Source organism: Stegodyphus dumicola, chromosome 5 (assembly GCF_044657685.1).
Source record: "Stegodyphus dumicola isolate Sdum_Otavi_A_Nest chromosome 5, ASM4465768v1".
Lineage (NCBI taxonomy): Eukaryota > Metazoa > Arthropoda > Arachnida > Araneae > Eresidae > Stegodyphus > Stegodyphus dumicola.
Genome location: NC_140772.1, coordinates 186,988,498 through 188,141,930, shown reverse-complemented (window position 1 = coordinate 188,141,930; position 1,153,433 = coordinate 186,988,498). Strand labels below are relative to the sequence as shown.

General features: G+C 33.1%; 1 protein-coding gene across 5 annotated transcripts; it reads left to right on the top strand.

Moving 5' to 3' along the window:
- Positions 1-213,932: 213,932 nt before the first annotated feature.
- On the top strand, positions 213,933-1,061,023 carry LOC118198806 (endothelial cell-selective adhesion molecule-like). Of its 5 annotated transcripts, XM_085817475.1 has the most exons (11): positions 213,934-214,121; positions 224,444-224,531; positions 448,052-448,114; positions 513,298-513,495; positions 678,463-678,586; positions 913,931-914,145; positions 977,627-977,762; positions 989,264-989,397; positions 1,016,432-1,016,615; positions 1,039,595-1,039,676; positions 1,059,550-1,061,023. In XM_085817475.1, exons 5-11 carry the CDS (start codon positions 678,541-678,543, stop codon positions 1,059,551-1,059,553), a joined length of 801 nt encoding a protein of 266 aa, XP_085673601.1. In that variant the 5' UTR covers positions 213,934-214,121; positions 224,444-224,531; positions 448,052-448,114; positions 513,298-513,495; positions 678,463-678,540; the 3' UTR covers positions 1,059,554-1,061,023. The 5 variants fall into 5 exon arrangements, with proteins under 5 accessions (XP_085673602.1, XP_085673601.1, XP_085673600.1 ...); XM_085817474.1 differs by lacking the exon at positions 224,444-224,531; XM_085817473.1 differs by lacking the exon at positions 513,298-513,495.
- Positions 1,061,024-1,153,433: the final 92,410 nt, after the last annotated feature.

Genomic DNA, 1,153,433 nt, shown 5'->3' with positions numbered 1-1,153,433 from the left:
TTGTGGTTTATTTCGCAGAAAGTTCATCTGCAAGTTTCACAGAAGTAAAAAAATTGTCAGTTGTGACATTGAGTCCGGAGTTTAGATGTTGTTGCAGTAATTTGAGAACTACACTTTCTCCAAGTTGTAAATTAGTTGGTCGTTCTTCATCCTTGCCCAGATAAGGATAACCATTCAAAACATATTTGGATTTTACATCAGTTGCTAGCCAGAATTTGATGCCAAACTCGTCCTGTTTATTCGCCATATACTGAATAAATCTACATCTTGGTTTACAAGGCAACAATTGTTTATCAACGGTTATTTCTGATCCAGGAGTATAGCATAAGTAACAGTTTTCCATTAGCTTGTACCAGGTTACAGAAGCGAGAGCAAATTTGTTAGTGGCGAGATGATCAGCTCTGGTGCTTCGGACATCTGAGAATCTGAGATACCGAATTCTTTCACGGAACTGATTGCGTGACATTGTTTCTTTGAACACAGGTGGTCCTCAATTCTTGTTCCACAAATCATCTGCACAAAGGTTTGAATGGCCTAGTGCTCCTAGTGTCGTTTTTCTTATGAGGGTCAAAATGACCCCAATTGGCTGTTTTAGGTATATCTGCGATTATTTGTTTAAATAATTAAGGTAGAAATATGAAAACTTGGCATTGTATACTTGGAAACATTTTAGAAAAAGTAAAAAAATATCAGCTTCGAAGCTCTGCTGTATGTTAAAAGAAAACGCGTAAAATTGGAAAAAAAGGTCAAAATGACCCCAACGGCGCTTCTGGTGTTAATTAAAGCATGTCTTTTAAATCATAATTCAAGGCATGACAAAGCTTCAGCATAAACCTGATTCTTAGCAGCCCCTCCGTTTCTAGTCCAGCAGCTATATTATTATATTACAGATTTACATGAGATGATAACCATTGTAGATGGAGGAATGTGGAATGGAAGAGAGTCTTGAGTTTTCGATACCTCTAAATCCTTTCAGCTCTCTAATACTTCTCCAACCATGTAGGTATTAGATTACACTTTGGCAGTCCGCATTTCACTAGATAAATGTCGATCTAAAACAAAGCCATATAAATAAAGCCCTATAAATAGCATTCAAAGGCCATATCAATAGCTATTATTTCACATCTGAAAACGAAAGACAAATTGTTATTTAAGCCCTTGAGAGATATCACCTTCCGGCGAAAGTTTAAGAACATCACCGCTACCAGGCTGTTCATGTTCATTATTACTGCCATCTCTATATCTCACAACAGTCTCAACAGGTATTTTATTAGGCATTTCCGGTCATAAGTATTCAAGATGTAATCAGAGTTTATTAGTCCATAATCCTGTATTAAAACACTCACCAGACAATGAGTCCAGAAGAGTAGCGATAAGTTTTACAGAATTAAATTCGACAGAAGATGGCCATACTTCGAATTCTTTATCGTTTCTCAGGGGACTGTTCCTTTTAATCTTTGATTTCTTCTCCTATCATTCAAAATGTTAAGAGTATGATGTTCATAACGAAAATTAGAGAGCTTGCTAAAATATATTGCAAGATTAAAGATACTTCTCAGCTTCAAGCATTGTAAATCGGATTGGTAGAGAAAGAGTTCAGCTGTAGAAGTCTTGGGAAGTCGCTTAACAAGGCGTGCTGCAGTCAGTTGTAACGTTTCCAATTTTAAAAAATTATAAAATTCTGTAAAAATTTATATCCGAGGCTACATGTAGGATTTGAAAACCATATTAGAGAATCAGTCTAATAGATTTAAAAGGATTAAAAGTGAGTGTTGATCACCAGCAAAATCCTGAATATTCAACATTAATTCGTTGATACTGAATTCGATATTGTCAATGTTCGGACCACTGCACCAAAGTTGAATATCGTCAGCAAGTAAGCCAATTATGAAATCACGAGTAATAACAAATTCCAGTCCGGAAATGTATGATGCAATGTTGCTGGGACTAAATACAATGAAAATTTTGTTTCGACAACTAGATTTCGCCATCTTCTCTGAATTTCTTCCTCCTTTCATAGACGCGTGATGTTTTAAATTTTCATCGCACTTCTTCAATTTCAAGAGTTCACTTCATACCAGATTTTCGTGCAACTGTCCAGCTGTTCCAATACCTACGGGTTCTTCATGGCACTATAGCTTTGTGAGGTTTTCGCCTTTGATTGACCTTCTACTTAAGAAATTTAAATGGAGACATAGTTTGAAACTACAATATCACACTCGTCATTTTACGACTAATAATGGAAATGACTCTTTTCGAAGTGACACAGTAACAATGGAAGAAAACGCCACTCACATAGTTTCCAATATATTGCCTGATTCTGGCGATAATTTCCTTAAGAAAGACAAACATGAATACACTGAACGAAACTTAAACGATGACGAAGGACAAAATAAGACGGATCTTTCTGTCGACAAATATCTGCAACAACCAGAAACTGACCTATCGACGACGAAAGGTAAAGGGAATGTTCCAAATGATTATTAAGTTACCTCGTTACCTCTCTGAACAAAAGAAATAATGTTATTTTTAAAGCAAAAGAAAGACATGCACCTCTAGTTCTTTCTCTGTATATCACTGGCATTTGAATTTTAGGATTTAGAAAATAGGTCTCATTACTGCCATTATTTTCAAATAAATCAAACTGCCACTCATGTTTTATTACCTGAGAATCATTCATTCTCTTCTCCACAACTACATTCCATGTTGGAAAAAATATCGTGTTCATCCTACAACGTTTTCGCGAATGCTGATCCTACTGGCCCTGTCCAGGCATATTCTTCTTTCCCGCCGATTTTCGCTATCTTTCTGTGTTGTGTGGAGCTATGGAACTATTCTTGGGAAACTATTGCGTTATTCTTCTTCTTTCTACTAATCCCTCTTATCTGAACAAGTTCAAATCCCTGAGTTCATATGCCTTCATAACTTCCAACACAAATTTATGTCTCTTGAGCAGATCTTCACGCACCAATGCAGTACCACTAAAGGGACCTTAGGCAGTAGCTTGCTGATTTTCTACATTTGACGCATCAGGCTAAGAAAATACCCTGAAAACAACCAAGTAAGAGCTGTTTTATCCTACCTCTCGCAGGTGAAACCAAGAACAATACCAGGACCTGCATTACGATACCATGAGTCTGTCGGAACTTGTCTGGAAGAATTCTTAATTAAAGTATGTCCTTTAAAGCATAGTTCAAGGCATGTCATACCTTCAGCATAAACCTGAGGCTTGAAAGTCCCCTCCGTTTCTAGTCTAAGAGCTATATTGTTATATTACAGATTTACATGAGATGAAAACCACTGTAGATGGAGGAATATGGAATGCGACAAAATCTTGACTTTTCGATACCTCTAAATCATTTCAACTCTCTAATACTTTTCCAACTATGTAGGTATTAGATTACACTTCGGCTGTCCACATTTCCCTAGATAACTGTCGGTCTAAAACACAATCCAGACCCATATTAACAGCTATCAATTCACATCTGAAAACGAAACAGAATTTGTTATTTCCGCACTTGAGAGATATTACCTGTCCGCGAAAATTTAATAAAATAACCGTTACTAGTCTGTTCATGTTCATTTTTACTGCGATCTGTATATATCCTAACAGCCTCAAAATGTATTCTATTAGCGATTGCAGTTTTAAGTATTCAACACGTTATGAGGGTTTATTAGTTACGAACCCTGTCTGAAGAAACACACTAGGCAATGAGTCTGTAAGAGATGTGAGAGGTGTTAAAGAATTAAATTCAACAGAAGACTGCCATACATCCAATTTTTTAGAATTTCTCAGGGCACTGTTCTTTTTGATCTTTGATTTCTTCTCCTATCATTCAAAATGTTTGGAGTATGATGTTCTTCACAAAAACTAACGTTTCCAATTTTTGAAAAGTTTTATTCCTGCCTACGTGTAGGATTTGATAACCATATTAGACAATCGGTTTTATAAGACTGATACGTTCTCCTTAGGATATCAGGACTTGTGTTCCTCTTTACTTGCTTTGGAAACATTAACTGTCCTGACTCGGAACAGGGAGCTTACTAAAGGTATGTTCAATAAATTGTGAAGTAGACAATACACACAGGAAGGGTATACGAAATCCTTTATTTTTTCTATCTTTACAGAGATTTCCGGACTTCGGAATATAGAGACCAACCACTTGTGGTCTGAACGTAAGAATATAAAAATATTAACTAAAACTCTAACTAAACTAACTTTGGATTAATAAACAAGAGCCTAACTCCAAGATTGGCCGTTAATTAACAAAAAGCCGTATGTAGTACAGAGAGCTGCTAAAACTACAATACGTTTAAAATTATCAAGAGGATTAAACCTCTGGCCTTGAAGGCAACCAGCAAACGAGTAAAACTACTATGGCAAGCGGCCTGCTTCTAATAACTCCTTCCTCTGTCTTGCTTGGCAAAAAACCACAACTTAAGTACTTGGCGTTAGCAAGACAGATTTGGATAAATAAGTTAAAGCTTTTAATTCTGGCCGGAAGTAGAAAATAAAAAGTGATAGTAAAGATTTAAAGTAAAATAAACGTTAGTAAAACTTAGGATCCTTAGGAAAATCTTGTCGTCAGTTGCAGCCGAACGTAAAGTTCAAAATATTTACTCCCTTTCTAGCCTTACATAAAAGTCGATCAATGGGCTTATAACACGCGATTTCAGAGTCAATAGCAAAACGAAGGATTTTGGAATACCTGTCGGCTTGTAAGATGTGACCATTTAAGGGAATTTGTCGGACTCTTACAATATAGACGTGTTTTTGTTATAAACAACCCAGTAATAGAGTTAAGAGGATTAAAACTGAACTTGTGATTACCCGGAAAATCCTGAATTTGCAACATTAAATTGCTTATATTGGACTCGTTATTGTCAATGTTTGGACAACTACACCAAAGTAGAATTTCATCAACAAGTAAACCAATTATGAAATCACGAGTAATAACAAATTCCATGAGTATAATACAAAGGTGCTGGCACTAAATAGAATGAAAATTTTTTGCGACAACTACATCCCACAATCTCGGCTAAAATTCTTCTTCCTTTCATAGATGCGTGATGTTTTAAATTTGCATCGTACTTCTTTAATTTCAAGAGTTCATTTCATAGCAGAATTTTGTGCAACTGTCCAACTGTTCCTATACCTACGGGTTCTTCATGGCACTGTTGCTTTGTGGCCTTTTCGCCTTTCGTTGGCCTTGTACTTGAAGCGTCCTTGGCCTTGATTTGAGTGGTTTTGACGTCTGCTAAGTACTTGCTCTTCTCTCTGAATCCTTGAACCTCGTTTGGAGCCTTTCATGCTCTCTTTGACCTCTCCACCTCGTCTGTAGATTTTCGTTTGGAAATTATATCAAATGTTGGATTTTTGCTCTATTTACTTCCCTGGCGAACATTTTTATTTCTCTAGACGGTTTCTTTAGACATAGTTGTAACTACTGCGGCCACCGTTTAGATAATTTCTTACATAATGGCAAATGAATTGTAAATATATCTCTATGAACGGGCTCTGTAATATTTTCCTGTGATCGAGAAGGGAATCATTTGGTCAGTAACCAACTGTTGACCGTTTACGAAAAAAAAATACATTTGAATTCCGAAGTCAAATAGAAATTTACTTAAAATGAATCTGGAACAAGTTTCGCGGATGCCCTTCGAAGAAATCCTAATTAACCACTTTTAGAAATGGCAAAGTAGCCCAAAATATAAAGGCCAAACTAAATATCTCCCGATAAAAAAGTCTAGGACCAAACAGCCGATGACAAAATAACCCATAAATTTAGCGTAAGTCCAAGCCTTCAGAATTTGGTTCGGTGAATAAATTTTAGATTGTTTAGTATCTAAATATATGCCGGCGATATAAAAACGTGCCACGTCCTCTCTGCATAAATCAGAAGTAATATGTTGCACGAAAATACATCATAAAGAAAACTTACGTGGACAACACACGACTTTCTAATACGGCCTATTAAATTTTACACATACTTTGCTGTACTACACTTTCCTCGATTTGCTGGAATTAATTTAAATGTTTCCTTGAGGCAAGTTAACAATCAAAACTATTCAATAAACTGTTCCACTTTTCTCGAAAGGTGGTCAAAGGTCTTGGCAGTTTTTATTTATAATAAACAGAGTAAATTTCACTGGGATAAAAATACAGGTACTGCGAGACTGCATAAAAATCTAGACATTTCAGAAGTTTTGAAAACATTTTCCTGATTTCTTAGAATTTTCAACAGCCCTGATTTACTACTTGATGAATAGAGTTATTAGCTTTGGCTAAAATGATAGAATGCAAAGACAGCTAATATTACTTATTGGAAATGTGTTAAGAACTTTATTCCATTTACAGAAAAAAAAACACCTAATTTATTGAGTAAAGAAAACGTTTCAACTTAAAAGAGTGAAGTGATATAAGTTACACATCACGTTTTGGACATATCCTATTTTTACAAAATACCGTTCTAATGAGATAGCGGTTTAAGATTCTGATAAAACGGTTTATTAAATTTTAAAGGAGCCTTAAAATGTATATTTTATTATTCAGTGACAGAGTAAAATATACAGTCACACTTTTAAATTTCTCTTTTTTTTAATTTTGATAAATATTTATGAAAGAGATTTTTTATTTGCGTTGTCTTGAAAAACATCGTAAAGTATTACATCAACGAATGTGAAATGTGTTTATAATCTAACTATAAAATTCTAAAATAGCTTTGTAAATTTTCATTTCGCGGTTACGGGTATAATTCCGGATTTATGTACTTCTGCACCGAAAATTTTCGTATAGCAGTAACATATTAAGAAAAGGACATTAAAATATTAATTAATTATTATTATACATAAAAGGCTGCAACAAACCAAAGGGGCTTGTTTATGAAGTTTCCGATTTTTACAACAACTCTAGCTTTTTGCATTGTTAAAGAATTCTTGGAATGAAAGAGATCAATATTGTTGGATCAATATTGTTAAAATAAAGATTTATTTTCTTTCTGGAGTGAACTGCTTTCGGAAAGTGTTTTAATTTGCTAATTTAAAGCTTTATATAAAAGCGATTTGATAATTAGAATCTGTGTTAGGTGGTGAGAGAGAGCCGTAAAACGGCGATTGCAGTGCATAATGCATGGACTGAAAAGTAAAATAATTTTCGTATTTTTTTTCTTGATACCAACAGCGATTGTGGTTTTCGTGCGAACGAATGCTTTGGCTCCCAGCGTTTTTAACTATCTTGGATTGAAGGCAAGTTGTATGCTTATATTGTTTTATATGACAATGATTTATGTATTTATTTATGCAAATAGAAGTAATAAAACTTATACATATAATTTTAAACCCAATGAAAATAGGAATTTTGATGCAACACACAATATTCTGGATATATCAATGTTGCCAACTAAGAAACGTATTAGACGAGAAAACGATATTCTTCTTAGTAACATTTCTACGGAATGTGATGTATATTATCAAGATAGAAAAATCTCACAAGAAATTTCTGCTGTTAATGAAAATGAAGACAATTTTGGGAAAATATTCTGCGGGAACGAAATGAAAACTGATGAAAGTGCAAAACTAATTAATGTCGATTCAAATGATAGCATTAGAAGCTTTTTGATAGAAACAAGAGAAACACTTGTAGGCCGATATCCAGAAATTTCGGATGAAAAGAAATCTCGTATCCAATGTAGGATTCCATTGTGGTATAAGGAGATAAGCATGAGCCCAATCTGCATTACTAAAATGAACCAGCAAGATGACATTAATTTAATAGATCTATGGATAGAATGTGATACAACTCTTTTCTCTGCAAACAGTGAAATTCCTCCTAACAGCAAGATTGGATGTTCTGAAAAAAGCCTATTAACAATGATTAAAGAAGACATTACACGTGAAATCTACAATGATCTACCGGACTTTAATGAAAATGTTATCAATGGCGAAGGATTGAAAAGTAATTCATTTCTTGGATCTGACTATACTGAATCGCAAGAAGTCGCTGATATAGATGCTGAAAACTGTGAAGTACCAAATAATCAAGACGCACAAAATGAAACATCCACTGAGAGTGAATCTGATAGCACAGGCGAGAATTCCCTTGAGAAATGTGAGAAGAGCATCAACACAAATAGTGGAGATACACACAATCAAATTTCTAGTAATTTAGCCGATCTATCGACAGATAACGTTAGAATGGATTCCTGTGACACTAGTCATTTTACGACTAAGAGTGGAACTGACCCTTTTCGAAGTGGCACAGTAACAATGGAAGAAAACGTCAATCACGTAATTTCCAATATATTGCCAAATTCTGGCGATAATATCCTTAACAATGAAAAACATGAATACACTGAACGAAACTTAAACGAAAACGAAGAACAAAATAAGACGGATCTTTCTGTCGACAAATATCTGGAACAACGAGAAACTCACCTAGCGACAATGAAACGTAAAGGAAATGTTGCAAATGATTATTATGTTTCTTCTCAGAACAGAAGAAATAATGTCATTTTTAAAGCACTAGAAGGACACGCACCTCTACTTATTTCTCTGTATATCACTGGCATTTGTGCTGGATACTGCATTGGAAGCTTGTTGAAGAAATGAAATGACTTTTAAACTACCATTTTTATGTACATAAAATACGTCTCATTAATACATTCAAAGAGAAAGAAAACCAAATTAAAAAAAATAAACTTTTTAAAACATACGTATTGACGGAAAGTTTTAACTTTTAATGTAGCTTTCTCAAATATATTAGAATTGTTTTCTCAAAATTAGAAAGAGTTCGGAATAAATGCATTTATTAATACTTGTTCGAGAATATTATTTACGTATTTGTGTACCTTGCTCAATAGAACATAAAATTACATTTCATTTAAATTTGTCTTTCATAAAAAAGTAGATGCATATATGGTTTACACTATTTTTCATGAAATTCACAACTTTCTTCTCATTTTACAGAAAGAAACGTTTTGGTCAAGAATAAGTATAAAATATGTGAAATACAAATTTAGAAATATATGAGGAAAAATGGCTTATATTTTAAGTGCTAATTTAAATAAAATTATGTTATGTTTAGGAAAACGGATTTCAAACTTAGCGGATCTTATTTTCAAATTTCAAACGGATTCAAATTTAAATTTATTTTAATTTCTAAGTTAAACTTATTTAACCCTATTATTAAGATTTAAGCGAAGTTTCGATAAATCTGTGCATTAAATACTTAGAAGGTTTTAAATAACCTATTTATTAGAGCTTAAGAAAATGTACAGATTGCGGCTTCAAATTTAGTTCTCCGCCATTTGTATGATTTAAATAAAAGAAATATAAATTAGAAATTTAAATGGAGACATAGTTTGAAACTACACTATAACATTAGCAAAGGCAATGCAAATATGCGTACATTTCGTGCCATTATTTTCAAAAGCACTCGTGTTTTATTATCTGATATTACTTTATCCTGTTCTCCACAACTACATTAAATGATGGAAAAAAATACCGTGTTCATCCAACACCTTTTTCGCGAATGGTGATCATAGTGGTCCTGTCCAGGCATATTCTTCTCTGCCGTTCCATGTCTGATCCGCACCGATTTTTCGCTATATTTCAATGTTTCGTGGAGCTATGGAACTATTCTTGATAAAATGTTGTCTTATTCTTCTTCTTCCTACTAACCCTTCTTATCAGAATAAGATCAAATGCATGAGTTCATTCGCCTTCATAACTTCCAATACGAAATTAGTATGTCTCTTCAGCAGATCTTCACGCACCAATGCAGCACCATTAAGGGGACCTTTTGCAGTAGCTTGATGGTTTTTTACATTTGACGCAAGTTGGAGATATTTTAGTACTACGGAAATACCTCAGGCAAAGAAAATACCCCGAAAACAACCGAGTAAGAGCTGTTTTGTCCTACCTCTCACAGATGAAACCAAGAACAGTACCAAGACCTGCACTACGATACTGTAGTAATACTACAAAACTGTGCGAACTTGTCTATAGTAATACTACAAAATCTATACTAAACTATAGTAATACTACAAAACTGTGGGAACTTGTCTAGAAGCATTTTTAACGCTAGAACAGCCGAATTTCAGACTAACCGAAAACCGCCATTAGGGGTCAATTTGACCCTCATATGAAATGTAAGTAGAAACACAGCAAATGATTGAAATGATGCTGAAATGACCACGTAAAAGAGTTTTTAGAGGTTTTTATTTATTTTATATACTTTAGAATTTTTTTTCGTGCAATTAGCGCGAATTAGCACATATCTTTCAATGTAAGATTACAAAAACAAAAACAAAATCTTTGAAAAACAAACAAAAGATACAAATGCAAAAAGAGGAAAATAGAACATATGCAAAAAATTACAAAAAAACATAAATTGGGAATAAACACGTAATGTTTTCCAAAGTTTGTTATACATTACCGCAGGTGATACAATATGAACGCTTGACAGTGACAGAAACACATTTACCACAAATTGGTTTCTGGCATCCCTTACAGTTGACAACAGTCTTGTTTTGTCCCTTGCAACTTTAAAATGCACATTTCTTTCCTTTAAGTGTCTGTATTTGAGCAATTGGGGGGCATCTGTTGCGTAGTGCACCAACTCGTAGTTCTTCCACGAGTGCAAGAATAAATTCTCGACGTGAAATAGAGGTGCCCAAGGATTCTTTGAATATAATCCAAGCATTGAGTTCAGCAATGTCAAGGACGTTGTAAAAAACATGTACAGGCCACCTGCGACTTCAACTACTTGTACTATATTTCCTCAGCATCTGATCTGCGACATCAGTGCCACATTTTGTACTGTTGTAGTAAGTGACAGTGTTCGGTTTTTCTTTATGCTGTCGTCAACAAACACATTACTGTGCGTCGTGCTCAGAATCACGACATTCGTTTTGCTCTTGCACCTATATACTGTGAGTGTTTTGTCTCCATTTTTCAGTGCAAAAATCGTGCTGAAGAAGTTTCACGAGCAATGGGGGTAATTCTCGCTTATTCAGAAGCATCGGCCCCACAATTGGGGTTTATTTCGCAGAAAGTTCATCTGCAAGTTTCACAGAAGTAAAAAAATTGTCAGTTGTGACATTGAGTCCGGAGTTTAGATGTTGTTGCAGTAATTTGAGAACTACACTTTCTCCAAGTTGTAAATTAGTTGGTCGTTCTTCATCCTTGCCCAGATAAGGATAACCATTCAAAACATATTTGGATTTTACATCAGTTGCTAGCCAGAATTTGATGCCAAACTCGTGCTGTTTATTCGCCATATACTGAATAAATCTACATCTTGGTTTACAAGGCAACAATTGTTTATCAACGGTTATTTCTGATCCAGGAGTATAGCATAAGTAACAGTTTTCCATTAGCTTGTACCAGGTTACAGAAGCGAGAGCAAATTTGTTAGTGGCGAGATGATCAGCTCTGGTGCTTCGGACATCTGAGAATCTGAGATACCGAATTCTTTCACGGAACTGATTGCGTGACATTGTTTCTTTGAACACAGGTGGTCCTCAATTCTTGTTCCACAAATCATCTGCACAAAGGTTTGAATGGCCTAGTGCTCCTAGTGTCGTTTTTCTTATGAGGGTCAAAATGACCCCAATTGGCTGTTTTAGGTATAGCTGCGATTATTTGTTTAAATAATTAAGGTAGAAATATGAAAACTTGGCATTGTATACTTGGAAACATTTTAGAAAAAGTAAAAAAATATCAGTTTCGAAGCTCAGCTGTATGTTAAAAAAAAAAACGCGTAAAATTGGAAAAAAAGGTCAAAATGACCCCAACGGCGCTTCTGGTGTTAATTAAAGCATGTCTTTTAAATCATAATTCAAGGCATGACAAAGCTTCAGCATAAACCTGATTCTTAGCAGCCCTTCCGTTTCTAGTCTAGCAGCTATATTATTATATTACAGATTTACATGAGATGATAACCATTGTAGATGGAGGAATGTGGAATGGAAGAGAGTCTTGAGTTTTCGATACCTCTAAATCCTTTCAGCTCTCTAATACTTCTCCAACCATGTAGGTATTAGATTACACTTTGGCAGTCCGCATTTCACTAGATAAATGTCGATCTAAAACAAAGCCATATAAATAAAGCCCTATAAATAGCATTCAAAGGCCATATCAATAGCTATTATTTCACATCTGAAAACGAAAGACAAATTGTTATTTAAGCCCTTGAGAGATATCACCTTCCGGCGAAAGTTTAAGAACATCACCGCTACCAGGCTGTTCATGTTCATTATTACTGCCATCTCTATATCTCACAACAGTCTCAACAGGTATTTTATTAGGCATTTCCGGTCATAAGTATTCAAGATGTAATCAGAGTTTATTAGTCCATAATCCTGTATTAAAACACTCACCAGACAATGAGTCCAGAAGAGTAGCGATAAGTTTTACAGAATTAAATTCGACAGAAGATGGCCATACTTCGAATTCTTTATCGTTTCTCAGGGGACTGTTCCTTTTAATCTTTGATTTCTTCTCCTATCATTCAAAATGTTAAGAGTATGATGTTCATAACGAAAATTAGAGAGCTTGCTAAAATATATTGCAAGATTAAAGATACTTCTCAGCTTCAAGCATTGTAAATCGGATTGGTAGAGAAAGAGTTCAGCTGTAGAAGTCTTGGGAAGTCGCTTAACAAGGCGTGCTGCAGTCAGTTGTAACGTTTCCAATTTTAAAAAATTATAAAATTCTGTAAAAATTTATATCCGAGGCTACATGTAGGATTTGAAAACCATATTAGAGAATCAGTCTAATAGATTTAAAAGGATTAAAAGTGAGTGTTGATCACCAGCAAAATCCTGAATATTCAACATTAATTCGTTGATACTGAATTCGATATTGTCAATGTTCGGACCACTGCACCAAAGTTGAATATCGTCAGCAAGTAAGCCAATTATGAAATCACGAGTAATAACAAATTCCATGAGTATAATACAAAGGTGCTGGCACTAAATAGAATGAAAATTTTTTGCGACAACTACATCCCACCATCTGGGCTAAAATTCTTCTTCCTTTCATAGATGCATGATGTTTTAAATTTGCATCGTACTTCTTTAATTTCAAGAGTTCATTTCATAGCAGAATTTTGTGCAACTGTCCAACTGTTCCTATACCTACGGGTTCTTCATGGCACTGTTGCTTTGTGGCCTTTTCGCCTTTCGTTGGCCTTGTACTTGAAGCGTCCTTGGCCTTGATTTGAGTGGTTTTGACGTCTGCTAAGTACTTGCTCTTCTCTCTGAATCCTTGAACCTCGTTTGGAGCCTTTCATGCTCTCTTTGACCTCTCCACCTCGTCTGTAGATTTTCGTTTGGAAATTATATCAAATGTTGGATTTTTGCTCTATTTACTTCCCTGGCGAACATTTTTATTTCTCTAGACGGTTTCTTTAGACATAGTTGTAACTACTGCGGCCACCGTTTAGATAATTTGTTACATAATGGCAAATGAATTGTAAATATATCTCTATGAACGGGCTCTGTAATATTTTCCTGTGATCGAGAAGGGAATCATTTGGTCAGTAACCAACTGTTGACCGTTTACGAAAAAAAAATACATTTGAACTCCGAAGTCAAATAGAAATTTACTTAAAATGAATCTGGAACAAGTTTCGCGGATGCCCTTCGAAGAAATCCTAATTAACCACTTTTAGAAATGGCAAAGTAGCCCAAAATATAAAGGCCAAACTAAATATCTCCCGATAAAAAAGTCTAGGACCAAACAGCCGATGACAAAATAACCCATAAATTTAGCGTAAGTCCAAGCCTTCAGAATTTGGTTCGGTGAATAAATTTTAGATTGTTTAGTATCTAAATATATGCCGGCGATATAAAAACGTGCCACGTCCTCTCTGCATAAATCAGAAGTTATATGTTGCACGAAAATACATCATAAAGAAAACTTACGTGGACAACACACGACTTTCTAATACGGCCTATTAAATTTTACACATACTTTGCTGTACTACACTTTCCTCGATTTGCTGGAATTAATTTAAATGTTTCCTTGAGGCAAGTTAACAATCAAAACTATTAAATACACTGTTCCACTTTTCTCGAAAGGTGGTCAAAGGTCTTGGCAGTTTTTATTTATAATAAACAGAGTAAATTTCACTGGGATAAAAATACAGGTACTGCGAGACTGCATAAAAATCTAGACATTTCAGAAGTTTTGAAAACATTTTCCTGATTTCTTAGAATTTTCAATTCAGTACTGATTTACTACTTGATGAATAGAGTTATTAGCTTTGGCTAAAATGATAGAATGCAAAGTCAGCTAATATTACTTATTGGAAATGTGTTAAGAACTTTATTCCATTTACAGAAAAAAAAAACACCTAATTTATTGAGTAAAAAAAACGTTTCAACTTAAAAGAGTGAAGTGATATAAGTTACACATCACGTTTTGGACATATCCTATTTTTACAAAATACCGTTCTAATGAGATAGCTGTTTAAGATTCTGATAAAACGGTTTATTAAATTTTAAAGGAGCCTTAAAATGTATATTTTATTATTCAGTGACAGAGTAAAATATACAGTCACACTTTTAAATTTCTCTTTTTTTTAATTTTGATAAATATTTATGAAAGAGATTTTTTATTTGCGTTGTCTTGAAAAACATCGTAAAGTATTACATCAACGAATGTGAAATGTGTTTATAATCTAACTATAAAATTCTAAAATAGCTTTGTAAATTTTCATTTCGCGGTTACGGGTATAATTCCGGATTTATGTACTTCTGCACCGAAAATTTTCGTATAGCAGTAACATATTAAGAAAAGGACATTAAAATATTAATTAATTATTATTATACATAAAAGGCTGCAACAAACCAAAGGGGCTTGTTTATGAAGTTTCCGATTTTTACAACAACTCTAGCTTTTTGCATTGTTAAAGAATTCTTGGAATGAAAGAGATCAATATTGTTGGATCAATATTGTTAAAATAAAGATTTATTTTCTTTCTGGAGTGAACTGCTTTCGGAAAGTGTTTTAATTTGCTAATTTAAAGCTTTATATAAAAGCGATTTGATAATTAGAATCTGTGTTAGGTGGTGAGAGAGAGCCGTAAAACGGCGATTGCAGTGCATAATGCATGGACTGAAAAGTAAAATAACTTTCGTATTTTTTTTCTTGATACCAACAGCGATTTTGGTTTTCGTGCCAACGAATGCTTTGGCTCCCAGCGTTTTTAACTATCTTGGATTGAAGGCAAGTTGTATGCTTATATTGTTTTATATGACAATGATTTATGTATTTATTTATGCAAATAGAAGTAATAAAACTTATACATATAATTTTAAACCCAATGAAAATAGGAATTTTGATGCAACACACAATATTCTGGATATATCAATGTTGCCAACTAAGAAACGTATTAGACGAGAAAACGATATTCTTCTTAGTAACATTTCTACGGAATGTGATGTATATTATCAAGATAGAAAAATCTCACAAGAAATTTCTGCTGTTAATGAAAATGAAGACAATTTTGGGAAAATATTCTGCGGGAACGAAATGAAAACTGATGAAAGTGCAAAACTAATTAATGTCGATTCAAATGATAGCATTAGAAGCTTTTTGATAGAAACAAGAGAAACACTTGTAGGCCGATATCCAGAAATTTCGGATGAAAAGAAATCTCGTATCCAATGTAGGATTCCATTGTGGTATAAGGAGATAAGCATGAGCCCAATCTGCATTACTAAAATGAACCAGCAAGATGACATTAATTTAATAGATCTATGGACAGAATGTGATACAACTCTTTTCTCTGCAAACAGTGAAATTCCTCCTAACAGCAAGATTGGATGTTCTGAAAAAAGCGTATTAACAACGATTAAAGAAGACATTACACGTGAAATCTACAATGATCTACCGGACTTTAATGAAAATGTTATCAATGGCGAAGGATTGAAAAGTAATTCATTTCTTGGATCTGACTATACTGAATCGCAAGAAGTCGCTGATATAGATGCTGAAAACTGTGAAGTACCAAATAATCAAGACGCACAAAATGAAACATCCACTGAGAGTGAATCTGATAGCACAGGCGAGAATTCCCTTGAGAAATGTGAGAAGAGCATCAACACAAATAGTGGAGATACACACAATCAAATTTCTAGTAATTTAGCCGATCTATCGACAGATAACGTTAGAATGGATTCCTGTGACACTAGTCATTTTACGACTAAGAGTGGAACTGACCCTTTTCGAAGTGGCACAGTAACAATGGAAGAAAACGTCAATCACGTAATTTCCAATATATTGCCAAATTCTGGCGATAATGTCCTTAACAATGAAAAACATGAATACACTGAACGAAACTTAAACGAAAACGAAGAACAAAATAAGACGGATCTTTCTGTCGACAAATATCTGGAACAACGAGAAACTCACCTAGCGACAATGAAACGTAAAGGAAATGTTGCAAATGATTATTATGTTTCTTCTCAGAACAGAAGAAATAATGTCATTTTTAAAGCACTAGAAGGACACGCACCTCTACTTATTTCTCTGTATATCACTGGCATTTGTGCTGGATACTGCATTGGAAGCTTGTTGAAGAAATGAAATGACTTTTAAACTACCATTTTTATGTACATAAAATACGTCTCATTAATACATTCAAAGAGAAAGAAAACCAAATTAAAGAAAATAAACTTTTTAAAACATACGTATTGACGGAAAGTTTTAACTTTTAATGTAGTTTTCTCAAATATATTAGAATTGTTTTCTCAAAATTAGAAAGAGTTCGGAATAAATGCATTTATTAATACTTGTTCGAGAATGTTATTTACGTATTTGTGTACCTTGCTCAATAGAACATAAAATTACATTTCATTTAAATTTGTCTTTCATAAAAAAGTAGATGCATATATGGTTTACACTATTTTTCATTAAATTCACAACTTTCTTCTCATTTTACAGAAAGAAACGTTTTGGTCAAGAATAAGTATAAAATATGTGAAATACAAATTTAGAAATATATGAGGAAAAATGGCTTATATTTTAAGTGCTAATTTAAATAGAATTATGTTATGTTTAGGAAAACGGATTTCAAACTTAGCGGATCTTATTTTCAAATTTCAAACGGATTCAAATTTAAATTTATTTTAATTTCTAAGTTAAACTTATTTAACCCTATTTTTAAGATTTAAGCGAAGTTTCGATAAATCTGTGCATTAAATACTTAGAAGGTTTTAAATAACCTATTTATTAGAGCTTAAGAAAATGTACAGATTGCGGCTTCAAATTTAGTTCTCCGCCATTTGTATGATTTAAATAAAAGAAATATAAATTAAGAAATTTAAATGGAGACATAGTTTGAGACTACACTATAACATTAGCAAACGCAATGCAAATATGCGTACATTTCGTGCCATTATTTTCAAAAGCACTCGTGTTTTATTATCTGATATTACTTTATCCTGTTCTCCACAACTACATTAAATGATGGAAAAAAATACCGTGTTCATCCAACACCTTTTTCGCGAATGGTGATCATAGTGGTCCTGTCCAGGCATATTCTTCTCTGCCGTTCCATGTCTGATCCGCACCGATTTTTCGCTATATTTCAATGTTTCGTGGAGCTATGGAACTATTCTTGATAAAATGTTGTCTTATTATTCTTCTTCCTACTAACCCTTCTTATCAGAATAAGATCAAATGCATGAGTTCATTCGCCTTCATAACTTCCAAAACGAAATTAGTATGTCTCTTCAGCAGATCTTCACGCACCAAGGCAGCACCATTAAGGGGACCTTTTGCAGTAGCTTGATGGTTTTTTACATTTGACGCAAGTTGGAGATATTTTAGTACTACGGAAATACTTCAGGCAAAGAAAATACCCCGAAAACAACCGAGTAAGAGCTGTTTTCTCCTACCTCTCACAGATGAAACCAAGAACAGTACCAAGACCTGCACTACGATACTGTATAGTAATACTACAAAACTGTGGGAACTTGTCTAGAAGCATTTTTAACGCTAGAACAGCCGAATTTCAGACTAACCGAAAACCGCCATTAGGGGTCAATTTGACCCTCATAAGAAATGTAAGTAGAAACACAGCAAATGATTGAAATGATGCTGAAATGACCACGTAAAAGAGTTTTTAGAGGTTTTTATTTATTTTATATACTTTAGAATTTTTTTTCGTGCAATTAGCGCGAATTAGCACATATCTTTCAATGTAAGATTACAAAAACAAAAAGAAAATCTTTGAAAAACAAACAAAAGATACAAATGCAAAAAGAGGAAAATAGAACATATGCAAAAAATTACAAAAAAACATAAATTGGGAATAAACACGTAATGTTTTCCAAAGTTTGTTATACATTACCGCAGGTGATACAATATGAACGCTTGACAGTGACAGAAACACATTTACCACAAATTGGTTTCTGGCATCCCTTACAGTTGACAACAGTCTTGTTTTGTCCCTTGCAACTTTAAAATGCACATTTCTTTCCTTTAAGTGTCTGTATTTGAGCAATTGGGGGGCATCTGTTGCGTAGTGCACAAACTCGTAGTTCTTCCACGAGTGCAAGAATAAATTCTCGACGTGAAATAGAGGTGCCCAAGGATTCTTTAAATATAATCCAAGCATTGAGTTCAGCAATGTCAAGGACGTTGTAAAAAACATGTACAGGCCACCTGCGACTTCAACTACTTGTACTATATTTCCTCAGCATCTGATCTGCGACATCAGTGCCACATTTTGTACTGTTGTAGTAAGTGACAGTGTTCGGTTTTTCTTTATGCTGTCGTCAACAAACACATTACTGTGCGTCGTGCTCAGAATCACGACATTCGTTTTGCTCTTGCACCTATATACTGTGAGTGTTTTGTCTCCATTTTTCAGTGCAAAAATCGTGCTGAAGAAGTTTCACGAGCAATGGGGGTAATTCTCGCTTATTCAGAAGCATCGGCCCCACAATTGGGGTTTATTTCGCAGAAAGTTCATCTGCAAGTTTCACAGAAGTAAAAAAATTGTCAGTTGTGACATTGAGTCCGGAGTTTAGATGTTGTTGCAGTAATTTGAGAACTACACTTTCTCCAAGTTGTAAATTAGTTGGTCGTTCTTCATCCTTGCCCAGATAAGGATAACCATTCAAAACATATTTGGATTTTACATCAGTTGCTAGCCAGAATTTGATGCCAAACTCGTGCTGTTTATTCGCCATATACTGAATAAATCTACATCTTGGTTTACAAGGCAACAATTGTTTATCAACGGTTATTTCTGATCCAGGAGTATAGCATAAGTAACAGTTTTCCATTAGCTTGTACCAGGTTACAGAAGCGAGAGCAAATTTGTTAGTGGCGAGATGATCAGCTCTGGTGCTTCGGACATCTGAGAATCTGAGATACCGAATTCTTTCACGGAACTGATTGCGTGACATTGTTTCTTTGAACACAGGTGGTCCTCAATTCTTGTTCCACAAATCATCTGCACAAAGGTTTGAATGGCCTAGTGCTCCTAGTGTCGTTTTTCTTATGAGGGTCAAAATGACCCCAATTGGCTGTTTTAGGTATAGCTGCGATTATTTGTTTAAATAATTAAGGTAGAAATATGAAAACTTGGCATTGTATACTTGGAAACATTTTAGAAAAAGTAAAAAAATATCAGCTTCGAAGCTCAGCTGTATGTTAAAAAAAAACGCGTAAAATTGGAAAAAAAGGTCAAAATGACCCCAACGGCGCTTCTGGTGTTAATTAAAGCATGTCTTTTAAATCATAATTCAAGGCATGACAAAGCTTCAGCATAAACCTGATTCTTAGCAGCCCTTCCGTTTCTAGTCTAGCAGCTATATTATTATATTACAGATTTACATGAGATGATAACCATTGTAGATGGAGGAATGTGGAATGGAAGAGAGTCTTGAGTTTTCGATACCTCTAAATCCTTTCAGCTCTCTAATACTTCTCCAACCATGTAGGTATTAGATTACACTTTGGCAGTCCGCATTTCACTAGATAAATGTCGATCTAAAACAAAGGCATATAAATAAAGCCCTATAAATAGCATTCAAAGGCCATATCAATAGCTATTATTTCACATCTGAAAACGAAAGACAAATTGTTATTTAAGCCCTTGAGAGATATCACCTTCCGGCGAAAGTTTAAGAACATCACGGCTACCAGGCTGTTCATGTTCATTATTACTGCCATCTCTATATCTCACAACAGTCTCAACAGGTATTTTATTAGGCATTTCCGGTCATAAGTATTCAAGATGTAATCAGAGTTTATTAGTCCATAATCCTGTATTAAAACACTCACCAGACAATGAGTCCAGAAGAGTAGCGATAAGTTTTACAGAATTAAATTCGACAGAAGATGGCCATACTTCGAATTCTTTATCGTTTCTCAGGGGACTGTTCCTTTTAATCTTTGATTTCTTCTCCTATCATTCAAAATGTTAAGAGTATGATGTTCATAACGAAAATTAGAGAGCTTGCTAAAATATATTGCAAGATTAAAGATACTTCTCAGCTTCAAGCATTGTAAATCGGATTGGTAGAGAAAGAGTTCAGCTGTAGAAGTCTTGGGAAGTCGCTTAACAAGGCGTGCTGCAGTCAGTTGTAACGTTTCCAATTTTAAAAAATTATAAAATTCTGTAAAAATTTATATCCGAGGCTACATGTAGGATTTGAAAACCATATTAGAGAATCAGTCTAATAGATTTAAAAGGATTAAAAGTGAGTGTTGATCACCAGCAAAATCCTGAATATTCAACATTAATTCGTTGATACTGAATTCGATATTGTCAATGTTCGGACCACTGCACCAAAGTTGAATATCGTCAGCAAGTAAGCCAATTATGAAATCACGAGTAATAACAAATTCCATGAGTATAATACAAAGGTGCTGGCACTAAATAGAATGAAAATTTTTTGCGACAACTACATCCCACCATCTGGGCTAAAATTCTTCTTCCTTTCATAGATGCATGATGTTTTAAATTTGCATCGTACTTCTTTAATTTCAAGAGTTCATTTCATAGCAGAATTTTGTGCAACTGTCCAACTGTTCCTATACCTACGGGTTCTTTATGGCACTGTTGCTTTGTGGGCTTTTCGCCTTTCTTTGGCCTTGTACTTGAAGCGTCCTTGGCCTTGATTTGAGTGGTTTTGACGTCTGCTAAGTACTTGCTCTTCTCTCTGAATCCTTGAACCTCGTTTGGAGCCTTTCATGCTCTCTTTGACGTCTCCACCTCGTCTGTAGATTTTCGTTTGGAAATTATATCAAATGTTGGATTTTTGCTCTATTTACTTCCCTGGCGAACATTTTTATTTCTCTAGACGGTTTCTTTAGACATAGTTGTAACTACTGCGGCCACCGTTTAGATAATTTGTTACATAATGGCAAATGAATTGTAAATATATCTCTATGAACGGGCTCTGTAATATTTTCCTGTGATCGAGAAGGGAATCATTTGGTCAGTAACCAACTGTTGACCGTTTACGAAAAAAAATACATTTGAACTCCGAAGTCAAATAGAAATTTACTTAAAATGAATCTGGAACAAGTTTCGCGGATGCCCTTCGAAGAAATCCTAATTAACCACTTTTAGAAATGGCAAAGTAGCCCAAAATATAAAGGCCAAACTAAATATCTCCCGATAAAAAAGTCTAGGACCAAACAGCCGATGACAAAATAACCCATAAATTTAGCGTAAGTCCAAGCCTTCAGAATTTGGTTCGGTGAATAAATTTTAGATTGTTTAGTATCTAAATACATGCCGGCGATATAAAAACGTGCCACGTCCTCTCTGCATAAATCAGAAGTTATATGTTGCACGAAAATACATCATAAAGAAAACTTACGTGGACAACACACGACTTTCTAATACGGCCTATTAAATTTTATACATACTTTGCTGTACTACACTTTCCTCGATTTGCTGGAATTAATTTAAATGTTTCCTTGAGGCAAGTTAACAATCAAAACTATTAAATACACTGTTCCACTTTTCTCGAAAGGTGGTCAAAGGTCTTGGCAGTTTTTATTTATAATAAACAGAGTAAATTTCACTGGGATAAAAATACAGGTACTGCGAGACTGCATAAAAATCTAGACATTTCAGAAGTTTTGAAAACATTTTCCTGATTTCTTAGAATTTTCAATTCAGCCCTGATTTACTACTTGATGAATAGAGTTATTAGCTTTGGCTAAAATGATAGAATGCAAAGTCAGCTAATATTACTTATTGGAAATGTGTTAAGAACTTTATTCCATTTACAGAAAAAAAAACACCTAATTTATTGAGTAAAAAAAACGTTTCAACTTAAAAGAGTGAAGTGATATAAGTTACACATCACGTTTTGGACATATCCTATTTTTACAAAATACCGTTCTAATGAGATAGCTGTTTAAGATTCTGATAAAACGGTTTATTAAATTTTAAAGGAGCCTTAAAATGTATATTTTATTATTCAGTGACAGAGTAAAATATACAGTCACACTTTTAAATTTCTCTTTTTTTTAATTTTGATAAATATTTATGAAAGAGATTTTTTATTTGCGTTGTCTTGAAAAACATCGTAAAGTATTACATCAACGAATGTGAAATGTATTTATAATCTAAATATAAAATTCTAAAATAGCTTTGTAAATTTTCATTTCGCGGTTACGGGTATAATTCCGGATTTATGTACTTCTGCACCGAAAATTTTCGTATAGCAGTAACATATTAAGAAAAGGACATTAAAATATTAATTAATTATTATTATACATAAAAGGCTGCAACAAACCAAAGGGGCTTGTTTATGAAGTTTCCGATTTTTACAACAACTCTAGCTTTTTGCATTGTTAAAGAATTCTTGGAATGAAAGAGATCAATATTGTTGGATCAATATTGTTAAAATAAAGATTTATTTTCTTTCTGGAGTGAACTGCTTTCGGAAAGTGTTTTAATTTGCTAATTTAAAGCTTTATATAAAAGCGATTTGATAATTAGAATCTGTGTTAGGTGGTGAGAGAGAGCCGTAAAACGGCGATTGCAGTGCATAATGCATGGACTGAAAAGTAAAATAATTTTCGTATTTTTTTTCTTGATACCAACAGCGATTGTGGTTTTCGTGCCAACGAATGCTTTGGCTCCCAGCGTTTTTAACTATCTTGGATTGAAGGCAAGTTGTATGCTTATATTGTTTTATATGACAATGATTTATGTATTTATTTATGCAAATAGAAGTAATAAAACTTATACATATAATTTTAAACCCAATGAAAATAGGAATTTTGATGCAACACACAATATTCTGGATATATCAATGTTGCCAACTAAGAAACGTATTAGACGAGAAAACGATATTCTTCTTAGTAACATTTCTACGGAATGTGATGTATATTATCAAGATAGAAAAATCTCACAAGAAATTTCTGCTGTTAATGAAAATGAAGACAATTTTGGGAAAATATTCTGCGGGAACGAAATGAAAACTGATGAAAGTGCAAAACTAATTAATGTCGATTCAAATGATAGCATTAGAAGCTTTTTGATAGAAACAAGAGAAACACTTGTAGGCCGATATCCAGAAATTTCGGATGAAAAGAAATCTCGTATCCAATGTAGGATTCCATTGTGGTATAAGGAGATAAGCATGAGCCCAATCTGCATTACTAAAATGAACCAGCAAGATGACATTAATTTAATAGATCTATGGACAGAATGTGATACAACTCTTTTCTCTGCAAACAGTGAAATTCCTCCTAACAGCAAGATTGGATGTTCTGAAAAAAGCGTATTAACAACGATTAAAGAAGACATTACACGTGAAATCTACAATGATCTACCGGACTTTAATGAAAATGTTATCAATGGCGAAGGATTGAAAAGTAATTCATTTCTTGGATCTGACTATACTGAATCGCAAGAAGTCGCTGATATAGATGCTGAAAACTGTGAAGTACCAAATAATCAAGACGCACAAAATGAAACATCCACTGAGAGTGAATCTGATAGCACAGGCGAGAATTCCCTTGAGAAATGTGAGAAGAGCATCAACACAAATAGTGGAGATACACACAATCAAATTTCTAGTAATTTAGCCGATCTATCGACAGATAACGTTAGAATGGATTCCTGTGACACTAGTCATTTTACGACTAAGAGTGGAACTGACCCTTTTCGAAGTGGCACAGTAACAATGGAAGAAAACGTCAATCACGTAATTTCCAATATATTGCCAAATTCTGGCGATAATGTCCTTAACAATGAAAAACATGAATACACTGAACGAAACTTAAACGAAAACGAAGAACAAAATAAGACGGATCTTTCTGTCGACAAATATCTGGAACAACGAGAAACTCACCTAGCGACAATGAAACGTAAAGGAAATGTTGCAAATGATTATTATGTTTCTTCTCAGAACAGAAGAAATAATGTCATTTTTAAAGCACTAGAAGGACACGCACCTCTACTTATTTCTCTGTATATCACTGGCATTTGTGCTGGATACTGCATTGGAAGCTTGTTGAAGAAATGAAATGACTTTTAAACTACCATTTTTATGTACATAAAATACGTCTCATTAATACATTCAAAGGAAAGAAAATAAACTTTTTAAAACATACGTATTGACGGAAAGTTTTAACTTTTAATGTAGTTTTCTCAAATATATTAGAATTGTTTTCTCAAAATTAGAAAGAGTTCGGAATAAACGCATTTATTAATACTTGTTCGAGAATGTTATTTACGTATTTGTGTACCTTGCTCAATAGAACATAAAATTACATTTCATTTAAATTTGTCTTTCATAAAAAAGTAGATGCATATATGGTTTACACTATTTCTCATTAAATTCACAACTTTCTTCTCATTTTACAGAAAGAAACGTTTTGGTCAAGAATAAGTATAAAATATGTGAAATACAAATTTAGAAATATATGAGGAAAAATGGCTAATATTTTAAGTGCTAATTTAAATAGAATTATGTTATGTTTAGGAAAACGGATTTCAAACTTAGCGGATCTTATTTTCAAATTTCAAACGGATTCAAATTTAAATTTATTTTAATTTCTAAGTTAAACTTATTTAACCCTATTATTAAGATTTAAGCGAAGTTTCGATAAATCTGTGCATTAAATACTTAGAAGGTTTTAAATAACCTATTTATTAGAGCTTAAAAAAATGTACAGATTGCGGCTTCAAATTTAGTTCTCCGCCATTTGTATGATTTAAATAAAAGAAATATAAATTAAGAAATTTAAATGGAGACATAGTTTGAGACTACACTATAACATTAGCAAAGGCAATGCAAATATGCGTACATTTCGTGCCATTATTCTCAAAAGCACTCGTGTTTTATTATCTGATATTACTTTATCCTGTTCTCCACAACTACATTAAATGATGGAAAAAAATACCGTGTTCATCCAACACCTTTTCCGCGAATGGTGATCATAGTGGTCCTGTCCAGACATATTCTTCTCTACCTTTCCATGTCTGATCCGCACCGATTTATTAAAGAATTTTATTTTCGTCATCTCCGTAAAATTCTTTAAATAATATATTTTATTTTGAAAGCATTTTTATCTGATGCATTGGGAAGGATGTGGTTTAATATGCATACTCAAGTCTCACATTCTGGTAATGAAAAATATAACTTAACAGCCAACTGTGTAAAAAATATGCAATAATTTTCAAAACGACTCATCCGATAGCTTTACTTTTTTTTTTAATTTACAAAATGGCAATACAGAACTGAAGGTAAATACTTGAAATCAAGAGGAAATTCCCAAAATATTACTTACGAATGTTCTAATTCTTCTTTTCGGCACACGAAGAATGGGAATGTGATGGTCGTATTCGTGCCATATTAAATCTTAACATATCCTTTATTAAGGTTATCTCAGCAGCATAAGACAACCTCCACTAAGTCATGACTTAAGATTTAAAATAGCCCGTACACATCTGTATCGTACTTTTGATTTTAAATAACATATGGGGTAAGATTCAGCAAACAACGAGCGGAATACCAATATGCTGCTTAGGAGATGTCTGTTGCGACATTCTAATAGTGCGCGTGTCACTCCGCTCACTAAACGTCACTCCGTTAAAACAAAGCAAAATGAAATTGCGATTTTAAGACTTTATATCAGGGGTCCTCAGCCGGATGGGGGCTTCATAGTTTAAGAGGCCAAATGCGATCAGTCTTTCAATTGACCTCAAACAAAAATTGTTTTAATTTAAGAAAATAAAAAAGCAACTTTCATTCAAGTTTCGATATTTATCAATATTTTTCTACACTTTCTGTTGCCTAATTTATTAAACACATTAAAAAATAATCTAATATGACGTACACATTTACGATGTTTGGAATTTAACAGGGAAATGATTTTCCATAGATGTTGAAAGGGGTTTGAGGGAAAAATAGGTTGTGAGCCACTGCTTTAGATTATAGTTTTAATAACTTGGAAAGCTGTGATTCGACTTGATAATGTCAAGCGCGTTAGTTTGGGCTCCCACTTTCGAGAGATTTACTAGAGATTCGGCCTCCAAGCATTATTTTTCCGCTTTATTTTGATGCAGATATTCAAGTCGAAAACCTGCATACAATATCTTTATTTGTGATGTGCTACGTTTACAAGTTAAGGGAGTTTATTTTTAAATGGAGTTGTGCAGTGTTAATTAGACTAAATCCCGATATTAAAATTTTATGTGATTTCCTCTGTATTATTATAAAACTGTAAAACTGTGAAAGGTAGGTTTTCTCTTTTCAATAAACCATTTCCAAAGTACCTGCATGTCATAGATGACATTAATGCTTTGTGAATTTAGTAATTTTGGGCCTCTCATAATATTTCGCCCGGTAGCGGTCCCCATCTAGCGTTCTTTGCAACTATTTTATATTAGAGCAAATATTCTAGGAGTTATAACCTGAACAGTATGCATGAGCTCTTTCAAAGTGTCGTCGCCATTGTATTTGTTACTTCAAGCTGTTTATGAATTGAACTCATTACGTTTTCAATACTCCTGCACAATTTAAGTCAATTAAACCATTCTATTATACATATATAATATTGGATGTATAGTATAACTTGTCTCTTTCGTTATTCCTCAACAGGATGCAAATTAGTTACAAATATATAAAGCGCATGTTCTAGCAGTTTTTGAATAGTAACATTATATTTTGGTAGCAGCGTTCGGAACTGTATTTTCTCTCGTCCAAATCTATTATATTCGTATTTTAGCATAAACCATTTTGCTAGCCAAATTTAGTTAATTCAATTAAAATTTTGAGCCAATGCTTAGTTAGGCCTATTCTCAGGTTGTGCCGAAAGTTTTCCCGCCAAACAATTTTCTTAATAATGTTAAGAAAAAAACATGAAAACTGTACCTTTAGTACGGGTAGTAATCACCAGCCAAATCTATGTTTTCCTGACAACGTTTTGGTAGTTTTTCGAAGCCTTCAGCTCAGAAACTTGGTGGATGCGAGTCCAAAAAACAGATGAACCTCACTTCGGACATTCTGTGCAGAATGGAACAGAGCAGTAGCAAGATGTTGCAAAATGTTGCTGTGGCAGAAGATCTCATTTGAGACTTTACAGAGTACGCAAGCAGACATATGTGGTCTTGTTTTATCTTGATGGAAGATTACCTGTTTGAGCCGGAACTCAGTTCTATGCTTTTCTATGCTTTCTATTTTATGCCTTTTTAATATTATTAATTATTATTACTGTATTTATTCAGTGCATTTTAATATTATTAACACTAGCCCTTTGAGCGGCCAGTGGTTTCGCTAAGAAAGCACAAATTTTCCAAAACTTCGATGAGAACAAATTATTTTTTGATTTTAATGTAAAAACTCTCCTGGTATTTCATACCTGGATCTGTGTTCTTTTGATATATTGCCTTAATTTCTTTGACATATTTTAACATGTACGTATATATACGTTTTTACAGATATCACAAAAAGTATTCTAGGCCGTATATATATGGCGTTGCCGCTTAGAGGGTTAAAATGTGATCGCAAGCAATACTCCTCCATCAAGAGGAAATAATACAAAAATTAAACATGGTATTCTTAAAAAAATATTTTACTATAATTCGAAACTCGAAAAGAGCCTTTTTGCACTGCGTTATTTAGATTAGTTTTATCCTTTCGTTAAAATCATGTTTTAGCCCATTTCTGAGGAAACGTTTTCCCTGAAATTTTGCACTCGTCATCATTTTCAGTCCCGATAATACATTTCACGACGAGTACTATTTATATTTTTTAATTGTGATAAAGATTTGTTTCTAACAAAGCCACTTTGAAGAATCTTTAATGCGTGTAGTTGCTTAAACAAGCAAATTACTTATCTAAAAAATTCAGCTTTTTCCCAGTAGAATCAATCCTAAATTGCTGTTCTGAATAAATTTTGTTGCAAACTATAACATATGATGATTTTTGGTAATTTTTTGTAATCAGTCAGTAATTGCCAATGATCATGTGTTACAATAAGAGCTGGAAATTTCTATTGTTGCTAAAAATTATCACGGTATACGATTATTTTAGCGATCAAAGTTATTAAACATATGTTTAAATGAATTGATTCCAGTCTGACATCATCGGAAGATCTTGAAATAAAGGTAAAATCAAATTTTTTGTTAACGTACTGATTAAAAGGAAGGATTGTCTAACGTTAAAAGCAGTAATTATCTTTATTAGTTTCAGTCTTTCTTTGGATTCAAAATTATAAAGTAAAATTTACAAAAACATTTTGATTACAGTGTTTTAATTAAATATGCTAAAATGTAGAATAGAAATATTTTTTAATTATTAGTCGCAAGTATATAAAAAAATAAATAATCGGGCGTTGATCAAAAACGATTCTAGAACATAAATATTAATTTTAAGGAACATCAGAAATTTAATATATAAAAGAATCTTTACATTCAATTCATTTAATTTCCTCTGACGAATTGCAATTAACTATTTTTATTGTTAGCAGACCCTCGATTTGTTTCTCAAAACACATGACCTAAGATAGTTGCGATAGTTCAATATTATTTCTTATTTTTGAACACTTTATTATTTGGTAAGTTTAACTTATAACATTCAGCTTATAAGGTATTTCTTCCGCCTTCTTATCATGCCTTCGTGGTGTAGACGTCAGCACATACGGCGCGTATTCGAGAGGTCCAAGGTTCGTGTCTCGGCGAGAGCATTGCTCATTTTCCCTGTCTCCTGGTTTAAAAAATATCTAATGTCTCGACAGTGGCGCCCAATCTAAAAACGGTGGTGGATGATAATTTTCCACAACCAGGATTTGGCAAATGAAACCCCTAATCCCCAGTCCTTTAAATGTTGGACTATGTAGGGTATTTCTCCCTCCTTCTTAGTATAACTTCGTGGTGTAACGGTCAGTAAACTCTGCGCGTATTCGAGTCCAGATGAGTGTATTGCTCAATTTCCATGTCTCCTGCATTCAAAAATGCCTAATGTCTCTACAACCCGAATCTAAAAAATTTCGGAGGGATCTTCATAATATTTCATAGCATATTTAGATCACCCGAAAAAATTTAATTAACTTAGGTACCGAAGATGGGGTTCAAAGCGTTTAAGGCAGACACACTTGAACAAGACTGAAGTCTAAAATTACGATCTCCCTTTTCTTACTCCACCTTAAAATTACTATCTTTATATTTCCTCTTGACATGAACGTATTTAGAGCAACGATATTTTAAGTGGTGGTTCCAAGAGGAAAAAAAATTGTCACAGCCTTCAGACAATTCCTAACGGGCATCTTTTAAATCATCATCATTTCTGTCACGCAAATGCTGCTTCCATAGTGAAACAAAAAAGTCACTTGGGATAGATTTGGTGAATGCGCTAGATGGAGAAGAAGCTAAAATCTATTTTGTTGAATACCATTTTGGGAAATCTTAGTCTTCTATCCTGCAGCAAAGTCATGCAAATGCAATACCTTTTGGCGCGTTTGCCACGATGATTCACTTTTATGGCTGGTTGGAATAGATTCAACAAGGTAACGCAATCAAAATCGGTTATTCTGGAATTTATGTGGCATAATTACTAAATATGTAGAGACATTATGATTTTTTAGAAGCCAGACGAGATGAAAATTAACAACCGCCTTAGCCGGGAATCGAACCGCGGACCTCTGGAATACCTTCTCAGTGTGCTCCACTACACCACGAAGGCAAGCTAGGAAGGGGGGAGAAATTCCTTACATACTCCCACTTTTAAAGGGCGACTGGGATTTTTAGGGGACCCAATCGCCAAATCCTGGGTGTGGAGAGTTACCATCCACAACCCTTTTAGTTAGGGCGCCCCTGCAGAGACATTATGTAATTTTTTCGAAGCCGGAGAGATGAAAAATGAGCAATCGCCTTCCTCGGGAATCGAACCACGGATCTCTGGAATACCGGCCCAACGTGCAGAACCAATACACCACAAAGGCACACTAGGAAGGGGGGATACCTTATAAATAGAGGGCCACTATTCTTTCAAAAAATAGAAGTTATGTTTTAAGATTCCGAACTGATAGATGTGTTGGAGAGAACATTAGAATTTAAGCAACATGCTCTGTTGTTTTGTTTCTCGGTTACAGAAGTGAACCATATTTTTATATCCTATCATTTGGAGCATATAAAAAAAATTTGTCATTTATCATGGGCAGCATTTCTCGAGGATATTCGACGAAACATTTCAATAATTTAAGTATCCATCAGCGCAAACCTTAAAGACATCTTTAACATTTTATGCAGAATCGTTTTTTTGCACTGCATGCACATAAATGTGCAAAAATATATTACATTTAACAGTGATAAGCATTTCCTTAGCAATCGACGAAACTCTCACTGATTTGTTTTCACTTCCTTATACGAAGTAAAAAGGAAGTGTTGTAATTACAAAAAGTTTCAGGCATCATATTTTAACGAAAATATCCATTTTTCCCGCTATCGAATGCAATTTAACGATGTTTTTGCATGACATCTGTACGTAAGGATAGAACAAAAGTCTCTTTTCCTCCAAAAGTTATCAAACTGCTTAAAATGAATTCTGAAGAGAATTTTTCGTGGCGTCTGTACGTACGTACGTACGTATCTTGCATAACTCCAAAACGAGTAGCCTCAGAACGTTGAAATTTTGTATATAGGACTACTGTAACATGTAGATGTTCACCTCGTATTTTGGTTGCAATCGGTCACACCAAACGTATATAAATATATTTATATATATATATATATATATGAACACCCTGTTAACCGGCTCAGTGATTTCAGTTTCTTTACTCTTATATGTTTGTAAATTGTGCATTTTTTGCTTTAAAAATTATTGAATTATGTTGTTCTTATCTTCCGGTTAAGGTTTTTATGCCTATAGGAAATCTGAAGGCAACATTTGTAGAATTATCAACAATTTAAAAGCTGTTTAAGTGCGGCTAAGCCTAATTGTTAAATAGCATGGCGGACATGTTTGTTTACATTTTAACAGCAGAATAGTAGATCTGTTGCCAATCTAGAGAGACTAAGCTTCGCAGCAACAAAGAAAACGCCTTCATTTATTATTGCGAATTAAATCATGCTTAATCCTTTCTTTAATTTTTTCGAGGAAATAAGTGTTTAAGATTTCCTAATTTTTATTTTGAGCCTAATTTATATTTTGCCTTAATTTATATTTTGAGTTTTTATGTATTTTTGCCTTGTCTCGAAGTGAGAACTGAATTAATTAATTGGATGAGAAAGACTGAATCGTCTGTGGAAAACTGTTTCTTTTTGGTTTTGTTTGCTTAATTTCTGTTACACGTCGTTCTAGATTTTTTATATTATTTGAATAGAACATGTGGCAACGATTAGATAATTCTTCAAATGATATAAATTTTGTGCATTCTGAGTTATAATATGAACGAAATGTAACGATGTTAAGTAAACCTAGCGCCAGAGTGTGGGTATGGTAAAAAAATATAATGAATTTTAAAGAGTGAATTTATTCTAGTGTGGTTTATGCGCTGTCGACGAAGTAGATTTAATTCAATCCAATAATTTTAAATGCAATGCAAGAAAAAATGCGTATAATTTAATATTCCGTAGAAGGAAATCATGTGGTGTACACATCAGATTTTTTCATCATATATTTTCGTTTTAACATGAGTTCATTCAGCCATGAGAGATACACTGCCTGATCTGGAACCATCTTCGAGAAATGCTCTTCTCAGGCTAAATAGCCAACCCATTTTTATGGTGATATTGGAAGGTGCTGTATTACCATATACTGCAATATGTGCTAATTCATCAGTGTTATGATTTTTTGTCAAAAACAAAACCATTGAACGTAGTTTTATGTTTTCAAGCAATAGTATTAATTGACACTAGTATATAAGAACAATTTGCAGCCTTTCAGCTTACCCAGTTTATTTAGGACTTACTCCGAACACAGAATTAAGTAGCAAATTGGCAATTAATTCGCTCTTAAGACTGAAAGCTCTGAAAAGTCTAAGAGGCACTGATTGAGGAGCAAATACTAAAGACTTTGAAAACTAGATATACTACTCTTATCAGGACCATCATTGAGTGTGCAATACCAGTCTGGTCTCACTTTTCAGAGTCTGCATTATAAAAGTTTCGTAACATAGAGACAAGAGCAAAAATAATTATAGTAACAGTCTCATCCAAAAATAACCTGAAATCGCAGCCAGAATGCGGTATGGAGACCTTTACAATAGAAGAAAATTTAATGTTATCAAATCCACCAGCAAAATCAGAGCTGCTACTAACTACTTCCCAAACGTTGGCAAGACATCGAACTGGCCATTTCAGAGGATGAAAATCTTACCAGAAAAACTTCCCTGGGGGTCGAACCTGGACTATACCGCATCTTCCCTTGCTCCCCCATATTGACTGCAATGCAGCTAAATAGTGATTGCCCCCAAGAAGACCTGCATGACGAAAATTGCCTTTAGATAGCTAAGGCGGTCTGCATCGGCCATGATATCATCTAACTCATTTCATTTACATGACAGCAAATGAAAAATAGCCTCTCAAGATAGCAAGATAGCAAATGCTAAATATGTTTCATAACAAGTGCTGGATATGTCCTCCTGTGTATAATTAACAAGATTTGCAAATTATGTCTATTTTTTTTAAAAGTGTTGAACAAAATCTATTAATTATGCCGCTGAAGAATTATACAAATATTTAGGGTCGAATATGAAAGCTTACACGTACGTGTCTGCGGAGATGTGATTGTGCAGGGGATATCATCGCACGAGTGGAGAATTGCCTCCAGGAAGCAGACCAATCATAAGGACAGGCTGCTATAGAGTTCAGCGTAGCAGCTCTCAGTGACGTCTCCAATTTGTAGAAACTATTTCAGGACAGTGGATCTATACCAAGAAGACCTGGACAATGTTGACTCAGATCCACAATGATGAATGAGGTTCGCTACTTGGCACTTTCATCTCAGTGACACAGAACTACTACAGATTCACAGTTCGCGCGTGAACGGCATGCTGCCACTGGAACCCGATGTTCAAGATCCACAGTTACCTGAAAGCTTCAAGACATATGGATGTATACCACAAAACTCAATGTTTGGTTCCTTCCCACTGCAGCATATAGGAGAACGCATTTCGCATTGTGCAGATAACCAGCGCCTTGGACCAAGCTTCGGTGGAGTACCGTGCTGTTTACATATGACCTGAGATTCAGCCTGAATACTGATTCTCTTGAGCTAATTATAAACTAGAGAGAGCCCGAAACACGACACCATCCCCCCCCCTCATGAGAGAAAAGGATCGATACTGTAGTAAAGGTGTAATTGTTTAGACATGCATTAGGTTAGACGGAAGCAGAGCCCTGCATTTGTTTGACAAAGGCTCCTTGAGTGCTATGAATTACAGAGAGGAGATCTTTTAGCCCTATCATTGACGTTTAGGTCGACAGGTTGTCCTGATTTCCTGTTAATGGACGACAACGTTCGTTCAGGTGGGGCTCAGCTGGTTAAATATTACCGTAAAGTGATGATATTCGCCGTTATGGATTGGTACGCTAGATCCCTTGATCTTAACTCTATAGAGTATAAGGGCAATTTTATTTCGCCATGCCTCTCCCACAGTCATCCAGAATTTGAAACTTGGAATTTTTCTACCTGCAGGAGTAAGATCGACTGCTACAAGGACTTTTCAACTGCTTCCTGCGCAGTATGCCGTCCTGCTGCGCGACCGGTGTCTGGGTCGCGCAGCAGGACGATGAATTCTTCAGTATCAGGGATTTAGTGCAGGCCATATCCCGTATTAGATGCATTTTCAGTTTAATGACAGAACCTCGATTTTCGTCATCCCTGCATTATGAGCTTTATTGATAATCATGCTCACATAAAAGGACTTTTGATTTGCACATAGCCTTTCTCTATTATAAATAAATATTCACATCAAATTTCATTAAAAATCTGCCCATTAATTCTCCAAAAATTCGACATTATGTGAAACTTCTCTAATTTTCTGCACGAGTATATGATAAAGATTTTTAACCGAATTTCTTCATTGAATAAGACTTTAATACTTTAAAAATAATTGAAACCTATTTATATTTTTAAGTTTAGAAAACCTAGATGTTTTATGCGCGGTATTAGAAACTGTTTCGAGACATAACATAGTGATGAGAAATTTACTTCTTTTTTGAAAGTACTGAATGCATAACAAACACTCGTTTTCTAATCTCATATATTTTATATTTACATTACAATCGAGATTGGCGAAGGATAGTACTACTCATCACCTACTTGTGAATTAATTATTTTCCTAATTTTCAAGAAATTATTTGCTTGTGATAAGCCTCGGGTTCTGCAAAAAGACATATTCATTCAACGTCCTCTAGTGTATAAAAAAAACCTTAGTTATAAAATTATTTGTACTTTTATATACTGTTATTTAACTATTAACTTTTATAAGCATTTATATATTTAGTATAATCAACAAAACATTGTTCCAACTGTAAGCACTACTCGCTTATAAAAAATCGAGTTATATGCAATATATTTTAAGAGGCGTTGATTAAAATATGTATGTGCTACGTAAGAATCTTTAAAGAATATTACGTTGCTTGAAGTATGACAAATATAGCCTTTGTTCTTTAGGTTACAGATGTAGTGGAACTTTTTTCTTGATTTAAACCAAAAAGGTAAAAGGAATGTCATAATAAAATGCTCTGTAAACACATTTTACAATATATTTAAAATGTTTTCTCAACTGAAGCGGGGAGGAAAAATAAACGTTTTAATAAACGCTAAGGCGTTTACTTACTTTAGAGTTTTTGAGTTAAGATTTCTTTCATGTTTCGGAAAGCAAGTCACTTTTGAAAGTTTTCAGCACATTAACTTAAAGCATTCCAGCTGCGCAGAAACGGTCATTAAAATTTTCATCAGCAGCTTTCGTTAATTTTAGTGCGAAAAGTTTTTTTATGCGCGAAAGATTTTTAAAAATTTGTTTATTCTGGCAGCATCATACTGTGTTCTTTATCGGGAATTTGAGGTACGCTTATTACTTAATTTCAAATGTATGCGGTCTAAGACTAATCATTCTTGAATTTTAAAATTGTTATTTTAAGTAAAATAAAATGACTTGGTAGCGTGACATAAATTAATGGTGACAGTAAAATGCAAAGACTAAAATGTATAAAAAATTCTAACACAGAAATGCAGGGCTGGGAGAAGCAATAGTGATGATGTTGTTCTGCGATTCATAATATACATCTTAGAAAATGTTTTATAATAATACTCGTAGTAATGATACAGATGTTCATAAAAATCATTATTTAATTATTTCTAAAGGCCTGTAAATTTAATATATCATAGAAATACATCAATTACATGTATTGTTAGGAAGAAAGTAAATGTTTTTTAACAATAGCTGTAATTGATTTATTTTGTGATATAGCCAATTTACAGAAGACCTGCGTATAATTAAGCAGTATGCAAATCGCTTTTAAACTGGTCAGTTGTTTAAATATTGCTCTGTTTTAATTTGGAAAATAAATTAATCTCTACGTATAATAAAAGAAAGAGTCTGTGTGTGTGTCTTTTGTTTGCGTGTAAGCTAATAGATCTACGGCTACGATATTTGGTATGTAAGTGCATCTAGACAAGAGCCAGTACATCTCGAAGCGATTTTTTCGAATTTCGAATTAAAATTTCTTTATCTTATGTTTTGTGACGAAATCGCGTCATTTTGAGACATAATAGGCTATAGGAAAGCGAAATTTTACTCTACACACTCCATTTTCACATCGTCATGAAGCGTAGGCACTTAGCTATTTTACGAACTTAAAATAAATCGATTAAATATGAATTTATTTAACAAAGTGAGCTTAACACCTTTTCAACCGGATTTTTTCTAAAAAAGTTTATTTTTAAACATGTACAGTTTATTCTTCTTTGATTTTTGGACACGTTAAACTTTCATCCTTGCTACTGCTTTTACAAAAAGAAGTTTGGAAAAATGATAATATTTTGTATTTTTATAAAACAATTTTTAAATGAAGCTTCCGAGTACACTTCTCACATCTCACATGTTTAAAAATCTGATTTTGGCAACAGTTTTCCTTTCTTATTGTTGTTGATAGATTTTTAATGAAATCACATCATTTTGAATAGTTTCATTCTTTTAGAAATATGGGTTTGGCAACAATTTTTTATCGTATTTCTTATGTCACTGTTTTTAAGAGATTGGCATATTTTATTGTCATTTTTTGTATATATAATACATTTTTATTGATTTTTTTTATAAAGGTTTTCTGCAGAGTAAAATTCTGCACGGAAATTTTTGTTTTTTGAGTTTCTTTCATGTTATTTTTTGCTTATTTAACTGTTTTATTAGGACAATTAATATTTGCATTAAGGGATGATATAGTTATTATATAATTATTAAGATTAAGATAAAAATACTTTAATTTATTTGAAACTTATTTTACTATCAAAGTTATAATTAGGAATTTGAAGCTTGAAATTTTATTCTAATTAAAAATGCCAGCATACCATACGATAAAATCGGGAGAATGCCTTTAAAGAAATCTTGAGAATTTTCTTAACTATTAAAATACTTCTTAAATGTTAAATCTCTACATATAATAAAAGAAAAAGTGTGTGTGCCTTTCGTTCGTACTGCGCGTAAGTTAATAGACCCAGGGCTACAAAATTTGGTATATAGGTGCATCTAGACAAGAGCGATCTTTTCAAAATTCGAATCAGTTTTTTTTTTTTTACTTTATATTTTCAATTTTATCGAATCATTTTGAATAGTTTCTTTCTTATAGAAATGTGGTTTTGGCAACAGTTTTGCATTCAATTGTATACTGGACTGCTGACTGTTTAAAATCAGCACTGTTGCCACTTAAAAAATGAGGGCAATACGTATGTGCAGTTTTTAAATTTAATGTTTCTCTTGGATAGTAAACGTTTGTCGAGAGAGCGCAGAGAGAATTTGGTTAATTTATTTATTAGGATAATTAATATTTGTATTAATGGATATTGCTTATTTCATAGTAATTTTGTTATATGTAACACAATTTTTTTATGAAGTTGTTCTGCAGAGGAAAATTCTGCGTAGTTATTAAATTTAACGTTTGGTATTCTCTTCAGGCATTTTTCTGGTACATTTAAAAGCCAGCGTAGCTGCTAGTATATAAAGATATTTAAACCAAATTGGTAATATTGAAGTAACAGAGAAATGACAATTGGCAAAGCATTTTGGATAATAATGCTCTTGTTGTATATTCTGTCTATATTGAAATATATGTGAAGAATCATCTGTGAAGGAAAAAATGTCATTCTTTAGTCACAGACCTTGAGTATCAGTGGTACATGAGATGAAGTCTTTTTTCTTTACACGATTTCTTTATTTTAGTATTCTCCAGTCATCATAAGCATAAAAATGGACTAACAGTAAGTTTTTGCCTCATCACGTATTAAATACTGCATTTTCTTTCCAATTATGGATACTATCTCAAACGTTCAAATACACTAAACCTGAGTTATATGAATAGATTTCATACGGAAGGCATGATTTTTAATGTGGCATTATACTGGAATGGTTGTCATGGTGGCACTCTAAATATGCACCGAGCCGAAAGTCCTTTCATGCGAATTGGTGGAATGGGAGAGAGATGGGAGAACCCCGGATCCCCCCCCGGGGTGCCCTACTTCAAAATTGGGGTGGAAACGAACCTCTCTTTGGAGTAGGCATTGGCAACCATTGTTCCATATAACATGGAAAAGACAACAACAACTGGAATGCTTGCAGATGGTATACTATTCGAGGGAATGATTTAATTCAGATCTCATTTTGTAATTTATGAAATTGAATTCTTTGGAACACTTGTTACATGTCAGTCTTTTGGTTAGTTATCAAAAATTATGCTTACATTTTACTCAGAAATGAGTTTTAATTGGTCTTTAAATGCAGTCATTATTTCGAGCTAAATGTCCTAAATTATTATAGTGCGAAAACTGTAAATGATTGAAATATTTCTTGTATATCATTAAAAGATTTTAAATCTAAGCAAGATTTACATCAAGTTATTTTGAAAGAAAGGATGTGCTAAGGCACAGAGGGCATGCTTATAGCATATTTTTCAGAGTCGAACTTATTTTACTTATTTCAGTTCAGAAGAGGGATGTTAACACAGTTATAGTGCCTCTAGCCTGAAGAAGTTAAAACTATTGCTATCATACTCCAAAAGAAAAAGATCTTTATTGCAATATTCTTGTATTTTTTTAAAATTTTAAAGATTTCAAATATAGCGAATAATTCGGACAATTACAAAATTAATAGGACTTGGCTCAGTTTTGTAAATCACGGCCAATTTGTAATTAATCGAAGAATAGAACTTAGTAAATCTAGGATTTTTAAAGCAACATCTAAAATTTAATTTTTCGAAAAGTATATCCAAATTGACAAGGGTTTTCTTGGAATACGAAGTGTATTGATCGTGTAGAGTGGCATTTCAAGAATTAAGGAAAAGAGTTAATGCTGAATAGCCTCAAACTTCCAGTTTATGAACGCAGTTTACACTATAGTTATGAGCCGAATTTATAATATCATTGATAAGAAATACAGGGATTAAACCAGAATATACTGATCATACATTCAAAGATTTAGTAAACTCGTTGTATGAAGCACATATGATTTTGCAATGTAATAATAAATGGACTGGATCAGAGTTTTATGACAGGACCATTCCATCATCAACACCCACTGTGAGTGCTTTCAGACAGGTAACCTTTGAATAGAGATTGAGAGCTATTAGTAAGTTCTCTGGACCGCTGGCTACTGTAATTTTGTCCGCCTGAATGTTTTTTCTATTTGAGCAACAAACTGTGTCCATAAGTCCTTCACTAAAAGCAGTTCTTTTGTTATGAGCCCCTTAAACAATCTGCTAATGCATTAGATGTGCTATATATTTGAATTCTTACTTTTTCAATAGCGCTGTTTTAAATGATTAGAATTCCATATAAAAAATCTTTAATTAAATATGTTTAATTAATAGGATCGGTAATGATAAGCGAAACTGAATAAAAAAACGATAAAAATCTGAATATTTATAAATTCACCCATCTGCTGACGTCAATTAAAATGCGATCAAAATCATCAAAATTAATTAAAATTAATTGTTGACATTTTCGTTGAAACGCTAAATGCATACCTAATATTGAAATACATTTAAAAAGGGAGAAATAATTGTTATTTTATCACGAATTTTCCAAATTTCTAAGGTTTATTCCATATCAGGATTGGTGTCTTCAGCAAAGTTTTATTAACATATACAGGGTGATTGAAAACGTTTTCAGGTTATTTTGAAAAAAATAACATTAGATGTAATATTCTTTTGCTTATAGCATTTCTTTTCCTTCTGTTACGTATGGATATGTACCATGAAAGAATCAAATTGAAGAATGTCGACATTCTCCAAATACGTCAGTGAAACACCGAATATTTGGTTATCGGACCATCACATGCTGTTGTTGCAATAAATAAAACCGTACAACGTCAATCACATAATTACGTTTATTATTGGTGCTATTTTCTTTTCTCATTCGGAATGAACGGTTCCTTTTACATTCAAAGGTTTATTTACATGTGCTGTTACTTACTCGTTTTCTTATTTTGCCATACATATAATATGTTTTAAGAATAAAGTATGATTTAAAAATGAAACAAAACTATTTTTATGCAACACATGCCATCAGCGCATGGCGAATGGCGACATTTGTGGCTGTATGTGAGAAATAAGGACACTTATCAAATATTTCGGACATGTATCAAGCGATTCGGGCTTCCTGCATGTTTTTGTGGTTTTAACCATGTGTAACGTGTATACGAGCTAGGTTTCCTTAAAAAATGTTCTCCACGAAGGTAGATAGCCCTCGAGTGCTTTGTCATAATCAAAACAAACCCAAACCAGGCATTGCCAATGTTTGTCGTTGTATTTGAAATGTACCTCCCTGTCCAACAATATGCTGCACTAAAGGGGTTGATCAAGGGGTTAAAGATCAATTAAAGATCAAGGGGTTGTGATTTACAGCAAAATTTTAGTTGAGTTTCTTTGATTTCAGTGTTTAGTCATGTGTCTGGCCGATAAAATTAAAAAGATCCTCTTCACCATGGCGAAATATATGATGGAAGAAGCGTTGTTTCAAAATAGCAGTGATGGTGAGTTTAGCGTGAATGAATATGAAAGTAAGTCTGATGACAGAGACATTATTCCAGTAGTGAAGGAAAAAAAGAGAAGTATTGCAATAAATAGTTCTAGTGAAAGGGATGGAAACCTGTCATAAAATTCACCGAAGATAGATAGTGTTCGCGAAAACTACTTTGCCCGTTCAACTCAAACGTCTATAAGACAAACCGTTTATTTTGGTGAAACTTAGCGATCGCCAACCACGTTTACACCCTACTAATTGCTTTAAACTGTATCACACACTTGAAAATTACACAAAATAGTTAAAATTTTCACATTTGCAAAATGTTCATATTAGGATAATAATAAAATAGCGTTAAAATGTCTTGTCTTTTAAATTTTATATGCAAATTTTACATTTAAATAAATCCCACATTGCACACCAGATACAGCAGAATAACGTCCGAGCTGATGAAAGCTTTAGACTAAAAAAATCCGAGTGCAACTTACGGTTACGTCAAGAAGCTAGAAATTTTAACCATTTACTCATTTGTACCAACTGATTGTCATGCATATGGAATTGCGCTAAGCACTGCTTTCGTGGAGAGAATGTTTCGGATGCATTCAAAACTATAACCATTTAAATTCTGAATCGGTTAACTGTTTTTTTGTTGCACGATAATATCTTTTCATGTAACGTAATTACCGTCAAACAGTTAATTGAATAGGATAATGCAATTTTTCTTAATCATCCTTCTTACTCTCTAAGACATAAAGATAGATCAAAGAATTGATATATCATCTATAATGTGAAATTTCTCTTTCTAAAATAACACGTCAGGAAAGGATTAGAAACACAGAAAAATGTAGAATAAAATAATAGAAGAGCGTGAAGGAGATCTGTAAACAAACAATTCAATAAAAATTAAAAATATACCATTATTAGGGATATAAACAGAGAACCAGGCATTGATAAATAACTGTTATTTTCAAAACTGGGTATTTTATTTCAGACATGAGAATTTGCAGTCACATTAGGTATATCATTTGCAGATGCATTCTCAGTGTTATGAAAATCTATGCATAATTTGTGTTTGGTAACTAGAAGTAACACAATATGCAAATAAATTTGAATAGTATTATAATGTCCTTTCTTTGAAGAATACTCAAAAAACTCATTCAATTCCTTAGGCAAATGAAAAATTTCCATGAAATATTTTTATGTCCTTTCAAGAGATTACGTTAAGACGATCTTAATAAAATTACATTTAAATATCGAATATTTTATACTTCCAAGCTGTGATTTTTAAATTATAGAAGATAAAGTTTTTCATAGTTAGCTTAAAGATAAATTAACTTTAACTATTACTGCAAGAGATAAGTAAAAAGACTATTTATTATATTATCTCATGTGCCTGACTAAAATACAATTTAACGTCGCAAATTTTATTGTTTGTAATGAAATTTTCAACCAAGAGCTGTTCTAACACATATACTATTGAAAGCATGTAATTTCATAATCTGATAAGCATTAAAATAACCATACAGAATTGAAATAATAATAAATAAGTTTTTCGAATGAAACGAAACTTTTATGTGTAAAATTTGATAATCTCTTAAGTCTCCTTCTTATCAAAATAAAATTACTTTTCATCCAATGTGACAATTTGAATCATCTTTTCTATAAACCAAATATCAATCTTATGTATATTTTAAATTACGTAAGATGTTTTGACAACTGGCGTCTATTACAGTGCAATTTTTCTACCTGCTTTTTAGCTTCGATTGCAAATGCTGCTTAATTCTGAAGTTAGGTACGTTGCACAATTCTACAATGACGACCGCGGGGTACATTTAGTGTACCATTAGACATTTTTGCTTAGAACTAAGAGAAGATCATTAGTTCATTATCTATTAATACGTGAATTTAAAGAAATTAAAACATTATTATAATAAATTATAATAATATTTTTAATATTATATATTAATAAATATCTTTTGTAAGTTAATTTTCCCATAACATTTTATGCAGTTTATTTGGATAATACATTCAGATATAAAAGTCTAGCACTTTTCTTTGAATGATTATTTTGTTCATTTCGGTATTTCTTCTTCTTCATCATCTCAATTACAAATTCACAAATCTTGTTATATTTGACTAAGTTCTTCATCAGACAAGTCTCTGCGTTTTATTTCCTTGCAAAATTACACCATACTGAAAAATGAGGAAAATTTCCAGTTGACGGAAAAAACTTTCCTGATAAGAATTTTTATTTAAAATAGGAAAAGAAACGAAAGTAGTGAATAAAAAAATGTCAACATAAAAACTTATATAAATTAAAAGGGATCTAAAAACAATTCAAAATGGTTTTCAGAGTGCATGATGCAGCTTTATTACACTGAATAAAAATTAAGAAATAATGAACTTTTATGACAAGACGTATCGAAAACTCGAAATGCTTGTAAACAGTTAAAAACCTGGTTAAAAAATAAAGAATTCAAATAAAGATTTCAACGGCAAAAATGCATTTTAATGTTAGTTACTTGATAAATTAGTCTGTCTCCATTAGCATCGCCGTCTGAAATATAAAGCATCAAACGACATATAAATTGTACTAGCGCGTCTTCTCGAGAAGCTAAATGGATATTTTTTAAGAAAAGAACCATTACACTTTCAACTGATAGAGTAATTTAACGTTTTTAAGGTCATAAGCGCTAAATATTATGATAGGGTAAGCATAGACTAGCGAGGCTGTGAGCATGCAGGCAAAAGTTGTTATTACTTTACACAGAGAAATGTATATAAAGAATAAAAGAAACGGAATTTGTAGTCAAAACTTGATAGTTCTTTGAAGATGAGTTTATCTGTAAACTGTACCAGTTACCTCTCGCCTTCAATGGGTTAACTGCAGTTTTAGTATATTATTTGCAGTAGCACTCCTGCTGTATAGGAATAAATGGTTCAATAATTCAAAACTTTTCATTTTCAGCTGTCTCTTTATATGAATGTGGGTATTAGTATACAATACGTTTTCACTTACAGCTCAATAGATCATTATGTGTAAAAATATTATAGAGGCTGATCGCAGATTAATTTAGATTATTTGGATTTGCTATAAAAAATCGCCTGCTTGGAAAAAATTTCTTTAACTGCAAGTATTTTTTAAGTAAAAATTACGGTCTGGTACTTAACAGTTTTGTTTTCATGAAAAATAGCGCTTTTAAAGAAGCAATGTCTGGAAAGGTATTTTTGTATTCTTTCTGAATAAAACTATTCCTATCTAGTTATTAAAAAACACTGTGAAGCCATGGTTCTTCGATATATAAAGCTACGATAGGTAATATTGTCAACAAGAAAGGAAAGATACATCAAAGTTTAGCTTCAAGTGGAAACATTGTTCCAAATACATACCCAAGATAAAAAAACGGAATGTTTCGAATGTTGCAAAGATAAGAACTTTAATATTAAAAAAATCTGCCAAATCAAACGATAGTTGATTGAAGTGCTTGGTTTCAACTGTAAACTAATTCGAATCTTAAAAAGGCGAAAAAATCATATGTGCGTCATCTTTCTCCACGACATATCGCCGAACGCAGAACGCTCTCCCGAATTCTTTATGAGAAACATTTATCCGGACAAAAATGGAAAACTGTTGTCACAATAGAGGAATCTTGGGTGTATTAAAATGATTGCAATAAAAAGAGATCCATTTATTAAGATCAAAGGCGAGGAAAAAAGTCTTAAAATGTGATTCAAGAATCTAAAGAAAGTTTACCAAAGGGATTTATCATTGTTGATGGTTTTTCATATAATGGCCAATTAAAAATAAAGAGAGTAGAGAAAAGTATTAAAATCAACTCCACATACTATTCTAAATATACGCTACACACAATTTTCGAATACGAAATATCTTCTCTTTACCCACAGTGCCCTCAATTATTAGAACTGAGCTTAGGGGTGTTGGAAGCCGAAAATCTTCAAGAAATGGTGATTTGGGATTTTTGTAGTTTCAAATTCTGTACACTTTTAGCTTTCTAAAAATACCATATTTTAATCATCTATGCAAATTAGAACTGCTCAAAATGGGATTTTTTTATACTCGACATACCTTTTCTCAAGAACTACTGCTCACAGGTTTGTAAATTTTTAAGGCTTATTTATTATGTTTCCTAACATTTACTGACCGGTAATAGCACCACGTCCACCATTATCTAGAGTTGACCATATGGAGCCACATGGGGGTCTCTCACAAAGCGGCCAGACCGTCCCGTTTGCAGTGCTGCTGACCAGTCCGCCAGCAAGGGTGGACTCCCAGCCAGCTGCCCAGGCCCAGTACTTATTGATTCTAATCAAACAATACATGGCCATACAAGGGCTTATCGCTGTGCTAGCGTTGTAATACATATCAAAATTTACATTAAAATACTTGAGTTTGATATACACATAAGGACACATACGATACGGTTACACTGAAATGTGTGCAATAGGGAATTAAGTCCTAAGTTGCTGTCGTGATTACCTGCTAAATTCATACATAACAGACATGGCAGGTATCCCAGTAACACACACCTAAATTAAGTGTGGTAAGGTTGAACAAATTTACACATAAATGAATACAGTGCTTGTCATTAAATAAGAATACTATGGACATATCAGTGCTGTGGGTTGCAATTGTGAATACCATTACTGTACATATAATATTTACATAGAAGTAACCTGCTAACTTCATGCGAATTTAAATATGATACAGTTGAACAAATTTACACGTAACAGTACTTGACATAATCAATGCTGTGGGATGTGATCATGAATACCATTAAAATACTTAGAATATTTACATAGAAGTTACCTGTTAAATTCATACATAACAGTCATGCGAATTTAAGTATGATACAGTTGATCAAATTTACACATAAAATGCATACAGTACTTGTCATTAAATAATTTTGATATAATCAATGCTGTGGGATGCAATGATGTGTACCATTAAAGTACATATAATATTTACATAGAGTTACCTGCTAAATTCATGCATAACAGTCATGGGAATTTAAGTATGATATATTTGAACAAATTTACTCATAATAATGCGTACAGTACTTGTCATTGAATAATTTTGACATAATCAGTGCTGTGGGATGCAATCTTGAATACCATTAATATAATTTACATATTATATTTACATAGAAGTTACCTGCTAAATTCATGCATAACAGTCATGCGAATTTACATTTGATACGGTTGAACAAATTTACACATGATGTTGCATACAGTACTTGTTTCTAATTAAGAATTATTTTGAAATAATCAGTACTGTGGGTTGTAAACATGAATACCATTAATGTACATTTAATATTTACATAGAGTTATCTGCTAAATTCATGCAAAAAAGTCTTGGTACGCGTCCCACACCGAAATTAAATATGATACGATTGAACAGTTTAACACATAATAATGCATACAGTTCTTGTAATTAGATATGAAAATTTTACATAATCAATGCTGTAGGTTGCAATCATGATTGCTATTATTTGTATGTATGAAATATTATACAGCTTGATTTCATGACACAATTTTGTGCCAAGTGTCATACGTTTTGACATAATAGTAGTGATTTGACGTATTCACGGCTTGTGCTTGACTAGGAACTTGCAGAATGCCTGACGATCCGTTATTATAATGGCACATGCAGCGATATAATGGTCTGCTGTACCCTCTTCACCACAGATGCAGACGTCAGTGCTGGTTATTGCAAATCCATGAAAGTACTGTGGGAATGGGCCGTGAACCGATATACAACGGACCAAGAGAGGATTGGCAATGAGTCTTTGTAAATCTACCTTTGGTTTGAAGTAGAAAGTTCTGCCAGTCAAGCTATTCGACCATTCTTGCTGCCAATTTTTGCAGACAATTTGACGTATAGTCTTTTTCAGGTTTCAGACCATGGGATATGCACTGTAGTAATCTCATTTCAGTATAATCAGATAGGTGTACTTTAATTACACAAAAAATTTCAAAAATCTATCTACAACAGCTTTTGAAAAAAGGTACATCGAAAATGGCCAATTTAACATTGTCGGTGTAGAGGGTTCCTACTCCTCTTAACTTCCTGGAAACAATGGAACACGAAGCAAGTATCATAGCCATAACCCGTCACTCATCTCTACTGAATCTTTCGGTTGCATGTAATTTTTCACTCTTTAACTTTTAAAAAGTAGTCCAAAAGTCCACCTATAACCGTCCTTGGACTTTGGAAAGCCGGTCAAGAGGAATGGTATAAAATACATCTTCGGATACTACAAAAGGTTTTATTTTCTCAGAAATTACGGTCTATAAAGATAATGAAAAATAAGGATTATCAAACAGAACATTTAAAACACAAAAGTTTTAGTCGAAATATTTCTGTGAATACAATGAAATTTGGCCGCCCAGCACATATAGTGGCTACTCACCCTGTAGAAATAGACCCGGGTTTGAATCCCGGAGAAGCCTTGGTTGTAACTGTCCATCCCTTAACTGTCCATTAAAAAAAAAAAAAAACAATGGAAATGGTCTAAAAACATGCAAACAGCCTCTGTATATTGACATTATAAGATATATTTTGCCCAATTTTTGATCAATATGGAATTTCTGAGCACTTTTAAATCAGTCTAGGATCAGATGTAGTGTTAATGATAGGATAAGTGTATCACCTAATATAGTGAAAATGGAAACGTTTAAGGCCGTGACATGAACTTAAAATTTCAGACAAAGCAATTTTGGTTTTAATTAACCTCTGGGCTCACCCATTTATATAATAAAGCATTTATGGCAACAAGAAATATGCTTTACCTAAATGAAAAGAAAAATATCGACCTTTTACCTTTTAAACGGAGGAAGAAATGGTGTTTTGTGGAGAAATATTTTGACAGAAATGACGCAAGTGCCCATTGTAATCCTTAGATGTCTTTGGTCTGTAGAATAGATTAATTCGAACATTTGGAACGTAGTAATTGGAAGTATGTGAGCTTAAGCCCCAGATGGTAAAGATTAGAGGAATCAAAATTGCGGAGGAGGATGTTTATCGTATTGGAGGATATCAAGCAGATAAAAACCAATTAACTTTCAAGACGTATTCTCATACATCACAGCCCTTACAAAGTTTCCAATCATTCTGCAATACATTTAATCTGGAAAATCCTTTCGAAGGAGATTTCAGACGTGATTTAAGTTAAAAAACTTTATCTAACTTGAAGATAATTATCTAAGTACTCGCTTATTGGATTAATGTGTTACTTCATCTTCATATGGCTCTGTAATTCGTGTGAAGTCACAGGTTTGTGATTTGAGGTATGTTTATATGTTCATTTGGCAGAACTCATTAGTTTTTGAGTTAACATATATTCTAAACCTATGTTTTGGGTTTCGAATCTTTTGAAAATCATTTTATAGTTTCATAATGTTTTGATTTTTAATAATTAAATAAAAGGCTTCTTAAATATGTTAGTTATGAATATTTTAACTACACTAATTGTTGTTTAGGGTCTAATGTAGAATTGGGTGCCCCTTCGATTAGCGACAATTTTTTTTTTAAATTTTGGCGATGAAACCTCACTTCGGGTTACCGTGATAGTTTTAACTTTGTTTTAGCTTCCTGATTTTATTTAAATGAAAACAGATTAATGTGTACATGGACAAATTTAAGGCAGTGCGCAGTGCCTAGTTTGTGCAATTCTAGGATGTTTTTTAAGTGAAAACAGATCGATGTGTACATGGCCACAGAGTTTGTGCAATTTTTTGACTTCTTATTTTGGTTTTGTGTAACGGCTATCTTGAAATTGGGCCTTCCTGGCACCGATCTTGGCGTCAAAAAAGAATCACCAAGAAACAAGGTGCACCCAATTGTAAACGTTTACCGTTGGGCTCTTTTAAAATGCAAACACATTTCTTATTTTCTGTTGTTATGAGATTTAGCTTTTCTTCCATTGCATCCATTGTTTTTCAATTTTTAGTGTGCCATATCTGACGTGGTCCTTGCCACGAAAATGAAAGAACTGGTCAGGTTTTCACATACTCTGTCTATGTCGAGTTTGTTAGAAAAGCCTTATTTTAAAGAAAGGTATATTTACAGGTTATTTACACTTTACTCTTTAGTCAGCTTCGAGTTACATGAGAGTTCGTTTATATGCACGATTTTTTTCCTTAACAGACAGAGAATATACTGAGTTACTAGACACGAAATAGCTTGGCAAGTGATGTCATCTCTTAGAAAATTATCAAATTATTCACAACTTATATGAATGTTTTCAATATCCTCCTTCCTAAATTTACTATAAAGTACTCCCACAAATATTAAATGCATTACAACACATAATGATACATTATGAACAACAAACTTCCAACAAAACTTTAAAACGCAGCATTTCGTACACTCAGTTCTCATAAGCAAAATTTAGGTAAGCCCGATTTTCCATCTCAACTCTTAATACAGGTAGCGTAGGCGTGCTTGTTGGAATTGCTGAAAGTATGAAGACTAATTATCTTCATCAATCCATCTATTAATACACATCCGTCTAAGAATTCTGACCTTAGAAAATAGCTCCATTTCTTTTACACATTTTATAAACTTCTTTTTGAGGTATTCAAGCAATTTTTAATGAAGTCTACGGGGTCTAACAACTTATGTGCACAAGAAAGGAGGGTTCGTTTTAATAGCGATAATTTCCTCTTACTTTTGAGCAGTTTTATAGGACAGAGCGAGATCTTTTAAATTCCACTTTAACCCTATAACGCAAACGGTTGTATTTTTTGCCTAGCGGCGGGTACTAGCCTATAGGCATAGCCACTACTAAGACCAGAAGCGGTGGTGACTTTACTATGGATGCACCTAGTAAGCGAGCCACCGTTACCTCTATGAAGGGATAGACAGGTGACAGGTGACATCAGGATCCGGACACCCGGGTGGTTTGGGAATTATCCGGATCCCTCAACTTTTCAGAAAAACAAAATTGCCAAACAAGGGCTGATGTTGGAAGACAGATGTATTGCGGATTCTTACAATACCAATGTTTATTATACAATACATGACAATATAAAGATACTTCACATCAAAAAGTAACTAGTTACTTCTATTAATTGTACGTTTTATATTTTCAAGCACGTGAAAGCAAATTACACCCATGCCTTCTCAGAGATTCGTCCCCGGGCCCTTCCATACTGCAGTTAACGTTACTAACCACTTTCCCGTTTGGGCGGGTAAATGGTTTTATCTAATTTAGAGTCCAAACTTATTTCGGTTTCGCAATTTGATTGCCATCCTCCTAGATTAAACTGTGTCAATGACAAATAACATTCTTAATTCTAATACAAATCTATTTTTACTTAATTTTTCAATATTCTTAAACTAGTCTGGCAATTATTATTATAGAAAGATTCTTTCAAAACGTTCGCTGTTGCTGCAAATTTATCGGGGACAGGATTTAAATTACCAGCGAATAAAAATGGACTGCGTTTAAAACCCAAAATAAGCCAAATTGTGTATAAATTTTCATATTCTCTCCTTTAGCATGCTTCGCCCCATAATGTAAATAACATAAATAATTACAAGGTTAAATGAATTGATTGGGTTTTTAAAACATTACGCAAGGACATGACAAAGCAGTAAAGCGTTGGCGGAAACGGTAATAACAAAGTAAATGTAAAGGTTGAGTAATAACAAAGTTGATAACGGGTAATAGCCATGTAAATATGTTTATTTCAAATGTTAAATGTACTACCTACTGTCAAGATCACGATTTGATAAAGTACGTAAAATTCTTTCAGTTAGAAGAGAATAGATGCAAGGTGTAAAACTTAATAAGTATTGTTACAGTTTTCCTTTCGAACATACATACATATATTGTAAAAATATTCATGAATGTAAACATTGTGAAAAACTTCATTAGAGTATAACGCATATTGAGAAGTTAAATGGATCAGAATATAAAAAACTTTCCTTCTCCTAAAACAAACAAGTTCAAAGTAAAACCTTCAGTCGTCAGCGAGAAAGCTTCACGTACTGTTATAGATAGCCACTGTATACTATAAATACTGTAGATTATGCAGTCATGAGTAATAACTTAAAATCTACACAGATTTAAATCTGCAGTTATATAATTTTGCATGCATCTGGACAGATTCATCAGACAGAATTAGAAATGTCAGGAGGATGAAGCCCTTGTATGTCACAAAAGCGACGAAATGTTGCTATAAATGCTATAATGCCTGTTGTCTGTCTGTAGACTCCGAAACGTCAAGGACAATTTTCCTTTCTTTAGACACCATATAGAAATAATTAGCATCATGTTCCTGACATAAGAACGTAATGCATTATGATTTATTAGCTATATTTTCAGCTAATTAACCTTGTTACTGAGGCCTAGAACTGGCTAAGGTAATTAAATAATGAAATTAACATATGTATTTGTAAATAATTAATAGGAATTATGTAATTTTGCATATAATCCTTATGTAATTTTTTATCATAAAAGATTTATAGTTAGTTTACTTTTTTTACCCAAAACATGTCATTTATATTTGAGGGCATCGATTCGATGTCGTACGTTTTGGTGAAATTGATGGGGCATATTTGTTTTGGGAAGTCTACTGATCGCTCTGTTTAAAGATTAAACTCGGTCCATGTCTCAATAATTGTAATAATTTTCTTAAAATTTATTTTTAACTAGGCATCCATACTTTGATTTCAATGTGAAATTGCTTCAAGAATTGAAGGAATCAGAGCTCTGTGAAGGCATATCTGTATCCAGCGATTTGCATTCAATTTAGATTCGGATCGGATTTAAAAGCACCTTTCTCACCAGATTTATTTATTTTAAATCCCTTTAACTGAAATAATAGGAAAATTTGTAGCATTAAAAATGTGCAGGAATACATAAATATATGAAAAAATCTAAATATGAAGTAAGCAAGTGTTTGTGGAGCAACAGAAATGTGATATATTAATTATATCATCGTTACTACGATAATTTTTTAGCTTTGAAAAGTTAAAGCAATAAATTCAGTTTCACTCCTTTTTTATATCTTTGGAATATTTGAAAATGCAAAGTTCATGAAAATGTAAATGTTTTCAGAATAGTTTAGAACGATATACATATTTATACTATACGTGCGAATGAATAAATGATATCCTGATAGCATCGGTATCGAATATCAATTGCGTACAGGATATTCATATCTATATTGCTTCTTCAATATTATTGAAAAATCAATATTTTTCAATCGATATCAACTCATTCTTCAATTTAGCTGGAGCTATTGCACGAATTATAGAGTTCGTGGAAATTCCCATGTTTCGAATTTCTGAAGAAGAAGAATTTATCATAGCAAGTTACAGTCGTCGAATATAATATTCTAGAAGCTACTTTGGCTTATATCAGCTTTTATTATCAACTTGCCCTTCTTGTTAGACGTGTGTAATATTTTGTAAATACCTCACACTTGTTTATATTCAAAACCATTTAGCTTAACTATTTAAAGGCCACTTTATTATTAAAAAAGAGTAAGCTTTTCTATTTTAACGAAAGATGTACAAAATACTTTAACATTAAATTTTAAAGTGGTAATTTTCCTTATTTTATTATTATTTACAGCTACTCTTAAATCATTTATGTTTCTATATGCTTATTGCAGGAACTCTGTATATTTATTGAAAGTGTTTCTGAAGTAACTTGGGATTTATATGTTTTTGTATATGTTTATTGAAGTAACTTTCTATATTTACTAAAATAGAAACTCTCTACTTATTTAAAGTGGATTAGAAAAGTTACATGCGAAACTATGAAGCCTTTCAGCATCAGAATTTAGCATATAAATACAGTACTGCTTAACTTTCATACCTAACTATTTTTAAAGTCCCGTATTTTTAGCATATTGTGGCTGCAAATGAAGCAGATAATTTAATCCAATAAAAATAATTAAATGAACAAGATTTTAAAACATGCAGCGTAATGTAATCGTAATAATCCTAGTATAAAAGCAATGTTACTGTAGATTACAGAAAAGTATAATTTTAGATATATGCCTAATATGGCTCTCGCAGTTATACTACCACGTAATTTTTAACTCGAATTTTGGGTAATGTCGAATGTTTTATAATGTTTCATTCTCACAGTCGGGCAAGAAAACCAACTGTATGAAATTATTCGAATTTGACAAATCGTTGATAACGCAACACCTCGTACGAAGACTCGTTAGCTAGAGCCTTGAGCACCATACGGATGACAGTACGACTTCACTCAGCTCCGCCCGAATTTTGATGGAGCCCGGGGGACTAGCCCGGGGGGAAAGGCTCCGAGGGACTCCCACCCCTCTTTCCCTACCATCAACCTCTCGAGAGGACCTTTGGCTTACCATGTATTTGGAGTGTCCCTATGCCGCAAAGACACTATACATTTACAAGCATCCATGCCTTCTTCGGGATTCGAACCCGGGCCCTTTGGTAACGCAGAGGCTCTCCTAATTACTATACCGTTTGTACGGCTCTAATTTGGGCTTCATAATTACATATAACTCTACGAAAGCTCATGTTTTAGATAAAAGTTTCCGTAATATGAAATTCAAGATTAAAGGTAACCCTATCGAATTCCGGATTCCTCTAATTTTTGTCGCAACAACGGTAATCTAAATTTTTCAGCCCACTAGTGACAACAGGATTTATGTCTATTGCAATGTAGCTGTCAAAATCATCAAAAGAATCTTATTTCAAAGCATTTCCTATTTTCTACATGATTTACATACTTCTGGAGTGAGCGTATAAGGTGATAAAAACAACCAGAAAAACGTCTTAATAAAACAAAAAGGAAAAAAAAAACTATCTTCATTAATATACCGTTGATACAAGGGAAGTAAAACCATCCGTTTACACTTCGTCAAAAGTCAAAATTATAAATTTACTGTGTTAAGTGAGAAAAAACGGCCTCTGATTGGATTCGCGAACATTCTTCTGTGGGTTAATTCAATATATTTGTCAGACTGTGTAAAGATCGTGACTTGTAAAGATCGTGACTTGTAAAGATCATGACTTGTAAAGATCGTGACTTGTAAAGATCATGACTTGTGAAGATCGTGACTTAAAGAGAACGTGAAATATAAATAATAGGACAAGAACTTGCATTTTACGGTGTGGCAACAAGAAGAGGATTCGGAAGATTTTTATATATTTTGTTTAGAGAGTTTAAGATTTTACTTTTTTAATAGTTGTAAGAGTTTAACTGTAGTAGTTAAGAGTTTAAAATTTTGAAAGTTAAGAGCTGCAGCATTTATTATTTTTTTTTTTTTTGGTTCTGTTTTAAAATTCAAATAAAAGTATTTTGTTCATTCTGAAAATTTAGCTTTATTCTTTCTACAAGATTCAATATTCATTATATTGAAATAAGGAAAGGATTTTTACTGACTGTATTACTTTCAAAATGCTAAATCTTTTCAATTTAGTCCTTCTTTTATTTTTTATTTTTCAAAATTTGTGAAAAATAAAGCGGAAACTACATGTGTAGAAAATCTGGTTTAGAGTATCGTTATCAGTCTCGCACGTGCATTTTTTAATTACACTTGTGACTGCTGAAGAAAGAAAATAGTAATACTGCTGCGAAATTTTGCTGAATGCATTAATTAGCAATGGCATTGTGGCAGCGATATATAAAAATGAACATCATCTCTTCTAAACATAAACCAATACATAGCGAGTAAATGTTAATAAAATTTCTAATGTAAATATTATAGAATTTTTGATAACTTTCCTTAAATGAAAGCAATGATTAAACATTAATTTTTGAATATTAATTTATTTTGTAATATGGACATTCCTGAAATTTTCTTTACATAACATCCGGTAATAGCAAAAATAATTTTGGTATTAGTTTATTTAGTTAATAGATTCCTCCTAAAATGTAGGGGCAAATATTTTCGCATATTACTTTTCAAAATAATATAATATATTTAAATTTATTGTAATTTGTTTTCTAAAGTTTTGTGTTTGCCGGAATTTTAGGCTTATACATTGAAAGAATATTTTGTTACTATATGCAATTAAATTTATATTGGCATTACTCGGCGGAAAAAATGTAAGGTTGCATACTGAAAAAATTATTATCACGCATTATAAAATAATTGGAAAGTGTACCGAGACATTACTTACTAATCATTTCTTCTTCATCTAAGTTCCGTGTAAAAGTTTAACTTTATCATATTTTTTTGTAAAATTACATCACGTGATCTAAATTACCTAGTAGTCCCCATAAATAAGTTAAAAAAAAAAGTGATAAATGAAAGTTCGAGATTAGAATGATATTTAAAAGCAGTACTAATTTGTAGGTCGCTTGCCGCCTCCAAAGCCAATTGATGCGACCTTCGAGTAAATGAAGTAATATGGAAATATTAAAACGAGAGTAAATGCAAGTGATGCTGAAATGAAAGCTTGTTGGAGAGTTTAATATTTGCACTGGATAGGCTAAAAGGTGAGACTAAAAGGACGAGAAACTAAAGGCGTGACCTTTAATCCAAAATCAGTTACTGAATTGCATATGAGTTTCTATCAGCATTTAAAAGTGAACGTAAGTAGTGGCAATACCTCATTAGGAATAACTTAATTTAATTTGAAGCTGTGTTCGAACATAAGGATATAACGACTGAAACTGTGACAGTAGTTTATTTTATGACTTTAAGAATAGTCTTCCAGATTTCAGAGACCACCAGCAGCATTTCAGTATATTCGCTACTCTATTTTTAGCAGCCATCAAATGTTGTCTGAGAGACGAAATGTCTACATAGAGCTGTAATCATTTACGAGAAACTTCCAAATGATCGTGTTCCTTTAGTTAACTATTATTAGTTGTACATGCCTAAAACGTATCTGGTGATTCATGATCATTACTTATTGTCTTTTTTCGAGAACACATATATGTCAAAGGGAAGTTATTGCTTTATGAAGTATACAGACTGAACAAAAACTATGAACGGAACTTTCAAGTCTAAAATATCTTAAACATCTATGGTTTTTTGTATTACCATTACACTTTAAAAATTGCGAAAGATGAAGATATATCGTCTGCGGTGTTTTCATGTTTTCTTTTTTTCTCCAGGTAAATAATACTACATTTGAATTTCTTTCTAACTGTATGATATGATATCTTTTTAATGGTATAAAAATACATTAATTTCAGAACACTACTTTTCTTATGTAACAGCAGGAGGGCGCTCTAATTAATAAACCCTCGCCAACTGGAAATATTCTTAAAATAATAATTCTTACATTAATGAAAAATGGAGGAAACTTCATTTATCACAAATCCTGATTAAAAGCATGCATCGTATATTAAAAGCTCAATTATAATACAAAAAATGGAGTGGGCATACAAGCGGGTAAGATTAATGTGCAGAGTTGTAAATATATAACTAATAACCTCTCGATAATATTCAAAAGTACAAAATAAGACAAATAAAGTCTAGAGAACGTTTAAAGTGTTAAGTGGACGGATGTGCAACTACTTCCCATTAAAGACAAAGTGTTAATATGTTAGAAAAAATAAACAAAAATATATGAATGGTTTCAGATTTTAACGGTTTCCCAATAGGGTTTACGGTCTTCTGCTATACCAGAGCTCGCTGTCTATCACTCTTGTTACTGCATTTTATTTTCGCTTTATTGTTAGGCGTTGGTATCTTCGCACTTAAATCCACGATACATTTCAACAACAAAATTTTTAAAAGCTGCATATCAGCGTATGTTTAGGTTAGGTTATGTTATTTAATTATGGCAAAGCCTCGAGGGCTATCTGCCTAAGGAAAGGGGTGCCTTTGTGGAGGACTTTCTAAGGGAAACTGACTCGTATACACGTTACACACGGGGAAAACCACGAAAACACCCATGCAGCCAGCCCGTTCGCGGGATTCGAACTTCGGACCGAACTACCAGTGTTCAGCGATTTTACCGCTCGGCCGCTGGTGGGCCATATGTTTAGGATTCTCGATTAAGTGTTGGAATATGTTTTATGCATTTTAATACTTTTCAATGATTTGCTAGTTCATCATATCAATATTTAGTGTTCCTAGTAAGATGGTTAATAATTGTTTTTGTCTTTTTATTCCTAACGTTATATGCGTTATCTTTACTTATTAAATATTATGTTCTTCGCACTTACGCCCCTTAAACTTCAATTTAACAGCAAAAATCACAAAATATTTAAAAACAACCTATCTTTAGAATTCTCGATAGAGTGTTAGAGGTTTCCATACATATTTTTATGTTCTCTATATTATTTTTTTTAAGAAACTAGCCCCTCGTTGGCCAGCCGCCTAAAATTGTTATCATAAAAAAAGAAAATAATTTGATTCTTTTAAAAATTCAAAAAAAAATATGAAATCCATCTAGTGTAATTTTATAAAAATATTGACTGTTTCTATATAGACATCTCATGAGTTTAATATATGCTTATTTAAATTAATCACATTAAAAAGTAGAAAACAAATATCCTTAAAAATTGCTTTTATATTTTTATTTTATTACGCAGTAACCTTACAGATTAAATTTACACATGGCAGTAGGCTGACGCGTAGACGATAAAAGTATTTTATTTCTGGTCGCTGCTACAAATTGCTTTCACAAAGCCAAGTAAGTTAATTAAAATTGTAACATAAATTATGTTACATTTTTCCAAGTGGCAATAGTCTGACAAGCTGGAGATGATAATGTTTTAATCCATACAGTGTTCCCACTCCTCGCTTTCAAATCGTTGAGTTTGTTGAAAATTCGTTAATACTTTTCAAAATATGAAATATAAAATTCCGGCTTTCAGGTGCACATGTTACGGTGGTGGACCAGATTATTCAAAATTTGGTGACCCTGAGTACCGCTGTTTTTATCACAGTGCAGGAAGCGTACATACATTCCTACAGATTCTTCATTATTTAGTTCTTAAAAATAATACAAGACGATAGTATTTGGTGGCAACAATTTGTAAAGTTATACGCGGTTTATAGTCAGCCAATGCAAAATCCCATTTGATGTCTAATAGTCACCTTGTAAGGATCCTAAGTTTTACTAACGTTTGTTCTATTTTAAATCTTTACTATCACTTCTTATTTTCTACTTCCGGCCAGAATTAAAAGCTTTTACTTATTTATGCAAATTTGTCTTGCTAACGCCAAGTACTTAAGTCGTGGCTTTTTGCCAAACAAGAGAGAGGAAGGAGTTATTAGAAGCAGGCCGCTGGCCATAGTAGTTTTACTCGTTTGCTGGTTGCCTTCAAGACCAGAGGTTTAATTATCTTGATAATTTTAAACGTATCGTAGTTTTAGCAGCTCTCTGTACTACATACGGCTTTTTGTTAATTAACGGCCAATCTTAAAGTAGGCACTTGTATATTAACCTAAAGTTAGTTTACTTAGAGTTTTAGTTAATATTTTTATATTCTTACGTTCAGACCACAAGTGGTTGGTCTCTGTATTCCGAAGTCCGGAAATCTCTGTAAAGATAGAAAAATAAAGGGTTTCGTATAGCCTTCCTGTGTGTATCGTCTACTTCACAAATTATTGAACATAGCTTGAGTAAGCTCCCTGTTCCGAGTCAGGACAGTTCATCTTTCCAAAGCAAGTAAAGAGGAAAACCAGTCCTGATAGTGGCGCCCGACGAAGAAGAATAACCATGGCCAAAGATTTCAGAGCAATTTCAAGAAGAACCTGTGGTGCCTGCAGAAGCGGCTCAGAATCCAGAAATGCCAGCTGCCGCCCTGGAAGGATTTGGTTACATCGTCCAGACCATGCGCGCATCGATGAAACCGGAAGCAACATTCAATGCAAACTCACCGGTAACCAGTTTTTTGGAAAAATTGGATGACCACTTCATGCTGTATCCAGTCCATGAGTTCCAGAATGTCACCTCAGCTACCAGTGCTTTGAGGGGCCAAGCGCTTAATTGGTTCAAATGTATAGGTAGAAGACTCTTGGGTCAAGCGGGAAGTCCCAGCTATACTTACGAAAGTTTTAAGACTGCCTTAGTAAAAGCCTTCCCAGTGCAAGATTAGAAACGGAACTCTTCAGCATATATCAGCAACGAATCGAAAATCTTTCCACCTTTATTTTAAGAAACATTCACGTCTTTAAACTCTTGTATGGAAACCATCCGGATCCTGAGATAATCCAAGTGATTTTGCCGAGGTTACTTCCCCAAGTACAAAAAGACAAGACTTTATTGAATTAAGGAATCCGACTACACTGGAAAAGTTATTTGAGCTAGCAATCCAGTTTGAAAGTAGAAGAACGCCGGACATTGAAAGAAGACGCCAGTCTGAGCAACGAAGCCAATTTGGTGCGCCAAGACCACAGCAAAGGCAAAAACACGGCTACGGAAGCAAATCGAATCAGTGTGCAAGGAAACCCGGCTCCAAAACGGAAGATCTACCCATCGGATAGGGGTCTACGCAGCAAATGTCGACGAATTGATGAAGGAAGACCAGCTGCAGATGCAAAGAAGCAAGAAAAATTTGAACAGCCAGCAACGAGATCCAGGCAAGAACGAGAGACTGTTGTCCCGGTTCCGCCAAGACCAGCTGCCATCAAACGGCCGAGACCATAGGCAGAGGCTAAAAAGAAGGTCTTCAAGGGTGACCGAACTGGAAGGAAAAGAAAGCTCATTGAGGAAAGAACCGAAGGGCGAACCCGCACAAGAAGGAAGATCAATCAGACTGTAGTCTTCGCCACTTTCCAAGCCTGGGCAGAAAAAAGGATGTCTGAATATCACAAAGATAAGTAAAACTTTATGTTACTTTGAAACCTTAAGTTAATTTTTCATTCTTACTGCAAGTGGCAGAATTCAAGAAGTTTTACCTCATGTGAGGCCTACCTATATCGCCAAAAAGGCGAGAAATGAGTTGTTACCTATTTTGGTATTATGTTTTTCAATTACTCGCGAGTAAAACTAAAATTAATCTATAATAGGAATGTGTAAATACGTGAATATTGTAAAAGCATTGATAATCTTTGAGAAAGGTACCTTAAATTGTAAAAATTATTGTATAAAATTTTATTTAAAGATTCTGGCAAGAAAGAAGTTTTGGTCTGAAAGACTTTTGAAATGTAGTATTTCAATGTAGAAGAATTGGCACTTGATTGGAAAAGAATAGAATTTAACAATGTACTACTAATGTATGTTTTAATATACAATATGTCCTTATATACAATGTGAACTGTTATTTTAAAAGTTAAGAAATACTGTGATATGTTAAAAGTGAAAATATTAGAGTAATGCCAAAAATTTTTACTTATTGGTGTGACTGTAAAAAGAGCAAATTACTGTGAATATGTGTTAAAGGTTGAATGAATGTAGTTAGGCTCTCTGACGCTACACTTCAGAGTTAGCCACTTTTCAGAATAGTACCTCAGGGTTTAGAGATGAATATAAGGTGTATTCCGAGGTCTTGTTATGTTGAATTTTAACACGTTAGTGTTTTGATTGCAGGCGGTAGTGTTGAACACTTGTACATAGACACGCTCGTGCTTGGTGTATTCCTTTACAACACATGTCAGAGAACGCGGAGAGGTAATTAAATAACGTCATGAATGAAATAAGAATGTTAAAAGAGAAATATAAGTATTCATGTTACTTGCCATTTAATTGTGTAACATTTCATTAAACTAGTTTCTCTGGACGGAACCAGATTTCAACTAAGAAACTCCTGTTTATAGATGCAGTACAGATGAAAAATCTTGCCCATGGAGTTGATAATGTAAAAAACGACTTTTTTTTTTTAATTTCTAGTTTCTAGTGAGAAATGTTTGTAAAAGATTGGCCTCGCGTTAGATTCTAGAGCTAAAAGTTTTCAACAAGTTCGTTTTAGACCTCAGTTTCAAACTAATTAACTCTGGCGGGAAGTATGTAAGGATCCTAAGTTTTACTAACGTTTATTTTATTTTAAATCTTTACTATCACTTCTTATTTTCTACTTCCGGCCAGAATTAAAGGCTTTTACTTATTTATGCAAATTTGTCTTGCTAACGCCAAGTACTTAAGTTGTGGCTTTTTGCCAAGCAAGAGAGAGGAAGGAGTTATTAGAAGCATGCCGCTGGCTATAGTAGTTTTACTCGTTTGCTGGTTGCCTTCAAGGCCAGAGGTTTAATCCTCTTGATAATTTTAAACGTATCGTAGTTTTAGCAGCTCTCTGTACTACATACGGCTTTTTGTTAATTAACGGCCAATCTTAAAGTAGGCACTTGTATATTAACCTAAAGTTAGTTTACTTAGAGTTTTAGTTAATATTTTTATATTCTTACGTTCAGACCACAAGTGGTTGGTCTCTGTATTCCGAAGTCCGGAAATCTCTGTAAAGATAGAAAAATAAAGGGTTTCGTATAGCCTTCCTGTGTGTATTGTCTACTTCACAAATTATTGAACATAGCTTGAGTAAGCTCCCTGTTCCGAGTCAGGACAGTTCATCTTTCTAAAGCAAGTAAACAGGAAAACCAGTCCTGATAGTGGCGCCCGACGAAGAAGAATAAACATGGCCGAAGATTTCAGAGCAATTTCAAGAAGAACCTGTGGTGCCTGCAGAAGCGGCTCAGAATCCAGAAATGCCAGCTGCCGCCCTGGAAGGATTTGGTTACATCGTCCAGACCATGCGCGCATCGATGAAACCGGAAGCAACATTCAATGCAAACTCACCGGTAACCAGTTTTTTGGAAACATTGGATGACCACTTCATGCTGTATCCAGTCCGTGAGTTCCAGAATGTCGTCTTAGCTACCAGCGCTTTGAGGGGCCAAGCGCTTAATTGGTTCAAATGTATAGGCAGAAGCCTCTTGGGTCAAGCGGGAAGTCCCAGCTATACTTACGAAAGTTTTAAGACTGCCTTAGTAAAAGCCTTCCCAGTGCAAGATTAGAAACGGAGCTCTTCAGCATATATCAGCAACGAATCGAAAATCTTTCCACCTTTATTTTAAGAAACATTCACGTCTTTAAACTCTTGTATGGAAACCATCCGGATCCTGAGATAATCCAAGTGATTTTGCCGAGGTTACTTCCCCAAGTACAAAAAGACAAGACTTTATTGAATTAAGGAATCCGACTACACTGGAAAAGTTATTTGAGCTAGCAATCCAGTTTGAAAGTAGAAGAACGCCGGACATTGAAAGAAGACGCCAGTCTGAGCAACGAAGCCAATTTGGTGCGCCAAGACCACAGCAAAGGCAAAAACACGGCTACGGAAGCAAATCGAATCAGTGTGCAAGGAAACCCGGCTCCAAAACGGAAGATCTACCCATCGGATAGGGGTCTACGCAGCAAATGTCGACGAATTGATGAAGGAAGACCAGCTGCAGATGCAAAGAAGCAAGAAAAATTTGAACAGCCAGCAACGAGATCCAGGCAAGAACGAGAGACTGTTGTCCCGGTTCCGCCAAGACCAGCTGCCATCAAACGGCCGAGACCATAGGCAGAGGCTAAAAAGAAGGTCTTCAAGGGTGACCGAACTGGAAGGAAAAGAAAGCTCATTGAGGAAAGAACCGAAGGGCGAACCCGCACAAGAAGGAAGATCAATCAGACTGTAGTCTTCGCCACTTTCCAAGCCTGGGCAGAAAAAAGGATGTCTGAATATCACAAAGATAAGTAAAACTTTATGTTACTTTGAAACCTTAAGTTAATTTTTCATTCTTACTGCAAGTGGCAGAATTCAAGAAGTTTTACCTCATGTGAGGCCTACCTATATCGCCAAAAAGGCGAGAAATGAGTTGTTACCTATTTTGGTATTATGTTTTTCAATTACTCGCGAGTAAAACTAAAATTAATCTATAATAGGAATGTGTAAATACGTGAATATTGTAAAAGCATTGATAATCTTTGAGAAAGGTACCTTAAATTGTAAAAATTATTGTATAAAATTTTATTTAAAGATTCTGGCAAGAAAGAAGTTTTGGTCTGAAAGACTTTTGAAATGTAGTATTTCAATGTAGAAGAATTGGCACTTGATTGGAAAAGAATAGAATTTAACAATGTACTACTAATGTATGTTTTAATATACAATATGTCCTTATATACAATGTGAACTGTTATTTTAAAAGTTAAGAAATACTGTGATATGTTAAAAGTGAAAATATTAGAGTAATGCCAAAAATTTTTACTTATTGGTGTGACTGTAAAAAGAGCAAATTACTGTGAATATGTGTTAAAGGTTGAATGAATGTAGTTAGGCTCTCTGACGCTACACTTCAGAGTTAGCCACTTTTCAGAATAGTACCTCAGGGTTTAGAGATGAATATAAGGTGTATTCCGAGGTCTTGTTATGTTGAATTTTAACACGTTAGTGTTTTGATTGCAGGCGGTAGTGTTGAACACTTGTACATAGACACGCTCGTGCTTGGTGTATTCCTTTACAACACATGTCAGAGAACGCGGAGAGGTAATTAAATAACGTCATGAATGAAATAAGAATGTTAAAAGAGAAATATAAGTATTCATGTTACTTGCCATTTAATTGTGTAACATTTCATTAAACTAGTTTCTCTGGACGGAACCAGATTTCAACTAAGAAACTCCTGTTTATAGATGCAGTACAGATGAAAAATCTTGCCCATGGAGTTGATAATGTAAAAAACGACTTTTTTTTTTTAATTTCTAGTTTCTAGTGAGAAATGTTTGTAAAAGATTGGCCTCGCGTTAGATTCTAGAGCTAAAAGTTTTCAACAAGTTCGTTTTAGACCTCAGTTTCAAACTAATTAACTCTGGCGGGAAGTATGTAAGGATCCTAAGTTTTACTAACGTTTATTTTATTTTAAATCTTTACTATCACTTCTTATTTTCTACTTCCGGCCAGAATTAAAGGCTTTTACTTATTTATGCAAATTTGTCTTGCTAACGCCAAGTACTTAAGTTGTGGCTTTTTGCCAAGCAAGAGAGAGGAAGGAGTTATTAGAAGCATGCCGCTGGCTATAGTAGTTTTACTCGTTTGCTGGTTGCCTTCAAGGCCAGAGGTTTAATCCTCTTGATAATTTTAAACGTATCGTAGTTTTAGCAGCTCTCTGTACTACATACGGCTTTTTGTTAATTAACGGCCAATCTTAAAGTAGGCACTTGTATATTAACCTAAAGTTAGTTTACTTAGAGTTTTAGTTAATATTTTTATATTCTTACGTTCAGACCACAAGTGGTTGGTCTCTGTATTCCGAAGTCCGGAAATCTCTGTAAAGATAGAAAAATAAAGGGTTTCGTATAGCCTTCCTGTGTGTATTGTCTACTTCACAAATTATTGAACATAGCTTGAGTAAGCTCCCTGTTCCGAGTCAGGACAGTTCATCTTTCTAAAGCAAGTAAACAGGAAAACCAGTCCTGATAGTGGCGCCCGACGAAGAAGAATAAACATGGCCGAAGATTTCAGAGCAATTTCAAGAAGAACCTGTGGTGCCTGCAGAAGCGGCTCAGAATCCAGAAATGCCAGCTGCCGCCCTGGAAGGATTTGGTTACATCGTCCAGACCATGCGCGCATCGATGAAACCGGAAGCAACATTCAATGCAAACTCACCGGTAACCAGTTTTTTGGAAACATTGGATGACCACTTCATGCTGTATCCAGTCCGTGAGTTCCAGAATGTCGTCTTAGCTACCAGCGCTTTGAGGGGCCAAGCGCTTAATTGGTTCAAATGTATAGGCAGAAGCCTCTTGGGTCAAGCGGGAAGTCCCAGCTATACTTACGAAAGTTTTAAGACTGCCTTAGTAAAAGCCTTCCCAGTGCAAGATTAGAAACGGAGCTCTTCAGCATATATCAGCAACGAATCGAAAATCTTTCCACCTTTATTTTAAGAAACATTCACGTCTTTAAACTCTTGTATGGAAACCATCCGGATCCTGAGATAATCCAAGTGATTTTGCCGAGGTTACTTCCCCAAGTACAAAAAGACAAGACTTTATTGAATTAAGGAATCCGACTACACTGGAAAAGTTATTTGAGCTAGCAATCCAGTTTGAAAGTAGAAGAACGCCGGACATTGAAAGAAGACGCCAGTCTGAGCAACGAAGCCAATTTGGTGCGCCAAGACCACAGCAAAGGCAAAAACACGGCTACGGAAGCAAATCGAATCAGTGGGCAAGGAAACCCGGCTCCAAAACGGAAGATCTACCCATCGGATAGGCGTCTACGCAGCAAATGTCGACGAATTGATGAAGGAAGACCAGCTGCAGATGCAAAGAAGCAAGAAAAATTTGAACAGCCAGCAACGAGATCCAGGCAAGAACGAGAGACTGTTGTCCCGGTTCCGCCAAGACCAGCTGCCATCAAACGGCCAAGACCATAGGCAGAGGCTAAAAAGAAGGTCTTCAAGCGTGACCGAACTGGAAGGAAAAGAAAGCTCATTGAGGAAAGAACCGAAGGGCGAACCCGCACAAGAAGGAAGATCAATCAGACTGTAGTCTTCGCCACTTTCCAAGCCTGGGCAGAAAAAAGGATGTCTGAATATCACAAAGATAAGTAAAACTTTATGTTACTTTGAAACCTTAAGTTAATTTTTCATTCTTACTGCAAGTGGCAGAATTCAAGAAGTTTTACCTCATGTGAGGCCTACCTATATCGCCAAAAAGGCGAGAAATGAGTTGTTACCTATTTTGGTATTATGTTTTTCAATTACTCGCGAGTAAAACTAAAATTAATCTATAATAGGAATGTGTAAATACGTGAATATTGTAAAAGCATTGATAATCTTTGAGAAAGGTACCTTAAATTGTAAAAATTATTGTATAAAATTTTATTTAAAAGATTCTGGCAAGAAAGAAGTTTTGGTCTGAAAGACTTTTGAAATGTAGTATTTCAATGTAGAAGAATTGGCACTTGATTGGAAAAGAATAGAATTTAACAATGTACTACTAATGTATGTTTTAATATACAATATGTTCTTATATACAATGTGAACTGTTATTTTAAAAGTTAAGAAATACTGTGATTAAGACACAATAACACGCCGAATAAATACTAATTCAGAAGTCAAACAACAAAAATCAGCGTTATATTCACAAAATTTATAATAAATAATTTATAATAAAAAATAAAACCATCGAAACTAGTCCTGTGAAAATTTTGTGAATATAACGCTGATTTTTGTTGTTTGACTTCTGAATTAAATACTGTGATATGTTAAAAGTGAAAATATTAGAGTAATGCCAAAAATTTTTACTTATTGGTGTGACTGTAAAAAGAGCAAATTACTGTGAATATGTGTTAAAGGTTGAATGAATGTAGTTAGGCTCTCTGACGCTACACTTCAGAGTTAGCCACTTTTCAGAATAGTACCTCAGGGTTTAGAGATGAATATAAGGTGTATTCCGAGGTCTTGTTATGTTGAATTTTAACACGTTAGTGTTTTGATTGCAGGCGGTAGTGTTGAACACTTGTACATAGACACGCTCGTGCTTGGTGTATTCCTTTACAACACATGTCAGAGAGCACGGAGAGGTAATTAAATAACGTCATGAATGAAATAAGAATGTTAAAAGAGAAATATAAGTATTCATGTTACTTGCCATTTAATTGTGTAACATTTCATTAAACTAGTTTCTCTGGAAGGAACCAGATTTCAACTAAGAAACTCCTGTTTATAGATGCAGTACAGATGAAAAATCTTGCCCATGGAGTTGATAATGTAAAAAACGACTTTTTTTTTTAATTTCTAGTTTCTAGTGAGAAATGTTTGTAAAAGATTGGCCTCGCGTTAGATTCTAGAGCTAAAAGTTTTCAACAAGTTCGTTTTAGACCTCAGTTTCAAACTAATTAACTCTGGCGGGATGTATGTAAGGATCCTAAGTTTTACTAACGTTTATTTTATTTTAAATCTTTACTATCACTTCTTATTTTCTACTTCCGGCCAGAATTAAAGGCTTTTACTTATTTATGCAAATTTGTCTTGCTAACGCCAAGTACTTAAGTTGTGGCTTTTTGCCAAGCAAGAGAGAGGAAGGAGTTATTAGAAGCAGCCCGCTGGCTATAGTAGTTTTACTCGTTTGCTGGTTGCCTTCAAGGCCAGAGGTTTAATCCTCTTGATAATTTTAAACGTATCGTAGTTTTAGCAGCTCTCTGTACTACATATGGCTTTTTGTTAATTAACGGCCAATCTTAAAGTAGGCACTTGTATATTAACCTAAAGTTAGTTTACTTAGAGTTTTAGTTAATATTTTTATATTCTTACGTTCAGACCACACGTGGTTGGTCTCTGTATTCCGAAGTCCGGAAATCTCTGTAAAGATAGAAAAATAAAGGGTTTCGTATAGCCTTCCTGTGTGTATTGTCTACTTCACAAATTATTGAACATAGCTTGAGTAAGCTCCCTGTTCCGAGTCAGGACAGTTCATCTTTCCAAAGCAAGTAAAGAGGAAAACCAGTCCTGATAACCTTTTGGCTAATAAACTCTGGAAAGTATTTAAAAGGGGCAAATTTCATTCAAGTGCTTGATAGTAGTGAGCTTATAGTAACATAGATTCTATTTTTTTTATTATTTCTCGTAAAATTTAAAATAGCTGATAGAAGACACTGTAACATTGAACCGGACTGAATATCTGTCAAACATAATGCTGTTCTGGATTATATCGAATTCCGACAAATAAATTTTCAGGTAAATGTTTCATGTATTTGTCTTTCAACATTCTTTCTTTTCTGCGGTTTACGTATTCCATCTTACTACATATTAATGGACTTGAAAAATTCAGAATTCAGAATCTAAAATTCCATTTTGTTGAATGCAATTTCGCACCGACTATAACTGAAAATTGTAACGCTAGGATGAACTGTTTGTGTGTAAAATTTAATATTTATTCTTCAGAAATGTTAGGAAAATATCCTTGAAGCTTATTCATATTAATAACAATTTAAAAAACGTTCTGAAAGTTTTCAAATTTTATATTGCACTCAAAGGGGCGCTTTTTGACGTTATATGTGCTACCTTTAATTCTTAAATATCATATTCTTCGCACTTAAACTAGATGAAGTTTAATTCAACAGCAATATCACGAAGTATTTTGAAACAGCATGTCTTTAGAATTTCCAGTAGATAGTCTCGAACGCTGGAGATATTTTTTTCCTGTACAGTGTTGTGAATGTTCGCATTGAAATCATTGAGTATGTTATCAAAAATTCGTTTAAGTTTTGCAAAATGGGAAGTAGATAATAAAACAAATTCGAAAATCAAAATTCGGGCTTCCTGCTGCCCATGTTCGGGTGGAGGATTACATTATCCAGAATTTGCTGGCTCCAGGTACCGTGGTTTTTTCACAATGATAGAAAGGTACCTTTAGTAATGCACATTCTACTTTATTTAATTTCTTTTAAAATAATACTACGGGGTAATATTTGGTAGCAACAATTTTAAAAGTGGCTCAGCGTTCTACAGTGATTCAATGCAAAAGCACATTTAGAAACTAACAGCCTTTTTGAACTAATACTCTTTTGAGCTAACAAAGACGAAATTATATCGCTTGTAATATATTCAAAATTAGAAGTTTTCGAAATTTTTCTATTCATCGTTGGAATTTTGATCATGAGTGAGGAATGAACTATCAAGGTTCTTTTTCATTGTTAGCGACTGTGCAATTCTTCGAAAAAGTTATTGAAGCCTTGGATAAGTGTATCAAAACTCTGTAGATTTTATATGTTACATTTTATTCCATTTGATAGTACCTTAGAATTTCAAGTGGAGGTTTTACTTTTTTCTTTTTCTGTTTCATACCATCTAAAAATTTCCTGAAAATTTACACAAATTAAAAAAATATATCTGAAATAAATCTGATAAATTTTAAATTATAAAACTAAATTTCTTATAAAAACCTGTACGGAGTTATTCTTCCTAAGTTAGATAACCCACGATTGTTTTATCATAGTAAATCTACCATTTTCATAATTTTAGAAATTTTATGCTCTTTTAGTCTCAGCCGCAAATTCTTAAAGGAGGCTATCTATATATTACTAAACGTAAATAATAAGAAGAGATTTTCAGACTTTAAAATAAACCTAGGAATACAAAGCAAAATAATTTAATACGAAGCACTAGAAAGAAATCCAGATAATTCCATTATCCATAGAATTGGAATTTAATGAATTTCAAGCAATCACCTTTACAAAACCAAAACAGATCTTAAGCAGATTACAAAGTAAATACCAACTTCCGTGAATTCGTGACGGGGAAAACAAATTATCTTTTCTCGCATTAAATAACGAATAAGTAAAATGAAAAAGAAGTGATAAAATTGTGTGGTGTAACTTAAAAATATAAAGAATATTATCCAAATGAAATGAATGAGTAGCAAAGCTACAACGCTCTAAATTAAGTTAAAACTAGTTGGTAATGCATCTTCGTTATCTGGTATGAAAAATAAAAGAGAACACTTTGCAGAATTTGTTTTGTGATAGGCCGTAGCGCTTGCGAGAATTGTTGCAGGTTATTTAATGCCATTAAGATGTTATAAAAGCGTAATTCTTCAGTGATTCTACGATTATTTGTGGAGTGTAAATTAAATTTTAAAAGATATCTTTTAAATAATACAATCTTTAATTTTCTAAAGCATGCTACGTTTTATGAATTAGTGTTATACGAATGAAAAATAAGCAAATCGGGACTAGATTCCAAAAGTTTTAAAACGGAATTATATTATTTCCATACGTTTTCAAGGCCCACCTGCGGCGGAAAGTTAGTCTTTGATTTTTTTTTTTTTTTTTTTTTTTTTTTGCGTAATTAAAAAATTAACCATCATATTGAACGTTTTCTAGTACACTTGATCTACTACTCAATTCAGGATTAAACCATGAGTTTCTTCCGTGGCCCGCCAGCAGCCAAACGGTAAAGCCGCTGAACACTGGTAGTTCGATCCGCAAAGTTTTAATCCCGCAAACGGGCTGGCTGATCGGGCGTTTACGTGGTTTACCCTATGTATAACGTGTATACCAGCTTGTTCCCCTTAGAAAATCCTTCGCGAAGGCATCGCTTCCCTCAGGCAGAAAGCCCGTGAGGCTTTGCCATAATCAAATAACCCAACGCACGAATTGGAAATATTCTTACTAAGAGTTATAATTTTACAAAACAAAAGCTGATCAATAGAATTAGATAAGTTGATTTTTTTTCCTTATCACTACTAATCACCTTTGAAAGAGAAGATTTATGCTTTACCTAAATATCATTCTCTTCTGAAGTTTTCTTCAACATCATTTTGACTTTTGTACTTTGTGATTTTTTAAAAAAAGGTATCATTATTTTCAATTGTTTGCTTTTGGCTGAGCGATCTTGAATGGGCACTAAGCACTTGCGGAGACTTTTCTTAAATTTGATGCTTCTTTTTGTAGAAGAATCATTATTTAGAAAATGCAATTTGAATTGTTCAGCTAAAGACGGCGCAGTTAACTCTATTTCTTTCCCTTCTTTTTTTTCTTTCCCATCCCTCTTTTTGAGTCCTGCTTATTATTTTTCTTAAATTATGTTTCACTTTAATACGCATTGTTTTCGAGCTACTAGCAGTTTTACCTTAGATACTCAGTAAAGCCTGTTTCTTTTGTCCTTGGACTGACCGTCTAAAAATGAAACAGTGTTGTTGTTGTTTTTTTTTTTTTTTTTTTCCTTAGCTCTCTAAGAAATAAGAGTGGCACAGTGTGGTAGAAATTCCGTACTATACGGAAATTTAGTGCATACTGGATAGGAAAGTTAGTGCATACTGGAGCCCCACCAGTATGCACTAAATTTCTTAGGAATTATCACATTTGTTATAGTTTTAGGAAAGAATGAATATCATAAGCGTACAGTTCTTGAGATCTGTATCATGTGAAATATTATTTTACTCATTTAACTAATTAGTTAAAAAGATTACTAAACATGTTTATTAGGAAGTGGTAACAATAGCAGAACATTGCATGGATTTGCTTTTTATGTTATAATAAATGGTTATTAATTAAAATATATATTAATTAAAATATATTGCTTTTACTTCTCCTAAATTTAATTCCTTGCTGAAAAAAAAGGAGTGAAAAAAATTGTATGACACTGCTTTGGCTTTATGACACTTGGATATAGTATATATAAGACATTGATTTGTTAGTTTGAAATGATATACATTAAAAAAAGGATTCATTGAAGTACTTCCGACCGTAAAATAGTGCTCGAGAGTTTAGAAATACATTAACATAGAAACACATTTAAAATTATTCGTTTCATTTTCTGAATTTCATTTCATACTTACTTGCAAATTATGCGTAAAGATTTATTCTTTGCTATTAAAAAAACAAGCTCATTTAGGCGTGAAATATAAATTTATTTGACACGCGATTTTTGTAATGACAGGAATATAACATAAATCAATTTACAAAGGATATCAACAGAAAACTTAAGAATGAGTTAGGACATTAAAAATTAAGAAACAGTTTTAAGAAATAATAAAAAAAACTGTTAATACCATTTTTTTTTTCATAAAAAATTATACTCCTTTTCACAGAATCTTTTAGATGGTGTATTCTCGATAAGCCCAAAGTTTTCCTAAGTACTTTAAATATTTAACCAGTCAAAGTCAAATTGCATTTCAAATGTCCAAAATAATCTAAGTTGATGTTATCTTGATTAACTCAAAGTTGGTTTGGAATAATTAATCGCATCAAATACGTAAGGGTAGGGGATCTATCGAACGGAAGCAATGCTTCCGTTGCTATTGACTCAATGAAAACCGTGAAAACTCCATATAGCCATTCCGCTCAGTGTTGAGTAATCAAACTATTAATTAGGATAAGGCCACCCTTTGGAATGCAAAATTACGTATTTAAAATATTAAGCCAATTTATGTAGTTCAGTGTAAACTTTAAACTTTGCTCATGATTAAGTAAATTTAATGTGATATAAAATTAAAGAAAGCGGGTTCAATTTGATATAAAATTACAGAAATGTACAAGTCGGTATTTTTGCAGTTCATTGTCCTTTACAAAATCGTATACATAAATACATTAATTTAAGAAATAAAAGTATATATATAATCATAATTCCATTTCGATATGAATTTTCGTCCCACCCTGAAGTTCAAAATAAATGTATAAAATATATATATGTTTGTAATACCATTAACATTTTAATAATTATTCAATTAAAAAATATTCGTTAAATTCTTTCTGCATTAAGAAGTGTCTTATTCCTTTCTTGTAAATTTCCGCAATTAACTCAACTTATAAAATTGACAGATGCAGTATTTCGTCGCTATTGAATACACAAAAGTGCTGTATTTAGACTATGCGTATAAAAGAACAGTCGATTTTGCATGAACTCAAGGATATTCGAGGTAAAGAGTTTGGGAATTTTAATAAAATAATGTATTTCTGTTACATGTAAACTACTTAAATATAGATTACTGATGGTTATAAAGTATTTAATTTTGAATTTGTATACCTTATTTCAATGCCAGCATCTGAAACTGTTATAAAGTTTTATACCTTGTGTTCTTATTTTTGCACTATATGAAATTTAAAATTTCCGAAACCACATTTCGTTTCACCGCTTTTCTGCTGTTCAATTCGTAAGCTATATAACTGAAATGACAAGGAATATAATTCGTATGACTTCATGATTTATTCTAACGATTTCTTTCTGTGATACCACATAGTAACAGCATAAACCACGTTGGATAAATATTAGCAGATCGCCGGAAATCTAGCTACAGCAGGAAGATAAGAAATATTAATTTATATTATCGATTCCTTCGCCTTTTCATTCTCTGATAAATTTTTTCTATTGACTCTTGCTTTGCTTTACTTGATAAAGAATAAGTAGTTTTTCTATCCAAAAACTGATAAACAGAGTTACTAATATTATTCTTTACTGTTTATAAACTAGTTTTTATACTACTCTGCCTCTTAAAGCTTGAAATACAATGCTAGAAAATACGTGCTTTACAAAGCAATAAATTTATATTTCGGAAATGATAATGCAAAAGAGATATATTATCGTATATAAATGTAAATGTATTTTTTATGTTTGCTGAGATTAAATTTTTTTTTGTTAGATACTTATTTTGCAACTTGTACATGTAAAAGTTTTACACCATTTTAATAGTTGCATCAATTTTAATGTACGTGTAATTATTGCACATTATGCAAATAAATATTTCATTAAGTTTTAGAGAGTAAAGACCGCTAGAAGTTTATAAAATTGAAGAATAGAAGAAACGTTCCAAGAGAAATAGAAACATGTCCTGTTAACACTAAGTTGGAGGTAAAATGTTAGGTAAAGAAAAATAATTTTCAATCCACTGCTATCTAGACGTTTACAGACGTGTGTCCATTCTGAGACTGGCAAATCATTTGAGAATCAGTTATCGATAAGGCCGTTTTAATCCTTAAACTATTTCTTTTTTCTCCTTTTTTATGTCTTTTCATATCCAGAGCTGTGCAGTCTCATCACGAATTTTTGAAATCCGCTCACGCAGAGATTTTAAATTTTTGAACGAAGTACGAAGTGTGACACACACACACACAAAAACGAGTCTGTGTAGCTTGAAAAAAGAGTGGAGTTAGCAACAACTGTTTTGATGATGTCATGCCACACATCTCCTCTATCCATGAAGCCAGTTTTGACTTAACCGACCACGCCAGTTGGGAGTACTGCGTCATTGAGTGAAAATGCGCAAGCGCATTCTGCCGGAAAAATGTCTAATGCCAAAACCGAACAGCGAAACAACATCAAGTGTTTTCTGAAAATTAAGAAATTAACCACGGAGGAAACATTTCAAATGTTAAACCGAGGCTTATGGAGATGAAACTCTCGTGCACGTGTGTTTGAATGTCGTAAGCGGTTTTCAGGGGGGAGGGACAGTGTGAAAGATGATAAACTTGCTGAGCATCTAGGGGGGCCTCAGCACGTTCATCATGATTGAGTGGGTTCCCATAGACTCTTAATCAACACTACTGCACTGAAGTACTTTGTAAAAAAATACAAAAAAATGCCACAGATGAGGACTGATGGATGGCTGTTGCACCAGGAAAATGCGCTCGCTCACACGGCCCTATCTGTCGAGCAGGTTTCTGAGCAGCAGAAACTGATGGGGCATCCTCCTTATTGACCTGATTTGGCTCCATGCGACTTGTTTTATTTTCTAAAGTTAAATCTTGATAAAAAGGCAACCCATTTTACCACAGTTGAAGAGGTTCAGGCAAAAGCAAAGAATCTCCTGTAGGGCCTTCCAAAACCCTCGTACCAGAACTGTTACCAGAAACGGCAGCACCGGATGCAGAAGTTTGTGAATGCTGAAGGGGACTACTTTGAAGGTGATAATGGCACGGAGAACTGATTTTGTAAGTATAATGATTTATTGGGCCAGTTTTTTGTTTTTGTCTCACATCTTGTATTGGGGATTTGTGCTTCTTTAATGAAAACTATTTAGCCATATCTTCTGAAACTTTAGAGCTATAATTCGCTATTTCATAGATGTTACAGCTTCAGAATTACAATAAAAGTCATGACTCTGATTTTTTTTTTTTTTTTTTTTTTCTGTTTCAAGCAAAAAATGAAGCAGAAACCAATAATATTCCCCCAAAAAATAATAATATCGCTGCGTGTTGGAACTTTGAATAAGTCTGGATCGCTACCTTTTACAAAGCATGCAGAATAGAAAGCAAAATCTGGTCTTTCATCGCAGTTTGAAACCATAATGTTTGACAAAAACGAAGTTATGGAAAATGTTATTGTAACAATACTAATTTCACAGAAGGCCTGAGGGTTCTCGGGACAGAGTAAGGCTCGGCATGGACTGTACTGGTACTGCCTTGTCTGCTCTTGCTCTGTGGGGTCGCAATATGGTAGATTCTTTACATGGCGGGACGGCGCTTAATTCTGATTCTAAGTACTGGTTAGGATCTGTACCTAGGTAGTCTCAACCAGGGGGCATAGTAACAGACTTCCCAGAAGGCCTGAGGGCTCTCGGGACCGAGTAAGGCTCGACAGGCACCGTACTATTACTGCTTTGTCTGCCCTTGCTCTGTGGGGTCGCAAAATTGTGACCCCACAGAGCAAGGCATGGATGTAGGAAAGGGAGAAGGGGCCAACCCGCGCTAAAAGTGAAGCACTGCTTTAAAGCTTGGGTCACCAGATGGAGTGTTCTTTGTTTACATTCAGAAGCTCGCTTGACAAGATTCTGAGAGTATTTCGACACACGACAGTTCCATAGAAATCGAAAAAGGGACACTTTCGCATGAAAGAATCATTTATAGTGTGATAGATAATAGCAATTTGCATAGTTTAGTGACATTTACGCAAAAATCACATCTTGGTTATTTTTCGATAACTAACAACAGCGATTTTGATTATGAATTTGTTTTATAAAATTATAAGCTGTTGCACTACAAAAATATAGATTTTAAGAAAAATGTTATGCTTAAAGAATGAAAAATACCTTACGGTACATTTAAAATTGAAAAATACCTTACGGTACATTTAAAATTGTATACGTCTTTCGATACCCTTGATAGAGTATTCGCTACTTTTATTTTATTTTCCAAACGTCAAAATGTTTTAAATAAAACGAATTTTTTTCACATCCATATATTATTGTAACATGTACCTTTTAAAATTTTTTAGAGGAGAGGCTTTACTGCTGCTCATTTTAAACCCATCGTTTTAATTTTATATATCTGAAAAATAATCACTTTGGGCTTACACGTTTTATAAATATAAAATTATGTATGTTAAAATATTTGTAATTAGGCACATAGGTCAGATTAAGTTTTTACTAAATAGAGTAACGCATGCAAGGGCTATCTGCTTAAAGAGAGAGATGTCATCGTGGAGGAATTTTGAAGAAAACTGACCTTTGAGTGGGTATTAAAAAAAATACTTATAATTTTCATTCAAATCATATTCATATATATATTTTTATGTAAAACTTTCGGGTGTATGCTAAATTAGTGTAAATTACTTTACACGAAAAATATAGTGAATGCACAGAAATTAAAGATTTGCACATGCCGGAAATGAAAAATAGGAAATATGTATGGGTATTTATGCATGTGCTTGCAAAAAGCATGTACCTGCCTTTGGCAAAATACTTAAATATTCATTAAATTATTTATAAATGTATTTGAAATGAAGAATTTATTCACTTATAAACAATTGTAAAAGTACTGTGTAGAAATCTAATTATTAAATGTATCTAATTTATAATGATTATAAATGTTATTTAAATATATAATAACCTTAATATTGAATTGTAAACATAAATTGAAATCCTGTTGACAAATACGTTATAAAACTATTTAAGCAAGAATTGTTCGTATTGGAAAGCAATCTGTTAAAAGGTATTGTAAAGCAAATGCTATGAGATGCGCACTTAAGAACGTAATAAAGAGTTTTGGAATATGTATTGTTGGAATGAAGGGTAAAAAAAAAATCTGATAAGTATAATTAAAAGAATTATTCCCCTTACATTTTATAATAACTCAGTTACAAGTTTTAAATAATACTTAAAAAAAAAAAAAAAAAAAAAAAAAACTTATTTTATTCCCTTTCAGAAATGTTCAGAGAAAGTCAAGTACTATTTAATTACCTATTTAATACCTATTTAATTATTAGGAATTAGCGAAATACTTATTTCGCTAATTCCTAATAATTCTCTAATTTAAAATGAACCGAATAGAGCATTAATTATAAATTGACTTACATTTTTCGATTTAAAAGATGCCTCAGAAGCCAAAAAATCATGTCATATTTAAGAAAGTATTTTAGGAAGAAGCTCTATAAAATAGAAAAGAAATAATGCATAATTTTAATATTAATAATACAATAAACTTTGATCTTAATTTTTGTACCTTAACCCAATAAAATCGAATTACCTTAATTTTTTTTCTAATGTAATTAACAAAAACTTGTGAAAATATTTCATTCAAATTAAACCATTCTGAAAAAACTGTCCTGTGAAAAGTATAGCATTTCATTCCGTTCAGAATCAAATTTTGTTTAAAAATATGTTGTTTTCACATACTTAGGACTCTGAAGTGTTGTAGAAAAAGAAAATATATACATTTATATGTATATTTACGACGTAATTACAAAATATTTACATCCGAACGCGTCAAATCCCATAGAACTCAATGGTAAATGACTCAATGTTTTGGTCACCACGTAGGGATCGCCGGTGCTTCAGAGCAGGGTACGGGAGAAACTTGTTTAGGGCAACTCCATCTTACTTCCTACCTCCATGGAGCAAGGGCAGATTGTGGATTGATCAAGTGGCGGGGCGGCACTTAATTCCGTTTGGCGCCTATTAGGCCGCATTAGTTCGGAAGCTGTCACGTTTCATCAGCGTTGTAACAATACTAAAATACTATCAAAATCCTCCTTAAGCTAGAATCAAATATCGCAAATTCTGTCTTGAAAGCGCAGGTTCGTCTGCTGTCAAAAGTTTGCAATTCTAAATTTCTAAGTATTTGATATTGTAAGGTTTTACTTTATCCTAACTAGTATTTTTTAGGTTGACTTTTCTGTTTCTCCTGATTTCTATTTCCTGCCGCAATGTAAATTTTGAATGACTTAGATGTAAATTTTAAACGTGTTTCAGAAGCAGTATTTAAGCTGCCTTTCAAAATTTCAATAGAGTAGTAGAGGACTTAGTTTCGATGTTTATGCTGCGAGTTTAAGATTAGCTCTCTAGTCGGTGTTCGTCACCTTTCAGTTTATAAGCTAAGGAGCCAGTCTTTAGATTATCTTAATTTACTATTAAATTGTTACATTCTTATTTTCTGTTACGTAGCCACAACTGGGGGTGATTTGTGAGCACGAACTGCATGCATCTGTTTTAATTTAGAATTAAATTAAAATGTTATTTAAATCTTTCTTCTGCAACATTTATTCTGAAAGACAAAGCGAGAATTCTCTAATTATTCTTCGACATAAGGTTTAAGAGTGCACGCTCCCAAACAATACACGAAGACTCTATACAGAGTGCAAATATTTTCATGAAAATTCAGACATTGCGAAAATTTTAACTGAACGTGGAACTTCTACAGACACATTTGCATGTTTCCTTCGCTGGGGAAAAAGGCAGAAAAAAAGGAGCAAATTATTATTCTAAGAAATCTTTCCATAATATGCCATAAAACTTAATTATTTCTGTCATATTTTTTCTAAAATGCTCGAGCTTCGTAACCAGTTTGTTAACAAGACTCAGTAAAATTTAACAGATGATATGTCGATTACTAAATACGCTAATTACTAACTTTGAACAATTATGTACATATAATTTAACTAACTAACACATAATTAGTTAATTAAATGTATAAAAGCACAATAATTACTGAAAATTTAAGAAAATACAAAATAAGCTAGATAAACTTTCAAATATGCAATAATACAAAATTTTAAAAAATATCGAAATAAATAAAAGCAAGTACACCAAAACATAAACAATGCGCTCTATACGGCGATTCTAGGATACCTGCAAAAAATGAAAAAATCTGGATGTGTACAACACCACATGACTTCCTTGTACGGAATATTAAATTATACGCATTTTTTGCTGCATTTCATTTAAATTTATTTCCTCAAATTTCATTAGAGATATATGTCTCATGCAATTAATTCTGTTCTTAGTTCATGGCAAAGCAAAAGTACATAAAACCTCAAAATATCTTCATTAAAAATTGAAAAATATAGAAAAAATAAAACCCAAAATACTGTTAAAAACAATAAAAAAATTACAATTAAAATCAGAGTTTCTGCGCAAAAACAAGCAATTTAGCCATCAGGCAACAAGAGATTTTTCGGTGCAGAGAAATGAAAGTTTAATTTTGTTCCCACTCGGCAAAAAACACTGAAGGTGCAGAAGCTGAATTCACTATCCTGATAAGTTTCAAATGTAAACAGATATGGAGGCTATAGTGAACATAAATTAGGCTTAGCAGCACTTTAAAACTTTTAAATCGTAGATAATTCTACAACTATTGTATGCAGAGTAATTAAAGGCATAAAACCTTAACCGGAAGATAAGAACAACATAATTCAATCGTAAAGCAAAAATTGCCCGATTTACCAATATATAAAGTCTGATGTCTAAGTAATAAGAAAAGTCTGATGTATACAGCACATGACTTCTCTGTACAAAATATTAAATTGCACGCATTTTTTTCCGGCATTTCATTTAAGCTTATTGAATTGAATTAAATCTACTTCGTCGATAGCGCATAAACCAGAATAGTTAATGCGCTTTTTAAAATTCTCTATATTTATTTACTATAGCGATACTCTGGCGCTAGGTTCATTTAACATCGTTTCATCTCATTCATTTTATAACTCAGAATGCAAAAACTTATATCATCTGAATAATTATATAATCGTTGCCACATGTTCTATTCCAATACTATAATAAATCTAAAACGATGTATAAAAAAATTCAAACAAATATAAAATAAACAGTCTTTCACAGACGATTCAGCGCTGCTTACCTAAAGCGTATGCGCTACTCGTAAACATTATCCTCTGTCTGAAACAGACTAGCGACAGTATTTTCCTCTAATATGAAACATTTATTTTCTCGAAATTTATTAGAGATGTATTTCTCATTCCGTTAATTCAGTTCTCACTTCGCGGCAAGGCAAAAAATAATAAAAACACAAAATATCTTCATCAAAATTTAAAGATGTAGAAAACTATAAAACACTAAATACAGTTAAAAATATTAGAAAAATATTTTACAATTAAAATTAATGTTTCCAGGCAAAAACAAGCATTTCGGCCAGCGGACAAGAAGACTGATTTTTCCGCGCACAAAACTGAAAATTTATTTTTGGTCTTTCTCGGCAAAAAGACACTAAAGCCGTAGAAACTGACTTAATTTGTTGCGAATGCTGTGCTGAGTCAATATATAAAATAATTTAGTAACTTAAATGATAATTTCAGAATGGATTGAGCATAATTTAATTCTCAATAATAAAAGAAGATGTTACTTTGTTGTTCGAAACTTAGTTTCTCTAGATTGGTAATAAATCCACTATTCTGCTATGTTTCAAATGTAAACAAATATGGCACCTATGGCAAAAAAAGCGTTTTAGCCGCACAACTTTAAAATTGCTGATAGTTCTACAACTATGACATGCAGGTAAACTAAAGACATAAGAACCTTACCCGGAAGATAAGAACAACATAATTCAATCTCTTTTAAAGCAAAAAATGCACAATATACAAACATATAAAGGATAAAGAAATTGCGTTCACTGAGCCGAGTAACAGAGTGGATATATATATATTGTTTTCTTAAACTTAATATGTTTCACAAACTATAATCAATCAACAAATGGACTGTATTCCTACACTTTTATTAAATTACACTTGTCAGCGATGCAAAATAATTGATACAAAATAAGCGAGCCATTCTACATGGCTGTCACAAACACAATTCTATCAATCAATTATCTTGTTGCCACACATAAAGTTCAAAACTAAAGGAAGAAAAACAAAAGGAATTTACGCTGTTTGCAACAATAAAAATGAAGCAAACGATACTCACATAAACATCCTGGCCCTCGTTCAAATCCCAGGGGATTTCAACAGTTGGAGCATTTTGAAACTTCTTAGTCTGTAATAAAGATAAACATAAGAAAAATAATACAAAATATTATATGCGAAGCAGTTCATAGTTTTTTAGTCTGAATAGGAAGAGGACACAATTTCACGACTGGTCGTTTTATGACACCATGACCAGTTTTAATACTAGCAACTCTGACTCTTTGATCTGAGCCCGGATGACCAGCAATTATTCTCCCTAACCTCCATTTAAGAGGCGGAAGGTTGTCTTCTTTGATGACGACTAAGTCATTGACTTCTAAATTGTTTTGACTTTTTTGCCATTTAGGTCTTTGTTGAAGCTGAGACAGGTATTCTCGACTCCATCTTTTCCAGAAGTGCTGAAAAATAAACTGTCTCACATGCCATCTGTCAATGTGATTGAACGAACTATAATTTAGGTCTGGTTCAGGTATGGCAGTTAAAGACGTTCCTATTAGGAAATGACCAGGTGTTAATGCAGTTAAATCATTTGGATCAGCCGAATGTTGGACACAATGGCCTAGAGTTGAGACAAGCCTCAACCTGCGCTATCAAGGTCTGAAATTCCGGATAGGTCAGCACAGTATCACCAACAGTCCTTTTTAGATGTAATTTCATTGACTTTACTGCCGATTCCCATAGTCCACCAAAATGGGGAGATGATGGCGGGTTGAATATCCATTTTATTTCCTCTAAAGACAAAAATTTGTGAATTTCTTGATTTTGCTTACATTGCAAAAAACATTTTCTGATTTCTTTGTCTGCACCTTTAAAGTTAGTACCGCAGTCACTATAGATCTCAAATGGTTTCCCTCTTCTTGCAATAAATCGTTTCAATGCACTTAAAAATGCCTTTGTTGACAAATCTTCTACCACTTCAAGATGTACTGCCTTGATTACAAAACACACAAATAAGCATACGTAATATTTAAATGATTTTTGTCCACGTCCTGCACGATGTTTAATCATGAACGGTCCAGAAAAATCTATTCCAGTTCGATGAAATGGTCGTGATTGTGTTACTCTAGATTCCGGTAGATCAGCCATTATTTGACTTGCAGTTTTAGCTCTAAGTTTGCAACACGTGATACAAGATCTTACTACTTTTCGGATAGCAGATCTAGCAGCTATGATCCAAAATTGCTGTCTAATTAAAGAAGTTCCGGTGCTGCATGCAGATATTTGACATGAAAGTGTCTAATTATGATTTCTGTCAGATTGTGTTTTGAAGGTAATAAGATTGGATGCTTTTCATTTTCTGATAGTTGCGCATTTTTCAGTCTTCCTCCTACACGTAACACTTTGTTGTCATCTAAAATTGGACACAAGCTAAGGAGGTTGCTGTTTGTAGGTAAGTCCTTTCCCAACTCCAAACATTGAATTTCTTTAAAAAAGTGAAATCGCTGTATTATTCGGACAATACAGAAAGTTGCAGCTCGAATTTCATTACTAGATAAAAAAGACGTATTTCTTTCTAGATATGCTACTTTAGAATTCGATATGAATCTTAATATCCAAGCAAATATGCGCTGTAACTTTGGAAATGAAGATATATTTGATATAATAGCAAGTTCCTGTACAGGTTCAGAAACTACAAATGAGACTGTTTTACGTGCATCTGGTAATGCCTCTTCATCTATAAGAATATTTTTAGATAAGGCAATCTCACTGCACTTTAACCAAGAAGGACCATTCCACCACAGTTGATGAGATAATAGTTCTGCAGGAAATAATCCACGTGAAGCACAATCAGCTGGATTTTCCTTTCCATCAACATGACTCCAGTTCTCAGGTGGTAAGATGGATTGTATTTCAGAAACTCTATTGGATACGAATACTTGCCATTTTTTAGGATCTGACCTTAGCCATGACAACACGATTTGTGAATCACTCCAAGCTTGCACTAAATCAAAATTTATAACTAATGCAGCTTTTACAGACTGAATTAAGCGTGCCAATAACACTGCTGCACATAATTCCAGTCTTGGAATCGTAATAGATTTTAATGGTGCTACACGAGTTTTAGCTGTTACGAGTTTAACATTAATGTCAGAGTTATTGCAAGTTTTGATATAAATAACTGCTGCATAACCTCTTTCAGACGCATCAAAAAATCCGTGAAGTTCACATCGAAAATAATTAGGTAGCAGAATTTTCCTAGGTATATTTATAGAATTCAAAAGTTTAACTTCTCTACATAGATTTCTCCAATTTCGATCAATCTCTTCTGTTACAGGATCATCCCATGATAACTGTAATTTCCACAATTGCTGAAGGATCATTTTAGCGAGAATTACAAACGGAGCTATCCACCCCAATGGATCGAATAGTTTTGCTACGAATGACAAAATAATTCTTTTAGTCGGAACACTTTGATACTCTATTACACCGACATTACATTTGAATTCATCATTGTCCGGATGCCATTCCAATCCCAGAACTTTCAATGGTTTGTCTTCTATTACACGATGAATATTGTCACTATCTGTGTTTGTTAAGCCAGAGGTTTTTAACAATGACGGTTCACTTGTCGACCATTTGTGAAGCTCAAAGCCACCACTTTTTAGCAGATGTTGCAATTCGTCTATCAGTGCAATACCTTCCGAACTATCTTTTACACCAGTTAACATATCATCAACATAAAAATCTCTTAAAACTATATTCTTTGCCTTTGGAAAGTTCAATCCTTCATCAATCGCTAACTGACTCAACACTTTGGTTGCAAGATATGGAGCAGTTGCAGTTCCATATGTAACTGTTTTCAAACGACAAACTTGTATTTGCTTATATGGGCTATCTCTCCATAATATTCTCTGAAAATCTCTATCTTTTTCATGAACCTTTATCTGTCTGTACATCATTTTAATATCAGCGGTTATTGCAATGTTATGAAGTCTAAATCTTAGTAAAATACAAATTAAGTCATCTTGTATTTTTGGGCCTATCATTAGTGTATCATTTAAAGAAACACCTGTGGTTGTTTTAGCGCTCGCATCGAAAACAACTCTCAATTTTGTTGTTAAGCTAGAGTCCTTCAACACAAAGTGATGTGGGATATAATAGTGTTTATTCTCTAATTCATAATCTGTGTCTGGCACTAATTCTACGTGTTCTAGTGAAAAGTACTCTTTCATAAACTGAATATACTGGTTGTAAATTTCTTTCATAGATAACAGCCTCTTCTCCAAGTATTGAAATCTTCTGTACGCCACTTCACGGGAGTCACCTAGAATATCTCTATTATGTTTGAATGGCAATGCAACTGAATAATGACCTGATGTGTCTCTAAAATGCGAGTTTTTAAAATGTTCTTCACAAAGTTTTTCTTCATTTGTTAAAGGTTGTACATTTGGAAACTTTTCTAACTCCCAGAAAGAATTTACTAACTCATCTGTGTTGTATTCAAATGATTTACATATACTGGCTCAAAATTTGTAGATTCAAAATTTGTAGTACCCGAAATTATCCATCCCAACCTCGAATTTAGAGCAAATGGTAGATCAGGACCACGTTTGACAATTTCTCCCGTCATTAAATGCAGAAATACATTTACTCCAAATAAAATGTCAACTGGTTGTGACTTGTAAAATAATGGATCAGCTAATTGTAAATCACTGAAGTTATCGAAGATGATTGATGGCAAAGATACATAGGGAATGTTATCTGTCACCTTGTCCAGTACAAACGCTGATGTTGATACACGAATATCACTTTTAAAATGAGAAGTGAATACTAAATCGACTTCTCCATTACTTATAGTATTAAATTCTCCTAAACATGATACAGAAATGGAATTATCTTTCACTCGTAATCCTAATTTCTTCACACAATCCCTTGAAATAAATGATCTCTGAGATCCAGTGTCACATAAACATCTACACTTCACAAATTGTTGCTTAGAATTTTGAACTTTTATTAAAGCAGTACACAATAAAATGTGACTGGTTTGATTACCTTTTGCATTCGAATCATAATGAGAGGCACAAACTGTGGCTGAAACGTCCTTAGGACTCGTTAATTCATCTCTTTTAATGATAGATTGCGTAGGCGGAGATATACTGTTTAACTGAGTTTTATTCTTTGAATTATTTACAATGTGCAAAATACTGTGATGCTTCTTAAAGCAATGTTGACATGTATTTAAACTCTTGCATTTTTTGAGCAAGTGCATATTAGATAAATAATTAAAACAGTAACGATTAGATTTTACAAAATCTATCCTTTGCTGAACCGATAAATTTAGAAATTTCGAACATTTGGCTAAACTATGATCTTCTTTACAATAACCACAACCCAAAGTAGCAACCAGAACATTATTCTTATTTTATCTGAAACACAGATTTATGTACCTTATTACTTGTTGATTTGCTATTTTGAAGTGTTCTTGCATAGTTTTTTAGGAATTCAATTAAAGTCATAAGTTTTGGAATTTCATTAGATTTTAACTGACGTTCCCACCATAATTTTGTAGCAGGGTCTAATTTTTGCAAAATTAAATAAGTCATTAAAGTGTCACCAAAATTATCAATGGTTTGATTCAATACTTCTAAAGAACGAATTACTTCATTAATATTGTCAACTAAATTTAAAATAGCAAATGCTGATTCATTTTGAATAGTTGGTAAACTTAAAAAACGTTTAATATATGCAAAAATTTGTTCTCTCTTATTTGAATATCTTTCGTCTAACAGATTCCATGCTATTTCAAAATTACAATCCGAAATTTGAATGGTTTGAATAATGCGATATGCTTCACCTTTCAACGAAGCCTTCAAATACTGCAATTTTTTAGCATTAGATAAATTTGTATTATTTCTTACACAAGCACTGAAAAGATCTTTAAAAGCTATCCATTCTGTAATATTACCACCGAAAGTCGGTAATGTTAACTTGGGTAATTTAATATTGTCAAGAACCTGTTCTGAAATTACACTATTAGAATTATTTTTATTATTTTGATTTTTTAATATTTTTTCACCTTTAAATTTCCACTAATAAATTTTATCTGTGTACTCCTGAACATTATCTATTTCGTTTTCTAATTCTTTAGTATCTGTAATTAAACTTTCGATTTCAGAATCAAGCTTCCTTAACTCAGTTTCTTTTTGTTTCAATAATTCGACACATTCCTCTAGTTCTATTAAATTAATTTCATCTGCAGTTAAAATAGTTTCAATTTTCTTTACATAATTAGTAACACTCCTGCGTAAGACCGCTCTTTTTGTTTTAAAAGTTATAAGTTCACTCATAATTGATCAATTCAAAAACAGAAATTGTTCTTAAATCACTTAACACTATTATTAAAATTAAATCGAATTCTATGTTGTATTACAACATTGTTCTTAAAATTTAACAACAAATTAAACGAATTTTTGTTCAAAATCCACTTACCTCACAAAGTGGATAATTTTCACAAACCATATGCAAATTTGCGTTGTTAGAATACACTTAGAACAGTCACTATCTTCACTAGCTCTCCGGCTAGACTTTTGACCAACAATATGTTTTCTTAAACTTAATATGTTTCACAAACTATAATCAATCAACAAATGTATTCCTACACTTTTATTAAATTACACTTGTCACTTGTTGACTGTATTCCTACACTTTTATTAAATTACACTTGTCAGCGATGCAAAATAATTGATACAAAATAAGCGAGCCATTCTACATGGCTGTCACAAACACAATTCTATCAATCAATTATCTTGTTGCCACACATAAAGTTCAAAACTAAAGGAAGAAAAGCAAAAGGAATTTACGCTGTTTGCAACAATAAAAATGAAGCAAACGATACTCACATAAACATATATATATATACTTGTGGTGCGGCCAACTGGAACCAAAACAGGAGTGCACATCTGCATGTTATAGCAGACCTAGATACAAAATTTCAACGTTCTGAGGCTACTCGATTTTGAGTTACGCGAGATACATACGTACGTACGTGCGTACTACAGATGCCATGAAAAATTCTCTTCGAATTGATTTAAATCATTTTTATAATTTTTTGGGAGAAAAGAGTCTTTACTCTATCCTTACGTACAGATGCCACTCAAAATCATCGTTAAATTGCATTCGATAGCGGTCAAAATGGATATTTTCTTTGAAATATGATACCCGAAATTTTTCGCGATTACAGTACTTCCTTTTTTCTTCGGTACAAGGAAGTAAAAAACATAGAGGACCAAAATAAATATATTTTTAATAGAACATACGTTGGGAAATGGCGTAAGTTATGGTATGTAAGAAAATCATGAACTACTAATGAGAAAGTCGAGTAGAATGAAAAGAAACCAACGTTTTAATGTTTCATCTTTTTTACAATATGTGCTCGAAACTTGAGTCACTAACAATAATGCAAAATAACCAAGGGCTGTGTGTATACTGCATTTCGTTATCAAAGATCTCAGAAATTTCGTGCATATTTCCATCAGACAGTCTGGCCTCTAGATCTTCATTAAAACCCAAAGGGACTTTCGTAAACCATGCTCTTAACAGCCCCTTCTTACTACATAGGACTAACTGCATAACCCACAAGTTATATAATAAGAAAACGGACTTGTTCGCAAAGTTGGAAAAGGGTTAAAATTAACTCGATCTTATATAGCAGGCGAAACATTCTTGTCTCTCCTAAAATGCAAATAGCATTTTCCTAGTACGCTTCCAATAAGAGCTCCTGCTATGTGTACCCTAAAGTAGCTGCCACTAAATTTTTTCGAATGATCTTTAGCTCACTTCGTGCTCGCTAACTAAGTTAACTGGTTCTTTAAATGAGTTCACGAATAAATCTTCCATTTCCAGTGAGCACTAAACCAAACAGGTGTTTTACAGTGCCAAGACCAACAACTACATACAAGCTGTTATTCTACTTTTCTTTTTTGCTGGCTGCCGATAATACGTGGGTTACCCACTTGCACAACTTGTGCACATTACCTACTCAGTGAAGCTGCAATCTGATCGTTTTTTCGGAAACCTGAAGGCATTCAGCACATGCATCATATGCGCAGTCCTTTGTATTTGCATTCAAGGCTTTGGCTTTCACTACCTGTCATCACCCACTGTGAGGTTAATTACGTAGGCTCAGATCTAGCGACCTGAACTTTTAGATCAATGTCTTCGAGTGTCTTCCCCAAATTTCCGATATATTCAGCTACTTGATGCGACTACTCACAGACAACAACCGCAAACGAGTTGGTTTCGATGCCTTCATTTTCCAACAATGGATGATCTGTTTTTGCTGGGTGTGAACATCATGCCTATATTAGAGCAGATCCATGTTTACATTAACCCTCTATCGATTTCGGCACATCGTTAAATCTCTGTTAAAGTTTCTTCAAATACGACGTCTAAAAGAGCAAAAGCGTTTTTGGTTATTAAAAATTTTTGAGAGCTAGTTTAACAATTAATTTAAGGATATTCTTAAATTTTTAATACTTTATAAAAATTTAAAAAAATGCTACTAATAAAAGTATACGGAATTATAAAATTGCATACCTGATTCAACGATACAAATTGCCTGGGATAAAATTTATTATTATCGGTAGCTTTTATAAGTTTACCGCAATAAATGAAATAGATGGGAAATTATTTCTCGGACCAATTTGGAAGGCGAAAAGTTTCATTGATCAATTAAAATCGTAAATAACATCCGAACAAAAGAACTAGGTGCGTAAATTAAAGAAAGCGCTTATGGGTTAAAACTACAAAAGCCTGAAATCTCTCAGAAATCAAAGCCAAGATTTTTTTTACTATGTTTCACATCAGAAAAGTAGTAAGCATACTGTTGTATATATCGAAAATTTCAAAGCTTTGAAGAAATAAGAAACATAAAGTAAAATAATGGAAAGCATTTCGATTTTACTTCATAAATAATAAAAGAGATAAATAGTGAAAATATTGTTAAGAACAAGGATCTGAATAAAAATGTCGAGGAATTATGTTAGAAATTCAGAACCATGATTTATTGTGAATTGAATGTCAGTTTATTTTTCATAGGAGGAAGAGAAAATTAGGAGAAAGATATGCATGCGCTCAGAAAGGGAAAAGGAAAGGAAACGGAAAAGTAATTTTGATAGAGTCCAGACAGGCAGTTGACGGTTTTTTTAAATTTTGTTTGAAGTTTGATTTGGAAATGAAAATAACAAGTAGATAGGGAATATATAAATTTTATAGATGCCTGGCTGAGCTGATTTGTCCTGTTAAGGTAGAAAATATTTGGCAAGCGGAATGGTGCAAAAGAGGAAACTGCCCGACTTTTGATCTACTTGCTAGTGCATTGAACTGTGGAAAGGCAGTACCTGATTGTTGAAATGAACAATTTTATCATTTCAAATGCAGTTGGGAGAATTTGTGTTTCTGGATCCATACTACGTACGATGGAGTGATCCAGTCTATAGAATAAAGTAGCATCTTCCTTTTGAATTCGGTTCCAACAGTACAACAATGAGGACTCCTGTTCGTAATGAAGCTCCGAGATATTGGAATGGACTGCTTTATGTGACCTGTTGTTTTTTACAACCTCTCAGCGCACATATGTGTGTGCTTGAATATTTTATTTGTCTACCTTAATTGTATGTTAATAATCAAAATTTTGTTTATCACAATTGGATCTTAACACAATTTTTGCGATTAATTAAGTTAGTAGTTTAATAAAAACTACTAATTAAGTTAGTAGTTTTTATTAAACTACTAACTTAATTAATCGCAAAAATTTAGCTAAATTTAGTTATAAAGCTTATCTGTTGACTTATATTTAACACAATAAATATTACCAAGTTTAACAGGAATTTCTAACTCAGTTATTTCTGAAAGTAAAACAGCAAATAAATAGGAAAAGACATCTCAATAGGCAGTCACGTGATTTGAGAAATGAAGGCTAAATTACGTAAAAAACCTCAGGTTTTCTACTTATTTTCTTTTCAATGTAAAGTACATTTTATTGATTCGTCTATGCTTGTTTTGTTGCTTCTGGATGCGAAAATTTTTTAAATTCTTTTTTCTACTAAACATTCAAAGAATTTTATAAAGAAATTGTTAATGCTTAAATCACATATTTTATCAGCAACGTTTTGCTTTTAATTTCGTTTTATTTTTCTTCCATAACAAATTTTAGTGATTCTTTTTCTTTCTTTACTCCCGGATATGATGGGTTTTTAAATATATTTACATATCATAACTGAAAGAAATTTGCAAAGAAAGTTACGGGTTTTGCATCACATTTTTATTACTCCTGTCTTTCAAAAGTAAACTTGGTTAATCATTACAGTATTCGAAATTTAGAATACCATTTCTTTGTATAGTTAAACAGGACAGTTAAAGTTTTTTGTTTACTTTTATTTGTTTATTTATCTTTGTTGTTACTGTTGCACAGAACTGAAAATAATGTTTCCTTTAAAGCACATAGTAAGCAAAATTCAAACTTAAAAATCTTGCTAAAAACAAAGAAATTAGGGAAACACTACTTTTAATTAAAAAGAAAGGAAAATATTTTGAGTCTGAAAGTCTTTAATTATCTTCTCTTCACTTTAATTTCTCGAAGTCAATACCTTTTAAAAACTTAAAAGCTTTGATTTCATTATTTAAAGAGTATCCAGACTTAAAAGCTAATGTAATCAAGTGAAAGAAAGACTTTTCGTTAAAAATACCTGAGGGGAAGCCAAAACCCATTATACTATTGTACAGAAAATAATAACCAAGATATGCGATATTATTATTGAAAATACCATCTTCAGATCGCTCTTAATTTTTAAAAATTTCATTTTGAGAGATATTAAACGTTAAAAAACACTTCTTATGTCTTAGCTAAACAGCAATATATTTATCAGGTATATAAAAAAAAAGTGTTTTCGATTTAAAAAGAGAAGCCTGTATTCAAGTATTTGAAAACTATTTATTATATAGACAAAAGAATTTCTCCAGGTTTCAGAATGTTACTATAAACTATACTATTTTATTAAAAAAAATTCTCGATTCCAACCTCTTTCAAAATACTTAATGATTTTCTATCAAATGAACATCTATCAAGGAAAGCATTTTTAAAGGTTTCTCTGATTTTTATTAATGTTAATTATTTTTATTATAATACAAGAAGTTTGTTTTCCAATGGTAGATTGTGAACAGTTACAATTTTGTAGCAGAGTCCATTAATCTATACTAAGACCAGATGTAGTGGTCTCTTAGTAAAAGAGGCACCTAATAGGTGGGCCACCTCATCTGTTACTTTATCGCAAACAACTCAATATTCATATTTATCCAACAAGAAACACAATCTTCGTTAGTAAATCAGCACTCCCAATAAAATAATGTGACAGAAGAAACGTGTTGGGGGATTGAAGAACTAATTGATTAGTGATTGATTTGAAGATATAGTGTAACTATATCTTCAAATATCTCAGATATAGTGAAACTTTAGAAATCAAATATAATATAGATTTAAAAATCAGATATATAAATCAGATATAGCGAAACTTTAGAAAGAATTGATTAGTGATTTATTTGAAGATACAGTGAAATTTCGTTACCTTTTTTTATGGTTAAAATTTCTAGTTCATATATTTTCCTTACAGTTGTTGCCACTTAGCTAAGAATTCAAATATTTTGAATATAAGTGCTCTGTTTGTGAAAGAACTGCAATGATTTCCTTAGTCAAATATGAATAAATGATGTCATTACCCGCAATTATCATAAATCGTACTATTTTCCCTAAAGGAATTAATGTAAATTTTCTGCATAGGTTCATAACATAAAACTAACCCAGAACATTAAATTTAAAAAACAAAATAAATAAACACAATGGTATAAAGACAAAATAAATAAAAATTTAATCTAATTTCATCGTACTTGTGGGATGAAGAAGTAACGGCATAAGTAGAAACTGGTGAGATAGAGACAGACAGAGTATATTATTGTTTGGATGCACAAGTTCACTTTCATGAAAACACTAGATTTCTGGAAATATGATTTTCTTCTTTGTCTGCTAGCACTACTCCACTCTGCGTAAGACTCCCAGTTCTTTGCCATACTGAAAAGTTTCCCAATGCAATTTGTTTTCGTCAATTCGGTACTGCATTTTCAATTCATATCGTTTCACAAAACATTCAGTTTACATCAATTCAGCACAAATTTCGCAGATCAAAAAACAAGAATAAATTTCCCTTTTCTTTGAAGATACTTTTCCCACAGTCGCTTTTTGTTGCTCAAGTCGCTCCAGCTGTTCCTATTGAGCATCATTTTTTGTGGTTCTCTAGTAACCTTCTCCTCATTTTTCTTCATTTCTAGACACGTGCTTTCCCTTAGAGACGCAGAGTCATACACAACGAAAAAATGACTCCTCGTTAATAATTTCAGAGTTTTCGCTTGAAACACAGTCTTTTGTAATACCTTGAAAGGGTAACGTTGAATATTTAAGCAATGTTTTCAGAATTCTCTGAGTGTCATTTGTGTGTCAGAAGCTATCTCATAACACCTCTAAAATAATTTATTTTGGGCTTAATTGTTCTTTACTCTGTTCATTATCTAAGATGTTAATTTAGATAATAATTTAGTCAAACAATAAAAATCAGCGTTATATTTTCAAATTTTCACAGGACTAGTTTCGATGGTTTTACCGAACCATCATCCTCAGCTGGTTCGGTTCACTGATTTTTGTTGTTTGACTTCTAAATTAATATTTGTTCGGCATGTAATTGTAGAAATGTAAGCAAGATACGCGGAATCACATAATCAGTGATATTTTCAATTAATTTGCTGACGGATGTTTTTTATTTTGAAAAATTAAGTCTTCAATTAAAACTGAAAATAATTTGGAGCACATCAACTCTCGACCACTGCCCGCCTAGAAATCGTATAAAGTCAGCGCATCCTATGTGAGCTTCCTCAATCAAAGCTTTGATATTCACTAACCAAGAGAATATGTACTAAACGAACAAGCTATGTAAAATTCACTGGAATTTACAATTTTACTAACAATACGATTAATTTTTACTCATGCAACAATGCTTCTTTGGTTTATTTTTGTTTGATTTCATAGTTTTATCGTGTACTAGCTGCTAAGCGGCCAGCCTTTGTCTGGCTTTGAAAAGTACCGGTAAAATGCCTAAAGGGACCAGCAAACATTAAACTTTAAAAATGCAAAGAATTTTACTCTGCAGAACAACTTCATCAAAAAAAAATATAAACTTCAATCAAAATGTATTACATATTAAAAAAATTACAATGAAATAAGCAATATCCCTTAATACAAATATTATTTATCCCAATAAATAAATTAACCAACTTCCGTTGACTTCTCTCGACAAACGTCCAGTAGCCAAGGGAAACAATAAATTAAAAAACTGCACAGAATTATCGCCCTCATTTTTCCGAGTGGCCACAGTACTGATATCAGCAACAATGGCATTTGCTGGTCTAATGAGAGAGTGTATCGTCGATTTGATGCGATTTCATTAAAAAACATAAAATAAAATTTAAAAAAAAACCTCATTCGAATTTTGAAAATCTCGTCGCTTCGAGGTGCACTGCCTCTTGTCTAGATGGACCCTATGCGCCAAATTTCGTAGCCCTGGGTCTATTAGCTTATGCGCAGTATGAACGAAAGAGACAGGCATACGCTTTCTTTTATATATATAAGAAGATAATGAATGGGAAGTTGGTACTTATAAATTTCTTGACTAACCGTGTGCGATTCTTATGGTCACAAGGTACCACACAAAATCAACAGCACGCGCGTGTGGCAAACTTGTGATTTTCCAAATGTGATGTAGCATCACGAGCAAATACCCAGAAAATACTTCATTGATTCATCATGACAAAAATAAAACATTTAATGAATAGTTATTTAAATTTAAGGCTTAAAGTATTGTTCTACTCAGTTTTACAGAAAGAAATTTAAAGGTTGTTCTTTCCAAAAGTTTTCAAACTTTACTTGGTAAAAGAATTCTTTAATATGTTTCGATTAACCGAATAGTAATGTCATTTATTGATATATCAAAAAATGATAGAAATACATATTCCTGAGTTTTTAGTGACTCAAATATATAAATAGTTTCCTGCGTTCTCAATGTATGAGAATGCCTTCTTTTTTTAATCTCAAAGTTTCATTTTAGAATGTTGTTTCAGACTGAATCCTTTCGATGTTCCCCTGCTTTGGTTTACATGATCTGTATATTCTAATGCGTATAATTAAATCAGGAGTTTGCATATTCACTAAAATACAATTTTTGAAGTTTGTTCACTGAATTTTGTTTCATTCTGTTTTTTTACGTAGTGCTTAAGTTGAAAAGACCAAAGAATTTGGAAGATTATTTAAAAATCACAAATGAATTAACACTTTTCGTTTTAAAAAGTAGTTAAATAGTCATCGTCAATTTAGCACAAGGTTCTATCAAACCAGTTTGTTAAAGCAATTACCATTATTTTGAAGATAAAGCTATAACACTCTGAGACCTTGTTATATGCCCTGCCTGTGACAAGTACATGTTCATGCACCTGTAACACTTACCAAAAAGAGCATGGACAGCAAATACTTAATAACGTGACTTGATATAACGGCTCAAAGTTTCGGAACAACTCGGCTGTATACATTTCTAATGCCAAATAAAAATTTTCGGAAATTTTATTGAATAAAGTTATGTTTTCCAGCTTCGTATCTTTACAATTGGTCGAAATTAAGCGAAGTTTCGGCTAATTGATTGAGCTCTTAGTTCAATATTCTAATCACATTTTGCCTTTGAAAATGATGAATTAAAAAAGTGAGATTTATTTTCATTATTCTGAAGAGAAATTACGATAAACCAAAATTTACTATTACAGCACGTAAAAAGCATTTTCAGTTCTTGAACAAAGATTCTTTCTTTGTTTAAGTACTATCTAATAGCTCTTCAAAATTTGAATTAACGACAAAATGAATTGGCACAATCATATAAACTAGGCGTCGGCAACATATGGCACAATTCTCAGTGGCCCTCTACACTATTCTACAAAATTATCAGGCAATGGTAAATCGCCCTGTCTCACCTCTCTGCGCCATCAGAAAAGTTTAGTTATCAAAATTTCGTCACAGTGATTAATTTCTGGAACAAGCAATTTTGTTAAAATATTTAATTACATAGTGCCTCGTTCTTCTTTAGTACACAGGCAATTTAAATCTGTTTTAGGAGATAGGAAATCAAATATCTGGATCTCTCCATCCATCTCCATTGGCTTAATTGAGGTAATGTCTTGAATAAGTTCGTGTCATGCGTGGAAAACATGAACATTTCCTCGAATCGAACGATAAAGAATGGTTATTCAAATTGATGTTTCTGACTGATATAACTAAACATCTCAACTGACGTAAATTGTTTGGCCCCTTCATTGTAACTAAAATTGCAAAAATTACTTGCTTGAACATTTTGAATATTAGAAAGGCTTTGTTACCACATTAAATATATTTTACCGTGATATTAATATTACTACCTATAAATACTTCCCAAATGTAAAGCGCTTGCAAATACATCGACTTTAGACAAAGCTGAACTTCAAACCTACGTTAGAGCACATAAGGAAGCATTTTCCAAAAGATGCAAAGATGTTGAAGATTGTATGCCTACATTTTCCTTACTAATCAAACCAGATTTAATAGACCCCTGATATACATCATATTTAAATGCAATAAAGGTTTTTGTTTGTTTTTGCCTCCCGTATTTTGGATAACATTCCGTTGTTGTTCAGTGAACTATCAATTATAAAATTATTGATCATTTAGCACTAAATAGTTTCATTAATATGAAAGAAGAAAATTAATATGACAGAAGAAATAAGAAAATATATAGACAAAATTGTTAAATATTACATACAAATCGCCACACAAGCATGGATCCCCTTATCTATCTGAGTTAAAAGTTATTTTTATAATGTAAATATTTTGTGAAAATGGATGTTCCTTTATAACAAGACTGTTTGATTTTGCATATAATGCTTCGAAAACGTGTTTCGTTCTCCTGGTTCAATTGAGATCAAAAATCGAAAAAAAGAAACGAATTTCCATTACATTAAAACTCATATAAAACCGAAAAAGGTGAATCTGAAACGTATCAAGATTTTCCGTACATGCCTTCGAAACATTTGGAAAAAGGAATAAAACATAACATTGTTTCAAACTAACTACAAAGATGATAATAATAATAATAATAATAATAATAATAATAATAGTGGTAAGAATGACACGTTAGATTATAATGGCTAGCAAGTTAGTAGGAGGACAAGCAGAGTCATCAAATACTGAGATGCAAGTAATGCACGTAACTATCAAACTAATGGAGAAATGAATTTGCTTGATCAAGATCGCCTAAGAGGAAAACGTTTCTAGTAACAACTGTATAGCAAAAGAAATGAAACGGAGTTCGAAACATAGAGTATCTTGCGAAGATAGAATGGATGCAAGAAGTAAATGATGAGTTAGTCAATATCATTCGCATCGTTTCTTTCCCGATCTCAATTTTCCTCAGGATATCTTCAGAAATGCATAGAAAAATGTTATTATTTAGGATTCTTGCTACATTGATGTAAAAGTAAAATTAATTAAATGTGCCATGAAATCTATCTGATAGTAATTATTTGAGGAAATATACGTTTTATTGCAACTGCATGAGATTCTGATAAGTTTATACACAATGTTTTCTGATTTGCGGAAAGGATCACATTTAAATCATTCAAAATGTATTTAGGTTTTTTGCACTTGAATACATTAAGTTTAATGCTGTTTCAAAAATTTATTCGTATTTTAAAAGTATATACTGGCTTACATAATCATGCAGTTCGTCTGATGTAACTGTGGACTTTGCATAAACTCGAAACGCATTCCTCATTTATAATTCCGCATTTGAATTAAGCCTATAACATAGATTCATTTTGGTTATTTTGCTATAAATATCCCATTAATTTATAAATATGAATACATTTTTCGTCCATTTTAGGAATGTTAGAGAAAACAAATTTGATGTGGACACCATATGACTTCCTTGTACGGCATATTAAATTAAACGCATTTTAGCTACAATTCATTCAAACAGATTCCCTAGATTTTCATTATGTTTCTCATTCAATCATTTCAGTTCTCACTTCGCTGCAAGGCAAAAATACATAAAAACTGCAAGCATTTTCATTAAGAACTGTCAAATACAGAAAGACCTAAATCCCCAAATACAGTTAAAAAATTGTTTTTGCAATTGAAATTAGAATTTCTGCACGAAAACAAGCGATTCGGCCAGCAGGTAGGAAGACAAAATTTTCGGTGCACAAAAGTTAAAGTTGACTTTTGATCTCACTTAGCAAAAAGGCACTAAAGTTGGTGCACCAACTGATTTAATTTACTATTCTAACAAGTGTTTCAAATGTAAAGAAATGGTGGTTTCGTTAGGCTTAACTCGCCACTTAAACGTTTACATTGTTGATTAAACGTACAACTATTGCATGCAGATGAACTAAAGGCATAAAAACCTTAACCGGAATAATGCGGTCGAAATGGATATTTTTGATGAAATATGATACTCGAAATGTTTCGTCATTACAATACTTCCATTACGTCGTACAAGGAAATAATTACAGGGAAAACATTATTTTTTATATTATAACACGCTTTCTTCTTAAGCCTTAATTTGGTATTTTGCCTTTATTTATGAGAACTGAAATGATAAACTGAATAATTATTTTTTCCTATAATACACCAAAGACACTCATAAAATATTCAAATGCTGAAAATCAGCTCATAAGTTTGATTCTACATATAAGTCAGATGTTCAACTTACACATAAGTAACATGTTACTTACGTTGGGTAAGTTAGATGTTTAAAATTAATCAGCCAATGTAAACAGGTATCTAAAGATGTACTATGTGCATTGCGAGTGATAAATCTTCTTTTTTAAGTCTTTTACTGATGTGCAAATGCATTCCTTCATAACTCAAATTTCAGAAGTTAAAACCCAGATTTATGAAATATTCTTTATTGAAGAACATATCTCTAGAGTCGCATCAAGTGCGTACTTTCCACATATATATTCAAGTGAAAACTTTAGGAAGATATTGAATGTCTTAACAGCACTTTACAGATTACTCTACAATTGAAATTGAAATATATTTGACAGCAGTTCCGATTTTGGAAGCGAAAAATACATATAAACGTGAAATATTATAAAAGTTGTCATACAGTTTTGGATGATATAAGATTGTTAATGCACATAGTTCCGGAGTGCATGAACCTTTTTCTATATGAAAGCAACAAAAAATACAAGCCTAAAAGGCAAAGGTTCATGCTTCTTTACAATATACGAGGAGATTAAATAAAGTGTTTATTAAATTATGAATTTTACCTTTCTGGGGAGCTCTTCGTGCAAAATCCAAAACAACATTTTTTTCAGTATAGCTCCAAGCTGCAAATTTATATAAAATATTAACCGAAACGTCCTGATATTGTTCATTTTATGATTTTGGACCCATATTTTATTGCACATTGAATAAATAATTTATAACATTTCCAAAAGGAAAGAAAAATTGGTTATTGTAAGTTTGGTCTTGATCTTCATAGCAAAGTTGGATTTGAATAGACTTAATTATTCCTCATAATAAAGCAAGTAAAAGTCATTAAATCAAATAATAACAAATATAAACACATAATTATCATTCATTTCGGTTTAAGTCAAACTCATTTCGGAAATACACTTCAGTTTTTACTATTATATAATAATACGTAATATGACAAATGAAACTAGCTCGAATAAAAGTATATTGATATAATATGCAATTCAAGAAAACAATTAAAAGGATAGAATGATTCTGGTAATTACACGAATAGCTTATAATGTTTCCCATTACTCTCTCCGTATTTTTATATACTGTTCATCACATCCGAAGGCTGATGATAGTTCAGCTCGTCAGATATTGTTAATTATGGAGATAATATTTTGCTGAAACTCTGAACATTGCGAAGATTAATACAGTTCAATTATGTAGACATCAATTGAATTTTCAAACTTAAAAATCGCAAATGACATTGAAATAAAATATTTTGATTGAAATTTCATTAACTTAAGCTACGAAAATGTCATAATTAGAAAAATATTGCATAATAAGACACCCAGAACTACAATAGAGTTGGTAATAAAATTATTTAATTAAGCGAAAACTGTCCTAAACCATTCATGAATATATGTGGCTAAAAGTTTACATCTACAGAGCTTAAATAAAGGCAGAGGGTATTTACACATTTTTAGAACGATTTCGGTGTCGTTTAATCAATGTTTAAAATGAAAAGAGTTTTCTAAGTGTTCGATCTGATAGCCTTTTACTCTAGGACGTAAGACTGCATCGTAAATTCCTTGATAGACGGGTTTCCGTAAAATTTACAGGCATATTGATTTATAATTCTTTTTTCGCGACTTTCCAGAGTTCATCAACAGTGGTGGGTTTGCTCTTAGAAAGAGCCCTTTTCAAAAGACTAAAGTGCAAGGGTCCATGGGCGACATGTCAGTAAACTGAACAAAAATACGTTGAAAAAGTATACATGCAATACCTGTATCAGGTTTCATTTTTTCCACGACTGCAATGCTACGTTTCGAAGTTTTGACTGAGTCGTCTTGATAAAGTTTCACAGTTTCACTCTTTGAAATTCTTTGGAAATTGCATTAATGGAATTAAGAAGAAATGGAATTTCTTCGGCGAATATTGGACGTAATAACACAAGTTTCAGATAATCAGATAACGGAAACATATATCACATGACTCTTATTATCCCAAAGGGGCAATTTACCCAAAAAGGGCTATTAATCTCGTTTTGACATTTCGCGTTGGTTCACTACAAACGGCTTTTCACTTTTCAGCTTGTTGCCACCAAAAATTAGAGCTCTGAATTATATTTAAAGAAATTAAATAATGAAGAATCTGCATGAATGTATGTACGTCTCTCGCACTGTGAAAAAAACAACGGTAGATAAGGACATCAAATTTTGAATATATGTGGCTCATCTCCATGCTCATATCCTCCATTCGGATATGAGCATCTGGAAGCCCGAATTTCGAATATGTTTTATTATCTATTTCATATTTTATAAACCTTAAACGAATTTTTGATTAACAAACTAAACAATTTCAAAGCGAGCAATGGCAACACTGTACGGGAAAAAATACATTTTTATCTCCAGCTCGCGCAAGACTGTATATCAGAAGTTCTATGGATATGCTCTTTTTAAGTTATTTTGTGATATTGCTACTTAATTGAATTGTATGGTTTAAGTGAGATGATATTTAATAAAGGTAACAACAAAACATTAAAAAAAATCACCCCTTTGGGCGTAATACAAAATCTGAAAACTTTCAGAATTTTTTTATGTTTATTTAGGGTAGTTTGAATGTAATAAGAATAAAAATGCGAAAGTATTTAAAAAATGTGAGAAATGCGTAATATCAAATCGGATTAGTTTGAAAACATAAAACCCTTGGAATTATTCACTGTGGCCTGGAATAAGTTTTCAGTTTGTAAAAAGGAGCAGTATGATATATTTAGTATAACATAGTAGAGAATACAAAAGAAACATTTAACTATTTATTTCATGCCATAATTAAAACTATGCCAAGATTTAAATATTAGTAAAGTTATCCTTTCTATAACTGCGAAACGTTTGTTCGGTGCTAGGGATAAATAAAGAAGCATCTCCCGAGTTAAATGAAAATAAATCCACATTTTTCCTCAACATTTTTCCTCAACACTTTTGCCTTAAAATATTAATGTGTTTATCTAAATACAAATGTATTATATCGAGAAATTTAAAAATACATGAATCCTATTTCCATCACAATTGTATATAAAAGTTTAAGTGCTATTACATTTTAAAACACTTATTATTTCCTTAACAGCAATTTGAATCCAGTGAGAGGTTACTTTGCTAGGTAATTATCAATTAAAATTATGCAAATTAAGCAGCTAGTATAGAAATCCCATTCAGGGATTAAAATAATAGTTTTAAATAGTTTTCTGGCACAAAAGAAAAGGAAGAAGAAAAAAGAAATACATAAATGTCTTCTCACATTCACTTTAGTAATAATATTTATAACTTATTTGTCCTTTTATTTCAAAATAAAATTTATGAAGAGTATTAAAATCTAAGCAAAATTTACTTTTATAATAGTATATAAAATATTCTTTTCAGAAGTAAGGAATATATATATTTTTTTCATTTAATGAGGAAACAACAATTAATTTTAATTCCTTCTATATTAAATCATTTAGTGTAAGATGTATGCTAAAATGACATAATTCCTCTGAGATGTCTCTGTTTCTTTTCTCTGACTGGAACAAAAGTACATTAAGGCTTCTGAAATTTTCAATTATGAAGTAAGTAAAATTCATTTACATTTCAATGTAATGAAAGATCTGAAATCAAATAAACCTAGATATAAAACGGAAACTTTTCCATTTCATTCATGATTTGTTAAAAAATGCAATTTACTTTTGCTGCACAACGTTTAATAGACGCAAGTACATACGTTTCTTAACATCTGTAATTTCTTAACATCTGTAGCGTACATTTTAATTAAATCTCAATTACTTATGCTTTCTAAATTTACATGTATTTATTCCCATTAATTACGTAATTAAGTCTTCATTTAAATATCCGTTTAATTATTTTTTGTTTATAGCAAACTTAAGGAAGAAATTTGAAATTAATTTGAAAAACGATCATGCAGACGAAGGTAATTTGATTAATTAGATTAATTACAGTTCTGGAAGCAAAATTTTGTATCTTAAGCATAATTATGTCACGTAACAAAGGACAAACGTGTTCAAAGCAAAAAAAAGAAACTCTACTGCTAGAATGCATATTCCTTCGAAAATGCAAGTCAAAGCGGGCTAATTCAAATTGCGGTGGTTAGCTAATTAAAATATAAACCAGCTAACTGTGAATGAATAATGATAGGAAAAGGAGATTTAAATCTAGACTGTTTCCATGTTCGAGTTTTTATTCATAAAACACAGTTCTTAATTAACCTTTAGCTGTTATGAAAGGATCTCAAAATGACCAAATATCATGATTTACAGGATGACTTTTCTGTTAATCTAGACAATATCATACGTCTCCATTTCATCATTTTCAGTGAAATTATTCTACGTGTGTTTTCTTAATACGAAAATATGAATTACTTCTATAAGTACTTGATTATATACTGTTTACGTCTTCTGTATGTACAATTTTATTTATGTGTCCATGTATCCAAACATAGAGGGTAAGTGTAAGTTTTAAATGATACTGTTAAATATATTTACTTACTTTTAAATAGGTAACCTTTTGATTCAGAAAGTATGACTGTGTCATCAAATAATTTAACTAATAAATATGAAATTCTAATTTTTATAAATAGAATGGATTTATTTTCCCACAAAAAGTGTTAAATCAATAAATAAAACTTTCTACTCCAAGATCGTAAAGCGCTGCGCGTGCAATTAATCTGCTATGAAACTTCCGCATTAAATTTAACAGAGAAATTTGTATGAAATCTTGCATTAAAATTTTTTCATTTACTTATACAGGTTTTTATATATCAATTATTTCTCATTACATTTTCAAAATAAATAAGAACAAAAAAAAATGCTTGAATATAATGATAATAATAGATAGCGGTAAACATATACAACAATAAATATATTTTTAATTTGTTCCTAATACGAACAAAATTTAAATCAAAGTTAGCAAAGCACGAAGTGGATCCATTCTAATTTTTCGGGTAATTTAGCAAGATCTGGGCTCTATAAATGTTGACATTCCAAGAAATTAAATTTTTTACTTAACTTCCACATTACTTCAAAAATAGTCAGGTTCCTAGAATGTAAATTGTAAATGTGCTACTAAATTTTTAATTTAATTTTTTATCTTAGGGGTTATAAATTATCTTTTTTATCTTAGAGTTTATAAATTATTTATTTTTTATTTTATAAATAAATTTTAATTATTTATTTTTATCTTAGAATTTATAAATAAACTTTTAATTTATTTTTTTATCATTGAGCCCGATTTTCTTAACAACCTGAACGATCAAAAACCATTATGCACAATCCTCAGTTTATTTTAATTTATAACAATATATGTATTTGATATCTCATATTTATTATAACATTAATAGCATTTACGTATGTATTTGATGTAATTTATTACGCATTTAAATGCTGTAAGGAACACATATTTCCTCGAGCGCGTTGTTGACCCACCACCACCTGGATTTAATCGGCTGGATCTCGTGCTCTTCACGCCTTTTAATTTTTTCAGTCGTCAGTTTTTTTTCAATCGTCGAGAAAGAATATGAGAAGTCATTCTCTCATGCACTCTTGGTCATGATTCCAGCTTCTAACCTGGAAGATCCTTAAATTGAATCCTGGTAAAGATTCGCTAACGCATTTATAACGTCATATATTATATACTTGGTTATGAATTATCGTTAACAGTAACGAGTATTTCATTTATGCATGAAAAATGTAACTTATTTCCTGTTTTGACAGGTTTTTATAAATAAAAGTAATCTCTAAATAAATTAATAGCGTTACTCTCTAATATGTTGTTAATTTTAGCTTCCAGTTTTGTTTACAAAATTAATATTTTAGCAAAATAGCCCAGTTGACGTTTCGTCGTTGAGGAACCGGAACTTGAGTCATTTTGCTATGAAATGCTCTAAAAACGAAAACAGAGCATTTCTGAATTTGAGTTACTATTAATTTCAAGCTAAATTGTTTTTCTCTAGAATATATCCTAACTTGCAAATGGTGGGGGAATCTTATAATTCAAACTACGGACGACATCTAAACTATGCATAATGCTCTTCCTTAAACGCGTATTGGAAGCAGAACTGTTTTAACAGGATATAAATGCTTAACAGATAAAGAAGAAATTTAGGTACTTTACCGTTTCGCCCGCGCAAATCTCGCCAAGCACACTTTGTTGGCGACAGCATACAGTATACACATACAAAATGTTAACAAATGTTAGTTCTAAGAATTTTTTATTTATCATTTTAATATGGTTTAAAATTTTGTAAAAAGCCAATAAATTTGTAAATAGACATTAATTTAAAATTTACTATGCTTTCATGGTTCAACATCCTGATTCGCCGCTTCGTATCACGTGACTCCAAGTGATCTCATCTCACGTAAACTACACTACAAAAAAACTCTCTCAGTAATTATCTACGTTAAGCTCAAGTTAAATCTTAATTTGGAATAGAAGTTTAAATGCAAGAATTATTTCAATTCGTACGAATAGCTTACTCAAAAATTATGTAAAACCACATTGCTTTACTTCGCTAGTGCATTCTCATTAGAATTGATGAATTATTGCACGTTATTTTGCTTTTTCTATATTTTCGCCTACGGGTGGGCGGTGTGATTGCATCCTAATTGACCTAATTATCGCGAATGGTCTTAGGGCATAAATTTGAACTAAATGGTAAACATTCTATCTAATTGTATGCCAGTATTGAAAGAAAGAACCAATCTGATAAGAAATGGCTGCTACTTGTTTTGAAAATGAAGCGTAAAAGGTTACCAGCGAAGATATTCCGTTTGGCATCAGTCGTACCATTATTGGCGACTTTATCGTTTGCGCCTTCGAAACGGAAAAGTACTGCAATGGAAAATAAATAAAAGAATGCATTATAGCAGGATAGGAAGATGAAATTTAAATATATTACCTTATTGTTTTTTGGAAAATTGAAACTTGCTAAGTAGATATTTTTTCTGATTCTTTGATGGAATGAGAATTTGCGTTGTACTATTTAGAAGGGATTGATGGTTATGATTTTCTCAGATAAAATTAAAAATTCAAAGATACAGGGAAATGTGACAATATTAGTTGGTATTTGTTTAGATTTAATATGAGTAAATTGCCTAAGTTAATGGTATTAGTCATTCAATGAAACAGAAACACCACTGCATTATACGGATTGTAAAATATAAATTTAAGCTAGCTCCTTAGAAAATTATTTAACACCTGCATGAAAGTAGATATTACGACGATTATTTGTTTAGCCGCTCATCGTAAAGAAGTTCCAGTTCGAAGAAAGATTTCGAAGCTGTAGTTGTTAGATGTATAAATATTTGTTTTCTAAAGGGCTGTGTTCAGTTATTGTTGTTGTTGCTGTGACTTTATCTCACTTGCCTAATAGTGACATTAGAAGAAGCCCACCAAATTCATTGTGGCAAGGAGTGTAAGATTGCGCCTGTCGTTGGCAAGAGCCTTGAACAGCATACAAGTGACAGTACGCCTTTGCTCAGTTCCGACCCTAATTTTGAAGCACAACATCCCGGGGGGGGAAGTCCGAGGTTTCCTTACCCCTCTTTCCCTATCACCAACTTACCGAGGGTACTTTCGACTCGTGGCATATTTACAGTGCCCCATGCCGCACAGACACTATACATTTAAAAACATTCTTCGGGATTCGAACCCAGACTCTTCGGTATGGCAGTAAAAGTCACTAACCACTGTCTCGGTTCGCTCGTGTACAGTGCTTTATATATTCATTTTTTTAAAAGGTTTATGCACAGGTAATCGAGACTGTGTTAACGACAATGAGCTTGAGAAATACAGCTGTGAGCTTTTATCAGGGAACCAAAACTAGAGAAATTCAATGAAACAGTTTACGAAAAGCAGAATCACGTAACCATAGTATTTTGAGCATCATATCGATTCCATTAATTTTTATATTATTTTTTAAACTTCTTTATATATTACATTATTACAAAATTACAATATTTACATGCGTATTACATTATTTACAAAAAAACTGAATGTAAATTATGTTTATGCATTTTACAATGCGGCGATATCTGTACAGTTTAAGCGACATATTTTATTAGCATGGCGAAAAATTATTCTTTTCTTTAGGAACCATGAAGAAGTGTAGTATTCGAAGAAATTTCCCTCACTTTTAATTGTAGTGTAGTGATACAAGGATATTCTTGAAATCTTGAGTTTAAATGCAGCAACAGAAATTGCATTTTGAAAAATAGCATTTGTATTTAGTTCTAGGTCTAAAATTAAACAGAAGTTTAGATTTAAACACTGTAGCCCTGCCTTTTCATTAATTGAATAATATAATATTTATCTTGATGTTAACTTGATAATAAAATGTATTATCACATTTTATTCTCAGATTTGGTTTTTAATAAACAATTATACTTGTATGATCCTGGACAGAAAACATATTATCATCTTGACTGCTCTGGAAGTCACTGATAGAATATCTAGAATAGAAGAGAAACACGCCAATGTGACAATTAAAATCGCAATAACAACCTTGTATTTAGCGTACATATGTTAAAACACTCAATCTATTCCAAGGGCAACTAAACGTCCCACCTCATCAGGAGAACGAAATTACTAGAAAGGGGAAAAACAGGAAAAATAAAGCATTGACAAAGGAGTCTTAGAAACACGTGGTCGTTATCAGCACACACGTTGTCGTAACCGGATTTTGAACCAGATTTACACTGGCTGCCTACTTTTACTGAGCCAGTCTATTTGCTCAAACCTATAACACATAGACTAAAACGCAAACAAATCAAGGAAGTCAAAAAATAGGGGGCGAGGGGCAACTGCACCTTCACGTACCAAGACTGAACCTCGAATAAAGGGAAAGCAGAGCAGAGCAAGAGTCCTAATAATAAGTCTTCTGTTCGAAGACATTTACTTATGTATCTCTCATGACTTGTAATCCCATTGAAGAAGGAATAATTTATTTTTGTAAAGTCGTAGAACTATCCGGATTATCATCTAGAGAACCAGGAAAATAAGCAATCACATGCCATATGTCAAAGCTCGAAAGTAATGGCTGCTGGTCGTGGTACGGAGACATCGATCCTAGGAGATTTCGATCGTCTATTAAAAATATACAAATGCAAATAAAAGTAAACGGAAAGCAATCTCTGTAACTGCTTTTTATACCCTCCGTTAGTACCAAACGCGAGGAGGCAACGGCAAAACTAATAAAGTATTATGATAATAGAATTTTAAAGGCGTTAGGAAGAACTGGATTGGACTTAAAATCATTCACTAAGCATGTTAAATCCGTGTGAATATGAAAATCCTCAAGTAAATCCAATTCACCAACGGAAGAAGCCTTTTCGATAATTTTTGCAGAACCAAAGTCAAAATTATGATTAAATTTCCAACTATGATAAGAAGACTTGTTAATTTCGCCTTTTCGGACATAGGATTCATGTTCCTTGATACGAAACTTTAACGCTCTTTTTCTTATATATCTCAATATATCTCAATCCACACTGATACGATGTACTATATATTCCCCAAGAATTAAAGTCAGAAACGCAATCTTTTAGAATCGAACTGTGAATTTTATTGATAGGGGAGTATATGACTTGAAAATTGAATTTCTGGAGAATCCGTGCAACTTTATAACTAGAAGGATAAAATGGAAGCACGACAAGGTCATTACTATTATTTTTAACAGTGGAATGTCTTCTTTGATGGGAATCTGAAAATTTTTTAATGGCTTTATCAATCATCACGGGAGAAAATCCTCGGTCAATAGCAACTGCTCTCAAATAATTAAGTTCATTGGTAAGCAAAGACTCTGAGGAGCAAACTTTGAGCGCGCTAAATACATAATAGTTAAAAGAAGCCATTTTTTGCTTAACTTTCTGAAGCCGGCTGGTACAGCAGTTGTACCAGGAGAATGACTTTCTCAGACGCCGGCATTGGTACAACTGTCGTACCATCCATGCCCTTCCCATTTTAGAGAATCGCCTATCTGTAGATCTCTGGGTGGTCCATTGTCGCTGCTCAGAGTAGCCGCTGGCTACGCATTATTTCCCTCTTCTTATCAGTTTGGCTACATTTTGGCAAAAACTGCAGGTTTCGTCTCGCGCCAATATACTTGAAAATCAAATAGAGGCCATCTTTTTTTCAATCTGTCTCATAATTTTAATGCTAATTTTTTTAGTACTGACTTTTGCTATGATTAAAACGTCAGGGATTTTGCACGCTCTTTTAAGCTTACCATATTTAATTTTTTTTAATCATAACAAATAAGAATCGATTAATATTTTAGATTTAATGCCCTTCTAGAAAATAGGTAAAACCGCTTTTATCGTTTACTTCCTTTTCATACTTATGAATAATAAGATTTTATTTTGACATTTTTTTGTGGAGTGCATAAAACCCTTAAGAACTGTTAACTCTTTCAAAGTGCTTCTATTATGTAGGCAATTTTGTCTGATTTATCAGGAGATAAATAAGAGACAATTGTATGCATAATAGTTTCTGTGATTTTCATTCATTCAGTGATTGCTTTGAATGATTTTCATTGATTGTAAATTAAATAAAATCAATTTATCTTTAGACCCTCTTTTAGGATGAGATCTGCCAAAAAGTATTTAAATATCAGTAAAGCTCACGTTACTTCTAAATTGAATCAAAACATCAGTTACATTGTATACAATTTCGGCCAGTTTTATTTGCTGAAATTCTTGTACTCCTCAAGAGATAAAGGGAATTCAGACAAGTTAATAAAAAAATATCTGTAAAAAAGGTTGTTATTTTGTCTGTAATTAGGTGTATGTCAACTTACTATTAAATGTATGAAAATTAGGACTGGATTACGGAAAAGCACGCGAACGCTATCTGCTTAAGGGGATGGATGCTTTCGTGTACACCTTTTTAAGAGAAAATTGCTCGCATTTACGTACGTTCCTGGTGGAAAACTCCACATGTAATCAACCCGTTCTTCGGGTTTGATTGCATTAATTTTGTTCGCTTACTGAATTACATCAAAGCACACAACAATTACTTGTATAAGGGGAGTTATGTCTTCGCGGAGGACTTTCTAAGAGAAGCTGGCTTGCATTTACGTTACACAAAAACCGTGAATCCAACTATTTAGCCGGGATTCAAACCCAAGCGAGCTACAAGTGTTCAGCCACCTTTACCTCTCTACTAAGAGCCCATAAAAATATTGATAAAGGAAAAGTGTTGAAATAACCGGTTTAATTTACTAACCTATCTTTCTCAATCGACAGTACATAAATTACGCATATGAGGAGGATTGTAGGACATGCCGAAGGGCAATCATGAATGTGTTTTTTTTTTTTTTATATAACGTATCGAATATAAGCTAATCAAGAAAAGTGTGTTTTTGTGATTTATCTAGGCAAATCAAGAAATGTGTGTTTTGTGATTTAATAAAGGTATATTTAAGGGAGAAATACGCTCATGCATGCCTTATTGGGTAAGTCATTTTATTCTTATTATTAAAGATCACGCAATGTACTAACCACTAAATTTTTAGTTTAACTATTTACGCGGAATTAATTCCGCGTAAATAGTTAAACGAAAAATTTGATAAATCATAAAAAAATTTGGGGGAAACAAGACAAAATTAAGAAAATAAGGAACTCAAATAGGCCAAATACACATGAAAGATTCCGACACAAAATTAAAGAAAGTAATGAACAAAAATTGGTAGCTTCTTGCCAGACTAATAGTATCACAGAATTACCAGTAATAGAAATCAAATTTGGCGACTTTGTGGTAAAAGCATTACTCGATACAGGTGCAAATTTAAGCTTAATACAGCCAGACACCTTGCAGATAATAAAAAATTATACAAAGATTCATTACTTAAGCAGATCTGTAAGAATACATACGCTAAATGATGCTACTATCCCATATTTATCTGCTGTAAACTTAAAATTTCGTTTAGGAAATAAATGGCTTGCCAACCAATTTTTTGTTACACAACATAATTGGAACACAAATTATCAAATGATTTTAGGGTATGATTTCATTCAAAAAATAAGATACTTATAGATGCAGATAAAAGTCAGTTAATCATTGATAACACATATTTTAATCTTCTGGACAAAAGAAAAAATTGTACTAACATTAATGCAAAAAAGGTAGACAAGAATAGTAGACCAGAGGAGTCGGGTATTGTAAGAGTAGTATTAAATACCAGAATTGCGTCAAATACAGCAGAGATAGTAAAGTTAAGCATTCCAATTAATATGCAGAAAGAAAAGCAAATAATGTTCTCACCAGACAGGCGAAAAGTGGGCAAGATAGGTATGACTGATTCAATTCATGAGATAAGTGACAGGCAATATATATTCACCATAATTGAAAACAATTCCAATTCCACAATTATTCTAAGAAAGGGTGAAAAGATTGGTAAAGTATATAAAGTCGAAGAAAAACAATTTGAAAAACCTAGAGAGCAACAAAATTTGCAGATTAACCATATAACTTTAAAAGAAATTTAAAAATTAAGAAAGGAGGAATTAAGCCCAGATGATTTTGATTTAAGTCATTTAGAAGCAGAACAAAAAAATAAGATGATTGAAATGCTCATGAGAAATTCAGCTGTGTTTTCAAAATCTTACACCACTCTGGGTGAGACTAATGCTGTCGTGCCACAATTTAATTTATTACATAACTTTCCAATTCAAACTAGACCATACACTATTCCTCGCATTGCTAAAAAATATGCCCAAGAGGAGGTAGCCAAATTGTTAGAGGCAGGTATTATAGAGCCATCGACATCGAGTTACAGTTTTCCAGTAATTTTTGTCAAAACGAAAGCACCACCTAATACTGATCCTAGCAAATTAAAATTTAGAATCGCAGTAGATTATAGATTGCTAAATTGCATAACGGAATCATATCAAATATGTCTACCTGAGATTTCAGATATTTTGCATAATATAGCAGGTAAAAGTTATTATTGTGTGCTAGATCTTAAGTCAGCATTTTTTCAAATAAAGTTAGATCAGAAAGATAAAGAAAAATTAGCCTTTTGCACGCAACTGGGCAATTTTCAACCAACTCGGTTACCTTTTGGTGCAAAAAATTCATCTGCTTATTTCCATACTCTAATATCAAAATGTTTAGGTGAATTCAAGGGTCCAAAATTACAATATTTTCTAGATGACATATTTGTTGCAGCTAACAGTATAAATGAACTAGTAATTATTTTACAAAAAGTGTTTGACAAGTTAAAAAAATTTAACGTTAGACCCAGCCAAATTGCAGTTATGTAAATAAGAGATTACATATTTAGGTTTTTCGGTTAATAAGAATGGTTTTGCTCCTTCAGATGAGAATATTCAGAAAGTAGCCAAATTTCCTGGGCCAAGAAATGTGAAAGAGGTTCAAACATTCATAGGCATGGTAAATTATTTTCGACACTTAATTTTTAATTATGCAGAAATTGTCAAGCCAATAGTAAATTTAACAAGAAAGAATATACCATTCGTGTGGAACGAGAGATGCCAAAATGCATTAGATAAAATACAAGAATTAATTTTAGAAAAACCCACAATAAAAAACATAGAAAATGATAAACCTTTATATTTAGTAACCGATGCTTCTAGATCAGCCATTTGTGGCATATTAATGCAAAAAACTGATGAAAAGTTTTTCCCAGTACAATTTTACTCAAAAGTTTTAACACCTGCTGAGGCTAGATATCCTTCAATTAGGAGAGAACTTTATGCAATCTTCAGATCAGTAAAACAATTTCACGAACATCTGTATGGGAAAAAATTTATAATATTAACGGATGCTAAACCTCTGACTTTCCATATTAGTCTTGACGAACAGCCAGATATTGTAGCACGCTGGTTGTTATATTTACAGGAATTTCAATACACGATGGAGCATATTCCTGGTTTAAAAAACCCAGCAGACAACTTGTCAAGAGTTTCAGAGGATGTAGTGGTAAACAATGTAAATATATTTAAGACCAATGATAATTTGTCTATTCAAAACATAATTAGTAAACAGCAAAGTGATCCAGACATAAAATCAATTATAAAAAATTACAGGATAACCACAAAGAAAGTGTAGAACAATATTTTATTGATAGTCATAAAGATGTAGTAATGATAAAATTAAAATCTGTAAATATTAGAAAGAAAGACAGAAGTATCCAGAATAAAATTCTAATTCCTAAGGCATTAATTAAAGATGTATTACAGACAGTTCATGCGCCTCACTTTGGTATTCAAAAGACATATGAGTTTGTAAAAGCAAAGTATTATTGGAAAGGTATGTACAGCGATACGAAAAGTTTTGTAGAAAATTGTTCAGATTGCTTACAAAATAAGTCTAGACCTCACAACACTCTGACACGTCTAATTCCTAAGAAAGATCTGGCTCCTGGAGAGATGATAGCTATAGACATAGTTGGTAAACTGCCAAGATCCATAGATAATAAGTTTTATGTACTCACTATCATTGATCATTATTCCAGATATTTGGAAACAGTTCCGTTAAACAACTGCACTTCTCAATCCATCATAAAATCTTTAAATGATTATTTTGCCAGATTTGGCATTCCAAAAATTTTGTTATCAGGCAGCGGTTCCTATTTTTGTTCCACAGAATTTAATCAATTTTTAAAATCGCTTAAAATAGAACACAGAAAAAGTTCAATTTATTATCCACAGTCAAATGGGTTGATTGAAAGAGTTCACAGGGTAATGAAAGAATCAATTGCAGCAATATCAAACAAAATATTTGAATGGCCACAAAAAGTACTGATGTTTAAACTGTATTATAATAATGCTAACATTCTGTAACTCAATTTTCACCAGCAGAACTATTTTTTGGTATAACATTAAATACTCCCATAGATAGCAATGATCCTTTTAAATTAGCAGAATATTTTCAGGAATATTCCAAAAGACTAAAGGAACAACTGAGTAGAGATAAGCAACAAGTAAAATTAAATGAGGATGAATACTTTAATTGTGCAAAAAAAATATTTGAAAGGGAGAAAAATTCCAGAATTGAAATCAAGGGATAAAGTTTTTATGCAGGAATTTGCTGATCGAAGGGTGCTACATCCAAAATACAAGGGGCCATATAAGTTCATTAAAAAGCTACGAAATGATAATTATATAATACAATTAGATAATAAAACCACTAAAGTTCACGTAAGTAAATTGTTTTTACAAAAGCCTTCAAGAATAGATTCAACACAAAATGAGGATTAGGAGTGTAACACAAGTATAAATCATTAAATCAAAAAAAAAAAAAAAAGTGTAAAGAAGTTGTGATTATGATAAGAATGTAGTATGTGTACAAGCTAGATAATGAAAGATACTCATGTGTGGTATGGGTCAATTTAGTGTAATAAAGCGCTAATTGCACGATTTTGGTAGAGTTGGCTGGTCCATATACCAGAAGAATTGAATTGTATTATGCAGGGTCTCATTGATTACTAGGTAGCAGATTAAAAAACAAAGAGTGTGGTGCTAATCTCCTTGTCTTACTGCTGAATCAAATTGAAGGTATGTAATTTAGTAGTGGATCTAATACAAATGTAGCTTGTAACAATGTCATGACACATTGGTATATGAAATATATATGTGAAATGAATATGATCAGATGATAAAAGTAGCTAAGTAATGAAATAGTGCATGTGATTCTAAAATGTAAAGAATGAGATAATGTAAACAAAGGTAAACAATGGTTAAGAGGAGTAACATCAAATTGATAATGCAATATCATTAGTAGTTGATAAATTGATTTTATCACATGTGAGTTATAAATTATATATGTCAAAATTTCTTTTATGGAATCACATCTGTGGGGATATTTTAAGTAAGAGTAGACATGCATGAGTACGTAAAAGAATAATACTAATTTAGGAATGTAAAAAATGTGTATCACAAAATGTATAAAGTGCTGTTTTTTTTCAAGCAATGTGAAAAATTAATGTGAATTATGTGTGTATAGTGCATACGAGAGCTCAACTGTGTGCATGTAATGTGGAAAGTTTATATAGTGCCAACGAAATGATACAGTGCAGTGCCTTTGCAAATGATGTAAAGATTGGTGTGAAATGTGTATGTAGTGCAGACGAAAGTCAAGTATGTCCAGCAGAGAGGGATTGCATTTGTCCAGTGATAGGACAAATTTTTCTTTCTTCGGCCGGAGGGAATGTGAGAACACAGAATTCTCACAGTGAACACGGTGCCTTTATCGATTCTTGAATCGTTATCGCGCCCTGCCACGTGCATCGCAGTGGATAAAAACTGGAAGGATTGGTTTTGTCTCTTTCTGCCTGTCGTCGTGTTAACGAGTGTGTGGGCCTTCGGGCCACACACACACACACACAGCTCTCGCCATCGTCCACGGTAAAACATAATGTACTCGAGCTGATGATCCTTTTCATAAGATGGAGGAAAAAATATGTTCTTGTACGAAGAATATAAGAACTCAGGTAAAATTTACTGATTAGGCTGCGAGGTAAAAATTGTTCCTGTGCTGTGACTCAACGTGTATAATCCTGACAATTGGATGTTTCGAAGAGACGACCATGTGCGCCAAATTCAAGCCTATCTACAAGAAATCTTCTCTCTTCTATCACGAGTAATTGCACTGCATATTAATTAAGCTTCTTGCAAGATGCTGATAAGTAATGGGCCAGTGATGCTGTAGGATTAGGAATTACAGTATACAGAAAAAAATGAACGCTGTGACAGTCCCGTAGGACTAACGAGTAGGACATGCCGAAGGGCATTCATGAATATGGATTTTTTTATAACATATCAAATATAAGCTAATCAAGAAAAGTGTGTTTTTGTGATTTATCTAGGCTAATCAAGAAATGTGTGTTTTGTGGTTTAATAAAGGTATATTTAAGGGAGAAATACACTCATGCATGCCTTATTGGGTAAGTCATTTCATTCTTATTATTAAAGATCACGCAATGTACTAACCACTAAATTTTTAGTTTAACTATTTACGCGGAATTAATTCGCATTTGATACTCTTAGTATAATTATTTTAATACGATCACGGCCAACAAAACCACATTTCCGTGGTACTAAAATATCTCCAGCTTGCGTCAAATGTAAAAAACCATCAAGCTACTGCATAAGGTCCCCTTAGTGGTGCTGCATTGGTGCGTGAAGATCTGCTGAGGAGAAATAATTTCGTATTGGAAGTTATGAAGGCGAATGAAATCATGCATTTCATCTTATTCAGATAAGAAGGCTTAGTAGGAAGAAGAAGATTAAGACAACATTTTCTCAAGAATAGTTCCATAGCTCCACGGAGCACTGAAATATAGCGAAAAATCAATGCGGATCAGACGTGGAACGGCAGAAAAGAATGTACACTGCTCAAAAAAAAAAAAAAAAAAAAAAAAAAAAAAAAAAAAAAAAGGACAGTCCTATATCTCCCGATCTACTGGGGCGATTGACAAAATTCAAATTGCGTTCTTCATGTCTCAAAAGCGCGACTTAGGATATATATTAGATTTATATATAGCACTATTCTAACATAGGTATTTTGACACAAAATCTGACTTTTTCTGAAATAACATACCAATTGTTTTACATATTTCGATTTTACGACTCAAATTACGCTTAAATATGAAATTTTGTAAAATTTGGAGCGAAATTTACGGAGAAATTCGCAAATTTATGTTGGCACTTTTTTGTCAGTTTGCGCGAAGAATACTTCACTTGGCGAACTTCTTAATATATGGCAACCTAGTTTCCTTTCCCGTGAGAGGAAAAAAAGTCACCATCGTTCCTTTTTTCCAAATAATATTCTTTATATTATATTTTTAATTATAACTTATTATTTTAAGTAATTTTTTCTTTTTCGAATTTCATTTTTAATTGTTTAAGTTGCACGTTTTTTTTTTTTTTTTTTTTTTTTTTTTTTTTTTTTTTTTCTTCGAATAACTGTTTTAAAAATTTCTATTTACCTATTCGAACTGCGTAAATAAAGGTGCAGCGTTTATTTTTTTTTTTCAAATAGTTTTCTTTATATGTATTTTTCGTCATAGTTATTATTTTAGTTAATTTTTAAATTTTTATACTTTTATTTTAACTGTTTGTGTTGCATTGTCTCTTCAGATAATTGTTTTAAAATTTTCTATTTATTTCTTCGAACTGAGCATTTTAAATATATTTATTAATATCAATTTTCCAGAATTTGATTTTATTTATTTGAACTGCTTTTCTTTCAGAAGAATACTTTGTAACCCAGACTACGATGTGTTTGAAAACTGCATACTATATTAAAAGAGAAAATACAGTAAAGCACAGTTTTACACGCCTTTCAATGTTCCGTTCAGAAAAGATATATATAAATAAAAGAGATGTATAACCGACATTTTAACTTAGGATGACTTGCATACACTGCTTTAAACAGTTTTATCATTGTGCCCATTGCTTTACACAATTTTATCCTACATTTGGTTTCTTAAAATGTTATTCATATTTTAGTCAAATATTTTATTTTTGAAATCGCAAGAATCAAATATCATAACATTGAAAAATTTTTAATTAAAAAAAAAAAATACTAAATTTTACGAAAAAATTTATTTTTCTTCTCTTTTTCTTTAAGCATTCTGAAAGTATATTAAAAAGTATCCAACTTTTCGAAACATTTTGGTATTTCTGACAATCATTTTAAATAAAGTTATCGCCTTCCATTTCATAAAAGCCCACAAACGGCCGAGCGGTAAAGACGCTGATCACTGGTAGTTCGGTCCGAGGTTCGAATCCCGCAAACAGGCTGGTTGCATGGGTGTTTTTGTGGTTTTCCCGATGTGTAACGTGTATACGAGCCAGTATCCCTTAGAAAGTCCTCCACGAAGGCATCCCTCCCTTTAGGCAGATAGCCCTCGTGTGCTTTGCCATAATTAAATAATCCAATCCAATCCAATCCAATCCTTAATTAAATATAATTGATTTGTAACTTCTACTAGAACTGACGTTAAGAATTGAAGTGCAAATAAATAATATCGTGTGCAATCTTGATTAATATAAAATTAAAAATATTTGCACAGAAAAATATTTGCATTCAGACAGAAAGATTTTTGAAATATTTGCAATTACTTTATAAGAATGATTTATTAATAACCGTAATAATTACTTATTATATTACTGATGATTAGGAATCAGTTCTTGACAATTACATTCTAAATTAGAATTTTAAGAATTATTAGAATTTTAAATTAGAATAATGAAAATACGCTACGCACAAAAATACATTTTAGGATAAAAAATGAGTTTTTATGTTTTAAAACTTCTTGAATTCATTTAATAAACATCGTATCCTCGTTGTTAATTGAATTCAGAATGTTGGGTGTCGTTTATATAATTATTCTTACTTGTCCATGGAATCTGCTGACTTATCCAGCGATTAAGTAGCTGCAGATCATTTCTACATAACCATTGAACTTCCATTAATTCAGTCTCTAGAGGGTTGTATATTTATACCATAATTTGACTTTTATAAAAATGATTATTCTAAATCTTATGTTTCTATAAAAATATACTGTGCTTTAAAAATATGGATGATAGTACCAGCCGCTCTTTCAGCCACTTCAAAAGCATCAGTTTGTTTAGAAATAAATTGTGCAGTTAATGTCATAAAATTCAAATAAACATCATACGAAAATTCTCAGTTTTAGACAATTCGATTTAATCGAAGTAAAGTAGCAGACGATAAAACGCCGAAGGTAAAAATTTACTCATACAAAAATTTACTCTTATTAAAAAAAAAAAAAAAAAAAAAAAAAAAAAAAAAGATAGAAATTAAAAAAAAAAATATTAAAATATTTATTTATAAAAATAGCTTTTCATATAGTATTAATAAATATTTATTACGCATCATTGAGGGAAAAAATGTCATATAATTAATTCTCCGTAAAATTTTACTTAAAATTTAAGGTTAAAAATAGTTGTGGCAATACAGTGTAACAAAAAGCCATAGACCACATTTGGCGTTATTATCGCTCAAAAAAAAAGATGCCAAATTTCAAAACGCGAAAGTATGTAAATTTGTGTATATCTTAGAAAATTTGGAATAAAAAAGGCTAATTTTTTGCAGATATGCTTAAAAATATACCTACTTTAAGATGATGGTAAAAATTTTAGAGGTTATCATTCAAAATTTTTTTCGAAAAATTTATAAAAATTATTTAAAAATAGAAATTTAAAAAATAAAACACAAAAAATGGGTAAATTTTATTTAGAATGAACCTAAATTTCGAAATGTGAGAGAAAAAATCAAAAAAGTTTAATAAAAAAAGAGATATAAATAAATATTTGCGAAATTCAATTAACATTGAGGAGCTAAAATTTTGAAAGCTAATATTTCAAAAACTACTCGTACGATTTTTACAAAACTTGGTATTCTGGCATAATTTGAGTCGTAGAATCGAAATATGTAAAAAAATTGGTATGTTATTTCAGAAAAAGTCCGATTTTGTGTTAAAATACCTATGTTAGATTAGTGTTATATATAAATATAATATATATCCTAAGTCGCGCTTTAGAGACATGAAGAACGCAATTTAAATTTCGTGAATCGCCCCAGTAGAACGGGAGACATAGCACTGTCCCATTTTTTTTTTTTTTTTTTTTTTTTTTTTTTTTTTTTGAGCAGTGTACATGGACAGGACCACTATGAGCACCATTCGCGAAAAAGGTGTTGGATGAACACGGTATTTTTTTCCAACATATAGTTGTGGAGTTGTGGAGAACAGGATAAAGTAATATCAGATAATAAAACACGAGTGCTTCTGATAATAATGTCGCGAAATGTACGCATATTTGCATTGCCTTTGCTAATGTTATAGTGTAGTCTCAAACTATGTCTCCATTTAAATTTCTTAATTTATATTTCTTTTATTTAAATCATACAAATGGCGGAGATTGAAATTTGATGCCGCAATCTGTACATTTTCTTAAGCTCTAATAAATAGGTTATTTAAAAGCTTCTAAGTATTTAATGCACAGAGTTAGCGAAACTTCGCTTAAAACTTTATAATACGGTTAAATAAGTTTAACTTAGAAATTAAAATAAATTTAAATTTGAATTCGTTTGAAATTTTAAAATATGATCCGTTAAGTTTGAAATCCGTTTTCCTAAACATAACATATTTCTATTTAAATTAGCACTTAAAATATTAGCCGACACTTTTCCTCATATATTTCTAAATTTGTATTTCACATATTTTACTCTTATGCTGCACCAAAACGTTTCTTTTCGTAAAATAAGAAGAAAGTTGTGAATTTAGTGACAAATAGTGGAGTAAACCATATACGCATGTACATTTTTTATCAAATGAGCATGTAACAAAACTACGTAAATAACATTCTCGAACAAGTATTAATAAATGCTTTTATTCTTAACTCTTTCTAATTTTGAGAAATCAATTCTAATATATCTGAGAAAACTACATTAAACGTTAAAACTTTCCATCAATACGTATGTTCTAAAAGTTTATTTTCTTTAATTTGGTTTTTTTTTCGCTTTGAAAGTTTTAATGAGACGTATTTTATGTACATAAAAATGGTAGATTAAAAGTCATTTCATTTCTTCAACAAGGTTCCAATGCAGTATCCAGCACAAATGCCAGTGATATACAAAGAAGGTGCGTGTCCTTCTAGTACTTTAAAAATGACATTATTTCTTCTGTTCAGAGAAGAAACATAATAATCACTTGCAACATTTCCTTTACGTTTCACTGTCGCTAGGTGTGTTTCTCGTTGTTCCAGATATTTGTCGACAGAAAGATCCGTCTTATTTTGTTCTTCGTTCTCTTTAAGTTTCGTTCAGTGTATTCATGTTTTTCATTGTTAAGGACATTATCGCCAGAATTTGGCAATATACTGGAAATTGCGTGATTGACGTTTTCTTCCATTGTTACTGTGCCACTTCGAAAAGGATCAATTCCACTATTAGTCGTAAAATGACTAGTGTGACATAAATCCACTCTAACGTTATGTGTCGGTAGATCGGCTAAATTACTAGAAATTTGATTGTCTGTATCTCCACTATTTGTGTTGATGCTCTTCTCAAACTTCTCAAGGGAATTCTCGCCTGTGCTATCAGATTCACTCTCAGTGGATGTTTCATTTTGTGCGTCTTGATTAGTTGGTACTTCACAGTTTTCAGCATCTATATCAGCGACTTCTTGCTATTCAGTATAGGCAGATACAAGAAATGAATTACTTTTCAATCCTTCGCCATTGATAACATTTTCGTTAAAGTCAGGTAGATCATTGTAGATTTCACGTCTGATGTCTTCTTTAATCGTTGTAATTACGCTTTCTTCATAACATCCATTCTTGCTGTTTGGAGGAATTTGATTGTTTGCAGAGGAAAGAGTTGTATCACATTCTGTGCATGGATCTATTAAATTAATGTCATCTTGCTGGTTCACATTACTAATGAAGATTGGGCTCATGCTTATCTACTTATACTCCAAAGGAATCTTACATTGAATACGAGATTTCTTTTCATACGAAATTTCTGGATATCGCCCTACAAGTGTTTCTCTTGTTTCTATCAAAAAGCTTCTAAAGCTATCATTTGAATCGACATTAATTAGTTTTGCACCTTCATCAGTTTTCATTTCGTTCCCACAGAGTATTTTACAAAAATTGTCTTCATTTTCATTAACAGCAGAAATTTCTTGTGAGATTTTTCTATCTTGATAATATACATCACATTCCGTAGAAATGTTACTAAGAAGAATATCGTTTTCTCGTCTAATACGTTTCTTAGTTGGCAACATTGATATATCCAGAATATTGTGTGTTGCATCAAAATTCCTATTTGCATTGGGTTTCAAATTATATGTATACCTTTTATTACTTCTATTTGCATAAATTAATGCATAAAACATTGCCATATAAAACAATATAAGCATACAACTTGCCTTCAATCCAAGATAGTTAAAAACGCTGGGAGCCAAAGCATTCGTTGGCACGAAAACCACAATCGCTGTTGGTATCAAGAAAAAAAATACGAAAATAATTTTACTTTTCAGTCCATCCATTATGCACTGCAATCGCCGTTTTACGGCTCTCTCTCACCACCTAACACAGTTTCTAATTATCAAATCGCTTTTCTATAAAGCTTTAAATTAGCAAATTAAAACACTTTCTGAAAGCAGTTCACTCCAGAAAGAAAATAAATCTTTATTTTAAATGTATTGTTCAGAATAATTTTCCAACAATATTGATCTCTTTCATTCCAAGAATTCTTTAACAATGCAAAAAGCTAGAGTTGTTGTAAAAATTGGAAACTTCATAAACAAGCCCCTTTGGTTTGTTGCAGCCTTTTTTGTATAATAATAATTAATTAATATTTTAATGTCCTTTTTTTAATATGTTACTGCTATACGAAAATTTTCGGTGCAGAAGTACATAAATCCGGAATTATACTGTAACCGCGAAATGAAAATTTACACAGCTATTTTAGAATTTTATAGTTAGATTATAAACACATTTCACATTCGTTGATGTAATACGTTACGATGTTTTCCAAGACAACGCAAATAAAAAATCTCTTTCATAAATATTTATCAAAATTTAAAAAAAAAAGAGAAATTTAAAAGTGTGACTGTATATTTTACTCTGTCACTGAATAATAAAATACACATTTAAAGGCTCCTTGAAAATTAAATAAACCGTTTTATCAGAAGCTTAGACAGTTAATTCATTAGAACGGTATTTTCTAAAAATAGGATATGTCCAAAACGTTATGTGTAACTTATATCGTTTCACTCTTTTAAGATAAAACGTTTTTTTACTCAATATATTAAGCGTTTTTTTTTTTTTTTTTTTTTTTTTTTTCTGTAAATGTCATAAAGTTCTTAACACATTTTCAATAAGTAATATTAGCTGTCTTTGCATTCTATCATTTTAGCCAAAGCTAATAAATCTATTCATCAAGTAGTGAATCAGGGCTTAATTGAAAATTCTAAGAAATCAGGAAAATGTTTTCAAAACTGCTGAAATGTCTAGATTTTTATGCAGTCTCGCAGTAGTTGTATTTTTATCCCATGGAAATTTACTCTGTTGATTATAAATAAAAACTGCCAAGATCTTTGACCACCTTGCGAGAAAAGTGGAACAGTGTATTTAATAGATTTGATTGTTAACTTGTCTCAAGGGAACATTTAAATTAATTCCAGCAAATCGAGGAAAGTGTAGTACAGCAAAGTATGTGTAAAATTTAATACGCCGTATTAGAAAGTCGTGTGTTGTCCACATACGTTCGTGCAATATATAACTTCTGATTTATGCAGAGAGGTCGTGGCACGTTTTTATATCGCCGGCATATATTTAGATACTAAACAATCTGAAATTTATTTACCGAACCAAATTCTGAAGGCTTGGACTTACGCTAAATTTATGGGTTATTTTGTCATCGGCTGTTTGGTCCTAGATATTTTATCGGGAGATATTTCGTTTGGCCTTTATATTTTGGGCTACTCTGCCATTTCTGAAAGTGGCTAATTAGGATTTCCTCAAAGGGCATCCGCGAAACTTGTTCCAGATTCATTTTAAGTAAATTTCTATTTGAATTCGGTGTTCATATGTATTTTTTTCCGTAAACGGTCAATAGTTGGTTACTGACCAACTGATTCCCTTCTCGATCACAGGAAATTATTACAGAGCCCGTTCATATAGATATAGTTACAATTCATCTGTCTTTATGTAATAAATTATCTAAACGGTGGCCGCAGTAGTTACAACTATGTCTAAAGAAACCGTCTAGAGAAATAAAAATGTTGGCCAGGGAAGTAAATAGAGCAAAAATCCAACATTTGATATAATTTCCAAAAGAAAATCTACAGACGAGGTGGAGAGGTCAAAGAGAGCATGAAAGCCTCCAAACGAGCTTGAAGGATTCGGAGAGAAGAGCAAGTACTTAGCAGACTTCAAAACCACTAAAATCAAGTCCAAGGAAGCTTCAAGTACAAGGCCAACGAAAAGCGAAAAGCCCACAAAGCAAAAGTGCCATGAAGAACCCGTAGGTATAGGAACAGTTGGACAGATGCACAAAATTCTGCTATGAAGTGAACTCTTGAAATTAAAGAAGTACGATAAAAATTTAAAACATCACGCATCTATGAAAGGAAGAAGAATTTTAGCCGAGATGGTCGGATGTAGTTGTCGCAACAAAATTTTCATTTTATTTAGTGCCAGCACCTTTGTATTATACTCATGGAATTTGTTATTACTCGTGATTTCATAATTGGTTTACTTGCTGACGACAATCTACTTTGGTATAGTTGACCAAACATTGACAATAACGAGTCCAGTATAAGCAATTTAATGTTGCAAATTCAGGATTTTCCGGGTAATCACAAGTTCAGTTTTAATCCTTTTAAATCTATTACTAGGTTGTTTATAACAAAAACACGTCTATATAGTTAGGGTCCGACACATTTCCTTAAATGGTCACATCTTACAAGCCGACAGGAATTCCAAAATCCTTCGTTTTGCCCTTGACTCTGAAATCGCGTGTTATAAGCCCATTGATCGACTTTTATGTAAGGCTAGAAAGGGAGTAAATATTTTGAACTTAACGTCCGGCTGCAACTGACGACAAAATCCTTGTAAGGATCCTAAGTTTTACTAACGTTTATTTTATTTTTAATTTTTACTATCACTTCTTATTTTCTACTTCCTGCCAGAATTAAAAGCTTTAACTTATTTATGCAAATTTGTCTTGCTAACGCCAAGTACTTAAGTTGTGGTTTTTTGCCAAGCAAGACAGAGGAAGGAGTTATTAGAAGCAGGCCGCTTGCCATAGTAGTTTTACTCGTTTGCTGGTTGCCTTCAAGGCCAGAGGTTTAATCCTCTTGATAATTTTAAACGTATTGTAATTTTAGCAGCTCTCTGTACTACATACGGCTTTTTGTTAATTAACGGCCAATCTTGGAGTTAGGCACTTGTTTATTAATCCAAAGTTAGTTTAGTTACAGTTTTAGTTAATATTTTTATATTCTTACGTTCAGACCACAAGTGGTTGGTCTCTGTATTCCGAAGTCCGGAAATCTCTGAAAAGATAGAAAAAATAAAGGATTTCGTATACCCTTCCTGTGTGTATTGTCTACTTCACAATTTATTGAACATACCTTTAGTAAGCTCCCTGTTCCGAGTCAGGACAGTTAATGTTTCCAAAGCAAGTAAAGAGGAACACAAGTCCTGATATCCTAAGGAGAACGTATCAGTCTTAAAAGACCGATTGTCTAATATGGTTATCAAATCCTACACGTAGGCAGGAATAAAACTTTTCAAAACGTGGAAACGTTAGTTTTTGTGAAGAACATCATACTCCAAACATTTTGAATGATAGGAGAAGAAATCAAAGATGAAAGAACAGTGTCCTGAGAAATTCTAAAAAATTGGATGTATGGCAGTCTTCTGTTGAATTTAATTCTTTGACACCTCTCACATCTCTTACAGACTCATTGCCTAGTGTGTTTCTTCAGACAGGGTTCGTATCTAATAAACCCTCTGAACGTCTTGAATACTTAAAACTGCAATCGCTAATAGAATACATTTTGAGGCTGTTAGGATATATACAGATCGCAGTAAAAATGAACATGAACAGACTAGTAACGTTTATTTTAGTAAATTTTCGCGGACAGGTAATATCTCTCAAGGGCGGAAATAACAAATTCTGTTTCGTTTTCAGATGTGAATTGATAGCTGTTAATATGGGTCTGGATTGTGTTTTAGACCGACAGTTATCTAGGGAAATGTGGACAGCCGAAGTGTAATCTAATACCTACATAGTTGGAAACGTATTAGAGAGTTGAAATGATTTAGAGGTATCGAAAAGTCAAGATTTTGTCGCATTCCATATTCCTCCATCTACAGTGGTTTTCATCTCATGTAAATCTGTAATATAACAATATAGCTCTTAGACTAGAAACGGAGGGGACTTTCAAGCCTCAGGTTTATGCTGAAGGTTTGACATGCCTTGAACTATGCTTTAAAGGACATACTTTAATTAAGAATTCTTCCAGACAAGTTCCGACAGACTCATGGTATCGTAATGCAGGTCCTGGTACTGTTCTTGGTTTCACCTGCGAGAGGTAGGATAAAACAGCTCTTACTTGGTTGTTTTCAGAGTATTTTCTTAGCCTGATGCGTCAAATGTAGAAAATCAGCAAGCTACTGCCTAAGGTCCCTTTAGTGGTACTGCATTGGTGCGTGAAGATCTGCTCAAGAGACATAAATTTGTGTTGGAAGTTATGAAGGCAAATGAACTCAGGGATTTGAACTTGTTCAGATAAGTGGGATTAGTAGAAAGAAGAAGAATAACGCAATAGTTTCCCAAGAATAGTTCCATAGCTCCACACAACACAGAAAGATAGCGAAAATCGGCGGGAAAGAAGAATATGCCAGGACAGGACCAGTAGGATCAGCATTCGCGAAAAAGTTGTAGGATGAACACGATATTTTTTCCAACATGGAATGTAGTTGTGGAGAAGAGAATGAATGATTCTCAGATAATAAAACATGAGTGGCAGTTTGATTTATTTGAAAATAATGGCAGTAATGAGACCTATTTTCTAAATCCTAAAATTCAAATGCCAGTGATATACAGAGAAAGAACTAGAGGTGCATGTCTTTCTTTTGCTTTAAAAATAACATTATTTCTTCTGTTCAGAGAGGTAACGTAATAATCATTTGGAACATTCCCTTTACCTTTCGTTGTCGATAGGTCAGTTTCTGGTTGTTGCAGATATTTGTCGACAGAAAGATCCGTCTTATTTTGTCCTTCGTCATCGTTTAAGTTTCGTTCAGTGTATTCATGTTTGTCTTTCTTAAGGAAATTATCGCCAGAATCAGGCAATATATTGGAAACTATGTGAGTGGCGTTTTCTTCCATTGTTACTGTGTCACTTTGAAAAGAGTCATTTCCACCATTAGTCATAAAATGACGAGTGTGATATTGTAGTTTCAAACTATGTCTCCATTTAAATTTCTTAAGTAGGTCAACCAAAGGCGAAAACCTCACAAAACTATAGTGCCATGAAGAACCCGTAGGTATTGCAACAGCTGGACAGTTGCACGAAAATCTGGTATGAAGTGAACTCTTGAAATTGAAGAAGTGCGATGAAAAGTTAAAACATCACGCGTCTATGAAAGGAGGAAGAAATTCAGAGCAGATGGCGGAATCTAGTTGTCGAAACAGAATTTTCATTGTATTTAGTCCCAGCAAATTTGCATCATATATTTCCGGACTGGAATTTGTTATTACTCGTGATTTCATAATTGGCTTACTTGCTGACGATATTCAACTTTGGTGCAGTGGTCCGAACATTGACAATATCGAATTCAGTATCAACGAATTAATGTTGAATATTCAGGATTTTGCTGGTGATCAACACTCAGTTTTAATCCTCTTAAATCTATTAGACCGATTCTCTAATATGAATTATCCTAATATGTATTTTTCAAATCCTACATGTAACCTCAATTATAAATTTTCATGAATTTTCCAATTTTTTAAAATTGAAAACGTTACAACTGACTGCAGCACGCCTTGTTAAGCGACTTCCCAAGACTACTACAGCTGAACTTTTTCTCTACCAATCCGATTTACAATGCTTGAAGCTGAGAAGTATCTTTAATCTTACAATATATTTTGAGCAAGCTCTCTAATTTTCGTTAAGAACATCATACTCTTAACATTTTGAATGATAGGAGAAGAAATCAAAGATTAAAAGGAACAGTCCCCTAAGAAACGATAAAGAATTCGAAGTATGGCCACCTTCTGTCGAATTTAATTCTATAAAACGTATCGCAACTCTTATGGACTCATAGTCTGGTGAGTTTTTTCATACAGGATTATTAATTCTCATTACATCTTGAATACTTATGACTGGAAATGGCTAATAAAATACCTGTTGAGGCTGTTGTGAGATATAGAGATGGCAGTAATAATGAACATGAACAGCCTGGTAGCGGTGATGTTCTTAAACTTTCGCGGGAAGGTGATATCTCTCAAGGGCGGAAAAAACAATTTGTCTTTCGTTTTCAGATGTGAAATAATAGCTATTGATATGCCTTTTGAATGCTATTTATAAGGCTTTATTTATATGGCTTTGTTTAAATCGACATTTATCTAGTGAAATTCGGACAGCCAAAGTGTAATCTAATACCTACACGGTTGGAGAAGTATTAGAGAGCTAAAAGGATTTAGAGGTATCGAAAACTCAAGACTTTGTTCCACTCCACATTCCTCCATCTACAATGGTTATCATCTCATGTAAATCTGTAATATAATAATATAGCTGCTAGACTAGAAACGGAGGGGCTTCTAAGAATCAGGTTTATGCTGAAGCTTTGTCATGCCTTGAATTATGCTTTAAAAGACATGCTTTAATTAACACCAGAAGCGCCGTTGGGGTCATTTTGACCTTTTTTTCCAATTTTACGCGTTTTTTTTTTTTAACATACAGCTGAGCTTCGAAGCTGATATTTTTTTTTACTTTTTCTAAAATGTTTCCAAGTATACAATGCCAAGTTTTCATATTTCTACCTTAATTATTTAAACAAATAATCGCAGATATACCTAAAACAGCCAACTGGGATTATTTTGACCCTCATAAGAAAAACGACACTAAGAGCACTAGGCCATTCAAAACTTTGTGCAGATGATATGTGGAACAAGAATTGAGGACCACCTGTGTTCAAAGAAACAATGTCACGCAATCAATTCCATGAAATAATTCGGTATCTCAGATTCTCAGATGTCCGAAGCACCAGAGCTGATCGTCTCGCCACTAACAAATTTGCTCTCTCTTCTGTAACTTGGTACAAGCTAATGGAAAACTGTTATTTATGCTATACTCCTGGATCAGAAATAACCGTTGATGAACAATTGTTGCCTTGTAAACCAAGATGTAGATTTATTCAGTATATGGCGAATAAACAGGACGAGTTTGGCATCAAATTCTGGCTAGTAACTGATGTAAAATCCAAATATGTTTTGAATGGTTATCCTTATCTGGACAAGGATGAAGAACGACCAACTAATTTAGAACTTGGAGAAAGTGTAGTTTTCAAATTACTGCAACAACATCTAAACTCCGGACTCAATGTCACAACTGACAATTTTTTTTTACTTCTGTGAAACTTGCAGATGAACTTTCTGCGAAATAAACCACAATTGTGGGGACGATGCTTCTGAATAAGCGAGAATTACCCCCATTGCTCGTGAAACGTCTTCAGCGCGATATTCATCTTTTGCACTGAAAAATGGTGACAAAACACTCACAGTATATAGGTGCAAGAGCAAAACGAATGTCGTGATTCTGAGCACGACGCACAGTAATGTGTTTGTTGACGACAGCATAAAGAAAAGCCGAACACTGTGACTTACTACAACAGTACAAAATGTGGCATTGATGTCGCAGATCAGATGCTGAGGAAATATAGTACAAGTAGTTGAAGTCGCAGGTGGCCTGTACATGTTTTTTACAACGTCCTTAACATTGCTGAACTCAATGCTTGGATTATATTTAAAGAATCCTTGGGCACCTCTATTTCACGTCGAGAATTTATTCTTGCACTCGTGGAAGAACTACGAGTTGATGCACTACGCGACAGATTCCCCCCAATTGCTCAAATACAGACACTTAAAGGAACGAAATGTGCATTTTAAAGTTGCAAGGGACAAAACAAGACTGTTGTCAGCTGTAAGGGATGCCAGAAACCAATTTGTGGTAAATGTGTTTCTGTCACTGTCAAGCGTTCATATTGTATCACCTGCGGTAATGTATAACAAACTTTGGAAAACATTGCGTGTTTATTCCCAATTTATGTTTTTTTTTGTAATTTTTTGCATATGTTCTATTTTCCTCTTTTTGCATTTGTATCTTTTGTATGTTTTTCAAAGATTTTGTTTTTGTTTTGTAATCTAGCATTGTAAGATATGTGCTAATTCGCGCTAATTGCACGAAAAAAAATTCTAAAGTATATAAAATAAATAAAAACCTCTAAAAACTCTTTTACGTGGTCATTTCAGCATCATTTCAATCATTTGCTGTGTTTCTACTTACATTTCTTATGAGGGTCAAATTGACCCCTAATGGCGGTTTTTGGTTAGTCTGAAATTCGGCTGTTCTAGCGTTAAAAATGCTTCTAGACAAGTTCCCACAGTTTTGTAGTATTACTATACAGTATCGTAGTGCAGGTCTTGGTACTGTTCTTGGTTTCATCTGTGAGAGGTAAGACAAAACAGCTCTTACTCGGTTATTTTCGGGGTATTTTCTTTGCCTGAGGTATTTCCGTAGTACTAAAATATCTCCAACTTGCGTCAAATGTAAAAAACCATCAAGCTACTGCATAAGGTCCCCTTAATGGTGCTGCATTGGTGCGTGAAGATCTGCTGAAGAGACATAATTTCGTATTGGAAGTTATGAAGGCGAATGAACTCATGCATTTGATCTTATTCTGATAAGAAGGGTTAGTAGGAAGAAGAAGAATAAGACAACATTTTATGAAGAATAGTTCCATAGCTCCACGAAACACTGAAATATAGCGAAAAATCGGTGCGGATCAGACATGAAACGGCAGAGAAGAATATGCCTGGACAGGACCACTATGATCACCATTCGCGAAAAAGGTGTTGGATGAACACGGTATTTTTTTCCATCATTTAATGTAGTTGTGGAGAACAGGATAAAGTAATATCAGTTAATAAAACACGAGTGCTTTTGAAAATAATGGCACGAAATGTACGCATATTTGCATTGCCTTTGCTAATGTTATAGTGTAGTCTCAAACTATGTCTCCGTTTAAATTTCTTAATTTATATTTCTTTTATTTAAATCATACAAATAAAGGAGAATTAAATTTGAAGCCGCAATCTGTACATTTTCTTAAGCTCTAATAAATAGGTTATTTAAAACCTTCTAAATATTTAATGCACAGATTTATCGAAACTTCGCTTAAATCTTAATAATAGGGTTAAATAAGTTTAACTTAGAAATTAAAATAAATTTAAATTTGAATCCGTTTGAAATTTGAAAATAGGATCCGCTAAGTTTGAAATCCGTTTTCCTAAACATAACATAATTCTATTTAAAGTAGCACTTAAAATATTAGCCATTTTTCCTCATATATTTCTAAATTTGTATTTCACATATTTTATACTTATTCTTGACCAAAACGTTTCTTTCTGTAAAATGAGAAGAAAGTTGTGAATTTAATGAGAAATAGTGTAAACCATATATGCAACTAATTTTTTACGAAAGACAAATTTTAATGAAATGTAATTTTATGTTCTATTGAGCAAGGTACACAAATACGTAAATAACATTCTCGAACAAGTATTAATAAATGCATTTATTCCGAACTCGTTCTAATTTTGAGAAAACAATTCTAATATATTTGAGAAAACTACATTAAAAGTTAAAACTTTCCGTCAATACGTATGTTTTAAAAAGTTTATTTTCTTTAATTTGGTTTTCTTTCTCTTTGTATGTATTAATGAGACGTATTTTATGTACATAAAAATGGTAGTTTAAAGTCATTTCATTTCTTCAACAAGCTTCCAATGCAGTATCCAGCACAAATGCCAGTGATATACAGAGAAATAAGTAGAGGTGCGTGTCCTTCTAGTGCTTTAAAAATGACATTATTTCTTCTGTTCTGAGAAGAAACATAATAATCATTTGCAACATTTCCTTTACGTTTCATTGTCGCTAGGTGAGTTTCTCGTTGTTCCAGATATTTGTCGACAGAAAGATCCGTCTTATTTTGTTCTTCGTTATCGTTTAAGTTTCGTTCAGTGTATTCATGTTTTTCATTGTTAAGCACATTATCGCCAGAATTTGGCAGTATATTGGAAATTACGTGATTGACGTTTTCTTCCATTGTTACTGTGCCACTTCGAAAAGGGTCAATTCCACTATTAGTCGTAAAATGTCTAGTGTCACAGGAATCCATTCCAACGTTATCTGTCGATAGATCGGCTAAATTACTAGAAATTTGATTGTGTGTATCTCCACTATTTGTGTTGATGCTCTTCTCACATTTCTCAAGGGGATTCTCGCCTGTGCTATCAGATTCACTCTCAGTGGATGTTTCATTTTGTGCGTCTTGATTATTTGGTACTTCACAGTTTTCAGCATCTATATCAGCGACTTCTTGCGATTCAGTATAGTCAGATCCAAGAAATGAATTACTTTTCAATCCTTCGCCATTGATAACATTTTCATTAAAGTCCGGTAGATCATTATAGATTTCACGTGTAATGTCTTCTTTAATCGTTGTTAATACGCTTTTTTCAGAACATCCAATCTTGCTGTTTGGAGGAATTTCACTGTTTGCAGAGAAAAGAGTTGTATCACATTCTGTCCATAGATCTATTAAATTAATGTCATCTTGCTGGTTCATTTTAGTAATGCAGATTGGGCTCATGCTTATCTCCTTATACCACAATGGAATCCTACATTGGATACGAGATTTCTTTTCATCCGAAATTTCTGGATATCGGCCTACAAGTGTTTCTCTTGTTTCTATCAAAAAGCTTCTAATGCTATCATTTGAATCGACATTAATTAGTTTTGCACTTTCATCAGTTTTCATTTCGTTCCCGCAGAATATTTTCCCAAAATTGTCTTCATTTTCATTAACAGCAGAAATTTCTTGTGAGATTTTTCTATCTTGATAATATACATCACATTCCGTAGAAATGTTACTAAGAAGAATATCGTTTTCTCGTCTAATACGTTTCTTAGTTGGCAACATTGATATATCCAGAATATTGTGTGTTGCATCAAAATTCCTATTTTCATTGGGTTTAAAATTATATGTATAAGTTTTATTACTTCTATTTGCATAAATAAATACATAAATCATTGTCATATAAAACAATATAAGCATACAACTTGCCTTCAATCCAAGATAGTTAAAAACGCTGGGAGCCAAAGCATTCGTTGGCACGAAAACCACAATCGCTGTTGGTATCAAGAAAAAAAATACGAAAATTATTTTACTTTTCAGTCCATGCATTATGCACTGCAATCGCCGTTTTACGGCTCTCTCTCACCACCTAACACAGATTCTAATTATCAAATCGCTTTTATATAAAGCTTTAAATTAGCAAATTAAAACACTTTCCGAAAGCAGTTCACTCCAGAAAGAAAATAAATCTTTATTTTAACAATATTGATCCAACAATATTGATCTCTTTCATTCCAAGAATTCTTTAACATTGCAAAAAGCTAGAGTTGTAAAAATTGGAAACTTCATAAACAAGCCCCTTTGGTTTGTTGCAGCCTCTTATGTATAATAATAATTAATTAATATTTTAATGTCCTTTTCTTAATATGTTACTGCTATACGAAAATTTTCGGTGCAGAAGTACATAAATACGGAATTATACCCGTAACCGCGAAATGAAAATTTACAAAGCTATTTTAGAATTTTATAGTTAGATTATAAACACATTTCACATTCGTTGATGTAATACTTTACGATGTTTTTCAAGACAACGCAAATAAAAAATCTCTTTCATAAATATTTATCAAAATTAAAAAAAAAGGAGAAATTTAAAAGTGTGACTGTATATTTTACTCTGTCACTGAATAATAAAATATACATTTTAAGGCTCCTTGAAAATTTAATAAACCGTTTTATCAGAATCTTAAACAGCTATCTCATTAGAACGGTATTTTGTAAAAATAGGATATGTCCAAAACGTGATGTGTAACTTATATCACTTCACTCTTTTAAGTTGAAACGTTTTTTTTACTCAATAAATTAGGTGTTTTTTTTACTCAATAAATTAGGTGTTTTTTTTTCTGTAAATGGAATAAAGTTCTTAACACATTTCCAATAATTAATATTAGCTGTCTTTGCATTCTATCATTTTAGCCAAAGCTAATAACTCTATTCATCAAGTAGTAAATCAGGGCTGAATTGAAAATTCTAAGAAATCAGGAAAATGTTTTCAAAACTTCTGAAATGTCTAGATTTTTATGCAGTCTCGCAGTACCTGTATTTTTATCCCAGTGAAATTTACTCTGTTTATTATAAATAAAAACTGCCAAGACCTTTGACCACCTTTCGAGAAAAGTGGAACAGTGTATTTAATATTTTTGATTGTTAACTTGCCTCAAGGAAACATTTAAATTAATTCCAGCAAATCGAGGAAAGTGTAGTACAGCAAAGTATGTGTAAAATTTAATAGGCCGTATTAGAAAGTCGTGTGTTGTCCACGTAAGTTTTCTTTATGATGTATTTTCGTGCAACATATAACTTCTGATTTATGCAGAGAGGTCGTGGCACGTTTTTATATCGCCGGCATATATTTAGATACTAAACAATCTAAAATTTATTCACTGAACCAAATTCTGAAGGCTTGGACTTACGCTAAATTTATGGGTTATTTTGTCATCGGCTGTTTGGTCCTGGACTTTTTTATCGGGAAATATTTAGTTTGGCCTTTATATTTTGGGCTACTTTGCCATTTCTAAAAGAGGTTAATTAGGATTTCTTCGAAGGGCATCCGCGAAACTTGTTCCAGATTCATTTTAAGTAAATTTCTATTTGACTTCGGAGTTCAAATGTATTTTTTTTCGTAAACGGTAAACAGTTGGTTACTGACCAAATGATTCCCTTCTCGATCACAGGAAAATATTACAGAGCCCGTTCATAGAGATATATTTACAATTCATTTGCCATTATATAACAAATTATCTAAACGGTGGCCGCAGTAGTTACAACTATGTCTAAAGAAACCGTCTAGAGAAATAAAAATGTTCGCCAGGGAAGTAAATAGAGCAAAAATCCAACATTTGATATAATTTCCAAACGAAAATCTACAGACGAGGTGGAGATGTCAAAGAGAGCATGAAAGTCTCCAAACGAGGTTCAAGGATTCAGAGAGAAGAGCAAGTACTTAGCAGACGTCAAAACCACTCAAATCAAGGCCAAGGACGCTTCAAGTACAAGGCCAACAAAAGGCGAAAAGGCCACAAAGCAACAGTGCCATGAAGAACCCGTAGGTATAGGAACAGTTGGACAGTTGCACAAAATTCTGCTATGAAATGAACTCTTGAAATTAAAGAAGTACGCTGCAAATTTAAAACATCACGCATCTATGAAAGGAAGAAGAATTTTAGCCGAGATGGTGGGATGTAGTTGTCGCAAAAAATTTTCATTCTATTTAGTGCCAGCACCTTTGTATTATACTCATGGAATTTGTTATTACTCGTGATTTCATAATTGGTTTACTTGTTGATGACATTCTACTTTGGTGTAGTTGTCCAAACATTGACAATAACGAGTCCAGTATAAGCAATTTAATGTTGCAAATTCAGGATTTTCCGGGTAATCAAAAGTTCAGTTTTAATCCTCTTAACTCTATTACTGGGTTGTTTATAACAAAAACACGTCTATATTGTAAGAGTCCGACACATTTCCTTAAATGGTCACATCTTACAAGCCGACAGGAATTCCAAAATCCTTCGTTTTGCCCTTGACTCTGAAATCGCGTGTTATAAGCCCATTGATCGACTTTTATGTAAGGCTAGAAAGGGAGTAAATATTTTGAACTTTACGTTCGGCTGCAACTGACGACAAGATTTTCCTAAGGATCCTAAGTTTTACTAACGTTTATTTTATTTTAAATCTTTACTATCACTTTTTATTTTCTACTTCCGGCCAGAATTAAAAGCTTTAACTTATTTATGCAAATTTGTCTTGCTAACTCCAAGTACTTAAGTTGTGGTTTTTTGCCAAGCAAGACAGAGGAAGGAGTTATGAGAAGCAGGCCGCTTGCCATAGTAGTTTTACTCATTTGCTGGTTGCCTTCAAGGCCAGAGGTTTAATCCTCTTGATAATTTTAAACGTATTGTAGTTTTAGCAGCTCTCTGTACTACATACGGCTTTTTGTTAATTAACGGCCAATCTTGGAGTTAGGCACTTGTTTATTAATCCAAAGTTAGTTTAGTTAGAGTTTTAGTTAATATTTTTATATTCTTACGTTCAGACCACAAGTGGTTGGTCTCTGTATTCCGAAGTCCGGAAATCTCTGTAAAGATAGAAAAAATAAAGGATTTCGTATACCCTTCCTGTGTGTATTGTCTACTTCACAATTTATTGAACATACCTTTAGTAAGCTCCCTGTTCCGAGTCAGGACAGTTAATGTTTCCAAAGCAAGTAAAGAGGAACACAAGTCCTGATATCCTAAGGAGAACGTATCAGTCTTATAAGACCGATTGTCTAATATGGTTATCAAATCCTACACGTAGGCAGGAATAAAACTTTTCAAAAATTGGAAACGTTAGTTTTTGTGAAGAACATCATACTCCAAACATTTTGAATGATAGGAGAAGAAATCAAAGATCAAAAAGAACAGTGCCCTGAGAAATTCTAAAAAATTGGATGTATGGCAGTCTTCTGTTGAATTTAATTCTTTAACACCTCTCACATCTCTTACAGACTCATTGCCTAGTGTGTTTCTTCAGACAGGGTTCGTAACTAATAAACCCTCATAACGTGTTGAATACTTAAAACTGCAATCGCTAATAGAATACATTTTGAGGCTGTTAGGATATATACAGATCGCAGTAAAAATGAACATGAACAGACTAGTAACGGTTATTTTAGTAAATTTTCGCGGACAGGTAATATCTCTCAAGGGCGGAAATAACAAATTCTGTTTCGTTTTCAGATGTGAATTGATAGCTGTTAATATGGGTCTGGATTGTGTTTTAGACCGACAGTTATCTAGGGAAATGTGGACAGCCGAAGTGTAATCTAATACCTACATAGTTGGAAACGTATTAGAGAGTTGAAATGATTTAGAGGTATCGAAAAGTCAAGATTTTGTCGCATTCCATATTCCTCCATCTACAGTGGTTTTCATCTCATGTAAATCTGTAATATAACAATATAGCTCTTAGACTAGAAACGGAGGGGACTTTCAAGCCTCAGGTTTATGCTGAAGGTATGACATGCCTTGAACTATGCTTTAAAGGACATACTTTAATTAAGAATTCTTCCAGACAAGTTCCGACAGACTCATGGTATCGTAATGCAGGTCCTGGTACTGTTCTTGGTTTCACCTGCGAGAGGTACGATAAAACAGCTCTTACTTGGTTGTTTTCAGGGTATTTTCTTAGCCTGATGCGTCAATTGTAGAAAATCAGCAAGCTACTGCCTAAGGTCCCTTTAGTGGTACTGCATTGGTGCGTGAAGATCTGCTCAAGAGACATAAATTTGTGTTGGAAGTTATGAAGGCATATGAACTCAGGGATTTGAACTTGTTCAGATAAGAGGGATTAGTAGAAAGAAGAAGAATAACGCAATAGTTTCCCAAGAATAGTTCCATAGCTCCACACAACACAGAAAGATAGCGAAAATCGGCGGCAAAGAAGAATATGCCTGGACAGGCCCAGTAGGATCAGCATTCGCGAAAAAGTTGTAGGATGAACACGATATTTTTTCCAACGTGGAATGTAGTTGTGGAGAAGAGAATGAATGATTCTCAGGTAATAAAACATGAGTGGCAGTTTGATTTATTTGAAAATAATGGCAGTAATGAGACCTATTTTCTAAATCCTAAAATTCAAATGCCAGTGATATACAGAGAAAGAACTAGAGGTGCATGTCTTTCTTTTGCTTTAAAAATAACATTATTTCTTTTGTTCAGAGAGGTAACGAGGTAACTTAATAATCATCTGGAACATTCCCTTTACCTTTCGTCGTCGATAGGTCAGTTTCTGGTTGTTGCAGATATTTGTCGACAGAAAGATCCGTCTTATTTTGTCCTTCGTCATCGTTTAAGTTTCGTTCAGTGTATTCATGTTTGTCTTTCTTAAGGAAATTATCGCCAGAATCAGGCAATATATTGGAAACTATGTGAGTGGCGTTTTCTTCCATTGTTACTGTGTCACTTCGAAAAGAGTCATTTCCATTATTAGTCGTAAAATGACGAGTGTGATATTGTAGTTTCAAACTATGTGTCCATTTAAATTTAAGTAGAAGGTCAACCAAAGGCGAAAACCTCACAAAGCTATAGTGCCATGAAGAAACCGTAGGTATTGGAACAGCTGGACAGTTGCACGAAAATCTGGTATGACGTGAACTCTTGAAATTGAAGAAGTGCGATGAAAATTTAAAACATCACGCGTCTATGAAAGGAGGAAGAAATTCAGAGAAGATGGCGAAATCTAGTTGTCGAAACAAAATTTTCATTGTATTTAGTCCCAGCAACATTGCATCATACATTTCCAGACTGGAATTTGTTATTACTCGTGATTTCATAATTGGCTTACTTGCTGACGATATTCAACTTTGGTGCAGTGGCCCGAACATTGACAATATCGAATTCAGTATCAACGAATTAATGTTGAATATTCAGGATTTTGCTGGTGATCAACACTCACTTTTAATCCTTTTAAATCTATTAGACTGATTCTCTAATATGGTTTTCAAATCCTACATGTAGCCTCGGATATAAATTTTTACAGAATTTTATAATTTTTTAAAATTGGAAACGTTACAACTGACTGCAGCACGCCTTGTTAAGCGACTTCCCAAGACTTCTACAGCTGAACTCTTTCTCTACCAATCCGATTTACAATGCTTGAAGCTGAGAAGTATCTTTAATCTTGCAATATATTTTAGCAAGCTCACTAATTTTCGTTATGAACATCATACTCTTAACATTTTGAATGATAGGAGAAGAAATCAAAGATTAAAAGGAACAGTCCCCTGAGAAACGATAAAGAATTCGAAGTATGGCCATCTTCTGTCGAATTTAATTCTGTAAAACTTATCGCTACTCTTCTGGACTCATTGTCTGGTGAGTGTTTTAATACAGGATTATGGACTAATAAACTCTGATTACATCTTGAATACTTATGACAGGAAATGGCTAATAAAATACCTGTTGAGACTGTTGTGAGATATAGAGATGGCAGTAATAATGAACATGAACAGCCTGGTAGCGGTGATGTTCTTAAACTTTCGCCGGAAGGTGATATCTCTCAAGGGCTTAAATAACAATTTGTCTTTCGTTTTCAGATGTGAAATAATAGCTATTGATATGGCCTTTGAATGCTATTTATAGGGCTTTATTTATATGGCTTTGTTTTAGATCGACATTTATCTAGTGAAATGCGGACTGCCAAAGTGTAATCTAATACCTACATGGTTGGAGAAGTATTAGAGAGCTGAAAGGATTTAGAGGTATCGAAAACTCAAGACTCTTCCATTCCACATTCCTCCATCTACAATGGTTATCATCTCATGTAAATCTGTAATATAATAATACAGCTGCTAGACTAGAAACGGAAGGGCTGCTAAGAATCAGGTTTATGCTGAAGCTTTGTCATGCCTTGAATTATGATTTAAAAGACATGCTTTAATTAACACCAGAAGCGCCGTTGGGGTCATTTTGACCTTTTTTTCCAATTTTACGCGTTTTTTTTTAACATACAGCTGAGCTTCGAAGCTGATATTTTTTTACTTTTTCTAAAATGTTTCCAAGTATACAATGCCAAGTTTTCATATTTCTACCTTAATTATTTAAACATATAATCGCAGATATACCTAAAACAGCCAATTGGGGTCATTTTGACCCTCATAAGAAAAACGACACTAGGAGCACTAGGCCATTCAAACCTTTGTGCAGATGATTTGTGGAACAAGAATTGAGGACCACCTGTGTTCAAAGAAACAATGTCACGCAATCAGTTCCGCGAAAGAATTCGGTATCTCAGATTCTCAGATGTCCGAAGCACCAGAGCTGATCATCTCGCCACTAACAAATTTGCTCTCGCTTCTGTAACCTGGTACAAGCTAATGGAAAACTGTTACTTATGCTATACTCCTGGATCAGAAATAACCGTTGATAAACAATTGTTGCCTTGTAAACCAAGATGTAGATTTATTCAGTATATGGCGAATAAACAGGACGAGTTTGGCATCAAATTCTGGCTAGCAACTGATGTAAAATCCAAATATGTTTTGAATGGTTATCCTTATCTGGGCAAGGATGAAGAACGACCAACTAATTTACAACTTGGAGAAAGTGTAGTTCTCAAATTACTGCAACAACATCTAAACTCCGGACTCAATGTCACAACTGACAATTTTTTTACTTCTGTGAAACTTGCAGATGAACTTTCTGCGAAATAAACCCCAATTGTGGGGCCGATGCTTCTGAATAAGCGAGAATTACCCCCATTGCTCGTGAAACTTCTTCAGCACGATTTTTGCACTGAAAAATGGAGACAAAACACTCACAGTATATAGGTGCAAGAGCAAAACGAATGTCGTGATTCTGAGCACGACGCACAGTAATGTGTTTGTTGACGACAGCATAAAGAAAAACCGAACACTGTCACTTACTACAACAGTACAAAATGTGGCACTGATGTCGCAGATCAGATGCTGAGAAAATATAGTACAAGTAGTTGAAGTCGCAGGTGGCCTGTACATGTTTTTTACAACGTCCTTGACATTGCTGAACTCAATGCTTGGATTATATTCAAAGAATCCTTGGGCACCTCTATTTCACGTCGAGAATTTATTCTTGCACTCGTGGAAGAACTACGAGTTGGTGCACTACGCAACAGATGCCCCCCAATTGCTCAAATACAGACACTTAAAGGAAAGAAATGTGCATTTTAAAGTTGCAAGGGACAAAACAAGACTGTTGTCAACTGTAAGGGATGCCAGAAACCAATTTGTGGTAAATGTGTTTCTGTCACTGTCAAGCGTTCATATTGTATCACCTGCGGTAATGTATAACAAACTTTGGAAAACATTACGTGTTTATTCCCAATTTATGTTTTTTTGTAATTTTTTGCATATGTTCTATTTTCCTCTTTTTGCATTTGTATCTTTTCTTTGTTTTTCAAAGATTTTGTTTTTGTTTTTGTAATCTTACATTGAAAGATATGTGCTAATTCGCGCTAATTGCACGAAAAAAATTCTAAAGTATTAAAATAAATAAAAACCTCTAAAAACTCTTTTACGTGGTCATTTCAGCATCATTTCAATCATTTGCTGTGTTTCTACTTACATTTCTTATGAGGGTCAAATTGACCCCTAATGGCGGTTTTCGGTTAGTCTGAAATTCGGCTGTTCTAGCGTTAAAAATGCTTCTAGACAAGTTCCCACAGTTTTGTAGTATTACTATACAGTATCGTAGTGCAGGTCTTGGTACTGTTCTTGGTTTCATCTGTGAGAGGTAGGACAAAACAGCTCTTACTCGGTTGTTTTCGGGGTATTTTCTTTGCGTGAGGTATTTCCGTAGTACTAAAATATCTCCAACTTGCGTCAAATGTAAAAAACCATCAAGCTACTGCAAAAGGTCCCCTTAATGGTGCTGCATTGGTGCGTGAAGATCTGCTGAAGAGACATACTAATTTCGTATTGGAAGTTATGAAGGCGAATGAACTCATGCATTTTATCTTATTCTGATAAGAAGGGTTAGTAGGAAGAAGAAGAATAAGACAACATTTTATCAAGAATAGTTCCATAGCTCCACGAAACATTGAAATATAGCGAAAAATCGGTGCGGATCAGACATGGAACGGCAGAGAAGAATATGCCTGGACAGGACCACTATGATCACCATTCGCGAAAAAGGTGTTGGATGAACACGGTATTTTTTTCCATCATTTAATGTAGTTGTGGAGAACAGGATAAAGTAATATCAGATAATAAAACACGAGTGCTTTTGAAAATAATGGCACGAAATGTACGCATATTTGCATTGCCTTTGCTAATGTGATAGTGTAGTTTCAAACTATGTCTCCATTTAAATTTCTTAATTTATATTTCTTTTATTTAAATCATACAAATGGCGGAGAACTAAATTTGAAGCCGCAATCTGTACATTTTCTTAAGCTCTAATAAATAGGTTATTTAAAACCTTCTAAGTATTTAATGCACAGATTTATCGAAACTTCGCTTAAATCTTAATAATAGGGTTAAATAAGTTTAACTTAGAAATTAAAATAAATTTAAATTTGAATCCGTTTGAAATTTGAAAATAAGATCCGCTAAGTTTGAAATCCGTTTTCCTAAACATAACATAATTCTATTTAAAATAGCACTTAAAATATAAGCCATTTTTCCTCATATATTTCTAAATTTGTATTTCACATATTTTATACTTATTCTTGACCAAAACGTTTCTTTCTGTAAAATGAGAAGAAAGTTGTGAATTTAATGAAAAATAGTGTAAACCATATATGCATCTACTTTTTTATGAAAGACAAATTTAAATGAAATGTAATTTTATGTTCTATTGAGCAAGGTACACAAATACGTAAATAACATTCTCGAACAAGTATTAATAAATGCATTTATTACGAACTCTTTCTAATTTTGAGAAAACAATTCTAATATATTTGAGAAAACTACATTAAAAGTTAAAACTTTCCGTCAATACGTATGTTTTAAAAAGTTTATTTTCTTTAATTTGGTTTTCTTTCTCTTTGAATGTATTAATGAGACGTATTTTATGTACATAAAAATGGTAGTTTAAAAGTCATTTCATTTCTTCAACAAGCTTCCAATGCAGTATCCAACACAAATGCCAGTGATATACAGAGAAATAAGTAGAGGTGCGTGTCCTTCTAGTGCTTTAAAAATGACATTATTTCTTCTGTTCTGAGAAGAAACATAATAATCATTTGCAACATTTCCTTTACGTTTCATTGTCGCTAGGTGAGTTTCTCGTTGTTCCAGATATTTGTCGACAGAAAGATCCGTCTTATTTTGTTCTTCGTTTTCGTTTAAGTTTCGTTCAGTGTATTCATGTTTTTCATTGTTAAGGACATTATCGCCAGAATTTGGCAATATATTGGAAATTACGTGACTGACGTTTTCTTCCATTGTTACTGTGCCACTTCGAAAAGGGTCAGTTCCACTCTTAGTCGTAAAATGACTAGTGTCACAGGAATCCATTCTAACGTTATCTGTCGATAGATCGGCTAAATTACTAGAAATTTGATTGTGTGTATCTCCACTATTTGTGTTGATGCTCTTCTCACATTTCTCAAGGGAATTCTTGCCTGTGCTATCAGATTCACTCTCAGTGGATGTTTCATTTTGTGCGTCTTGATTATTTGGTACTTCACAGTTTTCAGCATCTATATCAGCGACTTCTTGCGATTCAGTATAGTCAGATCCAAGAAATGAATTACTTTTCAATCCTTCGCCATTGATAACATTTTCATTAAAGTCCGGTAGATCATTGTAGATTTCACGTGTAATGTCTTCTTTAATCATTGTTAATAGGCTTTTTTCAGAACATCCAATCTTGCTGTTAGGAGGAATTTCACTGTTTGCAGAGAAAAGAGTTGTATCACATTCTGTCCATAAATCTATTAAATTAATGTCATCTTGCTGGTTCATTTTAGTAATGCAGATTGGGCTCATGCTTATCTCCTTATACCACAATGGAATCCTACATTGGATACGAGATTTCTTTTCATCCGAAATTTCTGGATATCGGCCTACAAGTGTTTCTCTTGTTTCTATCAAAAAGCTTCTAATGCTATCATTTGAATCGACATTAATTAGTTTTGCACTTTCATCAGTTTTCATTTCGTTCCCGCAGAATATTTTCCCAAAATTGTCTTCATTTTCATTAACAGCAGAAATTTCTTGTGAGATTTTTCTATCTTGATAATATACATCACATTCCGTAGAAATGTTACTAAGAAGAATATCGTTTTCTCGTCTAATACGTTTCTTAGTTGGCAACATTGATATATCCAGAATATTGTGTGTTGCATCAAAATTCCTATTTTCATTGGGTTTAAAATTATATGTATAAGTTTTATTGCTTCTATTTGCATAAATAAATACATAAATCATTGTCATATAAAACAATATAAGCATACAACTTGCCTTCAATCCAAGATAGTTAAAAACGCTGGGAGCCAAAGCATTCGTTGGCACGAAAATCACAATCGCTGTTGGTATCAAGAAAAAAAATACGAAAATTATTTTACTTTTCAGTCCATGCATTATGCACTGCAATCGCCGTTTTACGGCTCTCTCTCACCACCTAACACAGATTCTAATTATCAAATCGCTTTTATATAAAGCTTTAAATTAGCAAATTAAAACACTTTCCGAAAGCAGTTCACTCCAGAAAGAAAATAAATCTTTATTTTAACAATATTGATCCAACAATATTGATCTCTTTCATTCCAAGAATTCTTTAACAATGCAAAAAGCTAGAGTTGTTGTAAAAATCGGAAACTTCATAAACAAGCCCCTTTCGTTTGTTGCAGCCTTTTATGTATAATAATAATTAATTAATATTTTAATGTCCTTTTCTTAATATGTTACTGCTATACGAAAATTTTCGGTGCAGAAGTACATAAATACGGAATTATACCCGTAACCACGAAATGAAAATTTACAAAGCTATTTTAGAATTTTATAGTTAGATTATAAACACATTTCACATTCGTTGATGTAATACTTTACGATGTTTTTCAAGACAACGCAAATAAAAAATCTCTTTCATAAATATTTATCAAAATTAAAAAAAAGAGAAATTTAAAAGTGTGACTGTATATTTTACTCTGTCACTGAATAATAAAATATACATTTTAAGGCTCTTTTAAAATTTAATAAACCGTTTTATCAGAATCTTAAACAGCTATCTCATTAGAACGGTATTTTGTAAAAATAGGATATGTCCAAAACGTGATGTGTAACTTATATCACTTCACTCTTTTAAGTTGAAACGTTTTTTTAACTCAATAAATTAGGTGTTTTTTTTTCTGTCAATGGAATAAAGTTCTTAACACATTTCCAATAAGTAATATTAGCTGACTTTGCATTCTATCATTTTAGCCAAAGCTAATAACTCTATTCATCAAGTAGTAAATCAGGGCTGAATTGAAAATTCTAAGAAATCAGGAAAATGTTTTCAAAACTTCTGAAATGTCTAGATTTTTATGCAGTCTCGCAGTACCTGTATTTTTATCCCAGTGAAATTTACTCTGTTTATTATAAATAAAAACTGCCAAGACCTTTGACCACCTTTCGAGAAAAGTGGAACAGTGTATTTAATAGTTTTGATTGTTAACTTGCCTCAAGGAAACATTTAAATTAATTCCAGCAAATCGAGGAAAGTGTAGTATAGCAAAGTATGTGTAAAATTTAATAGGCCGTATTAGAAAGTCGTGTGTTGTCCACGTAAGTTTTCTTTATGATGTATTTTCGTGCAACATATAACTTCTGATTTATGCAGAGAGGTCGTGGCACGTTTTTATATCGCCGGCATATATTTAGATACTAAACAATCTAAAATTTATTCACTGAACCAAATTCTGAAGGCTTGGACTTACGCTAAATTTATGGGTTATTTTGTCATCGGCTGTTTGGTCCTGGACTTTTTTATCGGGAGATATTTAGTTTGGCCTTTATATTTTGGGCTACTTTGCCATTTCTAAAAGAGGTTAATTAGGATTTCTTCGAAGGGCATCCGCGAAACTTGTTCCAGATTCATTTTAAGTAAATTTCGATTTGACTTCGGAGTTCAAATGTATTTTTTTTCGTAAACGGTCAACAGTTGGTTACTGACCAAATGATTGCCTTCTCGATCACAGGAAAATGTTACAGAGCCCGTTCATAGAGATATATTTACAATTCATTTGCCATTATGTAACAAATTATTTAAACGGTGGCCGCAGTAGTTACAACTATGTCTAAAGAAACCGTCTAGAGAAATAAAAATGTTCGCCAGGGAAGTAAATAGAGCAAAAATCCAACATTTGGTATAATTTCCAAACGAAAATCTACAGACGAGGTGGAGAGGTCAAAGAGAGCATGAAAGGCTCCAAACGAGGTTCAAGGATTCAGAGAGAAGAGCAAGTACTTAGCAGACGTCAAAACCACTCAAATCAAGGCGAAGGACGCTTCAAGTACAAGGCCAACGAAAGGCGAAAAGGCCACAAAGCAACAGTGCCATGAAGAACCCGTAGGTATAGGAACAGTTGGACAGTTGCACAAAATTCTGCTATGGAATGAACTCTTGAAATTAAAGAAGTACGATGCAAATTTAAAACATCACGCATCTATGAAAGGAAGAAGAATTTTAGCCGAGATTGTGGGATGTAGTTGTCGCAAAAAATTTTCATTCTATTTAGTGCCAGCACCTTTGTATTATACTCATGGAATTTGTTATTACTCGTGATTTCATAATTGGTTTACTTGTTGATGACATTCTACTTTGGTGTAGTTGTCCAAACATTGACAATAACGAGTCCAGTATAAGCAATTTAATGTTGCAAATTCAGGATTTTCCGGGTAATCAAAAGTTCAGTTTTAATCCTCTTAACTCTATTACTGGGTTGTTTATAACAAAAACACGTCTATATTGTAAGAGTCCGACACATTTCCTTAAATGGTCACATCTTACAAGCCGACAGGTATTCCAAAATCCTTCGTTTTGCCCTTGACTCTGAAATCGCGTGTTATAAGCCCATTGATCGACTTTTATGTAAGGCTAGAAAGGGAGTAAATATTTTGAACTTTACGTTCGGCTGCAACTGACGACAAGATTTTCCTAAGGATCCTAAGTTTTACTAACGTTTATTTTATTTTAAATCTTTACTATCACTTTTTATTTTCTACTTCCGGCCAGAATTAAACGCTTTAACTTATTTATGCAAATCTGTCTTGCTAACGCCAAGTACTTAAGTTGATTTTTTTTGCCAAGCAAGACAGAGGAAGGAGTTATTAGAAGCAGGCCGCTTGCCATAGTAGTTTTACTCGTTTGCTGGTTGCCTTCGAGGCCAGAGGTTTAATCCTTCTCTATAATTTTAAACGTATTGTAGTTTTAGCAGCTCTCTGTACTACATACGGCTTTTTGTTAATTAACGGCCAATCTTGGAGTTAGGCACTTGTTTATTAATCCAAAGTTAGTTTAGTTAGAGTTTTAGTTAATATTTTTATATTCTTACGTTCAGACCACAAGTGGTTGGTCTCTGTATTCCGAAGTCCGGAAATCTCTGTAAAGATAGAAAAAATAAAGGATTTCGTATACCCTTCCTGTGTGTATTGTCTACTTCACAATTTATTGAACATACCTTTAGTAAGCTCCCTGTTCCGAGTCAGGGCAGTTAATGTTTCCAAAGCAAGTAAAGAGGAACACAAGTCCTGATATCCTAAGGAGAACGTATCAGTCTTATAAGACCGATTGTCTAATATGGTTATCAAATCCTACACGTAGGCAGGAATAAAACTTTTCAAAAATTGGAAACGTTAGTTTTTGTGAAGAACATCATACTCCAAACATTTTGAATGATAGGAGAAGAAATCAAAGATCAAAAAGAACAGTGCCCTGAGAAATTCTAAAAAATTGGATGTATGGCAGTCTTCTGTTGAATTTAATTCTTTAACACCTCTCACATCTCTTACAGACTCATTGCCTAGTGTGTTTCTTCAGACAGGGTTCGTAACTAATAAACCCTCATAACGTGTTGAATACTTAAAACTGCAATCGCTAATAGAATACATTTTGAGGCTGTTAGGATATATACAGATCGCAGTAAAAATGAACATGAACAGACTAGTAACGGTTATTTTATTAAATTTTCGCGGACAGGTAATATCTCTCAAGTGCGGAAATAACAAATTCTGTTTCGTTTTCAGATGTGAATTGATAGCTGTTAATATGGGTCTGGATTGTGTTTTAGACCGACAGTTATCTAGGGAATAGTGGAAAGCCGAAGTGTAATCTAATACCTACATAGTTGGAAAAGTATTAGAGAGTTGAAATGATTTAGAGGTATCGAAAAGTCAAGATTTTGTCGCATTCCATATTCCTCCATCTACAGTGGTTTTCATCTCATGTAAATCTGTAATATAACAATATAGCTCTTAGACTAGAAACGGAGGGGACTTTCAAGCCTCAGGTTTATGCTGAAGGTATGACATGCCTTGAACTATGCTTTAAAGGACATACTTTAATTAAGAATTCTTCCAGACAAGTTCCGACAGACTCATGGTATCGTGATGCAGGTCCTGGTACTGTTCTTGGTTTCACCTGCGAGAGGTACGATAAAACAGCTCTTACTTGGTTGTTTTCAGGGTATTTTCTTAGCCTGATGCGTCAAATGTAGAAAATCAGCAAGCTACTGTCTAAGGTCCCTTTAGTGGTACTGCATTGGTGCGTGAAGATCTGCTCAAGAGACATAAATTTGTGTTGGAAGTTATGAAGGCATATGAACTCAGGGATTTGAACTTGTTCAGATAAGAGGGATTAGTAGAAAGAAGAAGAATAACGCAATAGTTTCCCAAGAATAGTTCCATAGCTCCACACAACACAGAAAGATAGCGAAAATCGGCGGGAAAGAAGAATATGCCTGGACAGGGCCAGTAGGATCAGCATTCGCGAAAACGTTGTAGGATGAACACGATATTTTTTCCAACATGGAATGTAGTTGTGGAGAAGAGAATGAATGATTCTCAGGTAATAAAACATGAGTGGCAGTTTGATTTATTTGAAAATAATGGCAGTATTTAGACCTATTTTCTAAATCCTAAAATTCAAATGCCAGTGATATACAGAGAAAGTACTAGAGGTGCATGTCTTTCTTTTGCTTTAAAAATAACATTATTTCTTTTGTTCAGAGAGGTAACGAGGTAACTTAATAATCATTTGGAACATTCCCTTTACCTTTCGTCGTCGATAGGTCAGTTTCTGGTTGTTGCAGATATTTGTCGACAGAAAGATCCGTCTTATTTTGTCCTTCGTCATCGTTTAAGTTTCGTTCAGTGTATTCATGTTTGTCTTTCTTAAGGAAATTATCGCCAGAATCAGGCAATATATTGGAAACTATGTGAGTGGCGTTTTCTTCCATTGTTACTGTGTCACTTCGAAAAGAGTCATTTCCATTATTAGTCGTAAAATGACGAGTGTGATATTGTAGTTTCAAACTATGTCTCCATTTAAATTTCTTAAGTAGAAGGTCAACCAAAGGCGAAAACCTCACAAAGCTATAGTGCCATGAAGAACCCGTAGGTATTGGAACAGCTGGACAGTTGCACGAAAATCTGGTATGAAGTGAACTCTTGAAATTGAAGAAGTGCGATGAAAATTTAAAACATCACGCGTCTATGAAAGGAGGAAGAAATTCAGAGAAGATGGCGAAATCTAGTTGTCGAAACAAAATTTTCATTGTATTTAGTCCCAGCAACATTGCATCATACATTTCCGGACTGGAATTTGTTATTACTCGTGATTTCATAATTGGCTTACTTGCTGACGATATTCAACTTTGGTGCAGTGGTCCGAACATTGACAATATCGAATTCAGTATCAACGAATTAATGTTGAATATTCAGGATTTTGCTGGTGATCAACACTCACTTTTAATCCTTTTAAATCTATTAGACTGATTCTCTAATATGGTTTTCAAATCCTACATGTAGCCTCGGATATAAATTTTTACAGAATTTTATAATTTTTTAAAATTGGAAACGTTACAACTGACTGCAGCACGCCTTGTTAAGCGACTTCCCAAGACTTCTACAGCTGAACTCTTTCTCTACCAATCCGATTTACAATGCTTGAAGCTGAGAAGTATCTTTAATCTTGCAATATATTTTAGCAAGCTCTCTAATTTTCGTTATGAACATCATACTCTTAACATTTTGAATGATAGGAGAAGAAATCAAAGATTAAAAGGAACAGTCCCCTGAGAAACGATAAAGAATTCGAAGTATGGCCATCTTCTGTCGAATTTAATTCTGTAAAACTTATCGCTACCCTTCTGGACTCATTGTCTGGTGAGTGTTTTAATACAGGATTATGGACTAATAAACTCTGATTACATCTTGAATACTTATGACAGGAAATGGCTAATAAAATACCTGTTGAGACTGTTGTGAGATATAGAGATGGCAGTAATAATGAACATGAACAGCCTGGTAGCGGTGATGTTCTTAAACTTTCGCCGGAAGGTGATATCTCTCAAGGGCTTAAATAACAATTTGTCTTTCGTTTTCAGATGTGAAATAATAGCTATTGATATGGCCTTTGAATGCTATTTATAGGGATTTATTTATATGGCTTTGTTTTAGATCGACATTTATCTAGTGAAATGCGGACTGCCAAAGTGTAATCTAATACCTACATGGTTGGAGAAGTATTAGAGAGCTGAAAGGATTTAGAGGTATCGAAAACTCAAGACTCTCTTCCATTCCACATTCCTCCATCTACAATGGTTATCATCTCATGTAAATCTGTAATATAATAATATAGCTGCTAGACTAGAAACGGAGGGGCTGCTAAGAATCAGGTTTATGCTGAAGCTTTGTCATGCCTTGAATTATGATTTAAAAGACATGATTTAATTAACACCAGAAGCGCCGTTGGGGTCATTTTGACCTTTTTTTCCAATTTTACGCGTTTCTTTTTAACATACAGCTGAGCTTCGAAGCTGATATTTTTTTACTTTTTCTAAAATGTTTCCAAGTATACAATGCCAAGTTTTCGTATTTCTACCTTAATTATTTAAACAAATAATCGCAGATATACCTAAAACAGCCAATTGGGGTCATTTTGACCCTCATAAGAAAAACGACACTAGGAGCACTAGGCCATTCAAACCTTTGTGCAGATGATTTGTGGAACAAGAATTGAGGACCACCTGTGTTCAAAGAAACAATGTCACGCAATCAGTTCCGTGAAAGAATTCGGTATCTCAGATTCTCAGATGTCCGAAGCACCAGAGCTGATCATCTCGCCACTAACAAATTTGCTCTCGCTTCTGTAACCTGGTACAAGCTAATGGAAAACTGTTACTTATGCTATACTCCTGGATCAGAAATAACCGTTGATAAACAATTGTTGCCTTGTAAACCAAGATGTAGATTTATTCAGTATATGGCGAATAAACAGGACGAGTTTGGCATCAAATTCTGGCTAGCAACTGATGTAAAATCCAAATATGTTTTGAATGGTTATCCTTATCTGGGCAAGGATGAAGAACGACCAACTAATTTACAACTTGGAGAAAGTGTAGTTCTCAAATTACTGCAACAACATCTAAACTCCGGACTCAATGTCACAACTGACAATTTTTTTTTACTTCTGTGAAACTTGCAGATGAACTTCCTGCGAAATAAACCACAATTGTGGGGACGATGCTTCTGAATAAGCGAGAATTACCCCCATTGCTCGTGAAACGTCTTCAGCGCGATATTCATCTTTTGCACTGAAAAATGGTGACAAAACACTCACAGTATATAGGTGCAAGAGCAAAACGAATGTCGTGATTCTGAGCACGACGCACAGTAATGTGTTTGTTGACGACAGCATAAAGAAAAACCGAACACTGTCACTTACTACAACAGTACAAAATGTGGCATTGATGTCGCAGATCAGATGCTGAGGAAATATAGTACAAGTAGTTGAAGTCGCAGGTGGCCTGTACATGTTTTTTACAACGTCCTTGACATTGCTGAACTCAATGCTTGGATTATATTCAAAGAATCCTTGGGCACCTCTATTTCACGTCGAGAATTTATTCTTGCACTCGTGGAAGAACTACGAGTTGGTGCACTACGCAACAGATGCCCCCCAATTGCTCAAATACAGACACTTAAAGGAACGAAATGTGCATTTTAAAGTTGCAAGGGACAAAACAAGACTGTTGTCAGCTGTAAGGGATGCCAGAAACCAATTTGTGGTAAATGTGTTTCTGTCACTGTCAAGCGTTCATATTGTATCACCTGCGGTAATGTATAACAAACTTTGGAAAACATTACGTGTTTATTCCCAATTTATGTTTTTTTGTAATTTTTTGCATATGTTCTATTTTCCTCTTTTTGCATTTGTATCTTTTGTTTGTTTTTCAAAGATTTTGTTTTTGTTTTTGTAATCTTACATTGAAAGATATGTGCTAATTCGCGCTAATTGCACGAAAAAAAATTCTAAAGTATATAAAATAAATAAAAACCTCTAAAAACTCTTTTACGTGGTCATTTCAGCATCATTTCAACCATTTGCTGTGTTTCTACTTACATTTCTTATGAGGGTCAAATTGACCCCTAATGGCGGTTTTCGGTTAGTCTGAAATTCGGCTGTTCTAGCGTTAAAAATGCTTCTAGACAAGTTTCCACAGTTTTGTAGTATTACTATACAGTATCGTAGTGCAGGTCTTGGTACTGTTCTTGGTTTCATCTGTGAGAGGTAGGACAAAACAGCTCTTACACGGTTGTTTTCGGGGTATTTTCTTAGCCTGAGGTATTTCCGTAGTACTAAAATATCTCCAACTTGCGTCAAATGTAAAAAACCATCAAGCTACTGCAAAAGGTCCCCTTAATGGTGCTGCATTGGTGCGTGAAGATCTGCTGAAGAGACATACTAATTTCGTATTGGAAGTTTTGAAGGCGAATGAACTCATGCATTTGATCTTATTCTGATAAGAAGGGTTAGTAGGAAGAAGAAGAATAAGACAACATTTTATCAAGAATAGTTCCATAGCTCCACGAAACATTGAAATATAGCGAAAAATCGGTGCGGATCAGACATGGAACGGCAGAGAAGAATATGCCTGGACAGGACCACTATGATCACCATTCGCGAAAAAGGTGTTGGATGAACACGGTATTTTTTTCCATCATTTAATGTAGTTGTGGAGAACAGGATAAAGTAATATCAGATAATAAAACACGAGTGCTTTTGAAAATAATGGCACGAAATGTACGCATATTTGCATTGCCTTTGCTAATGTTATAGTGTAGTTTCAAACTATGTCTCCATTTAAATTTCTTAATTTATATTTCTTTTATTTAAATCATACAAATGGCGGAGAACTAAATTTGAAGCCGCAATCTGTACATTTTCTTAAGCTCTAATAAATAGGTTATTTAAAACCTTCTAAGTATTTAATGCACAGATTTATCGAAACTTCGCTTAAATCTTAATAATAGGGTTAAATAAGTTTAACTTAGAAATTAAAATAAATTTAAATTTGAATCCGTTTGAAATTTGAAAATAAGATCCGCTAAGTTTGAAATCCGTTTTCCTAAACATAACATAATTCTATTTAAATTAGCACTTAAAATATAAGACATTTTTCCTCATATATTTCTAAATTTGTATTTCACATATTTTATACTTATTCTTGACCAAAACGTTTCTTTCATTAAAATGAGAAGAAAGTTGTGAATTTAATGAAAAATAGTGTAAACCATATATGCATCTACTTTTTTATGAAAGACAAATTTAAATGAAATGTAATTTTATGTTCTATTGAGCAAGGTACACAAATACGTAAATAACATTCTCGAACAAGTATTAATAAATGCATTTATTACGAACTCTTTCTAATTTTGAGAAAACAATTCTAATATATTTGAGAAAACTACATTAAAAGTTAAAACTTTCCGTCAATACGTATGTTTTAAAAAGTTTATTTTCTTTAATTTGGTTTTCTTTCTCTTTGAATGTATTAATGAGACGTATTTTATGTACATAAAAATGGTAGTTTAAAAGTCATTTCATTTCTTCAACAAGCTTCCAATGCAGTATCCAGCACAAATGCCAGTGATATACAGAGAAATAAGTAGAGGTGCGTGTCCTTCTAGTGCTTTAAAAATGACATTATTTCTTCTGTTCTGAGAAGAAACATAATAATCATTTGCAACATTTCCTTTACGTTTCATTGTCGCTAGGTGAGTTTCTCGTTGTTCCAGATATTTGTCGACAGAAAGATCCGTCTTACTTTGTTCTTCGTTTTCGTTTAAGTTTCGTTCAGTGTATTCATGTTTTTCATTGTTAAGGACATTATCGCCAGAATTTGGCAATATATTGGAAATTACGTGATTGACGTTTTCTTCCATTGTTACTGTGCCACTTCGAAAAGGGTCAGTTCCACTCTTAGTCGTAAAATGACTAGTGTCACAGGAATCCATTCTAACGTTATCTGTCGATAGATCGGCTAAATTACTAGAAATTTGACTGTGTGTATCTCCACTATTTGTGTTGATGCTCTTCTCACATTTCTCAAGGGAATTCTCGCCTGTGCTATCAGATTCACTCTCAGTGGATGTTTCATTTTGTGCGTCTTGATTATTTGGTACTTCACAGTTTTCAGCATCTATATCAGCGACTTCTTGCGATTCAGTATAGTCAGATCCAAGAAATGAATTACTTTTCAATCCTTCGCCATTGATAACATTTTCATTAAAGTCCGGTAGATCATTGTAGATTTCACGTGTAATGTCTTCTTTAATCATTGTTAATAGGCTTTTTTCAGAACATCCAATCTTGCTGTTAGGAGGAATTTCACTGTTTGCAGAGAAAAGAGTTGTATCACATTCTGTCCATAGATCTATTAAATTAATGTCATCTTGCTGGTTCATTTTAGTAATGCAGATTGGGCTCATGCTTATCTCCTTATACCACAATGGAATCCTACATTGGATACGAGATTTCTTTTCATCCGAAATTTCTGGATATCGGCCTACAAGTGTTTCTCTTGTTTCTATCAAAAAGCTTCTAATGCTATCATTTGAATCGACATTAATTAGTTTTGCACTTTCATCAGTTTTCATTTCGTTCCCGCAGAATATTTTCCCAAAATTGTCTTCATTTTCATTAACAGCAGAAATTTCTTGTGAGATTTTTCTATCTTGATAATATACATCACATTCCGTAGAAATGTTACTAAGAAGAATATCGTTTTCTCGTCTAATACGTTTCTTAGTTGGCAACATTGATATATCCAGAATATTGTGTGTTGCATCAAAATTCCTATTTTCATTGGGTTTAAAATTATATGTATAAGTTTTATTACTTCTATTTGCATAAATAAATATATAAATCATTGTCATATAAAACAATATAAGCATACAACTTGCCTTCAATCCAAGATAGTTAAAAACGCTGGGAGCCAAAGCATTCGTTGGCACGAAAACCACAATCGCTGTTGGTATCAAGAAAAAAAATACGAAAATTATTTTACTTTTCAGTCCATGCATTATGCACAGCAATCGCCGTTTTACGGCTCTCTCTCACCACCTAACACAGATTCTAATTATCAAATCGCTTTTATATAAAGCTTTAAATTAGCAAATTAAAACACTTTCCGAAAGCAGTTCACTCCAGAAAGAAAATAAATCTTTATTTTAACAATATTGATCCAACAATATTGATCTCTTTCATTCCAAGAATTCTTTAACAATGCAAAAAGCTAGAGTTGTTGTAAAAATCGGAAACTTCATAAACAAGCCCCTTTGGTTTGTTGCAGCCTTTTATGTATAATAATAATTAATTAATATTTTAATGTCCTTTTCTTAATATGTTACTGCTATACGAAAATTTTCGGTGCAGAAGTACATAAATCCGGAATTATACCCGTAACCGCGAAATGAAAATTTACAAAGCTATTTTAGAATTTTATAGTTAGATTATAAACACATTTCACATTCGTTGATGTAATACTTTACGATGTTTTTCAAGACAACGCAAATAAAAAATCTCTTTCATAAATATTTATCAAAATTAAAAAAAAGAGAAATTTAAAAGTGTGACTGTATATTTTACTCTGTCACTGAATAATAAAATATACATTTTAAGGCTCCTTTAAAATTTAATAAACCGTTTTATCAGAATCTTAAACAGCTATCTCATTAGAACGGTATTTTGTAAAAATAGGATATGTCCAAACAAAACGTGATGTGTAACTTATATCACTTCACTCTTTTAAGTTGAAACGTTTTTTTTACTCAATAAATTAGGTGTTTTTTTTTCTGTAAATGGAATAAAGTTCTTAACACATTTCCAATAAGTAATATTAGCTGACTTTGCATTCTATCATTTTAGCCAAAGCTAATAACTCTATTCATCAAGTAGTAAATCAGGGCTGAATTGAAAATTCTAAGAAATCAGGAAAATGTTTTCAAAACTTCTGAAATGTCTAGATTTTTATGCAGTCTCGCAGTACCTGTATTTTTATCCCAGTGAAATTTACTCTGTTTATTATAAATAAAAACTGCCAAGACCTTTGACCACCTTTCGAGAAAAGTGGAACAGTGTATTTAATAGTTTTGATTGTTAACTTGCCTCAAGGAAACATTTAAATTAATTCCAGCAAATCGAGGAAAGTGTAGTACAGCAAAGTATGTGTAAAATTTAATAGGCCGTATTAGAAAGTCGTGTGTTGTCCACGTAAGTTTTCTTTATGATGTATTTTCGTGCAACATATAACTTCTGATTTATGCAGAGAGGACGTGGCACGTTTTTATATCGCCGGCATATATTTAGATACTAAACAATCTAAAATTTATTCACCGAACCAAATTCTGAAGGCTTGGACTTACGCTAACTTTATGGGTTATTTTGTCATCGGCTGTTTGGTCCTAGACTTTTTTATCGGGAGTTATTTAGTTTGGCCTTTATATTTTGGGCTACTTTGCCATTTCTAAAAGTGGTTAATTAGGATTTCTTCGAAGGGCATCCGCGAAACTTGTTCCAGATTCATTTTAAGTAAATTTCTATTTGACTTCGGAGTTCAAATGTATTTTTTTTCGTAAACGGTCAACAGTTGGTTACTGACCAAATGATTCCCTTCTCGATCACAGGAAAATATTACAGAGCCCGTTCATAGAGATATATTTACAATTCATTTGCCATTATGTAACAAATTATCTAAACGGTGGCCGCAGTAGTTACAACTATGTCTAAAGAAACCGTCTAGAGAAATAAAAATGTTCGCCAGGGAAGTAAATAGAGCAAAAATCCAACATTTGATATAATTTCCAAACGAAAATCTACAGACGAGGTGGAGAGGTCAAAGAGAGCATGAAAGGCTCCAAACGAGGTTCAAGGATTCAGAGAGAAGAGCAAGTACTTAGCAGACGTCAAAACCACTCAAATCAAGGCCAAGGACGCTTCAAGTACAAGGCCAACGAAAGGCGAAAAGGCCACAAAGCAACAGTGCCATGAAGAACCCGTAGGTATAGGAACAGTTGGACAGTTGCACAAAATTCTGCTATGAAATGAACTCTTGAAATTAAAGAAGTACGATGCAAATTTAAAACATCACGCATCTATGAAAGGAAGAAGAATTTTAGCCGAGATTGTGGGATGTAGTTGTCGCAAAAAATTTTCATTCTATTTTGTGCCAGCACCTTTGTATTATACTCATGGAATTTGTTATTACTCGTGATTTCATAATTGGTTTACTTGTTGATGACATTCTACTTTGGTGTAGTTGTCCAAACATTGACAATAACGAGTCCAGTATAAGCAATTTAATGTTGCAAATTCAGGATTTTCCGGGTAATCACAAGTTCAGTTTTAATCCTCTTAACTCTATTACTGGGTTGTTAATAACAAAAACACGTCTATATTGTAAGAGTCCGACACATTTCCTTAAATGGTCACATCTTACAAGCCGACAGGTATTCCAAAATCCTTCGTTTTGCCCTTGACTCTGAAATTGCGTGTTATAAGCCCATTGATCGACTTTTATGTAAGGCTAGAAAGGGAGTAAATATTTTGAACTTTACGTTCGGCTGCAACTGACGACAAGATTTTCCTAAGGATCCTAAGTTTTACTAACGTTTATTTTACTTTAAATCTTTACTATCACTTTTTATTTTCTACTTCCGGCCAGAATTATAAGCTTTAACTTATTTATGCAAATCTGTCTTGCTAACGCCAAGTACTTAAGTTGTGGTTTTTTGCCAAGCAAGACAAGGGAAGGAGTTATTAGAAGCAGGCCGCTTGCCATAGTAGTTTTACTCGTTTGCTGGTTGCCTTCAAGGCCAGAGGTTTAATCCTCTTGATAATTTTAAACGTATTGTAGTTTTAGCAGCTCTCTGTACTACATACGGCTTTTTGTTAATTAACGGCCAATCTTGGAGTTAGGCTCTTGTTTATTAATCCAAAGTTAGTTTAGTTAGAGTTTTAGTTAATATTTTTATATTCTTACGTTCAGACCACAAGTGGTTGGTCTCTGTATTCCGAAGTCCAGAAATCTCTGTAAAGATAGAAAAAATAAAGGATTTCGTATACCCTTCCTGTGTGTATTGTCTACTTCACAATTTATTGAACATACCTTTAGTAAGCTCCCTGTTCCGAGTCAGGAGAGTTAATGTTTCCAAAGCAAGTAAAGAGGAACACAAGTCCTGATATCCTAAGGAGAACGTATCAGTCTTATAAGACCGATTGTCTAATATGGTTATCAAATCCTACACGTAGGCAGGAATAAAACTTTTCAAAAATTGGAAACGTTAGTTTTTGTGAAGAACATCATACTCCAAACATTTTGAATGATAGGAGAAGAAATCAAAGATCAAAAAGAACAGTGCCCTGAGAAATTCTAAAAAATTGGATGTATGGCAGTCTTCTGTTGAATTTAATTCTTTAACACCTCTCACATCTCTTACAGACTCATTGCCTAGTGTGTTTCTTCAGACAGGGTTCGTAACTAATAAACCCTCATAACGTGTTGAATACTTAAAACTGCAATCGCTAATAGAATACATTTTGAGGCTGTTAGGATATATACAGATCGCAGTAAAAATGAACATGAACAGACTAGTAACGGTTATTTTATTAAATTTTCGCGGACAGGTAATATCTCTCAAGTGCGGAAATAACAAATTCTGTTTCGTTTTCAGATGTAAATTGATAGCTGTTAATATGGGTCTGGATTGTGTTTTAGACCGACAGTTATCTAGGGAAATGTGGACAGCCGAAGTGTAATCTAATACCTACATAGTTGAAAAAGTATTAGAGAGTTGAAATGAATTAGAGGTATCGAAAAGTCAAGATTTTGTCGCATTCCATATTCCTCCATCTAGAGTGGTTTTCATCTCATGTAAATCTGTAATATAACAATATAGCTCTTAGACTAGAAACGGAGGGGACTTTCAAGCCTCAGGTTTATGCTGAAGGTATGACATGCCTTGAACTATGCTTTAAAGGACATACTTTAATTAAGAATTCTTCCAGACAAGTTCCGACGGACTCATGGTATCGTAATGCAGGTCCTGGTACTGTTCTTGGTTTCACCTGCGAGAGGTAGGATAAAACAGCTCTTACTTGGTTGTTTTCAGGGTATTTTCTTAGCCTGATGCGTCAAATGTAGAAAATCAGCAAGCTACTGCCTAAGGTCCCTTTAGTGGTACTGCATTGGTGCGTGAAGATCTGCTCAAGAGACATAAATTTGTGTTGGAAGTTATGAAGGCATATGAACTCAGGGATTCGAACTTGTTCAGGTAAGAGGATTAGTAGAAAGAAGAAGAATAACGCAATAGTTTCCCAAGATTAGTTCCATAGCTCCACACAACACAGAAAGATAGCGAAAATCGGCGGGAAAGAAGAATATGCCTGGACAGGGCCAGTAGGATCAGCATTCGCGAAAACGTTGTAGGATGAACACGATATTTTTTCCAACATGGAATGTAGTTGTGGAGAAGAGAATGAATGATTCTCAGGTAATAAAACATGAGTGGCAGTTTGATTTATTTGAAAATAATGGCAGTAATGAGACCTATTTTCTAAATCCTAAAATTCAAATGCCAGTGATATACAGAGAAAGAACTAGAGGTGCATGTCTTTCTTTTGCTTTAAAAATAACATTATTTCTTTTGTTCAGAGAGGTAACGAGGTAACTTAATAATCATTTGGAACATTCCCTTTAACTTTCGTCGTCGATAGGTCAGTTTCTGGTTGTTGCAGATATTTGTCGACAGAAAGATCCGTCTTATTTTGTCCTTCGTCATCGTTTAAGTTTCGTTCAGTGTATTCATGTTTGTCTTTCTTAAGGAAATTATCGCCAGAATCAGGCAATATATTGGAAACTATGTGAGTGGCGTTTTCTTCCATTGTTACTGTGTCACTTCGAAAAGAGTCATTTCCATTATTAGTCGTAAAATGACGAGTGTGATATTGTAGTTTCAAACTATGTCTCCATTTAAATTTCTTAAGTAGAAGGTCAACCAAAGGCGAAAACCTCACAAAGCTATAGTGCCATGAAGAACCCGTAGGTATTGGAACAGCTGGACAGTTGCACGAAAATCTGGTATGAAGTGAACTCTTGAAATTGAAGAAGTGCGATGAAAATTTAAAACATCACGCGTCTATGAAAGGAGGAAGAAATTCAGAGAAGATGGCGAAATCTAGTTGTCGAAACAAAATTTTCATTGTATTTAGTCCCAGCAACATTGCATCATACATTTCCGGACTGGAATTTGTTATTACTCGTGATTTCATAATTGGCTTACTTGCTGACGATATTCAACTTTGGTGCAGTGGTCCGAACATTGACAATATCGAATTCAGTATCAACGAATTAATGTTGAATATTCAGGATTTTGCTGGTGATCAACACTCACTTTTAATCCTTTTAAATCTATTAGACTGATTCTCTAATATGGTTTTCAAATCCTACATGTAGCCTCGGATATAAATTTTTACAGAATTTTATAATTTTTTAAAATTGGAAACGTTACAACTGACTGCAGCACGCCTTGTTAAGCGACTTCCCAAGACTTCTACAGCTGAACTCTTTCTCTACCAATCCGATTTACAATGCTTGAAGCTGAGAAGTATCTTTAATCTTGCAATATATTTTAGCAAGCTCTCTAATTTTCGTTATGAACATCATACTCTTAACATTTTGAATGATAGGAGAAGAAATCAAAGATTAAAAGGAACAGTCCCCTGAGAAACGATAAAGAATTCGAAGTATGGCCATCTTCTGTCGAATTTAATTCTGTAAAACTTATCGCTACTTTTCTGGACTCATTGTCTGGTGAGAGTTTTAATACAGGATTATGGACTAATAAACTCTGATTACATCTTGAATACTTATGACCGGAAATGCCTAATAAAATACCTGTTGAGACTGTTGTGAGATATAGAGATGGCAGTAATAATGAACATGAACAGCCTGGTAGCGGTGATGTTCTTAAACTTTCGCCGGAAGGTGATATCTCTCAAGGGCTTAAATAACAATTTGTCTTTCGTTTTCAGATGTGAAATAATAGCTATTGATATGGCCTTTGAATGCTATTTATAGGGCTTTATTTATATGGCTTTGTTTTAGATCGACATTTATCTAGTGAAATGCGGACTGCCAAAGTGTAATCTAATACCTACATGGTTGGAGAAGTATTAGAGAGCTGAAAGGATTTAGAGGTATCGAAAACTCAAGACTCTCTTCCATTCCACATTCCTCCATCTACAATGGTTATCATCTCATGTAAATCTGTAATATAATAATATAGCTGCTAGACTAGAAACGGAGGGGCTGCTAAGAATCAGGTTTATGCTGAAGCTTTGTCATGCCTTGAATTATGATTTAAAAGACATGCTTTAATTAACACCAGAAGCGCCGTTGGGGTCATTTTGACCTTTTTTTCCAATTTTACGCGTTTTTTTTTTAACATACAGCTGAGCTTCGAAGCTGATATTTTTTTACTTTTTCTAAAATGTTTCCAAGTATACAATGCCAAGTTTTCATATTTCTACCTTAATTATTTAAACAAATAATCGCAGATATACCTAAAACAGCCAATTGGGGTCATTTTGACCCTCATAAGAAAAACGACACTAGGAGCACTAGGCCATTCAAACCTTTGTGCAGATGATTTGTGGAACAAGAATTGAGGACCACCTGTGTTCAAAGAAACAATGTCACGCAATCAGTTCCGTGAAAGAATTCGGTATCTCAGATTCTCAGATGTCCGAAGCACCACAGCTGATCATCTCGCCACTAACAAATTTGCTCTCGCTTCTGTAACCTGGTACAAGCTAATGGAAAACTGTTACTTATGCTATACTCCTGGATCAGAAATAACCGTTGATAAACAATTGTTGCCTTGTAAACCAAGATGTAGATTTATTCAGTATATGGCGAATAAACAGCACGAGTTTGGCATCAAATTCTGGCTAGCAACTGATGTAAAATCCAAATATGTTTTGAATGGTTATCCTTATCTGGGCAAGGATGAAGAACGACCAACTAATTTACAACTTGGAGAAAGTGTAGTTCTCAAATTACTGCAACAACATCTAAACTCCGGACTCAATGTCACAACTGACAATTTTTTTACTTCTGTGAAACTTGCAGATGAACTTTCTGCGAAATAAACCCCAATTGTGGGGCCGATGCTTCTGAATAAGCGAGAATTACCCCCATTGCTCGTGAAACTTCTTCAGCACGATTTTTGCACTGAAAAATGGAGACAAAACACTCACAGTATATAGGTGCAAGAGCAAAACGAATGTCGTGATTCTGAGCACGACGCACAGTAATGTGTTTGTTGACGACAGCATAAAGAAAAACCGAACACTGTCACTTACTACAACAGTACAAAATGTGGCACTGATGTCGCAGATCAGATGCTGAGGAAATATAGTACAAGTAGTTGAAGTCGCAGGTGGCCTGTACATGTTTTTTACAACGTCCTTGACATTGCTGAACTCAATGCTTGGATTATATTCAAAGAATCCTTGGGCACCTCTATTTCACGTCGAGAATTTATTCTTGCACTCGTGGAAGAACTACGAGTTGGTGCACTACGCAACAGATGCCCCCCAATTGCTCAAATACAGACACTTAAAGGAAAGAAATGTGCATTTTAAAGTTGCAAGGGACAAAACAAGACTGTTGTCAACTGTAAGGGATGCCAGAAACCAATTTGTGGTAAATGTGTTTCTGTCACTGTCAAGCGTTCATATTGTATCACCTGCGGTAATGTATAAGAAACTTTGGAAAACATTACGTGTTTATTCCCAATTTATGTTTTTTTGTAATTTTTTGCATATGTTCTATTTTCCTCTTTTTGCATTTGTATCTTTTGTTTGTTTTTCAAAGATTTTCTTTTTGTTTTTGTAATCTTACATTGAAAGATATGTGCTAATTCGCGCTAATTGCACGAAAAAAAATTCTAAAGTATATAAAATAAATAAAAACCTCTAAAAACTCTTTTACGTGGTCATTTCAGCATCATTTCAATCATTTGCTGTGTTTCTACTTACATTTCTTATGAGGGTCAAATTGACCCCTAATGGCGGTTTTCGGTTAGTCTGAAATTCGGCTGTTCTAGCGTTAAAAATGCTTCTAGACAAGTTCCCACAGTTTTGTAGTATTACTATACAGTATCGTAGTGCAGGTCTTGGTACTGTTCTTGGTTTCATCTGTGAGAGGTAGGACAAAACAGCTCTTACTCGGTTGTTTTTGGGGTATTTTCTTTGCCTGAGGTATTTCCGTAGTACTAAAATATCTCCAACTTGCGTCAAATGTAAAAAACCATCAAGCTACTGCAAAAGGTCCCCTTAATGGTGCTGCATTGGTGCGTGAAGATCTGCTGAAGAGACATACTAATTTCGTATTGGAAGTTATAAAGGCGAATGAACTCATGCATTTGATCTTATTCTGATAAGAAGGGTTAGTAGGAAGAAGAAGAATAAGACAACATTTTATCAAGAATAGTTCCATAGCTCCACGAAACTTTGAAATATAGCGAAAAATCGGTGCGGATCAGACATGGAACGGCAGAGAAGAATATGCCTGGACAGGACCACTATGATCACCATTCGCGAAAAAGGTGTTGGATGAACACGGTATTTTTTTTCCATCATTTAATGTAGTTGTGGAGAACAGGATAAAGTAATATCAGATAATAAAACACGAGTGCTTTTGAAAATAATGGCACGAAATGTACGCATATTTGCATTGCCTTTGCTAATGTTATAGTGTAGTTTCAAACTATGTCTCCATTTAAATTTCTTAATTTATATTTCTTTTATTTAAATCATACAAATGGCGGAGAACTAAATTTGAAGCCGCAATCTGTACATTTTCTTAAGCTCTAATAAATAGGTTATTTAAAACCTTCTAAGTATTTAATGCACAGATTTATCGAAACTTCGCTTAAATCTTAATAATAGGGTTAAATAAGTTTAACTTAGAAATTAAAATAAATTTAAATTTGAATCCGTTTGAAATTTGAAAATAAGATCCGCTAAGTTTGAAATCCGTTTTCCTAAACATAACATAATTTTATTTAAATTAGCACTTAAAATATAAGCCATTTTTCCTCATATATTTCTAAATTTGTATTTCACATATTTTATACTTATTCTTGACCCAAACGTTTCTTTCTGTAAAATGAGAAGAAAGTTGTGAATTTAATGAAAAATAGTGTAAACCATATATGCATCTACTTTTTTATGAAAGACAAATTTAAATGAAATGTAATTTTATGTTCTATTGAGCAAGGTACACAAATACGTAAATAACATTCTCGAACAAGTATTAATAAATGCATTTATTCCGAACTCTTTCTAATTTTGAGAAAACAATTCTAATATATTTGAGAAAGCTACATTAAAAGTTAAAACTTTCCGTCAATACGTATGTTTTAAAAAGTTTATTTTCTTTAATTTGGTTTTCTTTCTCTTTGAATGTATTAATGAGACGTATTTTATGTACATAAAAATGGTAGTTTAAAAGTCATTTCATTTCTTCAACAAGCTTCCAATGCAGTATCCAGCACAAATGCCAGTGATATACAGAGAAATAAGTAGAGGTGCGTGTCCTTCTAGTGCTTTAAAAATGACATTATTTCTTCTGTTCTGAGAAGAAACATAATAATCATTTGCAACATTTCCTTTACGTTTCATTGTCGCTAGGTGAGTTTCTCGTTGTTCCAGATATTTGTCGACAGAAAGATCCGTCTTATTTTGTTCTTCGTTTTCGTTTAAGTTTCGTTCAGTGTATTCATGTTTTTCATTGTTAAGGACATTATCGCCAGAATTTGGCAATATATTGGAAATTACGTGATTGACGTTTTCTTCCATTGTTACTGTGCCACTTCGAAAAGGGTCAGTTCCACTCTTAGTCGTAAAATGACTAGTGTCACAGGAATCCATTCTAACGTTATCTGTCGATAGATCGGCTAAATTACTAGAAATTTGATTGTGTGTATCTCCACTATTTGTGTTGATGCTCTTCTCACATTTCTCAAGGGAATTCTCGCCTGTGCTATCAGATTCACTCTCAGTGGATGTTTCATTTTGTGCGTCTTGATTATTTGGTACTTCACAGTTTTCAGCATCCATATCAGCGACTTCTTGCGATTCAGTATAGTCAGATCCAAGAAATGAATTACTTTTCAATCCTTCGCCATTGATAACATTTTCATTAAAGTCCGGTAGATCATTGTAGATTTCACGTGTAATGTCTTCTTTAATCATTGTTAATAGGCTTTTTTCAGAACATCCAATCTTGCTGTTAGGAGGAATTTCACTGTTTGCAGAGAAAAGAGTTGTATCACATTCTGTCCATAGATCTATTAAATTAATGTCATCTTGCTGGTTCATTTTAGTAATGCAGATTGGGCTCATGCTTATCTCCTTATACCACAATGGAATCCTACATTGGATACGAGATTTCTTTTCATCCGAAATTTCTGGATATCGGCCTACAAGTGTTTCTCTTGTTTCTATCAAAAAGCTTCTAATGCTATCATTTGAATCGACATTAATTAGTTTTGCACTTTCATCAGTTTTCATTTCGTTCCCGCAGAATATTTTCCCAAAATTGTCTTCATTTTCATTAACAGCAGAAATTTCTTGTGAGATTTTTCTATCTTGATAATATACATCACATTCCGTAGAAATGTTACTAAGAAGAATATCGTTTTCTCGTCTAATACGTTTCTTAGTTGGCAACATTGATATATCCAGAATATTGTGTGTTGCATCAAAATTCCTATTTTCATTGGGTTTAAAATTATATGTATAAGTTTTATTACTTCTATTTGCATAAATAAATACATAAATCATTGTCATATAAAACAATATAAGCATACAACTTGCCTTCAATCCAAGATAGTTAAAAACGCTGGGAGCCAAAGCATTCGTTGGCACGAAAACCACAATCGCTGTTGGTATCAAGAAAAAAAATACGAAAATTATTTTACTTTTCAGTCCATGCATTATGCACTGCAATCGCCGTTTTACGGCTCTCTCTCACCACCTAACACAGATTCTAATTATCAAATCGCTTTTATATAAAGCTTTAAATTAGCAAATTAAAACAATTTCCGAAAGCAGTTCACTCCAGAAAGAAAATAAATCTTTATTTTAACAATATTGATCCAACAATATTGATCTCTTTCATTCCAAGAATTCTTTAACAATGCAAAAAGCTAGAGTTGTTGTAAAAATCGGAAACTTCATAAACAAGCCCCTTTGGTTTGTTGCAGCCTTTTATGTATAATAATAATTAATTAATATTTTAATGTCCTTTTCTTAATATGTTACTGCTATACGAAAATTTTCGGTGCAGAAGTACATAAATCCGGAATTATACCCGTAACCGCGAAATGAAAATTTACAAAGCTATTTTAGAATTTTATAGTTAGATTATAAACACATTTCACATTCGTTGATGTAATACTTTACGATGTTTTTCAAGACAACGCAAATAAAAAATCTCTTTCATAAATATTTATCAAAATTAAAAAAAGAGAAATTTAAAAGTGTGACTGTATATTTTACTCTGTCACTGAATAATAAAATATACATTTTAAGGCTCCTTTAAAATTTAATAAACCGTTTTATCAGAATCTTAAACAGCTATCTCATTAGAACGGTATTTTGTAAAAATAGGATATGTCCAAAACGTGATGTGTAACTTATATCACTTCACTCTTTTAAGTTGAAACGTTTTTTTTACTCAATAAATTAGGTGTTTTTTTTTCTGTAAATGGAATAAAGTTCTTAACACATTTCCAATAAGTAATATTAGCTGACTTTGCATTCTATCATTTTAGCCAAAGCTAATAACTCTATTCATCAAGTAGTAAATCAGGGCTGAATTGAAAATTCTAAGAAATCAGGAAAATGTTTTCAAAACTTCTGAAATGTCTAGATTTTTATGCAGTCTCGCAGTACCTGTATTTTTATCCCAGTGAAATTTACTCTGTTTATTATAAATAAAAACTGCCAAGACCTTTGACCACCTTTCGAGAAAAGTGGAACAGTGTATTTAATAGTTTTGATTGTTAACTTGCCTCAAGGAAACATTTAAATTAATTCCAGCAAATCGAGGAAAGTGTAGTACAGCAAAGTATGTGTAAAATTTAATAGGCCGTATTAGAAAGTCGTGTGTTTTCCACGTAAGTTTTCTTTATGATGTATTTTCGTGCAACATATAACTTCTGATTTATGCAGAGAGGACGTGGCACGTTTTTATATCGCCGGCATATATTTAGATACTAAACAATCTAAAATTTATTCACCGAACCAAATTCTGAAGGCTTGGACTTACGCTAAATTTATGGGTTATTTTGTCATCGGCTGTTTGGTCCTAGACTTTTTTATCGGGAGATATTTAGTTTGGCCTTTATATTTTGGGCTACTTTGCCATTTCTAAAAGTGGTTAATTAGGATTTCTTCGAAGGTCATCCGCGAAACTTTTTCCAGATTCATTTTAAGTAAATTTCTATTTGACTTCGGAGTTCAAATGTATTTTCTTCCGTAAACGGTCAACAGTTGGTTACTGACCAAATGATTCCCTTCTCGATCACAGGAAAATATTACAGAGCCCGTTCATAGAGATATATTTACAATTCATTTGCCATTATGTAAGAAATTATCTAAACGGTGGCCGCAGTAGTTACAACTATGTCTAAAGAAACCGTTTAGAGAAATAAAAATGTTCGCCAGGGAAGTAAATAGAGCAAAAATCCAACATTTGATATAATTTCCAAACGAAAATCTACAGACGAGGTGGAGAGGTCAAAGAGAGCATGAAAGGCTCCAAACGAGGTTCAAGGATTCAGAGAGAAGAGCAAGTACTTAGCAGACGTCAAAACCACTCAAATCAAGGCCAAGGACGCTTCAAGTACAAGGCCAACGAAAGGCGAAAAGGCCACAAAGCATCAGTGCCATGAAGAACCCGTAGGTATAAGAACAGTTGGACAGTTGCACAAAATTCTGCTATGAAATGAACTCTTGAAATTAAGGAAGTACGATGCAAATTTAAAACATCACGCATCTATGAAAGGAAGAAGAATTTTAGCCGAGATTGTGGGATGTAGTTGTCGCAAAAAATTTTCATTCTATTTAGTGACAGCACCTTTGTATTATACTCATGGAATTTGTTATTACTCGTGATTTCATAATTGGTTTACTTGTTGATGACATTCTACTTTGGTGTAGTTGTCCAAACATTGACAATAACGAGTCCAGTATAAGCAATTTAATGTTGCAAATTCAGGATTTTACGGGTAATCACAAGTTCAGTTTTAATCCTCTTAACTCTATTACTGGGTTGTTTATAACAAAAACACGTCTATATTGTAAGAGTCCGACACATTTCCTTAAATGGTCACATCTTACAAGCCGACAGGTATTCCAAAATCCTTCGTTTTGCCCTTGACTCTGAAATCGCGTGTTATAAGCCCATTGATCGACTTTTATGTAAGGCTAGAAAGAGAGTAAATATTTTGAACTTTACGTTCGGCTGCAACTGACGACAAGATTTTCCTAAGGATCCTAAGTTTTACTAACGTTTATTTTACTTCAAATCTTTACTATCACTTTTTATTTTCTACTTCCGGCCAGAATTAAAAGCTTTAACTTAATTATGCAAATCTGTCTTTCTAACGCCAAGTACTTAAGTTGTGGTTTTTTGCCAAGCAAGACAGAGGAAGGAGTTATTAGAAGCAGGCCGCTTGCCATAGTAGTTTTACTCGTTTGCTGGTTGCCTTCAAGGCCAGACGTTTAATCCTCTTTATAATTTTAAACGTATTGTAGTTTTAGCAGCTCTCTGTACTACATACGGCTTTTTGTTAATTAACGGCCAATCTTGGAGTTAGGCTCTTGTTTATTAATCCAAAGTTAGTTTAGTTAGAGTTTTAGTTAATATTTTTATATTCTTACGTTCAGACCACAAGTGGTTGGTCTCTGTATTCCGAAGTCCGGAAATCTCTGTAAAGATAGAAAAAATAAAGGATTTCGTATACCCTTCCTGTGTGTATTGTCTACTTCACAATTTATTGAACATACCTTTAGTAAGCTCCCTGTTCCGAGTCAGGACAGTTAATGTTTCCAAAGCAAGTAAAGAGGAACACAAGTCCTGATATCCTAAGGAGAACGTATCAGTCTTATAAGACCGATTGTCTAATATGGTTATCAAATCCTACACGTAGGCAGGAATAAAACTTTTCAAAAATTGGAAACGTTAGTTTTTGTGAAGAACATCATACTCCAAACATTTTGAATGATAGGAGAAGAAATCAAAGATCAAAAAGAACAGTGCCCTGAGAAATTCTAAAAAATTGGATGTATGGCAGTCTTCTGTTGAATTTAATTCTTTAACACCTCTCACATCTCTTACAGACTCATTGCCTAGTGTGTTTCTTCAGACAGGGTTCGTAACTAATAAACCCTCATAACGTGTTGAATACTTAAAACTGCAATCGCTAATAGAATACATTTTGAGGCTGTTAGGATATATACAGATCGCAGTAAAAATGAACATGAACAGACTAGTAACGGTTATTTTATTAAATTTTCGCGGACAGGTAATATCTCTCAAGTGCGGAAATAACAAATTCTGTTTCGTTTTCAGATGTGAATTGATAGCTGTTAATATGGGTCTGGATTGTGTTTTAGACCGACAGTTATCTAGGGAAATGTGGACAGCCGAAGTGTAATCTAATACCTACATAGTTGGAAAAGTATTAGAGAGTTGAAATGATTTAGAGGTATCGAAAAGTCAAGATTTTGTCGCATTCCATATTCCTCCATCTACAGTGGTTTTCGTCTCATGTAAATCTGTAATATAACAATATAGCTCTTAGACTAGAAACGGAGGGGACTTTCAAGCCTCAGGTTTATGCTGAAGGTATGACATGCCTTGAACTATGCTTTAAAGGACATACTTTAATTAAGAATTCTTCCAGACAAGTTCCGACGGACTCATGGTATCGTAATGCAGGTCCTGGTACTGTTCTTGGTTTCACCTGCGAGAGGTAGGATAAAACAGCTCTTACTTGGTTGTTTTCAGGGTATTTTCTTAGCCTGATGCGTCAAATGTAGAAAATCAGCAAGCTACTGCCTAAGGTCCCTTTAGTGGTACTGCATTGGTGCGTGAAGATCTGCTCAAGAGACATAAATTTGTGTTGGAAGTTATGAAGGCATATGAACTCAGGGATTTGAACATGTTCAGATAAGAGGGATTAGTAGAAAGAAGAAGAATAACGCAATAGTTTCCCAAGAATAGTTCCATAGCTCCACACAACACAGAAAGATAGCGAAAATCGGCGGCAAAGAAGAATATGCCTGGACAGGCCCAGTAGGATCAGCATTCGCGAAAAAGTTGTAGGATGAACACGATATTTTTTCCAACGTGGAATGTAGTTGTGGAGAAGAGAATGAATGATTCTCAGGTAATAAAACATGAGTGGCAGTTTGATTTATTTGAAAATAATGGCAGTAATGAGACCTATTTTCTAAATCCTAAAATTCAAATGCCAGTGATATACAGAGAAAGAACTAGAGGTGCATGTCTTTCTTTTGCTTTAAAAATAACATTATTTCTTTTGTTCAGAGAGGTAACGAGGTAACTTAATAATCATTTGGAACATTCCCTTTACCTTTCGTCGTCGATAGGTCAGTTTCTGGTTGTTGCAGATATTTGTCGACAGAAAGATCCGTCTTATTTTGTCCTTCGTCATCGTTTAAGTTTCGTTCAGTGTATTCATGTTTGTCTTTCTTAAGGAAATTATCGCCAGAATCAGGCAATATATTTTAAACTATGTGAGTGGCGTTTTCTTCTATTGTTACTGTGTCACTTCGAAAAGAGTCATTTCCATTATTAGTCGTAAAATGACGAGTGTGATATTGTAGTTTCAAACTATGTCTCCATTTAAATTTCTTAAGTAGAAGGTCAACCAAAGGCGAAAACCTCACAAAGCTATAGTGCCATGAAGAACCCGTAGGTATTGGAACAGCTGGACAGTTGCACGAAAATCTGGTATGAAGTGAACTCTTGAAATTGAAGAAGTGCGATGAAAATTTAAAACATCACGCGTCTATGAAAGGAGGAAGAAATTCAGAGAAGATGGCGAAATCTAGTTGTCGAAACAAAATTTTCATTGTATTTAGTCCCAGCAACATTGCATCATACATTTCCGGACTGGAATTTGTTATTACTCGTGATTTCATAATTGGCTTACTTGCTGACGATATTCAACTTTGGTGCAGTGGTCCGAACATTGACAATATCGAATTCAGTATCAACGAATTAATGTTGAATATTCAGGATTTTGCTGGTGATCAACACTCACTTTTAATCCTTTTAAATCTATTAGACTGATTCTCTAATATGGTTTTCAAATCCTACATGTAGCCTCGGATATAAATTTTTACAGAATTTTATAATTTTTTAAAATTGGAAACGTTACAACTGACTGCAGCACGCCTTGTTAAGCGACTTCCCAAGACTTCTACAGCTGAACTCTTTCTCTACCAATCCGATTTACAATGCTTGAAGCTGAGAAGTATCTTTAATCTTGCAATATATTTTAGCAAGCTCTCTAATTTTCGTTATGAACATCATACTCTTAACATTTTGAATGATAGGAGAAGAAATCAAAGATTAAAAGGAACAGTCCCCTGAGAAACGATAAAGAATTCGAAGTATGGCCATCTTCTGTCGAATTTAATTCTGTAAAACTTATCGCTACTCTTCTGGACTCATTGTCTGGTGAGTGTTTTAATACAGGATTATGGACTAATAAACTCTGATTACATCTTGAATACTTATGACCGGAAATGCCTAATAAAATACCTGTTGAGACTGTTGTGAGATATAGAGATGGCAGTAATAATGAACATGAACAGCCTGGTAGCGGTGATGTTCTTAAACTTTCGCCGGAAGGTGATATGTCTCAAGGGCTTAAATAACAATTTGTCTTTCGTTTTCAGATGTGAAATAATAGCTATTGATATGGCCTTTGAATGCTATTTATAGGGCTTTATTTATATGGCTTTGTTTTAGATCGACATTTATCTAGTGAAATGCGGACTGCCAAAGTGTAATCTAATACCTACATGGTTGGAGAAGTATTAGAGAGCTGAAAGGATTTAGAGGTATCGAAAACTCAAGACTCTCTTCCATTCCACATTCCTCCATCTACAATGGTTATCATCTCATGTAAATCTGTAATATAATAATATAGCTGCTAGACTAGAAACGGAGGGGCTGCTAAGAATCAGGTTTATGCTGAAGCTTTGTCATGCCTTGAATTATGATTTAAAAGACATGCTTTAATTAACACCAGAAGCGCCGTTGGGGTCATTTTGACCTTTTTTTCCAATTTTACGCGTTTTTTTTTTAACATACAGCTGAGCTTCGAAGCTGATATTTTTTTTTACTTTTTCTAAAATGTTTCCAAGTATACAATGCCAAGTTTTCATATTTCTACCTTAATTATTTAAACAAATAATCGCAGATATACCTAAAACAGCCAATTGGGGTCATTTTGACCCTCATAAGAAAAACGACACTAGGAGCACTAGGCCATTCAAACCTTTGTGCAGATGATTTGTGGAACAAGAATTGAGGACCACCTGTGTTCAAAGAAACAATGTCACGCAATCAGTTCCGTGAAAGAATTCGGTATCTCAGATTCTCAGATGTCCGAAGCACCAGAGCTGATCATCTCGCCACTAACAAATTTGCTCTCGCTTCTGTAACCTGGTACAAGCTAATGGAAAACTGTTACTTATGCTATACTCCTGGATCAGAAATAACCGTTGATAAACAATTGTTGCCTTGTAAACCAAGATGTAGATTTATTCAGTATATGGCGAATAAACAGGACGAGTTTGGCATCAAATTCTGGCTAGCAACTGATGTAAAATCCAAATATGTTTTGAATGGTTATCCTTATCTGGGCAAGGATGAAGAACGACCAACTAATTTACAACTTGGAGAAAGTGTAGTTCTCAAATTACTGCAACAACATCTAAACTCCGGACTCAATGTCACAACTGACAATTTTTTTACTTCTGTGAAACTTGCAGATGAACTTTCTGCGAAATAAACCACAATTGTGGGGCCGATGCTTCTGAATAAGCGAGAATTACCCCCATTGCTCGTGAAACTTCTTCAGCACGATTTTTGCACTGAAACATGGAGACAAAACACTCACAGTATATAGGTGCAAGAGCAAAACGAATGTCGTGATTCTGAGCACGACGCACAGTAATGTGTTTGTTGACGACAGCATAAAGAAAAACCGAACACTGTCACTTACTACAACAGTACAAAATGTGGCATTGATGTCGCAGATCAGATGCTGAGGAAATATAGTACAAGTAGTTGAAGTCGCAGGTGGCCTGTACATGTTTTTTACAACGTCCTTGACATTGCTGAACTCAATGCTTGGATTATATTTAAAGAATCCTTGGGCACCTCTATTTCACGTCGAGAATTTATTCTTGCACTCGTGGAAGAACTACGAGTTGGTGCACTACGCAACAGATGCCCCCCAATTGCTCAAATACAGACACTTAAAGGAACGAAATGTGCATTTTAAAGTTGCAAGGGACAAAACAAGACTGTTGTCAGCTGTAAGGGATGCCAGAAACCAATTTGTGGTAAATGTGTTTCTGTCACTGTCAAGCGTTCATATTGTATCACCTGCGGTAATGTATAACAAACTTTGGAAAACATTACGTGTTTATTCCCAATTTATGTTTTTTTGTAATTTTTTGCATATGTTCTATTTTCCTCTTTTTGCATTTGTATCTTTTGTTTGTTTTTCAAAGATTTTGTTTTTGTTTTTGTAATCTTACATTGAAAGATATGTGCTAATTCGCGCTAATTGCACGAAAAAAAATTCTAAAGTATATAAAATAAATGAAAACCTCTAAAAACTCTTTTACGTGGTCATTTCAGCATCATTTCAATCATTTGCTGTTTTTCTACTTACATTTCTTATGAGGGTCAAATTGACCCCTAATGGCGGTTTTCGGTTAGTCTGAAATTCGGCTGGTCTAGCGTTAAAAATGCTTCTAGACAAGTTCCCACAGTTTTGTAGTATTACTATACAGTATCGTAGTGCAGGTCTTGGTACTGTTCTTGGTTTCATCTGTAAGAGGTAGGACAAAACAGCTCTTACACGGTTGTTTTCGGGGTATTTTCTTAGCCTGAGGTATTTCCGTAGTACTAAAATATCTCCAACTTGCGTCAAATGTAAAAAACCATCAAGCTACTGCAAAAGGTCCCCTTAATGGTGCTGCATTGGTGCGTGAAGATCTGCTGAAGAGACATACTAATTTCGTATTGGAAGTTATGAAGGCGAATGAACTCATGCATTTTATCTTATTCTGATAAGAAGGGTTAGTAGGAAGAAGAATAAGACAACATTTTATCAAGAATAGTTCCATAGCTCCACGAAACATTGAAATATAGCGAAAAATCGGTGCGGATCAGACATGGAACGGCAGAGAAGAATATGCCTGGACAGGACCACTATGATCACCATTCGCGAAAAAGGTGTTGGATGAACACGGTATTTTTTTCCATCATTTAATGTAGTTGTGGAGAACAGGATAAAGTAATATCAGATAATAAAACACGAGTGCTTTTGAGAATAATGGCACGAAATGTACGCATATTTGCATTGCCTTTGCTAATGTTATAGTGTAGTCTCAAACTATGTCTCCATTTAAATTTCGTAATTTATATTTCTTTTATTTAAATCATACAAATGGCGGAGAACTAAATTTGAAGCCGCAATCTGTACATTTTCTTAAGCTCTAATAAATAGGTTATTTAAAACCTTCTAAGTATTTAATGCACAGATTTATCGAAACTTCGCTTAAATCTTAATAATAGGGTTAAATAAGTTTAACTTAGAAATTAAAATAAATTTAAATTTGAATCCGTTTGAAATTTGAAAATAAGATCCGCTAAGTTTGAAATCCGTTTTCCTAAACATAACATAATTCTATTTAAATTAGCACTTAAAATATTAGCCATTTTTCCTCATATATTTCTAAATTTGTATTTCACATATTTTATACTTATTCTTGACCAAAACGTTTCTTTCTGTAAAATGAGAAGAAAGTTGTGAATTTAATGAAAAATAGTGTAAACCATATATGCACCTACTTTTTTATGAAAGACAAATTTAAATGAAATGTAATTTTATGTTCTATTGAGCAAGGTACACAAATACGTAAATAACATTCTCGAACAAGTATTAATAAATGCATTTATTCCGAACTCTTTCTAATTTTGAGAAAACAATTCTAATATATTTGAGAAAACTACATTAAAAGTTAAAACTTTCCGTCAATACGTATGTTTTAAAAAGTTTATTTTCTTTAATTTGGTTTTCTTTCTCTTTGAATGTATTAATGAGACGTATTTTATGTAAATAAAAATGGTAGTTTAAAAGTCATTTCATTTCTTCAACAAGCTTCCAATGCAGTATCCAGCACAAATGCCAGTGATATACAGAGAAATAAGTAGAGGTGCGTGTCCTTCTAGTGCTTTAAAAATGACATTATTTCTTCTGTTCTGAGAAGAAACATAATAATCATTTGCAACATTTCCTTTACGTTTCATTGTCGCTAGGTGAGTTTCTCGGTGTTCCAGATATTTGTCGACAGAAAGATCCGTCTTATTTTGTTCTTCGTTTTCGTTTAATTTTCGTTCAGTGTATTCATGTTTTTCATTGTTAAGGACATTATCGCCAGAATTTGGCAATATATTGGAAATTACGTGATTGACGTTTTCTTCCATTGTTACTGTGCCACTTCGAAAAGGGTCAATTCCACTATTAGTCGTAAAATGACTAGTGTCACAGGAATCCATTCTAACGTTATCTGTCGATAGATCGGCTAAATTACTAGAACTTTGAATGTGTGTATCTCCACTATTTGTGTTGATGCTCTTCTCACATTTCTCAAGGGAATTCTCGCCTGTGCTATCAGATTCACTCTCAGTGGATGTTTCATTTTGTGCGTCTTGATTATTTGGTACTTCACAGTTTTCAGCATCTATATCAGCGACTTCTTGCGATTCAGTATAGTCAGATCCAAGAAATGAATTACTTTTCAATCCTTCGCCATTGATAACATTTTCATTAAAGTCCGGTAGATCATTGTAGATTTCACGTGTAATGTCTTCTTCAATCGCTGTTAATACGCTTTTTTCCGAACATCCAATCTTGCTGTATGGAGGAATTTCACTGTTTGCAGAGAAAAGAGTTGTATCACATTCTGTCCATAGATCTATTAAATTAATGTCATCTTGCTGGTTCATTTTAGTAATGCAGATTGGGCTCATGCTTATCTCCTTATACCCCAATGGAATCCTACATTGGATATGAGATTTCTTTTCATCCGAAATTTCTGGATATCGGCCTACAAGTGTTTCTCTTGTTTCTATCAAAAAGCTTCTAATGCTATCATTTGAATCGACATTAATTAGTTTTGCACTTTCATCAGTTTTCATTTCGTTCCCGCAGAATATTTTCCCAAAATTGTCTTCATTTTCATTAACAGCAGAAATTTCTTGTGAGATTTTTCTATCTTGATAATATACATCACATTCCGTAGAAATGTTACTAAGAAGAATATCGTTTTCTCGTCTAATACGTTTCTTAGTTGGCAACATTGATATATTCAGAATATTGTGTGTTGCATCAAAATTCCTATTTTCATTGGGTTTAAAATTATATGTATAAGTTTTATTACTTCTATTTGCATAAATAAATACATAAATCATTGTCATATAAAACAATATAAGCATACAACTTGCCTTCAATCCAAGATAGTTAAAAACGCTGGGAGCCAAAGCATTCGTTGGCACGAAAACCACAACCGCTGTTGGTATCAAGAAAAAAAATACGAAAATTATTTTACTTTTCAGTCCATGCATTATGCACTGCAATCGCCGTTTTACGGCTCTCTCTCACCACCTAACACAGATTCTAATTATCAAATCGCTTTTATATAAAGCTTTAAATTAGCAAATTAAAACACTTTCCGAAAGCAGTTCACTCCAGAAAGAAAATAAATCTTTATTTTAACAATATTGATCCAACAATATTGATCTCTTTCATTCCAAGGATTCTTTAACAATGCAAAAAGCTAGAGTTGTTGTAAAAATCGGAAACTTCATAAACAAGCCCCTTTGGTTTGTTGCAGCCTTTTATGTATAATAATAATTAATTAATATTTTAATGTCCTTTTCTTAATATGTTACTGCTATACGAAAATTTTCGGTGCAGAAGTACATAAATCCGGAATTATACCCGTAACCGCGAAATGAAAATTTACAAAGCGATTTTAGAATTTTATAGTTAGATTATAAACACATTTCACATTCGTTGATGTAATACTTTACGATGTTTTTCAAGACAACGCAAATAAAAAATCTCTTTCATAAATATTTATCAAAATTAAAAAAAAGAGAAATTTAAAAGTGTGACTGTATATTTTACTCTGTCACTGAATAATAAAATATACATTTTAAGGCTCCTTTAAAATTTAATAAACCGTTTTATCAGAATCTTCAACAGCTATCTCATTAGAACGGTATTTTGTAAAAATAGGATATGTCCAAAACGTGATGTGTAACTTATATCACTTCACTCTTTTAAGTTGAAACGTTTTTTTTACTCAATAAATTAGGTGTTTTTTTTTCTGTAAATGGAATAAAGTTCTTAACACATTTCCAATAAGTAATATTAGCTGACTTTGCATTCTATCATTTTAGCCAAAGCTAATAACTCTATTCATCAAGTAGTAAATCAGGGCTGAATTGAAAATTCTAAGAAATCAGGAAAATGTTTTCAAAACTTCTGAAATGTCTAGATTTTTATGCAGTCTCGCAGTACCTGTATTTTTATCCCAGTGAAATTTACTCTGTTTATTATAAATAAAAACTGCCAAGACCTTTGACCACCTTTCGAGAAAAGTGGAGCAGTGTATTGAATAGTTTTGATTGTTAACTTGCCTCAAGGAAACATTTAAATTAATTCCAGCAAATCGAGGAAAGTGTAGTACAGCAAAGTATGTGTAAAATTTAATAGGCCGTATTAGAAAGTCGTGTGTTGTCCACGTAAGTTTTCTTTATGATGTATTTTCGTGCAACATATAACTTCTGATTTATGCAGAGAGGACGTGGCACGTTTTTATATCGCCGGCATATATTTAGATACTAAACAATCTAAAATTTATTCACCGAACCAAATTCTGAAGGCTTGGACTTACGCTAAATTTATGGGTTATTTTGTCATCGGCTGTTTGGTCCTAGACTTTTTTATCGGGAGATATTTAGTTTGGCCTTTATATTTTGGGCTACTTTGCCATTTCTAAAAGTGGTTAATTAGGATTTCTTCGAAGGGCATCCGCGAAACTTGTTCCAGATTCATTTTAAGTAAATTTCTATTTGACTTCGGAATTCAAATGTATTTTTTTCGTAAACGGTCAACAGTTGGTTACTGACCAAATGATTCCCTTCTCGATCACAGGAAAATATTACAGAGCCCGTTCATAGAGATATATTTACAATTCATTTGCCATTATGTAAGAAATTATCTAAACGGTGGCCGCAGTAGTTACAACTATGTCTAAAGAAACCGTCTAGAGAAATAAAAATGTTCGCCAGGGAAGTAAATAGAGCAAAAATCCAACATTTGATATAATTTCCAAACGAAAATCTACAGACGAGGTGGAGAGGTCAAAGAGAGCATGAAAGGCTCCAAACGAGGTTCAAGGATTCAGAGAGAAGAGCAAGTACTTAGCAGACGTCAAAACCACTCAAATCAAGGCCAAGGACGCTTCAAGTACAAGGCCAACGAAAGGCGAAAAGGCCAAAAAGCAACAGTGCCATGAAGAACCCGTAGGTATAGGAACAGTTGGACAGTTGCACAAAATTCTGCTATGAAATGAACTCTTGAAATTAAAGAAGTACGATGCAAATTTAAAACATCACGCATCTATGAAAGGAAGAAGAATTTTAGCCGAGATTGTGGGATGTAGTTGTCGCAAAAAATTTTCATTCTATTTAGTGCCAGCACCTTTGTATTATACTCATGGAATTTGTTATTACTCGTGATTTCATAATTGGTTTACTTGTTGATGAAATTCTACTTTGGTGTAGTTGTCCAAACATTGACAATAACGAGTCCAGTATAAGCAATTTAATGTTGCAAATTCAGGATTTTCCGGGTAATCACAAGTTCAGTTTTAATCCTCTTAACTCTATTACTGGGTTGTTTATAACAAAAACACGTCTATATTGTAAGAGTCCGACACATTTCCTTAAATGGTCACATCTTACAAGCCGACAGGTATTCCAAAATCCTTCGTTTTGCTATTGACTCTGAAATCGCGTGTTATAAGCCCATTGATCGACTTTTATGTAAGGCTAGAAAGGGAGTAAATATTTTGAACTTTACGTTCGGCTGCAACTGACGACAAGATTTTCCTAAGGATCCTAAGTTTTACTAACGTTTATTTTACTTTAAATCTTTACTATCACTTTTTATTTTCTACTTCCGGCCAGAATTATAAGCTTTAACTTATTTATGCAAATCTGTCTTGCTAACGCCAAGTACTTAAGTTGTGGTTTTTTGCCAAGCAAGACAGAGGAAGGAGTTATTAGAAGCAGGCCGCTTGCCATAGTAGTTTTACTCGTTTGCTGGTTGCCTTCAAGGCCAGACGTTTAATCCTCTTGATAATTTTAAACGTATTGTAGTTTTAGCAGCTCTCTGTACTACATACGGCTTTTTGTTAATTAACGGCCAATCTTGGAGTTAGGCACTTGTTTATTAATCCAAAGTTAGTTTAGTTAGAGTTTTAGTTAATATTTTTATATTCTTACGTTCAGACCACAAGTGGTTGGTCTCTGTATTCCGAAGTCCGGAAATCTCTGTAAAGATAGAAAAAATAAAGGATTTCGTATACCCTTCCTGTGTGTATTGTCTACTTCACAATTTATTGAACATACCTTTAGTAAGCTCCCTGTTCCGAGTCAGGACAGTCAATGTTTCCAAAGCAAGTAAAGAGGAACACAAGTCCTGATATCCTAAGGAGAACGTATCAGTCTTATAAAACCGATTGTCTAATATGGTTATCAAATCCTACACGTAGGCAGGAATAAAACTTTTCAAAAATTGGAAACGTTAGTTTTTGTGAAGAACATCATACTCCAAACATTTTGAATGATAGGAGAAGAAATCAAAGATCAAAAAGAACAGTGCCCTGAGAAATTCTAAAAAATTGGATGTATGGCAGTCTTCTGTTGAATTTAATTCTTTAACACCTCTCACATCTCTTACAGACTCATTGCCTAGTGTGTTTCTTCAGACAGGGTTCGTAACTAATAAACCCTCATAACGTGTTGAATACTTAAAACTGCAATCGCTAATAGAATACATTTTGAGGCTGTTAGGATATATACAGATCGCAGTAAAAATGAACATGAACAGACTAGTAACGGTTATTTTATTAAATTTTCGCGGACAGGTAATATCTCTCAAGTGCGGAAATAACAAATTCTGTTTCGTTTTCAGATGTGAATTGATAGCTGTTAATATGGGTCTGGATTGTGTTTTAGACCGACAGTTATCTAGGGAAATGTGGACAGCCGAAGTGTAATCTAATACCTACATAGTTGGAAAAGTATTAGAGAGTTGAAATGATTTAGAGGTATCGAAAAGTCAAGATTTTGTCGCATTCCATATTCCTCCATCTACAGTGGTTTTCATCTCATGTAAATCTGTAATATAACAATATAGCTCTTAGACTAGAAACGGAGGGGACTTTCAAGCCTCAGGTTTATGCTGAAGGTATGACATGCCTTGAACTATGCTTTAAAGGACATACTTTAATTAAGAATTCTTCCAGACAAGTTCCGACAGACTCATGGTATCGTAATGCAGGTCCTGGTATTGTTCTTGGTTTCACCTGCGAGAGGTAGGATAAAACAGCTCTTACTTGGTTGTTTTCAGGGTATTTTCTTAGCCTGATGCGTCAAATGTAGAAAATCAGCAAGCTACTGCCTAAGGTCCCTTTAGTGGTACTGCATTGGTGCGTGAAGATCTGCTCAAGAGACATAAATTTGTGTTGGAAGTTATGAAGGCATATGAACTCAGGGATTTGAACTTGTTCAGATAAGAGGGATTAGTAGAAAGAAGAAGAATAACGCAATAGTTTCCCAAGAATAGTTCCATAGCTCCACACAACACAGAAAGATAGCGAAAATCGGCGGGAAAGAAGAATATGCCTGGACAGGGCCAGTAGGATCAGCATTCGCGAAAACGTTGTAGGATGAACACGATATTTTTTCCAACATGGAATGTAGTAGTGGAGAAGAGAATGAATGATTCTCAGGTAATAAAACATGAGTGGCAGTTTGATTTATTTGAAAATAATGGCAGTAATGAGACCTATTTTCTAAATCCTAAAATTCAAATGCCAGTGATATACAGAGAAAGAACTAGAGGTGCATGTCTTTCTTTTGCTTTAAAAATAACATTATTTCTTTTGTTCAGAGAGGTAACGAGGTAACTTAATAATCATTTGGAACATTCCCTTTACCTTTCGTCGTCGATAGGTCAGTTTCTGGTTGTTGCAGATATTTGTCGACAGAAAGATCCGTCTTGTTTTGTCCTTCGTCATCGTTTAAGTTTCGTTCAGTGTATTCATGTTTGTCTTTCTTAAGGAAATTATCGCCAGAATCAGGCAATATATTGGAAACTATGTGAGTGGCGTTTTCTTCCATTGTTACTGTGTCACTTCGAAAAGAGTCATTTCCATTATTAGTCGTAAAATGACGAGTGTGATATTGTAGTTTCAAACTATGTCTCCATTTAAATTTCTTAAGTAGAAGGTCAACCAAAGGCGAAAACCTCACAAAGCTATAGTGCCATGAAGAACCCGTAGGTATTGGAACAGCTGGACAGTTGCACGAAAATCTGGTATGAAGTGAACTCTTGAAATTGAAGAAGTGCGACGAAAATTTAAAACATCACGCGTCTATGAAAGGAGGAAGAAATTCAGAGAAGATGGCGAAATCTAGTTGTCGAAACAAAATTTTCATTGTATTTAGTCCCAGCAACATTGCATCATACATTTTCGGACTGGAATTTGTTATTACTCGTGATTTCATAATTGGCTTACTTGCTGACGATATTCAACTTTGGTGCAGTGGTCCGAACATTGACAATATCGAATTCAGTATCAACGAATTAATGTTGAATATTCAGGATTTTGCTGGTGATCAACACTCACTTTTAATCCTTTTAAATCTATTAGACTGATTCTCTAATATGGTTTTCAAATCCTACATGTAGCCTCGGATATAAATTTTTACAGAATTTTATAATTTTTTAAAATTGGAAACGTTACAACTGACTGCAGCACGCCTTGTTAAGCGACTTCCCAAGACTTCTACAGCTGAACTCTTTCTCTACCAATCCGATTTACAATGCTTGAAGCTGAGAAGTATCTTTAATCTTGCAATATATTTTAGCAAGCTCTCTAATTTTCGTTATGAACATCATACTCTTAACATTTTGAATGATAGGAGAAGAAATCAAAGATTAAAAGGAACAGTCCCCTGAGAAACGATAAAGAATTCGAAGTATGGCCATCTTCTGTCGAATTTAATTCTGTAAAACTTATCGCTACTCTTCTGGACTCATTGTCTGGTGAGTATTTTAATACAGGATTATGGACTAATAAACTCTGATTACATCTTGAATACTTATGACCGGAAATGCCTAATAAAATACCTGTTGAGACTGTTGTGAGATATAGAGATGGCAGTAATAATGAACATGAACAGCCTGGTAGCGGTGATGTTCTTAAACTTTCGCCGGAAGGTGATATCTCTCAAGGGCTTAAATAACAATTTGTCTTTCGTTTTCAGATGTGAAATAATAGCTATTGATATGGCCTTTGAATGCTATTTATAGGGCTTTATTTATATGGCTTTGTTTTAGATCGACATTTATCTAGTGAAATGCGGACTGCCAAAGTGTAATCTAATACCTACATGGTTGGAGAAGTATTAGAGAGCTGAAAGGATTTAGAGGTATCGAAAACTCAAGACTCTCTTCCATTCCACATTCCTCCATCTACAATGGTTATCATCTCATGTAAATCTGTAATATAATAATATAGCTGCTAGACTAGAAACGGAGGGGCTGCTAAGAATCAGGTTTATGCTGAAGCTTTGTCATGCCTTGAATTATGATTTAAAAGACATGCTTTAATTAACACCAGAAGCGCCGTTGGGGTCATTTTGACCTTTTTTTCCAATTTTACGCGTTTCTTTTTAACATACAGCTGAGCTTCGAAGCTGATATTTTTTTACTTTTTCTAAAATGTTTCCAAGTATACAATGCCAAGTTTTCATATTTCTACCTTAATTATTTAAACAAATAATCGCAGATATACCTAAAACAGCCAATTGGGGTCATTTTGACCCTCATAAGAAAAACGACACTAGGAGCACTAGGCCATTCAAACCTTTGTGCAGATGATTTGTGGAACAAGAATTGAGGACCACCTGTGTTCAAAGAAACAATGTCACGCTATCAGTTCCGTGAAAGAATTCGGTATCTCAGATTCTCAGATGTCCGAAGCACCAGAGCTGATCATCTCGCCACTAACAAATTTGCTCTCGCTTCTGTAACCTGGTACAAGCTAATGGAAAACTGTTACTTATGCTATACTCCTGGATCAGAAATAACCGTTGATAAACAATTGTTGCCTTGTAAACCAAGATGTAGATTTATTCAGTATATGGCGAATAAACAGCACGAGTTTGGCATCAAATTCTGGCTAGCAACTGATGTAAAATCCAAATATGTTTTGAATGGTTATCCTTATCTGGGCAAGGATGAAGAACGACCAACTAATTTACAACTTGGAGAAATTGTAGTTCTCAAATTACTGCAACAACATCTAAACTCCGGACTCAATGTCACAACTGACAATTTTTTTACTTCTGTGAAACTTGCAGATGAACTTTCTGCGAAATAAACCACAATTGTGGGGCCGATGCTTCTGAATAAGCGAGAATTACCCCCATTGCTCGTGAAACTTCTTCAGCACGATTTTTGCACTGAAAAATGGAGACAAAACACTCACAGTATATAGGTGCAAGAGCAAAACGAATGTCGTGATTCTGAGCACGACGCACAGTAATGTGTTTGTTGACGACAGCATAAAGAAAAACCGAGCACTGTCACTTACTACAACAGTACAAAATGTGGCATTGATGTCGCAGATCAGATGCTGAGGAAATATAGTACAAGTAGTTGAAGTCGCAGGTGGCCTGTACATGTTTTTTACAACGTCCTTGACATTGCTGAACTCAATGCTTGGATTATATTCAAGGAATCCTTGGGCACCTCTATTTCACGTCGAGAATTTATTCTTGCACTCGTGGAAGAACTACGAGTTGGTGCACTACGCAACAGATGCCCCCCAATTGCTCAAATACAGACACTTAAAGGAAAGAAATGTGCATTTTAAAGTTGCAAGGGACAAAACAAGACTGTTGTCAACTGTAAGGGATGCCAGAAACCAATTTGTGGTAAATGTGTTTCTATCACTGTCAAGCGTTCATATTGTATCATCTGCGGTAATGTATAACAAACTTTGGAAAACATTACGTGTTTATTCCCAATTTATGTTTTTTTGTAATTTTTTGCATATGTTCTATTTTCCTCTTTTTGCATTTGTATCTTTTGTTTGTTTTTCAAAGATTTTGTTTTTGTTTTTGTAATCTTACATTGAAAGATATGTGCTAATTCGCGCTAATTGCACGAAAAAAAATTCTAAAGTATATAAAATAAATAAAAACCTCTAAAAACTCTTTTACGTGGTCATTTCAGCATCATTTCAATCATTTGCTGTGTTTCTACTTACATTTCTTATGAGGGTCAAATTGACCCCTAATGGCGGTTTTCGGTTAGTCTGAAATTCGGCTGGTCTAGCGTTAAAAATGCTTCTAGACAAGTTCCCACAGTTTTGTAGTATTACTATACAGTATCGTAGTGCAGGTCTTGGTACTGTTCTTGGTTTCATCTGTGAGAGGTAGGACAAAACAGCTCTTACACGGTTGTTTTCGGGGTATTTTCTTAGCCTGAGGTATTTCCGTAGTACTAAAATATCTCCAACTTGCGTCAAATGTAAAAAACCATCAAGCTACTGCAAAAGGTCCCCTTAATGGTGCTGCATTGGTGCGTGAAGATCTGCTGAAGAGACATACTAATTTCGTATTGGAAGTTATGAAGGCGAATGAACTCATGCATTTTATCTTATTCTGATAAGAAGGGTTAGTAGGAAGAAGAAGAATAAGACAACATTTTATCAAGAATAGTTCCATAGCTCCACGAAACATTGAAATATAGCGAAAAATCGGTGCGGATCAGACATGGAACGGCAGAGAAGAATATGCCTGGACAGGACCACTATGATCACCATTCGCGAAAAAGGTGTTGGATGAACACGGTATTTTTTTCCATCATTTAATGTAGTTGTGGAGAACAGGATAAAGTAATATCAGATAATAAAACACGAGTGCTTTTGAGAATAATGGCACGAAATGTACGCATATTTGCATTGCCTTTGCTAATGTTATAGTGTAGTCTCAAACTATGTCTCCATTTAAATTTCGTAATTTATATTTCTTTTATTTAAATCATACAAATGGCGGAGAACTAAATTTGAAGCCGCAATCTGTACATTTTCTTAAGCTCTAATAAATAGGTTATTTAAAACCTTCTAAGTATTTAATGCACAGATTTATCGAAACTTCGCTTAAATCTTAATAATAGGGTTAAATAAGTTTAACTTAGAAATTAAAATAAATTTAAATTTGAATCCGTTTGAAATTTGAAAATAAGATCCGCTAAGTTTGAAATCCGTTTTCCTAAACATAACATAATTTTATTTAAATTAGCACTTAAAATATTAGCCATTTTTCCTCATATATTTCTAAATTTGTATTTCACATATTTTATACTTATTCTTGACCAAAACGTTTCTTTCTGTAAAATGAGAAGAAAGTTGTGAATTTAATGAAAAATAGTGTAAACCATATATGCACCTACTTTTTTATGAAAGACAAATTTAAATGAAATGTAATTTTATGTTCTATTGAGCAAGGTACACAAATACGTAAATAACATTCTCGAACAAGTATTAATAAATGCATTTATTCCGAACTCTTTCTAATTTTGAGAAAACAATTCTAATATATTTGAGAAAACTACATTAAAAGTTAAAACTTTCCGTCAATACGTATGTTTTAAAAAGTTTATTTTCTTTCATTTGGTTTTCTTTCTCTTTGAATGTATTAATGAGACGTATTTTATGTAAATAAAAATGGTAGTTTAAAAGTCATTTCATTTCTTCAACAAGCTTCCAATGCAGTATCCAGCACAAATGCCAGTGATATACAGAGAAATAAGTAGAGGTGCGTGTCCTTCTAGTGCTTTAAAAATGACATTATTTCTTCTGTTCTGAGAAGAAACATAATAATCATTTGCAACATTTCCTTTACGTTTCATTGTCGCTAGGTGAGTTTCTCGGTGTTCCAGATATTTGTCGACAGAAAGATCCGTCTTATTTTGTTCTTCGTTTTCGTTTAATTTTCGTTCAGTGTATTCATGTTTTTCATTGTTAAGGACATTATCGCCAGAATTTGGCAATATATTGGAAATTACGTGATTGACGTTTTCTTCCATTGTTACTGTGCCACTTCGAAAAGGGTCAATTCCACTATTAGTCGTAAAATGACTAGTGTCACAGGAATCCATTCTAACGTTATCTGTCGATAGATCGGCTAAATTACTAGAACTTTGATTGTGTGTATCTCCACTATTTGTGTTGATGCTCTTCTCACATTTCTCAAGGGAATTCTCGCCTGTGCTATCAGATTCACTCTCAGTGGATGTTTCATTTTGTGCGTCTTGATTATTTGGTACTTCACAGTTTTCAGCATCTATATCAGCGACTTCTTGCGATTCAGTATAGTCAGATCCAAGAAATGAATTACTTTTCAATCCTTCGCCATTGATAACATTTTCATTAAAGTCCGGTAGATCATTGTAGATTTCACGTGTAATGTCTTCTTCAATCGCTGTTAATACGCTTTTTTCCGAACATCCAATCTTGCTGTATGGAGGAATTTCACTGTTTGCAGAGAAAAGAGTTGTATCACATTCTGTCCATAGATCTATTAAATTAATGTCATCTTGCTGGTTCATTTTAGTAATGCAGATTGGGCTCATGCTTATCTCCTTATACCCCAATGGAATCCTACATTGGATATGAGATTTCTTTTCATCCGAAATTTCTGGATATCGGCCTACAAGTGTTTCGCTTGTTTCTATCAAAAAGCTTCTAATGCTATCATTTGAATCGACATTAATTAGTTTTGCACTTTCATCAGTTTTCATTTCGTTCCCGCAGAATATTTTCCCAAAATTGTCTTCATTTTCATTAACAGCAGAAATTTCTTGTGAGATTTTTCTATCTTGATAATATACATCACATTCCGTAGAAATGTTACTAAGAAGAATATCGTTTTCTCGTCTAATACGTTTCTTAGTTGGCAACATTGATATATCCAGAATATTGTGTGTTGCATCAAAACTCCTATTTTCATTGGGTTAAAAATTATATGTATAAGTTTTATTACTTCTATTTGCATAAATAAATACATAAATCATTGTCATATAAAACAATATAAGCATACAACTTGCCTTCAATCCAAGATAGTTAAAAACGCTGGGAGCCAAAGCATTCGTCGGCACGAAAACCACAATCGCTGTTGGTATCAAGAAAAAAAATACGAAAATTATTTTACTTTTCAGTCCATGCATTATGCACTGCAATCGCCGTTTTACGGCTCTCTCTCACCACCTAACACAGATTCTAATTATCAAATCGCTTTTATATAAAGCTTTAAATTAGCAAATTAAAACACTTTCCGAAAGCAGTTCACTCCAGAAAGAAAATAAATCTTTATTTTAACAATATTGATCCAACAATATTGATCTCTTTCATTCCAAGAATTCTTTAACAATGCAAAAAGCTAGAGTTGTTGTAAAAATTGGAAACTTCATAAACAAGCCCCTTTGGTTTGTTGCAGCTTTTATGTATAATAATAATTAATTAATATTTTAATGTCCTTTTCTTAATATGTTACTGCTATACGAAAATTTTCGGTGCAGAAGTACATAAATCCGGAATTATACCCGTAACCGCGAAATGAAAATTTACAAAGCTATTTTAGAATTTTATAGTTAGATTATAAACACATTTCACATTCGTTGATGTAATACTTTACGATGTTTTTCAAGACAACGCAAATAAAAAATCTCTTTCATAAATATTTATCAAAATTAAAAAAAAAAAAAGAGAAATTTAAAAGTGTGACTGTATATTTTACTCTGTCACTGAATAATAAAATATACATTTTAAGGGTCCTTGAAAATTTAATAAACCGTTTTATCAGAATCTTAAACCGCTATCTCATTAGAACGGTATTTTGTAAAAATAGGATATGTCCAAAACGTGATGTGTAACTTATATCACTTCACTCTTTTAAGTTGAAACGTTTTCTTTACTCAATAAATTAGGTGTTTTTTTTCTGTAAATGGAATAAAGTTCTTAACACATTTCCAATAAGTAATATTAGCTGTCTTTGCATTCTATCATTTTAGCCAAAGCTAATAACTCTATTCATCAAGTAGTAAATCAGGGCTGTTGAAAATTCTAAGAAATCAGGAAAATGTTTTCAAAACTTCTGAAATGTCTAGATTTTTATGCAATCTCGCAGTACCTGTATTTTTATCCCAGTGAAATTTACTCTGTTTATTATAAATAAAAACTGCCAAGACCTTTGACCACCTTTCGAGAAAAGTGGAACAGTGTATTTAATAGTTTTGATTGTTAACTTGCCTCAAGGAAACATTTAAATTAATTCCAGCAAATCGAGGAAAGTGTAGTATAGCAAAGTATGTGTAAAATTTAATAGGCCGTATTAGAAAGTCGTGTGTTGTCCACGTAAGTTTTCTTTATGATGTATTTTCGTGCAACATATAACTTGTGATTTATGCAGAGAGGACGTGGCACTTTTTTATATCACCGGCATATGTTTAGATACTAAACAATCTAAAATTTATTCACCGAACCAAATTCTGAAGGCTTGGACTTACGCTAAATTTATGGGTTATTTTGTCATCGGCTGTTTGGTCCTAGACTTTTTTATCGGGAGATATTTAGTTTGGCCTTTATATTTTGGGCTACTTTGCCATTTCTAAAAGTGGTTAATTAGGATTTCTTCGAAGGGCATCCGCGAAACTTGTTCCAGATTCATTTTAAGTAAATTTCTATTTGACTTCGGAGTTCAAATGTATTTTCTTCCGTAAACGGTCAACAGTTGGTTACTGACCAAATGATTCCCTTCTCGATCACAGGAAAATATTACAGAGCCCGTTCATAGAGATATATTTACAATTCATTTGCCATTATGTAAGAAATTATCTAAACGGTGGCCGCAGTAGTTACAACTATGTCTAAAGAAACCGTCAAGAGAAATAAAAATGTTGGCCAGGGAAGTACGAGTTAATAGAGCAAAAATCCAACATTTGATATAATTTCCAAAAGAAAATCTACAGACGAGATGGAAAGGTCAAAGAGAGCATGAAAGGCTGCAAACGAGGTTCAAGGATTCAGAGAGAAGAGCAAGTACTTAGCAGACGTCAAAACCACTCAAATCAAGGCCAAGGACGCTTCAAGTACAAGGCCAAAGAAAGGCGAAAAGCCCACAAAGCAACAGTGCCATAAAGAACCCGTAGGTATAGGAACAGTTGGACAGTTGCACAAAATTCTGCTATGAAATGAAATCTTGAAATTAAAGAAGTACGATGCAAATTTAAAACATCATGCATCTATGAAAGGAAGAAGAATTTTAGCCCAGATGGTGGGATGTAGTTGTCGCAAAAAATTTTCATTCTATTTAGTGCCAGCACCTTTGTATTATACTCATGGAATTTGTTATTACTCGTGATTTCATAATTGGTTTACTTGTTGATGAAATTCTACTTTGGTGTAGTTGTCCAAACATTGACAATAACGAGTCCAGTATAAGCAATTTAATGTTGCAAATTCAGGATTTTCCGGGTAATCACAAGTTCAGTTTTAATCCTCTTAACTCTATTACCGGGTTGTTTATAACAAAAACACGTCTATATTGTTAGAGTCCGACACATTTCTTAAATGGTCACATGTTACAAGCAGACAGGAATTCCAAAATCCTTCGTTTTGCTATTGACTCTGAAATCGCGTGTTATAAGCCCATTGATCAACTTTTATGTAAGGCTAGAAAGGGAGTAAATATTTTGAACTTTACGTTCGGCTGCAACTGACGACAAGATTTTTGTAAGGATCCTAAGTTTTACTAACGTTTACTTTATTTTAAATCTTTACTATCACTTCTTATTTTCTACTTCCGGCCAGAATTAGAATCTTTAACTTATTTATGCAAATTTGTCTTGCTAACGCCAAGTACTTAAGTTGTGGTTTTTTGCCAAGCAAGAGAGAGGAAGGAGTTATTAGAAGCAGGCCGCTTGCCATAGTAGTTTTACTCGTTTGCTGGTAGCCTTCAAGGCCAGAGGTTTAGTCCTCTTGATAATTTTAAACGTATCGTAGTTTTAGCAGCTCTCTGTACTACATACGGCTTTTTGTTAATTAACGGCCAATCTTGGAGTTAGGCACTTGTTTATTAATCCAAAGTTAGTTTAGTTAGAGTTTTAGTTAATATTTTTATATTCTTACGTTCAGACCACAAGTGGTTGGTCTCTGTATTCCGAAGTCCGAAAATCTCTGTAAAGATAGAAAAAATAAAGGATTTCGTATACCCTTCCTGTGTGTATTGAACGTATCAGTGTTATAAGACCGATTGTCTAATATGGTTATCAAATCCTACACGTAGGCAGGAATAAAACTTTTCAAAAAGTGGAAACGTTAGTTTTTGTGAAGAACATCATACTCCAAACATTTTGAATGATAGGAGAAGAAATCAAAGATGAAAAAGAACAGTGCCCTGAGAAATTCTAAAAAATTGAATGTATGGCAGTCTTCTGTTGAATTTAATTCTTTAACACCTCTCACATCTCTTACAGACTCATTGCCTAGTGTGTTTCTTCAGACAGGGTTCGTAACTAATAAACCCTCATAACGTCTTGAATACTTAAAACTGCAATCGCTATTAGAATACATTTTGAGGCTGTTAGGATATATACAGATCGCAGTAAAAATGAACATGAACAGACTAGTAACGGTTATTTTATTAAATTTTCGCGGACAGGTAATATCTCTCAAGGGCGGAAATAATAAATTCTGTTTCGTTTTCAGATGTGAATTGATAGCTGTTAATATGGGTCTGGATTGTGTTTTAGACCGACAGTTATCTAGGGAAATGTGGACAGCCGAAGTGTAATCTAATACCTACATCGTTGGAAAAGTATTAGAGCGTTGAAATGATTTAGAGGTATCGAAAAGTCAAGATTTTGTCGCATTCCATATTCCTCCATCTACAGTGGTTTTCATCTCATGTAAATCTGTAATATAACAATATAGCTCTTAGACTAGAAACGGAGGGGACTTTCAAGCCTCAGGTTTATGCTGAAGGTTTGACATGCCTTGAACTATGCTTTAAAGGACATACTTTAATTAAGAATTCTTCCAGACAAGTTCCGACGGACTCATGGTATCGTAATGCAGGTCCTGGTACTGTTCGTGGTTTCATCTGCGAGAGGTACGATAAAACAGCTCTTACTTGGTTGTTTTCAGGGTATTTTCTTAGCCTGATGCGTCAATTGTAGAAAATCAGCAAGCTACTGCCTAAGGTCCCTTTAGTGGTACTGCATTTTTGCGTGAAGATCTGCTCAAGAGACATAAATTTGTGTTAGAAGTTATGATGGCAAATGAACTCAGGGATTTGAACTTGTTCAGATAAGAGGGATTAGTAGAAAGAAGAAGAATAACGCAATAGTTTCCCAAGAATAGTTCCATAGCTCCACACAACACAGAAAGATAGCGAAAATCGGCGGGAAAGAAGAATATGCCTGGACAGGACCAGTAGCATCAGCATTCGCGAAAAAGTTGTTGGATGAACACGATATTTTTTCCAACATGGAATGTAGTTGTGGAGAAGAGAATGAATGACTCTCAGATAATAAAACATGAGTGGCAGTTTGATTTATTTGAAAATAATGGCAGTAATGAGACCTATTTTCTAAATCCTAAAATTCAAATGCCAGTGATATACAGAGAAAGAACTAGAGGTGCATGTCTTTCTTTTGCTTTAAAAATAACATTATTTCTTCTGTTCAGAGAGGTAACTTAATAATCATTTGGAACATTCCCTTTACCTTTCGTCGTCGATAGGTCAGTTTCTGGTTGTTGCAGATATTTGTCGACAGAAAGATCCGTCTTATTTTGTCCTTCGTCATCGTTTAAGTTTCGTTCAGTGTATTCATGTTTGTCTTTCTTAAGGAAATTATCGCCAGAATCAGGCAATATATTGGAAACTATGTGAGTGGCGTTTTCTTCCATTGTTACTGTGTCACTTCGAAAAGAGTCATTTCCACTATTAGTCTTAAAATGAGGAGTGTGATATTGTAGTTTAAAACTCTGTCTCCATTTAAATTTCTTAAGTAGAAGGTCAACCAAAGGCGAAAACCTCACAAAGCTATAGTGCCATGAAGAACCCGTAGGTATTGGAACAGCTGGACAGTTGCACGAAAATCTGTTATGAAGTGAACTCTTGAAATTGAAGAAGTGCGATGAAAATTTAAAACATCACGCGTCTATGAAAGGAGGAAGAAATTCAGAGAAGATGGCGGAATCTAGTTGTCGAAACAAAATTTTCATTGTATTTAGTCCCAGCAACTTTGCATCATACATTTCCGGACTGGAATTAGTTATTACTCGTGATTTCATAATTGGCTTACTTGCTGACGATATTCAACTTTGGTGCAGTGGTCCGAACATTGACAATATCGATTTCAGTATCAACGAATTAATGTTGAATATTCAGGATTTTACTGGTGATCAACACTCAGTTTTAATCCTCTTAAATCTATCAGACCGATTCTCTAATATGGTTTTCAAATCCTACATGTAGCCTCGGATATAAATTTTTAAAGAATCTTCCAATTTTTTTAAATTGGAAACGTTACAACTGACTGCAGCACGCCTTGTTAAGCGTTTTTCCAAGACTACTACAGCTGAACTCTTTCTCTATCAATCCGATTTACAATGCTTGAAGATGAGAAGTATCTTTAATCTTAAAATATATTTTAGCAAGCTCTCTAATTTTCGTTATGAACATCATACTCTTAACATTTTGAATGATCGGAGAAGAAATCAAAGATTAAAAGAACAGTCCCCTGAGAAAAGATAAAGAATTCGAAGTATGGCCATCTTCTGTCGAATTTAATTCTGTAAAACTTATCGCAACTCTTATGGACTCATTGTCTGGTGAGTGTTTTCATACAGGATTATGGACTAATAAATTCTCATTACATCTTGAATACTTATGACCGGAAATGGCTAATAAAATACCTGTTGAGGCTGTTGTGAGATATAGAGATGGCAGTAATAATGAACATGAACAGCCTGGTAGCGGTGATGTTCTTAAACTTTCGCGGGAAGATGATATCTCTCAAGGGCGTAAATAACTGTCTTTCATTTTCAGATGTGAAATAATAGCTATTGATATGGCTTTTGAATGCTATTTATAGGGCTTTATTTATATGGCTTAGTTTTAGATCGACATTTATCTAGTGAAATGCGGACTGCCAAAGTGTAATCTAATACCTACATGGTTGGAGAAGTATTAGAGAGCTGAAAGGATTTAGAGGTATCGAAAACTCAAGACTTTGTTCCATTCCACATTCCTCCATCTACAATGGTTATCATCTCATGTAAATCTGTAATATAATATAGCAGCTAGACTAGAAACGGAGGGGCTGCTAAGAATCAGGTTTATGCTGAAGCTTTGTCATGCCTTGAATTATGCTTTAAAAGACATGCTTTAATTAACACCAGAAGCGCCGTTGGGATCATTTTGACCTTTTTTTCCAATTTTACGCGTTTTTTTTTAACATACAGCTGAGCTTCGAAGCTGATATTTTTTTTTTACTTTTTCTAAAATGTTTCCAAGTATACAATGCCAAGTTTTCATATTTCTACCTTAATTATTTAAACAAATAATCGCAGATATACCTAAAACAGCCAACTGGGGTCATTTTGACCCTCATAAGAAAAACGACACTAGGAGCACTAGGCCATTCAAAACTTTGTGCAGATGATTTGTGGAACAAGAATTGAGGACCACCTGTGTTCAAAGAAACAATGTCACGCAATCAGTTCCGTGAAAGAATTCGGTATCTCAGATTCTCAGATGTCCGAAGCACCAGAGCTGATCATCTCGCCACTAACAAATTTGCTCTCGCTTCTGTAACCTGGTACAAGCTAATGGAAAACTGTTATTTATGCTATACTCCTGGATCAGAAATAACCGTTGATAAAGAATTGTCGCCTTGTAAACCAAGATGTAGATTTATTCAGTATATGGCGAATAAACAGGACGAGTTTGGCATCAAATTCTGGCTAGCAACTGATGTAAAATCCAAATATGTTTTGAATGGTTATCCTTATCTGGTCAAGGATGAAGAACGACCAACTAATTTACAACTTGGAGAAAGTGTAGTTCTCAAATTACAGCAACAACATCTAAACTCCGGACTCAATGTCACAACTGACAATTTTTTTACTTCTGTGAAACTTGCAGATGAACTTTCTGCGAAATAAACCACAATTGTGGGGACGATGCTTCTGAATAAGCGAGAATTAGCCCCATTGCTCGTGAAACTTTTTCAGCACGATTTTGCACTGAAAAATAGAGACAAAACACTCACAGTATATAGGTGCAAGAGCAAAACGAATGTCGTGATTCTGAGCACGACGCACAGTAATGTGTTTGTTGACGACAGCATAAAGAAAAACCGAACACTGTCACTTACTACAACAGTACAAAATGCGGCATTGATGTCGCAGATCAGATGCTGAGGAAATATAGTACAAGTAGTTGAAGTCGCAGGTGGCCTGTACATGTTTTTTACAACGTCCTTGACATTGCTGAACTCAATGCTTGGATTATATTCAAAGAATCCTTGGGCACCTCTATTTCACGTCGAGAATTTATTCTTGCACTCGTGGAAGAACTACGAGTTGGTGCACTACGCAACAGATGCCCCCCAATTGCTCAAATACAGACACTTAAAGGAAAGAAATGTGCATTTTAAAGTTGCAAGGGACAAAACAAAACTGTTGTCAGCTGTAAGGGATGCCAGAAACCAATTTGTGGTAAATGTGTTGCTGTCACTGTCAAGCGTTCATATTGTATCACCTGAGGTAATGTATAACAAACTTTGGAAAACATTGCGTGTTTATTCCCAAATTATGTTTTTTTGTAATTTTTTGCATATGTTCTATTTTCCTCTTTTTGCATTCGTATCTTTTGTTTGTTTTCAATGATTTTGTTTTTGTTTTTGTAATCTTGTAAGGATCTTAAATTTTACTAACGTTTATTTTATTTTAAATCTTTACTATCACTTCTTATTTTCTACTTCCGGCCAGAATTATAAGCGTTAAGGATTTTATGCAAAGTTTGTCTGGCGAACGCCAAGTATTTAAGTGTGGCCTTTTTGCCAAGCAGAGAGAGGAAGCAGTGAGTTCGAAGCAGGCCGCTTACCTTAGAAGTTACGCAGTTGCTATTTGCCTTCCAGGCCAGAGGTTTTAATCCTCTTGATAAATTAAACGTATTGTAGTGTTCACAGTCTCTGTGCTACATACGCTTCCTGTTATTATAAGGCCAATCTTATTCTAAAGTTAAATTAGAGTTTAGTTTTATTTTGATATCTTTTACGTTAGACCCCGAGTGGAGGGTCATTGTATTCCGAAGTACGGAAGTCATTGTATATAAAGAAAAATAAAGGGTTTTGTATACCCTTCGTCTGTATCCTGTCTACTTACTACAATTAGTGAACATAGCTTTAGTAAGCTCTCTGTTCCTAGTCAGGTCATTGTATGTTTCCGAAGAAGGTTAGAAGTAACATTGAACCTGATAGTGGCGCCCAACGTAGAAGAATAAACATGGCCGAGTTTCAGGAAGAACCTTTGCTGCCTGCAGAAACGGCTCAGAATCCAGAAATGCCAGCTGCGTCCCTGGAAGGATTTGGGTACATCGTCCAGACCATGCGCGCTTCGATGAAACCAGAAGCAACGTTTAATGGAAACTCAACGGTAACCAGTTTTTTGGAAAATTTGGATGACCACTTCATGCTCTACCCCGTGCAAGAGTTTCAAAAAGTTACCTTAGCTACCAGCGCTTTGAGGGGCCAAGCGCTTAACTGGTTCAAATGTATCGGCAGAAGTCTCTTGGGTCAAGCAGGAAGTCCCACCTATACTTACGAAAATTTCAAGACTGCCCTACTAAAAGCCTTCCCTGTTGTAAGGGATCGTGCGAAATTAGAAACAGAACTTTTCAGTATATATCAACAAAGAATGGAAAACCTCTCGAGCTTTATTTTAAGAAAAATTCACGTTTTCAAGCTTTTGTATGGAAACCGTCCGGATCCTGAAATAATTCAAGTGATTTTGCCGAGGTTACTACCCCAAGTGCAAGACTTTATTGAATTACGAAATCCGACTACACTGGAAAAGTTATTTGAGCTAGCAATCCAGTTTGAAAGTAGAAGAACGGCGGACGTCGAAAGAAGACGCCAATATCAACAGCGAAACCAATTTGGTACGCCAAGACTACAGCAAACTCAAGCACATGGCTACGGAGAAAAAGCGAATCAGTGGGCAAGGAAACCCGAGCATTCAAAAACAGCCGGCGAACGTCGACAGTTCAATAGCAACCCAGGAAAAAAGTCTCAAGGCCAGTGGAGAAAGAAGGAAAGCACGGAAAGGAAAAATAATTTAAACTAAAACGGATTTCTGCTGACGAGAGGGTGCGGAAATCCGAAGGCCACGAAAATCCCTCTTCCTACAAGTTAAATACAGTAATGGTGAAAAATTTAACTCTTCCGAAGATTGAAGTCTTGGTAAATAATATCCCGGCCACCGCACTCCTGGATACCGGCGCGCAGTGTTCCTGTGTGGCAGAAGTCTTTTTTAGAGAGTATTTTCGCAAATACCGCATATATAATGCGGATAATACGACAGTATTAGCGGCGCAAGGAGAAGAATGTAAGTGCGTATGTAAAGTACCTTTATATATCCGTATCAAGGACGAACAAGTAAAGGTGATGTTTTTTATAGTAAAGAATTTGCAAGCACATTTAATCCTAGGAATAGACTTTCTTTCAGACGCACAAGCTACACTGGATTTTAATGAAGCGTCCCTTAGGCTGACAATGAAACCAGTGCGTGTAGAAAAGGTTGAACCGCCAAGGTTAAATCTTGACCACCTGCCTAATGACGAGCAAGATAGAATCCGACAAGTGGTAAGTGAATTTGCTTCCTTATTTAGTGATATTCCAGGATTTACTCAGGTTACTAACCATAGTATTGACACCGGAGATGCATTGCCGGTTCGTCAAAAACCATACCGGTATGATAAGAATAAGGAAAAAATTATAGAATGGCATATTACCGATATGCTACGTAAAAAGATCATAACACCCATCTCAAGTAGTTATGCTAGCCCGGTGGTTTTATGTAAGAAAAATAATGATTATCCTTTGGAGCATCCAAAAAGGTGGAGATTCGCTATTGATTACCGTAAATTAAATTCCATAACGAAATATCCGGTATATCCGTTACCGATCATAGAAGAAATTTTAAGGAACATAAAATCAACCAAATTTATGACGACTTTAGACTTAACGAATGGTTATTTTCAAATAGGGGTCAGGCCTGAGGACGTGCTTAAGACTGCTTTTATAACCAAGTCTGGCACTTATGCATTTTTGCGTATGCCGTTTGGCCTTTCTGGGGCCCCAGCAACATTTCAGCGATGCATGGACATTGTGTTAAAACCTGTTCTTGGAAAGTCCACATTTATCTATTTAGATGATATCATTATTACTAGTGATAATCTCGACCAACATATACAGGATTTAAGACAGGTTTTTTCTTTATTAAATGAGGCCGGTCTAAAAGTTAATGTCGAAAAGTGCAAATTTGCAGCCCCTGAATTAAAATATTTAGGTTACAAAATATCGCAAAAAGGGATCGAGACACATGAATCAAAAATAATCGCTGTACAAAAGTATCCGACTCCAAACACGGCAAAGAAGCTCTCTTCTTTTCTAGGACTTTGTTCATATTATAGGTCCTTTATAAAAGATTTTGCGGCTATCGCTGAGCCATTGTTAAAATTAAAAAGGAAAAAGGCAAGATTCTCGTGGACGGCCGAAGCCAATAGTGCTTTCGAAAAATTAAAACAAGCATTAACGCAAGCCCCTGTGTTGAAATTTCCTGAAAAGGATGAAAATTTAGAAATTTCAGCGGATGCTTCGGATTATGCGGTAGGAGCGGTACTTTCGCAAAATCAGCAGCCCGTGGCATTTTTTAGCCGAACTTTAAATCAAACACAAAGAAACTATTCCGCGACCGAGAGAGAGGCACTTGCAGTTCTGTTAGCAGTGCAAAAGTTCCGAGTCTATTTTGGAAAGGCGCCGATAACAGTATATTCTGATCATGCGGCGGTAACTAGATTGTACTCAGGGAAAAATTTATCCCCAAGGTTAATAAGATGGGCACTCAAGCTGCAAGAATATAATCTGGTAATCAAGCATACCCCCGGAAAGGAAAATATCGTAGCAGATGCCCTATCACGAATTAAATTAGACGAACAGGGTAATACCGTAAAAGTTGCAATGCTTACAGCGTGTACAATAAATTCCCGAGAAACTGTAATAACCGAACTGGGTAAGGATCCTGAGTTTGGAAGTATTTATGAGTATTTGAAGGATCCTGAAAATTTTAGCCACCAAGATATTGTGGCGATAAGAAATAGGGCGGCCCATTACGAACTAATAGATGGTCTATTATTTTATACAAAAACTACGAATTCCAACAACGAATGTCGACCTGTTATCCCAGCTAGTCTTAGATTAAATATCCTGCAAGAGCTCCATGACAGCCCTTTAGCTTCTCATGCTGGTATTCGAAAAACTATCCAACGCGTACGCGAGGCAGTCTACTTTCCTGAACTGCAAAAGTTAACAAGGGCGTATGTCCAGTCCTGCCCAACATGTCAAGCCGTTAATTATATTAATTTCCGCCCGGCCGGGTTTCTAAATAGTATTAAATCCGAATTTCCAAATGAAATAATCGGCATCGATTTATTGGGCCCTTTCCCAAAAAGTCAGTTAAACAAAAGTCGCTATCTCCTTGTTATGGTTGATCATTTTAGTAAATGGACCGAAATTGTTCCCTTAAAACGAGCCTCCGCGAAATTAGTTACCGATTCTATTTTAAATAAATATATTTTAAAGTACGAGGCGCCCCTAAAAGTTATATCGGATAATGGTCCTCAATTTGTAAGTAATATATTTGAAGACATGTGCAAAAAACTGGGCATACGTCATTTAAAAATGGTCCCGTATCGGCCGCAATCAAATATAGCGGAACGGGTCAACAGAAATATAGTGAAAATTATCCGTAGTTACGTTAAAAATTTTCATAAAAGCTGGGATAACTATGTCAATGAATTTGCTTTCGCCCTTAGGACCGCAAAACATGATACAACGGGAAAAACTCCTGCTGAGTTATTTCTAGGCAGAAAGATTATAACACCGTTAGATAAATTATTTTATGTGCAACAAAGAGCCCCAGAATTTAAAATGGGTGATATAGAAAAACTAATTAAGGAGGCAAAGAAGAATACTGAAGTAGCACAGAGAAAACAAAAATTGTATTATGACTTGAAACGACGGGGAGTAACTTATAAAGTAGGGGATGAAGTACTAAAAATTAAGCATTCACTTTCTTCAGCACCAGAAGATAAAACTGCCAAATTTTTTCCACGATTTGAAGGACCATATGTTATAGAAAAAATAACTCACGCTGTTGTAGTGTTAAAGGCCAGAAATGGTGAAATCTGTTCCGCAAATATTGATCAAATTAAGCCCTACTTCGATCGTAATAAAATGCAAATCTTTTCAGATCTTTTGCAGGATCCGGCACGGCAGACACCGCAGGTACAAGTTCCAGAGGTGGGAAAACGACAAGTACAAGGGCAAGCCAATGAGAGACAGAAGCAAGTGAAAAGAAAATTATCCCGCGGAAAAATTGAACGTAAAAAGAAAAAGAAGCCGTTCCACCGTCCAGAAAACAGAGTTCACGAACACCCCCAGAATGAAGAAGGGAGAAGGACGACGTATGTGAAGAGGACCAGGAGAAATGACGGCAACTACAACCCGGCTTTAAAACGGAAGATCGACTCATCCGACAGAACTCTCCGCAGCAAAAGTCGCCGAACTGCGGAAGGGCCATCAGCGGCGGAGGAAAAAGTACAAGCAAAATTTGAACGGCCAACAACGAGGTCCAAGCAGGATCACGACAGAAGTTTCCCGGTTCCACCAAGACCAGCTGCCTTGAAACGGCCAAGACCACAAGCAGAGGACAAAAGGAAGATGTTCAAGGGTGGCCGTACTGGTGAAAAACGGAAGCTTCCAGAGGAAAGCACTGAAGGGCGAGCCCGTACAAGAAGGAGGATCAACCAAGCTACGGTCTGCAGCACCTTTAAAGACTGGGCCCAGAAAAGGATGTCCGAAGATAAGTAAGTAAGTAAAATTATAAGATAAGTAAAATTTTATGTTACTTTGCAAACTTAAGTTAATCTTTCATTCTTACTGCAAGTAGCAGATTTCAAGAAGTTTTACCTCATGCGAGGTCTACCTTTATCGCCAAAAGGGCGAGAATTGAGTTGTGACTGATTTTCTTATTATGTTTTTCAATTACTCGCGCGTAAAACTAAAGTTGATGTATAATAGCGTTGTGTAAAGACTTAAATATTGTAAAAAGTTATTGTATAAATTTTATTTAAAACATTCTAGCAAGAAAGAAGTTTTAGTCTGAAAGACTTTTTGAAATGTACTATTATTTCAATGTAGAAAGAATTGGCACTTGCTTTGAAAAGAATAGAAGTTAACAATGTACTACTAATGTATGTTTTCAAATGTGTAAAATTAACGGCAGGTTGATATGTTCTTATATACATGTGAACTGTTATTTTAAATGTTAAGAAATACCGTGATATGGTAAAAGTGAAAGTAATGTTAAAAATTTGTTATTCATGTGACTGTAAAGATTAAATCATGGTGAATATGTGGTAAAGGTTGAATGATGTAGTTAGGCTCTCTGACGCTACACTTTAGAGTTAGCCACTTTTAGAATAGTACCTCAGGGTTTAGAGTTGAAAGTAGGGTGTGTTAAGAGGTCTCGTTATGTTGAATTTTAACACGTTAGTGTTTTGATTGTAGGAGGAAGTGTGGCACACGTAGACAGAAACACATTCGTGTTTGGTGTTCTTTTACAACACATGTCAGAGAGCACGGGGAGAGATAATTAAAATAGTCATGAATGAAATAAGAATGTTAAGAGAAGTATATTCTATATGTTATTTGCAATGTCATTGTGTAACATTTCATTAAACTAGTTTTCCTTCCAGATCTCTGGAAGGAACCAGAATTGAATAAAGCTCCTGTTTAGATGCAGTACAGATGAAAAAAAAAAGATTGTTGTAGATCCTGGGAGCTGATATTGTAACAAATTTCTTTCTTTTAAATTTTCTAGTTTCTAACGAAGTTATGATTGTAAAAGGTTGGCCTCGCGTTAGATTTTAGAGCTAAAAGTTTTCAACAAGGTCGTTTTAGACCTCAGTTTCAAACTAATTAACTCTGGCGGGAAGTATGTAAGGATCTTAAGTTTTACTAACGTTTATTTTATTTTAAATCTTTACTATCACTTCTTATTTTCTACTTCCGGCCAGAATTATAAGCGTTAAGGATTTTATGCAAAGTTTGTCTGGCGAACGCCAAGTATTTAAGTGTGGCCTTTTTGCCAAGCAGAGAGAGGAAGCAGTGAGTTCGAAGCAGGCCGCTTACCTTAGAAGTTACGCAGTTGCTATTTGCCTTCCAGGCCAGAGGTTTTAATCCTCTTGATAAATTAAACGTATTGTAGTGTTCACAGTCTCTGTGCTACATACGCTTCCTGTTATTATAAGGCCAATCTTATTCTAAAGTTAAATTAGAGTTTAGTTTTATTTTGATATCTTTTACGTTAGACCCCGAGTGGAGGGTCATTGTATTCCGAAGTACGGAAGTGGTTGTATATAAAGAAAAATAAAGGGTTTTGTATACCCTTCGTCTGTATCCTGTCTACTTACTACAATTAGTGAACATAGCTTTAGTAAGCTCTCTGTTCCTAGTCAGGTCCTTGTATGTTTCCGAAGAAGGTTAGAAGAAACATTGAACCTGATAATCTTACATTGAAAGATATGTGCTAATTCGCGCTAATTGCACGAAAAAAAAATTCTAAAGTATATAAAATAAATAAAAACCTCTAAAAACTCTTTTACGTGGTCATTTCAGCATCATTTCAATCATTTGCTGTGTTTCTACTTACATTTCTTATGAGGGTCAAATTGACTCCTAATGGCGATTTTCGGTTAGTCTGAAATTCGGCTGTTCTAGCGTTAAAAATGCTTCTAGACAAGTTCCCACAGTTTTGTAGTATTACTATACAGTATCGTAGTGCAGGTCTTGGTACTGTTCTTGGTTTCATCTGTGAGAGGTAGGACAAAACAGCTCTTACTCGGTTGTTTTCGGGTATTTTCTTTGCCTGTGGTATTTCCGTAGTACTAAAATATCTCCAACTTGCGTCAAATGTAAAAAACCATCAAGCTACTGCATAAGGTCCCCTTAATAGTGCTGTGTTATGTAGCGAATTTCAATTATTAATATGTGTTTTAAGTCATTATTATTCTAATATTTTTATTTGTATTCATGTGTATTTGAATCTGGAAAAAGAAGTATTCTTAGGATTTAATTCTTAGGCTCTTAAGGTGTTGTTTAACTTGTTGTTCTTGAAGGGGAATTGTAACAAAGGCGAGAGACGGTTGCGAGGACACACATCTGGTTTATGGCCTTTTCACTAACAATGTCGCCCTTTTAGCTCATGCGTGTGAAACGGAAGTTGTTTTCTTGTCGCTTTGTAAGTTTGCAGTTTTATTACTTCAAGACAGTGGGGGTGGCTGGTAATTGGATTTTCGTAAAAGCTTAGTTTCAATTGTTAGTTGGGGGTCTATTTTTTTCTCACGTTATGTGAGTGCAGATGTTTTTCGGATTGCATTGTCAGATTTTCTGGTGTTTGATTCGTCATGGGTGTGTCATTTTCTCAATTTAGATAACTTAAAATTCCGGGATTGGTAAGATTTAATTTTATGATTTTTTTGAAAGCCTATGAACTCACAGAGGCGGAGAAACCGAGTTTTCCTGGGTGCTTGCACCAGGCTAGAGTTCATTATTCTGATTCTGATTTGCAAGAAGAGTAAGAGGAGAAAAAAGTGGGGGCTTGACCCTACGGGTCTTGCTTCTCGCGAGCCGCGTGAACAGCCGGCAGAGGGTATGATTTTTCTCTCGGCTTTTAGCTGGCGAGAATTTGCGTTGGCATAAGGCATAGAGCTCAGCAGAAGAATTTCGATTTCTCTTATCCCAAGAATTGTTCGGCAGATTCTCTTGGTGATCCTGACATCCTGATGCGGTATTCCTGTTTTTACCGGCTTTGACTTCCTAATTAGATTTTGTTCCAAAGGTGCTCTATGCTATTATGGTGATTTTCGGGGCTTCCAGAATGAAAGAGACTCGTGTAGGACCCTTCTAAGGTGTGCATTGCTGTTTATTCTGCCTGTGCCAGCTGCGTCGATTTTTTTTTCATCATTCCATGCTCTGGTATTTTTTTTATTGTAATGACAGCTTCAATGGTGTTGCAACCAAGTCATCTTTAAAATTCGCAAGAACTGTCTGCCTCCATTAACGATGATTTTGTGAATAAAGGACAGCAGGAATAATGTGGTGCTCGAGTAAACTTTGGACGCGGGACGATCTGTTGAACTCTCTAAAACTCCGTATTAATCCGTCGATGATGGCATTCTCGATCTCTTCGAATGGTCAACGCAATGAGTAGGACGTTCTGTTGAACTATCAGCACTCCATATTAATCAGTCGATGATGGCATAGGAGTTGAATGTATGAACTTCACCCTGTGAGTGAATTTTTTTTTCTGTCTTTTGTATTTAAATTGCAACCGATTAATGATACTATATTAATATACGGTACAACCGCCTAAATTGTGAGTTATGTAATGTTAAAAAAAATTAGTACACCTAACATGAGTATAAGATTTAAAATAATATATATGTTAATTTACATCTTAAGGTTAATTTGTAGGGGACTGATCAGTTTACCTAGTTATCATATGTTTGAATATTATAGAAATTAACAAATGTGTTTGATATGTATTTTATGTTTCATTTGTTTAATTTAGTGTAGTTTCTGTGGTCTGTCATGTCCCTCCATTTGTTTGAGCCGGGAGGCTTTTAAGAAACATGGAGTTATTGATTTTCCCTTTACATAGGTTACTCACAACGCAAACCTAAAAAGTTAAATTGTACTATACCACTATACGATTGTTTAAGAAACATGGAGTTATTGATTTTCCCTTCACATAGGTTACTCACAACGCAAACCTAAAAGTTAAATTGTACTATACCACTATACGATTGATTGATAGATATGATATTTGATTGATTGATAGATATGATATACGATTGATTGATAGATATGATATACGAATATTTATAAGAATGTCGAAATGATATATGAATATTATGAAATAGATTTTGAATGTGAATTATTTGATATTTGATTTTTGATTATGATATTTTTGTCCGGCACCATCAGTCAATGTCCAAAGTTAAAAAGTATTTAAAATAGAAACATAATTTTTTTTCAATTTAACAATGGTGTTTACACAACAAAAAAAGTCAAACTTCTCAAAATCAAAATCTCAAATAATTCACATTCAAAATCTATTTCGTAATATTCATATATCATTTCGACATTCTTATAAATATTCCTATATCATATCTATCAATCAATCGTATATCATATCTATCAATCAATCAAATATCATATCTATCAATCAATCGTATAGTGGTATAGTACAATTTAACTTTTAGGTTTGCGTTGTGAGTAACCTATGTAAAGGGAAAATCAATAACTCCATGTTTCTTAAACAATCGTATAATGGTATAGTACAATTTAACTTTTTAGGTTTGCGTTGTGAGTAACCTATGTAAAGGGAAAATCAATAACTCCATGTTTCTTAAAAGCCTCCCGGCTCAAACAAATGGAGGGACATGACAGACCACAGAAACTACACTAAATTAAACAAATGAAACATAAAATACATATCAAACACATTTGTTAATTTCTAGAATATTCAAACATATGATAACTAGGTAAACTGATCAGTCCCCTACAAATTAACCTTAAGATGTAAATTAACATATATATTATTTTAAATCTTATACTCATGTTAGGTGTACTAATTTTTTTTTAACATTACATAACTCACAATTTAGGCGGTTGTACCGTATATTAATATAGTATCATTACTCGGTTGCAATTTAAATATAAAAGACAGAAAAAAAATTCACTCACAGGGTGAAGTTCATACATTCAACTCCTATGCCATCATCGACGGATTAATACGGAGTTTTAGAGAGTTCAACAGATCGTCCCGCGTCCAAAGTTTACTCGAGCACCACATTATTCCTGCTGTCCTTTATTCACAAAATCATCGTTAATGGAGGCAGACAGTTCTTGCGAATTTTAAAGATGACATGGTTGCAACACCATTGAAGCTGTCCTTACAATAAAAAAAAATACCAGAGCATGGAATGATGAAAAAAAAATCGACGCACCTGGCACAGGCAGAATAAACAGCAATGCACACCTTAGAAGGGTCCTACACGAGTCTCTTTCATTCTGGAAGCCCCGAAACTCACCATAAGCATAGAGCACCTTTGGAACAAAATCTAATTAGGAAGTCAAAGCCGGTAAAAACAGGAATACCGCATCAGGATGTCAGGATCACCAAGAGAATCTGCCGAACAATTCTTGGGATAAGAGAAATCGAAATTCTTCTGCTGAGCTCTATGCCTTATGCCAACGCAAATTCTCGCCAGCTAAAAGCCAAGAGAAAAATCATACCCTCTGCCGGCTGTTCACGCGGCTCGCGAGAAGCAAGACCCGTAGGGTCAAGCCCCCACTTTTTTCTCCTCTTACTCTTCTTGCAAATCAGAATCAGAATAATGAACTCTAGCCTGGTGCAAGCACCCAGGAAAACTCGGTTTCTCCGCCTCTGTGAGTTCATAGGCTTTCAAAAAAATCATAAAATTAAATCTTACCAATCCCGGAATTTTAAGTTATCTAAATTGAGAAAATGGCACACCCATGACGAATCAAACACCAGAAAATCTGACAATGCAATCTGAAAAACATCTGCACTCACATAACGTGAGAAAAAAATAGACCCCCAACTAACAATTGAAACTAAGCTTTTACGAAAATCCAATTACCAGCCACCCCCACTGTCTTGAAGTAATAAAACTGCAAACTTACAAAGCGACAAGAAAACAACTTCCGTTTCACACGCATGAGCTAAAAGGGCGACATTGTTAGTGAAAAGGCCATAAACCAGATGTGTGTCCTCGCAACCGTCTCTCGCCTTTGTTACAATTCCCCTTCAAGAACAACAAGTTAAACAACACCTTAAGAGCCTAAGAATACTTCTTTTTCCAGATTCAAATACACATGAATACAAATAAAAATATTAGAATAATAATGACTTAAAACACATATTAATAATTGAAATTCGCTACATAACATATTCCCCCACGCACCAGGGAAAAAAATTTTGAGCAACAAAATTTTTTTTCAAAACAAATCAGAACAGCATTTCAAACTAGTACCAAGTTAAGTGCCATACAAATAATCAACTCAAAACTATTTGTCACGGAGAGCAGTGAAAAAAAAAATTAAAAAATTTACTAACAAAGCATTAAGTTTAACAAATTAAATTCAAAATCTAAATGCGACTCATATAACCAATTAAACAGCAAGAGGAGTGAAGTGTCATAAAAAAAATCCATTTGCAAAACCAGTTACACAAACCGAAAAAAAAAAATCACTAATGAGGGGGAAAAAATTGCACTTTAACAATTCAGTCAGCCAACAGTGACAAAAAAAAAAAAAAAAAATCCTAAAAGAATTACACACTGACCTGAACCAGAAGTTGAAACAAACGGAGAACACTCCTAGGAACGGAAAAGAGAAACTTGACCAAAAAAAAAATTAAGCCGAAAGAATCTAGTGCGCATCTAGAAGCAAAAGGAAAAAAAAATTTAGACAATCTTACTTGAAACAAGGAAATTAAAATTCGGACCAGCCGAAAAAATCCTTAAAAACAATGCACTATTGTGTCAAGAACTCGAAACTGAAAACTCAAAGAAATTCACCAAATGCAAACAACTCCTAGACAAAACCAGTTGTAAAACACTGAGAAAAACATTTAACTATTCTTTTCATGAAAACAAAACCAACACTCTTCAAAAAAAAAAAAAAAAAAAAAAAAAAAAATCAAATTCATAAACCATTCAAGCTCAAACCAAAAAAAAAAAAAAAAAAAAAAAAAAAATCAAATTCTGAAAATAGCCAAAATGAATTCAACAGACAGAACTGAAGCAGGTTACAAACAGAATTTACACGTAAACAAGAAATTGTCCAACAAAAGGGTTTGCCACAATTTTTACAGAAAACAATGCTGCCCCAATGTTCTCAAAGTCTAGATCCTGGAGAGTAATTAAAGAAAAGAAGAGTATGCATTGCACTCTAGGTAGCAATCGTAAGCATGACAACTTCACATCAAAACCACAAAACTGCAGGCACAAAAATGCAAAAGCAGACAAGAGGGAAGTGTTTACACAGAAAAATCTTAACTCAAAATCACAAAATCCATAAATCTCACAAAACCCAATTCTATACTTCTCCTTAAACCACTTCAAAACAAAACTCCTTGAAATACACTAAGCCTCAAGAGCAATCACAAATTTTTCAGTAACCACACAGTATAACCAGAAACCAGAAAAGAAAAAGTTTTTGAAAGACAACCAACTTGAAAACAGAAACTCAGTACAAAACTCCGTGGAGTTAATCACTCTTAAAAATCTCAAAATCGAATCAAAATACTTCTCAAATCTTCACAACACTAAACTCACATAAGTAATTTCTCCTTCCACAAAATCAAGTTTAACTTCTCAAAACAAATTTCACTTCCACTAGTATCAATGTTTAAATTTCCAAACGAATTTCACATCCACTTTTAAATTTACTGCAACACTGCAACAAGTTCAGCCAAAGAAAAAAAATTTAAATTCAAAATCAAAACAATAAGCTATTAAGCTCAAAAATTGACAAACAAAAAAAAATCACTGTTAAAACCAATGTTAGACCACTCACAAATAACCTCACTATGAATCAACCTTTAAAACTACTTGAAAAGCCAACAGTTAAGAGTAAGAATAATATCTTTTAACTACATTTCCAAAACTTCAAACAAAACCAACTCTACCTTTCCAAAAAAAAATCTTTGTTTTTCCAAAATTCAAACTCAAAATTTTTGTAAAACGCACAACTCACTATTCTACTGTTTTCAGACATTTCTCAGACAGCAATAAATGTTTACAATATTCACAAACTAAGTAGAAATTCAATTACTCAAATTCAGAAAGCTAAACAAGAAACTTCACTCCGGCTGAAAATTATCTTCCAAAAAAAAATTCACTGAATCCCTAAGTAAACTATCACTGGTTCCGCGCAACTTTACAAATCTAACCAAAATTAACTTTAGGAAACAAACATTTCAGATTTTTCCAAAAATAAATTCAAAAATAAAAATTTTAACTGAATTCTATTAGGCACAAATTCCACAAAATCTATTAACACACTTCTCCTTAAACCACTTCAGTTAAAAAAGTTAAAAAAAAATACTATTTCTCGAACACAAAAAAAAAAAATACTGCTCTGACATTAAATCAATTAATTAAAATTAGAAATCTACAAAGTAATGTAAATCTACAATTATTTAAAGTGCAATTAGCAAAATCAACACATTAACACAAATGCAATTCTCACCAAAACTTTAAACTAAAAGATAAATGGATCAAACATCTAGGTGAGCGCAAAAAAATTTTCATCATTTATGATCAAAACTGTAATATTCATACACATAAAAACAAAATAGAAATAATATAAAATAATACTCAAATAATATACACAAAAAATTTTATAGTGGTCTGGCAGTCGCGAGGGTCACGGCACCATTGTTATATTGAAAAAAGAAATTTATGTTTGTATTTTAATACCATTTAACTCTGGACTTTGACTGATGGTGCCGGACAAAAATATCATAATCAAAAATCAAATATCAAATAATTCACATTCAAAATCTATTTCATAATATTCATATATCATTTCGACATTCTTATAAATATTCGTATATCATATCTATCAATCAATCGTATATCATATCTATCAATCAATCAAATATCATATCTATCAATCAATCGTATAGTGGTATAGTACAATTTAACTTTTAGGTTTGCGTTGTGAGTAACCTATGTAAAGGGAAAATCAATAACTCCATGTTTCTTAAACAATCGTATAGTGGTATAGTACAATTTAACTTTTTAGGTTTGCGTTGTGAGTAACCTATGTAAAGGGAAAATCAATAACTCCATGTTTCTTAAAAGCCTCCCGGCTCAAACAAATGGAGGGACATGACAGACCACAGAAACTACACTAAATTAAACAAATGAAACATAAAATACATATCAAACACATTTGTTAATTTCTAGAATATTCAAACATATGATAACTAGGTAAACTGATCAGTCCCCTACAAATTAACCTTAAGATGTAAATTAACATATATATTATTTTAAATCTTATACTCATGTTAGGTGTACTAATTTTTTTTAACATTACATAACTCACAATTTAGGCGGTTGTACCGTATATTAATATAGTATCATTACTCGGTTGCAATTTAAATACAAAAGACAGAAAAAAAATTCACTCACAGGGTGAAGTTCATACATTCAACTCCTATGCCATCATCGACTGATTAATATGGAGTGCTGATAGTTCAACAGAACGTCCTACTCATTGCGTTGACCATTCGAAGACACCGAGAATGCCATCATCGACGGATTAATACGGAATTTTAGAGAGTTCAACAGATCGTCCCGCGTCCAAAGTTTACTCGAGCACCACATTATTCCTGCTGTCCTTTATTCACAAAATCATCGTTAATGGAGGCAGACAGTTCTTGCGAATTTTAAAGATGACTTGGTTGCAACACCATTGAAGCTGTCCTTACAATAAAAAAAATACCAGAGCATGGAATGATGAAAAAAAAAAAATCGACGCAGCTGGCACAGGCAGAATAAACAGCAATGCACACCTTAGAAGGGTCCTACACGAGTCTCTTTCATTCTGGAAGCCCCGAAACTCACCATAAGCATAGAGCACCTTTGGAACAAAATCTAATTAGGAAGTCAAAGCCGGTAAAAACAGGAATACCGCATCAGGATGTCAGGATCACCAAGAGAATCTGCCGAACAATTCTTGGGATAAGAGAAATCGAAATTTTTCTGCTGAGCTCTATGCCTTATGCCAACGCAAATTCTCGCCAGCTAAAAGCCAAGAGAAAAATCATACCCTCTGCCGGCTGTTCACGCGGCTCGCGAGAAGCAAGACCCGTAGGGTCAAGCCCCCACTTTTTTCTCCTCTTACTCTTCTTGCAAATCAGAATCAGAATAATGAACTCTAGCCTGGTGCAAGCACCCAGGAAAATTCGGTTTCTCCGCCTCTGTGAGTTCATAGGCTTTCAAAAAAATCATAAAATTAAATCTTACCAATCCCGGAATTTTAAGTTATCTAAATTGAGAAAATGACACACCCATGACGAATCAAACACCAGAAAATCTGACAATGCAATCCGAAAAACATCTGCACTCACATAACGTGAGAAAAAAATAGACCCCCAACTAACAAGTGAAACTAAGCTTTTACGAAATTCCAAGTACCAGCCACCGCCACTGTCTTGAAGTAATAAAACTGCAAACTTACAAAGCGACAAGAAAACAACTTCCGTTTCACACGCATGAGCTAAAAGGGCGACATTGTTAGTGAAAAGGCCATAAACCAGATGTGTGTCCTCGCAACCGTCTCTCGCCTTTGTTACAATTCCCCTTCAAGAACAACAAGTTAAACAACACCTTAAGAGCTTAAGAATACTTCTTTTTCCAGATTCAAATACACATGAATACAAATAAAAATATTAGAATAATAATGACTTAAAACACATATTAATAATTGAAATTCGCTACATAACAGCTGCATTGGTGCGTGAAGATCTGCTGAAGAGACATACTAATTTCGTATTGGAAGTTATGAAGGCGAATGAACTCATGCATTTTATCTTATTCTGATAAGAAGGGTTAGTAGGAAGAAGAAGAATAAGACAACATTTTATCAAGAAAAGTTCCATAGCTCCACGAAACACTGAAATATAGCGAAAAAATGAGAAGGCCGCATTTATGTCAGTGCACTGAATGTTATCGGCTCGAGTGATTTACGTGCCTTTTTCTTCTAAAAATATTTTTAAAAAATGTGTGTTAACCCTATACGTTTTCAATATTTTATCAGAAAAAGTAAAACATTTTTATTAAATAGCGTAATTAATTTTAGATATATACTTTATATTTAAAGTATCTGTGCCATGTGTAGCGAAAAGGCTGTATTCAGTGGATAAATTTTCCTTGTTTTCCGGTATCTTCGCCAAAATTTTAACTTTAAAGAAGAAATTGTATTAAAATATAAAAAAGAAAAAACAAGGCCTTAAAATTAAGTTCTGTAGTAAAGACAGTGAACCATATGCTGTAATTTAGTCCCATATTATTGACCTCCCGAGTAAATTATGTATTTTTACAGTTTATTTGCGACGAATTTTTATCTATCCTAAACAGTTTTAATCTTTATAGTCAGTCAGTCGATGATGCATTAGAGCTTTTATTTGTTGCCGATATTATAAAAGCTGACAGAGGAATAAAGTGATTTTATAAAGCTTCATTTTATTTTGATTTCCTAATAATCTTTCACAAGAAGTGATTTTTTGAAAATTGCGAAAATTTTTGTTAAAATTCTTGCGAGGTTTTCTTAAAATAACTAATTTATTTTCATAATTTCTTTTTATCTGTGAAGGCAAGCCCTCATATTTTTCACTCCGAGTTTCAGTTTGATTGTGGCAACGGAAGCTGGCTAAAAAGATCATAAATAGACAAGTTTGGGGGCTGACTAGTTAGGGGAACTATTATTCTTAATTGGGCTGAAAATTGTGAAAATCCTTCAAACTGTGAGAGATAATGAGATAAGATTATTTCCCTTTTTAGAACTGGAGGAAAAAATACCTTAATGACCCAAAAGCTGTATGTTCCAACAGAAAAAAAATCGTTAACTGTCAGCATTTATATTTATAACAATTTATTGCTAACTATGTAACAGAAAATATACATCACGAGGATACTAAATGCATTTTAGATGGTATATGGAAGAATATGAAGTGCCATCCGTTATCGTTAAGTCACAAAAATAAATTTTCAGGTAAATTGTAGGCTCACCAGCGGCCGAGCGGTACAGTCGCTGAACACTGGTAGTTCGGTCCGAGGTTCGAATCCCGCGAACGGGCTGTCTTCATGGGCGCTTTCGTGGTTTTCCCCATGTGTAACGTGTGTACAAGCCAGTTTTTCTTAGAAAGTCCTCCACGAAGGCATCCCTCCTCTTAGGCAGATAGCCCTCGAGGCTTTGCCATAATCACACACACACAGGTAAATTGTAGAGCTACTAATTTTTTTTTATTTTAGGTGACGTAATAAATCCTCTATGCCGTCGTCCGGATTCAAATCTATTTAGTTGTAATTTGAGCTTGCTGCAAGTTACACCATGAAATCACGTAAGATGCAAGGCAATAATTCCTTATAAAATTATATCACAAAATGATACTCGAGTACTTAAAAATTTAAATTTCGAAACACTGAAACTGTTTTTACTTCTTTTCATAAATAAAATAAGAATATATGGATTTTTGCAGAAATATTTGTTTTAGATTTTGTTTACAGTATAATTAAATGCTGTAATGTAACTAAGTAGTTTGCTTTCGAAAGCCAAATCTTTTCTTTGTAATGGTATTTCAAAATTAAAATACTGTGAAGTCTAAAAGTGGGTAATACTAGATCAAATAAATGTTTTCACTGGAAACTATTTAGCTAAATTTTCTAAGCATTTTCTTGCTATCACTGTTTACAGCTCTATTACCTTTATCGCAGTTACTAGTTATCATTCATGGAGGTGAATTTTTTCCTTTCTAATTTTATTTTTCATGAATATAACAAACCCATACCTCATTTGTAAATATTTATAAAGCAGAGAGAAAAAATTGAATTTGATGCTGTTATATTATGAAAATCTGAAATTCTCCAATATTTCAGAAAACCATTAAAATTTGATTTAGAGCAATTGTTTGACAAAGTTTTATATGGAGAAGAAAGGAAACTCGTGTTGAGAAAGAAATGCTACAATTATCAGGTAAATTTATATTATTTGACAGACGGAGATATTTGCTGATACCTGACAGAAATTTAAATTGTATTATATTTTGTTTTCTTCGCTCTTTGCAAACTTTTCGAAAGATATAGTCATATGTTTCACAAAAATAGAGTGCAGAAAAAGAGCGTTCGAAGTACGTAGATGCTCATAGATGTTAATGTAATTATGAGAGTTTTAAATAAAATTCAGCGTAGAGCTATGAATTATCCAAACTTTAAAAACATTGTCATTTTCTTTTGGAACACTTCAATAGGATTATTGATTCTACACTAATCTTTCTTGCTTATAAAAAAAGAGTGCGTAAAAATAGTTTTGAAATACAGTTTCCTACTCAAGATTTAATTTGCATATTTTTAACTATTACATAAATCTGAATTTCTGTTTAATGATGTTGCTGTCATTTCGTGTGCCATTAGTGAGATTATTGTGGAGCATAGTTACGCCTCTACAGAATAATTTAAACGGAGCGCTTAGGAAACTTAATAACGATTTAATAAGTCTGTAACTCTCGGTGTTTAAGTCAGTTGATTTTAATTTTTGTGCTTATAAAAGTAAATACTTCCATATTTATAATGAAATCAAGCGATATCTGTATATTGCGCTCATGAAGAAAAGAACTATGCAATATAAGATTACCTTTTCTAATATTCAAACATATAACCTGGAACATTTGAATTTTCCGTATGTGTTTTATCGAGTTCATTCATGGGACCAGGTTTCTTAATGTATGAAAACATAGAATGTAGTACATCTCCTATTGTGATCAATGATTCGGTCAGAGCCCGATTAACACATTTATCTCCACTTAGTATGTGTTCGTCAGGGTTTTCTTCATTTCTTCTCTCTCTCGGGTTTGGTGCTTCTGAACTATGCATTCCATGGTAAACCAGCAATAACGTTTTGATGCCTAAGTACGTGCTTATATTGCGTAATCCCGCCCTTAATTCAGTTACTATGATCAAACTGTTGTGGATAAAATGTTTTAAAGTCGTAAAATAAAAGAGAATTTCGACAAAAAATTTCAAAATAGACTTACAAAATTGCCAAGTGACAGAGAAATATCACCGTGTGAGGGGTTAAATCGCCAGTTAGCTTTCTGTCAACCATTTAAAACTAGGCAGAAAGCAAGCTTATTTTGACGTCCATTTTGAATAACTTCATCACTTATGAGGGCAATCAGATACAAGACTTTCTTCTTAAGGAGAGAAAAAAATAAATTTCCAGAAACGTTATGAACAGTTCATAAACAACGTTTTGCCTTTTCTTATAAAAAATACTTGTTTATACATTTTGATATTAAATTGGCTAAAATTATATTGCTGTTTCCAAAGATATTTTTTCTCATCGTTTAATGTTATTATTCGGTTAATGTTATCTAAATAGCCGTGGACACACGCAATGACTATAAGCAACGTCTACTATAGAGTTATAACGAAGCGCAATTTTTTAATTACTGTTTCGCAATATTTCCTTAATGAGATTCAAATGAAAATAGATTTTTAAAATTGAATTCCAAAAGTAAGTAAAACTGCATTGATATCAGGCTTAAACCTCAGAAATGAGTAAATGTTTATTTTTTTTTTAAACGTAACAACTTAAATTTTAAATAACAGAACAGTCTAAAAATATAGTAATATAGAATGAATGAAAACTAAATATATTCGATTATATGAAAATATATTTCTGTATTCAGATTATAAGTTATTTATATCTACTTCAGATTAGTAGTTTTTTATATCTTCAGTTATTTATCTACTTTTGAGCGCCGAAAATAGTTTGTGGTGATCATCCAGGAAAAATGTGCTATTTGAAGACGATCTGCTCCTCCAAAATGGTTCGGATAACCATGATCGTGATGTATTTGGGTAAAAATATATATATGTGTAATCTTTGCCTTAAAAAATCCATTTCTAGTGTGACCACGAGAGTGCGCTGCTACACTCAAGCAAATCTCCCATTTGCGGATCTCCCGTCAGTCTGTTTCCCGCGAATTCTCCTCATTCGTTTCAGTATCATTTCTCTTTTGAGTTTGGCAGCGGCTCTACATCCTTTACGTTGCTAGTATTGCTGCACAGGTTTCGGTTCGTGTTTCAGCTTGTCACCTGTTTAGTGTATGAGATAAATTTTTACGGTGTGCTTTGGAAGAGTGGGATATATTTTACTGTGAGTACCTGTTTTAAAATTTATTTAAACATACAACTATATCATGATTACAAAATGCAGTTTTATTACAACTTTTGCATTTAAATACGCCGATATTGCTAAGATATATCTTCTAACGCAAATTCTATTTTCGGCTCTTGGTTTTATTTTGTCTATAAATATTTTCTAATCGTTTAAGTAACCACATTTCTGAAGAAAATATAGCTTTATAATTATTTTGAAACTTTAAAGATAGATATTTGAATTCATATCACTGCATATATAAAGCAGTTTCAATTCAAATTACAGATTTGTAGCATCTGTAGCTAAAAGGTTGGGTTATCAAATGATATGCTGTGGCATGAAAATTGTTTTAGTATGTTTTCTTTGTTCTGATTTAAAGACAGAGGAATAGGTTAGTTTAAAGATTTGATCTAAGATAAAGTTTGATTCCTATCATTGAATATATTAAACAATCTCATAGCATCTGTAGCTAGAAGATTATATATATATTTACTGTGGAATGAAAAATATATTCTCATGTTTGTTTGCTTTGTTTTCACTGGTTTTTCGCGTTCAGATTTAAAGACAGAGAAGTTTGCTAATTTGAAGATTTGAAGACGGAGAAATTTTAATTCCTATCATTTCAAATATAAAATAATCTCAATTTAAACTACGCATTGTAGCAAATGCAGGTAAAAGGTTAGATTCTCAAATGATTTACAGTGGAATATTTTTTTCTAACGTATGTTTGTTTTGCTTTTATTAATTTTCCTGTTTCTTTTCAAAATGTGGTGATTTTAAACAAAATATAATTTGCAAATTATATTTTGTTTTAAAATAAAATATAATATATTTTTCATCGTCCTGATACTTATATTAAGCACATTTTTTAAATTATGGTAGTAAAATGTCTGGATTTTTGTTCTTTTAACTATATATATATTAAAACTTGCATTTGAAACACATTTATAGGCGCTTAATGGCCCAAAGATATATTGCATTTGATTTAAATTTGTTTTATCGATAAGGAATAAAATATTCATAATAGAATACATAATATGTTTTATATATAATATATTATAAAATATTCTCTTAGCGTATCGATGGAGAAATAGAAAATATTTAAATGGGTTTGAAAATTTGTAAGGCTCATTGAATAAGAATATATTTTATTTAAATATTTCTTTCAAAATCCTATTCAATTTTCAGCTACGTCTAAATCCTCTTTTAGCATTGAAATATCATTTGCGTTATAGGAAAACAATAACCGTTTACATTTATAATAATAATCGTTTGCGTTTATAAAATAATAATAATGCTTATGTTTAAGTTTATCCGGAGAATTTTCGTCTATAAGAAAATAATGATAAACTTATAAAATTTCATCCGGTAGCAAAAATAAAGAAGGTAAAGTGTGTTCTATTTTTTTCTAATAAAATTTCTATTGTCATATTGAGAGATATTTAGCAGAATACAAAAATCTTTCAGTTGCAACAAGGTATTTCAGTAACAACAAGGTATTAATTTAAGTCTATATTTTTAATTTATGGATACATTACATTGCTTAAAACTTTGCACCAGTTAATGAATGCAACATTTTGAAGCTTTTTCACTCCTAGATTTATGTTTGACTTTATTCGTATTGTCGATTTATTTACCACGTTTTACCTAATTTATTGACAAATATTGCACATTCTAAAGCTAAATTTATTTCCATATATTTTGTGGTAAATTATGATTATATAATGAGTGTACAAAGTATTCGTATAAGTTTTATGCCCCGTTGATAAAAGCTATAAATTCCACAGTAATTAATTATAATGAACATACTTTTATATTTTCATGTGAAATTAACAGGAAAATAAATGCATGCATAAATGAGACATTTACGAAACATAAACAACCCATCATCTTGTGGTCTAAAACGTATTCGTGCGTTATGCATAATGTTGAATATTTTGATAAGTATATTTAAGTTAATACACTATAAGGAATTTCTCCCACTTTCCTAGCGTCCTTCGTGGTGCAGTGGTTCTGCACGCTGGGCCGGTATTCCAGAGGTCCGTGGTTCGATTCCCGGCGAAGGCGGTTGTTAATTTTTCATCTTGCCTGCTTCCAAAAAATCCTAATGTCTCTACAGTTTCTCCCGAACTACAAAAGGGTTGTGGATGATGATTCTCCGCACCCAGGATTTGGCGACTAGGTCCCTTAAAACCCTAGTCGCCCTTTAAAAAGGGGAGCATATAAGGAATTTCTCCCACTTTCCTAGCGTCCTTCGTGGTGCAGTGGTTCTGCACGCTGGGCCGGTATTCCAGAGGTCCGTGGTTCGATTCCCGGCGAAGGCGGTTGTTAATTTTTCATCTTGCCTGCTTCCAAAAAATCCTAATGTCTCTACAGTTTCGCCCGAACTAAAAAAGGGTTGTGGATGATGATTCTCCGCACCCAGGATTTGGCGACTAGGTCCCTTAGAACCCTAGTCGCCCTTTAAAAAGGGGAGCATATAAGGTATTTCTCCCACTTTCCTAGCGTCCTTCGTGGTGTAGTGGTTCTGCACGCTGGGCCGGTATTCTAGAAGTCCGTAGTTCGATTCCCGGCGAAGGCAGTTGTTAATTTTTCATCTTGCCTGCTTCCAAAAAATCCTAATGTCTCTACAACCTTATAGGATATCCTTTAGCGTGAGTAACGGCTTCGAGTCTGCTTGGCATTGATTCAATCAAATTTGCTGTTACTCAGCTAGATATGGACTCCATTCTTGTTTAAGAGCAGTTATTATGTCATTTTCTTTAGAAATGTGCCTGGATCTAACATTTCAAGAGTTTCCCATAAATTCTCAATGGGATTGAAGTCGGGTGACTGAGGAAGATATTACATAAACTTTGGGCTGTTACATACTATCCAGAGCCATGAAGTTAAGGATGTGTGCTTGGGTTCATTATCATACTTGAAAATATATTTACTATCCAAACCCATTTTTGTCGCACTAGACCTTAAATTACTTTTCGAAAAATAACTGTGCAGCAGATGGTTCATAATGCCATTATGATGACTAAATTACTGACCCGGAAGCATTCATACATGCAACTCCAAACCAATACTACTCCACCTCCATGTTTCACTGTTGATCGTAAATTCCTTGGATGCAATTCTGTATTTCGTTTCTACCATAACATTCGCTTTCAGTCCACTCCAAAAATACTAAATTTACTTTCATGTGAAAAAATAATGTTCTTACAGAACTCTGAGCTCTCATTCACGTATTTCTGGCGAAGGATAATCGTAATTTCCGACTGCTCTCACTCAAAGAAGTTTCGTCTCGCAACTCGGCCATAGAAATCTTGTTTTCTGCATGCATTTGGAATTGTACTTACGAATACTCTTCTCATATTTCTAAATTTTGCTATAAGCTTAAGAGCACTTTCTTTCGGATCTTTTCATTGTACGATTTATTGCCTTTACGAAGCTTCAAGATTAATTCTTTTTCGTAAATAGTAGTTTCTTTACATTTACACCCATATTAAAATTTTACGTTTCGTATCACAAAGTACACTCGGGAATTTTGTGTAACCCGCAAGATAAATGACTTCAATTATCAACGAAAAGCTAACTAAAGCAATTAAAAAATGCTACCAAAATTTTTTTCCAATTTTTCATTTGTTTAAATATATGAATACTTTTTATGCGCCAATAAATCTCCAACTTTTACTTTCCTGTATATTTTAAATCTAATTTAATCTTTTTCGTATTGTTTTTGTAATTGTATTTGGTAGATTTTTTTATTAGCTATTGCCTTTAGATAGAATTAGCGAGCTGAAACTATTGCTTCTTTCATGAAACCACTCTTGTACGAATAGGTTTTACACTTACTGTATCTTTAAAGAAACAGTATGGTAACATGTTAAAGTTTGTTAAACTGGGTACAGTTTTTAAGAATGCTTGCTATACGTATACAATAATTAGTTCAAATGAATTTTTTTTTCTGAAAGTTAAATCGATGTTATGAAATCGATATGAGTTCATGTGCACTAAAGAAAAATAGACGTCTGTATTGTGTGAAAATGCTTGATTTTGGAAGCAAAAGGAGAATTTTTTATTATTATTTTCGTATTTTAAGTAACAAATACTTTACTTACTTAAGTACAGAAATCTAGGGGTCTGCTGGTTCAGAACATGTCGCGATTTACAAATGAATGAAACTGTAAAACGGCGTTGATTTCAGCACTGCTGTTACACCAATTTGTCGTGAATCATTGGATTTTTAGTGAAGTCTTGAGTAACATCGCTTCAAGGATAAAATGGTTTACTTTTGTTTTAGAATGGAATTCTTCCTGGTGATGGAGAAGAAAGACAGGTTCAAGTTTTATGTTTGGCATAATAGACCTGTGAGATATAATTTGCACCTGCTAAAATGTTTTGCTCAGTTTTCTGTACATTCTTGGGTAAAAGTATAGCTTAGGGTACCCCTTGGCGAAACTCGGCGATTTTTGGCGGTACATGGATACCGATTTTTGAATTTCTTTGACTCGTTATTTTGGTTTGCGAAGCGGCGATTTTTGCGCCAAAAATCGCCGCTACACAAAGCCAAAATAACAAGACAAACAACTGCACAAACTCTGTATCCATGTACACATCGACTTATTTTCACTTAAAATAAATCCCCGAAATGCACAAAAATGCCATTGCGCACTCCTTTGATTCTATCCATGTACACGTCGACCTATTTTCACTTAAAAAAAATCACCGAATTTCACAAAAATGGCATTGCGCACTTCTTTGACTTTTTTCATGTACACGTCGACCCATTTTCACTTAAAAAAATTCCAGAATTGCACAAAAATTGCATTGCGTACTCTTTTTAACTTTATCCATGTACACGTCGACCTATTTTCACTTAAAAAAATCCCAGAATAGCACAAACTTGCATTGCGTACTCGCTTTACATTGTCCACGTACACATCGAAATATTTTCACTTAAAATGATATACCAATCTACCAAAAGTCAAAGGAGCACCAAATTCTACAATATAGACAAACAAAAAATACATAATTTCAATAAAGTACATTTTAAACCAAACAATAAAATAACATAAAAAAGGAAAAAATGTTATACATTTAAGCACTACCAAAAGCAAATATTCACTTACCGTGATTTTCGAGTTCGCTTCATTCACCCAGAGCCACGTAGAAATCAAAATATCAATCATACTCAAATGACTTTTTTCAAAACAGGTACTCTTTCTGATCGAACGCTTCACATAATGACCATCTGAACCTTTCTTCCTACAAATCTATCCAAACGGTTTTTTACGTTCGACTAGACGCATATCCTTCCTACATACAGGACACTTATAATGGCTACTAAGTAAACCTTCATTTACACACCGGTCAATTAAAGCTCTTTTCCCCTTTCGCTCCAAATCGTACAGACACTTCAAATTAATCTTACTACACTGTAAAAATAAAACCAACACACATCACAAAAACGCTTACAAAGCATCCCATGATTCAAAATTTCCCAGAATCATGCACCCGATTACGTCACAATAGGGTTTTCATAACATTCAAGTACTCAGGCTACCACAACAACTTAGCGATAATACAAGGGGTACCTTAAAGTCTACTCTACCCCATTCTTGCTTTAACAACCACAAATAACAAAATCAAAATACTTATTATGGGCAATTCGCTGCCACTTTTTTTTTTGTTTCTTCCTACTTCTATCCTGCAAATCAATGAGTGTTGTATGGATTATTCTCTCTGATGCGTATTACTTCAATTACTGAAACTGTCGCTTAATATGCTAAATTGCATATTCATGATAACGGGACAATTGATTAAAAAAAAGAATATTAAGTTTCTTTTAAGCTTGAAAGGGAGGGGGAAAATATTTATTAAGAGCAAACTATTAAATTTTTATTATCAATTTTACCTCAGTTGTTACGCTGCTATTTAATACAGAATGAATCTCTATCATGACGCTCAAATGATCCTAATTATTTCCATTAATTCTGTCTTCGTGTCAATAAAAGTCGCTATGACCAGATCTTAAATTCTACTAAAAGCATTCATATTATCTCTCATTCTGCTTCATCCATTGAATCGTATTATGATATCTCATTAACGTCATTATAATACAGGAGGAGGAAAATTTAAAAATAATGCATCTTATAATAATTTCGTTAATAATTTATTACCGTTAAGTTCCTTCAAATGCCTGAAAGGAATTGTATATAAATTATACTGTGCGCATCGCAATAATTTTCCACTGTATATTTATATTTAAACTGTAATAAAACTTAACAATTTGAGAATCACGTAATTAATTACAAACGCAATGGGATTTCATTTGCATAATCTAATGGAAAAATTAATTTTGTTTTAACTTTTAATGTACGGGATCTATTGTGACTTACCAAATACAAAAAACAAATCACGCAATATTTTTAATCAAACGCATATGTTCGCGTTCACAGTTGGAAAATAACGGATAGTTTCTGACACTAGCTTTCTAGTTGACCATGGCATTTAAGAATACAGATTTTATGTAAAATTGCGCTAATATCCGTATTTTGACAGAAAATCTGATATTTTCTAAAAGGGTATGCTGATATATGTACATACATATTTTTTATATTTCAAATTAAGTCTAAACACCAATTTTTATAAAAAATTAATTTAAGTAGTTTTGAATTTGAGTTTTGTTCTAGTTTTAAGTTTGCCAAAAAAGGGTTTCAATCAGTGGACTTTAACTCTTATTTCCTTTTTAATATTTTCGTCGGACGACCATCGTGGTGTCTTTATTGCAATTTTAAATTTCGTTTTCTTAACTTTGCATTTTATTAATATGTTACTGCTGTTTTCAAAAACATAATAATTTTTAATCTAAAATTTAAAACATTTAAGCAATCGGAGGAAAAATATAGGATTAAAAGAAAACAAGTTCTTTTAAAATTACACTCGCATTCTAATAAAATTTTTAACTTAGGTCACCTACCGTCTCAGTGTTGTCGAATCTGAATATAAAGTCTGAAAAAAGTATATCAGCATAAGATAATTATAAGCAATTGTACTACGATAAATTTAGCTTTTAAACTAGTTATAACTTCAGCGTGTTAAAGTAGCTGGACCCAAACTTTACGTTTGATCTAAGAAGTTACACTTTATTGTTATCGGTTATTTTGCTGCGTAACTAATGCGGGACAAGATAAGACTCGAGAATAAAATCAACAGAAAACTTTATTAGCCACAACTTGTGGTTATTACAACTAAAAATAGTAATAAATTAGCGATGCTCCTTTTTTTTCTACAGTCAATGACAGTGTCATTTCAGAAAGCTAGAATTACAACGGGATTACAAGAATAAACCCTGTTCAGGTTTGAGTCGCAGAGGAAATGGCCATCTTTCTAGCAGTTTCAAAGTTTGCCAAACTTGTCCGTTATTTTTAATTTCTACTATACGTGTGGGTTCTTTCAGCAAAGCGATATTTTTCGAACGAAATACTATTGAACTTTCTATTAAGATTGTAACCAAATTTTAAATTGCTTCGCTTGTTGTAAAGTTTGCATAATACTTTTATCTTAGCGAGTATTGTGAGCATACAAGGTGAAAAGAAAGAACGTAAAGAAATTAGCACAAAGCTGATTGCGAATAAAATTTAAATCCTATATGTCACAGTGAAAATTTTTATAATAATATATGGAACATATTCTTTGACGCTTATTTAGTCGGATGTCGTTAACACAAAATGCATTAGCGCGGAATATATTTAACGTGAACTGTTACCTTATTCTCCGTCAAATTGTCGTGATATAATAGGTTTCCAATTTCACTTTTCAGCTGATTTTGCAGCCCTTTCTACTCTAAAAATCAAATAACTCTATATTAGAACATTTTGAAATATACGATATGCACTAAATCGGACTTCAAGAACACTCACTTAGACATTGGAGAATATAAATTTGAAATTGTTTACAGCTTTACATGTTTATGCCCTGAAATTGACAACATGAAAAATATTACTATAGAAATACAATGTAAAAATCATTGCAGCCAACAGATACTTCAATGCAATACGAAAATTTATGAAATCAAATGTATTTTAAAGAAAGACAAAGGTTTTACTGATGTGTAAGAGCCTTACAAGACCAATTTTGACCCTATGCTTGTGAAACCTCAACCATGAGGCGCTCGAACGAGGACATGTTGGGCATTTTTGAAAAGAAGGTTTCAAGAAGCATTTTTGGAGGAAAACAAAAAGGTGGTGTATGGCTTAGTAGATCAAATTTGGAATTATGCCAATCATATAATGAACCTGATATCATTAATTTAATTAAATGTCAAAGGAAGGCAGTCCAAGCTATCAGAATGGATAAAAACCATGCAACAAAAATATCTTCAAAGCCAGAGCAACAAGCAACACGGAAAAACGACGGATCAAACCTAAATGGTTAGACTGCCTAGAAAACTAGACTACCTAATAAAAACCAAACACTGGAGAACTCTAGCAAGGAGAAATTTGGCCTCGAAAGAGCCTCTTGAGAAGGCTAGGGCCACCTTGAGCTGTCGGGCTATTGAAAAAGAAGTATATTAGAAAATTTTAAATAAGACACTCGAAATGTACCTTTATAGTACTCGCGGAAAATCCTGTCGACCAGAAGAGGCGGGCGCCAATCGCCCCAAACCAAAAACACCCATTTACTAAATACAAGAAAAAAACGTTCTATTCTTATTTTTCTTTCAAATTTATTATGTTATCATTTAGTTGTATTTAATTTTTCATTAAAAATTTCCATCACTTTTTATTAAGGAGATATACTGTAAAAGCAGCTATTTTACTGTAAGCAGGTATTTATACTTACGGAAAATCCCGTCGACCACAAGAGACGGCGCCAATCGCGCCAAAGGTAAGATTCCATAACTTTGGTAATATTCAACAGCATGCTCTTCTGTAGTTGGCAGGTCCCAAAGTTCGTAATTTTTTTTTTCGGAAATGCGTGATAGAGGGGAAAAAGGGAGTATTTTCGCAAGAATAATAACTAACATGTGTAATCAAGGTTACACCAAACCCAGCGTGTTTGAAGACTTTTCTGTTTTTGGCGAAACATTGCGTAGTTTGACGTCTTTTCTTTAATAAGCCAAAATAGTCGACGGGATTTTTCGTAAGTACCTACTTTTTTATCAGGCTTATAGCAAAGGTAATTAAACTATCTTACATCATCGACTAGCAGCAGCCTAACCTCATCTTTGTGATGAACAGGGTTTTATAACTAATGAAAAATGTATCGTCAAATAATTAATAACGAATATATTGAATGTCATCGATAGTTACTGAAATTTGAGTTCCAAAGATGAGAAAATCCCACTGCATATGAATAAGAAAGTTGAATTGAAAGATTAATTCTAATAATTCATTTAAACGTTTTTTCGTTTGATATGTAAGAATTATCTAATGGCTAATTTTTAAATGGTGCGCAATATGATGCATGAATTCAAATATCGTGGTTTGTTAGCGCTTATTTTGCATATATGATTGAAAATTATGAATGTCTTCACCATATTTAGTGAAAAATATTATATTTAAAAATTTATAATAATATCTGTAAATATGCCATTAGTACTTGAAACGTATCTGTGAAAGTTACGACCTTAAGTGTTATAGCACATAATTTGGATATATACTGGTAGATCGAAATGGATTTAAATTCAAGCAAATGCTGTTGTAATAAGCATTTTTATAGTTTTTCTCTTGCCTAACATGAAAACAAGCCACCTACTCGTAGAGCATCCGACTCAAAAGCCCGTTTGTTTTGGGAAAATTGGTCTCGTGTATGTTTCATAATCCTTAATGAAAGTTTGCAGAGAATGTAATATAATTTATGGGTATATAAGGCAGACTAAATCTAAGATCAACATAACCATCTGCTGGAGAGGATTCTCCATAGCAAGAAAGATAAAACGTATGACGAAACATGAAGCAATTGTTATTTACCATTCTGAAACACAAAGGTTTGAAAAGAATATTCTTTCATGTTACAATATCTTTAAATTTTAAACAAATTAAAAATCTGTTACATTTTTAAAGATAATATTTATTTTCATAGGCCGCAATATGCAACTATATTTATTCATGTGTAAAAAACAAACCTTTGAGTTACGAAACAAACTTCCTGAGTTTTCACATGAAATATCCAAAGGATCTCGAAGTAGCATGCAGATAATATGCTATAGAATTTATTAAAAAAATTAAATTTCATCACTTTCATTGCTGCTTAAGTTACATTATTACAAGTTTTAATATAATTAAGTTTAGTAAAATAATTTTTTAATTTTTATTTTATTGTAGTTAACATATTATTCGGGTAAAAGCTGATAAATTCGTTGAGGACATAAGTCAGGAAAAGTAGAAAGAAGAATCTCCCATGAACGTAACGGTAAATATGAATAATATTATATAGCAAGGTATTTTAAGATTTGAAATTATTTTTGCTTTTAATCTTGTATCAAATTTAAATATTCCTTCAAGCGTTTTTATGCTCTCATTAGCATTTATTAAATATGCTTACGAAGACTGCACAAGATAAGGGATGCAAATTGTTAAAATTCAAAACTATTTTCTAACAAATTTACAAAAAGTATCTAAAGTTTTAAGAACACACTAGACAAAATATCTGATATAAATAAATTTTAAGAATATATAGACAAAATATTTGAATTTCGTCTAAATTAAGCCGAAATCGCTAGTTATAAATGAAAATAAGAAAATTTAATTTAAATACAAGTCTGTTAGTTTCATTAAACTAAAATTTGGAATGCTGTTTTGTTAACAATTCTTAAACATAATAATAGAAGTGTAAGTAAAACAGGAAATAAAATTGGCATATTATATCAGGAATTGTGTCGAAATATACATGTAATATCAATTATATACAAGTATAACATGTATCTGCAAGTACTTGTATTTTGTCGTTCTGTCAATAAGAATAGGAGATACAAATTGTCTCTTTTCTCACTTTTTTTAACTCTTAAAACATACTATATTGAAATTACTTACCATTAGATCCAAACTGTTTCGTTAACATTATTTTGGAATAAAAAAACTAACCCCTTTGAGAAAGAACATGATTCTATCAAAATGATAGTTTTAATATAAGGTAAAGGCCAACCAATCAATATCAGTTAATAGGCTTCTCTTTAACTAGGCCTTCTTTATTTAAAAAACAGTTAGTTTCTTTAATTTTTTTCTCTCGTAAAGCTTCTTGACAGCTATATCTACGCACATTTTGATCGGCAGAATGCATGAAAATCAGCTCCTGGTAAAGGTTCCCTAGTTTAGTGTATTTACATATAATACCAAAATTAATTATTTTCACTGTAAAGTACAGTTAGAAAAAAATGTAATAGTGAAAAAAAATTATTACAAATGTGCACGGAATTTTTATCACTCATTCGCTGCTTATTTTCTTCAATATTTCGGTTAAACAGAGTTCTCATTTTAATAATTCATTTCATTAAAATTTTAAAGTATATGAAACAAAATGCGAAAAATGATGAAAAAAAAATTTGAAGAATTTCAGATTATACATTATGCTCATAGGCAACTTTATGTTCATTTACGCACATGCACGTTTCGAGAGCATTTGGGCTAATGTCGTTTGAGGATAAAAGTATTTAAAAACAGCATATCTTTATAATTTCCGATAGACAGTCTCGCGCGCTAGAGATTTTTGTTTTCGTATAATGTTGCCATTGTTCGCTTTGAAATCGTTGGGTTTGTTAATCACAAATTCCTTAGTTTTACAAAATATGAATTATAAAATTCGAAATTCAAAATTAGGACTTCCAGACGCACATGTTTGGGTGGAGGACAGCATTATTCAAACTGTAATGGCTGTAGGTAAAGTCGTTTTTTCACAGTACGAGGAACGTATATACGTATCGTATATGCAGATTCTTAATAACAAAAAAATATTGAAATAATACAGGGCGATAATATTTGGTGACAACAAATTAAAAAGTGTTATGCCGTTTATAGTAAACCGACACAAAATGCCGTTCGAGATTAATAGCTCTTCTGTGCCAACGGTCTTTTGGGCTAAAAATATCTGAAAGGTTTCAGACTTTAACGGTCGCCCAAAAAGGTTTGTTAAGGTTTTTACGCTCTTTCTGAGCTCGCAATCTACCAGTCTGCTTATACACTCACGTCTACAAACTCATTTTTGTGTCTTTTTTTAGTTATGTTAATAAACATAATTTTCTTCGCGCATATGCCAAAGACAATTACACAGGAAAATTTTAAAAGCGGCATAGCGATACACGTTTAGAATCCCTACTGCAGCGTTAAATTTTGGCATACATTTTTCTGTTTTTTTTCAGTCTTTTCTCGGGTTATCGTATCCATACTCAATTATTTCAAACAAATAGTTCCGTGCGTTGGAAATATTTTTTTTTTTTTTCCGTACAATGTTGCCATTGCTCGCTTCCAAATCTTTAACTTTGTTAACCAAAAAATTCGTTACAGTTTTGCAAAATATGAAATAGGTAATAAAATAAATTCGAAATTCAAAATTCGAACTTCTATGTTCCCATGTTCGGGTGGAGGACTACGTTATTCAAAATTCGATGGCTCTTCGATTTGGTGTTTTTTCCAAATGGTTGTGGAATCATACATTCATGCAGATTCTTTATTATTTAATTTCTTTAAATAAGATAGGGAACGATAATATTTGGTGGCAACAATTTGTAAAATGATATTGTGTTTATGGTGATTCAATGCAAAATGCCTTTTCGAGACTTTATAAACCATTTGGGACTAATGTCACTTTCGGGCCAATAGGCGTCGTTAATATGGAACTATGTAAAAATAATAAACGTTTTTCCAAAAAAGGAAGAAAAAGTTCAAGAACCTTAACATGGATTTTGCGTTTTCAACTAACGTACTTATTTAAAAGAAAACATTGCAAAACATAAAAATACACACGTACCGTGAAAAAATAATTCGAATGCTAAGAAGCTTCGTATGCATATATCGTTCAACCTAACATGCAAACGAGTAAAATTTGGCGCCACATAAGCGAATGGCCAGAGTTTTAGGGCATCGAAACAAATCATTCGGAAAGTGCGTTCATGAGAGAAACTCGATTTTGAATACAGAGCTTCCATTAGAGTTTTTCTGCACTACCTACCTTAGCTCTAACAACGAATCTCAGGTGAGCCTGCATTCATTACGAGTATTTGTCACAGTTTGAGGACAGAAATATCATTGGACTGAAGAAGACTGGATTAGAAAAATCGTTCGACATTTGGATTGGAGCAATGAAGTGATTAAACAGGGTTGAATGAAAGGCTATAAAACGATAGCTTCCAGCATTTGTTGTTTCAGCTATTACCTGAAGAAAGCAGCACTGAACCTACGGCGATAATAGAATAGAAAAAGGTGGCCATGGTTCAGAACTGCTTCTAATAGTATCCGACTCATACGTATCAACAATTTGACTTATGCTTTCCACAACAATTAAAACTAATCAATTATACGTGACTCATTACAGCGGATTCCAAGCTAACGCCGACCATTATGCTACTTTCCTTCAACCTGTGCAAAAACAAGTACGTCTAACATGGTGCTAGTGTGCTCGAATCTGGAACTGTACCGGATTGGTGAAGCAGACTGACAAAAATTATATGAATCAAATACCAGAGGAATTCGAAAGGAACGGAAGTTTTCATTAAAGTTATTGCCAATAATATGAGTAATGAGAAAATGCAATGCATTAACAAATACGTGAATTTTGGATGTTCGATTTATTGTATGTTGAGCCATTTTAACACAGAGAATAGAAATAAAAATTGCGATGAATTATTATTACTTTCAGTTTAACTCGTTACAAACACGAATTAAAAGCATGACTGCACGCTATTACTACTGGAAAATATATTACATCATTAACTTACAAAAATGTGTTATGAATTAGGATAAGAAATTGAATATTTAAAAAGTGTTCATTTTATGCTATAAATGTGATAAAGTTTCAAATAACGTGTAAAGAAAAATTCCTAAATGTATTTTTTATCGCATTCAAAATGAAATCGAATGATAATTTATTCATTTTTAGTAATGTTGAATTGAAATTCTTTCTATATTATGTTTTTAAATGAAATAATATAATTTTTAATATTTTGTTATTTTTCTGTGCTCTTTTTTTCTGCTGAAGAAATAAAGGAATCAAAAGAATTAGATTTTAGAACTGGAATTCTTTTTAAATTTTATTGAACAGTAACGATTTCTTTGATTTGGCAACATTTTTCGTTTAAGGTAAGAAAATTAAATACATGTTTTTGTGTTTATTTACGCTTTAACTTGAAATTTAAACCTTTAATGTGGAGCTAACTTGATGTATTAGACTTAAATCTAAAGGTTTCCGACTGCAATTTTTTTGAGAGGTTCCTTTATATTAAATCATATATATTTTGAGCTTTCTATAAATAGAACAATGGTAGAAATAATCAGTTAAATGTTTTAATTAGCAATGAAATTAAATAAAATATCACATTAAAACAATCGTAAACAGTAAAAAATTTAAAGTAGAGCTACGATCCCTTAAGATTGTAAGCGTTTTAATATTGCGGTCGAAAAATTATGCGACAAAATTCAGAGAATGTTTTGGAAGGTTAAACAAGCTCTAGCATTATATATACAATTCAAGAACTGCTATTAAATTGAATAATACAAAAATCTGATATTCGGCCGAGGATTTATCGACAGTTAACAGGGCTGGATCTCTCTTTCCTAAAAGTAACGTATTAACATATATATGCAAATATACGGAATAAAAAAAATACGCAAGCTATACATGATCTATAATATTCATCTAAAGATGAGCAGTTGAGTTTCTTGCAAAAATGTCCAGTTACAGGAACAAAAACTCTATAATTAGTTAATCTTTATAATATGCAACTTTAATCGAAATATATATTTGACGTTTCTTATAATTTCTCGTAAGATTTATTCAAATTTTATTTGCAAGAGTCGTAAAGTATCTTCACCTATTGGCTTTCTAGATGAATCGCCGGTAATTGTCAATTCCACTACATCTTCAACTGAAGCATTAACATATCTTCTTTCATTGTAATCGTCACACGAACCATCGATTTTTTAAATGTATTTAAGAGATGTACTCCTTATACTTCCTATATTTTAGCACACTGTATGTAAACAGAATGGCATAATCAAAGCAGCATTATTAAAAGGCTTTGCATCATATAACATATAGAGTGTTATGTTTTGGTACAGAGAAAAATCTGGCTTCACTTTTGATTGCACCACGTGATGACTATTTTATCGCCACAGGAATTTAGAGATTTACTGTAAAGACAGTTCTTCAAACTGTCCGTGATGCGAAACGATATCAACAGGACTCGTTGCATTTATTTCCAGTCCTCTTTCTTCTCTAAAGATTTCGCATTTATTATTGATGTTGTTACATCGAATAATACTGCAATCATTCCAAGCGGAATTTTTTTTAGGATGTTTCGCTGCATAAATAGATATCTTTTTACGTCTTCAGCAAAGCCATGAAAACACTATTATACTAAAATCCCTTCTTGAGAAACCCACAGCCTCGCAATTTGTCTGATATGCGATGATTAACACTGGAACTGTAATTGTAGCTTTATGTTCAGCGATGTCTGGACTAATAACGTAAGCTCGGGTATGTGGTTCCTGTATGAAATAAAGAAAATTTCAATAGGCCGTTAACCCTTTTTGATATTATTCCGTTTTGAGGACCGTAAAAAATTGCAACGAAAATGTATGCGCAAAAGCGCCAAATCTAGCAAACGCGTCCATTTAACAGAGAGCCAAATCTAGTAGTGTACGCGCTGATTTCGGATTGCGTAAATTATGCTTTAGCGATAACTAGCGAAATAGCGATGCAGGAATCCATTCAATTACGTTTAGACTTTTTTAATATAAATTATAATAATGATCTGAAATAGTTATTTACTCTTTTCTATTCAGTTATGTTCAGCCATTTTTATATAAATTATAATAATAAAAATGTATTATATGAAATTAACCTTTCATATAGTAAATTAAAACAATAATCTTTAGATAGTTATTTACTATTATACTCACTTTCTTGCGTTAAGGTAGCCGGAATTATTTTTGGCAGCATTGGCATCAATAATAGTTTGGCGATTTTTTTCGGTCCTCAAAATGGAATCGTAACCAATTGGTATGTGAATAAATAATAATACATTTCATTTATTTGTAATATGTAGACAATCAGAATGCCATAATAACCTGATAAAATAAGAAAAATATTAAATTAATATGTCGCGATAATTTGATTAAGAATGATAGCAAGAAAAAACATTTTACTACTCGATCCATGTAATAATGAAATCAATGTAATTCTATGGTAAAATCTAAAAAAATCTGAAACTGTTTGAATTCTAATAAACTTCTGTCCAGTACTTTAAGGTAATGCATGACTCATTTTTAATTCGAATAGCGAAAAACTATTTTTAAATTTCTTCAATTAAATTAGCAAGAAAGGAAAATTTCTCTTTGCAATTCTCTTGCTCTTTCTGTTGTTCTATTGTATTCTGTTTTTGTATCTAGCATGTTGAACAAACATTTCTGATTATGTAACGGAAGTAACTAAACCATAATTTTTCCTTTTTAATTTTCTCCTCCTTTTCAAATTTTGTGTTGTTTTAAAGTAACTGAAAAAGAGATCTGAATTAGCATTGATTTTATAATCACATTCATTGAAATTCAGCACTCGGAGTTTTTATTTTAGTTGGAATCACTTGTAGTTCTAGAAACGTTGGAGCAAAATTTGCTCTTGGGAGTAACTAAATTAAAGTTATGATTCAACATATCAAATTAAATAAGCTGGAAACAAAATACAGGGTGTTTCTAAAAATAAAATCGCCAGTTTCAAAGGAAATGATAGCGAGTGAAAGTGTTCTAGATGAATATTAATTTTATTATTTTAAACCTACAAGTATTTCGAAGTAAGTAAAATATTTACTTTGTATGTGAAGTTGCGATCATAATTCGTTTCAGTATTTACAGTTTATGGCTATATTTTTAATGATTTAGTCAACTTGAAACAGTAATTTTTATATACTTAATTAATTATTTTCCATGAGATGTTTCAGGAACTTTTGAAGAGTGTAGTAAGCATATTGTACTCTTCTAATATTTCTAAAATATTTATGCAGTGGAATTTAGCAAATGTGATCGAGTGTTCGGTACTTGCGTATAGACGCATCTGCCTCAGTAGAAGTCGCCAAATTTTCAGAATGGGCCAAACTCTGACAACCATGCCCGTAATAATCTTACAGTCAAGCAATGCCACCATTTTAGTACGCTTTCTTTTCTGTTGCATTCCGAGTTCCAACAGTTGTTACAAACAAATCGCCAATTTTTTTTTCTTTAGTTTCAAAATATGAGCTTGTAGAATTTGTCAACAATGGAAGAAACTATTGTAAAATTTCTGCAGGCAATAGAGAATTTTGCTGATTTTTTTTTTTTTTTTTTTTAAAGAAAGAAGATGAGGAAATGTTTTTCCTAGGCAACCGGGAGCCCACCAGCGGCCGAAGGGTAAAATCACTCAACACTGGTGGTTCCGACCTAGGCTCTATTCCAGGAGATCGGGTTGGATGCATGGGCGTTTTCGGTTTTCATGTGTAACGTGTCTACGAGCCAGTTTCATTTAGAATGTCCATGACGAAGACATCCCTCCCCTTAGGCAGATAGCCCTAGTTGAGCTTTGTCATATCATATAGATCAAACCAATCCTCGGTAACCGCTGTTGCCAAGGTTTGAAAGAAGCCGAGTCTCCGCAGGCCTCTAATGATTGTTTAAGTGAAAACAGATGGAAGTGTACTTTGGGAAACAAGGCAAAAAATTACAGTAAAATTCGAATAAGAATGTAAGTGTTTTACTTTTTTAATATATCATGTATTCTATATTTAATAATTAAAATCTACATTTTAAATTGCTAAAGTATATATTTTTTAATATCTTGATAAATTTTACCAAATTACTATAAATAAAGACTGTGTGAGAATCTTTCTAAAAAAAAAAAAAAAAAAAAAAAAAAAAGTCGCGAAAAGCACAAACTTTCTCTCGACAAGTAACTTCTAACTTTTCATTTGTAAAAAAATCGCCAAATTGCGCCAAAGTGGTTGCGTTGATACGTAAGTACCGAGTTGTTTGTAATTTATAGTCCTAATAATGAAGGCTCAAAATAAGCTTTTATGCAGGTAGGTAGGTAATTTAATGTGAAGTGGATATTATGAAAGATTTCTTTTATTTTAGTTATACAATTATCTTGGTTTTACGACCATTCTTCTCATCCTTACAGTGTACATGTTTCTCGTGTTCATCAGCTGGATATATAAATCATATGGTAAGGCATCATTTACAGCCAAGTGAGAAAAGTAGAAAGAGAAGTAAGTTGATTCTTTCATGCAGAAACTGGAGTTACGGTTAGCAGCTCGCTATATTAGACGTTCTAGAATGTCAATTTCATGAGAGGATAAACTGGTAGATACTTTTTGCTTTATTGATTAGAATAATCAGACCCAGTTCGAAGTTGAAATCAGAGAATCATTTTCGTGTAAATAATGGAGTGTGCATGAGAATATGTATATTCCATCGCTATTAGGCTACTTGCTTGGAATTTGCATCATCTTAATCATCAATAATTATTCACAGAAAAATCGCCAAATGTGCATTCTTTAGTTTTTCAAGTATGTTTCGAAACTAGATTTAGTTATCTACGTGACTAATTATAATTCAGTTTTCTAGTTGAAAATTCTAATAAGGAATATTAAATTTGCCGATTAATAATTTGCCGCAAAAGGATAACACCATAAATGACCTCTTGATAGAACATGTATAGTATAAATGAAACACATGCGAAAAATTAAGGGCTAATCTTTGGAATATGGTAACAGGTAGTTTGGCTACATTTTGGTAAGGCGATAAAGGTTACAAGCTAGGACTTTAGCAGTGTATATGGATAAAGTCAAGAATGTGCGCAATGCCATTTTTGTGCAATTCTGGGATTTTTTAAAGTGAAATTAGGACGATGTGTACATGGATGATACCGTGTATGTGCAATTCTTAAAAAACGCGGCAAGCAGTGGACGATTCTGCATTTTCTCCCAATTTCGCACCTAATCTTCGTCATGATTAAGCACTTCTGTTCCATAAAAGTTCTAGCATAAGCGTAATTCGGCTAGCAGATTGTTGGAAAAAAAATGTTGAGTGGAAAAAAAAAAAAAAAAAAAAAAAAAAAAAAAACTCTTTATTTCGTGAAAACAAAATGGCGTCTCCCCAAAAAGAAAAAACTAGCAGGTTGCTGTAGCAGGGTTGGTCGACAAATTTTTACCAAAAAATCGCCAAGTTACCATAATTCGAAGATTAACCAAATTAAGAAATCCTGCTTGCAAATATGAAAAGACCCCTATGCTAGAATTCCTAAGAAAATGTGCCTAGTAGTCATTATAGTAATAACCAAGAAAGACAATTTAACACTCTTTCTTCTTCTGTTAAACTCAATCATGTCTTCATAAAAACCACGTGAAAGATTTCATGATGATATAAAAGGGTTATGCAAAAGTGTTTAGAAATATCACCATCGTAATTTTCAGATAAACAATATTGTACGCAAGAAAAAACTCAGTTTTGAAAAAAAATATTTCCCAGAAGAAATCATATGAGTCTGCATGGACGTGAAGATTAATGTTATTAGAAGCAAATTTCATTTATTATAAAATGCTGTAAATATTTTAAAATTGAATAGCGAACTATATTTTAAATTTAGCATGTTTTAATTTTTTTCAGTTCTACATAATATAAAAAATAAACATTTAAAAAGTGTGTTCATTACTTTTAAATCACTCAATTATCGGACAACTATATATCTATTAAATCTGAAAGATGAGCTATGCATCTCATGCTTTACTCATTTTTTGCCATTTCTTATAACCATTCCTTGCTGCACTTCATATGATATTATTCCCTTGAATTATGCTATTTTAACCGATCCCCAAGGCAAATTTAAAAATGACATCAAAAACTGCACATTTTGAAGTTAAATACCCCAGTCAATTTTTTTCGTACTGGAATCAAACGTTCTGTATTTTTATTTGCTCAAAACAAGTATAAATCTTCCAAATGTAAGTATAGGAACCGCGAGACCGCATTAAAAGTTAGATTTCGTTATTTGTCCAAACTGAACTTTTTTTATTTTCACACTGCTAAAATATAAATATTTTCCTCATTTAAAACACTTCTATAATTGGAAGTATATGACTACAACCAACGATTGCGAAAACAAGGGCAGGTAAGGATTTTTAAGCCGGGTAAGGGGTTGTGTATACAATATAACAAATAAGCCTTTTCTTTAAATAATTGAGACACCCCAGTTGTTTACTGTAAAAAGGATCTGGACTAAATCGGTTTTTTCGATTAGTTCATTACGATTTCATAATTTTCTTGGTTTTTGCAACTTTTTCCACTTTGAGTATTGTGGAATTATTTTTGTTCATTTGCGTTTACGTTTTACTTAGTTTTGTCTTTTTATTTATTTATTTATTTACTTTTTTTCGCTTATGCATTTACCCCTAATTATTGGTTTAAGTGTATATTTGTTTTCTTAGAGTATGAATGCATCTAGCGAAAGCTCTGAACTCATTTGGAATCGTAAATATTAATTATTACTTCGGAAATGTGTTAAGTCTCATGGCGCAGAGGAACGAGACAGGCATTCGGAACTCATTAATCGACCAAGTTTAAAATTTCAAGCACTCTTCTCTTGATAAACCTGTTTGAAACAGTAAACAAGGGAGATTAATACTATGTTTTTATTTTGTCCACCTTTATGTCAAATTTTTGGTATTATGTCAAGTGTAGTTTTCGACGTTGATTTAATGAATTTACTTATTCATTTTAGTACACCTTTAGTAAGTTGTTACGGTTCATGTTTCACGTCCAATAGCATTAATTATATTACTTCGCCACGCCTTTCCTTAGATAGGATAGTAAGGATTCCTTTTTTCACATGACTTACTATTTGATTATATTTACCTTTATCTTCCTATATCTGGAAATTGATTATATATATATATGTAATTTGGAATGATCTCGAATTCTGGAGAACAAATGAGTTTAGGGAGTGAGCACCAAATTTAGAATGTTAATTTTGAGGTCTGCCATTATTATTTAAAGCAGCCATCGTGTTTTGTTATATGTTACATGAAAAAGTAACTAAAACTAATATTGTCCAATAATTTTAGCTTGGAATATTCTCTGCACCTACGAAATATAAATACTGAGTCACGGGCACAAGGCTTCACATTTTCTCTGAATTCTGTCATTCAAACAACTCCACGACGCATTTGCTTCCCTTCCTGAAATGACGTCGTAGCTTTTAATCGGTGTATATAAAAATTATTTGTATTCAGCTATGATCGAAAAGTAACTATTCTGCCAAAGAAATAATCTTTGATATGACTAAAATTAAAGCAGGTGATTGGCTGAAATTAGTTTGGCAATATATATATATATACTGAGGATTGCAAAAAAAAAATAGGAGGAGCGCAACCAGATGTTATGTAGTCCCACTAAATTTCAACGTTTCTACAACTAATCGTTTTTCCAGTATACGAGATATATACGTACGTAGGTATAAACCTAACGAAAAATCTATTTTGAACCCATTTTACAATCCATTTTGGAAAAAATGAGTCTTTTATTCTGTTCGTAGACCAGACGTCATGAATTCCGTTGAATTTCGCGATTGCAGTATTTCCTAAACTTTTTACAAGGAATCAAAAAATTATAATAAAACTTGAATATATTTTTTACAGTTACTATTATGCTTATCAAGTTGCATTACTCTCATCAGTACCTATCTTAATATCTAATTACAGAATAAATTAATTGCAAAAGCTTGTTTTATTAAAACAATCTTGCGGTATTGCATAGAATATTTGCTTTAATATCTGTATAGACCACAACTGACCAAAAGGTAATCTTTTTCTTCAATTCATGGCTTTGGGCTTAAACTCGGGATATTTTCTGGAATGTTGGAGAAAGGCCAACTTCGTTCGCTCTATTAAAGAAGGCAAAGATCGAAAAGTAAACGGATGCGTATCGGACTATTTGTCCTCTTTTCATCAAGGAGAAAGGCTTAGACAAACTCTTAGCAAAACGACTTTCATGTCATCTTCAAAGCAATCTTCCTGCATCCACTTCGAGTTGAATTTATTTCCTGAATAAGAATTATAGATGCAAAGATTAATTTCATCGCCATAATCAAATAAAATAAACAAAATATTCAACGTATATGAGCATAATGTATTTTATCTCTCCTTTCTCCATGCAATCGTGGTGTAACTGTAGCAAACTCGACGCGTATTCGAGAGGTCTAGGGTTCGCGTCCCGGCAATTGCATTGCACATTTTTCACATTTCCTGCTTCCAGTAACTTAATGATTCTACAGTGGCGCCCGAACTAAAACGGGGAGGTCGATAATTCGTTACCACAAAGCTTTGGTGATCGGGTCCTCTCATCACCAGTTGCAATTTAAAAGGGGGAGGGGTACATAAGGTACTTTCTCCTTCCTTTCTGTACGCCCTCTGACGTAACGGTAGCACAATCGGCGCTTATTCAAGAGGTCTAGGATTCGAGTCCCGGAGATGGCATTGCAAAGGTTTCACATCTCCTGCTTTAAAAAAAAAAAAAAAAAAAAAAAAAAAAAAAAACAATTGCTCTACATGCGTACTTTTTAAGGTGAATTATGATGTAATTACACATAATTTGTAAACTAGTCACCTAGTCACACTCAAAGATTTCTAGTGCTATAAAAGTTGCTTCTCGTTATGGCAGATAGCCTTTTAAATAATGGAAACATATGAAACAGATATATGATGGAAAGTTTTAAGTATTATCTCAAAGACATTCAACAGACATCAAACATAATATGTAGCCTTTTGAATATTACAACGATCTCTGTTTTAAAGGTAAGTTCGAAAAATTGCATAATGAAATCATATGGCAAACAGACGTTGATAAATTTGTTATAACAATATACTGCTAGCCATCCGAACTACTGCCTCAATATGAAACTTGAAATCTGCATCACGCTTAAGCTCCGCAATACATCCAAAGAATTATTATTTCAGCGCATATATAAAGTACGTGAATGAGAAAAGGTACCTAGAGGCATTTTGAAAGGAGAAAACTCTACGATGTTCTAAGTGAAAAAAAAGCACATTTGTGTTTCCCACAGATCACTTAAGTTTGAATCATAAGTCTGCTTCTTCGAAAATAATGGCAATCATTCAAACAAACTCCTGGCATTGATAGGCGAACGAGCGGCCGAGCTATAAAGACGCTGAACACTGGTAGCTCAGTCCGAGGTTCGAATCTCGTGAACAGGCTGGCTGCATGGGTGTTTTCGTGGTTTTCCCCCTGTGTAACGTGTATACAAGCCAGTTTCTCTTAGAAAGTCCACGAAGGCATCCCTCCCTTTAGGCAGATAGCCCTCGTGTGCTTTGCTATAATTAAATAATCCAAATCTACTCCTGGCATTGATAGATGAAAAATCGAAGGAAGAGGGGTAAACAGACCCATTTGTACGATTGCATGAACCTAGTCGCAACGCAAAACGAGGTGCACCCTTGTATGTTAATGGTGAACCGCATAGCAGACGAACTGATTGTGACGAAACGCACCAGCATCAAGAAACCTAGCGTAAAAATCAGTGTCTGTTGCTCCTATACCTGTATCAGCAAGTACTATCCGACGTTGTCTACAGGAAAAGGGATGCAAGGAGTCTACAGGAAAATCAATGCAAGGAGTCCATTGTTAGAATTGCCATTTGTTCTGCACACAGTCGTATGCAACTGGGATGTGCCTTTTCAGACGATTCTAATTACAACATTAAGACGGTAGTTTCAAATCTGGCGGAAACGTGAGGACAGATCATGATCTTTGCATTGTACACTGCGGAAAAAAAAGTGGGTGTCAATTCTATATCTCCTGGGCCGATTGACGACATTCAAATTGCGTTTTCCATGTCTCGAAAGCGCGACTTAGGTTATATATTAAATTTATATATAATTTGACACAAAATCGGACTAAAATTACATGCCAATTATTTTCCATATTCCAATTTTCTACGATTCAAATTATGCCTAAATATTAAATTTTGAAAAATTGAGAAATTTACAGAAAAATTCAAAAATTTATCTTGGCCCATTTTTTTTTTCAGTTTGTGCCAAGAATAATTCACTTGGCGAACTCCTTAATTTATAGCAACCTATTTTCCTTTCCTTTTTTCATTGTAGACGAGCAGAAAAAAATTCATCGTCCATTATTTCAAATAATTTTAACAGAGTAAACCCCAGTTGATGTTATTATCGTTCAAAAAAAAATGTCAAATTTTAAAACGTGCCAATGTGTGATTTCATGTACATCTTAGAAATTTTTGAATAAAAAAAAAATCTAATTCTTTGCAGGTTTGCCTAGAAATACGTCTATCTACTTTAGGAGGATATTAAAAGTTTTATAGGTTATATAATACAAAAATCTTTTCGAAAACTTTATGAAAGATATTTAAAATACAAATTTTAAAAATAAATCATAAAAATATGTCAAATTATATTTTCATTAAGACTAAATTTATAATTCTGGAAGAAGGAATGGAGTAAGTTTAAGAAAAAGATATTAATAAATATGTACCAAATTCATTAACATAGAGGAGTTAATTTTAAAAAAAAAACTGCTCGTGCGATTTTACAAAACTTGGCAGTTTGTCATAATTTGAGTCGTAGAATCGAAATATGGAAAAAAATTAGCATGTTATTTCAGAAAAAGTCCGATTTTGTGTCAAAATACTTATATTAGAACAATGCTATATATAAATCTAATACATATCCTAAGTCGCTCTTTCGAGAAATGAAAAACGCAAGATGAATTTCGTTTATCGTCTCAGTAGAACGGGAGATATAGACTTTTGTTTCTGCAGAATACATTGACGAATGATGGATAAAGGTTTGAAGTGCCAATTAGGGTTCTACTTCTTCACCTAGCTAATACGCACAGCCAGCATATTCAATAGCGTGCGCCCAAAACATTTTGTCCAAAAGTATTATGGAAGAATTTGTTGTGGAGAAAATAGCGCAAGAGACAAAAAGTTATATAAAACGTCATGGAAGGAAAGAATGAAATTTTTTCCACGATATTTTGTACGACGTTGTCTTAAAATTTTCTTCTTGCATCATTTTGTCTCAGGATGTTTTGTATGATGACGTTTTCCCTTTACATGTTTTACTTCACGAAGTGCATATCCTCGATATTTTTGCAACCTGCAACCCATTCAGCAGCCCTTTGTTAGATTTAAGGCTTTGTTGGAGATTATTTCAACAGAACAATGAGCAACTGCCCATAGGACACAACGCATAACATTTCTTCATTACTTGCCATATCGCACTGTTGTAAACCACAAGGTTAGAATTTCATCTGAAGGAAACGGCAAAGGGCAAATTGCCATGGAATAAAAAACTGCTAATTTGAAAAAAATCAAACATTTACGGTCGGCTGGAAATAAAGTTGGATTTATATTTGTTGTGTATAATAATAAGCATCTTACAGTAAAACAAGGATATTGTGCTTACCGATAAACCTACATTTTTTTCGAGAAGCCAGAGCATTTTATACAATTATTTTATGGCTAAAATTCGAAATTCGTAAATGGAGATCATGACATATTTTTTGTTGTAGACATTTACACACCTTACAAAATGTCTTAAAGCCCTGAACAGCTACGACCAAAAACAATTTGCCCAGACGATGTAACGATTTTCATTGCCCTCTTCTTGTGCGGAAGCGTAAGGAATTTAAAAATATATGTTTAGTTCTATAAACTATTGAGTTATTTCATGCTATTTTGCACATTTTTTCATTAAATTTAGAACATAACGATATACACCAGAGTTCCCTAATTGAAGTTCGTCATAATATTGCACTTTAACTTCTATTGATTCCCTGAAAGGCAACATAATATATTCCCTCAAATGTCTTCAGCGTAACGAAGAAAAAGAAATAACTATCAGAAGACGATTTATCTTCGTTTTTAGGTTCAACTATTTTATCGATAAAATTATATTTTTTCTGGAGAAAGAGCAGTGTACATTTTATGCACTTTCTGTGTCCTAGAAGCAAACACAGCTGCCCTGTATATTGACTTGTCAGGGTTAACGCTTGGCAGATTTGTATTGCCAGCTCTAATGTATCCAGCGCCTACCAACAATAGGCGAAACCCTTGCCATTTCTCCAAGATAAAATTCGTGGATTTAGTTTCATGTTACTGTCAAGCAAGAGAGATAAGTCAGAATAACAACAGTGTACTCGTCGTTCAGTAGAAAAGGTATAGAATAAATAATGTCTCTTACTCCTGGTATAAAATTACCTGCGATAGTTTTAAGTTTTGTCCTTCAAGCAATCTTTAATTTTATTTCCAGAATCCTAATTCCCGCGAAACACTATTTGGAAAAATTTGATTTAGAATAAAACTATGCAATTGTGAATTGATTTAATATCTTTCAATTTCTTATAAAATATCTTATTATAAATATTTTTTTTGCTCTCGTAAATAATTTCCTTGAAATTTTGTCTAACGTTTTCATTCTATCGCTATATTCGTATGTTTATAGCATTGTTTTAAATCTGAAAGAAGATACTGGTAATTCATTTGTTATTTATTGAAGGCTTGAAAAATATTTCAAAGGAAAGAGGTTAACTTTAAGCGCATTTCTCAGAACGAAATGGTCCTTAAAAATATAAATACTTATAAACGAATATTTTAATATATTAATCACTGAACTAACTTCGGATATATGGAAGCATAAATTTAAACTTTTGAAACGCTGCGTTTATATTTATCAATCAAAATTTATTTGATTTTGGTTTTATCGAAAACATCGGTTTTACATTCCCCTTCTCCTCGTAGCTTTGCAGTATCGTTCCAGATCGACGCACACTGTATTTATCTTACTATAGTCATTACCTACATTCCCTGTTAAGATATCATTTGCAAGAGTTTTTACTTATCAACGGAGTGTAAGCCATCTGATTTGCATGAATGTTCATGGTACATTGCTCATCAATGCGACAGACTTAGAAAGGAAAACATTATTAATTCTTATTGATATTATTAACATTTGTGCCATTAATATAAAAACGAATTTTCATTTTCATATCTTACTTTATTTGTGGAGCATTGACTCATTATCTTTATTTTTGAATAAGATAAATTAACTGAATAATCTTGATTTATACCTATAAATGAAAATATTAAATTACTGCTCAGATAGAGGATTACCTTTTACTTTTAGTTTTAATTGTGTTTTGTAAGCAGAATAACATAGCAAACGATTGCATATTAAGGCGAGTACTTTAAATTTATTTCATAAATGTAAATTAAAGTTATTTCTATGTCCTTCTTCCATTTCTCTTAGTACAGAGATCCGTTGTTACTTGTACTGCTCAGTGTAACCTGGGTATTAAAAATATTACCTGGAATGCAGTTTATTAGCTCTTAACTTATATTTTCATTATTTTGCGCAGCTAACTTCACATTACACAATACTCAGAACTTGCGAGGATTATACAATGGCCAAGGTTTGACATTTTGTATGCTAAGACAAGCTGAGAAGAAATGAGGAAAACTACTCGAGAGGAATTGATGAATTTCGAAATTTAGAAATATTGTAAAAGAATAAGTACAGGGTGTTAATAAAAATACTTCCGATATATGAACCCTTTGTGACCGATCCGCTAAATCATTCGAAATAAAACTTCAGGCATTCTTATTTGAAAATATTGATTTAAAGCAACAGAGCTCTCACGGTTACCGGGAAAAGATCGAATTATCGAAAAATAACACCCATTTCCCGTGCAAACTGATAAGCGCAATGAAAAACCACGAATGACGTTAAAACGATACACTTATGACGAAACTTGCCGGAGTAAAACAGTTGCAAAGAAGAGCGTTGTAAAGCATCAGTGATAACATGAGAAGAGAGAGAAAGAATTTTTTATTGAAATAACAAGCTTTCAACGTTCCCATCTTCGCAGAAAATAACGCATTGCATGCGGGAGATTGATGACGACAATGAAGAACGTAACATCTTTGGAGGAATCTGTGTAACTTCATGCTTTATGGCATCTTTCAGTTCTGACAGATCTCGTGGATTTCATGAGTGCACTTCGGATTTCAAATGATCCCACAACCAGAAATCCATTAGAGTGAGCTCGGGGGATCGCGGTGGTCGCGAAACTGAAAAGTTAGGAGAGATGATTCTATTTTGAAACTTTGTACACGTTGAAAACTTGTAATTTTCAATAGAAGTTTTTTCCCTCGCCTCTCTTTTGTTGTTACTGGCCCTTTAATCTTCTTTACGCATATTTTAGCGTCATACGTGTTATAAAATTTTCTTCATACGCGTTTCGTTCAAACGCCATTCATTGCTTTTGTATGCACTGATCATTTTGCTCAGGGAAAAATAGTCTGTTTTGCTATTCGAAAATTTCAATTTTTTTTTACTATAACAGTAATCGTGAGAGCTGTACTGTTATAAATATTTACAATATCGAGTGCATATCTTCAAATAACAATATGTGAAATTTCATTTGGATTCGTTGAGGGAATAGTTCTCTAGATGTTCATTTCGTGGGAAAGTTTTTTTTATGACCACCCTTTATTTAATATTCCTAAAAAGAAACTTTCCTGTAATGCTAGGAATAAAATACACGGTCATAAAATAATTTTTTTAACTTAGTAGCAAATTTTTGCTGTTTTATAAAAACAGAGCTCCGTATTGGTTTATCATCTTAGCATCTAATATCGAAAATAAACGGCTGTCTAATATGGAATTTAATCTAATTTTTAATAGTAAGTAACAATATTTTGTGTTTGAAAATTGTTTTGGGTCTCAAATTCGTGGTAAGGAATTTTTTATGCTTCACAAACTGCACGAATGCTGCTTAAAATATGGCTGACGTACCAATGGGAATAACAGATAAAGTACTTGTAATGAAAGAATGAGAATTAAGGCGGGCTCGTAGATCTTAAAATTATCATGATTTTTCAAATATGTTACCATTGTAAGAATAGATATAATTTAATTTAAAAGCAATTTCTTCTAATTTTTATGGCCAACTACATAACGTAGTAGTTTCAAGAATTAATAGCCAGAAATGCTGCCACAGATAGTTTTATTAGCCCAAAGGGATTTCAGTTCCCGAAGGACTATTGCTTTCATTTTGGCATTTTGCGTCGTACTCATAAACGTCGGTTCACTTTTCAAACTGTTGCCACAAAATGTTAGAGTCCTGCATTATATTTAAAGAAATTAAATAATGAAAAATCTGCATAAATGATTGTCTATTTCTCGCATTGTGATAAAACAATTATACATAGAGCCATCGAATTTTGAATGAGGAAATCCTACTGCGAATATGGGCATCTGAAATCCCAAATTTGGAATTTGATTTATTATAGATTTTATATTTTGTAAAACTTTAACGAATTTTTGATTTACAAACTCACTGCTTTAAAAGCGAGAAATGGCAACGTTATGTAGAAAAAAAATACTTTTATCTCCAGCTCCCGAGACTGTGTATATCGGAAATTCTAAAGATATGCTTAATTTAACATTATTTTGCGATATTGCTCTTGAACTGAATTTTATGTCTTAAGTGCAAAGAACATGATATTTAATAAATAAAGGTAACACTCAAAACGTTAAAAAAACGTCCCTTTGGACGTAATTTAAAATCTGAAAAATTTCAGATTTTTTTTTTTTTTTTTTTTTTAGTCCAAAGGGATTTGAATCCCGAAGGACTATTAGTTTCGTTTTGGCATTTTGCGTCGGACTCATAAATGTCGGTTCACTTTTCAAACTGTCGCCACAAAATGTTAGAGTCCTGCATTATATTTGAAGAAATTAAATAATGAAAAATCTGCATAAATGTATGTATATTTCTCGTATTGTGATAAAACAACGGTACATAGAGTCATCGAATTTTGAATAACGTAATCCTCCAACGAATATGAGCATGTGGAAGACCAAATTTGAAATTTGAAATGTGTTTTATGATCGATTTCCTATTTTTTAAAACTTTGACGAATTTTTGATTAACAAAGTCAAGGATTTCAAAGCGAGCAATGGCAACGTTGTGCAGAAAAAACATTTTTATCTCCAGCGCGTGAGTCTCTGTATCGGAAATTCTAAAGATATGCTCGTTTTATAAACTATTTTGCGATATTGCTGTTGCACTGGATCTTATGGTTTAAGTGCGAGGAACATGATATTTAATAAAAAAAGGTAACACACAAAATGTTATAAAACGCCCCTTTGGACGTAATTTAAAATCTGAAACATTTCAGATTTTTTTTATTTTATTTTAATTTAATTTTAATCTATTTTGTGAAATGTTTTGTGTTCACGGGAGATTTCCATTTTGCAAGCACAATTTAAAGCATTCTGTAACATATTTTAATTCCGTATTTAATATATTGATTTTATGATATCTGAAAAGTACTGTGAACCAAAAGCCTAACAATTTCATGGTGAAGTTGTCATTTTATTTTGAACTGAGCTTTTACAGTGTATTTCAATAGCAAAAAGTCTAATATTTTCATGCATAAAATTTTTCAGTATTAAAAAATTAATTTAGTTTTTGGTTTGGTTAGAAACTAACCCTCACATAAAGAAGTCTGCAAAATTTCAAGTATGCGACATTACCATATTTAAAATTTCATGCGCGCAATTATGAAAGGTTATTTTTTAAAAATATGAAGTTTTATTGTAAAGGTTTTTTGAAATACTTTTCATGTTACTGTTCAAGTGTATAAAATACTTATTTTCTGAATGATATTATAACAATGTATAATCCTATAGCTGGTGTATGTATAATTAATATAAATTGTTACACTCACCAACATATCTCTTGAATATGATTCTAAATACTATATGAATTTAGATATTTTAAATATCATGCGTATTTGGGTTTAGTATCCATGTTATTAAAATACAATTATTAATAACTAACTGCATGATATATTTATTTAGAGGATACATTATTTATCCGCATCCGGCTTTAAGTAACACATGTAATTATCTGAAACTGTGGTATATACCTTAGCATTATAAAATGATAGCATTGAATAAGTTACTTCCTATAAGACTTAAAATAAATCTATGCTTCTTTATATTTTTTAATGCAATATAGAAACAGTGACCTTTTGCCACCGAAGATCCTGAACTTAGATTAGATTTTAAAGGTTACAGCATAAAGCATCGCAGCAAAAATATCGGAGGAAGAAAACGTCGAGGTACAAAACATCGTGGGAGAACAGAATGCTAAGATGAAACATCGTGGTACGAATTATAATCGTCGAAAATTAAAGCGATTAAAAACTTTGCAGTTTAAAAACAACGTCATCGAAAATATCATGGTATAAAATAAAGCACCTACAAATCATCGCATGACTAATTGCAGACATGCATTTATGTGATCACTAATCTGCAGACATGCATTTATGTGATCACTAATCTTCCTTTTTAGATTATTTTTAAACTATATTTTTTATGAAAAATTGCCAGCAAAACTTTAAAAAATTATTTATTAATGTCCTTTATTAGTTAAAATACGTTCTATAAAAAAGGTTCTATTAAGTACTGTAAGTTCTATTAAGTACTGTATTAACTTTCTACTCATTTTCAGCTCTTAAATGCTTAAAGTCTCCTTATTTTTTCAGCAAACATTTATTAGTTAATTCAAAAATATGAAATGCAAAAGTAAAAATATTCCTTCTTGCTTTCACGGATCATTATGCAAATATGCGTTTACAACTCTTAAAGCCCGAAAAGCGCATGTCTGCGATATTATCATCATGCGATTATTTGCAAGTTCTTTAATTTTTACTACGGTATTTTCTATGACGATTTTTTTTAAACAGCGAAGTTTTTTAACCACTTTACTTTCGACGATGATATTTTATATAAGATATTTTAGAACTGCGATATTTTCTCTTTGCTTTTCTTTTCTGCCACTGCCTTTGTCCACGGTGTTTTTCGCCTTGGGTTGGTTTCTCCGAGATGATTTCGTCCACTGTGAGTTTGACGGATACCATCTTTAATAAATTTTTTTAAGAGAAAGAAAAGTTTACGAAGTTGTACACAGGTGCTGTTCTAGTTGTCTTAAATGGTTAGATTTTACGAAATTAACCGAATATTAAATAAAGGTTTCAAAAAAACTTGAGCAAAATGCTTTAGCCGTTGGTTACTAAATATTCCTTGAGCTTCTGTTAGAGAAGCTCAAAGTTTAAATATATAGTTACAGTTTGAAGAAATATATACATTCAGAGTAAAAATATAGGGATATTAATAACTAATTATGGGCATCAATACAATGCAAGATAATGATTTTTAATTCCATTGGAAACAGACTTTACAATGGCCTCTGATTAAAAGTAATACCTTTTCATGGCTAATCATTGACTTCCATTTTGTATGGTTTGGTGAGAATCCAAGAAAGATGAAGTGTGCAGTGTGTATCTTTGGCAATTCTATTAACTCATTATGACAAAGCATAAATGCTTTGCTATAGGATGAAGTTAAATTTCAAGTATGAATACTTGAACACAAATTTATCACACCACGCTGAAATTGTGAAAAACAGGTTTTGCTTGCTGATACAGATTTACATGCTTCTTTAGTGATAAAAATAATACTTTCAGTTAACTCGTATTCTTATAAAACGCTTGGTGCTACAAATAACATTTTAATGCTAACTCGCTGGTTATAATGAAACCTTTTCATAAGATTCACAACTTTGGATTTTAAGGTTTGGATATCGCGCATGTGGTTAGTAAATAGCAAATTCAAAGAATATCATAAACATGAAAATCCAAAGCAAAATTTAGAATTTTAAGGGAATGCTGTTTAAAAATTAAAATGCTCTTTATTACAGACTTTTTATTCAGAATCCAAATTTAAAATAAAATTCGTTAATTATTATATGCTATAATATTAACCTATGTTTTGAACTATGAAACACCTTAATCTTTGCATTTATGAAACTTAAGTATATTTGTACATAGAAACGAAACGAAAAATGGTCACCATTATATTTTATTCGTCACTTATAAAAGATATTCTTGTTCTTTAGCTACGTTGAAATTAGGAAGCAATTATCGGTTAGTTCATATGAGTCTGATACTTCTAAGCTTACTAAAAATTTGTTACTTCGTTAAAGTTAGTTTATTAGAAATTAGATTAGATTTTTGTCATTGAGAATTCTTTCATTTTCAGAATAAGGTTTGTATATGTTATGCGGCGGGGAGTTGAGTTTCGAAAGAGGTACCCCCTGGTTCAAAATATTCGTTGGAAGTCAATTTGGACCATTCTCATCTTCATAAGACTTTAGATATTAATTAAAAATTCTGGAAATGCTGATTTTTGCACTTATTTTTCCGAATGCAAACAGTCTCGCGCGCTGGAGATAAACATCCTTTGTTTGGAAAAGTGTTGTCACTACTAGCTTTCAATCCGTAAAGTTGTCAGCTGTCAATCAAACATTTGTCAGTTTTACAAAATATGAAATAAAAATAGATTCCAAAAACTCATTGGAAGCCATTTCGACCATTTTTATTTTCGTAAGTTTTTAATTAGCCGAGATATCAATTGAAAACTCTAAAAACGCTATTTCGGCAACAAAAAAATTATTTAAGAATTGGTGGTTACTACGGATTGTAGGATATATTTATTTTTAATTGTTGAATGTTGTTGCGCGATATTAAACTCATAAAATGCTAATTTGTTAACAACAAATTTATTTACAGATACGTTGCTGCATGTTGCACGAGATATTAACTTTTGGTTGTTGCAAGATATTAATGGAAAACAATGAAAACGCTAATTTGGCAACAAATATGTATTTACGAATTGATTGTTTGCCTGAAAAGCCCACTAGTTATAAATAAAAGAAGTACCGAGCTCAAATTTCAAGAGAATGCAAAATTTTGACGACGTTTGGTCACATATTTTTTTAGTGAGTTATAACAGCCATAGTCAATAGGATATTATACCTTGCTTCAATACTGAATGAAGATGACCGACTTCGGTAATCACCAAGTATGCCTAATTCTTACTATTCTAGCTAGTGTCGCCAACTGAAGATTATCTTCAAGTGAAAAGAAAAATTCCTAATTATTATTTCAAGAACGTATTCAAATTCTTTTGTTAGAAAAGACTTCCATTTGTATGTGCAGATCGTAGTCTGAATGAAGAAAACTTCTTTTCAATTCGTAAAAATATACTGCTTATTTTCCAGAAAGTACTTAGCTTTCGAAAGGTATAATGTTTCTCCTACTTTTTGCCTGAAAGAGAAAAATAAGACTTCAGAAAACTTAAAAGTATTGTATTACTAATGAACAAATAATGTTCAGATAAGCATATAGTTTATTGTTTTTAAAAATAGTAAGGTTTCTTTAGCAGTGCTAAAAATGCTTCAAACACAAATCAGGAAGGACTGCTTTGAAAGAAATATCAGTTGAAAGTTCAAGGATGAGAAACTATTAGGTAAAACTCATAATTTTGCAGGTATCTATATTATTCCTTAATTAATAATACGCTCGTTTTAATTAAAAAGCAGAAATAATGCATATCTCCTTTAATAGAGCTTTAGTGGGTCTTCCCATTAATAGAGTTTCTGAATTCACGGACATCTGAAGTAAAAGATCAGCTTACAGAGTCATATTCGTTTGAAGCAGAATACGTGAAAAAGTGCAGTGCACTTTTCACGCATTCTGCTATTCAAAGGAGCTCGAACCCTGGATCACTCGAAATAGGCATCGAGTATGTTTCCAGTTATACATCGAAGGCATGCGGAAAGGAGACAGAAATACCTTAAAAGTTTACTCATTTTGTGTCCAATACTATGAGATCATAAAAATTACACGAATCCTAGATACATATTTGAAACATCACTCAGATAACTTAAAGTGCAAATTTCAAATGTGGATGAGATTAAATCAAAAATACTAGCAAAAGTTTTCGTAAAGAGAAACTACTTTGCGTGGTTGATATACTAGAAATTTTAGTTAGGCTCTGGACCTAAAATTAAAAATATTTTTGTTCATAAGAGTAATATATTAAAAATAAAAATAAAATAAAAAAAAATTATTACAATGATATACAAATCATGAATGCGGTTTAAAACTTTTCTTTAAAACAAAAGATTAGAATCTTTTACTTATAATTACATTTTGTTTCATTTTATATGAACAGAAAATGAATATTATAACACATTTTAGCTGTACTATTGTAGACAAATGAGTAAACCCTGAAAACTCTAATTCTAAAATTAGACTAAATCTAAATACTTTTTGCTATTAGGTCTTTTAAAATGCTTATCAATGTGTAGAAAATACTTAGAATCGAAAATAATTCTGAGATCTTAGTGGTTTTAAAATCGGTAAAAATTAAAATTTTAGTTGACTTCAATTTTGCGCTAAATCGCTGTGCATTTCGAGAGAATCTCGAGACAAAAAGAAATTCTGTGCTATTTCTAGATTTAAAAATATTCAATGCAACTTTTCTATAACATTCATCGTTAAAACTGATGGAACAAAATTAATACGAAAACAAATGACACATTTTTCTAGCCCTCTTTCTCCAAATGCATATGTGTTATCTTTAAGAGTAATTTCAAATTAAGACTCAGTTTAACTTATTAAATTTATTAATCTTTAATAACTATTTTCCTGTTTTTAGTATTCTGAAGAACAAGTGTTCGCAAACTATGAAATGCATTTAATGAATTACGTCTGCCCCATATTGATTCAAGGTATTTTCCCATCTTGCAAGCGAGGATTTATAAGTAAGAAAATTTATTCGTAATTTAAGGCAGTATCTAGCAGTCTGAGTCGCTCATTCTGCTGAATTTTTATCATTCAAAATTTTTTAAAGCCTTAAACTTGTGATTCAGTGAACATGCAAGATCTGGATTGTATGGTTATATATTGCTAAACCATCCCTGTCAAGTTAGAAGAAGTCTCCACTGGAATTGCAGAGTCTTCACTAAAATATTAAATTTGAAATTATCACAGTGGAACACAAAATGTTTTTCTTTAATAAAATCTGGCTTCTTTATCTAAATATCTTTCTCTTGCATGTCAAATATCAGCTGTAGTTATTGATTCTGCATTTTGGCTTCTTGGAAATAATTTCTATTAAACGAAATGCTTCCAGTACTTGTAAAGCTTGAGAATATGAGTTTCTTCGAATATAGATCGTGCTACAGTCAGCACTGGCTCAGTTCAATTTCATCTTGACATTATCTTCTTCGTTAGTGAATAGTTTCAAAAGAAAGTGAATTTTTATTGCGTCTTGAGTGTTTACAGAACATACAGAAATGCAGTCCACTAATTTTTTATTACACATTTGATGCAACACACAAATGGCGAGTTACCTTGACTAGTCGTAGCTTTCGTAAATGTCTCGAAACCTTATAATAGCTGCATTGCGTAGTCTAACCAATTTTAACGTCACCAATCGCAGCTTTCATTTTATGCATATCTGTAATGACAGGTGGTTCATTTCGAGTATGTCTATTGATACTGAAATTTTCTTTCCTGAATAGTTGGACGTTCATACAATCACTGAATCAACTGCATCATCAGAGTAATAATACAACATGATTTGTTTCGCAAATTTGCCATGTATTTGCATTTCGATCGCGAAAATGGATTATGAAACCGAAACGTTCCTGCACGTTTAATATTTGCATAGAAAATGCGGAGGCGTAGAAAATATAACATTTTGATCAAACGTCAACAGAGATCTAAGTTTATAGCAGCTTGGATGAAATAACTTTAATAATGTTTCGAAAAAGCTAAGTTTCTACAATAAATAAAATGTAGGACGAATATGTGTTACAACTAATTAAATTACGGCCGCATGGTTTGATTCAACTTGAATGGTATTTACAAAGCTATATATAATTCTTAGTTAGATAAAGTTCGTAAATGCATTTCTCACGAATAATGTTTAATTAGGTTTTAAACGTAATCTATTTAACGATGCGAAATAAATTCCTCAATATGAATTATTTTTGCTATTATTCGTGTACATCGAAGTATTTGAGTGATAGAATTTTCAGTTCCATTGAAGTTACGCTACTACCTGCAATTTAGTTCACATCGATCTATCTGAATGATAGAATTTTCAGTTTCATTGAAGTTACGTTGTTGCAGTTGATTCGTGTTATTTCGCGAAGTGTTTGCTAAGGTATCATATTTTGCAAACTATTATTGACTGATCATTTCTTTTGGAAATACAGTTATTTAATTACAGCCGTTAGGTTATAAGGTTTCGTACTAAATGGTAGCTTGTTTGATTTCAACTTTAAAGCGGCTAAATCAAATCTGACATGTGCTGGCAGAAATAATTTTGAGCTTACGTTATCTTTAAAGAACAAGTAGGCATTCTTAATCCATCAGTTTGCTAAAACTAGAAATCAATGAATAATGAAGATATTTTATTAATATTTCGAATTAAATTAACTACATTGTTTCAAATATTGAAAAAACATTTAAAAATTCACAATTTACTCTTAATTTTAAGAGTCGTCATTCATTTTTTCCACACATTAAATTTTTTGATTCAGTATTTCAAAAATGTTAGAAATAATCATTGTAAGATGGAAACGCTTCGTAATAATAAATATTAAGTAAGGAATTGTGGAGTGAATTCTCAACGGCTGCATTACTTAAAAGTAAGCTAAGGCGAATTTTCATTAAAATTACCACTTTCGTAATTTAATTAGTTGTGTGGTGATTTATATAACGTAATACAGCATTATGCAAATTTTGAAATGCAGGAAAATTTTTGTCGTAGCGGTATGCCTGTAAAAGTTTACCTAAGCAACTGGTTTGCTCCTTAGAAATGAAAGTAAAATAGCACATTGGCGACAAATTTTTATCTTAATTTAATGTATTCGTTGTAAGTATTAAACAAGGCGACTTCATATATTAAAACAATATGCGTATTAAAACGAACAGATTAATACGTCTTCGAGAAACAGCTGGTCTCTTCTAAAGGGAAACTAAGCAGTATTTAAATTTCATACAAATAATACTATAATTTTAAAAATAGTTTTTAAACAGAACTTCTTATAAATTAATTTTGGGTGTTTTTGAAAAGACAGGAAATATTTGAATCTCAAAACAAACAACAAGAAGAAAAAGACTTTCATACTTTGTATTGACTACATTTATAAATATATTATGCCTTGTATTTTGGAGAAAATATATTATGCCTTGTATTTTGGAGAAAATATATTACGGATATGCTTTACTTAGGTTCTTAATTATTATTTAGAAATGCAAACGGTTTGAAGACTATAATTTAACCTCTAAACGAACGAATTAAATTTAATTTGTAAGCATACTGTAGTACACTTCAAAAAACCTCTTAAAGTAAATAAATAAAGAGAAACATGACAAACGTTCGTAAGTAAAATATAAGACAACTCTTTATCAGAAACTGTAATTCATTATTTTCGCTCACAAAATTAAATATCAAAAGTATTAGTTTAGACTTGCCTCTTTTCAAAATATCCCCCGCAGAGTAAACAAGCAGAGAAAAAGTTTATTTATAATGCGTTTATGCATTTATTTAGTATGAAGCTTAGAAAATTAATATATATATATATATATATATATATAGATTTGCGCTAATTATAAAAATTATGCTAATTCCTCGTAGAATGATCTGTGGGTTAAGGAAGAGAAAGTAGCAAGTTTTATGAAATGCCACAATATATATTATGTTCCTTTAACAGGAAATAAACTTAAAAAAGCTTTCCTTTGGAACTCTACAAAATTAACACCGATTACTGAAATTTAAATTCTTAACATGACAGAAAATAACCTTTGGTTGATTATTAATTGATTACAATTCAAAACAAATTTATTAAGTTTCATAAATACACTACAGGCAATTACAATTATTATACTAGGAAAGCGGCGTGCGAAACATGTGAAATTCGCATGGCAGAAAGAATAGACTGTGATGTGCAGAAGATTAAATTTGAAGGAAAAATGCGTAGTACAAGTCTCACTTTGATCGAGGAAGGACTATAGCTTTCCCGGAATTTGAGCTTTATCGTACCGCAATATAAATGCTCGCGTCGGTTGCGATCCCATGACTGTCCGCAAAATATGGAATCGATGGGTTCGGAACAGTTCAGGATTTCATCGTCCCCCTCCCATCACTAACCCAAGAAAACACACATTTTCCGCATGGCCACAAGGGATCGTACAGCCACCTCACGAAACCTAAGTGGAACAATGGAGTCGTTTGCAAGACAACAATTTTCTGCTCAAACAATTCAAAGATTTTACCGTTGCATGGATTGTAGTTTCGACTACCGTTCACCCTACACCACAGACAGGAGCTCCTTCAATAGTGCGATCAACGAGGAATCTGGGTGCTGGAATGGCATCAAATTATCTTGATAGGCAATTTCTAGTTCTGTTAGTAGCACTATGATGGCCGCATCCGTGTCTGGCGACATCATGGAGAATGCACATTGCCAGTTTGCATTTGACATCGTCATACTAAAGTACTAGCTGAAGAAATGGTATGAAATGCTATTGGACACACGTCCTATCAACTCTAGTTCGCATTCCCAGCACTTGCGAACAGTAACCATTACATTTCTGACGTAGTAAGACCATTCCCTATCTTCGAGGCCTCCGTAAAGCATTGTTTCAGCAGAACCGCATATTGGCCGTATTATCCTGATTATTCTCGGTACAGAAGGTGTTCGACTATTTCCCTGGCTAGCACATTCTTCTGATTCACCAACTGAAAACGTGTGGGCAATAGTTGCCTAGCAATCGGCACACACCCACTCACCATCCATTATTGTCAATAAACTGCGGCATAGTGTTGAAGCTCCATGGAATGCTGTCCCCGTACATTCCGTACAATCTGCTAGAGGACAATGCTTTGGAGTCCCTTTTGAGTCCACTTTAAATCCAATTTGCAATGCGTTTTGGAAAAAATCCTTAATTCTATCTTTGCGTATGGATATCACAGAAAACCACACAGATAAACCATCATCCAAATGGATTCGGAAAATGTAAAAATGGATATATCTTTTGAAATATGATACCCTAAAGTTTTCGTTATCATCCGTTTTGTTTTTTTATTCTCTCAACCTTCACTTCGTACAAGAAAGTAAAAATAACTTGTCCTATATTAAATCTTTTTAAATGAATTTTTTAAAATTTATTCAAATTATCGTTTCTGCAGTGTATGCCAATTTGAGCTTTACTTGCACTATTAATATTTGAAATTAATTTTGAAAGTTAAATTTCAAATAAAATTTTTAGTGTAAAATGCAGATACTGTTCAACATACCTAGTTTTAAAAAAAAAAATTATCCCTTACTTTTCAGCTTAAATTTCGTTAGCCAAAAGGTGGGCCTTACAGATAGTGAAGAAGGAACAGTAAAAATAAAATTCTGAAAGTTTATGGTTCTGTTGCAGAAGCACGGAACAGTACGATTGCATTGATATGTCTAATCTCATTAGAAGTCTTTAATCTAATGACAAAAGTTAAGCGTATGTTGTTTTAATGCTCCATTATGTTGTCATATTTACTTTTTTGAGTTATCCAAAACTATAGTGAGTTCCGATTGCTATTTCCACATAACCGAGTTTCTTTGTTTATTTTTTTTTATTAAAACGACAAAAATGATTCATCATTTGACTTCCAAATGGAAATCCGTACGCAGTCACTTATAAATGTTTTTAAATAATACTCGAACAGGAACAATTAAATGTATCTACAAGTATTATTAAATATGTTACGTCAGAACAATTTTGTCATTTTTAACTATCGACTATAAAAATATTTTTTTATCATTGTTAGATGAAAAAATGATATAGACATATGCCAAGTTTCTTTATACGAATGCAAGCTAATAAGTGTGCAATGAATAAAACTTTATAAACGCTATGCAATTATAAATAAAATATCTGTTTCAGTTTATGACTGAAAAAACTTTATGAATTAAAATAATTGCAAATATTCTAGATTTTAAAAAGTTAAACAACAATGATTTTTCTGAAAAGTAATTTCTATTAAATGTATTGCCTTAAAATGCTGAAAACATTTATAAATAACTAGTTACCTTAAAATTACAAACGTGTTTGTTATAAATGCATCAAATAAGTGCATACACCCGAATTAAAATTTTGTAAATGTAATTCAAGTATAATAAAGTAACAAAGTTTTGAGACATTTTTGCGAAACTGGATAACCCTGTCTTTCGTATTATAAATACATATTCCTTACTAAAATTCTAATGGCTTAATCATTTCTACAAAATGCATTCAGAAACAGTAATTCTTAAGAAAAATTTAAACTTAACAGTAACATTACTATTTTTATACTTAATAAATAAAGTAAATGAATCCATTTCTCTTAATAATGATTTTTACAAAACTAAGTTTTAAGCTAAAGAATTAAAAGGAAAATGACATGTCGAAACGAAGAAAAGGATAATTCTTTTAGTAAATGAGTTATTTCGAAATGTGTGGAAATTTAAATTTAATTTATGATACTGGTCTGAAAGCGTACGACTTTTCAAAAACAAAATAACCAGGAAAGCTAAATGGATTTTTCCTAATTGTTTCTGAGACTTCGTACTTAGAGCTAAAGATACACACTATAGAAGAAAGTTTGATGTATTATTTTAAACAAGCTTATATCTTTTATGCGAATTAGTAGTAATAGTATTACTTTCTTTGATGGGAGCCCGAAGCTATAATTTCCTAGCTAATGTTGACATAATAATGTTTGCTGAGAACTCAAAGCATACTTTTGTTGAAACAATGATGACAGAACGTAGTTGCCGAATAATGAATTCTCTTTTATTTCACGTTTGCCTTTAAGGATTTCTAAGCTTAATTGATTATACCGCACCTATCATACATTTGAGATGGGGGGGAAAATATAACGAAATACATCGTTAGATAAATAGAAGGGGTAATAAAAGAGAAGTTAATTTAACTCAGGTAATAAACCTAAGTCTCACATTAGAAATTCAGTCACTACCTTTATTTTGAAATAAAAGATTCTTTTACGCTAATAAGAATCTTTGATTGATTATGGAAATTTATCTTAAGGTCGAAATTTACGTAAATGGAGCTGCATATTTGAGATAAGAATTTCTAACTCATTTAGAATCTATACAAATATTTATTTATGTTCATATTTTATCCTTAGCCTACATAGTGTCATCGGAATAAGATAAGTTACATTAGTAGTCGGAATTTATATCTAAACAGGAAAGATTTACATTAGTCTCATATAACGAAGAGAGGCAAGAGAAAGGGTTATTAATTTTGCACACGTTATTTTACAACCCATAGCACTTTATTCACTAGCTTCTAGTTATTATTGAGCAACTAAGTATAAAACTCATCAACAGTAAAAGGCATCTGTTACTGCTAGTACATTATATTGGAGATAAGGGAAATGCATTTTCATGGTGATAAGAATGATTTTAGCGAATAATTTATTGCTTCGAAATTAATAAGTTGAATTTGTATTTTTTTTCGTATTTAATTATATTAAATGTTTAATGTTATTGAGAAAAATGTACACTGATTATGTGTTTACATAAACCTTTCATCTGCAATCAAAGCCAGTAAGGCTCAATATACTAGCAGGTTTCAATTTATTATACTATTGTTTTCGATGAATTCGAGTCTAAACTGTATTTATACGAAAAATGTTTTCAATACATAGAAATCTTGGATTTTTTTAGAAATGCGAAACGTGATAAATTAATTATGCTCCAGCTGGAATTTGAACCATGGATTTTAGGATTGTTAGCCAGATATGCTACCAGTTACACGCGACAGCACGTAGTGAGGATAGCGAAATTTCCTTATGGTCTCTCCCAAGTAAATGGCGACTGGGAAAAAGTAGATGGGATCCCAATCAGTAGATGGGGACGAATCATCGTCCGCCACATTCAGTTGGACGCCACTGTAGAGATATTACATTTTTTGATGTACAAGAAGTAAGACAATCAGATATGGTCTCGCCTAAATTCGAAGCACGAACATCCAATTGCCGGCGGGACATATTACAGCACCAGAATACGAGGAAATCAAAAATTACTTGTACATAAAAATGACAGAAGAAGGTTTTGGAAATCCACAGCAGTACATAAAATTTACTGAGACACTGCGCAGCAAAGAAGTAGAGGAAAAAATGACACTAAAACGTTATACTTGGCATAAGTGTGGAAATTATACATAGATACTATGATTTATTTTATTATTTAGTATCGTATACCAAATAAAAATAGATAAGCAAAACAGTTCAACCTTTTCTGATATTATCAACATGTACAGCATGTTAATTGGTTTTTTACAACGTACATACAATAATGATGTAGTTATTGACTTGATAAAAGGATTTAAACTAAATATCGATAAACCCAGAATTTAGGACGCAAGTATATATGCAGGTATTATATATATAATGAAAATTAAATCAAATATTTAAATTCAATTTATAATCTATATGGAGTAAGGATTTGATAAAGAATAACAAATTATTTTGCAGATATAGCGATTGTGAAAAAATAAGCATTCCCAGCACTAAATTTCAATAACTGCATAAATACAAAAAAATAATGCAAAAAATATAAGGAAAAAATTTGCATTTCTTCATGTCGTTTTTAGGTATCTTTAGGTTTCGGTGTATCGAAAGAAATTAATGGATCACTTTCTGAACTGATAATGACGCAAATGTAATACATTTTAAAACTTAAATATACTATTGGGTTGGCAAGAAAGTAATTTCGATTAGCATATTAGTTTTCTTATCCCTCTGTCAATTTTGCATTTTTTTTTCGTTTGATATTTGGCAGCTGATACTTTTAGGTTGTTATAGGAATTATGTGTATTTTTATTTGCAACTGTTAGTTTCCGTTCAGTTTTACCATGGCGTTCAAAAATAAATATTTTCTACGGACTTTATTTTTTTATTCTCATAAAGATAAGAATGCGGCTGAGGCTCACAAAAAGGCTATGTGAAGTTTGTGGAGTTGAATGCTTAAACAAAATGCATATATCAGAAATAGTTTAAAAAGTTTAGTTCTGGAGATTTTTCACATGAAGCTGACGAATATTCTGCATAAATTGAAAGAAGTTCGCTTAAAACAACGAATCAATACTTGCGATTACCATTTCAAACATCATGAAATCGACCCATTTTGAAATAACTTATCCGTGCTCATGAATCGTTTACAATAACATTAATTGAAAACGATCATAGTTCAAGCATGATGAATCAGCATGATAAATCATACCTAAAGATAAATTGCAACAGAAAAAGGCCATGCTGTCAAATTAGGTGGGATAACAAAGAGGTTATGTATTTTGAGCTCTTCTAAAAAATCAAGCGATCAACTCGGATTTTATTGCCAACAGTTAAGAAATTGGAAGAACAATCAAAGAGAAAAGGCTAAATATTGCAAATCGCGAAGAAGATGTGCTTACAGTGCGAGGCCTCACACATTGTAAGCAACACGTGGGGAATTAGTGGAGCTTGGATGAGAAGTGATGTCGGATAACTCGTATTGTTCCATCGTATTATCATTTATTTCAAATTTCACAAACCTTCGTAAATGGTAAAAAATTCATCGATAACGATGACTCAAATCACATTTGGTTGTGGGTTTACTGATAATGCCCAGAAGTTCAATGGACGTGGAATCAAAGTTAACCAGAAAGATGGTTAAAGTTCATCGAACAGAATGAAAGATATTTGACTGATTAAAGTTCATTTTTGTACAGAAAAAACACTGAGTTACATTTTATACTAAATAACCGAAATTTTCATTTTCTTGCAATCCCGATACAGAAACATTTGTATCTTCATCATTTGAATACGTGCAGACTGACATCTTACCGAAATGACATCTAATGAAAAAGACATCTTACCGAAATTCTTACATGCGTAACATCCGTTAAGATACTTTACAATTTAGTAAATTTGTATCATTATCCGTTATCCGTTCTGATCCATTTACTTCTTTGGGTACACTAACTCCCGGAAGAAGAGTATGGGGAGATGTTAATTCGTTAATTTTATCTTTTGCTCTACCTTTATAATTTCAATATTTTTTGGCATTAGTTGTTTTTATTCGCGTACTTAATCTACATTATTACAAATTCATTACTCTACAAGTTTAGTTTTTACAATGGTTTAATTCATTTGCCAGAGAAAAAAAAAATCCTTACCAACTTCTTATTCTACGTTAAATAAGCATCGAGTTTTAAATATTTTAGTGAAGGTTTCAATACTGCCATCAGCTATTTGATCTTACAGCGACTAATTTGATATTGTTTTAAAACTTCTTCTTTTGTTTTGTATTAATTATATATATATATATGTAAGAAAAATAAAGGATATGTGAAAGATTAAATTAGCAGCGCAAATTGGTTTCCCTTCTCTATTCTGAAAATAGTAAACCCTCTCTGCATTGCGTTATTTCGAGACTATTCTATATCATATAATTCTTACATAATTATGATGATGTAAATGGAACTAAAACTCCATCAGCCAATAGTAATTTTAGAGCAATAAGAGCAATATTAACTGTCCAATCAGAATGCTTTGAAAACCAAAACTAAGTCTGACCTTGACATTTCATCCTGAACATTACGCACTTGCTTTCTATGCTTTGGCCTGGCCGCGCTGCAGTCTGTCAGCTCTTTCTTATAGCAAATTTATCTAAAATGTAAAATCTCTTGGAATAGCCACAATTAATGTGCCAACTTGAATGTAGCCGCAACATGTTTGCTAAAATAAAAAATCTGATGTGTACACCACATGACTTCCTTGTACGGAATATTAAATTATACGCATTTTTTCTTGCATTTTATTTAAACTTATTAGATTGAATTAAACCTACTTCGCCGACAGCGCAAAACCACAATAGAATAAATGCATTCTTTAAAATTCACTTTGTTTACCATAGCGACACTCTGGCGCTAGGTTTACTTAACAGTATTATTTTTCATTCATATTATAACTCAGAATGCACAAAATGTATATCCTTTAAAGAATTATCTAATCGTTGCCACATGTTCTATTCAAATACTATTATAATAAAGCTAGAACTATGTATAAAAGAAATTAAGCAAACAAAACAAAACAGAAACAGTTTTTCACAGACGATTGAGTATTTCTCATTTAATTCAATTCTCACTTCGCGAGAAGGCAAAAATACATAAAAAATCAAAATATCTATATTAAAAATTACGAAGTAAATCTCAAACGCTTAGTTCCTCGAAAACATTCCAGAAAGAATTAAGCATGATTTAATTGGCAATAATAAATGAATGCGTTATCTTTGTTGTTGCGAAGCTAAGTTTCTCTAGATTGGCAACACTAGTCTTCCACTAGTCTTCTGTTTCAAATATAAACATCAATGGCCGCCATTAAAAACAGGCTTAGCGGCAATTAAAGAACTTTAAAATTGCTTATAATTCTAAAACTATTGCACACAGATTTACTAAAGGCATAAAATCCTTAACCGGAAGATAAAAAAAAAACATAATTCAATCATTTTTAAAGCAAAAAATGTACAATTTATAAAAATATAAGAGTAAAGAAACTGAGATCACTGAGCCGGGTAATAGAGTGGATATATATATATATAAATATATTTATATACGTTTGGTGCGGCTGATTGCAATCAAAATACGAGGTGCACATCTACATGTTATAGCAGTCCTATATACAAAATTTCAACGTTCTGAGGTTACTCGTTTTTGAGTTATGCGAGATACGTACGTACGCACGAACGTACTAACGTACGTACATACGTTCGTACAGACTCCACGAAAAATTATCTTCGGAATTAATTTTAAAGCAGTTTTATAATTTTTTTGAAGGAAAAGAGTATTTTATTCTGTCCTTACGTATAGATGTCACGCAAAAACATCGTTAAATTGAATTCGATAGCGATCAAAATGGATATTTTGGTTGAAATATGCTGCCTGAAACTTTTCGCGATTACAATACTTCCTTTTTACTTCGTACAAGGAAGTAAAAATGAAGATTTAAATCTGCCTTCGCCTCCAATTTCCTAGTCATTATGCATCAACATTTCTATGCCATCAAAATTTCTGCTCCCTGTACTTCAGTTACTTCTGTGTTTTTATTACATATACATATATGTAACAGATTCTGTGGTGGAACGCAGGTGGTTGTATCCACAATGAACAGCTAGAATTTTGATGCCGTAGAATGCTGAAACGCCGATCCACAACGAATAAGAAATTTGGCAGTCAAGGTATATTTAATTTAACTTTTATTTCAGTAAACATGTTGTGGCCACAATCAAGTTGACGCATTTATTGTGCCTATTTGAAAAAGTTTACATTTTTAATAACTTTGTAGTAAGAAAGCAACAGCAGGCAGACAGCAGTGCAGCTAGGCCAAAGCGTTGAAAGCAAGTGCTATGTTCAGAGTGAAATCTTAATTCAGACTGTGTTAGTTTCGGATTGCAATGCATTTTGATTGGATGGTTAATATTGTTGTTAAATTACTATTGGCTGTTTGAGTTTTAGTTTCATTTACATCAGAATTATGTAAGAGTCATATGACATAGTTTTTTATCGAAATGGCGCAGTGTAAATAGAGGTTACTATTCTTAGAATACAGAAGGGAATTAATTTTATCTGCTAGTTTAATCTTCTACATATTATTTATTTTTCTTTCATATAATGTACTACATGCATAACACAGAAAATGCATGTTGAGAGTGTTTGTGTTATTGTAAGAGTTCCGTACTATATATAAGCCGAAACCCTTACATACGTATATATAGGAATTATGGGTCTTTAATAATCTTCTTAAGGAATCAAAATTACATGCAGTTTATTATACAGGTCAGAAAGAAGTGGTGTCGAAATCACATGCAGAGCTCAAAACTCAGCTGCACATTAAAAATATCCAGATGCCCAGAAGGGAAAGCGGTTAGTGACTCTGACGACCGTACCGAAGGGCCCGGGTTGGAATCCTGGAAAAGGCATGGATGTAAACTTTCTGTCCTGTCCCTTCATAGGAGGTAACGGTAGCCGCCTATTAGTTGTTTCCATAAATATAAGCGCAGCTTCCAGCGTTAGTAGAGGCCAAAGCCTCGAGTGGGTAACGTCCGTCATAAGAAGGGGGGGAATTAGGATATTTATTTTCGCACACCAAGCGTTATGCAAGTGTGTGCTTGCAAAACAAATACTATGCAACTTCAAATAACAACAAGATATATAATTTTACTTTAATATCTTGTATAAAGAATAACGCATTTCCATTACAATGTATTCTGAAAACCATTCTGTCTTTGAGGTACAGCTGATGTATATGTAACATATAAAAAATAAAAGAAAATTATTAATTTTGCTCTCATCAAATTTAAATTTAAACAAAGGAACCAATCTGCTGCTAATCGCGCAGCCGTTTTTCCTGCTGCTGCTACCCATGCATAATTTGCTGCTCTGCTTTATCTTCCCCTAAAACGATGTAAGCTGTAAAGAACTGTGGGGTGCATAACGCCCTCATAAATGATAATGTGTAAACTTATTTACGCGTATCATTGTAATGGGATGATACGGAAAAGATGCAGTAGAATGTCAATATTTCTTTGCTTTAAAATAACTTAGAGGTTTTACTGCTTAGAGAGAAGGATGAAGTTTGAACACAGACGTGGCAGTAATTGCTACGCTTAATTATACTTCTTGATAACTAATTTTTTTCATGTATAAGCAAAAGTAGCACAGATTAAAGATAATTGAATAAATAACTTGGAAAACAAAATTAAAATAAGAAACAGAACAATTCAAAAATAAAACAGATGCATAATATTAAATAACAGTTGACAATTATTTATTTATCTGCAAGGAGCAGCCGAAAGGACTATAAACAGAGTTATCTTTCTGATTTACATCTGAATTAATTTAAAAAAAAGAATAACATAATTACTTAAATTTAAAATAAATCAGTATGTATATATTATTAATACAAATTTTTATCAAAATGTTTAAAGAAACTTAAAATATTTTTAAAAAAATATAGTATGATAAAAACCTGCTATTATCTGAAATCAATCATCAAGACATAACCTGCTCCTACGTATCCGAAACTGGGCACATAATGTATAAAAATGCTAAAATTCGTAGTTTTAAACAATAGGAAGAATGTTTATTAGTAACTAATTTAAGCAATTCGTAACTTGTAATATTAGTCTGGTAGTTTACGAGTTACCGAGAAAAAAACTACTAGATAAAAAATAGCGCAAAAGGCAAAATTGCCTTTGTAAATGTGGAAATCGAAAAATAATAAAAAGTAAAACTCAACGTAAATTAAAAAAAAAACAGTTTAAATTTTAAAATTACAATAGCCAATAAACAAATCCAAAATAAGAGAACAAAATAATTCGCAAGAAATATAATAATTGAAAAATAATTTCAAATCTAAAAAGTTAATTGTTTCCATAAAGCTGGTATGGGCAAATGCTTTAAACCTCAGGTCTGAAAATTCGTTTTTAGAGCATCATACCATTAGAGGCATAACAATCTTCTGCGGGGCAGCCGGTATAGTGGTTAATGACGTTGACTTCCGAATCGATGGACTCGAGTTTGAATTCCGGAGAACGCATGGATGGTTGTAAACTTACAATATATGTGTGGAAAGTGGGCACTCAAAACATATGGCAACCTGAAAGTCTTCTCAAGAGATTGGTGTTAGGGAAAGAGGGATGGGAGACTCTTGGATCACTTCTCAGGGTGTTCTCTTTAAACTAGAGTTGAATTGCATTGTTAGTGCGACGAAACTGTCTCTGTACGACCTATGGTGAAATACAGGTGTCCCGCCCACTTACATGTTTGCAGGCCGCGATGAGAGTGAAGGATGAGAAAATACCTTTTGACCAGTATAAATTTTCTTAAAAATTAGATACCTCAAAAATTGGATTTATTCTTGTTGCTCATCACACATGCACTCTGTTTAATTTTCAAATAAAATTTCAGAGCTGAAATGTGTTTTTTTTCCCCTAAGCTCCGTTTTATAATATGTCTTTTTATCTCAACAACGTTCAGATGTCATTGTTTATATCTTAATTAAAACTACTATAAATGGAAGGACTATATTTGTCGGCAGAAGCAAATCTTTACTAGAGTATCTAGTGTTCTTCAACGTAGACTTAATGCTAGTATAGTCATGCAGATAAGACACTGTAAAAATAAATTTCCCCCCGTGCTTCTCATTTCAGTAGGTTGCCTTACAAAATATGAGACAAAAGAGATAAAAATGTTATTGCACAGTATTTCATAACGGATTAGATTAAGCAATTAGAAGGGTTTATTGCCTATTCCTGCCGCAAAATGTCTTCTAATTTTAGAAATAGAATAAAAAAATACGATTTTTAAAACAGCTAAAATTTTTAAAAATCAAAGCAGTGATAAAGAAGCAGCAATGGGAGAAAATCTTTAGCTCATAAGATTCCAAACAGCAATAACTTGTGCTCATTACGCACAAATACCAAGTGAACGTCCGAGTAGTTATATTATTTGAAAAACGCAAGATGAGTAGTGCGGCAGATGCTGAATAAAAATAATACTATTTCTTAAATTAAGAAAGAAAAAACTCTTAATTTTAGATCTAAAAATTGACACGAATTACAAGAACTGTAATTTATTAAAAATGTAAAACTAATTAGCAGGGATAATAGAAGAAACGTTGAGAAAAGAAGGTAGTTAACAGAAAAATGTCTTCACCTATTTGGCGCATAATAGGACTGGAATAGAAACGCCTTTTTATTAGTAGCAGCTTGATATAACCACAAAAAGGAACTAAAATATATGCTTGTTTTCAATAGAAATTATTTCACTTCATAAGGTTTAAGGTCCCAAGATTCGTAACTAGTTGCAGTAGAGACTGAAATTCTTTGGAAATGTAAAATTTATTTGAACCGAGAGTAATTCTGAACTACAGTTGCTATGTGAGTGATGTTAGTTTCTTCTTCCAATAAACTAAAGCATCAAATTTATTGGGTATAGAGTAATAAAGTATGTGTTTAAAAGAACTACAATTAACTACGATTGAATAAACAAGGTTTCTTTAAATCGTGGCAAGCATATAGAATGGCTATTCGTTAGATATTTTTTATTGCAGAAATGTGATTGCAAGCAAAGTGAGGATGGAGACAGTAAGTTCTGATTTTCGTCTTCTACGGAACTGAAATTGAAGAATGGAAGCCCAATGGAATATCGAATTTGCTTTCGGATTTTCACTTCTAGCCTTTTAGCGCCAGGGTCTGAAGGTAAGGTCTGAAGGAAGGTCTTAATTTTTTATGCTAACCATGAATATATTCAGCATATGTTTGTTCCGTGCAAAATAGTGTTCCGTAAGAACATGTAAGTCTTCGCTGGTATTATCTAAACATTTTATCATCCTTAATAATATAGTATTCTGCGCCTTTACGTTCATGTACATTGTCAGTTAGCTTCCTTACGGATAACAAATTTCCACATTTATGGTTTATAATGACATCAGAGTACAATTCAGAAGTGCCAATCTATTCATTAAAATGGCATTTAGTTCATCTGAAAATAGTGAAGGATATTTTTGTAAATAGTAATGGAAATTCTTGAATACATGAGTGATTAAAATTTAGCAGAATACAAATCAGTATCGAACTGTTCAAATCAAAATTTGGCTATAGTAAGTATGTAATAGTGATTAGTTCAAAATTTGTGCACAGACAATGTGACATCGCGAATAGAATAAAGGAATTTACTGTGCTATTAATAATATGGCGAAATTAATTAATCATAAGCCAAAGCGTTAAATGAGTTCTGTGTTAACTGTTATTTTTGTCTTCACCCACATTCCAGGATGCCAATGAAATTGTGACTAATGCGTCGGCAAGTGCAAGCATTTCGGATTTCTGAATGCATATATATATATACAGGGTGACTCTGAACAAGTGGGCAAAACTTTAGGGAGTGACAGAAGGCCCTAAAGTGTGAATACAAGCAATATTCGTCATGGAATGCGTGGTCGAAAAGCAAACCGTGAGAAGTTAAAGGGTAGTTTTCTAATGTCACATTTAAAGAATTGATACAAGAATGAGAGGGAATACTTCCGAAAATATTTTATTAACAGAAAATGTTCAAAAGACTTTCCGTCAGCTGTAATGCAGGCCTCACACTTGCGGAGTTGACTCACATTTGCAAAGGCATTTCCCGAATATCGCCTGCAACAACGGCAATCCTGGCGACTAAATCCATATTGGATTCAATGAGGCACTCGTAGATTAAGCTTTCATTATAGCCCTGCAGATGAAAGTCAAAACACGAGAAATCCGGTAATCTTGGTGGCCAAGCTATAGGACCCGCTCTACCAATTCATCGCTCTGGCAATTTCGTAGTTTGTATAACCAGCATTCCTCTCGGCAGTCCACGGTAGAAAAAGCCGCTGTGTTTGCGAGGACCGACCCTTTTTTATACTATTTATTTACAATGTCACCTAACGGCTCACTGTTTGCGTACCGACCATACATACCATGACGAATTTTGTTCGTATAGCTGCCTTTGTCACCTCCTAACTTTTGCCAACTTGGTCAGATTACGCTTGCATAGTTAACGCACTCAGTTCTAAAGAATACTATCGACAAGAACACGCCTAAAAGGAGCTTGATAATAGTCTCTTGAAAATACATGCGGATTAATTTTTTTTCGCTGAAGAAAATCTAAATTGCTATAGAATTTTCTGTTCTTAGTTTACTATTTTTTCTACTCTGTTTACTAACATCTTTTCTGCTTAGATTTCATTACTATCACCAAGTTAGTTGAAGATACATACAGTGAAAATTTGTGGCACAATTTAGAAATTCAAAGAGACAAAAAGATATCATTTATAAAAGTATGATAGAGATAGAAAAGTAGTGCCAATAAATGTTCACTAGATTAAAATACCGTATGTATAAAAACTATGGCATATGTATTTTTTCTCTGTTCATGCCTTCAGCTAATAGAAACAGAACAATATAAAAAAGTGACATTGTTGTGACACTGACACTTTTTTTTTCTTTCAAATCTGTTTAGAAACCACATATTGCCATCGTATCTGAAATTTTCTTTCTTTGCCCTCAAACCAATGTTGAACAATCATTCACACAAAACATTCCGAGAAGAAAAGAAGAACTATGACTGCGGAGGAAGGGAAGTGTGGATGTGTAGGGATGGAAGAACCGTGGTGTTGGGCCATCAAGGAAAAACAAGAGCAACCAAAAGTGGCAGAAAAATGTGACACAAGCGAAAGAGAAAACTGTAAGAAATAGTCTAAAGAAAAGCATACAAGAAAGTAAAGGATCACACGCAACTCTGATAACAAAACAAGTCTTACAATAGAAGCTTGACCTATGGCAGCGCAAAATAACAAACATCAGAAATCTTCTAAAGAAAAATGTATCTCGGAAAGGAATTTTTTCATTACTTGGCTAAATGTTGGAGAATCGGAGTACTGAAGTCGTAAGAATATATTTCACTATTTCAGTTTGTATGAATTTTTTCGAAGATCTGCTATAGGAGATGAAATGGTATTTTGCATTAAATTCAATTTTACAAGAAAATGAAACGACATCAGAAAACTAAACTTTATATTGATTAGATTTAAATGCCTTCAGAGCGAATGTTAAAAGTTGGTGTAATTTTATTTTTTAATAACTCATTGTAAATGAGATTATAAAGAAGTACTGTACCACATCACAATCAAAATAAAATGACGCGATTTGAGTGGTTAAACATAAATTATCCAGAGATTTACCTTTGTCACTATGTATACAGCTGGATCCACGCTTAAGCTTTTGACTTGTGTAATCTCCCCCGTGGTGCTTAGCTGCCATTCTGTTACACATATTTATGAAAGTGCACCAATTGTTGATGCATACGCAATACAGCGTGCATTAGCATTTTATATAATATTTAAATGCACATGACGTGTTGCAAAGTATTGCAACTAACGTGAAAACAATCAATACAGTCAACATATTTAGTTTCAAATGCTATGGTAATTTTTAATTTAAAATACATAGTTTAAGATGCAGTTCAACACTACAGCAAAATATTACGCACATTAAAATTATAGATTATGTATTTCGAAGTTGGTTTTCAGCAATTCATTATTGCCGAATATACCTTTGTTCTAATTAGTGCTGACAAAGCAAAGTACAAAAAATGTATAATAAGTTATTAAATGAAAACAAATTACCGAAAGAGGGATCAAGCAGAATAACGGCAAACATGCACAGTCATTAGGATTTTTTCGAAGCAGGGAGACGTGAAAAATCTGCAGTACCTGCGCTGGGGCTTGAACCTGGACCCCTTGAATACGCGTCGAGTGTGCTAACCGTTACGCCACGAAGGCAGACAGAAAGGTGGGAGAAAATAACTTACTCGCAATAAAATGTAGTACTAGATAGTAGACACTTTTCTCTATGCTGCGAGATGTTTATAAGTAATTCAAAGTGCTGTTTTGCAATAAAATTCATCGAGTTTTGTAAACTTTATATTGAGAACTTTTTTAGGCACTAATAATTCTTTCCGTATTTTACTTCCAAGCCGAATGATTTGCCCTCGACGTTCTTTCTGGACTTCATTGCATACTGAATGAGCATTTTCTCTAATTTCTTACATCAGGGTGGTTTATGTTTGCGCAGTGGGTATGTTCTCAAATGTATCTGAGGTGCAAATCTGAGAATTGTGTGCAACTCAATTGGGAAAATGCCTGACAGTAAATAGAAGATACTGGGCTGTGTCGCCAGCAGTCACAGCATTTTCTTTGCTGCCATATGAAAGAAACATGATATATTTCGAGCAATACAAAATATTTAAAAGTAAATAAATAAAAGAGTTCCAATCGCTCTGTAAGCAAGTAGAACTGAAGAAAATATTTATTACTTGTTTTCTGTTAATAATACTTATATACGAATTGGCATATCATATTAGAAAACTAGTTAAACTAGTTAAACACCAATTACGCATCATATAATTATGTAGTATCTGATATCCAAGTTTTTAAATTTTCATATGACAAGCATGCATCATTTTTAAGATTATTAAAATTTTTTAAGCTTATTAACAATGGTGACTTAAATCTGCGCAAGTAGAAAATTATACTAGCGATGTCAAATGAGTTGGATGATTAATAATTATACAGAACGATTTAAATATCTGTCTATTATAAGATAAAAACCCATTATATTTCCAAAGCATATCTTTGATATATTGCATTAATTTATATAATTGAGCCATAAAACTGACAAATATTTATGTAGAAGAGAAAGATTTGAATATAAAATGTAAAATTAAACAAGAAAAGTACCTTAGATTGACGTAGATTTTATATAAAACTCTTTCCATTTCATTGGTTAATGGCTAAATTCTTTTCCTTCGAGAAAAGGTAGTTGCTTTCATTTCGTTTTTCTAGAAGAATAAAGGTTCTTTGTAATTTGTCTTCGAATGAATGGGAGTTAATATAAAATCAACTCTAATGGAGGTATCTTAAGAATATCTCGAAAACTTCTTTTACTTTTGTGTAATTTTATATGACGAAGATATTTTATATGAATATATTAGTATATAACTATGTTACGTAATAGCATGAAATTGCAGTATTATGAATTGCAGCAGAGTTTCCTTTTATTATGAGTAGATATTATGATTTTAAAGTTCTTTTCTGTAATAAAATTTAATAAAATTTGCATTTGTCGAGTAACCTCAATATTGCAGGAGACATCAAGTAAAATTGTAGTATAATAATATGTAACTGAAGTTTCAGTTAATCTCAAATAATCTTTCATAAGAAATAAACGTAGTCTACCAAATGAAACTTAGATAAAAATAATGCAAATATATAAATTATAAACTTCACTATATGCATTTATCATATAAGCATAGCTTCAAATCAATAACATATTTCAATATAATACTGCATTGTTAATATACTAGTATGTTATAGTAAGAACTGCTTCTTCTGAGCCTTGAGGTTAACTGCTAGTTCGAGTGAGTACGAATTATAAAGCGAGAAAGCTTTCTTAAAAATAACGCACAAGATTTGTTTTAACTCTGTTATGGAAAACGAGAAAAAAACGAGAACTTTATTTCTTCTCTTTGAAACAAAAGAATTAAAAGCAAATGAAAAATTACAAGTAAGAAAAATGCCAGATTATGAAGCGGAAGCGTTCTAACTTGTAACGAAATAGAACAAACGAAAATATTTTTCGCTGCCTCTCAGGTAATTGTAAATTTTGCAATAAACAAGATTTAATTAGGGAAATTTTATGGATATTTTCAAGAAATTCTTAAGATACCTCCATTGATTAAACAATGTATAAGACATTACTAATAAAAAGTTAGAGTGAACTGCTGTCTGACGCTTTGCTGTTCTTATTTTAGGTCTCATTTTATGTTTGCACTTGAACTACAGTAGATTTTTATTATAAACCTTCTCAATTCTGGTTTCTGCAGCTGTAGCCTGAATTATCATAATCGTTAAATAAATTGAATTGTGCAGGTATTGTTTAAAGCAATGCGTAAGTAACGTACCTGGCAACAAAATGGTATTGTTCTAAAGAATAAATCATCTATGCAGAATACGATCTCCATTTAACATGCATAATTGCTTTTATTCCGCGAAATTAGAGAGAAATTTCAGGCTACAAACTATGGTTTTTAACTCAAATTACTAGTAAACCTAAAATTAATTTTAGAACTAAAGTAAACGAATAGCTTAATTTTATAGGGGAATATGCAATAAAAACATCAGCTGTAAACTTCGAAAAACTATTTTAAAGCAATATACATAATTGAGATCATAAAAAATACATAAATAAATATTCGTAGAAAATGTGGTTATATGTTTTTGATTTTAGTGTGTATACATGGGGCTGAATACATTTACTTTCTAATATTTTGTTTCTTTTTACATAGCTAATCTGTAATGATTTTTTTGGGTAGCACAATTATGAAACAGTTGAGTTACAAAATTTATTATGAAGTGTTCTCTGTTAAGTAGCTCTGTTACATGAATTATCCATAATATGTACAACGTGCAGAGAAAAATACGCAAAGTAACTGTGATGTTCTTCATGAAGTATACAAATATATAGATTTTCTTTGTACTATGAAAATATTCTATTTCTTAAATTAAAATTCGTTCTAAATAATCATGTTTTCTCGAACCCGCCGAGATTATTTAAAACAGATCGAGTTACGAATAGATCAAACTGAAGAGAACCTTTAATTTAAATAAGAGTCACACTGATCAATTTTGTTGTCTTATTACGAAACAGTCTTATTTACCTTCGAGGCTAAGTAAATGAGATCGATTGTTTTCTTATAAATTTGAACTTCTTTCGATCGTAGCTTTTCTCCTAAATAACAATGTCATTTAATATCTCAAGGTTTGCTGTAATTTTTATCTGATAGATTTTTATTCATTTAAAATTACATTTACTGTTTTTATATTCTATTTTGTAAGAAACATATTTAGTTTTTTTATACAGCTGAATAATGCATTATGAAATGTAAAAACAGATAAATTCAAATAGCACAACATTTAACTTTTCAAACAATGTAATTTACTTACAATTAATACACAAATCCTTTGATCTTCAAATGCACGTTAAACGTGAAAACTTATATAATTCAATTCCAGACTGCCATTCATCAGATAATATCTGTTGAAACAGGTACAGAATTTTAAGGAATGCGTTATTTATAACAAAGGAAGAAGAACAATGAATGCCTGAAATGAGCGAAATATTGCTCTTCTAGAAATGACTTAATTTCACCTTAAATTAAATTAAATGTTACGTTATTCATTAATACTAGTTTTGTCATTCAGAGCCAGTAATAATAAATTTAACATCAGTTCATGTTGTTTAGAGTATATTCTAAACCAATTTTTCTTTTATAAAAGGATATTTTAATAAGATATGAAAAAACATATTTATGTTACCGGTATTAAATTGATATCAGAAATTTCCTTTTTGTTATATAATAAATTTAGCTAGAGAATAGCTCATTGATCTCGTAATATTAATTTATATTATTGTTATAACTGTTTTCTGAAATCAGTGGAATTATATTGTTTTTTGTGACGACTTTTTGTATTTTTTTAAACATTCCACACTGTAGTGTGGTTCGAAACATTCGATTCTATGAAAATAAAATTTTACACAAAAGTCCTAATTTCATCGATCTAAATTTACAGTTAATATTTTAAACAGCAGTATGAAACTGTGTAGTTTTAAGAAAGACATAAAAGTTGATAAGTGCCATCCCAATTTCGATTAAGAGCTCACGAATTAAAGATCAGATGTTGAGTAGATTAAATGAATTCTAAAACCGACTAAATTTAATGGAAGCGTAGCTTTCTTGGAAGAATCTTCTAATTTACAATACCTCTATATTTTTTACGTGTAAAGAGTCCTTAATTCATTCACATGTCAGAAACAGAATACGGTTAAAATGCTTTGAAAATAGCAAGATTGCTTATACATTAATGAAAACAGACACTGTGCACAAAGATGAAAACGTTATTTGATTTTTTTAAATTACATGCAGGCATCACAATTGGGTCATTACCAAATTGATGTTTAAAGCTAAAAGCTAAGAAACTGACATACATGGTATGTCGCAATCCCGAACATTCACACAAATTCCAAAGCGATTGCCCGTGCTTTCAGTGAGGTAATTAACCATCACAGATTCTAGCAATGCCTCTCTCCATTATGGCAGTTTTCAACTGTATGAGATTTCCTGCAGAAGATTAAATGTGTATAGACAACATTCCTGAGGGTATCTCAAATACTTTTATAATATATACGATAATATAATACATATACGATTAAGGGAATATGATGACCACTTCATACGAGAATAGGTACTTGTCAAAAATTTTGGATAGATGGGAAAGATGAAATCATAATCACTTTCTGCCACGTAGTGTCTCAGTATGGAGTGCAAGACTTCATCCCGATACTAGGCAGTCGTCCCTGAATTGTCTTTCAAAATATGCAGCTGGATGCGATATGACATTGAAATTCTCGCCTACACTGTGAGGCTGATTCCGTATATATAGTTCTGTCGAGACACGTTTCCGCTTATCATCTGATTCCAGGGTAAATCTTGACTGCAACATGAACAGGACTTGATCTGAATCTAATTGAGATGTTAATGATACTTGTAATCTTGGCTCTTGGTTAGTGAAACGCACTTTAATTCGGCCGTACAATCTCTTTGGCTCGCATCATTGCACTGGCAGATATTATCTTTCTAGGTTTCCCTGGAACCATGGATATACCTGTTGTGGACGTCATTTATTGAATCCGCTTGGTTATTATAGCAGTACCCAAACCTTCAGAAACGATGGTAAGCCCTGGTCTACCACGCACACGACTCCGGACAACGTTTTGCATTGTTTGGAAATATTTCCGCATTCGAAAAATTACTGAATAATAAAAGCAATGAAGAAAGAGACGTCTTTGATTGACTGCCCTATTTCAACGCGTTCGACAGAACGCCAATTCTCAGTACCAGCCACTCGATCCTTACCATAGAAACAAGAATATCATCAAAATTTGTTACTTCTTATCAGTGTGTAAATGAACGGCATCAAACCCATCTAGAATGCTAACGCCTTCAGCGACTGTCTAATTAGCATATGTTAAGCCATTCATTCGTGATTAGAGATAACATACAATAGATGTATACTGTCACCAGCATTAACAATTTTCAGCCATTCAAATGGAACTAAGCTTCCGAAAATTGCTAATTTTCATTGCCTTCTTAATTTTGAAAAGCCACTGTATTAGACACCTTATCGTTGAAGACCAAGCAAGTTAGATGCATGCAAAAGCATGACAGTTAAAAAAAAAGCTCACAAATAATGGATTAAAAAGATACGCATTTAAAAAAAACTTATGTAAAATTAGAGATATATATTGCTTTGCTAAATATATTTTTATAATTTGCAAACAAGAATACTTTAAAAATTCGAAAGGTTTGAATTTTCATACCACTGACTAGCTTCATAATTATTAGAGAATAAATCCGATGGGATTAACTTCATTATCTGCATATTATAATGCACGTTGTGAAACCTAATCTATTTACGTTTATTCTAACAGATAAGCATTGACAAAAATGAGTTATCCATGTAAAGTAAATTTTATGAATTTATTATTTAAGAATTTATTAAGAATTTATGAATTTATTATGTCTTAAAATTTTGGGTGCCCTTTGAAAATTAACAACAGAGGGTAGCGAAAGCTCTTTACACGCTGGGGGTTATAATAAGTTTACAATGGATGCTATAGTATCCATTGCCTCTATGTAAATTTAGTAATGAAGCATAAAACTCCGAGTTGGAAGTAAACTACTTTGACAGAATTTAGCTTTCTATTTACATTCCTCGTTCTCCTATGTTTTTGTAATCAGTTCAAAGAAAATCGGAAGGCTTCTACAGAAACCAACTTTTAGAGTAGTCTTTCAATTTGAATAGAATTTTGTGCTGTGAAATACATTCAAAATTTAACAGCATTTCATTTTCGGAATAAAATGCATATCGCAAGTTACGAAAGTAAGAGGTTAGTACTTAAAAGATGCACATGTATTTCAATCAAATTCTTAATAACTGAATTACATGAAATAGGCAAAAATTTTGTTGCCCAGTCAAGCCTTTCATGGCCTTACGACGCAAGTTGATTCTTTTCTGTCAATGGGAGAAGTATGTTTAGTCGTCTGAATTTTCAATTAAATTCTTCATCAGCAGTAAAAAGGTGATAAATTTCGACTAAAACTGTTTTACCTTTTACTGTTGAGGAAGGGCAAGAACTCCTGAGAGACTGGCGTGGTTTTCCTCATGTGTAACGTGTACATGAGACAGTTTCCCTTAGAACGTCCTCCACGAAGGCATCCCTCACTTTAAGGAAGATAGCCCTCGTGCGCTTTGCCATAATTAGATAATCCAATCCAATCCACGTACGCTGCTATTAATTGAGAGAATGGCTCGCAGGAGGACAAGCGTCTTCACTACGCTTGGAAAACCTGAATTCTTTAACATTGCCTTAGAACACTATACAAATATACAACTTTTCTCTATCGATCCGGCAGCATGTAAACACTGTAGTTACTTGCATTGATTGTATCTAAGATTATATACTTTATAGTAAACATCAGAATAAAATAATATACAACCAGATACTGTGAGGAAATTAACAAAATAGACTACAATACGTTAAATGCTTCAGACTTTTGAATGACATGACCGCATTTATTTGATCTTGAGATAATTTTCGCGTGAACTATATTAAATATGACTTAAGTTTTTTTTCTTCAATGATGTAAATATGATCTTAATAAATGGAACTTTATGAAACCAAAGACTAAAATAAGTAATTATGCAAATTTAATTAATAGAAGCTGCTTAAATATACTTCTATTGAGCAGATCAAAAAGGCTATGCCACTCAGAATGTTCATAATATAACAGCTTATTTATACGTTAAATTCTGTCACGTATATGGTGGACACAATATCAGTGCAAATGAGGGCATTTTATATGTTCTCTGTCGTGAAATATTAAGTGCTTTGGTTATTGCTTTCACCTCGTCTAAAACGATATTATCAGGCGTCGTTTACATTAGTATTTGACAACACTGTCATGGTATATGATCAGTTCTGGAGGGGAAGAATCATCGAGATGATGGAAACTAGGATTTTCATCTCAGCGAGTAGCCCGTCTAGGCCATTTTGACTTTATTGTAAGGAAGTTTTGAGACAAGTGGACAGGAAAGAATTCATATACATGGCGGACACACTAAGAACGTTCTCAGCACACTAAAACCCGAGAAGACCATAACAGCCGATATGCACACGTAAACGTCAACTGTATCAGTCAGCGATCCGGACACTGGCAAGATTTTCATTATTGGCTCCATTGTCCGTCCAGACCATCGCGAGGTGTCTGGCTAAAGGAAATTTGGTATAGTAGTTTCCATGAGATTGCCAATGATAACGCCCAGCTTGCACCCGTTTGGAGTGGTGTCCCGCTGACATGACCCCAACCTAAAAGAACCAGGTCATCTTCGTCGATGAATTGAGATTTTTAGATTAGTTCGTCTACGAACTGAGATTGTTAGGTTAGAGTGATTCAGTTAGGTTAGTTAGATTCAGTTAGGTTAGTGAAGCATACAGTTAGTTAGATTCGGTTAGGTTAGTGAAGCATACAGTTAGTTAGATTCGGTTTGGTTAGTGAAGCATACAGTTAGGTTAATGATGACAACCGTGTATATCTGTAAAGGCTCCGTAGTCAGAGCCGTCATCCTGCCTTTACTTTACAGCAGCACATTGCCCTCAAAGCTTGTGTGATAGAGCGCCTAGATATTGGGTTCTCATCTATCCCAGAGTTCCACACTCTCTTCGCTCGCAGTATATCATTTCTGGTTGTGGGGAGGGATCTCACATTAGCTAATAATCGGAAATCCTCGTATTGCAATTTTCGTGGTCGAGTGTTTACAAGCTAATTTGATCAAACATGTCTGATCACTTTAAAACAAAACGGTCCTCAAATGATCACTTTAATAATGGGCCCTTTTGAGGGCCAATCTGATGAAAAAAATCAAATTAATTCGGATAGTTTTACGGATATGATTACATCAAACAAGTTTCCATGCAGATATGGGAAATCCTTTTTTTCCAAATTTAATTTGAAGAGGCATGTAATAAAATGCCATACAACGGATGAACTCATATTGCAGTCTCTAAAAGTATGTGAAACATCCAAACTCAGAATATGTGACTCTAGTTGTAATGGTGATCCCATTTCAACTAAGAGACAATATAAATGTCCTTTTTGTAAAGGAGATTTTGAAAATGAGTTGATAAATGAACACTTTTTACAAGCTCATGATGTAAAACTTGAAACATCAGAATTAAAATTTGAATCCTATGAAAGTTTTCTTGAATATAAAGATGATTTAGAAAATAAAACAAAGTCGAAATTTGTAATATATATATCTGAAAAACCAAATGCCACTGGTACAGTTACATATTTTAGATGTCACCGTTCAGGGCGTTTTCATTCACAGAGTTCTGGAAAACGACACATAAAGTTACTGGGCAGTAAAAAAATTAATGCTTATTGTCTTGCAAAAATAAAATTGGACAAATCAAAACAAGAGGAATACTATGCATATTTCCAGGGAACACATGTAGGCCATGAAAATGATATGAGTCATCTTTTCCTTTCAAGTAAGGATAGAACCTTTATTGCATCAAAAGTAGCAGCTAAAGTACCATTTGATGCAATTTTGGATGAAATTCGTGATTCCATACCTGATTCTGGCCTCGAACGATTGCATCTAATAACAAAAAAAGATCTGCAAAACATTGAACGAAGTTTTGATTTAGCTTCCAGTGCAGTAAAGTATAGTAATGACTATGTGAGTGTTGACAAGTGGGTGAATGAAATGCTTAGTTCACAGAATCCATGCGTGTTATATTATATGGAACAGGGTGTAGTATCCATAAAACATACATTCCTTACCGATGAAGATTTTATTTTCATCATAATGACAGATACACAAAGTGAAATGAGATTTATTAGGGATAAAATGTTTGATAGAATCATTTCATCAAATAACGGAGAATTGGCAAGTAAAATTAGACTTGAGAAACAGACATAAAACAGCTTAACACTGTCATCACAAATTATACAAAATGAAAATGGCTGAATTATTTCATCAGAAAACAATTTAGATTTGTAAACCATACAAAAAGTGAGCAGTGACCATACAAAAACTGTTAATTGAAGTGTACTGAAGGTAATGTATGCATACACATATATATGTGCACATGTATAGATTCTTCATTTAAGTGGAATATATGTAAGCATATTCATTATTTATGCCAGATGCAGAAACACAGTCCAGCAGATATAGTTCTCGATTCCTGTAATGATCCTTCATTGATAATAGACGACACAAATGATATAATAGTAAATGAATTAATGCAAAGTACATCACAAACTTTGACATTAGCAGAAAGAAAAACGGCACTGCTGAATAAATGTACAAGCATATTAAACTCAATAACATTACCTAATGGAGTAACTAAAATGGAGAAAATATATAAATCTGCTGAATCTGCAATAAATACGAGCATATCACACTTTGAACCTCCAACTGTAAACATACCAGCTAATAAAAAAATTGTACAGCAAAGATTCTTTAAACAAACAAAAAGAATAAAAATAATGAAAAATTCAATTCAGACATCAGTACAAAATTTTCCTCTCAGAGTTATGATAAATAACAAGACAAATATTCAGGGGCAACATTCTTTTTAAAATTTTCATTGTTTAAAAATTACTTTATATTGAAAATTCATTTGATGACCTAACTCTTAGTAAAATTATTTCATATTAATTTTACTATTACTTTACATGTACAGGACTCTGGTATTTTTTCTCTTTGTAGAACTTATATTCAACTCTGGTATTTTTTTTTCTCTTTGTAGAACTTATATTCAGTAAATTTCCAGTTGTATACATTTTAAACAATTTTAGAGATTTTAAATGTTCTCACTCTGTGGGTAACTGTTTACACGATATGAATGAATTAACTACATAAACATCAAGGAAATGAAAAAAAATTCTGTGCCACCATTTGACACTTTTTCTGTCAGTCCGATATAGACTTTTTTAAGTGGTCAAATTAATCAACATATCTCATATGATTATTATAGTTTTTGATACCTTAGAAATAACCATAAAGTAAACCTACAAAAAAATTCAGAAAATTAAAGTATTAAAATCACAATTGAACAAATGTTCGGAAAACATTTTCAATAGTCCTGTCACCTAATAGCTGTATTTCCTACATGCGTGGTGGGACAAATTTGTCCCACCTTTTAATTTTTACCATTTTTAATTAATATATATATGAATTCAAATATTACTTTTTATCTGCAAGATAAAAAATATTCATTCTAATACCAAAAGTTGTCCAAATGATTTAAATTGCATAAGAAATTAAAACAAAAATTGTTTCAAAATTAGACCTGCAAAGAATTTTTTCTTACATGATTTCTATGAATTACTAGTGCCACCATCTGTTATAAATTTAGGAAACAGAAAGGTTTTATTGTATATATTTTAAACAGAATTTTGCAGCTATGATCGTGGAGATAAAAACTGATAAAAAAAGGCGTTCCGCCACAAATCAAAGGGTTAAAGGCTTTATGGACCTCTTTTTTATCTTCTTATTTTAAAATTTTGATTTCAATGCTGTGTCCAAGAAATCAAACAGTAGCACAAAAAAAAAAAAAAAAAAAAAACAAGCAGTATATGTGTATTGTAGAAAAAAAGAAAAATATAAAAAGAAATAGGTGGCGCTGGATGCATCATTAAAATAGACACAAAAGTACTCAAATAAACATCTCTCTCCAAAGTTGTCAACAAATTTATAATTTTTGGTGGTGGTGAGGTGTGATAATTAGAAATTACTTAAAAAAGTGAAGAGATGAAATGCTCCTTTTCAGGAAGGTTATTGTTGATCAACTTAGTAGCATAAATGCCAGAGTGATGACTAGGTTCTGTCAAAATTTCTTCTCGCAATTTCAATTGTTCCTTTGCTTTGCCTTATGTGCTATACTGCCATGCTTAAAAAAAAGCTTTCAGTGATAGGGAAAATTAACAATTTTGCAAAAAAAAATTGGAATGGACACTTTTATTGATACATAAGCACCAGAAAAACTACTTAGTGCTCAAAAATTTTATTTTGTAGCAAAGCGCAAACATACAATTAAGAGGAAGTGTAATGTCGATGAAACAACAAAACATTTACTAGTGTTTACAGCTGCATATCATGTCATAAGTGGTTCATGAATGATTTGAATTGAATGACATTTTGGAAAGTTAAAAGTCCATCTGCTAAAAGATATTTTAAAAGTGATAAATTCCCTATAAATCTTTTTTAAGGAGGACATATTGACATACTGCTTACATTAGTGCAGTTTAAGATATCCAAAGTGTGATTTTGGACAGCAATTCATTTTCATGAATGAATGCTGTGGTAAAATTCATATATTAACATTGTAACTAAAACCTTATACCCTAGGATATCGAATATATTCCTTCTGATAGCAGATGTAGAAAGAAACCAACAGTTTCAGTATATCTCAAGTTTCATCACTAGAATTTATTTCGTCTTAATAGAAGTAAACATGACTATGCCATTCTTTTCCTGAATGATGCAGATATATGAAAAAGGTGAGGCATTTACAGGATTGTTTCTCGAAATAATTTATCTAAAATGCTTCCTGTACACCTTGCCGAAAAGGTTCATGAAATGTTCACAGACAATTGCAAACTTATTTCTAATGTGAAAAGGATGTTTTTAGAATTACCTACTAGAATGAAAGTCTTTAGAGAGATTGCAGTTGATATATTATTGCCTTTAAATCCAGTTTTGAAAAAGTGAGGAATATGGTAGAGTGAGTTTGCTATTTTGCCGAGCAGTAGCGGTTTTAAGAGGTGGATGTAGGGTGTTTGCATAGAATGCCAAATATAAAGGTTTTTTTTTTTTTTTTTTTTTTTTGATTTCTTTGTGAAATTGTTTGCAAAATGTTCTATCTTTATTCAGTTATTTCTGGTTTCAGTGAAGAGTGATTAACAGATTTTTACTTTCTATATGTTTTCGTGCGCAGAAAATACAGTAAGGTTGGCCCTAATGTCTAACATTTTGTCAAAACCACAGAAGTAACAAATAATAGACATTCAAATAACAAATAATAGTAACAAATAATATGTTATATAATAGACATTCGTCATCTATTAGTTAAATTACATTTTCGCGTTCGATCTTCTTAGATAGCATAAACTAGTAGACTCTTATGAGACTTCGAGCGAATTATTGCTTTTTCTGAAGTTCACGACAGAGATTTAAAAAGGTTAAAATAAGCCTTTTATTATACCAGAACTTTCACATAAATGCATTTTTTGTGCTTGACAGGATCAACCACCACTTTTGCCAAGTATAGTAAGAGTCAAATTCAAACTTAGAATTAAGCCTAACAGTCAAAGACTACACAATTTATTTTAACTCTTAAGTTGGCTCAGAATTTCTCCCTAGCCTAACAATCAAATGTAAAGCCGAAGAACTGCAATCTCATCAAAGCTGGCGAAACTTAGTAACATTGCCTCGAGGAGCAAAAACACGCTCGGTCTTACAATGCAAAATCCTCGACTCAAATACTCTCTATTATTTACATTTCTGGTGTGGAAACGGAAAACAAAGTTATAGTAAGGGTTCAAATCATAATAACTGGTTAATTAAATTAATAATAACCCTATATCTTCATAAACCTTTCCTGATATTATTTCAATAATAGGAAAAACGTTAATTAGGAGAACACGAATTTTGTAAAGTTCCCATAAAAAATTTGATAATTGTTCTCTGATATTAGCAGCATTACATAACTTAACAATAATAAAATAAAAAAAAATTACTGTATATTTTTCTCTTCGGGAAGTCAGTTGAAAATCCTTCTTTCCGTAATATGAGTAGCAGATGAAATTGTTTAAATAGTTCTAACTTTGTTTCGCTACAAAATTTTTTAATTCTTATTAGAATTAAAAATGGGGTAAAAGATGTTAGAAAACTGAATTCGTAAGGAGAATTATAATAGTTTCGGGCAAATGCCAGCGTGTTTTGAAATTTTTGCGTAGGAGTTAATGTGAAAAACATATTTTCCAAAGAAAACAAGTTTTTTCTTTCTTCGTTGTTAAAAAAACATGTTTTTGACACCATTTAACTATAAAAATTGCAAAAATACGTACTTTTATAGGTATCATTCCTGCACTAAGAACATTGATTGTTTTGTGCAATAAAAAATAGAAGTAAATGTACGAAGTTCTTTTAAATAAAGAGTATTTTAAGTTAATTCCAAATGTAAATGTTAAAATGAGAACTTTTATTTACAAAAATAATCAAAATCGAAAGAAAGAAATATGTATGTTTTATTTTAAATGAAAGAGATTTACATTAATTTCAAATATAAATGTTAAAAAGGGAAATCTATTATTATGTACATACGTTATCCAGACCGAAGAATAAAAGATAAATTTCAGTTAATGTAATTGGGAAATAAGACGCTAGTGGAAGATTTTATTACAATACATTTGCATTATTTTCCAATACGTTTGGAAAAAGGAAAACTATTAAATGATTTTTGGAATTGTCTCTTCGAATCCAATTTTTTTTTTAATTATGAAAGCAAAGCTACTGGGATAGATAGCAATAAGATAATTTGCAGTACTACTTTTTCTTTTGCTCATCGCTTACGAAGCGAAGCTTTGACCAAACTAAAGACACTTTCTTGCTTTATACTAAAACATTAGGTTTCTTTAGTGACATATTCTAACATTTGAACAGTAAGAAATAAAACGGTATATTACGTACAATTAATAACTATAGTCCTACCATATTCCTGGTGAGTTAATTCCAAAAACTTCTTGCTCATTTCGATAAAAGTCTGTTTAGATTATAAGGTATTTTTGTCTCCTTCCAGCATGCCTTCGTCGTGGTAGCACAATCGGTCCGTTTCGAGATGTCAAGGACTCGAGTCCCGGATAGGGTACTTCTCGTTTCTCCTTCTGCTTCAAAATAACCTAATGACTCCACAGGGGGGCCAACTAAAAGATGGTGGAGAATTCGTCACTACCAGGGTTTGGCGATTTGGTCTCATAATCCCTAGTCGCCTTTTAAAAGAGATAGTATATAAAGTATTTTCTCCTTCCTGCCAGTATGCCTTCGTGGTCTAACGGCGCGTATTCGGCGTCTAACTCGGCGCGTATTCGAGAGGTCCAGGATTCAAACTGAGTTACCCTGAGTTCGAGGGCAATGCACATTTTTCGCGTCTTCTGCTTCAAAATAACCTAATGACTCTACAAGATAATAATTCATTCACCTATTAGGAACATGGCTCAAAAGAAGGTTTCATCTTTCCCGTAAAATTGTTTTTTTAAATATTTCATAATAAAAATAGCAAACTATTGTTTGGGAGTTAATGCATAGTCTTCCATTTAATAACTACCAGTACTCTCCGCACGGAGGAAGCTTAAACCATGAAGTCCCAACGTATGATTTAAACCCATGTATTCTTTAAAACATGAATAGTTCAAGATTTGTTTCAAAATTGTTATTAAACAGACGTTAAGCTAGTTATTAGTTATTAGTTATTATTTTATTCACAGGATGCATCTTTAATAATTTATTTATTGCTAGGGAATTGTATCAGAGATAAGTTCCGCTTTGTTCATTTGCGGATTTAGACATTTCTCTCGTAATAGTCAAGATCCAACAAGTTAAGTTTAAAAGGGAGAGCACATTATAAAACTGTCTAATTTTCCTGTCCCTTAACAATGGCGTTTAATACAGCATAAAAACGACAAAAAAAAAAGTTGACGTAAAACTATCAGGGCGAGGATCACATTGATAATGCTAGTATGTTCTTCTCCTGAAAGAATGATAAATTTCAAAATCGCGTTTGAAATATACTACCAAAATATAACATCCAAAATCTAGCTAGGAATATAAATAAAGTAGAATATTTAAATTTCATACGAGCTCAGTTTTATTGTTTAATTTATATGGAGATTGTATTTGAAAATTTTGAATGACTTTTATTCAAATAATTGTTATTTTATTTATTTAATGAAGCGAAATTTATTTAGAAAATTCGCTCCATTTTTATTTGTTTAGCACCGAATTAAAGATAAATACCGAAGAATAATTCAGTCATTTGTTATTTTTTAATCCTACTAGGATTAGCAAAACATCTAACCTTTAATGTATGACCAAAAAATTATTTTCAAAGAAACTTCTTCCGCAAAAAAAACTTCTTTCATAAGAGATATTACTAAGACAACCATGTTGCTTTTATTTAGAAAACCCGAAAAATTCTGCTTTCAGTATTTGTTACATTGTTATAAAAATGAACTTTAAATGTTTATAACAATAATCAGCTGCCGTGGTAAACAAAATCGTAAGTAACTTAAATTTTACATTAAATATACCATACTATATTAGAAGAAAGTAAAATATTATGAATAATATAATATAGCAAAATACGTTTATAACTAAATCTTGCATTTACCCTGCAGAACAAACAAACAGTTCTCTGAAACAGGAAATTCTAGAACTTGACTTTTTCATTTATATGTATCTTTATTATAACATTTATTTATGAAAACTGTATGGTAGGTCACTAAAGCGACTGTTTGCTTACGTTTATTTACCTATATACATATTATAACAAGATTTGTTCATTAAACTGAAAATTTAAGCTTACATTTTCTTGTCTAAAAATTATATTAGTTAGATATATTTTGTTAATGTAAATCTAGATTTTAAGTTTACATAGTAAATTCGTGCTACATTTTATCTTTCAGCAGTTGTCAAAAACATTTTTTAACATCTTGATTAATCAGAATTTGTTCAGTTTTCGTTGATGGAATTATTGAGCCTGAGCTATGTTAACTATGTCATCGAAAGATTATTTTGATAATATATATACTGCATACAGTTTTCAGACATATATTACAACAAAACAACAATTACAAATTTATATTACGACAAAATGCGAATGTTATAATTCACCTTTCTTGTTCTCATACTTACATCACGCTTAAGCCCAGGTAAAGGTTCTGTTTGTAGAATTCTAGGACATTTTCTGCTTATTTTTCTGGCAATAGTCCAAATTGCTTATAACACTTCATTCGTTAAACACTCGGAGGTTGCTTATATCTTTAGTAAAAGAAAATATTTATTGAATAAAATATTTTATGGTTCTAAACCTACAGTTTAAACATTATTAACTCATATTATGTTCCAGAATAAATTTGAAATAAATGAGCAAATTAAGCTTACGTTTTCTTAAGTATCATTTTATAATATTTTGTAATAATATATTAATTTATGCGTTTCAGAAAATGATAAAATCGTTATAAGGTGTATTTATGTTGAATTATCAGATTTTCAAATTAACACATTAAATCGCTTATTTGGGCCCGTGCATCTTAATATACAGGGTGTTTATAAAGTCCCGGACCCATTTTGATGTTTAATAACTCATAAAATAATGAAGATATAAACAAACGTATGGCATTCATTGATGGAATAACTTATATATTTTCCTTTTCAGATTTGAATATCTTTACTTTTGTAAATATCGTCTGCGCGTGTGGTTAATTTCAGATAATTTCATTTTCCAGTCTAAATATCTGTACTTTTCTAAATATCGTCTGCTTATTAATTGCATTTTTCTCTTTTTAATTTTTGGCAACTATTGCAATGTTATGAACTTTCCTTTGGGGATTTGTAAAGGACAACGTTTACAGGAGGAGTGTGTCGAACATGGATGGACTAAAAGCCAGAACTACAACCGCAATTGTGGATGCCGACATGCTTGCCGGTACCTGGCGTGAAATTGAATATCGACTTGATATTCTCCGTGCGACGAAGGCGGCACACGTGGAAGTTCATTGACTGGGGTCATGAAAGTTTTTGAGGCTGTCTAACCATTTATGTTATTAATTTTAATCTATCTTTACTATTTATGAGTTATTAAACATCAAAATGGGTCCGGGACTTTATGAACCCCCTGTATTTCTTAAAAAGAATGTTTAGTGCAATATATGAAAAAAAAATAAGGAAGGAAAAAACATAAACAATATTATGTCAACTAAATATTCTGACATTTTTTTCGGTTTCTCCATCTTTACGTTTACGATTCATGCACATAAATTGATTCTAAGAGTTTATATTATATTAATAGAGGCTACTCCTTTTGATTCAATAGCCTTTCAACTTTCCACAAACTCTAAATTCCATCTTTAAAACATATTGTAACTTTACATATTAAAGTACGTCTCAAATTGCTGATTAAATAGTGAGTATGTAAATGTGTTTTTAGATTGAGAAAGAAGCAAATAAAAGTAGATAAAAATCAGCAAAAAATATAAAAATGAGATAAAAATATGCAAATAAAAGAAAAATGAGGAAATTGATATACATGTAATAACAATAATCCTTCGGAGGGAAGTAAATATTTTAATATATGTACTAATCATTTTGAATTAAATGTGTATTTTCCATGTTCCATACATTATTTAAAAATATTCAATAAATATTTTAGTATTTAGTAAAGCTCCTGGATTATTAAATTATAGGAAATTTCTGAAAGAATGATCTATCCAATGCGGTGAGAGGCATAGCATAAATTGATAGTTTTCTTAGGAAAACTAATCCATATTTAGGTTAGAATGACACAAAATACGAAAACCCCATATCTTGCAAAGAACGGAATCCACTGACAAAAATTATATTTTCACTTTTTTTGTTATTCAGCTGGATATCGTGTAAGTCATCAATACCAAATACCATGTTTGGCGTACGTATAATATGTAACATAAAAGTAGGGAAAAATAGTCGTATTTTACTTAAGAAAATCTTTTACATTAACGTAATCTTTGCCTTATTGCACGATGCAATCAAAATTCTGTTCACCTATGCCTAGACGTAAATATGACGTAAGTTTAGGATAAAATAATTACAACAAATATCGAAAAAGGAATACAGAAGCAAATGTTTTACGTTTATGCTCGTTAATAGGTTCCTATTGCATTATTGTAGATTTTTGGAGTTAGGTGTGAGTTACAACGTCAAATACATATATAACTCAACTAGATTATTCACTAGTGAAAACATTTTGCATATTAATCTGAAAACCGTAATATGCTTACTATGAATCTGTTCTTACGCTACAACCGAAATTCCATGTGAAATATACTCGCGCTAAAAAAATACCCAACAAACGTTAAAAGAAAAAGTGCGAATGTAATAAGGGGAATTACAACACACAATTTATATATGAGGTAGAAATTGCATTCCCGAATGCAAATAGGCAACCAATAGTAGTAGCATGAAAAGCAATCCCTCAATCACACCACAACGTCTTACAAAGGGACATACTGGACCTACCTGTGTGACCTACTTACAGAAGGTGTATGACTTGACATTTGACAATTTACATCTGTATTTCAAACGATTTGTGGTAAATCATGCGATTTTTTTCATACAGGAATGATCAGTATGATATTGTATTAAACAAGTATTTTTATCTCTTCTAATTTCTTTAATTTATATGAATTTCAAACATCTGGCAATGCTAAAATGCGTTTATTGAAACAAAGTACTTTGTATTCTTCGAAAAAATAATACTTTAGTTTTCGAATTTCCAGAAAGAGTTAAAATTTTAAAACCATATATATTACCGATGAAACAAGAAATCTGGCATCTAGTTCTATATAGATCACCTACGCAAAATATCCTGTTTTAAAGCAAAGGAAGCTATAAAATAAAATAGTTTGTACACACGTTTAGGGATTTTGCAGTTTGCAGAATTCTTTGCAGTCTGAAAAACGAGCCTATTGCAGCAAACAATGTTATTTTTCTATGGAGATGCTTATCATTAGGGAAGGATACGGAGGATGATAAAGAAGTCTTACGCCAAATCTCAAAAACCCATTCTTAGCTTTGGGAAATATTTCGATAGATAAAATAAATCTTACTCATATCAGCTATGAGAAAACAGAATAAGGAGAATGGAGTTAGTGGATTTCTTAAGTGAATGTGCAAGCTCTTGAGCCAAGAGTATCTTTTCATTCAGGAATATTCTTAAAGCAATTTCAACTGGCGTTCAGATTCAAACTCTTTCGGTAAGTATGCAGAGCCATTAGCTTACTTTGAAGCAAGAAATGTGAAAATTATGCAATGGCCTTGCCGGGACTCGAACCTGGACTTCTCGAATACGCGCTGAGTATGCCGCGTTTCATCATGAAGGCCTTCTGGAAGGAGGTAGACAATACGTTATAAGTAGATGACAGAATCATTGCAATGCTCTGTGTCAATTTGGTTAGTAATGTTTCTGATTTCCGTCTCTTATTATTGGTTTACATTTTATAACTGCCGATTCATTAGTTCAACCCCTCTTTCGTTTAAAATCTTCTAATCCTCATTTGTTTTACATTACATTTTGCCATTGTTCAAGTAAAGATGTGAGGGAAATCCAAGTAAATTATAAAATTTGAAGATCATGTAAATAATATAAAAATAAACGAAATGCAATTGTAAACTTCCGATAGATTTTTTATATTTTTATTGGCAGTTGATCAGCATGTGTATTTCTTTTCTGTATGAATTCTTCTAGACGTATTCAGCCAGTGTTTCATCATTGGTAGAATGTGTTCCAAAATATATCTAATATTTGTATTTATTTCACTTCATTATATGGAAGATTACTAAGTGCTGCAAATAATGCATTTTATTCATATCTCTTGTTATTTTATTGGTATCTTATATTACTTATATAAAGTCAGAATTTCAAGAAATAAGGATGTTGACATATGTCTTTAGTTTAGACTTTTTAGAGTACAATCCTTAATCTTTCTAACTATTTAATTTCCTACATTTATAACTACATTTGTTGGAATAAAGCTATGTTTTTTTTTATTTGTAAAATAGTTTCAGTGTAAAAATCACTTTGTTCTTTTAAATAACGTTGAAAGCGAAGGCATTTGTAATAATAATTCAACCATTAATTTATACCGATTATTAAGCTTTTCTGATCCGGAAAATAAGTAAAACCCTATTTACTTGAGAATAAGACCCCTTATTAGCCTAAAAAGAGCTATTAGTCTCGAAAGGAGATTTTGATTCACTATAAACGGCGTATCGCTCTTCAAATTATTGTCCCCAAATATTATCGTTTTGTATTATTTTTAAAGAAATTAAATACTGAAAAATCTGCATGGGTACGTATGTTTCCCGCATTGTGCAAAAACGGCAGTACCTAGAGCCATCAAATCTGGAATTACGTAGTCTCTCACCCGAACGTGTGCTCTTGGAAAGCCGAATTTTGAATTTCGAATTTATTTTATTATTTATTTCATACTTTATACAACTTTAATGAATTTTTATTAATAAACTCAATGATGTATAACACTGTTTGAAATTAGCCTAGCTGGACGCATTAAAATTAATAAGTGATTTCTCTTTTTTATAGTACCTATTTCAGGCTGTTGGCCACGCAAGTGGCTAATTTTTAAAGAAATAATATATTTAATATAAAAATATGTATGACAACATTTAACACTCAACTGGGTATTCTAAATGGATGTTGCTTTTAAATATTTTGTCATTTTGAAGTTGAATTGAATTTTATATAGCACAAATGCAAAGAACGTGATGCTTAATAAATAAAGTTGCACATAAAACTTCAAATAACACAACACATAACTTTGGAACTGTATTATTTTGGCGAAAATACAGTGTATCAACCGTAACCTTGCCGAGATTCGAGTCACGACTAGGTGGACATGCTACCTACTAACTGAATTTGAGAACACACGCAGAGAATGCGAGAATTCAAATTAAATTCATTTTTAGGAGGAGTCGCCGAACACTACTAATTCGGTCTTGGACTTAAATCTCACTAAAAGGGATGACTGCATGAACGTTTTTGTGGTTTTTACCATGTGTAACGTGTATACAAGCCATTTTCCTTAGTCCTCCACTAAAACATCCCTCTCTTCAGGAAGATAGCCCTCGAGTTCTTTGCCTTAATGAGAATAAACAAAACTATTTTTGGTCCAGTTAAAAGCATTTGAAGATCACAATTGAATAATATGCTCGGAATATTTCCAGCTTCTACTAAACTCTAACGCAAGTACATAATTTTGTAATCGCTATTTGGTGAGACACCGTTTGATTGGAAAATTAGGTGGTCAGAATTATAACAACTAATGTTAAGACATACTAAGTACTCGTAGATGAGAACAGACTGTCCTTGCTTCGATATAGCATCATATTTCAATACCATCCAGGAGAGCATAATAATGTTTTCCTCATTGGTAAACATCATTATCTCATTAATGTGGTTATTCATATTAAATCAAATAAACCAGGCATTCTCATGAATGATCGTGTCCCTTGATACTTCTAGAACCATGTTTATTATTGACATTCTGTCTGATATCGCCACTAGTCTAATTTCCTTAGTCATTAGTTAACATGATCCTTCCTCTAATTTGTGGAGAGAGTGAACTCGAATCGTTGTTCGGACGAAAGTGAACCTAAGGTTACTAATTTAGGATTATTAGAAAAACGATTATAACTCCAAAATTTACTCGAATGTTACACTTATTAAGTGCTGATTTTATGAAATACAAATAACATATTTCGAAATGTAATTTTGATAAATGTAAATGAAATATTTAAGTATTTAAAATTAGTTAGTATAACTAAAAAACATGGACTTAATCATATATTAAAAAGGGTAACCTAAATACACTACAGTTGTATCTTATAAAAATTTACAAAAATAAATGAGTAGAAGTTTAATCAAAATCATATATAGCTTAATAAATTTAATTAAATAACGTAAACAAGAAATTTTATTTACTTTACTTTAAACTTTCTAATACATTTTTATTTGTCTTACAGTAATTGTAAAATAATAAGCAATTTATTACAGCCTTCCCGCTTCTATCACCAGCTAAATGCCCACAATGATGCTGATTGTCAGAGCTGCTGCAATTCCTCAGTATTCTAATCTGCGGAACAATAAATTGTGCGATAGTTCATTTCTCAGTGTCATGGACGTTTTTAATTTTTTTATTTACAAATATGATTTTTAAGTAAATCAAAGATAATTTTCTCTTAGAATTTTTTCTCATTTAGAAAAGAAGCCAGCATTCCTCAGTTTTTCTTTGATTTTTTTTTGTCTAATTAATAAACTTAACGTTGTTAAATGTTGAACGTTTTCTAGTAGACCTGTAAAGACCTACTACTCAACCGAGGAATGAACCACGAGTTTCTTCCGTGACCCACCAGCGGCCGAGCCGTCAAGTCACTGAACACTGGTATTTCAGTCCGAAGTTTGAATTCTGCGAAAGGGTCTCGCTGATTGGGCGTTTTCGTGGTTTACTTCATGTGTAATGTGTATAAGAGCCTGTTCCCCTTAGGAAGTTCTTCACGAAGGCATCCCTTTCCTTAGGCAGATAGCCCTTGAGGCTTTGCCATAATCACATAAACCAAATCAAACCATGAGTTTTTTCCAGTGTGCAGATCTACATAAATTCTACCACATAAATTCCCCAAAGTCGTAAACAGTTTGTGTTTCTTTTCTGCTTAGCAATGAGATTACTGTTAGTTCATCTTAAAAACTTATTCTAACAGTAGTCTAGCGGAGTGCGCCCAAATATTACGTCACTTTATGGTATATGGAGGGTGCCACGTCCCTGTGAAGTGAAACGACAATGCAATGACCCATTTACAACTCCAATACATGTACTTCCTCTCTTCTTCCTCGTCGTCTCAGCCAAGAACAACGAAGTACTTCTTTCCGGCAGTTCTATTTTAACTGTGCAGCAATGTTAAAAGTTGAATCATTTTAGCTCAACCATTCATTTTAGCTTCGGAAATTCTACTAAGCCATTATACTTTTTAATTTTGACAGCTTGGTTTGACAGTGAAATAGCTGGAAGTACCCGCCATAACATTTTACTTTACTTTTTTAAAAATGAAATGAAAGTTAAAAAATAAGAATACGGATTTCTTATTGTTATTCATTTTGACGTAGTTTATCGATTTATATAGTGCAGTTAAATCAGCCTCGTGCTTAAGTTTTCAAGAATCTCGATTACTACTCAAATATTTAACCGATTCTCAAAAAGAAATCGTTCTACAGTGGATATACCATTTGCCAGAGAAAGATACAATACTAAAGCAATGTACATTAACTGAAAGTACAGAATATAAGGTCAAATTAAGCTTTTTTATTTGATCTTCAGGATGGTATCAAATAAACAATGTCTGTATGAATTATTTTAACGATTTATTAGCTTATCCACGAGACTGCTATAGCTGCATTCTGACTGGTATTTGTACATGACTGCTTGGCTTTCCACATGAACAGCAATGAAAGTTTCAAGACTCTTCAAGAAGAACAGCGATTCTCAACCTTTTGATTGACTCGTACAAGCTAAACAAAAAATCGAAAAACTTGAGTACCACCACTACATTTTGCAATGATTATTTTTTTAATTTCTGAACAGAAATATTTTAAAATACTGTATTTTACCATTTCCACAACCTGTATTTACCATTGGCTATTTGTATTAAACTTGCACAATAAAAATATTAGATAAAAAATTGGTTACCCTTTTAATTATCAAACTTTAAGTTATAATACCTTTATTCTAAAATTTAGTGCGAAATTTGGGACCGTTTAAAAGAGATCAGTTTCTTTATGTTTGGTATTATTTCAGTTAACTTTAGCTGTAAATTAGGATCCACTTTTAATTTAGTTCTATATTTTTCGAGTATAACATGGAAGAAAATCATTGTTGACTCAAATAGGTTGTGCAAAATGGCATTAAATTTAATAGCTTTATATGACATGCCTTTCAATTCTTTTTTCGGTTCAGCCAAAAGTTAACAGATGTGTTATTTTTGAAATTTTCATTTAGAGTTCGATCACAGAAAAATTCTATGAACTGTCCTTTTTGTTCACAAGATAAAATATGAGGTTTATTTGAACGAAACACATTTCTAATTCAATTTTCCTTTTCATAATCCTTTTGAAAATACATGTTGAAATTACGTATTGATGAAAAGTAATGATTTTTAATGCTGAATGCTGATTCTTCTTTTATTTTCAAATTATTTTTTGTTAGAATTCTCCTTTTCTTAATCCTTTTGAAAATACATGCTGAAATTATGTATTAATGAAAAACAATGATTTTTAATGCTGAATGCTGATTCTTCTTTTATTTTCAAATTATTTTTTGTTAGAAAACTTTCTGTGGTCAAAAGCTTAAAATAGTATTATATAATTCTTTGATTATTAGCCCGAGTTTTTTTATCATTGCATTTATTTTATCTTTAATAATAAACAAATTAACACTTTGTCCTTGTGATCCTAATTTTAATTTATTTAATTTTCTAAAAATATCAGCTAAATATGCTAAATGCGTCAACCATAATTTGCTAAATAAAGGTTTTTGCAATTCAAATTTTGAATCACAAAGGAAAATTTGAATTTCTGATCGAAGTTCAGAAAGATGATTTAAAATTTTGCCTCTGGATAACCACCTTGCTTCGGAATGTAACAAAAGCATTTCATGTTCACCGCCCATCTCTTGGCATAGAATCGTAAATATTATTGAATATGAAATTCGGTTTTTAATCAAATAAAGAAATTTCCCAGCTTGATTTAAAACGATTTTCAGGTTTTCGTGGATTGCTTTGGCTACTAAAGCTTCACGATGAATAGAGCAGTGAGTAAATTTGGTTGCAAATGCAATTTTCGTTATTTGAGAAATAACACTGAAATGTTGTCCTGTTAAAGCTCTAGCTCCGTCACTGATACGGCAATGCACTTAGGAATATCATTCTCAGACGTAAAATGTCAATTACTTTGAAAATTTCATTTTCAGTTGCTCTACCAAGAAGATATTCACAAAATAAATACTCTTTGGTAATTCGTTTATCTTCTTCGAAACGTATTTAAACTAATAATTGAACAAAGTTCGTTATATCAATACTTTCATCCAACTGCAATGCGAATAGCTCACTGTGTTTTACTTTTTAATAAGTGTCTCTTTTATGGAATTTACTATTTTATGAATTCGTCGACTTACTGTATTATTTGATAAAGGAAAATTATCAAGTTCATTAGCCACGTTTTCGTTGAATAATGTTAAAACGATATCACGAGCTGCTGGTAATATACGACTTTCTCCAATAGCCTGCCCAGTCTTGGCAATGCTTGCTGGGTAACTTGCTTCCAAAACTTTACACCTAAAGTAACAAAGCATTTCATTACTTGTTTACTATATTTGAACTCTCATAATTTCCTTTTAAAGTGTTCTTCAGATTTATCATTTAAACTGGCATACTTCGATGCAAAATGTCTTTTAAGAAACGATGGTTTCTTTGATTGAATAATAATTCATCTGAAGCAACACAATGAGGTTGAAGGTCCATTTCATCTCCATTCGAAGTAAACCCAAATGATAAATAACTTTCATTATATTTTCTATAAACAATTTTTCTTTTCTTTCCAATATTTTTAGTGTTAGTAGATTGTCCTGGATCCATCATATATGAATCATCACTTTTCCGGTTAGTTAATCACAAAACATTTTTTTATTTTGAAAATCTAGGTTTGTTCTATTATTTTTTCCACGAATATTTAAATGCACAATATATTATGAGTTTTTCAAAAACAAAGGACGGTATTCTGAAATCGCGTAGAAAAGTAAGGAGTGCAAAGCAACGTGAAAAGAAAATACTGATGTTGGAGACAGCAATTCGACGTAAGAAATAATTCTGCTTGAAAATAGAGTGATATGAGCCCGGAAAAGGTGGCGAGATAAAGTGTAGACATGCTAATAAATCGCTCAGCTCTAAAAAAAATTAATGAGATATTATTATTTTTAAAGGAACTTATTTTTATTTCTTATTAAATACGACATCCATTTTTGTGACTCCTTTCGAAAACATCATTCACTACGAATTAAGTTATGTCTATGGATAAAAGAATATTTTCGAAAATAAAAACAGACTATTTATGCTAAAGACTGTGAGCGGATATTGCCTTTGAACAAAGCTCAGATCGCATAAATTTGCGAGTGCTGGATCAAAAGTTTAAACAAGAGCTGCTGGGGTATTTAATTTTTTAATTTAATATTTAAAAATACTTGTTTTTAGCTTGCGTACCACAGGTTAAGAATCGCTGATGCTAGTCTAGAGCGTTATCCATGTAGTTCAGGCTTCATGAATGGCGGTCACCACATTCTCTGCTCTTCTGCAGCACATAGATCTCTGTTCAAACGCAAATGGCTTGCGATCGCATGGTAATCTCTTAATAACATTTTAACCTTTTGTTGTTAATTGTCAGAATTCTTATTCTGTAACTGAATTTTATCGATGTGCTTTTACTCTATATTTTATCCACTAAGGAAAAATATCCAAAGGCTATCTATTAATAGGAAATTTAAAAAAGAAGCACACAGATACAGTAATGACCTTTAATTCTTTTTTAATTCTTCTTTGATTTAAAATAATATTAAATTTTTTAAATAGAAGCTCGGTGAGGTAGTCAGAATTTATCGAATTTTATTTTGAATTCTGTTTATAATATGCAAGAATTTCTTCTGTGCTCTAATGTATTTGTCTTTAATTGTATGCAAATTTAATATCTCTCCAAAGCGTTGTATAGGTCGTCTGTAGTTATGTTTCTATAGCAGATTTTGTTTTATTTTCTGGCATCTGAAAGCCTCTTCATTTCAGTAAAGTACATATATTCAAGTAGGTAAAAAAGTAAACTTATATTTTTCCTTCTTTGCATTTAATAATATAGTCAAGAATAATGCATGAATATATCATCTTTGAGAGATATTGCTATGAGTTTGTTTACATATTTTTAGCCACAAGTAATCAGTTTGCAACAAAAACAGAAAAAACTCAAGCTTGATTAAGAACTCATAACTTGATTAAGAAATGCAGTGAAACGTAACAAACAAATGAAATAAAAATCAAAGTAAATTTGATTTCTTTACTTTGACATATATAAATATTTAGAGACAAAATTTATATACTGACGAATAAATAGTACATCCGACAGTTACTGGAGAAAGAATAAATCCATTTATTTCCATTTACGGTTGGGAAGTTTTAATCTAAAGAAGAATTATTGTTGAATCATTATTTAATATATCTTCATTTGGAAATTATGTTGTCAAATTTGGGCAATACATAACGAAAGCAATTATTTTAAAATCCCATTTCGGTTTTGCTTGTTTGTCATTTAAACGTAAGCTTGGTAAAATTTGGTAACCAATATGTAAATTGTAAGCAGTCAAAATACCTATAGATTATGAAAAAAAATATAACATATTAAAACATAAACTGATGACTTTGAATGCTGTTCTTAAATGGACATGCCTTCACAGCCAGGTAAGGTAAGTAAAACTTAGCGCGACACCAAAATTTCAGCATTGTTCGCATGTGCGAGGCACTGCCCCAAGGTTTGTGCAATTCCGCCTCAGTTTCGCAGAAGAACAACTCGAAACACTACCAATATGACCACTGGCCCTAGGACTTACGAAGTCTCTCGGTGTAAGTATCATGTCGGCAGATGCCATCTGATAACTGCTATCCGTGGTTACAGCTAGCAGGCAGGATGGTATTTTTAACAATTTTCCGAAAGGTTCTGGTGCCACGTATACATACAGTTTTACATAGACATTTTTACGTATAATACTATACATTTTCGATACTAGGATGTTAAATATAGCTATTTGTTCTGACTAACTTAGCAGTTAAATATCCTGTTTGTTCGAAATTGATAAGATCCATTTTACTAAACAGTTTCAAGAGATTACTTTGCAAAAGGGTTAACAGAGCACGCTATTAATTAAATACAAAATTTACAGTTGCGCAGGGTTAATACATCCCGATATCCCGCAAAAGGGTTAACAGAGCACATTATTAATTAAATACAAAATTTACAGTTGCACAAGGTTAATAGATCCCGTTATGAATTAAATACCAGATTGACACTTTTATATAAACTAATAGTTACAGTAATCGATTAAAATCAGCACACTCAAATGACCAATATTATAAAACTACTACTACATACATTAGAGGCGGTCCAAGAATCACCCGAAATCTTCCTTCAACACCAACCTCTGGAGAGGATCTTCGCTTAGCCGTTTATTTTGAGTGCCTCCTTGCCGCACAGACACTCTACGCTTATGGACATCTATGCTTTCTCCTGGAATCAAACTCGAGCCATTTATGGTAATCAGCATCCCGTCTGGGTGCGATCGATTGGCATAGTTGCTCATAAACTGCTTTATTTCAGAAAGTTCAGCATAAAAGCGTATGTTTGAATGTTACTGCATGAAAAACGCTTGCTTGTGTGTACAATAAAGGAATCTAAGTTAGCTAGTGGAATGAATTCAATGCATCATTTGTAGAAAGGCGAACTAGAAGCAGCCACGATTGCTGGCATATATTTTGTGCAGAAATTATATAATTCTTTATACAGGTTCAACAAAGATTTTACCTCCAAATAAGGTACGGTCGTGTCATGCAAAGGTATGCAGAGAAAAGAATATAATTCATTCACAACAGTACTTTGTATAAAATGGCCAATTCAATATATCCTGAACTAAATCCTATTGAGCACGTCTCAGAGGCTTCTGGGTAGTGTCTGAGTACTGTCTCAATCTTCTTACCGAGCTTCTAATGCTTTTCGATTATACACTGAAGTATTAACATATTGGACATATCACAAGCTATGAACTTAGCTCTTTATTAAGCTCTTAAACATTGCCGTTAACTACTTGGAAGATTGCTCTAGGAGACGTCTTACCATTTCATGTCACATACCATATTGAAGAGATTATCCCTAAACCAGTCTGACATCAGACTTTTGTCTCCAATAAAGACTGTCAATAAGGACTTCAATAAGGACTCTAATAAAGACTGTTCAATAAGGACCACTGTCATTTTCTTTCATTTGTTAATTCCAAAAAGGAAATATTCTATCAATTTAGTTTCGTATGATTTACATCCTACTGTAAGTTATACAATTTTGCTAAATATTCTAAACAAGCACAGGTGAAATTTTGAGATTTCACCTCATTTTAGGATTTTTGCCTAACGTTTTGGAAACCAAAACAGATTAACCTATATGATGAGCTACTGATAGCTAAGAAATGAAAAGCAACAAAAAGCTTGCAAATAATAATACCCAAAAAACAAAGCCTGTAACAAGTTATTCTCTATGCTGCATTACTTTATGTGTTAGCCTGCATTACTTAACGGTTTGATTTGCAGCAATATGTAGGCTACCAAAACTGAACTATCTACTCTTTCTGATTAAAAAATACTTTTTCCAGCGTATTATTTCACAATACATTCTTAACGTTTAGTTCCAGAATAAGATAGCATTTAAGCTCAATGCGGCATCCGTATATCTCGAAGCCGGAGAATATAAAAACATAAATAAGCTTTATCCTAAGATCACGGACGCTTTATTTAACCGTTGAGCAAGATGATTCTAGTTTTAGTACTGTAACATCTTAGTTCCCTCACATAAAATTCAGGGTGACATGAAACGAAGACATAGATGCGGTTATTCTTCTGAAACTTCCCTATCAAGAGATTTCCTGTCTTGTACTTGTGTCATGAGAGTAAAATATAGGCCTAGGATATGAGCTGATATATTGTGGGAGATTTTAACTACTGCAGGGACTCACGAAGAAGTTTCCTTTTATTCTTCTTAGATTTAGTTTATGCCATCTGAATGTACCAGCAGCTACATGCCAGTCAAATTTCACAAATATTTATTTTTAACAATCCCTTTATGTTTCAGGCTTTTGATAGTAACTATCAAAAGCCTGTCTTTTAAGGCTATTAGTGACTATGGTTATTTGCTAAACAAACGCTTTATAAAACCGCTTGTTTACATACTACGCTATACTTTTCTTGTGTAAAGGGATAAAGTAAATTATATTCCATAGTGTAAGCGATAAAGTAAAATTCGCTTTAGGAAAATGAATTTTGTAGAAAAATTCCGTTGTTAAATTCAGAAATGATGCATGGCTATGTCTATATAAAACAAAATGCAAAATAATGAATTCGCTGAAATTTCCTTATTCCCTACTTTCTTTTGAAAGAGTAATTCAAAAGCACTACAATATAAACTGATAAAGCTAATAATGATGTATAATAATAATGACATCAAAAAAATTATATAAATGGATTTGGGACCAGTAAAAACGTATATTTTCGTTGAAATAGGATACATGGAATTTTTTGCGAGTAAAATACTTCCTTTATTTCGTACAAGGAAGTAAAAAGGAATACTTAAAAAGGAACACTTGTAATCTGTATGTTACTACGGAAATTTATCACAAAAATTAGATTTAAGTTTTAATGCAGATAATTAGGGAATTAGACGATTAGTTAGGGACGGAAATTATATAATCGATCTAATACACGTATTTAGAGATCTATTTTATATATGAGCTGCATGGTATAAAAGAATTAATTGCTGCAAAATAGAGTAAAGAAATCCACATACAACAAACCTTTTAAATAATCAAGTTAATTCTATATTTAACAACGCATTATTATGTCGGACACTATTTTCGAAATTAGAGCAAAATCACACTCTTGATTCAATGGTTTTGTAGTTGTGAAAAACTGAAAAACCTTTCAGAGAAGTTAAGAACAAATAAAATATTCCTAAAACTTTGTTTCAATGTTCTTCAGTTACAAATAATTTCTGATTAACGTTCCAAGCTCTTTTCAATGTATTTCTTTATCTTTTGGATGTTAGTAGTATTTAAATATTTATTATTTACTTTCTTTGGAACTCTTTTAGATATATGTATTGATTTTAAAGAGGAACCCGGATCTTTCCGCTAATTTAAAAGCATGTATAGACTAGCATGCTAACTTAAAAGCATATAAATTAGCATGTATAAACGTTGAGCCTATTTAGTGGCTAGCTAGGGTGGAGCAAGGGGAGACATCTGTGCCCGAGCCCCATACTGATGTTACGAAATTTTAGAATGAAATTATTTTCATTCTTGGCATACAGGGAGGGACACAAAATTTTTGTTGTCTCTGCGCGTTGAAAACCCTAGCTACGCCTCTGGCCTGTTTCATTGTGAATAAGGTTCATATACAGACAGAAATCATTAATACCGTTTGATCATGTTGACAAAATCACAGTTGGAAGTTTTCGTAATTGATAAAAATTATCATAAATCGAGTTAATTAAGAGCATCTTGATCTCGGAAAGAAGGACAATCAAGGATCAAGGTGCAGTTCTTCATCATAATCGCTTATCGTTTACTCCAAGTAAAGTATTTCTCCAGGTTATCTAAGTAACACCTGGAGAAATACTTTACTTGGAGTAAACGATAAGCGATTATGATGAATAACTGCACCTTGAACCTTGATTGTTCTTTTTGTATTTTCAATCGATATAAAAGTTTTTAAAGGTGAAAGGTGTACTTCACTGTTGCTTAATATGAAGGAGATACATCCAAAACTGAAAGAACGACGCGAAGCATACATTCTATAAAAATAGTAATATGTGATCGAACTTTAATTAAAACAGCTAATGTTCAGTTTTGCATTTCAAGACTCAAATTGAAGAAGTTATTGTGTCAATAACAGCTTCACATTCAGACGTAAACTTTGCCTGAAATTATCTAAAACCTAATGGCATCGCTCAACACATTTTTCTATTAACAGTTATGTTTTAAAAGTAAGATGCACCTCCTAAAATATAAAAGAAATTCGCATGCTTTTGGGGAAGTTTGTAATAGGAACGGAAAGCAAGAAATTATGAAACTAAAATGAAACTAATTATATTATCCTAATAAATTTATTTCTCAATGGCCTTTATAGTTTTATGCTTTTTCGTTTTACAAATAGTATTTACTAAGCATTAATTGGGCGAGTTCTCATTATTAATATCATTTTAGTAAGCTTTTATTGCCACAATACAAATTATCACCAAATTGTTGCCATTCGAAGGGAAATTTCGCTACTTATCTTTACATAGTATTTACAATGTGACCAACAAGTGGATGAGCTTCTTTCTTAGAAGGCAGGCTCGTCGCCAAAAATATATACAAAAGATTAAATATAAAACAATTTAAGTAAAAATATTTTTTTTCTTCTAGTCATTCTCATAGTGCATCTCAGTAAATCCACTTATTTTCCTTGAATATCTAAGGCCATAAATCGTTTCAGAGTTCGTTTGGGACTCGGGGTGAAAATGAATGGACGTGTTTTGAAAAACAATGTGAAGGTTATCGGTCACAGTAAAAAATTAGCTACGGATAATGAAATTAAGAAAATCGAATGAAATGCACAAATAACACTTAGCACATTGTGATAGCATGGATGGTTTGGGAAAATTTCTCCTTTATAAGTTTGGCTCCATTTATTGTTAGAATTTGTCTTTGTATTTGATAGTGAAATGTATTTTGTCTACGTGGTCTGTTTCTTCTGAGCTTAGTTTCGTGAATTGCCTTTTGTCTCCCACCTTAAAAAGTTTGTCTCGAAATGTAATCATAGATGCATCATTTTACTTTTCCCCATGCCTTATGACTGGTTCTCAAGAAAGTGATGTGACATTCCATTCTACAAATATAAGATGGCGTTAAGCGTGGTTGTGATAAGCGCCCATTATGCTTGGTAACTGAGAAAACTGTAAAAAATGTTATAACGAAAATATTAATTAAAAAGAGGATTTGAAAAGTTAGAAGGAAGAGGGAAGTTGTTAAACATAGATATGATTTAGTGAGAGCAGTTATATTTTAAAACATGAAGGAGAGAAAAATGAAGTGCAAAATAAAGACATGGAAGTTTTTCAGACTAAAGGAAGAGATGAAACTGAGAAGAGACTAAAATAGGAATATACTCATAACAAGAAAGAAACAGATGAAAGAAAAATTGGGAATGAATTAAGAGAGAAGGAAAGCCTATCATCGATGGACTAACTCATGTGGTTTCGATTTGAGAGGCCGAAAGAGAAAATGATGTTATGAGAAAACAAGAAACAAAAAAAAAAAAAAAAAAAAAGACTGAAAACATGAAGTCTTTTTAGGTAGAGTTTGGTAGTTTTGTTTGAATTTATCTTGTAAGATAAATGAATGAAGACCAACTAACCCTAATGAGTAGTTAACGTTCTGGACTGTTACGATGGCTGGAATGATGCATGGATTTATGTTTGCTTCAAATGAGAATTATTTGAACTACTGTACCAGGTTATTATTTAGTGTGCTATGGAGCGATTTGGTTTACAGCAAATGGGAAGGACGGTGTTTCATTGTGCATCTTTCTTTCTTCGAGTGCTGCAGTTGCTCCCGATCAAAATAAAGACTAGGTATTCTCGCTTAGATTGCAGTGTTTCTAAATGGATGTCTCCTGCTCGGCATAACTCTGTTGTCTAACGCCTGTTTAAAACTGTGAGAAAATTCAGCACAATGGAAAAATTTGCTACTATTTCTTCCATGAAAACGTGGCTTTTTCCATGAACATTGAAGACGACGTCTGCAAATATATCTCTTACTTCACGTTCTAAAAATAAATTAGGCGTTTGAACTGCGGTATTGAACCTTACCGAATACCGCAGTTCGAATTTTTACGGTATTTTAGTAAAAATATACACTCAACACATTTTTCTATTAACAGTTATGTTAGTAGATATACTATTAACAGTTATAGTAGTTACGAGTTTTTACGATACATAGTTTTACGGTATTTTTTAATCTTTAATACTATGGAATGCATTTAAACGCGATCACGACTATATTTAACTAGGACAGACTGCAATTGAGATGTCAATTACTTAAGATTGTTAGAACCAGTGCAAGTTAAAACATTCATGGCATAATTTAATACATATTCTGATATATATGCTGTGTGTAAGGGGTTATTTAGTAGTAATATTAAATAATGTACAAATAATATAAGAAAAATTAATAATTACCTGAAGTGTAAGAAAATATATTTTTGAATACTTCTAATTTGCATGTTGTATTTGTCTGCCTTACTTGCACCTTAAGAAACAAAAACTGCTTTTATGAATCTGGGTCGAATTACTGCTGATAAAATAAAGTTAGTGTAATTAATAATTTTAATTAAATTGCTAGTTGCTTCTTTTCACGTTATTTTCTTACTATGCAACAAAATATACGCATCTTGAATGGGGAATAAAGCATTCAATAAGACACAAGCACTTTCGAATACAAAAGCTATATGAATTAAATTTATTAAATGCAAAGAAATTTGATGTAGAAAGGTTGTATGATTAAAGAAAGCAGAATAGACTAAGACTAATTACATATCTTTATACTTGTTAATGTTTATTCGCATATAAAATCCAAAGCACTTTACATGATGTAAAAGAACGATCTTTACTAAGCAAACCATTTCCTATAAAATTTTGGCGCTTTTCTGAGGCAATGTTTCTAGGAAGAACACACCATTACTTATCTAGAAGTAGATATTTATAGTCTCTTACTTAAAAACTGATAATACTAATAGTTAGTCGCATCATTATGCTGATGGATGTTTTATTTTATAGACAAGACGTTGTGAAGTATCGGGTTCTTTGGTAGCATAGACGAGAACTTCCTATGTCTATTATCATTTTGTTTTATAAAGTAACGTAGAGACTGAAAATAGTGTGAAAGAGTATTTTATTTAATTAAAATAAATAAAAAATAAGAGAAAGCACTATTTGGGTTTACAGATTGTCATATTTATGGCTCAAGCAAACATAATAAGTACGGCTAAACTAAGTAAATGTTAATTAGTCTATCGGCTACACAGGCAGAGAACGCGCACTTTGGCAAGGACCTAAAGTCGGCGTGACAAGCCTAATGACGAGAATAACACAACACAGCAGAATACTGTTCTCAAGAGAATTAATTAGCAAGCGTGGCCTTCAGCAGGCGGAATACGCTCTAATTCCACCCTCTAAGACCTTCCTTTAAGTACTATCTTTTTTCTACCTCATTTGAATGCGTAGGAACTGGAAATTTGCATTCTGGCAGGAAAATGAGAAAGACATTAAAGCACATTAACATAAAATAACTGATTAGTAAAACTAAACGAATCCTTGTAATGAGTACACCTATAATCCACAATTGCAGTTATATTATACATATAATCAGGATTCACATTTTATGAGATTTTAATAGCCGATTATCAGTTACGTTACATTTTAAAGAGTCTTCTCATGTTACGATATTCTTGAAATTCAGATATTTTTAGAAATCTGATTTACTTAATGAACAACTTTTTGGTTTCTTATTTTAGCTTATCAAACAACAAACTGGAACATTTCACCTCATTTCAACAGGAGAAAAATGTGGATGGCGTGTTTTTAATATTCTAAAGTCTAATCAAATGTGTATAAATGTCGTTTCTACATTCGTAATGTGTGTATATTATCTGCATATAATGATAAAAATGTGGTATTAAATAACCTGTGAAAATATATCTAGAATTCATAAAAAAGGAATTTTTACCCAAATTATTCCCAATTATGCATAGTAAAAAATTGAAAAATTTACGTAAATTTCTGCGTAAAGTATACGTTTGTGAAAATTTTAAAAAAATGCGTAAATTTACGTAAATTGTAACTAAAAATATACAAAGTAAAAACCTGGTAAATATACGTAAATTTTCAGCAAAATTATACGTAAAAAGTACGAATAAAGCGCGATGATTTGCATGAATGTACCTAAATTTTATGTATAACTTACGTACTGTAACGTAAAAATATACGTAAATATCTATTATTTTTACTGGGAACATTTTATAATATTTTTACGTTCAAGTTTTACGTTTTTCTATACGAAGGGTCATTCGTATATTGCACGCATTTTTCGCGCGCAGATTACGAATGCATGCTTCCTGGGACCTTTTCGTCAGTGGAAAAAGAGGAAATTTTTCCTTATTAATAATCTTATAATTTTCGCTATAAAACTCATTGCGAATTCAAATCATTTTATTTATAGAAGCTATATATTATAATTATTACTATTTTAAAGTAAAATTTTTATTTATATCATCATTGTTATATTTTTGGGAAAACATATTGACAGGTCTTTGAAATGTGAAAATTCAGACACATGATGGCCCCTTAGGTGCATATAAATCCACCTAAATCCGCAGTCAGGGAAGCCTACTGCGTTACCAAAGGGCCCGGGTTCGAATCTCGGAGAAGGCATGGATGTTTGTAAATGTATAGTGTCCGTGCCGCACAGGAGCACTCTAAATTTGAGGCGAGTCTAGAGTCCTCTCTAGAGATTGATGTTAGGAGATGAAGGGTAGGACAACTTTGGAGCCGTCTCCGTGGGGTGATGTCTTTCAAATTGGGGGAGGGGGAAATTAGCGAAGTCGCACTGTCGCCTATATGGTGCTCAAGGTTCTTGCCAACGACAGGCGCAATCTTGCATTCCTTGCCACGATAAATTTCAGGGGCTCGTTCTAAAGTTACTGTCAGACAAGTGAGATAAGTCACAATACAACAGGTGCATACAAAATTTTTTCGTATGCATCGAATCATAAACTTGCATTGACATTTGCATATATATTCAAAATTTAAATGAACTTATTTTTATTCTAGCATGCAGAGTTACAGAATTTGGAAAATTCTTTAATTCGCATACGCATTTGGAAATTTATGGAAAAAAAAAAGTGGAAAACTTTTAAAAAAATGTAGCATATTTTTAAGCAAAATCAGCACCTCGATAATTCATTTCTTCTTAGATTAATTTAAATATGTTCGATAATACATTTATAGAAGTAACATTAGGGGGAAAATTAAGATTCGTTTCATAGATAGAAGTTAGGAAAACGTACCTAAATATAAAAACATCTCATTTTGAGAAAAACGTAAAAGGTAAAAAAAAAATCGTTCTATCAATAGTTTTCCTTCTAAACGTTTAGATTTTGCACCGTAATCAGTAATCATGTTGCAGTTAGAGCTACGCAGTACCATGTTTTCTTTTATTTTGCCTTTTAAATACTTTTGCTTCGTCAGGGATTTTATAAACCTTGTTTCAGTTTTTAAGAACAGAGCTTGCCAATCTTCCAAAGTCCCTAATACGTATTTACTGTACATTTGCACTAATCTTTAAAATTTTCAGAATTTCAGTTCCTAAATAAAGGTTTTTCAAAACATTTAGCTATTTCCTCCAAGTTTTAACCAACCAACCTATTTTTGAAAGCTTCGATCCATCCAAGGATACGCTCAAGTTGATAGTTCTTCAAACTCAGATCTCTGAAAAATATAGTTATTATTAACAGACGTTATTCTTATTAGAAATAATTATGCACAATATTGTTGACATAAAATGATAATAATAATTAGAAAAAATGTTTGTTAAGTCTTAATTAAAAGCTATTTAAAATACATTTCTCAAAAATTGTCTCTTTAAAAAAGGGGTGTGTCTCTCTTATTCACAGCTTTTTACCTTAATTTGCAAGCGTATTGTACTTCAAGTCTAAGCATGTTATACTATTCGATATTTCTCTGCCTTCTTAGCATGTTTGTGGTGTAATGGTCAGCACACTCGGCGCGTTTTCAAGAGTTTCGAGGTTCAAGTCCCGGCGAGGGCATTAATCAATTATCGCCTTTGAAATAGCCTAATGTCTCTACAGTGGCATCCGGTGGATTATGGTTCTTCACCACCAGGATTTGGCGATTGGATCCCCTAATTTCCAGTCATGATTTAAAAGGGGAAGTATATAAGGTATTTTTCCCGCCTTCTTAACATGCCTTCCTGGTGTAATGGTCAGCACACTCGGGCCTATTCGAAAGGTCGAGGTTCGAGTCCCGGCGAGGGCATGGCTCATTTTCATGTCTGTTGCTTCTAAATAACCTAATGTTTCTACAATACATTTTTGGAATTTGAAAATTTAACTCGATTTTTAAAATCGAAATTGTAAAATCGACTGTTTGAATTTTACTTCCCTTAAATATACAATCTAAGTCTGTGTACATCATTTGTCATAACTACTTGAGTCATGCATATGAATGATTAGGCAATATATTTTTATTTTAAACTAGGTAAAGAGTTATAAAATGTATTCAATATTTTATCAAAAATGATAAAATATTAGAGGTAAACATGGTATTAAGTAAACACAAATTTATATATGGTTGTGGTGCCCCGTTTCCTAATAATATATTTACCATATCAGATAAGTATCAATTTATAACGTTATTTTAATAAAACTAGTTTCAAGAATAACCAATAATAAAATTTTCAATAAAAAACCATTAATAATTTATTTAGCAGCAAATACAAACATAACTCACAAATCAAAGAGCTCCAGGACAAGAATAGAGAAACTAAATTCAGCAGAAATATGGGCATTGTGACATCACTGGCAGATGGTGCTTCAGAGCTCTGTCCCTTAAACCTCATCCAGAAGAGGACTGTTCTTTCTTTTTTTGCTGATTCTTTGAAAGTGATAATAGATAAAAGTAATTCTTTTTCCTAAAAGCTAAAATACCAATTTATAAAAGTGTGGAAAATGTTCTGAAAACTTAGAAGAATTCGTACAGAAATAAATTTTATAAACACAGTAGAGGTTAGATTTCTTTGGAATTTATGACAAGTTTCTACGAAAAGATTCTTTGTGTACTAAATTTCTCGTTACTATTCTAAACATTAAATCATATTGAAAAAATACTATTTTAAATCTTTGAGAAACTTCTACAGGAAATGTTCCATGAGTTGTTGGTAAATTTATAGACCGTGGCGGCATTAAACGACAAAAGTGCTTGGTGATTACGCTTACGGTTATTTAGAGCCGTCCCGTTTCTTTAAAATATTACTTGCGGACAAAAACATATCAATTCAAATAGCATTTCCCTTTCAGAAAAGTTACTACGTCTTTTACTCAGTGTTTCATTTTTATCTAAGAAGAAATATGGAGACTGAAAAACATTTCAAGAGTTTGTTAATATTTGTGTTTGTTTGTATTTTGTTTAATGCATTTTGTAGAATTCTAACTTTTATTTATTTATCGCAAAGTGTATTTTAACTGTTCTTTTATATATCGCATATTTTGTTTATAATTTAGTTTGTGGGTGTTAGTGTTACTTGGTAGATGTTTTGGTTCTGAGTCGACGGGCACTGAAATTGTGAGCATATCTCCAGCAAAATTAGAGATAAGGCAGAAATCCTGTGCTAGGTCTAAGTAAAATATTTTTGTTCCCAAGTGGGTGACAACTGCCCAAGTGGTATAGTGGTTAGAGGAGCCGCCTGCAATACCAAAGAGCCTGTGTTCGAATACCGGAGCAGGCATTGTAACTGTCCCTCCTCTCCTATAATAAAATAACCACCACTTCTGTTCATAGTTGTGGCCAAGCCAAAAATCGACTGAGGGACCGGCTAATTTGGAAATTTTTCGAAGCAACTTTCGACTTGAGCAATAGCATAATAGGAAGCCGCGAACGGGAGCGGAAACGGGGTTCGTATGCTATTCAGTGCTGCAAGAAATGTTATTCATGCGAAGTTGGAATACATTTTTTGTTTTTCCCCTATTCATCAGTTCAAGTTATTTAATTAAATATCTAGCGTGCAACAACGTTATCTGCAACTATCTGTTGGGTATACTAATGAATTTGCAACAAATCGTTTTATAATTCCAAATTAAAATTGCAGCTTATTACTTGTGACCCGCAAGCTTTTCTTCAAATCAGAACCAGTCAGGTAAACTAAGGTAATATCTTATCAGAGATAATCAAACTAAAAAAATTAAAAATAGTAGTAACTGGATTTTCCAAATCTAGAGAAGAGAACCACGTCAATAATTTTATTTAAAACGAACGTAAAATTAGGCACAGGAAAACCATGTGTTTCTCGTAGATATTAATTAAAATTCTATCAGTCTCGGGAGCAACAAGTGCAGATCCTTCTTCATGAGAAGCAAACGAATTCTGCAAAGAAGGGAAGAGTCAACGGTCATATTTATTTCAAAAGAAAGAAGTTCGGTTCTTTATATTAGTTCTCTTCGCTTTTCTTATGAAATCTAACTTTGAGGCTTTCCGTCGTTGCTCCGTATCAAAATGTACCCGTTTGCCCATAAAATCGAGACTATCTTAAATAAAATCTACGGCAAATACAAGGTCTTTGTTTTAAGTATTTATGGATTTTTATATATTATTTTAATTGTTTTAATTTTAAACCGTGCTTATACTGGACAATTTTAAAAGTACAGGATGTTTGATTGCAGGCTTCGTAATTAAAGATGCAAATAGTGATTAGTTTCTTTACGAATGGTTAACTAGTTACAATTTAATACCTACTCATATAAACTATAAAGCTATACTATTATATTCTTATTATATTATTATAAATACTGCTTGCGAGTGTATTCTTATAAGCATTTATATTCTTATAAACTATAATGTTCTTAGAAACATATAAAGTTATACTTTTATTAAATTTGCTATGCAACTATTAAATTTCTAGTTCCTAAAAACCTTTCTTCATGTTTTACTAGTAAAGGCTTCGTATATCATTTTAAAATGAAACAAAAAGTTATCAGCTACTAAATTAAGATAATTAGGATGCAATTAATTCATGTAATATTATTCAAATTCAATTTAAAATAATTTCTTTTATTGCCCGCTTATGTATATTACTTAAAGAAAATGAATAGTGAAGAAGTATTAAAAAACCAGGTACTTATTTAAAACTAGCCATGAAAGAAATTTTAGATTGGTAAGAAGCTTTTTTATTTGCTTGGTTTGACATTTTACTTGGTCATAATTCTATTCAAATTAGGAATTTCTGTGTTTTTGACACGTTAAGTACCAAAGCTCTGTAGGAAGTCTAAAATCATTAAAAAAACAAAATAGTAATATTTAAGCCTGAAAATATTTTGGTTACAGGAAATATAATATAGCAACACATACTGCTTACAAAGACACATAGGAGAAAAAAAAACTCCTTTGAAAAAAAAAAAAAGGTTCTTACATACAATAAACCGTAAACTTTAAAAACGTTTATTCTTAAGCATTTATGTTGCTGTATACCTGAATGATGAGCATTTATTTTAATTTTGGAAATTTTTTTAAGAACGCTTAAAGACACATTTACTTTCCTAACCGAAAATTTTAAACAACTTGTTTAAATCGTTAGACGATAATCGTTAGACAAACTGCATACAGCCGATGAAATCAAAAAGCAGCATTACGGGTTTCCATTTACGTTTAGTATACATATTTAAATACTGCGAAAGAGTATCGGTGAATTATTCAGACGTGAAATTTTGTATTAGATTGTTTCATAATTATTTACCAACTCTGGCATGGCTAACCTTTAGAGAAAACTACAAGGGACACTTCATCAAAGAAATGCCAAATGCACCTTCAAGTTAAATAACTTCAGAGTGAGAAAAGGCATATGAATCAGACTCATATAATTTGTAAACTGAATGTAGCAACACGATATAAGGTAGTGATTTTGTTTGAATTACATTAAATGTGTCCAAATGCTTCTCAGCATCAAAAAATCAGTGACAGGACGATGAATAATAAATAAAATTATCCGCGTATTGTTGCCAAATATCCACGTCAATGGTTTTGCTAGCGACCAAAGCAAGTAGTCTGTCATCTGGAAGTATAGTTGAATCAAAGCAGAAAGCAGGAAACGCTTCAATAAAAGAACTTAGTGCCAAAATTATCAAATCACAACGACACTTCCTAAATACCTGGCAGCAATACGATTTCACTGACTAGTGGCAGATATGATATGTTGGAAAGTTTCATTCTGCATTCATTTATTATGCTTGATGAAAACTTAGTGTTTTTAATAACGGAAAGCGAAACCCGCATTATTTCAATAAAGAGGAGGCACCTAAAAGTTCGTCCATACTCGACATGAACTAACAAAAGACCCTGATCTCTTTGTGATCAAATGCAAAAGTGTTGTATGCATATGGTGTGTGTGTGTATTCGTGATTAATCAAAATGTCAAAATAAATTAAGCAAACAATCACTGCTTTTCAATCGTTTGACTGGCATACTCATACCAGACTGAATCCTACCACGTGTTCCTTTTAGAAGCATGCAGAATATCAATGTTTTGGGAGGTCCTCTGCCTTCCTTAGTATCCACCATACCTCTTCTTTTAGACTTTAAAATTTCTCACCTTTTTGGGCTAGTTTTGAAAGCAGAATAATTCGCTAAACAGGATACTATGATTCATGTCTTTAGCAATTTATTAAACCAATATAATACAGCTTCTGCCACCGGGGTATTAAAAAAATGAAAGATTTCTTTAATTATTTTTACTCGAAGAGGAAACATTGTTTACTCTTGACATTATGATTCATGTTTTGCCAAAACTGACAATTGAGGAGAAGAAAAGAATCTAAGTGGCAGTATTGTCAACGAGCAAAACTTTAAACTAACACCTTTACTTTATCTCCCCTGCGCTTAGGGGGTGTTTGGAGAGATTTTTAGTGTGGTACCATTGGGAAAAGTGTTAATATTTATCTTAAAAAGTAATGAATCTCTGATTGGTTAATCTATTGAGTAATGGAAAGCAGTGTATTGAAACTACGTGAAGCAAATACATTTAATTCTTCGCACTCTGGTACTTAAATGTTCTAAATGCCCTACTATTCGAGAAGGCACCAAATTTTAAAATTTTTCTTTCAACTACAGTTCTTAACAAAGCCGGAACTGCTTCATCTTTTACTCAAGCAACTATGCTTGTTATGTCTACCACTGCCTTGTGGCTTTGTTAGTACGTTTGTTCGAATTAACGTCTTCAGAAAGCGCGATATGTACAAAATAACAGGGGAGAGAGTTTTAGCTTAATAAATAAGAAGAAGCAACATTTTATTCGAAATTGGGATTTCTGTTGTCAGGTTTCGATATATATATTCCAAAATATTAAGAACAGTGAGAATTACTAGATAACAAATTATTGAAGAAATTTGCATTGTTTTAGTGCTAAAATGAATACGTTATTTAATTATATTTTATTCAGCTATTAAATTCAATTTTTAATGTTATCATAAAGTCTTTTATTCTTATCCTTTTGATTTGGTGACTTACATGAAACCTAGAGGTCTATCGAACACAAAACAAAGAAGATAGTTAATTCTTTCAATAAAACTCCTATATCAATCGACTTATATTTTTGTAAAGTAAAATAAAGTTTTACCAAAAAGCTTACTGAATGGAAATTCTGCTTGCAGGTTAGGTATTGCATTTTTGTTCGCATAGAAATATATTTTTCAAAAAAGGACTCGGAAGCCTGGATAATGAAACTTTAAAGCAAAATAAATTATTTCTAAGAATTTCAACCCTGCTCTGAGTCAGTTTTTGAAAGCGATGTCTTATAAAAAATATTTGAAAGTGATTCGAAATGGACAATAAAAAATTCAGAAGTAAACGAAAAAATGTGCATGGTGCATAACTGGGTTAAGCAAAATTGATGGAAATCTTTTCAATAACAGAATTTTCGTTTCCCCTCAAAAAAGTGGAAAACTTGGAAAGTAGGTAGTATTTTTAAATTGCTTTCCTGTTCTCATTAAACCTCTTATTAGCAAACAGCATTAAATGTTCATTCCAGGTAAAGTTGTAAAACACCAAAATATCTTTATTTTATTACGTTATTTTGATAGCGCTGCGTCAAAGTTTTGGATATTTTTTAACAGTCACAAGTGCAACGATACGATAAAAGTTGTTACAATTTTTAAAATTTATTAACTAATAAAAATATTTTTGAGTATTCTTTTATTTATTCAAATCTCTTAAATTTATTAAAGAAAAGTCTTATAACAACATCCGAAAGAAATGCTAGTTTTCTTCAGGAACAAATTTCAAACTTTATTTAATAACTAACAGAGTCTAATTCATTATTGAAATACAAAATGCATCTTGAGCAAGACATGGACCTCTCTGAGATTTTTTGAATATCATTTTGGAGTGATGGCGTTAAAAACATGTGAGGGTGAAAATTTCATTGAATTGGCGGGGATGTAAAGAAACAAGGTTACAGAGCCCTCGTAATTCATAATTTTGGGATTTGGTCAGCATTGGGTTTAGTATTAATCAGATAGCCTTAGCGTGGTTTTTCTAAATTATTCAATAATCAAGCTCAGGAATTTAAATCATTATTTATCAAAAAACTAGCTATTGCTCTTTACTGGCCGTGCATTTACAACTTTATGTAGTTAACTAAAACGGTCAAACTTGTCAGACATATAATTGTCTCACCACTGAGAACGTTGCCTACCGAGCACTACAAATGCGACCGAATTCAAAGTACAGATTTGCATATGCAAAAAATTAAGTACTGCAAACAATTTCTAATTTTTAATCGGCATCATTTTTTATGGGAACAAATGTAACTGCTGAAATTGCTACATAAATTTGATCTAAAGTAAGTATTAGCCTATCATCCAAGTTCAAGGTAAAGCATTCAAGTACTATCTATCCACGATGGCCTAGAGATTTCCTAGAGGCCATTCTGAAAGGGTAAGGATCTTCTTCGAATTACACATGCAAACGTTGATGAAGTAACTAGACCGTTCATTAACAGAGAACTGAATCGGGACGAATAACCATTGATCTCTTATTTTAGTCACTCAGCCAATTATCTTAAAACAGCGGCACAGAAGTACGATTTAGTATAAGAAACTGAACTTCAAAACTGTAAAATATAATACGTATGCATAAATTTATTTATTTGCTTTCACGCAATGATTACTGAAAAAGCTTTTGGTCATAATATATAAGTTGAAGAAGATAGAAGCGAGAAATTTGAATCTGGTATAAATAACGCCACAGTGTAATTACACTTCGAATAATTTTACGTCTGTATTTTATGAAAATATGGCATATTATGTCGGTTAAAATAAATTAGTGTCTTGATCTCTGTGTCTGCATAAATGTTTTATGAGAAAATACACATAAATACAGAATAAACATATGTCAATGATTATTAGTTTTATTCACTGTCATCGAACGCAATTACTCCCATACTATTATCCTTTGAAATCAGTTACTCCAATACTACTAGCCTTTGAACACAGGCTTCGAAGACTTTCTGAGAATCCCTTTAAAAAACGTAGGATTCTACCTAAAATTTGCTGGAATCTGATTATAGTTATATCTGTGCCTGTTGTATGCTCAACGAATTAACATTCTCAAATCGCCGTAAATATTCTTATTTGTAATACATGTATATAAATTATATTTCACATAACTTTAGAAGATAATTTTTAAAGGTTAAAGCATCGAAATCATATACAAGGACGTCAGCACTATCAAAACCGAAAATTGTCTAAATATGAATCATGCAATTTTTTAATTACGAATATATCTTTACATTTGAAAAATGTAAACACCGCCTATATAAAAAATAAAAATACAATTTCTGCCGCTTATTAAACTCACTGGTTAATAAAATCAGCCGATTATTAAGTTTAGATTTACAGGAACCGAAACAAATATATACCAATCGATAGAAAAGCCACTGTTTGTTAAACTGATCTCCGCTGAAACCGAAACTGGTAAAAGACTGTTTCTTTCAGATCCAAAATAAACTGTTTGTTGCTGATAAAAGTATTTGCAGTTCATTTATCTTTCAGTTATGCAGTGCTTCAATAAAAATGGTTTAGAAGAATTGTTGGTCATTGTTGTTAAACCCAAGACCACATGGGGTGTTTGTTACCCTTTCCTAGTTTCTGTCAGACACTACTTGTAAATCTCTTTGGCCATACTAGAGCTGAAAGCGACATAACTATCTTCATCTTTTAATTAACAAATGTAGTCCTCTAGAGCAGTGTTCCCCAACCTTTTTATCACCGCGCTTAGGTCAACGTTTGATACTTTTACCGCGGCCCGCTGGGGGAGACGTTGATTGTTTATATTTTAGATTATTTTGATTTATTAATTTTAATTTAATTGTATTTAAACATGCCTGAAAATAGAATGCAATTAAACCAAAAAAAGTAAATTTCTCGCCACGCTTTCGTGTTTTATTTATGATATTAACAGTTATGATAATTGATTTTTTTAAATTAAAACTAATTGAAAGAGAAAATAGTTGCGGTGGTTTTAATTTTTTTTTTTTTTTTACTTTTTGAAAACATTAAAAAAATTATGTCACTACCTTCAGGGGCACCTTTTATAAATAAAAAAATTTTAATGAAACACAGATGTTTTTAATTTGGGGTATAAACCTAGGAATTTAAATACAGTTTCAATGAAATGAGCGGCCCGGTACCATTTGATCCACGGACCGGGGGTTGGGAACCACTGCTCTAGAGGCATAGGAAAAATGTTATTTGACTGTAAATGAGTCGGTGTTCTCAGGATTAAAGAAAATGTGATGTTGCACTGAGCACTGGTCTCGAACACCTTTTCTCCAAAGAACTCTGATAGGGATGAAAGTGGACAGGCATATTAAGTTTCCATAGTGTTCTCTGAAAACATTAAGAAGTGTTTCCTTGCATTTGTTGAAGGAACGCGCAGTTAATTTGTTTGGTATCTAAACTTAGTTAAGTATAGTGATAAGCAAATACTGAAGTAGAGTCAAAGTTTCATACCTTGCTAATGGATAATCCAAACTTCGAACATGAGAAACACTAGTAATACGTATAAACATATTATTAACCGCAAGAAAGAAAAATATCGCGCAGTGATACGGACATTATAAACTCTAGATAAGGAATGTAAAAATATGTGTAGGAGAAAGTTCCTTTAGGATCAAGTCTATGTTTCTCAGTTAAGGGTCTAACGTAAACGTCGGCTGCGTAGCTTCCTAGCTTCCATTTCCGATGCAACTCTACAACATTATCGTACATTTTTCAATCTTTTAATGGAAAGGGTCTCGTTCTAGGCTGAAGTCAAAAGAAATGAAAGCATTGATTACGCCTATAATAACCACGAAGTGACAGACCGATTTAACAGCCCTAGTGCAATCTCTCTGCTGGATATAAATGGGAGTTTTGGATTCGAACAAATCACTGAAGGAAACATTCTTATTTGCTTTCTGCGTGACTTGTAACGTGTGGAAAATGTCTGAACGAAGTTATTTAAGCCTGAAAGGAAACGATAAATTGCTGAAATATTATGATACGTTTGGTAAATGCAGTAAAAGGGAAGCAGCATTTAAAATACTAATTTTCCAAACAGCATTGTATGCAGTTTACTTAAAGAGTGAAATAATACTGAAAAAGAACGAACAAGAAACGCAAATGCCTCAAAGATGCGTAAGAAGATGGAAAATCGAGAAAGATTGAAACTGCTTTTCTAGAATATTTTCAAGCTATGACACTAAAAATGTGTTCCAATTTCTGGAAATTCTTTGAGCACAGAAGCTGTAAAATTCTCTAGGATGGAAAAGAAGGAATAATATTGTTTATCGGAAACTACTTGGTGACAAGCAAGGGGCAGATCATCATTCGGCTGTGAAATGGATGAGCGATGTTTTACCTGGAGCTTCTGAAAGAACATTAGCCGCACAAAATTTATAACACAGATGAATTGGAGCACACATTAATGTGCAATTGAAATGGCAACTGGTTTTAAGAAATTAGAAGAACGAGCTACTGTGTTAGTGGTGTGCAATATGAATGCAACAATTAAGAAGACGGCATTCGTTATTAGAAATGTGGAAAATCTCGTTATTTAAAAAGAGACAATTTAGGATAGTAAAAAGAACTTATGGATCACAAGCAATATTATTACTTATTTCCTTTTAAGATGGGACAGAGAACTATGAAAGGGAAGCATAACTTTACTGTTAGATAACTGTGTTACAGAATCCTGATGTCATTCTGAAAAAAATTAAATTTGTGTTTCCACCTGCAAATACGGCTTCTATCAATTAGGCTTTAGACCAGGTATTATAAAAGCTTTCAAATGTTATCAAAAGAAAGCTGTCATTCAAAAAAGAATGAAATCGAATCTTGTGAAAATGTAAGTACTTCGAAGGGGATAACTAAGTCGATATCGTTTCTAGAGGCTATATGTATTAGAGTTAACGCAAGGTAAGCAATCTCCGAAACACATTTAGAAACTACTTTAGAAGATGTGGCTTTTATTTAAAAGAAGACATCGAAAAATGGTAAGCTATCTCTAACATTTCGGATACCAGTGAGGGAAATTATGAAGATTTGTTTTTAGTAGAATATGGAGTTGATGATAATAGTGAGCTAGCATTTGAGAAGACTGATGTTATAGGAAGTGTTAAAAGAGCTGCAGAAACTGACAGTGATACAGAAGAAAGTGACTATTTGCCAGAATTGTTTGTGAAAGTTTAAATTCATCAAATATGTAATTATAAATTTTCAAAAAATCATAAAAGTTAAATTTCCAAATTTCACCAGTATTTTAATTTTAACATTAATTTTAATCAATAATTTAGGTATACATTAGGCTGTTATTTATTGTCTTACTAAGTACTTCAATGTTGTTACGTAATTTGTAATATAGAAATCTCCGTTTATTAAAATCAGTTGCTTAATAAAATAAAAAAAAATGTTTGGAGCGAAAGTGATTTTTAATAACCGGTGAGTACTGTACGCACAAAATAATAAATAGGTTAAATAAGGTTAAATAATTTATTTTGCTTACAAATATTACAGTAAAATGGAAATATCCAGTTAAAGCTTGCAAAATGTAAAGTACAGGCCAAAAAGAATGTCTTGTGCGTTTTGGACACAAATGAAAACCTTTCATTGTCCAAAAACGAATGGATGCTTGCATCCTGATTTGTAACAATTTTAAAATTATATGTTTAATTTATTTTGTTCATTAAAATTAATATTATCTTAAATAGTTTCATTAATTCAAAATCCATGCAAACATATATCGCATTCAAACAAGAAACAGCAGAATTAGATTACATTTATGAAATATTATGTATAAGTAGAACACGTTTATTTCATTGATATCATGTTAAAGCACTTGAAAAACTGCGTAAATCAAATTAAGCTGATTTCAAAGTATTTAGTTTAAAGTAATCCAAAATCTAATAATGTCATATTGCTACGAAAGTTTATTTTGTAGCAAGTATTTGCATTGTTATATTATACATAAGTTTGCATCAGATTCATTTAATTAATTAGCATTTTTCATTCTACAGGAGTAATTGTACTTATATTTTGAGAATTTGTAACTGATATAATAATGAAATCAATAAAGTAAGCATTTTGAACATATATCCAGGCCGTCAATAAAGAGGAAATATTAAAAGGCGAAATTTCGTAGTGTGATTGGTTTGGATATAAAGTAAAAATTTTTTAAATTAAAATTTGGATATAAAGGATTAACTAATAGTGGGTTATCATAATCATAAAATTTGTTTTTATTATTGAGAACTAAACTTCCGACAAGAAAACCAAAACATACTCTGATATATACTCTGATATTCATATCAGAGTATGTTTTGGTTTTCTTGTAAAACAAAGGGTGTTTCGGGTAAAAAACAAAGTTAAACAAAGTTACCTTGTTCGGGTAAAAAACAAAGTTTATATAAACTTTTTACGTGTGTTTAATTTTTGAGAGTTTTTCAAAGAGCTTCTCATCATTTTCTCGAAGTTTACGTCTAAACGTATTTTTGTTACTATCATCTGCAACAAATGTAGTTCCTCATGAAATTTCATGAGATCACGCCTCCAATGTATCTTTAGAGTGAGAAAATGTGAGTTATCATTTATGTGGTAATTCTTGTCAAAGAATTATCAGCTCCGATCATGTCTTTCACACTGCAGAAACAAATATTTTTGACAAATATAGTAATCAGTACTTGGCAAATAAGTATGAGATCATATACCATTGTATATTTTCGTCACCAGAAATGCAGGCAAATATAAACAAATACATTGTTTTGAAGCTGAATATGATACATTTGATTCGAGCTCAAAGATGCGTAGTATGTAATCAGAAATCCAGGAAGCAGTGTCAAATTAAAAATGAAATCTCTTTTTTGAATTTTTTTTTAATCTGTATTTCCTGCTGCAATCAGTTTTTATCGATAGGTTTAGATATAAGAAATGTATTATTTTTTGAAATTTGACAACAAGCTTTAAAATGTTACAGTATCTAAAAATCAAATTAAATTTTATTAAAAAAAACAGTTAATGCAAGTAAAACGTAAAAAACAACCGAAAGTATTGACCTTATAAAGGCCAAATTGCAGATGTGAATATTTGATATTATTTCTGGGTCTAACTGAACGGCAAATGAAAAAAATTAATACCGTCTCATGTTGTCATCAACGTTCAATAAGATGGGTGTATGGCTATTTTTGTGTTTTTAATGTAAAGAATATAGTTATAATAAAGTTTCATTTATAAAACATTCTTTGAAGCAATTACTTATACCTGGAGGAATTTTTCTTATTTATAATTTTTTATGTGGGTACATTAAACAGAAAGCATATAGTTACATATAAAAAATACAGCGTGATGTTAAATAAAGTAAAATTTTAAAATGAAGTGCTATTACTTAAGTGATTCTGTTTAACTTCATGTTCGACCACAAGTGGTGAAGAGTGTAAGATCGCTCTAACATTGTTGTTGCTTATGCTTACTTGTCTGATGTAGTGATATATATTTAGAGTGCCGCTGTGATATATATTTAGAGTGCCGCCGTGATATGTATTTAAAGTGCCGCCATGATATGTATTTAGAGTGCCATATATTTAGAATGCCGCCGTGCCGCACCGACCGCATACATTCAAAAACTTATATGCTTTCTCCGGGATTCGTACCCGAGCAGTCAGCTGCGCTAACCACTATACCGATTGAACGGCGCTCTAACATTGACAGGTAGAATCGACCAACACATCTCTTCTCGTACGTGCAATAAAATTATTAGTTTTTTTCCGAGAAAAAGCGACTACGTGTTTCTAAAGTATTTACAAAAATATTAACTTATGCGTTTGAAGTATCCTATTAAACCATGTGCGCATGAGGTTTCACCAAAACAGTAAATGGAAAATCTTTCAATGACACATTAAGTATTATTTTTTAACTTTTGCATCTTAAAGCGAACTTCTGTCAATACGCGCTCATGTAAAGTAGTCTTTAAAAACACTGAAATCAAAGCTCAAGAGCTGTGGACTAATATAAGCATAGACATAAGAAAAGAAAATGAATGAACACTGATGCGCTACACATGAGTCACAAATCATATTTCAGTTTTTGAAAGAGCAACTTTTCCTTTTGTAACTCCTATTATTTACTCAGATCTCCTTTAAAATATTATTGGCAGAAAAAATTTACTACATTCAATGTGAACTAGTTAAAAAAAAATTCAAATTTTATTTATGACTCTTTGACAAATGGGAAATGAATTAGATAATCTTGAGTGCAGATGAAGTAAGCATTTTGGCTTTTCTGAGTATTATGTATTTATTCATTTTTTCTCCCATCTACAATAAAAAACAAATATACTTTTGTAGAAAATACTTATAAAAAGTGTGGCATTTCTCAGAATAATATCTGTTACCTACTGATAAGAAAGAATTTTGTTAATGATTTCTTCATATATAATCTTAAGCTAAGTTTGGGGAACTTTTTTGTGCTATTATTCTAGCAAAATGTGTCTGTGTTATTCAGCTTCCTTTCTCACATATTTTTCTTAATGCTAGTCTAAATCCTACTAGCAACATATTATAAGAAAGTAGTTAAAGAAAGCATAGACATTTTTCCATTTATCAGAAGAATAACATTCTTAAGAAAAGCAAGTAGTCATTGACTTATTATATATTCGATAACTGGTAATGATAGGACACATTCTTCTTTCGATAAGAACAAAAAAGGGAAAGTTAAACTCCTTATGGTAAAACTCTTAAAAGATAGTTTCTAGATGGGAGAAATGGCAGGAATTGAGTGTTAGAAGGCTTTGTATGAGAAAATAACTCGCATTTCGAACAAATGCAAAGAAAATCCATGAAATTCCCAGAGAGCAACATCGTTCAATCGCCAACTGAACATGAGATGAACTCCTGATATTTAATAGTCCTACCGAGTAGACTATAGTTTACAAGTGTAAAAGCACTCTTATATTACATTTTATTACCTATTCATGAAATTAGTGCATAAATTCTTATACAAAAACAGTTTTACGTGAATTTATGTTAATTATAATTTGCTAGCTCCCAGAGTTGTCAAGAGACTAAATCCGAGAAAACTCGGATAAGTGGGTCGGATTCCATTCCTGGATCTGTTGAGTTATTTCACTAATTCGTAATTGGATCAGTGTCTTTTTAGAGTTAACCGTATAGTTATCTATTCATAGGCAAAGGACACTTCGAGGGTTTCAATATGATTATCAAACTAAATCATTTCATTTGATATATAAATGTAATAATAAAAACCTAATGACTCAAGATTATGTTTTTTTCTTTTAGAAGCAGGAGAGGTGAAAATGTGCAAAGCCCTCTCCGGAACTCAAACCGGGACCTCTCGAATACGCGTCGAGTGTGCTAGCGTTACTCTACGAAAGCATGCTGGAAGGTGGAAGAAAATACCTTATTATAAATAGTTGCCGAACTATAAGGTGTGGATAACTTTTCGTCACCAAGAGTGTCTGGTGACTGAGTCCGCTAATCCCCACTCGCCCTTTGAAACAGTATATAGGGTATTTTCTCCGTCCTTCCAGCATGCTTTAGTGGTGTGACGGTAGCACACTCGGCGCGTATTCGAGAGGTCTGTGTTCGACTCTCGGTGAGGGCATTGCACATTTTTCACATTTCATGCTTCAAATTGACCTAATGATTCTTCACATCGTTTTGAAGGAATATTTGTAAAAGCTCCAGTAGTGTAAAAATATACAGTGGAAGGAGATAGCGTCTGCAAAGAGGATATTTATATGCTGTGAGTTTGAAATTTGTTTTGGCAATAGGGAAAGCAGTCCTCTTCTGCAGTGTACCAGTATAAAATATAAAGGATTTGACTTGATTACATTTATTCTGGGAACATAAAATATTTCTCATTTCCAGCAAAGGTAATACTTATTATATTTCTCCACAACAAAAACAGCAGCCTCAGAGATTTCATTTTTCTCATTTAAATCAGAATATGTTTCACCTGTAACGCTTCATTTTTTATTTCTTCTTCAATACTTCTGCTGCGAATGCAAACATAAACTTACTAATATAGACTACCGGAACCTAAAATTAAACTTCTCCTGAATATAACCATTCATTTCTTCTAATAACTATGTTTCAAAGTAAACCCGTTAAGATTACTTCGCTAAGGATTAATATCTAAATGTCGGGTCCTGACAGTGCGCCACTCCGGTCTGTTACAATTGAAGCAAAAATATACAAAGAGTTCATTATTTGTCGACAGTAGTTGGTATCGATTAGGCGACCTACCACGAAATGTTGCTGTATCAAAATAAACTGTTCAAAAATAAAGCACTTCGGTAAGTCTAGTTAATCACTCTAAAAAGGAAGCAAAATCAGCCTCAGATGCCAATGAGAGTCAATGTGGCGTCAAACCAGTGTTAAATTTCATACTTCTCAGATGTCTACGCTAGTTGTTATGAGCAGCAAGGCGAGGCTTTGTCTAACAAGGCACTAGATGCAGTTAATCTTATGTTGTTTTGAATTCTCTTGAACGCGTTTTTGTTTGTACTTATAAGATATTTCTTCCACTTTTATGGCGTGCCTTCGTGGTGTGGTGGTCTGCACACTGGGTCGGTATTCCAGATGTCCGCGGTTCAGTTCCCATCGAATGCGTTGTTAATTTTTCATCTTTCCTGCTTCCAAAATATATAATGTCTCTACAGTGGCACCCGAACTAAAAGGGTGGTGGTTGATGATTTCTCCTCACCAAGGATTTCGCGACTGGGTCCCCTAAAAACACCAATCGCACTTTAAAAGGGGGCCTGATAAGGTATTTCTCCCACCTTCTTGTCGTGCTTTCGTGTTGCGCTGGTCTGCACACTGGGCCGGTATTCCAGATTTCCGTGGGTCGATTCCCGGCGAAGGCGCTTGCTATTTTTTTTATCTTGCCTGCTTCCAAAAAATACCTAATGTCTCTACAGTACGACCTTATGTTCCAAGCTCGTACATGTAACGTGAACCAAAAAAAAAGTTAAGACTGTTGAAACTTGATTGTAAAATAGCTGTCATACTCTTATCAGTGTTTATAAAACTGATTGCCTTTTGACGAACAAATTTATTTATGTAACAGAATAGTTTTAAAAAGAAACATTTAATTCGGTTACAATATGCCTACGAGCTTAAGCATATGTATGTCTTTCAAACATTAGAGACACAACAAATACAAATACATGAAAGATATAAATAAATAAATAAATTAGTGAGCACTGAAATTAGAGAGAATTTTATGTGTGCAATTTTATATACTCTTAGTTTTGTATTTGTGACGACCATATTGTGAATTTGTGTTTTCTAGTAATAAATATATCTAAAAAACGCCTGTACTATATTAAGAGTGTGATTTTTTTTTTTTTGGTATTTTAAGTATATTTTATTAATGCTCAAAAGAAACAAGTTACCTTTTCATTGTTATCAATTCTTCCTCTATGAAATATTTCGCTTAAATCCATGAGGGCATTTTTGCTGTATAAGAGACGCTTAACATATTATATAAAATACAATTATAATTCGGAAAGTAAATTACAAAGTTAAGGGATGCAGTATATGAAAGTAGATTCAGATTTAAGAGCCTCGTTGTGTACTGCATTAAAAATATATGCCAATGTGCTAGTTTCACCAAAGGTCAGATACCACAGAGAAATAATATGCTACGCGCATTGAGAATGCTAAAAAATAAGAAATGCACTCACTAGTACCCAATGATTAAACATATATCTCCTAATGTAAACGCATTGCTTGTTCAAATAACTGAATATTTATTTGAAACATAACTAATGGATTCACATAAACTACGTGCAACACAGAAAATTGAAAATTCGCTAGTTTTCAAATACTCTCATCTGATATTCATATTCGCTGAAAATTCGTAAAATAGACTAGACAGCTTCAGGTATTCTAATTTAAATTTTTTCACTTTTCAAAGTCGCCATTAATGGGTAGCGCAAGAGCTACCTACAAAATCGCCAAGAAATTTTTGAGGTATGACATCATATCTCTAGGCTCTACTTTAAGTTACAGCTACAAAACTGCAGTACTTACATTCAAACTTATTTTCGTATTTTATATATATTAGAGAAAAGTTATAAAATACCTTCTAAATTGAACGAATTTATTTTGAAAGGAATTAAACAAACAAGGACAAAGTAAAAGCTTAAAATTTAGCAATTAGGAAACTACCACAATTCGTAGAGCCATAAATGGCTTTAGAAGAAAGAAGCTTGAAAATCTCAGTAATGGTGTGGCCGGGGTATGAAGTTCGAAACTTTCAGCTGTTATCCGTACGTGCTTCCAGTTACACTAAGAAAGCATGCTGTAAGAAGAGAAACAATTTCTTACCTTTTTACTCCTTAAAGAGTGAGTTGGTAAGATGACATATAGTCTTTAAATCCAAGTGGTGACGAATAATAGTTCGCCATATTTCAGTTTGTGCTCCATCTTTAGAGTCATTAGCTTTACTTCAGAGCAAGAAGCGTTATAAATCCGCTATGCCATTGCTGAGATTCAAATTCTGGACATTCCACTGCTAGCCGGGTGTGCTTTTATTTACACAACGAAGGCGCGCAGTACTAAAGAAGAAATTTTCTTACATGCTGACAGATACTGTTTTCCCTGTTGCCATGATGAGATATTAAAGGTAATTTTCTCTTTCTCTCATGAAAAGTGTTGTTTTTTCTTGTGATGTGTTGTTGTTAGGATTTAGATCAACATTAAGAAAAGTGTATGAGAAAGGAAACTAAATAAAACAGACGAATAAATCATAAAAATTTCCCCAAACCTAGATTAAGATTATATCTGAAAAAAAATCATTTCTTCATCTATATACGAGAGTACCTATAATTTATCTCCCATTTGTCAAAGAATAATAAATAAGTTTTGAATAACTTTTAATCGTTATTAATTAAGAGAGAGTGGGAAAATAATTCATGATTGAATGTAATAAAATTTTGTCTGTCGATAATTCTGTAAAGGAGAACTGAGTAGAAAATGAAGTTACAAAAGGCTAAAATATGATTTATGAGTTATATGTACCGCATCATATTATAGTGTTTCTTCATTCATTTTCTTTTCTTTCTGAAATGTATCTTATGTCTATGCTTATAATACTTCACAGCTCTTGCAGCTTTAAATTTTAATGCTTCAAAGGACTATTTTACGTAATGCGGGTTCGTTTTCAAATGCAAAATTTAAAAACCTGCTTAATGTTTCATTTAAAATTGTGTTTACTGTTTTGGTGAAAATTTATGCGCAGTTACTTTAATCGTATCCTTCGAACCCATTTGTAAAGTTAACAACTTTTTTAAACACGAAGTCTCTTTTGGGCAGAAAAACACTAAATATTTTATTTTACTTATGAGAAGGGATGCCTAGGTAGAGAATTTACTGAAAGAAAATGGCTCCTACTCCCTTTAAACACGAAGAAAAACATGAAAACAACTATGCAGTCTGGCTGCCTGCGTAGGTTGGACTTGCCAGTATTGCAGTGATCTAAACACTTGGTCGCTTGTGGTTGAATATGAAGTTAGACAGAACCACTCAAGCGATAGTACTTCATTCTAATATTCCATCTTTTTTACTTTTCGAAAGCTATTTTTTAACTTAACGGTGCATGATAATACAAATTATTTCGATGCGATTTTAGTATTATTTGACAGTTTGAACTATGATTGGTATTACTTTAATTATTTCATTAATATTCTGTGTGATTCAAAATTATATGGAAAAAATGTAAAAGCTGATAGAGGATACCAAAAGAAGCAACTAAATATTGTGTGAAAATGCCGATACAGGATGATATTGAGAGACAGGTAAAAGCATTCTGCTCTCGTAAATAATCATTCACTGGTATGCGCCGCTACAGGAATTTGACCCTCACCGATAGAACCGAATTTGACTCTCACACATTTATATGTGGATCTGCAGTTAATAGAACAGATAATCAAAGGAGAATCAGAGAACAACTTCTGAATATCTCCTTTGAATAATTGATCCGTTTTCACAATACGTTCGTAGATAAAATGCATGTCGGCTAGGTCCACTTTGCGTTACGATGTATAAGACACAAAATTCGCATGGAAATTAGAAGTTTACACCAGTAGATGTTGTATCACTCTAAGGCAAAATTTTAGGACGGAAAATCTACTTATCTTGCTCTGCTTTATCTGCGTTTAGATTTTGCAACGTAGTTTTTAATTTGTCAATTATAGTTAATCATACTTCTCAAATGTTTTTGAATAAACAAGTGAAAGAAATGAAGGCACAATATGAATGGTAATAAAAGCACAGAAAACACCACATGTAGGTAGGTAGGTAGGTGGAGAAGGATGGGGACGCTTGATGTATAACGTAGGTAAACAGGCATGTGTACCGCGTCTTCCCAGGGTTGAATCGGGAGTTTATTAGTTCTCAAAGAAAATGCATACATTGCCATAAAAGGGCGTTTTTGACATATATGTTGTACATTGCTATATTTTTGACTTTCGTTCAGATGATGGTAGACATATACACACACAAATACATAGCATGTACACATAACATATAAATAATAGACATACAATTAAAAAATATAAGTAAACATATAAATAAAAACATAGATAAACAGAAATATAGATTTAAAGAAGTTTAAACACTTCTTACAACTTTCTAGCAACTCTTCCTATTAAAACCTTAATACTAATTTATAAAAATTTAAATACGGCAGAAATTTCGCTTTAAAGTTTTAAATGCGGATTTGTTTTTCTGTTATTTCAATGTTTTTCCCCTTTTATTAATAACATCCTTTCAAATGCTTAATAAATCTTACTTCAGTTTTTCAAAATAATTTCTTAGATAAGGCATCGAATACTTGTTCATCGATAACGTATTTTCCTTAAGTGAATTAAAACTTTTTTTACTTCTCATAAATTCCGAAACATTCTGAGAAATCTTTGAAGAACAATGTTCGAAATGCTGAATTTTCTTCAGACAAACAAAGAGGCTCAACGAAAAGAAGACATTAATTCAATTCCAAAACAAACTCAGACGTATCGAAATTTTGTTATACATTTTTACTGTATGTTGAAGAGGAATGCAAAAAATAACTGAATTGCTGTAAGGTCACATGAGCAAATCGATACAAGATTTTTTTAATTTTGAACGATATGAAGGCTGTAAAATTATTTTGTCTTTTTTATGCTACCTACTGATCAGTTCAGCTACATTTTATTACTTTTTTCAAATATGTTGTCTTCTTAAAAGTCTTTACGTCTTCATATGTCGTGTATTTCCCTCATATTATAATTGGCTTAGTTAATCAAAATTTAAAACTCTAGAGTCTGATGGTTATATAGGAATTATTCAAGCTACGTATTATTCATACATTTTGGTAAATGTTTGCTAAGAAAACGCGGTTTGGGGCTGCAGTAGGACCCAGAGCTTTATGATGGCGCCCAAACAAAATAGAATTCATTGAGGAAAATGGTACCTTAACACTGTCAATGATTTGGGTGGGATATATTCTTGTCCAAATAGGAAGAACGAATTTCATAGCCATCACTTAATGTCAAATAATGCATATCTAATGATTAAATGAAAATTATCGATAAATAGTTTACATAGCTGCAGTGAGAAAGCACTGAAATTTGCATAAAATTAATATTTCGGAGTTTAAAAAATTATCTCTCATTACCTTTTCTATATATATATGATAAAATCAAACTTAGAAGTAATGACTAGTAGAAATTTTGATGACGTAGAAGTGTTGATCCATAATGAATAGGAAATTGGAGGCGAAAGCAGATTAAATATTTATTTTTATTTCAGCAAACATGTTGTGGCCCCAATCAAATTGGTACAATATTTGTGCCTATTACAGGAGGTTTACATTTTTGATAACTCAGCAGCAAGAAGAAAGCAGCAGACAGACAGCAGTCCAGCTAGGCCAGAGCGTTGAAAACGTTGAGTTATGTTCAGGGTGAAATCTTAATTCAGGCTGAGTTAGTTTTGGTTCTCAATGCGTTTGATTGGATATTTAATACTTCTGTAAAATTACTATTGGTTGCTTGAGTTTTAATTCCATTTACATAACCAGAAATATGACATGGATTAATCTAGAAATGACGCAGTGCAGAGAGGGGTTACTATTTTTAGAATTGAGAAGGGAAATTTACGTTGTTAATTTAATCTTTTATATATTCTTTATTTTTTTATATATATATGTATATATATGATGATTTAGTTGTTGAGAAAAAGTGCCCTTTAACGTTTCAGTCATGGGTTTAGTCATGGGTTTCAGTCAACCATGACTGAAACATTAATGAGTACTTTTAATGATAAATTTAAAAATTTAATAATAAATGTGGCAGACATACAGGTTCAGATGACTGGAACTTTGGAAAGCACAGCTAGCTTGTTAATCACAATATAAGTTTATGTTTTTTGACGAATAATTCCTTAGACATATGTTTAAACATCTCTTCTTAGTGTAAAAGGCACTATGGGTACTATAAGCATCCACAATTTTATAAACGCGTATCACAACAGATAAAAACAACAAAGCTAGGTGATAGCAAGGCAAGAGAAGGGAAGAAAATATTCAATAGCTGGAATATTTATGAACTCAGCTCCTTTTTTTACAGTTTTGGATAAGAGTCCTACCTCAGTGCAGATGAAGTATTGTCCTCAATATAGATATTTTGAAGGGTATATAGTCAAATTAAAGTTAATAATTAAAAGGACTATTGCTAAAGTAAGTTATTTTGAGTTTCTCATAGTTTTATGTTATATATATATATATATATTTATTATTTAAAAAGAACAAACTAACGCTTTTATTTAACAGAACTTATAACATAAAAGAAATCCTTGTGCTCACAGGACACTTGCGGTGATAAAACTTAAAATAGCACTGAAATTCAAAATTTAAAACTTGTTTAAATCTAAAATGACTCAGAACTCTTCATTGGCATAACGATTTAAATGACGACAGCTATAAAACAAATTCGAATAATTAGCGTTTTATCTGCAAATTAGGACTTTGACAAGAAAGTCATTGAATTTGTAAATTCCTGGCTAAACGCATCTGCGCATCAGTGGCTTTAAGATTCAGTGGTAATCCAAGTTTCTAATATATGTGGTGGTTCAGCAAAACATAAATATGAATAAAATATGAATCAAATATGAATAAATCAATAATTACCAATAAATAAAATATAAATTAATTTAATTAAATATAATAATATCTCAATCTCAGAATCTCACATCATCACTGCGTCACACCTTCTCTCGAGTAACTGAACACACTCAATGACTCTCTCAGCGCCCTCTAGCGTTACGCGGGTTTTACCAGCATCCAGCGCTTAAAATATCGTTGCAACACATCATGAAGTAAGCGAAATCATCCAGGCTCTGAGACCAAAAACGACTCCACTGATAAATATCGGTGATCTGATGCTGAAAAATCTTCCATTTAAAATGACCTGCAAACTGAGAAGCATCTTCAACACATGAATGCCCCTAAATTACTTTCCGCATGCATAAACATGTGAGAACATTTTTCTGATTCCCAAGCCGGGCAAACCGCACGATAATATAGCAAACTTCAGGCTCATGTTCCTTTTCTCTTCAATCAGTAAAATTCTCAAAACATTTATCTACCACAGATTGGACTGATAATCTCAAGTGTTTAGCAGACCAGCAGCATGGTTTCAGAAGAAACGTTTCCACCACCACCAATCTTGTTCGCCTGACTGAATTTATCGGTTCCGCTATGCATAATTAAATGAGTGTTGCCATCCTGAAGCTAGACGTGGCAAAAGCTTTTGTTCTAGGCTGGCATCCAGGACATCTGACAGATTCTGACCTATGCCTCGCCTACCTGGGTCAATGCCACAGATAAGGATATCAAGAAAATTCAGGTTGTACAAAATAAGTTTCTTCGCACCATCATTGGTGCCCCATATTACGTCCGAAATAAAAGTCTTCATTTCGACTTTAAACTTGAACTAGTTCAGGATTTCATTAAGAGGGTTAATGAAAATTTTTTCGCAAGAACTTTGACAAAGAATCCAGAGAACTTCGCCGATCTGCTTTCCCACGAAATCCTAAGCGAAGACACGTTTCTACACCCATTCGCCGCACATCTACTGTTAAATATTTTGCATAATCGCCTGTAGTAACGGCAACCGCCGTCAATAAAAGGAGGTGCTTTCCTTGGTAGCGGCGCAGTTCATTTTCAGTTTGAGACTGAGTAGACCTGCCCGGGGGAGAAGCCAGGGGATGATAGTTTCCGATCACCGTCTTTTTCCGGTTCCCGTCCTGTTCCGGTTCCCGTCCTGTTCCGGTTCCCGTCTTGTTCCGGTTCCAGTCTTGTTCCGGTTCCCGTCTTGTTCCGGTTTCAGTCCTGTTCCGGTTCTGATCTGGTCCTGTTCCAGTCCGGCCGTTTAAGTCCAAAACACGTAGGAGGTGAAGTCTGAATCCAGCGAAACTAAAATGGAGATATATGCCGAAAAGGCCAGATGGATTTTGTCCTTTCAAAGAAAGTGCTTCACCGTGCCGGAATAGCTGACAGTTTAAAGCATTACCTGGAAATGTTGAATGGGTTCACCTAAGATGTTAAGTTTTCGTTTATGATGTTGAGTTTTTCATCATTTTTGAAGTTCTAGTTGAATAAACCTTTAAGTTTTAGACAAGGTGTTGTGTTCTTCAGAAATTTTAGGTTCGAAGTCAGATATATCACATAGAATTTAACGGGAAAATCAACATTTGGCGTCCGCGATAGGATATTGTTTGCAAGGTAAGCGACTTTTTTATTTTGAATCATGGAAGCCTTAAAGTTAGCACTAACTCAATATAGAAGATTATTTAGTAAAGCGTGTAATGAATTTGACAATGAAGAAACTAAATTTAATCAGGAAGAAAAATTAATTAAAATAAAAGTTATTGCCGAGAATGCTAAAGTTTTGCTTGATACTGAAATGAAAATACGAGAATTAATGTTTAAAGAAATTACAAATGAGACTTTACTTATTGCCGAGAATGCTAAAGTTTTGCTTGATACTGAAATGAAAATACGAGAATTAATGTTTAAAGAAATTACAAATGAGACTTTACTTATTAAGGAAATAGATGAATCTGAATTATATTTTGATAGGTGGAGACTTATGGAAAGTAAACTAAAAGATCTCACTTTTGGTACCCCGAATGTAACTTTAATTGTTCCGTCTTTTGTTCAGAATAAAATGTTACATTATCCGAAGATTAATTTGCCTATCTTTGATGGTAACGTGAAGAAATGGCTAGGATTTTGGGACAATTCCAAAAGATTGATAAAGATCCTACATTAGATAATAATGATAAATTTGCTTATTTGGCACAGGATATGGAGAAGAATTCTCCCGCAAAGGAAATAATTAAAAGCTTTCCGCTAGCTGGCGATAGTTACAAGAGCGCAATTGGAGCATTGCAAACGCGTTTTGGTAACAAAGAATTACTAACTGAGATTTATATTCGTGATTTGTTAAAACTTGTTATTCAAAAACAAAGTACACACTCTTTACGGAAACTATATGATGAACTTGAATCTAATCTAAGAGCCTTGGAGATATTGGGAATAAATAGAGGCAAATAATACGCGATATTGTACCCATTGGTAGAATCAGCATTGCCGAATGAAGTCTTAAAAACGTGGGAGAGACTTAGGTTTTCGCGTAAAGGATCAGAAACTTTAACCGGCGAAAACGCCGAGTTAAGAGAAAGGGAATCTGACCTTGAGCGCCTTTTATGTTTCTTGCGCGGTGAAGTTGAAAGTGATGAAAGAATTTCTTTAGCAGCTAAATCTTTCAATTTTTTCTATCGATTGGCTCACGGTAATAAGAAAGGAAATTCAGGTTTAAAGATAAGAGAACCTCACTTAAAACCTACGGCAGCTGAACTGTTTACTTCTTCTCATGAAGCTAGAAAAGGCTGCATATTTTGTTCCAGTATAAATCATGGTTTTGCGGAATGTTTTCAGGTGCGTAACTTATCGTTGTTGGAAAGAGAAATTTTGGTCCAAAGGAAACGCTCTTGTTACCTGTGTCTGAAATCTGGACATTCTGTTAGGAGGTGTAGATTAAAAACAGTTTGTTTTACATGTGGTAAAAGGCATCATATTTTTCTATGTAAAGGCCGTTCACAAATGAGTAAGACAAGGACAACGGAACAGCCTACAAATCAGGCTGAAACACTCGCCAACATTTCTTCAAGGTCTCCTAAGGTTTTGCTGCAAACAATAAAAGTAATAATTAAAGGAGTTAAAAAATCTCGTTCGGCTCGAGCTATAATTGATACTGGTTTTCAAAGGTCGTATATTCTGCAAAGCACAGCTCAAGATATGGGTTATAGGTATACGGTAAAGGAATACCTTGGCCACGCATTATTTGGCGGTACAACGACCAGTTTGTGTGAACATAAAGTTTACAAAATTCATTTATCTAATACGTCTGGCTCGTACAACTGTAATTTTGATACGTTAAGTCAGCCTGTTATTTGTAATAATATACCTTCTATTGGACAAGGAATACGGCTTAAAGAGCTTGCTGACTGTGGAATAAGTTTAACAGATCGTTTAGAAGGACCTATAGAAATTTTAATAGGAGCCGATGTTGCAGGACGATTATTAACGGGAAATCGTAAACAAATTTTAAACGGTCTTGTAGCTATTGAGACAAAGTTAGGATGGACGGTTATGGGAAAAACCGGGGAGTTGAATAGTGAAGGTTCAACATTCTTAGTTACTTTAATGTTGAATAAAGAGGCTTGTATTTCTGATTTATGGGCCCTCGACTCGCTTGGTATTACGGACCCATCCGAATAACAGAGTAAATTGGAATTGTATGAGGCTACCAGGCAACATTTTCTTGATACTGTAAAAATAGAAGATAACCGCTTTGTAGTGTCTTTGCCTTGGTTGGAAGGGCACCCCCCTGTCGGATAATTTTGAGTTATCGCTTAAAAGGTTGCACGGTACGATTAGGCAACTTGAACTGGATAATCTTCGCCAAGAGTATGAAAATATATTCCAAGAATGGCTCAAAGAGGGCATAATAGAGGAAGTACCCGTAAATGAATTAGATTTACGCCATCATTATTTGCCACTTAGACATGTTGTTAAGGAACATAGTACTACGAAGTTACGGCCAGTATTTGACGCTTCGTCTAAAGCAAAGGGTTCTCCGAGTCTCAACGATTGTTTTGAAAAAAAATTAAACCTTATTGCATTTATTCCTACAATCTTAAATAGATATCGCCAAGAAAAAATAGGGGTGATTTCTGATATTCGTAAGGCCTTTCTACAAATTGGCCTGAATTCTAGTGACAGAAACTTCCTCCGATTTCTTTGGATAAAGGGTTAAGATGGCTTGAAGATTTTTCGTCATTGTCGAGTCCTATTTGGTGTAACCAGTAGTAGTAATGATGCAGATGTAAAATATCCTTCCGACATTATTGTTAAATTAATGAAGAGTTTCTATGTTGATAACTGTGTAACAAGTGTCGGAAGTGAAGATGAATTACAGCGCTTCATGAAAGTATCTTCAGATGTTATGGCAGAACGAAAATTTGAATTACGGGCTTGGGAGTATACCGACTGTAGTTTAGAAACAGAAACTGTTGCGAATGTATTAGGTTTGTAATGGGAAATACAAGGCAATAATCTTCAAATAAGTGTTGCTAATTTTCAAAATCTTTGTTTCGAGAAAGTTACGAAAAGAAGTACTTTGGCAATAGCCCATAAAGTATTTGATCCCATTGGTATAACATATCCAGTCCTTATATTACCTAAGATGTTATTACAGCGTACATGGGACACTAAAGTAAAATGGGACGAAGAAGTTAACACTGAAATTAAAAGTAAATTTTTGAAATGGGTAAAAGACATTTTTCTTTTGAAAAACATTAAAATTCCAAGGTGGATACGATATCAGCCAAAACAGTGTTCAATACATGTTTTCTGTGACGCCAGTCAAGCAGCGTATGTGACATTAGTTTTCATTCGTGTAGAAGAAACTGACTCAGTTAAAGTCCAGTTGCTTCAGGCTAGGTCTAGAGTTTCCCCTTTTGGTAAAAAGGAAACGACTATTGTAAGATTAGAATTGTTAGCAGCAACTATTGCATCTCGTCTTGCTGCAGACGTTCTAAAAGACTTTGAGGCCAGAAATACATTTTTCTGGACAGATTCAACTACTGTCCTTGCATGGATAAAAAGACAAGAACCATTGTGGACATTTGTACAAAATAGAGTACAGGAAATAAGGCTTTTGGGGACACGAGTGGAGGATTGAAGTCATATACCTGGTCATCTTAACCCTGCAGATCTTCGAAGTAGAGGGTGTTCAGTTCGCCAACTCTCCCGGTCAAAATGGTGGGAGGGTCCGAGCTGGCTTTTAAAATCCCAAGAAAATTGGCCGAGTGCCGAATTCATAACTGATGAAGCTGAAATAGCCAGCGAGAAAAAAAAGGCAGTGGTTTCATCTCTAGTGTCTACTGAAAGGTTTAGTTTGAGTGAGCGATTTTCTAGCTATCGAAAAACAGTTAGAGTTGCTGGTTGGATTCAACGATTTTTCTTTAATTGCAGAAATAAGAAAAGAGGAAAGGTTGTTCACTGTTGATGAAATTGATTTTGCAGAAAAGGTTGTTATTCGCTTGATTCAATCGGAATCGTTTCAGGATATAGAAGACGCACGCTTACGAACTCTTAGTCCATTTTATGATGCGGGAATTCTAAGAATTAAAACTGGTGCGTTTCGAAGAGATGACACGTTAGAGTTTAGAACACCTATAATATTACCAGGAGAACATCCGTTAATTAGAAATTTAATTATGAAAGAACATAAAAAGAAAGGACATGCAGGTGTACAATATATACTGTATACCTTAAGGGAAAGGTTTTGGTTGTTATCTGGCAGAAGAACTGTGCGTTCTGTTTTGAGTAAATGCATTACTTGCAAGAGATATTCTGCTGTACCTGTTGACCACATATCAGCCCTACGGCCAATAGAGCGAGTAAATGATTCAGCAGTATTTCAAGTCACTGTTATAGACCTTTGTGGTCCTTTATTGTTGAGAAAAAAAAAGAAAAGGCATGCATTTGTGTTTTTACATGCGCCTTTTATAAAGCGGTCCATTTGGAGTTGCTGACTTCTCTATTTATAGAAGTGTTTCGTCAGGCTTTTCATCGGTTCGTGTCGCGAAGATGTAAACCCACAACTGTGTACAGTGATAATGGAACTAATTTTGTAGGAGCTTCAAATGCATTCAAATTAATAGATTTTGAACAAATTAATCGGCAGGCAGCCAATGAGCGAATAACATGAAAGTTTATTCCCCCTGGTTCTCCATGGTGGGGTGGTTGGTGGGAACGTCTTATCGGAATGATGAAGCAATTCCTTAAAAAAGTTCTTAAACATGCTTGTTTAAATTATGAAGAAATGTACACAATAATGTGTGACTGTGAAGCGATTCTTAATGACCGACCGTTGACAGTAATTCCTTCCGACCCTGAATTTAAAGCTTTAACTCCTGCCGACTTTTTAAAAGTAATTAGAACTAGTAGGTTGCGGGATATAAAATACGGTATTAAATCAAGTAATTTACAAAAAAGATTTCAGTACATTCAAACTGTACGAGAAGCATTTAAAAATAGGTTTCGTAAAGAATATTTGGTAATTCTCAAGGTTTCGCGTAAAAGAGCTGAAAGGAAAGTTACTATTAAATTGGATGATATTGTTTTGATCGGTAGTAGTGACAAAAGACTTTTTTGGCAACTTGGTCGTGTCATAGAACTACTTCCATGACCTGATGGAATAAATCGGCTTGTACGAGTAAAGACCCGAAATGGAATTTTGCTTAGAGCAGTTCGAACTTTGTATCCTTTAGAGGTAACGCAAAATAATGTACCCGTGAAGTTGCAGAATGAAAAACAAGATTCATTGTCTGAACTTAAACTCAGCGTAGATGATAAATCTGTGAGACCTGTAACACGATCTGGTAGGACTGTAACTCCGCCAGACAGACTGGCATATTAAGGCTCTTCATTGTTTTATTTTGTTGTGAAAGTTCACTTTTTTTCCCCTTAGGTGGAAAGATGTTAAATATTTTGCATAATCGCCTGTAGTAACGGCAACCGCTGTCAATAAAAGGAGGTGCTTTCCTTGGTAGCGGCGCAGTTCATTTTCAGTTCGAGACAGAGTAGACCTGCCCGGGGGATGATAGTTTCCGGTTCCCGTCTTGTTCTGGTTCCCGTCTTCTTCCGGTTCCTTTCTTGTTCCGGTTCCAGTCCTGTTCCGGTCCTGATACGGTCCTGTTCCAGTTCCAGTCCGTCCGTTTAAGTCCAAAACACATAGGAGCTGAAGTCTGAATCCAGCGAAACTAAAATGGAGATATATGCCAAAAGCACCAGATAGATTTTGTCCTTTTAAAGAAAGTGTTCTTCACCGTGCCGGAATAGCTGACAGTTTAAAGCATTGTCTGAAAATTTTGAATGTTTCCACCTAAGATGTTAAGTTTTCGTTTATGATGTTAAGTTTTTCATCATTTTTGAAGTTCTAGTTGAATAAACCTTTAAGTTTTTGTGTTCTTCAAAAATTTTAGGTTCGATGTCAGATATATCACATAGAATTTAACGGGAAAATCAACACCTACTATAAACAAGTCAGGTCAGCGAAATGAGAGTCAGCCGCCTACGCACGCTGGATTTAGTTAACTAAGACCATTTTTCAAAGAAATTTTCCAGATTTTTTTAGGGTATAAAAGGAATTGTTTGAAAGGAAATTTCTATGTTATTTTTTGGCTGTATGCTAATCTCCTTATTCTATATTAGTTTTAAATTTTTACCTTGAAATCTTGCCTAAAATCAAACGGCGAACGCTAGGTGTGCCCAGACCCGGTTCACCGATAATCTAGGACAACTGAGAGTCTGTATTCTTTGTTTCTCCGCATTTCATCGGTCAGTTCATTGATAGCAACGCTAGTTTCAGCACTCTTTTTGAAGCTCTATTCCAATCAGTGGGCCCACTTTGGGCACACCCCAGAGTTAAACGATAAGTGCTATCTTCAGAAAATTTTTCTTGTGTACTCTTCTAAGCCTAATTAAACTGCCTTTTCTTTTTTTCAAAACTCCAACTTTAAAACGTAGCGTGCCGGAAAGGGTTAATTCACAGAAAATAACCTCAAAAGTGTTTAAGTGGGTGTATTTTTACGAGTATGTTAAGGGGTCATTATCTCAACTTCTGACAAATCATGCAATTTTAGGACTGCTTATTTCTTTATTGTGATTTCTGACATACTGGACTTTACAATGCCACCGCTCTGCCAAGTAACCTCCGCCCTCCCAATAGTCTGTAAAGTCACAACTATTTCATTGATGTTCTTTAAAGAACATTTATTCACCATATATAAATAATGCACATAGCAATTTCTATGTGTTTCATGTATTTATTTTGTAGTATGTGTATATATCTCTTTAATTAGTGCAATGGTTGGCAAGCCACGTCCCTCATGATATTGGATTCCCTGCTTTAGGCCACGTGACCAGCTCAACTGTGCTTGACCACATACCTTCTACGGTTCCATCCAGACTTGGCATTTTCTTGCAGGAAGCAAAAGGCTTCAAAGTTACTCCTAAGCTTATACCTCATATGGAGAATACTATTTAAACACTTTTTCAGACGTCAGGCCCAATTCGGGATTTACTCAGGAAACTGGAAAGTGCAGAGATAGGAATTACCTGCTGCATGCCAGAATAATAACATTAGTATCAAAGTATCAAGAGTGTTATCAGAACTGGCAAAACTAAGTAATGTAGCGTTATAATCCAGAAACCACAGATTAAATATGATTGATCATTTACATTTGTGATGAGGAAACGAAAAGGAGAAATTATAGTAAAGGCTGAAATTATAAATAGATGGTTAATGCAAAATAATAGTAACTCTATAATATATTTCATTAATTTTCACTCGCGCATTTTTGTCCGCAAAACTATCTTTAACCTTTATTAGGTCAATTTCTGAATGATTAACATTATCATATCGATTCTTTCTTCATTTCAGAAGAGTACCTAAATTCATTTTGAATGTTGTAAATCATTCTGTTAAAATGACTGTTTGAAGATATATTAGCTGCAATTTTTAATTCGTTTTAATAGAGATTTTGCGGTCTTTTTAATCATCTAACCTGCCGGGATATTTAAATAAATTTAATTAGAATATGTATCGTTTCTTTCGCGTCTACTTTTTCTTTGCGCCTGCAAAAGAGGTATGAAGTAACTAGAACTTACTTTTATCGTGGAAATGTAAAACTTCTTTCTTTTCTGACGGCTACTTTCGTTAAAGGCTTCGCAATTTTAATAAACATGTTTAATAAAGTTTCGAAAAGAATTTTGTTATTCTAAAGATTGAAAGGCGAAGTAATCAATTATATCACTTAAGCGTAAACGAAAATTTCATTTAAGTATCTAATTATTGAGTTCCTAACTAGGTCAGGACAGAGTTAATCGTATAAAATATTTTTAAGTTAATCAAAATAATATAAACAAGCTGATGGCTGATTATGCTGTAATGGAATCCTTCCGAAAAATGCTCCCGATCTGAATGTCAAATCATTTTTGTTACTGAAATATAACACAAAGATGTAGCGTAGAAATCTGAAATGGAAATTTGGAAGTTTATTTCAGAAATCAAATATTTCATCTCTCATTTTGACGGCCAGGATCTCAGTATTCTAGATTTTTCCCACTAAGAAGTGTGCATCTAAATATGTATGGAAAATAAAAATATGTGCGCTTCTTACGGGTTTAGAAGACTCCGTTTAAAACTAATCTAATTTTAGAATCGTAGAATCTGAATATATTCCTCTTCACTACAGGCCATGAAAATATGCCTGAAAGCTAATGTCTCACTGACAGGCAGAGATATATTGAATTTTAATACACGTATGTGAAGAAATAAAATTATTGTTCAACTTGATGAATGCAGAGAATTGAAAGATTACGTTGTAATATCGCTGGGGTGTGAGTAGCTTAGTCAGCTCTATTTCATTAAAAATAAGGTGCTATTTATGTTCTGGAAAGTGAGTTATCACTTACAGGATTTCTAACTATTAAAAATATCATTTAATTTCATTTTACCTGGTTACATGTCAGGGTTAAATTAAAATATACAAATTACAAGTCAGCTATACTTGCCTTAAACACAAGCTGCATGGGCAAATGCTATAAATTCAAGACATTTAATCTAACCTAAGTAGAAGTTGCCATTTTCGCTTAGACCACGACAGAAACTCAAACATGTAACTTATCTGAATTCGAACAATCTACATTCTACAGAATCCATATCAAGACCAGCGTTATAGTCGCCAGCAGCGCAACACATTGTAGGATTCTCCTTTGTGTAATTCTAAGTTACCGTTGAAAGTGAAGAATCTTAAGGATTGATAAGCGAATAATCGCTTGAGTTGTCTGACAGGAAACAACAAGATAGAAGGGTAAAATAACCCTTTATTATGCAAATAAGATTTAACAGAACTCCGTCGTGGAGTTGTACAATAATGCCGACACTTGGGCTTGAACTTAAGAGACTAAGAATCAAACTAAACTAATCTTAACTAAAGAGGTATAGCCGAAGCTATCAAAATTCCAACAGAGATGGCCCCCTAGCGTTTATTGATTGCGAAACTATTAAGGGCCTAAAGTACGGCCGAGCATTATAATAGCTTACGAGAGAGTAGCCTAAAAAGGCGGATGCGTGCAGCCAGAATATCTGGTATCTCTCTCCCTAAGACAGTAGAACTTCGCGGTTAAATACCGCTCTTCCTCATTAGCATTTAGATTTGATTCTAAAACTACGTTCTGGCTGGGAGTGTAAGTCGAATTTAAAAAGCGAGAGGAAAGGAAGTTTAACTCAAAATTTAACTATTAATAAAATTAACATAATCCTTACAACTTTACTAGGAATGCAGCAGCGGACAACAAGCCAGACATCTTACACAGCTATTCATAATCCTCGATTTCGCAATAATGTTACTTGTCATTCAAATCTACCCTGAAATCATCAGCAGCGCAACACATTATCGGCATTGCAGCAGAGAGCCGCAAACTACTGCAGCTTGCGCAGATATATAACTATTCGTATTTTTTCTATTTTATAGTAAACTACTTATAAACTACTACTTATACAAACTAACCAAACCTCAGTGGCGCAACAGTCTAGCGGGCTATGTGCTGCAGTGGCCCGTTATCTACTTTCCTACCGTGGGCCCGCGGGGTGCTTGGGCATATGCCCTGGACAAGGGGTCAGCTTGTCGCAGCCCCCCTGGTGTTTAGTCTCCAAGCTAACTTGGTACTCATTTTATTGACACAATCAAGGGACGAAAGGTCGAGTTAAACTTGCCCAGCCCGAGGAACAAACCTCGAACCTGTGGTGCTGCTGCGGAACGCGCTAGCCACTGCGTCACGGGGCCTAAAACTTTTATAGCGACTTGTATTTTACAGTAAAAACTACTTGTAACTCAAATCTACATTGTAGGACAAGATATTGTAGTCGCTAGTAGCACAACATTTTATTGCCAATGCTGCAGTGGGCAGCTGCCAAATCCCTTACGCAGCTAATCGTAATTCCTCTAATTTACAGTAAAACTACTTGCCTCCCAAATCCACATTGTAGTCGCCAGCGGCACAACACTTTATCGGCAATGCAGTAGTGGATACAAGGCCATCTGCTGTATTTTTTCATTAACATTAATTTATATATATATATATATATATATATCCGCAAACAGACATCATTTAATTTACGGGGGGGATTTTGCATTAGGATAATGTCTCTGTTTTCTTGGATAGCTTGTTGTGACGAATTCAAAAAACAAAAGATAGAGTAACTGATTTCATTTCGGTTTTTTCTAGGCTATATGCAAAAAAAAAAAAAAAAAAAAAATAAATAAATAAATAAATAAACTTATAAAATATTGTTCTCACAGTAAGGTGAATAAGTTCCTGTTTAGATGAAAGTTTTTTTTTTAGAAATAGTTCAAGATGAGGCTGTCTTGAAAAAATCAAATCTCTAACCCGGTAGTTGCCGGACTGAGCTGTGTCGTAAGGTAGCGGCGAACTCGGCTACCTCGTTGTATCTCATGCAGACATATTAGTATCGCTCTACGCAGAGCGAAGCAAAAATTTGCTCGTTGCCGAGCTGGAAAAAAAACCCAGAGAAGGTTTCTCTCTCTACTTACTGCAACTAACTCTCACTTCTTCTCTCTCTCTGGAACCGCGTTCCACAATTTTGTTCAAGTTGTTCTGGGCGTGTCAGAAAAACTTCTAGGATCCTTATTTGTCCGTAATTTTTAGAAGCGCCTCTTGATTGGCGAGAGCACTTTGATTAAAAACTGGATATGATTAAGACAGCCTGGGAAAAAGCCCGTGGGAACTTTTCGATTCCAACTGGGGGTCTCAAACCGGGTGGTCTGAGACACTGAACCTATAAACTGATGAAAGGGAACTGAACAATGTCTCCTTTCGAACAACTATAAGAGGAACAAAAAAGCTGAGATTGTTTTGTGACTGCTGGTCACTTCCTCTTTTTTAGAATTCGCTAAGAAATACTCTGTCCGTGGGTACTTTCGAGGTGGTCATTCCTTTTCTCAGAACTTGGGGTGGTCGATAGCCCTCAGGGGGCTCACTTTTGTGAGTACGGGTGTGGCAATCCCGAGGATACCCTAGCCCTTCAAGGGATCATCTACTTGATGAGACGGGTGTCACGATCCTGGTGCCCCAGTTGTCTATCCTCTTTTCCGTCTCCTCTCCTCTTAGCTGGAACTTTTCCCCTTCCCTTCTCCCTTGTGGTTTCTCTCTACGGAGTTTGGGGCTTGTCACGAGAGACTGGAACAGACCTTGTCTCTAGTTTTCGAGTGGCGAGAAAACTGCCCACGTGTTTGCCGTGCGTGGAGACCCGTGTCGCTTGAAAGGAGGGTCCTGCTAGTTGAGGGGCGAGGTACTGTCCCCAACACACTACTTTGGCCTCTACTGCAGATAAACGGGAGGCACCTTAGTCGTCCTCACGGGTGTCAATCGGCTGGTCACTAGTCCTTGTGTCAGTGGCTTGGGGTCAAGCTCTCGAGAGTACCTGCTTTCGGGAAAGCCAACTGTGGGGCTTCAGTTTGCGTATAGGTCCGTCTAGCCCTAACACAGCAATCTGTGTTCCCTTGTTGGGCTCCGTGGTGGGCGGGGCCGTCGGACCCGAATTTTTCCTTTTTCAATATGGCTAATTATCACATCTACCTTATTAAAGATTTCGAAGTCACTCCAGTTACTCAAGTCGCTCAACCTAGTTCCGAAGAAAAAATCTACTGTTAAAAAAACTACGTACTGATGCAAATAATCCAAATAGTAATCCCCGTTTCGTTGTTATATCTAGTCCTTCTGGCGAGCTGCAAAAGATGTCTCCATTTGTAATACATAAGTACATTCATTCTTGTATTGGTGAGCCTAAAAGTATAAAGCGTCTCCGCTCTGGAGACTTGCTTGTTGATACGAATTCAGCCACCCAGTCTGCTTCCTTACTTCAAGTAACAAAACTTGGACAAGTGAATGTCACTGTGACAGCACACAAGACCTTGAATTACTGTCGTGGTGTAATCTCGGAAATCGACCTTCTGTGTGTTCCCGAAGAAGAGATCGCATCCGAGCTATCTAGCCAAAATGTCTGTGGTGCAAAGCGGATCAAGATGCGTAAAGAAGGTAAGTTGATCGATACGAAACACGTGATCCTTACCTTCAACACGCCTAATTTGCCAAAGAATATTAAGGCCGGATACCTAAATTTACCTGTAAGACCTTATATTCCAAACCCTATGCGATGCTTCCAGTGCCAGCGTTTCGGCCATTCTAAGATGTCTTGTCGTCGCAGCCTCACATGCGCCCGATGCTCACAGATTGGCCATGATTCTGAGAACTGTACCGCTGCGCCTTTGTGTATAATTTGAAAGGGTCAGCACCCAGCATTTTCTCGCTTGTGTCCAAAATGGAAATCGGAACTAGGAACATCACATATGCTATTACTAGGAACATCACATATGCTGAAGCCAGAAGATTAATCCAAATCACGCAAGTTAGACCAAATACATCTTACCCCAGTGCTCTAAAAACATCCCGTACAGTTGCCACCCAAACTTCAATTGGTATGCAGACCCCACCAAACAAAACTCAACAGATTACAAACAATAAGAAAAAAGAATATGCAACTCATATAGTACAGAAAAAAGAAACAGTAATTCAAGGCAAACCTAAAATCGTGACTGAGAAAATAATAAATAAAAGTAGAAGCCCTAGCAACTCTGCAGTGTAGCAAACAAACTCTTTTGATGGAATAACATCTGAATCAGACAGTATGGAAGTAGAGGAGGGTCTAAAATTTCCGAGACATCTACTTCCACGAAAAACCAAACAAGAGCACAGAAAGAACAAAAACCAATCATAATGGCCGCCCTCGTGTCATGGAACTGTCGCGGTTTCCACCGAAATTTGCTCGACATCAAAGCCATAATCAATGCTTATCATCCTGTATTTTCGCAATACAGGAAACAAATCTAAAACAAGATCAAATCTAACAACAAGCACTGGACTATCCCTCAAGTTCCTTTCCTTTGACGACACCCCTCCAAGTTGTCGCTACTCAAACAAATCTTGATATTGTTGTTACAGTCGTTTCCCTGTATTTGCCTCCAAATGAGCATATTGATCAGCAAGATTTAAATGGCCTTATAGAGCAGCTGTCTGAGCCTTTCATCATAATAGGTGATTTTAACGGCCATAGTCCGCTCTGGGGTAGTAAAGATACAAATTGCCGAGGAAGACAAATTGAGCGATTGATTGAAGATCATAGCCTTTGTCTCCTGAATAATGGGCATGATACTTACTTCCATGAGCCTTCAAAGAAATTCCATGCTCTCGACCTTGCCATCTGTTCACCATCTCTGTTGCCTTTTTGCACTTTTAGTGTGGGAAATGATCTTTATAACAGTGATCATTATCCCATTTTTGTGTCTCTTGCACGAAGAGGAGCAAACCCCATGTCGAGACTCCCTCGGTTTATACTGGACAGGGCAGACTGGGAACTCTTCTCTTCCATTGCAGAGCTCACAGATCAAATGGTAGAAGATGTGCATATCGATGCCTGAGTAATACTATTACTCAGGCAGCTATGCTTTCCATTCCTAGAACATCAGGAAAACTACTAAAATATTCGAAACCATGGTGGAATCGGGACTGTCATGAAGCACTGAAAAAACAGAAAAAACCATGGGGTATTTTTCGTCGATATCCTACTCTGCGAAACCTCATAGCATTTAAAAGAGCCGAAGCAAATGCACGAAAAGTAAGGAGGCAGAGCCAAAGGAATTCTTGGATTTCCTATGTGTCGTCAATAACATCCTCTACGCCTAGTAAGCGGGTTTGGGAAAGAGTTCGAAAAGCATGCGGAATATATAAGGACCACTCACTTTCCTTTTTGGAAAAAGATGGCCGAGTGATTATCTCTATAGAAGAAATTGCTAATACTATTGGTGAGACATTTGCTGCCGTTTCTTCCAGCCGAAATTATTCACCTGCATTTCTTTCTATCAAGCAACTCTCTAAGAAAAATCCCATCGCTTTCAACTCTTCCAAATTTGAGCCTTATAATAGAGATTTTACTGTGCTAGAGTTAAAGAGAGCTTTGTTACAGACACATAGGTTGTCTCCGGGTCTCGATGGCGTGAATTACGAAATGCTAAAGCATCTGTCCTATAAGTCACTGAATGCCCTTCTCACGCTTTACAATAGAGTGTGGAAGGAGCATACTTTTCCCAGTGCATGGAAGAGAGCTGTTGTAATTCCTATTGCCAAGCCAGGGAAAGATCCAAGGAATCCCTCCAACTATCGGCCAATTGCCTTTACGAGTTGCCTATGCAAGCTGTTTGAAAAAATGGTAAACAGCCGCCTAGTCTGTCTACTTCTTGGAAAAGAATAATATTATATCGCCTTATCAAAGTAGTTTTCGAAAGGGGAGGACTACCGTAGATAATATGCTCCTCTTAGAGACATCCATTCGAAAAGCTTTTGTAAGAAGAAGTCACCTAGTCTCGGTATTCTTTGATATTGAGAAAGCTTATGATAAGGCATGGAGATACGGTATAATTCGGGATCTTCACGAGAGTGGCTTACGCGGCAACCTACCAATTTTCATTCAGAATTTCTGGAATACTAGGACTTTTCAAGTAAGGATTGGCTCTGTTTTTTCAGATATTCTTGAACAGGAAGAGGGTATGCCTCAAGGCTGTGTGCTTAGTGTAACTCTGTTCAGCCTAAAAATAAATTCTGTGTTAAAACAACTTCCTCCCACCATTTCAGGATCTTTATATGTTGATGATCTACAAATTAGCTGTCGGGATGCGGATATGAGATATTAGAGAGGCAGCTCCAGATCGGTTTGAACAGGATCCAGGAATGGGCAAAAAGACAAGGATTTACGTTTTCAAAAAAGAAGACTGTGTGCGTGCATTTTTGTAAAAAGCGAGGTCTCCATCCTGAGCCTGAATTATACCTCAATGGGTCTGTAATTCCAGTTGCACCTGAAGTAAAATTTTTAGGTGTGATGTTCGACCGAAAATTGACTTTCCTTCCTCAAGTCTTAAACTTGAGAAAAAAGTGTACCAAAGTTTTAAATAATCTAAAAGTCCTGGCGAACACCTCCTGGGGTGCAGAGCGTTGCTCCATGCTTCGCATTTACAGAGCTCTAATTCGCTCTAGACTGGACTATGGCTCAGTTGTTTATACGGATCTGCCCGGTTATCAGTATTGTTAAAACTGGATTCTGTTCATCATCAAGCTCTACGGATCTCTTCAGGAGCTTTCAGGACTTCTCCTGTCCAGAGCCTGTATGTTGACTCTAATGAACCATCACTTTATCTGAGGCCTTGAACAATTGTCTCTTTTGCAATATTTTAATATTCTATCCCAACCTGAACATCCCAATAAGCTGTGCTTACTTGATGATGTGTGTAACGCGTTATTTGAAACACGTCCATCCTGTGTTCCTACATTTCTTTTAAGAGTTCGCCCTGTCATTGAGGAACTTTCCCTCTCTGATATGCACCCCAAGCAGTACAGAATTTTGAAATCCCACCTTGGGAAAATGCACGGATTCAGCTTCTTGATGTTTTTAAGTATCATGTGAAGGCAAGCACTAACGAGATTATTTACAGACAACTCTTTGCTGAGCACAGGGACAAATATAGCAGTTATCTTCCAGTTTATACAGATGGATCCAAGTCAAAAGATCATGTCGGGATGGCATTTGTAATTGAAGACCACATGGAGGGCAGACGCTTGCACCATGCTTTCTCTGTCTTAACATCCGAACTAACTGCGATATATTATAGTCTTTTGTACATCTCAAGGCTCTGCTACAAAAAGTTTATAGTTTATACAGATTCGTATAGTGCTCTTAAATCATTAGAAGCTTTTCCTAATACCCAAAATCCAGTAATAGTGGATATTCTCAAATTACATATAAACTTAATGAATCGTGGATATGAAATCCTGTACTGCTGGGTTCCCGGGCATGTGGGAATAAAAGGGAATCAGCTGGCAGATATCACAGCAAAATGTGCTGTTGAACTGTCCAGTCGTCTCATCCCTTTTGCATACATCTGTTGTGTTGTGAAACAGAAGATCCGAAAAAAATGGCAGCACCTTTGGGATGTTCAGCTTCAAAATAAATTAAGACATGTAAAAAAACCTTGAATTGAGCACTGGGAATTAACCAAAAATCGTAAGGAGGAAGTTCTTTTGACTCGGCTCAGAATTGGTCACACTAGAGTGACACATAGCTACCTTTTAAAAGCTGAAAATGAGCCTGTTTGTTTTAACTGTAATGTTTGTTTATCTGTTCGTCATATTTTAATTGAGTGTCCATGTTTTAAAAGGCTTCGCCAGAAATATTTTAATAGCTGTGACTTGCCTCTCGACCGTTTAATCGGAAGAGAGGCCAATTGTGGTTTGTTTTATTATTTGAAAGAGACTGGCTTTTATTACCAAATGTAATTTGTTTTGAAGACTGTGTTTTGAATTTTAATATGTGCTTTTAATTTATTTTTATATGACTTCATCCTCTGGATTTGGTACATTTGTGTACTTGTTTATTTATTGAATTTTAATGCCATCAATTGTAATCATCCCATCTCGTGTTTGGCGCGCTATAATCATCTTTGGTTTTTGCGCCATAATCTCTCACTCACTCACTCACTGTGGTGGTCGATAAAATAGCTTAAGACGTTACAGTGTATAATGGGCGATCGTCCAAACTAATGTACAGGTATTGCGGCTTGTATCTATGGTTAATCATGTCGGATAAGAACAATTTCTTTTGGAACAGCAGATCTTGCTTCTGATGTTTCCATCAATGTGTTTGCATGCTCTTGTCTGTATCTAAAGACATCCTACACATATTAATATCAGGCATTCCACCAAAGTACTTCTGCTCGATTGCAAACATTTTGCTGGAAACTTAAAAATGGCTCGGCAAGTTTTTCAAGATTCCTTTCCAGATAAGGTAATCACTTTCAAAAAAGTGTTAGTTGCAGCGGAACCAAGCAGTTTCAGATTCTATCCTCCTGAGAAATGTATATTAAAAATCAATACTTGAACTAAATTTCCAGTGGAGAGCGCTTTCACTCAATCATTTGAGTTCCTTTGGTGATTAAGTATATTTTGAGCTGTGTGTATTGGCCCTTTTTGTTACGTTTTGGTAAGCAGTAATACGAGATACATATTTATAAAAACTGTGGCCCGATCATACATGAACCGCCTTATAATTAAATGACAATTTTCGTTCTTCTAACAGCGGAAAGATCATTTCCAGAGCTAACAGTTTGTTGTAAGTTGTGCACTTGCTTGATGAAATTTTGTAGAATACTTAAACGCATGTAAACTTTCAATAGTTAGATAAGACATGCGGTTGGTAGGCTTTCAACCTATCAACCACTTACCCCACCTCACATTCGAGTTCTAATTCATAAACGTTTCTCAAGCTAGATGAATCTGAGACTTTTAATATATTTCCAATATTTAATTGCTCGATGCTAACTTGTTATTATTAAATTTAACAATATTTTCACCCTTGGAAGCTTCCAATTAATAAACACACTTATTTTCATAACATTTTAAAAGCCTAATTGCATATTAAATAATCTTTCTTAAATTATACTTTTAATTTTGCATATTAGTGCTTTTATCTATATGAAAGAAATAATAATTTCTAGAAAATAACAAGTAAATATATGTACTAGAATAGTTGCTACATATCATGAGCATGAATTGCACACAATACAGGGCTTTAAAAAAGGATTCAACGGTTTTCAAAACGCTGCATTTTATAAAGTATTGCAAATTTTAAAAAAAATTACATGAATTAAAGCAAAAATCTATCATAATTTAATCATGATACTATAAATGTTTAAAGTGTGTTCCTTGTGCTACAAGGCATTCATCTAAGTATGAATTTTGATTTTGACTACATGTCTTGTAAATTTCTGCTCTGATGGTCATTAGAGCAAGTGACAGGTTCAGCAAGTGAACTGTTGCAATACTTCTAGTAGAAGAGACACAAACAATTAATCTTAACGTCACCCTAACGGAAAAAAAAATTCACTAGGCGTAATGTCGGGTGACTGCAATGACTATACGCTTTCTTCACCATCAAAATCAATCAAATGATATGGGAACTCAGATATCTATACATTTCATTGTGCCAATAAGATGCAGTCCCATCTTGTGGAATTCAAAATTTTCTATTTCATCTTTCATTTGAAACATAACCACGATTTCATGGTAACAAAATGTAACCTCCTCATCATTCAGTGTACACCAAAAGCAAAGTGACCCCATACACTTTGAAAAATGGCTGAGATGACGTTTAGTTCTTATTTCTGTTCCTAATGGAATATGAGAATTGTTTCATGCCCTGTATCTGAATATTGCTTCAAATTCAGTTTACTATTCTGTACAAAAGAAACGTCTTTTCGTTACTATCAAATTCATTGTCTTCCAGTGCATCTTGCATGCGAATGTAAAATTTGTTTCGTTAATATATCTATCTGGCTATAATTGTTGGAAAATCTGCAAAGAACATGATTTAAGCTAAAATAGCCGCAATAGCAAGCTGTGAAACCATAATTTATTCACGTGTAAACTCTCTGTAACTTTCCGCACTGTCTCTTAGAAATGCCTGGCCATCTAAGGATCTTGTCTGTATACATTCTGTATACATACATATTATGTCTGTATACATTATTGTCGGTTCATCGACAGTTCAAGAATTGGTGGATCTCTAACTTGTTGCACACTAAAAATTGATAAACATTAAATTAAAATATAGAATACTTTCTTTGCTAAACTTCTTATTTTAATAATAGAACACTTATATTTTACACGATTTGTATTACATATAAGAAATCTGCTCACTCTGGTTTTGAAATATATTTTCTTTCGTTGCGTGAACTATAAATATCTGTGCATATTGCAAGTTATAAGATTTGATAACCTGATTTTCATCAACCGCAGAGTCAAGCGGGCTTGTTAATTATAATTTGCCCTTGCTCGAGTCAAAATTAGTGCTAATGCGAAATGTCATACGGTTCTAGTTACGACTGATATCTTTTGATGGCTCTGACATCAAAAGATGGTTTTTCAAACCATACGATTTCACCTGGTTGAAGGCTGCTTGATAATGCAAACTATTGCAAGTAATTTTCTAACCTCTATAAAGTTTTCTGTATGGGAGGATTTACATCCAGTCTCACCAGCAAGAAAATAAATAAATTATTTCTTTCCATATCAGCTTTAAATTCTCTCCTTCTATCACAATGTAAATATTGTTTTAAAAATGTGAACCAAAGACAGAAAAACTCATAATGACTAACTCACTATGCACCTACTTCTAGTTGGATTTAAGCCTACCAGCGCCCGAACTCTGAAGTAGCAGAGTATTGGTAGCTTGGCCCAAGGTTTGAATCCTAGCGAACCGGGCTGGCTATACAGGCGTTTTCGTGGTTTTCACAATATTTAATGTGGATACTAGCAAGGTTTCCTTAGAAAGTTCTCCATGAAGGCATGCTTCCGTTTAGGCAGGTACCCCTAGAGCGCTTTGTCGTCATAAGAAATAAATGATAAATAAAATATTTGGCTTCTAGCATAATTAATGACTTTTTACATGTACTTGTTATATGACACTTCTTTGCTATATTAGATAAATTTAGTATTGTGAAATAATTTCTCTTCATTACAAGCATGCTATAATGCAAAAACTCTAAATAGGTCTTTTTTGTGGCTAAATTAATTCGGAAGCATGTAAAACAGGTAGGCTGTTATTTTATAATGTTTGCGAATTAGTTCAGCTACGTATATTTAAATTAACCAAGAATTTGTGTGCTTTATAAAAAGATCTGTAACTTTATTTATTTGTTAAACATGAAGTTTTTCTCTTGAAAAACTAGAAACGAGGGGTACCTACCTTTATTTAAAAAGTCTTCCGAAAAAGAAAAAAATCGTTTACCTTTTCCTTTGAAAAAAAAACGTTTTCAGTTTAAACGCCCATAAGACTGATCTACGAAAATTTATTTTCATCACTTCTGTTTACATATGTTACGTTAAAAATATTTAAGGGTGTTTATTATGTGATAAAATATTAAAAAAGGAGTAAAGTACTAAATTTATTTAGGAAACTAGGAATATACATTAGTAAGACTATGCAAAAATGAAAAGGAATAAAGAAAGCATTCGTATTAGAAAAAATTAAAATGAGCTGACAACGAGAATAAGAAGAAAGAGAGATCAATTAGAAAAATGAGAAAATTTTTAGTCTGACAAATAAAATATTTTCTAAAGTTGGAATTTAATTTAATTATGTTTTAAACATCTTTTTGCTACCAACAAAATTCATCTTGAATTAATACATCTTCACACACAGGGCAGAAGTTATGAGCATATTCATTACTTCAATTAAAGAAAAAGGGAATAAATCGTTTAATTGAATTTAAAAAACCTTATATGTAGTGCACTTTAATGAGCATAAATCATACTTTTTAAAATATTTATTTAAAGCAGCGTAAGAGGATTGAAGGGAGAACTTTTTGTCCATAAGCTGAGATTTATTTTAAGAACTATAAAATCCTATTTTCCGAGATGTAACACGAGAGAACATGAAATTAAATAAATTTCTTCTATGCTCCTCTTGTGTATGAAAGATAAAGTATCTAATGGGAATATGTCAAAGTTTAAATTCTGGTAGTTGATAAAATTTAATTTTTGTGCTTAATTTCAATAGTTTTAGAATTTCAGTTTCAGTTTTCAATAGTAGTAGTATTCAGTACTTTTATTGTATGCGTTTCAGTAGAAGTGAAGACTACTTTTATTCAAAGATATTTAATGAATTTAAGTTCCGCATTATCCGATGAAATCTTGCAAGTATGATTTATCTTGTAGTTCATTAAACTGTTGATGGTTATCGACGAGCTCTGCTTCGTATTCCATTTAGTACCGCAATGGGCGCAAACCAACACAGCTTGAATTACAAATTTACATCTGACATATATTGCGCATATTTTAAACGAAATAATTGCTTAAGTTAGCAACCATCGAAGGCTTAAACTTTCCTTGTAATACTGAACCGAGAGCACAGAAATCCCACGTAGCATTTCTCATACTTCAATTCACTGTTTAAAAAAAAAAGACCTAAATATCATGGAAAAATCACTTTCTCAAAATACGTAGAAAGAATCGATTACACCTTTTGACATCTGGATGCTGAGATCAATAACTAAAACTTCGTAAAAGAAGCGAAGAATGTTTTAAACTAAACTAAAGAGGCCATTTTAAGAAAATCCGAAATAATAAAAATAGTGAAGTAATTTTCTTTTCTTTAGGCCTAATTTATTTTTAAATTTCATTTGCAAGACGCCATTACTTTCGAAAAAATAATAACACATAATTTGTAGGTAAAAATCAACTTTCATATTGCTTTGGGTTTATAGAATTCAAAGCTGGTATAATGTATAGTATATATTGGCGAAACCATTTACATTCCTGTTTTTTTCTTATTGCTTATTACTATAGGTCTTTCTTTTATATGAGTGTTCAGTTATCTAAAGTAAAATCGATATAATCGACCCACATTATCTCGGATAGTCGAGATAATATTGTACACTTATTTTTTATGCATTACTGCATTCGTCATATATTTTCACATGCATGTCTGTACTTTTTTCCATACAGTAAAAAAAAATAATTTAATGTCCTTCTTTCGATAACATCTAATATGTTATTAAAAATGACATTTAAACGGAGCAATGACAATACGTAACTATTCAATAAATGAAAGACGCTCCGCATTACTTCTGTAACACCAATAGAATAAGAAAAGATTTCGATTCTGAGATTAATGTGGCTTTATTTATTTAATTATAGCAAAGTATTCGAGAACAAAGTACTTTAGGCATAGTACTCAATACTCACAGCGAGTGAAAAGATTAAAAAAAATCGATATTTTATTGCGTTTTCCAAGGAAAGGGTTTTATCCACAGACCTAGGATTCGCATTCTAGAAAATATATCGTCAAGAATGAAATACGGTCACATACGCAACTCGTAGCATTATTTGCAGAATTAAAAAAGTTTTTAAAGAAATAAAGTTTTGAATAATTCTTAAATTATGATTCTAAATTAGTAGTAAAAACTACATAAGACTATTTTTGAAAAATTTAAATTAATTGTGTGAAAATGCATTCGATGTATAAAAAATGTAGCAATATTATAAATTAAAACACTCTTCACAGTATTATATCGCATTCATATCTTGAATAATATGAAATGAAAAAAATTACCAATCTCAAAATTATCGTTTAAGAAGTCAGTTAGAATTTTAATTGGTTTGCATATACAGCTTCTCAAGGAAGGCGATAAGTTATATATTTCGACTACATAAAATTTATAAAAATCCCAAGTTTAGAAATTAACGTAAAATTAACGGCATGTTAATATGTTCTTATATACAATGTGAACTGTTATGTCAAATGTTAAGAAATACCGTGATATGGTAAAAGTGAAAGTAATGTTAAAATTTTTTTTTATTCCTGTGACTGTAAAAAGACTAAATCATGGTGAATATGTGTTAAAGGTTGAATGAATGTAGTTAGGCTCTCTGACGCTACACTTCAGAGTTAGCCATTTTCAGAATAGTACCTCAAGGTTTAGAGTTGAAGTTAGGGTGTGTTACGAGGTCTTGGTATGTTGAATTTTTAACACGTTAGTGCTTTGATTGTAGGAGGAAGTGTTGAACACATAGACATAAACACATTCGTGTTTGGTGTTCTTTTACAACACATGTCAGAGAGCACGGGGAGAGATAATTAAAATAGTCATGAATGAAATAAGAATGTTAAGAGAAATATAATTATACATGTTACTTGCCATTTCATTGTGTAACATTTCATTAAACTAGTTTTCCTTCCAGATCTCTGGAAGGAACCAGATTTGAATAAAAGCTCCAGTTTAGATGCAGTACAGATGAAAAAATTGCGTGTCCTGGGAGCTGCTACTGTAAAAACAAATTTCTTTCTTTTAAATTTCTAGTTTCGAGCGAAAAATGTTTGTAAAAGATTGGCCTCGCGTTAGATTCTAGAGCTAAAATTTTTCAACAACGTCGTTTTAGACCTCAGTTTCAAACTAATTAACTCTGGCGGGAAGTATGTAAGGATCTTAAGTTTTACTAACGTTTATTTTATTTTAAATCTTTACTATCACTTCTTATTTTCTACTTCCGGCCAGAATTATAAGCGTTAACGTATTTATGCAAAGTTTGTCTGGCGAACGCCAAGTATTTAAGTTGTGTCTTTTTGCCAAGCGAGAGAGAGGAAGCAGTTAGTCGAAGCAGGCCGCTTACCTTAGAAGTTTTACTCAGTTGCTGGTTGCCTTCCAGGCCAGAGGTTTATTCCTCTTGATAACTTTAAACGTATTGTAGTGTTCACAGTTCTCTGTACTACATACGGCTTCCTGTTAATATAAGGCCAATCTTCCACGTTTATTATTTTAAAGTTAAATTAGAGTTTAGTTTTATTTTTATATTTTTACGTTTAGACCACAAGTAGTGGGTCTTTGTATTCCAAAGTACGGAAGTTATTGTAAATAGAGAAAAAATAAAGAGTTTTGTATACCCTTCTTGTGTATCCTGTCTACTTCCCACAGTTATTGAACATAACTTTAGTAAGCTCTCTGTTCCGAGTCAGGTCCTTGCATGTTCCCGAAGAAAGCAAGACGGAACATGGAACCTGATAGTGGCGCCCAACGAAGAAGAATAACCATGGCCGAGTTTCAAGAAGAACCTGTGCTGCCTGCAGAAGCGGCTCAGAATCCAGAAATGCCAGCTGCCGCCCTGGAAAGATTTGGTTACATCGTCCAGACCATGCGCGCTTCGATGAAACCAGAAGCAACATTTAATGGAAACTCACCGGTAACCAGTTTTTTGAAAAAATTGGATGACCACTTCATGCTCTACCCCGTGCACGAATTTCAAAAAGTTACCCTAGCTACCAGAGCTTTGAGGGGCCAAGCGCTTAACTGGTTCAAGTGTATAGGCAGAAGTCTCTTGGGTCACGCAGGAAGTCCCACCTATACTTACGAGAATTTCAAGACTGCCCTAGTAAAACCTTCCCTGTTGTAAGGGATCGTGCGAAATTAGAAACGGAACTTTTTAGTATATATCAGCAAAAAATCGAAAATCTCTCAAGCTTTATTTTCAGAAAAATTCACGTCTTCAAACTCTTGTATGGAAACCGTCCGGATCCTGAGATAATTCAAGTGATTTTGCCGAGGTTACTGCCCCATGTGCAAGACTTTATTGAATTAAGAAATCCGACTACACTGGAAAAGTTATTTGAGCTAGCAATCCAGTTTGAAAGTAGAAGAACGGCGGACATTGAAAGAAGACGCCAATATCAACAGCGAAACCAATTTGGTGCGCCAAGACTACAGCAAACTCAAGCACACGGCTACGGAAGCAAAGCGAATCAGTGGGCAAGGAAACCCGAGCATTCAAAAACAGCCGGCGAACGTCGACAGTTCAATAGCAATCCAGGAAAAAAGTCTCAAGGCCAGTGGAAAAAGAAGGAACGCGCGGAAATGAAAAATAATTTAAACTAAAACGGATTTCTGCTGACGAGAGGGTGCGGAAATCCGAAGGCCACGAAAACCCCTCTTCCTTCAAGTTAAATACAGTAATGGTGAAAAATTTGACTCTTACGAAGATTGAAGTGTTGGTGAATAATATCCCAGCCACCGCACTCCTGGATACAGGCGCGCAGTGTTCCTGTGTGGCAGAAGATTTTCTTAGGAAGTATTTTCGGAAATACCGCATATATAATTCGGATAATACGACAGTGTTAGCGGCGCAAGGAGAAAAATGCAAGTGTATAGGTAAATTACCGCTGTATGTCCGTATCAAGGACGAACAAGTAAAGGTGATGTTTTTCATAGTAAAGAATCTGCAAGCACATATTATTTTAGGAATAGATTTTTTTTCAGAGGCACAAGCAACGATGGATTTTAATGAAGCGTCTCTTAAGCTGACAATGAAACGAGTTCGTAGAGAAAAGGCTGAACCGCCGATGTTAAATCTTGACCACCTGCCTAATGAAGAACAGCGAAGAATCCGACAAGTGGTAAGTGAATTTGCTTCGTTATTTAGTGATATTCCAGGATTTACTCAGGTTACTAACCATAGTATTGACACCGGAGATTCAATGCCAGTTCGCCACAAAGCATACCGGTATGATAAGAATAAGGAAAAAATTATAGAATGGCATATCACCGATATGCTACGTAAAACGATCATAACGCCCATCTCAAGTAGTTATGCTAGCCCGGTGGTTTTATGTAAGAAAAATAATGACTATCCTTTGACACATCCAAAAAGGTGGAGATTCGCAATTGACTAACGTAAATTAAATTCCATAATTAATATCCGGTATATCCGTTACCTATTATTGAAGAAATTCTAAGGAACATAACATCCACCAAATATATGACGACTTTAGACTTAACGACTGGTTATTTTCAAATAGGGGTTAGGCCTGAGGACGTGCCTAAGACTGCTTTTATAACCAAGTCTGGCACTTATGCATTTTTGCGTATGCCGTTTGGCCTTTCAGGGGCGCCGGCAAATTTTCAGCGATGTATGGACATTGTGTTAAGACCTGTTCTTGGAAAGTCCACATTTATTTATTTAGACGATATCATTATTACTAGTGATAATCTCGACCAACATGTACAGGATTTAAGACAGGTGTTTTCTTTATTAAATGAAGCCGCTCTAAAAGTTCATGTGGAAAAGTGCAAATTTGCAGCCCCTGAAATAAAATATTTAGGTTACAAAATATCTCATAAAGGAATCGAGACAGACGAATTAAAAATAATCGCTGTACAAAAGTATCCGACTCCGAACACGGCAAAGAAGCTCTCTTCTTTTCTAGGACTTTGTTCATATTATAGGTCCTTTATAAAAAATTTTGCAGCTGTTGCTGAACCATTGTTAAAATTAAAAAGGAAAAAAGCAAGATTCTCGTGGACGGCCGAAGCCAATAGTGCTTTCGAAAAATTAAAACAAGCATTAACGCAAGCCCCTGTGTTGAAATTTCCTGAAAAGGATGCGAATTTAGAAATTTCAGCGGATGCTTCGGATTATGCGGTAGGAGCGGTACTTTCGCAAAATCAGCAGCCCGTGGCATTTTTTAGCCGAACTTTAAATCAAACACAAAGAAACTATTCCGCGACCGAGAGAGAGGCACTTGCAGTTCTGTTAGCAGTGCAAAAGTTCCGAGTCTATTTTGGAAAGGCGCCAATAACAGTGTACTCTGATCATGCGGCGGTAACTAGATTGTACTCAGGGAAAAACTTATCCCCAAGGTTAATAAGATGGGCACTCAAGCTACAAGAATATAATCTGGTAATCAAGCATACCCCCGGAAAGGAAAATATCGTAGCAGATGCCCTATCCAGAATTAAAATAGATGAAGAAGGTAATACTGTAAATGTGGCAATGCTCACAGCATGTACAATAAATTCCCGAGAAACTGTAATAACCGAACTGGGTAAGGATCCTGAGTTTGGAAGCATTTATGAGTATTTAAAGGATCCTGAAAATTTTAGCCACCAAGATATTGTGGCGATAAGAAATAGGGCGGCCCATTACGAACTAATAGGTGGTTTATTATTCTATACAAAACTACGAATTCCAACAACGAATTTCGACCTGTTATCCCAGCTAGTCTTAGATTAAATATCCTGCAGGAGCTCCATGACAGCCCTTTAGGTTCTCATGCTGGTATTCGAAAAACTATCCAACGCGTACACGAGGCAGTCTATTTTCCTGAACTGCAAAAGTTAACAAGGGCGTATGTCCAGTCCTGCCCAACATGTCAAGCAATTAATTATATTAATTTCCGCCCGGCCGGGTTTCTAAATAGTATTAAATCCGAATTTCCAAATGAAATAATTGGCATCGATTTATTGGGCCCTTTCCCAAAAAGTCAGTTAAATAAAAGTCGCTATCTCCTTGTTATGGTTGATCATTTTAGTAAGTGGACCGAAATTGTTCCCTTAAAACGAGCCTCCGCGAAATTAGTTACTGATTCTATTTTAAATAAATATATTTTAAAATACGGGGCGCCCCTAAAAATTATATCGGATAATGGTCCTCAATTTGTAAGTAATGTATTTGAAGACATGTGCAAAAAACTGGGCATACGTCATTTAAAAATGGTCCCGTATCGGCCGCAATCAAATATAGCGGAACGGGTCAATAGAAATATAGTGAAAATTATCCGTAGTTATGTTAAAAATTTTCATAAAAGCTGGGATAACTATGTCAATGAATTTGCTTTTGCCCTTAGGACAGCAAAACATGATATAACGGGCAAAACTCCTGCTGAGTTATTTTTAGGCAGAAAGATTATAACGCCGTTAGATAAATTATTTTATGTGCAACAAAGAGCCCCAGAATTTAAAATGGGTGATATAGAAAAACTAATTAAAGAAGCAAAGAAGAATACTGAAGTAGCACAGAGAAAACAAAAACTGTATTATGACTTGAAACGACGGGGAGTAACTTATAAAGTAGGGGATGAAGTATTAAAAATTAAGCATTCACTTTCTTCAGCACCAGAAATAAAACTGCCAAATGTTTTCCACGATTTGAAGGACCATATGTCATAGAAAAAATAACTCACGCTGTAGTAGTGTTAAAAGATAGAAATGGTGAAACCTGCTCCGCAAATATTGATCAAATCAATCCCTACTATGATCGTGATAAAATGCAAATATTTACAGATCTTTTGCAGGATCCGGCACGGCAGACACCGCAGGCACAAGCTCCAGAGGTGGAACAACGACAAGTACAAGGGCAAGCCATTAAGAGGCAGGAGCAAGTGAAAAGAAAGTTTCCCCGCGGAAAATTGAAGGTAACAAGAAAAAGAAGCCGTTCCACTGTCCAGAAAAGAGAGCTCACGAACACCCCAAGGACGACGAATGCAAAGAGAGCCAGGAGAAATGACGGCAACTATAACCCGGCTCTAAAACGGAAGATCTACTCATCCGACATGTCTCTCCGCAGCAAATGTCGCCGAACTGCGGAAGGGCCACCAGCGGCGGAGGAAAAGTTGCAAGGAAAATTTGAACGGCCAGCAACGAGGTCCAAGCAGGAACACGAAAGAAGTTTCCCGGTTCCGCCAGGACCAGCTGCCATCAAATGGCCAAGACCACAGGCAGAGGCGAAAAAGAAGGTATTCAAGGGTGACCGAACTGGAAAAAAAAAGAAAGCTTCTAGAGGAAGGCACTGAAGGGCGAGCCCGCACACGAAGGAGGATAAATCAAACAACAATCTACACTACTTTCCAAGACTGGGCTCAGAAAAGAATGTCCGAATATCACAAAGATAATTAAAATTTTATGTTACATTGCAAACTTAAGTTAATCTTTCCTTCTTACTGCAAGTGGCAGATTTCAAGAAGTTTTACCTCATGCGAGGTCTACCTTTATCGCCAAAAGGGCGAGAAATGAGTTGTTAACGATTTTGGTATTATGTTTTTCAATTACTCGCGCGTAAAACTAAAGTTGATGTATAATAGCGATGTGTAAATACTTAAATATTGTACAAGTTATTAAATAAATTTTATTTAAAACATTCTGGCAAGAAAGAAGTTTTAGTCTGAAAGACTTTTTGAAATGTAGTATTTCAATGTAGAAAAATTGGCACTTGCTTTGAAAAGAATAGAAGTTAACAATGTACTACTAATGTATGTTGTTAAATACGTAAAATTAACGGCATGTTAATATGTTCTTATATACAATGTGAACTGTTATTTCAAATGTTAAGAAATACCGTGATATGGTAAAAGTGAAAGTAATGTTAATTTTTTTTTTTCGTGTGACTGTAAAAAGACTAAATCATGGTGAATATGTGTTAAAGGTTGAATGAATGTAGTTAGGCTCTCTGACGCTACACTTCAGAGTTAGCCAGGTTCAGAATAGTACCTCAGGGTTTAGAGTTGAAGTTAGGGTGTGTTACGAGGTCTTGTTATGTTGAATTTTTAACACGTTAGTGCTTTGATTGTAGGAGGAAGTGTTGAACACATGGACATAAACACATTCGTGTTTGGTGTTCTTTTACAACACATGTCAGAGAGCACGGGGAGAGATAATTAAAATAGTCATGAATGAAATAAGAATGTTAAGAGAAATATAATTATACATGTTACTTGCCATTTCATTGTGTAACATTTCATTAAACTAGTTTTCCTTCCAGATCTCTGGAAGGAACCAGATTTGAATAAAAGCTCCAGTTTAGATGCAGTACAGATGAAAAAATTGCGTGTCCTGGGAGCTGCTACTGTAAAAACAAATTTCTTTCTTTTAAATTTCTAGTTTCGAGCGAAAAATGTTTGTAAAAGATTGGCCTCGCGTTAGATTCTAGAGCTAAAATTTTTCAACAACGTCATTTTAGACCTCAGTTTCAAACTAATTAACTCTGGCGGGAAGTATGTAAGGATCTTAAGTTTTACTAACGTTTATTTTATTTTAAATCTTTACTATCACTTCTTATTTTCTACTTCCGGCCAGAATTATAAGCGTTAAAGTATTTATGCAAAGTTTGTCTGGCGAACGCCAAGTATTTAAGTTGTGTCTTTTTGCCAAGCGAGAGAGAGGAAGCAGTTAGTCGAAGCAGGCCGCTTACCTTAGAAGTTTTACTCAGTTGCTGGTTGCCTTCCAGGCCAGAGGTTTAATCCTCTTGATAATTTTTTAAACGTATTGTAGTGTTCACAGTTATCTGTACTACATACGGCTTCCTGTTAATATAAGGCAAATCTGCCACGTTTATTATTTTAAAGTTAAATTAGAGTTTAGTTTAATTTTTATATTCTTACGTTCAGACCACGAGTAGTGGGTCTTTGTATTCCGAAGTACGGAAGTTATTGTAAATAGAGAAAAAATAAAGGGTTTTGTATACCCTTCTTGTGTATCCTGTCTACTTCCCACAGTTATTGAACATAGCTTTAGTAAGCTCTCTGTTCCGAGTCAGGTCCTTGCATGTTCCCGAAGAAAGTAAGACGGAACATTGAACCTGATAATTCATTTAAGCTAGGAAGACATTGAACAACAGAGTAGAAACGTAGTAAGTAAGATACATTATTACACAGCGCTTAGCACTTCTCGCTTGCATGCGATACTCACCATTGACGTTGGCTAACTACATAGAAAAGTATTACGCAGCAGAGAACTTGCTTATCATGCGCATGCGCTAACGTAATCAACGGCAGGGCGTCGAAATCAACGGCATCGAAAGGGGGTGCCAACATACCCCCTTTCGACGTTGATTTTCCTACAGTATCCAATCCTATAATTGTACAACAGTTTTGATGTTTAACAGGAGTCGGGGTTTGGTTAACACATCAGCTCCCATTTCACTGGTAGGTATGTACTGCCCATCCAACTCACCGCGTTCATTTACTTCACGCACAAAATGATGGCGAATGTCTATGTGCTTTGTACGGAAGTGAAATACCGAGTTCTTCGTAATTTTCTGAGCTCTTGATTGTTGCAGTATATTGTTGTTGGGTTTTCCATGTTGTAACCCAGCTCTTTCAGGAAACGACGTAGGTAGACGGTTTCTTTGGCGGCCTCAGACAGAGGCATATATTCCGCCTCCGTTGAAGATAGAGTTACACTGCGTTGTTTTCGTGATTCCCAGGTTATGGCTGAACCACTTAATATATATACAAAACTTGTGTAGAATTTTCGATCATCGACATTTGATTCCCAATCTACATACACAAAGGCGATGAGTGGTTTTCCTGTTTTCGTATAAATTAGTCCTTGTTCTTGGGTTCCCTTTTGATATCGAAGTATTCTTTTCGCAGCATACCAATGTTTTTTCCGAGATTGTTGTTAAATTGACTTGAGAAATTCACGGCGTATGTGATATCTGGCCTAGTAGCTACTGAAAGGTACATTAGTGATCCGATCAGATTTTTAAATGGAACACTTTTCATGTTAGGGATTTCGTTTTCGTTTTTAGGACTCATCTCTTTTGATAAATTTTTGCTATTATCTATAGGTGAAGATACAGATTTAGCATATTGCATATTATACCGATTTAAAATATCATAAACGTATTTCTTTTGAGAAAATTTTAATTGAATTCTCAGTTTGGTAAAATTCTTGAAACTGGGCCCATAACCAATGAAGAATATAATGACGTCTTCCATATACATGACAAACATTTATTTAAGTTATGAAGACGTTGAACAACAGAGTAGAAACATAGTAAAAATGATACATTATTACACAGCGCTTAGCACTTCTCGCTTACATGCGATACTCACCATTGAGGTTGGCTAACTACATAGAAAAGTATTACGCAGTAGAGAACTTGCTTATCATGCGCATGCGCTAGGGGAATCAACGGCGGTTGCCAGCAATGTGTTCATTTTAACATTATTTTGCGATATTGCTGTTGAATTGAATTTTAAGGTTTAAGTGCGAAAAACATGATATTTAATAATTAAAGGTAACATACAAAATGTTAAAAAAACGACCCTTTGGGCGTAATGAAAAATCTGAAAGCTTTCAGATTTATTGTGTTAAATTAATTTTATCCATATTTCTCAAATAAGAACTAAATTCCATAAATTCGTTTCTTTAAATTCTGCATAAATTTGAGGTTATTTAATTTTAGTTTCCCATTAATCTTTTCCTCCCTCGTAAGAAAACAGGACTTCAAAATTTGCCTCTTTAAGAGAAAGAATCAAATAAGCACTTTGCTTTCTTAAAACTTCATGTTCTTAAAGAGAATGAATGCTCTTTAAAATTTAGCAGCAATAAGTGCAGATAATTTATAAAATGATACAAAACGATGTACTGATATTAAGCTTAACCAATATTACCTAGTCTTTTCAAACCAATAAATGTGCATTTATCATACATTTAGAATAATCAATAGATGTATGCTCTGGTTCCTTTCAACAAATACGTGACTGTAGTGTCCTATGGCGTACTCAGCAAATGCTATGTTGAATACAAATAAATGACCTTGCTTTTGCAAATGATCGTAGTATACAAAGGCTTACACTAAACAGCTACACTTTGAGGTTTCCTTCATTTGCAAGCTTCAGGGATTGATTGAGCAGTGTTGGCTTGCTTTGGATTTTTGTTTTCTTTTCATGGGTTCATGCATTAGATTATTCGAAAAATAGCATCACTCTTATGTCACAGATATGTCTTCATTCTATATTTTGCTTCAGAGAATAGAAAGACTATTATTTTCTCAGAAGCTTTTCTGTATAGCTTCAGAATATATGTCTCGACTGTTCTTCCGCCTGAATATATTTACTGAATATACTTTAAAAATGTAGTTTTTAACTTAAGACTTTTATTTCTCCACTTTTATATTTATGCTGTTATATATATTAAATCTACGTGCCAACACTATTAAATATAATTAATGTTTTAAGTTAATTATAAAGACCCGAAATTGGTAATTAAGTATGGAAGTATACATATTACTAATACTTGAATATGTTCATCAAAGAGAAATCTATCAACATAAAATTTCAAGCTGGTTTGTAAAAAGCAAATCTGCTTGGGCAAGTTCAAATTAAATGCTTATGTGAAAATTAGTTAAATAGGTAAAATATTCCAAGTGTCAAATGGCAATTTTTAATAAAATTTGAATATCTTTTACTTTAAATCGAACTACAATTACATTATGAACTCGTTACTTACATAGTAGACTGCTTGTTTGTTATTTATAAGTGTCAACATAAAAACAAACTGCTGTCAGTTTTTAATATATTTCAAAGAAGGGTTTCTTTATATTCTGTCTGAAAGTGATCAACTGTTCTTAATCAGTTCTATCAAAGACAAGGGAGGTTGTCTACACATGAGAAATCGTCTTTGTAAAGGGATATTTAAGAAAAGCTAATTTTTATTAACAGATTGCTTCTTTAAAACGCCTTTTTGATAAATATAAATTACGAATTTGATTTTTTAAAATATTCCCATAACCTAATAACCCAAGATCTCGCAAGTGAGTTATATCAAAGGAATAATATCTTCAAATTACAGGCTTCTGTGCATACAGAGTTTTCATCACCACTTTGTAACCTACAAACCTGCTGAGGTACTCTTACAGAATACGCCCGATACAAATAAGATGAAATTAGAACCCATCGAGCGGCGAGCCTGTTATAGAAATAGTATGTACCAGCGATTTTGAAATTTTGTCCTAGGACGTTGGCGTTTATGATAGAAATCATACGAAAGCGTCGCCTATGTAGCAAAGAGCTAAGCTACTTAGTTCTCATGTGGTACATGACACGCCTTTTGATGTGCGCCTGCAAAGCTTTTTCAACATAAGTTCAGGAAGATAAAGTGTCAAACAATTAATACCATGTTGTAATATTATCTTGAAATGGCACATAGACGATTCACAATACACACTGCAGAAAAACAGAACGTCTTTGTAAGATAATTGTTCATGGAAAGTTCATCAAAACTGAGTTCGGTTACTGATTGTGCAATTTTTTTAAATCGGGTATGAAAAGCGCATTATAAAATTCAACTGAACTTGTTTGTTTGATAGTGGTAACCCTTCTTTATTCGTGCATTAAAATGTTTATATGTAAACAGTGAAACCTTAAACATAAACTTAAATCAGCTACTAATAACTTGTATTATCTGCGTTTTCTGCATATTCACAAGAAGAAAAACAATTTAATATGATGTATTCTAGGTAATAAGGTTTTGAAAGGTTAATTAAACTAAAAATGTATATATATTAACTGCATTAACGCGGGTTCAAAGTATATCAACATCGATTCGTGTAATATCAAATTTAAAAACAAATTGCTGTTAAATTAATGGAAAGGATAATTATTATTACTTACAATTACTTTGTGAATTATAAATAAAAACAAATCCTTATAAAATTGACTTCGATAAATATTTAAAGAACCATATTCAAGTATGACTTGAGGCCAAACACAATTAAGTTAATTTGGTAGAAATCGGCATCGAAATGTACTCTAGTCTCAGGAATAAGTTTAATAACTGAACTTAAAGTAAACGTATGTATATCTAAAGAATTCCAGTTTAATTCCTTTGAAATCTTTACAAACTGCGTTCTTTTTAAGCGATAAATGCAAATAAGCATTGCATTTGCAATGCAAATTTTGCAAAGTAAGGTCTTTGGCAGTTGTTAAATCTATTTAAATGGCCCTTTTAAAATGCATTGTAAAACCACCATTAAGTAAAACTTGTTAGTAGTGTGGAAGTGTTAAGACAAGTGTTATCAAAAGAGAGCTAAGCTTTTGTGAAAGTTTTTTTGCACAGAAAAGACAAATTATATCATTCAAATGAGCTCATATTGCTATTTTTATGAAACTTAAGTTCAACTTTAATTTGTATTTCTATACATTTATCATTAAAATGAAATGTTTTTAATTTTTACTGTTAGCGATACTGCAGTATTCATGTAGGTAAAGGTTTTTATAAAGATGCTTCATTAGATATTTCATATTTAAGTTTATAAAGCGCAATAAAGGTGTATATCATCGTACTCACCGCATTGGTGTTTATCAAAGCAATAGCCGTTTTTGAGAATTTTAATATGGCCTACCAGCGGCCGAGCGGTAAAGACGCTGAACACCGATTCATCGATCCGATGTTCGAATCCCGAAAACGGGAATGGCTGCATGGGCGTTTTCGTGGTTTTCCCCATGTGTAAGGTGTATACGAGCCAGTTTCCCTTAGAAAGTCCTCCACGAAGGCATCCCTCCCTTTAGGCAGACAGCCCTCGTGTGCTTTGCCGTAGTTGAATAATCCAATCCAATCCAATGAGAATTTTAATAAATCTGTAATATAAAATTCTACATTAATGACAAGTTATAGAAATAAGTTATTTTTTCATTACTATACAATTATTCTTATATATAAATGAAGGTTAAAATATTATATTAAAATCTATGGCTTTAAATTATTATTTAAATTGTTTACAATTATAGAACACGAAGAAAAATTAATGTAATTACTTTTGTATAGTAATTCCTGTACTTGTAACTATTAATAGAATATTGAGAAATATCGGGCATCATTACAATAGACATAGTCTTATAGAAACATTAGGTTTATTGGAAGCAGGCAAGATGAAAAATGAGCAAACGCCTTCGCCGGAAACCGAACCACGAACCTCTGGAATACCGGCCCAGGGTGCAGAAACACTACACCACGAAGGCATGCTAGGAAAGCAGGAGAATAACCTTATAGTGTACGAAAGTGAATTAGCTTGTACTGGGAACGGAAGTCTGAGAAAACGAAGTGAGTAAAAATATACTCTGAATTACATCAGAAAGACATATTTTCCTTATTTATGGTTTGTGAATTAAATTCAAGGAAAAATAGGATCAGTTACACTACCCTCCCTCTGATGAATCCTTTGAATTCTATGCAAAATTGCATCAATTTTCCGGTTATGTGTAGATCTGTTATTTTAGAATCGATTTTAATTCCAAAGAATAAAGCAACAATGAATTAGTAACAGGCATTAAGCGTATTTGACAATTTGTTATATATGCTTAAGATTTACAATTATTAAGACACGTTTGTCATTTAAGACATTTTTTTTCTGTTTGAAGTCTCGCTGTATTTCTTACATTCGTTTCTTTGTTTTTATAACTTCTATTCATTTCTTAGGGAAATAGTTATAAGGGCTTGATTCGCCTTTTTTTTGTAAGATGATTTACAATTATCTCCAATATCTTTAATATAACATTTTATTACTTAGTTCTTTAAAAATTAAACTAGAATATTCCAGTGTTAACAAGAGATCCAATTAAGAGGTAATTATCTTTAACTCTCTTTAAGTAATTTCATATCTAAATTAGGGAAAATAAAATACGGGCGGATTTAGGGAGGCCACTTTTCAGATTCGTCATTTGTTCGATTTAGTAATTAACCATTAATAAAATTATATTTAAATGATAGGAAAATAATAAGCCATTAATTTAGTATTACTGCATGAGCTTGAAGTATCCTAGATTCTCTCGGAGACGTGTATGTGTTTTACAACAATGCTGACGCGGCTTCTATATCTGTGCTAATATAGTTTATTTTAGGCGGAGACCCTGAATGATAATGGGTTTCATTTTGTAGGATTTAATATTCCGTTATTTGTTGAAGGAATAGAATCGATAAACTAGTAACTGAACATAAACTCCTTTATTTTTTTAAGCTACATTTTTCATTGTGCCGTACTCACACTGCTTCACTGTACTTAATATCATACTCACTGTACTTGAAAGCTGGCAAGCTAATCTGAGATGAGTCTTTTCAAAAACTATTTCATTTTTCAGTGAAATCTAACTTTACATAAAGCATTAGCAAAAGAGGGATTAAAAGAGTGAGTTATCTATGTTCAAATATGGTATACCTGATATCCAAGAACTCCAAAAGTAGTGTGAAAATAAATAAATAATGTAAAAATAAATAAATTAGTATTAATTAGTAATAAATAAATGTAATGTGCCGACTTGTGTGTAGCCGCAACATGTTGCTGAAAATAAAACTGAAGATTTAATCTGCCTTCGGCTCCAATTTCCTAGTCATTATAGATCAACACTGCTACGCCATCAAAATTCCTCCTCCTGCTCTTCAGTTACTTCTGACTTTGTTTTTATTACACAGTTCTATATACGTATATATAGATATGTGTAATAAAAACAAAGTCATATCTATATATACGTATATATATACATAATATCTATACATATCTATATATACGTATATACCGGATGATCAAAAAGTCAGTATAAATTTGAAAACTTAAGTTCTATATACGTATATATAGATATGTGTAATAAAAACAAAGTCATATCTATATATACGTATATATATACATCATATCTATACATATCTATATATACGTATATACCGGGTGATCAAAAAGTCAGTATAAATTTGAAAACTTAAGAAATCACGGAATAATGTAGATAGAGAGGTAAAAATTGACACACATACTTAGAATGACATGGGGTTTTATTAGAACCAAAAAAAAAGTTTAAAAAATGTATGATTTATGCAGGATGGCGCTCCACCCCATATTGCTAGACGCGTGAAAGATCTCTTGCGCGCGTCGTTTGGTGATGATCGTCTGTTCAGCCGCCACTTTCGCCATGCTTGGCCTCCCAGGTCCCCAGACCTCAGTCCGTGCGATTATTGGCTTTGGGGTTACCTGAAGTCGCAAGTGTATCGTGATCGACCGACATCTCTAGGAATTCTGAAAGACAACGTCTGACGCCAATGCCTCACCATAACTCCGGACATGCTTTACAGTGCTGTTCACAACATTATTCCTCGACTACAGCTATTGTTGAGGAATGATGGTGAACATATTGAGCATTTCCTGTAAAGAACATCATCTTTGCTTTGTCTTAATTTGTTATGCTAATTATTGCTTTTCTGATCAGATTATTGCTTTTCTAATAAAACCCCATGTTATTCTAAGTATGTGTGTCAATTTTTACCTCTCTATTTACAATATTCAGTGATTTATTAAGTTTTCAAATTTATACTGACTTTTTGATCACCCTGTAGATATGTGTGAAAAAATCACATTGAAACTTCTTTAGCCTTTTAGCACGCGCGCTGGGCAATTTTACATGAGCGCGCGCGCGTTGTGTTTTTTAAGACATCCGTTATTTTACCGTTTTTGGCACGAAAAACGACAGAAATAAGATAATATTCATAATAAATTTGTTAAGAAATAAAATATTAATCTTATTATTACAAAATACAAATGATATCATATTCAAATATAAGTAAATTATTTTTAAGTTCTAATTTTAGTGAGATGGAAATGCAATGATGTATTTCATTATAGAAAATTTTAAATTTATTATTTAATGATTATATTTTAAATCAAAGCTAATTTTAATATCCATTAAAGGCAAGTATAGACACATAAAAAAACACATTGGTAAGGAAAAAAAGTAAGTTTAGCATTACTTATTTCTGCAAGGAAATTTACTTTTTACTGTTTACCAAAACGCCCTTTAAACTAATTTAACATTTTTAGAAATAAATAAACATTCTTATTAATTTCTAAAAAACAGAAATAAAAGAAAATAAGGAATAGAAATCACTATTGTTCTCCCATCCAAAGGTTTCCTTGTCTTCCTTTTCTTCATGAGATAATTCTTGAAGAATGCGAGCAAAATCAGCTGATTGCACATACATTTTTGCCATGAAAATCGATATAAAATTTACAGAGCCAAATGTAATCAAATTAAAATAATACGCGCAATTAATAACACGAAATTCCAAAATATTTGAGAAAAAAATATATTCCGAATTTTCACCCACGAGGACGCGCGTGTCGTAAATTTTACGAAAAAGCTGCCACGTAGCACAAAAGCCCAGTAAAAAAAAAAAAAAAAAAAAAGTCAAATGACTTTCCTATTGGCACATTCACTGATGCTTGAGGAAGGGTAGAAAGGAGGAATAGAAATTACTTTCAGACGTCTCAGGTATGCGATATGCGCATATTATTCAGATATGCGAGAAATGTGCATTAAAAACTTAATTCGTCATAAATTTTGCTCATACTCGCGTGCTGGAAGGATTTTAATTTAAAATTTTTCATTTCAACTTGATTCCACAAAGACTGATAATAGAAACATAATACAGCTATAATAACATACGTAATAAATTGTACCTGAATATTAAAATTTTTATTCAATCTATTATTGTCATAAGAATATTTTTAAACGCAAGTTTTCTCTGAAGTAAAGAGAAAAATTTAGATTACTACAAAATTTAATTTTAACAGCATTCGTTATTAAATTGTAGACTAATAAGTATTCTTGATGATATACCCTATACATTCCTCTCTTCTAATGCTACTGATAATCGCTCCGCGGCTTCTCATTGTGCATTTAACAAGTAGTGTGGCGTGTTTATAAGCTATGCGATGCCATTTGGAAGCCTTTGCAAGTTCACCTTCCATCATCACGTATACATCTCATTTGTTTTCGTATACTGATGATCAAGGGCTGGCGTCAGACCACTTTGCATAATTCAGAATCTGTGCGCAGACACGAACTCAGTGGGAATGAATGGTAAGAGAGGAGAGCGTGATTTTCGCTTTTCGCGATGCTGCGGACGATTTGGTTCTCGGGCTATCCGCTGTTCTGATGATTCAGAAGTTTTTCTTTCTCTCTCTATTGATGTACTTCATACAAAATGATTTTTTACGTAGACATTTTAGGCAAAATGGTATCTTTTGGAGAAGTAGATAAAAAATAATATTCAGAAGTTAAAGTTAATTCCGGAATTGAATTTATATAATTCATAATTTCAATAAAACATTTTGCTGTTTATTCAGAATGAAACATTGATGAAGGAAGTGTTTATTATTGATGAAAAGAGCAAAAAATTTAATAATAAAGTAGCATTTTCCCCTGAAAACAATTAAAGTAAAATTTATGTAAATGTATTTATTGTGTATATTTTATATAATATTGTGTTTATATATACATATATATGTGTAAGGAAGTTTCTTGGGGATATGATGGGATGTGATATTAAGCAGTTGGGAGTATGTATTTAAAGAGGTTAAAGGGATATTGTAACTAGTATTTCAAATCCTAATAACATCCTATATGCAGTCTGTGGGATCTGGATAGAATATCCTAAGAATGTACTGGGATGTGATATTAAGCACTTGGGAGGATGAGTTTAGGAGGAAACTGGGATATCACGGGATATCCTGAGGATGTAGTAAGTAGGACTTTAAATCCTTGTAACAACCCATACGCTGTCGATGGAACATGGATAGGATATTCTTAGGATACTATGGGGTATGTTTAGGAGGTTAGTGGGATATCCGGATTGTCCTGAGGATGTAGTAAGGAGGAGTTCAGATCCTAATAACATCCCGTACACTGTCGACGGAATTTAGTTAGAATGTCCTGAGGATATACTGGGATGTGACATTAAGCACTCGGAAGGATGTGTTTAGGAAGTTCGGGATATATTCCGGGATTCCTAAGGGATGTGCGCCTATCCAGCGAGCAACATCCTCAGGATATTTTTGTGCTATGCGGGATATACACTCATGTCCATAATTTAAGGATAATTCCGAGTCATGCGGAAATCGAACTCTAAAATAAATATATCACCTGTAAAATCATTACACACATCTTCAAGAATCATATGCAAATTTCAGGAAGTAATCAGATGACACCGATGGTACGTCACAATGACGAGAGTGTAAGAGAGTGATACATAAGGAATACAGGAAAAGAAATAAAATTGTTCGCAGGCGCTTTATAAGCATTTCAGTGCAATAACCGAATAGTTATGACACAAAGGACGTATTTGGATGATGTTTTACGTGGTAGAATTATCGGCCGTCTGGAATGTGGGTGTACCCAACTGGAAGTATCAGACGAACTTGGAATTGCCCAGAGTGTCATCTCCAGGCTTTGGCAACGATTCCAAGATGATGGTAATGTGAGTAGACGTTACAGCACAGGTCGCCTCAGAGTTACAACGCCGAATGAGGACCGGTATTCGGCAGTTACTGCCAAAAGGAACAGGCGGAGCACAGCCTCAGACTTGTCTCGTCAGCTCTCTTCAGCCACTGGTACCACAATTTCAAGGCAGACAGTGTACAGACACTTAAGGCAGATTGGTCTATATGCTCGTAGACATGTGAGATGCGTTCCACTTACTGCAACTCACTGTCGCCTGCGGTTAGCCTGGAGTAGAGAGCATGCATTGTGGACATTGCAACAGTGGGCTTGTGTGATGTTTTCCGACGAGTCCAGATTTAGCTTGCAGTCTGATTCTCGCCGGACTTTCATATGGAGAGCTCCAGGTACCCGTTACGACCAAGAAAACATCATTGAACGACACCGTTACGGTGGTGCAGGAGTGCTCGTTTAGAGTTTAATTATTCTGGGTTCCAGAACTGACCTGCATGTTCAAATTGGAACCATGACAAGCCAAATCTATCGGGACGTCATTCTGAAACAACATGTACGTTTATTTCGGGGCGCCATGAGGGCACAATTTGTGTTTATGGATGACAACGCCAGTCCTCACCGTGCAAACATCGTAAGCGAATGCCTTCAATCGGAGGATATCACCCGTATGGGCTGGCCAGCATTCTCCCCGGACTTGAATCCAGTAGAGCACTTGTGGGATAGGCTTGGCCGACGAGTTGCAGCCGGTCAACCTCCTCCAACATGCCTACCGGAGTATCGAAGAGAATTGCTTTTTGAGTGGTGTAATATCCCCCAAGATCAGATCGATAATTTGATACTCAGCATGCCTAGGCGTTGTTCGGACTGTATTGCATCATCTGGAAGACATACAATGTATTAACAATCATACCAAACATGTAATATTGGTTTTTTGTAATTTTTTTTTTTTTTTTTTTTTTTTTTTTGTAATTTGCTACATGGAGAAAAAGTCGCTATTTTTTTTATAATATCAAACATATAGCATCTCGTTTTGCTCTTTACCTTTTGTTTAATAAATAAGCTTTACAAATAAGTCAAATTTGTTTTGCTTCTAACTCTTCCTTTGCCTGATTTTGCATTATTCTTAATTTATGGACATGAGTGTGTGATCGTAATAATAAAATCTAGCGCTGCAGCTACTTAAGAATGAAAATTTATGTTTATTTAATGTAAAGTTTATTTTAATATACATATTATGTTTTTCTAGAAATTAAAAAAATGTTTTAATTGTAAATTTAGATTAAGAAAGTAGTAGGTAATAAAAAAAAGCAATTTAGCAAAAACCTACGCCATTCCTTTTCCTGACTTCTGCCTTGCAAACATCTCTATGCTGCTATGCGCTCCTTTGTTCATTACCTAAGATGACGTAACATACATATATATAAAGATTATTGTAATTGCTTATGATGAAGAAGGAAGTATATTGTCTACGAAGGAATAATTCTGATGTGCCTAAAAATAAAGATGCTGATTGCCGAAAATAGTTTTGTCAAAGTCTTATTCTTGCCTTATTCCAGTCATCACAACTACGCACGCACTTTTCACTGTAAACACATGACACACGCAAGCATACAAAATCAATGGCACGCGTAAAAACATCACTAGAAGATGACCTTGACAAAGAAAAAGCAGCAAAGGAGTTTTCATCGCAAAAAAATAAATCAGGTCGCATAGCAGGTGAAGGAAGGAAACATTTCAGTGGCCTTTGCACAATTTTTGTTTACGTAGTCACTTTATCGTGTCGTCAAAATCCACTGGAAAACTTTCACTGCAAATAATCCTGTCGACTTTAATATCCTGTGATAATTTAAGTGCGTAGTCGTGATGGCTGAGTGCAAAATGCAGGAATAAGACGTTGACAAAACTAATTTAGCCGAATCACCAACTTTATTTTTAGGCGCATCAAACTTCCTTCTTTGCAAACAATATACTTTCTGATCATAAACATAATATTTTTTATATACACGTTACGTCATTTTTGATAAAGAACAAAGGTGGGCATGGTAGAATAGAGAAATTTGCAAGGCAAAAGTCAGGAAAAGGAAAGACGTAGTTTTTTGCGAAGCAGTATTTATGCCAAGTATAATATACATTATACTAATTAATATATATCTGCGTTGCTATTAGTTAATTTTAGGTTGTTATGTAACAAGGAATGATCTCGAATTTGGGAGAGCAGTTACTTTTAAGGGAAGAATACCGAATTTAGAATTGTTAATTTTGAGGTCACCAATCGTTTCTTCTCGCAGCCATCGTATTTTGTTACATCATATATATAAGTGGTGATATTCTTCTTTTTATAAGCAAGAATGGGAACGCACTCACCAGCAAGATCACGTGACCACTTCTCAAGCAAAGACAAAAACGGGAGCAACGATGAAAGTCGGAAGCGAAGGACTCTGAGTTAATATGATGTTATTCCGTTTTTATGATGCCTGTGGATAGACTCTCTTCTTATTTCTTTTATTTTTATGTGTCATCTTCACGTCATTTACGTCTGTTATGTTAGTATGTTTTCGTAATTAAATTACAAAAATGTTACTACAGTTATCATTAATAAGACTGTTCCTATAGTTCGTAAAAAAACTACATCCTACATATATACATGTATTAAAAATTACTCTGATAATGAAATGCAATATTCGCTTTTATTAATTTTATTTAAGTGTTTAGTAATAAGAGCAAATTTCATTCTGCGCAAAACACCATTTTTCAGCAAAAGAAGAAATATTTCGAGAATCTTGTGATCTTTAAAGATAAAGGTGTAGAAATTCCTTTAAACAAAAAAGCAGGGCGGCAGAATTCTCTTGGAATGAATGGTTTTTAATCATGAGGACATCAAACTGCCGGAGTTCCTTCAGTGTATGTCAGCAGATTTTCAGATGTTCTAAGCAAAAATAGCTCCGTGGCGTTTAAGCAGTGGCTATTATTTTAATGTTTTTAGTAGCTAGTAAAATATTCGGAAAGAGTGAAAATTATTTTGTCCGTCATCTTTTGTTTAAATAAATTATTTGTCCGATTAACTTTTATGGTAAATTAGAACTAAGCCTCATTTTTAAACTAAAACAAAAATGGAAAAGCATAGTTTTTATTTATTCTGGAAGTTAAAACTACTAGGTTCTTCATATTAATTTTCAATAGTGATTTTTATACACAGAAAATTAAAATTTAAGCATTTGTGCTTTGAAGATGAAAATAAAATGTATTGATAATTCCATTAATAAAACAAATTACATATAAACATTAAAACTGCAAATATGTTGCTCTAAATTTCAGGAAATTTTATAGTGTAAAAGTTACTTCTTGCGGAAGAATGTTAAAACGATACGCACCAAATAAACGGCGCAAAAGTGTTTTTCTTTAATATTTTATCTGTAATGACTGTGTGCTTTCTTTCCCTCAAGTGTTCTGTTATTGAACATATTACCTAAGCACATGAACTCCAAAAAAAGTGTAAGATGGTCCATTCAGAATTCGTGGTGCATTCGGCAGCATGACCGGCTAGTAATCGGAATGTTCGGAGTTAATATTTTGGTGAGGGCATTTTATATTTTCCACCTTCAAGGAAAACTAATGATCCTACAGTAGAAATTTTGTTATGTGGTTAAACTGACTGTAGCTGCATAAAAGTTTTATAAGGGGTTAATAAGATAAAATATTTGAGAAATATATGCTGAAAATTTTATTTTATTAGGTTATCTCTTCAATGTTAAAAACGACTATTTGTCCAAATTCTTAGACTGTAGCTTCAGGTCATATGACGTTAAGATATTTTACACTACCAAACATTTGCTTGATTGAACACAGTATAACAAGTATTCGTACTGCAGGAGACGCAAGTTACTTAATTTATTTTCTGTGCGGCCTCGCTAATAATCAGTTCTCAGATTGCTGACGTTAGCAGTTGCGTAATATCATTATTTTCAAGTTATAACTGTGACTGCGTAATAAACAAATAAGTTAGTAAACCCGAAAAAATAAAAAATTAAAACCCAAAGAATAGTTTTCAGCTACATGCATCTTTCTTTTTAATAATATATCTAATTAACATAATTTATAATGCATTTTAATTGTAATATGCGCAACTGACAATTTACAGTTTTTATGAATATTTGAATTTATTAAAAGATGCTTCTGAAATCATATTACGTTCCTCAATACAGAGCTGTTTAGTACAAACGTGTCCAATCTGCGGCACGCGGTCGGTTTGCCATAGCGCACCTGGCGGTTCGCCATGTAAATCTAGTTAAGCAGTGATTTACTTTAAAGTATACTATACAAGAAAGGATGCTTTTGCAAAACACTTTGCAACATAAAGAAGGGAATATTAGTTTTGCATCTGAAGAGTCTTATATTCTATGTAGCAAACCCTTTTATTTTCTAGAAATGGAACTCAAAATTATCAGCATTTAGAGTAGAATTTTTCCTTCGGCTCTGGACTATGTATCTAGAAATATTTTTTTTTATTTTATATTGCTGAGCGATTTATGTTTAATTAAAGTAACTGTAATTATGTATTCATTCTTAAACTATCTACTTGGTATTAAAGAAGTATTTCTTGCTTCAGTGTTTGGGTCTCAAAAATAATTTTAGAGTAGAAAATATCAGAACCAGATGCCATTTCGGGATATTTTCGGCCATTTGAAGAAACAGAAAGCAAAAATAATGGGAACATTCTGGGATATAAAAGTTCTGAAAGAGCAAAACTTATATTAATCTGTAAAGGTTATTTTAAATTTCTAACAGTCATTGTAATTTTAAAATATGCTTTACTGTCTTTTCTCGTTTCCCACCTAATATTTCCTACCAGAATTAATTTTTAGTATCGCGTTACATGTAAATGAGGTAGAAAGAGTGTTTAAGGGAAAGTTTCACTTAGTTCAGCAGAAGAACTTAGGAGACATTAGTGGGTCTTAGTGTATTTAGGAGACCTTAGACGCGTGTTTGCTGTCAGGCTACTTCAGTGTTCAAAATAACTACGCTCGGCTGTATTCAATGCGTCTGCTGATATTCATCGGTTAATTTAATTAACAGCCGACTACATTAGACAACTGTGTACAGCTTTGGCTAATTTCAGTTTAGTTTAGCATTAGATTAGTTTCTTATCTTTAATTAAAGTAGAGACTTTTCTGTAAGCCGAGAAAGGAGCTTGCAGAAAGTTGTTCTTAGTTTGAGATAATAAAGGGTGAGTTTAAACCTTCTCTAGACTTTTCATTTACTCAGTGAACTCAGCGATAAGTCTTTACATAGTTCAACAAGGTTTCTAGTAAGTTAAGCATAGGCAAAGTAGTTAGAAACAATAAAAATCTTTAGCTGTTCATGCAAAATGCCTATTAGCTGAATGATATTTCTTGGAAAGTAACCAAGAGTTTTCTCTAAGACTTCTCTAAGACTCTAAGACTAAGCACGTTTGATGTTTAGTTTTCTCTAAGACTTCAAAGCACGTTTGATGTTTAGTTTTCTCTAAGACTTCAAAGCACGTTTGATGTTTAGTTTTCTCTAAGACTTCAAAGCACGTTTGATGCTTTTCACCATCAAATGCAAAGTTCGGTAGTATGTTTTATTCGTAATTTAGTCTTAAATAATCATGTCAGGTATTAATGCATAGTTGCTACTTAAAGCTATTAATAAGTCCTTGTGAAACAGTGAGTTTAAGCCAAGAGACTGGAAAATTACATTAACCTCATGTCATTTCCAGATAAGAATTTAACGAACCGTTCTTCATAAATTCAATTCAGCAGAATTTGAGATTACGTGGTTGCAAATGAAATGGTTTAATAAAATACCATCTCTTCAAATTGTTAGAAACAAGTCGCTTAGATTAAGGGATGCTTTTGCAGGCAATCCCTCTCAGCAATCTGTTATAGTAATTAGAATACGCCTCTTAATTACAACACCGCATGTGAGAGAATCCATGTCCGTGACGGATAATCTGCCAAGCTCTGTTTGCGAGTTCTATTGCCTTTGATCCTTTCACAGAACCCAGTGTCTGATTTCCAAAGCCACAGATTCTATTAGTCTATGATGACTGAAATATAGTAGATTTCGTTGATCGGAGAATTTCTGGTTGCAGGAGAGCTTTGAATTCAGGCTAATATAATTCCCTCAAATACTATGCTAGAATATCTTGTTTAAACTATTTCAAAATATTGTAAATGAAGGGAAAATGAAACTAAATTATCTAATAAAGAACATGTGAAAAACCCATTGTGTGTGAATATTTAAACTTGTGACTTAATGCATGCCTTCTTTCTTTTACATTTAGTAAACTTATAGAAATATTCATCAATTTCAGTAACACTGTAAATAGTATCAACTGTAATATTATAATATTCAATGTTAGAAGATTCTCCCAACATTAAGTGTTTGCTGCGATGGCATTATTAATTACACTGATGGACAATTGCTAAGGACGGATGACAGTAATAACGATAGCAACTGCAAAATGGAAGACAGGAAAATGTTGAAATTAGCATAAGTGCGAGATACAGGAAAAGGTGTTCGTATGCAAATCTTGGATTGCCGAAGTTGTCTATAACGTGATAGCACTTGCTGATAACACATATAAAGAATTTAACATGGGTACATAAGTAAAAAGATTCACTTGGAATTTACGATATGCCTTCCCGACATCAGTCAGATGATATTATGCATGGTTGTACTACTGGCAAGAGTTAAGAAGGTTGAAAAATAACAGATGATGCTAGGGATCGACGCTATGTAGTGTTATTTCAAGGCTTTGCAGATCTTTTCAAACAAATGGAATGTGTAGCAAATGTCACGGATTAGGTCATGTTGGCAGTATGACGCCTCCAGGCCTCCAGAAGATAGGTACAGTGCGCAATAAGGACAGAAAAAAAAAGGACAGTTCTACATCTCCCGTTCTACTAGGCCGATTTACGAAATTCAAATTGCGTTTTGTCATGTCTCGAAAGCGCGACTTAGGATATATATTAGATTTATATATAGCATTGGTCTAATATAGGTTTTTTCACATAAAATCGGATTTTTTTATATTTTGAGTCTACGACTCAAATTGTGCCTAAATATTAAATTTTGTGAAATTTGGTGCCAAATGTACGGGAAAAATTCCAAAATTTAACTTGGCCCTTTTTTTTCAGTTTGGGCCAAGAATAATTCACTTTGCGAACTTCTTAATATATGACAAACTATTTTCCTTTCCCTTTTTACATAGTGCATGAACGAAAAAAAGTCACATCGTTCCTACTTTTAAATAATTTTAACAAAGTGCCTAAACCTCATTTGATGTTATTATCGCTTTCAACAAATATGTCAAATTTTAAAACGCGCCATTACATATGAATTCACGTATATCTTCTTAAATTTTGAATAAAAACTCTAATTTTTTGCAGGTATACTTAGAAATACATCTACCTTAAGATGATTTTAAACATTTTATAGGTTAAAATATTTTTTTTTAATTTTTAAATTATTTTAAAATACAAATTTTAAAAATAAATTATAAAAAATGTGCGAATTTTATTTGGAATGAACCTAAATTTCGAAATGTGAAAGGAAGAATCAGATAACTTTAATAAAAAAGAGAGATTAACAATTATATACCAAATTTAATTAACATTGAGGAGCTAAAATTTAGAGAGATAATTTTTTGAAAACCACTCGGGCTATTTTCTACAAAACTTGGCAATTTGGCATAATTTCAGTCGTAGAAGAGAAATATGGTAAAAGATTGGCATGTGATTTCACAAAAAGTCCGATTTGTGTCAAAATACCTATATTAAAACAATACTATATATAATCTAATACATAAGTCGAGCTTTCGAGGCATAAAAAACGCAAGATGAATGTTGTTAATCGGCCCGATAGAACGGGAGATATAGATTTTTTTTTTCGCAGAGTACATTGACGAATGAAGGATAAAGGTTTGAGGTACCAATTAGGGTTCTACCTCTTCACATAGCTAATACGCACAGCCGGCATATTCAATAGTGTGCGCCCAAAGCATTTTGTCCAAAAATATTGTGGAAGAATACGTTGTGGAGAAAATAGCGCAAGAGACAAAAGTAGGCCCAGTAGAACGTGAGCTGTAGAACTATCCCATTTTTTTTGCGCAGTATATATAGTGCTATCGAAGCAAAGGAACCGGCGCAAAGCAGCTACTGAGGTAGCAGATTAGTTACTTGTTGCTACTGGCAAGCGAATGTCCCGAAAAACTGTAGCAAGACATTTGCTATACGTCCGCCGTCCTGTAGTGCGCACTCCACTGTCTAGACGTCACCGTTCCGCCTGTTTGCAGTGGTGTTTTCAACATATCCTACATGACGTTTCATGACATGGCATGAGCTGCGATCATGTACTGTCGGTGATAAATTTGCTTAGTCTAAGACAACGCAACATGTTATCGAACAGTAGCTGTCCAGAAGTGACTAGAGGGTGAGGTTATTCAACGTCTTTTACGGCTGGTTTGTTTCCCAGATCTGAATTCCGTTGAAAATGTTCGGAATATTTCGGGGAGGAGTCTTTCTGGTCGACAATGCCTCCAATAAACAAGGACACCCTCATCTCATCACTGACAAAGGAGGATACATTATCCCAACAGCTGCTGAATAATGTTATCCAAGCATGACACGACGCATGGAATTTTGCATCGCTCTCCATGGTGGCCATATCCCGTATTGTCACCTTACACCAGAATGCCTGCGGACGTTAGTTTCATTTTTTTTCACTTTTACGTATTCAGTACAAAATGGCCATTTCGTTCCTTGAATATTTTTCAAAGCCTACTGAATTTCAGAGCGCAATAAGTTATCTTCATTGTTATGTCGTAGTATTATGGCATTATTTTATTACACTTGCCATACTTTCCTTTATACCTTTTGAAACGCTATATAACCATTTATGATCTGTCCTTAGCAATTGTCCAACTACAATCTTGATATCTTGATAACTATGAAAGATATTTTGCAACGTGTGTTTATGCTTTTTTAAATATTTAAGATTTAAGTAAACTGTTTGCTGTCATATCACTGGCTATTATTACACACTTAAGAGCTCTAAGAATTTTTTTTTTTTTTTTTTTTTTTTTTTTTCATGATTAAATAAATGAAGTTTTTCCTGCGATCGCGTTGGTGGCTATTACAGTCTTGACAACCATGACGAACATTTTTAATACGTACTTATGTTTTTTACTTCCTTGTACGAAGTAAAAAGGAAGTTTTGTAATCGCGAAAAGTTTCAGGCAGCATATTTCAACGAAAATATAAATTTTGACTGCAATCGAATGCAATTTAACGATGTTTTTGCGTGATATCTGTACGTAAGGACAGAATAAAATATTCTTTTCCTTCAAAAAAATTATAAAACTGCTCGCATAACTCAAAAACGAGTAGCCTCAGAACGTTTTGTATATAGGACTGCTATAACATGTAGATGTGCACCTCGTATTTTGGTTCCATCGGCCGCACCAAACGTATATAAATATATTTATATAAATATCCACTCTGTTACCCGGCTCAGTGATCTCAGTTTCTTTATTCTTATATGTTTGTAAATTGTACATTTTTTGCTTTCAAAATGATTGAATTATGTTGTTCTTATCTTCCGGTTAAGGTTTTTATGCCTTTAGTAAATCTCTATGCAATATTTTTAGAATTATCAACAATTTTAAAGTTGTTTAAGTGCCGCTAAGACTAATACTTCTCCTGATGGCGGCCATTGTTTGTTTACATTTGAAACAATATTAATTTTTAATATAGATATTTTGAGTTTTTTATGTATTTTTGCCTTCTCGCAAAGTGAGAACCGAATTAATTAAATGAAAAATACTCAATCGTCTGTGAAAAACTGTTTCTTTTTTGTTTTGTTTGCTTAATTTCTTTTATACATCATTCTAGCTTTATTATAGTATTTGAATAGAACATGTGGCAACGATTAGATAATTATATTCTTTAAATGATATAAATTTTGTGCATTCTGTGTTATAATGTGAACGAAATATAATACTGTTAAGTGAACCTACCGCCAGAGTGTCGCTATGGTAAACAAAGTGAATTTTAAAGAATGCATTTATTCTATTGTGGTTTATGTGCTGTCGGCGAAGTAGATTTAATTCAATCCAATAAGTTTAAATGAAATGCAAGAAAAAATGCGTATAATTTAATATTCCGTACAAGGAAGTCATGTGGTGTACACATCAGATTTTTTATATTTGTGATTAAGTAAGTAAATTATTTTTCATTTGGTAATAGTTTGGCCTCAGTGTAATATTAGAGAAAGAAATGAATGTGGATGTTAATATTTCTGATTTTGCTTTTCCAAAATATAACAATTGCTCTTAAAAATTCAATGAACATTCTAAATGAATTTTAGAAACAATTTAAATTACCGAAAATTGATTATTTCAAATATCGTATATATATTTTTATAACTTAGACGATTTTTTATCTAAATATCCTAAAAACATCTCTTTTTCGCTTAAACATCGCCCTCCTCTTAAATCTAACTATCGTTTTCAAATTAAAATGCCCTTCTGAAACTGGCGTCTTAGTATACAAGAAGCTGAAGTTTTGAAATAGTTTTAATATACTTCATTACTTATTTCTTAAATTTTGCATGAAATAAATTATATTTACTTTGCGTTATCTGAAAATGTGATATTTTCATAACTAATTTTCAATTAATTAATTAAATTTATTTTTCATTAAATTTTTCTACAGAAACATTTTCATATTTCATTTGTTATTTTATGAGACTATCTTAATTGTTAACTATTCTTTCCCTTTTGACAAATGCTAAAATTGCAGTGTTGTATAATAGGCCACTTTTTTAATATTTAAGTCAAACCTTAGAAAGGCAAAACATCCGAGACGACCTTTCTTTGAAACCGCCATAGTCTACTGAAACGGCGGAAAATAAGATTGTGTTTTCTTACCTCCCCCTAAGCTATGAAGTAGCAGATGCAGTTTCCCCAAATCCATTGTATCAATTTATTGCAGACAGCTTGTCTTAAAAGGTTAATGGAAGCTTCTTTGTTAGGAAGTAGAAAGGATGATTTGAAATCTTCACATCTCTTTGTGTATTAGTAGACGGGAAGGGGAGAAAACTGACGGGATAGGTAATAGACAGGAACGGACGTTTCGGTATTTTAACCATACTGGTTAGCGAAGGCTTTGATTTTTTAATGTTTAATGAACCAAACTATTTTTTATCACTCACGATTTTAGGCTAATAAGTGGGAAAGAACAACAAAATGAATATTTTTTATAAAAATGTGGAATAAAAACTAAAGTTTCAGTTACCATAAAATACTCTAAGTAGTTGACAAAATATGCGAAATGTTTCTGAATTTAACGACCCTCCCTCCCTTTCAGAATTTAACGGTTTCAGAATTTAACTCCCCCCCTCCAAAATCGTTTTTTATGGTTTTTTACGTTCTCGCTGACCTCGTAGACTAGCAGTCTGCTGTTGCACTCACTCATAACCAATTTTTTTTCTTTTTTGTGTTTATTATTAAACATATCTTTTTTTCTAACTTACGTCATATACATTTCAACAGCAAAATCGGAGAAATTTTAACAGCAGCGTAGCTTCATATGTTTATAATATCCGATGCAGTGTGTTGGCATACAATTTTTTCTGTTTTTTCTCAGTCTACATTCAGTTTATCATAATAACGTTCAGTTTCCTTAGTAAGATATGTCACATAACTCTTTTTTGTCTTTTTATGATTAATATTTGGTATGTTTACTTTATTTATTAAAAATTAAGTTCTTCGCACTTAGGCCATATAAAATTTAATTCAAAAGCAAAATTACAAAATATTTAAAAGGAAAACGTCTTTAGAATTTCTGATAGGTTAGCGTGCTGGAGATTAAAATATTGTTGCCTGCGTACGGTTTCGTTATGGATTGAATGCACAAGTCCGACAAAAAGTTAACAAAACTTACTCTAATCACAAGAAATCTAACAAAATGTTGAAATGTTTCCTCACAAATATTCGTACAATATCACAGAGTAGTCATATTTTAAACTAATAAAACGTTAAGTAGAACACAATTCGAAGAGCACAGAAAGCTAATCCGATCTCAAAAGTTAGTTGGATCTGTACCTAGGCAGTCTCGGCCACGGGGGTATAAAATTTATGAACTTGGTGGTTCTGAAGGCTCTGGGAATGGTCACTTATTGGCCGGCCTTGGAGTCTGGCACGTCCTAGCACGGCGTGGTTCTAGTAAACCGAGGGTCTCCCCCGGGGTCGCTGGGTAATGTCCCGCTGTGACGGGCTCGCCCAAACGACTGGTAGGAGCATTTGACGACCGATGCTGCCTGGTGTCATATCCAGGTGGTGCGCTGCTCCCTTGGAGGGTAATAGTGGAGGTTAAACCTCCACGACGTGCCCAAAGGGGGGGGGTAGACCTGCAGTGGGATTTAGTTCCCGGAGCAGGGAAGCCAATAATTAATTACGATCTCGAAAGTTTCAGCTGCTAAGTAAACAGCAACAGCTCTCTAAAAGAACTGAAATGATGTTTTTCTCTAGCTTTTTAAGTCGTGCAAGAGAACATTCTGGTAAGTTCTATTTTCTCGAAAGCAAAAAGCGTAGAATTACGGTTACAGTTAACACACAAGTCAATTACACTTATTCAAATCAAATATCAATTACGGAGATAACTATTTATTAAAAGGGCGTGTTCCTGTATTTTTACTTTGTCGGCGTAGGTTTCTCTTACAACTCGTCACCCGCTGCATCGCACAGAGACATGAAACACTTTTAATTACAATTTTACTAAAAATATCAAACTAAATACAAAATCCGTAACAATATTTTATTTCGTAAGTGTAGCAACCGCTTGCTTTCAAACCGTTGAATTTGTTAATCAAAAATTCATTAAAGGTTTACAAAATATGAATAAATATTAAAAATATATAACATCATTCTATGAAAATACTTAATATTTTTAGTTAGACAGATCGTGAGTTAAATGCATTTTTATTATTTAAATCAATGTGATTTAAATGTAAGAAGCGAACATTCTTAAGAACTGCCTTTAGTGATTTGAAATAACTTAGTTTGTTAATCTGCAACAAAAAGACTTAGTTTGAAATATAAATATCTTACATTTTGCCGAATGGCGACATAATCGAATGAACAGCGAAACGATTCATTTACAGAATTCGACTCAAAGTCTCATTTCGAGATTAATATCCCGCTTGGGCTAAAAAATAGAAGTTCAAATAAGCCGATGTTTAAACTGATGTGAAACTTTAGTAATATATCTGTTCCGTCTACGCATGCGTCAAGAGCTGTTTGATATTTTTTTATGTGAGAATGTACGTGCGAAGAGTTTTGATAGAATTAATGGCTGCGAGTGGTCATGAACCTTGTAAAGCTAATGAAAATAAAGTTGTTAAAGGTTTACAATTCATTTTGTGCAATACCTATGCTCATGGAACCAAGAGCGTTTCAAATCTTGCATGAAAAATTGCATTTATAAATGATACTTTGTTACGTGTTACTTCTTTGGAAACCGTTTTTATTTTTAAATAGAATTCTATGTTCACAAACAATAAACTCACAATTATCTTTTTATAAATTTTATTTGCAAACTCGGTTTTGTTTCTATTGACTCATTCAGCAAAACGCAGAGTCTCCTATTCTAAGCACAGAAACACCTGCAGCCTAGTCTTTCTATTTTTTCAATAGGTGACGTTCCATATCCACATGTTTAATCCTGCAATTTGGCTGACAAAATCTCAGTTAGAATAATTAAAGCTATTTAAAGTGTTGTTTTTTTACGCTTCAAATCACAAAAATGTTTTGCACATCACTTTTAATGTTATGAGTAGATTTACGTCATTAATATGACCAATAAAGGCGCTTCCAATTCCAAACATTTAACATACTAGAAAATTTAATTTTCCTCATTACTTTTTTTTTTGGGGGCCCACCAGCGGCCGAGCGGTAAAGACGCTGAACACTGGTAGTTCGGTCCGAAGTTCGAATCCCGCGAACGGGCTGGCTGCATGGGCGGTTTCGTCGTTTTCCCCATGTGTAACGTGTATACGAGCCAGTTTCCCTTAGAAAGTCCTCCACGAAAGGCATTCCTCCCCTTAGGCAGATAGCCCTAGTGTGCTTTGCCATAATTAAATACATCACACATCACATCACACACCTCATTACTTTTAACCAAGTATTTTTACACTTATGTCCATAAATTAAGGATAATGCAAAATCAGGCAAAGGAAGAGTTAGAAGCAAAACAAATTTGACTTATTTGTAAAGATCATTTATTAAACGAAAGGTAAAGAGCAAAAAATATGCTTTATGTTTGACATTATTAAAATAATTAGCGATTTTTTCTCCCTGGAGCAAATTGCAAAAAAAAACCTATTTACAAAAAACCAATATTACATGGTTGGTATGATTGTTAATACATTGTATGTCTCCCAGACGATGCAATACAGTCCGTACAACGCCTAGGCATGCTGAGTATCAAATTGTCGATCTGATCTTGGGGGATATTACACCACTCAAAACGCAATGCTCTCCGGAGTTCCGGCAGATATGTAGGAGGATGTTGACGGGCTGCAACTCGTCGGCCAAGCATGTCCCACACGTGCTCTACTGGATTCAAGTCCGGTGAGAATGCTGGCCAGTCCATACGAGTGATATCCTCCGATGGAAGGTATTCGCTTACGATGTTTGCAGGTTGAGGACGGGCGTTGTCATCCATGAACACAAATTGTGCTCCCATGGCGCCCCGAAACAAACGTACATGTTACAGAATGACGTCCCGATAGATTTGGCTTGTCATGGTTCCAATTTGAACATGCAGGTCAGTTCTGGAACCCAGAATAATTCCACTCCAAACGAGCACTCGTGCACCACCGTAGCGGCGTCGTTCAATGATGTTTTCTTGGTGGTAACGGGTACCTGGAGCTCTCCATATGAAAGTCCGGCGAGAATCAGACTGCAAGATAAACCTGCACTCGTCGGAAAACATAACACAAGCCCACTGTTGCGGTGTCCACAACGCATGCTTTCTACTGCAGGCTAACCGCAGGCGACAGTGATTTCAGTACGTGGAACGCATCTGACAGGTCTACGAGCATATAGATCAATCTGCCCTAAGCGTCTGTACACGGTCTGCCTTGAAATTGTCGTACCAGTGGCTGAAGAGAGCTGACGAGACAGGTCTGAGGCTATGCTCCACCTGTTTCTTTTAGCAGTAACTGCCAAATACCTGTCGTAATTCGGCGTTGTAACTCTGGGGCGACCTGTGCTGTAACGTCTACTTACATTACCATCATCTTGGAATCTTTGCCAAAGCCTGGAGATGACACTCTGGGCAGTTCCAAGTTCGTCTGATACTTCCATTTGGGTACGCCCACATTCCAGACGGCCGATAATTCTACCACGTAAAACATCATCTAAATGCGTCCTTTGTGTCATAACTATTCGGTTATTGCACTGAAATGCTTATAAAGCGCCTGCGAACAATTTTACTTCTTTGCCTGTATTCCTTATATATCACTGTCTTACACTCTCGCCATTGTGACGTACCATCGGTGTCATCTGGTTACTTCCTGAAATTTGCATATGATTCTTGAAAATGAGTGTAGTGATTTTACAGGTGATATATTTATTTTAGAGTTCGATTTTTGCGTGACTTCGAATTAACCCTAATTTATGGACATGAGTGTAGTTTAATAAATTAATAATACCTTCATCCTTCCTTTCTTGAAAATGTTTTAATGTTGCATTTTAAGTTCTGTTTGCTATTACTTTTCCATTTTATGAAGTTCCTTACCCCTGGATTACGTTTATAAGAGAAATAAAAGTTATTTAAGAAAAATATTTGTTTCGACAGATTCAGCGATATAATGCTCACCTACCTCTTAAAACTTTAATTTTTTTTAAATAATTGCAAACATTTCCAATGGTATTAATTTGCGATAAAATAATCTCATAATAAATTTTATTTATATCTTTAGATTTCGCAAGTTGAACAAATCTGCTTAAATGGAATATGGATATCAATGTAGAATGCAGTCTATCGTTTTTAGTTAGCTAGTTATTGCTTAGATGGCGCAACTAAAACGCTATTTTTAATTCGAATTTAATCACAAAAATTATTACAACAACAACCAATTTGAGCTTTTTAGAAAAGAAATTATTAAAGCAGTAGATCGCATACATCATTACCTAATAGTTAATGTTTCGTAAAAGTATAACATTATATACACACATTTTTATACATTTTATTTTCTTTAATATATTTGTAACTTTTCGATTTGTTACTTTTATTGTAGCGATTTTAAGGTGTATATCTTTCATCTAAAATTTTGACATCTTTTTTTTTTTTTTTTTTTTTTTTTTTTTTTTTTTTTTTTACCATTTCTTAAAAATGTTCGGATTTTTTAATCTGCTGTGGGAGAGGTGTTTAATTGTTAATGATGACTAAAACTGTAACTTGTTACTGAAGCAAAATGCAGCATCACAAAACACAAAAGGGTACTTTTTTTGATTTTACACGTAGAATTAAACATATTAATTAAAATTTACATAATGTTAGAAAGATCTAAAAAATCTCCCTCCAGAACTTTTGTCATCTTAATACAGAATGATGAAACAGAAAGGAAAAGCCGAGATTCAAAAAATATTTGTAAACTTAGTATTGCAGAAACATGATATTAATCTGTAAATTATTTTACGTAATTTTACAGACTTTATTTCTAGTAGCTTAAGTAACATATGCATATTTAAATTTCTTCAGGACTTGCAGTTTAATAACAGCATACTTTAATCAAAAGCTGCTGAAAATAATACATTTCTAGCGAAAAAAGAAAACGAAATATAGGGAGGTAATATTTAAAGTGCTTCTGTTGCTTTTTTATTAATGCATAAATTATAGAAATCTAGGAAAGGGAGAAAAAAGTTGCTTTTATTTCCATTTACTTTAAGTACATAGTTATTTAGAAGCCATATAAAGAGAAATAAAAATAAAGTTTGAGTTGCAAAATCCAGCTCTTTTTCATCTGTTGAGAGAAGCTGAAAATGAAATAAAATTTTCAAGAAGAATGCTACAGAAAAGAGAAAAAAAGTTTTCAAAGCAAAAAGGAGTATCCTGCAGTGTGAAAGAAATTATTCTGCTTTATGCATTTTGTGTCTTAATTATTTTACACCGAAAAAATGCGTTGTGCTAAATTGCTTCATTTTGAGTTAATTAACTCAGGAAGGACACGATACTTTGCGTTATTTCTTCGAAATAGAGGTGTGAATTGCGTTTATTTTAGAAGCACGTCTCACAGTCACTGTGTAAATACGCAATAAATTTTAACATGAAGTCCTTGCTGTGCCTTGCAGGTTACACATCTGTTACAGCGTAATAATTTAGAATGCATAACGGAAAAATTAATTTTCATTCCAGTATAATAGCAATGTTGTATAATTTGCAAACACTGTTTTCTTTAACATTTTCATGTACGCAATAATTGCGTGCTATTATGCTGCTCCGTTTAGAGTGGATTTGAATGTCAGACAGGTGTACCTTAAAGCCACATATAAATAATATAATCGAAGATTTCTGTACTTAGCTACAAAAATTGTGAAGTTAGAGCGAAAGAAGTCTTAGTCGAAGGAAATCGAGATGGAGATGGGGAAAACATCAAAACGAAGTTCAATATAAGTAGCTTCATACCAAGAGCTGTTAGAAGATATGAATATATTGCTTTGAAAAGTGTGTAACACATTCAAAACTATAGAGGATAGTTTTCAGAAACTCTGCAGAATAGTAGAAGTTTTATTTTAAAAGAAGAAACAAAGAGCACATGCCAAATGAATATTTCAGGAATCTTTTGTTTTAATTATTTGTCATCTGTTTACATTCTGAGAGTGAATAATTACTTATGTTTATAGATGTCTCTATGTAGACTGAAAGTATTAATGCAGGCGCTGGCGCCTTTGTTAGCCCTTTTCGTTTTGCAATTCTGTTGGAAGGAAAATTACTGCGTTTGATACTAAAATTACGGTAATACGCAAAGCCTTATCCCAACTCCAATGTCACCTTGAACATTTTTCAAAGGTCATCATACTCTCTGATTTTAAAGCTGCCCTTCTAGCCGTATCTTTTTTGAATCACAATGTATGTTGATATTTTAAAATATCAGCAGTTACGAAACAACTTAGTTTTGGATGGCAAAAAAATTGCCATGCAATGTATACTCTCACACTGTGGCCTTAATGAAAATGAAAAAGCAGATTTTTTGTCAAAGAAAACAGCAGGTATTCTCTAAATCAGGGTTTCGTAAACTGTGGGTCGCCAAAAATTTTAGCAGTTTTGATATTTCTTTAACTTATTATAATAATTTTACAATTACCAAATATTTTTACAAAATGTATCTGAAAATAGATAAAGATAAGACAATACAGAAAATGAAAAACGAAAAACGTTTTGACGCATTCTTTTTATAATACAAACGTTCATTTCCCTTGCTTTGCAGGTGAGGCTGTCCTTTCGTCTGTTAGTTATTTAAAATTTTCACATTGTTCTACGTCTTAAAATTAGAAGTTAAAGTTAATGACCTAAAACTGCAATAGTATATTACAGTACAAGTGAAAATATTGACAGTTTCGGTTTTGCAAGTATCGGATTTGCGCAATACTTATGGAGCCCCACAAAATTTTTGTAAATATTATGGGGGTCCTGAGGGATAGCGAAAAAATCTCAGTGATAAAAAAAGGGGTCGCGACTGAAAAAAGTTTAAGAAATCCTGCTCTAAATAACTGGTAAACGCTTCACGGTTTACACTGTTAAAAGAGTAATAAAAATTACTACAGATAAGCCTTTTGGAAAGTCTTTTTGGAAGACTGAATGGAACAGTCATAAAGGATGCACTAACAGATTTTTTTACATTTTTTATGGCCCAGCAAAACATCTGTTGCTATCTATTGTTTTGTTACTATTCATGATTGTCTTTTAAACATCTGCATCGAATGAACATAGTCCCAAGCCTAGTTTTGTAAATGTGCAACCTACATGAGGAAATGTGTGACTTACATCTGAGTCTTTGCCCTGCACTTAATGCTGGTTCACTTTGGAATACATATTGCGAGGCGAGACACAAAACACATTTATAGACTGTTTCTGTTTGTTTGTTTCTGTTTATTTTTTACCGCATTATGATATTTTTGTGTGGACAGCAACGTGTACATATTTTTGAATTTGAAGGTTTTCATTGAATTTAGGTTCAAATGGTTTCCCATGTTGTAGATATAATTTCTTGTGAATGCGTACCAAAACTGTGCTATGTATTTTCATACCTAGAGGAATAGGTTTCGTTAGTGTGGGAATGTCTGGAACGATTTTGTAGAACATTCTAACATTCTTATTTCATTCTAATTCTTCCACCTTTTTGCCAAAACTAAAAACCGTCAAGAGAGCTGTTCATTCAGTTTTAAGTTTTAGTTTGTTTGTAGGTAGCAGCTCTGCTGAGATAAAGTAGTCAGTGATTTTAAATTTCACCTGTGTGAGCGAATTTCCAATTCTGTGGCACCTTTGGACATTGAATGTGGCAAATTTGAGACAGCAAGTAATTCTGTAACAGAGATAGATAGCTACTGGAGCTGCTTGAACTATTTTAATAATTTTTATTGCTTAGAACTGAAATAAAAATTCATATTTTTTTCTTCCCTTAGTATACTTAATTCAAGAAAGCTAAAGAAACGTTAACATTCAATACTGAATGCGACTTTTATCAGTTTACTATTTTTGGTACAATTGATTACTATTAATTATGCGTTGATTTCGTTTCTTTCGCGCGCCCGCCACAGGACTGCGTACATTTGTTGTTTGATCTGGTGTGATTAATATAAAATTAGCCTGGTGGATTTTCTTCAAGGCCTATTCTTAAAAATTCCTAACTCTATTCGCTCATTCATAAAGGGCCTTAAACAGAAATGTGCCATGACTACATAGTTACGTTTCCCTTTAAGGTAAGCAGCTTTTAGTCGCTCAGTTACACCCTACCTCTGGAAAACCCTTAAAAGAATAGTAGAGAGACAGGCAGCAATAACAGCCATACATTCGTTCTCGAAGTTAAGCTCTCTGTGCTTAAATATATTAGCTATTTTGCATTCTGGTTGGAGTAGATACAAGTAGAAGAGTGAAACTATAGGCAAAATAAGAGGACTGGTTTAAAGCATAAAATCTTACAAATGGAGCAATGTCAAATTTGAAAATCGTACACATTTAGCAAATAGATTCTCCATTCTAACTTTAAACATTTGAATTTGAGTGTTTTTGTTATAAGTATTTTACTTTAAGCATTAAGCTTGAAGGAATTCTGAAATGTAGACAAAATTTTGGAGGTTGTTCTTTGCATTATGATTAATATTTATTTCTAAGTAGTTTATGGGATTATTTAATAAACCTGCAATAATATGAAATTGAATTACCGTTGTATTCCTATAACATGATGCGGTGGAAAAAGATAAAGAAATAAACTTAACTTCTTTGTTCTACAGATCTTTTATTCAATGACTTTCCGAATCTTAGTATGTATTCGATTAAAATTTGTTTTATTTAGAATTATTGGAAAGACTTCAACAAATTAGAATTATTGAATAATCAACAAATCGTTTTAGTAAATTTTCTTTTATTAATGTGCAAAATTAGATTGATTATAAGGTATTTCTCCCACTTCCCTAACGTGCCTTCGTGGTGTAACAGTAGCACGCTGGGCCGGTATTACAGAGGTCAGTGGTTCGATTCCCGGCGAAGGCGGTTGCTAATTTTTCATCTCTCTGGCTTCCAAAAAATTCTAATATCTCTACATGATAAGTAAAATAAAACGTAGCTCAAAGATTGTTCCATAACCGAGAAAATATCATTTTCATTAGTGATCAAATATCTTTACTCTCTTAACTGTTTAACCATATCATTCCATTGCATCCCGAAAAGAAACAAACTACTTACACTAATTTTCACTATAAATCCAAGGATAGTTTAGAGAAACTTACTGAACGTGACATTGGAATTTTCTGGATTCTCTTGACTGGAACCTGCTATATTGTCTCCTATTCCTTCGTTAATAAAACCGTTAGAAGTCTTTCTGGAAACTTCTAAAGCAAGAATCTCCATCCTGACGAAAGGCTATTCCAGAGTAGTTAAGATAGCCACTGTGAACGTGAATGTAATGAAGATTTAGAATTATCTACGGTTATGGTCAGATGTGTGTACCGAGAGAATTCTAATTGCGATTGGAAGCTGCTGCGAAACAGTAATGTTGAGCAAGTTGGTAACTACCGGGATTAGCAAAGAAAATAATACTTGGAGATATGACATCTTTGTCCTCCATGCATATACTATAAGGAAGCTAGAAACACCTTTTTATGTGAAATTCCATGAAAATTGCTTAAGTTGCGCAGTTACAGTAAAATTACTTAAAATACTCAAATGAATTTTAACATTTTAAAGTGCTCATGAAACAATAAAGTAAAAACCCAACGATAAACCATTTATTTCGTTTTAAACTGAATTTATATTTATGTTTTATGCTATATTTGTATTATAAAGTCAGTTTGGAATTTCAAGAAATAGATGATAAGTATAATTTTAAATTAGGGAACAGTTCCTTAATTGTAATCAAAGGCTCGAATATATAAATTCGAAAATTGTTAAAAATATATTTATTTCTTCTTGTTTGTGTTATTTTGTAATGTTTCTCTTTCTCTCTAGCACGTTTTTTTTCCAAATCTCCCGCTTAGAAAATTTTAATGACTTTCCAATTTGATAAAACTACGAAGTTATTTATATAAATAACGAACGTTTGAACACTTATGTTAAACTGTTATGTCTTACAATACAAAAATGTTATGTCTGTTACTGTTATGTCTTACAATACAAAAATGTGTCATACCTTGATACGGAAAAACTAAATTTGTCTTTATTCAACTGGCAAATTAATGTACATAATTATGATAATCAGTTCCAAGCAATACGAGTTGTAACTGATGTAATATTTTCCGCTGCCGCTGTTCTTTGCATAATGTGGTTGTATGACTTTGTAATGACCTTTTTGGGGGTATGTCACCTACTAAAACCCTTCTTTTTTCCTGTACCACCTTGGAAGTAAATATTTCAATAACGACATTTTCAAAAAGTGATGGAATATGCGGGATGAAACAAACTCCCAAACTACCAGAATAAAACAAGTAAAATAACAAGAATATTACTTTAGGATTTCTGTACTTCATCTATTCTTATATTTAATATCGAACTAGCCTACAAAGCCTATTTTAAGAAAGGCCCTTAATTTAATAACTCTAAGCGTAACACATTCAGCCGTAACTCTAGGCGTAACAATCAGTTATGCCATTGTTATTCTTGTCGCTTGTAGTATGTCATGCATTAGAATAAACGCTTTCGAGTAATGGCACCCATTAGAGTGAAAATAACCTTCGTGAAAACATTTCAAATGATAAAAGATAAGCAATAATCTGATTTGTAATATCATGCCGTTACACAGAACTATTCATTTTTCTGATACTTAAAAAGATAACATACTTCGAATTCTAAGAACTCTACAATAAAATGTAAAATAAATTCTCATTTGTCAAATAAATTTAATAAAAATCGTCATATTCTCAACTTTGTTAATTTTCTTATGCACTTATTGTAAATGAAATATGAAACCTCATCTTGAAGATGTAAACTCTAATCATACCTGTATTTTGCTACGGCAGTCTCAGATGTCACCTACTCCTTTGAAGTCCATATTACGTACGTTCTTTCTCTAGTTATTTTAAGACAATTGGACCTAATAGATAAACTCTAAAAGTATTCCTTTCTTGCTAATAAACTTGGATCTTGGAATTATTACTTAATATAATAATCGGAAAATTAAAGTAATTGTTTGTGGTTAATTAAACTCAAAAAACTAAATACACTTTAAAGCACGTTAATAATAATAATACGTAATCAAGACAGCTTTGACACCCAGATATAAATCGTGCTGTTAGTCAAATGGATGTAAGGAATACTGGAAAACATTGCTACATGTGTACGGGTTCGTAATGGACTTAACGCACGCTAAACTGATGACACCTTGATAAAATTTATTTTGCCAAAAGAAACACATTAAAGTTCTGCAACTTTCCACGAAAACCACTCGTCAGCTTTTGCCCCTGAATTTTTACTTTTCCAGCAAAGCTTCTCTTCTTTAGATTGTCACGTTGCATTATATAAAAAGTAGTATAATTCCCCACAACGTTTCATTAAAATTATTTATATATGTAAAACATTCGTAACAATAAATAATATCGACTGAAATAAGACATCGTATCCAACTAATCATTGTACTGTAGGGAAGGGTATATTTGAAGGTATATTGACAAAGTGAAACGAATACTGAATATATCAAATCAGTAAGGTTAATTAAAATCATCTTTCTATCACTGAACAAGGTCTTCCAATTATATATTTTAACATTATAATATTATATTGCTGAATTTTAATTATCCAAATTTAGAAATTTATAAAATATTTTTTATCGTCAGTGAGTGATTCATTTGAATGTAAAATGCAAACAATAAGAAAGACTTTAAAACTACCTGGTTAAAGTGAATTGATTCTGATAATTTTACTTTCTTTATCTGTATGTAAGACTTCTTTTTCAAGAAACCACTCAAAAAGTAAAAATCTATTCGTCTGGAATTAGTATAAAGCGTTTAAATGACTTAAAAGTATCTTCAAATATCTTTTTCTTCCTACTTCCATAAAAGACAGTACATTTTTAGTTCTGAGTCTTTACACTCCTCAGAGCGGTTCCAATCTCGACTGGTTCTCGGAACTTAATTACAGCAAAAGTAAAGGAAGAGATGCCCGCCACCTAGTGGCAAGAATGTGACAGTTGATGACATTCGGAAAAAATATTGGCTGCAAACTTCATTTTCTTTAAATGTGTATGTAATTCATTTTTACAAAGATAAGCAAGATACCATATTCTCTGGATTGTTGCCTTAATGAACCAAATTATAGTTTACGCAAAATCAATATATTTTTATCCCTAACTAAAGATTAATTAATGTAAGGTCGTAAAGAGTGCACGTACTTAGACAAGTCAATCTACCTAGATAAATCTTCATATTCATATCATTATTTTAACAGAATCTAAGAAACACTGGTCAGAAGACTCGGTAGCTCAAAAATGATCATCAAATTTGAATCGGGATGAGTTTAATTTCTTCGGAAACTAAACAATTAATTAATATATTTCAATAAAATAGTGCTATCAAACAACTTAACAGTAATATTTTTACTTGATACAGAGCCTATTTGTCAGCTGAATAAAAAACAATTTTAGCAAATAAGATAGGACAGAAAAATGTTGACAATCAGAAAGATGGACAGAAAAATCAATTTCTTCGTTGTTCACAATTCTTTTACAGAAGAGTTATATTCAAAAACAAGATCGAAATACTAGAAGAATATATAGCTTCGTAAATGATTTAATGAACAGAAAATGCTGAATTTAAAGCAGGCTTTTTCTAAAAAGTACAAAAATGACTCCAGCAATTATGCCAATGTACATTTGCTTAACATATTTCTTAGAGATACCAATATCTCTTATCAGTAATAACTAATAATGTTTACTTGTCAAAGTACACAAGAGCTATCTGCCTAAGAAGAAGGGTGCCTTCGAGGAGGTGGTTTTAAAGGAACTGACTTGTACTAACGTTACACAAGGAGAAAACCACAGAAATCGCATGAAGGAGCCCATTTTTTTTTGGGGGGGTGTATTCGAAACTGTGTTTAACACGCCAATGCTCGGCAATCTTACTGTTTGGCAGATGGTGGGAAGGCAGTGATGAAAAATTTAATGCAATGTCTTTCATATATACTGGCTTCTTAGAAATCAGGTCCTAAAATAATTTTTAAAAGTTTTTTTCTATTACATTTATGCAGCATATTGCAAGAAATGATCGAAAAATGGTGACACAAAACAGAAAATTTTATGTCGTTAAAATGCTATTGAAATTTTAACATCTTGGTTGTTAAAGCATTTAATTTTACTGAAAAACTTCAAACTGGCCCAGAAAAATAGTTTTGTGTTTGCATGTTGTGTAAAATATTCGTCAAAATATTCTCCTGCTACTACAAAAAAATTTAATAAGAGAGACATGAATGAGAAAAATGTTTTCATAAATGTGAAAAAATAGAAAAATAAATAAAAAATGTTTGAAACAGGAAATATATTAAGCTGAAAGATTTGCAGTTTCCTTTCTCCAAATGAATAGTTGCGGATTCTTTTTTCTAAATCTGCACATATCCCGTTGGTTTAACTGCTAAGGATAAACTGAGCCACTTACGTTCAATATAAACTAAAGAACTTCAGGCTGGTACGTATGGTCTCTATGAAAGGAAACATGCACTCATGAAAATACCTGTAAAGAGAACGAAACGGGTTTATATTTGCTTCAAAATAGACTTTTTAAGTTCCGTAATTCTCTACGATACAGATCCATGATTCGCGATGAAAATGTAAAGGAAAAAAAATTGGTTGTTTTCCAAAACAGATAAAAAATGCTTTTCTCCTCTTCTGCAATTATTTGAGATGAAATGCCACTTAAAAATGACTTTTCCTGTTTGATGCTCTGGGAAGCTTTTATAGCAAACTTCGTGAATAAAAATACGGTTAAAATATAATAACGATGAAGAATTTTTCGTTTAGTGTATTTTAAATGATTCATGGACTTTTTGGTCCTGAGAGATACGAGCTATGTATTATATATATATTAATATATGTAATGTTTTCAGTTATTCCATCACATCGTGGGCGAATGGTGAGGCTATTCCATTACACGTTCTGGCAGATGGTTGACGAAGCTGGGATGATTGAAGTACGGAGAAAAATGACGACTCAGGACTTTTCACTTTTAACAGCAAGCATATCTTTATTTTAATTTATAGCAGATGACTTTTTCCAGATGAAGTTAATCAAATAACTTATTCAGTAATTGAACTATTAGATAGGACTGACTTTAAACTTTAATACGTCATAACGTTCTAACAAAGAAAGAGGAGCATAGCGGAAGCGTTAGCAGGACGAAGGCGAGAAGGCATCTGTTTAGGAGAACTTATGACGCAGCATTTATATGAAAGGTTATGTAACAGAGTAGCTTCTAGAAAAATGTAGAAAAACTTATGACGCAGCATTTATATGAGAAGGTTATGTAATAGCTGCGAATGTTCTAGAAGGTAATGGTCTAAGGGGAGATGCTGAATTGCAGAAAATTAATTAAAGGTTGCTGGTTCGCAAAGAGCAAAGCCATCGAGGCACGACTAGAGTGCTAAGTGATTGTGGCCACAAATATCAATTGGAAATAAAAATGGAATTAAAACTGCCTCGACTGCCAAGCTTTTTCCTTTCCTTGTGCTTTTAATATTACATATATATATATATATATATATATATATATATTGGCAACTTGCATTGCATTTTTAGATTTCAGGAAATGATTTACAATCCTAAAACATTGATGTCGTTATGGTAGGTTATGTTATTTACCTCTATCAAATTTTTAATGCACCCTCTTTCCTCGCCTATTTTCCTTATCATGTATATTTCTTCCTAGGTTCCTAGAACGACGATCTGAAAATTTTGAAATTATTTGCGTCAATTCGTCTTTCTTCAGTGCATTCAGAGAACGAGCTTTACTACTAAAGTTAAAAAAAAAGGATTTGCCCAAATAGTAATTGTTTTCTTCTTACTAACAAAGGAAAACATTCAAGAACGCCCTGCAAAAGTCACTCCGAACCTTTTTCTTGTAACTGATGAAATTAAAGCCAGCTGAATACCAGAATCGATCCATCACAGCGAATGAAATATTAGTTAACATTCAGGCTACGATTTCTCCACGTCGATTGAATTCACCTTCTTTAATTATTTACTATTTGAAGCCATGGAGTAACGGACACATTAATCAGAACGGCCGAAACTCAGGTACAGGGAAATTAGATATCTTATTAGATATCGTTATGTTAATATTGCTATGTGCATTTACTTTTAAAGAAATAATACTGTGATATTTACCTGTAATTTATCCGTGACTACTTTTCATTTTACATGTTCTCACTGCAATAGCTTACTTCGGGAATTAAATTATGCGCATAATTTTGTCCTCTCGATCTACGGACGATAAAATTAGTAAACGGAAAGGAGGAAAATACGCACGTGAATTCGGTATATAAATCTCAAATTAAATGTGCATTGGAGCAACGTTAAATGCACTCCTCGTTCAACTAAGCTAGTAAATTGAAATAAAATAAAGGGAAACTTTTTGGATGAAAATTTTCAGAAAAATATATATGTTACGCGAAATTATAATTAAATGATTGAGATTAGGTTTCTTTATTTTCTTATTTTTTATTTTATTCGATTTCCTTATTTCTTCGCAAAAATCTAAGTTTTAATTGACTATACTATTTTTTTTTTTTTTTTTTTTTTTTTTTTTGTTTCGTTTAAAGAAGCTTAGCGAATATATTTCTGTAGGGAAAAAAACTATTCAAATAACTCAAACAACATATCTGAAAATAAGAAGTTCTGTCATCATCTTGGATTTGGCTCATTTCCCACTGCATTAATGAATCCTGTTGTTTGAACAAACCTTCTCTAGAAGGAGATTTCGAAATTTCTGCTAATTGGAACACTGCCGGGGAGAGGCGACTCTTCAGCGAAGCTCTGTGTCCCTTTCTCTTGTCACCCTTTATAGATGAATAAATGAATATTTCTATAAATTTTCTCCCTAAATTAAGCCATAGTGCAGTAAATGAAATGAACTGGTTAGCAAGCAGGTGATTAGATATTAATGGAGATACAAGGGCCCTAAATGGTTGGCAGTGACTGGTTCCGATTGAAAACAAATTGGGCTTGCGTGACCTATCTTGTGTATTCGGTGAGTGGCTACTCTACGCAGGCACGTGTTAGTCTTTCTACAAAGACTGAAGCTACAATGTTTACTTTTTACATAAACTAAAGCAATTTGATTGCAATAAAAATTTGTTTACCATTTAAAAGTGTGATATTACTATAAATGAAGCTCTGAAAGAAATATTTTGATGTATATGCTAAAAATTTATTAAAAATAATATTGTAATGGATGAAGTCTTTTGTTCTGGAGTTCCAGCGTATAATTCTAGGGTTTAGTTCTAGGGCTTATTTTTTTCTGATTTTAGTATCATATTATGTTGTGATATTTTACTTAGTGTAAATTTATCCACTTTGCTTAGCCAGTTTCTACATAAGAGAGTTGTTGCCAGCCTTGTGAGAGAAGACTTATCTATCAAGTTTTAAAATTACACGAGCGGATTGCGGCCAAAGCAAAATTCAGAAATTTAATGTACACCTGGAAAAAAAAATGCATAAAAAATTCAGTATGAATGTCAGCTCAGTCTTTCTAAGCTACAATATATTCGTAAATAATTTTCATGTTCCATACCAGGAAACAAAAACTTCTGACACTTTAACTTAATACGTATGCATATGACGCCATGATTTAAATTTGATGTAATATAACGACTTTTTCTCAATAACAATAAAATAATTTTAAGGTGGCAATAACATATCGTGCCTCGCCACAAGCAGCTATTTATTTAAAATGCCGACATTAACGACACATTTCCGACACACAATGACATCACATGCAATCGCGTGCTTTTTTTCAACTTCAGAATAGGACCTTATATAATAATAATATGTTTAAGGTTTGGCAATGCTAATTTTATTTCATACTTTGTAAACTTACAAAAGTTTTATTGGTAAAGTCTATGATTTGAAAGCGAGCAGCAGCAACGCTTTTTGAAATAAGCAGATTTTTGTCTCCATCACACGAGACTGTTGCCACTCGGAAAAGTAATTGCGAATATTAGCGTTTTCAGAGTTTTTAGTTAATATCTTGGCTAATTAGTTTCGTGCAAAGATGAGAATGGTCCAAATGGCTTCCACGAAGTTTTGGAATCATTGTGTACCTCGGATTCCAAAAATCGAAACTCAACTCGCTGTCGTTCCGGAGGAGATGATGTCACAAACAAACAGACAGACGCTCCCAGATTTTAATAAAATAGATTTCATATGAGTCAAACTATTTCCAAAATTTAAAATCAAGACAGATTATATAATTACTAGAAAGCCCGACGGTCATACAAAATGACCGCTATTCTAGACATTATAAATTGTAATTAAAATGATTTTGCAAAGGTGTCTGTTAATTCAAACTGAATTTCCCAGGGCAGGCGGCGAGGATGCCCTTTACCTTACTGCCCCACGGGGTTTCCCCCTTCTACTTGCTTAACTGCTTAAAGTAGAGTGCAATGAAGGAAACCTATGGCGGTACATTTCTTAAGAACCACCGCTAGCTCAATAAATAAAGGTGATCTAAATAATAAAATGTTAATTCACATGTCAAAGATCTCTTTGTACACAACATGCAAACAAATTTTCACCTTCCTCCTGACACGCTCAATTCGCGTTCATTTGTAAACCATTTCAAAAACAGATGATTGCTAATGCAAACACAAATGTTCACGTTCCCCCTGGACAAGCTCAATTTGTGTTCAGCTGGGAATTTAGTTTAAAATACAATGTCGGAATAAAATCGGGAAAGCTTTTAAACTCTTTACGCGAAAGGATATTTAGCATGGGAGTTTGGGTAAACCTACCTGATGAGATGTACTATGCACAACTCGTTAGTTGGTTTCGTCTCCTTTAATTTATCAATGTTTGCAAGTTTCAAGTAATTCATATGTAAATATAGTTAAATGCATAATAAGCAACAATTGTATGCATTAAAATATTTAAATGTACTTTACCATGATCATTTAATTAAAACAATGATAACTGCATGTATGGTATCAGTGTATGTAGACTATTTGAATGCCGTGGCAACTTTACCCCATTGGCTAGCACAGTTACGCAAGCAACCAATAAACTATCGGCGACAAACAGACACTTAAGCCGCATATAATAAAGATTTTATCTTTACATCAGTTTTAAACAAAATATGAGTATTTAATATACTTCATAATGTACACTGTACAAAAAAGGTATAGTTCTATATCTTCCGTTCTACTAGCCCGATTGAGGAAATTCAACTTGCATTTTTCATGTCCCGAAAGAGCAATTTAGGATATTTATTAGATTTATATATAACATTGTTCTAATATAGGTATTTTGGCACAAAATCGGACATTTTCTGAAATGAAATGCTGATTTTTTCCAATATTTCGATTCTGCGAATACACTTACTCCAAACTGTCACGTCTTGTAAAAGTAGCATTATCATTTTATAAAGAATTAACTCTCAAAATTTTAGCTTCTCCATGTTAATTAAATTTGGTATATATTTATCAATATCTCTTTTGTTATTAAACTTATTTCATTCTTCCTTTCACATTTCGAAATTTAGTTCACACGAAATTTAGGTTTCTTCAAAGATAATTCCCCTGTTTTTTATGATTTATTTTAACAATTTGTATTTTAAACAATTTTTATAAGTTTCTCGAAAAATATTTTGAATTATAACCTACAAAAGTGTTACCATCCTCTTAATATAGTTATATTTCTAAGCATACCTGCAAAAAATAACAATTCTTTTTATTCAAAATTTCCTAAAATATACGTGAATTTATATATTGGCGCGTTTTGAAAATTGGCATTTTGGCCAAATGTGATTTACGCACTTTGTCAAACATTATTTGAAAGTATGAACGATGACCATTTTTCCGCTCGTATACAATGAGAAAATGGACAGGAAAATAGTTCTCTATAAATTAAGAAGTTTGCTAAGTGAATCATTCTTGACGCAAATTGAAAAAATGCCTCAAGATAAATTTTTAAATTTCTCCATAAATTTCTCACCAAAAATTACAAAATTTAATGTCTAGGCATAATGTGAGTCATTGACTCGAAATGTGGAAAATCTTTGCTATGTTATTGCAGAAAAAGTCCGATTTTGTTGCAAAATATCTATGTTAAAACAATGCTGTATATACAATACTATATCTAATACAAACAATGCTATATCTGATACGTATCCTAAGTCGCGCTTTCGAGGCATGTAAAAACGCAGTTTAAATTTCGTCAACCGGTGCAATAACACGGGAGATACAGAGCTGTCCCTTTTTACTTCCACGTACGAAGTAAAAAGGAAGTATTGTAATCGTGAAAAGTTTCAGGCAACATATTTCAACGAAAATATCCATTTTGACCGCTATCGAATGCAATTTAACGATGTTTTTGCGTGATATCTGTGCGTAAGGACAGAATAAAAGACACCTTTCCTCCAAAAAATTATAAAACAGCTTTAAAATTAATTCTGAAGAGCATTTTTCGTGGCGTCTGTACGAACGTATGTACGTACGTATCTCGCATAACTCAAAAACGAGTAGCCTCAGAACGTTGAAATTTTGTACATAGGACTGCTATAACATGTAGATGTGCACCTCGTATTGTGGTTGCAATCGGCCGAACCAAACGTATATAAATATATTTATATATATATCCACTATGTTACCCGGTTCAGTGATCTCAGTATCTTTACTCTTATATGTTTGTAAATTGTACATTTTTTGCTTTAAAAATGATTGAATTATGTTGTTTTTATCTTCCGGTTAAGGTTTTTATGACTTTTGTAATTCTGGAAGCAATATTTGTACAATTATCAACAATTTAAAAGCTGTTTAAGTGCGGTTACGTTTTAAATAACATGGCGGGCATATTTGTTTACATTTGAAATAGCAGAATTGTAGATTTGTTGCCAATCTAGAGAGACTACGCTTCGCAACACAAAAATAACGCCTTCATTTATTATTGCGAATTAAATCATGCTTAATCCTTCTGTAATTTTTTCGAGGAAATAAGTGTTTAAGATTTACTTCGTAATTTTTAATGCAGATATTTTGAGTTTTTATATATTTTTGCCTTGTCGCGAAGTGAGAGCTGAATTAATTGAATGAGAAATACTAAATCATCTGTGAAAAACTGTTTCTTTTCTGTTTGCTTAATGTTCTGTTCTGTTCTGTTTGTTTTCTTTTTGTTTGCTTAATTTCTTTCATACATCATTCTAGCTTTATTATAGTATTTGAATAGAACATGTGGCAACAATAATTATTCAAATGATATAAATTTTGTGTATTCAGAGTGTTGTTATAGTAAACAAATATAGTGAATTTTAAAGAGTGCATTTATTCTATTGTGGTTTATGCGCTGTCGACGAAATAGATTTAATTCATTTCTCAAAATAATTGTACGACGCTTAGCAACAGGAGTTTACGGAAAATTGTACGAAAATTTATGAAGAATTGTTGAAAACGTTTACTTAGTGCTTTATCAATAGTTATAGAAGCCCAACTGGTCATTATAAGCTGAATTTACTTTTTCTCTTTATTTCTGTTTTTGGCATATTGCCTTGAAAATTAAGCATTTGTCGGAGGCGTCTAAATTCATCAGCCACTTATCTGATTCATCACTGAGAAACGTTGACAGCTGGCATTGATAATTATTTCACCGAACAAAAGCGGCAGTCATTGTTTACAAAATAACTGCTTCCGTAGATATCGGGTTTAGAATCTTGGGAAACAAATTATCTGAAAGCAAATGGCGGTTGCTGTAAGTTTCAATTACAGCCAGATAAATTTTAAATGAACTCTGGTATTCTAGAATTCTAGAAGTCAAAACTACAAGATATTCTGTTAATAGCCCTCTAGCTATGCATTTTTGAATATTTTCATTGACTGTTTCATATTTTGGAAAATTTTAAACAATTTTTGATTAACAAACTCAATGATTTCAAAGTGAGTAATGGCAACATTGTACGAAAAAAAATATTTCCAGCGCGCGAGACTGTCTATAAAAAATTCTGAAGATATGCTGCTATTTAAATATTTTATGATATTGCTGTTGAATTGAATTTTATGTGATTTAAGCGCAAAGAACATGATATTTAATAAATAAAGTAACACAAAAAAGGTTAAAAAACAAAACGCCTGTCTAGGCATAATATAATGTCTGAAAGCTTTCAGATTTTATCTTGTTATTTTTTATAGTAAAACAATCTAAACGAAGCTGTATAAAAACATTAAAACATTATTCTAATGCTTCCATTTAGTGATTACCCGCAAAGAAGATTCATCCTTATTTTCACACTATTAATAAAGATATTTGCAGGAAATTCGTCAATGCCATACTTTTATAAAACGTAAGAATCTGATTAATATATATAACAAAAAAAGAAGTGCCCCTTTTTTATAACATCATATTCGTAGAATTTTCTAATGTAATGAATGCACAAGAATTTTGCATGCAATATTTTGGCTTCAGTTTCAGAGGAATTAACAAGTATTTTTAGTTTTCGCCTAATGTACGTCAAAAGAATAATAATATATTGAGAGCAGTTTTAGAAATTTGTTGAAATATTAATATGTTTTGAAATTGCTTTCGTAGAAATAATTTAAGTCTCTTAACTAAATAAATGATCTCTTATCCAATATCATACGCAAAATTTCAACACCAGCCATCTTCTGTAATTGCTGTAAATGACATCATATTGCGTAGTGGCGTATCATGCGAAGAAATGAAATTTGCTGAAATTTTTGTGGTCTCTTTACTCGCTTTGACTTAACCATTAATGTGTCAGGCGGAATTCGAAAAGAGCGTTAATTGATTTCTGCATTAGGGAATATGAGACCAGCATCTGAGTTAATTCTCGCTTTTGGAAAATTAATTTTACTTCATTCTTGCTCCGTTCTGGGGAATGTGATCACAAATGGAATTTCAGACTGGAACATAATTTAATAGATCTTCGTTTTCATTCTTATGAGCGTTCTTTCCAATTGAACTTAGATGCATAGCAGAAGAAAATTTTTCATTTTAGAAGACATTGTGATGACACAAAAGGGGAAAGGAGTTGTATAAATGTTATTAGTATTTCCACTTTTGAGTTTCCAAAACATCGATGCTATATAGTCATCGATTCTCTGACCCATGAGGACAACAGACCTGATATTATGCTTAAACAGTTATTGCTTGTCTTCGGGAGGAGAAAATGTTAATGCTATATAATTTTGTCCCCATTTCAAAAAAAAAAAAAAAAAAAAAAAAAAAAAAACGCAGGCTTTCTGGCATTGCATTATTAACTTACCAAGAACTTCATAACGTTTTTCCTGCTTCTCCACGTTAGCTCATATATATACACACTGCAGGTTTTACATAATTCGAAATATTAGGCTATTAAATTTTTATTGCCAATTGTGTTATTTTTTTCTGATATTCAAATAATTATGATAATATGCGCACTAAGTGTTAAGCAACCTGAAAAATGACGAAAATATGTGCAAATTGAAATGGGAGGGACATTAGAATTTTCCGATTTGGCCATGCAGACAATTTCGTCTTCTTAGAAAATGTAAACTAGGTCTAAAACTGTGAATCTGGGTCTCAGAATAATTATTTCTCCGAGCTGCTTTACTTTTATTAAATACAAATTAAAGGTATTTCAGTCTACATCATTAAAGTTTTGCTAATGGCACATTATCAGAAACACAACTAATTAATTTAGATATTGTGCTTAATACGTAAATACAAAATTTTTCTATTTTAAACTCTTACTTTCGTTTGTTACATTTTAGATTAATCTTAATCTCTTTGATCTCAATTGAAACTTTGCAAGTGTGCTCGGTATGACGGAATTCCATTATACTAATATTATCACATTTTATTTAACTTCCATCTACATTTATATTTACTCCAATTTATCAATGGTAGTGTTTCGCGTGTTTGTGAACAAAAGGAGTATACATTAACAGTCTTCTTTATTTTCTTGTATTTTCAAATTTATATGTATAAGTAGTAATTCCAAATCAAAGTGTTTAAAAAATAAATTACGAAAAAATATTTGAAAATTTTAAGACTTTATATTGCGCCCAAAAAGGCTTTTTTCTTAACGTTTTGTGTGTTAGCTTTATTTATTAAATATCAAGTTCTTCGCAATTAAACCATAAAATTCAACTCAACAGCAATATCACAAAATAACTTAAAAAGAGCATATCTTTAGAATTTCCGATACACAATCTCGCGCGCTGGAGATAATTTGTTTTTCATGCAGTGTTGCCATTGTTCGATTTGAAATCGTTGAGTTTCCTAATCAAAAACTCGTTCAAGTTTTACAAAATAGGAAATAGATAATAAAACAAAATCCAAATCCCAAATTTTGTTTTCCAGATGCCCATATTCAACTGGAGGACTATTTTATTCAAAATTTGATGTCTCTAGGTACCCTTGTTTTTTCACAGTGCGAGAAACAAACATGCCTACATTTATGCAGATTCATCATTATTTAATATAATGCTGGGCTCTAATATTTGGTGGCAAGAATTTGAAAAGTCAAACTCTGTTTATTGTGAAACGCCACAAAATGCCACGACGAAATTAATAGCGCTTTGAGCTAATAATTACATCCTTGATAATATATTTGATTTTAATGAAAGTAAATAGGATTTATATTAAAAATATTATTATTTAGACAAATTCTGTTGAACGTTTTATTTCAGGTCAATTTCGAAATTTAATGAAATCTTTCACTTTTAAAATTTTATATATTAAAACTTAATTTCAGTATTCGTCTGCATGAAAACAAATTATATTATTAAGTTTTATTTTACTTATTTATTTTACTTAGAAACAACAACATTTAAACTTGTCTTTCTACACATTTACTTTCGATAATGTTTTAATTTTCAGTGATATGCATCTGATATTCGCAAAGTTTATTTGAAATGTTTAACGTTAATATGTTTTATACTTTTGCAGGGATATTTAGTTTATTCTATTATAGTATATTATTATATACTCTAGTTGGAATTTCATTTTTGATAACTTAATGACAGCTGGTAATCCTTAAATTTTTCTCATTCCCAAGATCTATAAATATATACATTAGAAATGAACTACATTCTATTTACTTCCTCTGATATGCACATTTCTAACCCATTAAATATCAACTATGATTAAAAGCTTTTAAGCTCAAATAAAAAGGTAAAGTTAATCTATATATATGTATATAGGATAAAAATAGATTTCTAATTTTAATTTGGAATATCCACTTTAATCTGCATTTTGATTTGGCCTAAAAATTTGAATTTTCCTTTCTGGCCTAAAAATAGTAACTGCTTAAAATATATATCTCTTATACTGCCTCATTTCAGAATTAATTAATGTAATATGTTTTTTGCATAATGCTAATGAACCATGAACTTACCTAAAATTTTTCCAATATTGATTTCAATATGATACAAAACATTTTATTAACCAGTAACTGGAATTAGATCACTCCTAACCTAAATTTTATCTTGATTTTGTCGCATTCTCTCTCTCTCAACTCTCAACTGCAGGACTACTTAACCGCATTTAGAACCAGTTTCTGAACTTTCACGAATATTTCAGATCTATCAGATCGAAAAAATAATTAAATTAGTCTTAGTATAATACATTTCCCAAAATTTTCAGATCTATCAGATCGAAAAAATAATTAAATCAGTCATAGTGTATAGACATTAAGTTAGCAGGAGAGATGAAATGAGCAACGCCGTTGCTGGGAAACGAACCACGGATCTCTCGAATACGCGCCGAGCGTGCAGACCACTACACTACGAAGGCGTGCTATGAAGGCGGGAGAAATACCTTATATAGTAGTATATTACATTTTTCAACATTTTATTGCAAATCTTTTGATTTCTTGACACAACAAAATTAATTAAATTTAAATTAACTAAACACTTACTCAAGGCAAATTACCTCTCTTGACTGTTTTCAAATTTCTTCTTGCTTAATTCTGATTTTCATATAATAGCAATGAAATTTATCTCTTCGTGTGTAGTTTGTATATTGAAATGGTCGTTTACTTCGAACCAAAAGTTAATTAATTAATATGTTCCTATTTAATTGAATTTAATTATAAATTAAAGTAAAATAAATATAAATTATCTACATGAGTTGAACTATTAAGTAAATGTTAATTGTGGTCAGCTTTGAGTTTTTCATACTAGATCTTCGGATGTTTAAAATTCAAAACCCAAATAGCTTTTATCTGCATCCATACTAAATACACCAAAAAAAAAAAAAAAGTTCAAATAAACAATCACTGAGGGGAAATACATTATCCAAGCAAAAATCAGAATTTTAGGGACAGAACTCTTTAATCACTCTTCTCTTTTTTCTCTTAAACCATTGTTCTGCAACCTTTATGTTTCACAGCTAAAGAAAAGCTTTTGAGCAAATATCAGAGGCTAAATGGAGCTTTTGCCGCTATTTTTGAAGTATATCGGTAAAGAATTAATATGAAGACGATAAAGATTGATTCCTTAAAACGTATAAAAATTAAGAAATGTTCACTAATGAGGTGTCTTTATTCTTTGAAGAGGTATATATTCTTAATTGAAAAGCATCGTAGTTGCACTTTGGGATGAGTAAATTTTAGGTGCTTCATTAATTCCGATAAAGTGATCTTCATCATTTTCACAATAAGTTCGGCTTGAAAGTTCTGTTGATTACAATATTCTTCAGCTGCTATTTTGACATTCATTAATTACGTGTTTTGATGAATAAACCCTCATCTGAATTTTGTTAATTAAGTTCTTTAGATGTGTAATGTTCTAAACTGATTTTGTTTTTGAGATAAATCAGTCTGATAACTGCTTTCCTGCGAAATGTTTAAAGAAATGGTTAGCCTGTAACTTTGATAAAGAAATTAACGAACAAAGAGCAACTTTATTAAGGAATTCCAGTGTATTTAGAAAAGGAATTAAAAACTACGTTTAACGATATGCGCTATTATTTTGCAAAAGAAATATCAATAATTTCACTCATTATGAAGTCAGGATTTACAGGGTAGCCTGTCCTGCAGGACATCTTTGTCAGTTAGCCGTAGTGTGCTTTACCTAAATCTAATAATCAAACTCATATACATGCATACATGTATGATTTGGACTGTTTTAAATACGAATAATATTTTAAACAGGAAGGGACATTACGGATTTATACTTCTTTTATCAGTTATATTAAACATATCAAATGTTATAAAAAAATCACCTAATTATTCATGAAATCATAAATCACGAAGTCGTTGTTTGCACACATTGTCATTGATTTTATATTTTTAAACGAGAATTCCTTCCAATAAGGATCCGTTGTGTTCCCAATGTACTGTTCAGATGCAATTTTGTAGCTGAGACTTCTCATGGATGAATGTTAGCTTTCCAGCAGAATGTCAAGAAAAATATAGTGATACAAGGTTACTATACCACTGCAATTACCGTCAATTAGCTCCTAAAAGCAGAACATGGGCACCTGATGCGTATTGTTGATTAACATGTATAGCTTAGTGCCTGCGGCTAAATTAAACTCCTTTCATATTTCTGACGGGCATCAGGACAAGAAATGGCATCCGAACACTTATTTGTTACTTGAATCACGTGAGAGCTAAGCAGCTTTCATGATCTACCTTGCTCCACCTTGAAAAAATGATAATGAAAATTAATGTTTTACCACAAATTCCAAGCCAGACCAACCAGTAGGATAGCTGCTTCGATTAACCATTAAATCAGATTTCTATGCAATAGGTGCTGTTAAGCTACAATGTTAAGAAACGTATGCCAAGCAAATCTAATTTTAAATGTGGCCCACTTAATAGGTGCCTCCATTACAAAGTGACCACCCCTTCTGGTCTTAGTAGTGGGCAAGGCGAAGTCGACTGAGAGCCCGCCATTGGTTAAAAAAATTCTTTCTAAATTCTCTCAAACAAGATGTAGTAAATGTATAAATGTATCTATTTTTCAACTCTGTGAATAGACATGAGCCCTAATTTTGAAAATCTCTTCGCAAAATAGAACATTGACCAGGGTTTGGGCTTATTAGACTCGCATAGATTGTGTCCATGTTAAATATTCATTACTTTATGCAGTGGTCACATATTAAAGTGGTAGCAGGTGATCAGATATCGTGTGTTTTATTAACAAATATTTGCATGTACCGAAACGAAGGAAAGAATGTATATACGTTTTTCTCATTATCCAGAAGTACAACCTTTCTCTAAAACTTTTAGTAGCCGAAATGGCATAACAGGAAAAAGTAATTAGCATTAAAATTTATTATACTTTCCACATAATTTAGCTTTCTTGTTTCTCGGCCGAAAAGCATTTTAAAATTTCATGACATAAGAATAAAGTAACATCAACCTGTAGAAACAAAAATTACATACAAAATATTTCAAAGGCGACGTACGCTTCAAAATCGTTGTTGGTAGCTGTATTACTTTTGTCTAAAGTTAGTACTTCATTAAAATAAAGCAATGAAATTTTTGCTCAAAAATTATTGCTATTCAGAAAGCTTCGAATTAATATATTCTTAAACTCGATATTTTATACATTTGATATTAGCACTGTATTTGCAAGTGGCAACTGAGAATGCATATTTTTTATCGCGTTCTAAACATATTCTGACTTAAATGTAAATTTTAACAAATATATCATTTCTAACTGTATAATCTTTATACATATAAACAAAACACAATAAATGCAAAACTAAAATTGCTTTGATTTCATTATAATAAGTACATGTGGTAAAAATAGCTTATTTATCGGAAATTTACAAGTATCCAGATAAGTTCCAGTCCTGATGATGTCGGATGTTTGGAGTTTTAATGTATTGATACCATTTTTACTTTTCGAACTTAGAGGTATATGTGTATATGGTATTCTAAAATGCATACTTGAAGACATCTTTGCGTATAAATAAAATAATAATTTAAAACATCAGGGTTTTTGGCATCAATCCACTACGGGAACTACACAATTCCTTTCAGAAACGGTATTAAATTCTCTTTCCTAATGCATCTAGCTAAAAGCTTACACCAAGCGTTGCTTTTTTAATTAACCCAAAGCCTAGTCTATTATTATATGTATGTGCACTGAAGAGTCTGTTGCTACACAGCGTAATTTGTCATAGAGTTGTGGTCGTTTGAACGGCTGACAGATTGTCACAGAATTGGACTGAGATAGCTGACAACTGCAATTGGGCGGATCGTAGTGGTTGTTAAGAAATTAAGTTCTCTGTATTTTTTTAACTGGGATGCTGTAGTATTTAATTCAGGGAAATATTACTTATTTTCGTAGCTTATCTTTATACTCAATAGTAAAGTGCAAATAAAATTTGATTATCTTTTAAGTGGTTTATATTTTATTCTGAATTTATTTTATTACTGTGTTTACTTAAATATTAAGTGATAATAGCTCAATGCTGCTTATATTTACTTGTTAAAAATGGTATTAAAACGTGCTGATACGTTAACATTCCATTATCTCAGTTAAATTATGTAGAGATACGTATTAATTTTATTTTATGTTTGATAATGTTTAATGAGGAAACTTAATGTTTAATAATTAGAAAGACGCTTTAAACTGTAAATTTTGTGTTAAAAAACTAAATCTGATTACATCATAAATTTGATTAATATTTTTGTTAGAGCAAAGTCAATGCCAAAACAATGCCGTTTTTTCCATGAACCGTAAGGGGTAGTTGTATAAGATTTTTACTGACACAGGCTGTTCTGATGAAAAATTATGTCAAATATTTTAGCTTCTTCGACTACCTAACCTTGTAACTTTGGTGCGTATTAATAGATATTAATAGACATTAAAAGAGAAGGAAGTTCAATACATTAAAATCTGGCACGGAAATCAGTCAGATATGTACAACAAAGTCTTTTAGTTAGTCAAAAGTCCTAAGTTAGTCAAACAAAATTGTTACAGCAAAGTCTTTTAGTTAGTAACTTTTGTTTGATTAAACTAGTCTTTTAGTTTAGTTAAACAAAAATTAGCTTCATTTTATTCCTATGTTTTCCGTGCTCTTCAAGTTTGCTCCTCCAAACTATACCTTGATGAAGAACTTAATTATTTAAAAGCAATGACAGGGGCTTTTCACCCAACATTATTAAATAAAACAGTTAAAAAATTCTCATCTCAAGACACCAAGAGACACACTTTTGTTTTAGAAGATTATAAAAATTTTGCCATTCCCTTCTTTCCATCAATTAGCTATAAAGTTGCACGTATTTTGCACAAATTTAACTTTCGGGTCGTTTATTCTCTGATCAATAAAGTTCCAAGTTCCATACTCAAGGGCCCCATTCCGGATATGAATTCCCAGGGTATTTACAGGATTCCTTGCCAGTGTGGTTTAATTTACATTGGCCAAACTAAGAGAGCTTTCAAATTTCGCGTGAAGGAACATGAGGTATATGTTAGAAAAAAGGAAACACAGAAGTCTTCTGTTGCCCAACATTCTTGGTCCGAAAATCACACTTTAAAGTTTTCTGCTGCCAAAATTATTAAAAAAAAATCTTCCATTGGTGAACTGGATTTTGTAGAGGTATTTCACATTCCAAAATATCTTTCTGTTCTAGTTAACCACTTGTGCTGCGATTAAACTTCACGGTTGTGGTGCCGTGCGCTACAATATAACAAGCCGTAAAGTGTCTCATTTACGCCGCTCCGCGTCTGCGAGTGCAATCCAGAGCTGTAACTCGAGAAATAAACAATCTCGTTGTTTATTTAGGGCAAGTGGTTAAAGACCCTAATTCCAATACATCTTTGCCTTCAGCCTTTAAAGAAATTTTTTTAGTTCTGGTTTCATCAACAGATGGCGCCAATAGCTTATCTCCTGTCCAGGCTTTCTTAGCTTATCTTATCTAATCATTATATCTTGCCTCGTTCATTTACACTTTTGCAGCTGAGGATAATGATTCGGTAAAACCATCCAAATTAGTCCTGTGAAAATTTGAAAATATAACTCTGATTCTTTGCTGTTTGGTTTCTAAGTTAATAAAGTATTTTAAGTCAAGCTGTTATGAACGTGTGTGGTTCCAAAGTTCTATCTAACAGCTAAGTGTGTGGGAACCTCGTGAACAGTAAGCGAATAATCGCTTTAGTTCAGAAACGTAAATCTCAAGAAGTTTTAATTACCCTTTATTTCTCAAAATAAGTACTTCACATTTGGCTCTTTTCTCAGAGCGTAGAGCAAAGCCTCCACTTGGGCTTAAAGTAATAAGAAATAAAATTTACGTAACGCTTATCTAAAAAGATACAGCCGAAGCTGTCAAGATTTCCAAGTAGTTGGCCCTTAATTATCAACTAATCTGGCGAAGCTATCAAGAGCCTGAAATACGGGCGAGCGTAGTAAAAGCTTAGAGAGAGTGGAGCCATAAGGCGAACGCGCGCTAGTCAGAAACTCTGGCTCCATAACTCAGTGGAACTTTGACTTATTATTATACATTTGCATTAACCGCGATTCTAAAACACATTCTGGTTGGAAATTATAAGCTGAAATTAGGAGGGACAGGAAATTAGCGTTAACTAAAGATAACTGTTAAAAAACTTAGGATAAACCTTACAAAGGTATAAGCAAAAAGATTAAAATTGCTCTAATTTTTAAAACCACATTCATATACTTTTTGTATTGGATCACTGAGTAAATAAAGTTGTTTTTTTCTGATCTTTAGTTTCCAAAAGTAAGATAAACAAAGCTCTCTTTTAATCTAAAATACACTCTCCTTTATCCTTTGCTAGTGTTTAATAATCACCGTAGGATTTTGTTCCCCTATGGTTTGCAGGACATTCACATCGAGCTCTGTAGATCATCCTTTATTGTTTTGTCACCGAGTGTTATGGCACATTTTCTATAGTTTCTTGTCGAATTTCTGGAACCGTTGACTCTGGCGTACGCGTTAATTCGATCCCCATATACTGCATTAATATGTCTGTTCTCTATTTAATTTCTGAATCGAAACTCTGCGAATATGCGCCTTTGTCACTTTCATTTAGCTTTCGAAACAATAACTATTAAAATCAAATTGCACTCTTCAGAAATTGATCTGAGAATAAGAAAAATGTAAAACCGCTACCTGTTTTTACACCAAGATGGTGATGGTGCAGATATTAGCTTGTCCCATTCTCTTCCGACGTTAAATTAAGTTGACTTAAACTTAAAAGCATTATGAACAAAACGCATTATTTATGGGATACCGCTGTAAATCGACAAACCCAACGTAAGGATGAATCGTTGCCAAATAATTTTTTTATTCGAGCGCTAAGTAAAATAAGAGAAATACATCTCGAATTTTATGGAAGAATTTCTTAAAGCAGATATTATGCCTTCAGACTGCTGTGCTGGTATAACGATTGCAGAACTATAAGGGCACTCTGAAATAACATCTTTAATCCCTACAGCATAATAAATCCCACAATTCTTTCAAAACATCACTATTATTTTCTGATAAAACATCTACTTTTATTTAGGAAACCAAATATATATTTTGAATAATACTATATCAGTTCTTAATTCTGTCTTGAAGCCATCGTTGAAAATGCATTCATGCATTTCCTACGATAGGGATTCCCCTTTTGTATGTCTTACACGAATATTGAATCGATAACTTACAAAAGAAAGAGAGAAATAGAACTGGTAAATTACCCAGACAACTTCCTCTCCGGTTTACGACTATTTTAGCATTTTCCTTCCTTTTTCCTTGTGAATGCTGTTTTCCCTTCTCATTTCTAAGTCACGTTCTCTCCTTTATGACTTTTTGAGATGCTGTCCCATGACGCCTGGTAAGAACTTTTCCTAAAACTCGGATATCTTTGCATTATAGCTCCCCGCTTCCAAACAACTGGAAGCCCTTTGCACAAAATCTTTGACTTTTTAGTGTAATCAAGCTATGACAATCATATAATATTCTTCGAAATGTAGTTTACTTTGAAATCCTCGAAACAGACAGATTAAAATGTGCTGAGTTTGAACATACTTTATTAACCGAATTTAATTTCTTTTCCGGGCCAGTATCAAATTAAAAGTATCCACTTTTCAAAAAGACTTATTATTTTTAAATATTTGAAACGTATAGTGAATAAATAATTATTTGAGTTTCCCTCAATATTTTATAATTTTAGGAAAGGTATACCAATAAAAACACTGCTCTACAATGACTGATTAACCTATTATCTGCTGGCGTTGCGTTGACGCAACGCTCAAAATAAAGGCGCATAATATAATTACCAAAGATATTTTGTACTAGTAGGTGATTTTGTGTAGGGAATATTATGAAGATTATTTCTGTAAAAAATTATTTGTCTTCAACAATAATTTTGTTTATAATAATTAGTCTTGTACTTAATGCAAAATTTAAGCAAAATTTTCGACCAGGTATTTTTGCCGAAACATTTAACGAAAGAATCGCCGCCTGTTACGGGTTTAGCCCTAAAATTTCAAACTTCCTCAAAATGTCATGAATAAGTGGTATTTTCTTGATTTTAATTAAAAAATGGCTCTCTCATTTTGTACCTTTATTCCTTTTCTTCCAATATACATCCAAACCGAAATCAGATACATTAAAAACTAGCAAAAATTTTCATATATAATGAATATGGAAGGCAGCCTTCTGTGCAGAATTTTCCGGCCGTAACGCTGAGAAAGTTAAGAGTGATCTATTTTCAGGCAACGTCTCTCCGCTTATCAGAACATTTCACCAATCAGCTTATAAAGTATTTCTCCCACCTTCTTAGCATGCCTTCGTAATGTAGTGGTCAGTACGCTCGAAACGTATTCGAGAGGTCCGTAGCTCGAGTCCCAGCGAGGGCATTGTTCATTTTTCACATCTCTTGCTTTGAAAAAACCCCAATGTCTCTACAAGCTGTTTGTATTTGTGTGAGGATAGAAGGAAAAGCAGATGTTGCGCTTGTGCAACGTCAGCGGGAGAATGGTATTCCCCTTTTTTACTCATGTCTTTTAGATGTTCTGGTTAATATTCATTCCATGCTTTAAAAATGCCTAGAACGAGGTACCTTACATTAGAAAAAGGCCCTTCAGAGATTTTTTTTTTTTTTATGATGAAACATATCGTAATAATGATGATAATGACCAAAATGAAACTGATATTATTATTCCACCAGAAACTGTAGAACCTAGTAATGAAGAAGGGAATATAATGTTTTGATTAATGATAATAATATTTTACCAAATGGTAGTGCTGCGAAAGTTTATGTTCACGTAAGAAGTAAGTTTCAGCCTTCTAAAAATAGTGTTAGTCATATAGAAAACGTTTAAATAAACAGAAAATAAAAACTTGAAATAGATAAAGAAGGATCTCTCAGTTATGTCTCAAACTAAAACTGAAGGAAAAGATGAAATGAAAACTATAACATACAAAATACAATTTAAAACTAGTGGAGAGACTTTAAACTTTCTTTTTGGTTCAAATATTTACTCTCTTCTCGTTAAAGAGATAAATATATACGCTCAGCAAAAAAATAAAAACATAGCCCAGAATTTATTGCATTTGAAACCTATATGAGAAGATTTATTGTATTATTATTGCTTGTGGGATATCATTCTTTATCAAAAAAAAAAAAAAAAACCGCATTGGTCTCTTGATGAGAATCGATGTGACGTTTGCAGTACCGGAATATGAAGAATTAGCATTTAACTAACAATAGTCAGATTGACGACACTGATAAATTATGTAAGATGAGATCGTATCTAAACATCACAAATACGAAATTACTACAATTTGGTATATTTTCCCCTTGATTTGGGTATTGATGAGGAAATGATTCCTTATTGAAGAGAACATTCGGAAAAGATATTTTTAAAGGGGAAACGCAAGAGATTTGGATACAAAGCATCGACTCTGGCGTCATCTGATGGATACGTGTTTCACTTCCGAAATTATCAGAATATGAAGAATCTGGTCTTGATGGAAATGTGGTCATGAATTTACTCACTGTTGTTGGAACTCCCGCCAGTCAAGCAATTTACTTTGATAACGTTTTTACATCATTTCTTCTTCTCTGCCATCTAAAAGATAAAGGTTTTAGTTCTACAGGAACAATTCAAGAAACTCGCATACAAATATGCTAAGTAGCAACAGTAAAAAGAAAATTAAAATACTTTTTTGTCTGATGGAACTAGAATTCGGTTGTAACTATTGGTTCAACATTTGGAAAAAATTCAGCCCTTGAAAAGTGTTTCCGTTATCTCGTTCGTAAAAGCGTTTCATCATTCAGGAACGTAAAGGAAAAAGAATTTTGTATCTCAGTCTCATTTTATTAAAAAAAAATTGTGAAAATGGCAGAGTTCGATTTATGCTATAATTTAGTAGCCAATTACATTAAGAGTACTCATTAGAATAAGAGTTCGTGGCAAAAAATGGTGGTGGCCAATATTTACTAATTACATCCATGTATCCTTGACAAATGCATGGAAAATATCACGACTTTCTACTACTAAAAATAAAAAACTCTTTTAGATTTCGGACGCGAGACTGCATTTTGCAAACTCCTGTTGAGAGTGCGGAAATAGCCAAAAATAGATCAGCAACAGGGAAACATAGTAAATTCAGTATTCAAAAACAACTTCATGGATATGGTACACATTTTATCGTAACGTCCGAGGGTAACAGAGAGATTTTCTAAATAATGCCATAGCCCGACTGTTTATAGATGCAAAATATGTAATGTAGCTTTACATCATGACTGCAGTAAAAATGTTCACTCTTGAATCTTTCAATTGAAAATAATCTGTATTTGTAAAAGAAATACAATGTAAATTTTGATATTAAATTAATTACAAGTAAAATGATTTGTAGACTTATAAAATGTTATACAGTTAAAACGTAATCCAGTCCTCCACTCAAAGAAAGCTTCGCACAAAATTAATCATACTCAATAAACATCTGAATTCTCCTTATTCCGCTGATGTTGCGCAAACTCAGCACTGCATTTTTCCACAGATAAGAGCATTTTGTTTCCTTCTCAGTGTACATTTATGTTATAAATACTTAATATAATACTTATTATTATTCTTATGAGAAAGAAAATAATTCCTTGTAGATTTGAGGGTTAATGGTTTAAGGAAAACAGAATATTTAAATTTTACGTTCCTAGTTAAGTATTCAAATCAGTATTTCTGAAAACTGATAATCAGACTTTGGATTCCAGTTTACAGATGCATAATTTTTTCTAAAGAAGGCAAGTTGGCATTTGGTAACAGTAATATTTGTTTCCTAAGCCCTGCTATTATTCGATCATGTGTTCGTCAGAGGCTAAAGAGCTTTCAGATACTCTGCAGTTTGGTTCTGAGTACATTAACTAGGACGCAGAGCAAGGTACATTCCAAAATGTGGGGGATTGTGTGTCACATAAGCATTTTTTTAACATTTTGTGTGTTACCTTTATTTATTAAATATCATGTTTTTCGCACTTAAACCGTAAAACTCAGTTTAAAAACAATATCGCAAAGTAATTTTAAAATGAACATATCTTTAAAATTTCCGATGCACAATCTTGCGCGCAGGAGATAAAAATTTTCTTTTTTCCATACAATGTTGTCATTGATCGCTTTGAAACCGTTGAGTTTGTTAATCAGAACTTCATTAAAGTTTTACAAAATAATAAATAGATAATAAAATTGGGGCTTCTAGATGCCCATATTCGATGGACGTTTACGTTATTCAAAATATGATGGGTCTAGGTACCGTTGTTTTATCACAATGCGAGAAACGTACATATATTTATGCATATTCTTCATTATTTAATTTTTTTAAATATCGCAGAGGGCGAAAATTTGAAAATTGAAACGTTATTTATAGTGAATTAATGCCAAAACGAAATTAATAGTCTTTCTGGGTAAATTGCCTATTTGGATTAAAAAGATCAAATCTCGCTGTCACTGTTAAAATGCCTTCATCAAATTTCTCTCTTGCTTTTTAAACCTCACTTCCAGTCTCTAATGCAACTGTTTTATTTTATCTAGAAATTTTCAGTTATTGCATACTTGTGTTTGTAATATACTCGATGGAAGAGTTATTTTTTGCTATTATTTTGTTTAAAATATTTCTTGCTTACTATATTTTATTTGTTTTATGTGGCATTTGTAATTCCACAGCCAATTTCATATTATTGGAAGATTTACACATTATACTTTTCTTTGAAACGCTCACAAAATCGGAGTTAACAGACCTAATATTACTTTCATTCATGTTTGTGTTGTAGGAGAGATACGCATAAATTTCAAGGAATTAATTTACTTTTAATTATGGTCTGCACTAAAAATTTACCATCTCGCATTTTTTTTAATAAATCAATTTTGAACTAGGAAATCTTTAACGAGTTTTTTCTTTTTAACTTTTGAATGTTCCCGTTTCGGAAAGCAGGATAAAAAAATAATGTTTCACTTTGCTTATGCTCTACAAAAGAAAGACAAAATATCCTTAATGCGGGAAGAAAAGCGTCAAATTTTATTAAAATTACGTGACAAATTTTAATTTGTTTACTTCAGTCAATCATTTGTGAACATTTTGAGAAAATTAAGTAACGTATGTAATAAAACACATAAGTCTAAATATTTAATTTGATACAGAAATAAATTACCCCCATTCTAAAAAGTTTGAAATTTTCGTTTCAACAAAAATCATTAATTTATTTTTGATTAAAAATAAATCTCTAAATTAATACATCGTGGTAGAAAACAAAGCATTGCAATTTTAAAACATCTTCGTACAAAACATCGTTGTAAAATAAGTACCTACTAAACATCGAGTGAATATAACATAGCAGATGTACGTTTTTTCACTAGAAAAATTGTACGTGAGTTTTCGAACATAATTTGGGAGTACAAGAAGTAAGTAATATGTTTGCCTCTAATTTTCGTTTATTTATTTATTTATTTATTTATTTTTATTAACTAAAGAACGTTTACAGAAAATGCGAAAAGAAAATTTTATTAAAAATCTGGCAATTGGTAAAAATTAATGAATGCTACGTGTAGCAAAGCAGCTAATAGAAAAATTTACATACTAACTATTAAAAGTAATCATTTAATAAACCTCTTTTATAAAGATGCGTTAACCGATTTTCAGGGAAAATAAAGTATAAAAAGATTAGAAAAAGAATATATGTGAATTTAGTATTCTAATAACTGTTATGCGTACGCAATTTTTCCTACTTTTCAGATTTTAAAGCCTAAGTTTCCTTCTCGCGTTTTGAATAAACATTTATTAGTTAACACGAAGAGATGAAACATTGAGGTAAAAATGTCGTATTACTTATTTCTTCTTGTGTTCTCTGATCATTACGTAAAAATTCATTTATCATTTTTATAGTTCGGAAACGCATTTTTAAAACGTTATCATCATGCGATAATTTGCAGGTGCTGTAGCTTTTACTACATTATTTTGTATGAAAATATTTCAAAAATTGCAAAGTTTTCACTGCTTTATTTTCTATCAGGATGTTTTACAACATGATGTTTTAGAACTGGAAAGGCTTTACTTGCTTTCTTTTCTTCCACGATATAGTGTGCGACGGTTTTACCCCTTTGCGTTGTTTTCTGCCCGATGTTTTCTTCCGCGATGATTTTGCCTCCCCATCTTCGGTGCATACCCCAACATATATCAGAATGAATTCTGTTAAAATGAAATATCATTGATTATTGTTTAACCAGCTGCAGAAAGAGTTTACATGCAATTTTAGATATCAACGAGATTTGACGAGGGTGGTCTGAGAGCAAAATTACGCTTTGTTCCTAAGAAAGTTGGCTCAGAGTGAGCTTTCTCCAACAACAAAACAGCTTCTCTCCTATGCTGGTATGAGTTGCATTTACAGTTCTCTAATTATTAACTTCTAAATTAACTTCTCTCGCTTGCATAACATTTGAACAATCTTTTATTCTTAGCGAATATTTGTGACATGAATCAAATGAAAGATAGGAAAGCGTTTAATTTTAAACCTAGCTATTTTTAAATGTAAAATAAATTTCAAGCGTAACATCACAGCGAAAGTAAAGATTTTCTGATTTTCTTTAATTTTTTTATCTTTCCATCGATCAAAGAAAGAGATTATCAACCGTAAAATATTACGCAATTTTATAATTCATGTTAAGTAGGCAGGTGGATGAGCAATTACCTGGAGGGGTTTAGCGGAAACTTTAAATACAAAATAATGATCAAATGTCTGTTATTTAGACATTAATAGCTAATTAATTAATTAGCTGTGCATTTGCTAATAAGCTGTCGAATGCTGAACACCTGCCTTTGAAGATTATTGTTGCGAAAAGAAATACCCATTATTTTACAAAAATATCGACTTTCTATGGAAAACGTCCAGCTAGCTTACTTACATGTTTTATTTCCTTAACTATTTTTTATAAATTTAATTGCAACCATGGTTGAATTTTACCTAAAATAAATTTACACTTCTAAACAAATATTTTAAACCATTTATTAGTTATATAACTGTGTAATGTAATTTTACTGTGAATTGATTTCATTCAAGTGGTAGTAATTTAAAGTATGTATGAAAAATGCTTACAAATCAGTTATTCAAATATTTTATGAATCTTCTCAGCTAGGTGCATTCACCTGTCAATGAAACATACTGAAAAAACTGGTAATAAATTAATTGCTATTAAATGTGTTTCATTTAATTATCAATATAATAACTCTTCTTTCTGGTTGATTAAATATTTTCTGCTTAAAATTTCCATAATTGATGTAAATTGCAATTTTAAATCCGCTAAATCAGTAATCAAATGACATATTATATTTGCTCGCATATTTTCCCTTTAATCATTTCAGAATATGATTTAAAGATTTCTAGCTATAATATGGGTCTACAGCAAAGTACATTGCATGAACAAAACGAATATTAACGAAAGAAATACAATTAACTGACGCTTTTTAATGCAAATAAAGTAGCAGTACATCTATTTGGCTTTTTAATCTGCTAAGTGCTACTTTCATCCTCCTCCGCTGAGGAAAGATCTACACCACTTTGATTTTCGTAAGGTAAAATGAACGCAAAATATTTGAAAACATACACGAGTATGCACGCCAAACGATGACAAATTCTTTACTAATGTAATTCACGATAGTAAACGAAAAAGATAACACACTAATATTCATCTTTTCACCCTTTCACGGTAGGAGACGCTGCAGTTGAGTGCTTATGATTCTAAATTTTTAGAACATTAACGAAAGCATACAAAAACACTCTTTTTAACACGTCTATATAAGGCTCGTGCTAAGATCTTTCCTTTCTGGCAAGAGAAAATAATAATTTTAACGAACGAAATGTATTCTTAAAACCTGAAATCTGTATTTAATTCTGTAAAATATTCCTATCTAAGTCTGAATCTGCATTCATATGAAAGGAATTTCATTTTTTAAAAACGATAATGCAAATAATGCCGTGCTGAACAATGCTAATACCAAAAGAAATATTTGGTGAAATAAAATACGAACAATTCATCTAACTTCATAAAAGTTTTTGGTAACTACAGAATGCTTTCAAAGAGATGACTGGAAATGAATGGAAATTTAATTCTATTAACGTCTTTTATGCGCTTATGTAGTTTATATGTATCAAACCCCCCTTTCATAAATTTATTCTAAGAAAGGGTGATTTTTTTCCCTTTCAGTTCCAGTTCAAAATTCTTTCCTAAGTTTCCGAGTATCTGGAGATTGGTATCATACTTTATTAATATTTATGTATGTAAAATGTTTCTTGAGTCTTATATTAATCGACAACAATGTATTGATATGTAAATAACATGAGCGTCTGAAATAATCACTCGTATTATAATATTAATTTACCGAATTTAAATAATTAATAGCTATATTTGTATCTATCTATCTGTCTAGGTATGCATCTTAGTATGTATGTATGTATGTAGGTATGCATCTTAGTATGTATGTATGTATATATATACACAGTTTATGTATATATACATATTGAAATAATTCTTTTATAAATCATGCTGTTCTATAAATTTCATTATATATGGAGTCTTAGCCAATATATTGGGTCATATAAAAAGTCTCCGCTCTTTTTTGTCACTAAGTGGTGTCGATGTCGTATATATCCGGCAACATTCACCCGGTTGTCTCAAACAAACATGTGCTTAAAAGGTGACATTCTGCTTCCATTGTTTGTGAAAATAGGTTTTTAATTCGTTGCTTGTGTAAAAATTTGTATTGATTTGAAAATAAGTGAAATATCTGAAGAAATACATTATGTGATGCTTTTTTACTATAAAAAGTTTAAAAGGCTGTAAAAACATGCGTAAAATTTGTGAAGTGTATGGTGAGAATGCTGTGAGTGAACGAAGGAACCAGGAGTGGTTTGCTTGATTCCGCTCTGGAAATTTCGATATCAAAGATGCACCTCGCTCTGGTCGGCCAGTCACTGAAAGCGTCAATGAAAGTTTGTAACTGGTGGACCAAGACCGTCGCGTAAGTTGTCAGGAAAATAGCAGAGGTAGTAAACATCAACCACATGACAGTTTGGAATCATTTGAAAAGAGCAGGTTACAAGAGAAGCTCAGCGAGTGGTTTGCTTGATTCCGCTCTGGAAATTTCGATATCAAAGATGCACCTCGCTCTGGTCGGCCAGTCACTGAAAGCGTCAATGAAAGTTTGTAACTGGTGGATCAAGACCGTCACGTAAGTTGTCAGGAAAATAGCAGAGGTACTAAACATCAACCACATGACAGTTTGGAATCATTTGAAAAGAGCAGGTTACAAGAGAAGCTCAGCGAAACCATCAATTCGGCCCTGTACTGTGCACAACTCGACCGTTTGAACGAAGCAATACAGAAAGAGCGTCAAGAATTGGCCAAAAGAAAGAGAGTTGTGTTCCATCATGACAATTCGCGACCACACGCATCTTTGATGACTTAAAACAAATTGACGGAACTTGGTTGGGAAGTTATGATGCATCCACCATATAGCCCGAACCTTCCACCGTCTGACTACCATTTTCTTCGGTCTCTGCAAAATTCTGTTCATGGTAAAAAATTGGCCGACAAAAGAGCCGCTGAAAATCACTCGCCCAAGTTTTTCGACGATAATCTCAGAAGTTCTACAACGATGGAATTATGAAGCTACACGAAAAATGGCTAAAGATCATAGATAATAATCGTCAATATGTACGTGATTAAAATTCATTTTAAATAAAGAAAGTTGTGTTAAAAATGTACCAAAAATGCGCGAAAACCTTTTATAATGACCCAATATACTCGTATGAGTATATATATGTATATATGGGTATCTATGGGTATACGAATTTCTTGTAGAGTATGATTGAAATTCGTTTATCTTAAATATTATTATGATCTAAAATCTCTTAACTTCAGGTTATTGTTTCTAAATATACAGTTAATATCGCATGAGTTTCAAAACAGTAAAATGTTTTATTTTTCAACTGTAAGAAAAAAGCATTCCGTTCATATCTACAAAACTCTAAATTAAGCAAACTTTTTCTCAAACTTACAGCGTATCATCCTTAAAATATCGTTCAAAATGTATTGATATGTAAATAACATGAGCGTCTGAAATAATCACTCGTATTATAATATTAATTTACCGAATTTAAATAATTAATAGCTATATTTGTATCTATCTATCTGTCTAGGTATGCATCTTAGTATGTATGTATGTATGTAGGTATGCATCTTAGTATGTATGTATGTATATATATACACAGTTTATGTATATATACATATTGAAATAATTCTTTTATAAATCATGCTGTTCTATAAATTTCATTATATATGGAGTCTTAGCCAATATATTGGGTCATATAAAAAGTCTCCGCTCTTTTTTGTCACTAAGTGGTGTCGATGCCTATATATCCGGCAACATTCACCCGATTGTCTCAAACAAACATGTGCTTAAAAGGTGACATTCTGCTTTCATTGTTTGTGAAAATAGTTTTTTAATTCGTTGCTTGTGTAAAAATTTGTATTGATTTGAAAATAAGTGAAATATCTGAAGAAATACATTATGTGATGCTTTTTAGAAGAATGAAAAAGGAATAGAAGTATAATAAATAAATTAAGTAAACAAATATCCTAGTAGTTTTGTATTTTAAATTCTAGAAGATAAAACTGAGAAACATTCAAGGGAAATACAAATAGTATCCATAAAATTTAAAGTATACGATTACGATTCATGAGGACATAAATAAAGGGATGTCTGCTTAATAAATGAAAGTGTATGGGAAGGAGTTAAAAATATTACGCATAAGTTTATGTAATATTATCCTTTAAATGATACGTAAACACACCGTATGCGTATGGTGATAAACAGATAATACGCGGCACTACCCTGTTCAAAGGCGTCAGCACATCTCCTAAGTTACCTCGTTTTATTTTTAAACAGTTTGGATTTAATAATACGCTCCTTAAAACTCTTCTGATTAAATCATGAATTGCTAAAAAAAAGATGTAGGTTGCACTTTTCCAAGGTAATAAAAATAAAAAATAGCTTATTCAATGAGCTGGTCAAAACATGTAATTTGGGTATAATGTTTTGTCACGCTAAGGCAATAGGAAAAACAATGAAGTAAAACAGATTTTACTTCTAATAAAAAGCGCAGGTAGTCATCAAATATTGAAATCATAACTAAATATGTATTCCGATCAAGCAAAACGAAGTGTTTTTACTTTTTGCTATTTTTAATGAAGGTATATAACGTTTTAATCCCTTACTGATATTGGTGTATTAGCTTCAGTGCGAGATATCGAATCGCATAAAGAACCAACAGGCGAACATACCAATGTTGATATTTATCCATATATTTAGAATTTAGATGAAATGCAGTTTTTCTTCCTATCCATCAAGGGTAAGAAAATGTTCAGAAAATAAATAAAAACATTACATAATTAAATATATATTCAGTTCAAGCATAACGAAGTCTTTTTAGTTTTTGCTAATGTTATTGATTATGTTTTAAGAATTATAATGTTTCATAATGTTTTAAGAATAATATCCGTTACTGATTTGGTGTATGCGATTCAGTGCGAGATATTGAATCGCATAAAGAACCCCGAGTTTCTAGAATTAAAGCGAAAGTTTGCAATTAATTACTTCAGTCAGACACGCGAACATGCCAATATTGATATCTATTTATATAGATATTGTCCCAATGTTAAGAGCAAACTGATGTTGTTGTCTTCTCCATGAATTTCATGGAAAAATGGTTGCAGAGCCTCAAGGAGGTTGGACTTCTATTTTCTCCCCAAGTATGAGGGAAAGCTGCCTGGGGAAGGTGGGGTACGGGGGTCTCCTACTCTTATCCCGTAAGAAATCCACAGGAGAGGACATTTAGAGAGTAAGCATACATTTCGAGTGCCCCCCATGCCACAAAGACATTATACATTTATAAACATCCATGCCTTCTCCGGAATTCAAACCCGGGCCCTTCGGTAGCGCAGTACGCTCCTCTTATCACTATACCGTCTGGGTGGCGAGCAAATTGTTCCAGCTTATTTTAGATTCTAACATTAGCATAAGCGAATATCCCTAGAAAATGCAGGAGTCATTTTCTGAATGTTTGCATATATTTATTCAAAAGAAAGGATAAGTTTGAAAATCATTTCATGTAGCAAATGTTACGAGGCTGCTATGAGGTGGTGCCGAAGAGACTGAGGTCTGAAGATTCCGGTTAAAGCTGGTTGGCGATTCGAGTCACGTCATGTAAGATTAGGTTTCACACATGCTTCAAGCTTGATGACATTACGCAGACAAAGAGATGGGCTCGGAACGGAAATGAGTTGGAAAAATGACTGATGTTAGTACTGCCACATCGATAGATTAATATAACAGTAGATGCCCAATTTAAATTAATAAAAAATATTTTTAGAGAATACCAAAAATACAGCTCTATTCCATTTTAAATCTCATTTCAAAGGCAAGACGAAATCTAAATTCATAGCAATGAACTACAGGACCCAAGTTTCTTATGAGCGGAGATTCTTTGCAGTGACAAGAATTAGGCGAATAATGTTACCAACTGAAAAATTAATCAGTTATTCAAATTATCTAAAATATGGAATCCTCAATTTTTTATTCAAATTTTATCGGTTATTAGAAAAGGGAAAGAGATTTATTGTTTGCTGAAATCCCTTAATTTCATAAGATTTAACTATAAAACACTCTGCTGTTTCTAATGAAAACCTTTTGTTCGTCTTAATGAAAGCATTTTGTTATAAATGTTTATTCTTGGACTACTGTTCTGTGAGCGATAGTCTATTCAGAACTCTCTTTAAATAAATATATAGTTTTCAAACTCTCATTTTTTAACCATTTTTTTCGCTTTCTCCTTTTCGCGTTTTATATGCTATAGTTACGAATTAGATTGAAAATCCTGACGCTAAAGCAATTCTACCACTGAGGAAAAGAAAGACCTTTTTCCATGATTCCATCAATACCACTGATAATTTTCCATAGTATTTCATTTTTTAAAAAAGTTTCTTTGCAATTCCTGCATATTGATAAATAAGGTAGGTTTTTAAATAAAAAAGCTTTAAAAAATATTTTTATAAAGCTTTCTTATGTAAAAATGTGCAAGTTATTCGGCTAAATATTCTAAGCATAAATGTCAATATAAAATAATATAAAGAGAACACATGCTGTGTGCCTTATCAGATATATGCAGGTAATTTAAAAAACGATGCTAAACAAGAACACGAGTATCACCTTGCACGTTTTAAAAGCTCTTGTTTAGTGTCTAATTATGCGACAGATTCTTAGAATGTATTATAATAAATAATAAAAAGCTAGTGTGCGTTAGATACACTAAAATATCAGAAACAAATAATATATCACTTCCTTCAAATAGTCTTTTGAATTGCTATTTTTTAGTTGGAGTTTCAAGTTCATAGTGTGCAATTCAAATAAAACCAGCTGACAGAATAAAACAATCTTTCTTCTCAAAAGATAACCACTATATAAAGCGCTTGGTTACGGACAATGACATAGATCTGAGTTTTCAAAATTTAAGGTGTTCCAATGTCTTGAAGAAAATTTAAATTTATGAAGTATTTCATATACTAATATTTCTGAAATACGAAAGTGGAAAATGAAATGGACTATCTGATCCATCGTATAAAAAGAAAATCTACAGTTAGACTGAGGTCAATTATTTATACTTTTTTTTATTTAAGTAATCTACATTTATATATGATGACAGACATTATTTAGATTATATGACACAGATGTAATGCATTTACATTCATTCATATCTGGCGGCAACATGTTTTGTTAAGCGAAATACAGTAACTTGTATTCATATTCTTATCTTCATATTACTTTCACTTTTCAATAACCACGTTGCATAGAATATTATTCAACGTGGTTATTGAAAAGTAAAATAGTACATACAGTAGGTTGATTAGCTTTGCAAATCATGGTAATTATTTCTATTGAAAATTTTCATATTATTTATCTTTATCAATCTGAAAACAAATAAAAGAATCAGAACACAATATTTAGGAACATTTTAACTCTGAAACAGTTCAGTGTTCAAAACGCATATTCTGTAAAACATATTCTATAGCTACGGGTAAATTCGTTTGAAATATGCAACATGCTACCTAGCACTCGTTACATGTCGCAGAGTAAAACGTATGGGTAAATAACCAAACAAATTCCGGACATAAGTTAGCGAGTCGAATTTTTATTTTTGATATGAGTAAAATATTTCCTTTTTTCTTTATCTTTCGCCCAACCTTTTATCAGCTGTTCTCTGGTACAACTGGAGCACTAGCATACGGCCTGGAAGTGTGGTTCTGCTCTATAAGCATGTCTTTGTAATGTAAATGGAAGCAGACTCAACGCGTATTCGAGAAATCCAGGTTCGAGAACCCGGGGAGAGCACTGCACCTCTTCATATTGCCAGCCTCCCCCACAAAAATAGTGATTCTATAAGTAGTGGCACCCGAACTAAATGGTGATGGGCAATAATTCCTCACCACCAGGATTTGGCGATTGGGTCCCTTAATCCCAAGTCGCCTTCGAAAGGGGGAGTGGATAAGGACCCTTTCCACATTCGTTTTCCACATGCTTTCGTGGTGTAACTGAAAGCATACTCGACGCGTAATCGAGAGGTCCAGGGTTCGAGTGCATTGCACATTTTTTAAGTCCTCTGCTTCAACAAAAAAGAAAGAAAAGAAAAAGGACTTTATATCTCTAGTACGAGTACGACCAAAATTTGTGAAAGATGTAAACCAAAATCTAGAACTTTCCTAGATTTTTGACGTTTCTGATTCTGAAAATCTGGAACATTGAAATTCTGAGATCAACTTCTCTAAGGTATCCCAACTTTATTTAAATAATTTCAAAAATTTCAGAAGAATTTATGTAATTATAAATACTGTTCAGTAAATAAATTATTTGTAACATAATAAATATATAAATAAATTATTTGTAAACTCATATATGTTATTAGAACCATTTAATAGTATACAGCCATAGCCTGACTAATTAAATGAACAGCTTTGTCACTTATATCCGGATGACAGAAATTTCAGCATGTTAAATCAAAAGAGTAAAGTGTTTTGTTTATTACGCACTTCGCCATTAGTACTATATGAAAAGAGAGGCAGGGCACGTGGATTAGTTTCTAAAGGAAACTGGCTTGTATCCACGTTACCCACGGGTAAAAGCCCGAAAACGTGCTTACAACCAGCTCGTTCGCCTGCACTCAAACACTAGACTAAACTATCAGTATTCAGAAGCTCTTACCGCTCAGCGCTGATAGTCCAAGAATAATGTATTCCTGTTGTATTGTAATAAAACAAATAAGGAAAGAATACGGTAACTATCAAGTAAAAACTATACTGCCGTTTTAATAATTTCATAATTTTGTATTTTATTTGACTAAAGTTTGAAATGTTATATGGTTTATTTTTGGAAAGTATATGATACGTTCCATTCAGAATTTATCTATTTAAAACGTATGAATGCAGAGGTATTCTGTTCCTAAAGAAGATTCCTTTTGATAAATAATACGCCAACATTTTGTGTCTACATTCTCTACGTATATGTAATTGAAAATGTACTTAATGATAAACCAAATAAAAATAATTTGATGTTAAAGACCAAAATGCATTCTCTTTATGATCAGAATATCTCCCTTTTTTCGCAAGTGCGTGGCAGTGTTCCTTACTGTAACTCTAAACTCTCCCTTGCCTAATGTATTATTGAATACCTATTTTCCCTCCATTATATGTTTAGTAGTTCAGATCGATCTAATCATTTTGCAGGCCATGCATGTTCCAACAATAGGCTACTATTGCGACATGAATAGTCTATGCCTTTTAAGCCAGTTCAGGTAGAAATCTGAATTGAATTGACATTCAGCCAACACAAACTTTCAGCTTTGAAAGTCATGAAGTGTGGCTTTAGCGTCTGACAGACAAACATTTACGCACTGAAAATTTTCCGTTTTCTTTTTTCATGAATTATTGATTTCGCAAAGTATATTTTCAGAGGAAAAATTTCCTCTTCTTCTGTTTACATACTTTTTTTTTATTTCTAACTATGATCATCTTCATAAATGAAATCGTTATTTCAAAGCATTGAGTATTTCTTTTTAATTGCACTTTTCGGTGAGTTAATTGAGTATTTCTCATTTTTAATTGCGCCTTTCGGTGAGTACTTATACATACACCGTTGGCTCCATGTAAATGTACGAGTTTGTATACATATATGTATATATATATATATATATATATATATATTTACTGTATGCTTGATACATATTAAGACATAAAATAATTAAATCAAAAAAGTGATGGCTGACAGGAAGAACACAAATCAAAGTTAAATCAAATATATTGAAATATAAACAAAAGAACTCAATAAAATAACAACAGTTTAAAATTCCTTGATTTTTTTCCCAAGAAGCAGCTGAAACATTTTCAGCAGAGCCACATATATATTTTTGTTATTTTATTGAGTTGTTTTATTTTTGATTTAATTTGATTTTGGTTCTTCTTGTTAGCTAGTTAATCACCATTTTTTAATTTAAGTAGACGGTAAACTCTGAAATATTTAAAAATGGGACGAAAATCCAAGCTCTCTTCTCTTACAATATTCCGCATACTTAACTGCATCGTATGAAAAAAGTCATATTAAAATATCAAAACTTTAAAACAAATAGAATGAATGCATTTAAAACATGTGAAGAACACAACCATTCCCTTTGAATTTCGAAAAAAAATGTAAACAAATATATGGTAAGGGTTTTTACTGGTGCTGTAATTTGTATATGCAATTCTTTATTATTCTGCTAACAATGCCAGTATTATTAACTGTTATTGAGTTTATATTTGGAGGTGTAAATGTTATAAGCATAGAACAAATGTAAACAATCTCGCGGCCTCTATTCTTTGGAGAAAAGTTTATTCATCACCACCGGAACAAAAGCAAAAAGAAAAAGCTTTCCTCTTAGGGGGAAAAGCTAAAATAACAAAAAAAGTATTTTAAAACTTTAAAAAGTAATTTTAATATTACAGATGAAGATAAGATGTATGGCGCATGTGAGTTTTCACATTTTCGATAGCTATAATCAATACATTAGATTGTTTCTACCTATATTTCGAATCATATAGCAAATTGTGATAACATATTTATTTCTATTATATTTAATATTATGAGGCTAAAAATACACAAATGAGAATGAAATTATGTTTAATATTTAAACACTCACACATAAAAGTATTTCAGTGTTTCTCATGAAGATGTGTTAAAGGTAAGTCTGAGGCAAATGCTTAAATATTATTTTCCGTAAACACATTTTTTCGCAAATCATAGGCCTTTAAAATGCTTCATGCGTCTCTTTCTTTGCTACAAACGAATGACATTTGGCAGGTTCATTTTATTAGCTGCAGTAAGTGTGTGTATGCTTTTTTCGATATAAATATGCTAAGTAGTTTAAACTGTGACCACGTTTAATAAAATGTGATATATATGTCAAAACTAGGATTGAAATAAACAGTTACTTTTAAAAACTCCCCGTTTGTCAGATTGAAAAGCGGATACCCAAATATTTTTGTCAAAGGGTTTTAAAACATTAATGCAAAATCTGTGATAAAACATTGAAAATTCGAGTAAAAAGAGCATCATTTTAAGCTTTTATTTAAAAATTCCATTTTTAAGAAAACTGAATTTTTAAAAATTTAAAATTTTTAACATATATTTGATAAAATGTTGTAATAAAGTATATGCGCATAATTTCTTTTGTAAAAAACAAAAATATAAGTAATTTCTTTTTTAAATCCACTGTCATCTTAAACAATATTTCATGATTATTTAACTAATTTCGTATTATACTACATAGCTTTATTAATTAAGAATCTCAATTTTGAAATTTGTAAACTTATATATATATGTATAAATATACATGTAATGATTGAGATGATGATGACATAAATATATGAAGATTTATCATTAATGACGGTCGAGTGAACGCGTTTTATTTCATTACAGAAACAATGTTTGACATAGACAAACTCCATTAAGCTGGCGAAAAAGATATGCGTTTGTTCTTGATAATTATATTTGTGCCTTTTCTACATCACTGCATTATAAGTTAATAAAGAGCTGTAAGCAATTATCGAGTAGCAAGCAAGACCAAGAATGCGTTTTCCCAATTCAAGAGGATTCATGTTTTATTCAATTTTATCCGTAATGGTTTTTCATGTTCCAGTTTGTAAATTTTAGTATTAACCAGATGTACGACATTAACATTATATACGAATTATGCGATAAGAGTTAATTATGAAATTCCTTATTATAGGAAAATTTATTGTAAGCTTCTTCCTTTTTTCAAGCCGGAAGTGAGATATAACAAATTTATGTGTCTTGTCCAGAAAATAAAAAAGTTTAATCATTACTCAACTAAAATAAAAGATATAACAACGTAATTCTGTACATATTTAATGCTGGATAAAATTATATTTCTGAATGCAACTGCCAATACTATTGAAGCAGTTGTCATAATGTGCTACAAGTTTCTAAATTGCGCTGTTGTATTCATCTGTCACCAATTATTCTCTGGCGCCTGCTTCTTTCTTCATCATTTTCAAATTTGTTCCTTCCAAAAAACACCTCCATTTTTGGAAAAGGTGGGAGTTCACTGCCACTGAGTCGGGACCCTTAAGCGGACGTCCGAAAACGTTCCATTTGTATTGCTGCAGTTTGCTTACTCCAGGTTTATGAAATCGAACGTTATAGTGAATCAGCCGCGTATTTTAAACGCCAGATAGTAAAATGTTAAATACGTAAAAAATCTAGGTAGACCTGGCCAATAACGTAAGGGAAGACGAGGCTGCCAGAAGCTCAACTCTAAATATTCAAATTTTCAGCTTAAATACACAACTGATATGCATTCTGGTGAGGGCAGCGTAAAGCAGAAGTTATAGTAAAAGTTTAAATCATAATAATTGACTAATTAATGTAAAATGTCTTATAATATATTAAAGTCTTTGAAGATTTTTCACATTAAGCTCCCAACCTTACTGTCTTCCATCTGAGCCTGAAATCAAAAAGCGATCCCAAAACAGTTACTGTAAATTTCTTCCTGGTCAGATTTGTCTTTCACTCTCTGGGTTTCGAAGGAGAATTTGTATGATGACACTCCATTAAATGGCGCTTGGAGTTCGGTGATTTGTACGAAATTCAGGTCTCATTCCCCATTGCAAGATGGTTTAAAAATTCATGGTACCAGAAAGAAACTCAAAACTCTCATCTTATCTAGTTTTATGGGCTTACATAAAACGTTTGAGGGCTCAGCAAGTACAGATTTTTTTAATAACCAAGGGGATCTGCGACCACCACGCGTAAGAGAGCTTTCGAAATATTAGGGAAAGAATCATGTAGAGTGTCTAAGGCGGCTATGTCAGGTAAAAGGAAATGATATCTTAATTAAAAATTTTTATTTTGATAAAATTATTTATAAACATTTATAAGAAGTTACATTATAATTAGATGAGTATTTTATATTAAATAATATTTACACAATTTTAATATAAATATGTAATACAAATATGCATATTCTTAGTAAAAATGGATGCATTCTTCCTCAAATAAAACAACGTTATCGGGAATTGACGAATCATTGCTAACCGTGTAATATTAGAAACCGATGAATCATTTCCATTTTTAATGGAGCTTCTAAATTAATATACTTTAATAGATACAACAAAGGGACTTAAATTGTGTGTAAAAAATAGGATTTTACAACTTATCATGGGTAACTTGCTAATGAAATTTGTATCTTTTGCAGAGCAGCTTTCATACAATGTTTATAAGTATCGTCAATGTCGTTATTTATATTCTTCAAAAGCTATCGCATAAAAGAAGACAAAATGAAACTAAATGTTTGGATGATAACAAAAGCGTCCCAAACGGCTAAGGAAAGTGAAGCTCGCTTAGAAATTCTTTTTTTACTAGCTAAGCATTTAACAGAAAACATATATTTAAGCATTTTTCACTTGAGCTTCGAGTATGCTTTCAAATGCACCTATTCATTTTTCTAAAATTTAAGTTGGCTCAAAACTCTAACTAGAGTGACAATTAACAGATCGGCAGAATAACGCAAAACGGAATAAATTACAAACTTATGACAGCTGGCAGGACAACGCAACGTGGCCACAACGGGCAGAAACACGCACTCAAACCTCAGCTTTTATACTACCCAATCCATTTACATTTCTGGTGAGCAAATGGCTGGAATTATAAACAGCTGGCTAACTTAAGTAATAATCTTATAAAATCATTCATTTTATTGCCAATTAAATTCTCAAATATTTTTTGGAAATTTTGAGAAATCAGTGTACATTTTCCCCCGAGAACTGAGAAAGCTGAGTAATCTTAAATACTGAGAATGATTAAAGTATAAGTTTTGGAAAAAGTGTTCTTTCTGATTATCCATTAGCACCTTAAGCATGGCATTAAGCCAACTTTCCCATTTCTAAGACAAAACTCATTGTTATGTAAAGCTCTTACCGAAAACTTGACTTCTAGTAGACAAATGAAATCACCCTTCTCGTTGTAATTAATGGCATCCTTTGAAGAAATAGATTAATTCTCAAAAGCTGATTATAAGTGTTATACATAATTACCCTCAGAAGAGTCTGGGTGTCAAACTGTACAGAAGAGTATGCTCAAATTTCAAGAGTAAAATTAAACTCCCTTAATTCCTTCCTTAGTTTATGATACTGCAGCTGGCAAAGTTTCAAAATTTTTAAACAAACGAGAATTACTTTTAGCAATACTCTGTAATTTAGATCTCTCTTCTAAATAAATACGATTACGTAACATATTTTTTTATGTATATGATTAAATATAGTTTCATTCTCTTAATCACAAAAAATGAAAATTTTACGATACATTGCATTTGAAAAATGTATTCGAGAAGAATGCTGCTATTTAAAGAACTATTATTCAAAAGCTATTAAACGTGTTTAAATGATTGGATTGTAAAAAATCATTAATATTCAAAATTTTCATTATACGTTACTCGATTATCGAATTATTCTCCTTTTGGCATCTTCCAACCACATTTGATCTTGTTCCGAGTGCTCTGAATTTTCAAGTTACAGTTGTTGCTGTTATACAAATCTTTTCAGCAGGCAATGAAGATCAGAGATATTTTCATTACACATAGAATTGGGTAGCAGTACATACACAAGATATTATGACTTAAACCTGTCAAATTAGGGACTTAATAAAACTACTGTAAGGCATAACGGTAGAATAAGAAAAATTAATCAAGACGCAGGATCTGTACTGTTAGTGATGAGAACTTACATCCTGTGTTCCTGATGAATTTGACGCGAAAAGGTAATTATTTAGATGAATACATTTCTGGTTATAGTTTTCATGAAAACAAAGTTGTATGCTTAAAAGAGCTCTTGGTTTGCACTTATTTGCAAGTTAGTAAATTCCTGACGACACTGAACGAATTGCGTTATCATATAAATTTTCCTCGGATATATAATTAGATCGGGATACATTTTTAAACCGGGTGCATTGTGGGTACATCATTTAGTCAAATTCCAGAAATTTAGATAAATGTTTTTATTCATCATGTCTAAATTCCTTCTTCATTTGAAATTTACGTAGCTGATCTGCTTTCCCTTAGAATTTTATGCTGTTTAAAATTTTAGTAAAGCTAGGTTCGTAAACTTCGAGATGTTTCATATTAGATGAATTTGCATGCATTCATATGTTGCATGATTTACTTTATAGAGTTGACTTTCTTTGGTAGCAAAAACTTGCATCAAACTTCTAGGAGACATTAAACGAATTATTGATGTGTATGAAATTAGCTACAAAGTCCTGAAAAGGTTTAGAAAAACCTTTTATTTAACAGAACGTAGAGCATAAACGCATTTTCTCGTGCTCACAGGGTGTGCCACCACTCGTGGCGATGCAACTTAAACTAGCACTCAAATTAAGAATTTAAAAAGATTAAAGATTACACAGTTAAAGATTACACAATTAACTTTAGATTGGCTCAGAACTTCTCACCGGCGTAACAATTTAAATCATGGCAACTATAAGGCAAAGTATTTTAGAAATATTACAGTTGAAACTAAGTAATATGGCTTCGAGAAGCAGAAACGCGCTCTGACTTACAATCCAAACATCTCAGCTTAAAAACTCTTTAAATCATTTATGGTTCAAAAACAGAAAGAAGTTATAGTAAAGGTTGACGATATGAGTAACTGGATAATTTAAATAATAACCTTATACCTTCACTAAAGAAATATTAAAGATATATTTCATGTATAAAAGTTAAAATTCAAAAGATCACATGGCAAGTTCCACTTTCCCTTCGAAGTTATTACTTTAGTTGTATTCTCCTATCTTCTTCCATATTCGACTTACTTTTTCTGGTTCATGATGAAATTCGTAATTTCAAAATCATCTCTTGCTAATTGCTTTGCAAGAAATCCCTAACTCAGTTATTCGACGATTAATGTGATCTAAACAGAGCCAGGAACTAAGACTAACTCGCTTTAGCACATTTTGCAAACAACATTTAAGTCCAACATCGGGATATACTCGAAACAAGGAGCTTAAACATAACTGACCTGTTGAGGAGTCAGTATTAAATTAATTCATTTGATATATACTATAACCTCACTTAGGTGGGACATACTCCTGAGAGTAAATTACGTAATTATCTTTGAGGTTTATCCTCCAAACTACAGGTTAAAGCTTTTCAAGAGAAACCTCAGGGTTCTAATTGGGCGAGATTCATCCTGTATAGGATTTATTTTAGACAAGCTCTTGACGCTCGTTGAAGGATCTAGGAGTGGGCTTCCATCCTTTCAAAGTATTACATTGTGCCCATTTATTGTAGCCCCATCGCTGAAATGAAACTAAATAAATATATAAAAGAGGAATACGGAATAATTTGGAAGATAAATAAATTCAACACTAACAAAAGATAAAAAGATAAAAAATTAAGAATTAACACCTTGGAATACATCCTAAAATGATTAAAATTATTTGCTAAAGCCAATAGACTTTGATAAATGTTGAAATTGCTGAAATGAAACTAAATAAATGTATAAGATAAGAATACGGAATAATTGCAAACATAAATAAATTCAACGCTCACGAAAAATAAAAATATAAAAAATTAAGAAGTAACACCTTGAAACTCATCTGAAACGATTAAAATTATTGGCTAAAGCCGACAGACTTCTACAAAGGTTAAAGGCTTTAAAAAGTTTAATTTGTCAGTTAAAGATGTTTCTTGAATTATTAACAGCAGAAAACTAAATGAAAAATTACATTAAAACATAATACTTAATATGTTATTTACATAGCATATCACAACATATTATCGTATAATTCATACATTTCTAAAGCTATAATTTATTATCTAAAATGTTTGTTAAAATGCTTGCATAGTCATCGTATATCATTTTGTCAAAATAAAATTAACAACATTGAAAATATTTTTATTTCTACAAAAATTTTAAAAACGAAAAATTAATCTTAAATGAACACAGCGGTGGGCTTCTTTCGTGATTAGTGGACAAGAATATTTTTCTAATTAAATTTTAGATAATATGCATAAAATATGTGGTCTCCTTATCCTTATTCATTGTTTTTAAACTTTAGTTAATTTTTTGCATACTTCTACAATCATGCAGATTAATGATGTTTGAAGAGACGTAAAATATGTGTATTTATAATAATTGCCTTTTTCGTAATTAAAATTTCTTTTAGAATACGGGTTTCTTAACTTTAATAAAGACTGTCTTCTGTAACATGTGTTCTGGTTTAGAAACTTAATTTTCTAGGTAACAGTTTAAAGTAACAGTCAAATATAACTATAATTTCAATTAAGCTAGAAGAAGACCACACAATCAATTTAACTCCCCGTTGGCAGAAATTTAACCGAAGTGGAGATTCAGTGTTGGCAATTCTAATGCAACGATGAAGACTATAGATCTTATCTGATATAGTTTTAGAAGGTATTTCTCCCTCCTTTCTGCATGCCTTCGTGGTGTAACGGTAGCACACTAGGCGCCTATTCAAAAGGTCTAGGTTCAAGTTCCGGCAAGGGCATTGCTCATTTTTCACGTCTCCCGTATCAAAAATATCTAATGTCTCTACAATGGAGCCCGAACTAAAATTTGGTGTATAATGATGCTTCACCGCTAGGATGCGGCAAGTGGGTCACCTAATCCTTTAAAAGGGGGAACATAAAAGCCATGCTCTCCCTCCTTTCTGCATTCATTCGTAGTGTAACGGTAGTACAATCGGCGAGTATTCGAGAGGTCCAATTCAAATCCCGGTGAGGAAATTGCTCATTTTTCACTTCTTCAGCATCAAAAAAAATACTAATGACTCTAAAGTGGCGCCTGAACTAAGAGGTCGTTGATTATGATTCTTTACCACCAGGATTTGGCGACTGAGTCTCCTAATCCCCAGTCGCCCTTTAAAGGGGGACTATATAAGATATATTCTCTCTCCTTTCTGCATGCATTTGCGGTGCAAAGATAGCACATTCGGCCCGTGTTCGAGAGGTCCAGGTTCGAGTCTCTAGGCGAGGTCATTGCTCATATTTCATATACTCTTGCTTCAAAAATATCTAATGACTCTACATAGCGTTTGAAGCAAAGCCGAGTCCACGCTGATAATGTGGCCTCGAGAGACAGAACAAGCTCTATCTTACAATCTGCAAATCTTACAATAAATACTTGCGAAATAATTTGTATCCTGGCGGTAAAACGGAAGGAAGAAATGACAGTAAAGATCCAAAACATAAAATAACTGGTTAATTACAAGCGATGGTTAGCATATTTTTAAAATCAGGTCAGTATACATAATACTGTATCTAAATGCTGTATGTGTATATGTGTGAATATTTAATTCCCCTTTTCTATTTGTGGCCACATCTTCTTTTATACATATGTGTGTTTGCTTCTGATATGGAAGTGTTGTTTTGTTGATTTCGGAATGTCAACCTATAGAATGCATAAATACAGGGGAAAAAAGAAATAAAATATGAGAAATAAATGGGACTTCTTGATAGTTTGAGAGTAGACACTGAAACAAATATTATCATTCTCGAAGCTGTTAATGCCAGGGTTTTGAATGACCACTTTCTGTATAGGGCTTCTTCCTCAAATGTGCAAAATATGAATAAAGGGAAAATATAATGGTCTGGAAAATATAGTGTCTGGAAAAATGAATGCCCACGTCAAGTTTGCATTCCGGTATATGAGTACACATTCTATGTCGATGATATGGAAGCGTTCGATATATGCATCCTCGGGCTTAGCGTTTTAAAGAAATATGGATTGTGCTTTAAGTCAAAAATAAAAAAAAAATGCGCACCTCTAATGAAGATACACCGATTTTTGGAGTGAATGAAAATAATGAAGTGAGTTTCTACAGGGTAACTGCTCTCAAGAATAAGCATTACTATTCCTCGTATAACAGAACGTTAAGGGGTCAACTCAACAGTGAAAACTCCTGGAAAGCTGCACCTGTGAGTAACTGACTTCTCTAAGGAAAATAAAAGAAATAATTTTTAAAAAATACTCTTTTTAGAAATCGCTACTTTTGTTAAGAAAAAAAAAAAGAAGCTACTACTTCCAGTGGAAGTACCTGAATACTATCTACAACATTACACATTTTAGATAGTTTTTTTTTTTTTTATTTTATTTTTATTTTTATTTTTTTTTTTTGCTTGAAAGTGATAAGAACTTAAATGATATGATAGCCTTGACAACCTGATAAATTAATTTACCTATTGATTGGTAAAATCCATTATTAAAATTCATTATTAAACTCGTTTCTCTGTCTGTCATCGCTCCCCATGTCTTTGCGAGTTTGCAGCAAGCTATATGCATTTTATAAAGCAGTTCTATTGCCTTTCAGGGTCAGTAAAATAGTGGAAAGACTTTGAAGAAGAAACAATCGATCAGCAATGCAGAAATTCTCCAGCTTGTAGCGTTTTGGAAGAAAGGGAAAGATAAAATGTGAATGGTGAATGGGTCTTGAGAGTGTCCCTAAGGGCTTCCTTTATGCATTCCATTTCAGTGGTTTTAATCCCTTACAAACCTTTCAACCCAAAATACTTTCAATATCTAAGATATGTTTTCTGATATTTACAAGAAAAAACATTCTTTCATCAAATATTTATAAAAAATAAAATGCAAAATGTAGATAAAAGGCAGGAATAATGCAAGTATATTGTTTTCGATGGATTATTTATGCCCAGAATTTGTAAAATGAATGGTAGCGGCAAAGTAAATCCTTTCTGTAAAGTTGTAAAAGCAAATGCTTTGTTTAACAAACACGTTGGTTAAGAGCTTGCATTCATGTTTATTCTCAAGCGGCGAAATTATCTTTAATCTGAATGTTTCATTCTAATTTTTGAATCATTCTTTGCTTTTCCCAAAATTCTATTCTCTATTTTTTGTTACTTAAATGTTAGATCTGAAAATCGGTTAAAATCGGAAGAAATTACAAGATTTTAGTTAAAATAAAATTCCTTGGAGATGAGAAGTATTGGAAAGACATTACAAAGCAGAAAGTAAATTTAACAAGTAAATTTGCAAATTTATTTCTCATATATGATCCACGTATTATAAGGTATTTCAAGTTAGAATTTTCTTTGTGTTTATGAAAATTCGAAATTATACTTTTAAAAGTTATGAAACCCAGAAAAATAAATGAAAGTTATTTTTAAAACCTTGCTTATGATCAAAATTAAATATTCAGAGTACACAGTAAATTCTATTTACAATTGACTATTTATTGAGAATTTAAAATCTGATACATAAAATTTTTATCATTTTCAGAATTGTTTCTCAATATTATTACGCTTTTCTTCACAGCATGTTGAATATTATTACAGAAATTATTACAATACTGTTGAAGGTTGCTGATAATCAAGAATGTCATAAACATGATTAACAATTATAGTACATAAAATTAGTGTAAATTTAAGTTATTTCACGATTAATTTTTTGACCTGTTATTTTATGATAATTCACTGTCCTAGCTCCATAGTTTCCATTTTCCTGCTTCCAGTATGTGAATTTCTATCTCGCGTGATATTCAAATGAGGTAGGAAGAAGAAACTACTTAAAGGAAGGTTGTAGAGGGTAGAATTAGAGCGTGTTCTACCTGTATGAAGCCCACGTTGCTAATTTGATTCCCTTACTTATAATATTCTGTGGCATTGTGTTGTTATGCCTACTTTAGATCATAGACAGCTTGCACGTTATTTCAGTTGTGAAGCCTTTAGGCTAATTCACTTTCATTAATTTAATAACCAATAATACTTAATAATTAATTTAATAATGCGTGCTTACAGAAGCCATAGCTGTTGGCTTCTGTAAGCTCGAATTGGCTAACTGTTGGCTGAGCATGTATACTCATACTCTCAGAATAAAACTCAGAAGTACACATACTCTCAGAATAAAACTGAATCACCAGATTCAAATTATATCAGATCTTACTTATAAGTTTCCTAGATTACTTAAAAATAAATACTAAATTTAAAAAGAATTCTCTGTGCAGTGCATTGTGATTCTACGTTTTTTACTGTATGTTTTAATAAAGAGCTATCTTCTTTTTTCTTTAAACTGTACAGGTAAAATCTTTGCTTCTGAATATTTATCAATACTATCCTTTTTCAAATATAATTATCCTTGATTACATTACACTTTTTAATTAACGGTTTCCTGTTTTGTAACAATACCACACTTTTGAAGAGTGGTATTATACCTTTATGCTAAATAAAAGCCGAAAGATAAGTATTCAGTTTAATGCCAGGCATTCACAAATCGCGTATAAAATAAATGCACTAAATATCATAAATATATATTCAAAGTTTAATTAATATATTGACTACCGGCTGACCCAAAAGTCCTTTAGCATTTGAAAATTCCTTAATTCCCGAAATAATGTTAATAAAAAGGTAAAAATTGATACACCTGCTTAAAATGACATGAAGTTTTATTGAAAGAAAACAAATTTCCAAAAAACTCCAACAAAACTGGGCAGCAAAATATCAATGAAGGCAGATGAGAATCTTGTATGAAATGAGCTATATTATTATTATACGCCAGAGAACAGGGGCTCCGTTGCCTTGCAGTCAAGCAGATTGCCTTGAAATGAGCTATAGTGAGAAAGGGAATCAGTCCCTTCATTATATGGTATTTCTCCCACCTTCTTGGCATGTCTTCGTGGTGTGGTGATCTGCACGCTGGGCGCGTATTCCAGAGGTCGGTGTTTCGATGCCTGGTGAAAGCGTTGCATATTTTTCATCTTTACTGTGACGTTTATGTTAGGTGGGGCTCCACCCCATCCTGCTACACTTGTGAAAGGGCTCTTGCACACATCGTTTGGTGAGAATCCCTTGCTGAGCCGTCACTTCCGTCATACTTGGCCTATCAAGTCCTCCGATCTCAATCCATGGGATTATTGGCTGCGGGGTTACCTGAAATCGAGAGTCTGCTGAGATGGTCCGACCTCATTGGGAATCCTAAAAGACAATACGTTAAAAGACGGCAGTTTCTTACCATAACTACAGATATCAGATATGCTATATAATGCTGTTCACAACATTGTCACTCGACTAAGGTATTGTTGATGAATGACGGCCTGTATGTTGAGCATTTGTTATAAATAACATAGTCTTGGCGAAAATCAGTTGTTACGCTAATTATTGCTTTTATTATCATATGAAGCGCCATCTGTTGGCCATTTAACACTTTTTCTTTCAATAAAACCCCATGAGATTTCAAGCATGTGTGCTAGTTTTTACCTCTGCATCTGCATTTCGCATATTAACGGACTTTTGGGTTCACCCGGTGTGTGTGTATGTGTATGTTTATATATATATGTTTGTGTGTGTGTAACTGAAATATAATTTCAAATGCATTTGTATTTCTGAAGAGAGAACGATTATTAGTCACAAATGAAACTTAATTATGGAATTCATTTAATCTAAAAAAATTGCAAGAAATTTTTAGTGTCATCGTAAAATAAAAGTGTATTAGAAAACAAATGCAATAAATTACGAAGTAGAATTTTCCGATCAAATTACGTTAGACAGAAAATTTGCAAGTAAGTTAGACAGAAAATTTGCAAGTAAAGTGCATGCATATCTAGATTAAAAATAATAAAATGTTACACTTAAGTGATTAATTGTAATAGAGTTTGATGCGCGTATCTAAAGAATTGCAATCATTTAGTTAAAAATATATAAAACAATTTATTATGTATTATATCTTTATCTACATAAAACAGAAAACAAATGTGCACGGAATAGAAGTTATCTGTATGTTTTTTAAAAATTAGAAAGAATAGCATGAGTTCATAATTTAGAATTTCTTCGCATTTTAATAAAACTTTATACATTTTCAAGAAGAATTAATTTTTATATATACATGTCATGAATCGAAAACATAAAAAATATTTGTGAAGCCCTGAAATATTATATATACATTCCAAACCGAAATATAAAAAACGTTTTTCGGAACAAAGAGTGCGCCTTGTTTTAGGTATCGCCCTGCATTCTTCCCTTGTTATTCCCACAAATAAAAAAAATGTACTCTTTTTAGAAAAATTTCAACTTACATTGTCAATAACATAAGATTTTTAAGTAATCGAAACAAAAATGTTTATCGCATACTAATTATCTTTATGGTAAATTCATTTCGTTAAACTTTTATTTTTCAGAATCAAAGTTCAGATATGCAGGTTGAAACTCTCATTCGGAATTATCTTTGAAATTGCTTGGTTTGAACTGAAGCCTGTAAGCATTTTAAGTTTTAAAATTTACATATTCAAATTCCCAAATAACAAATGAGTATTGATAATACATTTTGATGCATTATCCGCAGTTCCACTTTAATCGTCTTTCCATATGTAACAGTTTATTACTTTTTCATCATTTTCCGATATGAAATGGTACGCTCTCTTTGAATTTAGTATTCCGCTTTTTAAGCAAGACGCACTTTACTTCAAGTATTATTATATGATCAAATAAATAAAGATTAATGATGAGACAAATAGATGCTAGAAAGTATAAAGTATCGAAATAGGAGTATATGAAAACTTTAAGTATCTTGAATAAGCTTTTTCCCCCATGATATGAAATGATGAATGATGATGTAATTCAGACATCTATTTGAAACTTTTCGAAGTAGTAGTTGCTTTGGATTACAGTCACATGCTTATGTACTTAAAAATAAGGCATGCAGGGGGAGAATACTTATAAAAATAATAACAAAAGTGCAAGTGAACACTAGAATATCCACTAAACAGGATATATTTAGAGTCATATCGTGAAATTTGTCTTAAATAAACAAAAATAACTCTACTAACATTAACGATAAACGTCTTGCCTCTTATAAGAACCGAAAGTAGAAACTTGTTTAATTAGCATTTTCTTGCTGTTTTTACCAACGATATAGTTCTGATTATACTAGTAGAAAAGAATTCAATGATTTATCTGTTGCAGTGTATATAGCTAGAGTTTAAAAAAAAAAAAAAAAAAAAAAAAAAAAAAAAAACAAGACACTATTTAATCTAATGATACTGATGTAAGATATCACATGCAATTATTTTAAGGAAAAAATTCAAACTGTCATGGATTTGTTAACATAAGACCCACAAACTAATATTTCAGAAGATACAGAACTATTCTTCATTTTAAATTTGTTGCTTGTGATTACCTCATCTCTTGAAAGGGAAGATATGAGCTGCATGAGTTACCATTCCCATCACGGAATCCACAACTGGCCAAATGGATAAGACTGACGAGCATTCAAGATCAAATTCCAGCCGACGATTTCATTTCATGGGATTATATATGATTTTTACCATTTGTAAAACAGAAGTGAGTTAAGGTTCATTTGGAACGTCTTCTATGAAGACATCCTGCCCATTGACTTTAAAATGTTTCGCCTTCATTAATTAACCAAACCGACAATTTCTGTAATGCTATTAATGTAGTAACAGGAATATGAAGTTATAACTTGTTTGTTGATGCGTGTCGCGCGTCAAGTTATTTTGATAAAATTGGTCGACATGACGTGGTTTACTGTTTAACAACCTTGCTCAACCGGATAATGGTTAGTGATGCTGGCTGCCATACCAAAGAGCCAGGGTTCAAATACTGGAGGAGGCATGGATGATTGTAAATATATAGTGTCTGCGAGGCATGGGGGTCACTCTAAATATGCTCCTAGCCAGAAGTTCTCTCGAGAGGTTGTGGGTAAGGGAAGAGGGGTGGAAGACCGTCGCCCCCGTCTCTGGCGGGATTCTATCCATCAAAATTGGGGAAGGAAGTCTACTAAGTCGTACTGTCACCTGTATGATGCTCAAGGCTCTTGCCAACGACAGTGGCAATCTTGAACTTCTTGCCACGATGAATTCGTGGGCTTGTTTTGATGTTACTCTCAGACAAGTGAGATACGTCCCAGTGACAGCAACAACACTATTTAACAACAAAATGGAAGAATTAATACCAGCACACTTCACTAGCTCTGACAATTGAAAAGTTAATAAAACACCAGTGACAAAATATGACCTTAAGTTTTTTAAATTACGATCTCTCCACAAAATCTGAAATCTTTCATAGTCATTAAACTTTAATTCATATTAAACAATATGCTTTATGAGAAAAGAGTTTACACTGACGACACAGTTTTGTGGTATTTTTGTTTTTCTTCATAAATCATGAACGTTTGCGCAATATACTTTAGTTTTATTAAATAACTTTATCTCAAGAGTTTTGAATATTATCCCCTTTCACAATTATTATTTTACGTATTTTCTTTCAAAATTAGAAAGAAACTTACTGTCGAAAGGATTTGATTCAGCATTGTTTCAATAAATTTAAGAATATGACACAAATTGAGTTTATTTTAGGACTTTAATATTTCTCGTCTGTTATATAGGAATAATTATAAAATAATGTGAAGAATATATTATTTTAACTAATTTCTCTTTCGAATTGTTATTTTTGCGAATTTTGGTTTTATATGAGTGAAAGCGTTGCATTCCAATATCTTTACTTTTCGAGTTTTGAAAAATAAATGTATTTAATGTGTTATAACACTTTTAATTGTTGTTTTTTATTTTATTTATGAACATATTTCCCAAAATACTTTTTTAAAGTAAACTTTGTACTTTCTGCTGAAATAGTACTATTTATAATTGCTAGCGAATAAAATATGAAAGAGTCAAATATGAATAATATTTCTAAGAAATTCTTACAAGGCTTCTTTAAAATGTTCTCCAAAAGTGATTCAATGTGAGTATTCGAATGACTTATGCTTGGTCTTTGGAATTTTCATATTGGATTAAAGCCCCTATTTCTGTTTCTCTCCAATATAAATGCGCAATTTGTTATTTTTCTCCTCCTCCTTTCTAAATAAATTACTATACCAATATTCTAGAGTAACGTATACTCAAAAATGTTTTATCTGATTCATATAAAACTTGGATTATGTGAAGTTCTTAACTACCGAAATGTTTGATTTTTTCACTAGTGTTCATCACTTATTGGAGAAGTTAAACAACAAGAAGCAGAGTATGTTTGTAAATTTTTGCAGTTAGGCAGCTGAAGGAGCTTTTCTGTATTTAAACCTTCGAAACTAGTCCTGCAAAATTTACAAACATTACGCTGATTCTTGTTGTTTAACTTCTCCAATAATTGTTATTCGGGGGGTTATTTTCACCTAAATTCATCAATTATAATTTATACATATATTTTTATTGGAAATTATTTTAGTTATTTCCATGTATGTATTTCTACCCTTAAAATCTTTAGTACTTTTTTTGTTCCTTTTTTTATTTTTAAAAGTGTTTTTGTTTGATACCGAAAGAATAAAATTTCTCCTATATTCAATTATCACATAGGTGTCCGTATTCACGCGAAATTAGAAACAATAAAATTGTAAATAGTTTTAATTTTTGTATCAGGTAAGAATGAGACAAAAATATTCAGCAGTTAAAATATGCCGTTAATATTTTTACGGTTAATATGTGACCATTACTTATTTTTGGCTGTGTATGTAGCATTTTACTTTGATAATATAAATGTCTCACGATTTCATAATTATAAAATTACTTACACTGTATATCAAAAATATGTTATTTGATTATGTTTATTCCATTTTAATTAAAATAACATTTGTTTATTTTCAATAAATTTTATCATATTTGTTTCACTTTTGAATGATATTTTTGCACTAAATTACATTGATTATTAAAAATTCATTTTATTTAAAATTTTCTTGCAGGTTTCATTATAGTTACCAGTAAGATATTTGATCACTTAGAGATACATCGTAGTTTGGATTGCAGTAAGTAAACAAGCTTTATCATCCTATTTCTTTTTGTAATTAATTTTGAGAAAAATAGCAATGATTATTCTTTTCCTTATCGAGTTAATATCTGAAATATTTTTGCATAATAAAATAATTTCTGAAAAATATATCGCGACAAATCGATTTTAAGATAAAACGAATTTGTTAATTCACGTTTGACCAACGCTGTTTCACTATAATGAATACTTCCTGCGTTTTTATACGGGATACACAGCATAGATTATATTATATTGTGCGGAAGAGAAAGGAGTTCCGTTAGGCTCATTTTTGAACTTTTGGAATAAAAAGGGGTGGACCTTATAATAGCTGGAACACTTGAATAAATTGCATATTTTAATATAAAATATTTTATTCCATTACATATTTTAAAACCTCTCTACTTTCTAAAATAAAGTATCATATCTATTTTAAATAACGTAAGAATGTAAAACTGTTAATCCTAATAGAGACTTTAGTAAAATTTTCTAATTAAAGGTTCGAAGATTTTAAGTATAACGTAAAATAAAATTGTTTTTCGTTATAAAGATTAATATTCGTGAAAAGATTTAGCCATAAAAATGGCAATGTTATTAATATTTTCCGTTTTGAAGACATCATTTAAAATTTGAAAATCGTAAAGTTAAGTGAGTAATAAAATAAGCATTATTGTTTGCTTATTTTATTACTCACTTAACTTTACGATTAGTTAAGTGAGTTTTACTTCCATTAATGCACTACGACGTTATAAAATGAAAATACATATAAAGAGATATTTAAATGCAACTCTGATCTTCATAAGTGTTTTGAACAGAGAAGGGACCTTTTTTGAAAAAAATTCATTTCGTAAGTCTCTAGTGTCTGAGACACATTCCTTTTTTAGCCCCCCCCCCCGAAAAAAATAATTTCGCGATTCGCTTGCTTTTCAAAAATTAATGCAAAGTATTCTTTTGGTCTTTATTCTTAGCATTACCTTTAGGGTGTAAGAGTTACATTAGTTGCATAATTAACTCGCGAAACTAGTCATCATTATGTGTATTTTCATTAACTTAGGATAGTTTGCTATTGAAATATAAGTCTTGCGTCTAAATTACTAATTAGTTTCCTCAAAAGAAACTCTTTTATGATTTTTGTAGAAAGCTTTAATTTTTTAACTGTCTTTTGCATGATTAATTTTGTATCAGGGCTTTAAAAGATAGAAAGCGTAAGTGAATCATATTAATGAAATTGTGTTAGTTCTCTAAGTAAGTTATTATTTTTACAACTAAGAAAATCAATATAATGTCTCGATAATGCCGATTAAAATTTAAAAACCGAAATTAGTATTCGTACAATATTATGTTCTCGTCAATTTATTTGAGTTTTATAGATATAAATACGTGTACGATTTCGGAGGTAACTATATATGTAGGTAAAGAGAGAATAAGATACGTGAAATAAGAATTATTTTGCAGAGTGAAGAAACACACGTTTTGACACTTAGGGGATTCTGTCTGACAAGATCTTTCATTTATATTTGAATGGAACGTTTAGTTCCGGTTCTTATGCGTATCTAAAATGCGTATCAGAGTAATGGTACCTTATGCGTACCGCGTAGCAGAGTAATAATAGGTAAAACTATTAATGCGAAAATACACTTTCAAAAAGCATTAATTTGCCCATATATTAGATAATTCTTTTTCTTATACAAAATATGTATGTAAACTACCATGACCGGTATAGTTGGCCTTGCTGGTTACGGAGATTCAAAAATCTGAAAAGGCTGAGGTGATTGTTAGTATCTATGTGACATGGAGATACTTAAAACACTAGAGAACCACATGTCCTCTTTCGTAGTTTGGTGGTAGGAAAGGAGGGTTGAGAGGCCCTCGGACTTGTGGTGTTTTTCGACGCAGTTTCGGCTGAACTTCTAATTTTTTACTAGCGTAATTCGGTCGCCCCTTGTGCTACAACCATGTGTAACGTTCTTGATGATGAGATAGGTACATTGGAACAGGAAGTGATCCTTTCCAACGAATGCATTTACGTTCAAATGGTTATGACCATTTGAAACAAAAATTAAATATGCATGCATTATAATATTAATATGTTTTTGACAATTTACTGACATGATATGACAGTATGTTAATAAACTATGCAAAGTTATTAATTTTTGCTGGTGATATCTTTTAATGAACGAAATTACCTCAATAGGCATCAGTGACCTCTTGAAAAACAATTACACAAATATGAAACTATAGAAGCTGAATAATTTCGGATAATAAGAAGCTTTATGGCAGTTAGATTTTAGGGATAGTTTAAATGCCTACAAGGAACTTCATAAGTCCACGGTAAAAAAAAAGATATGACAATATAAGCAATACGTGTCCTAGAAAAATTGTATATTTATCATACTAGTCTTTCTAATAGTATTATTTTATATTTTTAATACACTTCTCACTTATTAATACGTTATTGTGTTTGATTCTATGGGGATTTTTGAGAGCTTAGGAATGCTTTTGAGAGTAGCAGTAACCATAATGTTATTTAGAAATGAAAATATTTCCTAAATAAATTAATAGTTACTGCTACTTGGTTGCTTGCATCTAAGAAAAGTTTCACAGGACGCCAGTTTTCGTTAAACTGGAAAATGGTTTATTGATTTGATTCTATCATAACTGTAAGAAGTGTATTCTAATTAATTATAAAATTTTAAGCAATTGCATTTCCGGCTACGAAACAGCTTTCTTCATCGAAAGATCTTATCTTTATATCGGAAATATTAAAGACTCCATTCTCAGATAAAATGGAAATTTCTTTCTAAGACTGTCGCTTGCCAGAAAGCGGAGTAAAAACATGTTTTCTGAGGTGAAATTCTTGTAAAGATGACTACAGCCTGCGTCTTTATGTTACTCATCTCTTCAAACATGATTAAGTCTACTATCAGTGGCCTTAAGCATCCCGCATTAGTTCCTTCCACTAACTTCGACAGCTCAACAGCAACAACACAGTTAAGATGTCAGATGATTGGTGGTCCAAGCCTCTCACATTATTTACTTCTGTTCCTGTTCCCTCCTCAGTTCTTTCATCACACTTTTCGCATATTACACCACAGATACTTAACCTCTCACATAGTGCTTATCACCATTTTACTTCGTATTAGGTAACACACCTTACTGGCTTACTTGCTTTCCTCATGTCTATATAGTATTTATTCAAGAATTGCTGCTGCATTTTTGTATACGCTTAATCAAGAATTTTTATTTATGTTGTCAAACACTTATTATTCAATTTCGATTTCTGTTTGGCTTCTTTTTAACCCATAAACTTCAATACTTTTTCTTATTATTATAACAGGTTTGCACATATTATGTATACCCGAAGTTTCCTGTTTTGCTTGAATTTTTGTATTTCCATTTTATTTTAATGCATTCCCCAATTCTTTTTGCATTGAACTTCTATTGCAATTTCGCACGTTTATAATTTATTTTATTTGCTAACTTGCTCCCTGCGCATCTTCCATCTCCAGTCCACTCCACATATTGTACCACATGTTCTTCTCGCTTTGGTTTCTTTTCTATGCACCATTACACATCGCAAGCAGTTATCACTAACTAATGCCCGCAGCATTCTCCTCATAATATATTATTTTAATTATTTTCATCAATATGCACTGTCATGTGTCAAAATGTTTTGGTTTAGGCTTCATCCATCTTGCAAGAGCTCTGAAGGAGATGCATCGAGAGATGTTCTGAGAGAAAGAGAGTTGCATTGACCTTGTATAGACTTTGCAAAGGATTCCAGCCGAGCTGAGCGCAAGGATTCAACACTTAAATATCAACGCATCCTTCTCAGTCATGAAAACATAAAGTGAGAAAAGAAATGAAATCGCGTAAAATTTCTAAAAAGCTAATATTACATCATGCCGTTGTCATCCATGAAATATCAAGTGTCTAGTTTTCTAAATGATGGCCCATATAGTCAAGAGAAAGTGCTCTTACAACAATTTGCATTTCACATTGATTCTTGTCGCTTCTTGCTCATGCAGATTGTCGCTGGGTATAATGCAATGTCTCTGTCGAAGATATTTCGTCGAATATGCACTTAAGATGAGAGTTCTATCTCAAATCTTGGCAAATTTTAAAACGAGTTATTGTTTTTCTCCCAAACATAATATATCATCCCTCCGACAGTACTTATAATGGAAACTGAATTCAGTCACATTTTACTTTCCATTATCTTTTAAGGGTCGTTATTTTATACGTTTTCTGTAATAAGTCTTCTTAAACTTTTTTTTCTGTTTGTTGTTTCTTTCTTCTCTTATTCTTTTAACAACGGTAAGTTTTATTTCTAAACTAAAAGGGATATTGATTTTTAAAAAGATATTGCAAGTATATGAATAGTAACGAAATCAAGATACGCGGCATCTGTTTAGTTAAAAATCTCTTTTATTATATGAGCGTGAATAAATATTTTTATGATTATTTTTTCATTGCAAATAATTATTTGACAGCTCTTATGAAACTTAACTGAAATTCATTAAGTACTAATATATATACAAAAATAGCTGAAGTATTCTAGATTTGAAATAATTTAAGTTTTTATTTCTAGATGTGAAGTAATTTAAGCAATAAACAGTTAAAACAGTATTTTAAGATATTTTCATTATAATTTCGAATCGCTTAAGACATCGTGTATAATATTACAGATCTGATGTTGGATAAACCTAACTTTCAGAAAGCTGGTGACTTTTAAATGGGTTAAAGCAAATAATGTTTAAAATATTAAGGATTAACAAAATAGTTTCTCAGGAACTCGGTGTAAACGTTGATTTATCTAAAATTAACATTGCTTTAATTGAACCCAAAAGGCATCTACATTTCACGACCATTTTGAGATTTCTAATCGGAATAATATTGTTACGAATTTGGTATTTAAAAAGCTAATGTTAGTTCAATTATAAATTAAATGGTTTTATTTCTCGCGCAGTGCAGCGCGTGACGAATATTAAAAGAAAGCTAAGCCGGAAAATTGAAAATACAAGAGCGCGTGCATTAAATAAATAAATAACTCTTTTTCATTTCGAGAAAGTACTGGAAAATTCTAGCGCGTGATTTTAAAATCCTATAAAAGGAGGAAAACCTCTCAGTTCGTAGTAGTTACTTAGTTTGTTGTTGTTTAGAAAACTGCTCTTGTTGACTGTAGCGAATTCGCGGATTAGCTTTCTTTAGCTGTTTTGAATTAACTTCTGTTGAACGTTTGAGTAGTTAAAATAACTACTGTGAGATATTGTAATACTGCACGAATACTTTAGGAAATTTAAGCATATTTGCTGTGATAATAATAAATTTTTGTTCATTTTTCATCGGATTTGTGCATTTATTTCGTAACGAACCCGTACGCACACAACAATATTATTTCTAAAATATTACGTAATAGAAATAAATTTATGTTTATGTTTATAAATAATATGATAACACGGTAAAGTAAAAATATTAAACAATCATCACTGCCACCACAATAAAATGTGTTTATTCCACTCACACACACAGAGTGATATATTTCTAGATTTGAATGTCCATCGCATGCATTTAAAAGTTTAAAAAAGATTTCAAAGAAATAAATAAACAGATAGATTTAGATATCAAATTAAATACAAATTATGATTTGTAAATATTTATATTCTCCAAAACGTAGCATTATTTCTATTTTTCCTACTTTTGTAATTTTTTATGATGAAGTCACCTTTACACATAAATAAATATGCATCTTAAGTAATTTCAGCCATTAAAAAGATGTTCATATTTTTTCTTTAATGAAATGTTAATCTTAAAGTTTATCTTAAAGTTCATTATATTTATTTAAAATATTGATGTTTCCTATAAAGGTTTCCGTCATAAAGTAAAAGATTGTTTGAAAATAAATTCAGTTCGGTAAGTGTGAAGGTTGTGAAAATATAAGATTGTTTCTTTATATAATTCCTGCACCTGGAAAATTCGAATTGTTAACTTAGTCATTACGTTTTAAGAAGCCAGATTTAACGCAATCCGCATGCCAAAGCCCAGATGTTACACAGGTATGGGAAATAAAGCTTTTCATTGTACCAATCAAACATTTAATAATAACTCAATAAATTATCGAATAAAGTATTAATCGCCAAAAGGAGGAGCGTTTACTTTGTCATTTCTTTGTACATATTATGTAAAAAAGCGAAATTTTCAAAGAGTAATAAGCACAAGCAAGCGATCGAGCTCAGTGTCAAGAATCTTCATGAATTTTGCTGACAGAAGCAAATTTTCTACTCCATAATACAGCATAACCGATAAAGTACTTATTGGAAGTTTTCGCTGTATAGGGATCATATAAAAAATTAAATTTCTCATCTAGAGAATTCTTTTAACCATAGTTTTGAAGTTGTTTTCAAAAAGTTTTCTATCATATTTTCAGAAACACTGAAATAAGTATATATTTGCAATCAATATTTAAGCGTATGAAAATTGTAACTATATTTCCGAACACCTAGAACATATGTAGAGGGAGAGGAAAAGGATTCTGAATTTTGTATTTTTGATTTTTGCAGAGATCAGTCAGGTGCAAGATTTTCCAAGTTATTTAAAGTATTACAGTGCTTCATCTCATAATCACCTTGTTTGAGCAGAATAAAGAAAAATAATAATATTTTTCATTACTTCTTAATTTCTTACAAACATACATACTACTATACATATACTGTCAGTTTAGTAGAAACCTTAGAATGAAAAACCAGAGAATGGATATCTCAGAATTCTTTATGCGCTTAAATTCAACGAGACGTCTTCTGGCGTGTCACTGTCAGACCATTCACCATGTAATTTGATTTACATTCTGCGACCTTTAAAAATGCGCTGCTATTTATATATGTAACTCAATGTAATTGAGAATTTTAAGAAATTTCTCCTTTGAGAATAATGATTTTAAAGAAGATGTAAATGCAGAAAAGAGTAATAGTTTTGTCTCAAATTTTAAAACATGCAAATTTGTCTGGAATATATGAGTTCTTAATATTTTACGTTCTGCTGCTCTGTTTATTAATCTTATTAATAGATAATCCCTATTAATGTTTCATGTAGCATGTTCAGTTTAACATGGAGACGCTTGAAATCTGTAGAAGCGAAAGTCCTCTGGAGAAAGTAATAGTAGGAAAAGAAAAGATGCGAGTACCTTATATTCCAGCTCTTGTGTGTTTTAGTTTATATCTCTATGTAAATATTTACTATATATATCAAATAGATCATAACATTACATATGCTCTATATTAATTATTTCTTGCATAGATTTTTAAATATAATGTAGCATGAATACTGTGTGATATGCATAATGCAAATGTTATGCATTCCGTATTTAAATCCATTTTGATTTTCATTGACTGATACACAAACATATCTGAAATAAATGTATTTGCATTTATATGTAGCGGTATGCATGAATCACTTTTTTAAGAAATGGAGTAAAATAAGACTTTTTATTAGCTTAATCTGTCCCTTCTAATTTTGATCCAGAAAACAACACCTTGCAAACCACTCAAAGGCTACTCCTGCTAATGAGAAAAGCTCCATCAGTTAACAGATATTTGCCTCATTTCTAAAGAGCTATTTCTTGTTTCTATCTAAACTTGATACACTGAGAAGTCTAAGATTTCACCGTAGCTAATTTATTTAATAACAAAAATAGTAGTAGATTACATGATGTTTCCAAAAATATTAATAAATGCAAAATTTTATTTCATATATATACATATAGGGGAAGGTTGCTATCGATGGGCCACTTTTACAAAATGATTCTTAAAATCGTCAAATTTGGCAATTTTAACAGTTTCGTGCATGTTAATGTAAATATTACTTTTCATAGTACACATACCTAGGAATAGACGTTATAATTATGAAATATTCAGTAAACATTACACAAATAAAAATTGGTGCCACTAGCCCATCGAAGGAAACAGGTTGTCTTCATTGAGCCGGGGGAAATTTCTATGAATGGGTCGGTAGCTATTTTCATTTTAATACAGTATCATGTCAATTTTTTTCATTTAATACAGTATCATGTCGATGCAAGTCCATAAAATGTTTAAAACTGTTTTGAGCATGATTCTTAAATAAAAAATTCTGGTTAGAAGCTAACACAGACCACTGAAAATACATTGATACATACTAATAGCTTAGCATTATTCACAAGATTTCGATTTTAGTCTAGTATTTAGAATCATAAAAATAGGCCTAATGTGAGAATCTACGAAATAACACTGAACTTCGTTATTAGAAGCAATTCAATGAAACATAAAAATTTGAGGGTAATTTATGGCTAGTCTAGCATAAAAAGAACAACAACCATAACTTGAAAGCGTTCAAACAGTATAAAATAATTATTAAGCCTACTGCTAGCATTAGGCTATAAATCTTACACAAATTAAGATTATTCCATCAATTATTCGCTTCTGATGAACTCAGTTGCATTTTTCTCATTTTTTTATCTGCTTTTTGACACAAGCGCTCTTCTTACGAACCCACACTTTACATAATAGACATAGTATAGACATGAACATAGACAATAGCTAACGAAGTATTTAATTAAAAATATCTGTAACAATGCCCTTAATATTCTTAAAACAAAAGCTGCCGGGAACAAATGAAGTTGCATGAAAAAGCTTAAAAACGAAGTTTCATCAAAAGCCCTGAACTGATTTTTAGAAAAAACTGGTATATGTATAGCTATAGACAAATTATATATGTATAGATACAGACAGATAGATGGATATCATTTTTCTACAAATTTACGAAAACCTCACAATTATACTACTAATTCATGACTATAAGAGTCCAATACTTTTAATTTTATGTAATAACTTACATTTTCTAGTACCTTTTGTTACAGCGTTTGGAAATATTATCAGATTTATAGCTGAGCTTATCAACACTATTGTGTTGCCTTTGGAAATAATGAAATCGTGTTACCTCTGGAAAAACCCTTTGCGTCATCTAAACTTACGCAGAATTTAAAAGAACACATATTGTAAAAATTTACAGTTCATACTATACGCTTAATTTCACAAATGAATGTAAAATATACATTACGTAAGACTTCTCTTTAGTATCTCTATATATTCTAGATGAATTGAGCATAAATCTAGGATAACGTAATAAACTTCTGTAATTAATACACGTTAACCCAAGTCGATGGAAATTAAAACTGTTATTGCGGGGTAACCGTCACAAACACGTGTTCTCCTATCCATTCTGCGCATGGTGAGAGACCGAAAGACACCCGCAGTGCGTTTCTCTTCCAAATTAGCTCTTTTATTATCTCTGATTACATGAGACTCGCTTCAGAAACGAAGTCGGAAAGAAGAACTTTTATGCACCAAGAAACTGCCACTAGGCAAAGTTAATACAATCGCAATATTCCGTTTTATTATCATAATCTTCATAGTTTTAACTGTAACAACCATCTTCATTACTTTAATGGAGGCACTAACCATAAGTGATAGCGCGGCTTAGGTATGCATGCGCGTGTTTTGTAAATCTTTTCTGAAACATGCAGAAAGGTGCCTTATTTAAGATGTCTTTATTTAAGTTCTCTAATGATAATTTCCGTTTGACACTGCGTAAGGATATCATACTTGAAAGAAAAAAAGTTAAAAGGTAAAATAAGAAATAATTGATTTTTCAGTAACCTGTTAGGAAGGTACTATATTATTAGCATTACTTGTAGATTATTAATAACTGATTAATCAGTTCATAAGGGAAATAAATCAGAATTTTTTAACTAAAAGTGGTGTGCTTCTGAAGTGTAAGAAAATGTTTCTGTTAATGACGAGAACTGAATAATGCAAGAACTAGTTCGAATTACTCAGTGATCGAGTGGCTAAAGCTATTGCATGCTGGAAGTTCACTCGGACTATCTTTCTTACAATCGAAGTGAATGACTGCTTTGCTTATGTCATATGCAATATGCAAAATGATCCAAAATTCAGAACATTTTAAAAATTTGAATTTTGTTTAGCTGAAATATATACTTAAGTAACTAAAGCAGAAGTGCATAAAACTAATGCTGCGTAAAATCTGCTTAAATTACAAAAGGAAGGCTTAGATGAATAAAAGTATTTAAAATATTTATTATAAATTTTTTTCAGCAGTAAATATGCCCATATGTCAAAGCAATATTCTTAAAAGCATTTAAAAACTGAGCCCTAACTGTTTAAAAGTTGTATAAATATCACAAATAGCATTTTTTTAAAGAATAATTGAAACACGCTTCGTACAAAAGCATCTAACATTGAATAAAATGCAGATACAATTTGTAAAAACTATCACTGGCTTTTAATAATCTCCGTAATCTCAAGTATCGCCTGATCATACGTAGATCTTTATCCAAAGATTGCAAGTCTTTGGCTAAATATCTACTTGAGATCTTTAAACAAAGACTACAGATCCAGATTTTAAGTCTACGGATCCTGCATTGCTATTCATAATGAAAGTGACTACTTACAATACACGGTTGTATTGAAAGTGACTACTTATAATACACTGTTGTATTGAAAGTGACCACTTACAATACAACTGTTTTCTCTCAAAGCTGAGAGGAAGTGTTTACAGATGATGTGTTACAGCGCTATTTACAGGAGATATAGTTTAATGTGATGAAGTCTTTTCTTTATATATACCAAAATCCAGGGTTTTACCTTTTTACTGTCCAGAAAAAAATTGTTTATCTTAATAAGTTACCGTATTAGTGACCTTAGTCTGGGATAGTTAAAAACCAAAGCATATTTTGCATGATAAAAAAATTGTTTTCAGTAAAAACCTACGATTTTCTACATTTCTATGCTAGGGTTCACCAGCAATCGAGCGGATATAGTCACTGACCGTTGGTCATTGGTAGATCGATCGGGTGTTCGAATTCCGGCCAGACGGGCTGAAAGCATGGGCGTTTTTATGGTTTTTCCTTTGTGAAACGTGTATATGAGCCAGTTTCGATTAGAAAATCTTCCACTAAGGCATCCCTCCCCTTAGGAAGCCAGACCATTTCTGTGGTAACTTCGTATATTGCAATTTTGCTAGATTACAATTTTTGAAGCATTTGCTATATTTGCGTTATTTTATGAATATGAGGAAAATTTTCTTAGAATATCTCCATGAAATAATCCCTTTGTTCTAGCAAGGAAACTCTTGCATATTTTGTCCGAAACCAATCCAATCCACTGGGATACTAAAGACGCCACGTTTAGCATTGCAACATTGCAACCACGTTTAGCATAGCAACATTGTGGTTCTGAAACCACAATGTTCAGCTGGCTCTTACTACCGATATCAGGGCGAAAAAATATATAGGAATTTAAACTGGCTGCAATAAATTTAAATTAGATCTGTTGATTTCATTTGCATAATTAGGGAGGTAATATACGTTTGAAGTTACCTTAAAATGCTCATAACTATGTTTAAATTTGTAGAGTCATTAGGCTATTTTTAAGCTGAGACGTGAAAAATGTGTAATGCCCTCGCTGGAAATCAACCCTGGATCTTTCGAATATGCTCCGATTTTGCTAACCATTACACACGAAGTCATGCAGAAAGGAAGGAGAAAATACCTTATAAACTAAATACCATATGTTCCATTAATAATAAATTAGCTACGACAGAGCTCATACGAAAATCCCCAAATTCTCCAAAGCTATTTCATATAAACCGCACTAAGAATTTTAAATAACTTTCTAACATTAAATGTGTCGTTTCTTTTTGCCAAATCGTTTTTCATTCCGTATCACACGATCCCTAGGGTATATATAAGTATGACGAAAAATATATGAATATTGCAGTTTTCTAACGCTTAGATGTGTATTTACGGCATAAATATTGCTTGAGGTTCGTAATACTTTCAGTTTGAAAATTTTGGTAGCCACCTTATATCATCACTATTTCTCTGATATTTTAGTTTCAAGATTTTCGGGTTGTACTTCTATATACCAACTGTAATAGTAGCTGTCAAACGTAACTGTTTGTCGTAACAGTGTAGGAATAGGATATAAATGGTATTTGAAAAATACACTTGCAGACATATTTTCTTAGATATTGATCTTTTATATCCACAGATATATTTTCTTAAAATAAGGCATAAAATTCATATAAAAGTTGCAGCACTTGCAATAGTAAAATATAATGTTTCTCCAAGTCTATAAAGAAGAAAATTTCACGGTCATTAAAATATTCCTTAACCTTTTGTTTAGTCGAATACTGAAAATTCAATAACGTAAGAGCGAAATTCGCTGACGTGTGTTTACTAAGTATTTTCAAAAGCGCAGTTACGCGTTTATTAACGAACATTGTCTTACTCAAAGAAAAACTACACATTTTGAAAATGAACAAGTGTTAATTTTCAATATGTTCACAAACGCTATCATTTCTGCTGGTAAACGGAAGAAAAATGCACTCAGTAAAAATCAATAAACAATTCATTTGTGAATATTCCTCCGCACATTTTGTGCTTAAAGATAGGTAACATTTTCCTCTCATTAAAAACGACGCTGCGTTGTACGGGTTTGTGGATTTGAAGCAATTGATGATAACACTTGATGAAGACTCAAATTGCAATTATTCCCCAGTAACCACAATTACACAGGACTGTTTTAAAGACAGGTTTATACTCGTCGAAAAACTATGATATACACGCTGGAACAATCAGCAACACAGCCACCAGGCTATAACGGTGAAGACAGTTTCCCTGTTATAGCACTAAAGTACAGCTCCCTACTCGGTCGATCGCTAAGCTAATCTCTGAACTGAAGACACTACTTCCCCCCCGGAAAAGGAAAAGCACGGTATATATAGCTTTAGCCTACATTCGAGAATAATCCCGATAAAACCTCTAAAAATGCACTCTAGAATGTTCTCACTTCGTTTATGACCTATCGCCAATTTAGTCGCCAAATATAGCAACCCTGCTTTCCCTTCCAACTTTCTGGCAACCCCAAGCCGCCGTTCACGCTGTTTACCCGAGCCGTTTTGCATTTCGCAACAATAATAATGAAAGTTCTTACAACCAGGACCTGTATTGCCTAGAAATTAAATAAAATGTCAGATTTTATAGATTTTATTTTACACAGATTTCCAACCTAAACTGTAGGGAATGAATTAATAAAACTGTCTGTGATTTATTTTAAGAAAATCTGTAATCCTTAGAGTTTTTATAGAATAAATATTTAAAGAAACAATGAAGCCTATATTTACGTTTCGAACGTCCTGTGTAGAAAATTTCATTTCTTACGAATAAAAAAACCCTAAATACTGAAGAAACATCCTTACAAGTTTAAGGTTCATTTACTTCTATAATCTTTTCGGTAAGTTTTTTTTTTCCTTGCCAATATTAATAGAGTTTTGATTTTTAAAGTATTATTATAGTCTGCTATTTACTGTTAAAATAATCATATAAAGATATTAGCATTGTTGAAATAGGTGGCAGCTCAAAAGTTAGCATGTATCATGTTTTGCACTAAAAGGGCAAATTTTTCCTATAACATTTACAGGCAGAAAGGAAGTACTTCTCTCAAAGTATGTCTGAATGTATACGCAGAATACAGTGACATTATTGAGAGATGCATTTTGCATGAATCAATGGATACTGCGTACAGTATTTCATTAATTCTACGTATTAAAATATGTTCCACTAATTTAAAAAAGCAACTCGAGTTAACATTAATCTTAAATTTAAATTTTACTCATTTTTTGACATTAGAAACACTTCTTATTATTTCTTTTTATCTTAAATGCCTTAACAAATTACAAGTTTGAAGATTTTTTTTATTCCTTGGCAACAGGTTTTTAATTTATTTTCGAAATTAGAATGAGGCATTGCTTATCACTGTTACGAACTTAATTATTTAAAACAATATGCCTCTAAATAATTTATGTAGATATAAATAATTAATATAAATATAGTTTTATAAGTATTGAAGTAAAATTATGTATAGAATTGATACTTTTTATGAACATTTGCATCATTTAAACGTTTATATAAGGCCCATCAGCGACCGAGCGGTAAAATCTCTGAATACTAGTCGTTCCGACCCTGATTCTATTCCAGGTGAGTGGGCTGAATACATGGACGTTTTCGTGATTTTGCAATGTATAATGGGTATAGGAGTCAGTTTGCCTTAGAAAGTCCTCCACGAAGGTATCCCTCCATCTTAGACAGATAGCCCTTATGTGCTTTGTCATAATAAAACAAACCAAACCTAAAAGTTAACTGAATCCTGAAATAATAAGTGTATTTCAGTGCGGTCATGGGCTTGTTTATTCGATACCTTTTTCTTTCCTTGCAATGATTATGCCTAAGTAGGCTTTTTTAATGAAAAACGTAATAATAAAAAGAACTAAACGTTTTCATTATTCTATTAAGTGCTTATGGAACTCAACATCCACCATGAAGCTAAATAAAATGAAGCAATCCTTCTTGCGTAACTTTATAGAACACTTAATAATTATATGCGGGAGTTAATGTGCTGAAAGTATTATTAAATCAATTATATCTTTATAAGGAGAAGCAAAATTCATAAAAGTTGGTACCTTTCTACATATATCTGTTTACAAAGCTATTAAATGACGTCGCGCATGGGAGATTAAGCATCCATTAAGGTATACAAAGCAAATCAAAATGTATCATAATCTATTAATAGCATCCATCAATTCTAATAAACTTAATCTCAAGTACTCAGGAAAGTAAACAATATTAGAAAAGATGCTAGTTTTACAGGAAACTTCAGATTTCCGTCTGATACATTAGAAGTAACAAAAGCCAGAAAGTACTTATTTGATTATTATGCCCTAGATGCAGTTTAATGTAAAGATTAAAAAACTCTTCCGCATTTAATTTCGAACAACCTTAAGAACGGGGAATTCATGCTTTTCAAGACAAAACGTCGCCATGTTACTCTTTTCCACTGGAAATTTGGAACCATTTACCTAACAAATTACACTGCGCTATTTGGACCAGAGGTACTCTGAATATCTCAAAACCCGAAAGATGGTATACATCATTCAGGGAAATAATTACAAATATAAAACATAAAGTCATTTAAGCCTACTTATTTTGTTCTAAGAATGTATTACATAGTCATATTTATTTCTGTGGCACAAGATATATTATATTGTAAATACGTTTTAGTAATTTTTAGGAATAAAATTATATATTGTACTCTATGAAACATCTGCATTTCTATTATAACTGGTACAAAACCGATTTTGATCATTTTTCTTATATCTCTTTATCAGCGCTACACATTCATTTCCTTGCTAAAGTATTATTATCACCTAATTATATGCCTTGTATCGTGCTAAAATGATGAAAATATAAGATACCTTTATATAGTAGCATTAGTTCACATTTCCGTGTATTCTAACCTAATTTTTCACGGATTAAATTTCAATCAGGTACATTAGCTCTTTATTTTAAATTAATTTATACATTAAAAGTGAATGTATGCTTCATTAAATGTTTATTTCATTCGTTATTAGCCCAAAGGAGTGTTAACCCAGAAGGGCTATCAGTCCGAAACGACAATTTGCTTCGGTGTGTCAATTTTTAAATTGATGCCACCAAATATTATCGTCCTTAATTATATTTAAAGAAAATAAGAATAACGAAGCATCCGCATGAATGTCTCTATGTTTCTCACACTGTAAAAAATTTCGGTATATAGAGGCATTAAGTTTTGAATAACACCCGAACATGGGCACTTTGAAGTCCGAATTTTGAATTTGTTTTATTATCTATTTCATGTTCTGTACAACTTTAACGAATGTTTGACTAACACAACGATTTCAGAGCAAGCAACGGAAAAAAAAATCTCCATCACGCCACACTGTCTATCGGAAATTCTAAAGATACGTTGTTTTTAAACATTTCGTAGTATTGCTGTTGAATTGAATTTTATGTGGTTTAAGTGCAAAGGACCTGGTGTTTAATAGAAATAGATAACTCGCAAAACGTTAAAAAAACGCGCCTTATGCCGTGATATTAAAATCTGAAAGCTTTCACATTTTTGTTTCGTGTTTTTGTTACGGGAATCGATAGGTTTGGCCACTTCCCATTTTTACTGCCTGTATATAGAATACTATCAGCCGTTTTTATACTCTTTTATATTTTTAGATGAATAAACTCGCACTTAATTTTTCAAAAGAATTATTAGTTCAGGGTTGGAAGACTTTTCTTATAAGGTGAGGCCAGAAAGTAGATGTCCATAAGAACGTCAACAATAAGAGAGATTAATCTTTGCAATATCAAACTACTACTACTACTCGCCTCTGAGGGCAGGCTCCCCGACCAGGGTACCACACGGGATTTTCACCTATTTTCACTACCTTGGCTTACGGTAAAACCCAAGCCAAGGGTTAGGCTGAGAGTACAGACAACGTTATTATGTTTTTAAAAGAATAAAAAAAATAGTAATAACATGGGCAAACAATGCTCTTGAAGAGGATACATTTTCAGCGAAGAGGCACTTACTGAGTTGTTCTACTAATAAAGAGGGTATTTCCGGAAAGCATACTAATAGTGAAACAACATGAGCATACAATGCTCTTGAAGAGAGTGCATGTTTTCAGCGAAGAATACATAAGGTGGAGGCACACTACTGTACACAATGATATGCATCTAGATAAAAATGCAGTTAAATGTTAATATAATAATGTTAACACTCATTTATAAATCATATGTTCAAAACATTTAAAGCCTACATTTCACTTCAAAGTGTTTAATTACATTTTAAGGCATATGTTACAATCGTTTTATTCTATAAGTATCCATCAAGAATTGCTATAAAATGCTGGGCTGCAAAAGGATAAAACTCATGATGTGCAATACAATCATTAGCTATCATAACCCGTTCAGGATCAGCATCGCGTATACGCGACCCAACGATTTCACTCCTAGCAACCCAGCGTCCCGTATACGCGACGAAACGATTCTGCACCTACGAGTCCAGCGTCGCGCATACGCGACATTAAAACGGAACGATTTATTTGAATTTTCAAAAGCCAGTAAATAGAGCTAAGTGGTAATTGTTTTCACATAGGTTGATTCATACAGCATTTGAACTTCATGTACTGGCATTAGTTTCTGTTTTGTGCTTCTGGTTTTGAGAGATTTATTGAAATAAACAAACTGGAAATCACGGCTTTTATAAGCGCGCCTGTGAATTAAAGGGGCACAGGCGTTTTTGTTTATTTCGTTAGGATTTTCTTTTATTTTTCCTATTTATTTTGAAACTCAACGTAAGCTTTCTTGGTTAGTTGAAAAGTGACATTACAACATTATTACAGAAGGGGAAAGACTATCAGCTTTCTCGACGCGTATTGCGTCTTGCTCACATTTCTCAGGAAAGAGCCAGCCTTTTTGTGTTTCTTACTCGCCCTGAATGGTCATTATATATAATGACACAGGCATTATATGTTGGTATATAATCTATTTACTTTACATATAATGCAATTATATATAATGTATAGATTGACGTGATCAGTAACGGATATCCCGCCAGTGGGATAGGTCTTTCCTTGATCACTTTCTGGCCATCGTGGACGCTGTTTTCGATTTAGAAAAACAGGAAGTTTTCTAATATAAACCTGATGTCACACAGGGTTTGAGGATTAAATATTTCTGAGTGTCTTTTGAAGAAGTTTTGGGACATGTGCTGGGGTTATATTCAGTTTCATTCCGTTAGCTATGGCTAAGAGACCTTACTTAAAAACTTTAAAATTTGTCCAAAATCACCGGACAATCCACCTTTCCGTCTAGCTGGAATACAGTTTCTGAAAATTTATGTTGACGGAAAAGGTAATAAAAGTAGGAGAAGATGCGTTGTGTGCGTTAAAACCAAGGAAAAGCGAATCAAACAACGTATTTTGAGTGCGAAATATGCAATGTAGGATTGTGTCTCGATCCTTGTTTTGAATTATTTCACACACAGCAGAATTTTTAAATTGGAATTTTATTACCCACAGGTAATTCTCGTTTAGTTTTTTTTTTTTTTTTTTTTTTAAATTTCTTATCTGTATTTTTTTTATGTTTATAGTACTTATTTCTGTGTGTATAGTAATGATTTTAGTATTTTTCCTGTTTAATTTATTTCTATTAATGTGATATTCTTTGTATTAATTAATACACATTAAAACAAGTACATTAAATACGCAACTTCAAAAATTGAAGTCATAATATCAAAATGCTGATTTTATACAATTTTTTGTAAAATTAGGCTTAACTGCTGAAAATGTGCGGGCGACTATCCATTTCAGCGGGTCTGGTCCCGTGACTGCGCTTCGTTCTGGTATTGTTATACAATAAATCAGAGTATAGTTTTACAAAATGTGAAAGCACACTAATGTACACAGTGATAAACTAGACAAAATGCAATTTAATTTGAAAACAATGATGTTAATATTTATTTAGAAGGCATATGTTGAAATTATTTAAAGACTACGCATCACTTCAAAGGGTATATTTACATTTTTAGACATATATTACAATCTTTAATCCTTACAGGTATATATTTAAAGTTGGTGTACAGAATGGGTATAACAGTACTACGTTCACTACAATTATAAAATAATTACAAAACAATTTAAAAAAAATTTCGAAAATTGCTGAGCTGCAAAAGGGAAAAGAGCTATGAAGTGCAATGGAGTGGCTAGCTGTCTTACAATTGGACAGATGTGGAGTAATTGCGGCGACTGCGTAACAGTCATATGGGCTGTTGTTCAGTAGCTCATGATACGTTCAAGTTTTTTCAATACTAATCTATTATCTGAAACGCTAGCTGCCCATGCCAGTGCTCATGAGAAGGCTTGCGTAAATGAAAGCTCGTGGTATTTCTACATTCAAATGCAAAGTGGTCTGGATCACCTTCATCACCGCACTCACAGTTGTCAGAATTACTGAGTTTAGTGCCGATACAGCCTTCTTCCCGTGTTTGTTAAATCCCAGCGCGCTTGGCATTTAGACATTAGTTGTTTCCACGTCATTCTTTTCAGGAAGGAAACGGGAAGTGCCATTGTCTGCTCCCTACTTGACACACTATTAGCTGCCTCTTTTGCTAACATATCAGCGTGTTCATTGTGCATTGCCCTGTATTCCTGTGTGGGCAGGCATCCAGGACAAGATAAGTCTTGGACCCAGGTGTCTTTTCAGCAGCATTCTCTGCACTAAAGGATTTCTACTGCAAGTTCCTGCTATTGCTGCGAGGCCTGGAGCTGAATCACTATATATGATGGTGCTATATTTAGATTGTTGGAGAGCACAGCGAATGGCTGCTTGCGGAGCAGTCAGTTCTACCTGGAACACATAAATTTCTGCTCCTAGGCGTTTACTCCAACTATGAGTTACATTACTCTTAACTATTACATAGTAGCTGCTTCCTGTACCGAGTTCCGTTTTCAAACCGTCTGTGTACATGGTCATATCATACTCTTCGTGCAGTGTGGATTGAGGGATCAGTCTTTCCAGGTCAAAGCTCGCCGGATGGTACCAATCAATTGCATTGGATTTTTCGTAGTCTGCGTGTATGTGCAATATTATACTAAAAGAAATATGTTACTAAAACCGTCTCTCACGAGTAAATCTGAAGATGCCTATTTTAAACCAATATTGTTAAGATTTCGTACAGAGGGATTCCGAAGTTTCTTGAAATTTCTGTGCATTCCACCAATCTCAGTAGTCCGTTAATTTTTCTAAAAGAGGGGACTAATTTTTTTCTGTGTTCTATAAATTGAATAATAATAATACCCTAAACATGATTTTAATTTTTGTTGCAGACAGCACATAAAAGCCATCACACTCACATACTTGATCCTTTAAAGACTTAAAAATCTTTTGCATAAATCAGTAATTGGCATCGCATCTTAATTTTACTAAGTTTATCTTTATGAAGGTTTTGGGAAAATAACATACATATCTTCTGAGTTAATGACATTTCTTATGATTTACAATTTTTTTTAATTCCCTTGTGCAGGTCAGATACTATTTTTTAGGTTTTCAAAATTTTGAATTGGACACGAAAATTGAGCGACTATTCAGTCAGCCATCTCAAGCGTGATGTTTTCTTCAAATTCACATATATAGGCCAAACGTGTTTTACAGCATTTTAAACAACTTTTAACAGACTTCCCATGACAGAAGTATTGACATCTAAAGGTCTCACTTCCATATACATGAGGGTCTTTATCTTAAAACATGCTTTCTTTCATCATTCTGGAGATTTACAAAAGGAAAACAGGCAGGTGAAACCTTGCTTGTGTTGAATATCATATTTTCACACTAGGGATACTGCGCGTTTCACAAAGCTGATTTTATGTAATTCCAACAAGAAAGATCTCTAAGCACAATTTTTAGTACACTTTTACCACGAATATATTGCCTGTTACTCAAAACACATAATCGCTGTTTATGTGCAGCCTTCTTTCTGAATGTAATTACAATGGAATCACGGTTAAATGATCCTTCAAGTGATTGAATCTAAAAATAGTGGAACAGATGCCTTGGCTGAATTTAGTAACGTATGTTTGTAGATAGAATCTCTCTCTTCTCTCTACAATTTACTGAACTTCTTCAGTAATATTAATTGCTTTTAAATATGTCTCATGAAGCGACCGAAATATATTGCTCTCTACCAGATATATCTTCTGTAAAAACAGATTTTTCTTTTCGGCAATTAAGCCAATTCTGTAAGCGGAATTTATCCTTCGTTGTTTGTAGCAATGCTATAACTAGGAATGTATTAGTTATTTAGCATTACAATCCTTATTGATGCAGTCACACCATTTGAATCTAATAACATCATTCAGCCTTTTAATATCGGGTATTCAATCGCTATCAATCAAACATTACATTTTTAGACATTTAATACATATTGGTTCATAATTTCCAAGTTGTTCATCTCCTAACAAATACTCCTATTACCTGAATTTGATTCTCAGCTTCTCAAATCTTCAATCGTAACAAATTCAGAAGTGCGCTTGTGAAGAGAAACATCAATATCGGTATTCTGTTGGATAAAGGTTTTCGCTTTTCTAGCATCTGTTCTAGCACATCATTTAATAATCATGCCACAAAGTACAAACAGTTCTAGTTACTAACAAATTCAGAGTAAGAGTTTGTAGAGTCATTAGGTTTATTTCGGAAACAGGAGAGATGAAAAATATGCAACGTATTCCCCGGAAATCGAACCGCGGGCTTCTGGAACACGCGCCCAGCGTGCAGACCACTACACTACGAAGACATGCCAAGAATGTGGGAAAACTACCTTATAAGTTTAGTTCAAAATGAGCAACAAATAGGCACAAAACTCGGAGTATTAAAAGTACAAGATGGCCCAAAAGTCGCGCTGTCATTTAAAACCCGAATGTCTTTAATTTATTTGTTAAATGAAATAACTTCCTGTACATGACAGTATTATTTTGCCAAATTCTTTTGGTTTAGTTTTGGAAGATTATATCATGCAAACGGCCTGGCCACTTTGCTGGCGCGCACCTTTCCAGAGCATTATCATGGCATGGATCAGGGTGTTCGATTGCTGTGGAGATATTCCTTTTCGAATGTTTTCCTTCAGCTGATAGATAAATGTTTTTTTTTCATATTGTAAGCACGATTCGTTAATGAATTCCAAAGAAAACATTCTCAAACATTTATATCGGGTTAATTCTCGTTGGCTGGCTGAAATGCGCATTCCTCAAAAAAAAGTAATCGTTTCCTATGCCCTGTTTATTCTCTATACTGTTCTTTAGACTATCTTTTTGTTTAGAGCCTACCAGGTGTATCTCGAACTGTGGGCAATTGCTCCAGCTGACGAGCACGAAACCTCCGGTGTGTCTGCAAGAGCTGGAATTAATCTTCTCTAACCCTTCGTATTAGGCTCTATCACTGTTACTGCCCTCAAAGAATAGCCCTGTTATTCCATCACAGCTCCCTGTTGACCTGGATTTGGAAGGAGGATTCCTTCATTGATAACCAGGCATGTATTGACTGTTTCCGAAAGTAGCACAACGTTTAGGATGTTTATAAATATCCTACAGCGAAAACAAAAGTTGGGACATTTTGATTGACTTTCGCAACGGCGACAAAGTTGCTTTTACTGTTTATCTCGAAAGAGGATCCTTTACTCAAAAGATGAATCTTCTATCTTTTACTCGGAAGAAAAAGGGCAAAATGGCAATTTATTGATACTTCCTCTAGCTTCAGTTATATTTGCCCAATACCATTTAAACAGAACTGTTATTTGGCAAATTTTGAAAACGCGTTGCTAAATTTGTCATTGAGCCCAGCAGGTTTCGAAATACGGTATTTTTCCTTCTGACACTATTTATAATTTTAACAAACTAAGAATTTAAAAAACCGAAATTGCAAAATGGTTGCATATAAATGGTTGCACAAAAGAATCATACTGGGCTACCGACCCTTTGCAAACACAAAAGAATAGTTTTAAAATGCAGAATATAAATGTAGTAGTGGTCAACTCACTTTATGTGGCCATTTCTCTGTTTACATTCTTGTGTTGTTTTTAAGCTACCTTCATCCAAGACTGTTATTAAAAAACTTCGTATGAATTTCAAATGTACCCTGTTTCCATTTCCTATATATTATCTATCGTTACAGTAATCGAGATATATTTCTCATATGTATCTAGATTACTATATTGGGAAGAAATCATATGACGCGTTTTATTAAGCTATTTTCTCTAGTTCGGAAGATGGAATTGGGACTTCATTATCTCCATGCATGCTTAGAAGCAGGAAAACAATTCTATTTTTACTCATAAACGTGCATCCATAATAATTTTATACTTTCAGTATAGCAAGTGTATACTGTAATAAATAAAGTAGATAAAATATATCTGAAGTACATTTAATTTTTACTATTGCATGGAATAAAATGTCTTACATATTTATATAAGATAGAAACAGGAAAATGGCGGTATAGTGTTTATTTCTGGACAAACTTTACAAGACATTGACGTTTAAGTTCAAGTTTATCGCTGTTAAAGGTGTCCTCGTTAATAACAAGTTTGATTACTTCAGATGTTCCCTTTTAGTCATTTAAGTCTTAATCCCATATCTTCAGAAGATTACTTCAGATGTCAGTTTTGTTTCGTCTTCGTTAACATACTGAGAATTTTACCATTTGAGTCAAAGGGTATGTTACCTTCCTTTTGCAATACATAGATGATTGTTGTTTATTATCCGTCAGTATATAATTATAATAAATATTTTAATCAAGCTGGCTAATTTGGATTAAGTTAATTCTCCCTAATGCTTTTCAATTTTAGTTCGGATTGAGATTCGCAATTGTTTAATATACTGGCGCTTCATGTATTTTGACTACCCAAATGCATCTTCATTTCTTTTGATTAAAACTACATTGACATTGAAGAATGCAAAAGGAAACAATGAAACTTTTTTCTCATCAAGGAAACGTTGCAACTTCGAGAAAAAAAAATTAAAAACAATGTTCGTCTTTGAGGATTGAGAGACATGTCCATTCATATTGTCAAGTATAAACTCATTTTTATTATTACGCAGCTTATCTTTAAGCATACTGTTTTTTGCTTGAAACTTTAAACAGATTTTATAAAGTTTAACTGAGTACTTTTGTTGAGTATCAGCTCATTTTAAATGGTATTTATTCTTATATTTACTACGACTTTTTTTGTTACTTATATTTCTGATTTCGCAACATCACATGGCTTCTGATTTGTATTATTTTATCCCTGCAAGCCTTTCGAAAATTAATAGAAGAGAAACAGCTATTCATATAATTAGACCGAAATTATCAGCCACTTCTAAGGCCAAATATGGTGGTCTCTTTATTATTGAGGCACCTAATAGGTGGGTTACCTTTGCCTCCTAAGAAGAGACAGACAATTACATTCATGCCTTCACCGGGATTCGAAACCGGGCCGTTCGGTGTCGCAGTTAGTCTCCCTTAACCATTAGTGGTCCACTAGCTGTCTGGGCAGCGGAGTTGGATTAGTTCCTTCTTGGACTACAGATGACTTGTTTAAATATTAAACTGTACTTTGTACATTAGTTCATGATTGAAAGCCAATACAAATTATTAAATCTAAAAAAAATTAAAAATTAAAAATCTCAATCTTTCAGATTTTGTATTATGCCCAAAGAGGCATTTTTTTAATGGTATGCGTGTTACCTTTATTTATTAAATATAATGTTCCTCGCACTTAAAAGACACAAAATTCAATTCAACAGCAATATCGCAAAATATTTAAAAACAGTTCATCTTTAGGATTTCCGACAGACAGTCTCGTGCGCTGAGGATAAAAATGCTATTGTCCGTACAGTGATGCCATTGCTAGTTTTGAAGTCGTTGAGTTTGTTAATCAAAAATTCGTTAAACGTTTACAAAGTATAAAATAGATAATAAAAGAAATTCCAAATTAGAGCTTCCACATGCCCATATTCGGGTGGAGGATTACAGTATTCTAAATTTTGTGGCTCTAGGTACTGTTGTTTTTTTCCCGAAGCAAGAAAGATGCATGCATTCATGCAGATTCTTCATTATTTAATTCTTTAAATATCATTAACAGGGCGATAATATTTGGTGGCAACAATTTGAAAAGTGAAGTAGACATTTATAATTAAGCAACGCAAAGTGCTCTTTCGAAGCTAATAGCCCTCCTGGGCTACCGACCCTTTGGGTTAAATAGATAAAACGGACGAAGACTTGTATAATTTGACCATACGTTTAGAAAAGAGAGTAAACGGCAAAAGTGGAAAGTGTTTAAGAAGAAAAAGGAAAGCTTCTTATTGTTCGGAAGAAGAGTCTTCTGCCGTACAGCATTGAATAGCTGTCTTTTTTGTTTAATTCTCGAAATTAGTGACAAATTTTACTTAACAGTTTTGTATATATTGACAAAGAAATTGACTGGAATTATTTTCATGAAAGAAACATAAATCAATAAAGTTCTGAAACTCTATAAAATAAGACTTAATTATTTAATTTATCAAAGAATGGCAAAATTAAGAAAATATTTGCAGTCTGTGAATGAAACAAAGCTTATTAATCCAGATATCCAGTATGTATATTAAAAAAATAAAACTATTTATAAGAAAAATCGAAGAAAAGGAGATTTATTTCGTCAAATAAATCTGATTAGGACATCTGAAATTAATCAAAGAATTAGAAACATAAATATGATTTCGCTTCGATTGCAGCGATGGCACATAATAATGAAATTAGAGGCAAAAAAATATAAAAACTACAAAAAACATAATACTTTGCATTTAGATATACAATCATCATAAGAAAGAGATTCTAAAGAATTTCGGTACACAGAATATAGGAACTAAGAAATATAAGTTCTTTCTCATTTTAATTTTTACTCTTAGTATGGCGTAGCTTTCAGGACAAAACCCTTGAGTAAAGTTTATTTAGAATTAATTTCCACATATTTATTCAATTACATTTTGATCATTATTCTTCTGTCTCTCTGTCTACATTATGTATATACCGGGTGAGCCAAAAATTAGTTAAAATTTTTAAAATTCATAAAAAAGAAGAAATTACAATAAAGAAGTGTGGTTTGCTAGAAATGACTCACAAGGAAGTCAGATGCTTTTCAGCAGCAATTTTTTTTTTTTTTTGTTTCAGATGGCACCGGTAGAGGGCGATGTCCACGCGAAACACACTGAATAAATAGGACAACAATTACGCTCCATTCATTTATTCTTTTAATAACAATTGTTCAACATGACCTCCAGAACATTGCACAGCACAGCTAAGGAGCTTCATAATGCCGCTTACAGCTGAATGCAATATGTCGGAATGAATCGCGAAAACCTTACGACAGACAGAATCTTTTAGTTTGAGGGCTGTTGAAAGGAGTGAAAGGCACACAAGTGATTTCAAATAACCGCATAATCAAGAAGTCGACCAAGATGAGGTCGAGTCATAGTGGAGGCAATGCGATCTTGCCAACTCGACTGATCCCTCTGTCTTCACCAAAAGTACTCGATAAGAATCGTTTTACTTGACTGCCATACTGTGGCGGTGCGTCATCCTACATAAAACTTATTGCAGATAACATACCTCTTTGATTAATACGGGCACGATTTTGTTACGCAAAAGCGTGAGATGACGTTCAGAGGTTACTGTAAACGTTTTCCAGCCAGATATTATTCTGTTCATCCAACATTAGCTGATGGAGCATTTTAAATTATTTAATTATTATAGTTCATACGAAAATTTAGAATACCTCTTTTACACAGCGGCTTTCCTTCATATAAATAATAGCATATACATACAAATTTAAATAGCATAAATTCACTTTGCCTAATAAAGCAAAAATAATATGCACAATTTACTAATATTAAGATTCGAACTCAATAATTACAAATTTTAGAGAAATAACTCAAGTCATGTTTACTAAAATGAATAATTAATTAAGAAAAATTTTTTTATCAAGTTAACAAAGGGTAGAACGTAACTGTTGAAAGAAAAAAGAATGCAATTCAAAATGGGAGAAAAGCCCACCAGCGGACGAACGGTAAATTCGCTGAACACTGGTAGTTCGGTCCGAGGTTCGAATCCCGCGAACGGGCTGGCTGCATGGGTGTTTTCCTGGTTTTTCCCCATGTGTAACGTGTATACGAGCCAGTTTCCCTTAGAAAGTCCTCCACAAAGGCATCCCTCCCCTTAGGCAGATAGCCCTAGTGTGCTTTGCCATAATAAAATACACCACCAAAATGGGAGAAAAGGGAAGCTTAGGGTTACATGTTTGGCGCTATTGGCGATACTAATCGTCGATGAAAAGTTTTAAATGTCCGAAAAATAAGAATTTATGATAAGACGATTTTTAGAAAGTCATAATTGGAAAGTATTAAACAATGCAAGTAAGAATAGAATCAAGTTTTTACATCATGGATTTATCATGAGGGCTTAGAATAGAGTACGCCATAAGTTATTAAAAGTAAAGCGAAACTGAATTTATTTCACAAACTTGTGTTTATGCATTATTATTTCATATGAAAGGAAAACGCCTGTGTAGAGCAGCACTCGAAATTTTTGGGTGAACTATAATATATAATAAAAATCAGGTTTTTATTGCATTCATTTTCTTTTTTTATGTATTTCTGTTCTTTTCTGGATTTATTCTGGTTTAAAAATGCTGAGTTGATTTTTTTTCTTTTTTCTTCCCCCCCCTTCTTTTTTTTTGGGGGGGGAGGAGAATTTCGTCATTACACTGGTTTTAAATTTAATTTCTAATTTCTTTCATGTTTTTATGGAAATGTTTCTAAATCTATTACTTTTGGAAAGTATATATATATATATGAAAATCCCTGTATAAATATTATATAAGATATAAAAAATACGATAGTTGCATTAAAAAACATTTGGCGATCTCAAAATTAACATTCTAGATTCGGTGCTTTCCCTTAAATTCATCTATTCTACCAAATTCGAGATAACGTGAAAATATCTATATCTAATATAGCCTATGTTCTCTAACGCCACGTGAAAAGGGCAACTAAAACTAAAATTCCAATCACAAATTAGCTTTACTTATACATCAGATTTAGTATAAATACTCTTGGCACAATAACTACGTCATTAATCTTCTTCATTCCTTTCCTTAGCTTCCGCCATTGTTAACGTATCTTCAAAGCTCTGCTTGTTCGTCTAAAATGATGTCGCGCCCGTTAACCTGTATATATAAGAAATTGTTATGATTAAAATGTGTATTTATATTTTCTAGGAGTAATTATTCTAGTGTGCCTGAAATAAAGATGATAATTGGCTGAACTTGGTTTCGTATCAACTTCTTCCTCACGACTGCCAGCATTTAAAGAACCAGGCTTCCTTCTACGCATTAATAATATCATATATATATATATATATATATATATATATATATATATTACAGTTTTTGTCGATTAAAGATTTTTCTTAGCAGGTTTTTAAACAAAAAGATGAAATTATTTAAAATACTAATTTAAATTATATAAAAATCTTTTCATTGATGGTTTTAAATTTAATTTGTGTTCCTTGGAGATGGTATATGGAAAGTTTTCATACTATAAATTATTACGAATTATTGGTATATATCTATATATATATACACACACACAGTAATGTTTCTAGGAAATGGGGTTCAATTGAGTTCTTATCTACTTCCTCTCGATAACGCTGTATCAGATTTAGATTGCATTCCTTTTCCTTTCCTTTTTCATGTATTTTTATGCATTTCTGTTGTCTTCGAGATTTATTCCGGTTTAAAAACGCTGAGTTGAATGGGTGTTTTACACTTTTTATACATTTTTATTGAGATATTTCGGGATAGCACTGGTTTTAAATTTCATTTCCATATGTATTCCTTCTATATAAGCACTACATATATAGAAATGACAGTTACAACGGAAAGAGATTTAACATCTTCAGTTGCTTATACTGCTTGCTTTTATTCTTATTAAAGCATTAATTAATTGTGTTGTCATTTCAACTTCAAGTGTTATGAACGCAAAACACATAATAGAATGCATTAACACATTTTCATTTTGAAATATTATTTTCCCTACAGTAAATCCGTACTTAAAAATATTTTCATTGGTTTTTCTCAGAAATGGAATTTAAATGGAGATGAATAGTTCCATATTAAACCTTTCATCCGTGAATAGGTGGAAAATATTATAGCAGATGATACTAGAGATCGAAGCATATTCATATGAAAACTTAAAAAAAAAAAAAAAAAAAAAAAAAAAAAAAATCAAATTACTTTTTTCTCCAAGTTGCGAAGTTTGCAATCCTTGGGGAATTGATGCCAGGAGATACTTCTTTTTATAGCGAAGTTAGAGAGGAGGTTACGCATTTTGCAGAAATCAATAGCACGGTTTCTTTAACTTATATGGTTAGTTGCAAGGATTTGCTTACGTTGGTTTTCAGAAATTTAAGCAGGCTCTTGCTTATTTTAGCAGTTTCTCATCGAGTATTTGGTTTGTAAAAGCCTTACGTTCACTCTTAACGATGAAAGTAACTCCACATCCATTTGCAAGAAAAAATGATTTTGGAACAAACTAACTTTCAAATCAAGTATTTTGAAATGATTAGTATTGTTTATTTGATAAAAGAATCAAAAATTTTATTTGATAGTAAGGGATTTTTATAAATAAAACAAATAAATAATTAACATAAAATCAATCCTATATTAAAATTATTAATGAAAGTTTAAAACTCTCAATTAAAGGCCGTCAATTAATTAGAAGTATAGCTTAAATTATGAAAGTATAGCTAAAATTTGGCAATTAATAAAATATATACAATGTTCTTTTTAACTGGAAAAGTTAAACTTAAATGTAGTTAACGCTGGATACCATTTTTTATATAAATTACTAGCTGCAATTACTAAATTTCTTTTCGTTTGGTTTTAAAAATATTTTCAGCTCAATTTATCGCTTCTTTTTTATAAAAAGTACTGATTGGAGAAATTTTTAATAAATGCACTCAATACACCTGAATAATTTACCTTTAAAAATTTATTCAAAATTCGAATAGATATAAATTATTTAGTTTAGAAGAATTTATCATTATTTTTGACTGCAATTTTATGTTCGTAATTTCTCGAATGTTAAAACAACAATTTTAAAATTAAGAGGATATCCAATACAAAATAAAAGTAACCTTTTATTATTATTAAAAAGTACAAGTGTACAAGGTGTTAGCGTACAGTTAAAAGCATTTATAAAACCTATCCTGTTTTCTGCGTTTTTTTTTTTTTAACCTAAAACCTATTGCACTAATAAGTTTATCTAAATATTTGTGTAGTTACCACAAACTATTTTTTAAACTGTGTCAAAATACAAATTATTGATATAGTAAATTTCTAGTAAAATTTTTTAAATTAAGTGGCAATTGATTAATAAAGTAGCAATTGAGATAACACTAATTAATTATAAGTAAGATAACACTAATTATAAGTAAGATAACACTAATTATAAGTAAGATAACACTAGTAAGATAACACTAATAAGCGTAAAACTCAAATTAAATAATTTATCACTCCTTTTGAACAATAACTAAAATATGTGTGTAATATCTAGCAAAATTTCGCTGCAATAGGTGGGATGTGTTTTCACAAGTATTCAAAAAATATTCATGGTGTTCATGTCCTTTCCTTGACAAATCAGCAAAATCTGATAATTCTTAGTTTTAAAACAAAAATAGCAGTTAGGCGGATTCCAAGAAATCTTTTAATTAACGCACATTTCGCTGCTATATATATTTTACGTAATATTTATAGATACTAACTTCCTGTATTTTAATGAAATCAGTAATAATAACAAAATCAACACAAATGAAGACATTCTGAACCAGTATTAAATAATGCTCTGTAAACTGGAATTACTTGAAAAATTAAAAATATTATATACTGCACATATACAATTTGGAGTAAGGAATCGGCAAAATAAATAAATAAATAAATAACAAAAAATAAAAAAACTATAAATTCTTCGTATATATACTAAACTACTATGAATTAATAAACGTGTTCAGGATTGAGATCAATACTGCATAACTGCATATAAAATGCAAGAAATACGTAGTGCAAATATGTGCAAAAACAAATTAAAAAAGTAAGGCAACTAATAAATAATTTATATTTGTCGACTAATCGTCGTCAGGGGGTCGGTGTATCGAGAGACGTAAATAATTCAACTTGTTTCTGAACACTCAGTGACTCAAAATAACTAAAAACTTCAGTATATTACAAATCAATTTGTTCCTTCATCACTTCAAATCAAGAGGAGCAATTAGCTCATTTTTCTACAAATTCAGAATATCATGAGGTAGGTTCGGTTTACTTTAACTATAGCAAAGCATTCAAGGGCTATCCGACTAAGGGAAAGGATACCTTCGTGAAGGACCTCTGAAGGGAAACTGGTTCATATACACGGTATACATAGAGAAAACCACAGAGTCCTTCATGCAGCCAGCCCATCTGCTAGGATTCGAATCCCGGACCGAACTACCTGTGTTCAGCAGCTTTACCGCTGGTGGATCCTATAATGAGATATACTTAGCAACATCTTGATTATGGAGTGATCAGGTTTCTTTGAAGCAGGAGAAAAGAAAAATTTGCGGTGCCTTCGCCGGGACTCAAACCCTGGACCTCTCAAATACGCTCGAAGTGTGCTTCCAATTACACTTCAAAGGCATGCGGGAAGAAGGAAGAAATTATGATACAAAGACCCAGTTCATGCTCTTTTTTATATTCTTACCATAATCATATTCTTACTGGCAATCTTGATCTAGTTAATGATTCTTCTATAAAGCAGCTTATGAAAAAAGGTGCTAAATTTAGACCAATAAGTAGAGTTCCTATCCACTTTGCATTAAAAATATTAAAGGCAGCATTGATGACATTTTTATAACCAGCTTTAAGCTAAATCATCCCCCTCAAACTTTTCTAGAATAAAAACATGCAGCTTTGAGCAGAATCAAACTAGGACTTAGTACAATTCACAGTTTAGATGCTTGGTTCATTTGCCAGAGCTAAAAACAAGCCTTCTGATCTTAAAGCCAAATCACTTACAGAAAGAGACAAAGTAAGTAAAATCTTAGCATCATCTGTAAAAAATTCTACATAATTTCCAAAAGTAATGAAAGAGCAACTATTAACAAGATTCTTGCTTTTCACAAGAAACTTCAGTTATCCCCCAGTTCCCAGAACCATTTTCAAACTCAAATGCACTGCCCAAGTTTCATGAAAAAACGATTCAGCTTAGGTGTATAAGTAACGGAACGAGAAGCCATAACAAATGATTTGACTATATTTTTCTCACATAAACTAAAAAAGCTTTGTAAGTTGTTTTTGACAAAACTGATGAAATACACCATTTCATCTAGATCATTAACAGAAACTTTCCTATTCTTAAAGCTATTAAAGAAATCAAAATACTAGATATCAGTTGCATTATTTCGAAAATTTTTGCATATCACTGTCGCTTAAAAAAATCAAAAGCAGTCGTCTAGAACTACATGTATTGTCGACAAATATGCTTAATATTTTAGATGCTTATAGGTGGAAAGAATATTTCAACTCCTCAACTTTTCATAATTAAATCAAATTTCAGAATACTATTTTATTTGCAAATGAACGGAATCTTCATGGGTGCTAATTATTCTGCACAGATTTGCAACTTACACTTATTTATAAAATAGTATACATTTCTTCGTTTACTTTGAGGAAACGAAATGCAAAAATTTGTCTTTTTTCGAAATACGTGAATAGTTGTTCACTTCAAGAATTCGAAATACGTGGACCCCTTTATTCACCTATATTGACTATGTAATCGCTTTAAATAATTTTAGTCTCATTTAGTCCTGAAAAATCTTCCATTCTTGTCTGAACTTAATTCAGATAAGTTGATCAGGCCAACTCAGATCAACTGACTGTTGTTCCAGTTTCAAATACCAAGAAGTAAAATATTTTGACGGAAGATGAGATTTCAACGTTCCTTCATTTAAGATTATTAATTGGAACACTAACACCTTCAAAAACTTTATAGGAAAATACTATCTATAATTAATTCGTTCGTATTGAAAGGAAAGAAATTCTTTACTTTCACAGACCATTGACAATTAATCGAGTTCCCAAAGCATTTATTAAAAACCAGTCTATGAAAGCTGGAGTAGTCTAGGAACTATGACCATTTTATCTCATAATGCAGCCCATTTTTAGAGCTAACAGTAGGAAGAGCGAATGGGTGACAAACATTCGTAGTACGTATAAATGTAAATTTTGTAAGTTTGAGTAAATTTGTCTTATTATTTTCTAAAATTTTGCCTCTTACTTTCACTGAAAATGGCTAGTTTCAAATTCTGAAAAATGTCACTTTTGAAGCCAAAAAAACGTGAAGAATAATCTGTTCTAACATTCTTTTTTTTTATTTTCCTAGCATTTATAAGAATTTAGAAATTATTTACTTAATCCAGTTGAAAATTACAGTTGTCCTTTAAAATGCTTGAAATTTGTTTCGTCAATATTTCTTAGCGAGTCAATAATAACCCGGATTTACATTCCTGACTTCTTTTTAAAATTTTGTAATGGTCATTTTTTGAGATTTTAGACTGGGAGTAATTATGGTGTTTCTGGCTTATTTAATTAACACATTTTGTATTTTGACGATAATCATTTGAATTGGATGAAGACTTAATTTAATTTAATTAATTCCAATTTCCGTAAAATTCTATTTTTGTCATTGTTAACAAATTTTGATGTAAATAATTTATTTTTGGCAGTTTAATAATTTTTTGTTTCATTTAATTTCTATTTGAATAATCACAGTTGATTTACTTTTGTTTTCGAAGGCTGGTTATGTAGAGGTGATGTTATTATTTTCAGAGAGCAAATAATTTAAACTTTAGGCTATTAATCTTAAGGAGCTGAGCAATAGAATCTTAGAGAATTAAATCTTAAGGAGCTGAGCAATAGAAAATGCATATTTGGGATCCATAAAAATTTTCAGAATTCCTCGTTGGTAGTAAACTTCTATTTATTATGGAAGGAAGAGGAATGTGCTATTTATTTTTTTAACAAATGATTAACGTACGATGAACATGTAAAAACGCAGAAAACGCGTAATTTGTTTTAAAATGAAGTCACTTTTTTTTTTCTAAAAACTGTTACTTTTTACAAAAAATTTTGTTCTATCCTTTCGTTGAGAAACTCGTAATGCAACTCATGGGACCAATTACGATGTTTTATATTCGTATCAGATAATAGTTGTTCACTTCAAGAATTCGAAATACGTGGACCCCTTTATTATACCTTATTTAACACAGAATAGCAGACTCTCAGCTCATTAATGCGATGAAAAGCATTGTACTTAAACTGGGAGATAGCAAAGCTTTTCGCGGGATTTTTGAATGAGAGCCTTTCGTAATGATTGCCTTAATGCGTAGGTTAATATTCCGGTCTTGTAAAAGTTAATCAGTCATTCATAATATATTACTCGTGCATCAAAAACGTAAATGGTGCGACCTGAATTAAGCTAGGATATGAAGCTATAAATAAATCAAGAATTAGAAGGAGTGAATTCACGTGGTGGGCAAAACAATGCTTCTAATTTTAATAAAAATATGCATTTTTCCTTCGCTAATATTTTATGTATGCAATTTACTAATTTATTAATTGATTTTATTAGGTTTCTGTGATACGCAGAGGTTTTTTTGTAATATTCTCCAATCAGCTTATTAAAATCTAATAGCGAATGATTGTAAGAATGTTTTAAATTCTAAAAACGATTAAATCTTAATGAATCTTTAGAAAAACTTTTGTTATTCAATTTAAACTATTCTGTTATATCCTTTTACCTACACTAGGTATACGTTTTAAATAAGATTCAAATTTTAGGTTAATTTTTTTTTGTTAATGGTGTATCAACACATTAATTTTATAATATGTTCGCTTATAACCAAGGCGCCATAATTCTAAGCTTTTTTAACTTCTTAAATATTTTATTCTTCTCCTTTAAAACTTAACTTCACGCTTGGTATTATAATAGAAAACTTTACTGATAAAATGCTATACAATTATATTATTCATATCATAAAAGAAAGAATTACCAGTCATGTAAAAGTCTAAAGCCAGAAGATAAAATATCCACAAAACTCCTGTCCCATCGTTGACACTTATCCTTCCCTGCATGTCCTCTTCAACATCTTTAAAACGTTGTTTTATCCTCATACATTTTATCAGTTTCTGCTTTCCTCCCTAAAATCATTTTCTATTTGGATCACTGTAAACTACGCTGTTACTCGAGGTTACGAACTGCCTAAAAGGAGGGATACTTTTATCGGGGGAATTTTAAGAAACCTTCCCATATTCACGTTACATCAGGATAATACCACGAAACCCTCCACAGCCAGCTCGTTCGCCAGAATTTTAAACACCTGCCCCCACCTGTATCTAGGAATTTTATCACTTGCCTGCTTGTGTACCGGGTATCACTGAGGAAAGCTGAAGCAAACACTGTACGAATTCTAACGAGCTAAGAGTTTTTTTAAGAAACCGCTGTGCTACATATCGATATTAAATTCCTCAGCGTAAAATGTCCGCTCTTTGCAAACAGTGTTGTCTTCTATAATTAAGACAAAATAACACACCGAACAAATACTAATTCAGAAGTCAAACAATAAGAATCAATATTTTCAAATTTTCACAGGACCAGTTTCGATGGTTTTACCGAACCACCATCGTCAGCTGTAAAAGCGAAAATGAACGGGATAGGATATAATGATCAGATAAGATAAGAAAGCCTGGACAGAAAATAAGCTAGAAAGCCTGGACAGAAAATAACTGTTTTAGAGGCCATCTGTTGATGAAACTAAAACATAATTTCTATAAAGGCCGAAAGCAAAGATGGATTGAAATTAGGATCGTTAACTAGAAGAGAAAGATTTTTTTTTGAATGTGAAATGCCTCTAGAAAATCCAGTTCTCCACTTCACTCACTGGATTTCACTTCATTTCACTTTACTGGATCACTTCAATTCGTTCTCCATTGGAGAACTGGATTTTCTAGAGGCATTTCACATTCAAAAAAAATCTTTCTGTTCTAGTTAACGATCCTAACTCCAATCCATCTTTGCCTTCGGCCTTTAAAGAATTATGAAAGATTTATTCTCAAGCGATACTGCGCAGTTTGTGGTGGGTCTATAACCTGTACAACCAAAGGTGAAATTCTGGTATTTTGCCCACTTGTAGGTGTACCTGTTGGATGTAGTTTTAAAAAAATAAAATAATCATCACGAAAATAATCTTCATATTCTTCGCATCTGAACATCATATTAACGTTCGAAAATTAACGTCAGTAAGTTTCGACAAAAGATCTTATTATTTCCAAATCATGCAGAATGAAAATTAAGTTTAATGTAACATTTGCGTGTCGTGGTTTATATACCTGTTTCTATACATAGTACAAAATGAAGTTAATATATTTCTCTATCCATCAGTCCTATGAGGAATTTCATAAAATAAAGTGTTTCTGATTGTATGTTGGAAAATACTTCGCTGAAATTTCTGATACAAAATGTTCTAATTTTTTATTGGGAAATTAGAGTGATAGTTAGTGCAACCAGTTTCATATAGAAGTTCCGGATTCAAATCGTAATAGACTTGCAATCATAAAAAAAGGAAAGTAGGTTTAAGTACCCATGAGAGAAATTAGTAATTCAACTACTTTGATTCGCAGTGCAAAGATAAAAACAATTCAGAAGAAGAAAAAGTAAAATAATGTAAAAAAAGAAATCGATAAACGGCGAAAGAAGATTTGTTTCCACAGTTCTTTTTTCGTTCGTGAGATCATTACTTTGATTTAAAAAAGGAGTTCTTTACAAACTTCGGCAGTTTTTTAACATTTCATTGCTATTTCGTTTTACAAAGTTAGTATGGGTATAAGTGAGCAGAATCATCTATTGAAAATTATCTTTTCATCAAACGCTAAATTTTCTGAAAATGTATTGACTAATTAAAATAAATTCAGGATATTGAATATAAAACACAATACGTTAATAAATTATTACATTGCATTTTAAAAAGTAGTATCCAAAGAATATTCCGCATAATAAAGAATACATTGCGTTAAAAATTATTAAAATCAAATTTAGAAATTTAAAAATTGCTAACTGTTTTAGAGGCTAAGCTGTATAAAAAATAATGAATTCTGCAAAATGTTATAATTGAGGTCTAAACTCCAACTGTCTAATAAATGAAAATTAAGCTATATAAATTTTATAAATGTCCTCTAAATATCGTATATCATATACAGATAGTTTATAGCTGTTAGAGATGGAAATTGTAAATGAAAATATTTGTCATGGGACAGAAGAACAGAAAATGATCCGAATCTTCCATTCTCCACATATACACGGCTATATCAGATAGTATCTCTGTGCACAAGAGCGGCCGGGATGTGAATTCGATGAACATTCGTTCGCTGGGGTGCAAATGTCCGCCAAACGGTCGGCTGCGTAGGATTATTCAGAATTTTCCTGTTGTGTAATATGCATTAGAGGGAGTTTCATTTAGAATGTCTTCTAATAAGCTATCCATTCCTTTCGAACAGACAACCTTCGTATGCTATCTCATATTCTCAAAAATCCAAAACAATATTATGTAGTACTTTAAAAGAATTGCATGTGCTTAAGGAGACTTAACGCTCAAATTTTAAAATCATACTTGATAAGTATATTGAAAATATTTCATGTTTCATATCGTAATCAAAATAGAAAACTCTTCAATGCTAAGTGAAATAAAAAATGCAGTAGGGATACAATTTCCACCTTTGTTACCTGAAAGAAAGGGATATTATGACATTGATGCAAGATGCCTTCTTATAATGTCAGCCCTGCGTTTTCTTTGTTATTGAATCACATCATTTTGTTTCTGAAATAATATCATTCGAATGTTTCCCCAGACATCCCACCAGAAGTCTGTTATGATTATCTGAATAACTCTGCTTACTGTTTTTGAAGTACTACGTTAGTTTATCCCATGCGTACAGATTAGTTTTTCAGCTGTCTATGGATTACGTCCCAAAAAAGAAATTGCTTTTCAAAGAGGATGATATTAGAAACCAGATATCAGTGAGCGTATTAGTCACTGGTGTATGTAAGTGTGGTATACATAACATGTTGTCAGGCTTTCATGCTATGTAACATCCCTGTTACTACCTCTGGAATCATAGTACAGGGTGTCCGTAAGTTAATCACTGTATAGCAAAACTGTATTGAAAAGTAATTTTAAGAAGTAATCGGAATAAGTTTATATCGATATGAGCTTTATTTCTAGGAATTTCACTGGTTTTCAATTTTGGGCGTGGCCATAGGAAACGTGTTTGTTTACACATAAAACTGCCCCATGCAGTGAAAACCTGATGTGTGTTTACAGATTTTGGGGACCGAAATCACTGAAAATAGTTCGCAGATGATTCCGACATAAATTTAATAAACTTCCACTAACGGAACCATCAATTAAAATAGTTGCAAGAGAACGGACATGTTTTGCATGAAGGAGCTGCAGGTAAGTCAAGCGTCAGTGATGGAAACGTTTCTGCCATTCGAGATATGCTTGTGCGCAGTCCCAGTGTATCCATTCACAGTGACAACCTGAAAACAGAAATTTTCAGATCTACTGTACATAAGGTTGTTCATGAAGGATGAATGCAACTACGTATAAGTTGAAGATTTTTGAAAGAATCAAACATATTGATCGACTCGTTCGTAATGAATTTTCTGTAGACATCCATGACCCTATCAATAATTATGATCAATTTCCTTCAGAAAATTATATTCAGTGATGAAGCCGTATTTCATGTTTGAAGAGAGGTTAATCAACTGCAGGATTTGGTGTCATGGAAATTTCATTTTGTAAGGGAAATTGAGCGAAAGAGCCCTTAAGTTAACGCTTCATGCTCTCTAACTCATAACAAAGTAATTGGTCGCTTCTTTCTTCAGAGTCAGCAATTACTTCGATATACTGAGATTATGTTCGGTACCGTAATTAGAAGAAATGAAGCCAAACTTTACTTTTTGCAGGAGGATGGGACTCCTGTTATTGGGCAACACATGCACGTGTTCCCCGATGAAACCTTCCCATATTGTTGGATTGATAGAGGTGGACTAATTTCATAGCCATCTCGTCATGCCACGTGACTTCATTTTTTGGGATACCTAAAGAATCTAGTTTATGCAGCTGAGATTTGCAGCACTGAAGAATTAAAACATAGAAATCACCACAGAAACAGTTATTTTGATACCACAAGTGTTTAATAACGTATGGAAGGTAATCAAGAACCGACTTTATATTCTCCAAGTAACAAATAATGCTCATGTTAAATGTGTTTATTTAAAGTCCTTTGAAGTGCTGAATAAAATTCAGTCAGCCTTTTTTCCCTTTCTTTTATTCTGCATTATTTAAAACATTTCTTCATCCAGTCGATAAATTTATTAGCGCAACTCTTCTTTAACGACAATAATGGTACGCCATGCACTTTTTATTTCAAATAAGCACTTGTATAAAAGAGGATGGACAACAGTTATTCATTACTGATTGTTACAGGTATCGCTATTATAACGTTAGCTATTAAGCACCGCTCTAGTTTTGATGAAGAATACCCCTAGGAGAGATCCGGTGGTCTAATATTCATCTTCCTCTACTATCAAACACTCGAAAGAACTTTCGGTTTAAGATGTATTTTGAGTACACTCTTACCCCACAGACCACAGGTACTATACACGAACAAACAACCATGCTTTCTGTGTTATTCGAACCCGGGACTGAACGATACAGCAAGCAGACACTCTAATCACTATGCCAATCAGGGTAGTTTTTTTGTTTTGAAGAGTAGAAATATATTGTTATAGCTCAAATATCTTTGTTACTCAATTAATTTTGTTTTTGCTTGTTCCAACAATAGTGTCCTCTACATTTTTATCACGTTACTAAATACGTTGTTTTGCCCTTACGACTATAAATTTCAAATCGTGCTTCTTTTGTTTGCCCAATAAAAATGCGTGTAGCATTCATTGTCGTTTTCTTACTTCCACATCATATTGGGAAGATTTCTCTCCCCGACTCGGTCGTTAACATATTGTTGTACCTTTTTATGTCGAAATGATTAAAGTATACTTGTTAAAAGATCATAATACCGTAATGTAAAATTTAAAAAAAACCAATATCAGGAAAAAATTGCTTAAATTGATTTAGTATATTCAAATCGTCAGTTTCTCAAAACGAAACTTCCATAAAAGTTACTGAAGTAACTATGATTTTTTTTTTTCTTTTAAATACCTATCTTAACTTTTTTCTCTTCTTAACAAAGCCTAGTATTGGTTTCTAGAAAGGAGACTAGAAAGGTTACAGGATGCTAATTTTTTATAATTTTATAATTATTGTACAAGCTATTAAACAGTCTCAGATGTTTTAAAATTAATTACACTTGAGGGTTGTCCCTCTCGATTTATAACAATTGAAACACATTACTTCCTTTATTCGATCTAGAACTCAAATCCTGTGATGTGTGAAATGCTTCGTATTTGTACAAGCGATGATTTCTCATCTGCATTATTAGCCCAAAAAGGCCTTTAGTCTCGTAACATGATATTGCGTTGTTTCCCTTTATTATACGTCCCTTCATATTTAATCTGTACTATTAATTAACAAGCTAAACTATTAAAAAGCAACGTATGCGATTCTTAAGAATATTATTATTGTTTCAATCTGACTGATTTATATCAAAATGCATTTAATTCATGCTGTGTGTGATTAAAAACATAAAATGGATATTTTGTATAATTACATTACATATTTATTCACTTTTCAAATATGCAGAAGATATAGTACATTATCATGATAATCTGTGTAATATCATCTGAAATATTTCACTATTGCACTTGGGCCACGTCTATTGATAATTTCCACTGATAAACCATATTAAATTTTAAAAAATTCCTTTTGAGATGATGGTCAAAATCTGAAAACTTTCAGTTGCTTTTAAAATATTATTTTATTTTAATGTCCTATATTATAACTTTTAAGTCCTACATTATAATGTATATTTAATACCATGTTAGTAATGTGTAATCATATTGCAAACCAAAAGAATATATGTGATTAATACTATTTATTTTATATGCTAACGGCTGTATAATCTAATTCGCTAGTAAATAGGAAGATCTCCTTGTAAGTTCCTGCTATATTTGCTGCTTGTGTTTAATGTGCTGTAGATCCTGCAGAGCCTACAGGGCTGAAACAAAGAAGAGTTAAGATAATCTTTTTACTTAGTTATACGAAGCAGAAAAGGTGCTGTAAAAAAATATTACAGCGTTTTCACAGTTTATTACTAAAATATACTAGCGGTGATGCGAAATTGAACATGTTACGTTAATTTTGCAATTTGAAAAAAAAAAAAAAAAAAAAATCTACTTTTATAATGAAATTCAAAGAAAAACAGAACATAAAACAAATAAATAAATGTAACAAAATTAATTTCAGAAAAGCTCATACTATATTATTCTTCGTTAGGTATTTCAAAAACATATTTGAAGTAAAGGTATGCTTTGTTAGGGATACTTTGCAGCCCAACCGGTATAATAGTTTGAGTCGCTGACTGCCGTGACGAAGGGCCCGAGTTCGAATACCGGAGAAGATATGGATGTTTGTAAATGTTTAGTCTCCGTGCAGCATGGGGGCACTCTAAATATGCGGCGAGCCGAAAGTCCTCTCGAGAGGTTGGTGGTAGGGGAAGAGAGGAGAAAATCGGACCCGTGCCCCTTCTGGGGTGCTCTTCATTAAAATTGGGAACGGAACTGAGCTAAATCGCACTGTCACTTGTAAGGGGATCAATACTGTTGCCAACGACAGGCGTAAACTTGCGCTCCTTGCAACGAGGAATTTCGTGGGCCTGGACTAACTGAGGTCAGACAAGTGAGCATTAGCAACAACAAACAGCAGAGAATGCTTTTCTGAATCACGTTAAAAGAAACTGCCTCACATTAATACTATGCACGAAGACTGTTCTAGGAGCATCTAGATGGCTGACCTGCTCTTTAAGTTGCATCGAATTCTTCCCCCCCCAAAAAAAACTATGTTTCATTCAACCGCTCAATTTATGATACAGAGGTAAAGGTGGCAGAGTGATCAATAAGTGTAATTGATTGGATCTTTCAAACTGATACATCTAGGTTTTTGTTTTGAATTGTTAATGTAGGAAAATCTATTAAAATTTATTTTTTTTACTTGTTTAGTTTTCATTAAGAGAATGGCAAGAAATTTACAAAATGTACGGATTTTCACTAGGAAACTTACTTTTAGAATTTCTAAAGTAAACATTAGTTGGAGATGCGCTATTTCTTCTCCTAATTTAAGATAGTCAGTTAATACATACACTGGTGTGCAAAAATTAAGGACGAGACGGTTTTTTCAATATAACTTTGTACAAAAGCTTTCCAAATCAACACATTTAATACCGTAAGATCCCCAATACGTAAGGACATGAGTAATGTAAGCAACACTTACTAAAAGAGAAATCAGAGGGATAAAAAGAAGCTTTATTGAAAATGTAGCATGGAGCGCAATGCGACTGAAGGCCGAAACATCCCTGTGATGGGTGTCCAGCAAGAAACATCCGGTCTTTAATAGGGGATATGATCTCCCCTGACTGCTACGCAGGTTTCACAGCGTCTGTCCATGTTGAGAATGAGGGTGTCAATGAATTGTTGAGGCATTGCTGCCCATTCGTCTTGCAGCGCCAATCGAAGCTCCGGAATCGTTACTGGTGGTAAGGTATGAACTGCCAAGCGTCTGCCTAGAAAAACCCATACATGCTCGATGCGATTGAGATCCGGAGATCGTGCCGGCCAATCCATACGTTCAATATCCTCACTCTCTAAGAGCTGTTCGGCAGCTACTGTGCGATGACATGGTGCATTGTCGTCCATGAAAAGTAACTGCGGACACATAGCGCCTCTAAAAAGACGCACATATGGAAGAAGAATCTCGTTACAATAACGGGTCCCGTGGACTGAACCTGCGTCGAAGATGTGAAGGTCTGTACGACTACCAAGCATGATGCCTCCCCAAACGAGAACACCGCCACCTCCATACCTGTCCCTTTTAATGATGTTCGAGGGATGATTGCGGCTTCCCTGCTCTCTCCGGATGAGTATGCGATGAGAATCGCTACTCAGACTGAATCTGCTCTCATCTGTAAAGAGTACTCGTCCCCATTCATTGTCTCTCCAATTCCGGTGTTCCCGGCACCACAGAGAACGCCTTCTCCGATCGCCAGGCGTTAGAGGTACACACCGTACAGAGCGTCGTGCAAACAGACCACCACCGTGCAGTCTTCTGGCCACTGTAAAACACGATATCGGTCGTCCAGTCACCTGTGTCGTGTGTCTAGCGATTTCTCACGCTGTCTGCCGCCTGTTTCTTCTGGCCTGTAAGGCAATATACCGGTCATCTGCGGGTGTGGTTCCTCGTGGACGACCACTACTAAACCCCCGGATAGCTGTTCCTGTAGTTTGAAATTGTCTCCAAAGTCGTGAGACGATGCTGTGAGCAATTCCGAACTCTACAGCCACACTTGTCACACTGCGGCCTTTCTCCAACTTCCCAATGATTCGACCTCGCGTAAAAGCATCCAGATGTCATCTAACAGATTGATTATTCGAAATTTCTCGCTGAGGCAGCAACTCGATGTGATTTTAACTGCTATACGGCGTGCAATCTCTTTGCCAGAAATACTGATCTTACACCGACAACATGCTTTATACTACTCAGACACTCCCCCATTACTCAGACACTCCCCCATAATTGGCCAATACGTCTACATGCATATCTGCGCATGTGCTACCGTACATCACCTTACTTAATCTCCTGATTGGTCTTTGTGTCCGCTCTGCCTCTTCGTTCAGCTGATATGCTAATTTTTCGACTTCGTCCTTAATTTTTGCACACCAGTGTATTTGTTTTTTAAAAAGAGAGGAGAAACGAAATTCTCAAATAGCAGCGTTAAAAAGCACTTTCAGTCCTACAATTAGCAAAATTTTTATTTGCTCCTAGCAAATAAAAGTTTGTCCTTCATTTCAAGGTATTATTCTCGAAATTTGATAAAGAAACAGCACTTTATCAAACTTTAAGTAAAATGCCAAAGGAACATGTGTTTTTCTCACAAAATGAATTTTTTTCCTGTTTTCTAGAATAAACAAACATTGAAAATAGAAGAAAAATTAAGAGTTTGAGAGCTGATATTTTCTTTTTCTTTCTTGAATTTACTTCCATGTACGAAGTATTTACTTCTTACAAGGAAGTAAATTCAAGATCACGAAATTGTAATCACGAAAAAAATCCGGATACCAAATTTCAACGATCCATTTCACTACATTTTGAGTGACATCTGTACGTACATACAGAATAAAGAATTAATTTGTTTCCCAAACTGATTGTAAAATGGTATGAATGTATCTCGCATACTCAAAAATGAATAAATCTTAGAACTTCGAAATTTTGTATATGGGACTGCTATAACATCTAGTTGTGCGCCTCCCTTAGAATTTTATTAGAAGAGAGCTTTCAATTAATTTCAAATCCCCCTCTCCGATGAAGTGACATTGAGGTTGAGTGAATTACTCTTCTGCTTTTTGTTTATTTTTCTTTAAATTTCATTAATTCTTGAAATGTGTTTTTGCTTGTTTGAAATGTTTTGGTTTTAACATTTTCAAATTCTTTGTTACATTTGTATGATTATTTGAAATTTATTAATTATGAATACTATGGTAACCCCCATTACTTTTAAAGTCCTTACTGGTCCTTATATTACAATCGTTGGTCGTAGTTATGTACTTTTAGTGACACAATTGTTTTAAACGGCGAAAATATTCATGTTTGGGCAATGTAAAATTTTAAAACATATTTTGGTCAAACAAGGGAATTTATATTTTAATGTGATTTCCCGGTTCATATACTTAGATTTGGAGAAGTTTTATATTCATTAAAAATGAAAAATACAGGAAGCCTGACTCCCAAGAAGTATAGTTTAACAGTAAAAAATGCGTATTGTTTAGTGAGAAAAAATATGTATATTTCAATAGCAGCAAAAAATGTGTATAATTTAGTAGGCCGTACAAGGAAGTCGTATGGTATCCACGTCATGTCATATAATTAATGTGTTGTCTTATCGCGCTGTAACATCACCAAATTTTTAACGGTTAAAAAGTTGTGTTCTTTGTCTAGTTAGCAAAACACTCCTATTGAGATTTAGGAATGCCATATTTTGCCTTAGGAGTTTACAACATTTTCCTATAATATTACATAAAAAATCATTTGTTTAAAATATGTTTGAGACATTGAAGACTTTTCTATGAAAACAAAACGAGTTTCTTTTATTAAGCTTCTGTAAAAAGCTCTTTAATTTAATAAATAAGCTTAATAAAATTATATACATTCTTAATTTATTTAAATAGACATGGCAAAGATTAAAATTGATTAATTAAATTTTGAATTTCAGATTTGATCTTTATAAGATTGTATTAAAAGATTTGAATGATCATTACAGACGCGTTTTTGTTAAAACTAAGAAACATGTTTCCTTCATTTGAAAGTTAAAAGCAAAGGTTTTGATTAAAAACACAGAGAATGCATTCTCTATGTTTTTAGTCATATTTATTAGGTTCTGATATTCCGTCTTTTTGATTTCTAGAAGATATCAAAACTGTATTTGATTTTGCATGAATTGTTCTGATTTATAGATGACATTTGTGGTCGTATGACGTATCGAAAACAATTCGGTCCAAACCTTTGCTTTAGCACTGGCAAGAGTGGTCCCCATAAGTAGTCGACTGGTCAAAGTGCTGAAACACTAGTAGTTTGACCTCAGGTTCGAATTCTAGTGAACGGGCTTGCCGCATCGAAGGTTTGGGGTTTTCCAAAGTATAAAATGAATACAAAATTATTTCCTTTAAATTCTCTCTACGAATGTACCTCAGACAAATAGTAGATTGTCACAGACAAATAGAAGCTTTGTCACAAGCTAGAAAATGAAATTGATTGGAACACACTACCAGCTTTTATGGAGATCATGATCCAGATTAACAGGAGCAATGTTTTTGACAAATTAACATTTGCGTCTATCTAAGCTAAGATGATATCTTTCAGAGCAAGGCAATATTGAGTACAATCAATGTATCCGACAGACTTACTGATTGGTCAAATAGCCTGATACAGGCTTTCATTTATGCGTGAGCCTCACATCCATTAAAAGTATCCCCAAATCCATCAAGCATTTCCATTATAAATGTACTTTACATTTATATGAGTCATTTATTACATTTTAACACTTTTAACACACATTTTAACATTTAATTATTGCCAAGCGTTTAATAACGGGAGATTATTTTATAATCGATAGACTCTTTTCTTCTCAAATTAAAATGTAAAATTTAAATTGCGTAAAATACCTTAAGAAGAAAATTAGTCTGATTAAGATTTCTTCCCCTCCCACATTTTAAAACATGATATTAAATTGTAAAATTTTGAAAAGTTAAAAAACATGCTTTTTTAGTCCTTGAGTTTTGATTCGAAACCACTTTACGATTGAGAAATCATCGAATCCATTGAAATAATTTGCTTGCCTAAAGCAAATAGCTGTATAGATGAAATGCCTGCTCTGCAGTTTTATATTTAATAACAATTTTAATAGTTTAAGAATCTTTTGCGAGAATGTTTATCTTAACGTGCATGCATCCCAACAAAGTATACGACAAGTTTACATGCTCATGTATTATATGTCTATTAATCCCCTTAATAAGTTTCTACCCCGAAAAATATACTTGAAAACTATATAATTTTTAGCAAGGGATCAATTACCTGCGGAAATAGTAGAATTGGACCAACTTAGTGACCCGTGCCTAAATTTTGACTTAACCGTCTCAGATATTCGTTACAGCTTAATGATCGCGTAAACTGCTGGGAGCGCAGAGAATTCTCATAATGAGCTTCGTAATTATAGCCGACTGCTGCTCGCAAATCTCCAACCTTGCATGGAGACACTCTTTTTCTTTTTTTTCTTTTGCGTCTTTTATACGTGACATGAATCAGTTTCTCCTCTGGATGATGTTCAAGGCGGCATCGTGTCTTTGAAAAGCAAACGTTATCTCTCAGTAAATGAGAATTTCAGAATGTGTTTTGCATTTTTCTATGAAAAGCAAATATCACTGCTTACTATAGCCCTCCTTATCTATTTTAATAGGCATCAATATTTGCGTAAATTGCATTAACACATATTTTTCAGTAACAAGTACAACAAACATTACACTTGATTACAGTGTCTGTTAGAACTAATTTATGTTATTACTTTTATTGTAGATAGAAACCGAGAGATATCATTTTCAGATATCACTGATTTTGAAAATGATAGCAAAATGCATTTTAAGCGTTGCTGAAATGAACTCTAGATAACAGTAATTGCGAGAACAATGCATAATTTTGTTTAGTTTTATGAATGACATGCCTACATGTGGGATACTGTAACATTATTCGAATAATTAATTTTCTTCTCATTTGGTAATGTTCTTCATTTAAATTTTAGTAAGAATCTCTGATGTCTCTTAAAAATCAAGGTATATGTTATAATTGCCATTTTTCAGTAGCACCTGTAAATATTTTTGTTATTATAAACATTGTAGCTGAGTCTGGCCATTTTCCTTTAACATCACATTATTGTTACAGGCATGCTCATAAATTTCAGGCTTTATTACTCAGGCATGCATATCAATTTCTAGTTCTGAAAACAGTACCATTCTCGGGCTTTGTTTATCAGAGTAAAAATATATAAAAAAATCTAAAGCATTTATATCTTTATAGCAGTATTTTGCCTATCAGTGATAAAAATGAAGTGATATTAATTTAGAAGTCAAACAATAAAAATCCGCGTTACATTTACAAATTGTCACAGAACTAGTTTCGGTGGTTTTACCGAACTATCATCCTCAGCTGCCAGAGTGCAAATGTTTGATGTTTGACTTCTAAATTAATACGTGTTCAGCATGTTATTTTATCTTAATTATGAAGCGACATGTTGATAAAGATGATAAAATTTGGAATAATCATTACTTATATACTGATGGCCAAAATTTAACACATATTTAAAAAAAAAAATTTATGATACAAAATATAAACTCAATAATTTCTAGTCGCATACCTGCTCACTCATAGATTAAATTAAAATAATACGTTTAAGAAGAAAAGTTCCTTTTTCCCTCCCAGGTAGTCAGAAATTATTCGATAAACAGTTCACTAAGAATGTCTGAGCAATCGGGTTTTTAGCCATCTTGTCACAAAGAACGTTGCTCAATTCGTACTATAAGCGGTAGAATGATTCTGCACCCACGAGAAGAGGGATAGACACACAGAAACAGCCAGGCCTTAAGCAGAACCCTTATCTTGGAGCTCGGACTAGCATTCAGCATCCGCTGACTACTAGACCAGACGTTATCAATCAGGGAAGATTATCATAGTTTCAGAGGGGCTGATGCGGTCGGCCTTTTTATTTAGCGGTTAAATGTTTAGTTTTAATTTATGAATATGAAAAACTACTTTTATTCAAATTTTAGTTTTCACCAATTTTTTTTATACTTTTTATAATTTAATTTACAAAAAATTTTAGAAAATAATCTAAATGTATGTATGTATTTTTCAAATTTTGGAAAGGAAAGGGTAAAAAGATCTCCCAGCAACGATGAAAGGAGTAAATGGGGCAAGAAAAGGTGGAGAACTAATCCACTAGACCATGTTAGAAGATTATAGAGGTCACAAGTTCAGGACTTAATTGAGGGTATTTAGCGATTTTGAACTCTAACGCTGAAGAGAATGCAACGCAATGGAGAGTGTGAATCGTATATTAAACATTTGTTTGAAGTCTGAGAATTAATAAACGTATCCTATGTATTTCTGTACCCATTTTAAAAACGTATTCTTTCATGTTATTAAACGAAAACTGAATGAGCGAGACAAAAGTTTGGGAGATTTTCAAATTGATTACAAAGTAATATTCTTCTTGAAGTATGATGACTGTATTAAAAATTACAGATCATTAATAAATTAGCTTGGTGTGTATTTTTACGGCAAAGCACTTTAGATGTATCCTCCTAAAGGAAATCAGGAAGTCTTTCTAAGGAAAACTGGATCGTATACACGTTACGTATGAATTCGAACCCGAACCAAACTGGAGTGTGTAGACTTCACAGTTCAACCGCTGACCGGATATTTATTAATTGAAATTGTATAAAACATTCATCCCTTCGTAAATTTTTATTTTGATAGTCAATAATTATGCATGGCTTATAAATGTATTTAACTATATTCTATCGTTTTCCATTGATAATTTTTTGTTTGACAAATAAAAGGGGATGACTTCAGAAGTAAGCATGGAATAGTTAGAAAAATAGTATTTCACAGAACAATGAATACTGAGTTATTATACCGGCATCAGCCACCTTGACTAACTCTTTCCTGTAATCTCAGGTAGTCACAGGGTAAGAAGTGTCGAAAGTGACGAATCTTTATTAGCGTTCTCAAGAAGCGATTCGTGCAATTAAAAAGAGAGAGGAGGCAGTTTATCCATTGTCGAAGCTGTTGGCAATATCCGGGAAAGGAAACATAACAATGGTTCTAGAGTAGCTGAAGAATATATAAGAAATCTGAATATCAGTATTTCAACTCCGTATGCTGAACCAGAATTCACAGTGAAGGAATTTCACTGTGAATTTTTTAATAACTCTCAATAAGATGAACTTACTAATAACTATAATATGCTTGAAGAGTTTTAGGGAAGGGAAAGTAGTCGCGTCAAAATATCGCTGCCATGGTATAAATACATTTTTCAGCAAACTTGCAGGTAAAGACTACAAATTTGTCTTTTTGGCAGTTAAAGATACCGAATAAAAAGAAAATTCATTTATTCTTTATATAACTTGCCAGCTGAACCAACTACAGCTATGAATGTGATGTCTAGCTGTCGTAAAAGGACAATACCTTCAAAACGAGTTGCAACGACTCCTACGACTAAAATTCTGTACTTAGCAACCCTCTTTCAAAAGCTATGAAAGGTACACGAAAATAAAAGGTAGTAGAAACTGTACAAAACCATCGATGTCATTTCATACTAAATAGATCATGATGTACAACTCCGTAACTAGCATTTTTTTTTTCATATTTTTCATAGTTTTTCAGATAGGAATGCTCTGAATTTCTCTGGTAGAAAACACTTCAGAAGGTCTTATTTTATACAGCATGGTTCTTTGTATGTATCGAAACATTGCATTGATAAATTTAGCTCCGTCAACTATTTATCTAGAGATGAACGGAATTTCCTTTTCAGCTGAATCTATAAATACTGTGAGCATCAGGTTTACATAGTAATGCTTTCAATTTAATTTCACTAAAATATTTCAACATCGGCTAAAAACTGATACATAGTAATAAATAGTAATGGGAAATTTAAATTGAATACCTGAAATTCAAATAGATACTAATTAATAAGTTAAATATTACAGGAATAAAATTAAATTACATAGCTGGTGTTTATACACTGAACGTGCATCAGTCACGTATCATTATTTATCTATATTTGAGGGCTGAAGCCTTGTATATATACTATATGAGGAATCTTTGCGAGAATAAGTGTAACAGCACTGCTACAGTATTACACAACACTACGGATCATACTTCCGTATCAACATATTGGTGCATATAGTAAAATATATGTAGTCAGGGAACGTCTCAGCAAAGCAATCAGCAATGATTAAAAACCGTCTTCATTAAGATTAAAACATTCTTGCAAATGGCATGTGCAAGGATTTAATTATATTAGTTTAATAATAAAAATTTAGCTATACATTATTCATACTATTATTTTACGTTACAAAACAGTGATAATATCAAATACTTTTTCCCTTCGTCTAGTTATAGTACCGTAAAAATAAAAGTAAGACTGTATCTGTTGAACCTACTTAAAAAAGAGAAAACATATTATATTAATTTAGTTGAAATGTAAATGCATTGTTTTTCTTTACTTTTGGGAGGAAAACTGTATTTAAAACTTTACTTTATGGAAATAAAAATGTTTTCCATTTTATATCTATACTATCTGTTGGACTTTCTTATGAATAAAGAAATATTTATAAATGATGAATGATGAAATATTTTTATTATTAAAAGAGAAATTTACTAAGTAAATTTCCCTTGTTTGGATTACAGTAAATACATGTTTAAACATACATGAAGAACATAATCCATTTATTTAGATATTCCAGCTGAGTTATGCTCACACTTCGTCATACATTTGGATTTCGACTGCTAAAAAATAATTAAAAATTTAAAAATTCTCATTAAACAAACTAAATGTAATGATCTTGCAAGTGAAAGACATGATTTATAAGCCTACGGCACTTACTACGGTTCCCCTGAGGAGATTTCAAGAGTTATTTCTTTTACCGCAATACACAAAATATAATAATCGTAATCCATTTTTCTTAAAATACAGTAATCTAATGGAAAAATATGTATGACGGAATTTCATTTTAAGTAAAATAGTCTAAAAAAAATTCATCGAGTTAAGTATAACGATCAATCGTAAAGTGTAGCCATATCATGGAAGGCTTAGCTACAAGTCAAGACGAAAACAGTCGTTATGTTTGATACGAAGCCAATAACTTATGTTTGTAGTATACACATTTTGCGCAAACCAACAACTTTGCTCCATTTAACACATTCCACGTTCACATTCCATTTAGTTTACATAAGTTGGATACTAAGCGGAGTGTTAAGAGAATGTCTGGGATTCTGGGATATTAATGGAAATGTCTAGCTTACGATTTATTCTAGAGAAATGCAATAGGAGTTGCAGAGTTGTAGAACGTACCGGAAAAAGATAAAAAGTAGCCATTTTCAAACTACTGAATAAAGGATAATTTGCTAATTGAAATAGGGATATTTTATTTCATCTTTTTTGTTTTTCTGTTTTAAGTAAATATGTTTCCCCAATTGAGTCGTTTTAAAAATCTATTAACCGTATAGATATAGAACCGGAAATTCATCTCTGCTCTTGGCAAGATGTAGATGAGAACTTAGTGTCTACACTACCGAAACCGCTAAATACTTTCCCTAAATCTTGTTCGAACCGAACTTCATTAGTATCGTTTATATTAATAAGATAAAACAGAAATACATTAATTGCTTGAACACAGGGGCAGCAGTTTAAAATCGAGATTGATGCTTAAAAAAAGGATGAGGAGCATCCATGTACAGTCGCATTACAGAGGGTTAAACTTCTAGAAACAAAGTGAGTGAATATTAAAGTCTTACTTCATGCACTGTTCCTATTAACAATACTAAGTAAGTAAATAAACGAAAATAAATAAATTTAATTAAAAAAATATATAAAAGGGTATATGCAAGGCTCTGAGTTTTTCAAGGTGGTCAATAATATGGGCTATCCTTGACACCAGATGACGTTGTTTTACCGTAAACTTACCGAAGGGATTTGTATTGTTACTGAGAACTCTAAGGTGGTGTTTTCTGATATACAACTGAGTGAAGACAAAAAAGTAGTTGAAATATTTGTATTTTGGGAAAACTTGTCGAATATTTATGTTAGTTCACATTTAAATATTTCCTTTTTAATAGGTAATTAAACACTGAATTTTACAGTAGTACTTTTAATTTAAAGATCTAATCTGTTGTTTTAAAATGCGATTATATTTGAATCATGATATATAGCTTTCAGCAACTGTAAAACGGGATCAACATCAGTAAGTGCGGAAGCTTCATTTTCCTTTTCTGCACTTTCTAACTTCATCTATAAAAGCATATGTATATATTTCTTTGATAATCACACAACAAAAAAGTCGATTTAATAGCACCACAAATACTATCCAACCTTCATGAGGTGTTATGATAGATGACGTGTGGGTTAACAATATCCGTCACCTCCGATATGTGCTTTCATGGTAAGAAAAAAGGTTGTAACAATTTATCTTGCGTGCGCGAAAACTATCAAGGCTTGCCAAAAGGGTAACATACCTAACACTTATCAGTCTGAAGTGACGGAGGGAAAGACACGTGAAAAATATCGTATGAAAATGTATGACAGGAGAAATGTAAAACGACTCTCCTGAGAATATAAAAAGCTCTTTCTGCGCCATAAAAATGTCTTTCTTACACACGTATGCATATTTTTCGAAATAAGAAAAATGTTGTGTCATCTGCTTCTTCATAAAGACAAGCAGCTGTGAAATATTTCTTTTGATTTTTAAAGTGTAACTCTTCTGATTTCTTTCCAGGTTTTGAGAACACATATAGAGCGATTTCTTTGTCGCCATTATGCTGTATGAGAATCAATAGAAAACTTCAGAAAATGCGAATTGATTCTGGATATGAAGAGGCGAAATTCATTAAAACAACACATAATTGTTTAAAATCATGGTTACTTTCCAATAACGTTTCACTATAATGTCGAATCATCGCAAAGGCTAAATTTACGAGGAATCGTTATAATATACTTGAATTTCTAAAAAGAGCTATATTTACATTATTTTCAGCTCCACGGAATATGCATAAATGAATGATAATTTGAAAGATTCTAAGTAACAACTGTATCTTACCTGAATTATTGAATATTTTCTAGCCATTAACTGTATGATGGTTTTTATTCGATGCTTCACACTTCTATACTCCGATCAAATATGCCTGAAGGCAGACAAAAAGATATTGATTAAAAAATTTCTCTAGATTCATCGTAAATTATACACAAGGTACCAGATTAAAATATTTTTGATACGAAAGGTAAAATATTTATTCAATGAATACTCTGCTTTTCTATTTGAAGTTCTCTATTGCTCTATTCACTAGTAAACATCTGGCATTTTGTTAAAAACATGTCATTTGTGCTTCCGTTAAGAATTACGTAAGCCTAGGCATTATCATTTAACATTCAAGCGACTGGTCATTCTTCTTCATCAGGAAATTCATCAAATGCTTTTCTTGATATGTTAAAAATGCAAGTTTTTCAGCAAATCTGTGTAACACAGGTAAATAGCAGGTTGTTAGCATTTGCCCAAAATTAGCGTTACGATTAGTGTGTAAAAATGGTAAAGTGTTACGATTCTTGAGATAGGCGTTACAATGGAACACACAGTGGCATGAATTCTGGAGCATATATACATCTAATTCCAGACATCGGGTAGCATAGGACTTGCAATTACCTACTGGTATTTAAACAAGTGGAACGTATAAACAGCTATCCCATTTTTTAAATTAAAAGCATATTTCCTCCACCTGCTAATGTTTTGGGCATTATTGTATAAGACATTTGTGACGCTCCTGTCTATGTGTCTAGTGCCGCAATTATCTGTAGTCTGTCACTTTGATATAGGAACTTCAAGATTATTTTTCACCACTCGACCATGGAACAACAGCTAAGGACAAAAAATGCTGAGAAGTTTTAATTTTCGCCCATTTCACTTCTGTTTAGCATGCTTCGCCTCTTGAAAAGCCCACGAATAAAGGCTGATTTGATCTACAGTCTGAAATGAGTGGAGAAAATAAATGCTGTGAAGTGATGACGATACGACTTGCGATCCCAAATAGGAACTGGCAACGGCTATCAAGTATCTTTTCCCTTCATCCAGCGTGCCTTCTTGGTGTAACGATAGCGCACTCGGGCGTATTCGAGAGGTCCAAGTTCAACTCCAGGCGAAGACATTGCTCATTTGTTCATGTTTTCTGCTTCAAAATAACCCAATGACTCTATAGTGGCGCCCGAACTAAAAGGTGGTGGACGGTAATTCGTCATCACCAGGATTTTGCGACAGGATATGTCTCTCAGTCGCCATTTGAAATTTTCCCTCCTTTCAGCATGCCTCTGGTGTAACGATAGCACACTTGGTGCGTATTTGAGAGACCCAGGTTCGAGTTGCAGCGAACGCATTGCTTTGAACGATTTCTTAATGAAGTTAGAAAATTCGAGGAAATAAATTTAAATGAAATGCAGCAAAAAATGTGTATAATTTATTAGGCCGTACAATGAAGGCATGTAGTGTCCACACTAGATCCTTAACCAAAATACGAAAAAAATGCATGTGAAAATGTAACTTCTTTTGCACATTCAACTGCTTTTAAAACGATTAAACTTTTTTTAGTGATAATTTTCATGGGCAAACCTTTAAGTGCTAATGAATCAGAAAACGGAACAGGAACTTCATGGAAACAAATATGTCATATGATAAGATTAATGACGTGATTTACTTCGAACAAGAACAGGACGTAATAGAATTCATTTTGATTATCTTTGGGTATCTAGTTCCACTTCATGGGTCAATTGCCTCACAGATCTTCATATATTAATCGCCAAGTGATAACCGAAGCCCTAAAGGAAAAAACAAGACAAGTGTCCATGTGTTCTCTCCTCGCATTATAGAAATTATTTTAATAAAAGATAAACCCCTGCTTCCATTTTTCACTTCATGTTGCGAACAGTCTGGCTGTGTTTCGAGGAAAAATATGTTTCCAGTATTAAGTTTTTTTTATTTAGGCATTTTTTTAGCTATCTCTGATACAGACTACACTAGGAAATTAAATTCCCTTGCTTTTTTAATTTATTTGCCGTCTTTTAAATTACTTCGCGGTTTTTTCTTCTTTGTTGATAATTAAAATAGTGATAAATGACGATATTTTATTTATGTATTCTTTTGAAAGATTTGACTATCTCAAGTTTACGTTAATCTTTTAAATAAGGAGAAAATATGAAATATCACTTTGCTTTCAAACAACATATTGACATCTGTCTGGTTTTTTTAAACCTGTGATGTAAAATTTGCTTTTCATAATTTCAATTAATCTGAAAAAGTCTTTCAGCTTTTGAAACTTATACAAGTGAGCAGTTAGAGATTCACTGGAAGGTTTATTTTTTAAACTTAGAGTTTATTTAATAATGCTTTTTAAAGTTTTTATTATTATGAAATCAAAAAGTCAATGAATCAAACCCATATAAATGTATGAAGAATTATGACTTTCTTGTACGAGGTTGTAGTGAAAATAATATTAAGAGAAGAGCTATATGTAGTGAAAATATTTGTATGTAGTAAAAATACTTATATATTTTAATTTCTTATGCAATGAAAAATGTGTTAATTTCTGTAGGCTATGAGAAATATTTAATATAATTATTCAGGTGTACAAGTGATAACCAAAATTTTGAATATGAATTTTATCAGCGATGAAATCATAACTGTGATTAAGAGTACATCACGTTGTTTCCGCAATAACCCGAATGATAGGGATAAAAATGTATGACCTACAGAGGATAGCAAAATAAAGTACTTACCCCAGACGTCGTGATAGTTGAAGATGAAAATACAAGTTATACAACTACAATTCACTCTTTTTATCTTCCTATAAAAAATTTTATTGTTGAGCTCACACAAATAAACAAGAAAATTAAATATCAGATCATAACTATAGTCCTACTAAAAATACAGAGCGTCCACTCGTATCAATACACTACAGAGCACTATCCATTTGCATCACTTTCTATAAATCACAAAAAAAACGGGAATCGAAGATATATGTAGACCAGGAGTATACTCATCTTGAAATTTCTTTTGATTTTGAAGCTTCTACCAGTGAATTAATTTGGAGCGGTACACCACGTGGCGATAGACAATGGATGAGTCTTAAATTGCACAAACGAGGTCGTAGGTGAAGAGACAGTCAGTGAAAAGATAGGCCGAAGCCCGTCCTTCACCCTTGAACTCGAAGAGGAAGAAACCGGTCCAACAACTGCCACCAAGTGCTTGGACGAAACGATGACGATTCTTGAAGCGATAGTTTGATGATAGATGCCGGCTTGCTAGCACAGAGGTAAAGGAAGTATTGTAATCACGAAAAATTCCGGGTATCATATTTCAACGAAATATCCATTTTAACAGTTCTCAAACCCATTTCGGATATTTTGTTTTGCGTTACATCCGTACGTACAGAGAGAATAAAGGACACTTCTTCCCAAAATATATCATAAAATGGGTTCAAAATGGATTTTTATCACGTCTGTACGCATATACATCATAATAATGAACTGGGACTGCTATAACATCTGGCTATGCACCTCCCTTTTTTATTGTGTACCAAATAGACATATAGTAGATACACAAACACCTTACCCGGCTTAAGAGTTCTTACCCAGACGTTATTTTCGCAACCTTTGTTCGTACTCATGTACTACTTCCGTAATTGGAAATTGTTTGTAATTCGAAATTATGTAATCGATCGTAGTACTTCTGTAATTTGAAGATCATGTACTTCTAATTACAGAAGTGTTTTAAATCATGAAAATATTCATACTCTGATAATGTCAAATTTCAAAAATATATAATTTTCGATAAATAACGAAATATAATTTTTAATGTGGTCTTCCGATTTCTATACTTGCGAAAGTTTTACACTCATTATGAACAAATAAAATTATAAGAAATTTGACTCATATCTGACAAAAATGGAGCGAAATATTTAATTTCAAAATTTACAATTTTGGATGTCATTTTCAACTTGCATTGAGGGATCGGTTAATTAAATTCGAATAAGTTTAAATGAAGTGCAGCAAAATAATGAGTAAAATTTAATAGGTACGAAGAGGTCACATTAGATTTTTTTTCAAATGCAGAATTGCACTTACAAGGCGCTTTTCAGAATTTTATCCGAAAGAGAAAGAAATCATAAACTTCAAAAAAATGTTTAACTATCTAATCGCGAATCTTATGAATGATATTAAACTAGAAATGATTAATTTTAAAGTAAAGACGTAGTAAATCCAAATTAAAATGTATTAATTGCATTTTTAAAGCTGTTTTTAAATGAATTAAATAATGTAATCAATTAAAACCAAATGCATAAGGATTTATATCAGTATTTATTAGAACGTCCCTTTTGTGAAAAAAGGAATTTCAAGAAAGAAATACATAAAACTTCATTAATTATCAAAAATGCCGGAGATAATGTAGAAATCAATTTTAAGACTGTATGCACAAATTTGTCAACTCAATTAAATGTAATGTAATCAAGAAAAGATAAGTGATACAGTGGATAGACAAAAATATGGAAACACCTTGTGAAATGCATGTTTGAAAAGAAAGATTGATTTTAATGAAATATGTAGGTGGCGCTGGCGTTTTTGACTACTGATGCCACCTATACAACTTCGTAAATGTTCTAAACAGTTCAGTTGTTGTCGGAGTACTGTTATGTGAGGTTGTCATTGCATTATGTCAGAGTCAACAGACTTCGAACGTGGGCAAATTGTTGGAGCACGTATGGTAGGTGCTTCCGTAAGCAAGGTAGCCGAGGTGTTTAGTGTTTCAAGAGGTACTGTATAGAAGATTTATTCCGCATATTTGAAAAGCGGAAAAACATCATCTGCTAAATCACAGCACGGACGGAAGTGTGTCCTGAGTGATCGTGACAGACGATCATTAAGGGCAATTGTGACGAAAAATAAGAAGACCACAGCTTCAAAAGTTACTGCTGAAATGAATGTTGTGTTACCGAACCCTGTGAGTACCAAAACAATTAGAAGGGAGCTTCATAAATAGGGAATTGTTGGCCGTGCTGCAGTTGAGAAGCCACTCATCAGTGATGCTAATGCACATAACAGGAAAAGGTGGTGTTTAAGTCATAAAGCCTGGACTATAGAGCAGTGGAAGCGAGTAATATGGTCTGACGAGTCTTTTTTCGCATTGTTTCCCACTTCTGGCCGAGTTTACGTCTGGAGAACGCCATCTCAAGCCTATAATACAGACTGCTTGTTACCAAGAGTGAAACATGGCGGGTTTCTGTTATGGTTTGGGCAGCCATATCGTGGTTCTCTGCTAGCCCCATGATAACTGTGTCATGGCACATGACTGCCAAGACTTATGTGAACATTTTGGCCCATCAAGTTCATCCCATGGTACAAACTTTGTTCCCCGATGGTGATGGTGTCTTCCAAGACGACAAAGCCCCTGTTCACACAGCTCAAATTGTCCAGGACTGGTTTTCTGAGCACGAGGATGAGTTGTCCCATCTCCTCTGGCCACTACAGTCACCAGACCTGAATATTATCGAACCTTTGTGGTCTACATTGGAACGGAAAGTGCGTTCTCGTTATCCACCGCCAACATCGTTATCTGAACTTTCCACCGTTTTGCAGGAAGAATGATATAATATTCCCTTGGCAAACATACAGGAACTGTATTTATCCATTCCGAGAAGACTTCAAGCTGTTTTGGATGCCAACGGGTTTCCTACACCATATTAAGCAAAGAAACATGTTTTTTAAAGATGTTTCCATATTTTTGTCCAACCGCTGTATCTTTCATCTCATTGGTGACATTCCAAGTCACCGATAGTTCTGTACATTACAATGTTTATAATTTAGAAAAAAGGAATATGTAGAAACATTTTTATCTGGCATATGTGTTAGGATTAAAGGCATGTTTACGAGTATCACATAGAAATGGGAGATCCGGGATTTTGGTACTAAAGGGTGTATGGTTGACTTTCTGATCCAGAGGATATAAAGGTTATATAAGTACACTGTGCCTCCCTAAAAAAAGGGGGGACAGTTCTGTATCTATTGGACCGATTGACGAAATTCAAATTGCGTTTATCATGTCTCGAAAGCGCGACTTATCATTTATATGAGATTTATATAAATGATTAGTCTAACATAAATAATTTGACGCAAAATCGGACTTTTTCTGAACTAACACATAATTGATCTCCATATTTCGATTCTACGACTCAAATAATGCCTAGATATTAAATTTTGTAATTTTGGTTGAGAAATTTATGGAGAAATTTAAATATTTATATTAGCCCCTTTTTATCAGTTTGCGCCAAGAATAATTCACTTGGTGGAATTCTTAATTTATAGTAACATACTTACTTTCTTTTTTTTAATTGGTGCATGAGAGGAAAAAAATTCCGTCTTTGATTCTTTCGAATAATTTTAACAAAGTGCGTAAACCATATTTTCGTTATTATCGCTTATATTAAATACGCCAAATTTCAAAACGCGCCAAAATGTAAATTTACGTATATCTTGGGAAATGTTTAGTAAAAAAAAAAACCTCTTAATATTTTGCAGATATGCTTAGGAATACATCTACTTTAAGATGATGTTAAAAATTTGATAGGTTATGATAAAAAATATTTTCGAAAAATTAATCAAAAATATTTAAAAATACAAATTTTAAATCGAAATATGGAAAAAAATATGTCATTTCAGAAAAAGTCCGATTTTGTGTCAAAATACTTATATTAAACAATGGTATATATTAAGTTGCGCTTTCGAGACATGAACAACGCAAGTTGAATTTCGTCAATCGGACTAGTAGAACGAGAGATCAGCATCAGCGAAATAGGGTCATTATTTCTCCAGACTTCAGAAAATATTTTAAATGTCAACATACACAGCCGGCAAATGAACTGAAAAAGCCGGCACATGAACTCCCGCCAATTCGGTGTTTTAAATAACAACTAGGTATGGTTAGTTGTTATTCAAAGCATGGCATTGGTTGATGGTTTGTAAATAAAATCTATATGTTTACAAACTTTGCCGATCAAAGTTAACTATAAACGCTGCTCTTTTATTATTATTCTAGTCTCCCATGGTAAACTATACGGAATGAAATATTCCCAATGGAAAATGATAACTATACGTGCTCAGGTACATATCTGTTCCCATTTTTCATTTGAAAATACAACATTGATTATAGCTCATTAGCTGGTATAAATTTGGTTGCAGCATCCTTTTATTTGAAAAGTGATTCGACGCAAAAGTGAAACAGACACAAAATTCAGGATTACGCCTAACACATTTAATTGTTTCACAGAGAGAGCTCACCATTATAATGAGCATATTCTCTTATCATTTGGTATATTTCCAAGAATATTTTTATTTTTAAAAATGAAATATATTGTTTTCAATAATATGCATGTTTAAAATATTAAATTTAAAATAATAACACACGTTTAAATTTCCATGCATTGTTTCAATCAATTTTAATTACACATATTTACTGGATATAGTTATATTTCTCCTTGCTGACTGCAGAAAAGCATTTTATTCTAGTTTCTCTTTAATACAGACTAAATGAAAATAAATTGGAAAATTCGCAGGTATAGGCATCTAAAAACAGAAAACATGCAGATACACATTGGTGTAAAATTAGTAAAATTGTGATGTGTCTAATTCTTGTTTATTAATTGAAAATTCACAATCAAATTTTTGAACCCAAAACATAACCCGTGTTAAGTTGGCAGGAAGTAAAAAAAAAAATTGGTTTGTAGAATAATTTCTAGTGCCCATAAAAACGCAGTAAATGACATGCGGCGGTTAATTTTTTTCACCGCTAGAAATTTCAAATTGTGCATAAAATATATATTCATTAAGTAAAGTTAATTAATTTTTTATGATTTTATTATGCGTAAGTTATACGAGAGCAGTTTAAATGAAGAGGAGAGAGAGCAACACAACTATTATTTTTTTTATCTTTTATGAAAAATGCATAAATTATTTACAATTTTGCAGAGGTAAATATTCGAGAAGCCCTTTAATAAATGAACATGTTAAGAATAATTTGCATTATGGCTCATAATTTAGTTTGGCAGTGAAAACGGATCTCATAAAAAATAATTTATCACTGCGAGAAATATTTTTTTTTGCTTTTTTTGCGAGAAATATTTTTTTGCTTTACCGATATGAAGTTTTAACATACATTATGTTGCTGAGAAAGCGTTAATTTATAAAAATTAAGTTTAATCAAAGTGAAATCAATTTCATTAAGCTTCAGTTCGTAAGAATCTATAAAATGTTAATATGTTCGTTAAAAATAGGCTTAATTAAAAGAGTTCAATGAAGATGGATGTAAATCACTCAAATGCACATTTGCCATTTGTTATTTTGTTTAATGTATTTCTTTTCTAATTAAGAAGAGTTAGGTAAGAACTTGGTAACTAACTATAATAAATTGGAGTTAAGGTACCTTGGAAAAGATGTAATTAATTTATAAATTATCGGACTTAATTTCTTAATTTTATGTAAAAATAATCACGGAACCTTACAAGAAATTAAATTTACTAAATTCTCAAGTACTGTAAATATATGCCTTAACTTAAAAGAATTTTGTTGCAAAAAAATGCTCAGTAAAATAACAAATAAAATTCTAAGATTAAAACATCGAAAAGAATATCATTGAAACATTCTAGACTTCATATTTTAATTAAACAAATAAAATGTTATATCCCTGTAGGGACATTAGGTATTTTTGGAAGCAGGCAAGATGAAAAATTAGCAACGCTTTTCAGCAATTCAAATATGTTTTTAGAAAGTAACAATTTTAATTTTTTAGCAATAACTTATTAATATCAGTTGTTACTAGATGAGGAAGTTCAAAACAAACGAAAGGCTCCATAAAACTCGGCCTTATCTCCTTTTGCATCAAGAGATGACCCTCGGTCACTCCTTGATTTAATGACTTGACTCGTGAGGTGACTTCCAGTTACCATTTTATTTGATGCAGTAACTCAAGGGCTGACTCAATCACCACTCGGTTTGACGCAACAATTCGAGAAATAACGATGTTTGTTTAGGTTCGGTTTGGGCAATATCACTTTATACGCAAATATTGAACTCTACGTGTGTATAAAACAGCTGACAATCTTTAGTTGTAAATACTTTTTAGATTTATCGTTATATATGCGTTTTCAAAGTTAGTTCGAACTCGATGGTCGTGGCAATAGGAATATTGTTTTCAAATTTACCACTTATGAAGCCCAATGAGCATGGAATACGAAGAAGGTAAGAATTCAAGTGAAGATAACTTCGATGTTTCGTTGATGAAGACTAAAATTACGTCTCATAGACTGCTTTACGATTGAAAGGAGGAAACAGTTATTTAAGATAGCGATGAAGAAAACGATGTACCAGAACAAAACATCAGGATAATAGTGCATGTAAAAGCGACAGTGATTCCGGCAGAAGAGACCGAAAATTCAGAACATATAACTTGCGCAGAATCCGAAGAAATACCGTTTCCGTCCGGCGGAAGATCCACATAACCGCAAGTATTTTCAGACACAAAAGAACCATTGGATTTCTTTAGACTGTGCGTGAAATCATTTAATCAGCTGTAAGAAATTCACCAAATATGCGAAAAATGGTCTCAAATGGCCTTGTTCGCCTGAGCAAAAAAGGCCTGGAAGGCAATGGGTTAAAATTTACATGAATAGACTGGCAAAGAATGTATGGAAGTGATACATCATCCACGTTTTGCCTAAACGTGTTATATGTTATTTTCCTCACTTTTATAAACTGTCTCAAGAAGATAACAAAATTTTGGCTGTAATATTGCATATTAATGTTTCCAATCATTTATAGGATGGTACCTGCAAAGTACCAGTTTATGGACATCAGTGCAGCTGATTCAATCTCAAGTTAATGCAATGTTAAATAACGGCAAATATTTTAAATCGTCAATACGCCTATGGATAGGTTTAGCATATTCAGTGTGGTATTGAATACTGATAAGCCTCTTTTGCAGAGTATAAAAATCTACTATAAAACCGCCATTTGCAAAAAATAGTTTTTTTAAATCCAAAATGAGTGTTTTGCCCTCTTTTACTTGACGTGCATCAAATGAAATTTTTGTTTTACATCTATGAAACAAACTCATCTAAAAATCGGGTCTATTATTTATAAAAATCTTAATTTAAGTTATTTTAATGTAGGATAATTTCATTAACAATATAAAATAACATACTTATACCAATTAATAATTCAGTCATTAAATTAATTTCATTGGTATTATTCATGGTACAAGCAAGAGTATTAATATTAATGTTTCATTATAATTATATTTGTTAATATTTATTTTTTTACGAACAGATAACCCATATGATGAATGAGACTAGTTAGTGATGCAATACTGCATTAAATATTGCTAAGTTAACAAACCCAAAGAATCGGAAAAGTGCTATGTTCCTAACCACCATTCATTAAGTACCAGTAGACGTAAATTTCGCTGCGAAGATCTAGTTCTGTTATTTGAAAAGCTTGCAAAGATAGATGTTTCGATTTCCTTCTCCTGATTAGCTGCAATTTAAACGCAACTAATCGGAAAGAGGAATGATCCTCTTCTTTCTCTTTTATCTTCTTTGACATTTCCCAAAGTTTATTCTGACTTACAGTTTCTGGGTTTTTCCTCTAGTGAGTTTAATTTGAGCAGGATTTTCTTTGAAGACAAACATCCTTGATTGTGGCATTAATTCTTAAATTCTCTGTTTTCTGATATTTTTATCCACATCAGAATTAGTTACGGTCTGATGTTTTTTTGCAGAACTATAAACTATAAAATCGTCATTTTAATATTCTCCTACTCTTTTCTCAAGCAAAGAACAGAATTTCCTTACATTAAAAAAATTCTTCGAACAAAATTACAGATTGTCAAAATGTTTACATGATGGTGTTAGACATGTTCTTAGAACAGTCAATTCTTTTCTGGATCTATTATATAACTCACAAACAAATTACGTTTCACTACCACGTTGTCAGTTTTAATTAAAATATATTGTCAATGCATAACATTTTCAATTTTTCACTCCCTATGGCTATAACGGATTTCCATAGTGTTACAGAGCATAAAATTTTCTCTTTGATTTATCAATGGGCACTCTGAGAGATTTAAAAGTAAAACACGCATTTCTTAATAATTTAGTGGGCTATCCGTCAGGAATGATTGTCATTCGTATAGGTAACGTATAGGTATATGTCAACGTATAGGTAATATCGATCGATAGGTCGCAGTCCACATTATCCTCTTAGACAACCTGTGACTGCCAATGTCATTAACGGAGATCTGGGGAGTTTGACAATGACCTGCGGGGTGTCTGTGTCGTCAAATCTATAACTCAACTATAACATGTGGTTGAGATTCTAATGAATTTCGGTGTAATATGTCTAATACTAGGTACAAAATAAAATATTCCAATATATCGAATTGACAGTTTTTATAAGCAATTGTTGTATTGTTTGTAATTAATTAAAAATTTTTGCGGTTTTATCGTTTCATCGTTTTGCATTACCCACAGCGCAGTTTAGGTATTTTAGAGAAGAGAAAGATATAAATAAGTAATGGCTGTCTAAAACTTTAGGAAATCCAAAACAAAAGCTAGTAATGTCTTTTACGTCTTAAAGCTTTGATCGGCCAGTGGTTTCGCTAAGAAAGCACAAATTTCCCAAAACCATTATGACAAAAAATTGTTTTCTTGATTTTAATGTAATTATTCTTCTGCATTTTTGTACTTTTAATATATTGCCTAACTTGATTTGACATATTTTGATATGCACCGCACATATACTTTCTTACAGCTATCGGAAAAATATTCTGAGCCGTATATATACGGCTTTGTCGTTTAGAAGAAAGTTATTTTTTTTTTTTTTGCTTCATCACGAATCACTCGTCGCTATATGGATTCTCACAGAACCTTTTTTTTTTTTTTTTTTTTTTTTTTTTTAAATTTTCTTACAGGAACTTCAACTTTAGGGCGACGTGTTGCTATAAATGACCAGCACAGGAACTGCACGCACATTTCCATGAACCGAGGGTACAGAAGTACCAGACAAGAAGATTAAAGGCAGCTTAGCATGAAACAATAAGTTAGAGTAACCACAAAGGTGCGGAGTATCAGAAAGAAAAGAGAACACTCTGCTTACAAAGTAGCTTCAGGTTTTATAGCAAATCTTCATGACATCATTTTTCAATTTTGTGTCAAATAGGAGCTATAATTTTTAACATGCTTCGCGAACTTGTAAAATGGAACATTTTATAATTACCAGCATGCAGCTTTCATTTTTTTATATTATTTTATTTCAATAAGATGCTAAAATTGGTTAGGAATGTTAAACAATTTTTTGAACAATTATTTGTCGATGTTGTTGAAATCTTAGATAACTTCAAATTATTTAACGAAACATACAAAAATATTCAACTTTTTTAAACTTAAATTCTTCTGTTATTAACCTATAATATATCACGTGCATGTCCTTCAGTTGCATTTCAGCAAATTTCTTGTTATCAAGCTTTTAAACTTTTTATGAAGTGATTTAGATATTTCAAATAATAAACAAATCAGTAAAATTTAAAGGTATAAATAACTAAGCAATTTTTTATTCCACAGTTGTTTTATTATATTCTCTAAAGGGTAGTAAGATTTTCGATTTCAGAAATTAAAAATGTTTTATCTCTACCATACTCTCAAATATACGTGTGCAACACACTCATGAATGAGTGTGTTGCACGCTGAGTGTTGATTTATCTTAGTGATTATTGACCTCGTCTTTCAAATGTCCTATGAAAAGTCTGACAAAACTTAATTTTAAATTTAGGATATAAGAAACGGTTAAAAATTCCATGGGCGTTTTGGATGTCTTAGAAATCCTACGATATTTTTAAAACAATGAATACAGTCGAGTACAGAAATATGCATTATGATAAGTTCAACTGCATGAGGAACATTGTGACTATTTCCAGAATGATGAAGACCGATATGTCGTATTTCCAAATGGTATGCAGCATTTGTGAACAACTCCTAAAGCAGCCGTGTCAAAGTAGATACCTTGAATGGACCAAACAATCATCAGTGCGAGCCGTAAGACACACAAAACTATTTCCCTACTTAATTAATATAGTGAATGAAAGAGTGAGTAAATATATAAAATCTTACCTAATACCCATGAACTGGCCAATGAATTAGAAATCATTGAGATTTTTATTTGAATGCGTGCTGGAGAAGAGGTATGCAAATTTTTTTATGAGTGGGTTAAACGTGGATAGAATGCTATTATATGTAAGGTAGGTGTAAGAGTGTTTTTCACGTTGAATGAAGTAAAATGGCAGAAATGACAGATCGTTCATCATTTGAAAAGGAGGTTATTGTTGGTCCCCGTTTAGCAGGAGCCTCGATTTCGAAGGCAGCAAATCTCACTGTACTCCCAAAAGCAACTATATCAAAGGTTTTCAAACGTTGTAATCAGAACCCACAATCCTTCTATAGAAGACGTAACTGCGGTTCGAGTACAGTTTTCCAAGAGAGTGATGGGCGTCGTCTCCGACGAATTGTACAGCAGGACAGAGACTCTACTGTCTCAACTGATCATCAACCAAGGCTCTGCCCAACGGATTTCAGTTTGAACCAAGCGCAGAGAATGCAGATTGTAGGATTGCATAGTCGGGTGCCTGTGAGAAAACGACTCATTTTTGCCCGACATGCAAGAATTCGTTTGCAGTGGTGTCAGGAAAGAAGACATTGGACATCTGAGAATTGGAAACGAGTAATATGGTCGGATGAATCACTCTAGACCCGAGAACCCCATGAAGCCATGAATCCATTTTGCCTTATTCGCAGTGTGTATGGGTTATGATATGTGACATTATCTGCTGGCATTGAAGGGGTGCCCTGGTGTTCCTCGAGTGTAAACAAACAGCCATTTGATACCTAGATATAATGACAGATGAAGTGCACACTGCTATGTTACGTTTTGACCCTAATGGATACATCGTGTACGATAATGCAACTATACATCGTGCCAGAAGTGTTCAAAATTGGTTCGCTAAACATTAATCTGACTTTCAACACCTTTCTCGCATAGCCCGGATCCTAACCATAGAGAAAATGTGTGGGATATGGTGAAAAGACGCATCCGACACCATTAACTCTTCCATTTAATCCACAAGATATAAAAAGCTGTATAGACAATGCTTGTTATTTTCTGGACATAAAATGCACTCCAGAAGTATGCAGACTCGATGCTCAAACGAATCACAACATTTATTCGTGCAGAAGGCTGTCCAGTAAAATATTAATCTTGGCTTCCTAATTCATTGATCGGTGTGTGTGGGAGCTTTTGAAAAAAATAGAAGGAACATAATCAAATCTGGATACTAGACAGACAGCTATTGTTTCTTTCTCAGTGCACGGCATAATGTTTCAGCAATTAGCTTTCGGATTTCCAAAGACATGTTGCTCGCACTAGCAAGTTTTGGAAGAGAGGTCAGACGAATATCTATTAACATGAATCGCGTTTGGGGACTTGTCCCCTTTCATGAGTAGCCGCGAGGTTTGAGTTTGACATGCCGATACTAGAAGATCGCATTCTCTCTCAAAGAAGTCATTACGTTTTCCAGATCTTGCATTTGCGATCAAATAAGCAATTAAAATCAAATGTTCCCACTTAGATAATGTTAGTATTAAACTTTGAAATTTAACTTCACATAATGTTAGTACATAATCTTTATAAATGAATGGTACAAGTTTAAAAATGAATAATAAATCGATGTGTTACCTTACCAGTGTAAAATCTACATCATAAGCATTGGGGACTATCCAAGTTTCTCATGTGCTACCTGCTGTTTGCTTGCCATTCTTGCTGCGCAGCCGCAGCGTCAGTTTCTAGGATAGCGCTGCAACTGGAAAAGGATTTGTGTGTGCTCCGTTTTGAAGTGTCCAGATCTGTGGTTTCAGTACAGTGATTTGTGGTTCGTGCACTTTTTCTATGTGGTATCCCGCAAGAAAGTGCATGGCCTTTTTTTTTTTTTTTTTTTTTTTTTTTTTTGAATAAGAAACTGCGATCAGTTACTCATTTCTAGGCATGTTGGAAATCTGGTTGTTACCCTAGCTGAACACCAGTTGTGATGAATTCATTTTGAAACTGGACGATGCTCGCCCTCCCATTTTTGCAAGAATGTATGAGAGCTTTTTAATCGTGTTCTTCACCAGCACTGGATTAGACTTACTGCAACAGTAAACAAGAACCGTCTTCCCTGGCGTCCCGGTTCGCCAAATTTAACACTATTAAATTGCTTTCTTTGGGGGTTTTGTTAAAAACCGATTTTATGTACTGCCAATTCCCATGTGCCTTGAGGAAATTTGTGGTCGGATAAAGCACGGGCTGAAGACCATCACAGCGCGCATGCTACATTGAGTTTGTGAAGAATTTAATTACCGTGTAGAAATGTGTCTGATCAAAGGTGCACATATTGAAGGATTGTAATCAGCCAATCTCTTCCAGCACTTGCTAATAAGACAGTACATCAGATATATGTCAGGTTACATATTGACAGATTACTATTGCTTGTATAGGCATTAGGTAATGTTTTGGAAGCAGGCAAGATTAAAAATATGCAACGCTTTCGCCGGGAATCGAACCACAGACCTCTGGAATACGCGTCCAGCATGCAAATACCACACCACGAAGGCATGCCAAGAAGGCGGGAGAAATACCTTATATGCTTATCTTGTATGTTTGCCCACATTTATACATATCTTGGGACCTACTAAACTAAGACGGGCCCACCAGCGGTCGAGTGTTAACGTCGCTGAACTCTGGTAATTCGGTCCGAGAGGTTCGAACGAGCTGGCTGCATGGGCGTTTTCGTAGTGTTTCCCATGTGTAACGTGTATAAGAGCCAGTTTCTCTTAGAATGTTCTCCACGAACGTATTCCTCCACTTAGGCAGATAGCCATTGAGGCTTTGCAGTAATTAAATTAAACCAAACCTATCTCAACTAAGACGTCCTGTAGGATTTGTGTTTTACAATAGTATTGTGAACGCAATAATAAATTATTAAATACTGAAATTTCCAAAATATTAGATACAGTATTTCTACTTATTTTGCAGCAATTTCCTTCATGATTGTATAATTTTCTTTAACACTCTCAAGTATGGAAAACGATAAAATAAAATTACCCGTATAAAAGAATAGGATGATTCTATTTCTCTTTTCAGTGTTCATAGTTTCTCTACGAAATCTTGTCTTCTTTCGGTTAATATTTTCGCTTTTCTAAAATAAATTTACAAGATAGAAATTTTGTCCAAGATTCCTTCCCTCTAAAGAAAAAACATCCGAATGTTTTAAGCCAATATTTCCCCTAATAACACTTATTCCTGCACAAAATTCTAGCTAAAATGCGTTTTAGAGTAAATAAAGAGACGGAAGCATATCACTGACGCTCACGCTTATCGCTATATACATGCAAAATAGTCTATTTTTAGCACTAATAATTTGAGTAACTTTTTATTTCTAAAAAATAATTTCTGAAATTTATTATCTTCTGTTTTACTTAATTTATCTTCTTGGTTACCGATGATTTCGTTTCATATGTTTTCATAACTGGAAACTTATTTCATATATCGTAATTTAACTAACTCAAATTGAAATAAGTACACAAAAACAAAATTTAAAATCAGGTACATTTCAGAATATCATTAATTGGAAATTTTTATTTGTATGTGTTGTTGTTAGATTTATGCAAAACTAAAACTACAACCCAAGTGATAATTAAAAAAAAGCAGAATAGAAAATGGAGAAATAATCTTTTCGTATCACAAGTTCAGAGCCTTTAAACTAACATGTTCGTTAACTGTCCAAATTATCTTTGTTTAACTCTTCAGCTGGAATTTAATTATCATTTGGGGCTTAAATAAATATGCAGCTTATAAATACGGTAAATCTCTTTATTTAACTAAGCAATTTGGTCCATTCATCACAACTTCAGGGCAGGGTACAGTGCATAATGATTTACACAGAATACCATACGTTTCGCTAGCTAATTATCTTAATCTACACATCTCGAACTCGAATTTTGCGAAAGGTGTAGTTGAAATTATAATTTAAGTAAACAGAAATATATAAGTATCAAATCTAAAATTAAGTTAAACCACTGCACGGTTTACACCGAGAAAGATTTGTCAATTTAAAAGTTTTTGCCAACGTTATATACTCGTCAGGGTTAAACGTGGCCTGGAACTTTACATCCCCTCGAGAGACACTCGTCACTCTGTGTTACCCAACCTCCAGAGTGCAACTAAAAAGAAAACACATGATTGACGGCTTATATCATCACAATCTCTCCATAGGAGGGTTGTATCAATATCGCAGAAAGGTAAGTACATAACGTCTTGTATGCTTGGTTATCATACGCTGAGTTCGATGTTAGAAACATCTTTAGCAACTCAACTTTACTCAACTGTAGTCAAACATTTAGTAAATCATCACTAAGTCTTAAAGAATTTCGCTATGTGAAGGGGAAAAAACTTAACTGGACTCATGAATTATCTTTTAAAATCTGAACTTGCATCTTTAGTGTCTGAAAATATAAAAATAGCATGGTTTTATTAAACTAAGTAGATTCAATTTATGCAGCATACATGAATAACTTATTTTCTTGTAACTGAAAAAAAGATTAGGAATGATTATTATCTCAAGCTGCACTAAGCTTAGCTGCTGGTGAGAAAGAATAATTTAGGGAGGTGCTTAAAGGAGACTTCTCTACTTACGTTAATGTGAAGAAACTTATGAGAACCTCATTCAGTAGCCCTGTCTACTATAGCAGAAGAAAGGGAAAAAAACTCAAGGCGAACTACCTTAGATTGATGTTAGTTTTATAGAAATACTCTATCGTCCCCTTCGAGCCGGGTAGCGAAAACGCGCGCTTATCGCTGAGGCCGGCAGTGTCTTATGCGAGCGTCTCTCCAGGGCCGGGGGCTTTTTTGCTACTAAGCCTAAATCCATGAAATTTCCGAAGTATCAACGCATTGTTTAATAATGCTCTATAGAGTATTTAAACGGCTTATGCTTTATAAATATTTTTATATATATACTTTAATTACCTTATTTCTTGTTTAAATGCATATTTTATACATTTTATTTTAATTACTCACCATTTTATGAATTTTAACATTATACATCTGAAAACTAAATATATTACCTAAAATTCTCTTTTCGTATGAAAAATTTGAAAACAGGGATCTACGCACAGTCCTACGTTACATTCCTTGAACTCGTAATAACTCATTTGCCGTTTTGGAGGATTTTTCCGAGAATGTGAACAAACGAAGCATCGTCGTCTCATTTTCTTATTAGTCTCTTCTGAACAAAGTTTTGGAAAATGTCTTTCAGTTAATCTTTCAGAATCAATATCAGAATATCAGAATTTCAGAATGAATATCTGAAATATTTTGCATCATTTCTGCTATTTCATGCTCTGTTAAACATTTTCGACGCTTCGACATAGCAACGGTAAAAACAAAGAATTCACGTCTAACAAGATCTAATTATTTTCTAAAAACTGAACTGCAAACCAAAATACCCAACGCTTTAGAGCAAATAAAACTTCTCTACTTACAGTAAACAACTACCACGTGCGAATAAAGTGCGATTTAAAGAGACGTCATAAATCACGCCATTCGGAAACATTTATTTCCACGTTTGTTTATATAATCAAAAACACATGTATGTGAGTCATGCTTCTCTCATTTCGAGTAGAAGGTCTAATTTACATGTATCTGAAACCATATGGACATACAGTGCCATCTTGTGGCAGAAATTATAGTTTGAAAAACGTTCCAAAGTACTGGCACAAATACGTAACAGTCGGTAGAGAACGGAACAATCCTCTGGCACGCCTGCGTGTGGGCCGGTAGGTAAGTGTGTTCGTTGCTGGCACGTATACGTGACAGTCGGCGCGAAGGGGTTAAAATACTGAAAAGTTAGGAGAAGGGTATAAAGAACCCCTTATTAACTCAAATAAGATTCACTCACAAGTCAATATTTTTGGCTTAAATTAAAAAGTAATGACTCAAAAGTAACTTAAAAGTAATGAAGTTAAGTTAGGCTAACAGCTGCACAGGAGGTTTACCGCGCAAGCTGACTCTGACCCGAAAAGTCGGCTTAAACATGCGTAATGGCTGTAATACTTCAGCGTCAATAAAATCTAGTCGCTATAAAATTAAAGATAGCAACGTAGCCTTCAGGCAGGCAGAGTAGGCTCTGATTTTACCTTTCAAAATCTTTCCGTAAACACTAAATTCTTTTTACCTCATTTGAATACACGCGCCCTAGACAATTTACATTCTGGCAAGAAAGTGTGAGTTGAGAGCAAAAGCGACAGAAAAGCTACATCAACATAAAATAACTGTTAAGAATGAAAATCGGGATTGAACTTCCGGCCTCCACTTGGCTTTTTGAAGGACGGTGAAGTGGATAACTGACTTTAATCTTGTAGGAATTTTGTATAGACTTTATAAAGCATTCTGTTGCAAGGCAATGTACTCTATAATACACTCTATTGCGAAACAAAAAATATGTACACTCTGTTGGAAATACATCATTTTAATAAAGAATGTTATGGTATTTATCAAGTCAGAAAAAGTCAAAGGAACCAAACCTGTGAGCCAACACTCAAAACATGCAAAAAAATCAGCAAGGAATAATATCACTAGTTTAAGTTGAAAAATTTTAATGAACATAGGCAGCCTTAGAGTATGATTCCGAGTAGACGAATAAATTGGATAAATTTACCGGAAATAAAAAAAAAAAATAATAAAAAAAAAATTATTTGGAGACATTTCTTCCTTTCTGACCTAAGATTTGTGCCCTTTGAAGCGTAATCTCTATGTTCTCTTAATCTAGCTGATATATATATAAAATCACACCGGCATGGGATGTTACATATTCTCTAAAAATTTAATTGTGGGATGTGAACTAGTATCTTCCAAGGCATAAAAACAAATTTTGTTTATAAAAGAAAAAATAACTCGGAAGGTGCACTTGTAAAGAAACCAAACATTTCTAAAAATAAAAATATTTTTAAATAAAATAAAAATCAACTGCAAAATAGAATGACGACAAGATTACTATGATCGTTTTTTAAGTGAAAAAATGTTCTTTACAAAAGCAAAGGGACTTTTTTTAACTTTATCAGTACTGGAAAAAAAGTCTCCTGAGCATTCTGAAGAATAAGCCATAAGAGAGCAATAAACATGTGAATGAATTGTAGGGTTTATATTTATTTTAACTAACATTTATTTTAAGTTTAAACTATCTTTCCTGTCAAGCCTTACTTTCCCCTGGAACTGCCAATGCCAGAATATGTAAATCTTAGTAGAACGCGCAAGCATTCAAATTATCAGCGGAAGTATTCTGATTTAAATAGAAGGAAACGAGTTCGGTGTGAGATTCTTACTTAGCGAGCGTGGAGGTAGTTAGCGAGAATTGAAGAACCCCGCGTTGCGGCCTATGTGCTTGGCGGGAAGTAGTGGTAATTGTTCCAGTGAGCTTCAAGTCTGCTGAATTAGCAGCAGTATTGTAAAACACGGTGAGTTAGTTATTTTAGAGAGCCTCGTAGTTAGAATCTTGTCTTTACTTTCTTTTCAGGTTATTATTTTTATTTGACTGCCAAGTTGGCACAGTCCGTAAGCGTCAAGAGGACGCAATTGTAATTTATTACGTTGAATAAAAAGGGACTTAAACCCTTCACAAGGCTCTATCTTTTATACAAGCTTTCACAGTCACCTCTTGGTTGCGTGCAAGTTAGAGGCACGCAACGTTATATTGGCGCTCGAACACTTATCGAACTGAAATGGCCGAAAATTGGATGGAAGCCGCTGGACAACACCAAGAAATGACAGTTAGAAGGATTTGGATACCTGGTCCAGACTTTGAGAGCATCAATCAAGCCAAACGTCTATTTCGACGGAAAAAATTCGGTGGCGGTATTTCTCGAAAGTCTAGAAAACCACTTTCAGCTCTACCCTGTGCCTGAAAGACAAAAAGTTGCCATCGCCACATCAGCACTAAGAGGACAGGCCGCGCTATGGTGGAAAAACATAGGAAAATTTCTACTAGGTGAATTTGGAAGCCCGACATATACATTTGAAAATTTCAAAAAATCGTTAATAAAGGCCTTCCCCATAGTGAAAGATCGCGCACGGCTGGAAGCTGAGCTATATAGTTTCTATCAACGGGATACAGCACAATTGACGGACTTTATTTTACGAAAAATCAAGCTAACGGATATGCTGTATGGGAAAAAACCCGATACGGAGATTATTGAAATAATATTACCAAGATTGTTACCCGCTGTCCAAGACTACTTTGAAATTAGAAACCCAAGAACATTGCAGGAACTCTTCGAATTGGCGGTGAAGTTTCAAAATCGCAGAATCGCGGAAAAAGCGAGAGGGGAAACATATTCTCAAAGTACCCGAAGGAAGGAGGAAACCAGAAATGGAAATCGCTCGTATGGGGGAAAGAACTATCAAGCTAACGCATCGAAACTCGAAGGTCAAGGCCCAAAAAGAAAATTTGAAAATAAACATCCGCGTACCCGGAAGACACAGATTGAAAGGAAAGCTTTAAACGACTAGAGGGGCCTGTGAAAGGGAGGGTCCAGACCCCGGAAGTTTTAAAAAAACCCTCAAATAGACATTTAAACACGGTCATCGTAAAAAACTCACAGCTACCAATTATACAAGTCCTGGTTGGCGATGTACCAGTAGAAGCCCTCTTAGATACAGGAGCAGTAGAAAATTTTATGAGTGAAAAGTTCTTCAAAAAGAATTTTTATAGGATACGACTATTTAAAACCCTAAATACGGAAATTGTAGCAGCGCAAGGAAAAACATGTCACTGCATCGGGAAATATCATAAACATCAGGTAAAAGAGGAAAATATCAAAGTATTAATTTTTGTGGTGAAAGACCTACAACACTCTTTTATTTTAGGTATGGACTTTTTAAGGGCCGCGAGGGCCAAATTAAATTTTCAAGATAGTTCCGTGGTGTTGGAGATGGACCAGAGGGTGGTGGAACCTGTAGAGACACCTGAAGTGGACCTTAGCCATCTGAATGACCAGGATAGTAAAGCAATACAGCAAGTGGTGAGTAATTTTTCTCATTTGTTTCCAGAAAAACCAGGAAACTGCCAAATCGTGACTCATAAGATTCAATTAAATGCCGAAAAACCTTGTAGGACTAAACCGTATCGTTATGATAAACAAAAAGACCTAATCATCAAAGAACATATTCAGGAGATGTTAAAGAATAAAATAATAACGCCCATAAATAGTGAGTACGCGAGTCCAGTCGTACTATGTAGGAAAAAGAACGAGTTTCCTCCTTCGGATAAAAGGGCTTGGAGGTTTGCTATTGATTACAGAAAACTAAATAGCATTACTAAATTTCCAGTTTATCCTTTGCCGGTTATAGACGAGATCATTAGACAGATCAAATCGACAAGATATATGTCTACTTTGGACTTAACATCTAGCTACTATCAAATAGCTATGAGACCCGAAGATATACACAAAACCGGTTTATAACAAAATCGGGCACTTATGCATTTTTACGCATGCCCTTTGGGTTGTGTGGGGCCCCATCAACATTCCAGAGAGCTATGGACATTGTTCTAAAGCCTGTCCTAGGAAAATCAACTTTAATTTATCTAGATGATATAATTATAACGAGTAGTACGTTGGAACAACACATTAATGACCTCGAACAAGTTTTTAAATTATTAAAAGAGGCCGGTCTTACAATTAACGCCTCAAAATGCAAGTTCGCAACTAAAGAACTTAAATATCTCGGTTATAAAATTTCGCAAAAGGGTATAGAAACGCAAGATTCAAAAATAAAAGCTATTAAGAATTTCCCACCGCCCAACACCGCCAAGAAACTTTCTTCTTTCCTTGGGTTATGTTCTTAGTATCGATCTTTCATAAAAGATTTCGCTAATATTGTTGAACCACTCTTAGTAATCAAAAGAAAAAAAAGTAAGTTTACGTGGACAGCGGAAGCTAACACAGCTTTTGAAAGATTAAAAGAAGCGCTTATTAATGCCCCTGTTTTAAAATTCCCTGAGGGGGACGAAAACCTGGAAATTGCGGCAGATGCGTCAGACTATGCGGTGGGAGCGGTTCTTATGCAAAATAACCATCCACTGGCATTTTTTAGTAAAACGTTGAATCAGACACAAAGGAATTATACAGCTACAGAAAGAGAAACATTAGCCGTATTAATGGCTGTACACAAATTTCGAGTTTATTTCGGCAAATCGCCAGTAACAGTCTTTTCGGATCATGCGGCTGTTGGTAGACTTTACTCGGGAAAAACCCTAACGCCCAGGTTAATAAGATGGGCTTTAAAACTCCAAGAATATAATATCACAATAAAATATAAACCGGGTAAGGAAAACAATGTAGCTGACGCACTTTCTCGTATAAAACTGGATGACGAAGGAAATGAACTTAAATGCGCTGTGTTGACTTCAAAAATTTAGATTCTAGAGATACGGTTATTACTGAACTGAAAGCTGATCCTGAATTTGGAAATATCTATGCTTATTTGAAAGACCCCGAAAGCTTTGAGCATACAGATATCGATGCGATAAAAAATAGAGCAAAAAACTATGAAATAATAGATAATTTATTATTCTATACGAAAACAACAAACGAAAATCTTGAGTATAAGCCAGTCATCCCAGCCTCGCTTCGATTAAGCATTTTGAAGGAGTTGCACGAAGAAAAAACAGCGGGCCACCTCGGGGTCAGAAAGACTATAAAAAGGGTACGCGAGGCGGTATATTTCCCGCAATTATACAAAATAGTAACGGCGTATGCCAGGTCCTGCAATCAATGTCAGTTAATAAATGATATTAATTACAGCCCGGCCGGGTACTTAAATAGCATTCGCGCTACATTTCCGAATGAAATGTTAGGCATAGATCTCCTTGGTCCCTTCCCCCAGAGCGAGTTAAATAAAAATCGTTTTCTTTTAGTAATAGTAGATCATTTTTCAAAATGGATAGAAATTGTTCCACTTAAACGCGCGTCAGCCAAAACAGTCGCAGATGCATTCTTACACAGATACATTTTAAAATACGGTGCACCGATAAAAGTCATTAGCGATAACGGAAAACAATTCATTAGTCAAATATTTGAAAACATATGCAATGGACTTGGCATACGCCATATCAAAATGGTTCCGTATAGACCACAGGCTAACATAGCAGAAAGAGTTAATAAAAACATTGTAAAAATAATTCGCAGTTACGTTAGCACACATCACAAGCGCTGGGATGGCTACATAAATGAATTAGCTTATGCTTTAAGAACGGCACATCATGATACTACGGGAAAAACTCCAGCAGAATTATTTTTAGGCAGAAAGTTAATTACGCCTTTAGATAAATTATTATTTGTGCAACAAAGAGAGCAGGAGTTTAAACAACAAGATGTGCAAAAGCTAATTGATCAGGCGCTTAAAACCTCGGATACGGCAAGAAATAGGCAAAAGTTATATTATGATAGAAAACGCCGTGAAGCAGATTTTAAAGTTGGGGATAAAGTATTGAAGCGGAAATTTTCTTTATCAAGTGCCCCAGACAATTTTATTGCAAAGCTAGCTCCAAAGTTTGAAGGCCCCTATGTAATTCAGGAAATCAAAGGGGTAGTCTTATATCTTAAGAACGACAGAGGGGAAATCTGTAAAGCAAGTCCCGACCAGGTGAAAAAATACTATAATCCAAATGATTTTGAAATCCTTAAAAGTTTCTTGCAGGACTCAAGTCTAAACGAAGTAGAAGAATCAGAGACTACAACAACTATTCCACCAAAGAAACAGAGAACTGAAGAGAGACCTAGAACTTCTACAACCCGGACGTCGGTATCAAAAAGAAAAAATTATTTTCAAACTCCGGCGTTTAAGAAAAACAAAAATACAGATGAACCGGGTAAAGAAACCGTGGTAAAGAGAAAAACACCACCTACAAAGGATAGCAGGAGAAATTACACATCAAGGAGAACGCGCACACGGCCACAGAGTCAGGTGCCAGCAAGGCCGCCGTTCCGGAAACTGAAACGCCAGCAGGAGGCACAAAAATACGAGGAACAGAAGAAATTCAAGAAGGACTCCAGACCGGAGGACGTCAAGACCAGCCGTCCCAGGCAGAAACGTAAAGGCCAACAACCAGACGATTACTCCGTCAAGAGGCCAGCATGTAGAGGACGCAAAAGAAAAAGCAACGTGGACGACACTCGGAGATCAATAAGGAGAAGATTGACATCCATGAAACCTCTAACTTGGGATCAATTTTGCCAAAAACGGATGACGGAGTTTCAAGCATCGAAAACTCAAAGATAAGTTAAAACCTTCTATAATTTTTTTTTTTTTTTTTTTTTTTTCTCTTTTGTTCCGAAATGTTATGCATAAGTACGAAGTTCTATGTTTTGACGAAAGTCAATATGTCTCGGTTGAGACTTAGTTTTGTTTTACTTTATTTAGCTAAGGCAAAAGTATTATTTTCTTTAAGTGTAAAAGCTAAAAACAAGCATTTTCTGTTGGTCGAAAGACTAATTCTGTTATGTTAAAGCCAAAATTTGGCCGAAGATAAAAATAACTTCGTATTCTTGTATTAATAAGAATTTTGCTTTCAGTGCCGCCAGCTTGGCGAAGATTGAGTAAAGTAAAAATTTATTTTCTCTTATTCATTTTATGATAAATTGTAAAAAGCATATGTATTAAAATTTTGTAAATGTATGTAAATTTTTGAAGGTTATGTAAAAGTAGAATTTAGTCTAGAAGCATAAAATTGTAGATGCTAAAAGTGAATGCTTAAAAGCAATGAAGTCAAAATTTAAGTAGTAAATTGTAGATAAAGTCATGCTTTAGAGCGAAAGCCTGCATGTTTAAAGATGAATGAGGGGGAAGTTAGAATGAATGTGTTTTGTAGGGTTCTCCACCTACATTTGAATTTTTAAGACTATTAAAGTAGCTCATTGAGTTGTAGAATGTCGAGTAAGGTGTGTCTATTTGGTCGTTGAATTCTAACAAATCATGGTGGTTAGGGGAAGTGTTGTAAAACTAAAACACGAATATTCCTGTTTGACACCACACACGGTGGAGAGCCAGGGTAAAGTTAAATTAATGCTTGAAAAATTGAATGAATGTGAAGTAAGCAATAACTAAGAAAAACGAATCGTTTAAAAACAAAAATTTATTGTGTCAAGAAAGTGTAAATTATATGTATGTAGAAAGATACTGATACTTATTCCTTCCAGATGCTGGAAGGAAAGACCAAGATTGATTGATGAAGTCCAGGAAAAGTTGCTGTAAGAAGAAAGCTTTGTAACGAGCAACAGAATTTTAGTATAATTGTTACATAAGATTTTTTTTTTTTTTTTTTTGTGTAAACGAGGTTCTCGCCAATTAGTTCAGAATTAGAGAAACTTACAACAGGTCGTTTGTAGGACCTGCTTCCAAGTTTTCCAAATTCTGGCGGCGGCAAATGTAGGGTTTATATTTATTTTAACTAACATTTATTTTAAGTTGAAACTATCTTTCCTGTCAAGCCTTACTTTCCCCTGGAACTGCCAATGCCAGAATATGTAAATTTTAGTAGAACGCGCAAGTATTCAAATTATCAGCGGAAGTATTCTGATTTAAATAGAAGGAAACGAGTTCGGTGTGAGATTCTTACTTAGCGAGCGTGGAGGTAGTTAGCGAGAATTGAAGAACCCCGCGTTGCGGCCTATGTGCTTGGCGGGAAGTAGTGGTAATTGTTCCAGTGAGCTTCAAGTCTGCTGAATTAGCAGCAGTATTGTAAAACACGGTGAGTTAGTTATTTTAGAGAGCCTCGTAGTTAGAATCTTGTCTTTACTTTCTTTTCAGGTTATTATTTTTATTTGACTGCCAAGTTGGCACAGTCTGTAAGCGTCAAGAGGACGCAATTGTAATTTATTACGTTGAATAAAAAGGGACTTAAACCCTTCACAAGGCTCTATCTTTTATACAAGCTTTCACAGTCACCTCTTGGTTGCGTGCAAGTTAGAGGCGCGCAACGTTATAGAATGAAAGCTCTTTTTTCACTTCCTCCTTTTACGAAGTAAAGAAAGTATTGTATTACGGAAAATTTCGAATATCATATTTCAACGGAAATATCCATTTTGACCCTTCTCGACTCCATTTGGATGATTTTTAAACGACATCTGTAAGTAAGGCTTAATATATGCATGCATATATTTAGTCTAAATTATACTATAGTTAGCCTAAATTGTAATATAGCAAATTTACTAAAGCTCCTTCTGGCACTGTAATATTTGCTTCTGAAAATTGTCAACAAACGCTGGGAGGAGGACGCGGGAAATGTACCTGTTAACTTCTGTTAGACAAAAGGTGTCATCGTCCTCCGTCACCTGTCACTTGTACATACAGACAGAATAAAGAGCTATTATTCTCTAAAGCGGATAATAAAATGGATTTAAAATGGATTCAAATGGAATTTTTCGTGATCTCTGTACGTATCGACATATCTCGTATAACTAAAAACGATTAACTGTAGAAATGTTATATATAGGAGTACTATAACATCTATTTCAGATGTACCTCGAATTTTTATAGCAAACGGCGATACCAAAAGTACCGGAAACTATTCGTGCTTTGGGAATTTGAAATTTAAAAACAAAATAATTTTGGACAAACAACGAAATGTGACTTTTAGTGCTGCGTCCTATACATATTTGAGGAAATTTTGTGGTCTTATGAAAAAAGAATTCAAGAAATTTCTCTCCCCTACGACAAAAAAATGACCGGGTTATTTAATTTCGAATTTTGTAATTTTTTTGTCTTTTTTAATTTGCATTAACACGTTGACGACGGCGCGTATATTCATTGTTCGTTTTATGCGGCGGCGCTTCAATTAGCGTTCCGTTTCTTGGTCCATCCGTTTTGCGAAGTAATAATAACAAAAAAGGAAAAAAAAATTAATACCGTACTAAGGATCCGCGAGGATGACGATGAAAGAGATGCAAAGAATGCTATAAACGCCTAGCAAGTCTAAAAGGTACTCAGTACGCTACGAATAAAGCAAAGAAATTAACAACATATTGCGTTAATTGTAAGGGCACTTTGTTTAGCCTTCTTTAAAAAATTGCATAGACAAAATTAATAATTATATTTCATTTATAAGTTACATTTTAAGTTACTTGTTTTGTATTGAATGTTTGATTATAAGTGTTGAAATGTTAATGTAAACTGTTGAATAATTTAAATAAAATAAAATTTATACTACGTATTTTTTAATATACAAGCGTGACCCATGGGTGAGTCATGCCGGCTCGTGGAACAATCATGCCGCCCCACGGAACAAACAAGTATAACCCACCGGTGGGTCTGGCCGGCGTCAACGTGTTAAGGGACCGGTTAATTAAGTTAAAATAACTGGAGGGCATATGTTTAAATGTAGTGCAACACAAAATAAGTATAAATTAGTAGGCCGTACGAGGAAGACATCAGCGTCTAATCGGATTTTTTCTGTTTAGTGAAATGGCATGATATTTAAAATCTGAGATTCTACAGTGCTTGGTTCTAGTGTTAAGTTTGAATTTTTCAACTGAATGTGCAGTCATTTGTATATCACTATTGTATTCTTTAAATTCTGATGAGTTTATTTTGGTTTTACACGTTTAATATACGCCAAATCGAATATGGACACGTTGCTCCTCTTCCACACGCACTGCCAAAAGAACAGTAATCTTTACGATTGTTGAATGGTGTGATATTTCCCATCCCATCCTCGAGCTTGGAAATACTTACACACAAGGGTTTAGCTTATCTATTATTGTACGAGGACTATTATATGATTTAAAATTTTAACCCCCTTTTTGTAAACACCTTTTGACAGTCGATAATAATCCTTAAATTAAAGTAATAACGATCTCTCACGTATAGTTAAATTACATGAGTTACTTCATGAGGTTAAAGAAAGGTTGTGTTTAGATATGCTCTAAATGTTATTTAAATACATGGTAAGTAAATTTCGTACATGATTTGTATTAATTTACTAAATTTAAGGTTTAGTGTTCTAGAGTTAAGTATTTTCTCGAGGATAATTTTGCTTGCAAATAAGTTTTAAAAGGAAGAAAAGTAACTTATACAGGTGATAGTGATAAATACAATAAAACTTCAGTTGCAAAAATTTAACTTTATTATGAATTTTATGTCAGACGTAAAAAATATGTTAACACTGAATAAGGAAATTCTTATAATACTTACCTATTTGTATTGAAAACTACACATAAGAAAAAATTTAAAAAATCTTAGTAAGATATTCAAATATAAATGTAAGTTAAGTAAAGCTAAAAGTTATTTAACTGCAGCTGAATAACTATGGCTAAAGCTTTCTGAATAATTTATGTTTCACACAGGCAATATTCCGTAACTCCATTAAAATTCAGGAAGAAAATGGTATGTACAGCCATATAAATCAAAGTAATTTTAAGAAGTACAGCTTTTGTACTCCACCTAAACGATACATTTACTTATTTGGTATTCTAAACTTATTTCTTGAATGTATGAAAAAATAAATTTTTAACTATCGTTTAGTTTTATGAAAGCTTCTTGAATAAGTTTAAATTCCACTCTATAATTTTCTACATTGTTATCTGGAATTTTATCAAACCATTATACGATACCATTCCATTTTATGATATAACATATATATGCGATTGTCCAGTGGAAATTTGGACAAACTCCTAAATGTATCCATAACTATATGGAATTTTGAAGAAATTTCTCTGAATATGGTTAAACTGCCTTAGGCTGTATGCTGTCTGTAACTGAATAATTATCGAAATCTCAAAAAAAAAAATCAAATATAAAATAGATTTGACGCGTGAAAAGTCAGGCTATCTGAATTTTATGAATTATTTATGAAATTGAAATAATTGCGCAAATCGAACGGGGACAAAATGGTCTGCTATAACATGGTGAATTATGTTAAATAACGCTTGAAATAATTCCACCGCAGGAATTTTCAACCTTTTGACTAACCTCGCCCTGTATACGAGGATGCAATCGTGCACTTGCCTGCCAGATAGGGTTAACAAGGGTCTATATGTACCTGAATTTTGATATGTTTCGACAAAGAATCGAGTACATTTTCTTTCTTAAATAACAATAGCATATAACTGCTAATTTAGAAATATAAATATTTAGATTATATAACATTAAACTAAGAAAGGAATTTCAATTTTAATAGATCCGGCATTCAGAGCAGTATTTTCTTTCTGAGCGCAAAATACTATTCAGTCTAAATTTGAACTCAAAATCACATTCTGTGGCTCTGAAAATTATATTTAAATGTGTAGTCGATAAAATGCTAAGCTATATTTGATTTGACCTGTAGAGACATCAGGTATTTTTTGGAAGTAGGCAAGATGAAAAATAAGCAATCGCCTTTGCCGGGAATCGAACCACGGACCTTTGGAATACCGGCCCAGCGTGCAGAACCGCTACACCATGAAGGCACGCTAGGAAAGCGGGAGAAATTTCTTATATACTCCCCTTTTTAAACGGCAACTGGGGTTTTTAGGGGACCCAATCGCCAAATCCTGGGTGAGGAGAATCATCATCCAACACCCTATTTTAGTTCGGGCGCCACTGTAGAGACATTAGGTATTTTTTGGAAGCAGGCAAGATATAAAATAAGCAATTGCCTTCACCGGGAATCGAACCACGGACCTCTGGAATACAGGCTCAGTCTGCTGACCACCACACCACGAAGGCAAGCTGGGAAGGTGGGAGAAATACCTTATAAACGAAATGCAATTAAAACAGTAAAAAAAATTACAGTTCAAATTAGAGATTCTACTGAAAACAAGCAAGAAGGCTGATTTCTCAGTGCACAAAGCTGAAAGTTTACTTTTGGTTGAAGGTGTAGAAACTGACTTAATTCACTGTTCTACTGAATTTCAAATGTTAAACAGATGACTATACGTTAATCTTATCTCTGCACTTCGTTAGGTTTAACTCTTTAAAATTGTTGATAATTCTACTTCTGTTGCATGCGGATTAACTAAATGCATAAAACCCTTAATCGAAACATAAAACCACATAATTTATTCACTTTTAAAGCGAAAAAAAAAATGCACAATTTATCAACATGTAAGAATTAAAAAACTAAGCTCACCAAGAACAGTAAGAATATACATATATATAATTATGTATGAATAGTGCAATCGATTGTAACGAAAACGAGAGGTGCACAACTACATGTTATGACAGTTCCATATACAAAATTTCAACGTTTTACGGCTCTTCGTTCTTGAGTTATGCAAAATTCATACATACCTACAGACATCAGAAAAACGTCTTTTCGGAATCCATTTTAACATCCGTTTTGACAAAAACTGTCCTTTATTCTGTTCGTACGTACAGATGTCACGCAAAAACATCGTTCAAATGCTTTCGAGAGCGGTTTAAATGAATATTTTAGTTGAAATATGATACCCAACATTTTTCGCGATTACAATACTTCCTTTATTTCGTGCAAGGAAGTAAGTATCCCGCTTGGGTGCAATAGAAAATCTGAAAGCTCTCAGACTTTTCCTTTTGGCCTTTTAAACTGTATTACCAACCACTAACTTTTTATGTATTAACGTTATTAAATATTCCCGTCCTTTGCACTTACGCCACATAAAATTCAGTTCAACAGCAAAATCACAAGATATTTAAAAATAGCATATATTTAGAATTCCTGATAAATTGTTAGAGGTTGCTTTACTTGTTTTTATATTCGTTATATTATTTCTTTATTATTTCTATCCTATGTATGTTATATTATTTCTAATCTATGGAAGAACATTCATGCGATACATACAAGGTACATACATGCACATTTTTCATTCCTTAATTTCTTTATAAACAGTACAGGGTGATAGCATTTTTTGGCAAAAAAGAGAATTGACATTTATAGTGATAAGCCGTAAAATACAGTTTCGAGAGACGAAAAGTCAATTTTGGGCTAAAAAACTAAATAAATAAAAAATAAAAGAACAAACACGTAATTGCATAAAACTGAAAAAAAAAAAAAAAAAAAAAAACGCATAAAAAGTGAGTTTCAAAATTAATAGCACCTCTGGTGTTCGAAAAACATTTAAAAAAAACTTAAGAAGGTAATTTTGCATTATTCGCGATATTTTCATTATTACAATATTGTTTTAAATTTCCAGTTATAGATTTATTATAAGTATTATAAAGCATTTTCTCCCTCCTTTGAGCATGCCTTCGTGGTGTAACGGTAGCGCACTCAACGCGTACTCCAGAGGTCCACGTTCGACTCCTAGCGAGGGAAGTGTCTGCTTCAAAATATCTTAATACCTCTACAGTACTATAAATACTATTTAAAAAGGCTAATAATTATCTTTTATTACAGCTTGTATATCTTTATAACATTGTGCGCATAGTTATGTAAATTATACTTTTGGTAAAAGGAAAAGGAAAGTCTGCATCTTCCTTTATAGTACTTCTCAGACGTTATCGAAATTCAGAGTACTTATTGATCTTGTAGCAATGGTATAAGTGAAGCCGTGTCTGTAGCAGTTACTGGCTAGTACATTTTCTGATTTCTAATAATCTGAGGAAATCTTATTGCGGCTACGAGAGACGGAAGTTAAGAAGAAATATTAATATACCTTTTTTTCAGCACTAAGGATTCTGTGTAGAGAGAAACTCTGTAAGTAACACAAAATAATATTTCTCTTGAAGTAACATGTTTAAATACATATTTGTCAGAAACTAAATTGATGAGGTAAGACGAAAAATGAAACTATTCATATTTTAATCTATTTTCGTTCTGAGTTTCTAGTTAAAAATATTATCATTACATCGGCTATTTAACAGCCAACAAAAATTATTATTATTTTTATTTAGCTTTAAAATGTCAATATTGGCATTACTTTACGTTAAGCATAAAACTTTAAGTCATCCGTAACATATGGTGTGTGACCAGGACGTTTTTAATATCTAGAAATAAGTGAAATATGAGAGAAATCTGCAAAAAAGGTGGTCGGAGAAAAGACTTTACACGGACATCCACAGAGTTCATTTCAATAAAATAATTAAATACCTTCTTAAAAATGTGTACGTCATTTTAAAATATTTTCATTATTTTCAAGTTAATGACAGTTAAAGTAATGAAAATAAGTTAGAAATTCGATATTTTACTTAGATCAGAAAGAAGAATAAGCCATTCGGATATCTGTGATCCGAATAACTACTGTTTAATGTTCTAAAATATAGAACATCTTTTTTCAAACATAATAACCTCACACTACATAGAAAAAGAAATTTAGAAAAGCTGTTCAGCAGAATTTCAATATATTCCAAACAGCGAAAACATTTTATACACATATTCATCGTAAAACATGCAATAAGAGTAATGCATAAAATGTTACCTTTGTGTAAAAAAAAAATAAACATCTCTGCTTTTGCCATCATTAAGAAACTTTCATATATTCTTTTCGATCAGCAATGACTCTGAGGCAGAGTAAATAAAAAAAAAAAAAAAAAAAAAAAAAAAAAAAAACACTATAACCAAGAAAAGTACAGATCCTTTTTTCTTATTTCCTTGAATGTTAGAGAGAAAAAAGTAGCGCACTGACTTTTCAAGAAGTCACTTCGCTATTTACTACGGAACTTCTTTTCACCAATAGCAGTTGAAAAGAATCGGAAATACTACCTGATTTTGTTGCATAGTGGTTGTATCTTTCGAAACTCTAATTGAAGACATCAAGTTACACGAAGAAAAAAAAATATTTTCGATACGAAATCCCTTTGTAATGCTCTAAGCCTTTCTAGGGAATTGAAATTCCATGGGTTTGAGCAATTTTTTTTCTATTCTTTTGGTACTTACCACTGTGATCTTTTTACCTTCACTACTCTTTATCCGGAACTTTTGGATTGACGAGAAAACGAGGTAACATACTTGCAGAACTTTGTAGGTGGCTAAAAACGAAAAGAAAGAAAGAAAGAATTTGAAGAAATAAAAAGGCATTCGATTTCAACAAGTGGATGAAATCAACAAGCCAGAAAATAAAATTAGAATCCTTTAAAATATAAGACCGGTATTTCATTTCTATCATTTTGTTAGAAACGTCAGTATTACTGTGTGATTTCATCAAATATTATGCAATTTCGGTTTATGATACCGAGAATGACGGGTAACGCAGGGTAATATTTAGCAAAATCTTTCTTTTTTTAGTGCAATCGGCAGTACCAAATATATATGTATATATTTGTTAATAATTTGGCAATCAAGCACTGGAAGGCAGCCTGGCACAGAATCCAGATATTGTTGTGGCTGAGTGTAAGGCGGAATCCGTTGATTTAAATTTATAGATTTTATTATTTATTAAATTTATAGATTTTATTATTTTATTATTATTAAATTTATAGATTACTAAAGGATTTAAATTTATAGCTCTATAGCTTTATTCAATTCAAATGGCAAATAATTATTCTTTTAGATTAAATTCTCCATAATTACATATTCAATAGTGATTTACTCATTTAATAACCTTAAATTTATTGCGTCATACTATTCAAATAAAGGGAGACAGATGGGAAGAGCGGCAGCAAAGGTATGTTAGCAGCAGGAGAAGAAAACAGTCTCTGACGCAAAATGGCGCGAATTCTTCATTTATAACAGCGGCTACGCAATATGCTCGAAAGCAGGGATAAATAGAAAGGGCTAGCTCATTTCTTTGTTCGACTCCTCACCGACGCGAGCCTAATGGGGAAAATTAACAGGCAGTGATCTGACGTCACTGTGATGCCACCTGTTCTGATTTCCCGTGTTTAAAACTGTAGTTTCATTCAGCCACGAGACGATTTTCTAGAGGTTACATATCCCAAATTAATTTTAATCATATATATATATGTTTTCTAATGATGTATATATATGTAATTTTAGTCAGTTTTTATTTTAAATTCTATATTGTAAAGTACCATTTACGTAATATGGCTTTTTGCGCTGTAGTAATTTGCCGTAGTACTTACAGAAGTACGAAAGGATGAGATATTTTATTTCATGGGACCAAAGGATCCAAATGAGGTTTTGCTTTTGACGAAAGAATGGATACACAAATGTCAAAGACAAGATTCTATTAATGCGAACAGCGGAAATATCTGCAGCGAACATTTTCTATGCAGTGTTTATGAAGATGATATGAAAAATCGCTTGTTTGGATAGCTACAAAAAGAAACTGTTGAAATGGAATGCTGTGCCGAAAGTAAATTAGGATGACAATAATAAATCGAAATTGATGATGACAATAGTAAATCAAATTTTAATGATTTTGAAATAAAACTCACAAATGAAAATGTAGATATTCCTGAATGCCCTAAGTTTAAGGATAAACAAGAATGCATTGATAATTTGAAGAACAAAATAATATCCTTAGAAAATTGTATTAAAGTATTGAAAAATAGAGAAAAGAAAAATTTTAGAATGTTTGTTCAGCGGCAAAGAAGGTGCACGACATCTAGACAGAAATTGGTATCAGAAATTAAAATCTCAAATAGCGAATTTTTTTTTTTGGGGGGGGGGGAAGCACAAATCGGAGAATTTGAAAAAATGTCTAAAGCCTATTTTTATAAAGACACAGATTAATGTATTACTGAAAAAGAAGGAAAAAATCAGGTGGACTAGTGAAGGTATTTCACGTTGCATTGCCATAAGAGCTCTGTCATCTTAAAGCTATGATTTTTGGAAAGAAAAAAAATTAAGGAAAAAACTGGAATATCTTTACCTAGTATTTGCAAATTAAAGAAATGGTGCGCTAAATTTTAGTGTAGTCCAAGAATTCAAAGTGATGTTCTTACTCTAAAGAAGGAAAGAGGCGAATATTTGTATTCTGTAGGAAAAATATGCGTTCTCAGTTTCGACGAAATGCATATAGATTGAAAACTCTGCTATGACTCTAAACTGGACCAAGTTCTCGGTTCTTTTCAAAATGTGCAGTTTGTTTTAATCAGAGGTCTCATTTCGCGCTCTGCCTCAAATTACTGAGAAACCATGTTTTAGATAAAGGATTTGTTTTAGAAGATGGAACTGTTTTAAATTTTGTTATTATTAAAGAGGTTTTAAACAGAGATTGAGAAGAAATCAAATTATGTCACTAACTAAAACCGAATTATTTAATGGTCAAGGGAAACGAGAGACAAAAAGTCGCTCCAGAGAAAACATTATTTTCAAAAAGTACCGCAAAAGGTATACTCCACCCAACAGGAAATCAAAAAGCATCTGACTTCTATGAGTTAATCGATAATATCTTCCGTATTATGAATAGTACCAAAAAGAATAACAAGTATTTAACAAACTAATTTTGTTAAGTACTTGTTAAGGTTATTCTTATTGTATCCTTTGTAACTAATTATTGATTAGATTTTGTGCTAAATTAGCATTCTAGATAAAATATAATAGAATAAAATATTAAAGTAATTGGCATAAAAAGACCTGCTTCCTTTACTCACACTTTTGAAAAATTAAATAACTGTATTAGGTACTCTGAGCAAAGCTATTTTGTCAAAATTAAGGTAACAATCTTACACACATTTATTTAATTGTAATATAGATATAAGTATAAATTACAAAATTATTTTTAAAAAATATTATATTGAATCGGAAGAGAATTATAACAATGTAAAATTTACAATTAGGCAAAAAATCAAACGTAGGTTAGCAGAAATGTTGCCATATATGTCATATATGTTTAAAACTATGTCAATGTAAAATTGTTTTTTGAGTAAATTTAAATAGGTGCTATTATAGTTATCTTAGAAGCAGTATAAAAATTCTCTCAGTTCAGATGCAGATAAAGAAATGGTTAGAAATAAACGTTCATTAAATAAAAAAACCTGCAAATAAAAATTGAAAAAACCCACGGAACTTTATGTTAAAAGAGTAGCACATTTTATCTATTATTTTAAAACTGAGTAATATTATTAAATTTTTTAATGGTTCAGTCTAAAATGCATAACATTGTCTCTTCCAAATAATAGCTATCTTTCACACACAGCTCATTTCAAACGCTGGTTCAAAATCGCTAATTTTCAAGCTGTGAATTGCATCTGCGCGCTCAGTGTCATCATGACTACGTCATCACTTCTCACTTTCTGCTTCAGGGGCAAAAGCTCTATGAGCTAGCCCTTCTCTTCTAAGTCCTGGCTCAAAAGTACTGGTCTAGGGGGAAGATCCTGAAATTGCGGAAAGTTAATTAGAGTTTGCCTGTTCGCGTAGAACAAAGCCATCATATTTTTTATATTTTACATCTTCCCCCCCCCCTTCAAAACGAGAGGCCGAGCGAGCAAAGCATTAGTACATTAGTGAAGCAAGAAAAATTTTAGAGTATGAAGAAAGACATGAAGAAAAACATCCAGGATATAGCTTATAGGCTTTAACTATACCCTATCATAATTCATGATCTTTCTCACATAATTAGAAAAATGCTTAATTATATACTTTTTACAACAGAACCTATGGTAAACATATAATTTATAAACATTCATTTTAGACTATATGTGCAGTGTAAGATTTAAGAAAATGCAAATAAAAATTAAAATTTAAAATGCCTCTTAATTGCTCATTTTTAATTTGAGTATTTTCTATAGTAATGACTTTCTCTAAACTGCGTCATATCTGAAAACGTGTTCTACATTATGTCATCTTGAAACTTCTGCGTTACCTATAAGTTTTAGCCCATCAGATTAAAGAAAAATTTCACTATAAATATTACTGTAATACTACTACCCTCCTTCTTTCTCTGCCTGTACTAGCTGGTTGAAGGACGTCTCTTGCTTGGCTGTTTTTGTTAAAAATGCAATGCGCCATCAAAATTGTGGGGTGTAGATTGGCCCCCATTGTGAAGTGCAAGAAGTAATAAAGATGTATCTGAAATGTCAAGTGATTTTTGTAATTTTTCAAGGGCCTTCGGTTTCTTCTGTTACGTAATTGATATTTTCAAGTAATCTAATGGGAGTTCACTCGAGAGGTCAAAATAATGTCGTCTTTAGTCAATTTACTGCATTTTACTTACTAAATCTCATTATCACACACACGCACACATATATATAAGATAAAAAATATGAAAGTAAACTTCTAATTTTAAGTGGCTATAACCTCTTTTATTTTTTATTTAACTTAGAGACTTCCTCTATCTTAAAAATAGCGCTATAAGTCTAAACTGCGTCACCTCTTGCCCAATCAAATAATTGTAAACCAAAGCTTTTTAACCCGAATTGAAACTTTTGACTCAACCCCTTGTTCCTCTGCATTGCTGCGGCACATTTCGCTTAAGCTTTCCTTCTGGTCAGACGCTTTGCAGCTACCTTCTTTATTAAAGGACTATGTGCTGAAATAACAAAAATGTAGGGCACATAAGACGCCCTTATATCAAACCAAACATTGCGAATCCCGACTTGCTTTCCTCAACAACAGAATTATCTTGACACTAGCCATATCTACCCTGCCAAGTTTCTTCGCTATGCATCTATTACGCTACCGCCAAGTTCCAAATCATTCATATTATGTCATTTAGTCGTACTGGATTGGATCAGGTGCTACTAACCTGAATGTAACATCTGTAAAACAGTATCTGGAAAAGTCAAATAAGTGTCTTCGTTCATCTGCAAGTCCAAAACACAAAAGTTTGAATGTGTCGTGAAAAGAAATATTGGATTTAGTATTTCGCCCATCTCAACAATATTTGTAAGGAAGCAAAAATGGTTCATCATCACCTGAATTCCGAATCAGGCCAAGGTAACTATTAATTTGTATTGCGCACTTATCGATGAAACTTGAACCCAACATTATTTATTTTTATCGTTATGTGTGTTCTTCGAGTGTTATCTTGCTAACTACGCAGTTATGATGTAGAGAATCATCTTTAATCCGTTGAAACTTACTTTCCATCATATTACAATAATGGCACAACCCATTCCTTTACCGGTTTAAAAGTCCTTACCCGGCCTTAGTTTCGAAATCATTGGTCGCAGTTATATACTTCCGATTACTGAAGCGTTTTCAATTGCGATATTCATATTTTAGCAATATCTGATTTGAAAAAAAAATTAATTTCTAACAAATAACGAAATCTAACTAAATATAATAGTTTCTGCATGTAAGTTAGTCTAAAATTAATATCTAACAGTATTTAATACAGGGTCTATCTAGAAAGTAATGAGGCGGACTTTTCGGTACAAAGCAGAAGTCCAAAGAGGCAGTTTGCGGGCGCTACGGGTGGTGGGAGCTTTAAACTAAAGTCTGGCGGAAATCAATTGGCTTTGAGCATGGGTGGCTCGTGAAGTAGGCATGAGTTTGAAAGTGCCGTTAGGTTTTCAGAATGCAGCAGAGTGTTTTTTGTATCCTAGGCTTAAGTGTTCAAGTGGCGCAAAACCTTCAAAGATGGAAGAGAGGACGTTGATGACGAATAAAGTCGTCCATTAAGTTTTCGAACTTCAGACAATGTGACCCTAAGGCATGTTTGGACTCTGCTCGTTGGATGAGTAGCGGAATGAAAGCGGAGACTTTGGGACTTAGAAAAACCGTCAGGGAAGAACTTCAAATACGGAAAATGTGTGTAAGCTGTATCCAAGTATTTTATTCGACGGACAGAAAAAAAACCGCGAGTCGATTTGGTGGGAATTTTTGGAGTGTGTAACAAGTTATCCTAATTTTTGGACAGTTAGTGTAGATTTTTAAGGAACCGAATTGCGCGGAGCCCAAAAACAATTGGATTCTGCACCACGCTAATTCATCAGTCCACAATCCTTCAAATTGACTCAGTTCCTCTCAAAACACAATTTCGAATCGCAGCTCCAACCACCGTACAGCCCGCGAACCGTCATCGCCAGACATTTTTCTATTCTTTCGGTTAAAATCCAGTTTAAAGGTTCATCGTTTTGACAATCTGGAGAACTTGAAAAACGTAACGTGCATCCTGAACAGTATTCCAGTTGAAGACTTTCAGGCATCAATGGGTGGCAGAGTCATTTGCAATGGAATATTAACGAAGGAGGAGGCTATTTTGAAGTATATCAAGTATCTTCAAAATGTATTCAAATAAAATTAGTTATGGAATTATGGAATCAGTCTCATTGCTTTTTGGAGAGACCCTGTATCAGTTTATTGTTGCAAATATCTAACGCTATTTAATATTAGTTTACTGTTGTTCTAAAAAGAATATTTAATAGGCCGTAAAAGGAAGTCATGTAGTATCCACATCAAATATTTTTAATTTATTAATAACTCAGACATTAATTTCAGCATTTCCTGTATAACTACTATTATGCAAATGATTACCTGTTCCGTTTGTTCAATATTACCTGTACTATACACATATAAATTAAGTTTTTTGTGCATTTTACGTAAAATGTCATTATGAGGCTTTTACTTCTACAACCACAGCCCTTGATCATAGATTAGATATACCAAATACAAAAGCTTCAAACACTACAACCATTCATTTTTTTATAAAGTTAAAACGTCAGGTTTGCACAAACTGCGAAATATGTAGTTTTACGATTTCTGCCCAGTTTCTGTACCTATATAGTAAAAGTATTTATTTAAAAACAAAACACAACATATTTGATTACCATTCTTTAAAAATTGACCGATAAATTTAAATTTAAAGTTGGCTACATTATGAATTTTCTCATGATGAAGAATTTTAATAAATTAGACTAATTAAGTATAATAGGTATAAAAAATTCATTTAAAACATATATTAAGATAAAGCGAGGTTTCTTTCCTTTATTTAATATAATTTAAATGGTACTTCTTTGGAATGGGCAGCATTCTGTAATTTATAATTTTATTACATCTGATGGGCTGAAATTATATCTATGTAAGTAATCTTCTAAGCTTTCTACTGCTAAAAATACGTTAATAAACACGCAATTTTATTTTACTTTAGAAACTATAATTTATTCATCATACAAATATTATTGAAGTATTATTTTAGTCAATGAAAGACAAGTATTATTTTCGTTTTTAATTAATGTGAATAATATTACGAATTACTGTATGTGAGAATACTGAACCATACATTTTTTTCTAGAATACGAGTTCTGCTCCAAAAACTTTTCTCCGTTCCCGGAATATCCCTGTGCCTCAGCACGTTGGTCTCGAGGTTGCAAACATTTCAGAATTTCTAAACCTTGTAGCGTTATTAGGTTCGTTTGAGGCAGGAGACGTGAAAAGTGTGCAATGCCCTTGCTGAGACTCGAACCCTAGACCTTTCAAACACGTGTCGAGTATGCTTCCAACTAAACCACGAAGGCGTGAAAAAACATAACTTATAAGCAGTGGCTTGAAAGTAAAGCTCTATTTACTATTAACCTTTAAATTTTGTCACTCATTGACGTTTATGATGCTAATTACATACACAGATAATTCCTCCTTTTATTTCACATCAAAATTTACGGCAGTTTACCCAATCAATTTGCACCGCAAGTGTGGGTTCCAGCAAATTAATTATCATTCTGTCAACTGTATTTACTTGTTTCTAGTTCTTGTACAATATTTTGAAAACAATGGTAATTTTCAAGTGTTTTAATATTTAAACTTTGTCTGCTGATAACCATGTATAGTCCTTTCGATGTTTCATGACTGCAACTGATTATTTGAATATTTAAATGATTACTTTTCCCTTTTGTCTAATATTAGAAACTAGGAGTAGAAATTGAAATTTTGCGCTATTCTTTATGGCAAGTGTAATTTTACGGTATCCATTATGGTATACATTATGTTTGATATGTTTAATATGCAGAATACCAATTTTCTCAATACTTTAGCTTCACTAAAAGTCCAAACATATTGAAGGCACTGAAAGTGTAAATAGTCATGTAGATATAATTTAAAAAACATTATAATCCTAACACTAAAAAGGCTACAGTAGTTACCCAAATAAAAGGTATTATAGACTTGCATACTGAAGTCTTGATTTTATCTTTGGCTATTAATGAAAGAATATGCATCAGTAATCAGGAAGCATATGTAATGGATCTGTAAAATTCTAATTAATGCGGAAGTGTTGTTGAAAATGAAATCCGTAGAGATTTTAAATGAAAGAAAAACTGTGCACTCACTACATACCATAAAATTCAATTTAAATAATAATAAAAATGAAATAGTAGATGTTTTAATTTTCTTCGAGAAAAGTCCCGTGTAGACATCTTATCTTTACAACCACTTTGACATCCTTCTAGAGAATAGGAGATACCTCTCACAAAGCTTTCAAGTTATAATGTGAGTTCAATTCATTGGTGGTGGTCATGCTCGTTGTTTCATCCTCATAGTGCTTTTTAACATTACTCTCTTGATTCTGCATGATCGACATCTTGTCTGATGAAACTGTACAGTCATCTATGCTCGCATCTTTATGAAGCTACTTTGTCATGTTTCCTTTCTTCACTTACATTTAAAAACTTTGAACATCAGTGATTTGAAAGAAGCTTAATTTTCCTGTCAACATGAAGTAAAAATTAAACTAAGCAATGACTTCAAGTTACATTTAATTTACATTCTAAAAACCAATTCCTAGAGGCTATTGAAAGATCAATTATTAAATAGCCGTTAATAAATTAATGCTATCAATAAGTTTACTTTTCTTTTAATCTTATTGAAAATTCTGTATAATATTTAACTACAAGTATAATATCCGTATATTTACAATTATTAGCCCAAAGGAGTTTTACCTCAGAATGGCTATTATTTCATTTTGGCATTTTGCGACGATTCACTCTAAACGGCGAATTACTTTTGAAATTCTTGCCACTAAATGTTATCGTTCTGTATTACATTTAAAGAAATTAAATAACGAAGAATCTGCATAAATGTATGTAATGTTTCTCTCATTCTGATAAAACAACGGTACCTAGAGCCATCCACTTTTGAATAACGTACATCACCCCCCGAATATGGGCATCTGGAAGCCCAAATTAGGAGTTTGGAATTTGTTTTATTATCTATTTCATATTTTGTAAAACTTTAATGAATTTTCGATTAACAAACTCAAGGATTTCAAAGCTAGCAATGGCAACACTGTACGAAAAAAAAACATTTTTAACTCCAGTGCGAGACTGTGTATTGGAAATTCTAGAGATATGCTCATTTAAAAATTATTTTGCGATATCTCTGTTGAGCTGAATGTTATGATTTAAGAGCGAAGAACATTATATTTAATAAATAAAAGTAACACAAAACGTTAGAAAACGCCCTTTTGGGCGTAATGTAAAATTTGAAACCTTTCAGTTTTTTTATTTATTTATATTTTACTTTTTTAATCATTAAAGACTTTTTTTGCACCATGGGAAAAGTGTTTAATAAAGAAGAATGATCCCTAGATTGCTAGAAACTAATCATTAGATGCTTTCGCAAGTTCACCTATATGATTTGCCATTAAACACTGAAAAAGAAAAAGAAATGAAAAACAAAAAAGTGATGCAGGTAAATTCTTTGCATTTCAAACTTTGATTAAAACTCTGGCTCCTGAAAACTTTGCGAAAAATTCCTATTCATTTCATGCGTCTGGTAACGATCAAATATGTTTTATTCATACGAAGTCGTGTTCTTTTACTCTCGTATCCATTAATATATGTCAAAAAGAGAATCTGAATGTTCGCCTTTATTTCTTTTCGTCACACTGTATGGATTTTTAAAGCAAGTGAACGAAAACTTCGTCTTCTGTTATTGTGCTACCTACATTTCAAAACAATGAAAATAATTTTAAAATTTATTTTAAGTTATTGGTGATTTGTTATATTTTTCAATTGCATGGAGATTTTTTGACTTCAATGGAAGTAAATAACAGGTTTCATCCTAAAAGCGTTTCATTCATTCAGTTGTTTTCCATTTTAATTCTACTTAGGAAAATTCGTCATTCCTTTGTTAATTAATTTATGTGACTCTCCTACTGGGATTAGCTTGGTCCTCCTGCTTTTAATCTCTCTTAAAAGCCTAGATATAAAATAATTACAAATTAGTGTTTCGAATAGTACCATGTCATATGAAAAAAAAACGAAACTTAGATCACATTAGTTTTCCAGGTTCCAATTAGTAGGATGTTCTTAGTCTGTGTTAGTAAGTATTTAACTCAAGGAATATATTTTCAAAATAAATACTTACATCTAACGACAATTATGATAAAGAGAATTATACAATGGTTTGAAGGAGGTAAGCAAATAAAATTAAATATGTGATATTTACGTTAAATACCTAAGAATTAGATTTCAAATTTTCACACCGTCATATGTTTAACGAACACATTTCCTTAACTGCAACGTATGCTGAAATCTCGTGAAATAAGTTTTTGTTTGAGAAATTGATAGTCATTTTTTGAAGTCCTAACCTTTTATTTTAGGCTTTTCTGAGAGTTACCAGAAGTCAATGACAGAGAATGAGAAGGCTTTCATGTTATGATTGGTTTAAAAATTATGTTTGTTAATTATTAGCGGCCTTAGGCCAGGTGATGTATTTTATCAAGATTAGTTACATATCAAAGATATTTATGCATAGTACGTTGTTTTAAATTAATTCACAGACTGTGAGAAAAATAACCTGTCAGTTAATCTTAATTAGTTGTATGCAATTTTTTTATTCTTATGCCAGCAGGTACTAGCCTTGATACTATGTATCCTATTCTAGGCCAAAATGTTAACATCTAGCTGATACAAGAATTTTAAAGGTAAATCTATAACAGTGCTATCTAAATTACTTGTGTGAAATTTTTGGCCTATTCATTAATCATTATATTTTGAGCAATAAATTGTTTTTAATACTGAATGACAAAGAATGCTGAAATAACAAAAGTATTATTACAGTATATTATTTTAAGAAAAAATTAAGTAACTTAATGGCTGTGTTGTGAATGAGGTAAAATAAATTTTGAAAAAGCCGGGGATCATAACCGTGCCTAGGTATTTTTTCCTCCTGTGACAAAGAGGCCCTCAATCTAAGTAACTGTATCTCTATACTCTTCTATTCAACAACGTTAACTATACTAAGTCATATTAACACTTAAATACTTGCAATAACAATTTTACGTATTCAGAAAATTAATGTATGTAATAATTTATAACATTTAAATGAAAATATAAAAATTGAATATTTGAAAAACAGCTAATAACACTGAAATAATATAACAAATATTGCATTAATATTTAAACCTCATTTAAATTTAAATTTCTTGCTTTTAGCAAAGTAAAGTTGACAATAATTTAGTCCAAAATCTGCTTGACTATTTAATTTATTTTCTGCATTGAAAATAGTCATATTTGCTTTCTTTTAGTAAAGATTTTGCATTTTTTTATTGTAAGTTGTTTTAACCTTCTTTTACCGTAACAATAGCAACGGCCAACGTTAAAATATTTTGAAAACAATTTACGAATTCAGATGTAATCAAAGTAAAATGTATTCCTAAATTATCTATAAAAGATCTAATTTTAATTTAGCAACCATAATTATTGAAATAGTGAAGTCTCTAAAACTAGATATTTTTGATTGCATACCATTTTATATCATTTGGATATTTTAAATGCTACGTTAAAAGCTGGTCTTTTTCTTGAATGCTTTAAATATTGCTCTTCTTAGGCAGATAGTCCTTGTCCTGGTTCTCAAACTGGGCTTAACCTTAAAAGTGCCTAAATGCAATGACATTAATTTTTCACCAGTTATGGAAACTGGAAATCGGTAGCTATCTCGTAAAACATTTTTATATCTCTATTTAAGTTGTGAGTTTAAAAAACATGTCATTTCTTTCATTTCTCAGTGAAAAATACTTATTGAAAAAAATAGATCATTAATCGGTTGATTTTTGAGAATCTGATTTATTAATTTTAATTTTTAACTTCATATCATATTTGTTAATATATTCATTTTTAAGGTTAAATTTTCCCATTTTCTAAGAATACTTTCTCGGATTTTCTATAACGAAAGAGATAATTATTTTAATGTTCGCTTCTTTAACTCAATACTTAAAATGTACGAGGTTTATTTTACTAAAAAGAAGGATATCTTCGTAAAGACGTTTTGAGAGAAATAGGTTCTTGAAAAAAATAGCGAAACACCCATGCAGCCGGCATCCAATATTAAATTAATCCTTATATTAAGCGCGCAGCTTTATGTACATTTAAAGTTTTTGATTGCAAAGTTTCCCTTACTTTTCATTTTCTTGCAATATTAAATTCAACTAAAGCATACATAATCTTTAAAACTGTAACAAATCAAGACAAAACACTATTAACATTTATCCTCTCATTTTGAAATGCCGGAGGGAATTTTCTATCCTGCCCCCTAAATGTTTGAATTTGGATTGTGCCGCCGTTGGCGAACATCCAAAACAAAAAGTGTTTGAAGTTAGGAAATGAGCTTACCTGTTATAAAAATGATTTTCTTAAAGAGGGTATTAAATTCAAACCATTATAATCATTTATCATTCGATACCTTAGATAAATTTAAACTTTGTATAAAGTAATAAGTCGAGAATCATGTGAAATAGCCGAAAATTACATTTTTATCCTATATTTAATATTAAATCATTAATTTAAATTTTCATTAGTTAAGTTTTTGATTATTTAAGAACTTCTGACCAATTAAGATTATAATTGATTTTAAAAAAGAATTGAGTAAATGATCAAGAATATAGCGCCTTTTTTTACGTTATTTTTAAACGACAGTTCTGGATACGCTTCAGAATTGAAAGAAAACTATCATAATTTAATTTTAAATGCATTTCTAAAGTTTCAAAACTAATTTGGCACTTTTCGTGGAGGTTAGAAGAACTAATACAACCTCATAGAACTTTTTATAGAACTTCTGCAAGTTCTCTGAGTCATTTGAGACAATACTTCACTTGCCTTATCCTTGTCCCGGTTCTGAGAGGAGCATTTTATTTTGTTCAAGAATAGGTTTATTCTGTTAGTGCAAGATATATATCGTAAGCTATATTTAGTCTTAACATTAATAATATGTTATTAAAAATATGTAAAAATTAAATTTTGTAGCATTTCCTTTTAGGCTGTGATATTAATATAATTTTAACGTGATTTATTAATTTCTACTGCAACATAATTTGTGCATCTTTGAAGACTTTCATTGAAGAATGTAAGCTAAACTTGCTATTTCATTTATTGATTAATGTAATAGTAAAAACTAAACCAAAATTAAGAATTAGCAATTTTCAGCTTTTGTTTGTCATAACTGAAAATGCTCAATGCATTTCCTAAGTAAAACGAGATATTGTTTCTTTTTAAGCCTGAATGATAAAGACAAATATCATGCTTCTTTTATACATGTTATGAACTTCATGAAATGCCCTTCATTTATCTATTAACATGCACACTTTTGAAAACTACATCTTGATATTCTTGTAGAATACAATTTAAGAGAATGAACAGAACAAACGGTATGCGAATAAATATTTTAGAAATGTGCACGTTGGAAGAATCAAATAAACTTAGTCATTAATATATGGAATAATATCTCAGAAGAATTTTTTACTGCTAAGGATTTTGACGTTAAAATATCTATAATGCAAGATTATTTTGTATTTAATATTTAGGAAAAACAACAAACGACAGATTTATGTGGTTATAATAAATCTAATTATGTTTTTGCATTCATGCAAGTTAAGAATCATAAGCTACTATGCTCACAACTTAAACAACGTTGCTTTTCCTTTTATTTGACTGCTGTCCTAACTGAAATACAAAACAACTCTCATTTTTAACATTTCGGTCACGTGATATAAACCATCAACACAAACTTTCTCATTTATTTCATGACGGCTTACAAACAAACTGGTGTGTGACAACTGTACGAAATGGAGGTTAATTTTCTCAAAGATTGGTGAACTGCAATTAACTGCAACCGCATCTGCACGCAAGGGAACCATTTTACGTCTTCTTTCCTGCAGGGCGGTTTCACACGTAGTTCAGGGACAGCCAGACAAATGTCTGTTCACTTCTGGTTGTAAATGCAAAGTGAAAAGCAAAATCAAAGAAAAACCGTTTATTTTCCCCCACCATGTGAGGTGATAGCCACTCATAATGGCTGAAGTTATAACCATAAAATAAATTAATTGCAAGGAAATACGCATATATCATTTGAGTGGCTCATTCATCTCACTTTTAACAGATATTTATATAAAAAGTGGCAAATTTTATGGCGTTTTATTACAAATATATGGTTGAGTTTATATGAATTACGTCTTAAAATTTTATCGGAATTCTATAACTACAATAGCGGTTAATTCAGAAACATTTGTGGCGAAATAATTTTTAACGCCTATGTTTAAATACAGCCCGAATTCGAAATTTGGCATAAAAACATGCATGTTCAGATAATGATATTTGTTTAAAATTGAACAAGATTACGATAGTAATAATCTCAATCACATGTTCACTCGTTTACTGTAACAAATTTATTTGCTTTTTCTGATGATCAATAACGCGCAGAACATGTAACTTTCAAGTATTAGCTGAAAGCAAAATTTATAATGGACATACTACATTATTAATATTTGCTTAAAATTTGCTTTTCGTAGGCTTAATTTTTATTCGCAGAGTGTGAGGAGTTTTTATTTTTGTTGAAAGTTTTTTTGGAAATAATGTTGCTCCTTATTTTAATATAAATGGCTGTCTTACAAGCAAATTGGGAAATATTTTTTTATTCATAAAACTTTTGGTATAAGCAATTATATAAAATTGTTGAAAAAAATTTTGCCACTTATTTTTACAATCTGAAATGGATATGTAAAAGGGAATAAACTGAATTGATAAGCAGATAATTCCTCCCGCTAGCAAATAACCTTCTTCAAACTGTTAAAATGTTCTCTTTGTTGCGTATATTTAATGCATACGAAGTAGTTAAAATTGAGGTTACATCCATTATCTTTTCTTCTGAATATTTTATTATCAAAACTGGCAATTGATAAAAATGATTTCAGATGTTTTAACAACCCGCCATTTTATTTAACCTGCAATATTTTTAAAACGATCATAGGGCTTATATGGCTTATGTGCTTATAAAATTTATTTTTCTTGCAGGTTTATATATTTCTGAGAAATAATAGTTTCTAAAACGCTTTAAGTTTTTGTCTATATAACACAGTTTCTTGCTATTTTCAATACTAGCTAGTTACATAAGAAATGATACCACAATGCATGTTGTTCACACGTATTATTTTGCTATACTAAACATTTTATTGAATTATCCTTCAATTCGAAACATCTTGATAGAAATATATATTCTTTCTGTCTGTGCATTTATAGCTTTCGGACACCTAAAGTAAACCTTCACGCGTTTTTCAGTATCTTATTTATGTATCTCGACTCATCCCTGCGGCTATAACTGTTTCATTTATCGCATTTTCTGAAAATGAAAATCCAATGCTCTCACACTTCTGACGTATCCCAGAAGTGCTCAATTAAGTATAAACCCTTACAATGATGCCCTGAAGGACCTTACAATTATCTGGCATGATATGTAATTCTTGCCATAGTTATTTCACATGATTTTGGGATAAGTTGCTAGATATTCCCGAATAAGGCTCTAGTATTCATGTTTTCCATCTAAAGCGAAAGAAAATAACTTTTTGGAGAAAATAAGAAGAGGACTTTAAGAGAAACAGACAAAATTATGCTTGAGATCTTCATTAACAGCCCCGGTCAGACTGAGCTGCGTTAAAATTGTATTTTCTTAGTTTTCAGTAACTTCATACATCTATATAAATCTGTGAAAAACATATAGTTCTAGAAATTAACGTCGTTGCATTGAATTCAGCCAATTCTTTGTTGTAAGAATCTAATGGCAATGCATTTTGTAATGTTGAAAGATGACACTGTAGCTAGGCTATCGTGCAAGTTTAATAGAAATAATAGACAAGTAATATCGATAACATTCACTATTCATTGTTTTGAGAATGATAACAATTGATTCATTGCATCTAAAAAAAATTACACAGACGATTCTTTCATCAAGCTTTTGAAATTCAACTGCATGAATAAATGTGCAAATTTTTATTTTAATTAACCGATTATCATATTGTTTGTTGTTGCGACGAATCTGACTTGTCTGACCTAATACGAATAACCTCATGAAATGTATCCCGATAGTGAGTGTTAGATTGCCTCTGTCGTTGGCACGACACTTGGATCACGATGCCATCTGGCAATTCGACTTTGCCCATTCCGTCACAGTTTTAAAAGAGAGCAATTCAGGGTGGATGCGAGGATCTTCCTCCCTTCTTCATCTACCATCAGAACTGTCGAGAATACATTCAAATCGCCGTATGTTTTGAGTGCCTCCATGCTGCACAGAAACTATACATTTACAAGCATACATGTCCTCTTCGGAATTCGAACACGAGCTCTTCGGTTCGGTAAGCAGTGTCACTAATCACTACATCATTTGAGCGGCATGTTATAGTTCCAGTTCTCTTGAAAGTGACAGAAAAAGAGATACAGAGAGAAAACTTTGGCAGCGACGCTGTCTTTATTTGCTCATCTAAATCTGAGAATCACTGTATCCAGCGTTCATGAGTTCAGATACTCGCGCAAATTATATTTAATTCAGCCAACGCTTGTTGGGCATTTGATTCTGAATTGAAGTTATGGCCTTTAATTTTCAGTTTTATGTTATATAACATTCCACAATTTGCAAGAACACAAGTAATTTATTTGTTAAGTTTAAAGTTATAGTCCCTCCAGATGATCTCTTTTCGAAGAGAGTAATTCATTGCCGATGCTTTTTCAGCCATGTAGAGTGCTGTTTACAAGATCTAAGTCATTCAGCTTTATAATTTAATTTAGTAATAGCTCTTAATTCCTCATTTTTAATTTAGAATTTCCTTTCTATTCTCTAAAAGCAGTAGTAGCTTTTCTGGATTGCGCAATTTCTAGATTAATCTAAGTCCCATGGCTTGCGTAACGCTGATGACGTAAATAATTCGAAATGGCATAGCTAATTCCAAACTTGAACTAAAAATTTTGAGAATTGAAACTTTTCTAACTTAAACCAAAACCCTCTCTTGGTGAGCTTGCAAACTGGATTAATGCACACTTTAGCTTCTGCCTCCCTTCATGTAATGACGCTGTTTCTCTGTGCCCGCTTGCTATCCTAACAGTATTAAAATATAAATGTCCTTGAAAAGACATGATTAAACTGACAAGTAAATTGTGGCCACAAATGTCAATTTAAACAAGAATGGAATTAAGCCATCAACATTTGCTACGTCATTTTCTCATTTTAATTACATATATATATATACATCATTTATATCATATTACACTATATATGTGCATATATATATATATATATATATATATATATAGTGTAATATGATGTAGTATAATATGCACATAATAATAGTATAACATAATATGATTAGATAATTCATCACATATTTCTCTATGTCACATATGGATTTTAAAATGTCTGGCATATAAAATCAATATGTAATTTTTTTTCTAGTAAATTAAAATATCACTCTCCATTACAATATACTTCGGATGATGAAATAAAACTTTAGATGTCAAATGATATTCTTAAGAATATCAATAATTCAAGTAAATGTATAAAGTATGGTTCTAATTAAAGCAGAAAATTAGAAAGCTTTCAGAATCTACATGCACGAAATGCAATTCTAATTAAGCCGATATTAGAAAGCTTTCAGTATAATTAAAAAGAACGAAAATTGTTTACAGCGATAGAAGCATTTTAAAAATGCGCAAGTGTAATTTAGAAATTCACGGTTCTAGAGAAAGTTAATATTAATGTTTGGTTTCCTTTACGCAATCAGTCCATCTGAAAAAGTAACATTACTGGATACTGCTGAAGTTATTAACTAATCTTTAGGAGTTTTAAAATAAATACAAGTGAAGGAAACACATAAGTGTGGAATAATAAAAGACAAACATGACAAAGGTTGTTGGATTTTATCAGACTAAGACATATATTTATGAAGTAATTTAACAGAAGCTAGTAAAACAGATTAAAGATCAGATTGAAACTGTGGAGAACCGATTTGCGTAAACAAGCTGTTAGACTATTTGAACAAACACAGTTCAAGGATAATGATATTATAGCTTTACGCAGCCGAAAGAATACTATCATGGTTCATGGTTCGGGGAAAATATAATTGCTTATTGACATGTAAAGCCTTCATTCCATTTTTACGTTTTTCTTCAATTTCCTTGAATGTCTAGCAATGCTAGATTTACGTGACCACTCATATAATGCGCAGGAATAAGCAAGTCAGCAATCTCATGGTTGGTAAAAGGCTTTGAAGGGACCAAGCGAAAAGAAACGTTGACTTCTTTGGGCTTGCTGCTGACTTCTCTTTAGGCTTGCTTCTGCGCGAATGAAAGAAGCTATTAGTGTCTTTCATGAGTATATTTTATTACTTTGTTATGTTACTAAATTGCAAATTTAAATAAGTATTTATTAAAGGTAGAGGTGAGTAAGTAATCTACGACAAACACTGTCAGTCGGCATTCTAACAATAGCCTGTAAAATCGCTTAGGAATTGATAATAATAGTGAAAGAATTTTAGTTTAGTTTATTTGCTTAAAGCAAAGCACTCGAGAGATGCTTCCCTAAGGGAAGGGATACCTTCGGGGAGGACTTTCTAAGGGAAACTACTTCGAATAAACGTAACAGATGAGGAAAACTACGAAACCACTTGCAGCGAGCTCGTTCGCGGAACTCGAATCTCAGACGGAACTACTTAGTGTTCATCGGGTTTACCGCTCGGCCATGGTGGGCCTTGTTGAGATATTTGTAATTGCATTCTTATTGGTTAAAAATAATTATAGCTTTCACTCACGTCCGATGCATTCTGAAACTTAATCATATTTTATTTGTTTATATTTTCTTTATGTTATTTTGATCGTTTCTTTCCTGTGTCTTGTTTGTGATTCGCTAAACCATAATCTGCTGTAAATTATATATATAAAATCTCTGTAAACGTTTTCTTACTCTGTGTGTATTTTTTCCTTTTGCTCTGTAATAAATATTTGTTTTTCGAACCACGGCTTTTTAAATGTTCAACGGGCCTTAATAGTGAAAGAAAGTTGGGAGTAAATGATTCTTACTTTCCATCAAGGAAACTTAAAAAACTGTGTAAATTCTGCTACTATTTTAATGAAAATTTGTTTTAAACTGAGCGATGTATTTCTTTGCCTATAATCCTTCGCAGAATGAATCTCTTTTACGGAATACCTGATATTTCTGGAATATCCGTGTTTTCTGCGCCCAAACATGTATCAATTAGTAAGTCTGTTTAAGAAATTCAGAGTGTATTTCCTACCCACTTGCTTTCTTTTCTCTCTTTAAAGAAAGACATATACATTTTTAACTACTTAACGTTTTGTTTTATCCGGCAAATTAAAGTGGACCGTTGTGAAAAAGCATTAGTCATATTATAAAGGATTTCTTCCGCCTTCGTGGTGTGGTGATTTGCACGCTGGGCGCGAATTCCAGAGATCCATGGTTCGATTCCCTGCGAAGGCGTTGCTCATTTTTCATCTTTCCTGCATCCAAATAACAATATATGAAAAAATATGAAGAAGTCTCTACAATATATGAAGAAATATGAAGAAGTCTCTACAATATATGAAGAAATATGAAGAAGTCTCTACAATATATGAAGAAATATTAAGAAGTCTACAATATATGAAGAAAGAATCGACCGAACTCGCAAAGGAATTAGAGTGTTAAAAGAAGAAAGGAATTTTTATTTACATTTTTAAGCAATGATTATTTTTGAGTGGGTATTTTGGTTCTCAATTTATTAATTGAACGTTTCTGAAATACAGTTTCATTTTGTTACTTTACTTATTAATTACCTTTAAGCATCTAGGTGGGTAACATGGTTAGGAGGAAATGTTTTGAAATTGCCAGAGACATTTAGCTGGTTTATTCATCAGGATCTGATAGGCGTAACAACTATAAAAGTGAAATATGTAAGCATTGTAATTCTGTACAATTTAAATAAATTTTTAAGATTCATGATTACAAAGTTATAGTTTATTTTAGTTATCTAATATATAAGGTCTACCAGGACATTCTGTCCGTTTGCGAAGTAAAAGCAAAATAATACATTTTTCATTCCTTTAATAATATTAATTGTGCATTTACAACAGAATTATTTATAACTGAACTATTTTATTGAACGCTGTGCATTTATAACTGAACTATTTTATTGAACGCTCTCTTTTGATGTGCATTTTCTTTGTAACTGTTTCTGTACTCTCTTAATAAATGCTTTTAGAGATATCCAGCATTTGTGTTTCTGCACAATATAATTTACGTTGTTACTTGTCCTCTTACCAGCTTGATGGAATTTGTAAAAACCGTTTTCGAAAAATATCTTGTCCTTAGAGGCGAGTAGTATTAGGATGACATCTGTTTCAGTTTTGAATTTTTTTTTCTTCAAAAACTTTTGCAAGGAGAATAATAAGTGATAATTTGAGGCTGCTAGGTCTGCTCGTATAGTGGATGCGACAGAATTTCCCATCTTAGTTCTGCGGTTTTTCTGATAAGTCGCCAAAGCAACAGGTGGTCCGACATTATCACGATGCAGTATGATATGCTTCCTATTGAACGTCGTTGGTATCGTTTCTGACCGCTTTATTTGAATCATCTACTTTCTGACAGTATCCTTCCGAATTCAGCGTTTCCTTAGGTTTTAAAAGACAGTAATTTATTGGACTACCTAACACACACACATCATTATCTTATACAGGCTGGACTCAGTTTAAAGGGGGAGATCAGTCTGTATTGTATCACGGTGTGCTCTTTAATAGCAATGTTTTAGTAGGTGATGCACTTTAATCACCAGCTGTCATCCGGTCCAAGGTTTTACTTTTGTTCTGAGCAAGTAGAGATGTGCATATGAAGATTCAATCATGGAAACTTTCCTTACTTAACTCACGAGGCATTCATCTGGAACATTTATTGACCAATCCTAGTTTCCGGATATGGTCCGAACTGCTTTCTAGAGTTGAGTCAAGCTTTTTCGTGATCTCCGATATTGTGAAAAAAAAGGTTCTCGCTGCATAGTCTTCACAATATCGTGAACAAAAAAAGATGGCCGCTCAGAGCCCGGTTTATTATTAAAATCGAAATCAGCTGCTTGTTCGAAACTGGATCTTTACCAAAAACTTTCAATTAATTTCAACACTCTTCTTTAGCATTTCTTCCTTATTGGAATTTGTACGCATACAGCGTTGAGAGCGGAGTTTAGCAGCGTTGATAGATGTTGAACTTTGATATTCGTGTTTACATGACCGTATCTCACTTAGTAATGATATAAGACACTTTTGTTTCAGTTAATTTAGAATAACGCGTGTGTAAATGCAATGATAAAGAGAGACAGCCGCATATGTCTCAAGTGAATATCTGCATTTGTGTTAAAACTTGAAATAACACTACCGGGCAAAACTTTTCGGTAGATCTTTTATATATCATACAAAATAGAAGCAATTTTTCTTGCGGACATTAATCTTATTATACCCTCGTATTCTGAGCAATGTAAAGTTGATAAACATCAGACGTTAAACAGAACAGGCAGATATTTTAGGCGAAAACTGATTACTCTATTTTTTTCTTTTCTTCCTTCTTACTACGGGAAAAATGTCACCCAGCCGGCATATTATTTAGTGCCCCTGACTACCGTAAGAATGGGACCTGGTTCGAGCCCCGGAGAATGCGTGGTTGTAACTGTTCGTCGTTTCATAGAAGGCAACGATGGCCACCTATTAAATGCTTCCGCAATGAAATGACTACTACAGTGCAAAAAGTTCGGCCCTATAGTGGCGCAAGGTTAATTATTAAAATTATTATTATTTACGTGTTCCACCCTAAGGTACTACACGGAAAGGAGGGATGCCTTCGTGAAGGGCTTTCTAAGGGAAACTGGCTCGTATTAACATGTTACACATGAGAAAAACCACGAAACCTCCCATGCAGCCAGCCCATTCACAGGATTCGAACCTCGGACTGAGCTACCAGTGTTCAAGGACTTTACCGCTTGTCCTCTGGTGGGCAGCGCAAGGCTATTTTCTTTTAAATAAAGCACTTTGCCATTCAAAGAAATACGTAAAAAATAAAGAAGAAGGAAGTATTAATTGTTGCTCTTATAAAATTTGTTCTTTCACTCATTAGTTTTCGTATTTATGATGAAAATATCTGTTAACTATGATCGTCATTGCAAGAACTTAATGATCTCTAAATTATACTAACCACAGAACAGGATCGTGAAAGGCTACCAACTGCTGCTGTGTGTTTCAACGTATCCCTTATTTAATGGAAGTTATCAGATGAAAATAACAGCAGAGAAATAGTATTTGATTATTACACATCTTTTACCATGTCACCTTTTCAAAAGTCCAAAAATGTGTAAATTACTCGAGTATATTCATTAGTTCGTTTTTTCCATTCTTTTTTAAATTTACTAAAATATTCGGCTTATTATGTACTACTGAGGTTGTATTTTATTCAGATATTATTTCCCTTCGTGCAAATTTATTAAGATTCCAAAATTTATTTACTTGACCGGTTCCATTAAGATAAGAGACAATTTCATAAATTTTTCTTCCATAACAATCCTTATGAAAAGTTAAGGCGAAATTTCAGTCTCATAGATGGAAATCTGTCTCCTTTAAAATGCTGCTCATTAAATTTAAATTAAGGTTTTGCACTTTTATATTAACAGTTGACACATGTGTTAAGGTATGAGTTATGCTCGAACTTTCTTTTAAAAAGTACCGCTGTTAATAGCCAACGTTAAATTTAAAAGATGCAGCACTATTTCTAATCTTATGAATTATTTCTTTAATAAAATAAAATTATTTATTATTTATGTTTAATAAAAAGGTAGCGAGCGACATGGATACTGATCGATATTTTTATCTCTATATTAAAAAATCACTCCTCTTAGTTCATCCTTCTCTAGACGTCATTTGTAGCGTAGCGCTATTAGCTGATTCTGAAATTGATGATTTTGTCAAGAACAGCAAGTGCACCCTAATTCGAAACATGCTTTAAACATCCATTTTGCGGCTCTCGCTGCGTTATGTTGAGACTACCGATGGATGCATTCCGGCACAGGTACATCAGTGGTTCAATCAATATTAGGCTTACTAACTTATTTATTGTAACTGTATCAATGATTCGCATTTTGGAGCGCAACACATTATTTACTCTCCTGGGATTACAGTGCATGACAGATGCATTCAAAGATATAAGAAACATGACTTACTATTTAAATAGAAATTATCATACCTGAATATGAATGTGTTTTAGACCAAAACTAATTTCCAGGCTTATTCAAGAGTACCGTTTTTTTTTATCTTAACATTTTGGCCTCCAAAAACGTAGTCAGTAAATGATTTCTCTGCTTGTTACGTGATTAACATATTGGTAGTAATTAATATAAACAACAGAATTTTTATGGAATTATTTAAATTAAATTACGATGGTTATAATACAATGTCGCTAGGACTATACGTGCAATGGGTCTTCATTTATTTTTCATGATATTGTAGAAAACAGTTCTTTTTATCCTTCAAATAGGATCCAACACTACAGACTGAGCAAGGTCAATTTATGTGATACGTTTTTCCTTTTGTACTGCATAAATCAGTTCGTAAGAGATGTCCCATACATTCGCAAATTCTCAAATGAAACAAAACTGTGTATTTTCTGGCCCATATGTTGATGTCTTCACGTTTTCATCCACGTTTTTCATGTTTTTGGAGTGCTATCAATCCTCTTGGTATAAAATTCCAGAAATATTTCAGTTCGTAAGGATTGACTTCAGTTCTCTTCAGATAGACGAATTTATAATTATCACGTCAACAAAATTCCAGAATATACTAAACCGCCAATGTGGAGAAAATAATTACCAGCTATTAAGCAACATATACGGAAATTTTATTCACAAAATAATAAAAAGCAAAGTTATAGCACTCTACAAGTGGTATCACTCCAAGAAAATCTCAATATTGATGAAACACTGCATTTTATACTGAAATTCTCGCTACGCGCTAAAAGATGGCCGTCTATGTTACCTATTTATGCATTGCGCAAAAATACAACTGGTTTATATAATGTAGAATTTTAATAAGTTTTAGAGTGTCATCACCGGAAGCGAAAGGTTTAAAGTAGGTTATGTGTAAAATAAATATTTGACTCCTGGCATTGTTTATTGTCAACTGCAATTCACACAGTTTAATAATTTGCTAACTGGATACAATTGCTAATTGGAACTTTACAGCCCACCCTGAAGCTAGTTAACAATTGATGTAGTAGAGGAATAAACAGTGTAAAATAAAAATAGCTGAAATATTTATTTAAAAATAACCTAAAAACATCTAGTTTAATTCGTAATAATATCGTATTAATAACCAAAGAAAAACGAAACAGTTACTGAGATGATAAAGTAAGTTGAATTAATTTACTTCGGTAGTAACTTCTGAGGTAAATGTGCACAGCGGAAAAAAAAATGGGACAGGTCCTATATCTCCCATTTTACTGCCCCAGTTGACGAAATTCAAATTACGTTTTTCATGTCTCGAAAACGTGACTAAGGCTATATGTTAGATTTATATATAGCATTGTTTTAACATAGGTATTTTGACATACAATAGAACTTTTTCTGAAATAACATACCACTTTTTTTCCATATTTCGATTCTACGACTCAAATTATGCCTAAATATTAGTTATTGTAAAATTTGGTGTGAAATTTACGGAGAAATTTAAAAATTAAACTTGGCGTATTTTTTTTATTATTTGCGCCAAGAATAATTCACTTGCCAAACTTCTTAATGTATGGCAACCTATTTTCCTTTCCCTTCCATTGTGCAGGAGCGGAAAAAATCACAGCGTTCCTAGCTTTTTACATTGTGCATGAACGGAAAAAAAATCATATCGTTTCTACTTTCCAATAATTTTAACAAAGTGCCAAAACAACAATGGTGTTATTATCGCTTTTAACAAATATGCCAAATTTCAAAACGCACCAATATATAAATTCAGGTGTATCTTCGAAATTTTGAATAAAAACCTGTAATTTTCTGCAGGTATGCTTAGAAATACATCTACCTTAAGATGATGGTAAAAATTTTGTAGATTATAATTCAAAATGTTTTTCGAAAAATTTATAAAACTTATTTTAAAATACAAATTTTTAAAATAAATCAATAAGAATAGGCGAATTTTATTTGGAATGAGCCTAAATTTCGAAATATCAAAGTAAGACCGAAATAAGTTTAAGAAAAAAGATATATTAATGAATATATATCAAATTCAATTAATTCAATTAATATTGATTAGCTGAAATTTTGAAAACTAATTTTTTAAAGCCTACACTTGGGAGTTTTACAAAACTTGTCAGTTTGGCATATTTTGAGTCCTAGAATCGAAATATGAAAAAACATTGGAATGTCATTTCAGAAAAAGTCCGATTTTGTGTCAAAAAAAACTATATAATAACAATGATATATATAAATCTAACACATACCATAAGTCCCGCTTTCGAGACATGAAAAATGCAATTTGAACTTCGTCAATCGCCCCAGTGGAACGGGAGATATAGAACTGTCCTTTTTTTTCACAGTGTACATAGCATATAAATTTAAAAACATGTTTTACTGCATATTTTTATTACATAAGTGTTAAAAATATTATTCAGAAATCAACAAATCAATTTTAAACCTCTGAGTTTGTTACGGTGCGAGAAATAGATTGTATGAAACGATTATTACAACCATCACTATTATAATTTTAAAAGATCTGATGTGTACACCACATGACTTCCTTGTACGGAATATTAAATCATACGCATTTTTTCTTGCATTTTATTTAAACTTATTAGATTGAATTAAACCTATTTCGCCGACAGCGCATAAACCACAATAGAATAAATGCATTCTTTAAAATTCACTTTGTTTACCATAGCGACATTCTGGCGCTAGGTTTACTTAACATTATTATATTTCATTCATATTATAACTCAGAATGCACAAAATATATATCATTTAAAGAATTATCTAATCGTTGCCACGTGTTCTATTCAAATACTATAATAAAGCTAGAGCTATGTATAAAAGAAATTAAGCAAACAAAACAAAACAGAAACAGTTTTTCACAGACGATTGAGTATTTATCATTTAATTAATTCAGTTCTTACTTTGCGAGAAGGCAAAAATACATAAAAACTCAAAATATCTATATTAAAAATTACGAAGTAAATTTCAAACTCTTATTTCCTCTAAAATTCCAGAAAGAATTAAGCATCATTTAATTGGCAATAATAAATGAATGCGTTATCTTTGTTGTTGCGAAACTAAGTTTCTCTAAATTGGCAACAAATCCACTAGTCTCCTGTTTCAAATGTAAACATCAATCGCCGCCATTAAAAACAGGCTTAGCGGCAATTAAACAACTTTAAAATTGCTGATAATTCTAAAAATATTGCACACAGATTTACTAAAGGCATAAAATCCTTAAGCGGAAGATAAAAACAACATAATTCAATCATTTTTAAAGCAAAAAATGTACAATTTACAAACATATAAGAGTAAAGAAACTGAGATCACTGAGCCGGGTAATAGAGTGGATATATATATAAATATATTTATATACGTTTGGTGCGGCCGATTGCAACCAAAATACGAGGTGCACATCTACATGTTATAGCAGTCCTATATACAAAATTTCAACGTTCGGAGTCTACTCGTTTTTGAGTTATGCGAGATACGCATGTACGTACATACGTTCGTACAGACGCCACGAAAAATTCTCTTCAGAATTAATTTTAAAGCAGTTTTATAACTTTTTTGAAGGAAAAGAGTATTTTATTCTGTCCTTACGTACAGATATGACGCAAAAACATCCTTTTTACTTCGTACAAGGAAGTAAAAAAGAATGCTTTATGCAAACGTTTTTAGAGCTGGCAATTTGTCAGGCGGAATGAGCAGAAATATTGGTTCTTTAAGCCGCGTGGTCGATTAAAGTGAGCAACAAATTGACATAATGTAATGTAACATGATGCAAAAAATCAAAAGACTAAGTTACGGAAGTTACATCTAAAGACTAAGTTAAAATGTACAGCTCGTTTTGTTCTCACTGAGAACAATCGAAACCAAAAGTTAAATTTAATAAAATAATTACCGAGTTTGCTTCCTTAACTGTTAGAAAACAGAGAATATTTTAATAATCCATGAGTATAAATAAAGTATATTGAATAATTTCCTAGTTAAACATTTTAACTTAATTATATAACATATATATAATATTGTGCTTTGTATGACGTCAAATAACTCCGGGAATCATATTCTTTTTGACTTAATAGAATTAAACATGAATAAAAAAATAATATATAACAGCCCACATTAATGAGACATTTATCGAAAAGTATTTCATTTAATTAAAGTGTATGAAGATACTTTAATATTGAAAAAAATGAAAATACATAACTACGAAAAGAACTGCTTAAGTTTGGAAGAAAGAATAAATAAATAATCCCCTTAACATCTCTGCGTCTGGGCACCCAAATTTCTAGTTACGGCTCTAGAAAATGTTTATGATTTTTGTAAAAGTAATGTAAGATTTTGCTTAGGTCAGGAAATAATCCGAATGAAACGTCAATTGAATGTTTGTGGTCACTTACAAAAGGAAAGTGATACAAAACATAGGAAAGAAAAACTGATATTTAGCACATTATTTATTGATATTAGCGCTGGTAATTAGCAAAGAAATCCCCTCTGAAACCTGGTTCAAATATCACATCAGGACACAGATAATAAATAAACTACCAATACTTGTTTGAGTGGAGGATTTTATTTGTGAAAAATGGAATAGCAGTGATTGTTACAATTAGACTGAAACTAATGTATTCTTCGTATACTTAGTTATTACTGCATTACTTATTTCACCTTCTCTTATCCGGCAGTTTGAAAGGCATTATCATGTTCACAGATTCTACTTTTTGAGGGAAGGTGACTATATGGATAATTAAAAGTATTACCCCTTGAAATGGGGAAAAAAGTGACCACGTTTTATACACCTGTTTATATGTTGGCCTCTAACTTATATTCCATTTTGACTTATCTTGGCTACCAACTTATCTGAACTCTAAGGACTAAGACAGTTTTTGCTTTTCGGAATTTCAATTTAAAGTTAGATTTTTGAGATCTCTTTTTTTTAATTTATTTTTTTTATTTTTTGTTTTATGTAATTTTTTTTAATTTTCTCCCCGTCTGCAGTGTTATTATATATTTATTTTTTCCGTTAGTATTATAACTTACTTTTCTGTAAGCCTCGTGGTATACTCTGTAGAATACGAGGAGTTGGATTTAAAGTTAGCCAAAACAAAAAAACTGTAATAAAACGCGAGTAGTAAGAAATTTAGTTATAATTTCATTATAAAAATTATTATAATATTTATATATATTACAATAATATTTAATTATAATTTTAGTGATTATTATCTGGGTTACAATTACACCATAGATGTAATTATGTTTGAAAAATGTAATTATGCTGTAATTATGTAATTATGCTATTTTGAAAAATCCAAACAAAGAAATTACAGTTATATTGAAATTTAAATTAAAATTAATTATTTTTTTTAAATATTTTTTAATTTCCAAGATATTTTAAAAAATTATGGAAGATTTCAGATTTTAGCGGTCACCCAAAAGGGTTTGATAATTTTTTTTAAGTTCTCGCTGAACTCGCAGTCTACCAGTCGGCTCTTCCAATCACTCCTGTTAGCCCGTCTTTTTGTTTTTTCAACTTTATTATTAAGCATCATTTTCTTTGCACTTACGCGACATATACGTCGACAACAATACCACAAAATTTTAAAAACAGCATAACAGCATATGTTTAGATTTCCCGATGCAGTATTAAGTATTGGCATACATTTTTACATACTATATTTAATCTTTTCTCAGTGCCTCATATCAATAAGATGGCCAACAATTTTTTTTTGTCATTTTGTTAACTATGTGTTAACACTTTTTTTTAAATATCACGTTCTTTGCACATATGCCACATAAAATTCAATTCAACAGCAAAATCGCAAAATATTTAAAAACAGCGTATATATTTAGAATTTCTGATAGAGCATTAGACATTGCCATATACGTACTTTTAATTTCGCTGTGTAATTTCTGTAAAAAGTAGCTGCTCTCGTGGCAGGTCGCCTAACATAATTAAAATAAAAGAAAAAAGTATATAACGCTTTTACTAATTTCATCTAGTAAAATTTCATTAAAATATTGAATATTTCTTTTGAGACGTTTCATGATATTATACTTGTTTATTGAAAATAATCACATTAAAACATAGTAAAATATTATTAAGAAGTGCTTATTGCTTTAAATCGCTTAGTTTATTATTCAGTAAAGTTCCAGGTTGAATATCAAAGTATCTTTGGTTTACTGAATGGCAAAACGCTGACACATGGAAGTTCAAGGGATTTTATTTCCTATCGTGGCATTCGGAGGACGAAGTTTATTTATTAAAACTGACAGATAACATATCTTAATTTTTTTCAAATGACAACAGTCTCGTGTGCTGGAGATAAATATGTTTTATTTGGAACAGTATTATGATTGCTGTCATTCAAATCTTTGAGTTTGTTAATCAAAGCGGCTTTAGTGCAAAAGAATGATTTAAATTATAATTTAAATATATAAAAGTCAACTTTCAAGTTTTTGTTAATTGTTTATTTATCTTAGTAAACATGTAAAAATAACTTTCGACAAGAAATTATCAAGAAATTGCATCTTGTAAAAAATCAAAAAGTAATGCTAGAATGAATTATGTTTCATTTGTGAATATGATTTCCATTTTCTTTCTTGAAAAATATTTCACGCCATTTGCTAGAATTGTGTATTAAATCCAATACTCTATTCGAAATAAATTACCTTCTTTTTCGAACAGCGGTTTTCTTAGAGCACTTACCTTTGGCATAGAATTTAAAATAACATTTTTAAATGTGTTTGCGAGACTTGACATTTTTTTACCTTTTTACTTCACCTTTGGTAAAAAAATCAATAACCATCTTACTTATTAAAGTTTAAAAATACTATATAGATCAATTTTGTTTAAGAAGTGAAAAATGTTAGCTTTGGAGCTTGTTATATTGGATAGTTTTCTTCTTATGTACTACATTGTACATACATTCTTATGTACATACATTCTTATGTACATACATTGGATAAAATTTTGTTCTCAACATTTCATTAAATGTTTGAAAGGAAATGTGATGAAACGAGATTACGTCAGCATTTCTCCTGAAGTAATTTCCAGAAAGGAAATCGATTAGCATAATAATTCCGAAAAAATATCGTCTTTTTGTTTTTTTATAAAAAATCAACGTTGTAAAAATGGGTTCTAACTGAATGTGTAAATAGGTTAACAAATGTTGCACAAAAGAAAGAAAATGTAAAGAAACTTCAAGAGACACATTATTTGTAGCTGTTGCGTCGTGACGTTATTGATTATTTTATCGAAATATTTTGAACGAAGTACTGGCAACAGAAGGCATGAAACAATACAACAATTGAAGGAAGCATTAGGTTTTGCATCATTGCTTGCCTTCTGTTGACAGCATAATGGTTTAATTCACAAAATTCATTCAACATTTGAAGCTCAAAATTACAAAATTATTTGAAGATTAAAAATTAAATTGTAAATGCTATTGGAAATGATTAATTAAGGATCATCGGCTCCTTTCTGTAAAGTCAAAGTTATTGGTGGACACCTGAAATGATTTGTAGAGAACTTGTGTTATTCTATAAACATTTGTTACTGATAGCAGAAAAAGGCGTTGTATTTGAAGTTAGTTGTCTTTTTGCATGCTGATTTAGATCTGTACTCCAAGCAGAAGCGCCACGTAGAAGAATCATTTCTATTACTGTTCTTTACCAAATTTTCTGATATTGAGAAGAAATTCCCCAGGTTCTTGCTGTGGTTATTTTATTGACTTTGATAATATTAGAAGTTTATTTTTGATATATTTGATATGTTTATACCATGAAAGTCTATTATCAAGCATGGATATCAAGGTAACGTAGTGAATTTATTGTTGCTTGCGTTGTTTTGATAATTAGATTTCGAATGTTCCTTAACTTGGTGCCCAGTTTTGGTATATAAGAGGCCTTACTCTTGAGAATTGATATTTTTAACTGAACGTTATTTGACAAGTGCTTCTTTTGAGTATTTGTATTTTTTATAAAAAGCATATTTACTAACTTGGATTCCTTTCATTTCTGGGTACACTACCGTAGGCGCTTGTCGTTTCTGACGTTACATTGCTATGCGATTCGCAGCCGTCTTGTTACAATCTACCTCTTCTGCAACACTGTACCCTTGGTTCTCAGATACCATGTATATTCACACTGAATGATCATAAACATTTTCTAGAGCCGTAACTAGAAATTTGGGTGCCCAGACGCAGAGATGTTAAGGGGATTATTTATTTATTCTTTCTTCCAAACTTAAGCAGTTCTTTTCGTAGTTATGTATTTTCATTTTTTTCAATATTAAAGTATCTTCATACACTTTAATTAAATGAAATACTTTTCGATAAATGTCTCATTAATGTGGGCTGTTATATATTATTTTTTTATTCATGTTTAATTCTATTAAGTCAAAAAGAATATGATTCCCGGAGTTATTTGACGTCATACAAAGCACAATATTATATATATGTTATATAATTAAGTTAAAATGTTTAACTAGGAAATTATTCAATATACTTTATTTATACTCATGGATTATTAAAATATTCTCTGTTTTCTAACAGTTAAGGAAGCAAACTCGGTAATTATTTTATTAAATTCTTTTGGTTTCGATTGTTCTCAGTGAGAACAAAACGAGCTGTACATTTTAACTTAGTCTTTAGATGTAACTTCCGTAACTTAGTCTTTTGATTTTTTGCATCATGTTACATTACATTATGTCAATTTGTTGCTCACTTTAATCGACCACGCGGCTTAAAGAACCAATATTTCTGCTCATTCCGCCTGACAAATTGCCAGCTCTAAAAACGTTTGCATAAAGCATTCTTTTTTACTTCCTTGTACGAAGTAAAAAGGATGTTTTTGCGTCATATCTGTACGTAAGGACAGAATAAAATACTCTTTTCCTTCAAAAAAGTTATAAAACTGCTTTAAAATTAATTCTGAAGAGAATTTTTCGTGGCGTCTGTACGAACGTATGTACGTACGTGCGTATCTCGCATATCTCAAAAACGAGTAGACTCAGAACGTTGAAATTTTGTATATAGGACTGCTATAACATGTAGATGTGCACCTCGTATTTTGGTTGCAATCGGCATCACCAAACATATATAAATATATTTATATATATATCCGCTCTATTACCCGGCTCAGTAATCTCAGTTTTTTTACTCTTATATGTTTGTAAATTGTACATTTTTTGCTTTAAAAATGATTGAATTATGTTGTTTTTATCTTCCGGTTAAGGATTTTATGCCTTTAGTAAATCTGTGTGCAATATTTTTAGAATTATCAGCAATTTTAATGTTGTTTAATTGCCTCTAAGCCTTTTTTTAATGGCGGCCATTGATGTTTACATTTGAAACAGGAGACTAGTGGATTTGTTGCCAATCTAGAGAAACTTAGCTTCGCAACAACAAAGATAACGCATTCATTTATTATTGCCAATTAAATCATGCTTAATTCTTTCTGGAATTTTTTCGAGGAAATAAGCGTTTGAGATTTACTTCGTAATTTTTAATATAGATATTTTGAGTTCTTATGTATTTTTGCCTTCTCGCGAAGTGAGAACTGAATTAATTAAATGAGAAATACTCAATCGTCTGTGAAAAACTGTTTCTGTTTTGTTTTGTTTGCTTAATTTCTTTTATACATAGCTCTAGCTTTATTATAGTATTTGAATAGAACATGTGGCAACGATTAGATAATTCTTTAAATGATATACATTTTTTGCATTCTGAATTATAATATGAATGAAATATAATAATGCTAAGTAAACCTAGCGCCAGAGTGTCGCTATGGTAAACAAAGTGAATTTTAAAGAATGCGTTTATTCTATTGTGGTTTATGCGCTGTCGGCGAAGTATGTTTAATTCAATCTAATAAGTTGAAATAAAATGCAAGAAAAAATGCGTATAATTTAATATTCCGTACAAGGAAGTCATGCGGTTTACACATCAGATTTTTTTATTTAAAATTTCCGAAGATATACGTGAATTTATATATTGGCGCATTTTGAAATTTGGCATATTTGTTGAAAGTGATAAAATATAAAATGCGGTTTAGACATTTTGCTAAAGTTATTTGGAAGTCGAAACGATGTAACGTTTTTCCACTAATGCACAATGTAAAAATGTTGGAACGAGGTGCCTTTTTTTCCGCTCCGGCATAACGGAACGGAAAAAAAATTGGTTGCCACATATTAAGAAGTTCGCCAAATGAATTATTTTTGATGCAAACTGAAAAATTAATTGCGCCAAGATTAATTTTCGAATTTCTCCGTAAATTTCGCATCACATTTTACAAAATTTAATATCTAGGCATAATATGAGTCATAGAATCGAAATATGGAAAAAAATTGATAAGCTATTTCCGAAAAAACTCAATTTTGGGTCAAAATACCTATGTTAGATTAATGCTTTATATAAATGTAATATATATCCGAAGTCGCGCTTTCGAGACATGAAAAACGCAATTTGAATTTTGTCGATAGGCTCAGTAGAACGAGAGATATAGAACTGCCCCCCTTTTTTTTTCCGCTCTGTGTACATGCATACAGATAACAACTAAAATATGGAGCAAGAGATATCAAAATTTAAAAAACAAAATGCTTAATATTTTCTGCACATGAGTTAAAGTGAAAATTTCCGATAATTACTAAACTCACTATATATGACAATATACGAAACTTTATACATAGGAATAAACTTTGCAGGTTGTTGCGAGGTGGTTTTTCCAATTAGAGCGGAATTCTGTAATCCAATGTAAACTAATTTAATCAAATTTTGAATTAGATTCTTTCTAGTTAATTAAAGAAACCTTGGAGTAAAAATTAATTTGGAGATGACTAATATTAGCCATAAGGAATTAAGGCATAATTCGATCAATTTTCGTTTCCAGAATGTGAAAAAAATTAATTAGGTTTTAGGCATTCAGGTAGTGTATTCAAAACACAGCATTTTCCTAGAAACAATTTGTTTTAATGAGGTACGTTTCAAGGGAAGAAAGAAATAAAAGTGCATATAAAATAAAATAAAATAAAATAAAAGATTTTTCTTAATAAAGGTGAAAACATACTTATGTTGAAACGAATATACTGTTTTATTTGAGCTACATTTTAAATTCAAAAATCATCACAAATATTTTGCCTTTTTATCTTTTTTTAAATTTTAAAACGTAGTGATTTTCAAGGTTAATTTTTAAATAAATGAATTGCTCTGTAACATTTTGATAAAATTCACGGTTTCAAATATTTACAGAAGTACATTTGTGCTATTGAACTATATAACTCTGCTATGTCCGTTATGTTAAAATTTACAGCATTATTATTTAATAAGAAATCAAATGTTTCTTTTCTTGAGAAGGGTGTCATTGTATTCTCCATAGGTCCCTTTATATTTACTGCTCAGAGCTTTGAAATTCGTTGATTTTCTAAATATTAAGGTATGCTTGTAGAGACATTAGGTATTTTTTGGAAGCAGGCAAGAGGAAAAATAACAACCCACGGACCTCTCAATTACGCGCTGAGCGTGCAGACCACCACACCACGAAGGCACGTTAAGAAGGCGGGAGGAATACCTTATATACTTCTCCTTTTATGGGCGACTGGGGTTTTAGGGGACCCAATCGCCAAATCATAGGTGAGGAGAATCATCATCCAATGCCCTTTTAGTTCTGGCACCACAGTAGAGACATTAAGTATTTTTTGGAAGCAGGCAAGATGAAAAATTAAAAACGCCTTTGCCGGGAATCGAACCACGGGTCCTCTTAATTATGCGCTGAGCGTGTAGACCACCACACCACGAGGACGCGTTAAAAAGGCGGGAGGAATACCTTACATGCTATTCAAATAAACCAAACCACACCGGATTTGTCTGCTTAGGGATAAGATACTTTTATGGAGAACTTTCGAGGTAAAAGTAACTTTTATTTACGTTAGACATGAACTACGAAAAACCCTCATGCAGCCAGCATGTAGACCCAGTATTCAGCGGATCTTGACATTAGTAAGTAATTAGTAAAGTGACATTAGTAAGTAATTAGTAGACATTAGCAATGTAAGTAATGTTTACATTGACTAAAGGTAAAGATTATTTACTTTTTAAATGACACTTGTAAATCGGTAAATGTTATAATTTCGCCCAAGTATAGTGAGTATCTTTCTATTATTTTATGAAAACGTCTGCTTCGTAACTCCCATCGGTTTGTTTTGACGATACTTCCTTACTGCAAATATAACATTTTCAATGATGACTGTTAACAGATGACTATTTTTTTGTCATCATTAATATAAGAAAAGTCTGCATTTTTAAAGACCAATGCAAACAAAGAACTTTGAAAGTAGTACCTCACTGGTACAGGAATCGGGGAGGTAAAACATTTTCAGTCAAACTCATTTTATTTAAGTATTACATATCTCAATCATAAAGCCAAATCCTGCAAATACGTTAAAGGAACGAACTACGGAATTTTTTTATAGTTACAAGTAGGTTATTCTGGCGCTGAAGAATTCAATCTCTTGTCAATCTGAGATTAATAAGCGGGGGAAATGAGTTTAATAAACGCAATTTTTCTGTTAATTAGTAGTATTTGTTTTGGTTCTCGGAAATTTCAACGTAGTAAGCGGTTTAACCACTGATTAACCAACGATTTAACCAGCATTTATTAACCAGTGAGTTTAATATGAGGCAGGTACTGTATTTCATATTTTATAGCTGCTATTTTTGTTTTCAAGATCAAAGAATCTAACTATAGAAAATATTTGAATGTTAATACAAAGAAAATTATGATGTTTATGTTTTGTACATTAAATTTTGAAAAAAAAAATTAAAGTTTTGATCCAACGATAAGAGTTCTCAACAGTAGACCTAAGATGTTGTCTCATTGGTAGTATTCCCAAATCACGTTGTCGGACAAGTGAGATAAGTCACAGCAACAAAAATTACGTTTAATTTCAGGCTGTAAATAATAAAATTTCTATCTACAAAATAAAAAAAAATATCTACTCACATTATGGAACAATTAGATAATTTTATTAACCTCGAAATAATGCACTATTTTTCTCTAGAAGAAGAATTTATGTTTTATAAAATACATAAAATGAATTTCGCATTTTAGTAAAAATTTAAAATTTATGAATTTCTCTATCCTTTGGAAAATGTAAAATATATTAGACTGAACATCTATAATTTTAAAGAATGTAAATTTAAAAAAAAAGTGTCTACAGAAAGAATTCCTTCACATTCTTGAGCACTGCATTCAAGTAAATTTAATTATCACAAACAGCATAGCAGATCCATTAATGACAACGACATTCCAAAACAATGGCATTCTAAACTGTAAATTGCATGTTTCATAAAACTTTAAAAAAGCGAAAGAAGAAAAAAGAAACTTTGATTCGTATTTTCCTAACTTGTCAACAGTAAATGAAAGCTGTTTGAAATAAATATGCCAATTAACCGAAATAAATCTTGCATCCCTACTAATTTGCTTCATATAGCATATAGAGAGAAAAAGATAAACTACTCTTCTAACTGATTGTATTTGAAAGCCCTAGTTCATTTAATTGCTAATTCACTTTCTTCGCAAAGTGCCTAATAATTTAATTTCAAAACTTCTCTTATGGAACTTGGAGATTAAAGCGCAAAGTAACTGAAAATTAGAAAATTTTTAAGTGTCTATTACGAATAAACGACTTTTCCATTTGTTTAAAGAGTACTTGTTACTAATTTGAATTACGTTTATCAAATGTAATTATATTGAGTTGTTTCATAATAAATTATTTGAAACATTATTTGTAGTTTACTACATTAAATAGCCATAGTAAACTACTACTAAATACATCTTTCAGTTTTCTTTAAGATATAAAGAAGTGATTTTCGATTAACATCCAGAGAGTATTTAACTGTTTAATTGATGGTGCATTAATTATTCTTAAAACTAATTCGAGAAATTATTTGCTAGCTGTAATGCTGCTAAAACGTTTATTTCAGATGGTTATTTTGCAAATCTCAAAACTGTATTAATAACAGTATTGTAGTTTGACATAAAAATGTGACGTTACATGAGTATCTTCTCAAAATCCGCAATGATACTGGTCTTAAACAAATGATACTTATTGTTACATAGAAAGTCAATATTTTTACAGTCATCAAATATGAGATTTAAATTTGAGTTCTAAAATTGAAGTCCTTTTTTTTACCTTTTGTCCATTGAATTAAAGTTTTTCTAACATCTTTAAAAATGAGATTCAGGTATACTTCTGGATACACGTGTATTAATGGATTATTATTCGCCCAAACATGGGAGAGAAATGCATACTTCAAGGCAAAGTTTCTTTTCCCTAGAGTTTTATTGAGACATAACAAAACTATAAACAGCAAGTTCAAAATTTTTATAGTATGCTTTATTTTAATAATATAACAATTGTTATGCTTATTGTCTACATATTTAAAAATAACTAATTCTTCAACTTAGTATTTTCCAGTCACTTTTGCATTCATTATTATTTAGCTAACATTATCTACCTCTTTACCAATCCATATATTTAACTGTCTTATAATTCTAATAGTGCCCCTTCCGAGAGAGCTTCATAAACTAACAAACAGGAAAATGGATTTGTGAAAGCGGAGGAGAAACATCAAGAATGTAAATCTTCTCTTTAGTAATTACCATGCGCGGTGAAGTAAAGAAAACTCCTTCTGAGACATCTTTTAGAAGCGAGGTAGAATCTCCGCAGAAAAATAAAAGTGCCCATATTTCATTGAACATCCACTCTTTCGCTGGTGAAAGTTTCAGCGCAAAATCGAAAGAGCTTAAAAGAGTTTTAATATTGCGATAGTTCTTGCGTGAAAAATCAATCATCTTCTCCGCTAAATACTTCGTAAGAAAAAGACAGTCTCCACTTTCTATTCAAACGAAAAGTTCGGAGCTGGTCGTGTGGCAGCATTGAAGCATCTTAAAAAGGAGTTACGCTTGTAAAGAATTATGGGTATTTGAATTTGCAACGTTCCGTTTATAAACTATCGAGCCGTGCCTATGAAAATTCGTCATGCATGGGAAATGTAAAGATAACTGAACGGCTTATGGACTAAGATGCCTGAAAATCTAAAGCATTAGAAGAATATTCTAAGCACTTACAAATCCAGCTTTTGAATAACCTCAAAAAGAGAATATGGCATTAAGGTTTTTTGGAAAATCTTCATATGTATATTAAAAGAAAGAGAGATGCATCTAAAGTTTCGCCACTTTAGACTGATACGTGTTTATTGATTTTGCTTGGACTATAAAATAAGAAATGCTTATGACGCAATTTTTATGAGAACAATTTGAATTTTTAAAACCTATTTGAAGACATTTAAGTGTCAACGCAGGAGGGAAATTTTCGCTTACTTTAAAATTTGTCATCTGGCAGTTTATGTTACATAACGTAAAGTAAGCGAATCATAAAACTTTTCTTTTTTGCTAAAATTTATGAGTGTTGAATGGAAAACTTTCTAGAGAACACACTAACAGTTTTCTAACTGTTTCTATGCCCTGACTGTGATAACTGTTTATCTCATTTTAGAAAGAATTTTAATCATAAGAATAAGAAGAAATGGTCTCAGAAATTTAAGGCATTTATTTTTATATGCTATAAAAGCTGTTTTCATTTTTCGCATCTTTTATTTACTAGACTACGGCATGAGAAAGAAAACATAATCCCATATCTTGCTAAATCACAATAAGTTAATATATCAAGATATGCAAGCAAAAATATATAAAGAAGTCAATAACTGCAGATATTCTGGATATATGTGCACGCTGTTTTAGCAAGCTTAAAATAACAGACATATTCTAATTGTTTACACTTATAACTCAAACAGATAAAGATTCCCTAGCGATTTGGCTTTATATGGTATAGTCCGAGAAGTTACAGAGGGGTGGAAATTATTTTGTAAGATTCTCACTAGTGTATTTCTCAGCTACTGAAGAAAGTGATGAATCTTAAGAACTAGTTAGCGAATAATCGCATAAGTTCGTGTAACAAGAAACAGCAAGATGGAAGGGTAACTAATCCTTTATTATTCCAATAAGATTTAACAAAACTCCGTCTTGGAGTGCAGAATAAAAGATGACACTTGGGCTTGAACTTACGAGACTAAAAATTAAAATAAACTAAGATTAACTAAAGAAATATAGCAGAAGATATCAAGATTCTAATCGAGTTGGCGCCTTAACTCTATTTGACTACAAAGCTTATCAAGGGCCTGAGTATGGCCGAGCGTAATAACAGCTTTGAGAGAGAGAGAGTAGCCAAAAAGCAGATAAGCGTAAATTAGAAACTCTGATTCTCTCTAATTCTGCAAGTAGACTATTATTAATCTAATAATAGATAATAATAGATAATCTATAATAATAGATAGTAGACTATCCTCATTAAGTATTCAGAATGATTCCAAAACTACGTTCTGGCCGGAAGAAGTAAGTTGAAGTTAAAAATTTGACAGGAAAGGAATTTTAACTTAAAATTAACATAATCATTATAATTTATCTGCGAGAGAAATTTTAACAACCTCGTAAATCAAAATGCACGAAATAAGGTTTTCCCCCTTAGACAAAAAAGGGATCTTCATACTTTCGCGAAGACGTCTTCTAGCATGTTTTTTTCCTTTCAAAAACGTTGAGAGATTAATACTAAATTTAATTTTTTGAAGCCAAAGTGAATAACTGTAAAAAGTAATAAATAAAAAAGGAGAAAGTATAAGATCACACACACCCTTAACTACGGTTAATTCAGTGACATGATTCTGTTGTCTCGTTTATCTTCCAACAATGATCATACAGTTAAAAAAAGCCTTTCCATTTACTAAAAAATAACAAAGTACTATCTACATATATAAAGAAGAAAATATGCTTGTTTTTCCTGTAATAACTCAGTCACTGCTATAGCTATCGTCACCAAACTTTCTACAACTTTTCTGGGTCTTGCAAAAGTCGACGTCGATGTTTTTTCAAAAAGAAGTAGCTAAAATCAGAGATATTAATTAAAAACTCGGAAAAACGGTAATTTTTGCCCTCATTTTTTTGAGTGGCAACAGTCTTGCAGGCTGGAGATGAAAATCTGCTTTATTTCAAAAGTTGTTGCCACTGTTCGCCTTCAAATTCTAGAGTTTGTTAATAAAAATTTCTAAGTTTTACGATTGAATAAAAATAGCATTGGCAAACATTAAATACATTATTCTAAAAATTCTTAAGAAATCATTTCGACTATTCCCATCTTCGTACGACTTTAATCAGCCGAAATATTAATTGAAAACTCTGAAAGCGCTAATTTTTGCACTCATTTATTCGACGGGCAACAGTCTATCGCACTGGAGATTGAAATGCTTTATTTCGAAAAGGTTGCTTCTGCTGGCTTTCAAATCGTAAAGTTTGTTATTAAAAAAATTTATGATTTTTACAAAATCTATGTATATATATAAAGAAGAATGCCTGTGTGATTGTTCGTTTGTTTGTTCGCGTTATTGATTTCTGATGAACTTTTTGCCCCATTTAATCGTCCAAAATTGAATATAGGTGAAATATTGGATAGAACTTGAGCTTTTACAACCGTTTGATTAGAAAGAGGAAAACTATGAACCTTTTACACGCCAAATTATGATGCGAAAGTAAAATAAGCATTTTGTTGTGGAAAATCGATTTAAAACTCAAATATAAGAAGTATGAAAAAAGAAAAAAAACATTTTTAATTTTTTTCATGATTTATAACATGTTCCATAAATGGAACATTGGCGGGAAACAGTTAGTGTTTTTTGATATTTGTAAAACATGATTATCAACATTTTAATTCGAAGCTTCATTTTTGTCTGCACTTTTTCAGCATTAGCAAGTGAATTTGTCAACGTTATTCGGAAGTAACATAGATTAAGCAGAAAAATAGGGAGCCTACACCTTTATTACCGCAAAGCTACTCCAAAATTTCTTAGGAGAAGATATGAAGCTTCCACAGAAAAAAGCTTTAATAATAAATTAAAACAAAAATTACATAGTTGATAAGCAATAATTTATAAAAGAAGTTTACATTAATTGTTAACAGTTTATGCTGAAACAAAGAAAAGAGTTGTAGAAATAAGTAACAAATAATCTTCATACAAAAATTCACACTGCAGGAATGGAAGATACCGAACTATTGAAAGTTTTTTTCTAGTTCTTCATAAAAAGGAAAAACTTTTCCTGTTTTATCTCCTAATGCCTTCTTGGTATTATCTATAATATGAAAATAGCTTTCCAATTTTCGAAATCTATTTCTTGGCATTACAGAAGAAACTACTGGGACTACATAAATCTTCTTGAGTGCTCCAGTATAAATCTTCGCCCGGTACTCGATGATACCCGCTAAACAACAGTAATCAAAAAACTGTCCAATATCGTTTTCATCTACAGCTAAAACTTCTTTCTGCATTGCGTAAAGACCTGCCATATTTGCTAAATATTCTCTAGTTAGGAACTTATGAAAAATCTCAACTGCAGATAACGTAACTAGTTCAGGAAACGCTTCGCAAATATTTTCAATGCTGCCAGTTTTTAGAATTTTGTTAAAATTTAAATTTTTCCCTCACCTATGTTCAATGTTTTTTCTCTTTCGCATTTAGCTTTCGCTTCAAATTCTTCCTTCCCTTTGAAGATGAAGGTTCTTGAGGATCGAATGAAATTTCTTGAGATATTTCATCATCATCTATTTTATTAGAAATTTCGATTTTTCCACATACATCCGCTGGCAGAACAGGCTCAAAAATACCTTCATTTACATCTTCCTCATCTATCAATCATCCAGTTTCTTCTGAAGGCAGTTGACAAATATCAATACACTCTTCATCATCTGATAATGTATATAGATATTCCAATGCTTCTTCAATAGTCTGAAATGGTTTTGAATGAGCAATCTTATCTGAGTAGAGTATCTTCACGAACTGAAAAAAAATGCAAACAATGGGAAACTAATAAAATCCACACTCCAAAATATACGCCTTTTTCAATGAGTCATAAACAACCTGTAGCGTCAAGCCTATCAAGAAACGCCACGACTTTCTGTCTAGCAGCTGTGAACAACTCACTTCAAATCCTTATGGGAATGTGTGAAAGGAAATACGGGAGTCGAAAACAGATTAACAGACATAAACATCTGCTTTCCACACTTACTGGAACTTTTCACAATTGGAAAATCTTTCTCCGTGCCTCTATTCACGCAATCAAAGTAGTGATTTCATCATGTTAAAAAATATACCTTTACAAGCCAATGTTCCCTTTCTGGAACATCTACATTTCTTACCTCATAGTAAAAAATAATAATCATCTTTCTACGATAACTTACTGTCTATGCATAAAATGATCCTTTTTAAATATCCTCATTGAGTTTTAAAAACATTTGTTGAATTTTTAATTTTATATGAATTTCTGAATTTTGTTCTTAGAAAAGAAGGAAAAAAGGTGTAATGAATTTTTTTTAAGATAATTTTTCTTTTAGAAGAATTATATTGCTACTAAAACATTAATCCATATTTACTCTCCATGTAATAATTTATACAAAGCAATATTTATAAAATTGTGTTCTTTATGAAATTTTAAATTCGATGCTCCATATTGGCGTGTAAAAGGAACTGCGTGACATTGTTTCTGAATAATGAGAGATAATTTTCTTAGTTATCTATGGAAATTTTTTATGTTGGTTCCATATCGCTTCAGGGCGAAAAATGTATGACTTTGAATCGTATTTTTTGCATTGTTATTAGAGAAGGATTACAGCGGTATCGATCTCTGTTGTTAGGTGCATTACTCTCATTCTAACTTAACTGGCATCGGATACGTGCGCTAGTATAAAATATTAAGAACATAGTTTTGCATAAAACTAAACATTAAAATTTTGTTTCGAATGTCTAAATGCACCCAACACACTTTTCTACACTGGTATGAAAAACCTAAGCAATATTTCGTATTTTGGCCGTAACTGAACCCAGGTCGCACTTCCAGTATTCAGCGGTCTAAATTCCGTCTCTGGCGGAGTACAAATTTTAACACAAACTACCTAGTATTCCTACTGCATATCAGGAGAAACATGGCAAACTGTCACAGTCATCCGCTTCGCTGAAAATATCCAATCTGGCAGGTGAAATCGATACTTACGAATATATTTCACGAATCGTTAAATTCTTAGTGCAAGATTCATATGTAAGAGATTGTAAACAATGGGAATAAAAAGAGAATTTGGGACTTAGGTTAATGTGAAATAACTGTCAATGACATAGAGCATGTTAAAGAAGTTTTATTTGATGCTTTGTTTTATATGGAAATAATCAACAAAAGATATCATACATACGATCGCTAATCATTGCAATCAAAGTATTTTTTATTTCCTAATATTTGAGGAAAAAAGTATTGTTTACGAATATTTCGGTTTTAAAGTTAAATAAAAGTTTAAGCACTTCGTAATCATTTTATCCTCCAACAGAGCTTAAATTTCGGGTAATTTGTGCGGTAACTGTAACTAGAACTATTCCTAACGTTTATTCTATTCCTTAACGCGATTTCTCTAAGAACACGTTGCAATATCCACGTTCTACTCAACTAGAGTTTGAATTAAGCATTATAATACCTTTCTTTTACCTCGCATTACAAATATTTACACAAATTAGAAGGCTGTGTAAATAAATATAAGCCGGATGTAAGATGCTTCATTATAGATCAAAGTTAACTGCAATTTAGGACACTTTTATCAAGAATTCCTCGCCGTTGGTATTCCATACATCCATTCTCAATTCAAGGTAATTGTATTAAAAGGAAGATCGTGTAGCTTTGGTAGTTCTTCTTTCAGATCCTTGTCTGTCTGAAATGATAAAGTTAATCTTTTTTTCTGAAGTTTGATTAAGAAATTTTAGTTCAGCTACGTTTTCAAAACTCAACAGATTTTCAGTGCTGTAAATTGTAAAAGGAAAGTTGCTTGATTTTTAAGGTTTAGCCTCGACATGTCTGGACTTTTAGATTTTATTTTTTAAGATGTAATTCATAGTTTTTGGCCAAATAAAAGTTTGTTTGGTATTACTCTATTTATATGTTGCACTGCAGTCAGATTGAAAACTCGCTGAATTTAAAGCAATTTACAATTCATTATAAGAACGAGGCATAAGAAAAAGCATAATGTAGAACTGTAACACTTATAATAAATTAATTAATTTCGTTAAACGAGATCTTTTAGTATATATAGCTCTTTTGAGTTATAATATCTGAATAAAAACTTTAAACAAGTTTCTGTGATGAATCAAATTTTTTATCTTTTTATTGATGATTATAATCGTATTTCTGTAATGAGACGGAACTCAATGCATGCTTAATAAAATAAAATGTGATTATTAATAAATTATTGGCTATAAAGGCTTTCATTTAAAAATAACAACTACATTATTTTAAAGTGCTTTTAATAAATGATAAAGTCTAAAAGTTTCCTTGTGATCGGGGCTCAAGAAATATTATTTTGAATTCCAAAGAGAGTATAATTAAAAGACAACGAACATCCATATCCGGTTTCAAGCTTCAAGGTTTATTTGCAATTTCATTACGCATTCACCTTACTGGCGCTGCCAGATTCAAGAAACAAAAAATACATCATGAAACATGTACGCCCTCTACAGACATTTGAAATAAATTTTCAGACAAAATTTCTTACAATGCTGTCTTAAAATAAAATTAATTGATTCAAATATGAAAGATACGTGGTCATAAAATCAAGTGACAGGAATGAAAATTTATCCGAAATATTTTAAGCAAAACGTTAATATTTTTTTTTTAAATTTTACAGAATAATTTGTAGAAAAACATGTTTGTTCTTCCCTGAAATAACCTGCGCGATTAAAATAAAAACATAGAACTAAAAGGGATAATTATAATTACTTAAAAAGTTAGGGAACTAAAAATAGTTAATTATGTTAACTTAAAATAGAGTTTTTGTGAAAAATTTTAATACTCTTAGCATCTTCGTTCCGACGATTAATATAAACTAACTGCGAAACTATTAACATTTATTCATTCTTTTGATATGTTTTCTTAGTTTCGTTTATTTGTTTTCTTTTTGTTATTCATTTATTAATTCCTTACTTATCTGCTTTATAATTTTTAAAAGATTGAAAATTCTCTATTATATTTATTAACTCATAAAAATTAATTACATTATATTCTTAAGTTAACCGTGATGCAGTTAAATTCATCAGAATTTTCAAATTAGGTTTATAGTGTTTGTTCTATATACATTTCTCTAAATCTGAATAATATCTGAAATTCTTCATAAAAACAATATTTTTCAAATTTCTTTTGGCTTAGTTTATTTGCCTTCTTTCTAAGTCGTTTGTAAAAAAGGCATCAAGTTGTTTACTTAAAAGATAAATGGTTATTCATCTATTCAACTTTTGCGTTAGTTGAAGTGACAATTAAAAATCCTATATATATTGATCACAGATTTTACTAAAAGTATCATTTTCAGCTTCAAGAAGGTATATTGTTTCCACTTAACATAAGACCTCTCATTCTAGAAAAAAATAAATCCACTCACGCAATCAATACTTTAAAAATAAACGAATGAGAAAAACGGAATGAATGTAGAAGCTGTATTTGGCATCTATAATGTCCTATCGTGAAATTAAGACCATTTCTTTTCGCTATTCAACAATGCGTAAAAACTCTAATTTATTCTTCAAATTTAATAAACTAATTATTAATTACAAAACTGAACGATTAAAAAGAAATAAAAGCACTTAATAATTAAAATTTTTATTTTGCGTTTATAATGTCATATCCAACTTAAATAAATTAAAATAAAATTTAATTTGCAATGCGCCGAACTGATAAATTGCAAGATTATTTACAGCTTTGTAATTAATAAAACTTATCTCTTAAGTTATTAGATACGTAACTTGTATAAAATTATTTGCTTTCAGTATTTTTTTAAAGTAAAACACTGAAAAAATATCTTCTGAAAATAGTTTGGAATTTTTGAAATTTTTAATAATAAATTCTCCTTTGAACTCTTCCTAAATCTTCTAACTGCAGTTTCGTCGTTATGTACTCTTTTAAAAGTATAGTTAATTCGAGCTGAGATAGAACCGAAATCTGTTAATCCGCGAGAGAGTAATTTAATAATACTGTAACCAATTCTTTAATATAAACCCTGCTGCTAATATAAACTGTTGGAATAACTGTAACAATGAGAGGGCCCTCTGGTGAGTAGACAGAGAAGTACTTGAGTAAAAGCCAATTGATGAAACTGATAGGCTGTATCAGACTTTTGCTCTGTAATTTTCTTTAAAGTTAAACGTAATGTCCGAGTGCAACTTAAACCTGTTAATAAAAACTTGTTATTCTATAAAGGACTGTTTCATGACCCCATCCAAAATGACCCCCTTCATAATACTGAATTATCTTTATTAATTCTGCTTAATCCTGATGTTCTTCCATATGAGGTCCGACTTTTAGGATATGAGTTTATTTTTCTTCAGATTTTGAATTTTACTACTAAAACGTAAGAATTACTAATTGTGTACGTATGTAAATAATTTTAGTGAAATTATAAATGGAATTGCAATACTTTTTTTTTTTTTTTGTATATTATAAGATAAAAATCTAAGGAGGTGATGTTTAGCCGGAAAAAATAAGAACACAGGGGCATGTCTATTCATCATTGAGTAAATGGTTATTGGCGAGATATTACCACACTGGCAATTGTTTTGGCGACTAAATTTTTGCCAAATTTGGCGATGAATCACCAAAATTTGCGAAACTTGGCGACTGTTTGGTAACATTTTGGTCCGACCTTTATGTAACTGTAATGGGCATATTAATTAAATAACTATAATTCATCCCCTATGTAGCTTTAACCATATACGACCCTCATATGCCCTCCATTAATTTCGAAAAGTACTAGCGATTTCTCGACGGCTCAGGAAAAACTACATAACACTGACAACAGAGAGCAACAGTTTCTCAGTGTTTAATTCAGAGTTGAATTCGCAGTATGGAGATATCCGAGAGAGCTTCGCCTTTTAGATGTACTTAGAATTGAGTTGTGTTTAACCATCCTAGTTCTTTGGAGTTTAACTACAGACTATACTTTGTTATACTATGAAGATTTGTACGAGTATTTCTATCGAAAGTTCTATAACTCTGAAATGTTACTTTTGATAAAATAAATTTTACCAACGTATCATCCGGACCTGTGTGCATTCAGTCTATTATGAACCCGTACGCAGGCAACAATAAACATAACTTTTTAAAATGTTAAAATTTTAATTGAATCTATTCTATTATTACTTTTAATTACACATTAATTTATTAGGTTATTTCTGAATAAGTCTCCCAGACAATATAGTGGTTAGGGGAGCGTACTGTAAGGGCCTGGATTCGGATCCCGGAGAAGACATTGCTGTTTATAAATGTATAGTATCGGTGCGGTATGGCGGTACTCTAAACATACGGTGAGTCAAAAGCCCTCTCGTGTGGATTGGTGGAAGGGAAGTGCTCGCGTATCCCGTTAATGGAATGGAATGGACAAGACAACAACAACAACATTAACAACGTTTCTGAATAAACAGAAAAATTATTATGAAAAAAATAAAACTTAACATTAAAAATAAAAATCTGTTCTAAACCAAATATTTCGAGGCAGAGCAAATAGCGTAACATAAATTAAAAATTTATAAGATAAGCTCAAAATCTCAATATCCATAGCCGTTTCTTAAATACAAATCCCGTTTGCGATTAAAAAGCTCTAAATATATTAATGTATTTAGATCGACTTGTTAAAATGGTAATGAGTGCCAAGTTTTAATTTGTTTGAACCAATACTAAATCGGTAATCTTCAGAAGTCATTAAATTTTTCCTTGGATTTCGAGAAAGTTGTGTAATGGCCACTTCAGATTTTTCACTCTTCAGAGCAACCTGCATTAACTGCAATTCCACTTTCTACGACTTCTAAAAGTTTCACTACAGAATCATTAAATCCATGGAAAGAGACGGACTGGAGTTGGGAGTTTACATTTATTTTGATGTCAACAATGCCCTTAAATTCTCCTTTTCTGTTGTTTTCGCTCTAGGAGAATAGATAATGATGAATATCTTACGATTAAATTATAAGAAAAAGTAAAGAGTTGATCAATATTAAAAGCAAGGTATGTCAAAAGACTTTTTAATATCAGAGAAGCAGAAGTTTGAGAATAGAGCAAAAGAACGCAATTTAGTTCTTGAAAAAGCAGCTTAATTTGCGATTCGCCTATCATTAATTTCTTCGTTTTTAATCGGCCTTATTTTTTTTTCTGTTTTTCGGATTGGTGTTAATCGTGGAAAGTATTTTGTTGAAATGTCAGTCAGAGTCGTTTGACATGTTGGTCATTTTGTCTGGAAATTTTTGTAATTTTTTCTAAATATTGCTACGAAACATTTACTTAAAATCCAAAGAGTTTGATAGGATAAATTCTATAACTCGTTAGAATGAACTTCATAAATCATTTAATTGGTTGCATTTTAAGTAATTATGCGATTTACCGAGGTTAATCATCAACATTTTCAACATTTCACTACGCGTTCACTTACGTGAACGCGATAATAACGATTCACAAAAATTCACTTCCTTTTTTATGATTAATGCCCTTTTACTTCCATGTAGAAAATAAAGAAAGTACTGTAATCACGAAAAATTTCGAATATCACATTTCAACGATGACATCCATTTTGACCTCGAATGGAATTTAACGATGGTTTTGCATGACATCTGTACGTAAGGACAGAATAAGACTCTTTTTTTTTCTAAAACATTTTTAATTCTTTAACTTTTTTTTTTCATTTCAAATAGATTCAGAAAAGAATTTTTCGTGACGTCTGTACCTACATATATATGTATGTATCTCGCATAACTCAAAAACGAGTATCCTCAGAACTTTGAATTTTTGTATATGAGACTGCTATAACATATAGATGTGCACCTCCTTTTTTGGTTGCAATCAACCGCACCAAAAGTATATGTATATATATATATATATATACCCACTTTGCAAACAAAGCAAAATAGTGAAATTAATTTTTTCTGCACCTTCAATGTCTTTTTATCGAGTGGAACCAAAAAAAAAAAAAAAAAACTTTTAGTTTCGTGCACCGAAAAATCTGCCTTCTTGCTTGCTGGCTGAATTGCATGTTTTTGCGTAGAAAATATTTTAATTGTAATTTTTTTTAAATTGTTTAAACTTCATTAAGTGTTTTTTTCAATTTTTAATGAAGATAGTTTGAGGTTTTATGCATTTTTGCCTTACCGCGAAGTGAGAACTGAATTAAAGGGTTATGGGTTATTCAATAATGGCAAAGCACACGAGGTCTATCTGTCTAAAGGGAGGGATGCCTTCGTAGAGGACTTTCTAAGGGAAACTGGCTCGTATACACGTTACACATGGGGAAAACCACGAAAACGCCCATGCAGCCAGCCCGTTCGCGGGATTCGAGCCTCGGACCGAACTACTAGTGTTCAGCGTCTTTACCGCTCGGCCGCTGGTGGGCCTGAATTAAAGGAATGAGAAATCTATCCTTAATGAAATAGGAGGAAACACGTTTAAATGAAATGCAGCAAAAGGAGTATAATTTAATATTCCGTATAAGGAAGTCATGTAGAGTCCGCAATAGATTTTGTTCGTTATCATAATATAAACTAGCAAGAATTTAGAAATGAAATGAAAGTAATAGTGAATGATTAAAGTCAAATAAAAATAATATGGAAGTAATATTCAGATGATAATATTCTTCAATTCATGAGAGTTAAGAGAATTTATACTTGAAAGTGCATAAATTAGTATCTTTCTGGTGAGAAATATACTTGCAAAATGACAGCATGGGACCTTTTTTTATTGTGTACTTTATTTATATCTATAGTTTAGGCATTCATAGAAAATTTTATCCCGCTATTCAGTAACATTTATCTTAGCCAAATTACTATAAAGCAAAATGAACTTAAATACTGTTAGTTAAAAATTCCTCTGTATGCTATTACTCTATATTATACTGTAGGGATTTATATTTATTTTAACTAATAATTTAAAGTTTTATTTGAAACTTTCCTATAAGTCTTCATCCCCCTAATTGTCAGTGTCAGAATAGTTAAATGTTGTAGCGCGCGTGAACGAATGCAAATTTTCTATTTTAAAGGAAGTAGTTAAAACCCGAATCTTAAATAGAGGCGAAGTTTGTTGGCTTCGAGTTGACGCATTGTAAATTTGTAAAGAGTTAATAATATTAACCCTCCTCTTGTGTATTTTCCTGTTACTCCAGTATACAGATAGAAGTTAACCCACCTGGTCTCTACAATACTATTAAATATTTTTTGTTTGTAGGATTTAGTCACAGGTCGAAATGTTGCACAGCATTCCTAGAGAAGATATATGTCACTATATTTTAAAGTAGAACAGGAGGCGTAACAGCTGTGAATCTAATGGTGTTTTCGAGAGGTTGGTAGGGGCAAAAGTATGCAATCTTGAAATCTGTCCTCAGGCAACCGCGATAAAAATTAAAGTAGAATTGAGCAAGAAAGCTTTGTCATTATTTAGATCCAGAGCCCTACGAGAGATTCTTATCATGGTTCTTATTACTCTTCATGGTTTACTTCATGATTTAGTAGATTATGACAAAGTACACTACGACTATCTGCCTAAAGAAAACGAATGCCTTCGTAGGGGGGGTAAGGAAAACTGGCTCGTATACAGGTTACACATGGGGAGAACCACAAAAACGTCCATGTAGTCACCCCGTTCGCCTGAAATCGAGCCAAGGTTGGAACTACCAGTGTTCAGCGATTTTAGCACTTGGCCGCTGTTGGGCCGATTACTGTTCATGTCTTGGTTAACACTGAGGCGACTGAGATAAGAAATAATATAACAAATATTTCTTCAGTCCTGAATATTTATTTTTCAAAGCAATTTTCAAAGCTCAATTTCAGTATTATTCGAATATGGAAGGCTGGATACTGTAAAAAGCCCAATGAACAAGGCAAACAAAATATTGCTTCAAGATCGTAATTAAACAAGTATACGTTAATTAAAAGTCCGTAATCTTGAATTTTGCCAATTTATCGCAATCGTATTTATCTTTTGTTCTGTAGACATTTTATAAAGATTCAAACTATGCCAACTACTCACAAGCATACTCATTTGAAGTAGGAATAATTCCATCACTAAAAAGTGCAAGGGAAAAGTCAGTAACAATCTTTCCATTAATAACGTTTGACTAAATAAAGTTAATTAGTTGGCTTAGGTTCATAAAAATATGTTGAAATTAGAAAAGCTAATATCATAAAAATTCTTTGGTGAAGGATACACAGTGTATATAATACCTCAATAATACTGAACCATTTATTTTATAAAATATCCTCTATTAATGTAATTACAAAAGATGGGATTTTTGAGAAAACAATATGTAATGCTGTCAGAGGATGATGATAATAAAAGGGTTTAGCTCTTAATAAGTTTCTTAAAAGATCTGACTGAATATATGAAAGGTTTTGATGACAAAAAGTAACCCATTCTACTAAGTTACAAACTCTGCCTATAGCATCTTATCTATTTTATATAATTCAGGCAAATGAGCCATTGAATAACGTTCTGAAATTTTTATAAAGGATATAATTGGCATATACATTTAGGCGTCTTTCAAAACTACTGCATGTGAAGCTGTAAATAATTTATTCTGAGATACTCTGGTTCAGAAAGTTTAATTAGTAACGGCACGTTAATGGTAACATTTACCTTGGAGGATAATATAAAATAATTCTGCTTTAACGCGAGCAAAGATGGAGTGACTCTTTGGGTAGCATAGCGCAACCTTTCATTTCAACCGTAATAACTCAGAATCATAAATTACTCTTTTGCTTGTTAGTTTACTGTTTAAAACATTGGCACTGCTTATTTAACTTGGCATCCGAAATGGTGCGCTGTATTATTCAAATGTATGGTTCTCTCTCCATCTCTTCAGCAGCGTGAAGGGGCTCGTTGGTATGCGGAGAGTGGTATATTAATTTGTAATCCCTGGAAATGAACGCTGCCAGACGTGGTTTCAGTGACAGTTTGTTTGCGCTCCAATCGTTAATGGCATTAGCGTCAAAAACTGTGTGTCTGCTTGTTGATTAGAATGTGAACGAAGAATAGAAATGTTGTGATACTCTTTAAAAGAATATGCTACTTTTTGGATATCGTATTCAACTTTTTTAAATATATGATACTTATTATTTAATAATGTGTGTTCTTTGCTCCATTTTTTATGTTAGAAAATAAATTATAACTTACGCGTAAAATCTTGACAGCTTAATGTTGAATAATTATGAAATTTGAATATTAAAGGTGAATTTCAAGATATAGTAAATGATTATTGTATTTTTCTTATGCCACTAAGTTAGTTAAGCAATTCTGTTTTCTTTTTTTATTTTCAGAGTTCTCAATGTCGTTTGAAAGAACTGGAATTCTTAGCTCATGTGTTTCTATAATGCTGAATGAATTTTAATTTTCAATCTTAATCTGGTCATTAAGATTTAAATAATGCAACAAGAGTAAACATTTTCACTCCTTTCATTGTGAATAAGGCAGCCAGAACAGATTCGATTTTTTTAGCGGGGGGGGGATAAGCCGGTATCCATAGTAAATTATTTACATCATTATCGCACGTAAACAATCAACCAAAAACGGACACGGAATTATATACGAAAATAGTTGTGCGTCCAGAATGCAGCAGTTGGGCTTCTGACTATATCAGCTAAAGCATTTTCTAATTACTTTTAGCCATAATGACGAAACAGAAAATGTAATTAATGTATCTATACATTAATATATATAATTAATGTATATATTCAAAAGCTATGTACATGTAGAGGTACTATAATCAAGTTTTGAATGCTGTCCTTACAAATGTTTAATATGCTGTCCTTTTAGCACCACAGTATACATCAATTCTGTAACGTAATTCTTGTCAGATCTTTTGTATCATGTATGTATCGATGCGGTGATAACAGCTGTGATACGCGCTCTCAAATCATTCATGGTCGTTGGACTTGGAGCCATATACACGCGTTCCTTTACGAGTCTCAGCAAAAAAAAAATGACGGGATTAGATTCGGGGATTGTGGTGGCAAGATAACAGCGCTTTATCTAGTGAAGATACGCGACCAGTCAGATAGAAAATGTGGTCATGTACCATTCTGTTACAGAATAAAGATAGGCAGGTTATCTGAGATATACAATTCTCGTCACAGTGCTTTCAGGAAAAAAAAATAGTCCCTAGATTTTTATTCACAGAATATTGCCCAAAACACATTAACCTTCGGGGTCATTTTGCACTGTTGTGTGTGGATATTCAATTCCCCAAACTCTAATGTTATGCTTATTCACTAATCCGGAAATATTAAACTTTGATTCATCACTAAACACTAACTTTTCAGAAAACTAATCATCCTCCATCGACGGCAGAAGTATATCACAGAAATATAATCGACGTGCCAAATCTTCTTACTTCAGTTGTTACACACCAATTGCAAACTATACAGTTTCATCTGCAAGCGCTTCCTAAGAACTTTCAGTTTTCTGCGTTTCACCCAGTTTTCGTCTAGCGTCGATATGTAGATTTTTGAGAGTTTGTCACATAGTCTGAACTACATTTCCTCCCACTTAAGGATGATCTGTATACTTTCCTTTGTAAATGACTCTCTTGACATTGTGAATAAATACCAACGAAGAATCGCCTTATCATATTATGCTGCCTGTCCATATTTCTGTCAAATACGATGCTGAGCAGGGATAATAGATTTGCTTACATGATACTTAAGCATATAAAACGCTTTCTGTTGGTGCGCCGCTATATTACGAAGGCGTAACATAACACAGCATCTTCCGTCTTTGTCCTCGCATAAACTCATTATCCCAGATGCTTAGAATATTTTCAAATGCGGGGATTACTCTTGTGGCACCCTTTATTGGCGAAATATAAAATTACAAACTGCTATTCGTTACTTGTAACTCAATATTAATAACCTTTCGTAACTTAGCATTAATAACATTTCATAACTTAACATTAATAACATCTTGGAACTTAACATTAATAACATTTCATAACTTAACATTAACAACATCTTGGAACTTAGCATTAATAACATTTCGTAACTGAACATTAATAACATTTTGTGTGTAAGAAGTGTACTTCCAGTACTCATTTTATGCTTGAAGTAGCTCTTGCATTCCTTTGAATAGTGAGACCAAAATGGCAGGTTTTACGCGTTTATAAAACAATTTTGGCGTAAAGATTAGTGAATGGAGAGACGAGAAATGCCATTTACAGATCCATTTATAAACTGGCAGATATTTCTGAGGCCTTAAAATCCAGAATATTCCCTTTGCAATCTGATATTAGTTTCACTTTACAACAAATAAATGATCAAAATAAATAAATAAATAAAAATTTTAATAGTGATATGAAAGAAAGCTGCTGAAAAAACATTTCTACGCATTCTTTTTTTCTTAACTTTGTTTTTAAATTATTAAATTGATATTTTGCATTACAGTCATTTAGAAAAATGTATATGATTCTTCAATAAACACAGCATATATCCATCTGCCACCAATTAACCGCTTAAAGACCAAATTTACATTAAAAATTATGCCGAAAATCCCTGAATCGCTTCATAACATTTTTATTATCTACAGATATAGCTCATTATATGTAGCTTTGTAAGGTGAAAAAAAAGAATTTTTTTTGAGGGGGGAAAGACAAGATATTTATTATGATTCATGACATTACCCGAGTTAACTCGGGCTTCAATGAAGCAGCAAAAAAAAAAAAATCTAGCCAAAAGTAATTAATACAAAACGGTAGTCAATGTAATAAGAGCTAAAGTAAAAATCAAGTAAATACATTTTATGATCCATAAATGCCATTGACAGTATGCTACAATCTGAAACATGGTGTAACAGATAACGGCACATCACAGTCTGCAACAGCGTGATAATCTTATAATCTGCATCGACTAAGAAAACAAATTGATTTTACAATTCATTTATAATGCGTCCACGTCTAGGGCTGCAGCTGAGGATCATAGGGAAATCGATTACAAAAGCAGCTTGGACTTTCCCACAGCTAAGAAAACATGTACATTTCAGAAGGTCGATGAACCAAGCACAAAAGCCGCTTGGAACCCTCCCACAGCTAAGAAAACATGTGCATGGCAGAGTGTCGATTGTCAAGCGATATTATAGGCGATGGTATTAAATATCCGTAAAATTTTCAGAACCCGAGTTAAAGCGTTCATAGGAAAGTTGCAACGACATCTATTCCCGAGATATCTCGGGCGGGGTCTTTAAGCGGTTAAAGAAAGTTTAAGAATTATGAATTTTACAACAATTTAATAAAAATAATAAGAAATTTTTATAGCTGCCCATAAGCGATCGAGCAGTAAACCCTGATAACCCTGCTAAACCCTGGTAGTTACGATTTTGATTCGATTCCAGGTGAATGGGCTGGCTGTATGATGTTTTTGTATTTTTCCCCATGTGTAGCGTGTATACGAGCCAATTTTTCTTAAAAAGTCCACCAAGAAGGCTCTTCTTAAGCAGATATCTCTAGCGTGCTTTGCCATAATTAAATAAACCAAACCATCCAAACAACATTAACTATATTCATCTACATTCTTGGCAATAAAGTAATGAATACTATGCCCTTTGATAATTGTCTGAACTATGTCTTGTAAATTAATTATTTTCTATAGAAAAAAGGGGCCCACCAGCGGCCGAGCGGTAAAGTCGCTGAACACTGTAGTTCGGTCCGAGGTTCGGACCATGGGCGTTTTCTTGGTTTTCACCATGTGTAACGTGTAAACGAGCCAGTTTCCCTTAGAAAGTCCTCCACGAAGGCATCCTTTCCCTTAGACAGATATCTCTAGTGTGCTTTGCCGTAATTAAATCAACCAAACCAAACCTATAGTCTAAAGGATCTGTGAAGCATAGAATTTGTAACCTTTTTCAATGCTTGAGATTTTACCTTCGATATAATTGTTAAAGCACGTAGCTTTTCCGCCTATTTATATGCTTTCTTGTTGCATATGGAAGCAAGATTGGTTATTTTTTACTTTTATTATAAATAACATTGCTTATTTCTCATTTGTAATGCTAACTTGATTTTTGCAAAATATTTTCCAATTTCCTAACAGTATTGCTTTGTTTCCGAAATAGAAAAAAGACTATAAAACTCCTCTGTAATTGTGATATTTTAAATGCACCCGACATTTAAATGATACGAATGATAATTCAAATTCAAAATAATTCGTTATTTTTAGAGCAAAGCTTTAAATGGATTTTAGTTCTTTTCGTCATCATATTGTTTTGAAAATAATTAAATAGTCTTTAAGATTTATCTAAAGATATTACACGTTGAGGCATGAAAGTATATCTTGCATGGAGATGTTAAATAACGCACATAAAAATTCATGAGAACAAAGGTGAATATTTCAAGAATCCTTTATTAAAATATTATTCAGAATTACTTTCAAAAACCTTAACAAAACGTACCTTACCTTTTGAGAGTATGTTGACATTCATATAAAGCAAGAGTTATGTAGCTCATCCATTTTAATATCATTACTTTAAAATAACAGCAATGAAAAATATTTGCTGACTTAATTTAAATTTATCTGCAAATATTTTCACATTACAGTTTCGCTTTAGTTAGTTTCCATGCAATTTTTGTGACAGAAATAATTCCTTGATCTAAATAATCTGGCAGTAAATACAAAAGAGTAACTACTCAGAACTGTTCATGCGTCGTTTGACATGGGATCTTCTTTATATAACAAATTGCCCATTCTTCCTCAGTAAAGAGAGGAACGAAAGATCGTGAATTTATTGAAATGGCGTATCAGTCTTTCCCAAGCTCACAAATAAAACGTACACTGTAATTAATAAAATGGAAGATTTAAGTAAATCAGCAAAAAAGTATTAAGTCATCTGAAATTTGCGAGGAGTTCATTTTTAATGTGTGTCAGCATGTAAAAGTGGTAACGGAGTCTATAATGCAGCAATAAATATTTTAGAATCGTTGTCAAATTAAAAGGATTTTATGACTTTTTTGTTTTGTTGTTCAAGATTTAGTTTCGTTTTATTAAAAATGGGGTTTTGCAATGTATGTGATCAGACTGCAACCTTATATAATCCTAAAGTGATTTTAAGGATAAATGATCTGCATCATATTAGGTTATTGGATCAATAATTAAATGAAAGGATAATTTTTAATAAATATCCATTACCGTTCAAATAATGGATAAATATAATATTAGAAATTCTGCAAGAAATATTGGTTTTATGCTAAGTATTACATCATAAAACATTACATGATGCAAGGACTATTTCATGGGTTAAGCATTCTTATTAAGTCATGTGATCCCTTGCAAATAAAAAGGACATAAAATTCATTCTGTATTTTATAAAGACGGATAAATAAGAAAAAATAATAAACAGTTAATTCAATGAAGTAAAACATCAATACTTTGATAAAATTTTAATTTCAGCAATTGTTTAAAAGTAGTAATTACAATTACATAACTTTAAGGTTTTTTTTTAAATGGATAAGATATTTATTTATTTTTCAAAAATCATCAGCTGGTTTGTAAAAGCTTAAAATAATAACTGCTGTGTGGAATAAAATATAAGATGCATTGTTGTTCTAATGATCCTAAAATAAGACAAATAACTAAAATACATGCACATTCGTAATGGCTTTGCATTAGATTTTAACGTTATCTTGATTCAGCATAGGAATTTTAATTATATTTCCGAATGCGAGATGTCTGATATTGCCATAGTCTCAGACCTTTCTTGTTTTCATGAGTCTCCAACATTTCAAGCCCTCTGGGCTGCTTAATAATAACTGACTGAATTTCTTACTAAGACCTTCTACCTATTGAATTAAACTGATTTTTATTTACAAATTCTGCATATAATTTTAATTAATGTAAAGTATTCCACATCAAGTTAAAATTCGTTATTAAGTAAAATAATTGATTTATTATAATGTAAATACAGTATGCTTTCCCTATGCTTCGTCGCCCTATGCGTCGTCCACAAGGTTAATGATCAAAGAGATAAAATGCTACATAAAATGTCCAGCTAGACTCAGGTGTTGCAGTTTTTCATTCCCGTGACCAGCAAAGCTAGATCAGGTCCATGAGCTCATTCACTCTGAAAGAGTGCAGTACAAAAAGGGGGTCTTGAACCAGATCCTGTCTGGTAAGCCCTGGACAAGATAAGATATGATCAGGAGAGGCCTGTGCGGTAGAACACTTAGTGCATATTTCAAAGTGTTTTTTACCACTGACAAAAGTCACTGATAACTGATGGCCACTGAGGAATCTAGTAAGTGCAGTTTGATTTCGTTTATTATTGCTATGATCCAACAAGCCACCAGGGCACTTACTCTGAGACTGAGGTAGTAATAGGACGTCAGATTGTAGACTAAGGCAAACAGGACGGAGCGAATTAGTGCTAGACAGAAATTTTTCTAGCCAAATGATAAAAAATGAAAAATAAAGCCATCTATTCGCTGGAAAGTGAAAGCAGGGCAGTTATGAAGAAGTCGATAAAGAAACGCTTTCTCTAAGGGCTAGCCATAGGGTTGGAATTTGGATCATTAACCATAATCGAAAACTTGTACGGATTTGAAACACCTCCAGGGAATCTAACTGATCAACTCGTGACGTTTTTTGAATAATATACTGGCAGCAGAAAAAAGAACATGAGCCTTTTTGACCAGCGATGATGGGCAGCAATTAATTTTTCAATTTTCTCTTTCCGAACATATGTTCCATGCTCTTTGCTGAAAAATTTTAAGGTATGCCATGTGTGATCAATGGCCAAAATGGCACAGAATATTGCAAATGTCCCAAAACTTCATATATAAAATAGGGTTTTTTTACTGTCAATAAGTAAGAGTTATTTAACTGACCGATCATCAATAGTATATAGTAACAGGTAGAGCGGTATGTTTCCCACTAAACAGATACATGTTTATTTGAGCTTTCTTGTGCTGATACAAATTTATGTTTGCTTACCCTTGACAGAGTGGATAAGAGAGCTGGACGCTAGTTACTCGCCGCGAAATCTATTTAATGCAAATGAGTTGGCCCAGAGGTTGTTTTGTGGTTTTCTCAGCGTGTAACATACAAGCCATTTTCTCTCAGAAAGTCCCTTAGGCCTCCTGAAGCTTTCTTCTGCTTTGGCGTATTTCAATTAATTAAAGAAGTTAATATTAATTGAAAGAAACATAAAGAAAAGTGGAAAATATAATGCGAAAATTTAATTTGTGTTTTCCTTTTGCTGAATTCCTCTCAGATCAATAGTTTAAGTAGTTTATACTGCAATTTACATGACCATTTTATTAATCGATACACTGCAGATAAATCAACCGATTGCAATAGTTATCTCAGGCATTAATCATTCCTGGGTTTGGCGCTGATTACCCACAGCCAGCCAAGCGCATTCGTTGTTTATGGGGAGGGAAATAGGTGCATCAATAATGCATCTAGTAACTCATTCGCCCAAAAATATTCTTACATTGTCAGATAGTTTTTCCCCCCTCGTTCTAATACATGGTAATGTCAGTTTCCTGTTTCGAAGGTTTGACGATATTTTTCTTTTGTCAATCTGCATTGCAGTCTGACTTGCTTTGTCATTATCAGGTTTAGGTTTATTTAATAACAGCAAATCCTCGCGAGGACTATCTGTGTAAAGGGAGGGATGCCTTCGTGGAGGACGTTCTAAGGGAAACTGCCTCGTATACACGTTATCCATGAGCACAACCACGAAAACTTCCGTGCAGCCAGCCCGTTCGCGAGGTTCGAACCTTGGACCGAACTACCAGTGTTCAGCGACTCTCGGCCGCTGGTGAGCCCATTTGTTTTTGTTAGAGATGGTGTAGACATGTTTTTTGCGCTTAGTGTGATCGGTATTAGCCAATGGATTTCAGCTTTATGAAAAATAATGTTTGATTTTTTTGGTACTGTATTTGTTTCAAACAGCAATTTTAGAAAAAATGACAAAATTTTTCTCTTAAATAAATATTATTTTTATCATGATAATTTCCAAAACGTAAGAGGACATCTGTGTTTGCAAATCAAAATATGGTTTTACGTCAAACAACTAAATAAAAAGCAAAATCAAATTACTAGAATTTCTTGAATTAAATTTTCATAATGATTTTCTTTTTACAAAATCAAAAAAAAATTATATTTTCGGCTAAAGTTTCAGTTTTTAGAAATCGAGATGTTTTGAAATAAAATTGCATCACAATAAATAAAGAAATGTGGGATTTCAAAATATAATAAGATGGTATAGTTAAACCTCAAATTAAATTAATTATTTTTGCTTCAATTTTTAATTACGAAATCTGCGTAAAATACCTGATGATATTTCATATCTCATCTTTTTCCTTGAGTCTGAAAGAAACCTTGAAATCAATCATAGTTGTACAAAATTAAAGTAGGATTTGCTAAAATTCCTGAATTATTTAGCCATCCCTATATCACAGATGAGAAAGGATGATGCTTTGGATTTTGCATTAATTTATAATTATTGTTATTGTTAGCTTACCTATTATCTATCAATTATCTATTATCCTTATCTTTTACCCTTATTGGTAGCTTAAGTGTGTTCTACTACCGTATTTTTCAGATTTTTCTCCAATGAATTATATATAAATCTGTTGGCAGCACTACTGATTCCTAACAAGCAGTGAAGCTTTGTAAGCTCTTTAAGCAGGCAGATATGTTTAGTTTTTAAGACAGTTCCTTAGCGTTACGGCCATAAAATTGCTTTTTATCTAGGAATCCGAATTCGTTTAAGTGGGTAGAAGGACGCCGAGGATAAAAAAAAAACTCCAGCAGTGTCGCAGTAATATTATAGACAGTTCTACACCTTCGAATCTTTGGTAACGCATCATCGAAAAGTCGAATCTCCCCCTAACACCAATGAGACAAATGCCCTTAAAATCATTTCACTTAGAGTTATTTTCCTCGCAGCATATTGCTTAAATGAATCTAGTGCAATTCGAAAGAAAGTATATACCCCTAGACAATATTCATTCAACATATACATATTCATACGTATACTGAAGGAGAGTTGCCTTTTTCGCTTTAAAGGATGAATACTTCATTCAGCATAAAATCAAAAATATATATTCTCCTGCAGTACGACACAAATGATATTAATTCTCTAATCTCTGTGTTTTAATATTAATGAATTTACTAACTTATTGGTTCAAATATAAAATTATCTGACTCATAAAAAGTATTTTACTACAAACATATGCTTGCGTATAAGATGGCCTTACATATGTGGGACTGACATGTTGATTACGTTGTGCAAGAAAGATACATAAATTCCCTTATAACACACTTTTAGATAAGTCTAAATAAGTATATTTCGCTTGAATATAACATTTTATTATAGTTCGACCGCCTCATCCGCGACCATGAGCGCAAACGCGCATGCGCCGTTCGGACCTAATTATTCTCAAAACCGATTCGGACCGATGTATTCTCAAAATAGGGTGGAAGGATGGAGACTTTCTTTCCCTTGCAGCATATCTCTTTCCGGAGAGGAGACGACTTTTCACGTCGTAGCAAGTAAATACCGGCTCTTCTGGACGAGTCTATGTGTTTTGGCAGAATGTCAACCAGGGTTGCGCTTCAGACGGTCAAACTATAATAAGTAATATAAAAAAGTAAGTGACAAATAAATTATTTTAACTCTTTCTTAAATATTACGCTACATATACAGTGTGTCCATAAATGTTTGTGCATGTCTTATATTTTAGCAATTGTTGGTTGTAGATATATATACCTTTCCAATTACAAAACTGTTTTAAGTGCAGCAAATATTCGTGTTTTAGAAATTTTGAATATTAAAAAAAATTATCAAATTTGTAAAATCTACAAAATTTAACATTTTATGCCATCGTCGGATCGATGTAGTTGCATTTCGCAAAAGTTTATTCTTACATTAAAATGTAAAGCAAAGTAAGTTACATCGCTGTGCCAAGAAAATTAATCGAAATATTTAATTTCGAAGCTTGGGATATTTTTAGATTTTTCCCTGGCGATTTCCTCTTTATGGATTTCATCTTTATGGATAAGGATCAGTTAAAAAGCATTAATAAATTCGATATTGCTTTTACCTTTAATATCAGTCTGCGATATTCCTTTGTGATCTACAAGTATTTAATGTTACTTAATTAATATTTTTGTTATATATAATGTGTCGAAAGAATTTTCACTTCAGAAATTTACAAATTTTTAAAAGGTAAAAATACATTAATAATAGTCACATGGGCTCTTTTACTTTGGAAACATAATCTAGTTTAAAATTAATACAAAAAATCATTGGAACAAAAATATTTTCCATATTTAATTTTTGTAAGCAATGTTTAAGGTTGACTAGATACTAAAGCACACCGCCTCTTTTATAAGATTCTATAAGGTAGGGGCTCACCAGCGGCCGAGCGGTAAAGTCATTGAACACTGGTAGTTCGGTCCGAGGTTCGAATCCCGAGAACGGGCTGGCTGCATGGGCGTTTTCGTGGTTTTCCCCATGTGTAACGTGTATGCGAGCAGCTTCCCTTAGAAAGTCCTCCACAAAGGCATCCATCCCATTAGGCAGATAGCCCTCGTGTGCTTTGCCATAATTAAATACACCACACCACTATAAGGTAGGAATTATTTTAGATTATGTGCTTAAGATTAATATTTTTCCCGCAAATAATGTTTGTAATGATCAAAACATTTCGTAGTAGTCTGCATAAAAATTCTGATCATTATATTGGTATCAAAGGTGTTTTTCTAAATTGATATTTCTTTCTTATTTGCATACAGTTTCAAAATATTGGTAATATCAAATATGTTTTTCTAAATTGATGCTTCTTTCTTATTTGCATATAGTTTTAAAATATTGGTATCAAAGATGTTATTCTAACTTGATATTTCATTCTTATTTGCATACAGTTTCAAACATTTCGCTCTTCAATTTGAGTAAGATTCCTAGATTTTCAAGAAAAATTGTTTTTAATTTTAAAATTAAGTATTTCGGTTAATTTTTGCACACAGAAAATAAACATTTTGCATTTTATGTTTTGGTATAAGTTTCTTTAAATGTAATTACATATAAAAAGAGATCGTAAAAATACATAACATTGACATAATTAATTTCTGAAATTTAAAAAGTCATAATTTGAATACACGGTGGTCATAAAAACACTTTCCCAATATAAGAATCTTTAGCGGCCTATCCGTTCAAAATCACGATGAAATTTCAGATATTGTTATTTGAAGATAAAAATGGCTGCTGGCATTGAACATTTGATAATATTTTCGCTGTAATCGTAACCATGAGAGATGTATTGTTTTAAATCATACGAATCTCGACCGCATATCTTCAAATAGCAATATCTAAAATTTCATTTCAATTTGTTAAGCGGAAAGGTTGCTAGTGCTTCATTTAGCAGGGAAGTGGTTTTACGACCACCCTATTTTGCTTTATTTACATTTCTTTTATTCTTTTATAAGGCATCTCCAAAAAAAGGCAGCCTAACTGTCTATCGGAACATATCATTAGAAAGCCCATTTTTATAGGAAGATAGTTGTGAATATTTAAGCCAATATAATATCTTAATGTATTTTTAAGTATATTTTTATACATCAAAGAACATTTCACACAAGGTGTTCTAAAAATATATGAAACTCTGCCATGCACCTCTTTCATTGAACGATTTTTAAAATCTCCTCTTTAACATGATTTGTTACTTCAATACCTGATGCATGGTTTCATACTTCAACATTTGTAGCTTGATGTGTTTTTTGCTCTCTAGTTTATGCAAATCTTCCAGTTTTTTGAAGAATATAGATATTTGCGACGTATAACTATTAAAAATGAATTCTAAGATTTAGCCAATAACTTTCTGGTTCATTTTAACGTGAGGCATACCCATTTAGTAATTTAAATAAAATAAATTATTAAATGTGTATTAATAATTTAATTTTCTAATAAAATATAATGCTTAAATATTTTATTAGAAAATACCATATTTTATTCAACTGCATTTTATTATATGTTAATTAAATTTAGAGTAGTTTTTGCAGAAAATAGGAATAATTAATATATATATATTATTCTTAATAACAGTAATAATATAGGAAATATTATTCCTCTTATAAGGAATAATATATTATTATTCCTAATAATAAGAATTAAGTGGATTTATTATTTAATATATTATTATTCCTAATAAATTATTCCTATTATTAGGCGTAGTAATAGGAATAATATATATATATATATATATATATATATATATATGTATATGTGTGTGTGCGTGCGTAAGAAAAATAAAGAATATGTGAAAGATTAAATTAGCAGATTAAATTCACTTCTGTATTCTAAAAATAGTAACCTCTTGTAAGATTTCAAACCTTGGATGTTACTACAATGTGTCTGGAATGTTGAGAACTGCTAAGCGAATGATGGCTTTAGTTCAGTAGAGAGAGAGAGAACGGTGGACGGGGACACTATTCCTTTACCAAACGGTTAATCAGTATAGCACCACGCCCGCCACTATCTATAGCACGCCTTCAAAATACATAATGCCACCTGAAAGGTATTCAACGTGCACAACAAGACATACAAATATTAACAAGAACTGCCACAGGTGAAGTTATGTTATACAGAATAATAAAAAATAAGTTACACACATAAATAAAAAAGAATGTCATCGGTATTCCAGAGGTCCGTGGTTCGATTCCCGGCGAAGGCGTTGTTCATTTTTCATCTCTCCGGCTTTTCTAGTATACCTAATGTCTCTACAGTGGCGCCCGAACAAAAAAGGGTATTGGATGATTATCCTCAACCAGGATTTGGCGATTGGTTCCCCGATTGGTCGCCCTTTAAAAGGGGGAGTATATAAGGTATTTCTCACACCTTCCTAGCGAGCCTTCGTGGTGTAGTGGTTCTGCACACTGGGCCGGGATTCCAGATGTCCGTGGTTCGAGTCCCGGCAAAGGCGTTGTTCATTTTTCATCTCTCCGGATTTTCCAATATACCTAATGTCTCTACAGTACAGCCGATCGTAATAATAGCTTAAAAGAGAGAGTAGCCTAAAAAGGCGAACGCGCGTTAGTCAGAATCTCTGGCTTTCTAACTAAGTCAGTAGAACTTCACAAATAAATACTTCTGCACATATGCATTCAAACGCGATTTTGAAAATACGTTCTGGCCGGAAGTTGTAAACTGAAAGTCAGGAAGATAGGAAATAAACTTTTAATTAAAAATTAATTGTTAGAAAAATGAAGGCAAACCTTACACTCTATTTGCACTGCGTCATTTCGAGACTATTCTATGTCATATGATTCTTAGGTAATTCTGATGATGTAAATGAAACTAAAAACTCAACCAGCCAATAGTAATTTTATAGCAATATTAACTATCCAAACAAAATGCATTGAGAAGCAAAACTAACTCAGTCTCAACTAGGATTTAACCCTGAACATATTTGTTTTCTACGCTTTTGCCTTGCTGGACTGAAGTCTGTGTGCTCCTTCTATCTTGCAAATTTATCTAAAATGTAAGCTTTTTGGATTGTGGCCGCAACATGTTTGCTGAAATAAAAAAGGAAAATTTAATCTCCCTTTGCCTCCAATTTCCTATTCGTTATGGATCAACACTTCTACACCATCAAATTTCCTGCTGTTTATTACTTCTAAGTTTGTTTTTATCATATATATATATATGTGCATATATTAACAAGAACTGCCACAGGTGAAATTATGTTATACAGAATAATAAAAAATAAGTTACACGCATAAATAAAAAAGAATCAGGTGCATTAAATACGTAAATTAAATACTATTCAGAGACAAAATGATGTCATTGTGCATTTTATAATTTTTTTAGAAATATTATGCAATTATTTTACGATTCATATCCTAATGAAGCAATTTAGAGATATAACTAATTCCCATAAAATTGGAAAACTCGAAAATTTTATTTGATTAAAAAAATTATAATTTAATTGGCTTTCAGTGATATTTATCATAATTAAGAAATCATTTAAATATAAACTATGATAACATATTTTATACTCTGAATAAAATAAATTTAAATGTTGATTTAATTAAAATTTGGGCTGTATTTTAATTTTATTCGATGTCGATAACTAAAAAGCATGAAATTTGTGTCAGTAGTTAAAGATTGTAATAAAAAAATGAGTAAAAAATGATTGAAGAGAAAAAATAATTTTGCTAAAATTAAATTTAGTTTTCTTTAAAAATCAAATACATGTTGTATTTACTTAAACGAAACGTATTAGAATCAGAGTTGAAGTTTATTTTGTGATTTTGTTATTTGTTATTTATTTTGTTAGAGCATTGTCTAGAACATGCGTATTTTTATGGTAAAGTAAACTTTACTTACAACTCATTTGTTTTCATTAGGTTTCCCCTCTGTTTATTCAAGATTTTCTTTAGCTAGCAGATATCAGCGGTAGAAGCTCTAGTCTTTATTTATTATTAGTAAAAGAAGCAAATAATATAATAGTACTGTTAGAAAACTGACAGAAGTTGTGAGAATATTCTTTTGATCTGAAGAGAAAATGATATTTATTCTGCTTTTGTTCTTATTTCATGCTAGCTGGCTTTTAATTTCCGTTTGAAGTTGCTTTCCTTACTTAAGAAAACGTGTATTTCTTTACTTATTTACTTTTCCTTTACTTGTTTAAACGATAAAATATTTTTTTCAGTGTAAAGCAATTTTTCCCCGCTGTCACATTTAATTTTTTGAAGCAGGATATCCTAAAAACTGAAATCTTTTTAAAAAATTTTAAATAACATATATCAGGGTTAAAATTTCAATAACATATATCAGGGTAAAAACGCAGATTAAAACTTAAATTGTTTTCAACACGAATGACTCATTAAAACCATTAATATAAAAGAAAAGTACTGCAAAGCTCTTATTTTATTCTAACCAATTATTTTTAGTTTGAATTTCATTTCCCTCTTGATTTCAGTTTACTGCCGGAATATAAATTTTAATGACGTAGTATACAAAATATAAGTGTGTTCAGAAGCAATATTTAAGCTGCGTTTCAAGAATTCGTGTGGAGTAGTAGCGGAGTTAGTTCCGAGTTTATGCTGCGCGTTTGAAATTAACACTCTAGTTGTAGTTAAACACCTTTCAGATTATACTGATAGTCTAGGCTGGGATTTGCTGCAAGCAGCCGATTTAGCGGTTTAGATAAGCTAAGGAAACAGTCGTTAGCCATTCTAATTTATTGTGGTTTGTTACATTTTTATTTTCTCTTCAATTTAGTTCAGCCACAAGTGGTGGTGAATTGTGAGCATCGATTGCGTGTATTATGTTAAATTTAGTTTAAGTAAAAAGGTTATGTGAAATTTTCTTCTGCGGTACCTGTTCTTCAAAGGCATATAGAGAATTATCTGTTTTATCTTCTACATCGTGTCTGTAATTTAAAGCTTCTAAAAGCACAGAGACTCTATAATATTCAGAAAGAATTTCAAAAATGCTAAATTTCAATGTCAAATCATACCGTCTTCTCTGGAGGAACAGAGGGAGCAAGAATCCTGGAAAATCAAACATTCCTTTGAAGGAAATTGAACTGAAACATTACAAAAGCTAGCTGGATATGTTGGCAACTATAGTGCAAGAACACAGCACAGGTATTTTTTCAGTTTCCTTACTGATACTAAATTTCCTGCCCCTTCTAACCCTCCAGTAATTGAATGAATCGACTTCTTATTGGTGAGATGAAGTTGGTGACACGTTTCTCTCTACTCCAGTTTAGCCAAAGACTCTCTTCTTTGAACTTAAGAACTCTGAACTTCTATACATTGACTAATTTTCAATCTGGTATTCTGATGAAACAATAGGACGACGTCAATTTAGGAATGTAACTACCGACGAAAGTAGAAGTGAAAATACAGACAAATTAACAAGATAAATGGTTAATTTGTAGGGTTTTCTTATTTGCCATAACAAATTTATTTTAAGTTTGATACCTATTCTAGACTTCTCAACTTCCCCTCGCATTCTCTCGCTAGGATGTAAATTTATAGTTAAGTGAAGTGCTTATTTAACCGTGTGAATATCTCAGTTTATTCAGAGCGTGTTTTGCTAGCCAAGCGCACGTTGTTATTTCACAGTTAAGCTAGGAAGCCTCTTGGCCTTATCAGATTAGTATCACGCCGGTTAGATTCGTGTGAGTTCACCTCTTAGGTGTAACTTAAGTGCCATCTTGCACTGTTTATTTCAGGTTTGACTTACATTCTCTGTTTCAGTTTCCACCGCAAGTTGACTGTGTTTTTGTAACGCACGAAAACCGTGCCTCTCTGTTAACTATTTTGAATTAATAAAGGGTTATTTTTACCCTTCGTCTGAGTCGGTAGTTTTACTCACGCTTGTGCGAGAATTTGCCAGGTCATTATAGGATCTATTCTAGTTTATGTGGAACAAGAGAGACAGACTTTATAAATTTACGCTAAATTCCCAGAAGCCTACTCAGTAAAAAGAATTCATTCCGTTTTTGAGTTCCCACTGTCGATAAGAACTCCCCTTCTCCCCCCCCAAGAAATACTTTACATGCGTGTTTTCCTAAAGGGTCTGACGGTTCACCTGTGAACAGGGTTACCCGTGCAAATGACCATACATCATCTTAAAATCAATTCAATAAACAAATTCGCGTAACTGGACAGACTACACGATTTTAGGCGCGTGTATTACTTAACCATTGCCATGTAATTATTTCCTAGTTAATGTTTTCTTCATGGAAATATATGCTGCTTGTTTCCATTTACTTCAATGAAAATAAGACACGCTATCACAATATGTTTTTATTGCTGGTAGGTATTAAATTTATAAGTTTTTCTCATATTCCTCGAAATCATCTGATGTTTTACCATTGGATCTCTATAATTTATACTACTGAAAAACTCTAGCCTAGATCTTTAACACTATATAAATTAACTATCGAAAAATGCAGCAAATTACCAATGCTAATTTTAATAAATGAAGGGTTCAGGGTTAGAAATATTTTACGAAAAAATTTGATTTTGAGGAAAAGGATTTGAAACTTTCCCAATATATAAACAGATAAAAAGGCTATGAAGACTTTTGAATTAATTTTATTTACGTAATAATAGCATTTATTTGATAGACAGTATAGTAAACAGCGTTATAAATGTAAAAAGTACATTGAAAAAAATATCGCTCAAAAGGCATTTATTCCTGGGAGTCTCATCCATCGGGGGGGGGGGTAACATCAATACACTATGCCCATCGCTGCAGTCCTCGACGTCTCCAGCCGCAAGCTTTTCTTAAAATTCTTTAGATTCTTGATGAATCAGAAATTTTGATAAGTGGAGGTCTTTAGCCTTTGCCACTTTGATGGCCAGCCTTACGGTACAGGAAGCGTCTAAAGATACAGATGCGGTGGAGATATTTCTTGAGTATATTTTCTCCTGTTTCGGAAGGAAGAGAGAAGCTACGCAAACACCCCAATTTTTGAACCTAAATTCTTCAGTCCCACATTTAGTTATGTCAAAAGAGAATGGTTTCGATGAGATATTTCGCTCCAGTCATCAAGTCTTTTCAGTGTACGATGTTTCATTCATTAAGTTCATGTTTCTTTTATACTCCATGTGGGAATGACCCTACATCCAAAAAACCTCTTTTACTGTATCAATGTTTTTTTGCCATCACCAAATGATATTCTCACACAAGTCTGACACACCATTTGATCACAAGTTTGCTATTTTCCATGGATACAAAATGGTCAAAGCATTGAGAAAACGACATCTGCTCCTTATTTGGCCAGAAACTCGTCGTATGCGCAAAAAACGGATTTTGAGATTGAAAGAATGTGAATACTGATGCTGAGAAAACTGAGTTGGCGATGATAGTAGACGTTAACTGTTCGATACTCGAGTACTGGTAGATTTTGTTTTTTTGGATAATCCCTTGCAATTTCAATGAAAGTAATAGATTTTATTTTGTTTTGTTTGATTGTTTCCAAAATTTTCTCTTAAGGGAATAAAAACGTTCACTTCTTTTAAGGTGCAAATCTTTTCAACATTATTTTGCTTCAAGTCCATTTCAGTATTTTTAAGGTGTCTGCATTAGCCTCGGATTTAGCCTTTTCAGTAAGTACAGAAATAGTGACGTTTAACGTGTCACATTCACTACATGTATCTGGAATAACCAAAAGGTATACTGAAGTTACTTTGAAGAATCTCGCAAAAAAGGCTCATAGCAAAGGTTGCCGATAGGCTATTGATCACTGTACATGTTATGAAATTTACTAATATTCAGCTCTTCTGACGAATAAAGTTCTCTCATGTCACTTAATTAATAATGGGATTTGAGTTCTATGAGCGATTTGATAAAGTATTTAACACTATCCACAGTCTGTGTAGATAATTCGTGTCGCCAATTCACATGTTCCCACGTATATCCACAAGGGGAGAACCTTCAGAAATTAAAACCTTTCTGAACAATTTAATGCACTGCTCAGCTATTCCAAACATTGACATAAACACGACATTCTACAGTTTAAACAAGCTGGAACATCGTGTGGGACCCCGTCTTAAGCTATACGCACCTGGTAAACAAAGTTTACAGCGTTGGGCTTTCAAAACAAAGTTTACAGCGCTTCTTTTGCCTTCTTGTGCTGCCTTCGTTTCACGGAAAGAACTGTAATGAACCCACTCAAATAAAGCTCTTGTTTATGATGGTCCGCGAAATCGTTGCATTCTAGTATATTTCGTGTACGTGCAGCATCAGGAACAGTTTGGAAGCATTGCAACCTCTAACGCAAACAATTAGGCCAACTTCACGAGTTTTTAAGCGTAAAACTTTCGTTACTTCACGAACCCTACCTGTTTTCTTCTGTTTCTTTGCTCATATAACCTATAACCTGTTAGTCTTCAGGAGCACTGTAAGAGCACGAATCACTATTCCATCGTGTACAACAATTCCATGACACGAAATCCTACAACATAAAAAGTGAACAACTCGACACTAATAAAAGGTTTCCCTGGCTACCACTAGAGGCCAGAAGCTATCAAGTGGTTCCTCCCAAGAAAGCGTGGAGTAAGTGGTTTCTAAATGTAAACTGTAAATGTCCATTGGTCTGTCGAGTCTTTTCTTGTTAATTTTTAGCTGTGAAAAAACTGTTTGTATATAGTATTTTCAAAGCAATTATTAGTGCAAAGAGGCTTTGTCCCTGAAGGACTATTGTTTTCGTTTTGCAATTTTGCGTCGAATCCCTCTGAATGTCCGTTTCCCTTTTCAAACTGTTGCCACCAAATATTATCGCCCTGTATTATATTTAAAGAAATTAAATAATGAAGAATCTGCATTAATGTATGTATGTTTCTTGCACTGGGATAAAACAACGGTACATAGAGCCATTTTTTATTTTTTTTTTCAGCCAAATTTGAATAACGTAATCTTCCATAGAATATGGACATGGGGAAGCCCTAATTTAAATTTGAAATTTGTTTTATTATCGATTTCATATTTTGTAACACTTCAACGAATTTTTGATAAAAAAAAAAAACTAAACGATTTCAAAGCGAGCAATGACAACATTGTACAGAAAAAAAAAAAAAAAAATTATCTCCAGCGCGTGAGATTATGAGCCGGAAATTCTAAAGATATGCTCAATTTAAAATTATTTTACGATATTGCTCTTGAATTGAAGTTTATGGTTTAAGTGCGAAGAACATGATATTCAATAGATAAAGGTAGCACACAAAATGTTAAATAAACGCCCCTTTGGACGTAATTTAAAATATGAAACCTTTCAAATTTTCTTTTTCTTATTGCATTTTTATGTATCTTCTTGTTTATATGAGGTGTATTTAATTACGGGAAAGCACACTAGGGCTATCTGCCTAAGGGGAGGGATGCCTTCGTGGAGGACGTTCTAAGGGAAACTGGCTCGTATACACGTTACACATGGGGAAAACCACGAAAACGCCCATGCAGCCAGTCCGTTCGCCCTTTTTTACTTCCTTGTACGAAGTAAAAAGGAAGTATTGTAATCGCAAAAAGTTTCAGGCAGCATATTTCAACGAAAATATCAATTTCGACCGCTATCGAATGCAATTTAACGATGTTTTTGTGTGATATCTGTACGTAAGGATAGAATAAAATACGCTTTTCCTTCAAAAAAAAATATAAAACTGCTTTAAAATTAATTCTGAAGAGAATTTTTCGTGGCGTCTGTACGAACGTATGTACGTACGTACGTACGTATCTCGCATAACTCAAAACCGAGTAGCCTCAGAACGTTGAAATTTTGTATATAGGACTCCTATAACATGTAGATGTGCACCTCGTATTTTGGTTGCAATCCGCCGCACCAAAGATATATAAATATATTTATATATATATCCACTCTGTTACCCAGCTCAGTGATCTCAGTTTCTTTACTCTTATATGTGTGTAAATTATACATTTTTTTCTTAAAAAAGGATTGAATTATGTTGTTTTTATCTTCAGGTTAAGGATTTTATGCCTTTAGTAAATCTGTGTGCAATATTTTTAGAATTATCAGCAATTTTAATGTTGTTTAATTGCCTCTAAGCCTTTTTTTAAAGGCGGCCATTGATGTTTACATTTGAAACAGGAGACTAGTGGATTTGTTGCCAATCTAGAGAAACTTAGCTTCGCAACAACAAAGATAACGCATTCATTTATTATTGCCAATTAAATCATGCTTAATTCTTTCTGGAATTTTTTCGAGGAAATAAGCGTTTGAGATTTACTTCGTAATTTTTAATATAGATATTTTGAGTTCTTATGTAGTTTTGCCTTCTCGCGAAGTGAGAACTGAATTAATTAAATGAGAAATACTTAATCCTCTGTGAAAAACTGTTTTTTTTTTTTGTTTTGTTTGCTTAATTTCTTTTATACATCATTCTAGCTTTATTATAGTATTTGAATAGAACATGTGGCAACGATTAGATAATTCTATTCTTTAAATGATATAAATTTTGTGCATTATGAGTTATAATATGAACGAAATATAATATAGTTAAGTGAATTTAGCGCCAAAGTGTCGCTATGGTAAACAAATACTAGAGTGAATTTGAAAGAAAGCATTTATTCTATTGTGGTTTATGCGCTGTCGGCGAAGTAGATTTAATTCAATCCAATAAGTTTAAATGAAATGCAAGAGAAAATGCATATAATTTAATATTCCGTAAGTAAGTCATGTGGTGTACACATCAGATTTTTTATATAAAGGTGTTGTGCAATGATATATTCTGATAGGTAAATGGACGATCTGAAGTCATAGAGGTAATTAGAACAGCTTTTTTATTAACATATTATTTATATAGCGGAAGATTTGTTTTTAAAATATTTAAGAAGTGTCTTTATAAATTTGTAGTTGAAATGGAAAATTTTGAGCTAAGAACAATTGTCTGAGAAGGACATCTTCCCGGCAATGCCTCTTATATATTATTTGTATGAGCATTTATTTATATTGTTGCGTGCGTACGGGTTCGTAATAAACTAAATGCACAAGTCTGATGAAAAGTGAATAAAATGTTATTATTATCACAACAAATATGAAACAAAATGCTTAAATTTTCTCAGACATTCGTGCAATACTGCAATATCTCACAGTAAATACCTTTTAAACTCACAGTAGTTACCTTTTAATCTACTAAAAACGTTCAAAAGAACTTAATTCAAAATACAGAAAGCTAATACGATTTCAAATCGAATTTGCTACAGTAAACAACAACAGTTTTCTAAACAACTGAACTGAGAGGTTTTCCTCTCGCTTTTTATAAGGTTTTTAAATGAACATGAATTTTCTCGATTTTTCTGGATAGCAACAGAGTACAATTACGAGATATCTATTTATTAAATGCGCGTGCACCTGTATTTTTAATTTTTTCGGCGTAGCTTTCTGTTCAAGTATGTCGCGTGCAGCCTTGCACGGCAATATAAAACAATTTGAATTAATTCTATTTAAAAATAGCTGATTCAATACAAAACAGTAACAATATCATAAGTTTACAAGTAGTACCTGTTTCAAGCGCATTGACGTACTAACAGTAAAATAACTTTTGTAAGGTAAACACACTTTTTGGTTCTAAAAGCTTAAAGCTAAATATTCACTTTTTTTGCTCGCCCATACTTCTTTCAAGCACAGTAAAATACATTTTCTAAGATAAACTCACACTTTTTGTTCTGAAAGCTCTCATTAGTTTTGTCCCGGTTCTGCATAAATTACTAATAACATTCTGAATAACCAATCGTATGCAAGACAGTTAATCGTTTGAGCTTATTAACATGTACAAAAGTGCAATATATTTATGTAGCTTAATTACAGATTACGATTATTTCTTTTTAGCAATGTTATTATTAGATAGTTGCTCAGCTTTATGGGTCATTTAACGAATCCAGAAGAAAGCTCAACGAAGTGTATAGATATAGATTCTTTTTTTACCAATTCTAATGAAAGGTAACTAATTACTTCGGGCATTCGTGCGATAAATAAGATACATATGCTGCATTCGATTTAATCATTAAAAGATGATTAATTACGCTCAAAGTCAAGAATCAATTGCTTGCCACATAACCCTATATTGGAATTGAAAGATAATTCATGCAAAAAACTTTTTGAGTCAAATTCCATTAGATATTAAACAGGAAATGTGAGTAATTATAAACTTGAGTTGAATTATGTTATCTGTTATGTTTCAGTGATTTTTTATTAGAGAAATTCATTAATATTTAAAATATTTATTTCATTTTAGAATAAGTATACTAACATAAGCGTTTTTATAATGCTGGTGGGAGAAATATTCTTAAAAATTAGGAGCTAGGAATGTGTGTTATCATTCCTAGCTCCGGGATATAGTCAACGTCTGATTTTGTGCCTTTGGTGTTTTCTAGATTTTCTGTCTACTTTTCCCTTATATACAGAAATGTAGTTTGAAAGCCTTTCAGAAGCCATCTTGAAATAGAACATTTTCGAGTGCTTAATAAGATGTTCTTAGAATCTTTAGTTTATCGATAATATTATTTTTCTTTTCTTTTTTAGAACTTTCAACATTTTGCTGATATAATTTCAAGAACCTGTATTTGTTTCATTAAGTTAGCAAAAAATCTGTGATTACAGGGTACCTGTTACTTTTACTAATAGCAGGTAATTTAAATTTTATCAAACCAACGATTTCCTTTTGTAGAGTCATTAGGATATTTTTGAAACAGGAAGAAGTGAAAAATGAGCAACACCTTCTCCGGGAATCGAATCTTGGATCTTTGGAATACGCGCTCAGCGTGCTGACCACTACACTACGAAGGCATGCTAAGACGGGGGGAGAATAACCTTATATTATCCCCCTTTTAAATGGCAACTGGAGTTTAGGGGACCCAATCGCCAAATTCTGAGTGTGGAGAATCATCATCGCCTAACCTTTTAGTTCGGGCGCCACTGTAGCGTCATTAGGTTGTTTTTGAAACGTGAAAAATGAGCAACGCCTTCGCGGGGAATCGAACCACGGACCTCTGGAATACGCGCCTAGCGTGCTGACCATTACACTACGAAGGCATGCTAAGAAGGCGTGAGAAATACCTTATACTTGTGAAATTCATTCCAATGATTACGGGAGAAAATTAAGTACACACTATGTACAGTAAGTCTTTTAACTTCAATATATTAGATAGCATAATACATTATATTACATCAAATATACAATTTCTTTTATGATTTTTCTTAAATGGCGCGTTCTAATATATATTTCAATCTTCTTCTGTTTATGTTTCACACCTGTCAGAAACTTCTAGCATCTAAATTACATCTACTTGTAGTTAATGTTGCTTACGTATACGCTTTGCAGAATAAAAATCGGGACAGAAATTATAAATAATAAAAACATATTAGTCTCTATATTTATTTGGCAAATGTATCTAAAAAAACGCATGTAGGCTATTTTGTATTTCGTAGATATAGGATGGCTGATACATTTTCGGTTGCCACACAAAAAGACTTAGTTTTGTATATATTAATCTGTTATAATGCAGATAAATATAGTTATTACCTACCTATAACGGATATGTAGACAATAACCAATTTTTATGTACTTTAGAAATGTTTCATATTATCATTAGATATGACTTACTTACTGACTTAATTTTTAAGTTCCAAAACCTTCTTTCAGACTTTCTCAATCATGTGTCTTCCAAAACTAAAACATTTACATTTATTCTGCCCCTATAGAAACAATATTAATGTAAAAAATGAAGATGGAATAAATTTAATTCCCAAACGTATGTTCACATCAACATTAAAAATCATTAGCATCTGTTTAAAGCTTATGCAATCTTAGTTGTTAAAATGCAGACCGAATTAAACATTTAATATAATTTATTAAAATATAGTCTGTTATATTAGTTAAAATAAATTTTGATGCATGGTTTATAACAGGTAGCATAAACCACGCATGAAAGATTATGATCAGAGACTATGATCTATATATTTAGAAGATTTGGGAATTAGAATATGATACTCAGCGACCTGTACATCCATTCAAGAATCAGTAAAGATTACAAAAGCAGTTCAAGTGCTTGAACAAAATTGAAATTTTGTATTACCCTTTGTTTATTCTGTATTATAAAATAGCTCTCTATAAACCTTTAAGGTAGAAATTCATACAAATATGCATCTTAAAGCAATCTATATGTAAAATGATTTTAAATCCTTGTGAGACATAAATATGTATAAAACCAGTTATGTTTAGAAAGACACAATTCAGTCCTCTTTGGTTGTACTGTAGGTATCGCTATTCGTCCTAAGTCAAGCCATGCGTAAGGCCATCCCATTCCTCTGTTTCTGAATACGCATGTTTGAATGGACGAATGTTTTCAAATGCCAACGGCTTGCAGAAGAAGTTCATGATTTATTGTTACGTATTGCCATAGCAGAATGATGTTATTGAGACCTTAGTCTTTTAAATATCGTTCTGAACTTTTCGTAAGTCTCAATTTCATAAATCCTGAGCGGCATGCTGGGATGCATATAGCTTTAAAATGCACATTAAGTGATATATTTTACGAAAGATGTATCAGATCCCTTTCTGAGTTAACCATATCTCTATCGTAAAAAGTTTATTGTTTCATAAATCCATGCTTGTAACAAACATCAGATATTTAGCCGCGAGAGAGAAATTACATTGCATATTAATTACCTGAAAATGAAGACCGAGTTATTTTGTTTACTATTTATTAAACGCCATGTATCCAAACTTTTATAACATGCACTGGCCAGATTTTAATAACTCTTCAGTTTTGAAAGATTTTTTTGACTTAAAGCAAACAGCTTGCATAAAAGACAGCCTCTCAAAAACTAAAATTAACACATTCTATGCGGTGATGGTAAACTAAACGAAATATAATTACATGGCTTAAACACCAGTACCTTTAGCAGAGTTAAAAACGTTTTCAATGTATTTACTTTAAACGAAAATACAAAAGCTAAATGATAAATTATCTCAAAACTCTTAAAATATTAGACTGTACGTATGAGACAAAAAAATGAATATGATCTTCATAAAGGCCTAAAAAAAGTTGTTCTTTTGTCGTGCTGGTAAGCTATTTAAATTAACTTTGAAAATAAACTTTCTGTACCGAAATAGGTATCATATGCTTTTAACTCGTTTCATTAAAAAATATTCTTACAGATTAACACATTTAATGTAAATATACTCAATGAATATCATTATTACCTCATAGTACATGAATATTTTAATATATCATTTAGAAATCCTTGAACAAATAATATATATTTTCTATTATTTATTGCACAGTGAAAAAAAGAAACAACAAGCTAAAGGTTTGAAAGCTTTAATAAGCTTGATTTTTTAACATAGAAATATAAATTTAAACTTGTTTAATATATTTATAAGAGAATGAAGCCTACCTGGAAAATAATATTGATAATATGTATTTTTTAAAACATGAAAAGAATTAATTACATAAATAGGAATTAATAGCATTAAAGGAGATAATAATGTAAAAATTACTTGATAATTAGAAAAAAAAAGTTAATGCTGGAAGGGGAATTCGTCTTCATCCAAACTATCATTTGGTTTCTCTTATCTTCATGCAAAAATATTTGAAGAATATAAACAACTGAACAAAATTTCTGGAGTTCGATGTGTTAACAAAAAAATCTTAAAACCAGTAGACTTAAGAATCTGACATTTTAAGAGATGAACAGCATGTGCGAGTGTTTAACACTTTAACTGCTATGAGCATCATTGGCGATTCACAGCGGCCTTATTTTTCAAAGCCGGGTGTATCTAATGTGATTCACAGGTTTTGTATTGTTTCAAGCAGCGTGACTCATCAATACTTCACAAACACACATATTTATGCGGTTAAAATTACTTCTAGGGACTCAGAAATTTGCAACGTATTCTTGGTTTCCGGCTTCTGGAAGCTTCTTTCCGTAAATTGTTTATGGTTTTAATATATATATTGCTACGGTAACATTTAAGTAATAATTATTTATGTATAAGTAAGACAATGAACTTGTAATTAAAGGGGATTTTGTTGTTTTATTGAAAGAGTACAAGACAAATGGTACATTTTAAGATGTTTATGCATTCCCTATGTTATTCGCTTTTGGTTATATATTCTGTTTTACTATTTATATCGTAACATAATATTCGTCTAATTCTACTATTTTTTACTATCAAGACAATGAATTCTTTTGTTAGGGTATTTTACCCGATTTTCTACTACAATCAACGTGTTAAACAGATCGGCGGTAGAAAATTTCAAAGCGTACCGGTAAAAAGAGTATACAGGTTCAATCTACTGTTGCAACTGAAAAGTATCAAAATGTTATTACAAATCTCACTGGTAACCTTAGTTACAGTGCAGTATAACCATTGCTTGATGATGAATATACTATTACTTCAATTTGAAAATTAAAAAGTAAAAGATGTTTCTTTCAATTCTTCGATTTAGCTGTATTTATTTATTTTTTCATTCTTCTATGATAGAAGCAAATGTTACCACAATTTTGTGACAAGTATTTTTTATGAACAGACTAGATCCTTATGCATAAATAATGAATATTTCGTAAAGCCTGATATTGCTTCTTATCTAATTTGAAAACTATAATATGAAAATATGTTAGCTAGTTTGTTTTTTCTTTTAATAATCAAAATGACAAGATTCTAGCCTAGGTCTCATCTATTAAGGAGCCGGGAAACTTTACAACAGTATTGCTTTGTCTTCTTGAATCAGGACTTTCACATGGTAAAAACTTTTATTAAGAGCGCTTTTTTTTTTTTTTTTTTTTTTTTTTTTTTTTGTTATTTCAACAGGAAACTAAACTCTTTGCCAACACTTAATTTGCTTCCATTTGCTTGAAAGCTTCAAGGAATACATATACTTTAGCGACTTTTAAAACACGTAATTTTTTCTATAAAGCTCTAGAAATTTAGTTGCCTTCGGGTACCTTACACATGAAATAACCTTCGGTGAATTAGATTATCATCAGAGAAAAGCTCATAGTTGACTTGGATAAGAATAAAGGAACTTTTCTCTCAACCCATTGAAACAATTATGCACGTTACAAGTTCAAGTTGCTAAGCATTCAGGAAAGTGACTTTCAGAAACTAATATCTTTTCTGGTTGATTTTAAAATGGGATTCTCTTTGCACATTTTAATTCCCTTTTTTTTCCGTTAACATAAAATTCTATCCTTGAATACACTTTACATATTTTTATGAAAACTTATTAAAAGTATGCTCAAAAACCTTTATTAATTGTAAAAAAGTATACGTGATGTGTTTCTTTAGTAAGTATTTTTTTCGTTAATGAACATTTACGGAATGCAAATAACAACTTAAAAACAGTGTGAGCAATTTTCCGTCATTCAAACGTTTACATTTTTTTGGTTTTACATTTAATATGTTTGGCTATAGCATTAAACTATATAGCAAAGTTCATAATGAAAATGACCATTATTTAAGTACTTTAAAATTTTTAACTGTCATTTTTACTGTTTAAAGTTGTCTTTTACTCGCTTAAAGTTTGAAACAACATAAAGCATCCATTCGACCATTTTTTAACAGACAGAAGCAGTCGCCAAACATTGCAGTTTAGCGCCAGTAATGAATAATCATGACGCTCCAAAACACTCATAAGATCTTCATATTGGTTTTATGTAGTCATGATCCTCAGCAAACCGGCTTAGTTTTTGTAAAAGAGGACATAAATTAACTGCTACTTCTCTGTTATTTTTGGTGGCATTCGGAAAACAATTATTAAAAATGTTAACTGCCTTCTGCAGAAAAACAAGCAATGAAGTATTTTCAAAATCATTGAACTGTTTATACTCGCGGTCATACTCAAGACATTGAAGGAACTATGGTTCGGCAAAAATGGCGAAGTAAAAATAACAAGCAACTATGTGACACATTTTAGATTCGTGTTTCAGAGATCTGCGCATAGTTCATAAAGTAGAATCTTTTTAGTATTTTAAAACCAATTTGGAATATTTGGCCACCGGGATGATTGGAGTGAATTTATATCCAAAAAAGAAAAAAAAAGTCTTAAATCTTTCACACTTTATATTTCACCCAAACGGGAGTTTTTTTTTTCTTTACAGACACATACACTTATCGAGAGCATTTGGGCTAATGCCACATTGGGCAAAAAAATATTTTAAATGAGAATAACTTTAGAATTTCCGATAGACAGACTCGCTCCCTAGAGATAAAATGTTTTATTCCCTACAGTTCGGTTTGAAATTGTTGAGTTTTTAATCAAAAATACACTAAAGTTTTACAAAATCTGAAATAGACAATAAAACTATTTCCAGATTCCAAATGCCCCTTCTGGGCTAACGCCCATTTGTTTTAATAAACTCAAAGTTTGACTTCTTGTTTATGTAAATAATTTATATTCTGTATCCTTTAATTACTCCTGTTGATTATCTAATCGAATTAAGACAGCAATTTATGATTATACAATTAAATTAAGAAAGAAATCTTCTTTCAATTTTTCGCCTGGAAGGATTGGTGTAATTTTTCAAATAAAAATTTGATAAAAGTAGGTTTCAGTGTTGATATATTAGTTTAACTCCTTGTGCTGTGCATTATTCCTGGAAGGATTTAAAAGTGGATCCATTTATAGTACTGTATAAGTATATATTACAGCTTATTACAGACATCTTTTATGCCCATGATGAAATTTCTGGAAAATGCAGGCTACAAAGCGTTTAAAATCACATGAATGGGCAAACACTTTATCGCATGAATTATTAATGCATAATTCATGTCATAAATGTGCACATATTTAATGAGCAGGTATAGTATTTTACTCCATTTGGATCTCGTAATTTTTGGAATGTTGTAGCTTTATTTCTGGTGAATTGGTGCCTATTCAAACTGTATTCAAACACAAAGATTTACTTTCCTTTCATTAATATGTAGTGTCGCTTTTAAGGCTTCATTATTTGCTTCTATGAATGGATATCTAAGTGTATTTGTAGAAAGGGATTTGATTTCTTTGCTAATTATTTCCTTCGAATTCAAAGCTGTTTTCGGTGGTTTTCGGAATTCGCTTATGTAATCTGATTTGCGTTGAAAAGGCACTTTTAGTTGAAAGTAAAAATCTTCCATTTCAACATAACAAACGATGCTATTAAACCTCTCGGCCTAGAAAAATATTGTTGCTTCCGAAGAAACGAATTTGCTGCTGATTGATTTTCAGTGAGTTCCAGACAAAATTTAATATAATCGAATATTTGAGAAGGAACAAGTTTGTGAAGCAGAGCAAGAGAAAAATAAATGATTTTGCCATTATGCTCACATTTGACACTTCTCTCATGTCTGCTCCTTAGCATCATTTATGCAGCATGTAAAAAATCTATAACTTTAAATTAGATAAAACCAATACATTTCTTAAACGAACAAATCAATAAGCAATATATCAAATTCAATTATATATGTTTTGCTGTTTACTAAGAATTAATAATCTGAATTGTTTGGATATAAAATTTATTTCGAATTAACTTAAACCAACGCTTATAAATCCCACTGGAATAACAAAAATTCGAATTATTTTATATTCGGAATTAATTTTATTCTTGATAAACCTGTTGTAACAGAAGATGCATAATATATCATATTATTACCAAAGAGTAGAAAAATTGTTATTTGCACTTTTTTGAAGTAATATCGGCCTTACTGCGCACAAACAGCTTCTGTTAACAACAAAATTAACTGTTACTTTCTGTTAATAACAAAAACTAAAAACTGAGATATTTAGCTCTGTTGGAGTTGTATGGATTTCTTGTACATTGACGAAGCATTAAACGGGAATACGATACAGTGATTCTGTCTTTTCTCAGGGCGCAAGAAAAATATAAATTTTATGACACACTCAATGGTATAAATTATTTCTAGAACTGAAAAAAAAAGATTTCCGGTTTTCATTTTGATATTTTATATAAGAAAAATACATACGTTTTGCTTCTATTCGAAAAATTTGTTATATATATGTAAAAGGATTTAAAAGATGAGTAAAATTCAAAACTTTCAGTGTGAAAATCTAACGCAAATGCAACTGAGACTGATTAAATTTAATTAAAAAAATTATTGATTTTACTATCAGAGAATCAGAGAAAGTGCAATGTGCTTGTAAATAAGGCTATTGCACTTGTCAAAATAGTTAGCACATCAAATAGAAATTGAAATTAAGTAAAATAAAATAAAATGAAAGGACATTTTCAAAAATATTTTAAATATAGAACTAATATATATATATATATATATTTCCATGATATTTTATGATAATTTGCATTTTACTTATTCATAATTTATGCTGAGATAGACACATAAGAGTGTACTTAGCTCAAGTAAAAATTTAGTAAAATTCGCATAATTTTAGGAGTTCTGAAACTACATTTTGTCGTTCTTGTTCTTTTTATTTACACTTTTCTCAAATAATCAAGAAGGACACAACTCATTGTCAGATCACCTTAAGCATTCGCGTTTAATTTTGAGATAGTTAGCTCCTGATGAGTCCATATCCAACAATAAATTATGAATAATTAAAATGTAGTAATTAATTAAAAAAGTTTTGAAAAGTTCATTTTATTTTACTTAAATTTTAATTTCTCTTTTATTTGTTAACTATTTTAACTAGTTACAACAGTCTTTTATACAAGCATATTATAAAAATTATTACACGTAGTGTGATTTGCCTCATTTTTTTTCTTTTATTTTGAAAGCTTATAAGATTAAACCTTTCGACAGCATCAGGAACTTCCAAGTCTCTACTTTAACAGAAAAACTATCAAAACCCTTGATAATGTGAATAAATTTGAAGAATATAAACAAAATATTTATGTCTAAAGCTTAGCTTTCAGTATGCAGTACTTTGAAAATCTATCGGGTTTTGAGAAATTTCGTTTTTTCGATAAGCCTGTTTAATTTTGTTTCCCCATTCAAATGTATACCACTTTTAGATCGCGTCATTTCTCAACGAAATTCTGATATTCCAGCATAATTTGCAGCAAGCTGTTTATTTTACATATATAGATATGATGTGTGTGTATTGCATTTGACTCATTTTCCCTCCTGTGCCCAGAAAGTTTGCTGCTTTAGGCTGTTCACTTTTTTCAGGTAACTCTGAAAATTGAATTTTGGAAAAATTCCTGTTATGAAGTTTGGAAGAAAATTATTCGATTGCATAAAATTACATCGGGGAATCTAGATTTATTTTCTTATTTGGTTTTGCATAGTAACATTAAAATGATTTTGCTTCAGGTTTTAAAAATGCCTGTGAAAACCTGAAGTGTAGTATGAAAGCTATGTTACAACATTTGCAGTTTTTATTGAATCAGTTTCCACTTCATTCCATATTGTTACCCTGCGTATCTGGAAAACAGATATTTTTAAGATGTCTTGGTTCATGGGTATATCAGGTGGTTGTCTTCAATGTAATAAAAATACTAGCCTGTTTATCTTAGTAAATCTTCCAGAAATTTATTCCTTAGCTTAAATAGAATGCTATTGCGAGTTTTGCTTTGACTGAGTAATCAGACCCAAATAATTTTCAACTTGTTATTTAATAGTTTACATATATATAATGGGAATAAAATAATATTTTAATCATTTACCTAATTAATGAAAATTTAATATTATTGCTGCAAAAAAGTATTTTAGAAGACTTGATAGCTTATACATGTTTTCATGGTATAAGAAACACTCGTGCTCAGAACTTTTATTTCCTGATGAGTCCAACAGACCCTAAAAGAGAAGGCATGCATGAAGAAAGAGGAATTCAAAAGTACAGTTTGCGCATAAAGTTCAGGTTGCATAGCCGAATGCAAATATGTAGCCTAACGTAGCATAAAACGCAATCCTCACACTCATAACACAACGCCTCGTGAAGGGGCATGGCGGACTAGCGTTATTTCATACATTGCTATGTTACTTCATAAGCAGTATTAGTTCCGTGTAATCCAAAGCGAAAGGCATGAGTCCAAGACACCATTTGCACGGTGAAATGTGTTGGACGGCTTTCGGGATGTACTCTTTACGGTGAGTCTCGATTTAACATCCAGAGACCATTACAGGTGACAGGTGAATGCAGGGCCCGGACACCCGGACGGCTTAATATGACAAATCGGGTGTCGTCCGGTACCCGCACCTATTTAGAACAACACAACCCTGGCGACTTCCTGAAAGGGCTGCATCGAAAATATATTAATGGAGAATATGTGGTATTGACGTGGCCAAACAAGGGCGTGTGCATATACTCGTATATGCTTCAGTATACAATTAATAAAAAGTTTCATACATAGGTACATTGGTGGTATAGGTACATTGGATACATATGTATATTGGTCTAAGGGGTTAATGAGATAGGCAAACAATAAACACTTATACATTAAAAGAAATGAAACACTGACGCAACTGGCGCAATAATGCAGAAGATGACAATTAATGAATACACGTAATCGTGTGTCATCCTATATGACTATACATAAACTACTAGAAATGATATGCATAAACACATACAAATGATGGCGATAAATGAAAACACATAATCATACATTATTCTACTGGACTATACACACATCAATAAAAATGATACATACACACCTATACGTTGACAGAAATGATACACTGAGAATGAAAATTGTGTATCAGTGTGAACGATGACAATTAAAGGTTACACATATTCGTGTATTACCTTACTTGGCTATACATATATATTAGTACAAATGATACACTTAAAGACTTATACATTAATGGAAATGAAATACTGAAAATGGCACTTATACATTATACGATAGATGAAGAATAATGGTAACACGTAATCGTGTATCATCCTAAGTGGCTATACATACAGTAATAGAAATGATACACTTATACATTAATATACATTTACATAAAGGATAGGGTTGTGGTTAAGCCGAATCACACAAGTCCTGGCCCTGCAGTCTGTCCATAATACTTTTGAGTTTTTTAAGTACCGCTGGTTGGCGAATGAATAATCTTTTATAGGCTGGATCTGTGTTGTAAAACGGCATGTGCCACTCTCGTGTTAGTGGGCAGAAGGTGACATAATAGTCCGGGCTACCTGGCTGGCCACACACACAGATGTTGGTGTTTGTTATTCTTCGCTCTAGAAAATAATCGAGGAATGAACCATGACCCGTTATAAATCTGGTGATGTGTGGCTAAGATATCCGTCTCTCAAGGCTGACTTTGTGAGCGAATTCGTAGGTCCTTCTTCCTTGCGGAATAGAATTCCACTCTTCCTGCCATTGCTTGAGTGCGGCGTTTAGAACAGCCTTCTTTACATAGGATTTTGGTAATTTTATTGCCATCATCGTATTCAGCATCGAGATTGCTCGCGGCTTCTTTGGCTAGTAGATCTGCCTCCTCATTCCCCTGGTGTCCAGCGTGTGCTTTAATCCAGAAGATGAGGATGCGTCCTTCGTACTGGTGCAGGGTTTGCTGAATGCGCCCTATGATGGGCGACCTGTGAAAAGGATTCCGAATTGCATGAATTGCTGACAGGCTGTCGGTGTGTATTTCTGCGGTGGAGTAGCTAAATTGACTCGCTGCTAGGATTGCCTGGCGTATGGCTTCGGCTTCCGCCTGAAAGACCGAGTTGCCTGCGCCCAGAAAGCCTTTCCAAGACCTTAAGGTGCTTCCATTTCGTTTGATGGTATAGCTACAGCCTGTCGTTCCATTCACCTGGGAGCCATCTGTATAAATCTTAAGGGCATTAGAGTGATCGTTGTTGTCTTCAAGCATCGTTGTATAAGCATGGACATTCTTGCAGAAAAGGGCCGGGTGTACTTCCACAACTTGTAGATTGCTCTCAAAGTCCTCCGGCGAGAAATGGAGGTTCTGGTATTGAGCAGGTTGCTTAAGGAGAGTAACTTTTGCGATGACCGCTTCCATTTGGGCCCGTATGTGCAATGGAATAAGTCCAGCCAGCACTGTAGCTGCTGCGGTCGCTGTGGTCCTGTAAGCCCTCGTGATGGCCAAAACAAATGGGCGTTGAACAGAGAAAGGAGCTCATTTGCATAGGCTGGGATAGCAACAACACGGCCGGACCGACGTCTACGTGATTCCTGGTTCTTCCGTCACGGCCAGTCTCTTATCTCGACGAAATTCTAGACCCTCTTGTGAGTCCTTTTTTCTCTGCAATGCGTACTGACGCTATATTTATGGAGGATAACGCTCATTCGCATAGAGCTCGAGTGCTGCGGAGTTGTCTGGAGAGTGAAACAATTCTACATGTCTCCCCTATTAATAAAATTCACCCTTCGATTCTAAAAGATTGCGTTTCTGTCTTGAATTCTTGGGGAATTTATAGTATATCATGTCAGTGTGGTTTAAGATATATTGGCCAAACAAAAAGAGCGTTGAAGTTTCGTATCAAGGAACATGAATCTTATGTCAAAAAAGGGGAAATTAACAAGCCTTCAATAGCGTATCATAGCTGGACTTTTAACCATAATTTTGATTTTGGGTCTGCAAAAATCATCCAAAAGGCTTCTTCCATAGGCGAATTGGATTTTCTTGAGGCTTTTCACATTCACAAAGATTTAGAAAGTTTAGTTAATGATTTGAAGTCCAATCCAGTCCTTCCTAATGCCTTTAAAATTCTACTGTCTTAATTCAATTATTTTTGCCGATAGATGGCGTTACCTCCTCGCACTTGGTACTACCAGAGGGTATAAAAATCCGTTCAGTGGTTGCTTTCCATTATTTGAAGTTCAGATTTTGAGCGTAATGTGCATTTGCCCCTAGCTCCCTATTTTAACTTCGCTAATATTTCTTTATGCTTGATCAGACAGCCTGGCTCAGTAAAAGTAGGCGGCCAGTGCAACTCTGATTAAAAATCTAGTTATAACCACGTGCAGTGCTGATAAGCACCACGTGTTTCTGTGATTCCTATTTTCTTCTTTCTATGTATTTCTTTCTCCTGATGAGGAGGGACCTTTAGCTGCCCTCGAAATCGATTGAGTGTTTCATTATACCTACGCTAAATATAAGGTTGTTTTTTACGATTTTAATTCTACATGTGTTGTTGCGCGCTACCTAACCGGGCGTGAATTCCATAGAGCATGTGTGGGACATTTTGGTTACGTCGGATAGCAGGTCGCAGTGTGCCGCCACTCACTCAAGAGCTTTGACATGCATCACTACAGGAATGGGCGCTACTGCTACAAAAAACGTTCTGCGACACTATTGCCAGCTTGCCTCACCGTTGTCAAACATGCAGTTTAACTAGAGGGTATCATATTCATTATCAGCATGATGTTTCTATTGCAAATTCTTCCGACTCATCGGTGGTCTGACGATGATCGTTCGTGATCTGAGTGTCTAATACATGTGTTTTTGCATGTCTTTGCTATATTGTTTTCTGTGTACTTATGTCTTGCTTTGTTGTTTGCTTTGCTTTATTGTAATGCCACGCCAACCTATTGGATTAGCTTCATGCATAGACATTAAATAGTTTTTCTTTTATTCCGTATTTTGCCTTTATAATAGTTAGCACTTGCAGATAACATTACAAGATACAAGGTTCTAAACTCGGCGAGGGCAAATTGAAACTTCACTCTTATCGCATCGAAACATCTAACGATCTCTACAGCTTAATATAAATAACCCTTCTTAAATTCAGAATTTTACAGATATTAAATACAAACATTTCCGAGAGTATTTATAACATATTTTGTCCCTTCTTTCAGCGTGCTTTCGTGGCGCAATCCATTTCACTGGCAAAACTGATAGTGAAAGTGTACTTCATAAATTCATAAATATAGACTGCAGGATGTTACACAGCACTGTATGAAAGAATTGATTAGCATATGCAGCAGAATCGACAATGAATTCGCATACATATCAGGATGTAACATTAGCACCATTATTATTCGGCTTTAAGTAGAACATAGTGGATAATCATTTGTACGAAAGCTGATTAGAAAACAAAGCAAACAGCGATCAACTTTCAATGAAGATTTTAAAGATGCAAAGCTTTATTTATTTATTTTTTATGCTGTGTGTGTTTTTGTTTTTCTTCTTCGAATGAGCTATGTCCTTTGAACAATTTTCAGTGGAGCAAGATCTGGGTTTCCAAGCTTAACTAGACTGTTTTATAATATTTTTTTATTCAAGATCTGTGTTTCGAAGCTTAAGTAGATTGTTTTATAATACTTCTTTATTCAAGATCTCGGTTTCGAAGCTTAACTAGAGTGTTTTATAATACTTCTTTATTCAAGTTCTGGGTTTCGAAGCTTAACTAGATTGTTTTATAATACTCCTTTATTACTTACACAGTAACATGCTAATGATGTATTCATAAATGAAGGTATGCAAATGCATTATTTACTGAGACATACAGGGGAGACCTTCATTGTTATAAGAAAACTCCTGCCTTAGACTAAACAAGAGCCTGCGAAAGGCAACAAAACGACATTAAGAATTAGATTAGATTGGCTGTTATTTGGCTATGTATAGAATAAAATTGAATTACAACCGTAATCGTCCAGATATTTCTGGAATGTGTTACACAGTGAGAAGATGGTATGAAAGCATCAAAAAATGTACTGGCATCTAGTTAATTTTAGGAACTGTCCTCATGTTTTCGGAATAAATCTGTCTAATGTTCGAATGACTGAACTCTTTATTTATTGCTATTCTTTTGTCGAAATAAAAGCATATCTAAAATATTGTATAAAAGAAAAGTATTTTAGCATCAGTTTAAGATATTAAAAAGAAATCAACGTAACTAATGCATTGGATTAATAATTTCTTGCTTCATAAAACTCTGAACGTAAAATTTAGGGCTAGAATGCAATAGTTATTTCGCGATTAACCGTAGCCCTTAGAAAATCTAGTTTAAATACAAGAATAAAACGATGTTTATTCTCATTTAATGATCAATAAATCCAGATATTTATTAGATACGTTTGCTATACCTCGTTAAAATACAGCTTAATGATGTGTTGCATATCCCTAACGATTGCAAAAAATTCGCAAGTGTTTGCGTATATTCCCGTAAAATTTAAAGAGTATAAACAGGAAAATTAATTTATCATATCAAATTTACCACATAATGTAACGCGAAACATGATATGTATTGCTTACTTTTATTTCTCAGTATAGTATTCGTTAATTACATTTGCATTGAATGCGTTCAGTTTCTGCAAGAGCAACTAGTATAAAAGAATGAAAAGAAGATTATTACAAGCTTAGAGTTTAGTGTATATAACAACAATTTAGCCAATTACCTAGGGAAATAATTAATTATCCATCTTAATGCTATTACAGAGAATACTTAAACGCTTTTATTCTGAACTCAAGTGAATATTTTTCTATTCCATATGCTGAAACCAAAATATTGGCCTTGGGATTTAGTAGAATTAGGTTATTAATAGAATTTAAGGTTATGGTTTAATACGAGTTCTATGATGTCCTATTATTAATAATGGATATGTTCTCACAAGACTAAACGATGTCAGTGGAATACATTTATCAGAAAAGCAGTACTTAAATTTCATTGATTGTATCTTTAGATTTTGAGTAATTGATCATGAAAACGTTTGTGCCTTCCTGACAGTGGTTAGCGTTGATGGCTGCCGAATCGTTGGCCCCAGGTTTGAATCCTGGAGAAGGCTTGGTTTTTGGAAGTATATAATGTCTTTGCTATATGGGCGCACTTAAAATACACGACGAAACGTCAAAGTCATCTTGAGTCATCTTGAGTGAATAAAAGTCATCTTGAGTGGTTTTTGGTAGTTAAAGAGAGAGCGGAGATCCTTGAATCCGTTATTCTGGAGATTCGTTTTCAAAATTGAGAGGGAACTGGATAAGGGTCAGGCTTACTGAGTACCGTATTTCCCAATCTTGCAGATTGCTTGAGTTTTTTGTCTAAATCTACACCAAATACAAGATTCTTTCTCTACTAATTTTAAGAGTGTACCTATAAGGTCCTCAGGGTTCATGGTAATGGCAAAAACAATCCTACGCTCTTCGCTACAGTAAATTTCGTAAACTTGATCTGATGTTAACTGTCAGAAAAGTAAAATAATTTGTTTTGCAACAATAGAAGGCTTGCGAGCAACCTTTAAAATACTGCCAAAGAGCTATTTCACAATAAGATTGTGCGATTATATTTTTTTAATGTAACTACATATCTTATAATCGATCTAAGACCAATGGTTGTCACTTTTAAAAAGGAATGAAATAAAGGAGGACTTAATGTTACGATAATATTGATCAAATGAAACTTTTGACTTTTAATAGTATATTAAATTAAAAGCTTTATATTTATATCTCTTGAAAGAAATCTAGTTTGTTTTTCTTATCTTTCTAAGATACCGAGGAGAAGAAATCGGTTAGACAACAGAGGAGAAAATAATTCAGTTTCGACGTTTAAAATTTTACCAATATTTTGTGGTTTTAACTCTCAACTAAGTGCCGAAGCTATATCCAGATTTCTAGCTCAAGACGAAAGACTGGAATAGCGAAAAATAAAATAGCTACGATTTCACATAAGATGTAACTTTTTACATGTTCTTTTTGGAGACGCATTCCTCTTGTTGAGGATGATAGAACAGTTCTTCAACTCGGCTCACAGTCATTCAGTGCAAAAACTGTACAGTATAGGGCCTGTTTCTCATCTTCCGTTGCAATATTTGTTTTTAAAAATGGTTTCTTGCTCCATAGAGAGAAAGAAAAAGAGGATGGGCGACAATTTTTTTCTCTCCTTACTTCAAAGAACGCTGGTGGGAAATTCATTGATCCAACATCGCGATAAAGTCAGGTATCAGCACCCGCCTTTTGACTGTTATTCTGATTACCAGCAACTTTTACGCTAGTTCGTGAAAATTGAATGTGGTTCGTTTCTTATCTTTTGGTCGCGAACTTCTTTAGAAATGAATGATGAAATGACCTAAAGGTGATTAATCTGTACGTCATGTGTTACTAATTTCTGAATCTCTTAAAGTGCTCGGATTCTAATCTTAGTAAACAAGATGACTACATTCTCGAAGTGTTCTCCATAGACAAAGTAATTAGGAACAATCTTTTAGTAAATCCCCCACGAAACCGTTGATCGCTTTAGGAAGGCAGCCTATAGTGTGCTTTGCAATATGCAAAATAATCCAATCTAATAATTTTAATTTTTTGATATATTTATTGGCAAGGCCATTTTTCATTTATGCATTAGCTTATGTTTTCTTTATGAAACATTGAATATACTGAAAATAAATCCCATATTTTTGATGAATTATTTGATTTAATTGCAGTAAAGATATTTCATCTACACATCTCTAAAATTTAGTCCTGCAATCTTAAATGTAACATTTAAATTGCAATTTATAACTTATTCAAGAAAAGTGTACTCATTCTCTCAATCAAAACATAATATATTGAACTGAAATTTCAACTTGTTTTATACATCTTTGATGTTTCTCTTTATAACTTCAAACCAAGCTAGAGTTTCTTTATTAGGATATGCCTTTATAAATTACTTTATTTTGAGTTAGTCTTTATAGATTAGCAGTTTTTAAAGTAAATACGAGATTTCTGTTATAATCTTGCACCATTTTGCTAAGACGATTATTTTGCTAATATAATTATTAGCAAAAAGTTTTAAACCATAAAATAAATCAGAATCAATAAAAGCAAATTTTATACAAACAAAATGTAGGAGATTAAAAAAATAAAATTATAAAAATGCAGTATAAATAAAGATAAGTGTATAATTACTTGTTTGTATATACTAACTTAAAATAATAGAAAATACAGTATATTGATTTAACAATGTTGATTAATTAAACCATGTACAACAATGTTCCTACAATATAATGAAATAGAAACTGAATTATATAATTTGGAGCTTAATTTAGCATTCATCTGGTAATATCCTTTTCTTACAACATATTAATTAGTCAAATTTAATTTAGCATGCATCTAGTAATCACATTTTGTTATAGCATATTGATGAAATTGTGCTTTTACTTTTGACGTATTAAGAATTCATGATGGCTTTTCATCTAACAATACTTTGCTTCATGATTATTTCGCTTGTGCCTGTATGCATATTAAAAATTATTTATTTTGTTTTACAAAGAATATTTACAGCACTGTTATCATTAATAAATAGTAAAATAGCTTCGCTATTAGTTTTCGTTTGATATTGCGTAGTTAAAGCGTTAAGATCTAATAATTCTCAGAAGTTAGGCCTTGCTGTCAGTAATCGTAAACAAGAAAATAAGTAAGTATTATTTTATACATTGAAAAAAAAATTATTATCGATTGAAATAAGCGGCTGAATCCTTCTATAAAATTCAGGAAAAAATTTAATCAATGTAAAGTGTTTTTTTGTTTTGTCAGAAGCAAATGACTTATAAGAAATGGCAATTATATATTTTATTGCCGGTCAGGGGATTAAGGGAGCCGACTGCAATACCAAACGGTCGGGGTTCGAAATACGTAGAAGGCGTGGTTGTAACAGTTCGTCCCGTCATAGGAGGCATAGGTGGCCCACCTATTAGGTGCCTACCTAAGAAAGTGATCACCGCTTCTGTCCTTAGTAGTGTCCAACGTCTATGATATGACTTGTGCCTGGCACTGGAAAAAAAAATATATAATATATATATGATCGTGAGAAAACAGCGTGAATGTAACGAATGTTACTAATAAATACTTTACTGCAGATTGATTTTTAGATAAGGTACAATAGTGCAGTAATATTCATTCATCAATGAAGAGTTTCCACTTATTAATGATGGGGGAAAACAGAAAAAATGCAGACTTTCGTCAGCATCGCAGTAGGAATCCATTTATTTGGACACTAGCCACTTTACTGTAAAACCTATAACTATTATTTCTGTTCCCGTGTATTCTCAACTTAACTTTCACAAAATGAATATAAAGGCCTGTTATCATCCTAAATGGAATTACTCACTTTTTTAAACGAAACATTTTATGTTTTCTATTGAATAAAGTAACATACAGATTAATCTCAATTTCGCCATAATTTATAACAGATAAATTCGTAGGCATTAGAGCTTTAAGGTCCTATAAAAGAATACAATATTACGCACCACAATAAAATGATAAAAATCAACTGAGAAAAATCCATATACGGAATGGGAATATAATGGTAAAACTTTTAAATGACTCTAGATTTCATTATATCCTAAAACTATGCTGGTTTATATCCTGACATTATGGTGTGGGATGACAAACTATATAGTAAACTCACTCCTGTACACAGACACAGGCACTGAAGCTTCTGAATGTGCTGATTTGGAGTGCTGATTACAGGAGCTTCTGAATGTGTTGACTACAGGAGCTAATATTTCGGCGTTCTTCAAAGCTTGTTTGGTCAAATAATTTTCAGTAGGACTCTTCTGTTTGTGTATGTTATTCATCCATTCTCAAACAGATTGGAGGAACTTTGTCATAGTCTGTTTCATTTTCGGTATAACAAGAAGACCTGATGAAAGCTATTGAGTATCAAAACTTCCCCAATGGAGCAACGGCAGATGGCATCAACAATGGAATCCAATTAAAATTTTACCTAGACAGAAAAATTTAGTTAAATTACTAACTAATACAGAATATGGTAAAACCCAGCTTTAATTGGCATCTGTTATATATGATACTCTATCGATATCGAAAGCATTAGTCATCGAGATCACTCATTTTCAAGGAATAAAAATGCTCTGAAAACTTTTTATTCTTGATAAAGATTTACCACTCCGTTTTGCTTAAAAGCAAAACCTTAAGAGCCTGTTTAAGATTTATTTTGCCCAGTTTTAAGTTTGACACTGCTGTTTGTGCATTCAATATATACTAAGCATTATTTGAATATTTCTAGTACTGAATAGGATTTATGTCAAAATTAGGTGTCTTTTCTCTTACCATGACAGCTACGTTATTTCCTTTCCAGTTCTAAATGACGGTCAAATCGATTTGCCATATATTTTTTAGATTCAAAAGCATATTAAAACTTTCAAAGGGTGGTTTATTATATGAGGTCAAGTTTTCCAAATTCATTTGTCATTATTTTAGCTCTTAGACATAGCCAGCCATCCTGTCAGTGTAATGGGTAGAGACGCTGGCTTTCGCGCCGAACGTCCTGTGTTCTAATCCTGGGATAAGGCATATATGTTTCTAAATGTATAGTGCCTGTGTGGCATTATTTAAAATATCGGCAAGCCAAAATTCCTCTCTGGTTTAATGGTAGAGGAAGAAGGTGGGAGACCATCGAATCATCCCCCTGGGTGTTCTCTATTAACACTGAGTTGAAACTGCATAATTAGAATGGTGAAGCAACACCTGTGCTACCGATGGTGAAATTCTGTGTCCTATCCTCTCTATACTTCTACCTCTAAGAGTTTGATTTATTTGATTCCATTCCCCCTTTATGTGTCTTAATTGTTTTTCGAGTGGATGATTGTTGGCACTTTTAAAATGCCATTCATAATGTCAAGCCAGCGGAGCTATCGATATAAAACTTTAGAGAACTGTGAAAATATCTTGAAGGAAACTGCTTAGAAAATTCAACTGCAAGCTCAAATGGGTAAAATTTCTGTCTGAAACTTCACCAGCTTGAAAAAAAATTCCTTTGAGTTTGCTCTTTACTTTCAGAACAATTTACACAGGTGAGAACATTCCTCATATACTGATATAATCTCCAAGTTGCCAAAGGCCTTTTCCTTCTGAAACCTCTAAAGATCTGAAAATGACAAACTACACAATTGGCCCTGAGCAACTAACTAAGGATCTATTCGTTCTAGTTAATTATAATTTCTGCTTTTAACAGATCATAATTGTTTTACTTTAGTTCACTCAGCTTACAGGGTCAACGAATTCATTAATTTGTTAATAATTTGGATAAAATTAATCGATAATTACTCATACTTGAATTTTAATAAAGTTTCATGTTTGATATATTTAATTGCTTTGCTCATCGAATTATTTTTCTTTCAATAACATTAGGCTTAAAATAAATTTTGAAACAATATGTTCAGAACTCTAAGTTTTAAAAACAAAACCTTTGAACCTATTCCTATTTACATCAAAATATTAAAAAATCCACAAAGAATGAAAGTCTTAATGTGTGAAGCATGATAATGCAAATTCAGGTTTTTGTGTTTCAGAATCTATTATAGATCAAAATATTATGGGCTTAGGCTGGTACAGAGAATAACTTTGTAGTATCATTTCTGTACAACACAGCTAAAAATTTTCCATTACTGTCTTAGCCACTCCTCTTAATCATTTGATTTGCGTAATTCGTTAGGTCATCCTTCATAATACTAAATAAGTAATTAAAAGAAAAATCATGGCTGAAGAATGCAGATGACTACTCCTAACTTCAAATTAATTAAAGCTTCGTAAGTTACTTAACGTACACTCTCGGCTGAACAGAACAAATTGCAGTTCAAGCATATAAACATGACGGCTAAAATCTACAACTGCTTGAAACGCAGTAAGCATTTTTATTGAAATTACAGATTAAATTTTAAATCTAGTTAAATTTATATTTGCTTGTAACTCTCTCGTATTTATCGTAAATATAAATTTAAATAATGATTAATATTTAAAAGTACACCTATTTCATACATTACGTATATACACATGTACACTAAGTGCCTGTAAAATATTCGGACAAACTATTAAACTTGTAAGAATATAAATATGTAAATGAAAACAAATCAGATTTAAAAATAATTTTAAGGTGTTAAGACTTTTGTTAAGGTTCAAAGAAATTTTTCATCTTTGTAACATTGTTTTACTTTTGTGGAGTAAAACTGATTTAAGAACATGCATTACGTTATTACATGCTTTTCTATGTCCATGGGGGATTTTTTTTTCAAGATTACTTAAACATTTTCAGTTTTCTTGCATTTCAAACTCTAAAACTATTTAAAAAAGTGCTTATGTTGTTTAAAAACTCACGTTTCTTAGTGAAACCTTGAAGTTTTTCAGAACAGAAAAAAGTGCAATTTTCATTTTTGTTGTAACTTTCGAAGTTATCGTAAAAAGCATCATATTTCTAGCATAGGCATAGGTTTTATGGGAGTAATATAAGAAAGATAAAACTATTTTTTATGTATGTTTACCACGGACTTGGATTGTAAAGTTTGGTTGATGGTTAGGTAGAGTGAAAAACATTTTAACTTATTTCGAAAACTTAGATTGAAGGAGAAAAAGTGTTAAGCTATAAAGGGGAATAAAGGAAGGGGGAATATTTAATATATATTTAAGCAATGTTCTCAGAAATTTTATGTACTTTTATCAATTAGTTAGCTTTTATCAACAGGAGAAAATATCGCCAAAATATGTATGGACTCTAGTGATTGTTTCAGTTAGTATTTCAAAATCGTGTATCTATTACGCATTAGGATTGTCTTTATACGTTATCAATGAAAATTGGGCTGTGTTTCCTATTAATATTTTTGCAAATAAAATAATGTACAGGTATCGAATATATTTGTTTTTATAGCTCCTGAAACACAGTAAAGAATAAAATTTTTTTTTTAAACTTTCGACTGAACTATTTGCTACTGAAAATTGAGGTCGGTTTATATACAAGTATAATATAATTTATAAAAATTTCGTACAAAAATGAGCAAGGAATGCAATCAAAATAATAATAACAATTGAAATTAATCGGAAATTCAGTACGTTTGTTTTATTTACTGCTTACCCGCATGAAACAAATTTATCAATATTACTATCTGAAACAGAATTTCTTAGCAGTTCTTGGAAGCCTCTCATTGTTATATATTAGCACTAGCGAATGGCATCATGCTTCAGTATTAACATATTTCAGTATTAACATCGCCGACATCCTTCTCGCAGATAATGTTAACCAAATCAGCAGCCAACCAAAAATCGAAAACCAAAAAATTAAACCAAAACTCAGCAGTGCATAAAAATGCACTGCTGATTTTTGAACGGCCTATTTTTCAAATGAACGAAGACTTGGTAAGACAATAACCTCACCTCGTCTGATAAGTTTAACTAAGTTCGACGACAAGTTATTCGAACCTTCAGTGATATATAGCTGGACTCATATATCAAATTTAAATTCGATGTATGCATGGATTTTTAAATTTGGCTGAATTACTGCTGGAAGAAACTTATTTATCGGCATATTTTAATAATCTTATGTTCATAAACCAAATACTAATATTTCAATAAGAGAAAAATTCATATTGGTCTCAAGTCTATGATTTCGATATTTTGTGTTAAGAGGGAGAAAGTGTAACAACTACATGAGGTATACACCACAAATTGGCAAAATAATTTTTTGAGTTTATTTTCCTAACTTCGTAACTTAATTTATTTTCGTTTTGAATTCATTTTTTTACTGATTAAATAAATAACAGTTAATTCAGCATTGTTAATTTGTTAGTTAATATCATTTAAAAATTAAATGTAAGTCTAATTAATAAAACGTAACGAACTACACTGCAAATTTAATCCCAAATTAAATTTACCATAAATGTTGTCAGTGCAATAACAGACCTTTTCGCCGTTAAACTTCTGCGTTTGTAACACACCTAATTTTTAAAGGCAGTTGAACTCCTATAGTAAGAGCTCTCATTTCTTTCTTTCACAAACGTCATAGCAAGTATTTTTAAAAATATTTCTTGCGTTAAAGCTTACCTCAAATTAATCACAGAAATAAGTGCAGGGAGGGACCAAGAAATAGGATAATTTCTGGATCAATAGCAATCACACAAACCATTTCGGTCAGTTGCTGTTTAGCCATTTTATTTGCTTAGATTTTCTTTTTTGCGACTATTTTGCATAATACTCTGTAGTGAGTATTCATGCTTATAAAATCCGAAAGGACAGACAATAGTAAACTCAGAACTGGTTATCAAATTAAAATAAATATTACAAACTGCAGAACCTCTTGAATGTTACACGGTTAAAATTCTATGTTCTTGGTAATATTCCACTCTTCACTGAATTGTTTCAGACATCACACTGAAATCACAAACATTTCATTCAAAATAATATATAGTTACAAAAATGAATATGATCTGATGTTTAAATATTGTAGTAGGCAACACGATAAGGTCCTTAACGTTCCGTATAATCCACCACATGTTATTCAATGTGTTATTTATGGATTTTATAAATTGGTTGTTTCTCTGTGCTTTCCGGTTGACCTTGTATATAGTAAAATTACGTTTCTGAAATTTTTAAGATGTGTAATTTTCTGTCTGATCATTCAATATGTTCTATTGCTGACGAGAGTCGACGATACAAAATGGCATTTACGAATGTAAAGGCAAATGATAATAAAAAGTATATTAATGCAATATACTGATGTATAGGTTCTTCAGCATAGGCTGAAAATGCGCACTTCGTATGATACAAATGTATGCGCATCAGCCTTCTTTAAAATTACACTCAGTAAATTATTAAAACTAAAAATATCTTTTTGTCTCTGATTGTATTTTTTCAAATGAGATCTGTTCTCCTTTCATTAGAGACAAATTACGCCTGGATATGTTAAAAGTATGAAACTGAGGTAAATGGAAATTGCTTTGGTATTTGGTCGTAGAAGGAAATAAATTTTAAAATTTTGCCTTAGACTCACCTTTGTTTCATCACGGGTTGCTGCTGTTCAAAAGGAAAAAATATTTTTGTTTAAAAAAATTTAACTTCGCTGCCAGTGAAAAGTTAAAAAATGATTAACTTTTAGGGACAAAGGTTTCAAGCAGATAAGACAGAAACAAGAAAAATTAACAAACGTATAAAGTGCAGAGTCTAATTTCATTTTGAAAAGACTGTATATACTTTTTGCTCCTAGAAAAAAAGCCTAAATATGATTATCAAAAGACACATCATTAATAAGATATGAAGAAAAATATTTTTGGCTCAATTAAATCAGAAAAAAAAAATGTGAATATGAAATTAGCTCTTTGAATGTAGGCTTGGCACCTCATCTCAGTGCCATTGTTTAAATTTCTAAATGCTTTAATTAAGATAAAAGACCATACCTCTCATAATCCCTGCTACAGCTAAATTCAAGGAAACAAACTACGTCTATTACGATGTGATCACATGGATCGATCAAGTGATCGAACGGACAAGTCCACTTCTTGCACATATTCCTAATTCTGTTTTAGAAACATCAGTTATCTTCATTCTGTAAATAAGGTAGTTAACAACCGGTAAAATGGTGTTTGAATTCAATTTTTATTTATCTGAAATTGTTGCATTTCATCAACACTGGTAATATATGTGTTGGCCCTTAACTAACCCTCATTCTGTAAGTAACAAATGACCAACAGTCTTGACGAACATCAGTATGCTTCGATTTAATTTTGATATCAGAACTGTTTTTAACGAAGCTCATTCCATAATGCATATTTTAGAAATTTCTTTAACAGAATCGTTCCAAAAATTTTGGATCGTTACCTTACTTTACGTACCAGCCTAACTAGAGCCCCTGAGAAAGAATAATGTATCTAATTTCTTTTCCATACACCTTGCAAATAGCCATGTCTCATATTTTTGCCATTTTTTGAAAATGTGAAACTTAAAATTTATCATTTGTATTCAATTTCTTTTTTCATAATCACATATCAAAATGATCAGTTTTAAATCAATAACACCATTTTTAAAAAACTCAGTATTTTATTTTATTTAGTAATACTATATCTACACTTTGATTTTAGCCAGAAGGCCGAAAAGTGATAGTAGTAATACTGTATCTGTGTGATATAAAATACTTTAGATTACATTATTGTAATTAATAAAATAAGTTTTAATGTGTATATTACGCATTTGGTACAAAATCTTATTTTTTGACGCAGTTCTTATTATCTTCTGATTATGTACTCATCTCAACTCACTTATGATTTAATAAATTACCGACTACTCTAAATCATGAATGTAGAATCATAATGCTGAGAAATACAGCAGACGGACTGAGACAGAATTTCCTAGTAAATCGTTTCGAATATTATTCATTTTCGCTTTGAGAATACATGTTTGCTCATTTTGGAGATCCTCTTGTTGACTGAAATTGTCAAAACAAGCTTTGACAGATGTCATAATGAAGTCGTTCCCATTAAACTGTAGCGTACCGCAACATTTTCAATGCCTTCTACCGATTTACCAACATTAATCGCAAAGTTCTTTGTGTTATTTCTGATTTTAAAGTCACGTTTGCGGTAATGTTATGTTCAGGGTGTAACATTTTACGTGACTTAATGTTTATCGAAGATTAACGTAGATTACTTACTTTAAAGCCAACAATGTATAACTTTGTATCTTTACGAAAAACAATTAATTGAACAGCAATTAGCAAGTGATCAATCATTTGGAGTATTCACTGCTTTACTAATAATATATTTGTTTTACCATACCCTAGCAACAAAATCATCACCTTCAGCTTTACCTGCTATCCTTGCCTGGTGCACTGGTTCTAGAAATGAATTCAAAGTTTAGCGTATCTTTGCGACAGCCTTCAGATTTTCTAAGGGAACATTAACTGTAGACATCGCTACATAAACATAGAATGAAGCTATTGTGAAGGACATGTAGATTCCACTTAATGTGAATCAAGTATTAAAACTTTAATTAGCTTTGTCAGGTTTTATTGTTAGTTGTCTGTTTCAGTTTTGTTTTAGCCCCATTTTCCTATTTTTTGGCAGGAAAACTGCGTGCTTAATTCTTGGCGTTTGTGTAAATATTAAACAATTATAAATAGTGACGTGTTTGCACCTGATCATTTTGTTTTGGCTTAAACCATTTCTTTTGCCATCGTAACAAATTATCAAAATTTTTCAATCATGGCTTTTAGCAACTGGCTATAAAATATGATTCATAGTAAAAAATAAACATTGTAGAAAGAGGAAAACAGTGAGAAACAAAATGATCGAAAAATATCAGATGAAGATTAACTTGTGCATTATTCACTATCAGATTTAAAAGATTCTGTATGACGGCATGTGACTACAATCCTTACAGAAATATTATTTCTGTAGAAGTCATTATCTTAACTCGTCTTGGGAGAGCTCCATAATGATGAATGCGAGATTCAGTATTTATTATGCAATATTTTGTAGTCTTTCCACAGGGGCAGTATAATGCTTAACGAAGGCTGATTTCCAGCATGACGGTTCAATTCTCGCGTAAGACTTGGTCGTTCGAGTATGTCCTTTGTCTCTTCTGGTGGTGTAATGTCGGTGTACCCCTTACAGTGCACCCTGGGCAACATCCTTGGGAGGAAATATCTAGCATTTTGATTTTTTAGTGTACTTTTTTATGAATGAATAGCCATCTGACGAAGATAACTGTTTTTTTTTTTGTTTTTTTTGTTTTTTTGTTTTTTTTGTTGTAACAGCATCTACCTAAAACCCGCAGTTTAATACGCAAATGTAATTATCTTTTGGATAGCATTGTGCCTTAAATATCAAACTTTTTATGTGCCTATCAATCGAATCGAATGCATCGTAAGAAGAATTATTTCTATTTAAATAGCAGTTTCAGCTGTACTGTAAAATAACAACTTTAAATGCCATTGAATACAAATTTTCCAAAGTTAAGCTTAGAAATTTAAATAAAAGGCAGAAAATAAGTTTTTCTCTGAAATAAAAAAGTGCATAAAATATTTTATCCACGAAAACAACCAACGAAATGTTCTAAAAATCCAAGAAAGGTTAAATATTGAACGCAACACGACAGATTTTCGTTTATTTTATTCCAGATACTTGCAAGAAACTTTAAGAAACACCTCCGTGATATATTATTTTCCTACTCGAATTCTTGGCAGTTATTTCTGTTTTCACTTTTCGTACTGAAGAGCTTGCTTTTCACTAGATCAATTCTTGTCACTTCAAATAATTTTGTTTAGAATTCGCGGTAAATGGAATTGCTTTTGTCTAGAGTTGTTCCTTTGTATTAAATAAACTAAAAGATATTAATACCTTCTCTGCATTAATTGCAAAAGACAAATGTGGGTAAGATAGGATTTGTTACTGCAATGAATGAATTGTTTTAAATTTTCATTATTCTTTACTTTTTTCACTTTGAGTCTCCGTTGAAGGTGCTGTAAAATAAAAGCAAAATGACGTGTTTCGATTCCTTAATTTTAACTCTACATTGGTTTAATACATAACATCTCTCAGAAAAACATTTACTATTGCATAAGTTCCTGACCTCATGCAGCACGATGATATGCGGTGCGCAAAAAAGAATAACTGGAGGTTTCAGTTATGAAATTTAACTTTTATGTAAATATTATGAAAAGCCTAAGCTATTTAGCTTAAAGGCAATACAAACATTTGACATGGATTCTTTCATTTCGACAATATATGCTCAAATATTGATAAATTAAGCTGAAGAGAAGACAATTTCACTGATTTCCTCGAATTTCTACAGAACGCTTCTCATATCTCTTCAACAGCCTGAGTCAATATTTTTGTGTAGCCACAATTTTTTGAAGCCTAAGCCTTCTCTTACCTTTAAATGTTTTCATCCAAGCATAACTCACGCCTATAAATGGCTTTCTATACTTCGTGTAATGTATTCCTTATTATAGACAACATTTTTACGAACCACATTGCACACTGATCTTTTTTCCATATAGTTATTATTTTAATATGAGCAAATCGTAGACTCATTGAATCAGCATCGTTGTAGTCACTGTATAAGGTATTTCTCGCACTTTCTTATCGTGCCTTCATGGTGTAGTGGTTCTGCACGCTGGGCCGGTATTCTAGAGGTCCATGGTTCGATTCCCAGCGAAGGCGTTTGCTAATTTTTCATCTCTCTGGCTTCTAACAAATAATCTAATGTCTCTACAGTGGTGCCCAAACTAAAAGGGTGTTGGATGAGGTTTCTCTGCACCCAGGATTTGGCGATTGGGTCCCCTGAAAACCCCATTCGCCCTTTAAAAAGAGGAGTATATAAGGTATTTCTCCCACTTTCCTAGTATGCCTTCGTGGTGTAGTGGTTCTGCAAGCTGGGACGGTATTCCAGAGGTCAGTGGTTCGATTCTCGGCGAAGGCGTTTGCGAATTTTTCATCTCTCCGGCTTTAAAAAATAACCTAATGTCTCTACAACTGACTTGACGAGAAATATTCCAGTTATTTTTCTGTCTCGTGAAGGATTTTCCAAGAGAAAATGGCTCGTATACACGTTACACATAGGGAAAAACACAAAAACGCCCATACAGTCAGCCCACTCACCGGTATTTAAACAAGGGACCAAGCTACCAGTCTTCAGCGGCGTTACCGCTTAGCCACTGGTGAATCTCTTTCCTTGACGGACTGGTCTGCGTTTGCACAATATTGTTACTATAAGAAGAAAACATTTACAATTTTCTGATTAGTGGATTAATTGTTAAATGACGTTTTGTACATTAAAAACGTGTGTAGGCTATCAAATAAGTGAAACTAATCTAGTAAGATAATAGGTCGTCGGGCGTGTATAGTCGTCGTGATCATTTCATGGAAGATACATATTTACGAAATTTTCTTTATGTGAACACGATTTAGCGTCTATATTCACAGATTTATCATCTATACTACAACAGACTGTCTCACAATAGGATCAAAGATTTCATCCCGATAGATTCGATCCTTCATAAGATTTCATCTTAAGACGTGCGTAAAATCAAGCAAAATCCACCCCATACCCTTACACTGACAGCACTATAGGCGTGGTTACCACTGGGCTTGTTTCGTGGTCTTTCTTCTCTACAGACACTTACACATACTTATTATTAACTTCCAGACTGAATCTTGACTCACCCATAACCAACACATTGAATCAATCAATTGCAATTCGAATATTGATCAGTTACTGCAACAATGTATCTTTGGCTTTGATGATTAAAGGGCCGCAAACTCTTAACATCTCGGCATAGATTGCGCTCATTTATAGCTTACGGCCCAAGGCCCAAGGCGTTTTGCTTACGGAGTACCTTTGCAAATAAATGCAATAACCTCCACAACTTCGTTAAGAGAAATATTGAATAATTTAGATAAAGCATAGCTAAAGAGAGGAGTGAGAACCGTTAAGGGTTTAAGAACCGGTAATGAATGAGGAGTCCACTCAAGGGACGAGAAATTCCTTCGACTTTCAATTTCGCTAAGGAAGGGTCGGAGACCTGTGCGATAAGAAAGTTCGAAGAGAATAGCTTACGGGGAACAGTATGTAATCGCAGATATTGACCTTCCAGTTGTTATAATAACAACTGCTCTTTGGGTAACTTGTTAACTGAATATAGCCAATGAAGATACATGCATATACCATCAGAAGGTGCAATAACTTTTAGATGACCGTAAATTGATCTTTATATCAATCTAATCATTTTAAATAGTTCCCAAAGATGAGAAATTATTGAATACTCTGAATCAAGCAAAACAATAATATTTTTTAATAGTGGCCTGTCTAAGTACCCCATGAGCGTGCCAGTGTTGAAACGCATACTCTTATTTAAACCACAGGTGATCATTTTTAATCATAATTAAATTCATCTACTCAGGCCTCAGAAAGAATACCATCCTTAACCATTATATAATTTGTATATTTGTGGAGAATACATTCCAGTCGATCGTATTAGGATATTTGCAAATTGCCTTCTATAACCATAGTGAAATGAAAGCATCCATTTTGATGCTTATAATATGCATTGTGTCCTTAACATTTCGAAAGCAGTGTAATAAAAATGTCAGAAATTAATATTGCGTTGAAAACTTTCCAATGACAAAACGATATTTCACAGCTGAATTAACTACACAAATAAACTAAATTTATCCTTACACAATCAAAACTACGCAAGCCAATATAAATTAAATTTTTGGGCTACTGTATGTAAACATCTCTAAAGAATCTATACCTTATAACGTTGCGCGCCTCTAACTTGCACGCAACCAAGGGGTGACTGTGGAAACTGTATAAAAGATAGAATCTTGTGAAGGGTTTAAGTCCCTTTTTATTCAACGTAATAAATTACAATTGCGTGCTCTTGACGCTTACAGACGGTGCCAACTCGGCAGTCAAATAAAAATAATAACCTGAAAAGAAACTAAAGACAAGATTCTAACTACGAGGCTCTCTAAAATAACTAACTCACCGCGTTTTGCAATACCGCTGCTAATTCAGCAGACTTGAAGCTCACTGGAACGATTAACACTACTTCCCGCCAAGCACATAGGCCAAAACGCGGGGTCCTTCAAATTCTCGCTAACTACCTCCGCTTTCGCTAAGTAAGAATATCACACCGAACTCGTTTCCTTCTATTTAAATCAGAATACTTTCGCTGATAATTTGAATCCTTGCGCGTTCTACTAAAATTTACATATTCTGGCATTGGCAGTTCCAGGGGAAAGTAAGGCTTGACAGGAAAGATAGTTTAAACTCAAAATAAATGTTAGTTAAAATAAATATAAACCCTACATTTGCCGCTGCCAGAATTTGGAAAACTTGGAAGCAGGTCCTACAAACGACCTGTTGTAAGTTTCTCTAATTCTGAACTAATTGGCGAGAACCTCGTTTACACAAAAAAAAAAAAAAAATATCTTATGTAACCATTTGTATACTAAAATTCTGTTGAACGTTACAAAGCTCTCTTCTTACAGCAACTTTTCCTGGACTTCATCAATCAATCTTGGTCTTTCCTTCCAGCATCTGGAAGGAATAAGTATCAGTATCTTTCTACATACATTATAATTTACACTTTCTTGACACAATAAATTTTTGTTTTTAAACGATTCGTTTTTCTTAGTTATTGCTTACTTCACATTCATTCAATTTTTCAAGCATTAATTTAACTTTAACCTGGCTCTTGCACCGTGTGTGGTGTCAAACGGGAATATTCGTGTTTTAGTCTTACAACACTTCCCCTAACCACCATGATTTGTTAGAATTCAACGACCAAATAGACACACCTTACTCGACATTCTACAACTCAATGAGCTACTTTAAGAGTCTTAAAAATTCAAATGTAGGTGGAGAACCCTACAAAACACATTCATTCTAACTTCCCCCTCATTCATCTTTAAACATGCAGGCTTTCGCTCTAAAGCATGACTTTATCTACAATTTACTACTTAAATTTTGACTTCATTGCTTTTAAGCATTCACTTTTAGCATCTACAATTTTATGCTTCTGGACTAAATTCTACTTTTACATAACATTCAAGTATTTACATTCATTTACAAATTTTTAATACATATGTTTTTATAATTTACCATAAAATGAATAAGAGAAAATAAATTTTTACTTTACTCATTCTTCGCCAACCTGGCGGCAATGAAAGTAAAATTCTTATTAATACAAGAATACGAAGTTATTTTTATCTTCGGCCAAATTTTGACTTTAACATAACAGAATTAGTCTTTCGACCAACAGAAAATGCTTGTTTTTAGCTTTTACACTTAAAGAAAATAATACTTTTGCCTTAGCTAAATAAAGTAAAACAAAACTAAGTCTCAACCGAGACATATTGACTTTCGTCAAAACATAGAACTTCGTACCTATGCATAACATTTCGGAACAAAAGAGAAAAAAAAATTATAGAAGGATTTAACTTATCTTTGAGTTTTCGATGCTTGAAACTCCGTCATTCGTTTTTGGCAGAATTGGTCCCAAGTTAGAGGTTTCATGGATGTTAATCTTCTCCTTACTGCCCTCCGAGTGTCGTCCACCTGACTTTTTCTTTTGCGTCCTCTACATGCTGGCCTCTTGACGGAGTAATCGTCTGGTTGTTGGCCTCTCCGTTTCTCCCTGGGACGGCTGGTCTTGACGTCCTCCGGTCTGGAGTCCTTCTTGAATTTCTTCTGTTCCTCGTATTTTTGTGGCTCCTGTTGGCGTTTCAGTTTCCGGAACGGCGGCCTTGCTGGCACCTGACTCTGTGGCCGTGTGCGCGTTCTCCTTGATGTGTAATTTCTCCTGCTATCCTTTGTAGGTGGTGTTTTTCTCTTTACCACGGTTTCTTTACCCGGTGCATCTGTATTTTTGTTTTTCTTAAACGCTGGAGTTTGAAAATTATTTTTTCTTTTTGATACCGACGTCCGGGTTGTAGAAGTGCTAGGTCTCTCTTCCGTTCTCTGTTTCTTGGGTGGTGGAATAGTTGTTGTTGTCTCTGGATCTTCTATTTCGTTTAGACTTGAGTCCTGCAAGAAACTTTTAAGGATTTCAAAATCATTTGGATTATAGTATTTTTTCACCTGGTCGGGACTTGCTTTACAGATTTCCCCTCTCCCGTTCTTAAGATATAAGACTACTCCTTTGATTTCCTGAATTACATAGGGGCCTTCAAACTTTGGAGCTAGCTTTGCCATAAAATTGTCTGGGGCACTTGATAAAGAAAATTTCCGCTTCAATACTTTATCCCCAACTTTAAAATCTGCTTCACGGCGTTTTCTATCGTAATATAGTTTCTGCCTATTTCTTGCCGTATCCGAGGTTTTAAGCGCCTGATCAATGAGCTTTTGCACATCTTGTTGTTTAAACTCCTGCTCTCTTTGTTGCACAAATAATAATTTATCTAAAGGCGTAATTAACTTTCTGCCTAAAATTAATTCTGCTGGAGTTTTTCCCGTAGTATCATGATGTGCCGTTCTTAAAGCATAAGCTAATTCATTTATGTAGCCATCCCAGCGCTTGTGATGTGTGCTCACGTAACTGCGAATTATTTTTACTATGTTTTTATTAACTCTTTCTGCTATGTTAGCCTGTGGTCTATACGGAACCATTTTGATATGGCGTATGCCAAGTCCATTGCATATGTTTTCAAATATTTGACTAATGAATTGTTTTCCGTTATCGCTAATGACTTTTATCGGTGCACCGTATTTTAAAATGTATCTGTGTAAGAATGCATCTGCGACTGTTTTGGCTGACGCGCGTTTAAGAGGAACAATTTCTATCCATTTTGAAAAATGATCTACTATTACTAAAAGAAAACGATTTTTATTTAACTCGCTCTCGGGGAAGGGACCAAGAAGATCTATGCCTAAAATTTCATTCGGAAATGTAGCGCGAATGCTATTTAAGTACCCGGCCGGGCTGTAATTAATATCATTTATTAACTGACATTGATTGCAGGACCTGAGATACGCCGTTACTATTTTGTATAATTGCGGGAAATATACCGCCTCGCGTACCCTTTTTATAATCTTTCTGACCCCGAGGTGGCCCGCTGTTTTTTCTTCGTGCAACTCCTTCAAAATGCTTAATCGAAGCGAGGCTGGGATGACTGGCTTATACTCAAGATTTTCGTTTGTTGTTTTCGTATAGAATAATAAATTATCTATTATTTCATAGTTTTTTGCTCTATTTCTTATCGCATCGATATCTGTGTGCTCGAAGCTTTCGGGGTCTTTCAAATACGCATAGATATTTCCAAATTCAGGATCAGCTTTCAGTTCAGTAATAACCGTATCTCTAGAATCTAAAATTTTTGAAGTCAACACAGCGCATTTAAGTTCATTTCCTTCATCGTCCAGTTTTATACGAGAAAGTGCGTCAGCTACATTGTTTTCCTTACCCGGTTTGTATTTTATTGTGATATTATATTCTTGGAGCTTTAAAGCCCATCTTATTAACCTGGGCGTTAGGTTTTTCCCCGAGTAAAGTCTACCAACAGCCGCATGATCCGAAAAGACTGTTACTGGCGATTTGCCGAAATAAACTCGAAATTTGTGTACAGCCATTAATACGGCTAATGTTTCTCTTTCTGTAGCTGTATAATTCCTTTGTGTCTGATTCAATGTTTTACTAAAAAATGCCAGCGGATGGTTATTTTGCATAAGAACCGCACCCACCGCATAGTCTGACGCATCTGCTGCAATTTCCAGGTTTTCGTCCCCCTCAGGGAATTTTAAAACAGGGGCATTAATAAGCGCTTCTTTTAATCTTTCAAAAGCTGTGTTAGCTTCCGCTGTCCACGTAAATTTAGCCCTTTTCTTTTGATTACTAAGAGTGGTTCAACAATATTAGCGAAATCTTTTATGAAAGATCGATAGTAAGAACATAATCCAAGGAAAGAAGAAAGTTTCTTGGCGGTGTTGGGCGGTGGGAAATTCTTAATAGCTTTTATTTTTGAATCTTGCGTTTCTATACCCTTTTGCGAAATTTTATAACCGAGATATTTAAGTTCCTTAGTTGCGAACTTGCATTTTGAGGCGTTAATTGTAAGACCGGCCTTTTTTAATAATTTAAAAACTTGTTCGAGGTCATCAATGTGTTGTTCCAACGTACTACTCGTTATAATTATATCATCTAGATAAATTAAAGTTGATTTTCCTAGGACAGGCTTTAGAACAATGTCCATAGCTCTCTGGAATGTTGATGGCGCCCCACACAACCCAAAGGGCATGCGTAAAAATGCATAAGTGCCCGATTTTGTTATAAACGCGGTTTTATGTATATCTTCGGGTCTCATAGCTATTTGATAGTAGCCAGACGTTAAGTCCAAAGTAGACATATATCTTGTCGATTTGATCTGTCTAATGATCTCGTCTATAACCGGCAAAGGGTAAACTGGAAATTTGGTAATACTATCTAGTTTTCTGTAATCAATAGCAAACCTCCAAGCCCTTTTATCCGAAGGAGGAAACTCGTTCTTTTTCCTACATAGTACGACTGGACTCGCGTACTCACTATTTATGGGCGTTATCATTTTATTCTTTAACATCTCCTGAACATGTTCTTCGATGATTAAGTCTTTTTGTTTGTCATAACGGTATGGCTTAGTCCTACAAGGTTTTTCGGCATTTAATTGAATCTTATGTGTAATTATTTGGCAGTTTCCTGGTTTTTCTGAAAACAAATGAGAAAAATTACTCACCACTTGCTGTATTGCTTTACTTTCATGGTCATTCAGATGGCTAAGGTCCAATTCAGGTGTCCCCACAGGTTCCACCACCATCTGGTCCATCTCCAAGACCACGGAACTATCTTGAAAATTTAATTTGTCCCTCGCGGCCCTTAAAAAGTCCATACCTAAAATAAGAGAGTGTTGTAGATCTTTCACCACAAAAATTAATACTTTGAGACTTTCCTCTTTTACCTGTAAGTTTAATGATACTTTCCCGATGCAGTGACATGTTTTTCCTTGCGCCGCTATAATTTCCGTATTTTTGGTTTTAAACAATCGTATCCTATAAAAATTCTTTTTGAAGAAATTTTCACTCATAAAATTTCCTTCTGCTCCTGTATCGATGAGGGCTTCTACTGGTACATCGCCAACCAGGACTTGTATAATTGGTAGCTGTGAGTTTTTTACGATGACCGTGTTTAAATGTCAATTTGAGGGTTTTTTTAAAACTTCCGGGGTCTGGACCCTCCCTTTCACAGGCCCCTCTACTCGTTTAAAGCTTTCCTTTCAATCTGTGTCTTCTGGGTACGCGGATGTTTATTTTCAAATTTTCTTTTTGGGCCTTGACCTTCGAGTTTCGATGCGTTAGCTTGATAGTTCTTTCCCCCATAAGAGCGATTTCCATTTCTGGTTTCCTCCTTCCTTCGGGTACTTTGAGAATATGTTTCCCCTCTCGCTTTTTCCGCTATTCTGCGATTTTGAAATTTCACCGCCAATTCGAAAAGTTCCTGCAATGTGCTTGGGTTTCTAATTTCAAAGTAGTCTTGGACAGCGGGTAACAATCTTGGTAATATTATTTCAATAATCTCCGCATCGGGTTTCTTTCCATACATCATATCCGTTAGCTTGATTTTTCGTAGAATAAAGTCCGTCAATTCTGCTGTATCCCGTTGATAGAAACTATATAGCTCAGCTTCCAGCCGTGCGCGATCTTTCACTATGGGGAAGGCCTTTACTAACGATTTTTTGAAATTTTCAAATGTATACGTCGGGCTTCCAAATTCACCTAGTAGAAATTTGCCTATGTTTTTCCACCATAGCGCGGCCTGTCCTCTTAGTGCTGATGTGGCGATGGCAACTTTTTGTCTTTCAGGCACAGGGTAGAGCTGAAAGTGGTTTTCTAGACCTTCTAAAAATACCGCCACCGAATTTTTTCCGTCGAAATGGACGTTTAGCTTGATTGATGCTCTCAAAGTCTGGACCAGGTATCCAAATCCTTCTAACTGACTTGTCATTTCTTGGTGTTGTCCAGCGGCTTCCATCCAATTTTCGGCCATTTCAGTTCGATAATTGTTCGGGCGCCAATATAACGTTGCGCGCCTCTAACTTGCACGCAACCAAGGGGTGACTGTGGAAACTCTATAAAAGATAGAACCTTGTGAAGGGTTTAAGTCCCTTTTTACTCAACGTAATAAATTACAATTGCGTGCTCTTGACGCTTACAGACGGTGCCAACTCGGCAGTCAAATAAAAATAATAACCTGAAAAGAAACTAAAGACAAGATTCTAACTACGAGACTCTCTAAAATAACTAACTCACCGCGTTTTGCAATATCGCTGCTAATTCAGCAAACTTGAAGCTCACTGGAACGATTAACACTACTTCCCGCCAAGCACATAGGCCGAAACGCGGGGTCCTTCAAATTCTCGCTAACTACCTCCGCGCTCGCTAAGTAAGAATATCACACCGAACTCGTTTCCTTCTATTTAAATCAGAATACTTCCGCTGATAATTTGAATCCTTGCGCGTTCTACTAAAATTTACATATTCTGGCATTGGCAGTTCCAGGGAAAAGTAAGGCTTGACAGGAAAGATAGTTTAAACTTAAAATAAATGTTAGTTAAATTAAATATAAACCCTACAACCTATTTAACATCCTAACTCAGATTTCCAAATGATAGCTTTTGCATCCAGAAAATATTAACAATAGAATAGGTAACCTTTTGAAATTTTTGTTTAAACCAATATGCTCTCCTACGAGTTAATATTTACAGTTGCTGAGGTAATTCATAATATATTATGTAATATTTCTACAAATTTTGCAGGTTTCACGAAAGTGTTTAAAAATCAGTTTGCTAAAGATTATTATTTAATGATATCCCACACTCCGATAAATACACCATTTCCCTAACTATATATATGTATATAATCATATGTAACAGAAAGAATCATACTTATTTGTTTTAAAATATGGCATTATTGTTTTATTAGAATATTATCTTATTACCAAAGTAATTACGTTTTTGTCAGATGTTTCTGAAATAAACGTAGCTTTGAAATAGTAGTATTTGAAATAGATTCTAAATATCACATGAATCATATTTTCGATAAGTAATTTATCAGTAATCGCTTTAAGAGAAATGAAAGAAAAAGCATAAAGCCTTAAATGTTTCTGTATAGCACGAAATATTTTCTGGCTTGAATAAAATTACTTTAATAAATAAAACCAAAAATTCTTTTAATCCAGTAAAGATGTTTATTTCTTTTTCTATAAATTAAATGAGATAGTAGAACTTTTTGAATTCTCTTTAATGCAAGTATTTCTATCATGTAATATTATTCTGAAGCGTTATGCCACAATGTCTTTGATAATTATAATCTAGATATTTTGAGACTCAGAAGACGCATAAAACTTCCTCTTTAACTTTAACGAATTAAATCTGCATGAATTCGCTTTAACGAATTAAATCTGCATGAATAATGCAATTTTTATTTAATTATATATTTATGTGAATTAATTATTTGCAGAGCAAAAACAAAATCGTACTTCGACTTTTTAAATAAATTATATATTCAGATGTTTCTTCTGAATATGGTTTTATACGTGTGTTACGTATGTACAGGTAGCCTATATTTGAATCAATTCTAGGTCAAAATACGGTAATGATTCTAATTTGAAATGAAGAATACAGTAATACAATACTCTGTAAAATCTCAATATAGGAACTATATACGAATATATTAAATGCAAGGTGATTCGCTACTACGTTCACAAGTCTCCGGGAGAGGTAGGTTAGTCAGAGATGAATTAGGGTTAGATAACAGTATAGAATCACTAATGCGATCATCATGTACAAGTGTTCAAAATACGAGAAATAAAAGAGCAATACATAAATGAAGACTTATTTTAATCATAAAAATTTAATAATTACATATTAATAGAGTTTACTGAAGATGTTCAAAGTGTTGGCCACCAGCTGTAGCACAAAACCTGACAAAGGTGCCCCATAGAGTCGCTGACATCTTGAATATTACGGGCGCCAATCAGATGACATAAGCAACTATGTAGATGCGTTCCACAAGATCCCTTCCACTGTCCGCTGGTGTAACGCACTCCAGACGCTTCCTTCACGTGACTTCAGAAAAATAATTCAAGGAAAACAAGTCCGACGATCGTGGAGACAAATGAATGGGTACAGGCGCACAGCGGTTGGAGTAGTCAGCAACTGTTCATGCTAGACGGATGTCTGCTTATTCGTTTCCGATTCTGCATTACTACGTGATGCCAATCGACTTTGATTAACCTATCCTTCCCAGTGGTTTGTACCCATGGTAGCTAATCGTTCTGTATTTAAAATATTTATTTGATACTATGAAAAAGGGATTAACTCATTTTTCAGTTATGCCGGTGAAATGTTCCCCACGTATAGGTGTTAAGACCCCTTCAGACCCTTATCACTATAAAGATGTTCCAAACAGATGCTGAACTTATTAAGTCAAGGCAGATTTTGAAAAAGCTACGGCAGCTAATCTATTCGTTCATTTCATATGTTTATTCACTGAACGCTGTTAAGATACATATGCACCCCAATACTACGAAGGTTTATTCCTGCATCTGTTGCCAAATATCACAGTATTTCAAGCAAAACCATTTGCAATAATATAAGGTTACATTTTGGAGTCTAGATGTCTGGTTCCGTAACACATTTCACAGTTTAACTCAAGAGACACTGCAGTTACTGTTCATTCATTCATCGTTATCGTTTATTCATTTTTATTTACTAGCTAGTATATCATATTGTTGCGTGCGTACGGGTTCAAAATAGATTGAATGCACAAGTCCGATAAAAGGTCAACAAAATTTATTCTTATCACAAGAAATGTAACAAAATGCTAGTTTTCCCCCTCAAAGATATTCGTACAATATCACAATACTACACAGTAGTTATATTTTAAACTACTAAAACGTTAAATAGAACGCAATCTAAAGCGCAGAGACAGTTAATCCAATCTCAGTGCGAATTCGCTACAATGAATAACAATAACTAAGTAATCACAAATGAACTGGGATGTGTCTCTCCGGCTTTTTAAAGCTTTTTAATTAGCTACGATACGAGAAGGTTCTCGTAATTTCTGTTTTCTCGAGGTTTCTGGAAAACAAAAAAATAGAATTACGAGATATTTATTTATTAAATGCTCGGGCTCTTGTATTTTTACTTTTTAGGCGTAGCTTTCTCTTAAAATAAGTCTTATGCTGTATTGCATGAGGATATAAAACAATTTTAATCATAATTCTACTAAAAATAGAAAATTAAATACAAAATCAGTAACAATATACATGAAAAGCTCTTCAGAAGGGAGAAGAATGTCCAGAATGATATAGTTTTATAGCAGTAACTTTTATGAAAATTAAAAGAAATGACAACTTAAGTTTACTAGTGTATATGGACTACTTCGCCTTTTTCTATAGCTAGGAAGAAAATTCTTAGCGTTAGAGAACAATCTTAAAAAGTTAAAGAACATTAAATACAAGCACTAAACATTTCTATGTTTTACAGTATACAGATAAATATTCAATGTACAGTGCCTTAGGAATGTCATATACATCTGCGCACAAAAATAATAAATAACACTACTATTTCTTAAGATTTTTTTAAAGTTTTTGAGAGTCATAGATAAAGATATATCTTACAGAAACTGTCATTAACTCCTGTTTCGCTTGCTTAGCAGAAATATAATGTCGTAAATAAAAAGAACAATATAGATGGTGTTAAGACAACTAAAGTGAAAACTTCAAAATTGTATGATGAAAACTCAGAAATCTAATTAAATTGCGAAGAACTGTTTATAATGCATCAGTGTTAAGTTTGCCTTTAAAATGAGCATTTTACAAGCTGACTCTAATGACAAACAATATGTTGTATAATGGTTTTGAGAATTACTGCCTTTACTAGTCGTTTGGATAAAACAAAGGTAAATTAACTGATTTATTTGGAAAAAAAATTCTCATGTACGTCATATTTGATTCTTATCTAGATTTCATCTATATTTATGGATTGTGAGGGAAACAGCGTTTTTCTTGCTTTATCTATCGTTTCAATCGACTGTTAATTTCAGCCAGATTCTGGCATTTTGCCCAATAGGAAATAGTTTCCAAATTTAGCTAGCACTGAATGATTATGAAATAATTTTCTCATCACTTAAAATTAAATACACTTCCCCCCACAGTTTTCACAACTTTTTAGTCTTCTGATTTATCTATGTTATAGAAAAGATGACGCTGGCATTGTTAATTCCTTTGTTTTTTGATTCTATGTTAATTTAAATGCAATCTTTTCGGCACGGAACTATCAGTGCAAAATTATTTATCTTTAGACGCACATTTTGTCATTTAGTTATCGAGTAAAATACTCGATAATCGCGACATACAGAGGAAACTGAAGAGCTTATAGCGCAAAATACATTAAACTGCTTAAAAGAGAAAGAACTAAAACTAAAGGTGTCTCCTTAATCAGTCTTTCTACACATTTCTCTGTTAGTCTAATGTTAAAACTTGCCTAGTTTATATTTCAGATCGGTGTGCTTCACCAAATTCCTAAGCAACTAACCATGTTTTAAATATGATTACTTCCGTATAAAAAGCGCTTACATCTTCAGAATTTTAAATCAATTTTGAAAGTAACAGTTTCAAGTTAAGATGTAAACTTTTTTAAAGACAGGAAAAAACATTTAATTTATTTCTTTCAGTTTAAGTTCAGTCAATTTATATTATCCGCAGTTAAATTTTGTAATATAAATATATATATATGTAAGATAAAAAATATGTAAATCAAAATTATAATTAAAACTAACGGTAAAACTTTTAATTACCCCTCGCTGTTCTAAAATTCGTTATAACGTCTCTCGATTGCGTAATTTCTAGACCTTTCCTTTTTGCATGGCCTGCGCCGCGCTAATGACGTAACAATTGTGAATTGAAACTTTTAACTCAAACCGAAACCTTTCTCTTCGTGTCTTTCTACCTTCCATAATTACGCACTTCAGCTTCGCTCTCTGCCATGCTAGGACGTAATTTCGCTTTGCTGCTTCTTATTGCAATAATATAAAAAATGTAAATGTTGTTGAAGAAGCACAACCTGAGTGAAATTAAAACTTCCTCGACTTCCAAGTTCTTTAGATGTTAGCAAGTCAACATATTAGCATACTACGCAATGAAAATGCTTCCTCTTCAATGTGGATCTACGTATGCATCAACAGTTCCGGCTTTTCCTTTCCTTACTGTTATTATGTCATATATATATATATATATATATATATGGTGTGTGTGTGTGTGTGTGTGTAAGAAAATACGATAGCTGCTTTAAAAATAATCGGTGACTTCAAAATTAACATTCTAGGTTTGGTGATCTCTCCCTAAATCCATCTGTTCTTCCAAATTCGAGAATCTTCTATGTTAAATAGGAACGTCAAATTAACCAATCACAGATTAGCTCTATTTATACTTCACAGTTAGTATAAATACCTCTCTCGATTTAATTGCGTCATTTTTCTTCTCTTCCCTCACTGCTGCTCTGTCATCCTCGCTCATCTATAGAATGCGTCATTTACTCCCTCTCTCTTTTTGCAACATTTTCTTTAAAAAGGCTGTATATTTGCTTTACTATAAAAAAGACTTCCTTATCAATAAATTACAAATCCTGTCTTTCAGTATTAACGTTTTTTGATTAATTTTCTTAAATTATATAACGTTTTTAAAACGTTTTTCACTTATATCACACACTATTTTAACATGAAATACGTTTTTCTTAACGCTATTCTAATAAATAAAAATTTGACTCTTTATAAAGCATTTTTTATAAAAAACACTGCGTTTCCATTCTGTTTAAACTGACCAAAGCAAAATTCGAAAATAGAGTATATGACTTTTAATCAAAGTAATTTCACTTGTTTTGGGAGAAATATATTTCCATGGTTAAAACTAGTTACTTATTCTTTTGGCTTATTTAACTTCTCTCTGCATCTGATGAATTCTCATATCCATATTTATATTTTAGACTCCAAAATGCAGAGAGGAAGTGAAACTGAAATAAAGGATTTAATAAAAGCCCCAGTACATCATTGTTTAGTATAACTAAACAAAACTAACCTGAAGAGCCTTAGAAATTCAAATATTTAAATGCGTACATCTGGGCAGGTAACTTCCAAACACCTGACCAACCACGCTTCTCCTTTAAGCTTTTAAGCTTATGTATTAATAAATTAAAAAAAAATCATTCACCAATCGCAGATCGTCACACAAGCGAACGTCTCGGGGGCGTAAGCAAAATCCTGATGAATTTTCACAGTTCTAATTTCTCTTTTTGTTTAAACGTAACTTAATTAGCATTCTAGTGAGAGCCGACGAAATAGACCTTGAAAAATTAAATATGAAAATATATTGCTCCTAGTCAGAAACTTTGAGGGCTAATGGTGTCAAAACCATTATGCCCAACACTACTCTAACCTGTTTCGAGAAACCTCAACGATTTCCGATTGACAGATTTTAAGCCATTGCTCCAGAAAGATAAGGCCAAATAAATGAGTTTGCTTACTTGGTATTTAAAAACAACCCTATCGGCAACAGATTTGTATTTATTAACCATTGTATCATCGTATCAGAAATCTAACAAATATAAATAAACTGAATACCTTTAGGCGAATGATTCCTTTAGGGATCTACGCATAAAACGATACATAAGTCTTCTTAGTTCCGTCTTGCTGTCTTCCGATGAATATTCGATGATCTTTTGCCTTCAGTACCTTAAAATCCCACTCCTGCTGAACTGCTATTATTTTCATAAAATTTTAAATTTTGCTTTAATAAACTTAATAACTGGTTGGTGGTTCGGTCTATTTGATTATGACAAAGCACACAAAGGCTATCTGCGTAAGCCTTGGGATGTCGTTGCGTAGGATTTTCTAATGATAGTTAATTCATATTCACGTTACACATGGAAAAATCTATGAAAACTCTTATGCAGCCAGTCCATTCGACAAGATATGAACTAATAGTATTCAGCGATTTTACCTCTTGTCTTCTAGTAGGCTTCTTATTTGAAATACATGTCTAGGAACAGTAATTGAAGATGTAAAATTTGTTGCGTCCTTTCTAAAATATGTTGTGTGTGCATGTATAGAATGAAGCCAGCGCTTTTGTAGTACCATAGGTGATTGAGCTATTGCTCAGTCTAGCTAACTACTAATCTTCCGCTCCAGTTTTGAGGGAGGTTGCTTCGAGAAGGGGCTTCCCTTTTTCCTTTACAATTAACCATCCTGGAGGAATTTCAACTCGCCTTGTATTTGAGTGCCCCCTTGCCCCACAGACACTAGACGAGACTGTTGATACAAACTCACATCCATTGGTAAAGCAGTTAGCGTCGCTAACTACTATATCGGCTGGGCAGCAGAGTAACTTATATACAAATTTAAAATGTCTAGGATTTTGACTTGCCTTTTATCAAAAAGGAAACGTCACCCACGGTATGTAAAATAATATAAAAATGTTAGCGGTTTACAGTTTCCTATGAAAGAGTAACCAGTTAGTTACTCCAGAAGAATATGGACTTATTCATTCATGTAACTGATTAATTCGTTTTTTTATTGTGAACAAAACATTTTATTACTTTTGTCCCCGTTGAAAATAAACGACTCTCAGTAATTTTAGAGCTAATTACATATAATAACACCAAGACAGGTAAACGCTGCATTTGTTTTTCGGTAGTATCTCAACTTCCAGTTTGCTATTAGTGTTTTAGTAATATGATATACCATTCATCGTTTATCAAAGTGACAGCATGAGCGGCAAGATGAGTAATCGTACTCTCAGTAACTTTTAAGCTATAAAATATAGTGGAAGGGAACCAGATGTTGTTCACATCAGCTGTTTCTGTCCAATTTTCCTCCGAAAGCTAACTATTACATATCAACTATTAAGACAGCTCATTTCCTCAATGAAAAATTTATTTTGGCTTGAAAGAGATGAAAGAGAAATGAAAGAAATTTGATTTATGCTCTTCCAAAGTATGGGTAATTTAACTAAGCATTCTCCATTTACCTCATGTGCGTTTTTTTACTGTACTTTTTCAAACATACTCATCATTTGGTTTCCATTTTCCTCGAGTGATTAATCTATTGCTTCAAAAGTTCTCACAAAATTTAGATGCTCCATCCTTTGGCTTGATTTTGTTTACTTCTTCAGAGGTTTACATTTTCCTTAGCTCCATTTCTTTCCTTACTTATTATAAAAAAGACTAAAAAAGTTCGTAGGATTTGGGAAGAATTTAGTGACATTGAAGTGGTATATGTTTTCGTATCACGCATGGAATATAATCAAATGTTCCGATGTAGCCTCACAACCTAATGAATTGAAATCCATTCCGAGATACAATATGTGTAAAAAAAATTTGGATCAAAGCCAGATTTGTTGCATTTCGCGAAGAAAAACTTTCCATCGGAGGTAATGAATTGTTCTGAAAGCTGCTGCAATCAATAGAGGTTGATTTATCTCGATGCTTCGAGTTTAAATCTTGGCTGTGCTGTAAATCTTTTTAATAATTCACGATGAGAAAAGATGAAAAGAAGTTATCTTCCTAGCCTCTATTCATCTGGGTTTCAAATTAAAAAAACCGTCAGAGTAGCTGACTCTACCTAATCATGAACTCCTTTGAAATTTTAAAGTACACAGTTGTGTTCTAGCAAACTAAACATTACGTTCAATCTGACGGCATTTTGTTTACTTGGATAATGCATGTGTATCGTGATTATTTTTACTAAAATGATTATTTTACCAGAAAATGATAATATTTCTGTGAGTACATAATTAAAAAGGTTTCATGATTTATTTTTGGGTTCGTAGAGCTCTATCACATCAATTATATTAAAAATTATACTCTACAAATTATGGTTAAAATAGCATTTTATTTCACTCTGTATATAATGTTTATATTAGCAATATAAGTATTATATACAGAAAAGCGAAGTTATGCATTGTTTGATTTAGTTGCACAAAGTCCATACAAAAAACCTCGAACTATTATGTTTATGATGTTGGTATCAAACATCCTAAATTTCCTCAAATTCAAATACCCAGTAAAATTAAATCACGTTTTCAGTATCATTTTCATTATCAGATATTTCCATATTCAGCATTCTGAGCAAACTGCAACTAAAATGGTTATGATAGGATCATCAGGGAAACCCATCAGTAGTTTAGTTCTTAAAGCTTTAAAAAAAAAAAAAAAAAAAAAACTGTTTTTGTTCACCCTGTCTTTTGTTCCTAATGGTTCAAAGAAGTTTTACCTGCATGGAATGTGCATGGTCTTCTTCTTGTTCATGATTCGATAACGATTGTTATTGATATCATTGATATGGATTGATGAAATATATTCAATGATTGATGAGGTGAAATATATTTGATGATTGATGAGATGAAAGATATATTCGATGATTAATGAGGTGAAATCTATTCGATGATTATTGAGATGAAAGATATATTCGATGATTAATGAGGTGAAATCTATTCGATGATTGATGAAATATATTTGAAATTATTACTGTAAGATTTTTGCAAAAATAACTGTTGAGGTTTTCATATATCAATCATATCATTTTACTTTCCGTATCTTATAACTGTTATACACTGGTTATCATAAATTAAGGAAAAATCACAAAAATAGCGATAATTTCCTCAAAAATAAGCCAAACCGTGGAAAATTTGAATATGTTGCCAAGTAAGAGTGGCTGAGTAAAACTCCAATATGCAAATTAGTGGCTCTGCACTCGGAATACACCATCTACAAGGAGCATAAAAGTCCATGTTTGAGAGCAAGACCACATATTTCACTGTGATAGTGACATCAGAAATCTGAGATAGCCAATTCGTAACAATGATCTCCAGGCATCATTTGCCTGCAGAACTACGAAAGAAAGCCATGGGAAACTAGAGGCAGGACAAAGTCAAACAGAAGTGGCCAGATGGCTGAATGTCCGTCCTTGTGTGGTTCATAGAATTTGGAGGTAATTTCAAATCACTGATTCGGCACCTAGGAGGTTCGGCCAAGGACGGCCAACTGCTACGATGAGCGCCGAAGACCGATATTTGACATTATGTGCACTCAGAAATAGAACCGCTACTCCGACTCTTCTTAGATCCTCCCTTGCTGCAGCCACCGGAAGGTTGGTGTCAACGTCAACTGTGCGCAGAAGGCTTCACGAAGGTGGTCTGTATGCGAGGCGAACAACCATTTGCGTGCCGCTGAAGTCACACCATAGGATGGACCGTTTGCAGTAGGCACGACAGCATGTCCACTGGACGCCTGAGCAAATGAGGGCTATTCTCTTTACAGATGAGTCCAGGTTTATTCTAGAACGCGATAGTAGGCGTTATTTGATATGGAGAGAACCTGGAACCTGTTATCATCCGTCAAACATCCGTGAAAGAGACGCATACGGAAGAGGCAGTTTCTGTGTTTGGGGTGGCATCTCTTTGGTTGACCGCACAGATCTCCATGTTTTTCCAAGGGTAACCGTGAATGCTCATGTTTATAGAGATGACATCCTTGATGCTTATGTGCGCCCATATGCCGGGGCAATACGTGATGCTTTCTTGTTACAGGACGACAATACAGGACCACACAGGGCTCGCATCGTATATGATTATCTTCAACAGGAAACAGTTATGCGCATGAATTGGCCAGCTCGATCTCCGGACTTGAATCCTATCAAGCACGTTTGGGATGCTTTAGAGGGACGTCTAGCTGCTCTCAATCCGGCCCCTTAGACCCTTGCCGCCTTTGCAACTGCTTTGCAAGAGCAATGGCTCTCACTTCCTATGGAACTGATAGACCGCATAATTGAAAGCATCACACAACGCTGAATGTGCTATATTCCTTCTAGAGGCGGTTATATTCCATATTGAAGTTACTTTTACTATAGCAAACTGACATCTTCGATTTGTTCATTTTATACACGTGCTAATTTCTATACTTCCATAATTGTCTGGTAATTTCTTTTTATTTTATTTGATACCTTACTATGTGTTGTATATTGTGGGTAAGTTTCATGAAATTCCACATGTAACTTTTTCAGTAATCGTGATTTTTGTGATTTTTCCTTAATTTATGATAACCAGTGTAGCTATCTGTCGCACATGAGTGCTTCCATTTTTTCCAAAAACTACACTAACTATAATAAAGATATATTACTATTTTTATTATTTTATTAATTTTTGTAATGTCTTTCTCAGAGAAATTTTATTCAGTGAAAACGAAGATTTTTCTCAGACAGCGAATTTTTCTTTAAGTAACCTTAGCTTTTATTTCATTATTTCATTATCTTTTATCCTTTACTATATACCGAAATGGGAAGTAAAAACAAAAGAATATTTATACATCCATTAAATGCTCTATTGCAAAATATCGGTGAAGGACGCAACCTAGTGTTAATCTCAACTTCTATACAAATTTTTTTCATGAAAGCTCTCTACATTTTGTCGAATATTTATACGGCTTATACACTTTGCAACTTTTTTTTGGACTGAGTAATAAATAAATAAAATGACATGAGTGGAAATGAACTGGATTGGATTTTTTGGATTATGGAAAAATAGACTTTTGCTTTATGGGACTCCTTTGTGAAGTGCTTTTTAAGGAAACTCGGATTGTATTCATGTTACATGCGGAGAAAATCTGTGAAAATCCTCATGAAACAATCATTCGCCGGAATTTGAAAGCGGATGAACTATAAATATTCGTCGGTTGTATTTTTGGGCCAAACGTATACTCAGAACCACATGACATGGGAATCCTTGCATAATTTCTTCATTAATAGTTTTTAATCGATATTTCAGACAACGATAAAATTGTAAGAATTATTGGTATAGTATGCAACTCACTTTATATATTTCGGATTTTTGTTATTTGCGTTTTGTTTCCCAAGGTGGGTTAAAGTGAGTAATAATGCAATTCGGGATTTGAAGTGGATTAAAGATATTTATTATACGGAAATATTCATTGTACTCATTATATTGGGAATCCAATACTCATTACACTGAATTTACACTAAATTATTTTTAAAACCCCTCTTATGAATAAATTCTAATAAATAGTTTAGCAAATTTATTTAATATTTTAGATATTTTTCCCATACGAGAAAAATTTGATTTATGATGATAAAGGGAAATGTTAGAAATAATAAGCTAATTTAATTATTTCTTTTAATACATTTTATTTCAATAAAGATTGTACACTTACGAAAAATAAACTTTTTCACTTTTCCAAAGCGACAGATGGAAAATATGCACTTTTGAAAAAACATTGAATCAGTGAAATTATATTTCGCACAGCCATTTTCAATAAAATTAAGCACACACATACTCTTGTTTTTATTTTAATAAAATTAAAATATGAAATTATTTCTTATTTGAATAAAAATAAGGACAAAATGAGTAATTAGTTCTGGTCAATTCAAATCAAACCAGGAAATTGTATTTTTATTGATGCAACAAATTCTTCACTAATGGGCTATGTATTAGATATTATGCCTCCTCAATGGCCTAAGACCACTGAATAGTGGGCGATCAGGCCAAAGTTCGATCCCAGGCAAACAGGCTGCATGCATGGTTGGATTTTGTGGTTTCCTCATATGGTAGCATGAATTAGACCTAATTTCACTTAAAGTCTTCCGTGAAAACTTTCTAAGCCCCTTAGATAAATAATCCTTCTGTGTTTTACCTTATTTAAATAATCTCACTTAACCATGCTCAACAGCGATCTAACGCAAAATAGTAGAACACTGGTATTTCATTAACCCGGATGAAATCCCGGTCGATAAGTTTGGCTGAACGGAAATTGGCGTAATTTTCTTAATGTGTAATGTGAACACGAGCCAGTCTTCTTTAAAATGCCTTCACGAAAGCATCGTTTCCGTTGGGCAGAAGCCCTTGTTTGCTTAGCCGTAATCCAAAAATCTCCAATATATTATTCGTCAATCGTAAATTGTATCTCAATTAACATATTTATTTATTTCTTCATATGAAATTCTCCAGTGGAACCGTAAAATTAGAAACATTACCGTAGGTTTTAATCCTCCGGGCTACCTCTACAAGTTTATCCCTAAAATTGCAAAGTTCCTCAAAATGTCATAAATAAATGTTATTTTCTTGATTATAATTAAAAAACGACTCTCTCACTCTCTCACTCATTCCATTCCTTCCAATATAAATCCAATTCAAAAATGTATGCATTAAAAGCTGGTAGAAGTTTTCATGTGTCATGAATAAAGAAAGTCACCCTTCTGTAAGGAATTTCACAACTTTGTCGACTACGAGGGTATTCAGACACAAATCGCTCACATTATTGAAATTAAATTTGAGAATTTCAAAAACGTATCGCTTTTGAAAATTAGGAACCTGTGTCTGGTAGCTCTCTAGACCAACAACGGTCGAGCGGTAAGATCGCTGACCGCTGATAGTTCGACCTGGGTTTAAATCCCGACAGAGAGGCTGACTGCTTGGGAGGCTTTTAAGTTTCCCCCATATGTAACGCGAGTATGAGGAAGTCTCTCTTAAAAGTCTGCCAAAGGCATCATTTTTAGGCAGGTATTCATCGTGTACATTTTTGGATTACGGCGTACTTTGCCGTAATCCAAATAACATTAACCCTGATCGCCATTAAAGTTGATAGAGCTTTATTATAGTTCTACGTCGAACTAAATTGGTTTATTTCTGCTTAAACCCTCTGAGCGACACGGTAAGATAGCCTAAATTTTCCAAAACTGCTATGAGGAAGTGGTATATTTTTATTTTAATGCCAAAATCTCTGTACATGCATATAGAACAACAGGGCATTTCTGCAGTACTGAAACACCAATACCTGTAATTACCACTCCCACTCAACATATTCTTGAAATCATCAAAACCATATCCCAAGAAAAAGATTACATTTTATCATTTCGTTATATAGTTAAAATTTGAGGTATCTTATTTTTGTAATATGTTTTTAAGTTTTTGTTTTCCTACTACATCCTAATTTAAGCAAAATGTACCTTATGAATTATGTGTGTTATAGATACGTTCAAAATTTTAAGTAGTATTTATTAAGCTATATAATCAAGTATCAAAATAATTGTTCAAACTGTTATTGCAACATACCCTGTGAAATGAAAATAACAGCATATGCTTTCAACTTAAACAATAGTTTTAATGCTACATCACAAGGTTAGATTAATGCTTCTGCAAGACTGACCCATGAATGATAATGGAGGCTGTTCTGTAAATCATCAACTGTTAATTTTTATTCTTAAGAATAAAGTGAATAAAATATAAAATTTAATATTTTGCGTTGCATGATTATTATTTGCAATACATTAGTCATCGTCATTAAAGTATATATGAATTTGACCCACAGAAAAAAGAAATACGATTATCCGGATAATGTGTAATCTTAACTAATCTGGAAAACTGGAATTTTTCTAAATACTTAAGTTCTATAAACTATTTGTTTGATTGTTTCAGGTTGCTTATTAGCATAGTTTGATTGTTACGATGCATTTCCGTTCTTTAGAAATTCTGGCGTCTTAGACTAAGCAATGAGAATTTTGTATCTGTTGAATGTTTTTAATAGTAATAGCTAGAATAGCAACAGTATTTTATTTCTGGTAATTCAATATCTGCTTTAAATACTGAAAAAGTAGAATATAATAACAAACATTAAAAAAAAATAAGAACAACATTTTATTTAATTGTTATGGCCTTTTTTCACGTCTTTTCTAGTGATAAGACTGAGTACTCTTGAACATAATGTGGGGTACTTTCCATTTTCAATAACAAATTACAAATATCAATCATATTCTCCCTCTTCAATCAAAAGTTAAAGGGTTACATTTAATCCTTTGTTCTATGCCTGTATAAATAATGCCGCAAAATCTGCACTCGATGATGCCAACGTTTTCGTGGACAAAATAATACGTAACTGCATGGTTTAGGTTTAAACTAAAAATTTGATTTAACAATCCTAAATTTCGAAGCATGTTAAAATGGCACTTTGAAGCACGCGCCGTGAAGCAGCTACAGAAGCATCGTAAGCAAATTTTACTTTAACGCTTCTCAATTAAAATGAAACAATGTTTCGAAAAATACTTTAAAGTATGTTTTGGGTGGTTAACTGGTTAAGTCGAAGCTCATGAGAGCTATTTGCCTAAGAGGGCATATCTTGGTGAAAGACCTTTATGAAACTGGCTCGTTACGTGCTGGGAAGACGGCGAAAACGCCATACAATCACACCGACTGTAGGAATTTGAGCCCCGGAGATACTAGTATTCAACAGTCTTATCCTCTCGGCTAGTAGTGCATTGGTGCGTTTCAATTCACCTTCAATAACCTTGAGTTAGTTATCATTACGAAAAATTTCTCTATTATTAGGTGTGCTCTATCAACAGTATTTGCAAGTTTAGAGACAATTTTCGTTTATCTCGATGAATTTTGTATTAATAATTATGCATAAAATATGAAATTCAGTTTCCTGTCCATTGAAGTTGGTTTAAATATTTGCGTAGTTCAAGCGTATCTGTACTAGATTTTACATTATATGAGAATATTATTATCGAAATTTGACAATAATTTGTATATCAATTATTTAAAGTTACATTAATGCAGTTTCTTTACATCAGCGACATACACGTCTAAGAAGTATTTGAACTTAAAAATAAAGCGTTATTTTACAATACCGTTATATATCTGAATGGTGCTCATAATTTTTGAAACGAAAATCATGCTTACATGTGTGCTTACATAATAAGCCTTTCCACCATTCTGTCACTATTTAATTTTAAACTTTTATTATTTTCAATATGTTTATCTTCCAGATCCCAAGCGTATTAGAAATTAAAAACTGGTATCCAATAAATTAAACATGCTGTTTTTGTTTCTTACTTTATTAAATAACCTTATTTGTTTCGCTGTTTCCTTATTGCTTATAAGTTGCACAGCTGGTGCAAAATGAGATATGCAGTAATGCAAATTTCAGATTATTCTATTCATCAGTTGCTTGAAAATTATTCCCTTGATAAGTTTTTGCTAAATAGTAATAATTATGATGCTGAGTGAGAAATGTAAGATATCTCGAAGTAAAGCAAAATTTGCTTAATGAATGACAGAAACTAGATTAAAGACATGTTAAAAAACATAAATCGCTCTCTTGTTGATTGTTGTTTTAAGCTCCCAGTTACATCATTTTTTTTTAACTTTTCTTTCCTTCCAAAGTAAATGGTGTTCAGTGATTCAAATAATTAGTAAAATCGCTTGAGGAGCTATAAATGATTTAAGAGAATCCTATAGAGCAATATCATGGCAGAGTTATGTTATAAATGTTTCTGTGGCTAATTTTAAATTTTGAACTAAAATTAAATTGGCAATTATCAGACATATTAATAATTCAATTTTGACATGATATAAATAAAAATAGCAGTGTAAAATATAACGGAAGCAGGATTATCTCTGATTAACTGAAAGCAATTACTCACAGATGAAGATAAAAATATTAATATCTAATTTTGTAATTTTTACATGTATATTATGCTGTCAAATAGGATTAATGCATTACCGTATGTATAAAAATTTATTTTCCAAGAACATCATGTGCTATCAAACAAAAGTACGCAGAAAGGATTTCTATGAAAAATCATTCTATAGCTTCGATAATCGTGGAGTATCACGTTCCAAGCAATTGCAAACTTTCATTTGGGTTCTGTTCATTTAATTACACAGTAATTGAAAAAGAAACTTGCCTTATCATGCTCTACTACGTGGGAAATTTCTTGTAAACTGCGAGAAAAAAGGACAGTTTCATATCTCCCGTTCTACTGGGCCAATTGACGAAATTCAAATTGCATTTTTCATGCCACGAAAGCTCGACTTAGGATATATACTAGATTTATATATAGCATCATTCAAACATAGGTGTTTTAAAACAAAATCGGACTTTTTCTGAAATGACATGCCAATTTTTCCTATATTTCGATTCTACGACTCAAATTTTTCCTAAATATGAAATTTTGTAAAATGTGTTGCGACATTTACGGTGAAATTCAAAACTTTATCTTGGCTTAGGCTTACTTTTTTCAGTTTTAGCCAACAATAATTTAATTGGCAAACTTAATTTATAGCAACCTATTTCCCTTTTCTTTATTTCATTGTAGACGAGCGGAAAAAAAGTCATCGTTATATTTTCAAACAATTTTAACAAAGTGCGTATCATCGTTTGGCGTTATTATCGCCCCCCAAAAAAGATAGAAATTTCGAAACGCTCCAATATGTAAATTCATGTATATCTTAGAAAATTTTGAATAAAAAACTAATTTTTTGCAGGTTTGCCTATAAATAAATCTACTTTAAGATGATGTTACGGGTTACAATACAAATTTTTACGAAAAATTTATAAAATTATTTTAAAATACAAATTTAAAAAATAAATTGTACGAAATGTGCGAATTATATTTGGATTAAGCCTAAATTTTGAATTCTGAAAGAAGGAATCAAGTAAGTTCAAAAAAAAAAAAAAAAAAGAGATATTAATAAATATATTTTAAGTTCAATTAACATTGAAAAGCTAAACTTTTGAGAGGAAACTTTAAAAACTACTTGTGCGATTTTTACAAAACTTATCAGTTTGACATAATTTAAGCCGTAGAATCGAAATACGGAAATAAATTGCCATGTCATTTCAGGAATAGTCCGGTTTTGTGTCAAAATACCTGTATTAGAACAACGCTATATATAAATCTAATGCATATCCTAAGTCGCGCTTTCGAGACATGAAGAACGCAGTTTGAATTTATTCAATCGACCCAGTAGTACGGGAGATATAGAAGTGTTCTTTTTTCCGCAGCCTTTGATTACAGCGATAAATAAAAACTCGATACTGCATTAAAATCTTGAATTGAAAAATTGAAAATCAAAGCATGATAGAAAAACAAAATATGTCTGTTATCTTTCAATTTGTGGTTTATGGATTTATTTTACATGTTTTCATTACTATGCATAGTAGTGTACAATCTAAGGAGATACACTGTGATCCCTTTTTCAATCCAAACTTCGTTTTTATCATTACATTTACTGTGCTCTTTATTTTGATAAAAATACAGCTTCGTTATTGATTGCTTGTACTTCGTCCTAGACGTGATGAGATAAGTTTCTATTATTGTTTAATTCTCTTACTCTCCCTAAGGATGATCCTAAGAATAATAGATAACCTAGATGCAGTAAATGTAGAAATAAAATGGAATTATTCAAAAAAATTAATTTGTCCTCTAGCTCCTCCCTTTCATCCTTTGCTAACGTCTTCCCAACAATGATATTTCCGTTTTTGACATCATGCAGTATTAGTGGTTGGTGAAAAGGAAATTAATATATCTCTAACGTAGTCCTATAGACTTGTGACATATTATGCCAAAAGATACAATGACTAAAGCAGCTTTGGGCCCACCAGCGGCCGAGCGGTAAAAGACGCTGAACACTGGTAGTTCGGTCTGAGGTTCGAATCCCGCGAACGGGCTGGCTGCATGGGCGTTTTCGTGGTTTTCCCCATGTGTAACGTGTATACGAGCCAGTTTCCCTTAGAAAGTCCTCCACGAAAGGCATCCCTCCCTTTAGGCAGATAGCCCTCGTGTGCTTTGCCATAATTAAATACATCAACATCAACATCTAAAGCAGCTTTGAGTGTGCGGAATACTGCAGATAGCAAACAATATTTCCTAGAATAATACGTTCATTGAACACGTTTAAAGGGAAGAAAATTGCAAATGCAAGAATTCGGAGAACAAATATTTCAAATCAGATGCAAAGTTGGCGGATCAGAATCTTGGCAATTAGATCCAAGGAAACATTGGCCGAATGTTTAGAGATTCGACTTTTAAGCAACTTTTCCTTGAATCCTATGGTTTTTAAGATACCCATTAGATAATATTTAAGTTTCCGCATCGACTAAACAATGAAAGTTATGGAACTATTTCATTAAAAATAAAAAAAAAATTAAATCTGAAATTTTTCAGATTTTAAATTACGTTTAAAATGCCGTTTTTTTTAACATTTTGTGTGTTGTACTTATTTATTAAACATCGCGTTCTTCGAACTTAAACCATAAAATTCAGTTCAAAAGCAATATCGCTAAATAGTTATAAAATGAGCATACCTTTAGAAATTTCCGATACAGAGACTCACGCGCTGAAGAAAAAAAATGCTTTTTCTGCACAACGTTGCCATTGCTCGCTTTGAAATCCTTGAGTTTGTTAATCAAAAATTCGTTAAAGTTTTACAAAATATGAAATCGATAATAAAACAAATTTCAAATTCGGTCTTTCACATGCCCATATCCATAGGAGGAATACGGCATTCAAAATTCGATGGCTCTATGTACCGTTGTTTTATCACAATGCGAGAAATATACATACATTTATGCAGATTTTTCATTATTTAATTTCTTTAAATATAACATAGGGTGATAATACTCTGTGGAAACAGCTTGAAAAATGATTCGTCGTTTGTAGTGAATCGACGCAAAATCGCAAAACAATAGTCCATCAAACAACAAAGCCGCTTTGGACTAAAAAATCTGAAATCTTTCATATTTCACAATTACGCCCAAAGGGGCGTTTCTTTAACGTTTTGTGTGTAATTTTTATTTATTAAATATCATGTTTTTGCACTTAAACTATAAAATTCAATTCAACAGCAATATCGCAAAATAATTTTTTAATGAGCAAAGCTTTAGAATTTCCGATACACAGTCTCGTGCGGTGGAGATAAAATGTTTTATTTCGTACAGTGTTGCCATTCCTCGCTTTGAAGTCGTTGAGTTTCTTAATAAAAAATTTGTTAAAGTGTTTCAAAATATGAAATCGGTAGTAAGACAAATTTCAAATTCCAAATTTGGGCTTCCAATTGACCATATTCGGTAAAAGATTACGTTATTTAAAATTGGATAGCTCTAGGTACCGTTATTTTATCCCAATGCGAGAAACGTACATACATTTATGGAGATTCTTTATTATTTAATTTCTTTAAATATAACACAGGGCAGTAATATTTGTTGGAAACAATTTGAAAAGTGTACCGACATTTATAGCAAAACAATGCAAAATGCCGAAATGAAATTGATAGCGCTTCAGGGCAAATTGCCCCTTTGAGTAACATTTGTCATAAATATTCTTTGGGAGTTATGGAAAGTAAATATTCCCTTTTGCTTATCCAATCATTATTCTTTATCAAACAGAAAAACCTGGAAAATATAATATGATAAATATTTATGTAAGAAAGAAATGAAATATTTGAATATCAATTTTGTATCTCTTCTAGAGGAATTAGATATTTTCACATTTAAATTTCATGCCTCTTATATTAAATTAAATTAATTTTCCTTTTGAATAATATACGAAACTAATTGAGTTTATTTATGCCAACTAGATGACGTACTAGATTTATGACGCAGAAAATTAAGCTGAATATTCTATATAATGTGTTCCTTAAACCTAAACCTTTCTTGAATAAACAAGTACTTAACATTCTAAATAAAATCTAGTGCGATATTTACATTTTGAACGTTTTACCAAGCGTTTTAATGCATAAATTAACAAAGCACATTTTCTGTTCGGTGAAAATGAGATAATGCGAAAAGGATAGCACTTAACGAAATATTATAGCTTACGCACGTCAAAAACTAATCGGCGTGTTGCAAAGACTAATATTAACTTGTGGTCATGATTTGGTTTAAGCACGCACATATCTTAAACCAATTTTTACTGTTTATTAACATTCTAACGAATTCTTATTTGTTCCTTGTTTATTTAGAAATGCTTTATCATGAGTTATTGAGTTATTCTTAGATTAGGAAGAAGACTGGTAGGTTGAAAATCATAAAAATATACTTTCTAATAATATGGGAGTATAGCTTAGCCCACATTTTATTACCAGAATGAAGCTTAAAGGAAATGAATGATTAAATGCATTTAAAAAATTGGTAATATATATTTACCTCAAAATACATATTTTTTATTAATGCTATTAAGTAAGTGCTTTGTTTTGAAAATACTACGGGCTTTTGTTACTCAGGTAGTTTTCAACGCACAAGCTCCATAAGTACCGCGCACGTAAAGCAGCGTTGAACAAACTAGGCGGGAAATACGGTTGAGTAAGATTGATTTGGTTTGGCTTATATATGGTTATGGCAAAGCATTGTGCGACTATCTATCTGCCTATGGGGAGGAATGCCTCCGATGAGGAATTTCTAGGGGAAACTTGCTTGTAATACACTTTACACATGCCCACACAGCCAGCCCATTCGCCTGGATTCAAACTCCAGATCAAACCACCACTTTTTAGCGATTATACTATGGGGTCGGTGGTGGGCTGCCTCGAGAAGACTTATTTGGTTTTCAAGGTGAAAAGCTTATATTTGATTTCTGTCGTATAATCAGCATTTTTACTGAAGATTAACTCAAATTACGATAAGCTTTTGCCTTTTTTTCCACAGGTTGGTCTGCAACACCGCATTTATGATAAACTGCAGGTAATTTTTCATTTTAAGTGATTATACAGATGCAGAATGTCCAATTCACTTTTTATAGCTTAGATTATTTGAATGTGGCAAAGATCACGAGAGCTGTTTGCCTAAGGGAAGAGATGCCTTCGAAGATGCTCTAAGGCGAATGGTTAGTTTGTACATTGGGAAAATCCACGAAAATCACACCTGAAACCAGCCTACTCGCTTGGCACAAACAAGTGCCGAACTACTAATATTCAACGATTATTAACCTCTTGACTACTCGCAGCTTCATAGAGGAAAATAGCAGTATCTTAAAGACCATGTGTTACATTTCCAATGCACGTACATCAGTACGCAACTTGCTTCTTGAAATACATATGCCCTAATCACATGACGGTTTGCCGATATTCGCAACTGCTGTTAAAAATAAAAAAATAAATAAGTAAATAAACGAGAGTCTTCATTTTTGCAGAAGTGTCCCAATTGTTAAGCTTTCCCAATAGTGAAATATTCCATTTGTTAAACATTTTCAGTAATGCTTGTATCTTTAGACCTAATACGTGATTATATTTCATGTATAGTGCATGTAATATTAAGGTACACTTTGTAGACACATTAGTTTTTCTTTGAAGCCATAGCTGTAATCAACTATGCCTTCTCTGAGGCACGAGCACCGGAATTTTCCTGTATAAATCGGTTATGCTATCAGTTGCACCACAAGAGCACGCATGGTGGAAGACGAAAATTCTTTATATTCCAACTATCTCGCAACTAAAGAGCGACTAGATAGAGGGAAACGAAATCTAGTCGGCAAAACCACATGATGAGTAATTATTGTCCACCTCCTTTTTTTTTTTTTTTTTTTTTTTTTTTTTTTTTGAAGGATGTAGATTTTTCTGAGAGATGAAATGTGAGAAGTCATCTAATCCTTAGATGGATCGATCGTCAGCTGAATATGCTCAGTTAGACAAAGAGAGCACGCAATAGGAAAGTCGAAAATTACTTATAATGTTACCTTAAAATATTCCATGAAGCCCGATTGGAAAGTAATTAGTGATTCTGAATGCCGTATCATGTTGCCCGAGTTTGAATCCCGTAAATTGTCTTTTCCTTCACAGAAGGCAACAGGGTTCCACTGTTAAGGTGGCTCCATAATAAAGTAAGCAGTGGTTCACGCCTATAATAGCTAGTGCACGTGATTGAAAAATGAAAATTCCGTAAGAAATTAAACGGTATGGCATTGGCCATTTCGCAGCCAGAAATCATTCAAAATACAGCAGTATGAAAAAATATAAGTTTCCTTTTCTCATTTGAGGTACTGATTGTGACTGCATTCGTTTCATAATAGTCATTTTGGAGCTCATAATCATAAATTTTGTTTCCAACATTTTTAGAAATTTGGTCATAACGATTAGTTTTAGAATGACATAAATAGAAAAATCTGGCCACCAATGAGGTATCTGTAGATTGCAGCTTTACTTTTAAAGTATGTTTAAATTTAAAAGTTTTCCACTAAATTTAAAGAACATATTTGACGACTCGAGCAAAGACAATATCGACATAGCGGATTTAATGACTTATGACATCGGAATACTATTTAATTCGTTAAATCTGACTTAGATTTGTCGTTAAAATGTCTCTGGATAAAACCATAAGTGTCGATAACCCTGCCGCGGTCGTCTAAAGTATAAATAGCAATGAAGCTGAGCTTATGCTATTAAACAGATGAACAATGCTTATCTAGTAAGAAGGCCTTCTAATCTAGTATGATTACACAAGGTATGGATAAAAATGAATGCTAAAATTATTATCTGAGGATATGACTACTTTACAGGAAAACCAAACATGAATACATGCAGTTATCTGAAACAAACATCTTGAGGGTGGCACGCATCATAAAAGTGACATAGACAGCAAATGGGATAAAATATATGCTTCGCATATTATGGCAATATGAACGTTACATAAAGTAAAGGTGACAGTGAAAGTAATGTATGCTGTTAAAGGTGTAAATATAAAGGCACTGCTGATGGTTAAACTATTTCAGTTATTAGGTAATTGCATTGCTAACAGATATGCAAACTGAAATAAGGATTTGAAACATGTTAGTTGGAATATATTAGACATGTGATTGTTGACCTAACCACTTAAGTGGAATCACGCTTCATGTATATTCACCAGACTGAAAATGAAATTGTATCTACACAACGCAAGGTGACGCATGTCGTGGGGCACTATAGTTGCTCTTTATAGAATGTTCAAACATTTGCTTTCCTTTCCGAATATCTGCATTTTTCGAAATCTTCGTTTATAAGATCTGAAGATCTACTGATTTACTAATTTATATAAAAAAGCCACCCAGACGGGAAAGTGACTGGTTAATGACTCTGACTTCCCTACTGAAGAGCCCGGATTTGAATTCCGGAAAAAGCCTGGATGTAAATTGTCTGTCCCTTCTTAGGATGTGCACACCTCTTTGATGCCTCCATAATAGAACCACCATCGCTCCTGGCTTTATTAATGGCCAAAGCCTACAACGGCTACTGCTCGTCATAAAAAAATAAATAAAATTACTCTCCATTGCTCTGCTCATCAGAAATGAAACGAAATAATATTTTTTCATAATATTTGTAAACGATTTTAAATAAGATAAAAAAAAAGTAAGTTCACTATTCGCATTTGAAGCAGTGAACTATTTGTTTATTACATATAAGTTCTAAAATAAAGTAAAAATATGAAAATCTCTTGGTAGCGGTTTACTCTTTGATTAAGAAAAGAAATTATTCATACAGAAACGAGTTCCCTGACTAAACGCTGAGGCTCAGAAAGCTCCCATTTAATCAATAGCAATTTTCGCTCAAGAATTTTGTTAAAAAATGTTTAATCAAATTTGTTAATTTCAAGAAGTAGCAAATGAAAAGAAAAGAAAATATTCTGAAAACCATAAATTAATTAAATAAAAATAGAATTTCGGATTTATGAAACAGTTTTTGCTACTTAGTACTTAGAATAATTACCTAAGCGACGATGCTTCTGTTACTTTATAGTTATTTTCTGCAAAATTCCTTTTTTGCAGATAATATTTTGAACTTCTTAAATACATAATTACAAACTTTAAGAGGCTTATATAATATAAAAATAATTAATCTAACCATTGTTTTAAATTTTTTCAGCAGTCTATATTTTAACTACAATTTTTTATAAAAATATTTAACTTGCGTTATCATTACATTTCTTTCCATTGTAATACTAAATTCCTTCTTTTAAAGTAAAAAATAAAAATTATGTAAAAAGTATATATTTAAAAATAAGTTTGGTTAATAAGCTTAAGTTTTTAAATATGATAAAAAAATTATGTTATAAAAGGCAAGCTTGTTCTTATTTCTGATAGAAAATTCTTTCAGCAAATTTAGAAAAAAAATCTGAAGGTTTTCAGATTTTATATTACGCCCAAAGGGTTTTTTTGACGTTCTGTGTGTTACCTTATTTATTATATATCATGTTCTTCGCACTAAAAAAACCAAAAAATTCAATTCAACAGCCATATCACAAAATAATTTTAAAACAGCATGTCTTTAGAATTTCCGATACACAGTCTCGCATGCTGTAGATTGAATATTTTTTTTTCGTACAGTATTACCATTGCTCTCTTTGAAATCGTTGGGTTTCTTAATCAAAAACTCATAAATGCTTTACAAAATATGAAATAGATAATAAAACAAATTCCAAATTTGGACTTCCAGATGCCCATACACAGGTGGAGACTTATGTTATTCAAAATTTGATGCCTCTTAGGTACCGTTGTTTTATCACAATGCGAGAAATATACATACATTTATATATATTCTCCATTACTAATTTCTTTAAATATAATACAGGGCTCTAATATTTGTTGGCAACAATTTAAAAAGTGATTCGCCGTTTGTAGTGAATCCACGTAAAATGCCAAAACGAAATTAGTAGCCCTTCTGAGCTAACTTCCTTTGGGCTTAATATATAAACAGAATTCTTTCCTATTAATTGTGTATGTTTAACATTATTATTTTTAATTAAAATTTTGCATATATATAACTTTATAAATCGTAGAGTTTTTAGCAAGTTAGACTTACTGAATGTATGTGTTAATTATTAGAATTACAATTATTTGAATTAAAGAGTTTTTATATAATTTACACGTTCTAATAACAGCTAAAACCACCATAAGTAGTTTTCTTGCTTTCATGATTTGAATATTATTTTGCATTCGTACTACTGTCAAATCATTTTTGAAATAGGTGAACCAAAATTAAGACTACACCATTACACGTAAGAAAGAACGGAAGCAAATTTACTATCATAAATTCACTTTAATGCAACCAAACAGCAGTACATAGAAAGATATTCTTCACTAGCAGGCGGAAATTACTAATAGTCGTATTTACTATTAATAACTACTCATTATTTATGACTGCATTTTTTATTATTTATGACCGCTAAGTTTTATTGGGAAAAAATTCTAACTTGCAGCTAAAATTGCATTTCTGCATTTTGCTTTATCTTCGTGAAATTTATAGATAAATGTATATAACATTTTATATTTAACTTGTGAAAGCACAATGAAAGCTTAATAGCTGGACTTTCTGCTTAAGGCTTAGTTCATACGATGTTCGCTAGGCAACCAGACCTTAGTACGTGACAAAAACTGGTTTAAGAATGTTGCCTAAACTAACTTTTCAACTTTAAGACAACTTGGCATAAGAACTGATGAATCACAGCCATCGACGCGAAGTGGCATTCGATCGATGGTTCCGCTGATTCAACTACACATTTAATGCATGTGCATTTTAAACTTTCCTGATTGGCTACGCGTTATATTCTGTTAAATATTTGTGAATAATTTAATGGCTTGTATGCCTTAAACCACAGAATCTTATGATCTAAAATGCTTCAACTCAACGAAGCATTTCAGATCAATCATATAAAAGTTACTTTTTGTATTTAAAAAACTATTTAACACAAGTGATAATTGAGTTTCAATAAAATTATCTTCCCTATTTTAAAAATATTTGTTATTCGAAACATGGAATAGGGTCAGTGTGAACTGATCTTTTTTTATTACCATTTGTATAATTTCCAGTCTTTCATTTTGAAGACATAGATCTGTTAACGTGGTAACTATAAAATACAACCATAAATACCGAATTTGGAATGTCAAAAGTTTTATTTAAGCTTACTTGTTACGTTACTGGTATGGACCCTTTTGTGCAGGTACCGTTTTGTCATGCCAGGTGACAGCAGTATGCAAAACCGCTCTTCTCATCGAGAAAGACCTTTCAGAAATAAGAATCTGCACTCTCTAAATAGCTTGAATTTAGCATTTGTATGCCTGAAATCGCTCACTGTGCGTGAATGGAAAGCCTAGATTCTACTGTAATCACAGACTACCACATAAGGTGGCCATTTGCAGTGGAAATCAGACTATCATATAATGAAACCACAAATACCTTTTTGTAACTTGTGGTGCAGAGATGGTCAAACTTCATGTCAACGGGAAACACATTAAGAAGTCAAAAATAATAAATAGCAGCAACTAGACATTTTTTCGGTTTAAATATTTGTAAACAGAAATAAATGCTTCACTAAACTAACAAGAAATTAACAAGAATTTCAAGATTTTTAAGAATGTTTTAAAATCTCCGGAATTCTTTTGTGATATCAGATATTGTGTCAAAAGATTTTACAAAGAATCTACTGAAATTTAAAATGGACGAAATTTTTTGTAATAAACTTAAAAAAAACCTTTCACTTTATTTAAGAATAACACAAAATCTATTAACTAGTACTAACAATTCTTCTTTACATTTAAGTAGAACAGTAATTAAATACTGACGCGAAATTCCGCAATTACTTTCGCGAATCTTTATGGAATTTCTGAGATTTCGTGAATACTTTTTTCCCGCTGAATGGCGAGTAAACGGCGAATTTCTTATTTTATCTGTTACTTTTTTTTTAATTCTGCTATAACAATTAGATGATATATTTTGGATTTAAATAGTTTTAACAATACTGTTCACGCGTAATAACAGGCAGCTTTCATTGCAAATTGATACTGTTCGAAAACATAATATAAAAGACATTTTGAATTATCACTGAAGTTTGAGCCTAAAAATACACTTCTCTAAGTCTCTGTCCATTTTCTGTCAATACTGGAAATCATTTCCGCTGCCGAATAATCCTTCTTTTAGTAAATTCAACCGCATGCGGCTTAAAAGAGAAAAACTATCATTATTAATAGATGTGCAATATAATGCTTCCCATTAAATGGAACTTTTGATTTCATACAACGGCATTAATAGCATTTCCTGAATTTGACTGGCTTATAAATTATCATTATCAGTATTGTTCCAAAGCTATGAATCTTCATTTTCTGTTACTTTCATTTACGTCTGTGTTTATGTACTTTACATTATACAGAAAGGAACTTAAGATTACTTTTCATGCAAATTTGTATCTGTACGTAGAGGATGGTCATAAAAGAACTGGACCCCTAGTAGCCTATATGCTTAACCAATCCAAAGGAAATTTTAGGTACTGTTATTTAAAGGTATGCGATCGAGATTGTGATGATTTAAAACAATAGAGCTCCCACGGTTGCGGTTACAACGAAAAACGTTTGAAATTTTCAAAAGGCAACACTCAGCTTTCTCCTCCGCAAATTGACCAGCGCAGTGAAAAACTATAAATGGTTTTGAAGCGATATATGCATGACGATAATTGCTGCCGTTAAAACATTTGCAAAGAAAAGCGTTGTAAAAGACCAATGACAATACAAGAGAGGCAAGGGAAATAAAAGTATTTAATTGAGAATACATGTTTTCGACGTGTCTACCGTTTCGTGATACAGTCATTTCAAGTAACTTTGCAGTTTGATGGCTACCGTAATCCCCCGACTTCACTCCGATGGATTTCTGGCTCTAGCATTACCTGAAATCTTCGGTGTTTCCATCAGATTCACGAAATTTGTAAATAAATTGTAATTGAAAGATCCACGAGATTTGTAAATAAATTGTAATTGAAGATCCACGAGATTTGTAAATAAATTGTAATTGAAAGATCCACGAGATTTGAAATTTATTTGTAATTGAAAGATGCCATAAAATGTAAGGTTACAGAGATAATATGTTCTTGCAATAATATGTTCGTCATTGCTGTCAATAATCCCCCTCATGTAGTGCATTATCGCAAGCAAAGATGGGCACGTTTGAAACTTGTAATTCCAATAAAAGATTTGTTTCCATGTTTTACCTTTCAGGGTAACTCGAGATAATTCCCCGTAAAATGCTTTGCTTATTTATATGTACCTTCGTTGTTGGATAAACAGTTATATATTCTAAAAATGCAGTGCAGGTACCTCTGAAAGTGACCATACTTGAGAGAGCAAAATATATATATATTTACACTGAACGTCTCCATTCCAAGATGACCACCTCCTCGAAGGACCAAAAGCATCTAAAACCTTTAGTGGTCGTCTTAAAAAGTGTCGAATTTTGTTTGTTACCTCATTCGAATTTTGTTTTTTATTACCATGTAGGTTCGAACATACAGCACATTTAAAAATTATTTTGGAATTTTACATAGTAATGCAATTTAAATAAATACTGAGTGCAAAAAAAACGCGTGTTCTTGGGCGGTGATATTTTCTTTAAAGTGCAATTTCATTTGAAAAATATAACTATTTTTTGTTACAATATAAGTGCATTTGATGAGCCACAAAACCACGTGCGACTTGAGACCGTAACTGGATATGCTTGATATCTAATAAAAATTTCAAATGTGGCTCTTTTCAACTATGTCTACTTTGTTCTTTATACTAAAGGTAAAGAATGTTGGATGTTGCCATACACATTTTGTGTTCGCTATATTATTTCCTTAAAAACTAGCCGGTAGCGCGTTAAGCCGCCTAAAATATTTATCATGCAATTTCATAAAAATAATGAATATTTCTAATTAGACATCTCATGATTTTAATACTTGTTTATTTAAATCAATCACATTAAAAAGTAGAAAACTTATTGTTAAGAACTGGTTTATTGCTTTGAAATCGTTTTATTACTCATAGTTTATTACTCAGAAACCTTCCAGATTAAATATAAAAGTACCTTAGGCTTTACTGAATTGAAACATACCGCCGAATTTGTTAATTAAAACTTAGAGATAAACATTTTTTCGAATGGCAATAGACTCTCGCGCTGAAGACCAAAATGTTTTATTTCGAACAGTATTGTCTCTGCTTGTTTTCAAATCACTTAGTTTCTTAAAAAAAAAAATTCGAAAGTTTTTAAAAATATGAAATAAATAATACAACAGATTCAAAATTCAAAATTCGGGCTTCCTTGTGCACATGTTCGGGTGGAGGACTACATTATTCAAAATTTGATGGAACCATCGTTTTTTCACAACGGAGGAATATGCATACATGCATACATACATGTAGATTCTTCATTATTTTATTTCTTTAAAAATAATGCAGAGCGATAATACTGGGTGGCAACAATTTGAAAAGCAATACGCCATTTTTAGTAAACCAACGCAAAATCCCATTGCAGAACTAATAGCCCCATTTGGGCTAGTAAAATAAAGTGAATTTATGTGCATTATTATTTTTCCCATTTTGAAAGTCTCTATTCTTATCACAGGAAAATTTCTTTTCCTTTGTGGGTTTTAACCTTTAAAGCACAGCACCTTAATATGATGTTATGAATATTCCTTTTAAGCACTTATACAAAAACTACTCAGTTCATATCATCAATGTATAACGCAAAAGCAGTCCATTTCATATTTCATCTTTTAATCACTGTCACAAGAAATGATTACATATATGTGAAAATTATTTTTAAAGGATAAATTAGGAAACATTGTAGCCTGTGAAACAGATTGCATGGATTTGAGTCCAATTCTTCCAAGAGCTCTTCTCTTCGCACAAACAATTATTGAATTAATTCTTCACAGTGTGAAGCTTGTTCAGTCTCTAAGTGTCCGAAAATGAACCTGCATACTTTATTCCTTTAAACACTAATCCCATATTTAATTGTAAAAACTGGAAACTTTTTATTTTTGAAAACTATTAAGACACAGTTCGCATTTTTCTAACACAAAATTTCATTCCGCGCGGCAATATAAAATTGAAATTTTATTTTTGACTGAGTGTATGAACTGTATCACCCCCATTTATAAACTGCTTTCATAAAATTTCCTATCCCATTTTAAGGAGTCTGTACCTGGATGCTCATGTCTTGTATCGAAATTTAAGAAATACAGCCTGTAGGTCTCATTCACGAACATCATGTGTATGCTATTAATACTATAGTTTAATATTGAAATAATATCAATATTTATCATATTATGTTTCTGTTGAAATTGTTGTGATTTATTTAACATATATTTTCATTAGGGTCTGTAAAATGATCGGCATGTGTCAGAAGAATCTGAATACTTGACTTTCTGAAGTTTTCCACCAGTGCTCAAGACAATGCCGAACCATGCGACTACTCTGCTAATTATCGCCTGTTTGTGCAGTAAGTTTGGTTCTTAAAAATTATTTTATCATAGAAAGATATAAAATATTATTTGATAATTAATACTTTCAAAGACTGAAATTCAATTCAATTAACATACATTCATTTTTTTAATTTTAAGAGAAAAATTTGCTTTTAATATAGTATATTCTTTGTTTTTTCTAAGGAGGTATGAGATTTTTCTAGAGCGTTTATAAGTCTGTCTGTAATACTATATTTGCTAACTCAAGTAAAACTGTAAAGAGAAATTTTGATAAGTTTTCGGGTTATCGTAACTATTTCTTTTTCTCGACATATGGTATTTTTATTTATTACAATGGTATTTTTATTTTATTTCACATTTTCTTCATTCCTTTTAGAAAATTAATCAAAAAATTTCAAAGTTAATAAGGTTTTGAGATAAATTAACACTTAAATTAATTAATTATTCAAATGAAAAATTGCATATTTGTATTTCAAAAGCATTTTAACTGTCATTTAATCTATTCAAATTTCAAATGACTATATTGCCAGTGAATTCAACAGTCAAGTTCTATTTATTAATCTGTAAATTAATTGAAAAATAAATATGGTATTTACCAGTTCGTTGATTTTACTGTACTCATCTATCGCTCACTATAGGTTAATATGAATTCTTCTTACAGCTGAGAATTGTATTCACCTATTGTACAATCCAATCTCGGAGCTTTGGAGCCTGCCTTCTTGTCATCTACCTCTGGTTATGTTTGTTTTATTTATTACCCCATAGGTTACAAAATTCTGCTCTTTCCTCTAAAAAAAGATATTTTAAGAATGCACTCTAGATTCTATAACCAGACAGATGAAAACTAATCGTTTCACATTAAATTCTACGGTTATATCCCCATATATAAATATAGCGCATTTTGTGGAAAACAAACCGTTTATTTTAAATAATCTTACAACTTTTGAACATTCAAAACAAGAGCAATAGATTCACTTTAAAATCTTTTTTTTTTACTTATCCTAATTTTAAAAATCTCTCTAAAACTACAAAAGGTACTTAGTAATTGGTTTCTCATTCACATAAATATTTAGACGGACACAATAAGCTCAAATATTTATGTGAAAAATTAACTTGCGATATATTGAATTCGGAGCCTTGTAGAACTTATAGCTCTTTTTAGAATCTCGTATAACCGAGTCTTATTAACCCAATGTTTCCCGTTTATCCTATCGCTAATTAGAAAACTATATTTACGCATGAGGATATACTCATAAACAAGCTGTAAATATTAATATCAAGTTAATAAAAGGCTTCAAACCAATACTATTTTTGGCATTTCAAGCCTTGTGTTGCTGTCATCTGAGCGGAAAATAAGTTAAACTGGAAAAAACCGAGCAATCGGTCTTTGAGCGAAAGATACGCAACGTCACAGAGTATTTTGTCATTTGTCTACGTTAACCTACATTGTAAATTAAGTTATTACGATCATTAAACAACGTCAAATGTCATATCATGAAGCAAGTTATTGATTTTTATTTTCTCGTTCTCATACTTTTGGAACAGACACTTATGATCGGCGTTTAAAAGGAAATACGTCTTTTAATGCTACAGGTTATTATATGTTTTTGCTGATGTTCGACTTGGAGCAAAACAAATTTCCTAGTTCAAAGAAATCTTTTGTCTTACTTTGTTTCTCGCAGATATCGATGCATATGCTCAAAGATGAACCTTAAAAATACATGAAAATAAAAACAAACCTATCACAATAATTCGATCAGCAAATATTTACTAAGTGTTGTTTCATTCATGCATAAATAACAAGATAATTAATCTTGTTTTTATCATTCGTAATACAGAGCCGTTAAGTTACTAAAAAACGCTGTGACATTTGACGTAAACGGCTAACAAAAAGGGAAATGAAAAGAAATAAAGAACATAAAAGTGAAAATGAAGTTCGTAATGTATTTCTTTCGTATTATACGAAGCAATTCATACAAAAATTTGCAAGCACAAAGTTATATTAGACGAATTCACAATGTATGAACAAAATAATACAAAATAATATGGTTTGAGTCTAAAAAGAGAACAAAAATACACTTTTTTCCTTTATAATTAATTATTAAAATTACTTTTAGTAAAATATCAATAACTGTTGCATTAATATTAAACACTACATTAATAATATACATTAATGATAAGTAATACATTAACAATACACATCCATGGTAAATAAAACATGGCATTCTTTTTCTTAGCATTGAAAGAAAGATATTTCTTTCTGGCAAAAATATTCACATCTTCTGTTTTTTCTTTTTTTCTGAAAAATGTTCAGTTCCATGCTCTACTATTAGTAAAGCTATTTAAAAAAATACATTATTTTTTCTTTTGTTTCCTTGATTTTTCTGAATTTCGTAAACCGATAAACAAAACAAAAAATCAGTAAAATGATCAATCTTAAAATAAATAGAATTTAAAGATCAAATAAAATATTTTTCTTTTTTATTTGTGAATGCAAGAGAAAGGTACTCGCAGATTATAAATTAATTATAAACCTTATTATTAAAATACTATATAAGTAAGGAAAAATAAAATATTTGCAAATATTATGTTTAGTACAGTGCTGCAGAAGCTAAGGACTTCTTTGAATTTTGCGCTTCTTACAGTCAGTGGAATTACGAATATACTACTACTGTTCTCAAACTAGAGAGGAAAATATAGGCATGAACATCAAGGTGTTAAACCTCTTCCACAATTCTCTAATAATAATCTCAGAACAATGTAATACTTTTAAGAGTATTGGACTGTAGGAGGAAATCTGCTTTGATTGAAATTTGCAGTAGATATTATCATCCATGTAGCGTTTGCGATTTTTTAGCGAAGCTGCAAATGAAGCACGAGGACAGAAAATACGAAAATAATGTAAGGAAAACCTCGCATTAACATTGATATATCACCAGATATTTTTAAGTTAACCTATTAAAAATATTTTTTTTAAATCTTAATACTAAAATTTCCTTTCATTCCAATGAGCCTTGGCTTTCCTAAAATTTAGAACGAGTATCTTTCTTCTTAATTCATGCAGTTTATGAGACTCCGTAGTGATACGATAGCGACTCAAAATATAATTATAATAATATCTGGTGAGCTACATACATTGTAATCGCCAAAGAATGAGCTTATCATTAATTACCTCCGAAAATCTGTTTCATTTTAACAGATAAAAAATTTGTAGGATTTAAAGGATCGTATACGATTTAAAGTTATGATATACATGTACGTAGCGTATTCGGAAACTAAGTACCGTTTCATTCTGGCGCGGTCGCAGCGCTGTGGTAGGCGTCCCGCGCATGCGCACTAGTCTTTCTTGTTCACTGACTTTCAATTGTCGCCATTTTGGTTGCTCTATGTTGTGTTTTCAGTTTGCTGTGCACATTCAAAATGTTTAAGACAATTAGTTCTCCCGCTGACTGTGAGATTCGTGCAGTGATTAAATTTTTGAAAGCGAGGAATGTTAAACCGGCCAAAATGTATCGTCAAGTGACAGACGTTTACGATGAATACGCGATAAGTGATGGAATGGTGAGAAAGTGGGTAAGAATTTTTAATGCAGGTCGAACAAATGTCTACGCCGAGGCTCGGAGTGGTCGGCCTTCTGTTGTCACCGATGATTTGGTAAGGAAAGTTGATGAAGCAATTCATGAGAACAGACGCTTCACAATGACAATTCTTTCAGAGGCATTTCCAGAAATTTCACGTACTGTTTTGTTCGAAATTGTGTCTGACCGCTTGAATTATCGCAAACTGTGTTCCCGATGGGTTCCAAAAATGCTCACTGATGTTCACAAAACAAAGCGACTTGGTAGTGCCCTGACATTTCTCACGCGGTACAGTGATGAGGGAGAAAACGTTTTAAACCAAATTGTGACAGGTGATGAAACTTGGGTGTGTCATTTCACACCAGAATCGAAACAACAATCGATGGAGTAGAGACACACTCATTCTCCGATTCCTTTGGATCTGACGATGACACGAAAAATGCTGTGGAGTCGTGGTTATCGAAACTGGCGGGAGATTTCTTTGACGATGGTATACAAACACTGGTCACCCGCTATGAGAAGTGTTTGATCATTGGCGGAAACTATGTTGAAAAATAGTTTAAGACATGTATTTTCATGTAAAAATAAAATTGGATTCAAAAAAAAATTGTTTTACTATTTTTTTTTTTTTTTTTTTTTTCAAAAAGGTTCTTAGTTTCCGAATACGCCTCGTAAAACAAAAAAGTAATAATAATCTTACCAATAAATTTAGTATTGGGAATTGTTTGGACATTTCGCCACAGAACATGCACTTAGTATTGATTTCCCTAAGGCAACTACAAATTTCCAAGGAATATTGACTAATTGTTGAAAACTATTTGAATCTCCTTGGTGTATTAATGTCTGCGTACCAGGCAATGACCTGAATATATAAAGCTTGCCCAACCGAAAACAAAATGCTAATGCGTTAGTGGTATACCATAAAGTTCAATTGTCTTGTGTGTATTTGCAGTTGTGAATGTTTTGATTGTTTAGTTGTATGTTTTTTATGTGTGCTAATTAACGAAGGTTATTTGTGTATCTTATAATGCATAACGCTATCGTGAAACATAAAGCTCTTCTTGAAAAATATGCATTGCTAGCTGTTAAGTTATAAGAATGAATTGTTCATACAGAAAATCTTACGTTAATGAACATTATTTCTACAAATGACGTTTTATTAAGATTTATTTCTATTGAATGGTTTCCAGTAAAATCCGCTGAAAACGGCCAACTCAATACAATCAGCTGTAAGCAGAAATACGTTATACATATATCCTCAGGGTTAGTCACACTTAGGCCTGTTAGAACAATGTCACAGAAAGGTTGCAGTGTCACAGAACAGATTTGTGTGCATAACGCAGAGAAGCATGTGCGAGACCTCGCGGGTAACCAGTTACGTAAGTTCATAACATAGGATTATGTTATAAGAGTTTATGTCAAGTATTTCACGAATACAATTCTTACATTTCAATCGATACACAAAGCAAATTTGTATTCGTAATTACATTCCGTTGCATCTTATAATTTTATTCTGATCTTCTTTGTAAATGAACAACTTTATTAGTGGTTACTTCTGCAATTATTTTCTTGAATATGTCTTTACGCTGCAATATTCTGCTTTATATTGTGTTCCACCGTTCACACATAGTTTCGTTTCAAAAGTAAATTAATTATAAATTTAAGCGATTCGATTATTTTTTAGTAATGCTATAAAAGAAAACTGCAGCCTGAAATATCTGATCACGATACACATGGTTTACGAAGCCAGTTTTACCATTTTGGGAGTCTAGTCGATTTCTTAAGGGAGCCAAGAAATAAAGATGTCTATTCTGGTCAGAAACAAAGAAAATTTTTAATTCTTCTTCATGCTTTAATTTTAAAGAAATATTGCATACTTTTATTTTAATATTTGAATTATATAAATCCACATCTAGGCGAATTTTTATGAAGAATGTTTTCCTCAGACAACTACCCTTGAATGCGACATATATGTTTCAGAATACAAAAGAATTGAAAATCACTGACAACGATAATCTCAAAGACAATGACCTACAAAAATCAAACATAAATCATTCAGAAACGTAGACCCACTCTTTGTAATCGTAGAAAATGTGAAAACATCTTCTTTGCCTTTTGTGCTGTGTTTAATTATACATTTGGGTCAGGTAATTAGGAGTGCAATTTTTCTAATATTTTGTTGCACAAAATGGAAAAACTAATATACAAACAAGTGGCAAATTATCTGTTTAAATTTAATAACCTTTTGTTACCAAGGGGGTAGAAAAACCGGTCTGCCCTACTTTTGGACACGAGGTATGCTTGTAAAGTGCCTCTGAGGCAAAGAAAGTCTATGTTAAAATACATATTCTTTGTCTGAGGCATGGAAGTGTGCACTTTATATTTATACTTCGTTTTGTTAATCGTAACCGAAAGAAGACAACTCTTGAAGAGACTCCACCAACCGGTTTTTCTCCTTCTGCGTTTTGCGGGGGTGAAGGATGTATCTTCTGGCCTGTTCCTTCCCTACCGATGCTGATGTCCACTTTTCTTCGACTGCTGCCTGGGAAAACCATGCAAGTTTTTGTGTCACTAATTCAATTTTCTGGTTAGTCTTAGTAAAGTGAAACTCCAGATTCGTATAACATTGCTGCTGTTATTTTTTTCTACTGTATAGTAAGATAGACACGAAAGATGTCTTCTTTAGTATGTTCTTGTTCATCTACCTCGTAGATCTTCGTATAAGTTCCGTTGCATGTGCTTTTTCCATTGTTCAAGAAATAGGTTTGCTTACCGATTATGCTTGTCGACTACCAAAATATTTCACGGTTGCGTTTTCTCAGAACTTTTATTTTGGACAGATGGATATAGGTATACTTATGCCGACGAGTTCAGCAGTATTAGCGTAATATTCGTTATATCACGTTGTAAGAAAGATCTGATGTGAAAAATATGTAAGAACCAGCGTGCTCCATTTTGTTTGCCTGGCTATAACCATCATTTAAATATCATTTATATTTATTATAGAAAGAGTGACGCTTAAAAATAAGAATAAAATAATTCACATGTGATTGCTTGGTTCTTGTCATTCTGCGTCTGTTTCCTGATTCTGGGTAAGTTCTTAATTATATGTTTCTTCCGCTAGTCACACATCTCATCTCATATTCATATGTATCAATGGGTTTAGCGGACACAACATAATCTTAGTTGACGATTTTAAGAATCTAAATATTTTATTGTAACGTCTCTTAGTTTATAACTTCACTGCAAACTCATTTACCAGGAAGCACTTAAATATTGTTGAACAGAAACTCTTCTCGAAAGGCCAGTGGTATGAAAAGAAATTCCATAAATATCTCGGAAAAGCTTTGCCTTTCTCTCATGTGTAATTATTTCGCCCATTATGGTGCAGTCTAAGTAATGTTTTCGGGAACGAGACGAGAAAATGATCGTTGAGTTCGGTTATTTTTGACGAATGCTTAACTAGCATAGAGCTCGGTTGTTGGGAAGCAACATTCAAAATATTGAAGTAAACAGCAACTAGCAACTAAGTTTCATTTGAAAATTGTTCTTCAAAATGTAAGAGGTAAAATACTGAAAATGTGCATTATACACAAGCTAAGTATATATATATATATATGTGTGTGTGTAAGATATAACAAAAATGATAGCTGTTTCAAAAAAAAAAATTGGCCACCTCAAAATTAACATACTAAATTTGGTGATCTGCCCCTAAATTCATCTCTTCTCAGAGGTTCCAGATTTTTCTATCTTATGTAACGTTTTAATGCAGATGCCTCTTCTCCAATCAAATTAACTGTGAACCAGAACTCTGAGCTGAAACTGAGTACTGGGTTCCTAGGCAGAGGCCTGTAATTACCTCTGTACAGTTATGCCCTTCACCCTCTTCAAGTAAGATAATGTTGGAGGTTCTCATTTTATGAGTGTGTGTAATTTTTTATATTATTATTATTATATTTTTTTATTATGGAATGTATTAGTGCAGTTCTCAAAGGCCAGTTACCTTAATGCAAGGAACGGAGGCCTTTTCAAGTAACTGCCTAGGCACCCTGGGCCACCAATGCATAGAACACACTGGTTAACTGAAGAGGACAGCCCTATTGATGGATATGGTTTGTTTAAAAGTATTGCGAGGCCTTCCAGTTGGTATAATCCTGGAATTGTAAATGAAAGAAAATAACGGTGAAGCCATATTTTCTGAAGCTTACTCCTATTATTAAATATTTATGATATTAATTTTCATATTGATAAATTATATTTTAATACGATATAATAATAGGAGTAAGCTTCAGAAAATATGGCTTCACCGTTATTTTCTTTCATTTACAATTGTGTTGTTTCATTACAAATGTGCATTTAATTAATTAATTTTGTGATGATTATGTAAAGTAATGATTATGTAAAAGTTTATTTTGTGATATTCTGTGATAACAAGAACCTTCCCTGATTATGTGAACTCTCAAACAAAAAAACGTTTGGACTGAAATGCTGAAAAATTCAATAGGACTCTAAAAATTAATAATTTATTTAAAAAAATTAAAATTTAAAAATTATACTTTACAGGACAAAAATTTTATGATTTATGTTTTTTCTTTTTATATTTGCTAGTACTTTAACTCTTTCTCTTTAAAAAGGCTTCTCTGTCGCTACGCCTTTTTCTTTTTGAAGAGGGGAATATGTAAGATAAAAATATATGAATCAAAATTATAGTTTGGACTATAAACATCGTAATAACTTCTCTGCATTGCGTCATTTCTAGAGGCCCGCGCAGCTCTGATGAAGTAATAATTGGGAACTGAAATTGCCATTGTAAACCAAAACTTTTCTCTCCGCCGTGCTTCCATCTTTCCTAGCTACGCACTTCAGCTTTTGCTCTCTACTGTGCTAAGATGTAATTTCGCTGGCTTGCTTTCTATCTCAACAATATCAAAAATGTAAATCTTCTGTGGAAAGGCACGACTAGAGTGCCAAGTGATTGTGGCCACAAATATCAGTTGCAAATAAAAATGGAATTAAAACTGCCTCGACTGCCGAGTTCTTTAGATATTACCAAGTTAGCATTACTAGCATACTACGCAATCAAATTCTTCTTCAATATGGATCTAAGCAAGCATCGACAGTGTTCCGTCTTTTGATTTGCTCTTATTATGTCATATATATAATTAAAAAGTAATTCTTCAAGCTATAGCCATTATATATATATATATATATATATATATATTTGAGATATCTCTAAGCAAATGAGAAAGGGAACTCTTTTTATTCAGTTATTGTCTTGTTATTTACTAATTACAAGAAATCCTTATAAAATGTTGGAATCTTTGTGAATGTTGAAACTGTTCCATTCGCTTTTCTAGTGTGAATATAACACGACAACTACGTAAAATGACACTGCATTTTGGAAAGCAATTTTCAAATAAAATTTGAAAAAACGAGCTTCCATATAAAACGTCCCCTTCGGTAGGAACTTGAGATACTGTGGGTAGGTAATCTGATATACTGTAAGACAAAATGATAAAATCGTCTATCTCTCTGACTTTAGGCTAAAAGCAGAGTAAATATAATATATTTTAAAAGTTCAGTTACAACCAATGTTGTATCTGAACTTTGTATTGACAGACAGATTTTTGTGTTATAAGATAGTTCTCCCGCTTTGTTGACATGCCTTCATGGTGTGGTGGTCTGCAGACTGGGCGCATATTCCAGAGATCCGTGGTTTAATTCCCGGCGAAGACGTTGCTCACTTTTCATCTTTCATGCTAATACCTAATGTCTCTACAGTGGCGCTCGAACTAAAGAGGGGTTGGATGATGATTCTCAACACCCAGGATTTGGCGATTGGGTCCCCTAAAATCCCCAGTAGCCCTTTAAAAGAGGAAGTATATAAGGTTTTTTCCCCGCCATCTTGGCATGCCTTCGTGGTGTGATGGTATGCACGCTGGGCGCGTATTTCAAAGATCCGTGGTTCGATTCCCGGCGAAGGCGTTACTCATTTTTCATCTCTCCGGACTCGAAGTAACCTAATGTCTCTACAATCGTGATGGACGAATTGAGATATCTAAATGCGCATAAAAATTGTATCAGTTCCAAAACGCTATTTTGGATAGGAAAATATCGTCTTATTTGTTCCTTTACAAATACATAAAAATTAAGTAGAACATTATGCATAATAAAAGATGTCATATCCGGTTTAAATACGTCTTAAAACTATTTTTGTACTGATAGTAATAAGTAGTATTTACTTTTATCTAAATTTTATTAGCCTTTGCTTCCGTTAAATAAATTTATATCCTTTGTGTTAAATATTTACTTAAATATTAAATAATGTTTTTCTAGGCATCGCATATTTCGAATTTCTGTAATTAATATTTAAAAATAGAACAGTGTTTAATGAAAATAAAATAAAGTAGCAGATTTTCATTCTTAAAAATTCTACGTTAACTAAACTGAACTTGTATCGAATGTAAAGCGGAAACCTTCAAACATTGTTAAGCAGAGACTAGGTGGTATGCAGAATTAAACTCCGATATCTGTAATTTAACGAAAGAAAGAACATGTGAGTTATATTTTTTTCCTTGCCTGCTCGAATTTGCCTTTATTTATTTATTTTTTTTTTATTTCTACTATCATTTTAAGCATAAATATTTTATCGCTTAAAACGGCCCCCGGCACCGAACGATGAAGGCAGAACACAAACTTTTCTTTAATATCAACATGTCGTACCCTCAGGATGAAATACAGAAGGTAGAAAAGAGTTTTCCAAGTATGCACACCCATTCGCAAAAGAATGTTTTCTGTCTACATTTCTTTTTCGGTTTTTTAAGGGAAGTATGTATGCTTTGTATGCTTTTTTCAAATGTAATCTAATTTGTTTTTGCCTTTGAAGTATGTTGTTCTTATTTCTACATATGATCTGTAATTGGATTTCAATAAGACGGAAAAGACAAAAAAGTTTTGTGCAAGTTGTAACGCAGATATGTAGGATTAAAAGAATTTTATCGAAGACAGATCAGGTCACTGAAAATTAAAAATATTCTTAGAAAAGCCGTTTTTGTTTTGTTTTGTTTTAAACCTATATCAGAGAAAAGGATTGAAAATTGATTAATTGTAAAGTATGATAAAAGGAATGCTTTTAATAAGTTTAATTTTGAAATAAATATTTTTAAATTCTTTCTTTCAGAAAGCCACTAATTTAAAAGAGATTCAATGTATTTTCGATCTCTATTTAATGTTTTGTGAATTTGTTCGCCAGTTCATGCAATTAAGTTATTCAAGTTGTTTCAACAATTCTAATCCCTTCTTGAATTAAACTGTAGACGTCTTTTCCCAAAATTTTAATATCCTCATCAGTGAAATTTCCATTGGCCTGATTCGTCAATCAAAAATTCATCGACTTGAAAAAATTAGGAGAAAAGGCTTCAGCTGATACCAGGAAAACTATTTTTGTACTGATAAAACTCTCAGACGTACTGATTCTCAGAAGACGAGATCTTTTCGTACTTAAAAATCAGAATCGTAGAACTCTTTTTTTTCTTACCACTGATTACCTACTTTTCTTACCAATGAGTACAGAAGCAAAACTTCCGAGGGGTGCTCTAGGCAATTGGGACGTTTGCCAATTAAGCGCTATTGTAGAAGGATGGTGATCGCGTCCTCCGTCATTTGTCACTTGCAAACTTCCGAGCCTAAACTTCTAAAAGCAATTTTATCATTCTGATAATCTTGTAAGGACTTTAAGTTTTACTAACGTTTATTTAATTTTAAAACTTTGCTATCCTCTCTGATTTTCCATTTCCAGCCAGAATAAGCGCGAGTAGGAATCTTATGTTAGTGAGTTGCAAACTGTAAAGGTATTAAGAAGTGGCATTTAGCCAAGAGAGGAGGACAGTCTTCCTGTTGATCTGCCAAGCGTGTGCTTCAGCCAGTTCATGCCTGCCTTTAAGGCCAGAACTTAGTTCCTGCTGATATACTAAGACATACTGTAGTATTTGAATTTCGCTTTCTGCATATGTAGTGTCAAAAGGCCAGTCTTCGCGTAATAGTTTCTGCAAAGCATTTAATTTTAGTTCTTATTTAGTTTAGTTTAGTTCTTATTTTCTACGTTTTAGACCAAAAGCGCTGTTCTCTGTATCCCGAAGTGCGGTAGCAGCTGTACGCTCTGAGAAATTAAGGGTAAAGTTAACTCTTTTTGTTTATGTTGTCTCTTCCACACATACACGAACATAGCTTGAGTAAGCTCCTTTTTCCTACTCAGGACTCCAGTAATGTTTCCCAAGGCAATTAGAAGGAATAGCAATCCTGACAAGCTTACTGGATATTTAAAATAAATAGTTTTTCAAATGGTTTCAGGATCTTTATATTGCGCATGGAATGCTAAAGGGCTTTAGATTCACCATGCCATATCCTCATTGCAAAATCCAAAACATGTTTTCTAACGATCTAAAGCTCAAACGGTCAAAAACCAATCTCGCATAAAAATAATCTTTGTTTTGGTATAGAGGGCTGAAGTAACATCGTCATTAACTACTAAAGTAGTACTTTTAAGATGAGCTTTCATTTCAGAAATGGGAATGTTGTCCACGGGTGCCAAATCTGAGAAGTGAGATATATGACTAACAACGTTACACATTTCGTCGCACTATATCACCTGTTCGCAGTCCATTTCAATAAGAAAATTTTATAATTCTTTTTTTTTTTTTTTTTTTGTTTTTGAATCCTTTAAGAACAACCACACGAATAAAATCATTAAAACTAATTTTATTTAATTTTTTCCTCCGTAATCATCTCTAAAAACAGAGGAAAATGTTATATTTTAATAAACTTTGCCTCTAGTTCTGATGTGCGAGTTTCGTGGAAATTGGTTGAAAAATGCGATCATAAGAGTGTAAGCAGTTTTATAAGCTGCATAGAAGTAGATGAGATTTGGTGTGCAATATCGAAATCAAAATTACATTATATTTCACGAAAGTCCCACACGAGAACTTCGGATTGTTATACCCATATGCTATTCATCATTTTACATGAACGCATAGAGAAAATGCCTTTATTCCTTAAAAAATGAATTAGGAGAATTATTTTGTAAAGTATATTCAATGATAAATACGAACGGTTTTTAAAGAACGTTTCCTTCCACCGCAAATTTCGTATACGCAAATAGATCGCGTTGGCGTGTTTAATCTTATTTTGTCAAACGATTTTTAGCATTTGAAAGAAAGAGACTTGCCTTAGAACACTGTTTTGTGATAGTTGTAAAGCTATCGTTATCGTTAAATATAAGGTGTCTGAAATGAAACTATCATCTACCAGATTAAAACCATCATTTACTTCCAGTTCTGCTGCAAAAGGTTCAGCTACAGAATATCATGAAATCATGTGTGTAGCTTTAAATACTAATGTTGTATCATGTAACACTGTGAAGGTTTAGTATCAAAAGCTCAAAAACAAAGACTATGACATTCAAGAACCAAAGCTTTTTAATCGCCCTACTGATGTTGATGAGGCTGGCCTGTGAGAACTTGTGGAAATAAATCAGTATGCAATTACTCGAGAGCTTGGTAAGGAGTTAGACAGTGCTATGGTCGCGCTATTCATAGCATAACCGTGAAGTACAAGTTCAATCGCTGGGTGCCGCATGAGCTGACTCAAGCAGATAATGACAGACGTGTTCGGGCCTGCTCTAATCTGCTCGAATATCAACGAAAAAACAAAATTCTGGACCGGATCATCACTTGTGATGAAAAGTGGATTTGTTTTAACAACACAGCATAAAAGGGGGTTGATCTGTGCAAGGTGAGCCCGTCGATAGCGTCGTAAAGCGCAATTTGACCCCCATAAAGATCATGCTTTATACCTGGTGGGATTGCCGTGGTATTATCCACAGAGTATCTGAAAAAACGTAAAACCATATGAGTTCCGGGGCAAAAAGGTAATGTTTCATCAAGATAATGCAGGACTACATGTATCTGCATTCGCCGGCTGGACTCTGTACGAACTCGAATGTGATAATACGGCGCACGATATCGTTCCTTCGGATTCTACTTTTTTCCACAGCTGCAGCTATATCTTGTTGGTGCTATCTTCCGTTCTGCACAGGATGCCCGAAATGAGGTTGATCTGTTTTGGACTCGCGATTTTTATTTCGAACGAACCTAAATGTCGAAGTGTAAAAGGAAGTATCAAATAAGTTTAATAAAAAAGAGATATTAATAAATATATACCAAACTTAATTAACATTGAAGAGCTAAAATTTTGAGAGCTAATTTGTGAAAAACTACTACTGCGATTTTGGCAAAACTTGGCAGTATGGCATACGTTTAGTCGTAAAATTGAAATATGGAAAAAAATTGGCATTTCATTTCAGAAAAAGTCCGATTTTTGTGTCAAAATACCTATATTAGAACAATGCTGTGTATAAATCGAATACATATCCTAAGTCGCGCTTTCGAGACATGAAAAACGCAAGTTGAATTTCGACTAGTAGAACGGGAGAAATAGATTTTCTGTAGACTGTAATTTTTTTTTCCGCGGTGTACATATATATGAGGAATCAAACTATGAATTATTGAGATAGACTTGCAAAATATTCAACGATTTGTTTCAGACCAATAAATTTCAAATCAATACCTTTTTTCTCATGCATGAAATTAATATTAAATAAAAATCTCGTCAGGAAATGTGTGCAAAAATATTCTATTATTCCGGAAACATTTTGAAACTAAACTTTACGTGCTACAGTCCATTACATAAAGGAAATGTCTGTTTTAAATTTACTGCCGACTTCCAGCTATTCATTTTTCAACTACCCTAACTGAGTGAAGCGTCGCTTTCCGTTTCCAAAGGTGCAAATTTTTAATAATAGATTAGCGGTGAATACTAATATGCATATTTTACATAATGAGGATAGAAAAATGGCGCAAGTTGTCTCTAAAAAAAATTGTTGGTATTTGTCTAGTAGTTTAGCTTGTTAGTATGCAATATAAATTATGTTTTGATAATAATCTGCGCATGAGGCATTCTAATAATGCCGTATGCTTATCTGTGTCTGGAGTAACCGCTAATTATATTTTATAATAATTTGCGATGCCTCACTCCGGATGAATCGGTACAAAATTAAACAGAAATGTCTATTACCTATCTATACCCTTTTTCTTTTACAAAAGTACAATTCACTAAGAGTTCTGTGTATTCATAATTGACTTAGCTATTATAGTCCTTGCAGAAACTATATCCGCTCGTGTTAAATTGGTGGAATAATACCAAAATTTAGTAAGCTAATATAATATCTGAACCTAACCTGAAACTTTTCAAACAACTTCATGATGCTTTGAATATTTATAATTCTAAAACGTCTTCTTAAAACTGAATACTAAATGATATTACATTTGCAAAATCTAACTTAGCAGCAGAAAAATAAAGGAGAAAATTTAACATTTTTCATAACTCAAAGCATATTGTTAAAAATCAAATATGCCTATTTAGAGTTTGCCATCTCCACTTGCGGATTAATCTGAAACCATTCATTGTCATACTGTTTATTTTGCTTAAAAGCGCAAAAAATTAGCAATTTTTGCAAAACTCAAAACGTAATAGCAAAGACTGTAATTGCTCGCATAAAGTCTTGTTATATCTTATGGCTTGGAGGATCATTCATAATGCATGTGAGTAAATTCAAAAGCTAACAGTTCTTGTACAATAAAAAAATATAGAAACATATTATCTTCTTTGATGAAAATATATAAGTTTTCAGATAAGTTATTTTTATAGTTTTAGAAAGTAGAAAGGTGCTAAATATCAACAGCATTTAGAAAAGAGGTGTAGGGCTTTATTTAATTTTACTAATAGTTATTTTTATTTTTTAGCCTTTTCTGTCCTCTCTTATTTCCCTCGCGTTTCCTAGCTAGGATGTAAGAGAGCTAGGGTGAACGAGTGTATTTAAGCTGATGTAGCGAACAAAGTCAGAGTGTAATTTCGCTATTGTAAGCAGACGATGATTTTTTTAAGCTGTTATTTGAATATCGGCTTCGCATTCTTGCCGCCGAATTATTATTCTGCCGATGTAGGTTATGGATCAGCCTGTTAGATTAAACTGAATTGTTTAGACTTACACTACTCTTACCTTTTAATTTAAAGTTCTCATCGCAATTGGTCGGAGTGTGTAAGCCGTTAGTTACATTGTAAGTAGATCTAGTTGCATTGCATGATAGCCAAAAGAATTAGATCCCACAGAGGAATTAAATATTTTAATCATTTTTAAAGTAAAACTCTTGAAAGTTTTTTTTATAAGGTTCCACTGGTTACTTAAGATTACACCAGAAGAATAAAGTAGGAAAATTAAATAAACACAAATCGTGTATGAAGTTTAGTGCATAAAAAGAATGATCAGTCCATTTCTCACTAATAATACCCGTTGTTTCAAAATGAAATCGTTAAGCATTTTAATATTATCTCAAATGTACATAAATATACATAAACATTACATGGAGGGACTTTTCAAACTAATTTGTTAATAACTGTCAGTGGAAAACCCTGAAACATATTAATTTGCATCCAATAGTAGATTGAAAATCTTGATCTCATCCTTATGAATCACTCTCTCAATATCTGATGTTGTTGACACCAAAGGAAAGTACAGAATATCGAAAATATCCAGAAGAGAAAAATGCAGCTGTTTTCTCAGCTGTCAGCTGGTCATCATTTGACCTTATGTTATGGTTTCGAAGGCCTTTCTGTACCATATTGTGCTCGCATAGTGAAAATTCTTTCGATTTAAATATACTTTCGTTTCAAATTAGTAAAGAAGTTCATTGTACGCTCAGGCAGTAGTTATATGTTTACCCAAGACAATACTCACTCTCCGAGGTGTGAAAATATATTTATAAAATGACTGACTGATTCGCATTAGGTATGGAGAGTTTCCTGATCGCTCTGATTCACCCAACCCATTCACCAGCATTTAAATTCTAGTCTAACTCATAGGCCAGCGGTCCTAACAGCTCTGCTGCAAGTAGGGTAGCTTAAAGATAGAAATACCAGATGCACCTCCCCACAGAAATGGTTATCATTGTCTAATACCGCTTCTTGCGATTTTTTCCGTACGAATTGCTAAAAAAATGGATAACCCTAAAATTACAATCCTAAAGAGGTCATCAATAAAAATAGCAAATAACGAACAAAAATGACTTAAGTATGCAATGGATCCTGAATCATTGTGTAACATTTGTAGTACAAAGTTGATCAAATTGAAAACTATATGTAAAAATATTTATTTAAAATGTATGACATAAAAATTTAGGCACATGAATTATGAATGTATCTGCATACAGCGTGTGTATACTGTCGACGGCGTTGTTCTGGAATTACGAAATGTTGCTTTAGTACTTATGGAACTCATAAACAAAGAAAAAGGAATGTGCTTTTCTGTTTTAATCTTTGCTATCATGAATCAGTAAAGCCCATCATGCCATTTTGAAGTTTTCCAGAATTTATCGGAATAGAAAATTTATTCCTTGCGAAAAGCACAGAAAGAGAGCAATCTGGAAATTTGATCTATGGACATATTTCTCTTGCACCGCTGGAGTTTCAAATTCCTGAAGCAATAATTCACCACTTTAGCCTTGAATCTGCGAATGGGGAACAGGTGGTCTCCTCAGTTTCCCATATAAAGTTCAACTGACCATTTTCTGCCTTCGACAGCGATGCTAAAAATACTGAGCGCGATTCTACTGAAAAGAGTTTTACGGGGAAATGTACGTAATCGTAAACTCTGACAAGTGAGGTAGAGTTTTCCACGCGTGTTCAGTTTATTCCGTCGACGGCACTCACATAATTTAAAAATAAATAAAATATTTCTTTAAAATTCCTTTCTTCTGTAAAATCTTTTCGTTCCGTTCATTTTTCAGCGTAATCGTCAAGAAGGGAGACATAATTCTAGAGAAAAAGAGCATTCTCTAGTTTTGACTTTTATAGACTCAGAGCAAGAGGTTCCCTCTAGCTATTTTGATTCTGAGATTTGCAAAGGTATTTCTAAGTTATGCTCATGGTACTAAACAAATAGTATCGAACGCTGAATTTTTCTATTTATTAGTAACTATAGAAGTGAAGTTATTTTATCCCATCTGTTGTACATTGATAATTTTTATCCCTATGCGTTAAAAATTTCAATGATATTTTGCTGTTATTAACTCCTTAATTTACTTGCTTAGCTAAAGCATTTGCTTCTTTTTAAGCAACCAAACTATTTATATAGGTTAAAAGGTATTAGTTAGGACATCTTTATATATATATATATATATATATATATATATATATATATATATATAGTATGCATTTGAATCAAGGTACAAACTGAGAGGATCATTTTGGAATTATCATCAAGAAAATACTTTTGACCGCTGCTTGTTTTAGTAAATGTTGGGTTTTGGGGCAAAACTTTGACCCTTTGGGGGGAGGTTAAGTGAAAACATGCACTTTGCTGGACGCAAACAATGACCTTGCTCTAAAAATATAATACATTGTGTAAGAACAGATAATTAAAAAAATCTGAAAGTTTTCAGTTTTTACTGCCCAAAGGGGCCTTTTTTAACGTTTTCTGTGTTACCTTTATTTATCAAATATAATATTCTTCGCACCTAAACTATAAAACTCAATATCGCAAAATAATTTTAAAATGAGCATATCTTTAGAATTTTCGATACGCAGTCTCGCGTGCTGGAGATAAGATTTTTTTTTCCATCCAGTGTTGCCATTGCTTGCTTTGAAATCGTTGAGTTTCTTAATCAAAAATTCGTTAGTTACAAAATATGAAATCAATAATAAAACAAATTCCAAATTTGGGTTTCTAGAAGCCCATATTCGAAGGAGGATTACGTTATTTAAAATTTGATGGGTCTAGGTACCGTTATTTTATCACAATGCTAGAAACATACATACATTTATGCAGATTCTTCATTATTTAATTTCTTTAAATATGATACAGGGCTGTAATATTTGGTGGCAACAGTTGTAGAGTCATTAGGTTAATTGGAAGCAGAAAAGATGAAAAATATGCAACTGCCTTCGCCGGGAATCGAACCGCAGACCTCTGGAATACCACCCCAGCGTGCTACCGTTACACCACGAAGGCACGCTGGGGAAGTGAGAGAAATACCTTAAATACTCCCCTTTTTAAAGGGCGACTAGGGTTTTAGGGGACCTAGTCGCCAAATCCTGGGTGCGGAGAATCATCATCCACAACCCTTTTAGTTCGGGCGCCACTTGTAGAGACATTGGGATATTTTTTGGAAGCCAGAGATTAAAAAATGAGCAATTGCCATCGCCGGGAATCGAACCACGGACTTCTGGAATACCAGCCCAGCGTGCAGAACCACTACACCACGAAGGCACGCTAGGGAAGTGAGAGCAATACCTTATACAGTTTGAAAAGTGAATCAACGCAGAACGTGAATCAACGCAAAATGCAAAATGAAATTAATAGCCCTTCTGCGCTAACGCTTTTTTGGGTGAATAATAATTTAGAATGAAATCTGGTTGGTTCTTATTTTTCTTGTAGTCAGTGCTAGTATATTCAAACCACTTCGAATAACTAATCTGAACAAAAACTTTTAATCAATTCTGATTTCATTTTATCATATAACCAATCCGCATAAGATGAATGTAAATGAGTTTACATAAATGTCGGTGATAAAAGAGTGACGTTAAAATGTGATGTTATGTTTCATCATGCGTACTGTATTGGTTATTTGCTTTTTATGATTTTAATTCTATAAATGTTTTAAATCTCGCCTGAATGGTTTCAAAATTTACTTATGCTTTTAATTTTGCATTATTGGATTGGTTATAATTGCATGCGGTGTATTCAAAATAATGTTTTTATGATTTTATTTTGTATGGCACAATTTTTTAGACTACTTACAGCGGCTGTAGGGTTGGACGTATAGAGACACAGATTACTTTAATTGTTTCACTGAGATTGCTTTTATTTTAAGTTTCAAACTTTGTGTCTTTGTTAGTTCAAAATCAGCCCCATTTATTTACTTCTTTCATTGCACCGACCTTCTGATGACTATGCGCCGAATGATTGTAAGTTTCTTTTTTTTTATTTTGGCATGTTTTCCCCCCTTTCTTGCAGTTTGCCACTATGCTTCTGATTTTTGTTTTTTGCATACAATTTACTCTAATTTGAATACGGTATGAATTTTAAAAGTGTTATTATTATTATTATTTTGCATTATGACTACTTGCTGCTTTCAGCGCACTATTGGATTAGGTTTTGAATTGCTCTTTGCTTTATATTTATTTATTTTTACATTTGTGTCATTATACAAACAATTAATGATTCACCAAGGCAACGAAAACACTACCCAAGTTTAATGCCTGGTTTTATAAGTGATTTGTCTAGCTTCCCATAATTACATGAGCAGTTCCAATATTCGTATTCATCTCACAATAAGTCTATCTTGTCCTTCGTCGTTGAAAAGGCAAAAATGTGAATGCATTTTTTTTTACTTTATTAAAAGTTTCGCTATGATATTATGTTGTAACAACAATAATCAGACTCAGTAAGCTCAAAAATCGAATCGTTCTTGCTACGGAATCAGAGGAGAAAGAACGGTTAGAGTGATTACTAATAAAATTTGAATAATGTCTCAGCATTTCCCGAGTAATCAGAGAGAAATCAAAACACTTGTAATATTAGAACCTATAGCTTGCTTCCCTTTAAGATATCATTAATGATTTTAAAGAAACATCCTTTCATATATTCATTTGAAATTCTTTAAAACAGTTCGAATAAAATTATATATTTATTGGGATAAACTAAGTTACCTTCAGTGATTTTTACACGATGCTTTACAAATTACTCAAATGTATTCTTAAAGCAAAATGATAAAATGATTCACTACTTGAAACGAAGAACTGGATTGCTAAGAGGAAATTAACTTTCTACTATTTCTGATTTCTTTTGAGATATACGACTTTAATACTGTTTCTTTAATTCATTTAGGGATATGATAATATAGGTCCAGAAGGGTTTTAATGAAGATTAACCATTAATACTGTAGGACATAGTAACGCAATTGTCAATTCCTGTTTTATTGCTCAAATGCAATTATTAGAGCTTAAGATGATACATTAAACATTCCAGTGAGAGATTAGAAATATAATAGCATTTAGGCAAGATCATTCTCATTAGGTCTGAGACATCATTTAGTATCTGGGAATTGTGATAATTACCTGCATTGATATTTTGATCTCGTTGATCTAGGGTGATTTAAAGATTAATGCGACGATAGCATGCTATCGCTGAATTTCTTTGCAAACACATAAAGCAAAAACATCATGAGCTAATAACTTCATGATTTGTTTTTTTTAAGCTGCTGTACACGGAATCATAATTCTTTGTGAAAAAGAAATTGATAAAGGAAGTAAAAGTTTTCTGTAAATTTTGGAACGCCAAATGTTAGCTCATATTTTAATTACTTGGGCTAAGTTAAATTCGACAAAAATTGCTAATATAATTTAATGCATACTTTTTGTCTTTAATAGCTCTACCTGTTTCCTTCTGATGGTATATACTTTACAAAATATTAAAATTCTTAAAGGAATATGCTATGATAACGGGAAACGTTTTTCGTTTTGCTTTTATGCCTTAAAAACATTTGGTTTCTAATTTCTATGCTTTATCTGAAATTTTTAAAGTATGCCTGAATATGCTATAATTTCAAAATTCCAGAATGTAATATTTCATTTAATTTCCATATTATTTGATAAATGATCTATTAAAATGCACCTTTAGTAATTTAAAATACGAGAGTAGCAAAAACCCAATGAAAAAAAGGCTCGTTTTATTTCGTCCAAATAATATTTGCTTTTCATACCATTTCATATCAAATGAGTCTAAACTCATCAAATTTAGCCAATTTTCTCACATTCTCCCCTTGATGAGGCAAAAGCTTCATGTGAAATGTAGACTGACAAAGATTTCATGTAGATTGAAAAAACAAACAAAAAAAAAAAAAATAAATAAAATAAAATAAAAAAAAAAATAAAAAAATCTGAAATGTTTCAGATTTTAAATTACGTCCAAAGGGGCGTTTTTTAACATTTTGTGTGTTACCTTTCTTTATTAAATATCATGTTCCTCGCACTTAAACCATAAGATCCAGTGCAACAGCAATATCGCAAAATAGTTTTAAAACGAGCATATCTTTAGAATTTCCGATACAGAGACTCACGCGCTGGAGATAAAAATGTTTTTTCTGCACAACGTTGCCATTGCTCGCTTTGAAATCCTTGAGTTTGTTAATCAAAAATTCGTCAAAGTTTTAAAAAATAGGAAATCGATCATAAAACAAATTTCAAATTTCAAATTTGGTCTTCCACATGCTCATATTCGTTGGAGGATTACGTTATTCAAAATTCGATGACTCTATGTACCGTTGTTTTATCACAATACGAGAAATATACATACATTTATGCAGATTTTTCATTATTTAATTTCTTCAAATATAATGCAGGACTCTAACATTTTGTGGCAACAGTTTGAAAAGTGAACCGACATTTATGAGTCCGACGCAAAATGCCAAAACGAAACTAATAGTCCTTCGGGATTCAAATCCCTTTGGACTAATAAAAAAAAATCTGAAAACTTTCAAATTTTATATTACGCCCAATAAGGGCTTTTTTTTTAAAGTTTTGTGTTATTTATTTGTTAAATATCGTTATCCGTGCTTAAAACACATTAAGATTCAATTTAACAGCAATATCACAAAATATTTAAAAACAACAAATCTTTAGAATTTCCGATACATAGCGCTGGAGATAAAAATATTTTTTCGCACAGGGTTGAAATTGCTCGCTTTGAAATTGCTGAAGTTCTTAATCAAAAACTCATAACTGCTTTAAAAATATGAAATAGATAATAAAACAGATTCAAAATTGGGTCTTCCAGATGCCCATATTCGGGTGAAGCCGTAGAGTATTCAAAATTTGATGGCTCTAGGTACCGGTGTTTTACCACAATGAGAAAAACATACAAACATTTATGCAGATTCTTTATTATTTACCTTCTTTAAATATAACACAGGGCGATAATATTTGGTGGCAACAATTTGAAAAGTGAATCAACGCAAAATGCCAAAACGAATTCTGGGCAAATTGCCTCTTTGGACTAATAAACGTTGAAAAGTGAAAAACAAAAAGAATTGAAACTTTCGCCAGTTTTTTATTTAACGATGGATGAAATGTTGCAAGGAAAACATCGGGAATTCTGCTGAGAAGTTTTCAACAATCCATATTTAAATTTCATCTCTGAATTTTTACGAACATTTTAGCGTGACCAAGTTAAAATACTTTTTTTTAATAAACCATAATACACAAACCGTGAAAATAAGTGCATATGAAATCATGTGTGGTTACACATGGCTTTTGATTTTAGGCAGTTTTCAGTTGCCTGAAATTGGAAAAGTTTAGTATAAATCAACATGTTTTATTAGCTGTTTAATAAAAGGTAAAATTACTTTTCTATACTCAATAAATCTTTTGCAATGTTTAGCGTAAACGAGATTTAATGCTTTAAAAAACTATCATCTTACTAGGATAAAACTTATTTTCACTTAGGTTCTTTGGTTTAATTTTTTAAACTGGTGTATGCTTATTAGAACGTGATGTTCAGTTGTTTAGAATCAAATTCTATAGCGCTACCAGACTTTACAAATAACGGTTTATTTAACATAAAGAAAATCATCTTGAGCACGGAAAAGAAAACTTGTTACTTTCAGAAATAGAAACGTAAATCATAACATAAATTCTTAATATACTTTCATGAGAGGTAATGTGGTTAGAGTTACTGGCTTCTATATGCTTGGGTCTGGATTCAAATCCCGAAGAAGTTTTGAAATTTTGAAAGAGCATAGGCTTTGTGCGGCATGAGGAAACTTAAAATACTGGGAGTCAAATGTCCTATCCAAAGCCCTTGGTGCCAGGAAAAGATGCGCGGAAGACCCTTAAAATAGCCCTACGGGGTATTCTTCATCAAATCTTGAATGGAAATTCCACATTCTCGCGGGTGTAAAAGCAGTCGTTCCTATGATGCAACTCTTAAAACGTTCACGGCGATGAAGTGGTTAAATGATAGACGGGTGTTGACCATTTCTGAAGAAACAGCAACTTTAAAAGACATACATATACATAAGTCCTGCTAGCAAAATTATTAGGATGTTCATTTTACGTCCATATGAATATACTGTACACTCAATTCAATCTGAAGTTCTCGATATTAGATATAGTACAGAAAAAGTTCAGAATGGTACATAAGTTTATGTTCCAGAATACGTATAATTAAATTACGCACAGTTGCTGATGAAAATAATTTCTAAACACTGTAACAACATCCTAACATTCCTAAACACTATGACAATATCTGTTATCCTTGCTGTTATCTAACGCAGTTGCTTTTTCTTCTTGGAGTCTGTCGTCAAAAAAATTGCTTTATTCAGATAGTGCATGAGAATTTAAACAAACTTAAGTTTCATGTTAAATAAAAATCCTGGTTAATCCGTCTCCTACAAATAAGAATTCCTAAGTTCCTGTATTTTCTCCTTGTTAGGAAAATAGCTTAGTGATGAGTATGGATATTAAGTAAAATTTCGAACAATTCTTTTCAATTAAACATGATGGTTTTATCTTTTAATAAAGGTGTAATGATGCGCGCTTCCAACCTGCACGCAACAATAGTGGTGACTGCTGAGAACTGAAAAGTAGACAAAGTCTTGAGAAGGGTTTAAATCCCTTTTTATTCAACTTTAGAAATTACAAATGCGTGCTCTTGACGCTCACAAACTACGCCGACCCGGCGGTAAAATAAAAATAAGAAACTAAAAAAAAGAATAGTAACAAGTGACTAACTACGAGGCTCTCTAAGCGTAACTAACCTCACCGCGTTCTAAGATACCACTGATAATTCAGCAAACTTCTGAATATAACGTTGAAAGGTTAACAATCTGCCGAGGCAAGCACACAGGCCGAAACGCGTGGTTCTTCAATTTCTAACTAGCCACCTCCACGCTCGTGAAGCAGGAAAGCACACTTTCGAACTCGTTTTCCTTCTATTTAACTCAGATTACTTCCGCTGACAATTTGTATCCTTGCGCGTTTTACTAAAATTTACATACTCTGGCATTGGCAATTCCAGGGGAAAGTAAGGCTTGACAGGAAAGATAGTTTAAAATTAAAATAAATGTTAGTTAAAATAAATATGAACCCTACATTGGTTATATGTTTTTACCACCTAGTACAAAGGAAAAGGAAGTATTATAGTAGCGAAAACATTTGGGTATTATATTTCAACGATTTCACCGTTCTTGAATCCCTTTGAGCGATGTTTTTGCCTGACATCCGTACTTAGGAACATAATAAAGAACTATTTTTCGTAAAGTGAATTGTAAAATGGATTCAGAACAGATTTTTTTCGTGACGTCTTTATGTACGTACATACATATGCATGTATCTCACATACTTCTTAGTTCTAGAACGAGTAGCGTCAGACCGTTGAAATTTTGTACATTTTGAACTGCTATAACATGTAGTTGTGCACCTCTAGTTTTTGTTGCACATATAATATATATATATATATATATATACTAAAGAAATATTGATTATATTACCTCCTAATATAAATTTAGTAGAAGTATCAAAAATGAGGAAACCCATATGTAGGAAGTTTAATCCCGAATATATCCCTCATTTTTTATACTTCTACTAAATTTATATTTAGGTGATAATATAATCCCTCTTTTTTATACTACTAAATTTATATCAGGAGATAATATAATCAATATTTGTTTAGTAAATAAATTATTATTATCTTACTTTGCAGCTATTGCACAAGTATTAGAAAATCTTGTTTTCAAACTAAGTGAATTTTTAGATCATTCAACATTTAATATATATATATACTCACTCTGTTACCCGGCTCGGTGAGATCTATTTTTTGTTTCCTTATACATCGGTAAAAAGTGCATTTTTTGCTTTAAAAGTGATTGAACTATTTTGTTCTTTTGTTCCGGTTAAGGTTTTTATGCATTTAGTTAATATTCATGTAATATTTGTAGAATTTTCAACAAATTAAAAGTTGTTTAAGTTATCACTTAACAACTTTTAATTTTAATTTGTTTAAGCTTAACGTAGCCGCCATTTGGTTACATTTGAAACCCTTTAGTAGAATAGTAGATTAAGTCACTTTCTGCAGTTCAGTGTCTATTTGCCAAGTGGAACCAAACTTAAACTTTCAGTTTTGTGCACTGAAAAGTCTGCCTGCTGGCCGAATTGCTTGTTCTTGCATTAGAAACTTTCATTTCAATTGTAAAAACTGGTTTTAACTCTATTTGGTGTTTCATATTTTTCCGTATTTTACAATTTTTAATAAAGATATTTTTAGTTTTTATCTATTTTTGCCTTGCTGTGAACTGAATTAATTGAATGAGAAATGTATCTCGAATGAAATTCGAGGAAATGAAAATTTAAATGAAATGCAGCCAAAGTGTGTTTAATTTAATAGGCTGTAGAAGGAAGTCATGTGGTGTCCGCATCAGAGTATTTTAAATTTACTCTAACTGATCGGTCTATTTCATTACCCGCTGCCTTCCCTTCCATTCTAAAAATATTTGAGTTTATTAAACAGCTGGGCTGAGATTAATAAATGGCGATATGTGTGTCGAAAATTGGGATACGTTTTAAATTTACCTAGGAAAAAAATAATTAACAACTGATTCAATAGTTAGTGCTAAAATAATAATTAAAATTAATGCTAAATTGAAACTATTTCGAAATTTATTTTTTATAAGAATATTGTATAATTACGCCGTTGATAAAATTTTTAACTTTTACCTATAATTATTCCATCAATATTTATTTGAAATTGCTTACCATTTTTTACAGTTGCATTCTGAATATTGTAAAAACTAGCTTGTTTGATCTGAACTTTTCAATTCAAGAGCTTTTCTTAGAATTTTCAGTATTTTTCCAGATTCGATTGATTATCATCAATCGTTCTTGTATCGCTTTAGGTATCTGTTTCTCTAGTTATTTTAGCACTTTCATAGTCAGATTCTATACATGTTGTCTCAATATTCTATGTTGTCTCAATGTTGTTGTGAATAGACATATAATTCTAGCAATGAATTTTCATAACTTCACTCACTGATCTCTGAAGCATTAGCTATAGTTTGCAATTCCTATATATAAAAGATACTTTTTGAAAGCAATGCTTAACTGAATTTGAAAGATTAACTCTCTGCACTGATTATGATATGCCTGGCCTCTAGTAGAGCAGTCATCTTACTTATCTTACTTGCTTTCAATATCAAAAAATTCAGTTCTGTTATTTATTTACGTAACAACTTTCTATAAATAACATTTTTATAGCTTTTATAATATTATAAAATTGAAGGTTAGAACTTAATGTTAAAAATTATATTTGCAGAGGAGATACTAATGTTTTTCAGAAAAAAATCAGAGGTGTGTGTGTACTGAATAGTTATCTGATTAGTAAACCTATTTTTCCATTTTTCAGTTCGCTATCTGATTTCAAACGAAAATCGGTAAAAATACTGTTTGTTGTGCATGAGCTCTTGTTGCTATGGTAAGTTAAAAATAAATTTTTGACTTTTGACTAGTTTCAAACCTGGAGTTTTTCTGCTTTTGTAAATAAACTCTTCTTGCTTATTGGGTCCGTACTGCACGTTAATAATGCAATGGCTTATTTTTTTCAGTTTTTAAATTCATCTACTGTTTCCCTTTTAAGTATTAATATGTGTTATGGTAATTTTCTATAACGCAGACCGGTTTAGTGTGCATTATAAATTTCGTGTGACTTGCATTCATTTAGCAGCCCAAGTAAAGCATCCAGTTTATCAGCTGCATGATAATCAGCTTCCTACTTTTCACCGTGCAAATTCTAATGAACACTGCTGGATTTCACTTTCTTCAACCAGTCAGCCATATAAAATTCTGTCCTAGCATTTAGCGAATTAAGGATAAAAACCTCTAGAAACTGAAACATTTTTCGCTTTATGGCTTTAAATTATTACAGAAAGCGATTTCAACGTCTCTCGATTTTTCTGTTTCCTTGCGCTTCCTTGAGACTAATTCTGCATTTTCATTATTTCGTTATTAATTATAATTCCTAGTTTAAGTAAAATGCACAATGCTGTTTTGAAAATTCTCAGTTTATTTGTAGTTTTTCTGTGGCTATAATTAATAAGAAAATTAAAATATTTTAATACTTTATCCTTCATTTCAGGTGTTTTTGCTTGGCATTTCCAGATAAGCAAGCACAAGTTAAGCTTGCAACGAATTTAAAAAATTGCTTGTTCCAGTGATATATTCAAAGACCAAAATTTACCTTTTTAACCAGCAGAAAGATTACCCTATGTTTATTTAGCCAATCACCTCTTCGCTATTAGAAGTATGATCAACATCTTACTTACTTTTCTTTCCGTTTTCAGTTATCACTTTCTTTCCTTTCAAAGACTCGTAATATACGCTAATGTTTAGAGGCACTTCATGAACCTTTTATAGCTTTGTGTGAACACAATGTGTCTATCCCAGAGGGAAGATTTTGAGTGTGGATGGAAGAGAAATTTCATTTCCTCTTCCTATGATTTGGTACTGGATAAGGAATCCTCACGCATTTACATTGCCTCTATTGGAGGCTTTTGTTAATCTTAAAATAAAAAAAGCCTACCGCTCTGAAGTCCAGTCCTGAACAAATACCCTGCAAAAGTGGCTGACAGGTACAGGGCTGAACAGGGATAAGAAAATTTCTGTCCGTCCCATTTTAATACATACCTAAACATATATAGTATTACATACTTGAACGATAAAGCCATGGTTCACAATATGTGAACTGAAAATAAGTGACTGAAAAACGAAAAGCTTAGTTAGATAAAAGTAAACTATTCTATTCTGGTACGGAAGGATCAGCCCTTTCTAATCTGAGTTTAATAAGGGGATAATAAACGGAAGTTTTTCTATTGATTAGTAAGTATGTGTTTTTGGTTCTGTTAATTTGAATATACTAATAAGTGACTGAATTTACACCCGTTCTCAAACAATAAGCAACAAACGCTAAAATGAAATATATGAATATAAAAAAAGGAATTAAAACATGCAGTTTATATATGAGGTAGAGATTGCATCGCCGAATGCAAATAGCAACCACAATTAGCATAAAACACAATCTCGTAGTCACCACAACGCCTTTAAAAGTGGCATGAAGAGACCTCTGCATGAGTTTGCAAGCAGCGACAATTCGGTGTAATCTAAGATATTTAAAACGGAACTTATGAACCGATAACACCATCTGCACGATGAAATGCATTGGAGAGCTGTCGTGATATTCCAAGCTGATGCAAGACAATGCGCTGTTGCGACAGAGGTGAATGTGCATCGTAGGATCATCAATAAGCAATGGAAACGTTACCAAAGGGATCAAAATCTCTGTAGAATACTTGAGTCTGGACGCGGGAGGATGACCATAACGGCAGAGGATATCTTCTTGTTGCTAATAGCTAGCTTCCCGTTGCTAATGTGCAAGACGACGTATATCACTAATACCAAGACAGCTGGCGTTGTATCTGTCTGCTGCGGATGACGGTCTATATCTCGCCAAACAGTCCAGCATCAATTGCATAAAGCTGGACTGTACGCCGGACAACCTGTGGTATGGATGAGTCTCTATTTAATATCCAGAGTGATTCTCGGGTGAGAGACAGGACATGATATCGGACCCCCAAAATCGTCGAAATAGACCATTACAGCGAAAATGGCTTACTTGTATGGGCTAGGATAGCAACGAAATGCTCAACCGACCTCCATGTGATTCTCTGTGGTTCCGCCACTGTCGGCCGATATAGCGACGAAATTCTACACTTTCTTGTGCATCGTTTCGCCGCTGCAATGGGTACAGATGCGATATTTTTGGAGGGTAACGTACGCACACATAGCGTACGAGTGGTGGGGAGTTATCTGGAAAGTGAAACCATTCTACATCTACTGTGGCTTACTAGACTTTAATCTCATGCATGTTGGGACGACAGATAGCAGATCGCGGTGCCCTCCACGACCTCCGATATCGATTACTACAGGATTGGCTGCTAGTGCAACAACGAGCAACTAACCACAATATTGCCAGTCTGCCTCGCTGTTGTCAAGCATGCATTTCAACTATTTCAACCATATCCGTTATTAGCGGGATGTTTCCATTGCACATTCTTCCAAGCCATTTGGTCTTTCGTTATGTGATGGTCTAATACAGATGTTTTTGTATGTCTTTGCTTTATTGCTTGCTGTGTGGTCTAGTAGTGCTACACCAACCTCAAAATACCCATTAATTATCTGCATATCCATTTATTTCACGCACATTCATTAAATAGCTTTTGTTTTATTCGGTTTTTTGCCTGTATTGCTTAATTTTTGAGCGGGAGTGTATTAACCAGTGAGTTTAATAAACTGCGGGTATTGTATTCATATTTTTGTTTTATTCGCATAATGTAATAATATTTGGTTGCATTATGGGAATATAGCAAAGCTTAAGGAACATTAGCTTCACTTGTGGAGTTCTAAGTTGTAGTTTAATTTGTAACTTTAAGCAGGACTTACCTGTATAATTATTGGGAAATAAAGCAGAATGTGAACATGGATTGCATTTTATTGCGATATTTATCTATCATTACGTTTTGAATTCTTCGATACAAACTTCGGGCAAATTGTTTAGTTTTTGATACTGGTGAACAGAACGAAAAAAGTGTAGTTTATTTCTTTCCTAGCAACTGAAAATGAGTAGTTACGAAAATTCAAACTATTCATTTCATTTATTATTCTGCAGAAAATATTCCTAACGGTGTTTAGTAGATCGATCCTATTTGCTTTTATAACATGCACGCCGTGAACAAAACAAGAACTCCGACAGTCAACAATCACTGTATTTACTTCAGAACGCTAGTAGGCGAACAAGCAACAAATGATTCTAAAGTAAGAGCTGCGACTTCAAGAAAAGCTCACGCAGGGAAGAACATAATGGATAAAAAAGGGCTTCTGGATGGAGGGGGAAGTGAAACAAAGTACAAATAATCGATTAATAAACCATTCCAAAATGTAGCTATGGTATGCACTGATCAATAGAAAGCGGGAAAGGGATATTTTAAGTTCCTGCGTTAACACGGAGGGCTTGCTTTAGTTGAGATATTGCAGACGGGCTCTAAGCTGAACGCTCCAGGGTTAATCTAATTCATTATATTGATTCACTAGAGAGGTTAGTGTCATATTATTACTGTCTGCTGCACATACAGTTTGACAGCTGGGTTATAAAATAGAGTAATAAGCATAAAAATTACGGGTATGGTATTGATTTTAAATTATAGGAAGGAAGACAAAAGAAGAGTGAATTGAATTAGATCATCGATTTGTATAAATTACTTTCTGCTTTGGTCGCAGATACTAAGGATGCCATCTCGAGAGCAGGTGACTTGAAATTAAGATCAGGCAAAGAACAGATGAGAAGGGTTTGACGGTTATGATGTATTTAAAAGAAATCGTCCTTTTTAAGAGAACATTTATGATTTATTAAATTATTTTACATATCCAACAGTTCTTAAATTTTTGGTTGGCAATGCTATTAGTTTGATAATAGAATTCTATTAGGGATTAAAAAAGGAATAGGTAAACTTACTTCATAATACAAAACGTATTTTCATTGCAGATTGCAGCATGTTTTATGCATTAAGTTCCATCGTTTATCAAGGAGCAGCACGTATATTGTAATACGATGAAAAGCATTTGCAGCAACATCGGTCACAAATACTAATGGTAAGTAGTTAGTGCGTAAGGTATAAACCGTTTTGCAATTAAATGATCATCAAAGATTTAAATATTTTGAGCTTTAGTGATTTATTTCATTTCACTAAAGTCCAAACGTAAATTTTTTTCTAAATATATTGTATATCAAAAAAAAAATAAACACGTCAAAGTGAAACATAAAATTAGCAAAGAAACAACCTTATGTTAGCGTAGATTTAGTCAAAAACTCAATCGATTTCGACGGCAAACAAGTACAGGTCCTCTTCATCTGGAGAAAAGGAATGAGATTTCTCTTCTTCTGATGAAGAAGGAGCTGCACCTGTTTTCCATAGAAATCCATTGTGTTCTTGATTTAAATCTACGCTAAACACAATATTATTTCTATGCTAATATATTGTACATACTATTTTTAATCAAAAAGTGACTAAATAGTTCAGACATAGCGCAATACACGTTTATAAAACTGTATACATTTGTCAGAAATTTTAATTCTATCATGCCTCCAGTGCAAAGTAAGATTGTGAAGAACAGCTACGAACAGTACGACACGGGGCATTTCACCAAAAGGTAGCAGACGTATTCGAAGGATAGTGTTTCCAGTCCTATGTAAAATGTTTTGTTCGAGACGTAAACTGCTTTTGAAGTGTCCAAACTCTTCTGTATTCTACTAAGTATACTGAAAGAGTATGTGAATCGAGGTGGTGACGACAAATACAAGATAAGGTATTGGAAAAATAGGTCGACCATTTGCACTTTCCGAATATGAAACAAAGTTGAATGCAAGATCACAGAATCTGATACAATGCTCTTGAAACTAATATTTTAAGATATATTATACAATGTGTTTCGTGATATTGAGTTTTTTATTATTTAAGCATCTTTTATCAAAATAGCTTAGATATACGTGAAACATCCTAAGGTACAAAATGTGCTCTGAAAAATAAACAGAAATTTTTTCAGTCGCAAAGCTTCTTATCACGAAGAGAATTTGGTCTACCTATATCTTACAACTTTAGAAGAGAAATAAGTTTACCTTATAATTGTAATTTCTTTTTACAAAATTTTGCTTTTTCAATAATGCCTTTTTAAATACAAAACTGATTTATGTACAAATTTTCATTTTAACGCAGTGAAGGCTATATACCAAAAACTTAGAATACAAGTGGCAAAACACTATACTGGCTGATTCTGAGGAAACGGAAGCTTCATTAAAACTGAAATAGTAAGTAAATTGATATTTTTTGTTGACCTCACGTACGGTAATACTAATTCAAATCCATTAAGAAAACTGTGCTTTGTGTGCAGAAATAGCAGAGCAAATGCAGCTTCAGTAAAAGAGGAGATTTTCAATGGGTTGTTGATTAAAGTTGTTTGGAAATATATTTTTAGTCTCTAATGTTGAGATAAATCTGCAGCAAACAATTCCTCCAGTTCTTCATTAGACATCATACAGGAAGAGAGAAACTTGCTAGCATTTGAAGCATGAATTTACAAAAGACGGATACATTTAAAAGTATGAATTATTTTATTTTAATTTACAAATATTAAAATTGCGACTGCTCTGCAAATATATCTGCTGACTTTTCTGCTACTGACTGAAAAGCTATACTTTGTTTGAACCTATGAAAGTTCACCTAGTGAAGTCTATGATTTGAGCTACATTTCTCTTTCAAGTTCATGGCAATGCTCTTTTAAATCACATTCGTCTATCTGTTAGCCACTGCAACTAAATTATGTGTCAGTAGCCTTTTTAGTAGTTTTTATTCTGCAATTAAAATAAAAATAGTTATTTGTGATGCATTTACGGTAAAACTACGTCGTTGCTTGTTGCTCTGAAAAATGTGAGCGTCTTATCTGCCCAAAAGTAATAGGTTGGCATCGAATAAAACACACACACACACATACATGCATATATATGTAATAGATTTGGTAGAGAGGTTGCTTGTATTGGAATTGGAAGTGGTGTATTGCATAGACAGCACGATGACACTTGCAGAGAGACATAGCCGTAGATTTAATATAAATTTATTACTGGATAACACAATTTAGATGCATAATCTGATTTACATATCATCATAAGACCATCTGCACCCAGTCTTCATAATATTCTTTAAACTTTACATCTCAAGACATGCATTAGATGACAAGGAGTGTGGTAAGAGGCAACATTCTAGCATGCATCATGTAAAGCGGGGAAAATGACTACTCATTCAACAGAAGCGTAGAAGAGTGTTAAAAGTTTCGGTTTTTTAATAGAAAAATTTATCTGTGATTAGATAAAAGATATCTGTATTGCCGGTTACGTAAGATCTTTTGATGCAGATTAATTTTAAAATGACGCATTTAGATTAATCTGCTATAAATAGCTACTATTTGTAGGACAGAAAAAAATATTCCCAAATTTGAATGAAAAATAAAAGGCCTATTGGCTGATTAAAATTAAAAGTTTAATTTGCATGTTTTATCGTACATGTATATGTGAATATATATATATGTTTGTGGGTGTGAGATAAAAAACATGCAAACCAAAATTATAACTTTAATTTGCAATAGTCCTTTAACTTCCCATTTCAGTTTGGCTATTGTTACATTTTGTCCTAAAAGCAGCAACTGCTTATAATAAATATCTGTAATTATGTCATTTCCCAAATACAGTAGAACTCCAGTTATCCGAATGAACTGGGACCGAATCTTATTCGGATAATCAAAAATTCGGATAATTGGATTTTTTTCCGAAGAAAGGGTCTACTTACGCCTTAATTATTGTATGTTGAAAATAGGAGAAAAACTATATTTTAAAAAAAGAGGTTTTAATTAATAAAAATGAAAAGTCAACACTTTTGCGTACGTGTTATATAGCGTACTGTACAGTACTTACAAGTTCTAAAAGTCATTGCTTGCTGAACATCTCGGTCAAAGTAAGCTGTTTGGCGGACACCGTGCCTGCACTTAAAATTTCTTAGCCGACCGTTACTTGCCGTAAAGGATGAACAACCAAGATCTGAGCTAAGATCTTAACTTTCTCATAAAGAATCGGACCCAAAATTGGGTTTCTTATAGAACGTTCCTGCACAAACTACTGGAAAACGACATCTTCTAAATTTTTGTTTGTTGCTGCATTGATTTTCTTGAAGAACTCCCATTTTCGTTTTGAAGCAGTGACCACGACGTTTAAAATGTAGGTTTGCTACTTTCAATGCCTGAAATCGTTGATTGTCCAACACTACGTTTCCGTCTTAAATTTTGTCTTAAATTCTGAAAGAGATTCGGATAATCAGCGATTCGGATAGTCGGAGTTTGGATAATTGGATTTGTACTGTAATTCATGCCATAGGACTCTTACATAAACGCTACTGAGCGTAGGCACTTATATACACGCTTCAGCGAATAAGATATCAGTGGGAATCAAATCTTTTATTAATATCCAACAGGAAAATTTCGGAAGCATAATGTTTTCACCTTAGCTCAACTTATCATCTTCTTCAATGCATTTCTCTCCTTTTGCTTGCTGTCTAACTAATATGTTGCCGCTTATCTTTTTCTCTTTCATAGGTAGTATTGACAAGAGGCAGAAGACATAAAAATGTGATTAAGAGCGAGAGGAAAATTGCTCCCATTACCTTATGTAACTCATAATAAGAATGCGCTCCTCAAGTACTTTTTTGTCCAAATATAAAATGTGTTAAATCGGCACAATAGCTAACATTTGACTGCAAGTTTCTTCATTGCGCATCTACATGCTGCTACTCAATAACGGTTCTAAAATATAATACATTTGAACTCTCAATATAAGCAATGATTTTGAAATTAAAACGTTTATTTTATGCAAAGTGTAACATTTGAAATGAGTGATTTCAGTATAATTTTAATTTTATTTGTTCATGTAACTTACGCGCAGCATGGAGTTTTTTAAACAGCAGTCAATTTAAAAAATATTGGAATTCTCTGCTTACAAATATAATTGGTTACCTAAAATTAAATATCAGCCAAAAATAACGCTTGAAACCACATGTTCCACGTAACTACTTATTTGTATTTTTGATACCTGTTTACATTCATATTAATCTGTTAAAAATAAATATTTCTTGAAACCTATAAAACTAGTAAAACACAAAGTTTCTAGATCCGATATTAGGCTTGTTTCGAACTATATGAAACAAAAACTGAAGCAAACGACGCAAAATGTTAATCTTTATCTGAAGGAGAGTTTTTATCTGAAATCAAAATATGGAGAGAAAAGCTAAAAATTAAAATTGAAAGAAAATAGTTAGGAAAGTAAAATAAGGAAAAGAGCTTACCTTTGAAAAAGAACATTAGTCAAAAATAAAATTAGAGGGAAAAAAAGTTAAAATTGGAAATCAGATTTCGAAATTAAAATTTGAAAAATATTAAAATAGAAAAAAAGGTTTAAAATAAATCATCCAACTCTAACAATGGAAAATGTTAATCCTATTGCAGGCGGATTTGCAAGCTTTCTCCCCAAAAGTTACCAGAAGGTTTTGATTAAACTAACATTCCACGGATTAAAATGTAGGAGGGTCAAAATATAATTGTAGAGTAAGTTCTTCATTCCTTGAAAATCCCTTGTAAGTGAAATTATTTTGCAAAAGTATTTATTTTGTGAAAGATATTTCAGGGAAAAAAATATTAATTAAATATTACGTCGTTATGTTACGCAATTAAGGATAATTTTATTTATTACAAATTATTTATTATTATTTAATACAAATTAAAAACTATTTATTTTATAATACATTTAATTCGGTACCACTGTTATATACAATTAAATTTTAATGTAATAAAAGGATTTCAGCAAAGGGTTTGTTTGGATATTATGTGACTAGTTACTAAAGAAAAGGTAAATGTGATGAACTAAAGGTTAAATCATTTTCACCTTTCACTGTAATCAGTGCAGATAAATATGAATGCGGAATTATAGTTACATTCTTTATAGGTATTTAGCTCTTTGGAGTGGTGATTCTCAATTACACATTGATTTGATACATTAACTCATGGGGTGTCTCTCGCTTACAACTCGATTATAAAGCGATAATATGAGCGGTTATGATGCTTATCTAGTTTTGTTTTGAGCAATATCGCTTCATGAGTATATTCGAACAATACATGTGTATAATACAACTGTCAGTCTTTAACCTTAAATACGTTTTTTAGATTTGTTGTTATATATACGGTTCGACGTCAGTTCGAAATCGGTAGTGGTGGCAATAGGAATATTATTTCCAAAGATACAGAGTTCAGTAAGCATGGATATGATGAAAGAATCAGTTTGAATGAAGAAGAGTTCGGTTTTTCGTTAATTAAAAACGATATTACGTCTATGCATAGACTGCTTGACGAATGAGAGGACGAAAACGATGATAAAGGTAGCGATGAAGTTATAAGGTATTTCTCCCGCCTTCTCAGCAGAACTTCGTAGTGTAGTGGTCAGCAGGCCCGGCGCGTATTCGAGAGGTCCGTGGTTCGAGTCCCGGCGAAGGCGTCGCTCATTTTTCATGTTTCCTACTTCGAAACAACCTAATGCCAGGATTTGGAGATTGGGTCCCCTCAAAAATCCCAGTTGCCCTTTAAAAAGGAAAGTATATAAGGTATTTCTCCCGCCTTCTTAGCAGGCCTTCGTAGTGTAGTGGTCAGCACGCTCGGCACGTATTCGAGAGGTCCGTAGTTCAAGTCCCGGCGAAGGCGTTGCTCATTTTTCATGTCTCCTGCTTCGAGATAACCTAATGTCTATACAAAGTAAGAGAATAAGAAGGTAAAACATCAGCGTAATAGGTAGTGGATTTTAAAATGACAGTGATTCCGCAGAAGAGGCAGAAAATTCAGAATAGATAACGTGCACAGAATTCAAAGAACTACCGCGAAGAATACAACTTGTATCCGACGAAAGAGCCGCAGGACATCAAGTATCTTCAGACATAAAAGAACTATCAGATTTCTTTGAAATCATTTCAAGTTAGCTGCAAGAAATTCACCAAATATGCGGAAAATCGTCTCGAACCGTTGGTTCGCGCTAGCGATAAAGACCTCGAGTGCGAAGGTTTAACTGCTAAGTATGCATGAAAAAACGAAAACTTTATTACAAATTTATTCATCCTAAATTACTTTTAGGATCAGTATCTAAACTCTCATTTAATACATTCATATCCGTATCAAATTATTAATATTTTATCTCTCCATATATTAATCAGAACATTCCCGAAGGTGACTCAGGTATTTTGTTGTATTCTCTCATATATCATATCATTACTTAATAATAAAATCTTTCTGCAACATGAAAAAATGCATGAACGATTCTTCTATTTTACTCCTGTTTCCATCTTCGAAATTGATCGAGTTTATCCGACGACTTAAGAAACCAAGCGGAAGCTCCTTTTTATAGCTACTACGCATAATACATGCTCATGCTGAAGGATATTGTATTCTCATTTCTCAGGAAGCGGAACGTTCCGTCGCTTGACTTGAGAAAAATGTAATTTTGTTAAAACATTTCAGTTGGGAAAATTGCCGTACACCATATGAGCCCATTGGAAACGTAAAAACTAGAAAGCAGGTAGTTTTCGTCTCCGGAAATGATAAAATATTTAAACAAACGGAATGATTTTAGGATCCTGTTAGCTAAAGCAAAACTGTTTATTAATCTGATTTATGACTTATATGAATGGTGAGTTTTCAGTTGAGCTTAATTTCAAATATTCTGACATGCATTTAATTATGGTGCTATTTCATATTTCTTAGGTTTCATCAGAAATTCGTAATCCTAGCTTTTTTGGTGAGGAATATTAATAAATATTTTGGGATAAAACGAAAGCATATCTTTTAACAGAAATGCAATTTCATATGTTATTAAAATGATCATTTACGAATAATTAGTAATTTTTCATCTCTTTTAATTTAGAATTTATAAATGGAGTTAAATTTTGACTTCGAAATTTTCTGTAAAAAATGTTTTAGCAGTAAGTATATGGCACATCTTTTCGAAATTTAAATAAGAGTAATTCTATTTTCTACAGGAATTTTAATATGGTTTTTTGAAATTAATTATCAAAACAAGAATTATCATTAGTAGTGCAAACAATAATCGGTTTTTCTACTAGTATGCCGCATTTATTCTAAAATTTGCGACACTGCGCAATTCATCTGAATTTTTACCATCGCATCGTATTAAGACTCTCAGATAACAAGGAATCTTTTGTTTTTCCTTTAGAACTCGCTTCCTCCGTTTATTGTTTACTTACTCGAAATTGGTAAATCTTCGGTTTTATTTATTTAAGTCTACAGCGAATTATATTTCATGGAATTAATTACTATAGTCAAAATGTTTTGTGATCCTTGAAAAATCACATTGTTGTTAGTGTGTTTGGTTACTCTGCATTTGATTAACTTTGGCAACACTTGATACGACAGCAATGCGAATTTAAAGAATCTCTGTTTATCAGTTCCCTTCCAGTTTTTCTTGATGTTGCTGCATTTTGTAGTCATTTTTGTTAGCATATTTTACTCGAATGCCGCTCTGGAGCGAATCATTTCATTCATGAAAAACAAGTAGAAAGACACAAGAAACAGATGCTCAACATATTTCATCAAGGCAGAGAGACACGATAAGGAGCTATGAAAGCATCTCCTGTTCAGAAGTTCATGAATTTGAAAGAGTGATGTTCAGTTTTTAAAAAGTGCTAAAATTTCAGTAAAATATAGTTAATAATACATGATTCATCAGACCTCGAAAGTTATAAACATGTAATATTAAATTTTTGGAATGCTCTACAAATGTGTATTATATAATAGTCTGTGCATTCTATAAATACGTTACAGGCTATACAACTTTTGCTGCATTCTGTAAATTTCTGTTGGGTCTATGTTGTGCAGACACAGACGTGTATCATCATTTCGTAAGTTATATCTCGTGTTGGTTATGTTATATATTTTAAGTTATATCTTGTGTTGGTTATGTTATATATTTTAAGTTATATCTCGTGTTGGTTATGTTGTATACTATTACAGACAAGCAACGTGGTTTAAAATTACTCTTTTTTTGATGTCCTTGGGCGAAGTAAAGGATGAAGTATTGTAATCGCGAAAAATTTCGAGTGTCATATTTCAACGAAAATATGTTTGCATGGTGGAAGCTAGGAGAAAGAATGACGTAGTTGCTTGCAAAGACTATTTATACTAAGTATGTCGCATAAGTAAAGCTAACTGTGATTGGTTAATTTCGGGTTTTAGTTTCAATTTTCAAGCAGTGTTAAGTAACATGGAAGGATCTCAAATTTGGGAAAACAGATGAATTTAGGAGGGGGGAATAAACTCTAGAATAGTTAATTTGGAGGTTGCCAATCGTTTCTTAGCTCAGCCATCGTATTTTGTTATATCTTACATATATATATGTGTTATCAGTTAGTTCTACACAGCCACCAGAGGGCATCACCTATGCGCCGACAGCGAGAACGAGGCGGAAGACGATGATGTCAGATGTTGATTCCACACGAAGGTGGTCACAAAAGAACTTTGCTGTGATAGCGAGCGCGAATAGGCGCCTAACAGCTATTTAAATACAAAACTGTATTTGTATCTAACAAGCGCAATAAGGTACAACGGCACTGGTATTTAATTCAATTTATAGCTTTTCTTTTATATTTCATTAAATGTTTTGTGGTGTGGAAGTGTTATTTACTTAAGGATATCATCTTCAACTCTGCACCCACATATATAACTTAATAACAAATTTTAAATTACACTTGCATCTCTCTCTTGCACACTTGCATATATATAATTTAAAATCTGTTCCCCTGCATTACTAGTCGGAATCTTAATAATTGTTCACAGCATTATTTCTATATTGTATTGAGATGATATTCGTAGATATAGAATTTTCATCAGTAAATAAATCTTTAAACTTTCCGTTTCTTAAAAAATCCAGAATAGACGTTTCCTTGTTCAAATCACTCAGCTTTAAGTTGCAAAACTGTTATGTAATTTGCAGAAAAGAGGTGAATAAGTCTATTCCTTTATGCAAAAGCGTAGTTTTTAACAAACAGAAAGAAACAAAAATTTATAGAACCATTTCTAAGCATCATTTTGAGTTTCACTCAAGAATTTCGCACGCTTATTTTAAAATACAAAATTTAAGAACCTGCACTTTTAGAAATCTGAAACTTTTCAATATAGGTATGTGAATATATTTGAAAACAAAATTGTTTAATTTGTTCTGTTATAAAAATTACTCTGGAAAAGGCATTTTTTTAAATTTAAAAAACAACTTGTAAAAAACAATTTATTTTAAATTTAAATATACAACAACACATACGTTGAATATTTAAATTTAAAAAATGTCATTTAATTTGATGTGAATATCTATAAGAAATAAACTATTTCTCTAAATTCTGTATATTTTAAGCAATTTTTATCATCTTCTAGCGGCAGTCTCATTCTGTAATTTCTGCAAACGTTCAGTATACAAATTAGAAAATGTTTCATTCTATTTAACCACTAACCCATTATTAGCATTGTTTCTATATTACAAAAATAGAGAAAAATTCAATTTCTACTCCACGTGCTGCTTCTAAATAATATTGACTGATAGCAGAAAATAATCGAATTACTGATATAAGTAAATAAAACTTAATGCAAAATTAATGTAACAACCGTTTTAAAATTATAGCCTCACAATAATTGAAAATTTATAATTAGGCAAAACAGCAACCTTGTGTTTGGCGTAGATTTTAGTCAAGGCTATCTGTATAAAGAGCAAACAGATATAGGTTCCTCTTCTTCAGTAGCAAAGAAATCAACTTTCCAAAATGACAGTATCCAGCAATCAGGTATTTTTCAAAGAAAATTGTTGCTTTGCCTAATTTTAAGTTTTACTTTGGCGTCTTTCTCTTCTGTCTTGCCATGTGTAAAGTGTATACGAGCCAGTTGCCCTTAGAACGTCCTCCACTAAGGCAGATAGCTCTCGAGGCTTTGCCATTAATCATATACACCAGCTCTTCTGTCTTGACTCTTGCTACTAAAGCATCGAGTAATTTAAAATATCGGGTAATTTAAAAAGGAATAGGTGAAAGTTCTTTAAGTTGCAGTTTTCATAAAAGAATCATTGAAAAGTCTTTTTTATTTCGCTGCATGGGATGATTCAAACATTAAAATTCTGATATTGTTAGTTTGTTCGCTAAACGAAGAATATGTGCAAAAAACCTTTAACTTTTCGATAAACAGGAATTTCAATAAATTGAAAAATCGCTTTTTCACACTGGATTTTCATTCACAAAAAGTTTGTATGCAAAATTAGAACTCTATAGCTGGTGAAGTAGGTTAAAAAACCGATGGCAAAATTCCTCTTTCAATGAAACACGAGTCAATCAAATAAAATCTTATAAAAATAATCTATTATAACCTATCGTGAGCATTATGTCAAAGCTCCTAATTTTCATTTTTTATGATTTCACTTTCATGTATTTTCAGGTTTGTTCTTGGAAATTTTACATTAGGCTATGAAAGATATAAGCAAATTATCTGTAAGAGACATAAAGAATTATTATGTAAAATTCAGGTGCAGATTTTTTTCCAAATAACTCGATTTATGGATTATCGATTTTTTTCCAAATTAGTCAATTTTATGGATTTACGATTTTGATTTGGTACCGATAATGATGTTTACTTTAAAATTTTAAATGAAGGGTGCCTAGTTCAAATTTTGATGCTATTTTCCTGAAGATGTATATTTTAGATAAATCCAATTAAAGTTAGGATCTAATAATGCTACTTCATATTGAAATAATGTAGTTATTACGCAGTTATTTTTACATTTTGATATGTTATATCTCATAATATCATTAATATATTTTTCCTTTTTATCTAGGATACTGACATTAACTGCTGACTCTGAATGTATTTTTAATAAATGTACGCAATATATTTCATATATTCAAATCGATTTTAAAGTGATAAATATAGGTTTCTTTTATTTATTTTAAAATAAATAAGGGAGAACGTGCAATATTCGTCATATGAGATTCCAATCTATTACTCACTATACAGGAAGAAATTAGAAAACGTCTAAATGGTACGCTCCACACATGTTGAGTTGTTTCATCGAAATTCTTCCCTTGAAAGATCTTTGCAGGGTTTTTCGAATATCAAAAATGATATGATAGTTCTGTTTGATGGTTTACAAAGAAATGTCAAGAATATAAATGTCCCTTTTTATCCCAAAACTCATTTTTTTTCTCTTCTTTTGAAACCGATGCACTTCCCGATGAGCCTGCTACCTCCTGGATGCAATATTAAGTACTTTGCTTTTTGGCATTTGTCCAAGTTTTGTACAGTGGTGGGTAGAGTAAAATGATGCTGAACATAGATGATTAGTTACGTAAAGACGCAGTTTTGGGTACTACTGAAAATGAGGGCGTATACGAAGGTAATGAAACCTCTTTTCGCATCGATTATAATGAAAAATCGTTCTGTATTTTGCTTCAGATTCTAATAAAACAACAAGCTGTATTCGTACTTTTTTATGGTTATTATGCTTCTTGTAATATTACAGAAAATTTTCAGAGGTCATATTACGCATGTGCTTCAACATATTTTTACTTTTTTATTTTAATTCAATAATTTTCAAAATTTGAATTATTTGGAGGATAGAACCATTAGATGACTTATTTTAAAATATCATGTTTAAAGGAAAGTAAACATTTTTAATTTTTAAGTGATGCACTATTATTTTTTTTTTGGTAGCTGTTCAGAAATATTTTTAAACTGTTATTTTAAAACTGTAAGCTTTTAAATCTCAAGTTGAAAAATGTTTAACATATTGTCGATGCATCCCAATGCAACAAAAAATAACTTAGCTCATCACCAAAGCTGTTAACTGACGTCTTAAGACTGGACAATGTTTTAAATAATAAAACAATATAGTAGTATGCTGTCATTTAAAGCTTTAGCAACTTTAAAATTTCTTTTGTTTGTTTACAACTGCAAACATTTATTAGTACTTAAATTGTTTAAATGTATGTGTAAAACTAACATTAAGTAGTTAGTATAAATAAACCGAAGTATTCCATATGGTCTCTAGTGTTTTCGTTATACAAAAAAGATCACAGAATATCATTAAATGAAAGTGCAGAAATTGTACGGAAAAAGTAAAAAACTAAAAATTGCAAAAGGCTTTTGAAAAAAGTTTTTTTTTTTTTTTTTTTTTTTTTTCTAGTTTGTTGCGTAGAAATGCATCTAATAAAAGAAAAAAAAATTCTTGAAAATAATTTTGCCATGCAGTGTAACTTAATTGATCTAAACATTTGGAACTTTTTTAGAGTTATCTTAGCGCTTCCATTCATGTAATAATGAGAGTTTGGGGAATATATATATATATATACATATTCATTAGTTTCAATGTTTATATATATAAACATTCACTAAGTTATATAACGGGTGGCCATAATTAAACTGACAGTGCTCACAGTGTTCTGTAGCGCGATCTATTTCCGAGACTGACGCCACATTTTATTGGAAGATTAAACAAGACGGGGGACGAAGGATTCCGCGAAAAAAACTTAGTTCCAAAAGTCACCGCTAGGGGAATATTTGGCGCTGTGTAATAGAAAATAGTGTGTTAACAAATGCAAATCAATAGGGAAATCACTTTTTATTTTGCATTCAAATGAAGTTCAATGTGGCTGCCGTTGTTGTGGACCACTTATTTCATTCTGTGCACAGTATGCACAACAGCAGAAAGTAACATGTTTGCAGGAATCTCCTTTACAGTCCGTGATATGTTATCCTTCAACGTAGCTAGGTCCTGGACCGCTCCTTGATAGAACTAGGACTTAAGGCAACCTCGTAGCCAGAAGTCGCATGGTGTAAGATCAGGCGACCGAGGTGGCCATGCAGTTGGAAAGTAGCAGCTAATGACTCTTTCTGTTGTGAATTTCTGTCGTAGCATCTGTTGCACCCGTGTGGAGGGGCTCCATCTTGCATGAAAATGATTTCCCCCAGGCATTGTCTTTGCTGAAGTGCCGGAATGACAAAGCTGTTCAACATGTGGCGATATTTCTCTCCGGTAACAGAACGTGATTTCCGGTCCTGTCGGGGTAATGTTCTCATAGAAGAATGGACCTACGATAAATTCCGCTGTGAACCCACACCAAACAGTTACCTTTGGTGAATATAAAGGAATTGCTGTGACTTCATGTGGTGATCTGTCATCCCAAATTCGGCAGTTCTGGGTATTAACAGTTCCATTCAGGTAAAAGTGGGCCTCGTCTCCCCATAAGATCATCAATCACGGCCAAGCATCATCCACCTCCATTCTGGCAAAAATGGTGAGAGCAAAAGTCTGTAAGGCATATCCATAATAAAAGTAATTTTATTCCGTATTAATTTGCATTTGTTAACACTCTATTTTCTATTACACAGCGCCAAATATTCCCCTTGCGGTGACTTTTGGAACTAAGTGTTTTTCCGCGGAATCCTTCGTCCCCCGTCTTGTTTAATCTTCCTACAAAATGTGGCGTCATTCTCGCAAATAGATCGCGCTACAGAACACTGTGATCACTGTCAGTTTAATTATGGCCACCCGGTATATAAACTAATAAAAAGCAAACGGAAAGTTTTACCTTTTAAAATATTTGGTAAAATCTGGCGCATTTTGAACATTATCAGAAACAGAAAACCAACAGCGTAGCCGCTCGGTAAAATATTTGAAGTTATTTAAAATATTTTTGACAAAAATATCGTGCCTGCGTTTATTAAATAATGAGCAGAATTAAATCAAACATTACCGATTTTACCACAAAAACGTACTAGTCTGAAATAAATGTCGGCTATTTTTAAGTAGTTATTCTTAGTTATTGTTTATGTTCGTTCATTTGGAGTAAATCATGAATTGGATATGCAACTTATTTGAATTTTTTTATAAATTCCGAAATGTCTTATTTTGATTGATATAAGTTAAGCAAAAGCGACTTGTAAGCGACTTGCTGATGTCAAATATTGGTTTAACATTAGCATAATTAATCGAAGTAGCGCAGAGGCGGTAACCGTCCTCAATAAAAGTTAAGAGTTATCAAATAGATAAGAACAAAGCCACACCAGACAACGTAGGTGGGCTGGCTACTAGTACCTCCAAACAGGCTGAGACCTTCTTAGAAGATATCCGACCATGTCCTGCAGTCGAGTGGATTCTACTAGGGTCTGGCTTTGTCAAAGAGAGATTAAATGAAATTTGGTGAGAATTCTACATGTCAATGGCACTATTTCCCAACAGCCGATTGAAACAGAAGCCGTGTGAAAGATAACCTGTTCCAACTGAGACGTTGTTCTAATTAACTTCCCAGTACTAAGTTAAATTACTTCAGTTTCAATTTGAAAATTTTGTGTTTCAATATAATAACACATCGAAGTCAGTGTTTAAGAAAGCAAGGTTTTAAGAATTAAAGTAAGAATGAAGCTCTAAATGTTAACAGGTCTTATTCGAAGAAAAAATATAATTTTCACGTTGAATTATTTGAGAACACATTTTATCATGTACCATTCATTCTAGAGCTAATAACCTCAGCTATCTGGTTATATAGACTGGTTCTGGCAGTCTATATTACATAGATGCCCAAAATCCCTTTCAACCCTATATATAATGTCTCTCTCTCTTTCTCTCTCTCTCTCTCTATATATATATATACAATATATAGATATAATATTTTGTCTCTATATGCCTGAGCCAGTCTATATATCTGGTTATATAGACTGGTTCTGGCAGCCTTTATTACATAGATGCCCAAAATCCGTTTCAACCCTATGATGCCCAAACTCCGTTTCAACCCTACGAATTTGCTGGCAACAATGCCAAGATTACGCAAGCATCAGTTGATGAAATCCTAACTAAGTCCCCCTAATTTATTAACAGCATTCAGTTTTCAAATAGAACTATATTCTTAGAAAAACCTAATAGAAATGATGCATAATTTTATAAAGCCTACTATTTATAAAGTTAATGCATCTATATTTTTGTTCCGATTTTCCGTCTATTTATTACTTTTTTAGATAATAGTCTAGAGTCGTTAGCATTTTTTAAAGCAAGAGACTCGAAAACTGTGCAGTGCCCTCACCGGGACTCGAACCGTAGACCTCTCGAATACGCGTCCAGTATGCTTCCAATTGCACCATGAAGTCATGCGGAAAGGAGGGAGAAAATATCTTATAATAAAATTAGTTTTGTTGTAGAAGCTTTCCAAATCTGCATAAGTATGTAATAATTCAAGTTAAATTCATAACCTGCTTTTCAAAAGCAACGAAATTAAGACATTAAGTCTTAATTTAGTAAGCAAAGTAATTGGGAAAAGAAAGCTATGTTTGTAACAGGAATATATTTAACATAGTAATTACAATAATGTACAATTTCATTCAAAGAAATTAATTTAGTTTGACTACTTATAAACTGATTAAGCATCTAGAAAACAGACTCAACATGAAAAGAATTCTTGAAAATGCTGCAACGAAACGACATTTTATTATGTAACATTTTCTACAGACTTTCTACAGTCCATAAAAGAATTTTGTTATTGATTATTTTTCTAATTTCATCCTCATTTACGTAACAGCTTAGGTTTAGAATAGTATCCCATTTCCTTTCCCCCAAACAAGACAGCATTAATTGCTTGATTTACTAGTAAACCTGCTGCAGTACCACAGGATTACATAAACATTTACCTCGATTTATATGGGCATTTTATTCACTTTTTGTCGCAAGTCAAGAGATAACATAGAAACGCCTTTGGAGTTTGGAATACTTATGTGCGGAACTTCAGGAAAATTTAAATTAATTTCCCTTGGAGGAAGAACGACTCACTAATGGCCGAGCGTTAAAGTTGTTGAACACTGGTAATTCGTTCCTTGGTTTGAATACCCCGAACGGGCTGGCTGCATGGGCGTTTTCATGGTTTGTCCCGTGAGTAACGTATATACGAGCCAGTTTCCCTTAGAAAGCTCTCCAAGAAGGCATCCCTCCCTTTAGGCAGATAGCCCTCGAGACTTTTCCGTAATCACATTATCCAAACCTAACCTTTATTGGGAGTCCTTTCCTGAAATTTAAGTTCGTATATTACGTAACTTCTCATTACAGTCTTCGTCTTGTTTCTAGTTATTATACATTAGCATTAGAGGTATTAAATCTGCAATGAAATATTAACATATTTCTTAAAAGTATAAAAATGAAGAGCTTTTACTGCAAGCTGAGATTAAGCGTTATTTTACAACTGCGTACATAATGTAAGAAATTAACATATTTTCCATTAAATCCAATAATGGTATAAAGGAAACAATCGGTTAGATGTATTGTAAGTTATTTCAAACAGATATGTTATTAATAATAAGTTTTAATAAAACTTCTATTTTATACATTCCATTATTATATTATTATAACCATTATTAACCATTACCGTTATTATATTATTATAGCAGTTTTTTCAGTTTCGTACACTGGAAAGGAAAAAAGAAGTTTTAGAAAATAAATAAAAGCGTGTTCCAGCAAGAAAATCTCTTAGAATTGACAGTTTTAAAATCCACGTAGTTGATCAATGAATGCTAATATGACGTAACGTAATACGGAAGGAGAAACAGGAAAATAAGATTATAGAAATTCCTTTTTTCCTTTTTTTAATAGAAAAAAGCCAAAACAACGGGACTGAAATGGATATCTTTCCAAATGAACAAACAAGTTTAACTCCGATTTTCTATTTCTTAACACAGTCAACTTAATAAAATTTATAATATTTTCCTTTTTCCCTGAAATTCTCATATAGACCTTAAACAATTTTTTGACCCTGATTCCATCGTTGTTCACTGTTGAGTTAACGGTATCCCAAGAAATGAAATGATAAATTAACTCTAATAATTTAATTTTATAAATTTCATCTGTTTTTCATCAGTCTTAAATTCCTATCTCAGTTATAATCGAGAGCTTAAAGAAGTATCTGTTTGAGCTGAACAGAAAGGAAAAAACGTTGAGGACATTTGCAGGCGCGAATAACCGCCATGTCGTTTATTTTTTGTCGCACAAATCATTTTCCTTTTTTCTTATCTTTTTTATACAAGTCCGATCCTTGCGCTATTTTTTGTTGGCAGTTATATTGATCGAGGCGACGCTTTTGCCAAATCTCTGATAAAAATAGTTCAGAATGAAATTCTTTCAGGTAATACAAGACTGAAGGTAATGCCAGATTGCTCGCTCTTTCTTTTTCTCCTTCCTATTTTATTTTTTATTCTCTTTTATAGTCTCTTTTATAGGCTTTAGAACATGTGGTTACACGTAAAAAACAACTAAACGTATCTGTAATTAGTTTTACTTTTACGTTTTTTTCAGAAGAGATGCTGTAATATTGTTGATGCGTGCGAAATCCGGAGTGTTTTTCGAATAGAATTTATCATCTTTATTTATTAATCTAAACTTCCAAAGTTCAGCTCAGAACAAATTACACAAAATTTCCAGATAAGAAAAAGTTCTTTAAAGATTTAAAGAGCAGGCATAACTCAGTTTAAAATTGACTGTAATTTATGGTAATGAAATAAAGTTTTGAAATGTATTTACAATGCAACTTTAATTTATGTTAAAATATGTAGAATGTAGAAAGGGAAACCGTTGGAGTACTCTAAATGACTTTAGAGTACTAAAGGCAGGAATTAAGTTCATTCAAATACGAAACTCAAATCTTGCAGTTGTGTTGCATAAACAGAAAACGACGTAACGTCTGATAATGTAAGAATACTACAATGGTTAAATATGAGCAGTACCACCGACTATTTTCGATTGTGAGACAGTGTTACGTAGGTGTGGTGTTGTTGGAGTGATGACAAGTATGACAAGACTCTCTATTATTACTACTTTGTTTAGCATTATTTTCTAGTCTAGTTACATTGTTTACACTACCATTAGGTAAAATTTCATTAAATTCTTTGACAAATCCTCAATGGCTCTATTATTTTGCATTTGTTGCACAATTAATGTATTTATTTCAGATGAAAAATCATGTGTCTGTGAGCTATTACCAGAATCCTCCAATGCTTTTTCTATCATATGAAATACTTTACTCTTTACATATCTTACATTCTCAGCCTCTACTATTCCCATACATTATGTTGCTCATTTTCAAAATTTGTAATGATCTTCTTAAGTATTTACTTATCTATTTACGTTTCATTTACTTTCATATTTCTTTAGGTATTATGTTTTTATATATTTAATTTCTTCAATTTTTATTATATAATTCTCAAAATTCTGATACTTTATTTGACTTCATATATAACAACACTGTATTTATCTTATTCTAAATTTTTAACTTTCATTTATTGTATCTATTTATGTTTATTATTTATTGTATTATTTATATATTTATTTCTTGATATTTTATTTTTATTATGTAATTATCAAAATTCTAAAATTTTATTGTATTTTACATAACAACACAGTTGGTAGATGATTCCATCAGTTGAGCGTAAAAGCTGAATGTCTTAAAGGCGCTGCAGCTGCTCATCTGATGGTAAATAAATAAATAAATGCTTTTTCTATGTTTACTGCCAGTTTAACAGCAGTAGCAAAATCAACAGGACATAGTTATTTAATCTCCAGACTTAAATCTGGTTTAAGAGCTTCTATGAATTTTGAAAGCATTGCTTTTTGAGTGAGGTTATGTACACTGCTCAAAAAAAAAAAAAAAAAAAAAAAAAAAAAAAAAAAAAAGGGACAGTGCTATATCTCCCGTTCTACTGGGCCGATTGACAAAATTCAAATTGCGTTCTTCATGTCACGAAAGCGCGACTTAGGATATATATTAGATTTATATATAGCGCTATTCTAACATAGGTATTTTGACACAAAATCGGACTTTTTCTGAAATAATATATCAATATTTTTCCATATTTCGATTCTACGACTCAAATTATGCCAGAATAACAAGATTTGTAAAAATCGTACGAGTAGTTTTTAAAATATTGGCTCTCAAAATTTTAGCTCCTCAATGTTAATTGAATTTGGTAAATATTTATTAATATCTCTTTTTTTATTAAACTTTTATTATTTTTCTTTCACATTTCGAAATTTAGGTTAATTCCAAATAAAATTTACCCATTTTTGTGTTTTATTTTTTAAATTTCTGTTTTTAAATAATTTTTATAAATTTTTCGAAAAACATTTTGAATTATAACCTATTAAATTTTTACCATCATCTTAAAGTAGGTGTATTTTTAAGCATATCTGCAAAAAATTAGACATTTTTATTCAAAATTTTCTAAGATATACACGAATTTGCATATTTTCGCGTTTTGAAATTTGGCATCTTTTTTTTTTTTTTTTTTTTTTTTTTTTGAGCGATAATAACGCCAAATGTGGTTTAAGGATTTTTGTTACAGTGAATTGCCACAGCTATTTTTAATCTTAAATTTCAAGTAAAATTTTACGGAGAATTAATTATATGAAATATTTACCCTCAATGATGCGTAATAAATATTTATTAATACTATACGAAAAGCTATTTTTTTTAATTTTTAAAATTGAATAATATCATAAGATATTATTCAAAATTTTAACCATTTTTTTTTTTTTAGTAAATATTTGTAAGAGTAAATTTTTACCTTCCGCGTTTTATCGTCTGCTACTTTACTTTAACTTTGTTTAAATCGAATTGTCTAAAACTGAGAATTTTCGTTTGATATTTATTTGAATTTTATGAAAATATTTTATGACATTAACTGCATAATTTTATTTCTAAACAAACTGTTGCTTATTAAGTGGCTGAAAGAGAGGCTGATACTATTTTCCATATTTTTAAAGCACAATATATTTTTATAGAAACATAATATTTAGAATAATCATTTTTTATAAAAGTCAAATTATGATATAAACATACAACCCTCTAGCGACTGAATTAATGGAAGTTCAATGGTTATGTTGAAATGATCTGCAGCTACTTAATGGCTGGATAAGTCAGCAGATTCTGTGGACAAGTAAGAATAATTATATAAACGACACCAACATTCTGGATTCAATAAACAACGAGGATACGATGTTTACTAAATGAATTTAAGAAGTTTTAAAACATAAAAAATCAACTCATTTTTTTTCCTAAAATGTATTTTTGTGCGTAGCGTATTTTCATTATATCCTTAAAATTCTAATTTAGAATGTAATTGTCAAGAACTGAATCCTAATCATCAGTAATATAATATGTAATTATTACGGTTATTAATAAATCCTTCTTATAAAGTAATTGCAAATATTTCAAAAAACTTTCTGTCTGAATGCAAATATTTTTCTGTGCAAATATTTTTAATTTTATATTAATCAAGATTGCACACGATCTTATTTATTTACACTTCAATTCTTACCGTCAGCTCTACTAGAAGTTACAAATCAATTATATTTAATTAAGGATTGGATTGGATTATTTAATTATGGCAATTCGTTGAGGACTTTCTAAGGAAAACTGGCTCGTATACACGTTACACATGGGGAAAACCACGAAAACGCAAATGCAGCCAGCCCGTTCGCGGGATTCGAACCTCAGACCGAACTACCAGTGTTCAACGTCTTTACCGCTCGGCCGCAAACTTTAAAAGTTTGACAATTTGGTTCAAGTCCCATATATATTGGTTCAGTCCAATATATATATATATATATAAATATAATCTTTTACATTAATCCTCTTAGAAAGAATATTTTCAGAAGCTAATTTTTCTCTCGCGTTATAGATTGTATAAAAAAAACATGGTCTATAATATGATTTAGATTGTTTCAGCCGATATAAGAATTAGGTCACTCGGTGATACAGAATAAACCCTGCTGGACTGTTTTATTTCTTTGTTATTTAGCAAAAATTTTTTAATTAAAATATTTATCCTTTGGACTTCGCTTTAAACTTTATTTATAGCTAAAATGACTAGAAAATGTCTTTAGCTGAAACGCAATTCATATAATTGATATTTTAAAAAACTGACAAGAATGCAAAATGTATTGAAGTCTGGCAGTCGAAAAATCTTAATTTTCTTGTGTGAGCACTGAAAATAACTGTAGAAGGAAAGAAGAAAATTAGGGAGAAAAGTAAGCAAAAATTTGCAGGGAAATTTGGCTGTCAGACGTACCAAGATGTTCAAAAAGTTGGACGCTTTCGAATATACTTTCAGGATACTTCAAAGAATTTAGGTGTTCAAAGAGAAAACACTTGGACGTGTACACCAGCAAATACCATCAATTAAGCTTGTGTTAGCAGAAAAGACAAAAACGATATCATTGCAGATTAAAATGAAGAGCGACTGATTTTAGACTATATAGTTGTATAAATTTAAATTACGTTATAGAACATCATATCGTATCATAAATGGAGAATCCCATGATTTTCTCAGTCGAATTATTTGAAGATTCAGGAGTTTATCCAGTGATGTATGTGGATGTCACCTAAAGATGTTTTTTTCCTCCTGATGAAACGTGGCCGAGCGGTAAAGTCGCTGAACACGGGTAGTTCGGTCCGAGGTTCGAATCCCGCGAACAGGCTGGCTGCATGGGCGTTTTCATGGTTTTCCCCATGTGTAACGTGTATGCGAGGCAGTTTCCCTTAGAAAGTTCTCCACGAAGGCATCCCTCTCCTTAGGCAGATAGCCCTAGTGTGCTTTGCAATAATTAAATAAACCAAAACCTCTTGATGAAACCAGTCTTTCCTTTCATCTCATACCTTCAAAATGTTTAGCCTCTAAAGACTTATAAAGGCTCTGAGGAAATACTTCGTGAAAAACTTTCTAATGGAAACCAGCTGTCATGCACGGTAAACATGAGAAAATCCCACGAAAACCCCCATGCAACCAGCCCGTTTACCGGAATTAGAACCCTTGGAGTGAACTGCCAGTGTTCAGCGACTTTACCGCTCAGCCGTTTTTGGGCCTTTATGAAATGGAAGGCGATAACTTTATTTAAATTGATTGTCAGAAATATCAAGATATTTCGAAAAGTTGGATTCTTTAAGTTGGATTCTTTTTAATATACTTGCAGAATGCCTAAAGAAAAAGAGCAAGAATAAAGTAGAATGTCTGAAGAAAAAGAGAAGAAAAAATTAATTTTTGCGTAAAATTTAGTATTAGCATTTTTTTAAAATTTAAAACCTCTTAATCTTATGATATTTGATTCTTCCGATTTCAAAAATAAAATATTTGACTAAAATATGAATAACATTTTAAGAAACCAAATATAGGATAAAATTGTGTAAAGCAATGGGCACAATGATAAAACTGTTTAAAGCAGTGTATGCAAGTCATCCTATGTTAAAATGTCGGTTATATATCTCTCTTATTTATATATATCTTTTATGAACGGAACGTTGAACGGCGTGTTAACTGTGCTTTACTGTATTTTCTCTTTTAATATATGCAGTTTTCAAACGCATCATAGTCTGGGTTACAAAGTATTCTTCCGAAAGAAACGCAATTCAAATAAATAAAATCAAATTCTGGAAAATTTATATTAATAAATATATTTTAAATGCTCAGTTCGAAGGAATAAATAGAAAATTTTAAAACAAATATCTGAAGAGACAATGGAACACAAACAATTAAAATAAAAGTATAAAAATTAAAAAATTACCTAAAATAATAACTATGACAAAAATATATATATAAAGAAAACTATATGAAAAAAAAATAAACGCTGCATCTTTATTTACGCAGCTTGAATAGGTAAATAGAAATTTTTAAGACAGTTATTCGAAAAAAAAACATGCAACTTAAACAATTAAAATGAAATTCGAAAAAGAAAAAATTACTTAAAATAATAAGTTATAATTAAAAATATAATATAAATAATATGGAAGTTCGCCAAGTGAACTATTCTTGCGCAACCTGAAAAAAAAGTGCCAACATAAATTTCTGAATTTCTCCATAAATTTTGCTCCAAATTTTACAAAATTTCATATTTAGGCGTAATTTGAGCTGTAGAATGGAAATATGTAAAAAAATTGGTATGTTATTTCAGAAAAAGTCCGATTTTGTGTCAAAATACCTATGTTAGAATTGTGCTATATATAAATATAATATATATCTTAAGTCGCGCTTTCGAGACATGAAGAACGCAATTTGAATTTTGTCAATCGGCACAATAGAACAAGAGATATAGCACTGTCCTTTTTTTTTTTTTTTTTTTTTTTTTTTTTTTTTGAGCATTGTACCTCTTCACTCGAACTAGGATAGCACCCAAAATATTTTGTAGCATAAGCATTCACTTTATCAGCTAAGTCCTCGACTGACTGATTTCGGGTCTGTCTAATTGAGGTAAAGTTATTTTGAATTGTGTCAAATGACTTAGATTTTGCAAATTTGTTACTTAGTAATACTTTTTAATCATCAAATGACATATCTTTATATGATTCATTATCCATTACAAATTTTAATGATTTACCCCTCAACTGAATTTTTAACGCCAGACTTTTTCTGTGCTCATTACAGTTTTCTAAACTTGCCATTTGGCATAACTGATCTAGAAAAAATGTTATATTTTCGTCATGCTACTCTGAAAAAGTAGGCAGAGCAGTAGCCAGACTCATGTTCATTATATTATTGTTCTTAGCCATTCTAAATTAATTTACTATCCTTTAGTTCCACTATAAAATGGTTCTCTACCTGAAATCAAATTGGACCTATTTAACAGGACCAAAAGTTAAAACTCAAATTCATTTTTTGTCACGGCACCATTATGTGGTGTTGTTGGTGTGACTGCCTAAATGGAATGATACTAATAGTATCGAATACGAATTAATTCCGCGTAAATAGTTAAGCTAAAATTTAGTGGTTAGTACATTGCATGATCTTTACTAATAAGAATAAAATGACTTACCCAATAAGTCATGCATGAGTCAGTAGCTCTCTTTAAAATATACATTTATTAAATCACAAAATACTTTTCTTGATTAGCCTAGATTATATACGTTACAAAAAACAACATTCATGAATGCTTTTCAGCATGTCCTACTTGTTAGTCCTACGGGACTCTCACAGCGTTCATTTCTTACTGTATACTGCAATTCCTAATCCTAAAGCATCGATGACACACTACTTATCAGCATCTTGCAAGAAGCTTAATTTATAGGTGGTGCAATTATTCGCGAGAGAAGAGAGTAGATTTCTTGTATATATGCTTGAATTGGCGCACATGGTCGTCACTTCGAAAAATCCAGTTATCAGGATTATACACTTTGAATCACAGCATAGGAATAATTTTACCCCGCAGCATAACCAGTAAAGTTTACCTGAGTTCTTACTGCTCATTTATGCAGCTTTCTTCGTACAAGAACATGTTTTCTCCTCCATCTTATGCAAAGGAATATCAGCTCGATTACATGATGTTTTACAGAGAACGATGGCGAGAGCTGTGTGTGGTCCGAAGGCCCACACACTCGTTAACACGACGTCAGGCAGAAAAAAAGAGACAAACCAGTACTTCCAGATTTTATCCAATGCGACGCACGTGGCAGCGCGCGATAACGATTAAAGTATCGATGATGATATACTGTTCACCGTGAGAATTCTGTGTTCTCACAGTAGGCAAAAAGTTAAACAAGCAAAACCAGGAATAATGGTCTTGCTATTTATTATAGAGAACTGTAAAGAAAATAATACCTCCTATTTAAACAAAGGACTTCAAATATGATTCAACAAGCCAAATGACATTGTTTGGATCAACAACTGAGCTGTGAGAAACTACGAAAATCTTATTCCTGTTTACAAATAAAACTTCGTATTGCACCAGTCACTCAAAAGGAGACAAAACCATAAAGAATACTCTTGATGGTTAACTTCACAATAGCATTATCTCTGAAAATTACTGAGAATCAGCATTCTGGTTGATAGCTCTAATAGCTAATCCTTTAATTCACCGATGGTAGTTATTTTGAAAATTTATTTTAAACCGAAGTGAGTCTGACTAAAACTTCAATAAGAGAAATAAATTTCTCAATTTCAATTGTAAGGTTTGGAAAGAGGGTCTGTTTGAACTCCTAACAAGCATCAGACCACTTCATTTATAAGTTATGTACCCCCGTTGTTCCAGCATGGATTCGTGGTGTAACAGTAGCACATTCGAGAGATCCAGGTTAGAATCCTGGTGAGAGCATTGCTCATTTTCCACATCTCATTTCACAGAAAGCCTAACGGCTCTACAGTGGTGTCAGAACTAAAAGATGGAGGACAATAATTCGTCACCACCAGGATTTAGCTACTGAGTCCTCTAATCTCCAGTCGCCCTTTAAAAGGGGGAATATATAGGTATTTCCTACCTCCTTCAAGCATGCCTTGAGGGTGTAATAGTAGCACACTCAGCTCATATTTCAGAAGTCCAGTGTCTTTCCAGCATGTCTTCGTGGAGTAACGGTAGCACATTCGGCGCGTATTCGAGAAATTCCGAGTCCTGGCGAGGGCATTGCTCATTTTTCATATCTCTTTTCACCAAAAGCCTAATGACTTTACAGTGGCGCCAAAACTAAAAGGTAGTGGACAATAATTCGTCACCACCAGGATTTAGCAATTGAGTCCCCTAATTCCCAGTCACCCTTTAAAAGGCGAATTGTGTAAGTATTTTCTCCCATCTTCCAGCATGCCTTCGGTAGCCTTCCAGCATGGTAGCAGACTCAGCGCGTATTTGAAGAGTCCAGGTTTGAGTTCCAGTGAGGGCATTACTCAGTGTATGTGAAATGGAAGTCTGTAATGAAATTCAAAGAAATAAGTTTAAATGAATGTAGGGAAAAGGTTTGGTTTTTTTATTAGGTTACGGCAAAGCACTCCAGGGCTATCTGCCTTAAGGGAGGGATGCCTTCGCGGAGGACTTTCTAAGGGAAACTGGCTCGTATGCACGTTACACATGGGAAAAACACGAAAACGCCCATGCAGCCAGCCCGTTCGCGGGATTCGAAACTCGGACCGAACTACCAGTGTTCAGCGACGTTACCGTTCGGCCGCTGGTGGGCAAATGTAGGGAAAAAATGCTATAATTTAATATTCTGCACAAGGAAGTCATGTGATATATGCATCAGAGTTTTTATCGGTTATGCTCCCCTTCCCCCGAGAAATGACCTTTTGTGAAAATTCGCCATCCATATTGGCCGATTTCTTCACCATTTTCGAAATATTCTCAAAAAAGTGAGAGGATGCACTTACATCCTGCTTTAAAGGTCCTACACTGTTCTAAAGAGTAAATGAACACAGCGCCATCAAACAATTATAAATGGAACTGACAGCAGAAACACAGCAAGGAGGATGTTGTTCTAAGACAGATGAAGTAATTTCAAAGTTGAAACTGTAGAAATATTAATATTTAATTTGAGTGAAAAACAATTAGAAACTCCTTTCTTAGTGGGATGGTGGGAACGCAACAATGACGTGAACCTAGTTTGGGCGTGTGTACCCAAGATGGGTTTCTACGTTCTAATATGTTAGCACTGAGTGCAGGCACAATAGAGTGGTTTTTCGATATCCTATGCAGACAGTAACCTTCCTCTTATTTCTCAGGGTTTGGGGGCGGTACTTAATTGTGCAAACTTTCATCAAGAGAATAAGTTTAGGTTAGGTTAGGTTAGGTTATTTAATTACGGCAAAGCTATCTGCCTAAGAGGAGGGATGCCTTCGTGGAGGACTTTCTGAGGGAAACTGGCTCGTATACACGTTACACACGGGGAAAACCATGAAAACACCCATGCAGCCAGCCCGTTCGCGGGATTCGAACCTTGGCCCGAACTACCAGTGTTCAGCGACTTTTACCGCTCGGCCGCTTGTGGGCCCCCATCAAGAGAATAAAGCTGCAAATTTAAAAGAATTGCACACACACAAGCAAAAACCGTATCAGGTTCAATGTTCCTTCTAACCTTCTTCGGGAACATACAAGGACCTGACTCGGAACAGAGAGCTTACTAAAGCTATGTTCACTAATTGTGGTAAGTAGACAGGATACAGACGAAGGGTATACAAAACCCTTTATTTTTCTCTATATACAATAACTTCCGTACTTCGGAATACAATGACCCGCCACTCGGGGTCTATCGTAAAAGTATAAAAATAAAACTAAACTCTAATTTAATTTTAGAATAATACACGTGGAAGATTGGCCTTATAATAACATGAAGCGTATGTAGCACAGAGACTGTGGACACTACAATACGTTTAATTTATCAAGAGGATTAAAACCTCTGGCCTGGAACGCAAACAGCAACTGCGTAACTTCTAAGGTAAGCGGCCTGCGTTGACTTACTGCTTCCTCTTCTATCTTGCTTGGCAAAAAGCCACAACTTAAGTACTTGGCGTTCGCCAGACAAACTTTGCATAAAATCCTTCACGCTTATAATTCTGGCCGGAAGTAGAAAATAAGAAGTGATAGTAAAGATTTAAAATAAAATAAACGTTAGTAAAACTTAAGATCCTTACATACTTCCCGCCAGAGTTAATTAGTTTGAAACTGAGGTCTAAAATGACCTTGTTGAAAACTTTTAGCTCTAGAATCTAACGCGAGGCCAATCTTTTACAAACATAACTTCGCTAGAAACTAGAAAATTTAAAAGAAAGAAATTTGTTACAATAGCAGCTCCCAGGATATACAACAATCTTTTTTTTTTTTTTTTTTCATCTGTACTGCATCTAAACAGGAGCTTTTATTCAATTCTGGTTCCTTCCAGAGATCTGGAAGGAAAACTAGTTTAATGAAATGTTACACAATGACATGGCAAGTAACATATACAATTATACTGCTCTTAACATTCTTATTTCATTCATGACTATTTTAATTATCTCTCCCCATGCTCTCTGACATGTGTTGTAAAAGAACACCAAACACGAATGTGTTTCTGTCTACGTGTGCCACACTTCCTCCTACAATCAAAACACTAACGTGTTAAAATTCAACATAACGAGACCTCTTAACACACCCTAATTTCAACTCTAAACTCTAAGGTACTATTCTAAAAGTGGCTAACTCTAAAGTGTAGCGTCAGAGAGCCTAACTACATCATTCAACCTTTAACACATATTCGCCATGATTTAGTCTTTACAGTCACACAAATAACAAATTTTAACATTACTTTCACTTTTACCATATCACGGTATTTCTTAACATTTAAAATAACAGAACATATCAACATGCCGTTAATTTTACAGATTTGAAAACATACATTAGTAGTACATTGTTAACTTCTATTCTTTTCAAAGCAAGTGCCAATTCTTTCTACATTGAAATAATACATTTCAAAAAGTCTTTCAGACTAAAACTTCTCTCTTGCTAGAATGTTTTAAATAAAATTTATACAATAACGTTTTACAATATTTAAGTTTTTACACAACGCTATTATACATCAACTTTAGTTTTACGCACGAGTAATTGAAAAACATAATACGAAAATCGGTCACAACTCATTTCTCGCCCTTTTTGCGATAAAGGTAGACCTCGCATGAGGTAAAACTTCTTGAAATCTGCCACTTGCAGTAAGAATGAAAGATTAACTTCATTCTGGGGGTGTTCGTGAACTCTGTTTTCTGGACGGTGGAACGGCTTCTTTTTCTTGTTACCTTCAATTTTTCCGCGGGGCAATTTTCTTTTCACTTGCTTCTGTCTCTCATTGGCTTGCCCTTGTACTTGTCGTTTTTCCACCTCTGGAACTTGTACCTGCGGCGTCTGCCGTGCCCGATCCTGCAAAAGGTCTGAAAAGATTTGCATTTTATTACGATCGAAGTAGGGCTTGATTTGATCAATGTTTGCGGAACAGGTTTCACCATTTCTGGCTTTTAACACTACAACAGCGTGAGTTATTTTTTCTATAACATATGGTCCTTCAAATCGTGGAAAAAATTTGGCAGTTTTATCTTCTGGTGCTGAAGAAAGTGAATGCTTAATTTTTAAAACTTCATCCCCTACTTTATAAGTTACTCCCCGTCGTTTCAAATCATAATTTAGCTTCTGTTTTCTTTGTGCTACTTCCGTATTCTTTTTTGCTTCTTTTATTAGTTTTTCTATATCACCCATTTTAAATTCTGGGGCTCTTTGTTGCACATAAAATAATTTATCTAACGGTGTTATAATCTTTCTGCCTAGAAATAACTCAGCAGGAGTTTTGCCCGTTGTATCATGTTTTGCGGTCCTAAGGGCGAAAGCAAATTCATTGACATAGTTATCCCAGCTTTTATGAAAATTTTTAACATAACTACGGATAATTTTCACTATATTTCTGTTGACCCGTTCCGCTATATTTGATTGCGGCCGATACGGGACCATTTTTAAATGACGTATGCCCAGTTTTTGGCACATGTCTTCAAATATATTACTTACAAATTGAGGACCATTATCCGATATAACTTTTAGGGGCGCCCCGTATTTTAAAATATATTTATTTAAAATAGAATCGGTAACTAATTTCGCGGAGGCTCGTTTTAAGGGAACAATTTCGGTCCATTTACTAAAATGATCAACCATAACAAGGAGATAGCGACTTTTATTTAACTGACTTTTTGGGAAAGGGCCCAATAAATCGATGCCAATTATTTCATTTGGAAATTCGGATTTAATACTATTTAGAAACCCGGCCGGGCGGAAATTAATATAATTAACTGCTTGACATGTTGGGCAGGACTGGACATACGCCCTTGTTAACTTTTGCAGTTCAGGAAAGTAGACTGCCTCGCGTACGCGTTGGATAGTTTTTCGAATACCAGCATGAGAAGCTAAAGGGCTGTCATGGAGCTCCTGCAGGATATTAAATCTAAGACTAGCTGGGATAACAGGTCGAAATTCGTTGTTGGAATTCGTAGTTTTTGTATAGAATAATAGACCATCTATTAGTTCGTAATGGGCCGCCCTATTTCTTATCGCCACAATATCTTGGTGGCTAAAATTTTCAGGATCCTTCAAATACTCATAAATACTTCCAAACTCAGGATCCTTACCCAGTTCGGTTATTACAGTTTCTCGGGAATTTATTGTACATGCTGTAAGCATTGCCATCTTTACGGTATTGCCTTGTTCGTCTATTTTAATCCTTGATAGGGCATCTGCTACGATATTTTCCTTTCCAGGGATATGCTTGATTACCAGATTATATTCTTGCAGCTTGAGTGCCCATCTTATTAACCTTGGGGATAAATTTTTTCCTGAGTACAATCTAGTTACCGCCGCATGATCAGAGTACACTGTTATCGGCGCCTTTCCAAAATAGACTCGGAACTTTTGCACCGCTAACAGAACTGCAAGTGCCTATCTCTCGGTCGCGGAATAGTTTCTTTGTGTTTGATTTAAAGTTCGGCTAAAAAATGCCACGGGCTGCTGATTTTGCGAAATGACCGCTCCTACCGCATAATCCGAAGCATCCGCTGAAATTTCTAAATTTTCATCCTTTTCAGGAAATTTCAACACAGAGGCTTGCGTTAATGCTTGTTTTAATTTTTCGAAAGCACTATTGGCTTCGGCCGTCCACGAGAATCTTGCCTTTTTCCTTTTTAATTTTAACAATGGCTCAGCGATAGCCGCAAAATCTTTTATAAAGGACCTATAATATGAACAAAGTCCTAGAAAAGAAGAGAGTTTCTTTGCCGTGTTTGGAGTCGGATACTTTTGTACAGCGATTATTTTTGATTCATCTGTCTCGATACCTTTTTGCGATATTTTGTAACCTAAATATTTTAATTCAGGGGCTGCAAATTTGCACTTTTCGACATTAACTTTTAGACCGGCCTCATTTAATAAAGAAAACACCTGTCTTAAATCATGTACATGTTGGTCTAGATTATCACTAGTAATAATGATATCGTCTAAATAGATAAATGTGGACTTTCCAAGAACAGGTCTTAACACAATGTCCATGCATCGCTGAAATGTTGCCGGGCCCCTGAAAGGCCAAACGGCATACGCAAAAATGCATAAGTGCCAGACTTGGTTATAAAAGCAGTCTTAGGCACGTCTTCAGGCCTAACCCCTATTTGAAAATAACCAGTCGTTAAGTCTAAAGTCGTCATAAATTTGGTTCATTTTATGTTCCTTAAAATTTCTTCTATGATCGGTAACGGATATACCGGATATTTCGTTATGGAATTTAACTTACGGTAATCAATAGCGAATCTCCACCTTTTTGGATGCTCCAAAGGATAGTCATTATTTTTCTTACATAAAACCACCGGGCTAGCATAACTACTTGAGATGGGCGTCATGATCTTTTTACGTAGCATATCGGTAATGTGCCATTCTATAATTTTTTCCTTATTTTTATCATACCGGTATGGTTTTTGACGAACTGGCATTGCATCTCCGGTGTCAATACTATGGTTAGTAACCTGAGTGAATCCTGGAATATCACTAAATAACGAAGCAAATTCACTTACCACATGTCGGATTCTATCTTGCTCGTCATTAGGCAGGTGGTCAAGATTTACCATCGGCGGTTCAGCCTTTTCATTGTCAGCTTAAGGGACGCTTCATTAAAATCCAGTGTTGCTTGTCCGTCTGAAAGAAAATCTATCCCTAAGATTAAATGTGCTTGCAGATTCTTTACTATAAAAAACATCACCTTTATTTGTTCGTCCTTGATACGGATATACAAAGGTACTTTACCTACGCACTTACATTTTTCTCCTTGCGCCGCTAACACTGTTGTATTATCCGCATTATATATGCGGTATTTGCGAAAATACTTTCTAAAAAACTCTTCTGCCACACAGGAACACTGCGCGCCGGTATCCAGGAGTGCGGTGGCTGGGATATTATTCACCAAGACTTCAATCTTCGGAAGAGTCAAATTTTTCACCATTACTGTATTTAACTTGTAGGAAGACGGGTTTTCGTGGCCTTCGGATTTCCGCACCCTCTCGTCAGCAGAAATCCGTTTTAGTTTAAATTATTTTTCCTTTCCGTGCTTTCCTTCTTTTTCCCCTGGCCTTGAGACTTTTTTACTGGGTTGCTATTGAACTGTCGACGTTCGCCGGCTGTTTTTGAATGCTCGGGTTTCCTTGCCCACTGATTCTCTTTTTCTCCGTAGCCATGTGCTTGAGTTTGCTGTAGTCTTGGCGTACCAAATTGGTTTCGCTGTTGATATTGGCGTCTCCTTTCGACGTCCGCCGTTCTTCTACTTTCAAACTGGATTGCTAGCTCAAATAACTTTTCCAGTGTACTCGGATTTCTTAATTCAATAAAGTCTTGCACTTGGGGCAGTAACCTCGGCAAAATGACTTGAATTATTTCAGGATCCGGACGGTTTCCATACAAGAGCTTGAAAACGTGAATTTTTCTTAAAATAAAGCTCGAGAGGTTTTCGATTCTTTGTTGATATATGCTGAAAAGTTCCGTTTCTAATTTCGCACGATCCCTTACAACAGGGAACGCTTTTAGTAGGGCAATCTTGAAATTTTCGTAAGTATAGGTGGGACTTCCTGCTTTACCCAAGAGACTTCTGCCTATACATTTGAACCAGTTAAGCGCTTGGCTCCTCAAAGCGCTGGTAGCTAAGGTAACTTTTTGAAACTCATGCACTGGGTAGAGCATGAAGTGGTCATCCAATTTTTTCAAAAAACTGGTTACCGGTGAGTTTCCGTTAAACGTTGCTTCTGGTTTCATCGAAGCGCGCATGGTCTGGATGATGTAACCGAATCCTTCCAGGGCGGCAGCTGGCATTTCTGGATTCTGAGCCGTTTCTGCAGGCAGCACAGGTTCTTCTTGAAACTCGGCCATGGTTTTTCTTCTTCGTTGGGCGCCACTATCAGGTTCAATGTTCCTTCTAACCTTCTTCGGGAACATACAAGGACCTGACTCGGAACAGAGAGCTTACTAAAGCTATGTTCACTAATTGTGGTAAGTAGACAGGATACAGACGAAGGGTATACAAACCCTTTATTTTTCTCTATATACAATAACTTCCGTACTTCGGAATACAATGACCCGCCACTCGGGGTCTAACGTAAAAGTATAAAAATAAAACTAAACTCTAATTTAATTTTAGAATAATACACGTGGAAGATTGGCCTTATAATAACAGGAAGCGTATGTAGCACAGAGACTGTGAACACTACAATACGTTTAATTTATCAAGAGGATTAAAACCTCTGGCCTGGAAGGCAAACAGCAACTGCGTAACTTCTAAGGTAAGCGGCCTGCGTTGACTTACTGCTTCCTCTTCTCTCTTGCTTGGCAAAAAGCCACAACTTAAGTACTTGGCGTTCGCCAGACAAACTTTGCATAAAATCCTTCACGCTTATAATCCTGGCCGGAAGTAGAAAATAAGAAGTGATAGTAAAGATTTAAAATAAAATAAACTTTAGTAAAACTTAAGATCCTTACAACCGAACATTATTTTTGATATATACAGATGATTTTAACGTATTCAGCTAGTTCACAATTCCAGATAATAATTAATAATAGATCAAAGGAATTTGCGTTTATTGCTTTTAAATACCTAAGTTTGTTAAGTAACAATAGAAAAAACTGGAAGAAAAATTAAGTATCTTATGTTTTGCAAAACAACAGCACAATGGCGCGTGGAAGGTAAAAATATGTTAATTCGAGCTGTAGCAGCACATTTCTTTCAAAACGCTGAGTTTGTTAATTCATTTCGAAAGATAAATATACTCCGTTTTTCTCACTGGTAATATACTTGATTTAAATAGCTAAATTTTCTGATTAAATTTTAAACATAAACAAATATCTCACTTTTTGCGTAATGGGAAAACAAAGTTCTTAAATTATTGAGTATTTAGACAAAATTTCTTTAAATTCGGGCAAACATACGAGTTATATACTCGTATGTATGTGTGAATATCGTTGAATCGTTTTCCAAAATCTATGTACAGGGGGTGTTTTCCTTGTTTGGGGGTCAAGTGCAAATTTTCAGCAGGATCGGAATAAAATTGTAGATTTGTATGAATTTAGAAAGAAACAAATGGATACTCTTCTTTAGTATATAGATTATTCCATGCAATGGAAAATAATAACTACGCCTGCTAATGTGCACATCAGTTCTCATGCTTTGATTTGAAAACATCACATCAATCGTAGTATGGTCTATAGTATTTCAGATTCACAATTCAATGACTTGATAATCAAAATTTTTAAAAACAGTGTATCGTTAGAATTCCGATATAGAAAACTAAGTCTCGACATAGGTTTAATTTCCAATCTTTTCCCAGTTTATAATATCAATGTTTAGTTTCTTTATACAATGACCAACTTTTCTAACAACGATTTTGCGTTGCTTTACTTTCATGCATTGTTTCACTTTTCATTCGAATCTTTGCCATTAGGAAAAACATAGCTTACTAGTCTTTCTTATTTATTCTGTCTGTTATCAATTAACAAACAAAATTATTTAAAAATAATAGATGCAGCTCTTAAAAATATTACTATTTTTTCCTTTTTTAATCTGATAGACATGAATAAAAACTCATTTAGTTCATGCTGTGTCTAATTAAAAACTCTAGATAATTTTATAAAATTACACTACATATTTTTTCACTTTTTAAATATACAAAGGATACATTACCATGTCAGTCTAACTACATATTTATCTAATATCCTATAAAATGTTTCGCTATTCCACCTGAACCATATCTATTGATAATCCCATCCTTACTGATAAATTATATTAAACTTAAAAAGAGCCCTTCCCGGCGATCGTTAAAATCTGAACCCTTTTTTTTAAGCTTTTATTATGATTATTATTAAATATCCCTTTTTTCCACTTACGCTACATGAAATTCAATAACAAAATCAGAAAATCTTTAAAAAAATATCTTTAAAATATCAAATAAAGCCTGAAGTCTTGACACACTTATTCTACAGTCGTTATATTATTTATATTTTCTATATTATTTTTTTAATGTAATACATAGAGATAGCATTATGAAGCAGCTTCCTGTTTACTTGAAAAGTGATTCGACAGGCAGTGGAAACGAAATCAAAGCTGAAGACTGAAACTAACACATTTAATTGCTTCATAACGAGAGCTCGTCTTCATAATGAGCTTACTCTAGTCGTATTTAGCATAGTTAGAAGAATGTATTTACTGCTTTTAAGCATAATATGTTAATCTCAATCACAAACCTGTTTTTAGTACCAAATCTGTAAAGTTTTGGATTAGTGTATTTTTTTTCTACGAAACTCTGTTTAGAAATTCATGCGAAGTATCACTTCCGGTTTATCAGTTTTAGCCAAAATCTAATATTTTGTTTCCATTGATCTTAAAAGTCTTCAATTCTAAAACTGAAAGGTTTTGGACTATATTTTAATGTTTTTTTTTTTCATTGAAAACTGTTATATGCTTTAAGTAAAATATCACTTCAGGTTGCCCATTAGATACTGCTGTGGGCTTCTTGTAGTGTATCACTTCCGATTGTTCAGTTTTACCGAAAATCTCCTTACTCCTTATATGAATGCAGAAAGCTTACATACGCGAAATGGAAAGTTTTAAAAGTTTCATATAAGAGTTATGGCGGACGAAATAATCGTCACAAACATGCATACACAAAGACAGGCATTATTGTAAAAATTGTTTGGAGGACATAATTTGAACTTATTTACTTAAAACTGACTATCGAAATTTTTTGGATCGAAAAATATCGAAATTGTTGGACTTCCGTTCTCTATGTGTATAGCTTGACGAGAGATAAAACGCAATTTCAAAAACGAATCTGAATTTAATGAAGAGGAAAATATAATAATAAAAAACGAAAAGTAACTTTTACGAGTGCAATGTTGTATTAAGAAGAATCTGAATGTCTAGACCCTCAAGAGCCACACTGATGTACTTCCCCGCAGACAGTTAATATTTGCCAAGTCATTATAAAACCAATATTTTTAAACTATTGAATGCAATAAAATACCGTACTTGAATAATCCATATTCATGGATTATTTCAATCGATTTTAATTACACGTACTTACTGGATATAGTCATTCTTCTTACTGCTGACTGCAGAGAAGCGATTTGAGTGTATTCCAGTTCCTTTTATTACAACCTAAATGAAAATCAGTTGGAATATTTGTAGATAAGTACAGAAATGCATCTAAAAGGGGAAATCTATAAAAAAGAAAAAAGGGCGATAGTCGAATAAGTTGAAAAAATTGCAGTTGCCTGTAATTTTAAGTTGAAACCTATTGGAATCAGTAATCTTTAGGAAGCCTGTAGCAACAAGAAACACGAGCGACTACGTAACATAAATTCAACAAAACCATAAAAGAAGATGATGATATCGAGCATTCGCTATCACTCAAATTTAAGGAGACTGGAACGATTACCAGGAATTTTTTTAATGACTGAGTTTAGCTATCTATCGCAGAAATGGTATTTTCTCAAAAAGGTATAAGTGTCGAAAACGGCCTCAACACAAACTAAAAGAATAGACATTTGTTTGTTAACATTGGCAACACTAGTTCAGTTTTTTTTAAGAGACATTTGACGTCTCTTTTGTAATTATTTTAGTCTAGATATGTTGTGCTTTTGTAGCTACGTTTGTTTTGTTTTCGTTGTAAGGATCGTGAATATAAAGATATTTTATACAGACATTAGTTAAAACTTTTTTCTAAATTTCGAACTTTTGAAATGAAACATTTTGTTATAATTTTTCAACAATAGGTTTGTATTTAATCCATCATCAGGAATAAAAGTTTCTTTCACTAATAAAACTATAGACGAGTGACGAAATATTGGTCTTAACTGGGAATGACATTAATAAACACATTAATTTGCTGCTGTCTATTGCATATCTAAGTGAAAACAAAAATGACAAGATAATATCTGCAACAAATTTTTGAGACGATGATCAAAATAAAGGAAAGGATGGTGTCGGACTCTGTACCTAAGGCAGAACGCTGCACCCAACGCCGAAAACATGACAAAAGCCATGTCTTTAGAAAATCAAATTTTCAATTTTGTAATGATACATTTACAATTTTGTACATATTTATTAATCACAATTTTACATACAATTTTGTACATACAGGAATATACAGTTACATACGAGTACATATAGAACATACAGTTTTGTACCTACAGTTACATTGAAATTTTGTACATACAGGAAAGATACATATAAATAAATAGACTCATTGGCTGGGGAAGCTGATTACATTGTCATCGTGCTAAAAGAGGACAGGATATTTCCGCTTCTCGTTTGGTTTGGTTTATTTAATTGAATTATGGCAAAGCACTTGAAAGTTGTCTGCCTAAGAGAAGGGATGCCTTCGTGGAGGACTTTGGAAGGAAAACCGCCCGTATGCAGGTTACACATGGAGAAAACCACAGAAACGCTCATGCAGTCAGCCCCTTCACCAGGATTCGAACCCCAGAAAGAACTACTACCGTTCAGCGACTTTACCGATCGGCGCTGGTGATCGTAGTCAAAGAGGATAAATGGTTGATTTGGATTAACTGATAAGAAACTAATAAGTTTTAATTACGTTTGAAGAAACAATTGCTTTAAGATATGCAATGGCAATACCTCTAATATATCCATCTAAATTCAATGTAGAACCAAAGTTAAGCAGGAAATAAAATTTACTGATTATTATAATTGAAACATATATACAGTTTTATATCTTTATTCAGTTTTTTTTTTTTTTTTTTTTTTTTTTTTTTTAGTTAAAACTACGGCAAGTTAAATATTTCCTTTACAATCAGGTCTATTTAAGCAGTCAAAACAAAGAAATCGAATTCCGAGGACGCTTTTATTTTATTTATTTTCCTACCATTTTTGACATTGTATCCTTTATGTTTAACAGCACAATTTAAATAAAAAATGCAATCAATAGCTCTAATTCAGATTTTTTCTATTTGGCCTTTATGATGATGTTAAATGTAGATTGCATTAACCTCTTTATCCCTTGTGAATTTTGATGACATACGCTTTCTAAAATTAGTATAAACTCTAGAGTAGCGTTTTCTAAAAGTTTTCCTTCCTAACCAGGTTTTTAATATATTTCTTTCGCGATCCAATAAAATAAATTTTAACATTCAAATGTTTTTTAATTGTGAAAGTAACAAAAATACTTTCAAAAGTGTAAAACAATAAAATATTTTAGTGAAAAAAGTGATGTTGTTTCAAGTTCTACAGAAAACGTTGCCAACTTAATTCCTAAATCTGGTTCAATATCTAACTGGTTTCTCTATTTATTTTTTTTTTTAGAAAAACTAATGTCGACAGGGCTATTTTACATTCGTAAGTTGTTAAAATAAAAGGCGTTAGAAATTTAATTGTCTTTTGTGCCAAAAACGGATGGTCAGGATGACAGGATACCCAAAAACCTACCTATTGTATTTTGTCGAAATTGTCTTTAAAAGCTGTAATCGCAAGATTGTTCAAATGAGGATTCAGCATCTATAAATCAATAACTCCGTCTCTGATTCTATATTAATTTGAAAAGGTTTATTATTCATTCTTTTTTACTAAGAACTGCAGAAAACTATTCTTTCAAATTTGTCTGGAATCCTGTCAGATGTTCTTTAATAACAGTTGAAAGTTTATTGTGGATGGAACTATTATTTTATTCATTTTGAATCTCAGCTAGAGTCGAAAGCAATATAATTTTCTGATTCCACGCAAAGGGTCCATAAACTAAGCTTTTTCATTGCACATTAAATGCAGTTACATTGTTGCCTTGTAAATAAAGATGTAATGCATTTAAAAATTAAAACGTCAATAAAAACGACAAATAAAAATTTTCAACCGATTAAACTTTAGCCGTTGGGAGAATGCTGGTTTAAACACAGGAAAATTTATCTCATTTTCAAACGTCTCTTAAAAGCATTCCCTTCTGATTATCACCATATTTCGCCTCACGTTCTCTTTATATGATACATCCTATGATAACTTTAAAGGATTTAAAATTTGGTAAAACTCCTGGACTAGACAAGATCACATATAAAATGATCCAAAATCTTCCCGATGTTTCTCCACTTAGCTTATATAAAGTATTTAATGCCTGTCTGGATCAAGAATATTTTCCGACGTTGTAAGCAGAAAGCTGGAATTGTGACTATTCCTAAAAATACTGAAGTTAAGCGGTCTAGAATTGAAAATATCAGGTGCATCAATCTTCTGACATACTCGAGTAAATGTCTAAAAAACTTTATATAAACAGGTTCAGTTGGAGTTTAAGAGAAATATTTGGCGGGAAGATCAGTAAAGCTCTACGCCTCGGCTGAAGATGCGCTCCTTCCTTAATGTGACATAGTAAATCAAGGTAAACAGAAAACATTTGGCACTATATTAACATTTCTAGATATAAAAAAGGCTTTTGATAATGCTTGGAGCCCAGGAATCACAAATATGTTGAAATGTGTTATGTTCCTAGGAGCATCTTCAACTGCCTAGATTCAAGGAATTATTGCATACCCGCCCTGTAGAACTTTCTCTATATAATATTAAATGAAAGAATGTAGTTTTGAAAAGAACTGTCCTCAGTTATCAGTCTCTGGACAATTTTTATGTAATCTTATAATTAATATCTTTTGTGTGAATTATCAGCATTTCAAAACTTTTATAAAACTGCTTTTGCGGATTTTCTGCATTTAATTGCTCAGTGCAAAATTTTCCTTGATGCATGTTCTTTGTCTCAAGATTTACCTGATACATCTTTTCAGTGACCTAAATTATATAAACTGAAATTCAACTGCCTCAAAAGCAAAGTTATTTTGGTACAAAAAAAAGAAGATGAATAAGGAGTGCAAGATACGTTTATCACTTGGAGCCGTTCCTATAGAAGAAGTTATTTAAATAAAGTATTTAAGGGTTATCTTTGATAACAAATTTCAGTAGAAGCATCATATTTCCCATGTCTCAGGTAAACGAGTTCTTTTAAAATTTCTAAAAACATCTACAAGAGATTTTCTAAAAACTCTTTTCTTCTAATATATTTTAAAGTTGATCTAAAGAGAAGGTAAAATACCTTTTATTCCCCATGCATCAAGAGAAAATTCAAGGACAATTTCTTTTAAGAATTTTTCGTGGTTACAGAACTATTAATTACGAAGCTCGTTTTACGATCTCCGTATTCCAATAGTTGATATTGAAATTTTTAGTAATATTGCGATGAAGAAACGCATTTTCAGGCAATTCTCAACGAATTTCCTGAACTACAATCTTCCAGTTGCTTTTTTCCCGCATCCTTTTAACAAGAACCTTATGCCAGTTCTTTTCTATTCCGATTATATTCTTAAGAGTCCATTACTCAAATGGGAGTTTTTGTGTAAAGAATATGTTAAGGGCTTATTTAATTATAGCAAATGCAACACTTACTATAAAAGAAAGTATTCTAAATAACCAAGAATAATCTTCCTAAATTTTGATGAAAAGGCATGCACAACAAATCATTATTAGTAAACAATTACTTCTCAAATATAAAGCTTTATTTCCAATGGATAAAACTAATTTAATCAAATGCTTAAGTTCTGAAACTCTCTCCACATTATGTATTTCAGACAGGTTAATTAGAAGTTTCGCTAGTTAAGACATATATCCTCCAATTTAAAATCTGCGATGGTAATGGTTTAATTAATTAAGATGTCAGATTTAATTACTAAACGTATTTATTTAAGAAACTATTCCATTTAGAATGTTCAACTTCACACTAATCATAGATTTTTACAAACTTTTCATTTGCAGTCGATCGAACCGAAAAGGAAATCTTTGAAGGAAAAAAAATTATATCCAGGTACATTTCCAATGGAGAAATCTTTTTGGCCTTACTTTTGAAGCAAATGCATTTAATTAAAACTTTTATGGCACTAAAATTGCCGTTACTTTATATGATTTCTAGGACATTAATATATATCATTAAACCATTTTTTAAGAATCATTTCGATCCCTGAAATGAAATTTTTTGCTGCAATTATTTAAATAACTTATGGACTTTATTCGGATCATTAAGTTATCTGAAAAATGCATTGCAAGTATGTTTTCTTGTTTGCTATTGGGGAGGTAATTTTTTTTCTTTCTTGGTATAGTATATTTTCTTGTTATTTTATACCAAGAAAATATTGTGTGATTTATTTGCTGCATATCTTGCTGTTTTACAACAAAAATATTGAATAGTTTCTTCTCTCTTAACTGGATAATATATCACTTTCTTCTTGCTTTGAAAAAGAGTAATGTAATTTATTTATACTGTAGGTACTGATATACTAAAGATACGTTTTTGGTCATGGAACGTATTTTAAATAGCTATGCGTTAAGTTTATTAATACTGTATTCAAAGTTTTCATTGAGCAACTCTATCGAAAATGTTATAACTCTGAATAGTTATACCAAATGTTTTAGTAAACAATAATACTAAAGTTAATAAGTGTAATATTAAAGTAAATATATCCTTTCAGATGCTGTTCAAATTGTTTAAAATATTTTGTTGTAATATGAAAGTTAACTACATATGTGAAATATATTATTCTGCCTATAATCATACATGAATTTTGCAATACGCATAGATAGCTAACGCAATAAGGAAACAACGACTGGATGGCTGTCTGATAGCATAACGCAACATAAGAAATCGAAAGACTAAACTAAATAGACTTTCTGGCGTCAAATATTTTAACTGTGTTGTTTCTCTAATCTTTATGCTTTCATTTTGTATAAAATATGTAAATTTGCAAAGCAGGCACTAGGCATCTTATTACTCGAGATTCACCCGAACGCCATGAAGTGTAGCTCAAGTATTAAATTTTACAAAACACAGGGCATACAGTGCCACCTATTACATGTATAATTTCTCTCTTATTTATCGTATTATCTATTTCCTATCTTATGTTTTTCAGAATACATTTTCCAAATATTGTTTATGATTTTTGAGCTCGAGTGAAAATTTTGTGTTCTCTTTCATGGGTCATTTCTGACAAGCCTGCTCCCTCCTAATACGGGATTGAACACAAAGAGTTATCCATATGTAGCAGGGAGTGGTTAAATAAATTTGATTAAGTGATATGCCCTAAAATACAGAATCAACTAATAAAATATTACCTTCAACGATTCGTATAAAAACATAAGTAGTGTGACTTCCTCTTACTGACGAAACCAGTTTTACATTACACTATCATAAAGGTTATGTGGAGGCACCAAGGAGAATACTGGAATCTTGCATCCACCATCATCACATAGGATCAGCATATGGAAGATATGGGCTGCAACTGGGAACGCTGGTCCTCCACTGGTCTGCACATTCGATACTTTAACTAAGTAAAATTACATTATTAGTACTCAGTTCTTTGCCGTATCTTTGCTGCTACTTCGCTTTATCTTTAAAAAGGGTAGTGCAAGACCATATGTTGCTGAAATTGTCATAGGTTTCTTTAACGGAGAGACTGTTCTACTTCCACTTTGTCATTTGCTTTCTCCAGACGTCTCTACAACTGAAAACAACTGCTCAATATGCGCAAAGATGTTGGCATTATAACCCCAGGTAGCACAGCCGATAAATTTTGGCATACAGTTGAGTTCGCAGAGGCTGCAATATCTTAAAATGGTTTTAGATTCCATGCCTAAAGAGCATACCAACACTACAGAATAAATAGAATACCATCACTAGTATATAGGTATAGGTTGAAGCTAGTCCTGCATCCATGCATTCCCGAAGGTACATTAAGTATTGAGGGAATTTGCTAACTATTGTAATTGAAAAGAATGAATGAGTAAAACCCACTGCTGACTGTCTACGTAAGTGCTGCATAAGCAGTGAAATATCGATTGAAATGATTCATACCGATATCTCCTGAGGCCAATATTACAATGATGGTACAATTCTCGGTTCGCTCGTGATACTGTATCTCTACATTTACAACCGCTTTTTATCACGTTTTCATCTGAGTTCCTTTTTATAACTTAAAAACTATTCATTTATTTAAATCTTCAAAACGCAATAAACCGCATATGGATAATCCGGCGATAGGGAGGCGTGACTGTATATCCTGTGGCTTAACTTATGTTCATTACCTATAAAACCAAATCACGTTCTTTACAGTTAGAGTTCATTTCAATTAAGATTGAAAGTTCTTGAAAGTTTCAATTAAGATTGAAAGTTCATTCAATTAAGATTGAAAGTTAATTGTTAAAAATTACACTTTATATGAAAATAGTTTTATTGTTTTCTTTGAACTAATCAATTAATTACTGCTTCGAAGAGAATGATTTCGCGCTTTAATGTATTTAAATTTATGCACATTTTTACAAACATTTGTGATACGATTTCTCACATGCACATTTTTTACATGTTAAACTCCAATTATATCCATCAACTAAGGAACAGCTATAACGATAACGTTATTTCCTTTGCAAACACATCCCTCTGTTCCATAAAAAGCGTTTATTCTGAGAAACTGACTCTCCTAAATTTCGTATATGTTTACGACAGGTGTCCTTTCCTAGCACGGAATATTCAAGAGGATCAAGAGCGCTTAGTGTATAGAGAGAGGAAAATAAGGTAATAAAATAGCGGAACTGTTGGGTACGCCCGTGCCTTTATTGAATTTTTCATACATATAGAAGCCCTATTTCTTCAGATACGACGTGTTCAATTTTACTTCGTAAGAATAAATTTCTAATTCCATAAAAGTCGTGAAACATGGGCATACACTTTTATGGAATCTGGGTTCTTACAAAATATATTCATTAACAATCTTTATCACCAACCTCAGTAATATCATGTAACGCACTTTTGTTAAAACAGGTAAAATGAATAACATTTCAGACATTATTTAATCCTTTTTTCATAAATTAAATGACTGGAAAAGATCTCAGAATTTTTTGTATCACTAATTCAATTTTTATCCAGATTAGAAGTCGCACATTAGGAAAAAATAGTACAAAGAAGGAATGTAATAAAGGCTTTAACATGGTCTTATGAAGTGATAAAAACATTACTAAGAAGCACGGATATTGTGTTCGAATTCTTGTTTTGCCCTAAGTAATATACTCATAATTGAAAGCTTTGTTTCATGGAATGGCATCAACACTTTTAATTGCTTGGCATTGGTTTATTAAATCAGTGAACAGCGATTTAGCAGCGTCACGTAGCATAATGTTATGCAAAAAACGAGGGACGTCGTAGTCGCAAAAAGTTGTAGATGTTTCTAAAATAAAAATATTAACTTAACGTAAAAAAGTACATAATAGTAAATATGTATTTGAAGAATTTTAAAGATATTAGACAACATACATCTATAAAAAATTTACCATATCACTTATCATTTCTTTTTTCCATTTCTATAATGAAAATTATTCTCCAGTGTATGTATGTGTCTGAGTAAGATAAAAGAATTCGAAACTCAAGAATATTAACTTTAATTTGGCTACGTCTTCTCCTCTAATTTAAACTGCGTCACTTAAAAATCTAAGCGCTTCTGCATTGACCTAAGACCTTGTCTAATCATTGTTCAAAACTTAAACAAAGCACACCAGTCTTATATATAGGTCCTGCTGAAATGCGTACTAACGTTTTTTGTATTCGCTTTTGCCTTGCTAGCAGATTTCTCGTCGCTTATCTGTATCTTGTATTGTTTAAAAAGGTAACGAATGTATATAAATTTGTGGTGTACACTGCTCAAAAAAAAATGGGACAGTGCTATATCTCCCGTTCTACTGGGCCGATTGACAAAATTCAAACTGCGTTTTTCATGTCTCGAAAGCGCGACTTAGGATATATATTAGATTTATATATAGCACTATTCTAACATAGGTATTTTGACACAAAATCGGACTTTTTCTGAAATAACATACCAATTTTTTTACATATTTCGATTCTACGGCTCAAATTATGCCAGAATACCAAGTTTTGTAAAAATCGTACGAGTAGTTTTTAAAATATTAGCTCTCAAAATTTTAGCTCCTCAATGTTAATTGAATTTGGCAAATATTTATTAATATCTCTTTTTTTACTAAATTTTTTTTATTTTTTCTCTCACATTTCGAAATTTAGGTTCATTCCAAATAAAATTTACCCATTTTTTGTGTTTTATTTTTTAGATTTCTATTTTTAAATAATTTTTATAGATTTTTCGAAAAAAATTTTGAATTATAACCTATAAAATGTTTACCATCATCTTAAAGTAGGTGTATTTTTAAGCATATCTGCAAAAAATTAGACTTTTTTATTCAAATTTTTCTAAGATATACACGAATTTACATAATTTCGCGTTTTGAAATTTGGCACCTTTTTTTTGAGCGCTAATAACGCCAAATGTGGTCTATGGATTTTTGTTTACACTGAATTGCCACAGCTATTTTTAACCTTAAACTTCAAGTAAAATTTTACGGAGAATTAATTATATGACATTTTTTTCCCTCAATGACGCGTAATAAATATTTATCAATACTATATGAAAGGCTATTTTTTAAATTATAGATGATATTATTCAAATTTTTAACTATTTTTTTTTTTTAATTTCTCTCGTATCTTTTCTTTTTTTTAAAAAATTTAAGAGTAAGTTTTTGTAAGGGTAAATTTTTACCTTCGGCGTTTTATCGTCTGCTACTTTACTTCGTTTAAATCGAATTGTCTAAAACTGAGAATTTTCGTTTGATATTTATTTGAATTTTATGACATTAACTGCATAATTTATTTCTAAACAAACTGTTGCTTTTGAAGTGGCTGAAAGAGCGGCTGATACTATTATCCATATTTTTAAAGCACAATATATTTTTATAGAAACAAAATATTTAGAATAATCATTTTTTATAAAAGTCAAATTATGATATAAACATACAACCCTCTAGCGACTGAATTAATGGAAGTTCAATGGTTATGTAGAAATGATCTGCAGCTACTTAATGGCTGGATAAGTCAGCAGATTCTGTGGACAAGTAAGAATAATTATATAAACGACACCAACATTCTGGATTCAATAAACAACGAGGATACGATGTTTACTAAATGAATTTAAGAAGTTTTAAAACATAAAAAATCAACTCATTTTTTTTTCTAAAATGTATTTTTGTGCGTAGCGTATTTTCATTATATCCTTAAAATTCTAATTTAGAATGTAATTGTCAAGAACTGAATCCTAATCATCAGTAATATAATAAGTAATTATTACGGTTATTAATAAATCCTTCTTATAAAGTAATTGCTAATATTTCAAAAAACTTTCTGTCTGAATGCAAACATTTTTCTATGCAAATATTTTTAATTTTATATTAATCAAGATTGCACACCATATTACTTATTTCCACTTCAATTCTTACGGTCAGTTCTAGTAGAATTATTTAATTATAGCAAAGCACACGAGGGCTATCTGCCCAAAGGGAGGGATGCCTTGGTGGAGGACTTTGTAAGGGAAACTGGCTCGTATACACGTTACACATGGGGAAAACCACGAAACCGCCCATGCGGCCAGCCCGTTCGCGGGATTCGAAACTCGAACTGAACTACCAGTGTTCAGCGTCTTTACCGCTCGGCCGTTGGTGGGCTATTTAATTAAGGAATGACCATCTAAGTTAAGAAACAGCGTACCGTAACAACATTTCAATTATTGGTTCCGTATCTTTCATGTTACTCCCGATTGGCTAGCTACATGATTTTTAATGAGTATTCGGATTTTACTAGTAACTTCACTTGGAAATCGCGCTTAAACTAGGTTAGTTGGTTATTTGAACATAGAAAGAACATGAGAGCTATTTGATTAAGATGCTTTCATAGAGAATCTTTGTAAAGAGAACCTAAAAAACTACGAAAACCAACCATGCAGCCTGGGTTAGACTGAGCAGCAAACAATTAGTATTTAACAATCTTTTCTTATTCAAATGCTAGGCAACTGATGAGCCTCCAATTTAATATTTTATTTGTAAATACTTAAAATATTGTTGTATTCTTAGACACAAAAAGCAGAATTTAAGTTTTGTTAACTCGTTAGTAAACTACCAAGCCGTAGTGCAAATGAATATTCAATTCCTTTGGCAATAATTGTATTCACTTAATTTTCTTGGAATATGAGCTAAAGAAGGAACGTTCTCGGAAGGTTAAAGAAGTGTTTAAGTCCAGTGATATTAGGTTTGTCTTACAAGCTCAGGATCAAAACGATTCTGCAATTGCCCGAGTAGTTGACTTGTAAATGGATGTGAATTAAGCAGATGACTTTTAATCTTACGTTATTCAGCCAGAAAACGTATTCCAAATGTTTTGTATTGCATGACAATGCATCTTTTCATTATTCAATAACCAGTCGGAGAACCGCTTGTGTTCGGAAAATAAGTATGTATATTCAATCGTCCTGCATGTTCTTCAAATTTGTCTTCTTGTGATTTTTTTTCTTTCTCAAAAACTAAAGTTGCCTCTCAAAGGAAAGTGTTTTGACATTGAAGAGACAAAATTAATATGACATCTACTTTTAGAGGCATGTCAAAAACAGATCTCTACAAACCTTCTCTTCCATTACATGTTGTGCAGTCAGACAAAAAGTTACATCAGCGTAAATTCTATAATCTATTTTTATTACACTCTGATTACTTTATTAGCATATAGTGAATATATACTAAATCTTTTACTTCAGCTTAAGTAATTCGGAATTTTTGACGGAATTGTTGTCGGAACTGGGACTTAGAAGATAAGTCAAATTAAATATTTCGATAACCCAGTAAATTCAAGTTCGAAATTTCAATATTTTATTTTCAGGGGGAGGGGAAATGTTTTCAGTTTTGGTCCATTATACTAAGTATATTTGCTTCGATTTTTTATTTTTCCATAGAAGCGAAAATTTTACGCATGGTATACATATAACGCATAGCGTCAAATTAAAATTTAATAATATACAGAGTTGTTATAATTAAAGTTCCACATTGAAACGGTCATAAAAGGAAAACTACTGGATCAAATGTTATCAAACTTGGATATCGTGTAAAGGAGGTCATGGGAATTTATTTTCGGCGAAAAAAAGGAAGTTCGAAACCTCACCACCAGGGGGGAAATGGCGCTGTATGCAATATTGTTAAACGAAATATGGGTCGGAATCTAACTTAACCTTTTGTTAAACGGGTTTAATATGTTGTATACCCTTAAGAAACTTTGAAGTAGGCAAATTACCATATAAAGACGTTAAATTCGATAAATGTCGAGTGCGCCATCCCTGTAAGTGAGAATTTCGTCCGTGAAAACCACGAATTAGCGATTAGAAAATGTGAGATCGCAAATCACTCTCACAAGTGCGTACAATCTGGAAATCGTTTTCTTACAGATCGCTAATTTGTAATTTTTTAAGCCTGAATTCGGCACTAAAACATGAAGATACTGATTCAAAACGCTTTTAATCGATTTGGGCCAAAGAAATTCTCATGTTATCTATCTAGTTCCATTGCATTCTCCTACTGCATTCGATTGCATAACAGTCATTTCACACCGTTTACTGTTGAAGGACAGCTAGTTTTATAACTGAACCATTTTTTTCTGAAGAGCAGTCGACAGCTGGACCACTGCGATTGCAGCTCACTTAGAGCCAATATTAAAATGTTTCGTGATACATGAACTGCAGTAACGTGGCATTTTAGATACTACGATTTTTATGCAGGGCTGGGCACCACCTCAAGAGTGTCGCATAGTTACTTAGGCAACATTTCACGAATGAACGTCTTATAGGCCAACACTTCCCCTCTTCCCACCAGACCTCAATCTCTGTGACTTTTGTCTATGAGGTTATCTCAAAAGCACTGTTTATAGTGATAATCTAAACAATTTGGCAGAAATGTAAAATGTGATACACTGATAACATTCCACCTGATATGCTATGTGTAGCGTGTATACGAGCCAGTTTCCCTTAAAAAGTCCTCCACGAAGGCATCCCTCCCTTAAGGCAGATAGCCCTCGAGAGCTTTGCCGTAATCTAATAAACCAAACCAAAACCAAACCTGATATGCTAAGAGCTGCTGTTGAGAATGCAGTAACATAATTTAACTTGCTTTCGGAAAATGCTGGACGCTACATTGAACATGCTTTGTAACACGTTTCGGAAAATATTAAACACATTTTAAACAGATGTTTTCGTGTCTTATTTCATTTAACAATATTGTATACAGCTCCATTTTTCCCCTGATGGTGAGTTTTTGAACTCTTTTTTTTTTTCCGCCGAAAATAAATTCTCATAACCTCCTTTACACGATTCCCAAGTTTCATAACATTTGGTCCGGAAAGTGGAACTTTAATAATAACCACCATGTAAAATAAGCTTTAAAAGTCTGACAGTTTGGTTCAAGTCCCAACTTTAAAAATATATATATAAAAATATAAATTTTTATATTAATCTTCTTAGAAAGCATGTTTTAAGAAGCTAATTTTTCTCTCGCGTTATAGATTGTATAAAAAAACATGATCTTTAATATGATTTAGATTGTTTAAGCCAATCGGGTTACTCTGTGGTACAGAATAAACCCTGCTGGACTGTTTTATTTCTTTGTCATTTATCAAAAATCTTTTAATTAAAATATTTATCCTTTGGACTTCGCTTTAAACTTTATTTATAGCTAAAATGACTAGAAAATGAAAAGCTGTCTTTAGCTGAAACGCAATTCATATAATTGATATTTTAAAAAACTGACAAGAATGCAAAATGTATTGAAGTCTGGCAGTCGAAAAATCTTAATTTTCTTGTGTGAGCACTGAAAATAACTGTAGAAGGAAAGAAGAAAATTAGGGAGAAAAGTAAGCAAAAATTTGCAGGGAAATTTGGCTGTCAGACGTACCAAGATGTTCAAAAAGTTGGACGCTTTCGAATATACTTTCAGGATACTTCAAAGAATTTAGGTGTTCAAAGAGAAAACACTTGGACGAGTACACCAGCAAATACCATCAATTGAGCTTGTGTTAACAGAAAAGACAAAACGATATCATTGCAGATTAAAGTGAAGAGCGACTGGTTTTAAACTATATGGTTGTGTAAATTACGTTATAGAACATCATATCGTATCATAAATGGTGAATCCCATGATTTCCTCAGTCGAATTATTTGAAGATTCAGGAGTTTATCCAGTGATGTATGTGGATGTCACTTAAAGATGTTTTTTTTTCCCTTCCTGATGAAACAGCGGCCGAGCGGTAAAGTCGCTGAACACTGGTAGTTCGGTCCGAGGTTCGAATCCCGCGAACGGGCTGGCTGCATGGGCGTTTTCGTGGTTTTCCCCGTGTGTAACGTGTATGCGAGCCAGTTTCCCTTAGAAAGTCCTCCAGGAAGGCATCCCTCCCCTTAGGCAGATAGCCGTAGTGTGCTTTGTCATAATAAAATAAACCAAAACCTTTTGATGAAACCAGTCTTTATTTCATCTCATAGCTTCAAAATGTTTAGCCAGCGGCCGAGCGGTAAGTCGTTGAACACTGGTAGTTCGGTCCGAGGTTCGAATCCCGCGAACGGGCTGGCTGCATGGGCGTTTTCGTGGTTTTCCCCGTGTGTAACGTGTATGCGAGCCAGTTTCCCTTAGAAAGTCCTCCACGAAAGGCATCCCTCCCCTTAGGCAGATAGCCCTAGTGTGATTTGCCATAATTAAATACACACACACACACAAAATGTTTAGCCTCTAAAGACTCATAAAGGCTCTGACGAAATACTTCGTGAAGAACTTTCTAAGGGAAACCAGCTGTCATACGCGGTACATATGAGAAAATCCACGAAAACGCCCATGCAACCAGCCCGTTTACCGGGGTTCGAACCCCGGAGTGAACTACCAGTGTTCAGCAACTTTACCGCTCAGCCGTTTGTGGGCCTTTATGAAATGTAAGGCGATAACTTTATTTAAAATGATTGTCAGAAATACCAAAATGTTTCGAAAAGTTGGATACTTTTCAATATACTTTCAGAATGCTTAAAGAAACAGAGAAGAAAAATAATTTTTTTCGTAAAATTTAGTATTCGTATTTTTTTTTAAATTTAAAACTTTTCAATCTTATGATATTTGATTCTTGCGATTTCAAAAATAAAATATTTGACTAAAATATGAATAACATTTTAAGAAACCAAATGTAGGATAAAATTGTGTAAAGCAAGGGCACAATGATAAAACTGTTTAAAGCAGTGTATGCAAGTCATCCTAAGTTAAAATATCGGTTATACATCTCTCTTATTTATATATATTTTTTTCTGAACGGAACATTGAAAGGCGTGTAAAACTGTGCTTTACTGTATTTTCTCTTTTAATATAGTATGCAGTTTTCAAACGCATCGTAGTCTGGGTTACAAAGTATTCTTCCGAAAAAAACGCAGTTCAAATAAATAAAATCAAATTCTGGAAAATTGATATTAATAAATATATTTAAAATGCTCAGTTCGAAGGAATAAATAGAAAATTTTAAAACAATTATCTGAAGATACAATGCAACACAAACAATTAAAATAAAAGTATAAAAATTTAAAAATGACCTAAAATAATAGCTATGACGAAAAATATATATAAAGAAAACTATTTGAAAAAAAAAATAAATAAACGCTGCATCTTTATTTACGCAGTTCGAATAGGTAAATAGAAATTTTTAAAACAGTTATTCGAAAAAAAAAAAAAAAAAAAAAGTGCAACTTAAACAATTAAAATGAAATTCGAAAAAGAAAAAAATACTTAATAAGTTATAATTAAAAATATAATATAAAGAATATTATTTGGAAAAAAGGAACGATGGTGACTTTTTTTCCTAAGGAAACTAGGTTGCCATATATTAAGAAGTTCGCCAAGTGAAGTATTCTTGGCGCAAACTGACAAAAAAGTGCCAACATAAATTTGTGAATTTCTCCGTAAATTTCGCTCCAAATTTTACAAAATTTCATATTTAGGCGTAATTTGAGTCGTAGAATCGAAATATGTAAAAAATTTGGTATGTTACTTCAGAAAAAGTCCGATTTTGTGTCAAAATACGTATGTTAGAATAGTGCTATATATAAATCTAATATATATCCTAAGTCGCGCTTTCGAGACATGAAGAACGCAATTTGAATTTTGTCAATCGGCCCAGTAGATCGGGAGATATAGGACTGTCCCATTTTTTTTTTTTTTTTTTGAGCAGTGTACATCCATAGTGATGTGGGAGCCAAAAATACATCGCCCAAGAAATTATTCTTCAAAAAACTTAAGTTGCGGTAATCCAATTATGTATTGGCTTTCCGAATTCCATCCACCTATTACGCTTCCTATACCACCTATTACGCCAGCAACATCTTTAAGTATTTAAAATAACTACACAGCGCCTTCTCGCGCTTCCTATTTTAACAGAGTTCGTTTGTTACCAGCTTCGCGCGGAATCAACATATGTCTATCTGTCACCACGCTCTCGCTGTCGGCGCACACTTGATCCCCTCTGGTGGCTGTGTAGAACTAACTGATACCACATAAATATAAAACTACTTAGACAGCATATATCAATAAAAAAATTATTGCAGGCACTTATCATTTCATTTCTACATTTCTGCAATGAACATTATTCTTCCAATAGTAACTGCAAGTACGGGGGAATGCAATTATTCTTTACGTTCTTTCCCACTTTACGGGCACCTACATAAAGGCACAAAAGCTGTTCTATCGAATTTATATCTTGAGAAGTTATTATCCACAGCATTTTAATTCAAGTCCAATAACAAATAATACTAGACATTTTGGTAGAAGAAACGTAAATAAAACAGTTTGCATGCTCACAATATTGAAACAACGGATCTTCCATTAACTACACTCACGTCCATAAATTAAGGATAATGCAAAATCAGGCAAAGGAATAGTTAGAAGCAAAACAAATTTGACTTATTTGTAAAGCTTATTTATTAAACAAAAGGTAAAGAGCAAAAAAAGATGCTATATGCTTGATATTATCAAAAAAATTAGCGATTTTTTTCTACCTGGAGCAAATTACAAAAAAAAAAACCTATTTACAAAAAACGAATCTTACGTGGTTGGTATGATTGTTAATACATTGTATGTCTCCCAGACGATGCAATACAGTCCGTACAACGCCTAGGCATGCTGAGTATCAAATTCTCCATCTGATCTGGGGGGATATTACACCACTCAAAAAGCAATGTTCTCCGAAGTTCCGGTAGACATGTAGCAGGAGGTTGACTGGCTGCAACTCGTCGGCCAAGCATGTCCCACACGTGCTCTACTGGATTCAAGTCCGGTGAGAATGCTGGCCAGTCAATACGGGTGATATCCTCCGATTGAAGGCATTCGCTTACGATGTTTGCACGGTGAGGACGGGCGTTGTCATCCATAAACACAAATTGTGCGCCCATGGCTTCCCAAAGCAAACGTACATGTTGTTCCAGAATGATGTCTCGATAGATTAGGCTTGTCATGGTTCCAATTTGAAGTTCTGGAGCCCAGAATAATTCCACCCCAAACGAGCACTCCTGCACCACCGTAACGGTGTCGTTCAATGATGTTTTCTTGGTCGTAACGGGTACCTGGAGCTCTCCATATGAAAGTCCGGCGAGAATCAGACTGCAAGCTAAACCTGGACTTTTCGGAAAGCATCACACAAGCCCACTGTTGCGGTGTCCACAATGCATGCTCTCTCTTCCAGGCTAACCGCAGGCGACAGTGAGTTGCAGTAAGTGGAACGCATCTGACAGGTCTACGAGCATATATACCAATCTGCCCTAAGCGTCTGTACACGGTCTGCCTTGAAATTGTCGTACCAGTGGCTGAAGAAAACTGACGAGACAGGTCTGAGGCTGTGCTCCGCCTGTTTCGTTTGGTAGTAACCGCCGAATACCGGTCCTCATTCGGCGTTGTAACTCTGGGGCGACCTGTGCTGTAACGTCTACTCACATTACCATCATCTTGGAATCGTTGCCAAAGCCTTGAGATGACACTCTGTGCAATTCCAAGTTCGTCTGATACTTACAGTTGGGTACGCCCACATTCCAGACGGCCGATAATTCTACCATGTAAAAATCATCCAAATGCGTCCTTTGTGTCATAACTATTCGGTTATTGCACTGAAATGCTCATAAAGCCCCTACGAACAATTTTACTTCCTTGCCTGTATTCCTTATATATCACTCTCTTACACTCTCGCCATTGTGATGTACCATCGGTGTTATCTGGTTACTTCCTGAAATTTTCATATGATTCTTGAAGATGTGTGTAGTGATTTTACAGGTGATATATTTATTTTAGAGTTCGATTTCCGCTGACTTCGAATTATCCTTAATTTATGGACATGAGTGTAGATTGATATGGTAACCACTTACCCTGCAAAACCGTCTACAGAGTAGTGTGACTTTCGCATTTGAAAGAGATGCATGAAAATTCAACAAATTAAACTTAGAAAACTAAGAAACGAACTTAACGAATGGATGAAAGGCAGAAACAATAGTGAACCGTACAAGAATACTAATACTTGATTAATGTATTAAGAAAATAATTTTAAAAGTTTTCATTACAAAACGACTTGCGAACAGCGAAGCAATTTTGAATCTGAAGCATTTTAAAAATAGTATTTTATAGCTTTGTCGCCATCTTTTTCCCACGCCCTGAGGATATTTCAAAAATTGCAGATTCTGCTTTAGGTTTCTTTTTAAGCAGAACAAAGCTAAAAAGGTCAAAGCAAAGGAAAAAAAAAACACGCAAATTTTAAGGATGTAGTACGGTGTTTCTCTAGTGTGAGTCTGTATGTATCAACATTGTCATGTGAAAAAAAAAGTCTTTTTCAGATACTGCGAATAAGGAAAATGCATATAAGGACAAAGTGCTACTCACATAGAAAAAACATGTGAGAAGAAAAAGAAATCGGACTGAGAAAAAGTTTGTTATTCTACGTCATGCTTCTAATCAGTACGAGTTTCCGATTTTCGTACTTTTTTTTCATGCGTCATCTGTGTGGATTTCTTCCTTTTTTAATGTTTGCTAATTAGTAAAAAAGCCAAATCTGGAAAGTTCCTTTTTCTTACGTAAAAACGTATAATGTCCTTTTGTCATTAGGCAGTATTAGCCTTGCAGTTAATGTTAAAAATAAAGGATCCCAAAGGAATTTAATTGAATATTTACAAAAGATAAAGAAAGTTATATGCATGTGCTGTTAGTGGTAATTGCAAATACAACACTGTCTATTTTTGAGAGGAAATCATTTCAGCGAAAAAGCAGTCAACAAAATAGATGAGCCAAAGTTCTAAAATATTCTTAATTTTTACAGCGAGCAAAAATAAATACACAGCGTGTACATACCTTCTAGGAATAAAAGTGATTTAAAATAAAATGTCGACTAAATAAATTTTATTTTATTTAATAAAATTATGTTTATTCATCAGATATTTTAATGTAATATCTTCGCTAAATTAGCCTTCCTTGAGAGCTATAATATTGAGCAACTGTGTAGCGACTATTCTCTGAGTTCTTGTAAGTAAGAAACCCAAAGAAGGGTTAAATTATCCTTTATTCCAAATAAAAATAAATGAACAGATGGCACCCTTCTCGGGCTTACAATAAGCCTCCACTTGGGCTTTAGATATAAAATATAAAACTAATCTAATGCTAACTAATATAAACCAGCCGTAGCTGTGCAAAATTAACTAACACAGTTGGCTCTTATTTAAGATCGTATACTGGTACATACTTGTTACTGTTAGTCTAAGCTTAGTATTATACGGCCGCACTACTACGCCGTATTATACGGCGTAGTAGTGCGGCCGTATAATACTGAGCTTAGACTAGCAGTAGCAACGTGGCCGAAAAGCAAAACCTGTTCCGCTTTTCTACTGAAGTGACCCAGACTTCATCTTAAATACCCGTTTCTACCTCATTTACATAGATCAAGCTCAAACCTGAAAACTCATTCCGGCAAGGAAACATAGGTGGGAAATGAGAAGCTTAAAGAAAAGCTTGTTCCAAAATAAAAAAAAAATCTATTAGAAAAATAAAGTAAACCCTGCAAAGTTATCCTGAGTTCGAAATACTTCTCTTCACATTTTTCATGTTCAACAAGTAACATGGGTTATTTTAATCCCAAGGAGAATACCCAATCTATGTTTTAAACATCATTCCTTCAGCGACCGTAGCTAAATCACGACTTATTCTTTCTACCAAAATTTTAATATCGAGAACTGGTGTTAAATATATTGTTAATCACTGATGGAATACTATAAGTGTCAAGAGAGAAAAGGATAATCTTACTCAAAATGATACTTCTCTACTTTTCTCTGTCCATTGTTTATGAGAACGTTCTACATATGAAATGACGGACACATAAACCGTATTGGTATGGCGGCACAAATGCTAAGTCGTAGGAATTTTAGGTAGTTTATCGTACAGAAGAACTTCACGTAGAGCGAACTTTCTTTCTTTTCGTCTCGCAACGCCTCCCTTAGCAAATCAAGGTACCAAAGTAACAAAACATATTAGATGCGCATCATCTGTACAAAACATTCGATCATAATACCTTCAACCTAGTATCACACTCTTCGAGCATCGAAGTGCACTTTTTCTATACATGGTTGAGGTTGTTGTGAATGTGACGCAACATAAGCTCCATTAATGTAAAAACATACTTCACACAATTGGTGTGGCTTAACTCTGGTTTAGATTATGAAATAGGATCTTCTCAATAAAAGGGAATGTTCCAATAACTCCATTATACCCTAAAAATATTGTTTTATTTTAGCCGACCGTTTCTGTAAAATAGTTTGTGGTTTCTCTCAGCTTAAACTATGGACATTCTATGTGATCTTTGAGGTGTAAAAGGATGTTCCGTCGAAAAAGATGAATGGAAAAAATAATTGTTTTAAACTGTTCGTTCCAGAAGCAAAACAGAAGAAGAGTCACGTCTGAGATGGTCATTTAGTCACAAAGCTTAAAAATGTTGCTTAATTTATTATAAATGCTTAATTTAATGAAATCAAATTGTATTTAGGCTTTTTCTTCATATAACTAAATTTTATTTATTCATTCCTTATCCAAAGCTTTTTGCTTTTATTAGTGCTTATTGGTTTTGGTAGAAGGTATAAAATTTTAAACGTACTTTTGTAATAATAATAATAATATACATGTACTATATAAGAAGAAAGAAACTCTGTGTGAAGAAACATCTGTGTAATATCTTAAACTAGACTCCATTTTAACAGTGAAAATTAAGAACTGTAGCATATAATTTTTAATTTTTTTGGACTCAGTTAAATTCAAAATTCAATTTATAATTTAGACTTTCCGAATATATTAATTTTTAACTCTGTTTTAATATCTTTATTATTACCTTTCAAATGCATTTTTTAACGATGTATGCTTCTATTTATATTTAATTTCGTGCTATGAACTGAAAAGGATAAACAGTAGACTAGAAATGAAGTGATCTTATTCACAGTCTTTCTGTCCTTTCAATCTTAGTTAAAGAAAGCCATTTCATTAAATAATTTCATAATGAAATTTTTTGAAAAAGAATCCCGTGATTTATTCATCTTAATAAGACAGTCCAGAAATTGAGACTCTGTGTCAATGAGCCATTAGATAAAGAAACAATATATTCTCTTAACTAAAATTTTTTAGATATCCATTATGCATTCTTGGACGTTATTTAGGTTCACAGTGGAATTCATGCTTCTCCTTTTTTTTCAAGTTTTCAGTGACGTTTTCCTATCGATTTATTGATGCTAGTATCCGGTGAATGAATGCTTTCATTGATTAAATGACAGTAGTCTTCGAATGATGCGAGGAATAACGAAACGACTGTCATATACGTAGAACAGAAATAAAAACTGGTATCTGTTTCCGATTTATGCCATTCAAGAGGCAACGTTACGATGCAAGAAGTGTTTAACGTATGTTGTATCCCACTGTTGCAAATATTTAAAATTTTGTAATTATTCTCAAGATTGAAAAAAATCGAATGAACATGCCTATCAGAATTTTGTAAGAAACGTCATAATATCATTTTCCCTCTATCATAAATGCATTATTAGCCCAAAAGGGCAGTTTGCCCAGAAGGGCTATTAATTCCGTTTCGGTATTTTGGGTTGATTCACTATAAACGGCGAATCACTTTTTAAACTGTTGCCACCAAATATTAGAAACCTGTATTATATTTAAAGAAATGGTTTGGTTTGGTTTATTGAGATTATGGCAGAGCACACTAGGGCTATCTGCCTAAGGGGAGGGATGCGTCCGTGAAGGACTTTCTAAGGGAAACTGGCTCGTATACACGTTACACATGGGGAAAACCACGAAAACGCCCATGCAGCCTGCCCGTTCGCGAGATTCGAACCTCGGACTGAACTACCAGTGTTCAGCGACTTTACCGCTCGGCCGCTGGTGAGCCCCTATTTAAAAAAAATGAAATTATGAAGAATCTACGTAAATGTAGGTATGTTTCTCGCATTATGATAAAACAACGGCGGTACCTAAACCCATCAAATTTTGAATAATGTACATCTCCGCCCAAATATGAGCATCTGGAAGCCCGAATTTGGAATTTGTTTTATTATCTATTTCATATTTTGTAAAGCCTTTATGATCTTTTGATTAAGAAACTCAACAATTTCAAAGCGAGCATTAGGAACACTGTCCGGAAAAAAAAATTCATCTCCAACGCGCGAGGCTATGAATCGGAAATTCTACACATATGCTCTTTTAAATATTTTGTGATATTTGCTGTTAAATTGAATTTCAGGGTTTAAGTGCGAAGAACATGCATGATATTTAATAAACAAAGGAAACTCGCAAAACGTTTAAAAACGCCCTTTTGGACGTAATACAAAATCTGAAAGCTTTCAGATAACATAACTTCACGCAGGGTTTACTTTATTTTTCTAATAGATTTTTTTTTTATTTTGGAACAAGCTTTTCTTTAAGCTTCTCATTTCCCACCTATGTTTCCTTGCCGGAATGAGTTTTCAGGTTTGAGCTTGATCTATGTAAATGAGGTAGAAACGGGTATTTAAGATGAAGTTTGGTCACTTAAGCTTTAACATAAGCTTAAGCTTTTCATTTTGTAATTATTATTATTATTATTATTATTATTATTATTATTATTACTGTCATTTCAAACAGCTAATATTTTAATTGTTCTCCTTTATTAAGTATAATTCTGTAATAGTATCTTAAATTAAAAGAATTAGTCCCCAAGTAAAAACAGAGCAATGTGTTTAGTTAAACAGAATCACTCTATTGTCATAAACGTAGGTTACTCCAATAGTGAAGTCTAAACCAAGATTAAATCGTTATCTTTGGAAAAGGAAGGTCATTAAAAATGTGTCGCTTCGAAAGTTAGTCGAAGAAGAATATAAATACGAGACACGTGGTTATCCTTAACACAGATGAGCTTCTCTCTCTATCTTTTTTCAAGTTTTGAGTTATAACTTCAAGAAACAGAATAAGCAGTTATTCTTGCTTTATACAACTTGCTTTCTTAAAATGTGTATAGTATATTCAGAAATTAAAGTTATTTTAGTGTAAAAACTGAAAGTGAATTCTAAACTTTCACTTCCAAAAGATATATGCAGTATGTTTAGAAATTAAAATCATACTGATATAAAAATTTAAAAAAGAAAGTTTTTTTAAATTACTTGTTACTACTGTGTTTGTTTTCTCTTCGACTATCCATTTAGGGGAAGGAGTACTTTAGTTTTCGCTTCTTTAAGTTGTCAACTTATTGTCCTGCAAAAAAACATTATTTTTCTTGGGAATACAAATAAGTCTTCGTCGTTTGGAAAAATGGCATTACCAATAAGTTATGGTTAAATTGTCTGATGTAAAACGTTGTATCGTAAGGTGGACATCTTTTAACAACATAAGCTTGAACTAATAGCGACTTTTTATCAGCATCATATAGTATTCTTTTCGTGCAAAAATGTCGAGTTTTGAGCCGAATGACGGAACTTTTGATTTACATCTTGAATTTGAAGATATTTGCAGCTGAGGCGCATAGATTGCTTGTAGAAGCATACAGTGAAGCTGCCGTAAATGACAAAAGTGTTCGTGAGTGGTTTCCAAAATTTTAAGAGAGGTGAATTTGACGTGGAAGAGGAAAAACATCATCTTGTGTATATGGTGGGATTATCTTGGTATTATGTATTATGAGATGCTCAAACCGAACAAAACCATTATTGAGGTTCTCTACCGAAATACAATTGATGAGATTGAGCCAAGCCCTCAAAGCAACACCGCCCACTGCTACTCCAGACAACATTATTCCTCCTCCATGAAAACCATCATCCACACGTTGTAGCACCGGTGAAGATTTTACCCTTTTCCCCCTCCTACTGTATTCACCAGACATTGCTCCTTCTGATTATTAATTGTTTCGATTGATGACGCATGGCTTGCCTGAGCAACGCTTTGCATCACACGAAGATACTAAAAATTCGGTTGATTTGTGGATAGCCTCGAAAGATGAAGCATTCCTCCAAAAAGTAATGGCTAATGATGAATAATACTTTAAAAAAAAACATAAAGTACCGTTCTTGCAAAATAAATACCCAACTTTTGACGAAACCGGCGGAGACTTATTTGTACTCCGAATAAATCCAAGAAAAAGTGGATTACTTGACTCCAAAACTTCACTCGATGCTAAAACTAGGTTGCAGGAAATAAAATTAATTTGTTTCCAATAAAAATGCTTCATGCAGACTTGAATCTGAACAGCGTAGTGTAGTCAGACACTAATATGAAACAATCACGAATAATGACAGAATTCTACGTCTTTTATTTTGAAATGTTCTGCACAATATTTGCTTGGTCTAACAATACAACTTTCTTTTAACATAGAGGCTAAATCTAGGAATGAATAATTTTTTGTCTAGTTTAAAACACAAATAGAACTCCAATTATTAGACTCGAATTTGAGCGTAACAACCTCAGATAATTGAAACTCGGGCGTTTTCATAGTTTTCCCCATGTGTAACATGTATACGAGCCAGTTTCCCTTAGAAAGTCCTCCACGAAGGCATTCGTACCCTTAGTGAGATAGCCCTCCAAGCTTTGCCGTAATCACACAAACCAAACCATTCTCACTTAACTGATAATGTATACTTATCTTATAGTCGTGAAAGTTTTATATTCGCTATGAAAGACTAAAATTATAAGACGTTTGACTCCAGTATGACAAAAATTGACCGGGATTTTTAATTTTAAATTTTGCAGTTTTTGATGTAATTTTTCAACTTGCCTTCAGAGATCGGTTTATTGAGTTATCAAAAAATGTGTCTAATTTAATAGGCTAAACAAGGAAGTCATGTTGTGTACACATGATTTTTTAAGTTTGTATAATCATGAAGTTTCATAAAAAAGTACAGAAGTAAAGTGAAAATTATGTCGGAGAGATAGACTTCGCATGTTTTATTTGTTATAAAATAATTACAATTAAAATTGAAATATCTTAGATACGATAATAGAATACCTAAGAAATTCCATGTTAGTGTGCATGTGATCACGTGATCATAATGTCACGCAACCTAACACCATAATGTATTCATTCGCAGTATCGCAATGGGATCATTGTGGATAGTACCCAAAATAGTTACTTAGTTACAGTTTAAAAATCATATTGAGAATCACACACAGACCAGATCTTAATTAGTTTCTAATATAACCTTTCATATACCTTTATGTCACTATTAATCAATAGCCTCTCTTTCAGTTAACCAGACTGACCCGTTAGATTTGAACATGCTTCTAATTTAATAGGCATACAAAGAAGTCTTGTGATGTCCACATGAGATTATCATTAATAGTAGTAGCAGTAATAGTATTTGTAAATATTTTTTTCCTTTTTTTATGCCTACATCTTCCGCTATACTAGTTTTTAGTCTTTGGTCAACAAAAGATACTTAGACGAAGACGTATTAAGAGGTTGTTCTATTTATTAAAGAACATTTCCCTGCTTCAGCATTGCTAATTTTCACATCATCCAATTCCGTTTCATCGTTATCCTCCCTATCATTCTTATTGCTCTTAGGATCCTAGGGCACAAATGATTTTTTCATCACTCAAACAATGAAAACTTGATTCGCTGATTTATCCGCCTCATCTCTGCATCCTTTATTACTTTTAAACCTGTCTATGAACTCATTGTCAGACAGACTTCCAGCAAGGCGTTCGTTTTTAGTCCTCGTAAAGCATATATTTTATCATAATATGTAATAGGATGGCCATTAAATGATCCATCAGTGAAAAAAAAGGCTAAAATGTGAATCACTGATAATGGAATTGGCAAATGTTCCTGATTTTTGCTCGTTCTATTGTTATTATACTTTCCTATTGAAATATTGAAAGCCTCTACGGCTGCTAAAAACATAAGCCCGGTTAACAGAGATTTCTGTGCATGACATTTTGCTTAAAACTAATATTTTCTTTACGCGAAAGCTCATATAAACGAGAGACCTTACAGGCGTACGAGGAATGAAGTTATGTTGTATGAGGGTTAATTTACATTTCTCGGTAACGTTTTAAAAATCTGAAAATAACATGAAAACAGTTTTAAATTTCGAACAAAATAGTTTTATTTATTTTTAGAATTTAAAAACTGATTGCGCATATCCAATATATAAAACAGTATTTTCTGTAAAAGCTATAGCAAAAGGAATTTAATTTGTTAGTATGTCAAGTATTTGAAATTGAATTTAAAGTAGATGTAGTGATTTATCATCACTGTTTGATATGTAATGTATGTATTTATTTCTCTATATACAAATATCTTGTTAATATTTGTGTTATTATTGCTATTTTTAACGATGAAATCCGTTTCCTTCTTACAATATTAATTGCACAATATATTGTAGGAGATTATAAAAAAATAAATCAAATAAAAAAAAAGAAGCGTCTTTAGCTGGTATAAAAGAAACGATTTAAGCTGTAGATAATTATGATAGATCCAGCTTGATAATAAATATAGATTAGTAAGTACGAGGCTGCATATTCCCTGTTTAACTTTGGCTTAAGTTTAACTTTTCACTTTTTTTTCGCTTTCCACTGGCGAAATGGCTTCCAGGTTGGGACTAACGGATTTAAGTACAATCCCAAAGGAAACTTCCAACCATCTATCTTATGCAATGAATGTCAGAAATTTCTTGGAGTTTAACTCAAAGAAAGGTCTAAAATAATAGGTGTTAAAATACGTTTTGTAGTACGTATTTTGAGTCAGAAATTAGTTAAGTGCTATTTCTATGTGGTGATATATTTGTACAATTGCACGTGTTTCGTTTACAGAATTTGAAAATCTTTTAGAAAATGTTATCTGACTCTTAATTATGTATTTTTTTCTGCCTTTAAAAGTACAGGTCATATTTAATAATTAATAATAGATGTTTTCTGGTATTGCTTTTTTAAAAATTAATTTATGAATATCCCACACGCAGTAACTCGTCTTTTGCTATTTGGGACATTAGACAAGAAGCTCATTGATTGATGTTGATTAGAAATTATTATAAGTTACATTAATAGAGCTATAAAATTTATACTACTCTGTAAAGGTCCCAGAGAAGGCAGAGATACAAGTGCAGTATAATATCCTTGCGGCATGAGGGGACTTAAAATAATATAAAGCCAGGTATCCTCTCGAGAATTTGCCGGTAAGAAAAAAGGAATTAGAATAACCTCGGATCCGTATTCTGGAAGCGAGGAGTTCTTTATTAAAATGGGCACGGAGTTAAGAAGTAGTCTAACTCTCAATTACTACATCGAAACTATTCAAGAGCTTGACCAAAGAAAAAAATAATTTGGAAGTTACTTTTTTTTCTTCATTTTCTATGTAGTTTTACGTGCTGCTATATAAGTTTTAAATCCTAATTTTGAGTACATTTTCTTCCCCATTTAATGCTAATTATTAATATAAATCTTTCTTAAAAGCACTATAATAAAGCATTTAAGATTTCGTTGGTTCCAGTATCCTTCATACCCATGTAGGTTTATTGCTGTTTTATACAATTTACATTTGTTTACAGAGAGACTTAGAGCAGCGTCTCTTAAAATTGTCCTTACATAACTTTTGAAATAATATACAGGTCTTGTTGATTGCAATAACGTATGATTACCCCCTACATTACTATTTATTGCTGGATCTTTGTTAATTTTTGTAAAACCGAGATTTTGCTGAATTCCACTTCAGGGAAACTTATTTAGGATCTATGCGTATATTTTGATCCGTAAACCTAGAAATTATATGAAATAGTTCTAAAATAAAAATACAGTCACACTTCTGAAATACAGTAACTATTCAACTCCAGGTCATGCTGTGTTCTCTTCTTTCTCTGTTGTTATTTAAAGATAGACTACACGTTTCGTGTAAAAGTAATTCGCAAAGAAAGATTTTCGTTCTGCATTATGTATAGTCATGTTAATCTACAGCAGGGTTTCTCAACTGGTGGTACACGTACAACTGGTGGTACGCAAGAGAGAAATAGGTGGCACGCAAAGATGCAAAGTATTTTTAACTATTAAATTCAAAAATTAAACCCCCAACATCCTGATTGAGTTTTTTCTCTCTCATAAATTTATGCGATCTGAGCTTTGTTCAAGAGTGGTGGTGATGGTAGTACATTGTAGTGGCGGTATTAAAGGTTTTAAATTTTTGTTTAGATGGTACGTGTTAGTCAAAAGGTTTAGAACCGCTGATGTACAGTGGGTACAAAAAGTATTTGCACACATACATTTTTGTTCACAATTTATAAGAAAATGCATTAAGAAATACAAAAATTGGCATTTAAAATATAGAATAAGTTTATTCATTTAAATTAATTACAAAAAATACAATAATATGAATAAAAAACATTTTTTGTAACAATACTAAAATAGCTTATGTCAAAAAAGTATTTGCACACTCAACTCGACTTTAGCAAATTTGCATTTTTATGCTAGTATTTGACAGTCATCGCGCAGTAAATAACATACGTAAGACTCGAAACGTTATCAGTTGATTGTCAATTTCAAATTGTAATGGCACCTAAGAAATCTGAATTGCCAATTTCGTTGCGAGAAAAAATTGTTTCTCTACGTGAAAATGGCCTAAGTTATCGAGAAATAGGTAAAAAAGTAAATGTTTGCTTCTGTACTGTTTGGTGTGTTATAAAACGTCATAAAGGAAGAGGATCTACATCAAATAACTTGCGCTCTGGACACCCAAAGAAACTTTCACTGCGAATGAAGCGAAAAATCATAAGAAAAGCACCGAAAAATCCTTTTGTTAGTGCAATTACTTTAGCCAATGATGTCGCTTCAACATCTGGAGTTCAAATCTGTGCCCAAAGTGTTCGAAATGTCCTGCACGATGCACACTTTTATGGGAGATCTCCAAGGAAAAAATCTCGCATAACTGAATGAAATAGACTGAAGAGACTTGAATTCGCTAAGGAATATATCAATAAGCCAATTGATTTCTGGAAAAATGTCATATTATTCGACGAGAGTAAGTTCAATATCTTTAAATCAGATGGAAGGAAATTAGTTTGGAGAAAACCTTGTACTGCTTTTCATACCAAAAATGTGTTACCTACAGTTAAACATGGAGGAGGTTCTGTTATCATTTGGGGGTGCATATCTAGCAAAGGAGTTGGTAATTTGTGTTTTATTGATGGGAATATGACAGCTCGAACCTATATTGATGTGTTGCGAGATAACTTGCCACAAAGTGCAATAAAATTGGGTATCAGTAATTCGTACTATTTTCAGCAAGATAATGATCCCAAGCACACTGCCGGTATAACACGTATGTGGTTGCTTTATAATGTACCCAGAAAACTTGCCACTCCACCACAATCACCAGACTTAAATCCTTTGGAAAATTTGTGGAATTCTTTGGATTTAAAAATAAGAAAAAGGAAGATTTCAAGCAAATCTGCCCTTAAACAAGCCCTTATTGAAGAGTGGTCGAATACTGACCCTACTGTTACAGAAAATTTAATTAAATCAATGCCAGCAAGATTACAAGCAGTAATAGATGCTAAAGGAATGCATACTAAATATTAGTTATTTGAAATTTGCTTATATATTTTATTTCTTTTGTATTCATGCAGGTGTGCAAATACTTTTTTGATACGAGATATTTTAATTTTGTTACAAAAAAGCATTGTTATTTATATTACTGTAATTTTTCTGTTTGTTTTGGATGATTAAACTTATTCTGATTTGGTAATACCAATTCTTTTTATTTCTTAATGCTTCTTTTTATGAATTGCAAACAAAAATGTAGGTGTGCAAATACTTTTTTTACCCACAGTATAGTATGTACACGTTCTATCTCCCGTTCTACTAGGCCGATTGACAAAATTCAAACTGCTTTCTTCGTTTTTCGAAAGCGCGACTTAGGGTATGTATTAGATTTATATATAGCATTATTCTAACATAGGACTTTTGACACAATTTTAGAGGTTATAATTCAAAATGTTTTTTTGAAAAATTTATAAAAAATATTTAAAAATACAAATTTTAAAAATAAATTATAAAAATGAATGGGTGAATTTGATTTGGAATGCAACTAAATTTCGAAATGTGAAACGAAGAATCAAATAAGTATAAAAAATAGAGAATAATAAATATGTACTAAACTCAATTAACATTGAGGAACTAAACTTTTGAGAGCTAATCTTTTAAAAACTACTCATGCGATTTTTGCGAAACTTGGTAGTTTGGCGAAAATTCATTCGTAGAATATAAAAATGGAAAAACGTTGGTATGTTATTTCAGAAAAAGTCCGATTTTGTCTCAAAATCCCTATATTAGACCAATGGTATCGTCAATCGGCCCAGTAGAACCGGAGATATAGAACTGTTCCCCCTTTTTTTCTCCCGCAGTGTACATTACGATGGTTAAATTCTTTGCCTGGATGTTTCCAGCAAGCTTGGAAGAAAGGTTCTTCAGACGTCGCTGCATTGGGAAGATAAAAAGCAATTCTTACTATAAAAGTGTTGTGTTTGATTATTATCAAAAGATTACTGCTTTATTTATTGTCCAATTTTAAATAAAATCAATAAAATTTAAGATACTGGTATCAAAACAAACATTAGTATTGCCATCTGTAAACATCAGTATTACAGAAGGGCGAGGCTAGTCCGTATTGAAATTTTATGCTAGATTGTCAAGCAATATGGAGCTCTTACACTGAAAGTTAATGCAATTTAAATGCAATATTTTAAGACATTTATCGAAAAGAAATAAAATAACTTGGTTTAGGGATCGAAATTCGATTTTTAACTCAATTTCCTCACATTTTATTCCTTTACTATAGAGACCTCAGTCTTTCATGAATGAGTTAGACTGGTAGGCATTTTTTGTTGGATAACTATGGGTTCCTATTTCAAAGAAAAGCATGTATTTACCCATTAAAAATTGCACAAATTTTCCCTCCTAAGACAACGTTTTTTTACTACTTAAAATTTCATTTCAGAAAATTTAAAAGTTTTATAATTCGGGCATCAGATTATAAAGAAAGCGTTTCTTTAAGACAATGTTTATGACGAAGCAACTTATTCATTTATTCAGCGAATATTTTCAAACATTAAATCTGTACATGGCTTATTCACATATTTAAATTTAAATCCTCCGTTTTTAAAAAATAAAATTTTTTAAACAATATAATTAATATGCACCTGTAACCAATCGAACCTGTACCACATTATCCGTTTCGTAGGTAATGAGATATGGGAGATTTTATTATACTAAAGAAGAAATGTATAAGGTATTCTGCATGGTAGATTTTTTTCTAAAGATTTAATTAAACTTGAATTTTGGACACATTAACCTATTGTTTACCAATGATTTCCTCGAACTGTTGCGAATGTTATCTTAAGTAATTTAAGCTCCCTCTAGACACTGCTTATTACAATACCGCTGGCTTTATACGGAATAGTTTTCCTACCATTTAATACTAAGCACTATCTCTTACGAAACAGGTTTTATTGGATCAACGGAGAACTGGAAAACTAAGCGTTCTTAAAAAAAAAAAAAAAAAAAAAAAAAAAAAAAAAAACAGAAATCCCGCGCGGTGTATGAAATTTGACCGTAACATTTCTCTTGCGAAAGTTTCTTCAGAGTGTCGGATTTTTCCTGAATTCGAATTCCTGAAGCTAAACGGGGAGCTCAGCAAATAAACGGAAGGAAAAATATTTATCTAATATAATTTATTGGGGTGAAAGAGGCCACAAATATGTACCAAGTGCAGGGAAAAGATATCACTTTCTTGTAGGCAAAATATGGTTTACATTCCAAAAGCCTGACTGAAATCATGGTTTCGTAATGTGTCAAATGTATGTAGAAATTGTTGGTAAAGTTAATTTTTGAAATTAAACCTTTTATTTTAAAGGAACACGAATCTAACCACGAATGACTTTCCACAGAATAGGTTATTCAGCTGTACACTGGGAACATACTTTTAAAGTTTTTATCATGGGGGATAATCTGTGTGATTAAAGAAAACTCTATTCCAGAAATTTACGATTGAGAAAGATGACGTGATTTAACTGTACTGTTGCAACATAAACAGAACTAATTAACACTGAAAAGACGAAGTTGTTAATAAATTGAAACATTTGGCAAAATTTTATTTAGATGGGTGTAATGTTGTAAGAAAATTCTGAGTTTGACATAGATTTTCATGTTCATTAAAGAAATATATTCTAGGTCATTCTTCAAAATATAAGCCAGATAAATAGGCGAAGTAAGTAATAAAATGAAAGTGAAATTTGTAACTGCATTTGCTGAACAGAACAAGGAAGCGTCTAAAATTATAAACTAAGAACTCTGAGAACAAATTAGGAATTTCACTAGAGGATAAAAAAATAACTTACTGTAATTTTATTATTTCTCGTTTCTTTAAATAGCATTTCAGGCTCCAGGTTGGTAAATAGTTTAATGCTCTAGAGTATTTTTTACTAGACCTTGACTTTTTGAAAAGATACAGAAAGAAAAGGAGGAAAAAAGGTAATATAGAAAAGAAAACTGTGTGATAGCATTCCATTTCCTCTTAAATTCTCATTAGCTAAAGCTTATACATTTCAGTGAGTATGTAAAGCTTCAATGACAGATAATTTGCTAACCTTTATTATTATTATTATTTACGTGTTCCTCCCTAAAGCACTACATGGGATGTAAGGAGCCTTAGTGTGTAAGGGAAGGGATATCTTGGTGAAGGACTGCCTAAAGGTAGCTGACTTACATAACACGTTACACGTGGAGAAACCCACAAAAACGCCCATGCAGCCAGCCCGTTCGTGAGATTCGAACCTCGGACCGAACTACTAGCGTTCAGGGACTTTACCGCTCGTCCGCTGGTGGGCTTTTCTTTTGTACCTTAGTGAATTTAATTTGCTAAAATAAAAACAAGGAATGTATGTATGTTCATAAGGACTTTTATGATACACCTTTAAGCTAACGGATAGAAAAGTATATAGAATAAAGCAGCGTTTTCTTATGGTACCATTTACGTGCGAAATATTTATCATTCAGCTTGAAATTACAGCAATAAAAGATGTCATAAGCAAAGCCCTTTGCAATATATGTTAATGTAACCATAATTAATAACAATTTTAAAAAATTTGTTTTATAGCAATTCCTTCCTTTTTTGCCTTGATCTCCCACAGTGTTGTTGGCGTTATTCTGTTGATATATTTTGAGTTTTTGCTGTTTTAATGATATTTAAGCTACCTATTATTTGATTATTTGTAGAATTTCCATTTTCCTAACTATTGTGGATTTTACTGTCAATTATTTTTACTTTTCCACTTTATGGAGTTTCCTCAACAACAGTGCTGAATTTGGAGATGCATTATAACTTGTGTCCTAAACCAATCCATTATCTACCTGAATGCAAAATTTCGAATTCATCCTTCTGTTAGTGTTTGCGTGTTCAGTAGTAAGCCTACAAACAATGCTTCAGTTATATATAGCATTAGATGCGTTAAGTATGCATAAGAATTTTTTCAACGGTTTACATTCTTAAATTTAATCTTCGTGTTTTATGCAGTAATGCACACAAAAAACTTTTTTAATTTTATAAAAAAATGTGACGTATACATATTGCTAATATTGCATTAAAAAAACTAAGCATTAAAATACATGAGTTTTCTCTAACAAATATGAACTAGGTTTTAATGGTTTTTCAAACGTCCAGTAGCCGATTTAGAAACCGAATTCTATCGTACACATGTAACAGCCATTTATCGTACAATATTAACATTTACCTTCGTAGAAAAGGACGTAGATCATTTCAACTGTCAAACACTCTTTACCCCGTGAGAGTGCATACGCATCATTAAACAAACGAAATATGTAAGTTCCGTTCGTGATATTCCAATAAGTAAAAATAAATAAATACTCTGTTTACCGTAGCAACCCACTTTTTTTGGTGGGGAGGAGAGGAAGAGATTAGGGAATTACCATTTTTCTGCTTAAAGCTGTCAACTGCAGACAATGAACCCTTATTGATCGTTTAGCAAAACAGTTTACTTTTCTTGCAGGATGTGAAATGTTAACTTGAAAAATTTGTTTAAGTTTTGTATAAAATGTCGCTTTATAAGAACTTAACGTAATGCCGACTTGCTCATTATTTCTTTCTTCACATTATGAAGCGAACTTCGATTCTAATGGCATAACGCTTGCATATCGCTTGTGTTTGTGAGATTAATATAAACGTGAGGAGCTTATATGCAGGTACAAGTACAGGTAAAAGTATGGCGGACACCAGTGATGTACCATGGATCAAATGGGAATGCCTTACCATATTAACTCTTAAAAAAAAGCTTTATAGGAGTTTACAAAGAAAAGTTGAGAAAATTAGCAACTGAAGTTTTCCAAAAGCTCCAGAGTTTACCAATTATGGTGCATCGTGCATTTATGCCGTACACCACGCATCCAGTATTTATTAAAAGTACTGCTTTAGGACATAAAGTGATTACAATGCACTTTCAATACAATTTTGACATTCACAAATTAAATTGAACATCTATTTTAGTTTGACAAAAATGGCAAATAAACATAATAATTAACAGATAAATGTAATAAGCACTGGAAATACAATGTTATAATAGACTGTAAATAATAATACTAAGATGCCCACCGGGGTATTACAGTGTTTAAAAAATTATTATAGTTTATTAAGCTTACAAATAGAATCCTTTTAAACATATTCATGGGATGTCAAAGTTCATTAATGTTTTTACAGTATAAGAACAAAAGTCTTCAAAAACATCTAGGCCTTAGGAAGAGAGTCGTTGCATCCTTTTTTAAAACTCTGAAACTGATGTTTATCTTTAATTAGAAACCTTTGGAATGCCAGGAAATTAGTATGTAGTATAAATTAGTATTTTATGTGATTATTCTCTGTTAAGAGGCGTGAGAAAGTGCATTTACTGATCATGAATTCACTACTACCCACTTATGCAGATGTCGGAGTTCGCCATATTTCTTGAGTAAAAATATGTGGGGAAGAGTCCATGTCCGATTACATAGTAATTTAGTGAAGGATTCGAGTACAGAGATGGGAAGTTTGCAGAGATTACAGAGATTGGGAAGAATCAAATTATATATGCAGATTCCCCGTAAAGCATTATTCCACAAATCCTGGCAAAATTTTGAAGTAAATTGTTTTAGCTGGTACTTAAAATTTGACCGAGGCTATGATTTCAATACGATTTCGATTAAAAGCTGTTTCTTTGGCTAATTCATCTACCGAACATTATTAAAATGACCACTATATCCTTTAATCCATTAAATTTTAATTTTGTAGGTTGGAGTTAAATCAAGAAGAGAAATTAATTTAGAAATCAACGGAGAGTATGTTAAGGGTTCCTTAACCGCTAAGATAGCTGTTTGGGCGTCAGACTTTATGGTAAATTCGTTGAGATTTTTTAGAATGGTTATTTCAATCGCTGCTTTTTTGGCTAATAATTCAGCCTGGAAAACACTATTATTATAATGGAAATGACCTTTTCATCTGATGAGATTTAAACGGGCAGTTTGAAAATAGACTGCTAAACCCATAAGTATATGCGGATGGAGATGAACTAGTTGAATTTTTGTCAGGCATGGAGAAATGTATTTTGCTTAAGCGAAGCGCTGGTTGAAAAAGACTGGGATTATTTTTCTTTTCATAGAAGGATGACAGAAAGTTTTAGTTCAATCAAGCGTCTTAATCAGGTGAAATTAAGAATTGCATTTGACGGCTATGTGATTATTGCCTTTCGCGTTATTCAAGTAAATGCTTACCAGGAAGATTTAAGTTAAAAATCGATGTAAGCGGCTTATGTTTGTTTATGTTTTGGAATTTATCATTCCATATCAGCCTAAATTTTAGACAACACATTGAATAAAATATATTTGTTCTAAAATAGTTTTCGAATAGTGCATTGTAATTTTTAAACAAATCCTTAATTCTTAAGAGTTAATATTCTGTTTTATTCTGGCTTAGATACTTATTTTTATAAAGCATCTGAGCTTCCTTCTGGTAACTTTAAATGTTTAAGTATATTGGAGATAACCTTGAACCAAACAGGCTGGAACAGATTCTAGATACAAATGAAATAAACTGATCGCGCAGGTTATTGACTTTGTCGTTTCAATAGCGTCAGAGTTTTGGCATTTAGAAATAAATGATCAAGTATGTAAGGTATGGTTAATGATTTCGCATATCTCAAATTCTTTTTCATGGTAAGTCAAGCTTATAAGTAGAGAAAGGACAAGTATAAATGTAGATAAATTTTCCCTTTCTAATTATAAACTAGAATAATGAACGAAAAATAAATCGAACATATTACAAAGAATGATTTTGTACAATAAAATAATAAGCAAAGAAAGGAAATCAATGTAAAAATTAGCACAAATATACACAAAACTTAATACTAATTGTACTTTAGATAGAACTCGCAAAATACCTCAGTTTTACAAAAGGAAATCCGGTTTATCCGTAGCAGCAACAGAAAAAGCCATGCTGCTGTAAAGAAGCAGACGTTTTTAGAGGAACGATAACTCCATCTCTCTTTCTCTACCTTGACACGCTTTATTTCCAAGTTTGAAATCCAAAATAAAGAATAGTCAGTGTAGCTCCATAAGAAGTCTGAAGCCAAATCGCGGAAGGTAGCAGACGGACTTCAGTTACACTCATGTCCATAAATTAAGGATATTTCGGAGTCACGCAGAAATCGAACTCTAAAATAAATATATCATCTGTAAAATCACTACACACATCTTCAAGAATCATATGCAAATTTTAGGAAGTAACCAGATGACACCGATGGTACGTCACAATGACGAGAGTGTAAGAGAGTGATATATAAGGAATACAGGCAAAGAAGTAAAATTGTTCGCAGGCGCTTTATAAGCATTTCAGTGCAATAACCGAATAGTTATGACACAAAGGACGCATTTGGATGATGTTTTACGTGGCAGAATTATCGGCCGTCTGGAATGTGGGCGTACACAAATGGAAGTATAAACTAACTTGGAATTGCCCAGAGTGTCATCTCCAGGCTTACGCAACGATTCCAAGATGATGGTAATGTGAGTAGACGTTACAGCACAGGTCGCCCCAGAGTTACAACGCCAAATGAGGACCGGTATTTGGCAGTTACTGCCAAAAGAAACAGGCGGAGCACAGCCTCAGACCTGTCTCGTCAGCTCTCTTCAGCCACTGGTACGACAATTTCAAGGCAGACCGTGTACAGACACTTAGGGCAGATTGGTCTATATGCTCGTAGACCTTTCAGATTCGTTCCACTTACTGTAACTCACTGCCGCCTGCTATTAGCCTGGAGTAGAGAGCATGCATTGTGGACACCGCAACAGTGGGCTTGTGTGATGTTTGTCCAGATGATGAAGTGAAGTGAAGAGTACAGGTTTAGCTTGCAGTCTGATTCTCGCTGGACTTTCATATGGAGAGCTCCAGGTACCCGTTACCACCAAGAAAACATCATTGAACGACACCGTTACGATGGTGCAGGAGTGCTGGTTCGGGGTGGAATTATTCTGGGTTCCTGAACGGACCTGCATGATCAAATTGGAACCATGACAAGCCAAATCTATTGGGACTTCATTCTGGAACAACATGTAGGTTTGTTTCGGGGCGCCATGGGCGCACAATTTGTGTTTATGGATGACAACGCCCGTCCTCACCGTGCAAACATCGTAAGCGAATGCCTTCAATCGGAGGATATCACCCGTATTGACTGGCCAGCATTCTCACCGGACTTGAATCCAGTAGAGCACGTGTGGGACATGCTTGGCTGACGAGTTGCAGCCAGTCAACCTCCTGCTACATGTCTACCGGAACTTCGGAGAACATTGCTTTTTGAGTGGTGTAATATCCCCCCAGATCAGATGGAGAATTTGATACTCAGCATGCCTAAACGTTGTACGGACTGTATTGCATCGTCTGGGAGACATACAATGTATTAACAACCATACCAACAATGTAATATTGGTTTTTTGTAAAGAGGTTTTTTTTTGTAATTTGTTCCAGGGAGAAAAAAATCGCTAATTTTTTTAATAATATCAAATATATAGCATCTTTTTTTGCTCTTTACCTTTTATTTAATAAATAAGCTTTACAAATAAATCAAAATTTGCTTTGCTTCTAGCTCTTCCTTTGCCTGATTTTGCATTATCCTTAATTTATGGACATGAGTGTAAAAGACTTCCATAACTAAATATGCCTGTCTTTAAACACGCTACTGAGATTTTGAGAATCTCATCTCTAACGCAAGTAAATGAGCATCACAAGTTGTGAGGAATAACAACACTTTATTTAACATTAAGAAAACTACTCAGCTTGATTATTAAAAATAGAGGCTTGTTCCTTTCAGAAACAATAGAAGAAAGGAATAAGGCTTAAAATACTTACATATAACAGCCTTACACAATCTTGTTAAACATATCATCAGTTCAATTTTTGGTCCACGGTTGCATGCTTCGGGGAAAGCTCGGAATGGTACATAACTTTCTGAGAGTTAGTTTAGTTTTATTCTCCTTTGAGGAATGACGTTTTCAGTTTCATCACGCAACATTTCAGTTACAAGACGCATAGCAGTCGAAATGTAGACACGTATACAAATGTAGAATGCAGACAAATTATACAAGAAGTTTAAATATAGAATGTATGAATACATAAATACAGAGAATAAGCAATTAATTTTAAAAAGTGTTAAAACTATATTTATATCGATTAAGTTTACAAATCCTTATTTTTCAATATTTAGTAAAAGCCAAAATATTGAGGATATTTCGGATATGAAATACATTTAAATCTTTGTGCGTATTTTCGTTTTCTAATGGCTTCAGCATGATTTATTTTATTTCGTTTTTGAGTATTCTTCACCTTAAATAATATTTTTATGCAGACATTATCAACAATACAATGTTTGCTTGAGAAATTTCATTTCACATATGTTTTCGTTGAAGTGGTAAATAAAATTCATATTTTGAAATTAAAATGTTGGAATAAAAATCTAAAAGAAAATAAAACACTTTAGATGTGAGAAAAGTAATTTTGTTTGGGGTAAATCTTTTGGAGAATATACATACATTTATCGAAACGTTGAGAAATAAGAGAAATATTCACTTATTTTTAAAATATTTTATTGCAAAAAATAAACTGGCATCATGAAATACATCTTCCTTTATTATACAAGAGGATGATGCAATTTGTTGGAATAGCAACAGAAATTTATTTTGTTTATCGACCAACAATTGAAATCCACTTTCTCTGGTACAGCAGAAATAAAGAAGTAAGTCCAACACATTCTAATAAAGCCTGCAAATTACATTCTTGCAAAATATCTTCAGGATTAGATTTGAGAACATATATCTTGTATACATTTAATTAAATAATAAAAACATATTTATTAAGAATGTTTGTAAATGTAAGTAGCAATTATTCCACGGATTGTTAATGATTTATTTCTGTTAAAATATGTTACTGAACTTAGAAAATGAAGTAAAATAAATTAGATAGGAATCATTTTTTGTAATGAAATATAATGACATTAAAATCATTTTCTCTGAACGCGAATTTTTCAAAAAAACTTAGCAAAGCAAATGCAATATAATCATTATTTGCAATCGGTTTCTATATAACCTTATGTTTTCTTTATTTCAGTTTTTCCTTGTAAAACCTCAGTTATTAAATAACTTTTATTTTTCAGCAGAATTAGGTAAAATGGGACAATTAATGAAATCTTGACTTACCTTAGATGCAAATTATTGATATTTCTCTTTGCTAGATTCTTTTGTTTATTTCGCTATTTTCATCTACATAAAATTTTCACCAATTAAAAAATACATAAATACTTATAAAGAGAGGCAAACCAAAATAGTTTATATGGCTTTACAGTCAGTCGAGTTACAAATTCAGAAAGCTTACAACTCAAGGACTTGAAGAGTCCATTCGGGGCCTGTTTGCCTTTTAGCTACACTCAAATAGAGAAAATACTGAAGTTATATAAACTAAGTATTCCCCGCCAATGAATAACAGAGAGATCAACATTTAGAATCAAAGCAGGAAATTTGATTTTCCATACTGTGAAAAAAGTATTACTACTGAGTCTTTTTTCTTCCTTTAAGTAATAATCAGATACGTCTTCATGAAGACGCTAGCTATTTGAGAGAAGATAATTTTTTTCACCTATGCGCAGAAGTATCACATTATCATCTTTTTCCATGGACAAAGCGTATATCGATAATATGCTTAGGGCACTTACTCATTTAAATTCCCCTAATTAAAAATTAAATTAGACTGTAAGATAAAGGGAGCCGTAGCAGAAGCAATACTTCCTTTAATGCAAAGCCGACTAGTTGGCGATATGATTTCTAACTGGCTGCTTGGACGTATTTGTGATTTCCCCCATGTCTAAAGTGAAAGCAATTCTTTTCGAAAGCCTCATTTCCTTTCGCAAGTGGCCCTTAAAAGTACGTTGCCAAAAATGAATAAATCTTTAATAAGAAAACCAGTTCTAGACGCCAGGACTAATCCAGCTGGGCATATCTTATGAAACTTAAGCTCTTCTGCCGCATTATTTGTCTTCTTTGAAGTGCCTTTTTTAAATGTCTAGCAAATTTGCATTTACTAGGTATAACTGACACGTGCAAAATGAAATAACCAGAGCAAATTTTTAATTTGAAGCAACTAAAGCATCACAACTGTTGCAGCTAATCTTGCGGCCTATTAATCTATATTATTTCTAGTTTGGTTTGTAATGTGGATAGCTAATGTGTGACAGAATTAGTGATAGTATCATCGAAATAGTTTTAAGTTAGATATATCCAACTAATAAAGAATAAATGAATCCTAACTGCAGTTGTAAGAATCTTAATACAAATGAGGTACATGACTGCCCCGCTAAACATTTGCACCGCAATGCTATATATCGTCTCTTGTATACGTTTTGCAACCAGAAATTTGAGATGGAGAGTGATCAACTGCTAAAATACTCCTTGTTGAAGGAAGATAGTTTATACAGTCGAAATTGGCGAGCCAGGTAGTTAATGCAGTTGACATCCAGTGATTAAACTTTTTTATAATTAATCGAATTACAAAAAGACAAAACAGTAATTAGCCTCATTACAAAAACACTAACTACATCGTAACTGGAAGATGGAATAACATATAATTAATGTAATCATATGTTATTCCATCTTCCAGTTACGATGTAGTTAGTGTTTTTGTAATGAGGCTAATTACTGTTTTGTCTTTTTGTAATTCGATTTTTCTATTTTTTCGTACTCCAGTCTCATGCATCGTTGATGCATAGTGGCAGATGAAGTATAATGAAATGCCTTTGCAATTAAGAAAACAAAGTTAAATGTTGGATCCACGAGGAAGTATTCCGTAGCAATTTTTAGTTGTTTAAATTTCCAATTTACACAAGATAATTGTCATATTTAATCATGCTATGAGAATATATGTTTCAGAAAATTCCATATCAAGCAGAAACTATATATGTATTTCTAATGTTAAAACATCGTCTAAAATGTGAAAGCTTAGAGCTTGTGGCTACATTTGCCATGAGGACAACTTCTTTAAGTGAGCTGAAATCAACCATATTAATGTACTAACAGCTTTTTTTAATATATTTTTATTTGAAATTTCTTAGTAAAAATACCCATCATGCTCAGTATTCACTAATCTGAGAATGGACAACGCCAAATGTGAAATGTTAAAGGCTTTTTTTTATCTCATGGCTCTATATTATTAGCATTAAAAAATCAGAAATATGTGTTCTGGCACTAAGTGGACAAATCACAAAAATGAGTATCTTATAAATTGGAGGTTCGTAAAAATACAAACACTTTGATGAAAACATTGCATTTTGCTGATAAGAAGCAACACTAAATTTCAATTACAATAGCTATCAGTACTTAGTGGAAAAATATAACAAGGTTCCAACCTGCGTCAGGGGTATCTAATTAAGTCTTTTATTTCTTTTTAACCAGTAATATATTAAGCACGATTAAAGCAGGTTTCGTTTATACCAGTGCACTCCTTGAATTTTACTTTGCCAAGTGTTATACGTAAAACAGTATACAATCCTAGTTGGCAAATTGCACTAAAGGCAGAAACATTCAATCTGTTATCGATTATGTCTATCTCCTTTTCTTTCTCATAATTTAAGTAACATATTTCGGTACACAAGAGATGATAGATAATCTTAATTAATTTGTAAATGTAAGTCAAAATTCACCCCATTAATGGAAATAAGCAATTCAGTTGTTTTCTTAAAATAGAAACCAGTTTCTTGTCCATTATAATTTTAAATAAGCTCCAACAAATACTAGTTACCCGTTTTTATTGAAACGTACACAGTGCTGCTAATTATCTTTATTATACCCTAAGCAACTAAATTAAAGTAAAAAAAAATTAACAAAATTATAAACGTGAAAGAAACAACAGGATTTCGTTTCCTTTTTAATAAGAATAAGAAACTTGGTTTGCTATTGATAAAAACTTTCAGTGGTAGCTTTTGTTATTTTTGAAATTAATACAATTATTTCTTCCGGGCATGGATACAGACGCACAATACATTAAACAACAAAGCATTCGAAACTGTAATGCAGTGTCAGTTGCATTTATTGCCTTTAAGTAATCCTTAAAGAAAAAGATCATAAATTATTTAAAACATTCCTGAAAATGCACTTTATTAGATTATCTTATTACAATCATAATTTAATTTCTCACAAAAACCTGATTTAAATAACTTTTTTGTCAAATTTTGAATAAATAATCGCTTTTTTAGGGGATATCGGAGGCAAGGAACTTTATGAAAGCAAACGTGCGGATGTAGAAATAACACTAAGTATAGAATGGCAGTACAAATGGGGATAAAAAGTTTAAATTGAAATAAATACACTGTAATGATACCTTTAACAGTGTACTGATTGTTTTGGTTTTATTTTACAGACATTTAATATTATATCTATTTCTTTTAACGTATCCTTCTAATGCGATCGAGAGATGTTAAGTACCATTCGTAATGTATAACAAAGCTTTAAAATATTTAATTTTTGTTACTCCAGACTTTTTTTACTTCCTTGTACAAAGTAAAGGAAGTATTGTGATCACGAAAAATTCCTGTTATCATATTTCAACGAAAATATCCTTTTGAACGTTATCAAACGTAATTTAACAATGTTTTTGCTCGACATCTGTAAGTGAGAACAGAATAAAGGACTCTTTTTTTTTCAAACGGATTATAAAATTGACTTAAAATGGACTCAGCAGAGATTTTTTTCGTGACGTTTCTACGTACGTACGTACGTATGTATGCATGTATCTCACATAACTCAAAAACGAGTAGCCTCAGAACATTGAAATTTTGTATATACTATAACTGCGATAACATGCAGTTGTGCACCTCTCTTTTGGGTTGCAATCGGCAGCACCAAATATATATATATATGTGTACCCACTCTGCGATTCGGCTTCGTGCGCTCAGCTTATTTTTTATTATTAGATGTTGTTAAATTGTGCATTTGTTGCTTTTGCTTTCAAAATGATTGAATTATGTTGTTCTTGTCTTACGGTTAAGGTTTTTATGCCTTTAGTTAATCTGCCTGCAGTAGTTTTAAAATTATCAAGAAATTTTATGCACCGAAGAATCTGCCTTCTTTCCTGCTGGCCAAATTGCTTGCATTTGCTTAGACACTCTAATTTTAATTGTAAATTTTTTTAAATTGTTATAATTGTATCTGGTGTTTTTTTTTTTCCTATAGTTTTTCAATTTTTAATGAAGATATTTTGAAGTTTTATTTTTATTATTTAATGAGAAATATATTTCTGATGAAATTCGAGGAAATACGTTTAAATGAAATGCAGCAAAAAATGCGTATAATTTAATATTGCGAACAAGGACGTCACGTGGTGTTCGTATTAGATCTTTTTATTTCGGACAGCTCGACGAATGAAACTGATGAATTCCTTCCCATTGACACCCTCAAAAAATATCCCCTCCCTCTAGGAAAAAAAAAAAAAAAAAAATTATAATATCTTTTTAACACCATTTGAGGCCAAAATGCTTATTCCTACCATACCTTTCAATTTTTGAAATAATACATTTTGATTAATGAAGGAAATAACATTATTAATGTAAAGAAATGAAGGAAATCACTGAAATCATTCCTCAATTCATACCTTTTCCCTTTTTAAACCATTTATTGTTTTTGAATAATAACCTGGCATGATTTTAATTATTATCTTATTTCATAATCACATTAGTTCCTGAAATAACGTAGATCTTCAGATAGTTATTTAGTTAAACAGTTTTCATCTATTGAAAATTCTCTCATTTTACGTTAAATCTTTCACTGGTTCTCTATTAAATTTAGAGTGAACACTCTTTGAAACGACGACCCGTCATTCGAATTGTAGAAGTAATCACTTCAAAAAAGTAATTATGGCGCTTATCAATTTGTATAATAAAGACATCCCATCTAAGGATTTCGGCATATTAAAGAAAACTGCTTGAATAAATAAAAGGCAGTATATCGATTTATTATTTCTATTATATTGAAAACGTTATTTGAAGCTAGAGACTTGAAAAATGAGCAACGCCTTCGCCAGGAATCGAACCTCAGTCCTCTGGAATAAACGCCCAGCGTGCAGATCACCACATCACGAAGGCATGCCAAGAAGGCTGGAGAAATTTCTTATAACATTACAAATTTATTTAGCAATTTGAAAAATATTAACCGTTTATTAAAATATTACAGTCAACGTAACCCTCCATTGAAGTCTATTTATTTTCTTTACAACAGCATGCCAGTAACACTATGAAGAATATATAATGTATTTTCACTTGGCTTCAAACTTGAAAACCTACTTCATTGTTTTCCATTTTATAAGAAAATAAATCGATTATTTATTGCTCAGTTACCGAAATCTATATTTAGTCACTTAAGAATTACGAAATTAAAATAATAATAATAATACAGGCATACCTTCCATTAAAAGCTCTCATTCAAAGTACATCAAAAATAAAAATGGATTGTCTTGCCGCCATTTGAATATTAATTTGTTATGTATTAACAAACAGGCAGACAGGATATGAACGAATTAACATAAACAGTTTAAAGCATGAATCATTTAAAAATTGCGTTTGATAATAACTGAATCAAGCCTATGCGATAAACTTAAAGAAAACTTATAATTAATTACTGTTAAAATTAATGCCATGTTTAAAAAGATTAAATTTAATTATCGAAAATGAATATTTATCATTTTCATAAAAGTATTTCACGGCTTTTCCAAGAATTGGAAATGTGACTGTTTGATATGTTTAGCACGTGAGGCATAATAACTTGGTATAGAAATTACATAGTACGATGTTATTTTTAATATATATACTAAGGGTTCGATCAGATTAGGGAATGGTAGTCTTAGAGAATAATACTGCGATCTCTAAATATGGATATTAACTTTACCTTCTCGGAAATATTGGTTAAATTCAGATGTGATCAGCGAAACACAGTTCATTGTCACATATCAATTTATTACGATAAATACATAATTAATTTGAAGAGTAAATACATTAACATTTCATTTAATTAAAATTTTAACGATAATATTTTTAATGATTTTAACGATAAATACATTAGCATTTATTTTAACATTAACTACTTTATATTTTACCAATAAATAAAAATTATGTATTTATGATAATAAATACAAAATTGACTGTAACTGTAACTTTACATATAATGAGTTTATATCGATAAATACATAAATTATTTTACTAACATTTTCTATATTTGGTGTTTCGAAATCCGAATTAGGGAAGGTTTCGCGAAAAGGAATTTATATTTTTCTGAATTTCCTAAAAGCATAATCATTATTTGTTAGCGTATTCATCTAATCAAAAACATGTGGATCATTTCCATTTTTAGCCAAAAACCCGCTCGAGACTATCTCTTGCCCAAAATAATATATAAAAGCAGTGTAATAAACAAGCTACTGATATAAAAGCTTTAAATTTCAAAATGTACTCCACATAGCAGACTTTGTAAGAGAAGTCAAAAGCAATGCCTTCAAGAAAAAGCAAATATACATAAATATGCAGCGAAATACTTTTAAGAAACGTCAAAAATAAATTTCAGATTCTTAAACAGTCATAGCTAGAAATTTCCGCTAAAAATAATTAAGGATTACAGCGACAGGTAAAAGCATTCACACCATTTCTTGCTACCCAAAGGAATTTGGTAACTTAAATTACACTGAAAACAGCACTTCATGCATTGAAATGTAATCTTTAATATTGATATAAAATCAAATCTGAATTTTTCCCTTTTGTTTTATTTTTAAGTGAAATTTTTGAAGATTATAAAAACATTAACTAAAAATATATAAAAGATTCAACGATTACCATGCACAATTCAATTCGCAAAGAGAAGAAAGCGATTTAAATAATTTTTTGTCATATTGCTGAATTTATCCATTTCTCGAGTAACGTTACATTAAGATATCAGACCACTTTCCGCTACTTTAATCAATCTACTCTGCATAAAAACAAGAGAATTCATCTTAATTGTTATCATTCGAAACAATAAAATTTTTAGTTTATTTTTTGAATTATAACCACTCATTATTAAGTTGTTCTAATTCAAAAAACCCGAGTGGCGTTTCGTAACAGAAACTGTAGTGACAATAGTGAACCAACTTTTCATGCAGAGAGTTTAAATAATAATTCATAGTTAAAAATTAGTATATAATTTTTGCATTTCTTTTAATTATTAGAATACGTTTAACGTCATCAGTTAATTTAACCTTTTTCTATTCAAATACGACTGCATAATTAATGACAGGAAAAGGGTATTGTGTAAAATGACTAGAAACTTTATAACAAAGAATGCTTATTAATGTTGACAAAATACTTCCATAAATAATTTCTATGCTTTACGATACTTGCGCGAACACTACAGCTAAGAATTCTTTCCATCAGCTTGTAGCCTTATTAATTTTTGAACACGCATCGCTTAAAATCTTGCATGTGAAATGAAACAATATTGATGTTTCAAACACTAGTTCAATGTAATTATTGCTTGCATGACGAACTATTTCGAATTCTCCAATGCATATTTCCGAAACATAGTGGACAATTTAATTTATAGGCAGCTTTAAAACTCGAAGAATAAATAATAACTTGAGAAACAGTAGACTAATAAATTGTACCAAAAGGGCAAAAAGGAAATTTTATTCTGTAATGCTACATGGATACAAAAGTACGTCTTGTTCTACTCAGAATATTTCAGAATTAAAATATGCGACACAACACATTCAGAATCAACAACATAAGTAAATATTATCAAGTCATTCTTTGTGATAGACTCGTAAAAAATTATAAAATTTTATTACCGAATACAAACCGACCATTTTGCGTATTTCTTTCCTAGGCTTCTTTATCGAAAACGCTTTTTAAATATTTCACAAAAGTGCAGCTTACGGTATAATATTCTAATAAAATGTTTACGTTTTATCCGAACAGGTATTAATATATTTATGCATAAGTTATTTGGTATTGTAAAACTTGTACGTCGGTATACTGCATTAAATTTATCCTGTTTAAAGCAGTATGTAGTTATATTTCGATTACTTTTTTGTTACATTTTATTTATAATCCTCTGCATTCAGTCTATTCTTAGAGTGTTGATTGCAAAATTTTGCATCTCAACTGAAAGCTCTTTATTTCCTCGGCTTGAAATTTTTTATTTCCTCCGCTTTTCAAAAACGAAATTTCTTCATTTTTTCATCCATCATATTTTTAACCAATCATATTGTTTAATTCAGCATTTACTGAGATGTATGACAAAGATATATTTGTCGTAACATCTAATTAAATATTTTGTCTAGTCATTTATTAAGTGGAATATAATAAAAGAAATTTATCGAAGAATATTTTGTTTTAAAAATAAATATAGCATTATCGACCGAGAGGCATTTTTTCATACTCGGAGACAAGTTTTTGTGTACCCTCATCATAAACTTCTGCTTTCAATTCAGTGGAAAATGGAGATACCATTTACCAGAACAGTTTACCATTGGCAAAGCACTCTCTGCTAATAAACTGATCACATTCCATGAAAAAAACCGGTCGCATTCCACTGCATCCCCACAATAACTACTTTAGAACTTTTGTTGGGATATCTGGGAGCATCTGACCTACAGCAAGAATCCCCTCTCCAGTGATTTAAGTATTATCATAAAATTAAAAACGTTTCTAGGTGAAGACACTTAGTTGATTATGGAACTTTCGAACAATGCGTAAACTTATTTTTCAATAGATAAGTTGCAGAAATATATGGCGAGGGTATATAGAAACTTGTTTCTCGGTACTAGTAGTGCTTCAGTACTATTAGTGTCTGGGTGGAATAACAGCTAATATATGAATTTCCGAAATAAAATGGAGTTCATCAACTAATTTCTGTAGCAACTTTCTTTCAAACTGATAATTCTTTCTGTATGTGCTATACAGTATAAAATGTGTTTCTTCTTAGCGAGCCTTCGTGGTGTAGTGGTCTGCACGCTCAGTGCGTAATTGAGAGGTCCGCGGTTCAATTCTCGGCGAAGGCGTTGCAATATTTTCATCTTGCCTGCTTCCAAAAACTACCTAATGTCTCTACAAGTATTTTAAATTTTCATTTCGAGATTCGAATGTCAGAATGTGTTAGAAACAGCATTCTGAAATTTATAAAAATTGCAGAACAGCACTGCATGAGCATCTCACTCCTTCTTTTTTTTTTTTTTTCCTGTCTACAACGATGTAGTCGCGCCTAATATTCTCATTTCCTTATGCGAAATAAAAGAACTTTTACAATCGCGAAAACTTTCGGGTATCATATTTCAACGCAAATGCCCATTTTGACTATTCTCGAATCTTTTTCGACTATTTTTTGCATGACGCTCGTACGTACGGACAGAATAAAGTACTCTTTGTTCCAAAAAAAGTTGCAAAATAAATTAAAAATTGCTTTTTGTGCCGGTTCATGCGTAGGATCCTCGTGTAACTCAAAACCGATTAGCCATAGAACGCTGAAATATTGTTGGAATGCTATAACATTTAATTTTGCAGTCGGCAGTGCCAACAATATATACCTACACCCAGCTTTCTTAACACTTACTTAAAATCTTTAGCCAACATTTATTTTCTAAATTGTTAGTAGTGGTCATATACTTCCATTTACAGTATTGTTTTAAATGATGAAAATATTCATGTTTTGGCAATGCTAAATTTTACAAAAATCAGTATTGAACAACTAAAGAAATCTAACTTTCTTATTAACTAGCAATTTAACCTCCAATTCCTATACTTACATTTGGGAACGCTATGAAACGCTACGCGTTATGAACGTTACTCGTTCTAAAAAAATAAAATTATAATAAGTTTGACTCCCGTGAGTTATTAATTATAATAAATTTAATTGACCGGGATATTTAATTTATACATTTGGAATTTTGATGTCATTTTCGACCTGCCTTGAAGAATCGGTTAATTAAGATAGAATAATTCGACGAAATTAGTTTAAATGGCGTATATCCAAAATGTGTATAATTTAATATGTCGTACAAGGAAGTCATGTGGTATATTATTTACTTTTACATGTGCATTCTATATGCATTGTTTTTCTCAAAACATAGAGAATTATATTCATTTTTGAAACATTTTGCATTCTAGTTAAAAGCACCTTTCTTGTTAAACCAAATTACGAAAGAAAAATATCCTTATTTTCAACAAATATGATTTCAGTTTGATTTGATATGACGTTAATCGAAGGCACTTTTGAAAAAAAAATCATTGCATGGTCTTTTCCCCTCCGTATGAAAATACATCTGCAACGAGAATTCTTTTGAATAAAAATTAGTTCAAAAACTTTCATCAATTAATAACTTCATTTTTCTTCCTTTTTATGGTGTCATTTAATAAAAATAATCTGATAGAAAATATGCCGCGTGAATGAATACACTAGTTTATATAAATGAATGAAAACTTCGCAAGGTACTAAAATCAGTACAACTTTAAACTAATCAAATAAAAGTGTTCAATCTCAGATAATAAAGTAAAGCCGAAATGTAATGAATACCAGTAAAGCATCGTCGGAGAACGATACAAAAAATGAAATAACCATAATGAGAAAAAAAGAAAATACCATCATCAAATAAAATTCAATCATATTTAATTACAAAACAAATGCCTGAAATATTATTAGATCTATTTTGGTTTGCTTTAATTTACTTTCATTTGAAGTATTGTTAATGATTTATTTTCTAGGACGAATTCTGTCCTTGTATAAATTATTATATTCGCTATCTTGCTTCTGAAAAATGCCTTTAACATTAAATAGAAGCAGTCAGAATGCAATACTTAAAAAGAATGTTAGTGAAAAATCATGAGGACGTTTCCAAATATTAAAGCAGATTATAAAGGATTATGAACAAAAAATTAAATTAAGGCTCCTTTTCTTAGCATATAGTTTCTCTTTAATAACTTTTAACTTCAACTTTCATTTTATTTTAGTTCTTATTGTCATTTATTATAACTCTATTATAACTGTGGAAATAGTAGAACCTATTTCGTAGACTCCAACAAAAGCACAGTATTTCTATTTTCAGAAAGTATTGCTCTTTTCACTGACGAAGAAAAATCTTACAATAGACTTGAATACAAACACTAGACATGAAAGCTTCCAAGAACCGTAGAAAGTATCGAGTACGGATAATTTTAAGAAATGCAATTTGGAATGACAGATTATCCGTCAGCAGACAAAACTAAAGGTGAAGATCCGCCGCATCGTTCGTCTTTTGCGGTATAAAACTACCATTAATCAAAGCTGCAATTTGTAGAGGAATAAAAAAAAATCTTTTCGCATTGGGTTTTGAGCACAAAGATCTATATTAATGGATACAAAGCCATTCCAGGGCTAGGATTGTCGATAGAAGTAACATTTAGTGAAGAAATAGATTCAACAGATGCTTTTCTAAATTGATTATTCCATACTTCATTTCCATTTATCTTTTTAATCTCAAAATATACGCAGCATTTATTCATAATTTGATAATAATTGAGAACCGATATATAGTAAACAAGCGAACAAAAAAGAGCTCTAAAAGAAAAAGTTACGTCATTTTACAGTCAGAAATGAATGAATACAGAAAACAGTAAGAAATAAAGCGATAGAATTTTTCTGAAGTTAATTTTGCTTTTTAGGTTCCTTCACAAGCATAAGATTGGAAGCTTGAGACTGTAAACTTTTCAGGAAATTTTAATGTGGTAAAATGAATCTAAGAATAACAAACTAAGTGGATACATCCATGTGCCCTTATACAATTAGAAAAATTAGAAGAAGACAATCTGTAATGATAACGTTTTGCTAATATTTTAATTAAGTTTTAAGTTGCATTAGTGCAATTATTTGTTTTTATTTAATATCAGCTCATACTAAGATGGTTGATAAACTTTTGTCGAGAACTCCGATATTTTTATTAATGTTTTTTTCACTCCTTCGTCTTTTGTTATAGTTCTTTTAATGCATCTATGCATTAGGGTTAAAAGTAAAAAATATATTAAAAGTAAATATTCATTTGCAAAAACGTTTAAATATCAACTAGTACTAATATATCGATCGTGTAATGCATGTTTAATCCCTAACATCAAATAATAAAAGAATTATTTCCATTATGTATCGAATTATCATCCTCAGTTTCTGATGTGGATTTTGTTTTTAATTTATTTTCTCCCCTCTTTTTTTTTGTCATTTATTTGTACAGCAAAAGTTTTTAATTGAAATAAATTACGCGATAATACTCGTTATTAAAATATTCTTGCGTTCTACGAGTTCATGGATTTGGAGTGATTGATGACAACACTTTATGAAGAATCAAAACACAATTTATTCGTCATCATTACATAGGACAGTTAAAAAACTATGAAAAACTACGTCAAACACGCTAAACAATCAGCAGCATAAGCTTCAGGCTATAACAGTGAAGACAGCTTCACGGCAAAGCACTTAAGTGCAGCTCACGACTCGATCGATCGCTCTACAGCTATTTTCTGAACTCAAGATACTACTAATGAACTCAACATACCACTACTGAACTCAACATACCACTACTGAACTCAAGATACTCCTACTACGCGTACAGGCAGGGTATATATAGCTTTAACCTACCTTTCAGCACATTACCGAGTAAAACCTCGAATTATGCGTTCTAGAATGTTCTCGCTCCCTTTATGGCATATCGCCAATTTTGTCGCCAAATAGGTGATTTCGCGCCGAATCTGGCAAACCTGCCTTTACCTGGTCTCTCTGGTAAAGGCAGGGTTGCCAGCTATACCGCTTTGCGGAGAAGCTTTCTTACTGCAGCTGGGAATTTCGCAATGATATACTTACCTTTTCACGTTCCCGTAGCTTACTGAATAATTTGTATACGCGAGTTTGGTGTGCTTGTGGATCACCACTGAATAAAAAAAAGTGGTTGCAAAGTCAAAAATCACTGTGAGAAATATCTCGACCATATGAATTAAGCAGGACATCAGTGATAAGTAGAAATAGCCTTGTAAATCCGGCAGCTTCTCTATATTGCAATTAATGACTGCAGTCATCTGCAAAAATGAACTTCCCAACTGCAATTTCGTGATTGCCGTGTGGATAATTGCGACACAGTGTGCAAATTGCTATGGACACACATAATGCGGTGTGCAAACTGTTAAGAACACGAAGTTATGATGTATCGAAGTGGACAAGTAGTATTTACTTGAACAATGAACTTAACAAAAGTGTACTTCGAATTTATCAAAAGTTAACTTAGAATTCAGTTTATATGAACATTGAATAGCCTACACAACATCATATACTTTGGGCTATGGAACTATCAGCTGCCTGAACTGATGCGACTGGTGAACTAATGTGACTGATGTGACTCTGTGGATAACTGCAAAAATAATACGGACACACATCATTAGGTATGTAACTGATAAGAATATGAAGTTATGACGTATTGAAGAAGACATAGGTTTAAAAACTGGTTAATATATAAGTTCCACTCTCCACAAAATAGATCCTATCCATGACAATGTAATTATTAATTGATCGTATATTTATTTTTCATACGGATTATTATGTAACAATTATTGCATAGATGACATTGTCAATTTAGCATTGTAATATTACTATCATTGATTTAGTGAATGCCTCTGGCGGTGGATGGTAGATTTTTTTTCCGTCGCATGGACATATAACTCTGGTTGGTGTAGAACCTTAGGTCGGAGGTCCATGCGACTGCGTTTCAGTCATCTGTAAAAAGGAAAAAAGGGGTCCTTTTTTGTGATGTGGTTGTTTGTTGTTGTTTATTTGAAAACTTTGCGTAGTCTGTAAGGAAAACGGTTTTCACTAATGCTTATTGAATTATTGGATTGGCCCACAAATTTTGACGTCTTTTTTTTAATTTTACGTTTTTCACAAAAATAAGCAAGAAATAAACAACAAATCAATCATCAATGTATTCTCCGTTGGTCTTTACAGTTTCTTCCCAAAGTTCAACAAGCTGTTCATTGCCTCGACTGCGAAATAACTGTCTTTGAATAGCTAACTTATGTTTTCAAATAAAAACAAATAGCTTAAACCAATTTGTTTCGCTTTACAAGTCTCTCAAACAGCTTATGTGGCTTTAGCACCTCGACGGAACGCAGAAGTGTCAAAAATACTGTTTTTGTCGATTTGACACTACATTTTAATGACAAGAAAAGAACAAAACGTAACGACGTAACGTAATCAAACGTAAATCAGCATAAAAATGTTAAACAAGCTATTTCATAGAGCACATAATTCTCTATCGAATAACATAAACGCTTTAACAAAAAAATTTTTTTTCACTTAAAAAACACAGGACTTATGGGCCAAATCAATAGTATCAGCTCTAAATAAATAAATTAATTAATAAAACTTTAACGAATCGCTCTTCGTGTTCATGATCATGACTATATCCTCTTGATTATCGTAACGGAGACTGGTCATTCTGATTTTTCGTATATTTCATTAAAAGGCAAGTAAAGTATCTTAGGTAAAAAGAGAGTTTGCTCAACCCATTAATTATATATATATATATATATATTAATTTGCGCCCTACGTATAGATAAAACAGTTTTTTTAATCCTTTGATTCCTTTCATGTACTCAGACTCTATCATCTTACACTAAAACTACCTTTTCATCCAACAATATTTTATCATCTTAAAGACAACATTTCGCAAACTATTTCATATCCCCTCTACCTCCCAAAAATTTCAAAGTATATAAAATATACCTTTTGTTCGCGTTTTATGCTGCTGTGAAGAACCCGTAACCGGTACGGAAGAATTTTAATTTAATTTTGTTTGCCTCAGGCTCATAATTACTACTTTGTATGTACTATGGTTGATAATTACTACCATGTATGCACAAAAATTTAATTTGCTTTTTCCATGTAGTGAAAGCGCGACTTGGGATATATATTAGATTTATATACAGCATTGTTCTACCATAGGTATTTTGACACAAAATCTGACTTTTACTGAAATAGCATACCAATGTTTTTCCATATTTCGATTCTCTGACTCAAATTATGCCTATATATAATTTTTTAAATTTTTGGTGAGAAATTTAATAATTTATTTTGGCACATTTTTTTTTCTAGTTTGCACAAAGAATAATTCACTTGGCGAACTTCTTAATTTCTAGCAACCTATATTCCTTTCCTTTTCTTCATTCTATACGAGTGGAAAAAAGATCATCGTTCATACTTTCAAATAATGTTAATAAAGTCCGTAAGAAAATTTGGCGTTATTATCGCTTATAACAAATATGCCAAATTTCAAAACGCGCCAGTATATAATTTCACGCATATCTTAGGAAATTTAGAATGGAAAACTCTTAAGTTTTTGCAGGTAGGCTTAGAAATACATCTACTTTAAGATGATGGTAAAAATGTTTTAAGTCATAATTGAAAACGTTTTTCGAAAAATTTACAAAAATTATTTTAAAATACAAACTTTAAAAGTTAATCATAAAAAATGGGCGAAAGTTATTCGGAATGAACCTAATTTCGAAATGTGAAAGGAAGAAGGAAGTGTATTTAATAGAAAAAGAGATATTAATAAATATATGCCAAATTCAATTAACATGAAGGAGCTAAAATCTTGAAAGCTAATTTTTTAAAAAACTACTCGTGCGATTTTTACAAACTTGTATAAATTTAATATATATCCTAAGTCGCGATTTCGACATACAGAAAATGTAAGTTAAATTTCGTCAGTTGGTGCAGTAGAATAGAAGATATAGTCTTCCGCCTTTTTTTTTTTTTTTTTTTTTTTTTTCGTGAAAGGTATACTTCTCTAATTCTTTCGTTTTTGTTTGGGCGCCATTTTATCGATTTTACTTTTAAACTTCAGAAAACTCTTTTTTAAATATGCCAGAAGAATGTAGGCGCCTTTTTCTTTAAGTTCTAGAAGCTACCATTTTGCGGTGCATTACTTCTACTCATTTTTCCAAGCTGCTTTCAGTCGCTTACAAAAACGTAGCTCATAGAAGAAGGGGGAAGAACAGAAGCAATTTACGAGTAATTCTTGCACTGTAGTAATTTAGGTAGAAACGAAATACGAATATTTTATAATACGTGCATAGAGTATAGTATGCCTGAAATGATAGAGTTTCTGAATATGAATTAATACAAAAGCAGAAGAAAAACATTTTTTGTATCACGCCGTTATATAATACTTAAAAACAGTTATTTCATATATTCTTTGTGGAGCAGGTATATAATTTTCATAATAATATGTTAAAATTAAAAATGTCGTATTTTATAAAGCTGCTTTATTTGCTTCAATTTGAAATTAAAATCAATGATACACGTTATTATTCTCAAGAGATATTTAATTGTACAGTCTGCAAAAATATGTTAATATAAGACATCGGTTCGAAACAATTTTTAAACTAATCTTAACTGGTGCTTACATAAACAACTCAAAACTAAAAATTACAGGGTTCTACTTATACAGTCATTGGTGAGTCACTTTATGTATGCACTCTATAACAATATTTTAGCAACTTTACGAAAACGAAAGCAAATGAGTAAGACAGAGTTTTAATAATTTCTATTATTGTCGCTAGCACTTTTTAAAAAATCTGATGCGGACCTGACTTCCTTCTATGGCCTATTAAATTATTTACATTTTTTGCTGAATTTCATTTAAACATATTTCCCCGAATTTCATTAGTAATACATTTCTTATTCAATTAATTTACTTCTCATTTAGCAAAGCAAAAATACATAAAAAACTCAAAATATCTTCATTAAAAATTGAAAAATATAGAAAAGTATGCAACACCAAATACAGTTAAAACAGTTAAAAAACAATTTTTGCAATTAAAATTAGAGTTCCTATGCAAAAATAAGCAATTCGGACTGCGGGTAAGGAGACAGATTTTTTGTAGCACAATGCTAATAGTTTACCTTTGGTCCAACTCGGCAAAAGAGACACTGAAGATGGAGAAACTGACTAAAATCTCTGTTTGGCTAAGTTTCATATGTAAATAAACAGCTGCTTCGTTAAGCTTTTGCCCTCAACAACATATAAATTACTAATAATTTTACAACTATTGCATGCAGATTACCTAAAGGCGTAAAGTCCCTAACCGGTACATAAGAACAACGATATTCAATCAATTTTAAAGCAAAAAATGCATAATTTATAAACATATAAGAATAAAACGAACTGAGCCCACCATGCCCAGTAACAGAATAGGTATATATATATCTTTGGTTCGGCCGATTGCAACTGTAAAGAGAGGTGCAGAACTACATGTTATTGCTGTCGCACGTACAGATTTTCAACATTCTTATTCTGCTCCTTTTAGAGTTATGCGAGATACGTACATACGTACGTACAGACGTCGCAAAAAAAATCTCTTGTGAATCCATTTAAATCCATTTTTAATCCGTTTTGGGGAAAAACAGACCTTTAGTCTATCCTTACATACAAATACAAATAAAAGACATCGTACATATGGTTCCGAAAATGGATATTTCTGTTAAAATATGATACCTGAAATTTTTTCACGATTACAATTCTTCCTTCACTTCGTACAAGGAAGTAAAAATATAACTAAAGTTTTTAAATTATGCAAAATATTGGACTGATGCTAGATAATAACACAAAACTTGAAGCGTACCTGAAGCTTTCTAACACTTCTTACTGAAACAGTCTAAAACATTACCTTTTAATTAGCTATTTAGCACATAAGTACTAAATATTTAGTACTTAATGTTCTATTTATTATAAATTCTAGAATGACATTTTATTCAGATATTAGACAAAACTTTCAAAAAACCTTTTGTGTGTTGCATATATATATTACTAATATTAAAAAATGACTAATTTTTTTCCCCTGGTTAGGAGAGTAAATTTTATAATGGTGATTGGCATTTAACTGACAAGAAAATAATGGGTACATTCAGTTCTTATTTTACACTCAATTAAAAACGCCAATGAAAATTAAAAAGGAGGGAGTAATACCTATAAAAACGCATTTTCATTTTGAGACCATATAAATATCTTCTTTTCGTGCTTTCAATGATTTGCATATTTTGATAGAATATATTGAAAAAAAATCAGGGAAAAATCTCTCTGCTTTTAGTGCGTTATTGATCTGATATGGTGCGGTCGGAAAATTTAAATGCTTTTGTTCTTCGCAACTAATATCTAAATTATGCATAAAAGCATTAAGTCTTTCACTGCCATTTTTTAATCATACATGATATTTATTTTCCACCGTCATGGTAATAGGAACATTATACGAATAAAAACTAAATTCCGTCGTGCGGTAATTGCTTTTTGAAGTTTCGTGAAGCGGCATATGTATTAAACGTGTTTGGACATGTAAAAACTCTAGCAGTTTGCTGGGATTTGATGGGTTGTAATTTATTCCTTTTCGTTATTTCTCAGTTTCTGCCTTTACGTGTGCGGCAAGTGTGCGTAATATGAAATCTTTCATACTTTATTAATCTCCCGATTATTCAGTTTCAACTTCTACTTGTTATATGTTTCCGTCAATGTGAGCGAGACGCATTATAGAGCTCATACAATACTATATGACTGAACAAAACAAAAAGTAATAATAATAACTTATCGTAAAAGGGCAGTAAATGTTCAAAACGACTCTTGATAACTAACCAAAAAGGAGAATTAAAGAAAAATATTTTCAATGTAAGACGTACAAAACAGCGTTTTCATTTAAAATCAAGCCGTAGTTTTCACTTACAACAAGGGTTTTAATATTAATAATAAATTTTAAAAAATAAGACTTTATAAGGTATTTCTCTCGCCTTCTTGCGATGCCTTCGTGGTGTGGTGGTCTGAATGCTGGGTGGGTATTCCAGAGGTCCGTGATTCGATTCCCGGCGAAGGCGTTTGTTCATTTTTCATCTTTCCTGCTTCCAAACAATTCTAACGTCTCTACAAGTGGCGCCCGAACTAAAAGGGTGATGGATGATGATTCTCCTCACCCAGAATTTGGTGATTGTGTCCCCTAAAAACCCGAGTCGCTCTTTAAAACGGGGAGTATATAAGGTATTTCTTGGCATGCGAGTCTTGGCATGCTTTCGTGACGTGGTGGTCTGCACGCTGGGTGTGTATTCCAGAGGTCCGTGGTTCGATTCCCAGCGTAGGTGTTGCTAATTTTTCATCTTTCACGCCTTCAAAAAATCCTAATGTCTCTACAACTTCATTAAACAATTTTTTTAGTAGTTTTACAAAATTTTGGTATATCTATGGTTTGGTCTATCCACTGAACAAGATGAGCGGTTAAATTTTGTAAAGCAGAGTAAAAAACCCTTTTACTAACGTTTAATATTGCTCCAGATTTAAGTAATTTTTCATTTCATTGCCTGATTATATAAATATTTGAGAACTGAATGTATATTCGTTTAACAATGCTTCAAATCAGTAGCACGTATCACAGATTTAGTAAAAAAATCCATATTTTCGCTCTCCTTGTTTGTTCGCGGTTTAAATACCGCTCCTCATTAAGTATTCAGAATGATTTCAAAACTACGTTGTGGCCGGAAGTAGTAAGTTGAAGTTAAGAATTTGACAGGAAAGGAACTTAAAATTTAACTGTTAATAAAATTAACATAATCCTTACAAGATTTATAATTAACAATAAACATAACATTTCATACTACAGTTTATTCTATATGAAAATAAAGGACGATGCTGATAGCTTTTCATTATCGTTTAACATCACTGAATAATACATTTTTATTTCAGAAATACTAGAACAAAAACATGTGCATCAGATTACCTACTTATAAATGAATTTCAAAAGAAGAATATAAAACCTTAATATTATATGCTGCAAATATTTCATTAGCTAAATGCCGTTTTAAAATTTTTATACAACATATGGTTTCGGAAAGATTCAATACCGAAGTTTCGTTATATTTATTTTCTGTTAAGGATGCTTCTTTATTTACAGTAGAAGATATTAGAACAAATCAGTTTGTTTAATGCAATGAACTACGCTTGGAATTATTTCATATTCTTTAATACAGCAAGAAATAATTTAGCCCATAATTCTCTTCTAATATCTGTATTATTGGAACTAGAATTTCTATTAATTTGTGTTAATTCCCTTTGCGCATAATTATATTTTGGCTGGATGGTATGTGCTTGGAGTTTGGCTCACAAATAAAACATTTATAGGGTATCCATTATCCATTTAATTAATCTTAACTTCATTACTTTTTGGGTGCATTGGCGCTTCTTCAAGTCTGAAATTCAATTGACTGAATGCGCTTGGACTTTGAATACGGTAACCTGTTTCAGATGGCAACCGCTATAAACCACAACGAAGAAAGGAACTATTAATTTCCTTTTCAAAAAGGAATTAGCGGGAATTGGTATTTAGCTTTGCTATTGTCTTTTGTTGAGGCACTCTGGAAACAAATAAGACCATAAAATGTTAAAAGTATTCTGCCTATCCTATATATGAATAGAAAAACACATAGAGATTAACAAAAGAGCAAATGAATTCCTGACTTTTTTATTATAGCCTAATAACATTTCATTCAAATTCAAATTAACTAATTACTCTTAAATTTAAAATCCGAAAAATTAGCCATACAAGAGAAAGGATAAAAATATTTTCGTCCTTGAAATTCGGGATTCGTAGTTCAAATTGTTGTTTTAAACGGAACTATAAACTTAAAACTTCTTTTCATTTTTATTATCAAACTAGCGAGGTGCGGCCAAAGCAATATTTATAATCCCTATGCACACTTGAAGATAATCTGTATAAAAGCATTTCAATATCAATGAAATGAGTTCAATATTTCCAAGCAAAAACCAATTCGTAAATTATTTTTTGTTGCAAGCCAGAAAACAAAAACTTTTGACACTTTTGGTTAATACGTATACGTGTTACGTCATGATTTAAATTTAATGTAATGTAACAGCTTTTTATCAATATCAATGCAAAAATTAACGTTCCAACAATTTAGATTGTCAATTATCTTAATCTGAAACAAAAAGGTTGCCAACAGCAGCTGTTGATTTAAAATTCTGACGAAAAACTTTCGACACGCAATGAAGTCACATAAAATCGCGCCCTTTCTTCAACGTTAGAACGTGACCTTATATAACAACAACAAATATGTTTAATGTTTGGCAATGCTATTTTTTTTCATATTTTGTAAAACGTACTACATATTTTTGGTTATCAAATTCTAAAATTTATCTTCAGCGTGCAAGACTGTTACCACTCGGAAAAATGAGGACGAAAATTAACGGTTTCAGAGATTTTAATTAATATTTAAGCTGATTAATGTCGTGCAAAGCTGAGAATGGTCAAAATGGCTTCCCACGAATGTTTGGAATCCGGAAGTGTCTGTCTCGAAACTCAACGTACCGCAAATCCGGAAAAGATAATGCCACAAACAAACAGGTTTTAATCGTATAGAATTTACGGGTTCTCAACCGGTGGTACGCAAGAGAAAAATAGGTGGTACACAAAAGAAAAGTATTTTTAACTATTAAAATCAAAAATTGAAACCCCAGCATCCTAATAGAGTTTTTTTTCTCTAACACTCTTAAATTTATGCGATCTGAGCTTTGTTCAAAAGTAGTGGTACTAGAAGTACTTTGTAGCGGTGGTGCTAAAGATTTTCAGTTTTTGTTTAGATGGTGCTCGTTAATCAAAAGGTTGAGAACCGCTGGTATGGATGATAGAAGATTCTGAATAAAAATTAATTTTAAAGATGAAAATTAGCTATTATTAGTGTTGAGAATCGCGCTGCTTTTAACAGGAATTTTCTGCCCTTTAATTGACCGAAAACTTTAAAATTCATCCTGAATAAAATTACATATATTTGTAGAGACATTAGATATTTTTTGAAGCAGGCAAGATGAAACATTAGCAGACCTTCGCCGGGAATCGAACCACGGACTTCTGGAATACGCGCCCAGCGTGCAGTCCACCACACCACGAAGGTACGCCATTAAGGCAGGAGAAATACCTTATATAGTTGCTACACATACGTTGTCGTAACATATAGCCAGCTAAGAACTAAAGCTTACCAAATGTCTTTAATTATCAGTGGTATGTAATAGAAATTAAATTAGAGTTTGGATGTATTATATTTGCAAATGTTATAATAATGGTTGTTAAGCATTGATATATTTATTTACACATCAGATTATAAGAGGGATAGGTTATCCACTTGTGAACTGATTCAAAGAACTGGCTCTCTTTACGGAGTTAGTGAAGAATGATTTGACTGGGAGTTGGAGCTCTTTTAAAAATTCACCCATCGAGAGCTCTTGCTGGAAGCCTACCAGGAAATTTCGAATCCCATTTTAGAGAAGACAAAAATGCTCCATCCCCCGTTTAAAAAGTGATTTTAAATTTATGATTACATAACTTTTTAAGAGCATTTTATTCAAGAATTTTCTTATTAGTTGTAAGTAGAGATGAAGATTTTAGGGAATTTCGAAACTGCAGTTAAATGAAATTAGTCCAGGTAGTAAATGATTCAAATGAGTTGATTCTCCTGCCCCCACTCCCCATTCGATTCTTTCTGATCTTAGCTCCATTCTCGCACACCGCTCTCTATCTACTTCTTGTTCCCGATCTTATTCATCAAGATTGTTATTAATGACCAAAGATTCGCAAAAAAGAATCGATTCAGTTCAATGGAAGAACAGTTCTGGTGTGATCACATAAAAGAGCGTTTTTCTTGTTTCAAGCGCTCTGACTGTCAAAACCATATATATATATATATATATACGGGGCCAAGAATACTTTTTGTGACATCTTTACAAGCGTATACATGATTACATTTTGAAACATATCCAAGAAATTAAGGCTGTACGATCGTATCCTTGTTGCATAACATAAGGTTTCATAGACCATATGTAACAGAAGGTTCCATAGACCGGGTGGTGGGGCTGCGACCTGTTTGGCACCCTTGTTGCTATCATGCAAAGTTACGATCTTGGTAATACGCCAGGCGATTTCTCGCACATGCATGAAGAAATAGCACACAGGGAAAGGGTTTAGATTGCTCTTTTATTTAATTAAAATCTTAAACAAAAATTCACGTACTTCGTGCTCACTATGATATCAACTACTCGCGGTGGGAACTTGAGAATAATTTAACAATAGATTTAAATGGCAAAGAATAGCCCTGGACTACTTGAGACTAATAGGCTGACTCAGTAAACTACACCGGCAATAGGCTTAAAATAAACGTCAGAATGCGTAGCGGCAACTAAGTGTTAACAGCAGGAAGGACAAGATAGCAGCGTGCTTAAGCGAAATCACGGTCTATCTAACTTTCTGTTTTCGCTCATTTAAATACTCTTCTTCACTTTAACGTAATTTGCATTCTGGTGAGGAAATGCGAGGGGAAGTTGAGGAGTTCTGGAAATGGTAAAAAAAATTATAACAAATGGTTATTCAAACTAAGGAAAACCCTACAAAGTGACCTATTAAAAATTCACAAATGCAGGCATAAACTAGCAGAGGAATTTTGACATTAAAATCAAGAAAATGTCGTGGCATTTTGGGGAAATTTAGGCTTTCCTAGCAAAATCACATGCCATTTGGAGGGCTAGATTACAATCGTTCTACTGAATGTACGTAAATAAGAAATTATGCTTAACTTCGCATATAATGAATATTAATAATTAAATCTGAGAACAAATGTCCATACAGCATAAAAAATTAAATTCATATGAAATTAAATCCTCTAAACCAAAAATATAAAAAGACTTTCAACTCTTTACTTAGAACCCTACGTAATTTGTTTCCTTGATAATTTCACGAGCAAAATTTGAAAAAAAAAATTCCGTATACTAAGATCAACTGTTGAAACGATAAAAGAATATTCGTTGTGTTAGACAATCTCGTGTCTATCTAAATATTTATATTTTAGAAAATTTTTGATTTCATTTTATGTAATTTTATTATGTAAATTTTAGTGAGTAAACGAACTTCAAATTATACTGAGAGAGATTTATGTCTGCTGGTCTCTCATACAGTGCCTACTATTCTGCGCATTTGAAATACCGCTACAGTTGTTACTGTTTTATTCAATAGCGTGAAAAATTTGAAAAGAGTTTTTCACTAATTAGTTCTAAACTTATCAAGTTACAAATATCTCTATTTCATCTTCATTTATCTTTTATTACGACAACATGAACAGGTGTTTGTCATTAACAGCATTTCGATACTCATCTACTGGAATACCATTTGTCCAACTCTAATCATTAAAGGAGGGAATTTGAATAATCAGCTACTTTGGGTTGGTAGCTGTAATTATCACTTTAAAATACAGAGGTCTGCATTTTTCTGTGAAAGTTATGTTAGTAGCACTTGTTATTTCCTCCTTAGTAACGAAAAACAACAGCCGATGGATTAAACATTTAGAAAATACGACTTTTTGAATTTTAGAGAAAAAAACCTTTTTCCCTAGCAAATAAAAATGACAAAGTTTTCTAAAATACCGGTTGAGAAATATTTCACCTCTATTGTAGCTCACAATTCTATTGAGGGGTACATATATTTTTGAAATCTATTTGCATAGATCTTTTACTAAATATTGAAACATTGACTTCAACTTTGTTTTCTAATATATTATTTTACTATGTTTCAAACCTTGCTTGTTGTTAAATAAACAGCACCAAAATATTCCTTCTAATAAAATAACTTTTTAAAGGAGTGTTAATCAGTAATTCACATAATATTTCGGACACTCCAGATCGTGTTGAAATGTTTTGGTAGGTGATGCTCTGGCAATAATGTTTCGTTTTAAATGAGATTGCATCACAAGAATTATCGTATGCATTAAGAGATTTTTTACTTGTTTAGCAAAATGTATTAACATTTTCGTATCCGAAGCGAAAATGCCTGGGGAAATTAGCTATAGCCGAAGCGAAAATTAGCTATTGATTCTGTTAGTAATTTAATAACTCATCTCTTTAAAGACTATAAAAATATTCGAAATATGCAAAAACGTCCTTGATGTAAAGCGTTTGTAATAAAACTATGAAAATTTCATGGACCTGCTGGAAATGCTCTGAAGTCTCGACTAAACTCCAAGCTAAGACCAAGGAATCGCAGATTTATTCTATGAAAAATCAAATAAAACACAAAAAAAACGTTCAGAAGATATAGAAGAAAAGTTTTCAATGAAAATTAACTTTGAAGCGTTCGGGACACATGGATAAAATGACCGATCAACAAAAATGAAATTCTTGGTCAACAAGTAAAGAAGGAAAATACACCTGACATTAATGAAATCTATAGGAAATAAATTTTAACATATTGAAAGAATGTTACATTTGCAGAAAAATCAAAATTTAATATAATTATATCAGACAAACAAATTTTATATGCGGCGAAATTCGAATTTAGAATTGAATTGATTTGGAATGTTTCGGAAAAAAAAATTAGTGTATCGAATTTATGGAATTAGTATGCAATTATCGAAAAGAATATGCCTTAAAGCAAATATGTAAATATTCTTAATTAAAATATTCTCAAAAAAGCTTGTAATGCAAAATATATTCAATTTTTATCAGGATAACGATTCTAAACGTATAGCCGGTAATGTCCGCTTGTGGGTATTATGAAACGAGCCTGAAATTACCAAAACTTCTCCATATTCTTCGGACTTAAATAATATAAAACGAATATGGAGTGAGTTGAAGAAAAGCATAAGAAAACATGATTATTCTTCGAAAGCGCTACTAAAAAAATCTTACATAGAATGGAATATGGATCATTGTTACGCTAAAAATTGGTTGAGTCTTTCATGATTTGTGTAACTTTACCTAAAGGATATCCGACTAAATATCTAATGTCTCATTATATTCAGGTATTTATCACACGTAAACTGCTTATATAATGAATCCGAATACTTATGTGAGTTCATTTTCATAAATTTTTGAATATATTTTTTTAACCAAAAGTGATTCGAATGACTTCTTTTAAACAAACATGTTTTAAAATAGGTGTTCAGTAGTATACGTGAAAAAATATAAAGTAGTTTTACTAACATTTAGAAGCTACTGTAAACACTCTTAAGAGATAAAGTTACTCTTAAGTATTTACTTGTTAAGTTTAACTCTGTTGGGTAACATCCAGTCTTAAACTCTGTACATGATAAGCGACTTATTGCTAAGTCGTAAGTATAACAGAAATTTGGGAATGGTGTAAAAGACCCTTTATTTAAATCTAAATAAGATTATCAGAAGAAATTCCTGGTGTTTACAATTCCGTCAGCATTTACTGCTAGAAACTCAAAATCAGTAAGTCAAATGTAAAGCTTAAATTTAAATAAATTAATAGCCAAACGCTACTCGAAACAGATTATACGAAGTTGGATCAGAACTTCACCATCGCAGATTCAACTATTGGAAGTTATAAGGCAAGGCCGTAGACAGGAACTCTTATCTATAGCAGCAAACCTATTAAAGTGGCCACGAATATTCTTTATAGTTCATAATTAAAAGGCAGAAAATATTATTCAAATAGTTAAAATTATGCTTCTAGTATTAATACGGTAATATTAAATAAAACTGATTCAAACAACTTTAAGTAATTTTTTATGAAATAATAATTGATTAAAATAAGGATGATTCTAAAGTTTTCATTATTTCTTTTTTTTTAAAGGATTTTCATGATCTTGGGACCATCTGATAATAGAATACACTCTAACCTCACTTAATAATACTAACTATCTCAACACTTGAATACACACAAACCAATTTGCATTCTGGCGGGGAAAACGGAAAGCTAGAAGTGACAATACAAATTAAAAAACACAAAATAACTGATTGTTCAAATTAGAGGAACCTCGCATAGTTAAGAGTATGTATTGCTTAATACTCATAAGATAATTTTCAATAAGAGACATACAGAGGAATTTTACATATTTTCAGAATAATTTCGATCTAAAATCACCCCCAAAATATGTTTTGGAAAACAATTCTGACAACAACTTATATTTTGAATTAGTAAATATAGCCTGCTACTCTTAAATTTATTGTTCTTTCAAAATGCCCCATGTAAACGAGCTGTGGATTGAAGGATATGCTTTTGCATTTTCTGAAGAGAAATATCACTATTCCATAATTCAAAAAACATTGAAAAATGCATTGTATTAACATTTATAAATGCAAAAGACGCTACATTACAATCATTACTACTACATGAAAGTAAGATTCGAAACAAATGTCCAAGAAAGTTATATGCTATTTCTAATGCTTTTAAACGTTTATAAGCAAGAGAAAATCAGCAAACACAGGAATAAATTTGCAGAGTATTTAAATACATATGTAGCAACAATAAATAAAATAATATATCAAGATTTTGAACTTTAAAATGCTTAAAAACGTAACGCTATTGCTGAGGCATGTGGCTCAACGTAGAACAAATTGCAGAAAGTCTGAAACTATTTGGTAGTTGGTAAATGCAAATACGCCCTTGATGATACATGTGTTTACTTTAATGATCGCAACCAAAAAGGATCTATTTCTGATCGAAATCGAAAAGAAAAAGTATGCTAACTGTTTCCATCAGTGCAAAGAAAGTTTCAGTAAAACGTTATGTTTGTCGTAGGATTTTTCTTACAACGGGAATTAATAATGAAAAGAGTAGAAAAAAAATGCTAAAATCAGCTCAAAATACTATAGTTAGACCGTCTCCAGCCCAATCCTGGCTGGCATTCTGCCAAAACACATAGACTCGTCCATAAGAGACGTTTTTCCTTGCTGCAAAGGTCTTCTTTTGTCCAGAAAGAGAGAATGTTGGAGGGAAAGAAAGTCTCCATCCTTCCATCCTATTTTGAGAATAATTCGGTTCGAATGGTATATGCGTGTTTGCGCTCATAGTTGCAGATGATGCGGTCGAACCATATGAAGAGAAAGTTTTACGTTCGATATTTACAGAAAAAATTACATTTCTTTATCCCAGTGACTTTCAAAAAGTGAAACTTCAAGACAAGGGAACAAGTCATATTTCGAAAAATACCACTGCATTCCTTGAAAAAATAAAACTGATACAGGTATTGCATATACACCTTTTCAACGTAATCCTGCGAAGTCTCCTAATGTTTCACTTATGAGCTGTTGTGCGTGTGGTCTCTTGAAAAAAAGCTGTTACTAAGCGCAAATCTACCACAATTGATGGACTCCGGAAAGTAGTGGAAGAAAAATGGAAATCGATATCCCTGGAAATTTTACGAAAAGCCCATCTATCAAAACATCACGAAGTCCATCAAACTGTTATCAGATCGAACGTTTAAAAAGTTCTCTCTTCATTTTAAATATTAATTAAAGGACCCCTGAAATAGTTCTAAAAATCTGTAAACAAGCCCTGCATGTAAGGGTTACTGATATAAAAAGTGTTCGATTTTCGCAACTCATTTTGATTTCGCGATACTCAGTTAAATTTCACATTGCTTTCATAGCAGCAGAACATTAATGAAGACAAATTTCTTTCAAGAAGTTCCTATCATTTGAAATCAGTTTCATTAAGAGAGGAAATCAGTAATGCTCCAACTCGAAGTGGTTTCTGTGTAAAAGAAGCAGATCCAGATACCAAGAAAGTATGGTTGTAAGATAATTGTCTGAATAAGCTCACAATTTGTGCAAGATGCAGTTGCATTGTACAACGATTTTGTGCAAGATGCAGTTTTCTCTGTAATTACAAATCGAGCCTTTGGTAGATTCTCATAGGTTTCCTTCATAAAATGAGAATTTTACTAAAACTCTCAGTTTGTAATTCAGAAGTCAAACAATAAAAATCAGCGTTATATTTTCAAAATTTTCACAGAACTAGTTTTGATGGTTTTACCGAAACACCATCCTCAGCTGCAAAACCGCAAATGAAAAAGATAGGAAACTATGATTAGATAAGATAAGAAAGCCTGGACAAGAATAAGCAAGTGGCGCCATCTGTTGGTGAAACCAGAACTAAAACATAATTTCTTTAAAGGCGAAGGCAAAGATGGATTGGAATTAGGATCGTTAACTAGAACAGAAAGATTTTTTTGAATGTGAAATGCCTCTAGAAAATCCAGTTCTCCAATGAAATATGTTTTTTGAATAATTTTGGCAGCAGAAAAATTGAAAGTGTGATTTTCGGACCAACAATGTTGTGCAACAGAAGACTTCTGTGTTTCCTTTTTTCTAACATATGCCTCATGTTCCTTGACGCGAAATTTTAAGGCTCTCTTAGTTTGGCCAATGTAAATTAAACCACACTGGCAAGGAATCCTATAAATACCCCAAGAATTCATATCCGGAATGGGGTCCTTGAGTACGGAACTCGGAATTTTATTGATGGGAGAATAAACAACCCGAAAGTTAAATTTCTGCAAAATATGTGCAGCTTTATAGCTAATTGATGGAAAGAAGGGAATGACAACATAAATTTTATAATCTCCTAAAACAAGAGTGTGCCTTTTAGTGTGTTGAGATGAGAATTTTTTAACTGCTTGATTAATAATGTTGGGTGAAAAGCTCCTGTCAGTAGCCATTGCTTTTAAATAATTTAGTTCTTCATCAAGGGCTAGTTTGGAGGAGCAAACTTGAAGAGCACGGAAAACATAGGAATAAAATGAAGCTAACTTTTGTTTAGTCGGATGACACGATTTAAAGTGTGGTGGAAGGCAAACCGATGAAGGTTTGCCAACCGGTAAACCGTAGTACTGAAGTTGGATGTGTTACGTGCTACCAGAATGTCGAGAAAGGGCAGAGAATTACAAGTCTCAAGTTCAAAAGTGAACTGAATAGCAGGATCAATAGAATTTATTGTTGAAAGAACTTTATTTAAATCTTTATTACAGGGTAAAAGTATCGTCTACGTAGCGGAACCATGCCGGGAAGTTTAAAGTTTCAAACAATTTTGATTCATAATAATGCATGTAGATATCAGCCAGGATGGGACTGAGGGGGCTCCCCATGGCTAATCCCTCAGTTTGCTTGTAATACTTATTTTGGAAAACAAAATGTGTTTGTTTCAAACAGAGTTGAGTGAGAGAAATTAGCTCATCAATTTCGATGAAGAGAAATGAAAGTTTCTGTTTTATCACATTATTAAAAATAAATGCCACATATTCATCTTTTTAGATCCCCTCCGCTAAAAACCAAAACCGTCATTTTCGCTTCCAGCTTCCTCGATAGAAGTGCTGCTAGTTAGTTTTTAATAGGCTAGAAACAATCCTCAAATCGGACAACGATATTCTACAAGAGTTTCGTTTTCAATTAAATATGATAATTGGGTAATTCTATAGCTTTTCATTTAAATTTACCTTATTCACGATAAATTAAATGGAGAGAAAGTATAAAGTCTTATGTGAGTAAAGGAGTTCCGTACGCTAGCTGAAACATATACTTCGTGGTATTTATACTGTTAAAACTTAACCGCAATTACTTGAGCATTTTAACCTTGTATTTCTCCCGCCTTCGTGGTGTAGTGGTCAGCACACGCAGGGCGTATTCGAGAGGTCAGCGGTTCGAGTTCCAGAGAGCGCATTGCTCATTTTTCATGTCCCCTGCTTCAAGATTATACTAATGTCTCTACAACCTTTTTTGAAAAAAATGTTGTTTATTTTAAAAAACTCGATGGGAACATCTTCAAGATGTTTATTGTCTGTAGTTCGAAGATCTCGCATCTTGGCAAAATAGAAAGTATTTTTACTTGAAGGAAATATTTGTTGCGCACCCCTGAGTAAACGATCTAGTGAAATAAATACATAGCTTATTCTTGATCATTTAAGTCTTTTTTTTTTTATTACGTACGGGCGAAATGTCTCTACATGATGTTAATTTGTGATATTATAGTATTACAGCAACTGTACTTCTTATGATTTAGCTTTGTCATTATAAACATAAGATTTTAGGATTTATACTTTTATTTTCCCGGGCACTGTTTATTAAATAACTTATTCTACCGACAATAGATTGAAGTTCCTTTTCATATTTATAGCTTATAGTTTTTAATATTTTTAACTTTATGAAATTTGAATGGTAAGACTTTTGAAGTTTACCTTTCATAACTGTAATCTCAAATTTTCACCTTATATTTTTTTTATGTATATTCTTCCTTTCAACGGATTTTGCATACTTAACAGACAAATATTCCATGTCCCACGACAGCCTCTTGTCTTAGCTATTAATTCCTTAATTTCTGCGACGGTAAGGGTATGCTGCAATAAAAAGAACACAAAGAAAGTTTCGTATAAAAGAGGAAAGTAAAATTCTGAAGCTCATTAAGGCATCTTGGTTTCCGTCGCCATTTAATATAAAAACAAAATATCCAATTAACGTCAATCTTTCAACACTTCGCTCCACTACGAAACGAAGCTGCCTTTTATATTAGTCAAGTAATGAGTCTTGACCATTTAACTGACTTTTCAGAATTGATTCTTTCTATCTTTACCTGTTTCTTGATCTTTCTGCTACAGTTTCATGCATTTCAATTAAAATATTGGTTAAAACTTAAATTTAACCTAATATAACCAATTTTTTATATAGGGTAACTTCTTCTTTATTTTCATTGGCATAACTAGGAAAGCGAAATTTCCTCAATCACAGCTAATAGAATATAATTAAATGGACGATTTAATTTCTTGATGTAAAATTTAAGATTTGTGAAATGAGATTCTGGAGATGAATATTTTTATTATGTCAAATATACATTAAAGCACATATTGAAAACCTTTGTCTTTTACATAAGGTAAGCTTTTCCTTTATTTTCATTGATATGAGCAGAATTGCGAATATATCTTAATCACAGTTAATATAATGTAAGTAAACATAAGATTAATTTCTTGACGCACACTGCGCAAAAAAATGGGGACAGTTCTGTATCTCCTGTTTTGCCAGACTGACTCACGAAATTAAAATTGCGTTTTTCATGTCTCGAAAGCGCGACGTAAGATACATATTAGATTTATATATAGCATTAGTCCAACATACACACAAAATCGGCCACCTTTCTGAAAAAAAAACATATCAATTCTTTTCCATATTTCGATACTACGACTCAAATTATGCCTAGATATTAAATTTTGTAACTTTTGGTGGGAAATTTATGAAGAAATTTAAATTAATAGTTCACTTGGCGGAATTCTTCATTTTATAGTTACCTATTTACATTTCTTTAACACTGATGCTCGAGAAGGAAAAAGGTCTATCGTTCATTATTTCAAATAATTTTAAAGTGCGTAAACCACATTTTCGTTATTATCGCTTATATTAAATACGCCAAATTTCAAAACGCGCCAAAATGTAAATTCACGTACATCTTAGAAAATTTAGAATAAAAAATTTTTTGCAAGTATGCTTAGAAATACATCTACTTTAAGATGATGTTAAAAATTTTATACGTTACAATACAAAACATTTTTCAAAAAATTTATAGAAAATATTTAAAAATACAAATTTTAAAAATAAATCATAAAAAAGTGCGAATTGTATTTGGATTAATCCTAAATTTCGAATTCTGGAAGAAGAAATTATATAAGTTTAATAAAAAAGAGATGTTAATAAATATATAACAAATTCAATTAACATTCAAGAGCTAAACATTTGAAAGCTAATTTTCTAAAAACTAATTGTGCGACTTTTACAAAGCTTGACAATTTGTCATAATTTGAGTCGTAGAATCGAAATATGGAACAAAATTGGCATAGCATTTCAGAAAAAGTCCGATTTTGTGTCAGAATACCTATATTAGAACAATGCTATATATAAATCTAATACATATCCTAAGTCGCGCTTTTGAGACATGAAAAACGAAAGTTGTATTTCGTCATTCGGCCCAGTAGAACGGAAGATATAGAACTGTCCCCCCTTTTTCTTTCACTGTGTACAATGTCAGATTTCTGACATGAGATTTCGGAGATGAATGCTTTTGTTATTTCAAATATATACATATCTAAGCTACTGAGAATCCTTGTCTTTAGCAAATACAAAAAGCGCAAGGAATTCCAAGAATTCATAACAGTCTATCATTCCACATTAAACTAAAGGCAAATTTTAGAAAATGAAAGTTAAATCTGTAACTTTTTTTTGAAAACAAAAGATAAATTTATATGTTTTATTAATTACTTGTTTCAACATACTTCGGCCCACCAGCGGCCGAGTTACGGAACACTGGTAGTTCGGTCCGAGGTTCGAATCCCGCAAACGGCCTGCCTGCATGGATGTTTTCGGGTTTTCCCCATGTGTAACTTGTATTCTAGCCAGTTCCCTTAGAACGTCCTCCACGAAGGCTTCCCGCTCCTCAGGCAGATAGCCCTCTAGCTTTGCCATAATCACATACACACACCTAACGACAACTACAGTAAATCACAAAATTTATCTAGTAAATTAGAAATCGTGTAGGAAAGAACCATATCAGTGAATAATATTCCTACCAATGAATTTCCAGTTTCAAAAATATATTTCTCTAAAACTCAAAATGATTAAAAAATAAAAGTCTGCTGCATCTTTATGCGCTCATCCAGTTCTACAGTTTCGGGTGCAATATTTTTGCTTTCAGATTTTCAGCCGTGTACTAGATGACACTTATCTACGGACGCCTTAATTTTGGACTATGTAATTCTGCATACTTTCCCTGAAGGTAAAATTAAAAATGCTTCAAGTAAAGTTTTTAGATGTTATCGATTATATCATTTTTATTTATTCTGCACTGATTATTCAATATTTTTCGATGTGCCCCTTCTACCGCATGGTTCTGAAAGCTTCTAATTTTACTCCCCGCTTTTATTTAATTCATTAATCAAAATAAAAATACTGTTTTCAATCTAGAATTCCCGCAATTCTTTTACGACTCTAGCTGTATAAATTTCTTATTCAGTATGCAGCTGTATCTAAGAAATAAATTAAATTAGTAAACAGTGCAGCGGCACAACTGTGGTTACGGTTATACGTATGAAATGTGAACTTAGTTATATTTTTCCAACCCAAAGTTATCATTTAGAGAAAAGCAATGTATAGATCAGGACGTGTGTTGTGCCTGCTCAAAATGACAAAGTAATCGACGAGCCCGTCGCTGTGGAATGCATTCTGCAATCTGTGTCATGAATGCGAAGAATGTACTATAACCAAGAGTTTACCATCAATGTGACACAATTGTTTTCCCAGGAGAAAACAAATGAAGTTTGCGGGGTCATAGAGATCATCCAAAATTTTGCAGCCGATCATTTATGTTAACATTTCGTAAGAAAGAAAAGTACCGAATGTTAACGAATAATTCAGATAACAAATAAAGGTGTTAAATTATAGATATTTTTTACCTGATATCTACATCAGGGAAACCAAACAATTCTGAAAAATGTATCAACGAGTGAAGTAGAATCAAAATTATACTCTACAAAAGGTGAGAAATGTATTGTTATTTTATGTCGTAGGAACAATTGGTTATGATAGGATACAGTTATTTTTCGTATTAAGTGCATGTTGTTTAGATTCGTGATGGATAATTTAAAATTAAGAATATTGGTGTGGATTTTGTTTAAAGTTTGCTCAGATAGTAATAAATTTACTTAAGGAAAGCTCTAGCATCATAACCTAAAAATCATAATGGAAATTAGAAATAGTAAGGCTAAAGGTAAAATTCGCAGATTGACTTGATATTTGCAGTAACATCTTGTAGTCGAGAATTCCATTAAATACTTTAATATTGAAAAAATTCTCTTTATGATAAAATTACTATCCTAATTACCAGTTTTATAAGCTGTGGGAATAATGCCATGTGTAAGAAAATGGATCGGCGAGCTCATCAAAACATTTTCTGCGAAAAACTGATATCCTATTCATACAGGCAATACTTGTAGCCCAGCCATTATTTTTTATTTCCACTAATATATCAAATATTCCGTGTTAGCTGCGGCTTCCCCGTGGGGTTCCATGTAAAGCCATTTAAACTCCAGTTCTGTCAAAAGAAGCATTATTTTTTATAATTATTTTTAATTTTTTTATGAAACAGATATTCAAAAACGATTTAAAGTTTATGCTGAAGAAACGTACAGTATTCCATTTATCTCACTTTCGTCTATTAAGTATTGAGTTTTACCCTACGTAAAGCAAAATCCCAATTCTTCCGAAAAGATAACCCAGTTGAAAAATTCTGTCATTTATGATACTTAATATCGCATAAATAACTGAACAGTTACGTAGTATTTTTTAAAGGAGTTAACAGATAAAAATAACATATTTTCATCAGCGAAAAAGGTGATGACGGCTCTAAAAATTTCTCCTGCAAAGTATATAGAATATCCATTCTTTTCCAAATGCAACCGTCACATGACAGAAACAGGTTCGAGACATCACGCGGCAAGGAACGACAAAGTCCAATAATGTAGTGTGTCACATTGATTCGCTTTTAGTTGGATGACATGTATGTTTGATTATTTTGCTGTCTGAAAACACCGCAGTACGAAATTTACTTCAAGAATTGCCTTCACGCATTCATCCACTTGTTCCATTAGTTCAAGCGTAACGATTACCTTTGATTGTTCAAGCTCTGCTCTTCCATCCTTTTAATATGTTTTCTCAAATTTAACAGTTTAAAAAGCAAGGCCTTCTCTTCCCTGTTTGCCTAAAATGCCTCAAATTCCACTTCTGATTTACAATAATGTCTTCCCCTCCTTTCATTAAAGGAAAAATATGTATGAAAATTCCTTATGATATCTTTTCTAGCTCCTAGGATCTGTCTTCAGTCATTGAGTGTATATTAAGGCACTTTATAGAGATATTAGGTATTTTTGGAAGCAGGCAAGATGAATAATTAGCAAACGCCTTCGCCGGGAATCGAACCACGGACATCTGGAATACTGGTCCAGCGTGCAGAATCACTACACCACAAAGGCACGCTATGAAGGCGGGAGAAACACCTTATAGCCTTTAACCTAAAGATAAGGAACCACAAAAGAATCTTTTTAGGACAATAAAGATGAATTGATACAATTTATATGCTAGAAATAGAGCATGCGATATCGGCCTTTTGTTTGGCCGTTGATAGTTTGAATGAAAGCCGTGTTGGATAATTTTGTCGTGAAAGAGTTAAAAGAGATGTAAGGATCGTATTTTTGCTTCCAGGCGATAAAAAGTAGAATTTTTACAATTTTTCATACAGCACACTCATCAAACAGACCTATCCTGAAAATCGCGTTGTTCCTCATGGTCAGTACTCGTTTGCTTGAGGTCAAGAAAATAGGTAACCAAAATTAGAATAAAATTCAATCCCGCTGTCACACCACTACTTCTTAAAAAGGTGTAAGCCATACCTATACGTCAATACGTAAGCAGGGATAGTTCAAAGTAATCCCAGATATCTTAAGGTATTAGCCAAAGACATCAGATGAACGATGAAATGCGTTGGAGGGCTGTCGGGATGTTGCAACTTGGCGGCAGAATGAGCATCCTAATGTCATCATTTGGTTGTGAAATCTTTACCAAATGAATCAAACATCTTGCAGGAGACGTGAGTCTGGTCGTTGTGGCGTTGTGGCAATTACCGCCGGATAATTGCCACAACGGCAGACGATCGCTTCCTGTTGCTGTGCAAGATGCCGTAGATCACTAACAGCCGGATACCTGACAACACATATCTCTTATGCTGCAGGTCAGCCCATATGAGACAAACACTGTCGCATCGGCTGCATGAAGGTGGACTGTACGCACGACGACCGGTGGTTTTGTATTCCTTTATCCCCATCGCATATCACAACGCGCTTGAACTGGGCCTGTGAACATGGCAGTTGAACATCGCAGTACAGGCCACTAGGGTCAAGCACTCTTTACGGATGAGCCTCGATTTAACATGCAAAACGATTACTGAATGGCAATGATATAGCGACAGAAGGGACATGCTGTCGGTCGCCAAATCGTCTAAAGACACCATTACAGAGGAGGAGCAGAGGAGGAGACTTACTTACACGGGCGACTATAGCAACGAAAGGCCGCACCAACCTCTATGCGAGTCCTTTTGTTTCCGTCTGATATCGAGACGAAATTCTACACCCTCTTGTACATCCTTTTATCGCTGCAATGAGTGTCGACGCGATATGTATGAGTGATAACACCCGCCCACGTAGTGCTCGAGTGGTGCTGAGTTATCCGGAGAATAAAACCATTCCACATCTGCCATTGCCTGTAAGATCACCTTTCCTGAATCCCATAGAGCATATATGGGTAATGTTTGAACGCTAGATAGGGGGTAGTAGTGTGCCTCCATGCACTCTCCACGAAATTCTACGTGTTTATTACAGAAATTGGCGCTACTGCCGCAACAAGCGATCAACGACACTATTGCCAACTTGCCCTGCCGTTCTCAATTATGCATTTCACCTAGAGGGCATCATACCCGTTATTAGCATAATTTTTCCATTGCATGTTCTTCCGACCTATTTGAGTTTTCACGATGTGATGATCGTAATTCATGTGTTTTTGTATGGCCTTGTTTTTTTTGTTTGTTATGTGGTCAAGTACTGCCATACCAACCTCTTGCATTATTTTCACCCATACAGATTAAACAGTTTTTGTTTTATTCCGTTTTTTCCATTTGTTGCTTATTTTTTTAGCAGGAATGTATTTTTGTATCCAATATATATCTTAAACTGTAATCTCATTCAAAGATGTTTTAATGTCTTTGAATGTTCTTTAACTACGAACTACTTTAACTACTAGTGAAAAAGCAAAATTGTGGCTTATGAGATCCGAAATGCCTCGGGATGCTAGACGATTTCTTACTTGTATGCTTCTTACAAGGCATAAAGGCACTTAAAATATTTCTCCAATTTTTGTGCTTTTGTAATACATTTAGAAGAGTAAATAAATGACAGTTCATTTTATGCTGTTAGGAATCGGGCATAAATTCTTTTTAAGTATTTCAAATTTTCTTCCATGGAATGCAAAAGAAACATTTCTTTCTCTTTTTTATATTACTTCTTAAACTTCTTACTTACATTTCCTGAAAGATTTACTTATTCTCTACTTACTTTCTCAAATATTCGTTTTTAAATGCATAACAAGTTGTCACAAGTTCTCATGCTACAAAAAGAGATTTTTTTTTGTGTTTGTGTATGCGTGTGAACATTTAGTTCTAACTCTTATTTCAGCTCTTATTACGATTTTAAAAGACTTTCGGCATTTCCGTTTTTTCGTTTCCGTTTCGTTTTTTGTTAATAATTGCGTTATGCTTGAAGCGAAGATCGGACAAGAGTAAAAACTCATTTGCTCATTTGAATATTCCCTTCATCGTGGAGTGAGGTGCATTAAATTTTTGACTTTGAACAACTTTCCATAAAAAGGAATATTCCTAAAATAACATTAAATCAAAATCTTCTTTTGTGGTTAACATTATTTTGGGGTTTTTTATGTTTTACTGTTGCTTCATTCATTTTCTATTTGACGGTTAAGTAAAAATTTTTTATAAAAAATAAAAGTGCTGGAATTGTCATTAAAGATATTCAATTTAGCAAATTGTTATGTAGTAACATTTAGAAAATTTCCTTTAAAAGCTTTATCATTATAATTCGAATAAAAGTTTTGAATATCAGCGAAATGAACCAATCATTCAGGTCGTCAAAAATTCGAAAAATGTCAAACTTGACTAGGACAGCCCTTTCCGAACAAAATAGATACAATACTAATTACACAGATTAAATATTTATTTATAATAATTGCTTTTTACCGCTGAAGCTTTCTAGATGGTACTTAATAATAATAAAAATAGTAACGAACTCATGGCTAGGCAGCGAAAAAACGTTAATGTGTTTAAGGTATGCAGTTTATCATGTTAAAAACATGTTTCATTAATGATTTAAATATTTGTTAAATTACGAATCAGATGTATTATAAATGATATCAGTGATAGCTGACTTTAAAAAATTAATATATAAATAATCAAGAGATTACGATTTGCTCAGACATTTTAATTTTAATGATGGGTCAAAGATCTTAAAGAACAGCAAGTGGCAATCTGTGATAACTATCAATTTGCCAAGCCGCGAGAATCAAAAATGCTTGGCAGCCCACCAGCGGCCGAGCGGTAAAGTAGCTGAAAACTGGTAATTCTGTCCGAGGTTCGAATCCCGCGAAAGGGCTGGCTGCATGTGTGTTTTCGTGGTTTTCCCATGTGTAACGTGTATACGAGCCAGTTTACATTAGAAAGTCCTCCACGAAGGTATCCCTCCCCTTAGGCAGATAGTCCTCGAGGCTTTGCCGTAATTAAATAACCTAACCTAACAAAAGTGCTTGGCAGCATATTGTAAACAATGTAACTGTAACAAAACGTGGAAAGGCTACTCATGCTTCTAACATGAATAATTTAACTCAACGCAACTGTATCGGCAAGAATGCAAAACCTAGATTGAACTGAAACTGGAACAAAAAAATACCTGTTTTCCCGAAACGTATATGGTTATTTCGTCTCTCAATGTTATCATGTCTCTCTAAGTATTGGCTGCAGACACTCTGAACACAACGGCATATCATTGTTGTTTAATGTTGATGTTATCAAATGTTATTTTAATGATTTAATTTTAATGTATGCTAAACTTTTGTTATTACTGGCTTATATTAACAAACAAATATGTTAATTAAAAGACATTATTGAAGATATCATTTACTGCTTAAGTTAAGAGACGCTGTGAAAAACATTTTTCCTCGAATATAATATGGAACGGTTCATTCAAGCAGGTCCGAGAATTTATTGTGTTAATCAGAAATGAATGAATGAATAGAAATATTCTAAATATCTGAAATCTGATACATGCCTAATTGCCTGTACATTATTACCCATCTACAATCATCAATGCTTTTACAATGCTATATGGATTTTGGGCAAAAATAGGCTTTACACATCAATATTTCTGATCTCATCGACATTTATCTGCAAATTATTCTCCTAAACTACTACAAAGTGGCATTACGGCCTGTAATATCATGGAGGGATATCCACAGAGGCAAGAGAAGAACCTGTCCCAGTCTTCCACTTTAAAGCGATCACCCAAATCATCTGTAATATCTAGGATACGTAGCATTTAATGTACTTATACAATTCTATGTTTAAACTTTTTTTAATTAAAAAGGGAAATAAAAGAGAAGGGATGCCATCGTGGAAGGGTCCACCAGCGGTAAATTCACTGAGGTTTGAATCCTACGAACGCGTTTGGCTGCATAGGCGTTTTCTAGTTTTCCCCATGTGTAACGTGTATACGAGCCAATTTCACCTAGAAAGTTCTAAATGAAGGCATCCCTCCCCCTTAGGCAGATAGACCTAGTGTGCCAAAACAAACCAAGCCATCGTAGAGGATTTTTCTTCGGAAACTGGTTCACATCTATGTTAAAAATGGTGAAAACGACGAAAGCTAGCCCCTTCACCTGGAACCGAACCCAAGTCGAATGACCAGTGTTTGGAGATTTTATTGCTCGGCTGCCAGAGGACTTTAAGTGTAGCATATAGGGTTTGTCCAGCAAGTAGTAAGACATTCCTTTCAAGCCCAAATATTGTGAAGGAGGGCGATGCTACTGCGCTGGTTGGGTTGTGGGGAACCTTAGCTACCAGCGCACAAGACGCCAGTCGTCTTTAAGCCTTCACGGGGTGTAGATCGAATTCAAGTTCAGCCCCTTTCAAGGTGCCTTGTCATATCCACAATGAATCTATAGTTAGAACAGAGTTACGAAGTAAACGTTTGCGTCAAACTGTGTAAAACTGCGAGTGAGACCGATGGTATGATACGATTGCTTATGGGAGTGATGCCATGGGTCAATCAAGTGTTTTTGAGTGGACAAATTGTTTCAGGAGAGAAGAGACCATTGAAAGTGAGCAACGGTCAGGAAGCCTTTCAACGACAAGTCTGACGAAAGATTAGTGAAAGTGCGAAATCACTGACCACTTTTGAGCACTGACCGCCTCAGAAAACGAGTAGCCTGCGTCCGCCCAACAATCGCTGGATCGAAGAACGTCTATTCGTACACATTCTTTTGATGGATCATGGAGGCTCCATCACGACAAGCGCCGAGCCACACTGCCTTAACTGCCATGGACTTCTTGAGCATACATGGCATCACACAGCTTCCCCAGTCACCTTAGAGCCCCGATGTCGCTCCTTCAGTCATCTTCCCTTTGCACGACTGAAAAGGGTCATTCAAGAAGCCGTAACGAAGAAGTTGAAGAGCATTCCAGAGAGCCTTCAGTAATTATCAGAGTCGCTGGAAACGCTGTGTTGATACGGAAGTGGCAAATTTTGAAAACTATTAAACCGGTGTGTCAAAAGGACGAATACATTTTTTTAAAAATTAATTCCTACTACTTTCTGGACAAACCCTGCAAACTAGTATTCTAGTGCAAGTTTAAAACAAAATGATGCATGTGAAAATTTAATTTCATTATATTCGCTTTTCTAATTGATTTTTTATTCGAGTATTCAGTTTACTGCAGCATTTTATTTTCAATTTATTTATTATTTAATTACTAAGTAGCAAAGTATGAAAATGAATTGCAGTGTGCTTCGTTTAATTTTGTATATTATTAAATTATGGTTTATAATCATCGAAATGACATGAATTTTTAAACAACTCCGAAATTAATTTTTAAGATGTAAATACTGCAGAATGCTTCATCGAAAGAAATTATTCCTTTCATGCTCGAAAGGAACTGATTTCTTTTAACTCGATATTTCATTTCTATACTTTATTCTTGAATTAAAAATGTGTTATTTACATTAATTTCATAATGTTCCTGTAATTTAACTATGATTTGTAGTAAAATCGATAAAAAGTATTTAGGCGCTTTTCTTCCTCTATTTTCCAGAAAATGAATGCTCTAATTTAAAATGCATAAATATATTATTATATAGCATATGATAAACTGAAACTATGAAAATATAAATTACAAAATACAAAATGCACTAATTTGTTTAACTAATTTTGAGTCATAAATTTTTAATAAAGGATGCATTGCATGAAATATAGTTTGCATCAGTCACATCTATCACAAAATGCATTGCATGAAATATAGTTTGCATCAGTCACATCTATTAGGTTGAAAAATTCAAGAGGGGAAGACTTTTACATTGATCCTCCAGTTCAGTATATTAATCGTACTCCGCTTGTTGAATTATTTATGACAGGAAATACATATGGAGTAAGTTGGTAAATCCAGCAATTGAAAATACGCCTTCTGGAAGATAGAGTATCTATAGGGCTTGATTTCCGTTTCTCGCCATTTCTACTGCTCGGCAATGGACAAATTAGAAGACTGATAGGTATAAAAAATATATCTTATACGTAAGATATCTAGAGTAATTAGCAGGTTAGCTATATAATGACCACAAATATATAGAAATTATGTTATTCTAAAACATCCTCCTTACTCAAAATTCGTTTTCAGCTCACATTCATATCATGACGTTCTGCTAAAAATATCTTTCGGCCAGCTCCATATCGTCTTGAGATTCGCCAGGTTTAGCCAAAATCACTATTGCAATAGGAATACAATATAGTACTTATGTAATACTATCGCTATCGGCAATATTATCGTTTAGGGATATACTATCACTATTGCAACAATTTCTTTATAATACAGTATCATACTTCTGATCTACATGGATATGAGTGATTTGCTATAAAATTGTGTCAGGTGTATGGCTTTTGAACTACTATAAGATCGTGTGAAATGTTTTATTAGTTATCATAAAATATTTGATGTTTAAAAATTTTGCCTTTTTCTCAGAAATATAAATAATACACTTATAGATGAAGTGGCAAACAACAAAATGTCTAAATCATGCTGTGGTCTTTTCAAAGATTAGTATCTTTATTTAGTTTCTAGATCTAATGATATTTATTTAGTTTCTAAATCTCGTTCATACTTAAAATATTAAATGTTCACACTTCTTATGATTTTATGTTCTAGAATAGGATGAGTGAGTGTCACTTACGAACAGTCACCGCAAATGGCACATGTTTGTGCCTACATGAGTTATTTTAATCTGTAATCTCAATGAAGTCTTTCTTAGCATATACTTTACCAAGGAGTTCTTCTTTGGTAGGGATATCCTTCTGCTTTATAGGAATACACAATCGATAGCCATAAGTTATCAAATAATCATTTTTATCAATTCCTTGTTATTTATTAATATAAGAATTGAAATTCCTTCATGAATAAAATTTCTATAAAAAAACTTAGAAAAAACATGGGAATAAATGATTATACGAAGGTCAACAGGTAAATAAGATTAAATTTTTCACTCCGCTGACGTCACTGTCTTACACAAGTGGGAGAAAAACACAAAAAGGGAGTATTTTGAGCCGGCTAGAAGTCAGTGACATCATACAAGAGCAAACCGTGTAGTACAGAAACTTTAAATTATACGATAAATGAACAAAATAACCAGCAAAGACACTGAAAATTCCTATTTTCTGGTCTTAAAGCTTAAAATTATTTTAAATTACTTATATTTATTTATTGCGATTATTTTCTAATTTAGTAAATGTAAAACCCAAAGCGTTTTGCATTTTTTAATGCTTAAATGCATATTTTTAAAATTATTTTATCCTTTACTCATTGTTTCATCTAAAACCACTCCAGAAATACAATATACTAGAGAAAAAAATACAGAAAAATACTAGAGAGTGTTCAACATATAATAGCAAATACCCCTTAAAAGCCAAGCTTTGTTATCAAATGTTAGCACTTTTAGCGCCTGTCCTGGCTATTTATCATTTATTTGATTTAATATGTAACGTGAAATTAGAAATTGATATAACTTGTTATTTATTTGTAACCAAAACAAACCACAATTCTGTTAAGATCTTTGATTTAATGGTTACCCAGCCTGAAATTCGAAACTATTCAGAATGTAATTGGTCATCTAAAGTGTTAAATATAACTCATGTTCCTAAAAGCGCAGTAAATAAGGTTTAAGTTGTCATATAACCATGTTTTTTTTTTTTTTCAAACTAGATTTTTAAAATGTACCTTTAGGTGATTTGTTTAGTTTATTTGGAATACTGGGTGCTAGAGTTTAGCTAGAATGAGGAATGCACGGATCATCCGTAGTACGTGACTGACATAATTCGTATTGGCTGCGAAAATTTTGAGAGTTTAAGATATTTATATAATTTCTTGTCCTGTGGAGCACTTTTTGCTGATCATCATACTCAGATGTCGTATACGCAAACTAACTAGATCACACTGCCACTGCACTGCCAATAATATATCAATTCAAAGCTATTTTCTATGCTATTGGAATCATCAAAAGATAATTTAATAGTCTGGTTCCTTACTTCATTTCTTGTAATTCTCATATGACGTTTCTTTATATTAAAACTTAAATAATTTTTGCTTTGTTACTAAATCGCTAATGCCATCAAAATCAGCCAAATAGCTTGTAGAGACATTATGTTTTAGTGGCTTTAACTCAGATTAGTAAAACTGCATAAGTTTTATGATACTTATTTTACAGTTTTATTAATATAAATCATCTAATTTATTCATTAACATATTTAAAATTAGTGTAACGAATCGTGTCAAGGTTTCAGCAAAAAATTTCATCAATCATGTAGAAACTATGGCTTGATATAAATTATTCGGAAAAATTGTTTAGTCGTCATTCTCTAGCTTTTCTTCATTCACAGAAAAGCCGTGATTATTTCTGGACGAACTGTTTTCACAGAAAAGCCGTGATTATTTCTGGACGAACTGTTTTCAATTCCTACTCGCAATCAGAGGACCCAAAAGCAAACTTGGGAATCTCAATTAAATCCTAAGTTGCTTCTTTGCTTTCGGCACCTCAAAGCTTGAAATTAACAGAAAGGCTCCAACGAACTCTTAATTAAGAGAGGCTAAACAATGATTTGAAGATTTTCGCAGAGAAATAAATAGCCACGTGAGCGTCAACATCCACTGCAATGAGAAAGAAATTCAGGACATTCTCCGGATATTTGAATTAACTTCTGCAACAGAAATCGAAGTTCTAGAATTTTCATCAAAAGAGTTTTCTATTCCCAGCTCTTCGTTATGAAGTAAAAAAAAAGAAAGAAAATAAGAATAAAACAGAGCTAAATAAATAAAAATAATTTCTGCTTTTAGTGTTTGTAATGAGAACTGCACAAGGGAGTTCCGGCACCGCTGCAGAGTAGAATGAAAGGTTTCGGATTTTTCCTCTTTTGCGATCAATAGCAAATAGTGGAGGTAATCGGAAGGTCATATTTCTGTTAGGAAGGAGGATATCTCCCGAAACAAATAACTGGTACATTACCACGCGCTAATGCGTAAAACAATATTTAGTTGGAGATTTCTATGACGAGAAATGTATTGAACTTAACTGAGCAGCAAAATTAATGACATTTTAAAAAGAGAAAAAGCGGAAATAGATAAAACGTTTGAAAATAACAAAACAGTTCTGAACCGATACGTAATATATATGCATTAGAAATTTCTTTGCTAATTATAATTATGCTGCAGCTGTTCAGAATTAGCAATTGAATTTGATATAAAGTAAGTGCATTTTTATATTACATAAATTGATATTTAGTCATATTTGGAAACTGGTTAAGCATAAAGAGTAAGTTAAAATTCTTAACTTTGAGTAAGAGTAACATTTGCTTTGTAAAATGTGACACCTAATGCATGACGTGGACCTAATGCATGACGTTACATAATGGATAAAAGATTTTGAAAATACTTAGCAGGAAGACTTGTTCACATAATCTCACTCTATATAATATATAAATTAATGTATGTTTGTTTGTCTTTTATACAAATTCTACAATTTAATTCTGCTCTTTATGCCACACTTGACCTTCAAAACAAGAGCATGGACACTGTCTACATAAGATTTCTTAAAACCCTGCTCATGGGGTCCGCACTCTTTATAAACATATATTTTAGGCTAACTTACCTAACGCTTGATTAAAAATTCAGCGATTTAAAAGCTTTGCTACTATGCAAAGTGTAAGATATACATATTTCAGATTTAATCAGAAAACACGGCAACATTAAAAAAATTGTGTTGCCACTCGGGAGAACGCACTTATAATAATTTGAATCGAATTTAACAAACAACTCGGCTATTTAGGAGAAATGGTTTGCTACTACCCAAATTAATATACACTGGTGTGCAAAAATTAAGGACGAGACGGTTTTTTCAATATAACTTTGTACAAAAGCTTTCCAAATCAACACATTTAATACCGTAAGATCCCCAATACGTAAGGACATGAGTAATGTAAGCAACACTTACTAAAAGAGAAATCAGAGGGATAAAAAGAAGCTTTATTGAAAAAGTAGCATGGAGCGCAATGCAACTGAAGGCCGAAACATCCCTGTGATGGGTGTCCAGCAAGAAACATCCGGTCTTTAACAGGGGATATGATCTCCCCTGACTGCTAGGCAGGTTTAACAGCGTCTGCCCATGCTGAGAATGAGGGTGTCAATGAGTTGTTGAGGCATTGCTGCCCATTCGTCTTGCAGCGTCAATCGAAGCTCCGGAATAGTTACTGGTGGTAAGGTACGAGCAGCCAAGCGTCTTCCTAGAAAATCCCATACATGCTCGATGGGATTGAGATCTGGAGATCGTGCCGGCCAATCCATATGTTCAATATCCTCACTCTCTAAGAGCTGTTCGACAACTACTGTGCGATGACATGGTGCATTGTCGTCCATGAAAAGGAACTGCGGACCCATAGCGCCTCTAAAAAGACGCACATATGGAAGAAGAATCTCGTTACAATAACGGGTCCCGTTGACTGAACCTGCGTCGAAAATGTGAACGTCTGTACGACTACCAAGCATGATGCCTCCCCAAACGCGAACACCGCCACTTCCATACCTGTCGCTTTCAATGATGTTCGAGGGATGATTGCGGCTTCCCCGCTCTCTCCAGATGAGCATGCGATGAGAATCGCTACTCAGACTGAATCTGCTCTCATCTGTAAAGAGTACTCGTGCCCATTCATTGTCTCTCCAATTCCGGTGTTCCCGACACCACAGAGAACGCCTTCTCCGATGGGCAGGCTTTAGAGGTACACACCGTACAGGGCGTCGTGCAAACAGACCACCACCGTGCAGTCTTCTGGCCACAGTAAAACGCGATATCGGTGGTCCAGTTGCCTGTGTCGTGTGTCGAGCGATTTCTCCCGCTGTCTGCCGCCTGTTTCTTCTGGCCTGTAAGGCAATATACCGGTCATCTGCGGGTGTGGTTTCTCGTGAACGACCACTTCTAAACCACCGGATATCTGTTCCTGTAGTTTGAAATTGTCTCCAAAGTGGTGAAACGATGCTGTGAGCAATTCCGAACTCTGCAGCCACACTTGTCACACTGCGGCCTTCCTCCAACTTCCCAATGATTCGACCTCGGGTAAAAGCATCCAGATGTCGTCTAACAGATTGATTATTCGCCATTTCTCGCTGAGGCAGCAACTCGGTGTGATTTTAACTGTTATACGGCGTGCAATCTCTTTGCCAGAAATACACCGACAACATGCTTTATACTACTCAGACACTCCCCCATTACGTCTACCTGCATATCTGCGCATGTGCTATCGTACATCACCTTACTTAATCTCCTGATTGGTCTTTCTGTCCGCTTTTTCTCTTCGTTCAGCTGATATGCTAATTTTTTGACTTCGTCCTTAATTTTTGCACACCAGTGTATTTTAAAGAATGTCATCATTCCGCAAAGCGTAAAATACTTTTTTTTTTTTTTTTTTGCATTTTCTTTGCGTTTTGAAAGCGAATTTCAGTAATATAAAAACATAAACAATGTACTATATTTTATGAAGTTATTAAATTAATTTAAATGTATGTATTGTCTGGTAAACCCAGTAAATGCGTGAGAATGGAAGAGTGCTTACTGCATATGGCACTACTGTTGTTTGTTTATTCCGTGGCTCATTACTTAGTCATAACAAAGAGATCTTTTTTTAAAAGGTGCAAAGCAAACATTGTAACTTTTCTGCAATTCGCTAAGCAAATAGTAATTTCAGTCATGCAACTTGCAGCCTATTTGTAGTTAGCTACTTTCTGTTAGCTTTTATGCGCAATTAGCATTCTTTCCTGTATAAGACTTTGCTATTCTTTATGTAAAGTTCAATAGTATTTTTAATTGTATGCTCCTTTTGGAAAACATAGGGTTTAATAAAAAAATTCTTTCATTTAGCATTACATTAAATATGGTTTTTGCTAGCAGTAAAAAATTATCCTGTATTATTATTATTATTATTATTATTATTATTATTAGTAGTAGTAGTAGTAGTAGTAGTAGTAGTAGTAGTAGATACAGATACATACTTCCACAATGTTCTAAATAAGAATAAATATATTCTAGTGTGCAGAACACACGTTTTATGAGTTTCTTTCTGAACACACGTACACACGTTTCCTGAGTTTGGCTGTAATTCCGCAAAAAAAAAATCAACTGAAAGACAAAACACTCACACTGTAAAGGCATAGTATAATACTTAGAGGATGCGGAAAGTATAATACGAAAAACTTTAATAGAAGGCATACAGTATGGAACAGAATGGGATTAATACAAAGCCTGTCTTGCCAAGAACAACAACCAGAGAGCCTTAGTAAGGATATGCCTTCTCCTTACTGCAATCCTTCCGTTGCCCCCGTCTGTCGATACTCAACACCAGCAGTCTAATAGATCATACACCAAGTTCTTCGAGTAAGAATTTTCATTCTCCAAGCAGCATCTGTTTCAGTTGCCTGGTGTCTCTGGAAGGTAAGGTGGTGGTGTGGTGTATTCAATTATGGCAAAGCACACTAGGGCTATCTGCCTAAGGGTAGGGATGCCTTTCGTGGAGGACTTTCTAAGGAAAACTGGCTCGTATAAACGTTACACATGGGGAAAACCACGAAAACGCCCATGCAGCCAGCCCGTTCGTGGGATTCGAACCTCGGACCGAACTACCAGTGTTCAGCGACTTTACCGCTCGGGCGCTGGTGGGCCTTCTGGAAGGTAAGATCGTGCCTCTAGGCCTCACCCTAGAGTATCCCACACATGTTCAACGCTCAATGGGATTTAAATCAGGGAAGCCAGCTTGTCAATATATTCTGTGGATATCTTCACTTTCCAGGACCTCCTCAACAGCATGAGTTCTGTGTGGCCGTGTATAGCTATGCATAAAAGGAAAGTTGGGTCCGCTGGCATTCCGGAAAGACCCGCTCGTGGGAAAGATAACTTATAACTTTACTACATTAACCATGTCCGGTAAGTGAAACTCTGTCGTCCTGTCCGATCATTATAATACGTTCCCATACAAGCACTCCAGGATCAACCCAACGGTCTCTTTGACGGATGTTAATGAGATGAAAGTGTACCCCTACCTGTCTTCATATAAACAGGTGCAGGGAATCGTTTGTCAGACTGAAACGACTTATCAGGAAAGAGGGCATGACTCCGTTGATGGAATCCTTGTACTACAATAGTGTAAATGGTGCTGTCAATGGTATGCAGCGTGCAAGACGGCGGGAGAACAGGTTACCTTTATGAAGTCATCTGACCACAGTAAATTGGGACTCCTCTCATCTGGTTGTCTTGCGCAAGTCTTAAACACTGTTGCCTTCTGTCTTGTTTAGATCTCTTTTTCCCTGCAGAGCGATATGCCATCAGTCTCTTTTGTATCCTTGGCCGACGACACACCAACCTATATATCTCTTGTCTGGAAGGTTTACCAAGCTCGTGAAATAACACTTTTATCTATTCCGAAGTCTTGGGCGACAAATGTCAAACTACGCTCCTCTACAAGACTGCTAAAAGTTCTATCATGCTTAAGCGCGTCCTGATGTTTTCTTGTAACCTTGCACTTGGCGCTCTGACCTCTCGCGTTTCACGTGCCGTGACGTACCCTATGACGTCATGGTGATGGTATTTGCAGGTTAATAAACTTTCTGCGTGCCGCTCGCTTATTCACGAAGCCTACAGACCGTTTCTGCTGCTGTTTGCTCCGATTGGTTAAAACAGGAAACGTAGGGTTACAGAATCTAGTGCTTGGCTGGTGACTTTTCGTTCATCGCCTTTACAATTTGTATGTGAGCGTCGTATACCAAAAAGTGGGCATAATCCGTCGGAGGAACTGCAGCTCAGCGGTAACGAGGGCGGGAAAAAATCTCAGGCTTCTAGATCGTCGGTTCTATCCCCGCTCGTAGCTTTCATAAACTCTGCTTTGCACGGATTTATTTTTATTCTAACTTTATTGAATGACTTTGTCTTTTCGCCTTCGGGTGTGGTGTTAAAAATTAAACGCCTTTATTTTTCTATTTTTGTTAATTTTAATTTTTCTTATTTTTATTTACTGGTTTGTACTCTTTGTAGTAGGTACCAGTAGCAAGATTACTATCCAAGATCCAGAAAAGCATTTCAATAGAAATAGCTCATAATGGAATAAAATATAATTCTAGTCATACTTACTCATAATTTAGGTAAAAAGAATAGGTATCCAACGCCCTTAAATGTTTGCTGAATGTTTTCCTTTGGTTAATTTTTTAATATTCCTTTATTTGTATAAATTAATGCGCTACGGAAATTTACACAGCAGAAATGACGAAAAAGTGCATATGCTATCTCCATGTAAACACCTTTTTCTTGTAAAACAATTACGTACTTTTAAAAGTTTAAATTTAAATACAAATAAACTATTAATAAGATCAGTAGGTTATTTAAAATATATTCCACACAATTCCTCTAAGCTCTCATTCATAAACTAAAAAAATATCGAATGAAATAACGTTTGTTTTGCTTTAATTACTACGCCTACAGGGCGATAACTCGCCATTCCAAATATGACTGCAAAGCAGATATTTCCTCCAATGAGAGTAGCCCGTATTGAAATGGTCTGTAGGCTTTGTGAATATGCGTGCCGCCCAGTCAATATAGTGGTCAGGGAAGATGACTGCGATACCGAAGGGCCTGGGTTCGAATCCCGGAGAAGGCATGGTTGTAACTCTCCGTCCCCTTAACTGGAAAGGCGATGATGGCCTACCTATATTAGGTGCCTCCATAATAAAGAGACCACCACATCTGGCCTTGTATAGATTCATGGACTGGGTTACACCTGTAATAGTTCACAATCTGCCATTTAATTGTGAAAAAAATAAATAAACATTTCTGCTAAGTTGGTGTTTTCTTGTACTAATGGCAAAAAAAAACACTTTTCAACAATTTTATGGTTGTGTGTTGAAAAATGTATTTGTTGCTGATGTTCTGCGCCGTGCACTTAGATGGTAGCAGATACTAAGTTCATATTGAGTTAATTCCTTAGATCGTAATTTAATCAGAGTTTATGTCGTATTACTTTCAAAATATTGCAATATGCAACTCTTTATGGATATTTCCAAATTTCGGTCTGTTTTGCCACTGAAGTCTCAAGAAAAGCAATGTCAGTAGTCACGGCGTCCAAGATATGTAGTTGATTTATTGATTTAAGACCAAGACAGCTCGCAAGAACTATCAACCAAGGGGAAAATGTGTTTGAGGAGGACGTTTCAGTCAAACCTACCTGTCAGTCACAATACACATTAGTAAAAACGCTGAAATCTCTTGCAGCTGGCTTACATGCCGGATTTCGAACTTAGGTGGAATTATTCGTGCTCAGAGCTCTTATGTACTTGGAATAATTGGTTTTACTGACCACACATAAACAGTAGTTTGAACACTATGTGGTCTATTTAGTAACACGTGGTCTTGTACATTGCTCTTGATCTAGAGATTTCCTAGTGCTTTAGAAAAAACTTTACTAGGAATAATCTAAATAATAAAAATAATAGTGATTCTGAATACTAGCACTTCTGAATAAAAGAAAACATTGTCATGTTATTTTCTAAAAGAATCGCTGAGTGCATTTATAACACGGGTAACTCTTTTACCCTATAGCCAAAAATCGAATGGAAAATATTAGTATTATACGAAAGAATATCCTGTGAAATTTCTTGAAATTAAATATCAATATTCTCTTGCAGAAGAACATCTCGAGTTTGTTTTCTCAAAACAATTAGTTGTGGCTATTAATTGAAAGCAATTAGTTCAGTTTCAGTTTTTCTCAACTTTTGTGTTGATTACTAATTTACTTAAAAGTGAATTTTGAGTGGTATTTAAGGTAACTCAAAAGTAAAATTTCAATGTTTTATCATTTCAGTGTTCTACCTCTTAAACAGAAGTGTGTTACGCGGCATGCATGGCAATGCTAGTTAAGGGAAATAAAGTGTTTGTATTTTAAATTCTGTTTATTAAAGTGCTTTTGGGTACAAAATATATTTTTGTTTTTCCGTTGGCTGTGTATACAAATAAATACGAAGATTCTCCGATTCGTGAGCAAGCCACATAAGCTGCCCATGTGAAAAGTATGGATTTTCCAAATTTAGTCAAACAACTTGTAGCCATTGTCCCTGCCCTTTGTTGATAGTCATTGCAAATGCAAGTGGCATCGGAAACTGAAAACGTTTAAATTCGAATGGCATATTTGTCGGAATCATTGAAATATGTGGCTCATACCCGGCATGCATTGCAATGTTACTTAAAGAAAGATTTTGTGTGTTAATTCTGTTTATTGAAACACTTTAGGATACGCAACAGTTTTTTTTTTTTCATCTGGTGCAAGCAGTTTTCATTTTCCACCACTGCAGCACATTACTGGTGCTTCATTCTTAAATTAAAAAACTTTCTGTAATACATGCATAATTTATCCATCTTTCTAATCACCACACTTGGATGAAGACTGTAATAATAATTAGCATCGTATTGGAATGCGCCAGGATTTAAATCAGCGTGCAGTGTTCGTCTGGATCGAGCAGTGAGTATTCGAATGCTTTCCAGTCTTGCTTCCTTTCGCTCGTTTGTTTCTGATGCTAGTGATGCCTCTTTCTCTCGTGCATGAGATGTAGATCGAGCCATTCGTTTTCGTTTTGGTGTCATAATTGATTTCATAGCAAAAATAATTTTTTATGACAACTATTACAAATTCGTTTTCAAAAAGAAACGAAAATGCATATGATACAATAACATGCATGTTATGCTATTTTGCGCTTTGTTGAACGATAACACACTTTAAAATATTTTAATTTTGCCAGTGGCAACACATTTCTCTTAAACTGCCGGATTTATTTATTAAATTGAAGACAAATTCATATAACTGCGTCTTCCCAAGAGGCAAAATAATTTTTTATATCGCCGAGTTTTCTGATTAAATTTGAAACATATACCTATTATCTTATGCTTTTTAAAGCGGCAGCTTAAAGCTTTTAAGTCGCTGAGTTTTTAATTAAAAGTTTGTTAAGTTAGCATTATATATAACTATATAAGAAGTTCGGACCCCATGGCCTGCTTTTTAAGAAATCTTATGTAGGAAGTGCCCTTCCTCTTGGTTTGAAGTTCCAGTGGCAAGTTTTATAAAAATCGGAATTAATCTGTTTATTTGTATATAAAACAAAAACATTTATTTTTATTTATATAGATATGTGAAAGAAAATACATAACAAGAATTACTTTTAAAGATTGGACTCATTTAACTTAAAATGTAGATACAGAAAAGCTCAGACTAGTACATGATTACGGCAATGCTCATTTTTTCGCTGATGTTAGACTTTGATTAATCATATTCATTGTTTGAAATCATTAGATACAGGTGGTTATCAAAATGACGGAAACACCTGTGAATGAAAGTGACATTTAAGAATGAGTTTCGTAAGCATTTAAATATAATCCTAGCTATCTAGTAGTTGTCTTACATAAAACGTATATATCGTGGTGGTATGAGTAGTATGAGGGAGCTTTAGTGAGGGCTTGAAGTTTTGTCAAAAGCCTAAAATGTCAGACCTTACATAGTTTCAAGGATGCCAAATTGTAGGAACCCGACTAGTAGGAGCAACTCTGACAGAAACATCCCAACTATTAGTCGTCTCTAGAGGTACTGCTTTTAAAGTGATGACAGCGACCGCACACCGCAGCAAGACAAGCTTAGCAAAGCAAAATAGTGGACCGAAGGAGGAGCTGAATGAAGAAGACCGACGGGTATTGAAGCGAATCGTAGAGTCTAAACAGAAAACAACTATGGCCAAAGTGGCTGTAGAGTTCAATCAGCATCTAGATACTCCAGTGTCAGTACGTACAGTTAGAAAGCATGTTCATAAACAGCACATTGACAACACAGCAGAAATTTCCAAGCCACTTGTGACACATTTTAATGACAAACGTCGACTACAGTGCTTATACAACCACAAAACCTGGTCGATTGATAAGTGGAAAACAGTTATATGGTCAGACAAATCATCTTTCACACCTTTCCCTGCAACAGGATGAGTACACGTTTGGAGGACACCTGGACAAACATATGATCGTGATTGTTTCTTTCCAACTGTTAAGCATGGAGATGGATATGTTATATGATATGGGCAGCCGTGTCGTGAAGTTCTGCTGGCCCAATCGTAACCTTTCAAAAAAAGATCACTAGAGAACAATATAGAGACGTTTTAACTGACCAGATCAATCTAACGATGGAAACTTTGTTTTCCACGGGAGGTGGAATTTTCCAGGATAGTACTGCGTGTAGCGGAACTTGTCCAATCATGATTTGCTGAACACGAGGATGAAGTTAAATATCTATCTGGGCCCTCATATTCTTCCGACCTAATATAATGAAACCGTTGGAGTCTGTTTTATAGCGTTCAATTCGGAATCGATATCCTTCACTAGCATCCCTCCCGGATTACCCATATCGCCATGAAGAATGTACAATATTCCTCTACACATTATTCAGCAATTGTAGGATTCGATTCCCAGTCAACTCCAAGCTGTATTACATGCCAAAGGCGGCCATATTGTTAAAAGATTCTTTATAAATGTAGGGAGTTCCGATTATTTTGATAACCACCTGTATACTAAATATGTGTATTAAGCGAGGTTCTTAAAATGTGGCATTTTTTTTAAATTCGTTGATAGTGGACACAGATGGCAAAGTGCATTTGATTAAAAATAGTCAAGTATAGATAGTTTTAAGATATGTACCCCTCTTCCAGATTAACATATCGAGTAAGGGCTTGGGTAAACCAGACTGAAGGTCAATGTTTTTATGTTTGAGAAGGACTTTTAGGCTTTGAAATGCTTGTAAAATTTTCTTATCCCACGTTTATCGCATAAAATTGTACTAAGGGTAGGATTAAATGTGAAATATAACATTGGAGTCTGTAGAAACTTCTGCTCCAATAAGTATTAATATATAGCGAATGGGAGCCAACAAAATCTGGCATTAAATAAAGTTGAAAAATGTTATTTTTAAAATATGGAATAGGAATATATTTAGATAGGAATTTATTTAGATAAAAAGATCAGAAAATATTTTAGTCAAAATAAAAGGTAGAAATGCCCATGAAGCGGTGGGCATACATTTCCATTTATTTTAAATATTATCGTATAACAGGAAGTATTACAGAAACAAAAATAATATCATTCAGAATAAACTCATTCGTTCAGAAAGACGAATAAGGAGAGTCATGTATCATACGAACACAAAACCTACATAGAAAGTTTAGACTTATATTGCCTCTTGTTCTGACTGAATATCTATAACCGTATAACCGTAGTCTTTCTTTCATCTCTCTTCTGACACACCGCGAAATTTTTCCAAAAAAATATCAATAATCTTTTTGACAGCAGTATGACTTTCGTATTAGTGATGCTTTCAATTTTTCCATGTCAGATAAAATATTGAATTCTCCAAAATTCCTGAATGAAATTGATTATTGCAATGTTTACATCTATAATATTTCCTTCATATGTAAAATCTAAATATTGAATTTAAAATATTATTTCAAAATAGAATAAACGTTATGATTAATTCCTGATTACTTATGTTTAGGCTGCAGATTAGAGGTATTTCTGTTGCTGTAAACAAAGTAAAAATATTACATGGATGCGGATTCAAATCTGATTCTTAAACAAATTGTTTAAAGTTGGCATTTCAATTCCAAAATATGCAGAATTCTAAAATATTCAGAAAATAATAAATACAGAATGTAATTTATTTCACAAATGACAACCCTCCGTGTATTTACGTAACTATTTCTTAATGCAATTAGCTGCTTCAGTAAATTGCAGCATATTCATGTTGAGGGACATATATATTTTATACGAATAAGTATGGTATTAAAATCCAATAGCTTATCATTTGGTCAAGTGGTTTCTTTAGTAAGGATGATTGTGTTCTTGTTAGGAAATCGCAAAGCTACGCAGCATTAATGCAATCAGTAAATTTAAAATGGACACGATTTGATCTTTTGTTGGAATACTTCTATTTGTGATTCAACGTTTTGCATGAATCAAACTAGATTGAATGAGAATAATAAAAAAAATTAAAAATCAGAAAACTTTCAGATTTTACATTACGGGAATTTGTAACGCTTTGTGTGTTGCCTTTATTTATTAAATATCATGTTTTTTGCACTTCAACCATAAAATGCAATTCAACAGCAATATAGTAAAATAATTTTTAAATGAGCATATCTTTAGAATTTCTGATATACAGTCTCGCGCGCTAAAGATAAAAATATCTTTTTTCGTACAGTGTTGCCATTGCTGGCTTTGAAATCGTTGAGTTTCTTAAGCAAAAATTCGATAAAATGTTACAAAGTATGAAATCGGTAGTAAAACAAATTTCAAATTAGGGCTTCCAGGTGCCCATACTCGATGGAGGATTATGTTATTCAAAACTGGTTGGCTATAGGTACCGTTACTTTATCACAATGCGAGAAACATACCTACATTTATGTAGATTCTTCATTATTTAATTTCTTTAGATATAACACAGGGCGATAATATTTGGTGGCAACAGTTTGAAAAGTGATTCGCCGTTTATAGTGAAAAGAATCAAACTGCCAAAACGAAATTAAAAGCCCTTCTGGGCTAACTCCGTTTCGTCTAAAAATGCAGTTATTTATGACTTACTTATAATGTAAATTGTAATTCGAATCAATTTTGAAGAAACACCTTAAAGAACGATTTCTTTTGAAAATTAACTAAGAATTTCTTCCCTAAGGCTGCATGTCAAAACAATTATTTTATCGAGTTATGTTTCATGATCTAAATGAAAAAATACACGCAATCGCTTAAAAAATACTTTTTAGGCTGGCATTACAATAGCAGTAACATTTAATAATGACTGTTCTATTCTTAGCTGGTAATGTTAATCTTTTATTTAAGAATTAATCTGAAAATAATTTGTTAATCTTTTGTTAATCATTTGTTTTTAATGTCAATTTTTTGTTGTGTTTACGAATAATCTAAGATCTGAAGGTATAATCATTCTAAGTAATAGAAATTACAATATTTGATACATTAATTATTTTTTTAGTTATAAAAGTTTAATGTTTCAAAGAAAAATGTCGGAAAATATTCGAATACTCTGAAGTCCTAGAGTACCAGATACTCTATTAGGTATTAAATTTCTTCCCAGAATATTAGTTATTTAAGTAAAAGCGTTAGGAATACAGATGAAAGAAGAAAAGCTATTCAGTAACTCACTGACGAGAAATGGCGAAAGGAGCAGATGGTAGAGACAAAGCTTGTAATTAATTTCCTACTAGTCAGATGTTCCAGCTGCGAAAATCTGACGAAATTTTGCTGCTTATACGGGTAAGAGACTCTAAGATGTATCTCTAAGAGGTGTCACAAATTCGAATTCTGTTCTTCCGAAAAACGAAGTAGTAATTTATCATTTTGTTTTGCGTATGTAATTAATATATTACATAGACAAAATGCGTCAAATTTTTAGTCATTTAACACAGCCATAAACAATACCATAATTATCCATATTATTCTTTAATCTACCAGCTAATTAGATAATAAGCAATGAAATCTCTCTCAAATTACTGTCTATGAAAATCTCACTCGATTTTAAATAACATCCACCGGTAATTCCAAAATGAGCATAGAGCGAGCTCATTTCCTCAAAATGGAAAGCATTCAGAGTGGCCTGTGAACTTTGTTAGTCAGATTTCTTTCTGCTATCTTAAGGACAAATTAGAAGAAATTTTTCCTCCAAACACATTTTTTAAGCAAACGTGGTAACGAAAGATCTCTAAATGAAATATTTGCGCTGTGTTGTCTGTGCGTATTCACAACATTTTAAGAAGCTGGGGAATATGTTTTGCCTGCAGCTCTCTATCGCCTGGTCGCATAGGACAGTCCACACTTCTGGGAGATCTTCGCGTAAGTCAAACAATAAGATTTCCTGGAAGCGGAGATTCTCGAAAATGTTTCTTTTACCAAATAGTCTAGAATAGATAACACAGCGAAAGCGCTAATATACTACTAAGTCAGATGTACTACAAGCATGACAATTTCAAACTCGGTCTTTATTTATTGGCTAGAGCGGTTAGCACAGGCCAGTGGGAGGAGGGAGTTCTTCCCATTGCGCATTTTGGGGCGCAGTTCTGTTTTTCCTTTTTTCATATAAGTCTTTATTTTACAGAGGTTATTCACGTAAATCAGCCCACTAGCAAACCAATTGGTAAAAGAAGGTATAATCCCTGAGATATGGTAGCTCCGTTTCAGGGAATTCCAGGGAACGAGCTTGGCTACATGAAACTTTTGGAAGTTTTCCTTGAGCATAGAGGGAAAACAAGTCAGTTTCCCTTATGAAGTACCTCGCGAAAGCGTTTCTTTCCCTTAGACACGTAGCCTTCGAAGAATTTGCCACAATGTTTTTAAAAAATAGACACAATTTTAATTTATTTTGCTATAGAGTAGAATCACTCTTAACCAGCAGTGGGTTCTCATTAATTCCAGGTAAAAGAATTCTCCGAATACCTGAATGTACATTTCTGTAACTTTGCTGTTCATGTTTTATGATGCCATCTGAAAGTCAGTTGATCATATTTTTCGAACTATCGACCATTATTAAAGAAAGAACGTCGAAAATCTTACAGATTGCTTGAAATTAAAATACGTAAGCATGCGTTAATATTTCTGTGAAATAAACAACATTTTAAAATTACTATAAAGTATATTATCACTTGAAATTTATGAATTTTTTATATACCTTTTAATGGCTGCTTACTTATGAGACTGCAGCTGGAGTTATCTTCTCCGAACAACTAAATTCAAGATGTTGGACACGGGCACAAAACTTGTTTTAGAAACAAGAGTCTCTTCGTCACTCGACTCGTCATCTACAAACATTGTAATAAGCCGCAGTTTAATGTAAATAAAACATATTGATGGTAATCCAATTAACTTTTCGTATAAACGCAAAGCAAAAAAAAAAAAAAAATACCGCTTTTATTTATTGCTTGGTTTTCTCTGGTTTGAGACTGCTTGGTTTTTCTCTGGCTCTAAACAAAATTTTAGTACAATTTTACTACATAAAGGTCCAGTTTATTAATAATTCGAACCAATAATAGTATCAGCAGTTACCCCCATTTTTGAGAAGCCAAGATTTGAATAGAGGTAGAGGGCAATTTTAAACTGTCTCTAGACTGGAAAAGAAACAGTGAAAGGATCATGCGACTTTCAAGCTGCATGTTCAATTTACAGAGACGAAACATAATCGACTAGATGCTCTATATTCAATTGCGGAGACCTCGTACCTTTGGATTGCTTGGTGCCGGTGATGCTGTTTTCTGAAAATAAATAAATAAGCGAATCCAATTCTCAACTCGTCCTTTTTTTTCTATGGCACCTTCTTATTCCTTTGTTTTTCAATGCTAAGAATAACTTAGCAATAACTGAAGGGAAGAATTTATCTAATCATTTGGAATCACTAGACGAGCGATTCTCAACCGAAGGTACGCTTACCACTGGTGGTACACAAGAGAAAAATAGGTAGTACGCAAAGAAATAAAGTATTTTTAACTATTAAATTAAAAAGTTTAATACCCCAACATCCTGTTTAAGTTTTTTCTCAAACACTGGCAAATTTATGCCATGTAAGCTTTGTGCAAGATCAATAACCGCTCAAAGATTTTTAGCAAGATAATCTGTTTTTATATTCACAAATATTCTTTTAACCATAGACATTTCAAAATTTGTCATAAAGGATGTTTTTAAAAGGAGTAATAGAAATGGATGTTGTGTTTAATAGGAAATAAAAATAAATTCCTATAAAAAAGTAATGGTAACTTATTATTTCTTTTTATATACGCTAATAAATTAATAAATTAAAAGTTTATTAATTTATTAGCGTGTCTACACTCTATATCGCCACCATTTCCGGTCACATACTATTCTATCTTCAGTTAGAATCATTTTTTACGTCGATTTGCTGTCCCTAACAGCAAGTATTTTGTCGCTTTGTATTCCTTACTTTTCTACGCTATTTCAGAATATCGTCGCTTATTTGTGAAGCATTAATAATATATTGTGCATTTAAACATTTGTGAAGAAATAATAAAACATACCTAGGTTTTTCAAAATGGAAAAATTGCTGGGATTGACTAAGCGGAAAGGGGATGATTCACAGTTGATGGATCCAGAACAATCTACTAGCACTAAAAATATTGAAAAAAAAAAATGCTTACAGAAAATATAATCAAAGTCATTTAGATAACTAAAGGTATTGTTTTAACATTATTCAAAGATAAAGAGGATAATAAACTTAATAATATTCCGTTAACAAATTATACAGTAAGTACACGAATTCATGTAATGGCAAACTGCATAAAAGAGACACTTATTGAAAAAATAAAATACAATGAGTATTTCGCATTGCAGTTGGATGAAAGTACTGATATAACGAACTTTGTTCATTTATTACTTTACTCACGTTTCGAAGAAGATAAACGAATTGCCGAAGCTCATTTATTTTGTGAATCTCTTCATGGTAGAGCAACTGCAAAGGAAATTTTCAAAGTAATTGACAATTTTGACTCTGAGTATGATATTCCTTGGAATCCGTGCATTGCGAAATGCGATGATCTTTAACAGAAAACATACCGGTGTTATTTCTCAAATAAAGAAAGTCGCACCTGAAACTAAATTTTCTCATTGCTTCATTCATCAAGAAGCTTTAGTAGCCAAAACAATTCCCGAAAATCATTTTGAATCAAGCTGTGAAAATTGTTAATTTTATTGAAAGCTGAGCTTTACATTCAAGAATACTTACGATTTTATGACAAAAGATGAGCAGTGAACACGAAACGCTTTTGTTATATTCCAAAGTAAGGGGATTATCCACAGGCAAAGTTTTGAATCGTCTTTTTGAACTTCAGTCAGTAATTCAAATTATTCTGTCATTCGAAATTCGAATTGCAAAAGTGTGAATAATAGTTGGCGCAAAATTTAGTGAATTGTGGTTTTCGCGTTTAGCATATTTTGCAGATATTTTCGGAAAGTTAAATGAAATAAATTTAAAATTACGATGAAAAAGTGTTCATTTGTTTACCATTAGAGGTAAAATAAATGCAGTGATAAAACAAACTCGACCTAATAATCAATAATTGTATAATAATATTTTAAGCTTTTTACCACTTTTAGACAGTTTCCTAACCGAAAATAATTTGAAAATAAAGGAAGAGTTGTAAGGATCCTAAGTTTTACTAACGTTTATTTTATTTTAAATCTTTACTATCACTTCTTATTTTCTACTTCCTGCCAGGATTAAAAGCTTTAACTTATTTATGCAAATTGTCTTGCTAACGCCAAGTATTTAAGTTGTGGCTTTTTACCAAGCAAGAGAGAGGAAGGAGTTATTGGAAGCAAACCGCTTGCCATTGTAGTTTTAAGAGTTTTTGCTCTGTTGCTGATTGCCTTCAAGGCCAGAGGTTTAGCCCTCTTGATAATTGCAGACGTATCGTAGTTTTAGCAGCTCGGCGTACTACATACGTACCTTTCTTTAAATACAGGCCAATCTTAGTGCTAGGCAAAGTAAGTTTTAGTTATAGTTAGTAGTTTTTATATTCTTACGTTCAGACCACAAGTGGTTGGTCTCTGTATCCCGAAGTTCGAGACTACCTGTAAAGATAAAAAATAAAGGGTTCGTATACCCTCCCTGCTTGTGTTGTCTGTTTCCCACCTTCCTGAACATAGCTTGAGTAAGCTCCCTGTTCTTATTCAGGACCATTCATGTTCCCAAAGCAAATCAAGAGGAATACAAGTACAATACAATACAAGTATCAATACAAGTCCTGATAGCGTTAGCATCCGACATTAAAAATCATACTTTTTAATAAATAAATAATTTCAACATGTATTTCCCCGCAGATTATGAAAAAGAAAACTGCACTAAAAATCCATTTTTTTTTTCAAATGTACCTGAAATTTTATCTCGTGAACGAAAAGAACAATTCATAGAAATTTTCCGAACTCTAACCTGAAAATTTCAAAAATAACACACTTGTTAATTTCGGCTAAACCTAAAAACAGAATTTAAAGCATTTCAAATAAAGCTATTCAATTTTTATTCTCTTTTTGCACAACTTATCTGTGTGAATAAGGATTTTCTTCCATGTTATATTTGAAAAATAAATACAGGACAAAATTAAAAGTGGTTCCTAATTTACGGTTAAAACTAAGTGAAATAAAACCAGGCATAAAAAAATTGATCTAAAACAAGCCCAAATTTAGCACTAAATTTTACAATTAAAGTATTATAACTTAAATTTTGATAGTTAAAAGGGTAATCAATTATTAATCTAATATTTTTATGTGTGCATATTTAATACAAATAGCCAATTGGTTGTGCAATTGGCAAAATATATATTTTTAATATTTCTACCGAGAAAATGAAAAATAATCATTGTACAGTGTAGTGGTGGTACTAAAGTTTTTTAGTTTTTATTTAAATGGTACGCGTTAGTCAAAAGCTACACTAGATCATTTACAATCTTTGCCAGATTTCATAATGACAATTTCCAATGTTTAATTTTTACTAATAATATAGAACTCAAATGCATAAACATGAAAATGTCGGGGACGGTTACTCGGGTTAATTAGGATTTCTCTACAGTAATTGCTTTTTACTCCAAATTGAATTGACTAAAATGCTTCATAAGAATAAGTTCTTTGAGTATCAGCATTGGTTCACAATCCCTTCTATTCGCGGAAATATTTGGCCTGACTAGAATTGCCGGTTTGGCTTTAACTTATAACTCGAGTAAAGAAGAAACACTTCCGTATTTACGTATTTTTATCAATTATTGTTCATTGAACGGGAGTTGGTTTGTTCCCCTTGAAAAGTCAACTAATTTCCGATCAATGACAATGATTACATGTTTTTAATTTTTCCTTTTACAATTGAAATTTTATTCTTCATGATGATTTAACTCCAGTCCCCGTTAAAACATTATTAACATTTTGCTTTCAAATTACTTCAAAACGTCTTTCAACATATAACTTACCAGTATGGATTCACTCTTTTAAAATAATTCTACATTAATTAAACTTAGGAGATAATATAATCAATTAATTAATACTGTTTAGGAAATACATTATACATTATATATATATATATATATATATATATATATATATGTAAAATATAAAAAAAATACGATAGCTTTGCTATTTGCGAACCAGCAACCTTTAATTAATTTTCTGCAATTCAGCATCTTCCCTTAGACCATTACCTTCTAGAACATTCGCACCTATTACATAACCTCCTCATATAAATGCTGCGTCATAAGTTCTCCTACAGAGATGCCTTCTCGCCTTCGTCCTGCTAACGCTTCCGCTATGCTCCTCTTTCTTTGTTAGAACGTTATGACGTATTAAAGTTTAAAGTCAGTCGTATCTAATAGTTCAATTACTGAATAAGTTCTTTGATTAACTTCATCTGGAAACAGTCATCTGCTGCAAATTAAAATAAAGATATGCTTGCTGTTAAAAGTAAAAAGTCCTGAGTCGTCATTTTTCTCCGTACTTCAATCATCCCAGCTTCGTCAACCATCTGCCAGAACGTGTAATGGAATAGCCTGACCATTCCCCACGATGTGTTGGAATAACTAAAAACATTACATATATACATATATTGTTATATCTTATATATATATATATATATATGTATATATATATATATATGTGTGTGTGTGTGTGTGTGTGTGTGTGTGTAACTTTGATTTGGTTTATTGAGATTACGGCAAAGCACACTAGGGCTATCTGCCTAAAGGGAGGGATGCCTTCGTGGAGGACTTTATAAGGGAAACTGGCTCGTATACACGTTACACATGGGGAAAACCACGAAAACGCCCATTCGATGGGGATTCGAACATCGGACCGAACTACCAGTGTTCAACGACTTTACCGCTCGACCGCTGTTGAGCCCTATATATATGTAAGATATACATACATACATATATATATATATGTGTGTGTGTGTGTGTGTGTGTGTGCGTGTGCGTGTGTGTGTGTGTGTGTAAGATATTAGAAAATACGATAACTGCGTTAAAAATAACTGACGACCTCAAAAATTAACATTCTAGATTTGGTGATCTCCCCTTAAATTCATCTGTTCTCCCAAATTCGAGATCTTTCTATGTTATGCAACGCTATTGGAAAAGGCCAACTAAAACTAATATTAACCAATAATAGCTTGTCTCTAGAATCGCACCTACTTCGGTATAAATACCCCCGACGTTCTAATTGCATCATTATTCTGCTAGCTTCTACATTGCTAACACATTTCCACTTCGCTTCTTTAAAATGCCTGCGTCATTCTTTTTAAAAAAAACAATGTGTATAAGAAATTATCGTATTTGTATTGTTAAAAAGTTTGTTTTTTACGAGGAATTATCTACTGTGTCTGGAAATCTGGAAATAAAGATGATAATTGGCTGAACTTAGTTTCGTATCAACTTCTTCCTCTCGCCCTACCACTCGGTCATCGCGACTGTGCTTCGAAATCATTATATATATATATATGTGTGTGTTTTGTACGGCTGATTTTATTAAAAAAAGTGAACTGCGTAACTTAGATATTATAACAGTACTGTTCAAAAAATTTCAACGTTCTTTGGCTAATGGATTTTGGTATGATGTATTTTGATATAATGGATATGAGATACATAAATTTACGAAATGTCCAGAAGGGAAAAAAAACATTTTTATCCCTAACGTGCGAGACTCTAACATGCATTCTAAAGATATACTCAGTTTAAATTATTTTGCGATATTGCTGTGTAACTAAATTTTATGGCTTGAGTACGTAGAACGTGATATCTAATAAATAACAAATAACAGACAATAAATAATAAATAACAGACAATACGTTTTAAAAAAAACGGCTGTTTCGACGTAATTTAAAATCTGAAAACTTTCAGATTATTTTTTCCGCAGTGTATATACATTCATGTAGATTCTTCATTATTTAGTTTGCTTATATTCTTTTTATAATATTCTTCATTATTTAGTTTCTTATTCAAGTATAATACAGGGCGATAATATTTGGTGGCAACAATTTAAAAATTGATTCCGATATTTAAAGTGATACGACACATAATGCCATTTTAAGAATAATAGCCGTGCGTGGCTATTATTCTGAAAAAAGGCCAATTTGTTTCCATATTTTGATTCTGCGACACAAATTATGTCTAGATATTAAATTTTGTAATTTCTTGTGAGCAGTTTATGGAGAAAATTAAAAATTTATCTTGGTGTTTTTTTTTTTTTTTTTTTTTTTTTTTTCAGTTGCGCCAAGAATAATTTACTTGGCGAACTTATTAATTTATGGCAACCTATTTTCCTTTCCTTCTTACTTCCTTGTAGGAAGTAAACAGGATGTATAGTAATCGCGAAAACATTGGGATATCATATTTCAAAGGCGATATCCATTTTGACCGCTATCGAATGCAATTTAACAATGCTTTTGCATGACATCTGTACGTAAAGACAAAATAAAGGACTCTTTTTCACAAAAATAAATTATAAAACTGATTTAAAATGGATTCTGAAGAGATTTTTTTCATAACTTCTGTACGTACGTACGTACTTATATAGTGTTACGAATTTGGTATTTAAAAAGCTAATGTTAGTTCAATTATAAATTAAATAGTTTTATTTCTCGCGCAGTGCAGCGCGTGACGAATATTAAAAGAAAGCTAAGCCGGAAAATTGAAAATACAAGAGCGCGTGCATTAAATAAATAAATATCTCTTTTTGATTTCGAGAAAGTACTGGAAAATTCTAGCGCGTGATTTTAAAATCTTATAAAAGGAGGAAAACATCTCAGTTTGTAGTTAGTTGCTTGCTTAGTTTGTTGTTGTTTAGAAAACTGCTCTTATTGATTGTAGCGAATTCGAGGATTAGCGTTCTTTAGCTGTTTTGAATTACGTTCTATTGGATATTTGAGTAGTTAAAAGATAACTACTGTGAGATATTGTAATACTGCATGATAATTTGAGAAAATTTAAGCATTTTTGTTGTGATAATAATAAATTTTTGTTCATTTTTCATCGGACTTGTGCATTCATTTCGTAACGAACCCGTACGCACGCAACAATTTTTGGTGTCAGGAGTGGGGTTTGAATGCTAATAACAAGAGCGATGGAAGAACAATTGAGACAGCTCATTAGTGCTTTTGCTGCATTCCAAGAAAAGATGGAAGCTGGCCAAGCATCGTTTCAAAAAGAGATGAAAGACTCTGTTAAAGCAGAGATTAGATCCGTTAAAGCAGAAATGAAATTGCGACAGGAATCCGTTCACGAAAAGTTGGAAGCTGGTCAAGTAACTTTTAAAGAAGACATAAAAGCTGTACAAGAAAAGATTGAAGAAGGTCAAGACGAAATGAAAAGAGAAATTGCCTGCATAATAGAAACTAAATTCGAGGCTATGGAAGGCAGAATAGACACAGTTGAAGGCAAAGTTGGAAAAATTCAGGAAAGAGTTTCTGCAGTGGAGCAGCAAATTGAAGAAAGAGTTTCTATCGTCCAAGAGCAAATCGAACAACAGATTGATGAGAGAGTTTCTGCAGTTGCCAAAGAAATGGATACTTTAAAGAAATTCGTAGCGACGGCAGGGAGCAGGAGTGATGATTTTAAATTCTTACCGATGCCTGCTCGTCCATCTCTAAAGCTATCCACATATGATGGGAAGACATCCTGGAAAGTGTATAAGACCCAATTTTCTATAGTTGCGGATGCGAGTGGATGGAATTCTCAAGCTAAGGCCTCTCATCTTGCCGCTTCTTTGCGAGCAGACGCAGCGGATATCCTGCAGACTCTTCCCGAAAACCAGAGACTAGACTTTGAAGCTCTATCCGGCGCATTGGAGCTGCGCTTTGGAGAGAAGTGTTTAAAAGACTACAGCAGGCTTCAACTAAAATCCCGTCAGCAGAACCCCACCGAAACACTTCAGGAACTCGCCACGGATGTTGAAAAGCTGTCCCACCTCGCCTTTACGGAGTGCCCGAGAGAAACGAGGGAAATCCTGTCGCTGCAATATTTTATTGATCGCATCCGGGACCCTGAAATACAGAAAGCACTGCGAATGGCGGATGTTAAAGATTTGAAAAGCGCTCTGTTGTACGCCATGAAATTGGAGGCAGCCCAGCAAGCAACTCTTAGAGATCGCTACCCAGTCAAAGCTGTGCGAGTCCGCGACCCAGGGGACCAATTGATGGCTCGTTTAGATGGTTTATCCAGACAAGTCGATGCTTTGATACGGAGTAGCAGTTAGAACAAAGTGGCTGTAAGATGTTGGAGATGTGGTTCTGAAGGTCACCTACGACGGCATTGCAGAACACCCCAGGGCACGGATAATAAAACGGATGAGTTGACAAGACCAGTGAATGCTTTAAGATGGAATAGTGGTGAAACGAAACCGACCCTAAAGTGCTGGAATTGCGGTGTTGAAGGCCACCTACGAAGGAACTGCAGAACTCCCCAGAGCACGGAAAGTAAGGCATACGATTTAAACAGACAATTAAATGCCACGGGAAGGAAAAGGACTGACAAGAAACCAAAGTGCTGGAACTGTGGAGCTGAAGGCCACGTACGAAAGAATTGCAGAACACCCCAGGGTACGAAAATTGAGACAATTTCTGAGCAACGACGCAGGAAACAAATGAATGACCATATCAAGGAACGGAGGTTGCCAGATAAGGAAAAACCCTGTTTTAAAGCGGTTAAGATCTCTATAGTGAATGGCAACAATAACGGACTGTCCATCAATGGGAATATCGATGGAGTTCCTTGCAATATGATCATTGACACAGGAGCTAATGTTACCATCATTAGGAAAGATTTAGCTGAACAGTTTAAAGATAAACTTATTTGGACGCCATCCTCTGTCACCCTTCAGACTGCGTCTGGTGACAAGATCGACGTAACTGGGAAGTTAAACGTAAACATCACGTTTGGAAGTGCCGCCTACCATCACACGGCATATGTGGCGGATATTACAGATCCATGCATACTCGGATTGGACTTTTTAAGGAAATACATTTTTTCCTTAGATTTCAAAAACAATAAGCTGCTTTCAGCATCTGATGGCATGACTATCCATCCTCAAAAGGGATCCTCGCCTGGAAATGTCGACGCCTTGTCCGAAAGATCGAGCTCGGGAAAAATCATACCAGGGTCGAAAAGAAACGCAAGACTACCAGCTATTCTTCATCTCAGATGCTCTTCGGTCGAGACCTTCGTCTGCCTTGTGACCGCCTGTTTAGTCGCCCTACGGATGCGCCTTCATCGCCTGAGGAACACATCCAAGATGCCCAGGCCCGGTTTGAGGGGATGCACCGTTCTGTACGAAAGCGAGTGAACTTGGCGACGGAGAAAGTGAAGACCAGATACAACGCGAGAGCTACTGGACATAAATTCAACAAAAGAGACAAGGTGTGGTTGTGGAACCCGATTCGGCGAAAAGGAGTCAAGTCTGAATTACAGTCACCTTCGGATGGTCCATATGCAGTCCTGAAGAGACTGAATGACGTCATGATCCGTAAGTGTTCGAACTCTAAACCTAAAGTCGTTCATTACGACATGTTAGCTCACTACAATGGCCATAGTACATAATGTAAATGATTGTAAATAGTATAAGACCATGGTCCATTTTGTTTTTAAATGTGTATTTGATTTGATTTGTATTTAGTATTTGATTTGCATTTTGTATTTGATTTGTATTTGATAGCATTTGATTTGTTTAATTTATTGCATTTATTGTTCATGTTGTTTATTATTGTAATGTAATACTTATTAATGCATTTATGCCACAGTTGTAAGTTTAGCTTCCTGTCCAGGGATTGTACTGCCCGGGACGTGCAGTCCTTGGAAAGGGGGCAGTGTTACGAATTTGGTATTTAAAAAGCTAATGTTAGTTCAATTATAAATTAAATGGTTTTATTTCTCGCGCAGTGCAGCGCGTGACGAATATTAAAAGAAAGGTAAGCCGGAAAATTGAAAATACAAGAGCGCGTGCATTAAATAAATAAATATCTCTTTTTGATTTCGAGAAAGTACTGGAAAATTCTAGCGCGTGATTTTAAAATCTTATAAAAGGAGGAAAACATCTCAGTTTGTAGTTAGTTGCTTGCTTAGTTTGTTGTTGTTTAGAAAACTGCTCTTGTTGATTGTAGCGAATTCGAGGATTAGCGTTCTTTAGCTGTTTTGAATTACGTTCTATTGGATATTTGAGTAGTTAAAAGATAACTACTGTGAGATATTGTAATACTGCATGATAATTTGAGAAAATTTAAGCATTTTTGTTGTGATAATAATAAATTTTTGTTCATTTTTCATCGGACTTGTGCATTCATTTCGTAACGAACCCGTACGCACGCAACAATTTTTGGAAAATTCGTAACACTGCCCACTTTCCAAGGACTGCACGTCCCGGGCAGTACAATCCCTGGACAGGAAGCTAAACTTACAACTGTGGCATAAATGCATTAATAAGCATTACATTACAATAATAAACAACATGAACAATAAATGCAATAAATTAAACAAATCAATAGCTTTTTAAATACCGAATTCGTAACACTATGTATATACGTATGTATCTCGCATAACTCAAAAACGAGTAGCTTCAAAACATTGAAATTTTGCATATAAGACTGGTAGCGCATGTAGATGTGCACCTCCCATTTTGGTTGCAATCGGCGAACCAAAAGTATATATGTATGTTACATATCCACTCTATTACTCGACTCGATGAACTCAGTTTCTTTATTCTTAAATGTTTGTAAATTGTGTAGTTTTTGCTTTCAAAGTGTTCTTACCTTCCGATTAAGGTTTTATGCCTTTAGTTAACCTACGCGTTATAGTTGTAGAATTGTCAACAATTTAAAAGTTGTGTAAGGGCGGCTAAGCCTAATTTGTTTATCATAGCAGCCATATTTATTTACATTTAAAACTTACCCTAATAGAGGATTTGTTGCCAATCTAGAGAAACTAAACTTCGCAACATCAAAGTAACGTCTTCTTTTATTATTGCGAGTTAAATTATGCTGAATTCGTTCTGGAATTATTATTTAAGTTATTTAAATTAACCCATATATTGACTTAGCATAGCGTCCACAGTAACTTAACGCAGTTTCTACGCTTTCAGCGTCTTTTTGCCGAGTAACATCAAATGTAAACTTTCAGTTTTGTGCACCGAAAAATCTATTTTCTTGCCCGCTGGCCTAATTGCTCGTTTTTGAGTAGAAACTGCAATTTTAACGGTAATTTTTTTAAAATTGTTTTATGTTTTTCAATATCTTGCAATTTTTAATGAAAATAGTTTGAATTTTTATGTATTTTTGCCTCGCCACGAAGTGAGAACTGAATTAACTAAATGAGAAATATATCTCTAATGATATTCGAGGATATAAGTGTTTCATATTACAGCAAATACTGTTGCAAGTCTGTCTCAGGCAAAGGAGAATATTTACGAGTAGCGCATGCGCATTAGGTAAGCGGCGCTGAATCATATGGGGAAAACTGTTTCTTTTTTATTTGTCTGATTTCTTTTATACGTCGTTTTAAATTTATTATAGTATTTGAATAGAACATGTGGCAATGGTTTGATATTTTTTCAAATAATGTAATTTTTGTGCATTCTGAGTAATAAAATAAATGACATGTAACGCTATTAATTGAACCTATCGCCAGAGCGTCGCTATGGTATATAGATATAGTGAATTTTAAAGAGTGCTTTTATTTTATTGTGGTCTATGCGCTATCGACAAAGTAGATTTAATTCAATTCAATAAGTTTTAATTAAATGCAGGAAAATACGTATAATTTAGTATTCCGTACAATGGAGTCATGAGGTGTACATATCCTAAGAGGCGCTTTCTAGCCAAGAAAATGCAATTTGAATTTCGTCAATCGGCCGAGTAGAACGGGGGATAGAGAACTGTCCCTTTTTTTCACAGTGTACCTATAAAGCAAATTTATTTAAACTAACTAAATGTTAAAATCATAAACAATGTAATTCAAGTTAAAAAAAGCTAAACACTACCCGGAAACCCTATGTCATCAGTTCATTGCTCATGACAATAAGCGCTGAAAAAAAAATTAAACATATGTGTTATTTTGCGGAACATTTATCTTTTATTTCTGGATAGCGAAAAATCACAAATAAGGAAACTTCAAGTTTTTTGATGGAGCTTTATATGAACTGAGTGCAGATCTCTAGCTATATTTGAAAACTTTTCCTGATCTCGAGTCTCAGATGTAACCGTTAATATCAAAAACAATTGTAAACGACATCTAAATCCGATTGGATTTGCGATTGGTTTGATATTTTTTCAAATAATGTAATTTTTGTGCATTCTGAGTAATAAAATAAATGACATGTAACGCTATTAATTGAACCTATCGCCAGAGCGTCGCTATGGTATATAGATATAGTGAATTTTAAAGAGTGCTTTTATTTTATTGTGGTCTATGCGCTATCGACAAAGTAGATTTAATTCAATTCAATAAGTTTTAATTAAATGCAGGAAAATACGTATAATTTAGTATTCCGTACAATGGAGTCATGAGGTGTACATATCCTAAGTGGCGCTTTCTAGCCAAGAAAATGCAATTTGAATTTCGTCAATCGGCCGAGTAGAACGGGGGATAGAGAACTGTCCCTTTTTTTCACAGTGTACCTATAAAGCAAATTTATTTAAACTAACTAAATGTTAAAATCATAAACAATGTAATTCAAGTTAAAAAAAGCTAAACACTACCCGGAAACCCTATGTCATCAGTTCATTGCTCATGACAATAAGCGCTGAAAAAAAAATTAAACATATGTGTTATTTTGCGGAACATTTATCTTTTATTTCTGGATAGCGAAAAATCACAAATAAGGAAACTTCAAGTTTTTTGATGGAGCTTTATATGAACTGAGTGCAGATCTCTAGCTATATTTGAAAACTTTTCCTGATCTCGAGTCACAGATGTAACCGTTAATATCAAAAACAATTGTAAACGACATCTAAATCCGATTGGATTTGCGCAACGAAACACGAAAGAAAAAGTTATGTTTTTATTTTAACTGTCTTTTTTCTTTTCAGAGAGTTCGTCTTTAATTTCATTATCTAACAGCAAATACGTTCAAACTACTACTAGTATTCTTTTCTTTCTACTACATGTGTTTCAACATCTAGAGAGTTTTCTTGAAGTAATATCGAACTAATCAATGCCTTAGAAGGTATATGTCATATCTTATAAGAAAATAATACAGAAAGAAATGCTTATTGAATTACACTTTTTAGAATTCTTATTGCAAAATAACGCTCAGTAATGAAACAAATAGGCAAGAAAAAAGAAAGATTATGAAAATATTAAGAAAAGAGTAAGAATTCTGAATAATATATTACTGTTTTCGTAAGGAGTTCATAAAATATGAAACTTCTTACGAAAACATTAACTGAAAATCATTTTATATTTATGATATTAAAAATATAATGGATATATTATGTGTAAGTGAAAAAAATAGTCAGTGAATATATTGTTTTTTAATCAATCAATTGATTATGTACTCACATATTAAAATTCAATCTGTGTATATTTGTTAATTATTTTATAAGTAAAAAATATTTCGATACGTATATTTTCTTTATTTTATCTATGTGTACATGAATTCTGTCATTCTGCGATAGTAGTATTGAGCTGCTGTACCGATTTAGATGGACTAATGCAAATACAGGATATTCCAATAGTAAATGAATACAGAGCTTTAGTAATGATTTGAATATTAATAAAGATTTTACAAGAAAAATTGAAACAAGTAGATTTTTGCAGGAGCATCCACATTCTCGTTCAAAAAATTTCTGAAGATTTTATTTAGAACGTGAAAGAAAGTCTATAAGATATTTCTCCCGCTTTCTTAGCGTGCCTTCGTGGTGTAGTGGTTTGCTCGCTGGGCGCGTATTCCAGAGGTCCGTGGTTCGATTTCCGCCGAAGGCATTGCTCATTTTTCATCTCCCTTGTTTCCAAAATATCTACATATTATCATCTAAAATGTCTCTACAAGTCTACCTATGATTTTACCTATTTTATTCGTGCTAAATTTTCCACGAATTGTCCAAAAGCATCATCTTGCTGCAAACATGAATTGAGTAAAAGCACTTATCATCGCGCTGTAAGCACAAAGCGAATCTTCGAGCGTACCGTATGAACCAGGAATTAAAACGGCCTGGCCAAGAAATAAGAGGGAATACAATCGATTGTTTCATGAAATTCAAATATTCTTTACTACATTTGGTTCTCGGATGCGATGTGCTTCACTTATCGGAATGTGTTCATTCTGAAAATCTCCTTAATTATGCAAATAAAAATCCTAAATTATGCATGAAGAAACTCTCCCTTCTGAGAGGTTTCTTGTAGGAGACTCGAAGACACGTAATTGGTCTCATCTTCTTCAAAACATTATCAACTCAACTGCATATACAGAAATATCACACGTTTTTAAATTAACTTTGATTCTAAGAAACCCTCCTCTGATTATTTCTAGCACGATGGACCTACATGACCTGCATCACACTTTAATATCGCCGAAATTCAATACTGTTTTGTTAGTCGTATCATTTCGAAGAAACTTTTGATGTACCAATTTCCCATTTGACACCACTTGATTAGTTCCACTGGGGATATCTAAAAGGAACAGTTTACGCTAACAAGCCATGAACCGCAGATGACTTGAAAACAAAAAATGCTCCAGGATATGCTGTGGCGGCTTCGATGTTGTCTGAACGCAAATAATAGCCTCTTAAGGCACATGTTCTGATGCCACTACATTTCCCACAAAATGAGACAAGCTCGCTATGATTGCACATGAGCATTGATGTGAAAACTTTTGGGAGTAGGAAAAAAATTCTTGATTTGTTTACAGCAAATTAGGCTTGTAGTCTAACAATATTATTTAGTATTAAAAAAAGTCTTTTTCACTTTTGAGCGTTTGAAGAAATCTGTAATAAGGATTGACTTACTGAAATCATCGTATATATACAAATAATATTTCAATTTCTGGCAGTAAATGTTTTCGAGATAAAACAAATTAAGCGATTTATGCAGATGAGATAAAAAATATGCTGCGCATCAATATGTAATTCTATCCTTTTATAGATCGAAATTTTTTAGTCTATAATAATTTCTTAGATTATGAAACCCCAATAAGCTTAATTAATTCCAAATCGTGTTTGAATCATGGCGCTCTGTAAAACTTAAGTCTGAACGATTTATTGTTATGAAGACTAATTGAATATTTTTATATGTTGAACATAAATGTTTTAGTTCATTTTTGTCAAAATAAACACTAGAGCTGCAGTTAAAAATATCTTAGATAAGAAATAAAGTTATTAAATTACTTTCAATTTTAAATAAAAATAGTTACTCTTTCAGTTTTAAAAAAAAATTATCAAAATTGATAAAGCACTCCAAGTATAAAGCTATATCAAAAATGTTTCCTTTTTTCTTTATTGTAAAATAAATTTATAAGCATTACCTGAATTATGCAATTTTAATGAACTCTTTATAAAATAATTTTGTAAAAAAATTCAAATGTTATGAGAACTAAAATAAAAATATGCATGTCAACGAAGCACTTGAAATCTCAAAACGATATAATTTTAAGAAACAAAATATTTACTTTTAAATATTACAGGTAATTTGTGATTACAGTCATTAAAAATAAATGAACAATTTCTTTGCATTGAAAATCTTTAATTAATTAAGCAGTCACCTGCCAATTATCTAAATTGGCAGGAGGAAATTCCAAGTCGCTGAATTTCCATTACCAGAAAACACATACTTTATCGGCATCAGCACGTCTTTGACTTAACTGCAACCGTGTTTTCTTCATAAAAATAGATTCTTCCGCTAGGATATACGTCATGTGTCTTTTCAACCTGTGCGAATGAACAAAATAATTCATGTTTCCATCCACTCTGAGTTATAAATTAATTAATTAACTGCCACAGAATCAATTCTAGGAAGGCTTTTCTAAAACGACTTGTGGTAGATTAACATAAAAAAAGAGACTAAATTCGTTAGATGCATTCCTGAATTTATAGTAGTGTAACTCACATCGAGTAAGTACAAGCTGGAAAAGATAATTTAATTTGGAAACCTAGGGCTGGTTACTCAGAAAGGAATAAAAATTACTTGGAAGTTGTTTACTCTCTATCAGTGTATATAAGCACTGCAGGTAATCTGACAGTAAAATAAGGAACTACTCTATACTGATTGGAATTACTAATCAGAAGCTTTGTTTGTAAACATTTTTCTGCAGTTTCTTCAAAAAGGGAGAGTAAAATGAACGACAAAATGTACGTTTTGTGATTACATGATTAAAGCCTGGAATATTTTAATGCTTAGATGACCAAGGAAACCATCGGTGAACACTCAGTACTTGACGTCCGTTTCAGTAGTCCGCTGCAAATTAACATTATTATTATAAATTATTATTATTACAAAAGATAATATTATTAGTCTACAACTTAGAATTTTTTCTAGGTTAAGGGTTGGGAAGAATGGTACATATCACACTGATGCCCAGAACCTTAGCAAAGAGAAAAGCAGATAAAAAGAAAAAATATTTATTCAGATTGATTGATATCATCTCAGATCATTGTTGACATGAAATTTAAAAAATATTATCAATAAATAACAAAGTCGCAATAAAAATAAAAATAAATAGATAAATAAAATCTGAAAGGTTTCGGATTTTAAACTACACATAAAGATGCTTTTGTTTTTACATTTTGTGAGTTATCTTTATTTATACAATATCATGTTCTTCGCACTTAAACCATAAAATTCAGTTTAAGGGCAATATTCGAAAAATAGTTTTAAATTAAGCATATCTTTAGAATTTCCGATACAGTCTCGCACGCTGGAGATAAAAATGGTTTTTCTGTATAACGTTGCCATTGCTTGCTCTGAAGTCCTTGAGTTTATTAATCAAAAATTCGCTAAAGTTTTACAAAATATGAAAGCTATAATAAAATAAATTCCAAATTTCAGATTTGGGCTTCCAGATGCCCATATCCGCAGGAGGATTACGTCATTCAAAATTTGATGGCTCTAAGTACAGTTGTTTTATCACAATGCAAGATACATACATTTGTACAGATTCTTCATTATTTAATTTCTTAAAAGTAATACAAGGTGATAATATTTGGTGGCAACAATTTGAAAAGTGAAACAACGCTTGTAGTCAAGGAGCGCAAAATGCCAAAGCGAAATTAATAGGCCTTCTGAGAAATTGCCCTTTGGACTAAATATATATATATATATATATATATATATATATATATATATATATATATATTTTTTTTTAAGTCCAAAGGGGCTTTGTCCCTAAAGGACTATTGTTTTCGTTTTGCGATTTTGGGTCGAATCACTATAAATAGCGTATCACTTTTCAAATTGTTGCCACCAAGTGTCTTGCACTATATTTGAAAAAAAATAAATAATGAAAAATCTGCATAAATGTATGTCTATTTCTCGCATTGTGATAAAACAAGGGTATCTAGCGCCATCCAATTTTGAATGACGTAATCCTACTGCGAATATAGGCATCTGAAAGCCCGAATTTAAAATTTGGAATTTGTTTATTATCGATTTCATATTTTATAAAACCTTAACGAATTTTAGTTTAACAAACTCAACGATTTAAAAGCGAGCCATGGCAACACCCTACGGGAGGGGGAACTTTTTATCTTCAGCGCGCGGAACAGTGTATCGGAAATTCTAAAGATAGGCTCATTTTAAAATTATTTTGAGACATTTCTGAACTGAATTTTATGGTTTAAGTGCAAAGAACATGATATTTTATAAATAATGGTAACACACAAAACTTTAAAAAAAAAACGCCCCTTTAGACTTAATTTAAAATCTGAAACCTTTCAGATTTTTTTCCTGCGGTCTGTCAAAACAGAATGTAATGACTTTTCCTAAAACACACATTCGACAGCGTTCATTCATCAAAATCAAGATCTGTTTGGAATATGAACGTAAATTCATAGTGCAGATACGTTTTTGCCACTTAAAGTTTCCGAACACAGCCATTGAGAAATTTAACATCTCTCGGGCATGTTCCATCATTGTCCAAATGGATTCAAATCTGATGATTTCAATAGCTGTTTTTTCTGTACCTGATTCATTGTGCTGGCTATGAATACAAGCTCTATGAATTCGCACGTCTTTACCCATAAAAATGGCATCATTAGCGACACATGGTGTATACCCATCATTTGTACCTTGTTAAACATGGAAAATGCCGTGGTTCGCAAAGCATACGATTACAAATATCTCAACACTCCCCCTTAATCGCATGTTATACAGAACGTAAAAGAATTACACAATTTTTAAACAGCTCAATGATAACAGTTCATAGAATTTTGTTTTGGACAAAGCCTTAGTTAACATATCTGCAATTTGTAAACCTGATTGTTCATATTCAATTCTAATATTATTTTCCTTAACAGTCTTACGAGTGAACTTTAATTTTGTATCTATATGTTTCAACCTTCCTGAAAAGTTTTCATTAACGATACTTTTGATACATGACTGGTTATCCTCAAAAATATAAACATTTTTAACACTGGAAATTTAATTTACTACATTTTTTTTATCCATAAAACATCTTGAATACCCTTACATAAAGCAATTATTTCAGCTTCTGTTGATGAAAGTGCAATACACTTTTGTTTGTTACAGCACCACATAATAGGACAGTTTGAAAACATTATAAAGTAACCAGTAATTGATTTCCTATCTTGAGTATCTCCCCCCTCCCCCAATCTGCATCTACATACAAACACAAGTTCGCCCTTTCCGAATCACCCTTTTTGTATATCAATTTTAAATTTAAGGTGCTTTTCAAGTACCTAATAATTCTTTTTAGAGCACACCAGGCAACATCAGTAGGATGCTCCTGCAGTTGGCTTAAGCAATTTACTGCAAACACAATATCTGGCCTTGTGATATATGCTAAGTAAAGTAAAGATCCAATTAATTCTCTGTATGCGCCATAAAATGCATTTCCTTTCTGAAAATCAGCTGCTGTAGATTTTGGCTCAATGGGAGTTTGGGCTGTTTTACAATCAGACATTTTAAATTTATCAAGTAATTTTTCAATATATGGTTTCTGATCTAAATACAAACAACCAGACTCAAATATCAGTCTAATACCCAAAAATTCTGAGACAATTTCAGATTTTGACATTTGAAATTCACTAGACAACAATGATATTATAATATTTGTTTCTTTTACATCTGAACCTGCAATTAATAAGTCATCTACATAAAGAGCCATAATTACTTTCTTACAATTTAAATTTCTGATGAAAATACATGGTTCAGAGTGCAATTGCTTAAAATCTAATTTAATAACAAAATTAAGAAATTTCTGATACCATTGTCGAGGAGACTGTTTAAGATCATATAAACTCTTTTTAAGTTTACATTTCTTACCACTCATATCATCATATCCTTTTGGCTGGTCCATGTAAATGACCTTATCTAATTTACCGTTCAAGAAAGCTGTCTTGACATCTAAAGTAAAAGTTTGCAGACCTTCATTATTGATAATTACCAGGATTAAACGTAAAGAGCACATACTAATCACTGGAGAAAACGTTTCTGTATAATCTACGCCTTCCTTTTGCATAAAGCCACGAGCAACTACTGCAATGTATTCCAGTGTTCATACATGGCTCCATACGCAGAGCGTAATTTCTGTATTTTGGTGCTACGAAGGAGAATCCCCATTTAATGGGTATTCTTCTATATGCCATATTATATTTATTGCTAGTTATGTGCCATATGTTTAGCGTACGTGTTTCTAACTTTATTGTTTATTTAACTCTACTTAATTTTTTTTACATATTTTATTATTTTATTCGTAGTATAAGTTACTCAAGTAAAAGACACAGAACCTATAATTTTTATACTGACTTCTAAGAATCATATTGTTTCATCAGTTTTAAGATAAATATATTTGCTTTTTGTGCTGTAGTAAAGCTCTAATGCCAAATAAAATGTGATGTTGAACACCACGTTCAGGCAATTCATGCCACTTCTAATACAACTCTATGACTTAAATATGAAGAAAAAAGAAGGAAAGAAATTAGTTAAAATCAAAACAGTTTGCCCAATCGTCAGGTTTCACTAAGCCCGTGGTAAAATGTAAGAATGCCACCGTTGTTTCTTTCAAAATTTCTCGGACTTGCATCTCGCTGTACACCTTACTGTCGAGTGTTTTACCTTTTCCAGATATACTCTTTGTGGATAATACCAAGGTAATCCCACTAGATATGAAGCATGATTTTTTTGTTAGTCAAATTGGGCTTTGCGAAACTGCCACCGGGCTCATCGGGCGCATACCAACCCCCTTTTCGGCCTGTGTTCTTCAGGTAAATTCACCTTTTATCACAAGTGAAGATCCGGTCCAGAATTTTGCCTTTGCATTTATATTCGAGCAGATTAGTGCAGGCCTGAACATGTCTGTCCTTATCTGCTTGAGTCAGCTCATGCGGTACCTTTAGATTGAAGCTGCACGTCAAAGTTTGTGCGGTGCATAGCTCGACTAATGGACGTCGCACTAGCATTTAGCACCTTAACAAGTTCTCGAGACGTTGCATACTGATCTTCTTTCACAAGTTCTCGCAGGCGGACCTCATCAACATCGGTAGGTCGGCCATTGCGCTCCGCTTCTTGAATGTCATAATTTTTGTTTCTGAACTTCCAGTACCAAACCTTCACAGTGTCATAGAATGCAATATTACCTAAAGCTATACACATGATTTGGTGACATTTCGTAGCTGACGTTTTGCAACTTAAATGGAAGTAAATTATGGTTTTAATCTAGTAGCTTGATAGTTCTATTTCAGGCTCCTTGTACTTAATGATAACGATATTTTTTTACAAATTTCACAATACAGTGTTCTAAAGCAAGTCTCATTCTTTCAAATGCTAAAAAAGTTTGACAAAATATGATTAACCACGCCAATGCGAAATGTTTGCGCAGACGATATTTGCTGTGCCGAGAAACTTAAACCCTCATATTTTACATAAGAATAGAATCATTAATTTCTTTATCCGAAAACATTATTTTTGAAATAATGTTTTGTATATTATGCGTATTAATTATGCCAACCTATCAATTTTCATTGAAAAAAATAAATGTAGCGGTGCCGGCCCATCGGTTTTTGAAGAATGGGCTTCTGAAGTACAAAAAGGTTTGAGATCGCTAATTTAGAGTGTCACATTCGGTAAAGAAAGGAATAACACTTAGAGTGTCGCTGCCCTTTCGAAGCATTCTGCTACGTTCCTTCAGTTGGTGTCATTCAAATAATGTCATTTACTTATTTTTCAGATTTCAAAAATAGACCGTTTTTGCTCTTAACCAGTTTTTTTTTACAATAGTTTCATATAAAACTGTTTTTCTGCTACCTAGTTTCAGCGGGTGGACATTCATTATGCACGCGACTGGCCATATGTTGCTTCTTTCGCCAAATATGCTAATTTTTCCGATCGTTGCTTAACCTTTGGATACCAATCTATATCCCAGATTTATTATCTTTTACACGGATCCACTCATCTTTATTGTTTGTTTGAATGGAATCTTAACATTGATTTTTTGAGTGCATTTAGTTTACATATTTATTGATCGTTTTCTCTCATACATATTTGCGATGACAATACAATATTCCACAGATATCTTTCCAAGATTCGATTTGTATATTTTTTACTTAGTATAGAACTGAAAACTGTCTTGCAAATTCGTACTAAACAGCCAAACAAAAACTCCCAAAATTTGTATCTTTCTTCGTGCAGAAAAACAGTATCCAAGTGATCGCTTTCAGAAATTTCTAAAGTTTTTATTTTTTTTAATTTATATATTTCTTTGGTTTAAATTCGGAAATAAATATTTTCAAACACTTCTATCCAAGAACGTTCTATCGAAGAACTATTTACGTTCATGTGCATTTGCGATGACAATAAAATATTTCACTAATTGTTTTTATTCTATATATATGATTTTTTTAATATTTATAACTGAATATTTTTCATAAATCTTTTTTCAAGCATACAACAAATCATTACAAAAGTTTGATCTGTACACTATTAGATAGGGCAGCAAATAGTCTTCTAATTAAATGTCTTGAGAAAAAATGTCTAATTTTCCAAATTTCAGTAGCTTTTAAAAAATTTTACTATATTTTAAGCTATCCGGGAATCGTAAAAAGAAGAAATTTTACGACAAAAGATTCATTCCTTCACTATTAAAAGTCCTATGAGTTTTAGTGATGATGAGATTGGATTTCTAACTTGAACAGGAATTTAAATGAATTGAATAGTATCTTACTCCAAGCTCAGTTGTTCGTTCGAATTTTGTTCTTCATAACCAAATAGAATTTTCCCCTTTTTTTAAAAATTTATTTAGGAGTGTTTGATTTTTCCCCAATTTTATTATAATATGCATCAGTTTAGTAATTTTATTGATTTCTTTTGCCCTAAAAATAATGAGTTTTGCCCAAAACATAGTGTGAAAAAAATAGTGTGTTGTCAAGTGATAATATTTTGTTCAATAGAAATAAAATAATTTTATTTTTCTAACAATAATGTTCATTGAAATAATCCTTGCTGAAGTCAAATGCAGCAAATGATAAAACCTTCCCACACCTGCATCAATTACGAGTATATAGCTTACGGAAGAAAGATAACCAAATTACTGTTTGGAATTACCGCTTCTGCTGTTGGACTTCCATCCCAGACTAGAGGTTTACCGTGCATACATCAAAGCGATCATATGTATTTACTTTTCATTTACTGAATTTCGATTTTTCTGTTTTGCTCATCTTTTTTTATTATTTTCTGACTGAAATGCTTTAACATGCTTTTGTAAGTTCATTGTTAAACACATATGCATGTAGTTTATTTCTCGTAGATGTAAATAGACAACTTGGTTTTAATATATTGAGATGTATTCACATTTTAACCGGTTGACCTTACAATTCAGGCTTAATTCCATTCTTAACCCCGTGCCGTAATGAGAACAGCTTGTGTTTTATAAAACGCAAAACGCATGGATCTAAACTGACTGTTTACGCATTTTATATTAATCAATAAGAGAAAACGAAAAAAAGAGCAAAATTAATAAACTTTAGCATTATCAAGTTTTGTGATGCATGATGGGCAAATAAAAATGCGGGAATGAAACTTTATTGTTTTACCATAAAAAGCGAAAAAATTAATGCATTTATTGAAATTTTCTTAAATCAAGTACTTTATATTGCAAGGCATGAAAGGGAGCTTTGTGATGGTTACGCTTCCGCCTATCTTTGAACCATGTCTCTGCAATGAAGATGAATGATTTATACAATAAATTGTCGTGAATCTAACAAAGCACGGATTTGGTAGCCTAATATAAACAACCTAATCGAAAATGCGATCCTACCGAAAACAACAAATCTTTTATGAACTGAAATGAGAAGCACTCAATCAGTCAGCGAAGTTAGGATTGCGAGTTTCTATCTATTTGAGCTTCTAAGGAATGATTGATCTCAAAGTGATGAAGGCGAGAAAGAGTCTGATTATCATAATCTTTAGGGATGTAGCAAAATTCTTTGATTCAGATGACCGTTTAGAGATCACGCGCAGTTGAACTCAGTGCAACGGAAAATGGAGGCAGATTACTTTCAGAAAATGACACATAGGTGTTTTCAAATATTTAAATCTCTCTGTTTCTCACATTCACTCTCGCTCAACATACATACAGGTATATATATATATACATATATACTAAATACTAATAAAGAATTTAAAAATAAAGTAATAGCAGTATATTGTTAATAAATTAATAAAAGAAATACTGTTAAACAAACCGACGAAGAACAATGATACATTCTCAAAGAGAATAAAATTTTAACATATCACGAGATTAAATAAGCAATAAAAATTTTTTTGAAATTAGTTAGGACACAAACAAATGCAACAATGCAAACATACAGAAAATGGTATTTTATACCAACACCAAAAAATGTTCAGGTATGAAGAAATTAAAAGAATAGGTATAAAATCATGAAGAATAATGAAATAAATTTAATCAACTCAAAAACGAAAATTTCAATAAAATAAATTATTTAGGCCTGAATATGTTCTACATGTTAAAATAGTGAAATTAAAACCTATATATTTTTAATTCAAATTTAAAATACTGATGTGATCTTTGTAAAAAAAAAAAACGAAAACGTACCACGTAGAAATCATCGGAATTCTAAAATGTGAACGATCTTCGTATACATCGAGTTATGTCCAGTCAGTAATATTCTGATGAAAAAAAAAGTAACCTCCCTTTAAGAGAGAATGTAAAACACCGAAAACCATACTAGCGACTAGTAGAACAAAATTTAAGTAAAATAAATTTAAAAAATTAATATTACAAAAAAGGGGAAAAGTGAAAACTAATGTTAATTGTAAATTCTTCTTGAGCAAAGCTCAGATTTTAGTTGCATTTTGAAATCTGTGAAACAGAAGGTAATGCAAAAAATAATAATAATTAATTAATAAATAAAAATTGTGTAAAAATTAAATATTAATTTAAATTTAAAAATTTCAACAATGATTAGATTTTATTCAGATAAAGCGCAGCCAATCACTTTCACCAACCACTTAAATTTATGGCAATATTGTGTGCAAATTAATTTATTTCTCGTTAATATCTCAGTACTAATATAGAAAAATATTAGGCAACGAATACATGAAGGCCAATTTAGATACTTAGTTATACTGAATTTGTAATCTGATCTTTGTCATATATGCTATATAAGCATACGTCTTTGCTATAGTTATGAGGGTTAGTTTCTTTTTTAAGAAGTTATACAAAAATAGAAAGTCCTGACTCAGACTGCAACTCAGCATTAAGTGACTGTGTCTTTTTATAGAAGACACTTACTCTAAGTATAACCCAATCAATCTACGCCAGTGACTGCTGTAGCTAATCACTCCACGCTGAGCTGTAACCGCACAAAAACGATCAAAGGAAATACAAGCATTATATCATATGATGTATAGTTGAATAACTTTCGTTTAGCTCATAACTCTGTTTGTTTTCCCCTCCCCATGAACTCTGACTTTATGATAGCATGGGCTGATGTTTTATTTTTTTGACTACGTTGTAGAGGCATTAGATTTACTTTGAAGCAGGAGTTATGAAAAAGGAGCAGTGCCCTCGCCGGGACTCGAACAGCGGACCTTTCGAATACGCGTTGAAAGTGCCAACCGCTACACTACGAAGGCATGTTAAGAAGGCGGGAGAAATACTTTATAAAGTAATAAGGAAATTTTTTATGCAAAATAGCATTCGCTGCCTTATTAGTTTAAGTTGTTACAAAATGATCTTGAAGCCTAGTTATTTCATTTTTGAAATTCCTGATTTTTATTTTACTATGCACATTATTATACTTCTTGACTTAAGTTATGTTAAGAATGAATGCTTTCAGAGGAGAAACATTTTTACTCTTGAAATTCAATAATTGTCATACAAATTTCGGTGGTCATTTTAGATGCGAGGATACTCAAATCATTTTCAAAATTTTTTCTTAATGTGTTTAACACTATTGGAAAGAAGAATTCTACTTTCGGTGCCAGAAGCATATAACGTTTGAAGTCGGTGCAATAATAACATAGAATATATTGAAACCACCTGAAACTATATTATTTAAATTCATTGTTTACAGATTGATTAACATTACCTTTACTGCCAAAGCATAGACTTTCTGAAATTATTCTGGATTCTTTAATTTTTTATAATTTAAAAATTAATCTTCCCTAGGAGTGTTACGTTTCAAAGCCTTCTGAGCTTTAACATCTGGCATTTGCTAATACAGGTTTTGTGATTTAATCTGTTTTTTAAATTTAGAAATTAAAGTATTTTATTCCAATAAATTAAAATTAAGTTTTTCTTGTGTGTGTTCTCTTTTTTGTAAAAAAATTTAAATAGTTTACAAAATTTGTAATAGATATAAATAAATTATGCATTCTGTTTTAAAACTAAGTCAAAAATAAAGTGCAATATGTGTTCTAATTTGAAGTACTGATCATTATTAAAATATAAGAAGTAAATGCTTGCAATATGATTTTTGATAAAAGTAAAAATGAATTTTTTAAAAAACATTTTGATACATTTATCACTATTAAAATTATCAATAGCATTCTAAAGTTAGAGATTTCTGTTACTAAAGTGATATTCTCGCTAGTGCTGTGATAGTTTATGATAAATTCAAATGACTTAATAATTCCAAAATTGTAAATCTGGTTAAAGCCATAAGGTATCTGTACCCACATACACGCATATATATATATACACTGGCGAAATAAATTAAGAAAATTTTCATATTTGATCTACTCTCTCCAGAGCTACTGGACAGATTTTCATAAAATTTGGTGTGAACATAGGCTGATATAATATAAACAAAATAAACACTCAGCGGTTATAATAGACACACATGTTCGTGTGTAACACTCATGGGAGTCTGAAGGTCTGAAACAGCGGTTGCAGAAGACACAAAAGAAATGGGTTAATAGGGGTTACGGTCCCTCTTACAGCCATATAGGCCTTGCAACTTGATGTCATACCGGAAATAAGATAGTTTATCAGTGCTTGTAGCAATTGGTCCCACTCATTCAGAAATGCTGTTCTCAGTTCCTGGATGGTTCTCGGAGGGGGCTGCGAGTTGCAATTGCCCTTCCCAGAGCGTCCCAGACTTGCTCTATAGCATTGAGGTCTGGAGACCCACTGGCCAATCCATCCGACGAATATCCTCACTCTCGAGAAATTCGTCGACCAGAAGACCTCTATGTTGTTTCGCGTTATCGTCCTGTAAGATGAACTCTCAGCCGACTGCCCCCCGTAAAAGGCAAACAAAGGGCTCCATGACCTCATCCCTATACCTCACAATAGTCACAGAGCCTCTGTCAAAGACGTGGAGAGGTGTGCGGCCGTCCACCATGATGCCTTCCCAGACCATTACACCCCCACCGCTACAATTGTTGATTTTGCGGACATTGGAGGGTAGGTAGCGGGTCACTGGCTCTTTCCATATGAAAGTACGGCAAGAATCGGTGTTTAGGCTAAAACGGGACTCGACAGTTACCAGAACGGTCGCCCATTGCTCCGTACTCCAATCACTATGCTTCCTGCGCCACGGTAATCGGACTCACCTTCCGCAGACGTGAGCGGGACGCAAACAGCCGGTCTTCTGACAAACAACCCTCTCTCTTTCAGTATTTTGGAAACAGTCATCCTTGTTACACAGGTTCCTGTGGCTGCATACAGATCCCCAGAGAGCTGAGAAGCTGTAGCCTCTCTGTTATGCATTTTACGCATCGCTAAAATGGGCAAATAGCTATCTTCTCTGGCTAACGTAGCTCTTGAACGACCTTGCCCAGGCCTTCTCTCGGTGGATCCAATATCCTGGAACTGTTTCCATAGGTTACACACAACGCTAGGCGTTAAATTAAACTTCTCTATATATCTAGACTAGCGATTGGCCTGCCTCTGGCCTCCCCACAATTCGCCATCTCATTCCATAATCTAAACGTTGGTGGTTATTCATTTTTACTGTTCCGATGTCAATTTAACCGATTGCTGCAAGATAATATCATGAAATTCGCCGAGGGATGCTAGCGAACGCAATTCGTCTTGCCCTCCACGCGCTTATAAAGCCTGTTTTTCTGGTGGCTCCGCCTACACACACGTGTACGCTTACGTATTTACCGTACAAGGTTTGCATTTTTATCTAGAAGTAGTGGTTTTTCCTTCAGTTCAATTCTTTTCATGCAATTCGGTAAAATATGCAAATTCATCAAATTCATTACATATATATATATATATATATATATGTGTGTGTGTGTGTGTGTGTGTGTAATGAAAACAAGAAAAAGACGGAGCAGCGTCGATGCGTAATAGCATTATAGGAGTTCTAGGAAAAAAACCCACAGGAAAAATGCTCACAGAATAATGCTCAAATGTATAAATGCTCCCAGAAAAAAAGCCCATACAGAAATATGCTCAGACGGAAAAAAGCTCACATGGAAATAAGCCCACTGACAAATAAAATAAGTAGAAATATTCTTACATTAATCAGTCTTGAACATCGTACATATACTTGAATTGTTTAAAGAAAAATTATTTGATCATTTGAAAACATTGTTGAACAAATGCTCACATAAACCTTTTCAGAGGCGGTGTATAAAAGAATGAAAACTATAGTAAATTTTTGCTTGTACTATAATATTTTATACTGCTGCCCCTGTACGACATTTTTTTCCTTTAACTGCCAACAGTTAATTTTTGTTTTTTTTTTTTTTTACTCTATTTTTGCATAGTTTTGATATGTATCTATATAAATTGGTGTTTGAATGTAGTTATTTAAGTTTGGAGCCAAAAAAGTTCTAGAAGACCACAGTTTCCAATCGAAGTGTGGATTCATTATGTTGCAGCCTTCGAAAAATCTCCTAAAACAAAAAATTGACATAAAAGCTGTCATAAAGTATTAAATTCATTATTTAATTGTATCCATCCCAGTATGTGGTTTTTCTTTGACGGACTCATAAAAGATTTAACCTGTCAACGTTTATTATTAGCTATTGTAAATACATGGCGTACTGAAGTAAAAAAAAAAAGAAAATATGAAAACTTATATTTGCTAATCGCGAATCATGTAAAAAACTATGATGAAATCGATGATAAAATTAAATATTGACATATATTAGCTAATATTCAGCATGTTTATGTATTCATAACTTTTTGAAATATATATTTGTGATTTATATATAATAAGGTACTTTCGTAATTAAAAAAAATTATTTATGTTTGCTTATTCTTCTAAATGTTTATATTATAAAATGTGTAACTTATATTTACTAATATTTTATTTTTTAACAATTAAAATTGTAATAATTTTTCACTTATATTCTGTTTAATTTATCTTCCTTCTTTCTCTCCTTTTCCTAATTCAAAACGGCCCATTTGTTAATCTTATATAGCAACCGATAATCTTTTATAGCAACTCTTATATAGCAACTGATATCTTATACACACATAAGTTATACAGTTTTGATATATATATATACCATATATATTTTGGTAATTTAAATATTTTTCTATGAACAATTCACTTAGATGTACGATATTGAAATCGATTAATTATTGATTGCTTAAGCTAAGGATATTTCTATGTATTTTATTTATCAGTGGGCTTATTTCCGTATGAGCATATATCTATGTGAGCTTTTTCTCTTGTGAGTATATTTCTAAGAGAGCAATTTTCCCTGTGAGCATTTATACCTGTGAGCATTATTCTGTGAGCATGTTTCCTGTGGGCTTTTTTCCTGTGGGCATTTTTCCGGTCACCCATTATAGGATAGATCGTAGATCCATATTAAAATTTCTGATTGCATAAGTATGCTAATATGTTGACTTCGTAATATGTAAAAAACTTGGCAGTAGAGGTAGTTTTAATTCCAGTTTTATTTGCAACTGATATTTGTGACCACAATCATTTAGCACTCTAGTCGTGCCTATTCACAGAATATTTATATTTTTGATACTTTTTGCGACTGCAAGCGAGCCCAGCGAAATTGTTTTCAAGCACTGCACAGACAAAAGCTAAAGTGCGTAGTTTTCCAATATGGAAGCACACGAAGAGAAAGGTTTGGGTTTAAGTTAAAAGTTTCAGTTCCCATCTATTACGTCATCAGCGCTGCGCAGGCCATGCAATATGGAAAGATCTAGAAATAATGCAATCCAGAGAAATTAGTACGATTTTTAAAACAGAGAGAGAGAATTTAAAGGGTTGCCTTTGATTTAAATTATAATTTTAATCTGCATATTTATCTTACACTCACACACATATATATGTATGTGTAAGATAAAAAATATGATAGCAAACTTCTAAATTTAATTGTCTGTAACCTCTTTTATTTTTTATTTAATTTGGGGACTTCCTCTCTCTGTCTTAGAAATAGCGTTACAAGTCTAAACTGCGTCATTCAAATTAATCATGCGATCTTACGTAACGTTTAATGCAAATACCTCTTGCCTAATCAAAATAATTGTGAACAAAAAACTTTTGACTCCCTTCCCTCTTCCTCTACATTACTACTGCGTCACTCTCTCTCTCTTCTCGCTTACGCTTTCATCCTGTTAAGACGCTGCTGCAAACGTCTATGTTAGCTTCTGTCGCTATAGTATCAAAATTGTTCTGGGAACAGTCACGATTGGAGTGCCAAGTGAAGTGTGGCCACAAATGTGAGTTTAAATAAATACGGAATTAATTCCGGCTCGACTGCTTCTTCTTCAAAATGGATAGATGCTCTAAACATCAAGTATCTACGCAATCAGAACTTCTACGCATCTACATCTTAGCGTTCTTACATCAGTGCTTTGTGCTTTCATTACATATATATATGTGTGTGTGTATGTGTCGTATGTACGTATAAAATAATAAAATTATTAGTTGGGTAGTTTTGTCATTAGTGCCATTTTATATTCACGAACGCGAAGTATTCATTTCAATTTCTATTTTCACTTGTATCTATAAAGCAGAATGTGTGGTACCGCATGATTTTCTGAAATAATACAACTGTGGAATAAAACAACAATTTCAGGATATTATTACTATTATATTTATTACTATTATATTTATTATTCAGGGCTTATACACAACATTATTATTAATCTATTGTTCCTCTTATTATTATTAATATCTCTACCAATTGTTTCTATCTATTACGAAAATGGGGAAGATATCAACCAAAGTACATGGTGATTTTCCGAAAAAAGATATAACCGTTTACAAAGCATGTATCAGTTCAAAGTAAAATCATTCCAAGGCTCCCTGTTAGTTTTCTCTTTAGAAGAGTATAGAACTTTCCAAAACAGTATAAAACATTTAAGATAGAATCCAAGTGCTCTTTCTGTCAGCTTTTTGTGAATACTTCGAAAATGGAATTTCAAAAAAAGTACACCCGTTCCACTAAATGAAGCCTCTTCGTTCTGAGGGAAGCCCAGGAAATGCTAATAATGAATAATTAACAAGAGGGTTCGTAATTCATTTTAGTATTTTAAACATACATGGACAAAATAAGTTTCCGATGACTATATATCTTGGTTTGTAGTATTGCGAAAAGTCGGTTATAGAAGCTTGGAGCCTTTCAAAAATTTTAGAATAAACCATACTTTCAGCTTCGAATATATTTATTTCTCTATAAGAGAGTTTCAAAAAATTCTCGAGATAGCGGAGCTTTAATTAAAAGTCCATCATCATCATGTCTAATGACTAATGAGTTGATACAAAAGTTCTCAATAAAAAACACATACGTATGTGTTGCAAAGCCAGCTGTACATTTTCTTGATATTTAGTTACTTTATTAGCTCCTCTTTACTAAGCAAAATTACATTTAAATTTCATCTTTTGAATGTAAGAGCTGACACTACCTATTATTATTTGCTTAAGTAAAAAGGTATTTTTCTGGAGGAAAAAATTACCGATAGTGAAAAACATAGAACATAAGGAGAAATGTTATCGGTAGAATATTGATTAACTGAATTTAAAAATGGGAATAACTTTAATGGTGTTATTTTTGTGATCACAGTCACTAGTGCAGCATTTTCTGACTCAAATACTGGAATCTAATTTGATAAAATAAAATGAATGTTATGAAAACATTTGCTCATTTAGAATCAATAATTTTCTTAACTCACAAATCAATTTTCAGTTGTATTTTTTGAAGTCTTTCCTTTTACCTCCACATTTAACACTTCCATATCTTAATAGTTCACCTACGCAGAATCGAACTAACTTGGAACATAGACAATAGAGAAAAATAATTTAAATATTTTTTCCAATTTACAGTAAATTACTGAAAAAATTTCCAAGAAAGAAATAATTTAAACCTGTAAAATTTTCCTGGGGAACATTAATTGTATATTGTATTTTTCTCTCCGCATCTACAGATATAGAATTCGTATTCATTCTATATTCTATATTATAATGTGGCTGGAAATATTTGGACTCGGTATTATATCCCTTCTCTTATCGACATCATCGAAACTTACAGATCTCCTAGGTGTTCCAGCACATTCGCTAGAGTGATTAATTGCATGTAGTCATTGGGATAAAAACTATCACTGGATGATGATAAAGATCGCTGATCGATTATCGCTGAAAACAATCACTGGGAGAAAAACGCAAATTATTGTTTTATGTTGCAATCTTCATATACTTATCGGCTTTCAGTGCTTTAAGGCATTCGAATACCAAGCTAAACTCTTTTCTGACGTCATTTTCGCATACATATCAAGACAAATATTGAAAGACATAATTTAAATTGCTTTAATGTTTACTTAATATTTTGAAAATACTTAGAGTTTTGATGATAAGATTCTACTCTGAATACCCTCCGGATTTTAATAAACAAGATGCATCTAAACCCAAGAACAATTCTTTAATGAATGCAGATATTAAGATAATGTTTATATCCTTAAACACTTGATCAACTTTTGTCAAGAACACTTCCTTTGAAAGTTTCAGACAACAAGAAACGTCGGTATTTCAAAGTAAAGTAACTGGTAGTTAGGCACAGTGAATATCATTTGCATTAGCTCTGAAGAAAAGAAATTGCCTTGTATTTTATGCCATCTCAATGATTAAAATTACCTAGCCATTATTAATGTGTTAAAACTTATTCTGAACTTTCGAGATATTAAGGACTTCATTCTTTATAGCGGAATTTCCGGAGATGTCGTTATGAGAGGAAATAAGACTTATTGTTAGAGCGCCTTCTGATTTTATTTCTAATAAATGATATTCCATAACATTGATCGAAAAATAATTATTAATAAAACGGCAACCCTTACTAGGATACTTAAGTCAGCAGTATGTTAAATACGTGCTATCTAGAGTCAAAATGTGAGATTTAAATAAAATTCATACGGTCGAATTAATGTTTGCAAAGGCTGGCTCGATCGCTCATCTCATTCATTAAAAGACTGGATTGCACTGGTTTGTTGAACCTCAAATTTCTGTCTGTTGTATTTCAATAAAAATTACTTCTAATAAAAATGTGTTAAGAATTTAGAGCTTAACAGAACAAACATACATCATTTTTCAATCAGCATCTTCAGCTGAAAAATATTAAATTTCTAAGAAACATCCACTTTTATGGTTGGTTCGATGAATTCAATTTTTATTAGAATTCCCATGTTTTTAAATCATATTTTTTACTGATTTCAATCATTTTATCATCTTTAAATTTCTCATTTCAACTTTTAATTTTCCAAATTTAAATTAAGAAATTTTTCTGTTCTGTTGTAGATATAGTTATGAGGTATTTCTCCCTCTTTCTTAGCATGCCTTTGTTGTGTGGTGGTCTGCACGCAGGCTACGTATTTCAGAGGTCCGCTGTTCGATTCCCGGAAAAGACGTTGCTATTTTTTCATCTTGTCTGCTTTCAAAAATACCTAATGTTTCTACATAGTATTCTAAAAATTCTAATTGTTTTCTATACATCATGTTTACACTTGAAACAATTCATTATTTTGCTTTGTTCTGTAGAAGGACGATCTGTTTCTTATACACTGCAATTACAAGTAGGAATTTTGGTAAAAATGTTTAATATTTAGTCAAGAAGCAATGACATTAAATAAAAGAGTAGATTGGACACCTAGAAAGAGATGTAATATTATTGTGTTACGAGAAAGTGGTCTTTCCTATGCTGAAATTGCAAGACAGATGGGTGGTTCAGTGACTACATCTGAAGTCCGAAAGTTTTGTTTACGATATCAGGAAACAAATTCAATAAAAAACAAAGAAGGAAAAGGCCGAAAAAGGTGCACCACATCTACTGATGACAGAAGAATAAAACGACTATGTCTCCAAGATAGAAAAATGTCATCAGCGGCCATCAGAAGTGATCTGAATGATGCTGGTGTTTCTGTCAGTTCAAGAACAATTAGGAGAAGGTAAACAGATGTTGGACTGAGAGGTAGAATTCCATAAAAAAAGCCTTATCTTAATTTTCAGCAACGAAAGAAAAGACTACAGTGGGCAAAGGAACACATTAATTGGACAGATGATCAGTTGAAGTTGATGAGAAGAGCTACATCCTGACTGCATTCAAGCAACTGTGAAGAACCAACCCAGTTAGTGTTATGATTTGGTCATGCATGTCAGCAGATGGTATTGGTCGCCTTCATGTCATCGATGGGACCCTGAATGCCAGAAAATATATGGACACTATTCTAGAACCAAAACTTCTACCTTCCATCAGAGATCTCTTTTCCAACAATGTTTCGTTTATTTTTCAACAGGGTTCTGCTCCTTGCCACGCGGCCAAAATATCGAAAGAGTGGTTTCGTACAAAGAGCATTAAATTGTTGTCATGGCCAGGAAACAGTCCTGGCCTCAATCCTATCAAAAATTTGTGGCACCGTTTGAAAACTCTTGTCCGAATGAGGCACCCATCAAATAAAATGGAACTAATTGAGGCTATAATTGTTTCCTGGCATCATGTAATAACGAAAGAAGAGCTTAAAACTCTTGTCAGCTCAATGAAACGTCGATGTGAAGCTGTAATCAAAAATAAAGGGTACTCTACTAAGTACTGATAACTCACTGCAATCATCACTATCTAATGTATATCGATAACTATTATCGTTTAACTTTTTTTGTATTGCAAATAATTGAATTTTGTGTTTTGTATTGAATTTAGTAATACATATTCTTTATAATATTATATTTACAAGTTTGCATTTTGTGAAACGTAACGTTTTCTATAAGCATACAAAGTTCAAAAACATAAAAATTTCCAAAAGTGTCCACAATTTTGGCCACCACTGTACAACGAGGATAGTCGGCGTAAAGCATCTTCAAAGTAGAGAATTTGAAGGATCACAGAAGAGGAAAGAGAGAGACGAGAACGCTTCTCTTAGAATTGCAAGTTTTTAATCTGCTCGACGTTTAGGATTAGAGTCATCTCTCATAACTTTGCACTTTTGTGGCCACCATGATCCCTGGACTAAACTCCGATGGATTTATGGTTCTGGGATTATCTGAAATCTAAGGCATACACATCGAATCGACGAGTTTTGTCAGAATTGGAAGATTCCACAAAACATGAATTTATGCAAATTTCTGTTGCGATGATACGTTCGTCATTGTGTAAAATAATGCTTTGATCGATTTGTGCAGTAAGGGTGGGCGTTGCCATTCAAAAATTTCTAAATATGTTCTCTGTAACCGTAACCGTAACCGTGAGAGGTCTATTGTTCTAAATCATTATAATTTCGAGCGTATACCATCAAATAAAAGTATCTGAAATGCATTTCAAGTAGTTGAGCTGGTAAGCCGCTAGGGGTTCACACATTGGAGAAGATTTTATACGGACACTTTGTATTTCGTGGTTATCTTATATTAGAAAAAGCGAAGAGGGGAAAATGTGTGTGTCCTCGATGCATTAGAGAATGTTAAATGTGGCCACATTTTTTTTTTTTTAATATTCGCTAGATTATTAGATTTGGGATGTAAATTAATGAAAGCATTTCTAGAATGAAGGTATCTGGATTTATTCTGGGTATCTTCAACTGTTAAAACTGTTATTGCTTGGAGATAAAAAAATAGTTTCCAGATTTTTGCTTACGATTTTTCTTCTTGGCACGTTTATTTACAAAGTTGATGCAAACTTTTGACAGATATAAAAATTAATCCAGTAATCTAAAATTACGACTTTTAAGATTCCAGCAATACAATTAATAGTACGTTGTAAGTTGAACTTTAAGCATGTGTTTCCTGCTTTATTTATTGTTTACATTAGTTATTATTTATTGTTACTTTCGTAATTAATTCCAACGTTAGCAGCGACATCAGCATTTTGGTTAATATGATTCAGAAAGGCAAAGACAAAACAAATATATGTGGCATGGACGCACTCAGCTGATCAATATTTATATTTATATGTAATATTTTCGAAAATGATTATAATTAAAAGCAGTCTGAGAACGATCATTGAACAGACTAAGAAATGAAGTTTTTAAGATCTTCCCCATTTATCCACACTGTTCTCTGTCATTTGATGTGGAAACCCAATTAACTGTCTTTACTTAAAAAAATATTATTTATATTATGTTAATCATTTCATATGTTTTCCTCAACTTGAGAAATAATATTTTAGACGACAGTAAAACACAGAGTTACATCTAGGAGATCATAGCTAAGAATATGTAGCTCAAATTTCGCACACATAAGAAACAAAGAATTTAATTAAAGGTTTATCACAAGTATAGTATATATATTGCATTGCTAAAATGTCTATAGCTATTTTTAAAGCATTCATTATAACGCACATTTTTTCATAAATAGATAAAATGCCTTTCGAATTTCTGTATTAATTTCATATGCATATGAATTTTTCATAATATTTATCCCAAATCCATGAAATAAAGTTATCCCTTATCGTCTGCTTTGTCTTTTTCGGAAAAAAGCATACGAAAGATAAAAAAATGTTTCTAGAATTAAAAAAAAATGGTCATCATAATGATGTCATGGTGATAAGCTTAATGTTTATTTACGCAATTAACATCGTACATAAAACCGAGGAAAAGACGATTAACATGATGTAATCTTAGTTAAAATATGGGTTTCTTTGGCTGAAGTTAATTTTTTCAGTTGCTTAAACTTCTCTTTGTGCATGATCACAATTTTCCCATTCTTTGTGATAAAAGCTATTATTTTGTGAAGGCCTGGAGATCAAAAGGTTCACATCTCATTTTAATTAATTAATTACGAAACGTATTAAAGCTGATTGAAAATTAAATTAAAAGAACTAAAAATGAGTTCGGTAAGAAATGAGTTTGGTTGATTATTTTTAGTAAAATTAGATTTTTTTCGCTGTTATTTTTGTGGTTAGTTAATATCTTATCAGCTGCTTTTATGTGTTTTTTTTTATTATTTCAAAATGAAAATACTTAGTTCTCAGCGTAAAACACACAAACCGGTATTACTTTAAAACTTTCAATTTTTGTCAGCCTTTTTACGTTTTTACTTTTTTACGTTATAAAAATTTTGTGCACTTTTTCATTGTACCGTTTAATAATATATTGTTAATTTTGATGAAAACGATAGGATACATCCAACACCCAAGTTGTAATTAATAACAAAATCTTTTTAGTTATTTTACTGCATGCCTTGCAATTAATGCCCTATGTATTATTTGTTCTCGCCGGTACTCAAACCTGGACCTCTCGAATACGTGCCGTTACACCAAGAAGGTATGCAGAAACGAGGGAGAAAATATCTTATACACTTCCCTTTTTAAAGAGCGACTGCGTATGGAGGACCCATTCGCTAAATCCTGGTGGTGAAGAATCATCATCCACCACCTTTTAGTTCGGGCGCCACTGTAGATTCATTAGGGTAATTTGAAACAGGAAGACTCGAAAACTATGCAGTGCCCTCGCCAGGACTCGAACCTGGACCTCTCGAATACTCGTTAGTGTGCTACTGCTACACCATGAAGGCGTGCAGAAAGGAGGGAGAAAATACCTTATCAGATATAATGAATTTACTTTTATTTCTGGAATTTCTGATTAACTTAAAATTTCTGTGATATTATTATACACTCCAGTATTTCAAAAATCGCAGCACATTAAAATAATCATCAGAACTTAAATTTATTCCATTTACGAACTGCAGCGGTACAACGAACGATTAAATTTACAGAACGCAAGAATTTTTATTGCTAAATATCAGTGTTAAGTAAAACTTCCCATGCGCTTTAACAATAGCTTGTGCTGCCGGGGTATTGAATTAAATAACTTTTTGAAAGTGCATCTGAGAGACAGATTCTCCATTTTCTTCCATCCGAGCTGTTGCACTGGTGGCGCAAATTGTGTCACAAGCGAGTTGCTGGCCTGTGAAATTCTAGGGCTATTCAATCGGAGACGTATCAGGTAAATAGACAGGCCAAAGAAACGGAATCCACTATGTCGAAAAAATTCTTGGTAATTCTTGGCAGCATGTGGGAGAATAATGTCCTGTTGAAATAGCATTCCTCCATGAATACACTGAAAGACGGGTGATTTCCGTTTTCACAATGTCCCTGATGAAGCAGGTGTTTATGAAATTACCTTCAGGTCTTTATCAGACGAAACCGCATATCTTACCCAGTGGCACTCCAGACTATAGCGCTTGGAGATTTTCCAGTATGGTGTTAAGTAATGCATTTCTGAAGACGGCGTGAGATCCTGTAGCATTTAAAGCACACTCGGCCATCGTTGTATGAAACTAAAGCAAGATATACTGAAAAAGACGATCGACAGCCACGGTAACCAAGCGGCAAGCCGGTGACTGTGGAATTATACCATGATAGCCTCAGATATCAATGAATTTGTATCGAAAGTTTTCTTCGCAAAGGAATGCATATGCGAAATCCATGGCACATCTCAACCCGACGAAATGTTGAAGCTGACAAGGGTATATCTGTCACAGTGCCACAGCAATAATGATAATTGTCAAGACGAAGCCGTATGGTCCATTACTATCATGTAGTGGAGGTGATGAGGTGTTTGTCATCCCGCTATGACGTACTTTTCTCTGCAGACAAGTTTGAAACTTGTTCCCTTCTCTTGAGCCCACTGCTTTTATGAATGCATTACTAATGAAGCATTATGCCCATACAAGCTAAGGTTTTCACAACATAAAAATTTCTAATTTTGCAACACGATCATTTCAAATGGCGTAACAGACTTGTACCGAGCCATTTGTAATCAAGGAAGCATAATAATTTCTCATGAAATGCTATAGATACACTGGCCTCCATAAATTAAAGGACAGAACGTTTCTCAAAGCTCACCATTACAAAATTGTATGCAACATTTAAATTCACAGTTTTTTTATGCCTGATAGTAAGGAAGTTTAAGAAAATATATACAAAAACAGTAGCTAATACTTTTATTTTATAGAAATGAATACTTACGTAAAATCTGGGAAACAAATGCAAAAATTGTAAGATTTGTACACTGGTGTTGATCTTCAAATGTTATTCACAGTTTAATTGCCAATATCCAGGAGAGTCTATCTTTCTGCAGAAATCGTTTGCCCATGTCGTTGATGTGGCAAGCGATCGGATGAATGGAAATGGGGATGTCGCAAGCTGATGCTGCTAAACGTCGTAGTGTGTTCCGCCGACTAGAGAATCAGTTTGAATCCGATGAGTTTGTGATGTTGAGAGGCTCCAACTTGTCAGTAATAGTAGTAGTGACTTCTATGAACTGGAAATTACACAGACTCTTAAGAAGGGTTTAACTCCCTTTTTATTTCACTTTAGAAATTACAGTTGCGTTCACTTGACGCTCACAAACTATGCCGACCCGGCGGTTAAACAAAAATAGAAAAGTACAACTAAAATAAATGACAGGATGCATAACTAACGAAGTCACTATCTACGAGGCTCTATAATTGTAACTATCTTAACCGCGTTCTAAGATACAGCTGAGATTCAGCAAACTTTCTGATTAAGAATTTGAAAGATTCAACGAACTGTCAAAATAGGCACACAAGCCGAAACGCGCGGTTCTTAAACTTTCTACCAAGCAACCTTCCCGCTCGTGATTCAAGAAGCACACTTACAAATCTCGTTTCCCTTCTATTTAACTCAAATTACTTCTACTAAAATTTGAATACTCTGCGCGTTCTACTACGATTTACATACTCTGGCTTGGCAATTCTAGGGGAAAGTAAAGGCTTGGCAGGAAACATAGCTTAAAATAAATGTTAGTTAAAATAAATATAAACCCTACAAGTCTATGTGTAGATGACATGTTTTAGACAGAACAAGAGTTACAACACCGGCGGGAGATTTATTTACCTCTTTCGGCTCAAATGAGGAGCAACGTTACTGTGCCTCAGCTCATGGCAGAATATTTATTGGCAACAGGAACAAGAATCTCAGCTACTACAGCGTGCGGGCGCCTGCACTATATAGATCTATAGGCAAGAGGACCAGTTGTTTCTATCCCCTTGATTCGAATACAAGGAGGTACCCGATTATGTTCGGCAAGAGAACACATCTTCAGCACCAGTCAAAAATAGGCGTTCGTATCTTCCTAGATGGTTCACGCTGGAGAGTGATTCAGATTGTCAAATGATCTGGAGGGAACAAAGCATCAGATACAACCACTCCCACATTATGGAAAGACACAGTTACGGAGGTGGTGGAATAAGGGTTTTGGCTGGAATCTCTCGGTGGTCACACTGACCTGCATGCTTTCCATGGAGGACCAGTTTAAGATATCGCGACGATATCTTTTATCAATATTTTCGCCCATATACCGCTGCTATTGGCCCTGGATTTCTTCTGATAGACGTCAATGCGCGACCGCACTGGGCTCGGGCTGCTGAAGAATAACTTGAGGGTTACGGTATCAGGGTCAATGTTCCTTCTTACCTTCTTCGGGAACATACAAGGACCTGACTCGGAACAGAGAGCTTACTAAAGCTATGTTCACTAATTGTGGTAAGTAGACAGGATACAGACGAAGGGTATACAAAACCCTTTATTTTTCTCTATATACAATAACTTCCGTACTTCGGAATACACTGACCCGCCACTTGGGGTCTAACGTAAAAGTATAAAAATAAAACTAAACTCTAATTTAACTTTAGAATAATACACGTGGAAGATTGGCCTTATAATAACAGGAAGCGTATGTAGTACAGAGACTGTGAACACTACAATACGTTTGAATTTATCAAGAGGATTAAAACCTCTGGCCTGGAAGGCAAACAGCAACTGCGTAACTTCTAAGGTAAGCGGCCTGCTTTGACTCACTGCTTCCTCTCTCTCGCTTGGCAAAAGGCCACAACTTAAATACTTGGCGTCCGCCAGACAATTTTGCATAAAAACCTTAACGCTTATAATTCTGGCCGGAAGTAGAAAAATAAGAAGTGATAGTAAAGATTTAAAATAAAATAAACGTTAGTAAAAGTTAAGATCCTTACATACTTCCCGCCAGAGTTAATTAGTTTGAAACTGAGGTCTAAAACGACCTTGTTGAAAACTTTCAGCTCTAGAATCTAACGCGAGGCCAATCTTTTACAAACATACTTCGCTAGAAACTAGAAATTTAAAAGAAAGAAATTTGTTACAATAGCAGCTCCCAGGATATACAACAATTTTTTTTCATCTGTACTGCATCTAAACAGGAGCTTTTATTCAATTCTGGTTCCTTCCAGAGATCTGGAAGGAAAACTAGTTTAATGAAATGTTACACAATGAAATGGCAAGTAACATATACAATTATACTTCTCTTAACATTCTTATTTCATTCATGACTATTTTAATTATCTCTCCCCGTGCTCTCTGACATGTGTTGTAAAAGAACACCAAACACGAATGTGTTTCTGTCTACGTGTGCCACACTTCCTCCTACAATCAAAACTCTAACGTGTTAAAATTCAACATAACGAGACCTCTTAACACACCCTAATTTCAACTCTAAACCCTGAGGTACTTTTCTAAAAGTGGCTAACTCTAAAGTGTAGGGTCAGAGAGCCTACTAATCATTCAACTTTAACTACATCATTCAACCTTTAACAAATATTCGCCATGATTTAGTCTTTACAGTCACACGAATAACAAATTTTTTAACATTACTTTCACTTTTACCATATCACGGTATTTCTTAACATTTAAAATAACAGAACATATCAACATGCCGTTAATTTTACACATTTGAAAACATACATTAGTAGTACATTGTTAACTTCTATTCTTTTCAAAGCAAGTGCCAATTCTTTCTACATTGAAATAATACCTTTCAAAAAGTCTTTCATACTAAAACTTCTTTCTTGCTAGAATGTTTTAAATAAAATTTATACAATAACTTTTTACAATATTTAAGTTTTTACACAACGCTATTATACATCAACTTTAGTTTTACACGCGAGTAATTGAAAAACATAATACGAAAATCGGTCACAACTCATTTCTCGCCCTTTTGGCGATAAAGGTAGACCTCGCATGAGGTAAAACTTCTTGAAATCTGCCACTTGCAGTAAGAATGAAAGATTAACTTAAGTTTGCAAAGTAACATAAAATTTTACTTATCTTTGTAATATTCGGACATCCTTTTCTGGGCCCAGTCTTTAAAGGTACTGCAGATAGTAGTTTGATTTATCCTCCTTCTTGTACGGGCTCGCCCTTCAGTGCTTTCCTCTGGAAGCTTCCTTTTTTCACCAGTTCGGCCACCCTTGAATACCTTCCTTTTCTCCTCTGCTTGTGGTCTTGGCCGTTTGATGGCAGCTGGTCTTGGCGGAACCGGGAAACTTCTTTCGTGTTCTTGCTTGGACCTCGTTGCTGGCCGTTCAAATTTTCCTTGTACTTTTTCCTCCGCCGCTGATGGCCCTTCCGCAGTTCGGCGACTTTTGCTGAGGAGAGTTTTGTCGGATGAGTAGATCTTCCGTTTTAGAGCCGGGTTATAGTTGCCGTCATTTCTCCTGGTTCTCTTCACACACGTCGTCCTTCTCCCTTCTTCATTCTGGGGGTGTTCATGAACTCTCTTTTTTGGACGATGGAACGGCTTCTTTTTCTTGTTACCTTCAATTTTTCCGCGGGGCAATTTTCTTTTCACTTGCTCCTGTCTCTCATTGGCTTGCCCTTGTCCTTGTCGTTTTTCCACCTCTGGAGCTTGTTCCTGAGGTGTCTGCCGTGCCGGATCCTGCAAAAGATCTGAAACGATTTGCATTTTATTACGATCGAAGTAGGGCTTGATTTGATCAATGTTTGCGGAACAGGTTTCACCTTTTCTGGCTTTTAACACTACTACAGCGTGAGTTATTTTTTCTATAACATATAGTCCTTCAAATCGTGGAAAAAATTTGGCAGTTTTATCTTCTGGTGCTTCTGGTGGAAAGTGAATGCTTAATTTTTAAAACTTCATCCCCTACTTTATAAGTTACTCCCCGTCGTTTCAAATCATAATAGAGCTTCTGTTTTCTTTGTGCTACTTCCGTATTCTTTTTTGCTTCTTTTATTAGTTTTTCTATATCACCCATTTTAAATTCTGGGGCTCTTTGTTGCACATAAAATAATTTATCTAACGGTGTTATAATCTTTCTGCCTAGAAATAACTCAGCCGGTGTTTTGCCCGTTGTATCATGTTTTGCGGTCCTAAGGGCGAAAGCAAATTCATTGACATAGTTATCCCAGCTTTTATGAAAATTTTTAACATAACTACGGATAATTTTCACTATATTTCTATTGACCCGTTCCGCTATATTTGATTGTGGCCGATACGGGACCATTTTTAAATGACGTATGCCCAGTTTTTGGCACATGTCTTCAAATATATTACTTACAAATTGAGGACCATTATCCGATATAACTTTTAGGGGCGCCTCGTACTTTAAAATATATTTATTTAAAATAGAATCAGTAACTAATTTCGCGGAGGCTCGTTTTAAGGGAACAATTTTGGTCCATTTACTAAAATGATCAACCATAACAAGGAGATAGCGACTTTTATTTAACTGACTTTTTGGGAAAGGGCCCAATAAATCGATGCCAATTATTTCATTTGGAAATTCGGATTTAATACTATTTAGAAACCCGGCCGGGCGGAAATTAATATAATTAACTGCTTGACATGTTGGGCAGGACTGGACATACGCCCTTGTTAACTTTTGCAGTTCAGGAAAGTAGACTGCCTCGCGTACGCGTTGGATAGTTTTTCGAATACCAGCATGAGAAGCTAAAGGGCTGTCATGGAGCTCCTGCAGGATATTAAATCTAAGACTAGCTGGGATAACAGGTCGAAATTCGTTGTTGGAATTCGTAGTTTTTGTATAGAATAATAGACCATCTATTAGTTCGTAATGGGCCGCCCTATTTCTTATCGCCACAATATCTTGGTGGCTAAAATTTTCAGGATCCTTCAAATACTCATAAATACTTCCAAACTCAGGATCCTTACCCAATTCGGTTATTACAGTTTCTCGGGAATTTATTGTACATGCCGTAAGCATTGCCACCTTTACGGTATTTCCTTGTTCGTCTATTTTAATTCTTGATAGGGCATCTGCCACGATATTTTCCTTTCCAGGGGTATGCTTGATTACCAGATTATATTCTTGCAGCTTGAGTGCCCATCTTATTAACCTGGGGGATAAATTTTTCCCTGAGTACAATCTAGTTACCGCCGCATGATCAGAGTACACTGTTATCGGCGCCTTTCCAAAATAGACTCGGAACTTTTGCACTGCTAACAGAACTAACTGCAAGTGCCTCTCTCTCGGTCGCGGAATAGTTTCTTTGTGTTTGATTTAAAGTTCGGCTAAAAAATGCCACGGGCTGCTGATTTTGCGAAAGTACCGCTCCTACCGCATAATCCGAAGCATCCGCTGAAATTTCTAAATTTTCATCCTTTCCAGGAAATTTCAACACAGAGGCTTGCGTTAATGCTTGTTTTAATTTTTCGAAAGCACTATTGGCTTCGGCTGTCCACGAGCATCTTGCCTTTTTCCTTTCTAATTTTAACAATGGTTCAGTAATAGCTGCAAAATTTTTTATAAAGGACCTATAATATGAACAAAGTCCTAGAAAAGAAGAGAGCTTCTTTGCCGTGTTTGGAGTCGGATACTTTTGTACAGCGATTATTTTTGATTCATCTGTCTCGATCCCTTTTTGAGATATTTTGTAACCTAAATATTTTAATTCAGGGGCTGCAAATTTGCACTTTTCGACATTAACTTTTAGACCGGCCTCATTTAATAAAGAAAACACCTGTCTTAAATCCTGTACATGTTGGTCGAGATTATCACTAGTAATAATGATATCGTCTAAATAGATAAATGTGGACTTTCCAAGAACATATCTTAACACAATGTCCATGCATCGCTGAAATGTTGCCGGGGCCCCTGAAAGGCCAAACGGCATACGGAAAAATGCATAAGTGCCAGACTTGGTTATAAAAGCAGTCTTAGGCACGTCCTCAGGCCTCAGCCCTATTTGAAAATAACCAGTCGTTAAGTCTAAAGTCGTCATAAATTTGGTTGATTTTATGTTTCTTAAAATTTCTTCTATGATCGGTAACGGATATACCGGATATTTCGTTATGGAATTTAATTTACGGTAATCAATAGCGAATCTCCACCTTTTTGGATGCTCCAAAGGATAGTCATTATTTTTCTTACATAAAACCACCGGGCTAGCATAACTACTTGAGATGGGCGTTATGATCTTTTTACGTAGCATATCGGTAATATGCCATTCTATAATTTTTTCCTTATTCTTATCATACCTGTATGGTTTTTGGCGAACTGGCATTGCATCTCCGGTGTCAATACTATGGTTAGTAACCTGAGTAAATCCTGGAATATCACTAAATAACGGAGCAAATTCACTTACCACTTGTCGGATTCTATCTTGCTCGTCATTAGGCAGGTGGTCAAGTTTTAACATCGGCGGTTCAGCGTTTTCAGTACGAACTGGTTTCATTGTCAGCTTAAGGGACGCTTCATTAAAATCCAGCGTAGCTTGTGCTTCTGAAAGAAAATCTATTCCTAAAATTAAATGTGCTTGCAGATTCTTTACTATAAAAAACATCACCTTTATTTGTTCGTCCTTGATACGAATATACAAAGGTACTTTATCTACGCACTTACATTTTTCTCCTTGCGCAGCTAACACTGTCCTATTATCCGCATTATATATGCGGTATTTGCGAAAATACTTCCTAAAAAACTCTTCTGCCACACAGGAACACTGCGCGCCTGTATCCAGGAGTGCGGTGGCTGGGATATTATTCACCAAGACTTCAATCTTCGGAAGAGTCAGATTTTTCACCATTACTGTATTTAACTTGTAGGAAGAAGGGTTTTCGTGAGCTTCGGATTTCCGCACCCTCCCGTCAGCAGAAATCCGTTTTAGTTTAAATCCTTTTTTGTTTCCATGCTTTCCTTCTTTTTCCACTGGCCTTCAGACTTTTTTCCTGGGTTGCTATTGAACTGTCGACGTTCGCCGGCTGTTTTTGAATGCTCGGGTTTCCTTGCCCACTGATTCGCTTTTTCTCCGTAGCCGTGTGCTTGAGTTTGCTGTAGTCTTGGCGTACAAAATTGGTTTCGCTGTTGATATTGGCGTCTTCTTTCGACGTCCGCCGTTCTTCTACTTTCAAACTGGATTGCTAGCTCAAATAACTTTTCCAGTGTAGTCGGATTTCTTAATTCAATAAAGTCTTGCACTTGGGGCAGTAACCTCGGCAAAATCACTTGAATTATTTCAGGATCCGGACGGTTTCCATACAAGAGCTTGAAAACGTGAATTTTTCTTAAAATAAAGCTCGAGAGGTTTTCGATTCTTTGTTGATATATACTGAAAAGTTCCGTCTCTAATTTCGCACGATCCCTTACAACAGGGAAGGCTTTTAGTAGGGCAGTCTTGAAATTTTCGTAAGTATAGGTGGGACTTCCTGCTTGACCCAAGAGACTTCTGCCTATACATTTGAACCAGTTAAGCGCTTGGCCCCTCAAAGCGCTGGTAGCTAGGGTAACTTTTTGAAACTCGTGCACGGGGTAGAGCATGAAGTGGTCATCCAATTTTTCAAAAAAACTGGATACCGGTGAGTTTCCATTAAACGTTGCTTCTAGTTTCATCGAAGCGCGCATGGTCTGGACGATGTAACCAAATCCTTCCAGGGCGGCAGCTGGCATTTCTGGATTCTGAGCCGTTTCTGCAGGCAGCACAGGTTCTTCTTGAAACTCGGCCATGGTTATTCTTCTTCGTTGGGCGCCACTATCAGGGTCAATGTTCCTTCTTACCTTCTTCGGGAAAATACAAGGACCTGACTCGGAACAGAGAGCTTACTAAAGCTATGTTCACTAATTGTGGTAAGTAGACAGGATACAGACGAAGGGTTTACAAAACCCTTTATTTTTCTCTATATACAATAACTTCCGTACTTCGGAATACACTGACCCGCCACTTGGGGTCTAACGTAAAAGTATAAAAATAAAACTAAACTCTAATTTAACTTTAGAATAATACACGTGGAAGATTGGCCTTATAATAACAGGAAGCGTATGTGGTACAGAGACTGTGAACACTACAATACGTTTGAATTTATCAAGAGGATTAAAACCTCTGGCCTGGAAGGCAAACAGCAACTGCGTAACTTCTAAGGTAAGCGGCCTGCTTTGACTCACTGCTTCCTCTCTCTCGCTTGGCAAAAGGCCACAACTTAAATACTTGGCGTCCGCCAGACAACTTTGCATAAAAACCTTAACGCTTATAATTCTGGCCGGAAGTAGAAAAATAAGAAGTGATAGTAAAGATTTAAAATAAAATAAACGTTAGTAAAACTTAAGATCCTTACAACGATATGGAGCGGATGGAATTAATAGCTCAATACCCAGATCTGAATCTAATAGAGCATCTTTGGGACTCCCTAAGAGACAGGTTATTGCTTTAAATTCTACTCCAAGGTTGTTAGATCAGCTTGAGCAAGGATTACTCAGTGTCTGATGGTTGCTTCCCATTTCAATGACCTACAACTTAACTAACAGCATAGAACGTTGCTGCTGCCAAGGTATTACAGCCAGGGGTGGACACATTCCTTATTAGAACTCAATTTTGTAAAGTTACCATCAAATATTTCCTCAATAAACTGTGATGTACTCTATCTCCAAGACTGGATATTCTGCTAAGAGTGCAATTTTTTGTTGTAACCCATGTTTATGTTGAACTTTAGAAACATTCTATGTCGCATTTATTAAAGAACTGTTTAGTGAGCATGCTGAATTTTGTTTCTATGTTGCATCATTCTCAAATTAGACACAAAAAACATGCTGTTCCGGAACTTTTGAAGGGCAGTGTAGAGAACGAAACATAAATTCTAATTTTCATCTTTTACTTATGCGGCTGACAAAAAACTTCAGAGAGAGCTGCTCAGCTCAAGTATGCGCTATCACTTCCAAATTATAATCATTTGCATATCACACATTGCTTTCCATTTAAACGAATGGCAAATGTCATTCGTTAAATTCGTTAAATGTTCGTTAATTTTTTTTTACAGCTAATATCTATGCATGTACACGTCATTGATTGCTCGGAGTATATTTAAATAACATTTGAAAACGTCCGTACAGACGAGAGCAAGTTTAACACGTTTTAAGTCACTAAAATCACAATGTTTAGAACTGCGATTAGTTTTACTCAAATGTTAGGAATGCATCGTGAAACATAATCAAGGATTATATTAGGAAACAATTATATGCTACAAATTAAAATTGAAAATAGTTTTGTACATAGAACAACAGAATAAAGTATTAGGTTACTGACAGACGTAAGAAATCCAGACTCATTTTGAATTATTTGGTTTTAAAAAATGCCACCATCTACTTAAGTAGACAGATGGCGATCTTCGTGGAAATCTTACTAAGGAAAATAGTTTTGTATTTATGCTACTTCTGCGGGAAATAATTCTAGTAAATTACGCCTTAAAAATGTAAGGTTTAAAGAAAGATACGAATTAATATGAACACCAGTTATGCTTTCGCGGAATAATGAATGAGCTAGTTCTTGACTGTATATTGTTAGAAGTGTATAGTGCGTTTCATGCTAAGAAAATCCATTGACCTTAATTGTAATAATAATTATTGTATTTTTTATGTTTGATTTTTAAATGACAATCACTTCCACTCATATGTGCTGGAGAATAGCAAATGTTTTATAAAGGAAAGATGTAATGATATTTTTTTCGAGCCCAATGAGAAACTTCGACGAAATTTTAATAAAACCCATGTGAAGACTTTACACAATATGACCTGCCTCCTCGTATCTGTAAATTATGTTTCTTCTGATGTCGCTTCAGTGTACTCATGTTTCAAGTGTTTAGTATTTATATTCAATAATATACTTATCCCTCATAATACAGTTGGGCCCACCAGCGCCCGAGCGGTAAAGTCGCTAAACACTGGTAGTTCGGTCCGAGGTTCGAATCCCGCGAACGGTCTGGCTGCATGGGTGTTTTCGTGGTTTTCCCCATGTGTAACGTGTATACGAGCCAGTGTCCCTTAGAAAGTCCTCCACGAAGGCATCCCTCCCGTTAGACAGATAGCCCTAGTGTGCTTTGCCATAATTAAATACACCACCTAATACAGTTGGCTCAACATGTAACGTTGCTTGTTATCAACTCATAGATTTTCAAAGAAGAGTGCCGAGGAGGCTCTGGTTACTTCTAATTGTCTGACTTACCTTGAGCTGTATTCTGCCAAAACACATACTGATAAAATGAGTACCTCCGTCACCAAGAGTGTGCCGGAGGTACAAGAAGGCTTTGTATCTCCAGCACACTCTTGATACCGGGTTAAATTCCCGGGTGGATCTCTCGCTATGAACTGTGACAGACAGCACTCTCCCGCTTTCTTAGTAGCCATTTAAGAAGCCTTGTCTTTTCCAGAGAGGTCAAAAAATACACCCGATTTGTCCGAAATGTAACAATGAGCAGGCTTCTCCGGTGCATATTCTTAGGTGTCTGGATTTGTCCTACGACGACCTGATTAAGTTTCCTATGCTAGTCTATGAATTTTGAGGGTGAATATACTCGTGGATCTCGTCTACCAGAAGTTGGACTTGAGAATTAGTAATAACAACAACACTTATCATCAACTTCCACGAAATTACACATTTACCATCTAAGGGAAACCAGTTGGTGATTACATAAGTTTTATGAATGCAGTAACTTATGTTCTTTAAAATTTTGCATTATAGTATTTAAATAACAATTTGTCTGTTGAGATATATAATATTTTAGCTATATTTTAGTTACAGTTTAGATAGATGCTTAGTTAAAACTTGGCGAATATGCAGTATACGTGGGCATTAAATTCGAAATCTATTTACTGCTTCATCTAAGTGTACCTTTCGTGTATACATATATTTGTGTAACATTTTAAGCAACTCCAAATAGCTCATTGTTTTTGGTAATCTGATTCCTGTTTTAACTGATAGTAAGTACTTTAATATAGGATATGGAATGCAATTTTTGGATCTTTGTGTTACAATCGAATTTAACACTATTACACGCAATGGATATTATATTATAGATCAAATAGGTCCTGAAACGTTAATTTCTGTCCTCAGTCAGAATATTTATAATTATTTATTGGAAGTTGCTAAAGGAAGTCTAAATAGTTGTTTTTCATTATTATGCAATGGTAGCTGTAATTCTTTCTGTATCAGTATTCAAAGGGCTTACACATCCTTAATAATTAAGATTTGTTCAGTATGTAAAGCAATAAGGTGTCAGTTATTAAATCGTCCAAAACTATAAGTTACAAAGTTTTATAGTGCACCTGAGATTAAATATTTTTAATATAAGATTATAATCATCTTATTTACATATAATTATTTTTGGCGAAATCTGAAATTAATATTGTATAGAAGATGCTTAAAGCTTAATAATTATGTCTCTCAAGAAACGTAAGAATGAACTTGCTTCACTTTTGCGCTGTAGCTGTCATGTTGGACATATAAAGCTAATGATATCAAGAGCTTCATCAATAGTAACTTTCAGAAAACTTTTGTCCATGTAACACAAAGCGATCCGTAATCTATCCTTAAGTCCTTGGAGGAGGCAGCTTACACACGATGAAGACTATAAACGTCCCAGAGGTGATATAAATCCATTCATCAATATTACCTCCTGTGACACATTACGACATGCGATAACAACCTTTTTGCAACAAATATCCAAAAGGGAATGAGTACTCAGTTTACTCATAGCTTCTTTCGGGATTTAAGAAAGGAGGATCAAATATTGTTTCCAGAGGATCTAGTTATAGATTTAAATATATATATATACACTTTTATGCTTCATTTAAATTTTGAATTAATCTCTTTAGCGGTGTATTTCGAAAGAAACACGCGATTTAAAAAATATTTTCTTTACTTTAGTCTATATTATTGTTGAAGGTAGTCAAACATGAAACATGCGTAACCAGAGAAAGGTGTTAATAAAACCCTGAACGTTAATGCTGTCAGTGGTAGAATATACTTCAAGCCACTCTGTACGTTTTCTAACAATTTACATTCTTTATAGTAAATTGTCTCTTTTAAATTACGTTAACACCGACATGGCTGTAAAATATGTAAGATTAATAAGTCTTGGTTTTCAAAACTGTAAATAAAATAAAGTTTTTATCTTTGAGATTAAAGTTTCTGAGGTAAGTGGGGTAATAAAATTGTGTAACATTATATAAATTGTAAATAAATAGAAAATCCTTTACCTTTCAGGACTAATCAATGTTTTAAACGCATGTAAAACTACAAAAATTTTGAAATCCACATTGAATTTGATTAGGTAACACAGAACTAGGAAACTTTCAAACCTAAAGCAGTTAACTTGAGCTTGCTTTCGCATTCCTAACTTGTTGGTAATTGATTATGGCACGAACGCTATCTGCTTAATGAAAATGTTGCTTCCATAGACGATTTTCTAAGCAATACTGATGAGAATTTCTACGAAAACCAAGATTGTTCACCGGTTACTGAACTAGAGATGAACTACCAATACTCAGTGGCTTTATCCATTCGGCTCCGGTAAGTTACACTTCAAAATGAATTTTAACTTTAATTTACAAAAACAGAATTGAATAAAACTTTTCTCGTGTATCATTTGACGCTAGTTATGAAATTAATTTAAAGCAATCTTTGTCTATTTCAACCTTTTAATATGAGTCGATAATTGGGAGAATACCCTAAACCATTTTATTCAAAGGGTAAAAGGAAGTGGTCATTAATATTCGTTACGTAGTTTATGTGTCTTTGTTTTTCTTTGAAAATAGGCAACACTTCTAAGTCGAATGAAAAGCAAAACGGATTTAACTTAAAATTACATCTAGTTAGTAGAAAATAAATAAAACTTTGCAAATTTTGACTGATTCAAAAAAGAGTATGATATTTTTGCAGTTATTTTATGGGTGTGGATCAGGTTCTTTATAAAGATATTTCCAATAAAGTTGGAGCTACAAATAAAATAATGCTGAAAATATTTTTCAGTAAATAATAGAGCTGTAAATACCCAAAGCAATTAAAGCATTTGTCGCTTTTTATCGTGTGTATATTTCATTTTACTTTCAAAATTTCATCGCACGGAGCATCTTCCAATATCCCCTAATTACGCATTGTTGAAATAAATAAAGTGCTGCGAAGTAAGTGAATATGATTTGCCTTTCAAAGTTTATATAATTACCCTTCAAAAAACAGAATTCATCGCTAGAGTAGAATTAGAGAAATTTAGATAGCTAACCCAACATCCAGAAAAACTAATTTAATATTATATTTGTTTATGCAGTAAGATATGGGCTTGCAGATGCGTAATGTAGACTATTTAGATTCAGCATTAGTGCATGATGTCTATCGTCATGTTTTGCATAACTTTTTATAACTGCTTGCATGATTATCTTAGGTTGCTCTTCTGTTCAAATCTTATTCTCTCAAACTCAATAACGTACTCGACATTAGGCCCTATCCTTCATTTTGTTTTTCAATAATGGCATATCCTTACCCTCTACAACACTACCTTTTTATTTCAATACAGTTGCCTATTTTAGCTAGAATTTGACCATAATTAATTCCAAACAGAGTTTAGAGCATAATGTGTTGTTTATTTCTACAGATAATAGCAGACCTGTGAACTGTGAATGAAACTCATGTGTTCTTGTTTGCTTTCATCTATTATCTGCTTAAGAGGTCAGACTAAATATCTTCTGATATAATGCTAAGTCAGAAATTTGATTTGCTGTCCAATTCCAATATTATTTCCTAAACATCCTTGATGCCCTAGTGCTTTCTGCTATTAATTCCTGATTTCTAATTGTCTGCATTATCCTTCACTAAAACTGTGATATAGTAATCGGGTAAAACTCTATATCACTAAGCAGCTGCCACAAGATCATCCAACACTTGGCGACGTAATTAAGATTTCTGACTGAACAGCGGCTGATATTCTTAAAACCCTTCTAACGAGGTCTTTAACAGGTGAAGCGTTAATTAAATTTTTGTATTCTCTAATTGGAGGTCAAAATCTTGAGGGATTAGTTAGACAGTGAGCAAATAAAGAGAGATTTCTTAATGAAATCTTTGTTCCTGTCGAAAAATAAATTCAACATTAATTTGCGTGCAAATTAACAATGATCGCAGTAACATTCATTTACATGAGCCTGTTAAGTTTTAAGCGTTTACATTATAAGGGTTTCTCTCATTGGTTCTCAATCAACTTTGACTTCCATTGTGACTGATTATTATTAACACTGATATTTATACCATTTTTGTTTAAGTAAGGTCAAAAACTGAATTTTTTGTGCTAAATTATTCCAAGAATTTTCATCACTATTTGTTCTATCGGCATCATAGGTTCAACAATATTTTCAATATCGCCTGAATTTTCAACAATAATAATGATTCTTCTTAGTGTTAATTTTTCAACATAATCTAAACATCATTGATCCTGGTATCTTTTATGTTAGAATAAGTGAAGAAATAAAACACTGGAATAATAATGCAAAGGTATTTCAATCACCAAGATGAATTTTTCATGGATTTTAAGTTCCAATATACGTTGACACAAATTTCTCAGGAATTCTAGCTAGCTTTGCTTAAAGTAAGTAACTGATAAAATTCCCATGTGAGCATATATAAGTCGATGCAGTTTTTACTAAAATTATTTCTTTCGTTATTTCTTTTTTAAATAACATGCAGCATCAAGCTAGTGATGACTTCGTAGCTGTAAGGATGTTATGGAGATATAAAAATTGATACTCCACGAAGGATTTATCCAAATAAGACAAAAACTGGTTGATATACATATACAGAAAAACAAAAGATTACAACTTCAGAAAACTAGATGATTGGTTAGAAAGAAAAATACTACGAAAGTAAGGGTATCATTAAGGCATTAGTTTACCTCTGACATGAATGCAAGTCGTTGCCCGATGTTTGATCGGCTCATGGCAAATGACGCTCGGCAAGATTTCTGGCCTGTCTCTCTAACTGTAAATTTAATTCGCCAACATGTAGCCATGATCGAAAGCGCCTTACCATCACCACTCAAATGTTTTGTGCGAAAGCCATTTGTCAACCTAATTAAAGAAGCATGTGTTTGATAAGCACTAAAACAAACAACAGAAATGCGTGTTCTATGCAACCGATCATTATCTTGCTCAAAATAAACCCAAAACGACAATTAAAGAATTACAGAATATCAACGGAAATATAGCCTAAGACCACAAATTCCTCAGTGGCTTGTGATATTAAAGAGAAAACCCAGTGCTACCTTGTACATCTACAGACTTGTCTATGCTGGTCGCCGGGATTTGTAATCACAAACAGTCTGTCTCAAGTCGCTGCGATTCTAGGTCGATGGAACTCACACCAGTACAATCATGCTTATGCTATGTTCTGTATGCCGTGTAGGGTATATGACGCTGTGCATTTTATGTGGGGAATCTGTGACGTCAATATGTTATGTCGCAATACTATGCATGTTATGTCTATGAGATGCTATGGTATGTCGCTACTCTATATCCACCTTTCATGTAGTTAAGTTACGTTGTGTATTTAATGCTGTAAATATGTAGTCCTATGCTATGCTATGTCATATCATGTTGCAATGCTATGTCATGTTATGTCTACGCTACGCTATGCTAGGTCATTATGCAATGTTCACCTGCCGCATAGGTCATGCCACACTGCGAATTTTACATTGTAAATATGTAACCTCAATATGTTATTCTGCTATGGCTTATCTATGCTTAACTATGCTATGTCGCTATATTATGTCCACCTGTTGTGTAAGTTACATTACGTTGTGTCTTTAATGTTGTAAATATGTTATGTCGCTATGCAATGACTATGTTCTATACTATGTCACGTCGAATGCTATGCCATGCCATGTCTATGCTGAGCTATGTTATGTCTTCATGCGAAGCCCTCCAGTCGTGTAGGTAATGCAATGCTAGGTATTTTATGTTGTAAACATGTTATGTTCTAGATGGAGCGGGTCCCGATCTGTACCCGATTAGTCTTTGAAAGCCGTCCGGGTGTCCGGCTCTCCTGTCACCTGTATTACTAAACAGGGTTAAGTGGCATAAGGTTGGCGCGAGAACGGTGTTCGCCGAAAACGTCGCGGCATAAACATCGCGGACGAAAACGTCGCGGAGAAAACATCGCAAGTAGAAAACGTCGTGGGCGAAAACATCGCAAAAAGAAAACTTTGCAGTTCTAAAACATCGTGGTACAAAATATCGTGGTCGAAAATAAAGCGGTTCAAAAACTTCGTAGTTTAAAAATATCGTCATCAAAAATATCGTAGTAAAAAACAAAGTACCTACAAATCATCGCACACATGCTTTTTCAGGTTTTGAAAGGTTTAAATGCATGTTCGTATAAAGATCATAGAGCGCAAGAAGTTAAGAAGGATTCTTTTACTTCTATATTTCATATATTCGAACGAACTAATATTTTTTTTGCTGAAAATATAAGAAGGAAACTTAAGCATTTAAAAATTGAAAATGAGTAGAAAAATAATGCAACTTAAAAGTTTAATAGAATTTTAAATTTATACAGTTAATTAACAAAGGTCATTAATAAATTAAGCTTCCTTTATAAAGTTTAACTTATACTTTTTTATGAAAAATACAGTCTAAAAGTGCTTAGAAAAAGGAAGATAAATAAATACATGAGGTTACCCTTATAACATTTGCTTAGTTAATGATTAAATAATTTTTTTTCACATTTGTTAATCTGATAGTGTTTTAAGGAATATTATATATTGTTTTGTTTTCGTTTATTGTTAAAATATCGTTAACCTTTTCATGTATAGCATGAAATCAATTTTTTGGATGTCGCTTTATTAGTTATGACGAAGGTCAGTTACATAATATTTCACTATGCGGTTTGAAAAACACATGTATGCGATGTTATCGTCATGCGAAGATTTGTAGGTACTTTACTTTTTACCACGATATTTTCGACGACGATGTTTTTAAACAGCGAAGTTTTTGAACCGCTTTTTTTTTCGACCACGATATTTTGTACCATGATATTTTAGAACTGCTATGTTTTTTCCCACGATGTTTTCTGCTTGCGTTCGTTTCGTCCGCGATGTTTTTGGCTGTAACCTGCGAGAACAGATCCTACTCCCTGAATCGCCTATAGTTGTTCCTGGTGTTCACTCTGAACAGATCAAACTTCAGATAATTGATATTGAAACTCAGATGATGATATTGATAATGATTGTCAGGATGTCATACACATCCTGACAATCATTCTGTTTTTCAGTTTTGTTACAGCCCTAGTTTGATTGTTGGACTCTTGACATTGAAATCTACCATTTTTTACACCTATTCCTGGCAATATTGTTTACTTTCTGCAACTCTCTATCCCAAATATAATTACAAATAACTCTTCGATTTTCCCACACACCTCTTTCAATCCGATTGCGCGGCTTGTAGTAAATATGCTCAAAATCAGCGCGAACTCATTGAAGAGTTTTGTTTGTTCTTAGATATTATATGGAATATTTTTCTCAAAAAACTATAATTTACAACGAGCGAGGAACAAGAAATTTTATTTTAACTTGAAAAATTCACTGTAAATGTTTTAGAAATTTTCTCAATTTTTTCTTCTTTAGATGTTAAGCGTGTTGCAATAGTTGTGAATTACGTGGTCTACTTCAGGCTGGCTGTATTAAATTAGAAGCATAAATTACAAATTATAGGGCATCAAATTAGATGGCATCTGGTCAAACAGAAGCTGTTCACACATTTTCAGACGTTTTTGCTTGTATAAAAAAATCGCCTCCTTCGAAAATATTATTTTATTTGCAACCATATTTTTAAAAGTGTAAATGATCGTTGCTATTTGACAATTTTGATTTCATACAAAATGGCGCTTTTAAAGTAGCAATGGACGGAATGTTATGTTTATGCTCTTTAAGATGAAAATTATTCATATTTATTATTAAAAAATGCTGTGAAAGCAATGATATTTCGGTATTTAAAGCAACAGTAGATAATACTGTCATTTAGAAAGGAAACAAACGTCAAAGTTCGGCTTCAAGGACGAACATTGTTCGAAATACATATTCAAGGAAAAACGGAATGTTTCGAATGTTGCAAAGGTAAGAACGTTAAAAACGTTAAAAGAAAATCTTTGAATTTCGAAGATCAGTTGCAAGATCACTAAAATTCTCAGTTTCAAGTGGAAACGAAGTGATTACTGCTGATTTGAATCTTAATAAGGAAAAAAAAACGTAATGTGCATCGTTTTTCTCCACGACATGTCTCTGAGAGCAAAACGGGCTGCAGAATTCCCTATGAGAAACAATTATTCGGACAAAAATGGAAAAATGTTGTCACAATAGATGAATTTTTTGATATAATGACTGCTTTTTGAATAATCTAAATACAGAGAATGTAGAAAATTGTTATGGTCAGCTCCTCATATTATCAGGAACATATTTTACACCCAAGATTAAATATAAAATAAATTTTCTACTCACAGTGTCATCAATGAGTAGAACTGCAATTGAGACAAAGCAAGTAGCCGCACGTCAAAATCGACTGTTAATTTCCTGGGGAAAATGGAACAAGAATTATGTAACAAGGTCATACTCTTCACTCATATCCCTACTAAAATCTCCTGATATATCATTCACGAGTTTTTGCGCTTTTGGACTTTTAAAAAGCAGATTGTCCAGACGTCGACCTACAACCCTCCTCGAACTCTAGAAAGCTGTTCAGGAAAAATGGGATAAAACATTTCTACTGCTAGTGAAAAAAAGCTTTATCGTCTTTAAAAATTACAGCGTAGATTGATAGTGAGGAATATAAGGGTTATCAAATGGAATATTTAAAACAGAAAATGTTACGTAATATATTTTTGTAAATAGCATGAAAATCCTTTAAGAAATGTGTTAACAACCTTAGTATTTTAAATTTCAGCAAAATATATACTTCGAACTATTTAAACGTACCTGAAGAATTAATATTAAGAGAAAATGAGAATTCGTTTATATTTTAATGTTTATAGTTTAAACCGTTTAGCGTGAATGTGGACTTACTGTGGTGCATAATATCATCCTATTTAATTACTCGAATGGAAAGTAAGTCCGAATACTTATCAGTACACTGCTGCAAGCATTCCTTTCAACATATTAAATGCTTATAATATTCAGACTTTAGTAATAAATCGTGTTAATAAGACCATTATTCATTCATTATTCACCCTAGTTCTCTTTCCTAAGTAACGGTATTATTCTAGTGATAGAAGCTTTCCTTGGGAATTTATGCTAGACCGACTGTTATTTACTGAATACTCTAGAAAATTGCAAAATGGTTTATATAGCCAGCCTGATTCACCATATATGAAACACTAAACAATGCGACGCCAATACTGGGAATTTCAAAAGCACTATTTATATTTAGATGACGTTTTATAGGCTAACATATTTATGGTCTATAAAGAAAAGTATGTAATAATAATGAATAAATTAAAACATTTACAACTGCTATACATCAGTCGCCTCCGCCTGTTTGTATTTTTCTTCGCTACTTTCCAAATGCAAGGAATTACAAATAGCTCAAAGCTGAAGACATCTTTTAAAAAACAACGATTCACTTCTAAACCGTCAAATGCGAAGCCATTAATATCCATAGGAAATAAACAAACACTAACAATCTACTCCCCCGGGAAATTGGATTTCATCCTCAGAAACCATAACATCAGCTTTACGTCAGCTTCAATTCTTGCTCTACAGCCTGCGTTTTTCTTCCATGATAAAGAAAAATGATTGCATTTGTACACAGATGAGAAAAATAGTGTTTACATAAAATATTACAGCAGCTTGGTTTGAAATTCTTCTAAACTTATTACATCTCTTGTGTACCTTTTTTAAAAGTAGTGATCCTAATTTCCTGTAAGAAAATATACTCTAAGCTGCGATTTATTTTTCATTGAAGTGAGCTTTTAAAGACGTTAGCTTTTCTTAACACCTTTTCAGTGTTGTATATATATATTTTTTTTTACCAAGCGAAATGAGCGAAACATTTTCTGTTGTTTACTGATACAGTTGTACTAAATCAAGTCTCATTTCAAAAGCGCAGTACAAACTGCATTTCAATATTATAGATTTTTTTCCTTGAAGTTAAAACTTTTATTAGAGAATAGAAAATTGTCTCCACTTACAGTACTGCATGCAATAGCCTTTTCTTGATTTAGTAACGCCGCCTAACGTTAATAATTTAACAACGTTAATAATTTTTAACATTTTAGTAACGTTAATAATTTTTAATAATTTTTTTAATAATTTTAATTAGTAACGTTAATAATTTTTAACATTTTGACCCATAACGTTCATAACATTAGTTAATTTAATATTCTGAAGTTATAGACACATTAGCTATTTTTTGGAAGCAGGCAAGATAAAAAATATGCAACGCCTTCGCCGGGAATCGAGCCACGAACCTCGGGACCGTGCAGACCACCGCACTACGAGGCATGCCAAGAAGGGGAGAAAAATGCATTATATACTCCCCTTCTTAAAGAGCGAATGGGGTTTTTAGGGCACCCAGTCGCCAAATCCTGGGTGAAGAGAATCATCATCCAACATCCTTTTAGTTCGGGCGCCACTGTAGAGACATTAGGTATTTTTTGGAAGTAGCCAAGATGTAAAATATGCAATGCCTTCGCCGGAAATCGAACCATGGACCTCTAGAATACGCCCAGCATGCAGACCCCCACATCACGAAGGCATGTCAAGAAGGCGGGAGAAATACGTTATAAAGTTTTCGACCGCTACACATAACACTGGCCGTAGGATAAATTGCATTGGTCAACAGTAATTTTCTTTTTTATATAATTTATGCAGATTCTTATCTACTTTTATGTGGTAAGTAATAAACGAAAAAAAAAAGAATTTACTTCCGTTTTTAAATATGAAAATATTATTCTGCGTTAATATGATGATTTAGAAAATATGCATCGGCCAACAAGATAAAATTTATCATTATTGTTGTTTTCCCTTTCACAACTGATTACTCAGATTCTTTCCGGGGGGCAGAAACATCTTAGCAGCAGACATGATATTCTCAGTAAAAGTTACAATTTTGTTACATATTACATTTATGATTTGTTAAGTATATACGTTAGTCAACAAGTTATTAAACTAGAATAGAAGAGAAGCACACGCCAATATGACAATCAAAATCGCAATAACAACCTTGTATTTAGAGTACATATATTAAAACACTCAATCGATTTCGAGGGCAGCTAAAGGTCACTCCTCATCAGGAGAACGAAATTACTGGAAAGGGGAAAAAAGAAGAAAAATAAAGCATCGGCGAAGGAATCGCAGAAACGCATGGTCGTTATCAGCACTGCACGTGCACCGAATTTTGAATCAGAGTTACACTGGCCGCCTACTTTTACTAAGCCAGGCTATCTGATCAAACATAAAGCACATAGACTAAAACGCAAAGAAAATCAGCGAAGTCAAAAAATAGGGAGCGAGGGGCAACTGCACCTTCACGCACCAAGTCTGAACCTCGAAATGTCAAGAGTCGGGAGCTGTACTTTTATGCTTTGCAGTGAAGCTGTATCCACCGTTATAGCCTGATAACCTGGAGGCTGTGTCCCTGATTGTGTCAGCGTGTTTATAGTATTTCTTCGACTGTAAATGTGCTATTGGAACTTCCCTGATAATACTGGCCAATAAAGTGTGTTTCGATACCTCATCTAGTACTGTCGTCGTTATTCACTCCAAATCCACGCGAAACCCGTACGAACGTGAAGGAAGATAATAAACGCTGGTGTCAGAAGAATAACACAACACTATTGTGGACACGGCTTTGTTGTGTGCTGCCGATAAATCTGATTTAGATTAAAGTAAGAGCCTGTCGTGTAGTTAAAATTTCGTTCATTCTGATTGTAGTGTTTATGTTAGTTAGCCACAAGTCTAATTAGTTTGTGAGCACCAAGTTTGTACATGTTCTGTTCAGTTTGGTTAAAATAAAATGGTTGTTATAACCTTCGTCGGCAGTCATCTGATTTTCAAAATATAGCGATAATTCGCTACCTTGACTTCAATAGGGTCTACACTTTATGCTCCCAAAAAGAACAAGACTCTTCAAAACAAGCTAAATCGAAAATACGTATTTTTTATTGTGAGCGATTTAAAATCTTTACTTAACATTTAAAAGTGAGACAAAGAAACCAGTATCTCATCTTTTCTATAATTTTCAGCTCTCTAGCATTGTTAAAGTTTTATTTCAGCAATAATAAAGTCGTTTTTAATTAATAAATTTATACGGATCCATCAAATATATATAAGGTTTGAAATAATAAATACTTAAGGTGGGATAAAAGAAACATCATATTGGAGAAATTAATTTAAAAGTTTTATATATATTATCTTATTATAAGATTAATAATTGTACTGAATTATATTATTACATATTTTATTGAATTATATTATTATATATCATATTGTATTATTATATGTTGTATTGCATTATTATATATTGTGCTGTATATTATTATATATTATACTGTTATTATATTATTATATATTGTACTGAATTCAATACTGCAAGAAAGGGAAAAAATTAAATCAAGGTTTCCAATCAAAACCTGTAACTGTAGATAAAGCTTCGTTCTTATTCGAATGGTTCTTATTGGTTTTGAAGTGAAGACGTTGTGTGGGTATATATGCATATGTGTGCTTGTTATGGAGCTTTTCCCGATGAGTAACGTGAATACTGGCCAGTAAACCTTAATGAAAAACAAAAAAAGGAAAAAGCATTTAATTGTTTTTCAAAGTAAACATCAGCTCATCCCGTCTATGTCATGAAATTTTGTTCATTATTAAGGCATCCTTTTCCTTAGGCCGATAGCATCATATGCTTTGCCATACTGAATTAAACAAACAATATAAATGAAGGCTAATTACTATATATTCTTTTACAAAAGGTATGAAAAAATATTTCTGAAAACGTTCTTGAAAAATGAAAAAAATTATCTTTAAATATGAATACATCAAAAGAAGTTAATGAGACTCGAAAGATTAATAAACCATATAATCAAGAATCAATTTATAAGAGAATTACATTAAAAAATGTAATTTTTTCGCTGTAGGAGTGAAAGAATTGGCAGTTTTTTTATCTCCCAAACAAAATGGAGATGCGAAAAATGAAAGGTAATGTCTTTCGATTTCCATTTTCTAATTAGTGAAAAATAATTGTCATTGGATACAATCAATTGAAAAGCGTACTTAAGAAGAATTAAACAGTTAAGTGATATTTTTACTAATTTTAATTACTAATTTTAAAACAAGTCATTTATAAACCGTATGTTTTGAAAAATATTTTTAGATATATCTGGTTTTAAATCCAGTCATTTATGTACAGTAAACTGCTTCACGTTTAAAAATTAATATGCAAATGTGTTTAATTTAAACGTATCGAAATTTAGACGATACATCAAAAATATTTTAACGTTGCCAGTCACTGCTGCTAATGGTGAGAGAAGCAACGTCAAATAATAAAAAAAATGTCTTTATTTTGTTAAGAGAAAATTTCAAATATGGGTACTCTTTCTATAAAATGTGATTTCGTAATCAAGTAGATTAAAAAAAAATATTTACGATTTTCATTCTAATTAAGTGAGAAAAAATCAAATTATAAAAAAATATCCACATTAGAGCAGCAGTTTTCACGTTAATAAAGTTTTTATTCATAGATATATCAGTAATATTTATCAAAAAAGTAAATTTTTAAATTTTTTCAGTTAAAATCTGTAAAATATTACAGGCATCAATTTTCAGAATATATAGAATTACTATTTAAAATATTGTAAGTATGTTCCAGTTTAAAATAATTACCTTTTATGAATATGAATGTGCATAAATACAATTCAATTGATTATATATATAGCTTCTTTGTATCAAGTGAAAAACTATGGTGGTAAGGCTCTGCTGAAAGGGTGTTACTTATAGACTTATTCATTTTCATTTAAAATCTGTTTATAAATCTTTCCACGTCTTACGGTGATTCATATCAGAAGTACCTGATTAATTTGAGTATGATGATTCCCGTCAGCAATGATTTTGTTAAACGTAATTTATGTTTATTCTTGTGTACTTTTTGCATTGATTACAAGTTCTCAATATTTATTGCAGCCCAGCAAATCCTGAGCAGTAAACACACACACACACACCAAAAGAAAAACTACTGGACATTTACTCAAAGGCTAATAGAAAACAACTGATTGCAGTTACGACGCATATTGTATTTATTCATTTGGCCGACCTGATAGGTGTAGCAGTTAGCGACACTGACTGCCATATCGATTTGTCTGGGTGAGAATACTAGAGAAATCATGGTTGTTTTTAAGTGCATAGTGTTTGCGCGGCATGGGGGAAATCAAAATTCTGGCAACTCGATAATCCTCTCTACTGGTTTAGAAGTAAGGGTAAAAAGGTGTTTGGCTTTCAGATCGTTCCCTGGACTGCTTCCCGATAAAATTGGGACGGAGTTGCACGGTTAGTACGGTTGAATTACAAGTGTACAATTTACGATTAAAATCGTGTATCCCATCCACTTGTGCTTGCATTGAAAGATTAAAAATCCCTTTTGTGGAAACGCAATCGACATAAAAGTCCTCGCTATCTAGCTTGTATGCAGTATGCAACTCATATTCATAGGCTATGTATTTTCAGAACATCGTTAGTCAGTCTGCATATCGTAGGCGTTCAACGCAATAAATTTGATAGCTTCTTAAAATAATTTTGTAATGTATTACATTTTTACAACATTTAAATCAATTGCAAGATTTAGAGCATAAGAACAAACTACTAGCAACTGTTCTACTCTACACAGAAAAAAAAGAGCAAGGAATTTGGATAGCTGAAATTGAGGAAACGTGGTCTTCGGATATTCTAATCTCAGATGTATTATCATTTAAAGTTCTACCATAAAATAAAAATGAATAAATCAGCTGCATCTTTTTCGTAATAAATTATATCAGATTAAGTGCTGTGTGAAATCACAGTAACTTAAAATTCATCAACTCAAAGAAAGAACACCTCATATGCTCATAGGAATTCGAGTCAGTTTTACAGATCTCATATTTTCTGATTGACTAGGCCAATATTTCTATAGACACTAGTTTATACTGTTAAATAAGCTCATGAGGAAGCAACGGCAGTTTGGTAGTACGGCAAAATTGCAATAATGATATCTAATTGCTATATCCTAATCTCAAGCCTACTGCTTTGTTTTTATTCTATCTAAATTTTAGGAACTTCTAGAGTGAGTGATGTGAATTATTAAAATTGAAATGGGCGCAAAATCATGTAACTTGAAACATATCGGGTTAGTAAATACTTTATATAAATTTTACAAGTTAAGTAACAATTTTACATTTACAAATTTTAGGCTGACTCCATTAAAGTAATATAATAATGTTAAATAAAATTTTTACAAGCAGCCTAGTAATGCATTATAGGGAAACTACATAAAAACTAGTTTTAGACAGGAATATTCTAACCGTATATTCGTATACAAGGAAGTAATTTTAATGCGGCATGAATCCTCGCGATTAATTTTCCAAAATATATATTTTTGTGGTTTTGCGAATATTAAAAATTTCAAGGAATAAAAGCCAATTCAAGTCTAAAAGCGTAAAAATACATTGGTGATAGATAAAGAGATTTAGTAAGGATAGAATAAAGGGTATAGCCTTGGTACCCTTTTCTTGTTCCATTTTTTCCAGGAAACTAACAGTAGATTTTGACGTATCGCTGTTTGTTTTGTCTTGATGCAGTTCTAATGATTGATCACACTGTGTGTAAAGAGGAGCTATTTCTTATTTGAAAGATGGGTATAACATCCATTCCTGATAATATGTAGAGTTCATCTTAACCTTTTTCGGTGAACGGAAAAATGCCCACAGGAAAAACGCCCACAGGGATAATGCTCACAGAATAATGCTCACAGGTACAAATGCTCACAAGAAAAAAATCCACGCAGAAATATGCCCACATAGAAAAAAGCTCACATGGAAAAATGCTCACTTAGAAATATGCTCACAAGGAAAAAAGCTCACATAGATATATGCTCACACGGAAATAAGCCCACTGATAAATAAAATACTTATAAATATCCTTAGATTAATCAATCAATAATTAATCGATTTGAATATCGTTAATCTACGTCAATTTTTCAAAAAAAAATATTTAAATTAACAAAACATCTATGGTATATATATATATATATATATATATATAACTGTATAACTTATGTGTAGATTCAGTTGCTATATAAAATTAACAAATGGGCCATTTTGAATTAAAAAAATCTGATGTGTACACCACGACTTCCTTCTACGGAATATTAAATTATACGCATTTTTTCTTGCATTTCATTTAAACTTATTGGATTGAATTAAATCTACTTCGTCGAAAGCGCATAAACCACAATAGAATAAATGCATTCCTTAAAATTCACTCTAGTATTTGTTTACCATAGCGACACTCTGGCGCTAGATTCACTTAACAGGAATATATTTCGTTCATATTATAATTCATAATGCACACAATTTATATCACTTAAAGAATTATCTAATCGTTGCCACATGTTCTATTCAAATACTATAATAAAGCTAGAATGATGTATAAAAGAAATTAAGCAAACAAAACAAAAACGAAACAGTTTTTCACGGACGATTGAATAATTTCTCATTCAATTAATTCAGCTCTTACTGCGCGAGACAGCAAATATACGTAAAAACTCAAAATATCTATATTAAAATTTACGAAGTAAATCTTAAACACTTATTTCCTCGAAAAAATTCCAGAAAGGATTAAGCATGATTTAATTGGCAATAATAAATGATGGCGTTATCTTTGTTGTTGCGAAGCTAAATTTCTCTAGATTGGCAACAAATCCACTATCCTGCTGTTTCAAATGTAAACAAGCAGTGGCCGCCATCAAAAAAATTATCAGGTTTAGCGGCACTTAAACAACTTTAAAATTGTTGATAATTCTAAAAATATTGCATATAGATTTACTAAAGGCATATAACCCTTAACCGGAAGACAAGAACAACATATTTCAATCATTTTTAAAGCAAAAAATGTACAATTTACAAACATATAAGAGTAAAAAAACTGAGATCACTGAGAACGGTAACAGAGTGGATATATATATATAAATATATTTATATACCTTTGGCGCGGCCGATTGTAACCAAAATGCGAGGTGCACATCTATATGTTATAGTAGTCCTATATACAAAATTTCAACGTTCTGAGTTTACACGTTTGTGAGTTATGCGAGATACGTACGTACATACGTTCGTACAGACGCCACGAAAAATTCTCCTCAGAATTAACTTTAAAGCAGTTTTATAATTTTTTTGGAGGAAACAAGGTCTTTCATTCTGTCCTTAGGTACAGATATCACGCAAAAACATCGTTAAATTGCATTCGATAGCGGTCAAAATGGATATTTTCGTTGAAATATGCTGCCTTAAACTTTTCGCGATTACAATACTTCCTTTTTACTTCGTACAACGAAGTAAAAAAAAAGGAGAGAAGGAAGAAAAATGAAACAGAATATACAGTGAAAAATTATTACAATTTTAATTGTTAAAAAAATAAAATAATAGTAAATATAAGTCACACATTTTTATAATATAAACATTTAGAACAATAAGCAAACATAAATAATTATTTTATTTAAATTACGTAAAGTACTTTATTATATATAAATCACAAATATATATTTCAAAAAGTTATGAATATTTAAACGTGCTGAATATTAGCTAATATGTGTAAATATTTAATTTTATCATTGATTTCATCACAGTTTTTTACATGATTCGCGATTAGCAAATGTAAGTTTTCATATTTTCTTTCTTTTTTACTTCAGTATGCCATGTAGTTACAATAGTAATAATAAACAATGACAGGCTAAATCTTTTATGAGTTCGTCGAATAAAAACCACATACTGGGATGGATACAATTAAATAATGAATTTAGTACCTTATGAAAGCTTTCGTAACAATTTTTGGTTTTAGGAGATTTTTCGAACGCTCCATCATAATGATTCCACACTTCGATTGGAAACTGTGGTCGTCTAGAACTTTTTTAGCTCCACACTTAAATAACTACATTCAAACACCAATTTCTATAGATACATATCAAATAGATTAAAAATAGAGTATGCAAAAATAGAGTGAAAAAAATTAACTGTGGGCAGTTAAAGGAATACAAATGTCGTACAGAGGCAGTAGTATAAAATATTATAGTACATGCAAATTTAACTATAGTTTTCATTCTTTTATATACCACCTCTGAAGATGTTTATGTGAGCATTTGTCCAATAATTGTGTCAAATGATCAAATAATTTTTCTTCAATTCAAGTATATGTACGAAGTTCAAGATTGATTAATATAAGGATATTTCTACGTATTTTATTTATCAGTGAGCTTATTTCCATGTGTGCATATATCCATGTGAGCTTTTTTCCGTGTGAGTATATTTCTAAATGAGCATTTTTCCATGTGAGCGTTTTTCTATGTGGGCATATTTCTGTGGGGGTTTTTTTTGAGCATTTATACCTGTGAGCTTTATTTTGTGAGAATTTTTTTTCTCTGGGCTTTTTTCCTGCGGGTTTTTTTCGTAGAACAACTTATTTTTAATTTGCCATTATATGAAAAACCAGTATCAATCCCAAATTCCTTAGAAAAACTTTCTTTAGATCCCGTGAACCATGTTTTAATACATTTTTCTCCTTCTTGATTATAATAAATGGATCCCTTTTTATTGTAGTCATTTAAGTACACCTAAGATTTGAATATTTTGATAATATTCTCCCATTTTTGTCCAGATAAATATTTCTCATAAAGAATTTTTCAGCGCTTTCTGCGTCCGGCGAAATATCACGGAGAAAAACGACACTCATTACTTTTTTTCACCTTTCTATAATACAAATCAGCATTAATCACTTTGTGTACAATTGACGCTGCGAGCATTTTAATGATTTTGCAACTGTCTTTTTAATTTAACATTAAAGTTCTTACTTTTGCAACATTCGAAACATTCCGTTTTTTTCTTGGATATGTATCTGAAACATTTTTCCGTTTGAGGACAAACTTGTTTTTTTTCTTTCTTGTTGACAATATTACCTATCCTAGCTTTAGCTATCAAAATACCATGGCTTTCGCAACGTTTTATAATAACTAAATACAAATAATTTTCTTGGAAAAGAACACAAAAGTGGCCTTCTAGTCATTACTTCTTTAAAAGCGACATTTTGCATGAAAACAAAACTGTCAAGTAGCAGACAATAATTTATATTTTCAAAAAATATAGTCGCAGTTAAGAAAAAAATGTTCCAAGCAGAAAGCAGGAAGACAAAATTGTATACAAAATGCACGAACAACCTCTGTAGACATAGTTTTAGAACTTGCTCTGAGTATAATAAGTGCTGAAAATCTATAAAAGTGTCTGTTGTTCTAGCCGTTTATCCTTTTTTTTAGGTCTAACATGGGGTAAAAGTGTCCGCGTGACTGAGTTAAGAGTTCCGTCAACAGCCATATTTGGAGAGTCTGTGACCCTTATGTGCAGTTACGATCTCGGAAGTGAAGAGTTATATGTTGTCAAGTGGTATAAAGACGACTTGGAATTCTACAGATTTGAGCCCAAGGATGACAACCAATCAGTTTATTTCCCGCAACCAGGAATAGATATTGATGTAAGTAATTATTATCATTTTATAATCATTAGGATAGATGTTCAGAGATGAATTTCAGATGTAAAGATTGAAATTTTGATACACGTTCTTAAAACACAAAAATACATAACGAGATTACTATGTACGTCTAAGTCATATCCAAGGCTAGTTTGAAGAAGCCATAAAAAGTAATCTTTTTTGATAGAATTAGTAGGTATACAGTTCCGTAACAACGAAGCAGAAAATTCGGAATAAATCAAAATTTCAACAGAAACCGAAACTAACTGGCCTACAAGTCATGTTATTTTCATCGAATTGGCTGACTTAGCCAGCCAAGGAATATCGTACCGGTATGCTGTGGACATTTGCCTAAATCGTATTAATTTACATAACAGCATAAAAATGGGTATCTCGAAGTTATTATTTCACTTTCTAAAAGTAATTGGAAAAAATCCGAAATAGACATTTTCTATAAACGATTTTAATGCATGATTTGACCACTTTCCGAAAAAAATATCGAAGTATCATTAAAGTCACTCATGCGTATCACGGTGACAGGTTTTTAAATGATACATTATGGAAGAATCTTTTAAAATAAGATTTAAAGCCATTATTTTGGCACATTTCGGACTTCATAGCAAAATTACAAAAACCATTAGTTTTATAGTTTACTAATTTTATAGTTTATCGATGTAATGAGACGAATACATACCCAAATGTATTTCCCCTTCAGCTCTTTAATTTCAGAATTCTGTATGATGTACATGTATCTCTACGGATAACCGCCATAATTGCGTGTCAGCTAGTTTCATAGTTAATGATAATAAAAATGTTTTGTGAAATTATTTTTCTGGTGACAAATGTAAAAATATTTTAAATGTAGCTACTAAATAAAAGTACTAAATAAAATTTTCTTAAAGATAAAAAGTACCTATCTTTAAAATTTAGAAGAAATCTAAATGATGTGGCAAAAGAAAGTATTGTTGAGTTGTAGAAACGTAACATTAACTCTCCTCTTGTTTTACCTTTATTGTCACGGATTTTTATTACTACACTCGAAGCGAACAATATGGAAGAAAAAACAGATACTTTATTTTTTTACGGTTGCAGAAAGTAACAGATTTGAGATTACAAAATTTAGAACTTCCGTTAAAACAGCAAAGATACAAAACTTTCGAAAAGTCAAATTAACTATTTAAAACTAAGAAACGTAACTTTCTCGTGCATAGATAAATATTATTTTCCGAAAGATTTTCAGCACTGAAATGCTTAAGTGGAAATAAATTTTAATGTAAAAGAGAGTTTAATGAAAGCAAAAAGGTAAGTTCTACTTACTTCAAGTTTAAGCTAAATGTTTTTCTTTTTTCGAGTAGAAGAATAATATGGCGTGTGGCAATATATTTATGTCTACAAGGTAAAGAAATTTTTTCGAAATTTTATACAGCATAAAATGTTAACTATATGTACACGATATTACTGAAATACAATGCTTGCCGTCTAAAATATGCAATATGCGTTACCAAACCACTTACTAAGCGCAAACGGGAATTCATTGCTCAAAGTAGTGCCTCCAATTTATTTTTTTATACAATTTCCACGCAGTATATCTTGCTGGAAGTTTTAGGCATACAAAGAAAATTTTAAAAACACCTGCTCATAGGTAGCATTGAAATTTCTCTCCTAGGAGTTCGAATAATTTAGTTACCCTTTCTCAGCAGTCAAAGACGTTTTCCCTCTAATGCAGAAAAGAGTTGGACGCTTTTCCTCTACTGCATTTTATGGCTTCAACGATGCATTCAAAAAAATATATTTATTTCTAGAACACAAAATATATGTTTTTCAACAAAATTAAGCAAAAGGAAAACCTGTTTTTTATTTGTCTAAACATAAAACCCATTTCAACTAATTTTGTAACTATTTAAAAAATATATATCATATTATATTACTTTTTATAACATTTAAATCAGTGAAAATCTTAAAAATTGAAAATAAATTAAGAGTGTGTTTAATTTTGCATGGTCTAGGAGGAAGAACAAGCGATTTAGAAAGTTTGATTTTGGGATACCTGTAGTCTGGATAATTTAAGATCTATTGCATATGGACTAATTATTTACCTTCGTATTTTATAGTAAATAAGTTATTTTGAGTCATTTTTCCCTGAAATTGTAGTCACTTTATCATTGAAATTGTGATTTTTTTTTTAACTCACGGGTACTAGAGCAATATGTAACATCATTTAAAGGGGTGAACATTTGCACTCATGTACATATCTTACCTGAGATTTGAACCCTGCTAAAATCGAAGGAAAGCCGGCTTCATACCGATAAGATAGTGATCACGTGTTTTGCAATTAAAGAATACTTCTTCTTTTAATTAAATGCTATAAAATGAGTTACGGAACTTTTTTAGAACGTAAACTTTATTATAGTATCTGGAAACTCACTGTAAAATAAAATCACTAGGACAGCAAGCTTCTAAAATCTTCTGACGCATTTTAAATACTTTAACACCCAAAATGAATATATATTATCATAATTTCATTATTTCGATATATCTAAACTATATATTTCCTAACTGATTAACTACTAATAGGAAATGCCTTTGTTGCTAGTTTTTAGTTATTTATGTTTTAACAATTTTCTAATTTTGCTTTTAACATATCTCTGTATTTTATTTTCTTAAGTTGACTCATATGGTGGAAGTCCTCAGAGGCACTCGTCTACCTGTTTGTTTTACCATTTAACTAATATTTTAATCTACCTCTCAGAATCCCATAGCTCCTCAATCGCTTTATAAATGCCACGCATTCAGAGGTTCAAAGTGATTCATTTGATCTGGAAATGTAATCCAATATTCGCTGATACGTTGAGCCAGATATTCCCAAATTTGAGAAATAGGCTGTGACAGATTAATCATGATTTAACATCCGTAATATAATATATTACTATGTGTCTTATAGAAATTAAGGTAAATGCACATTTGTAGTTTGGATTATAAATGTAACTCAATTAAGTTTTAAAAAATATTAACTTATGTAGTCAGATAATCGTCAAATTAATGCTTCAGGTTCTCACACGGAACTACAGAAAGCAGCTTACATTTTTGTAATCTGATCTTCCAAGCTTTCTCTCAAGTTGCATTGTTAGTGATTCTGTGAAGCTGCTTATTGAGTATCTATTCATGTTCTACACTATGATTTCTGTATCATTCATATAGAAATTCCTCTGTTCTGCAATGAAAAAGGCTGTTCTTGCTTTACAAATGAAATTTATACATAATGAAGAATGAAAGTTATATTTAACCTATTAAAAGCAATATCTTTCTGATAGTTATGTCTTCAAAGCAGAAAGATTTTGCAAGAAACGCTATTAGAAATATCCACAAATTTTTAAACTGACAGAGAATTAAATCTAAATTATTCCTTAAAACTAAGTGATGATGCTAAACTGTGCGCAGTGCCAATGTATAGCCATAAAGGCAACAATCACTAGCAATCTGCATGATAAATACTGTAGTATATAATTTCTTGTATATATGTGTGATCAGAGGATTGTAACGATCTATTATAGTGAAGATTAATAAATTCTGAAGGGCATCTATCACAATTACTAAGGCTGTTCGCACATTTTTAGACAATTTTCTCTGTATTTACGGAAATAATGTTTGTTTTTTAAATGTTCCATTTGATACCCTTTTAACCTTCACTATTTTTCTAAGCCGTAATTTTCAAGACAATAAAGCCTCTTTTAGTATCGAAACAGATATTTTAGCTCATTTCTCTTGAACAGTTTTCCACAGTCCAAGGAAAATTGTAGGTCGACTTTTGGACAATTCGCTTTTTAAAAATCACAAAAGTGCAAAAATACGTGGATGATCTGGATGATATATCAGGATGATTTAGTAGGACTATAGTGAAGGTTATGGCCTTGATAAACGTTTCTTGTTCCATTATTTCCAAGAAGTAAACAATAGATTTTGACGTGCGGCTGCCTGCTTTGTCTTGATGCAATTCTACTGATTGATGGTACTGGGAGTAAAGAGAAAGTATTTCTTATATGGAAATTGGATACAAAATTTGTTCCTGATAATATGTGGAGTTAACAGTTTTCTGCAATCTCTTAAATTTTTATTTGGCGTTATATCAAAAACTAGCAGCAATCCTAAATGCCTTTGAAAAACTTTCTTAATTTCCTTGAACCATGTTTTAAGATTTTTTCTTTTTCTTTGATGATAATAAATGGATCTATTTTATTGCGGTCATTTAAATATACCCATGTTTCGTCTATTGTGACAACATTTTTCTATTTTTGTCCGGATAAATATTTCTCATAAGCTCTGCACTCGGCGATATGTCGGGGACAAAGACGATGCACATTACGTTTTTTTCGCCCTTTTAAGGTTCAAATCAGCATTAATCACTTTGTTTTTATTTGATACTGAAAATTTTATTGATTATACAACTGCCCTTTGACTTCGCGGATTGTCTTTTAAGACTGAAGTTCTTACTTTCGCAACATTCGAAACACTCCGATTTTATCTTTATGTAATTCGAACAGTTTTTCTCCTTGAAACCATAATTTGCTTTCTTATTGATAATGTTATATATTGTTGTTTTAGATACCTGAAACCTGTGGCTTTCACAGCAATTTCTAATAATAAAATACGAATAATTTTCTTCGGGAAGATCACAAGCATAGTCTTCCGACCATTGCTTCTTTAAAAGCGCCATTTTGCATGAAAACAAAATCCTCAAATAGCAGACGATAATTGATACTTTCAAAAATATAGTTGCAGCTTAAATTTTTTTTTCCAAGCAGGCGATTTTTTTATAGCAAAACAAAGTCGTCTAAGAAACGTGAGTGCACCCTCTGCATTATCAAGTATATCAGCTCACTGCTGAGTATTATCCGCGCGAAGATAGGTAACACAACTAATATTTTTTTCAAAAAATTCTTGTTCTCTAAATTTCTGTGTCTGTTGGTATACAGTGTCTCACAAAAGTGATGGGACACTTGTGCTTTACAAAAGGAAACTGTAATAAAATTAATTTAAAAACTTGTAAAAATTTTTATGGGTGTGTTTCATACTTAAATTTAGTAACAATTATTACATAACATACATTTTCTCAAAATATTAAAATATTAATTAAATAAAAATACAATTGTTTAGAACGGAGCAAAAAATGGCTCACATAAGTGATGGGACACCATTAGATACTACTACGTACTACAATAAAAATATTTTTTTGGGTTTTTATTTTTACTCAAAAGCAATTGGCAATAATTTATAAAATCGTCTGCAGTATTTCTTTCCAGTTTGTTTTGGAATTTTTGTGTTTTTAGCTCTGTGCAGCCATGAATGCTAAACGGAAAGAAACTTTGCCTGAAGTTCGAAAATTAATTATTAATTTGAATATTGAACGTGGAAAATCTATTAGAAAAACTGCTGAAACAGTTAACTTGAGTCATTCAACAGTTTTCAATATCATTAAACGATATAAAAAGAATCATATGATTCAGGATAAAAGAAGACCTGGCCGACCATCAAAGCTATCCAATGGAATAAAGCGAATGATCGTTTGAAATATTAAAAACAAAAATCCAAGACAGAGTGATCCTAAAGTTGCTGCTGATTTACAAGCATTATATGGAGTAATTGTTAATCCTGAGACTATTAGAAGAGTAACTCGATCTGCTGGATATCACGGTAGAGCAGCCGGGAAAAAATTCTTCGTAAGTGAAAAAAATAGAAAACTCAGACTGGCTTTCGCAAAATCCAACATAAATAAGAATTCTGATTACTGGAATGAAGTTATATTTGCTTATGAGAGTAAATTTAATATATTTGGTTCTGACGGTAGAATCTTGGTGTGGAGAAAACCCAGGGAAGAATTTCGTAAACAGAATTTGGTGCCAACAGTAAAACATGGTGGAGGAGGAGTTAGGGTATAGGGGTGTATGTCGTCCGCTGGAGTTGGTAATCTTGTTTTTATTGACAGTATAATGGATCGGTACAAGTATATTGACATTTTAAATAAAAATTTGAAATCTTCAGCACGAAAATTGAACCTCCATAACGATTTTAAATTCTACCAGGACAATGACCCCAAGCACATTGCTTTGAACGTTAGACTCTGGCTGCTGTATAACTATCCTGAAATAATAAAAACACCACCACAATCTCCAGACTTAAATCCCATAGAGAATATTTGGCAAGAATTGGAATCAAGAATTCGCAAACACAATCATTTCTTCAAAACAACAATTAAAATCGGTGCTTCAAGAAGAATGGGGTAAAATCACTCCAGAAATCACAAAAAAAAATTAGTCGAATCCATTCCAAGAAGATTAAATCATGTTTTAAAAGTAAAAGGAAATCCAACAAAATATTAAAACCTTTTAAAAAGTAAAATTTTTGGATAAATATTTGATGGAAAAGTAAGTGTCCCATCACTTATGTGAGCCATTTTTTGCTCCGGATTAAACAATTATATTTTTATTAAATGAATTTTTAATATTTTGAGAAAACGTATGCTATGTAATAATTGTTACTAAATTTAAGTATGAAACACACCCACAAAATATTTTTACATGTTTTCTTAATTTATTTACTACAGTTTCCTTTTGTAAAGCACAAGTGTCCCATCACTTTTGTGAGACACTGTAGCTTTCCTTTATTCTCGAATTTATATTCTACACTCATGTCCATAAATTAAGGATAATTCGGAGTCACGCGGAAATTGAACTCTAAAATAAATATATCACCTGTAAAATCACTACACACATCTTCAAGAATCATATGCAAATTTCAGGAAGTAACCAGATGACACCGATGGTACGTCACAATGACGAGAGTGTAAGAAAGTGATATATAAGGAATACGGGTAAAGAGGTAAAATTGTTCGCAGGCGCTTTATAAGCATTTCAGTGCAATAACCGAATAGTTATGACACAAAGGACCCAGAGTGTCGTCTCCAGGCTTTGGCAACGATTCCAAGATGATGGTAATGTGAGTAGACGTTACAGCACAGGTCGCCCCAGAGTTACAACGCCGAATGAGAACCGGTATTTGGCAGTTACTGCCAAAAGAAACAGGCGGAGCACAACCTCAGACCTGTCTCGTCAGCTCTCTTCAGCCACTGGTACGACAATTTCAAGGCAGACCGTGTACAGACGCTTAGGGAAGATTGGTCTATATGCTCGTAGACCTGTCAGATGCGTTCCACTTACTGCAACTCACTGTCGCCTGCGGTTAGCCTGGAGTAGAGAGCATGCATTGTGGACACCGCAACAGTAGCCTTGTGTGATGCTTTCCGACGAGTCCAGGTTTAGCTTGCAGGCTGATTCTCGCCGGACTTTCATATGGAGAGCTCCAGGTACACGTTAGCACCAAGAAAACATCATTGAACGACACCGTTACGGTGGTGCAGGAGTGCTCGTTTGGAGTGGAATTATTCTGGGTTCCAGAACTGACCTGCATGTTCAACTTGGAACCATGACAAGCCAAATCTATCGGGACATCATTCTGGAACAACATGTACGCTTGTTTCGGGGCGCCATGGGCGCACAATTTGTGTTTATAGATGACAACGCCCGGTTTCCCCGTGCAAACATCGTAAGCGAATGCCTTCAATCGGAGGATATCATTCGTATGGACTGGCCAGCATTCTCACCGGACTTGAATCCAGTAGAGCACGTGTGGGACATGCTTGGCCGACGAGGTGCAGCCCGTCAACCTCCTCCTACATATCTACCGGAACTTTGGAGAGCATTGCTTTTTGAGTGGTGTAATATCCCCCAAGATCAGATCGATAATTTGATACTCAGCATGCCTAGGCGTTGTACGGACTGTATTGCATCGTCTGGGAGACATACAATGTATTAACAATCATACCAACCATGTAATATTGGTTTTTTGTAAATAGTTTTTTCTTTTTTGTAATTTGCTCCAGGGAGAAAAAAACGCTAATTTTTTTAATAATATCAAACATAAGCATCTTTTTTTGCTCTCTACCTTTTGTTTAATAAATAAGCTTTACAAGTAAGTCAAATTTGTTTTGCTTCTTTTGCTTTGCCTGATTTTGCATTATCCTTAATTTATGGACATGAGTGTACATTCATTGGCCGATTAACTGTTTCAATAAATAATTTCCATCCTATTCATTGTTCTCCTTAACATCCATCTAAAATATGCATTTCTAGTGCTTAATTTTTAAAATGGGAGATATGAGGTTTTTATAAGTTCATTTAAGACAATGTAGCTTTTTTTAATAATCCTAATTTCAATGTTGTTAAAGTGCTACATTTTTAAAAATATGATTTAATTAAAATTACCTATTTCACAATGCCTATCTTACGGTAAATTGTTTAAGATATATTAAATTTGATAAATTTGTATCCCTGTGAATTGCTTTATAGCTTTTATTCTGTCATGCAATTTTTTGCCATATCGTATTCATAACCCAGTTCAAACTATTTGCATTCTTCATTTCTTTTCTGATTTATATATTATTTTAATAAACTAAAATGGATTGTCAAGTGAGAAAATAGTCAGAATAATCTCTAGGCAATAAATACTTGAGTACAGTGCAATACAGTGCGTGAAGGAACCCCATGGCAATACAGTGCGTGAAGGAGCTGATTCAAACCATGTATATAATCAATAGTATATTCAAATAATGCATATCCTATATTGTTGTTCAGAGGACCTTAAAACATATTTTACTAGGCACTTTAAATCTTTCTCTTTTTAAACTAGATTTATCATTATTGAAATGAATGCAAGTAATGAGAAGCAATTTCAATACGCAGTTTATATAGTTTCTTTTCAAGTTAAAAAAAAAAAATCTGAAATGTTTCAGATTTTAAATTACGTCCAAAGGGGCGTTTTTTAACGTTTTGAGTGTTACCTTTATTTATTAAATATCATGTTCTTTGCACTTAAACCATAAAATTCAGTTCAAGAGCAATATCGCAAAATAATGTTAAATTAAGCATATCTTTAGAATTTCCGATATACACAGTCTCGCGAGCTGGAGATAAAAGTATTTTTTTTTTCTATATAACGTTGCCATTTCTCGCTTTTAAAGCATTGAGTTTGTAAATCAAAAATTCGTTAAAGTTTTACAAAATATAAAATCTATAATAAAACAAATTCCAAATTTGGGATTTCAGATGCCCATATTCGCAGTAGGATTTCGTCATTCAAAATTCGATGGCTCTATGTACCATTGTTTTATCACAATGCGAGAAATAGACAAACATTTATGCAGATTTTTCATTATTTAATTTCTTCAAATATAATGCAGGACTCTAACATTTTGTGGCAACAGTTTGAAAAGTGAACCGACGTTTATGAGTCCGACGCAAAATCGCAAAACGAAAACAATAGTCCTTCAGGGACAAAGCCCCTTTGGACTAAAAACAGAAAATCTTTTTATCCCTTGATATTTTATTTTTATTACTTAGGTAGCAAATTTTTATACGTTTACATATTTTTATGTAGAATATTTCATTACGTGATATTTTTTCCTATTTATTTACTCCGAAATAATATATTCAAGTTTTATTTTTATGTCTCGCTATTATATATATATGAAAGAATAGCAAGGAAACGATGAAGCAGTGTTGATGCGTACGTAGATCCACATTGAAGAGGAAGACTTCTGATTGTGTAGTATCCTAATATGTTGACTTGGTAATACCTATGAAACATGGCAGTCGAGGCAGTTTTAATTCCATTTTTATTTTGCAGTTGACGTTTGCGGCCAAAATCACTTGGCATTCTAGTCGTGCCTTTTTACAGAACATTTACATTTTCGATATTATTGCAACAGCAAGCAAGACAACAAAGTTACATCCTAGCAGGGTAGAGTGCCCACCAGCGGCCGAGCGGTAAAGTCGCTGAACACTGGTAGTTCGGTCCGAGGTTCGAATCCCGCGAACGGGCTGGCTGCATGAGTGTTTTCGTGGTTTTCCTCATGTGTAACGTGTATACGAGCCAGTTTCCCTTAGAAAGTCCTCCACGAAGGCATCCCTCCTCTTAGGCAGATAGCCCTCGAGGCTTTGCCGTAATTAAATAACCTAACCTAACCTAACCTAGCAGGGTAGAGAGCGAAGCTGAAGTGCGTAATCGCAAAATAGTTTTGAGAAATGGCTAAACTTTGAAACTTTGAAATAATGATTTCTTACTTCAAATGGCTTTGTTGTTTGTAAAATATATTAATACGATGAAGGTTCAAGTATTTTTGGAGCAAATTAAATAAAAGATATACAGATCCAAAGAAACCATTCTCAACATTTATGTATTCTCTACATATAAAGGATTTAGGTTAGAATAATCACGCCACTTTATTTTGTCTCGGAAACATCCATTTGCTTTGAGTAACAGATATTTTAGATTTGAAAAATAAACTGCGAACCTTCTGTCGCGTGGTAGCTTTAACAACTGGAATTTACCAGAAAATGAGACTGATAAACGATTGAAAAGCGGTCCACCAGCTTAATTTAACGTTATATAATACCACAAAAATCTGATGTGTACACCACATGACTTCCTTGTACGGAATATTAAATTATACGCATTTTTTTCTTGCATTTCTTTTGAACTTATTGGATTTAATTAAATCTACTTCGCCGACAGCGCATAAACCACAATATAATTCTTTCAAATTCACTCTATTTGTTTAACATAGCGACACTCTAGCGCTAGGTTCACTTAACAGTATTATATTTCGTTCATGTTACAACTCAGAATGCACAAAATTTATATCATTCAAAGAATTATCTAATCGTTGCCACATGTTCTATTCAAATACTATAAGAAAGCTAGAACGATGTATAAAAGAAATTAAGCAAACAAAACAAAAAAGAAACAGTTTTTCACAGATTGAGTGTTTCTCATTCAATTAATTCAGTTCTCACTTCGCGAGAAGGCAAAAATACATAAAACTCTAAATATCTGTATTAAAAATTAAATTACTAATTATTAAAAATTAAATTATTAAAAATTAAGTAAATCTTAAACACTTATTTTCTTGAAAAAATTCCAGAAAGGATTAAGCATGATTTAATTCGCAATAATAAATGAAGGCGTTATCTTTGTTGTTGCGAAGCTATGTTTCCTAGACTGGCAACAAATCCACTACTCTGCTGTTTCAAATGTAAACAAGCAATGGCCGCCATCAAAAAAATTATCAGGCTTAGTGGCACTTAAACAACTTTAAAATTGTTGATAATTCTAAAAATATTGCATATAGATTTACTAAAGGCATATAACCCTTAACCGGAAGACAACAACATATTTCAATCATTTTTAAAGCAAAAAATGTACAATTTACAAACATATAAGAGTAAAGAAACTGAGATCACTGAGAACGGTAACAGAGTGGATATATTTATATAAATATATTTATATACGTTTGGCGCGGCCGATTGCAACCAAAATGCGAGGTGCACATCTACATGTTATAGTAGTCCTATATACAAAATTTCAACGTTCTGAGGTTACTCGTTTGTGAGTTATGCGAGATACGTACGTACATACGTTCGTACAGACGCCACGAAAAATTCTCTTCAGAATTCATTTTAAAGCAGTTTTATAATTTTTTTGGAGGAAAAGATTCTTTTATTCTCTCCTTACGTACAGATATCACGCAAAAACATTGTTAAATTGCATTCGAAAGCGGTCAAAATGAATAGATATTTTCGCTGAAATATGCTGCCTGAAACTCTTCGCGATTACAATACTTCCTTTTTACTTCGTACAAAAAGGTAAAAAATGGAAAAAAAAAAAAATTAAAAACTGAGGAGGAAAAAACGGAAGAGAGGGACATATTATTATTCCTTGAGTGGAAAGTGAATATTTTTCACTTCATGATTTGAATTACACATGCAGTACGGCGTATACTATTTTATAGAATAATTAGGTTTTTTTTTTTTTTTTTTTTTTTTTTTTTTTTTTTTTTTTTAAAGGCAGGGGATTTGAGAAATGAGCTACTGGGAATTGAAGCACGGACCTCTGGAATACGCGCCCAACGTTCTGACCACTACACTACGACGGCGTGCTCAGAAGACGGGAAAAATACCTTATATACTCCCCTTTTTTAAAGGGCTACTCGAATATAAATGACCCAGTCGCCAAATCCTGGGTATGGACAATCATCATCAGCCACCCTTTTTTAGTTCGGGCGCCTCTGAAGATATATCATATTTTTTGGAAGCAGGAGAGGTGAAAAATGAGGAACATCCTCGCCGGGAATGGAACCATGGACCTCTGCAAGGCGCGCCCAGCGTGCTGACCACTACACTACGAAGGCAGGCTAAGAAGGCGGGAGAAATACCTTTAACTTTCATTATATTACTTTCTCAGGTTTCTTCGTAAAGAAAGTGGTGAGCGTTGCACTGCGAATATACTATAAAATTAAAAAATGTAGTTTGAAATTGTAGGGATGCGTAATACACCGATGTGCGTTATATGCCGAAATATTCCCGTCTGATTCATGGGATTAACCCCCCGAGCGTTACGGGTTTTTTCAGGAAACGACGTAAAAATAATCGTGTTTTGTTACCATGTCTGTCGCAAAAGCGGCAAGCATTTTTACTCAAACTGCTTCAAAAGCGGGACCTTCTTACCATGTGGATATAATTAAGCTAATTCTCCCCTCCGTTGAATTTAGCGAGTGAAATTAGTTTTTCTCCCTATGGTATCTTCGTCACGAGACTGGTTGCTAAAATAGTATTTTATCTCCTATTTGGCTACTTTATAATTTGCACACTAACACATATTACTGTATATTACTCGTACCTTAAAATCAAGATATGTGCCGAATACAGAAAGTTAGTCAATATACATCAGTAAGAGAAACTACGTAAAATGCTTTAAATTTCCAGTTTCTTTAAGGAATTGCTTCGATAATGGTGAAAAATTAATCTTGCATTTTTTTATCCTTATTTTCTAAGGAAATATTTTTTAATATACAAAGGGAATTTGTGAGAATTTTTTTCTCTCGTGTTCCAATTTTTCGAATACAAATTATTCGCAACTTATTTTAGTATTATGTTTGTATTTAATTTTCAAATATTATAAGTTTATTCCAGTTTAAAGTGTTAGATTTAAATAATTCTTTAGATTGCACCATAAATTTATTAGTAGTTAGTTACTGTATTATTTATGACACCGTTTTGACTTGTGAGAAATAAATAAAGTATTGTAATCGCGAAACATTTCGATTTTCATATTTCAAAGGAAATTTCCATTTTGAATAGTTCCATCATGACGTTTACACGTACGTATGTCGCATAACTTAACATAAAATGTTGAAATTTTATATTTGGGACTTATGACTAGTTTTAGCGCGACGTATGTATGCATGTATATCGCATACCTCAACAGCAGAATAGATGAAGTGGCTGATGAATGAGATCAGGCAGTTCGGCTTTCATAGAGTAAAATCACTTTGGGGTAGAAAACAAGTAAACAGCTTGGACAAAGGAGCTTCTTGAGAAAATAAATGTATTTTCGAGTTACAATGCAATTTCCTTGTAATTAGCTATACATGAGTTACAATGCAAGTATTTATATACTACGTGCATTATCGAGATGTTAATAGAAACCAAAAAAAAAAAAAATTCTTTGTAGCAAAATTGTTAACGATATTATTTCTCCAAGACATTTACGCAGATGTGTATTCTTTTCATGAAGGATGAAAAATAAGTTAACAGTTTTTCGAGCAGATGCTCCAAATTATACAGCTTTGAAGATTAAGTAATGAAAACATAAATTCTTATTTCTGGTTATGTGCTGAAAAAGATATTACCCTTTTCAAAGAAAACACCTAATAGCGGAACCTCCAAGTTGACTTCAACGTAAATATACCTCCAGGGGTATATTTTAGTTTACTGAACTCTTTTAGTTTACTGAACTAAAAGCTTACCACCTTTGTACATTTTCTACTTTATATGGGAGACCATTACCTTTGTGCAAGGACAAAAAAGCATCCGCTATCTATTTTTCTCAGTTTTTTCATTTTGTTAACTATGACGAGAAATGGAGCTGCCGAAAATTCTAAATTTATTGCTTCTTCCAAAGACTCTGATTTCAAGTTGTGTATTTGCCGTCTGTTAGTAATTTAAGGCCTTAAATTCAGAAACATCCTTTCATCAGTAATTACAGTACATATAAACACAATATCATTATTTAAATTCAGACTTTAAAAACTTCATTTATGTTAATCTATGGAAAGCGCAATATAGATGTTTTCTAGACCAAAATTAGTTTTTCAAAATTGTAATTACTACCTTGCTTGATATATATATATATATATATATATTTAAGCAGTTTATTTCGTGAAAATTTATCACATTTTTCGTAGGAATTATTAAAACTGTTTTGCATGTAAACTATATATATATGTAAACACACAATACAAAACACTGTGTATACATATGGTGATGTAAGTTTGTGAGCATGTGTGCGCGTGTATGTTATATTTCCCTATTATATATCATATCAGTATTTTATTGAAAGTAGTTGTAGACAACATTTAATAAAAAAAAACTGAAAAGTATCGTAAATCTCAAAATGATAGTGCAATTATGAAACTGAATATTACATGAAATCGAAAATTTATGTGAAGCAACTATGGAATGAAAATAAATTCTAGTTAGGTTTCACAGCATACAAAATAACACTTTAATCTAACCACTTGAGTAAAACGAATGCCAAGAAAATATCCTGAAAATGTATATCGGGAAAAAAAATTCTCCGGAAAATGCCTCACGGAAAATATGCACCTGGTTAAAAATATCGCTTGAATAATAAACAATGTAAATATTTTTATCAGGTACATATACACATGCACCTTGAAAAATATTTGTAATTTTTATACTTTGTAGAGATATATAGAGGATTCTTTAGTATTAAATATATTTATCAATTATTTATTACAAAATATTCTTTCTTACTAAAAATATGCTTAATGATTACATCGTTTATATATCCTAATTAATTATGAATATTTTTTTTAGTTTTTTGTTATTTGTGTTTCGTTTCTGAGAATTATTAAAATTCAAGCAATCTGAATTTTACACAAAAATAAATTCTTTCCTTAGTGACAAGTATAACTTTTGCATTAGAAATTATTCATGATAAATGCAATCTTGCTTTTTTGCCAACAGAATGTTTTGGCTTATTTGACTACATCAAAGCATACTAGAGCTGTCTGCCTAAGAGGAGGGTCTCTTCGTGGAGGACTTTTTAAAGGTTAGGTTATTTAATTACGGCAAAGCCTCGAGGGCTATCTGCCTAAGGGGAGGGATGGCGTCGTGGAGGACTTTCTAAGGAAAACTGGCTCGTATACACGTTACACATGATGAAAACCACGAAAACACCCATGCAGCCAGCCCGTTCGCGGGATTCGAACCTCGGACCGAACTACCAGTGTTCAGTGACTTTATCGCTCGACCGCTGGTGGGCCCCAGGACTTTTTAAAGAAACTGCTCGTATATATGTTATATATACGGAAAACCATGAAAACGCCCATGCAGCCAGCCCGGTCTCTTAGAATCGAACTTAAGTCAGAACTCGGTATTCTGCGACTATTCAGCGACTTTACCGTTCGGCTGACAGTGACAGAATGTCTGCTACCTATACATTAATATACTACATAGGTAGATTTGTTTCCGAGAAAGAGATGCGAAACAGAAAAGATATGCGAATCATATCCATCTCACTGAGATGAATATGATAATTTTCAATGTGACATTTGGTAGTGCTCTATTTAAATGGTCAACGTGTAAGTTAAGTGGGTGGCCAAATACCAGACAAGACATTTTTTAAAGCATAAAGATAATTAAATGTATTTTAAAAATTGAGTTTGTAATCAAGCTTCGCTATCTAGGAATAAGACATAGCTTGCAGTTAAGTTATATTCTTTCTTAAAAAAATATTTCTTTTGTTCACCTATTAAAAATAACAATCAGCAGCGTGTGTTTTTGAAAATATCCCTAAATGCAACATAAATACACGGCAGATTTCTTTAGGGAATTCTTTACGAAGACATTTTACCACTTAGGTGGAAAACCTTTTGCTAAATTAAACTCTAAATTTACAAAGGCGATTTTATGAGAAAACAGAAGGAGGACTCTACATTGGACTAATAATTAGCAAGTTGGTCATCAGTGAAACATGATGGCAATCTTGTATAAAATGAAAATCAGAACGATATTATTGCAAATTCTTCAATAAAGCATCTAACGTATTGCAAATTCTTCAATAAAGCATCTAACGTATTGCAAATTAAAAATTTATAAAAGCGTTCTTTATTTTGTGAGTTTATTTGTGAAACTATTTGAGAAATAACCTCATTTTATCTTGTAATATTGGAAAATATTTTCAGCTGTCATTATCTATCACAAATTAAATACTTTCAAAGTAGATTCATTTTAAGCTGTTTAAAATATGATTTGTGTTCGTGCTTAGGGTGAAGAAATGTTTGTGTGCTGTGTTCATTCATAAGTATATGTATTTCGCCAGGATTTTGATTTTGCACTTCCCAGTTTTTATCAAATAATATAAAATTAGCATTTCATGGGGAAAAAACAACATTTTTTGTTTATCTTTAATTTAAACAACAAAGGGATTAGAATTTTTGTTACTTTGCAAAAAGTACTTAGTTAAAAGATGGATTTCGAATTTGAAATGTTTTTGCTATCTGGTTAGTAAATTAATTAATATAATGTAGTATACTACTCAGTTAACTATGTTTTTATTGGGAACCATTTAAGGACATATTATAACGGTGGAAATTACTTTTGTTCTTTTTTAAATTCCTCTATACATTATAAAATTAACCAATTGATAAAAATTTGCATTATACAATAAAATAAGTACTATAACACAACAACGATAAATAGCCTTCTTATATAACAGCCCCAATTAAAATTACTAACTAAAAACAACGAACGTGGAGACATTTCTATTACGTAGTAAATTAAGCTTTAAAATATTTTGGAAGAACTGGTCAGAAATTATGTGAAAGAAAGTGAATCCAATTTTCTTTTAAAAAATTTTCTTATAATGTGTGAGCTTATTTTAAGCCATTTTACCTAGTAATAACAACTTGATATTGTTTCAGGTTAAAAATAATGAATGCAATATCATCCATATTTCGAAATGGGCTTATTTAGTTATGCTGTTATAACTACTAATAACTGTTGATGAAACATTTCCACAGCAACATAATTTTGATCTGCAAGTTAATTTATGTGTTTATTTTTTAAACAAATATTGAATCGTCGAATGTAAAAAAAAAAAAAAAAAAAAAAAAAAAAAAAAAAAAAAAAAAAAGCATTAATAAAATCTTTAAATGCCCGTCTTTGAATTTGAGTTCGAATACAGCATATTTAAAACAAGAGACTATTACAAGACTTTGCTAGGATCCTGCTAGCCGCCCAAGACGCTTTGTTAGAAGGAAACAACTGATTGAAAGCATGTGTTCAAATTATCACATCTGTCATTTATCTGTCGAACAAAAGGTAGGACTTTTGTATGAGTACGTTTCAAAGCTTGTTTTTCCGTTCCGTAAGTACGCGAATCCCCAGGGGTGTAATTAGTCTTTTACAACAAATCTGAACTACTACAGTTCTTCCGAAACGTGAAGAGAATATACTTACGATGACCTTACTGAATGATCTGAAAACCATCTGCTATTCTGAACTATTTTGTACTTTCTTTAAAAATGCAGAAGTTTATAAGTACAGGTTTTTTTCGCATCTACAGTTATTGTTTTCTAATCACTGTCATGTAACATAAATGCAAAAGCATTTAATATTACTGTCATGTAATATTGTTGTGTTATAGTACTTATTAATCTTTCACATAATATGTCAAAACAAATTTCTCTTAAGTCATCTGTTTATGGCTGAAGTTGCTATGTGTATTTCTTTAATTTATGCTATGGAAGTTAAAAATACAGCGATCAATAAAAAATATAAAAATTCTGCACATGTGAAAATAAAATTATGATGCTTGAACACCATCTCCAAAACAAGAGACTAAATTTTGAAAAAAATCATGTTTGAGCTAAAATATTAATGTCTTGCAAAATCTTTCTAACATACTTGACAATTTTCGATAGAGGGACAGGCTTTCTTTTACTGCTTAGACCTAGAGTACTTTTTTTTTACTTCTTACTAAACAATCATAGATCCTTTCCCAGATTTACTAATCAGGTCTTGCTGACCTAAGATGTAATACTTTGATAAAGAAATTCTAAAAAGTTTAGCTTTTTTTATTTCAGTAACTCTGAATACTTATAAAAATTCGGACTACTACAAATTTTAGTAAAACTCATCCTATGATTCAAAAAGTTGCTTCAGACCGCTGGCGAAGTTTTTAAATTAAAAAGAAACTGTATTTGATATGGTAATGAAGTTAAAATATCATTGAACCTGCTTAGACAATATTCAATCTAAGAATGCTACTATTTTAGAGAATTCTATGCATTTCAAATAAAAAATAGCACAAATAATTATTATATATTCAAATTACACACGACTAATGCGTCATTCGCAAACAACATGCATTCAAAAAACAATAAAAAAATTTTAAAAAAAAATCTTACAGGTCTCAGATTTTAAATTACGTCCAAAAAGACATTTCTTTAACGTTTTGTGTGGTACCTTTATTTATTAAATATCATGTTCTCTGCACTTACGCCATAAAATTCAGTTCAATAGCAATGTCGATAATTAATTTTAAAATGAGCATATACGAGTATTTAGAATTTCCGGTACACAATTCCGCGCTCTGGAGATAAAAAGGTTTCCACCCCCGTAGAGTGTTGCTATTGCTTGCTTTGAAATCGTTGAGTTTGTTACTCAAAAATTCGTTAAAGTTTCACAAAATATGAAATAGATAATATCAAATTTGATCTTCATGCCCATATTCGTAGGAGGATTACGGTATTCAAACTTGGATGGCCTTTTTTCAAACCTTTTATTTATCACAATGCCAGAAATATACACACATTTACGCAGATTTTCATTATTTACTTACTTCAAATGTAATGCGGGACTCTAACATTTGGTGGCAACAGTCTGAAAAGTGATTCGCCGTTTATAGTGATTCAACGCAAAATCACAAAAACGAAAACAGTATTAGTATTTAAAACAATAGTCTCTCAAGGACTATTGTTTTAAATACTAATAAGCCCCTTTGAACTAATAAATAAAAATATGAAAGGTTTCAGATTTTAAACTGCGTCCAAAGGAGTGTTTTTAACGTTTTGTGTGTTACCTCATTAAATATCATGTTCTACGTACTCAAACCACAAAGTTCAGTTCAACAGCAATATCTCAAAATTATTTTAAAATGAGCGTATCTTAGAGTCTCTCGCGCTGCAGATAAAATCGCTTTGAAACTCGCTTTGAAATCGTTTAGTTTTTTAATCAAAAATTCGTTGAAGTGTTATAAAATATGAAATCGATAATAAAACAAATTTCAAATTCAAATTAGGGCTTCCATTTTTGAAATTTTGATAGCTCTAGGTACCGTTGTTTTATTACAATGCGAGAAACATACGTACATTCATGCAGATTCTTCATTATTTAATTTCTTTAAGTATAATACAGAGCGATAAAATTTAGTGGCAACAATTTGAAAAGTGATCCGCCGTTTATAGTTTTCAATGAAAAATGCCAAAGCGAAATTAAAAGTTCTTCAGGGCAAATTGCCCCTTTGAACTAAAAATAAAGTAAGCAAACATAAATAAAAAAAAAAAAAAAAAAAAAAAACAGCACACTGGTCCGGGTGGCCTTAAGAGAAATAAGCTCGCATTTAATCCGATTCATCCAAGTGATGTACATTTGTGTACATTCACGCAGATTCTTCATTATTTAATTTCTTTAAGTATAATACAGAGCGATAAAATTTAGTGGCAACAATTTGAAAAGTGATCCGCCGTTTATAGTTTTCAATGAAAAATGCCAAAGCGAAATTAAAAGTTCTTCAAGGCAAATTGCCCCTTTGAACTAAAAATAAAGTAAGCAAACATAAATAAATAAAAAAAAAAAAACAGCACACTGGTCCGGGTGGCCTTAAGAGAAATAAGCTCGCATTTAATCAGATTCATCCAAGCGATGTACATTTGTGTACATTCATGCAGATTCTTCATTATTTAATTTCTTTAAGTATAATACAGAGCGATAAAATTTAGTGGCAACAATTTTAAAAGTGATCCGCCCTTTATAGTTTTCAATGAAAAATACCAAAGCGAAATTAAAAGTCCTTCAGGGCAAATTGCCCCTTTGAACTAAAAATAAAGTAAGCAAACATAAATAAATAATAAAAAAAAAAAAAAATCTGAAATTTTTCAGATTTTAAATTATGTCCAAAGGGGCGTTTTTTTAACGTTTTGAGTGTTACCTTTATTTATTAAATATCATGTTCTTTGCACTTAAACCATAAAATTCAGTTCAAGAGCAATATCGCAAAATAATGTTAAATTAAGCATATCTTTAGAATTTCCGATATACACAGTCTCGCGAGCTGGAGATAAAAGTATTTTTTTTTCTATATAACGTTGCCATTTCTCGCTTTTAAAGCATTGAGTTTGTAAATCAAAAATTCGTTAAAGTTTTACAAAATATAAAATCTATAATAAAACAAATTCCAAATTTGGGATTTCAGATGCCCATATTCGCAGTAGGATTTCGTCATTCAAAATTCGATGGCTCTATGTACCATTGTTTTATCACAATGCGAGAAATAGACAATCATTTATGCAGATTTTTCATTATTTAATTTCTTCAAATATAATGCAGGACTCTAACATTTTGTGGCAACAGTTTGAAAAGTGAACCGACGTTTATGAGTCCGACGCAAAATGCCAAAACGAAAGCAATAGTCCTTCGGGACTGAAATCTCTTTGGACTAAAAAGTAAATTTTCGTGCTTCTTTTCTTAATAGTATTTCGTTTTATTTATTTACTGCGGTTTTTTTTTAACTGAAATTTGTTACTTTTAGAAAAGTTGCGGGTTATATTTCGGACATTCAGTTGTTAGGCTGTAGGTTGGTTATTTTAATAATTTATATAGCAAAATACAGAAATTTTAACACACCTTTGCCTTTTTGCTTGTAGTTATTTTGCGTTGAACAATGTAATTACAATTATGTAAGAAAATCAAACTAATTGAATTTTTTCTAATAAAAATCGCATTGAAATCAATGTACATATAAAGATTTGGAATATTTGAAATGAATTTGAACAGAACTTCATCAAACCAGTATAAGCGACGAATATTGTTCCAAAATGAATAAATAATTCGCCATTATTATTTTTACTATAAAATTAGATTATGCTTCATAAACCCGCTCAAAATACGCTTATTATAAATTACTGTTGATGGCTAATTTTTATTTGAATTATTGCTTAATTATGTTATTCTTTACATGTAATCATGTAATTATATATAACTCATATTAAATGCAGTATTAAATTAAATGCAGTAATTAAATGCGCTATTCGTTCGCTCGAATAATTAAAACTTATAACTTGTCGGTTTTAATTATGTATCTATATATCCATAAGTAAATTTGTTTAAATATTTCCTAATGCTATTTTTTAATTGAATTCACGAGCATTTCGCATATTTCTGAACAATCAATTTAAAAACTAAAGGATATTTTATGAAAATGTTATCTGTTTAAAGAGACTATTGAAAAAACATGCTTACATGCTACTTTTTCATTTCGCGAAGAATGTCCACGTTTGTTTGTTTATAAACCATTACATGTTCTAGCGTTTTCTTGGCGATTAAACATAGCGGTCTAAAACGAAAAAGAGCAACCCTCTTTGCCTCCTACTGAGAACTGTCATTTAGAGATCTCCAGGGTTCCAGAAATAAGGGGGGCTGGAGACATCTGCACGGCCGCTTTAAAGCGGTCATAACGCTTTCGAGGTCTTCATCACTGACCGCCTAGAACCGTCAGTAACGCTTTCGAACACTTTTCCAGTGACCGCCTAGAAGCGTCCGTAACGCTTTCGAGGTAGGCCGTCTTGACCGCCTAAACCCGGTCATAACGCTCAGAGGGTTAATACGTTCAGATTTACACTAATGGCAGTAAAAATGACATGGGAATTGAGGTAGATGAGTGTACATTAGAACACCTGTTAACAGCTTTAATATTAAAACTAGAAACCCTGTTTACTATTTTATTCTTCATTCTGACCTTATAGCATTTGTCGAAGGCTTTAAGGCAGCATAAACTTGCACGGCCTACAAAGATATCTGGATTTTGCAGACAATCGCAGTTCTGTCCAGCATCTACAAAACTGGCCTCGTATTGATGATTGATTTACTTCTCTCTATTTTGACTTTGCTGCAAAACCTCTCTTCCCATCGTGATGTACATCTGCAGTGGATCCCTTCACATATTGGCCTCAGTGGTAATGAAATGGTTGATGCCCGAGCTAAGGATGGTACTTTAATGACACGACCACTAGCACCCTGATCATTTTGGAGATCTGCTCAAAAACTAAATCACTGTTGCCTCTTTCTGGCATTCCTGACGCCTCTTCTTGACGTATGATGATTTATTTTATCATTATTATAATGATGAATAGAATCATTGTAATGATGACATTCCTAGTCATCATTACAATGATGTCTTATTAATCAGTTTAATATTTGTTACTATATGAATTAAATTGAACTCGAGAAACGCAATAATTGAACTTGAGAAATACAATGAAATGTTTTTCATTTATCGTTCATAAATTGTAAAGTTATATTCCTCAAATGTGTTCGTATAAAAATAAAGAAAAAAAAAACGAAACAAAATCATATTCGGAAGGTGAAGAAGCTGCTACGGTAGCAAAGCGGATTTTAAGCTTCTTTGTAGTTCAATAAATTTATTATAATATGCTAAATTATTATTTCCAGGCATAGGTAACACAGCTGTGTATTTGACCGTTTTGTCGTCTTTCATGGGTATCAAGCACTTGCTAATTTACGATACGTAATTGTAGAAAAATACAGGCATAGTTAAAAGCTTTCATCGAAATATTTTCAAAGTTAGGTAAGAAATTTTCTTGTCCTTTCTCCAGGAATGTGAAACTTCAGCAGTTAAAACAAATTATATCATTCTGTTTTCTCATTTCTAAACTCTGCACCAACAGTTTTAATTGCAAAGAGCGATTTTTTCCTCATTTGCGGGCCTCAGTTTCCCACATATGTTCAGACAATGTATCTTCCGGAACTTCAGTGGAATACAAACTCTTGAAATGTCTTCTTAAAATTGATGGTTCGTACATGAAATGGATGCAGACGGAACTGCATCTTGTGGTTCGGAATAAATTTGCGCTTTTCCTTCTGGAAAGTTAAACATTTTCTTTTGTTCTGTTTCATAAACCAATTAGAACGCTTCACAAAGAAAATAGCAGTATTCAAGTTCTTTTCACTTGTTTGCGACATTCCATTTGTTAAAATTGATCGCAGAATGTGGCAAATTTATAGCTATGCTTCAACTTTTATGGTAACCTTCCCTTCACGTTCCTTGAGTTTTAGATAAGTAAAACTAAAAGAGTTTATTCTAGTCTTGTAAATTAACACTGTTCATCGATTTAATTGCTACAAATGATTGCAAACATGTTTTCAAAGTTGTTTCTGTTAATTTGCAATATCCGAGTAAATTTAAGGTAATATGAATGAAACATATTGTTTATCGGTAAACATATATCTAATTCATTTCAAATAAATCGTATTATATAACTGTTATTCTCAGGCATATTTTTCTATTTTATTATTTTTTAACTTGGCATGTGATGTTTTCTTAAATAAGGTAATGCAATGTTTAGGAACAAAAATATATTTAGCAAAGTGCCGCGAATTTGTCAGTAATAGCATGAACAAATGCGACAGGGCAGGAAAAGGTGATACGGAAACTAACTTAGGGTATTGCATTCATGGAGGGCTTACATACTAAGGTTGAGGCAGTGGGAAAGCGATCGAAATACTGAGAGCTCGATCATTTTACAATGTATTTAAAACCTAATTCCTTATAATTTACATACTAAGGTTGAGGCAGTGGGAAAGCGATCGAAATACTGAGAGCTCGATCATTTTACAATGTATTTAAAACCTAATTCCTTATAATTTACATACTAAGGTTGAGGCAGTGGGAAAGCGATCGAAATACTGAGAGCTCGATCATTTTACAATGTATTTAAAACCTAATTCCTTATAATTTACATACTAAGGTTGAGGCAGTGGGAAAGCGATCGAAATACTGAGAGCTCGATCATTTTACAATGTATTTAAAACCTAATTCCTTATAATTTACATACTAAGGTTGAGGCAGTGGGAAAGCGATCGAAATACTGAGAGCTCGATCATTTTACAATGTATTTAAAACCTAATTCCTTATAATTTACATACTAAGGTTGAGGCAGTGGGAAAGCGATCGAAATACTGAGAGCTCGATCATTTTACAATGTATTTAAAACCTAATTCCTTATAATTTACATACTAAGGTTGAGGCAGTGGGAAAGCGATCGAAATACTGAGAGCTCGATCATTTTACAATGTATTTAAAACCTAATTCCTTATAATTTACATACTAAGGTTGAGGCAGTGGGAAAGCGATCGAAATACTGAGAGCTCGATCATTTTACAATGTATTTAAAACCTAATTCCTTATAATTTACATACTAAGGTTGAGGCAGTGGGAAAGCGATCGAAATACTGAGAGCTCGATCATTTTACTATGTATTTAAAACCTAATTCCTTATAATTTATATTCAGATATTGCTTCTACTTCCTTATGTATTGTTTCAATACAACTGATTATTTTAACCACAAATACCATCTGCATTATGTTAAGCCTTAAAATAAAATTAGTAAATATAAGAAGCATGGCAAAAAGCCTTTATTAATATTTTTCTTGCTTCTGCTGATTTTCTAAATAAGGTTACATACGTACATATAAATAGTTAAAGGAAAGCAAAGTACTCCAGAAAAGATTCGGTTCCTAGTCAAATAACTTTAAAAGGATTTTCTGTTATAAACTGTCTATGAACATACTTGTATGTTTGTACTACTCATAAAACGCCATAAATAGCAAACAAAAGAACCCAAAATAAATTCCATTGCTTTGCCCATTTCGGACCACCTCATGTTTCACACGTATGTGCACTTCACAGGAGTAGCAGAATTTTAAGCATTTAAACTCATGTTCGAGCCCTTTATTACAATTTTTGTTATCTATTTTGGATTAATTAAATGCATTTGCTGGCAACCATATGCGAAATGTTCCAAAATTCATATTGTTGCGAAGTTTATAATTAGTTAGCTATTTTTAATAAAATTATAATTAAAATTGTTTTGTTTCCCGTGCAATGACTAGCTTTAAGAGAAAGCTATGCCGGAAAAGTAAAAATAGAGGAGTACGTGCATTTAACATTGAATAAAAGTTTATCTCGGTAATTTATATTTAATTTGAGTAAATGCAATTGACTACTATGTTAGCTGTAACCGTAATTCTACTCTTTTGATTTCCAGAAATCTCGATAAGCAAAGGAAATTACTCTCTTGCGAATGACGAAAGCTTAAAAAAGCCAGAGAGAAACATCTCATCTCAGTTGTTGCTTAGCTAGCTGTTGTTATTTTTTTTTTTTTCCGCGGTGAGATCGGATTAGCTTTCTTTTTGCATTGTGTTGTATTTTAACGTTTTGAGTAGTTTAAAGTATAGCTACTGATTATATTGGGCGATATCGTATGAGTATCATTGAAGAAAATTCCAGCGTTTTGTTATATTTCTTGTGATAAGGATAAATTTTATTAATCTTTTATCGAACTTGTGCATTCACTCTATTAGAAACCCGTACCCACGCAATAATATGGTTAACATCTCATTCACGAAAAAGCGATCTCTTTAATTTTACGAATCTTGCAGCAAACGGAGAGGTGCAGTCATCTATAACACATCGTATACTTTAAAAGAGAAATGTAGAAAGTACGTGGTAACGACGCGATAAATTATGTGATTACCTTCAACGGTTATTTCACATTTGAAGCGGCGTTCCGTTGAATGTAACCACGCAGATTAATGAGATACGGACACCAAATAACGATTAAATTCGGGAATTAATATGCATTGCCTGCTAATACTTAACGCCTATTGGCTGTTAAAATGACGATAATTTTTAGAAATTAAATATGTCTTCAGGATTCATTTAGAGCTTGAAAAAAATGAACGTTTTAGTTTTGAATCATGTTTCGTAGCATTTACAAAAAACATCTAAATGTTGTAATACTGTATCAGATACAATTTTTGTTATTTCTATTTATAAGGTTTTGATAGTTTAGAGTTACTTTACAGCCGGGTTTATAAATATTATAAGCTTTTGTGTGTACCTTTGGATTCAATCTAATGTATCTGCGTTGTAACGCTCACAGTTAAAACTATATGGAATTAAATTTAATGAATCAGCGGGAAAAAAAAGAAAAGAAAGAAAGAAATGCAAGTTTACATACTAAAAACCTATTCAAATTAAAATCAATAAAATGAAAAAGTTAAACACAGTTCAAGTATATATTTATATAATCATAACATATGCGTGCTTAAATATGAATTCTATGCTTGCAAGTCTGTCAGTAACCATATCATGTACACTTGTGGAAATACTTATTTACTTAATATTCAAATAATGTATGTACGCGTGTTTTATTAATTTATTTTCTAGAAACATCTTTGAAATTTTTAGCTGCATAATTTGTCATTAACGGTTTTCTGCTCACAGATAATTACATGATTTTAATAGACTCTAGCTTTTGATTCCAAACTGTGACATTCAGTATTTGAAATATCGTTTTTGCTCCCTGTTAAGGGAACGGTTCTTACATCACATTGTTTACATGGGGTTTGAGGCAAGAACACCGTAGTATCCCCAAACTTTGGTATATCAGTCAGCAACAGTAAATTTTCTGAATACCCTTTAACTTAAATTCTTCTTGCCTTTGTTGCACAAAAAAAAAAAAAAAAAGTTTATCTAAGGGAGTTAAAATTTTCCTCCCCAAAAAGTGTTCTACGGGGTTCTTTTGAGTAGTATCGTGTTTCGCCGTTCTTTAAGGAAAGACTAATTCATTGGCAAAGCTATCTCAATGGTTACGATAAATTTTAAGGCATCCCCGAATAATTTTAACAGTATTTTTGTTTACGCGTTCTGCTGCATTCGATTGTGGCCTATATGGTACCAATTTTAGATGGCGTATGCCAAATCCTGTGCAAAAGTTTTTCAAATAATTAATTGACAAATTGTTTTCTGTTATCTGATATTACGGCCCCGTATTTTAAGATTACGGCATTAAATTACGGGGCCTATTAAATTACGGTGGCATAAAGGTTCTTTGTCTAGGATGAGTGATTTCAGTTTTCATATCAGTGGTGCAATCCTATGCCTTTGTTAATGATTCCGGTTGCAGCCTCGAGAGTCACTCCAGTGGACAAAGAGGTAAAAGAAGTCCTTTCATCATGGTCAGGAGATGGACACTTTGTTATGTATGAGTGAAAGAATCATCCCCCCCTGGAGTTCAGAGCAAGTAAACACAGGGAGATATAGAAGGTGGTTTCCTGAGAAGAGAGAAAACTTTTTCCCGTTTAGATCTATGGACATGTTTGCCTGCTAAGAACGATCATTCCTCGTGTATAAATGCATTACAGCATTTTTCCTGTAACAAAATTCAGAAATTACGGGACTAAATATATCAAAGTTTCATATTGTCAAAATATGCAACTGTTAAGGTTATAATCTTATTAAAATTCGTGTTATTGTTAAAACTTGAGTTTGAAGTTCATTTCAACCCTGTGTCAAAACGCAGGGTTTCCGTAGCGGTTTCGGCCACTACACCACAATATATTTATTTAAAAACGAATCTGATACTATTTTTGCTGATGCTTGTTTAAAGGGAATTATTTCCACCCATTTTTAAAAATGATGAACGATAGTTAAGAGATATCTATTCTAATTTAGCCCTGTTCTGGGGTAAGGTCCGAGCAAATCGATGCCGACCAATACATCGGGGAAAGAGGTCTTTTTGTTATTTATGTACCCGGCTGGGTTATATACGCTGTCGAAACTTTCTGTAACTGCGCAAAATAAACCGCCTCGCGGACCCTTTGCAATGTTTTGCTAATACCGAGGTGCCGCGATAAAGGTGAATCATACAGCTCTGCTAAAATATTTAATCCTAGACTCGCTGGGATCACTGGCCTGTACTTTTGATTATCGTTAGTTATTTTTGTGTAAAATATTGGTGTGTATTTAATTATGGCAAAGCACACTAGGAGTATCTGCCTAAGGGAAGGGATGACTTCGTGGAGGACTTTTAAAGGGAAACTGGCTCGTATACACGTTACACATGGGGAAAACCACGAAAAACCCATGCAGCCAGCCCGTTCGCGGGATTCGAACCTCGGACCGAACTACCAGTGTTCAGCGACTTTACCGCTCGGCCGCTGGTGGGCCCATTTGTGTAAAATAGCAATTTATGAATGACTTCATAGTGCCCTGCCCTATTTCTGATTGCCGTTATGTCAACATGCTCGAAATATTCAGGATCTTCGAGACATGCGTACATATTTTTGAATTCAGGGTCCATCTCCAGTTCTACAATTATTCTTTCACAGGATCAATTATTTTTGAAGTTAACATTGTACATCTCACTGTATTTCGCTCTTCGTCAATCTTAATTCTTCATTGGACATCCGTTACAACATTTTCCTTCTCCGGCGTGTGTTTAATTATAAAATTGAACTCCTGCAGCTTTAAGGCCCAGCGCATAAGCCGAGGAATTGTTTCCGGAATACAAGCGATCAACTGCCGCATGGACTGAACAGACTACCACCGGCACGCTTCCAAAGTAAAATCGAAATTCTGTACTGCTAATAAAACAGCAAGAGTTTCTCTTTCCGTCGCGGTATAATTCTTTGAGAGTTTTACTGAAGTATGCAAATTGGCTGCCCATTTTGGGAAAGGACGGCGCTGACTGCGAAATCAGAGGCCTCTGCAGCGATTCCTAAATTTTGGTCCCCTTCCGGAAATTGTTGAATAATTTAAACACAGTGTTCGCCTCCGTGGTCTACATGAACATAGTTTTCTTGCTTTTGAGAACCAGCAAGGGTTCAACTGTCTTCACGAAGTTCTTAATAAAGGAACGATAGTAGGAGCACATACCAAAAAGGATGCTAATTTTTTCGCTGTGCTAGGAGTCTCTCCTAACTCTTGAATGCTACGATTTTAGGATTATCAGTTTCGATGCCTTTTTTCGATATTTTCTTTTGACGCAAATTTGCATTTCTTAGGATTCACCTTGAGGCCGGCTTCATTTAATAATAAAAAAAAACTTCTTTAAAGTGCTCTATATGTTCGTCGATAGTTTCACTTGTTATTATGATATCATCTAAACAGATGAACGTACTTTTGCCTAAGACGGGTCTTAATACAATATCCATTACCTTCTGGAATGTAGCCGGAACTCCTCTTAAGCCAAAGAGCATTCTCAAAAAGGCATACACGCCTGACTTCGTTATAAAGGCGGTTTTCTCCACATCTTCGGGTTTTACTGCAATCTGAAAATATCCTGACAGATCAAGCTTTGTCATATATTTAGTAGACCGAATTTCATGAATTATCTCATCAATTATCAGCAGGGGGTAGGTCAGATACTTTGTTATACTATTCGGTTTATGATAATCCACGGCAGACCTCCACGAATTCGGATCTGACGGTGGGAGGCCGTTTTTCTTCCTACACAAAACTATCGGACTTGCTTAGAGACTACTCGTATTAATTATTTTATTGGCCCGCATCTGTTTAATGTGCTGCTATAAAATATTTTCTTTAACCTGGTCACACCTGTAAGGCTTAGATCGAACTGGGCAGTGGCATTTTCCACATTAATTTAAAGCCGCACTACTTGGGAAAAGCCTGGATTATCATCAAATAATTTATAGACATTTCTTACCAAATTTTCAGTTTTCTTCTTATCCTATTCCAGGAGGTGGTTCAGCTGTATCTCTGAAATCGATCCACCTGTTTCTTCTACAACGTCCATTTGAACTTGTAAAATAGAGTTCTTAAAATTTACGTTCGCGCTTGCTGTGCGTAAAAATTCGACCCCTAAAATAACCGAAGTTAGTAAATCTTTTACTACAAAAAAATTGACTTTATGTGTTTTGTTTTTGATATGTACGTGCAGCCTTCCCTCGGGGGTTGACTCAGGAGCATTCCTGGGAAGTGCTGTACTTAGGCAGGCTCAACAACGAGGGTATATAATCAGTCTTCATAGAAGGCCTCAGGCTACTCGGGGCAGTGTAAGTCTCGGCAGGGACCGTACTGGTACCGCCTTGTTTGCCCTTGCTCTGTCTGTGGAGTCGCAATATTGTAGATTGAATTTTTGACGGGATGGCATTTAATTCCGATTGGTAACATTGCCTTAGGACGGAAGCTGTCCCGTCAGCAGCGCTGCGTTGTATGTGCAGCCCTATTTTTCCAATGTACACCCACTGGTTTCCTTGGGCAGCGGTTACTTTCTGCCCCGTGGTTTTAAACAATCAGTACCTTCGAAAATTCTTGTTGAACAGGTCTTGCGAAAAAAAGCTGTACTGTGCCCAAGTGTCGAGGAAGGCAGTAATAGGCATGTTGTTTAACAAAATATGAATTTCCTATAAGGCCAAATTCTGTACCACTACAGTATTTAATTTAATGTCTGAGAGGCATTTCTTCGCAGGGGATGGATGAAAGTACCTTTTACTCGCGCCCCTGATTACTTTAAATTCTTTTGTTTATCCATCCTTGCTTGTGCTGCTTTTTTTTGCGATCGCCAAACACTTGTTTGACCTGTCATCTTGCTATCGTCTTTTTCGATCTTCTCTGATTGGCGATAAGGATATTGCTTAATTTGAGGTTTCTGTTGAGACAAAAACCTCGAATCTCACCTCCAGGAAATCCTGAATTGAAGGAAGCAGTCGTGGCAAAACTACTTGAAACAATTCATTATCCGGCCTCTTTCCATACCGTATATTGCATTTTTCTCAGAACAAAGTCGGTTTGACATTCGTCTGGTCAGAAGCTGAAGAGCTCTGCTTCCAGTTTTGGTCGGTCTTTGAACCCTTTTAACAGCGTGGTTTTAAAATTTTCCCAGCTGTAGGTTTCGGAACATGGATCCCCCAGCAGGAATTTCCCGATGTCCCTGAACCAACTAAGGTCTTGGCCTTTTAACTCTTAAACACAGAGGTGAGGTCTATATGACCGCGCCAATATTTTTGAGCTGCAAAACTGCTTATAGTTATTCTTCTCCTTTTCAGTACTTTCAAGTTTACATAAAATATAACTATTCCTAAATTTTCATTAAACTGTATCCATTAGTTTTTTTTAAATATTTTTTTTAATTGGGCCGCGGTCATATATATAGACCTCACCTCTGCGTTTACGTTGCTTTTTTCTGGCATGAGGGGGAAATGACTTTATTACTACTTGAGAGCCAAACTTGTATAAGAACTTAACTCTAGAGGTTTCGCATATGTCGGTACTATGAAAAAAGTAAGAGAGAAATACCAGGTGAAGTTTTTCAAAATAAAATGAAAAGTGAAGGATCTTCCTTTTATGCATTCACAGATAGAATGATTCTCGTTTCATATGTACCTCAAGAATTAAAAAGTGTTATTCTTATTTCTTCAATGCGTCATTCAAAATCAGAAGACCTTGAAACTGAGAAACCTGAAATAATAACATTTTACAATGTGACTAAAGGAGGTGTAGATGCATTGGATGAAAAATGTTCTAAACATTCTACAAGCCGAAGAAGAAGACGATGGCCAATGGCCATATTCATTACTTGTTTAATGCACATGTAATACATCAGTCGTTAAGAGATAGTGCCAAATTGAAAGAAAAAAACAAATTTTTGATGGAGTTATCATCAGAATTAGTGAAACCACATATGGAACGGAGGCTTCAAAAGCCAACTGTGAACCGAGAAATAAAAATGTGCATTCAGAGAGTGCTAGGAGTTTCCAGCAGAATCTTTTCTAGCTCAGACGTAACTGATACCTCTGAAAAGCTTAAAGCATGCTTTTTTGGTCTCCCCCCTAGACTGAGAAGAAAATTACCTATCTATGTTTCATCTTTAAAAATCTGAATGATTGGGCCAAGAGAATTTGCAAAAATTGTGTTGAAATTGCTTAAAATAATGTGCTGCAGTTTTTTTAATATTCTTTATATATTATACGTTTTTGAATTATTTTATATAATCCAGATTCTGTAGATGGAAAAATTTATTAAATAATTTAGATTGTACCCATTTGCAAGTAAGTAGTGTTTGTTTTATTTATTTGATTGTTTCGTACTTTTTCATATGTGATTTAAATATTAATTTTTAAGGCATTAATTTTAGAGTTTTAAAAAGAATTAATTACTTCAATATAACAAGCAAAGTGTATTAATCCTTATATAAAAACATTAGTACATTTTTTTTTAATTTTATATTCTTAAAATACATAAAAATAAGTGCGATCTGAAAGACACCTCCTCTCGGTTTACGTAACAGAAAATAAACGTCTGTACTTAAGGGTTAAGCTAGCCGTTGCGATTGTAATCTTCTACAGCTGATTTACACAATGTAGTGTAAAATGCAACTCAAGTTGTTCTAGGAAGGTCATCACCGAACCTTTGCCATCAAACGGCGCAGCTGACTTTGTTAGATGCCCGCATAGTTTCTACTACGAAACCAAATACCTCTATCTTGTTTACTGGTGCCTCAGGGATTTGAAAGGCAGGACGGGTCAGCATGAATTTGCCACTCTCTAACGACATAATCCATTAAAAAGTTTCGGGTGCCAATATATAGTTCCTCGCTTTTATTCTGCTAAATGAAGTGTCGAGGAATCTAGTGAACTATTAAGCGAATTATTGCTTAGTTCGAAGGACAGACATCATAACCTCAGGAAGGGTTAATTACCCTTTATGTACTCAAAATAAGATTAACAGTCGTCCTCTTTTTTCAGGTTTACAGCAAAGCCTCCACTTGGGCTTAAACTCAAAAAGTAAGAAATAAGAACTAACTATATCTAACTAAGAGATTTAGCCGAAGCTAACATAATTCTAATATAATTGACCCGTAATCTGAACTAGCCGACGAACTATCAAAAGGCACGTAATAATACGGCAGAGAGGAACAACAGCTTAGGCAAACGCGCGCTACTCAGGATTCCTAGATGTCTCTCTCTCGAAGTCAGTTGAACTTTCCTTTAATACTATCTCTTCCTCATTTGCATTCAATGCTATCCTAAATACCCATTCTGGTAGGGAGTTATAAGCTGAAACGAGGCAAGAGAGGAAAGGTTCACTAAATTAAAATAGTTACAAAACTAAAATATATCTTATAGGATGATTTGAAGAATTTTGAAGACTGCCATATTTCTCAATTTATCTTAGACTCTTTGCCCCAGTCTGCCCAAAATAGGTTTTAAGGAGTTGAGATGACCAAATGCTCCGATAACTGATATTTTATTGGATTAAGATCTTCAATATGACACTGAAAAAGACCAAAATGTTGCGTTTCAGTTTGAAAAGGACTGAAAACGAATTGAAATGTTAAATAGATAACTAGATAGATAGAGAAAGAGAGAAATAATAGTACAGTCTATAGCTAATTTCAAGACATGCTGAAGTATCTTAGGGATAACTAACTATTAAATATTGCTACTTGGTTCTTCTATTGGTAAATTCTAAAAGGCTTGAAGCTACATGCGCCTTGTTACTCTGCTGTTTGGCCGCTAACGAAACCCACAGATGGCGATCGACGGGACAGACCGGAAGCAATGCATTAGCACAAAGTGCAGTTTCAGTTCCTGATGAATAAGACCGGTAAACATTAATAGTTCAGCCCAAGCTTGGACCCGTAAAACTGGCTAGCTGCATATGTTTCACTGTGTCTGTCCATCTGTAATGTAAATACCAGCAGGTTTCTCTCAGCAGGTCCTCTAACATTTATTTATTTATTACGTGATCAGCCATTAGGCACTACACACAAAGGGAGGAATGACCCCGTGGAGGAGTCTTTCAACAAAAACTGGCTTGTATCCACGTTACATATAGGAAAAACCACGAAAACATCCATGCTGCCAGCCTGTCCTCCGAGACTCGAACCCCTGACAGAACGACCAGTGTTCAATGGCTTTAACACGGGTCCTTTAATAAAGCATCCCTTACGTTAGGGAGATAAACTTCGCATGCGTTATTGAACAATGCCTTTAACGTCCTATTCCTCCTTAAAAATACATATGGGTGAACAAAGCTGCAAAGAATAAGCCAGATGATTACAAAACTTAAGATAACATACAACATAAAAATTTACAATAAAGAGGCTAACAATATTAGAGCTTAGCGGTGTAAAAAATAGTCATTTATTTATTGCAATAGTATCAGTAATTAGATATATTAGACTGGGAGAAAATAAATGAAATGCCATTATAATGTTATCCTAACTATTTGTATTATGTCTATACAGAAAATAACCGGTCATTTTTTTTTCTTATACTCAGCTATTAATTCGCACTGCATATTTAAAAAAGAATTAGCTAAAATTTCATCACCATGAATTTGAGCTCTATCAGCTATGGATCTAAAATAGTGATCAAAGCTTCATTTTCAGTTTTCCTTTTACAACTACTTGATATGAAAATAATTTCCAAGTTTATTTCTTTCCTTCTCATGAAATTGGCCCAGAAATATTCTGTAAAAATCATTCGTAAATGTTAAATAAAGAAATAATTTATGTGGTGGGTAGCTGTTACATGACGAGTGATAATTTCTCGAAAGAATTATTTATGAGGTACGTGTAAATTAATGGTTATTCACTTGGGTAATTGTATTTTGACAGCTTTGATTGATAGTTCGTATGCGAATGAATTTTAAACACAGGTATAGTAACATTATAAGTTAATTTACTGAGCTTCGTTTTTTTCTCCTTCATTATGAGGTCTCTCATTTACAATTTTAGCAACCAATCAGATTACAGTAGTATTTAATATCAAAACAAATTACACACCTAAACTGTACTATTAGAGCAGTAAGTTTTCGGAGGTATTTTTTGGGTTTTCAGTTTATATTGCACCTTATACTTCTTTTATTACCCACGTTTTAAATTAAAGTTTTTTTGGTTGAATGTACTTATTTAATTTTGTTTCTTGCTTAATGCTAAGAATCGTCAAACACATTCTTCATTACTTGCTAACATATTACAAATTTACAGCTCTTTCTCAAAAAGAAACAATTAATTTACATTTATCATTTATTAATACAAGTAAACGGTTTAAAAATGTGGCGAAATTTAATGTTAGATTGTGCGCTTTTTTCAAAAAATTAGCACATCAAGAACACGATATTAACTGAAATCAGGGTAAAATTTAAATCAAAATTGATGTGCTTAAACTAGAAAAGAAGCAAGAAATTAGAATAAAAAAATTACACAAGATGAGGTAAATGAAATGAGTATTTTAGATCCTGATCTTCAGAATCAAAATGGATATCGATATTTTTTGACGTTTCATTTCTTATATAAAAATAAAAATTATGACCTGGGCAATAATTGATGGTTTTAGACTTACGTTAGCCTAAGATGTTTAAAAAAGAATGCACGTTTAAACATCTCATGAGTAGACCCATGGTTTCAGTTCAGATCTGATTAATACGATAGATAGGTAGACTGAGATTAATACGATTGGTTGTTATGCAATGAATGTTCTGATCACATGATAACTATGAATGAAATATTTAAAAAATTCGTTTAGTTTTCTTATTTCTGTATACAGAAGAGACAAAATCGCAAAATTAGCATAGCAAGAAAACTCCCTTTTCATGCGATCAGATTGTATATGCATTTCTTAAAAGATCTTTGTAACTGTTTAAATGCTTTGTAAAAAGCAGCTGAATGAATAAGTTTTTAAATAAATATTTCTAAACGTAATTTCTTTCGCACCAACAAACATGAATGCTTAAGTATATATTTTAGATTTCATATATAAAGTAGTTAAAATTTAAAATGTTCTATGCAATACAATTCAAGTTTCATATAGCTCTTAAATTCGAAATTTATCTTAAACAAAATTATCTAAAACACATTCTCGCATATGTATATGTTACCGTGAAAGACCGAAATTGGAGAATAACGACTTTTACCGAAGAATATCAACATTCACCAAATACGTCGGTGAAAGACTGAATATTTCATTACTTTCTTGTATATTCGGACCCTCACCGGTGTATGTCGACAATCACAGATATGCTCTGGTAAAAGTCGAAAAGAGACGTCATAAAGTGCTATAATAGTTTAAGTTGTTGCAATAAATAAGATTTGAATCACATAATTTAGTAAGTTTTTTATTACTGTTATTTTATTTTCTCATTTAGAACGCACTGTATAATTAAGTAAGTTTTTAACTTCTATTATTATTTTCCTTTCTCATTTTGAATGTACTGTGTGTTTTAGGTTCTCATGTTAAGTTCTTATTTCAAGTCTGCGTTTATTCGCGACTGAATTACGGAGAAGAAAATATAATATTGTTATATGTTCAACATTCACCATTAGTACATGGTGAATGTCGACATTGACCGATGTAAGTCAGAAATAAGAGTATTTGGAAAATATTTCGGACATACATCAAGAGACTATGTGAATGTTGACATTCACCGGTGAAAGTCGACATTCTCCAGATTTCGGTGTTTCACCGTAACATATATATGCGAGTAACATATCATTCGCGAATGCTCCATATCTTGATAAATTCGGTTCACGAACAAATTATCTAAACGAAAAACGCCTCGAGTAACTAGCGGGGTTTTGAGTTACGAACAATCAAATTGGCAACAAATAATTTTCAAAAGGGTTTCATGTTAAACTATGCTAACTATGCTACAGAATTAACACTTAGAGACTTTCTAAAACGTCATTTGTCCGTCGCTTACCTCTTAATAACAAAGCCTGGCAGAAAATGACTTGGCGGACCCTTAACTCAGCCTGTAAAAATTATGGCGAGATTGTTTGATATAGATGAGGCAGAAAGTTTGAGAAATTTGAACTTAAAGCTCTTTTCTGTTTTCGGACGAAAGGTAATCCTATTATTTAGCAGAACAGCGAAATTCTTGCAAAAGCTGCAAGATGCAGAACTGCTATATAACGATATCGCCTTAGTAAAGTCGAGTGGGTAAGTTCGCTTAGTACTGGTAGTTCGACCAGAGTTTAAACTCAGATTAACAGGTTTGCTACACGGAGAGTTTTTGTGTTTTTTTTTCCATGTGAAGAGTGAATATGAGCCATTTTCCTTTTATAGTCCCTTACGAAGGCGTCCCTCCCTTTAAGCAGCTAGCCCTGAGCTTAAAGTAACATAGGCAGGCTCTGATAAAACAATAGCAAAGTATAGAATATGCATTTTCAGTGACATTGGCCCTTTAGAAAAATCTCATTTTAAGATGATTTTACAATATGAACAACAATAAATAACATAACAAAAGTTTTTAGTGAAACGTAAGCCTAGTGAAGCTCAAGAATAGCATATCACATCCCTTCTCTTTCTTTTTCTCAGCATTTTACACTTATGCCATTAACTGTCCTTTGCATATGTATACTACAATTAAACAACGTTTTCGTCAATTTTATCTGTTTAATAGTGTTAATATTTATTGCCATATATATATATATATATATAATAACTTCATTAGTTTTTTGTTATGAACTTGTGCACGAAGTAGTGCTGGAAATTTTATATAAGTCTCCATCTGTAGTCTAAGAACGAATTAAGCCATTTTACATTGATTCCTTTGGTAATAATAGTTTTAATTTAAGAACTTTTTGGAGGAAGAAAGGACTTCAAGAAAGAACTGTATTCGTGCACCGAGTTTCGCTGTAAATATATATACTCTTTTATAACATTTTTAATAGGCTAGATAACGATTTATTAATTGGAACTCTTCTAAAACGACTAGTATAACAATTCAAATTTTTCAGATTTTTTTTTTAAACTGTATCATTTCACAAGCTATTCAAAGGCCTATCTTATTTCATTTATTTCTAAAATAGAGCAATAAGTGTGAGAACAGCTGTTGAAGAAGTGCCCAATCATGCAATCTTTATAAACAATTTATAAAATTGCTAAGAAGTGGGGAAAAAAAGAGTTTCATTTTAAATCAAAATTTCAAAGCTTACATTTGCAGACATTTATCGCTTTCCCCCATACATGTTCCTGAGATGTAAGTTGGTCACTCATCTAGCTCGCAACTGGAAGATTCCTGGTTTGAATCCTAGCAAAGGCACGATTGATTTTATGATGGATTTTTTTTTCCCATCAGAAAATCATCCTAAAAATCTCTCAATTTTTACTTTTACTTCAAATTGACTTAGGAAAGGATTCAGAATTAAAAGTTATGAAGCTTTTTCATCCGAATTGATATCGTAAAACGAAATATTCATTTTTCTGTATTTCACTTTAAGTATGAAAGTATGAGTTACTGTGTTATTTATGAAACAGTTATCTTAATATCGAGAACTATTTGAAAAAATATATTTCATGAATTTAAACGTAATTAATGCTTCATAGTATTTTTTAAACAATACGTAATTATTTGAAAATTTCATGACTATAATTTATGCTTTGCATAATTTTGTAAACAAAGATCGGGAGGTCAGAAATGATGCTTTTTTATTATTATTAGAGAAAATGAATATCCCATTTAAAAGAAATGGTTTTGCAGACTATTTTTACCTCTTTTGATAAATAGTTATAATTTTATATATGAAACTATTTTATAAAATGAGGAAAAAGAAGATATTATTTATGATATGAGTATAGTAAGATTTCCTTGATGATCTCATGTATTTTAATGAAACATTCTTCATGAGCTGTAAAAGTAAGTTCCTATCTTTAGACAGTATTATTGAACATTTGCCAAGACCGTTTTCAACAATTTAAGCACATAGTTCAGTTCTTAATACTTAGCTGACAGATCAAAGGAATTACTTTTATCATGTCTGTCTTTCGTTCAATACACACTGAAGAATGTTTTCTCGTTGGATATAATTTATCTTCTCGAATATAATGACTATATCAAATGCATGGCTTATTAATTCGAACTAAATTCCCTTTATTTAGCATTTATTAAAGTTTTATAAAAAAACATAAAATTGAAGTGAATGGTTTTTCTTATACTGGAGTTATTTATGTCTCTCTGTTATTCATGTTTCCTCTGTGGAAACACTTATGTGGTCTTTTGTACAGTGCTCTTGCAACAAAATAGCAAATAAAATTTATTCCATGGGCATTAGAAATACTAAAAATTGCATTTAAAATAGGTCAGTTCCTGTGTATAACCGAAATTAAATCCGTAAAATTTTATCCGCATTTTTATTCCGCCACATTTAGTTTTGATTGTTTTAAGACATAAAAATTCCAATTTCGAAATTACGTTTTAGATGTAAAAAATTATTCATATATTTTTATTGTAATTAAATTTCACTAAAATTATATTAGCAAAGGAATTTCACTTCGTAATAAATAGCAACACTCTTGTTTCCATTTAAGTTTGGCATATGTGTTAAAATGATATGTGAAAACGGAAAATAAAGCATTTATTACTCAATAATGGCATTTTAAAATTATATTACTGTTTCTAGTTAATAATTTTGCAACATATTTTAAACATATTTCAATACTATGCAACGTATACACATAACGAATTTTGTAGCATTTTTACAACATATTCGTAAAATTAGAATAAATTCTTTGTTTTTTAAAAATCCTTTCTTCTTAAAGAATTAAATTGTCAATTATTAAATAAGTAGTAATTATTTTATTCGAAAAATTTGAAAAATCCGTGTTATTGCTACAAGCGTGTTTCAAAATTTGACAAAATGTCGATAAAGTATGTGATGTTGAATTTCACTTTGTTTCTGTTTGATATTCAGTTACTTTGTTTGTTTCCTTTTGTTTTTAGAATAAGGATTTCTTCAAATGATAATACAGGCTTTATGAATAAAGGATAATTTTATGAACACAGAATATAAAAATGTCTGACTCACTCGCAGCGATTGGAGAAAATATATTAGTAAGCAAATATAGTATTTCATTAACAAGGAAAGGCCCCTGGCGCAATCGTTAGCATTCTCTCATATGTGTGTAACTGAATAACGCTGCATATCCCGAAATTTCTTTTTCCTTTACTTCTGAAGGCTTTATCATGCACAAGGATTGCTTATGTTTAGAGTACTTAGGGAACAAATATTCTAGCATAGAGTCATTCCAATTATCATCATTAAAAATATGCTTGAGAAAACGTTTGTACAAGCTTAGAGCATGCAAGAAAATATAGATATGTTCTAAAATATAGTTTATTCGTTTTTACAGTCCATTATTAATTCTTTAAAACGTTTTGTTGTAATACAGGGTGTCCATAATTTATTCACTGGATAAAGATTTGTTTTAAATAATACAAAATAATAAAGAGGAGATAGTCTGATTAATATTTTTAGTGGTTCAAATAATTTTAAATTAATACGCTTTAACATGAGCACCATTAGTTGTTTGGAGAAAATAAAATCTATTCTTTATTTCCCTTCCAGGCGTTATCAAGCATTTGTGGTGTCACAGTAGCTATTTCTTTGGCGATTCGATTTTTTTAATTCTGCAGTTAATTCATCAGTGCTGCGAATCTCTGCGGTATGAAGTAAAATGTCGGTACTTAATGTATCTCTAGAAAAATAAGTCGAGTTACGTGACGTCTGGAGAACCGGGGAGGGGCATGAATTTGGTCTACTTCTACCAATCCAATGATATGGGAATGTTTCATCAAGGAATACCTACGTATGTAGATCAATGACAGGGCCTCATCCTGTTGTGGGAAAATCACATATAGCTGCATTTCTTATAACTGTAGTTCCAAAACCAACCTCAGAATATCAAAGTAATAATCTGAATTAATTGATGACTCCAAGAAAAGAAGGGATCAATCACTTTACGATGATTTATTGAACATGTTTATCTTGCTCAATTTCGCTTACAAAACGGGTTTTCTGTCACCCACATCATGCAGTTGTGTCGACTAACCTCTCCTCAAACATGAAATGTTGCTTCATCACTGAATATAATTTTCTGAACAAACTAATAATCATCACTGCTACTATCAAGTACGTCTATATAAAATTCCTTACGAATGACTAGATCATTAGTTTTCATTTGTCAACAAATCTGCAATTTATATGCAGTCGGTTTTAAATTTATGAACACAGTCGACCTGGAAATTCCTGTTTGTAGTCTGGCACGACGAATGGATTTACTGGGACCGCACACAAATACATCTTCGAATGATGGAAACATTTTTATCACTTACTTCGTTGCCTATCTGTACTTTCTTTATGAAGATCATGTTCGGTCTCTCGAAACTGTTTTTACCTTCTTTTAATTGTTTCGTTGGTGGAGATTTATTTAAATTCATGTCGAATGGCCTCTAAACTGTTTTCGGAAATTTCCTTTCAAGTGCTCAAAGAACGCACACTACTTTTTCAATGCATGACGCTATTTTTTCTATAAATAAGCACGTTTCCTGCTGTCATTTCTAAAAGTTAGAACAAACCAAATTCTTTGAACTAAAGATTATATCGATATAAATTATTTCTGTTACTTCGTAAAATTACGTTTCAATTTAATTTTGTTATCCGGTGATTAAATTGCGATCATCCTGCGAAACGATTTTCCTGTTTGTATTAGGCATAGTATTCGAACAAACATCTAAGCTTCTTTTCCTTTAACTATTTATAAAAAGCTTAAAGACCCGTATTTCAAGTCTAAAACAAGAAAGATAATATTATAGAACAGCTTCGAGAGTATGGACGGTAGAGTTCTGAAAAAATTACATATAGCTTTTTTTAAGACCCCACAGACCAAACTTTCGAGCTAATAAACTATTCATTATATACAGCCGAAAACAAACAATCTAAGGTTTAGATTCTAAAGCCCATAGATATAAGTCCAATGAATATATTCTGCCGGCCAATAATAAACTTATGCCACGGCTGTTTAATCCAAGAAGGAACCATTAAACTAAACAAGCAACGTGTTTTGCAAATGTTTTCAAATTTGCCGTCGAAAATCTCGATTCTTATTAACGAATTAGAATTCTTATTGCAAAACTTTCAGTAATTACGTACAATTCAATGTCTCTGCAGATTTTACATGTAAATATTCTGAATTCATTGCTTTTAACGATTTTAAAGGGTAATGAATATTTTAGGAATCGGGAATGTTGGTCCACGGAAACCATATGAAGAGTTATATGAATATCTCTTTGTGTATATACATATACAAAGAGAGAGCACAAAATTAACAAAACTTGTCAAAATAGAGCCAAATCAGAAAAGTAGAACTAATCGTACAAGAATACAGATGATGGAAGCTGAACATCTTTGATATTCAGAATATGTTTTAGCTCTTGAAATCTTTTTTCAAAAATGGCAGTCAATACTGTTATAAGCACAGCATAACTGAAAATAGAAAATAAAACTGAATTCATTATTTATATGTAAAAATAAACTTTTAGCTTCTAATATCCCTTGAAAGTATTCTTTTATATCCTTTTCTATTCTAAAATAACAAAATGCTCAGAATTAATCTTTGTAATGAAATGCCATTTCTAAAATTATAGTATTCATATGCTACTTATAGAACTCTGCTGAGAGAGGAAGGTAGAAACAGAAAAAGGTAAAATATCATATAGATGAGTCGGGCTGACTACTGATACTAATATTATTACTGATACTAATCACTACTGATAATAATATTATTAAATTAATTAAATTATGTGTGTTACATTCATTAAATATCATTAAAATATATCTAATATATATATTTGCTTAATCTGGAATTAAATCGAATTAATGCAGTTGGCACCCTTTCTATTAATAAAAACTTCAATCTAATCGTGAATGCTCGCTATCTCTTCTAAAGTCTACTTTTATCGTAAAACATATAACGATACAATGTTTGTGAACAGTAAAGACTACAAGTCTCCTTACTTACCCCAATTTAACTTTCCTTATTTGTTTTAATTATGCTATTCTTAAAATAAAAATTGAATAAGGTAAACATCAATGCTTTTTCACTGAATCTTCTCCAACAATAAAATGCTTCCTGAATATCATCTCTGTTCAGTCATCATCGTATTTTGTATCATTTACTTACACAGGCACATTCATATGGTAACTCTTAAGGGTCATTCAGTACACGCAAACAAACGGCCTTTCTCTTTATAATATCAGAATGTAATCAGAATGTTTAATAATGTATGATCGGACTTGACATAGAATTAACACCCCCCTTTCCAAAAAAGGCAAGAAGGGGAAAAAACTCCTAATCAAATACATTTATAACAAATATTCAAATGAGATATTGCTAACCTTACTACAGGTTTAACAGTATTGATATATTTCGAGTTTCATGAGCGTTTCAAGTGTCCCCAAAAGAAGAAATTCAGGCATGACAAATCCAGCGATAATATCGGCCAAGTGATACATCAAAAGTGGAATGCAAACAATGTTTTACCATCGCATTAAAATGCATTAGCTCAACATTGTACTTAAACCTCACCAGACACTGAACAACTTCAAGAATTATACAAGTACAGGCTGAAGCACGGTAGACAGGTTTATATAGATATAGGTTAGGTCGCACCTGTGCATAGATGCAGGCATATTAGATATTGCCGTGCGTTTATAACTGATAATATGCCATCCCATGCCGATTCCTTCGAATTCATTCAAATAGGTCCCCAGGGTGTTTTCCTGAAGGAAAACACCCTGGGGACGGTCCAAAAATCTCTCACTCTTCTTCCCCGGGCCACCCCCATTTATTCCACTGAACGTGTATACTGCGCATAAAAAAAAGAAAAAGGACAGTTCTATCTCTTCCGTTCTACTGGCCGATTGACGAAATTCAATCTGCATTTTTCATGTCTCGAAAGCGCGAATTGGGATATGCATTAGATTTATATATAGCATTGTTCTAATATAGATATTTTAACATAAATCGGACTTTTTCTGAAATAAGATACTAATTTTTTCCATATTCCGATTCTACGACTCACATTACGCCAAATTACAAAGTCTTGTAAAAATCGCACGAGATTTTTAAAAAATTAGCTCTCAAAATTTTAGCCCCTCTGTGCTAATTGAGTTTGGTATATATTTATTAACCTCTCTTATTTTATTAAACTTATTTGATTCTCTTTTCACATTTCAAAATTCAGGTTCATTCCAAATAAAATTCAGCCATTTTTTATGATTTATTTTTTAATTTGTATTTTTAAATAATTTTTTCAAATAAAATTTTGAATAATAAACTATAAAAATTTTAACATCACCTTAAAGTAGATATATTTCTAAGCATACCTGCAAAACATTACAGTTTTTATTCCAAATTTCAGAAGATATACGTGAATTTATATATTGGCGCGTTTTGAAATTCGGCATATTTGTTGAAAGCGATAAAACATCAAATGTGGTTTAGACACTTTGCTAAAATTCTTTTGAAAGTTAGAACGATGTAACGTTTTTTCTGCTAATATACAATGTAAAAAGATAGAAACGAGGTTCCTTTTTTCCGCTTCTGTATAATGGAAGGAAAAGGAAAATTGGTTGCCATATATTAAGAAATTCGCCAATTAAATTATTCTTAGCGCAATCTCAAAATTTTACTCCCAGATAAATTTTTGAATTTGCACACTGTACACATACATTGCACGCTTACAAATATACATGCCATCTCCATGATTCAAAACAGACCCTTCAGTACAGCAATGAATGTCATTATTCGCCATCTGCGGGGTTCAAGAATTATAAAAGTCGTCTTGTAGAAAAAGGCAATAAGCATTTTGTAGGAGATAATGCCAGATCCAAAACTGGCCACATGTAACCTTGACAGAAAATCGTTCCTCATAAGCATGCGTCTATATGGCATATGTATTCCGATCTGCGTCATCCGTGAACTCTGCGTACCTTGAATATTCTATTACAAATAATGGATGAACCTCCTTTTTGAATAGGATGTTCAAACAAAGTAATTACATCAAAGGGGCGAAAGTATCTTAATCCGTGATGAGCATTAAATTCCGAAACTTTTTGGTTTATAATCCAGCGGATGAATTCAGCACGACAGGAATAATTATACTCGCAGTGCATGCTTTCCTTGCAAATGCTAGGAATGCATTCTTCAAGAGTGCTTAATTCTCGTTTAAATACACAACTTCATTTAAATATATTTTGGAAAGTGAGACCAATTCTAAATTTATAACTATCACATTATTTTCAAAATGATTTTGTTAAGGAGTTCACAATTGTTTACTTATTTAAAATAAAGCGCTTAAAACTCAAGTGACCACATACCATATTGCAGATCCATCAAACTGCAGATTTCAAAATCATCATCTCTTTATCAAGATAGGATGAAAAATAACAGATTTCCAAACATTCAAAACATACAGTTCGATATCTTGCAAAGACACAAAAGATTTTTAAAAAACTTTTCAGGCGCTTAAACTGAGTAATTTATTTCAGCAGAGCACTTAAAGCGGTATCTGATTTCACGTCAATTAAAACTGATGCCTTCGACTTTTTTGATTTTAGGTAACCTTAACTAGTTTTACCATAAATAAATTTTATTATTTTTGCTATGCAAACTCCTCTTATCGTAATTCTTTTTTAATGGGACAGACGTTTCCAGTCTAATTTCTGAAGGTGAACTGAGTTCCAATCTATTGAGTCTATAAATCTATTGAGTTTCTTTCTGAGCAATTTTGCATTCTATGGAGTATTCTTCTACCTAAACTAAACCTTTGGTAAAATTGTTATACATAAGGATTTGTATAACTTTACAGCATTGTCGATTTTTGACTAATTATATTCTTACTTAAGTTCGCTTTAGCACCTCAGTTTATCACAGCGTGTATTTAATATAAGCGTTTTAGACTGCTTAAAAGAAAATAAACATTTCTTCGGATTTCAGATACAGACTTCTATTTCACTATATTAAAATTTAAAAGTATCTATTCCGGTGGCATATAAGCATTTTGTACCGCGCCACATGCATAAGGTAAAAATCCCTCCTCGTGAGTGGATATGGCTTCGGATGACATCACTTCCTCTACGCTTGGGAACGCCATGACTTTGGCTCGAGGATACACCTCCATACTGTTTTTTTACAATTTTATAGCAGTTCCAAAAAGATTATTATGTGCTTTGTATTTATATTGCTATGAGATTACACTTCTTACAATACTGTAGTGGGGTGAATATAATATAAAAAATATAGCAGTCTTTTTTTTCTCCTAGAGAGAAAAAGTATTATTTCTTCTTGTGCTAACTCCGTAAATGTGTATTAATATGAAGTGTAGAAAGTTTTAATATATATATATATATTCTTAATTTAAAACCCTTCATATCAGAAGTGTTGTGATTATTAATTCCTCATTTCATGTTTATTATATATCCATTTTCTGCAGATGCAATCTCCGAAAGCATGAGACGAGTCAGTTTTTGAAAATTCGATTTCGGGAGCAAAATAGCAAAAACGACGTCTGGAGCTAAAATAATACACAGTAAATTTATAATATTTATAATCAGTTTGGAAAAGTAAAATTTATTTTTGTTAGACTAATATAGATTTATAGCAAAGAAACAGAGATACTCATTTTAAATTGAATAATATTACTTTATGAAAATTGCCCATTTTTTTAATGGGGTAACATCTTTTGTACCGTTTCATAAAAATAGTGTTTGTCAGATAAGGAAATTTCTTTTCTTATGCAGGTGTATTAAATTCAGCGACAATACTGATTGCACTTTTGTCTTTCATTTAAGGCAACAGAATATTAGAAAGACATGTACATTTATCGTGGAAATAACATATGCAAAAGAAATATTTTCTGCAATGTGAAAGAAACAGAATGCAATAATAATAATATACTTACTAGCACACAGTGCCTTTATAGTTAGATCGAGAGCCTCGTGTTTTGGTTTTTGCACTAAATTCATGAACACAGCTATTTATATAATTTAAGCGCTTAAGGTTCCTTCTGGTATTAACAGCATCTTTGAAAGATTTTATAATTTTATAATTCCGTGAAACAAGAAGCCATATGCAGAACGCTGAAACTAAATGTTTTCGTTTTAAAGAAAACGAACGATAATTTTCACGCTTCCACGTCACACATACGCGTCATTCGTCGAAAAGAAAACCGTAAGAATTCCATCTAAGCGTCATTACGCCAAGAGGAAATAATGTCATCCAAAAGTATGTCCAATCACAAGGTACAGATTCTTCCCTATGCGCGTGGCGCGGTACAGAATGCTCATATGCATTCCGGTGCTCAGTCCTAATCATTTTATTTGCTAATGGTCATACAGTAAATCTAGAGTAAGTTTCTCTTCTCTACAGAATAGAAGTAATACGCATTTTATATTCTTATATAACCAAACATTTACGGTTTATGTAAATTTTGAAAAAAGAGAGAAACATGTAGACAACTGCAGTCAATTGCTGTAAACTACATTACAGTCACATGATTATACTGTCACAGTAGTATTAAAATCAGATTATGTTCTTTAATTCATTCAAAATTTACACGTAAAAAGGTTAGACAAACTTTCCATGAACTGAAGCGCATTGTGTTATAATTTTTTTATTAATAAAGTATTTATAATCAGCTTTTGTTTTAAATTTGAGGTTTTAAATTGAGGACCACTTTTATAACGATCTACAGAACACTTTGCTTTTATCACCTTTGAAAGCAGCTATAAAATATTGTTACGAAATGTAAAGGCGAGGTAAGATAGCTTCCCCGCAAAGCAGTTTTAGGGTTGCCATAAAATGGCAATGAAAGTCAGGGTTGCCACATTTGGCGAGAAATAGTCCATTTGGCGACATTTGGCGACAAAATTAAAGATATCCCATGGACGGATAGAGAAACTTCTGGAACGAATTCTTACCAGTTTAGCCCAGAATGTTCCCGAACACAAGCCGAAAGCTATATAAACCCTGCCGGTCCGCAGTCGGTTAGTGTGTGTCTCTCATCGAGAATGTGTCTCGTCTAGCGAGTCAATCCCTGGGGAGTCGATCGAGTTGACAGCCGGGCAGCGAGTGCCGAGTGGGTCGTCGAATTCACCAAAGGAGTCTCTTAGTGTATCGCAGTTAGTGCATCGTCGAGAGAGCGCGTTGATCTCCGGGAACGACTGAACCGATGATGAGTCGAAAGCTGTGCTTGTGTGTCGTCGAGTGCATCGTGAGTTTAGTGTGGAGAGTCTCGAGAGTACGTGGAGTTCCGAGAACGACCAAGCAGATTCGGGAGTTGTACTCTAGTGCTTTGCCGTGAAGCTGTCTCCACCGTGATAGCCTGATAACCTGGAGGCTGTGTCGCTGATCGCGTCAGCGTGTTTACAGCAGTTCATCGACGACTGTAAACGTGTTTTGGAGCTGTCCTGACAATACTGGCCAATAAAGTGTGTTTCGATACTTCATCAAGTAGTGCCATTGTTATTCACTCTAAATCCATACGAACCCCTTACGAACGTGAAGGAAGAAAATAACGCAACACCTAGTGTCGGAAGAGAAAAATCGTAACAATTGGTGTCAGAAGTGGGATTTGCGAGTGAATGCCAATGACCCGCCTGCAGAGGAAACGATTTGATGGACTTCTTAGCCGAGATAAAAGCCGGATATGCTGAGATAAAAGCCGGATATGCTGAGATAAAAGCCAGATGTGCTGAGATAAAAGCCAGATATTATGAGATAAAAGCTGGGTGTAAGGAGGTAAAAGCTGGATATAAACAGATGACAGCTGAGATCAAAGCCGGACTAGAAGAGAAGAAAGGCTGACGAGAAGAGATAAATGGCGGCAAGAAAAGGTGTGAGAGCAACTCCAACAGGCGAAAGTATAGCTTACAGAAGGAGCTGGAGCCATAAAATACGATGTGGATATGAGAGAAGTGGCTTCTGAAGAATCAAAGGGTGAAGAAATGAAGGAAGTAGCTAATGAACTGTCTGAGAAAGCTCAAGAAATGAAGGCTGAAACATCTAACGGGATTAAAGGAAAACAACGAAAACATGAAGAAATAAAAGACGGGAAAGAAGCTTTTAATTCATAAGTGCCTGAGGTGGAAGAAAGTGAAAATGTGACTGTTTAGTTCGTCAAAAATGATAGTGAGGTTACGAAATCGCAGTTATCAAGTATTGAACCATCTGAAAGTTCATGTAATGCAGAGATGGAGGAAGCCTATGTGCAGCTTAAGCAGTGTGCTCCAGTATAGCAAGGAAATTCATCCACCTCACAAACTGGGTGTATGCCTCATAGTGCAGGTTTTGCAATCAAAGACTTGATTTGATTCTAAAACAGGATACTTGCGTTTGTAAAGTATCGGATTCTATTCATGACTCTAATGCAGAATTTGGAGCTGGTTTTCAGGAAACGGAGGAAAATAAGCATATACCAGCTGCTAAAAATACCGAGGTAAACTGTATGCATTCTGCGAATGAATTACAGAGTGGTGAACAAACTGTCTCAGATCTTCCTGTTGATGACAAGTCTGAAAGGACTGAAGCTTCAGACTGCGATGTGCAAAACAGAAATACATCTGAGAACTGCAGTGCAAAAGTATTTGACCCGGTTATATTTAATGAAAAGACTGAGACTGAAATTCATTTTTAACTTTAATTTGTATAATTTAAAATTGTTATGTGTTTAATTTGTGTATATAACTTGTACATAGTGTAAATATTTGTTTCTTTTTTTATGTTATCTGTAAGTTTTAAAATGTTTTGTTTGTATCGAGTTTGGCTTCTGAACAAGGGTTGTACTGCCCGAGACGTGCAGTCCTTGGGAGGGGGCAGTGTTACGAAATGTAAAGGCGCGGTAAGATAGCTTCCCGCAAAGCAGTTTTAGGGTTGCCATAAAATGGCAATGAAAGGCAGGGTTGCCACATTTGGCGAGAAATAGCCCATTTGGTGACATTATTGGCGATATCCCATGGACGGATGGAGAACCTTCTGGAACGAATTCTTACCAGTTTAGCCCAGAATGTTCCCGAACACAAGCCGAAAGCTATATAAACCCTGCCGGTCCGCAGTCGGTTAGTGTGTGTCTCTCATCGAGAGTGTGTCTCGTCTAGCGAGTCAATCGCTGGGGAGTCAGCCGGGCAGCGAGTGCCGAGTGGGTCGTCGAATTCACCGAAGGAGTCTCTTAGTGTATCGCGGTTAGTGCATCGTAGAGAGAGCGTGTTGATCTCCGGGAACGACTGAACCGAAGAGTCGGGAGCTGTGCTCGTGTGTCGTCGAGTGCATCGCGAATTGTAGTGTAAAGAGTCTCTAGAGTACGTGGAGTTCCGAGAGCGACCAAGCAGAGTCTGGAACTGTACTTCGGAAAGCAGAGTCGGGTGCTTTGCAGGAAGTTGTCTCCACCGTTACTGCCTGACAGTGTGAAGGCTGTGTCGCTGATTAATCCAGTGTTTTTATAGTAGATCTTCGACGACTGTAAAAAGTGTTATTGTAGGTGTCCTGACTAATATTGGCTAAATAAAGTATGTTTCGATACTTCATCAAGTGTCGTCGTTATTCACTCCAAATCTACGAACCCCGTACGAACGTGAAGGAAGAAAATAACGTAACAACTGGTGTCAGAAGAAAGAAAAACGCAACACTATATTACTACCAGAATACTAATATTATTTAAAAAGATTCAATAAAATGCATCCAATTTTATATTTTTATTAAATAATTAAGTTAGTAAAAGAACATTTATATTTGTGTTCAAACAATTCAAGCCTACTAGATTTTTTATTATCTTGTTAATTAAAAATTAAATAAAAGTCGATAGTCACATTAATGAAATAGATTTGGAGTGCCGATTTTTGCGCAACTACTCGTTCTGTGTTGTATTGATAAATAGTATCAGAGGCATAGTTTTTACATCCCTCTTTTGTTACTAAGACTAGAGTGGGAAGTCCGTAGGTAGGATAAGTGATAACAAATTTCAAACAGGCATATTTTTAGCTAAAGATCATCTATATTTCAGCTATAGACAGATTTTCAGCTAACAATTAACCTAATTTTATTTATTTATTTTTATATGGTTGTGTGTATGTCTTTTCTGGAAATCTTGAAGGACAAGAAGGGTAGGTTTCTAGGCCCACCTACGGTCCGTAACCGATAGATTGGGACGCATTGCTTTATATTAACATTTATCATTTAAAAAGTGTAGTAGGTTATATTAAATGTTTACAAGCATTAATATAATTAATGGAATATACTTTTATGAAAATTTTTATCATAAATATAATGAATGGCATAACGGCCATCCTCATCTTGTAAAAACTTTGGGTATTCTAAATAAACTTGTTACCTGTTATAAAATATAAAAATAATATTATAAAATAAACTGCTTACTTTTTTAAACTTCTTCTTTTTTATGTTAATAAAACTTACGCTGGTATAATATGTAAAATTAATGAAACGCAAAATGAAAGTACCCATGGGAAATCTCGGTGACGATTATTGCAACTTAAAGTATTATTAAGTTTTCAAATTATAGTAATTGCATTTTTATTATTAATCTATTACTCAAATCTAATATTTCTTGCTATCCTATACGGCATTTATCCCACCTTCTTAGCATGCCTTCGTGGTGTAGTGGTCAGCACGGCGGGTGGGTATTCGAGAGGTCTGTGGTTCGAGTTCCGGCGAGGGCACTGCTCATTTTTCACCTCTCCTGCTTTCAAAAAATCCTAATGTCTCTACATTGGCGCCCGAACTAAAAACGAAGATGGTGGATGATAATTCTCCACCACCAGTATTTGGCAATTGGGTCCCTTAATCTCCAGTTGCCCTTTAAAAGGGGGGAGTATATAAAGTATTTTTCCCGCTTTCTTAGTATACCTTCGTGAGTAGTGACGAGAACACTCGACGCATATTCGAGAGGTCCGTGGTTCGAGTTCCGGGGAGGTCATTGCTCATTTTTCATGCCTCCTGCTTCGAAATAAGCTAATATCTCTACAATCCATTAGTTCAAAAAATGTAACTTCCTAATGCTGAAGATTTACTGTACTTTGAGTTTCCAGGACAAGTATTTCAGACACATGCTTTCACGATTCCAGTTTTTAAATATGTGTGTCACTTTGCATATCAATACATTTTTCTATGTATATTCAACTGTTTATTTTGAACTCAATTACAAAGCAATACTAAGACAGATATTTTTGAGTATGTATATACGATTTTAATGGATAAAGTGTTTATTTGTTACTATATTAAATGTAGTTATATCTCTATTAGTTATATCTCATGGTACATACACTTTTATTTGAATAATTTATTTCCGTTTAGGATTCACTGAAACAGTTATATAAATAAATCAATACTTAAAATAACTTGAGGATTGCTTATTTGAAATATCTATATAAAAACATTTGTAGCTGTCATTCTGGCTGAAATAAACTTTCCTGTTACTCAAGAGTTAAAGCATGAAATCTCTTTTCCTCTAAAAGCTTATCTGTGTAATTTATGCAAAGCACGTATTTTTTTACTGTCTTATCTTTTCCAATAAACTTTATGCTTATCCCAAAGTTAAGCTTGGACTGCTCTTTGCTGTTTATTTTATTCATCTTTGTGGAGTTACATTTACAACAGCATTGCTTAGTGTAACGATATCTACATTTGTTTCTCTGTCCGGAAACAATCTTTGAACTTTCCACTTGGCCAAGAAACAAGGCACGCTTTCACCATGATTGGTTGGACAAGCATCTGAAAAAACATTCATTATTCAAGCTGCTTCTGCCCCAGCGCCATATAAGTTAGCATAAAAGATCTGCACACTTGCGCGACGGAGAGCCATTTCCTTTACCATATACATACCCCGAGTTCTTTCTTGCGCAACTAAACATCTCAGAAAAGGAAATGGTTACCTTGAACTCCTATCGGGGTAAATTTGGCGAAAAACCTCTCCGACACTCCAGCAAATGAGTATACTGCGAATAAAAAAGATTTTTTTGTTTCCAATCACGTACTGAGTAAATGGAGGTAAGGCCGGCCAAATAACTCAATCGAGTTGTAGAACGATTCATGTAAGGAAAAACCACGCAGAATGAGTTTTTTTTTTCTTCCATTAGAAGATTTCGGTCTTTTTAGCTCCTTTATCGAGAACCTGATTTCCACGGGGACGTTTTTAACAGTCCAGAGAGTTTGATAACTTCTTCGATTTCCATCGACATTTTTATGTTCTTTACCCCTATTTTTATTTTTTACTTTGTGGAATTTAACTGAATGCCGCTGAGGTGCATTTTTAGAAACTCAATATCCTGCGTTTCGAAGTGGAGTAAAATATCTCACTTAGAGCGAAATTTAAAAACAGAGACACTGAAATACCTTTAAGAAGCATCGTGTGAAGCTGAAACTCCTTTTCAGTTTCTTATACTATTTTATACTTCAGGCTTCAGGTGGATTGGTGAATTCGTTTTCGAAGTGAAATTTATTGAAAGTGATTGTTCTAATATCAGTATGGTTATTTTTGAATAAAGCAGATTTTGAAAAAATCTTTCCAAATCGTAAACGTTTGTAACTAAAGATGCGATCCGGCTTTGCAAACATTTATGAAACGACAAAGACTACATTCTTGGTAATTTATCTCTGTGCTTGATGTTTTTCCGTTGTGGAAATCTGAAAGTTTTTCGGGATAATGAATACTTGCTATCACGGGAAAGTATGACTACAAATAGTGCGTCCGCAGGGTCTAGTCCAAGCATAAGCAGCCGAAGCGGCGAATTTCGGAAAGATCCTGCTAAGGTCTCCTCACAAGTGACAACTAAATGTTTATTTCTCATTGAGTTTTTAAAATATTTTATTTATTCAGGGCGCCTGTCGTACTGATAACTTAAGGCACAAAAAATAGTTAAACCGGGCATTAGTGGATGCAAAGAATATTTTTTGCTTACTAGAGTTTCTTTCCACTTATTGTTCAAAGTATGAGCTATCTTTAAATTTTTGATTAAGGCACATGAACCTTATGATTAAACTTTACAATGAATCCTCTGTTTTACGCTGTCTACAAAGAGATGAATTATTGATGTGGTTAGTGTTATATTCCAAATTTCGGCAACAAATTTCGAGGGTCACGGTACCAAATGTTATATTTATTTTGTTTAATAAATGTTATATTTGTTTGTTGCTGTTGTGCCGCAGTTGCTATTGTGCCGCAATAACCCGTAATATGCTTGGAAAGAACTAAGGGTAAGATGTGTGAACTAGGAAATAAAAAATAAAATTTAACTTACCCCAAAATGACAACATTGACTCGTTGAAAGAATTCACTATTTATTAGTTAGCCGGACTGTAAAAGATATATATAAAAAAATATCACATTGCCAGACATAAAACAACTAATACAAGGCGCACGTGAAGCTGCTCGTGAGTAACAGACGAAGTCCAGAAGAATCCTACTTGATCCACGAAAATACTGTCCTTACATGAATAGCACATTTCAGTAGATTTAGCTACATTAAAGTTGCTTACGTTTTTGATGAAATTAATTCAAATGCAATTACAGTTCGGAAACTTATACCTCAGGAATTAGCACGTGGCTGTATGACTTCTTGGGACGAACAAGAGTTCGATGAAATTCTGCGCAAAATATTTTCCGTAACAAAACATTATCAGCGGATGGTTGTTGAAAAGGTACCTGTTCACTTCCACGTCTGTCGAATTAATTTCTACCTTTTCGTTGCCCTGCGTTGGCAACACGCTTTTGAGATTTGTCGTTCGTTGGATTCGGTCGCTAAAAGCGTAGCTGGACTGTAACAGTTATAATTATTATTTTATGCTTATCTGTACTCCTGAATTATTACTAAATGTTTACGTGTGAATGTTTTATTATTAAATGTATTCAGTTTGGTTTAAATAGACGTGAGTGACGGAATTTATTAAGTATGTTTAAAGTCGAAACTGTCGGCGCCATTCTAATACGAGATACGTAAACATCATTTGGAGGCACCGACAAGATCAGATCAAGATTGAATCAGCAGTTCAAGTACAGATAAGTGATTTTTTATTTAGATTTACATCTAAATTTGATTCTTGAAGTTTTATATCTATTTTGTATTGATTTTGATTTTGAACATGAATACTTCGATTACTTATTATGGATCAAGCTACTGTCATTAGATTGCGTGGTAGGGCAAAAGCGGCCTTCACAAGGCTTCAGAATACTATTTCATCCGATTTATCTAAAAATGAAGTAATTTTGCATCTGGAGCGCTTAGAAAGGATTTATTCAGATTTTGATAAATTTGATGCCCAATTACCAGAAGAACAGTCAGAAATTGAAGATTTTGAATCGAAGTATTTTACTTTAGTATCAAAATTTATTAGATGTATTAAATGTGGCTAATGTGCCAAATGTTACAGGAAATTCTAATATTAGTAACCTAGTTGAATATATTAATCAATATATTAATCAATATATAATCAATATCAATTAATCAATAATAATCAATATATTAATCAATATATAAAATCAATATATTAATCAATATATTAATTAATCTAATATTAGTTACCTAAGTTGAATATTCCTATTTTTTCGGGTAACTTTAATGACTTGATGAATTTTAAAGATTTGTTTGTTGCAACAGTGCATAATACTTCTTTATCGAATATACAGAAATTTCAGTATTTAATCGGATCACTTGCTGATGAACCAGCTTCTATAATTAAATATATTCCGTTATCAAATAATTCTTATGAAGAAGCATGGGCAAAATTGCTCGCTAGGTACGATAAAAATAAACAAATCGTACAATCGTTAACTAAAACATTTATGGATCAAAAATGCATTTCACAGGTTGATAATGTTAATTTACGACAATTAGCTGATACTTCCGATGAAGTTATCAGAGGTTTAAAAGCTCTTGGTGACAAAGCAACTTCTAGGGATCCATGGTTAATATTTATGTAGGTAGATTCAGAAACTCGAAAGTTATGGGCACAGAAAACAGCGGAAGATGATTTTCCTACATTGGAATCATTTTTTGAATTTTTAAATTTAAGGTGTTCTTCTCTCGAAATTATCATAAATAAAGAAGCGGAAGCTAAAGTTGTTGATAAAAGTAGTAATGTTAGTTCTGAAACATTACAGAATTCTAAATTTAGTAATACTAAATGTTCGAAATGTAACAGAATTCATGCGTTATATAAATGCGTTAAATTTAAGAATTTGGATGTTACTGCTAGAAAGAACTTTGTGAAAAAACGAGGATTGTGTTTTTTATGTTTAAATTCACATCTAATCAAAAACTGTAATTCACAGTTAAAGTGTAATTTGTGTAATTCAAAAACACATAATAGTTTGTTGCATGAAGATATTAAAGCTAACAACGTACAGCTTTTAAAAGCGCCAAATGAAAACGAAAGCACTCCAGAGAGAATTTCGAATGAATCATGCGAGGGTCAAGGTCAGGTACTTGTCAGTAATACGATTCAAAATTGCAACTCGGCGATTTTGCCTAGTTCTCGCACTCGCATTTTCAACCAGTGGCGAAATTATCGAAATTAAATTATTATTGGATTCCGGAAGTGAAAGTTCTTTTATTTCTGAACACGAGCTGTTCGAAGATTAGGATTAAAAAGAACAAATCAAAGGTTACTTTTGCGTGGAATTGGCGGAGTGCCAGCTTCCAAAACTCGTGGTTCTGTTGATTTTAAAGTTCGGTCAAAGTTAAATAATCAAGTAATTGATGTTAACGCATACATTTTGGATAGGTTAACTTTGCCATTGCTGGAACAAGTGATTAATGTAAAGCATATAGAATACATTAAATCTATTCCGTTAGCGGATCCGAATTTTGATCAACCCAAAGAAATTGATTTGATTTTAGGAGCTGATTATTTTTTCTCCGTTTTAAGATGTGGCCAAAATTATGGTTCGAAAAATGAGCCTGTAGCTCAAAATACAATTTTCGGTTGGGTGATTGCTGGGAAGGTCGGAAATAATATGGAAGGCCCAAAAACAGCAAATGCACACTTCATAAAGTTAGAAGATAATATAAATATTGATTACGAACTTAAGCGTTTCTGGGAAATGTCGATGTTGGGAAGAAGGAATTTCTGACACCTGAGGAACAATTTTGTGAATCACATTTTCAAAACACTCATGCTGTTAATTCAGATGGGCGATTTGTTGTAAAACTTCCATTTTATAAATCGCATTTGAAGTTGGGTGATTCAAAACCGGCAGCAATTTCTAGGTTGCGTTCCATGGAACGAAAATTCAAAGATAATCCGGAATTTGAAGAACAGTATAAAGATTTCATACGTGAATATGAACAGTTAGGACATATGACTGTGATTAATGATGATTTATCTAACAGGTCGGATACAGAAAAGTTTTATCTTCCTCATCATGCGGAAATTAAAACTTCTAGCACAACGACAAAATTAAGAGTAGTTTTTGATGCATCCTGCAAATCTGAAAATGGTATATCATTGAATTCTCTTTTAGGGGTAGGTCCGAAATTAAAAAGAGATATTTTTGAGATTTTGATTAATTTTCGATTTCCTAAAATTGCTTTCACAGCCGATGTGGAGAAGATGTATCTTCAGGTGATGGTAGCCCCTGAAGATCAGAATTATCAATTGATACTTTGGCGATACAATTCCAGTGATAAAATGCGCACGTACAAGTTGAAAACAGTTACTTATGGTCTTTCCTCTGCTTCATTTTTAGCAACTCGATGTCTGAAGCAGGTAGCTTTAGAGTCTAAAGAGGAATCAGATGTATCTCGTATATTGCAAGAGGATATGTATATGGACGACTTATTGTCGGGTGCAAATACAGTTGATGATGCAGTATTTGTCTGCAAGAAAATATCTTCAATTTTACATGCACGTGGTTTTGATTTGAGGAAGTGGAATTCAAATTCTGTAGAATTCTTAACTGAATTTAAGAAACATTGTTCATTGAATTCTGATTTTGAGATATCTCCTAATTCGAGTTCGAAAGTCTTAGGACTTTTTTGGAATTCAACTACTGATACCTTCAGTTTTAAAGCTACACTGTACATCAACGCACCTATAACAAAGAGACGTATATTAGCAGAATCTGCTCGCATTTTAGATCCTTTAGGTCTCTTATCTCCTTGCACTATATTGATTGAAATATTCGATCCTTTAGGTCTCTTATCTCCTTGCACTATATTGATTGAAATATTCGATCAAAAGCTATGGTTAGTTAAAGGCGACTGGGATTCAGTTGTTCCCCAGCATATCTCAGATGATTGGTTTAAATTTCAAGAGACATTCAGTCAAATCAATAATTGTGAATTTCCGAGATGTGTCGTACTTACAACGGACAGTGTTATCTAACTACATGGATTTTCTGATGCATCTTCGCAGGCTTATGCAGCAGCCATTTACTATCGCCAAAAGTGCAATGGTACGGTTAAGGTTAATCTTTTGGTATCAAAGACTAAAGTCGCGCCTATAAAGCAAGTATGCATTCCTCGATTAGAACTCTGTGCTGCGTATTTGTTGACCAGATTAATGCGATCTCTATTGAACATTTAAAGAAGTTTGATTTTGAAATCTTTGCGTGGACGGATTCCAAGGTAGTTCTGTCTTGGCTATCAGATCATCCACGTAAGTGGATAACATTTGTGGCAAACAGAGCATCTCAAATCATAGAAGTGATACCTATTAAACATTGGAATCATGTTCCCTCGAAACAGAATCCTGCAGACATTGCTTCTCGTAGTATTGAACCTCAACTCCTACCAAATTGTACTTTGTGGTGGAATGGTCCACCATGGTTGCGTCAGGAAGAGGAAAAATGGCCTAAATATGAATTAAAAGCTGAAGATGATGCTGAAGTAAAGGCCGAACAAAGATCTGATCCAATTTTTATTTCTCATATACGTGAATCGAATGATTTATTAGCTAATTTGTTCGAGCATTATTCTTCGCGTTGTAAAATTGTTCTTATTCTGGCTTACTGCCAAAGATTTATTACTAATTGCAAGAAGCATCATGTTACTCAGAACATTTAACGTAGTGGCATTAACTCCAGCTGCCTTATGCCGCTAACATTTCTAGAGATTCGAGTAGCAGAAAATGTCATTATTCGTTGGATTCAGAATCATCATTTCAAAGATGATTTACAATGTATTAAAGAAGAGAAACCTTTACCCAAGAAGAGCCAACTACGTTCTTTGTATCCATTGGTAGATAAAGATGGTCTCTTACGAGTGGGAGGACGTCTTCGAAATTCATCTTTAGCATTTAACATCAAACATCCTATCATACTTCCTTCTCGACATAAATTTAACGAATTGCTAGTGAAAGAACTTCATATTACTTACCTTCATGCTGGTCCTTCTTTATTATCACACCTCATCAGATAATCTTACTGGATAAATGGAGGAAAGAAACTGATACGCAGTTGTGTCAACCATTGCTTAATATGTCATTGATTTAAAGCTGCTTCAAATCCGCAATTGATGGGTGACTTACCTGAACATCGTGTGACTTTGGAACGACCTTTTTACGCATCTGGTGTGGATTACGCTGGTCCTATTACCATGAAATTTAATAAGGGTCGTGGTTCTAAAACAACGAAAGGCTATATAGCTCTGTTTGTTTGCTTGTCGACTAAAGCTGTGCATATAGAAGCAGTCAGTGACCTGACGGCAGACTCGTTTATCGCTGCACTTAGACGTTTCATTTCACGTCGCGGTGCACCACGGCACATTTACAGTGACAACGGTACCAATTTTTTGGAGCATGCCGAAAACTACAAGAACTAAATCAGATTTGGTCTTCCTTCTATGCAACGGAATCGGTTTCCCGAGAACTAACTAAGTCATCTATTGAATGGCATTTTATACCGCCTGCTTCGCCCCACTTCGGAGGAATATGGGAAGCCGGCATTCGCTCAGCGAAATTTCATCTGAGAAGAGTATTGAAAGAGACTCTTTTAACCTACGAAGAGTTGTCAACGCCACTTACCCAGATCGAGGCTATTTTGAATTCACGTCCACTTACTTACGTGAACGATACTGATATTGACTGTATTAATGTTCTAACCCCTTCTCATTTCATTACAGGTGATACTTTAACTTCCTTTCCAGAGACCCATCAGACTTTAAGCACCAGGAGTTCTAGGTGGGAACTTGTACAGAAGCTACGTCTGGGATTCTGGAAGCGATGGAAAAAGGAATACTTGACTTCGCTTCAGCAGAGATCCAAGTGGCAGTGCAACAGACCCAATCTAAAAATCGACACGGTGGTTCTTATCATCGAAGATGGATCTCCACCGCTAGCTTGGCCAATAGGACGGATCATCGATGTCCATCCGGGCAAGGACGGCTAAGCTCGCGTAGCCACTGTCAAAACTAAAACTGGTGTTTTAAAAAGAGGAATTAATAAACTTTCACCGTTGCCTGTGTATCAGGACTAAACCTGATAGGGTGGGAGTATGTTCACTTCCCCGCCTGTCGAATTAATTTCTACCTTTTCGTTGCCCTGCGTTGGCAACACGCTTTTGAGATTTGTCGTTCGTAGGATTCGGTCGCTAAAAGCGTAGCTGGCCTGTAACAGTTATAATTATTATTTTATGCTTATCTGTACGCCTGAATTATTACTAAATGTTTACGTGTGAATGTTTTATTATTAAATGTATTCAGTCTGGTTTAAATAGACGTGAGTGACGGAATTTATTAAGTATGTTTAAAGTCGAAACTGCGTCATCTATGTCTGCGCCATTCTAATACGAGGTACGTAAACAGTACCTTTCAGGCAATTAACCAAAAGAGTTCTTTTAATATGGATTTAATTTGATGGAACTCCAAAGATGAAAAATGGCTAACTCACGCAGCCAGGGAAAAGGACATCTTGGAAAGTGAGGACTCGGCCAGGACAGCCCAAAAGGGCGTCCTACCTCGGCGAACTCCAGCAGCAGAAGAGAGCGAGAAACCGGTTTCGTCCTTCAAACTCACCTCGTGGTCAGTGCCGGTTGCAGTTAGCATCTCATGTGGAGGCTTGCCTTCACAGTTAGGTCTGTGCTTTCAATTTGCAGTTAAAGGTGGTGTTAGGTGTTTCAGTTCTTTTTACCATAGAATGCATCGTTGTAGTAGTAATTTTCTGAAATTTCTCTTCCTTATATTCCATTTGCTGCAAGTTGTAAAAGAAGAGCGAGTATTTTATTTTTGTGCGGAAGACCATTATATTTACAGTGTAAGACAAAACCTAATTGCATTTAAACTTAGCTGTTTACATAGCTGTAACTCTTAAGCAATATTTTGTGAGATATTTTCTATCATGTAATGGTGTTGGCGCCTTTTTAAGGCCAACGAATCTCGCCAATTTATCGCCAACTACGATTGAGACAAGGAGAGTTAGAAAAGAAATCTAACCTGTCTGGCGTGAGCAATTACTTGTAACCGAAGCTCGCAATTAAATTGTATTTTGCGTCACTGTAAATATTTGTATACGACGTTTTTCTTAATAAAATGATTAAAAAATGAAGCAGTGAAACTGGTCGGTCGATAAAAATAACCTTTAAAGAATTAAGTTTATACTAATGGTTTTTGAAGCACGTTGCAATATCTTACAAATACTTCCTCAGTAATTTTGACAGTTATCATCTACCGGTTTTACATATTCACTTGGATTCATTGTCCTTGTTCTTAATTATTTGTCCTACATTTCCAGAAAAAATTTAAATGCAAATGCAGTAAATGAACTGTAAACCACATGCATTTTTTCTTCCCATACCTTTTCTTCCTGTGGCAATACATACATATTGTTACGAATTTCGAAGCCGGCGATAAGATAACTTCCCCGCAAAGCGAGTTCAGGATTGCCAGAAAATCGCAAGGAAATGCAGGGTAGCGCCAAATTTGGGCGCGAAATCGCCCTTATTCTCGACAAAATTGGGGATATGACATAGGCGAGTCGAGAACTTTCTAGAACGAAATTCTTACCGGTTTGCTCCATAATGTTCTCGAAGGCAGTTTAAAAGCTATACAAACCCTGCCGGTAAAAGGAGTAGCAGCGTATCGTCAAAGATGAGTTTATCGTGGAGAATATCGAGAGTACTTTCAATTTTTTTGAATTCCGTAAGCGACCGAACCTAGTCGGAAGCTGTAATTTAATACTCTGCCGTGAAGCCTTTCTTTACCGTTATAGCATGATAGCCCAAAGGGCTATGTTGCTGATTGTTTCAGCAATTGTGTTCATCGTAGTTTTTAAACGGCTGTAAACGTGTCTTTAGAAATCTTCTGTGTAATACTGATGAAGAAAATGTGTTTTGATTCTTCGTCAAGTGTGCTTCGTCGTTTATCTTACGATATATAGACTAAGATCATGTATTTAAAAAGAATATCTCATAGACCTACTTTAGAACAAATTGTAATTTTTAAACCACTTACATGAAACTATTGACAACTCGCATTGGTACTGATCTTCATTTCTAGTTCCTCTTTTTCTTATCAATCCGCCAAATATGTGATTTCCTTTTAGAGTTGCGCGCATGTTAAGTAAGTAAATATACTATATTTTATACCTTTAAATGATAGCATTATGTTCAAGAATAAGATGTTACGAACACATGCTTACAGTCTTCCTGAATTCACTTGTGCATTTGACGAGCAAAAAATGCTAATAGAAAATATCCTGTAGTCAGTCGCACTGCACATTTTTAGAAAAACGTTCTTTGCATAGAACAAAGAAAAGAACAAACGTAACATCTACACAATATTTAGTCTGTTTGGGAGAAGAAAATTGTTGAGCCTAAGCATTATTTACGAAATAAGCAAAGAGTAAACTGAGGTTGTTTTTATAACATTCATAAGCTGACTATTTAACGAATGACATGTAATAGCATATTATTTATACACCGATGAATATATATGTATGTTATTAAATCAAATGCGTAATATGTACTTTTCGGGTAAAAGTAAATTACTTTTGTTTATAAGCTAATAACATAAACACATTTATCAAAATTTATTTTTATAAATTCTTAAAAGTATAAGCTTTGCTTTTTTTTTTCTTTTTATATCATTTAAATCAGCAAAAAATTAAATGTAGCATTTAAATTTTGAACATTTTTAAACATTTAGCATTCAGATTTTGAACATTTTAAAAATTTGCGAAATGGTATGTAAATAATACGGATATCCAAACTTCCGGATAGCTGAAATTCTAATATTTAACATTTTGCAATCCTTTTTATGAATGTGTAAAGCGATATTGCATTGTTATGGATGGCGGATACCATATGGTTAGCAATATCTGCTGCGGGGTATGTAAAATAAAAACATACTACTTCTAATATAAAAAATATGCTTACTAATGACAGTTTTATTTCTGGCAGCTTTCCAAGTCCGGAAGTAATATTGTTTACCTGAGAAATGTCGCTCTGGATTCTGCTGGGACGTACAAATGTCAAGTTTCGACAGATGCCCCCACGTACAGCTGTGTACAAGCTGTGAAAGAAATGAATGTTGTCAGTAAGTATGAAAAATATGTTAACCTACAGATTTTTTTCCTTCCTTTTTTCTTCTTTTATTTCTTTAGCGATTTAATTTACCTTAAAACTGCCTAAAAAATCGTTTTGAATAGTTTTTGTTGATATCTAAGATTAAATACTTTATTCTAAAATAATACTCAGAATCTTGTGCAGGATTAGAGAAATGTACGAGATTATATAGTAAAATAAATGTGCGTATATTTCAGATTTGAAACTAAGCAAAATTCACATTTAGAATAACTCTAGTGTCATAGAAAACTGCTATTTCTTTCGAGAATCAATAACACAGATTTTTGTTCTTCAAGATGCAAATACATTTATTCCTTTGGGGCAAAAGGAGCAGTCTATGGCAAAACGACTCTTTTAGCAAAACAAGCAATATTTGTCAAAAGGAACTGTCTGTCTTCCTCGAAATACATATTGTTACGAATTTTGTACATGGATAGATGATTTTAGTGCAATTATATGTGAAACTGTTGTATTTCTTTTGTGTAATGTAACATGGAAATCCAGAGAGACGAGCTATGCCGATAAAGTATATGATAATACAAGGCCAAATCTTTGCCTTCAATACAAGGCCATGTTACATTGACTAAACGCGCATCTCGGTAATTTGGCGAGAAATCGCCAAAGGTCACCAAATTTGGCGATCATTTTGGCGGCATTTTTGTCCAGTCCCTGTATTACTGTAATAGTAATGTAATTGATCGCTATATTAGCTGTAATTCTAATTCACCCCTCGTATTGCCTTCCAGTAATTTCGAGAAGCAGAAAGTATTAGAAATATCTTCGCGACTGGTTGAAAACTATATAAGAAGAGAATATCTGCTCTCAGTTGTTGTTGTTAACTCAGCGGCGTGAGTTCCGAGTACTGTCTCCGGTTTACCTTTGCTTTTTAGATGCGTTTTGCATCACATTGTGTTTCACGTCTTTGTAGTTTGAAATGTGACTACGGATTGTTCTCTGTGATACTATGGACACCTGCATGAGTACTTCTGGGTAACGTTCCAGAACTCTGAAGCGTTTCTTTTGATAAAATAAATTTTATCAACCTATCACCGGAGCTGTAAGCATTCAATCTATTAAGAAAACCTGTACGTACGCAAACGTATTATTATAAAAGCTCTCTGAATCTATATTTGAATTTTTTCAAATTCTAAATTTGAATTACCGTGCTTCGCCTCCATATACATTTTAGAATTGACCTACAAGTGTACAAATGTACATTTCTGGTAAATTGAAAGTTCTGAATCTTTTAATACGAGTTTAAGTAAAAAAAAAAATTATTAAAATTTAGAATTAGTGATCAATACGAAAATAAATTATGAAAGGTAATATATCTTAATTAATGAATTAATTTATTCTTTTCCGAAGAGTTACTGGAATATTTTGATTTACGCAAAGTGCTTTCCTCCTTTTTGATTGAATAAAATCACTAAATGCTGTTAATTCACGCCGGTGTTCATTCTTGTGTTGAAAGAAGTAGGCTGTATCCTTACACATCGTGGCTGTCGTGGCTTTACATGTACGTATCATGACAGTGAGTTTTACCATATATATCGTGGTTTTACATACCATGACTATGGGAAAAAATCCTCAGAGAAGTCCTCGATCAAAGGAGTCCTTCCAGAAAGTTCTGTCAAATATTTCGGTGCAATAATTAATTCAATCTCCATTTAATCGCACTCAAAAATCTGTGCTTTCTCGCAAAACACTGAGTTACATCCCCCTCCCAAGTTTCTTTGCAATGCATGAACTAATAGTTGATATTAACGTTAATCTGTTTTCTTTTATAAACTTTCAAATTTTTATAAACTTCAAACTTTTTCCAATATAATATGTCCAAGGTAACTATGCTTGTGTTACTGTCTTTACTCAATGTTTAGAAAACGAACTGAAATCCTAATTTTGCGTACTGTGGTACTAATCAGTTTCGTTCTCCTTGTCAGCAAAGTACCACCACTTGGCTTCAAAGCTTACGTTTCTCTCATTTCTTTCTGCTTCAGCAATCAAGCGAACTATCAGTTCAGCAAATTGTATTTTCTTGAATATATTTGAGAATTTTTCAGCTAATACCTCTTAACTTAAAATGTAGATAAGAAAGTCATTCTAGGGGTAATACGAATTCTGTAATGGTAATTTTCTAGCATATTAAATAATTTCTACATTGGATCCATAAATATAATCTCTTTTCCATAATTGGATTATTTATTGAATAGAACTCAATATTCTTAGTAGGATTTTTTCTGCGTTGCTTTGCCCAGATTCACAAGTTTCACAAGCCCATATTCAATTCATTCCATTTAATTACAAAAAATTTCTCCTACATTTTTACGCTTAATATTCTAACACAGACCCACACATGGCCTTTTAATAAGGACTTAATTCATAAATTTCGAATTTAAAAAGAAAAGCAAACACCATGCTTTTTACAAATAGTAAAACTGAAGCGCTGATGGGCCTTAGGGAAAAGCCTTATTTTATAGGCGCCCCAATGAACCCAACCCATTCTGCCTTTTTAGGTAGTAAATATAAGAATACAAGAAATGTAGATAAGAAAGTCATTCTAGGGGGAACACGAAAAATCATCTGCAGTTAAAACAAAAGGGAGAAAATACTACTATTCAAAAAAAAGCAATGCAAAGACAAGTAACTCCCTAATGAGAAACGTTGCCTAGCCATAAATCACTCTGTGGTGGACCCAAGTACAGAAAAAAAAATTCTATTTTTTTTCCGTAAGGCCTTCCTTTCCAACCCAAAGCGGAGATTAATGGGACTAACTTTTTCATTTGGCTACCATTATTTGCAAACATCAGTTGTTTCGGTGTGCCTACACAGCAAAAGATGGAAATGAGTACCAAGCCTTGCTGTGAAGGCATTTCGTTTTAGCTGATACAGGCATCTAAAAATAGAGTAACCGAAGGTTGAGTAAGATTTATAAAGTTACAACGGTTAATGCAGTTAAAAAGGCCTCCGAAGTATTAATTAACTTTTAAAAAACATTAGCTGTATTTTGCGTCTTACAATGAGAGGTTTCCACCCTTCAGTTCATAAACCCGCCACCGACCAAAGAGCTTTTGAAATATTATTCACCAAATATACTGTCGAGTATGGACTATCAAGTGGGGTTTCAATGGATATGTTTCCAAAATACTCACAAGCGTATCTTGAGAAAGACCCACTTTGGAGAAAGATAAGAAGAATGGAAATGCCACTTTGGAAAAGGAAAATAAGGGAAAAAATTAAATCTTTTTTTTTAATCTAATGGCAGGCACTTGCCCATTCGATATTGGCCAATCCTAAGGCCAGACGTGCTGGCCATTTTATTGTGGAGGCGCTTAAAAGGTGGTCATCGTTGCTTCCTATGAAGGGACAGACAGTTACAACCATGCCTTCATCGGGATTCGAACTGATCCCTTGGGTACAGCAGTCGGCTCCCTTAACCACTGTACCGTCTGGTCGAGTAAAATTAAAATCTGAGAAGCAGAACTGGTAGCATATAAAAAAATATCTCAATGCTGCTTCACTGTGCCTTGAAACGTCTGAAAAAGAGAACCCAAGCATTTCGTACTGCAACCAGGATTAAGTATTATAGTTTACTGACGGATAAAATAAACAAATTATGTACCTAAGTATTTCACGTAAATGAAAACCAGGAAGCTTCCCCAACTTTTCATACCACCACAACTGTCAAACGCCTAAGAAATACAGCAAGAAAGAAAAGAACTGACCTTCATTGTTGTATTATTTCGTAGTTGAGAGCAAAGTATTATTCAGATAATTGACCAAGAAAACGAGATCAATGATTTCTAGTTAAACTTTAATGCAAGTAAATATTGATTACAGAGAAAACTACAATAGTTGTAAATAAAAATACCATCAATTAATAAAGTTAGAGCTATGTTCTGAAATTAAACTTTGCCCAGAAACCATCACTGGTTTCTGCTTAAGGAAGATTAAATTAAGCGTTATATCTTCATTGTAGAACTCCTCTTATGCGCTTTCTAGTATCATAACCTCAGAAATGCAAACAAGTTGCGAATGGTCCATTTTTCATTTGCTTCAACCATCTCAAGAATTCATCTATCAACATTTCCGCAGCACCCGATCCTATTTACATAAAACTCATTTAATGTCTCAAGGACCTTCTACAACTTTCTTCTCTTCGCCGAAGATAGATGAAGAATATTCGACTGCTTTCCAGAAAGTTATTAATTTTTAAAGGCCATTTATCCGCGTCTTTGCCTTATATGTTCAAATGTTGAGGGAGAAAGCAACCACCGGTTAAACTTCGGTCTTAATTTCTGGTTACAGCTACAAAATTTATATATGTGGTGGTTTAAAGAATTCGTGTATGAAGGAGATGTTAATATGCAGATTTAATGGTTTTCTATTATCGTATTGTTATTCTGTTATTATAGTTCAAACAAATGTATCCGCGGTAAAAGTAAATAATTTATAAATTCTGAAATCATGAAAACTCAGTTCCGAAAACAGCATATAAAGCATGTAAATATTTCAAATGTGCAGTTTGTAATTGAAATATTATCGTGAAATTGAAAATCATATTTCGAATTTATAAATTCCTTAAATTTTTACTTTATATTGGATATGCTTTAAATTTCGGATGTTAAAAATTAAGATCGCGTGTGAATAAAGAAAAAAATGTATAAGTCCACAGAATACCAGTGGTAAGCAATATTCTATGGGCACATTTTGAATGTAACAAGTTCAGTTTTAATGTTGAACTAAAAACTAAACTAAAAACCGATAATATTTTCCTGCTTTTAAAATTTTAAAGTAAGATTGTGTTATCGTTTTCAAAATTAGTAATTTCGTTTGAAGAACAACTATAAATTTTACTTGAATTATAGAAAAAAACATTCGGCATAGAAGAAATTAAGGGAAGAAAATGGCGAAATGTAAAAATGAAAGAAATTTTACTAATGTACAAAAAGTGAAAAAAAATCTTCCCTATAGCGTATCTCTTTTGTTCGTAAATAAACATCGTATCTACTGCTTAGCTGAATCTTTAAAGTCGAATGAAATGAAAGGTTAACTCAAAATAACTTTCAACTTCTCTCTGGATTTCTTTTTTCGTCGTTATAAACAGAAAAGTATTCACAGCGCAGGGTCATCAAACTTCTTTGCGAAACATTGAATTTAATGTCGATTAAAAACAAAAAAAAAAGAGTATCATTTCGTATTTATTTCCGTGTTACATTAGTTATTATTAACGCATTCAATATAACGTGACTACCGCGATTATGTTTTAATGCAAAAGGCATGCGCCATATTAATAGTATTAAAATGATGAAAAATAATAAAAAAGTAAAAATCTTCTATCTGGATCCTTTTACAGGCTAAATCCACAAAAACGTTTTCCGTAAAAAAACTTTAAAAATTATAAAAAATACAAAACGGTCATAGAAAAGGTTTCCTTTTCTCCTTAAATAAAAGCAATATTTACTGTTACCAATCCGTAAAATTAAAGTTTTAGTGCTAAATAAAATTAAAATGCTACTCAAAAAGAATTTCAAATTCAAAAACTCTGGCCTTTTTCTTCATTTTTTTCTACGTGTACAAAATGGTACAAAGGGAAGCAGAACAAAATATTAAAGTTGTATTTAACCATTTAAATAAAAAAATTTTAAAAAACGGAAATGTTTCAGATTTTAAATTACGTCAAAAGGGGCGTTTATTTAAACATGTTGTGTGTTACATTTATTTATTAAATATCACGTTCTTCGCCCTTAAACCATAAAATTCAGTTCAACAGCAATATCGCAAAATAGTTTTAAAATGAAGCATATCTTTAGAATTTCCGATACAGAGACTCGCGCGCTAGAGATAATTTTGTTTTCTGTACGACGTTCCCATTGCTCGCTTTGAAATCCTTGAGTGTGTTAATCAAAAATTCGTTAAAATTTTACAAAATAGGAGATCAATATAAAAACAAATTCCAAATTTCAAATTTGGTCTTCCACAAGCTCATATTTATAGGAGGATTACGTCATTCAAAATTCGATGGCTCTATGTACCGTTGTTTTATCACAATGCGATAAATATACATAGTACATTTATGCAGATTTTTCTTTATTTAATTTCTTTAAATATAACACAGAGTGATAATACTTTGTGGCAACAGTTTGAAAAGAGAAACGGACATTCAGAGAGATTCGACGCAAAATCCCAAAATGAAAACAATGGTCCGTCAGGGACAAAGCCCCTTTAGGCTAAAAAGAAGGAAGTAAAGAAAAAGTATGTACAGTAACCCCCCCACCCCACCTTACACGTTTGCATATATATGCTTTTGGAAATTTTCATTAAATTTTATTTTAAGCCATTAGATTTTATTTTGAAAGAAGACAACAGCGAACAAATTTCGACTGCAAAATTAGACATTTAATAGTTGAAAATTTTTAATCTTGTACTCGATATCTTTTATAGATGTTAGAAACCTATTTTATTTTATGACACTTATTTTATAAATTGACAGTAATTTCAAATTTTTGTTAGGGAAAGTACCCATAAAATAACTTTTTAAGTGATAAACTAACATCGTACACAATTAAACAACGAAATTATATAACATCAAAAGATAACATAAAGATATTAAGTATCATCATTTGATAACAAACCTCTATTAACTGCGAATGTGGTTTTATAGAAAGTAAAATAATAATTTCCGCGAAGACATTTTTGTCTTCAGGGTATTAATAAATCACTTTAAATACATTTATCGTTTTAAACTTCTGTCTCATGGAGGTGTTTACTTCTTTGCCGCAGTGCTTGGCATTTACTTTATCATCAACGTTTATACATGTACAATGTATAAGCATCTTTTTGTCGTACAAGTATGCTAAGCTGCTTATGTAATTAAACTGTCTGTATGATAAATTTGCAGGATTTTCTTGAGCTCTTTCTTCAGTATTCCAGGCAAAGCTTGTATAAATAATAAAAAACGTAATGTATTGCATTGTTGCGTCAGATTACGAGAAGTTTCAATTCCTTGGCATTTGAGTAATCAGGTTTATTTTTAATATGTGAGCTAGTGAATAATGTTATACAGCAATAAATATTTACAATGAAGTTTTTAAGTTACGTGCATGTCTAATTTAATTGCGCTTGAAAGAAAAATTTATTTTTTCCATGTCAAAGCAGAATTTACTAAAATTGGCCTGAAATAATTTAGCTTTGCAGACAGAAAGGTTATTTTATGTTTCTGCTCTAAATAAATAATAATGAAATCTTCTTTTATGATTACGTGCATGAACTTGCACTATAATATATTCAAACTACCATTCAGAAACGAGAAACATTCTCATTCAAAATTATAGTAATTTAAAATTTAGATAACATCGGTTATGACTGCATATTTATAAAAAAAGCGACGGTTTTGTGGATCTGCGCAAGCATGAAGTGCATGTCCACTCTGAACACTATTTTTAAAGCCACTGCGGCACGTTCCGTGATAATGCCGAACATGAAATTAGTGAAACAGCCCAAATGTAACTTAAATCGGCTAATACTGAAATATTGTTTCTTGGATATGAAAAAAGAAATTACAAGAAAAGTGCATTATTGTCTGATATTAGATGAAATGTTAACCATCTGGAGCTCCATTAATGTCAAATAAAAGCTAATGATATTCGTAACGAAACATATAATTTTTATATGTTGAAATTCGGATATTATAGTTGCACTTGCTTACTAGCTGAAGGTATCAGTATTGACAGAAACGTACGCAATCAAAGACAGATGATGAGGTCACGGAATGCGAAAGATTTTTGTCTATTACTAATATCATTTCCATTGTAATTTCTCTTGTAAATAATCTAAATATGGCATTAATTGCGTAACTGTATAAGGGCCACCCAGCCGGGATAGTGATTAGAGACGCTGGCTGGCTCGGTTTCGTATCCCGGAAAAAGCATGGATGTTTGTAAATGGGCAGTGTCTGTGTGGCGTGTGGGGGAACTCTAAATACGAGGCGAACCGAAAACTCTCTCGAGAGGTTTGGGGTAGGGAAGGAGAGTTGGAAGACTCTCAGACCGTCCTCCAGGGTATTGTCCATCAAAATTGGGGGCAGAACTCAGCAAATTCGTACTGTCCCCTGTACGGTGCTCAAGGCTGTTGCCAACGACATTCGCAGTCTTGCGCACATTGCCCCGATGAATTTCGTGAGCTTGTTCTGATGTTACTGTCAGACATGTCACAGCTACAACAATTGTATAAGGGATATTTTTGCAGAATATCAAAAAATTGGTTTAGATGACGTGATACTGAACTAATAGGTGAACTAGATGTGGATAAATCGTAATGGCTCAGCATTAGAATATTAATTTCATTTAAAGTAAATCTAGTGACCTTTTGGTAACATTAACATTATTTTGACTCTAAAATCGCTGGCCAAATTTCTCTCTAAATACGTATTGCCTTACGCAAGATCTTAACAGAGGATGAAGCTCTGTTAAATCATTAGACATTTTCTATCAGGAGAAATTTTCCCACATTTGATAATGCATTTCGTCATTTACAGTTGCACTTATTAGTCCCCCTTTGTTATTATGTATTTTCTCTCTCCTTCCAGCATGCCTTCGTAGTGTTATGGTAGCACCTCGGCGCGTATTCCAAGATCCAGATTCGAGTCCCTTTGTTTGTAGGCATTATTCAGTTTTCACGCCCACTGTCCCTTACCCCAAAATTTTATTGTTTTTATTCGTTAGGAGATTCAGCTATAGTTATGAAACTGATTTGGGTTATTTTTATTTTCTCTACCAGTCACAATCCTCTGTCTATAGCTTAGCACACAAGTGCTACCACATACAGACACACAAATACGTGCACTTTACATAATTTTTAAAAAAATTATCCTTTCTTTCTTCTTATCGCAAGGTAATATTTAATTATATTTTTGCAAACTTGATTATGCGAGTTATTTATCTTAAATTTCAGTCTTAGTTTTGTATCTTTATTAATTAATATGAAAGATTTTTAAAAGGAAAACTTTGACAATTGTATAATGGAAAAAAACAGGCTACCTTTTCCCTAAGGAGCGGAGGTTTTTTGATATATCGTACTTAAGCATCCCCCAACCATCAGCAACCTGGTACGCTGATGTTGTTGGAGAGGACATGCCAATTAATCGTCAAAGTATTATTGTGTTCTTTAGTATTGCATCATATCATTATGTTTTTATATTGAATTTTCTATTGTATTAAATATGCGTATCCACAATAAGAACTTATTCAATTAATCACAAATTGTGTGTTATATTTCCACATGAAATTTAGCAGATATATGGAAATACTTTCATCAAGAAAGTTTAAAAACATTTGAACGTTTACTTTGTGAAACTATTTTCATCAAGATACTTTACAAAAATTTTCAGTGAACACTTTTTCCACGGAACCTGAGGACTTTAAAAAATTATATGTGTTAATTTATTATAATTCTTGTTGTAAACATATAGTTGTAAATTATATGTTTAAGTATTTCATAATCTATATATGAGAAAGATCATGAACAATGACGGGACATAGGAAAACCTGCGGGCTATGTTCTTGGGGGTTCCTCATGTCTTTCCTCATATGATAAACTTTCTCTTGTTTCCCTAATACACTAATACTTTTTCTCCCAAAATGCTCTTCCATGGAGGTAAGAATGAAAGGATGGGCCAACCTCGTACTACGAGTGAAGCGCTGCTATACTACGAGTGAAGCGCCTGTTCCTTGAAATATGATTCCCGAAATATTTCGCAATTACAATACTTCCTTTACTTCGTACAAGGAAGTAAAAAGGAATTCATGTGGAAATTGTGAAGCAAAACACTCTTGTAATAAGTGAAAATCAAAAATATTTTTGTTAGTAAAAATTACATTTTATGTAATAACTAGAGTTAATTATAACCGTTTCTATTACTTTTCCAAAAACGTAAACAGCTACGCATTTTATTCCGCACTTTTAGCAGATGTGCATGAAATTTCTTCAGCACTCTAACGGTTAAAATAAAGATCATGTCAAAACCATGCTATTAACTGGTATCAAAATTCCACTTTTATAAGAAAACATACAAAACCAAACGACAGATGAAGATTTCATTCGGCTATGTGTTTTAAAATATGTTTTATAAATTGTATATACGTAATATGATTTCTACTCGTATGTATACTTTCTACCATTATGTATGTTTTTCCCAATGGCGGACACTTGCCTGTAACGGCATTGACCACTACTAAAACCAAAAGTGGTGGCCATTTTATTGTCGAGGCACTTAATAGGCGACCACTACCTACTGTGAAGGGACAGACAATTTTACATCCATGCCTTCTCCAGGTTTCGAACGCGGGCCCTTCGGTATCGCAGTTAGGCTTCCCTAACCACTATATCGTCTGGGGGGTTCATTTCGCTTATTCTTTATGACATATTTATATTTGCTTATGGCATATTTATATTTCGTTCGTTCTTTATGGCATTGCTGTTCAGTAACTCATTGACTGAAAAGCATAAAAATAATATATATGAAACGTGTTAAATACGTAAGTGCATTATATCTTCTTTGAATGCAAATTTTCTATATTTTTAATGGAAATCTAACCATGTTTACAACATCGCGAAAAGCATTATGATGAGAATTAATTTGTAGCACCACCCTCCATGTTATAAGATGGAGCATTTTAATAATAATACTGAAACAAAATTTTGCATATTTTGTGCCTGATAAACTTTTCATGCCTTCTACTTTCTAAACAGAAAGAACTGTTTCACTTGAAAGAAATTTATTTAATTGTAAAAGGGTCCACATTTTCATTAAACTCCATTTTGGTTTACAGCCTACCGCATACATACCAAAATCTCGTTTAATTCCACAGTAACATCTTTATTTTGTTACATATATTCATAAATTAAAAAAGAAAACTAATATATCCAGCTACAGTTTCCAGTTGTTGCTGTTTAAGTACTTTCATTTAAACGGATTTTCCTTCTTACTCTCAGTCATAGTTTTGACTTTCTGGCTAGATAAAAACATCACATGTCATCCCACTGAAGACTCGGTAAAAAAGCATTAAACAAAAATATATAAAAAGCTTTGTGGCGGATGGGCTCATGTATTATTCATACATGTTTCAGAAGATAAACATGAAAGAACAAATCCAGTGACCAGAAATACTTTTGTGATATGTTGTGCATTTTTATAACCTTCATAATTCGCAGATGACTTTGTATTATGGAAATTACAAGAAAACAGCAATAATTTATGTTCTTATTCCTTAGCAGATAAAACATCTAACGGAAGACATCTTTCAACTTAATGTATACAGCTATTTAAAATTTTCATTGCCTTTTGTTTTTTTCTTCTTTATTCAGTGGTAATATTCTAATCGTAAAAATTCTTTAAGACAAGAGAAAGCATGTATTTTAATCGCAAAGGAATTTAATGTAATTATCGATTATTTCAAGCAAAGTTTTTTTTAACAGTTTTACCAATGGATGGTCCTACGATATCTGGAGGAGAAGGTAGTTACGACTTTGGTGACAATGTGACCCTGAACTGCACTTCTGCCAAATCCAAGCCTGCTGCTAAGCTCAGCTGGCTTGTTAATGGACAACTTGTAAGTACCATTTTAATTATCACAAATTAATTACAAAACGTAGCATTGAAAAATGATTAACTTATCTAAATAGTAGTTAAATTCTTTATTGTTCCATAACATGTTCATCCTTCATAAAGAAATCTTTGGTATATCATAAGAAAATAATAAAAAAAAATATTAGGATCTTGTCCAGTGTCGGCCTGAATGGTGGCAGTAGTATTATGAATATAAGAAGCATGTCTGTTAATATAGTTAATTCTAAAAATAAAGAACTGAAATACAGGATGGGTTTAAAAGTATTTTTCCGATCACAAAATTTTACACGAGAAAACTGCGGAAGATAGAAATGTGAAATTGGTATCACTATGTAGTACTATTATTACAGTTTTCTTTTGAAAGTTTATGGAGACGGGGAACAATTAGCAACGAAATGGCGTCGTCAAAAGGGAAAAACTCAGCTCGTTTTGTGGTATCATGAAACTAAAATCGCCCATCAACGGCTTGTTAACGATGCAATCCTCCAGAAGTTAAGAGCATCAGAAACTCATAATGAAGTTTTAAAGACACTGATAGCATTGGTGACCTTCTAAATACAAGGATTACTCTAAATGCTCAGAAGTTGTGCGTTGTTGCCGCGACTTAATCTCACTCGTCTGAGAGTAACATCAGTCCAAAAAGATCAAGTTCAAAAATTTTGTCGTTGCGAGGACTGCGGGATAGCGCCTATGGCTGGAATTGCCCCGGGCACCTTAAAAGTGATAGTATTACTTTGATCATTTCCATCTACGTTTGAAGGAGAATCGCCCTGTGAATGAACCCAAGGATGTCTTACCCCTCTTTTCTTACAGCCAAACACCTCGAGATAACTTTCGGCTAGTATTTTAAGTTTCTACATCCCGCAAAGATACTATGCACTTCCAAGCCTTCTCCGGGATTCAAACTCAGGCAAACGGCAGCTGGCAAAGCTAACCACTATACTATTCAAGATGGCAAATGCTGAGACTGTTAACTCTGTCATGAGTTGGACACAATATTATCAAATATAAAGTCTTTATCACATTAAGTCATAATAATGGATACACTAAAAGCCCGAATGCTGTAGAAAGCGTTACTGGGCAAATTTTGAAGTACATGTACTAAGAATAACGAGTGAAACTTCTGCAACCTTCAAAAAGAGCACATGTTCTAATTTACTAATGTAGTACACTTTAATAAAAATGACTTAATTACTGCAGTTTGTAGGGTTTATATTTATTTTAACTAACATTTATTTTAAGTTTAAACTATCTTTCCTGTCAAGCCTTACTTTCCCCTGGAACTGCCAATGCCAGAATATGTAAATTTGAGTAGAACGCGCAAGCATTCAAATTATCAGCGGAAGTATTCTGATTTAAATAGAAGGAAACGAGTTCGGTGTGATATTCTTACTGCACGAGCGCGGAGGTAGTTAGCGAGAATTGAAGAAACCCGCTTTGCGGCCTATGATGTGCTTGGCGGGAAGTAGTGGTAATCGTTCCAGTGAGCTTCAAGTCTGCTGAATTAGCAGCGGTATTGTAAAACGCGGTGAGTTAGTTATTTTAGAGAGCCTGGTAGTTAGAATCTTGTCTTTACTTTCTTTTCAGGTTATTATTTTTATTTGACTGCCAAGTTGGCACAGTCTGTGAGCGTCAAGAGCACGCAATTGTAATTTATTACGTTGAATAAAAAGGGACTTAAACCCTTCACAAGGCTCTATCTTTTATACAAGTTTTCACAGTCACCTCTTGGTTGCGTGCAAGTTGGAGACGCGCAACGTTATATTGGCGCCCGAACAATTATCGAACTGAAATGGCCGAAAATTGGATGGAAGCCGCTGGACAACACCAAGAAATGACAAGTCAGTTAGAAGGATTTGGATACCTGGTCCAGACTTTGAGAGCATCAATCAAGCCAAAAGTCCATTTCGACGGAAAAAATTCGGTGGCGGTATTTTTAGAAGGTCTAGAAAACCACTTTCAGCTCTACCCTGTGCCTGAAAGACAAAAAGTTGCCATCGCCACATCAGCACTAAGAGGACAGGCCGCGCTATGGTGGAAAAACATAGGAAAATTTCTACTAGGTGAATTTGGAAGCCCGACGTATACATTTGAAAATTTCAAAAAATCGTTAGTAAAGGCCTTCCCCATAGTGAAAGATCGCGCACGGCTGGAAGCCGAACTATATAGTTTCTATCAACGGGATACAGCACAATTGACGGACTTTATTCTACGAAAAATCAAGCTAACGCATATGCTGTATGGGAAGAAACCCGATGCGGAGATTATTGAAATAATATTACCAAGATTGTTACCCGCTGTCCAAGACTACTTTGAAATTAGAAACCCAAGCACATTGCAGGAACTTTTCGAATTGGCGGTGAAGTTTCAAAATCGCAGAATAGCGGAAAAAGCGAGAGGGGAAACATATTCTCAAAGTACCCGAAGGAAGGAGGAAACCAGAAATGGAAATCTCTCTTATGGGGGAAAGAACTATCAAGCTAACGCATCGAAACTCGAAGGTCAAGGCCCAAAAAGAAAATTTGAAAATAAACATCCGCGTACCCAGAAGACACAGATTGAAAGGAAAGCTTTAAACGAGTAGAGGGGCCTGTGAAAGGGAGGGTCCAGACCCCGGAAGTTTTAGAAAAACCCTCAAATAGACATTTAAGCACGGTCATCGTAAAAAACTCACAGCTACCAATTATACAAGTCCTGGTTGGCGATGTACCAGTAGAAGCCCTCATAGATACAGGAGCAGAAGGAAATTTTATGAGTGAAAATTTCTTCAAAAAGAATTTTTATAGGATACGACTATTTAAAACCAGAAATACGGAAATTATAGCAGCGCAAGGAAAAACATGTCACTGCATCGGGAAATTATCATTAAACTTACAGGTAAAAGAGGAAAATCTCAAAGTATTAATTTTTGTGGTGAAAGACCTGCAACACTCTCTTATTTTACGTATGGACTTCCTAAGGGCCGCGAGGGCAAAATTAAATTTTCAAGATAGTTCCGTGGTGTTGGAGATGGACCAGAGGGTGGTGGAACCTGTGGAGACACCTGAAGTGGACCTTAGCCATCTGAATGACCATGAAAGTAAAGCAATACAGCAAGTGGTTAGTAATTTTTCTCATTTGTTTTCAGAAAAACCAGGAAACTGCCAGATAGTAACTCACAAGATTCAATCAAATGCCGAAAAACCTTGTAGGACTAAACCGTATCGTTATGATAAACAAAAAGACCTAATCATCGAAGAACATATTCAGGAGATGTTAAAGAATAAAATAATAACGCCCATAAATAGTGAGTACGCGAGTCCAGTCGTACTATGTAGGAAAAAGAACGAGTTTCCTCCTTCGGATAAAAGGGCTTGGAGGTTTGCTATTGATTACAGAAAACTAAATAGTATTACTAAATTTCCAGTTTACCCTTTGCCGGTTATAGACGAGATCATTAGACAGATCAAATCGACAAGATATATGTCTACTTTGGACTTAACGTCTGGCTACTATCAAATATGAGACCCGAAGATATACACAAAACCGCGTTTATAACAAAATCGGGCACTTATGCATTTTTACGCATGCCCTTTGGGTTGTGTGGGGCCCCATCAACATTCCAGAGAGCTATGGACATTGTTCTAAAGCCTGTCCTAGGAAAATCAACTTTAATTTATCTAGATGATATAATTATAACGAGTAGTACGTTGGAACAACACATTAATGACCTCGAACAAGTTTTTAAATTATTAAAAGAGGCCGGTCTTAGAATTAACGCCTCAAAATGCAAGTTCGCAACTAAAGAACTTAAATATCTCGGTTATAAAATTTCGCAAAAGGGTATAGAAACGCAAGATTCAAAAATAAAAGCTATTAAGAATTTCCCACCGCCTAACACCGCCAAGAAACTTTCATCTTTCCTTGGGTTATGTTCTTACTATCGATCTTTCATAAAAGATTTCGCTAATATTGTTGAACCACTCTTAGTAATCAAAAGAAAAAAGAGTAAATTTATGTGGACAGCGGAGGCTAACACAGCTTTTGAAAGATTAAAAGAAGCGCTTATTAATGCCCCTGTTTTAAAATTCCCTGAGGGGGACGAAAACCTGGAAATTGCAGCAGATGCGTCAGACTATGCGGTGGGTGCGGTTCTTATGCAAAATAACCATCCGCTGGCATTTTTTAGTAAAACATTGAATCAGACACAAAGGAATTATACAGCTACAGAAAGAGAAACATTAGCCGTATTAATGGCTGTACACAAATTTCGAGTTTATTTCGGCAAATCGCCAGTAACAGTCTTTTCGGATCATGCGGCTGTTGGTAGACTTTACTCGGGGAAAAACCTAACGCCCAGGTTAATAAGATGGGCTTTAAAGCTCCAAGAATATAATATCACAATAAAATATAAACCGGGTAAGGAAAACAATGTAGCTGACGCACTTTCTCGTATAAAACTGGACGATGAAGGAAATGAACTTAAATGCGCTGTGTTGACTTCAAAAATTTTAGATTCTAGAAATACGGTTATTACTGAACTGAAAGCTGATCCTGAATTTGGAAATATCTATGCGTATTTGAAAGACCCCGAAAGCTTCGAGCACACAGTTATCGATGCGATAAGAAATAGAGCAAAAAACTATGAAATAATAGATAATTTATTATTCTATACGAAAACAACAAACGAAAATCTTGAGTATAAGCCAGTCATCCCAGCCTCGCTTCGATTAAGCATTTTGAAGGAGTTGCACGAAGAAAAAACAGCGGGCCACCTCGGGGTCAGAAAGACTATAAAAAGGGTACGCGAGGCGGTATATTTCCCGCAATTATACAAAATAGTAACGGCGTATGTCAGGTCCTGCAATCAATGTCAGTTAATAAATGATATTAATTACAGCCCGGCCGGGTACTTAAATAGCATTCGCGCTACATTTCCGAATGAAATTTTAGGCATAGATCTCCTTGGTCCCTTCCCCCAGAGCGAGTTAAATAAAAATCGTTTTCTTTTAGTAATAGTAGATCATTTTTCAAAATGGATAGAAATTGTTCCACTTAAACGCGCGTCAGCCAAAACAGTCGCAGATGCATTCATACACAGATACATTTTAAAATACGGTGCACCGATAAAAGTCATTAGCGATAACGGAAAACAATTCATTAGTCAAATATTTGAAAACATATGCAATGGACTTGGCATACGCCATATCAAAATGGTTCCGTATAGACCACAGGCTAACATAGCAGAAAGAGTTAATAAAAATATAGTAAAAATAATTCGCAGTTACGTGAGCACACATCACAAGCGCTGGGATGGCTACATAAATGAATTAGCTATGCTTTAAGAACGGCACATCATGATACTACGGGAAAAACTCCAGCAGAATTATTTTTAGGCAGAAAGTTAATTACGCCTTTAGATAAATTATTCTTTGTGCAACAAAGAGAGCAGGAGTTTAAACAAAAAGATGTGCAAAAGCTCATTGATCAGGCGCTTAAAACCTCGGATACGGCAAGAAATAGGCAGAAACTATATTACGATAGAAAACGCCGTGAAGCAGATTTTAATGTTGGGGATAAAGTATTGAAACGGAAATTTTCTTTATCTAGTGCCCCAGACAATTTTATGGCAAAGCTAGCTCCAAAGTTTGAAGGCCCCTATGTAATTCAGGAAATCAAAGGAGTAGTCTTATATCTTAACAACGAGAGAGGGGAAATCTGTAAAGCAAGTCCCGACCAGGTGAAAAAATACTATAATCCAAATGATTTTGAAATCCTTAAAAGTTTCTTGCAGGACTCAAGTCTAAACGAAATAGAAGGGCCAGAGACAACTATTCCACCACCCAAGAAACAGAGAACTGAAGAGAGACCTAGCACTTCTACAACCCGGACGTCGGTATCAAAAAAAAAATAATTTTCAAACTCCAGCGTTTAAGAAAAACAAAAATACAGATGAACCGGGTAAAGAAACCGTGGTAAAGAGAAAAACACCACCTACAAAGGATAGCAGGAGAAATTACACATCAAGGAGAACGCGCACACGGCCACAGAGTCAGGTGCCAGCAAGGCCGCCGTTCCGGAAACTGAAACGCCAACAGGAGGCACAAAAATACGAGGAACAGAAGAAATTCAAGAAGGACTCCAGACCGGAGGACGTCAAGACCAGCCGTCCCAGGGAGAAACGGAAAGGTCAACAACCAGACGATTACTCTGCCAAGAGGCGAGCATGTAGAGGACGCAAAAGAAAAAGCAACGTGGACGACACTCGGAGATCAGTAAGGAGAAGATTAACATCCATGAAACCTCTAACTTGGGACCAATTCTGCCAAAAACGAATGACGGAGTTTCAAGCATCGAAAACTCAAAGATAAGTTAAAACCTTCTATAATTTTTTTTTCTCTCTTTTGTTCCGAAATGTTATGCATAAGTACGAAGTTCTATGTTTTGACGAAAGTCAATATGTCTCGTTTTACTTTATTTAGGTAAGGCAAAAGTATTATTTTTTTTAAGTGTAAAAGCTAAAAACAAACATTTTCTGTTGGTCGAAAGACTAATTCTGTTATGTTAAAGCCAAAATTTGGCCGGAGATAAAAATAACTTCGTATTCTTGTATTAATAAGAATTTTACTTTCAGTGCCGCCAGCTTGGCGAAGAATGAGTAAAGTAAAAATTTATTTTCTCTTATTCATTTTATGGTAAATTGTAAAAAGCATTTGTATTAAAATTTTGTAAATGTATGTAAATACTTGAAGGTTATGTAAAAGTAGAATTTAGTCTAGAAGCATAAAATTGTAGATGCTAAAAGTGAATGCTTAAAAGCAATGAAGTCAAAATTTAAGTAGTAAATTCTAGATAAAGTCATGCTTTAGAGCGAAAGCCTGCATGTTTAAAGATGAATGAGGGGGAAGTTAGAATGAATGTGTTTTGTAGGGTTCTCCACCTACATTTGAATTTTTAAGAATATTAAAGTAGCTCATTGAGTTGTAGAATGTCGAGTAAGGTGTGTCTATTTGGTTGTTGAATTCTAACAAATCATGGTGGTTAGGGGAAGTGTTGTAAGACTAAAACACGAATATTCCCGTTTGACACCACACACGGTGGAGAGCCAGGGTAAAGTTAAATTAATGCTTGAAAAATTGAATGAATGTGAAGTAAGCAATAACTAAGAAAAACGAATCGTTTAAAAACAAAAATTTATTGTGTCAAGAAAGTGTAAATTATAATGTATGTAGAAAGATACTGATACTTATTCCTTCCAGATGCTGGAAGGAAAGACAAAGATTGATTGATGAAGTCCAGGAAAAGTTGCTGTAAGAAGAAAGCTTTGTAACGATCAACAGAATTTTAGTATACAAATGGTTACATAAGATATTTTTTTTTGTGTAAACGAGGTTCTCGCCAATTAGTTCAGAATTAGAGAAACTTACAACAGGTCGTTTGTAGGACCTGCTTCCAAGTTTTCCAAATTCTGGCAGCGGCAAATGTAGGGTTTATATTTATTTTAACTAACATTTATTTTAAGTTTAAACTATCTTTCCTGTCAAGCCTTACTTTCCCCTGGAACTGCCAATGCCAGAATATGTAAATTTGAGTAGAACGCGCAAGCATTCAAATTATCAGCGGAAGTTTTCTGATTTAAATAGAAGGAAACGAGTTCGGTGTGATATTCTTACTGCACGAGCGCGGAGGTAGTTAGCAAGAATTGAAGAAACCCGCTTTGCGGCCTATGTGCTTGGCGGGAAGTAGTGGTAATCGTTCCAGTGAGCTTCAAGTCTGCTGAATTAGCAGCGGTATTGTAAAACGCGGTGAGTTAGTTATTTTAGAGAGCCTGGTAGTTAGAATCTTGTCTTTACTTTCTTTTCAGGTTATTATTTTTATTTGACTGCCAAGTTGGCACAGTCTGTGAGCGTCAAGAGCACGCAATTGTAATTTATTACGTTGAATAAAAAGGGACTTAAACCCTTCACAAGGCTCTATCTTTTATACAAGTTTTCACAGTCACCTCTTGGTTGCGTGCAAGTTGGAGGCGCGCAACGTTATAAGTTAATATTTCCACAGAACCATACTAATTATAATATTTTACCGAAATAGATTTATGTAATCAGGGGAAGACATTTTACTTAAACTATAGAATGAAACACACTTTTTGGACATGTGACAGGTGACGGAGGACGGGACACCTGGTAGCTAACAGGTAAGCAGGTATACCTCCACGTCCTTTCAACTCACTGTGAAAACATATACATTTGATAAGCTACCAAAAAAAAAACATATTTAATTTTAAAATAACCAATGGGCAACTATGCCTGCTAAGCTGTATCAAACGAGATCTTGCTTTATTCTAGCGTCTCCAGATGGATTCAGATTGACAATTATCAGATAGTATACGACACATAATAGCGAGGTTACTGTACTGCTTGCTCTTCCCAACCAGAAATCTTTCAGCCTGACTAAGCGTAACTGAATCTGCTTCAAAGTACCTACTCCCTTGGGAAACTAAATATGACTGTGTCTTCGTTTCTCCTACTTCTGCAAGTCACGTTACGTCCCGTTATTGAAGACGAGCATCGGGTAGAGTATAAATTTGTCTGTCTAATGACCTTGCGTAGTAATACAGTACCAAGTTGGTGAGTACACCTTTCTGCAGAAAACTAAATGGGCGTTTTGTCTGTAACGAAAAGATCCGAATGTTGCATCCAGAACTATGTATGCAGTATGCTGTTGACGAAAAGATCCGTGTCACACACAAAAAATAAATAAATAAATAAATAAATAAAATTCGTCACACGGATTGCTTGCTTATACCTTGTAAAATCTATTATATCTTACTTTCTCTTTTCGCTATCGACGGAACAGCTGCCCCCCTGGGTTAGATACTTTTTAGCCAGTTGGGTCCCGTAGATAGAATTTTATATACATATATTTTAAATATATATAATAAATCAAGCAAGGTAGTAATTGCAATTTTGAAAAACTAATTTTGGTCTAGAAAACATCTTGCGCAATATGCTGCAAAATAAGTAAATATAAAAAAATGTAGTAAGCTCGCCTAAAAGTTACCAAGAGCTGCTGCTCAAAAAAGTTCAACACGTTTTAAAAAATTAATACATATGAAAATCAAACCATTAAACATGTAAAACATTAAAAAAATTAAAAAAACAGAATCAGATAAAAAGGTAAGCGGAAAATGGTAAATTAGCCCAACTCAACTTCCAAACTGGCTTTTCAAGGGAAATTTCATTTATTTGAACGTCGAATCAAGCTAACCCCATTACGCGTTTCGCCGAAACAGACAATTGAAACTTTTTCGCTACAAAAATATTCGCTTTTTTTAAATATATATATAAAGAGCTTAGTAGTGTAGTGTGTCCTCTAGAAATTGATTTCATCATTTAGAGCTTAATGCAGTGTCCTCCGGAAATTAGCCACGCTAAACGAGGAACATTGTAAGAAAGAGCAGAATATGGAAAGGTGCATAGTGGGGACTGTTGACATTAAGGGAACACTTTTCACTATTGTGGTACATGTTAGGCATACAGATATATTAAAGATATGGTATAGATTCAGGTAATCAAAAATTAGTGAGATAATCTTACTAATTTTTCCGAAGATTACTCGATGAAGCACAGAATGATTATAGCACAGAATTCTATATAAAGAAGATTTTAGATTTCTAGTTGTCAATATCAATGCGAACCGTCTCGGTGGCAGAAAAACCTAAACTTATTTGTATGGCATTCAAAGTTAATCTCTGAACTCTCATTCGATTAAAAATAAAGTGATAATGACGAAATTGGAGTAATCCGCTTTCAAGGCAGAAAACGTCACATGACGATGATTAAAATACTGTAAGCGGAAAAGTTGTCATTTATTACAAGTCGTTGTTGCCATCACTGAAAATGAAATTTTTGTCCTCGTTTTGGACCTAATCAGTGAAAGAAAAGTTTTTAAATTGAGTTTACTTTATTTTAGTTTTGTATATCTGAATTTCCATGAAATCTCATTTTAGTATTTAAATTGTTTATTCTAGCAGCTGAATTCATTATCTTTATTTTTGATCGATAAATAGGCTCTCAGAACATATTCAAAATGAAATGCTCTTCCTCTTCCGAGAATAACTGTCAAGATTTTATTTGCAGTAGTGTTAATTTTAAATATAATTCTGATCTTCCATTGCTCGTGGAATATTCTACCTCAGATTACGAAAAAATTGTTTTTGCTTGAGGGGATACATTGATAAATTTTCCTACCTGATATTTCCTTTCAAATTCCTCTTCAGTGTGATGACATAGCTGTGGTTTGCGAAGGTAATGACAAGTTCTTATCTCATTTAATTTTGTCTATATTTGTGGCAACTTAAAGTACGAGAAATGTAAATGTCAGAATACTCACTCACAGAGATAATAATAACTGCCCCGGGAACTGTTTTTTTTTTTTTTTTTTTAATTAGGGCAGTGTGTTGTGTTCTTCAACTGTAAAAGTTCTGTCATTTTGTTTCTTAAAAATGGGTAGTTAATGTCTTAAACTATCAAAAATAAAATACTATATTTATATCGTGATTGTAAACTTAAATTTACATTGGTCAGTCATTACTTTAAGATTAATTCAAAAGTAATTTAAATGCTGTCGTATTAGAACTAACCTTTTTCATATGTTTTTACGTATATTTACTTATATTCAGTTTTTGTCGTATATGTGAACTTTTCATGTTATGATGTTATAAAAAATCTGATGTGTACACCACATGACTTCCTTGTAAGGAATAATAAATTATACGCATTTTTTCTTGCATTTCATTTAAACGTATTGGATTGAATTAAATCTACTTCGCCGACAGCGCATAAACCACAATAAAGTAAATGTATTCGTTAAACTTCACTCTGTTTGTTTACTATAGCGAAACTCTGGCGCTAAGTTCACTTAACAGTATTATATTTCGTTCATATTATAACTCAGAATGCACAAAATTTATATCATTTAAAGAATAGAATTATCTAATCGTTGCCACATGTTCTATTCAAATACTATAATAAAGCTAGAATGATTTACAAAAGAAATTAAGCAAACAAAACAAAAAAGAAACAGTTTTTCACAGACGACTGAGTATTTCTCATTTAATTAATTCAGTTCTCACTTCGCGAGAAGGCAAAAATACATAAAAAGTCAAAATATCTATATTAAAAATTACGAAGTTAATCTTATTTCCTCGAAACACTTATTTCCTCGAAAAAATTCCAGAAAGGATTAAGCCTGATTTAATTGGCAATAACAGATGAAAGCGTTATCTTTGTTGTTGCGAAACTAAGTTTCTCTAGTTTGGCAACAAATCTACTAGTCTGCTGTTTCAAATGTAAACAATCAATAGCCGCCATCAAAAAAAAATGCTTAGCGGCACTTAAACAACTTTAAAATTGTTGATAATTCTAAAAATATTGCATACAGATTTACTAAACGCATAAAAACCTGAACCGGAATATAAAAACAACATAATTCAATCATTTTTAAAGCAAAAAATGTACAATTTACAAACATATAAGAGTAAGGAAACTGAGATCACTGAGCCGGGTAACAGAGTGGATATATATATAAATATATTTATATACGTTTGGTGCGACCGATTGCAACCAAAATACGAGGTGCACATGTACATGTTATAGCAGTCGCATGTAAAAAACGAGACGTACGTATGTTCGTGGCGTCTGTACGTACATACGTTTGTACAGACGCCACGAAAAATTCTCTTCAGAATTCATTTTAAAGCAGTTTTATAACTTTTTTGGAGGAAAAGAGTATTTTATTCTGTCCTTACGTACAGATATTACGCAAAAACATCGTTAAATTGCATTCGATAGCGGTCAAAATGGATATTTTTTTTTAAATATGCTGCCTGAAACTTTTCGCGATTACAATCTTCCTTTTTACTTCGTACAAGGAAGTAAAAATATATTCAGAATAATTGGATTTTATTATGACATTTTCCTATGACTTTTTGGTATGAAATTTAAATTGGTACTTTCTGATTATCTGTTTCAGCATTTGACATTTTTTAAACAAATATACGCGCCACAATAGGCAATCCGCGCGTGCGAGTATCGCATAAACACGCGAATGTGAAACTGTATGTTTAACCATTATTTTGCCGATCCGCTTGTTCCCCTGACCCAAATGAAGTATTTTTCTTATGAAATGCTTTTATTATTATTATTATTTATAGACAGTACATATAAGTGTTGAAGATAACCTATAAGATCAAATGTTTTGCGCCAATTCATGTAGTTTCCAATAGGCTGGTGACATTTTGTGCATGTGTAAATACTCTGGTGTGGCTTATTTGTTTATGGCAAAGCACTCAAAGGCTGCCTGCGTTAGGAGAGAGATGCTTTCGTGGAGGACCTTTCTAAGTGAAGCTGGCTCAGTTATATATACGAAAACACCCATGCAGCCTTCCCGTTCACCAAGATTCGAATCAAGAACCGAACTACCAGCATTCAGCAACTTTACTGCTTGGCTACCATTGGGCGTGAATACTCAGAACGTATATTTAAATTTAATCTGCTTATTATTTGAAAGGTTACTTAAGACTGGGAAAGTTAAAACACACTTTATTAAAAAACAAATTAATAATTTTCTTATCAATAGTTTAGATAAATTTCATTATCAACCATTTATTTCCAAATTATTATGTTTCCTTTACCTTCTTTTTAAGGTACGAAGTGCTGATATTTCCTATTATCAATGCCTGCGGTCTAAAAATATGTCTTTATGCACAGGAAGTTTTAATTTATTTTGGTCATAGATATTCCGTTGCTGGAAATATATCTGTGCAGTTTGCAGTTCTAAGGAGCATTTGTTTTCAAATTTTAATGTAAAATAGCTCCATTAGAAAAAACATGTAAAAACTAATATTACCATAAACATTTGAACTAAATTCACATATGTTTGGGCCGAACTGAAACATATGTGTATGTTTGTTAAGGACCACTGGTGTTAGGTGTTAAAGACCACTGAATTCTGGTATTTTGTCTTGTGTTCGAATACAGGCGAATAGGCTGTCTGTCTGTATTTATCGCAGTTGTTTCCATGTACGAATATACAGTGAATCCGAGTACGTTTCCTTTTGAAAGTCCTCTACGAAGGCATCCTTTCTCTTAGACAGGCAGCTCTGGTTGCCTTTACCATATTTAAGTAAATTAATCTAACCTCAATTATGTTTACTATTTTGAATTTAAACAATTACATCACAGTTACAGTTTTGTATCTAAAATTCTTATAATCTCTTTTATAATCAGTAATTGAAGAGAATTAAGCTCTCTAAGCTGAAAAGCATGATCCAAATGGCGAATATTAAAAGTTTCAGAAAACACATTTCTTGAAGTTACTACATTTTGAGTAACTTGAGTGAATAAACTTTGCAAAAACCTATTTGTAACAACTTTTCTTCTCTCGATTTCATTACAAGAAAGGTAAGAACCATCTAGAATAATCGCTTGTGATTCAAGTGTTGGAACAAATCACCTTGCATTCTGGTGCTTATCCTCATACGTTTCAGAGAAAAACGAGCACTCAAGAAAATGGCCATTACAAAGCGAAAGGACTAGCAGTTTATTTCTAGAAGTAGGCACTCCATAAAGATTGATTGGATCATTTTACTCTGCGATTAAAAAATGAAAAATTCTCTATTTCAAATTTTCCATTATGTAATGTAAAAAAATCTCGTGTTACCTTTTTTAGAATATCCTATAAATTTGCTAATGCGAATTTAAATTTATTCATTATAGCCCTTGTCCTCAAATCTAGGCCACGACACTTTATTTTCACTGTAGTGGTCGTCCAAACATTGTAATAGGTTCATCAGGATATTTTGTTATGAAGAACTTTATGTAAACCGCTACCCGTTTCTAATGATCTTCTAGTGTAGCTTCTCAAACGATTTGAAATATATTTTCAAGTTGAAAATGTCGTAAACTTAGACTGGATTCACGACACATTCAAAGCATAAATTCCACCTCTGTGTGTGTGTGTGGGGGGGGGGTAATAAGGTTTTATTGATAATGTCTGCGACAATATATTAACCCTTTGCGGCACAGTGTGTTTGGCCTGGACACACCTAAAAATTTCCTTCTGTACGCACAGAAAAGTTGAATGAAAAAGGATTTATAGGTTACTAGAGGTTACTCTGAACCTTCTTTATTTATAGTAGATGGCAGCTTAACACAAACCAGTCCATATATTTTAGCCATGTTTAGTTTTTTAAGACCCTCAATTTTCAAAGAAATCTTCCAGATTTTTTTAGGGTATAAAAGGAATTGTTTGAAAAGAAATGTCTCTGTTATTTTTTGGCTGTATGCTAATCGCCTTATTCTATATTAGTTTTAATTTTTTACCCTGAAATCTTTGCTTAAAATCAAACGGCGAACCCTAGGTGTGCCCAGATCGGGCTAACCGATAATCTAGGACAACTGAGAATCTGTATTCTTTGTTTCTCCGCATCTCATTGGTCAGTTCATTGACAACAATGCTCCTTTCAGAAATCTTTTTGAAGCTCTATTCAATCAGTGTGCCCACTTTGGGCACACCCACAGAATTAAAACGGTAAGTACTATCTTCACGAAATTTTACTTCTGTACTCCTCTAGGCCTAATTAGACTGCCTACCTTTTTTTTAATCAAAACTCCAACTTCAAAAGGTAGCGTGCCGTAAAGGGTTAAAGACAAAAACCCTGCAGCGTATGAACTTTGTGCTATCAGTAAAGATGAGTGTAAGCCAACAGTAATTCCGTTCGAAGACCATTTGTGCGACGGTTTTCCATGATTTACAGTGATTTCAACAGCTTTGTGAACAAAATCGAGAACCGCTAAAATATCTTTTTGAAACGAGAAACCAAGGTAAATATGTTTTATTCTAATTTGAAAATGAAAATTCAGAAGGTGTGTAATACAAAAACCTGATGTCATGCCTTCCTTGTACGGCCTTTCTTAAATTATACACAATTTTGTTGTACTTCATTTACTTTCTCGACTTATTCTAACTTAATTAATTAATCTCTCGAGGCAAGTTGAAAATTACATCAAAAACAGCAAATTTTTAAATTAAATATCCCCGGCCAATTTTTTTTATATGGGAGTCAAACTTATTATCATTTTATTTTTTCATAACGAGTATAAAACTTTCCCAAATATAAGCATAAGGACCGAGAGACTGCATTAAAAGTTATATTTTGTAATTTGTTCAAAATATTTTTTAAATGGACACTGCGAAAACATGAATATTTTCGTCATTTAAAACACTTCTGTAACTGGAAGTATATGACTACAACTAAAGATTAAAAAATTAAAGACAGGATAAAAACTTTAAGCCGAATAAAGGAAGTGGTATGTACATGTATGTTTGGTACTGCCGATTGTAGTAGAAAAGGGAGGTGCACAACTAGATGTTATAGTAATTCCATATGCGAAATTTCAACTTTCTACGGCTAATAGTTTTCGAGTTATGTGAGATGCATACACACGTAAAAAGAACATTCAAATGGTTTGGAGAGTGGTTGTAATATGTTGCCCAAAATTTTTCGCTAATGCAATACGTCTTTACTTCGTACAAGAAAGTGAAAAGGAAGACAGAGTTTTTAAGTTATATAACAACAGTTCAGCTTTCGTCATTGTTAGTAGTCTTTCACAGCATAAATCTCTAATTTAAGAATAAAATTTAATTTTATGGATTAAATATAATGCTATGTATTGGTGAGTTTTTATGCATCTTGGTGTTATTTCTTTCTAGCAATCCGCCAGCTGTCCAATCTGTAGTCTATATTGTTAGTGTTGTTTAATCAATTAACTGAAAAGCACAAGAAAGTTTTCTACTCAAAGAGAAGAATTTTTTAGGAAAAACTAATTTATATTCGCGAAGAAAATTAAAAATACACGATACTCCCACGCAGCTAGCCATTCGCTAAGATGCGAATCCAAGTAGCTTTGTAAAATATGTTGCCCGAGAAATACCATTTAATGGTAAAAAAGAAAACAAAAACTTGTACTAAACTGTTTTCTTTCACCATCCTATCCTCAAACTTAAGTATCTGCTTCCGATGATGCTGTAAATTTAATATATACAATTTGACTAGCCTGAAGCTAAGTTCAAGATTAAATACCTTAAATTCTCTCATCGCCATTACAGAAATTGTCTGAAACCCTTGAAGCAGTGGCACATTTTGTTAGACTCTGATTGCCACAGAATTTAAATCTGAGTAATATTTAAATTGAAAAAGGATGTTAAATCTTGCAAAAAACAAACGTAAGGAAAATTAGTGAATAACATTAAAAAGAAACTGACAGCACGAATAAGTTAACTGCAAGTAATAGTTTAAAGAGGAAAATTTTGACTGCTATATTAAATTTAAACAATGGCATATTCTTAGTTTCAGTGCGAAAATTGACTGCGCATTTTTTCTTTTTATTCTTTTTACTTTATTACTATCCGATGTTATAGTATGTGTTGTTTACCAATATTTCTAAAAGATTTACACCCGTTTTTCAAGCCTGATTACCGAAACGAATCTCAAGAAAAGGTCACGCTTGACTCTTCCCTCAGCAGACGCCCATAGAGATGGATTTTGACTACATTTATTTCCTTGCAACAATTAAGTCCGAAGCCATTGTTTCTACTCCGTCAACCTTTTTCCCCATCGTATAAGCATTAGGTTAAGCTACGATATTCGAACTAGACTAATTGATAAACATCGGAATTAAATCTTAGGACATTTGGTAATTCTGAATAACGGAACATTCACAAGCATGTCTAGCTTCTACTATCTTCCTGAATGTAGCTTTTGATTGAAATTTCTACAAATTTATATTCCGTAGATAAAGTATAGGGATGAAACGAGTGATTTGGTATGATTTAGAATCAATTATAAATCTGACAAAGCTGTTATTTCACTACTCAAACGCTCGCTAGATGCTTCTATTTCTTTTAGTCCTCATATATTATTCTCATTATAGCAGCCTTCAGTTTTAATGTGGTCCGACATGCCACGATTTCATACACTAAGAAGGTAATAGGTATTATTTAAACAACTTTTATCCCCAAATAACAAATTGGCTAATTGATTCAAACTACCCCCAACAACATTTTAACAGACTAACAAAAACATCAGCCAGAATGTTAAATGTTTGCTATAAATTAAATTTCAATAGTAATATGTTTTTCAGTTTTATCAGAATAACTTTGAAAATCAACTTCAGTAAAGAAATTAATAAAAACATATAGATTACAATTTAGATAGATGTTATTGCAGTATTTCTTACTAACACTAGATTTTATTTTTGATGCAGAATGTAATATATACATAAAATCTGAAAATTTTCATATTTTAATGGTCGCCCAAAAAGGTTTGTTAAGTTTCTTTATGCTCTCGCTGAGTTCGCAGTCTACCAGTCTGCTGTTACACTCACTCCTACTAACCCCTTTTTTCTGTCTTTTCAGCTTTATTGTCAAGCATCGTTTTCTTCGCAATTATGCCATACACAATTCAACAGCAAAATTTCGAGAATTTTAAATGCAGCATATTAATATATGCTTAGAATTCTGAATGCAGCGTTAAGTGCTGCTATATATTTTTCTCCGTCTTTTCTCAGTTCATCATATTAATGTTCAGTTTTCTTACGATGATAGCTTTACCAACTTTTTTTTGTCTTTTTATTAGTACGTTCTGTGTAATTACTTTATTTATAAATATCACGTTCTTGGTGCCTAAGCCACATAAAATTCGATTTAACAGCAAAATCACAAAATACTTAACACAGTATATCTTAGAAATTCCGCTAGACAATCTTACGTGCTGGAGGTAAAAATTTTTTTCGTACAGAGTTGTCACTACTCGCTTTGAAATCGTCGAGTTTCTTAATAAAAAATTCAATAAACGTTTACGAAATATTAAATAGATAATACAAAGTCGAAATTCAAAATTCGGACTTCCAGGGGCCCGTGTTCGGGTGGAGAACTACGTTTTTCACTATTTGTTGGCTTTAGGCGCCACTGTTTTTTAACAGTGCGAGATGCATACTTACGTTCCTGGAGATTCTTCATTATTTAATTTCTCTAAATATAATACAGGTACATAAATATTTGGTGGCAACAATATGAATAAAGACTGAACGCATTTAATTTATTCGACGCAAAATGCCTTTTCTAAGCTACTATCCCATTTGGGACAAATTTCTCTTTTAGGCAAATAAGAGGTTTAGAGAAGAAATTTCTAGCTGAGATGCACAACATATAGTATTAAAAACATCCCTTATTAAACTGAAGAAATATTTTAGAACATGGTTAAAATATTAATTATTTTCTAAGTGACTGATTTGCATTCATAAATGATACGCAATTATAAATATATGGTATGGAAGTTAAAAGATTTGAACTTTTGAAATGAAATAGATATGATAATCTAGGTTCCCATATATTTAAAATACTGAAAACTGGCCTATATATTTCTTTACATTTGATAACGGAATATTATTTTTACATGCCTAAATTTAAGCTATTGAGGCCCGGGGGCGCAGTGGCTAGCGCATCTCGCAGCAGCACCCTAAGTCCGGGGTTCAATCCCCGAGCTGGGCATGGTGACTCAGCCTTTCAACCTTGATTTCCATCCTTTAGGTCGATAAAATGAGTACCAAGTTCGCTTGGGGACTAAACACTGGGGATACTGCGACAAGTTGACCACTTGTTCAGGACATATTCTTATGCACCCCGGGGCCCACGGTCAAGAAAGCAGATTTCGGGGCACTGCAGGCATTGGCCCGTTAAGGCTGTTACGCCACTGAGTTTTAGCTTTTAGTTTTAAATTTAAGCTATTAATCATCCTTCATTTTTCACAAGTCTGTTTTTGGCAAACGTATATTATCTGGGCATTAGACAAAGTTAAATTTCTTTTAACTTTCAAAGTATATTTAGAAGCATTACCTAAAAAGAAGACGCCCCTGAATTATAAATGATTATGAAGATGAAGAAGTCTAAATTTACAAAGGAAATACAAAATATACATTCAGTTTTTTTTTATTTCTTTAATTGATTAGATCAAATCACATAATAACTATGTGCCTCGAAAAAGCGTATCTTCGTTCTTTCTAAAGAAAACTGGCCCGCATTCGTGCTACATATATGGAAAACAATTAAACCTCATGCTACTTCATCCACTTCCCTTCTAAATCCAATTTTTTTGACAAACAAAAAAATTAACAAAATTTTAAAAGACCTGGATAAAAGGTCTGAATAAACCCATGAAAACACATAAATTAATTCAAATGCTTGAAAGATAAGCCCATCAAAATTGATAAATACATTTAATTAAATGTAATTATTTTCACTGCATAAAACCGGTTGTTTATAATACGTAGAGTAGGTTTAGTTTCATGTTGAAAACTTTAAAACACTAAAACTGGGAAAGTAATTCGAAAAGCTTTCGAAACTATCTGGAATCATGAGCGGAAATTTTTCGCTTAGAAAAATGATTACTTTCGGCAGTGAAATGTATTTTCGTATCTTCACAGTTTTCCAACTGAGGGAACGATAGATTTTTTTTCTTTTTATCAGAGCACCTCCCGCCCGGTAGGCGTTTACTATACTGCTTCGGCTCTGTACCTTGACAGTCTTGGCACTGGGGTATAAAACGAGCCTGGCAGTTCCAGAACCCCCAAGGGAACGGACATAAGGTTGGATTAAATGTGGATTGGTAGTAAGTCCCCAAACTACGGTATCAGCAGCGGAAGTGCGCCTGGATAGCGATCTTACAGATCCACTGCCTTCCAAATTCTGTGTGATCCTGGAGGGTGAGGCAGCCCACGTAATTGGTTTGGTGGAACACATTTTTGAAAACCAGGCAGATCTTCAGGCCCATACAGCCGCATCCCAACATGAGATCCGAAAACCGAGAGTGGTGACCCCACTGGCACGGACCGAGTGGTCAGTTTAACAGATTATAAAAGTCTGTGACCCGGTACGTTTCGTACTGGGCTTCAGCAAATAAGACTTACAAACCATCTCAAGATTTTCTTTTGCCTGGATCCTGCCTCCCGCCGATTAAGGAGGTTTTTTAGAGGGAGGTCTAGGTGATATAGTGACTATCAAGTCGAAGTACGTAGACAAGTATTATTATTTACATCACAGCTACAAAAAACGCAAAACAGTGACAATCGTGCCAAATTACACTGGAACCGGAATTTGCCGTTTAATGTACCCTGCAAGAAGTTCATATATTCCAGAAAGAACGCAGCTTTAATGGCAGTGTTTAATTAGCACAGTTGATAAACGTTTCCTGAAACTGGCCAACTGTTTTGTAGAGTCATTAGCTTATTTTGTAGGAGAAGTGAAAATGGGCAATGCCCTCGAGGGAATTATGAGCTGGAACTCTGGAATATGAGCCGAATTTGCTACTATTATACCACGAAAGCATGCTGGAACAAAAAAAAAGTACCTTATACTTCATATGATCATTTCTATAATATGATTAGCGAGTTCAGTCACCTTATATACTCTCCCTTTTAAAGGCGACTGGGGATTAGGGGACCCAATCGCCAAATACTGATAGTGACTAATTATTGTCCATCATCTTTTAGTTCGGACGCCATTGTAGAGTCATTAGATTATTTCAGAGTAGGAGTAGTGAAAAATATGCAATGCTCTCACCGGGACTCGAATATGCGCCGAGTGTGCTACCGGTACTACACTACGAAGGCATGTTGGGAGGAGGAAGAAAATACCTCATAGTGTTTAAAGGGCAAAGGGACTAAAACGTGATCTTCTGGACATACCTGTCTTGAAGTAAGTAGAAAAAAATTTTCCAAAGAGCACTCAGAAGGCTGAATCATAAAAATTCCTTCTAAGAAGAACTAATAAAAAAATGTACGCCATCCAGGCAAGATGCTGTGTGTCCACTTCCAAAGAATGAGGATTAATGGGCCAATAATTTAAACTTAACTATGTACTCGTAATAGCCGAAGAGTTGAAAATGATGCACAAACAAAAAAGCAAATCAATTCTGAATAAATTAAATGAGTAGAAATTAATATTGTTTTATCTATTTCATTACTTGAGTTATGCCGCGGTTGCTAATACGTTCGCTGTTGATCGCGGATTTGTTTTTAAACTCGAATAAAATTCTTGGATTCATATGAGTTCTCAATGGAATGAAAACAATAATACCCGAAAAAATAAACTGCTGGAAAGATGTTTTTCGACAATAATAGCGATTAATTCTATTTTTTTTTATTTACTACGCTTTCTCACTTGAAGCTCAGAAAACATAAATAGCATTAAAGATTTTCATAAATGTTTTTCATAATTAGCAAAAGTAAATGAAAATCTATTTTCATTCTATTTATTAACTAATTCTTCAAAAAAAATAATTCTTAAATAATTCTGCTGAGAAATAAGTATTTAATCATTCTTATAAGAGTTTTAAATTAAGAGAAATATTTGTAAGATCTTATAAAAAATTTTGTTACACGGATTATCTTTCATCATCCTTTTCTTTGGTACAAATTTTTGATTCGTTGTTACAAATATTAAAAAGTTCTTATCCGCCAAACATTCTTTTTAAATTCAAAATATTTTCTTCCTTCTGTTACGACTGGTCCTGTCAACCAAAACAGCATCAAAATATTAATGTATTTGTAATCTAATGAAAACTCCTTTTATTTTTAATTTGAAATATTAGGAATAAAAGAGTAAAAAAATAAATTCATTCTCCTTTTGACAAAATTTATAACAATCATCTGTATTCAATAATTTTTATTGTTATTTTCATCCTCTCGAAACTGAAATAATTCGGAAGTCATTATCGCAGATTTAATGCTTAATAATTCAGGTTTTCTTAAATATCTTTTTAAAGTCCAATTCACTTCTTTGTTTTCGTTTCTTTTCTAAAATACATCCGATTTATCAAATATTTCCTGAGTATTATTTAACACCAGAAAAAGTATATTTAATTATGTCCGTACCTTGATGTGAACATTTTGTTGCTTTTTCGCTTTCATTTCTCCACTCTCATTAAAGTTTTCTTTATATTCGCATAAATAAAAGTTTTAACTTGGACCTTGCTAGTGTTTTATGAAAACAAAAATTTTCAGAGTAAACAGTTTAAAATTCTTCAGGTGTCACTTCAAAAGCATTCAGCTGCAAATTCACCATAAAAATTGCTTCCGCTTCTTGACGATACTTTCTTGGAATCCTTCAACTGTTATCGGAAGCAATTCCGTTTCTTTTGGTGCTTCTTTTATAGCAGTTAAGTTACTGCATATCTTAATTAATTTTTTTACTTAATTTAGTGCTTCATAAGTTAATTTTTATAAATGAAATTGGATTCCGAAATTTTTTAACGTTACTTTAATAAACTCAATATTTAATGCTTTTGTTTCTGCAACTACGTAATTCATAACAGATTTTGCATAAACAGAATATTATATGGTCTGCATTAAATGTATAAAGGATCGATATTTATTCTTGATGTCTGTGAATTTACTTCAGATATGGCGGTTTAGGGCTGTCAATAAACTCGTCCGATTTTTAAATAATTTAAATGTTTAATAAGAAACATCAATAATTCCTACACACTGTGAAATTATTACATTCGTAGATGGAAACAGATGAGACTGTTTACAAATGTATATAAATCTGCATCTTATATCGATTCACGATAATTTCATCTTAATTGCGTCATGGTGTTAATGACGGAATCGTTTGTCTTCTATCACCAGAAAAAAAAATCTGATGTGTACATCACATGACTTCCTCGTACGGAATATTAAATTATACACATTTTTTCTTGCATTTCATTTAAACATTTTGCATTGAATTAAATCTACTTCGCCGACAGCACATAAACCACAATAGAATAAATGCATTCTTTAAAATTCACTCTAGTATTTGTTTACTATAGCGACACTCTGGCGCTAGATTCACTTAACAGTATTATATTTTGTTCATATTATAACTCATAATGCACAAAATTTATATCATTTAAAGAATAGAATTATCTAATCGTTCCCACATGTTCTATTCAAATACTATAATAAAGCTAGAATGATATATAAAAGAAATTAAGCGAACAAAACAAAAAAGAAACAGTTTTTCACAGACGATTGAGTATTTCTCATTCAATTAATTCAGTTCTCACTTCGCGAGAAGGCAAAAATACATAAAATTCAAAATATCTATATTAAAAATTACGAAGTAAATCTTAAACACTTATTTCCTCGAAAACATTCCAGAAAGGATTAAGCCTGATTTAATTGGCAATAATAAATGAAGGCGTTATCTTTGTTGTTGCGAAGCTAAGTTTCTCTAGATTGGCAACAAATCTACTAGTCTGTGGTTTCAAATGTAAACAATCAATGGCCGCCATCAAAAAAAAAATGCTTAGCGGCACTTAAACAACTTTAAAATTGTTGATAGTTCTAAAAATATTGCATACAGATTTACTAAAGGCATAAAAACCTGAACCGGAATATAAAAACAACATAATTCTATCATTTTTAAAGCAAAAAATGTACAATTTACAAACATATAAGAGTAAGGAAACTGAGATCACTGAGCCGGGTAACAGAGTGGATATATATATAAATATATTTAAATACGTTTGGTGGGGCCTATTGCAACCAAAATACGAGGTGCACATGTACATGTTATAGCAGTCCTATGTACAAAATTTCAACGTTCTGAGGCTACTCGTTTGTGAGTCATGCGAGATACGTAGGTACATACGTTCGTACAGACGCCACGAAAAATTCTCTTCAGAATTAATATATAAGCAGTTTTATAATTTTTTTGGAGGAAACGAGTCTTTTATCTATCCTTACGTATAGATATCACGCAAAAACATCGTTAAATTGTATTCGATAGCGGTCAAAATGGATATTTTCGTCGAAATATACTGCCTGAAACTTTTTGCGATTACAATACTTCCTTACTTCGTACAAGAAAGTAAAAAGAGTACTTTCACACATGTTGCAGTATCATTTGACTGTTCTGAACGATGCCATTCCACAAAGGTAAAAGATAAAAATTAAAAATTGTGAATTACAAATAAAAACAATTAATAATAAGATTTAAAACTTCAGTTAAAGTACGCTTATCTTTCCGTACATTCTTCTATTTTATAGAACAAAAAATGGCTTCTTTTCATTCTTGCATTTTCCGTGCATTTGATATTTTTTCATCTGATTCTGTTTTGCAACAACTGAACTAATTAGAAATTGTTGATGCTCTTAAGTTGTGAGGCTTCCTTAATTTAAGTAACGTTAAGTATTAGGTAAGTTTAATACGGGAATACTAATTAATTTATGTTTTGAATGTATACTGTCTCTTCTGCCTTTCCGTTTACCGCCAGAATGCGAATGAGTTTGCGTGTATTTAAAATGAGATTTTGAAATTGTTAAATTAGAGCGTGTTCTGCCTCTTCAAGGTCACGTTACTAGGTTTTTCTATTCCAAGATAAGACTTCCAGTCACTATTTTGCATTGTTCATGCCGTTAGTTAAATTCACGCATGTGAAGTCTGAGCAAACTTTGCATTTAATTACTCTGTGTAGCTTTTGGCTATTAGTTATTTAAATATATCTTTACACATGAATTTCTACTCCCAGTTTCTCGCCATAAATGCCTGCAGACTTGTAAGCACCAAGTGTGCTTCCTGTTTATCTTATTAAGTTTAAAATAAAGGCTCTTTTACACCCTTTTGTTATATTTCAGCCACGTCTCAAGTTTCTGTTCTACTTCAGACATACCGATAAATCATTTAATCTTCTACGAAACGTTTAGTCACAATCTCTTTGAATTTAAGTTACTTCTTCTTGCACTATTAGAAATTCTAACTCATGCCTTTAAGAATATTAAACCTAAATAAGGAAACCTAGAGAAGCTACAGCATTTGGATTATTGTATGTGGATAGAACGATGTAAATTTTAAAATTTCGCATTGAAGAACGCAATGAGGAGAAGGAAAATCTATAAGTCATTCACTGCTCAGGGCTGTTAGCAGTTTTATCACGCTATAAGGTATTTCTTAACGAGCCTTCGTGGTGTAGTCGTCTGCATGCTCAGCGCGTAATTGAGAGGTCCTCGGTTCGATTCCTGGCGAAGGCGTTGCTATTTTTTCATCTTGCCTGCTTCCAATTAACCTAATGTCTCTACAACGTATTCACACTCTTTTCCAATAAAATTACTCAAACGTTTCTATCATCTACATGTCATATCAATAGCTATAGGAATTTTTGAAGCATACTGAAGTGCTATAATACAAAATTTATATGTCGTCGGTTTTTTCATAATTAACAGTTTTCTTGGCTTTGTTTGTTTCTTTTTTTTACATATATGCTCTGTAGCTGATTATAGAATTTTTATTTATATCTTTTTAGAACAACATCAGTGTTGATTCTTTTATCAGTTGCGAAAGAACACATTATAGTAATGCTCTAAAAATGCAAAAGGAATAATATCTAATTTGCCAAAGGACATTTGTCGGAAAGTTATTTATTTTGTTTTATTTGACATATTTACCCTAGTATGAGTATTCCTCTATACGAGTATTTTTATCTGTATTTTGATATGCAGTATGAATATGATTGCTAATATCTTCACGTCTACCAGTTACAACTTCCAAATTAAATTCTCCATGTAAACGAATTTAGAATAATTTATAAAAAAAAAAAAAAGATTTATCTCTGGAATATGGTAATATTAATTCTTCACGTGTACGTACAATTAAAATCGAACTCAAATTTAAAATATGACACACTTTTGTGTATACATTTGCTACAAGCAAGAGCATTTATTTTTACGTGTGAGTTTTTGGTATTTTAGTTCTGATCATCTGAAACAATTAATAAAGAATATTAATGAAACACTACTCAAGCTGAATATTTTCATATTTCTTATTGGGAATGAGCATTACCCATATACAGGAAATGAGTATCACAAATTAAAATTAAATGAAAAGCATTGATTCAAGTTTTACAAATTAACCTCTTAAGCATTATCATTAAAGCGTTTCCATTACTATATGGAATCAGTCTTTCAAAATTGCTTTTTCCATGATTTTAAAATTCAATATTCTGCTAACATTGTTTTGTTTGAAAACAAAACATTCAATTTTTATGAAATCTTCATAAAGAAGAGCATGAAACCAAGAATTTATTGTGTAAACACTTAAAAATACTTCTTCCATTCGTCATTGTAGCGTAGCCTAGCACATCTAACTCTCAAATTTAAACAGTTGGATTCAACTTCCCTTGTTTGCTTTGTTTTCCAGGATTTTCGATTCCAGAAATTCTAATGACCATATAATCTAATTTAAAGTTCTTAAACATTAAACACAGTTTTCTATGCAGATTTTTGACGAACGCATAAAAGGATCAAAGCTTATATACAGCCAAGAAAAAGAAAAAAAAATGTATAATTCGTATACATTGAATAAATAATGCTTAAAGAATACGTAAATGAATAAAATTGATTTTACTTGTACGCCTTAAATAATATTAAACTGAGTTCGAGAAACTCCTCAAAATGTTCGCCGTCATTCATTAGGCAAAATAATACTCCCTCCATACCATTTTCCCATTCTCACAGTTTGCCACCATCAGTTGTGGCAAGTGTCATATGAAATTTTGAAAGCAGACCTTTCTCGTCTAGTTGTCGGAATCCCATAAGTTAATATTTTTAGATGGTTTCATAAAAAGAATTCCTTATGGGTAACATGAGATGATCTTGATGTCGAAGCTACTGGTTCTTTCACCAGATCGCGTTATCATGGAACTTTACCTTCATATGCTGTAGGTAATTTCTAATTTATAGAACGTTAATAATTCCCCCAGAAAATCTGAATGCAGTTCAAGATAGAAATCTAGCGTTAATGCCTTTTCCTCACGATTAGAAGTTAGATACAGGGCTACTTAATACCTTCATTTCTTGCAAGTCACTCAAACCATATTAATCATACGCAAAATGAAAATCTTCTTTAGTAAAATTTTAACAGTTTTTTATTTCTTTCAGGTGGATGACAGTGAGACTATTGACCATGGCGTAACTGTTTACGGTGACAATTTAGAGGTTACTTCAAAAACTTTGCAATTACCGGTGACAGAGACTCTTTTGAGTAAAGGCAAAGTTGCCATAAAATGTGAAGCATCTTTCTACGGTAGAGTAGCCATGATCAGTCGAGACATCACTATAATAGGTAAATATTTCACGGCTTTCCATGTATACTTTTTAGATCTTATATATATATATATAAGATATATATAAAGAAGAAAATTTTTGTGTTTGTCCTCTAATAACACAATCACTACTACAGATATCGTCACCAAACTTTCTACGATTCTTTTCTGGTTCCTGGAAAAGGCCAACGTCCACTTTTTTCCAAAAACAATTAGCTAAAATCAGAGAGATTAATTAAAAACTCGGAAAAACGATAATTTGCGGCCTCATTTTTCCGAGTGGCAACAGTCTCGCAAGCTGGAGATGAAAATCTGCTTTATTTCGAAAGTTGTTGCCACTGCTCGCTTTCATATCCTAGAGTTTGTTATCGGAGATAGGAGATCATCATTCGTTAAGTGGTGTTCGACCCGAAGGCTTTTACCACTACATGTTTATCATTCTCCTAAAGACCTGTAAAAGTTTGTTAAATTCCATAAAAATGGAAAATTCGTGGCGGCAATCGGCCACGAATGAAATCTTCGTTGAATAAGCAATAATAGCATTAGATATCGTCAAGCATAACTTTAGCATATCTTTTCTCAATGGCATATATCGCAGATTTGGCACAGTATCGTACAGTAAAAATAGAAAATAATATATACAAGTTCCAGAAATTTTTGTTCTTTCGTGTGAGGCGAAAGTACCTATATCTTAATACTGATAGGAAGTCACGTGATATACGAATTTAATGATGATAAAGTCAGTAGCCTTGGTACCGGGCAAAGTCCATAGTAAGTTGAAAATAATAGTAAAGATGAAACAAAATCTAGATTAAATAGTTTTTTTTTTTTTTTTACAAATGGCGGGCTCTTGCCTATAACGGCATTGGCCACTACTAAGGCCAAAAGTGGTAACCATTTTATTATGGAGGCACCTAATAGGCGGCCACCGTTACCTCCTATGAAGGCACAGACAATTTTATATCCATGCCTTCTTCGGTATTCGAACCCGGGCCCTTTGGTATCGCAGTCAGACTCCCCTAACTACTATACCGTCTGGGCGACCTAGATTAAATAGTTGAAAATAATAAAATATATACAAGAACTACCATCTAACATTATGATGTATAGTTCTGGGCCGTTTATGCGGCTGTTCGTTTAGATAGTCGTACCCCCCCTATGTTTTTAATAACTTCGCGAGTGGAGAAATCACATTTTTCGTAGAATTTGAATGTAATCTTTAGTAATTCGGCATCTAATGGTAAAATATTTAGAAAATTATGGATGACAGTGTTCCTAACGAACTACGGAGAGTTTGATAGGAATCTGAGAGTTTTACTCTGAAAACTTTGAAGCTCTGCTCTGCTTGAACGTGCCGGGTCGGATTGCCTGTAGATAGTGTTCTTTTATTGTTAATATTTAACTTGGAATATTTGCACATTAAAGGGTAAATGCTCATTAAGGTACGTTGTGCTTTGTCTCTGATATATTTAACATGAAATTTGGAAGTTAAGTTAATTTGGAACATGATTAGCATTTTTAGATTCAATTTTTCTGTCGGATACGGACGAAGCTTTCATTACACGTGACATGGCCAAAGGCCAGTCTGAGAAATAGACAGCCATTTGCAATACAACCCAGTTTATGTCAACAAAACCTGAAATGCAGAACTATTTATGATAACTTTGGGGTTTGGTTGGTCAGCTTAAGTTCAGCTGAAAAAAGTAACCAAACTTAGCTTTATTTTGTTTTTATCATTTTCCATGAAACTTAGCCATTAATCATATAACTCTTAAAAGCTATTTCTTTCATTAAAATGATTATTGATGCATAATTAGAAATTTTTATAAAGGTTATATAAAGGTTTTTATGAAGGATGGTTATTGATTTAAACACAGTGATTAATTTCCGTGATTTGGTGATTTTAATACTACCACCTTTTTGTTACTTTTTTGTCTCACATTTTACCAGCTTGGCATTGACACTACTCAGAGTCATATATAGCTCGATCTATCAGCTGGAATGGCAATAAATTTGACATAGAAATAAAATGCAATATACAAGAAAAAATGACCCCAATAAATTTTTTGTAATAAATACTTATATGACTTATAAAAAATCTCAGCTGTCCGAATTTTGAATTTCCAGGTAGGCTAGTCTTAGTTAGTCAGGATGGTAGAAGTTCTGTAATCCTGTTTTTCAAATATTTTTAGACCCTATTTGTTATTCGAAACTTCCGAACCCGAAATATATCAAGGAAATGTAATTTTACTATCATTAATGCTTTGTATAACTGAAATTTAATCAATAATTCAAATATTCAATGTAAAATTTGATGTAAAATTTAAGCAACATTTTGGGTAACACTCTACGTATCCATGTTTTGATCGAATAAATTTAAGTCTGAGAATTAGCAATCTAATTTATTCCATTAGAGGGCGTTAGTTAATTTCTTTCCTATAACGTTTCCTCTCCATCATCTTCCAAAGCTGAGAGAATTCAGATATGATTGATTAGGTATTCAAATGTGGTGGTACCTAAATTTTCATAAGAAAATGATATCAAAAATAAAAAGGAATTGTTTTGTTATTTTTTAATTGAACTTTTTAATATACCTTTTACTTAGCTCTCTAAATGAGGTAGTATATGAATTTTCACAAGAATCTTAAGACAAAATAAAAAAGAACGTTTTTAATTATTTTTCATTAAACTTTATTTAATATATCGTTTACTGAGCTCTCTTCTTATCTAATACCTATCCCATATTATACGTATTTTTTAACAAAATTAGAAGACTATATTGGTGCAAAATGAGCTGATAGAAGTTCTTAATAATGTTAAAACAAAGCTACGCGCAAATTTTCGTTCATATCATTTCCATAAAAGTGTTTTCCAAAAAGAAGTTTCATGCCTGAAAACTTATACAATCAGTCAACCATCTATCAAAACATGCATGCTGGTAAAATGGCTACAATGCATCGCTTTCCAAAATTAACACGAGGAACACAAATAGCATAATACAAGATGGCGCATAAGGTGCTTACCAGCCTGATTTGGCAGCTCTGCTAAAATGCGCATGGTGCCCATGATTGTCATACCTGTATCCGTGGAGAACTAGGAGTGAGGTAATTACTATACTGCAGATAGCTGGCTGGTGCAGCTGCGGATTGCGGCAATGGAAGCCCTCATTAAAACAAGTTCTGTAACAGACGCTCAAAGGGTATTGCAGTGAAGATCGGAAGAATTATAAGCAGGATAGTTGGAAGATACAGATGGGTTCAATAGGGTGACACAGTGGCAAGAACAGGTATAGCTATACTCTGACATTATTTCGCTAAGCATATTAAAGCCATCAATTTTTCAAAGTTCACGATGTCTGTATTGTACGTATCACACACTGTTGTAACGGCGAAATAGTATACTGTTATTTTACAATCACACAAAGTTACTATAAGCGTTCGCGATCTATGTATGGTTATTCAAAGATACAATACAATATGCGCCAACGTATCTATTTAAATAAAGTATTGGGTCATCTGAAAAGTTTTCCATTTTTGCTTTGATGAATGAACACAAGATTAAAAAAACATAAGAATTTTTTTTCAATTACATAAACACCAGTTTGTTCTATGCCTCTCTCCGGCAACTGAAAAATACCTTTTTGAAAAAAATCATTAGGTTTATTCATAAAGGGGTTACTGGGGTGCTGTTTGATAGTACCCGAAGTAGTGAACTACAGACTGAACGCAGAATTTTGAAATAACCTGAAGAGAGGAAAATTCTAAAAGTCTAGGTCTAGCGAAAACGCAGGGGAGGATATGATACAATGCAGAGCCGTACTCTAAGTCTTCGTCTGAAATTTATCAAACTGTAAGACCGAGCGTCGTCGTGATGTTAGACAATACCTCGATGATTGGCATTTTTTAGTGTTTTACTCCGACGTCTCCTTTTAAAACTGTTATTTCTGAACAATACTTTTCCGAATTTATTATCTGATTTGGTGGCAACAATTTATAGGTTATAACTCCTTTATATTTTCGCTATACACAAGTCATTACGTTTTGGAGAATGCAGCTATCCTCTCGATATTTATTAATGAGGTTCTCTAGATTTACCCCATGATCTCTTTCTTGTGACATTATAGTTTAATATTCACCTCTCATCTTCAGCAATGAGCCGTTTCAAAAATTTAGCTTTCTAGAATTGGATAATCCAGTATTACATAAGCTTGAGGGAAATTTGGTACAGATATGCTACAGCTTTAGAGTTCGCAAAGAATTTGAAAACAAAAACAAGAAATTTAAAACCTGCAGTATGCAAATTGAGAAAAGAAAATTCAAACACTATATAACAGAACCCCCCCCCCTCCACACACACACAAAAAAAGAAAGAACGAGTCCATCCCGGACAGCCAAACAACTTCCACAATTAGCCCTTCTCCAATAGGCGAAGTTGTTGAATTGTGTTCAGATTAAAACTTCCACTCATGAAAAAACATTTTGAGTTACGTAGAGCCTCAAAAGTACTTTAATGGCCCACCTTAGTGTGTAGGAGATGCAGAAATCTAGATGGCTCGTCCATTTTTCTTTCCGAAGAAATCCTGTTGTCGCTGTTGCTTATCCTCGAAAGATCTGACATTTTTCAGATCAGCTACAAAAGGTTGTTGACCACCAAAAAATAAATAACACTAAGGGGATCGGATGATAAGTTCCCTTTAGAAAGTCCGATGCAATCCAGTATGTGATCCGGTGAAGCTGGATGGTCACAGCATTTTTAACACGCGGGGTGGATTTTTCTGCCACTATCAGAAGAAAGACATTTAAGGTGACCACTTGTTAGTCTAGGCAGAGCAGTCTGGGAGCCACAGTCACATTTGATTTCCAGCAGAAATCCAGGGGATGTTCATGTGCAGCATTGGTGCGTAGGTGGAATACGCCATATTATATTTAGAGCTTTCATTTGAGTAAAGCTCTGGTAAGTAAGCGAAGAGCCAGTGACCGTTTCATTTTCACTACCCTCTTTGGCCAGTCTATCAGCAACCTTATTACCACTAATGTTAATATGTGATGGGATCTATTGGAGGTGGATATCGTGCATCTGAGAGATCTTCCTCAGTTTGAGCAGAATAGATACGCTGGATTCATCGTTTGCAAAGGACCAGCCACCAAGATGTTGTGGTGCATTGCGGCTGCCCAATAAAATCCATAGTTCCCCAAAGAAGAAATCCGGGAAGCAATGATACAACTCGTAACAACAACAGAACTCGTTACAATACAATTAAGTGACGATACGTCCTACTGTCTTACACGAAGTTCAATTGGGATCCCACTTGAGGAAGTATCACGTTCAGTAAGAATAACATTTACACAGGACTACATAATTGGTCTTCCCTTCCAGATACGCAACAGCGTACAGCTGCCTAGTATTATATCACGTTGTCCAAACGTAAGGTGTCTGTTATAGCAGTCATTATCCTTTACGTTTAGAAATCATAGTTTGTTGCATTTTCTCAAAAAAAAAAAAAAAACAGAGAGAGAGAGAGAAGCTCACTTTTAATGCGATCAGGAACGATATTGACCGATACAAAAGACCGAATATGTTGTGGCAAGACATGACACTTTATAGTTTTACAGAAAAAGATGATGACATCTAAATATCAATGCATCTTAGCTTGCATGTAAATGACAATCAGCAAGTCAGTCAACCATCTAACCCAAATATAAACAAATAAAGGCCTGCAGTCCACATACGGGCCCTAACTAAGATAAAAAAAATTTAATTGACCGCAGATGCAATGTTACTTGCATAGTTTCGAAGACCTGAGGACAATCCTTAAATTTTTATTAAAAATATCAGTGAAAATTGAATTCTAAATAATGTATACTTCGCTTAAGCACTCACAATATACTGCTTGATTAACTTTATATATTATTACGAATTTTGTATATGTATAAATAATTTCCGGGAAATTATATGTGAAATTTCAGTATTTTTTCTTTAATGCAACATCAAATGCTTGAAAACCAAGTTATGCCAGCTCAGGGGAAAATTTACATATGATTGAAGTATATGAAGGCTCAGGAGTAAATTCATTTAATATTGAGGTAAATAGCTATCTCGCTAAATTGGCAAGATATCGCCAAGCTGGCGATGGTTCTTCGCTAAACGTCCCTAAACTTGGCGACCATTTGGAGACATTTTGGACCGGTCCCTCATAACTGTAATTGTAATTTATCTCTATATGTAAATGTTACTGTATCTGGTTTTTATATGTATGCGAAAAGTTTGCAGTATGCTAAGCTTGGATTAACAGTATGCACAAAAAATTATGACAGTTCTCATAATTGCTCCCATTCAAGCTATATAGCAATCTCAAAATGTAAAGTGATGATACTAGAAGCGACATTTCGACCATTATGTCGGAGCTTTTAATTAAGAGGCGAAAATTGCAAACACATTAAAAGCTCTTTCTAAACACTATATACATTTTCGTGAAACTGAAATTCTATTCAAAATTTTGACAGTGATGAAAATTGTTCTGTCTGCAAATGGCACTAAAGCAGTTAGTTTACAGGCGCTGTGAAGAGTGGTAATTTATACGATGCAATGCTATTCATCTTCCTGGATGTATCCATCTTTATAAAAATGCTCGTATTTCTCGATAAAATTACTATGCGGCGGGTAGAGTTTATATGTGGTAAAAATGTTCAAACCTTCTCACAAATTGCTTTTCGAACGGCAACGACACCTGTTCTGTATGTCGTTGGCGATGCCATATCGTTGGCACCGGTTCTAATCCCGGAAAGAAAAGTGTAGATATGTGTAGTTGTTTATTCCCTTCTCATGGGTGTCATATCTGCTTAACCTCCTGCGATGCAGTACAGGCAAAGCTGTCAGAGATAAGATGGCTAAATGACGCATGTTTTCTGTTTCTTATTCGTTGAGCGTTGTCGATTAAGGCTTAATGAACTATAGTCTGGGTATTGGGGAAACATATTTTGACAAAATGTTGTTTGCGATGCATAATCAAAGAGGTTTATTGACAAATATCACATATATAATTTACGATCATACAACAAAGGATCTTTATGTTTGTGTTTTTTGATTAACAAAGGTGGTCTTTATTAATTGATAAAAGATGTATAATTATTTTATTATTTCTATTTATAATTTTCCAAGTCACATAACTCGCTACGGAAGTATCCAAAGTTGTTTAATTCAAATGAATGAGATTCTTATTGTTCGAATAATTATCAGTACAACAATTTTGAATATAATTAATTCATTGAATATCATTTTACACGATCACGTCGGCTCCTTGAATAACTTTGCCGTGAAATGCCAAGTTCAGGGGCGAGCAAAATGTTACACTAGATCCAATAACAACTTCATTAAATGAGATTTGATTTTACTATTTAAGATTAGACGGTAGGTCTTAATTAACTACATTAAGATTAATTAAAACGACATGTTTCATTATCTTCCCGACGTCTAACTAACAATCTCAAAGAACTGCTGCCCTTTTCTCTCCATTTATATAACTTTATTTCTCTCCATTATTGATTAGAAACATTCAAATTATATTTTCTCCCTCCTTTCTGCATCCCTTTGTGGTGTAACAATAGAAAACTCGACGCGGATTCGAGAGGTCCAGATGCGAGTCCCGACGAGGGCACCGCGCATTTCTTCAGTTTCCTTGTTTCGAAAAATTATAAAATGATTCTACAGTGTCGCGCGAACTAGATGGTGGATGAAGATACTTCTCCACCAGGATTTGGACGGGTCCCCTTATCCCCATTCACCCTTTAAAAGGGGAAGTATATAAGGTATTTTCTCTCCTTTCTGCATGCCTTCGTGGTGTAACGGTAGCACACTTGGCGCGTATTCAAGAGGTCGAGGTTTGAGTCCTGGTGAATGCATTGCTCATCTTTCACTTCATCAGCATCAAAAAACCCTAATGACTCTACAAAATTATCATGACTTTGTTTTGTTTTCAAGTAACTTTTATTTATTCAAAATTAATTATAATGATACTCATGGTAAGCCGATGAATCATTATGACGTCTTTCACCAGAAAGCGGCAACAATAATGAAGAATTTCAAATTGCTCTTAAGGAGACGCTACAAAGATCCTGATTCGAATGCTGGCGAACCGACTAACTGCACGGACGTTTTCGTCCTTTTCCTCAAGTGTACCATAAATAAGAGCCGTTAACTTCAAAATGTCTTCCAAGGAAGCATCATTTCCTTCAGGCAGATAATCTTAGTGTACTATGCCACAGTCAAAAGATCTTTCTTATGTGTACACCACATGACTTCCTTGAACGAAATATTAAATTAAACGCAATTTTTCACCATTTCATTTTAACTTATTTCTTGGAATTTCATTAGAGATATATTTCTCATTCAATTAATTCTGTTCTAAGTTCGCTGTAAGGCAAAAATGCGTAAAATCTCAAAATATCTTCATTAAAAATTGAAAATTAATTGAGAAAAAAATAAAACACCAAAGTTTAAAAAATATTTAATAAATTTAATATACAGTTTTAAAAAAAAAATTTTAAATTCGAATTAGAGTTTCTACGTAAAAACAAGCAATTCAGCCAGCAGGTAACAACGTAAATTTTTCTCTGCGCAAAAATGAAAATTTAATTTTGGTCACATTCGGCAGAAAGGCACTGAAGATTCAAAAATTGAATGCACTACTGTACTAAGTTTCAAATGTAAACAAATATGGCTGCTATGATAAAAAAATTAGGCTTAGCTGCACTTAAACAACTTTTAAATTGTTGATAATTCTAGAATTATTGCATTAACTAATGACATAAAAATCTTAATCGGAAGATAAGAACAGCATAATTCAATCATTCTAAATCAAAAAATGCATAATTTACCAACATATAAGAATTAAAACACTGAGCTCACTGAGCCGAGTACACAGTGGGTATACTTTTGGTGCGGCTGATTGCAACCAAAAAGAAAGGTGCACAACTACATATTATAGCAGTCCTATATACAAATTTACAACTTTGAAGCTATTCGTTTTTCAGTTATGCGAGATACATACATACATATGTACGTACAGAGGCCACGAAAAAATCACTTCTGAATTCATTTTAAATCGGTTCTATAACTCGTTTGGGGAAAGAAAGAGTCCTTTATTCTTTCCTTACAGATATCACATACAAACATCTTTAAATTGTATTCGATAGTGGTCAAAATGGATGTTTGCGTTGAAATATAATACGTGGAATTTTTCGTGATTACAATACTCCCTTTACTTCATACAACGAAGAAGTAATCCAATCATATGAAGAGCGTTTGATAATATAGAGGTCTATGTGTCAGTGAGTTTGTCAGTCAGTTTAGATGCCGCTGTAGAATATCAGCGCTGTAGAATATCGGTAGTTATTAGTTTATATCAAATTTATACATAAATGTTTGAACATTTGAGCTGCAGAAAATGTAATATAAAACTTCTTTCAAACTTCGCACAATAAACAAGGCTTTTAGTAGCTAGTAAGTATTACAATATTTATACCTTTATTTATGAGTTAAATATATAAGAAAATTAATTAGTTCTTTACAGTTTAGGGCTCGTAGTTGAAAGCATATTTAAATATTTATGTAGTATGAGTTTAGAGATGGATTTTACAAAATCTTTTTATAGGAGAATTACCTTAAACCTGATAAGGCATCTTTATGACTATTTTAATAACCCTACATTATTAATTAGGAAGTCTTTTGCATTATTAATTAGGAAGTCTTTTGCATTATTAATTAGGAAGTCTTTTGCGTTATTAATTAGAAAACAACTGTTAAAAAGGCTTGAAAAACAGAACTGTAGTAATATTAATATAATGTGTAGCAGTTACAAAGGTGGTTAAATCCGAGAAGTTATTAAACATATAGATATATACAGGTTTGAAGGTGTTTCTGGAAAAGAAACCAAGCTAATTAAATGATATTTGCTGAACATGATGTTATACGTTCTTATGCAAAGCGCGCTATTGCATACGATGATCGGAAAGACACGCACATCAAAATTTTGAAAATTTTGTAAATTTTAAATGTATATTAATGGCATATTGTTTTGATGATGACTCCTCTGTTCTGTTACAAATGATATATAATTTAAAATTTTAGTTTTAATTTATAAAGATAGCTTTAGAAAGCGTCTATTTGCTGGAAGAGAGAGATGAGGTTTTTCCAAGCAGAAAGATGTTTTATAATTGAGAAATACTTCGCAACACAATCATATGAAACAATTGTTGACACATCTAACGATACATTTCTAAATATTCGTGAACCTAACATAACGGTAACTTTCTGCTAAAACAAAGGAGCCATTTGTCTCTTCTGAGGTCCAACGAAATAGAAGAAGCCGGGAATAAAATTTCCGCAACCAACCTTGGCGCAGTGTGGCAAATGTTTCGGAAGAAAAAACAATGACTTTTTTATTGTATTTTGTAATTACATATATATTTTACATTTCAACTATTCATTTATTCCAAAGAAATCAATAAATGTTTCATAAACGGGATTTTGTTTCGGTGGTAATTTCAGGGCGATTGGTTTAAACGAGATTCGAAGCATTCTTCCTTGAGGCAAAATCGCCAAAAGATTGATAAAACTATTGCAGAAATTTTACCCAATTTTCTTCTTATGCCTGCATATTTTAAAATAACATTTGAAACAAAACATGGTACTTTTCCGTTTCGCCGACGCAAATCTCGCCAAGCAGACTTTGTTGGCGACAATATACAGTATACACGAAATAAATGTTAACAAATGTTAGTTCTAAGAATTTTTTATTTTGAAGGCATAAACATTTTAATTTGGTTCAAAATTTTGTAAAAAGCCAATAAATAAAGACAATAAATTGGTAAAAAGACATTCATTTAAGAACTTACTATTCTATCATGGTTCAACATCCTGATTCGCCGGTTCGTATCACGTGACCCCAAATGATCTCATCTCACGTAAACTTCTCTACAAAAATATAATTCTCTACATTAATTTTAAGTTAAATCTTAATTTGGAATACAAGTTTAAGTGCAAGAATTATTTCAATTCGTACGAATAGCTTACTCAGAAATTATGTAAAACCGCAGTGCTTTATTTCGCTAGTGTATTCTCATTAGAATTGATTAATTTAATCCTTGATTTTGCCTTTTGTATATTTTCGCCTTCGGGTGAGCGGCGAGATTGAATTCTAATTGAGTTAATTATCTCGAATGGTCTTAGAGCATGAATTTTAATTATCTTTGTAAATATTATATGTAATTGTATGCCAGTATTGAAAGAAACAAATAATCTGGTAAAAAATGGCTGCGACTTCTTTTGAAAATGAGGCTTGAAAGGTTAACAGCGAAGATATTCCGTTTGGCATCAGTTGTATACCATTATTGGCGAATTTACCGTTTGCGCCGGCAAAACGGAAAAGTACCCAAAACATAATCACGATTTATCCTTAAAAACTGTTGAAATTTGAAATACAATATAAAACATGCTTAACAAAAGGGTGACGTTGGTTATTAAAACCGAAGAATTGTCATGTGTATAGTTGCTTGAAGAATTGTTAATCGTATGGTTGCCAGAGTTTGGTGCATTCTGAAACTCTGGCAATTTCTACTGAGTGTGGTTGTGATAATACGCTAAGTACCAAATATTGCAATCACCAAGAACAATTTTGCATAAACTGGTATAGCAATCACATTTATTATATGGGAATGAAGGAATTGTTTCTTATGGAAGAACCATGGGTTCTCAACCCTATGCCCGCGGGCATCATGGAGCCTTCTGACCATTTAACGTGTGCCCGCCGCTGTGTGATGACAATAAAAATGTTTCAGTTTGCAATAAAATTCTATGTGAATGTCTTTTCATTTTTAATGCAATAGAAATTTCGTCTAACACAGATACCAAAACGATATGCGACAGATCCCTTTTCTCTATGTGACATGTATTATTAACTCTGTCCAACTATAAATTCACCTTGAAAACGTAAATGGTGCCCGTCGTCCAACAAATATTCTAGAATGTGCTCTTAGGAACAAAAAGGCTGGGGACCCCTGATTTAAACCCTTCAACAACTTTTCCTTAAGAATGTGTTGCGGAGCAATGTTTAATCATAAAAGTTCGTTCTGTGTGTGAAACGTTCATCTCCATATTGCAAACAAACGCTTTTTTAACAGCATAAGTTTAGCTGAAATTGGCCTACCTATTAGGTGCCTCCATAATAAAGAGACCACCACATCCGGCCTTGTATAGATTAATGGACTGGGTTACATTTGTAATTGTTCACAATCTCCCATTGGAAAAAAAAAGTTTAGCTGAAATTTTAAATAATATATTATGCGGTTGTCATCTACTCAAGCAGTTTGCAATTAATATCCATTTTGGAATTTACACAGTTTTGGAAAATTTCATGTGCGCAATTTTGGAATCATCTTGTAAAACAAAAATTCACTGAAATACACTTTTTTTACGTTTATTGAATTTAGGATCACACCACGTAAAAGTGAATTCCACTTTTGTCTTTCACATGTGTTTCTTTTCCTAAATTTAGAAGTTTTCGTGAAACTAAAACCAAGACTATCTTCTCAAACTGTATTCTTCTCAGCCAGAAATCCACTGATATAAAACGAACTGCGAAGTTTTTCTTGAAATAATATATTGCGTTCGTCTGTGAGACATCTTAAAGCTTTTGGAATTCATGTAGGATATATTTGTCACTCACGGGTGGCAGTATTTTTGAACCACGCTACGTTTGAAACGACATGTGAGAATGATACTGACATTTTTCCTGATGACTAGAGTTAAAGTAGCTTTAAAGATGTGTCACCAACTTCCTTTTCAAACTCTTTCTTGATATCTATATCAACCTCTTTTTTATTTTTTTTCTGTTGGCCATACATCTTCATATTTTATCATTTTTATTATTCTCTATTTGCACGCATAGTTTAGCTGTAACTTTCAAAAACTGGATTTCTTTATTTCCCTCTCCTTTCACTGACACATGGCACAGGAATGCTTCAGTGAGACTCATATAAATGCTTATATGTAAATTTACTGCATAGTTAATGTAATTTTTGTAGTTTTATAAGCAAAATGATCCAGTTAAAAACAAATATAAAAAATACTAAACATTTTCAGCAGCTGAGAAAAATGTAATGCTTAGAGTTTTCTATGAATAACTTCTCCAATCAAGTTTATTATTATTATCAGCCCCTTACATGGACAGCCTTCGAACTAAAATGAAAACAACATAATCAAAAATAAAATCATAATAGAATTTAACAAATGTATGGGCTGAAACATAAAGAAAATGTTAATGATTTTGCTGATAAATAACCTAATAATTTTTTAAATAATAAAAAAATTTGAAAACTTTCAAATTTTATATTACGCCCAAAGGGGCGTTTTCTCATTTATACACACATACATGTTTCGAGAGAATATGGGCTAATCTCCATTTGGGGTAAGAATATTTAAAAACAGCATATCTTTAGAATTTCTGGTAGAAAGTCTCTTGCGCTGAAGATAAAGAAGATAATTTTTTTTTCGTACAGTGTTGCCATTGCTCTCTTTCAAATCGTTCAGTCTGTTAATCAAAAATTCGTTAAAATTTTACAAAATATGGAATAGGCACTGAAACAAATTCCAAATTCTGCCTTCCATGTGCCCATATTCGGTTGGAGGACTACGTTATTCAAAATTTGATGCCTCTAAGCACCGTTGTTTTTTTACCAACCCGAGAAAAGTACACATACATTCATGCATATTCTTAATTATTAATTTCACAAAACATAATACAGGGCAATGATACTTGAGTGACTACAATTTGAAAAGTGAAACGGAAACATTTTTAGTAAACCGAAGCTAAATGCCATTACTAATGCATTACTTCGAGACTAGTAACTCTTATGGGCTAGCTCCTCTTTGGGCTAATAAATATATGCATTCGTAAAAATGTGAAAAGACAAAATACTAATGACGATAAGCATTTAAATTCGATCAAAGCACAGTATAGGGCTGCTAAATCCTGAAACACAAACGTTTCCAAACGCAGTGAATTTTTAGACCATTTTAATCCTTCAGTTTCGATATGTCATATGTAAATCATCTTCCTAACGCTAAAGCAAGCAAAAGCGTAAATTCTAAACTGAAAAACACAACTCTAAAAGTGATTTTAATTCATTTATTAAAAAAACGCAAAAAAAATTCAATTTTTAGTTGTAGACGAGAAAAAATGTTTATCAAAGGTAGAAACACAGAAATTACCTTTTAGATAGGATATATATATATATATATATATTTCGAACGTTAGTTTTTTTTATTTTCTCTGATCATTGATTAGCGGCAATTTGTAAAAGAGTTATTCCTATTTTGTGAGATTTTTTTTTTCTAAAAACATCAAAAGATCCGAATTTTAAAGTATAGAAGTGCAATTCACTCCGTGTGAAAGATAATTGTTAGCGGTTTAGGATGATATAAATTTTGAAATTTCTCGATTTTAAAATAGAGGTTCTAAAAGAGGAAAAAGTGCCAAAAATTTATTAATTTTGTTTTACGCTGAGTAAGTTAAAGAAAAAACTCTGATTCAGTCTTCGTGATGCACATATTCGGGTGCAGGACTACATATGTTCAAAATGCGTTTTCAAGGATTCTTGCCATGGCATCTGTGCATTCATTTCCGAAGTTACCTGTATTCTTACTAACAAATAAAAAATGAAACAAACTATTGTCCTCTTTTAACACATTTTGACTTATCGAAACTTCCAAAGTAATTCTTCGATGTCTTCAAGGGTATGCAGTGCTAAGACCAAAACGAATTACTGCAAATTAAGAGAATTATTGATCTTGCCTGCTCTGCATAATTTACACTCGTGCTCTAAAATTAAGCAACAAACGCTAAAAGAAAAGTTACGAATGTAAGAAGAAGAATTAAAACATGCAATTTACATATGAGGGAGAGGTTGCTTCGCCAAATGCAAATAGACAACACCAAAATTAACATAAAACGTGATAGCGCGGTCACACTACAACGCCTTAAAATGGTATGCGCCAGTTTGAAACAGCGATAGTTCCGTGTAATCCGAGATAACCGAAGCGGAAAGCATGAGACGAAGATACCATTTCGACGATGAAATGCACCCGAGAACTGTCGGAATGTTGCAAGCTGGTGAAAGATAATCCGAGGATGCATTGTTGTGCTATCAATAGAATTCCTACCAAAGGGATCAAAATCCCTGCAGAAAACGGGGTCTGGACCGGAAGATTACTACAACGGCAGACGATTGCTTCCCGTTACTATGTGCAAGACGCTGTAGGTAGATAACAGCACGACAAATAGCGTCCCATCTCTCTGCTACTGCAGGATGGTCCATATCCCGTTACGCTGCGTTGCGTTGCGTCAACTGTATGAAGGAGGACGGTATGCCCAACGATGTGTGGTTTCTGTTCCTTTGTCCCCACCGTATGTCAGAGCGCAGTTGAACTGGGCCGGTCAACATCGCAGGTGAACCCAAGGCAGTGGGGTGACGTACTTTTTGCAGATAAGTCTCGATTTAACATTCATAACCATTCCCGAAGGGCAATGATATGGCGAGAACCAGGGACATGCTATCGTGTGCAGAGCATCGTCTAAAGAGACCATTACAGAGGAGAAGGTTTACTTGTATGTGCTGGGATAGCAACGAACCGCCGCATCGACCTCTACGTGATTCCTGGTGTTTCTGTCACAACTGTCCGATATAGCGACGAAATTCTACACCCTCTTGTCCGTTCTTTTATCGCTGCAATTTGTACTGACGCGATACTTGTGGACGATAAAACCCGTCCGCCTAGAGCTCGAGTGATGCGGAAATATCTGGAAAGTTAACTCTTTGAAAACCAAAATGCCCCAGAAAAACCCTTCACTCATACGACGTCAACCACCCGAAATGGCGGAAATTGCGATGCTCTATTCTTCCCTCCCCTTAAGGTATGCAGTAGCAGGTCCAGTTTCCGCAAATGCATTGTATCAGATTACTGCAAAGAGCTTGGCCTAAAAGGATGTGTTTGTGGTTTCTTATCTTTATTTGTTATAAAGTAGAAAGGATGTCATTTTAAAACTTCACACCTCTTTCTGCGTTAATAGATGGGGATGGGAGGAAACTGCTGTGAACCTCAAAAAGGCATTTCGGGCGCTTCGGTATTTCAAGCGTACATGTTAGCGAAGGCTACGGTTTTCAAAGAATTAAACCATTCCACATCTGACCTGGCCTTCTAGATCACCACACCTGAATCCTATATAGCATGTGCGAAACATGTTGGAACGACGGATAGCAGATCGCAGTGTGCCGCCAGGAAACCTTCACGAGCTCAGACATGCATTACTACAGGAATAGACGCTACTGCCACGACAAGCGATCAACGACACTATTGCCAGCTTGCCTCGCAGTTGTCAACCATGCATTTTAGCTAGAGGATATCATACCCGTTATTAGTTTGATGTTTCCATTGCACATTCTTCCCACTCATTTGGTCTTTTGCAATGTGATGGTCGTAATACACGTGTTTTTGTATGTCTTTGCTTTATTGTTTTCTATGTGGTCTAGTATTGCCAACCCAATCCCTTGGATCACATTCATTCATATTCATTAAATAGTTTTTGTTTTATTTCATGTTTTCCATTTGTTGCTTAATTTTTTAGCAGGAGCGTAGATTTCATTCTACAATAAAGGTAATGAAACAAAGTAATGGTCTTTAAACCCTAATCACTAGTTTAAAATTCGGAAATGAACAGCTATTCTCTTTTAAATCTTTTTATATTTTACAAGGCAACCAAAAATTTCTTGCCGTTTTTGACGTTTCATTTGCTGAAGAGTTTACAGAGACGAAACTAATTGATTCACGCGCCCGAAAAGAGACGATTAGTGTACCCGTTTACCAACGCAATATAAGCAAGATTCGCACACACAGTAATCACAGCTCTTTCAGTGTCAAAAATAAATGGAGGTATCAAAACAATTCGTTCGCTGTTTCTTGCTATATGACTTTAGAGTAGGCCTATCAACAGCCACATCAATTCGTCAAATATGTCAAGCATTTAGACAGAATGTCGTGAACTAAGACACCGCCAAGCATTCATTCTAGAAATTCATATCGATTAATTTCAGCTTTTGTGATGAATTCTACTGTGGAGGACAGCAAGTGTTGTGTGACGAGGTCCAGAAGACAGCCACAGAGGAATGCAGAAGTCAAACATGTGGTTAACTTGCCGAACACTTCCATGTTTCCTAGAAAACAGTCATCCAGACTTCAATTACACCACACAGGGAACGAAGTTAAACAATTGAGTACCCCCACATTGTCGACAACCGATAGCCCGTTTATCGTCGCCGTCTCGGCAATGCAACACACCCATATATGGACGAGTGCTCAACCCAGGTCCAATATTATACTTACAAGCGTACCAATTATTAGTTGCTATTATGTGATCTTGAACCTCACACTCCAAAACCACCTCTTCACACAGTCGAGGTCATTGGAGATCTATTTGGTGGACTGCTCCCAAATGGTTCATTACAAGTTACTATCACCAGACCACACCATCACTGAGAACCTGTATCTGTAGCTGTTGTTGTAATATGCATTGCCAGTGTAGCTTATTAACGCTGGGTTAGTAAGAACTTAGCTACTAATGTTGGGTTAGGTTAGTAAGAGCCAGCGTAGGTTAATCACAAGGCTGTACTACACTTTGATCTTAGACAAGAGTATCACAAGGATGTACTGTATATCCACGAGTATGTGAGACCAATACGTGCCAAACAGAACGAAGGAAATCATTCAGCGACTTCACTGGCAGACTCTGTGCCCATAAATTAGTATGAGCTTCATTCTCTGGACAACCACCTCCAAAGGAAGTCTTTTGATAATTAAGCAGATCTTCGCATTCGCGAGCTTCTTCGCATCCAGGATCCCCTGAATGTTATTTCCAGTGCATTGCTACTTTAATGTTGGCAAAAGGTGCTGGATGCTGAGGAAGATTACATCGGCACATAGCACCAACTACCTTGCGTTGTCATGCTTCTATTTTTGACTATCACGAATGTCAAAAACTTTTCCGATTACTTGTACAAAAGCAAATTCATATCTAACATACATCTTACTTTAATTTATTATTTAAAATATATATACCAACACAATTTTCAGAATATTACTATCGTATGCTACTTATGCATTGAATCTCAGCTCAGTTCAATGATAGTTTTTAAACGAAATAGGAAAAAATTTAGAGAATATTTTACTCGAAAATAATATTTTAGAGAGAAATTATTTGCAATAGGGAAGGCTTTATTGTTCTGCAAGGTCTGTTATACTTTTCATCATAATTTTGAATGATTATGTAAGAACTATTAGTAATTCACATGATCCAGAAATTAATGTATACAAGAGACCTCCAAATATCTGAATTAATAACGATCTCTGTCCATCCGAATATATGAAAGGTTTGAGATTTTTTTTTATTTTTATAAAGTATAACCAGTGCGTGTTTCAAACAAATTAAGAGATTTGCTTAAATATTAAGCTATTTTTATTTCAACTAATTTATTTATTTGAACAAGTTCAGATGAGTGACTCAAAGTAAACAAAGTTCAGTATACCAATACGCATAACGTCTTTGTTATATTAATGTTTACAATTTACACATTGATTGAAAACTGCAGGCCAGAAAGCATTATGTAAATAAATAGATTCTTAAAACGTTTTAATTGCAATATATTTATTTTCATTCTTACGTATATGAAAATTTTCAAAAGATTCATATTTACAGCAATTTTATGTTACCTAGATACCCAAAATGTGCAATTTAATGGGCAAATATTTGGAGTTTAAGGTAATTGAATTTTTGTTAAGTTTTTATAGCATAAATTACGATTTGTGCTTTACTACCATACAAAATGTGGAAAGCATACATAGCACACGCTCGCGTAATTATACTTTTATTTTTAAATTACAAGTCTTACATTAAAAAATATAAAAATCAGAGAATGGCTTGGAAAATATAAAGAATCTGAAGCTTAAAACGCGTTTATCTTTTAGGGAGAATGTCTGGTTTGGGCTCATTAAGGATGCTTTTATAGCCTGAAATATTCTGTGCAATGTGCTTAGCTTTAAATGTTGTATTTCAAAAAATGTGACTTTTGAGAGAATATCTTTTATATCTGCAAATGCTTAAACTTTTATATACGCAAACATTAAAATTTTCTGAAAAAGTAATTACTTTTTAATTTTTAAATATTCTGTAGAAATCTACTTATTCCTTCATCAAATATTTAGCCATTTCTTTATTGTAAGTTAACAAAATAAAGTATACAGCAGTAAAACAAAATAGATAAAAGAGCAGGAATTAGAGAGAAAAATATTATTTACTCTTAAAAAAAAATTGCTTAATATCCAGTACAGAAGCAAGGACGTTCTGCAAAGCTAAGTTTTAAAATATTGAATGAAGAAAAATTAATTCTTTTTAAAGAATTAACATTTTCTCTATTTCAACGTAAATTATAAAGATACTGAATTCTAAAACCACCAGGGAAATTGAAACAAACAGAAAAAGAAAATGATAAAAGAAATCAAGAATAAGACATTAAGAATGTCGATGTATAAATGAAAGCATGATTAGCTGAAAAAAGGATTTTCTAGAATAGATAAAACAATGCATCATACATAATATTTTTGAAGTATTATGCAGTATTAAATTTTAATATGTAAAGATTAAAATCAAAAATTGAAATCATTTAAAGGATTTGTTTAAATCGTAATTAACAGCAGAAAATCTTTATTAAAGTATATGTGTGTTTGTCTTTCATACAAATCCACAGTTTTGTTCCAATCTTAACGAAATTTGGCACACTTGAACTTCAAAACAAGTGGAAAGTCACTCTGCATAAGATTCCTCTAAAACCGCCCTAAGGTGTCCACGTTCTTTATGTACACATATTTTAGGTTGATTTTAAACTCTCTGAATTAAAAGCTTTGTGTTGCCATTCTGCAAAACGTGAGCTATTTATTTTCAAATTTAATCAGAAGATTTGGTTATGTAAATGAAATGAGTTGTCACTCGTGAAAACGCAGTACATTTATTTGTGTTTCGAACTGAATAAACAAACTCGGCGGTTTGAGAGAAATGTGTTGCCATTTCCAGAACTGAAAATATTTTTATCTTCCAAGCGGCAGTGTGTTCTGGTTCAGAAAAATGTAAAATATTTAATTTTTCTTTCCAATTTTTTTCTGTTAGTAATTAAAAAACTAAGTCATTTAAAAGTAATAAACGCAGATTTTTTCAGATATTATTAATTGCTAGCTGGACTTGTGAAATTACACTAGCTCGATTCATTAAAATCATCTATCTATCGATACATATATAAAGCAAAGTATTCGTTTGTTTGTTTGCACGTGTGTAATTTATAGAAATCTATACTGCTCAGATCTTCAAAACAAGAGGAAGGCACTGTTGACATACGATTTCGAAAACCCAACACACGGGGTCCACGAACAAAGCGCATATATTAGAACAATATGCTCAGGACACACATTTTAGGTGCACGTCATCGTTGTTGTTTTCCCGCTATCAGTTCTTACTGAAACCGTTCGATAGCGCCGTGCGTGTTTGCTCTTTCGAGCAACTTCACCAGGATGCGAATTAGTTAAGTAGTAATGTTGTGATTAATTAACATAAAAATCTGCATCTTGCAAGTAACTGTCTTGCAGATGTATTGTCTATGATCTTTTTTATGTATAATATGAATTATTAAAAGATTTATGATTATGTGAGATTTATGCAATGGAAGCCATTTTTGATGTCTTGCTATATCTCATTCTTGTTCCAAGAGACATATATTGTTTGCAAGGTTTATATTTATCGTAAAAAGTACTGTAATATTTTTCTTCTCTATGTTTATTGGGAGAGCGCGCATTTGTGTATTATTAATTCATTTATCATTATTAATCCTCACTAATAGTGATTACTGTCATTAAAAGTAAAATCATTACACACAGTTGCTTTGATATGCATCAGCTTTTATAATAAAAACACGACATAATATTTTTAAAAAATTAATGAATGAAAATTAATTAAAAATTAACTAAAATTTAAAAAAAAAACTCTCAAAAATCTTTGACAAAATTTTAAAAAATTTCAAAATTAAATAAGTTAATTCAAAGAAATTCTTGAAAAAATTGTTTAATCTTTTAAAACCTTTCAAAAATAAACTAAAAACACTAATTAATAATTAACTAAACCTGCAACAATATTCATGGGAAAAAACAATATACAAATCCAAATTTATATAGCAAATCGATATGAAATATTCAAGTATTAATTTCTTCAATAACTTTATTACCAGACAGTTCTATTCAAATTCGGAATTCATTAAGTTTGCATTCTTGATTCCTTATCTAGTTAAGTTTTATAATTCTCCCATCCTATTGAGAAAATACACAATAAAACATTTTTGTATATTAACAAAATATGTGATTCAGATTCTATTCTATATCTTGAATATGAACGATCAAGAAAGTTTGGAATTTAGGATTCTCTTTAAACATCTAGATACAATGACGAACTGCTAAGGTAAAGAATGGCAACTTCTTATGGTATCCAATGTTATCAATCTTATGTGCAGGGTATTCATAGTTTAACCACCGGATAACAAAATTTAATTGAAACATAATTTTACAAAGAAACCGGAAATAATTCCTATCGATATAAACTTTACTTCAAATAATTTTATTTCTTCTGATTTTTGTGAATGGCAACAAGGAAATTATTTGGTTACAGACAAAATAGCGCCGTGCCGTGAAAAAGCAATGGGCGTTTTCTAGTTATGGGAACCAAAATCTCCGAAAACACTTCAGAGGCCGTTCGAACATGAATTTAATAAACCTCCATTAATGGAACAATCAATTAAAAGATGGTTAAAACGTTTCCGAATACCGGACATGTTTTGCATAAAGGAGATGCAGGTAGGCCAAACATCAATGATTAAAATGTTTCCACCATTCGAGATACGTTAGTGCGCAGTCCTAGTAAATCCATTCGCTATGCCAGCCTGCAAACAGAAATTCTCAGGTCGACTGTTCATAAATTTGTTCATGAACGCTTGAAATTGACTGCGTATAAATTGCAGATTTGTCAACAAATCAAATCCAGTGATTTAGCCGTTCGTAATTAGTTTTCTGTAGGTATTCTTGATCGTTTCAATAATGATAATCAGTTTAAGTGTATTAATGTAAAATTCTTTGAAATGTTAAAACCAAATTTAGTCAGTTTTTACCTTACCTCTTATTCTGTATCATTTAAAACATATCTTTACTGGTGAATACATTATGGATACGCTAATGTTAAAAGCCATCGTAGTTTTAAAATGAACTGCGACACATCTTTTAAGTGTCCACAACGAATTATCAGAATTGTGGCAGCAATATATAAAGTTTTGAAGAACATAATTTTGAAACGTGAATTTATCTGTTTCAAACCTGTATTCAAACTAATAAGTATTATTCATCCTGCTTTTAAATATCCTTTTGTACAAAAAGTATCCTATTTGTCAAAAGGATGACTCTATGCGAGTAAAAAGAGGACATAGTTTCTGAAATTTGCCCTAAATGCCATGCATATTGTATGGGCAGCTTCAGTTTGTTATAGTTCTCTCAAAAAAAAATTCGTCAAAATTGATTAAGTTTCAGACTGACAAAAAGACCAAAATTTCAGCTTTTCGACTGTCTGGCATTTACTAACTCAGCCTTGACACTGGCCTAGACTAGTTAATGGAAGTTACTGTGTTGCGCTCATCCTGCATAATCACTGAATGTTGGAATAAGTCAGAAAAAAATAACTTCATTCTCATCTTTTGTGCTCTTTTGAGCCCTTTTCGATAAATTATACCCATTTTCTCATTACTGTTCTCTATAATGAACTGATTTATAACCATATAATTAAAATTGCTAAAAATATTCATTTATTTTCTAGAAATCGACGGAGCTTCAAGTTATACATTTAGGAGCACAATTTTGCTCATATCTATATTTATAACACTATGGCCAGGTTTCAGGTAAGTTTTTAATTATTTCGAATTTTCATTTTATTAATGATTGTTCAGATGTAGATTCAGTGGTTGGTTTAGGTAGAGACGCTTGTCTAGAATCTCTAAATTGGTTTTTGGGGATTTTATCTAAAGAGACGAATAGATCACCACGTGCCCAATATAGTCGCTTAAGCCTCAGTATGAATTCTTCGCACATATGTGGGCTTTTAAGGCCTTTTCATTCAGCCTCAGTTTATAGTCCAGCTGGACTCATTAACTGAACAGCTTTATCTACCACTTTTTCTTCAATTTTTCACAGTCTTTTAAAACTAAGTGAATAAGATTTGAATCATTTCATGTCATACCTTTTCTCAGCTTTTCGTTTCCGTGCCGATCTTCAAAATTTCCAACTAAATTGAAGTTATTTTTGCATCTATTATCGGTTTGTCCGGAAAATAATGCAGATTTTTGCAATTCCTTATCTTTCCTGTACATTTTTAGTAACAAAACTATTTTGAATTATATTGGTTTATATATCATTTTGAAGCTCTATTTTCGCTCTATATTTTTCTATAATAACCATTTTGTTTTAAAATTATTAAAAAAAATATTTACTAGATGTCAAACCGGGATTTTCGGCAAATTTACTGAGTGCAAGTTAGGGACTTGATGTCTTGACGATGTCTTGACGATTTGAAGACTTGAAGACAGAAAATGAAACAGACCCGTGCGCAGCTGTTCGAGAGCTTGTGGCGTAAGCAAAACAACTATTTCTGATCACTTGAAGCGTATAGGAAAGTCAAAGAAGCTCGATAAGTAGGTGCCTCACCAATTAAGCGAAAATAAAAAAAAATCGCCGTTTTGAAGTGTCATCTGCTCTTCTTCTCCACGACAAAAAAAACCTTTTCTTCATCGAATTCTTACGTGCGATGAGACGTGGATTCTCTATAACAGCCAGCAACATTCGGCTTAGTAGTTGGACTGCGGTCAGACACCACAACATTTTCCAAAGCCAAATTTGCACCAGAAGAAAATTATGGTGACTGTTTGGTGGTCTGCGGCCGGTTTCATCCACCATAGCTTCCTAAATCTGGGCGAAACGATTACGGCAGAAAGGGGCTTGTTCTTCTCCACGACAATGCTCAGCCGCACGTCGTGCAACTTGACTCTACAGAAAATTTAACGAATTGGGATACAAGACTCTTCCTCTTCCCCCATATTCACCTGACCTCTCGCCGACCGATTACCACTTTTTCAAACATCTGGATAACATTCTGCAGAAAAAATGCTTCAGAAACCAAGATGAGGCCAAAAACGCCTTTGACATATTTATCGCGTCCAGAATTCCAGAATTTTATTCTACCGATATAAATAAACTTATATGTCGTTGGCAAAAATACATTGATTCGGCTGGTGATTACTTTGATTAATAAAATTGTTTCTGAGTTATGATACTTTAAAGGTATATGTTAAAAACCTGCATTATTTTCCGGACAACCTAATAACTGTCGAAATATGAATGTCAGATTTTGTAGATATTTGGTAGAAAGATCGTCCTTCATTTGACATTATAATAATTTTAGCATGTCTAATTCTATTATTTGTAAATTACATTATTTAAAATAACAGAGCAGTAATTCAAAATTGCAGCGTCAGTTTTCACCGTCAAAACCTTCAAATCTAATAGCTGTCATTCTTCTATCGATAAACTTCGAATATCAGAGAGAATTGCCATAGATTGAAAAAGCAGTTTTACTGAATAAGAGATGAATTCTATATGTAACTAATTATCTTTAAATGATGTATAATTTATTAAATTTAGAATTTACTTTTATTTTAAGAAAGGACTCTTTTCTCAGAATACATGTTTTCAAGACATTTAGTTAAACTGAATGTAATCATTCATTAAATTTTTCTCGAAAATTTTGGTTTAAAATCTATTATTGTTAGCAAGGCATGGATACATTTCAGTCTACGAACAAGAACGATGTAACAGGTATACGTTTTAAAATTTTTAGTGTATTTAAATGAAATTGTATAACTTAAAATGATTTTATATGTATTTTTATAACGTACACTATATTTTTATAATATACACTTTTATAATGTATTTATCACTATTTTACTTGAAGTTCTCGACTTTTAAAACTAAAACATTCTATTAGTTTTCAGACTGAGGTCTGCCAAAAATTACGTTGAAAAATATTAAAGGGCCATGGAAATCTGAAGCAAACATTAAGTCTTCGTTTATGAGAAATATTGTTGTTATCGCCCAAATTAGAATGTAAAAGCCTTGAAAAAAAATGTGCCCGAAGAGCAAAAATACTGTATTTTAAATTAATTTTCCAATATTTTTCTGTTCAATAATTTAATAATTACTGAGATTTTTTTCTACCGCAATTGTGACAACGAATGGCAAATCTAATGGGTTTGAAATTGAAAAACACCATTCCAAGAGCTTACGAGATACAATCAACAATTCCAAAATATAAGTTTCACGAAAACGTGTTTAAAATCTTATTTGGCTTGCTGTATACCTTCATTAATTCTATATTCATGAGTTTTGAAAATTTTATGTATTTCTGTAATGTATTAGTAATAGGGAAAATAAATGTAATCGAATTTTCGGAAGCAGCGAAGGCGAATACACCCTTGAGGAAAACAGAATATATAAGTATTTACTGGTACGTCTCTAGGAAGAAAAACGTCTTTAATTCATTTATCATTTAAACTTTATGTTGACATATGAAACTACTATAACTAATGTCTATATTATGTTACATTTAGTTTCAACCATATTATTTCAAATTTTATTACGCTTAACTGAAAGCCTCGGCTGAAACGAAAAATTTCAAAACATCTCGCGCATATGGACAATTCCAAACAAAGAGTATTTTTAGTAATTATTAATGCAAACTTGTAGCTTAATTTAATCAGTGCTTTTTAAAATTAAATTTAAAAATCTCAAAGCTTTCAGATTTTACATTACGCCCAAAGGGGCGGTTTTTAACGTTTTACGTGTTAACTTTATTTATTAAATATCATATTCTTCTCACCTAAAACACAAAAAATTCAATTCAACAGCAATATTACAAAATATTTAAAAACAGCATATCTTTAGAATTTACGATCAGTCTCAAGCGCTAGAGATAAAAATATTGTCTTTTTTTAAACAGTTTTGTCATTGCTCATTTGGAAATCTTTGAGTTTGTTAATCAAAATTTCGTTAAAGTTTAACAAAAATATGAAATAGATAATAAAACAAATTCAAAATTCACGCTTCCAGGTGACCATGTTTGGGTAGAGGATTACGTAATTCAAAATTTGATGGCTCTAGGTAACGTCGTTTCTTCACAATGGGAAAAACATGCGTATATTAATGCAGATTCTTCAGCATTTAATTTCTTTAAATATAATACAGGGCGATAATATTTGATGGCAGCATATTGGAAAGTGATTGAGACTTTTACACTGATTCTACTCAAAATAAGGTTTCGGCACTAATAATAGCCTTTTTGGGCTAGCTCACCTTCGGGGTAAAAATTCAAGACATATTTAAACTCAGGACTAACTGTCTTTAACAAATATCTTTATTTAAGATAAAAGATAAGCGTATTCGCGTAGAAAAGCGTAGATAAGCGTAGAAGAGCTCTCAACGTATTTTTAAGATGTTAAAAATACGTTGATTCTCTTTCATATATGAAACCATCCGCTCTTCAGTAAACCCATCCGCTCTTCAGTAAACCCATCACGCTGTTTATGTGCTTAAATACAAATGACACAAGTGTTGTGGTATATAATATAATAATTTTAAATACTCATGCAATAATTTGCGTGTATTTCTAAACTCCGGTAAATTTTAAGGTAATTTTTCCACTAGTGTATGTGTATGTTTATTATACTATATATGACTCTAATGCTTGAATTCACTGTTTGTAGAAAGAAACTTCTTCAGTTGCATAGCTTTTGCAGATAAATTACTTCTCTAGAGGATTTTTTCGTTTCAGCTTTATAGATAGATATAAGATAAACGATAATAATTATAATTTAATGTCAGGCTGCTTTTAAATGTGCTATAACTAAGTAAGCATACAAATACTAAGGAGCCTGTGAAACCGTACAAAGGAGTAAGACAGCTCTAATCATTTTTTTCAATCCCACATGTAAACTCAAGTAATTTAATTACATTATTTTGCTAAATATTTTTCCAGTTTGCTTTGCTTTGTTTTTGCATACTTAACAAGGTTTTAGTTATTCATGAACTTTTATTTTCCATCTAGACCTGATTCAGTTTGAAAATTATACATGACTAACAATTCCTTAGTCTACTTTCGCTTTCCATTTCAAGTGTTTCAAAAAAAAAAAAAAAAAAAAAAACATTTTTTAAAAAATTCCTATTGGACTGAATATTTTTCAGAAAAATTCTTTTCAGACATATTGAGAATGTTTTTCCCGTTTGTTATGACTATACATCAAAAATTCTAATAAACGAGAAAATACCCCTTTCATTTCACGTAAAGAAAAACTCATATAAAAAATTACAAAATGAAAAGGAGAAAACTAAGTAAAGCTTATCTCTTCGGTAAATTCCTCACGTGTAAAAGTTTGGGAAAAATTTTTCTTTAAGCTTCATTCAATAATTATTTTTTTTTTAATCTGTGAGTTTAAAAAAAGAACCATTTTCTTTACCTAATCTATCCGTATATCATTAACGAATCATTAATTAAATAACAATATCCTTAATGTTCCGTAAGCTAGAAGTTTATATATTCCCTAGTGATTATTATTATTATTATGACTCATACTAGGCAAAACCTTTTTTCGGAGTATTACGAAAGCTTTGCGAATGTTTTGATATTTTCCTTCTCAACTCCCATTTCGGAGAGAAGGATACAATGGTGCAGATCATTAGTAATGCCTTACGTAAGCCTTCAGAGACATTAAATAGCTTGGAAAAAAGGGTTCTTTGGCCTATTGCACTGTTTTTGTCTACTATTTCAGTCAGTACTTTTTCTTTATCTGTTTATCCTATCTCCTCACGCAGTACATCATAAAGCTTATGAAAGGAATGAAAGACCTCAATTTCTTTTATATACCCGTATCCACAAACGTATGTTTTTATTTTTCTTTATTTTTACTAACGTAATAAAGCTGAGTAGGTTATACATGGGAGACTATTTAATCTGATAATACGAAATAACTCACAAACGAAGCGTTTTAAAAATGAATATCACATGTAAAAATTAATTTATTTTAAGAGATGGAACAGTTGAAGGTTAGGCGCATTTCATCTGAAGGGCGTTTTTAGATCATTTGATGGTCATTTGAAGGTCAATCTAGATCATTCGAAGGTCATTATAATTTTTAAAGAAAAATCTATACTTTTTATTTTTCATTCTTATAAGAACTTTTTCGCAACCCTTTTGTTAATTTAGCATTCATAGATATTTGGAAAGTAGGCATTGGTAACATAAATTTATATTATTTCATTTCAGTAAATTTCTTAAATTATTTTATGGCACTAAATAAACATTACAGAAACAATAAAAAATTATGTAATACGCAAAAATTGTTTTAAAAATTCTCAAAGTGACGCTTATACACTTCAGTCACTGTTTCGTATATATAAGTATTTAATACTGAAGATTTTATGAATGAAATATCATTTTCTAAAGTAACAGTTGTAGAGACATTATGTATTTTTTGGAAGTTGGCAAGATTAAAAATAAGCAAACGCCTTCGCCCGGGAATCAAACCACGGACATCTGGAATACCGGCCAAGCGTGCAGACCACTACACCACGAAGGCACGCTAGGAAGGCGGGAGAAATACTTATATACTTCCCTTTTTAAAAGGCGACTGGGGTTTTTAGTGGACCCAATCGCGAAATCTTGGGTGAGGAGAATCATTATTCAACAATTTTATAGTTCGGCCGCCACTGTAGAGGCATTAGTATTTTTTGAGGCCAGAGAAATAAAAAATGAGCAAACGCCTTCGCCGGGAATCGAGCCACGGACATCTGGAATACCGCCCCAACGTGCCGACCACTACATGACGAAGGCACGCTAGGAAAGCGGGAGAAATACCTCATAACAGTTTATAAATGAGCATATAGAAAAACTCTGAGAAATAATAATCCTTAGACGCCCTTCAGATGAAATGCACGTAACCTTCAACTGTTCCATCTCTGAAAATAAATTAATTTTTAAATGTGATATTTATTTTTAAAACGCTTCGTTTGTGAGTTATTTCGTATTATCAGATTAAATAGAGTGCCATGTATAACCTACTCAGCTTTATTACGTTAGTAAAAATAAAGAAAAATAAAAACATACGTTTGTGGATATATAAAAGAAATTGAGATCTTTCATTCCTTTCATAAGCTTTATGATGCAGTGCGTGAGGAGATAGGATAAACAGATAAATTTTTTACTTCCGTCTACGAAGGAAAAGAAATACTGTAATCACGAAAAATTTTCGGGTATCATATTTCAGTGAAAATATCCATTCTGAGAGCTCTCAGATCCATTTGAACGATGGTTTTGCTTGATATCTGTACACAAAGACAGAATAAAGGACTCGTTTTCGCTAAACGAATTATAAAACTGATTTAAAATGGATTCCGAAGAGATTTTTTTCGTGGCGTCTGTCCGTACGTACGTATGTATGTATTTATCTCGCATAACTCAAAAACGAGTAGCCTCAGAACTTTAAAATTTTGTATGTAGGACTACTGTAACATCGGCCGCACCAAAAGTATATAAATATACAGGGTGATTATAATTAAAGTTTAAGTTTAAAAACGCTATAAAAAAAGAACCACTGATGAAAATGATGTGAAATTTGAAAGGAATGTTATTGAAGAAGGCGGAAAGCGTATGGCAGAAGAAAAAATTTAGTTTTGAAAGTTAGCCACAGATGGCGCTGTAAGCGGCCGAATCACGACGAGAAATGATTCGTAAAACAACGGCTAAGGTGGAAGTTACACATTAAAACGTATTGACAAATTAGAATTGTTGAATAATTTTATTTGCATGACTGTACATATCACATCGAAAGGGACAAATCGGTTTCATGAGTTTTGCGGCGACGTACCGCATAAGAACCATTCATCAAAGAAGTTCGGAACTGTCACGAGACTGGCGCAAAACATGTTCAATATGGTGTCCACCATTGTGTGCAACAAGTTGAAAGCGACAAACAGCATGTTCCACAACGGATCGCAGTGTCTCTGGGGTGATGTTCAGAATGTGTTGTGAAATGCGTGCCTTTAATTCCGCTAATTTGCAATTGGAGCACGGAACACAACATCCTTCAGATATCCCCACAGCCAGAAATCACACGGAGTAAGATCAGGCGATCGGGACGGCCAGGCTGTAGGGAAATGACGGCTGATAATTCGAGCATTTCCGAAATGGCGCCTCAGCAGCTGCTTCACGTGATGTGCAATGTGCGGAGGAGCGCCATCTTGCATAAAAATGATTTCATCCACACATCCATGCTGTTGCAGAGCTGGAATCACGTGGTTGCGCAAAAGAGACGCATACCTCTGACCAGTGACGGTTGTGGTAACAGGATCGGAAGCACCCGTCTGCTCGAAAAAATATGGTTGTAGGATGAATGATGCCGTAAAGCCTACAGTGACCTTTTCAGGATGAAGTGGTACGGGGTGCTTTGCCAATGGATTTTCTGTTGCCCGTATTCGACAATTCTGGGTATTCACGTATCCTGTCAGATAGAAATGGGCTTCATCTATCCACAAAATTTTCCACGGCCATTCATTATCCATTTCCATGCGAGCCAGGAATTCTAACGCAAACGTCTCCCTAGCTGTCAGGTCAGACGGAAGCAAATCCTGCACATAGCCAATTTTGTACGGATAGCATTGCAGGATGTTTCGTACAATTTTCAGCACCGTGCTCGTAGGCCTGTCCAATGTTCGGGCAATTCCTCGTGCACTGCACGGTTGCACACCACCGGCCGACCCCTCCTGTAATGCTGGGGCCACTTCTTCAACTACCGTCGAATGCACTCGTTTTCTCCTTCTACCAGATTGCACATCAAACGAACCTGTCGCTTCGAATTTTTGCATCATTTTCTTTAGACATACGACACTCATTGGACCAATGCCTTCTTTTATACCCTTCAGTGTCCTGAATTTTTGCAGAGCTACTCTTGCACAATCATCATTCTTGTAATACAGCTTTACCAGCAGAGCGCGGTCCTGCAGTGAAACACCCATGGCGAACGTCTGAGACGCAAAATGAGGAACAGCCTGGTACCTGACGGCTTTATAACACTGAAATTTAACTAACATTTTAATTTACGTCTTCTTCCGCTTGCAGCGCCATCTGTTGCTAACTTTTGAAACTAAATTTTTTCTTCTGCCATACGCTTTCCGCCTTCTTCAATAACATTCCTTTCAAATTTGACGTCATTTTCATGAGTGGTTCTTTTTTTATAGCGTTTTGAAACTTAAACTTTAATTATAATCACCCTGTAAATGCAATAAAACTGCGGTTCGATGACACGAAATGAATGATTTGATTATGAATGCGGCAAAAGCCTGCATTAAAATTTTCGGTGAATCAGGACTTTTCCCATTATAACAAACCCATGTAGATTTTTTCATTATTAGAACTAGCCAATAAATGTAATAATAGCACAATTTTTGGAGGCTCTGATATAAGAACACTGAGATGTATATGTGCAGAATTACTGATGGCGTAGGTACCTGATGCTTAGAGTGTCCATCCATTTTGATGAAGAAGCAGTCAAGGCGGATTAAATTCTTTATTTATTTAAATTCACATTTTGTGGCCACAATTTACTTGGCACTCCAATCGTGCCCACTTCCAGAACATTCACAATTTTGATACTATACCGGTAGATGCTATCATAGCAGTACATAGATGATTGCAGCAAAGCGTCTTAACAGGATGAAAACTTAAGCGAAAAGAGAAAGAGAGTGTCGCAGTATTTCCGAGGAAGAAGGGAGGGAGTCAAAAAAGGTTTTGGTTTACAAATTACTTTGATTGGGCAAAAGATATCTGCATTAAAGGTTACGTAAGATCGCATGATTAATTTGAATGACGCAGTTTAGATTTATAGCGCTATTTTTAAGACACAGAAAGGAAGTCCCAGAATTAAAAAATAAAAGAGGTTATAGCCAATTAAATTTAGTAGTTTACTTTCATATTTTTATCTTACACATATATATTTATATGCACATTTTCTTACTCGTCTCAGAGAGCTCAGTTTTTTTATTCTTATATGTTGGTAAATTGTGCATTTTTTGCTTTAAAAGGGGTTAAATTATGTTGTTCTCGCGTTCCGATTAAGGGTTTTATGCCTTTAGTTAATCTGCATGCACTAGCTGTAGAATCACCAACAATTTAAAAGTTGTTTATGTGCTATTAATCTTAACGAAACCGCCATTTGTTTACATTTGAATTTAGTAGAATAATGAATTAAGTAAGTTTCTGCATCCACTTCAGTGTCTTTTTGCCGAGTAGGACCAAAAGTAAACTTTCAGTTGTGTGCACCGAAAAATATGCCTTCTTGCCCGCTGGCCGAGTTGTTTGTTTTCGAGTAGAATAATTTTAATTGAAATTTTTTTCAACTGTTTTTAACTATATTTGGTGCTTTACGTTCTTCTGTATTTTACAATTTTTAATGAAGATTTTTTGAGTTTTTATGAATTTTTGCCTTGCCGCAAAGTGAGAACTGAATCGATTGACGACTCAGGTGTTGGAAACACTTGTTGAGAGGCGCCCAGGCCCAAAGGCCACATCCTGTGTAGAGCTCATGGGAAGAAAGCATTTCTTTTCTACCATAACGTGGAAAATGTCCACAGATAAGATGAAATCTCGTGAAAGTGCTATGAATGAGTCTTCGTATATGTACAAGTTAGTTACTCCTCCTAAATCGATACCTCGGTGCAGGGGGCGGAGCTACTGGTTAACTTGTCCAATGAAAATCCTGTAAAGGAAGACGAATCAATTGAATGAGAAATAATCTGTAATCTTAACTTCTGAAATTCGAAGAAATAAATTTAAATGAAATGCAGAAAAATAATGTGTGTAATTTAATAGGCTGTACAAGGAAGTCATGTGGTGTCCACGTCAGATATTTTCTTATTCGAATTAATTCTGGTTAACGTTTTTCTTAAATCACGGTGTGCGAAATCGGTTTAATACTCATTAATGTGCGTTCAGAATCATTACCAGTTAGAAGTGGAGTATCAGAGACCCTTTATCTGTTAACTGTAGTGTGCAATTTTGGAACTGGATCTTTTATTATTTGTTTTATGGTATTTTAAGCGGCTGAATACCCTGTCATTGTTTAATTACTACTGGACATGTTTTAAATACAGAATTCGTTAGATATTATGCAAAAGTCTAGTACACCGGCCAACTGTTTCGCGATTTTACATTACTCGATTGTTCTCTAGGGCTGCAGAGAAATTTCTCCCTGCTTATCGCGCACTTTAGTGATGTAGGTGGGCATATGTCCGACTAGGCAAACCGAAGGTCTGGAATTCGAATATCGGCAAGGGTACACCTCAGTTTTTAGAAGACATAAGAAAAGGCCATAAGAAATCTTTCAGCGAGTTGAGTGGATATCTTTGAGATATAAGAGCATTACAGTGAGTTTTTTTTTTTTTTTTTTTTTTTTTTTTTTTTTTTTTTAATGATACTAATGTAATTTTCTATGAAACATATTTTTCTGTTATCAGAGTTTACTTTTCAATTATCTTTGAAACAATGCATTAAATTAAAAATGGTTTGTACTAAAGTTGTCCATTTCTGCGTATATCGTCATCGATATCTATCTAAAAGAAAAGAAACTTATGCGCTCGCCAAATACAAAAGACTCAAAATTTATCTTCAGAACGAGAAATTTTACTGCATCTATCTTTTATTTTTTCTCAATTCATAAAATAGTTCTGTTGTTTTTTTTTTTCGCTTGCGCACGAGCTCACAAGAAAGTTTCTGCTAAAATACGCTTGCAAAGAAAAAATTATTTATTTTGTAACTTAAACTATTAGAATTTCAAAACTGTACGCCGCGTAAGAAATAAGAATAGCAAATAAAATATATCGTTTACACTTGTAAAAATTACATTGACTTTCAGATGATTTTGAAAAACATTCTTCAAGTTAAGCATGCATAACTATATGCTCCTTCCTTTTGTTAAACCCAATAAACATTTTTTAGCTATATTTTTAAGTATTCTTTCTTTGCTTTTATAAGATAATACGCATTATGAAAATATATCGAAAATTTAAAATCAGAAATTTATAAAATATTCAACAGCTTACAGGTCTTTGAAGAGTATATTTTACTACTTTAATTGTTAAATTATTATTTCTGATTTTTTAACCCAAAAGGCGTTAGGGCTTTAAAATTCTTTTGGCATTTTGTGGCGTTTCACTATTCAAATTGTTGGCACTAAATATTAGAAGCCCGCATTATATTTAAAGAAATTAAATTATGAAGAATCTGCATGAATGTATGTACGTTTTTTGCACTGTGAAAACACAACGGTAGCTAGAGACATCAGATTTTGAATAATGTAGTCTTATATTCGAATATGGGTATCCAAATTTGGAATTTGCTTTATTATCTACTTCATATTTTTTAAAACTTTAAAAGCAACAACAACAAGAAAACTTTAACAAAGTTTTGATTAACGAACTCAACGATTTCAAAGCGAGCAATGGCAACACTGTACAGGAAAAAAACAGTTTTACCTCTAGCGTGCGAACTGTGTATCGGAAACTCTAAAGATAAGCTCTTTTTAAATTATTTTGTAATACTGTTGAACTATCTGAATGTTCTGTTTAAGTTCGAAGAACATGATATTTAATAAATAAAAATAACACACGAAACGTTAGAAAGCGGCCCTTTGGGTGCAATATAAAATCCGAAAGCTTTGAAATTTTTTGAGTCATATAAAAACTTGAGTCCTAAATATTTTGATTAAAATGTGTTAAGTAATCAAAATTACGACAGACTGAAGGCCTGCTTTATTTCACTCTTTTCATAAAGGACAATCACGGCGTCGCATGTGTCATGCCCTTGCATGAGATCCGACTTATCATATCCCATTGATCTGGGTCATTTTTCAATCATTCAAGAAATAACTAATCATGCGATCTTTATGAAACATTATGTATATGAGCACGACACTGTTCTGAAAGCTGTTATGTTCAAACATTTAAGGAGCTTAAAATAAATAAATATGTTTTATTAGCAAAATTAAAATTCATTCTTTTTTCTTAAAAAATCGGTGAAAAAATATTAAGGTAAGCTTTAAAAATATACATTTCGGATCATGTTTACCTCCATAAAGTGTAATATATTTTATAAATTACAATATTTTGCACAATACATTACAACGTGCATATTTTTATAAAGTAATTTCTTATTGATTAAAATTACATTAGCTTTCTTTACATGTTTAGGAGTTTTTAAAACGTCCAGTTATTTTGTAAGTATTTGTATGTTCGTTAACCCAATAACAGAAACTACGTGGCAAATGAGCTGTATATGCATTCCTAAACGAAGGTGAAGGCCCAGCATTCCTAAAGCTCTAGAGCTCTTATTTAATGTATTAAATGCATAAATTAACATTTGTCGAGTAACTTCTCTGATCTACTAATGGCTTTGAATTAGCTAAAGGCTTGAAGGTTATGATTCTCAGAGTGTAACATTTAAGCTGTTCTGTGTAAAGCCTGTAACAGTTAAGCTCTCTTAAAGGAAGTAAATGAATTCACAAAGGTAAGTTAGAGATTTATAGTTTATTTAGCTGACTGCAAATTTGATTGGTAATCATCTGTATGCAGTTTTGAGGCTGGAATCCTAAGATGGTAATGACTTATATACTGATGAACCACATATTCCGGAAACTTATTAGCATTAATTATATAAAGTCAGATTCACTGGTTATAAAGGAAGTAGTTGTAAATTAATGATCCAAAAGAATGAGTTAAAAAGCGTTTTTACACGGCTTTATTTAATTTATATTCTGCGTTTACTTAATTAAACGAAATCTTCAAATCATTTTTCCCTCATTTCTACCAAAGCAAGCATTTTTACTTCCTTGTATGAAGTTGTAGAGACATTAGGTAATTTTTTAAAGCAGGAGAGATAAAAAATGAGCAATACCGTCGCCGGGACTCGAAGCACGAACTTCTCGAATATGCGACGAGCATGCTAACCACTGTACCACGAAGGCGTGCTAAGAAGGCAGGAAAAATACCTTATATGCTCCCCCTTTTAAAGGGAGACTGGAGATTAGGGGACCCAATCGTCAAATGCTGGTGATGGACAATCATCATCAACCACCTTTTTCAGTTCGAGCGCCACTGTAAACACATTAAGGAGTATAAGAAATCCCTATATTGGTCATTTTCGATGTACCATTTCTCAAAATTTGCTGTACATACGTGCTTGAAATTTTTTGTGTAATTAAAGTATACTTATCTGATTATACTGAAATGAGCTTTTGAAACATTTTTAATGCAGAGTAAATCACAGAATATTTTGTTAGGCATAGTAAAATTTAGCACTTTTCTCACACACAGTCTTTTCGTTTTAACAATATTTTTTAAATTTTTTTCCCTTAGTTTATCACAAAAAGCTCATTTCAGTAAATATTAGGAAACCTAATAAATAAGCCATATAAATTTAGCTACATGTGAGCGGTAGTTCCTGAGTAAAAGTACACCGAGTATAAAAAAATAATGTTTGGAGAAAAACGCGAGATTAAAGAATGGTATTTTTAGAAAAGTGTAGAGAATTTGAAAATACGAAAATCCGAAATCACCATTTTTTGAAGATTTTGGAGTTCCAACACCCCTTAAGAAATTTTGGAAGCAGTAGCGATGAAAAATAATCAATGCCCTCGCCGGGACTCCAATCACGGATCTCTCGAATAGCGTACTGACCACTACACCACGAAGACATGCTAAGAAGGCGGGAGAAATACCTTATAAAGTAAAGAAAGCATTTTAATAGCGAAAAATTCGGGTGTCATATTTCAACGAAAATATCCATTTCAACCGCTCTCGAAACTATTTGAACGATGTTTTTGCGTGACATCTATACGTACGGACAGAACAAAGGGCTAGTTTTGCCAAAATGAATAGTAAAATGCATTTAATGTGGATTCAGAAGAAATTTTTTTCTTGACGTCCACGTATGAATATATGTATGTACCTCGTATAAGTAAAGAACAAGTAGCCGTAGAACGTTGAAATTGTGTATATGGTACTGCTATAGCATGTAATTGTGCACCTCCCTTTTTCGTTGCTATTTGCTGCACTAATCCTATATATACATTCCCATTCTGTTACCTGGCTCGGTGAGCTTAGATTTCCTTCTTATATGTTGGTAAATTGTCCATCTTTTGCTTTAAAAGTGATTGAATTATGTTGTTCTTATGTTCCACTTAAGGTTTTTGTGCTCTTAGTTAATCTGCATGCAATAGTTATAGAACTGTCAATTATTTAAAAGTTTAAGTGGCAAGTTAAGTCTAACGAACCGCTATTTATTTATATCTGAAACTCAGTTGAATAGGGAATTCAGGAAATTTCTTCACCTTCAATGTCGTTTTGCCGACTGAGACCAGAAGTAAACTTTCAGTTTTATGCACCAAATAATTTGGCTACTTGACGCTGGCCGAGTTCCTTGCTTTTGCGTAGAAACACTCATTTTAATTTTAAAAATTGCTTTTTACTTGATATTTTACGTTTTTCTGTATTTTACAATTTTCAATGAGGAGGTTTTGAGTTTTATGCATTTTTGCTTTGCCGCGAAGTAAGAATTGAATTAACTGAATGAGAAATATATATCTAATGAAATTCGTGGAAATAATTTAAAATGAAGTGCAGCAAAAAATGCGTATACAAGTAATTTAATAGGCCATGCAAGGGAATTCTTGTCCACATCAGATTATTTTATTTGTTATCGAAGAGATATTTTACGAATATTTTACACATATCATTGATTAACGATCAAATTAATCAACGCAGAATGTCAGTCTTTACCCGTCGGATTAATTGCAAAATAATATTGCAAATGACCATTGTTTGGAGTCTTTAATGTAATCTAGCAATTTTTCAAAAATATGTCAATGAATTGCTTCAGTTTTAATGTCTACAATAGCGGATTTTTTAATCAAATTTCCTCAGTGAGAAATTAAATGAACTAAATGTAATTTTAACCATAAGCTAGATTAGAAAACCTTGAAATAAAAGGGATCTCGTGTACTTTGCTGCTCTTAGGGAGAATACTTAGGATAATTTTCCTATGTTTAGAGGTACTGATTTTGATAATTATGTTTCCTTTTCTGTGGGCATAAAATATTAAATAAAACTTTATAAAACCACTATCTTAATTGTGTGGTTTTAATTAATTGCACTAAGAAGTAAAAATATATTTTAAACTCGTACACCATTCTTCATTATACGTGACTAAAGAAAATAATGCGTCTCGCATAAAAATTGAATCGGGACGTTAATAAAATTTTAAAAAACAGTCTAAATAATAACACAAAAATGGCATATATAACAAACATTATCTTCAAGTCATGTAACATTTTCTCTGACAATTTTTTATTAAAAATCCTCATTGTTAACTACCTCAAGATTTTATTTTCAGGAACTATAACCAAGAATATTATGATAACTAAAAAAAGGCTTTTCTGTCCATTTAACTAAAACTGAGTAGTATAAGAGGTTTTTCTAAATTTTTATTAAAAATTATAACCAAACTACCATAAACAAAAGACTCACTTGGTCTTTTAATTAACAAAACACAATTAAGATAAAAGATTACAATTAAGTGCGCTATAGAATTAACGCCCTTAATTGTAATGCTTAGTTACACATTTAAGTTAATGTGGTTAATTACACATTTAAGTTACAAAGTAAATCTCGGGGAACAACATGCTTAGTTCTTGACTCCCGTACATCGACTGAAGGTTATAGTCTTTTTTGGCCGGTGTTTCCGGCGGTCGCTAGGTGGCGCTCATTGAGCCGTGGGGTTACAAAATGGATTAATAAAAATGCGAATATTTTATTGTAAATACTTGAACCTCAAACGAAGGGGGAAATATATGTAATTTTATAATAAGGAATGTTATGAACGTTATTCGAGTTAGATTTTTGTTAAACGAAGTCATATAAAATATAATGACATTGTAAGATATCTTATGCTTGTAATGTTCTAGCTAAATTTGTAGTCCCTGCAAGCTAGACTACTTGTGAACTGTGTGGCGAAGTTTCGCAGAGTTTATAAGGTATTTCCCCCCCCTTTCCTAGCATCCTTCGTGGTGTAGTGGTTCAGCAAGCTGGGCCGGTATTCCAGAGGTCCGTGGTTCGATTCCCGGCGAAGGCGGTTGCTAATTTTTCATCTCTTTGGCTTCCAAATATCCTAATATCTCTACAGTGGCGCCCGAACTTAAAAGGGTTGTAGATGATGAATCTCCGTACCCAGGATTTGGCGACTAGGTCCTTAGTCGCCCTTTAAAAAGGGGAGTATATAAAGTATTTCTCCCACTTTCCTAGCGTCCTTCGTGGTGTAGTGACTGTATTCCAGAGGTCCGTGGTTCGATTCCCGGCGATGGCGTTGTTAATTTTTCATTTCCTCTGCTTCAAAAAAAATATCCTAATATCTCTACAAGTTCATCAACGTAAAAGACAAATCCAAAAAAAAAAAAAAAAAAAAAAAAAAGGGTTAAATTACTCTTTTAGTATGATTTACAGATGTTCTCTCTCGGGCTGACAGGAAGCCTCTACTTGGGCTTTAATTTAAGATAATAAATAAGAAATGAATCTAATCTTAACTAACTAAAACCAGACGAGGCTGCATAGAAATAACTAACTAATAACTAACTAACTAAGAAAGAAATAAATAACTAACTAAGAAATAACTAAATAAGTTCGCTCTTATTGGTTATCACCGGCGAATACTAACAGGAACGAAACAATACTGCCGAAAAGTCGTAAGATCAGACAAAAAGCAGCGACGTGGCCAGATAACAGGGAATTATAGGAATTGTAAAGTACAGCTTATTCAAAAATAAAATTAATTATTAGAAAATTAAAAAAAACCATACATGTTAATTAGCCAGTTGTTATGATTTAAGTTAATACTATAACTTCTTCTTTCCGTATGCATCACCAGAATGCAAATTAATTTTTTGTGTATTTGAGCTCAGAGTTTTAAATCTTTATATCAGAACTTTTGGCAACCATTTCTTACTCTTAGTATTCACGGCAGCTCAGTTTAATAGTTATATTCCTTCTTTAGCATCTCACTAGCCGATGCTTTAAAATATGCCCCTGTAAAATATCTGAGCCAACTTTTTTTTTTAGTCTATTTAATACGTAGTCCTTATCAACGCTTGAACTTAATTATCTATTATGTTAATTTTAAATTTCGACAAGTAATGGGAGTTAAAAATAAAAAGGTTATTTTAAGACTTTTCAATATTTGTTTAAGACGTAGCGAGGATTCGTTATTCGTCTTAGGGTCTGCAGGACTTTAGCTTCCAGTTACAACAGACACCCTACAGCATGAAGAAATAAATCAGGGACTTATTAACTAAGTTTTTAACCCTTTCACGGGCGCAAAGCTAAAATACAATTTTCTGTGATAAAGTACATTATAAACATAATGTTCTCAACCCTCTATTAAACACTATTTGGCGGTAAATAATTTTTCGGATCAGGGGTCTTTTGTCTAGCGAGTGGCTAGAGGTTAGAGCCACTGCGCACTAAAGACACTTAGCTTACTTGTTAGAACAAAATTAATTCAACTTGTTATGACAATTTTCCATGAGAAATTAATATTTATGAAAATAACAATTTGAATGATAATTAAATAAAAAATGTAATAATAAAGAAATAATTATTAAATAATTTTACAATATCATTGTCGTACTTATTGAAAGATTTAAAAAAAAAAGTTTGGTACGGTATTTTAAATGTCTCGGTAGGGTCTTTAGCATGTAAAGACTTTATACACTTAAAAACATCCATGCCTTCTCCGCATTCGAACCTGTGTTCAAGGCTATTACAGTCAGCCTACTACCATGCCACCAGAGTAACTAATAAATATGAAATAAAAATATTAAAAAATTCGTTATATTACATGCTTTTAGTTAAATGTATTGAAAAGTAAGGCTTACTGTTTTAGCTATCATAGCATTCTTGGTCAAACGTCCCTAAAAATAAAATCAGGAAAATATGCCTCTACTGGCAATGACAGATTTTAACACAAATTTTCAAAGAAATTCGGAGGAAATGAAAGCACAGTCGTTTTTAAGTGCATCACATCCATGCTATTATTACAGTCGTTCTGTAAAGCTCCACTAATGCTCAAACATAATGCCTTCATTTATTTGCACCCCACGCGCTTATTATTAATAGCAAATGATTAAAAGTGCTGTAATAACTAAGAAACATTGTTACTTTTAGTGCATTTAGAGAAAGGTATGCAATTAAAAAAGATTTTTTTCACATTTTATTTTATACAGTATGGAACACAGAAAACAATTTTTGTGCTGGATAAACGTTTCTGAGCCATTAATCTCGCATTCTGGCTTGCCAAATTTAAATTCAGATTTCGGGATGAAACAACAGCAAAAAAAGCAGAAAAGAAACTTTTAATATATTTTTATTATTATCATTGCATAAAAAATTCTTGATTGAAGTAACTTCCTTAACCATACTGAAAGTCGGAGAATATGAGGCACAAATCATGTCAAATGTAAAATTTCTTTTTAATCATTTTCGAAGATACAGTGAAAGGATAAAATTTTTGACAGCAATTATTTTATTCAGATACTTACAATAACATCGAAAGATTTCAGGTACATTTTTTTCAGGCTAAAAAAATTACAAAAAAGACAAAAAATCTGAAAGGTTTCAGATTTTAAATGACGTCCAAAGGGGTGTTTTTTTAACTTTTTGTGTATTATCTTTATTTATTAAATATCGTGTTCTACGTACTCTAACTATAAAATTCAATTCAACAGCAATATCGCAAATTAATTTTAAAAGGAGCATATCTTTAGAAGTTTCGATACAGAATCTCGCGCGCTGGAGATAAAAAAAAAGATAAAAAAAAAAACTTTTTTTTTTCGTATAGTGTTGCCACTGCTCGCTTTGAAATCGTTTAGGTTTTTTAATCAAAAATTCGTTGAAGTGTTACAAAATCTGAAATCGATAATAAAGGAAATTTCAAATTCAAATTAGGGCTTCCACATGCCCATATTCTATGAAAGATTACATTATTCAAATTTTGACGGCTCTAGGTACCGTTGTTTTATCACAGTGCGAGAAACTTAGATACATTTATGCAGATTCTTCATTATTTAGTTTCTTTAAATATAAGACAAGGCGATAATTAATGGTGGCAACTATTTGAAAAGTGATACAGCCTTTTAAAAGTTTCGACGCAAAATGCCAAAACGAAATTAATAGTCCTTCAGAGCAAATTGCCCCTTTGGACTAATAAATAAATGAATTAATAAAAAATGTCCTTTCTTTAATACTGTCTAATATTTTCAAATAATTAAGGTGTAATAAAATATTATTAAAGGATTAAAATTAAAAATGATAAAAACTGAGAATTTTATAATACACAATTATAAATCACTTCAATTAAATCAATATTTTCAAAAATATATTGGCTGTGTTTTATTATTCCAAATAAGGTAAAACCTTCTAGTTTTTCAGTCATTTTCTTGTACGTGAAAATGTTTTACACTTATGCTCTTTTATGAACTTTTAAAAACAGAATTGTCGATTTAACCGTTGTAGTTTGTAACACATATAAATTACTTTTTAATTAGAAACGCAAATAATTTTTCTTCTTGTTTTCAGGTGAGTTGGATTATTCTTAATACTGGAATCATATTTTATATCATGAGTCATCCAAGGACTGAGGATATATCGTCTTTCATAGACTAAGGATCCTCATTGCCCTATCCTCAACTGGTTTTTCGAGACTTCAACGTTATGTGTTTACGTGTAATTTGTCTACAGAAAACTTTACGTCGATGTCCTAATTATAAAAGATGTTCGTATATCTCATTGTGACTTATACCAAGGCTATGCCGAGAAGGTGCTTCGCAGACATCATAATACCAGACATTTGACTAATATCGCGCCTCATTCAAAATACAAGATGAATCGTTGTGAAATCTGATTATTGTATCTTTTTGTATGCAACATTTTCCCTATTGCATCTTCTTAAGAAAATGAACTTCATGAATAATAAGGTTCAGAATTCTTGAACCATATATAAACCTAAAATGCATCATTTAAGCTATTGACTGAGTTTTCCATATTGAAAAGATACACATTTCTCATAACAAAATTTTAAAATTCATGTGTAATGTAATATGTTCTCTGTGTATTATAATAATTTTCTAATTCATGTGTAATATAATATCTTCTATGAGTTTGTTGATAAACATTGAAGCAACATATACGTACATGTACGTATATATGTAATATTTCCGACTTATAAGTATACTAAAAATCTTGTACTTGAAGTTTATATGTATATATATTTTTCCTAACAAAGAAATAAGATACAACTGCATTACCGTCTAATAACTCCTTGAATGGATATGAGAAATTCACGTTTTTAAGAATTTAAATTTATTAAAAGCTTCTAAATACTTTAAATGCATAAGGTGTCAATCGCCTAGGATCTAGGATGATCTTGGTAGATCAGCCGTTCTATATGATTTTGAACTTCTGTGAAGGGGGTCGTCTTAGAGATGTGAGCCAGTATTTGTCTATGTTCTGAGAAATACTAAATATTTGCACAGATGGCCATCTTAAAAAGGTAATAACTAAGACAGGATTCAGTTTATTTGTATTACATATTTTTTTTACCAAGGCTATCTCTTAGCATAAATTGATCTTCTGTTATACAGTGCAAAACTTAAAGTTATTGCATTATCTTAAAAGTTAAGATTATTTTTCACTTTTGTATAATAGTTCCTAGTTCTATTTACGTTACGTTTTTAGACCCTGATATTTGTTTCTGTTTTAATTATAATATACATTGTGTTCGTAAGATATAGCATAATTTTTCATGTATAGTTTCTTATGCAGTATAATATGAATTAACAATAATTTATTTTACTTTTGTTGTGCAAGTAAGTAAACCTAACATTTCTTGTTAAAAACTTTTCTTAGACTTCTAAAATCATTAATAAACGTAGAAAAAGAGAAATTGTTTACATTGTTATGTTTATATATATTTTCAATATTTTTACTTCAATTTCTTTTGTTTTGGATTAGAATAATCTAATTGTTTGTAACGAGGAAATAAAACATAAGAGAAAAAAATTCAGTTTTCTCCTCTCTTTTTTCTGTCTTTTTCCTGTGTGTCTTGCATTATTTAAAAATGAAAGACATTTTAAAATGTTTTATTAAAGCCAAAATGGTTATCCGAGCGACAAGAATATATTATTTTAATGCACTGAAAATTTATAAGAACATAGATACGTAAAACTTGATAAACCCTTCTAAAGATGTTTAGATGGCTTTTACGTTAGATGGCTTTAAAAGGAAAAAAATCTATGCTAATTTTTGCAGAACCCAAATATATAAAGGTATTTGAGAAGAACTAATATAGGAACTGTAATAGAAATTATTTTTAATATGAAATTTCTAGCATTTTCCTTTACACTTATGGCATTATCTACTGAAAAGCTGCTAAACGTGCTCAAAATGTATTTGACATATTTTGAAATGAAAGATATGTGGATCTGTGCACTGGTAAGAAAAATTCCAATGCTCAGTTTGAAGCTTCGAGTAAAAGCTGTTTGACTTCCGACAAAATTTTGAAACGTGGCTAAAGTTTGAAGAATTTTTTATTCCTTCAAAAAAGCATATAGCTACTTTTCACTTTAATGACCATTACACTAGCAATTACATTACAATAATACATTTTTATTATTATTTTAAGTACGTATCTTATTTTTCTGTTAAGAATGCGTCTAAAGTAAATGTAGTAGATGAATGGCTGATATCCTTTTCCCTGATGTAGTTCATAATTTTCGTACGAGTGTGCAAATCTCAAAACTCCTTAGTTTAAACATTGGCACGTTCAAATAAAGGCGCAGATACGGGGTATCCCACTGAAAAGCGGCTCTGGAAAAGTGTGATAAAAGTCTTATAACAAGAGGAAATGAAACTAAATTTTTATATAACATGCCTTTATGTTTGAGAAATGAAAGCACATTACAAGAGGCACTGGAAGTGATATCCTCTCACCTGTATACTCAGTTCAACACGGCGCTGCATTTTCGTGTATATTCTTGTCAGAGTATATGTAGTAAAGCTGGTGCCACACGTCAGCATACGTGAACTAATAAAACACCTTTATGCGACATCCAGCATGCAGTTGTCGAGGAACCCGTCCATTAACAGAAGATGGGCGTGTTTTGTGCATTATCACAGCGGCGCATCATCGGGGTCCTTTGTTTTTATAGCAATGTCGCCATTGAAGGGTACTAGGCACTGTTTTATGAATTTGTGAATCAATTGGATGATGAGGAGTAGAAGGCTGATACCAGCAAGATGGTGCATTATGCCACACGTGTAGAGCGAGAATGACTGTGGTGGAATCATTTTTCCAGACTTAATCTCCTTGATTTTTTCTAAAAGGTCGGCTTAAATGTAATGCATACAAGCACAAAACATGTACCTTCAACGAGTTCAGAACATCTGCTGTAAAATCCAGGGAGGGATGCACAATACTCTGGTAACAATACACGCGACCATGCAGTGTCGTGTTGAACTGTGTACAGCCGGAGGAAGACCATTTTCAACACCTCTTTGTGATGCACTTTCATTTCTCAAACATAAGCGTATGTCATGTAAAAATTTGGTTTCATTTTCTCATGTTATAAGATTTTTATCACATTTTTACGAGTTTCCATTTCATATAGGACACTCTGTATAATTACATTCATCATAATAAAGAAACTGAAGTTTAAGTACTTATTTTCAGTCTCAATGCAAATTATTCATTATTTCAACCTTATGTAGTTTTATATTGTTTCAATCATGGTATACGATTATTCTGTCATTCTTCAAAAGGGTATTAATATTGCATGTCATATGTGTATTAAAGAAGAATATCAAATATTATTTAATATTTTGATAATGACTTATTCTTTTAATAAGTCCAATCGCAAATAATATCTCATTGTTTTGAAAATGCACGTTTATATTTAATGTAATTCTTAACGCAACAAAACCACTTCTCAACTTTTTGTTAAACAAAATATACTTTTCAAAACTTAAACACTTGTGAGAAAATTTAAATATTTTTCAATTGTAATATGTTAGAATAATGCTAGAAACAGAAAAGTAAAAATCTGAGAGACAAATTTATTTTCGTCTTAAAGGAAGTAACTAAAATTCCCTTAAATAAATAATATGCTATTTTGAAATATTTCTTGCCTGAAACTATACATTAGAGATTAAATTAATATTACGTACAGTTTGTGACAAATTAAGGTATTTTGGAGAAATTCTTTTTTTTTATATGAGATGCATGTGATGATGCTGTTTCAATAATTCTTTTGATAAACCTTTCCTCTTTCAAAATCTAAAATTTGCATTAAAAAATGTAAATTGACTTTGGTAGAAATGATTAATTTGAAAAAATGACATATTAATTTAAAATTTACGAAAAACAAATTTGTACTATGTGATAAAAGAACAGAACATAATTCAATTCGTTAGTTTTGGAGAGTTTAGTATTTTTGATTCTTCAAACTGCTTTTTTATGGGCATGACGCAGAATTTTATGTCATGCATATACATACAACCGTATGTGAATGATGGAGACAAGTTTTTATAGATTTAAAGTTACCTAATACATCTTTGAAGTCTCTTTTCTGTGCCTTTTTGCGAATTAAAAGATATATTTTAATACAGCTTTAATACCACTTTTAGACAGAGTATAAAATTTTGATTTTGAATAAGTTTTGCAAGTATTGCGAAGCGTGCAGCCGAATCATAATGATGTCTAGTAAACATTATAATTATTAATTATGTAGCTAAGTTCTGAAAATAACTTAAGACATTGAAAAGTCAGCCGAGAATGCCTACAAATATTACAAAACTCTAACAGATAAATCACAAGATCATTGAAAAATGGTAGAAAATAATACATGAAGAATAATCCTGTGTTAAGATCAAAAATTGCCATTCCAGATACGGAGATAAGCATTGCAGGTAAAGCATGAGTTAACAGTTATAACTATTGTTAACCAAAGTTAGTAGAAAGTTCTGAAATGAAGAATATTTCCTTTCCATAAAAATCTATTTTTGGAACATACTTTATATTAATAATTTATTATTAAATTGTCCACTTTATTTTGTTCATACACATTATTTCTTTCATCTCCACATTAACTAGAAATAATTAGGTAACTGGATAAAATAGCAGAAATATTATTTCACCCTATTTCCCCAAATGCTGAACTAAAATTAAAAATTGACTTATATTTATGCGCAGAATTCTTAGTGAGATGTGGTAAAAGTCAGACAAGAAATATTTTGAAGTTGCCTTAAAAGCAAAACTACGCTCTTTAAAAATTTTGTAAAGATTTTTTGTTAAGTTTTAAACTTTAAAATGACTTATATTTAATCGAAAACATTCGGTATATTTCAAGAAGACATTTATGTGACCTCTTAAAATAAGTCTTTTCAAATCAAATCTGAGCTAAAAACTAATTTTGAAGATTAAATTCGAATCTTAACATCCTTTAAAATGCCGACTTAATGTTTGAATCAGTGTTTCGTTTCATTTAGTGTCAACAGATGGCGCTAATGCTGAATGCTATGAAATATATTATGGGAAATTAATGTTTTAGAAACTTTTTTACTAATCGCAAAGAAAACTTTCTAGCATTCTTCTGATTACATTATGCAGCTTGATTTACAAAACTCTCATTTCTGATCTCTTTTTTTTTAGTTGTTTTGTTTTGTCAGTTTATCTAAAAAATCTATACCGAACTTTATTTTATTTCCTGAACGAAAATGTAAATACTAGCTCTGTAAATATTTAAAATGGAACGAAAAAAAGCTCATTATTAATTTATTTTTCTTTTTATTTATTTATTTATTCATTTTAATTAGACTTTTAGTTAGGACTTTTCAACTTTGTATTTCCCTTTAGCTCCGTTTCATGTTAACTATTTAATTTGATTATATAAATTTATTTTTAGTGCTTTATGTGTTTCTTCAGATAACAGAATTTAGCTTTTAGCAATTTTTTCTGTTTCAAAATTTCATTGGTCCACCAGCGGCCGAATGGTAAAGTCTCTGAACGCTGGTAGTTCGGTCCGACTTTCGAATCCCGCGATAGGACTGGCTGCATGAGCGTTTTCGTGGTTTTCCCCATATGTAACGTATATACGAGCCAGTTTCCCTTAGAAAGTCCTCCACGAAGGCATCCCTCCCCTTAGGCAGATAGCCTAGTGTGCTTTGCCATAATTAAATAAAGGAAACCAAACCATAATTTGATTGAATGATAAAAGGGAACTGAAGCAGCTTATTATGACTGATATGCTAAAACATATTATTTACTTTTTTATATTCATTCGTAATTTTATTTATTATTTAAACTTATCAAATTATACATACCCTGTCCTAATTACTGCTACCAAAAATTTAGTTAAAGTAAGAATGTAACTAGAAGATAAATGAAAATAACTCAAAATGTCATATACTGAAATGGCTCATAAAAGTTTTACGCCAGCCACCAAGATTTGTTTAGTACATCCAGTGTTTTGAAGTACGAATTCCTATGGGAATGAGCAAACTCTCAGGTTTGCCTGAACTTTGCAGCATACATCCTCTTCTAGTTCCTGAAAGAGAGTTCTGTATAATGAGCCACCTTCAAAATGCTTTGGCTATTTATAGAGCTTCATATTAGAGGTTAGCTTAGGTTATTTTTGTATGACAAAGAACATGAGTGTTTACTGCCTAAGAGCAGGGTTGCCTTTGTTAAAGACTTTCTAAGTGGACTGGATCGTTTTGCGTGCATGTACGTTTTGCGTGCATGTACGTTTTGCGTGCATGTACGTTTTGCGTGCATGTACGTTTTGCGTGCATGATCGTTTTGCGTGCAGTTAAGTGAAAAGTAGATAATTAATTAACAGTTTAGGTTTTGAGTTTTGAAAAATAAAAGTAACTTCAAAATGTTCAGCGGACACAATCTCATTCATAATCGCCTCAATAGTATTGATACTGAAATTTAAACAGAATAATATTTTCACCTATGCAGTTAAGGTGACAAAATAAAATGGGTATTTCAGGTATAATGTAAAACCTTCAAACCTCTTTGTCCGCTAATGGAAAGAAGGAACTCTTGAGGATCTCACGGGGTATGTGAAAGAGGATGGTATCCACTCTGAGCAAGTGATACTCCATCATTTGCTTTCCTGGTGTAGTTCCGCTGTGGAGAGAGCATGACCAATTAAATTATTAATCATGGCTTTTCATTTTCGACTCATTATGGGAGGTTTAAAAACCATGAAGGGACGAATCTATCTCCGGGGGGGGGGTAACAATCCAGACCACATTTAACCTCGACGAATGTCTGCCCTTGCTAAAGGCTGAAGACATATTTCAAATCAACGGGTCGCTCTCGCTTCAGCCAAAAGGTGAAGTGGGTTTAATATAGTTAATTCTCCAAAAACGGAAGATAGGAAAAATTATCGAAAATTCGCCTCTAATTAAAAATTCCTCAGATATCTTGTATTGCTTGGCCTGTGTAGATTGCTCAAAGCCAAGGATCCCGAATCAATTAGAATAGGAGATATTGCTGCAACTGGGAACGACAACAAAAAGCGATTCAGTTGTTGAAATATTTCCAGTACATGATATCGAAGATAGTCTTGCAGGAATAAAAATAGCTAAAGGATATCAGTTAAGACCTATACAGAGACTGTTATCTGTTGGATCTAAATTACAAGACGGAGGAATCAATCGCAAAATTAATTTACAATTCGGCAGTTAACACATTTCGAAAAGAAATTTCTGAAGGCGAACTGAAAACAAATCTCATGCAGACTCATACTGGAAGAGTAATACGGCCAAACGCAAGGTTTAGTCTGTAAAAGCCTTTGAAATTTTAATGATATTTAAAATCTGATTTTGATTACGTTTTAAAGGTGTCACTTTAATAAGATAGGAGGATGTTAGACAACGCTATGTTTGAGCTAATAGTTATTAAAGTGTAAGAATAAAAAGAAATAAAGAAAAGAGAAGCAAAAAAACAATAACAATTTTGGAAATTTTGCTTTAGCTGTGTGCGATTGATCAATAATTGACATTTTTAGATCATGCTTTGTCTTTGGTTAAAGATCTGTTTTATTTGTAAATAAATATTCTTGGGAGCTAAAACTTAGTGGAGATATTTTCAAATAATTATTCTAAACGAGGGGAAAGAAATGATAATTTATTGCAAATAATAGCACTACACAACTGTAAACAATTCAAGAAGAACAATAAATCCCTCTTAACGTATGATAAATATCGCAGATTAAAGGTACCATTCATGACATAAACTTTAAAATACAATTTTTTCTTTGAATCACACTAAATTTTACAATAACAAGGAACTAAAACTAAACTTCGCCGCTCAACACAACCGTATATATATTTTGTTCGGCCCTTCTGGAAACTTCGGAAAAATATTGCTTCTACAGCTTCGTAAATGCGTAAAACGATACCAAATGGGGTCAATGTGGCAACATAAAAAGTCGTTAAGGGCAATCAAATGTTTTTTTACCTATATCTCAGGTTTAAGTTGAGCTATTTTTACTAAAGGTTGTTGGATTTAGAATCATAAGAACTACAATTCTATACTAAAAAGAGGCCCTTGTGTACAATATAATTCAATTATATAAAAGTACACCCTAAAATTATTACCAGTAATATAACAAATAAATATTAAATAATATTATAACAATTTACAAAACAGCAATACAAACAAATGGACTCATATGTTTACAGAAAATTACATGATCGCGAATGTAATCGTGATAATCGAATAAAAGACTCGTGTCTTTGTGAAAATATGTAAAATCCCAACTCCATACTTTCCTGAACTGATATTAATTTAATCTTGTATTGTATACTGCTTTCTTTTCATTACTGAAGTTTTATTTTTATCATATGTAACTGGGAGTATAAAATATGATGACTAGTTTCCTGTTTTTGAAAAAACGGAGCTTACTAACTCCAAATCATACACACATAAATATATAAAATATACTGATAAAGTTAAGCTATAAAGCATTCCAAAATATCGTTTTTGTAGGAATGAGTTTAACTTTTTAATTTAAAATACGGACATTCTACGTTCTTTTCTTTCACTCTATATCGAGCAATTGACCTAAAAACTATCTTCTCGTTTTGCTCTCCGATATTAAATCATCACTAAATAGGCTCATGAAATATGTCCTCAACCGCAGTAAAAGATCCCATTCTACTATTATCTGTAAAATCCCATTCTGGTTGCTTTATAAAACAGTGAATAAAATATTTCGCAGTTGAGTTGAATTTTATGGCCGGCATATCGCCTCTTCATCTTCGCATACTTTTGTGTTCAGCAGAAAACATTCCCCAATTTAAAATATTTATATCAATGGCTCATATCGAAGATTACTTTCTAACGCTGTATTGGAATACATTATTCAGATTGTAAAATAAATTCGATTGGGCAAAAATGGAAATATTTCAATTCATTCTAAAGAAATTTATGTGGCACGGACAGAGTAATGGCAGTTCAATCAGCTACGTAAGAATAAACTTTATTATTAAAAAAATGTTAATTTTTAAAAGGATGTGCTATTCTCGGAAGTTAATATTGTTGCGTGCGTACGGGTTCGTTATGAAATGAATGCACAAGTCCGAGGAAAAATGAACAAAAATTTATTATTATCACAACAAAAATGCTTAAATTTTCTCAAATTATCATGCAGTATTACAATATCCCACAGTAGTTATCTTTTAACTTCCCAAATGTCCAATAGAACTTAATTCCAAAACAGCTAAAGAAAGCTAATCCGCGAATTCGCTACAATGAACAAGAGCAGTTTTCTAAACAACAACAAACTAAGTAATTCCCACGACCTGAGAGGTTTTCCTCCTTCTATAAGATTTTTAAATCGCGTGCGAGAATTTTCTGGTACTTTGTCGAAATCAAAAAGACATATTTATTTATTTAATGTTAAATGCACGTGCTCTTGTATTTTTAATTTTCCGGCTTAGCTTTCTTCTTTTAATATTCGTCACGCGCTGCACTGCGCGGGAAATGGAATTATTTAATTTATAATTGAACTAACATTAGCTTCTTAAATACCAAATTCGTAACACTGCCCCCTTCCCAAGGACTGCACGTCCCGGGCAGTACAATCCCTGGACAGGAAGTCAAACTTATAACTGAGGCATAAATGCAACTGAGGCATAAACATTACATTACAATATCAAACAACATGAACAATAAATCCAATAACTAACTTAAACAAATCAAATGCTATGAAATACTAAATCAAATACAAAATACAAATCAAATGCAAAATACACATTTAGAAACAAAAAGGACCATGGTCTTATATTATTTACAATTATTTACATTACGTACTATGGCCATAAATAATAGTAATGAGCTAACTTGTCGTAATGAACGACTTTAGGTTTAGACTTCGAAGACTTACGCATCCGAACCACGACGTCATTCAGTCTGTTCAGCACTGTATATGGACCATGCCAAGGTGACTGTAATTTAGGACTGAGTCCTTTTCGTTGAATCGGGTTCCACAACCACACCTTGTCTCCTTTGTTGGATCTATGTCTAGTAGCTCTCGTGTCGTATCTGGTCTTCACTTTCTCCATCGCCAAGTTGACTCGCTTTCGTGCAGAACGGTGCATCCCCTGAAACCGGGCCTGGACATCTTGGATGTGTTCCTCAGGCGATGAAGGCGCATACGTAGGGCGACCAAACAGGCGGTCACAAGGCAGACGAATGCCTCGACCGAAAAGCTTCTGGGATGAAGAATAACTGGTAGTCTAGCGTTTCTTTTCGACCCTAGTATGATTTTGGGAGCTTTTCGAACTGGGTCTTTCGAACAAGGCGTCGACATTTCCAGGCGAAGATTCCTGTTGAGGATGGATAGTCATGTCATCAGTTGCTGAAAGCAGTTTATTGTTTTTGAAGTCTAAGGAAAAATTGTATTTCCTTAAAAAGTCCAATCCGAGTATGCATGGATCTGTAATATCCGCCACATAAGCCGTGTGATGGTAGGCGGCACTTCCAAACGTGATGCTCACTTTCAACTTCCCAGTTATGTCTATCTTATCACCAGACGCAGTCTGAAGGGTAACACAGGATAGCGTCCAAATAAGTTTATCTTTAAACTGTTCAGCTAAATCTTTCCTAATGATGGTAACATTAGCTCCTGTGTCAATGATCATATTGCAAGGAACTCCATCGATATTCCCATTAATGGACAGTCCGTTACTGTTGCCACTCACTGTATAAATTTTAAGCGCTTTAAAACAAGGTTTTTCATTATCTGGCAACCTCCGTTCCTCGATATGGTCACTAATTTGTTTACTGCGTCGTTGCTGGGAAATGGTCTTATTTTCCGTACCTCGGGGTGTTCTGCAGTTTCTTCGTATGTGGCCTTCAACTCCGCAGTTCCAGCCCTTTAGAACTAGTTTCTTTTCACTTCTGTTCCGTCTCAAGCCACTGACTTGTCTGGTAAAATCATCTGCTTTATATTCCGTATCCTGGGGTGTTCTGCAATTCCGTCCTAGGTGACCTTTACTACCACATCTCCAACACCTTAGAGCCACTTTGTTCTCGTTACTACTCCGTATCAAATCGTCGACTTGTCTGGATAAATCATCTAAACGAGCCATCAGTTGATCCACTGGTTCGTGGACTCGCATAGCTCTGACTCGGTATCGGTGAATATGCAAATTTACTTTTATCTTGATAAATAACAGAATTTTCATTATACTAAGTAAGGATTTGTAACCAAATTTGTTTGATTTGTTATCAACTAACATTTTAAAAGTGTTTTTATTTTATGCACCGACCGTATATATATTCGCAAAGTCGAATAAAGTTTTCTTCGACGGAAAAAGCTCGCGATTGGAAAAAAATTTAAGGAAATTTGGAAAACTTCTAATCTAAGTTATATTTTGCTGATATAATTCTAATGCTAATATTCAGATTTTTGATTTGTTACACGAATAACTGATAAAGAGAGAGTTTCATATTCTTTTTTAAATCAATCCAACTCTTCACATCAGAAGAAATAATTGCATAGCTCATAAAAAATATTATTTACATGAAAACCAAACTCAGTTCGATTTATAAATACTTTTACTTATCATTACTTATCTTTTGTTTTAATCTGAGATATGAGACAGGAAATTTCAGTAGATTACATTAAAATCGACTCACTTTTAAATCAAACACCAAATATACTTAGAAGCAGAGTAATGGCTGTTTTTTTTCTACGCCATGAACCTTAAGTTTCTATTTAAGAATCCGAAAGCTAATGTCTTAAAGGTACACAAACTACTCTAGATAACTTTAAAATGAGAATATTTCGTTTCAGTACTTTTCGTGATATTCAAAAGATGATTTTGTACCTTTCTATTTGTTATTAAGTGCTCAGAAACAAGATTAGTTCTGCAATTTAATTTTTATGCTTGGCAACATTTTCCTTTCCTTCTGTTTGTGTTTGCATAACATTAAACCTATCTTTTGAAAAATTTGATTTTTCAACTTTTCTGTTAAGAAACAAACTTTAAATACTACTATAGTAATTTTATGGAACTTGCCACAAGTATTCTATGAATTCTATAAACTATTGTGAATTAAATAGATCAAACGTTTAGGTTTATGTACACTGCAAACAAAAAAAAAAAGGATTGTTCTATATCTTCCGTTCTACTGGGCGAAATTCAAATTGCGTTTTCCATGTATCGAAAGCGCGACTTAGAATATGTATTAGATTTATATACAGCATTTTTCTAACTAGGCATTTTGACAAAAAATCGGACTTTTTCTCAAATAATATACCAAGTTTTTTATATATTTGAATTCTATGACTCAAATTATGCGTAGATATTCAGTTTTATAATTTTTGGTGAAAATTTATCTTGGCAAATTTTTTTCAGTTTTCACCAAGAATAATTCACTTGGCGAACTTTTTAATCTATGGCAACCTATTTTCCTTTGCCTTTTTTCTTTGTGCACGAGGGGGAAAAAGGTCATTGATTATACTTTCAAATAATTTTCATTCTTATCGCTTATAATAAATACGCCAAATTTCAAAACGCGCCACAATGTAAATTCACGTATATATAGGAAATGTTGAATAAAAAACTAATTTTTGCAGGTATGGAGAGGTTTAAAAATACATTCACTTTAAAATGATGACAAAAGTTTTATAGGTCATAATTCAAACTTTTTTTTCAAAAAATTTATGAAATTATTTAAAAATACAAATTTTTAAAATAAATCATAAAACAACAACATCATATCTACAACGGTTTTAAGTGATTTGGAATGAACCTAAATTTCGGAATGGGAAAGGAAGAATCAAGTGAGTTTAATAAAAAAAGAGAGAGATTAATAAATATGTATCAAATTCAATTAACAATAAGGAGCTAAAATTTTGAGAACTAAGATTTAAAAACTACTCTTTTGATTTTTACAAAATTTGGCAGTTTGGCATCATTTGAGTCGTAGAACCGAAATACGGAAAAAAATGGCCTGTCATTTCAGGAAAAGTCTTATTTTGTATCAAAATACCTATATTAGAACAATTCTATATATAAACCTAATACATGTCCTAAGTCCCGCTTTCGAGAAATGAAAACGCAAGTTGAATTTCATCAATCGGCCGAGTAGAATGGGAGATATAGAACTGTCTCTTTTTTTTCCCGCAGTGTATATATACAAAACTGTTTCAGGCAATTTTGTTGAAAAGAGAAATTTCTCGAAAAATAACTAGTATATATACTCAAACACGTATGTTTAATAGACATTTTAATTTATCATTTGACTTTAGTCCATTCAATTCCCTATAACTTAAAAAATATAAGTGATAAATATAAAAGTAAAATGTTGATGAATATTTTTATGGCAACGTATCTACTAATCCTGAAATTTAATAAATTTAAATAAGAAAAAAAATATAAGAAAAAAAAACCAAACATTTGACTTTGATAATATGTTTATCACCTTTTATTACTTTAAGTAGTATTCTGTTAAATAACACCAATAATAGATTTATTTCTACTATTTTCCAAAATCTGGGTGCCGAACATAATCGGATACCTTAAGAAACACAAAGCTCTGACATTTTTTAATCAGAACAAAAATATAAAAAAAGGCATTTTATGAGGAAAAAGTGATATTCCTTTTTAATACATCCGTTCATTGCCATTAAGTAAACGAAATGAAAGTTTATTTTTTAATTGACAAAATCTGATTATATCGAAAAAAATTCGTTCTTCAAAAAAATATTTTTGGAATGCATTCGCTTTTAATCTTCACGGTGATCCATCAAAACTGGTAAATCCACTACCTGTCTTGTATACTACGTTCCATGGCCAATCCGTCTAATTCATCACTTTTTGTTCAAAAACCAACACCAGTTGTTTGAAAATTTCATCATGAAACTGCAGCGCGAGTTGTCTAAAATTTGATTCTCCTAATAAATTTAATAACTTTTAAATTAACTTCTAAATTAACAAAACTATCTAGATTTCTAACCGAGCCCTCAGAGTTTAAAATTAAGGACCATCAGACTATGCCGAAATTTAACTGAACGTTTGTAAGATACTTAGGAAAAATTTCGAAGAAATAAATGATGGATTACCTGGTTTTATTTCAGGATAAACATGTGAAATGGGATATGGGCCTTTTTTTATATTTTTGCTGCTGTTCCCCGGCCGAAACTATCAATGCATGGAATTACGATTTATCCTTATTAGCAGTCGAAATGGATACTGAAATCATTGCTTTGCTTGATAAGTGAAGTACTATAAATTTGTTACATTATGAATATGGAATTACGGTACTGAAGAATTTTAAATGAAAACTGCGCCGAAAGGCAAGGATCATAAATGACTTGGAGTGAGATACAAGTTAAACCTCCAGTACTATTATCCATTAGGCGAATTTACAATCAGACTGATCTCGCGATGCCATCTGTTGACAGATATACAGACGATATTAGGTGCAATTTAAAAAAATGTTGTTTATCAATTAACATCCGGAAAGTTTTAGGTCTCTTTTATTTGCAATCCATTGTTGGATCATAGCTTCCTAATAGGCTGATCTCTTTCTATGTAGACTGGAATCCCAGCACACGAGTTTAATTTGTTTCAGCATTGAGATCGTATAGCGAATTTCTCGTATCTAGAAACAAACTTTCCCATTGAAAATAATGGAAATCTAGTTAATCCGTTCCACACCCCTAAAAATATCAACATAAAAATCAATTTTCCTAATTAATAACACTAATAAATAATATAACCGTAGAAGAGTCCTGACTGGGAATACGGATTCTGATTCAGAAAGGCTCTCTCTTCCTGGGAATTTTACCACATGTTCTAAAAGTTTTGGACGGTGCTTGGAAGTAACGGTAACTCCTTTGGCCAAATCAAGTTTCTTAATTTCTTCCTTCTTTTTCAGAATAGTGCAGATCGTCGATGTCGAATGGCCGTACGTCTGTGCCAACTCCGTCACTCTTCCACCACTATGCTTATGTTTATCTATTATATCTTTCTTCATTTCAAAGGCCATGGCTTCCTTCTTTTTCTTTGCCGCACAACCTGAAGAAACAGTCCTCTTGGGAGGCATCATGAAATAATTATTTTCACTTAAATGCAAAAAACAAATAAACTCGCAAGCCCACAAACACGAAGATCAAAGAATACGCAGTGATCTGACGAATATTCTCCGTGTTGAGCCGAATCGGGAAACTCATCAGCTTGGCTCGTTGCTCTTTACTCGAGTCATCGTATTTAGAGACAAATATTTCACTCATACTTTCCTCGTATCTCGAATTTCTCCTATATAGAGGTGCTCGTATCTCGAGGTTTCACTGTACTTAAGTATAAACGTGACCACCTTGTCGCAATTTGGCGATTTTTTACAGATGAAGAGGGAAAAGTTACAAGCTGGGGGTATGAGAATTATTTTTAAAAGATTCCTAAACTATCGATATTTATCGTAAGTCGCCAGACATTATCAACGCATGAAAAGAAAAATAACTTTTGCGATTTAAAATAAAAATTTTAACTACTATATAAGTATTACGTCATATATTAAAAATAAGTCATTTATATATATTCTTCACTAAAACTCTATGCAATTTTCTTATACTATTCTTCTCCCCAGGGGCCCACCAGCGGCCGAGCGGTAAAGTCGCTGAACACTGGTCGTTGGTCCGAGGTTCGAATCCCGCGAACGGGCTGGCTGCATGGGCGTTTTCGTGGTTTTCCACATGTGTAACGTGTATACGAGCCAGTTTCCCTTAGAAAGTCCTCCACGAAGGCATCCCTCCCCTTAGGCAGATAGCCCTCGAGGTTTTGCCATAATCACACACACACTCTTCTCCCCAAGTATACAACAATCTATTTTTGCTAGAAAATATAATTGCCCGGCATTGCGCACATCTTGGCAATGCTGGCTGCCTACCAAACATACCTCCTCGTTGTTCCCTTTACACATTTTGCGGTAAAATTCTCAATTCCTGCAGAAATTGTATCGCAGTTTCTTCCATAGCTGGCAACTTCGACAAGCGTATGTTTTAAATTTAAGTTGAAGGCAAAAATAACAAGATTTGTTTTTTAAAATCGTTGAAACTTGGAACACAACAAAAAGAACGTATACGAAAATGGCGACGTTGCTTGACTTAAAAATTGTTACGAGCTTCTTTGCCGTAAGAGGTTGCCGGTTTTTCGAATGGTGCAAACTCTTATTTCACCATCGATAGGAAACAGCTTGATATACTTTCCATTTTGAAATCGATTACAAAGTTTCGATGCTTCGTTTACGTTTTTTGAAAAATTGTGGCAAGGCTGTATATTGAAAATCTTGCAGAAAAGGGCCTACCATCATATTTCATTTTTTTTCCTGTTATATACGAGCCTGTATACAATGCGAATAAATCTCTATGATACAGTGAATTGTTTCTTTTATTCGAATTAAATTATCATGAGGCGTTTATAAAACTGTTAATAAACAGTAACATATTCATATTGCTGATACAATGATCAAAAGCATTGATATGCTTAGTTTACTTCTCTTGTTAATAAAAACAGCAATTGTGCATGTAATGAGTTTAAAAATTAATGAAAATTAATATATGTCTGTACTTTTGTCTAAGCAGAAATAATGCATGATTATAAAATAGAATCTAGTGATCGTATATATACGATTCAAAATAACAATTACGTATAACAGAGACCATGAGGGGGAAAATCATAGAATTTTTTTATTTGAAAACTTAGTGATCGATAAACAACGTCCATTTTCTTATCGATTATATAAGTCTGTCTATGATGGTGAAGAACAGTCTCTGCCATCTAAAAAATCGTCGAACGGCTGAAAGAATGGCTATGGACATGGTTGCCAGAATTTGGCACGTTCTGAAAATTTGGTGATTTCTACTAAGGTAGTTGATGTAACACGTTAATTGCCCTCTTGATATGAGGAAATAGCTAATCCTTCAAAGATTCCTTTTAATTGCAATTTCTCTTAATGCTTTAAATTTGAAATGTCTAAACAGAAGCAACCGAGCAAAATATGTATTAAGTCATTCATAAGTAAGTACATTCACAGAACTTCGATTATATTTTTGCATTTAGTATTCCTAAATTCACATACGTAAACGAGTCTTATACACTGATTTATTTTGTACTGTGTACATCTAATGTAGTAACAATTATATTTTCCGTTGCTGGAAATCGTGCGGCTTTTTTCTACGTAGGAGAGAAACTCGAACATGGACGACATGATTTTAGTAACTCTACAGTTTGATGTAATAATGCATCTGAAAATTGAAACTTTTATTTCTAGTTTTCTCAAATCCAAAGTTGTTTAAATGCTCTTCTGGTATATTTATATTCAATGTTTTCGTTATTGCTTTTTTTTAATAGATGGCGCTAAATGTTTGATATATGCATGTCAATATACTCATGGAACCAATGAGTGTGTGCCAGAGAACTGCTTCTGGAGTGAGAAGGTGAAGATTTATGTCTCAGAGGAAGCACATTTTCATTTCAAATTCTATACAAAGAACAGTTTAAAGTTCTTGTTACTATATAAATTTTTAATCCTTTCTGACAAAAAGTTTCTTTCCACTGCTAGATAAATTACATGTACTTGAATCCAAAACCTTGTAAGGTATATCCTAATTTTATAATAGTTATTTTAAAAGTTTATACTACTTTCCTAGTTTCAGCTTACAACTCCTTACAAGAACGAGTTTTTAGAATCGCGTTAAATGCAAATGAGAAGCAGAGTAGTATTTAATGCGACGTTCCGCTGACTCCGAGAGAGAGAGAATTGGATTTTCTGAATAGCGCGCGTTTGCCTTTTGACTACATCTTTGTTACTGCGCTCGGCCGTATTACGTGCCTTTTGATTGATTCGCTAACCAGTTTAATATTACGGTCCAACTAGTTTAGAAATTATCTTAGTTCTTTTTAATTTAGTCATTAGTTAAGTTGTTATGTCTTACATTTTTAGTTTAAGCCCAAGTGGAGGCTTTGTTGTACGTCCTGAGAAAGGGGCCATCTGTTAATCTTTATTTTGAGCAATAAAGGGTAACTAACACTTCTGGAGTTTACGTTTCTATTTTTGAACTTAAGGATTATTCGCTTACTAGGTTCACTAGGTTCCTCAACACCTAGTTTGTAGAGATATTGGGATATTTTTGGAAGCAGGCAACAGGAAAAATGAGCAAACGCCTTCTCCGGGAATCGAACACGGACTTCTGGAACACCGACTAGCATGCAGACTACTACACCACGAAGGCACGCTAAGAAGGTGGGAGAAATACCTTATATACTCCCCCTTTTAAAGGGCGACTGGGGTTTTTAGGGGACTCATCGCCAAATCCTGGGTGGGGAGAAATCATCATCCACCACCTTTTTAGTTCGGGCGCCACTGTAAAGACATTAGGATTATTTTTTGGAAGCAGGCAAGATGAAAAATGAGCCTTTGCCGGGAATCGAACCGCGGACTTCTGGAATACGATGGAATGATGGTTCGGTAAAACCATCGAAACTAGTCCTGTGAAAATTTGAAAATATAACGCTGATTTTTGTTGTTTGATTTCTGAATTAGTATTTGTTCGGCGTGTTATTGTGTCTTAATTACTACAGTTATTATGTCAAATAACATAAATTTAATGTGTCACTTGTAGTACTACATTTGGGCAACATTTTAAAAACAATATTTCATATTTAGTCGTATTTAACTTATAATATTATTCGTAATTTATCATAGCTCTATCTCGAAATGTTAAGGCATTATACTATGGAATACCATTAAATTATATATTCATGTATCTTATTACTAAATGCACTATATTATTGTACTATAATATTATACACTGACGTTTTGCTTATTGTCATGTACCAACTTATGCAAGAAGTCCTGTAATTATTTTTGTACTTTTCTGTGACATTCCTCGTTAAGAGCAATTAATGGCACTTGGTCTTTCAGCCATTTCCTTGTTGTGGTGGCTGCTTGTTATTTTTCCTCTGATCAGACATCATTCCGTTTGGTTTTACCTTAGATCGAAATTCTGGTCAGTATCGCAATACTATAACCTGATAAGTTATTAGATAAACGTGAGGATCTCTACAACCTGAATGTCAAGGGAAAGAATTTTTAACAACTACCATAAACTTTGAGTATAATAAGAGTTACAAATAAAGCATATATCTCTTAAACTAAATGCAAGTTTTTATATGGTATCTTACAGGCAATGGAAGAAAATTGTGACAATTATTTAAGCCTTTATTTATATTAGACCATTATTGTTACAATATGATACATTAACAATATTATGGTTTTAAACTTACCATAAAATAATTCGAAATTTCCATACTTGAGATTAGTAAGTTTAAAAGGTAAATACTTAAATTCCAGGCTGAAAAAAAAATGATTAACTGAGCATCATCTGTTGAATGCCGAAGTTCAAAAAGAAAAATTTATTTTGTATTCATTCATTCATTTTCAGATGAAGGAGGGAGAAATGTTCTGCTCCTTAATGCCTTTTTAATGAAATCGGTTAAGTATTCAAAAATGAAGAAAAAGGGGAGGGGGCTATACTGCCATCATTCAAACGACTATTGTATAGAAGTTCTTTTTGCTATCCAAAGCCTAGTAGAATTTTTTCGCCAGACGCTGTGAAAGAGCGTCTGACTTACACTTCAAATATAAAAAAGTCACCCCCAAAAAAGAGGATTTTTATAAAATAAAAAAACTTTGGATCGTTATATTACAATTATGAAAAATGCTATAGACTGCAGCCGGGAAGGAGTCTGAAATTGGTTTTTCATTTTTTGATTTGAATAGTACATTAATAACTCGTCACAAAATAAGATATATTTCTTAAATTATTTTTTTATAAAATCAACAGCATTGTAAATGACTTTGAAATTCGGTATCCAACAGATAACTGAATTCATTTTAAATCTCAGCTTGTAGCTGAAGTATCCAAGAGGAAAGCTTGTATAATATGCACAAAATTATTATATCATGCATTCAAAACGTTTCGTGTTCTTAAATCTAAATGTGACACTATTAACGATATCTGAAATTCTAGTATAAATATGCAAGTTTTAAAGCTGTTTTAACTACCTAATTTTCGGTCAGAAGTTACCTCTAGGAGTTATTGTATTTTATAAACTCTGACTGCAGACACAAGATACAATACAAAATGTATAAGTTGATTATAAAGGAATAAAACAACACAAAATTAAAGTCATCTTGATACAGCAAGTTTAAAGAAACTCAAAGTTTATCAATAACTTCTTACACTTCAATAAATCTACGCAAAGCAAAGATAAAGCTCAACTAATTTGTAAAAATTGCCAATTGTGCCAATATCATGCGTTCACGTCTATTCTGATTAGCAGGTTTCTCTCTACAAGCAGGCAGTAGCCGAGGCAGCAACCAGATCTTTACTCCAAATCATGCTGTTACGATTCCTCCCCTCATTTTAACTTATCTCGCTTGCCAGAAAATCTGCACACCCTCTGCACTGATAGAGTAACTGACAAAACGAGGTATAAAGGAAAGCATCAGCGTTAAGTTCACTTGTTAGTTAGTCAGCTTTAATGAAATGCCACAGCTGTACAAAAATCAAGAAAAACATAGCGGTAAAGTCTCTAAACGCTGGTAGTTCCGACATGGGTTCGATTTCTGGCTGGCTGCATTTGCGTTTTCTTCTGTTTCCGCAAATGTAATGTATATACAAGCCAATTTCTGTTAGAACGTCCTCCACAAAGGTGTCTCTTCTTTTACGCAATTAATCTATTAATAACATTTAATACATTTATTGAGTTTTTAGAAGAAACTCTGTAAATAATAGAAGGTTTTATTCAAAAGAGCTTTGACAAAAATTTTATCGTTAAACAGAAAAACAAGATCATTTTCATAATGTTTTATGGAACTCTTTAAATATAAATTATTCTTATTTCAGTAGCAACATAGAAGAAAATTTAAATAGCTTATTTCAAGAAATATGACCTAAACATCATTAAATATAATCAGACTTATTTATTTATTAATTATAAATACTTGCTACTACAAAAGATTTTATCGTTTTTATTTCCTTTTGTAGCTACCGGCGCTTGTACGTGCTCGGGAAGTTCATTCCTAATATGCTAAAGGCAGCTTTAAATATTTAAATAAGTGTACCCACTTCCGTTCTGATATATATATACTTTTTACACTGTTTCTATTTGGTGAGGTTCAGGAAAAGTAATAATTCTTTTCATGTGATGGCTTTTAATCTAAACATAACTCAAAAGTCGCCTTTTAAAAAGGTCTCAGCTTGAGTTTGATTCAGAAAACAAATCAAGCTCAATGAAAAGTTCTCAGAGTTTAAATTTATAACATAATACATAATTTAAAATTAACTTTTACAAGGGTAAAATATAGATTCTGAGCATTAAAATCTTTAAATTGAAAAACTACACCAGAAAAAAAAATCTTTCTTATACTAAAGCCTTAATTTTATTTGATAGCTTAAGCTTACTTAAAAAAAATATTGTTGCTGTTGCTTCTAATAATTAGAGCATATTTATTGAAAACTTTGTGAATATAACTTTGTAGAGGCATTAGGTATTTTTTGGAGGCAGACAAGATGAAAAATTAGCAAACGCCTTCGCCGGGAATCGAACCACGGACCTCTAGAATACCGTCTCAGCGTGCAGAACCACTACACCACGAAGGCGCGCTAGAAAAGTGGAAGAAATACCTAATATACTGCCCTTTTTAAAAGGTGACTGGGGTGTTCAGGAGACCCAATCGCCAATTCTGAGTGTGGAGAAACCTCATCCAACACCCTTTTAGTTCGGGCGCCACTGTAGAGAGATTAGGTATATTTTTGGTAGCAGGAAAGATGAAAATTAGCAACCGCTTTCGCCGGAAATCGAACCACGGACCCCTAGAATACCGACCCAGCGTGCAGAAGCACTACACCACGAAGGCACACTAGGAAAGTGGGAGAAATACCTTATACCTTCAGTGGAAAGTAAGTTCTAAACATTGAAGAAAGTCTAACTACCAAGTAATTTAACTCTGGTTTTTCTCATATTTTTTGTCTAACTGCTTTCTTAAGTTAGTGGCACATTATTTTCTTCAAAAAAGTAGTTTTATTTGTAGAAGTTTATCATATGAAATATTTATTTAGATTAATAAAGCTCGAATTAAGATTTCGTAAAACATTTTTGTTTATCATGAAAATGACTTGGACGGTACGTGTACTAAGTAATATGTACTATGTATGTGTACATCTGTACTATGTCTTTATGTTATATTTTACTACATGGTAATAGTCTTCTATTTCTTCTTATATACTGGATATAATTTATATGAGGTTATGTAAAAACAAAATTAAGTTCTTTTGCAGTTATGGTATATTGATAGACTCATTCATTAAATGGTACAAAGATACTCAAATGGCACAGACAATATAAACGTTATACATTTACTATACTCTTTATTTTATTTGATTTGATTTGCTGTTATTATTATCACATACACTCTTTGTATGAAATATTTAATTTAAAGCCGTCATTACAGTTTTTTCAAAAACAGAAGAAACGGAAAAATAACCTGAATCATTGCCAGCTAAGTCAATTTTTAACATATCTTCAAAGTATAAAACGTTTTTATCAGTCGCTGCCAACAAAGCCAGTCAGTATATTTCTTAATAATATTTTGACATTTCTTACTATTCGGCATGTGTTCCGAATAAAACACATGCCGTTTGAAAAAAAACGGGTTCCATGTGACAGATGCAAATAATGTGCGCCTTAATCGTTTTATAGATATGTTTTAGATATAATGTCTTATTTTCAATTCATTTTCTATATTACCTGTTATCACCTATCTTATATATATTATCTATCATCAAATAAATTATATATACAAATGTGGCTCGGTTTCAAGGGGATTAGTAGACGAATATACTTCTAACCAGTATAGTGGTTAGGGTCGCTGACTGCCGCATGAAAGAGCCTGGGTTCGAATCCCGGAGAATGCATGGATGTCTGTAAATGTATAGTGTCGGCATGGCATGGCGGTAGTCTAAATATGTGGCAAATACATGTCTGACAGTAGCATCAGAAAAAGCCCACGAAATTCATTGTGGCAAGGAGTGCAAGATTGCGCCTGTTGTTGGTAAGAGCCTTGAGCACCATACAGGTGACAGTAAAAGTTTGCTCAATCCCCCCCCCCAGTTTTGATGAAGAGCACCCCGGGGGAACGTGTCCGAGGATTTCCCACCCCTCTTTCCCTAACATCAATCTCGTGCCCTCCATGCCGCACAGACACTATACATTTAGAAACATCTATGCCTTCTCCGGAATTTGAACCCGAGCCCTATGGTAACGGCAGTCAGCATCGCTAACCACTATTCAGCTGTTGTTGTTCAGAGCGACTTCGGAGTATTGAAGTAAAAGCTTCGCCTTCGGAGTAAAAGCTTCGCCTTCGGAGTAAAAGCTTCGCCTTCGGAGTAAAAGCTTCGCCTTTTAGGTCCGGTTTGCTTGCGTTGTGTTTAACGTTCTTAGTAGTTTGAAGTGTAACTACTGATTATATTGTGTGATACTGTGTACACCTGCACGATTATTTCTGTGGAAAGTTCTAGAATTCTGAAATGTTCTTTTGATAAAATAAATTTTATCAACCCATCATCTTACCTGTGTACATTCAGTCTATTACAAACCCGTACGCACGCTACAATATTCTTTCGTGCCGTACTGTGGCACTTCTGACACATACACTCGGATATCCTTATGCGATAGACGACGATGAATATGCAGAAAAATCTGAAATAAATATTTTTTTTTTTTTTTTTTTTTTTTTTTTATGAAAAAAAAAACTGTTCCTGTGGGTTTGGCTGGATCGTCTTTAGAACAACGTCTTCAGGAAGACGTCATAGAGCGCTTATTGTTTCACTAAACCAGAGCGGAAATGTGATGTATTAACGGAATGTAAATGTGATGTAATCACGGAATAGTGATGTAATCAGGAAATCCTTGAAAAGTGTAATGGATTATTGCTTCAAAATAATCGCAATTATTTATTCATCTTAAAGAAATATGTAAGTTAATAATCTATTAATTTAGGTTACGAAATTATTTGTTTTATAAGTTAGGGTAAATAAAAGGGAGATTTGAAATTAATATTTTTTATTTTTATTTTTCTCTGCTTTCAGAGTTATCGTATTATTATGGAAAAGACTGTACAATTTGTGGAATTCATTAGAATGGAAGAGGGAATAAAAGAGAACGTATATTCCCTTTATTCGTTTTTTTTTTTTTTTCATATCATAGCCAAAACGTATCATTAAGTATTACTTGTACTTGTGGTTCGCTGTCCATAACTCTATAACAGCTGCCTCCTCTGCTCAGCTGAATAATATATAGAGACTAAAGTGGATGGAATATTTTTAACTCTTTAATTTTGCTAATGTTGACACTCATTATGTTCGAAGACATTTGCATGTTGCTTATTAGCAAAAAGAAAATAAAATAAAAAATATATTTCCTTTTCCTTACCTTTGTATTTGTAAGGAAAGGAATATAATTATTCCTTCAGTTTTGTTATTAGTTGTTTAATTTTACGCTTGAGAAAGCAATTAATCTGCTATTGTTTCTTGCTGTTTCAAAGCACATACAGGAAGTTTAACAAGTTTTGCTTTTAGAGCTTGATTAGCTCCAGTGAATACAGAAATTAATATGCCTTGTAACAGACAAAATACTTTTCACCTGATTTGTTGCTTCAAGCAGCAGTTTTATTTTCTTAACCAGTTCTGACTCAGCTCTGTTGCTAGATTTTTAATATAAGAAAAAAGAATTAAAATTTAGACAGAATCTAGTTAAACACATAGTCACTCTCAATCAAAAGATAAAGCTCATTTTAACAAAACAACAGCAATATCAGTTAATTGGTCATTAAAGGAACACAACTACACAAAAATTTAAAAGCTTTTCTTCAATTACTCTTAAATGAAACCTGAATTTCTTTTTCACAAACAAGCAAACACTTTTTGAATTTCAAAGGAACTCAGATCGATTATGTTAAGAATGAAATAAACATAATGTTGATTAATGACTGCATTAACTTTCTAATTAACGGGCCGAAAATCGTTTTTAAATTATTCCTAGTCTATTGTTTACTTTAATTTCAGCGAGTAGTAGTACAAAAAATGAAAGTTTCTGTAGTCTTAAAACATAATTTTCATAATCCTTCAATGTTTTCTCCAATCTTTATTTGTGCCTTTAGTTCTGCTGCTAAATTCTAATATAGGAAGTTTAAAAAAATCAATCCCTAACTAAAAGTTGCTAATAACTTACATAATAATAGTGTGCAGTACGTTTTTTGACAATTATGTCACATTGTCCTATTTCTTCTTAACATCCGTCACAATAATTTGTTCCGTTTAGAAAATTACACAAATTTCAGTTACGTGAGATTGAAGCTGTATGCTGCGGTTTTTCAACTACAATGTATTCTTAAACCTAGCAAGATTGGTTTCTGTTGGTGAAAGTGCTCATGCTTAATAGAATGGTTATTCTTAGTCAGCTAATCGGTTATGAGTCCAAAAAGCTTTTTTTAGGATACGTGCAATTTACCTTACCTTTAAAAACCAAACATTCGATTCAATAAACATTCAGTTAATTAAGACACAATAACACGCCGAATAAATACTAATTCAGAAGTCAAACAACAAAAATCAGCGCTATAATTTCAAAATTTTCACAGGACTAGTTTCGACGGTTTTACCGAACCACCATCCTCAGCTGTTCTAGATGTTCTAGATGTCTGGCAAAAGTAAAATTTAAATTAAATGTACAACTTTACTAACTACAAGTCTAGATGAATAAACAAATTTTATTTTAGATTTTAAAACGATTAAACTTTTTCTCAATATTAAACTTTAGCATACATGCCGGCGTTATCGGCAAATTTTCTGTAGCGTTTCGTGATAACGTCAACTGAATTCAATAAGAATTTCATTATTATGTTTAACAAAACATGCAGCATATCTCAGATTGTGGATTTTACCCAGCTGATTGTTGAGTTTGTAACCTTTTCTTTTGTTCACAGTTACAAAAGGTAACAGCATGGGGGAGAAGGAATCTGTTAAGCATTCCTACGGGAATTTTCCAATTCAAAAACCATTTTCAAACCACTCATGGATAGCGAGAACAAAATAAGAATGCCACTTTGTCTGAAGATGGTGTTCTTACTACATTTCTCAGACCTTGTTTTCACATATTATATCGGAGACTAGATTCAACAGACATAAGATTTGCATCTTGCGCAGAATAAGAAACCATTTTCTCTGAAGATGGTGTCTAATAAATATTACTAATTTAAGTGCGTACCATACGTAATGCCAAAGTTTATTTATAAAATTTTCAAATCTTTGTATTCTAATTGCATGTCTATTGGACATGAATTGGACAGAAAGTGATCAATAGTAATTAATGAAATCTCTTTTAAAATTAATTTGATTTAATTAGGCCGCAACGATTGTGGAAAGAATTCATAATGTAATCTCAGAAATTCCTAGTACGTATCTGCGTTTATCTTCAAAATTCAAATATCTGTCAGCTAAAATGAACTGATTCCTCATTTCCATTAAAGTTTAAATATCACCATGAATATCACCATGAATGCTCCGATTTATAAGAGGAATTTTATCTAATCTAAAGTAGAAGTTCATATGAACTAAATTACTATGAAACATTTACCTATATGAGTCATAAAGCTCATAATAATGACTTCCTGCTGCGACGACGTTAATATATTTGCAGATATATATTGAATATTAGCTACATAGGGAATCGTTACATAAAATCATTAAAATGTTAAGAGCAAAATAGTTCTAAGTGTAACATTTATCAAAATTCGAAGATAAAAGCTATGTATAGAGCAAGCTGTGAAAATATATGTATAAGTAGCAATATGTAGATTATTTATTTAAAAATGCCACATAACAGTTTATACGTGAATTAGCATTTATTTCTGCCAGATATCTATAATCTACTACATGAAACATTCGAAGCAGCGATGTTGACTGAACCAGCGAACTGGAAATTATATCGTTTCAAAGACATGAATGAAAAACGAAATCGCCTAGAGAGAGTTTTGGACTGTAGAAACAAAGTTTATTCTTATGTTTATATATATCTTTTTCCTCTCCTCCGATAAAATTTTCCTATGGGGTGACATTCAGCTCCGCATCACCCGACCTAGTATGTAATGTCATTTAAGGATCTACAGCTTTTGCTTCACAATTCCAGTAGTAGGTGGTTGAGCACCAATATAGTAATTGGTTTTACTACTATCCAAGATAGTCAAAATCGTCTATCCAAGATAGCTTTAGTTTTTTTTCTTAACTCAAAATAAAACGAATTACCGTGTTTTTTAATCTAATGCGGTAAAATGTATGCAGTAATGAAATAGTTGTATTTTGTTGAATAATATTAGCTATTTTAAATAACGCATTTTTATTTATATTCTCTTTAGCCCAAATGGGCGTTAGCCCAGAAAGGCTATTTATATGAAAACGGCATTTAGAGTTGAATCACTTTAAATGCCTGAAACGCTTTTCAAGTTGCTACAACCGAACATTATCGTCCTGTATTATATTTAAAGAAACTAAGTAATGAAGAATCTATATAATGTTTCCCGAATTGTGAAAAGGTGCGGTACCTGGAGTCATCGAATTTTGAATAAAATTTTTAATAATCTTCCATGACTTTACTACAAACATTACCTTTCTAACGTAACATTGTATGTGGAAGCCCGAATTTGGAATTTAGAATTTGCTTTATTGTCTGTTTCATATTTTGTAAAACTTAATGAATTTTTGATTAAAAAATTCAGCAATTTCAAAGCGTGCAGTGGCAGCACTGTAGGGAATAAAATACTTTTTATATCCAGCGCGTGAGACTGTCTACCGGACATTCTTAAAGATATGCTATTTTTAAACATGTTTAGCACAATGTGGCGTTAGGCCAGATGTTCTCGAAACATGTTATGTGTCTGTAAATGAAAGCAACACCCATTTGGACATAATCTGATAATTTTCAGCCTTTCCTTCAAAGGTGAGGTGAATTTATTTTCCTTATAGGATTGTCTCAGTAGCTAGATAATGAAAACTGATAAAAAGAGATGATTAAAAAGGTGAACGTTAGTCGAATTTTACCTGTGGGAAGCTGTTTTGAAACACTACAGAGATATTTTTGTTTGAGACATTAATAGAAAAGTAATAAAATATCACGTTCAATAAGCAGTTTCTAATAACTCAATTTCCGCAATCGAATGATATCATTTTAGAAACAGAGAATAAAAACTTATTTTTTACTTATAGGAGAATATTTTATAATTAGTAATAGTACCGCGTATTATCATTTTTAATGCCCATTACAACTACAGTTATTTTGCTACTATTAAGCAGACAAATGAGTGAGCTCAAAAGTATACGAATTCGCATTACAATGGTTTAGTATTATTTCTTGAGAATAAATACTTACGTATTTCAACAGTTTTAAGAAGTTTTGTTTTGGATAAGATTTACGTTTGATTCATACAAGTACATTTGGTAACATCAACTTTGAAATGTGTTTCTTGAGTGCAAAGCCTGGATTTTGAAGTCTCAGAAAGAAAGAAATTTTTCATGCATTTTATCATTATCATTTTCATCTTTCTTAAAGGCTTACTTGTACTATTTTTTGTTGCCTAAGAATGGTTTGTTGTAAACGTCTGTAGAACCATTAGGTCAATATGAAGTAGGAGAGGAGAAAAATGTGCATTGCCCTCGCGGGGACTTGAACCTGGATTTCTCAAATATGCGCCGAGTGTGCTACCGTTACACCATGAAGGCATGCTGGAAGGAGGGAAAGAGTACCTTTATACATCTTTGTATTAAAGTTTTCATTAAAATGCGGAGCCTTTTCATTACTTTGGAATGCAAAGTTAACCTAAAAAAACACACATTCACATTTCCTATAAATATTCTAATATTACGAATTGTGTTTTAAAATTTTTATCTGTCATTTTTACGCATATTTCTAGATTAAATAAAAGGCTAAAAGTTTCAATGAAACGATTTACTTTACCTTCTCTTCCTTGATATAAAAACTTAAGTATAAAAGTCTTTTCTTTTTGCAAACTATGCAGGATATATAATACTTTATATGATATACCACTAAGCATTTTCCTCCTTTGCAAAGTGAGTTAGTTTTGTAAGAGGTACACCATGGCATAATCAGCTTTGTTCTTTAAATTTTTATGAAGAACCTACTTGCTGATCCCATGCATATAGTTAATAATATTTAATATTTAAAATACTTACAACAGATCTAAAAGCATGAATATTCCCTAGTGTTTTTAAAATGGCTTACTTCCATTTTCCAAGCCATTTGTTCAAGCAGAAATAGCATATTTGAATTTTTAGAACTAAGATGTTTAAAGATATAGGAGTTTTTTTCTTGAATATTTCATGTAAAACAAGAAAGAAATATATAGAATTGGAATTTAAGGAAGCAAGTCACCTAGCACTGCTTTCTAGATTACTGGAATTCACTTGTTTTGTTGGACATATTAAATAATATGCATTACTATGCTACACTGAGCATGGATATGAAGCATAGTGTAAAATTAATATAAAGCATAAATGAAAAATACAAAAATATGCAAGTAAAAGGGGGACATAGAATATTATTTTATTTATGGCTGTTTTAGCTGCTCAAAGAAATGTAAATTTGTCTTTAAATTATCTAGAAATTTTTGAAGAGTTTTCATCATTTGCAATTCGTATTCCACAGGAGCAAAAGATAATAGAATATCGGAATTCAGAGATTCTTATGCGGAAATAAAAGAAAATGTTGAATTATTTTAAAGTAACATTATTTTTCACAAAGTGGCAGCTACAAGCCCGGCTCCAATTTTTTAAAGAATGGCATCTGGCATCATAAAGCGTCTTAGGAAATAAATGCATACCGACACGCAAGGTTGGAAGTCTCGGTTTCTTTCTTGCTTTACTGCCCTTGGCCGACACTCTTAATCTTTTCCATTTTTTGAGGTTGATATTTTGTGTTTGGATCTTACCGGTTATTAATTTTTTAATTGTTTTCCAAAACTTTTCTCGAAACACCGTTTATTTAATGAAAATAAATTATGCAAACTTAAGAGCATTTAATTTTTTCAGCATTCCTGTTATAATATATTATGGTGCTTCATTTTTGTCTAGCAACCTGATAAATCACGCGAAAGAAAGAATTTCGATAATCAAAAACGCGTCAACGAATGTTAATATAAAAGGCAACAACATTCCTTAAATTCTTTCACCCAAAAGAGAAATGACTCCCTCTAGGAGATTTCTTTTGTGAAATATTTTATGTCAGCCAGCAATAAGAATAAATTTTCGTATCATGTACTGGATAGCTTTAAATTCAACACAAATATATAATTATTAAGATAAAATTGCTATTTAATGATTGTGAAAAACACATAGGACAAATAAGCTCAATTAAAATAGATCTTTAATGTCCTGTCTAAAAATGATTATAATTTTGTGATTCTCGTTCAGTAAGGAAAATAATTAGGAAAAAAGAATTCCTCTAGATGTTTTGAGCTCGACAATTATTAATTTCTGTTTCCAAGAAATTTTTTGTTTTTAATCTTCAGAACAAACAGAAATCCTCTGCTTACGCTAAATGCGCTCATCAATTATCGTGTTTTTTCACTTTATTATTTAAATGACAGTAAAAAAATCATACATATTTGTTTTTCAAGACTTCCAATAACTGTACCGAGTTTTCAAGAAGAAGTTTGCTTCCGTTCATTACTCTCAAACTCCTCCATTTTTCCCGAATCCTGTTTGTGACTAAAATCAGTTTCGTCGCATCTAAAGCTTAAAATCTCTAAAGGATACAGTACTTTTCCTACAGACGTTACGTTTCTAACTTAAGGTGTCAGTCACAAAATTTAAGACTATGAAGACATACCACCTTAAATTAATAATATAAACCAAATGTATGATCTCGCAGTAATTTCACTTATTTGTCAATCCTACGGATTCTTGCAAGTTCTTCGTGCAATCTTAAAATAAAACAGGTATGTTTCTATTGTTTAAATCTTGTTCAGAATACTCCCATAAATTTTCAATAAGATTAAGACTAGGACTTCATAAGGTGTTTTCTCTCTCCTTTCCACATGCCTTCATGGTGTAACTGGAAGCATGCGCGATGAGTATGTGGGAAGTCCAGAATTCGAAACTCGGCGAAGGTGCTACATATTTTCAAGTTCCAGCATCGATATAATCTAATGCCTCTACAGTAAAGGTGGCGGACATAATTCTTCACCACCAGGTTTGGCGATTGAGTTTCCTAATCTCCAATCGCCCCTTAAAAGAGCGAGTATATAATAGGTATTTTCTGTTTCCTTGTCCGCATGCTTTCGTAGTGTAACTGGGAGTACACTGGAAGCATATTCTGAAGATCCGAGTCCGAATTCCGTCGAAGTCATTGCATATTTTTCACATCCTTTGGCTTTGCAACTTAATATTTTAATGACAGAAATTTATAATCTACATGAATTATACCTTTGGTCTTGATCGAGTTTAACAACAAACAACATGCTTGGAGCGTTTTGATTCAAATTCCGTTCCAAAAATGCATAACTATGAAAATTTTTCTATTTTGCAACCGAAGAATTTTGAGTTGCTTGTTCAACAGTGTTGTTGACTTCTAGACAGTGTTACCAGGTTAAAATGAAAATTACATTCACATACATACATATAATGAAAAATGGGCAGTGCCCTCGCCAGGACTCAAACTACGAACGTCTGAATACGCACCCAGTGTGCTGACCACTACACTACGAAGGCGGGAGAAATACCTTATAATACAATTTAATTTTAATTTAGGCTGGCTCAGTAAATCATCATAACAAATTCAAATGTCGACAGCGGTAATGCAAAGACGAATAATTACAAATTATCAGAGCTGGCAGCAACTAATGCAGGGAGCAAGTGGAAGTCAGAAACACACTCTTGTCTTACACTCCAATAACCTCAGTTTAAAAACTGTCTATGTGATTTGCATTCTGGTGAGGAAACAGAAATGGGAAATTATAGCAATGGCTGAAATTATAAACAATTGAGTAATTTACATAACAATAACTGTACATATCTTTGAAGAATAATTTCCTTTCTCTTTTTGTATTCAGTTTCATTCTTCCAACTTTCCTTTTCCTTACAGAATTTTGGATTTAATTAAAGCTTTCTGTTATTCTAAAAAAATAAATGCATTTAGAATGTATATAAAAAGCTGCTAATTATATTTCTTAAGTAATATGAATTATATATATGGTGAAGTCCGAATACAGAGCTGGTGTGGCATTTTTATATGTTAGTGACACACCGAGCACTAACTTAAGGGGGTACGGGAGAAGCCCCTACCTAACCATAAAAATTATTAAATCATTTATTAAATTTCTTATAATAAAATATTTGAAATCTGCAATAGTGTTCCCGGTATTGAAGCTCATAAAAATTGGTAGCACCTAGCTCACTTATCGGCAAAAGACACAGGAAAGAGCCGGTGCCGATGGGCGTATACACTACGCTACGAAAAGGCATAAAACACTACAAACGAACGCGAACAGGGAGCTAGAAAAGAAAAATACTTCGTGGGAATACAAGCGGAGAACGTTATCCCAGCTTGCGCATGCGCTGAGTTCAATATGTGCTACTCCAATGGAATCTACAGATTCACAGATTTGTATCTGCATCTACTGCGCCTGTGTTAGGTTGAGACAAGATGAGTCAACTATTGTATCTGCGACATGTGTATTGTGTATTCTGACTTGTTCAGAAACCTCTTGAGACTAATATGTTCAATATGTGCTACTTCAATGGAATCTACGGATTCACAGATTTGTATCTGCATCTACTGCTCCTGTGTTAGGTTGAGTCAAGATGAGTCAACTATTGTGTCTGCGACATGTGTATTGTGTATTCTGACTTGTTCAAAAACCTCTTGATACTAATACATTAATTGCCCGTTCAAGCCGAATAGGATTCAGTGATATTACAAACATAAAAACATTATATATATATTATATTACAATATTTCTAAATAATTAAATCGATTATAGTGAACCCCACTATGTCAAAAAAACGACAATGGAACGATAAGTTATAGATTTACCTGCACAACCGAAAAAGATGGCACGCAATGACCGCAATGCATCTTGTGTTCCAAGATATTTTCAAACAGCAATCTCAAACCATCAAAGTTATTACAGCATTTCAACAATCTGCGTGGTGGCGAAAAAGCGCGTAGCATGAACAGCTTTTTTGAAGTCAAAGAAGGCTCGGTTTGATACCAGTGGAACTATCCTAAAATTGTGCGGACCAGCAATTCAAAAACCTTTATTAGAAGCGTCATATCAAGTGGCATATTTATGTGCAGGAAAAAAAAAAAAAAGAAAGAAACCTCACACGATCGCTGAAAAGTTGATTAAACCTTCTGCTTTAATTATTGCTAAAACAGTTTTAGATTCGGAAGCACATAAAAAATCCTACAGATTCCATTATCGAATGATATACGATCGCGAATACAAGATCTCAGTAAAGGTATTTTAATGCAAGTAATTGAAGACATAAAAATCAGTTCACTAAAAAAAGCATGCAACTGGATGAGTCACCTGATGTTGATAATTGTAGCCAACTTTTGGTATTTGTCAGGTATGTGAAGGAAAAAGAGGTGATAGAAGAATTTCTATATTGTAAGCCACTGGAGGTGAATACGAGAGGAATTGATGTTTTCAATCGCATCAAAGATTTTTTTACTAAATATCAATTACCAATGAATGTGATTGGCTCAATATGCACTGATGGAGCCCCAGCAATGTTAGGCAAAAATTCAGAATTTTTTTTTCACACATGAAAAGAGAATTACCGGAAATTATAATAACGCATTGCATGTTGCATCGTCATGCACTTGCGTCGAAAGCATTGCCAGAAAGTTTAAAACATCTAACTATAGCAGTAAATGTAGTAAAATACATCCGAGGGCGAGCGCTTAACCATCGCATTTTTCGTGCATTTTGCGAAGTGTGTGTGTGTGATTATGGCAAAGCCTCGAGGGCTATCTGCCTAAGGGGAGGGATGCCTTAGTGGAGGACTTTCTAAGGGAACCTGGCTCGTATACACGTTACACATGGGGAAAACCACGAAAACGCCCATGCACCCAGCCCGTTCGCGGGATTCGAACCTCGGACCGAACTACCAGTGTTCAGCGACTTTATCGCTCGGCCGCTGGTGGGCCGCATTTTGCGAAGAAATCGGTGCTGATCCTATATCACATCGAAATACGATGGTTATCTAAGGGTCGCATGTTTAACAGAGTTTTTGAATTGCGTGAGGAAATTATTCAATTACTGACTAGTCAAAACTGTTATTTAGTAAAAGATTTCGAGAGTAATGATGCAATGCTGAGGCTGGCCTACTTAGCAGACATATTTAGCCATTTAAATGAATTGAATCTATCAATGCAAGGATTTGGTATAAATATAATAATATCTATTGAAAAATTATCTTCATTTATCGCAAAATTAGAAATTTGGATACGTCGAGTAGAAAAGGGGAATTTTGCAAACTTTCCCTTGCTTGATTCTGTTATTGCGAAAAATGAAAAGAATACAATTATACCCGACATTGTAATACATTTGATACGATTGAACGAATCCTTCAATGGATATTTTTCTACCGGAAATATAACCAAAACTCAGAAATGGATACTGGATCCATTTCTATTTGACTTAAATTTGATGGATGATAGTGATCCGAAAAAAGATCAACTTATTGAAATGCTAGCAAGTGGACATGTTCAAATGGAATTCGAACAATTAGAATTGCAACAATTCTGGTGTTCACAGTTACAACGTTATCCAGAATTGGCGAACGGAGCACTGCAGTTACTCTTACCCTTTGCTACCACCTACTTGTGCGAAATGGGATTTTCATCGTTTTTGCATATAAAACCTAAAGCGAGAAATCGCTTAAATGATGACTTACGTATGTCTTTCAAAAAAGGAACCTCGCTTCGCCAGTATAATAATGAACAAACAATAACAGACTACTTATTAATAAAAATAATATTGTTTTGTATTTATATAAAATGTACAGTGTTTTTCAATAAACAATAAGTTTCGCAAAAAATGTATTTTTCTAGACTAAAAAAATTAAAACACATTTTTCAATGGGGTGCGGAGATATATTTTCAGATTCAATGGGGTGCGACTCGCTAGAAAGGTTAAGAAACACTGTTCTAGACCAAATCTTTTGACTACTATCCACATTCATCATTTGCAGGAATGATCAGATTTTTAGGCATTTTTACAATAGAAAATTAATATTCATCTTGACAAAATCCATCATATTTTATGAAAAAATACTATCGAACCAACGTTTTGAATTCTTTGTGATAGGATTTGAGTTATGTTTTTAGCTGAGTATACAAATACATACATGAAATACTACATAACAAGTCGTCAAATTTTAATACTTATAAAAGAATAGTGGCAATGATCCCGTATTACACACAGCTATTATGTTATTATAATTGTAAAGCGATTTAAACATTTGCATCTTCAAAAGGATTAAAGATACTTTTAATTTAATACATCTTTGGTTTTAGAATAATACTGATGGAAGAATTCAAATAATGAGAGATAATTTATGCTATCAATTTGAACTAAACAATCCGAGGAATTATTGCGCATAATATTTAAACAAAAAAACTTAAAATATCCAATTTCTCATTTGAATGAGATTGAATCAAAAAAACATTTTAAGCTTTGCTGAGCGTGATGAAAGATGATCTTCAAACAAATACATTACAAAGAATTGCTGTTTAAGAAATAAGAACCGGTTTTGAAAAGATTTCTCTAAAAATAATTGATACATCAATGCCGGGAGAAATATTCACGTATTCTTCCAGATTTGTTTGATATTGTTTGAGAGATATTGTTCGTCAGTGAATTACATTTGGAACGATTAAGACTAAAACGAAATTTGATATTGAGTAATTATTTGGAATAATTGAATAAGTAAAATATCCAAGTAATCTTCAAGGGCTTGTGATTTGTACTTTAACGCAGGGATTTAAAATGGAATATGTACTTAATCTATTTCAATGCTGCTTAATTAAATATCATAAAAATATTGGAAACAAAATTTTACCATAGTTACTTCCAAAATAGAAAATAATAATTTTATCAGCATTTATAATGAATAAATTAGTCAATAAACAGAGTCATACTTGTATTCAACAATTCCCCAACAAATGGCTAAATAAATCTGCTAGTAATGGAATCATTACTCTTTATAACTCGAGTTAAAGAACAAATGTAGCAAATAATGGTTAAGAAAAAATTTCTTAGGCATTTTCGGAACGAAATTTGAATCAAAACGCTCAAACTATAAACATGCTGTTTGCTGTTAAAGTCAATCAAGACTAAAGGTACAATTCATGCGGACTATAAATTTGTATCATTAAAATCTTAAGTTGTAAGCCTTAAATACTATATAGAGTTGTAGAGACATTAGGTAATTTTTAAAGCAGGAGAGATGAAAAATGAGCAATGACCTCGCCAGGATTCGAACCATGGACCTCTCGAATACGCGTTGAGCGTGATGACCACTACACCACGAAGTCATGCTAAGAAGGCGGGAGAAATACCTTATATACCCCCCTTTTAAAGGGCAACTGAGGATTAGGGAAATCAATCGCCAAATCCTGGTGGTGGAGAATCATCATCCACCACCTTTTTAGTTCGGGCGCCACTATAGAGACATTAGGTATTTTGAAGCATGTGGCATGAAAAATAAGAAATGCTCTCGCCGAGACTTGAACCACGGACCTCTCGAATACACGTCGAGTGTGCTGACCATTACACCACAAAAGCATGCTAAGGAGGCGGGAGAAATACCTTAGTCAGCAGGTTATATCGAGGTTGTGATGTAAAAAATGTGCAATGCCTTCGCCAGGACTCGGACTCTGGACTTTCCGAATATGTATCGATCTTACTCCTAATAACATCTCGAAGGCATGCAGAAAGGAGACAAAAAATACCTTAACTACGCTCTCTTTTAAAGAGTAGGATTAGATCAAAAGAGAAACAAGATAAAAAAATTATTTAGTATTGTTATGGTATCCTAAAGGTAAGGTACCTAAAAGGTTTCCTACTCTGTTGACAAAACACTTAAAATTTTCTAACAACAGTAATATACTAATATCAATAAGCCCTGTACATTTGCGTTGTGTTTTCGGATTAACCCTGAAATCAATTTGAGAAAGAGACGGGTGAAAATCATGAGCACACACACAAAAAAAAAAAGAAATAAATAAACATTGACTGATCTAGAAAAGTGAGCCTATTTATTAAATTCTTCAAGAATTACTTAATCCATTAATTTGAAGGCAATTTATATTCAATCAGAACTGTAACATATTGATGATTACACAATGCATAATTAACTTAGTAAGCAAATTATATTCAAGCTGAACTGTAAAATATTGCTTTCTACAAATGCATACCCCTACAGAGTAATATTACTTTTATCTTAGACTCAATAATATCAAACTATTATTTCTATTACATTCAGGTAAACATAATCAGATAAAACTTTGGATAAATTAACAATACCCTCCCCGGGGAGAAAAAAAAGAATAATTAACAAGTTATACTTTCCAAAAAAAAAAACATTTCACACAGAATAATCAATACCAATGTAATTCAGGTTATTGCACATAGTAACTTTCTATTTTCAAAAAAAGAGTGATTTAACCGGGTAATATGTTAATTAAAATCAGGCCATTACATCCTACAAGCAATTTAGTCCCTAAGAGGAGCAAAGAAGCTCAAATAATGACACCTTTACCAATCAATCCTCACCATGAAAGAAATTCATAAATTCAATTAAATAATTTAATAGAGAATATAATTCCTTAACCAATCTAACTAAGTTACATTCACCGTTTCAATTAAATAATTTAAATAAGGATATATTTCCTTAGCCAATCTAATAATATACCTTAAGGACAAACAGAATGATTACATTAGAATTAGGTTAATTTACTCAACTACAATAATTTAATTCCACTAATTAGGTTATTTCAATCACTATTAACTACAGAATTTTTTTTTTAACATCAGACCAACAAATAAAAGAAAACAAAAAAAAAACTTATCTGAGAAATCACAGGCTGCAAGTGAATAGGAGGAGGAGAATACTCTCATATTTAAAAAAGTTATAATAGATGCCAAGGAGGACGGCTGCCGAGCGTGGTGGAAAAGGAGAAGAGTTCATATGTAGATGAATTTTCAATGGAGTCGAGAAGTTTCTAATTGATTTAGGATGCACTAAGTAGGTTCCCAGTTCCTCTGATAGTTGATTTACAATCCAATATTGAAGTTAGTCGTTGTTCCAGTTAAGTGATGCATTATGTAGTAGCGACCCCGGAGCTAGCAGTGACGGAATTTCTTGCAGAGCGGAAAATAATTCTTAAAGGCGTGGAAGAAACATTGAGACAGATGAAGACTCTATTCGTGGAGAACGAATTTCTTGCAAAGCGGAAAAAAATTCTTAAAGGCGAGGAAGAAACATCGAGACAGATGAAGACTCTATTCGTGGAGGAGAGACTGAAATTTTCTTCTTAACGGCACCATTACTAGGCATCACCTTTCGTTGCATTTTTCTAATTTTAATTATCTTTTGAGTAACTTACATATTCAAACACAAAAAAAAAAACTGATGAGACTATAATTTAGTCGAGGTCATGATGCATAAAACTAAGTCCCTCGTTCAAAACTCAAGGGCAAGAAGCCCGTAGATCCAAAGGTGGAAAAATGCATTTTCCAAAAAAATTCAGCTGCCAGCGAGTACAGCGTCCGATGGTAAGTCAAAAGTGCAAAAAAGTGACCTTGTCCCTCAAAACATCCCGTTAAAAGGGAGGACGCCGGACTGCCAAGTTGGCACATCCCACTCTTCGCCGAAAGTTAAAATAGTTGCAACAACAGCATACCCTCATGTTATCAAACTCGCCAAATCCACTACTTTGAAACCTCAACGGAAAATCTATGTCGCCAAACCCTCGCCAAATAAACACCACCTGTGACAGGGGAAAATTAAGAATTTCAACAACCCTGCAAGGGGTCCCAACGAAAGAACGCTAAATCGCAAAAAGTGACTTTTCAACCAAAAGAAGGCATTTCATCCCCCTTTAACTAAATCACAAGCAAACGAAGAAAAATCTACTAATTAAAGCTCATAACTGAAATGCAATTAAAGTTAGAAAAACGAAAGTTATGCCAAATTAAAGAGCTAATTTTTCTGCAACTAATGATATTAAATACTAAGAAATCAAATTAATTTTTGACATGAAAAACTGAGTTTATTACGTGAAAAAATTCACTTATCCACTGTTTGCGTGTACAAGATTGAAGACGCAGTTCGCGTAAACTCGGAAAGCCAAAATATATTACACTAGAATTAATAGGCCAAAAACGAATATAACCAAACTTGTGTAGCTCAAATTTTGAATAATTACAAATTAAAATTTTGATTTTTATGAATCACTTAAATTAAATTCGCTACACAACATCCCTCCGATGATCGGAGCCATTGATTGATCGGATTGGCTAAGCCAAAAAAATTTTAGGACCCACAGACAATGGAAAAGGTTTACATAAGTTACTAAATACGAAGAGAAAAAAAAGAGTACATAATGGTACCACATGTTAATCACAAAGAAGGATACATATACCTATTTATAATTAATCCTACCATGAGTCATGGTTAGCAAATATAAATCCTACCAAAACAATGGTTAGCAAATCCAAATCCTACCATAATTGTATGGTTAGCAAATCCAAACCTACCATAATTGTATGGTTAGCAAATCCAATCCTACCATAATTGTATGGTTAGCAAAGATCCATTAGTGAACCGAGTAAGAAGGTCAAGAAGTGTCCCTGGCACACAACAAGCATACATCAAAACAAAATAAAAATGTTGTCAAACAACACGTGACACGCCCTAAAGTAAAATGTGAAAAGTAAAATGTAAAAACACGAAACCCCCCAAAGGCAAATCAAGTGAAAAGTGTGTAAAACAAAATATATGTAAATAAACAAACACCACTGAGTATACGAGTGTTTAAAGCAAAACAATTCAAGAGCTACTGGAGCTTGACACAAAATGTAAACAAACTAGTTCTTGCAATCACCCATTGAAGTGACAATATCAACTCAAAAGTACGCTTAAGGAGAAAGTGTACCGTATAATCCCTAACACACAGAATTTCACTTCCCTAAGACCTGACGCCCCACCAATACGAATAAACTCCGCGACTGTACAGCGCAGACTAAACTACTAATAAATCCTTGGCATAAGAAAACTAAAACGAGTTGCACTAAGAAGAACAGAAGACAATCACCACGAAGTGTTGGCTGGAAAACTATCTAGTCAAAAGTTCTAACCGAAACAAATCCCGACTACCATGGCTAAGGGATTTCAAGAGAGAGGAAAAAAAATTTTGAACTTAAGAAAAGGAGAAAAGCGGGGACCAGCCCAGCAAAACCTCCAAAAAAAAAACAAACCCGGGCTATTGAGACTAGAAAGTTCCAAGCCAAGACAACTTGATCACAACCTCACATGCCAAAACATGTAAAATCCAAATGCAACACTCGACCAATGATAAGCCAAGAAGACTACACAACTATACTAATTGATTATAAAATTTAGCTACAAGAATACAATTACCAGAAACAAATAATAGTTTAACCAAAATTGTATACAAAACACACTATTTCTCAAAATATTTCATTTCACTTTTTCGACACAAAACCATGTGTATCTCTAGGCCTTAGATGGTAAGGTGAATCGTGTGACGAGTTCTTTACATTATCTGTCAAAATTGAGTCATCCTTTTGAAGTGTGGGAAAAATAATTCTCTCTGGTACCTTCATGAGTCTGTCCACGTGTATCGTCTGAATCCGATCAGGATTTGTAATTGAAGAGATTTTATAGTTAACTTTAGTCACTTTCTCAATAACCCTGAAAGGTCCCTGATTCAATTTAGAGAGTTTTCTAGCCATACCTGGCTGAACTACTGGAGTGTATAAATACACCAAATCTCCCACTTTTATGTCCTTATCATGAGAATTCTTTCCACGTAAATTTTCTTGCTTATCAGCAGCCTCTGTTAAATTCTGATTGACTAATTCAAAAGCCTTTTGTAATCTCAAAACCAAATCTTTAGAATAATTGTTTGTGTCATCATAAGTTCTAAAATTGGTTTGCAATAATAAATCAATTGGTAAGCACAAATCCCTGCCATATAAAACAAAAGCTGGACATTCCTGAAGTGTACTATGACGACCAGTTCTGTGTGCCAATAAGGCAAAAGGCAGATGTCTATCCCAATCCTCCTGAGTTTGAGAAACTAAGTGGCTAAGTGAATTAATTAAGGTGGCATTTAATCTTTCTACTACACCATCAGACTGTGGATGATAACTCGTAGTAGTATGTTTAGTAATCCCCAATTTTTTATAAACTTCCATTATAGCTTGAGAAATAAAATTAGTACCTTTATCTGTAACAATGTGCTGAGGTATACCATGAGTTGAAATAAATTGTTCTAATTTCTCAATTATGGTTATGGATATGGATGTAGTGTCCTGCGAAGGATAAGCTTCAGGCCATCGTGAAAAATAGTCAGTTACGATCAAAATATATCTGTTGCCTGCCGTAGTAACTGGAAGGGGACCCACTATATCCATCGCAATTCGCTCAATGGGACGGGTAGCCATAGGCATTCTCATAAGGGGAGCCTTATGAGCAGGTCTATGACCCCTCCTCTGGATACAGGAGTGACAGGACTTAATGTAATTGTGCACCTGTTTATGCATACCCTTCCAAAAAAAAGACTTTTGAACCCTATGAAGTGTTCTGTGATAGCCTGAGTGTGCAGCAGTAGGAGAATCATGATGCTCCTGCAAAATTCTTAATACTAGTGTTTTAGGAACAACTAGTCTATCTTGTTTCTGCCAACGTGACTTGGGTTTCTTGTATTTGCAATACAAAACATCTTCCTTTACAAAAAATATCTGAGAATTAGGTGTAGGAGACTTATTATTCTTAAGATCATTTACAATCTGTTGGCAAGAAGGATCAGAAGCTTGTTCTTTTTTGAATAATTCCAACAATTCAGAAGTAATAGAAGTTTGAATTAACTGTGTAACATTTACTGCTCTAGATAAATAGTCTGCTGTTAAATTTATCTACCTGGTTTGTGAACAATCTTATAATCAAAGTGGGATAAACCCATAATCCAACGTGCAATTCTAGAAGTGGGATCTTTAAGTTTTAAAACATGAGATAATGAAGCTTGATCAGAATATACTGTAAATGGTTTACCAAGAAGATATTGTCTAAAATGTGCTGTGGCCCAAAAAACTGCCAAAATTTCCCTCTCTACAGTACTATAACGTGTTTCAGGACCTTTTAATTTTCTACTAGCATAACAAATTGGATGTTGGAAACCGTTAGAATCTTCTTGACACAAGACAGCACCCAGTGCATAATTAGAAGCATCTGTACACAAGGGAAAATGTTTAAGAAAATTAGGTAAAGCCAAAATGGGTTCATTCAGAAGTTCAGCTTTTAGAATATCAAAAGCATGCTGAGCTTCATGTGACCAATAAAATGGAACTTTATCTTTAGTGAGCTGAGTTAAAGGAAGTGTCTTTTGGGCAAAATTTGGAATGAACCTTCTGTAAAAGCCATTAAGGCCTAAAAATCGCCTAACTTCTTTCCTATTTTTAGGTACAATAAAACTCTGAATGGTCTTTAAATTTTTATCATCAGGCTGTATAATAAATACCCTTGGTAACTTTATATCCCAAATACGTAATTTGTTCTTTCAGAAAATGACATTTAGAAGGTTTAAGTTTTAAATTATGCTGTTTTAGTCTATCAAAAATTAACTTCAATTTTTCCAAATGTTCATCAAAAGTTTTAGAAGCAATGACAATATCATCAATGTAAATCCCTATATTTAATGGTGAAAGATTGGCCAAAAACTATAGACATCAACCTTTGAAAGGAACTAGGAGCATTTCGCATGCCAAAAGGTGTTCGTAACCACTCATAGTGCCCAGAAGGAGTCGAGAAACCACTTTTGAAGGTGTCATCAGGATAAATTTTCATCTGGAAAAACCCTGAAGTTAAATCAAGTGTGGAAAAATAATTTTTAAAGGCGAGGAAGAAACATCCAGACAGATGAAGACTCTATTCGTGGAGGAGAGACTGAAATTTTCTTCTTAACGGCACCATTACTAGGCATCACCTTTCGTTGCATTTTTCTAATTTTAATTATCTTTTGAGTAACTTACATATTCAAACACAAAAGAAAAAAACTGATGAGACTATAATTTAGTCGAGGTCATGATGCATAAAACTAAGTCCCTCGTTCAAAACTCAAGGGCAAGAAGCCCGTAGATCCAAAGGTGGAAAAATGCATTTTCCAAAAAAATTCAGCTGCCAGCGAGTACAGCGTCCGATGGTAAGTCAAAAGTGCAAAAAAGTGACCTTGTCCCTTAAAACATCCCGTTAAAAGGGAGGACGCCGGACTGCCAAGTTGGCACATCCCACTCTTCGCCGAAAGTTAAAATAGTTGCAACAACAGCATACCCTCATGTTATCAAACTCGCCAAATCCACTACTTTGAAACCTCAACGGAAAATCTATGTCGCCAAACCCTCGCCAAATAAACACCACCTGTGACAGGGGAAAATTAAGAATTTCAACAACCCTGCAAGGGGTCCCAACGAAAGAACGCTGAAACTCGCAAAATGTGACTTTTCAACCGGAAAGAAAGCATTTCATCCCCCTTTAACTAAATCACAAGCAAACGAAGAAAAATCTACTAATTAAAGCTCATAACTGAAATGCAATTAAAGTTAGAAAAACGAAAGTTATGCCATGGCTTATGCAAATATTTCAATATGCCAAATTAAAGAGCTAATTTTTCTGCAACTAATGATATTAAATACTAAGAAATCAAATTAATTTTTGACATGAAAAACTGAGTTTATTACGTGAAAAAATTCACTTATCCATTGTTTGCGTGTACAAGATTGAAGACGGAGTTCGCGTAAACTCGGAAAGCCAAAATATATTACACTAGAATTAATAGGCCAAAAAAGAATATAACCAAACTTGTGTAGCTCAAATTTTGAATAATTACAAATTAAAATTTTGATTTTTATGAATCACTTAAATTAAATTCTCTACACAACATCATTAAACCAAACCACTGACAAATGGTTCGTAGTTGCATATATGAAATTTATTTAAATGCTGTTTAATACTAATAAAATATATAAATTTTTACCTGAAAAGTTTTAATAACAGATAAAATTAAAAGTAGCACTTTGACGAATTAAGTAATGTGCAGAATATTATCACAAAAAATGTTTTTTTATATAGGCTACGATTACTTTTGGCTTATGCAAATATTTTCATAAGTATACAATATGGAATGGAGAAACAAATTAAGATGTAGAGAATGTCCTTAAAATTCTTTAAACTCACCACGCGCCTTTTATGCTTGACATTGTTGGTAGTAGATATGTGCTTCATGTTACAAAAGTGTTTAAAAAGATGTAATTATCCATACTATGGTTATTTTTAAATATTAAAAGTTAATTTTATAAATGCTACGAAATTTAATACTCTTTACCGTATTCGGTCCCTCTATTTATCTATATACATATATAAAAAAAGAAAGTCTGTGTGTTTGTTTGTTCGCGATTAACTCCGTCACTACTATAGCTATCGTCACCAAACTTTCTACAATTCTTTTCTGGATCCTGGAAAAGGTCGACGTCAACTTTTTTCCAAAAACAAAATAGCTAAAATCAGAATTATTTAAAAACTCTGAAAAACCCTAACTTTCGCCCTCATTTTTCCTAGTGGCAACAGTCTCGCAAGCTGCAGATGAAAATCTGTTTTATTTCAAACGTTATTGCCACTACTCGCTTTCAAATCTTAGTGTTTGTTAATAAAAAAATTCTGAGTTCTACGATGAAATAAAAATAGCATTGCCAAACATTAAATACATTTTTCCCGATTCCAAAATTTCGTAGGAAACCATTTCGGCTATTCGTACGACTTTAATCAGCCGAAATATTAATTAAAAACTTTGATAGTGCTAATTTTCGCACTCATTTTTCCGAGTGGCAACAGTATCGTGCGTTGCAGATAAAAATGCTTTATTTCGAAAAGTGTAGCTACTGATCGCTTTCAAGTAGTAGAGTTTATTAAACAAAATTTCTAAGTTTTAGAAAATCTATACATGCAATGATGATTTCTGTTTGTATGTTTGTTTGTTCGCGTTATTGATTCCTGATCAATTATGATCAATGTTTTGCTACATTTAATCAAATAAAATTAAATTTAGGTGAAATATTCGATGGAACTTGAGCTTTTACAACCAATTGATTAGAAAGACAATAATCATTAAAATCTGCGTGCCATTGTTGCTGATGTAATGAGAGAGAATTAGTTTCTTTTTCTAACGAAAGTTTTATATGGATTCCATATCGCATTAGACGGAAAGATGTATGACTATGAATCGTAGTTTTTGCATCGTTATTAGAGAAGGATTACAGCGGTATCGTTCTCTCTGTTATTAGATTCATTACTCTCAATCTAACTTAAGTGGCATCGGGTACTTCCACTAGTATTTAATAAAATTTCGGGCTTATTCGTAAACTTAAAATGCAAACGTTTGATTTCCATGAGACGAAAATTATCCAAGATACACTGGCGGGAAAAATAAAACTCATTCACGTAATTTAAAAGATTTTCTAGCTAAGGACATGTTGTAGAGATATTAGGTATTTTTTGGAAGCAAAAGACTTGAAAATTTGAAGCGCCTTCTCCGGGAATCGAACTGGGAACCTCTGGAATACGCTCCGAGCGTGCAGACCCCCCACCACGAAGGCATGCCAAGAAAGCGGGAGAAATACTTTCCCTTTTAAAGAGCACTGGGGCTTTTAGGGACCCAATCGCCAAATCCTGGGTGAAGAGAATCATCATCTAATACCCTTTTAGTTCGGCCGCCAGTGTAGAGACATTAGCTACCTCTATAATACACGCCCAGCGCGCAGACCATCACACCACGAAGGCATGCCAAGACGCGGATGCATATATGATATTTATTTTATCGTGGCTGACATATCTTTGTATGACATATCGGTCTTTGTTTATAGCAGATTGTCGTCCAGAGCGGGCATTATGTTCGGGGCTGAAAATTTCGGAAAACCACCTTCGAACTACACTCATGTCCATAAATTAAGGATAATTCGGAATCACGCGGAAATCGAACTCTAAAATAAATATATCACCTGTAAAATTACTACACACATCTTCAAGAATCATATGCAAATTTCAGGAAGTAACTAGATGACACCGATGGTACGTCACAATGACGAGAGTGTAAGAGAGTGTTATATAAACAATACAGGCAAAGAAGTAAAATTGTTCGCAGGCGCTTTATTCGCATTTCAGTGCAATAACCGACTAGTTATGACACAAAGAATGCATTTGGATGATTTTTCACGTGGTAGTATTATCGGCCGTCTGGAATGTGGGCGTACCCAACTGGAAGTATCAGACGAATTTGAAATTGCCCAGAGTGTCATCTTCAGGCTTTGGCAATGATTCCAAGATGATGGTAATGTGAGTAGACGTTACAGCACAGGTCGCCCCAGAGTTACAACGCCGAATGAGGACCGGTATTTGGCAGTTACTGCCGAAAGAAACAGGCGGAGCACAGCCTCAGACCTGTCTCGTCAGCTCTCTTCAGCCACTGGTACGACAATTTCAAGGCAGACCGTGTACAGACGCTTAGGGCAGATTGGTCTATATGCTCGTAAACCTGTCAGATGCGTTCCACTTACTGCAACTCACTGTCGCCTGCGGTTAGCCTGGAGTAGAGAACATGCATTGTGGACACCGCAACAGTGAGCTTATGTGATGTTTTCCGACGAGTCCAGGTTTAGCTTGCAGTCTAATTCTCGTCGGACTTTCATATGGAGAGCTCCAGGTACCCGTTACCACCAAGAAAACATGATTGAACGACACCGTTACGGTGGCGCAGGAGTGCTCGATTTTGCTGTAATTTTTCTGGGTTCCAGAACTGACCTGCATTTTCAAATTGGAACCATGACAAGCCAGATCTATCGGGACGTCATCCTGGAACAACATGTACGTTTGTTTCGGGGCGCCATGGGGACACAATTTGTGTTTATGGATGACAACGCCCGTCGTCATCGTGCAAACATCGTAAGCGAATGCCTTCAATCAGGGGATATCATCCGTATCGACTGGACAGCATTCTCACCGGACTTGAATCCAGTAGAGCACGTGTGGGACATGCTTGGCCGTCGAGTTGTAGCCCGTCAACCTTCTCCTACATGTCTACCGGAAATTCGGAGAGCATTGACTTTTGAGTGGTGTAATATCCCCCAAGATCAGATCGATAATTTGATAGTCAGCATGCGTAGGCGTTGTACGGACTGTATTGCATCGTCTGGGAGACATACAATGTATTAACAATCATACCAACCATGTAATATTGGTGTTTTGTAAATAGGTTTTTTTTTCGTAATTTTTTCCAGGGAGAAAAATTCGCTAATTTTTTTTATAATATCAAACATATAGCATCTTTTTTTTGCTCTTTACCTTTTGTTTAATAAATAAGCTTTACAAATAACTCAAATTTGTTTTGCTTCTAACTCTCCCTTTGTCTAATTTTGCATTATCCTTAATTTAGGGAATGAGTGTATATAATGAAACAGCACTTTGTCCATACGTAGCACAAAATTTATCAGCAGTCTGACCAGTATTCTTCTTTTTTTAAAATTGAAGAACATAATTTGACAAAAATGAGCTTCTATGGTTCCGCGTTTTTAACACTGTTCTGAAACAAATGTTAGGCTACAACCAGGACTGTAACTACCATGGGGGCAATCTGTGCAGACTACCGGTGCCCGAGCTTAGGGTTACCCCTAGTGAAAAAAAAGATATTGATCTGTAAATTGTATTTAAAAAATTTTAAACTATGCTAACACCATATACATTTTTACTTTGTAATTTTAGAAATTATTTATCTAATCAGAAATAAAATTTATTTCTAATTAAATGAAGAACGATACCTGCGAATGCAGATTATGTCAATCCTTCTATCAACATGGTGTTGTGAAATGTTTAAGTTTAAAACTCTAAAATAGTTGATCAACTTCTTAAGCATCTGAAGTTAAAAATAACATCACACAGGAACTCCAAAGTCCCTGGTTTTTTCACGAATTTTGGATACAATCTAAGACATTTCTAAAGTTGACCAACTGAGTGAAGTTTATAGATACGTGAAAATAGGGAACGACGAAACAGGATGGTTTCGGGATTAAAAATTTGTGAGATTTTTATCCCTTTTTAGGAAAATAAAATACCAATGATCAAATTACCATGATAAAAAAATCATGAAACTGTTTCTCGAGAAATATTTATGTATAACAAATCAGGTTATACAAAGATATGATGGTGCAGCAGTATTGAGTGCGGCACACAATGTTATGCAACAGAGTAAAAAGAAGAGCCGCTCATCTTTTTTTGCTCCTTTCACGGAACGTAGTGTCAATTTAGTTTCAAAAGTTAAATGCTGTTGAAGGAAGAATAGAAATTTGCCAGTTTTTTTAAACATCCCAATATGTATACCGCTATTTTGAACATAACTTTGTTCAGTGGAAAAAACTGGGAGTTTGGGAAGAACTAAGAGTGGATTGTGTAATTCGAAATTAAAGCTTAAATTTCTAAGCCGAATTCTCTGGGCTGGCAGATGTGATGCAAAGTATACCTTAAAGTATAGGTTTTGTAATGTGATGAAATTTCTAAACCTCATAATTCTGACTAACCAAGAAAGGAATAACGTGATACATCTAAAGAAAAAAGTGGAAAGTTTGACTTCGTCCAGCCCTTCTGCAATACTACGTTACACCATTGTTTCAAGATCTTTGCCGTATGTTAATGAACCGTATATTTATTATCTACATATGGATCACTGTAGAATGCCTTGCTTAAAATTATCGAAATGCGAAGACCATTTGAAGATCTGGTGCCTAGCGTTTCAGAGAACTTTGAGTTTCGGGAAATAATGAGTTTCGGGGCCTGCAAACAGTTTTGTAGGAGTAGGGTTAAGAAAGTAAAAAAGCATTATGATGAGAAGATGAGTAATAGAAAGATAGATGGAGAATCTTATTTTAAGGTAACAGTATTGTACACAGTGATAGATACACTCAGCTTTAGCATCGTTTTTAAGTGTGAAGAAGCGTCAAATGAATTAGCAAAACTGTTGATAATTAATCATAATTTCACATTCTTCGAACTTTCCTGAGGTAAGCACAGCATGCATCATGTACTTTACAGTTTCTTGAACTGTAGCTAAGGCTGAACGATTATTCTCAAAGTTGAAAATTATTTGCAAATCAGTGTGGAACAGAAAAGGCTGGTCAGTTTAGCTTTGTTCTCAGTAGAATAATCGATCACAAAAATTTACCTTGATAAAATAACTAGTGAGTTTACTTACTCAACAGTTAATAAAGTATAACCTGAATTATTTGCTAGCAAACATTTTACCTTAACTATATTATATATTACATTCTTTTTAAACTTTAAATAACGTCTAACAGCTTCGGCTGTGATATTATTCTTGATCTAACCGTATTAAACAGCATTCATAAACAACGTATAATAGCACACATCAACGAGATATTTATTGAAACATTTTCATTCGATTAAAGTTGACAAACTACTTTAATTATTATAAAAATGATTAAACATAACTAGGAAAACTCAGTTATTAAGTTTGGGGGAAACAATAAATAAACAATGCTGTACTTAGCACATATTAAATTTTTATATCGATAACAAAAAAGTTAATTTATTTTCATTTTCCTTAAAATATTTGATATCTCGAACATGAAATAAAAACTCAAGTACAAAATCAAGGATATCAGAATAAGTACCCAAAATACCCCGTTCGTAAACCAGTTACGTATAAAGATATTGAGCTTCAAAATGTGTTACAGTTTTTTCATATTTTGACAATTTAAATGTACGTGCCTTTAGCAAAATCAAATTTAATCAGTTTCATTTTTATGAGATCTAAAAAGGTTTTAAATAATCTTTTAATTTTAACTTTTATTGTCACCCAGAACTACTTAAATAAAATGTTATTTTCATACTTATGTTAATATACACGTCATAGCCTATTAGTAAAATAACTAAACTGTATATGAACAAAAGGAAACAGTTTCAAAAAGTAAACCGAGCATGAATTAGTGTTTAAGTGTCTTACGCAATAAAATGCTCTTCTAAGCATTTTAAAGAATATTTTAATCTTAACGACAGCTTTAATATAGATTCTAATGACAAAATGTAGAATTCATACGAATTCATACACGTTGTTAAAAAAATTTGTTTCTAAAAGTTGTAAGAAATTTGTAAGTGAATGATCTGCTTTAAAAAAAAATTTGCTTAATAATTATTAGGAATACGTGATTTAAATTAACTCTGTGATTCTCAAGAAAAAAGCTGTTTTAAAAGCCAGCTTTTCAAAATCATTTAGCTTCCTTCTTTATTTGGCTTGGCATACTCTCATCTCTTAATCCTAAGTAGATTAATTTAATTATTCATTTCTCTAACCAGCTTGAAATTCTCTTAACTTTACTGAACACAAGTTTTCCTTTTTCGAAGCGAGCCTATTGTTAGGATTTTCTCATTAAATATAATTATTCTTCGTTCATTGTTGTTTGAGGGTATCACTAAAAACTAATAAAATTCATAACATTAGACTCAAATCTAGACAAGAAATTAGAAAAAAATAGAAAATCTACGACAAGACTTGAAGGACATTTTCTAAAGAGTATCTACGCTTTTGTAAAGACTCTATTGTTTTTACCTACCTTTCGTACTCTAACTAAAGTCTCTTAATATCGTCTTAATACTCTTGAATAAATATATTAATTTCAAACAAAGCAAATTAATTTATTATAAGCCTCACTTCAATTACAGACTTAAAATCAGCAAACAGGTATACTGCATCTCCTAGGCAAATCAAAACTGAAAAGAGAGCTTTGAATATTTAACAAATACGGTGTACTGTAATACAATAACAACATTAAAGTAGTACATATTGTTTGAGAATGGATAGATTAGCATTTGTTTGAGAATGGATAGCTCTACATTTTCGGTATAATTTTATTACGTACTTATTCTTTTAAAGCAAAATTAATTCTAAACAAAGAGCGCGATGCCAATCACATCAAGAAACTTACTTCGTTTGATTTGTTCTCACATTTTCTTTGTGACTACCTAAAAGTGGAGTAATTATGCGACTAGTAATCAAAACATATAGTACAGTTCTTGGTTGAAAATAGTAATTCAATTTAAAGGTCCATTCCAGAAATTTAAAAGGTAACTTAACAGTCCTTCCAGTTCTTGTCACGACAGTTTTATTTTTTGGTTCATTGGCGAGGCAAGAAAAGATTGATCAAGCAAAGAAAGTTTCCTTTCTTCTTTCGAATCCTCTTCATTAATAGAATAATAAATATTATTAATATTTAACTTTTGGCAATCGAAGTTTGTTACTAAAGATTTATTTCGCGTTATAATTAAAAGAGTAAGAACTTATATTACTATTTTCACTAAAATTCAAGTGATCTTTTAAGAACCTACTTATCTTTCCTTTCCATTTGATATTTTATAGCTATATGCTTCAAAAGATTCCATATCGGCTTCAAGTTCATGAACATTAAAAATATTTTTGATTTCGCAATTCAGCAGTAACTTCTGTTTCACTTATCAACTGATACTAAAGTTCTTCTAAGCAAATGTTACACGTTTTTCATCTAGTGACATATCATGTGATTCATCTAACAATTAGTATAACCAAAAAAAAATTAATATTTGTATTATTTATTATTAAAGTCATTAACTATTTTTATGAAATATTTCTAACTACATTTCTTTCTACTTCCACCTGCAGCGTACAGACACTGCTGTGCAAAGATGTTGGCAGCACTGGTTGCTACAAGGAAATTTCAGACGAAATGAAGGCTCTGGAATTCCAAGGAGCACAAATGCGAAGCAAGATAGGATGATTGTTCGCCAGGCCCGAACTGCCCAACGATATCATTTTCGACTATTCAACGCACTATTGTCACGTTTATACCTAGCGTGGTATCATTATACTAATCCACCATCTCACGGCGCTTGTCTGAGGCGGGGTTACGCTCACAGAGGCCTTTAAGACGTTTGCCTTTGACCCCACAACATCGGCGGAGTCGTGGAGTGGTGTCGCAGCCGATCATCACGGCTGCCATCAGACTGGCATTATATAATGTTCAGCGATGAATTCCGCTTCATTCTTGAAACAGATGACCAGCGTGTTCGTGTTTGGAGAAGACGGGGCCAGCGGTCCCAATCAGCCTTTGTTTTACAAAGGCATATAGCCATAACCCTTGGTCTGATAGTGTAGGGCACTGTTTCGTATGACAGCAAGTCATCTTTAGTCATCCTTTGTACATCTTTAACAGCTCAACGATATGTTGATACCATCCTGCGGCCGGTTGCATTACCCTTCATGGCACGTCATCCTGGGGCCATTTTCCAACAAGATAATGCCAGGCTACATACCGCTCGCATATCTCTAGACTGTCTCCGTGGGGTTGATACTCTTTCTTGGCCAGCAAGGTCACCAGACCTTTCACCAATCAAGCATGTCTGGGGCATGGTAGTCCGCCAAATACGGGCAGTACAAAATATCGCAGATATGGAGCGACAACTGATGAATGCCTGGCAGAATGTGTCACACGATGACATTAGGATCCTCTACCACTTCCTGCCTCGACGAATTCAAGCATGCATTGTCCCAGGAGCGGTTCGACCAACTACTAATTTGAACACTTTTGAACACTCAAGGGGTGATTTTAAGACAAGAACAGGTACTATGACCTTGATTTTTTAATCATCATTGTGTATGAGCTACACACATATTAAGTTTGATCAAAAACAACCACTTCCTTCATTGTGCTTCGAGTTTTTTTTTTTTTTTTTTTTTTTTAAAAGAGTGTATTTAAAAAAATTAAAGAGTGAAGAATCTGCGTGAATTCACGCATTTTAAAGACGGCACCTAGAGACATTACGTAACCCTTCACCCGAACATGGCACCTAGAGACATTACGTAACCCTTCACCCGAACATGGCACCTAGAGACATTACGTAACCATTCACCCGAACATGGCACCTAGAGACATTACGTAACCCTTCACCCGAACATGGGCACCTGGAAGCCCGAATTTTAAATTTCGAATTTGTTAGCCCTAATAGGCGTTAGCCTAAAAAGGATATTAGTCTCCGGCATGAACCGCATTTTGTGTTGAATCACTTTAAATATCCGAATCACTTTTCAATTTCACCAAATATTATCGTCCTGTATTATATTCAAAGAAGCTAAACAATGAAGAATCTATATGAATGTACGCATGTTTCTCCCATTGTGAAAAATTAACGGTACCTGGAATCATCAAATTTTGAATAACATAGTCCTTCACCCTAACATCGGCACCTGAAGCCCGAATTTGCAATTTGTTTTATTGCCTATTTCATATTTTGTAAAATTTTAACGAATTTTGATTAAAAACTCATCAATTTCAAAGCGTGGCAACACTGTGCGGTATAAAACATTTTTATCTCCAGCGGGTGAGACTTTCTTTCGGAAGTGTTTAAGATATGCTGTTTTTAAATATTTTTAGATCAAACGTACGTTAGCCCAAATGTGTATGTACGTGTAAATGAAACAAATCGCCCCTTTGGGCGTAATATAAAATCTGAAAGCTTCAGATTTTTTTTGTTGTTGTTTACTTTATTTTAGGATACTTTATAATTGGAAGCACCTGATTACAATTAGTAGTTAGGAAACCAAACACTTTATCTATCTTTTCTAAACACCCGACAGAATTGTTTAACGTTTTCTAAAATTAAAATATTGCGAAACACTACTTCCCTTGAAACAGCTTTTCACATGGTTGTCAGCGATTCCGTCCCTTCCTGGCTTCACTTCCCTTCAACAACGCCTATACTCTTCAGTTACATGATCTATAATTCAATAGAAAATACTGATAACAGCGATAAAAATGTGAAAATCAGTGCTTTCAAATTAGCAGTTCTTTTCAGTGGGTAATACCGCGAATGCGAACACGTTTTATATTGAAATTATTTCTTTTACTGTTACAAATCGTAGAAAACTATTTTCAGTTTTTGAGGCCTAAGTAATTAAAAACTGGAATACAGCAAAAACTAACAGACCATATCGGATTATTACAGCAGATACTTATTACAATAGCATATTTTCAGAAAGGTGTGTTACAGTTAAACGCATTGCTGAATATTTTGTTTCTTTGTTTGTTTGTTTATGCTAAACCTTATTTCTTACATTAGCAGATGGTTCGAACAAAATTATAAATTCATTGAATCGAAAAGTAATTAACATTAATAAAATAATAAATAAAAAAAATTTCCTTATTGTCAATTCGTGTATAACAATCTATGTAGCTGCAAGTAATGGCTAAAAAACTAACAATTTTTCCCTAACGGTAATCGCCTTTTTTAGTAACTATATGCAGAGTGTTTGAAAGGTGTTGCTAATGAATTTATTTCCTTAAACATTGAACTTGGATATTTGTTTCTGATCATGAATCTCCTAAGAAGAGGTATTTTATAATGACAATTACATAATACATACGAAGTACACTGCAAAAAAACAAAACAAAAAATGCGACAGTTCTATATCTCCTGTCCTACTGGGCCGATTGCCGAAATTCAACTTGCGTTTTTCATATCTTGAGAGCGCGACTTAGGATATGTATTAGATTTATATATAGCAATGTTCTAATATAGGTATTTTGACACAAAATCGGGCTTTTTCTGAAATGACATACCAATTTTTTTTTCCATATTTCAATTCTACGATTCAAATTACGCTAAACTACCAAATTTGGTAAAACTCGCACGATTGGCTTTTAAACGATTGGCTTTTAAAAATTAGCTCTCAAAATTTTAGTTCCTAAATGTTAATTGAATTTGGTATATATGTATTAATCTCTCTTTTTTATTAAACTTATTTGATTCTTCCTTTCACATTTCGAAATTTAGGTTCATTCCAAATAAAATTCACCCATTTTTTATGATTTATTTTTACAATTAGTATTTTTAAATAATTTTTATACATTTTTCGAAAACAATTTTGAATAGAAATTATATAAAACTTTTACCATCATCTAAAAGTAGACGTATTACGAAGCATACCTGCAAAAAATTAGTTTTTTATTCAAAACTTTCGAAGATGTACATAAATTTATATACTGGCGCGTTTTGAAATTTGGCATATTTGCTGAAAGCGCTAAAACATCAAATGTGGCTTAGACTAAGTGTTAAAATTATTTGAAAGTAGTAAGGATGTTACTTTTTTTCGGCTCATGCACAACGTAAAAAGGTGGGAACGAGGAGCCTTTTTTTCCCGCTCTGCCATAATGGAAGGGAAAGGAAAATAGATTGCCATATATAAGGAAGTTCGCCAAGTGAATTATTCTTGGTGCAATTTCTTCAGTTTGCGTCAAGATAAAGTTTTGAAATTCTCCGTTTTTTCACGTCATATTTTACAAAATTTAATATCTAGGAATAATTTGAGTCTTAAAATCAAAATACGGGAAAAAATTACGGGGTGTTATCTTAGAAAACGTCCGGTTTTGTGTCAAAATACCTATGCTAGAACTATGCTATATATAAATCTAATATTGCAATAGATTGTTTCCTAATTCGAGCTTTCGAGACATGAAAAAAACAATTTGAATTTTGTCAATCGGCCCAGTAGAACCGGAGATATAGAACTGTCTTTTTCTTCCAGCAGTGTACGTACAAAGAACTGCATGCAAATAGCTTCTATAAACTAAAAATTCGAAAAACCGTAAATATAAAATCTAACTTCTAATATGATCCCAGTAAAGCACAAATTTCGATTAGGGAAATAGTCACAGTTTTTGACATGTTACATACACTTACGTTTAAAGTTAACTTACGTTTAAAGTTTAGTAAAGGTTGTACGTAGGTACGTATGTTTGTACGCTGGTATATATGTAACTAGTGTAACTCAAACACTATTAGCCGTAGACCGTTGAAATTTTGTATATGAGACTGCTCTACCGCCTAGCTGCCCAGTTTATCTTTATTCCAAAGGGACTTTGTCCCTGAGGGACTGTTGTTTTCACTTTGCGATTTTGCGTCGAAACACTATAAATGGCTGTATCACTGTTCAAACTGTTGCCACCAAATATTATGGCCCTGCGTTATATTTGAAGAAATTAAATAATGAAGAATCTGCATAAATGCATGTATGTTTCTCGCATTGTGATAAAACAACGGTACCTAGAGCTATCCAATTTTAAATCACGTAATCCTACTGAGAATATGGGCATCTGAAAGCCCAAATTGAAATTATTCTGCGATATTGCTCTTGAACTGAATTTATGGTTTAAGTGCGAAGACCATGATATTTAATAAATAAAGGCAACAGACAAAATGCAAAAAAAAAAGACCCTTTGCACGTAATTTAAAATCTGAAACCTTTCAGATTTTCTTTTCTTTTTTTTTTTTTCTTTTCTTTTTTTTTTTTTTTTTTTTTTTTTCAGCAGAACCAAACGTATGTAGATATCTATGCATGTGTACATACATTCATAGATATATAGTCCCCCTTGCTCGGCTTAAAAGTCCTTACCCGGCCTTTATTTTCATAATCGTTCGTCGTACTTATATACTTACAGAAGCTTTTTAAATGACGAAACTATTAATGTGTTGCCAATGTCAAGCTTTAAAAAAAATAATAATAATAATTTTTGACATATAACGAAATCTAAATTTTAACGCGTTAACTCGTTATGAAGAAATAAATTTAGAAGAATTTTGACTCCCGTACGACAAAATTGATCAGTATACTTAATTTGAAAATTTTCAGTTTTTGATGTCATTTTTAACTTGCCATGAGAGATCGTTTCACTAAGTTAGAATAATTCGAGGAAATAAGTTCAAATGAACTGCAGCAAAAACGTGTGTATAAGTTAATGAACCATACAAGGAAGTCAAGTGGTATCCACATCTGATTTCTTATCTCGGAGAATAGCACGACATCCGCATTTTCTATTTACAAATTCTTATCACAGCCTTTGCTGAAACTACGTTCAAAACATTTTTCGCCTTTATTTTGAAATGTCTTTACAGTTGGTATTGCGTGTCTGGGATAAATATATATAAATAAACTTATTATAAGATCACTCGTAGAGACTTGGAAAACGTGACCTCATAGGCGTAACTTAATGCATAGGAATGACTTAAAAAATGATGTAATTATACGTTTAAGCAATAACATGGAAAGGAAAAGATAATGGTTTAATATATACACTTAAGTTTAATTTATAATACTAAATATTCATGTTATTCTTCAGTATAATTAATTAAATTACCATTTTTGGAAACAGTGAGACATTTGTTTAAATATTATTGTGGAATGGCATCGTCTACAATAATCAGATGACGCGACAAGCTGTGTAAAGAAACTTTTGTATTCCGATGCTATGACGCAGGCGATTCCTCCATTAAGATGAAAGACTGTATGCTGTGTATGAGATGTTAATCTCTGTACATCTGTATATAATCTCATCTTTTCCCATCTACGCATGTAATTACTTTTTATAGTTTGTTGCAACTATTCATGTGTCCATTAAATTTTCGAGTTTTCCATAAATCGGCTTAGTTATTTCAAGCCCTTATTCAGTAAATACCGATCCTACATTATTTATATTTTTATTGATATAAAACACTGCCGAGAAATATTAATTCGATCACAAACTGTTTGAAAAAAATCAATAATACAGAACTGTTATTCCTCCGATTTCACAAGCTAAATAGCGTTCTCTAAATTAGGAATTTTTTTTTAATTTTTAGTAGTCATCAAACGTTGTTAACTTTTTTACAATAGCTAAAAGATAAGTAATGTGTCAGCGTTAAGTATCGTTGTCATATCACTGAAATTATCACTACCCATTTTAAGATAAAAAACACCTTAGAAGCATTCTTTCTCTCAGAAATTATTTCCATAATAATGCGGTTAGAATTCTGTGGCAGACTAGCGAAGATGTTCAGCCTATTCAGAAAGAAGAATATAGTCGTCTCTCGTTTTCCTCTGAACATTTCGGTAACTATCTGTCTAACTATGGTTAGCAATAAAAAAAGAGAATAACGTGCTCGAGCAAAAAACAATTAAGAACAGGATAACGATGGCTTCAGCAATAAAAACACTTCTTTGGTAGTACCAAAACTTCTAATGGAAATACTCTGGAAACCAATGTGACGTTATGAGCCATTCTGATATCAGAGATTTGATACTGTTTGCAATAAATTTAAATGCGGTAATATAAACTGAAATTGTATATATTTAAACGAGACTTTAGAAATATGATGCAATAATGGGATCAACCCCATAACAGGTTGATCATGTCACGAGACCTAACAGCAGTAAAATTTTGACAAAACTAACAAGCTGTGATAAATGATAGGCCAAGCTAACAACCTAAATGTAAGAAGTAAAAAAAATAAAACATTTAGCTTCACTTTTTTAAAATTTTCAAAGCATTTAATAGGAATTAAAGGACCAGTTAAGGAACACAAAAATAAGCAATTAATCAAAATATTTTCTTTTCAGCAGTTAATTGAACAAAACTTAATTAAAGAGTGCATTTTCAAATACACATTTCTAAAATATACATTGAAAACTTAAAGGTCTTCAAATAAATACTTTTCTCTGAATTGCGTGGTGTCGTATTCCTCGTTCTGCTCATTATTTATGTATTGTTGCGAAATTCCAGCTGCGATGAGATAGCTTCCCCGCAAAGCTGGGTTAGGGTTGTCAGAAAGTGGCATGGAAGGCAATGTTACCAGATTTAGTCGCGAAATTTCCCATTTGGTGACAAAACTGGCGATATGCCATAGACGGAGCCAGAACATTCTAGAACGCATTATTAGCGGTTTTCTCGAGAATATTCTCGAAGGTAAAATAAAGCTATATGTACCCTGCCTGTTACGTGGAGAGAGAATAGCAGTAGTATCTTGAGTTTAGAGATTAGCTTGAAAAAGTTCGACCGAGTCGGAAGCTGTATTTAAATGCTTTGCCGTGAAGCTGCCTGCACCGTTACAGCCTGAAGGCTATGTTGCTGAGTGTTTTAGAGTGTTTGTGGTTGGTTTTAAAAGAGTATAAACATGTCTTTGTAACTGTCCGGTGTAATAGTGCCTACCAGAGAATAAATTGTGTTTTGATTCTTCATCAAGTGTTATCATCAATTACTTAAAATCCACAAACCCGAAGAACGCAACAGTAATGTTATTTTTTTCGGGACACTGCATTCCTTTTATTCTTAATGAATATGGCATGAATAATCTACCTTATTTTAACTGAAAGCTTATTATAATTAACTGAAAAGTAATATGATTTACTTACTTACACTGAACATTTTGTTATGACTTTTGTTAACTTTTGTTTCTAAAACCAACAGTTTTTCATGACTTGTTTCTAAACCCACTGTTCTGTATACGAGGTACTTGTCACAGCTAATAACGTAAACACACTCCAAAACAAAAACTTTAAAAGAATTATTTAATATAATTGTTAATTCTTTTAAATTTAATTATGCTATTAATGTTCTGTCTTTCCTTCTTAAATAACTACTGCTTATAATACTGTGTATTAATTTGATACTGGGCATTATTCTGATTTTGTGTACTATTCGAATTGTATCCATGTATGCTTTTTAATCCGTAACGTGATAGAGGGAATGGTAAGGGAACCAATAAAACGTCCGCGGAGGAAATCTGTCATTCGGAAACCGCCCGCGGATGTAATACGATACGTTTCACAAATACGCAGTTAACTGGTATGCATCTATTCAAATTAATGTGCTAAATAATTTTAGAATTTTAAAATAGGTACGTTTCCCAATGATGAAATATGCATCAGGTTTGAATTTCAAAATGGTTAATAAATGCTATTCTGAGATATAATACAGGGTATTAAAAACATTTTTGCCCGGTGGCAAAGTGACTAGGGCGTCGCGTAGCTGCACTACAGGTCCGGGGTTCGACACCCGGGCTGGGCAAGATTGACTCAGCCTTTCATCCCTTGAATGGTTCAATAAAATGAGTACCATGTTAGCTTGGGGACTGAACACCGAGGGGTCCTGCGACAAGCTGACCACTTGCCCGGGGCATATGCTGATGCACCCGTGGCCCAAATGTCAAGAAAGCAGATTTCGGGGTACTGCAAGCCGTTGCCTACTAGAGCTGTTGCGCCACTGAGTTTAGAATTTTAGAAATATTTTTATTTATTATATGAATGTTATAAATATCAATAAGCCGCCCAGACGGTACAGTAGTTAGGGGAACCTACTGCCTTACAGAAGGACCCAGGTTCAAATCCCGTAGAACGCAGGGCTGTATTTGTCCGTCCCTTCATAGAAGGTAACGGTAGCCCACCAATTAGGTTGGTGTTGGTGTTGGTGTATTTAATTATGGCAAAGCACACGAGGGCTATCTGCCTAAGGGGAGGGATGCCTTTCGTGGAGGACTTTCTAAGGGAAACTGGCTCGTATACACGTTACACATGGGGAAAACCACGAAAACGCCCATGCAGCCAGCCCGTTCGCGGGATTCGAACCTCGGACCGAACTACCAGTGTTCAGCGACTTTACCGCGCGGCCGCTGGTGGGCCACCAATTAGGTGCTTCCGCAATAAAACGGCCACCACTTCCGGCCTTAGTAATGGCCAATCCTAAATCGGCTAAGTGCCCGCCAACGGGAAAAAAAGTGTCAATGAAACTTGCTCTTATTAAAAAGCATCTAAGTGTTATTATGAATGTTAGTTTGCTTTGTAAAAGGTATATTTCACTCATTTTATAAACAAAAGGCAGTTGTATCGTATTTTCGACCGCTTATTTTCGTGACATAATTTTGCAAAAGATAATATCTGAGTATTTTCACATGGAACATATAAAACTAGACACATCTGAGGGGGACGCATCTACATGAAGAGCAAAGAATTTTGTGCAAGACGGGAATGTATGATTTAAAGAAAAGGAGGAATTGTTTACAACGTTCTTAAAGTAGTAGGCAATTTCAGTTTCAAGGTTACAGCTTTTGCGCAGCTGCGCAACAGGAAATATACGTACGTCGCGTATTATGTAAGTAAGTCGGAGGGGGTTAATGTACAGTAGAAGAAATCTGTAGATACTAAATCTGAAGCTTTATTTTTTTATTTCAAATAAAAGTCACACGCCCTAATTTACGGCATTATCCAAAATGGAGTTGAACATGCAGCGGCAAATTACAGCTGTAATATGAGAATTTGCGTCTGCAATTACTCATGAGCTAATATGGCTGTGATTCTTGAAGGCTTCAATTTCAGTCCTGCAACGAGTCGACATCAAGTTAATAAACCTTTTATGATGTATTAAGTTCAATAATTTAATATAGAATGGATGACTAGAGGTAAAACGAAATTTCTCACTTCAACTTTCCTTGGCTCCCACCAAAATGGAAATTTAGTTAAATTGTAAGGATCATAAGTTTTACTAACGTTTATTTTATTTTAAATCTTTACTATCACTTCTTATTTTCCACTTCCGGCCAGAATTAAAAGCTTTAACTTATTTATGCAAATTTGTCTTGCGAACGCCAAGTACTTAAGTTGTGGCTTTTTGCCAAGCAAGAGAGAGGAAGGAGTGATTAGGAGCAGGCCGCTTGCCATAGCAGTTTTACTCGGTTGCTGGTTGCCTTCAAGGCCAGAGGTTTAATCCTCTTGATAATTTTAAACGTATCGTAGTATTAACAGTTCTATGTACTACATACGGCCTTTCTGTTAATATACGGCCAATCTTCAAGTAGACACTTGTTTATTAATCCAAAGTTAGTTTAGTTAGAATTTAGTTAATATTTTTATATTCTTATGTTCAGATCACAAGTGGTTGGTCTCTGTATTCCCAAGTCCGGAAATCATTGTAAAGAGAGAAAAATAAAGGGTTTCGTATACCCTTCCTTTGTATCTAGTCTACTCCCCACATTTATTGAACATAGCTTTAGTAAGCTCCCTGTTCCGAGTCAGGTCATTTAATGTTCCCAAAGCAAGTAAGGAGGAATACTGAACCTGATAGTGGCGCCCAACGAAGAAGAATAACCATGGCCGAGTTTCAAGAAGAACCTGTGCTGCCTGCAGAAGCGGCTCAGAATCCAGAAATGCCAGCTGCCGCCCTGGAAGGATTAGCTTACATCGTCCAGACTATGCGCGCATCGATGAAACCAGAAGCAACATTTAATGGAAACTCACCGTAACCAGTTTTTTGGAAAAATTGGAGGACCACTTCATGATGTATCCCGTGCATGAGTTCCAGAAAGTCACCTTAGCTACCAGCGCTTTGAGGGGCCAAGCGCTTAATTGGTTCAAATGTATAGGCAGAAGCCTCTTGAGTCAAGCGGGAAGTCCCACCTATACTTACGAAAATTTCAAGACTGCCTTAGTAAAAGCCTTCCCTGTCATAAGGGATCGTGCAAAATTAGAAACGGAACGTTTCAGCATATATCAGCAACGAATCGAAAATCTTTCCACCTTTATTTTAAGAAAAATTCACGTCTTCAAACTCTTGTATGGAAACCGTCCGGATCCTGAGATAATTCAAGTGATTTTGCCTAGGTTACTTCCCCAAGTACAAGACTTTATTGAATTAAGGAATCCGACTACACTGGAAAAGTTATTTGAGCTAGCAATCCAGTTTGAAAGTAGAAGAACGGCGGACATTGAAAGAAGACGCCAGTATCAGCAACGAAACCAATTTGGTGCGCCAAGACCACAGCAAAGTCAAGAACACAGCTACGGAAGCAAAGCGAATCAGTGGGCAAGGAAACCCGAGTATCCAAAAACAACCGGCGAACGTCGGCAGTTCAATAGTAATCCAGGAAAAAAGTCTGAAGGCCAGTGGAAAAAGAAGGAAAGCATGGAAAGGAAAAAACAAGATTTAAACTAAAACGGATTTCTGCTGACGGGAGGGTGCGGAAATCCGAAGGCCAAGAAAACCCCTCTTCCTTCAAGTTAAATACAGTAATGGTGAAAAATTTGACTCTTCCAAAGATTGAAGTGTTGGTGAATAACATCCCAGCCACCGCACTCCTGGATACAGGCGCGCAGTGTTCCTGTGTGGCAGAAGATTTTTTTAGGAAGTATTTTCGGAAATACCGCATATATAATTCGGATAATACGACAGTGTTAGCTGCGCACGGAGAAAGATGCAAGAGCATAGGTAAATTACCGCTATACGTTCGTATCAAGGACGAACAAGTAAAGATTATGTTTTTTATAGTAAAGAATTTGCAAGCACATATCATCTTAGGGATAGATCTTCTTTCAGAGGCAGAAGCAACGCTGGATTTTAACGAAGCGTCCCTTAAGCTGACGATGAAACCAGTTCGAGAAGAAAAAAAAGAACCACCAATGTTAAACCTTGACCACCTGCCTAAGGAAGAGCAACAAAAAATCCGACAAGTGGTAAGTGAATTTCCTTCGTTATTTAGTGATATTCCAGGATTTACTCAAGTTACTAACCATAGTATCGACACCGGAGATTCACTGCCAGTTCGCCACAAACCATACCGATATGATAAGAATAAAGAAAAAATTATAGATTGGCACATTAGAGATATGTTACGTAAAAAGATCATAACGCCCATCCCAAGTAGTTATGCTAGCCCGGTTGTTTTATGTAAGAAAAACAATGACTATCCAGTAACACATCCTCGTTTTGCGATTGACTATCGTAAATTAAACTCCATGACTAAATATCCGGTATATCCGTTACCTATTATTGAAGAAATTCTAAGGAACATAACTTCTACCAAATACATGACGACTTTAGACTTAACGACTGGTTATTTTCAAATAGGTGTTAGACCGGAGGATGTGCCTAAGACTGCTTTTATAACCAAGTCTGGCACTTATGCATTCCTGCGTATGCCGTTTGGCTTTTCAGGGGCACCGGCAACATTTCAGCGATGTATGGACATTGTGCTAAGGCCTGTTCTTGGAAAGTCCACATTTATCTATTTAGATGATATCATTATTACTAGTGATAAACTGGACCAACATGTGCAGGATTTAAGACAGGTGTCTTCATTATTAAATGAGGCCGGTCTAATAGTTAATGTCGAAAAGTGCAAATTTGCAGCCCCTGAATTAAAATACTTAGGTTACAAAATATCTCAGAAAGGAATCGAGACAGACGAATCAAAAATAATCGCTGTGCAAAAGTATCCGCCGCCAAATACGGCGAAGAAGCTCTCTTCTTTTCTAGGACTTTGTTCATATTATAGGTCCTTTATAAAAGATTTTGCAGCTATTGCTGAACCATTGTTAAAATTAAAAAGGAAAAAGGTAAGATTCTCGTGGACGGCCGAAGCCAATAGTGCTTTCGAAAAATTAAAGCAAGCATTAACGCAAGCCCCTGTTTTGAAATTTCCTGAAAAGGATGAGAATTTAGGAATTTCAGCGGATGCTTCGGATTATGCGGTAGGAGCGGTACTTTCGCAAAATCAGCAGCCCGTGGCATTTTTTAGTCGAAATTTAAATCAAACACAAAGAAATTATTCCGCGACCGAGAGAGAGGCACTTGCAGTTCCGTTAGCAGTGCAAAAGTTCCGAGTCTATTTTAGAAGGGCGCCAATAACAGTGTATTCTGATCATGCGGCGGTAACTCGATTGTACTCAGGGAAAAACTTATCCCCAAGGTTAATAAGATGGGCACTCAAGTTACAAGAGTATAATCTGGTAATCAAGCACACCCCCGGAAAGGAAAATATCGTAGCAGATGCCCTATCCAGAATAAAAATAGATGAAGAAGGTAATACTGTAAAGGTGGCAATGAAAACAGCATGTACAATAAATTCCCGAGAAACTGTAATAAACGAACTGGGTAAGGATCCTGAATTTAGAAACATTTATGAGTATTTAAAGGATCCTGAAAATTTTAGCCACCAAGATATTGTGGCGATAAGAAATAGGGCGGCCCATTACGAACTAATAGATGGTCTATTATTTTATACAAAAACTACGAATTCCAACAACGAATTTCGACCTGTTATCCCAGCTAGTCTTAGATTAAATATCCTGCAGGAGTTACACGACTGCCCTTTAGCTTCTCATACTGGTATTCGAAAAACTATCCAACGCGTACGCGAGGCAGTCTATTTTCCTGAACTGCAAAAGTTAACAAGGGCGTATGTCCAGTCCTGCCCAACATGTCAAGCAGTTAATTATATTAATTTCCGCCCGGCCGGGTTTCTAAATAGCATTAAATCCGAATTTCCAAATGAAATAATTGGCATCGATTTATTGGGCCCTTTCCCAAAAAGTCAGTTAAATAAAAGTCGGTATCTCCTTGTTATGGTTGATCATTTTAGTAAGTGTACCGAAATTGTACCCTTAAAACGAGCCTCCGCGAAATTAGTTACTGATTCTATTTTAAATAAATATATTTTAAAATACGGGGCGCCCCTAAAAGTTATATTGGATAATGGTCCTCAATTTGTAAGTAATATATTTGAAGACATGTGCCCAAAACTGGGCACACGTCATTTAAAAATAGTCCCGTATAGGCCGCAATCAAATATAGCGGAACGGGTCAATAGAAATATAGTGAAAATTATCCGTAGTTATGTTAAAAATTTTCATAAAAGCTGGGATAACTATGTCAATGAATTAGCTTTCTCCCTTAGGACCGCAAAACATGATACAACGGGCAAAACTCCTGCTGAGTTATTTTTAGGCAGAAAGATTATAACGCCGTTAGATAAATTATTTTATGTTCAACAAACAGCTCCATAATTTAAAATGGGTGATATAGAAAAATTAATCAAAGAAGCAAAAAAGAACACTGAAGTAGCACAGAGAAAACAAAATCTTTATTACGATATGAAACGACGGGGAGTAACTTATAAATTAGGAGAGGAAGTATTAAAAATTAAGCATTCACTTTCTTCAACACCAGAAGATAAAACCGCCAAATTGTTTCCACGATTTAAAAGACCATATATCATAGAAAAAATAACTCAGGCTGTAGTGGTGTTAAAAGCCAGGAATGGTGAAACTTGCTCCGCAAACATTGACCAGATAAAACCATTCTATGACCGTAATAAAATGCAAATATTTAAAGATCTTTTGCAGGATCCGGCACGGCAGGCGCGGCAGGCACTGCAGGCACAAGCCCCAGAGGTGGAACAACGACAATCACAAGGGCAAGCCATTAGGAGGCAGGAGCAATTGAAAAGAAAGTTTCCCCGTTGGAAAATTGAAGGTAACAAGAAAAAGAAGCCGTTCCACCGATCAGAAAAGAGAGCGCACGACCACCCCCATAATGAAGAAGGGAGAAGTACGACGAATGCAAAGAGAGCCAGGAGAAATAACGGCAACTATAACCCGGCTCCTAAACGGAAGATCTACCCATCGGACAGGAGTCTATGCAGCAAATGTCGACGAATGGCTTAAGGAACACCAGCTGCGGAGGCAAAGAAACAAGGAAAATTTGAACAGCCAGCAACGAGATCCAAGCAGGAACGAGAGAGAAGCGTCCCGGTTCAGCCAAGACCAGCTGCCATCAAACGGCCAAGACCACAGGCAGAGGCTAAAAAGAAGGTCTTCAAGGGTGACCGAACTGGAAGGAAAAGAAAGCTCATAGAGGAAGGAACTGAAGGGCGAACCCGCACAAGAAGGAGGATAAACCAAACGCTAGTCTTTGCTACCTTCCAGGACTGGGCAGAAAAAAGAATGTCCGAATATCACAAAGATAAGTAAAACTTTACGTTACTTTGCAACCTTAAGTTAATCTTTCATTCTTACTGCAAGTGGCAGAATTCAAGACGTTTTACCTCATGTGAGGTCTACCTTTATCGCCAAAAAGGCGAGAAATGAGTTGTTACCTATTTTGGTATTATGTTTTTCAATTACTCGCGAGTAGAACTAAAATTAATATATAATAGGAATGTGTAAATACTTGAATATTGTAAAAGTTATTGTATAAAATTTTATTTAAAATATTCTGGCAAGAAAGAAGTTTTAGTCTGAAAGACTTTTGAAATGTAGTATTTCAATGTAGAAGAATTGGCACTTGCTTGGAAAAGAATAGAAGTTAACAATGTACTACTAATGCATGTTTTAAAATGCGTAAAATTAACGGCATGTTAAGATGTCCTTATACAATGTGAACTGTTATGTTAAACGTTAAGAAATATTGTGAATATGTGTTAAAGGTTGAATGTATGTAGTTAGGCTCTCTGACGCTACACTTCAGAGTTAGCCACTTTCAGAATAGTTCCTCAGGGTTTAGAGATGAATATAAGGTGTGTTATGAGGTCTTGTTATGTTGAATTTTAACACGTTAGTGTTTTGATTGCAGGCGGTAGTGTTGAACACTTGTACATAAACACATTCGTGTTTGGTGTTTTCTTTTACAACACATGTCAGAGAGCACGGGGAGATAATTAAATAAAGTCATGAATGAAATAAGAATGTTAAGAGAAATATAAGTATTCATGTTACTTGCCATTTAATTGTGTAACATTTCATTAAACTAGTTTTCCTTCCAAATCTCTGGAAGGAACCAGATTTCAACTAAGAGCTCCTGTTTAGATGCAGTACAGATGAAAAGTAATTGTCCATGGAATTGATAATGTAAAAAAGATTTTTTTTTAATTTCTAGTTTCTAGTGAGAAATGTTTGTAAAAGATTGGCCTCGCGTTAGATTCTAGAGCTAAAAGTTTTCAACAAGGTCGTTTTAGACCTCAGTTTCAAACTAATTAACTCTGGCGGGACGTATGTAAGGATCTTAAGTTTTACTAACGTTTATTTTATTTTAAATCTTTACTATCACTTCTTATTTTCTACTTCCGGCCAGAATTAAGAGCTTTAACTTATTTATGCAAATTTGTCTTGCGAACGCCAAGTACTTAAGTTGTGGCTTTTTGCCAAGCAAGAGAGAGGAAGGAGTGATTAAGCAGGCCGCTTGCCATAGCAGTTTTACTCGGTTGCTGGTTGCCTTCAAGGCCAGAGGTTTAATCCTCTTGATAATTTTAAACGTATCGTAGTATTAACAGTTCTATGTACTACATACGGCCTTTCTGTTAATATACGGCCAATCTTCAAGTAGACACTTGTTTATTAATCCAAAGTTAGTTTAGTAAGAATTTAGTTGATATTTTTATATTCTTACGTTCAGACCACAAGTGGTTGGTCTCTGTATTCCGAAGTCCGGAAATCATTGTAAAGAGAGAAAAATAAAGGGTTTCGTATACCCTTCCTGTGTATCTTGTCTACTTCCCACATTTATTGAACATAAATGAACTTTAGTAAGCTCCCTGTTCCGAGTCAGGTCATTTAATGTTCCCAAAGCAAGTAAGGAGGAATACTGAACCTGATAAAATAAAAGCAAACGTCTTGAAATTAGGGTACGAGCTTTAAAGCTGCAATGCTGATTTTGCTGCTATTCCTCGCTCAACGCGTAGAACTACCCAAATCGGTTTGTGCTAGCCATGTTGCTCGCGTACTCAAAAATCTGAGCCTAAACTTAGATCAGGATTGGCTTTTGTGAATCCAAGCGTTACTTACCTTAAATATTAATTAGATACTACAAGCAGCGGTGACTGCTTCCTTAAACCAAAAACCGTGCATTTGTGCTTAGTATTAAGTTAAATAAAAAGTTTATTTTAAAACTACTTCTGAGCTATAGTTGATTTACTAAAACGGGGCAACAAGTCACTATCGGTCCACACGGAAACCATGATTAATTTAATAAGTTTCTGTTCCGTACACTTTAAAGCATAATTTTCCGTGCGTAATTCTATTCTAGTTTTGAAGATCACTAAACTATTCTCATAACAAATACTGCTAATTACAATGCATTTCTCCCAAGATTCATGACTGTACTTTGTATTTATTCCTTTAGCGAGATCTTGTTTCGAATGGAATTCTTTCTATGGAAAATGCCCATGCTACTTTTCCGACCATCATTACAGTCAAGTGAGGTCTCGAGATCAAATTAGTTCAATGTTTATTTGCTTCTCTTGATATGACATCAGTATATTTCTTGAGTATCAAGTTTTTCTCGCCAAGAAAATGTTATGAAGCCCAAAGTGACATTATCAGGGTAATCAAGAATTGCTGGCCGCCCAACCGGGATAGTGGTTAGCGACGTTACCGGCCGCACCGAAAGGCCCGAGTTCCGGAGAAGGTGGGGTTGTTTGTAAATATATAGGCCTGTGCGGCATGGGGGCACTTTAAATATGAGGTGAGCCGAAAGTCTTTCGAGAGGTTGTTGGTAAGGGAAGAGGTTTGGGAGACCCTCGGACCCGTCCCCCCGGGTGCTTTCTGTCAAAATTAGAGGGTGAGAACTGAGGAAAGTCGTACTATCAACTGCATTGTGCTCAAAGCTGTTGCCAACGACAGGCGCAATCTTGCCTTCTTGCCAAGATGAATTCCGCGGGATTGTTCTGATGTTACTGTCAGACAAGTGAGATAAATCGCAACAACAACAATCCAAAAAAATTATTTTCTAGAGCTTCATGAAAAGTGAAGCCATAGTCACGAGAAATTCGCCTATACCACTGGTGATTACACTGAAAGGTGCTTAATAAATAAGTTTGCAAAAAAATTTATTAATCAGATATCTAAAATATACTTCTGTAACATTAAACGACTCTTGTACGTAATTATGTATACAGGTATAAAATTCATGTTGCTTTGAAATCTGTTTGTATGTGATATAAGTCGGTTCTACAAAGAATCCTTTACGGTGGAAATGTGTATTCTTTTAAAAACGCAATTCATATACTGCTTTTACCAACTTAAGATTCGGATCAAAATAATATAATCCTGTTTCTTTCTATTTTAAAATGTGAATAAGATCAGACTTTTGCTAAAGTTTTACATTAATTTGTAATTTAAAATTTTTGTTCAGGCTTCCTCCGGTTCCCTTTCTAATTTTGTTCGACAAGATTCTGTCCAAATTAATTTGCGCAGCATGTTTCTAGAAAATAAAATTTTTCCGAATGCATAAATTAAGGAATTAAAGAGAATAAAATATAATCGATATGTGTGTACTACTACAAAAGTGGCCCAAGATAAACCGAACCATAAACAAGTGAAGAATACATGAACTGTAAAGTGATATTTTATAAGATGGCCCAAGATAAACCGAACCCAAAGCAAGTGAAGAATACATGAACTGTAAAGTGATATTTTATAAGATAGCCCAAGATAAACCGAACCCAAAGCAAGCGAAGAATACAACTGTAAAGTAGTATTATATAGGATGACCCAAGGTAAGCCGAACCGGACATTAAAAAGACTTCGCTTGCTTTTGGGTTCGATTTATTTTGGACAACCCGACAATGGAAAGTATTCAAATAGACATTATTACACATACATTCAGATACTTTAGACATATTCAAATAATTCGGATAGTGAAACTTTATTACTGAAGCCTGGGTATCACAAATAGTTTTTCTTGTTTTGCATTATGCTGGAAATTTTATAGAGAAATTCATTTTAGAAATTTCATTTAAAATATGGATTTTTACTGGTAACAGTTTCAAAAAAGCAGAACCCAGAGGTAGGAAAAGATTCTTTTTTTTAAAAAATGATTCATTTTACTACATAACTCATTGTCAGTATTGCACTGCATAACCAATCATTGTACTTGTACAGGGAAATCGTTGTTCTTGAAACTCTGACATCAAAAAACTCTCAATTTTTCCTCCATTTTCACTCTAACTTTTATAAGTCTGAATTGCCTGGAAGCTTTTAAAACATGTCCCATATTACTTATAATAGCTTCCGAAACATTTTTAACTTATAATACATTCCTCCAGTTTCAGAACATACTTTGGGATTTCATAAGGATATGGAAATGTATCATCATCTGAAACGCTATTACTAATACGCACTAGAAAGACGATACTGTCAGAAACCGCCTGCGCAAGTTTTTGGAGTTCTAATTCTTTTCCTTCTTAATGCAGTAATTTCGAATACGTGTTTTCCTTCTAAACATGTTATGAGAAAAGTGGAAGATTCTGACTACACGCTGGTATCACTGCACACTTGCCCTCCTTTCAGAACCCTCGAAATCTGATGAATTATGCATGAATTCGTTCGAAAGAGTCAAATAACTAATGTTCGTAGGCATGTGTAGGAAAAAACAAATTTAGGTGAAAGAGACGCAGGAGGTCGTTTTATCGTTTCAGAATTATGGCAGTATTTAATTTTTTTTAAAACGTTGCAATAAGGATATAATGTAAATTTTGTTTGTGTTCATTTTTTAATCTACCAGATTTTCTATACACTGTTGGAATTATATTTTATGTATCCATGCTAAAATGGCATGGAGAAAAATTTTGAAGACAAAGGAAAGTAGAATAAAATATCGGCATAAATTGTCAATATTATATTAAAACTAACGCTTTTAATATTAAAATATTCTATGATTATAACTCTATAAAATAAATGAAATAACTATCTAAATTACAGCAAGATCAGAAGGTCCTCCTTCTCGTGTTACTTATGAAAGCTTTGTCATCAAAAGCTTTATCTTACTTCATTCGAGTCCTTAACTTCATTAAGAGGCAATTAAGAAATGAACATAGCTACTACATTAATATTTATGAATAACAGCGAATCTGTTGCATTGAAGCTATTGTTTAAACGGTAAATATATTATTAAAATATAGGGACAGAGTCTTCCTCTTTTTCCTTTCAGGGCAAAATGGTCTGTTGTGAAGTTAATTAATTTTACGTATTTTATATAAGAAACAAATAGTATATACACAGTTATGACATACAAAAATTTTGAAACTTAAAGAAAAATTAGAAAATTGGTCTATGAAATTTTTCAGAGCTAAAAAAGAACAACCATGTAACAAAATAAATATATTCAATTCTCAACTGAAATTTCTAAAACCCGAATAAATATCTCAATGTATTCATTGAATAAAATCATTTGCAAACAAATGAAAACACAATTATACTAGTTATTATTAAAGTATACTAGTGAGCTGCGGTCAAATCAAAATTTATACATTCTATATACACCTGAAAAAAATGTAGAAACACGTTTTAATATGAATGAAATCAGTTCATTCTTTCCAAGCAACAACCAATTTGAAAATAATTTTTTGGTTGCCGTACCAGGAAACAAAACCTTTTGACACTTCAGGTTAATACGCTTGACGTCATGATATAAGTATAATATAATGTAACAACATTTTCTCAATATCAAAACAATTAACGTGGCAAAAACATATCGTGTCAATTATACAAAAACGTCGCCAGCAGCAGCTATTTATTTAAACTTCTGACATTAACGAAATCTTTTCGACATACAATGACGTCACGTGCAATCGCGTGCTTTGTTCGACGTCGGAATATGACCTTATATAATAATGATATGTTTAATATTGGCAATGTTATTTTTATTTCATATTAGCGGATGTACCCGATGGAAGTTAAGTTAGATTGAGAGCAATGCATCTAACAACAGAGAGAACGATACCGCTGTAATCCTTCTCTAATAAATAAGTACGATTCATAGTCATATATTTTTCAGTCTGATAAGATATGGCACCCACAAAAAAAAATTTCGATAGAAAAATAAATTAATTCTTTCTCATTACATCAGCAACAATAGCACGCGGTTTTTAATGATTTTCATCTTTCTATTCAAATGGTCGTAAAAGCTCATGTTCCATCCAATATTTCACCTAATTCAATTCTAGTCTATTAAATGTGTCATAAAATTTATCATAATTCATCAGAAATCAATAACGCGAACAAGCAAACACACAAACATGCATTCTTTCATACATGCAGATTCAAACATGCAGATATAGATATAGATATAGATAGATTTCGTAAAACTTACAAATTTTTGATTTAACAAATTCTACGATTTGAAAGCGAGCAGTAGCAACACTTTTTGAAATAAAGCATTTTTATCTCCAACGTGCGAATCTGTTGCCACTCGGAAAAAGGAGTGCGAAAATTAATGTTTTCGGACTTTTAAATTAATATATCGGCTGATTAAAGTCGTACGCAGTCGAAATGGCTTCCCACGAATTTTTAGAATCGGGAAAATGTATTTAATGTTTGGCAATGCTATTATTATTTCATCGTAAAACATAGAAATTTCATAGAACATAGAAAAGAAAACTGTAGGATTTGAAAGCGATCAGTGCAAAACTATTGCCAGTCGGAGAAATGAGTTCAAAAAATTAGTGTTTTCAAAATTTTTATTTAATATCTCGGCTGATTAAAGTCGTACGATGATGACAATTATCGAAATGGCTTCCCACGAATTTTGGAATCCCGGGAGTCTCTCTTGAAACTCCGGAGTAGCTAATGCCACAAACAAACAAACTAACAGACATACGCGCACAGATTTTAATCGTAGTATTTATATGCACTAAGAAGTTATTTTGCATTATCTGTTAATATACCTTTTTTAATTTCATTCAACTGCATTTGTATTTAATGCAACATTATATTTCATTGAGAAGAAAATTTTCAAACCTAAAGAGCGTTCCTGTACTGCTACGTCAATAATCCGCTTAAGAAGTAAGTAATATTTATATTTTTTTAATCAAAAGATTACAGGAGGAGAAAAAATTAATTTTTATCTTTGTGGGAAAAAGCATTTATTCTTAGATAAGAAAGATTTAAACCGAGAAAGCTGAAAAATGCATGTGGAATCAGAAATAACGAATTATTTCTGGTTTATTCTATTTTACATATTTCTTTGACTATTCCACTTTATTTCTGTCATAAATCTGCTTCAGCTTTTATTGAAGTGAATAACTTTGGACAAAGTGTAGAAAAGAATTTAAATTTTAAGAGCAATCAAAGGAAAAATTATGTTAAAATTTTCAGCACGTTTTGAGATATTTGTCGTTTTCGGGAAGAGCTTTTAAATTTCAGAATTTATGATTAATTAACATGTATAACACTTATACATATTTATTATTCGTAAAATGTATTAATAAGAGAAATATAATTATATGTTTAAAATTTAGGGTTCGACGTAAAAGATAACTAAGCAGGATTTATAGTATGAAAAATTTATTTATCGAAACACTCTAATCATTCCGACTAAAAAAAAACCTAGCAAATGTTTCTCATATTTATAGCATTGCACTTATATGATGATAATAAGATGCTGTAAAATTACTTTTTAACAAACTGAACTCAGTGGTGAGCAAAATAATGTCGAATTTAAAGTGGTGAAATTGTTTCATCTCTCATCAGAAAGGTATGCTAGTATAGCTAGTATTTCAGCCGGTTTATAAAACTTTCAGTTCAAATAATATGAAGCAAAATTTCTGTTTTGCTCAATAGTGTCATCTGCAAGATATAAGAATGATATAACAGCTTTTAATTTTGAGTTATGTAATAGTAGTAGCATTCGTTTGTTTTCAATTTTCAGAAACAACAGTTTTCAACGTGTCCACATTCGTAGACGAAAATGCGGGAGATTGTTGATAGCAATGAAGAACGTAACATCGTAAGAAAAATATTTATAACTTCACGCTTTATGACATCTTTTCATTCTGACAGAACTCGTGGATTTGATGTGTACCCCTTAGATTTTAGATAATCTCAGAACCATAAATCCATCGGAGTGAGATCGGTGGATCGCGGTGGCCATGAAACTGCACAGTTACGGGAAATGACTCTGTCTTGAGGCGTTGTACACGCTGTAACCAAGTAACCAAAATGCAATCAAGAACTCTTCCAAGTAACTGAGAGACGCAGTAATGCTGCTACAATTTCAAGCATAAATTTTTATTTATGTTTAAAAAAAACAGAAATTCAAAGAACGATAAATGCTTGCCATTTAAACAAAGAAAAAGATAAATTTTTGCGTTTTCTGGCATTTTTGTGTTTTTTAACAAGAAATATTGTAAAATCTGATTTTAGAAGCAGTAATGAATGTATTCTTTTCTATTGTAAGCTTTTTTGGACTTTTGATATCATAATTATGTATGAGTAGAGCAAATTAACTAGGTTAAAGTTCATGAATATATTTATTGTTGAACATGGAATTCTCTTACTGATTGATTTTAATTTTTCTCAGTTTTGAGTACAAGCAAGTACCAAGGCTGCTAAATTAAAAAAGGTGCAATCTGAATTAAATTTAAATTAAATCCTTAAACATTTTTTAACACTAGTGTGTTTACAGTTACGTATTTAACCGACTTTCTCATATAACCATTCAATTTTTCAATATTAATAATAAATTAAATGAGATAATTTTTGTTATTCATTCTTTTTTAGAACACCTATTCCTTATTATAATGTAACTAAAGGCTTTACATTAAACATCTTTCCCAAAGGTAGGTAATAATATAAGTCTGCTGAATGAGATCCATATTCTAACTTACAACATTTCCATCTTAGTATATCGGGACGTAAGCCTATATCAAATCGAATAGCATGTGTGATACATATGTTCTTGAAGTATTTTTCTAAACATTTTATTGAAAAACCATGCAAACACGAATTTCTTTCACTGTTCTTGGCAAAAATATCTTGCATACATTTGCGACATCACAAATTCGGCTTCAAAGTTTTTTTCTGAATGGAATATTCCCGGAAAATTCGAGACGAGACATCACTAAAGAAAAGACGGTATGGAAAGAAAACTACTTGAAAATGGAAACGGTAGCATTTCTCATAATCTGTTACAGGTTTCATAAATTTCTTAACTATATGCACCTATATATACAATTGTACTGAAATTTCAACTCGTATAGTCATATGTAAATCTTTCCAGTTTATTTAAATAGTGTCATTAGATTTTTTTGAAGCAGGAGACGTGAAAAATGAGCAATGCCCTCGCCGGGACTCGAACCTGGAACTCTCGAGTACACGTCGAGTGTGCTATCGTTAGACCACGAAGGCATACTGGAAGGAGGGAGAAAATACCATATAACAGAATTATGATCTAATTACCATATTAGTTGGATCCTAATTTGCCTTTTTATTCACATTTTTAAGACATAGAATTAAGGTTAGATCGAATAAAAAAGAGTGAATAACTTTTTTTCTCCCGATTTCCCATCCCTTTCATATTTCGGAAGTACCAAAAACTTTTTTTTTTCAAAATGTTACGTTGCTAAAATAATTTAAATAACACTGAAAACGCTGTACTTTGACATAACAGGGGGAATGAAAATTCAGTTTCTGAAAGTGAAAATGTCAAAAGGGATTACATATGAAAGATTAGGCTAGGTTATTTGAATATGGCAGAGCCCACAAGGACTATCTACCTAAGGGAGGGGAATCCCTTGTAGATGTTTCTCCAGAAGAAACTGGCTTGAATCAACTTTATACATGGCGAATACCACGAAAATTAGCCTACAGTCAGCGTATTTGCCTGAGATAGGACCCGTGTCGAACTACCAGTATTCAGAGGTATTAAACATTGGTCACTGTTAGGGCGATAGTAAATCTGAAAAAGACCTTATTGAATTAGTTCGCTTATTACATTATTGCCTATTTAAGTTAATAAAACTATTTCTTATTTTTCGATACCTATTATAAAATCTTTTTTATTATTTGCATTTAAAAATCCTGTTTCACAAATTTAAAGCTTTCAAGGATGGCTATTTTTTTAATTTTTTAAATCCCCTTGCGATTTAAATTCCAAACAATACTGTAATTATAAAGACGAAACACTAATCAATATATATAAAACTCAGTATAATTATTATCCTTCGCATCATATTAAAAGTTGCTTATTTAATTTTTGAATCATTCTTAAATTTTTTCTAGTTATATAAAATTATCAAAAGAAATTCATAGGTTTTAAAACAAAAGGAAATTCAGAGTACTAAAAGCTATAGTCAAAAATTAGAAATCCTTAAATAAAAGTTTTCTAATTATGAGCCTCGAAACTTTATTATTGATTTTTAACATTACAAATGCCGCATTCACATTTCTTCCCCAAATAAACGATTCAGCTTTATTCTGCTTCAAGCATTCTTTATTCTTTTCTCAAGCATATAACTTCATATTAAAGTTTCCTAAAGTAATAATAATGTCAAAGTAGTAGATTTTAATATCCTTTTGAGAAGCTCATTAAAAGAGAATATGATTTTGATAAAAATTGATTGTATGATGCTTCAGTTCATGCTGAGGAAAAGGGAGTTTGAATTCATTCCTTATTTCAGAAGAGCGTAATGTAAAAGTCTGCAGAAAGAGAAATTAGCAGCATTAATTAAACGACGAAACAGCATCTTCAAAAATAAGTATGCCGTATCTTTTAGGATGCGAAAAAAAAGATGTCTTAATTAAAAGGAAGACTGACAGATTTTTAAAATTAGAATTGTGAATTATGTATAGCAAACCCTTGGTGAAAACATTTCTAGTCTTCATTGCTGAAAAGATATTAGTGATTAAGTGAAATATTTTTGAAAGGCCAATTGGCACGTTCATGTGGAATTGGTACATTCATTTTAATTTAACTCGCGTTAAAATGTTCAAAAAATGCTGCGTGTCAATTAACGCTTGCTGTCAATGAACAGTTTGATGAACGTCATCAAAAGATGCAACTTAACGTACTTTTAAAATGATATATAATAAATGACTCATGACTTTGGTTTTAGCAGAATTTAACGTAGGCATAGTAACACCGCAGCAGAAGTTTCTTTAACAAAATTCCAATAACAAAGACAGCAGCGGCAATTTTCTAAAAGGTACGATTTAATAATCTGCCCATGAATGTACACCGCGCAAAAAAATAAAATGGGAAATGTATATCTCCCGTTCTATTCAGCCAATTGACAAAATTCAAATTCTCGAAAGCGCGACTTAGGATATGTATTAAATTTATATATAGCATTGTCCTAATGTAGGTATTTTGACACAAATTCCGAATTTTTTCTGAAATGACATGCCAAGTGTTTTCCATATTTCACCTCTACGACTCAAATTACACCAAACTGCCAAGTTTTGTAAACGTTGAACGAGTAGATTTTAAAAAGTTAGCTTTCAAAAGTTTAGCTCCTCCATATTAATTGAATTTGATATATATTTATTAATATCACTTTTTTATTAAACTTACTTGATTCCTTCTTCCAGAATTCGAAATTTAGGTTCATTCCAAATACCATTCACCCATTTTTTATGATTTATTTTTAAAATTTGTATTTTTAAATAAATTTTATAAATTTTTCGAAAAGCATGTTGATTTATAACCTATCAAATTTTTACCATCATCTTAAAGTAGGTGTAGTTCTAAACATACCTGAAAAAAATTAGAGTTTTTTGTTCGAAATTCTCTAAAATATACACGAATTGTTCCGCTTTTGAGATATGAAAATCGTAGTTTGAATTTCGTCAATCGGCTCAGTAAAACGGGAGATATAGAACTGTCCTTCCCCCTATTTTTTCCGCAGTGTACATGTTTACATATGCTAATTACCCCGACCGCGTTCACTTATTTTATTAGTCAACATGTATTTGTTATTTGGTAATGTTATGGAGCCTTCGATTAGGTTTAAGAGTGAGCTATTGTAACCATTGCAGATATGTGGGTTCTAGTTATTCGGTGTACTGATGTCCTTACGCCATTTATCGTGATCGAAGTGATATTTCCAGGTTCATATACAAGAAATCAGAAGACAATAAATCAGTTAAATTTAACTTAACGTTAATGAATCTCTATTTGAGAATTAACATAAAAATACAGATAACAGTCCACTTGACAATGTTAACATTCACACACTTCAGTTTTATTTTAAAAGGAACAACAGTTCTAATTTGAACGTGCTACGCTTTTGTTGTGTAACTTTTTAACTAATTTAATTTGCGATTTAATATTTGTAATTGATTGCATTTTTATTTATTGCGGTTTAATTTAATATGGTATTAACTTATTACTTTGAATTTATTGCTTGTTTTCAAGACTTTAAGAGCTAAGGTCTTTATTTGAGTTATAATTGTTTTACTTTGATTGGTAATTGGTAATGATTAAACTTTCAAGGAGAAAAGCTTACTACACTTTATTTCTTAGGAAACTTAATTCTTAATTTAAATTTTGTTTAGTTTTATTCTTGAAAAAAGAAGTTATTTTTCTTATTGTTTACTAATTTTAAATTTTGAATTTTGCGTTAAACTTAATCGTCTTGCTAATTTTTATTTGCTTTAATCGTTTCCCCTCGTTTCCATATAATAAATAAATCTTTAGTTTCTGTCTCAGCTGATATTTTCGACAATTTGGTAAAAATTGTGTAATTGTGAAGAATTTGCTAACTAGAAAGAAAACGTTGTGTCTGAACTTCAGAAATATTCGAAACTATATTTCTCATCCAAAGCTGTGTTTGAATTCCAGAATTTGTCTGGAATGTTCTTTCTTCCTTTTCGAAGGGTGACACTGTCTCGCATATAGTATGGGAAACATCTCGGGACAATTGGAATTGTAGCCTCACTGCCAGGCTAGCAATTTGTATACTTTTACCTTCTAAACCGTTGAAGGACAGGAGCCAACGTTTGGAGATTCCAATTTGTGATCAAGGAAAAGACAGCTGGTAGCCAGGCTAGCGACTGGAATGTTGTTGTTTTCAAAAGCGTGTGAACATGAAGTCCCACGTGACGAGCAGAGTTTTCTTCAGTTATTGACCTTCTCTGGAGACACTGGTGTTGCAGAAAAGAGGAACTTCCAGCTAAATTCCAGTAAACCCTTTCTGACGCATTGAAAACGCACCACTATTTTCTACTGGTGGATGGCGGCCCTTTTGGGTTTGTTTGATATTACAGTGATGAGTTCCTCGTCAAAAAGGAGTCAATCGTCGCCTAGCAGTCGTTATCCGCTGTCGTGGTTGGTGCTCTATGAAGATTTGGTAATTCAGGAAGAGACATAACAATTCCCTGATAGAAAGACTTTCTGAATGACCCAACGGAAGGATAGGGGCCTCGTGTAAACCAAGAATTTGGATGCCCCAGCGGAAGCCTCGAGTTCCTAACCAGTACTTATTACCATCGACCCCAATATCTTTGTTTGCTCAATATAGGTAATTTATTTTCAAACTGGAAATTTGGTAAAAAAACTCTGAAGTTTGCTTACTATTGCTATCATTATTAAACGCATATGAGAAAAATTAAACAAATTTGTAATAATATGTCTGATAAATTGTTAATTGATTGATGTAAGTCCTTTTCGGTCACATCCCTTTTTTATTTTTTAACAACCTGGTATAACAAATGGTTAATGGAAAATTGTATTTTTCTGATGCAGATATGTTATACCAAATTTGAACCTTATTATTTATTATATCCGGTGTTAATCGAATTTTATATTTTTGCCATCTGGCTTTATATTCTTTCCCTTTTCGGAAATCATTGTACATTTTTTCAGTATATTTATAAAGGAACTGATATAGTACATTAGGATTGTTGCATGTAAGAATATTATTTGTAAAACTGGAGAAAAATTCGTAGGTGGTCACTTCCCAAATAATATCAAGGTATGTTGTTTTTAATTGCGAATACCAATGTACATCAACTGCCAGCCGTTAATCTGCTTAAATGTATCCTGTTACTTATAAACAAATTGAAATATACTAAATAAATAAGGTTTTTTCCTATTTAACTAAAATACGTCTGTTCATTTAGTTGCTGAGTTTTACATAAACCATTTGTTTACAATGGACTTTCACTGGGTTATAGCATTTAATTTTTCCATAATCCTGTACTTTATTTATATTACAGTGTTATAATGCCAATTACTCACTTATATACTTGTATTTCAATTGTATGACATTTTATTTTATAGCACTCTTCTCATAATAATAGATATAATACTTTCAACCGTAGCTTACCCTTTCGGACAATACTTCTCTGCAATCACCAACACAGGCCAAGATTTAAACATCACCAATCACCAGCTGCTGCATTCTCGACTTCATTCTCCAGTTTGCTACTAGTTCAGACTAGTTCAGACTGCTTCAGATAGCAGCCATTTTTAGACAGGCTCAGACAGCAGACAACTTCAGTTGTCAGACTCAGACATAAGGTAGCTTCAGGTTTCCAGTTAGTCTACTTTCTACGCTCATTTCAAAAATCTAAATATTTGGTGGGAACAAGCTGTGTGAGAAGTCAGAAGTAATAGAAAAGATAGAGGATTAAAGAATCAACTTGTTAGTAAAAATAACTAAATTGTCATACTGTGACAAGTTCAGTTTTGTCCAAGCTGCATTAATTGCTGTGAAACCTTGGTTTACTAAATTAATTCATTCTCGAAGATTATTTGTCACCAGAAAATTAAACTTAAACAGTTTTTCCCCATAGGATTTAATGCAAAAGGAAATAATCTGTTCCAGGAGACCAAATGCTTGCTTAGAAAATAGTACTTTGGACAAAAGTTCGTAAATGGAAAACTGAGGAAGTTCATTGAATCTAGCTCTTAAGCAGTATTAACACATATACAATATTTAACAAAATACTAATCAATAAAGATAGGAAAATTTTCTAACATTTTCCTCCATCTCTAAGAGTAGTTAACTGCGTAAGATTGGTTTATTAAATTATGGCACTAGGGCTATCATTAAGCACACTAGGGCTATCTGCATAAGGGGAGGGATGCCTTCGTGGAGGACTTTGTAAGAGAAACTGGCTCGTATACACGTTACACATCGGGAAAACCACGAAACCACCCATGCAGCCAGCCCGTTCACGGAATTCGAACCTCGGACCGAAATACCAGTGTTCAGCGACTTTACCGCTCGGCCGCTGGTTGGCCGAACTGCGTAAGAAGAAACCTGTGAAGAAGCCAAAAGTACAAAAAGCTATTGTTTTAAAGAGAAATTCTATAACTGTTTATAGCTGCTGTTTTTTAGCTGTTTTAAATGGAAATCAGATAGCTGCTGTTTTTCTGGAGGCCTTTTCTTTTTCTCTTTCTTTTAGCATTATTAGCCTCCACCTAAGATTCGCAGATTAAAAATGTGCTGAATGTAATTTGTTTCGTCTGAATTTTATAACATTTCTAAAGCAATCAGAATCGCAGGTTAAAAATTTGCTGTACGTGATTTGTTTTCCCTGAGTTTTATCACATTCCTAAAGCAAAACGGCGTTGTCATTGCAAATATTTATCCTAGGCTCAGAGTGCTTTATTATCAACATAAAAATGTTCTATGAACTTTTGAACCTTACCCCATTTTGCGCAAATTTCGTGAATCAAATAACTAGGAACATTCTCTGTGTCTTCTTTTGAAGACATTTCCTACAGTGCATTAATTGTATTTCGGAGCATCATTTGTTGCTAGTTGACTTGTTCATGTCTCGAAACATCGTTCTTCATCCAAGACATTTTCCGTCTGAAAAACTTATTCGTGAACCGATTTGTTCGTAATCTAGTGTGTTTGTGATTTATGATTTCGCTGTATTACATAAAAGTATATACTTTCAGTATACATGATGAGTTGTTAGATAGGAAAGCTTATTAAACAATGAATTCATATTTGAGGAACGTCAAGGCATATCTTGTGAGATTTATTTCAGAAATCAAACCTTTTAGAGAACAACAGTACTTACGCGGACTCATTTTTTTCCGAGCTTTGCTGTACTACAGAAGTACATGCACTAAAGTGCAGAAACTTGAATACACTACAGTAGAAATCCGAATATCCGGACTAACAAGTACCACGGTACATCCCGGTAAAGAAAAAATATGGTTAATTACTTTTCTGTTTTCTCTGGCTAAATACTATTTATTATGAGAAGAGTGAAAATGTGTTTGCTGATATATCGTATTTTATTTTTAAAGAAGTTTTGCACTAAAATTATTTTCATAAACAAAATTCAAAATGCATTCTTCGTGACAAAAATAAAAAGTTTGATCTGGATACCACATCCCAGCACTTGTACAGCCTACTTATCGCATTGTACATAATTTTTGCGACATTTCATTTGAACTTATTTCTTGGAATTATTTACTTAATGAATCGATTTCTCGAAGCAAGTTGAAAATGACATAAGTAATTGTAAGTTTTCAAAGTAAATATCGCGTCAGTTTTTGTCGTTCGGAAGTCAAACTTCTTATAATTTTATTTTTTCATAACAAGTATAAAACTTTCTTAAACATAAGTATAGGAACCGGAAAACCGCATTTAAAGTTAGATTTTGTTATTTGTAAAAACGTTATTTATTATAAAATTTGACATTGCCAAAATATGAATATTTTCGTCATTTAAAAGTCCTTAAATTACGACCACCACCAACGATTGCGAAAATAAAGGTCGGGAAAGGGACTGGAGATATATATATATTTGAATTTAACAAACATTCTCTATTCGTAAAAAGCAAATACAGAGTTAATTAAATTTTAAATTTTAAAGGAAATTGAATTACAAATACATGATCAATTATTGCTGTGAACCAATCCACAACATCATTCAAACTCCGAGAGCACATGTGTTATGTATTAATCGTTATATATTTTTTTTTAAGCTTAAGTTGTTTTGCTTATTTCAGTTTTGATTTGTAATTGAAGTTCTAATTTTTTTATTGTTGTTTAAAGTGGGTTGTAAGTTTAAATTGTAACTTTTGTAAACTTTAAGTTTTGGTTAGGTTGCTTTTAAAAGTTCTGAGTTGAAGTTGTTTAATTTTTTAATTTGAGTTTAGGGACTTAGATTTTTTGTTTTCTTCTAGTTGTTTTGACCCTTAAGGTTGTTTAACTTTTAACTTTAATTTTTTTTTTATTTTAAAACTTTGTTGTTGCACCTTTGTGTGTTAATTTTTTTTTCCTTAACTTTGAGTAATTTAATTGGTATCCCTCTTTCTTTTAACGTTAAACGAATACATACTTTCTGACTGGAGGTAGAAGAAAAATAATTTGATTCTATTTGTATTTCTTTTGGATAAATTGTGTTTAGTCTCAATTGGTGGCTGAGGAAACAATTATTACAGTGCCGACATTTTTATTATGTATTATAATGTGTAATTAGTAGCTTCATTTTTTTTAATTTACCAAAGTCATTTTGTATTACCTTAGTTCAGAGATTTTCACCCCTTGCCCTCTTTCCTTCAGCGGAAATTCTTATCAGCAGTTGTACTGCACCCCAAAATTCCTTTCGGCTAAGCGTTCCACCATGTGTGGGGGGCGAAAGGCTTGATAGTTTTACCATCTGGGTTTCACGAAAAAGGGACCCTGTTTTGCTGGACCTGGCTAGCAGGGTGATGTTCTACAGCATACTTATGGTGGGGGAAAATATACGTTGAGACAAAAGATCTGCATTATCGACTGGGACCCTGGAGCGAGGCTAGTTTCTTCCCCCTTGTTTCCGCCTGCAGTTGTGATGACACATTGGTGTGGCCTTGGAAGTTGAACGATGGAATGGATGGAATGGCGAGAAACGGCTCCTTTTGGTAGTCGGGAAACCCTTTTCCCGTGAAGATCCAGAGTGTGGGTTGCCTTTTTTGGCTTCCTGCTAGTCACCATCTACGACAAGTTTTCAAAAAACGCGCCAGCTACTAAAACGGCTGCGCAGTGTTTTCGAGAGGCTTTTGATTGATGAGAACAGCGATGGCTGCTAACAGTGACGGACGTACGAGCTCTGAGCTCCGTAATGTCAAAGCGAATAGTATCCTGAATACGGCGCCGCCAACGGGCAATCAACCTTCTTCTCCTCCACCTTTGATGATACAAACTGAAATGGAAATAACTGCAACTACTCGACCTGCCTCTCCTTCAGCGCTAGAGCTATCCAAGAGCGCGATCCAGATTTACTCACTAAAGAATCGGCACACAGACCTCCTTTTCGATATCCAGCGACTACAGCGAACGGACACTCCGAATAAGGACCAGATGATCAAACAGTTACAGGATGAGGGTGAGAAAGTTTTATTTTCCCTACATACCCTATGTTCTAAACTCGGCATAAATTTATTTACCCTCCCTGCCACTGAAGAGGAATTCTTCAGAGAATGTAAAAAGACTTCTAAAACCCCTGACTCGGACTCCAAAACTCAAAATTCTAACCCTAAAATTCAAAATACAAATCCACCCTCATCCCCAGCCAATCAAAATCCTCCAAAAGAAAATCCTAAAAATGACTCTAAAAAACGAACCAGACCAACTGATAATGAAGGATTTGTAGTTCCTCCAAAACATTTAATTGCCAAAAAAAAACACTTCCCAACACTAATAGTAATGAAACCATCACAACATCCAATTCTTTCACAAACATAAACTCTGATATCACTGAACACTCGACGCAGCAGCCGGCTGTCACTCAAACACCAAAAATTCAAGCACCACCTCCAATTTTCATAAAACCGCGAGCTGATTGGTTCTTTCTCCTCAATCAGCTTCGCCGACACGCACCAACTGTTCTTTCCAAACAAAACGTTGATTTTCTAAAACTCACAACTACTAACGAAACAGACTATAGAACAGTTGTTAGATTCCTCACAGACAATAATATTGAATTCAAGTCTCACACACTCAAATCAGATAGACCACTTAAAGTGGTAATTAGGGGATTACCCTCAAATACACCGCTCAACGTTGTGCAGACTGCGGTTGAAGTGCTTGGCTTCAAAATTCACAAGATCTCTCAACTAAAGAAATGGAAGACAAAAATGCCAATGCCTCTCTTTTATTTACAAATCTTCAACAGCCTCAAAGCCGAAGAAATCTATTCTATAACTGAGCTCCTTGGAACTGAGGTATCCATGGAACACTTCAAAGGTCAGAAAGGTCCCTCCCAATGCTGGCGTTGTCAGGGATTTTTTCATTCATCTGAAGTCTGCACCTTACCAAGACGATGCGTCAGATGCGCTGGGCCGCATCAAGCCAAAGAATGCACTAAACCCTTTGAAGAGCCGAACAAATGTGCAAATTGTTCGGGAAACCATGCTGCTAACTGGCGTTCCTGCCCGAAGTTCCCAGGCTCCAAAAACAGACAACCTCCAAAGCCAAGCACCAAACCCAGTCAGACCGTTGACAACACAAACAAATTTAACTTACAACATAATACATTTCCAGTTCTGCCGGCTGCACACACTCCCAGTGCAAATAATACTCGCCCTGGAGTATCATACTCTGCTGCCCTTACGGGTATGCAACAGACTGCACCCCAAATTCTTCCAAATCTATCGGTCCCCTTAGGAGCAAATTCGACTCTAAATTGTACCGAGATCCTTTTGGCTATAATCCAAATTTCTAATCAGCCTGGCATTGACCAGAGCAAATTACTTCTGGCATTCAAAAACGCCTTACCACAGCTCAGAGTGGCTCCATCTGGTGCTGACGCAGCCTACTATATCTTTGAGAGTTATATTACTCTCCAATTCTGTGATTCGCACATTCATTAAAATTCAATACTTTGAAAGGGTTGAAAAATCTTAAACTATGCACCTGGAATGCAAATGGCATTCTTTCCAAATTCCATGAGTTTAGAGACTATGTAGAAGAAAAGGATTTTGATATCATTTTTGTCCAAGAGACCAAACTCCAGCCAGGGAGAGCTCCCAAGCTTGTAGATTATGCACTATATAAAAATGACAGACAAGCTTCGAATATACGTGATGTCTATCATGGTGGCACTTGTATTTACATAAAAAACTCTATTCCGCATCGTAGAATTGACACACCAAATATGAGCAAACTTGAAGCAACAATTATCGAAATCTTTATTCAAAATTCACCATCCCTAGTTATGATCTCTGCCTATCTCCCACCAGGTGGAAATTTTCCTGTGGTAGATTTCAATAAACTGCTCAATTTTTCAAATAATCTTATCATAGCTGGTGATTTAAATTGTCACCATCAGCATTGGCGTTGTCATAGATCAAACCCTGCTGGTCGTGGCCTTCTAAAATGGCCTCAGTGCGCCCAAATTAAAATTATTGCGCCGGATTCCCCTACTAGATATGGTTCACGGGGTGCCCCATCATTCATAGATTTGGCACTCTTTCGAAACATCCCTTTTGGATATCACGTGACTGTTGAAAACTGTTTATCTTCAGATCACAACCCCGTAATCATAGACCTTAACTGTACTACTTTTAATCAAAATTCTCCGGCACTCGTCTCTACAAACTGGGACAATTTTGGTGTCAAACTTAAAAGTAAAGATTTGCTCTCCCTTGAAATTAAATCCAGCCATGATATAGACTCGGCAGTTGATCACTTAACGTCCATTCTAACAGATACTTATAAGGAAGTATCAAAACCCACCCTTAGACCCAATTTTCGTAAATTACCCCAAGAAATTAAACTCAAAATTAAAGAAAAGAATAAAGTACGGAGACTTTGGCAAAGAAATAGGAATCCAGGTCTAAAAATTCAACTCCGTGCTCTCCAAAATGAGATCAAGGCATCATGTGACCAGTTCTTCCAATCACAATACACGAATTACATTCAGTCCCTAACGACCAATGATAACAGTCTTTGGCGCGCATCAGCCCGCCTACGCAAACACAAGTCTAGCATTCCGTCCTTAGCTACGGACGCAGTGGTGGCTCACACAGACGCTGAGAAATCCGAACTAATTGCGGATTCTCTTCAAACTCAATTTACACCACATAATGAAGGAATTTTTGCGAACAGCGCAAGTTCTTTCCCACAAGATGTTGAACGTTTCCTCTCCTCGCCTTTCGCGAGAGATATACACTATACATCCATGACCGAGGTAAGTGAATACATTACCAAGCTCAAACCCAAAAAAGCCCCTGGTATGGACTCTATTTCTAATCGTATGATTAAAAATTTACCCACCAACTATCTATTTTTCTTAGTAATGCTTATAAATTTTATGATACAGCATTGCTATTTTCCTCAAAGCTGGAAACAAGCACTTATAGTGCCTATTCGAAAACCAGGCCAAAGCCTTTCTAATCCTCAAAATTATAGACCTATCAGCCTCCTATCCTCGTTATCTAAGATATACGAGTTTGTGTTACTTAAACGCCTGAATGATTTTCTCCGAAATCACAACGTTCTGATTGATGAACAATTTGGATTTCGAGCAAAACACTGCACCACGCACCAGCTGCTGAGGACAGTGGAGTTCATTCACGAAGGGTTTCGTAACAAAATGCTTACTGGCGCTTTATTTCTTGACATAGCCAAAGCATTTGATAGGACTTGGCATATAGGAATTATTATCAAGCTCATACGACTTGACGTTTCGGCCCATTTAATCCATATAATTAATTCGTACCTCACTAATAGATCTTTTTCTGTACGAGTTAATTCTTTCATTTCGGCACCCCGTCCTATACTAAGCGGCGTCCCCCAAGGGTCACTTTTAGGCCCAATTTTGTTCAACATTTTCATAAATGACATACCAAAATCACCTAGTATCACTCTTGCACTTTATGCAGATGATACGGCCATCCTAGCTCAACACACACGCCTTGAAAGCTTGGTCCAAATCATTCAGAGATATCTCTCCAGCCTTGAGCACTGGCTCATCACTTGGAAAATAAAATTAATGTTGCTAAATGTGCTGCTATGATATTCAAACGTAGCCCCCTCCCGTACCCTTCCATTAATATTAAATTCTTTGATGACTATGTTCCCTGGTCAAATTCTTACAAGTACCTAGGAGTTGTACTTGATTCAAAATTAACCTGGCGCCTTCACATTGAAAATGTTCTCAACAAAGCGAAAGGTGCTAGAGCCCAACTTTACCCTTTTTTAGCTCGAAAGAGCAATCTGTCAATTAAAAACAAAATCCTTCTCTATACATCCATTATAAGACCTGTCTTTATGTATGCATGTACAATCTGGGGTACTGCTGCAAAAACTCATGTGAAAAAACTTCAATCTTTTCAAAGTAAAACCTTACGTATGGCCCTGAATGCAGCCTGGTACGTCCGTACAGATGTGATTCATTCGGACCTAAATATTAAACTGTAGATTATCATATTAAAAAGCTTAGTCAAAATTTATTCCTCAAAATTGAACAGATTGATAACCGAGCACTTCAGCAGATTCCACCATACGATCCTGCTATTCGCAGCTCACAGAAGAGACCAAGAGCCGTGATTGGCCGAGAATTCGGCATCTACCCTCCATCTAAAAGGGCAAGACACGCCCTCTCAACATCAGTTCCAGCTCCCGCGCCATGAAGGAAGGACGTCTCTTCAGCGAGCTGCCATATAATTGCTTATTTCATCCTCTGCCACTATCAAGATCTTCAAACAAAGTTATCAATCTGTTTACTTAAGAATCACATCTCCCGCAGATATCAAATCTGCCTATGAATATTTTCATCGCGGTCTTAATAATTATTTGCACTTCCCAACACATGCCAATGAGCCTATTAATCGTAAAATCTTTCCTATCCGCTTTTGCTTTAGTGTTTGTACTGTGTATAGAAAATTATAAAAAAAACCAAAAAAAAGTATAAAATATAAAATACAAAAAAAATTTTTAAAACCTAAAAACTTATAAAAAAAAATTATGAAACTTAAGTTTTTATTTTCTCATCTCTATCCCTAAACTTTCTCGAGCCTGTGGCTCCCTCTAGTGTGCATCAAGTAAATCACTTATGCCAAATTTTTCTTATCTCTGCTCGCTTTTATTAATTCTGATGTGGAGGTAGATGGTTTTGAACCATAGGAACTCCGAAATTTTTAAATCATTGGCATTGGCATTTCGAGAGGCTTTTCGGGAGACGGAGACGACAGAAGAGAGACGGAAAAAAAAAGAAATTTCACGAGAACTTATAAGATGTCAACTTGGACGAGCAGCTCGGAGGTGAGCCTCATCTTAGACGTAGCCACGTAAATTAACCAACACCGAAGAGAGGCTGCAACACCTATATTTCTAAAATCCTAAAATTTTACGCTGTCACGATGGTCTGTGGAGGGAAGACCTGTGTCCTGCGGGTTGGAAGCAGTAATAGGAGGGAAGCCTGGCCTCCGAACCAATAGCTTGGTTGAGTCTCGTCAATCTAATCCCTTTTGTTTTCTCATTTCAAATACTATCCCAAGTTTTTTTTTTTTTTTTTTTTTTTTTTTTTTTTTTTTTTTTTTTTTGAGAAGTAATGTTCGATAACAAATCTCAAATGTAATGATGGATCCCAAATATGTTAAAGAAAGGTATGTCATCCTTTTCTGTTGTTTCAAATTAGTTCATTAATTGAACCAGCCACCACGTTTTATTGTAATGTTTAGTGAGGTCATGACTCTCTTTTTATGTTTTGTAATCGTAATATATTCCTATCTTAAATAAACGTAAGTTGATATTATTCACCTGTTTGTATTTATTGTAAATCTTTTACACTGGACCTTAAACATAGAATGGGTTTAGTTTAACACAACGCAACATCTTGGAATTTAAAATTGATTACTTATCTTGCATTTATGTTTCACTATGACTGCTCACAATACTTAGTATGTTATTGTTACATTATTGATTGATATGTTCAGTTAAGTGTCTTATACACACAGTTACCTACCGCATAACACAGAATGAACTTTTGCTCTAGATGTTTCACAGATATGGTGTTCATTTGTAATTATTAAGTATGAATTTATGTTGTTTATATAACATAAAAATATTTGTTATGTATTAGTCGTTATATTTTTTTTAAGCTTAAGTTGTTTTGCTTATTTCAGTTTTGATTTGTAATTGAAGTTCTAATTTTTTTATTGTTGTTTAAAGTGGGTTGTAAGTTTAAATTGTAACTTTTGTAAACTTTAAGTTTTGGTTAGGTTGCTTTTAAAAGTTCTGAGTTGAAGTTGTTTAATTTTTTAATTTGAGTTTAGGGACTTAGATTTTTTGTTTTCTTCTAGTTGTTTTGACCCTTAAGGTTGTTTAACTTTTAACTTTAATTTTTTTTTATTTTAAAACTTTGTTGTTGCACCTTTGTGTGTTAATTTTTTTTCTTAACTTTGAGTAATTTAATTGGTATCCCTCTTTCTTTTAACGTTAAACGAATACATACTTTCTGACTGGCGGTAGAAGAAAAATAATTTGATTCTATTTGTATTTCTTTTGGATAAATTGTGTTTAGTCTCAATTGGTGGCTGAGGGAACAATTATTACAGTGCTGACATTTTTATTATGCATTTTAATGTGTAATTAGTAGCTTCATTTTTTTTAATTTACCAAAGTCATTTTGTATTAACTTAGTTCAGAGATTTTCACCCCTTGCCCTTTTCCTTCAGCGGAAATTCTTGTCAGCAGTTGTACTGCACCCAAAATTCCTTTCTGCTAAGCGTTCCACCATGTGTGGGGGGCGAAAGTGCTTAATAGTTTTACCATCTGGGTTTCACGAAAAAGAGACCCTGTTTTGCTGGACCTGGCTAGCAGGGTGATGTTCTACAGCGTACTTATGGTGGAGGAAAATATACGTTGAGACAGAAGATCTGCATTATCGACTGGTACCCTGGAGCGAGGCTAGTTTCTTCCCCTTTGTTTCCGCCTGCAGTTGTGATGACACATTGGTGTGGCCTTGGAAGTTGAACGATGGAATGGATGGAATGGCGAGAAACGGCTCCTTTTGGTAGTCAGGAAACCCTTTTCCCGTGAAGATCCAGAGTGTGGGTTGCCTTTTTTGGCTTCCTGCTAGTCACCATCTACGCCAAGTTTTCAAAAAACGCGCCAGCTACTAAAACGGTTGCGCAGTGTTTTCGGGGGGGGCTTTTTTTTCGGGAGACGACAGAAGAGAGACGGAAAAAAAAAAAGAAATTTCACGAGAACTTATAAGATGTCAACTTGGACGAGCAGCTCGGAGGTGAGCCTCATCTTAGACGTAGCAACGTAAATTAACCAACACCGAAGAGAGGCTGCAACACCTATATTTCTAAAATTCTAAAATTTATGCTGTCATGATGGCCTGTGGAGGGAAGACCTGTGTCCTGCTGGTTGGAAGCAAGCAGTAATAGGAGGGAAGCCTGGCCTCCGAACCAATAGCTTGGTTGAATCTCGTCAATCTAAACCCTTTTGTTTTCTCATTTCAGATACTATCCCAAGTTTTTTTTTTTTTTTGGAGAAGTAATGTTCGATAACAAAACTCAAATGTAATGATGGATCCCAAATATGTTAAAGAAGGGTATGTCATCCTTTTCTGTTGTTTCAAATTAGTTCATTAATTGAACCAGCCACCACGTTTAATTGTAATGTTTAGTGAGGTCATGAATCTCTTTTATGTTTTGTATTCATAATATTTTCCTACCTTAAATAAACGTAAGTTGATTTTATTCTCCTGTTTTGTATTTATTGTAATTATCTTTCACACTGGACCTTAAACATAGAATGGGTTTTGTTTAACACAACGCAACATCTTGGAATTTAAAATTGTTTACTTATCTTGCATTTATGTTTCACTATGACTGCTCACAATACTTAGTATGTTATTGTTACATTATTGATTGATATGTTCAGTTAAGTGACTTATACACACAGTTACCTACCGCATAGCTCAGAATGAACTTTTGCTCTAGTTGTTTCACAGATATGGTGTTCATTTGTAATTATTAAGTATGAATTTATGTTGTTTATATAACACATGCAAATGAAGTGCAAGCATCAAAATTCATGAATATATAATAAATGTATAATATACAATTCCAATAAATTTCCCAATCCCAAAAATCCATAAAAATGCATAAGTGAATAATTTTTGAGTAGGCGGGGGACAGACCTATGAAGGAGAAGTTGCCTCCAAACCCAACTCCCCAATCACTCAACTCGTGTTTCATCCTCCATGTAAGCAAGATATATACATTGGAATATTTAGATTATTTTAAACGCTCTAGAGCTATCTGCATGTGTGAAGAGATGCCCCTGAGTAGGATTCTCAGGAAAACTCTCCGTTTTTACCTGCATATAGTTTTTACGTACACAGTGAAATCTTAAATGCAGGCAGTCAGCCCGTTCGACAGGATTCCAACCCGGGTCGAACTATTAATATTCAGTGATTTTCCTCTCCGTCTGCAGTTAAGGGAATGACGCTCGAAACGTGAAACAAGTCCGAAAAAAAATCACGTCAGTGTCATTCAAAAATTAATGTTAATGTTGTTTTTGTTTTTTTTCGAGTGTCGTGTTGGTTATTGTGCATCGTAGATTTCTACTAACTAAAACACCTTTAACAAAGAATGTTATTCGAGAATATTGCTCGAGTGTTCTGCTACTTTTATGTGTAGCGATTTATCGAAAAATTGCCTGAATTAGCAAATTTTCAATTAAAAATTCCGTAAAAATATAACTGTACAAGCTACTTATTCACCTGATATAGCACCACGTGATCATTTTCTTGTTTCCACGGTTAAAAATTGCTCCTTCGTGATCGCCTCTTTGAGTATATTGAAGCAGTAAAAACGTTTGTCGTGTCTTGAAACACATTTGTGGAAATGACTTTTAAAGCATGTGTCGAGGGTTCGAAAATACAATTGCGTAAGAGAATTGCAATTGGAAAAGATTACTTTAAAGGGATGTAATATATTATCGACCAATGAATTGAAGTTTAATTACTTTGTGAAATCAGATTAAAAAAAATGTTTATCTCAGAAGAACGTCAAGGTCATCAGTTACTAATTTACAGTTACGTGACTGTGAATAACTAATAAACCGTAATAACTCATTTACT

Coding starts and splice junctions, on each gene's coding strand:
- LOC118198806 (XM_085817472.1), top strand. CDS start 678,541: ATGCCGAACCATGCGACTACTCTGCTAATTATCGCCTGTTTGTGCA. Junction 678,587..913,930: donor AATTATCGCCTGTTTGTGCA/GTAAGTTTGGTT, acceptor CCTTTTTTTTAG/GTCTAACATGGGGTAAAAGT. Junction 914,146..977,626: donor AACCAGGAATAGATATTGAT/GTAAGTAATTAT, acceptor TATTTCTGGCAG/CTTTCCAAGTCCGGAAGTAA.